Raw genomic sequence first — 913,481 nt, forward strand, 5'->3', positions numbered from 1 at the left:
TATAAAACCCGCGGGGGTTTATTGAACTGTTGGTTTTTTCTTGTTTTTGTCTCTTTATTTTTTCTTCTGTGCCCTTTGGGGTTTATTTTTTTTAACCCCCCCCCCCCCCCCCCCCCCTTTTTTTTTTTTTTTTTTTTTTTTTTTTTCAAGACTTTTACATTAAGTAAACACTTCAACACAACCAAGAATTATCCAAGTGAGAGGAGAAGCCTGTCAAACATAAAAGGCTCCTCCCTATTCATAACCTCTAGGCACGGTAGTTATATGTTTCCCGCAAGAAATAAATAAATATATTTATTCAGCAGACAAGCAAAGCGCCTAACGCATGCGTAATCCTTCCCAATAAACACCCATGAATCGCCTCCCCATTGATGATTTGACTACCCATCTCTGCTATTGAAACAGCCGCGGCTATTATTTCAACTCGGCCCTCATCACACACACACACATACACACGCACTCCTCATTATTTTGGGTTTGATTTGAATCTACTGTACAACGCCAGCCAGATGTCCCGAACTCACGTGGCTGAATGGATAATACTACTTACTAGCCATTTTAACTTAAAAAAGAAGAAGAAAAAAAGGGGGGAATAACTCTATAGCACGATAGCCAACTCAGGCCTATCGATACCGTCCTCGCTCAGGTTAGGGTAGTACGGGACCATGGCGTCGGCAGCTTGCACGTACGCGTCGTTGTAGAGCCGCCAGTAAGGCTGTCGTACCTTACGGGCGGGATGGAATAGACCAGCCCACACGTAATTTAGCACAAGACCGGGTCCGACCGCCATCCGGATTGCTTCGATAGCCTCTACTATGCGGTCGATAACGTGCGGACTGGTCTCAAAGAGGTTGGGCCAAAGGAGGTTCAGGAGATGCACCATGGCATCTTCGCAACCTAGACCAACGACACCGAGTGCGATATGCTTAACGACGGATGCGGCCGTCTGGCGATGCACCTGATCGCGGTCGATCAAGGCATCCTCCAAAAGCGGTGTGACGGCGTAGACGTAATCTTTGGCCATCTCTCCAATGTATTCGAAAAGGAATGATAACGATTTGAGCACACCATTCTGTACGTTGAGTTCAGGGACCCTATACTCGTTCATCAGAGCAGGGAGCACTGTGAAAGGAGCACAAGTCTCAGCAACGATAGCAATTGCAACCGCCGTGCAGACTCGGGACTGGCGCTCCTGGACGCGAAGGTTGTTCAGTAGGGTGGCCAACACATCCTGCGGCCCGATAGCTTTCGCAATGAAACCGAATGTGTTGTTTGCTGCTCTTCGGATGCCCTTCTTGTGTGCTTTCAGCATATCTAGCAGCTCAAAGCAAATTCTCATCCATTCTCTTGCGTTTACACTTTCGGGTCCACGATCGGCGATACGGCCGACAAGATCAATAGTATTTTCCTGCACCTTCTCGTGTCGATTTCGTAAAATGGGAGTGAGACGCGGTAGCAAGTCTTTAATTGGTGGTTGCATTTGGCTGATACCAACTACGGTAACAATGCTTCGTAGTGCCGAGAGAATCGAACCGAGAACTTCAGGGTACTCCTCTCCGAGGTATTCGTATAAGACAACACCTAGCTTACCCATAAGGGCATCTTCGCCGCACTGCTTCATGACTATGGCAATTCTGCTGATAAGATCCGCGGCTTGCTGACGGATTGTTGCGGATTTGTTGTTTAGACGCCACAAGATCGTTGACACTATTTGAGGTAGATAAGGCTTGCACCGGGTGCCTAGGGCGTTAACAACTGTACCGAAGCCGTTTAACATGATGATATCTTCAACACTTTGTTCCTGGAAGGAATGGAGAATGCCGTCGATTAGTCGCTCCTCCAATCTCTCGCCGATGTCTGCCGCACCTAGACTGGCAACTACCTTTTCCACGGTCTCGACAGTCATCTTGCGGTAAGCCTCGCTCTCATCTTTGAGGTTGCCGACGATTCGCTCCAGGATCTCGCTGGCGCCGACCTTCTGGCCGATATCAACTGTTGTTTCCACCTGTAATTTTTAATGTTAGCCATCAATTAATAAAGATATGTTCAAGGAGGTTCACGTACCACTTGTCGATAGTTTCGTTTATCTAGGGCCATTCGTCTCACCCAGAAACTCTTGAAGAACTCATCTAGAACATGCTCCTTAAGGTACCCAGCTGTTACACCCTCAGTACCCGCGCACTGAGATACAACTTTCAGTACCACCTTCTTCATCTCCTCATCCGGAGACGAGAATTCTCGGAGAAGAATGTCCATTACTTGTGAGGTATAGTAATTGGCATATTCTTCATCCATGAGGGGAATGATATAGCCGACAGCTTTGAGAAAGCCGGCAAGACCCTTACCACGTTGCTTCCGCGCACCTGTCCACAGAGGGTTAAGAATATCGTCGAAACATTCAATACCATAAGGGTTGGACGCTTCAGCAAGGGCAGCAATGGCCAAACTAGTAACTGTCCGTACCTTCGTTTGCTCATCGTTCAGGTTCGGGCCTATGCAGTCCACAAGACCTTTAAGGTGAGGTAGTACGGCACAACCCATCAGGATGGGAATTTGTTGCACAATTTTGACACCAGTATGTCGGGCTTGCCATGACTTCTTGCTTCGACATACTGCTCGTAAGAAAGGTAAAAGCGCAGGAATGCCGAGTGCTGAAGCCACGACAGCAAAAGCTCTCGCCGTCGTGTTACGTACGTACTCATCGACGTGATCGATATCAGGCCTCATCGTGCTGATCATAGTGGCGAGACCGGCGGCCTTACTGAGGTTAGAGATAATCTCTCGACCCTCAACTCTCGCATAGTAATCTTGGTCGATAAGAAGCGGTTCGATAACGACGAGGATTTTGTGTACATAAGGACGGACAAGGTCATCGAGCTTCCATAGGATACGGTCGATCACCTTGACGAGTAGATGGCGTTCTTGGTCTTCTAGCGTCTTCTCCATCAGAAGAGGGAGAATCTGGTTGAACAGAGCCCCAGCACCGAACTGCCTTGCATTATCTGTAAGTTGTCTGAGAGCGGTCTTTCGCATAGGAGGAGTACCGTTCTTGATCTTCAGAAGAAGCCTCATAATTTTTCGCTCCTTTAGCTCTTCGACGCTGAGAGTATTTTCATCGGAGCCGTCTGCTAACTTGCCGAAGTATGCCATATCTTCTTGCTTGAAAAATTGTAGCTCACCAACGCCAGGAATTTCTTTGGGCATCTGGCTTCCTCCTAATCTTGTGCTCTCCGGATCCTGCATCATGAAACCACCGTAATTTGGTGGAAGCGGTGTAGCCGCAACTCTATGGAGAGGGGCATGTCCGGTAGGATATCCTGACGGAGGGTCAAGAATCTTATAGCCCTGCTCTTCACCTGGAAGGAGCACATTCAATTCTTCATCACCGAGCACGCCACCAGGGCCGGATATATCTGACTTCACTGCGCCAACACCAAGTGAGGATGTGTGCATTGGTGTAGCTAGACCGCTAGCACCGACGGGGGTTGCAGAGGGTGCTTGATCCCACCTAGATCTTTTTTTGGCACCGTCAACCGCGCCGGGGGTAGGAAGCGATGGTGCTTGGTCCCATCTGGATCTCTTGGCTTTCCCTTCTGTAGACTCAGATGAAGGTTCGTCTACAGCAGTTGAAGAAACATCCCACCTCTTCTTGCGCTTTCGCCCAGTTGTCGCTGCTTCAGTAGACCCAGCGTCTGTGTTCTCTTTATCTCCATCCTTCAGCGTTGCTTCGTGACTGCCGTCGATTTCTTTCCCTTCTCGCTTCGCTTGAATAGCACGCTTGACCCTCTCTTCTTCTCTTTCTATTTCTCTACGTTCCATGATATCTCGATATGTGTCTCCTTCTGCTGCACCTCCTTGGCGATTGAAGGCATCGGCTCTGGTTGGGGTAAGAACACGATCGAAGCGACGTTTCTGGTAGTCAGTTTCGCGGTCGATTATCCTTGTGCTGTTTTCGCCTCTTCCTGCGAAGGGGTCATCCTCTTCGACTCCATTGCCGTGGGCGAATTCGTCGATCTGGGCACGCGTCGCGGTGTACTGGCCAACTAAACGACGCGAGTTATCAGCATCTTCCATCTCCTCATCTTCCCCATCGGCGGCGGGGATAGATGTGAGATATCCTGCATATTTGTCATCTCCGTCGCGGTCGTAGAGCTCGGTGTCGAAGGACTCGGTAAGCTTTGCCTTAGTTGAACTGTCAGATCGCTGGTTCTTGGGGTCTCGACCGCGCGACCCTTGTTTAGCAGCTGCAGCAGCGTTCCGCTCAGCTTGGAGCTTTCTAACGGTGTCAAAGTCAGCGTCTGACATGATGAACAGTTCAGCCGGACGCTGTCTTGACCTTTTCTTTTAGATGAAAGCGCGAAGGGGGAAGGCTGGGGTTGAAGGTGAACAAGATTTCATGCACTGACGAGGCTCTAAATGGTGAGTGATAAGGGAAAAGGTAATTGTTGGATTAGGTAGGTTCCACTTTGCACCAGCTACATTAGTCACTAATCCTGATTTGTCGCCTTAGGGAAAAGTGGCGGACTTGGAAAATGTGGCAACCCGCCCGTGGCTAGTATTATGCATATTTAATATTGTACATACCTACATATATTGACATATACATACATTACGGTTTACGAAGTACATTCATATTTTATTACAACTTATAATACCTACATTTGTTACATATACCTACTTGCACAGGTGTCACATAGCAAAATTCACACAGCAATTTGAAAGCAGTTAGTTACTATGTAGATTACCTACTACGTAACTTTATCACCCACATAAGGTGTAAATGATTGCTCAGCATCAAGCCAAGTTCAGCCGAATCCTTCCATCATCTCTTCTCACTCTGAGATATAACACCCCCACCCCTTGGTTTACTCAACCCTGAACTTCCGTGAAATATGTTCACCCTTCCTATCAAAAATACCACCAACCTACTGTCCTCCGAGTCTGCACCGGTACAGACCCTTTCCATAGCAACCGGGGGGCGGGGCTGCAAGGTAATTGAAAAAAATATACAAAGGACGGTAGTGAAGGCTAGTAACACATGTGTGTGTGAAGATAACTAGGCATGTAAACATTAAAATTGTTGGCGTTGTCGTCATTCGTGAAGCCGCCAAAGATTAGTAAATCCGTTGCGGATCTTTTTCTTTCCCTCTTTACTTCCTCCCCAATCTCCTAATTTCTTTGCATCGACAGGTCTCCTTGTCGATTGGGTATCTCCGATATCTTATCGATTTGCTGATTTCCCGTAGTAGTTGGGTCTATTTTTTTTTTCGATTCTAAACATTGTAATACGTTTTGTATAAAGATTATTGGATCAAAGGAAATGCCTCCATCTTGTGCTCAATCATACCAATCCCATAGTATCAAAGTAATCTTGTTGACGAGACGCTTCAAACAGTAGGAGCTCCCGGTCTACCTTGACTTAAGGAATTAAGTAGCTCGTGCGGCGGTATTCGTTGCATACCGCTACCGCGATCGAACATGGATGTTGGAGCTGGGACATAACCCTCGCGCTTCTTGCGATATCGGTCCAATGCAAGACCAGCAAGCACAATAAGCACTATGAGGCCTAAGGAAATGGCTAAGCCGATGAGAGCCACGAACACGACTGGCATACCACTATCACCTGATGATAAAGTTAGTACATACCAAAATGCGCATTTACAATTCGAACTTACCGTGGGAGGTGAAGAAGTTCTCCCTCTGTACGAAGACCCGGGAAATCGATCCAGCTGTGCCATCAACTTTCGAGGTAAGTGCATAAGGCCGGATCTCCGTACCGTTAAAGATGGCACTGGATGCTGTGCCAAATCCTGGTATCGCAATGGAGCCGGTCATTAGGAGGACTTGGTCGGACGCAATAAGATCAGATGAGTCATGAGATTGAGTTACAGTAAACATCTGTAAGCTGCTGATTACGGTACCCCGATCGAACGTGACACTAGCAGATTTCCAAGACGAACCATCATACTTCATCAGATAGGTGGAACCATCAGACTGCGTGCCGGTAACCCAAATCTGCGTATCATCGCTGCTTGCAGCAGTTAAAGCATTTACAGGGCCCGGTAGGCCCGAGGCACCCGTGTATAAGCTCCATTGAGAATTCGAGGCGTCGTAGGAAGCCAAAAAGGCCACGTTATCATTAACGGTCAGATTGCCGCCCGCAAGCAGAACTGAACCGCTGGACCACATCGTGCACTTAACATCGCCGCCAAGTTCAAACCCAGGTCGATTCCACTGACTAGTTCCGGTGCTAAAAAGACAGACACTAGGACAGGGAAGTGAACCTGCCCTCTCGAAAGAACCGGCAACGTAGATATCACTGGTATTCGGACGGACAGTGATAGAGGTGACAACTACGTTGTTGCCAGCAAGAGCGGGGGGCTGCGGGCCTAATGACTTTGATGCAAGGTTATACGTAACGAGACCATTGACAGAAGATCCCTGAGCAGTGCCGTTGACTCGCCCGCCAGCATAGAGGTTGTCGCCATCAATTGCCAATGATAAGAATGTTGAACTTTCGGATATCTCAGCGCCCATCCCCGTCACAGAGTTAGAATCCGCACCGTCGATGAATGCTAGGTTGTAAATAGTTGAACCGTTAGACGCGTTGGCGATGAAGTGCCCGCCAAGGACTGTGATATTTCTCCCATCGTTTTCATAGAATGCTCCCGTGACGACGCCAGAAATGGTATCGGTGCTACTCTGTAGGTCCGCACGCTTTGAGAGTCCATCCGCAGAGATGCTAGACTGACTAGCTGGCGGGTGGATTTTGATAGGAAAGCTGCCAAATCCGTTAGATACGGTTGTAGCACCGTATGCACGAAGGACCTGAGAGGATATTGATCCAGTATATAATGTTTCATTACCCGATACCGCTACCGCCGTAGTAAGGACGCCGTCCAAAAATGGAACTGGTGTATTCAAGTTCTGCAGCCAGTTGTTTTGCGATTTGACCCAGATGGCAAAGCCATGCACCTCAGCAGCATCGTTATTGTCGAACGCAAGCAGGTGTGTAAATTGACCAGCCAAGGCGATGACGTCTTCTGCTGCATTCCCACTGATGTTCAACGTTGTCGGCACAATACTCGTAACGGTTCCATCCACGCCGGCCCCCAGGGGCGACCAGTGGTTACTTGAGCTGTCATAAACTGCTACGTTTGCCAATCCTGGCGTTGACCCATTTTGAGTATTGCTGAACCGGCCGCCAACGAATAGACTACTGCCATCCAAATACATCGATAGGACTTCACCATTAATACCACCGTCAAGGGCCAGAGTTCTCCCGTTATTGTCAATAGCAACAATGTTACGGTCATCATCCGAGGTGAAGTTACCACCAATATAAGTTCGGTCATTGCTAGCAACCAACGACGTTACCGCAGATTTCGGCTCAAACGAAGAACTAAGCTTGATGAAAGCGGAATTGGAAAAGTCGGAGGTATCCACTGTGGCCTGACTAGGGTCATATTCGAATAACCCATTCAGGCCACTGGTAGAGTTCAGAAGCTCAAATCCAACTCTCTGAGCCACCATCACGAAATCGTCGCCGGGAATAGACTGCGATTGACCGGCAACAGGTGACAACGTAATACTAGGCTTGAAGGAGCTCGAGCTAGCGTCAACAGAACCGATATGAAGTTGATCATATTTGTCGTACTCATTTGTTTGATACAGTACCCTCGGGTCCATAGTCCGATTGGCACCACTAGACGTCAACGTGCCCGATACCTGTATCTGACCACGCCTTAAGCAAGTATTATCCTGGAGGCACCCAGGCGTATACAACTTGATGATATACTCTCCCGATTCTTTGATATCCGGGTAGAAGACAACGGAGGCAGCATCGGAGGAGACCGGCTTCGACAACTGGGCTGATAGATATTGAGCATTGCTCAGTCCCGACGGAGTCACAGTCCAGGTTCCCGTGGTTGTTGCCGTCGAAGGAGTTGAGGTATTAGCGCAACTAGGTTCGTTGAAGTCATTAATCGCGAAGGCGAAGATATCATCTTGGAATAATTCGATACCAGCTAGCCCCCCACCATTACCGTACCAAGCAGAAATGTCAAGTCTGAATGCGTTCATCCCAAGTCGGTTTACAAAATGAAAATCCTGGAATTTGACGGAAGGATCATCGCTAAGGGGGCACTCGCTGGTACATGTAGAGTTGCGCTTAGTTACCGGGTCGATGTATGTGAAATTCATGATGCCATTCAGTGGCAGCGCTGTGAACCTCCAGGTCCGAGTTCCCCGGCCGTCCTGGTGAGTATTCCATAGACGAAGCTTGGTAGGTTCAAAGCCGTAGTTAAAAGTAGCCCTCCATGCCCCTGGTGTATTATCCTGCAAGAGCCAAGTATCACCAGAGCCATCCGTTCCATTTGTCTTGCAAACAATGTTCTTTGGGTCACTGAAACCTGCCGCCGACGTGCTCTGATCGGCTTCGATGGTCGCGGTAGAAAGATTGATAACCTGGCCATCAGGTGTGCTCGGCGTGCTCGTATTTCCTAGGCCCGTAAAACTTCCTCCGAAGATTATATGACCTGTGGGCGCCTTCGTAATGGAGTTGACGGGCCCATTAAAACCTGCAAACGGCAAGCTAGCCCAGCTTTTCGACGCAAGCCACGTAATCGCGTTGGTTGAGTCTACCGCCCTAAAACTACCACCAACATAGACCTTGCCAGCTTCATCATCACATAACAAGCTGTTAACTTGACCTGAAAGATTAGCTAGAGGAGTCACCTTGGAGGTATCGAGGTCAAAAGATGCAATTCCCGGCGATTGTACTCCTCCTAAACTTGTGAAGTTACCACCCAAGATAAGCTGCCCTTGAAACATGCACATTGTTTGGATAGATGCGTCCGCTTCTAGAAGGTTGACAAATACCCCATTTGGAAGGCGTGTCAAGAGCTGTTCAGATCCATTAGAACTGAAAGGCAACTCGGTCTGCCTATCGTATTGGTAGAGAGAAATGCCGCTAAAGTCACCAGCGATCCCAACCCTTCCAAGTTGACTTGTATCAAGATTCGCATCAGGTATCTGATTAAAGGTGATCGCTCCCGATAGCGACGCGAAAGAAGTGAGAGCAAGGAACCATGCCGATGATATCGTGGTATGACCGCGCGTAGCGCTGCTTAGACGGAATGCTATTTTCATTGTTCGTTTGCCTTAGGGTCCGGCGGAAGGGCGACGTGCCCGTGTTTCGACAATGCCCTAATTAGAGATTCCCTATTGACGAAAACCTCGGTCTCCAACACTGCGCAAACGTCCTATTTTCCGACGGAGTCCATAACCTCGAAGAAAGCGATATACAGTGCGCGGGCGGAAACGAAACTAAAATTAGAGGTTAATAGGTAGGTGCAGATTAAGATGTCGCGACTTGTTGTGTTGTTGCGAAATAATTAATTCTTGAGAATGCAAGTTCGGCGTCGAAAACAAAAACCAAATGAGTGGACTGACGGGGATCCCGAGGCGACGAGTTAAATCAATTAAGATTAAGATTGCACTCTCAACTGACTTTTTATTATTGTACTCGGCCGTCGTCGGGTAGATTGCGTCGTCTCCTCGAGTTCCAAGATGTAGGGGAAAGTGGTGCTTTAGCGAGTACCTGGGTCTAGAGGTAGTAAGTAATAAGTGGAATGGGCTGTGCTCCAGTACCCAAGTGCCTAAAGTGTGTTGTCACTAGGGTGGGGTGATGCCTGCACTGGTACCCTATTAGCTCACGTCAACCACTAAGATTTCCCCCAATTTTAACCTAAAGTAGCCTTGCTTCGAAAAAGGAATTCAAATCGAGATCAAGGCAAGTCTTGTCATTGGAAGAAATGACGATATCAACACAACAAGCAAACAATTTCTCTGCAGCACGAAAATAACGAGATAACCCCAAGCTCGCTCAAAACATTTATGAAGTGTAACTAGAACGAAGGGAGGCTTATCACTAACCAGTTCTCGACTGATACCAAAGCACAATGTAACAGTTGTTCGATGGTATCACTTCAGGAGTGATGTGTACTGACAGCTGTGCTACTGCGACAAGTAGAAGTAATGATGATATCCTATTGCTAGGCAATCACCAAATCCCGATTTCTCAAACGGGATTGTTTAACTTGATTTTTGTTTTTAGTTAGATGCTTCAGGAGCAGAAACTCGACAATGACAGGGAACTAGCTTAGGTCAATATGCTAGGGCTAGTTAATTTTTTTTGGCAAGTGTTTCTAGCAGTGAGTCTTCGGAAACGAGCGACGTGGGGGATGTTGTATTAATCCTATAGGTAGTAAAATGAGTGAATATGGGAAACGCTGACGACGCGATCGTACTTGTTGTCTTAACTGTCCCAGAATTTATTGCCGTCAAACGTAGTCTGCCGGATAATGCTGTTCCTCAGATCAGGGGTTTATTAGGGGGACGTGTGTTAATTGGATCGTCAGAAAAACGCGAACGAGTGACTAAAAATGAAAACGATTGTAGTGGGAAAAAAAGGAAATGCCGTATGGGCGAGAATAGTGCAACAAGATATTGTTGCACGCTTCGCGTATTAACCCTAGAGTAATAACAAGGTAAAAGGAGTGACAATACTCTTTGGTGTTTTTTCCGTCTTCGCTGTCCAACGTCGAACAGTAGAAAAAACAGCCAACATGCAACAATAGGAAAAGGCTAAGAAGAACAGAAAGTTCAAAAAAGGGAGGCTTGGGAGGTCAGCACCTGCAGTAGCGCAATTTCTGCGGGCAGCCTAGAGCTTGGCTCCCCCGATGTACAAATGCACGCCTTGCACAAATAAATCCACATGCTGTCCGTAAGGGGCCTTTACAGGGATTATTCCTGAGGGAAGCCACAATCTCATCTTTTTCCAAATCTGTAACGAGCTTAGTCTCATCGACCAACTGCAAGTGGCCGATAAAATGAGGACCAAAGGTGGGATCTGGTCTGAGCAAGGTCCCACAGGCGGTTTCCTCGTGTTCCTAGCTATTCTCATCATTACACCAGTTGATCCCGTATTTATGCAGCATAACGATAGGTTTTTTAACAAGATAACCTTCGGTAGCGAGAATGACAATTGCGTAATCCCCGAGAATAAGGAAATGTTTCATCGTATAACCAGACCTTACATGTACGTACCTAGATAGTTCAATAGAGCAAGACATCTTACCTAGTTGAGTAGGTACCTAGAATAAACATGTACATCGTAAAAGGCATGTAGGTCCAGTGTTAAGTATAAATTAGAGGCTTACATAGTACATTCGGAGGGCCTCTAGTATCGAAAAGCGGACCAATGACAGACTTGTTCAGCAAGAACTCCTTCCAATTTTAGCCCATAGGATCTTTTATAATTATGTACCTTGCCGCCATCGTAATATCAAGCTTAGGTACTTAGGTACCTAAGGTATACAGGCAACGGGAACATGATAATAGGTAGGTCACAAATATCGATGATAAAAACCATAGACAAGAGAAAATTGGGACTGCGCAAATTTGGGGTTCGTCGAAACAAGATGCAAGATGCAAGATGCAAGATACATTAACGTAACCCCAGGTTGGGGCTCAACTCAAGTAGTAATACCACACTATATTACTTGCTGTGAGAAGCTCCGAGAGAGAATACAGTACGGAGATCCGCCCATGGATCATCTCCTATTGCACTCCTCCAACTCCGCTTTATGTTTAAGTCTCTTCGATAACCTAAGTCACCGAGTATGAAGGTCAGGAAGAGCCGATTCAATTGAAAACATTCATATCTCATAACTTGGTGCGACTATTTTTGCGGTTCCCCTACGCCCATTCGGGTCTTATAATCGCGAGGGCTTTCAAAGAATTGCGGGTTACCACCCCACATCCCTCGCTTCGCAGCCTTTGCTTTGCTCTCGGCAGCCTTGTATTTCTCCTCAAGACCACCGAATTCCGCACCGGTCTTAGCCTCGTATGTTGTAGCCAGACCTTGCTTCAACATTTCCAATCCAACATCGCGGCGAAAGATGAACCGTCTTACATATACGGTAGCGACGACACGATCATACTGGTCGCGCCTATAAATCTTAGCTCGCACCCTCCGCCCGAGTATATAGTCGGATAACCAGACAAGTGCATCTGTTGAGAATGGTTGGGCAGGTCGTCCGAAGTGAGCACCTTCCGGTGCATCGATACCAGCGATACGTATAGGAATCTAAATTATTTAAGAGTCAGATACAGAAAGGCCACCACATAGATACCTAGGGTAAATGGCCAACTTACTGTCTTATTCTTCAGTTCGCTTCTCTTGACTGGGACATTTCGAAGCCAACCCCACCCCGCTAGACGACCACCAGGCGTGTGATATAAATGGAAATTATCTCCATCTCCGACACTCGTAACTTGGCCAAAAATGCTTCTCTTCCTGAAAAAATTCGGTCGGATATGAACGGTGCCGGGAATGCGACGCAAGTATGACCGATAGATTTGAAGGGACGCGACAACGGTTGTTGTCACAAGTAAAGTTGGAACCCAATTTCTAGGGTCTTTATAATGTTCCCAGTCGGTCCCGTTTAGACTTTCGGACCAAGAGACTGGTCGCTTCGAAGAATCACCGTCCTTTCCAGAGGTAGAAGTGAACGGCCATACCATTATAGTTGTAATTTGGAGAGGTCGGTAACCAATCCTTACGTTGAGGAGAGGAGCTGTTGCTTATTTGAGCATCCTAAGATTGAACTGGTTAATTAACAATTGGTAGCCTTGCCGACTTTCCCTAATGGAGCACGAACTATCCTTATCTTATCATCATTTTATTTGCTGTTTATTTGCTGTTTACTTGCTGCAGTACCACCTCGGCCCCCTAATAAATAAGCAAGCCAAGTTAGATATTACATCTTGCATACCGACCTAGGTACTTAAGGTATACCTTGTTTTGTGAAACAAAAGCCCCGTCGACGTCAATGTGCAGCCATCAATGCATCAATGCTAATATCAAACTTAAAAAGTTATACCGATACATCTGAAGAAGGGGCTAGCGAATAAACCTCCCGTGACAAGTGAAAACTAAAACCCAAATAGCCCAAAACCATCCCAAGTCTAGATGATAGCTACAAACTACAAACTTTGAAAGTAAACACTTAACTATGTCATAGCCAACTTGTTGTCTGCGCCGTATTCACTACGAAAATATACACCTATCACGCCAATTCGCAGGACTTTCAGGCTTCAATCCTTCTCGCCTCACTAACAACACTATTTCTCAACTACCACAACAACAACAACATCAACAACAGTCCACAAATCACAAATAGGCATTCGGATACTACGCAGCATCTTAATTAGAGTCTTATTTCTCTCATGGCTAAGTAGGAACAACGGCCTTGAGATAGGAAATTGGATGTTATTTTGCGCATGTCCAATAACTTCGGCGATTAAGGCTCCTCGAGATATTGCAACCTGATGGACTAAATGCAAATCTGAGATTCTCTTTAAGTATTAATTGCCAGAGCGAAATAATGTCCAACACTCGCCGACGGACAGTTCGACTTCAAGAGTCTGAAAACCAGCCTCTCTTAAGCCACAATATTTTCGGCAACCCCTTAGAACAAGAGCCACTGTCTAGTAGCGAAACGAATGCCCACGCTCACCTACCAGTATATACGAACATCCATCGGATACGAAGGGACGTCATCAGTATAGTTGAAGACTTTCTCACTCCTGAGCAGTTATCAGACATTCGGCTTAATATTTCAGTCATTCGGCCGCTAGTAGACAAGCTGTACGAACAAAATGACATTTCTATCGGTATGTGTACTACTAACTCGCCATATGAAATTTTCTCTTATACCTTGCATTTTTGTTCCCGGTATGCGTTGCTATAGATTGTGGAAACTGAACTAATAGTAAACCTAGTTTATTGCTTGCTCGTAAACCGCGCTCAATTTCTTCATGAACAGGAACACATGACCAATAGGCAAAATGTTTATTTCACACGTGCAACTCTCTGCGAGCTTGTGGCCACTCGCATTCTGAGACGTTTTGGTGATGACAATCCGGGCTCCGAAGGACTCCTTCTTTTAGCCAATATCTTAGTTACCGGGTTCGGGCCGTTCCAGAATGCCCCGGAGGAGATTCGTGAACAAGCCTATCTTGGGCCCTCGTGGAGCCAAAATAGAACTTTACCGGCACTGGAGGTAGCTATTCTAAGTAGTAGCAAGCACTTTCTTAGTTCCACACACTGCCAGAAAGTGTAAGTTGTGCCAGCTAGGGACTTGTTACGAAGCTCACATATATTAGTGTCAACGCAATTTACATTGGACAAGTCATTTATACACCAACCACTTTTGGTACGTATGAAAACGATTCAGTCTCGTTGCGTTAACTCATTCTTTCCGCATATCAGTTTTGCTAGGACTAACAATATGAACAGTATGTGATCGATACCCCTCCCCTCGTTCAGTCTAAGCCATCGGTCACCCTTCCGGCAGATGATGGTTTATTATAAATCAAGTCTACGGTCACTTGAATGATTACTGACATCAGTAGCTGGATATGATACCGGACCGATACAAGCAAAGGCCCATCTCATTATACGAACCACGCGAAGCGCCTTTGCTTAACCAGTACCGACTGGTAGTGCCCCGTACTAGGAATACATTGGAAATAACCCAGTTCATTGTCCTCCTCACTTTATATCTCCTATTCATGCTTGAGCGGAACCCGAACTATCTAAGCGTTTATGAAATCGCATTTTCAGTCTACGCGTTCGGCTGGGTTCTTGACCAATTTGCAACAATTTTAGCCCATGGATGGTAAATTAGTTCGGACCCTTTCTCGTGATTATTTACTAAGGAGGACAACAGGAACGTATACACACAAAATCTTTGGTCATTTCTGGATGTCATTTTCACGCTGGTATACTGGGTGTATTTGGGTTTGAGGATATATGGTTGGAATACCGGCCAGCCAGAACCTGGTCAACAAGCTCTTGACGTGCTTGCAATGGGGGCACCAGTGCTGGTACCTCGACTAGCATTCAACCTATTATCAGACAATTTAGTGTTCTTGTCCTTACGATCTATGATGGCCGATTTCACCCTGCTTACCGCATTGGCAGCCTGGTCAGTACCCTAATACTTGATGAAATCTGGGAAACTAATAATGACTAGGTGTTTTTGTGGATTCTTACTTTCCATGGTGTGGCTAGCAGAAGGGCGCCATAATATCGTGTAAGTGCTCCAATCACTCGGGAACTTCATAAACTGACGATACCCAGTGTCATCAGTAAATGGATGCTTTGGATTTGGTTTGGCTTGGACGGCACTGGTATCTCACGTTCTGTAAGTGAAGTCGAAAGTGTTTGTTATTACTGGTTTCCTAATGCCGTATTCTGCAGACGGACTTTCACTGGCTCCTAGGGCCAACCCTGATAGTCACATTCGCATTCTTGGGTAACACGCTATTTTTGACGATCTTGGTTTCCATGCTCTCGAACACTTTCAGCACCATTGTATCCAACGCTACCGCCGAGATCCAGTTTCGAAAATCAGTCTTGACGCTCGAAGGTGTTAAAAGCGACGCTATATTCGCGTACCAACCCCCGTTCAATATAATCGCACTGTTCGTATTTGTTCCAATGAGATTCTTGGTTAGCCCTCGTTGGTTCCATAAGATTCATGTAGCAACAGTCAGGACGATCAATCTACCAGTGCTATTACTCATCGCTGTGGTAGAGAGGCGGCTCTTATGGTCGGATACGCAGTTGGTGGGATACCCTACAGAGCAGCTACCAAAGAAACGCCGTAACCGAAGCTGGTTTTGGGAGAAGTGGAGGATAACAAGCCACGGGGACATCCAAGCCGTTTTTGATATTCCTCCGCCGGATTCGGTTACGAACGACATTGCTGTCGATGATGAGCTGACACACCATATGATTAGAAGGCAGTTTGCTCGACAACAAAGTTCGACGGTAAAGTCGAATAAGAGTCAAGACAATGAGCAGAACCAGCCACCACAACCCAAAACGCCGAGTCGCAGAGATTCCATAGCTCCATATGGTGCTCTGACAGAGCAGATACGAGCGGTCATGAGTGAGTCGTCGGAAATTGGGGATTTAAGCAGCCGTTTAGACACGCTGGAGCGTACAGCGTCAAGGATGGAGGAAATGCTGGCAAGATTATGTTACGATAGCGGCGGAAGTAGCACTGGTAATGATGCCAGAACCACGTCGGAGAGGGGGGCCGACGATAGTAACAGCGGTACAATGTCTTGACTTTAGGTGCCTACCCAGGTACCTCGTTCTCCGGATCAGCAAAAGCGTAGGCGTACGAGCTAAATTTCATGCTTTAAATAATAAGGTATACAAGATGTGCTCAGATATCCTACCTAGGTACCTCACTTAGACAGATAGGAGATTAGCAGTCTAAGCTTAGGTAGTTTAGGTACGGTACTCATGTCAAAATCCACTGTGAACAATACCATTACAGTCTTATTTCTAGTCCTATTGGTTCATTAATGGTGTAGATGGGATGACAAGAGAAAATTTGTAGGCATACAGAGGGCGTACACCAGATCAACTAGGTACCTCTTAGGTAGAAGACTGCAGGTGTTTGTTTGAGTCAAGTATGGCACCTGCACTCCTGATGCTGTGCTGAGTGTAGAAGAAGGAAATGCTCCTGCCTTCTTTTTTCGCTGTTTCTCTCTTTCCACAAATGCACTGAGCTCCCTAAGTCAAGTCAAAAAGCTACAATTTTGCATAAAAATGATCTACAAACTTAGGTACTTAAAGTAAGACCAATATTAATCGCATATTCAACTATAAATAATCCCTACTTGCTGAGTGCTCCTCCATCCTCACTCACAAAGTACCTTGGGTAGAGAGATATGTGTAGAACGATACGTATGTATATTTTATTTTTCATCTCACCTTGGGCTCTCTCTCTTTCTTTTCTTTTTTCCCCCTTCTCTCTTGGATATATCTAAGAAAAAGAGAGAGAGAGAGAGAGATATCTTCCTCCCAACCCATGCATGCATATTAGGAACACGAATGCTAACCGCCACCATCTATTTCCTCGGGTCGCAGACTTCCGCAGCCGCTGCTGCCGACACCACTGGCTGCAGATCTGGCAGCCGTGCAGGTACCCGGGGAACGGGTTCAGCCGGTGCGAGAGCTTCGGAGACGGCGTGGCGCGCGAGCCCGCGCGGGTCGCCGACGCCGCAGGCCTGTGCCCCGCCTGCCGCTTCGCGGGCGCCTACGACAAGAACCAGATCCGTATGGTCGTCGACGTCAGGAGCCGCTGGCGCTGGGGCTTCGGCCCGAGTAAGTGCGATCCCGGGTGCGAGTGCGCTGTCATGTGAATACCTAAGGTATGATGAGCCTTGAGGAGCGGCACGAGATACAAGGTACACGGCACACGGCACACGGCACGCGGCATACGGATGGGTTTTGTTTGGAGAAAAAGGGAGGGCGCACACCTATCGTATACCTATCCTGGAGTAGAAGGGAAGATGCCTGGAAGAAGAAGTAGAAGAAGGGCTGTTATCGCCTTTGCTCGACAGATACCTGGTACGTACGTAGACAATTTTGTCCCTTCTTTGTAATGTTATGGATTATCATGAACTGATTATCGAACTAGCTAGCGAGATCAAGTAAATATCATTATCCACATGGAATATCGCCTTCACATGACACACATCCAGCTCGAGTTGTTACCGCTGCGCATTAGTCAGGGTCGAGTAAAAAAGAAAAAGGTGCTTGAAAAACCTTCGACGATGGTGCCGCTCGTGAAACTAGCCGGCAAAACGAATATGTTAGAGCACCTGGGACATGATCAAATTGAAACACATCTACATCTATTCGCATCGAACAGGTAACAGAACGCCGCCGGTCTTCATTGGGTTTCGTTCAGCAAAAGAATCAAAATATACCTATATATCGTTGTCTTATCATAGATGGGCGTATCACGTGCTTTAAGTTATTTGCTTGGAAATTTTTATTTTCATTAGTTCGGTTTAACTCTTTCGCCGCCGTTAAATAATATAATAAACATCGTAACCCGCGATCCTCTTCGAACGATCGATCGATACATAGCATATGTTACTTTAAGGTATGCTTCCGACGCCTGATACCTCGCATGTGGCGTACGAGAGGGTATACGAACCGGCGGAGGACTCTTTCTTGTTGTTAGACACCCTCTCGTCCGCCTCCGAGACAGCATTCCTCCAGGCCCGCTTCGGAGGAGAAGGCGGCTATGTCCCGCTGGTGGTGGAGGTAGGCCCCGGCTCCGGCGTGGTCGTCGCCTTCGTCAACGCGCAGGCCCAAGCGCTCTTCGGGTCCCGGAACATCCTGACCGCCGCCGTCGACGTGAACGCGTACGCGTGCCAGGCGACGGGCGAAACGGCCCGCAAAGCCGCGCTGGAAAACGCCGCGACCCACGGCACTTTCGTCGGCGCCTTCCAGGGCGACCTCGTCGCGCCGGTGCGCGAGCGCCTGGTCGACGTCCTGGTCTTCAACCCGCCGTACGTGCCGACGCCCGCGCTGCCGAAGCTGCCGGGGCACGCGGACCGCCCGCTCGGCCTGGACGCCAAGCCGTCCTTCGACGACGACTCGTACCTGCTCGAGCTGTCGTACGCGGGCGGCAGGGACGGCATGGAGACCACCGATCGGCTGATCGAGAGCTTGCCCCGAGTGCTCTCGAGCAGGGGGTGCGCGTACGTCCTGCTCTGCGCGCAGAACAAGCCGGAGGAGGTCAAGCAGCGGATCCTCGGCTTCGGGGAAGCGTGGAAGGTCGCGACCGTGGGATCTAGTGGGAAGCAGGCCGGGTGGGAGAAGCTGCAGATTATCAGGATCTGGGTAGAGTAGAGGAACAACACGAAGGAGAGAGAGAGAGAGTCCTTTGGGTTTTGGTTTGGTTGCTAATGAGACTTTTATATTTGTTGGTATGTTCTCGTGAGCTTTTTTTCTTCTCAGCTCTGCATGAATCAAAAAAATAGAATTAAATAGGTAGTTTTGTGCAAAGGAGCCATACCAGCTTTGCCGTTCTTTCATGGAGCGTTTTTCATTTGCCTACCCCCCTAACGCCGTTAGAAGTAATGCCCACCACCAACTTGGTCATCCGTACTTTGCTTTCTCTTCTCCCCTCTCGACTGGACTCTCATGACATTTCCTTAACATCTGTAATGCAGCCATTCCTTCCTCCTCCTCCGTCTTCTTCGCTGTCCATCCTCCTGGAGGTGCAAATTCTGCCCTAACATAGCATCACCGACACTTCTAAAGCAAGCTTGCAGCTACTAAGTCACCCCTCTTATTTATCTCTCACGGCCTGCCCCGTCCACGACCGCGGCCCCGTCCTCGGCCTCTGCCGCGGACGCTTCCGCGAACGCTCCTGTCCGCGGCCTCCTTGCGCGCCTTGTTCTTGGGCTTCACCGAGTCGTCGATCAGGAGGGTGTCTAAGGGCAGCGAGTCCGGCAGGATGATGTAGCGGATCGTGGAGCCGCGGATGTTCATGGTGTCCAGGGAGATGGGGTCCTGGCCGCGGGGGGTCATCTTGACCGTCCGCAGGGCCGTGTTCATCAGCGGCGAGACCGACGTGATGGTACCGTGTACGATTGTTCCTAAAAACAAAGTTCCCAACGTTAGCTACCTAGGCTAGGTGTACAACAAACACATGGAGAATAGTGACATGGCGGCGGGGAGGGGGAAGGGACAGGGAGGAAGGGAGGAGGGGAGTCTATGAAATAAGCGCGTGCGTACCATTCTTCAGCTCGATCGTCACCGTCTCGTTGACGCACTTCATCAAGAACCTGGGAAACCATCACGATTAGCACCGGAGCCGCAGTACACGTATAGCTTTCTTTTTGTGACGAAAAAGTACTTGATTTAGCACACAATCACAATTTATTATGCGCCTCGAGGGGGATCAGGTTGAGCTTACCTAACGAGCTTCATGTTGGCTGAATTTTTATTCGCGTCTTTTTGTTTGTTTGTTGGTTGGATTTATAGAGGGTTTGGGTTTTTTTTTTTCCTCTTGCAATTCCGTTATGGAGGGAAGCTTTAAGGTCGGACAAGGCGCGTTTTAGTGAGCTTTGGTTACAAAGGCGAGGTTCTGGGGTTGGTGAAAATTAAAGGCAAGTCCAATTGCAGGTTGCGTACGGTCACGTGATATAGAGCTATCATATATATGTACCAATGTACCTAACCTAATCGACATGTACCTAGGTACCTAATCTGAGTTGACGTTTTGTAACTCAGTTAAAAGCTTCATTTGAGCATATATAAACTAGGTATATTTCAGACCGTGTTCGTAAAATTACCTAGAGTTAGCTAGCGATGCTATGTTGACAGCTACCTAAGTACCTAAATTTCAGGTAAATACCTACGGTAAGTACCTAGGAACAAACGTGATTATCCTTTCACCAATATGATAGGCATACAGGTAGTAGACGTAGGTATAGACGTAGGTAGATGAGAGTGAACTTGATAATCATCGCTGAAGTCCTGAAATGCAAAGGTATCTATGCTACTGACCCAACCTCGCTATAAATGCTTCCGCAAATGCCACCCCGGGTTAAATGTGTGGATATTATATTTCACCAACTCCATGGTTTATTTTTCCTTCTCGTTCTCATTCTCAGACACCTTCTCCCATTCGTCCTCCGTACTAACGCTGGATTTCGTTCCCGATGAAGGTTCCGTTCGAAGCCTTAGGTTTCCCGGTTGTTCTATGACCTCTACCTGCTTGCTTCCCGTAGTAGGTGTCCCTCTTGCGATAAATGCAGTCTCTACTTCGGTATCTTCGCTGTCGTCCGATGATTGCACGACTGCTCTTTGTTCGGAACGTGCCTTTTCCCGGGCCTCTTTGTCCTGCGCCACTTTCAACTCGGCCGCGAACCAGTTGATAGCCCACCAGAGGCCCCCGCACAAGAAGGAGAGTATTACGAAGTGAATACTATATGTCCCAACTAACAGGAGAAAAAGTACAAGCTGTAAAGCGGCGAAGGTAGCGTTGGTAGCGACTAGGAGAGTCGGGGTCGTTCCCGGGGTAAAGATAGATTCCCAAAGATCTGTTACGAAGCTCGACATGTTTTCCAACGTAGAACAAAACTCGGAGTGTAGATGTAGATGCGACAAGCGAGCGTTATTGGGCTCGGATCGATATGCGACGGTGGATACTAATTTTCGTGTGCACCAGATTAATCTAGAGTTGTTGTAGAGTTAGCTTTGGTTGGGAGGCGGTCAGTTTAAATATTTAATATGAGAACGACATGTTATAAGCTCTGAAATGTGTCCTGAATGACTTTGGTTAAGGCCAGTGTGTTGTTAGGCAGTCATAAATGTAATAGTAGTCATAGGTTAGGTAGGTATAGGTGATTTTAGCCACGACACAAAGAGAGCAATGGAGGGGGGAAAACACAGCGGGGCAATGAAAGGTTATCCCCTACCCTAGATCTTATAGCGTCGGAGATAGCTGAACGTGAGCTTAGGTATAGGTATTGTACTTATTTACCTATTTACCTATTTACCTAGGTAGGTACTCTCGGGAAGGAAAAGAAAATTAAAATAGTTGACGGCAAATATAATTCGTATGTAATAGGAAACAAGACTTTATACGCGTTAGAAATATACAAGAAGAAAGAGGCTGGGAAAGAACCGGTGGGATAATAAGGAGAAGAAAAGCAGATGGACCTGTTGTAACTTGTAAAAGGTTAGGTTAGGTATTTTAACGTCGCGGGGAGGTACGAAATACATGCAAAAGAGGCGGGGCTTTGGAGGGGCTCATCAGGTTGGCAAACTTCCAGTCAATGTCCCCCCATGACTGTCACTGATGACTTATAATTCAAAAGGCAGTAGGTACCTACCTACCGGTAATCACCTAATCGGTGCGACGTCTACCTAAATAGGTAGGTACCTAATGTTTCTAGGTACCTATCTGCATGTACTCTATTCTAGGTACCTAAGCTTGGTACCTAACGACGAAGGGATGACGATAAATTAACTTTGATCCTACCTAATTATACCTATACCTCTGTGCGAACCTTATGCTTTACGCACTATATGCCCCAAGCCTAGGTACCTAATCCACGCCTGCCCAGCGCTCATACTTACCCCGAGCGATGGACCAATCAGAATTTAGTTGGATGCATTTCTGTCAAAGGCGTCAAGTCAAGTAGGTGCAAGCCTCGTTCTGAGTTGAAACTGATGAAATGCGTAACTAGTAACTTACTTCTTTCATAACCTTATCTTTTACATACCTAATCATTTATACCCTACGACTCACGGCTAGGACCAACGCCTTAAGACTTTTGTTTTACCACCCTTATTTTACTTCGTACAATACATACGATATCGATGTTGAGCCGCTTGCTTACCCACGCAACGGTATTTAATCAAATATCTATTGACTTGCCTTGCCCACTTAGTGCATAGCTTCTCTTAGCGATCCGGTGCTACAGAGCGACCAGTACATCGATGATCATACTACTACTGGCTGGCTACTAACCTTACTGATACTTATTAAAGTAGCTAGGAGTTGTTCTTAATAGCATCCATCCATTTCGCCAGTTCGCGCGACCCAGTAACGCTACCTTCCCACTTGTTTCCACCTCATAAACTATAAGCCCTAAACATCAAATCATTGGGTACCTAGTGTCCAGTATCTCTGGTAGCAAGCATGCGCTTAGATGCTTCAGTGCGCCTTTAGCTCTAAGCGATATCACAAAATCAGGCCGAGCATCAACGAAGTATCATGGCCAACAGTGCGGACTCAAGCCACTCCAGCTTGAAGGACCTATTAAATTCGCATCCGCAGACGAGACACGAGAATGGTTACTATCCGTCGGAATCTGCACCGTCAGCATCATCATCACCCTCATCATCAGATATCCCTGCGCGCGACCCGCCTGTGCCGAACCTATCCAAACTTCTTAGGGGGAAGGGACGAGAATGGGAGGCTCTAAAAGCTAAGCCCAGGCCGTTACAGCTTCTAGACCTTCCAGTCGACATTCTAAGGCTTATCGCCAAGGAGGCAAGCTGGAGATACCCGCAAATAGGTCCTATCTAAGGTATACTAACGTTTAAATACTAGGTGACCCACACGAACGACCTAACATCGCTAGCTTTAACGAATTCCACACTCTATTATCTCGCCATACCTCATATATACGCCCGCTTCGATATAGTCTGGCCAGATGATACTGTCCCCCCCTCCGACAGTAAAAACGTCGATGCACTGACTTATGGGCTGGCCACCTTGTGTCTGGGTAGCAAGTTCGCTCAGCGGGCAAGATGGCTGAGAGGAAGCTCTCTCCCTTATTTGGAGTCCTCTTCGAGGCTTTCCAATAACCAGTATGCGAGATATACTCGCAAATTTTCGCTCGGCAACGGACCTAAGGACTGGACATCCGAGTACATGGTCACTAAAGAGAGCGGGAAGATGCTAGGAACATTGGTGGCAATAGCTGTCGGCAAGATGGTAAACTTGGAAACGTTCGTATGGGATATGCCGACGGGGGTTATATCCGAAGTTTTCATGGCCCTAGCGTCCCTCCAAGATCATTATCCGGAGGGCCAGTCCAAGCTGGAGAAGGTTTGGGTTCGCTGGCACGATAATTCCGAAATCCAAGATGCGTCGTCGTCCGTTTCTAGTCCAATCCAGGGCCCCTTGCCGCCTCTTTCTGTCCCTATTGGAAGTACAGTCACTCCTGTCGGGAATACTTTGCCTAGTGATTTCCATCCGTCTGTAACGCAGCCAATTAAATACTCCGAAAGCCATGTCGAATATCCGACTTTCAGCGTCCTTCCGCCCCTCAAAAGCTTGACAGTTCTAGACATCGACGAACTTGCTTACTTAGACGAGATGTCGGTGCTCATCGAGCGTTCAAAGTCCTGTCTCCGCGAGCTCCGAGTCGGGATATCACAGAGGGCTCGTATGGCGGAATTTGTGCTGACCTGGGATAGCTACACCTTACAGCAAGTTGATCACGATGCTCGCTGGCCCGGAGAAAGTCGGATTGGAGAAAGGAGACTGGGGGGTGTCCTCGGGGTACTAGTTGGCAGGATATATGATATACGGCGAAAACCTACTACGAAGGTTCAGATAAAGGAATCGCTTGATCCCGCCCTAGAACACGGCTCTGCGTCGCAATTTGAGACCGGGTTTAGTTCAAGTTCTAACGGCGGTCTTTCGCCTAGGGAAATGCCGCCCCTGAACCAGCCTCGGCCTAGTGTCTCTTCAGCTTTAGGCCAGGACAGCAATGAATCGTTCGCGGAAAGGAAACGTCTCGATGGAAAGCTCCAACTAGAAACGTTAGAACTCGAACGAGTGCCACTCTCATTGCATGTTTGCACAAAAGCCTTTGACTGGAGCGTCCTCACAAATCTGACGATCTTGGATTGCATGTTTGTTGAGCACCTCTGGAGGACTCTAAAAAGACAATTTCACCCTACCCCCCCTGCTCACGGCTCACCCCCTGGAACACCGACCCAGTATCACTTGGCATTGAAGCACATACATACCAACACACCTTCCAATACTCTAATTAGTTTCATTAAGGAAACGCTTGCACCTAATAGCTTAGACGTGCTTTTCTTGCAAGACCGACGGCGGGTGCCTCATTCAGCTGTGAAACTTGACCAGGTATTCAAAGGCGCGATCAAGCGTCATCGGTTAAGTCTCAAGAAGCTCCTCCTCGATAGTTCGGATGAGTCAGGAGAGGGCCGTCGGTGGGAGAGCTGGGTGCTTAGTAGTGAAATGATATCCTACATCACTAGTGGGCGAATGCCGAATCTCAGAGAACTTGCTGTGGCAATTGATTACAAGGACTGGGTAAGCAACATTCTAGCTTGAATTAATCGCAATAGTATCGACGGTGGAAACTAACCGGTGCTACACTTATAGCATGTATTTCTTCAACGGCTTCCGAACATCTCGCAGCTTCGCTCCCTGCATTTAACTCATATATTAGGGCATATATCTGGAAATTTTGACCCCAAAGAGCTTGCCTTGCAGCTAGTTGATATTATTACCTTACGGACAGAGATTCAGCTTTGCTACGTAGGTATAGGCAACAAATGCTTCGAGATACTAGAGACCCGTTCGAGCGAGGGCAGTAATAGTAATTCTGATGTCGGACTGGGTGGCAATCACAATGAGGACGTGCCCATCGTGATTGATATGGACGACGGCAACGATGATGACGGTAGTGAGGCTGACGAAGAAACGGAAGAGGACGACGACGACGATGAGGATGACGAGGATGACGAGAACGAGGATAATGCCAATGCGGGCGCGGCGGGCGCTGGAGATGACATGACAGATTTGTCTGACGATGCTGAGTCTGAGATGGACTCGTTACAAGAAGACGATACAGTAGGGTCAGCAGCACGGCTCCGGTTACGTGAGATACTGTTTTACGATGACAAAGTCGCCATATTTAAGGCGAGGCACGGCAGGCTATGAAGTATGACTCGGGGCCCCCAAAGGCTTGGAGTTTGTTAAGTTGTATTTAAAATCTCGAGCAGACCTGTGCGGTACAAGGCTGTTCTCATTTAAGACACGAGCACATGAATTTCAAAAAGCACTGAGCGAACGTAAGACTAGGTAGATTCGGAACTCAGCTCCCGTCGTCTGTACCAAGCGGAAAAGAATTGTCATGACGGGGGAAGGATAAAGAAAAAAAAATGATGACTGGTTCTTTTCACTTCATCATCTTCCCGTCATTTATTTTTACAAATTCGATACAAATACATACAAGGGGAACTTTCCAGCTCGAGGATAAATGTTGAAGAAAAAAACGCCACTGATGAGCTGTATTATCCCGCTAAATCAAGCCAGGGTCGGGTGGGCGAATCATGGCTCGGGATCGGTGCAGTCCCGCCAAGATTAATGCTGGACGGACCTGGACGGGGGCCAGGACGATGCCTATGAAAGGCCTAATGCAGGAACCTGGAGGTCCTGGGACTCAACTGGGACTACAACTGGAATTACAACTGGGGACTACGTAAACTACCTAAGTAGGTATCTCTTACTTTGAGTCATAGTTGGATTCTGGGTTGTTCTCGCACAGGTATTTCAGCTATTGGATATATTATAGATATACTATCTTAGGTATCTACATTACATACCTATAGGTGATTAATAGTGTATATGGTACCTATCTAGGTATACACTAGGTAGGTATGTAGGTATGTATGCATGTATGTCCGACAGGTACTTTTTTTTTTTTTTTTTTAATCACCCCCTTCACCGTACCTAGCAATATCTTCTCGCCGTCGTTACAGGGGTGGGCATTTTTTTGCCTTACCGCCATCTCTCACCTTGAGAGAAATCCTTTCAGCCCCTTGAGCTGGGTGTTCAGCGGGACCCATTCGCAACGAAACATTTGGGGAATAGATTTTTTTTAGTTCATGTTGTTGTCCGTCAGATAGAAAATTAGTACATTGTATATGTGTGTCTCATTCTCACCGATAGTTGGTGCGGTTTTTTCCTTTGTCCTAGATTCGGAAAGGCTTGTTGCAGAAAGGAAATGCACCCAAACATCCATCTCTCCGCCATTTCGTTGAGTACGAGCACCGGCCGTTCTTGGTGCCTTATTAACTAACCGCCATTTCCAATTAGAAAAATTCCTCGAGAACGTCTACGAGGTCTTGCATTTTCATTCTTAAGAAATCCCGTCTAGAATTCTGTCCTTTGCGGCGTTTTGTTCATTTTCAAGGCTCTTGGAACTGGCGGAATTTGGAGAGAAATTCATTAAACCCATTCTTCGTCTTACACCCATCATCATTATCATCATCATCAGTCCACATCAGTCTAGCCTTTTTATTTTATCTTATTTTTTTTTGTTTTTGTTTTTCCTTCTCTCAACAACTTCAAACTTATATCAATACGTTACGCCCTCCCCTCCTTTAACTGCTCTTCCCCCTATGGATACCTTACCGGTCGAGCTTATGAGACTTGTCTTCTCTCATTGCGATCCCAAGTCAGTTAGGAATCTGAGAGAGGTCACTCGCTTGTTAGCAGATGTGGGCTACGAATATTTGCTGTCTTCTCACTTCACCGCTGTTGGTTGGAGAAATGATATCGACCGATTACACTCTATCGCGCTGCACGAACGATTGAGAGGCAGCATCACATCTATTTGCATATTCCTCGGCGAACTTTCTTTCTACGATGCTTGGAGCACCTCATGGTAAGTTCCTTTTTCTTCCTATTTTCTTCTCATTTTTTCCCTTCTCTTTTCGTTTCTTTTTCTTACGACATGCTACGATATCTGAGATTATGATATATCGTATCGCCAAGACCGCATTTTCCGCACATATAAGTATTGATTATATTTATTATAATATATACCTATATCATAATACTACATGCGTATATGCGAATACGACGGCCACGTATACTATACGCGTACTATAGGCTGATATTTTTGCCCAATCTTTCTCAATTGATGCAATTGGACTTACTCACATAATCCAGCAGGTTTCAACATTTCGTCACGCCTCCAGCTCACCGCAATGAGATAATGGGATCGGCTAGGCAGGAATTCGACAAAATTGAAAGGGGGCGCAAGGCAGTCGGTCCATTGCATCTGAAAGCTGACGATCTGCGAGAAGCATGTTCTAACCTTCCAAATCTCAAGGAATTTGAGATCACTTTCACCCAATGTCCTCTCAACAATGAACTCCTGAAGGAGGTATTTGACTACCCTAGCTGTAGAAAACTGGATCGACCTCAGACGTATAGCAACTTGGATGCTATCATCTCCTCACTCCATGGCGTGCCTCTAACCACCTTCAAGGTGGATCGACTCCCCCTTGAGATGTTCCGCTCAAAAGATCACCGCAACCATTGGTTCACGCATGCTCAATCTTTCAGTAGTCTGGAGACCCTCAACTTAACCCTCGACCCATCAGGTTTGCAAGGCCCCGGATCCGCTTTTAGGGCCGTTAATGGACTCGGTCGCATCCTTCAGCTCGCCACGAACCTGCGAAAGCTGAAGCTCGCATTTCACCCCTATTCTAGCGAAAACTCCAAATTCGCCCTGTCGTTCCGCGAGCTGTTCTACGACTTCACGTATAAGCAGCTCACGGACCTGACGCTCGAAGGCGTCTCGTGCGAGGAGGAGGACCTCAAATACTTCCTCGCGCGACACGGCGCGACTCTCGTCCGGCTACGTCTCGGCGGTCGTGGGCTAGCCAAACCCTTTGAGGTCTCGCTAGGGGGCATCCACATGTACGAGGGGACCTTCAAGTCGCTCTTCACGGGGCTCCGCGCCAAGGTCCCGAAGCTGGAGCGCTTGCACCTCGAGGGCATTTTCGAGTGCGAGCACCACGACCTACCCTCCCACGAGGCCTACAACTTCTACCCCCTGACAAACGAGGACTGGGAGGAGGTCCCACGCCCCAAATGGGTCCGCAGCTCCCGGAAGACCATCAGCTGCTCCCCTTTTGAGCAGTATGTCCTCCGTGGGGGACCGTATCCCGGAACCGCTTTGGCCCAGCAAAATTACTAAGTCAAAAAAAGGATGAAGTTATTTTTTGGTCATAGGTTATAGATTATCGGCAGCACGGGACGGGTCAGATTGATTTTCTGGGCGACGCGCGGCCGCCATTTCTATACATAAATCATCGTTACGAGCAACGTTTTCCTCGATTTTCAACTTGTATCACCACGGACAAACTTGCATTACCTACCTAGGTACTAATCAGGAGTGGTCATGTGGCGGCGAGGGCGGGTTACAAGGGGCGGCGTCGAGGGAGCATATGGCTTGCATTCCTGCGATTACGATTATTTTTTGGTTCTTTTGGTATTACATTTACGACTTTCACTTCTCGGGCAACAAATAACGGATTATCACGCATATGCAACGAATACGAATATCCCCTTTCTTGTCTCTTCTCTTCTCTGCTCTTCTCTTCTCTGCTCTTCTCTTCTCTTCTCTTCTCTTTCTATTCTAACGTCTCTTCTCTCATCTCATTCTTACGGAAAGGGGATAAGGGACAAGCAAATTACATTATAGAGGACTCGCACCGCCGAAGTCTCACCGCCAGGTGCAAACCAATCATATCAAACACACATTTCGGCGTTTTCATCCCTGTTTATACACACGCACACACCTGGTTCCAAATTGCTTTGCCTTCTTCAAGAAACGGGGACACGACGCAGCTGGGGGGGTTTTTATATCACGAATAATGTTATGCTATCTTTTGATAAACGGGGTTGGGTATGAGAGAAGGGAATATGAGTGATTTATGGGTTTTCTTTCTTACTCTTTTTTTTTTTGGCTGCTGAGATTGTTGAAGAAGTTCAGTGGAGGGAAGAAGATGAAGATTTGTAATGACATGAGGAATGAAAGAATATGCAGATTGTGTACCGTATTGAATTGATAGACTCACGAATGAATAATCACGTATTAGATTGGTTACCTAACTACCTAAGTACCTCAGGTATGCTTTAGATTTGCTCCGTCTTGCTATATCCACTTGCCTCTTAGATGTCTCATGTTTGTTTTGAATTGTTGGACTATATAAAGTGCCTAAATTAAGGTGAAAATCTAATCAGGAAATTCATGACTCAGCTGTAGCCATTATTTTAACTCTTCATTATATTGTATAGTTGTCTTCTTTAATCACTTAGGAATATCCCATGCTCATACCTATATTCTTCAACCTATACGTACCTAATCGTCGTCATCATATTATCGTCACTACAAATTACCTTCGCATCCAAGTCCAAAGAACTTACCTTCTAGTTACGCTTCTATAAACTAATGACTATTAGATAAAAGATAATAGGTACCTAACCTACTGGCCAATTCATCATAGGTATATTCCCCCCACCTCCCTCTCCCTCCCTCTTTCTCGGCTACTCCGTTCGCGTTTTAGCTAACTTAGGTAGCCAGCGAAGCCTTGGCTGGGTTGTACATAGTACAACTACGTAAGGTAAGGTATCACCATTCAAGCGGTGAGCGAGCTACCTATGTCGAGTGTACTATGTATTGTAAACAGCTACCAGGTACTATGTAGGTAGGTACCTAGGTAGTTAGCGACGAAGGAAGAAATCCTTGAGATTCTTGGGGCCTTCTAGAAAACCTGTCGTGTCTTAACGTTGGTACCTAAACTATTATGCTAGTCGTCGATCATATTCCTGGTCCAGGTCTATTACCTACCTATCAGCCTATTCGCTGCATGAATAGGTAGTTTATGGCTTTTTTCTTCTTCTTCCTTGTGGGACTAAAGTTTAAAACGCGATTACGCAGCGTATCTTTACTTTTTCTTTCTTTCTTTCTTCGAGTCCCATCTGCATGCTTTCGTCATGCATCCATTCACGTCGAGTCCGCTTTTTCCCTATACATATACCTACCTACCGCCTATAAATGATTATAAGGGGGCTACTTTAGTAAGTACTCTTTCAAGGGGGTAAACAGAAGAGTACATCTAGGTAGGTAGCGGAGTCAACAACTTTGATATACACTATGTATTGAGGACTTTTTATTTATTAAAACCCCAGAAAGGAGGCCAACAAGTAATAAGTAAGTACCTAACCCAGCTCCTTGGCCGCGAACGCTTCCCGGGTGCCCGCTTTTAGGTTAATTCTTTTTCGTTCCGCAAACGCCGGTGTTTCTCAAAGGGTACCTATGTCTGTACCACATGGAGTCACGATCAGGGTCTGGAAGGCTAGAAGTTCCAAATCGATAAGCCTTGGCCTTGAGATGTATGTACTTAATAATGTACTTAATAATGCAGGTGGATATATAGAGCTAACCTAGTGGGCTAGCATAGCCTAGCTCGCAAACGCTACGCTTACTATGGCGTATTTTTGGGTGCTGCGGTGTAAGTCGGATATTTATTATTTGACGTTTCTAGTCGGCGATGGCATATGTGTACTAGTGTGTGCTGCACGAAGTTCTTTCGGTGAAGCAGGGCGCAACGTGATTTAGCAACTAATTACACTACTACCTAACCTATATTCAGTTCGGTTTACTTATTTTTTTACTCTTCTTTCCTTCTTTCTATCATTTTCATATTAGTATCAAACCCGGGAGATCTTCCTCATTTGGTTTAAAAGATTATTATTTTATTTTCCTCCCCTATATACACTATATAAGGTCCACTCGGTCTCGCCCTCGCACCCAATTTGGTCTCCGTTGAAGGTAGACCGGGGTAACCTTGTTTCAATTCGGAAAGAAGTTTTCCAGCGGCTTGGGAAAGTTGTAACGTAGGTACGTAAGGCAAAAATGGATACCCAGGGCTAGGTAAGTCTGGTTAGATCTAAGCACGCCTGGCACGTTAATTACCTTAGGTACTTGAGTCCACTACTGTGGTATGTGCTTAAAGATATACAGTAGCTGTACGGTATTTTGTACATGCATACATATTTCGTACATCGTACACCATGGGAATTTGACCTCGTATCACGAGAGTACAAACAGGTGCTACATACGTAGCAATGGGGTCATCCTTGGACGAAAGAAGAGCCTACCTCGTACATAATAATTGGTGATGGGGGCCACATGTCGGGATTGATCGTCATCGTAGCAATAAAGTAACTAGAAGCTGCAGTCAGATGAAGACGCTCTTATATGGACTATCCCGCGAATAAATTGGATTGGCGCAGCAAGCTGCAGACGGCGAGGTCCTGGGGAATCTTAGTAGATTAAAGCAGTAGATTAAAAACATATTGAAAGGATTTCCGTCCCGCTAAACCCCAGAACGGTTCTGTTTCTTATGTTAGGTACGTACCATCATAATGCAGATATGTAGGTATAGGTATGCAGACTATTTAAACTTGAAAAGTTGTTGCGAGATCATCGCCGTCTACTCGCTATCGCCCGTTTACGAGCCCATTTGTCACCTCATACCCAACTTTAACTTAGGTAGGATCCAACCAGACAGGTACGTAGGGATTTCCACTTCTGTCGCTACTATAGCTAGGGGTGAATAGAGATCAGTTCATGTCGTGCTCATGATCGGTGCAAGCTGCAATGCTGCAAGCACCCATGTGTCAGTGGATTTTGGGGCGGGCTTGGCGGTGTCATTTTTTTTTAATACCTGCCCGTATGCCACCGCCGCCGATGCACATATGTATACCTATACACTAGTACCATAATATTATGATGAAGTGTAGTACATATATAAGGCTTATATCTCCACAGATGATTGGGGTGGCAAGGCGGCCGACATCAGACGAGCCAGCAAAGCCTACAGTACATACTACATACATGCCCGTGATGCTGGTGTACGTGAAAAGGACATGGTCATCTAAAACATTCCTCAACGCTACATCCACAACCTAATGTACATAGTACGTGCATAATTGGTCCCAGACCTTACATAGTGTAAAACGAGGAATGAGGAAGTGAGGAATGAGAAAAGAGAAAAGAGGGCTGAGAAGACCTAAAAACAATGAAGGACTTGGTAGTGTGGGGAATAGCCTTTCTGGCCTTTTTTTTTTTAGTCTTGAATGACGGTTAAGCAAGGTTTCCTTGTCGATCGACTCGAATTCCCGAGTCCTAGTTTATAGAGTCTTAGCGATTGAAAAGATCGGCTAGAAATTATCGGATACGGTAAAGGAGATCCTTAATTACATGTGAAACTTTTGTTTTCTCTTTCTCTTTATTAATGATCTTGTAATGAGTTAAAATACCTATCACATAATATCTGAAGCCATCACTAAAATGAATTGATATAAGATGTCTAACGTACCTCGTACTATGTAGTATATTAGGTGCGTACGAAAGCGTTTTGCTTGTTTCATTTGGTATATTACTCCCGAGACCCTTGTACTGTGTAAGTTGAATCTATTAGGTGCTGTATTTTATTTTAGCCAATTGCAAAGCTGCAGCACATAAAGTTTCTGCAGCCACGTTTGTTAAACATATTAGACTTTTGCCTTTTGCTTTTGTTTTCCTTCAAGATAGCAAAGATGAGATCGTTTAAGTGAATCCAATTCCACGGACCTTGAAGTATTCTCGTACTCGTACTCTAGGTACCTACCTTAGGTACCTAACCTAAGGTAAGTAATGCTGTTTCGAAAACAATCTCTACTTAAAGTACCTATGCACAGACAGACGTGCGTACTTAAAAATAAAATGAAATGAAACGTCGGTCCCGTTCCTACTTGGTACCGAGATAATAATATAGTGGTTGGCATGTACTATGCATCCATGTGCGCTGGTTACCTCTAACGCAATTAGATAGTATGTACATAGCAAATAGGCAGGTACCTGAATCAATTTGTTATTTTGTTATTTTGTTCCTGAATTCATTAAAACTGGCCGGCAGTGCGGTAACACTCTGTTTATTGCCATACCTATGAACACTACCTAATTACGCTACGACGACACTCCCCGCCATTTACCGGCTACCCCTAATTCGGTAAGGTCTCCCTTAAGGCTTGCCCGAACTTGCCGGGGTTTCTTCCTTTACCCCTGGCCGTTTGGTGCAGCCGGTCGTGCTTGCCTTTTCCCTGTCTAGCGTAGCTGTCTTGGGCTGTCCCTAGGCTGTCCCTAGGCTAAGACTTGTCCTACCCTAACTCGATCTTTAGGACCCACTAAACATGCATTTACGCATGCATTCTAAGCCTGCTTGAGCGTTTCGACTTGCCCAGTCAAAACGTCACTTTCTCTAACCCATCCCGCCAGCCCGTTCCCATCGTACTATGTATGTATCCAACGGAGAAAGAAAACAGAGTGATCGCCAACATTTGCATGAACTGTCGTCAGTTTTTACTACTCCCCCTCCTCATCAGAGTTTACGACCCAAGCCTCTGGACCCTCCATCTCTCCCTCATCGATGCCGTTGGCCCAGCATATGTCTAATGTCCAGATCCGGCTTCCCCGTCTTTAATCCGACGACCTACTATAGTTTTGTTTTCGACGAGACGCTGTTGCCTTCTTTCCCGGAGGGCGCAAACTCGTCTTTCCTTCGGAACCTGACGATTCGTACTTGTTAGTTGCAGGTAGCCATTAATGATGCAGCGAGTTTCCGCCCTCCTCCCATGGGATCGCAATAGAGCGAGCAGTCCCGTCATTGGTAGCAACAATGGCCATACCAAGACCATTGTCCGCAAGAACAGCGTCGACCTCGTTCGCGGTTGGGCCGACAGAATCCCATCACCTGTAAACCGCCATACCACCTCGAGGCTAAGTAGTCATGCTTTTCACCCCGCGACTTTGGATAAGGAATGCGACAAGGCCGCCCGCATTCTTAAATCTTTCTGTAGTATGATCTCACTGCCCTTGCCCGCAAGTAAGGGATATCCAGTGACTAACGTCTGACGACAGGTGATGGTTTCTCAACCCCGGATGACCGACCGGGGACTCCGTCGACTTATTCGAGCACACAATCGTCGCATAAGTTTCTAAAGAAGATACCCCCGAGAATATTGCAAAATGCAGTAGGACTAGCGATTTTTACTTCCATGCGATCTGGAATATGGAGTGCTGGGTCGGGGTCAGGCGGAAGTGGTATTTTGATCGCGCGCAAGACAGATGGGACGTGGTCCCCGCCATCTGGGTTAATGCTTCATACAGCTAGTTTGCGCTTCGTTTTCGGCGTTGACATTTACGATTGCGTTCTCGTAATCAATAATTTTACGGTTCTAGAAGCATTTGCGAGGCCACGGCTAACACTCGGTGCCGATGTCAGTCTGACCACCGGCCCTCTGGTCGCCGTGGGGCTGCTTGAAAATGACGTTACGTGGGCCGATCTAAGCGACAGGGCAATTGCGTACGTGAAAGCAAGGGGGCAGAGTGCAGAGGTCAAGTTGGACGGAATAGTCATTACTGAGCGAGCTGATGAGAACGAGAGGTATTATGGTATGAAAATCAGCGTCGCAAAAATCTTAGCTGGGGATATCAATCAAAGTCTACCCCAAATGCGGCCTCTTACTGAGGTGCTCAAGGCTGCTGAAGGAAGGACCGACTATGATACAGCTCTTGTTGAGCTGCTTTCCTCCCAACCTGCGCCGGGGGATGCTACGCTTGAATCTCCGGTTTCTACAGGCACATCACCAGGGTTTGGAGTTCCCGATTTCGACGATCCAGATCCTTTTGGCGTCATGGCTTTGGAAATGGCTGGTATGGGTATCCGTGAAGCCGGAACGCGACTAAGACCCGACAGCAGCCAATTCGAGTTTAACCCTAGCCCGACGAGTCCTTTCTTTGCCAAAGCTTCTCGCCAAAGTATGGATACTTATCTATCACGGAGCAATAGGGGAAGCTACATGTCCAACAAGACAATGGCTACAGAGCGAAGCCATATGACCGACGCCGGCACACAAACATGCGACTTCCCAACACCTCAGACGACTCCGGGCTCGAGTCAAAGCCAAAGCGAAGATGGAAACCAGCCGCAAACATCCGAAGACATTCCGGTAGTAAAGCAGCCCGTTGAAGTCGACTATACGAAGATTGATATCAGTGCTCTGAGGAACTTATCAAATTTCCCGGATCTAGATGAAGAACCAACAACAACGCTTGCTATTCAGGAGGAAGACGAGGACAATTTGGAGGCGGAAGTTAGTAAAGAAGCAAAGAGCACAGTTACATATACCCAGGACAGTGGTGACGCAGCCGACAAGGTATCAGTTAAGAACCATGAGAACGACGCCGACAAGGAGGATGAAGCTAAAGAGGAAGAGGACGACGAGGAAGAGGAAGAGGACGAATCAGATGCTGAAGAAGAGGCCGTTGTTTTTGAAGTTGCCACAGCTCAAGCACCTGCTCGTGTAGCAATGGTGGCTTCTCGAGTCAATATCCCCGCAAGAGTACCACCTCCACTTCCTCTCAGAAGCCCCGCCCGTACATCCAAGAGGAGAAGCCAGATGGGAGATGTGAATGGTTTAATGGGCAGCCCACTTAAGCAAGAGTTCGAAGCCGAAGGTGAGGGTGAGGAGGCGACGACGCCGAGGGCTAAAGAAGACCCCACCAAGCATCTGGCGGTATTGGACGAGACATTGGTAGCGAAAGTGGCTAGTGTTCCCCAGGAGACCAAGCACGATGTCGAGAAAGCCGAGAACGCAGTCACTCCCACTCAAGAATCGGGAGATATTAACGGCCACTCCACTAAAATAGAGAACAAATCTTCTTGCGAGGAGAAGGTCATGACTGAGACATCGACAGACACAGGGGAGCATACTAGCCTTAAGTCTACCCCTGACGTCTCCGTCTCCGCTGCATAAACGTGGCAGCCTGCAATATTCACTTTTTTTTTATTCTCCAGTCACAGCCATGGGAATTTTTGGAGTTATCGGGAAAGCATAGGAACGATTACAGGAAGGACGAGATACCACTATGATCAAGGAATGATCGGGCTATAGGTATGAAACTATCTTGCATTATACTCGATGCGCTGCGATCAACATTAGGCAAGTGTTTCGAGAGCGACGTGGAGTACTCGAGCTGAATAATACCCTTGACATGTACTTCTACTGTTTGTTTAACATATTGTACCAATCTGCAATCATCGAGCGAGCTGGCGAGAGGAAGGGCGCGTGGATAAGAGTTATTAAAGGAATGGGTTCTATGGGGGATCACTATGGACAGGAGTGGCTTACCATCCATCTTCTTACCTTTGCCTACCTATCTGGTAGGTATATGATAGCGAGTAACATAGTCACTTAGCAAGCAGCTAAATCATGCTGGAAGTCAGCACCTGGTGATAGGACTGGGACATAAGTTCCCAAAAATAGCGGTACAATGCATCAATTACTAGTAATCATAGACCAGGGATACTGGAAGTGAATTTTTCTGTTGTAGGAAATGCGTACCTACCTAACCTAGTAAATGTGTACCTAGCAGTGAATATGTCTGCCAGCCGTCGTTGCTTGTAACTTATAATTCGTCTTTCTTGTTACCTAGCAACAACGCCAATTTCCAAACATTTCGCTAATTCATTTAACAACTTTTTTTTAAAAAAAAATAATAATCAAAATTTCGGTATTGTTGATTACGGACGGATTTTTATACCACCACCTGGTACTATTTTTTGAGATCAGAAGAATAAAAACCCGTTGTTGAACTACCTAATAAGAGGACCCGATGGGATATAAGTGGAAAGGAAAAGGAAAAGGCAGGGGGAGCCAAGGCCCACTAGCCACAGTTTCGGCCCCTGCCGGCACCAACCAATTGCAGTAAGAGACGTCCCTATCACATCCCCCTGTTCACCCCATTTATGTAAGGTTATGTAGGTATTGTACATATGTAGCATGGATTAACGTTTCTTCCAGGTCCCAGCCACAGGCAGGGGTTCCTCAGCCTCAGAATGGAAGCCGAACTAAACGCGTTGGTTCGCGCGAGCTTGGAGCAATTCTTGAACCATTCCTAGACCATCCTGCTCCAATAATCGACGAGGGTTCAAGCCTCAAGATCGGTCAATCTGCCGCAGTTAGACGTCTCTCCACATCCTTCCCAAATCCACGAAACCCACGAAACCCAAGAAATCCACAAAACTCACCTTCGACAACCCCTCGAGCAAATAGAGCATCGCACCGGGATTTCGTACGCCAGAAAGAGCTTCCCTCCAAAACTTCCCGCAAGCTCTTCAACAACATGGCGAGCCAGCAGGGTAAGTGGCGCGAGGACCAAATCCTCGTAGTCTGTCCCGGCAGTCAGACTACTATGGCCCAGCTCGGTTGCAACGAGCTCACTCCGCCTGCTCACCGCATACCTACGCGAATGTTTAAGGATCCCGAGTCCGACGAATATACCCCCTACCGCATTTACAAGCGCAAGAAGACCGTCGCATCAGGGAGCGCAGAAGGTGGTGATAAGGCTGAGAAGACCGAGAAGGCTGACGATCAGTGGGAATATGTCGAGGATCGCGATAGCGTCGAGGGCGCAATCTACCCTTTACAGGGTGGCCGAATTGTGAACATGCCCGCCTTCTTAGCATTTCTCGATCACGTTCACAGTCTCCTTACTACCACATACCACAACATCCCCATCGTGTTGATGGCATCACCGCGGTGGACACGGCCAGACTGCGAAGCTATCGCGCGCTACGTATTCGAGAAGACTAAGACTCCTGCTCTATGTTTACTGCACAGCGCCGTTGCGGCGCAATACGGTTTGAAGTGGCCGACTATGACTGTTGTAGACATTGGCTACGAGAAAGTCGATGTCACCTGCATTCACGAGTACCTCATTGTCAGTGAGAAGGGCCTGGGCTATCCTAACCCAGAACGAGAGATATCAGGCGGAGAGGTTTTCACGCAGAAATTGTTGGCGCTTCTGAAGGACAAGGGGTTTAACTACGAAATGGCCGAGCAACTCAAGAAGAGCTCTCTTTGCGAGGTCCTTCCTTACGCCCCCGATTCCGATAACCTTATGGAACTCCCTACGGATGACCTTCCCCCGACTGCAGCCCAAGCTCCCAATAATGCACCAGTAAGCACGGATCCCGCAAAGCCCGTAGAGCCTCCGAAACCTGCTACTGCATTTGGAGGGGAGACCGAGGACGGAATCGCGGATGGCAAAGAGAACGACGAAGGAGTACTGGACGTAGCCAATATTGTTACTAGTGGTAACACGCGAGAATTCCTTGCTAAAAAGGAGAAGGAGAAGGCTGAAAAGGTCAAGTCGAAGAAGCAGGGCAAAGCCCAAGAAGCTGAGCCTGCCGCGGCGAAGCCAGTTCGTTTACCCAACTCCAAGCGAAAGACCAATGTGTTCCATTATGAGGAATTGGTGCATGAGGATGTAGAAGTTTCCGCCTCGAACGGTGCCCCTAAAGCAGAGACCACGGAGACTACAGAAACCACAGAAGCCGCATCTGCCGCAAATGGTGATGCACCCGCGGCCGACGTGTCTATGGTTGATGCTACGCCTAGCAGCCAAGATCCAAAACCTGAGATAAAACCCGAGGCGAAGCCAGAGGGTACCGGTGACGCTAATAGCGACGCGACAGAGTCTACTTCTAACAACGCTAAGAACACGGAGCGAAGAACAAAACGAGTGCGACGAGATATTGAGATTGGTCTAGAGCGATTCCTCTTTGCGGATCGTCACGAAATCAACCGAATCACCGATACCATTTATCGCGCGATCCAGAGCATCGACGAGCCTTACAAGCGACCAGGCTGCTGGGACAACCTTGTTTTCGTAGGCAACGGCAGTCGCCTACGAGGCCTCAAGGAGAACATCATACAGACGCTTACTGCCCGCCACTTAATCTCTCCCAGCACCGCCACCATCTTCACGTCCGAGCTGCCCTCCAACATGGCAACGCCGAGCGGAACGGGCTCCCAGACACCTACGGGCTCGTTCACGGGCCAACTTCCGACCACGAGCTCGGTGAACCCTCTCCTGCAAGCGGCCACGACGGCTTCGCTGGGCGTGCCCGGCACCGTGCAGGCCCCCGGCTCGACGGCGGGCGACGTCGGCCACGGCCACCACTCCCACGCCCAGACGCCCACGAGCATCAAGGCGGCCCCGCTGCCCACCTACCTCGCCGAGTGGACCAAGAACGGCTTCGAGGAGGCCATGTTCCTCGGCTCCCTCATCGCCGCCCGCCTCGCGTTCTGCATCCACAACATGGATGCTCAGACCTTGGAGGCGCAGCGCACCATGAGTCTTAATCGTGTTGATTACAAGTAAGTTTTCTTCTTCTTCTTCTTCTTCTTTACCTATATATATAAGCTAGAATTTAGTAGGACCAAACCACTAACAACTTATCACCACAGCGAGCACGGCCCCAAGCTCATCCACGTGCACTCGATGCTCGGTAACGATTCTTCGTAAAAAATAAAATAAAATACGCCTGCGTTCGTACCTACTAACTCGTATTCGTCGGAAGGATAAAGGCTTAGGTGGTACCTAAGGAAAAGAAGAAACGTTATGTCACCCCATCTAATCATAGAGCATCATTCCAATTAGTCCTGTCCTTCTTCTTGACGATTGTTTTCTTCTTATTTTCTTTTCTTATTTTAAAAAGCGGCGTTCTACGGTCATGAAAGACAAAAAGAAAAGTCTCATACGGACGGGGGGCGGTTGTATTTTTTTTTTAATCCGGTTTTTTTTTCTCTTTTAGTTCAGGGCTTATGAGGCAGGCGCCTGAGGTGGTTTGTTTGTTTACCTTACACGCAAGGGGTGATGCGATGGATGGTTGATTGATATACACATATACATCACCATCATCGTCATCATCATTTTTTTCCCGACGTAGTTGGGCGTCATCATACCCATACCATGCCATGCATGCCCTGGCTATGTCGATAACTCAACTCGAGGAAGGGATACCCGGAAACCGATGCTAGCTAGCTTGATTCGGCGGTTGGTTGGTTTCCTCGACGTTTCGTCTAAGTAATTTGTTTATTTTACTGGCTTAGTGAAGCGTGTAGTCCGTCGCCGAAGTCGCACTAGATATAGTAAGTAGCGGGAGGACGACACATATTGACTATTAGCATAGCTACAAATGAAAAATAAGACCTAGTCAAAGCTAGATATTTTATTTTTTTTATTTTTTAGTTTTTTGGTGTTTGTTTATTCTTTCCATTGAAAATGAATTTGGGGGCGTCTCCCCCCTTTTCTTTCGAAGAGGCTCCATACGAAAAGACCGAGATATTATATCTCCACTCCACTTCTCTATTCATCGTATCATTCCTTCCCCCCTCTTCCTCCTCCTTGCTCTCCTTTATTTTGAGGGATCTAATAACAGCTTACCCGTAGTCTTGCGACCCTCGAGATCGGCATGAGCGCGCGCGACCTCGCTAAGCGGGTACACTCCGTGGATGCGCACGTCGATCTTTCCACCCGTGATGAAGCCGAATAGCTCATTGACGTAGTACTCAAACTCATCCCGAGTAGCGATATAGCTTAACAGGCTGGGGCGCAGCAGGCGCACGTTCTTGGCGCTCAGGCGGGCGATGCTGAAGGGCGGGACGGGGCCGGACGCGTTGCCGAAGGAGACGAGGGTACCTTTGCGGGCGACGACCTCGAGGCTCACGTCGAAGGTAGACTTGCCGACGCCGTCGAAGACAGCAATAACGCCCTTCCCTCCGGTCAGCTCGAGGACCTTCTGCTTAACGTCCTCGTGGCTATAGTTGACGATGTGGGTGGCGCCGGCCTTGAGGGCGAGCTCGGCCTTCTCCGGGGTCGACACGGTGCCGATAGTGTTGGCGCCGATGGCGTTGAGCAGCTGGACGAGCCAGAGGCCTGTGCCACCGGCGGCCGCGTGCACGAGGACCCAGTCGCCCTTCTCGACGCGGTGGGCCTCGCGCACGAGGGTAAGCGCCGTGAGGCCCTGGATCGCTGAGGCGGCGGCGATCTTGGGCGCCACGCCCTCGGGAATCTTGATCGCGTTGGATGCGTCGACCGCGGTGTACTCCGCGTACGCGCCCTCGCTTATCCTGTAGGAAGGAATTGATTAATAACCGGCGTTTCGTTGAAATTCACCCGAGTTGAAGAGGTAGTAGTAGTGGTAGTAGTAGTAGTGGTAGGGGTGGTGGCATAGGGAAAAGGGGCTCAGGGGAAAGTGGTGGGGGGCTATCACATGTCGCAATGCGGGGTCCGAATGAACGAATTCGAATTCGTTCACACGCTTCACAAAGTTCACAGTTCACAGGTCATAGTTTCACGTACCAGAGAACCCTATCGCCCTCCTTCAATCCGTACAGGTTGCCGCCGCCAGTCTTCACCACGGTGCCTTCTGCTTCGCGTCCAAGGATGTACGGCAAGTGTGATGCCGGGTATAAGCCCGTGCGGAAGTATCTATTTTAACCCATTGATTAGTATCAGAGTAACAATATATACCTATATATATATATATAAGGTACACATATAAACTATGAGTATTCCTTTTTAGGAATAAAAGAAGTAAGAATAGAAAAAAACAAAAAAAGCAGGCTCACGTGTCGATAAAGTTGACGCCGGTGTAATCGTTCTTGACGAGAATCTGGCCGTCGACGACCGCGGGAACGGGGACATCAGTCTTGTGCTGAAGGACCTCGAGGCCTCCCGTCTTCTCGATGATGACGGCCTTCTGGGTGGCAGGAATAGACGACGCCATGTTGCGGATATGTATGATCAAGGGATTATTCTGAATGCGTTTAAAATGGGAGGAGGTAGGAGTTGTTGTAGTTGATGTTGATGTTGATGTCGCTACTGCTGCTGCTGCTGCTGCTGCTGCTGCTGTTGCTGCTGTTGCTCTTCTTCCAGAGCTACAAATCAGTAAGCGGGCGGACGCGGTTCTTATAGACATTCACACAACACGTAAAACATAACACATGGCACGATAGCACACAAACCCAAACGTTTGTAAAAGGGGGAAATCTTGTTGTTCGCTCGTCCTCTCCGGCTCCGGGACTCGGCCGAGTGGGATTTGATTTCTTACGGGTATAAGAGAGAGGAAAAAAAAACTAAAAAAAAACTAAAAAACTTACATGGGATTAGATTGAGAATGGCCAATCGAAGGAGAAGTGGCAATGGTAGTGGTTGCTGTTTTATTAGTAAACTTGACGAAAGAGCTATGGCTCCAAGGCTGTTGCCCCGACATGAATTAGGTACTAATGAACTGTACTTGACTTGACTTGTACAACGGAAGGCTAAACCGGGTTGAAACGATGTCACCTTTTCTTTCTTTTTTGGGGTGGTTTGGGTTCGTACTACTATGAGGTAGGTATGTATAACCAATCAAGCGGGGTTTTGGATGGTTCAGAGTAAGTGCTATGCTTATACTTGACCTCAAAAAAGATGAAGGATAGGTACACCTAATGGTTCATCTCATACTTGAAAAGTATACTATGTACACTTTTAAAAGCACACACAATAAATAAATCTTAACTATTTCATTCACCTTAACTACCTACCTACCTAGGTAAATTATAAATTTCTTTATAAATCCTTTACGCAGGATGAGCCTCGGCCCCGCTTGTGTAATCCCTTTTCAAAAATATACCTAGAACTACCACTAACACAACCTCTTATCCTATTCCCTATTCACTCTTAGCTTCTATTATGTGCTCCTCCTCGCTTACACCACTTCGTCTAAACTTATCGCAAGAATAACGCCATCAGATGCCCCGCAGCGCCTTTCCAAAATAAACATAATTTAAATCCGTGATAGCAAGCCCGGCCCTCGTCATTTCCGAAGCTTTAAGTCCGCAAAGGTTAGAAAGAGCTGTATAAATCCGAGTATCTACTATGTATGCCTGACAAATGGAGTTATCTCTTTGTTCCGAGTGCCTATAATCTTATCACAACATTGGAAATTGTAGTGGTATTTATTACTTAGGATGGATGTTCATGGCAAGCTTGCATCACATTGATACATTATTATTTTTCGTTGCTATCACGTACATTTCATTTTAGCTGACAATATACACCCACACTACCTTGTCAAGGCGATGTCATCGATTCTAAGAATCATCTTCACCGTCTCCGCGGCTAATTCGATAGCACTCGTGCTTACTAGTAGCGGCTGTAGCACGTTCTCCTTAGCAATGTTTGCGTTGACACCACCGCTCTTGATGCTCACTCCCGCGTTCCTCTCTCCCATCTCGTGTCTATGTCGTAGGTCCGTAACCACCTTGATGCTGTTCAGACCAGCATTTTCCGCTAGCGTTGTGGGAATCACTTCCAAAGCATCTGCAAACGCTTTCCAGCAGATCGCCTCCGTGCCGGTGAGAGAGCGTGATTGCTTCGAGAGTTGGGCTGCGATCTCGATTTCCGGAGCACCACCACCGGCAATGAGAGCCTTCTTCTTAACCAGACAGCGGATGACGCAAAGCGCGTCGTGGAGCGAACGCTCGGCTTCGTCCAAGATTAAGCTGTTGGCACCACGGCAGACTATAGACACCGTCTTTCCCGCGGACTTAGTGCCCGTCACTTTGACCATCCGCGCGCCATTCGACTGAGTCTCCTCGACAAGGTCGGCCGATCCAAGCTTGTCCTCGGTGAAGGAGTCGATGTCAGCAATCGGCTTGCAGCCGGTAGACTTGCAAATAAATTCAACCTCGTCTCTCTCGATATCCTTGACCGCCAGAATGTTAAGCTTGGCAAGGAAGTGTAAGGAGAGGTCGTTGACAGCGTCACGTAGAATAGACTTTTGAATGAGAAGGACGTTGCACTTGGCCTTCTTAATCTTCTTGACGAGGTTAAGAAGGTAGAGACGCTCCTCCTTGACGATCTTGTCCATTTGACGGTAATCATTTACCTGAATGGTGTTTTCCATCTATACGTAGAGTTAGAAAATTGTAGACGAGAGACCTTTGCTTATTTTTTACTTACATCTGGCTTCGGGGGACTTAGTTGGAACTGGATCAAGCCAATCTTAGCTTTCTCCATCCTCACCGGTCCGCCAGCCGCCTTGATGACGGGTTGATTCAAGACTAATCCATCCACCAGCTCGCTGTCCTCTATCGTGCCTCCCACCTTCTTGATGATTCGGATGTTCCTCAGGTCTACGTTCTCGGCCGTCTTGATATCGATAGTTTTTGTGACCGCGTTGACTGCCATGGGGCCGAGGAGGCCGGAATATTGGGACACAATCTTAGAGGAGAGGGAGGTGTTCGCTGCTTGAAGTAGTGTGGCACTGTCGGATAAAGAGACAGGTTGTGACATATCATGGAGGGTCTGAACCGCCGCCGCCGCCGCTCTCTGGAAAGACTCGGAAATAACTGAGGGGTGGATACCCTTGGATAGTAACCTGTCTGCAGCACCGAGCAACGCACCGCAGATGACCACTACCGACGTCGTACCATCTCCTGCCTCGACATCTTGTGCTGCTGAGAGGTTGACAAGCATCTTGGCTGTGGGGTGCATGACAGACATGCTCTTGAGCATGGTGTTTCCGTCGTTGGTAATTATGGTTTCGCCCTTTCCACTCCTGATCATCTTGTCCATTCCTCGAGGTCCTAAGGAGGTTCTGATGGCATCGGCAACGGCTTTTTTGGGTATTAGTAAGTGTGTCGAGAGGGCTTGTAGATACTACCTAGGTAGGTAGGTAAATAAATACATACCTCTAGCAGCAACGATATTTGCAGACCGCACGGCTATGGGCTTTTCCTTATCCTGTTTTACACGTTAGTTACCTAGATACCTGGTATATAAGAGCTCCTACTCCTAAGACCAGATCATACCCTGAAAGTAGCGTTGGCACTTGCGCCACCGGCGGATTGTGTTGCGGTAGCCATGACGGACCAGCTGTTTGATAATTAATAAAAACAGCGGTTTATTAGGATAAAAAAGGGTTGGGAAAGAGATGGGAAAATATTTCAGGAGTTTCGTTGAAGAAATAGACCGAAATATTAGCTAGGTAGGTGGGCTAGGAAAGATGAGGGACGTGACAAAAGCTCCCCCCCGCCTAGGCTATGATATTTTTTTGGTACCTGTGGTTTAATACAGATAAAATGCTCCCGGGGTAGCTGCGAGGCTACTTGTCAGCTAACCCAATATAGTATAGTCTATATATAATCTATAGTACGTACCTCTAGATTTCTTGGTCGAGGACGGGAGCTGAGACCTGAGTTTCTCTAGGCAATGAACGAGCTTATGCAACCACTACCTCTCTCAGTTTGCCTCAACTCTCAACTTTCATAATATCCATCCATTTCTCCCAACCTTTCCGCCCACCCCACCGAACGAACATTACCCGAATAACTTTCTAACCTTAAAATTACCTCCAACTAATTTTCCCTCTCCTTAAGTAATAAGAACATCAGCGAGCTTCTCGATTTTAGAAGCTCTAAAACAAAATGGTATGGGCCAACCCAACCTTACATTTATCGTCATAGGCACTCTCTTAACTAACCCTACTTTATAGCCCTCCGCCACCGGATCCAGTTGGGAGAAGTACAGGAAGAATTTTGCCGACGATGAAATAGAAGAGAAGAAGATCACACCTTTATCAGACGAGTCCGTCCCCAACCCAATCTTCGTTTCGTTGTTTTTGTTGTCGTTGCCACCCCGCGAAGAAAGCTAGCTAACCCTCCTCTCTCTCTGTGTTATCCAGAGATATCCAAGTCCTGAAGACCTACGGAGCCGCACCCTACGGCACGGCTATCAAGAACCTCGAGAAGCAGATCAAAGAGAAACAACAAGCTGTCGACGAGAAGATCGGGGTCAAGGAATCCGACACAGGCCTCGCGCCCCCTCACCTATGGGATGTCGCCGCCGACCGTCAACGCATGTCCGAGGAGCAACCGCTACAGGTAGCGCGGTGCACCAAGATCATCGCCGACGAGAAGGACGAGACCAAGAGCAAGTACGTTATCAACGTCAAGCAGATCGCCAAGTTCGTCGTCCAGCTCGGCGAGCGCGTGTCCCCCACCGACATCGAGGAGGGCATGCGCGTGGGCGTCGACCGGAACAAATACCAGATCCTGCTGCCGCTGCCACCCAAGATCGACGCCAGCGTCACCATGATGACGGTGGAGGAGAAGCCCGACGTTACCTACGGCGACGTCGGCGGTTGCAAGGACCAGGTCGAGAAGCTGCGAGAGGTTGTCGAGATGCCCCTGCTATCTCCCGAACGGTTCGTCAACCTGGGTATAGACCCTCCGAAAGGTGCTTTACTCTACGGGCCCCCGGGTACCGGTAAAACGCTCTGCGCCCGAGCGGTCGCCAACAGGACGGATGCTACGTTTATCCGGGTCATCGGTAGCGAGTTGGTACAGAAGTACGTGGGCGAGGGAGCCAGGATGGTGCGGGAGCTGTTCGAGATGGCCCGGACGAAGAAGGCTTGCATCATCTTCTTCGACGAGATCGACGCCGTGGGCGGCGCTCGATTCGACGACGGTGCCGGCGGAGACAACGAAGTCCAGCGAACCATGTTGGAGCTCATCACGCAGCTGGACGGTTTCGACGCCCGCGGCAACATCAAGGTCATGTTCGCCACCAACCGACCCTCGACCCTCGACCCGGCGCTCATGCGGCCCGGCCGCATCGACCGCAAGATCGAGTTCTCGCTGCCGGACCTGGAGGGCCGCGCCAACATCCTGCGCATACATGCCAAGAGCATGTCCGTCGAGCGCGACATCCGGTGGGAGCTCATCTCCCGCCTCTGCCCCAACGCCACCGGTGCCGAGCTCCGCAGCGTCTGCACCGAAGCGGGCATGTTCGCCATCCGCGCCAGGAGAAAGGTCGCTTCGGAGAAGGACTTCCTCAGCGCCGTCGACAAGGTCATCAAGGGCAACCTCAAGTTCAACTCGACCGCTACGTACATGCAATACAACTAGAAAAAGCGCACCATTCTCAGCTACCTAGGTAGGACCAACTGTGGGGAGGAAAAATAGGAAGGGAAGGGCAGGGAAGCGTGTGTTTGTTGTTATTGTTGTTGTTGTATGAATAGTTACCTGGTAGATAATGGACAGCGGCCGGGATCCTGATATGTAGACTCAGCAGTTAGCTCCCCAGCATAGGTCATACAGCTAGCTAGCTATCTTCACCACCCGCCTTGTGCTGTTGTAGTATATTACGTTAGATCCTTTACGTAAACGTAAACGTAAATCGTATTGTTGTCATCGAAGTTGTTTTGGGTTGTTTCGTCTCGTGTCTACTAGTTACATGATGATGTGCGGGCGCCGATACATACAAACAGCCCTATTCCATAATTCCCGTTCCGTTCCGTGCCGTCCGGGCCCCCGTTTCACCAAAGCTGATCCCGTACCAGGTAAGTAGCCATTCGTCCTGCCAGCCGGGTCTACCTGTCCCTATTATGTACCTAAAAGTACCTTAGTTAGGTAGATAGTTGAGTTATTACAAGTTACAATTAAGGTACCAAAACACCAGGCTACCTGTATGTGGTGTAGGTACCTTCTCTTCCTTTCTCTCCCCTTCTTTCTTCCTCCCTTCCAAAGCCAAAAGGAATAAAATACCTAACTTAAAAACGAAACGAATCCGCGGCCTTTTCGCGGGTTATGGTATCTTTACAAACTCATGCTTGACCTGAATAAATAAATGGAAAAAAACGCGATGCCATGCCATATTAACCCCCTCGTAGCGCCGTGAACCCCCCTTACAAAAAGCAAACAAAGGGGCTCTCTCTTTTTCTTTTTTCTCTAAGCGCTGTCCAACTCATCAAAACACTATACTATATCATCCATGCCCCCCTTTTTTCCCTCCCAATATCGGATATCAGATAGTCTGTCTATACTCAAAGACGTCTCTTGTTAGTGGGGGATAGCCAGTTTCGTCTGAGCGATGAGCGATGAATGGTGAATGTTGAATGGTAAATAGTAAGTGGCGAATAGCGAATAGCGAGTAGTGGGTAATCGAGTAATTAATCGAGCAATTTACTAACTAATCCTGCTCCGGCTCGCACATCGGGACGTCCTACGCCCCCTCCATGCCAGCCAAGCACCCCAAGCACACGACGTCGCCCTCGGGCCCGCGCTCCACGCAGCACCGGCTGCAGATCAGCTCCCGGTGGCCGCGGCCGATCCAGCTCGAGCCCGGACCGCCTCCCTTCCGCTGTCTCCGGTCCGTCTCTTCGGGAGGCGGGGTCTCGGGTGTGATGTCGTCTACGTCTTGCATCGTGAACGACGTGGATAGGCTGTCGTCGTCTTCCTCTTTTTGTGGTAGTTGCTGTTGCTGCTGTTGTTGTTCTTCTTCTTCTGTTGCTGCTGCGATGAGAGCAGTAGATGTTAGCCACCCCCGGCACGCGCGCAGGCACACGAAGCACGACCGTTGGCCGCACCCCAGACAGTCGGCGAACGAGTCCAGGTCGGATTTCTTGGTCGGTTTCCGGTGGCAGATGTGGCAGGGGCTCAGCAGTGGTTGGGAGTTTGCTGTCCCTATTCTGAGGCCGGTTCCCAGCCAAGTATACTGTGGCAATGGCGTAGGCGGCTCGGGATGAGCGTGGGTGTAGGAGCTATTATTGTGTAAATAGGGATGATGGCCGTCGTCGTTATTAACAAGCCGAAACCTCTTATTCACAGGTAGAGGGATCATCTTCCGGGGCATATTCAGCATAGAAGAAGCAGGGCCTCGGCCGGGCGTGGGGAATATGAGCCGTTCATTGTTGTTGATAGCGGACAGTAGATTCGCATGCTCGTGTGGTTGGGATGTAGTAGTTCTAAGACGGGTTTCGTAATTAGCGGATACGTTCCCGAAGGGAGATACTACTAGTGGTGGGCCGTACAATTGCACCTGCACCTGGCTGGGGTCGTCATCATGCTTCCTCTTCCTACTCGGGGAGAGCATGGGTAGCTCGAAGGGCGTTACGGATGGCATCTGCAGGTAACTGTGTGGATCACACAAACCCCCCCGGGAGATACGAGTTTCCACGTTTACGAGGGGTTTTCCCTTGGATCGGGGGAGGGAAGAGGAGGAGAGGAGGATGGAGAAGAGTTAGGAAGCGATTATAGTTGAGGATGAAGCAATCTGGGTGAGAGCTGAGACGAGATGGAAGGGAGGAGGAGGAGGTATTGCATGTTGACCAGGCTAGGGCAAAGTTGTTTTATTAGGGTGATGTGAGATAGAGACAGCCTGCAGGTGATTAGGTACGGATTATGGCGGATTATCTTGCTCGGATCAACTAACTTTCAGGGGTATTGGACGCTAGAGCTGCCCTGGATAACGCCTAAACTTTGATTTCCCATTAGCGGATTTAGCTCGGTTGATAACATTGGACGAAAAAAAAAGTGAAAAATGTTTGTTTTGTTATAGGCACCATGCACCTAAGCTTAGGTACCTTAGGTACCTCCTAAACACGGATAAAAAAGAAATCGTTTTAAATAAAATAATGCCCTCTTTGGCGCAACTTTGACCAAACAGGTCGTCTTTAACCAAGACAACCTCTCTCTGGTAAAACACGTGTAAAAAAGCGAGGCAATCTATTTCTTTCCAACTATTCTCGTTCAGGATACGAATGAACTCACCTTGTAGCAGCTGTTATTCAGCTTAATCCGCTTTAGCTGGCATACCAATGATTACTTAGGTACAATGGACTCTTTCTTTCCTCCTCGATCCCCCACGATGCAAGGGACATTATCTCAATATTGGCTGATTTAACCCTGTAGGTTACATAAACTCCATTCGCTTTATATATTGTCTTTGGTGGACCCAACAAATGGAAGAACCTGCCTAATAATCGTGCTTTGTATGGCATAAGTATGAGTTTGGGTTTTAACTTACTATTTCAGTTTACAAACTGTTTAACCTAGGCCTTGAAGACTCTATCAGACGATGTGGGCTGTTCGCCTTCCTGGAATAATAGGCGTACGTCGGTCTAATCCATCATGTCCCAAACTCAATGAGAAAACCTGTAAATTTTGTGGCCCAAGTAGCAGTGAAAAGTCAGCCCAGAACATCAGCATCTCTGATGAGTACCTCAGCAAAACCGAGCAATAAAAGGAAATCAACTCCCATATAACTAGAGAAATACTCTCTCGTATCAATCCGAGACCAGCTCAGACTCGTGAGAGATCCATCTATTCCTCGCCCCAGTACCCTTTTATAAGCTGGTGAAACTTTTCTTGTACGAAAGCTAAGCCCTCGCGGATGACTTTGACATATGGCGTGCTGCTTAATTCATATCCAAGTTAGCTGGTGTTAACTCCGATATATTGGGTGCGTGTTGGGTAGGTACATACTACTGATCCTTGTCCGTTTTCGCATTCGCTTTCTCTGCCTTTCTCTGCTTCAGCGCCTCCTGGTACATCGTATATGAATCGAACATACCCGTCTCTTGGAAGTACGTCTCGTAGTGTCGAAGCATTTCCTTCAGCTTCTCCGGGTGGCCTTCTGCTAGATCGTGGACTTCGCCAAGGTCCTTTGATAAATCGTAGAGCTCCCACTTACCAGGACCCTTGGGAGGAGGGAGGAATAGCGCTTTCCATTCTCCCACCCTGACTGCTGCTATTCCAAGCTGCTCCCAGCCGACTATGTCCGTACCGTTATATATCTGCAGAGTTTCGTCTTCCGGATGCTCTAAGATCCGTCTCCAAGACTTTCCACGGACGGGTACGATTTCGCGGCCGCGGAAGATGGGACTCGGGTGTTTCAAGCCTGCGAGGTCTAGTATGGTCGGAACAATATCCATAACCGTAGTAAACGTACTGGCGACTAGCCCGACCTGTTTCAGTGCGGGTGGATATCTAATGATACAAGGGCAATGGATCCCTCCTTCGGTCGAGTGTGATTTTGCCCCACGTGCTGGAGCTGTCGCCGCCCCGGCCCATTGAGGTCCGTACCATACGAAGGAGTTGTGATTGCCAATATTTTCCAGAGAATTATCGTAGTATTTCTTAACGATATCTTCTACCGTGTAGCCAGCCAAGATAGGTAAGGCTTCAAGCAGTTGTCCCTCTGCCCCGTTATCGGACATGAAGACAACGAAGGTATTATCAAGCTCGCCTGTCTCTTCTAGGTAAGCTCGTACGCGGCCGATGTTGACATCAATAAGATCGACCATGGCTGCAAAAACTTCCATGGCTCGAGATGACTTTCTCTTCTCTGCGTCCGATAGTTCGTCCCAAGGTCTTGTCTTTAGCATGTGCATAGGTGCTGGCTCGACATCAGGGGGCACGAGCCCCTTTTCGATTAAGCTCTTAAGTCTACGATCCCGTAAGGCGATAGGTCCATCGTCATACTTGCCACGATATTTTGCGATTGTCTCTTGCGGTGCTTGCAGTGGCCAGTGGGGAGCCGTAAATGGGAGGTAGCCAAAGAAGGGTCGGGACTTCTCTTCTGCGGTCCTTTCCTTCAAGAAATCCAGGAAATAGTCGGTAAATGTGTTGGAGGAATAGAAGTCCTTAGGTAGGTCTGTACTCCCGTTGATAAACTCTGAATGTTTCATCCATATTCCGTCGCCCTTGAAAATAGCCGACGGGGTTTCCTTAAGGTCATACAACTGTGGCTCGTGGTTGAAGTGGTTTCCAGCCCCAGGAAGTGTAGAGAGGACCTTTGTAAACCCTCTCGCATGAGGGCCAAGCTCTTTCTTTAGACCCAGATGCCACTTCCCACTCATGAGCGTAAAGTATCCTGCATCTTGAAGAATCTCCCCTAGAGCAGCGACACGATAGTTAAGGTATCCCTCGTAGCCAGGCCTATCTTTAAAGATGCCCGGAGCCTTTTTCTAAGCGAAAAGTGTTAGACGTACGGCTAAATGACTCTCATTAGGATTATAAGTTACTATTTTCTCAGCCATTACGCCCAACCCGGCGATATGTGAGTCTGTACCGGACAGAAGCATGGCTCTCGTAGGAGAGCATGATGCAGCTGTGTGGAAACCCGTCATGCGGATTCCCTCGTCGGCTAGCTTCTGTAGATTGGGGGTATCGATCTCGCCTCCATAAGGAGACGTATCGCTAAACCCTAAATCATCGGCGACGATTATCAGGAAATTAGGCTTCTTTTCGGCCATCTTCGATCGGATATAGTGGTCGTATATAAATGCTGAGAATATGGGAAGCACGAAAATGACAAACAGCCAGCGCCGTGAGGCACCTTGTCTCAGAAGAAACCACATGTATCTCCAATTCGGTTTCACGCATGGCATTTCCGTGATACCGGCAAAATTGATGAAGATCCGGACATGAAATAACGGAAGAATCCAGAGTAGTGAATATAACCGTTAGACGTGCAGGGGATGTCGCCATTCCGCGGTTCTAACTTCTAAATGACCCCATGCTACCTACCTCATATATCTCATATATGTAGCCTCGTATCACCTATCTAGGTACCTAGGTAGGTACTCGACTTAGATATGAGAGGGCAGTTGATTCATTTGCGGACATGATGCTTTTTATACCTACTATGGATATATGGTAGCTATAACTGCTACGAGACACGGTTCAGCCATGTGTTTGATAATCCAGATGCGTACCTGAAGAATTCACATGAGGTAGATCGAGTATCTTCACACTCGTGGTGTAAGCCTATTTACCTAGTTCATGATTGAACCATCCTTCACAGTATCTATCGATATCTTATAAGACCAGTGGAATAAGGCCATATCGTCCAGCTTCGAGTCTTGTTGGGCTTCATTGTGGGCGTGCATACCTCTCCGACTCGGTATCGGAAGTGGGAAATGGAAAACTGGAGCGCTGTCTATTCCGTACAAAGAGTATTCAATAAAGCATATTTTAAAATGACGTAATAAGTCCATTCAATCCCGTTTTACAACGTACAGCGTGCCATATACTGTGTTTTTTTGATGGTCGGAATTAAGGAGAAGAAGACCGTAATAGCTGAACTTTAAATTGTCGCCCAAACTTATATAAATCTGTCTACTTACGATTTAGGTAAATATATGATCATCTCACTAAGAACTTTATCACGGGACCAATATTGCTCTTTCTCTTCTGTTGAAATTTCCAAAGTAATAAATCAGTTCCCACACAGTACGTAGTCGTTATACAACAACGGTGTTGCCTTATCAGTGTATCACACCTTAGGTACTAGGCTAATAAAAAAACGGTCGCTAGGCGGTGAAATTGGTCTTAAGTCATTATCGCGTCACGTGGTTTCCTAAAGACTCGGTCTTTAGCGTGGCCTAATCCGATTTGCTCCGTTAGCCCAGAACGAAACAACCCGTCCCCAGAATCAGATCGACTCCTCCAAAAGCTGCACACGCTTCTTCGCCAATCTTGACTACCTTTAATCATCCCCATCAATACCACCACCTCCCTTGGACTAACAATCCAAAACAACCAGCCATCCAGAAGCCTTGAGAATACATCAAATAGTTGCTTCATCAAGATATGAGTCGCGCCGGCAAGATTGCCCCCGAGCAGCTCCCGTAAGTTGTCAAATTTCAATTCCCTTTTCGCCTCCCACCCCCGGGTATTACGTGCCAATCGTTGTTAATACGGTCTGCTAACCTCTTTGTCTAGAATTTTGTTCGTGAAGAATCTTAAGTTAGTCAAGTCACCTTACCCCCCGAGTCACACTATGATCTATCCCACAACCTTCCTCTAACAAGGTTATAGCTACGAAGTATCCTCTGACGCGCTTTGGAAACTCTTCGACCCCGGCGAGGACGGACTCATCCGGTACGTTCCGAAGTTTGATTCGATATCAAAATCATCTCTCACTAACATTTATCCCAGTCAAATCCGACAGGGTATTTCAGTCGAGGCAAAGGGAACCGCCTATGTTGTCTTCTGGAACGTTATGGATGCGAAGAACGCCCTCGAGAAGCTAAATGGCTACAACTTCCAGAACCGATATCTTGTCGGTACGTCTAACCTCACCGTCGTCGGGACTACCCTTTTGTAGTTGTATATTATCTAACATATCATCATATATAGTTCTATGGCATCAACCAGAGAAGACCCTCAAGTCAAAAGATGACCTCCAGGCTCGCAAGGACAATTTAGCGCAGCTCAAGATGAAGCATGGGATCGATTGACAATTAGACGGGCCTGCAGACAGGCTCCAGACCCGTGCCCGTCCCCGTGCTCCGTCTGCAGTCCCGTCTTCTCCAGCTTCTACCTCATCTAGCTCGAGCTTTTCCTCCTCCACTACGACGTCGATCAAGAAGGAGCCGACTTCGGTGGCGAAGGACAAGAGGAGCAGACCAGACGACGTCGCCCGACACGCACGAAAGATCGCGTTGAACTTCGTGCGGGGCATTATTCCACAGAAATCGAACAAGCTATGCATGACTTAAAACGTATCGTAACGGATCATCACATCACATCTGCGCGGATGTCCCAAGGCATTCGGGTCATGGCATAACGATAATTCGCGAAACGCGCAGTGTTGGCGTTTTGCTGCTAGGCGTGCTAGGTACCCCCTTTTTCAACTTGCGAGTCGCTCTTTAGCAAAACACCTACGGAACGCGGTGGACGTTGGTCAGATTGATTCATGGTTACTCGGTGGTTTTTTTATTTTTTATTTTTATTACGGCATACTCTTTATGCCCACATAGTTATTTGGCGTTGTGTTCATGCGGAAGAATATGTTATTATTCTCGGGGGTTTTTGCTTTGAGGATTTTCCACTCCTATTTGAGAATGCAAAAGACGCTCGTGAATTGATTTCCCCTTCAAGATTGTGTCTTAATCCTAACTCAATGCATTTCTATCTATCCAACCGTAGGCACCTTTTTTTCCATGTGAAAGTTGTGATCGCAACCTGCTCTTGTGACCATTATTGTCATGCCCGTAATACAAGATGCCACTCGGCCATTTCTCCACCTTCGTACTACATCAAGTTCACCTTTAATTAGAGAAGAAAACAAGGCCAAGCGGAAACGTAGAACGGGTGGTATTGGAATGCTCCGATAGACGCAAGTTGATAAAATCTGGATTTAACTAAGCGAAGTAAGAAGTTTAAATTTGAACTATGTACCTACCTCCTATCCATATGGATAAGCAAGCTGACGATTTGAAAATACCAATACTAATACTAAGAAAATTATATATAGATGCCTTAGTATTGTACACATCGGCCTCAATTAGGTATTGAGGCCGATGTGTATATTGGCGAGTTATATAATAAAGATAATGTAAGCACCCCCTTAATTAGGTGACTTAAATATAGCGCTTAAGGGACTGTATTGTACCAAGTTAGGAGGTGTTAGGTGGAGAGGGGAGGCTACCCTAGCGGTTTTAGAAAAGGCAGTAGCCTAGATCCTAGCCCCTCAGCCCGTGTGACACCTCCCTTTACTAATAAGGTACCTGAACGCGACCTGATTTTCGCGGCTGCGCCATGGCATCATTAGGTATATGTACCTACCTCCTAACCTACATAGAGGCTTCTCTATGCTCATTGTGAAAGGATTGTGAGAGAGCTGAAGCGGGCTTATGCATCCATCTTCCACTCTACTACCACCTTAACCTCCTACAATTGCTTTCCATTCTTCACTTCTTGCTGGAACAACTTAACCTTTAAACACCCCCTTTTTTCTCTCTCTTATTTCTCCTTGTTAAGTAATAAATACAGAATCGCACCCCGCTGTATTTTTTCGTTGTCTCAAATCATTAGCATAGAGGCCGTATTTTTCCTTTTTTAGCAGCAACAAATCCCACACGAAACCCTGGCTGGATCCTAGGCGTCGATCCTCGCTCCTTTGCTTTTTCCCTTAACCTCGTATCGTATCGTATCGTGTCATATCGTATCAGTGTCTCGAGAGCGCAGAAAGTCTATGTCGCTTTCTTCCATCATTATCTCTCTCGTACTCGAAACCTCATCCGCAACAGTCGCCGCCGCTACCACTCCTGATGCAGTTATAGGGGTTGACCTTCCTTCTGCTACAACCGACGTGGCTTCACTTCTTCTTACTACCACCACCGCAGCAGCGACAGCGATAGCTGCTACCGCCGCAACAGCGACGACGATGCCCGCGCCCGAGGATGATCGCGGTGGAGGAGATGGGGACTGCCAGCTCGTGGGGCCGTTTGCTTTGATCGTGCAGCTCGCGCTGGGCGGGCTGGCGCTCTTATCTCTCGTCTACAAGCGGTGGCGGGAAAGGCCCCAGCGGCCCGTCAAGATCTGGTTCTTCGATGTGTCGAAGCAGGTGTTCGGATCCGTCCTGGTGCACATCGCCAACGTCTTCATGTCGATGCTCACGAGCGGCCGGTTCTCTATGAAGTTGGATGCGGCTACCGTCCAGACGGCGGAGAGGTTGTTGCGTCGAGACGATTATACCCCGAACCCTTGTTCGTTTTATCTATTGAATCTGGCTATCGATGTAAGTTGTTGTTTGCTCACGCCTGTTCTATGACGGTATGGATATCTAATACGCTAGTAGACTACTCTGGGTATTCCTATCCTTATTCTACTCCTCCGCGTCTTTACGGCTCTTGTGGCTCTCACTCCTTGGGGAAAGCCGCCAGAGTCAATTCTGTCCGGCAACTACGGCAACCCACCTAACGCCTGGTGGTGGTTCAAACAATCCGTCATCTACTTCTGCGGCCTGTTTGGCATGAAGATCTGCGTTCTCATCATATTCTTGATGTTGCCATGGATATCACGTGTGGGAGATTGGGCACTCGGGTGGACCGAAGGCAACGAGCGCGTGCAGATCGTATTCGTCATGATGCTGTTCCCGCTTATTATGAACGGGTTACAGTACTACATCATCGACAGTTTTATTAAATTAAAAGAACCTGGCCACGAAATCCTGTCGCCTGAGGAAGGAGATGGACGAGATTCTTTTGACGACGCGCATCTTGACAGCGACGACGACGAGTCGATTAGTGGGGAAAGCAACGAAAGCATGAGATTGTCGAGTTCGAGAACTTTCAAGAAGGCAGATATTAGGGGCCCTGATAGCGGACGTGAGGAATATGATCCGGACCTAGACGGTCAAACTATAATAGGAAGGAGTCAAGAAAGGGGAACACTACTACCGAAAGAATTAGTTCCTCCAGAGTAACGCGGGTTTTCCCCTTCCTTCCTTTTTACTTTATTTTAGCATTGGCGAAATATACTGCGGCTGCAAATTCTATGTTATGATATACAAGCTATACACAAATGTTAGTAGGTACTGCGGTGATTCAGATGTCAGATATGGGCAATATAGGGACAATTTAGGTTATGGAGAATACCTACCCAAGGTATAGGGTTGATTTCATAGGTATAGGGTATTATACAGAGGGCGCGGCAAAAGTTTGGAAAGGCGGTGGGACTAGTCAAGGCATCCAGTTGCCGCCAATAGCCTTATCGGAAATGTGCAGAAGCAAATATGCAGAAGTGTTAGCTGCATATGATGCCTACCTCCTAAGGTATTACTTAGCCTTCGTGTCGCGACAGCCTAACCGCATTTCTTTGTCGACTGTGAAACTGGAGTCAACTTATGACGAATAGGAGATATTGTGTTGGCCTCCACCTTAAACTCATTACGGTGTAGCCGGTGCGGCGCGAGTTTGTGTATTTGTTCTAACTCGTACCCGCGATCATGACTACTATGGTTGGTCATGGCCACGGCATCTTCTTTTCATGCCCCTGACACGAACCGTGGTCCCGCAGACGTTTGATCCTAAGGCAGCCTGAGTGGGCAACATACATAACACGGTTTACGATAAGCTCTTGGGTCAGAGCCATAGTTGCACTTTGACCATAGACGAGTTGCTTGACTAACGTTGAAGGTTCACATGATCGAGCTAAACGTAAAAGGTTGCTCGGACGGAGAAGAAAAGGAAAGATAAGAAGGTCATATGCCTCGTTGTCGTGTATATCGTGTATACCTGACAATGCTGTTGTATTTGAAAAGGTGTTGTTTCTCGATCACGGCCTGATTCAAAAGTCGACTTGGGAAGTTGAAAGAAAACTGCTCTTACCTTAGGTGTACGTACCTTAGGTAGGTAGGCACTGAAATTTGCTCTTGCCGGTTGTCTTCCAAATTTTGGTCGCTCTTACCGTCAGGCTGTCTGTCGCTTTAAGATTCGAGGTTGCTCTTGCTTCTTTAGCAATACAACAACGAGCCCTAGCGACGCTGTAATCGAGGCTGCTGCAGAATCGAGGCTGCAATCGGCGCTGTAATGGACAATATTTTACTCAGCACTATGAATTAACATTTGGATCAACGTTTGAATCGACACGCGTTGCCGCCCTCTACTAGACTCAAGTCATCGCCACCACACCAATCTATGAGGTACGCAATCATTATTAAAACTTACCTTACGTACCCATTTTAGAATTTAATATATAATTGTTAAGGAGATATTGCTCTTTACACCCTCTCTAGCAACTTTTACGATAAACCTCCGCTCCTTTTTTCTTTTCAATTTTATATGAAAATAATATTCTGCCATACTCGAGAGAACTGGAGCAGCATTCGTGGTGAGACATCATCAATATATTATCACTTCAACCTTGGAATCATATCCTCGAACAAGCCGTTGTGATAGAGATAAACTATGGGTTCTTCTCTATCTCCAAGCAAGACCACTCGTGGGGAACGAAGCAAGGCAAGCCAAGACATCACGACAATGGCCCCTTACGATTTTCGCCAGGCGGGCTATTCGCAGCACGATCAACCCGTCTATATGGCATGTCCCTGTGGGGGACAACTACAAACAAGCTCACTGCCATATGGACATCCCATTGCATTCTGTACCGCTTGCGGAACCCAGGCTCCCGCCTACTTTCCGAATGTGCCTAACAATACGCCGTACTTCTCGCCAGTTCCACAAACACCAACCGCCCAAGTGCCATATAACACGGCATCTTTGACTGGGACCTTTTACATGAATAACGTTCCTTACCCTATTGAACCCAGGCCCTACGGTTGGAACTCACCGACTCAATGTTTCCAGCAGCCTAGTCAGCCCCCGCCTGCCAGTTATACCTACGATTCTCCCACGACATACGAACCGTATGGGACGAGGCAAAGCGGCGGCTCACAATTTTATACAAACCCCTATCTGAATGGCTTGGAGGTGCCTCGTGGTGGTATAACACTCGGGCAGCAGTGGTATGCTTCGCCCTCGGAAATTATATCCTCCCTACCCCCCGGTCGTCGCTCAACTCCCATCCCTTACGCTCCCATCCCTGATACGACCAGGTCCCCGGGACGTCGTCAACAGAGACGGAGACCCGCTAGCGACTCCATCCGACATGCGTTCCCATCGCGGAGGGGCAATGGCAGGCGTCCGGCCCTTGCCGAAATCCATCGCAAGGTACCAGAGCAAGAGGAAGCCGAGATGGGAAGAGAAGAGGTCGAGGACGACGAACACGGAAAACAACCTCTCGCATTCTCGGAACGTGGCGAAATCATCCTGGTCGGAGAAAGCTGGACGGTCCCGTCCCGCGACGAAGCGATAAAGGAGGCGGGCCAGGCGATGGGGAAATGCGACATCACGTCCGTCCACGAGACGGTCGACGAGGACGGCACGGTGACCGAACTCGAGATCAGAGAAACGAATTGCGAAGAGGAGCTCGTCATGTCGGGGGGTCTCCCGGCGTGGTCGGGCAGGTGGTGAAGCGATGTACATATGCGACGAGGCAAATGATTTTGCGATGAGAAGTCGCCGTAAAATTATTATGATTGATGGGTATTTACGAGGATGTTCGTTCGGGTTTTTAGGGGTAATATTAGGTGCCTTAGAGGTACCTAGGTAGATATGGACAGGTCTGAAATTTATCTTGTTACTCTCACGCTTTTCGCTGAAATGCGGTTGCGATGAGATGAGTTGAGTTGAGATATTTGTTCGTTATATTGGACGAGGGGAAGAAAAAAAGGGGGGTGGGAGAGCCTATTATTGTTACGTTGCTCTCATTGGAACATGGAACATAAAGAGCTTTGATGGATGATTGCACCTTAGCACTTTAAATATACCCATTAGCTTCTGGTAAATTCTCGAGTCAAAGTCACAAGTTACTTACTTACTTCCTTGCTTGTTGATAATCAGTGATCCTCAACGCACGTCTCTATCTCTCTCCCCCGTCCCCCCTTTTTCTTCTTCGATGTCTTCCAACAAAATAGGATCGTAGTTCCGCGCAACTGTACTTATTTTTATTTCAACTAACCACTTATAAAAGAATCATCCACACGCGCATAAACGAATTCGTTCCTTTATATTTACACCTGTCCTACAAGTGAAAAGACTTAGTAGGACCTATTTACAGATACATAAGGTAGGTATCCCGTAGCGTACCTCTGTGTGTACATCAGTCAGTCCTGTCTGTCTATCCCTTAGGTATAAATAAGCACAACTCGGCCGGGGAAAAATAAAACTCTGGGGTATTCAATCGCAAACCGCAATACCTGGTACTGGTAACAGTAATAGCAAGTCCTCTAGTATATCTGAATCCCGTCGTCATGCTATGCAGATGATCGTGCCGCCCCGTCCCCCTTTCCTGAAAACGCCTTGTTCACTAATACAGAAAAAGTCCATGAGATCGCCGAAGTTGGCGTCCGATCCGCTCTATGTTATTACTATTAGTCGGATCGCCAATAGTTGGTTGGTTATATTTTGGTACCCCTCGCTAATCAAGACCGACCCATCACGCTCGTCGCATTTACATTCCGTTCCAGTTATCCTGTTGGGGCTGAGCCTGAGCCTGGCCTTGAGGTCGGTATGTGCGATAGCCGGGGTAAGCCGAACCACCGTTCGCTGTTTGCGTCTGTACTGGCGCCGGAGAATGAACTTCCGGGCGGCTATAGCCGGAGCTGAAGTCAAACCCGCCGTTGTTCTGGACAGGTGATTGCTGTCTCGGCATCTCCAAATATCCCTGCGCCTCCGAATACTGCTGGTCTTGCGCTGCCTGCACCAACGGTCGCGCAGAGTCGGCTGAATATTGTCGTTGGGGTACCGGGGGATATTGTCGGTTGTAGCTGGGCGTTTGTGTTTGCGATCTCTGGGGGTAATCGTAGCCTGGTCGTGGACCGGGGGTGCGCATACGAGATGGAGCTCCGTTGGGATTACCATAACCGTAACCTGCTTGTGGGCCAGGCGAACCCATTCGTGAGGGGTTGTCATATCCGTTATTGCTCGGCGCCGTACGGTAGCTAGGCGGGTCACCGTATGACATAGGACTGGCACTGCGGCCGTACTCATCTTCGTATGGCCTCGGGGAGAGCGATTGTGGATAGCCTTGTTCAGTTGCACCCATTCCATAACCGTTATTATAATCCTGGTGAGGTGTTTGGCTTCTCATTGCTCCAGCTGCCATACCATATCCCTGGTTCATATTTTCCTGCGGAGCCTGTCCATACCCATTGTAATCATTATAATTGTCATAGCCTTGCCCGTTAGCAGTATATGGGTCTGGCCCGGCTCGTGCTGCAGCCATATATCCATTAGGACCTCCCTGTGCAGGCGGTGGTCCGTAAGGATTTCTGTTCTCAGGAGCAACTGGGCTCGGGGTGGTCGTATGTGGTGGTAAATTGCTCATGGGGAAGGAGTTGTTCTGGACATTCTCCGGCTTCTTCAACGGTTCCATCTCGACAGACTCTTCCTCAATAAAAACCTTTTGTGTTTTTGCGCCCTCCCAGCTTGGCATAGCAGGCAATGCATCCGCATTTTTCTTGTCGCCGTCATCGAATACAGCATACTGAGGGACGGAAGGCGAAGGTGCCGGGGGAAATGCTGGATTCATTGGCGCTTGCGAGCGATAGGCTTGATTCTCTTCATGGTGTGGTGGAACAAATGGTTCGTCGAGATACTTGTTTTTCCTTCCTTTAGGGGGATCACAGCACCCGCAACATTCACCGCAGCATTTTAGACAGTGACAACACTCGCAGCAGCACGAAAGCCCACAGCAAAGGCATCGCGCGATACACCAGACGATAGAGAAGATGATGAGACCGCCTATGATAATTACGGCAATTACCGGCCACCTATCAGATGTTAGCCTCTTGAGTCTTGGAACCTGGTGAAATTTCTCGTAGGGTTGAGTCGTACTTGCAAAAGTCGGCCTGCATACAGTTATCCCAACTGGAGAAGGCAGTCTTGGCGTCTTGAATTCCGCCCGAAATTGAACCAGCCGATTCTCGCTTGCCCAGCGCAGCGACTGCGCTCCGCGCGAAGAGGTCCATGAACGCACCCCTAAGGCTACGTTCTTGGAGACTACGCTCCATCAAAATGCCGACGTGCGGCATTGCTTAATTCCTCAATGTCAGGCAGCCCCAATTCGTGTGATGTGGGATGAAAAGAGACCGGACTAATTTCGTAGTTGTTTTGCTAAAAAATAAAGAATGATGGGAAGGAATAATTGTTGCTAAAGATCCATGGTACGAAGTAGTAGAATGAGTCGTGTCGTATGTTCTCTAACCCGTGGGAGTAGCACCTCGCCTAGCGTAGCCGTAAATACAACGCAAACTACCTGATTGTCGTTTTTTCAACCCGTGAATCACTCTGTTTGAATCCACGCGGAACTCAAAAATTCGATCTCGTGGCGGTCGCCGTTTCGGTATATTTTCGAATGAATATTGGCAGATGGGACACGTTTAAAGCCTGACCGCCGGTCTATCCACCTGGGAAAAATGAAAGGACGAAAGGATCAAAGCGAATTGGTATTCGAAGGAGCGTCAGAAGAATACACCTAAGCTAGGTGTGTTTTACAAAAAACAAAGAAGTAGTAGTAAGAATGGTGGGCATGGGGAAACATGCCTCGACCAAAAAAGGAAAAAAAAAAAAAAGGAAAATCCCAGCCTATAGTGTAAATGAAATTGTGAGAAAAGGCTGGAGGGAATTAGAGAGAGAGAGAGAGAAAATGCTTGCTCAATGTTGTAATGCGCAATCTGAAAGGCAGTCTGTCCCTGAAATTGTGGGGGCGCGGATGTAGAACGGCAATTTCAGGGACGAGTCGTAATCAAGTCCACTGCTAGATTGTGCCTGCAGCATTAGCCAAGTCACTAAGAGCGGGGGGTGATTGCCCAAAGAGATCGTCCAATACGCCCCTAACGGTAGCATGATTGGCGACTCTTTTGCAGGTCTCGATAGAGCGTTATGTCACCTTAAGGTACCTGTACCTACCTAAACCTAATCTAATTAACTTTGATATGGCATAACAAAATAAAATAACGCAATGATGCAATCGAGAAAAGGGCAAAGGGCAAAGAGTTTCAGCCAAGTGGCAACTGAACTCCTCCTATTTTTGTTAACTGGTGCATTTTATATTTGTTTGAACATTGGCATCTGCTGCGCCTGGGCCAGAAAGGTCATACAGGCGCTTCTATAGCTGCGCCCCCGGCCCCTACTATATACGATAATGTCGTATAATTGCGAAATGCATTTATATATTTTTACATCGTTATCGTGTAGCATTTCCATGTGGAGCTGTCTCGACTTTACCAGTGCGAGAAAAGAAACGGTTCGCGGGGTTCGCGCATACGAAGCCCCCACAAGTGGGAGTTGCTGCATCGTCGAAATCATTATTTAGGTAAAGTCAGGACCGCTTTTAGGGTCTCTAGACTCTCACGAGGGCCGCTATTCAATCTATTCAATTGATTCGTTCGAAGCTCTGGTGGGACCAGGTGTGGGCTGAGATGAGCTGAATTACATCTGATCTATCATGATTCTCGAAATTTTCTGATATTAACCCTCCATAGCCGTCTAGTAAGGTACCTATTAGGTATTCAGTCGAAGGGCAGCTCGTATTAATCACTCCTTGCAGAAAACGAAACTATCAGATACCGAAAATCCATTATTGCGAACTATCATATACTTGAATAGTAATAACCTCGAGAGTAAAGCATTTCTAGACACCTTAAACTCAGCAGTATCGTAGCCAAGATACGGGCAAAGCCATCCGCCATCCATCCACAAATAACGCAAGAGAATTAGAAAAATTCATACCCGTATTCATTCGCAATGCGACACCCGCAGGGCTCCGTTGTCATAATACACGTTTCCCCCTTCCCCTTCGTGAACTATCTCATTACCAACCCTAAAATCAATAGTCAGGAAACCCTTTTTCTAACACCTTGAACCACCAGCCTTGAAAGGGTATGTCCGATTCGTATCTAACTCCATCTCCTCTTCATCCGATATCCCCCCTTCGTCTCATCCCGCTACCAGTTTATCGGTTAGGCGGGGGGCCCTCGGGGGGAGCATAATCGTCCTTGTGGTTGTTGTTATTGTAGACGTTCTTCGGTGCCTGGACACCCTCGTGTTGGCCGTAGTAGCCGTCGTTAGGCGAGAAAGTAGTGCCCGTGTACTGATTTTGCATCGGGAACGACTGGCCGGGAGGCGCTCCGTATGCCGGAGGGGGGTTTTGGTAGCCCGGCTGAGGATTGTTGTTGTAGTATGCGGCGTTGTTGTTCGGACCGGCGTTTCTAGCCATCCAGCCGGTTCCGTACATTGGCTGGAGACCGCGACGCTTACGACGGCGGGAGTTGACGCATCTGCGAATAATGTTAGACACCGTGATTTTATCGGAACCTAGGTAGGTAGCTCAAATAAAGTACTTACATCATGACGAAAAGAATGGCGATGATAAGGACAATGATCACGGCGGCGAAGATCCATCGACCGTACCAGTACCAGGCGCTGTAGCACCTGCCGTATCTGTAATACTCATTCTGTCTGCAGTAGGCTCGCTTTGCCAATTCGTCGCCAATTATATCGATAAGCGGCGCCATGTTTTTTTTTTTTTTTTGACTTGGTGATATTGCGACAAGATGATGCGCGATACTGGAAATGTGAAGTGTAAAGTGTGATGAAGCGTGAAGTTGTAAGGTTGCAAAAGCTTCAGCTCTGGCGACCTCCGGATGCACAGTAGTGGCCGAAAAGGGAAAATGTCGTTGTCAAGGGTATGACGCTAAGTGACGTCGGGTTCTGATTAATATATCGTGAATGTACAAATGACGTGGGGACAAATGCACGCGGTTTTGTATGTTGATACCTAATGTATATGTACCTAATGTAAAGGTTTGGTAAAAAGTTGTAATTAGTTAAATGTTTTAAACATTTAAGAATTAAGAATGTAGGAGTAGGTTGGAAAGAAGAGGAAAGAGGCGTCGATTGTATTCTTCTTATTGAAAATATGCACCCTTAAGACAATGAACACGCAACACGCTGCACGGCATGGCTTGGAAGCTGCCGATTACCGAATTCGAGTAGGATAACCTGCTTGGCCACTGTATTGGGTATATGCTAGGACTTACATAGTACGTTCGCGGTGGCTGTGTAAGAAATGTATCTTAGTAATTCAGAGTACATGTGTATCATTAGGTAGCTGTCTTAGCGCAATGCGTCTTTCAAGTTTCAACCTAATACGTGTATCTAACCTGCTCAGCCTTTTTGTATTTAATGGGTTTGATGTATGTTCCCAACTAGCTAGAGCTTAGGCGTGCAAACTTTAAAGTGAATCTATTACAACATTAGGTGGAAGAGAAACTAAGTTCTTACCTAAAAGCAGTAAGTACCTAGGTAAATTCCAAATAGTGGGAATGCTGGCGACATCGCAGCCTTAAAAGCATCGACCTGTATCCCATCCCAACCGTCTTATTGGTTGTCAAATTGTGGCTTGGGAAGATAACGGATGACGAATAGATCACGAAGCTCCGCAATCAAGGCTAAGTACCCTAGTACCAAAAATACGCGGTATTCAAAGAACATTCCACATTTCGTCATGATATTAGAATAGGTACTCAAAATACAAAATTCAAATCCTCCTCGCACTCTCCCCACACGTTTGAATAGTAAATGCCTACCTAATTGACAAATGAACAAATTCGAGATGTAGTGTTAGTTATACAATTTCTTTTATCCATGATCAAGCAAAGCCACCCCATCATCTCATATGACCTCGACAACGTGGGCGTCGGACACAACATCCTTCTTTTCTACCTTGTACCTATGTATTGTACGTACCCCAGGGCGCAACCGACACAGCCGAAGCTCTTCAGACGCGGGGTAGGTATTATTTTCAACATTTAAGTTAGGTATCTCAATATCTTAATTCCGCTTAACCTTTTCTCGGTTTTGAAGAAATAGTAAACTTCTAATTCCTATAACCTTTCCTTATTTCTTTATTATGTCATATATATCATGCTATATTATACTATAATAGTAGTTCTATTGTATTTGTGTATAGGTTTTCCCTCCCTCGTTCCAGTTCTACCAATAATACATAAGCAGACTCTAGACTAATAAATACCGTTTTCGGCATAACGTTGCGATATAAATTGTGGTATTATTTTGCGACATGGATACTAGATAGAGAGAGGTACCTACTATTAAGCAACCTTGGAACTCAACTCCCTTTCGGGCGAATCGATTAAATTCAATCGTCTAAATACTTACGTTACAATTGTCAAAGCACAGATTACCTCCTACAATACCTACTAGGTAGTTACAAAAGGCCAGAAGGGAGAAAGATCCGTTGTTGCTCGTGGGCGCGTTCAGCTTAGTCTAGAACCCGAGAACGGACGATCAGTTGCTAAAAGTTGAAAAGGGGACGGAGGGCAGCAGGTCCGGCGAGCTAATGACATGCGGCCACGTCAAAAATCTCCGTAGAATTTCATATCATGGGCCCATGGCATGTCGCCCATTTTCAAAACACGACGCTACGCTACCTGGGGCGCCTTCGCCCGTTACGAGTTAGAAAAGAAAAGAGAAGAAACACAAAATCAAATAGAAAATCAAAATAAGAAATATGAAGGATACAAATACATGACTGACTCGCCCGTGTTTCTATCCCTTATTCAAAATGTATTCTCGGCTGTGTTATTGCAATGTAATATATGCGTACCAGATGCGATGCGTATTACATGCGTTGTTAGATGTACCCAGAGATGGAACACACACATGGAACTCGAACTTGGTTAACCAGCAACAACAGCATTAAGTATTTTCGTTCCAAAGAAAAAGAAGAAGAAAAAATTCCATACCCAATTCCATACCCACCTAACCTCTGCCTACCCACATGCTCCCTGTTGAGGTACCTGAAGTCCACGTTGCGCTGTTCGTGGTCGCTTCTGTCGAACCAATCAACCCCCCCCTTCTCTCGTCGAGACGCCTGGGAGGGTTTGCCAACTCATCATCGCATCAAATGTGGTCTGTGTGTAGCCTTCAACTATCGCTTTTCCTGCACCTCTTCTTCTTCCTGTTCACCAATGCCTTTTTCTCTTCTTCTTTTCACCTTCTCTGTTTTTTTACTTCTGACCCGTCTCAATCTCGTCTTCCCCCATTTTCCTTACTCCTGTTAAAAGGTTGGGCTTTTTAGCTGCAGTCCCTGTCGAGCGACAGACGTCTTGTCGAGCTGCGCGCACTTGTGACACACCTTTTTTCTTATTTTTTACTGGGGGGCTACTAAAGGATTTCCCTCAGCGTCGCCTTGGGCGCATCTCCTTTGCGCTCCTCGAAAAATTTTACCAACCATTCGTTTCCTGCGGACATTGGATACGTTGAAGCAATGCACATATGAATGATATTTTTAATATCACCAGAGGCTTTCCAGTGAAGTCGTGAAGTCATGATTGATTCGGTCATAAATGCATCTAACTACACCGATGCTTCCTTGCTTATCATCCTTGCATATTCGAACATCTACCAATATTCACTGTCAAATCTCCTCCTTAACGTTGACGTGATGGACCGACCAATGGAAATAAACGTATTGTGGAGGCTATCCTGACCCTTCTAGCAACGTCGAGTTCTGAAACCGTCGACTACGTTTCCCAGTAGCCCATGCAGTTGTCCGGGTCGAGCAGATAAGGCACATAAAAGGAAAATGAAATACTCCAAGGTGAGAATCGAGATGAAGGCACACTGACGATACAGTCACCTCCATACTTAAGCTCGCGAGAGATGTTTTATATATTAGGTCGTCGCCGGCCGGAACTTGAACCGTCTTTTACATCCCATGATATCATTAGCGTCGTGAAAATGCATCCGAAGTGTCTCAGGAGCGGCGAGGGGAAAAGCCTTCCCCGGGGGCAGGCTCAAGTTTCCTGGCAACCGAAGAAGAGGGGGTAAGAGGGACAAAAAAACCAAGTGCTGTGGACGGCAAAGATCAGTTTATCTGTTGGCCCATTTCATGAGCCATTGAATTACGGCGTCTAGGTTGGTCTCCTCCTTCGCGCTAATCCCATAGCAGGAAACCTCGCGATGTCCTATACTCTTCAGATCCAGAGCATCTATGAGTTCATCAACGCTTAGTTTGATATGAAGGTCGGACTTATTTCCGAGCACAAGCAAAGGGATGCCTTCGAGGCTGGGTTGCGACATAAGGGAATGGAGCTCCTCTTTAGCCATGGGCAGCAGATCCTGGTCTGCGATGTCGACGATGAATACGATCGCATTCACTCCCCGACAGTATCTTTCCCACATCGGCCGAAAACGAGGTTGACCACCCAAGTCCCAGCACTTAAGTGTCACATGGCCACGTTGTACGCGCTTCATATTGAAACCTACGGTGGGAATGGAGCTGCATGACTTATTAGCCGACCTCGCGACAACCATATTGAAAATCCTGCGGCATAACAGAAGGTTGAAAAGCTAGCTATTAGTAAGGGTCTCGTGCTTACTCGATCGTAAATTCACCACCCTGGAACAAAACGGATCGTTAGTGGAAGCTTAAGATATTTGCGGTGATTCATGACTGGGGTTATTTACCGATAGGACACGGAGCAAGGACGTCTTCCCAGCGTTCTGCAGACCTATCATCGTGACGTCCATCTCGGTTGCCCTAGAGAGAACTATCAGTATAGCGCACTTCGGCAAGGGTCGGCGACGTCGCGATGCAGAGGCATACGCAGGTACGGCGGTGAGCGACGCCGACCTGCGACCCCGCGCTGAGCGTAGCTTCGCACTCACCAGAAAGTCCTGAGTAGCCAGTCATATACCTTCCGGAATATCCCTGCCATCGTATTCAACTTAGGAATCGTTTCTATCTATTGAGTAGCAAAGGCCGTAATTGTCAGAATCGCCAGGATCGTAAGAAGAAAAAAAATTGACGAAGATATTTTGCAGCTCCACGCAAGGCTTAGCCAGTTAAAAAAACGCGGTGGACAGATGGACTGGGGGTTTGTCTCAAACAACAAGTTTAAATAGTTTGCGCTGCGATTTGCGTGGTGAAAATAAGAATAAAAATGTCTCGTATAAGGATAAGCCGCGATGTCTTCGCTCGTAGCGCTCACAGCGGGTGAGTCGGTTCAGGTACAAAATTGAGCTCGGTGAATGCGATCTATCAAAAGGTAGCTTTTTGACGGTGGTGAAGGTACATGCAGCATTTGATGAAAGATAGAAGCGGGATGAACGGTGACGCCTGGACGGAGGGTCACAATTCCCCACCACGGAAGATCGCACAAGCAGTTATGAACTTATGATGCCCCGTGCCTTCAACTGGGACGTGACCAGGTGGGAGGGATAGAAGGCCGACCTTGCATCTGAACCGACAGCGGCTAGAAAGACTGGGGTTTCATTCGTCTATTTCGACAAGGCCATTCAATTTCGAACCACAATAGTCCAGGTAGGTTAAAATGTATCTGAGCTTAGTGCACTGTAGATGGAGACTGCACCGAGAGAGATAGATAAATAATGGACGTGCCGCACGAGAGCTTAACGAGCGGGAACGGATTGGAGCCGCGAGTATGGGGAATTAAGATGGTCGCTATTGACCGGCCCGTTGCGAGCGTCTCGTAGATGGCACAACCTTGGGAGGTATCACCTGAAGGCGCCAGGTCCCAAATCCCAGGTTGCTTAGACTTTTGTTAGCTTTAATGAACCCCGATGTAAGCTTGTGAGATTGATCTAAAGAGTTTACGGATGGTGGTAGGATAGATGGAATACCGTAACAGAAGTCGGGGACAGAACGAAAAAAAGGTAAGGGGGCTTGTTATGCTCTGTTTCTGTAGTGGAGCTCTGTAGGAGAGAAGGGTTAACCAGAGAGAGTTGTTCTGCTCTTGCTCGCAGCTTTGCGCCTCGAGGGTTTTCCCGAACTGCTACTCTGGCCGCGTCGGAAGACCCATCACCTGCTCGGGCGGGTAAGGTATCCAAGTCGCTCCCCCACACTCAGCAGCACCACCATCAGCAGCTAAGCTTATTGGGCTAAGTTATGCCTTACGTATTTCTTTTGCCGGACCGAGAGCTCGCTCTGCCCAACGCTATTTTTATGAAGTTACCCCTCGCTCTTGAGGGCGTAGTTGTTAGATATCGAATAGAGCCGAATCGACTAGATTTCTTGGCACGATATCGTCGTAAATTCAGCTTTGGAAACAGCACGGTGCGAGTAAGAAGCCTAAGTGGCGATGACCGGAGCCCTGAACAGTGACCGGCTTGTTTGCAACGAAAGACCCAAGTGGGAAATGGTAGGTTGCGATTTAAGGTCCTAGAAGCGGTCAGGTCTTCTAATATGCAGGCAATGAACGACCTCGAGTGAGGTCAGATGCAACAGCCCAGAGAGATAGAAGACGTATGTATTGTATGTATGTATGAGGTAGGTAGTGATAAAATGAAATCCAGGACCAAAGACTTCAAAGTTGGTATGTACCTAACCCTACTAAAAATTCTACTAGGCGGATTTAGACTGGACCAAGGCAGGCAGCCTGCGGGATGCAAGTATGCACGGCAGACAGCTTTAAGACGTCGGTTGGGCTGCAAGACCGGTGCAAGATGACAACAACCATGTACGTTGCACCTCGTGCTTCCTGATGAGATGAGTGGTTGAGAATCTGTCCCAAGGTGGAATAAATAGCACCAGAAATGGCTTTTCTCAATTCAAAGAGGACAGCTATCGTAGCTATCGTAATAGCAAGCTAGCTCCCTATGTAGACAATCTGATCACAAAAACTTTCCCAATGAGAGAGATAGTTGGCAGAGATGGAAATAAGACGTCCGTAGATAATGACGCTAAAGGCCTACCTAAGGTACATAACCTCTGTAATACTCGTCATATTGTAGACTCAGAGTTGTAGGCACCTTCCGTGTTTTAATGTAGGGTCCAACCAACGTCCATAGATGAACAATGGGCACTGTGCAGTGATAGAGGTAGATTAGGTACGTACCTAGGTAGGTACTTCGATACATGTATTGTACCTACTATGTACCTATCCCACCAGCCCACATAGTGTTTAGTGCATCTGATAAGCATTTATCGATAGGAGATCAGATGGTAGCAACTGAAATATTTTGGCTGATAAGCTTTTTTTTCTCTTTTTGTTCAAACAAGTCCTCAAGTCTCAAAAACAGAGGGGTTTGAGCTCACTCAATAAAACGTGGTTATGCTCAATCTCTGAGCGTAGATCCGCCACAGCACTTACTACGCTCCTCCCTGGACCCTACCATTTTATGCAGTGAGACTTGTGAAGTTTAATTAATCTAAACACGGGGGATATCCTTCACCTGTCGCAATGGCACCACAACCAACTAACACGAACTGGGATCACGGGTATAATACTCTTCGTCGGGAGAAGCTTTTCAGAGACCCCCCGACAGATCGGTCTGCATATCCTTTATTGCAGGAAGCCGTAAACCCGCATATCGAATCCTTCGATGCCCTCTTCGGCGACAATGGCCTGGTCGCGAAAGGACTGGCTGATATTGGCACGAGGTTATTTCTGGATGGAGACGAGCGCGCTCCGCCAGCCGGGAAGAACAGGCTGAAGATAAGGTGCAAGGGAATACACCTTCAAAAATCGCAGCTACCCCCTTCAAATAAGTTCGCTGTAAAAAACCGCGAGATCCTACCTGCAGAGTGTAGAGAACGCCATGTTTCGTACCGAGGAAAGCTTTCTGCCACGTTTGAGTACAGCATAAACGATGGCGATGTAAAGGAGTTCACGCGAGAGATTGGCCAGCTGCCAATCATGGTAAAGGTAGGATTTTCAAACTGCCCTTCCTGTTTTGGTAAAAAGTTGTGTTTTGCTAAGCCATTTCATAGTCGGCTTATTGCCATCTCAGAGATAACAGTCCGGCGCAATTGGTTGCGCGTAAAGAGGAATCAGAAGAGCTAGGGGGTTATTTTATTGTCAACGGTATCGAAAAGATTATACGACTCCTCCTGGTCAACCGAAGAAACTTTCCTCTGGCCATCAACCGTCCAAGCTTCACTAATCGTGGCCCTGCCTATACTCCTTACGGTATTATACTTAGATCAGTGCGACCTGACGAGACCTCGCAAACGAATGTTCTTCATTACCTAGACGATGGTAATGTTACCTTCCGTTTCTCTTGGCGAAAGAACGAATATTTAGTTCCAGTTATGATGATTTTGAAGGCACTCGTAGAAACGAACGACAGAGAAATTTTTGAAGGTTTAGTTGGATCTCCAGACTCGAAGGGCATCGAGAACACATTCCTCACGGATCGTGTTGAACTCTTATTACGAACTTATAAGACTTACGGACTATATACAATGGCGCAGACCCGATCGTATCTTGGAGAGAAATTCCGGCCTGTCTTAGGAGTACCTGATACTCTATCGCACTACGAGGTGGGCACTGAATTCTTGCGACGGATTGTATTGGTACACCTAGGAAATATCAACGTAACGGAGCAGCAAGATTCAGACAAGTTCCGCATGCTATTGTTTATGATCAGGAAGCTCTATGCTCTAGTTGCTGGGGACTGTTCAATCGACAATCCCGATGCGGTTCAGAACCAAGAGATTCTCCTCGGCGGATTCTTATACGGCATGATCATAAAAGAACGGCTGGACGAGTTACTTTCCGTAGGACTCCGTGGTGCGCTAAGGGAATATATGAGAAGGTACCCTTCGAGGTCGTTTACCTCTGAAGAATTCGCAAAAGATTTTCCTATCAAAATATTCCAGAAGACCAATGAAAATGTCGGCAACGCCCTGGAATATTTCTTATCGACTGGTAACTTATCAAGCCCCTCCGGTTTGGATCTCCAGCAAGTATCAGGTTTCACCGTTGTCGCCGAGAAACTCAATTTCCTTCGTTTTATCAGTCATTTCCGAATGGTACATCGAGGAAGTTTCTTCGCTCAATTGAAGACCACAACGGTACGAAAGTTGCTACCCGAGTCTTGGGGTTTCCTCTGCCCTGTCCATACTCCAGATGGCTCGCCCTGTGGTCTACTTAACCATCTTGCACATAAATGCAAGATTATGACTAGTCCTGTCGATACGTCCATGATCCCACAACTGGCCGCCGAGCTTGGCGTTGTCGACACTTCATCTGCCGCGACGGATGAAAGCGTTGTCGTTATCTTGAATGGTAGGATCCTTGGTTGGTGCCACCCGTCCGAGTCGCGCAGAATAGCGGATACTTTCCGATACTGGAAAGTTGAAGGCTCTCACGGCATCCCTGTGCACCTTGAAATTGGATATGTACCATCGTCCAAGGGAGGATCTTACCCTGGCATCTACATGTCTTCTGAACCCGCCAGAATGGTGAGGCCAACCAAGTACCTCCCATTAGCGAAGGAAGATTTTGTAGGACCCTTGGAGCAGCCATATATGTCTATTGCTTGTACGGAACAAGAAGTCGTCTCGGGAGAGTCAACGCATGTTGAATTTGACCCTACGAATATTCTATCGATTCTGGCAAATATGACACCGTTCTCAGACTTCAACCAGTCTCCAAGAAATATGTACCAGTGTCAGATGGGTAAGCAAACGATGGGAACTCCAGGAACGTCGCTGGCATACCGCACAGACAACAAGATGTACCGTCTTCAGACCGGTCAGACTCCTATTGTCAGATCTCCACTCCATAATGCATACGGCTTCGATAATTTCCCCAATGGAACAAACGCGGTTGTCGCTGTGATATCCTACACGGGATACGATATGGACGACGCTATGATTCTTAACAAGTCAGCTCACGAACGAGGCTTTGGACACGGCACGATCTACAAAACTAAAAAGTACACCCTGAAGGAGGAAAGTCGCACAAGGTCGGCCAAGAATGTGACCAAAATGTTTGGCTTCGCCCCAGGCAGCGTCGTCAAGGCATGGACACAGACCATGTTAGATGAAGATGGTCTCCCGTATGTCGGACGAATGGTCCAAGAAGGTGATATCATCTTCGCTTACCACACAGTCTCCGCAGACTACAGTGGCAACTTAGTAAATCGAGACGGCGTCACCAAGTACGAAAAGTACAAGGATTCGGAGCAAGCATTCATTGAAGAAGTGCGATTAATCGGCAGTGAACAAGGTAACGAGGTTGCCCAGACAATTTCGATCAAGTTCCGCGTTCCCCGATCACCAGTTATTGGTGATAAGTTCTCATCGCGCCACGGTCAAAAAGGTGTCGCTTCGCAGAAATGGCCGGCCGTGGATATGCCCTTCTCGGAATCCGGCATTCAACCGGATATTATTATCAACCCTCACGCTTTCCCCTCTCGAATGACGATCGGTATGTTCGTCGAGTCGCTAGCAGGAAAAGCAGGCGCGCTTCACGGTCTCGCACAAGACTCGACTCCTTTCCGTTTTGACGAAGATAATACAGCCGCCGACTATTTCGGACATCAACTCATGAAAGCTGGCTACAATTACCACGGAAATGAACCTATGTACTCGGGAATTACTGGAGAAGAACTAGCGGCAGATATTTACATTGGCGTCGTATATTACCAACGACTGCGTCACATGGTCAACGATAAGTATCAAGTAAGAACGACGGGACCCGTGGTCGCTACGACGGGACAGCCGATCAAAGGTAGAAAGCGAGGTGGTGGTATTCGTGTCGGCGAAATGGAACGAGATGCCTTATTAGCGCACGGTACAGCCTTCCTTCTACAAGACCGTCTTCTCAACTGCTCGGATTATACACCATCATGGATCTGCCGTCGGTGCGGCTCTTTCTTGTCGGTACAGCCTACGGTATCTCCTTTCATGGGTAGGAAGAAGACAGTGAACAACGTCCGATGCCGAAACTGTGCAACTCGTCTTGACCAGATTGACGATGTGGACTTGAGTAAATTAGCCGGGGAAATATGGGAAGATGGACAGGGGAACCAGTGGATCGGAGGTGAAGACACGACGAAAGTAGCAGTTCCTGGTGCTCTCAAGTATCTTGACGTGGAGCTAGCAGCTATGGGTGTGAAGTTGAAGTACCGAGTAGACCCGAAGGATGCTCCGCGAAAGGGCCCGCTCTTACAGGCGAAATGGGACGTAATTTCTACGGGAAAGAGAACAAACGCGCTTCCGCCCGTGGTTGCGGCCGCGTAGAGTGTCTCAAAGATGAGTCTCAAAAAAAGGAGTCAGTTGCATTAGATGGAGTTTAAAGGTTTTCGGTAATAGGATTCGGGTTTAAAATGGATAGTTTCGGTAGAGATACACAGTGAAGTTAATACAAATTTCTAAGCCATGTGATATATCTGCATGACTTATTTCCTTTTGTGATGACAAGGGCTGTGACTGTTCCAAGAAGACGGCAATTGATGTATGTAACCGAAGATAGGACGAAACTAGTTTCAGAGCGGCTAACTACTGTGTATCATCATGCTTCCAATAACATACCCTAGGTTAGGTAGGTATCTTATTTGTATTGCCTGTTCGGCTATAGGAATCTTTTTATATAGGTTCTTATTATTTTTAGAGACTCATGGGAAGAAGTATTAATTAGGAGGTTAGGTTGGGTTAGGTTAGGCAGTGAAGAGAGTAATGAGACTTAGTTTTTAAACCAAACCGAGGAAGTCTGTAGGAGGACGGCAATCATGAGATGGTGCCGGGTCAACTCGTTATTTCCTAGTTCAATCTTGGTTTGAAACTAAGGCAGGATGCAGGCAGCAAGAAGCAAGATAAGCTACTACGACCCCTATACCTTAGGCAGGTACACATGCATTAGGTTAGGTACCTCACACATAACCACATGTGCAGGTTTATGTGCAGGTATACGTGCAGATATATACGTGCATTTATGTAAAGAATTACAAAGGTCTACAGAGATCTACAGAGATCTACCGACGTGTACGTCCCTAATTTCTACTACGCGTCCGAAGGTTTTGGCTTCCTCCCGTTACAATACTTACAATACGATTATCATTCTATTAATCTAAGCATCGTCCCGTCTTCATATCCTATGGAAAGACCGCCCTAACCAAAAGCCCTTTAGTCCATTCGCATTTATCATTTATCGACAAGACAAACTCATCTATCCTGTCTCGTCTTTTGACTACTTTCTCCCCGACACCTCCAGAGCTCCAACGATATCTTTCATCTCCGTCACATGTGTCGTACTATTTGGCTGCTTTTTCTTGTGTGTCATTTTTGTGGTCCACGGCTTCATCCGTACTTTTTTTCCAAGAAGTTCCATTTTCATGACAGCCCGACATGTCATCCATTCATAGGATTTGTCTAGTTTTCGCATTGCTCTTTTCTGTAGCTGTTGCTGGCATACAGCTGGGACAATACGACTATGGGTTTACCGCTGATCTCCGCTTACGAAAACGGGCTCCGTCTCAGTCTTCTATCGTAGCCGGCCCTCCTCGTGTCAATGGAGAAATCCAGCTGAGACCAGATATCCGAGACTTGCAAAAAGACGAGGATAAATGGAACCTGTACCTCCTGGCCCTTAGCTGGATGCAGTTCACCGATCAGGAGTCACCATTCTCGTGGTACCAGATCACAGGTACGCCGGCAGACGCAATGATGGGTTTATATTCTAACGAACGATAGGCATTCATGGAGCACCCGCGTTAACGTGGGAAGATGTCGACCCAACACCCGGAAACGAGCATAGTGGATATTGTACTCATGTGTCCATTCTGTTTCCTCCTTGGCATCGACCATATCTTGCTCTATACGAGGTATACTGAAAGAATCCACCCCCCTTTGATCATAAAAGCTTTGATTATATATTGCGATTTTCCAAGTAAGATGCTGACTCGGCCTGTATTAGCAAGTCTTGTATAATATTGTTCAATTTATTGCCTCGTTTTACCCGCCAGAACTCCAAGACCGGTTCCAAAAAGCTGCCGATACCTTCCGGATTCCGTACTGGGATTGGGCTGCCGTCCCCCCTAAAGGAGACAGTGTACTCCCGCCCGGTGTTGGTGATTCGCCATTCATTAATGTAACCGGGCCAAACGGTGTTCAAACTATTGCCAACCCTCTGTTCAGCTACGTCTTCAGGCCATTTAATAGCTCAACGTTTCCAGATTTTCCTGTAAGCTTATTTCCCCTGTGAGGGGAGCTCATATGCTAACAGTAACGTGCCTAGTACAACACATGGCGCGAGACAAAACGAGCACCGCGCCCAATTAATAGTGCAAACGCAACTTCAAACAACACCTTCGTGGCACACGCGTTAGATATACACCTTCCGAGTTTCCAACAGCGGCTGTACAACTTATTCTCTCACTACCCCAATTATACAACCTTCAGCAATGAGGCCTGGATTACCGGTCCCAACAACGGCACATATGACTCCCTTGAGTCCATTCACGATGCAATCCACACTGTTGGGGGTGGTGTTTATGGGCACCTTGCCATCATAGCTTATTCTGGATTTGATCCACTCTTCTGGCTACATCATACCAATGTTGATAGGATTTTTACTATGTGGCAACACCTTTACAATGACACATATGTGATCCCCCAAGCTGCTGTCTATTCTTCCCATACGACGTCTCCCGGCCAGTTGGAAAACTCTCAAACGCCTCTCACCCCATTCTTTGTCAACGAAACACACTTCTGGACGGCTGACATGGTGCGGGATCATGAAGTCTTTGGTTATACTTACGCTGAAGTAGCAAACACGAGTCGTGCGGAGCTTGTGACAACAATAAATAAGCTATATGGAAAGTTTAGCCCGGCTTCTATATTCATCGGATCAGACAGGAGTCTGCGACACAGCAGCAGGCATACCAAGCGTTCAAGCCACCGCGAATCGTATAGAGCAAATGGGATATCTTGGAGCAGTCAATCTTCAAACCGGCCTTCCTTGGGCGCAATTTTCAGAGGTGGTAAATACCGCGAGTGGATTGCAAATATAAGAGTTAACAAGCAAGCCATGGGTGGTTCATTTTCGATTCATCTCTTCCTAGGGGACGTTCCACCTGACCCTTCATTATGGCCGGTAGCACCCAACTTAGTAGGCACTCACGGTATCTTCGCTCACAAAAGCGTGCACGGCCACGTTTCTGATCGAATGGTAACTGGTACAATCCCCATAACTTCGGCTCTGATGCATATGGTAGCATCAGGAAAGGTACCAAGCTTGCACGCAGAAGATGCAGAGCCGTTTCTAAGGTCCAACCTTCAAGTACGAGTATCGCTTGCAAATGGCAAGGTAATTAATGCTCGCCATGTAAGCGGACTTTGCATCAACATCGTCAGTTCCATGGTCAAGGCGCCAGAGTCGGATAATATGCTTTCGGAGTGGGGTGATATGGAAACACATTTTAATCTACTTGCATAAGAACCAAAAAGGCTACCAGGCCGCCTTGCTTTACCTAGCATGTATTCGGAGGGTTTGTACAGAAAAGAATTGGCAATGTTGTATTCGGGTCGATTTCCTATAGCACACTTGAGAGACCAAGTCTGATAGAAGACTTTTATGTAGTTCGATTATAGCTGTTTTGCTAGGTACCCCTTAATAATTAATGTACGCCCCTCGTTCACTTTCAAAGTTGGAATTCACGAGCAACGTAGGACTCAAACTCGGGTTAATTAACAAGTGAACAAGTCAACAACTATAGGCCACTGCAATCTCGATTATAACATTATTACCTAGAGAGTACCTAAGTTAAGATAATGGATCTTAAATTCTAATTGTATTAAGTAAGGCTAGGTACCTTAGGTAGGTATCTACCTACCTATTGCGTCCATGTGCTAAGCTGTGATTGGCTGGGTTATAAGCTAGGGGGTAACCCATCTGCCCCTCCCCCCCTCTCCCGATGAATCCTACAATTTGATATCTCATCTTCTACATCTGGAAGTTCCTCTCCTTTAAGCTAAGCTTATGTATATATATTATTTTGGATATTGTTAGGTATGCGAGCCCATGCGATAATTGCCAAGTAGCTTGGCTGAGCACAAGATGGGTGTCGATCTAGGTGGCTTGCTTAGTGTAAATGATACGCATACTACGTATGAACAACTTGGCTTGAGTGTTTTTAGTAAGAGGCGTGCTGTAGTGCAGTTCAGTTCTGAATTGCAACATTACCGCCATTGACAAGTCGAATGAAATGGAGCAGGCATTTTCAAATTAGGTACCTAAGGTGCCGAACTTATACCGTACTATATTATACTATGTATAACATGTCTCCCTAGGTATTGTCTATAATATTGTCTATACCATGTCCCTGAGTGCGGTCTTACTATCAACAAATCAGAGCCTCAAAAAGCCTTAAAGCATACTAACCTTGGGAATGATCTAAACGGTTCGGCTAATGGAATTTGAATGTGACCGTATATTGTGGCAAGTTCGCTCTTGAGAACATCCATACCTAGCTGCTTCAAAAGTCGGATCTTCTGTTCGAGTTGTTTTTTTTTTTTTTGATGACATCTGAGTGATTTCCTACGAATACCCAATTCAGGTCGCACAGCGTCTCTCAATGACCTGAGACCTCCCTATTCTAGACATGCGCGGGAGGCGGAGGCGTTTGTCTTACCCGATGATACACCGGTCAAAACAGTTTTCGAAACGGCTTCAGAAACCATTCCATTCGAAGAGGGGAATCGAGGGAGCGGGAATGCATGGAAGATGCCTACCTACCTAACATAACCTAGAGGTATTCCTAGGCAGGTGGTGGTAGTCCGCTCGCGATCCCCGGAGATTTATTACGTGTCAGAAGAAGGATGGATATTGAGACTTTGCGCTCGATAGAACATGTCAAGATGATCTTTTACCATACCTAGCCTAGGCCGCTAACGCTTAATTAAACAAACAAGTCGCATGAAGCCTCTATGTTGTTGTTGCTGTTGAATGATCCTAAGACAGTGGGGTAACCCGTATTGATAAGTACCGCTCGATTGGAACACGGGGAATAACTATTACCGTAACAGCAAGACCTTATCAGCCTTATTGATACTAGGAGATGCGAGGTTTCTGTTAGACCGTTAGACCATAACTAGCGCGATGAGCTCCCCTGAACTAAGGCATACCTATTTTATTTAGGTAGGTATACCAACTTGGGCGAATCATCTACATCCAATTAGGTAGTACCTAGACAGTTCTAGGTACCTAGGTATCTATATAGGTGTTCATAAACCATCGATTCTGACCTTCCCGATATGATGGGGGAGAGGTGGGAAGAGATTCGGAGCAAGATGTGATGTGATAGATGTGTATACCAGCGAGCTGGAAAGACGATGGCTGACCGTTGGGGGACCATTGGGCAGCTGACACGAGTTGTCCTGTTCATGTCATGTCTGGCCTTTTTGTGACCTTACGTACAATGCCTACCTAGGTAGTTACAGTAGGAATATGCCATATTTCGCTTCGCGATGCGAGATAAGGTAGGCTGCTATATGTATGTACTACGTAATAACGGGCTTTTGCTGAGAATGACCTACATGTTAAGATCACCTGATGGGAGAGCCAAGTGAACGAAGGTACGTAGTGTAGTCGTAGTGCATTGACGCTTTGACTCGTGCGTAACAACAACATTGAACCAGATCTAGGTTGTTGCTTGGAATGCTTCTCGATGCTGGTAATGTGACTGAAGTTATCTGTAGGTAAATTGGGCATGGTAATTAAAAAGAAGATAAAACAAATCCCAAAAGGACTTGGTAGCTTTTATCGTAAACCCTTATCGGAGTTGCTTTAGTTGTGTAAGAGCTACTTACCGAGGCTTCCATTGTCTCCAAGATATCAGACTTGAAATACCTACTCGAGATGGGCAAGTGCCAAGTCCAAAACCCCCTGCTCACCTACCCTGGAAGCTCTTTCTCCCCACTCGCACCCCACCAGTGAGCCTTACCCAATAGTGGGTCGATTGTGTGGGCCTTATTCTTGCTTATCTCTTGTCTGTGTGTTTGCTTACTTGTTTCGCTGTGTAATACCCATCATCTTTTATTTTTGGGCGTCGAACTGCTGCTTCATCATCTATTAAAATTTTAGACGAAAAAAAAAATCTGACTTGCATCCCTCCCCCGTTCAGCTCTTCGGAGCGATTCATTCTAGAGTGACTTCTACGTTCCCCTGAATCGTATCTTTAATAGGACACCTAGGTGACGAATCTTACACCAGAGAATGGGTTCAAAGGCATTGCCACTGAGTTCAGCTTGCTGCTGTATGCTGTTGATATTAATATTGGATATGTAGTGTTACGGCCGATTATCCTATCCGGCCTATCTCCCACGCCTAACGTTCGACCAGACAGCCAGAACAGCCCAGATAGTGTCTCCTCGGCCATTTTGGAGCAATCCCTGCTTATTATCGAAATAGATGGGCTAGTTTTTAGCTCATGCCGGTTACTGCCACCGTACTATGCTTGCTTGTATGTACGTAGGTATGTATGTCACCGATCTGAGGCGGGCACAGATCCTGCAACCTGCAGGTCATGCCCTTGCCTGAGTGGCTGATGCTAATCTCCCGTCTGTCGAAGGGGGGATATCATCAGGCGCCGGTGTACCTACAATGCTAGTAAGATAGTATGCTGTACATACGTACAACCAGGTACAACGCGCTGATCCCTAAGATGGTCTGGTCTGTTATCAATAAAACTGATTTTCCACCAACCTCGACCGTCAGATACAAGCCTCAGTCTTGTCTTCCTTTTACGAGACTTCTCATTCATAGGCGTCTTTACTTCACTTTGATATGTCTGATAAGCATACCGATTGACCTAAATAAGAGTGAATTCTTGTCTTTGAATTGCTTATTACCGACTACCGACGGTTTAAGGGGTTTACTACCATTTAGTTTGAATTGATATTTTTATTGGCTTCTCAAACCACGCGCCGGAATCTGACGTACTTGATCTAGCCCTCGCCTCGACCTTTTTTCGACTGCAAGTTCCCGACGGCCTCCATCCAACTTGTCGACACTCCTTTAAACTTACTTGCCTAACTCATCCTCTCATGTGTGGTACTAATAGCATTTTAATCATCTCGTCATAGCCACTCCCGAGACCTTCGCTGGGCTACGTGACAAAATGGTCGTACTCAACGGCATCGATCTGGACGCATTGGGCTATATCATTAAAATCCCTTATAATGGATCCGGTCCTACTGGCGGAGATTCTCTGACGGAAGATTTAAATGTATGGTACGAGGTTAGTAGATGAGCACACCGCGCGTCCGACCTTGAATAGGAATCAAATTCTAACATAATAGCACAGAGCGGCGATATCGCATGGATGATAACGTCCACAGCTCTCGTGCTGCTCATGATTCCCGGAGTCGGGTAAGTAAAATTGGCTACAAAGAAATCATATCCGCCCCGAGTGTTCGTTGGCTTACAATATCGAAGCTTCTTCTATTCTGGTCTTGCGCGACGTAAATCAGCTTTATCACTGATATGGCTCTCCGTCATGGCGACGGCCGTGACTACGTTTCAATGGTTCTTCTGGGGTTACTCGTTAACGTTCTCGCACACGGCGTCCGCTTATATCGGAGATTTGTCCAACTTTGGTTTCAAAAATGTGTTAGCCCAACCGTCAGTCGGCTCTTCGAGAGTGCCGGACTTGCTCTTCGCCGTGTACCAAGGCATGTTTGCGGCCATTACCGTAGCTCTTGCAACTGGCGCTGTTGCTGAAAGGGGGCGGATGCTACCGTGCGTCATCTTTATGTTCATCTGGTCCACAATCATCTACGACCCGATTGCCTGCTGGACATGGAATCCCGCCGGGTGGTCGAACAAGATGGGAGGCCTTGACTTCGCTGGTGGTACCCCAGTCCATATTGCTTCCGGAACGGCTGCGCTTGCGTGTTAGTTTACACACTCTTGATTATACTCCTAGTAAGAGTCTATATGCTCGGATTACTGACAATTGAGTCTGTAGATTCGATGATGCTTGGGAAGCGACGAGGCCACGGAACACACGAGTTGAACTACCGACCACACAATGTTACTCACATAGTTATCGGGACGGTGTTTCTATGGGTTGGTTGGTTTGGTTTCAACGCAGGTAGCGCCCTTTCAGCCAATTTGCGCGCTGTCATGGCCGCAGTAGTTACGAACCTGGCAGCTTGTGTCGGCGGGATTACGTGGTGCGTGCTCGACTATAGATTAGAGGGCAAGTGGTCTACGGTGGGATTCTGCTCGGGCGTCGTTGCAGGTCTCGTCGCGATCACACCAGGCTCAGGTAAGCGTTCTAGATTTACCAACATCGCAGAAACGTGCCTAACCCCCCTTAAAGGTTATGTCCCTGTCTGGGCTGCGGTCATTTACGGAGTCTTTGGGGCTGGATTTGCCAACTACGCTACTAAGCTCAAGTTTCTCCTACGAATCGACGACGCCTTGGATATATTTGCCGTGCATGCTGTTGGCGGCTTCGTAGGAAACATCTGCACGGGCTTCTTTGCTGCCGATTATATTGCACACCTCGATGGCTTTACGCAAATACGGGGAGGTTGGGTGAACCACCATTGGGTCCAGTTAGCATACCAGCTCGCCGATTCTATTTGTGGAGGCTGCTACTCGTTCGCCGGCACATGCATAATTTGTTTTCTCTTAAACCTGATTCCCGGTCTCCAACTACGAACAACCGAGAACGCTGAGATTCTAGGTATTGACGACGCGGAAATTGGCGAGTTCGCATACGATTACGTGGAGATCACCAGGGAATTGCTTAATGATATTGAGGGTGAATCTAATAGCCGGTACTCCGGGGACGGCACAACCTCTTTCGATCCCCGGGAAAAGAACAGCATTCCCCTGATGGATTCGCGGATGTACGCCGGGCAGGCGTCGTCGCAGTCACCTATACCATAAGAGGATTTGTTCTGTACGATATGATGTATTTTGCTTTGTGCTTGGGTCTACGTATTTGGGGAAAACTAGGGAGGGTATCGACTGGCGACTAATATCTCGCTCACTCGCTCACACGGAATTTAGGGAGGCGTTATGGAATTCAATACAATGTGTGTTGTACGTGAAAGTTTATTATTATACCCTTGATGTCGGTATATTGCACATCCGAGGCCAAATGTGAGCATGCCAAATATGTATCAGGTAATAAGTCTTAAGACATATTTCCTCATATGGTCGAAATATCGGAAGTTAAAACACAATGACTTCTACTGCAAGCCCCTTGAAGGAAGCTCGAGTTTTACTATATTTGCCTACAAATATGCATTATAAATATGCAATGCATGTATTGTAGGAGGTACCTAACCTAACATATACCTAGCAACGAACGATATCTTGAAGGTACTTGTGCGACGGTGTTGGTAGCTGCTTATATCAGGTAAGCATAAAGTATCTAATTCATTTTAGGTATTATGCGGTGCAACGGAGGGGCATACTAAGCAAATCAAGGGAAATACAAGGGAAAATTCAAGGGATTTTAGCTTTGGCTCTTCAATTGAACCAATTTGCCAATTTCAATTATTTACCAACATTTTAAACCAATAAAAATATCTAAGACAAGTTAATCAGCGATCATGCGCCCTGATGTTGATGCCTACCGGATGAACTTGTCAAAGTGCAACAAAATGTGCCTTGATACCCGGAATACCGAAACGGACTTCAACAATACCCCGTTTTCCTTCCTATCTCCAATGGAGCGTCAGCTAGAGGAAGAAAAGGTTGCATTCTTTGAATGTCTGCAGTCATACACGAATGATGATGATGGAGAAGATGATTCCTTATGCGCAGATGAGGAAGCATACAGACAAAAGACCAGATCATTTTACATTGTTGTTGACCCGACCTCTCCCAAGAATGTTTCTTCTCCTATTTTACCAAAGGAAATCGGTGCTGATGCTATTTCGGGGGAACCAGTACCAGACCCTATTCCTAGCAAAGATGATCCCGAGATAGAAATAATTTCTGTTACTCCGCGACGTAAAAGCTCAAAATCTGGCAAGCCAAGCTTGCGGATAAGCCCGTCCCTTGGCGACAACACTGTATCCGAGACTACAGCTGCAGCCAGACAGCCACAGCGTCGCACAACACGATCGATGCACTCAAGTCTTCTCAGCAGACATTCTAACCCTCAAGGTGATCCTTCACCCTCCGTTAGAGTGGGAAAGCGTAAGAGGGAACCACCCCTGAAACTGGCCCCCGAGGCACGACGAATTTTTAAAGACCTCTCGTTCTTTTACATTCCCAACGACGATATCAACCCGGCGCGAAGATTACAGATCAGGAAGGCACGGGAACATGGCGCCACGTAAGTTTCCGTTTTGTTAAATCTATCCCGGCGGCTAGAAGCAAGTACCCGTAAATACTCTCATCGTATCGGTCGGCTAACCGAACATTATGTAGGTGGTGCAGGAAGCTGAGCGAGGCGACGCACATAATCGTCGACAAGAAGCTTACCTATGCAGATATAGAGCGTCAGCTGCAAGACGACCCTAAGTGGTCAGAGAAGGTCCTTGTCAATGAAAACTACCCCATTGACTGCCTTAAGCACCGCATAATCGCGAACCCCGACCAGAGGCAGTATAAAATTCTTGGGACTCCAACAGTCGCCGAGCAGCAGCCGGCAGGTACAATAGACCCGTCGCTTTCGGACGATCCTGATGCTTCGCTCGAGCTGAAGCCAAGGCGCAGGAAGTCAGCAAGGCGACACCATTCGCCTGTATTAAGTACTCAGCCACGCAGCCAATCTTCCTCGCAGAGAAGCGCCGCTCTGGTTTCATCTTCCTAGAAGCAACAGGCCGATGATATCTCGGTCAATGGTCAAGCAGCTCAGGCCAAAAATGGAGTATCGCCTCCAAAACGGATAGCTGAGATTGATGTAGATGATGAGCTCACACAATGCATATCCGAGACAAAAGCTACGGGTAAAACTGACATATTGGATGGTTCATTAATAGTGGGAAATGATACTGCTGGCCTAACTCTAACAGATGAGATGGAGTCCCTCTCAGATTCTAGCAATTACGATGATGGGAGACAGTGGAAGAGAAGAACTAGGAGCAGCATTGGCAATTCCAAGGGGAAAAGCCCTGCTTGGCAAGAAAATTTTATCTGTATGAAGGGAGGCACCAAAGACGATACGGATAATAATCCAAATGCAGAGACAATAAAGGTTCTTCAGGAGATGCTAGATCAGCATACACTTACCGGAGACAATTTTCGTATTCGAGCTTACAGATTAGCCATCGCAACCCTGCGAACACAACCGAAGAAAATATGTACTGCTGAAGAAGCACGCGCCTTACCTCATATCGGTCGAATCGCAGATAAGATCGAGGAGATAGTCAATACGAACCGACTCAGGCAACTTGAGTATGCGCTCGACGACCCTCAGAGAAGGACCATAGGCCTATTTCTACAGATCTACGGTGTGGGACAAATTCAAGCACATAAATGGCTCGCCCAAGGCTTTCGGACCCTGGATGACCTTAGAAACAGAGCCGACCTAAACGCTAATCAGAAAATCGGGCTGGAGCATTTTGACGACTTGAATACCCGGATTCCACGGCGAGAAGTGGAGGCCTTGGCTGGTTGTGTTCGGGAGACGGCCGCGGCCATTGATCGCCACATAGAGTTAATTGTGGGAGGTAGTTATCGTCGCGGAGCCGAGAGTTCCGGCGATATCGATCTGATTGTGACCAAGAAGGGCACAACCTCTACAAGCCAGTTGGCTCCGTTCCTGAATCGGCTTGTTGATACATTGACTCGCGAAGGGTTCTTAACTGTGGCCCTTGCTGCTCACCATAGTGGCGTAGACGACGTCGATGGTGGGAGCAAATGGCATGGTTGCTGTGTGCTGCCCAAGCACGCTTTCCCTGGTCCCAAAAGCGAATACCGTCCTACATGGGGACGTATCGACCTTTTACTTGCACCCCAGACCGAACTCGGCGCAGCACTTATCTACTTTACCGGGAACGACATATTTAACAGGTCGATACGGCTGCTAGCGCAGAAGAAGGGCATGCGGCTAAACCAGAGAGGATTATTTGGCAACGTCCTACGGGGCCAGGGAAATATTAAGATGAACGGCGGAACGCTGCTTGAGGGGCAGGACGAGAGGGGGATTTTCAAGATCCTCGGCGTTCGTTGGAGAGAGCCATATGAGAGGTGGTGCGGCTAGTTGTTAGTGATGAACCGGACCGACGCTCTTATGAACAAATTGCCAACGATGATACCACGTTTTACCTATATTATAATTAACTAGATATTTCTTGCTTAGTAGCCTGCTAATTCTAGTGTCTGTATCTGCCAAGGTAATTAGTTCCTCTACTACATCCCCCGCCGAGCCGGTAGGTACCGAAATATTATTATGAACTTATATCTTCCCCTAGCTCGGCGGGTGTTTTCGAGGGAGCTTGCATAGAAGAGCAATTAAGTCACGACCAATAGGAACATCGCCATTGCACACGTTTGTCTTCTAGAACGCCCCGGAGACTCAGAGTAGCAGCATTTGTCCTGCAGGTCGCAGCAGGCGCAGCCTACTATTGCTCATTGGAGAGGTTTTGCAGGCGATTATCGATCGGCTTTCCGTTTCTCGATGGTCGGTTTGATGCGGTGATATTATGCATAGCACTGTACCTACCTGTAAATGAGCACATGCTATGGGGCTAGTAGAAAGTATAAATACCTACCTAAGAGGTAGGTATCTAATATATAGCTTTTGTTCTTGTAAGCACACTGAAAGGTGCTAAGCTTGGAGCGTAACTGACAGTCTGAAGTCGCCCTTCGCGATGGTGCACAATAAGCTACTCGCGGCGCTCGGTCTCTGGGCCGGGCCGCTCCTAGTCGTACCATCCGCACCTCTCGCTTCTGCTGCTGCTGCTGCTGCTGCAGACGCGCGATTCGGCGGTAACCTAAACTTCGCAAGCCCTTCGCGGCGCCACCCTAGCCTCGGGATCGACGTACCGCACGTGTCCCGACGGAGCCTAAAACGCGGGTCCGTCGCGTACGCGGCCTCGGAGCTGGACTTCATGCACGGCGTGGCGTCGGGCGACCCGTACGCGGACAGCGTGATATTGTGGACGCGGGCGGCGCCGACGCCGGCGTCGGACGGGAGCAACGTCACCGTCGAGGGGACGGTGCCGCTGTATAGTCACGACACGCAGACGTTTATCGACGCGGATGAGAGCCCGGTTTGCGTGGAGTGGAAGGTTTGGGAGAATGGAACAGCTGGGGAGGGAGAGGGGGATGGTGTTGTGGTGGTGGTGAGTGGTGAAGCGTATACGACTAGCGATATTGATTATACTATTAAGGTACTTTGCATATATTCTCTCTCTCTTTTTTCCCTTTTTTTCCTCTTAGGGGCTTTTTGGGGAAGGGGGAGCAGGCTGGTTTGGCTAATGATGAGATAAAAATGCAGGTTGAAGCTACGGGTCTGCAGCCGTTCACGACGTATAATTACCAGTTCGCGATCTGCGGCTCGACCAAGACGAGTCCCGTCGGACGGACGAAGACGGCGCCGCTGCCGGATTCGGATGCTCCCGAGTTGAGGTTCGCTGTTTTTTCTTGCAGTAATTATCGTGAGTACCTGACCCCCCTTTTCTAACCCACTTTGACGTATATCCTTAGGTAAGATAAGGGGGGTATTTTGCTTACATGGTGGTAGCGAATGGATACTTCAACGCTTATGGGAACGCTGCGAGGAAAGATGAGCAAGACTATATCGTATGTGCTTAACAACCTGGGCACTTTTGTTATATACGTTTTGACAGGAGAAGGTTCATCTAGGTGACTATATTTACGAGGGTAATGCGAAAGGGGAGCGAGCCCATGCACCGCCGAAATACTTGTTCAGTCTATATGATTACAGGACTCGTCACGGACAGGTACGCAGTGCTCCAAACTTCCGAGTGAAGAGTATGAGATTTATATAATGAGTTAGTACCGCACAGATCCGGATTTGCAACTGGCCTCCCAGAACTTTGCCTGGATAGCGACCTGGGATGATCACGGTAGGTGGATAAGTAACGCCATGAGTAGACGGGTTGAGCCAATCTAACTATTAGTATAGAGGTCTCAAACAACGGATACCGTGATGGGTCTAGTGCTCTGAACAATACTGAGGACTCTTTCCTCAAAGATGGCGGAGTCAGCGTGGACCAGCGAAAGATGAATGCTGTGAGAGCGTACTTCGAATGGATGCCTATTCGGTGAGTACATAGAAGTGATATGGCAAATGCTTCGCTAACATTTCTGAAGTCAAGTCGATCTCGACGATAATCTAAGGATATGGAGGAACTTTCAGATGGGAAGCCGTATGTTGTCTTCTAGTCCCATATTCACTTCCGTTTTTACCTTAGTTACTGACAAAGTCCGCCGCAGTCCTAGATTTCATTGTTCTAGACACTCGGAACTATGATCGAAGCATTACCTCGCTCGGTAAGTGGCAGTACTTCCTTCTCGCAGAATGAAGTGAATAGCCCAAGGGTATTAACAATCGAGCAAAGATTGGAATGACAACTATATCGATCTGATCCGGAACGACGCCTCGCGGACGCTGATGGGCTCGCACCAAGAGAACTGGTTTTATAACCAATTGACCAAGTCTCAGGCCCGGGGCGCGACTTGGCGTATAATTGGCAACCAGATCGTATTTTCCCACATCGTCGAGTCTTACGGCTATAGTGGTGACAACTGGAATGTAAGCTGGAAATTAATTCATATTAAGGACTGCCAAATGCGAGTACTAATATAAACTTGCTAGGGGTACCAAGCGAACAGGAACCGGACACTGAAGCATCTATACGATAACAACATCACTAACACCATCTTCCTCGCGGGTGATAGCCATCAAAACTGGGTTCGTCACTAAGCACCCCCCCTACCCCCCCTTCAACGTTAAACTTTAGGTACACGCATACGTACTTACCAGGTACCTAACCTAACACAACACACAGGTCTCAGACCTAGCCTGGCTAGACGAGAAGCCTTACGACCCGACGACGGGGGAAGGGTCCGTCGGGGTCGAGTTCGCGGGGACGGCGGTCAGCTCTACCGGGTTCAGCGGGGCGATCGGGGGTGCCAGGGCCGAGGCGGAGCGCCGCGTAGGAAATAACTCGGTGCTGCAGTGGCAGGACGGATACTACCGCGGCTACTTCCTGCTGTCGGTGACCCCGGACAGGCTCGACGCCAGGTTCTACGGGTCGCCGAGCGTCGCGTCCCGCAACGCGTGGGACCTTCCGCTCGCGAACTTCACAGTCCGGGCCGGGGAGAATAAGCTCGCCAGGCCGGTTGGCGGCGGGAGCGTGGAGGCTGGGTTCTGTAAGTCACGTCGTCGCCTTCGATATTGCTTGCTTGGTTACTTGGCAGATCTCTCCGCCCTCCCCCCCTTTTTTTCCTTTAGTGTTGGATGATATGTAATTTGCTGACGATCTATTATTCGTAGTGAGGGGAGGCAAGACCACCCCGACGAATCTTACGCTGAATACGGATACCTGGGAATGGGGTATCGTCGGGTATAACCAGATGTATATTGATGCCAGCAAGTGAAGTTGGTATTATACAATAGCTTAGGTTATCAGAAGTGTTCGTACGCCTACTCTACTCCTATTAAAACTTACCTATTTTAACCCTCTGTATTGAAATAAGGTACATAGCTTAACCTAGGTAGCTACAGCACTATATTAATATTCAATGCTCAATCTACGTTACGTACCATATTAAAAGTGATAAATATCGTGTAGAGGTGGTAAAGTTTATAAACAACCCCTATTAAATCGTAGCTAGACCCCTAAAATTTAAATAACCTACCTAAGTACCTAGGTACCTAAAATATCTGATAGGAGTATGGTTTATCCATTCCGGTGGGGTAATCTGGCAGATGGATGAAAAGATACGCGTTGGGCGCGATATACTATGTAGAAAGTGAAAAAGAATTGAAATGGAAGTGGGGTATCAATCGAGTCTAAGATCAGTTTTGTACCCAGGTTTTTTTAGTTACCCTGCAGCTAGTTCCAGAAGGAGCAAGGAAAGAACAGGAAAAAAAAAAAAATAGTTACCTACCTCCCGTGGACCCTACTACTTCGTACCTACCCCTACTATTCTGCCCAATCTTTATTCCTTTTCATACTTTCCCATTACAATTCAACTTCGGGCAAATCGCATCCTAATTCTAAATAATGGCCGCTGACAAGATGGATGTCGAAGCTGCCGAGCAGAAGCTCAAGAGCATGGCTCATTCTGAGCAGCACTATTTCAACAGGTTAGTTTCCGCAACCTTTCCGCAATCTTAAAAAGAAAAAAGAAAAAATATCGGCATCGATATTACTACTGCTTCTTGAGATAAACCCTTCTGCTAACGCTTGTCGCATAACAGCTACAACCACCATGGTACGAAACTCATTATTACTTGATCATTTGCTTCGAAGGGTAATAAAATACTAACAAGACTCTGGCGCAATTCAGGAATCCACGAGGAGATGTTGGTGCGTACTCCAAATTTTCACAACTAGATCTACACTTCCAAGGTTGACGGTTTACGAGACACAACATAACTAACAATCTATTGTCATGCTGCGCAGAAAGATGAAGTCCGCACGAAATCCTACATGAATGCCATTGTGCAAAACAAGCACCTCTTCAAGGACAAGGTTGTTCTTGACGTTGGTTGCGGTACAGCTATCCTCTCCATGTGAGTAAACGACAACCCATACAGAGAGAGAGACATGGATAAATAAGCCCGATTAAACTAATACGCTGCCTCCCCTGGATAGGTTCGCCGTAAAGGCTGGAGCCAAGCACGTCATCGGTGTTGATATGTCTACCATTATCTTCAAGGCTAGGGAGATTGTCAAGGTCAATGGCATGGCAGACAAGATTACCCTCATCCAGGGTAAGATGGAGGAGATCGAGCTGCCCTTCCCCAAGGTCGATATCATCATCTCGGAATGGATGGGCTACTTCCTCCTTTACGAGAGCATGCTGGATACTGTCTTATACGCCCGCGACAAGTACCTCGAGAAGGACGGCTTGATCTTCCCGGACAAGGCCACCATCTTCGCGTGCGGTATTGAGGATGGCGAGTACAAGGATGAGAAGATCGGATGTGAGTTTTCTGCAGTGTAAGAATCCATCAAGACAAGACTAACAGGTTACAGTCTGGGATAACGTTTACGGGTTCGACTACAGTCCTCTGAAGGAGACGGCCTTAGCCGAGCCTCTCGTCGACACAGTCGAAATCAAGGCGGCCGTCACAGACCCTGCCGCGGTTTTGACTCTTGATCTCTACACCTGCACAACGGCCGATCTTGCTTTCTCGATACCCTTCAAGCTGACGTCCCGACGTGACGACTTCATACACGCGCTTGTAGCGTGGTTCGATATCGACTTCACGGCGTGCCACAAGCCGGTTCGCTTCTCCACTGGTCCGCACACTAAGTACACGCATTGGAAGCAGACCGTCTTCTACCTGGACCAGGTCTTGACGGTGCAGCAAGGAGAGGAGATCAGCTTTAACTTGGAGGTCAAGCCCAACGACAAGAACCGACGAGATCTCGATATTAAGATCGATTACCATCTCGAAACGGAAGAGGTCACTCGGCAAGCTGAGGGCTCTTGCGAATACAAGATGTGCTAGGTGGGATGAATCTTTTGGAGGATGCGTCTCGTATTACAATGTCTTCCAGCCCAACAGGACTCGGGCTGGGCAGCCCTTATCTAGTAGACGGGGTCTGCGAAGCGGACAACAAGCTGCAAAGCATCAACCTATTCGATAGCCTTGTATGATCGCATGGCGACCAGGGTTTGTACGGCGTTGGGAGGCATTAAAAGTCATTTCCCTCGGGCCGAGAAGGGGAAGAGGAAACTATAGTATGCGAGGTGACGGAATTATATTGGGGCAATTGCGATACTACGGACCATATCTAGGACCTAGGTAAGGTACTTGATGACTGATGAAGATTACGATAGAAAGTAACTCCTACACGTCCCTCAAGGCGTCATCCTGCGGGGGATAACGGCTAAGAGGTTGATGGGTCAGTCTGGACCGCCACTCAAGTAGTTGTGAATACATCAGGTACTTGATCGATACTCTCTCTATCCCTATAGTATATACTGTTTTGAACGTGACGTGATTCAACTATAACCGATAGTAATAATTAATACTTCAAAGCTAACTTAAGGTATAATACAATGCGTTAGGTACCTCTAGGTAGTATAAGATGCTGATTAGTAAAGTTTCAATTTTATAGGGGTCCTATGTACTAGAGGGTCGAAGCGCCTTGACGGACCCTCTGAGCGCAGCGAAGAGGGGACCAAAAACGTGGGACAATAGTGCAACCATGCATTTTACATATAAACACGAACATTTCAGAAAGTAACATCTTATATCTTTACAACCGTTTATCGTCTCGCAATAAGATTAATATCAAAAGATAGAGAAAAATATAACTAAACGTATGATATAAGTTGCATCTTTATACGAGAGATATTGATAAAGTTATTGCAATTTCTTTATAAAAAACTTTCAAAAATATTTGTAGCAATAATGAGGATATGAAAGTATTTTAAGATACTTTATAGTTTTATTTGAATAACTTTACAACGATAAGCCGTACGAAAGTTCAGTTAGTATGATTAGATAGAGAAAACAATAAGAAAAATTCTGATATATATCATATTACGATACAATGAACGGCCGTAAAGTTATGAATATGTATTGTTGAAATTGTTAGTGAAGCCCATACATTTCACATACTAAACACTATTGTCCCAGGTTTTTGGTCCCTCTAGTATCTGATTTTTCATTCACAAAATTAGGGGTCCCCCCTTCTCTAGAGGCTAGCGCGGAACGCAATGCCGTGCCAGGGCGGGAGGGGCCTATTACCTAAGACCTGTTGTATGTTAGGTTAGGTACATGTGATGGCGGGGGTTGCAAAGCTAACGAACGTCATTTTTGCGACAAAGCAGAACAACTCATTCTCCGATTTACGAAACGCCCCTTTAAAAACAACGACGAGTTATTTATTTTCAGCAATTATGTTTACGGGATTAGTCGAGGAGATTGGCGGTAAGTCATCTTTCTTTCTTTTTTCTTGGTTTCTTATTTTTTTTTTTTTGTTTTTTGGGGGGGTTGTTAGAGCATCATACCATGACTTTGGAGGGGGCGAAGGGGAAGGGAAGGGGAAGAGGAGGGAGAAGATTTTAATATTAGAAAAAGGGGAATCGGAATTGGTGTTGATATTTTGGGATTACACTACTGCTATTAAATCAAACGTATACCTCAACTTACCTCAACTCAATATTAACGCTGTCTCTCTTTCCTTCCTTCCCCGCACCAGTCGTCGCCGAGCTCAACCCGCACGACGAGACGGGCGGGACGTCTCTCACGATCGCGCTGCCGCCGTCGTCGACGCTGCTCGAGGGCGCCGCGCTCGGCGACAGCATCTCGGTGAACGGGGTGTGTCTGACGGCGACGCAGCTCGACACCGCCAACCGCCAACCCTCGTTCAAAGTCGGCATCGCGCCCGAGACCCTGCGCCTGACGAACCTCGGCGACCTGCAACCCGGCTCGCCCGTCAACCTCGAGCGCGCCGTGCGCGCCGACACCCGCATGGGCGGGCACTTCGTGCAGGGGCACGTGGACGGGACGGCGACGATCGCGTCGGTGGTCCCGGACGGGAACGCGCTGACGGTGCGGCTGGCGCCGGCGGCGGCGACGCTGCTGCGGTACGTCGTGCGCAAGGGGTACGTGGCGCTGGACGGGACGAGCCTGACGGTGACGCGGGTGGACGACGGCGAGGGGTGGTTCGAGGTGATGCTGATCGCGTACACGCAGGCGAAGGTGGTGCTGGCGCGGAAGAAGGCCGGCGACTCGGTCAATCTCGAGGTCGACGTGCTGGCCAAGTACGCGGAGAAGAGCATGGCCGGGTACCTGGGCGCGCAGGCGGAGGCGCTGGCGAGGCCGATGCTCGAGGAGATGGTGCAGAATTTGGTGGCGCAGGCTATGGGGGGGCATTCGTAGGGTTATGATGATTATTATTATGTGTGCTTGTGCGTAGGGGGGGGAGGGGGAGGCTGGAATAATAATGTAGGGAGAACTGGAAGTCTACGAATTTAGATTGTAAAAAAAAAGTCTGGTCAGTTTTTGCAAGGTCTGGACAAATGTTTATTCATTGAGTATAATAACCTCGAGAATACGAGAACCAGTGATCGGTATAATAAACACCTGGCACTTTGCTAACCTAATACAGCGGTAATGCACGCCTGTAGCATCATAGGAGCTTGTGGTTCTTGGCTTTTTTTCACCCATGACTTGATTTCAGAGACTTGCTTCGGCGTAGATGCAAAACCAAATGTGTTCATACTGCGGCCAAAAAAAAAAAAAAAAAAAAAAGAACAGTCAGTCAGTCAGTTGTGACGGACGGGGCTTACACGTCGGCCCAGACCTCGGCAATTTTTTGGCTGAGCTGTCTCGAGATCTTCTTGCGCCCAACCAAACCCCCCATTTGTTCGAAGACCATCTCGCGTTTCCGCTTTTTGCCTTCCTCCCCGCTGCCGCACTCCTCGAAAGCCCTGAAGAACTCGTAAGGCGTCTTCCATCTCTTTTGGATCTCAAGAGCTTTCTCCCCCGTAACCTGCTTGGTACACATCAACATTTTCAGAAACACGTCCCGCAGCGTCATCATATCCGACTTTGACGCTAGCGAAGCAAAGGCTGGATAGGTGATGTAGTGCCCTGTGGTAGGCTCCTTCTCCCGGAGATGCTGACGTAAGGAGAGGTAGTTCTGCGCGGTGAGGACCTCGGTGGGGATGACGAGTAGTGGTTTGCTTTCGTATTGCTTCTTCAGCAGCATGGTCATGCGAGTAAGATACCGGATGGTGTCGTCCATCCTCTGCGTCTTTTTCACAAGAAAGCCGTTAACGACTTGCGTCGATGCGATAGCGGACTGCACCATTTCTGCACGTTTATCCAGGACATCCGGATCCATGGAGATCTCTTCGACGATGTAAACGACGTTCTTAATGCCGGATCGTTTCAGACGGAATTTCTGTTCGTGGAAACGGCCATCTTTAATACTGCCGATCAAATCATCGAGTCGCTTTCGCTCTACGATGTAATCGAGTACGACTTCGTCTCCCTCGGCTCCGAGTCGGGAAAGGAAATTTGCGTCGTGGCATTTGGCTACCCAAAGGGCATCACCTAGCTCGAGAGCACGCATGATTGGGTTGACGCCTTTCTTTGCAAGTTCATTTTGCACTGGAGCGTCCTGGGTTAGTGGTCACTTCTAGGTGGCTAGAGAAGACGAGTTTTGTCTAAGAACCTGGGATTGATGCACTCAACGCGAATGATGCAATAAATAAATATTTACTTCTTGGGATATCACTTACTGTAGTCTCTATCGGTCTTTAATCGGACCTCACGCACGTCTAATACTAATTGCACTTCAAAAGATCCGGGGGCAAGTCGTATTGGCCTAAAATTCGGTAGCTCCGGGCTCCCTGATGATGTATCGCCATCAGCAACGATGTCGGAATAGTTTGATTCTTTGTTCGGTGGATCCTGTATCTTTAGAGACGGCGACCTGTCGGTAAGACGGGGAAGAGGGAGGGGAGCGAGAGCAGGAGCAGGGTCGAGTTCAATTTCATCCAGATTTTGCTCTGCCCCACGCGCTGCCGGCCCGGGCTGATTGGGATTCATAGTCTGTTGCATCCGTCGAGCCACCTCCCATCCCTCCTCAGTTAAATGATACCTTCTAGTAGGCCTACCGCGTTCATACACCAGGTCCTTTTCGACAAGGGTTTTCATAGAGTTCCAGGCCGTATAGTAGCTAGTAACGTCAGGGGGGGCAGTAAAAGATGCATCGCAAAAGGGCTGAGCGACCTCGATTAATCGCGGCTTTGTCATGCCGGTACGATTGCCTTCTTCGAGCGTTGCCAACCCCATAATTATAGCATAGGGGCCGGATCTAAGAGTGGGCACGTAAGGCTTCGTCCTCCGTCTCTTAGGTGGCCGTTCCGCACCGTCCTCTTCGTCATCATCTTGGTTGGCCAAGCCAGGAATGATGGATTGCCTCGGGCGCTTAGGCATAGGTAACCCATTGTCGTGGCAGTGCTTCTGTAATTTTTCGGTCAAACGTTGGCATAGTTTCGTACCGAACCCCTTTAACTGCGCCAACTGAGAGGGATGTTGGAATGTTACTGGACACGCTTGAAGGGCGGCATATGCCTTCTTGTATGTTGTAAGCCCTTTTGAATTCTGCATTCGAGCAGTTTCAACCCATTCCCTCACCCATCCTAGAAGGAGAGGATTAGCGCAAGGGTCATCAGGTGGCATTTTAGTTGTTTAAATTCATGCTCATCTCCATTGAATGACAAGTAGATGGATGATGAATAAAATCGGAAGAGGATAGAACGCGACTTTTAGCCTTTAGCGCGTTGGAGGGGTGAGAAATTTAAATCACGAAATCATGTGACTGCAACCAAAAGAAAGGGGGGGACTCAGGTACGGTACCTAATGAGGTACCTAATGGTGGGATTAAGGTAAGGGGGAACCTTTTGGTAAGGTTACAGGGGCTGCGCTGGAAAGGTGCGGCATGCCCTTTCTACCTTTCAGCTTAAAAAGCTCATGAGCCATTACGGAGCCCCACCTTACCGGAAGCTACGTTCTGACCGGCCTTTTGACTGGTTCTTAACCCTGCAGCTCAGGTAACGTCAGAATCTCTTAGCGCGGGGCCATGCCACGAATGTGCTAGCAAGCTAAAGGCAAGCTAGTATGGCTGGCATGTTACAAGTGCTACTTCAGTGTGTCAGTGAAATAACTTTAGTGATGGAGAGGAGGGTTTTAGCCTTTAGGTACTACCTTCTCGTACTACCTACAGTACTATGTACCTACCTACCTACTGTACCTCCTTGTATTATTAGCCTACTCGTCCCATACTTTCACTTTCAATCTTCATTTTATCAACTTGGACTTTTTCTTAATTTTATAAATACCTACGTAGATAACTATTTCTGTAAAACGAACTAACTCCCTTACTCTCTTTGGTTCTTATATTTTTAACCATTACCCCTCACTTGAATAAAAAAAGTCTCTCAGTCTCTCTCTCTCCCCCCTCCTCCTCTCTCTTCTCTATTCTATATTTACCAATCTTCTAAGAGATCTTTATCTGGTCAACTGTGTGTACCAACATCTCGAGAGTCGAGACCGAATATTAGCCGTCCCACTAAAGATGGACCGAGATGCAATCCTCGCTGCTTCGAAGAAGCACGATATAGTTCCTGGAAGGTTTTACAAATATGGCACAGCAGGCTTTCGTATGAGTGCCGATCTCCTGGACGGTGTCACCTTTAGAGTTGGACTTCTGTCCGCTCTCCGAAGTCGTAAACTCAACGGCCAAACCATCGGCGTAATGATCACCGCTAGTCACAACCCTGCTGTGGACAACGGTGTGAAGATTGTTGACCCGATGGGAGATATGCTCGAACAAGAGTGGGAAGTCCACGCTACGAACCTCGTCAACGCCCCAAGCCACGAAGAGCTTGTCGATTACTTCTACAAGCTAGCCGACGCCCTCAAAATCGATCTGACCTCACCCGGTAAGGTCATTGCTGGCCGAGACACCCGCCCTTCTGGCAAAACCCTCGTCACGGCCCTCGCCGACTCCCTGGCCGCTACGAATACCGCCTACGTCGACTACAGGATTCTCACGACCCCCCAGCTCCATTATCTTACCCGCTGCATCAACACTGCCGGAACCCCTGGCTCATATGGTGAGGTCAGCGAGGTCGGGTATTATAAGAAGCTTGTCGAAGCTTTCTACCGCGCACTCCACGGACGCAAAGTTTCTGGGAAGCTATCCGTCGACTGTGCCAACGGTGTCGGTGGTCCGAAGCTTGCCGAGTTCCTCAAACACCACGACTCTTCGAAAACAGGCTTGGAAGTCAGAGTCGCCAACGACGACGTTTTACGCCCCGAAGTTTTGAACCTGGACTGTGGTGCCGACTTCGTCAAGACGAGACAGCGAGCTCCAGCAAGTCCCAAGCCGGCCCCTGGAGAGAGGTGGTGCTCTCTAGACGGTGATGCGGACCGTCTCATCTACTATTGGATCGACCCGGATACTGGTTTCTTCATGCTTGACGGAGATCGTATCGCGACACTGGCCGCGTCGTTCATTGCAGACCTTATCCGAACTGCCGGCTTGGAAGGTCAACTTCGTATCGGTCTCATTCAGACCGCTTATGCTAACGGCTCCAGCACGAAGTACGTCGAGCAACACTTGCAGATCCCCGTAGTCTGCACGCCCACAGGTGTCAAGCATCTTCACCACGCCGCCTGCTCGTATGATATCGGGGTATATTTCGAGGCCAATGGCCACGGTACCGTCCTCTTCTCTCAAGATGCCCTACAGGTATTCAAGACCAAAGAGCCTCAGTCGCCCGCGCAGAAGGACGCCCTCGATACTCTCAGCGCCCTCGGAGATCTTATCAACCAGACCGTCGGAGACGCGATATCGGACATGTTGATGGTGGAGGTTATCCTAGCCCACAAGGGATGGACTTTAAGAGACTGGGCTATGACGTATCAGGACCTTCCCAACCGTCTCGTTCGCGTCGAAGTCGGTAACAAGGACCTCTTCCGAACAACCGACGCCGAGCGAAAACTCAGCCACCCCGAGCACTGCCAGGAAGAAATTGATAAAGTGGTAAAGAAGTACACCAACGCCCGGTCCTTCGCCAGGGCCAGCGGGACAGAAAACGCGTGCCGAGTGTACGCGGAGGCGGCTACGAGATCCGAAGCCGACGAGCTTGCAAACAAGGTCGCCGCTATAGTGAAGGCATATGGAGGCTAGTGGCTCGTATGATTTCTACTCAGCACTAGGTATGGATACATGATAGGAAATGATGTATCGTAGACAAGTTTGCGGATCTAAAAAGTTGGCGGTGAGGGTTTTTTTTTCTTCTTCTTTTAAGGGGGGTTTTGAAGCTATAGGCTTGCGGAAGCGGGCTCTTAACGCATTATGAACATACTTGACGAAAATTAGCTATAGCTGAATGATGAGTTAGCAATATTTTTTTTTGGACCTCCTGTTTTAATTTTTCTTTTCTTTTTCTACACGTTGGGTAGGTCTGTTCTCTCCAACTTGGAAGGACAAGCTTATACCTACCTTCCTCACACACTAACCGGGGAAACAACTGCTCTTGATGCTTTTACGCCTACATTGCACGCTTGAAATGCATCATAAAGATACTTTCGTTAGGAGCTATGAGTTTCCATTCATTAGGTACCTACCTTGACTACCTTTTCGTTCACGATCGTAGTGACTAAGTGCCTGAGAATACCATAATTCTATTTTACAAGCTGACTGACAGCTTAGATTGGTGCCCACCCTATACGAGTTTGCCTGATCGTTCCACTACCTAGAACGGCCATGATATTTATGTTTGTTACAAAAGATGCTTCCGCTTCAACCCTAACCGTTACCTAGCGAAACGTCGGCGACGTGGGCGCCGGGCACGGCACTGCGGGCAAGGGCTCGTCCGACGGGATCTCTCTGCCCTGGCTCATGGCGACGAAGTGTTTTCGTATCAGCTGGATGCGGCTATTCTGGTTCGCCGTGTTCTTCGGGTTGCCGTACTGCAGGGTGAGGCCGTCGCTGTGGTCGACATAAGTCTACAACGTGCTTAGCGCTATTTCTAATAACTAATCCATAACTAGGTACCTAACCTAAGGTACTTAATCTGAGAGCGTGTTGATACATTAGAGGTAGGTGGCCGAATAATTGGTCAATTGATAAAATTGTTGCTTTGTTTGCTGGCTCACCTTGCAGTCGGGGGCGTTATGTCCGAACTGGCTCCAGAAAGCGTCTCCAGCCGCGACTGGGCTCTCCTCGAGGATCTTAAACATGGACTGCAGGTTCGCGGCGCTGCCGCCTACCCAGTCGTACTCGCCGGCGAAGAAGGGCCGTCCGGCGGCTTCGACGAGTTTAATGTCCGTTTGGAGCTTGGCTGTGTCGACGGGGTACATGTGGTCGGAGAAGATGTCTACTTCTTCGATGCCGAGGTGTGTTTTGTTGATGCCGTAGGTCCCGTCGACTGTTCGCGTGTTAGTTAATATCCTCCTCCAGTTTAAACGTGTTAGGCGAAAGAGAGAGAGAGAGAGAGAGAGAGAGAGAGAGAGAGAGATCGTATATCTACAACGCATACTCACCTACCAGTTTCTGCGGAGCGAGGCTTTTGACATACTTCGCGATGTCCCGGACCCAGTCTGCAGGCGAGTTCATGTCACCCCACACGGGCCCGAGGAGCTCGTTCCCTGTCTCGTACGCGAAGATCGTAGGGTCTTCGGCAAAGGTAAGGTTGTTGTACCGATTCCTGTGAGTGATTATCGTCTTGATGTAGTCTTTGAACGTGGCGACGATAGTGGCGTTGGTGTAGAATTGCTGAACTAGGGGGTTCTTCTCGTCCCGTCTTTGGTTCAGGTCAAAACCCGCCCAACGGAGGAAGTTGTATTTCCCTCCGTGGTAATAGTCCTACTGAGCTATGAGTTTACGGTTAACCTTTTTTTTTAGTTAAAGGTAGATATTCGTATGAGCTGACATAGTTATCCACCAATGGCACTAATAATCTGATGCCATATACACCTGCTTGGTAGACCGCCCAGTCGATGGGATCGAAGGCTCTTTCGTTAACCACTCCAGGCTCGGGTACAACACTCAGGGGGTTTCCGGTACTAATACCCAAGGTATGCCCCCGGATCATCGTGCCGCCAAGAGCTTGTACGGTTGCCATCACCTCTGTAATCCGTTCCTTGGTAGGGTAGCTAGCCTTAGTGGGAGCGTAGAATGGCTCCCCAGCCGGCGGCGTGACATTCTCGTCGAGGCCTAGCCAGTAGACGTTAGGTCCGACCATTTTCCAAACCTTCCCATCAACTAAAAGACTACTCCCGTTGCGAGTGACTGGAGATAGCTTCGCAGCGCTTCGACTGAGAGGGGAAGAGGCAAGGGCACTTGCTGCCCACGAAAAAACCAACGACAACTTCATTTCTAAAATAGTTATAAATTTTATTTGAAAGCGAACAGCATGATCTACCAGTGAAGTCGGAGGAAATCCGAGCACGACGGATATCGAAATATAAACGTTGTTCGCTGCAAACCGCCAGACGGCGTTATAAGGGCCCGCGGAGGGAAATATTCCGGGTAATATCATATACTCTTATATACCTACCTACCTGGGTACCTATCTTATGTGCATAGTATCTTAGGTAGGTACCTATATATCGCGAATTATCACTGGAAGCAGAAACAACTCTGCCTCGATCCATTGAGGATCAATTCGTCTTGATAGCCAACAGCAGTATGCATTAATTGGCGACGGCACGGAAAGCATAGAGTGACGAAGGTCATATTTTACAACCGGATAATCACATCATGATATAAGCCTTGTACACAATAAAGAGTAGCGAAGGGCCTTTTCAAACTTGGTTATTATATAGATTGTCTTATGGATAGCAAGGAACGCCAAACTAAATATACAAGCAATTGCAGATTATGCTCCAGGGTCCAGCCTCATTGGATGGATATTAGTTGCGGTTGATGAACGGGTATAGATGTTATGCTACCAACGCGGTTAATATGCCCTGTATCTTGCAGCTTTCCTGATCTTGGCATCATGGAGAAGGCAACTACCATCTATGGTGAGATATCTCATGGGTGCGTCTTATTTTAATATAGGCAATCATGACATGTGGCAGGAGGCCATGGCAGACCAAAATGGACTACATCCCCCAGGTCCCAGACTTCTATAAATACTCCAGTTTAGACGCATCGCCTAGGACCAGCCTCACAACGCGAAGACCTCAATTGATCCAACCACCTGCATCAGTCGACAAGCCTCAAAGATGAAGTCAGCTACGTTGACGGCCTTGCTGGCTGCTACTGTGGCGGAAGGCCACTACGTCTTTTCCCAACTCATCGTCAACGGCGAGGCAGTCGGCCAGGAGTATACGTACATCCGCAAGAACAGCAACACGATCATGCCGACGTTGCCCTTGATTGTCGACTCTCCGGACCTGCGATGCAACCTGGGCGCCAAGCCGGGCAATACTACCCAGACGTACGCCGTCAACGCGGGGGACACGATCAGGTTCAAGGTCGGGGGCAACAGGATCATCGAGCATCCCGGTCCGGGTTTCGTGTATATGTCGAAAGCGCCGGAGGGGACGGGGGTGGCCTCGTACGACGGCTCGGGAGACTGGTTCAAGGTGTACGAGATCGGGCTCTGCGACCCGAGCACCCCGGGCAACGACGCGTCCTGGTGCGCCTGGGAGAAGGACCACATCGAGTTCACCATCCCCAAGCAGATCCCCGCCGGCGAGTACCTCGTCCGCGTCGAGCACATCGGCATCCATGACGCGTTCGTGGGGCGCGCACAGTTCTACATGGAGTGCGCGCAGCTCAAGATCGCTAGCGACGGGTCCGGGACCCCTGGCCCATTAGCCAAGATGTAAGTGAAACTACCTGCCTAGGTAGGCACCTAAACTATCTACCTAGGTAGAACTCCGATTTGATGATGAGAAGTTGTTAATGCTTTGATTACCTCCTATTACTTAGTCCCGGCATCTACAAAGCTACCGACCCCGGTATCGAGTTCGACAAGTGGAATAACCCCAAGGCTAACTCATATGTCATGCCGGGACCTGCTGTCTGGCAGCCGTAAAATTAACACTCAAGAGGTACATATGTTTGGCTCTTTATTAGTTGACTTTCTTTGGAACTGAAAAGGTTGTGTTAGAAGGTTACCTCAAGACACTCTGCCTATATGATTCTATGGAGATGCTGGGGACTTTCTTGTTAGTCCTAGATTAAATCATATAGCATCTCTTCACATATATGTACGTCGCATTCCGTCCAGAATCTCAAAGACCCGGTACATTGGTCGTGGGATGAGATGGTACTTGACATGCTGTCATATACAATATACAATACTAACTGTGAATAACAAGTGCTATCTTTCCATATTCTCTAGTAGCTTTTAGCTACCTAGTAAGTTATTAATGCGAGCAACATGGAAACTCGTTGGCTCTTGTGCTACGTAAAAGGGCTTGGAATTTAGTTGACTTGGATTATTTCCTCTACCTAATCACACTTGGAGCAGTAGGATAGAAAAGCATACCATATCCAAATTCCAACCGTAGTGCCATTCCCAAAACAGGCTTCACACGTGGCGACGATGAATTCAGATCCAACCGAAGGCTCTCATCAGCTTCAAATATTCTATCTGCCTGGCCCTGCAAGACTTTACCCAGATGGTAATGGTAATGTTGAGCTCGTGGGCACGGAAATACTTTTCTTTGTTATACTATATCTCCTTTGTTACTCTACCGCGGGTTACTCTACCGCGGCAAAGTTTGGTATGACCTTCGCTATCCTTTTTTACTCCCCCCTTGACGTGTCATTGACGTGTCAAGTTCTTCTCACCTATGGATTGCCTACATCTCCTAGGACGGTAGACAAAATGCCGACTGTTCCAAGCCAAAGATCCTCAGTCCGTCCAGGGTATCCGCCATTAACCCAAGACGGGATTAAGATAATAATCATCTCCTGCGTGTTTACCACTCTTTCGGCCCTGTTCGTTGCGCTTCGGCTATGGGCTCGAAAGCTAACAAGACAAAGGCTGGAGTTCCACGACTGGTCCATTGTTGCCGCGTTGTTCTTCAACTGCAGCTTTGCGTCTGTAATTTCGTACTGCGCCGTAACCTGCGGGATTGGATACCATACGGAATATCTAAACAAGGACTGGCCCGGCGTCGTTCCTCACCTGAACAAAACCTTAGTCGTTGCGGAAGCCCTAGCGATCCCCTCTAACAGCCTGGTCAAGATCAGCATCCTCCATCTCTACGTTAGAATATTTCCCGATCGGCATTTCCAGATACTCTGTTATGTCGTTATGGGCCTCGTAACTGCTGGCGCGTTAGGGCTGTTTATTAGGCTACTTTTACAATGTACGCCCCTCGAGGCAGTTTGGAATGCAGCTATACTCGCCACAGACCCGACTGCCCACTGCGTCAACCGAAAGGGAAAGTCTCTATCTGACCCAATAATTAATACGTCATTCGACATCACACTCTTCCTCCTCCCGTTGCCACAGATGTGGAGACTACAGTTGGAATTGAAGAAGAAGCTGATGGTTATTGGCATATTTGCCGTGGGGTTTCTGTAAGTCAAGTAGCCGTATCGCCAGGATCAAGACGTGTAAATTTAACAGGTATCCTAGCATATGCGTAATAACATGTGTTCGAGTTTGGGCAGTCCTAAAACTGTCAGGAGAAGAGCTGCCTTATACTATCATGGAAGACCTCGTCTGGGTAATCTTGGAACCTGGCCTTGGTATTATCAACGCTTGTCTTCCCCTTCTCAGGGCACTTGGTCCCAAATTCTCAAGCGTGCTTAGATGCGGTGTCTTTTCCGATAAGACTCGATCAAGCAAGCAGAACTCTGGAAGCGACTTTAACAGGCCTCGGTCAAAAGGAGGCGACCACATATGTGTGCCGTCCCACGAAGTGTCCATCTCAACCACCGAGCCCCGGACACGCCAAGAGATTACTGTAAACGACGAAAATGAAGGCGATATTCCATTAAGAGCGTATCACGAAGGTCAAACTGGTAGTTGCAGCCAAGAGCGAGAATCAAACAGAATTACAGTCACGGTTGAGTGGAATGTACAACGGGAGACGAGTGGAGGCACAGCGACAGTTGTGTAAGCAGACTATTAGGTCTAGGTACCTGTTATCGTAATCACTATTGAACCCCTTTCTAAAACAAAAGAACATTCTTATACCTACCATTTTGCTATTATTGTTTTCAGGTTCGGGCTAGTCGACATGATATGTGTTATAAGAACAGTTGACTTTGCCCCGAATCTTAGATCAACAACACAACTCGATTGTTAATAAGGCAAGAGACTTCCCAGTATACGACTTTTCCCAGATTAAAGCCCCAATAGTACGTGTATGAACTTATACAGTATGTACATTATATCACCATCTGAGGTCGCCGATGACATGAATATCCCCCAAAAGATATTGTGAAATGGCAATATCCACAAGCTCACTTAGGAGGTAGGTACCCTTAACATATCCCACAGGACTAGGTATTGAGCCCACACGTCCTTTACGGCAACTCATACTCAATCTCAATAGTCGCAGCTCGAACCTTACTACACCAGGACCTTAACTATATGAGACTTATGTTAGCCAGAAAAAAAACAGCTCGGCAGCGATATCACAGCACAGTACTGCAGTGGACTTACCCCTGTCCTAGCCCATAGCACAACGATATATCCAGGTTTCAAAAGCTCCACGAACCCTGCGCCTTTCCCGACCCGATCATCGTCCTTCGAATCTGCCCGGAGGCCCCTCGTCCACTCGACCTTGTAGTCCTGCCACTCCCTATGCGCCTCGCTATTATTGCACACCCTCCATTCTATGCGCCCGTCCTCCGCCTCTACGAACTCCCACCCTTTCTCCCTCAACGCGTCCGCCGCGGCCCTGGGCTCCCACCAACAATCTGATACGGCGATTTCGAGCGGCGGCAGCATGTCCTGGCCTGTGCCTTGTCTTTCCGCTCCACGCGATGATGATGATGATGATGATGATGATGGTGATGGTGATAAGGGACGCAGGATGCTGGCGTCGAACCGCGCGTGGCTGTTCCTAAACGCGTCCTCCTCCTTCGCGAAGTAACTACTACGATCGCTGACCCACCCCCCATACGCCGCGCTCGTCTGGAATATCACGCGCCGCGGGACGACCCTCCTGCGTCCGTTATCGTCGTTGCCGTCGTCGCCGTCGTCATCGGGAACGCGCTCGCTAGCGAGATGCAGAACCGCCACGCAGTGGTTCTCGTCCGGACTGCTGTAGTCCGGGTAGAAGATGCACTCGTCGGCCCTGCGCTTGGCCACCCACGGACTGTACCCCAGGGAGACGATCTGGACGGCGAGCTCGGGCGGCACTTTGCGCTCGAGGATGGCGCGCACCTCCTCGGCGTCCCTGAGCGTCGGGTGGAGAGGCTGGGCGAAGGGCAACAGCAAGGCGCCAGTCGCGCAGGACGCCATATCGGAAAGAAAAAAGACTACTTACCTACCTACCTGGTTATATCAGGTACTTATGCAAGGCAAAGCAGAGTATAGTATATGATAAGCAAGAACCTGACGTCCAAATGATCTCCCGATCTCCTGGGGAGGGGGTTGAGTAACCCTCCCCCTCGGACTTTTAAAACGGCCTCACCTTTAGGTGCCTAGGGTATTTATTCGCAACAATCTAGAGGCCCAGCCGCAAGGAATAGACGTTGAGGGCTTACGCCACCAGGCAAGAGACGGGTTCAGGAAAACTCCTCCCGAACGCCACGTGAAACCAATGTCTCGGTAGTATGAGTCGATACGCGGGAGACAACGTCCCCAAAGGAGAGTAGTGGCGGACGTATGTGCGCGCATTCGGGGACGCTGCGGCTGCGCTCTCGCGGCACGAGAATAAAATCAATGCATCGTTTTCGTTCTAGCGTTGAACAAGGCGGTAGATTAGGCTAGATGCCAGCTAGGTAGGTAACCAACCCATGGTCTTTCAGCTGGAAAGATACCTGTGGTCATCTATCCCCGCATATGGCATGATACCATACCTATAACCCGGTCTCTCTAGTAAAAGGTTAACAATCGAAGTGGAAATACGGCAAATATTTATGGGATAAATTAGCATAAAATATCTAATTTACTAGACCTATGATTATCGTGAAACTAATTTCGTTCTCTCGAAAGATGTTAGGGAATATCTAGCAAGGTAAGAAGAGAAGAGAAAACATTTACTAGTTACTCGAGACAACCCCAACCCCAACCAAGCACTTGACCACCTCCTAGCCAACATCTGTCCGAAGGATCATCATCTCACAGAACAACTTACATCCCCGGTGAAGCAGCTGAAAAAGACGCAACGAGTAAACGCCGAAGAGTGCTTACCTCCGCCGTATGATTCCCGCTTAGGACCTATACCGAATCAATTAAGGGGGGGATTATTACAGTCAAGTCAAGTCAAGTCAAGTCACCAAGGCATCTATCTGTCAGAACACAATAAGAGATTTTTTTTAATAATTTTTATTTGTATTATCTGGATTATAACAATACAGTTGATCCCGAGCGAAGCATCTCTTCAAAAGCAAACTTGTCGTTCAGCTCGTTAGGAACCACCAGAAAAGCTCAAGAAAACCCACTGCGGGCCATCCATCCATCCATCATCATCATCAGTTTTTTTTTCTCTTTCCTCTGAGAAGGATCCCTATCAATTTTTCCCTCCCATTTTTTCCATCAACTCCGTGCTAAGTGTTAAAAAAAACGTAATAAAGTCGTGAGGTCGTATCTTCCTTCCATGGAGGAGAAAAAAGGAACGTGTAGCAAGAACAAATTAAAAAAAGTTGAAGAAGAGAATGTAAAGTTGGTTAGACACAAGACACCGCTTAGTTGATCTGGATGCGGCGGCCCTCGGGCTTCTTGGCCTTGGGGACGACAACGGTCAGGATGCCGTTGTTGAGGGAGGCGCTGACGTTGTCAGTATCGACGCGGGTGGGGAACTGGAAGGTTCGGGAGAACTCGCCGACGCTGCGCTCGGAGACCCAGTACTTGTGGGCGGGCTGCTGGTTCTTGTGGTGCTGCTCGGCGGCGGCCTTGTTCTTGTCGGTCTCGGCGACGGCCTTGCTCTTGCTGCCGCCTTCCTCGGGGGCGTCCTCGACGGTCGGCTTGTGGGCCTTCTCGTGGTGTTCCTTGTCGGCGATGGCGCCGCGGGATTCCTGGCCCTTCTCTAGGAGGCCGGCGGGAGGGGTGCCGGATGTGTAGGTGCGCTCGACGCGGCCGCGGATGACGATGGTCTGCGGGTCCGTGAACTCGATTTGCACCTGGTCCTTATCGACACCCGGCAGCTCTCCGTGGAGTTCGAAGGCGTTCTCGGTCTCCTTCAGGTCGAACTTGGGAGTGAATGTCGGCACGTGTCGGCTGTGGTGTCGGCCGCCCTGTTGATTGTTGCCGGATTCGCTCTGTCCCGCATACCGGTCGAAGTCGTCGATTAGACGGAATAGGCCGGTGAAGTTGGGCTCAGCGGAAGAGTAGAATCGAGGTCCGAACATCGACATTTTGAATGTTGTTGTTGTGTGGAAGTTGTTCTTGAAGTGAACTTGTAGTAGTGGTAATTGGTTTGAAGTATTATATATATAAAGTATTCCAAATGTTTAGAGCGTTGATGAGTCTTGAGGATTTACTCTTGTAAGAGCGCGAGTATGAGATTTGCGTAGATAGAATGTTTTGTTTGTATGCGTTTGTTATTGTGTTCTGATTTGTGTCTGATCTGGTGAAAGAGAGAAGTAGACTCTTGCGATGTCTAAGACTCCTTAAATAATTGAGAAGTCCTGCAAAGTCATGAGTCGAGTATATTCTACAATCTTCATCAGATTCCTATGGAGTCACGATTGAATCATCATTGGAACGATCCAAAGCCATCTGGAAGAGAATCGATGGTTCGACTAAAATTGAGTTATGCATTGTTATTCGATATGATGCTTACTCTCGTTGTCGAGAAATAGCCATTGGTCTCACGATCGTACGCGATGTTGTGAGAATCGCCTAGAATTTTCTTTAAGTTTCGCGAGTATGCAGCCTCGCAACTTTACAAGCTTCAACCACGCCAAAGACCAACAAATGGCATCAGCCGATTCAATACTGAAATATAGTGACCTACCTTATTAATTTTACCAATTGGAAGAACTTATCAATAACAAATGCTCAATTATTCGTTGGATATTATCACGACTATCCTAAGCATGAAACTGAGTTGTTGGTGTTGGTTCACATACAACTACCTATTCAACTAACGTGTAAGTGAAGCGTCAGCATGACTCGAGAACTTTCCGCAGATTTCTGTGGCTTTTGACTTTGTGGCTGGTCACTAGTGGCTTGTACATAGTATACAATGTACATGTACCTACATGTATGTAATGTACATCATCCATGATGTACCACGGTGGCTGGGTGGCGGTGCGGCGATGTGATCTTCGACTGATGATTCAGCCCTAATTCTCGTCCTTTGTTCATAATGCGGTGCGCGCTTAGTCATCAAACGATGCTAAAAGTCTTGGCAGGGGTCCCCCATCTTGGCCGGCCGGTATCCGTGTGCGAATCATGACGTCACCCTTCCGGCCAGAAGTAAGGTTACCTACCCCTACCTAGGTACTTTCTACGTATGTACCTGGTAGCCCCCGCCTAACGTTTTGATTCATCCCAACCTGCGTTACGTATCGAGCTGTAGATCTTCACCCCGTTGGCTCCCCCCGCATACCTACAATGAACCGAAATGGGAATTACTCAAGTGAGCACGTGAATATGGGGATTGGCTATCCGTGCAGAAATGCTTGTTTATTCGCGATGACGTCGTTCTGGAGTCCAGATTTTGCAATACCGCGGTTTCCTTTTAGTCGGAAATGACGCCGGCGGCTCCCTTATTTCTCCATGTTAGGTACCTGGTCTCTAGGTACTTAGGTAGATTACCTCTTGGGCGTTATACATGTCATCTAAGTACCGCACGAAGGTGGGTTATGTTTCGGGCATGTCTACCTAGGTACCTCCTATAAATTTAGGTAGGTACATGGATGCATTACACCTAACCTAGGAAGGCTGGTAAGGTTAGGTACCTTATGTTAGGTTAGGTACACTTATGATCTCTTTCAAGGTAGGTAATGATAGTCGTCAGAGCTCGGGGGATTATCAATACCTAACGCATACTAAAAATACTAAAGATACTAAACTCAACGATGTTCCATAAGATATGGTGAAAAAAGTTCTTGGCAATACCCCTAAATCACGTATGCATGGTTCGATAATGACGATACTTTATGCAAATGGCGTTTCCATCGTGTTTCTCCTTCATTATACCTATACTATAGAGCACTACAACCGTTCCGCCTGCTTGTGGGGCGTTGTCTATAGTACAATACCATGAGGCGCCACTTTTCCGTATATACAACGTGATGATGTGGGTGTAAACCAGCAGCATCACTCCTTTTTTTTTTTGAAAAAATAAAGATAAAAATAAAAAATAAAAAATAAAATTTCCCACTCCGTTTGCTACGCTCAGCATAGCGAGCCAGGGCCTAGCTCCATCTTTCGCCACCTCTTCTCGAATTCCATGGCTCTCGCCTGTCGTAATGGAGCTCGCTTTCGTCATCGGTAAGAGGGAGCAGCCATAGTCGGCGGCGGATATCCTGCAATTATCGGCATCCCCGGTCGTATACCAATAGGTATTGGCCCAGGACTTTGGATGCGGTTGAACAAACCAATTAGCCTCCTACCAACCGTCGGCTCTAGCTCCGTGCCGTCTCTTGCGATCTTAACCTCCCTATTGGAGTTCCAGGGGTTCCGTAACCCGCGTGTTCGGTAGAAAGGTAATCTCGTAGTCGATAGCCACTCGAGCTTGAAAGGTTTGCCCCATGCCTTACTGGGTCCACCTTCATCGTCCTGGCCACTCTTCCCGCTCACCGAGCCCTCAGATTCTTCCCCGTCAGCCATTCCGTCCGCCTCTTCTCGTTCCACCTCCCAGAATATTGTCCCCCGAGCTGAGTCATCGATAATTCGTCCCCTCGGGCAAGTGTCAGTAGCTTCAGTGGGAATGGCCTTGGGAAGATCTAAGTTGTTCGTGGTCTGTGCTTTGGGTGCAAATTCAATAGCCGCTGCTGGATCATCATTAATAGGCGAGGTCATCCTAGCATAGCCGAAGTATTCTCCCGACTTGTTTGCAGAGAACACCAAATAAACATTATCAACTGCCTTTATATAAACCTTGTTAGATAGAGCAAACTAAATCCAAACGCACGTGAAATAAAACTCACCTTGAAAGCATCATTCAATACTTCTTCATTATGAGACTGGGTTGCCCAAACGCCGGTACGAACACTCAATTCCAAATCTTCCACCGTAAGACTTTTAAGTATGAAAAACTTGTCCCTTTGTGCGCTGGCCTCACCACTTGACAAGCTCCTTATCTCTGGTTGCATGTCAGGTGCTGATGTTGTAGGTTCTGGGGCTTCGTCCTGCAGCTTCTTGGTAGGGCTGGTAGATGAATTTTTTCCGCCAGGAGAAGTTGCTGCTGGTCCCGTAGGAGCCGTCTGCCCACCAGCTCCTTCGACTGTACTCTTTCGTAGTCGACTCACTAATCGTACCGACTGGAATTTCGAATCGTGGAGTTTTTGCTGCGCCGCAATACAACTTTGCTCATCTTTAAAATTCGCAAAGGCACAGTTGCTTTTCGAAATAAGGAACAGTGACTCTAATCCTATCGCTTCTTTGCAAACATGATGTACAAGATTCATCAAATCGGTCTGCGGAGGTAAATTTCCTATCCAAATAGCATGGCCTGACAAGTCTTAGTATTGCAAGTACTTTGAGCTATCAACAATCATAACACTTACCACTTTGTCGAGGCTTTCTTGGAGGCCCCCGGACGATGTTAGACGGCCCTTCTGGAGATACTAAAACAAAAACACATCATTAGCGATTTTCAACACCCCTTATCAAAGACAGAGACAGTCGTACTATCGCCCCGAACAGAATTTGTAGCCACACCTGCTCGATTGTTCCCGTCCAAAGGCGACTGTCCTCGTGGATCGTTCGACGTGCCATCTGCCATGAGATATTGTCCTGGTGTCGCCGCCTGGCCATGAAGAGTAGGATGTGGAGATGTAAACTGGTTCGACGTAGGATAATAGTAGCCAGCGGGAAGAGTTTGTTGCGACTGATTCATCATGACTGGACTCGGATAATAGCTTAGGCTATGGCGTGGAGAGAGACTTGGATGTTGGTGTGTCTGGTGTTGTTGCTGCGACGGTGATAGATGAGCATTATAGTACGGCGCCAGCTGCGGATGCTGGGCAACATAGTAGTGCTGCCCTCCTAACTGGGTCATGTTCGGAGGTCCTGGAAACTGAGCTACTTGTGGTATAGGCGGAATCATGTTCGATGATGGGCCGGCACTAAATCGTTGCGGTAACTGTCCAGGGTTATAGCTAGGTCTATAGCCAGCCTGTGGGAGCGCGTTGGCTATCGCAGTCATGTTGTAAGGTCCTTGGCGGCCATGCCCCTGGGCGTGAGACATATCGAGTTGACCTGAGAAGATATTCGGGGACGGGCCGTAGAGCTGCTGATACTGGACTTGGAATGCAGGATCACTCGCGAGACCTTGATTATGCGACAAAAGAGGTCGTCCTTCGATCTGGGAGCGCCCTTGAGAGACACCGCCGACAGCCTCTCCAGTCGCAAACTCGCTGTTTGCCGCCGGGGGCGGTGGGACATCTTCCATTGGATCTCAGCAGACGTCGAGATAGAATTTTAGCTACCGGAGAAGATGATCTCGTTGGTTGAATGCTCGTGGGCGTTGCTTGGGACGTGTTAACAACTTGAGCAGACTTAGCCCTCTAATACTGCCTTGACAGACAAGGTGTAATAAGGCGTCCGGCAAACCCTAAATTGCTTGAAGTCCAAGGATCCTGATGAGGCTAGGGAAAGAAGTGATAGGTAGTCTTGTGCGGTGTGGCGCAAATCAACGAAGGCTTAGTGGTAGTCAACCGGGGCGTGACCAAGATCCAGGCGGTTCTCGACAAGGTAGTAGATCGGTACAGAAGTCTCGCGTATCTTTTTCTAGTGGCACCGCAAAGCAGCGATTGGGTGATTATACTTGTGGGAAATTGGATGGATCTATCTCCTTCAAGCGTCCAATCCAAGGATGAAAACAGATCGGAGGTAAGTACAAAGTGAAAAAACCCACAGGCTTGTAAGCCGGAAAACTATGGGGTGCTAAAGGAGAGGGAATTGGGCCCCTGGATGGAAAATTTAGACTACTAATGGGGAGCGACTACGGGAATTTGGTATCCCGTGTCTGTCTAACGTCTAGAAGAAGACTCGAAGAGCTTCGAACGGTGTAGGATGACCGAGGGGGGCTAAGGGTCCGTGTTACAAGCTGAGTCCGAGTAGCTACCTACCCTCTCAGTCCTGGCCGAGGAAGATATGTCACGTAGGTTAGGTAGGCAAATGGGGATATCGACAATAATATTAGACGATGTGGCTAATTAGGATGCCCATGTGGCCCGACGTGACTTCTGGCAATCCCGGTCATTAGGGCATCAAGCAAAGCCGTCATTATGTAACGACAATCTTTACCTTTTTCTTCGGCCATGTATATGCAGTATGGTATGAGGGAAAATATCATGAGACAGCTTCAAGAAACATTACAAGGAAGTTGACGACTTCGCGGCAATGCAGGTGGCCAAAAGCTAGTCTTGTCAAGCTTACCTAGACATGGCTGCGAAGTCTAAGTTGGTAGTACAAGAGTACTTGTAGGGCTTCACCAGGAAAAGACCAGACGACTAACCAGACAGCCAGATGGTAGAAGTAACGCAGGAGTATCCCGGCTTCAAGTCCCCCCCCCGGGGGGGTGGATGGGTTCACAGCGGATGGACCCAGACAGACAACGGAAGCCGAACGAAGTGTTGGGAGTAGGTAGTGGGAAGTAACGAAGTAGCCAATAAGCTTAGACAGGTACCGATAGCAGGAAACGAAAATTGGGGACAATGAGATGGGAATTTGCAGTAGGCCGGTGGTGTTTCGCCTCGCGCCGTTTTTTTCGCCACCAGGCCCTTGGGTCTTCTTTTTTGGGGGTCCATAGGGTCCCATGAGCTCTGTAACTGATTCCCCTCTATCTCTTTCGCAGGACATGTCCCATTTCATGGCTCGCTACTCAGCCACAAAAGTTCTAGCCGGGCCTTCAGCGAGTTGAGTTCTCGTACGAACGTGAGCCTCCATGCGGATTGTCAGATCCGTAGTGCCGATCTTATTACAGAAAGCAATTCAGTACCAGTTCGTGTAAAGTCTGAATGTAAATCTGCTGCGAAGCGATCCAGGAACAGCAATGTAATCGAATAACGTTTAGAGCGGAGCGGAACGGCGCCTAATACTAATCTCGTGGCGCTACTTGAGATGACTAAATTTACTTGAGAGGTTCACCTCTTTTTTTCTTCTTCTTCTTTGGACTGAGCGCGGCCTTCTAACACTAGGTAGCTTGCGTCAACGGTAAGCATAGACGATTTTATCCAAGTTTCGATTATCGTACCCCCACGACGGGCGCACCGGCGCCCCTGAGAGGGGCCTTATTTTTGCCTTGGTAGGTAGCTAGTCCCGCTACAAGAACAAAAAAGCAAATCCAGAATAATTGGGACGCCTCGGTATGGTGTAGAACAGGTACACTTCATTGACGCTAGACCGACAGGACCCGCGTAGTTAGATATTTGAAGCTTCTTCGAGTAAAACAGTGCTGCATGCTGCATCCCACTACATCCCATCGCGGCAATCGGTACCTACCTAGGTAGGTAAATTTTGATGAGTACTGTGATCTGCCTGGCTACACTATACTATATCTGCTTTGGTGCTGTGGTGTTGTGGCGCCGTTGTATTGTACCTACCTAATGGTATCCTGGCAGCTTGGGTGTGTGTGTATGTTCAGATGTTGTGGTCCGTGTGATGGATGTTCCTTGCTAGGCTAATGGTGGAGGATGAAGATCTGCGAATCTGATCGGCAAGCCTGGTTGTTAGAATGATGAAATGAGAGCCCAGACCTCGGACTGAGCCGCAATCGACTTTCTGTCGGATTGTCGCAATTGGGATCGGGGAAATTGGTGTTTTCCCATTCCCTCCGCCCCTCTTCCTTGTAGGTGTGGAGTTTGCTGATCCTTGGACCTAGCAAGGCAAATGATGTCCATGATGAAATTCTTCTTACACTTGGCTGCTATGAAATTTGGTGCATTGACGTTGTATTGTATTGAGAGGCGACTTATTAGTGTGTTTTAGTTTTAATGGTAGTTTTTTTTGGTTTTAATTTTTTTTTTTCTTTCTCTTCTCTTTTCATTAAAATTGACGTTATTACATTATGCTTACCTCATTGATTAACTAAGAGGTACCTGCTTACAAGCTTATTTATATAAAGTTAGGTACTTAACTTATACTTAAATATGTACTATACCTAAGGTTTAAATATGTAAGTACAATATTTGCATAATATGTATAGCAGTATATCTAAATGTACCTACCTAAGGTCATAGGTGCAAGGGACGATGTCTACCTAGCTGCTAGGTATACGCACATGCCCTATTAGGTACATAAGCAGCCCAGAATTGCGTTAGATATTTCTAATGCGGAGAAGTTGTCAGGCCACAAACCCGAACGATGATCGACATTGTTCAACCTAACCTTTACAATCTTTACATTATATATCGAATAAATCCAATTAGGGATATGATAACCCATGTGTACCTACTTAAGGTACGTAAGGTATACACCGTATATCCGAACTGTGTGGCTCTTGTGTAACATGGCGCCACCTTCGCATCGGACTTCAATTGATGTTCTATACCAAGTCCCTTAAGCTAGGTACCTACACGAGTTCCTTACCCTAACTTGCTTAACGTTTAATATAAATCGGGCATAGTTCGATGGAAGATATTCTAAGCAACGGATGAAACTGGTTTTAATAGAGTTTATTCTTTCTTCTTCTTCTTCTTCTTCTTCTTCTTCTTCTTTTTTATTTTTTATTTTTTTTAAAAAAATGTTTCAAGCTGCATGGATTTAGGTCCTATCTTAATTTAACCAGCTCAACTCAAGACTCAAGTACATAATGGTTAGTTAGCAACCGCCTTTCTTATACCTCGGCATTAATAAAATTTATTTCTACTTAAAGGTCATTGTCTTCGCAAACTTGCACCATTTACGTATATCGGCGTATTTTCCGCTAATCTGATATCCACGTCTCGAAGGGTCTTTTAAACCTAGATATCTACTTTGAGCTAGTATGTGTTATATATATGGGTATCGTATAATACAATACGTAGCAAAGATTGTTCGTTAGGTAGAGGTATCTTCAGTGACTCGTATGCACCCTCCGACCCTGTAGCCATGCGCGTTATTACAGGCATTAGCTGATACTCGGTTAGATACCTTTCTAGGAGGTAGGTATCCATCGAGACAGACACCTGTGACCTGCCACGCTGCCACGTACTATCCGACAATGTAAAGGATTGACCTGGCAGGGCAGCTGCTGGGCAGGCTGGGTTGGGTATGCCTCCAAAGTATCACTAGCAGCGCCGCAGCCGTATGATCCAACCGAACGCCGTTGCGAATGTTCCAATAAAATAGTTCCAGTAGTTCCAGTAGTTCTAACTACCTACCTCCTACCCCCAGTAATGACTTCCCCTGCTCTAGGTCCCCTCTCCGCCTTGTAACCCATACCCCTAGGTAGTAGTATTGCATTTGAACCCTCCCAGGATCTTAAGTCTTAACTACTTCAAGGTAGCTTCAAGTTAACGAGGCGAAAATAACTACTAAACTTAATTCCCACCGTAATGATCCAGAATATAGGTATACTCTTACATAGTACACCGAAACATTAGGTTAAGCGCTTAATATGATAAATTGTACCTCTTTTTGGAGAGGAACAATTCTTTGGGCGGAGGCTTTGCTCCGGGCGGAGAATGCTTCTGTGCCACACCAGGTTAGCAGGTCTATGGTACCCAAGTATCTCTTTACGTACCTAACTTGATACCGTAAATCTGGGTTTACGTCACACGAACACCCCGGTGGGTTGTGTTACCCGGTTACACTCTGGAAAAAGGTACGTACGTTACTTGAGGTTACTCGAGATTAAGTAGGTACTATGTAATAAGGTTTCAGCAATGTTGCTAGGCTTCTAGGCAGGTGCGTTCCGGAGGAAGGTTGCATGTGATCTCGTTCCGTGTAGGCCGCGCGCGAGATCTGCAAGAGCGGTTACTAGAAATATTACTAGAAATAGTATGCCGACGCCAGCCTTGTTGACCATTTTTTGTTACACTACTCAGCCTCACTTTTCCATTCTGGTATATCTCTCCTTTTAATCCCTCTGTTTATTTTCTACTGATCGCCCTTGCCACTGGTTTATCTAGCCCAATAGGTACGTCCAAACAGTAGATACCAATCTCTAGGTCAATGACCGCCTAACTTCGCCTTGCCAATTTCATTACTACCTAAGGTATTACTAAACAACCCAGTATACAAGACGAGCTCGATTTTAGGAAACGATCCACAATACTAGAGTCTCCCGATAACTTCAATACCGTATCGCCTTACTTGCCGCCTCACTAAGAATCACTATCCGCCTCTCCCAATAGACGGGTTTCTAACCATTGCGGCTAGCTATAGCGTGAACGCTTGGGTACTATGAGATTCTCCTAAGAGCCTATGCTGTCGCTATCTCAATAGTGCAAGGGAGTTTTATCACTAATTAGGTGAGCGAGAGTTGCTCATTAGAGGTCATTTGAACACGATATGGTGCCGGGGTCCACGTTTTCATTTCTGGCTGGTATTGTCACTAGTAACAGAATCTAATGGTTTATCTCGATAGGACTATAAAGTTTACACCAGTTTGAAAATTTCCGATTCTCATTCAGCTGATATGTGTCAAATTCATATTCTTAGAACTTTCCAAGGTCAAACAGCTTTATTACTCTCATCTTTCTCTCCACCTTTCTAGTCCCAACTATAAAACCCATTTCCGCCACTCGGACGACTTAGGCCAATTCTAACTTACTCTGGGGGGATACTCGAGCCGCGGAGATTAGCAAACACCGACCAGGAACTAATTGTAATTGGGCATGTGAATCGTGGGGGAGGCTCAGACAAAGCATACTTGCAATGCAGACCAAAATAACCGTCTCAACTCCTGACGTGGATCTGACATCCCAAATTCCCAATAAGGTGGCGTAGAACAACGTCCTTCCCGTCTCTCTAGGATATACCTAGATGTTTGCGTTACTAACCGACAGCCACAAAGCCGTAACCCTGCCCAAATTGACCAATTCTCCGAACCAGACTGATTAGGTAGAAGCTTAAGCTTATATACCTGCACGATAAGCCTGCACGATCGGCCGCACTAGCCGGCTCTTCGTAGCAACTCGATGTTTGATTTTATACAGAACTATTGTAGTAAGTCAATCGCTAACGGGGAGCACTCTATTAAGGCTTGTTAGAGGTCTCGTATATCCGACCGTTATAACTTTTTGCGCACCGAAGCTGTTTAAGCTAACCAATCATGTTACCCAATCACAGCTCGGACTACCTTCTGGAAGTTATATGGCTGCCTAGGCATATAAGGTTGGGTTAATCCCAGCTCATAGTATATTGTATAACAGTTAAGTGTTGATCTTATGAGACATGTGCCAAACCCAGAGATATCTTCCAGCCAGGGCCGAAAATGGGCGATTTCTAGCCACAGAGCTAGATAAATCCGGGGGTATCGATTCCGCAGGACTTCGCTCGGCTCACCCAGCAGCTGTGCTAAGATTCGTAGTAAGTAAATTAGATCGCTCATATCGCCACTCGACCCGCTGATGCCGGATTACCGGGTCAGCAATTTCAACTGTGAAAATTGGCATGAGACACTTTTCTTCTCTCGAGCCTTTCCTCTCCACACTATCAACTTGGCAGCTTGCGTGAATTATCCCAGCGCGTCCCAACCGGAGCGGTCCGCACCGAACAGTCTTTTGATATGAAGAAAATAAAAGATTTTTCTGAAACTCGGGGGAATTATCGGGTCCGAATAGCTCATGTGAATTTGTCGCGTGTTGTCGTTCTCAGAACGGGCGATGGCATGACTTTCCCGAGTTATTCGGGGATGCTCCGGTCAGCTGACACATCAGGATCGCGGTCCGCCAATCGCTACTCGGGATCCGCCGGCCACGTATCGTATGGGGCCGGGACCGGAACATGAATCGTATCACCGAGCCGCAACGACTCTTCTAGCCCTTTCGTATTAACAGGGTAAGGTACTGCACCGATCAGTCCACGGCCAGATTTCATCTGTTACTTTTTGACAGGCGGGGACTACAAATCCTAAAATAATAATAATAAAATAATAATAATAAAATTTTCACGACAACAATGAGACTCGGAGTCAGATCGGCCTTAGTTTTATACTCAAATACTTGAGAATCCATAATACGTTATGGTGTTATACAAGGTAGGTTGCTAGGTGCTTTTGGAATGAATGAATTAAGAAGATCTTTAGTAAGTTAATAACTATGAAGATTACGAAACAAAGTAGTTACCAACTACTATCATGAGAATAATTTGACAAATTATCTATGAATGGCTAGCTTAATGAGCCTGTAGAGCGGAGGTCTTAAAATGAACGGCACGGGCAGAAGAAGGTGACAACAGTATTGCACAGAACTGCAAACGCATCCCAACCGTCAACCAAATGACGAAATGTACTACATGGGTCTCTTAAAGTGTGAATTTCGCACATTTTCCAGTCATACATATACCGTATCAGGATGTCTCATTCAAAAGTACAGCAATAAGCAGGTGTCTTACCTTATCAGGGAGGCCCTTCAGCACTCAGATTAACACAATAATATGTAACAGCTCGGAACCATGACCACTAGGTTCACGGGGTTATTTGGGCTACACAAGACGGGATGAGAGAATAAGAAAAATGAATAGACCGGGGAGTTGGTAAAGGTTCAATGTAATGGGCGCAGGATTGTACATATACGCTCTGTGGCCATAAGTTCTACCTTACCTACACCGAATGAATATAACAAGGCCAAATATCGGATGGGCATATAAGGGCAGCGCAGGCAGACTACTGCAGGACCTGGTAGTGTGGAATTCCAAGCATTAGGTATTGATACCTAAGTAAAAGGCTAGACGAAGACTATTACGACGATAGCTAATGCGGTTAGCTAGGTAGCTATATCAGTATTCTCGACGTGGATGTACCCGAAGATCTTAATAGTCAGTTATGATGTATTTCTCAACACCAGGGAACCCCGTCGCCTATGATACAGTACATGGCTTGCTTGTAACGGGAGTAATTGGTATCCCACTTTAATCCTTCTTGAGTGGCAGAACCTTCTCCTCGATCCCATCCTTGGTAATGATAACTACCTGCAGCGCATCACCGACCTCGATATGACGCTCGACCGCCGAGTCGAAGGCATCCTTCACTAATATCTCCACCTCCTCTCTGGGCAGCGGCACGCGCTCCCGCTCCTGTAGATCGTGGCCGGTACCACTTCCGGGCACGTATTGGTTCTTGAAGTTGACCTGGTTGTCGAGGAAGGGCATGATCAAACTGCCGGCGGCGCCGCCGGCGCGGCATTGCTCGCGTTCGTAGCTGCCGACGGGGTCGTAGCTGTAGACGGCGCCCTTGCCCTCCTCGTCGATGCCGCCGAGGATGGCGTGGACGTAGTAAGGGAAGAAGCGCTTCTGGTACAAGATGGTGGACAGGCGCTTGGCGCAGGCGTTGACGGACATGGGCTTGCCGTGGCGGTACCGGTACATCTTGCAGATGGCGTCGAGCCGCTCCTTCAGCGCCTCGCCGTCCGCGGCGAACCCGACGACCGAGAGCACTATGTTGGCGTCGTCCTGCGACGAGTTCGACCCGCCGATCTTGAATACCTTGGGCGAGTACCGCGTGTTGATGCTGTAGCCTGACGTCAGACGGGTGTCGCCGGCCATGATGGCGAAGTCGGCGCCGGCGATGGCGAGGGTGGAACCGCCGTTGTCGGTGTATCTGCGAAACGTAACAACGTTAGACAAAGCCAGGTTAGGTATTAGGAGTAGAAAGGTCGAGCACGTATAAAAATCCTAGAAATATATCATCAATCCTAGAAATATCGAAATATCTTACGGGTTGAAACGGTGTTCCCGCAGGCCATCGACGGCATCTTTAGGAACTTCGGCAAACGAGTAGTTGGGCCCGTTCAGGACTGGGTTCTGGCTGAACATGGCCATTTTGGTAAAATTGCGGCTTTCGTATTATTTGATTAATGCGATGATGTGTGTTTATCGGCCGTTACGATTATACAGTTGTTGAATGTGGGTAGGCTGTGGTGGGAGGAATGGTGACGATAAAGAAGCGCTTGTCTGGGGGAAGCTTTAGGTGGTTTACCTAATGGGCTGAAGTCAAGCATTTGGCCCCATATGAGGTTTCCATTTCACGCGCGTCAAGCTTGCAGCCTTGCTGGCCGTACCCCGGGGCATCTGGGCGTGTGCACTAAAAGGCATTTAACAGGGGTAGCTCTTGATGACTAAGTCTAGTGTTACCTAGCCTTAGTGGGGGATCCACCAAGTTTTTACGGAGGGAAAGGGGAAGTGCCATCTGCATTCTACATCATCAATTTAATTGTAAACCGTTCCTAATCCGAAACTGCTTTTGCGACAATCACTCCTTTTTGTTCAACCTCGTCGTTAAATCTTATAGTTCCGTGTAATCTTTTTTCTTCTGTAATTCACACACACCACACTCTTTCATTATCTATCGTAGTTAATGCTCGGCAATATCTTTCGGCCTAGATAAATATCGTGCCTAAAAATGGCACGCAACGTCCGTCAGCAGGCGCTGCAGAAGATTGCTGTACTTTCCGCCACGAGCTCCACGACATCTTTCGACAGATCAGACCTCGATCGACTATGTAGGGCTACGAATATTCGTGGGAAGGGGAAAGAAGGTGTCAATGGCTTAGCTAGAGGTAACCAGTCCTCGTTGGCTCGTGTTCCCATGGTAAAGTACCTCGAAATATTAAGAGACAACAACTACCCAGGATAGCTAACCAATCATCCAAGACTATACGTGAATTCGAAGTGCTTGTTTCCCTCTGCAGAGCCGCGCCCATAGTACAGAGCAGCCAGAGCGCTCAGAAGCTAGTTAACCAGTTAATACCCTATGTTCTCGAGTCACACTCCCAGACCTTTCTCCCGTCGCCCGCTTTCAGCAAGATTGAACCGTCTCCTATCGAAGCGTTAACCTCCCACGTAACCGCGGCCCTACTCACTTTGGGAAACAACTACGATGACCTACACGAGACTGTGTCAGATAACATTTGGGCTCTCTTGGCTGCAATGTCTACGACTGTGAAGGGCACTGTTCCACTCAAACCAAATGGGGATGCCCAACCAAACTTGGATGACGCCATTCATCTTGCAACGATAGCTATCTCTTTGCTGGGGTTCCTCGATGCTGCTTCTGCCCAAGCTAACTTTTGGAGGAGTGGTGGACGATTGGCCCTCATTAGGAGGATTAGCAACTTGCTCTCTGAGTCCTTCTTGACTGCCGTGGACGGCGCATTTTCTACCATTCGAAATGTCCACGCGTCGGACCGCAATGCCAAAGACTGGAAGAGGATGCTCCGGCATTACGCCAACCAGGGACGGCCCTTGGGCTCTATGTTGCTTCAAAGAAGCTTCATGTGGCTCTTAGTCTCTACAACCTCGCTTCTAATCGCGGATGTCAAGCTTCTCAGAACCTCTCATATCCTCGATCTATTGATGTCTAAAGACGGGCTGTCAAACCTAAACTCCGGAAGTAGTCCAGACCCCGATTTTCAGTCGATTGAACTATATGCAAGTATCGCGCAAGAGGAGATGGACCGTCTCGAAGCCAGTGCTGATTTCATTGAGCTCGGTTCGTCTGCTCAGCAGAGATTAGCCTGCACCGTAAAAGCCGCCGCCATCACTAGTTTCTTGAACTGCTCTATATTGAACGAAGATGCGGCAGATCCAGAGGTTCTCATGGGTTGGCTACAGGAATCCTTGGATAATCCAATGCAGATGGTAGACGAGACGTTAGCGTCGACAGTATTTCGTTCGATGGCCATTCTTGCTAAAATCTCGCCAAATTTTGCTCCTCTTGTGGTTCGACTTTTACCACGTTTCATCGTTCAGACGACACCCGCTAGTAGTATCGTAGCTACCGCGTCGAAATGTTTGGCATTTACCTTGCGTCTACTTTCCCAAGATGCAGTTATTACTACTTTATATACTCTTGGAAACGTACTAAGCCCGGATACGGAGCGTAACGCTCCAAATGGGTCTGCCGGCGAACTCAATGGATTGTCAAATGTGTACCAACGTAGACAGTCTACAGGCAGTGATATATCACTCCAACTTCGTGGTGACGAAGATACTACCGTGGTGTACGCGAATATTGTCCAAGCTATATGTAGCATTGCAGAGATGTGCGATGACGAAAAGATTACAGCTCTCTCGCAGGCAATGCTGTTGCAAAAGTTAACCAAAGTCAACCAGTCGGTCGATTGCCACATTGTCACTGGAGCGAGTATCCTGTCTCTAAATGGAGGACAGCTTGAATTCAGGTCCCTCCTTAGATTATATTCTAAGCTCTGCCATAATGCGTCTGCTGAAGACAACGCTATCATCCTTGACGCTGTAAGACACTCTCGGTATACGCTCATGAACTCCAGCTAATGAATTTCTACAGGTTAGGACAGCTCGGAATCATATATCGGCAAACGTGAAGCGTGACTCTCCGCTATATGACATCTACTGGGACCATATACTAGAGGAGCTGATATCCAAAGGAGACGTACATCAGTCCCAGCACATGAATGAATCTGATGTTGAGTTTGCAGCTCATGAGATTGCCCAGCTACTCCAACCTCTCGCAATACTAATGTCAAGGCATGAGTTTACATCCGAGCTTCCTGGCCAAGACGATGATAGACACTCTTTGATTCGAGATGCCTGGTTTAATATTGTGGTGCACGGTTTCACGTCACTGACGGACAGGGGCAAGAAGTATATCAACGAACTGCGCATCATGGCTATCCACTCTCCGCCTTTAGTGGCCGAACAACGAGGGGAACAGGTTGAGAGTGACATTGAACTTAACACTGTCCTCCGCCGGGCTAACACTTCAGACCGGGAGGCAAAGCAGAAAAGACAGCTCGCGGAACTTGTACCGTCACGAGTACCACAGATCAGGAGCCTAAGCTACAGAAAAGTTATCTTCCTGCAGGCTGCATATTTGGTTGAGAGTTTGAGGGCTGATTCTGGCGACTGCACCAAAACACTCTCATACTTTTTGGAGCCCAGTATGCGCAACGACGATGTACGTTGCGTTATGGAAGGCATCACCGCCGTCGTAATGGAAAAGTACCTGTCAAAGACATTGGAAGCAAAACTGCCTACTTTTTCGGCCCTATATGCGGCTTCGCAACTCGCGGCAATCTTCTGCGGGTGTTGCCATCGTATTCCACGTGTTCAACAAGCCGCATTCTATTGTGCGGACAAGTTTGTTCGTGAGATTCCGTCATCTCTTTGTCAAAAGTCATCTCTTTTTGCTCTCCTCGAGCTGCTGTCTCTTATGTGGACAAGTTGCCTTGAAGCGGAGACTGAGATGTACGATCCGCGGTCAGTATTTACGTCCCGCTTAGGAAATGTCACTGTCGAACTTTCCGATGATTATGCTTTCAGGAGGGCCACGCTTAATAACCTCTACACGAAAGCCAAGGCGTGGGTTGCAATGGCAATCAACCTAGCCCCTTCTGATGTGAAAGGTTTACTTCAAACATACTTGTCTGAATTCCAGGATGAGGGAGTGTATGGGCATATGTCGCTTGGTCGGTCATTGGCCGTGGAAATGGGTTCCTCAATTCCCGCAACGGATCAAAGATTAACTTCTCTGGATCCTGTGGGCCAAACCGCAATTAACACCGCGTCTCACTTCATTGCTCAGTATACAACCCGCCAAGAATATAGATACGGCGAAGCACTGCCTAGTCATGGTAATGATCTAATAAGCGTTATGTCCATAACGCGACGGGACTCGTTCATTAGAGCTGCCCCATCAGACCGCGCTGACGCTGTCGCGGCCTTGGCCCACGTGGGAGCCCGTCTTACCAGCAAGAAGACCATACCTCTCAATGATGTGCGAGATATACTCCGACGCGCTGCAGCCCTACTATGCCGTAGTGGAAGAGATGAAAGTGCCATCACACATTATCTTGTTAGCATTCCTTTCAAAATGTTTACAAAGGAGTCTATCAATTTTGGTGTGTCACTCTGGCTGGGCGTCATCAATGAAAATCCCCGGATGGAGTCACGAATACTTGCCGAGATTGCGCAGCAATGGGAGATCGCTATCCATAATAAGCTTGGGTTATTCAGCCCTACTCTGATGTAAGATATATATTCATATAATTCGTATTTATTCTAATCTTGTTAGGCACCCGGACCCTTTCTTCCTCAAGGAAGAATTCGCTCCCAGCGACAACGAGGGCCTCGCGAGGCGCCGGCAGCAGGTACAGCATTTGCTTGCTCCACATACCCGCCTCATTCAGTTTTTCAGCAGTCACTTCAATGCTACTCGATTGGGTAGCCCAGATATGCACAGGATTTTCATCCGTATGCTTGACTCGACACTCGACGCCCTGAAGAATTCTAGCTCTCATCCCATGGCTAGAGAAATTCGCCTGAGAATTGTTCTCTTTAGCTTAAGAGTACTGCGAGTGAGCACCGCTGTCCGCCCATCAATCCAGTGGCGACTCAAAGACAAAATACTCTCTGCGGGGTTGAGTTGGTTCAAATTCTCGCCAAAATGGTCCTTTGGCAGTAATCTGCTTCAGTTGAAGACGGAAGTACGCCTAATTACCGACGTCTTAAGCGCTCTCAAAACCGTCTCTTATGTCGGTGCTCAGGCTGTCGGCAACTTCAAACCTCTTACCCAAAAGGAGATGTTATTCCAGGTTTTACTTGAGAGTGAACAAACCAGATTGAACGTTTGGGTGCATCCCCTGGGCGATGGCCAACCACGATCACATCTAGCACATCGCACTGGGACAGCACTTGAAGTAGGTTTATGCCCACTTAAACTGATGAGGCATAGGAAGCTAATTCACAAGTCTACACTTAAACCCCTCGTTCGCGTAGCGTGGTCCGAACATCCCTCTATAGCCGTACAGCTAGCCAGCCGATTTTCGATCCCGGCCGTACATAATGAAGTTCGCTGGCTCTTGATGAATTTCCCAGCCAAGGCTATCTCCGAGCCCGAAGCTCTCCCAATTTTATTAGGGAGCGAACTACCGTCTGATATTGGATTCCAGCTTAAGGTACCGATTTTAAGGCTTTCCCATGTTTTGCCTGTTTACTAACAGACTAACTGTAGTACTTACTTTTCTGGGCACCTGTGAACCCTGTCACCGCTGTTACCTACTTTTTGCCCTCGTATCGGAACCATCCGTTCCTGATCCAATATGCTATGAGAGCACTGGAGCATCACTCAGTCGACGTAACTTTCTTCTATGTGCCACAGATCGTACAAGGCCTTCGCTTTGATGCTCTGGGTTACGTGGAACGTTATATCATCGAAACAGCACAGTTCTCTCAGTTGTTCGCTCATCAAATTATCTGGAACATGAAAGCAAACTCATATAAAGATGACGATGCTACTATTGTAAGTTTTGCGACGTTGCAGCCCGATGGCCTCTTGCTGACATGTTGCTAGCCTGATGCCATAAAACCTGCTCTCGACAAGGTGATGGACAAGATGATTGGCAGCTTTTCTGATGAAGACCGAAACTTCTACGAGAGAGAGTTTACGTTCTTTGATGAGGTCACCAGTATATCTGGCAAGCTTAAGCCTCTGATCAAGCGTGACAAACCGGAGAAGAAGCAGAAGATCGAAGAAGAGCTCCGAAAGATCACGGTCGATGTCGGGGTCTACCTACCTAGTAACCCCGACGGTGTCGTTATCGGCATTGATCGTAAATCTGGTAAACCGCTACAATCACACGCGAAGGCACCATTCATGGCTACATTCCGTATCAAGAAAGCAAAGGGCGGGGTTGAGGAGACAGAAGAAGTAGCCCAAGAAATGAACAAGACGGGTGAGCCTCCGGCTGAGAATACAATCGAGGTGTGGCAGAGCGCTATCTTCAAGGTCGGCGATGACTGCCGACAAGATGTGTTGGCTTTACAGATGATTGCAGCGTTCCGCGGCATTTTCCACAGCGTTGGACTCGATGTATACGTGTTCCCTTACCGCGTAACAGCTACCGCACCGGGTTGTGGTGTCATCGACGTCTTGCCTAATTCAATTTCCCGAGATATGCTGGGTCGCGAGGCAGTCAACGGATTATACGATTATTTCATCAGCAAATACGGCAACGAAGATTCGCTCCGCTTCCAGCACGCGCGTCACAATTTCGTAAAGAGCATGGCTGCCTACAGCATTATATCCTTCCTCCTGCAGTTCAAGGACCGTCACAATGGTAACATTATGATTGATGACGCCGGCCATATCTTGCATATCGACTTTGGATTCTGTTTCGATATCGCTCCTGGTGGTGTGCGGTTTGAGCGTGCGCCGTTCAAGCTTACCGGTGAGATGTTAGCGGTGATGGGAGGTAGCACCGATCACCAGGCATTTAAATGGTTCGAGGAGTTGTGCGTCAAGTCCTTCTTGGCGTGCCGTCCACATGCAGAGAAGCTAAGCCAGATTGTATTACTCATGATGGAAAGCGGACTGCCATGCTTCAAGCCAGAGAGCGTCAAGTTTTTCAAAGAGCGGTTCGTGCTAGAACGCACCGAGCGCGAGGCAGCCGACTTCGTGAGGGAATTAGTAAGGAGGAGCGCGGGCAGTTACAGTACCATGGTGTACGACCAGTTCCAGCTCATGACCAATGGTATTCCTTATTAGTATTAGTATTGGTTTGATCTATACACATAGATAGGCATCCCGAAGGAGTTGGCGATCTATAGAGGCGGGAGATGCGCTTATTCAGTTCTCACCGGCGCTTTTTGGAAGCATCAACATTGAGCGTATAGTAATACTAATAATAGAGAGCAGTCCCCCCAAGACTATTCTAGAGCGCTTAGGTGCATTCACCGGCTAGAGTTTTGTAATGTGCCAAATTGTCAACTTTATCCAGCAATTCAAGGGCTATAGAAGTGCTAGACAATGTGACAATAGCTACGACTATCTCGTAAAGGTCTTTGTAATGCTTTGTCGGAGATAAGAGGTATGAATGTCTAGGCTCATCTCAATCTACTACGGTAGCTTCGAGTTAATGAAGGGTTGTTGATAGACAAACTGGAATGGTAGGCCTAGAGGCTCTACTACTTTATGATGCATTATTGGTATAGGCACTGCAACCTTCCTCTCTTTCGCTTGATAGTATGTGTGTGTGGTGTGTGGTGTGTGGTAGACCGCCTCATCATCAATTATTAAGAACGAAGCTGTTGATTCTTATCTCCCAGCGGTTACGATCAACTACAGGTGTATTGTAGTAATATTGAATCAGTTGCCCTGGCGCAGTGTGGGTTATCATGTACAATTCTCTATCTGAGACGCAACTTATAGGACATGGCGTTTTATTATTATTATTTTTCAGTTTGTCGGGATAATGCAGCGGTGATCGCATATCACGCCTGTATACCTTAGGTACCTATAGAAGATCATTGCCGGGACTAGCAGGAGCAGATCCGGAGGCAAAGCCACAAACACCACAACCGCCACGCACCACTAGCATGACGATAAAACGAACTCGGCTGCTTTGGTCAGGTTCGCGATCGGCAACGGAGAAGGGAAAGACAATGACTATGGGAAGGAAAAATGACGAAAGGGCTACGTCAGTTATAGAAGCGCATCTATTTTTTGGAGATATTTATGCCTCTGATTCGGGATGTAATTCGCTCGTTGGAAGAAGAAGAAAAAACCCCCCCCCAAAAACAAAGCGGGAACAAGTAGCAAGGGAGAGGAATGTGGTGTAATTCTTATAGAGATAGACAGGGTTTGGCCGCATGAACATTTCCCACTAACTTAGAAACTGTGAACGGGATGTGCTAGGTACCTTCTATGAACGTTGAAGGTACCTAATTGTACCGGAGTACCTGAACAGCTTACAGGACGGGTATTGCAGATATCTTAGCGGGTACCTATCAAGTATCGCAAAGGTATTTGAGTCTTAGCTTAGGTACTTGGATACCTCCTAGGTACCTAGGTATTCGGACCGGTTCTTGGCCGCGAACATCGTCTCAAACTTGGAATTCAACATGTTGGAACTTCGGAGAACCTGTCTTAAAGAGTTTATTTTGTTCGTATTTAACTTGATTTATATATACCTATCTTGCAGTTACAAGACCTTAACCGTGGTATTTTTATGAATGTGGCAAGATAATGGTGTTATAGCGAAGTAATAAAAGCTATAGTTACCTTAGGTACTTAGGTAGATATTATGCTATTTTTGACAAGGTTTAGACATTAGGTGCATATATGCGTTTAGCACGTGCTGGAATCTTGCAGAGTTTAATGGATTAGAAAAAGTTTAAGTGGGTTAGTTTTAGTGGATTAAGACTTAAAGCTAGGTACCTAGGTACTTTTAAGATATTTTACAATTATTATGCTTTAAATTTTAACTTAAAAATATGTATCGGAAAAAAAAATAAGAAAAAAAAATAAGAAAAAAAAATACTTTATTTTAATTAATTTAAATATATTATAATTAAATTATAATTAAAAAAGTTTATATAATTAAAAAAGTACATATAATTAAAAGTAAAAAAAATAAAAAAATATTAAAAAAATATTTTTTATTTTAATTAATTAATAAAATTTAAATTAAAAACATATAATTATAAGTTTTAATTTTTAAATAAATAATAATAAAATAAATTAAATATTAAAATAAATATTAAAATATTTATTAAAAAAGCTTAAAAATTTTTTTATATAAATTAAATATAAAATTTAAATTAATAATTAAAAAAAATATAAATAAATAATTAAATATATAATAATTTAAATAAATTTATTAATTTTTTTATTTATTTATTATTTTATTATAATTTTATTAATTTTTTATTAAAATTTTATTATTTTTAAGTTTTATATAATAAAATAATTAAATATATATAATTATAAAATTTAATTTTAATTTATTTATTTAATATTTAATTAAATTAATAAATATATATTTATATATTTAATTTTAAATTTTATAATAATAAATATAAAAATTATTAAATAATTATATTTTTTTATTATTAATTAGTAATTATATAACATTAACAAGTAAACACTTTATTAAAAATAAAATGTTTTATTACTAATATTAAAAAAAAACAATATACCCATTATTATTATATAAAAAAACATTACATTATTAATTAACTTTAAATAAATTCTTCTTTTTTTAAACATTATTAATACATTAATTTTACTTTTATTATTATTTAATTTACTTATTTATTACTTTATATTATACGTACGTACTTACTAATATTATTAATACATTAATTTTACTTTTATTATTATTATTTTATTTATTTATTATTTTTATTATACGTATGTACTTATTAATAATTTGTTACGAGCTAATAAGTAACGAAATTATACCCAGTATAAAAGCGGGGATATTAATTAACAGCGTTTCGGTTAAACCTCGGATATATGGATCTTATAGATCTTATAAATCTTAAAGATCTTACCGAAAAATATAAAATCTTTAAGATTTTTAAAAACCATAAGATCCACGATGCTTTTAAAGAAATACCAAGTAAAAAAAGAAGTTTATAAGATATTTAAAACCATTATGTATTTAAACATTTATTTATGTTTTTTTAACTATTAATTTAAGCTTTATATTTAACCCATATAAAAGGAAAAACTTTAAGCTTTTTTAACGAACACTTTTAACGTTTTATTAACATTTAACTCGTATGTTACGAACTAACATCCATTAAAAAACGTACTAGTTTAAGCAACGGGAGCGGGGATGTTTTAAAGGAACGAATAAACCCCAATTACGGACTAACCCTCATATAATTTAATTAATTTAACTAATTTAACTAATTTAATTAAATCAGTTAAATCATTTAAATTAATTACATTATAATGCTTTTAAAACATTAAATAAAAAAAAAATCTATAAAATATTTAAAAACTATTATATATTTAAACATTTATTTATATTTCTTTAATTATTAATCTAAATCTTATATTTAACCTATATAAAGAAAAAAACTTTAAACTTTTTTAATAAACATTTTTAATATTTTATTAACATTTAACTTATATTATTACTATTTACTTAAAATTAAAACCATTATTATTACACTTTAACAAACTTAAATATAAATTTATCATATTTTAATAATTCTTTAATTAATATTGTTACCAATTAAATATAATATAAATATTAATAATAACATTCCCTCGTTTATTTAAATTAATTATAATTTATTTATCTTAAAATATTTATTAAATAAATCCTTTAAAAACCAACTTTTAATAAAAGTTAACCTAATAAAATAATATAATAAACTTAATATACCACCCTTTAATTACATATTAAAACTTATTAATAATATAACTCTTATTAAAATTAAATTTTAAATTAAATTATTTAAAAAAAAGGTAAAAAAAGCTTCGGAATTTACTAATAAAAGAAAGGAAAAAGCCTTAATTTAAGGAAAATAAATTAACCTCTTAAAAAAAAAGCTTTAAAATATATATAAAAATTATAAAAAACTTAAAAACAAGTTTAAAACTTTTAAAAAGAAATTAACTAAACTTAAAACCAAAAAAGATAATAATTTAAATAATAACCCTAATAATAACTTTAATAAAAATCTTAACTTATAACTTATAAAATAATAAAAACTTATAATTTTATTATTAATAAACTAAGGATTTAAACTTTTACCACTACTTAAATATAATAATATTATAAATATAAAAGCTTAACTTAATACAATTAAACTTTACTTAACTTTTTATTAAAATAACTTTAATAAAAATAAATATAAAGTCCTAATAATGTATTAACATTTAAAAAGCAGCGCCCTTAAATAATTTTAACTTATCATAAATAATTATCTTAATAACACTTAAAAAAAAATAAAAGAATCCTAATATATTTTTAATAAATATTCTAATTTTAAAAATAAAATATAATTAATATTTAATAACTTGCTTAAAAAAGAAAATGCTTATAAAGTGTTGGTAGGTACGTACGTATAATATAAAGTAATAAATAAGTAAATTAAATAATAATGGGGGTAAGACTGGTATATTGATAATGTTTAAGGAGGGAAGAATTTATTTGAAGTTAGTTAATAGTGTAATATCCTTTTATATAATAATAATGGGTATATTGTTTCTTCCTCCAATATCGGCGATAAAGCACCTTATCCTTAATAAAATGCCATACGCCGATGTTATATAATTACTATTTACTTTATTTTCTTTTTGCAATTAATTAATTGCGAAGGGGGTTTATATAATAAAAAAAAATCTTAGAAAAAATTAACTAAAAAACTTTACGATAATATATGCTTATGTTGGTCTGAATGTGTATTAGTATATATATGGACCATTTTTTATATAAGTTAACACGCGTTTGTAATAGTTTACAGTTATATTAATATGTTGCATATTTTTGTAATAAGTTAAAGTTAGAAATGTGATAGCTTAAATTAGGGGCTATTTTATATGTTAATTTATGTTAATTTATTATTATACTATCCCATATTTGGGCTAATTAATAAATTTTTATATAATATTTTTTGTTGTGTTAGTACTTGCATTTAATTGTAATAGCTTGTTATTGTGGTAATATATAACCGTTTTTAAGCTCCTCGCGTTTCACCTACCTTTTTAAGTGTAAATTAATTTAATTATTCTTCATTAATAATTTTATAACTTTATTTAATAATGCTTTTATTATAATGTTAATTAGGTTGTATATGTTATAAATCTAATGGATATTATTTATTTTTCGGTTTTTGTAAAATTGTTACAGAGTTATTAAGTTAATTATTAATTTCTTTTTATTAATATTTCTTATTTGTATTAAATATTAATATAAGGAAAAAAAATTAGTGCATAAAATAAAAGGAGCTTTTAGAATTAATAATTAATTTAAAATAATGTTAATAAAATAATAAATGATAAAATTTATGTTAAAATTTTATACTATTTTATAAATTTTATTAATAAATACATTATAAATAACGTATTTATATTTAGTAGAAAATTAATAAATAATATTTTTAATAATTTAAAGTTTGTTATTTTAATTTGTAAGTCTTTTATTACTTAAAATAATAATATAGCTAATTTATAAGTTAAAGTTTTTATTATTCGTAAATAAATTATTAATAAAAATATATAATTATAAGTTTTTAAGATTTAAATTAATATAATTAAATCCTTATAATTAATTATTTATTTACTATTTAATTTTGGTATTAAGAACTTTAATTTCCTTTAAATTAGGTTTAAAATATTAAATTGCTATTAAATAGTTAAAAGTAACTTTAGGTTAATATATAAAGGTAATATATACTTTTTAAGCCCTTTATTTTATAAATTATTTAATTATATTTAAGGATTTAATATTTAATAACATTAACTTTTCGGCCTATCTTTTCTAAGTAATTATAATTTTATAATTTTTATTATAAATAATAATATAGGAACTGTTAAAATCCTTAATTCTGTTATTTAGGATTTTTTAAGAATATATTTTAATCCTTATTTTAGTAAGTACTTTATCCTTAGCGGCGAGGAATTTTATTATACTTATATTTAAGATATTATTCATTTAAAGGTTAGTAAGCCTAAAGGGATCTATATTTGTTATTAATAAATAAGGGTCAAATATTAATAATTTTATATATAATTTTTATTAATAATAACGTAAATAAGTTTCGAATTAATAAGTATTTAATTTTATAAGATTATATAACGGTTTAATAATATATAATAACGTTTTTTTAAGGTATTTATTTTTTAATTTTATTAATAAATATATAAAAATCGTTCTTTATATTAGCGTTTTTAATTAAATATAAGCTATAATAATATTTTTTATTATAATTTTTATTCTTTAACATTAAAGTATAAGGACTAATATTAATATTAGTTATTAATTAGTTTTTTAAATAGTAAATATATATATTATTATAAATTTTTTATTAGGGTTATTATATTTTTAAATTATTAAATGTGATTTTTTATATAGTACGGAAATGTTTTTACCTTTAATTTTTTAAACTATTTATAATTTAAATATTATTATTTTTTAATATATTATTATATTATATATTTTAAATTATAATATACCTTTATTAAAAAAGGTATTTAATTCTTTTATGTTTAATATTTTATATGGTTTCCTTAGTATAATTATTTTACCATTTATTTAAAGTTATAACGTTAAAGTAAAGTTATTACGTTTTTTAATGTTAATATATAAAGTAATAATATATGATAAGTTATCGGCGTATATTAGATCCTCTTTTAGGATAATTTGGTAATTATTAAGGTTAAAAGTAAAGTTAAGTAATTTAATTTTAATTTCTTTTAGTGGGATTAGGTTTTCCTTAGATTGAATATATAATTTAATATGTAAGCTTCGGAACGTAAATATATTGCCTAACGTATTTAAGGTAATTATAATGTCCTTATTGGTAACTGTAATGACCTTGTGTAATCCCCTCTAACCATCTTTTTCCTTATAAATTAGTACTTTGCTTCCGATAAGTAGGAACATAAGGAAAGTTACTTTAGTATTAGGGCCGTTATGGGTGTTTAAGGCATCTTGTACGGAGCGTTGCAACTTAATCCTTTTAATTTCTGTTATTGCCTTCTGGACTGCTTATGCCTTTTAGATTTATATGGTAATAAGTGGCAAGTCTATGTTAATTTTAGGGTAAGCGCCGAAAATAAGCAGGGTTAGGACGAGCCCGTCCGGGTTGGCAATATTATTAACTGCCTTTATAGCTATTTGAAAATGCAACGTTCTTAAATTAAAATCCTTAAGTTTATTAGTAATAATTTTATATGTTTTGCAGATAGGGTTATAATACTTTTTAACCTTTTTAATAAATTAATGGGCCTTTATTGGTACTTGGTGACAGGTAACCCCAGCCATTTGTACTTCGTTATAGAATTTAGGGTTATTAAAATTCGTGCCTGTATTATAAGAAATAATATTAGGTGGTTTAAAATAAGTATTAATCTAACATTTTTTTAACATTTCTTATATTTCTTTAATAATAACGTTTTTTAGAAATTGCGTTATTTAGAAACTAATGGTTACGTTAATAATATATAGGACCGGTTATCCGTTTAAATATATTATATTAATAATTATTTTGTAATTAAATTTAATATTTAAGTCCTTTAAGGTAAATTTAAATTGTTAAAAAGCTTTCCCCTTAATTTAATAATAATAATAAAATTTATTAATTTTTTTAAAGTTATTTATATTAATATTATATTTAACCTTATTTAATAAATTATATAATTTACTAATTAATAAATAATTAAAGCGTATATGCAAATGTTGTAATTTTATTTTTATAAAATAGGTAATATTTTTTAATTAAAACTATAAATATTCCCATTTTCTTTTAACGTTAATTATTACACTATTTTTATATATAAATTAATTAGTAATATTATTAAGATATACTTTTAATCGATCCATATCCTTTAATAATAATAAAAATGAAATGTTTAATTTTATAATATAAAAATCTATTTTACTAAATAAGATATTTACAATAATTATATTAAATAATTTAATAAATAATTTGTTGCTAAACTAAATATTAACCTTTTTAATATAAATGTTATTTATCTTTAATTATCTGTTTAAATATTTTTTAATAAAAGTTAAGTATTATTCCTTTTCGATTATAAATATTTAAGTTGCTCTTATATCTAATATAATTCTTTAAAAGATATTTTTTATATATTGATTTAATATAAAAATAGTATTAAATTTCGGATCGTCCGAGGGGGGATTAGTAGTAAAACGGTGGTAGAACGCTTGGTTAAATAAATATGCAACTATTATGTATAAGTTATTATTTTTATTTAAGTTTGCTATTAAATAAGCTATTTTGTTTCCTTTATGGTTAGATTCTAAATTTAAGTTTCTAATTCCTTTATAATCTGCTAAAAACGTTATATAATTTTTTTTAAAAGGGCTTTATTTAACCTTCCATTCGTTTTTAATTTTTCTTTATTTATATTTTAAATATTTGGTAAATTAATATTCATCCTTTTTACATATTTAATATTATCGTTTCTAAATTTTTAAAGATTATTTTATATTATATTTATTTCTTTTATTATTACAATAGTATTTATAATTAATATAATAAATGTAGTTATTATTATCGTTATTATTATTTTTATTTATTATAAACTATCTCGCTCCTTTCATTACCTTATATATTCTAATGGATATTTGGAATTTACTTACTAAGTTTTCAAAACGTGTTAATAGTTTAAAGAAGATATATTATAACTGGGGCACAGCTTAACAGGCTCAGTATACAGCTGCAATAAATTATTATTCTCTTTTAAAATTAGGGTTTAACGCCTTTTAATACAATAACAATTTATTAAATAAAATTTGGAATATTTTTATGTTAATCTTCCCTTTACTTTACTTTTTTACCCTAATATTAAAAAAAGTAATAAAAATTTAATTATAATAATATTAAATTTTATTTTATTTTATGTTAAAATATTATTTTATAACCAAATATATATTTATAAAGTATTAAAACTAAAATATATTATAAAGAAAATAAATAGCTGCTCTTTTTAATAAAATAATAAAAAACATAACGTAAAATTAAATCTATTATATTTCGGTTATATAATAAATATTTAAGAAAAAACGGAACTTATCTTTAAAAATATTATATATATTTTTTTATATAATTATTTTCACTGTTCTATACCTTTTTAAAATAGCTAATAATTATTAAGGAATATATTTTATTAAAGATTTTTACTAAGAAAATGTTATAATAAATATCTTTTTATTAATTATTAATTAATATAAAAGCTTATACCTATTAATTACCTAATTATATAAGCAATAGAGCCGTTTAGGAAAAAGAAATGTAATTTCTAATAAGTTAATTTCCTCCTCCTTATCTAACGCCTTAAAAAGCTGCCGGTATCATATATAAACCACCCGGTGGCGGTCCAGGGGGTCCAGGAACATTTCTCAAGACCGGCGGGCTGGTTAATGCTCCTTACATTGGACTATTATTATATACAAAATTATACCCTTATCCATACCTTTATTAAATTATATATATAGGATTATTAAGGTAAATATTATTAGCGGCAATTTAAGGAAGCGCAGCTGTCCTTTAATAGATGAAAGGGGGCAGGGGGGCAAAAAGAGGGCTAGGAATCTGATATTAAAGAGGTTAAGTTACAGGCCTTTATACTTAAATAAGTGGCAAAATATGGAAAACTAATGACAGGTTACTAAGAATAAAGGGGGGTTATTTTATTATCTGCGGGGTTAATAATGAATATTATATATAAGAAAATAGTTAATTAGTTGGAATAATAGATTATATTAGGACTTATTTTATATATACTAATGTTTAAAAATTATAAACTATGGATTATTATTATTATAACATAATATATATATATGTAAATATTTATACATTTAAATAAATTAATCCTTAATTAATATTATATATTAATACCCTTTATATTAACGTATTAAGCTACTTTCGCTTAATTATTTTTAATTTATCCAAATTTTATATTAATAATTTGCATAATAATATAAAGTTAGTAAATACTTTAACGTAATTAATATTATACTGTTTTATATAAATACTTTATTATATTAACGCAATTTAAAATATTAATTATAAAAGTCTTAATATATTTGTGAAGTTTGTTATTATAAATCCTTAAAATCGATCTTAATATTCATCCATTATCTCCTTAAGGGTATAAGCGTATAACGCATTTATATTAATAATCTTTAAATTTATTAGCATAAAAAATGCCTAAATTACTTTCTGCTCAAAGATAACCGTTTGGGGATTAATTAATTCCCATTTAATAACCATATGGTCAAAATATTAAATAAAGGTCATTCGTCCAGATATATAGTTCATTAGAACTTGTAACTCATTTATATTTTTTATTTCAATTAGGTCTGTTATTATAACGCAAGCTTATGCCTGTATTAATATTTTTAGTTAAAATATTATAAAATATTTATAATAAATAATAAATATTAATCTATTTATTAATATTAATAATAAATTTAAATTGTGGTAAATAGCGAAAGATTTAAAAGGATTTAATAATAAAGTAAAACAATAATCCATTATAAATTTGAAATATATTTATAAATAAAAGAAGATATATTAATATTGCATATGTTACTATAATAATATCTTTCAAATTATCATAACAATAACTCTTTTAACCTTATTAATTTATATTATTAAATTTTTAACAACATTAATCAATATTAATAAATATATATATATAATATAAAATAATAAATAAATAAATTAAATAATAATAAAAGTAAAATTAATATATTAATAATATTTAAGGAAAAAAGAATTTATTTAAGGCTAATTAATAATATAATATCCTTTTATATAATAATAGTAAGTACACTATTTCTCCCTCCAATATCGGCGATAAGGCACCTTATCCCCGATAAGGTGCCACACGCCAATGTCACACAACCACCATAAAGCTATTTAAAACCTTAAACAGACCAAAAAAGCCTTAAAATACGCCACAAAATTTAAATAACTTACAACAATTGCTTAACTCCTTAAAAATGCTCAATTTAACTACTTTTACAAAAAACTAACTACATAAATCAAAAACGAAATTTCCAAAGAAAAAAAACCTTAGTATATTAACAAATACATCGAAAAAGCTATTATTCATAATAAAAGGTTATATAAAAGGTTCCAGGAAAAAAAAACCAAAAAGCCTACCTTTATTTGTACTAAAAAAAAAACTAAAGAAATTAACCTTAATATAATTAAAATAAAAAAACCCAAAAAAGATATAATCAAAATTAAATATTACAATTGTAATAAAATAAACCACATATTTAAAAACTATAAAGCACTTTATAAGCAACTTAAAATATTAAAAAAATAATCCGAACCTTAAATCGCAAAAGTAATATCCTTAAAAGCATTTAATATTTAAGTTTCTTAAATCGCCTCGAACATTAAGAATTATATTATTATTAATAACTATTATTTCTAAAAAAACATTTACAAATATAATAAATAAAACTGCCCGCACCACTTTAACAATAATAAAAAGTAAATAAAAAATTAATTAATATCCCAATTATCCCCGTTAATTACTAAGGCAAAAAGGAAATAAGATACGGACAAAAACTGCCCATAAGAAATGCTAAATTATATTAAAAAATAATATAATTATAATCCAAAAAAATAAACACCCACTATAATTATTAAAAATAACTTAAGGAATAAATTTTAAATAATAACCTACATTAATAATTATAATAAAAATAAGTTCTATAAAATTATAAAACTTATAAATAAATAAAAAATTGCAATAAAATAATAAAAATATAAATAACCTTTTTATAAACCAAATAAAATAAAATAATAAGTTATGAACCATTAAGTATATAATAATAATATTATAAACCTAAATAAAGAATAATTAATTTCCGAAAATTACATTTAAATTTAAAAACAAATTATTAAATAAAAAAAAAATAAAATAAGGAATTTTATATATTTTAAATAGAATAAGTAACTTTAATTCTAATTATTACAATTTATATTTAATTATAGAAATTAAAAATATAGTATTTTTTAATTATTAAAGGATTATAAGAACGAAATATAGTTTATATAAAAAGAAAATCTATTATAAAAAAGGTTAATAAATATTTTAAAGCTTAAGGAAAAAAAATACTAATTACTTGAACCGATTTAAGGATTATAAGAAATAATATCCTAAGAATAATATATATATTATAAAAAACCACTAAAATTAAACGCTCTTTAAATAAGGATAAATAAATTCTTATCTTTAGTATTAGGAATTTTAACTTAAAACTGGAAACATATGTACATAATCCGCGGCAAAACTTAAGATATAAAAAATATTATAAGATATTTTAAATATTATATCCTTATAATTATTATTAAATATATAGTTTAACTAAAGAAAATATAGGCTTTTGGCTTAAATTAGTAAAAAGACATTTACTTATATACTTATAAAAAGAAATTAATAAAGTTCGAATTAAGTTTAAATTAATTTCCTTAAAAAATATATAAGTAAATAATATTATTTTTAATATTGCCTTTTTAACAGAAAATAGATTTTAAGTTTATATATATTAAAGAAAAATATAAAAAAATTATAATAAATATAAATATAAAATATATAAGATTTATAAATTTATTACTTTAAAAAAGTATATGGATTAATATAAAAACCTAAAAGTACTTAATAAAACCTTAGTAAAACTTATTAAAAAATAATAAAAGTAATTTAATAAAGAAAATACTAATAAAAAAAACATTTTACTAAACTTTAACGTAATTTAAACCATTAATAATCACTTATATGTCATAGTGAAATAGAAGGACTAAAAGTTCCAAATACTAATTGATTGTAAATGTTTAATAAATATTATTAGTTTTAATATAATTAATAAATATTTAATTAATTATTAAAAAAAAGAATTACTGTACTAAAGGTTAACAATTAACAAATAATTAATTAAATATAATAAAAAATGGATTAAGTAAAAAATTATAAATCTCCCGATTTGGATTTAATAAAAAGATTATTTGGTTTCCTTTAATATTGTAAATATTTAATATAACATGGTTTTAAAAAAACCTTAGTTAAAAGCTAATAACCTTAAAATAAATTAGTAAAAGAACATTGTTAAATGATTATTATTAAAGCTAAGTACAAAAAATTACAAATTTAAATATTAAAAAGAAGCTAATTTAAATGAACTTAGTACAGTAGCAAAAAGGCATATATTTACGGCCTTCGAAAAAGCTTATAAAGTAATACCTTTATGCATATTATAATTTATAAAACTAATTAAAAAAATAAAATAATAAAGAATAACAAAAGGAAAAATCAAAATAATATATAATAAACTTATTAACGTACTTAAAAAATATCAAAAAAAAATACCTAAAACTATTTACTAAAAAACCAAATATTAATATAAAAGTCCCGGATTATAAACCTTATAATCACAGAATAAATCTTAAAGAAAAACAATTACTTAAACTAAATAAAGTATACCTATTAAATGCAAATAAATAAAAAGCATTAGTAAAAATTATTAAACGAAAATTCGAAAAAGGATATATATAGAAATTAAACTTATCAATAAAAAGTCCAATCTTTTTAATACTTAAGAAAAATAAAAACGGGATATTAAAATTAAATAAAGATAAAAATATAATATATTAAAATATATATAATTATTAACATCTTAACTTTATCATTAAGTAAAATAACTACCCTTTACTTAACATTAATAACCTAATGGAAATAATAAAAAAAGTAAAATGGTTTACAGCATTAAACCTTAAAAAAGCATTTTATTTAATTTGGATAGCTAAAAATAATAAATGGAAAATAGTAATATAAACCCCTTTTAGTTATTATAAATATTTAATCATACCATTTGAACTTATAAATGCGTTAATAACATTTTAAGGAATAATTGAAACTATATTATAGAAATTTCTAAGAAAAATAGTTTTTATTTATTTAAATAATATCTTAATCTTTTTTAAAACCTTTAATTAATATAAAAAACATATAAATAAAATATTAAAAACCTTAAATAAAGCTAATTTATTAATAAACTTAAAAAAAAGCAAATTTTATATATAAAAAATTAATTATTTAAAATATATAATTACATTTAAATAAATTAAAATATAAGATTTAAAAATTGCAACAGTATAAAATTAATTAATACCAAATAATATTATTACTATATAACAATTCTACGGCTTTATTAATTATAGTAAATAACTAATAAAAAACTTTAGCAAAATTATAAATTTTATTATAATTATTATATAAGGAAAAGAAAGAACTTTCTAATAAACGCTAAAAGTAAATAAAATTTTTAAAGAAATATAAAAAACCATTACTAATAATCCAATAATAAAATTACTTAAGCTTAACCAGTTAAAATAAATCTATATAAATAGATTTAATACAGCTATAAGTGTAATTTTAAAGTAATTTAAAAATAATAAAATATAGCATTTAATAGCATATTTATTTAAGATTTTTAAAAAAGCTTAAATGTAATATTAAACTTATAATAAAAAACTATTTACAATTATAATAGCATTTAAAAAATAAAGATATTAGTTTAATAAAATTAAAGAATTAATTATAATACTATTTGATTATAATAACCTTAAAACGTTAATAATTATTTAGAAATTAAGATTTAAGGTTTAAAAATAAGTAAAATACCTTAGTAATTTTAATTTTAAAATAATTTATATTGTAAAAAAAATAAATATACAGGTAAACGCACTTAACAAACTTAATAAGGTTAATACGAAAAATATAATAAAGGAAAAAACAGTACTCATGTTAAACGGATAAAAAGCACTTATATTATTAATATTATATCATATAAAAAAAGATAATACCTAAATAATATACATTTAAAAGGTATTATTAACAGAAAAATTACCCCCGGATATTAGGATAAAAAAAAAAGTAATTACTTATTTAAACAAAATATATATATTAAAGACCTTATAATATAAGTTTATTAAAAAATACTACGAGCATTTATTACATAAATACTAAAAAATCTTTTAAACTATATAACAAATTATAAAAAACTATAATTTTTTAAGTTTACTTAAAGTAATTAAAAAAGTAATTAACAATTACAACATATGTAATAAAATAAAAGTGGCTAAACATAAGTTATACAAACTTATACAACTTATAAAAATCCTAAATAAAGCTTGGAAAACCATTGCATAAAATTTTATTACTAAGTTACCACTATTAAAAGAACTTATAATTAACGCACCATATAATAATATATAAGTAATAATTAATAGATTAATTAAATACGGATATTTTATACCGTATAAAAAGTTTAACACAATTAAAAATTTAATTTATACATTCTTTAAGCATATAATTAATAAACACGGATTATTAGAACATATTATTTTAAATAAAAATAAATTATTCACATCCAAGTTTTAAACTAACTTAATAACAAAAATAAGTATAAAATAAAAACTGTTAATAACATACCACTTATAATTAAATGGATAAATAAAACATTTAAATTAAATGTTAAAACAGTATTTTTACACATATATTAATAAAATATAAGATAATTAAATAAAACTATTATTATAAATAAAAATTACATATAATAGCTTTATAAATAAAAATATAAAAATATCTTTATTTAAAGTAAATATTAATTACAATTTTATTATTACAGAATTAATTAATATAAAAGAAACATTTATTCTTAAAGTAAAAACTATAATAAAACAAGTTATTATTATATAAAAATATCTAATAAATAAACTTAAATTCTTATAAATAAAAATAAAGAAATATAATAATTAATATAAGATTAAAGGATTAATTTTTAAAAGAGAAAATAAGGTTTACTTATTATAATAAAACATTAAAACTAAAAAACTAAATAATAAATTAAATTATAAAAAACTTAAACTTTTTAAAATTAAAAAAATTATTTTAAAAATTAATTATAAATTATTATTATTAGTAAAAATAAAGTTATATTTAATATTTTATATTTCTTTATTAAAAAAAACACTTAAAAATGCATTAATATAAATTACTTTAAACGTCGAAACTAATTAAAAATATAAAATTAAAAAAATATTAAATTTTAAACGATTTAAAAATTAAATTAAGTACTTAATTAAATAAAAAGATTATCCATTAAAGGAAAACACGTGGGAACTAATTAAGCACCTTAAAAATGCTTAAAAGTTTATAAAAACATTTTATTAAGAAAATCTTAACTGCTTATAAATAATAATAGATTTATCTTTAAGTTAAAACCATCTTAAAAAACAGCGGCCCCGCTGGGGTCGCCCTTGGAAAAATTAAAAGGCTTAAATAAATTAACTTAACCAAACTAATTAAAAGCGCTTAAATTCGTAACTTTTTTTTTATATTTTAAATGATTTAACTCTTCTTTATATTAAAAGATATAAAAGGCTTTATTTTTAATTATATCTTTTTAATACTTTAAATAATAAAGGAGATTTAAGTGCTTATTAATTTTCTTTTAAAAAGATAATATTTTTTTTTAATATTTCCAGAATTTTTTATTTAATTTAACTAATTTATCTTTAACCTTATTACGCTCCTCTTTTAAACGAAAAAGCTTAAAAGTAAAACAGTTAATAAAATTTATTTTTATTATATTATAATTAATACAATTTATTTGTTAAATATAATAGTTATAAAATAAAAAACCAATTATAAAGAAACATAATATTTCCCCGAAATAACTATAATTTAAACACAATATTTTAGAAAAACTAAAGGTTTTAATATAAATAGCATAAAATTTAAAAACTTAATGTTAATTTAAGCGGTAAGCCTTAATAAATAATTTAAAAATACGCTTTAATATTGTTACAATTAATTAATTTAACAAAAACAAAAAATAAAACAAAGGAACTTATTAAATTAAAATCTTTAAGGACAAAGAATATAAGAGAAAAAAGATAATATTATAAATTAACATTTATTAAAAAACGTATTAATTTAAGCAACGGGAGCGGGGATGTTTTAAAGGAATAAATAAACTTTAATTACGAACTAGCTCTCGTACAATTTAATTAATTTAATTAATTTAACTAATTTAATTAAATTAACCAAATTAACCAAATTAATCACATTATAATACCTTTAAAACATTAAGTAAAAAGAAAGTTTATAAAATATTTAAGAACTATTATATATTTAAACATTTATTTACATTTTTTTAATTATTAATTTAAATTTTATATTTAACTTATATAAAAGGAAAGACTTTAAGCCTTCTTAATAAATACTTTTAATATTTTATTAACATTTAACTTATATTATTACTATTTACTTAAAATTAAAACTACTATTATTACATTTTAACGGATTTAAGTATAAGTTCGTTATATCGTATCGTTATTATTTACTTAAAATTAAAACCTTTATTATTATACTTTAACGAACTTAAATATAAGTTCGTTACATAATTATTAAATATATTATTAAATTAAATGCATAATGTTACGAATTAATATTTATTAGAAAACGTATTAGTTTAAGTAACGGGAGCGGGGATATCCTAAGGGAACGGATAAACCCCGGTTACGGATTAGCCCTTATACGATTTAATTAATTTAACTGATTTAACTGATTTAATTAAATTAGTTAAATTATCTAAATTAACCATATTGCGATGCCTTTAAAACATTAAATAAAAGGGAGAATTATAAGATATTTAAGAATTATCATATATTTAAATATTTATTTACGTTTTTTTAATTATTAATTTAAATTTTATATTTAATTTATATAAGGGGAAGGATTTTAAGCTTTTTTAATAAATATTTTTAATATTTTATTAATATTTAACTTATATTATTATTATTTACTTAAAATTAAAATCTTTATTATTATATTTTAATAAATTTAAATATAAGTTTATTATATTTTAATAGTTTTTTAATTAATATTATTATTAGTTAAATATGGTATAAATATTAATAATAACGTTTTTTTATTTATTTAAATTAATTATAACTTATTTAAAATATTTATTAAACAAATTCCTTAAAAATTAATTTTTAATAAAAATTAATTAAGTAAGATAATATAATAAACTTAATGTATTACCTTTTAATTACGTATTAAAATTTATTAATAATATAATCCCCATTAAAATTAAGTTTTAAGTTAGATCCTTTAAAAAAGAGGTAAAAGAAACTATAAAAACTATTAATAAAAAAAAGGAAAAAGCCCTAATTTAGGGAAAGTAAATTAATCTTTTGAGAAATAGATTTTAAAATATATACGAGGATTATAAGAAACTTAAAAATAAGTTCGAAGTTTTTAAAAAAAAATTAACTGAATTTAAGATTAAAAAAAACAACGATTTAAATGACGATCCTAATAATAACTTTAATAAGGACCTTAATCCATAATTTATAAAATAATAAAAATTTATAATCCCGTTATTAATAAATTAAGGATTTAAACCTTTATTACTATTTAAATATAATAATATTACGGATATAAAAGCTTGACTTAATGTAGTTAAATTTTATTTAGCTTTTTATTAAGGTAATTTCATTAAGGATAAATATAAGATTTTAATTATATATTAATATTTAAAAAGTAATGCTTTTAAATAGTTTTAACCTATTATAAATAATTACTTTAATAATATTTAAGAAGAAATAAAAAAATCTCAATATATTTTTAATAAATATTTTAACTTTAAAGATAAAATACGATTAATATTCGGTAATTTATTTAAGAAAAAAGATGTTTATAAAGTTATTTAAAACTTTAAATAAATTAAAAGAGCCTCGAAGTACGTTATTAAGTTTAAATAATTTGTAATAATTGCTTAACTTTTTGAAAATATTTAATTTAATTATTTTTATAAAGGATTAGTTATATAAATCAAAAATAAAATCTTTAAGAAGAAAAAACCCTAGTATATTAATAAGTATATTAAATAAGCTATTATTTATAATAAAAGGTTATATAAAAGGTTTTAAGAAAAAAAGATTAAGAAATTTACTTTTATTTATATTAAGAAAGAAATTAAAGAGATTAATTTTAATACAATTAAAATAAAGAAATTTAAAAAAGATATAATTAAAGTTAAGTATTATAACTGTAATAAGATAGGTTATATATTTAAAAACTATAAAGTACTTTATAAGTAGCTTAAAGTATTAAAAGGACGGTTTAAACCTTAAATTGTAAAAGTAATATCTTTAGGAGTATTTAATATTCAAGTTTTTTAAATTACTTTAAATATTGAGAATTATATTATTATTAATAATTATTATTTTTAAGAAAATATTTATAAATATAATAAATGGGACTGTTTATATTATTTAAATAATAAAAAAAAAAAATAAGAAATTAGTTAATATTTTAATTATTTTTATTAATTATAAAAACAGAAAGAGGATAAAATATAGACGAAAATTGCTTATAAAGGATATTTAATTATATTAAAAGATAATGTGATTATAATTTAAAGGAATAAATATTTATTATAATTATTAAAGATAATTTAAAAAATAAGTTTTGGATTATAATTTATATAAATAATTATAATAAAAATAAGTTTTATAAAATTATAAAATTTATAAATGAATAGGAAATTGTAATAAGGTAATAAAAATATAAATAGCTTTTTTACGAATTTAATAAAATGGAATAATAGGTAATAAGTTAATAAATATATAATAATAGTATTATTAATACGGATTTAAAATAATGTTACGAACCAACAGGCAACGAAGCCATACCCAGTATGGAAGCGGGGATGTCAACCAACGCCTTTTCGGTTGAACCTCGGATAATTGGATCTCAGGACCCTTATGGATCTCATGGATCTCATGAGATCCCTCGATCGAGGAGATCCACAAGATCCACGATAATCCTAAGAACAAGAGGACAAAGAGGGAGGTCTACGAGATATTTAAGACCATCATGTATCTAGACACTCATTTACATTTCCTTAGCTATCAATCTAAGCCTTATATCTAACCCATATAAGGGGAAGGACTCCAAGCCTTCCTGACGAACGCTTTCAACGTTTTATTGACACTTGACCCGTATCGCTACTGTTTACCCAAAATCAAGACCCCTGTTACTACACTCTAACGGACCTGAGTGTAGGTTCGTCACAAATAATTAATTAAAAACGATTGCGTTTAAATTTAAAAGCGAATTGTTAAACGAGAAAAGAAAGAAAATCGAGAATTTTATATATTCTTAATGAATTAAGCAGTTTTAATCCTTTTTATTATAACCCTTATTTAATTATAAAAATTAGAAATATAGTATTTCCCGGTCGTTAAAGGATTACGAGAACGATAAGTAATATATGTAAAAGGAAAGTCTATTGCCGTTACTATTAATAAATATTTTAAGACATAAGGAAAAAAGGTATTAACTACTTGAGCCGACCTTAAGGCTGCGGAAATTAATATCCCAAGAATAATATATACTTTATAAAAAGTTACTAGAATTAAACGCTTTTTAAATATAAATAGATAGCTTCTTATCTTTAACATTAAAAAACCTAATCCAAGATTAGAAGCTTACGTACATAACCTTTAATAAAACCTAAAATATAAAAAATATTATAAATTATTTTAAATATTATATCTTTATAATTGTTATTAAATATATAATTTGGTTAAAGAAAATATTAAATTTTAACTTAAATTAATTAAAGGGCATTTACTTATATATTAATATAAAAATATTAATAAAGTTCAAATCGAGTTTAAATTAACTTTTTTAAAAAGTATATAAGTAAATAATATGGTTTTTAACATTGTTTTTTTAACTGAAAATAAGTTTAAAACTTATATATATTAAGAAAAAACGTGGGAAAATTGTGATTAATATAAATGCGAAATGTATATAATTTATAAATTTATTATTTTAAAAAAATATATAAACTAATACAAAGACTTAAAGGTATTTAATAAGGTTTTAATAGAACTTATTAAAAAATAATAAAGGTAATTTAATAAGAAAAACGTTAATAAGGAAAATGTTTTATTAAATTTTAATGCGATTTAAGTTATTAATAATTATTTATATGTTATGGTAAAATAGGAGGATTAAAAGTTTTAAATATTAATTAATTGTAAATATTTAATTAATAAATATTTAATTAATTATTAAAAAAAGGAATTATTATATTAAGGATTAGCGATTAATGGATAATTAATTAGATATAATAAAGGATAAATTAAGTAAAAAATTATGAATTTTTTAATCCGGATTTAATAAAAAAACTATTTAGTTTTTTTTAATATTATGGATATTTAATATAATATGGTTTTAGGAAAACCTTAATTAAAAGTTAATAATTTTAAAATAAATTAGTAGAAAAATATTATTAAGTGATTATTAATAGAGTTAAGTACGGAAAGTTATAAACTTAAGTATTAAAAAAAGGTTAATTTAAATAAATTTAATACAGTAATAAAAAAGCATATATTTACGGCTTTTAAAAAAGCTTATAAAATAATACCTTTATATATGTTATAACTTGTAAAATTAATTAAAGAAATAAAATAATAAAAAACGATAAAAGGAAAAATTAAAGTAATATATAATAGATTTATTAACGTATTTAAAAAATATTAAAAGAAATATTTAAAATTATTTACTGAAAAACCGAATACTAATATAAGAGTTTTAAATTATGGATTTTATAATTATAAAATAAATCTTAAAAAAGGATAATTACTTAAGTTAAATAAAGTATATTTATTAAGTGTAAATAAATAAAAGATATTAGTAAAAATTATTAAACGAAAATTTGAAAAAAGATATATATAAAAATTAAATTTATTAATAAAAAGTTTAATCTTTTTAATATTTAAGAAAAATAGAGATGGAATATTAAAATTAAATGATAATAAAAATATAATATATTAAAATATATACGATTATTAATATTTTAACTTTATTATTAAATAAAATAGTTATTTTTTACTTAATATTAACGGTTTAATAAAAATGATAAGGAATATAAAATAATTTATAACGTTAAACCTTAAAAAGGTATTTTATTTAATTTGGATAGTTAAAAGTGATAAATGGAAAATAGTAATACGAATCCCTTTTAGTTATTATAAATGTTTAATTATATTATTTGAATTTATAAATGCGTTAGTAACATTTTAAAGAATAATCGAAATTATATTATAGAAATTTTTAAGAAAAACGGTTTTTATTTACTTAAATAATATCTTAATTTTCTCTAAAACTTTTAATTAATACGAAAAATATGTAAATAAAATATTAAAAGCCTTAAATAAAGTTAATTTATTAATAAACTTAAAGAAAAGTAAATTTTATATGTAAAAGATCAATTATTTAAAATATATAATTACGCTTAAATAAATTAAAATATAAGATTTAAAAATTATAATAATATAAAATTAACTAATATTAAATAATATTATTATTATATGATAATTCCACGGATTTGTTAATTATAGTAAATAATTAATAAAAGATTTTAGTAAAATTATAAATTTTATTATAGTTATTATACGGGGAAAAGAAAGAACTTTTTAATAGACGTTAAAAATAAATAAGGCTTTTAAAGAAATATAAAAAGCTATTATTAATGATTTAGTAATGAAATTACCTAAGCCAAACCAGTTAAAACGAATTTATATAAATGGATTAAATGCAGTTATGGGTGCAATCTTGGAACAACTTAAAGACGATAGGATATGGCATTTAGTGGTATATTTATTTAAGATTTTTAAAGGAGTTCAGATACGATATTAAACTTACAATAAGGAATTACTTATTATTGTTATAATATTTAAAGAATGGAGATACTGGCTTAATAGAATTAAAAAATTAGTTATAATATTATCCAATTATAATAATTTTAAAACGCTAATAATTATTTAGAAACTGAGACTTAAGGTCCAAAAATAAGTAAAATACTTTAATAATTTCAACTTTAAAATAATTTATATTATAGGAAAAGTAAATATATAAGTAAATGTACTTAATAAACCTAATAACGTTAGCACGAAAAATATAATAAAGGAAAAAATAGTACTTATATTAAATAAATAAAAAGTACTTGTTTTATTAATATTATATTTTATAAAAAAGGATAATATTTAAATAATATATATTTAAAAGGTATTATTAGTAAAAGAATTACCTCCAGATATTAGAACAGGAAAAGAAATAGTTATTTATTTAAGTAAAATATATGTATTAAAAACCTTATAATATAAGTTCGTTAAAAAATATTACGAATATTTATTATATAAATATTAAGGAATTTTTTAAATTATATAACAAATTATAAGAAATTATAATTTCTTAGGATTATTTAAAGTAATTAAAAAAGTAATTAACGATTGTAATATGTGTAATAAAACGAAAGTAATTAGATATAAGTTATACAAGCTTATGTAACCTACGGAAATCCCGGACAAAGCTTGGAAAATTATTGTATAAAATTTTATTATTAAGTTATTATTATTAAAAAAACTTATAATTAATATATTATATAATAATATATAAGTAATAGTTAATAAATTAATAAAATATAAATATTTTATATTATATAAAGAATTTAATACAGTTAAAAACTTAATTTATACATTTTTTAAATACGTAATTAGTAAATACGGATTATTAAAATATATTATTTTAAATAAAAATAAGTTATTTATATTTAAATTTTAAATTAATTTAATAATAAAAATAAGTGTAAAATAGAAATTGTTAATAGTATACCACTTATAATCAAATAAATAAATAAAGCGTTTAAATTAAATATTAAAATAGTATTTTTATATATATATTAATAAAATATAAAATAATTAAATAAAATTATTATTATAAATAGAAATTGCATATAATAACTTTATAAATAAAGATATAAAAATGTTTCCATTTAAAGTAAATATTAGTTATAATTTTATTATTATAAAATTAATTAATATAAAAGAAATATTTGTCTTTAAAGTAAAAGTTATAACAAAATAAATTATTATTATGTAAAAATATCTAATAAATAAACTTAGATTTTTATAAATAAAAATAAAAAAATATAACAATTAATATAAAATCGAAGGACTAATCTTTAAGAAGGGAAATAAGGTTTATTTACTATAACGAAATATTAAAATTAAAAAATTAAATAATAAATTAAATTATAAAAAACTTAAACCGTTTAAAATTAAAAAAGTTATTTTAGAAATTAATTATAAATTATTATTATTAATAAAAACGAAATTATATTTAATATTTTATATTTCTTTATTAAAAAAAGTACCCGAAAATGTATTAATATAAATTATTTTAAACGTTAAAGCCGATTAAAAATATAAAGTTAAAAAAATATTAAACTTTAAACAATTTAAGAATTAAATTAAATATTTAATTAAATAAAAGGATTATTTATTAAAAGAAAATACGTAAGAATTAATTAAGTACTTTAAAAACGTCTAAAAGTTTATAAAGGTGTTTTATTAAAAAAATCCTAATTGTTTACAAATAATAACGGATTTATTCTTAAATTAAAATTATTCTAAAAAGTAGCGGCCCCGTTAAGGTTACCCCCAAAAGAATTAAAGGGCTTAAACGGATTAATTTAACCAACTTAATTAACTTAATTAATCTAATTAAAAGCACTTGGATCCGTAATTTCTTTTTTATATTTTAAATAATTTAACTTTTTTTTATATTAAAAGATATAAAAGGCTTTATCCTTAATAATATTTTTTTAATGCCTTAAATAATAAAGGAAATTTAAGTACTTATTAATTTTTTTTTAAAAAAATGACATCCTTTTCTAATATTTCCGGAACTCCTTATTTAACTTAATTAACTTATTTTTAACCTTATTACGTTCTTTTTTTAAACGAAGAAACTTAAAAGTAAAATAGTTAATAAAATTTGCTTTTATTACGTTACAATTAGTACGATTTATTTGTTAGATATAATAATTATAAGATAAAAAATTAATTATAAAGAAATATAATATTTTTTCAAAATAATTATAATTTAAATACGATATTTTAAAAAGATTAAAGGTTTTAATATAAATAGTATAAAATTTAAGAATTTAACATTAATTTAAGTAATAAGCTTTAATAAATAACTTAAAAATGCACTTTAATATTATTATAATTAATTAATTTAATAAAAATAAAAAAATAAAATAAGGGAACTTATTAAATTAAAATTTTCGAGGATAAAGAATATAAAAGAAAGAAAATAATATTACGAATTAATATCCATTAGAAAATGTATTAATTTAAGTAATAAAAGCGGGAATGTCCTAAAGGAACGGATAAATCCCAGTTATGGATTAACTTTTATATAATTTAATTAATTTAATTAATTTAACTAATTTAATTAAATTAATTAAATTATCTAAATTAACCATATTGCGATGCTTTTAAAATATTAGGTAAAAAAAAGGACTATAAGATATTTAAAAACTATTATATATTTAAACATTTATTTACATTTTTTTAATTATTAATCTAAATTTTATATTTAATTTATATAAGAAAAAAAACTTTAAACTTTTTTAATAAACATTTTTAACATTTTATTAACATTTGACTCATATTACTATTATTTACCTAAAATCAAAACCCTTATTACTATATTTTAACGGACTTAAGTGTAAGTTCGTCACACATAAATATTTTTTATTTAAGTTTTTTATATTAAAAAATAATAATAAATATATTAAAATTAATTAAATTTTATAATTTTAATTTTAATTAATTATTTAAATATTTATATTTTTAATTTTTAATTATTTTTCTTTTATTTTTTTTTATTATTAATTTTAATAATAATTTTAAAAGTAAAAATAATTATTTAAAAAAAATATAATTATTATTTTAAAAATAAAAAATTTTTTTATTATATAAAAATTATAAAATTTATATAAAATTAAAATTAAAACTTAAAAATATAAGTATCGTTATAACATTTTAAGTAATTACGATTACCACGAAGCAAATCTATTGGTCATATTATTTTAATTAGCCCTATTATCCCAGTCCAAAAAAAGAAATTAAACTCCAGCCCCATGCTCTATTTTGTCGGATGTTCCAGCAGCACCATTCTTTTATTGCTCAATCTGTCATCCAAATACACTGGAACCCGTCCCAAATAATCCACCATCTTTTGGGTATCTGAAGATTGTCTCTCGTTCAACAAACTCGATAATAAACTTGTCAAGTTTATGCTACACGCACACGCATACGCACACGCACACACACACACATACACATTCACATTCACCTACTGGCGTCTTACACTCGCTTGTTTTTACCTACTCACCTCATTTATTATTCAAACCCAATTTTCAATTCTTCTTCTTTCGCTAGTTAACTTAAAACCCCCCTATGTCTTGTATTCTTGTATCTCATCACTATCGCATCGTCTTGTACCCATACCCCCTTTAAACCTACCTAATCAACCTAATCAGCGACTACTTACTACTTTTTATTATCGATGCTATTTTGACGCAGAATCCAGAACGCGTAATTGAAACCAACCTTGAAACCAACCAAACCAACCATATCATACCATACCGCACTGTAATCATATCATTAGCCTCACGCCCTTTCGTCGCATTCAACTTACCTTACCTTACCTAACCAAGACATATTAGAGAGATATGCTTCGATATTGACGCTCCACAACTTTCACCAGCGCGACAAAAATATCGCATCCATTTGCGCATATACGAACATCTTGTCTTGAGCTTGCCTTCTTAATTCCCTTAGCTTCATCGTTATGGGGAAGAGATGTAAGCAACCCACTCCAACCTATTATACAATCCGCATCGCAACATTGCTGACGACAGTCGCTTCAAATTAGGGCGATGGGGTGTTATTCTGGACGCCGGTTCCTCCGGGACACGTTTACATATATATCGATGGCTAGATCCTACAAAAGCGCTCAAGGAAGCCTCTATTCAAGAATTACATAGCTTGCCTAATATCGTTACTAAAGACAAGTGGACAAAAAAGATAAGACCGGGAATTTCAACCTTTGGTGACCATCCAGAAGACGTCGGACCCGAACATCTCCAAGAACTAGTTGAACGAGCACTGGATGTTATCCCCGACGATAAACATGCTGATACACCGATATTCCTCATGGCCACCGCTGGCATGCGTTTATTACCTCCTACCCAACAGAGAGCTGTCGTAACGGAGACATGTTCCTACTTCCGCGCCAACACCCGATTCTTGCTTCCTGATTGCGATACCCATATTCAAGTTATCCCAGGCGAGACCGAAGGTTTATACGGTTGGATAGCGGCCAATTATCTATTGGGAGGCTTCGATGATCCTGAAGGGCATGCTCATGGGAAGAATCACCACACCTACGGCTTTCTAGACATGGGCGGTGCTTCGGCCCAGATTGCTTTCGCTCCAAATAGTACTGTAGCCGAAGAACACGGGAACGATCTCAAGTTATTACGGCTACGGAGTTTAAATGGCGATCCTAAGGAATATAAGGTGTTTACATCGACTTGGCTTGGGTTTGGTGTCAATCAGGCCCGCGAGCGCTACGTTAACGCTTTGGTCGACGAATTCTTGATCGATGGAGAGCATGAAGTACCCGACCCTTGTCTGCCTAGAGGATTGCGAACCAATGAAAAGGGCGAGATCATTAAGGGGAACTCAAAAGAGCTGGAGCTAGTTGGCACAGGCGAATTCGACGAGTGTTTACGGAGGACGAAACCGTTGCTAGGAAAGGACATGCCATGCGAAGACAAGCCTTGCTTATTCAACGGCCAGCACGTCCCGCCCATCGATTTCGATGTAAATCACTTCGTTGGGGTTTCTGAATATTGGCATACTACGCACGGCGTGTTCGCGAGTAAAGACGATGACACAGCTTACGATTTCAACACATACCAAAAGAAGGTATTGGAATTTTGCAGCCAACGTTGGGAAGATATAGAATCGAATATCGAGGCCCGAAAGAAGGATCATGGAAAGGAAGCGCAAGAAGCCTGTTTCAAGGCGTCTTGGCTTATTAGTGTCCTGCATGAGGGTATTGGCGTGCCGAGATATGGCATAGAGCACACACCGACTCCAGGGATCAATGTTACGAAAGCAATCGGGGAGGCTGCCAAAGAGAAGGGGTTCCTACACCCGTTCCAGGCCGCTGACGAAGTTGACAACATTGAGATCAGCTGGACGCTAGGAAAGATGGTACTCTATGCAGCTGGTCAAATTCCACCAAAAGACAACTATCGCCTCCCCGTTGGGTTCGGAAGCAACGTGAAAGGTATTCCTTCGGATTTCCAATACGCTGGATCTAGCTTTAATGTGTCTTCGGCAATCGATGAGGAGGAGGATTGGGGCGATACGGCGGAGGATCTGATAGACCATGCGAAATCGAAGTCGGCGTCTGGATTCTTTTTCTTCCTGCTGGTTTTCCTGTTTCTCGCATTTTTGCTTCGAAAGCGAGACAGACGGATGCGGCTCTATGGTAAAGTCAACAAGATACTACGCCGTCGTCGACGCCCAGGCAGCCCTCGCAAACTCAGCCTCGGTCTCTCAACTATCACTCACAAACTATTCGGCCATAAGCCTTATAACTATGAGAGGGTTCTCGAAGAAGGCGATGCTAGTCAGTTCGAACTAGGTGAAGCCTCGTCAGATGAAGGCGATAACTCCGATAGCAGTGTGGGAGGATCAAGAGTCGGCCGATCGTCGGGGCTGGCTACACCAAAGCTTAATGTCGAGTCCTTTGACGACATTAAAAAGCATCCGCATCCCGGAAGTGCGCTTGATCGGTCTGGACTGGTGGTCAGGACAGAAAGTCGCGAGAGGCTGTTTCCACAAATGCTAACAGCCGGGCGGAGAAGTCGAACGGGCAGTCCGACAAGGCTTAAGAGCCCACTAATGAGCCCGTTGACAGAGGATTGATAAAGCTGTATATTCTATTCTTTTTATCCTCCTTGGGCAATCAACTTTTGCATTGTTTAGGCTGTACACTCCTTATATGGCTTACAGGTTTCGGAGCTTACCAGGAATCGTGTTAACATAGGAAAGGAGTTCCGGGCGGTTGGGCGGATTTATGTATTATGCCTGAGACGGGCCTCGATTATACGTGTTGACGAGTGGACGCATCTTGGGTTCTTAGTAGATACCTTCATAGCAGCCCAGTACGTTTGTTGTTGTTGCATACGGCGGCGGTAGTTATCGCTATTCATACACAGCTAGGTAGCTAAGCTGTACGGATGGTCATGCGTGATCATGCCATTGATTTATATATATTGTTCATCTCACTTTATAGATGGAAATCTCGTGCATCGTGAACTTTCAATGTTATAGACTTTTAGTCCTCTAGGCCCCAGATGGTCCTATACAGGTAGCCCTACCTAATGCAATAGCTCCTTCTATTCCCAGATCATTCGTCTATATAACTTGGAGTTGGACATGCCATCGACCGCCCTTCTCTTTTGATAAACTCTGAGCTTTATTTTCAACACCCTGACTCGGCTTGGTCCTCCCAGAAGGCGAATAGGATTGTAGCAGACATCATGAGTGGCCCATATGCATAAGCTCGCTATCCGTTCCTCACTCTTTTTCTCCCCTGCTAATCTCCGTACTTCTCTCTCTTAACCTATATAGCAGAGCCCTGCCTTGTGCCAGGCAGTATGCATAATACCCAAATTCACCATTCCCAGAAACACTTTTCTTCTGTGGGTTTTAGTTTTCAACCAGCCCAGCAACCAAAATCCCTCAGAATAACCCAGACTTGCTTAGGTAGGGAGATACTTTTAAAAAATGGTATCGTGTATCAACCAAGCAATCAATCCTGCTCCCTCTCGAGAAACGTCGGGTCGTTCCGGACCTTGTTCTCGAACTTGCGCCACCACTCCTGGAAGGCCTTGAGGGGAACCACCTCGACGCCCTCGGCGCCTACTTTCCCGCTGTAGCTCGCGAGGAAGTTGAACGCGTTCTTGATTATGCGCTGCGCTAGCACCAGCGTCGACGTCTGTCCTTGCCCTTGCCCCTGCTGCGACGTGTCCCCGTTGCTGTTGTTGTTGTTGGAAGAATGTAGCTGTTGGATGCGCTCGGCTACCGAGGCGGCGTCTTCGACGCTGATGCCGATGACTACGCCATCCGGGGAATTGGGACCAGTAGTCGTAGTAGTAGTATTAGAAGCAGAAGTAGAAGAAGTAGAAGTAGAAGTAGTGGTAGTGGCATTAGGGGAGGGAGGAGACAGCTTAAACATGGCGCTCTCCTTGCCGGGCCCCACGCCGCCGAGGAACTTGAAGTTGGGCTCCTCGCGGCCGGTGGCGAGGGCGGTGGGGTTCAGGGCGGCGTAGATGGCGGCGGCGGTGCCTTCGGGGAGGGCGACGCCGGGGAGGAGGAAGACGGCGAGGTGGGCGAAGGGTTTGGGGGAGGGGTTCTCGGGGGAGGGGGCCGGGTGCGGGATCGCGTAGAGGAAGGACGTCGGGCTCGGCTGGGACGAGGGGATCGTTATGAGCGGTTGGCCTGCCGGGATGAGGCCGAAGAGCGGTTGGGTCGCTTGTTGTTGCGCCATTGCGTCTTTTTCTCTTTTTCTTCTTCTAATAATTCGTATTATGCTATGTTCTACTTTGCGTTCTACTATTTTCAGTTCTCCCCCCCCGGAGTCTTAGGTAGGTTAGGTAAGTAGGTATACCGGTAGCAATTCGATTTCGATTTCGATTTGAATCAAGGATGGATTTTAATACTTTTTTTTCCCCGATCAATTGTGTCGTTTTCGTACAATGGCTTTAATCCAGGGAGCTTTCGAAGCTGGGACTGGGACTGGGACTGGGACAGACCAGTAGCTTGTTTGGTGGAGAGAAGAACAAAAAAGAACTGGCGATATGGTACTGGAAGCTTCAAAAAGGTACTTTGGTACCTGCTAATTTCGACGTCATGGCGGCGTGTGGTGTGGAGGGGTAGAAGATTGGGAAAATGCGCTAAGACTTATGCGAAATGCACATACCTGGTATTACATTAGGTACGTGCCTTCCAGATCCAAGATGAGGGTGAGACCTACCTACCTAGACCTATAACGTACATGCAGATAGCGAAGTAGCGGCCCAAAGCATAAGCTAATCTACTCGGTTGTCACCGGCTGTCGCTGCTTGTTACTAGGTTTGCTATTCAAGACACGTTATTGGACCTCATTTATTTAAACAACCTCTCATTAGTTACCTAGCATCAAAGTCTTCAAAGACATGTTAAAGTGTCTGACTGGTCTCACAAGGCACCAGGCAGCAAGCAAATTTACCGCAAAGAAATCTAGATATCATCTGCAACTTGAATCTCTTATAAAAAGACCACGAGCGAATCATCGCTATTCTTTTCGTCCTTCTTTTCGGCGGAACAGAGCAGAGCATTTCTCACCACAACTTCGGAATACCTACAAATTCGAAGCTGCCAATATTCGACCCAGCTCTATCTTACATACAAAATACTCAAATATCCTCTCTAGAGCTCACAGCTCCGCCACATCCGTATCAAACATACACCAAACCCTCAGGAGGTTAAGGGGTTCTAAACCCATTCCTAGTGCAGCGAACGAGATGCCGGGCCCAATGAGTAACCTCGACATCATAAAGGAGGCTGATGCGTAAGTCGAAGCCTCTCTCTTATATAAAGATATAAAGAATGAGAGACTAGAACTGAGTGCCCAGTTTTCCTTACCCAGACAAGGAGCCTGACGCGTACAAGGCTCTTACCGAGACCTTATACACGTTGGTCTGGAAGGATGGACAGCCCCTTGGTTATATGCTCGATTCTGTTGTTAAGCAGCTTCTTGCTACGCCGGAGGAGATCCGTGGACCCATAACCGTCGATGAAACTCGGCGCACGGTGCGTGCTTTTGAGCTGCCAACAGAAGCCGAAAGAACTGCGCTTGTAGCTCGATTAATGCAGTATTGGCGGGAAAACCATACCTTTGATATACTCAGGGGATGGAGAGACGAGTTATGGCCTGTCTATGGCAGTAATGACGAAGTCTTATACAGCGCCGAGCGCAGTGGAACGGGCCTATTAGGAATCATGCGCTACGGAGTACATATGACAGCTTATGTCAAGGATGAGACAGCGAGCTACGGTATGAAGATTCTGGTGGCTCAACGGGCGGCTAATAAGTCTACGTATCCGAGCATGTTGGACAACTCCGTAGCAGGAGGTCTTATGACTGGTGAAGACCCGTTCGAGTGTATAATCCGAGAAGCGGACGAGGAAGCGGATTTACCCGAAACTCTTATGCGCGAGAGGGCCAAGTTTACCGGAATGGTCACATATATCTACATCACAGACGAACGGGCAGGTGGTGAAGCTGGTCAGATTTATCCCGAGACCCAGTGGGTCTACGATATCGAGCTACCTACAGACTTTGCCCCTACGCCCAAGGACGGTGAGGTAGCGGGCTTTTACATGTGGACGGTCGAAGAGGTACAAGAGAAACTCGCCCAAGGGAAGTTCAAGCCGAACTGCGCTCTCGTCCTGGTTGATTTCTTCATCCGCCACAAGATCCTGACGCCGGAGAACGAGCCTGATTATGACGAGATCGTTAAACGGTTACATCGCAAACTACCTTTCCCAGGCCCCCACCAAGTTGGTTCATCGATCGCATAAAAGCACTCCCTGATTGCGCCTCTCTAATTTTTTGAATACCCCACCAGCGATCTAAATATCGTCAAAGCAGCACGACTTACTACTAAAATAGATAGCCTTAGTTCATGAATTTGGCCGCAACCAGCGTCCATTGGTATCTCAAGCGTAGCTGTAATATGCTAACATCCATCTTCTCTGCATTTCGGCTTTTGAAGTATTACTCTTATTAACTCCTGAATCAGCCGTGGTCTCGCTAATGGGCGAGAAAAAAAGTTTCACGTAACGGTAGCTTATTTCTTGACCAGGAGGTAGGTGTTGTCGACGCGCAACGGCGTTAGCTTCTTGTATGGTCCCTCCAGCATCATTAATAGGCCGCCAAACGAGATGTACGCGCGACTATGGCCATATTAGTACCATTCGGGGCCAAGCAAAAAAAAAAGCAGCAAATACCAGAATCAAGTAGTAACAAAGGGAAAAAAAAAGGCAAGGCTGAAGAAATTAAAAGATTCAAATCGCATACATGGTCTGACCATCAACACCGTCCTCAAACTTGTAGATCTTGCCGTGGCACACGTAGTCGTACATATCGGCGAGGGAAGACTCGTTGCGAACGTGACGCCATCCCTTCTCTTCCTCCTCGTCCTTGGTGCCGTCGAGCGACAGGCTAGTAGCCAGCACGACCTCGATGTTACTGCCGACGCGGAGGGGGAACAGCTCGATGTTGATGTCGAGCTGCATGGTCGTCAGGTTGTCGGTCGACGTGCCGCTGATGCGCGCGACGCGGTCGTACTTGGACTGGTCGTAGGCCGTCACCGTGAAGGTATCTTCGAAGAGCTGCGCGTCGCCCGCTGCGAGGTTCGACATCTTGAAGGAGGAGGCTTCGGTGTTGTTGGGATATTGTTGGGATGTTGTCGTGTTGAACAATTAATTAAAATATGTCCAAGGTAGGTAGAGGTGCCTATCAAGTTTTCGGCGCGGCGCTGCTTTCTTTTTTTTCTTTTTCCCAAATGGGCTTTAAAGGTTGGAATTCCGCCGTTGACGTGGGGTGCCCACTGAAAGCGGTGAAAGGCTTTGATTTACAGGGGACTTCTTGCGGCTCTGCTTAGGCGCTAAAAGCAGTACATTAGGTTACCTTAGGTACCTAGAGGTACCTAAACCTAAGAGGGCGTTTGTGACGTAGTAACACTTTTTGTGACGCACGAAACTGATGGGATACCTTGTACATACTAAGAGGTACATATTCAACGAAAAAGAGCCTAGAAAATACTTTGAACCCTCAATCTTTTTCTCCAACTGAAGCCCAAATGCATATACCGATAACCTACACAATTTTCTCTTATTGTTTATCCCATCTTTATCACTTAACCCATACATAATTATTTAGGAAATTTCACAAACCCTATGCCATAACATAACCATGTCCTTTAGGAAAAGAAATGCTGTGATCAGCAGCCCAAATTCATCTCAGTCGACGCCATCCAAGATTGAGAATGCACCTATCCCTGGAGTTAGACCCTCTCTTGTCGATGGTCGACCAACTACTTCTACTGGAACTGCATCTCTAGATAGTCTACTCGCTGGACATGCTGGCTTACCCCTGGGCACATCGCTTCTGATCGGAGAGCACGGTACTACTGACTTCGCCGGTGTACTTCTCCGTTACTATGCCGCCGAGGGCATGGTTCAGGGACATCAGATCCATGTCCTTGGCTTACACGAAAGTTGGCGCTATGAGCTCCCCGGCCTTTCGACCGAGGACAAGAGGTCGTCAAGCAAGTCGGAAACTCCCTCAGATGACAAGATGAAGATAGCTTGGAGATATGAAAGCTTATCATCTGGGACAACCCCGAGGGATAGAAACGCACCGCTGAGGCGAAGTAATTTTACGACGGACCCTTCATCTAACTTTTGCCATTCTTTCGATCTTACCAAGAAACTTAGCCCGACAAATGTCAAGGGTCAAATTGGCTTTCACCCTTCAATGAGCATACCAGGGATACCTCCTCGTACGAAAGATACAGGGTCGCCTTTCCAGGCGTTTATTAAGACCGTAGCTTACAAGCTTGCGAATTCGCCGTCGTCGTGGATCCATCGTGTCATAGTACCGAGTCTCTTGTCCCCGACAGGATACGCTGGTTCGTCTGCTCGGCCCGAAGAGGTCTTGCAGTTTCTACACGCACTTAGAGGGTTGTTAAGACAGTACCCGGCCAAACTCACGGCTATTATTACCTTGCCGCTCTCGCTTTATCCCAGGACCACGGGACTTACACGTTGGATGGAGCTGTTGTCCGACGGCGTTTTTGAGCTCATCCCGCTCCAGTCTAGCGTTATCCACGCCCCTCCTCCGTCTTCGAAATCAGATTCCAAGTCAGACGAGCAGACTCAGGGTCTTGTTAAAATCCACAGTCTACCAATTTTCCACGAAAAAGGCGGGGGTTCTTCTGAGGGCCATGCTGCTCACGGGGATCTATCGTTCAGCCTAAGTCGGTCCAAGGGGCTTGTGATAAAACCATTCTATTTGCCTCCTGTTGGAGAGGATGAAGAAGAAGAGAAGAAGAAGAAGAAAGGAGATTCTGGTCAAGGGAGCATGGAATTTTAAAGTTTTTCCATCATACGAAGTACAACTCGAAAAGCACCTAGGTACCTAAACCCGATATTCAAATTGAGCTTGTACTGTGCGGATTTGTACAATTATAAGCTCATACTGTATTGACCCCACTTAGAGCTCTCCAAATTTTCGTCAACTTCTCCAAACGACGAAAAAAAAAGAGAGCTTTTAAATTTTTAACCATCTTCCACAACAACAACAGGTGAGTCGAGATTAATACCCCGTTTCTTTTTTACAACACTTCGTCGAAATGATTACAACAATGAATAATCTGTCAATCCACTGAAATCAAAATGTTGACAAACTTCTATCTGGAAAAGAAAATATGATGACCTAAATTCTTCCATATTTCGTATATGATAATTTCTCATCAGTACCAATGCTGACTCTGAAATAGACACAGATTTTCTGTCTTCCCGCGGAGATGACTTCCTCCACCATAAATCGTCCTCCCGTGAGGATATCCAAAGTCGCGGGGCGGTACCTACTCTTCGACATAGAGGACGTGATGCACTTGCGCAAGAACCACAACATCTGCTCCGTGTTCGTCGGCGCGATTCCCCAGAATCCCCAGCAGAACATATTCATGGGGCTGCCTATCGAGCTGATGCCCGAGGAGGCCCAGGTCCTCGTCGACAAGAGAGTAGGATACATCGTAGATGACGCCACGTTCCACCCCGCGCGTCTCGCCGCCTTGGATGACGACGCGCGCCGCAGATACCTGCAGGCTGTCAAGGCTGAGGGCAGGAAGGCCCAAATTGCAGCTGCGGAGAGCAAGCAGAACGCGAAGCCTAAGGTGACAGCAGGTACTACTAAGAAAGAAAAAGTCAAACCAAAGGCTTCAGAAAACGAGACTAGTACCGAAGCCCATGACGGCGAATCTCCCTTCAGCCCTCCCTCCCCGCCACCGTCAAGTGGCGTCCCTTTCTCCAGCTCCCAAGCGGAAAACCCCCCACCCGCCTTCGCCGTAACACCCACAACAAGCAGCCTTCTTTTTATACCTCCTTCCCCTCCTGACTCCCCTGACTCTCCTCCTCCTCCTTCTTCTCCTTCTCCCTCCGTCTCCCCCCTCCCGCTCTCGTACCCGCTGTACGCGCACCTCCAGGACCGCGGCTACTACATGATGCCCGGCCTGCGCTTCGGCTGCGACTACAACGTCTACCCCGGCGACCCCCTGCGCTTCCACAGCCACTTCCAGGCCGCCAGCTACGGCTGGGACGAGGAGATCGCCGTTCTGGATATCGTCGCCGGCGGGAGGCTCGGCACCAACGTCAAGAAGGGGTATTTGATCGGTGGGGCCGTGGTAGGTGACGATGGCGATGGTCATGATAATGCAAATACGGATGAGAAAAAGCAGGCAATAGATAAGAACCCTAACGCCCCGCGAGCTCGGGCTTTCTGTATAGAATGGGCGGCAATGTAGATATGCGTAATACTATGTACCGTGCTATCGTACCTAGCTTAGCCACACCTATTAATTAAGAGAATAATACTGTACCAACTCAAGACGCATAAGAATTAAGAGATTTGTGACATGAACGAGGTGAGGCGGTCCTCTTTCCCATCATACTTATGTAGAATTGAATGTACCTAAAAACCGGTTTACCTAGCATAACTGCCTAAGCTATGTACCTATGCATACCGCAACCGTGACATGACCCCTTCCTAATGAGACCAGAACTCCTTACATGTAATAATAAAAAGGAAGCGAAAAGCGAAAATAGATAAAACATCACATCGTCTAACCACTGTGCCCCCTTCGCTACAACACAACAAGAACCCCTCCCCCCCTTTCCATCGACTCATTCATATCCGTCGCATCCCTCATGAATATAATATCCCTGTCTCAACGATACGTCTTCCAACGAAAAGGATGGGGAGCGTCGGAGAGACTAAGCTAAAGAGCAACAACGAAAAAAAAAAAAAAAAAAAAAAAAAAGGAAGCTTGAAGACCAGGTTCGCCTCAACGCCACTAATGATGATGATGAATCGCCTTGCGTTTTTAAACCGAGGTCATCTATTGCGGAAGGAAATTCTAAGTGATGCCGATTTGTTGAACGAAGCATGCGGATTGACATTCGCTGCTCGGCAAAAGTCGTGGACAAAGAATCCGTAAGGGCCCGAAGTCAGCGGAGGGAAAATCGCACGTAGAGTTGGAACGAACGTATGACTGGAACTCAGTCGTCAGGGTACGTATATGCGGCTAAAGCTCACGACGTCTCTACGGCAGCAGACGCATTTATCAAAGTTGTTCATTGCCAAGGTGACGCGACACTCGTCACATAGGCTGAGACAGCGACACGGCCACACAATAATTTTGCGGGGAGATGAGTGGCATACAACGCACTGAGGCCCTCCCCTGTCGTCATCGCTACTATCTTGTTGGAAGTCGCTATCATGGGCCACCTCTATTCGCCTCGCGATAATCAAGTCCTCAAGGAGCTCGGATTCTTCCTCGTCCGAAAGCTTGTTTTTGCTAGCCCGCTGTGGGAAGAAAAGGCGCCCGCGTTGATTCTGTTGCATGCGCGCGTACTTAGAACGCGTAATAATCTGATCACTGCTTAGGTGGGCGGCGAGGGCGTGGGCTTCGCGGCGCTCCTCTGGGCTTCTTGGATGGAGTAGCCTGGCAAGATCGTTCATGGCCAGGGGTTGGTCGAAGGGAGTCGTTTCACGGGATAATGAGAAGTGCGGAGATGCTTGCGTGGGTGTTCTCTGGCCATCGTTTTCCTGGAAATCGTTCTCATCAATCCACTGACCCTGATCGTCTTCATCCCCCGCGATACTGTATATCGTACTCGTCGTATCCCAATTGCTATCATTTTCGTCCGGCTCCCAATCACCGCTGGTATCCACAGATCCCCATAAATCGCCGTACTTCCAAGAGTTGTACAGCCTTGAGTCCAGCTCCTCATCTGGCATATTAGCTGTCTCAGGGGCCATCTTAAGACGTCTTCGTATTTCAGCCTCAACATCGGCAGTCTCGTCATTATAGAGCCTACTGCTCCGCCTATTTCGACCCAATAGTAGGGAATGCGCTTCTGTAGGGGGTTTCCTTTCGTTTTTGTTGTCTTGTTTCGGCCAGCGAGAAAGCCAGACCAAGATGCGAGGCCGGGTTGTAATCCCAAGACGGCTAAGAGCCTTTAGAAGAAGTACTGCGCCCCATCGCAATAGAAGCCTGTTAATATTCATGATAAACTCGACGGCCAGAAGCCAACGCGAGCTACGCTCGGTAGCCCCTACTCCATCTCTAGCACGTTTTTCCCCGATGCGCGTTTTAGGGATTATCTGAGCCGCTCGTTCTCGCGCGTATCCGCTTGACGCACCAAGCTGTCCGTCTTTGATTGGCACTAACCCTATGGCTCCTACGGAGTCGTATTGCGAAGCGCTTAGACCCGATCCGACCCATTGCATACGTATGGACTCAAGCTCCTTAAGTCTCTCTTCTTCGAGCCACGTACGACTCTTCACGTTGATGCCCCTGTCCTCGTTCAGGTAAACGGCTTCACTCGCCATGGTAATGACACTAAAGCCAGTCCGGAGTAGCGCAGTATAGAAGTCCATTTCTCGCGATATGCGGATATCGGATAGCGAAATATTTGCTTGCATGTTCTCGTGCGCAAGCGCGAATCGTTCTCGGAAAGATAAGGCCTGTCCGTTAACATTCCACCGATCCGGAGGTTGCATCGCTGAAAGTACCAAAGCTATAGCATATATGGCAAGGCACACGAGCGTACCGGCAAATACCAAAAGATGTGGGATGAAACCTATGATGCAGACCGTAGGAAACCTAAAAAACCCCATGGTGGTTGGACTGTCGATAGAGAAATCTAAAGCTTCTATCACGATGCTGCCCATGAAACAAATCGCCCAGAAGCCGGTACTTACTAATCGATACCGGCTTTGTAAATTAAAAACGCCCAATACGTGGCTGGTAATATGGCTCATGGCAGAGAGGAAAGCGACTAGAAGAACTTCGGGGGGTGTGTTGACCCGCTTCATTATCATAGACCTCGATACTGCGATGCTAGCCCCGGAAGCTTGTTGGAATGTTATATTGGAACTACTGCCACTCGAAAATATACCCCAACCAAGTTGGTTGCTGATAGCGGCGTCGGCTTCGGCAAAAGCCAGCGAGTGCTCGAAAAGGGTCATACCGGTCTCGACAGCCACTTGACGTCCTTGCACTGCACATGAAATCGTTTCTAGGAAATGACTTAGGCACAATGTCCCGAAAAGAGGCCATAGCAGCGACAAGGATCCATGTAATTCGTTCGAGTAGTCGTAATTGCTCGGAGGGACCATCTCCACTGCGCGGCAGCTGTCGTAGTCGGTGGCTCCCAAAAGGAACACTGTGCTGAGCCCATGTAAATATGCGGAGGGTTGTGCAAACATGAGATCCGATGTCTTGCTAGCGTTGCCCCAGCGCATTTCGGCGAAGTCGGGAGATGTTTGACACTGGATGGATTGTAGAAGTTGCCGAGCTTGGTATGCGAAGAGAATGATAGGTATGAAGCGGAGAAACAGTCGTACAGGCCACGTCAGATGTAGTCTTCTCCGCGATGCTGCAAATATGTGTGTGCGGTTTAAGATGATGGCCTGCAATAATACCAGACGTCAGAAAATTTCTTTTTTAACGTCGGAAGAAGGTAACAAACCATAGCAATACAGCAGAGCGCCCACTTGCTTGTGGCATAGCTGAAAACGCTACCCAAACCCTTGCTGCCATCGGCGGAGAACTTGGAGACCAAAACGGCGGGGTCCTGATCTTCGTTCTCTAATACTTCTGCTGCATTAGCGGCAGCTTCGGATACTTGTGTAAGCATATCGGCGGCGGCGGTCGTGGAGAGAAAGAAGTCGGATGTCGTTGGGTCGGCAATGACTCGTTGCCCAAAACCGTCAACGGCATCGGGGAAGGATATGATGCCAAGCTTGGTCAACATCCTCGGCCCAGCCAGAATGAGATCCTCAAGCGAGGGTGCAAACCTGGTTACGTTGTTGACAGAATATCTGAGGTGCTGGGCCGTCCAGGAAGTGAAATTATACCAGATGCTTGAATTATCGAAGAGCGTAGGTGCCGGGCCGGCGGTCGCGCCTGGAGAAGCCATTTAGTATTTAGTAGCTGGGGACTTTTATCTGGGGTATGCGAGAGGCGACCAATGGCTACAAGTCGGCCGCGACGAGATCTGATTTAGGCACGGGTGCTTCCAATCAGAGAGTAACTACAATTAGGTCATTCAGAAGCTCCGAAACAATCGAATTATTAGCCAATGCATACTCGCTGCAAACACATGACGACTTCCCGTCACGCGTGCATTTGTTGCATTTGTTGAGAGGTGGAAATGTTGTGTGGGCTGCTTTCTAAAAGAATTACATATATATGAGGCAGGTGGGCATGTATGGAAATATATACCTTAGGTTAGGTAGGTAGAGGTAGGTAGGCATGTAAGATGTAGGAAGGCAAGTGGGCATTTAAAGCAGACGATGTCCGAACCAACTGTTAACTGTTCCAGAATCTAGACAAGGTTCAAGAACTTGATCAATACAGGTAGGAGGTACCTACCCTGACACCTTAACGTCAAGTAAATTAGCGGGTAGGTGCATAGCTCTGATAGCTTAAAAGTTGCAGGCGACCGGTCGCTAGGTATGTCCTAAAGATTAGGTCATTAGTAAGACTCAACGCAACAGCCCGTTCTAGAAACGCCAAAAATAGATTTTGGCACTGCTTTAATATATCTACCTAACCTTAGGTACCTACCTGCATTGATTTGCTACTCGATAGGTACCAGGTAGATGGGAGCTAAGGTTCTTGGAGTGTTTATTGTGTATCTGCATGTTTGCACATATTAGTTCCTGAATAGCTCTACATCATTGCGACTCTGTTTTTACTTGGGTATATTTAAATTGCTAAGTCCGTAAGTGAGAGACATTTTAAGTCCTCACCAAGTTTAATTACTCACACTCACATCCGTAGTTTCGAAAAGAGATGCATCATCCCCAAAGAATCGCAACCGCGGGTGATGGACCACCTCTATCAACGTCTTCAACATTTGCCTTCAGTCATCATGGTACATGACACATGGCATGCCCTTTCCCTCCAGCAGACCTCATCTCATATTGGCTGTTTATTAACGTCGAGCCTAATACGAGGTATTCGGCTTTCTTAAATACCGTACGAATCCATGTCATAAATGGAGCATGGCTCACGTTCAGAGAGGAGTTGGACTCCGAACTCGATATGCCATCAATGCCTGTCCAGGCTTTCCGCATACGAGTTTTTCTACTTGCCCCCAGAACCGCATCTACCAATGACTAGATGTCCATCTTATAAGCCTGTTAGGTTTAAGAAACATCTTGCCCTGGTTTGACCGTTTCATTCAACGCCTGGATGAGCACACGGTTTGCATTGCGGCAGGCTACAAGGCTTCTCTCTACCAGCTTGTTGTAAAGCATAGCGTCGGCGCCGGGTAGCTGACCCTTAAACCAAACATTGGTCACCTCATCCCTCGTCGGTAGGTATGCGACGCAACACGCCGCGAATATTTTATGATATGAGGCAACATCCGGATCGAGGACGATGCTCGGCTGACTCTTCTCGTCCTGGGCAGCTAGGGCCGCAACGCCTCCGGCGACAGTATCGACGCAGTCGATGCCAGCGTCCGCAATGGCCGCAGAGGCAACAGTAATGCACCCACTTAAGACGTTCATCATATCCCAGCCTTCATCTCTATCGTAATCTGGTGAGTCACGGTTCTGATCTCCTTCAATTATAGTGACGATGATGTCAACACCACTTTTAGGCCAACGATCCGCGATAATTGCGCCCCGTAGTGCCGTTTCCAGATGAACTCCGAGATCCCTCTCACTCGAGTCGCGTAAGTAGCTTCGTCTTTGTCTCGTCGCAAAAGGTGCATATTTGACGTGCGTCGAAAGAATGATATGAGGAGAGAAAGGCGCGGATCGCGGAAGTGCTCGAGGGCCATGAACGGTGCAGGTCAGCTTCAAGCTCGTGCCTGAAGGACGAGTCGCAAATGGGTCTTCGATTTCAAGATATGCGGATCCCGAAGCTGAGGGAGTAACTCCTGTTTTGAGAACTATACATAATTCATCATATTAGACAACTTAACTTGGGTACCTAGTATGCGCATGAAAACCATGACGACTTACAGATCTTTCGGACAACATTATCGCCCGGACGCTTTGCTATTATTTTCTCTCGAGGAGCATCGTATATGGGAGGAATTGTTTGGCCAACAGGGCCATTTATTCGTCTTCTATCCGCCATTGCGCAAAAGTGTATGGCGTTCCAGAATGTTGTGTTGGTAAGAACCGTTCAGATGCCGCGATCAATGAGCTTGCAGGCTTGTAAGGAAGCTTGAAAATTCCATGCAACCTTGAGCGTAAAAGCTGTCCCACTTAGGTATGCCCACCATTAGGTACCCACTAACCTGGTGAACCCCTCAGCCCCTGCACCTTGCGTTCTCTGCCAGCACACTAGCCAATCGGTCATCAACTTTTCCGTTCTCCGAAGAATTTTTTTTTTGAACTGGACCTCAAAACCGAAATTTCTTTCTTCGCACTCTCTTAAACAATGCAAGTCAGGACTGGATGCTTAACCACTCAACATCTATGAGCATCTGCAGCCATGGACTTTGTGGGATTAAGGGCTGGTCTGAAGAAGTTGTCCTAACGTCATTTTTCATATTCTACCTAGATATGAAACAGGATGACTCTTCCTTGTGACGCATTAAATAGATCGTCGCCGACGGTTGGAATGTCGAACCTGACTGACCTTCATGAATACTTTGGTAAGTTATCTACCTCTCCTTTCGATCCCCAAACAGACCCTTCTTTCCTAGTAGGTCCTTCTGCTACTGATGAACCCAATTCCACTGTTCTTCGCGATTACCTGAGCGCCTGAACAAACATGCACTACCATCTGAAGCACAAATCAGTTACTACTTTTGCCGTGTCATATTTTGGTTCATCGACTAACCGTCATCTTAGGATCATAAGTGTCCAGAGTCAATATACCTAACGGCGATTGCAACCAGCAATATACAGTTAAGGTAAGCAAACATTGCAACTTGCTTTCCTTGTCGTTATTCGTGTCCATGATGAATCCTTTCTTATCAGTTCTGCTTCTGAAGCGCTGTGAAGATACCCATATACCAAAAATTTTATTCTGATTGTTTACCTCTATCTTCTTATCACTTGAGTCCTGAAAATAGCGCAAGCTAACGTGGAAAAAAGTAAAATTTTAGCAATATCTTAAGCCTGATTTACGGCACAACCCAGGCTACCCACAATCATAGCTTCGATAAAGTTGTAAGTTGAAATCTACTCTGTTACGTGGCGCTTTTTGTCATGATGAAAACTGTTTATCCATTCAACTATCTCACATCGGGTCGAGCCTCCCTCCCGCACCATAACTATCCTCTTGGGTGGTGATGATTGGTTGTGGAGTTGTCGGCAGGCATGGCTTTCAGCTAGGCTTGCCTCGATGTCATGAAGGCTTCCGTGCTTTTGATTTTTGTGCTTCGTCTTGAGGCACACATTTCGAAGGCCGATTCGAGTGAATGAGTAAACTGGTTTGTCTGAATTCATCTACAGCCGAATTGTTTTATCTAGGGTATTGCCTATGATCTTTGCTGACACCTAGCAATAGGCATTATTGAGCACAGTGAAGCTCAAGAAACCAGGAGCCATGACTCTTGTCCATCTTGTAGGATTTAACTACGCAACAAGGTAAGAGACATATAATTTGGGTTAATAGTGCACATATATGATATATTCGCCCTTGGCATTGCCTCGTAATCTTCATATAGCTCTTGTTGACGAAATATAAAGTCTTTGCGATATCTAAATTTCTATGACTTCTTGTGAATAACAAAAGGACTGGCTTGATGGTTAGGGAAGATGAGGGTGTCTGCTATTATGACATTTTCTCTCCTACCAGCGGCGAATACGATGACTTCAGCAATGTCATCAGGCGTGAGAGGCTCCCCTCCGCTGAATCTAATATGAGTATATGCGGTCGCTCAAAGAAGTAGAGTGGGCGGGTGTACTTACGCATAGACAGCATCCGCCTTGCTCTTGTCGCCGTAGAACCGTACAAGAGAGAATTCCTAGAAAATGATCATATTAGCTCTTAATACCCCACGTACATCGTACCATCCATCATTTGGTAGGAAGAACGTAGGGTTTAAAAACAAAACATACCGTCTCGACTTGGCCTGGATCGATCTCAATGACGCGGACTCGCGAGGCAACAAGCTCCTTGCGCAGGGCGTCAGTGAAGCTGCGGACGGCGGCCTTGGTTGCGCAGTAGATGCTGCCGCCGGGGTAAGGCTCGCGCCCGGCGATGCTGCCGACGTTGATGATGTCGCCGTGGCCGCCGTCGGGTCGCTTGAGGAAGATGGGGAGCACGGCCTGGGTCAGGTTGATCAGGCCGGTGACGTTCGTCGCGAACATGACGTTGAGGTCCTCCTCGGCAATCTCAGGGGCGCGGGCTACGCCTTTGACGAGGCCGCTGGTTATGCATGTCAGTTAGGTAGTAAATTCGGGGCCAATTTCATATATATCAAAGATGTATGTATATCAGGTAGGTATATTTATCTTATTCCTATGCTCAAATCTGATTATACTCTCGCTCCAATCTCCCTCGGAGCCTTTTGCCGCTCAAAAAAATGAAAACTATATTTGTACCTAACCTAGGCAGCTTTGGTTGGGAAGTACTTACGCATTATTCACCAGGACATCGATTTCCCGGAACTCCTCGGGAAGACTACCCACAAAGCCGCGGACCTCGTCGGGGTTGCTGACGTCGAGCTTGACGGGCAAGACGCGGACGCCGGGGCCGACCTCCTTCGCGATGTCGTCGGCGAGCTGGCGCAAGTTCTCGACGCGGCGTGCCGTGACCACGAGCTTCAGGTTCTTGGGTGAAGTTCGCGCGAACTCGAGCGCCGTGCTGCGTCCGATGCCCGAGGACGCTCCCGTGATTACGATGGTCTTGCCCTCGAGGCGCTTGGCTACGGCGGAAGACATGGCGCTTCTGCCGATGAGGTTTATATGGTGGAGGGGTTGGAGGGGTTGGAAGAGAGATGCTCTTGGACGAGATGCTGAAAGTGCGAAGCGTCCGAGGTGCCGAAGCGTAGAGAAGAAGAGGCTTCCTGTTTGCAGGATGGGCATAAGGTATGTATACAAGGAGAAAACGGGAAGGGGAATAGAAAAAGATGCGAAGGCTTTATTAATGAAGAGGACTAGTTTAGGTACCTCTAAGGTATAAGAAAATACGACGGGTGTGTGTAAGTGCGCGATGATGTGCTCAACCCCGCCATAGCTAGCTACCGCTAACCACCACAAAAGGTACCTGCGCAATCTCGCTGCCCCGCCGTTACGACTTCCGTATCGGAACTCCTCGGCTTATACCTGCTATGAGAATTATGAGTCTCATCTTGTTTCGGGCTATAAATAAACAATCTCAATACCCGATAATGTTTATCTGACAAAAAAGTATAATCAGTTTCAAGTCACAGAAGTTTATTAGTAAAAAGGGAACTTCTGATGTCATTTTATCAAAATGATGAGAAAAAAAAAAAAGAAAAGCTTATGTTGAGGAAGGCCCCGCCGAGGATTGAACTCAGGTCTCAGGAAGTTTGTACGAATCAAAATCCTGCGTGCTAACCACTACACTACGCGGCCGTTGAAAATCGTCTTATAAAACGCGAATATGTAATAAGCACACAACCTTACGTAAAACTTCGGGTGTCTTTCTACCAACTAGCGTTGCTTTAGTCCAAACGGCTCCACCTCGGCTCCACCTCAAGACATGGAGCTCAACTTTCAAACGGCTTTGCTGTCACTCATCTTACTCTACTACCTCTTACTATAGTCTCTTTTTTTTTTTTTTTTTTCTATATTACTATTGGTAGCATTACTACATACCCCTTACCTCGATACTCTCTATATGAAATCCGAGGGAAATGTAATGCATTATTCTTTTCGAGCTAGACTCATAATGCTCGATCGATCGACTATGAAGAACTATATCACAATCGACTAATTACTAGGTACCTAACCTAAGGTAAAAGGCGGCTGGGCAAAGAAAACTCAATGATGAGGATGAGGATGAGGAAGATGATATCTAGATTAATCTACAGATGTAGCCGTACCTATATAGGTACGTTAAGAATGGAAATGGAAAACAAATCAATCCACCATAACCGCTGAAGCTGGTAATTATTTACACGATGATGACGACACAGCCAAGACTCGCAACTTGCTTTGGAACATCAAGAAATCGGCAACATGCGGAAATACTTGTTAATGAGTCCCACTATCTTAAAGTATTCTTATCGAATATTTGCCCTGGCTCTTTCAATTGTAATAAATGATGTACATCCAAGTCAGCTCACCATTATATTATCAACAACTACATCATGTCAACCCCACTGTACAGCGAGATAGCCCACGCCGCACATAATATTACCGCCCCTTTTCAGTCGAAGAAGCGTGAGAACGAAATTGATGTCTCCGAAAAGGGGAAGTCGACACAACGTAGTGAGGCTAAGCGACAAAAAAAGCTTGAGAAAGCAGAGAAACGCCAGCAGGAACAAGAAGAGTTAGAAGAGCGTTACCAACAGGAAGATGAGGTAGCGGAGCAGGAAGAAGACGAGGAAACTAAAGTGCGTTATGGCGAAAATGTTCATCCTCACGAGCTATTCTCGATCGCGCAGGTTGTCAGTCTGCCAATAGGGTCTGAAGTCAATTTCCGTGCTAGAATACACACCCAGAGACGGGTGTCTCGAGCTTTAGACTTCTTACTATTTCGGAATCAGACAGATTCCATCCAGGGAGTCCTCTCGCACGCTTCACCACATATGATACGATGGGTGCAGAGACTCAACCCCGAATCCCTTGTCCATGTCACCGGAACGCTACAGAAGCCGGAACAGCCCGTCACATCTGCGACGTTTCCGGATGTGGAAGTCAAGATTTACTCCATACATCTTATTAACTCGGCCAACGAACTACCCTTTGATAACTATGAACCCCCTGAAGCACTTCGTCAACGCCTATCCGGTCGTGTAGTAGACCTCCGGCACCCGAGTAATCAGGCCGTCTTCCGAGTCCGCTCTATGATCGTACGGAAGTTCCGTGAAGCTTTGGATGATCAGGGCTTTCTAGAAATTCAAACGCCCAAATTGCAACCTGCAGCTACCGAGAGCGGCTCGGAAGTCTTCAAAGTGCAGTACTTTGGCAGGACCGCGTTTCTAGCACAGAGTCCGCAACTTGCCAAGCAAATGGTCATATCAGGAGATTTTAAAAAGATCTACGAAGTAGGTCAAATGTGACTTTGAACTATTACAAAATGCTAACCTCTGGTCTCGAGATCGGTCCCGTGTTTCGTGCAGAAAACTCAAATACACACAGGCACTTAACAGAATATACTGGACTTGACATGGAAATGTCCCTGAGGGAGTCTTATAAAGAGCTCATTGAGACAGTTGATAAAGTTCTCAAAACCATATTTGCTGCCGTAAAATCCATGCCCGAATTACATAACGTTCGGGAGAGGTGGCCTAGTAAGGACCTAGTCTGGCTAGACGAGACTTTGATCATGCCATTTCGCGAGGGAATTCAGATGCTCCGGGAGGATGGGAGAGAAGTTGGGGAGGAAGACCTCTCTACAAAAGATGAAGTGCGTCTCGGCGAACTCGTAAAGGAAAAGTACCACACTGATTACTACATATTGGATAAATTTCCGGCGAACGCCAGACCATTTTATACGCATAAAGCCGAGGACCCGAAATGGACGAATTCGTTTGATATATTTCTGCGCGGCCAAGAGATATGCACGGGCGGACAGCGCATACACGATGCAAAAGAACTTCGGGCGAGCATGGCAGAGGCAAAGATCAGCGAGCAAGGCATGGAAGAGTACCTAGCTGCGTTTGATCACGGGCCGCCGCCTCACGGAGGAGCCGGTCTGGGTCTAGAGCGAATAGTGATGTTTCTCCTCGAACTAGACGACGTGAGAAACGCCTCGCTATTTCCCCGCGACCCTAGATCGCTCCCGGCACGTCCGCCAAGTCTCCCCCACCCAGGCGCGGATACCACGATGCCTCGCAATCCAAAGGACGAATACCCGCCCGTTGAAAACTTAATTGCTAACTACGGTGATGCAACGAACACCTCGTGGCTGGATGAGCGCTTTGAAATCTGGCGACACACCACCGGAGCCGCGGTCGGCTTCGTGAAACAAGCTGGGAAATTCGCCATGATAGCCGGCGACCCGCTTTGCGATATGAGCCAATACCGCGAGGTCATCACCTCCTTCGTGGACTTCGTGTGCAAGGACCTGGAGCTCACTCCTGTCTGGATGCTCGTGTCCGAAGACGTGCAGCAAGTTCTAGGCGAGAAGCTAGGCTGGCGAACGCTCAGCTGCGCCGAGGAACAACGCATCGACGCCGACGACCATCGTAACGCGGCTAAGCAGCAAGACGCGCGAAAGGTCCAGCGCGAGGGTATCGTGGTTCGCGAGGTCGTCGATCCGGACGAAAGCTTCGTGCGAAGGGCTGACGAGGCGATCCGCGAGTGGCAGGCCGCGCGCCGGGGAAAGGGGAAACAGATCCATTTGACGGAGGTACGACCGTGGGTAGACCGAGAGCACAGGCGATATTTCGCCGCCGAGAAAGACGGCGCGGTGCTCGGGCTCGTGGTGCTGGCGCAGCTCGCGCCGCGGCACGGATGGCAGGTGAAGTGGGCGTTCGACTTCCCGCGCGCGCCCAACGGCGTCATCGAGGTCCTGGTCGAGACGGCGCTGTCGGCTCTCCGCGGGCCGGTGACTTTCGGCGCCGGGGTCTCGGAGCGGTTGACGCCAAGGGCGCGGCTCGGCGGCGTGCGAGCCAAGTTCCTGGAGAGCGCTTACAACGTCATCGTCAGAAACCTCCGGCTTGGCGGCAAGGCGCAGTTCAGGGAGAAGTTCGGCGCGCTGGGCGAGCAGGTATTTATCTGCTACCCGCGGCGTGGGCTGGGGGTTACGGATCTCCAGCAGATTGTCAAGTTCTTCGAGGACTGAGTTATGCGGATTTAGGATATTATGTATGGTGCTTACGTCTAGGCCCTGACCTACAGCAGCAGCAAGCTAGATTTTTTTTATTATTAATTTTTTTTATGCAGCTTTGGCTTGGTGATTTTCGTTTCGGCTTAATTCCGCGACTCTATGCATTTATTGCCGCCTATCCGTCTTGATGTATATATGACCTACAGCATACTAGGTCTGAGCTTAACTCCGGTGCTTGTTTGTGATGGAGATATGAGATAGCATAGGATATCATGGCTAAAAATATGTATTCGTCTTATAATAGTTGATATTGGTAAAATAGGAACTTTGGACTAATAACCTATGTTCATGACACTGACGCCCTCCATCGAGGCCCGGTATAAATCGATTATTTCCGAATTATTCTAATCCAGGTAGTCCAAACTTGCTGGAGAAGAGGTCCGACTAAATGATTAACGAGGTTGGCATGTCGGTGTAGAGCATAGCTATATTCCCAGATATATTCCCGTCGGCATAAAATCTTACTGCTGACCGACTGGAGCTGAGGGTAGGCACGGGTAGGTAAGGTTTCACAACAGTGCAACCATGTCGCGATGATACCTGTTTTGTACATTATAATCTCCATTAAAAAGACGCCGAGATGCCGAGTTGATGCATGGATATATGTCAGCCAAAGCCAAAAATATGATATCTGAGCGTTCCTTTTCTCTGCCGCATTTCCGTGTGGTCCTCCATGTTCGTCAGATTCTAGAGTCTAGACTACCTACCTCCTACCTAACGTACCTAGCCTAGAGATACATGCAGTTAAACGAATCCAAAACCTGGTTCCATTCGGCAATCCTTCTCCGTCGGAGTCTTACAACAGGGTAGATTATGTAAGGTGACCAACCTCGGCGTCGCTCGGAATCGCATAGCAGACTGAGTCTGCCAGTTACGTAGACTGGTGACGAACTTTAAATGAGTTTTTCTACAGCGGGATACGTTCGGCATCCCCCAGAAACATGGCAAGGGCCTCACCGGCCGACCCGCAGCGTCTTTGAGAAGAAGGAAAAAAATTGGACTGAGCCACCACCGCTCGCGCGTCCTTGACGAACACTGGGCTGCTATATCGCTAAAACGGGAATAATCGTGCTCCAGGGGGCCAGACATAGCATCCCTGGTAAGCAAGCAAGTATGCGCTCGTCACATCTAGGTTAGTAGGTGATGGGGGTTTAGACTACCTATGCGGTGTCACAATCTCCAAGCCCATGGTGTTGTTACCACGGAAAGCTGCAATAGGGGGCGCTGAGGCACAATGCGGATCTGGTTAAGGGGATGTTGAATATAAAATAGTAAAGATCTCCCCTCCTCCTGGACCGAACTTTTGAATCATCGTCCATCAACGAGGAATCCCAGGCCAGCCAAAACCTCCTATTCATCTCTCAGTTGTATAATCCGTTTTTGGGCAGATTCATTGTATAGTTTCTCGAGATGAAGTACACAAGCGGTCTCGCGGGTGTCGGGTTATTCCACCTCGCCCTCGGCCTTCCACGGCCGCAGTGAGTAGCACCTAGGGCGTCTTATACAGAATAGCGCTGACAACTATTACAGGATGACATACGAGGAGAACCAAGGAAGTGTTGGTGGTGTTGACGCACCTATTCCCACCTACAGCGGTGCACCTGTAGGAGACCTTCGCGGCTCCACGGACCTTCAAGGGGGTATCGCATCCCGTCCTTCTGCGGATGGAGGTGACTCCGCCGTCGTGGAGGACCCGCAGTTTGTGAACGGGCAAGACGCAGACGGCAAACTTGGTCTGTACCTGGACTTCAACAGCGCCGAGTATCCCAACGGACCTCAGCCTATGCGTGGTGGCCAGGGAGGCACTGACCCCGGGCCGCGCACGTACGAGTACGAGAAGCTGAACCCCGATACCTACGCTCCGCCTGCGACGGATAAAGGCAGTGTACAGCAGGCCAAGTGGCCGCTAGGCCTTAGCCACAACCTGTTAGGATCCGGCAAGCAATCGGGTTGGGCCCGGCAACAAAACCAGGAGGTGTTGCCTGTAGCTACTGCGATGGCGGGTGTCGATATGCGCCTCGAGCCAGGTGCGTACCGAGAACTACACTGGCACACCTCTGGCGAATGGTAAGCAGGACTCGCTCCCTATAAGTCTCCTGACACTTATCTCAAACCTGGAAACTAACATCTCGACCTTCAAACTAGGGCTTTGGTCTTAAAAGGCTCGGTTCGCGTAGCGGCTATCGACACCGACGGAGCCTCTTTCGTCGACGATCTCACGGCGGGCGATGTCTGGTTTTTCCCGCAGGGTGTTCCTCACAGTTTGCAAGCCCTGCACCAAGGCGTCGAGTTCCTGCTGGTCTTCGACAGCGGCGACTTCTCCGAGTACAACACGTTCCTCGCTACCGAGATGCTCATGCGCACGCCTGTATCTGTCTGGGCCAAGGACCTCCAGACCGACGTTAGCGCGTTCGACTACATCCCCGACAAAGAGAAATATGTAAGTTGTGTACCTCTACCACCCTGAGCACAGGATATCCGAATTAACTAGGTGTTACCTAGATCTTCAACGGCACCCCGGCTCCATCCAACATCTCTGAGCAGAACATCACGTCTTCAGCCGGTGCTCTCTGGGGCCCTAGCGGATACACCTACCACTGGTCGCAGCAAGAATTCCACAACACCACGGGCGGAGCCGTCAAGATCCTCGACCCAGCGACCTTCCCCGTAGCGGACATGTTCTCCGCGGCACTCGTGGTCCTCGAGCCGGGCGCGATGCGGGAGATCCACTGGCACACGGAGAGCGACGAGTGGTCGTACTTCCTGCAGGGGTCCGCGCGCATCACCATCTACGAGGCGCCGTCGGCGTCGGGGACGTTCGACTTCACGGCGGGGGACGTGGGGTACATCCAGAAGTCGGCGCTGCACTACGTGGAGAACACGGGGACCGAGGACGTCATCTTCCTCGAGGTCCTCCAGGCCAAGAAGTTCTCCGACATCAGCGCCGCCCAGTGGCTCGCCCTGACCCCGCGCCAGGCCATCAAGGACACCCTCAACCTCACCGACGAGGTCCTCGACGCTATCCCAAAGGAGAAGACCCTCATCAAGCCTGGTAACCCCAACATGACTGCTATTGCGGTGGACGGGAAGCCTTAGATGGTTGGAAAGAGATCCTGAGAGAAGAAATGTATGGTTCGATGACGGTTACCTGTTTAATGACTAGACGTTGCGAAAGATGACGAGCTATCAGTTAATCATATAGACGCTGGAATTTTTTCTATAGTATATGGCCAACCTAAGTTAATGTTTTAGCCTATTTTCTTCCTGATAGAATACAAATTACCTTGATGCTTATCTCATAACTATATTCTAGAATGTACGATAATACTTGTTCCTCCTTAAATAAGCTACCTAAGGTATAGGACCATGCGTGAAACTGCTGTCGACTTGACAAGATTAAGACTAAGCTTGTTTGCCATCTTCGCTCTTTTTCTCCCTTCACCGCTCCCTGTCATTTTTTCCTTTCTCTGATTTGCCTTCTACTCCCGTTCCTTTACTTCACTGGGAGATTTTGCCCGAATGCTAGTTATACTAGCCTCGAATCTCGCCAAACCACCCAGCCAAAGTCGCAAACTTGATGCCAAGAGTGGTAATAGGATATATAGCAAGATTCCAGGCATCAGGCCCCCAATTAGTTGTGTCGAATACGGCTACCCAGCCGCGAGGATCGTTTTGAGCAATAGTCGAAAAAAGGCCGGCCCAGTGCGTGAGATCTGCAATTATCAAGACCCAGATGTGAAGCTGCAACAAGCGCTTGTTGGGCGGCGACGCGAGGAGAATGACTAGACCGTATAGCATCATGTTGAAAAGATAACCCGTCGCCATCGACGGAACGATTAAGGATGGGAGAGGCAGAGCATTATGCGCTTTGGATGAAAGCTCGAATATGGGGCGACGTGAGGCATATTGGGAAAACATACCGTATGCTCTGTATATGTTAACTGTGTGATTCTGGTAGAAAACATAAGGACCTAGGGGATATACATACATCGCAGCTGGTTCTAGATAAAGAAAGAATATGCGGGGAATGATGGGAAGAAGAGACGCTGTTGTTGCCATTCTAGGTACTTTACTAAAGGTTTGACCCGATTGAAGTATTTCTCGGTGGAATTGAGGATCGAGGACGAGTATAATGATATTTCAGGTAGATCATGTGTCACTTGATGATAATTTCTCGAGGAAAAACAAGAAGATATTCGAGATGAAGCCAAAAAACTAGGGGAAACACCTGAGGCTAAAAGGTGCTTCTTATAGACTTACCATAGAACATGGCTTGACAACTATTGATGGGATGAACTACAATGAGAATGGAGATATATGCGGATTACTGTCTGTATTATCGCGTTGCGGCATAGGATCTTCACCGAGCCCCGTCTCACGAACCAGTCTCGTACTCAGGTGACTCATTAGGGTTGAATAAAGTGGTATTCAAAAGGACTTCGGGGATCTTGGCTATCCGAGATGACCCACGCCCGCCAGTCATTCACGCTACCACACTACCAGCACTCAAAGACTTTTCAGCTCATCTTCCTGTTAGTCTTCACTCTCTTGGCTCAAAATGGCATAAGGGTTGATAGACGGTGATGTCTTGGCACCTCTTTGGCGTCCTTTACGCGGTAGCAACTCAGTATCTCGCTTCTGTCTTTTTCTCGGCTCTGAAGAATCCTCAGGAGGTTCCTCGGTTTCGATGCGGGGAATTCCAAGAATGTCTGTGATGATTCGAAGCCCCTCTACCTTACCGAACTCAGATAACTGATCAGACATCTGTTCGATAGTAGGCCATTCTCCAATAAGTGGAAGTAGTGCGAGACGGCTGTGCAATTGCCGTGCTGGCGCTGGGAGATCATGATTCATAAAGGAGACGACATCTAGGATCTGTTTTGTTATCCTTAGCGAGTATAAACAGGCTTGAACTTGGGCTGTGAAGTGTATCAAGTCCCACGAGTATTCCTCCAGAAGCTTTGGCCCACACATTGCTTTGCTGACGAGCGCTGCTGATAGAGAGGGGCGATGCTCTAATGTGGACCATTCAATGTCCTGGTATATAGCGAACGCCAACCATTGTAATGAAGATGGGAAGGCTGCATCCATTTTTTCCAGTATCGTTACGAGTTGAATGCAATTATCGATCGTCTCTTCTAGGTTAGGGATCTCAACTTGCCGCCCGGCTAATAACGTTGATGGATCCAAAGTACGATATTCAATAATTGTGCTATATCTTTGGCCAGTTAGACCCTGAAGAATACTGTACCCTATTTGTCTAGCGATTGTACTAGCTGTCCATGCGCTTTTTCTGTCGTGGTTTTCAATCATGATTGGAAGGAATATAGAGAGCGTTTCTGGACCTCTCAATGTCTTCGCATCTGCTTCCGAAGATTCTGCTTCTACCTCTTCTAAAAGTAAAATTTGAACGACGACTTCTGATATTCTGGGGTCTAGGTTAGAGAGTATACTAAGCACTGGATGGTGACTTGGTATATAATCTTTCACTTCAAGGCTTTCCAGAAAAGCCTGATATTCCGGTGAATGTAGAGTGTCCTCATGACAGTCGCGAGTTCTCTGCAAGGCCGCGTCAAAGCTCATTCTTGCCTTCTGCTTTTCAAAGGCGACACGAGGTAGACCGCCAATATTTGTCAAGCCTAGCCGGTCGTTGATATCATGAAGTGAAATCTTCATTGCCTGCATACCGGATTCTTTCGAGGTAGGATCGGCCGGAACAACATCCCAAAAGAATGATACACAACCCTTAAGGCCAAGGTTTTGAATGAGTAAGTCGGAATCGCTTGTGAGCAAAGTGCCGCCATTTTCTCGGATATCTTGCGCGCAAAAGATATCAGCTTCTCCGGGGACAACTACGACTATGGAGCCCCAGTCTTCGCTGCCCTTTAACGCCTCGAGAACTGCGGGGACCATGAAAGGGGGCTTGGGTGATGTATCTGAAGCAGACCGAGCAAGTTGCCGAGTTAAATTTGTATCAGCTCTCACGTCTTCGAAGGCACCTTCTGGTGTTATAGGTGACCCAAACGGCTGTGAAGACGCCAAGGCCTTCATACGCTGGGATTGGTTTAGGAGCCGTTCTCGTCTCACTTCCCATTTGCTTGGGGGCAGATATCCATCAAAATATATCTTCCTTCTATTCGTAAAATGTCAGTTACCAAGATATCTTGTCGAATGCCATTATCAACTCACATGACCACCCCGTGGCTCTTCAGGTTGTCAAGCCAGCCTATTACCATACGACTAAGAAGGGAATACGGGGGATGGCAAACGAATCCGCTTGAGGGTGGCCGTTGACGGCAGACTGCGTCAGAAATACGGTGAACAAGAGCTGGTCCATCGATAACGACGGTATCACCACTCAATGATGAGAAGAAGCCATATCGCTGTATAGCCTGGCTAAATCCACGAATACCCATGGTGAAGTAATAAGCTCTGGGCAGACTCTGTAATAAGGTAGGAGATTTTTAATAGTATCCCGAATCACCTATATCCCTTCATTTTCATAGATAGGTACCTCCTATGTTATTGTGGATGCACTGGGGACGTGGCCATTAAACCGGAACAAACACGGGTTACTGCAGGAATTGAGAAGCTTCAGCTCTTAATGCAAAGAGCTGGTGGAGGTACATACCTGAGTGACTACAATACATTAATTTAGTTAGGTGTATACACTCTAGAGGTACCTAATTAGATGCAGGACCAAGGTCGCAGAAAAAAAAAAGAAAAAACTTTAAACCAATTAGAGACTGCTAAAGTCAATTAAACACAGGTATTCGGCAATCCGCTTTCCAATAAGATTTAATCTTGTGTAGCACCTGATGTATACGGCGCCTCCCGCGTAAAGAGCGAATGATAAAATGGTAAGAGGTACATGTAGGTGTAATAAAGTGCTTGCCAATACCTATTTACATCCTATACCTTGAGGCTTGAGGTACCTAGGTAGGTGCTTGCTATTTAATACTTTCCCATGCACCCATTGTACCTCCCTCCCATTAGGTACCGGGTACCTACTATAGTAAGGGTAGGCAAGTGGAGGCTCCGATCAAGTTACATAGCACCCATGCGCTTTCTATCTCTGCCTCTTATCGGTCCTTGGACTACATAGTATGACCCACATAAAACAATCTTTCTTCACTTTTTCACCCAAAACTTTTCTTCCCTTTCCACCACCACACAGAATGCGAGGAACGTTGGTATTCTCGGGCACTTCGTGCCCAGCTCTCACGGGCAAAATATGTGAGAACTTGGGCATGACTCCGGCTGAGGCCGACCTATCTCAATTTTCAAATGTGTGTTATCCTTTTCTTCAACACGTCCACGTCCAACGGGCTAGAGCGGAAAAAAAATAGGCTTGGGCAACGTTGTAACAGCAGAGCTGCCCACTGACATTTTGATCACAATTTGCAGGGCGAGACGAGCGTCCGGATTCTGACCAGTGTCCGAGACAAGGATGTGTTCGTTGTGCAATCTGGAAGTCCCACCATCAATGACACCATCATGGAACTACTTATCATGATTTCCGCCTGCAAAGGTGGCTCTGCGAATAAGATCACTGGTGAGTTTTCTCAAAGCTGCCGCGAGTAAAATAGCCCTGGGGTCATATTATAGACACGGATAGGCATTATTCTACCTGCTAACTACCACACCTTCCTAGCTGTTCTGCCGTATTTCCCTTATAGCCGTCAATCTAAGAAGAAATCGCATCGGGGAGCCATAACCGCTCGAATGCTAGCAAATTTGCTTCACGTGGCTGGTGTGAAGCATGTCATCACGGTCGATTTGCACGCCTCCCAGATGCAAGGATTCTTCAAGTGTCCTGTTGACAACCTCCATGCCGAGCCCCTCATAGCACGCTGGATTCGAATGAATATTCCAAACTGGAAGGAAGCTGTCGTTGTATCCAAGAATGCTGGTGGCACAAAAAGAGTAACATCATTGGCTGATGCGTTGAAACTTAACTTCGGGTTGGTTACTACGGACCGCAAACGTGCCCCCGATATGTCTACGAGTATGATCATGAACCAGCTCGATGGTTGGGACAACCCCCCTGGCTATGTTAATGGCGTTCAGCGTTCGAGAGCCATCTCGGAAGATAGGGATTCGGATGGGAATGGCTCAGCAAGATCGTCGCGGGTTGCTGGCGAATCCCAAGGTTCCCCCAAGCGTGCAACTGCGCCTCCATTGCGGACTAACAGTCTAACACGGTCGCCGTATACGCGAGCATATACCCCCTCACAAACGTCTCCTATCGAGGAGCTGAAGGATGAGGATGAGAACCTTGATGAAGTCCAAGTTTATAACGACGAACGTGCCCAGGAAGTGACTCATGGAAGGTTAGTCCAAGGTCACGTTGTAGCAGACGATTTCCAGTCGGCACCCCAGTCAGATGGCAGTGCGGATGGGAGCCAGTCCTACCAAGGTGGCGACGATGATCCTATGGCAATGTCACATGCTTCGTCATTCTTCGCACCCGAACCGCATGCCCTTGGAGGCTCAGGCGATGTCGGAGCATCGTCTGACGAAGAGGAAGAAAAACTCCAGGATCCCAAGATTGAACACATGATCACACTGGTTGGCAATGTTAAGGACCGCCCAGTCCTGATCGTCGATGATATGATCGACAAGGCTGGTTCGTGGATTGCTGCAGCTGAGACAGTCGTTAAGCGAGGCAGAGCGAAGAAAGTATATTGCATGGCCACTCATGGAGTATTTGGGACAGACTGCCTCGAGCAGCTACAAGCTTGCGATTGTATCGACCAGATTATCGTAACTAACAGCTTCCCAATACCGGACCAGAGGGCCAAAAACGCAAGTAAGTTGGTGATCCTTGATCTCTCCTATTTATTGGCCGAAGCCATTCGAAGAAATCATTACGGCGAATCCATCTCGCCCTTGTTCCAGCATATGGCCGATTAGACAGCCTGGAATGTTACGATTGTTACGAATTAGACTGCCGTGTGCTCGCAGTGTTGTATTATTCATAAAAAGCTTGATAGGTGAGGCCGCGGGTTATTCGGTATGGCGTCTGGTTGGAGGCGGAACATGGCTCTATTATGACTTTTGGAATCACGGCTAGCGTTATGCGATTGAATCAGATACCACATTTTAAGATTGTCACGACAGGTATGTTGTTCAATGAAGTGAGTCTCATTTGTGTGCGCCAAAACTATGCTCTCCTAACGATTTCTTTCCCCTTGCACTTTTTCCCCAGCGATGCTATCCTTGGATAGCCAGGGCTTAACGTCCCTCTAGGACAAGCCTCTGAACGGAGCGTTGGTAGATCAAATCGTCCCTCTCGGGACTTCACGATTATAGAAGGCCAGTCACCCAGGTACTTTCTTTTTTACCAGGTCCGTTTCGGCGGATAGTGAGTGTTTGGCAAGAGAAATTTTCGGACATGTCAGAAAGTAGTATAGCTAAAGCAGTGTAGTGCAGTGAAATGCGACGCACACTCTTATACTTTAAGTAATTTGAGCATTATTAATATCACCTACTGTGGATGTAAGAGACGATTACTTTTACTTACCAGTTAAATGTTGACAAGGCGAGATGTACGAAGTATATGCTGAAAAAAAAAAAAAAAAAAAAAAAAGGAACCATGAATTGTAGCAATTCTTATTTGGCGCTGATGGTAGCAAGAAGGAGCTATTAGACAAGTAACTATACAGACATTATATTAACCTGAAGAACGAGACCACTTAATCACGCATTTGGTTTCCCTTCAACACGTCAACAGAGTTGTAGAAGCCAGCTCAGTCAGCTAAGACCACAAGTAGCAAGCGAGATCCGCCACTATGGAGCAGGGCTTACAGTTTCAAACATACACACTCGCGTGGGCAGCTAGTGAGACGAGAAGATACCCGGTCCATGTATCTCCTCTAATAGTTCTGTGAACTGCTTCCTCTCCGCCTTTTCGCTTTCCACTTGGATATCCTCCAGCAGGTTTTCCACAGCTTGTCCATTTTTACCGGCAGACTTGATAATTCTCCAGGCACGTCGAAATTCGTCTCGGATGGATACAATGCCGTTATGAGTCACAGTCCGAGCGACGTTGTGCTCAAGCTCAAACGGATCTTCGATAGCAAACAGGTATCGATGACGTACTTCCTTTAATTCCTTTGGCCTGGTCAGTGGTACAGGGGTGCCATCTTGCGACTTAATACCGTCCACTTGTCCGTTTGTTGTAGCTTGCTGTCTGATCGTGCCATCTGTGGGTGAATTTGCTTTGCTATTGAATCCCGCTTCGGCTGGGTTTGGGAGGGCGCCCGTCTCCAATTGCAAGACTGTTTTCGCTCCTGTCCAACCCTTTTCTTGTTTTGAGAGCCATCCACCGTGTGTTCGCAAGCTTAGTACGTCCCGGCCCCAGTCGAAGCCACGTTTACGAGTAGTGCTCATTACGTGACTCTGCGCATAGTATTCAAAAAATCCTCGGAGTAATGACCCGAGAGATTCCCTATTCTGGTTGAGCTGGCCTTGGTGTGCCAGTCTCTGAATCTCCTGTTCATCCCTCCAAAATCGAACGTTCCAGCCCCTGCATGTAGTGAGACCCTCAAGAGCTTCTGCCGGAAGGCTCGGATCAGGGGGAGCGAGCTGCTGAAGATTGGGGCATACGAAAGGCACCGCAACATTGACAAGATAGTGTAGTACCATAAGAACATAGCCATAGCTGCTCAGTGTTCCGCGGTATGGTGTATTGATTCCACGAGCCTTAGCCCAGTGTTTTACAAAGAGGACCATTGGCCTCACGCGGGGATCAGTGTAGGAATAGCAGCGTAGGAGTAAGGTATTCTGGAGGGCCAAATTGGCAGAGAAGTTGATATCGCACTGGACGCCAACGCCATCTTTAGGAAACTCCAGGCTATCGTGATATCGATCCCTTGGCTTATTTGGGGCGAGCTTGGATGGATCAGGAAGTTGCCTAATCTTTTCGATCAATGAAATTATTTTCTCGGTAGCTGGGACTATAAAATCGAACGCATCAGCTGTGGGCCTATCTGTGTCTGGTGTCTGATACAAGAAGTCCTCCTGGAGGATCTTCATGTACTCTCGAATGACTGGTAGATCCTCTTCGCGGTAGAGACCCTTCTCAATAGCCCTTTCGTATTCAACGACAAGATGAATAATTTTGTGTTTCTTAGCAAGTATCCTCAGATTCTGCACTCCAGTCGTATCTGCGAACTTTTGAACCTCATCCCTTATGTACTTGTCACGGATACCTGCTATATAGTGCTGGGAGGTTTCAGGAAGGGATGACTTATTTGATGATGGATGAGCGGGGAATAGACTATTCGTGATCTTGGTAGCCCTTGCGTGATATTGGGTAGGTGACTCGTGTTGGTCTTGTTTAAGCTGCATAAGCTGCACCAATGGGATCTGGCGAAGCTGTTCAAGAGCCAAATGAAGTTCCCGATTTAGTATAAGAGGTTCTGTACCGAAAGACTTATTACACAGGAGATTCTTCCAAGCTTCGACGACAGATTTAGAGCCTTGTCTCCATTTGATGTTCTTTTCTCTTATCTCTTGTGTTTCCCAAATGATCGCAAGTTGTTCGCCTTCCACGATCATGAAAACGCCCATGAGCGAGCGGCGATTAGGTGGCTCCGATGTGGCATTGGAAGAGAGTGATGGATATGTATGTATTCGTTGTTTTAGATCCTCATCATGAAGGCCGTCGACGAACGCATTGGAGACATCGTCAAGAACTTTGTAGTCCGTATCTTTGAAGCCTGCCGCATTTGATATAGTGATATCGCGGCCATTTAATCGACGTAGAAGCCGTTTAGCGTTACCATAATATGCTACCAGCGACTGAGAGTCGGCCTGCTTCAAAGAAGCAAGCTGCTCTTCATAGGTCCTCTCCGCGGGGCCAGACCGCGCTTGGGAGTCTCGTTGCTGGTTACTGGATGGCGAATGTTCGATTTCGGTGGTGGCAATGATAGCGGTAGTACCGTCAGCAGCACCGTCAGGATGCTCTTGATCATCTATAACGTCGTCTGTTGCTTCATGACTATCGTCTGTTATCCCCTTTTCCCACTTAGCTCGCGCATCCAACAAATCCAAACGGAGTTTTTCGCTAGGCTTTTCGCAGAGCTTGATGATTGGCACCCGGGTACGAGTAAGAAGACGAGCACCAAAGCCGTGCTCAAGTAATGCTTTCTCAATGAGGCGTGGGATGGGCGAGTCTGGTGATTCTGGCGAGGACCAAGACATAGGAGAGAGAAGACCAAGATCCATATCAGCCGCCTTCGTCGCAAACCCGGACGCGAGACTCCCGAAACATTTGAGTTCTACACTGTAAGGCTGGAAGTTCGGGTTTCTATTACTTTCAATCTCGTGACGACTGATAACATCGCGGCAAATCGCCTCTACCCGAGCACGGAAGTATTCTTTTTCAGCGATATCACTGGGCTCAATCTCCGCGCCTGTAACGACAAAGCGACAAAGTTCATCAAGAAGCGCTGATTGGTTCGCGAGCTGTTCTGAGCTGAAAATAGATTGGTGTTGCCCGCTGGGGTTGTAGAGGCAAGACTGCGAAGAGTTAGGAACAGGACCGCGAGCCGCGAATGAATCCGCCGATATCACGTTGACCCCTTTTGAAAAATTATTGTACGTATACGAAGGTTGCTGCCTCTGGGGTGGCTGATGCCCTAGGGTAGACGTCGGTACTTGGCCAAATCCGCCTCGATGACGTTTCTGATTTGAATAGGGAGGGTTGTTTGCTCCAGCACCTGGACCTTGGGGCTCACCATTGTATGAACTCACAGGAGGGCGAGATGTATTTTGCTCAGGGTTGCGCCATGTAGACCATTGGTTCTTGGTATGATGTGAATTTGCACGTGGGTTTCCATCAAAGGGAGCTGGAGCTCTGGTGTCGATAGGAATGGATAGCTGGGCGCGCATCTCGCGACGCTGGGCCTGGTTTGGACGTTTCTTGCTCGGCTTAGGAGGGGCTTGCGCCGAAGGAGATGATTGCTCTGCCTTTGGCTGTTCTTCTTTGACTCCAGGCGCATTATCTAACGAGATGCTCTCTGTTCTTGTAGTAGCTGAGCTTTGCAGGACATGTCCGGTCTTCCCATCTGCGTTGCTAATTATAAGACTGCGCAGGCGGTCCTCAAGCGGACCACCGTGATCTTGAGAGGTCTGCATAGCAGGAAAGAATGAAAGAATGTGAATATCGAGATTAGTATGATTGTAAGACTAGAAAGATAAAAGCGTCATGAAGAGGTATGCCGAATTATAATTAGGATATCCTGCTAAAATTTATAGGATATAGGATATGCTCTCAACAATAGGAATACTCGCCAGCAGTTGTATGTCAAAACCCCATGCTCGTGGCCATAATTGTCCAGGAGTGCTTTTCGCATAAGAATTGAAGTTGGTAATGAATGGCTTGTTAGAGAAATCTGGTGAAGGCCGTCCCTGATGGAGGCTAGAGAGGGTAAAAAGAGGTAAAGTTGGCATTCATAATACCTAAGGTTAATGAAGTACAAGATAAGAGCCTCGTCTTTCTCGAATATCAAATTAGGAAGATATTAGGAAGATTAATTGATTGGCTGCATTTGAGAGAATTGGCGGTATTGGATCCCGATCTCCTCAGAGCTTTTACGCTAGTACGTTAGGTACCTACTGTACCTAGGATTTGTGACTTGGATCGGAGAATAAGTACCTAGGTACTTGTGGAAGCCTGCTCAGGTTGTACTGGTTAGACCCTGTTAGCCTCTGTTCCTATGCTATATCTCACTTGCTCTACTTGGGTTCGCTACCAGGAAAAGTCACTTTGGTGACGTTATAAGTTACCTAGGTACCTACTCTTCGGCAGATCCCACAGGGACTCCACCTCACCCATCCTATCTTGGCAAGCGGCTCTCTAGGTCCTGGTTGCCTTTGTTCTAAAATTGCCTGTGCAGCTGCCCAGGTGCTGCGTTCGAATGACAAAAACAAAGCTGCACCTAACTGGTACTTACCTAATGTACCGAAAATTTACCTAAGGCAGAACCTGGAAGCAAGGCAACAACCAGAACTGGAACTGGCAGGCTCGACGATTCTGACTGGGCTACCTTAGGTACCTAACCAAGGACTAGGTAACTGCACTGCAGTGACTGCACACCTTCAACTCCTTCTATCCCGTCTAATTCATTCACTCCTTCAACTTTTTATCTCACTGATCCTCCATTTAATTGGCATTTCCTCCTGCCAATATTCGGCTTCCCTTTCCCTGAATATTTCTTCAGCTTGGAGCCCTAACTGAAGGTTGCGCACCTTTCTAGAATAATATCTCCTATCCACGTTTGTTTCCTTGACGTTCGATAAGGGCACAGTATTCGTCTACCAATATTTTAATCTAAACGAACCTTTGTCTCGCGACCGTCCCATCGCTTTTTCGAGATATTCTTTCTCCCATCTTTATATTCCTCGGTTACCGATTACCGATGCTCGTTTGCGAAACCATAACGCCTTAGGCTACAACTTTGGACGTTCTCGATATTTGTCGAGGCCCCCCCAGCTAGAGGGCGTTCAATTCTAACCTCGCCACCATGAGTGCAACGCCGTCGCCCTCTGCGGGCCCCAACGGCCAGAAACCAACTCCACCTCCTGGCGCGCCGCCGTTACGAAGACCGCGAAATACTGCGAATCCGCTCGTCCCCAGAAAGAGGCCCGTAAACCGACAACTCCCTTCAACCCTTGCCAGAGGTTCTACACCGAATGCTCCACCGCGACCTGGCAATAAGCCACAGCCATTCCAAACGCAGGGTAAACCGGGGCAGGTCAATTTTGACGCATTGCGTGCACAGAATGGCGGATGGTCCCAGCCTGCTCCGCCTGGAGCTCAAGATTATCCTCTTTATGTTACAAAAAAGTCTCTGAAGGAGGGATTGCGATTCCATGTTATGCGATTCGCCCCACATGGCGGAAGGCTCACAAGGCCTGATGGTCCTGGCGTTGACCCTACTAATCAAGAAGAGTTCACCCGACCTGTTACGCTGCACCGACGCGATCCCAGACAACCGCCACCCGGCCGCGAAGTGAAAGAAGAAGCTCCTGTTGAGGAAAACCCTGTCGATACTGCCGAAGCTGAGAGGCTTGCACAGCTGAAAGCTGAAAGAGAAGCACAGCGCGCTGCCGATAACGCCCAGAAAGCGCCCGTCGTTAAAGACGCAAATCCAAAGGCCAAGCAGCAGAAAGAGCAGAAGAAACCTGGCCTACAGATCCACTACGCACCTCGTACCGAAGAGCAGAAGAAGCAGGCGGAAATTCGATACGAGGAGGCCCTACCGTGGCATTTGGAAGATGCCGATGGCAAGAATGTTTGGGTGGGCCAGTATGAAGCACCTTTGTCCGACTGTAAAGTAGCTTTCAAGATTCACAACGGCGGATTTCGCATGATTCCTCTGGAAAAGTGGTACAAATTTCAGTCGAAGCGCGGGTCATTTAAAATAATGACTATTGAGGAGGCAGAGAAAGCCATGAACAAGAAGGTCGCTCTTGGTCGTTGGGCGGTAAGAGATAATCAGCGTCAGGAAGCAGAGAGAGCTATGGCAGAGTCTCGAGCCATTGTAAATGGTCGCGTGGCTGTCAAGCAGGAAAGCGGTACCTTTAAGCAGGCTTCACGTCAAGAGAAGATGGACCATGACGATATCGACGTTTCGGGAGACGAGTTTCAGGATGATGATGAAACTGCTGGATACGAACCTGACCGAGACGAAGACACTAAGCAGGCCAACAACCGAATTCGTCGTGACCAGCTAAATGCCAATCTTTTCGGCGAAGCAGATGAGGTCAAAGTTGAGAAAGAGGAAACTGAGGAGAAGAAAGAAGAGCTCGAGCGCAAGCTTTTTGGGAAATCTCTTAAGAAGGCTTTGAAGAAACGCGATAAGCAATTTCAGTACGAAAGCGACGACTCTTCCCATGAACGGGACCCCTTTGCCTCCACAGACGTAAGTGCTTATAATTCCCCTTAGCTTAGGTAGTCAAAATTAACCAAAACATGAAGGAGGATTCCGATTCCGATTCCGAGAACGAAAAGGATGACGAAGAGAAGAAAGCCGACAAAGATAAAGAGGCTGGAGGATCGTCCAAAGGAACCAATACCCCCCAGGGCAAGAAGGCAGCTGCCGAGGCAGCAAAGAAGGGCAAGTCTCTCAAGCGAGCCGGATCTCCATTAGGTTCGGATTCTAGTGGTACTGAATCTATCCGGAAGAAAAAGAAGACTGTGCATGATAGTCGGGGCAATACCCCTCTACCTCGCCGTGGAAAGCCCGGCGCCGGCTCTACCAGTGATGGCGAAGGCACGGCTGGTGAGATGTCAGACAGTGCGGGAGGCAAGAAGAAGCGGCTTAGCCCGTCAGTTAAAGGTGGAAAGCACAGCACAAAAGGCACTCCCGCGGGTTCTAGAGGCGGTAGTCCCTCCCCTGCCCTCGGAGCTGCCAACAAGGGAGCCTCGGATGGTCTTCGAGCTGGTTCTCCTAATACTGCTTCTCAAAGTTCAGCGCCAGGGGGAATCCTATACCCTATTACTGCTCAAGAGATTATCGACGCCCTGCCACCGCCCCCTCAGGGTATTACCATTGGTATACTCCTTAAGAAATTCCAGGACCGTGTTGACAAGCCTGGATGCATGCAGAGAAAGGACTGGCTCAAGCTGGTGAAGGAGAATGCCAACTTCAATACAGCGGAGAAGCTACTTCGCCGGAAGACTTAGATTGTACCCTAGAAATGGGTACTCTAAAACCATATGGAATGGTTTGTCTGCGAGGAGTGTTCTGCTGTGAACTGGATCGAATTTTGTGATCCTTGCAAGCCCTCGTATCATTATATTGAGGCTATAGAGCTGTGGAAGATGAGCCACTTTAGATGCGGTATCATGCCGATAGCAGATGAGAGGATGGAGGAGTATTATGTTCACTGGAGACAGGACCGCTCTGGAAGGGGGGATAGGGGTGGAAACTAATGTATGCCTCCTAGATTTCCTGCAATATGCCTAAGGATCTCTCGTATCGTTTCACTTCTGGACGAGGGCTGGCATACCGAGACAAAAAAAAAAAGGACTACAAACCAATCCGTAGAAGATTCGATTATACAATTTGCGTTATGCTATAATTTGCTGCGTTGACTGCCTTTAGACAGCTGGTATCTTACTAGGTTAATTCAACTCCTGATCGTAATCTCCTACTCGTGCAAAATTGTAGAATTGCCTGATAAATGCCCACTACTCACTCGTCCATCTGCCATGAGTATTCTAAGCCTTTGTTCCTCTCCCGTCTGTTAATAGCTTTGAATCTCTCCGCTTCGAACCCGTTCCCCCTATCAACACCATCCCACCGATACCCCGGCCGGATACCGTATCGATTCGGCGCCCACGCGCCCTGGTATATCGGCTTGCCCTTTAACTTCATCTTCTTCCGGCCCCCGTCTCCTCCTCCTCCTCCTCCCGCACCTTTCGGCTCTATGAACTGCGCCATGGTATCCCCCCACCTCACCTGCTCCTTCAGCTCGCGGTTCATATCCACGTCGTCCGCGTGCCGCGCCACCGTCATCACCTTGGCGTCCTCTAGCTCCTCGCGCCGCCGCCGCGCGGCTTCCATCTGCACCTCGCCCTTCAGCGCCTCCGTCTTCGCCGCCTCCCGCGCCGCCGCCTCCGCCGCCTCCCGCCGCAGCTCCGCACGCTTCATGCTCACGTCGACCCGCCGCCCCGTCGCGTCCCGGTATATCGTCTCCGCTTCCCCCGCCCCCCGGCCTTTCTTGCCCCGGCTTTCTCGCTCGTATTCCTCCCGCTCCGCTCGCCGCCGCGCTTCTAGCTGCGCGGACACCGCCGCCGCGCTCTGGAGGCCCGCGTGCGTCCCGTCGGACATCATCGTCATCACCGCCGGCGCGTCCGACGCGTCGGCTTCTGCGGCGGCGGCCGCGGTCTCGGCGGCTGCGGAGGCTAGGATGGCGTCTGCTTCCCTCGCCGCGTCCGCGTCTTGGTTTTGCGAAGAAGCTGCTGCGTTGTTAGGGGTGCCGCCGACGGTTTTCCACGCCGACTTCTTCGCGCGTCGGAACTCGGCGCTGGTGCCGGCTACCACGGCGGAGGCATCTTCGTCGTCGTCGTTATTGTTGTCGCGGCCGGGACGCGACCAGCCGGATTCCGTCTCGTCGGCGATGATGAGGCCCGAGGACGAGTCGTCTTTCTGCTTGCGCTTGCGCTTCTTGGAGGGCTTGGGGTCCGCGACGAGGTAGTGCGTTGCGAGGTAGTTGGATAGGTCGGATGGCATTGTGGCTGATTTGTTGGAGGGAGAGAAGGGTGAAGGAAAGGGAACGTAATGAATGTTGAAGCTGGACTTTTGGACGTTGCGATAAGAGATAACATAACGACTTGAGAGAGGTTAGAACGATTACCCGTTTAAAACAGTATTTGGTTTAGATTATTGCGGTTAAATACATATATACATAATTCATTTCCATCTCTTGAAATCATCTTTTCCGTCAAAGTGCTTTTGCCTCAATCGCTCTTTCACGAACGTTAGGTTAGGTAGGTACCTAACATAATCTTTCTACTTTTCTCAAGTCACTTTTCTAATTATTCAGTATTATGAACACAATAATATTGGCGATGAATATCCGCTCCCCTACTACTCCCGCACTTCACCAAGCGGATGGATTCTTGCACCATCAATTGCCTCATCGTCCAACCCTGTCCTTGGAGAATGTGATTCATTCCGTTTTTTCTTCAATGGCTCAATCTTCGTTTGACCGAGTCCTTCGGCCGTGCCAACTACCCCTTGGCTGTCGGCATGTGGAGCCGTGTGCTGGTGTTGACCTAATATCATGAAAAGCAGTTAGTTATCACAACGCCATTAACAGGTATATAAAGCTATTGGATCTATCATTCCTTACCTTTCCCTCCGAGGGGATCAATCCTAGATTGATCTATGGTGCGGTTGGTACCAGACGAGCCGCGGTCCTCCTGGTCGCGAGGTGTGTTGTACTTGACTTCCGACTTGAGAGGCTCAATCTTGGTACCGGAGATTTGTGCAGGGTCACCAGTGCTGTAAAGCATTAGCTTAGTTTTGTCCGATTGCAACTCGAGAAGCATTGAAGCATTGATCTATCGGCAACGGATTTAACTGCGGGAGCACCTACGAAGGCATTATGAGATATAGGCCAGTTGTTCAATTCAGGTTCGTATGCTATTTCCGATGCAGATGTATCTAATGAAACAAAACTTGGTCAACAACCGGCGGTAGCGAAGGTCGCAAGATCTTTATATTGGGGCCTCCTCGAAACTTATGCTACAAGAGTACAGCTCTTGTGTCATAAAAAGGGGGCGATGACGAGGGTGTGACTGTGAATCATAACCATCAAGAATCGATCGCATCATTCACTCATAACCCCTCTTCTCAATATGCTAGTTCTAGAAATGGCTTCTCTCTGATTGATACACATCTTTGCCACCTACATTGCTCTTATTGGTTTAGCATGTAGTTGACGGCTAGTTTTAAGGCGTGTTATTGAGTCTCTAAAAAGATTACCTGCCTGTTACCAAAATGCACAGACCATCAGGAATTCGTCTTTTCTAACATTGTAACTAATGTTTTTGTTATGGAGTGTTGTTGTTGATATCCAAACAGTATAACATAGAACCTACCCAATTAGTATGGAATCACAAAGAGCTATAAACAGCTATAAACAACTGGACTGATAATAGTCTCTTCAATACTTCTGGAAATCTACTACTCAAGAGATGCCAAGCTTGAAGTAAGTTGGTAACAGATAACTAGAAAAACTTATAGACTTTACGACTTTTGAATATGAGAGAACGAATACCTTTGCTAGGACGCAGTTGGTTCTTGGCTCCTGTGGGGTGCCGATTCTGGAAGTTAGAACACTTGTCTTAATGTTGATTCGGTAGACATTATGCCTGCCGGTGTATAATCTTTAGAACCCCGCCTCCGACCCTCCGAACGCCATGCTATAGAACCGGCGCTGGTGGGTGGGATCGGTCCAAATTTTAGGTACTATTTATTCACCCCGTACCCGTGTTGTATAACTCCCTTATACACACCAACTTGTCTTATAAGGTACCCCTTAGCAAATTCATCACCATGAGCTCTTCAGGTTACTCGGTGCCTCGGGAGGCCCAAAAGGTCTTTCAAGATGGCATTCTTAACAACCCCTTAATGAAAGACCTGCCTCAGGAGCTGCATTCCTTAGGTCAAGCCGTGAAGTTTGAAGGATCCGCCAAGCCCAATATCCCTATCAACTGGAGATTCGCTGAGAGTATCTCGGCCATGAAGGCTTTCGAAGCAACTATGCTCAACTACCTCATCACTAAGAAATACGGCGTTGCCCCCTCCAGCGTGAGTATAAATACGTAAGTAGCGTTTATTATCATAAATAAGAGGAAGCATCAAGATAACTAAAACTCGCCAACAGGGACCATGCTTCGCTGTTCATAATGTCTCCGCTCCTTACACGCGTTATCAAAGACGGCATCCCGGTGCAGATACATCCATCTTCGGAAGAAGCTTTGCAATGGTTCCCTAGTCGTGACCTGCACAGGTTCATGGCTTCTCAGCATAGGATTCTCGCCACGAATATTTATAAGACGAAAGATGGGCGGTTCTACCACATCCACGGTATAGATGTATTCCTTATGGCTTCTTCCCAATTCGACACACGAATTCACTTACTCACAGTGCAACCATGATCTACCTAGGTAGTATGAACCCCGACCCGACACTCACAGCGCTGGGACTGCCACTCGACGGCGAAGAAAACGACACATACGATACCGTCGTGGAAAGGATCCAGAACGCCGTTGCCCAGTTCGACGCCGCGGAGCTAGACGAGCTCATGAACGAGAAGTTCCGCCAAGCGGGCACCATGGCGTGGTCGTCCGGCGAGTACTTTATCAGCCAGCACGGCCAGGCATGCGGGAATACCGGTCTCTACGAGACGGCCAGAAACCCTGACTCCTCGCAGCCGGCGGCGTGGTGGCCCGACAACGCGAGCTACCCGTCCTCCCCAAAGCGGCCGCTCGCCGGCCTCAAAGTCGTCGACATGACGCGCGTGATTGCGGGGCCGGCGATCACGCGGTCGCTTGCGGAGATGGGCGCCAGTGTGATGCGGGTCACGTCGCCGCGGGTCACCGACCTTTCCGGCTTGCACCAGGACCTCAACTGGGGCAAGTGGAACTGCTTCCTGGACCTGAGGGACGAAGCGGACAAGGAGAAGCTCAGGGCGCTGGTCCGGGAGGCGGATGTTGTCGTCGACGGTTATCGCCCCGGCGTGATGGAGAAGCACGGCTTCGGACGCCGGGCCATCTTCGATCTGGTGAAGGATCGGTCCAGGGGTATTGTTGTGGTTCGGGAGAATTGCTACGGCTGGCATGGTCCCTGGGCGCATCGGAGTGGGTGGCAGCAGATTAGTGACGCGGTAAGTTGATTCGATCGAGCAGAATATGGTTCGTGGGTGGTGCTTATTTTTTCCGATCATCCATTTAGTGCTGCGGTGTTTCAATGTCGTACGGCAGAGCTATGGGCAATGGTGAACCAGTAACGCCCGTGTTCCCGAATTCAGACTTCTGGTAAGTAATGAACCTAACGTATGAATATCCCAGTCAAAGTTCTTGTACACATATCTCGTTCTAGTACCGGCCTCTGCGGAAGCACAGCAGTCTTAGACGCTCTCGTTCGCCGAGCCGAACATGGCGGTAGCTATGGTATTGACGTAAGTCGATTCTTCCCCCTATCTTCTACCTGCCGCGGGTACAAGATTGCTACTAACAAGTCCACCCCTCTATCAGGTAGCACTCAACTACTATTCGCAATGGCTAGTCCGTTCCGTGGGTACCTACGATGAAGAGACATGGAACGAAGTATGGAAAAGGCACGGGTCTCTAGTGTTCCGCCATTATCATGCGATGCCGCACCTGCTGCCAGTCATGCTGAAGTTACTATATCAGCATGATTCTCAGGTACTTTTCAACCCCGCATTCTTTCAAGAACAGGAAGCAAAAAGCATAGGGGCTACGTTTGTTCAAGTTAAACCCGTAGCACGATTTTCTGGCGGGACTGTTGATTTGGGATACCATATCGGCACGCGTGGAAATGGCGTAGACGAACCGCTCTGGCCTGATGACTTAACGGTTGAAGTTGTCCTTGATAAAAATTGAGATATCTGCGTGCAAGCCAGGCGAGTTCAGACAATTGTATTAGATATTGACAGATACACCGCTGAGCCAAAAGTGTATTTCTTAATAGCACAATTGCTATTACAGTCTATCTGACATGAGTGGTATTACCACTCATAGATATTTTCATGAGTACTAGGAGGAAGTTAAGATTAGGCTCCATAATGATGTGAATAGGACCGTATGGCAATGTTTATTAGCAACTAGCTACTTCGTATACACATATACGAAAACACTTCCGCGTAAGGTATAGGAAATCTAAGACAAGAGCTTTAATGACGAGCAGGGATTCGTAAGATAACAATCAACTGAGAATAGATGTGCACCATTGGTCAGACGCCAGCAATGTTAAGAGACAGGTAGCAAGGTGGGAGATGCTCCGCCATAAGTACAACCTGTTATCTCCAATACGGTCCGCACATCCACTCCCAAACAAGAGAAATATCGGCCATAACTTCTGCACTTACGTCGGCCCATGTTTCCCCCTTAGAAGAATAGCCCTTACTAATAGCCTTAGAGGTATAAGCCTGAGAAGAGAACTTGCGCTGATACGACTTGACTGGCACAGCAAGTAGGGCGAATAAGGGCATAGTGGATGTAAATTGGTGTTATTTAATTCAAGGAGAATGTTTGTCGAGCGTGATTTCAATGAGACAGAGATAGAGATCTTATATCAGGTAATGTGGTTTTCTGATTTGTTGTAAAGGAAAAACCGAAGTGACTTACCAAGTAGATTAAAGACGTGTGCCCTTAGCCAAAGATGAATACAGCTGTAGTACCTGCATACCTCTTTCCTGACTGCCTTTCTTGCTTTCTATAGCACCTTCATGTTTTACATGCCCTACCTGCCTTGAAGTTGGCATTGATATCATATATCGTCTCCCGTATAGAAGGGGGGGCATTTTTAAGGGGGTAGTACCTACCTCTTCCAATGATAGGTGACATAAGTTACACCTTTGCATGTAACACGTGCCTTTTGGAAATCAAGCACGGACCACAAAAACATACACACACACACAAATTTTTAACAATAATCAATTTCTCCCAAGTTAATACCTATCGTCGTAATGCTCACCCTTCACCTTCGTCCAAAGGCTCATCTTGCAGACTCCAAACATGCCTAACCCACAAAATTTCAGTCAAAAGAATATACATACTTCATATATATAAACGGCATATATTGATATTAAAAAGATATTTCATACAACGCATTGCACTCTGCATACTGAGAGAAAACAAACCGATCCGCCCATTGTACGTCTCATCGTGCGATAATTTCCATGAGCGACCCCATCTGTCTACAATATCTATATACTTGATGCATCGAGCCATCCTTCTCTCTCCATCACACACGATGGGTAGAGTTAAGCCCAACACCGTCTACCAAATGCCCAGGTAGGATGATTAGGTACCTAGGTATGCATGAAACAATGGTCCGTTACCATCTAAAATATGCATACTTGAGTAGCAACGAAGCCAATATTAGACATCTAATGCCACAGCTCCTTCGAGAAGAAAAAGAAAAGAATCGTATCGGTCATATTGAATATTACCAGAAAGCCTCCAACCACACGGTATATAGGGCCTGTGCCGTACTATTTGCCCCGAGCCGAGTATAGCTGAGATATTATTTATACGAGCTCGAAGCCGTCGTCCTCAATAATATCGGGTTCCTGTGCTGCTGACGCGTGGTTCCGTCGACGGAGATTCTGTCGGGCCTTTCGGCCTTTCAGAGCATCTCCATTTTGGTCGAGTATCTCGTACTCCTTCTCTACGAACTTCTCCGTCTCCTTAGGATTGGTCTTTACAAAGGCGTCTAGCGTTAACGGTCTGCCTGGACTGTCAACCCTGTCGAAGCTATAGAGAACATTATCCGAAACGATAGAACTTCGTCGGCTCTGAGGCGACGGTAGAAGATCGTAGAGGGATCGCGAAATGTTGGACGGGTCGTGCAACTCTTGTAACGTGTCTATTTTGACCCGCGAGTAGCTTGATCGGAGGTGGTATCGGTCCTTATCGCGAGGCTTGACGATATTCTGGTTTGCTAGACGGTTGGAGTGACTGATTTATTAGCATTGCTTTTCTAGGCTACACGATATATGATGCACCATCACTGGTTGCGACATACTGGTTGAGTCCCTCGGGTCGAAGTTTTTCACGTTGGCTTTGGCTTCCTGTGATGATCGTGTCGTCTGACCGGTTGTACTTGCATCCAGCCGAGGGCCGAGATCCCCGAGACCACTTTTCTACGTGCTGCTTGAAACGCTTCGAGTCCTGGGCGAAGCTTCGGAGATCTCGAGCTTGATCAAAAGCCATGATGAAAAGTGGGTTGGTCGACCGGATACGATGGTTCAAAACGATTGATAGTATATGAGGTTGGCTTTGATCGGACGTAGACTACGGTTTGGAGTAGATCTATTTCCAAGGAACAAGGAATACGGTTCGATAGGGACGTCTTCAAAAGAAAAGGAACACGGTATTTAAGGGTCGATGACGGTATCAACACGGATGGATTAAAGATATAAGGCGAAAAATAATGATGCAAGGACGAAGGCTGCTTGATGAACAATGAATACTGGACAGTAGAAGAATGGCTGTCCGTAGGTTCAAGAATAGGATGGAAATACGTGAAGGGAGAGGTCTGGAGAGGTGATTGAGTCACGTCGGACAGATGATGATTAGGTAAGATGATGGTAGGTCTTGTGTTTCTTCCTGATTTCGCTGTTTGCGAGTTGAGAGATTGCTTTGTCTCTGTATGACGGCACAGTGGTGAAAGAAGTACAGGACTTAGGAAAGTAAGCAGGTGGGCTAGGTACTTGTTCAAGTGACGGGAAAGCGTGGCTTATTCGTTTCTTGTTGTATCAGAGTCGGGAAAGGCTCGAACAAGACACAGACCGGGTGACTCAGATAGGATAAGGGGGCCGCAGCCAAAGAGGTACACCGCGATAATGATGTGATGCTAGGTAAGATTGCGATTGCGGGTTAGTCGTTATCGTTATCGATACCAACAGACTCCCAGGTACCTTGATGGGGACGGGACGATGACGCAGCCCGAAATTACCTACCTGAGGCAGCTAAGGGAGGTACTTATGCAAGTGCGAATATAAAAACTAGGTACGAGTTTTGTTTTGTTGGTACAAAATCGAAGTACAACTGGCCGAGAGAGTTCAGAAGAGAAGGTTTAAGAGATATCGAGAGCAAGATGAGAAAGAAAGATACTGGAAGTCATTAAATCAAGAGGGAATTATGAAGTTTAACAAGGAGGCCACCTCCTATAGGTTAGGTACTTTGTCATCCGTCTTCTTATCGTGGCCTCTAGTTAGTTAGACTTGGCGCGAGGTATGCAATTTACAGAGGTGCACTACCTCTCGGTAGATAATGGGTTACTTAGTGGGTACTACGGTCTACCTACTTGGGAGTACCTGATTTATCAGCTAGGTATTTCATTGATTCTGAACCTCCCTTGTTATTAGGTAGTCTGTTGACTGCTTTTGAAGCCTTGTCTGGCTTGTCTACTGTTAGATGACTCTTTCATGGGTTGAAGACGCGTGTGATGATGACGGGCTATGAGGTATGGGCCGGAGCTAGGTACCTAACTTACCGTGTACCTTAGGTACATGTAAGTACTGTATTCCGTACCTTAACTTAAATTGTACACGTGCTGGGTACTTCCTTACGTAATGGTAGTCCTCCGATCGCGTATCAGCATATCAACAATTTCTATTATTAGGGAAAGCTGATGACCTACCGGCATTTCGCAAAGAACGGATCTGATTGATTACAGTCCTTGTTGCTCTCACATTTCGTGCGTGACGAACCCAGGCGGTTATTCAAATTCGACTTCTTCCAATAGATTCTCTTAGTTCTTCACGTTGCCCGGTTATACCAAGGCACTCGCTATCCAACGTCGAGCTGCCCGAGGCCGGGCTATTAGCTGGAGATAAATACTGATCCTCTGTGGCATCATCGGATGACGGAAGTTCACTATGCTTCTCTTCAGTTCGTTTTCTCTTTCTAAAACGGTTCATAATTTGAAAAGCTTGAGATCAGATTATATATATATAGCCTTGGTTTAGGCGGAAAATATGTGTGACAGGTAGGTAGCTTATACGTCTTGTTCGCACCAAAGGTCTTTACGAATAGGAAATTTGTTCAACCAATCACCAAGCGCATCTCTGAGCTCTGCTATGCAATGAAGCGCGCCAACGAAATATCGAGACGGTGAAATGTAAGTGCCCGTTCGGAGCGGTGCCGTTCGGAGAACAGCGGGAAAGGAAAAGATAAGGTTTGGTTTAGGTACCTGGGTCCTGGTCCTGAAGCACTTCCTGGGGTAAGGCGCGGGGGGTACAATACAATACGATAATACAGAGATACCTCGTCGTTGATAGCATTTAATGATAAGCTCTGGGGTACCTGCAATTTTAGGTACTAGGTTAGGTACCTAGGTACCTACCGAGTATCAAGGTACCTAACATTAGCAAAGTCTTGTGGACGAGGTGAGCAGATGTGTTGACCTCATCCCGCTCATCCAACTTGGGGGGTCATATGGCCGATTAAGTTAGCGCTACTGAAGTCCGGTGACAGGATACCTCATTACGGCAGATGGAGTTATTGATGGGATCCTCCTAGAAAGAGGGAAGCCCCTGAAGCCACCGAAGCCCCTTGTTGTACGACATTGATCGTGAATTGCGCAGCATCAAGTACGTCATTCCTAACGGGAGCCTCTACATCCTTTTCTTTTCTTGTTTATTACAAGTATAAGTGAGTTTAATGCGACTACAGCATAAATCCGTCATTATGAACAAGGCCTAATTCCGGTTGCTACTCGGTGCTAGGTAAATCCTGCATGGAATGCCTACCTCCAACCGTGGTGTTGTTAATCAACTGCTGATAAGAGAAAAAGATATTAGATATAAATTGACGCTGATTTTGATTATGAGATATTTGTTAGAATATCATTGTCGTATGGATAAATTCCCACAAATGATATTCATACGATAGAGTATATTGGATTTACGTTGTTTCGAGGTTGTTGTTCTTCTTGTGTTGATGATGACAAAGCTTTATGGTCTTTGTCGACAGTTTCCCTGCCGCATTCAGCAGAAGTCTTTAATCCAGCTCTTAGGACAGAAAAGTCCGGTTTGAGCTATAGAGCTTTTGTCAAGCATCTTGACTCCTGGAGACATGGTAGCTCTTCAAATGCGTTTCTTATTTTACCTGTTAACTATAGCTCTGTCGTAATTAGCCAACTTCCATTTATAATTTATAATTACACTCTAACGGCTCTTCACTGAAATCGATTGGTTTTTTCCTTTGCTTGAAATCTAAAAATTACCTAACCTATACCAAAGTTGAAAATGACATTATTACAAACTGTCACAGGCCCTCTCAAGAACGAGAACTTTTCGTGGTGGGCTGTACGTACCTAAATACTGCTCCCCTTTCGAGATCGAATTAACACGAGAAAAAGGTTCCATTTGCTTTTTTTCTGGCATTATTTCCACGAGTATGCTTCACTATTTTGGGTCCTGGTAGCAACTATTTGGACCCTTATAATACTCGCATATTCGCGTTATCTATTAGAAGAGCGGTAGAACTAGATCCTATCGTACGTGTAGCCAACTCCAAAGGCCAAGATTCCCTGTGGCTATCGTAAATACACATGTTCGGTACTGACGATATTGCAGACCAGGGGGCGTATAGAGCGCTCCGAACATGCTATGAATAATGCGTTCGAAAATCTACCATTATTTACTATTGCCGTTCTTGCTGCCAACGTGGAAGAGCTGGATGTCGAAACTCGCAATCTACTCTCCCTCCTATATATTATATTTAGAATGATCTATACCTGGGTATATATTTGGGGACAAGACTACTATTCGATCCCTTTCTATACCCGAACTGTCGTCTGGTTTGCTGCAAATTTTACTCTTGGGTATTTGTATCTGTTGCCGGGACCACCATCTATTAATGAGCTGGAAGCAAAGCACAGCGTCTGGCTTACGCGAACTATTAAATTACAGGATGGTCCCGTGCTAGAGAGGTTGGCGCAACAATAAAGTACGTATTGTTCAAGTTTCTCTCACATTTCCTTGAAGCTTCTTTCTGGAGCTAGCATTTGCGTGTTGCTATGGTTAGAGAGTTCCTGCTTTAGAGGCGTGTCGTATCTTAGCTTCCAATTTTCTCACTGAACAATATTGACGCTCGTTATTTTAGATAGCGTATTATTAGGTAGTGCCCTCTGCCGGAATCACTATTCGAATATTATACGAGGAATGGCTTTTGGTCTCTAAAATGGGCTGACCTAGTAGCAATACCCCTGGAATTTTAAGATGTTCATATTGTTGTTATTAGAGACTACCTAAGTTATGGCAGTCAAACTCTTCAATTCATGGGCCTTGGGTTAGGAAGATAGTGTTCTAACATTATCCTGTCTGGTACTTACGTATCCTACTATTCTTGTGCTTCCCACTCATGTTTATTTCCCAATATGAAATGTGAGGATAACCCTTTCTAATAATCATATGCGACTAGCGAGTATCCGTTGACCTAGACGCGTATATTGGAAAATCCTGTCGGTATACGTCTAACCCAAAGCTCGTCTATACCTTGTCTATGTTGCAACTTCTTATTATTACTTACTAGGGTAACGCTTTGTTCCCGTTGGCACATTCAGAGAGTGTAAACATTCGTATAGCTTTCTCTAGAAATCTCTAGATATTTTGTAGCTTAATCCAATTGTGGTTACAATGTGGTTTGACACTTATTATACGAGCTTTGACGATATCAACCCCTGCGTTAACGCAACCTCTCGGCGGGGTTACTAGCAGTCAACCTTGCTCAACTTGGTAGTTGACCTGCTCTGCAGACCTTTCCGTCTTTTAAGCAGTGATGTTCACAGTGACATCGTCCCATCATACCAGGCAATATAGATACCCGGAATCCTACCAAAGCACCTTGCGGGGGCAAACCTCGTATTGTAATTGCGGTTACATATGTAGAAAACGAGCACCTTGCACTCGGTGCAGTTCGCTGCGAATAAAGCCGCAAGTTTATATAAAATTGGTATCATGGAGCGTAACCGACCATGTAGGAGATTTGGTTTAGTAGTGTCTTCTCGCGCCATTACTGAGGCAGAAGATGCGTTTCCTAAGCCTTGCTCTGGCCCTCTGCGGGGGTGCTGCGGCTCTAATAAACCGCAGGGCTGAGAATACTACGAATGCGGCCCCCGTCGCGAAAAGCTTCATTGTCGAATATGAACCTGTTAGTTGTCGCGCTAAGACTAGAATACTCTGTACCTTTAACACACTAGACTAACCATCCGCGAAGGGTCAAGCAAACAGACGTGATGGACTCGCTTCCGCCGAAGGCGTCAAGATTGTCAGATTTTTCAATAGTCCTATTTTCTCTGGTGCGAACATCGAAACAGACTCTTATAGCATTAGCAGGCTCGAGAATATACCTGGTGTGCTGCGCGTCTGGCCGAATGAGCGAGTCTACCTAAACCCAGCTGAGCTAGAAGTCCTTGACGGTCTTCCAACCAACTTCAACTATACTACTCATAGTGTTACTGGAGTCAGTAAGCTCCATGAGGCTGGTATCTACGGTGAAGGAGCGAAGGTTGGAATTGTTGACTCTGGAACATGGTGAGTACTTGCTTGGCTTGTTAACTAGAAACAATCACTAACCGTTTGATTTAGGTATGGTCATACGGCTGTAAGTCGATAGATCTGGTGTGTTTAGTATTAAGTTCGTCCGCATCTAATGCCTGTTTAGCTTGGAGGCGGGTTCGGCCCTGGCTTTAAGGTAGCTGGTGGATATGACTTCGTCGGCGATGGCGGTAAGAATCAGAGAACCTGGAGCATTCAGAGGTAGGAAATTAACATAAAACCTAGATTGGCCTTCAGGGGATAAGCAGCCTGACGATGATCCTCTTGACCACTTTGGCCATGGAACTCATGTCGCGGGAATTGTTGCGGCAAAAGCTGACACGTGAGTGCTCTTTCATTACAACTCGCTATAGGTACAGAGAATGTCCATTATTGACCTTATACGTCTCTAGATGGACGGGTGTTGCCCCTGAAGCCACTATCTATTCGTATAAGGTCTTTCCTGGTGCAACTGTAAGTTGTAGACACGGGCGCCATACTGCTGAGTTACATAGTCGAAGTTAACTTATGAGCGATCAGGACTATACCGATACTGCAACACTTATTGATGCATTCCTACGAGCGTACGATGATGACGTAGGTTAACTACGATTATTTCTCTTACCTAGTATTTTCCCTGATATCTGGTCTGTAGGTTGATATCATAACTGCCAGCATCGGCTCGCCTGGGCCGAAGTAGCCTCTCGTCTCGTAGATGAGGGTATTCTCGTCACAATTGCAGCCGGAAACGATGGGGACCACGGCCCTTTCTACGGCAGCACTGGTTCATCTGGCACCAATGTCATTGCAATTGCTTCTGTGGATACGGAGGTGTTCCCTGAATTCCCCTTTGGAGCTAATTTCACAGTTGACGGAGTTACTAGTATTACCACCTTTGGTTATTTTCCATCGACTTTTTACTTCCCCTCTGCAGTGGTGGGATGGCCCATTGTTCCACTCTCTTTCAACACATCCGATCCCGCGGAAGCCTGTGAACCTTACCCCGAAGGTACTCAGAACTTGACGGGAAAAATACCCATCGTCAGACGCGGTACTTGCCCGTTTGCTACCAAACAATGCCATCTGGCTGCTTTGGGGGCGGAATACATGTTATTTTATAATAACGAGGCCCCGTTAATTCAGCCCGGGACAACCGACGACTCAACACTTATCGCGCTGGTCATTGCGGAAATCGGAGAGGCTATCATCGACGCCGTCAAGAAAAACGGTACTGTAACAGCAGACTTTTCCGTAAACCCAGAGAATCCGATTGGTTATGCGAATCCTTTTGCTAACAAGCCCGACACTTTTACGCAATGGGGGCCGTCTTTTGATCTGGATCTCAAGCCGGATATCGCTGCCCCCGGCGGCAATATTTTCAGCACGTACCTCAACGGCGAGTACGCAATCATGAGCGGAACGTCCATGGCAACCCCGTATGTTGCTGGCATAGCGGCTCTTTACGTCGGCGCGACCGGCGGCCGTACCGTCCACGGTAAAGCCTTCGCGTACAGTCTCCGCAGGAGGATAATCTCCAGCGGAGCAGCTCTGCTGTGGTTCGACGGCACCGATCAAGACTATGGCTTCACTGCTAGTGTTGCGCAGGTCAGAAATGGTTTGGTTAATGGGTTCAAGGTCGTGAACTACACCACCGATGTCGAGTACGAGAAGTTCAACCTGAATGATACTGCCCACTTCAAAGGATCCCACCCGGTTACCGTGACGAATAACGGCGATCGCGACGTCAGTTACAGCTTCAAGACTAAGAGCGCTGCTGGGTCAAGGAGGGTGAAGAAGTTTGACGAGCTGGAGCCCATAGATCTCCCTGTCGAGGTGAACCTACCCGAGGACTTCACGCTCAAAGCTGGCGAGAGCAAGGACGTTTCGTAGGACCGCCAAATCCACCAAATGCATTCGAGATGATAACTAATACATACCTGTTATATACAGGATTGACTTCGTTAATCCCCAAGGTTCAGGCTGGAACTCGTCCGGACTTCCTCTATACAGTGGGAAGGTCATACTATCATCAAGCGCTGGAGAACAGCTTTCATTCCCTTACTTAGGTGAGTAGCATGCTATAAGACGCATTAGGTGTCACATACTAACGACTACCAGGACTTGGGGCCGACTTAAAGGCCGAGTTAAGTGACGTGTACTATCCTGGATATCCATTTTTGAATTCCGGTCCTCAGAATAAGGACATCTCGGTTAAATCATCGTATGTTATCATTACTGCTAATTGGACCTCGTATTTTCATTAACATGAGATAGTTATACCTTTAACGTCACGCGGTTCTATCAGGACTATCCAAAGATCTACACACAAGTTATCTGGGGGAGCAAGCAAGTCCGCTGGGATGTAAGTTACTAATACCCCCCACCCACCCCCTTGAAGCAAAGGCAATTACTATATACCAACTCACGGCGGTTTAGATATACGAGGCCGGCTGGAATGAGAGTCAATGGTCTTATCCGCCCGTGGAAGGCGAGAACGGCTACATCGGGCCAGCAGCGTCCTGGAACGGCGACGGAGCAAACTTCGACGACCGGTTTTACGACCCGAACAACACTTTCACCTACCCCCTGACCGACACCCTACGCGGAGGCGGGGATCGCACGTGGTTCGGGAAGCTGGGCAACGGTAGCCAGATTGCCAACGGGAACTATACGTAAGTCCCTCTGCGTGGAGATGCCCACGGCGCTAGCTGAATTATTTACTGATAATATTTCTTTCTCTTTAGGTGGCGCTTTGCGACACTGAGACCATTTGGAGACCCGACTGTTTCAGAAGACTGGGATATTTGGAAGACTCCCCAGATAACCGTCTTGGGACACTACTAAGCGAATGATCAGATGGTAACAGGATGATTCCAAGTTCCATATTGTTGGAGAACTGAGTGCTTTTTGCCTCTTATTTCGTAGAAATGTAGGTAGGTACCTAAGGTAGTGTCAATATTTAGAACAGTCTTAAACCATACATGATACTAGACATCCTTTGCCTGTTACACTATGACTTTATGTTGCGCCCCTTCAAGCTACAAGACATGACCTTTGAGAACTACCATGCAACGAGCTAAACTTGGTTACATCATGCTAGCTGGATATAGCTGAGAATTTAAACGAGACTTGAGTCTTTTCTCAGAGACCCACTTTATCCCCTATCTTTACTGTAATCCCCCTTTATACGAAATTACTGATTGCAGTTCAACTTCACAAAAGCCCCTTAGATAATTAGAAACGCACACGCTACTTAAAATTGAAAAATTGATGGAGGTTGCCAGTTGACATTATAGATAAGTCGGTTTCAATTGATCAACATAGAAACCTTAGGTAGAAGGTAGTTCACCATAAGATCTCACAGTCACCATTCATTCCCACCGCGATAGCTGTTTCATAACACACATACATATCTGTCAGGTAACCGATATGAAATTAAACATGGAAGACAAAGAAGATATTTGTATTTATAGCTCTGATTCCTAGAGCTACCTTACTTAAAGTCCTTTGCGGAACAACGAAGTTGTTTCTTTACTTCGTGTTGTGCCTCGTGACGGTATTAGAGCTGAAGTACTGATAAATTAGGTACTTACATATCTTGATCTCTTAATTTGGTATATATGGACACGGAATAGGTACCTATTAAAATGCCTGATCCAATCAAGGTCATTTACATCGTCTTTCGCAAGGACTTCGATGACTCTGATACAGAAGAAGACGGGAGATTAGCCCCTCCGATAGGCATATTTCGATCAGCCGATACCGCTAATGAAGCCGCAAAGCTGCACTGCAAAATGCAGGCTCGTAACAAATCCTACGACGGTAATGATACGGAGCACGAGTTGAGGGACGGCCTGTATGTGGGCTGGTGTTATACGCTCGAGCATTGGCGGGATTACTTCGAAGTCTGGGTTGAGATGAAGAAGTTTGACGATGCCGAAGAGACTCCGGAAACTAGGAAAAGGAATTTTCTAGAGGAGGCTGCGGAAAACTCGAGAAGGGCACAGAATGCGCCGAGGGCTAAATATTATTGGCGCAGCCAAACATGATGAGTTTCTCTTCGAATATAGGTATTAACATCCCATCTAACCCAACTACGATAACGGAATGTTCCTGTACATCATGCCCGACCTAATATCATCTAGGTAGATACCTAGAGTGATTATATTTTTGGTAGCTACCTGCGCTCTGTAGAACTTTGAGTCGATATGATTAGCATTATATTATATTTTGAGGGGTTGCCTAGCTCACACAAATGCCTCCATTTCCCTTCTTCCGACACTTAACAACAACTCCCGTAATAGACATACGCCAAGGTGGCTCCTCAACGGGGAGCTGGAAGTGTTCTTACGGACGCCAGAAACTCCGAGCAACAAGGCATAAGACTATGACAATAATGGATCATAGGTAAAATGAGTCATACTACCGCGATTCACCAATAATCAGAGGCTCGCTCGCTAGATTTATGTGACCAGGGCAAATGATCTGTCGCACCTCTCTTTAGGCTGCTTGACTTGCATCTGGCTGTTAGGGAGAAATCCTCGCTGACTGTGACGCGTTCGACGTAAGCTACCTTTGCGGCTGAAATGGTGCGCTTGTTTTCTCCCAGGTCTCATTACACACTCTTCGCATTAGTCTTCTAGGTGCTTGGCGACCGGTCATTAGTTCGAACGCCTCCATGGCCATTTCGCCCACAACCTCTAAGCCATCAACAATTACCCACGAGGTATTCCCTTCTTCGCGAATTTTACGGACTTGGACCACTAGCGGTGTTATGAGAGGTTCATACGCCAACTGCGAAAAAAGGTACTTAGGTTAGATATGAAAAGCTAACGATGAATAAGAGAATAGTAGTTACCTCGATTACTACACCACCAGTAGGACTTTTTAACCATTGTGGAGGCATTCGGAAGTCTACAGGTGGGTTGTCATCTGTGCCGGATGCCGGGATGCAAGATACGATCATAGTTGGCTGCTGATATGACTTTGGCCACGGATCGCTGGCTGACGGAATCACCCGACAAATTTTTTCTCCCTCATTTTGGCGGGATAGGAGTCCCTGCTCTATAGCATACATATTGAAATGCATCGCAACTTCTTCTGCTTTTATCCTGGTCCTATTATGGATGAAAATCATCCGACAACCTAATTTTATTAAAGCATAGATAGCTGCTCGAGCCATTCCACCTGCCCCTATCACCAGGGCCGTTGTCCGAGACGGCTGGGCTGAGTTGCGAGGGCTGATGGCTCTGCGTAAGCAAGTCATGATAGCACTCCAGTCAGTATTGTCTCCGTAAAACTTATTGGCATAACCAGACCTATTTCGAGCATTGGCATGGTCTATAATCGAGTTGGAATCTCCACGCAGAGGTAAAAGCGTGTTGACTGCGCCAATCGCGATGGCATGGGTGCTGAGGTGGTCAAGACGTGACATGATAGCAACTTTGAAGGGTGCTGCCAATGAAGCGCCGCCAAAGCCGGGTTCATGTCGAATACGATCAATCTCTTCGAGTGAAGTGCAACGTCTAGCATTAAAGGTGTGCGGCATCATGTAGTGCTCGTATGCTGCACGGTGCATCGAGGGCGACGCTGAATAGTAAACGTTCAACCCCAAAGTATAGAAATTGAGTGGCTGCAAAACTCCTTTTCGGAACAGGTCTCGTAGCGTACCTCGTGTTGTACTTACACCGATCATCTGTTCCCGTGAGGATTTCTCGAGAGAATCATGTCCGATGGGGTTCAAGATATCGCCTTGGAAAGGTAGCACAACCCCGAACACCGAAAAGTCGTAAGCAATCAGGCGAGGTTTAGGGTCCGGTAAGGCCTTTATTTTATCAACGAATATCTGGCGTAGATTGTCGTCTCTATCTACGGAACAGAAACGGGCCATGCGGACAATCTGGCAGCCAAGTTGCTGAGCCAGAATATACCGCTCCATAAAGGACTCATCATTCCATTGCGGAGCTCCAAACCCTTTCGTAATATAATTACCGATAATTTTTGTTCTTCCTCGCATGGCGAGAATATGGGAGATCAGCGCGGGGCTTCTTTGAAGGTCAAGACTCAGATACTCGACACCAAGACGAAGCCCATGAAGCATCAGTTCTAGATCCATCGCATCCCTTTCTTCAAGGGGTCTCTTTCGTTCTTCTCGAGGGTTCTCTTCGACGGAGTAAATGATTGGAAGGTCTAGTTTGCGGCGGATCAAAGCGACCTGGATTGCAATAAGATCCAGCATGTTCGTGGGCCAAGTGTCAATTATCAGCTCCACGGCCTCTCCAGGAGCTTCTAGCTCGGCTAGATCAATATTACTGCTGAGTATAGTTGAGAGTCGAAGGCAGAAGACGAAGGTGTGTGTTCGATACTCAGGGGGTATCGCCTTTATTGAGAATGGGTTCGCTATCCATGATCGTGTTAAACCATGGCCAAAGATGTGATCGAGGAAGTTTTTGAAATCTTGCTTTGCTTCTACAAGCTTAGCAGTGCTTGTAGACGCGGAGCGATAGGGGTATTCCTCTGTTACCTGGCCTTCGCCGCTGGGGTCAAAAATGTTGAAGTACTCCAAATTAGAGAAATTACGATGCTTTTGGTCAGTGGTGAGGAGATGCTCCGCATCGGCCGCCGAGAGTTTTAATAACTTGTATAGATCCTCTTTATCGCGATGGATGTAAATGATGGGGTTCGTCTCAATGTAGTCCTTGAGGATTTCCTCAATATCGGGCGACAAAATGCCAGTTCCGCATTCTATAACACAGTTGGCTTGGTTCAGCTCGAGCATTCGGGCAAGTACAATTGCCATCTGCTGATTGAAGGTTTCTCGCCCATATCTTTGCAGAAAAGTAGCCCTGGTACATCCAGTCGACTGTTCAAAAAAGTGATCCTCAGTAATAAGTCGACGGCCGAGATACTTGGCAGCAATAAACCCCAACGTCCGTTTTCCAGCACCGCGGCAACCCACAAGGATGACCGAAGAATCAGTAGGAAAGACCCTACGTTTTGTTCTAGATGTGGAGATTATGGGTTCATCGAGGATCATATTCGACCCCGTTGTCGCCATCCTAACAATCAAACTTCCAAATCCCCAACACACAATCTACTCGTGCTTGTCACTTTAGACCGATGGGCAGGGAGGGAGGAATAGGCGGTGTTGATAGATGATCATTAAAAATGGTAACTTCATATGAGATTTAAAGCGAACCTCAATGCTGTTTGACGAAAGCAGACACAATAAGAGTACCCGATACCATCTGCGATGAAATACCCTGCAAGTATGTGAGAAGTTAGAATTTTTATGTCCGATCTACTTGAGAAGTAAGTCATAAGAGAGCATCTCCAATGCTGAAGCAAGAATATTAAATGGGGTCGAGTCCATGAGGCAAGTTTTATACTTGCGCAAGTTGAAGGTTAACACGGCAAGGGTATCGGCATTAGAAACGGGAATTTAGCCCTGAACCTTCACCTAGCAAGCCTTAGCAAAGTCCCTAACTCAATTAGCCACAGGGAGAGCCACGTTACCTGAAAAAGCCACAAAAATTGAAGTTACTAGGGGTACCTGATAACCCCGCGGCGATAAGTCAAGTGTACCTCAGTGAGGTAGGTTGCGAGGTAGGTGGTCCCGACTCAAGCTGACAGCGCTTGCTTATCTGCATGTACTTGTATTCAAATCGCTGTACACGTACATAATTCTTATTTAACTTCACAATTACAACAAAAACATACCTAAATATATCGATAATTCTTTATTTACTTTCACTCCTCTTACTATTTTCGACCTTTATTCTTATACTCCTCCATATTTGCCTCATTGGCTTATAAGAGCTTTTATGCCGTCGCTTTAAAAGGGCGCATACGCGAACTTATCGTACCTCTTCGTTTTCTAAGAAGAAGAAGAAAAAAAAAAAAAATAAAAAAGGAAAAAAGGGAGGCCCTCTACTCCACGGAGAAGGAGGGTGACTTGACGCTGGTTTGGAACTAGCAGTATCTGCTTCGGGGCGTATGGTGGAGGCTATGAGTGATGGGGAGAGCGATGACGGCAAGCGAGCGTCAAAAAAGCGCAAGGCTAGCCGCGCTTGCGACCGCTGTAACTCTCAACATCAGCCATGCGACAATGCCGTCCCTAAGTGCAGCGTTTGTGTGCGCGCGGGCACCGATTGCACCTACAACAGACCTGTGCGCAAAAGAGGTCCTCGTAGTGGATATACCGGCCAAAATGGCGAGCGTCTATGGGCTATAGTCCTCCAGGCACGACCCGAACTTGAAGATGTCGTTTTGCAGGTCCTTCGCGGCGGTACATATGGAAACACTGGTATTCCTAACCTAGACTACTTCAAGAATAACGACAACCAAGCGGAATTGGTTAACAGGTTCAACGAGAGTCGACTGGGCCGATTCTTACAAAATGGAGAATCCCCTGATTTATTTTTACCTCCTTTGGACCGACGAGTTTCACCAATCATCTCAAAAGTGCGCAATGAGATGGGTTTTACTCAATCCTCAAATCCTCACCGCCAGACCGACGCGGCTAGGCATAGACCTGGCCTATCTAACAGATCGGTCTCATCTGTCTCAGGACCTCAACCCAGCTCAGTAAATCCTCATGGTGCTCCTCAAGATCCCAGCGATATTTACATACTGAGTGAGGACATTCGAAAACGAACTTTCCATCCCAATCAGAACCACATGCATAATTATAATTCGGGCTATTCTGAAGAAGGGCCTCATAATTTTAGCTTAGACCGGGCATCATCAGTCTTGGCGCCTCCCCAAGTTTCCACGCCTTTCGGTTCAAATGGCTCCACTGACGACTACGGGGAGAGCTCGCGGCAAACGAGCGAACGCTTAGTACCAGAAAGGCAGATAAGCGTTAACATACCAATGGGCCATTCTCAACATTCACAATCTATTGAACCAAGCAACCCACCAGCTTCAACACAAACTGATGGACTCCACTTAGACGAGACCTCTCGATGGTAATGATAACTGGCTCCCTTTATACCTACATATTCTTTAATCTAACTCCCTACAGGGTCGACTCGATACCATTTGACACATTACGAAACCTTGGATTCGCTCCTGGGGAGAGCATGGCGGAAGACTTCCTTGAGCTATGCGAGAACCCCGACCCTATTGATCGTACTCCGGCCACCTCAGCTGATCAGGATGAAGACGAAGAAGCCGTCTGGCGCCGACTAGTAATGCGCGGGAGATTCGTATAAAGAACCGTCTAGATTCGCACAGCGCATATAAGATATGAGATTAGTCCCAAAATTCTATTCACGGCACCAAGAGCCCCACGGCTGGTTGAGAATGGAGCGACTATAAATTCTACCCTGATATCAGGTTCTAGAGGTAGGTGTGGTGACGGTAATCACCATTGCTGCTAAGTTGGCAATATCAACTTGCAGGCTAACGCAGCGCTCAGACTCCGAGCCATGATGCTTTGGGGGTCCCTTTTTATTACCTAGGGCGTTATGTTTACTCCAAGATTTTTCAGCATAGGGCCCTCAGAGGTAGATATGCTATACGTACCTATCTATTGACATCATTAGAACGAGCATGCCAATCGCAGCTCATGCATGCACCTTGAAGAATATAAAAAAACTGTTATAATTGGATATTCAATGGTGGAAACGGTAGATCAGTTGAAGAGCAGCGGGTGCGCAAGGCACAGTTCAGTAAGCCTCGGTTCATATTCGCCTAGATTTAAACTATCGCAGGACGTACATATTAGTATATACCCCTTAATAGAGATAATACCCATTTACAAAGTTACCATGAGGTACCTAGGTAGTCTAACTTGTTGGGAGATGCTGATTTAGATGGCTGATGGTAGAGTATTCCCGTGGGTATGCGCCATGCTGGCGGACCATTACCCGCCCTACCGCGATCACGTCTAATCGTCAAACGTTCAACGCAACAATATGCTTCTCAGAGACTCCAATAAAAGTACATGTAAACCGAGAAATTTTGACTAGAAAAATGAAACGGTTGTCATTGTGCATTATCGGCATGCACGCGCTGATGAAACTACCTGCAACGACATGACTCAAATCTACACCATCCCACACACACTCTCCAATCGCTTTTTTTTTTAAAAAAAAATAGTTATTAATAACACCTAGGTTCCCATATGTGAGACTTAGGTAGACATCCCTTCCCTAAATAGTAAATGTAGCTTTCTATCTTGTAGTTATATTATTAGCGAAGCGCTTAAGTATCCGTCGTTGGTTAAAGTTACCCAGTGCTTTGGTATCAGGTATGGTTATAGAACGAACGGCAATGGGATACGGGCTAAAGTAGGTCTTAGTAGCATGTTCTACCTCTAGCGACCACTCAATTTATGAGACATGCATTGGAGCTCACCGACTTGTCCGAATATAAGGTATATGCTATAGTGACTCTCTGGTAGTAATAAGACTGTTATTGACGCGGTAACACAAGACACTACTCAACGATCCCCAAGCTTGGATAATTATAAGATACATTAAACTTAACATCGGGGAATATTCAGCATTAAAACTAATTTACGCCAGCTCATTCGGGACTGAAACCTGAAACTCTTGACACGTATTGAAACTAGTCCAAGAAATCGCCAGGGACATCGGGGCCTGGCATATCGATTAGTATTTCCACGCCAAACAAACTCAAACACTAGAGTCGGATACTCACCCCAGACGTGCAAACTCCCAGGGCCGGCCTGTGAGCGGTGTGTGGGCTCGGAGGCGGTCACCAAGTCTCCATCAACGTAGTGCTCCATGATGAAGCCGTGCGGGTCGTACCTGAAAACCAAGTCAGTTTGCCCTTCACATAAGAGAAAAAGAAGTCAACAAAGAAACGTTGGTAGGGTAGATTTATATACCAATAATCGAAGATCTGGCTGCCGAGGACGTGTCTCCCTACGCCCCAGCAGTTCTTGTAGCCCCTCTCCCTCAGCCAGTCGTGGCCTAGGACTTGGGTGTCAAAGTCGTGCGTCTCGAAGGACGAATGGTGCACTCTGTACGGTTGGCCTTCGGCGAAGAAGAACGAATGGTGGTCTACCGGCTCATCTCCTCTGTCCAACCGGTAGAACACCGTCCGGTCGATCTTCTCGGCATCGTGGATGAGCTACTCCTTTTGGTCAATTGCGAGTTCGCCAGGTAAGGATTTGGATGGGAGTCCATACATCACTAGCTAGGAAGTTGAAGTGGTCGCAGTAGAACTTATACGCCTTCGCGAAGTTCGTTGTTCTCACGCCGAAGTGGCCTAGCTTATGTACTGGAGCCGGTCGTTTCTCGAATCGCTGGAACCTGCCTGCAGGTCTGTTCTTCTCGTTAGGCTATATTACCGTTAGTATCGGAACCCAATGCTGGCTTGGTAAACCTGGCAAATTCTCACGTAGTTGACGGGCTCGTGGGGTAGAGGGATCTCCAGCATCTGAGCGGGCGTCTGACCGTATACGAGATGGAACGGAAACCCGTCGACCGGATCGTAGAAAGTGACGCCCTTACCCCCTCCGGGTGCATCCGTTAAATCGTATATCTTGGTAGCTTTCGGTAGTGTCTCAGATGCGATCTGTAAGTCCTCCTCCGATTCGACGACGAAACCTGCGCCGCCGAATTCGGCCTTATCGGCTTTGACAGCACATAACACCCATGGTTCTGTTCCATAACCTCTCCAGTAGATCTTGTCATCCGATACCCTCTTCTCCTCAGTGAAGCCAAAGTCTTTTAGAAATTGAATAGCCTTGTCCATGTCTGTATACTTGTAGTACACATGTGCTATTCGCACGAGCTGTATCTTTCTCGGGGCAGCCATGTTGAACAATTGTAGTCTTATCTCTTCTGTCTAGTTTTGGGTTTTGTTATCTTGCGGAGATGCTCTCGGAGTTAAAGTTCGATCTCGGATGAAGGGTATAGGTGAAAACAGCGGGAGGACATCTCCAAACAGCCATGATGGCTAGGTGAATATTATATACCTAATAACATAGAATACTTGAAACGGTTAAAGTCGGGGAGGAGGGTGGAGGAGTCCGTCCTTTGCGGATACAGTGGCGGGTCAATGTCCCTCCATTCGCGTACATTAAGCTCTCGTATAAGTCTAGAAACTACCTATGCTAAGGTGGACAGTAGAGGCACTTTGTGATTATCCGTCATGCGAAGTGACAATCCAAACAGTTAAGACTTATGTGATAGGGTTACCTCAGGTACCCTATGCTCAACCCGGTCGAGGTCCACAGCCGCGGCCCCGCATGAACGTTGGATGTTTCTGCCATGGAACATATTCGGCAGTTATAAGTCGCTGGGTGGTTGTGGGGTCGTTCACTTGGAAGATCCCGAGTTACGGATATAATGATACAGCTATAGGAGGTTTTAGTGTAAGAGATTCCAAGCTAACCCCCGCTTCGGCTGAGACTTAAGGGTTCATCCACGTAGCTTCGACGCTAAGGGTGAGCTACTAGCGTACCTGGTATGTATTAGGTTAGGAGGTAGGCTCACCTGGGCAGTTAGCTAAGGGGGTCTTCGTGCATTGATGCATAGGTACCTACCTTACCTAGGTCAGGTATACGTTACGCAGTTTGCTTTTGCTTATTATAGATTAGAAATAGAAAATAGACCGGCGAGACATATAATTAATGCTCATGTAATACTCCAAGCGGCTCGTTCGGTGTTAACAAGCCGCCGTTAACAATACGACGCTGCATATTGTTTTTTTAATATCCGGTACAAAAGTTGGGGACTTGGAGATGGGAGAGGCATGAAATTACAGAGTTGGAAAAGGGGGTGTGACCAAGCTGGCGAAAAAAGGAAAATGACGTTGTCAACGGGCTGGTGGGCCTACCCCCTTCAAAAGCATCCCCTGATCGCAGCTTAGTAGAAGATCTCTAATGACAGGAAACGAGATCTTGTTGTGCGACGGGAGACCAGTGAAGAAAAAAGAAAAAGGTCGGTAATAATTTTATAACCGAGTGCTAAGCCAAAGTGATAAGTACAGTTGCAACTTCTCGCTTTTCACTCTAATCTAATCTAATCTTATCGCCTTAAGACCGTTATACCGTCATTCGTATCATACACCAATTTTACACCATTTACCCGGTCCCTTAAACCTGTACCCAGTAATAGATGCAATAGATGCATACCTATATTAGACATAATATTAGATACCTACAACCATGATGATGCCCAAAAAACTCTCCAAACAACCCACCTTCCCCGACACCACCCCGACCGCCGTGCCGCCCATCCTCTCCGACGGCCAGCCGCTCCCCCGCGCCGTCGTCTTCGACCTCGACTACACCCTGTGGCCCTTCTGGGTCGACACGCACGTGTACCCGCCCCTGAAGCCGAACGCGGCGCACAGCGCCTGCACCGACAAGATCGGCGAGTCCTTCGCCTTCTACGACGACGTGCCCTCCGTCCTGCACGGCCTCGCCCGCGCCGGCGTCCGCCTCGCCGTCGCCAGCCGCACTCACGCCCCCGACCTCGGCCGCGAGATGCTCAAGCTCCTGCACATACCTCCCGCGAGCGCCGTGCTGGACGACAGCGGCAGCGGCGGCGGCGGCGATGGAGGTTCCGGGAGCGGGGGCGGGGGCGGGAGCGCCAACAACGCCACAGCCGGCAAAAAGGACAAGGTGAGGAAGGCCATCGAGTTCTTCGATGCCGGGCTCGAGATCTACCCCAGCAGCAAGATACAGCATTTCAAGGCGATCAACAAGAGGACCGGCATCCCGTTTACCGATATGCTGTTCTTCGACGACGAGAGCCGTAATAGGGACACGGAGTCCCTGGGCGTGACTATGTGGCTGGTTAGGGACGGTGTTACGTGGAACGAGGTCGTAGAGGGGATTAAGGAGTGGAGGAGACGAAAAGGCGTTCAATTGGCGTCCTGAGATTCAGTTATATACCTGGTATATAGTCGACATTTGTTTAGAGTACCCATTGGAATTACCGGAGGATAACGACATATAGATGATATATACCTAAGGCACCTAGAATTCCTTCACAGATTATATAGGACACCTGATAGAGAGGGGTTGCTGGCGTTAGGAGTTCACGACAATTCTATTTCTCATTGTCATCAAGAAGTACATATACAAGGTACCTATACAAACAATCCATGCCTAATCCCATAAAACAAAAGTGTTCCCTCTTTCAATAATTACAAAGGTTATGCGCCAACGACCGTTCCCAAGTCTTAGGAAATATCAGTACCTACAGGTAAGAGGTACTTAAGGTACCTGCATTTATACCTCTTATGTCTATATCTTCCAAGAAAATTATATCCAATTTCGAGATGGGTATTACCAATTGAGGATGAAAGTCCAACTCCGGTGTAATTGGTTGACTTCATAAGCTCCCTCTGTAACATAATTCTGTCTGAATTATGTCATAATTATTTTCCGTCAGAGATTGACAATGCCGCAATGTTCGCCGTCGGAACTTCGCCGTTAATAATGGCCTTCTCGGTGGGCGACACGGACGACTCATCAACTTCCGTCGCGTCGCCGGTTTGGGACCCCGCGGCAGAGACAAAAGTATCCTCGGCCGACTTGGGCGGGTAAGCCCTCGTGATAGTGCAGATGCGCTCTTTCCGGTCGACCCCGTTCTTAGTACCTACCGCGATGCATTCGAGTCGCTTGCCGTCGTCAATCGTATTCCAGTATACTGGGCCTCGAGGGAGGGTAGTATGTCCGTTCTCAAATTGGCATATCCGGTTCACTTCGTCATCCCAAGCAGGCTCATCAAAGAAGTCCCAATCGAGCTCACCGCCATACGCTTTCGGAATATTCTTTATGTCCATGAAAGTTGTGAGAACAGGTAACACATCTTGTTCCTGAAGAATAAAAATCTTGGATACGGTCACAGGATCGAACCAGCGCTTGATCCAGCCCCATACGGTGGAGAAGAACATGGGCGCACCGATTATGAAGATACCTGGGAATATATAATTAGCCATCTCCACCAACCTAAATCAATATGTGATAAAACTCGTAACCCAATTCGTAGACGTACGGTCAAGAGTTTCGGGATAGTGAGCAGTGGCCAACTGACTGGCCGCCTGCATGTGGGCTTTCAAGTTCCAGAACATGCGCAGACTGACGTGGGAGATGTCGACGATATTGGTGCTGAGGGTAATAGGAGTAGCGGGGTGCGGGCGGTCGGTACACTCGGACGAGAGAGGTTGGACAAATCTTGTCAGATGCTCGTACAGCGCAAATAATTGTAACAGCTTGGGCTGCGTCTTGCCGTCCGTCTTGGCCCTACTATACGTCGTTTCGGTAGACTTTTCATATTTGGCGACTGCGTGGGAATCGAGATGTCGGATTTGGAATACGTAGATTGGAATACCTCTAAAAAAAGAAGAACATAACAAGTAAATTAGTTCTATAGAAATCATGAAGCTTGTTAATAGTTGTTTGTAGACATTACGTACCGCTTATCGCGTCGACCGGTAAATCGAGGGTACTATATTAAGGTTCTCAAAGATCAGTGCTCTATTTCCATACCTGCCTAACCTATATTTTAAATATTTTAAAGTTTACGAAGTACAGGGATCTAGTATGGATAAGGATGGACCATGACGTACAAGCTTCCTAGTTGCCTCGAACGAGTCGATATCGATTGTATCGTAGAGAATTTCGACTTGATTTGCGTTACGAAATTTTTCTGTTTCGCTGAATTGCGCATACGCGTCTTCCGGGACGAACTTGCGTGCTCGAAGAAATCGACTAGATTCGAAGAAAAAAGAAAACAATATTAGTACCAGTGCTTAAACAAGCTTAACGCGATTCTCGACTTATACGAACAGTAGTGTAGGATCGTCATGAGATGGCGGATTCCCCGGCTTGTATAAACCCTTTTGCTCTACAAGTGTCTTGAATTCTACGAAGGCTTGTTCTTCGTGCTCGGTGAGGTGTCCGAGGTGTCCCTGCGGGTAGCCGTGTTCGACAGCCCCAGACGAGGGAACCCGATGCATAGAAGAGCCAGAATGCTTCGTCATTGGAGGTACTTAGAAAAATGTAAAGACAAACGGTGATAAATGAATATCTCAGAAGAGGACAGGCGGTATTCGCAACTAATAGTATTTACTATACTGAAAAAATGGTATTTGGTAATACCTTAGGTCCTATGTTCACTATCAAGGGCTGAGCTGAAGGGCTGGAAAAAGATACGAATAAGAAATACGAAATACGAAATACGTAAAATGAGAATCAGATCCCTGTCCCTTACCTTTAAAACCCTTACATAAGTGCATAGCAAGTGAGATCTTATTGGTGGGTCTATGATCTAGCTATGATCTTGGACATGGAATCTTAGAGATGGGATTTAAAGACTAACATCACCAACCTAATTTATAACAGCTGTCATAACAGGTACCTAACCTAAACTTTGTTCGGATACACTTTCTAAAGTTCACGTTCCATATAACCATAAAATGAATATGATCAGGTTTAATTTAAGTTGATTTCTCAAGATTATTAATAGAATATATTAATATTAGGTAGCTACCTACCTCTATGTCAACATATTTTAGGAGGTACGTAGTACGTTCCAGGGCCACTTTAATTAATTCTATATACAAGGTTACCTAGTACCTATTTTGGTACTTATATAGATCTATTATAATAAATACCTAATCTAACTTGACTTCACAACAGGAATTAACGTACAACCTTGAAAGGAGACAACTCCGATGGCTTTCTCATGTCCGATATGATATATTAAAGTACAAAAATAGAAATTCGCCCAGTTAATAGGTTGTACAGCTTTGGCTAATATTGGAGAATTGTGCAGATCTAGGTAAGCTTCGAAATCGACTTGTACGCCCCATCGTCTCCAAAAGTAAAGTACATACATCCTCACTTATACATAAGCCACTACAAAATGCCTGAGCCACTGCGAGTTGAGTTGCATTAGGTAGACGGGGTGGCTGCTACTTACCTACCTCTAGGTACTCAAGGTAGATATATGACTTAGGTAGGTTGATTGCTAAGCTAACTTGACGTCAACAATGGTGATAACCTCGGAGTCTCCTTCGGTACGTTGGCATAGCCCACCTGACTTACCCTCGGGGTATTACACGTAAACCCTCTTCTCTCGCGATCAGGATCCATGACTTGATGCGGGGTGATGAATGCACTCCTCAAACTCCCACAACATAAGTCCATACCCGATTCGCTGAGCCAAAGCGTCATCCAAATCGGAGAGTTGATGCGAACAATGCCTCGTGGATTATATCTACCATATACCGTGATGTGCGGGGTCTCTATTACCGTGAAATTGGGGATATATAGAGCTCCAAACCTTGGAGTTTCTTCTGCTTCAACTTGTTGATAACTAGGTCACCTACCTCCTATAACACTATCCCCAACTCCTAGGTATTTTTCCTATTCTATAAACTCTACTCGCCATGGCCACGCCAAACTCTCTTCCGCCAAGTCAACGTCTGGTACCCGGCTCTATAGACCTTCCTCTTGCACCATGGCCACAGACAATCAAGGACGAGAATGTCGATGCACTTGCAGTCAGCGTCAAACTCGTAAGCTCCTTCAATGAGCTGCTTTCGAAAAAGGACCACAAAGGTCTTGCGAACCTTTTCCTAGAAAGTAGCTATTGGAAAGATCACCTTGCTCTGACTTGGGATTTCCATACTTTGAAAGGAAGAGACAAGATTACGTCGTTCTTAGACAAGGGCCATCATTTAAAGGACATCGCTATCAGCAATGAAATTCCGGCCAAGAATAATGGCCCAGAAATAATCCCCTTCCGGATGGACGGTTCGGTCCGCGGCATACAGTTCTTCCTGCGGGCCAGCGCCGAACATGGTTTTGGCCCCGGGTATGCCCGCCTCCTCCAAGAAAACGGCGAATGGAAATTTTGGATGCTTTACACAACTGTGAACGAGCTCCATAATCACCCGGAGCCGATCGGTCCCTTACGACCAATTGGTGTCAAACATGGCGCAAATCCAGAGAGGGAAAACTGGCTCGAAAGAAGGCAGAATGAGATAAACTTCGTGCACGGCGATCCTGAAGTGCTTATCATTGGTAAGATCCTATTGTTCTACATGTATGTCGCGATATTTACCTCTTATATAAAAATAGGGTGCGGTCAAGCTGGACTCACGTTACAAGCCCGGCTGAAGATGATTAACGTCTCAGCACTCGCCATTGACGTCTGCGACAACGTCGGCGACAATTGGAGGAATAGATACCGGCATCTCGTCCTTCACGACGCGATATGGTACGACCATATGCCGTACATAAAGTTTCCGGACTTTTGGCCCATATTTACTCCGAAAGACAAGCTGGCCCAATTTCTGCAGTCCTACGCTGAACAACTTGAGCTTAATATATGGAACAACACGAGTCTCGAGTACAGCAGCTGGGACGAGAAAAAGAAGGAATGGGTCGCCGTCGTAAAGCGGAAGAAGAAGGACGGCACCGTCGAAGTCCGCGTGTTGCGTCCGAAGCACATTGTCCAGTGCACGGGTCACTCGGGGAAGAAGAACGCACCGCAGTTCAAAGGCATGGAGACCTTCAAGGGCGACGTGCTCTGCCACTCGTCGGAGTTCAAAGGCGCCAAGAGGGACGGTAAGGGGAGAAAAGCAGTCGTGATCGGCGCTTGCAACTCCGCCCTCGATATCTGCCAGGACTTCTACGAGAACGGGTACGACGTAACCATCGTCCAGCGGTCGTCGACGACCGTCATGAGCATCAAAGCGGTAATGGAACTGCTGCTCAAACCCGCGTTTTGCGAGGGCGGTCCCCCGACCGAGGAATCCGACCTTCTTACGTGGGGCAGGCCCGGGGAGATGTACAAGGCGGCGCAGGCGGACGTCAACGAGCGCCAGCAGGTGATCGACAAGGAGACGCTCGACGGGCTCAACAAGGCGGGGTTCAAGACGGACCGCGGGCCGATGAACTGCGGGCTGTGGATCAAGTACCTGCAGCGCGGCGGCGGGTACTACATCGACGTGGGCGCGTCGCAGCTGATCATCGAGGGCAAGGTCAAAGTCAAGCACGGCGTGGGCGTGAGCGAGATCCTGCCGCAGGGCGTCAAGTTCGACGACGGGTCCATCCTGGAAGCGGACGAGATCGTCTGCGCGACGGGCTACCAGAACATGCGGACGGCCACGGAGGCCATCTTCGGAGAGGAGGTCGCGAGCAAGGTGCCCAACGTGTTCGGCTACGACGACGAGGGCGAGATGCGCGTCATCTGGCGGCCTAGCGGTCACCCCGGCCTCTGGCTTCACGGAGGAAATCTCGCTCTGTGCCGATACTTTTCTAAACTTGTCGCTGTCCAGATCAAGGCACAGCTAGAAGGACTATCTAAGTAAAGGGTTTTAAGCTTGGGATGGAATATGTATTAGGTAGGTACTTAGGTAATGTATACCTAGGTAGTCGATGTAAGGTATGTATGTTAAGCTTTCCGTGGTACTTCAAATAACCTTATGTAGCTGATGTATTCTTCAAGTTATGTAGGAGGTATTTGAGGTAGTGGTATCGTATCAATACAAGTTTCGTATTATCAACCTACCTGTTAGGTGAAGCCTCACCTTAGACATATTGTCTTTTAAACCCGAGTATTTGCTAGGTGAATTATGGATCCACTTGCAGTGCATCATCTTGTAAAACTAGCTTGCCATAGAGCTGAGCCAATCACTTCATTATTTATGTGTGTTTCTGTCTCGTTTGGGAAGCATCATGGTTTTCTACCTAAGGCAGCTGGCTTGAAGTGGTAGGAAGAAAACCGGGGGTTCAGTCGAATACGAGAGCTCCGACACTGCTAGTTCATCACGCCATTCAATTGGCCAGGACACGTATTATTGACATTGCTGACAGCACTTTCTCAACATTGTAGCATCATGTTTTACCTCATTTGAAAGCGAATTTCATCTTCAACGATGGCTCTCTCCGAGGGCGCCACAGACGCGATTGCTCACTACTCGATAGCAGTATCAATCCTGTTTCTGGGTACGGCGCCATTCCGACTATGGAGTTTGCGCAGATCCCCTGTCGTCGTTAGCTTTAGCTTCCTGGGGCAAGTTAAGATGGTGGGTGAAGACTAAGATACCAACATAGTAGTATCAATAGACTAACATTCAGAGTAGCTTCTGTCGACTCTTCTTATTTTATCAAGCTTGGGGCGTTCTATCGCGTTAGGATACTTGACGTCTGACAGTAACTACTTCTGTGCTTCTCAAGGTCTTCAGATTGTTGCAGTTCTCATGCTCTGCGTCCTATCATTTCTAGAGCATCGACGAAGTATTCAGCCATCTAGCATTATCACTCTTTATTTAATTGCATGTATTATTCGAGATGCTCTTGAGATATCCAGAATGCTCCAGGGGGAGCATAATCGGTTCATACAAGACCCGATTCTCGCGCAGATAACCCTTGAAGCTGCTTTACTCGCGACGGAAAACCTTGGAAAGGAAGAAACCAAAGAGTCCTCGGGGCAATATGTGTCACCAGAAGAGAAATCAGGGCTACTTGGTAGAATATTCTTTTGGTGGATAAATCCGGTTCTTGTAGAAGGATACCATAATGTCCTTCTGAACTCTGCTCTCCCTGCTGTGGATTCAAAACTGCTATCAAGAACTATCCGTACTGCGGCCACACATGCATGGGAGCAAAGGCGTATGTGCCCTAGCTCATACCAAAGACTAAAAGGGGCTAATCCTAAAGGAACTACGTAGTAAGACCCGAGATTAAAATGACGCTTCCAAAAATCCTGTTCGCCACTCTCAAAAGGCCGTTCTTGTTAGCGATACCACCGCGACTTTTCCTCACCGTATTCCGATATTCACAGCCAATTATCATCCGTCGAAGTATCCAATTTGTCACCAGTGATGAGCCTTTAAATCAGATATGGACTGCGCAGAGCCTCGTTATGGCCGCAGTGATCGTCTACGTTGGCCTGGCTGTAAGTTCCCAGTATAGCCCACGAAACAATTTGACCATTAACCCGTATGCGCAGATTTCAACGACGGTTTATCAAGACCACCTGAATAAGCTGAGAGTAATGGTTCGTGCTGCTCTTATAGCCTTGATTCATGATAAAACCATGAACTCTTACGCCGAAACGGTGAGCGAAGGCAAAGTCCTGACACTCACAAGTACCGACGTGGACAACCTTGACACCATCGGTGAAATGTTTCACGAAACTTGGGGACAGGTTCTTGAGGTCTCCATCGGGATTGCGATGTTATCTTGGGAAGTTGGTTGGGTGTCCCCTGTACCACTTTTTATTATTTTCCGTAAGTTATCAAATTATTTCATCTGATGTTCTCAATTGCTGAAGTGTCCAACCAGTATGTTCTCGCATGAGCCAGTATGTCGCGAAGAACCTGCGATCGAGACAAGGCGGTTGGAACGAGGCTACTCAGAACCGTATTTCTACGACAAGTGCCACTATCGGTGCTATGAAAAATGTTAAGATGCTTGGCTTGCAAGATATGATCTCAGAACGTATTGAAAGGCTTCGGCAGGCCGAGCTTCACATGGCAAGCAGAGTGCGATGGATGATGGTTGCTTACAACGCGTCTGCGAATGCCAATGGGATGTTTACGCCCGTTATCACGCTCGTGCTCTATGCCATCCTAGCCATGTTGAGTGGCAGCAAACTTGATACTGAAACGGCATTCACAACGATTGCTATCTTAAGCATGGTAACGCACCCTGCGAACATGGTCATGACTATCGTGCCTAGGGTCATTGCGTCCTTCGCAAGTTTTGAAAGAATTCAGAGCTTCCTTCTCGAACCTCCTCGCCAGGATCACAGGACTGAAATCATCCATTCGCAAACGACCCCTGAATTCGGCAATTCCAGGGAGGACCTTCACGCCACTTCGCATCCAGCTCTTAGTGTGGCGGGGGTCACTTTTGGGGAACCTCGTTCTGTTCTGAGCAACATTAATTTGAATATACGTAAGGGGTCTATCGTCGTTTGTTCTGGTGCGACGGCCGCTGGGAAGACATGTTTAGTGCGCACTCTTCTGGGCGAGACCCCTTCGATAGGAACCATCACAGTGTCTTCCAAACGCATTGGCTATTGCTCTCAGCTGCCGTGGCTACCGAATGGAACGATTAGGCAGGTTATTCATGGATTCGAGGATAGTTCCTCGATTATCGACTTGGGATGGTATGAGACGGTAATCGCTGCTTGCTGTCTCACGAGAGACATTGAGGCGCTTCCCAACAGGGACGAAACCATCGTGGGCAGTCGAGGGGCCAATCTTTCAGGAGGTCAGCGACAGCGCCTAGTAAGTATGCCTTCTATTGCCCCCTGAAATTTTCTAACATAACATTGGCTCTCGCACGCGCAATATTTTCTCGTCCGGACATTCTCATTTTAGATGATCCATTTAGTGCGCTAGATGGGAGCACCGAGCGTCAAATCGTCGAAAGCCTCTTCGGATCAGAGGGGCTTCTTAAAAAGTTTGGAGTAACGGTGATTTTAATAAGCAATTCTAGTATGTATTTCTGAATTAGGCATTCTTACTGTGCGTTAACGTTTTGGCGAAGCCCAGTACTTCCCCTTGGCAGATGAAATTATTATCCTCGAAGACGGGCGAATTAAGGAACAGGGCAAATGGAACGAACTACTCTCCCGGGATCCGCAAGTATTGAAAATAACCCTCAACGAAGATCACATTCATAAGAGCAAAAAGGCCCCCGAAGACAGTGCCAACCATCTCTCGCGACAACAGCGATCCTACGATGATATTGCTATTGACTCGAAGCGGAAAACAGGCGACTCAGCGCTCTATAGTAAGTTCAAAGTCAATGTCTAGAAAGCATTAGGCACACCTAACGAGCTGTAGGCTATTATTTAAAAGCGACTGGACTGGGAAACTTTGCGTTCATGGTAACTTCTATCGCAACTTGCTCCTTTTTCGTCACTTTCCCGCAGTACTGGTTGAAGCTATGGACAGACTCAAAATCAAGCAACAACTGGATATTCATCGGAGGATATGTTGCTCTGTATCTCATCGCTTGGATTTCTACGAATGGAATTATGTGGTGCGTCTAGCTGAATTAGAAGCCCGCTTGAAGTGATAAGTTGAGACTGACATGGACATCTAGGTCTACCATAATTTTGGTAGCACCCCATTCGGGACTTGTTTTACACTCGAAACTCCTTAAGATAATTATGCGGTACCACTCACCGCCTCGTGAAGGTGATCAAGTTGCTAACATATACCAGTGCACCTTTGCTATACTTCTCTAAGACTGACAGCGGGTCAATCCTGAATCGGTATGCGCCACTTTGGAAAATACGAACAAGACACTAATAACCCATAGATTCAGTCAAGACATCCAACTTGTTGATAAGCAACTCGCATCTGCCATGTCATCATTATTCGTTCGTACGTAGAATCCATGGTTTAACTGCCAAGAGGATCACTAATATTATCATAGAGGTCTCTAAGCTTCTTGTTCAAGTCATCTTACTATTCGTTGCCCAAAAGTTGCTGACACTGACTCTCCCTATTTGTCTCGTATTCGTCTATCTAGTACAGAAGATATACCTTCGAACATCGCGCCAACTACGGCTTTTGGAACTTGAATCTAGATCTGCTGTGCTGATAAACTTCTTAGAGACGGTGGAAGGATTGCCTACAATACGTGCGTTTGCAGGCCAGTCCAAGGCGGAAAACCAACATATACGAAACCTCGACGAGTCACAAAAACCCTTCTACCTTCTTTTATGTCTCCAGTGCTGGCTCAGAATTGTCCTAGACCTACTCGTTGCGGGGATAGCCGTTGGGGTAATCGTTCTCGCAGTCTCTCTGCGGGACACCACTTCGGGTGGCCAAGTCGGTGTCGCGCTGAACATCGTGTTGATCGCAAATACCACGCTCCTTAAACTCGTTGAATCGTGGACCAGCCTAGAAATATCTCTTGGGGCCATCGCCAGGATCAAGAAACTGGAAGAGGAAGTGCTCCCTGAGGATCAACCATCCGAAACTAAGATACCTCCCGAAACGTGGCCGTCTTCCGGGTCTCTGGAAGTTCGGAGTCTTACAGCCTCTTATAATGAAGAATCTACTGCTCTTCGCGATGTATCACTACGGATTAACCCGGGACAGAAAGTGGTGGTATGCGGCCGAACGGGGAGGTAGGTGCTCATACACATATGGCTCGGCTCGGATTACGTGCTGACTTTATCTCGTTTAGTGGTAAGAGCTCTCTAATTCTCGCTCTTCTCAAGTTACTAGATAAAGGATTGGGATCAATCATCGTTGATGGTATAGATGTTGGCCACGTCCCTCGCTCAATAGTACGAGGACGCTGCTTCGTAACAGTACCCCAGGAGCCTTTGCTCCTCAACCAGCAAACCCTCCGATTTAACGTGGACCCGACAGAGACTCTCTCAAACGATACTATAATCGATACTCTCTTCAAGGCGCGCCTGTGGCAGCATTTCAGCTCTACTTTGAACTCTAGAGGGGTGCTCGACAGCCCCGCGAGCACTCACCCGATCCTAGATCAGACGCTTGCGTCGCTCCCATCTCTTTCAGTCGGACAGGGGCAATTGCTAGCCCTCGCACGTGCATTGCTACAAGTATATACCGTAGCTACTTGCGGTGCAAAACCAATAATTCTACTCGACGAAGCCACTTCTTCTCTAGACTTTTCGACTGAGGAATTAATACTCGATATTGTTCACGAAGAGCTCACCTGCAAAGGTCACACGGTAATTATGGTTGCACATAGAGTGGGTGCGGCCGTGACCCACCTCAGAAAAGGGGTAGACATCGTAGTCTGGATGAAGGACGGGAAGGTCGAAAAGGTAGGCGACGCAGATGAGATTATGAACATAACAGCGCAAGCCGTTATGCCTGAGATCCAGGGAGATGATCAGACAAGGGAATGATCAAAAGAGCTGGGCTATTGGAGAATACCATATATTCTGTCCGAAGATACATAGAGTGATATCACGCTTCTAGTTCCTCCCCGAAAACTGCAGTATTCGAACTGTTGATTCTCTATTAATGCTTGCTTCCCCTTTGGTATCTATCTCAATAGACCATTTCCGACTGGGAGTCACATAAGGTATCCGAGACAATATCTCGTAGCATGAATAATTAAAGCGGTTCAAATACCCAGCCGGTGCAGTGATACAAGATCTCCTACGCATGATGCTCGAGACACATGTTTCTTTCCTCGTTTCGATACCCAACTTAGAAAGACACACCTGGTCCCCGGCGCAGCGCCCGCGATGTAGTCCGCGATGTATTGCTATTCGTGTTATACGTGCAAGTCGACCAGTCGTCGATCCGCGTCTGTCCCCACGCGCTGGCCTCATTCGGGTTAGGAATGCATTCTTCCCAGACAAGTCCGAAGTCCAACGTCAGACCGCGGGTTAGATGGCCGGTGCCTTTACCGCTCTTGTCGCTTGTAGTTGCGCCAATATTAAACGAAAGCTTCGTCTTAACGTCGCCCGAACCCTCGCCGCCGTTCATACACGTCGACCACTCTAGATTCGCGGAACTGTTGCCGCTTGCTTCGAAGTCCTCGTCGAAATTCCCGACGCCCCCGATAGCTGTCTTGGAGGTGTTGTCAAACTATCGGTTCGCTAGTAAGCTACTGCACCTTACACCGGACTTTTTGTTCGCATCGGGGTGTAGACGATAAGTACCTACGTAAGGTAGGTAAACTTACCATGGTAGACATAGATACGTTCCAGACCTCAGGTGGTGCTCTCCCAGGGTTGATCTTGTGATTCTCGTACCTGAAAACCACATTGGATTCCAACTGGTATAGCTGGACGCCATCGGTCGCGTTAAGATGTCCTCGATACGTTACCTCTCGGATCGCGAAACGGTATTTGTACCACCAGGAGCTGAATTCTACAGTAAATTGGCAACTGGCGTATTCGTCTGTCCTGCCGTGGCCTGTAGTACCGAATTGCACACGGGGGAGGTCCAGTCGGAGGGTATTTGAGAAGAAGGTGATGTTCATGCTCTGTCCAGGGGCGCATTGGTAAGGAGATGCCGCGTTTATTTCCCGAATCAGCGGAAACTCGGGTGGTGGCGCATCTCCGTTCACAAGGGAGGAGATTGCCAAACAAATACCAGCGATAAAATTTATGACCCTCATGATAAAGTTTCTTTAGTTGCTGAAGTTTATCCCGGTTCCGTTTGTAAAGGGGTAGAGGGGTAGGCAAAGTAGTGCAAACGCAACACGCAAAAGCGGCCTCGGAGTATTTATAAACAACGTCTGGAGCCTCTTATCATACCTGTATCATGAACGTAACCTTCCGCCGGAGGGACGCTGAGTTGCATCTTACCAATCCAATTAACCCAGATATCTGCAGTTTCCCGGTCGCTGACCTTCTGGAACCGGATAATTGGTATCGAGGATAGGTACCGGGAAAATGACAAAGGCTCGAGTCGACAGCTCTCCTATTCGCCAACGATAAGATATCCGCAAATATCAATTGCTTAGGTGTCGTATCCATTGCCGGGAGTGACGTTCGATAATAACTAAATGTGCATTAAATGCGTCCCTGTGGACAATACGAGCAGCACGCAACAGTAGTTGATCACCAGTAGAGCCTGCAAGTGCAGATGCCTAGAACTTTTGTTATATAGCCGACTTTGAATCTCGAGGTTGTAACTAACCTTGAGACCACTTGTTCTAGTTCATATGGACTACTAGCACAATCTAATGCAGTCTGAAATGGATAGTCATACGAGGTTCTCCGGCTAAAGAGCTTCCCTTACTAATAATTGTCGTTACGGCCCAGCCCCTTTTGAGAGACGAAATTTAATAGACACCTGACGGCCTATTACTCCTGTGAGCAATTGCAATTTTCGAAGAATTGTAAGCTGTCTGCCACTGTCATTATGGCTCTAATGGATAGTTGATAGTTGCTACACACCGGGCTCATTCTCTTGCTTCCTTAAGGGTTTGTGGCTTCGTATGCTTAAAGCACACCGACCAACGATACTTGAATCAATACGGGCATAAATATATCTAGGAAAGATAACTGAGTAGTAATAGGCCATAGCTAGGATTGCTTTTTAGAAGATACAGGTACGCGTTACGCATAAGAAGTGAAGTTTCTACTTAGTAGTTGTATACGTTTGGGAGTAAGTAGGGAAATTTGCTTTTTCAACAACCCGAAGTTGGATGCGCTGACAGTTTCCTATACCTTTTTTTTGTAACTGCGATATATCTTGAAATATGCGAGGAATAAAGTATAGTCACGATTAAAGAAACAAATACTACCCGGAGTCCTAAAGAACATTTAATTAATATTCATTAAGAACGCGTGCTACAGGGTCGGTTTCAATTTGAAGACGTATGAACCGATCTATATTCCCACCACCCGACAAACAGGTACCGAATCTTCTCGTGCATATTATAAGAGTGCCACGACCCGCTAGAGCTGCGGTTGGATTAGGGAGACATAAAATCGGCAATCAAAATGACCTATTTCAACCAATAAGAATATACAATGACGTTGAAAGAGTACCAAAAAGGCAAACTTATATAGCTCGGGTACCTCCTAATCGTAGATATTTGAAAATGCGAGCAGAGACCCCGCGTAGTTCGAATTATCCTAGATCACCCCTTACGTCCATAGTCTCCATTCTAATATAGCGCAGTTCACAAAGGACACGAGATGCGAAGCTACTGCTACCAAATCAAATGCATGTAAGTTGAATGGACACCTGCGATTTTATACGATGTTGGCGCTCATAGGACGGACTAGCCCATTAGACCCCATCTTACCTCATCACATATATCAACCCAGAATCCGGTACCGAGATCAGACAATGGTTCTTGCACAAGTCATTGAGAGACAAGTATGGTTTGAATGTTGGAGCACCTCGTAGATCTAGGTACCTAAAACCTAGGAACAGTAAGACTCCCTACCAGGAAGAAATTCAAATTCGGCAGTTACTCAGTCACTCGGTCCTATTCTAGTAACATAACTAGCAGGATGCATTGCTTTGGGTAATCCCTTGAGTCATTTATTCCCATAATCCCGAACTTCTGATGCGCAGAAAGTCCCCTACGCCCCGGTACCACGAGGCCATGGATCGCGGCGTGGTGCGGAGAAAGGCTGCATAATCCAATCTCCACTTCCCCGGATTGGATCTTAGTAGGAGGTAGGGTTACATAGATAGTCGAACTCGTGCTGCAAGTGTTTTCACTAGTATGGTTTTTAGTACAACTGTTTTCAACATCCTCAGAACCCTACGCCTCGTGGTGGATTTTTCTTTTCTCTCTCACGCAGTCGGCAATACTATTACTGGACGTCATCGAACCTCAAAACTAAGCCGAGCAGCCGAGGATAACTTCAAGAATGGTACCTTGGGTAGCTACAATACTTTAGGTAGACTTGGCTTTCACGGACGAATAGAGCGAGTGAGTTCAGCTCCCCAACTAACAGACTAGAACGTCTCGTGCCGTAAGCCTCTCATCATTCTAGACCAACAACACGCCCGGATTCAGCAGGTAGAGATGAAAACTTCGAAGTTGGTTGAATTCTTTGACGTCATAGGTATTCAGATGTTTTGCAGAATCAGAGACAATGTTCTAGAGTATCTTCAACTATACAAAGAAATGCTGAAGAATGCTGTTGAATCGTAAGCCATTTTAAGTCTTACACCTGTATACGACTTCTGATTGGCCCCCTAAACTTGAAAGTAACATGCCGTCTTTAACTTGGCCTAGACTCATCTTGCATATAGCAACCCATGCTGGAGCCACCGCATAGCTGAATACTTGCCGCTACGGATGGAGCGGGTAGGTCAAGTGTTCGAACTGCCCAATGGTCCCTTACGTCAATGTCGTCTTGACGAATAATACAATGAATAGCATACGCATACATGGGGGGGTAGTATAAGCTTACAAAGAAGCTGTGTACCTAGGTCTTGTCATAGCACCCCATGATTCTAGATCTGTGTCATGCCGTCTGACTCTATAAGTATCTGCAAGCTGCTGCCAGCTATACTGAGTTACTGATCATCGGTAAGGCCACTTGAATTTTACCGGATTTACCCAAATGGTTTCTCTACTAGTTCCGGCCCTTTGGGTCCTGTTAAGCTTTTTTGCGTATCATGCTAACAGCACGCCGTATGCAGGGCGACCTCGCCAATCTGCAGGATGTACTGTAAACTATTTTCAAGGAATTGTCCCTTCCGGCATCTCGATACAGAGTGTTCAGCATGTCACTACCGGATCCTTCTCAGAGCGAGGAAATCTAGGCTATCCTACGTTTCCATCCGGGCTACCGTCGCTCTGCGCGATTATAGTCAAGAATGACACGGCAAACTACCGCTTCGGGATGTTCCTTCCAGATACCTGGAACTCGAAACTCCTCGTCATCGGGAGCTACGCGTTCCTCGGCGGCATCAACTGGCTCGACATGGGGGCCGGAGTCCAGTATGGAGTTGCTACTCTCGCTACCGACACTGGACATAACTCGGGCGCGGGAGATATGACATGGCCAACTACTAACCAGCTACGGGTCAACTGGGCCTACCAGGCATTGGAAGGTTCTATAACCCTGGGGAAGAAACTTATTCAGTCTTACTACAATGACCGGCAGATTGCGTATTCGTATTATAGCGGTTGCTCAACCGGAGGTAGACAAGGTCTCAAGCAAATCCGTAAGTAAAATTATAGCTATTCCACAATGTCAAGTCTACTTGTGGATATGGATATGTGCTTACTTATTGCTTTAGAGAGAGACCCTGACATGTTTGATGGGGCCTTAATTGGGGCCCCTGCATGGGACACGAAGAACTTGATGCCGTGGATCTCTAGGCTGGCGATGTGGAATCTCCCAGAAGATGCCGACGGGAGCATCAGTGACCAGGGCCTCTTGTCGCGGCTGCAGGCGGAGGTGTTGAAGCAATGCGACCCTCTAGATGGTATGCAAGACGGCATCGTTAGCTCGCTGTCAGCATGCAGGGAACAGTTCGACATTTCCCAGATAAGCTGTGACGTGTCGACCAACAAGACATCTTGCTGGACCCAAGCGCAGATAGAGACAGTCCAGAAGATGTACAGTGACTACATCACCGAAGATGGCGAGTTTGTGTATAAGGGATTAGACTACAGCTCCGAGGCGGAATGGGGGACGTTCCTCATGCCAGCAGCCCTGAACGACGCAAACAACGTACGAAGGAACTTCGATGCGCAATACGAACGAACGTTTATGAACTACGGGAGTCGCTGGCAGATCACTTCATATAACGACAGCGTTGTGGATGATTCCAGAGCCCGTGATAAGAAATCGGTGCAGGCCTCCGCGGATCAGTTCGACCTTGGCAGCTTCAGGGACAAAGGGAAAATCAGTACGTGTGGTCGCCTCCTCCTGAAAATGCTTGTGTCTCCTAAAATATTGGTGTGGTAATACTTACTTGTGATAACGCAGTTATGTACGGCGGGCTTGCAGACGCCACCGTGCCTGTGCAACACACGACGCTGTACTACGACAGTACGGTCGAAGCGATGGGAAACGTTGATGATTTCTTCCGATACTTCCAGATCCCAGGCATGGGTCACTGCTGGACGAGTCCCACCAGTTCCAAATACAACGTTCCGTGGATGATAGGTGGCGCCGGCCAAGCAGCGCAGGTGCCACCTTATACTGCCGGTTCTTCGGTCCCCGGCTTCAAGGACAAGGAGCATGACGCCCTGCTGGCCTTGATGGACTGGGTCGAGAACGGCAATGCTGTGTCCCAGATCATCGCGACGGGATTCAATTTCACCGATTCCACTGGGCAATCGGTTAGGGTGCATAGGCAGCGTCCCCTCTGTGCGTATCCGCGCGCAGCAACGTACGATGGCCAAGGTCTTCAGAATGACGCTTCTAGTTGGCAATGTACATGAACGCTCGCAGGCTTCAATAAAGGCACTATATCGTCCTCCTCGCAAACTGCCATCCCGGGATAAATGTGAGTTTAGGTAGGTACCTATGCTTATAAGAAGTATTATAAGCAGTATTTCAGTTTGTATCCGAGAAGGACAAGAGTATGTACATAGTATGAGGGAGGGCGAATTATATAATTACTTGAATAAGAAATAAATAGTGTAAGGAATGGTGATGAGGTAATTGAACTACCTGGTATTTTAGGTACTGTAACGTGTTATGGACGAGATGATTCAGGGGTACCAGGTATAAGATATACCGCCAACGTCACGTGACATGTGTATAAGGTAGGTAATTCGGGTATCCAGAATCCTCGGTAAGATTCTAATACGGTGTAGTTGCCTATGCCTTATCCCGAGGTTAGGAGGTACCTAGGTACCTAATATATTTCCACCTTCGAGCTGATTTTATCTCCAGCGGTGTTCTGCATCTTACGTGCTTCATCTGCCTAAATGAAATTTTTCGTATACATAGTGCGGTTATGATGCCTTCACACACGCGACTCACGGCTCAAGAACTTCTAAAGTTGGCGCCTCTTCCAGACGCGGTCGAGAATGGCCAGGTCGCAAAGCGGTATATGAGCCAACGGAGCGCGTGGTATCCAGAAGATGATATCGCGATCGCGAGCGAACTTGAGTATCCAGGATTGCAAAATAAACCTCGAAGCCGGAAAGTAGCGTACGGTGGACACGTGTACAGCCAAGCTGGAATGGCTGCATCAAAAGCCCTTGCAGATATGCAGACGTCGCAGGCCGGTGCTTCTCCAAAAGAAGTCGGCATTCATGTAAGTTGTACGAAGAAGTAGAGAGCCAGAGATTATTAGACGGATATTCAGGCCCAGCTACTCTTCACCGCCAGCCACATTAAGCCAAAAGAAAAAACCAAATTTTGCTGATAGACGTAGACTATTCATGGATACTTCTCGGAGGCCGGCCTCATAGATAGGCCTTTTATCTACACTGTAACTACTCTGGCGCCAAATCCTTCATTCCCAAACCTCCTCGTCACAGTGCGGCAGCCTCTGTCATCCAGCACCAATCCAGCCGGAGATCATTTCCCGCTCGCCGACGCCGAGCTGCCCCTCGGCCCAGCCTGCTTCAACGCCATAGTATCCTTTAGACCGGCTGTAGTCTCACAGCATGTAGCCCAGGAACTGCCAGTGCAGGCGCGGTTTGCAGACGTCCTGAGCTCGCGGGCCCCCTCGGCGTGGGACCCGGCACCGCATGTAGATATCGCCAAGACAGTAGACCTGTTTCCGATGCGAAACCCTGGCACATTCCCCGCCGTCGAGATGAGGAAGGTCGATCTCGCCTCCTTTAACGAGGGCAAGCCGCTCCACGAGCGCCGGGAGCTCATCCTATATCGGCTGCTCGCCCCTCTGCCCGCGGATAGTCCCGATTCGCACATCTGCACTCACGCGTACGAGGCGGATAGAAATGGGCTGCTTATGATAAGCAATCACGTCGGGTTCGGGTACGACTTCGGTCGTGCGGCTAGTCTGAGCTATTCGTTCGTGGTGCATGTCAATCCCGAGGACGCGGCAATGTCCTATGGCGAAAACGAGTGGTGGATCCAAGAAGCGTGCTTCCCTCGACTGGAAGCCGGGAGGGGCATCATTATGAGCAAGATCTGGAGCCCGAAAGGCGTGCACGTAGCTACGGAATATCAGGATGGCATATGCCAGCGCCAATGGAAACTAGGCGAGAGGAAGGGGAAACTATAGGTTACAACTCCTTTGGCGAAATGTCGCACAAGCTATGTATGATTCATGTACTTACGAGATTCACAGCGAGTATTGTCATTCGTATCAACCGAGAAGATAGGTATTTAATGCGTCTAGATATTATATAGGAATAGGCCAATAACAGAACGCTGCCCTAGAGCAGAGGTACATGTATAGGAGGTACCTGTCGGGCAGCAATATTTCTTCCATTAATCGCAGAATAGCTCATACCCCCATGGACTTTTACGCCCAAGAATGCTGCAGGTACTGATATAAAGTTTTAAGCCTTGAACCCAACACCACTGTCTACGCGACCCAAGCCCGAATCTTCCTCTTGTCCAATGAAGGGATTCTCGCCAACAGCCTTATCAACTTCCACATATGCGTCGTAACTAAACAACCACGATTGCGCCTGTGAGCAGCACATTCGAATTGGAAAAGGGGCATCTTTTACTTCGCTATCAATCTGCGATAATAGCAACTCATCTCGCGCGCGCTGTTTAGGGCCATCAATCATCTGGAATATTTCGCGCTAATAGTCGCCATTGTTGTTAGCGAATGTTCTTGCTAAGCTTCCCTATACTCGTAAAGGTCTGAGGAGACAATTCCGAAAGTCTTCATAGGTTTGATCGTCCTTTGAAAAGGCTGAACTCACTTGCTCTAAAGATGCCTTTGCGATGGCATCTCCTCGTGGCTTTCTAAGCTGCTCGTACATTCTCAGTGCTTTGCCGACCTGGTCCTTAGTCTGGATGTGCCCTAACAAGCGACCAAGAACAGCACCGTCCTCGATGGAGGAGTTAGCTCCTTGGCCTAGGTACGGTGCCATTGGGTGGCAAGCGTCGCCGCTTGAATAATAGGTTAGTCAGTTCCATAAGTGATATAACCGCGTGACTTCGACCGCTTTCTTGAATAAACACTCACACAAAAGCAAAGTTGGCATTGCGAGATTCATGGGTCCATCTTTGCATCTCCTTGCCTATGATTATACCATAATTAGATCCAGTACTAGAGAAAGTGTGACACGAAGCTTACGGTGCATTAACTTCCACTTCTGAACAGAACTAGTGAGCTCGAGGAACTTGTTTAAGATCGGGTCCCAGTTCTTAAAGAGAGCTCTCAATTCCTCCACCGAACCTGCGTCACGACTGACACCGCTTGGTAAGTCGTCCGGGGTTATCAGGATAAGGTTGAATTCCGTTCCTCCTCGAAGCGAGAATCCTACAACGTGCGACCTCGGGCCCATCCAGGTGTTCATATTCGGGTTGCTAACCCATTTCCTCAACTCAGGGTCCTCAATTCGATCCAGTTGTATCATTAGCCGATACGAGACATTACCAGTTGGCCTTGGGACACCCGCAAAGTCTTTGGGGAGAAATTGAGCCCGACAGAGAGACCATAGGCCGTCGGCGGCAACAACCAGATCCCCACGTATACCCGTACCGGAATGGCTTGTGATCGTTCCGGTCTCAAAGTCCACGTGTCCGTTCCTCTCTCCGAACCGAAACTGGACTCCAAGTTCCCTTGCGCGCTCATACAGTGCCTTTATGAAATCGATCCGGTGAAGCTCGACGTATGGAGCGCCGTATCTCGCTCGTATCTTCTCCTTCCAGCCATCCTCCACAACTAGAGCTTCGCCGGAATACCGACGGACGATAAAAGACGTAGGCTCCGCTGCTGAAGCCCACAGGTCGTTTGAAAGGCTCCAGCGTTGTAGGATCCGTGAAGCGTTTGGTGTAATTTGTATTCCTTGCCCTATCTATGATGGTGTAAGGGTATAAGAAAATTCTTATATAATTACCACTATATGGTTATCTCACCTCGTGAAGTCCTTCTTCTGCTTCGAATACAGTCACGTGGTGACCAGATAGTGTAGCTTCTATAGCAATTGACAGACCGCTTATGCCAGCGCCTACAACAAGGACATCTAGGCAAACAGTCGAACTAGGGGGCCCAGGCTGAAATACTCTCGTTAATAATCAATCTATCCATGCATAATTATATGTAACGTACCATTCTGAAATTGTTTCCGTGCTGCTGCCTATTGTGTGATAAAGGACTAACAATAATCATTAATGACTTCTCATAAGGGTACTTAGCCCGATACTATCGTGACACTTTAAGCATAACGACCGTAGACCAAATGGCAAGGAAAAGCTACTAAGCCAGTTACCCCAATATGCTACATTTATACCTACCTAGGGAAGATATACTTGGCCTGATCGGAGCTCCCTACTGCTATAATCCCCACCTCCCGGCTAATTAGCCCTCGGAATCTGGTGTAGTGCCGAATGCAGGCATATCCTCAGGCGCCACCTAATATCTAAAAGAATTTCACACAGGAAAGCAGATGTCCGAGTTCGTCTAAAGCCATCACGGAGAAACTCGCCTTATACAACGCTGACACTCACTCTATATACGGCATCCATCACCGGATATACCTGACATCAGATATGTATACAATAGCATATACTAATCTCCGATTTAGGTACTATTCTAGGATAGAGACCCATTAGCCTACCACGGTGGTGTAAGGGTAGAGCCGCATTACATTTTATTCCCCCGAACTGTCCTTTCAATTGAACTAGCTATGGCAGAACGAGGTTTAACATTATCCTCTCGTACGCCCGTCTTAAAAGCACTACCGCCACCATGCGTCTCTATCATAGTTGGCTCGTACTTAAGAATTAAATTGGGCTTGCCTTTCTCGGCGTGGGGACTCTCTCCATCAGTGCAAAGATCACGGCATAGGAATTACGGGCGCGGGCTTCGTGGTCTGCAAGGTCTTCTCTAACCCAGTATGATGATCTACGTAGTCCTTCGCCATGTTCCAAATTCATTAGTATAACAGGCACCTAGTAGGTACCTAGGTAGGTTTGACGTGGTATAACATTGAAGGACGCAACGATGTGAGAAAGGCTTCCATTACGGCTAGCCCGCGAAGCCTTCACGTATGCGTCAGAACCGTCTGTTGGCTGAGTCTGAGTAGCAAATATAATTCCCTAGGTACCTAGGTACAGTTTATTCGGTGTATCTCGTAGGTAAGCCCCTCGACTACTTGATAACATTCAAGGTGGAATCAGACTAGGATACCGATAAGTTGCGCGGTAGGAAAATGACTACACTCCTATAGTTATAGGGGTTCCAAGAACCTTGACAATGACAAGAACAAGAACGGAACCTTCTGCCTAGACGTTAAAACGCACCCATATCCTCTCAAGCCAAGGGGCTGGTATTAACGAATTACAGTAGCCCATTAGCAGCAGACGAGACAGAGTAAAGGAAATTGAGACGAGTTTGAATATCACGAGGAGGTGTATACGAGGAGATGTACGTAAGGTCTCATGTTAATCATTTATATACTACCCCATCATTCCCTTTGAGATAAAGCGCTCATTTGACACGGCGTATCTTATTTCATTCGTTACCTACTATCATCAAACATCATAGTGCAAAGCTGCCAACCTAGAGCTTCTTCCCCGGCAGACTATCGGTCTTCTCCTTCTTCCTGTTTATTATCTCTTCCTCCTCCCGTTGGATATCTGCGTCGGTTTTCGCGCCGCGCGAAGGCTTATGTCCGTGCATCGTGGCCTGCGGTTTCGTAAGTGTTAGCACTGATACACCAATTTAGGAGGTAGGTATCCATTTGATAGATTGTTGACGTACGCTGTATGTTGGATCATGCTTATAACGCTCTGCAACGCCATCTTGCATCTATACATACCACAGGTTAGCACCATACCAAGTAAGACAGAAGTTTATAAGTATAGGTTAGGTAGGTAGGTAGATAATTATCTAACTTACGTGTTCCTCAATCATGTTGGTCATTGCCTCGTTTTGATCCTCTACGCCCAACGTATTAGTCTCATAGGGTAGTATAAGCCGTTGATATAAGTCGAGACGTACTAGTTCTGAAGCCTTGGGCATTAATCTTATGGTGCTGTGCTTCGTTGGCAATGTCGTCTCGGCGATAGTTAGCCTGGTCGCCCTTTCCGTAGATACCAGAATACCCGATGTGGCGGCGAGACATAATGTAGATGGTTCTTTATTAGACTTAAGTTTGGGTACCTCCTTGCGATTTAGTCAATACCCCTTAAAATATTGTGAGTTAACAAGAAATCTGCGCTATGATGATATGAGCATCTCTGAACGGATCTATATAGGGGTTGTTTTGGCTGCACAGTCTGTCGTACTGTCATCCCCAGAATGTCTAACGTCATGATTGCGATACTCCTGGAGTAACCTCCCCATATAGCCTCTCGCTTAAGTCGATCTAGAAAGAAAGTTGATAAGGTAAAACCACTATTTAATGCTGATCTATCTAGACCTAGATGCTCAATTTCGAAATGTTGCAGGCGAATGATGTCATGCATCGAGATTCTGATCAAGACATAGACTCGTCTGACTCGTCGAACTTGTCAAAGTCCATCTCTAGATCCAGAAGAACTACTACCTTGATTAACAGAAACTTCACGACGATTCAGAAAAAATATAAATCGCCGTCTTTTTTTTTTAATTCACTACGAGATATTTTGCCTGCTTGCTAAATATGTGGTTACATCGGGCTTCCTCGACCGCAACCCCTTCCATTGCTCCTCTTTCCGCTCTGCTCCTATCGGTAGTTTCCATAAACGCTGCAAAACATAACGACTCAGTTCGTAATATTCATATACCTCAGATTGGGTTAGGCACTTGGCTCTCTGACAGAAAGAAGGTACCTAGAATCTATCGAAATAGAAAACACTAGGAACTTGGTTGTGAGCTCACATAATTTGATACATAGGTTTCCCATGCTGCCAAATACGCCTTGAACTCAGGATATCGCCACATTGATACCGCTCTCATCTACCGTAAGAACCATTTATACCATCCACCTTGTAGTTCATGCAATAATTAATGCGGCGCGTAGGAAATGAAGACGAAATTGGTAAAGGTATAGCTTCGGCGGGCGTTCCTCGAGACGATATTTGGGTCACAAGTAAGCTGTGGAACGAGCACCACCGCCCCAAGTATGTTGAGACGGCAATCAAGAAGTCACTATCAGACCTTGGCCTCGAGTACTTGGATCTCTATCTCATACACTGGCCAGTTGCCTTTGTCCCTGGCAAGGGTACCACGATAGACGAACAGACATCGATCATCGACACCTGGCGGGCCATGGAAGGCCTTGTGCGAGCCAACTTGACCAGGTACATCGGCATTTCCAATTTCGCCAAGAAGGACGTCGAGATGATCCTGGACATATGTACGATACGCCCATACGCCCACGAGTTTGAGACGCATCCTTACCTGCAGCAACAACAATTCGTCGATTATCACAAGGACAAGGACATAAAGGTGATCGCATACTCGCCGCTTGCAAACACGAATCCAATCTACCACAGCGGTCTCGCGCCAATCATGGAAGATCCGTTCTGGAAAGAGCTGGCTCTCAAGAAGCAGGCGACGGTCCCCCAAGTCGTGCTGGCCTGGGGCCTCCAGAGAGGCACCGTTGTGATCCCGAAGAGCGTCCACGAGGAATACATCAAGGAGAATCTCGACGCGCTGAAAATAGAGCTTACGCAGGCTGAGATGGATGCCATCCTCAAGCAAGATAAGAAGAAGAGGATGAACGACCCTGGCAAGAGCTGGGGCGTAAAGCTGTTCGTAGACTTGGACGATCCTACGGATCTGGATGAGGGCGAGAAAGGCAAGGAGCTGTGAGCGGGTTTTGATACTATGTTTCAAATAGTCTTTCAGGCCAGGTCGGCTCCAGTATCTTAGAAGCCTTTAATAACTCGTAGTAATCCTAAAAGTTTTCTCGTTGCGGTGCGTACAGTCTATTTTAGATGGCTACCCACCAATAGTACGCAATCGTCTCTGCATAAGACTCCGGGGAACAAGCCTGAGGTTAGGAGATACCCAAGTGATAGTCTACAAGAAACTGCTTGCCCAGGTGAGTACTAGGTATGAAATTAAGGCTTATTCGGGTAGCTGTCTATAGCAAATGCTCTCCTGGTAAGACTTTTTTATCGTGGCAAAGTTCTCAGATGTGATCGCATTCGTAGTACTATTCCATGGCCCCTTTTTCTTATACCTAGGAGGTACCTAAGGTAAGCAGTTGATTAAGCGCCCAGCCACTGTATACAGCAGGCGCCAGTGGTCCTTATAATTTCAATCTGTATGGGAATAATTACATTAACCGCGTCGCCATCTCTCTCTAGCATAAAAGTTGCAATCATATCCGCGTAACAGCCTCATTATCAATTACCTACATAGATAACATCCGCTGCCATCATTTGCTCTTCTGCTGAATCATACCGCTCGACCCATGTTGTTTCCCCCACTTGGTGACTTTAGTATCCATTTCCCACCTTATAAAAACCATCACCACAAGAACTATCCATCCCAACAGTGTATTCACTAATCCCTTCCAGAAGCCCCCGCGCGCAGAGCCACCCAGCACACTCGTCATCACAAGCCGAATGATGGTGCTCGTGGGCACCAGGTCCTCGCCGCTCTCGAGACCTCGGATTGCGCGGCGCGCAACCTCGTCTGGTTCGAGGATCTGGTCGCCCTCCTCGAGAGCTTTCGTCAGGTCCGTCTTGACGCGGTTTTCCTCGTCTAGTCCCTGAGTAGGCATGGTAGCGGGGAAGACGGTATGGACGCGGACGCGGGGGATATTGGGATGCGCTGCCGCGTAGAGGTTCATCTCCTGAGATAGGGAGTCCGAGAGCGCACGGATGGCGGCTTTCGAGGGGCTGTAAGGCGTAAAACCGGCAAAGCTGTAGAAGGACACAAACGAGCCGGTGAAGATGATATGACGCGCCGGTCGTGGACCCGCGTTCGGCTCCGCAGGTGTCTCGGGACTTGCCCCGTCCGGGTTAGATCGGAGCCAGGCGTTGAGTACGGCATGCGCCATGTATGCGCATGAGAAATAGTTGCTATCCATCATCGCCTGAAACTGCTCCGGCGGAGTATCGATGTATAGCGTTGGATACGCGCTACCGCTGCAACACCAGACAATATCGGGCGGCGAGCCATTGTTCCACGCGATAGCTTCAGCAACGACACGAGCGCACTCAGCGGAAGTGGTTACATCTGCAGCGATATGGTGGAAACGCTGACTTCCCGGCGTGCGAGCGCCTTGCTACACGAGAGAGTTAGCAATCCGTAAGGCAAACAAGGGAAGAGATAATGCCATACCGAAATAAAGGCGACGCCTTCTTGAAGCTTGGTTTCGTTACGTGCGACAATGATAACATTGGCGCCTTTTTCTGCCAATTGGCGGGCGGCGTTCAAGCCAAGGCCTCTAGAACCACCGGTGATAAGAATAGTCTGGGAACAATTGTTAGATGATGGCAAGTAATGAGGCAAGGAGTTTCGAGGAGAAAATCATACTCGTCCTTCGACGGGGAACTCATTCCGAGATAGAAACGAGCCCATCTTATTTTTTACTCACGGCTCTAGATTTATCTACATTAATTGATGACTTTGTAAATAATGTCGAAGTTGAAAGTGCCAATGTTTTCTTTTCTTTTATTTTTATTTTTTTTTGTATTAGAAAATTGCAGAAAGGGGGGACGATGAGCTTCAGTTGGATTTCTCCCTGGTGTTTGCTGATTCCATTTTTATTTGGGGTTATGGCCAATTAGGCTTGTCATTTCTAAATTAATCTCAGGTACAAAAGCCTGCACAGGGATTTCCCAACACCTACGATTTATTCCTCCAGCCGTCGATACTACCTTACCTATCTGTAACCTACCCACGTGTACATAGTAGTATTTGTTAAATACACTATCCCTTTCTGAAGACGCGTACCTAGTCAGTATCACAAAATCTCGTCAACCGACTCGCTATTCTATTCCAAACTCAGGATATTGTAATATGTTCCACGAGAAGGTTTTTTTTTTGAAAAAAATAAAAATAAAAATAAAAATAAGGAGGGGAATATCGAATATAGCATCGTACCACCCCGGCTTTTTGCTTTTTTTATCCATTGGGCAGCAGCTGTTAAAAGTTCGACATGGTACGTGATATTTGGGAGCGATGTGACGTTCTCGCTTACATCCCACAACTTGCTACCCCTCAGTCGCTCGCGATGGCGTTGAATGGGTCTAGCTTCGCAGCTGTGCCACAAACCCTGCCTTATCACTACTCTTGGAATTCTCGGTGTCCTACATATAAGTAGCATCTCAATTAAAAAGGGCTATACCTGTCGACGGTTGCGCCGGGTTCCCGGGTTCTTCTCGTCAATGTTGATCATAGCTTACGCCTACCGAGATCATGGCCCCTAACTTCGCGGCCATAGCAGCAGCGGAGCAAAGCACCCAAGATGCGACATTAGCTGTTAGCGGACTTGTTATCGCTCTGGCTGTTATATCGGTCGTCTTGCGATTCTACACCCGGAAGCTCACTCGCATAGGCTTGGGAGCAGATGACTGGTTAATTCTGGTCGCCGTCATTGCAACCCTTGTGACAGCCGCGCTTCTCCTCTATGGTATGAGATAGCTACCTTACCTATCTACTTAAGGTGTATTCTCTTAACAACTATAATAGGCAACAGCTTCGACCCCCTCGGCCTCTGGGTCTCGGAAAATACTGACCCGGACTACGTTTATACACCTGAAGACATTCTCTACCTCAAGGTTTCATTCGTTAGTTCCGTCCTGTATTTTACTATTGCCGGCGCCACGAAGCTAGGAATACTGCTCATGTACTATCGCATATTCTCTGTTAGTACGGCCTTTCGCTACCAACTATTCTTAGCTGTGTCGTTGGTCATCGGATGGTGGGTTGGCTGCACCGTAGCTACGTTGACGAACTGTATCCCCCTCGAATGGAGCTGGAACAACAGCTTGGCCGACCCAAGATACTGCTTTAACTACAATGTCTTCTGGATGGCCTCGGGAGCGTGCGAGATATTTCTTGATGTGTTAATTTTGACGTTACCTATCAGCACTGTCGTAAGAATGCGTCTATCAACCCAGCGAAAAATCACCATCTCGATTATCTTTCTACTGGGCGGGTTGTATGTTACTTCCCTGATGGTATTTATTTTATGAAACTCATACTAACATGTCTCATAGTACTATTATAACCGGTCTAGTTAAAGTTATTCTTGGATACCCACCTAATAGCCGTGTTCCTTCATACTCGAATACCGAAGTGTGGACGACTGTACACGCCGGCCTGGCCATCGTATGTGCTAGCTTACCTATATTCAGACCCTTGGTCAGGCGTATTTCCGAGTTATCGCTAGTCTCGAAGGCCTCGAACATATTTTCTCTCCGGCGCTCTTCGAGGCCACCAACCCCTCTGGATCTGGAGACGATCTCTGAATTGTCCAGCTATCAGAACACAACGACGAGAGACCAGTACCCAGGCCCGACGCATGAGGATGAGCAGCGGGTGTTCCTTAGTTTGCCCGAAATTGAGGCAATGCAGAACAGGTCGAGCTTTTATCCTCCTACCTGGCTTGAGCCGCTAGCTAAAGCAGATTTGTCGTCGACTAATAAATAATTATTAGCTTCTGCCTCACCTATTGCTGTTTCATATCTATTTGTAGTTGATTGTGCCATGCAGCGACGAACCTCTTCCAAGTATTAATTACGATTAGACATCAGATCCTCTTCGCGCTATTGGTCTCTTGCTTCGTAATGTTGACGCCACTACATGCGGTTCCACCAACGGTAATAGGCTTCCAAACCTCTTATACCGTGCATCCCGCTTTCAGAACTACGGAAATCGTGTATGGCATCGGAATATCATGGTAAGACAAGCTACTGTCTCCATACGGACTAATAGGCAAGCAAGCATCATCGCCATTCACGGTATTGGTTCCAACCCGGATAGCGCTTTTCTTGCGTCATGGCAATCCTGCTCGGCCTATTTTCACGCCCCATCGTTCGTCCTGCGCGCGCGCTCAAAGGGACATAGTGAAAATCTAGAAGAAAAAAGGGTCCGGCAAGAAAGTTTATGGCAAAGATGACAGAGATGAAGTAATTATAGAAGACTTACTGTCGATATTAAGGCCGATTAATGAGGAGGGTGATATGCGGCTCTCAACATTGCCCGATAAAAGGGTTTTGGGGGGTTTGGGGGGGTTGGAGGAGGGGTTGGATCATGGTTAAATATAAACGAAAATGGCTTTATGTCCTCGTGCCAACAGTATAGGCACAGTTGCATACCTCTCCACTTATACCAACGAACCAAAATCTCTGAAAGGCTAGGTGATTTTGAAGAATTGTAAATATTAAGTTTTAAAGACATACCTTAACGAATAGAACAGTTGGCACATCGTACGAGAAGAATCAAATGTTAGGTACCAGCTCAGTTGTTTTTACCTTCTACCCCTCACAGTGTGGGCTTGGTTCTTCATCTTCAAAGTATCCCTGCATGTTGGATCAGTAGTCACGTGTTCGCGTGATTACGTACGTTGGGGCTAAGGCCACTAGGGCCGTGCCCCACGTATAGAGATTTCTCCCACCTTATGTAATTATATAATAACACCAAGAAGTTACACAAATTAAGATCATCGGCTATTTCGTATTACATCGTTTCTCGTCTCTCGTATCGTTTCGTCTCGTTTTATTTCCTTACGTCATTTCCTTGTTATTTCATTTCTTATACCATTTCCGTACTAGTACCGAGTCTACCGACACTGTATCTACTGTGTTTATGCCAGGTAGGTGTATTCTTGAAGTTGATTGTTAAGAATCTGTATTAAATTTACTCTAGACTATGGTTACTTTAAGTATATAGGCAAGTACCTAATGTAGATCACTATAGTCTAGATTAATGTTCTAATATATAAGGCACCTTATATATAAATTTTTATTGTTATTAGTTACGCTTCGTTTCCATCATGTTTCCGTCAAATACGCCTTGCCCAGCACATAACCTCGAAACAGGGATTACAGCTGCTTCTTTAGTGTCAATTAACAACCTCCTCTTATAGCCAACGAGGTCGACCAGCGCAGTCCTACCGACAGTTTTACCTATAACGCATTTCATTAATCACGCTGTCGTGACGTAATGTATTGCCCAAATTCCCAACCTCATTCGGCACCTTTCGCCCTGTCAAAGCTTCAAAGGTCTTGGCGGCCAGATCTCTGGTGCATTAGCGCCCGGAACTTGCGGTGAAGTACACATTTCTAGGGCCTTAATAGGTCACTGACAGTCCTCCCCCTGCAGGCTCTAAAATCAAGAAATGGAGTCAGCGGCGGTTGACGTGTAAGTCGCATAACCTTACGGTTTAGGTCCAGGTCCAGGTCCAGGTAAAATATCAAAGACGCAATGCGAGCCAGCCTCGAGAAAGCCGTGATCCGATCTGACGAGACGGGCATATGAGGAGGTTTTGGCCAATATATATATTAAAGCCGCCCTGCTGCTCGTGTCCCTTTACCGCTAAATCTCTTGTTAATCCTCCAAGCTTTTCTCAGAAACCATCACCTCTTGGCTGCCCCGCGATCAAATCGTAGTACCCAGATCTACTTCTATCAAATAAAAGCTTAAGCGAACAACACAACGAATAATATTATCGGAAATGGCTCGAACAGACGGATCGCGTGCTTCGCTCCCTCCATTTTTCCTCATTAGCAATGCGCTGGTCTGGATATCCGCTGTCATTGTGATGGGTATTGTTTCCTACTTCATCTCCCAAAGCAACTATATCCCAGGCCGTATCATCTACGAGGAAGTTATTGTAAGTGCTACTTACCAACCTGACAAAAGCCCCAGATCCGAATTAGCTAACAAGAATTGTTTCCTAGTCCGTCCTTACTGTCGCATTCTTCCTGGTCTCTTTCGTCATTGGCTCTTATCCCGGCTCTCTCCTATTATTCAATGTTATATTCTCTTACCTCTGGTTGGTCGCGGTTGTCTTTACGGCTGAGGATTGGTCGTCCGAGTACGCTGGCGCCCTTGCCCATACCGTCGAGGCCTTCAGCTTTATCGCCTTGTAAGTACCTAATACATGCCATTTAAATTAAGTTACAGGATCGTCGCTAACTTATGGCCTAGCTTCTTCTCGTTCTTCAATGTAGTCTTCGACTGGCAGTACGGCTACCGTGGACACGTGCGCAGCGCTGTATAAGCCACTAATTCGAAACGGTTAATGAGACACGAGAGGCGGTTTTATGAATAATGTATGGGAATGATTGAATTGACAACTTTAATGAGTAAGGGTACACGGCTTAGGAAAGGAGAGTCGAAACGGGTGGATCTTAGTAAGAGTCGATTGTGCACACGAATTAACGACTTGACGACTATATTTACTTTAAAAAAATGAACTATATTACACTCAGCTACTCAGTTCTAATAGAAGCAGTTACGCTTTCCTCGAGTCGCAAATGAAATGGACTATGGTATGCAACATCTTACCAATGGTGATAAAAGACGAAAGAGGGCGATCAACTTGAACAATGGATACACCAAACATTGTCACTGGCTACCTAGGTAGATAACCAATATCATGTACGCGTTTAAAATCTATAGTATGACTGTTGAAATCGAATTATTGTACTCTTTACTTTCTACCATATCCATACCCCAAAACATAGGCACGTCCTTAAGCGGTGTGTAAACCATGCAGGCAAAAGGAGCAAACGCATCTATACTTGTAGTTTAGTAGGGGTTTTTTTTACTGCAGTCCTTACAACATTCTTGAGAAGATACTAGTGGTCATGAAAACTAGTTGAATCTATCTGCCGTCCGCGCATACTTCTAAGCTTTCTGGTCCCAGGGCTAGAGGGAACTAGTTCTTGAATCATAGCTTCGTAGCATGGAGTAGGTTGAACGGGTCTATGAGGAAACTCAGGTGCGTCGATACGAGGGGTTCTCCTGGCCTCCACCTTTTGGATAGGGGGGCAAGCATAATGGAAGTCGCTATTAGTCGGCTTCTCGTCATGGGAGTCATCAAGGCTTGGGATCCAACTATCAATGTCTGGAAAGTCCAAGTCGTAAGTCTCTGCCCACATACCACCTTTCCGTTTCTCATCTCGAACTTTCTGGTCTACCACCGCCGCAAAGGAAAGAGCTTGTTCCGAAGCCTTACGGTCAGCGGGCCCATTGCCGAGCGTCTTCGACGCGCGTCGGTACGCGTTTTGGGCCTCTTGGTATTTCTTCATGATCCATAGGACGTGGCCCTTGTAGAGGTAGCAGGTCGCAAGGGGGGGATACTCACAGACACCCGGGTCGCTAGCGATAATCAAGGCGTCCTGCACCGCAAAGAAAGCATCGTCCAGGTCAAACTCGGACGGGCTCTTCCGGTATTTGTCGAGCAGGGCGCGGCAAGTCCGAAGAAGCGATCTTACATGCTCCGTATTATCAGCTTTGTCACTCATCGAGAAGCCGATGTTTAACATCTTTACGTTAACCCCGGCCATGTCTCTAAGATCGTTAGGTTACCTGGTAATAATGTTTCCTGCTAGTATAAGACGCTTATACAGATGAGTTGAAGTAATAACCTAGGTACCTAATAAGTGTTTGCTTTACCCTTATATATCGGATTGATAGCATTGTTCTGCGGGTCTGCTTTATTCTATTGTCTCAATACCTCGTGATTGTTCCTTTCATAGCACGAAGGAAGACTACAATAGAATAAAGGCAAATAAAAATAAACAGAATTTTCCTCCCCTATACTGGTTTCCTTATTCTTCTAAATTCTATCCTTCATTTGAATACAATGCCATAGTGTCTCAATAGGGGGTGGGTTCATTGTAGGCAAACTGAAGAACACTTGGACATTCGGGCTTGAGACTGCGGGTGCTTGTATGGATATTTGTTTTTAGGACCTTTGTTCAGCGGTGATGGCGGGAAACTCGAATAGATGACGAATCCGATAACAACCTAACCCAAGTGGCGCATTACATCTGAAATTTCTAAAATCTAGAATGAAGATACCCGAGAGCTCGATCCGACCGCCAAGCAATCTGTGATACCCTCGTACGCACAGTAGTTTCGCACGTAAAGGGGATGCCAAGGCGGCGCGGATGGTTGGGGAATAGGTATGCTTGACTGTACTCAACGGAACGGTCCGCGTAACCGTCCTTTGCTCCCCATCTTTCCTAATAGGTAACCCTTCTGGGCAATCAGTTCCCTTGTTCGGTCGAGGAACGCCCCTAAACCACTAAAATTCCCCGTGGGAACCCTATACTCTGCTTGCCATAGTACCAATGGACGTATCTCCAATGATTAACTCCGCGCTCCGAGAGACCGGGTGGCCAAAGGGTTCAGATAACGAACTTGTGCGACATGCATAAGGGTACCTAAGGTAGGCATGGATGGTAGGATAATAACCCTGTGCGGCTTTTATAAGTCTAGACTGTATCTCATGCATCCAATAATGGCGCCCTTGGATACCAGGTACCTCAGACATCCAACCTAGATATCTACCACCCAAAGATTGGGGTTCCGGTACATACTTAGAAACTCAACAATCACAGAGCTGGTAAAATAAATAAACAATAAAGCATCTCTATTTCACTTCTTCCTTATCCAGCTAAATACCTGCATATCAGTTCTGATGGGTGACCAAATGACAGTTACCGCCCTGGCGGATATCATCAGGACGCAAGCTGAGATCCTCGAGACCAGCCTGCCGCGCCACGCTTACACGGACTATCATGGCGATAAAAGCCTCAGCATCGCGAGGTCGAAACTTCTCGAGGCCTGCGATAAGCTGAACCATCTGGTAACCGGTCCTATTGAATGGTTAGTGCATAGGAGGGAAAACTGCTAAATATTTCTTTAAATACCTAACATACCTTAGGTATCTAGAACCACATTACTGACTTATTCTTAGTACGTTCTCAACAAAAGTCCTACGGCTTCTCAAAGTCTGATATTTATTCCCTCAAGGGGGAATACACCCCTAAAAGAGAAAAAAGAAAAAGAAAAGAAACTAACCCTTCAGCAGATGTAATGGGCATCGCGCAGGGCCACCGCGTCCACGCCGCGCTGCAGTACGTCTGCCACTTCCGGCTAGCCTCCTTCGTGCCGGCGGACGGCACGCCCATCACGTACGCGGACCTGGCGCGGGCCGCGGGCGTCGACACCTCGCAGTGCACGCGGGTGCTGCAGCTGCTCATGACGTACCACATCTTCCGCGAGCCGGGCACCCGCATCGTCGCGCACAACCGCAACTCCCGCGTCCTGCTCGACGACGACACCGGCGCCGCCGTCGAGTGGCTCACCCAGGAGTCCCTACGCTCGAGCGCCTTCTTCACCGAGACCCGGGCCGTGAGCCGCCGGTGGTCGACCGGCACCGCCGGTAGTAACGACATGGCCGCCGCCGCTGCCGCCCCGGCTACGATCCAGGGCGTGATGAGCAGCGCTCAGCAGCGCACCGCGCTGGACCTCGCGTGCGCGGGCATCGAGCAGCCGGCGGTCGGGTTCCTCGCGCAGCAGCGCATGAACGCGGAGACGTCGATGAAGGCGGAGCGGTACGCGCGGGCGATGGCAGGGATGGCCAAGCGGCGACAGCTCAGCGTGGAGCACCTGGTGTCAGGGTACGAATGGGGCGAGCTTCCGGCGGGGACGACGGTGGTCGACGTGGGTGGGGGCAACGGGCACTGTTCCCGAGCGATCGCGGCGTGCAACCCCTCGCTGAGCTTCGTGGTGCAGGACTCGAACACGGCTCTGCTAAACTCAGAGGTGGACGCCGACGACAACGCCGACGATGACGACGACGACGACGACGAGTCAGGGGATCGCCTGAAGTTCATGGCATACGACTTCTTCAAGCCGCAGACCGTGGCCGGGGACGTGTATCTCCTGCGGCGCATATTGCACCACTACTCGGACCAGGACGCGGTGCGCATCTTGCAGGCGCAGCTGTGCGGCGCGAGGAGCAAGCCGGAGGCGCGGATCGTGGTTATGGATAACATCGCGATACACAGCGGGACGCTGAGCACGCTTGAGGAACGCAAAACCAGGTATGATCCCGTCTGGACCTTGGGTATTTTAACCCATTCATTCTACGACGTCCCCCTACTAATATTCATTCGCCCCTTCCTTAGGACCCTTGACATCGCGATGATGGCTCTGTTCAATAGCGTGGAGCGTAGTCTCGACGGCTGGAAAGAACTATTCAAGATGGCTGATCCCAAGCTGAAGCTCGTCAAAGTCACGAAGCCGCTTGGGAGCGCCCTGGCTGTGATGGAGCTCCGACTGGATCAGACTTGATCAGCCTGAACCTTTCATATAACCTTGCTTCCTTTATATTCACAAGTCTTCACGTGTTGTTTCAGCGTATCTGGCTATTGGTGGGAGTTATGGATGTCTACGTTCTCGAGGTCGGAAATGGGGGCAACAGAGAAGGTTCTTCGTACTCGATACTGGAGCGAACAATTATATATATATTGTCATTGGTAAGGCTCAGATTGGTTTTTGCTTTCTATTAATATCTACCCCTATGTTAACAGTTAAGTGACTAATGCTTGACTCTAATACACCTGAATGTCAACTACTGTAACCCCTACTTACCTAAGCTTGCTATTGACTATTGACACAGTCGAGTTTCCATGAAATGTCCTGGCATAGCTTATCCTACTTGCTCATTAATAACTGCATGCAAGATGTAGCTGCGTCACCACAATAGACACCTTATTGTGTACGTGCTTGATGTGAAAAGAACTCAGAATGTTATCCTAAGACTCTTGAACTTAGGGAATTAGATGCGAGTAGAATCGTTAGTCTCATTGCCCATGAGTTAAACCTTGTTAGGAATGTCGATTAGTCGGGCAACCGTATACGACTAAGAGAATAATCGGGCAATAGCATATAAACTACAATCTTCACCACATTATGACAACCAAGGTCGGTATAGCTGACCATGGGTTAGTAGCTAACGTTAGCATCGTCTCGGCTCGTACTATGCTATTGTACGATGTTTTCTCAGAGGCTCAGTCAATTTGGCTATTGAGCCCTCAAACCTCGGAATTCAAAGTGTTCATACGCACATATACGCAGAAAACTAGAAGGTCCTGCGACGGGAATGGTAGCTCGAGATCTGTAAATAGCATCGAATTCAGCGAGTAGTGCGAAAATTGAGATATGGCGCTACGTATGCAAGTTAGTTCAAGCGTACGGTGATGATCCTAAGTTTAAGAACTTACTTCTAGACAACATGCCCATTTCCTCCCACGACCAAAACACTCTTTTAACCTCGTTTGATTAATCTGCTGTACGATAGCATCAGTTCCTAGCGGAATCGCTCATTGGGGAGCAATTAAGTAATGAGATCCGCCACGTTCATTGGCATCTCATCAATTTGGGTCGAGTAGTACACTTGTCAACCGTTAGCATGGTACAATATTCGGTAGGGCGATACTCACATTCGATATCTCTTAAGATTCGAACGTCTTCGCTGGTGACGAAGTTGATTGCGACACCCTTCCTGCCAAAACGGCCGCTTCGACCAATACGGTGGATGTAGTTCTCTCGGTTGCTGGGCAAATCGTAGTTAATTACCAAACTGACTTGTTGGACGTCGATACCACGGGCCCAAACATCTGTCGATATCAAAACTCTGCTATTGCCTTGTCTGAAGTCTTGCATAATACTGTCTCGTTCCTTCTGGGGCATGTCTCCATGCATGCTGCTGACGGTAAAGTTGGCTTCGCGCATCTTGTCAGTCAGCCAATCCACCTTTCGCCGGGTATTACAGAAGATAACTGCTTGAGTAATGGTAAGAGTATCGTAAAGATCGCAGAGCGTATCGAACTTCCAGTCTTCTTTCTCGACAGCGATAAAGTACTGCTTGAGGCCTTCAAGCGTCAACTCGTCACGCTTAACAAGAATACGAACAGGGTCGGTCATAAACTTAGTCGTCATGTCTAGGACATCGTAAGGGAGGGTAGCTGAGACAACGACTACCTGAGTTGCCGGGGGTAGGTATCGATAAACATCGTAGATCTGCTCTCGGAAACCTTGGTTGAGTAATTCATCGGCCTCGTCGAGTACAAGCATCTTGATTTGGCGGGTTCGCAGGTGACGGCGGCGAATCATGTCGGCCACACGACCAGGGGTGCCGGAGACAATATGCTGACCATAGTCGAGTTTTCGAATATCCTCTCCAACGTTGGTCCCGCCGATACAAGCATGGCATTGGACATTCATATAGTCACCCAGTGCCATGACGACGGACTGGATCTGAGTAGCGAGTTCGCGGGTCGGTGAAAGGACGAGGGCTTGGGTCTCGCGAATCGCGGTATCGATGACCTGAAGCATAGAAATAGAAAATGTGGCAGTTTTTCCAGTACCAGATTGTGCCTGGGCGATGGTATCACGTCCTTTGCAGATCTGGACGATAGCTCGAGATTGGACGGCAGAGGGGGATTCGTAACCATATGCGTAGATACCACGAAGAAGGTTTTCTGCATTATATAGGACAGCGGTTAGTATATTTTTCGAAAGAATGATATGATGTCAAGTCAGATAGATAGATAATAGTCTTACCCTTCAATGACATAGACTCAAAGGTCGGGTGTACCGTGACCTCTTTGGAAGTGGAAAATTCCATCTTCTCGTCGGCGCGACGATCAATACCACCTCCTTCCGCCATGATGAATCCGGAGTGTGAAGTAAATCTAGTCGCGTCTTAAGTAATAATTAGATGATAACCGAGTCTCGTTGGATATTTGGGTTGAGTGGGATTCTGTGTGAGGAGAGGCAAAGATAATAGATGAATTTCGCGGTTGAAAAAGTTGGGTTTGAATTAAAGAGGTAGTTAACTAATTAGAGGTAACTAGGTACATGTATGCTAGAGAATTTTATGGAGCCTGGCGCGATCTGTGGCTAACCCACTAAAACCCGCTAACTTAATGTACCTAAGCTGCTAAGCTAGTACTGTGGCAACTCAGCCTCATCATTATTACTATCATTTTCCCATCTTCACTTTCAAATTACATTCTCGTCTTTTCTCTTAATATTTGTTTTCTTAATCTGAAGGGTCAGTCCAATTACAACAACACAACCTGTATTAAGTATAGCTGAGGTCTCCTGAGTTAAGATGCTATTAGAAGAGCAAAGGTTCTTACATGAAGACCTAGAACGTCTCGAACAGGGCATCGCGGATCGAATTGGCGATGAACCCAAACATGTTAGTTTCTTAGATCTACATATACCATATTTCTTGCTAACTATGAATTCCAGATACGGGATCGCCTAGCGCGAGACCATCAAATAGCACAATTTCTCGACCGCATATCGTCGCAGTCTACAAAGCTCTTGTCTATCTATCGCGATGCGGATGGATCGAGATCGCGCGAGATCCAACAGATTGGCAGCGGTGATCCGATGGAGGAGTTCTATAAGCAGCTGGCTGATATCAAGAGGTTCCATGCGAAGTATCCTAACGAGCCTGTCGAAAACCTTGAGCGCGCGTATCGACCTAAAAAGGGACCCGATGCCGAAGCCGAACCCAGCATCGTGGATACCATGTTCACCGGCGAGGAGGCGTTTGGCCGTTTCTTCGATCTACACGCCTGCCACGAGATGTACCTAAACCTTCCCAATGCGAAAAGATTAAATTACCTCCAATACCTGGACTCGTTCGACAACTTCGTTCCTGGTGCTGGCGGGGTGAAAAGATCTGAGAAGATGACTGACCAATATTTCAAGTATGTTGGTCACCTGGCTGTAGACCTCGAGACGTTTATGAGGAAGACAAGACCGCTAGAAAACGTTGATAAGGTGATTGCCGATTTCGACAAAGAATTTGATTCCGCATGGGAACGGGATGAAATTGCGGATTGGAAGAAGGAGGAGCAGAATGGAAAGTCCAACGGTGCTGCGAAGCAGGCGTCCACAGCCGAAGCAGTATGGTGTGACGACTGCGAAAGAGAGTTCAAGAATGAGAACGTATACAAAGGCCATCTTTCGGGCAAGAAACATGTCCGAGCAGCAGCGGAGCGCGCACAGAGACTTCAAAGCGCATCCCAAGAAAACGGAGACGAACCTAACCATGCCAACAAAGGAAATAATTCAACGCATCGACTAAAAGAGCGGGCCATTGCAGAAAGGGAATTCAGAGTTAAGCGTCTTGCTAGCGCAATGAGCACCGAACGAAGCGATACTAGAGTTAACGTGGAACGGAAGCAAGGCATGACGGAACGTGAGAGGCAACAAGAATTAGAGAACTTATTCAACACCATAACCACCGCGTCGAATAGCAGGGATGCTGAAGATGGAGAGGATAACGATGACGAGGACAAGATTTACAACCCACTCAAGCTGCCACTCGCTTGGGATGGTAAACCTATCCCATTCTGGCTATATAAGCTTCACGGTCTTGGTGTCGAGTTTCCCTGCGAGATCTGTGGTAACTTTGTGTATATGGGAAGGAGGGCTTTCGACAAGCACTTTAACGAGACACGCCATATCTATGGTCTAAAATGTTTAGGCATTACAAACACCAGCCTCTTCCGAGACATTACGGGAATTGACGAAGCATTAAGGTTATGGGAGAAGATACAGAAGGACAAGCGTAAGGATAAAGTGGATGACGGGAGCGTTGTCCAGATGGAAGATGCCGAAGGCAATGTTATGCCGGAGAAGGTCTACTATGATTTGCAAAAGCAGGGTCTGCTGTAAAGAGGCTTATGTACCTACTTACGTCGTATTGCGTACTGTATAATGAATAATACCAAACTGCTTTTCGAAATACTATGCGGCCGGGAGATATTGGTTGATATGTATGTATTATTTCATGATTTATCGATAACTAAATACATGGGATTTTAGGAGGCTCCTAATTCCACCTGGGCAACCCCACATAACACCCCACTACGTTAACGTTAAACCTTAACATTAGGTAAATCTACATAGTATAATACAGTACGCTTATGTTGCTTGTGACGTCTTACACGGTTCAATAATGTAAATAACACAGAACTAAAACAATCTTTGGAACAACACCTTGGTCAGTGTCAGTAGCGATGGGAGAGATAACTAAACACACCAAAATCATTTATTATTGAAACTCACCTCTCATATTAGAAATGGAATCGGCTTCTTGCAGCGGGTACATATCTCATCTCACTACTAGAAAATCTCAGACTTACTCTTAAGACGCGCCAAATCGTAAAGAAAATGTCCATCCTAGCGAAGCCCATCCCCCCATTATATACCGTATATATCCTACGATCGACCATCCGCAAAAGCTCATTATATATTGGTTCAACACCTAATCCACCTCGACGGCTTAAACAACACAACGGCGTAGTCAAAGGTGGCGCCGCACGCACATCAAGAAACAAGTTGAGGCCATGGGAGATGGTTGGCCTTGTATCAGGCTTCCCTGGAATGGTAACCGCTTTAAAATTTGAGTATGCCATCTCAGCTGACCAGTCGTTACATTTTCCTTATATGTACCTAGGTAAGCTGACTGTTCCATAGATGGGCCCTCAACAATCCCCACATGTCACTGCATATTCCATCCACATCTCGGATTACCACCGCAGCGGGTAGGAAACGAAACGGCCGTCCTAGACGCCCTCGGCATAACCTGACATCTATACTATCGAACCTACATCTTCTCCTTCGGGTCCCTAGTTTCGCAAGATTGCCTTTAAATGTCCACTTCTTTGTACTCGAGGCTTACGAAGTGTGGCAAGAATGGTGCAATACCGTAGATGAACCTCTCCGGGATACCATTGGGGTGCTAACTGATTTCGAGACGATGGGCACAAGTCCGGGAGATGGTGAAAGTGCCGATACCAAGGACGAGCCAGAGCAGCCTCGGGGTATTCATGCTCTCCCGCTTGACTACGCTCCGATGAAGGATTATGTGACCAAGACAAAGTCGATCTACAACTTTGAGAGAGAAGGTAATTGCATAATATGTCAGGAACACCTTGATCCTGGAAAGGGCCTCTATGCAACATGTTCAAACATAGATTGCGAGGGCACGGGGCATCTAACATGCTGGAGCAAACATATGCTTGAAAAGGAGGCCGGTGAAAACATCATACCTATATCTGGACACTGTCCAGAATGCAAAGGTGAAGTAGCATGGGGTGATCTCATGAAGGAGATGAGTTTAAGAATAAGAGGGTCAAAAGAGGTCGAGAAGTTGCTTAAGAAACCTAGAAAACGAAAAGCGCGAGCCGAGTCGGAAATATAAGCCTATAGTTTTTTTTGATTAGTTAGAAAGACTTCATTGGGTTTCTCAATTCTTATAGCAAGGTGCTTAATGTAGTATAATTACGTATGCCAGGTAGGTGATAGGTAGGTACCTACCTGGATCTAGGGTAAAACTCCGACTTCGTATTTCCTATCTCTTTTCATTTATTTACCAAGTGGCTAAAAATATTATTGATGCATATCATATACCTGATGTAACAAGTTTGAGTGCGTGCGTACGACATGAACAAGGTAATGAATAGATAACCTCTCCCCGATGGGTATCGATGTCATGTCGAGGCATGCTATCCCCCGCAAAAAAAAAAAAAAAAAAAAAAAAAAAAAAGCAGACCCCCCTTTTACCCTTTTTATAGTGACGAGACCCAAAACTGTCCGCTACTCGGCTACGCTGGACCTTTCCCATCTGTGAGTGCTCGCATGGTGTTCCCGTCATGCAGGGCAAGGATACGAAGCCCATTTTTTCAAACGTCACTCGTCTATTATTGGTTCGTTAGACGACTCATTGGTCCTGATCCCTGTAAGTTTGTCCGCGAATATCAATTCGATTTTTTTTTCTCTTTCTTTTTGGACTGGCGCAGGTTGACCAACCTCGCCGACCAATCTGCCAATTCTCCAACCACGAATCTAAATAGTTGCGACCGTTCGGACCATTGGACACGTCGGCTTGCGACTAGTACTTAGAATCCCCACATAACGGGCATTTATCAGATCTTTGAATACGGAAGACGTAAGCCGAATGATAAACACGGAGTTGTATCATAGGTTCATATATATATAGAAATGTATACGAATAACAAGATGAGAAGAGATTTTAAAAAACAAGCAGCCACAAAGCGGAGCCACCCAACATAGGTACGTGTATTATTCTACCTAACCTTAATAGTATTGTTAATAGCGTCGGCGTAATCCGCGCAGCCTCGCCCCAATTCATGGGGAAGCAGATGACATGCATTTGGTATTACTTACCTTCCACACTAGGATCCATCTTTTACTTTTTTAACCCGCTGGTCGTAATGGGTTCCATATAGAATTATCACCCGTCATGTTCGTTCTGCCTTGGCTTTGGGGAGACATTACCTATGTCGCAGATCTCCGGATTCGTCGAGGTCCAAGCGGCTCCCCGACAAATTGGATTCTTGTTTGTCTCCGATTTCTACGTTTGATTATAGATCTCACGATCCTAAGACGATGATATACACCGACTATCTTATATTATCAAGATTCAGGTTTTTTTTTTGTACAAACCTTTACCTATTTAGGCAATCTATATAAATGAACACGTCGGACTATGCGCATACCTGCTGTCAAGACCGTGTAGTTGTATAATTCATAGCGTGACCGCACGTTTGTAGTTTCGGTAAGTTGACCGTATAGCGTTTGCGCATCGTCCTAAAAGTGTCAGCCTGCATTCACTCTTTTGCACGTAAGCTATGTTGAGTAAGAGTGACAGAACTTGCACTTCCCTAGGAAAGGCGCCAATATTCAAGCTTTGGTACCTAACCTAATATAAAATTTGAAACAGCATCCCTTCGTTGTCAAAGTACCAGGACTGGGCTTGGTACCTGATAGGTATTTACATATCGACCTCTGAAGAGCATGAAGAGTATGAAGTCGCGAGTAAAAGAGCGTAGCAGAATTATATCACATGGTACTTTTAACCTCGTACTGGGCAGATTTATCCGACGAGAGAGGGAAATGGAACTGGAAATAGAGATGTGATATTAAATATCAAAACTTGAAAACGACGTTGGATCATGAATGGAATGGAACATGCAAAATCTTGCATCGAGTATATATACTTTATTCGCTTACGATTGTTCAACCCTTACGTATGTAGAGATACCTCTCATGTTTAGCTCATGGCAGCAGCGTTACCTAACCTAGAGTTGCGGCGGTATACCTGATGCGGAACCGTATTAGATGGAGTCTGAACTTACCTAGAGTTTTCGATTAGGTACATCCATCTATAGGTATTTTAGGTACGAAGGTCCGGGCCAAAAGTCTTGCACATCGAAGCTTAGGTAAGCTACCCACTTAGGTATGTGTCAATAAAAAAGGCTATACGGTGTCAGATCTACCAATAGCAGCTAGCTCCCCTGTAGCTATAGTGGTAAGCCCCCTAAAGTTTAGCGTACAAGCCACTAGCCACCCCTAAAATTAGTACTAAGCCAATACAGTGCTATTATAATCGTGCACGTTAAATTTCCTAGACTAAAAGCTTGGCATGTGCAAGACTTTTGGCCCGGACCTTCGTACCTAGGTATTTAAGTACTTATCTAGGCACATAATATAATGCATGTATATCCGTACCCTGCACAAAATGTACGTACCGGAGGTAGCTTTAGGGTCCACTTTGTTCTTTAAATGGGCCTGGGCATAAAATCCCGACAAGCTACAAGTCGCATCCACCCAAAAAATCATATCCACTTCCAACTGCCTCTTCTTTCTACTTTCCCAATCCCCAATTTCTTAGGTGGTACCTAGGTACTTTGTCAAGCCGCGCCTGCACTGCGTGACCCCGTTACCCGCGTACCTATTCTGTTTTAAACGGATGTTAAGAGGCTTTTCAGACTTGAGTGACCTGACCACCCACGTTCCACGGTCCCACCGTATCAAACAGTCGTTGAACTTACTTACCCATTCCGCTCTACCCAATCTACTAAGTACTAATCCGTTTTCCGTTCTACTTACACGACTTATTGTTCATACCTTCCACCCATATCTCCATACTTGACATCTCAAAACTAAACTTCCCTCTCCTCAATCTAACATGCAACATGCAACCCTCCTTGACTTGACCATCCCCTTCTAATTCACACATATTGGGGCACGACACTTCTCACTCGCCACCTCATTAAGTGTCATTTCTGTTCGGCTTTCATATTCGGTCACTAATGATTCTATTAATTCAGTAATTGGTGATATTCGAGGTTGCGTCGTGGTGGTTGAGGTGCGATACATACCAGGACACCGGATCGGCAATACTGTTTTTACCTAATTTGTCCGTTGGTCAAAGTAGTATCTCCTGGTCGTATATTCTAACCAGGTGCCATATTTATCTCACTTCTTAGTCCCATATCGCGGTTTTCCGCTGCATCTACACGGTACCGACACCCCACACGATTCGAACGACGATATTTGCTCCAACAGCATTTCGCCTCTTTCGACGCCAGCTGCCTCCTGCTATCTTCGGGGTTGGCTCCATCACGACCCCGGTAGGACATTCATGCGATGCACGTACAGCTTACCTTCCTTGTGACAGCCTCACACTTTGCACCACTTCGCGGTGGTCGGCATACGTAGCCTACTATTACTTACTTTGGGACTGCTGGAGAGGATCATTTAAGCCGCCTTCCAGCGTCATTGTACGTCGTGAATCATGGTTTCCACCCCCTCCGTCAGCCATAATGGCGGCGTTGGAGGTGTCAGTAGTACCAATGCTAGCGCAAGAGCTTCCCCGGCTGTTGGCGCCGCCAATTCTGCGGGCCATACCTCTTCATCCAATGGCGCGAAATCCAAGACGCAGGTCAACTCGAACGGCTACCACCCAACGAACCCTCCAGTCCCTCTCAGCTCGATGCGTAGTGCCCCGCTAGACCTTACTTCAGTTGAGAGAAGGGGCCAGCCCACAGCCAGCCGAGAGTCGTCTAAGCAAAATAGGTTGTTCGGGCTTGAAGAAGCACCAACCTACCGACCTACCGAAAACGAATGGAAAGACCCGCTTGAGTACGTTCGCAAGATTACGCCTGAGGCCCGCAAGTACGGTATTTGCAAGGTCATCCCTCCAGACTCATGGAATCCCGATTTCGCGATTGATACCGAGGTGAGTCCTTAAATCCCAATCAGACACAATTCAAGGATATTTGCAGTGGTTTTAGTTACGGAGTCTGTATTTCGATCATGTACTGACAATCTACAGAAATTCCACTTTAGAACACGAAAGCAAGAGTTAAACTCAGTCGACGGCCGTAAGTGATTCGTTGCGAAATGCTATATAGTCCTAATAACCGTCGTTTTGTTAACTTGTAAATGCCAGGCACACGAGCAAACCTGACCTATCTAGATGCCCTAGCTAAATACCATAAGCAGCAAGGAACCAACCTAAATCGATTACCATACGTGGACAAGAAGCCCCTCGACCTATACAAGCTTAAGAAGGCGGTTGAATCTCGTGGGGGGTTTGAAAAAGTTTGCAAGACAAAGAAATGGGCGGAAATCGGCAGAGATTTGGGCTACAGCGGGAAGATCATGTCGTCATTATCGACATCCCTTAAAAACTCGTATGATCGATGGCTTACTCCGTACGAGAACTACTTGCGCCAAGCAAAACCTGGAGTCTATCAGCAGTTAGAGTACGAATACGGCGGGCCATTAACTCCTAGTCCGGCACCTAGTCCGATAAAGAGGTCGACTGTAAACACTCCGTCCAGTTTACGAGCAGAGTCTCCTGCTCGACATGCAAGCGACATTCTTCAGCAGAGTTTGAATGTCCCGAAGCAAGAAAATGACCGTGATACTATCATGGCGGATGCGCCGGTGGCTACTTCGCACCCTTCATCCGGCGGGTTTACTGCCATCAACTCAGGTGGTTTCACTGCGGTCAATAGCGGGTTTACAAGTGTTAACCGACCTACTCCAACGGATCCTAAAGGCTTTACGCCGCCTCCGAAGCGCCATGGAAGCCCGCATCCATCCGGTAAAAATACTCCAGATTTTCGACCATCCGGACTAGGCCCTGGCACAGCCCTAAAGCGTCAACTCAGCTCCGACAGCTTAGATTCGGCTAAAAAGGACAACGGTACTGATAAAGACGATTCGGAAAGTGGTAGTAGGAGGAGTAAAAGGCTCAAGAAAGGTCCGTATTTCCTTCTAATAGTGACTCTCGCAATCATTCAGTTCTACTCATCATTTCAATTATTTCGCGTATGCTTTCCTTGATCTTTCTTTCCATTCATTAGTTTGATCCTCTATTGTTATGATATTATGGCGTTATTACTCTCTTCTTTATTTAATCCATTTTACCTGCGGCGATAGTAACATATCATTTCCTTTGTGGTGCGCTTCTCCTTAGTGGGGCCGCCAGTGTGCAGGGTCTCAATCATGCGCCTTGCCGTGCAGCAATGCACAACAGGAGCGGAGACCTTACAATGGATGTTCTGTCGTTCGAAGTCGATGATTGGTTCGATCGCTTGTGAAACTAATGCAGGTCGGTGTCCAGAAACCGTCCCTACAGTAGCTGGGTCGCATATGTCAGTCTTCCGACCTTCAGCTCCGAGAATACCAATACCCCGAGATGAATCGTCGAATCCGAGCGAGGTAGGAACTCCATATATATTTATCCTCTCTTTCCCTCTTTTTATAGCATCTTGATTAACTGTCTATAGAAATGCGAAGTATGCGGTAAAGGTGACGAGATTGGCCCTATAGCTCTGTGCGAGTCCTGCGACCATGGATACCATGGTGCTTGTTTAGACCCTCCTATCAAGCATAAACCTGATACCGAGTGGAATTGCCATCGATGCCTTGTTGGTGATGGTCAGTTCGGCTTCGAAGAAGGTGGGCTATATTCCCTCAAGCAGTTCCAGGAGAAGGCCGCAGACTTCAAACAGGCATACTTTGAGAACCGTATGCCTTACGACCCGGTACTTAAATGTCCAAGACCAGTCACAGAAGATGACGTGGAAAAGGAATTTTGGAGGCTTGTCACCAGTACTGAGGAAACAGTCGAGGTTGAATACGGCGCGGACATTCATTGCACGACTCACGGTTCCGGCTTCCCTACAGCAGAGCGTAACCCGTGCGACCCCTATTCCACCGATCCTTGGAATTTGACTGTAATGCCTTTGAACCCAGAGAGTCTTTTCCGCCACATCAAATCCGATATCTCAGGTATGACTGTTCCATGGGTATACGTTGGCATGATATTCTCGACATTTTGTTGGCATAATGAGGACCACTTTGCCTATTCGATTAATTACCAACACTTCGGAGCAACCAAAACGTGGTACGGCATTCCAGCCGAGGACACCGAAAAGTTTGAGAACGCTATGAAAGAAGCAGTACCGGAGCTTTTCGAAACCCAGCCGGACCTCTTGTTCCAGCTTGTCACGCTTCTTACTCCCGAGCAGCTTCAGAAGGCGGGTGTCCGTGTTTATGCTCTTGACCAGCGAGCTGGTCAGCTTGTACTGACATTTCCTCAAGCCTACCATGCTGGTTTCAACCATGGTTTCAATTTTAACGAGGCTGTCAATTTTGCGCCATCTGATTGGGAACCATATGGCCTTGCCGGTGTGGAACGGTTACAGCAGTTCCGGAGACAGCCTTGTTTCTCGCACGATGAGCTTCTATGGACAGCAGCAGAGGGAACCAGTTCAGGATTAACGATTCAGACTGCGAGGTGGCTCGCACCGGCACTCCAGAGGATCCACAAGCGGGAGCTTGAGCAGCGAAAGGAATTCATTGCAAAGCACCAAGAAGATGCTCACCGATCTTGTTCATTGAACGAGGAGTCTGATGGGCATTGTTCTCTCGCATTCGAAGTGTCCGCTGAAGACGTTCCGGAGGAAGAGTACCAATGCGCTTATTGCAAATGCTATGCTTACCTGTCAAGATTTAAGTGTCTCCAATCCGGCAAAGTCCTGTGTATTCAACATGCCGGCCAACACTCCTGTTGCGATGCCCCCGAACCCGAGCGTTACGCAGGCGACCACCATAAGTTATATTATCGGAAGACTAACGAGGAACTGAATGAGATGTATCAAAAGGTGGCAGATAAGGCTAATTTGCCTGAAGCGTGGGAAGAAAAGTACGAGAAGCTTCTCGACGAGGGAGGAAAGCCGGCGCTTAAAACGCTGCGAAACCTTCTTAGTGAGGGTGAACGAATACCGTACGACCTCCCCTCCTTGCCATCGCTCAGGGAATTCGTTGATCGTTGTAACGAATGGGTCGAAGAGGCGACTAATTATACGGTGCGAAAACAGCAGAACCGCCGTAAAAATGATAAAGTCTGGCAGAGCGGATTACGAAAGTCCATCGGCAGCTCTTCCCAGGAACAGAAAGAACGCGAACTCCGTCGAGTCGACAATATCTACCGCTTGATCGACGACGCGGAGCGCATCGGCTTCGACTGTCCCGAGATTCAACAGTTGCAAGAACGTGCCAATGCTATCAGAAGTTTCCAAAAGAATGCCGAACAGTTCTTAGAGCGTGGTTGTGGTCAAGAATCTATCGAGGAGCTGATAGAAGAAGGCCGTGCATTTAATGTGGATATGCCGGAACTCGACAAGCTGTCTGAGATTCTGGAACAAACCAAATGGAATGCCAAGGCGAAATCCAACAGAGGGGTTATACTAACACTTAAAGATGTTAGAGAACTCCTCGAAGAAGGCACTCGATTAGAGATTCCCCCGTATAATGATAATATGAGGTACTTCAGCGATAAATACCAGGCAGGTATGCAGTGGGAGACCAAAGCAAAGGAGCTTATAAATGCAGAGGTGGTTCATTATCCACAGCTGGAGGCGCTTTCGAATCAAGTTCAAGTCAACAACCTCCCTGTGACAACGGAGACTTTGGCTGCTGTTGATCAGATCCTACACAAGCAGCGAGAAGCTCATCGTCAGATTATTGATCTGACGGAGCGGTCTAAGAATCCCGACTGCAAGAAAAGACCTAAGTATGCGGAGGTGGTTGAAATTATGAAGAAGCTAGAAGATCTCAACTCGAAACCAACCGGAACTTTAGATCTCGAAAAGGAACAGAGACGTCATGAGGATTGGATGCGAAAGGGAAAGAAGCTTTTTGGCAAGACCAACGCGCCGTTACATATACTCAAATCCCACATGGACTATGTGCTAGAACGCAATTTGGCTTGCTTCGACATCCGCAATGACACTCCTCGGTTACCAGCCGAACCTGCTTCCAGAGCAGCCAGCGAAGAGAGAGGCGAGGGTAAGATCCAACGGACTTCATGGGACATCAATGATCCCGCTCTAGTGGAAGTGTTTTGCATCTGCCGTCGCATCGAAGCTGGTATGATGATCGAATGTGAGCTGTGCCACGAATGGTACCACGGGAAGTGTCTCAAAATTGCTAGAGGGAAAGTTAAAGAGGACGATAAGTACACCTGTCCTATCTGCGATTGGCGAGTGAAAATTCCCCGGGATGCTGCGCGACCGAAGCTAGAGGATCTTATTGCCTGGCAGGAGGAGATTCCCAACCTACCTTTTCAGCCTGAAGAAGAAGAGGTGCTGAAAAAGATAATCGACAACGCACAGAAGTTCCGGGACCACATCGCAGCTTTCTGCAATCCCGTCCTAACGACTGCAGCTGAAGCCGGTACCCAGAGATTCTATTTGCGGAAAATCGAAGGTGCTGAGATCCTCCTATCCTTCGAAACCAACTTCTTTCGACAAGAACTACATAAATGGAACCCGGTAGCACCCGACCCACCCCCCGTACTAGATGTTTCCAAGAGCACTCGTAAGCCACGGCCTACCAAATTACAGAAAATGCTAGCGCAATATGGGGTAGACGACCCCGATGATCTTCCGGAAAATATGAAGAGCAAGGCAAACAGCTTAAAGCGAAAGGCAATGAACGCTGAGGCTGCTGCCAAGGCCGCAGCATCTTCAAGCAACAGTATTGTCCCTCCGAACGCGACTAGTCCATCCTCCCACCCTTTTGGTTCTGGCAACCACATGTACTATTCTCGGGGTTCACAGCCGTCTACTCCAGCACTTAGTAGTACACCCCACACGCATCCGCCACAACGATCCAATTCAGTATCTTCCAGCCGGCCGGGATCGTCACTCCGGCCTGATAGCATGGACATGAATAATACTGCGGGTTTACACCCAGATTTCTTCCTATCCGCCAGCAGTGGCTCAGGTCCTCAGCTAATCGGACCGGATTCAACCTTAACATTAGAGGAACGTCTACAGCGTGGGCAAGACGATGGCTTGAATCTGAACACAGATGCTGGCAAGGGTAAGGCCCTTGAATATCTACGCCGCACTGAAACTGGGCGTAAGCGGGCCGAAGAAATTTTTGGGCCGGGCGTATGGAGTCACAACGGTGATGATACATTCACCAGTAGACAAAACATCGGTCACGGTCAAGAGGATGACAGGGATGTGGATAAGATGTTCTTAGACCTTACTAATGCGGATGACGACGAGGAAACTAAGAAGGAGAGGCAAAGAGAACGGGAACGATTAAGTGTCACGGCTGACAGTTTCGAAGCGGAGCGAAACGCGATGGATATGGAAGACTCTGACTAAACCCAGCCAGACTCTACAAAATTTCGGTATCACGAATAGTTCATAAGTTACTTGGGTATGGTGTGCATGCCTCTGGTATCAAATACAGGCGTCTACTAACAGGAGGTACTTTCAAATCTGCCATACTGGCCATAAAATTCACCAACGGCGTATCGGAAAGCATTTCTTCGTGCTATATTCGTTCTTAGCATACGAGGGGAGCCTGTGCGTCATCAGATATAGAGGCGTTGTTGCGGTTTGAGTCGCAGACGAAGATTTTCCTTTCCTCGTGTACTCTTAGAGGATTTTAGGGATTTAAAAGCCCGACTTCACACACTATTGCATTAGATAGGCGTTGCGTTCTAGGTTGTGGTTCGGTATACCTCTGGCACTCAGTCTCGACGGAATGGAGTTGGGGAGGAGGGCCGATACCTTGTTTTAGGTAGTTAGGCATATATCTATTTGTTGAAGTTATTTTTCTACATTATTCCTTTTCTCCCAACTTGATGGTGATTTGTTTATTGCTCTATTCACCCCTATTGGAGTGTCTTCTAAACTGTTAGCTGATTTGACATGGGCGACAGGGGAAGTGGTGTTGTCCCAAATCACACCTGATTTTTCTGTATGACTTCACCGTGCTACCTGAGGCAGCCAATGCCAAGGGGACGTGAATAGCTAGTGAGTTTACTTGTGTAACAGTAGTAGTCAATCCAGGCGATAAACTACTAAGTCTTTTCTTATGTTTATGTCGTAGCTAGTGATCAGGAGTAGAGGAGTTGTGCAGGTGACTTGATTGACAAACTAAGCTTTCCTCGCCCGTGAGGGAGAAAGCCTGACTTATACCTATATGTCCTTACAAAAATGCTTCCATACCGTACCTGACAGCAGTTTATTAGCCACTGATTTGAGTAGCGATATATATTTTCTATTAGGGTCACCCATTCTCGAAAGGTTACACCTATCTTTCAAGTCAACAATTCTATTACTTCCTCATGCATCTCATGGTTTTACTCACATACACACACATGTTGCTATCCGGCAGTCATGCCGTAAACACCAACTTCGAAGCTATGAGTGTTAGCTTCCTGTCGTGAGAAATGACTGCGGCATCGTGAAATGCCAACATGAATTGTAAACAGACCTCATACATTGTAGAACAACTCACTTCTGCGAGGACGAAGCAGTTTCCTCCCGACAGTCACGGCGTATCCAAATGTCTTCTATAAGTTCAGTTCAGATCTTCTCTTCCCATCTCTTCATCTTAAAGCGCGATCCCATCAATTTCCATCCATCAATAACCTTTTCATTCATTCATTCGGTATCTAAGATACGGGATAAGAAAAAAAACATATCGATTAAGTCTTAGGATTAAGTCAGAATTAACCATACGAAACCAATAATAAGGATAGATAATAGGAAATAGAGAGAGAGAGAGATAGCTATGGCGGACGTGAACCATAGCTGGGATAACGCAAATTTCGTGCCCGTCCTCGGAGAGGACATCCCAGGCATAACGTCCGCGTGCGAGAGGCTGGGCGACTTGTTAGGGATCCACGAAGAGACATGCAAGGAGGTAAAAGAGCACGTAGCAACGAACTACGAGTGCGCCGTCCTCGAGAGCCTCGGTATAACCATCGGCTTCCCGAGACAAGGCATAACACAGTACCTCGGGAGTAGGCCTGGCGGCCAGAGATTCCTCGCTCTTGTCTGCGCCTTGGGGACCGCCTTCGATCCGCCCGAAAGCGCGCAGGTGGTAGCGAGTCTGATGGGCAGCCACCTCAAGCTGGGAGCGATGCCACGTCCTACGGCCGAGAAGCTTTGCCCGCTACTCGACACCGTCAAGGCGCAATGCAACTTGTCCAACTTCGCCAACCTCGTCGCGGATTACGAGATAACGTTGACGCGCGAGCTCCGCAAACGACGCCTCGGTCCCGCCGCCTGTTCAGGTCGCCTAGACAAAACCCCCGACACGGACGCGGTGACCAAGCTAGCCCAGTTATTGTTGTCGAATAAATCCGCGGAGTCCGGCGAGAGAAGGCCGAAGGCGATAACGATCCAAGCGGGGAGCTGCGTGCCCTGGCTCGTCGCCTTCCTGCGCTGGTGGCTGCGCAAGACCCCTGTGGTCTACCTCGGAGAAGGCCAGCCAGCGAGCCAGCAGCAATGCGAAAAGATCATCCAAGGCGACACCAGCATCGGGATCAAGCTCGGGTTTCCCGCGACGCAGAAAGACGGCAGCGCGCCGGAACTCGTCCGGGTCAGGGCCGTGTACTCGCCGTCGCACTGGGAAGACTGGACCTTCCGCCACGGCCGGGCGGAGCGACGCTACGGCGGCCTCGTCTCGATCCCCACGTACTTCCGCCTCATGCTCAACGCCTTCCGGCTGGACCAGGGCCAGGCCAACCAGGCCGCCGTGGAGGTAATTCCGTACGCGCTGTCCGAGGCGCGGAAGAGCCTGACGATGTGCTCCGAGGGGTGCGTGTCCCGCGGCCGGTGGGGCGTGCCCTGCGCCACGACGACGGATCTCGCCGGCGCCAAGTCCAAGCTCTGGCTGCAGTCGCAGGAGGAAAAAGAGAAGGAGAAGGAGGGGGAGGAGGGGCACAACAAAGAGGCGGTCCTGGCAAGCGAGCTAGCGAAGATCCGCTCGGGCCGCTTCGAGCCGTTCCCGGAGCGGGCCGAGATCAACAGCATTCTGCGGCTGGTCGGCGGGTGCGAGGGGAAGCACATGCAGGACCTGCGCAGCAAGCAGATGGGGCTGCCGATCTACGGGCACAAGGAAGCCGCCGCGTTCCTGGGGCAGGCGAAGCACGAATCCGAGCGCGAGGCGTGGATGGCGGGGGGTTTGTTCCGGTCGCAGCTGCCGCTGGGCCAGCCCGGCGCGACGACGGTGTTCGTCGAGCAGATGGCGCACGTGGTGGCGACGATCCTGGCGCTCTCGCTGTTCCGCAACCCCGAGCCGCGGCAGCAGCAGCAGCAGCAGCAACGGCTCATGGTGCGGCCGGACCCGCTCGTCTGGCAGAGCGCGGAGGTAGCGCCGAGCACGGTGATCTCGGCGATATGCCGGGTGTTCCGGGGGCAGACGGCGTGCAGCGACGTGACGGAGTGGCACCGGGTGTGCCGGAAGCTCGCGGGCGAATCGGAGGAAGGACGGCCGGAGATCGAGCGGCGGAACGTGATCATATCGGGGGGCGCCGGGCAGGCGGTGTGGCCGGCAACGATAGTCGGGGCGGAGAAGCTGCCCGCGAGCGATGAGAGCTACCTGCGGCTGCGGTGGTGCCGGGGGAAGATCTTCAACAGCCAGGTCCAGCGGTCGTACCGCAGCGTCGTGGCCGCGAACTCGCACGTCACGCCGGACTGGGCACTATCCCAAAGCGCAACTGCAACTGCAACGGGGACGATGACGATGACGATGACAGCGGCCGCGGGACGACAACTCGCGGAAAATACCCGGTACGTGTTCAACTCGGTGTTCCACCCGCAGAGCAACCAGGTCCTCGAATGCAGCATGGTCCGGACGCTGGAGTACGAAGGCAACAAGATCACGAGCGCGGCTCTAGATCCCACAGGCGTAATCAAAGCCCTAGCCTCCGCGGAACGCATCGAGTCGTGCCCGCACGACGAGAAGGCGTCTGTGGACATGGACAGCACTACCACGAACGCTCGCGGCCACGATGGCACGATAGTTCCCGACATGTATCTCTGCACGCCCGAGAACCCGCTCCCCTGGCTGCGGGACTGGGCACGCAGGGCGGACGACGAGCAAGTAGCGCGGCAAGGTCTGAGCGAGCTGCTCCAGCGCGTGAGGAGCATGGGAGGCGGGCCAGCATCTGGCGCCGTGGCGGTGATCCCTACCGCGGGTGACGACCGACTGCGGATATTTACTCTGTCCAAACCTGTCGGAGCGCATGTAGCTATTAGGGGACACGCGTGTCTGGCCTGCTGTGTTAAGTTCTGCAAGCATTTTGGATTTAGCGTGCTTGTGCTATGATGGTCGAGTATGAGACCTTATAAACACTAGGGAAGTATGTTTGGTGGCTTTTGTATAGCACGTCTATTATGATGGGAAGAAGTCGGGATATTTAAGGATAAGCATTTTTTAACAGCGAACATCTGTTGGTATCAACATGGGTACGGATTACTTGGAGTATAATTAATACAAGTACGAAGGTCCGGGCCAAAAGTCTTGCACATGCCAAGCTTTTAGTCGCGGGAACATAACGTACACAATTATAATAGCACTGTATTGGCTTGGCACTAGTTTTGGGGGCGGATAGTGGCTTGTACGCTAAACTTTAGGGAGCTTACCACTATAGCTACAGGGGAGCTAGCTGCTATTGGTAGATCTGACACCGTATAGCCTTTTTTATTGACACATACCTAAGTAGGTAGCTTACTTAAGCTACAATGTGCAAGACTTTTGGCCTGGACCTTCGTAGACTCTTGAATATATTGAATTGGGTCGTAGCATTAGAAACGGCTTTAATAGTTGCAAAGTGCTGAGTTGTGAATCTAACCAGGTATTGACTAAGTATTGTAATTTAGTTGGAATTGAGTAAGAAGGCATAGCCCTCGTCAGGAGAGCCTGCGTAAGAGACCCTGGGTTGATTATAACCCGAGGAGGCGGCACCAAATGTGAGTCCGTGATAGGTACAAATTTTCAGGGGTATGTGGGTATAGCAGGGGTATACTACCTACCTCATACTAGTAGCTAAAATAGGCGAGGCGTTACTAGCTCAGCTCCATATACTGTATGTACGACCCTGACACTCACTTTGTATTGTATAGGTATGACAGCTATCGAGGGCATAAACCTCTCCTAACAGAAATTCTAAAGCTGTAGTAAGTACCTTAAGTACCTAGGTACCTACCTAGGTTAGGTACTTAGGTACTTATGAGAATCTTATGAGAATATTTGATTTCCCTCCGCTAGCTCAACGCCAAAAGCCCCTTGGTCAGGGTCTTTCCAGATTTGTCTCTCGACTGCGGTAATGATTTTATATTCAAGGTAAAACAGCTTTTCACCCACGTAACTATTACAGAACACAACAATAACCAAAGAGTTACCGAAGAGCCAGGAGACATTATTATAATAGATTGCAGTTGTATTAAGAATCAGCTTTTAAGGAAAAGGTATTATAACTGTCGGTATTGAAACGACTTGAGGGGTATCTCCATCCGTCCTATCTAGGTTGAGATCCGTCGACAAAAGAAATAGCTAAACATAATTCCCTTTCGCTATGATTTTTGAGGTCAAACTTAGAACCAATAATATAGCCAATAGGTAAACCAGAACCAGCAGAGAGCTCGATAAGAGAAAAGGCAAAGATGGACTCCCATCGCCTAGAAACTCCAGCGAAGCCCCTGAGGAGGTTTCGGGTACGAAGGCATGCCATGTTCCTGCTGATGTTGAAGCTGAGGATTCATGGAGAATGCATTTCCCCAGGGCATCTGGTTGCCTTGCCCGTACATGTGCTCCTGGCCGTAGGACATCTGGTAGTTTGAATTGTCCTGTCCCTGCGTTACCCTGCCGAAGGATTGCCCATGTGCTGGTAACAAATGCTGCTGAGATTGGTCGCTCTGGACGACTGGGCCAAGATAAGCATTCTGACAGTTGGGCTGTCCCGCGTTAAACTGGAACATCTCGGGTTGGTCGTTCCAGTTCTGCGATTCCTCCATATGGCGTCTCTTTGCCGCCCTGGAATTATCCATACTGCAGTGGCTCAAGTGACCCGAAGCGCTGGCGTCACTAAAGACATTCGTTAATTCCCCAGAACTCGTCGCGCTACCCGTGTCTGATGGTGTAACGACGAGGTATTCAGGTTTGCTCTGTGTTAGCTGCTTCTTCAGCTTCTCAATCTCAGCAGCCTGGGCGATTTCCAGGTCGCTAGCTTTGGTTCGAGCGGCCGTACGCTTCCGCTTGGTTAGGCTGGACATTTCGCCTTGCAGCCGGGCGTTGTGGTTGCGGACCGATTGCAGTTCTTCCCGAGCTGTTTGCATGCTTTCTTTCATAAACTCCATGTCCTCCTTGAAGCCTTCGAACATGGCCATAAATTCGGCGTTGCGACGAGCTAGATCCTCGTTGCAATTTTCGAGCTCTCTTAGCCGCGCGGTTTGTCGCTGGCTATCGACCGAGGGGTCTGAGGTTCCGACCATGTCGAGACCAGAGTAGTCGAATTCGAAGCCCGCCATCTGGTCCTTGGAGAAAGCCATTTTTAATGACGCCGAGTTTGGTTGATAGGTTTCGGCTGAGGACTTTTCGGAAGAGACACGAGGTACCTGTAATGAGTGTCATGTTAGTATATCGGTTCATCTCATCTTGGTATGTATCAATGAACTTACAAGTTGAGGTCGCTGAAGTGTTGTATCAAACCGACGACGCTTAGATACAGCAAGGTAGCAATAGGCTATATCAAAGAGCGCTTCCTAAGTCTTGACTATACTTGGTAGGGATCTTGTAATGCCAGAAGATAATCCAAAAGTTGAATTGGAGGATTATGCAGCTTGGAAGACTCTTTGGTAATGTCTGAACTGAATCTTCGTGTTTGAAAAGATCAGACGGACAGGGGGGAGAAGCCGTGTTTATATACTTTCTTGTGGTCGGTAAAATCAGCAACGAGCTTGGAGATAGCAACGACCAGCCGCCCCACAAAGGTATCTTAGGTACTTACTCACTGATGGTTGAAAAAAGTAGTTTGCTTCCAATTCACTATCGTAATAGATAGGAAACAAATATGATTGGTTAATATTTTAGAATAGTGACCTGTACGGCCGTTGCAATTGGTAGGTCTTAGGAAGTAGTGAGTTGTATGGTTAAGATAAGGGTTAGGCAGTAAGTCAACAACGCGCATTTTGCACTTAAACCTACGGTCCTAGTGCCAGCCAGTGCCAAACAGATGGTCAACGTAAGGAAGAAAGTGTTTAGATATTTCCCTAAAAGGCTTAAGCTTATCTAATGACGTGAGTAGTACAGTAGAAAACTTTTCTATCTCCATTTTACGTTCTCCCTCCGGGTCCTCGCACCTTCCCACGTTCGCTCTTTCCCTCTTTCCCTCTTCTCAATGGACCATTTTGAAAATTATGATCTTTCCCGCATTTAATATTCACTGAAGGTACCTACGTTAGGTACGTTAGGTACGTCATTCCACTAGTCCAATTCACTACCTACCTAGGTAGGTACGCCATTCGTACTGTTCCATTTAGAGGTCATTTCGTGGGGTTTAGTTTGGGACTTTCCCTAACGTAGCACACGACGTTGCGATCCAAAAAAGCGAGGTGTGGAGTTCGTTAGCGACGAAACATCTATCTAATACAGCAGATGGAGGTGTATGTTTACAATGCAATAATGTACAGACTGTACGTAATACTAGAGAACGGAAAGCATTTTCTTATGAGATTTCTTATGCGATACCGTAAAGTCCTAAACATCCTAGAGAGCTTTTAAGAAAAACGTTTTCGCTATGGGACGTAAGAATGTATTGAATCATCTCTCGTCATTAATACAACCGTCTTAAAAAATATGATTACTGTCCGCTCTACATTTGACTGTTGCTATCAAAGGAACTATAGTAGTTGTTATAGATGCGGAATATGTAAAAGGGGGGACTGATGTGGTACGGATGTATAAGCAGGACGTCGATCAAACCCCTGCAGCATACCGAAATAGGCAACAGCTAGACCAAAGTCGAGATCTGATTGGCTGTCCGGAACACAAGCTAATACTACTAATCATCCGAAGCTTGATAGAAAAAACTAACGAGTATTGTCCCGCGCTTGAGTATAACTTTAAGGAAATCTATCTACCTAATATAAGCCCTTATACTACATTCAAGGAAACACCGAATATGGTTCCAGACTTGTGTACTACTATAAACTTCGAAATTTACACACTACATTATATACTACGCGACGATCACTTATGAATATAAGAAAGATAAAACATTCACGAAGCAATCTCATAATGTAAAAAGCAAAAAATATATATATTCGAATTTAAAAAATCGTATAAAGTGTAAATACAAGAATCGAACTCCCGACCCGAAGCCATCAGCCAGGGCTTCTTCTTCTTCTCCTTTTTTCTTCTTTCTTCCACTTGTAACCTCGGTTAATCATACACAAGCTCGTATACGTTATCCTTCTCTCCTTATGCTCGCACATTAGACCGCGTTTCGTCTCTTCGCCGTCGTCAAGTCATTCCGACCGCACAATAGTTTGAACCAGCTTAGGCGGTGTTGACGCACTGGTAGTAGAAAGGGTTCCAGGACTTGCAGGTGCCCTCGGCGCAGGCGGTCGGGCCCGCGTAGCCGCTGCCACCGCAGCGGCCGTACAGGCTCTGGACGTCGACGGCGCCGGTGGGATTAGCCGCGGTGGTGGTGCTGGGGGTGGTAGCGACGCGGGTAGAGGTGGCGAGAGTGGTAGGGGTGGAGACGACAGCAGTGGAGGTCTTCTGGGTGCTGGAGACAGTGGTCTGGGCAGCCTTGGTGGTAGAAGCAGCCGTGGTGGTGGCAGCGGCGGCGCTAGTGGACGTCGCGCTGCTGCCGCTTCCGACGGTCGCGGTTCCCGTAGCGGTGACAGCGGACGAGGATTGGGCGACGGAGGAAGAGGCGCCAGAGATCAGGGTGGGGCCGGGGATGGTGTAGGTGAGGCCGGTGGTGTAGATGTTGACGACGATGCCGGGGTCAGCAGCAGAGTACAGCTTGGTACCCAAGACGCCGGCGGGGACCTCAGTACCGCTACCGGTGATCTCGAGGTTGAAGCACTGGGGGTAAGCCTGCGCGCCGTTGGCCTGGCCCGCGGAGTGCAGGGCGATGGTCTCGTGACGGAGAACGTAGTTGCCGGGCTTGATGTTGGACGGGATCTGGACTAGCCAGGTGTTGTTGTTCTTGATCAGGACATCAGAACCCCAGAAACCGTTCTGGACAGAGTCGTCGATCTTGCCGACCTCGTCGATCTTGAAGAACTCGAGGGTCTCCTTGTTGACGCTCTCGCAAGGACCGTTGCAGGCGGCGAGGTAGTCGATCATGGGGCCCTTGTGCGACTCAGGCCAGGTGTTCCAGGTGATGCTGATGCTGTCGCCAGCCTTGACCTGGGCGTGACCACCAGCCGGCTTAGCAGACTTGTGGCAGATGATGTCGGCGCTGCCGAAGCTGTTGGGCTCGACGAAGCCGTTGTCGGTCTGGGAGGTGGTCCACCCGACGACAGTGGGAGGGTTCTGCTGGTAAGGGAAGTTGGTCGGGTCGTAGCCCTGGTAGAAGAGACCGTCGATGACGACGTGGTCAACGTGGCCGTGGGCGGCGACAGTGGCAGCCGAGGCGAGGGCCGCAACAACAGGGGAGATTTTCTTGATACCCATTTTGTTGGTTGTGATAGTCGATGCAATATAGCTTTATTAAGTGAGCGAAAGGTAGAGACAACAAGTTCAGTTATATTATGAACGGCAGCTAAGAGGTATCGATCAAGATAGCTGTTCTCACCGGGAGGTAGAAAAGAATGACTTTGGTAAAAAGGATAGACAATAATGAATGGTTAAAGGAATCGACTTCGCAAACCGATGGTGATGAGAAAAAAAGACTGATGGAAGCGGCATCTCGACTCATGTTATATAGAGCTTCAAGGTCAAGTGCATGTCATAGTATATCCATGTCTTCGATCATAATTGCAGTTGTCTAAGATCCACTGATACTAGGGCCCCCCTGTGGAGGCGCCGAAGGAACGAAACCGCAGGATCCGACACAGATGATGGTCTCGACCTTCCTAAGGGCCTAATGCGAGACTCTATTGGTGCACTAGACTTCACAATGGGGACAAGCCATTATTTTATTATAGAAATTACTATGTACCTTGCACGTTACTTGAAAGATAAAGTATGGTACAATGGAGACGCTAACACGTACGATTCCGGTGGAGGTTTATTGCACATAGTAATACTGATGTCGAACCAGGTTTTTGGCGCCATGGGACTTACGCCAGCAAGCGTCGTTATCATGCCTTGGCGGTCAAGCGAGATTTGAGTTGACAACAGGAGATGGTGTTTTGACCTCCAAGGACGATAACAACGCCACGAGACTACCTACTCACCTAGGTACGTTAACGTTATAAGGTATAAGCAACTCGCTTGTGAATTAGGGAATAGCCTCAAGTTTCTGTTTGACCAAACCAATCTATCTCAAAGGAATAAGCATTCAACCTAACCTCGCACATTGTATGCTCTTTAGGTATTGTATTGTACTTGGTACACAAACACCAAGCCTGGGAGCCAAAGCTTAGGCACCATCTCCCACGAGGTTAGACTCTCGTTGGTGGGGAACCAAATCTCTAACACGGCTCAAGCCGTAGTTAAATTAAACGGTCAAGAGAGACGCATGTTTGGCCCAACCACACCATCGGTAGCCGCTCTTTGAGTCCCATGGTGGCGTGATACCCTGTAGAGTCGTGGCGGTAAGTCTGCTCTCTATTCGTAGGAATCCATCTGCGGGGAGGGGGCGCGGGAGGACTTTAGATGAGCCGCACTTTTACCTATGGACTTTGAAAAAAAGCGCTAGATACGTAAATTGCTACTGCGGTAGTCTTTGAAGGGGACTCCTATTTTGGAATGTCTTCGAGTAATAGTCAAGGTATCATCGCGAATCTTACATGTGATCCTATGCAGCTCGACGTCTCGTCGCAAGCGAAAAACAACTTCTCTTAGCGAATCTAGTGGGTAGAACCCATTTTTTTTTTTTGTTTCGTCATGCACATAAGGATGTCATGACGCGGCCATCATATAACACCTGGATTATTTATTATGCATACATGATCGAGATGGTAGACTAGGCTGATCCGGCTCGAGTTGCCGTTAGTATGGAAGCGCCTCACATCGAACCGAGTCAAGGGAAAAACAGAGTAGCAACCGCGCAGGGCGGACAGGGCGAATCAGCGGGGGATCAACGACGGGAATGGGGAAAAGCCAAGGGCAACTGCAGGGCTAGAAATCAACGGGATCCACGTATTGTCCCCGAGCCCCTGCGTAGATCTCAGACGATCCACAGCGCCGTTTCGCCTGACCGTAAACGGAAGTACTTCCGGACCGCTCCTATATCCATACCTCACATTACAACGCTAGGTTATAAAGAAAGGGGAACATAATTCTAGAAAAAAACCGCAACTTTCTTCCCCCCCCTTGCTGCTTTGGTCTTTTTTGTCTTGTTCCGAAACGCCACCGGTGTTATGGGTGTTATGAGCAGGGTGGGAATTAATAATCGCACATGTTTCTAAAGCCAAGTCGATTAGGGCGGGTCATTCAATCTTGAACAAGGTGATAGATGATAGGATGATATGTTATCCACTGCCCTAACGGCATGGTATTACTACCTTAGGTACCTATGGTAAACTATTTTACTTTTCCCCGTACCTATCGAAATACGGTATTTTCTTGATACTATTCAAGAAAAGGGGCTACTAGTTAACAAGCGCCTTGTTGACGCGAGTTACTATACGGCTCTCTATACACGGTGCTTGCAGATGCCAGCAGTCCTAGCTCGTACATATCCCGGCAGTGTACCCAATTTCCCGTAAAACTGTGCTGGAGAAAAGTTGACTTCCGTGCTGCTTTTGGCAATATTTCTTTCTTTTGTTTTCTTTTCTCTTCTCTGGGGGGTGTGTCTCGTTGGATTTCTGTTTCGTCTCAAGGCATTGTTTCTGACCAAGCTAGATTCATACATTCTTGTTCAGTCAAAGATAGTTTGTCCCCATCCTGCCTCTTACAAACAATGGATGCTCTCGTTTAGCATGACTTCTGCTCCTGGAGTGTATGATGTTGCTTGGGGATTTGGATAAGATGATACTTGCGCCTGTGGTTGGAGATAGCCGTAGTATGATTTTTCTTTAGACGACAGGGTGGCTATCAGTTCCATGATTTTATCTAGTTTCTCTTGGGTCTCGAGAATTCGTGCGTCAAATTTTGCTTCCAGATCTTTTATTCGTCTCTCTTGATCTTTCATAGCTTTGGCGATGTCGTCTGCTATCTTGTCTAAGCCAGCGCTGCCTTGACTGACGTTTATGATTAAGGGCGCTCCTTGATGGAGGTTATTGGGAAATGCTCCTTGTTGATGATTATCAGACATGATGATGTATGTCGATAAGGCGAATCGGACACGAGTAGATTTGCGTTTTTATCGGCGTTCTGCCTGCACAAATAGCTATCTGTACTTCTCGATATACACAGAAGTTCAGGATGCCGGATTGTTTACTGATGACTGAGAATGCTGTGAATCTTGTGGTGTAATTGTTATTGATGATCACCTGGAAAGTAACCAGAGCCTATTTCTATATAGACCTCAGGGCTGCTGCCTATAGGGATCGGGCTAAACAGCTCCGTGCACTGTTCCCCAGGCCAACAATATGCTGAATCATATTTTAGGCACCTTTTAAAACTAGCGTAAACGACAAAGGATATGGCAAATCAAGTCTAAATAAGCTGCCTAGGAGGTAGGTATATACTTATACCTGACTAGCAACTGAAATCATATTGAGCCTTTATTTCGAAAGACCAATATATGGTATAAGATACCTCCTAACCTAGGAATATTCTAGCAATTAGTTTCCATTGCACTCCATAATATACTAGAATAAAGGAAAAAAGAAGATTCCTGGTATCAAAGTTGAGAGTAGATAATATTAACTTTCTACAATCGAAAGAACGCCTATGTACAAGACCATGCGCAACCAATAAAGAATCAAGTCCATACGTTGCGTTATGTTGCGTTACGTTAGAGGTATAAAGGGGAATCATGCCATATCTCGTGAGGCGCTTTTGCTCTACTACTTTGTTTTTGTTTCTCTCCTCGAACATAAAAAAAATCAATGCAGAGTTGGAAAAAAGAGATATGGGAAATCCAGCATCGAATAACTCAGCTCCGCTCGACTCCCAGTTATTTTTCATCCGTTGCTGACGGATCGTCATATGATTGGAATTTCAAGGAGTTTCATACTAGAGTTGCTTAGAACTCTCCTTCTCCGCCACCTCCGGCCACTCCGGCCGTCCAGAGCCCTACGAGGCCCCACCAGCTGACTTTCCAGCCTCTCCAGAGGCCGTCTAGACCCTGGCCCTTCTTGTATACCACCTCGGCAGCAGTCTTGGGCGGTTGCTGCTTCGCTTTTCTGCCGCGGGACGAAGCCTTAGTTGGTACCGCGTACACTGCTCTTGAGCCCTCTTCGGTAGCAATCGAGTACATCGTACCGAATACCCCTCTATACGGCCCCGGGGTTACAATCGTTTCCAACTTGTCTGTTTGGTCGAGAGCTTCTAGATACGTGGGCTCCGACAGCACCGCCACCTGACCGCGGCGAAGTACCGTCTCCAACGGTAGTTTGATAAATAGAGACGCGGCCGAGGTGCAAAACTTGGCCACGGAGAAAGTCATAGGGGACTGCTCCCGATCAATTAGGAATTGGGTCCGTAGTACGAGGGGTGTAGATAGTGTGAGGAGCGGATGGACGAGAGAATTGAGAACAGTGGGTGCTATCAGAGACGATGGGCATAGCCACGAAGGTAAGGAGCGTAGGGTTGCTAGGGTCCGCCGCGGGGCGCGCCCGGTAGATGTGACGATCAATCTCGTCCGGACGAGATCAAGAGGGGATAGTATGAGGCCTGTTGCAACAGCGGCGGCAGCGGCAACGCATAACGAAACCCAAGGGTATGGCGAAGCAACGTCGACTAGCCTGTCAACGTCGTCCTTAAGTCCCAGGTCCGGAACGTTCAACAGCGCGCTCAGCAGGCTGCGCGACCAGTTCTCCAACAGTGACTGCAGTACAGTATAGAGGAATGTGGCATTTGTTCCTTTCCAGACCCCCCAGATCGACTCCTTGGACCATAATTGCGATAGCACGTCAAATATCGAGTCGGGTCGCTTCAGGGCAAGCTGATGTGGAAGGACTACGGGTCTAACAGGCGATTTGGCGGGTTCCGCCGGGGATGAATCTCTCCTTTTGGTTGACTTGGAGGAGGACGTAGGCGTATATGGGTTGTTAGTAGTGAAATATGAGGAACCTTCCGGGTCGGAGTCGGACTCGCCGCCCTGTAGTTATGTTAGCACCGCTAACCTCAAGAGCTAGACGATAGCTGTAGTAAATTTGTTGTTATACCTCGTCCCATACCGAACGCTTGGGAGCGATGATATTCGGGCTAGGAAGACTCAGACTAGAAAGATCTGGGCTGACAGGCCTCGGCGCGGGTTTCGAGGACGGTTTGGTATTTAATCCTCCCAGGTCATCTTGACTCCTCACTTGAAGAATTGTCTTGGCTACCTCGAAGGGTTGAGCCATCATTACCGACGTGTACTTCCATAATAACTCGTCTACTAAGCTCTTAACCGATTGTATGGTAGACGGCGATATGTCTTCAAGGTGATCCTTGTAGTCTATATCGGGGAAGATATCGCGGGCTCTGGATGCGTATTTGCTTGACGCCGAAGCTGTCGTCGTATTTGCTTGGGAGAAAGGATTCGGTTGTGATGGGAGCTTTCCAGTTTGCTCTCCTATGGAAGGTGGAATATAATAAGGACGGAGTGGGTTTACTCCTTCTTTCGTCGTGGTCATTTCGAGTGGAATAACTAATAGCCTTTCCTTTTTCTTTTTTTCTTATGTTTTTATGTTTTTTTTTTTTCGAATTTATACTCTTATACAGTCAAGTGATCGTATCTTTGTACGAGTGAAAGATACAAAGATAATCGTGGGGTTGGAGGGGACTGAGTTGTCTAAGCTATATTAGGTAAGCTAGGGGAACCAATCCAATGTGAGCTTCACTTTAAGCCAAGCTCGTGAGGTGGGATTATCTATGCGTGCCGGAGTGGTACGATAAGCCAGCCAATACATAGTAAATTTGTGTGCCAAAAATCCCATGCATTTTTTTCTCACTTTTCTCTGATCCGCGCTTATCGATAAGATAAACCTTAATCCACGATTGGCACCTCGGAGTTAAAGTGGTAAAAGGTCAGAGCTCCAACTTTTGGAAGTCGGTCATCGGCCGCTAACCTTTTTTATTCCTTGTACTCGGGCCGCCCAAGGCTTTTATCGGAGCTAATTGAATTCGCCTCTTTCTCATTCGTCGGAATTTCGTCGCATCGCATCGCTGAACATCGTCAACTTATCCCAGTTCGGTATTTTTTTTTCTTGTTAGACGCAAGCAACCTCCGATTCCCATGCTTGTTGGTAACTCTTCGGAATAGACTAAAGTTGCAATAAGAGCCTCATTTTCATAAATTCGATTATTTAACTGAGTCTTTATCCCGTCGACGATTTCTATCATCTATCAACTACTACTATTTCTGATGTTTTAGAGCTGAAATCCCTTTCTCTCTCCGTCCCGCTTTACCACCGAAATCCCCGAATCCGAGTCGCACCTCTTAAAACCTCATCTTGACACAATGGCGACTCCTAGAACCCTCGCTAGGGGTATACAGAAGCTTCAATTCTCCTCTTCCCAGTCTCTGTCCCGACCTGCCTTCTCCACATATAGCAAGATGAGATCTCGGATGCCTTCAATATGCCATACCCGAGCGACCACTTCCATTCTCCGACAATTTAGCACATCCCCTTTACGCCAGCACGGGCACATACATCCGCCGAAGCCAGGCGAGGAGTAAGACTTTGCTATGAGAACGGAAGATATTATTCATACACTAACCTCTCGCCAGGCTCTACGTGACCTTTGTCGACAAGGAAGGGAAGGAGCACAGGCTCGCGGTCTCCGCGGGAGATAACCTGCTGGACATTGCGCAAGCGCACGACCTGGAGATGGAGGGCGCATGCGGTGGCTCGTGTGCGTGTTCGACGTGCCACGTCATAGTCCTGGATGACGAATACTACGAGAAGATGCCCGAGCCCGAAGACGACGAGAACGACATGCTAGATCTGGCATTCGGTTTGACCGAGACGAGCCGGCTGGGTTGCCAGGTGGTTATGACCAAGGAGCTGGATGGACTGAGAGTAAAGCTACCCTCCATGACGAGGAATCTGCAAGCGAGCGATTTCAGCTCGAGGTGATAAAAATTATACGATCCGCTCAAAATCAAAAAAAAGGCGACGGATATACCAGAAAGCAAGCACTAGAGTGTACCAATACGATGACAGCTGAGGCATAGCATACCGGCGTGCTGGTGGCATAGCAGCAATTGGCGACCTGGATAAGACAGGCAGTCAGCCATTCGATATGATACGGATGTACTATACTCGCGGCAAGATAGCTATCTACCTCCTAATATAGCTTGGCTCGGAGATAGGGACGAAGCCCAACTCTTATTAAGGTCATGTTCATCAAGTAAATTTTTTGGTATCATTCCATAAAGGTGCGACGACTACAACAAATCCACATAAGTACGCGCGCGTATAAAGTAATAAAAAAAACTTAAGCTTCTTCCAGCGCCCCCTTCTTTAGTTTCCCACCACCCCCGGCGATAAGATCCAAGAAGCCCTGCCGACTCATCTCGTTAACCTTCTCCTGGCGCCTCTGAACACCCACGATACCATCTTTGCGCGTTTCCCTCTCGGCCTCGGCGGCCCTCTCTTGCGCCTCCCTGACGGCGCGGAATAACATGACGACGCCGCGGTGCGCCACCTTCTTCAGGCGCTTTTCCGTCTGCTGGATCTCCTGGGTGGACGTCTCGGGGCGGCCGTCCTCGTCGATAGCGCCGACCAATACGTCCTTCACGCGGCCCTTCTCCTGCGCCAGCCGCTTCTGTTCCCGCAAGTGCCGCCGCGCCTTGGCCTCGAGCGCGTTGTCGACGGCTTCCTTGGCGGCCTTGTGGGCTTCTACGCTGCGCGACAAGACCGGGTCGGCGCGCCGCGTGCTCGAAAGCTTTGTGGATAGAATCTTGGACATGGACGTCGCGAAGGCGTCGGGGTCGTTGCGTTTTGATTTTGATTTTTTGGATTGGCCGGCTGATGTGGGGTCATCCTCTCCGTCCGAGTCATCTCCTTCCTGGTCCCCATCATTATCATCATCATCGCTCTCCCCATCGTCCTCGTCTTTGCCCTCTTCGTCTTCTAATTCGTCTTCTGGACTCCTATCACGAGCGGCATCTTTAACGTGCTTCTTTGCTGGTTTATCCTGTCGTTTCGCAGGATGTTTTTTAGGCTTGCGCGCTGAGTCGCTATCCGAGTCTGAGTCCGAATTGGAGTCTGAACCAGAACCGGATGAGATGTCATCTACGGCGACATTGTCGAGATCTTCATCGTCGGAGTCGAGGAGGTTTACGGGCTTAAATTCGGTATTTGTGCCCTCTTCGTCCGAGTCGCTATGATATTCGGGAACCTTTCTTTGCTTCTTATTTGGTCTCTGAGACTTTGATTTAGCTCCGGAGTCTTGGTGGTTTCTCTTTTTGGAATTTGGACCGGCCATTGTGGAAGATATGCGATACGGTATGTTGGGGGACGTACTTGAATGCTGATGTCCAATTGATGCACCCCAGCTTCTCGACTTTTTTTTTTTCTTGGAAAACTTCAATTGCAATGTAAGGCCCCACTGAGTAGCTCGCTGATAAGCAAGATAAGAGGTCTAGGTTGACCGCCTACCAAAAACGTGTCTAATGTAGTACAGAAGCATCCTTGAATTTATAAGTCGTGTTTTAGTGTACTATGAGGTACCTTGTAGGTACTTCAAATCCTTTTTTCTTTTTTCATATTCCACTTACATGCACTTTCATATCTCCATCAAGGATAAGTGATTAAAATAAAATCATCGATGAAATCATTATTATAAAATTGAGCCACTCGACCAGCAAGTCGCTTACCAAGCAGCTGCAAAGACTGAGATGGATCAAGGTAAGCTTGACTTAAAAGCGGAAGTTGACTTCTTGGCCTTTCGCTCTCACTCCTATCTTTAACTCACTAGAGTTCCAATTCCTACATTTCCCTAAGCTATATCTTTCTGCACATTAAGGATGATATAATATATCACAATACTCGTCGTAGCCTCTTTTAACATAATATCCAAAGTTATAGACTTTGACCTATTAGGCATTTCTATCTTTCTTGGTATCGACCAAATAAAAAGGTTACCGGTTTAGATGAAGATCTACTCATCATGTACGTCTTTTGTTGACAACTGATATGCGGGGCAGGAATTTCCTCCCTTAAACAGGAAGTTCGATATGGGGGAACGTTGCAATCACATTCTTTAACCTACCTATATCTGCCGCTTGCCTTCTTTATAGATCTGCGATACGGTTTCGCACTTCGCGCATCTGTGTGAGCACAGCTTAAACTAATGCAGCTCCAGCGAGGGTGCAGGTGCGAATCCCAATAGGCCGACTCGACCACTTTTCAATCCTGACCTGGGACCGCTGTTTTGCACATAGACTTCCTGACATCAATAGCGACCATGAGACTACCTATATTTCTCAGCGGGTTAATCCTTGCTGCAGGTATAGCCCACGCCCAGTCTGAAGACGAAACCGGCGAACACCCAGGATGGCCGCGATGGTGTGGAAAAGTGTACGAGGCGGGATATCCGTCTTTCGAACCAGGCGGTCACACGACAGAGCCAGCTCCAATCAATCCGGATGGATCGCCGAACTTATACGTGCAGTTCAAGCCTCGACATAGCATCTACCTAGCCGGCGAGGGAAAGGGATCTTTTGTCGTCAAGGCTGAGTTGTCACCTTGGTTTGGTGAGGCGTGGGAGAATGCGACGAGTGGCGAAGAGTCGGCCGCGGAACCGTTCACGGATCTTCACTTCTCGATTAATCTGGCATCCGATGACGGTGATATCCATGTGCCTCTAGTTAAAGGCAGCGTGCCGATTAATACAACCAGTTCGGGGTTTGATTTTGATCTGTCTACTTTCGAACCGCGATTGGCACCGTATGAGGTCGTCTTAGTTGGCACGTCGGGGCTCAGTAGTCGCAATTACACAGCTAATAGCTCGTTTCGGTATCTTCCAGAAACAGCTCCTGGAGGGAGCGTGACCAAAATCGACAACCTGAACGGCGGGCTATTGTTTCGAAACGCGCAGACGGGCGACGCCTTCGTCCCCCTTCTGCCATACGGATTTTACGGCTTGTATAATGGATCCAATAGTACGGCTGAGAGTGACGAATTTGTTCATGGTTACTCAAGTGGCGGAAATGGTCTCAACGCTATCATTTCTTTGGCCGGATTTGCAGATACCAATCCGGTGTACGATAGCATGGACGCATCCACCATGCGCTTCATGTTCGATCTACGGGGTTCATACAAAAACTTAACCGAGGTTACCCAACGAGTGAATACTATTAAACATCATAGTTCACTGTTTGCCTATTGGACTGCCGACGAGTAGGCCCCCCCTGTGTTTATTCTCTTTTCTTTTTCTTCTTCTTCTTCAAAGATAAACGCATTCATCGTCGTCCTATCACTTAATAACCTCGTCAGCTAATGCTCACAATTACCAGGCCCGATGGTTGGCAGGTTCCTTTTGATGTAACGCCCGCAGCACAGGAACTGATCCACGATCTAGATCCGTATCATCCAGTAGCAGTGACTCTCAACTGCCAAGACTACTATTTCGGAAATTATTCAGCCGGCGGCGACATACTTATGCAAGACCCATATCCCATTGGGATTAATAGCACATTTTCCAAGTGGGGTACGGAATGCAACACCACGTTGGGGGACTGTGGATGTGATAATTGTGCCGGCAACCCTCAGGACGTGCCCCGCCGTCTCGACGGCTTGATCCAGTACGAGCGCTGGTTGGGCCGTTGGCCGCTTCCGAAGTTTCACAATCCACAGGCTTTCCACGGGGAGGACTACTGGTTTCGCGATCCGACACCAGCTGAAGCGTTCGTCATGAACGTGCTAGCCTTTAATCATGGCGCCACCGGTATTTTTGCGTGGACTTGGCCGACCAGCCAGACGCTATTCGAGGCGCACTCACAGATGGCAAGGGTAGTAACCAACCCTCCTGTGAGAGACTTCTTACTTGGTGGTCAACCCGACGGCAGTATCAGAATTGATAACGAAGAGCTAGTTGACATAGCCTATTGGGTTCGGGAGACTCAAATCATGATAAGCATAGTAAACGGGGCATATGGCGACATCAGCGGGCCGTTCTCAGTAAAGTTACCAGGATCTGGAAAGCGCATCGCAGATGTGCCATTTGGAGACCAGTCGTGGGACCTGGTAGGTGGCCAATTGGTAACTAACAAACTGCCGACAATGTCGACAAGTCTGGTAATTATTGATCGACTATGAGAGGGGATTGTGTGCAGTAGCGAACAGGAAGTCGAGTGAACACATCACCACCACTATAAAAACTGTTGTTAAGAGATAAAATGTGAAAAGAACCAATGACATTGTTACATTGTTCTCTGAGCTGTACTTGTGTAACCCCAAAGACTATAGGGGAGGCGTAGCATCAGTACTTTGCACCTACATGTACCTAAGGTACCGTGGTTATTCCCGGTCCTGGCAGTAATTAGCAAGAAAATTATACCTTGTCTACCTTACTACCTCAATTTTGCTCTATTATATCTAGTCCATCACCTCCATAAGATTTCTACGCCTATAAATATAGTATACCTGTTATAACTAGGTACCTAGTCGATGACTTATGTCTAATAGGTATTCCCTATTTTATACGCCCATGGTATCGGCCTACTTTTGTTTACCTTAGTTGCCAATACCTAACTTATCCCATGATGGATCACTTACACGCTATCTTTTCATATGGCCTTAACATGTGGCATGAAAACCGGCTTTCTCTACTCGCCGCTCTTGGCGCGCCTTTAGGTGTGCTTTTTCACCTTACTGTCGCCCAGATGGGGGACGTGGAAGACTTCATGTACACTCTGATCCCGACCATGGCGCTCATTGCGTTCGGCATCTTTTCGACCTTCGTCTACTTAGGATCTTCCATTCCAGGCGCCCTGACTGAATTAAGCCTTTTAGCAACTGCTTTTAACGCTGGCCTCTTTTCGAGCATGGTCATTTACAGATTGTTCTTCCATCGGCTGAGAAAGTTTCCCGGTCCTCTTAATCTCAAGGTCTCCCGGTTCTTCTCCGTATTCATGGTCGCAAAAGAAGTCAAGTTCCACAAAGACGTGGCCAGATTACACGAGAAGTATGGGGACTTCATTCGCGTGGGTGTGTACTTAATCTAGAAACAATCGTGTTCTTATTTGATCCTCGGCCACGAAGCAGCTAAGCGAAGACCAACAGGACCGCGTCATCTAGGTATCGTTAGAAAGTCCGCGATCCCAATCATATACGGCACAAATACATACTGTCACAAGTCGACCTGGTATGTGCTGGCGGACCCCGACCCTAATAATGCGTCACTCAACGCTTGTAGGTTAGTTTGGTTGAATTCGCTTTCGGGCATATATCTTAATTTTAGAAATCATGTCTAACTATTATAACCAGAGACCCTATTGAGCACAAGCGGAGGCATAAACCGTGGGATAAAGCGTTCGCGGTGAAATGTAGTTGATATCCTCCCCGTTTGTAAGAACCTTTCTTATACCTAATTCCGAAATCACAGCATTACAAACGTACGAACCACGGATACGAACACTGCCCAACAAATTTGTCCATCAAATCTCCGAAAGAGAAGTAATAAATGTGGCGGACTGGTCTAACTACCTTAATTTCGACATCATGGGTGAAGTTGGGTTTAGCGAAGACTTCAACTGCGTCTCAAGCGGGATCAAGAGCCCAGTAATCCAGGTCATCCAGAACCATATGTATTTCATAGGTCTCCTAAGTCATGTCCCCTGGTTGCTCAATATGTGCGCGAAAATACCGGCCGCCTCGAAGACATACTATCCCCTTTTGGACTATTGCCAATCCCAAATCAACAAGAAACGGGAGGTGAGTTGCTTGGAAAAACAAACAGCCTACCTACTAGGGACAATGCTCACGGGTCATTAGAGCCTTGCATTCGAAAAAGAGCCTAAAGACATCATGTCGTGGGTCATCAAAGCTGTCGTCGACAAAGATGTGTCTGCTTCGCCGACCGAATTGTCCCTCCGCGACGACGCCCGATTGACGATAGTCGCGGGGAGTGAGACGAGCGCAACGGTCTTGGCCAATACTCTATTTTTCCTGGCCAAGTATCCCCATGTCTTAAAAAAGCTGCAAGCTGAGATTGACAGCGTCATCCCGACCCCGGCGGACTGGACGTACGAGAAAGTGAAAACAATTAAGTACGTCGACAACGTCATTGATGAGTCCCAGCGCCTAAAGCCCGCTCTGCTCACCGGCGGTTATCGACAGACGCCGCCGGAGGGCATTCAAATCGACGAGCAGTTCATTCCGGGAAACGTATCCGTCTTCGTGCCTACACAGCTAATCCAGACTGATCCGCGCTACTGGAGACAGAATATGGAATTTATACCGGAACGGTTCGGAGAGCGGAGCGCTGAGATGGGTACCAATGGAGCCCCCTTTATGCCTTTTAGTTCAGGTGAGCGATGCTCTCCCCGCCCCCCGGATAACCCTTTGCAGTCCTAGTTAGTTTAGTTAAGTAACAGATCTATCGCAGGACCCTACGGGTGCATTGGCAAACATCTGGCTATGATGGTTTTGCGGATCTCAGTGTCCAGACTGGTGCAGCATTTCGATATCAGTTTTGCGGATGGCGAAACAGGGGAGGCGTTCGATACAGGGGCAAAAGACATATTCACTACTGCCCTACAACCTCTGGTCCTAAAATTCTCACCCAGGAAATGAGGCGCGGCGTCGGTTGTTACATCTAACATTCGACGTCCTGGGATTGGTGTCGAAATGATTTGGATACTACTTTATGATTATAATCCTTTTAAAATCCGACCTAAGCGAGAGAAGGACGAACCTATGATCTCAACTTTGGTTCTAAACTGCCATCGGATGAACTTCTCGTATGGGCGACAACAAGGAATGTAAATATAGAACTCTCCACTTGGCAAACGTCCAATGTTCGTACTGTTGGTTGTGATGTTCAGAACTGCGCCGCAAAGTTCGAAACAACAACAAATTATCGTCATCGTGAGACCTTTAAAGGCATTGTCCTCGTTACTAATATCGTACGTAGAGAGAAAATCAGATGTAAATCCATACCTCATTAGACGGCCCCTATGAAAAAATAAATAAGACAACACGGTAGCTTGTTAAAAAAAAAAAAAAAAAAAGGGGGGGGGGGGTAGTTAAGAGAGAAAATACATACCTAAGATGGGTATATGAAAATACCTCTGCTGCTCTTTGTGCACGGGGTCGTCAACCTCCCAATAGCGCACAACATTCTCCTGTTGCGGCAGCGCCGGCGCCCCGCTTTCGTATGCCACAGCCGTTCCACAAGTAAACGACCAAGCCGTTTGCCGTTAGCGCTGCGGCGCGAGTCGGTGGGTAGACGGAGCACGACCCGGCCCGGCCCGGCATGATAGACGGCCGAAGACTGCGTGGGGAATGGGGATCCCGAGAAAGGGGAGCGCGGACGCGATGCAAAGCGCGCCGAATGTAGACGAGGTAATTTTAGGCCAGGGATGTATACATCATGGGCATAGCTTTGGGCGTTCTGGCTAATACCAAAAGTGAGCATCGCCGCCAATGCTTTGTACTTGTTGGTGAAGAAGATGAAAATACCTGGCGTCAGATTTTCGGAGACAATTGTGATCCAAATTGCGCACGGGCCCTGTCTAATATCCCCCTGATTTGATTTAAAGGTTAAGGATGCTACCTGTAAGGACTCAGAAGTTAAAGTTACTTCGGGCTCTCTTCAAAGCGTGTATTTCCGGTAGTTCCGGAAATATCCATCATCGAACAACGTAGCATTAGATCGAATCAGATCGGGAGATAATTCACTATCTCAAGCTACTTATTTTATGTACCTAATCTTATTGTAATCTTCATAACCAAAGCCATTACAAAAGTATTGGATAGTTACAATATAGCTCCCATCTCATACTCCTTTATATTATGTAAATCACAGAGCGAAACAGCGGACTCCCGGTTCGCCCATTCCAGTAACTCCGACGGACCATCGTTGCCCGAGACGGAGCTGCGCCTTTGATCTCTCGGTAGAACTAGGGTCCCCTCCATTCAACCTCAACTTTCGCCGGAGTGAAAGCCAATATCTTCAATTCCCTTAGGTATACCAAAAGGAAAGAAAACGCCCTGGGCGCATACCAACCAACCTCTTTTTTATTTTTTATTTTTTTTTCGCACTCCATTAGGTGAAGAAGTAAGTATCCTTGGGGCGTTGCTTTGATGCCGATCTAATACATATATGGTATCAACGACCTATCTTCGGGCGCCGTTCCTAGCCTCCAAACCCTGATATCGCGATGCCATCCTCAGAGAGCACTGCTCGCGAGGGCGATAGTCTCCTCGGCCCCGAAGATCCCGTAAGCGATGAAGATTCCGTCCATCCTTCTTCCTCGTCGCTTCGAGGTCCTAGCAAATGGGCAATTCCCCTTCCCGGGAGTCGCTCGAGCCTCCTTCTCCTCCGGATTGCCGCGGCCATGTTCTCCTTCGTGGTCCTAGGCATGATGGTATCCACGCTAGGAGTCATGGTCCCGCAATTCGAGAGCTACTACGGCCTGACCGACTTCCACGTTTCCTTTGTCTTCCTCGTCTGGCCCGTCGGGTACTTGGTCGCCGCGTACCTCAACGACGTCATCCACGTACGGTTCGGCCAGCGGGGCATTGCTGCCATCGGGCCCTTATTCCACCTGATCTTCACCGTTGCCGCGGCATTTCGTCCGCCGTTCCCGGTGTTGCTCGTCGCATTGGCGATTGGGTCGCTTGGCACAGGGATCCTCGACGGCTCCTTTTGCGCCTGGGCCGGGGGCATGGAGAACGCGAATATCGTCCAAGGCTTTCTGCACGGCTCATACTCCGCAGGCGCGGCTCTTGGACCGTTTCTCGCCGGTACCATGCTGTCAGTCGGAAGCATGCCGTGGTACGCATGGTACTACGTTCTTGTAAGATACTTGCTTCTCTTCACATGCACACCGCCCAACTCACAAAGTCTTCTAGCTGGGTGCCTCCGTCCTCGAGGCTATGATATTGCTCTTCGCCTTTCGGTTCGAGGACTCAAGCAAGTATCAGAATGACCATCAACAAGCTCTACTGCCCCAGACGCGAGGCGAGACTGGCACAAACACCAAGACCGCTTTCTTCAAATATAATGTCACATGGATTTGCGCTGCTTATTTTCTAGCCTACATCGGCACCGAGAACGGGATCTCCGGCTGGATTGTAGTTTTTATGCAGCGAGTCAACCACGCATCCGATTACTTGGCCAGCCTCTCGTCTTCCGGTTTCTGGATAGGCCAAGCGGCTGGGCGCCTCCTGCTTGGGGTCGTCACCGATAGGGTCGGCGTAAGGGTCGCGACGATAGCCTACCTAGTAGCTGCTCTTATATTCGAACTCCTCTTTGCTGCAGTTCACATCCCCGCTATCTCAGCCGTTATGATAGCGTTATTAGGGTTCTGTATTGGTCCATTATTCCCAGCCGGTGTCGTTATGATGACTCGCCATCTACCACGAGAGTTACACGTGGGAGCCATCTCGTTTGTAGTGTTAATCGGCCAGGTTGGAGGCGCATTACTGCCTTTCGCTCTCGGTGCACTGGCCGATACTCTCGGGATCCAGGTCTTTCAAATAGTAGTCTTCGCCCAATTGGCCGTAACACTTCTGATATGGTTCACATTTCCAAAGCTATCACAGAACACGTCACGCAGGGAAAGATTAGAATAAGAGGTACCTTAGGAAAATAGCAAACTGCGTCAACCATTAACTACCCACTCAACTGCTAAGATAGTGAAATTTTCTGTGAAAAAGAGTAATAATGCTCTGCGTGCCTCTTTCTCCGTGCCCACTTTGTATAGATCGTTTCAAAGTTTCTAACGATTACTGACTTAGAGCGAAATTTTCATCTACAACATACCCCTTCCAGGAACCATATTGAGCCAAGACCTCAAGCTAGTTTTTGATATTACTTCCATCTTTCCTCAGCAGCTTTCGTTTTGTTCGATATCAACGGGTGCGACCCTATGTGAACGTCGACCACGATAAAGACCCCAGTCCGAAGGCAGATAACTACCTACAAACCCGCAATCTTGCACTGTTTTTAACCCGAGATTGTTTCCTCTCTAGCTATGCGTATTGCATTCTTGACTCGCGCTGTCTGCTGTTGCCACTCTGCATATGCCTGACTACGATGCTTAGACATGCATCTAGATCGGAAGTCTTCTGTCTTTTCGGATAATGCTTCGTATAGGGTCGCAAATTCCAAGCACCTTTTTTCTGCCATAGCTGAAATATTGTGCCATTCTTCTGCCTGATGTTTGGCTATATTTTCTGTGACTCTAGTGCCGTTACGTTTATACTCATTTACAATAGTAAAGATTTTTTGCTCTCGCGTCCTTAGATGTTCTAGGAGAGACTGCATTCGCATTAGCAAACTATATTATGTACCCTGATGTGAGGTAGAACGCTTACCATAGAAATGAAATGAAGAGTATCTATGACACTATCAGATGCGTCTTCAACTGCTTTCTTCCATCTCGTCTCGTTCTTAGATCCCAATGTTGGATTATTATGCTGCTTACTGTGCGCCCTTGGTCCTTTCCCATCGTAAACCCCCATGGAGCCGATAGGTTCAGGGAATGGGCGTTTTAAGCCATCCCGTGGGTCCATTGTGACTTTCGGGCGAGCCCATGAAAGCTGTTTCGCTGGCTGATGGTTAGTTTTCCTATCTACTGCTCTCCGCTCAACATTTCTATGAGGCTCTTCTCGTTCATAACCCTGAGCGACCCTTGAAGCAAAGTCTACAGATTTTGGATGAAGCTGTGGGGCCGGGGACATAAGACCATCCGTACTTTCAGCCAACGGTATTTCACTCGGGCTTGACTTTGAGGCCATTCGATACTTAGGATCGGGTATATATCGATGATTATCTGGATCATTTAGGGTATCTGACTGCGCTATACCTTCCGCCCGAGGTTTCGAATAATTAACTGACGGGAGAAAAGCTGGTGGTGGTTGTGGCTCAAGTTTTGGAGGTGCTCGTAGAGGCACAGATCGTTCATGACTGTATTGTACCTGGTGCACATCTGATGACGGGAATGTTTCTTCGTATTCGGCGAGCTCCTGTCTTCTCTGGAGTGGGTTATATCCGAGGACTCCTTCATTACCCGCAGTTCTACTCGAAAATTCCTTCCTAATATTTGAACACTGAATAGCTTCTCCTGGATTCATATTAACCTGGTAGTGGCCCTCTGATCCCACAAGAGGGGATTGTTTGCTTCCTGTTAGAGAAGTGGCCTTATTTCCATGGTCGACGGGTACGCCGAAGTCGCCTAGGCTCTTTTGAGTGTCTCTTCTGCGAATCTCTCTCTGGCTAGAATATCCACTTTGACCCGACGACAGTGACTTGGCTTCCTGATCCAGACTTGTTTTGAAGTCTGGTTTGCTCTCGAGTCCCTTCGAGTTCTTGTCTTGATTGGGAACTTCCTGCTTCCCTAATACTTTAGAATTGTCCCAGGAATTATTTGATAATCCTTGACTTGGTGAGCCACCCTGTTTGCCTGAATGGAGAGCATGACTACCCTGAACCTCGACCGAATATTTAAGCTCCTTATGAATTGCCGGAGATTCGAATGCCGTTTGTTCTGCCTCGTCCCCGGCAATACCCTCCGCAAATACCAGGGCATCTGAATTGTTTTCAGAGACTTTATGTGCACTAGGCACGCCAGGTCCTTCATATGTACCTCTTCGTGAAGAAACTGCATCTGCATCCATGCCTGGCTCTGGGTCATCCATTATAGCTTCGGCCTGTGATTTTTCCGAATTATTCGCGGTAACAGTGTTCCGTTCGGTGGATCCATTGCTTTCCACCTTCATAGGAGCGAAGGCAGGATTCCTGCTTGGCACAATATTTGGACCAGAGTCGGAAACATTAGGTTTCTGACTTTTAGGCTGTTTAGACTTGAATGGCATAGGTTGTGCCGTTTGTAGGGCTTCTTGGGACTTCTGCTCGTGAAAGTCCATAAATTTATCTATATTCTTATTGGATTTCTGTCCGTATGTTCGTGTAGTATTGCTTTTTGGATTCTTCAACTTCGGTTCAGGCTGTAACGGGCTTCTCTTCTTTTTTGAGTTAGCTCCCACATCTACTTCAAGCCCACTAAGTGAGGCTTTATTGAGGCCTGGACCTTTTAATGATGACCTCTCTTTTTCCTTTGCTGAGGACGGCAGTATATACTGAGCATCGCCACCTTCATCGCCGTCCTCTATTACGATCGGGGAAGCAGGGCGAACCTGTTTCTGACTGCCTGAACTCTGTTTACTCCCCGACTTCGGATCAAATACTGACTGGGGCTTGGTACTGGCATTGTCCCTTTGAGCTACTTGTGTCGGTATATCATCCTTTCGTCCTCCGTAGAATGACTTTTTCGGTAATCTGGCAGCAGACGGCTTTGGTTTCGCCTGTTTCTCGCTGGGAGATGATGGTGAATTCCGTACCACCTTATCGTGTTTTCCAAGTTCCTGGTCCTTATCGGCTTTCTGAAAATGACGTGATTTGAGATTCTGAGTTGTCAGGGGCTTGGCTTTGGTGTTCTGTGTATCCACAGGACTTGCAATCTGCTTAGTACGTTTCGGCGCTGTATTGGAAGCAGGCTCGGCTTTGCGTTGCCGACCTTTGGTGGAGTTTGCCTGATTTGATTCTTTGGCCACGGAAACATCTTTTTTATTACCCTTTTTATCAGGGGCCTTTTTCTTTCCACGTCGTGGGGTAGCTTCTGCGATATAAGTACTGTCTGACCCATCTCCATCGCTTTCAGGCATTTCGAAATCGCCGTCGCTCTCGTCCGAAACTGTGCTACAATCGCTCTGTCTACCTGCAATATCCCTGGAGCCCTCTCCAGGGGTTTGCGTAGCTTCGGCTTCGGTTTTACGGCGTAACTTAATATGATCGTCAAAATCAGACGCAAATGAACGGTGAGATGGAGAATCCGGAACAAGCATATCATAAGGATTGGGCATATAGTTATCTCGAGGGATAGGTTCCGTGTCCGCTAACGCGGCTTGGGAAAAGAGACTGCGGGTCATAGGCTGCCCTGACTCCCCCTGGGTTTGTTCGTTTTTTATGGCTGGCGATGACGAACGTTCATCTGGATTAGAACTTGTAGAAATAATAGGATCATTTGGGAGCTCAGAAGGTGGGTTGCTTTGTGTCATTTCCCAGTTGTCATGAGAATTTTGCCGCCACTGACAAGACATATTTCTCGTTTCTACTATAAGAATAGTTAGCACGCGAGTATGGTTACAGGTAGGTATATACATGGGCATTCAAAATCCATGAATATGCGAGCCAAAATCATAGATAGAAAAAACATGAGTTGATATGGCTTAGGAAGAGATATTTCTTCGAGAGAATGATAACTTACCATGCTATCCATAGCTTATATTTGTGACCCTTTATCATTTATCAAGGTAATCCCTTATAGATGCGCTGGGTAGGTAGGTTGGAAAAAAGATCCTTCTCAAGTCTTCGTTGACAATCCGTAGTCAACTCTAGCAAGACCGAACAGAAGGCTCGGCAGAAGAGAGATGATACCGGATACCTGCCCTAGACACCTACAGGTAGTAAGTTTACAGTAGAAGGAAAAAGGGTGGGCTAGATTGTAGCACACAATCAGTTGATATAATCGAGACTGAAGACAGGTAGATATGGTCAACCCACACTCAACGGCGGGACCTTACAGAGAAAACTTTTGGAAGATGTTAGGGAGAAAGTTGATGAATTTTTAGTCGTTAGGTAAAGGTTGAGATTTTTGAGTGAACTGATCAAGTAAAGAAGCCACAGTCGGACAATAAACAATAAGAGATGTCTTCGTACCTTCCCCCTTTAAACCCGCTATGACTAACACGCTGAAATGTATGTGCCGTACACATAAGCTGATAGGTTGTTAATAGGTAGCACCTGCTTACATTCGTACCTACCTACTTACTCTACCCAATGTATACTAGGTAGTAACAGTTTAATTAAGCCTGCGGTAGGCTATCACCTGCCTAGTACCTAACCTAGGCATATACAATGTATAACAGCCCGAGAGGTACGCTATATCAATAGACATCTAAGCCCAGAATAGTTGAGGTTAGGTAATTAACCACAGAATAGCCTTATAAGCAGATTGCAACTCACTAAAAGCAAATACACTTATACCATAAACCAGACTTATTTCAAAGCTATCAAGCAAGTACAGGTCTTGGTAAAGATAAAAACGTATAGGTAATATTTACCTTATTTACCTAGGTACTCATGATTGAAGACCGTATTTAACCTTCAACTCATCAACAATAGGCTAGAGCTCTGAAGGTCTTGGGATATCACGTAATTTTCATTAATGCATGGAAAGCCGGCGATGCGCCGGTCGGTCTCTGAGGCCGCAGCTGACTTAATTCAAGTCATGCTAGAATAGCGATGTCACTCGCTAGAATTCAGTAGATACATTTCCTCGACCTTGAGTCGTTTTTGTCCCTGGAATCCTCCTGAATCAATGCAACCAGCCAACGCCATGTAGTTTTCTTCCAATATCGTCTAGTGTCCGAGTATTTATCGGACAATGCCGTCGAAGCGCTGCTTGAACCATTTGACGGTCTCGTCGCGGTTGATGCGGTGGCTGGCACCGATTCTGCTCTTGGCTCGGCGACGGCGGGTGACACGCTCGCCAGGGCGGGTCATGCAGCAGTAGAAGTCCATACCGTAGATACCGATGGCGGGGTCGTACTTGATTCCAAGATCGATGTGCTCGCTGATACCGAAGCCAAAGTTCCCGGTCTCGCTGAAGTTGCGCTTGCGGAGTTCGTACTCCTTGACCTTGAGGCCACGCTCGAGAATTTCCTCGGCCTTGGGGCCACGGACGGTAACGTGGACAGCGATCTTTTCGTTACGTCGGATACCGAAAGTTCGGACGGTGTAGCGGGCCTTGCCTGTCGCGCAATTATTAGGAATGATTGAAATAGCAATCTTTAAGACCGTAATTCAACTTACTGTATACGGGGGTCTGACCGCTCAGCTGCTCCAAAACCTTCGCGGCACGAGTCAATCTGTCACCAGATTCACCAACGGAGATGTTGAGAACGAGCTTCTGGATGCGGAGCTCCCGCATGGGGTTCTGGGCCTTTTCCGACTGTTCACAGCAAGTATCAGTAACCGCATTATCCAAACGGAAAACAAGGAAATAAACATACCATGGTGACTGGGCTGGTGGTTAGTAACTATCGCGAAAAGGTTTGGAAGATATCGTTGTCTCTCGGCTCGAAGTTTTGGCGATAGTAAAGATACGAAAAATAAGCACCCACAAAATTTCGCAGTGGTAAAAAGGGTTTCTTTGCCCTACTGCAAAATGGAGCTTACTTGAGGCTTGTGCTTTTGCAAAGTCTGAAAGTGTGGCTAAAAAAGGACAACTTTGGTGGGGTCCGAGCTTCTTGAATCTGAACCTTACTCATCCAACGTTTTAGTGTTAGCGTCAAATATATGCGGGTCTATATTTTAATGGAGCTTTTAGTACTTCAGCCTTGAGAATGCCGCCTCGTCAATTTTCGACCATTGAGCTCCGCCTATCTATTACTATCATATCCGAAGCTCAGACTCTAAACCATCACCGATTAGACGCGACGGATAACCGCTAGAGACGCAACTGAAGTCTTTCTGACTTCGAATACGCAGACAGACAATCTTTACGACTAGTTGAGAAGCTCCTTTGGAGCTAATCATCGCAAAGATGTCGAACAAGCAGGGCAAAATGGTACGTCGTCTCCCTTAATCGGTTCATAGCTTCATCGTTGACATTACAGGCTGACCAAACGGATGTTCTCTAGGCCGGTTATGTACGTGCCCCTTTGTCGCGTCACTTCGTGCGGCACTCTGAGTTATACGCGTTTCATACCTACTAACTGTTCTAGATCAACTACCGGATGAGGGTTACGTTGATGGACGGCCGCCAGATGACGGGTCAGATGCTTGCTTTTGATAAGGTAAGCAGCATATATTCATGGTTTGAAGGATACCAGCTAATTGCTTGGTAGCATATGAACCTTGTCCTCGCCGATACTGAGGAGTTCCGACGCGTAAAACGAAAGCAAACAAAGCCTGCAGCTCCTGGCGCACCTGGCTCAGCGGCGACCCTGACGATTGAGACAGAAGAGAAGCGTACTTTGGGTTTGACGATTTTACGGGGTGCCCACATTGTTTCTCTGTCCGTCGAATCTGCGCCTCCGGCCGATCCTAGCACGCGACTTGGAAAGAGTACTCCTGGTGGTTTGCCTACTGGCTTAACTTCTGGTCCCGGTGTTGCGCGTCCTGCCGGTCGTGGTGCAGCTCCATCGTCTCTTGCTGTAAGTTAAACATTTGATGGTACTGCTGCTCTTGAAAATATTAACAATTGCTAGGGTCCGGCTGCTGGTGTTGGTGGCAGCGCCCCCCCTCCTTTCCCTCAGTTTGGTGGAGCCCCTGGATTTGGACCTGGACGAGGTGGTCGTAAGTATTTTGAATTCTGAATATCAAACAAGAATTTGTGCTAAATGTATTTACCAGCTCCCGCACCTGGATTTCCTCCGGGTGGATTCCCACCGCCAGGCTTCCCTCAGAACACTCAGTTCCCGCCTCCCGGATTTAATCCTGCAGGTGGCCCTCCTCCGGGATTTAATCCCCCACCAAGAAGATAATCGTAGAGCCAAAGTCCGGTTCTAAGTTCAAGCAGTCCTGCCGAGTCACAAGTGGAGATACCATTGGCGTTTGGGGTGATGGCCAAAAACTACGTAATGGATAGCACTGAAATGGTGGAATTGCGTTCTATACTCTACATTAGTTAAGAAGACCTCGATTTTAGCACCATGTTGGGTCTCGAGAATTCTAGGCCAATTCATTAGTTGCCCGTATGAAGGTTGATATCGGCAAACATATTACTGAGAGGATGAGGTAGTTATCTTGCGTAGGAATAAAAATGCATATTACGTACATACACCATGTTTTTTTGGTTACATAATCTAATGCATACCTAGGAGGTAGGTAATTACCTCCCTACCTTGAAAATGTAAGGTATGGAAGGATGTAATGTTTGCTACAATAAGCGGGACCGGCTGACGACAGCTGGGTGATTGATGGTTGGATCTAAGTTTAGCATGTACTTAGGTATCAGGTACGTAAACTTTAAAGGCTTATTTTTTTGATTGTCCAACAAATTTAGGCCCGCCAAACAGGGCGCCCCATTGGAAATTTTCCATGTGTTCCGAATCGGACACCCGACCATTTTCCCAAGCCGGCGCGCAATTTGAACGACATCACTTACATCACAAAAACATTCTCTCTTCGCCCTCCAAATTAATATCCCCGGTGATAGCTTCAATATGGCCGCCTTCGTCAAAGCACTCAACGCTAAGATTCGGTCGAACCCGACTCTAAGTTACTTCTGTTCGACGCGTATGTGAATCCCCCCCAACTACCTTTTTCCGGTATACGGACTTTACCCCCGTGAAGTCCGATGCTATTCGCGATGAAATAAAACTCGCACTCGCATGTTCGAACGGTGGTTTTCGAGTAGCGCATGAGGCTAGATATAGTGGATGGGCTCATGAGTTCCTTTGAAGCCCCGCATTCTAGACCTTTAGCATCGTTCTTTACTGGCGCAATATGCGATCATCTATGGCATGATGCGCTGCCGTCGACATGATAGACATTAGTTACTAACTTGGTTTGTAATTAGATTTCTGGGGTCCTGCATCGAACTTCGGTATTCCCGTCGCTGCTGTTCTCGATGCGCAGAAATCGCCTGACCTGTACGTTAATCCATTTACTTACCGTATTGTTCCGTGACGGAGTGTATGGGGTTAGCTTCGCAAGTCGATGAAGCAGCATTTCTTTCGTTTGTCCACATTTTATAAACGACTCCTTAAGCTAAATCGCTTCCCAACTACAGAATTTCCGGTCAAATGACCCTGGCTCTCTGCATCTATTCAGCCACCTTCATGCGATACGCCCTCGCCGTGACGCCCAAAAACTACCTCCTCTTCCTATGCCATTTTATCAACGAGGGTTCGCAATTAACACAGGGTTACCGATATCTCCAATGGCACCATTGGGGCGGCAAGGAGAAGGCTGGTGTCCTAGGCGCCGTAGAAGGAGCGAAAGAGAAGGCTGCCGCAGCTGGTAATCAGATCAAGGAGGTCGCTTCGAAATAAACATATTTCATATATCTGATGCGTTCGTGCCGTCAATTCTTATGGGAACCTGTCACTAGCGATATTATACATTCGACAAAAGAACCCGCATGTTTGCGTTTAGAGTGAACTTGACTCTTCGGCAGAAGGGTTAAGGAGGATTGAAACTGGTCTAGATCGGACCGGACCTTCGTTGGGGACGAGGTGCAATAACTGTATTTCAATTGCATTGAGAGGGTACTAAGATTATTCTCGCGGTAGTTCATTAGAATTGAAGTTCTGTTGATTCCAATATATTAGCGTGTACGTATGTCACTAATGAAGAATAATCGTATGTTTTTCAACTTCCTCTCTGCCTCAAAAAATGCTTCTCAACATCGGATTACGGCCGTTTCCGATACGTAAGTCTCTATCTTTATTCGATGCCTACTCTCAAGTTTCGGTTTATTCGTCTTGTGGTCGAAACGGAGCAAATGCCCGCGAGTGGAGATGGGCAAAACAAAGGCAAGACAAGCCAAGATTATTAAAATCGTTGATATGATCGTTGCTAGACTCTGTAGTGTATATTTTTATCTCACCCCAAACCTATGTCTACCGAAGCACCGAGCACCAATTAAGCTAACCGCGAAATTCCCTCCTCGGCACGTGAAACGCCCAATTGGTGCTCAGAGCTCATTTCCATATTTGGAAAGTATAGCAATGATATGGCTTTGGTTCGCTCGTTAAGGTAGGATTGGCTGCAATATACTTCAGGTCAAAGCAATATAAGCCATGAGCGAACAAGTAGTATCAACGAATTACCAACTTCAATTTGGTCCTATTTGCCCATATCCAATCCTGTCGACGTAACGGACACCCCCACGCTTAAAACATGGAGGTGCTAACCCATGATAGGTGGTCACATGTACGCTCTGACGACGCATCTCGTAAACTCTAGGTAGAGCTAAATTAGAGAGGGCGTGATGTACTGTACGTGACGTACTCTACTGTACATACCTCCTGTGCCCTGTAGGCATCAGAGTTTCGAGGATACTTTAACCCTCGTCATGCTCATCACCCTCATATCAATACCATGTACTTCAACTGCAGTAGGGGTGCTCATCTGACACCAGCCGGAACGAAACCTATCTTTCATGGGTATCGGATACACCTGCCTGTTGTGAGGCTTTATTGAGAAACGAGGAGACAAGAAGCCCGGGATATAAGAATAGGAATAGGGGTCTATAACTCGCTCAACGACGAGTGGGGTATTAGATGAAACGCCAACCCAACCACAAGTTCGCAGTCGTATTATATTGTCTACCTACTACTATGGATTATAACATAGCCAAGTAAGTTGCCAATGTATCGGTCGGAGATAATATAAGCCAGGCCCTTTATTCAGCCTCATACGAAGTCAAGCGACCATGTGACAGAAAGTATCAGTCAGGGCTAGAAACCAAACAAAACATCTTAGGCAGTATAAATAGACAGAAAAATCACGCATCTTTACTAAAATGGTTCCTTGGCGTTTCGTGCCGAGAGGAAAAAAAAAACAGTTGAGTCTACATAGTACGGAGCCAAGTACGGACAAGAAATATGATATAGCAGAAGCGCGGATGAATGCATGCATGAGATCCATAGCTTGGCAACAAGAGGTACAGCAGCAGAATGCCTCTAGTATTTACGTGATCGACGACCAAGTTATAACTCTAGTCGTCTCGCCAAGCGACTGGCGAGTAATTAATAGCGCAATCTAGATAAGATGTCAGATGGAGACACTACTAGTACCGAAGCCGCAGTGTTGGCGCGCAGCTGCGCAACCCTACCTCAAGGTACCCGTGGACCTTGCACATAAGGTTTTCTATTACCTCCGGGACTCGGGAGTACAAACCGGGGCGGTGGGAACTCCAAGGAGGCTATAAACGGTGTTAGTAATTTGTATTATTCTGTATTACGAGTTCAAATCCAGTCGAACGAAACAAGCCGAGGCACGATCTTGAGAGACAGAGGTAATTTGAGGCTTGCACAAAATATCAACCGTGAAGAAAGATATCTTCACCGCTGTCGTTTCCATAAGACAGGTATGTTACAAGTCCAAGGATGATCAAAGCTTGGCATTGTCGATAGCAATGAAACACGGATGTATCCAGAGAAACTGTGCTCTTCCCGGCAGGCCTAGGTCTATATATTAGGTATATTAGATATATTAGGTACGTTAGGTATATATTGGACTTTCGACTTATAAGGCAAGCTGCCGTAGAAGTACTAGGTACATATTATGATGTAATTGCTGCGAGCCATTAATAGGATTTTGCCCAATTAGGTAAATTATACTCTACCAACTACCAACCACACAGCGGCACCCTTATATTTATATGCATGTTCAACAATATCATAGAAAAAATGACCTCACAAACTAGGTAATAAGCCTCTCTTAGGTACCTAGGTATCTAGACAACTTGAGCTATTACAAACAAATATTCAGTAAAAAAATAAGCTAATTTATTTGCCTATCTGTCATAATTGGCTAGTTCAAAAGTGTACAACGGTACTTGCCTCTAGGCGTATAGACAACTTCCAAGGTTCCTTCCAAGCCGTCCTACATTATGGATCTAAGCAGCTAAAGTATCTCCGTGACCCTTGTGACCCTATGACTCTATCCTGTAGATGCGACCAGGGAAGGAGCCGCGGGACGCAACTTGCTTTATAACAGGGATACTGCAACAGTTGCCAGAAGTCGCGGCAAATTGCAGCAGTTAATACCTCAAAGCTCGTGCTTGAGGTGCATTTTCTGCAAACTACCATTTGGTCCCTCCCTTGGTTCCTCCCACCTCGACCCCGCCAAAACCCCGCCATGCATCTTCCTCCCCCTGTCATCTTCTCCCCCAAAACACAATAGAGGTACACTACCCTCCTTTGGGTTGGATATCGCCCGTTACTCTCGTTATTTTCAGTCCAGAAATGAATAGTAATGCTTCGGGGATTTATAATCAGAGTATAGTTCTAGATTTACGCGATTTACACAATTTACACAGGCCCCGGTTGGTGCCTAGTCTCTCTCTCTCTCTCTATGAACAACGCAAACACTTATAAGTCTAAAGCTCAGCTCGAGCCTCGAACCCCTTGTCGCCCTGTAATTGCCCCATCTAGTAGTCAATTCGGACTGGCTGAGGCAAGCCGTCTTGCTTGTTTCATCAAACCCAGCTGTTTCTTACAAGTTACGACTATAACAGCTCAAGAGCCAAGAGAGAGCAAAGCAACGATAGCCTCAATGGATGCTTGTCTAGTGGCACCTTGTAGGCTTGTCCCGGCGCTTGGCAAGGGGTGAAGGGGTGATACAAGCTGATCGTCTCTTGAGGGAAGGGAAACGGGGAAAGGAAAACGAGGAAGAGAGAAAAAAAAATAATCCCCTCATCAAATGTCCGTCTCAGCACCCATCCCGCTTGCCCGTCCGCGGCGTATGCAGAAGCGACTTGGGCATTGGCCTCCACTACCCGTGCTTTTCTATCCTATCTGTAGGTACTAGACTATATCGAGGGGTAGTGTACACAATAAGAATATCGAGCTAACGCTACCTAACCTTCTATAATGATTTCTTGGCCCGCAAAGCTGAGAGATAAAAAAAAACTTAAGAAGCCTTGCGTCTCCTCTCCGAGTCATAACCTTTCTTCTTTTCTACTCTCTCCATTTTTTCCCCATTATCTGTATGACAACACCTAACAGAGACAAAGGCGAACCTCCTTATCTACCTTATCTATCTGTCTGGGTGCGCGCTACCTAAACCTCTGCTTCTACTATAATTTACGCTGTACTTTTATATCACATTCACATATCCCGATCCTAGAGATCCTAGAGATTCCCTACCTACCTGGTATATACCTACGTCAGCGTGGACGAAGGGAGTAGAGCTCATACCATACCCCAATTGAGTTACACCCCACCAAAATCAATCTCGACGTCGAGCTCAACAAACCTTCCCCCCTTCCTGCGTCACACGTCGAACTTATATTAATTACCAATCTCCCTGAATAGAAGAAGACTGTTATTTCTTAACATCTTCGGCTATCCAAAATGGATTTTCAAGATATCCAGGATTTAGAGGCTGCGCGCAAGGCCGCTATCATCAACGATGACAACGAGGATGTCTTCGAAGAGGGCACCGCGCCGCCGCCGAAAGGAGCGAAGACCGCCCACCATATTCGCGCAAACAGTTCTATTATGCATCTGAAGAAGCTTTTGGGTTAGTCGTACTGGATATTCGCTGTCCGTACTTTGTCAGATTTACTAACCCGCATATCGCCTTGTAGTGGCTAACAGAGGAGAGATTCGTAAGTAGCACCACATATGCGAACAAGATATATAGATAGACATCGCTAACGTTCATAACTAGCTATTCGTGTATGGCCCCAAAATATAACCTTAGCGGTTTATTATATTTCACGATCGTCGGTAACTAACTATGACTTTTGTTTAATAGATCTTTAGGACAGTATGTAACCCCGCTATATCTTTCTTTTTGTGGTAAAGCTTCGTAGGAACTGACATACTAGCCAGGCTCACGAATTATCACTACACACCATCGCTGTTTTCAGGTGCGCAGCGTGTTCAGTCTAACTATTTTTTCCATGTGCTTGAAGCTAATTCCAGTAGTTATGAGGACCGACTCAGCATGCACAGGCAAAGTACGCTGATATCCAGTTATGACAATAGAGGAAATCTTACAGCGCTAACTTGACTTACAGAGGCCGACGAAGCCTACGTCATCGGAAAGCGAGGCCAATATACTCCGGTCGGCGCTTATCTCGCCGGCGACGAAATTATCAAAATTGCATTAGAACATGGCGCTCAAATGATTCATCCTGGTAAGTATTTTTATTATTCATTTGCATTTCAAATCTTTTTTTTTAAAAAAAAGAAAAAGGAAAGAAAACTAACAATCGCAGGGTATGGTTTCCTATCAGAAAACGCCGAGTTTGCCCGAAACGTAGAGAAAGCCGGTCTTATCGTAAGTCTAGTTGAATCTTGATCACGAGCTACATCCATCTAGTTATGACTAACATCCCACTCAATAGTTTGTCGGCCCGTCTCCTGAAGTTATTGACGCACTAGGTGACAAAGTATCTGCCCGGAAGTTGGCTATTGCTGCCAATGTACCCGTCGTACCGGGAACCGAGGGCGCAGTCGAGACATTTGAAGAGGTGAAGAAGTTTACTGACCAATATGGATTCCCTATCATTATCAAGGCTGCCTTTGGTGGTGGTGGCCGAGGTATGAGAGTGGTGCGGGAGCAATCTAGTCTCAAAGAATCTTTTGACAGAGCCACTTCCGAGGCAAAGACGGCTTTTGGAAATGGTACCGTCTTCGTTGAGCGCTTCTTAGACAAGCCGAAGCACATTGAGGTTCAATTGCTCGGAGATAACCACGGCAATATTGTGCACCTGTACGAACGAGACTGTTCGGTCCAGCGGAGACATCAAAAGGTGGTTGAAATCGCACCCGCCAAAGATCTTCCCGCGGAGACCCGAGATGCCATCCTGGCCGACGCTGTCAAACTGGCCAAGTCCGTGAATTACCGAAATGCGGGTACCGCAGAGTTCTTAGTTGACCAGCAGAACCGCTACTACTTCATCGAAATCAACCCCCGTATCCAAGTTGAGCATACCATTACCGAGGAAATCACCGGTATTGATATCGTTGCTGCTCAGATTCAAATTGCCGCTGGCGCTTCGCTCCAGCAGCTCGGGTTAACTCAGGACCGAATCTCTACTAGAGGCTTCGCGATCCAGTGTCGAATTACTACCGAAGACCCGGCAAAACAGTTCCAGCCTGATACTGGAAAGATTGAGGTGTATAGATCCGCTGGTGGTAACGGAGTACGTCTCGACGGTGGCAATGGGTTTGCCGGTGCAGTTATTACTCCGTACTACGACTCCATGTTAGTCAAGTGCACATGTCACGGTTCGACCTACGAGATCGCGCGTCGAAAGATCCTCCGAGCTCTTATTGAATTCCGTATCCGTGGTGTCAAGACCAACATTCCATTCCTTGCCTCGTTGCTGACGCATCCCACTTTCATCGATGGTAACTGCTGGACCACATTTATCGATGACACTCCTCAGCTGTTCGACCTCATCGGCAGTCAGAACCGTGCTCAGAAGCTACTAGCTTACCTTGGCGATATCGCAGTCAACGGAAGCAGCATCAAGGGCCAGATCGGAGAGCCCAAGTTCAAGGGCGATATCATCATTCCAGAACTCCTTGATGCCAATGGCTCCAAGATTGATACCTCGCAGCCTTGCACTCAGGGCTGGAGACAGATCCTTCTCGAGCAAGGCCCGAAGGGGTTCGCCAAGGCTGTTCGACAGTACAAGGGTTGTCTGTTGATGGACACGACCTGGCGTGATGCTCATCAGTCTCTATTGGCAACCCGTGTACGAACAATCGACCTCCTGGGAATCGCAAAGGAAACCAGCCATTCCCTACACAATCTATACAGCCTAGAATGCTGGGGTGGCGCTACCTTTGATGTTGCCATGCGTTTCCTCTATGAAGACCCATGGGACCGCCTTCGCAAGATGCGTAAGGCTGTCCCGAACATCCCCTTCCAGATGCTTCTTCGAGGAGCAAATGGTGTGGCTTATGCTTCGCTTCCCGACAATGCTATTGACCATTTCGTCGACCAGGCGAAGAAGAATGGTGTTGATATCTTCCGTGTTTTTGACGCCCTGAATGATATCGACCAGCTCGAGGTTGGAATTAGGGCTGTGCAAAAGGCCGGTGGTGTAGCTGAAGGCACTGTGTGCTACAGTGGAGATATGCTCAATCCCAAGAAGAAATACAACCTTGAGTACTACCTTGGCTTAGTCGACAAGCTAGTGGCACTGGATATCGATGTCCTTGGAATCAAGGATATGGCCGGTGTGTTGAAGCCTCGTGCTGCAACCCTTCTCATCGGATCCATCCGAAAGAAGTACCCTGACCTACCGATCCACGTACACACACACGATTCCGCTGGTACTGGTGTTGCCTCGATGGTCGCCTGTGCTCAAGCTGGTGCCGACGTTGTCGACGCCGCTACAGACAGTCTCTCGGGAATGACATCCCAACCGAGCATCAATGCCATCATTGCGTCGCTCGAGGGCAGTGAACTAGATCCTGGTCTAAACCCCGCACATGTTCGTGCTCTCGACTCCTACTGGTCGCAACTGCGCCTCCTGTACTCTCCTTTCGAGGCTCACCTAATTGGCCCCGACCCTGAAGTCTATGAGCACGAGATTCCTGGTGGTCAACTGACCAACATGATGTTCCAGGCTGCCCAACTTGGCCTTGGCTCTCAATGGGCCGAAACCAAGAAGGCGTATGAGCATGCGAATGACCTTCTCGGAGACATTGTGAAGGTCACCCCTACTTCCAAGGTCGTTGGTGATCTGGCGCAGTTCATGGTCTCGAACAAGCTATCGCCTAAGGATGTTGTTGATCGAGCTGGCGAGCTCGATTTCCCCGGATCGGTCCTTGAATTCCTCGAAGGCATGATGGGCCAGCCCTACGGCGGATTCCCCGAGCCTCTGCGTTCCAGAGCTCTTCGAGATCGCCGAAAGTTTGACAAGCGTCCCGGTCTTTACCTCGAGCCTGTCGATTTCAAGAGAACGCGCGCTGAGCTTACGCAGAAATGGGGCCAGATTAGCGAGACCGATGTCGCCTCTTACCTCATGTACCCCAAGGTCTACGACGACTACAAGAAGTTTGTTCAGAAGTTCGGTGACCTCTCGGTCCTACCGACTAAGTACTTCCTCTCTGCGCCGCAAATCGGCGAAGAATTCCACGTGGAATTAGAGAAGGGTAAGGTTCTTATTCTGAAGTTACTGGCTGTTGGTCCGTTGTCCGAGAACACAGGCCAGCGAGAAGTGTTCTACGAGATGAACGGTGAAGTCCGTCAAGTGACTGTTGACGACAAGAAGGCTAGCGTTGAGAATGTCAGCCGACCCAAGGCCAACCCTGGCGACTCCAGCCAGGTTGGTGCACCGATGGCTGGTGTCTTAGTGGAGTTGAGAGTCCACGAGGGCTCGGAAGTCAAGAAGGGAGATCCACTGGCCGTGCTCAGCGCCATGAAAATGGTAAGTTTACTATTGCCCTAACCTGATACGTGAACGACCTTGTTGCTAATACTTATGATAGGAAATGGTTATATCAGCCCCCCACAACGGTAAGGTATCTGATCTTCAGGTGCGAGAGGGCGATTCGGTCGACGGATCCGACTTGGTATGCAAGATTGTGAAGCCTTGAGCACAATCCCCTTGGGAAAAGGTAAACCACGGAAATATATAGCGGAGTAATGGTATAGGATACTTACGAGGCTTTGGGCTGGCGTGTGTTCCAGGGACGGAGGTAAGAGTACTCGGGGTTGGTGCGGACTACTTTCTCATATGTGCCCTTTTCCCTAAAATTTACACCAAACAAACGGTACAAAGTGTCTGCTTTTTTTTTTTTTTTTTTTTTTTTGCCCCTACGGATATGCGTTCAATATTTATATATTATTATCTTACGATCTTGGATGTGATTTCTTGGGTGTGATTTCTTTGTGATAGTAAAATACATATACATTAGGTACTGCTTTTTCTTTCTTTTTAATCCGATATATCGAAGTCAGGTACATCTTGCAGCTGAACGACAGGCAACAACGCCATGTGCAACTTACTCGAGCCGTAAGGCACAAAGCGGGCGTAAAACGGCTTCCCCTTAGGCTTCACCTCGAACGTGCCCGGGTCCGCCGCCGTGTCCCTGACGATCGGCCAATCGATCTCCACAGCGGCAACGCGCAGCTCGACAGGCGGCGCGCCTAGCTCCCAGATCGGGTTCTTCAGCTCGTCACTACCAACCTCGAGAACGTCATCCACATGCTCCTCGAAAGCACCCAAACCGGAATCGGAATCGGCCGCATCTGCATCCGCGCTTCTCCTCCTCCGCACGACCCGGATCCGCGTCGGATCGATCGCGACGTTCCACCTGCTCCCCGGCTTCGGCGTCAGCACGTAGTCGTGCGTATGTCCGTGCGGATCGGTCGTTGACGGCGGAAGCGGGTTGCCGCTGCGGTACTCGGCGGGGGCGCGGGGCGCGGCGTCGTGCTCGACGGCGAGGGCGTACAGCAGCGCGCCGTGGTATATGGCGGCGGTGTCATTGGCGCGGCGGACGGCGCGCGGGGTGGTGGAGAGGCGCAGGGTCGCGGTGCTGGTGCCCGCGGGGACGGGGATGCGCTGCAAGTTACTGCTGCTGGAGGAAGAGGAGGGGTCGGGGTCGGATGATAGTAGGGTCGTCGTGCGGGTTACGCCGGCGGTGGAGTTGGTGGTGATCGTGCTGCGGCTGGGGTCGGCCCAGCCGGGGATGCGGATGGAGAAGTCGAAAGGGGAAGAGGCGGTGATGGTGTATGTGAGGGTGTGGCCGAAGGGGTAGGTCGTGTTGACGGAGACGAAGACGGAGTTGTTGTTGTTGTTGTTGGAGCCGAGGGTTGTGGCGGCGGTGCCAGGGACGAGGAATACGTGGGCTAGGCCGCCGTCGGGGGTCGTGGCGAAGGAGTTGGCGAGGAATTTCGGGTAGGCTTGCGGGTGGTTGACGGTGCAGCTAGCGGGGAGTTGGGTTAGGTGGATGTGGTTTGGCACGGGGTGCTGGAGTGTGGTTTAAGGGGTTGGAATAGGTCTGTCTTACTTACCATGGCTATAGAGGTTTTGGTTTAGCTAACTATACCTAGGCAACTAAGAGAATAATAGTATAGTATAGCATAGTATAGTATAGTATAGTATGGCGGAGAAAGAAGGACTAAAAAGGGGAGAAGGGGGCAGACTTACATAGTTTGGTTCGAGGCCGAAGACGTTAGCGTACGAGTTCACGTCCCACCAGAGGTCGTCGGTACTTAAGTTTCGAGACCACGGCTATTTACGAGAATTGATTAGCTGACACACGTATGCATACCTATCTAGATAGGTACCTAGGTAGAATCAAGATTTCTCCAAAAGATTAGGTCTCGGCCCAAGCACGCTGCGTACCTGATTCTCCTGCTGCACATACTGGTGCGACCACCAGTCGCCCGAGACCGAGACGGGAAAGGCGTTGAAAGCAATCTGCTCGGCCCAGTCGGCGATGTCGTTGTCGCCCAGGTACTGGTAGATGTACGCCGAGGAGAACATGACCTCGGCGGCGATGCACAGCTCGGCGCCCCTGCTCGGGTTCAGGTCGGAGATGTACTCGTCGGCGGTGATCGTGCCCGCGAGCGAGCGGTGGTACTTCGCCAGCAGGTCGACGGCCTTGCGCGTCTGCTGCTTGAGGGTTTCGTCCTTGCTGTTGCGGTAGAGCGAGAGGGGGTATCGTAGTCCTTCAAGGCAGAATGTATATATGTGAGAAATAGTAATCCACGCATGGGATGTTATTTGGTTTTGTTGATTAGGTATCTACCTTAGACGGGTGTATAATATTCTTACCTTGCGCCATATTCACTCCGTGGATGAAGACCCAACTTAGGTTATAAGGAGTTGTTTCGTACAGGACGTGCGGGTATGCTTCGTCCGTCCAAAATGTTCTCCAGTCTGCTCCCCACTGCAAGTGTTGTAAGTTAGCGACGTCTCTTTTGCTTTTCTTCTCTCTCTCACACACACGTAAATATGAGACCACATATCACATACCAGTACGCCTCCCTGGATCATGAGTTCCATGGTCTCCCAGATAATCTCGGAGTTGTTCCGAGGGTAGCGCTCGAGGAGCCACTGCAGTGGGATGTGCATCTCGTGAGTCCGACCTACTCCAAAGCCGGCCGTGTCGAATGTGTCGTTTCCATGCACAAGGAGGCCGGTGTAGTTGTTCTGAAGCACTATGATAAGAAGTCAGCTCATGTATAACGAATTCTCCCAGCATTGAGACCTCATTGCTTTTCAGCATTTATTTATTTACCACAGACCAAACATCAAATACTTGTTAACTTACTACTATGCGCAAGAACAACGTAGCGATGCATAGCGTCGACGATACGTTCCGTCTGAGTCGGATCCGCTTCCGCGTATTGTATAAGTCCCAGCAGGACCAGACACCGCGCCCAGAGCCCTCTCGTAGCTTGCGTCGTCTCCCACCCGATCCACCCGTCCTCCTGCTGGTGGTCGAGGATGTAGTCCAGATAGTACCTCACCTGGCCGATGATCCTCTCGTCTCCCAGCCCGAAAGCCAGCGGGACGAGGCCGTTGAACCAGTAAGGCGAGGCTTCGCTATTCAACGACGAGAAATTAGTATACGTGACTTCTATGCATACCTGGTATACAACTCCACGTAGACACTCCAATTACACCACGAGTCTGTCTATATGCGTGAACCTACCTTAAGCCGGAATACTCCGTCGAACCCCCAATATACCTCGAATCGTGAACGAAACGATAGAAATCAAACATGTTCCCCGACAATCCCGCCGCCTCGAGCTCGAGCTGGTCTTTAAACCATCCCAGGGGTTTGACCGAGCCTAAGTCCAGCGGCTTATACACGGGCTGCACAACTAACGTAAAGACAGCCAAGTCAGCGCGACCATCTCCAACTTTTTACTGTAGCGCGCGCCCTTGGTAAGCATGCTTACGCGAAATCCCATCCTCGTGCGCCGATCTAGAAATCGCTGCTGCTCGAACACCGCCGGCTAATGCGGCCAAGCCCACACAGAATCGAAATATCGTCATGGTGAGTAAGGCTATAAAATATAGAGATGAGAGGGTATACTCCTAAAACAATACGTCTTTTCATAGCTACCTAACCTACTTTGTGAATGCTTTTCAACTTGATATATATACCTCCAGGTAACATATATTGCCTGCCGTAGAACCTCAGATCAACAAACCCCCCTCCCCCCCTCCCCCTCCTATCGCGGTCAGGCGCCCTGCCCTCGGTTTAGAACGATACGACAGATAAGGCGAGGAGAACAGATGAGAGAATATGCGGGCCTATCAGAATGGGACGTGACTATCAACCGCCGTCACCCTGCAAGGTTACAGTAAATTGCTAGACAGGGTTCACCACATGGCTAATGGCAAACTTGATAAGCCGTCTAGTTTACCGAGGACTATACTATACTACCACTTGAGGAATAAATCTCTATGGCATAAATTCCCGCCTATGATAGCGGCTTATGGTCACGGAATTACAACGCAGCATCGTTCAAATCACCAACAGTTCCCTACGGGTGTCATCCTAGTAAAGAGGTCATCATTATGCTATCTTATAAATACAGCCAGGTGTAATCCTCGTGGCAAACGTCCGACATAACAGAGGGGGTCCGAGTAGCAGATTTCGCGTTGCACTTGGCGCAAGCAATGCTGCCCTCTTGATAGCTCTTATAGTTCTGGTATCCACCAAGATCCTTTTCCGACAAAAGTCACATCGCAAAATCCACAACTTTTTCTATGACGAACTCCTAAAGATCCACCGCACCCGTCGTCCTCGATGCAAATCGAGTTACTAACGACATTAAGTAGAAAGCGTGTTAATGAGTCCTTCAGAATTTAGTTTGGGGGTGTCCGATGACACCCCCCAATAATTTGGTGGCATAGAACTTTACCCCAATATCCTTTAGAAGCCGAAGCCTGTAGGTTGAGGAGCAAAGCCGTTGGGTTGCATAAAAGGAACTGGGGAAACACTTCCACCGGTGGCAGCGGGCCCGGCAGTGATCATTAGACGGTTGCCGCCGAGGATAGGTGTCTCGTCTTCATGCTTCTCCTGGGCCGTCTCCTTAGCCTTTCGCGCTTCGTTGTCAGCTTTGAGCGTAGCGATTTCCTTGGTCTGGTTGCAGAGAAGGTTGATCATATACGGCATAGTGAAGTCGTTGAGACCATGGCGCCACGACAGCTCGAGTACCAGGTCTGGACGAATAAGGTCGTAGCATGCATAAAGCATACCGACGTAGCACTCGCGGCTGCCAATGTCGACGAACTAAGAAGATTGTTAGCATACCTACTAGATCAGTTGGAAGGGTAGAGGAAGGAAAACGTACGTAACGGAGAAGCTCCTCAACAACATCAGACTTGCCAGAAATGGCAGCTGTCTCGATAGCATCCTTATATAACTTGTCCTGCTTCGATAAAGCAATAGACTTCTCCCATCTCTTGGTCTTGCGGTAGATGTTAGCAGCGATTTGTCTGAAGAAGACAAGATCATGCTTCTCCAAACGAGAGGCAAGCTCAACCGCGTCGTAGTTGTCGTAGTTCTCTACTGAGTCCCGAAGAGTCTTGTAGTCCTCTTCCTCGATTAGGAGATCGTTAATGGCGTCATTCACCGTCCGCTTATTCTGGGTCTGTACGTTAAGCAGGAAGGGTTTAATCAAAGGTAGGTTATCAGACTTTTGGAACATGCGGACAACCCGGTTAACATCAATACGCGGGGTAAGGACCTGAAGAAGATCAGTCAACAGAGACGGATGTTGTTCAAGATAGAAGTTGATGGCCCGGTAATAAATCTCCAGATTGGCGACCTTGACAACTATATCCTTGAATTGCTGGTGCTCCCACGAATTTTGGGCACGCTCCATTACAGCAAGTGCGGCGTTGTCAAACTCGTCATAGTGGTAGTAGCAGAAGACCAACTCGGGCCAAAGATTGGCTTCCTCGCAAGCACGAATTAACTTGGGCAGGTTCATTCTGCTCCAGAATAGCTTGATATGTTCCATAAGCCTCTCAGGGTGGTACTTCGAAAGTGCAATACCCAACTCAGTGAACATCCCCATGTGGGCGCGTTCCAGGCCGAGCCCTTGCTCGAGGAGGTCAATAAGTTCATCGAAGAAGCCTTCAGATTCATATTGCTTGACAAGAGCTTGTAGCTGTTCTGCATCCACAATTAAGTTGAGACCGCAGATCTTCGCGAGTCGGAACTCCTTCTTGGCAACACACGCCGCGTGGACTTGGTTCCAGACCTTGATGTTATTGGCCTTGCGAGCACATTCAACAGCCGCCTGGTAATCTTCAAGGTGGACAAGTGTGGTGGCGAGCTTGGACCAGTTGGAAATGCTGGTGTAGAAGATCTTCGCAGCCTTGTGTAGACCCTCTTCAGCAGCTTTATCACCGGACTCTTCGATATTAGCGACGTTAGTGCCTCGGAGAAAGTCCTCTAGCTCGCCTAGCTGATCAAGTCGGGCATAGCAGAAGGCAAGACCGGTATCGATCGGGGGTTCGCGGAGAGTCTTGCGTGCCATCCTCAGATATTTGACCAGTTCCTCATCCTTTCCAGCATGGGTTGCAACCTCGATGACTTCAAGATAGTTGCGAGGATCACCAGCCCTGATATAAGACTCAATGGCATCTGCTACACGCAGACCATCAAGCTGGGCCTTCGCAACTCTGCTCCAAACCTCGGGCACATCGACATCTTCAGCAAATGCACTCGCGCGATCAATACTAACAACGTGCTCAATCAAGACTTCGACAGCTGCCGTCTTGTTATCAACCTTCTTGTAAATCTCGAAGGCCTCTTCATGAAGGCCGACGTCAATACATAGTTGAGCACACTCGTCAGGGTTGAACGCGTCAAGGCGGTGGATATAATCCATAACTCTGCTCTTGTCCGCTCTTGCAGCAGTAAGAATAAGAAGGTTTTGGAGACTGGGGTTGTCATTAAAGGGCGAAGGCTCCAGGACGATCTTCTCAAGGAGTTCGATAAGCTCGCCCGGAAGGTCGCATGCCAGGAAAGATGCGACAGCCTCAGAGACCTTGGCAGGGTCACTGCATTCAGGGACAGCCGTCGCGACGACCTGGTCAATAACTGACCTACGGTGAATGTTGTTTTCGCTCAGGACAAATGTCCATAGCTCACGATCAGAGCGGTCCAGTATGTAGCGAGCTTGGGCACGATACATAGAGTTTTCGTTTGTGATGTTGATTAACTCCAGATCGTTCTGGCCCTTCTGGTATGCGATAAACGCCAAGTTCGGGTCTCGCTTCTCGCAGTATTTACCAACAGTCAAAGTATCGTATTGGTCATTCTCTTTGAGGAACTTCTCTGGGTTGTTGTTCGAGTCGATATAGATCTTGGCCAAGGCATTGTAGACCGCCTGCTGTTGGTTACCAGCGGCCAACGTAGCCTCTAAGAATGGTAGCAATAGCTTCAGGCGATTACGGGTTTCTACCTCGTGCACTAGCGCATCAATGGGAATCGAGGCAGGGTTAATAGTGGTGAGGAGATTTTTGATCACAGACTCGTCGCAATCAACGTCAAGCAGGCCTCCAATGACTTCAGGAGTTCTGCCAGGGTTGACACGCTGCACGTAAACCTCGATCGCGTTGAATCGCTGGTTCTGATACAGGTAAAGGATTAAATCGTGGACAAAGTTGTGTCTGTCGCAGACGATAATCAACGGGAGCATCTCAGTGAGTCTCGCTTCCTTGAGGAAGTTCTTGACCTTTTCTGGGTTGTAGAAGTTGCTATCTCGGCAAATTCTCTCGACTTCGTTGAATTGGCCCATCTTGGTGGCTGCTTCGATATACTTGTAGTGAACATCCGGGTCCTGGGAGAGGTTGACGATACTTCCAAGGTAGAAGAAGAGACCTTCATGGGTCTTGTACTTCTCAAAGAGGTCGATCAAGTTGGTGGGACCAAGGAGTTCGGAATATTTGGTAGCAATTTGGACAACTGATTGAAGGTTTTGGCGAATGTTGACCTTCATCATCGCGTCAAGACAATCCAGGGACTGCTCTACTGAAAGCTGGCCAAAATAGTTGACCAGCCAGTCGGCGTTAAAGTTCGGTGTGCCTGGAATAGCAACGACAACTCGCTTGATAGCCGCCGGGTCTTCATAAAGTTCCAGCGCTTTTTGGTACAATCCGGTCTGCTCACACAAACTACCAATACGAGCCTTGTCGAAGTGTGAAAATAAATTGTTGCCCAAGATCGCATCTGCTACCTGAGGCGCGTTCATCAAGTTCATTTCAAGAAGCCTAGTTTGCAGGTGGCCGTGTTCGGGCTTGTTTTCCTTGAGCGCCTCCAGTAAGAATGCTGTAGCTTGCTGAACCATGCCTTGCGATTGGAAGACGTCAACCACACGCTCGATATCAATCAAAGATCCGCCTTGGTGACTGGCTAGGGAAGTTGCGAATTCTGCGCCACGTTCTGGGTTCACGCGAACAATATGCTGAAGGAGTGTGATCCAGTCCGGCTGGTAGCCAGTCTGGTCGCAGTAAGGCAAGATCTTGTCGAATTGGCCAAGCTCGGCAAAAGATGCGACGACCTTGTGAGGAGCATTGGCCTTGAGATACACGGCAAGAGCTAAATTGACATCATGCGGTCGAATCAGGTCACCAAGCTCCTCGGAAAAGTCCAGCTTGCCTTCCTTCGCCCACTTTTCGAGGAGATGCTTGCGGTTCTGAGATAGGACAGGCACAGCAAGTTCGAGGGTCTCGGTTTTATTCAGGGGAGTAGTCTTGTCAAGAAGCATGCCGAAATATTGAAGGATAAAGGACATTTTGCCTGGGGGCGTTGGGAGGTTCTTGAATTTGTTGATAGTCTCCGTAGTTCGCAAGAAACCCCGGGGAGAGTTGGCAGCAACCTTTGCAGCACCTTCGTAATCACCCCCGTTGAATAGCGTGTCAAACTGGCGCTGGTAGAGTTGATCCGCGCCAGGAAGTCCAGCCCTTGAAGCCATCTTGATAGCAATCTCCGTGTTGGCCGGGTTTTGAAGGAGATAGTCAATCATGGTCGATTCGTCAACTGACACGAATAGTACCTGGCCCTTCCTGTTAATACCGAGAATACCGGTAGATTCGGAATCGGCACACGTCGTGAAGATGGTTTCACTAGAAATTCGGTTCATGAAGATAGTGCTGCCCGTTTCTAGGTCGTAGAGGTGAATAAATCCGTATTTTGTTACCATGTAGACGATTCCATATTTCTGGGAAACTTGCATAGCAACAGGGAAATCATTGGTGGCCTCGGGAGGGAAGAATATGTCGACGGCCTTCTTCTGAAAGGGTCGATTGCCTTCGGGATGATCGATCTCGACGATGTGGAGCTTAGCACCGGTGGCGGTACGAACTGCGAAAGAGAAAACCTTGGTATCCGCGGGCTCGCCTTCTATTCTAAGGGTTCCAAATGTGGCTGCGTGACCTTCGATTGCTTGGCTGATGCCTCTGTCCTTAGAGTATAGTTGTAGACTGCCAACCACGCGCCCCGCTTGTTGAGAGATGCCGACGACAGCCATCCATTTACCGTCGCTGTTGGTTCGGTAGTTTATGATTTGGCATCCCTGATTTGATAGCAATTAGTCACTAAGCTCCCGAGGCTAGAAGATCTAAATCTGAGGATAACGTACGTTTAAGTTAGCATTACGCTTGAAGACTTCGACGGGAGCAGCCTGGGTACTATCATAGATATCCCAGTGGAACACCGCGGTGTCTGTGACCAAGCCTAAGGTCGATTCGCTAACCCACTTCCAGAAGACGACATCTTCGTTCATTGTGGCCGACTTCAACTTCGCTTTCTTCTCCAGGTCGAAAATCTGTAGGGTTCGCGCTTGTGCTCGGAGGGCGATGATCTGTTTCGACCAATGCATGATAGCACTGTCGGCCTTGATAGGCCGGCGTGTCACATTGTTTCCTTGTTTGAGGTCAATAATAACGACTTCGGGTTGCGCTGTGTCGCTCTTCTTTTCTCTTATGCAAATGAAGGCATCGGACTCTAAGGTCTAACGCAATGTAAGTTAGGTTTTGAAGGTATAAAAAGAGTAAAAAAACCAAGGCAAGGCAGGAGATACTTACACAGGAGTTAAATCCAATGGCGCTCTGATCGACGCCAACATTTCCGAGCGTCAACAGCTCCTGGAACTTGATAGGTAACGGAGCCATGATTCCAGATCATATGGGTTGGCCAGAATGACAATGGTAAAGCGCAAACGAAGTAATGGAAATAAGGAAATGGACGAAAGCCGGGAAGGTATCCCAGAAACTGTGCGCCTAGTTCAGTCCAGTAACGACGGTAGCGGAAGAATGCGATCGTTAATGAGCTGAGGCTAGGTAAAGGTAAAATGTGTATGTGTACAGGAAAGGGGTAGAAAAGGAAGGTATGAAGGTATTAGATTGCTAAATTAGCAGAAGAGACCTCCAGGGATTGATTATGTAGTGGAAGAGAGTAAATAGAGGGAAGCACGCGTGCAGACGTCAATGGCGACGCCTTTCAGGAAGGCACGGTGATAACGTCAAGTCAAGTATTGTACAAAATGTGGATGGAGTAAAGAAGGTGCAGGTGGTTTGGTCGGCGGTAGTAGCAGTAAGAATTTCCAGGAGGAAAGTGGACGTGTGTACGAAATATGGTGATCCCTTTCCAATCCAGATGTTACGGGTTACTTGTTCGGAAAGAGCACCTGAGGCTGCCAACCATGTACCTGACGTCGTGCACGAGCCACATTAGGTACAAGGTATGCTGTTACGTACCTCTCTTCTGGTCAGGGACTCATAAGTAACACAAATACCTTTATTGGTTTATGCTGGGGCCTGGTACGAAAGTGCGACTTTACTATGGAGAATGAACAGGACTTTGATCTACAATTACCTGTCTGCCTTGTTAATGTCAAAAAAATGGGTATTTGCAGATAATCACAGCAGTTCTGCTCCAGACCGGCCGTTGCTATTCGAAATGCTGTAAGAAAATCTTCAGGTGGCAAAATTTTGATATAGTTAACAGAAGTTATCAAATGATCGAATTTGGTTCCAGAGTTGTAGGCGATAATAGTATACGTTGACAAATCCATCCTACCATTGACATCGGAGCAATTTATGAATATTTGTAGACATTACAATCCTTGAATATTAAGGACTTGAGATGTCTGCGGCCATTGCAGAACATTACGATGACCGGGTCTTTACTCGGACACGATCTACAGCGATATCTTAAGTCGCTTGTAAGGGTCACAAGCCTAATAAATAAATCTACAAGATCAAATAATATGCATGTACGCTCAATCATTGCGATCCTCCCCATCGTCCTCGAAAGGACCGGAAGCACCGCACCCAAGATTGTTCGTTGGGAGTTAGTCTCCATTCTGTCCGAGAACTTCAGTGGTCCTGGGCCACTGCAAAAGAGAGGAAACCTCGCACCAAATATCGTGTCTCGAGAATGTGAATTTTTGCGTTGTTCATTTTGAATGAAGAAGAAAAAAAAGAAGAAGTTTTTTTCCCATCGTGAAATTTTCCAGAATTTGTAGTGGCTCAGCCACTCCTACCCTTGTCGAACAAGCCACATATGTATGCCAAGCCTGCTAGCCTGCCAAGGCTTGGATTGATTGATAGATAGGCCTACGATAAGCTTAGGTACATAGGTACACCCATACCTAGAGCTCCGAACATCGCGAGCTTCCGAGGTTGTTTCGTCCATCACATACCTATTCCCACTTTGTCCAGCGTTTACACAGCCTCTTCAAATTAGAACATTCATACCTGTAAATTTAGCATACCTATCTTGGTAGCTAACATGGCGGGAGTCACGGTAAATGCAGCCCAAACATTACCTAGATTTCTACTCCCGCGACTCAGCTGGGTAGGGTCTGGGTCTACTGGGTCTTCGCAGGTACTGCGAGCTGCGACTCTACCCGCGGAAAACCGACGGTCATGGCAAGGGTACGGGACAGCTCCGTTTCACTCGCTTCGGGAGAAGTCCCAATATTCCTCCTCGGGAAATGGGCGGACAAAGCCATCTATGCTACTTCAGAATCCGAGTTTACGGAGGTCATTCCACGCCACGGCGCCGCGGGGTAGAGACCACCACTTCGATACTCTGAAATTCGTCCAGCGGCTGCAGAGCGAAGGTTTCACGGAGGAGCAGTCGGTCGCGATGATGAAGGTTTTGAACGATGTGATCCAGGAGAGGCAAGCTTGACCAAACACTCGTGGGACGTTAGCTATCCACCGCTAATACGGCCGACTAGCATACAAAACCTGACTCGGACGATGGTCCTACGCGAAGATGCGGCCAAGGCGACATACACGCAGAAAGTCGATTTCGCGAAGCTCCGCTCCGAGCTGCTCTCTGCGGACAGCACTGAGTCGAACACAACGCGCGCCGCACACGAGCGATTGACGAACGACATCACCAAGTTGAATAACCGTCTGCGGGATGAGATCGGTCGGACGCAGGCGTCCGTACGGCTGGACTTGAACTTGGAAAAGGGGCGGATACGCGAAGAGGCCGTAAGCCAGGAGCTGAAGATCAAAGAGACGGAGACTAAGATCGAGCAAGAAGTTGCCGCCTTGAGAGAAAAGCTGGAGCAGGTCAAGTTCCAGACGTTACAGTGGTTGATGGGTGTCTGCACAGGTTTCGCGGCGTTGCTGCTCGGTGCTTGGAGATTGCTCATGTGAAGAAGGAGGAGATATCCACGCAAACTGCCAGTATCATAGGAGCGTGCTGGTCGTCCATATCACTTGGAGTATTACAATTAAAGCAATTCAAGACCCCCCAGTCCCAAGACGAATAAGATATCATATACGGCGGATAGCGAATTCACAAAAATAGATCCGACCGTCAAGTTCTCCGTATATTTCTTAGCAAGTTGATATATTCTTCAGAAGAATTTGCGTAAGTTCCCTGTGCGCTGCTAACCTCGCGTCTTATCAACACATGTTTCGCAGAACAAACGACAACCGGTACGGTCTGCCCCTAAGATAATGCTTCGAATCTAGATTGTATGCTTATCCTTCGTAGTTCTACCATAGCCAAAGCCTGAGACGTAGCTTGTTAGGCGTATACGACAAACTCGTGGCCTCATAGTGAGTTGTCAAAAAAAGAAAAAAAAAATACGCTCGTGCCATAGTCGTATTCCTCTGTCCCCAACGGCGCTTTCCGACGGATCTATTCGGAGAGTATACATTAGGTACCTAGGTATCATAGTCCAAGTATCCTGTTTTCATAGCTCAACACGAAACCGACCACGTCTGAGTCATCCGAGTCCCGAAAAAGAAATCGTAGCTCCTCAATCTGATTTTATTTTCGTGGGCTGGCAAACTTAGGAGACAAGCTGTCCACTTACTGCAACATGTAAGTACCACTTAGCAAGATATACAACTTGTTAACTGGTTAGGCATCAACTTTATTTGCCATCTCGTATACTAGTGCTGTCTACGTAAACTCGACGCCGCACCCCAAAGGGGTGCTGCGCTTTAATTAGGAAATCGGGCAGTAATTAAGCTAGCGTACCAAACTTCAGGCACCAGTAAGAGGTTATTCCGATCCCTGTTACCTGCTAAAAGCGGAAGAAGAATAATAATATTTTATGAAATTTTATGGATGTTGGAAAATACTTCAAAACGCGTAGGAACTACACTTGTTCGGAAGTACTTCGGATCGAGTCCCTAATCTTGCCCGTTTCCTAATTAAAGCGCAGCACCCCTTTGGGGTGCGCCGTCGAGTTTACGCAGACAGCACTAGTAATGGAACAACACTATAATAGTTCTCTTATCTCTAGGTTGCCTTGAGGTGAGACGATATAAGTTTTTGTAGTCCTTTGTTGTTCGAGCTGGTTGGCAATGTCTCATAGCCATGACATCGAAACTTGAGTGCTTATGTGCTTAAAGATAAGAGATATTCGAGACACTTAGAAGCCCGAGTTTAAAGGATGGCTACCTTGAGAAAGGAGAGTGTCGAGTCCATGCTCGACAAATCATCTTTTATAATTATAATCCGTTAAATCAAGTTCACGAATGCTTCCATGCAGGATTGTCGTTCTTGAGAGACATTAGTAGGGAGACCCTAACCTTGTATTCCACCAGTACCTATACTATTTACACTGGCAAGTTGAAGACGTTTTGTCTTTGAATCTCTATAATATATGGGATTGGTTCGTGACCTATTATGAACCCGAACATTTGAGACCTACGAAGAGGAGCACATGCCAATCTATGTACGCTACTTCTTTTCCTCAATCCTTAGGTGTCTTATGTCGTATATAAGGCTTCATTAATCGTACCCTCGTCAAAACATGAGTAGTGAGAGGTTGAGAGACGTTACAAATTCCTTGCTTGCAAGTGGAGTAGGGAATGTGGAAAGGCAGCGCTTCAGTACGCGTCAAGCTTGAAAGTGGGATGGGATGGCAAGGATGGATGCTTGAAATATGGAGCGACGTTGTGCTACGCGGCAGAGGAAATACGTACCGAGAAATCGAGATAAATCTTCATCGATATTTGTGGGGTGTTCTAGGTATTTCCATCTTTGCTCAGCCTCTTCCAGCGTTCGTCATCTCGCGTTGTTAGCTTCTTGGGACCGTGGTAGGGCTATTGGATGGTATAATATCCCCCGTATGTATTGTACGATACGGAGGTGCAACTTTGTGCTTGAAGGCAATTTATGTAGGCGCGTACCTAATACATGCACGAAGGGTACATGTAGATAAGATCATCTCCATGTATACCTGTAACCTAGGTACCTCATACTATCTAGGTAAGCCTGGTAAGGTTGTTAATAAGTAGGACTTGATGTCAGGCGACCTGACCTCTAACCGTTTAAGCTTATGCTGTGCACTGAATGCACCTGGAGCAAGTTCCCCAACATCCTCTACCTTTTAGGTAGGTCGTAAGGTTCCTAGGTGAGATCCATGCATCGTATTGTATTGTACGAAGTACACTGCCTAGATGCTAAGTACCTGTAGAGGTATTAGCCAATATAACAATACAAACAATACATATAAGTACATCATTGCCGCCCCGCAGTTTTAGCATTTCCCATCTTTTACAACCCATTTTTTACTTTCTGCTCTGCAACGTATTGTTCCAGTGCGTTGTCACTCTTCAACTATAAACACCAACGATTTCTTTTCCAGCCTCTTTTCTCTTTTCATTCCGAAAGAAGAATACGCAATTCTCCAACAATTACTTTTACCTATGTTACATACATAATAATCCTTCTCTTTCCGTCTGTATCCTTTGTTAGTATGCTGTTTCCCCGTTTCGCACCATAGCAGCACTAACTTAATACTTGAATCTCGGCTTTCGTCATTTCAGACCTTTTTTTCCCTTTTTCTTTTCTCTTTTTAGCGTTTCAGTAATTACCTACTTTAGGCTTCCCTTGGTAATTGGCAAGGAGGAATTCGTCTCGCAAGCATCAGCTTAGGTATCTTTCAAGAGCATCCCCGGCAAATACCTATATCTCAATATTGCGATATTGCGACGTTGAGACAGCGTTGCTCAACGAAAGAATTCCCTTGCTTGAATAGCATCACGACATCTACCTAAGCATATATCTAGAAAACCTAGGTACTAATCTACCATTCGCGACGATACACGTTCTCTCCCTTACCTACCCTAAATCTGACTCGTCTCGAATCGTATCGATCCTATCCACCCCACATCTTCTACGCGCATTCTCGTTCGCCGATCGCCTAAGACGCTTCACGCCCAAACCACCAAGCAATCTTTTACCCATTGACTTGTCGGACGAAGACGAACCGCTACTATAGTATCCCAAGAGGCTGTATTAATCACACGTCTTGCAAATGACGTTCCGCGACAGGTTTACTCGGCGGCTGAATGACAGCGTGAGCCCCCATCACAGAAGAAGTCCTTCCCGCCGACTGCGCTCAAGAAGATCTCAGTTTTCGCCTACACCTTCGCCCACGCAGCCGTACCTTTCATGTAAGAAATATATCCGATTTTACCCGTACGTCTTGACTAACGCGTTTAGATCACGATATTCTTCGTATGTTTTTTTGGTTTTATTTTCTACCTTTTCTCTCTCTCTCTCTCCCCGATAACACTAACTCTTAATGCTGGTCAGTAATGTACGAAGACATCAAGGCACTCAAGAATGACTGGTTGACCGACAACGTAAGCTCCTTCTTATTCTATTGTAAGCTGTGAAACTATCTGTAAGCGTTTATTAACATAAGTTTCCGCTGTAGAATATCGCCTTTTGGGAAGAGTTCTTAGAACGCGAAGTACTCTCGAAGTACCCGCAAGCGCATATCGTTTTGCTTCGACCCTCGATGACTTTTCTCCTCATGAAGAATAAGGATACTGATATGGTTCGATCCGCCCTGCCCGATTTCCGACAAATAACGCACATTTTCCTTCCTATCAATGATAACCGGAATGTTTCACAAGCCGAAGGTGGAAGCCATTGGTCCCTACTCCTTGTGAGTATTATTGATGGAGTCGCATTTCACTACGATTCTCTAGACGGTTCAAACAACGCCGAAGCTTGGGAGGCATCTAAGCGACTCTCCAGCGTACTCGGCAGATCCCTACGATTTCATTATCTCCCCGACTCTCCCCAGCAGGAAAACGGGAGTGATTGCGGCGTCTTTGTGTGCATCGTCATGCGACACCTGCTTGTTAAACGTCTCCTAGCCGTCAATGCGGGAGAGAAGATCTCGATGAGCATGGCCCATAAGGCTATCGATAGTGTTGGAGCTCGAAAGGAAATGCTTAAGATAATCGAGAATTTACGCAAGGAAGGAGAACGAAGACGTCTCACACATAGCAATACGCCGCCTCGAATCGAATAGAGTTCGGTGGGTATATTGGTTAACAGGTCCGCTGCTGGTTTATATTTTTAGGATGCCATCACCTCGAAGCCTCGAAGCCTTAGGCGTTGTTCCTGAACCTCGTGATTCATTACCAGGTAGGTATACCTGAGTACGACACCCTATAACGACACTCAACGACACTCGGGTTCGGTTGGATTTTTTTTTTCTCGAGGTATTTCTATGGAAATGTCATCCTGGGGTTGTGATATCCTCTGTTGCTGAAACCGCGTTTACAGCAAGTTTATGCACTATTTGGAAATGGTACCATTAGGAGGTTACGGGAAGTCAAGAGTGAGGAATCAGAGCCTCTTGCATTGTTTTACGTCTGCATATTACGGATCAGGAGGGGATTTGGAAACAGCGATTTGTGAATTTTTATGATTTTTACTTTTTTTTCTTGTGAGCATTAACGCAGGGCTGAATACCACGATGAGACAATATATCATTTTTTAAAGAGGTAGCAAAAAGCGCATGTTTGCAGTATACAGGCGATCATCAGGATATAGGGGGGTTATAGCGAAATACGTGACATTTTTGCAGACAGAGTTGCAGACAGAGTTGCTGCCTTCGAAAATTTCGACAGTGAATACAGTAGACGCGTCATTTCGTTCCGGTGAGAAACCATTGTGGTTACCTAGGTGCCAAGTACTACTCCGGACTCCAAAATAAAGTAGGTTTATAGTAACCGGGACAATGGCTTTGTGATACCATTGACCACCAGCCCTAGTGCCACCAGTTGCCTAAAGGTGGAACAACCTCGTAGAAATGCGGATAGGTCGTAGATAGCACGGTAATCTAATACGGCGGTCTCCACGGCGTAGCAGTACTCTATTCCCTCCCCTCCCCCTTTCCCCTTCCCTTTTCCTTTCCCTCTAGAAAGACCACCGAGGCTGCAGTAGACAGCCAGCTCTTCCTTGCTTCTCGTCGATTGCGTTGGCACAGAGACCTGAGCTTATATCGAACAAGCTACGGATAAAACAGTAAAAGTTCTACGCTCTTCATGTTGATTTTGTAGATGCTAAATATTCATGAGCAAAAGACCACGAAAACAAGTAGTGTAACAGTATAATAAACTTACCTCGAATTCACTCCACACACCCTCTCTCTCTCACCACAACCGTCTTACAGCATTTTTCATATTAATCATACCGTCGTAACGTCTTTCATTTCCCGTCCTGCTTCCCCACAAACGCCGGGTTCTGCTCCATAGTCGCCGAGATATATCCTCTCAGCGCCGCCCAGCGATTCGTAGTCGAGACCTGCGGCACCACCACCGCCGCCGCCGTTGTACTCGCACTCTGGCCCTCCGGCACTTCACCCTCCTTCTCCACGCCCGTGGTCACCGACACCTGCTTCTCCGGCACAGCGCTCAGCCTCGCAAGGCTAACGCCGAACCTCTCGACCTCGCCCTTGACAATCCGCTCCTTCCTCCTCAGCGCGCCGGGCCTGCTGCGCAGGCTCTTATGGCGGACCTTCCCCTCCCGCATCTGCCGCAGGCCCTCCTCCGTCTCCCCGTCCGCCAGCAGGTCCGGCAGCGCGTCGGCGAGCGAGTCCAGATTCGCCACGAGCTTGTTGCCTGGGCGGCGCCGCTTCGTGGAGGACGAGGAGGACTTGGAGTGCGCCTTTTCGATCCGCGATACGAACGACGCGTGCTTGATGCTGCGCTTGTCCCGCTTCGTGTTCGCGAACGAGTCGCTTGTCCCGACGGCGTCCGGGCGCGGCGCTTTGCGCGGCGCGTAGGGCTCCGGGCCCGAGCGGGCGGCGAGTTTGGCGCGGAGGGAGCGCCGCTTGGAGGGGATGACTGGGGCCTGTTTTGTTGGTGGAGGGGAGGCTTGTTAGCATGGGAATCTAGCGTGGTGGTAATGTGATGATGGTGGTGGTAGTGGTGGTGGTGGTAATATAGATGTAAAAACGTACCATTATTCTCCAAATTCAATTCTAGGCTTCTTTACAATGTGAAAGTTTACTAGATACCTACCTAGACAGGTAGTTGTATTGTAAGTAAAAAGTTGCTTGCTGAAGGTTTGAAAATCGACTGAATAGGTAACGACCTACTGATAGAAATTCTAGTGGGGTTGTTATGTAATCGTCTTCTCTTATCGGACTTGTCGGGAAACCTTCTATACCTTTTCCAATATGTGAATCGAGTACCTCTATCTAACACATTAAGAAACGCTCGCCTTAAGTTAATTCATTTAGTCAATCCATTAAAGTGTTAATATATCCTTTTCGGTTTTTAAGCAACACATCTCCTCCAATAGGCGCCTCGTAACGAATATTCCCACGACGATATAATACCCGAAATCTAAGTCAATTCTATATCGCCACACTCTAAAAGCCTTAAGCACTGAACTTGAAGCTTCCCAAACGCCTCGCCCATCTCAGTCTACAGCATTGAACACACCCTTTATCCCCTTTTATAAATTCTAATGCAAGATGAATTTTGCACCTCAACACCCGTATGGTTTTTCTAACGACCTCGTATTAAGACATGCGCTATTATAAATACTTAAGTTTTCTAGTGGCGAATACAGCCACCATTGCACTGCAAGCCCCAATAAATAGACATACGGAAATGGCGTTTGGCCCATCGGTACTATGTTTCTCATCGGGGTGTGCGTTGTGCGCTAACTCGGGACTCTTGCCTGGTTCGAGAATGCTGAAGATGACGGTGCTGAGAATAGTACCGATAAACTGTGGGATCGTCGTATAGATGTTCAGGATGCCGAAGTACACACCGGACAACTGTCCAGACGAACCTGATTTTGAAGTTGCGTGCAAACCTTCTGGATCGAGAACTGATGGACTAGCAGGGGTATTTAACTCTTCTAACTCTACGTTCGAGTCGTGCGACAGGCGACGATACGAAGCGTTAGAACCAGTAGCACCACTCAATTTATTAACCTCGACTCCGAGAAAAGCCGAAGGTGCCCACGATGCTATATTCCAAGGTCTAAGGAAAGTTAGATTTAGGTGCCAAGACATTACATCGACAGATATTTAAAGAACTTACAGTCCGCACAGGCAAACGAGTAACGTCGCAAACCTGAAGCTATGGGCGAACGGCGCGAAGAGCATTGCTCCTGCAAAGGTTGCATGGGCGCACATCCACGCAGTCAGAAGGTCAGGCTTGTACTTGTTAAACTTTTCCAAGACCCCCTGGAGACTCTGAGGAGGGCGTCGGGTATAACTCTCATCATCCGGCGACCTAATGACCATGGGTAGGATCCACGACCCGAAAAAGGTAATGAAGGAATAGATGATGAAAGCTTCACTTCCGACTCTACCTATCTCTCCGAGTGCGTCTCCCGAGTCCTTTGCGTCATGAGGTGAATCGTATCGAAAGTACGTTTCGCCTATCCATGTCGTGCTGTAGAAGAGGAAAGGAAACCACCCAATCCAGGCCCAAAATTGTGCCATACAGATTGCTCGTATGCGAGGTGGTAGATTTACGATAGTCGACCAAATTTGGCTGACGACCTTGAACCCCCCAGCATCCTTACGAGCGTCATGCTTCGGGGCGATCAGGATTCTCTCTGTCACGGCCCACGCGGTGACTCCACAAGTGAAAACAAGACCAAACGCAGCAATGACGGTCAGCTGCTTGAACTGAGTATCTCCTAGAGACGTTCCAAGGAGAGAGGGTAAATCAATGGCCCCAGTTGCATAAGCAATTCCATGGCCAATGGCTGACATCCGGCTACCTTTGAGGAGGTCAGTTATGCATCACCAAAATGGGCATTATATAGTTTCTTTACCCCAAGCAGATCCTGTTTGTTGTTTTTCGATCGGAAGAGTGTCAACGACGAGACTCCTTGCTGCTGACATCACTAATATCCCAGTTAGCACGTAACGACTCGGGGCGCATCCATGTTCAACAACGATTTACTAACCAGCATTGATTGAAAAGTCAACGGCATATATCGACAACACAGCGGCGGATATTGTGAAGGTTTGCGCCACCTTTTCGTCGGGGATGAAGTACCCTACTATCTCCTTTGTGAAACCCAAAGTGAGGAGACATAGAGACGAGAGTATAGAACCAATTATTATGAACGGCCTGCGTCGACCCCATTTCGATGTCGATTCGTCCGCTAACGCACCGACTATCGGCTGCACGATGAGTCCAGAGAGCGGCCCGGCGATCCAGACCAAGGACGTTTTGCTTTTCGTCAATCCGAGGGAAAGAAGGTAAGGGGTACAATCTAAACGCAGGAATCACCATTAGTCTTGATTTCTTGCATACCAGGGGCCATTGGGAAACTTGCATGTCTGCTCTACACCCCAAACGAACCTGCGCACAATGATGAAGTCAGTATCTACCGTCTTGGTCCTTATATATATGCGATATTTGCGACGTACGTAATACCGATGGTGTTGAGCGTCAGCAGGGCCATTCGCACTGCTTCAGTGCTGCCCTTGATAGAGGGCTGGCCCGACCATCTTGACATATTGCTCCGTCTTCAAGGGCTACGAAGCCCGACGATTGTTGTATTCGAATGTGCGCTGAAAGTTGTCTGTCAGCTGGCTTTGCGCGACGCCGATAGTAAAGCTAACTTGGTCTTTTGGAATTGCTACGGAATTTGGCTTTTCGTACACGTCCTTACTCGGCTAGGAATATTGCTGGATTATTGATACTAGAAGCTAATTTATATTAATTTTTTTATGTCTTTTTTATTAACTAGTCGTTGCTACGACCATGGTGAAGTGGGAAGAAAGCTTAGAAGAAAGCTGGCTTTCTCGGCCTTGTCTCGTGAGACTTTGCGAGGTGAATGCATATGTGAAGTTTAGGAGGTTTAGCTAATACATATGCACCTACCTTAGGTAGTTATTGCTGGCAGGGCCAAGATCGTAATGTCATGGAACAGGGATGTTGATGGATGATTGGGAGGGGACTTTCCCCACTGTGGCTTGGCACCACGATGGAAATCTGTACAATTCCTGTGAAACACGAGGATCTAACGTCTCTCGTTGGTAGGAAAGTGCGTTGGTATTGCATAGGTAGTACGTACGACGTAGAAGTATGCAGTGAGATGGTCAAGGATGCTTTGCGGAAGCACTTGAAGTTAGAGCAAACCGAACAAAATTCCTTGTTTTCCTCGTGTGACCCCTTTCGAGTATTACTACCTTTATTGAAAGAGGAAGGGTAATAAGCTATCTAGGTAGGTACAAGCTTTTATTATTATATTTCAAACTTCGACTAACTTCGTTTTTGAAACTGCCTCCGTGCCACCGATTACCTACATACACTACTATGTATACGCATGTAAGAGGGAGGTACTATGTAGTAATAGCAACACAATTCCCTAGCGGGTAAGCGGCAACAGCTCCCCTAATTTAGAATTACCTAACACCAAGAAGACCAAGGAGGTACTATCAGGTCGCTATGAAGCTGCCTACCTAACTCAGGTAGTTCTTAAGTTTAGGTACTTTCAGGTACCGTTGGAGGATCAACCACGGATCGCGGCAAGCGTCCCGGCTTGTTGGTTCGCTTAAGTAGGTACCTGTCTGGTACCTAGGTAGGTTGGGTAGTTTTTATCCACATGGTTTAATGCCGGTTTACATAATATAGCTCCCTTATATGAATAATTTGCGTTGCTATCAATTCAACCCATCTAAGTCGATAGAGCGCGCCGCTCAGATGCTTGGCCTCTTAGATAGGAGGTACCTACCAAATAAGTAGGTGGAATAATCTCACCGCGCTAAACATGTTTCCAATATAAATACCTAAATTTGCTGCAATAGAACATGCTAAGATGATGAGGTTAATGCATTATGGGACTTTGTCATCCTACCAGCATCGCGTACGGAGGCCACGTTGATATTCGAGGTGGCATTGTGGCGGTTAAGTGAATTAACGCTTATGCACGTACGAATCATTGCCCCGCCATTAGTAAGATGACAACGAAGTAAAAGCTCCGATTCGGGAACGTGGGGTTATAGAATTTAAGATTTTAACCAATTTTAAAAGCGCCATCCCGTTGCCTCTTTCGCTTAAGCAAGGGGAAATAAATCAGCTGCGAAGGGGGAAAAAACTCCATAGAAACGTCGTAGCAGTAAAGCACAACATCTGCCGGTAGACTGGATATAAAGCTCTTCAATTGGCCTGTCTAGAATTTCAGGGTCCGAGCGATTCTTCAGCCACATTCAGTTGCATCTGCTTGAATTCGTCCCCTGCCGCTCATCGCGCATCACTCATCACGCAATCATGGATCTAGTTAACCAGTTCGTTCCCCCCCACCGAGTATTTCAGGTTGTCTCTAAGGAGACAAGACGATTTCAACCTCTTCAGTATTCTACGTCACTATGGCTAACTCTCTGCCCATCGTTACCAGCCTAGAAGGCCGGCTGTTGTTTGCCGTTCCTAAGAGTAAGTTCTCTTCTCCCGGCCATGCCTAAATAGATCGGGCTAGACTTTTTATTTTGTTTTATGTTATTTCATTTTGGAGAATATAAGACTAATATCCTAAAAAGAGGGACGACTCAACCAAGCTACTCTCAACTTGTTAGAGGGTGCTGATATCCAGTTCAGACGAGAGAACCGACTTGATATAGCCTTGGTCAAAAATCTCCCTATCGCTCTCATCTTTCTCCCGGCGGCCGATATACCTACCTTCGTCGGCGAAGGCCAAGTCGACCTAGGAATAACGGGATATGACCAAGTGCAGGAGCACGATGCTGGCCTTCGCGCTCTGTATAAGGCACGGCGGTTCTCGGGAGAGATCACACCGGAGGAAGAAACTGAACGAAACTCGAAAGGATCAGGCATCGAAACTGTCCTAGATCTAGGGTTCGGAGGATGCAAGCTGCAGGTTCAAGTACCTGAGAAAGGCAACTACAACTCCCCGAAAGACCTGATTGGCAAGAACATTGGCACAAGCTTCGTCCACTTGGCGCAAAAGTACTTTGCCAACTTGGAATGGGAAGAAGAAGCAGCAAAGGAGGCTAATGGCGCTCCTATCCAGTTTTCTGATAAGATACAGACGAAGATTATCGAGCTGAGTGGTAGTGTCGAGGCAGCTTGCGCTCTTGGTGTGGCAGACGGAATCGTCGACCTTGTCGGTAAGTGTACTCACATAAGTTTTTTAGTGCTTGGTTTGGAATCCAAGGCTGACCATGGCAGAATCCGGGGAAACGATGAAGGCGGCGGGACTTAAGCCGATCGATACTGTTGTCGAGACGACAGCAATCCTGATCAAATCACGAAATCCTTCCAATCCCGCTCTCGTAGACCTAATTGCTGCTCGAATCCGCGGTGTTATCACGGCCCAAAAATACGTGCTATGTCAATACAATGTTGAGAGGTCAGGACTTACGGCGGCAACCAAGATCGCGCCAGGAAAACGAGCACCGACGGTAACATCTCTGGAAGAGGATGGCTGGGTTGCGGTCAGCGTTATGGTTGAGAAGAAGAAGATCGCGCCGATAATGGACGAGCTAACCAAGGTCGGAGCAACGGATATCTTGGTATTAAACATTGCAAACACTAGAAGTTAAAAAAAAAATCATAATCGAAATCGAAAATAAAAGTCAAAATAAAGGATGGGAAAATATGCTTACCTATCTACTTAGGTATTAAAAGGGATGATAGATATGCATGTCTTGGGGAAAGGCTATGCATATGAGGGGAAAGGAGAAGATGCATACCTATTGGGTTATGTACAATACTTCTTTACTTTATAGGTACATCATCTAATGGTTATCTCGCTTGAGCATTGCCCAAAAGATAAAACCACTAATGTAGACGTTATGATATAGCGTGAGGCTTTGCCAGGGACGGGTTGCAATGCGGGCAAGGCTGATGATTATACATATACCTAATGATTATGAAGTTCTGGTGGCTTTGTTCTTTTTAGCCAGTTTATTTAGTAGGTATTCTAGTGTACAGCCCAAATGCTGACGCAAGCCCGGAGCGGCGCGGGTCGCGCGGGAGAAAAAGAGAAGGGACGTTCGGGACTATGGTAGAACCAAGACCGAACAAGTCACGTTTGCGGTTCTTTCTAATCCAATGAAAATTCAAGTACGGAATTCGTACCCAGATTTAGGTAGTTTTTTTTTTTCGTACCTGGTCCCCACGTAAAGGAGGGATGAAGGGGATGCCGGAGCGGACCCGATCTGGAGCCCTTAAACACGACGAATGATGCGTAGGTACCTCCTATCTTATAACTAAGCCCTACTTATCCTCCTAAATTCAAGTTAATAAATTTTATTATTTCTTTTGAAGTTTGTCGCGTTGTGTCCATTTCGAAAGTATACCTAACCTAATTTCTGGAACTCTACATCAGCATGGAGCCAAAGAGAATGTCTCGAACTGAAGCGGGCGGAGCCAAGCCGTCGACCGTTTATCAGGTAAGTAAGTCCCAGCTGCTGAGTTACCTTGACTCGTCGAGACAGACGTGAAATCCGTTACCTGTGACCAACTACCAGGTACTTATATCATAATCATATTACATGTCATCTTAATATTATAAGACCTCTATACCTACCTACCTACTAGGTATATAACAGGCTTCATCAGAGTTCAGGTTGTTAACGGGTAACTAATACATACCGAATAACGCAGATAATACAAGCGATCATGACCCCGGTCCACTTCATCTCCTTCCTCCTATCGCTGTACCTCGTCGACTGCCGCTACCACGCCAAGCGCATCCAGGAGCACTCCGCGCGCTACAGCCGCCTGCCCACTTGGCTGCTGCCCTCGTGGCTCGACCGGCTGCTGTTCAGCCCGCACCCGTACGGATGGGTCGACAGGAAGAAGCAGGACGGCGCCGCCGCCGCGGGTAGTGGCGCCCCCGGCGGAGAGCGGTGGTACTATCACACCAAGCAGAAGAAGCTCATGAAGATGGAGACCGCGGACGCTTTCGAGATGCAGCGCTCGGTCCTGCTCGGGCTGGGCGTCGTGGCGCTTTTCGCGGTCTGGGTGTTTTGGCGGCTTGGTGCGGGGATAGTAGCTTGGTTTACGAGTTGATTTTTTTTTTCTTTTTCTTTTTTTCGATATGCGACATGCGTATGGATCTTGACGAAAGTACTATTTATTATGTATAGGTACCTAAGGTATGAAGAGACGGTGGAGGGGGCTTTCAACTTGGTGATTGATTATGGACAGCGAATGCGATGCATCGAGCGGGGAGCTAGGTATGTGCTTTGCTTTATTGGCGATGGTTTGGGGGATATGATGTACCTAATTATACCTGGTATATCTCTACGATTTATGAACATTTCGAGAATATAGGTATAAATGTTTCGGGAAATATCCGAGCAATCCCACGGATCTGGATTTTTGACGTCACCTTTGTTCGGGAGCTTAGAACATTGAAACTTAGCTCTAGCCGTTGAAGCCTTAGTGGCGCTGGTGGCTAAACCACTAGGCCTACAAAAACCACACATTCACCTATCATGTGTTAGTCGTAAGGGGTCCCCCCTTACACTTAGTACCTAGGTATACACTAACTTCACCGTACGACGGAATCGTCCTACGTCAATGAAATCTACCAAATTTGCTTTTTGCCTTTCTCTCGTGTGAATTAAATATCTTTGACCTTATTCTATCTTCTATATTATTTATATTTCACCATTTTTATATGTGACGATTAGCGGATCAAGTACCTCATAAACAGGTGCCTAACCCAACTTAAGTTTACGGGTTGGAGCAACACCAAGGTTTGGACGTCCCTTTATAGGAAAGCTACCCCTACCTACCTAATGCTTGCTTGCTGTCGAACAGAAGTTTAAATTTAAAAGACAAGGTTGTATTTTGCCGAGCCGCTAAGAGATGGCTCAGCAAGATACAGATTTAGATATAGCATCGGCTTATCGAGAGATCTACCGCGCAAAGTTTCAAGACGACGTTCGGACGGGAGTCAAAAAGCCTTTCTTGGTCCCCCTGTACTTGCTCAGCTACTGGGTTATACCGGTTGTCTATCTCGCTATACCGCATAAGAACCGACCGCGGTTATACCAAGCTAGATGGCTTTTTCTTGCTCTTACTGTGACCCTCAATGTCTATACCATACTTAACGTCTCGAGCCACAACTTCGCTTCTGCTTATGGTGCCGGCCTGATTGGTTCTTGGGGCATCGTGTGGAATTTCACCTTGCTTGTTTGGACGAAACCGCAGTGGGAAGCTAAGCGGGTGGATATTCGAAGGAAGGAAAAGCCACAAGATGCGGAGAGGACTCGAGATGACGAGTCAGGCGTTTCTGCACCTTTTCCACCAGAAAATGGCCATACTGCTCACTCTGCAAGTGCAACTGGCTTGGAATTAAACGGGAATGGATCCGCTCATAATCGTAAAGAAGGGAAAGCTCATGCTGTCAGCCCCAAACCAGCCTCGGAACAAACAGAGTTGTCGGATGAATTAAGGAAGATCCTCTTAGACGCAGTACCTTCGTTGCGTAAATGCGAAAGCGACGACGAAATACTCGTCGAGTTAAAGAAGCTAGCAGCAGAGCAGGAATTCGAATACTACTGGCAGGAATACCCAGCCGACGCTTCTCTCTGGACCAGGCTAGACTGGGCTTTCGATATCGCCAACGCGTTCCGCATGACAGGTAAGTAAAGTAACTCATATTCCTCTGGAGGGGGGAAAAAGGAGAGAAAAAAAATTCAACTGACATATCATCCATCTAAAGGCTGGAACTGGGCAATTCCCTGCCTACCGCCTTACCATCTCCCCCCAACCATCCACGGCTACCAATTACCCCTAAGCGCCACGGGCCCCCACCACAGCAAGCAGGGCTACACGCGGCAGGTCTCCCTCCGATCCTTCTTCCTCACGCGGCTGTTCCGCGACATCGTCCCGGCGTACCTCGTCGTGGACTTCTGCGCCGTCCACATGACCGCCGACCCGTACTTCGTCCTCGGGCCCGAGCACGCCGACCTCGCCCCCCTCCCCCCGCACCTATCCTCCCTGTCCCCCCTCACCCTCTCCGCCTACCGCACCGCCCTCTCTTTCCTTGGCACCCTCTCCGCCCTGCAGCTGGTCTTCTCCTTCGGCGCCCTGGCGCTGGCCTTCCTCCCCCCGCTCCCCCGCATCCTCCGCCTCCGCGCGCACCCCTGGCACCTCCCCTCCGCCGTCGGCTCCTTCGCCCAGGTCCTCGACCGCGGCCTGCCCGGCTTCTGGGGTAGCTGGTGGCACCAGACCTTCCGGTTCGGCTTCGCCGCGCCCTCGCGCTGGCTCGCCCGCCGCCGCCGCCTCCGCCCCGGCTCCCCCGCGCACCGCCTCCTCGCCTTCGCCCTCGCCTTCGTCCAGTCCGGCTTCCTGCACGCCTCGGGGAGCTACAGCACCGTGCCCCCACGCTCGAGGTGGTGGCTCCCCCCGCTGTTCTTCGCCCTCGCGGCCGTCGGGTCCGCGCTGCAGACCTGGCTGGCCCGCCGGGTCCTCGCGCCGCCGATACGGCGCATGCCGCGCTGGATCCGGAGGCTGGGGAACCTGGCCTTCGCGCTGGCGTGGATGTGGGCGACGGGCTGGGTGCTCGTGGACGATTTCGGCCGCTGCGGGCTGTGGCTCTTCGAGCCCGTGCCTGTGTCCGTCTTTCGGTGGCTGGGGTACGGGCCGACGCGGGACCGCCGTGTGTGGAGGTACGAGAGGGATTTCTGGCCGAAGTGGTACTGGGGGAAGCATTGGTGGGACAGCGGGCTTGGAATCTAAAATATTAGAGTTTGAAGAAAAAAAAATCATTTTGGTTGACATAGAATAACAGACAGAGCACGGCCCGATGCGCGCGTGTAGAACGGTTAACGGGGTAATAAGGGGCATCAAAAAAATTAGAATTTGTCCTGCTAATACTTGGAAAATTTAAGTCTGCGAATTAGAGAAATACATTAATTTAATCCCCTCAAGATGTATCAGAAACAACTTGGGTTACTCGTCCATGGCGGATATCCTTTTCCCCGCCAAGCCTCCTGGTTTCGGCCTTGAGCCAGTCCAGTACCATACCGTATCTTGATTGCTTCCGCTCCAGCACTTTTCGGAAGGCATGAAAAGCAAGCCTGCATTGACACGATTAATATTATACGCATCCTTTCCTAGAACGATAGAATGTTACTCACCAAGATACCTCAGGCTTCTTAATATCGCAAGTGTAACCCGGGTACCGAAGCTTACGCGTTTTGCTTTTCAGAAGCAAATAGGCAGTATCAACTAGTTTTGAAATAGTCTCTATGACATGGGTCAGCACATGTGAATAGTACGATAGTGGTTAAACTTACTTATGACAAGCGCTGGCGATGGTTGTTTCTGTGCTGGCAAGCAACGGGCATACGCCCACATCTTGGTAGCCGCCTCGCGAAAGGCATTGTAAATATTGTTCAGCATGGTATTGGCCGAGTTAAGCTCCGAATCAAAGAACATGAGATGACTCTGAATTCTGAAGGCATCTATGGCATGTGTTAACACATCGTATGGTTCAAAAACCGACTCTGTCTGTCGAGTTGGGGGATTCCTTACTAAGAACTTTCCGATGAAACGTTTGTCCTGGCGTACGCGAGAACTCGATCGTGAGGGAGTTGTATATAGCTAGGTGGCGTTAGCTGGGGAAACTTGACAAACAAACTCAATGCTTACCTGTCTCCTCCGTTTCTCGATTGCGAGATATATCGAGGGTCTTACAGTCAATCGTAGTGCCACAGTAAGGGAACCGCTGGCCAGGTTTTAGCTTTGCGATGGGCTTACCATTAAGCTCCAAGTCGAAGTTGACAAGAGTTTTCCGGTGATTCACAGTCACTCCGTATTCTGGAACACCGCGGTGCATAGTTTCTACGAAGCGTACAGCTTTCTGCTTGTCTATAGTAATTAGGAGAAAGTCGTCGATAAGCCGCAAGAGTAGGCAATCTTCCGAATCAAGGAAAGATAGCACATGAGCTTCAAGGTCGGCATAGAAGTAATTGCATAGAGTTGAGGATAATATAGATCCTTGTGGAATACCTTCCCTCTGCCGATAGAATTTCTTTCCAATCTTGACGAGATTTTGCTGGATGTGTGAAGCTACAAGTTGAAGTAACTCGCTGGTGTCGTAATACTTCTTCCATCTGTCGATGAACACTGTATTTCTTTTAGTAGTTGCCCACGTGGACTCAAGATGTTGCATGAATGTAGAACTATCGCGGTCGCTGATTGCTGCAGAAGGCCATCTCTTGACGGGATTTGATTTGGATTTAATACCCGCTTGGCTCATCAGATTGGATGCAATCTCAGCATAGGTTAATACTTGATATTGTCGTTGTTGAGGGATAGAGGCAAGCAAGCTGACGATGGCTGCTTGAGGGATGGTATCGAAAGCAGACTGAACATCAACTTTCGCAATATATAAATTTACGCCAGGCAAACAGATTCTTGATTTAAAGGGTTTCACACGTTTGTAAATATCTCCCACCGAAAACATAGTAGCTCCTAATTTCTGCGGGTTCATTGTCTGTCAAGGTCAGAGATTTGGGTATAGCAAATTGAATGAACTATCATACCTTTTCCAGTTGGAGTACTGCGTGCGCTGGGGCTAAGATTCTGTTGATTCCAGGACCTAATTCTTTTGACTTTCCCCGAGGAGCGACTCTTTTCCGCAAGTTCATAATGGGTCGCATACCAGTCTCTTTTGGCAACAAGCGAACCTGACTGAATCCGAGAGTGCGGGAATCAAGGATTTGGTGGGCACGAGAAAGGTTAACTTCGGAAAACATCTTGGCTTTCAAAGAGGCCATCGCAGGCTCTGCCACATAGCGCCACACGTCGTGGCGAAAGAAAAATAGCTTATACTTATGATTGTTTGAATCTGTGACGTAGAAGTGACTGCGAATAAGAGGTATTAAGAGAGAGTCGAATACGAAGTAGATAAATTCACTGAGCAGTTCGCGACGCTTCTGTATATCTGTCTGAGAGGTATTGTTTGACCTAAGAGCAGGGGGTGCGAGCCAGTCCATCTCAGTCAACTTTAGTTGTTAGATATATCAAATTTCGAACAAGGCGGGTTTATAATACTAACCTTCATACCCTGCATCACTTCATGAAGTGACATGCCTTCAAAGCGCCTCAAGAATATGAAATCGTTTATTTTCTTGAGAAATGTGCTCTCGTTGTGTTGAGCAGCATCCCCGCTACCCCAAAATCCATGAGGCAGGATTTTCTTCAAAACAGCCTGGCAAAAAGCAGAGACCTTTGCTGGTGGAGTTGCCAGATCGAAGATGGATGATACTGGATCTTTCTGCGCGGGTGTGGATTGGGTGGCCTTCCTTTTCTTCAATATAATCGCTTTGCGTGTAGATTGACCACCAGTGTTAAATTCGGTTGGCTCTAATTCCTGGTGACTAAGAGAAGTATGAAGCTTTGGGATAAATCAGCGCTATCCATGCTGGTTTTATTCCGTAGACTTACTGGGCAATGGTGTTGTAGGAGTTTCGAGTAAGAGCAACGCTGGTGTAATATCTGTAGCTTTTGTACTAATTCCGTCGCAGCACCTCTTAGCCTTTTGGGTATCTTGATCCGGGTACTAGACTCATTAAGTCGGCCGAACTTTTCAAAGATCTCCTCTTCTCGAAGAGTATAATCCTTAAGCCGCTGTGCGGTTTCTTTGAAATTGACTTTGGAAGTGAACACATTATGAAGCCCAAATTGACGAGGGAAGATATACATCATAACTCGTAGCGTGTGAGCTTCATTTTGTAGTGTCATTCGTTGTATGGCCTCAGCTGAGTTTGAGTGCTTTGCAACTTCATTGAGATGGTTATATAAAGACCGATTTAGTACATCTGCCACCGTTAGTAGTCTGCTAACTACCTACAGGGTAGCAAGTTTCTTACGAATATGTCTTAGACCGAAGTGTACAACCCCATGAGCGTTAAGCGAAGCTCGAGCGTACAACATACGGTTTCGAACGAAAATAATCTCCGACGGAGTCTTCACAACACAACTACTTTGCTGTTTCCCAAACTTCTCCTGGTTAAGCACTTCGACGTCTGACAGCGGTTTTCCTGGCTTTGGATTAACACGTAGACTTCGCCCTTACTGCGGAGTCATATCACTTACCGCTAATCTGACAGAGATTATTCGCTCCCGTTTTCACAGGCGTAAATATAGCACAATCCAGGAGTAGGGTTATCATAATACGTTCGCCCGAGTCGCCCATTAAGGCGAGGAGTTGTGGCCATGGCGGCTGTTTAAGGGTCTCGACATGAGGGTTAGGCCGAAATGCACGCAGCCCTAAGCCACGATTTCTACCGTAGCCGTCGCAGAGTAAATGCTTTGGCCACGTACTGGTCTTCTCTCTAGAGAATATCGTTCTCACGACATATTCTACAATCTTTCTAGCATTAGCTCATCTGCAAGACACGAATGGATAGGCTCATTCAACTGCCAGAAAAGAATTTTAGGTCGTACAAGTGCTTGTGTCTCGATAAACCCAGTCAGGCCATCAGATAGGGTGACATGGGACTCGTCCCCTTTCTGGGAGAAGGCCTTCCACCCCTCAAGATGGGTTTCCCCGGGGCTTTGTGGTTTGGCCTGTACGCCAATAAGGGTGTCATCAAGCAGAGCCCCTAAAGATCGCTCTACATCGGAAAGAGGTGAGTCTGGGATGTGATGGTCTATGCCGACAGTAGCAACTTTCTTTCTTCTAAGTCTAGACGTAGAAGGCAATCTCGATAAGACGTAATTACGCAAAGTGAGTACCTGTGGGTAAAATTGGTTGAGAACCGGGTGTTGAGCTTGCGGGGATGCTGGGGGTTGATTGCTCTCGGGATCTATTCTCCTCATCCTCCCTTTTTTCACGGGTGGCTCGTCATCTAAAGGAGCCTTACGGCCGCCTCCTCGCTTCCTTTTCCTTGGATGAGCCATCGCATGGACTCATAATGCCTTCAGAATACGCGTTGTGGCGTTCGTATTTAAGCTGTCTAACCAGCAGGGGACTCGGGAATAGTTGCAATTCGACTTCGGGTGCGTTTCATAGGGCGAATAGAGCAAACGCGTGTATGTAATCCATACCTCACACGCGATGGGAGAGCTAGTAGATGGGTATGCGAGTACATGCGTTAGTTGCATTGGTGTCATGTCATGAGTATACACCTAATGTGGCAGGTAATAAATGATTGATCCAATGGATTAATCTCACTGTGAATGTTATGTAGAAGTTCAAACCCACTGGACGCCCACTAAGACACACCCACTGGACAAACCCACACCACGGCGCGGCTCCGGGACGGAAGACTAACCGTGCGCTACCTTAGGAATTACTTAAGTCTACCTCTAAAAAAGGTGGATACTCCATGAGCCTAGGTACCTCTATTAATAAAGGTAGGTAGTAACCTGGTTCCAGCGTGACATTCAATAGTGCTATTGGGGGCATTTAACCATTCATATTGCACCTACCTTAGGTACCTGATATTGTATTATCATGGATTGTACGATTAGGTACCTATTATATCCCACCTTTATTTACTCACTTAAGACTTTTAAGTTGTTAAAATTCAAGTTTCATCCCGTAATGAGAAAACACGGCATCTCCCTCCCTTCAACATACCTTACCTCTAAGCAACGAAAAATTCCAGCAGTCGGCTTTCTTCCTCGTCTAGCTTGGCCGGATTTTAGGTTGGGCTCTGCTAGATGTGCATTAGACGTGGAGTGAAAAGGTGTGAAGGGTGTTTGGCTTTTCCCCTCGACATGTTGGCCGACATGTTGGTCCTATTGGTAGTTACAACTTGTAATTTAACTCGCATACTTCGTGATACCAGATTGGTTCGCTAATTCTGAGCGACCAGGTTCAGTCACGCCTAAGGTGTACATGCCAAACAACAACATATATTGATGGTAACGTTAGGTAGGAAAAAAAAAAAAGGTACAATACAGTGGCGCGAAGCATCGCCAGAACCACTCTGTATTATCCATTGGGTTGATCCGAAAGGTATGCCTCCATGCAAGATGAAAATGCCGGGGACGAATAAGGACCACCAATTCCAGAGTCGCAATAGGGGTTTAAGCCAATCTCGTCTTTGAAAGGGGTTCAGTCGACCTGATACATCAGTCCTCTGTACCTGCGGATGACAGCATCGACGCATATATCATGACCACGAGGCTTATAATCTCTCTTCATCAGACCATATACATAAGCCCATTATGGCCTTCGGACAAATTATAGATTGTGGCTTTCCTCCGCTGATTTACTTGTCCGATAATGCGAGCGAGCGAGTGGTTATGATGAAATCATGCAAACTGCATGCACTCCTGTCTAAGTTTATGTCGTATTCTACAGCGAGCTAAGTCGATTTCATCTTCGAACCTTTGGTTCCGAACAATAAGTTAAACATAAAAAAAAAAAAAAAAACATGTAACTATAGTGTATCGGACGACGGGATGTATCAAATGGTATCACTTGCGAAATATTTAAGATCATTTTAAGCTTAAAAAAGTGGTAGTTGTTCCACTTATAACATAGAGACGATCTATATAGGTCTCTAATTATACCTATATAGAATTGGTTCTACTTGATCTTGTAAATTGGATAAATATTTCATAAGTTAGATGCAACTATCATGATCAAAACAAAGCATGATTATGCGACGATTCGATCGTTGCACAGCCAGATGACCGACCCTACGGTCTTTAGACTTTTCCACCATTTAAATTGCAAGGTAGTTTGCCTTTTTTTAAGAGGCAATCGACGAGCTTGAAGAATTTCAAGGCTATGATCCAGATGAAAAATTGCACTTACCTATTAGATCCTTAAATTTTACATTTTCGTATCTCCGAGTTCACAATTCCCAATTCCCAGATTTATCAGATCCATGATCCTAGATAGGTACCTTTGTACTTGCCTACTTTGGTAGGTACATAAGGTAGAACATAGAAGGCCCACGCAAAACCTGAGTTTACTAGGCCAAGTCTAGCTAACGGAGCTAGAGAGCTAGGAAGGCTTAAGGTCCCAGCCGTAACAAAGATACGAAGTGTGGTGGAGAACCCTACACTAACCCGGGACTACCTAATCCCGTACCAAGATACGGGCACTCAGTAGGTACCTCCTAGGTAGGTTAGGTACCTGGGCTGCTGGGCCGGATAGCGACTCCCCCCTCCCCCCCAATAGTAAAAGCAGGTAGGTGAGTTACAACCTGGAAAGTGAGTTACAGGGTAACTACGTAAGCCTTTAGTGGGCAAGACAGGCAAGGCCTGGCAAGGGTAACCCTCAGCTTTTGCACCAAAAAATGCAGGTAGACCTGCCAGACACTAGCCAGACTCTAGCCAGATTCAATGCAGAGTCCAGACGCAGACATCAATGCAGCAAGAAGAAGCCGTCACCTTTTTTAGTCTTTTAATCTTTTAGTACCTGTTTACGGATCCGTAATCTAGACGCAATCTCTACAGCAATCGAAGCTTTGTACCGCTTTCTTGTCCCCCCCAAACTTGTTCTTACCAAATCATCTTGCATGTCAGGCTGCCAGCGCATCAACTCGAGAGACATTCCCACACGACCAAGCAGCTTGCAACCCTTTGCCAGGGGCGGGTCTTCTTGTCCTAGAATTATCGAATGGCTCTTTCGAAAATCCTGTCGAACCACCACGGCCGGCACGCTTGCACGCTTGCACGCTTGGAACGCCTGCCTTTTCCCCCACACTCCTTGTTGCTTGCTACCTGCTACCTCGCTACCTCACCACTAACCCATTGGTCTCCAATTGCTCGTAAGCTCGAAAACCCACGTCGCCTAGTCTAGAAACGTTCAAGGCAACCCCCCCAAGGTTATTCGACAACGTAGCCTTGGACAGAGAACCCTTGCTCGGCTCGACCTACCTACGCCCTCTATTTGTCTTGTATACCTACCTATATCTCTCAGCGCCTGAATGTCAGGGTGATGTCCAGAAGATGCAGGAAGAGGAGGAACCCCTTGGTGCGACGTTGGCAGCCCATAATTTTGAATCCCAGTCAAATCTAAGTCCAACCAGACACCAACAGCAACATAACTATTACCACCAATATAACCAGCAAGAACACCAGGAACAGCACCAATACTATGCTCATCTGAATTCTAATCCACCAGCCTTTGGCTCGTCCCACTACGACGATTACGATTACGACACCAGCCTCGGCCAGAACCCCGTGCTCCCTTCGTCAGAATTCGCGTCCTATGCCTCAAGTAACGTTCAAGCCGCCCATGCGAACGCGACGAATGTCGAGCCCGTGGCCGTCGTAGATCCGGACGATTTCTACAGAAATTATCGTGGCGCCCATACGTCTGTGCCAGATCCGGCCCACGACGAATTGATGGCGTCAACCTTGCCTCCCCCGAAGCAAGACCAAAATCTTCCGTTGCGATCAAACGGGAGTAGTACGGCTCCGAGGCACCCCGCTAATTCTTCGACACGGCCCCGTGTAAGACCCAATGTGCGCTCTGTATCGGCCCCCATCGAAGACAAACAATCTAGTGGTACTTCAAAATCGAGGACCGCAACCAACGCTACATTTGGAGGCCGTACCGGACACCAGCCCAGTGTAAAGGATTTAAAGAGAAGGTTTGACCAAAATGTGGCACAGCCAAGCAGTTCCGCTTCTTCTAAGACCGTACCGCATATTCCAGCTAGAGACACATCGTCATCTCCCAGGTATCGCCGAGTAAGTGGTCCTTCTTCGGCAAATGGACAGGCGTCGTATACGGCGTTGCGGTCGTCCGTGACGCGTGACTTCGACTCTGGAAAAGCATCCTCGGCAGGATCGCGAGCGACACAACGGAATAAATCGGTTCCTGAAGATCATGTATCCAGTAACCCGCAATCCTTTGCAAGCCGTATAGCGAAGCCTCGTGTTTCGACCGGATCTCACACTCAGGCATCAAAATCTGTAAATAGTCTTTCACCCATTTCGCCTAGCTCGATTCCGCCACTTTCCCAGTCTCATGGTCTTCTGTTCGGGGAGATAGCGCCCGGTGAGCTGGATACGGGGGCAGCAGGTTATGGTATCGAAGGTGTTCGGGCGAGACGAACTTCGGATTCGAATCTCCATAATCCGAAGGGTCTGCGCCAGCGAAGTTTTTCACACACTGATGCTGAACCACCCTCGCCTAGTGACTGGTATCGTAGTGCGAATGGAAGCCCTGCGATTCATGACAACGCGGCGACAAAAGATATAAAACCTGCTAAGGCCCACAGCCGGTCGCGAAGCGACGTCGTTGGGACCAGGCCGGGCCCAACGCCGTCGCAAAACGCTCAAGCTTCGAACTCAAGACTCCACAAAGATCGGGGCCCGCCATCGACGACTTCAAGATTGCCCGTTTCAGTGCGAAAACTCAATAGCCCTTCAGGTTCTTCTAGTCCAACATCGACACGATCGAATTCTCCGTCCACGTTGAGGCGCCCTGCTATTCAAGGGAAGTCGTCCAAGTCAATACCATCCTCACGAGCGAAGACCCCCAGCAGCAGCTCTAGTTCTACGACGAGGCGGCCAAACCGTTTAGGTTCCATAACTCCGAATAACAATACAAGACTTAACGCGTATATATCAGCTCCTACCCCGAAATTATCCCCCACATTACGAAGTTCCCGGCCGCGCCAACCGGTTTCCTCTGCAACTACGGCTAGCTCAAGAATGAAGGCCGTCGAAAGAGGCCGGTCACCGTCACATCGCGACACCCGAGGAGGCATAAGATTTAATGAGTCAAACACGAGAAGGCGGAAGATTTCGATAGGCCCGATCGACTTCGAGTCTCGAAGGGAACAGATTAAATTATCTTATACAAAGTCTATCCGGGAGAGCGAGGCCCGGATTGCGGCTAGGAAGGCTGCTGATGAGAAGAAACGGAAGGAAGAAGCTAAGGCCAAGGCTGAAGAAGAGGCTAAAGCTGCAGCTGAAGAAGAGGCTAAAGTTGAAGCTGAAGAAGAGGCTCGACTAGCTGTTGAAACACAGCGTACAAAGGAAAGGGTCCAAGAGGAACCACGCGAAGAGAATATCCAAAGCCCAGCTGACAGCGAGGTACCGGCTCCAGAACAAGCGACGTTAACAATTGCTACCAGTATTGCACAGCCTAGTCACGGTAGCATTACGGAAATTTTGGGGATAGGAGCAGTCGAGAAAGATTCGCCGACACTCGGTATACCCGGAAGTTTCCCAACTGCCGAAAACACAGAGGACCAAGATGAAGCACCACTTTCAGCTATCTCAAATACTACTGAATTTGATGTCGAACCACAAATAGACCCGCCAGTACAGGAAATCCCCCTTCTACTGGATGTCAACAAAGTCAGCGATGATATCGATTACTCTAAGTCAACGTACTCGAAAGCAGAATATCGATCTCCTTTCGAAGACGAATGTACTAGCAACGACCGCTTCTCAATCAATATTTCGTTAGATGCATCGACAGAGCCAAACTTATCACCTAAACAAATTCCACCTGCTCTGAGCGAAACTCAAAAGCACCATGGTATTCCAGGTTCATATCAGGACGACGATGATGAAGAAGAATATTCTTTACAGCCACTTCCATCTGAACCGTATCACACGAAGGTTACAATAATTGGTCGTGATTCGGACTTTCCACTTCCAGAGCATGGCCTAGGCGAGCCAGCATATCCCACCTTCCAAAGTAACCAAGATTCCAGTGACATTAGCTCGCAACTCAAACCACCTGATTTATCCCGCAAAATTTCCTACAATAGTGACCAGGGCGGCCCGAGTGTTGGACTGACAGAGATCGAAGAGTACTTCGTCGGCCCGCTCATAAAGGGTCCCACAGCAACTATCTCCCGAAGTTCTAGCCCCAAGGCAGTGGAAGAGAATGGTATAAATAGCCAGGAACAACAGACCATAGAAGATTCACGTTTCTCCACAGAGTCACGAAGGACTCTAGGCACAGCTCCAAGCCTTACAATACCGAGAACATCGGATTCGATGAATAGAGCGAGCCAAACCACGGTCTGGACTGACTACTCGATCAATAGCCATGAAGCATACTCCGACTACGAGCTGCGGAACCGAGACGTACAAAATCGTGACTCAACTTATCGTGATGACGGTTCAGTATCAGGGTCTAGTTCTTTGTCACATCATTATCAATACGGACAAGACCCAAGCGAGATGCCTCCTTGCAGTCCCGAGATGCCCTGCAATGAACCTCAAGACGCTGAGCCAGTGCATTGCATTCCACTCCAGCTTCCCAAACTGAACACTGGTGATGGATTTACAGTCGACTATGCCGAACATAAAGAGGGCACCATCCCCGTTATTCCAGACCACTCTCCGCCGCCGCCCCCTGATGAGGGATCGTTACGCGAGTTCCCTAGGTCTGAAGTGCAAAGCGAATACTTCGATAATACAAGACCTAATAGCTATGCCCAAGCTGGAAAGGATGACCGAAGTATCTTCTCCATTGATCCTTCAAGGCAGAGTGAAGACTACGACCCATCAGAATCGGGCTCACGGACGAACTATAAGGGCTCCCTTGAAATTACCGAAGGGTTTCCAGCTCGTACAGTTCTGTTAGATAGTCAACAAACGCTAGCCGAAAGTATTGATCAAGGCGAAGATAGCGTAGGACTTTCGACGGGAGAGAGAAAGCGATTATTCACTCGTCTTCAGACTATCAAGGAGCTAATCGACACTGAAGCATTTTTTATAAGAGATATGAATATTGCTGAGGAGATTTACAAGGGGACGGCCGAAGCTTGCCCCAGACTTGATGATCAGACGATCAAACTAATTTTTCGCAACACCGACGAGATAATTAGATTCCATTCTGGCTTTCTAGCCGAGCTTAAGGCGGGCGTCTCTAACATCTATACGCCCAAAGGCCACCGTACACAACTCCCGAAGGAATCTTCTACTCCTCCTGACAGCACATCTCCCTCGGTGACCACCACTGCTACAGGTCACCTGAACGACGAGAGAGACCGGCAATCATCTGTTGGGCCGATTTTCATTCGAAACATGGAGAAAATGAAAGAAGTGCATGAAACTTTCCTGAAAAATAGCGATCACGCTGCAAAACGGCTGATCCAGATTCAGGAGGACCCCACGGTAAAAGTGTGGTTGGACGAATGCAACGCGGTTGCCAGAGACCTAACTAAGGCGTGGAATCTGGACTCCCTCCTTATCAAACCAATGCAAAGAATTACGAAATACCCAACTCTCCTTATTCAGCTGCTTCACGAAACGCCAGCAGATCATCCGGACCGCCCATTCCTTGAATCCGCTAAAGTCGGTCTAGAACATGCAATAGAAGAAATCAATAAAACGAAGAAGAATTTCGAATTAGTCGGGCAGATAGTTAGTAGAAAACGCAAGGACTCTGATGTCAGAGCTGGCCTTGCTAGAGCTTTCGGCAAGAGGGTAGATAAGCTGCAAGCCACACATAAGCCTGCGGAAGACCCGGAATATCTGAAGCTTCATGAGAGATTTGGCGACGACTACCTTCGACTACAGGTTGTTTTACGAGATGTTGAGTTCTATACGAGACAGGTCACTGAATACGTCCACGAGTTTTTACAATACTTGTCTTCGATGGAGCTTGTTATGCGGCTTCAGCCGTCGCCTCACCCTGAGATCGAAAGCAAATGGGTCCGCTTCAATGTGTCTATGAGAGACATCGAAAAAGTTGCTCTAGAGGATCATGTTAGTTAACTCCTCCTCTTACAAATTGGCATTCCTTTTTACTAATTAGGCATTCCAGCTCTCCAAAGTGAGGAAACAAGTTATTGAGCCTTTCGAGCTTGTAATCAAGTCATACGGCAATCCGTTACTTGCTATGAAAAAGAGGGGCAAACGTCGAATAGACTATGAGAAATCAGTCCAACTGAAGAAGAGCGGTAAGAAAATTGACAAGCAGCTCTCCGAATGCGCCGAGCAATACGAGGCCTTGAACGAAGCATTGAAAAAGGAACTTCCTGTACTGTCTGCGTTGACAGAAAAGGTTGGCAAAATTTGTCTAGCCAACTTCGTCAATATACAAGCCCAATGGTTCGCTATTTGGAAGGAAAAGGTCAAGGTGGTGCTCGACAACCCCGAAGTGCCAGAAATCGTCGACATCGTATCTACATTCCAGCGCGATTACAGCTTTCAAGATGAGCAAATCAACACACTTGGCATTGTGAATCCGGCTTCGAAAGGCCGCCCTTCCCAGTCGACTAGCACCGACGAGTCCTTTGCGCGACTTCGCTTAAGGCCTGCTGACCTTTCACCTCGAGGCCGAGGATTGTCTTTGAACAATGGGGATATAGCTCCTACTTTGCCTACACCAGATTTCATGAAACGTCATAGCGGCCAATTTACCATCTCTCCGACTACTGCTTCCCTCCCAAGCCCTCATCAATACTATTACCGCGACTACTACGGCGGAATTAGCGCACAAGGACGTCCGGGGTCTGGCTCGCCTCATACCCCCGACTCTTCTGTGATTTCCCGTCCCTTGGGACAAATACCTGTACGACCTGGAACTGGTCAGAGTTACGACTCGACCAGTGCTCCAAGGCAAAGTCTGGAATCGGGTGCACATACGAGAGCTTACTCTAATTCGATACAACCGTCTCCACATCAATCAGCCGAGAACCACCGTTATTCGGGTCTCTTCCAGTCTGCACTTCCGCCATCCGACAGTCAAGAACGTCTCCCACGGCCATCTCAAGCGTCATCTCGAGCTTCTTCTCGGGAGCGGAAGCACATCAACGGATACAATGTCTTATGGCTAGCGGCTTCTCTATTTGAATTTAACATCGAAACCACCAAACACGAAGCTGGGTACCCTTATTTGACGTACCAGGCAGGAGAGGTATGTTATATTGTGACGTAGCAGTTGAGAGCCATTACTGATATAAGAATGTATAGATATTCGATGTCATAGCCGAGAAGGGCGAGTTATGGCTTGCCAAAAACCAGGACGACCCCAGCAACCTAGTTGGATGGCTATGGTCTAAGCATTTTGCCAAGCTAGCAGACGACTAGGCTTTTGTAGCCTCTTTATATCAGAATATCCCCACATCTGGTCGAACTTGGGTCGTATTGCCTTTGACGACATTGCGAATGCTGAATTCCTTAATTTCTAGGCCGACCTAAGTCTTTTTTTTAGGAACGGCGCCATACAAGTCTTTCAGATCAGACTTGTCATATCATGCTTTTTTTTATGTGTAACAAAACTCGGGCAACTATCTGGTAGTGAAGCGTCCTCCTGGCAAGACGCGGGATGAGCGTGGCGTTTCTTCATTTTGGTTCGGCATCATCTAAGGCACGACGCGATGGGATACGATATTATTCAAAGTACAGAAAGGGGCGAAGAAAGGGATCTCAGCAATGAAGATGGCAGAAAATATTGTGATTTTCTAGGCCTTATCACATGATCGTTTTCGGGGATGTTTAGACCTAGAGTGTAGTCTACATCAGAGCAATATACCCCCCCGCCTTCGTTCCAAAGTGGCGATCCTGAGGACCTCCGCTCCGGGCCTTTCCTATTTGTACTTTCTTGCTACTTAGAAATGGGAATTCTGTGGCGGATAGGACGTGGGCTGTCACGATATTTTAAGAAAACTGGGTGGTGATATCAAGTTGAGCTTTTTTTTTCTTTGGTGCGAGACCAGTTGAAGTTATAATCAAATCTTATAACAAACCTGAAATATGATCCGACTAAAACCGGATCCTGATTTCACTACAGTGATTAATTAGAGGAATACTACAAATTTATCACAACCCATCTTATCAGCCTATTTTATTAAAGTAATAAATTCCTGTGCATTTATGATACTTATACCTGTTATTTAGATCTGTATTTCTGTTTGATGTGCTCAGTCCTGATTATAGAATAACGAGGGGATATGATTTGTAGGTATGCGGATTAACTAGAGATGTAAGGAAGTATGTTAGCCAAGTAATTCTTCTATCCCTCGCCGTCTCGTAACATATTTTCCCCGTCTACTTGACCAGGTGTATGGTGTTTGCGTGTTCCTACATTAGTTAGGTAGGTACATTAGGTACTGATACGAGGAGGGGGAGTAGGTAGGTAATAATAAAGATTTTGTTTGCTTCACTCACCGCGTCGCCACGACGCAGAAAAGTCCACATTTACAACTTTTTTATTATTCCCCAGTCCCAATGGGACGGTGTCTTTTGCCGAAGTACCTAGGTTCCACAGAGTTGGGAAAACCCAGAAAAAAAACTAATCGGGCGTTCGTATTTTGTACAATACAGTTAGTTGTACGTCGTGCAACCCTAAAATTAGGTACCGTTTGCAACTTACATCAAAAGGTGCCCCTGGCCCCCCTGGGCCCTGACGAACCGAGCTGGCGGTGCAGGTACAATGTGCAAGTGCAAGTGCAAGTACTGTTGGCTTTATCCGATCACTCGGACACTGTGCAGCTATCTACTACCTACATACCTACATACTTACCAAGTATGCTAGGTAGGTAGGTACCTAATGTTTATAATATAATAACCTTGAAATATTATATACGGCTATTATAAACGGCCGGGTTCCTTAACGCGTCAGCCTTAACCCCCGGTGGCTTTGCCACTACATAGTACTAGCAGCAGCTGCTGCTATAAGATCGACAACCGGCACGGCGGAAGCTGGTCAGGGCTTGTTATAGCTCAGATTGCCGAGCCCACCTTATTTTTTTTTCTACTGCTACTTGTTTCGCCTTACTACTGCATACATGTAGGTCTGTAGTTAGGTCGGTATGTATTGTACAATATAGAAAAGATGCTCGTTGGGTAAAATACCGGGCGTGCATACGCGATGCAGATACCTAGCATAGGTACCTAGGACTTATTAATGTTAGGAGGTACGCAGCGGGAAAGCGTACACGCAAATTATCAGATCATCCAGGGCAAGGTAGGGCAAGGTAGGATATATAGATCCCAGTCCGACCGACACCGCGATTTGTCGGGCTGAGTCTTTTTTTTTTTTTTTCTACCCCTGGGTCAACGACGACGACAACGACTTACGTAGCTCAAGTACATACATGGTAGGAGGAGGATGGCATGGCATAGCATGGCCCGGATCTGAACCCTAGGTAAGGTGTGTATATGTGCCAAGACGCGAAAGCTCCCCTTGCAGACGGATCAGTTCCCGTGTAAGTCTAGACTAAAAGGCCAGCAAAGTCAGCAAAGCCGGGCAAGTCTAGCACGACACTACCTACCTGGTAGCACTACCTTAGGTATGAAAGCATTTGTAAGTTGTAAGTTAGGTATAGGCCAGCATATTACTATGTACCTTAGGTAGGTATTGTACGCTGGAGCTCTTACGTGCGAGTGACGGAGCACGCTTCCTATTCTACGGGGGAAGGACTATTATGCGTTGGCAACATTAGTCGTCGTTGTTCTTGTTGCTGTTCTTGTTGTCGTTATCGTCAATTTAACCAGTGTCGGGTGAAGAAAGGCGCGGTGAGATGGACGATCGCGTCCCCATCTTCTTTCGATCTAGGCATGGTATCCGAGGAGGGGGAGGGGGGGCTTTCTTAGGATTAAGTTACCGTCAACCTAACTTTAGTGTTCACTAGACTAGGTAACTTAGGTACGCTATACGCTATATAAGTAGGGGGATATAGGGACAGGGGGGTGGCCGAGTTTAGTCAGTTGCTTGTTGGAGATGGGGAGGGGGGACAGTTGTGTTTTTTGGGAACTGGGGTTTTTGTGACGAATTACCGCAATTGGGTTCGGTATGTGATTGTTTGGACCGTTCGAACGCCACAAAAGCCACTAGTTCGGCTTCGGCCCTACCGGTGTAACAGAGAACCAGACATTTGGAATAGACGAGCGGTAAGCGCCTTTTGCAACTTAGACGAAGGAGGTGGACGGGGGTTTAGTTAAGAAGGGAGAGGGTTCAGATGTGGGGGGAGGAAGTAGGGGATGAGGATAAGGATATGAATAATGATAATAGTAAGAGTATAAGAGAAAGAAATAAAATAAATATGGAAAAGTGAGATACGTAGACGAAAACAAAAGAAGAGAGGACATAGCCCGGTATATCGAATTCTCAACATAGGAGAGGTGACCCTTTTGCTTGCATATGGATAGGGATTTGGATACTATACGCATACGAATAGTTATACCTAAAGCTATATTATTTTCAGATTCAAAGCTGTAGGATTATAGATCATAGTTACCTCTTATGTATAGGTAGCGACCTAAATAAGTCCATATATGTAGTAGTATACCTTACACTAGGTTAGGTACACACATACCTAACCCTCAAGGTTTAAATCCAACGGCACGGCACGGCCGAGCTCTTTTTTTTTTGTTTTATTTTTTATGGGCAGGTAGATCATTACAGCACAGCGCTTGGCGCCAAAAGGTAACCCAAAGTCAGCCGCGGGTAACATCCTTGGGTCTATCATACCTACATAGTCACTCGTGAATGACAGATCTCCGCGGACTAAGAGAGAGAGATAACCGGCAGTTATATCTAGGTAGGTAGCTATGTATTTGGAAAGTCGATCCCAACAACACATGTTGTATATAATGACGAGTCTTATCAACAGTTTTTACGATGAGTAAGAAACGAACAATTGAGCCCTTTTTGTTGTCGATGGAGTCACCTACGAATGCGGTAAGGCAGATAGATATGGACCTACATAGATTCCAATACCTAACGCCAATAACCTTTTACATACGATTTAGTAACTAGCGTATATAGGTTAGGCTCGTCTTTGTTGGCGTCCGTGGATCCTTTAGCGCCTAGCATCATACCTACTTGGGTCTTGAGCCGTTAAGATAGTGTACCCTACCTTAGGTACCTACATAGTAGACACACTAGGTCGGGCCGTCCACCTAGCTGGAATCCTTTCAGTCCTATTCGATCAAGTCGTAGGGGGTAAAAACGGGAAAAGAGGACGCCAACGTGGTTCGAGCTAGGTGCGTGTAGGGACCCCAGCGTTATGGGACGGGGGGGCGGGAAATAGTGGAGTCCCCTAAGGGCAAATTGGGGGGTGGGAAAAGACAAGAAGAAGAGACCAAGGGGACCAAGGGGGGAGAGAGAGATCAACTCCCACTGTGGGCCTCAAATTTCGACAGCAGATGTGGTTTATTTTTTATTTTTTTCCTCCCTTTGCTTGGGGGCCTGATCTCCACCCGTTTGCCAATCACGGATCGTGACCTCAAGACGTTCGGGGCTGGTTCGGGATGCAATGCGATGCTACTACAGTCGAGCAAGAAAGTACTGTAACCTTGGCTGCTTGGGAGAAGTGTAGGTGAAGCAATTTAAGATCGCGTAATAATGAAGGTACTGCCCTGGTATACCCTGATATACATAAACGTGTATATGTATGCGTCTACTCAATGTAGGTACGAGTATAAGTGGTATCTATATAGATACAGTATATGAAGTCTTTCTTTTTGGATGATGATTCATATAAGTCCAGTATATTTCTGCCTTGGCCCTTATGAGATAACGACCTACGCAGCTAGGTAACGATGATGGTGATGGTGACGGTGATGGTGACGGTGACGGAAGACGTTATTCATCGAAGGGGCAGATTTGCGGGAAGGCGAGTCATGGAATAAAGACCAAAAAGAAAACTGACAGACGACAGGACCCCAGAATGCGGCACCCGGCAGACAAGGCCCGAGATAGCATGGTGACATGGACGCAACGGTGGGATGCTTAAGGGTGCTCGGGGAGCCGATCTGGAGCCCCGTGCTCAAAAAGCGACCCTTGACTATCCGCGACTGTCGAGGGGAGAAAGGCGATCCATCCCCCAGGTTCTGTCACGTCAACAAGTCCTTTTAGGGTTCCAAGAGGTCGGACAGCCTCGAGGTACCTAGGTAGTGCTGCCAATAACAATTAGCCGATGTCGTTAACGCCGACGACAAGGTGTTGATGCGGTCAGAAGCGAGGGGAGAAAGGAGGGTGAAGAACCCGTGTATGATGGCACGCTGCATGATATGTACAATGCATGCGGGGTTCAAGCGAGCCAAGGGAAGACAGAAAGAGGAAAAGGAAGAGGACCTTTTTCTTTTCCTTTTTTTTTTTTTTTTTTTCACTATTATGAAGTATTGGAAAAGGTAGGACTCCCCTACATGATACATGGGGGGCATACAGGCACGCGCGTATCTAGGTATGTAGGCAAGCTCCTACACGGATCGATCTGGTAAGCCGAATCTGAAAAGAGGTACCGAAAGGATGAGGGATGAGAGCAGGGACATGGGTTACTGCCCAGGTAGCTTGAAATACCTAAGATACCCTGACGCAATAAAAGAGAATAACCGAAATGTCAAGACGCGAATGCAACGTAGCGTCAACGGTATTTTCTCCGCGGCCCTGGTCTTGTGCATGCCATGTAGGTATGTACCTAATGCTATATGTAGGTACCTACTTTGTATGCCCTCGAGAGTCTGGGCCGTCGGATATTTTTATTAATCGAGTTATTGTCTGACCCCATCGTACGAGTTGCTGGCTTTTACAAACTAGGCGGGGAAGTAAAGAATACTACTATGTAAGAGGAAGTGAGTAGTCACTTTTTTTTTTCTTCTTATTTACACTTATAGCTACACGTAGTTAAGTGGTTGAAGTCGTATCTTTGCACATCATGGTTGTGGTTCTGGTTGTAGTTGTAATTGTACATGTAAATGTAGATGTAGATGCAGATGCAGATGAAGCGATTGACGCCCAATCTATAGGATTAAAGAGAAGCATATCGAGAAGCATATCTAATCAAATATAAGCCAATAATCTGATTGTCTAGAATCCCATGTAATCCAGTAGTTTCCCACGTTTCCCGTTTCCTTTTTTCTATTTCCCTTTTCTGTTTCCTAAATAGACCCGCTGCATCTTGCAGCTCTACCGTCCAGTTAAATAAAATAAGTTCCAAGGCTCTTATTATATTATTAGTATACCTATGTGGACTCTCTCACTTTCACGTTTACGCACATCATCTGCAGCCACGAGTCATGTATACTTAGCTGTCGTTCGATCAGTCGTCACTTTGTTCCGTGTCAGCGGGGCAAAGACGCAGAGCTGGTACGATTTATTTATTTATTTCTATTTATCTATTTATTTTCCTGCGTTCATCATGTCTGGGTTAAATCTAGAAGGTACAAAATAAAACTACCTAGACTAACTTGGGTAACTAGAAAAAAAAGACACTTTAACAACATCATCAGCCCCGAATATACGGCATCCAATCACCCCGCAAGCAGCTTTCTTTTGTTGCCGCGCCCTCGGCACTTATAGTCCATCTTACACAGTAGGTAGTATATCAGCTTATATGTACATATTGTAATACCTGAGAATTGTTTGTCTATCCCGCGCTATAGTAAGTACTACCACTACCTGATATATGTGCTATAGAAGGTATATACACTTGAAAATGTTTAAACTGGTCTACCCTTGCCTTAACCGTTCAAAACTTCCGATGCATAGGTACCTTCCTGGGGTCGCTAGGTCGTAGCACATTAGCATGGGTTAGCCGCCCTGCCGCTATATACACTAGTCCCTTATGGGTATCACAGTGTTCAAGAGAAAAGAGCATAACAGGTACCTAACCAAAGTATCCTTTCTTAAGTGGACATACCTAGGTACTTACATAGTACGGGACTAAACTCTCCCATGCAAATAAATGCCACCTGTAGCTCAGTAGAGTATTATATAAATTTAAGTAGGCAGACTGTATTTCACCTATTCTATGATACCTTACTCCAAGGTCGTTACCTATGTACCTAAGTAGTCTTTTTAGATCTTAACGTCCTCCCACGGCCCATGGTTGCCCGCCCCCACTACAGAGCAACTTCTCCCCACCACCCCCCCAAAAGCTGGTCAAACAGGAACGAGCTAGCTCCTAGAAACATAAGGTAGGTACATTAGAGGTATGTATGTATTGTACAAACGCTGCACTTACCTAGCACCTGGATTCTGCACTCTGAACACTGTAATGTGAATTGTATTATACACCATTGTACAATATAATACGATACCGGTCAGGTGTACCTACATAGGTACCATCATACAGGTAGGTACACTTCCAATAGACCCTTGCCTCTCCAATGGGCTGGTGGCGCTTCTTACTTTAATAAGGTTTGCGCCTCTCAGTCCGCCCCCCCAGTTGATCACAGCAGGTGTCCCTCAAGAGCTTGGGCGGGACTGTCTTACAATACATAGTTTTTATTTTATCTTTTATTTTCTCCAACCACGTTTCTCCATGTTCGATCGTCCCAAAGAAAAAGAAAAATAAAATAAAATAAAAAATCATCCCACCTTATTTCTACCGCACACATAGTAAACAAACTTTGACAGCATAACTACAGCATAAACCGTCCGATCTATACACATAACAGGTACATAACATAACTCTCGTTCTTCTCTCACTTCTCGCTTTCTCGCCCCTCCCCGCGAAGGTATCGTCTCGTTCCGTTGGAGAGGTAAACTAAAGCTGTGGGTTTCCCGCCAGACCCACCGCCGAGATACCCTTGATCGCATGAACCTAAGCAAGCTTAGCATCACCTGAATCTTTACCGCTGCTCCCTGTACATTACTGTACAATAAATACATTTACCTATATAGTGCTCACGTCCTTTCTAGAGGACAGACACTCCACCCTACATACTATACGTTTTTCGAACCCGGCATGATTCACGTTTAAGCCTGCCATTTCACCTCGATCCTAACCGACTTGATGAACCATCACCCTCCTTTCATCCTACCAATATAACCAATATACAATACAATTCTTACAAGACTTACGTCCCCAGCTTCACAGACGTAAGAGCACCACCACCGAAGTCGATAAAGAGAGAAGCCAAGCCGTTGCCGTAGAGTCTGAGGATAATAAGTTGTGTAGTAAATAAAGGGGGAGAGAGCAATAGATTGGAACAACATGAGTTCAGGATATCCAGCTCCGCCCGTACACCACTCGCAAGCCTATGCGCCCGAGATGTCAGGCCCTTCCGCCCACCACCCGGGCTATGCCCAGCTTCCTCCCCCAATGTCTTTTAATTATCAACAAGATCCTATAACCAACCCTCACCGTGCAAACATGCCTCCACCACGAACGAATATGGCTCCGCCCAATATGCCCGGTCCCAGAGATCGTGCAGGCGAACTCGGTGCTACAGAGAACGGCGTGAACAATTCCAGTTCTAATTCAGTTTCGTCTAAACCTGGACCCGAGGAAAAGGACAAACCGGCTCCCCAGCCAATCGAGGGTACCGACGCAACTAGGAAATACAGGTAATATCAGCTTCTGCTTCTTAAGACAAGCCTATATGGGGCTTTACTGGTTATGTTGTCTGGGCCGAGGCTAATAAGTAATATAGACTTGAGGTGGTCCAACAACCTTTGAGAGCGAGAATGTGCGGTTTTGGTGACAAGGTGAGCGCGGCCCTTTGCCTTCACCGTTTGTCTGTACCAATTGGGCGCTAATATCAACCAGGACCGACGGCCTATCACTCCCCCGCCCTGTATCAGACTAGTAGTGATGGATAAGATTACGGGTAAAGAAGTCGATTGCAAGTGTGTGAAGCTACAGCCTTGTCCCTCTATAGATCATAACTAACTTTAGGCCAGCGAGGTTGAACATCAACATTATGTGTTACACGTGGATCTTTGGTCCGAAAACGGAGACAAGGAAGTTAATCTTGTCAAGCACTCTCAGCAGTCGCCGTCTATTTCATCTACGCAAGCTTCATCTTTTCGGGAAGTGATCGAAGGAAGCCAAGCGGGAGGTTATGGATACCAGTCCATTGTGCCGTCAACCCGCGAATACGCACAACAGGCTAACCCGGCTTACCCTCACGCAATGCCTTCTTATCAACCAGATCCGTACGGTCAAGGTAGACAGACCCTCTTCCGTTTGAACTCACCTGGCTTTTTCATTTCTTACATGTTCTCTAGGTTATGCTTATCCACCGCAAGCCCAGGCATACGGTTACCCTGGAAGCGGTTACCGGAATGACATGGTGCCGGGCGTGCCTCAATTACCTTCTCAGCCAATGTTTGGAGCCCGTTTCTCGCAGGACATGGGACACCAGATAACGCACAACCGTCTGATGGGACCACAATCGCCAAACGGCATGTATACGAGGAATCTTATCGGCAGCCTCGCAGCGAGCGCTTCGCGTCTTACGGACCCTACAGATAAGATTGGGATTTGGTTCATTTTACAGGATTTGAGTGTCCGAACGGAAGGGTGGTTTAGGTAAGTCGCCAAGAGTAAGCAATATAACTACCATATATATAGGCTTACATGATTATGCAGATTACGGTTTTCATTTATCAACCTACGACGGCCAGATGCGATACCCAATGGTGGTAGCGACGCCGAACTCCTAAACAGAGGCAGGGCTCCAGTCCTAGCGCAGGTCTTCAGTGAAAAGTTCCAAGTATATTCAGCAAAGAAATTCCCAGGTGTATGCGAAAGTACCGCTCTCAGCAAATGCTTTGCCGTGCAGGGTGTTAAAATTCCGATCAGAAAGGATGGTCAGGATGGAAAGGGGAGCAAAAGCCGAGGATCAGATGACGAAGACGATAACTGAAAGCACTACACCACACCATGAATATTTTTTTAACCGGGTATAGAAGATGTCGGTTTCGTTGGATGATAAGACAGAGATTGTCATTGTCATGCCCGGTGACATCAAGCCCAGAACAGGAAAGCCTACCTCGTCACGACGTGCTCCTCACGGCACGTGCGTTCATATACTATTTAACTGTTAACAAAACAGGTATGTGGCAAGAAAGATATTGGATTACAACGCACAGAATAGAGAGGCCTATCTGATTGCCGGGGAAAAGACGAGATTAAGGAGACTCAAGGGGCAAGTTTTTTTTTAAAAAAAAAAAGATTTAGGTCGGCCCCTGCGCATGGTTGACTAGGTTTGTTTTTTTCTATTTTATGTTTTACATTTGCAAGCCCACAGTTTGGTTCTGCAATATACCCGCTATAGCACAGGTCATAAGACATGAAAGCGATGAATTATAAGATAATGTTGTCAGTATGCGCGTCATGAGTTGGTTGGGATTCGCAATAACTTTTCGCGTTTAAACCATGTTGAATACCTTATTATTCCTACCTAAGTTTGTGACTGTATTTAAGGTAACATGTTAACGAATACGTATAGGTACCTAACCCAACCTGACCGATCTAGATAATCGACTTGACGAAGCTTGTTGCCGTCGATTGATTAAATAAATAAATTGCGAGCGTTCGGGTCGATTAACGGTGGGAAATGATTCGTATCCAGGCCCATAAAGTTATGCAAAAGGCCGCTCAGACGTGCTTGGGTAATCTGGTAATCTGGTAATCTGGGTAATGCCTATAATGTATTCACATGCAGGGCCGTATCCAATGGAACGGCGTTGGGATGCCGCGTGGCATATATTGACAGCCCCGACAATTTGGTATGCTACAGAAATGTAGTGTAACTTTATCTTTTTTCATTTTTTCTTTTTTAAAAAAAAGCCTGGGATGATATGACAGGTGTGTGTGTGTGTGCTATATGCGCCACCGAACCGCTTTTTTGGGTTTTGGGCGTTTGACGTTGGTGGTTGCCGTTGGCGTTGGTGTTGGCTGAGACAAGAATGAACGAAACATGTTCAAGGTATGTAGTACCTTAGGTAGGTAGGTACCCGACTTACATAAATAATGAGACGGGAAATGGGAAACATCCCCGACTTTTTTAAATTCCTCTTGTGATTTAAAATGAAGCGAAGGCGGGAAGTAACCCAACAGACATACATCCATACATATATATTGGACCTGCTTACATACCTACATGTACCGACATATATACCTACATAAATCATACCTACCTCATTATTTATGTGGTTGGAAAAAGTCGTCTGATTTGATTGCGGGCGGAGATCAGATGAGCAAGGTTCGATTGACGTATCCTATTAAATAATGTGAGGCAAAACTTAATATTTGCTTGGAAAAAGCGAATTCGGACTATTACCATTTATATAGATTGATTAAGTAATATTTAGTACATGTGTGGATCCTTAGTAACGCTAAACCTTAAACCCATTTATGTAAAATATTATTTATATAATAATTTTTGTAATTATTTATAATTAAATAAATAAATAATAATAATAATAATAATAATTAAAAAATATAAATAATTATTTATATAAATAAATTATTAAAAATATAAATAAAATTTTTAAATTAATTATTTTTATTTATTAATATTAAAATTAAAAGTACTTTTATAAAATTATATTTAATTATATTTTATATATATAAAAGTAAAAAAAAAACATATGTAATTATATATTTTATATGTTACGAACTAACATCAAACGTAAGAAGGCACTAGTTTAGGATGCTTAAAAGCGGGGTTTTAAACACATAAGCAATCGGGTAAACCTCGGAAGGCATCGTTAACATCGATGGATCTGTTTGATCTGGCAGATTAACCAGATCAACTAGATCCACGAAGCCATATAGAACACATACGAAATAAGGGAGCCTACGGGTTTATTTAAACCATCATGTATCTAGTCATTCATTCAGGTTTCCTTAGATTGATAGCTGGCTTGTTGGTAGGTACGTACGTTTAGTATAAATCAATAAACAAGTAAATCAAATAACAATGGGGTGAGACTGGTGTATTGATGATGTCTAAGGAGGGAAGAATCTATCTGAGGCTAGCTAGCAGTGTGATGTCCTTTTATACAGTAATAGTGGGTATACTGTTCCTCCCTCCAGTATCGGCAACAAGGCACCTTATCCCCGATAAGGTGCCTACGCATCGATGTCACACAACCACCATGGCTACTGTAAATGAATGACTAGATACATGAGAAATGCTTTATAGGAAATCTCTTCTTACTGTTTCTTGCCCTATTTCCTAAGTAATCAGGTTGATCTTCTTGGATCTTATGGATCTTGACGAGATCCAGAAGATCCCTAAGATCCATTAATCTGACGTTTAACCGTATCGTTCATTAATCATAACCCCGCCTCCACGCTTTGGTTATGGTTTCATTAGCATGTTAATTTATAATAATAAATTTTTAATAATATTAAATTTTAAATAATATTAAATATTAAATTTATTTATATAAAATATTATTTATATAATAACTTTTATAATTATTTATAATTAATTAAATAATAATAATAATAAATTAAAATTTTTTATAAAATTTAAAATAATATAATAATTTTATTTTATTATATTATTACATATTAAAATAATTACGTAAATAATATTAATATTATATGTAAAAACGATTTTAATTAATTAATTAACTAATTTTTTAATTAAATTATTATATTAAATTAATTTAATAAATACTTTAAGTAATAAGTTTAATTACGATAATAAAGAAAAGAAATGTTACGAATTAACATCTATTAGAAAACGTACTAGTTTAGGCAACGGGAGTAGGGATGTCTTAAGGGAACGGATAAACCCTAATTACGAATTAGCTTTTATATGATTTGATTAATTTGATTAATTTAATTAATTTGATTAAATTAATTAAATCATTTAAATTAATTATATTATAATGCTTTTAAAACATTAAGCAGGAAGAAAGTTTATAAGATATTTAAAATTATTATATATTTAAATATTTATTTACGTTTTTTTAATTATTAATTTAAGTTTTATATTTAATTTATATAAGGGAAAGGATTTTAAGCTTTTTTAATGAATATTTTTAATATTTTATTAATATTTAACTTATATTATTACTATTTATTTAAAATTAAGACCTTTATTATTATATTTTAATAAATTTAAATATAAGTTTATTATATTTTAATAATTTTTTAATTAATATTGTTATTAATTAAGTATAGTATAAGTGTTAATAATAACGTTTTTTTATTTATATAGATTAATTATAACTTATTTATTTTAGAATATTTATTAAATAAATTCCTTAAAAATTAACTTTTAGTAAAAATTAATTAAGTAAAATAATATAACGAATTTAATATATTACTTTTTGATTACGTATTAGGATTAATTAATAATATAATCCCCGTTGAAACTAAGTTTTAAGTTAAATCTTTTAAAAAAGAGGTAAAGGAAATTATAGAAGTTATTAATAAGGGAAAGAAAAAACCTTTAACTTAGGGAAAGTAAATTAACTTTTTAAAGAACGGACTTTGGGAAGCATATAAAGATTATAAGAAATTTAAAGATAAGTTCGAAGTTTTTAAAAGGGAATTAACTAAATTTAAGATTAAGAAAAATAATGATTTAAATAATAATTTTAATAATAACTTTAATAAAGATCTTAACTTATAATTTATAAGATGATAAAAGCTTATAATTTTATTATTAATAAGTTAAGGATTTAAGCTTTTTTTATTATTTAAATATGATAATACTTTGGATATAAAGGCTTAATTTAATGTAATTAAATTTTATTTAACTTTTTATTAAAGTAATTTTACTAAGGACGAATATAAGGTTTTAATTATATGTTAATATTTAAAAAGTAGTGCTTTTAAATAGCTTTAATTTATTATGGATAATTATTTTAATAATATTTAAAAGGAAATAAAGGAATCTTAATATATTTTTAATAAGTATTTTAATTTTAAAGATAGGATGTAGTTAATATTTAGTAATTTATTTAAGAAAGAAGATATTTATAAGGTTATTTAAAACTTAAAATAGATTAAAAAAGCTTTAAAGTATGTTATTAAGTTTAAACGATTTGTAGTAATTGCTTAATTTTTTAAAGATATTTAGTTTAATTATTTTTACGAGGGATTGGTTATATAAATTAAAAACGAAATCTTTAAGGAAAAAAGATTTTAATATATTAATAAGTATATTAAATGAGTTATTATTTACGATAAAAGGTTATATAAAAGGTTTTAGGAAAAGAAAATTAAGAAGTTTATTTTTATGCGTATTAAAAAAAAGATTAAGGAGGTTAGCTTTAACGTAATTAAAATAAAGAAATTTAAAAAGGATATAATTAAAGTTAAGTGCTATAATTGTAATAAAATGGGCTATATATTTAAGAATTATAAGGTATTTTATAAGTAACTTAAGGTTTTAGAAGGACGGTTTAAGCTTTAAGTTATAAGAGTAGTATTTTTAAAAGCATTTAATATCCAAATTTCTTAAATTATTTTAAATATTAAGAATTATATTATTATTAATAATTATTATTTTTAGGAAAATATTTACAAGTGTAATAAATGGAACTGCTTATGCTATTTTAATAATAATAAGAAATAAATAAAAGATTAATTAATATTTTAATTATCCCCGTTAATTATTAAAGTAGAAAAAGGATAAGATATAAATAAAAATTGCTTATAAAGAATGTCTAATTATATTAAAGGGTAATATAATTATAATCTAAAGGAATAAATATTTATTATAATTATTAAGAACAACTTAAAGAATAAATTTTAAATAATAATTTATATTAATAATTATAATAAAGATAAATTTTACAAAATAGTAGAATTTATAAATGAATGGGAAATTATAATAAAGTGATAAGAATATAAATAGCCTTTTTATAAATTAAATAAAATGGAATAATGGGTTATAAATTATTAAATATATAATAATAGTATTATAAACTTAAATTAGGAATAATTAACTTTTAAAGACCGTATTTAAATTTAAGAATAAATTACCAAATATAAAAAAGAATAGAATAAGGAATTTTATATATTTTAAATATAATAAGTAACCTTTATTTTATTTATTATAATTTATATTTAATTATGGAAATTGGAAATATAATATTTTTTAGTTATTAAAGGATTTTAAGAACGAGATATGGTATATGTAAAAGGAGAATTTATTGTAAAAAAGGTTAATAAATATCTTAAAGAATAAGGAAAGAAAATATCAATTACCTGAACCGATTTAAGGGTTATAAGAAACAATATTTTTAAAATAATGTATATATTATAAAAAGTTATTAAATATAAATGCTTTATGGATAAAAAAAGATAAATTCCTATTTTTAGCATAAAGAAGCTTAACTTAAAATTAAAGGTTTACGTATATAACTTATAATAAAATCTAAGGTATAAAAAATATTATAAGTTATTATAAATATTATGTTTACATAATTATTATTGGATATATAATTTAATTAAGGAAAACATAGGATTTTAGCTTAAGTTAGTTAAAGGATATTTATTTATATATTAATATAAAGATATTAATAAAGTTTGAATTAAATTTAAACTAATTTCTTTAAAAAGTATATAAGTAAATAATATTATTTTCGATATTATTTTTTTAATGGAAAATAAATTTTGAACCTGTATTTATTAAAAAAAAATATAAGAAAATTGTAATAAATATAAATGCGAAATATATAAAATTTATAAATTTATTACCTTAAGAAAATATATAAATCGATATAAAGATTTAAAAGTATTTAACAAGGTTTTAATGGAACTTAATAAAAAAAACGTTAATAAAAAAAATATTTTACTTAACTTTAATATAGTTTAAATTATTAATAATTACTTATATATTATAATAAAATAAAAAGATTAAAAGTTTTAAATATTAATTAATTGTAAATATTTAATAAATATTATTAATTTTAATATAATTAATAAATATTTAATTAATTATTAAAAGAAAGAATTATTATATTAAGGATTAACAATTAATAGATAACTTATTAGATATAATAAAGGATAAATTAAGCGAGAAATTATAAATCTCCCGGTCCGGATTTAATAAAAAGACTATTTGATCTCCTTCAATATCGTGGACATTTAATACGATATGGTTTTAAGAAAACTTTAATTAGAAATTAATAACCTTAAAATAAATTAGCAGAAAAATACTATTAAGTAATTATTATTAAAACTAAATATAAAAAGTTATAAACCTAAGTATTAAAAAGAGGTTAACTTAAATAAACTTAGTACAATAATAAAAAGGCATATATTTACAGCTTTTAAAGAAGCTTATAAAGTAATACTTTTATATATATTACGACTTGCAAAATTAATTAAGGAAATGAAATAATAGAAAATAATAAAAAGAAAAATTAAGGTAATATATAATAAATTTACCAATATATTTAAAAAATATTAGAAGAAATACTTAAAATTATTTGCTGAAAAACTAAATATTAATATAGGAGTCCCGGATTACGGACCTTACGATTATAAAATAGATTTTAAAAAAGGATAATTATTTAAATTAAATAGGGTATATTTATTAAGTGTAAACGAATAAAAAGTATTAATAAAAATTATCGAACGAAAACTTGAAAAAAAATATATATAAAAATTAAATTTACTAATAGGGAGTTTAATTTTTTTAATACCTAAGAAAAATAAAGATGGAATATTAAGATTAAATAATAATAGAAATATAATATATTAAAATATATATAATTATCGATATTTTAACTTTATTACCAAATAAAATAACTATTTTTTACTTAATATTAATAGTTTAATAAAAATAATAAAAAATGTAAAATAGTTTATAATGTTAGACCTTAAAGAGGTATTTTATTTAATTTGAATAGCTAAAGATAATAAATAGAAAATAGCAATACAAATTCCTTTTAATTATTATAAATATTTAATTATATTATTTGGACTAACAAATGCGTTAGCAATATTTTAAAGAATGATTGAAACTGTATTACGGAAGTTTTTAAAAAGAACAGTTTTTATTTATTTAAACGATATTCTAATCTTTTTCAACACCTTTAATTAATATAAAAAATATGTGGACAAAGTGTTAAAAGCTTTAAATAAGGCTAACTTTTTAATAAATTTAAAGAAAAGCGAATTTTACACATAAAAGATTAATTATTTAAGATATATAATTATATTTAAATAAATTAAAATATAAGATTTAAAAATTATAATAATATAAAATTAGTTAATATTAGATAATATTATTATTATATAATAATTTCACGGATTTATTAATTATAATAAATGGTTAATAAAGGACTTTAGTAAAATTATAGATTTTATTATAATTATTATACGGGGAAAAGAAAGAACTTTTTAATAAATGCCAAAAATAAATAAAATTTTTAAAAAAATATAAAAAGCCATTACTAACGATCCGATAATGAGATTACCTAAGTTAAACTAGTTGAAAAGAATTTATACGGACGGATTAAATACAATTATAAATGCAGTTTTAAAACAATTTAAAAACAATAAGATATGGTATTTAATGGTATATTTATTTAAAACCTTTAAAGAAGTTTAAATACGTTATTAAACCTATAATAAAAAATTATTTACTATTGTTATAACATTTAAAAAATGAAGATATTAACTTAGTGGAACTAAGGAATTAGTTATAGTACTATTTAATTATAATAATTTTAAAACATTAATAATTATTTAGAAATTAAGATTTAAAGTTTAAAAATAAATAAAATACCTTAGTAATTTCAACTTTAAAATAATTTACATTATAGGAAAAATAAATATGTAAGTAAATATATTTAATAAACTTAATAGCGTTAACATAAAAAATATAATAAAAGAAAAAGTAATATTTATATTAAACAAATAAGGAGCATTTATTTTATTAATATTATATTTTACAGAAAAAGATAATACTTAGATAATATATATTTAAAAAGCATTACTAGCAGAAGAATTACCCCTAGATATTAAAATAAGAAAAGGAATAATTACTTATTTAGGTAAAGTATATATATTAAAGACCTTATAACATAAGTTTATTAAAAAATATTATAAATATTTATTACACAGATATTAAGAAATCTTTCGAATTATATAACGAATTACGAGAGATTATAACTTCTTAGGCCTATTTAAAGTAATTAAGGAAGTAATTAACGACTGTAACATGTGTAATAAAACGAAGGTAATTAAATATAAGCTATATGAGCTTACGTAACCCACGGAAATCCCGGATAAAGTATGGAAAACTATTGCATAGGACTTTATTATTAAGTTATTATTATTAAAAGAATTTATAATTAATATATCATATAATAGTATATAGGTAATGGTTAATAGATTAACGAAATATAGATATTTTATATTATATAAAAAATTTAATATAGTTAAAAACTTAATTTATATATTTTTTAAATATATAATTAATAAATATGGATTATTAAAATATATTATTTTAAATAAAGATAAGTTATTTATATTTAAATTTTGAATTAACTTAATAATAAGAATGGGTGTAAAATAGAAATTGTTAATAATATATTACCCATAATTAAACGGATAAACGGAGCGTTTAAATTAAATATTAAAATAATATTTTCGTACGTACGTTAATAAAATATAAAATAATTAAGTAGAATTATTATTATAAGTAGAAATTACATATAATAATTTTATAAACGAAAATATAAAAATATTTTTATTTAAAGTAAATATTAATTATGATTTTATTATTACGGAATTAATTAATATAAAAGAAATATTTATCCTTAAGGTAAAAATTATAACGGAATAAGTTATTATTATGTAAAAATATTTAATAAATAAGCTTAAATTCTTATAAATAAGAATAAAGAAATATAATGATTAATATAAGATTGAAAGACTAATTTTTAAGAGGGGAAATAAGATTTATTTATTATAATAAAATATTAAAATTAAAAGATTAAATAATAAATTAGATTATAAAAAATTTAAATCTTTTAAAATTGAAAAAGTTATTTTAAAAATTAATTATAAATTATTATTATTAATAAAAACGAAGTTATATTTAGTATTTTATATTTCCTTATTAAAAAAAGTACTTAAAAATGTGTTAATATAGATTATTTTAGATGTTAAAACTAATTAAAAATATAAAATTAAGAGGGTATTAAACTTTAAACGATTTAGAAATTAAATTAAATATTTAATTAAATAGAAAAATTATTTATTAAAAGAAAATATTTAAGAATTAATTAAGTACCTTAAAAACGTTTAGGAGTTTATAAAAGCGTTTTACTAAGAAAATCTTAATTGCTTATAAATAATGACAGATTTATTCTTAAATTAAAACTATTTTAAAAAGTAACGGCCTTATTGGGGTTGTTTCCGGAAGAATTAAAAGGCTTAAATGGATTAGCTTGACTAATTTGATTAAAGGCACTTAAATCTGTAACTTCTTTTTTACATTTTAAATAATTTAACTTTTCTTTATATTAAAAAATATAAAAGGCTTTATCCTTAATTATATCTTTTTAATATTTTAGATAATAAAGGAGATTTAAGTGCTTATTAATTTTCTTTTAAAAAAATAATATCCTTTTTTAATACTTCTAAAATTCCTTATTTAATTTAATTAATTTATCTTTAATTTTGTTACGTTCCTTTTTTAAACGAAAAAGTTTAAAGGTAAAACAGTTAATAGAATTTGTTTTTATTATATTATAATTAATATAATTTATTTATTAGATATAATGGTTATAAGATAAAAGATTAATCACGAAAAAATACGATATTTCCTTGAAGCAATTATAATTAAAATATAATATTTCGGAAAGATTAAAGGTTTTAATGTAAATAGTACGAGACTTAAGAACTTAATATTAATTTAAGCAATAAGCTTTAATAAACGATTTAAAAACGCATTTTAATATTATTATAATTAGTTAATTTAATAAAAATAAAGAATAAAGTAAAGAAATTTATTAAATTAAAAACTTCGAGGACGAAGAATATAGGAAAAAGAGAATAATATTATAAATTAATATTTATTAGAAAACGTATTAATTTAGGTAACAGGAGCGGGGATGTCCTAAGGGAACGGATAAACCCCAATTATAGATTAACCCTTATATGATTTGATTAATTTAATTAATTTAATTAATTTAATTAAATTAATTAAATTATTCAAATTAACCATATTATAATACCTTTAAAACATTAAATAAAAAAAAGGTTTATAAGATATTTAAAATTATTATATATTTAGATATTTATTTACGTTTTTTTAGTTATTAATCTAAATCTTATATCTAACTCATATAAGGGGAAGGATTTTAAGCTTTCTTAACGAACATTTTTAACGTTTTATTGACACCTGATCCGTATTGTTACTGTTTACCTAAAATCAAGACCCTTGTTACTACACTCTAACGGACCTGAGTGTAGGTTCGTCACAAGAAAAAGAAAAATATATAATTGATTTAATCTGGGGAAAAGAACAAAAACACCCCGTATTCCCGGTATTTCCGGTAAGGCGAGACGCCAGACGGTTAGATTCGAACTAATAACCTGCAGATCTTGCTAGATAGGCAGCTTACCAGCCTACCTAAGGTATGCGTACGGCTAAGGCTACGGCTAAGGCTGACTTGGCTGCTATGCGTTAAATCCTTCCGGGCTGGTTTAGAGGCACATATATTACACATTACTATGTACATACTTTACCAATAACCAGCCCATGCGGAGGTAATACAACTAGTGTATAAGGAAATAACAAATATATTAAGGTAGGGAATAGACATTCCCGACTATTACAGAAGCCAAGAGACAGCTACCTAGTATAGTGTGTAACCTGACAATTAACGACCTGTTACCTTTAGTGGACTTCTAGGTTTTAGGAGACTCTGTTAAAAGCATACAAAGCATGTATGGAAGTTGATGTAAGTTGCGTGATAGACAAGCAGGCGCTGGCTGGATCACCCGACAGTTTCTATTACGTCTTAGTTACACCATTGCGTCGGGTAGTGGAGAAAAGTACCTAGATGGGTTCTTGCTTCTGGTAGGTATTACCTTAGGAGGTAGGTTAGGTACCTAACTAACCTAACCTTAGGTAGTGTATTACCTATTTTTTTTTTCTTTCTCGGTGATACCTTTCCGACTTTCTGGTCAGTCATAGCATGTAAGGGCCTTTCTTTTTTTTTTGTCGAGTCTTGTGATTGAAAAGTTAGTAGCTAACGCCCAGGTTTTCCAAGTTGCCGAGCGCATAAAGAAGGAAAGTCTGGTATAAATATAATAGATAAATAAATAAGGTAATGGTAATATAAAGAGAAACCTTACATGCCGTCGAAAACTTTTCTTGTTCAATATCGCAAAAAGTTGTTCCGACAGGTTGTTGCTTGTTGCTTGTTACCCAGCCAAGATCGCGCAATTCCTAAAGAGCTAGTTTTTTAGTTTTTTTTCTTGGATTCAACTATCAATTTTCTTAACATAGACGCTCCCGAGGTTCCTCTTTGTCCTACTTACATACAAATCTCATACCAAAAAATAGGAAAATAGCGAAACTCTTTCTGTACCTATCAGTTAGGTTCTCCCACGGGTTGAGCTTTGAATAGTTAATATGACGGGACATATGACATCGACTGGGCGGGGCGGCGCCGGTAACATCGCCGACGCTTCCAAGTCCCCCAAAATCCAACCGGCTGACCTCGAGACTCCGACTCTGAAAACTTCTATTGTCACTACCGGCCGCGGCGGCTCCGGTAACATGGCGCCGAATACAGACCCCGTCGAGACGCGAGCACGCCAGGACGTCGGCCCGTAAGTTTGTAACTACCTACTACCTACCTACCTAACACTTTTTTATTATTATTATGTCCCTATTCTGTTGGGAAATAGATTGGGTGCCTAAGATAGGCGAACTTAATGAAACGGAGAAAAGCTAACATGATCTATCTCATGGCCCAAGTATCGAGCGACGAGCGAGCCAGGGCGCAACGCACGTCGGACGCGGCGGGGCAGCCAACGTGGTGAGACCCAACAGCGAGGAGGCCGAAGCGTCCAAGACGAGTCTCGAGGGATCGACGACGGAGGAGCACCACCACAACGGCAAGAACCACCACGCCAACGGGGCGAACGGGCTGGCGGCTAAGGCCAAGGAGTTCTTCAAGAAGGTCTAGGCGGCCTTGAGAAGGAAGGGGAAGAAGGAGGGGAAATCTCAGAAGAGGCGTTCAAATGGGATCTGGACGCCTGAACCTATCGATGGGGTTGAGACGGAGACGGGGGGGTGAAAGGCGTATTCGTGGTGGTGTGTTCAAAAAGTTTTTCGCTTTGCTTCGTGTTGCTTTCTTATTCCCGTATACCTTTAAGAGGATGGTGCCGGTGTGGGTGAGCATGGAGTTACGGGTTTACCAGTTGGTCATGTTACGTTAACAACCTACCTTAAGGCTTAGGTAGGTATGTTATGGAATGGAATGGAAGTGGCAAGGTCATCGGGTTTGCGCGAACGGATAACGGTTGTGATGCTAAGAGCATCGGCGATCATAATCATACAGAGTCAGGGGTAAATGACGATAGCGAAACCTACGAGCTAGGTAGGCAAGCATAATATTGAGCGGCTCTTTCATACATTGTATGAAGGTCTATACACGACAATAGGTAGATGTCGACGCAGTAGGTACAGTCAGCCTCTTTACTACCCAATTTCTTGATATAATGTAATTGGTCGTTATTAAAGCTATCACATGCATTATTTGGCTTACGTTCTCGTGTTACTTATATAAACATAGAGTGCTCTCTCTGAATACACGAGTCCCATTGGACCATTTCCTTCCGTCTTACATTCTCAGTATCGAATCAACGCTCTCTTCGGGGTAGAAAGATTGAGGCTCTTACAAATATATATTGGTTGGTGCGATACCTAGCGCAAGAGGGAGCCTATAGCGAATCCTTTTATCATACGCTGCATTAGCTTAAATAGGTACCACGCATGACTTCCCGAGCGCAGAAAAACGGCTAGGTTAGCCAGTTAACTTGCGGCAAGTCTCTTTCTCAGGGTAGTAGTACATGTCGGCGACTCGCCAAGTTGTCGGGTCAAGTACTACCAGGTAGTTTAGAGCCTCCCTCTCCATAAGGTGTAATTTTGTGTGAGGATGGCGTTGAATACACACATGTGGGCTTGAGAAGTAAGGGGCGAATGAAGTTTGCTGATAGGTATGCTATCATTACTACCCCTGAATAAGTTGGTTGCTATGTATATTGACTACCTACCTGCCATGCACCGGTAGTTTCGATATAGTAAGATCACACCACGGTTGTTTATAACCTACCCCTATTAACTTTCTAACTCGTGTGTCTTATGTGTTTATAACTCGCCCGAAAAGCATTTTGCGAAGCCGACATGGATCACGATATCCAGAGGCGTCTACGCGGCGGGAAAAACAAGGTATAGTTTCAACGTGGTATTGAGATGTAGGTATTCGTAATAACAATCCGAGCGGCGTTATAGGCAATTCCCGTTTTCCCGTTCCGACTGCGGAATTTATTCGTGAGTCACGACGAGGCCCGCGATGCCGGCGGAAGGCACCGACAAATATGGAAGGCCCGGTGACTTCGCCTCAAAATGAGCCCATGACCGTAGTATTGGCTTGTCCCGATTCTATACTAACCTGACTCCTTTTCTCCACTTACATGCTATTTCCCTAACTCGTCTTCTCCATTTTCTAGATTAAGTGAGGACCTACCTAACTTAGATAAACTTGGCGATGATAAATAAATAAATAGATAAAAAGGGATAAAGGGGAGGTTTAGAAGCAGAAGAGAGAGGAAAGTTTTTAAGTTTCTTTTTTTTTTAAAAAAAAAAAAAATCAAAATCGACAAGATGGCTGCACACACCCCCGTGTCTGTAACCGTATACACGCAGCCCCCTGAAGACCTCATCACCCTCTTGCGGACGCACCACCGCCCCTACGCGCTACCGCTTCTCCGGCGCCTGAGTTTCACACGGTTCCCGGGCGGCATCACGGAGCACGCGCGCATCCTATTCGCCTCCGCGTCGGGCCTTTCGCCGCGGGACCACTACCAACACCACCACCACCACAGCGCGCCCTTCGCCGCCGCGTACCTGGACCTATCGCGGGGGCCCGAGACCGAGATATGGCTGTACTCGAGCGTCGAGGCCCTAGGTGCTGGCACCACCACCCACCCTAGCCCAAGCCACCAAGACCAAGACCAAGAAGAAAAGGTTGCGGCGGCGGCCGAGTGCGCATACCAACTGCTGCGCGAGGTCAAAGCGCTGCGCGAGGCCTTCTACACGCCGGGGACGGCGCACGCGGCGGCGCAGCGGCAAGAGGGGCTGGGCCTGCGGCCGGCGCGGATCCTGGCGGGGACGCTGAGCGAGGCGACGAGGGTGGCGCTGGCGAACCGCGGGGTCGCGTTCGGCTACGTGGCCGTGTTCGACAAGTGGATGTTCCGGCTGGGCGCGCTGCCGGATGTGCCGAGCCCGCTCGAGGAAGGGGAGGAGGAGGGGATGGGGATGGAGTGGAGGCCCGTTCGCAGGGAGGATATCCCGCTTATGTTGTCGCGGACGAGCATTCCGCGGAAGGAGTATGTTACTTTTTTTTTCTCCTCCTTTCTCCTCTTTCTTTTCTTTTTTCCGAGGCTATGTATGATCTTGGTGCCTTAGGTACGGTTGAGATTTTTGTACGGGGCGAAACTAAACATCGCACAGACGAACTATCGTATTGCTGCCTAGCATGGCCGTGTACAAGAGCGACGGCACGCCTATCGCGTGGGTCTTGCTGGGGCCCGACTCTTCGCTGAGCAACTTGCACTGCGAGGAGGAGTGGCGCGGCAGGGGCTTTGCAAAGGCGGCTGCTGTTAAGATCCTGCGCGAGCGCTTGAAGGAGTACGATGACGATGAGCATTGCTGGGCCGATGTTGCTCCAGATAACCCGAAGAGCCAAAGGGTTTGTAAGAGTTTGGGTGGAAAGATTGCGTGGTCAGTCTCATGGTAAGTTAAATATTTTCGTCGACATCACTGGTTTATCTTAGGTATTCACTCTTGCCCTGGATAGCATTCTGACATCAACTAGGAGTGGAATAGATTTAGACGCGAGCTTCCCAGATCGATAGAATTTTATAGAAAACCCCAGATAGACTAGCTGGAAATGCGGTAGATTTTGAAGATAGGTATTCGTTACCTACTAGTTAAGCGTTGGATTTCTTGTAGATAGAACTTAAGATCCTCCGGGTTCACCAACGGCGTAATGCCGTGGCCGAGATTCGCAATCCAACCCTTCTTGCCACCTCCAAACCCTTTAACCATTTCTTCTACCGTCTCAGTTATCGACGCTTTTGTCCCGTATAACACTCCCGGGTCCGCATTCCCCTGGAAGACTATCCGCCGGTTTCCCCGGATCTTGACGGCTTCGGCGGGGTCGATCTGCCAGTCCAGACCGACGACGTCGTAGCCTAGATCGCAAACCGAGTCTAACGCAAAATTGGCTCCCTTGGGGAAAACGATCATAGGCACACGTTCCAAGCCCAGTTCGGCTAGCCTCTTTGGCAGGTTCTGCGAGATATAAGCTAGGTAGGGTTCGCTGAATTTCTTGAATGTCGAAGGCGAGAGCTCTCCTGCCCACGAATCGAAGACTTGAATGAGCTGAGCGCCCGCCTTGACTTGCAGCGCCAGATACTCGACGCAGACCTCCGAGATCTTTTGCAGCAAGGCCTTAGACTCCTCGGGGTATCGGTAAATCCACTTCTTGCTTTGGATGAACAGCTTTGTACCGCCTCCTTCGACCATATAGCAAAAGAGAGTCCAGGGAGCACCGCAGAACCCAATTAACGGTACACGGCCGTTCAGCTTCTTCCTCGTCAAAGTTATCGCCTTATACACGTAATCTAGCTCAGCCGCGACATCCACGTTTTTGTTGAGGACCTTAGAGTATTGGCCATCGTCAGGCGATTGGAGTGGATCCGGGAAGTGCGGTCCCTTCTTGTCGACCATTTCCACCACCATTCCAAGAGCCTGCGGTACGACGAGGATATCGGAGAAGATGATGGAGGCGTCTAGTAGACCGGCGAACCGCTCGATGGGCTGAAGAGTCAGGGTCGAAGCGACTTCGGGATCGCGACAGCATTCGAAAAAGTCGCGATTACCTTTGGCTTCGTGGTATTCGGGTAGATACCGGCCAGCTGACGAGGCCATCAGCAATTGAACGTCCTTATATCCGGGCTAGCTACGTTTTGCATACCTTGACGCATAATCCATATCGGCGCGCGCTCTACATCCTCACCTAGATTTTGACAACAACTCGGATTAGTATGGCTTTGGAGATAGCGATGGTAAATAAAAGAAGAAAATAATACAAACCTCTGGCTGTCCTTAGGATTAGGTCATTGGCTAACGGCGCGAAATCTAGTTGAGTCATGGTCCTTTGACGAATGCGGTCAGGATTTAATTGGAGGAGTAAGAGAGTGTTATTTGTTATTCGTTATATGTTATACATAGTATGTAGGGAGGAAGTCTTGAGGTAATGTAGGTGTATTGTAAAAGTTGCCCGTCCCTCCCCGTCTCGCTTGACCCCACGGCTGCCCACGATTTGCTAGCTCCGATGGTGGGATGTGCCCCTGTAATGCCTTATGTAAGGAGCTCGCCTAGCTGCCCAGCTAGGTACCTTAGGTACCTAGCCACCTAACCCAGCCAGCCCGCCCATACATCATCGGGGAATACGGATAAAACGTACAGCATGCTAGGTAATAGTGGGGACATGAAGCTTGAATTTGTCCAATAAGCTTCTTTCAATTATTTCCCTAAGCTCCAACTTTCAACCTCAATTCTTTCACAAGCCTTTTTATTTTTATTTTCATTTTTTTTGCAATTCGATGTCGATATAGCCTCATTGGCGCCCAATCGCGCCAGCTGGCTGCACTAGAAGAACCACCAATGGAATAGATTTAACCGTCACTCTCCGCTTCGAAATGTTTTGACCACACCTATCCAACTTTAGGTACTCATGATTGAAAGGAGGGTCTATACGTCCCATCCTTTTCCTTTATTTTCCCTCCGCCCATGTCTCCCGTCTTGGTTTCGCAATGTCGTCGAGCCGCCAACCGTCGCATACGTTCCCAGAACGATAGCATATGGATCCCCGACGCCCTTCTCGCCGCCGTATTTGATCGTTACTGCATGAACTCAAGGACAATCGTTCGTTATGGCTCCTCTGTTCCTGGACCGATGGAGAACCGAAGGCGCATGGGGAAAAGACATATGGGAGAACTCAATCTGGGCCAAATGCGCTCTGGTTCACCTTTGTGGGGGCTCGAGAATTTGGCAGACTTGACGCAATGGCATTGGAAGCCGCCATTGCTGCCTCACGAGCGACTTCAACAACGCCGAGACGCGAGAGCACGCGAGCGGCCCTTCGTACGAACCATGCTGAACTGGTTTTCTCAGACTGCGATTGAAGAGGCTGGGACCCAATTGTCACCGAATATGGGCTGGGATGCTCAGACTCTGCCGACGCAAATCGTCGATGCCGGTCTAGATCTCGTTTTTCGGGATTTGGTATCTATGGAAACAGCTGCGACAAGACCAAATTTCAAAAAGTTCTGTCATAGCTGGCGTAATTACCTTGCTGGTAGTCCTTATTCTGGCGATACTATTCGCACCGTATTGGATGGCATCCAACAGGGAATCAATACGTCACGAACGGGCACCGAGCAATCTTTTGAATGGACCATGGACCGAATTAAGCTGGAGTTGCTTGATGCAACTGTCGCAGGTCTCTCTAATCATGGGGTAGACGAGCAAAGCCGTTTCAATGACCTTATTTGGTGCGATATATTACAAAGAATTTCAGAGTTAACGATCAATACCGTGCGCCTCTTTCGTAAAGCCATGGACTATATACCGGAGAATCATTTGAATGACGTGTCGACAGGCGTGTTAGCTAATATACGCACCTTTTTGATCGCCTCAAGTCTTCATACGGACCGTTCGAGTATCAGTCGGCAAGCCAACAAAATGGCTGCATCCCTGAGAAAGCTTAACTCAACCGATCATCTCCACATACTTGAAGATGGTACTAAGCACTTGTTAATGCTTAGAAAAACGACAAATTTATACTTCCCTCGGATACGTATGGGCTGGCTACAACTCTTAGCCCGGCTACCAAGTGTAGACGACGGTTATCTGGCAAAGACAGCTTGTATTCTCGAAGCTGGCAAACGCGTAAAATCTCTTTCGAACAGAGAGATTTGTGAAATGTATTTGGCTATGCATCGCTCTTCGCTTAAATGTCGCGATAGAATGTATAACTGCGTCCAGAAATATAACGTGGAAGATTCGGAAGCCTATGGTCACTTCGGTATGGAATTATGGGAGACGGATCAATTCGGGTTGGCAAAAGGCTTTTGTAAGTTTCTCTATAAACTTGGCCGAGAGCAAGACGTTATGAAATTTGCGAAAGGCGCCCGAATCTTTATCAAGTGCGAGGCAAGTCCTTTAGCCAACATTGCTATTGGGGTGGGCGATCCAGTTCTAGCTATAAACATCTTAAACCTCTATAGGGAAAGTAGAGTGGATGAAAAAAGAATGGGAGCTCCTCGGGGCTCCTCGTATACGAGCTTAGCGACGGCGACTTTGATAACTCTCTCCAAAAACCGATCATTCAGGCCCTACAAAATTTTAAGTGCTCTGCGGGTAAAGCAACTTCCGGGAAAGCATGTTCAAGGACCTCTCAGGTTCCCTACGATACGTCAACTACGAAAAGCAACGATAGCGGCAACTAGAGCAGCAATGACGTTTGCTATCTTAGAGAACATATCGTCTAAGCAATCTTTTACTTTTATCTCGAATTGCATCACCTACCTTCAAAAGAAGCGTGGCCTGGTGGTAACAGAGCCTGCCCTGCGGGCGTTACTCCACAACATCACAAGGGACCTTGCAGAAGGGAAGCCTGGCAGAATCACCCGACTACGGTGGTTCCTATCCCTGGCAGATAGGCATATCGGTCGCGACAGGATGTTGAAGCTTGGTTTGGCTCTAAAGGAATGGAGAAGAATCAATGCCTGGCGTCGCCGTATGGATGCCGGATGAGGCGCCGGCCGAAGCCAGGGTGGCTTGAAAAAGCAAAACGCAGAAAAAAAAGGAGGAGGGGCACAAGTCCTGGCCGTCTAGTAATGTACCTACTAGACGAAAGCCGGGTGTGATAAAAACCGAACCACGGTCTTGGGATACCTACTTGGGATACCTAGTGTGTGTGTGTGTGATGTGTGGATACGCGCCAGGGTATGTGATCAGCATACTATGTACATACCTAGGTAGTATAGTCGATATATAGCTGGGGGAAAATAAATATATATTTTTCAATAGTATGACAAGCAAGATGTCGTGCGAACTACGTAATGCATTACAGTATGAACTGATTCCGGCTGGGTTCGCTTGTTCAAACGAGAGGAGAGGAGGGTGGTGATTGGTATTCATGGCAGGTTAAAGTTTCTGTTAGAAAGAGTTGAGCTTGTTATTACATTGTCATCGGTTACACGGCAGCTGGAAATGTCTTAAGGAGCACAGGGGCATTGTCGGACTTGGGCGTCAGCCTCCTTGAGGGTTTAAAACGCTGGGGTTGGGCAGGGGGAGTTAGGGAGTTGGGAAGTTAGAGTTACAACATACGATAAAAGGGAGTACCTGCATCGATATGAGTTATATAACCAGATCCCAAGGTACCTAATATAACTACCTACCTAAGTACCTAACCTGGGTATATACTTGTATGTACCTTAGGTATTGTTTAGGTAGGCTTGTTACTTACAACCAGGTAGATAGGTTCGAAGGTTCGAAGGTTCGAAAGACCGGCCGGCGCCGCCGAGCGAGGCTGGATTTAATGCCAAAGCGCACTATTTAAGTAGTTAATATGCGACAGACCAGATGCAGAAACGAGAATGGGGTGAAGGGGTCTAAAAGAGCGACGAGGTTGTTGATTGGCGGCCGTAAATGGTTAGGCTTGACTTTTATATAGAAGGTTGTTCCTTGATGTTTTTCTCTCTTCTTGAGCTTTGAGCTCTTTCTCCGTTTATTGTTTATTCGGGGATACGTTTCCCGAGTTGCTGGGAGAGCTACCTGGACTACCTAGCTTGCCCCCTAGTAAGTACGCCTGTACCCCGCTATGGATATTCGTTTAGTGTATCTATCACCCATGCGCTAGGTAGTGCTAGCATGTGCTAAGAATACAAGTGCATTACTATTTCAGGTACCTAACTTTAACTCACCCGCATCACTATATTACCAGGTAGGTATGCAAGCCTGTGTCTCAATGCTTCGGTGTATAGAAGAATACCAGGCAAGTACGATATAATAGGCAAGTGCGTAATATTACCCTTAAGTAAGGTTAGGTACAATACACTCTCACCTAGTACCAGAGCTTTTAAAGTGGGCGCAAGGTTATGTAAAATGATCCACACCAAACTCGCGCGCCTACCTAATCTTTAGGTGCCAGGGGTGCATATACTCTCTCTATTATACCTCTGTTAGGAGGTAGCTAGTAATTCTTCCCCATCTTTTTAATATATTCTCCATTTTCATCTTATTCGCCTCAAGAGCTAAGCTATACTAGAATAAACAGTACTGTTCGGTCCGCTTTCTCTTACATAACATTATCTATCTATCTATCCCTCTCTTTCTCTCTTTGCCTCCCGAACTCGCTTGATATACCCTACCGTTTATTCGTGGGCGGTTCCGCCATGCGCCAGATACCGCAGCGGCGACGGAAGGCACATATAACGCTGCCGGTTCGGTTCATGAACTGTTGATCGCACGTAAGGGAGTCCAAGGCACCGGTATATTATTACCCCCCCCCCCCCCCCCCCCTCTTCAACATGCAGAATCTGTCTAGCTCGTCCCAATAGTAAAAGAGGTGTGGGTGCAGATGCCGATAACTGAATCGGGTTCTGTTCTGATTTCATATAATAGACCTTCGACTCGCCACACCTAAATAGACGACTTGATTTGTTTTTACGTCCGTACCTTTATCGTCTTGTATCGTCTTGTATCGAAGATAATCCTACGAAACATCCGTCGAGCCCCGAGAAGCAAATAAATTGGTTTCGGCGCCCAATTACCCGATACCAAAAATCCCCGGCATTCTGGGAGAGATCTGACATGAAATCTGGGGGGTTAGATGGACCTATGAGATCGAGGCGACGATCCACAGGGCGGCGTCGGCGCATTAGCAGGGCTCAAGTAGATCTTTACAATCCCGCACCAACTCCGGCCGCTTTCCCACCATAACACCTTTCTTCAGCTATGGACCAAACCGACCACGTGGCCGGCTTAGATCCGGATTCGCGCGCCGCCTGGCAGGCGAAGCCAATCCGCCGGCGCAACCGTATGATTAATAGGTATGATTATACCCTTTTGTGTCTAGGATCCCTATACCTTCCTATAGTCTCAGTATAAAGAATACAGACAAGAAAAATCCAAAAAAAAAAAGAAAAAAGAGCCAAAACGCAATCCAGATATATATACTATTTATCCCTAACATGTCTAATTTTCTCCTTATATCCCCCTTAAACTAATACCAAGCGCGGATGCTAACCCACATACACGGAGTATCCTAGAAACAAACTTGGTTTTCGGGCAAATTTTTCAATAATATAGCCTGGGAATCAACGTTTGTTTCTCGCGCTCCGTCAATAAAAGTTGTCTAGAATGTCGAAGAAGAAAGTTAAAATGTTCCAAAACGAGCCCATCCTGCACAAACTGCAGTAAGGCTGCTCGAGAATGTCTATATATAGGCCCACGACTAGACGAAGCTAGCCAAATGCGCTTAGCTGAAATCAAGGAGAAGCAGGGAACTCTCGAGCGAGAACTCGAGCGCGATGTCGCAAAGTTTACTACGTCGAAGAGCATGCTACAGCAGCGAAGTATTGCCGACGATGTTGCAGGTGAGGACGGCGAAGAGGGCGATCTAGAAGCTACGCCTCTTGCAGCTCTAGATGTTACGTATGAAGATGATGCCGATGGGGCGGGTGATATGATAGACCTGGGGATCCAGATCGGAAAGATGCGCATCACCGAAAGGATAGGCGGTCTCTCGCGACCTAGAATATCTGAAGAAGTATGTAACGCATGCTAGGACTCGTAAGGCTGAGATACTTACAAAATAACTTTTAGATCTCGGCGGGCATCTCGGGCTCGCAACTTTCGGGCCCGCAACATCTGCAGCATGGAGGGCAGACGTCTGGGACCGAAGACCTACCCGCATTCCTAAAGCCAGGAGATCAATATATAGTACCTACTTCTGGCTTCTTTTTCGGTCAGTTGGGAGAGCCGCCGTCTATTCTCCAATTTTTACCGTACAGGGCCGCTGCAGATCAGTTAATGAAGCAGTATTTTACTTGCGTTCATCCCATAGCTCCTTGCGCTCACAGGCCGACGTTAGAGGCTACCTATTCAACATTCTGGGAGGAAATTAATGCAGGATATGAACCCCGACCTTCGATGCAAGCTGTAATCTTCGGGGCTATGTTTAGCGGAGCCATTAGCATAGATGAGAATACGCCCGAGTTCGCCGGATATCCCAGAGCAAGCTGGGTTTCCAGCCTCAAGATGGGCACCGAAACTGCGTTAAGTAAGGCTAACTTTTTACGGACTACCAAGGTAGAAACGATGCAGGCGTTTATTATGTATATGGTTAGTCCCATCCACTTTCGAGGAATTTACGTGGCTCACCTCACTGACCTTCTGACAGATTCCCCTTTGCAGGGGTGAAGTATCACGGGCTCATTCAGTACTTGTTGGTGCGGCAGTAAGGATGGCTGAATGCATGGGTTTACATCGCGACGGTGAAGCATACGGCCTTACACCTCTTGAAACGCACGTTCGGCGTTTGATATGGCACCAATTATGCTTCCTTGATATACGCACTTGTGAAGCCCAAGGACCGAAGCCGGTGATTAGGAAAGAAGACTACGATACGAAATTGCCTCTAAACTGCAATGATGAAGAGCTTACACACGCTATACGGGCGCCAGAGCCGTCAGACACATGGACTAACAATACTCTGGCATTGATACGTTTCGAAATTAACGAAATAATGCGTGTCATATGGCTCGATAGGCGGAGACTCGAGACCCGCCGAACTACGTTAACAGCTGTGCTCACCAAGATCGAAAACTTCAGACGGAGGATGTCAGAGAAATATGATCGTCTTCTAGATGTTACACAGCCGATTCAAAGGTATGCGAAGTGCGTCATGTATCTGTTGACATACCGCCTTCACGTCATGATCTTGCACCCATATCACTCAAATGCTGCCAACCCAATGCCGCCGCGACTGAACCAACTTCTTATTACCTCTGGCATCATGATCGTCGAGCTCGCAATCCAGCTCGAGACAAACTCTAATTTTAAAGATTGGGCGTGGTATCTTGGTGCTTATTTTCAATATCAAATCGCGCTGTTATTAGCGACCGAAGTTTATTTCAGGCCGCAGTCTCGCGATGCCGACCGGATATGGTCGTGCTTAGACTACGTTTTTGGCATGGACCGCAGGCTTCCACCCGAAGCTAAGGCTGTTCAGCTCCTTTCCGAGATACAAAACAAGACAGCAGTATACATGCGCATGCGAAAGATGCGTGGGCCCACGAGCCTCTCGCAGGCTATCCCTGGACAAAATGTCGTCGCGGGTACCTCAAGGCCGTCGCCGCCTCTGCAAAATCACCCACACATGTCGGCGGTGGGAATGGCTCCGGACATACCGAAGGTTGAGCCGGGATATACCCCACCGATGCCGGCTGGGCCTTCGGGGCCACAATCACAGATGGTGTTTGCTGGCGTATCGGATGGGCAGGCATTGTGGAGCTTACCACCAAATCACGCAAGTCCCGGGAGCGATAGCTCGAGCATAGAGCACGGGGGCCAGCGGATCGCCACACCAGGGACGAGAAGTGGGGCGGGGATAGGTCAAAGTGGTAATATCATGGATAATATTGATTGGGTAAGTCTCTCAGCTGCCTCGGTCGCTTGACCCCTTGAACTACCTTCAGCGGTCATGCTAACCATGAGGGCTTCAGGATACGATCAACTCACTATTTCCTAATGATCCGCAAACGGGCGGGCTAAGCATACACGGATTCAACGACCCGAATTTTGGTGTTGCAGGTTGGAGTACTTGATAGGAATAGGACAACAACTTGGGTTTCTCTATTCTTCTTTTTTCTCCCCTCTTCATCTTCGAACTAGACGATGATATGAAGCAATTCGTAGTAGTAGTAGTAGTAGCAGGAGCAAAGCGGTCACTTGTATTTTTTGCTTCTTTTTTTGTATATCGGTTCGGGAGCTGGAGGGCAACAAACAAATACCTAACGAGACACGGGGGACTGGAGATATATCATTGTGTTAGAAACTTTGCACTCGCTTCAGAGGGAAACTCTTTATTAGAAAAAGAAAAAGAAAAAGAAAAGAAAGAAGAGAAAAGAAAAATGTATCCTCAACTTGTGAGAAGTATAGTTGTCTATGCTTGTTTAATTCTAAATATGTGATAAAGGAGCAGCTATATATTATACTCCAATTAAATCTCCCAAGTCACATTTTCATACTATATTTTACGTTGCCTTTACCTATTCTAAATATGAGGTACTTAACTTACCTCCTATGCAGATATAACACTACGAACCGTCATAAGGCACACAATAATTTGGCGATACGTAAAATTGAAGTAGTGGTGGTCATAAATTCTCTTTCTGGTATAAATACACATACAAACAATCCATCAGTCATCTTCATATGATGAACGTAGCAGAGAAAAAAAAAAGTGTTCGTAATAGAGAGGGGTAATTATTAAAAAAACCATCAAGGTCGTGACTCGTTAAATAGGTAGGTAAACAATTTCTTCCATTTTTCTGCGAAAACTCCATCTAAAATCCGTATGATTTAGAGAAAGGGGAGAGGGGAATATTTTGGAGGAAGAAGAAAAAGAAAAAATCTCATTTCATGCAGAATAGGTATTTTGAGAGCGGGAAATAGAGGTGAAAAGAAAGAGTCATTCATGCATGCTAAGGCCAAGCAAGTAACGCCTAAACCAAGGTATCACCGCCAGTTTCCCTTTACCAGAGAGAGAAATTTTTTTTTTTAAAAAAAATGCAAACGCAAATTGTAAAAAGAGGCAACCCCCGTTTTTGTAAACCCGTAGGAAAAGACAAAAACCGTGACGGACATTAGAAGCGGTGAGAGAGAAAGAGAGAGAAAAGATCTTGAAATCTCGAGCATCCCTCATTCAAGCGTATCTTTCTTCCCCCTGGGCTTTATCCCCTTCGTTTATGATTATTACTATTATTCTTTTTGTTGTCAGCCCGCGACGCCGTTACTACTGCTCCGTGTATCCGCGAGGAAGTCGCCATTCTCTAGATGCCGCCTTCGAGGTACTCGGCCTCTTGTGGGGGAGTTGGGATGGGTAGGGGGGCGTCCTTCATCTGCAGGCTGACGGTGCTAGGTGCAGCTGCGGAAGGCGTTGCGCCTCGCGACAGCGGGATGCTGCCTGATTCGGACGTGGGTGTGACGATGCGGATGGTGGCGCGACGCGGGGGTTTGGCGACAAGCACCTGTGCAGGGCAGATGACAACTTCTTCGTCTCCAACACCGTTGTCATCGCCCTTCTTAACTACAAGTGGGAAGAGCACGGTGCGAACGATGGCATGTTGGGCTTCGTACTGCTCATTAGAGATGGTGTCTCCGGACCGCTCGTTCATGAGCGCTGCGTTGAAAGCAACGGTTCGCACTAGATCGCCATTGGCGTCGTACTCAGGTTGTAATGGCGGTAGCATCATGTATTCCGCACGCTGTGTACGCATCTCTATTGAAAGATCAACAGCTTCGCGCATGACACGGCGGAGCTGGGATTGTATTTGCGCCTCCAAATTGGACGGAGGCGGGAGGATCATGCATAAGGTCTGGAAGATGGCCTGTACGACGGCCTCGGTGTCCTGGTTGCGCTGATCACCAAACGCTGGCCTCTTGGATAGCAGCGTCAGCGTTATGGCACGCCACTGGCGGACAGCAGCAGGTGGTCCGACTTCTAAGAGAAGCTTCTCGAGAGACTTGAGCTTCTGTCGGTGTTCCCTGTCCATTCCAAAAAGGTAACGAGTAAAGACAAATTCCCAAATCATACTCATAGTCATAGACATAAATATGTCACGACGTCTCACTCGGTCGTTGAGATATTCATCGACATCAGAGCCATCTAAGACTGCGTTGTCCAATCGGTCAATGATCTTTTCGTCGTTGATTTCGCTTGTCAACCGACAAGCACGCATATCCGAGAACTTGGAGAAGCGAAGAACCCATTGCTGCACGTGTTGACACAATTGTTGGCAGCGATGGTCAAAATGATCTTCATCTTTAAGACGAAGGAAGTCGGCGTCGTGAGGTCTTTGGGCAAGTATTTGCCGTTGCATTTCCTTAACTTGCTGTTTGGTAACCTCAAGTTGGGCGCGCAACTCCTGAATCTCGCTGTCTTTTTCTTGTATTGTCCTATCGTAATTATTCTGAGCTATGCGAGAGTCTTCGAGTTCTTTCGCTGCCGACGCGTGTTGCGATTCGAGGCGGTTGTACTTCTCATTTTGTTGAAAAGCAAGTACGTTGTTGGCGCTGTGAAGACCTTCGTTGACCTCAGTCAATCGAGTGACTTCTTTTCGCAGCCATTCGAGAGAAGCCTTGAGACTTTCGATTTCGGCATCGCGCTCGGTAATGGCGGAGGCGGTCCGATGAGATAGGTTCTGTTCGGCGTGGGCCTTTGCATCGGCAAGCGCGCGATTTTCTGCTACTAATTGTTCGACTCTTGATTCGAGTTCCAGAACCTGTATGCTCTGTCGGCGACGCATACTCTGTGGTCGGGTCGGGGATCGTGGGGATCCGATGCGGCCTTCGCCGTAACCATCCTGCAAATCGGGGTTAGTATATAAAGTAGCGGTGGTCATGGCTCGATAGGGGGTTTTCGAATGATTTGCTTTAAGACGTGCTTGATGGATACTACGGATGGATACAACGCAATGAATGGATACCACCGTGTATAAATGGAGACACGTATAAAAAAAAAAAAAGTAACCAGGGGGGGTAGTAGAAGAACATGAAGAAGAAAGCACGGTTGCTATTAGTAACTATCACTTACATATACGTCGGTCATATCCTTGGCTCGCACACGTCCCTCATTAGCCACGGGTGTAGTGGGTGTAGGTGTGGATGTGGATGTGGATGTGGTGGTGATGGTTTGGTGTAGATGAGTCTGGTGGTCCTGGTGGAGATTTTCTCTCGAACCATTGCTGTTATTGGAGAGGTTGGAGCCAAGTGATCGAAGGTCACCGCTCATTCGCTTACCGATGCGTCTGAGCGCGAGCGGCGGGGTGTTGGAGCCTGATCGGAAATTTCTGCCGCCTGGACTTTCAGGCCGAAACTGCTGCGGTTCAGGTGTCCTCAACCGCGAAATGCTCGTGTTAGATGCAGACCGCCTTGGTTGATGATTTTCTATCCCTGGCGTCGACCCTCGGCTTATACTTTCTGATACACTTCTTTTCCCATCATCTTGCGATTTTGCTAATCGCGTTTTCCTTGGCTCCATACCATCTTGCATCTCATCTTGACTGCGAGCAATTGGCGTGCTTAACTTTGGCGCTTCATTTCCTAATCCTAGCTTTTTGCTTCTTCTCTCATTTGGTTGCCGTGTCCGAATCTCGCTGCTTTCGTTTTCCAATAATCCCGTTTTTCTGCGCGTAGGTGTAGGCGTGGGCGGGTTTTCAGGCCAATCCCGCAAATGCACAGCACTATCCCGTTGACTCAAATCATCCCATGAGCTTCGTCGTATCGAATTTGGTGAATCTGTTACAAATCCACTGTCCCTATTCAGCTCTGTGACAATTGGCGACTTCCTTGTAATGTTGTGACCTCGATTTCCTCCTTCATCCTGTAGTTCTTCACGCGTTTCCTCCTTTACCGGAGGTAGGATGCGGGGAGAATTGCGGCCGGTATTTCCGTAGTCTTGAATTAGAGATCTTGAACTTGGTGGCTTTGGCGATACTTCATCAATTTTGCGCTCTAATGTTGACACCGAAGGCTCCCTAGCGTGCTCTGATGTGTCCAGATCGTCCAGCCTTTTGATGATTTCAGTAGTAGGTGGCTCTCTCAATGTTGGACTGCCATGAATAGGAGTGCGAGGCTCCGGTAGGCTTTGTTGCACTTGTCCTCCTACTACTGGGCTCTCGGTATCCTCCTCAGCGGCACTACCCTGCACAGGAAGACCTCTTGTTAACGGTATGTCCTTGAGTTTAGAGGACGGTATCTCCGTCTGTATAACTGCCCCTGTGTTTCGCTCGGCTTCCATATCGCTTGCATTGACATTCATGTGCTTTTCCTCTAGTACTTCAGACTTGAGGACTTTTGGAACTGCACGGTTATCAAGTATGTCTTGTGTGTCTGGCGTTTTCATGCTGGCATACTTTTCAGTTGAATGTGTAGCCTCCCCAGTAGAAGATGTTGTAGCAATGCGTTCCGGAACTGTGGGGTCTACATCCTTAAGCATCTCCTTGTTCTTTTTAGACGAATTAAGGTGTGCTTCCATAAGGATAGCCGCAATCTTACGCGCTGGTGTGTTCATGTCTTCAATATGGCTGCGCTGCCGAGCCTCGGGCTGAATTGGAAGGGCCCTCTCCTCTTTACGCTTAGACTCTGATCGACTTAACTGCGGCTCTAAGGGTAAAGTAGAAATATCATGGCTTATTGCTACCGGTGATGCATCGCCAACCAACTTCTGAGTCGCGTCAGTTAGTATATTGTCACTTGAAGGTTGTGCAGCAGAATACGAAGCAGCAATCTCCCTCCGTGGTGCAAGTACCGGAAGTAGACCAGGAGTGCTAATCTGTTTGACACCACTATTCGCTTCGACGTTGTGTGGGATTGCAGTCGTTGGAATTAACTGAGGTTCAAGATACGAGGCTGCACTCCCTTGAGCAGGAATAATACCGTGCGACGCGACATCATTGTCGCTGGATTTTGTGGTGTATAACCCTACGGGTGGTAGTAGCCCCCGGGCTTCGTACCCTGAGCTCTCGGTGCCTTGAGAAGATTTGGGCCGAGTCGAAAAGAGCCCAGTTGTTGCATTGCTGCTGGATAGACGAGTTCTAATTCTCTTGCCAGGCTGCGGTGACTGATCGAATGGACGCTCGTGTTCTACATGACTACTGAGTTGAGCCGGTGAGAGGTCGACGTTGACCGCGTATGCGGAGACGGTCGACGGTGTCCGAGGAGGGGTGACAGGCCCTGGTAACTCGACGTGTTCTAAGGTATCTTGTCTGGTTTCGCTAAGAGGCCCTGTGTCAGAATCACGCTCCGATACGAGCCACGGCGGTTGAGTAATTTCCGAAACTTCTACGCTGGTCTTGTCAGGGGGACTGATATTGATGTTTTCAGCATTTTGATCTTGGTCTTTCGGCTTGGGGGGGATTTCTTCGACGTCCTTTGCTTTAGAACCTTGCCCTTCGACTTCTGAGGTATTTTCTAGAGTCAGTCTTCTCGGGGCGTTCTCTTTTCCCACTGTATCCGGAGAAGCGTTTGCCAGTGCATCTTCCATGGACTCTAGAGGAGTAGAAGTGCCCGACGCTTTGCGGCGTGTCTTGTCTTGCGGGGAATTATTTGGGGATTCTAACCACTCACCCTCATTTACCATTGTCCTTTCCAGTTCCGAAACGTTGGGTTCCTTTGTGATGTCGCTCGAATCTTTGCCTGTATTTTGTTCTTGGCTTGCAGGCGTTTGAGTTTCCGAGCTTACTTCTGATCCGGCTTGAGCACTAAGTCTCTTCTTCTTCTTGTCCTTCCTTGACTTCTTGCGGCTAAGAGGGGAAGACGGAGAGGGGTCGGTGTCGAATTGTTGATAGGCGGGCAAATCTAGATGTTTGGCGGTACTTATCTTGGGCGTCTTAATACGTTCCGGAACTTCATTTGACTTCCTAGGTGACTGCTCTACGTTTACTGAGGTTCCTGTACTGACTGTCGTCTCATCCTCCTTTTCGGTATCCGGCAAACTTTGCGGCTGCGGGTCGGAATTTGGGATTTCAATATTTATTTCGGGAGTACTGAGTGTTTGTGCCTCTTCTCCTTTCTCCGAAGTCTCTATAGGAATGTCGGGCGAAATCCCCTTCGACTCTTGTACGTCGGGTGTGGCCTCACCTATAACATCGGCAGTCCTATTCGCGGGTGCATCCTTGGTTGTATTTTCCACCTCAGGGGCTATGAGAGCCTGCTCGGAGCTAGAAATCAAGTTTTCTTCTTGGCCTAAGAGGGCGCCTATATTTTCACCTTTTTCTTCGGTCTGACCTTCTGTCCGTTCTTGAATTGGTTGAATCGAGGATGCAGTCTCTATTACTGGTGTCTGCAAGTCCGCTTCTGGGGTGTTCGATGATGTGGTGTCTATGGAGCTCGTAATAGAGTCATTTTTTACTTCTGAATCCGGATTTGCGGGCTCTAGAGTTTGCTCTGAGGGACCAGGTGCAGTTTTGGGCGCTACCTGCTCGTTACTGACCTTCAAGTCAGGCTCGGTTTGGAACAGCTCAGCGGCTAGAGCGGCCAATTTCTTCATTTTTCGCCTTTCCTTCTTAGACATTTTGCTACCGGGGGACTGAGAAAGGTCTGCTTTACGCTTCTTTTCCCCCTTCGTGATTGGCGGCTGTTCTACTATAGGCAAAGCATCGGTTCGTCCCTGGATTTCTTGCACGGGAGATTCTTCAAAGAGAACTGGCTGCGCTTGAGGTTCTAGAGGGATCTCGGTTTTAAGCTCGGGCTCCTCACTGGCTTGGCTTACTTCCTTATCCTTTTTCTTGGATTCCTTGCTTATAGCCACTTCGGATAGGACGTCTTCGGGCATAGGATCTGTGGCGGCTGCCGATGTATTATCGGTATCAAATTGCTGGGATTCCTGTAATGACTCAAGCCAAGATGGTCGTCCTTCCCGTTCTAATGAGAGTACGGATTTCGGTGTAGGTGCCGTTTCAAGTTGGATCGTTCCTTTATCCTCTGTCTCAGGCTTTGACTTCGTAAGCGATTTAAAGGGGTCCTCGGTATTTTCATCATTCTTCGAGGTCGTAGGTTCTTGTATACTTAGAAGACTCTTGAATGAATCAGCAAATCCTCCAAAGAAACCCCAGCTCATCCGTTGTTCGGCGCGTTGGTCCACGGGTTGCTCTGCAGATCGCTTTGGCAACTCCTCAGGAATTTGAGGCTCAACTATTTGCGTGCTTGCCTCTGCTGGTTCTTGTGCTTGTTCTTGTTCTGGCTCTGGCTCTAGTTCAACTTGGATGGCTTTCTTCTTTTCCTTGCTTTTCTTAGGCATTTTTGTCGGCGTGGACTCAGCTTCATCTGAGGTAATAGTGGATTCCTCGACAGGGTTCGCAGAGCTTGCTAGCCGTGTAGGTTCTTGTGCTTGAGTCAGCAACTTCTGTTCTAAACGCTGTGAGGACTCATCTGGCTGTACAGGTCCTGGCTGTACAAGTTCTGGCTCGACAGTTTTGGACTGTACAGGTTCTGGCTCAACAGATTCTGGTTGTACAGGTTCTGGCTTGATAGGCTCCGGCTCAACAGGTTCTAGCTCTGCAGGTTCTTGCTGTGCCGGCTCATCGGTCTCCAAAGGATCTTCTGGAGAGGGAACTAATTGCTCGGGTTCGCCCGGTTGGGCAAGCTCTTCTACCTTAGGCGGTGCCTGCTCTAACTGTTCTTCCGAAGTAGTTGGCTCCTCTGGTTGCACAAGCTCTTCCGTTGGTAGATTCTCAGTTTGCGTGTGCTCTCCTGACATTGCGACTTCTTCTACTTGGGTAGATTCTGCTGGTTGCAAATATTCTCTGGACCTGGAAAGTTCTTCAGGATGTACAGCCTCAGCTGGGGTTTCGGAAATGATAGGGTCTACAGCTTCCTCGCGCTTTTCATCTGAGTGGACTAGCTCCTGAGGCACCAACTCTTCACGCGGTGAACTCGAGAGAACATCGGTTTGTTCTTCCAACTCCTGGTTGATGAGAGTCTCTGGCAGGACGGCCTCTGCCTGAGCGGAACCCTCGGTATTGGGCTCATCGGAAGGAGGAACAATGTCAGTATCTTCAGTAGGGGTTTGATCCGTTAGAGGAATGTTAGAGTCTGGTAACGTAATTGTTTCGACCTGCTCCTGGGCGGTCTCAAGTGGCGCCATCGCAGATATACCATCTTCAGTGGAAGGTCTATCATCCTGTATGTTCGCAACTGTGGCCTCAATAGCGGTGGACCCAGCCGGGACTTCAAGCAACCTGGTCAAGTGGTTTTCCTCAATGGGAACCGGATCCTCCGTGTTCATGGGAGCCACATCGGTAGAACTGAGATCCATAGATGACTCTAGCTGCTGAGGTGTGGAACCCGATTCTGGTTCGGTTGGCATTTTGGCTTCAAGTTCTGGCTCCTGGGCGCTTGGTTGCTTTTCTTTATCAGCATTATGATCAAGCTTTAGATCCACGACGTCATAACTGGCCGAATTTTCTGGAATAGAGAATAGTTCTGTATTGACCTGGTCAACTGCGGATGTAGTAGCCATTAGATCGGTGGTGGGTTGAGATAGCTCTTGTTGGGAAATCGTCTCTTCTCCCCGCGGACTTGCGCGCTTCTTTTTCTTGTTCTTTTTGGCCTTTTTAGTAGGAACTACCTCGTCAATGGTCTCGTCCTTCAAGCTCTCGACAGCCAAGTTTTCAGTTTCTGTCATCTCACTTATGTCTGGTTGAGCTGCAGACTCCAATTTCGCTTGATTTTGTTCTTGTGACTGTACATCATCTGAACGAACAACATCCTTTACTTCTACGTCCTCCTTATTTCCAGTAGGGCCAAGGTCAATAACGTCCGCATCTTTGTGACTTTGAGAAGTGCCACTCTCCATCTGTTCATCATTGCCTATTGTATCCACAGATGCTTGACCCGGTTCGACTTGAGAGGCATTCTCATCATGAGCGTTCCTTCTTTTAGCTTTCTTTCCCTTTTTACTCTTTTTCGGAGAGATAGGTTCATCCAGCGCTTCTTCCTCTGAAGCTTCTGTAGGAGCTAAGACCTGAGATTCATCTTCACCTATAGGAGCCGTTGGACCTCCCTCTGCTTCTTGCTCTAGGACTTTCTCGGATAGGTGGTTATCTAGGAGGGTTAGTTTATTTTCTTCACCTTCCTTATCTTCGACGCTTTCGGGGTTCTTAGGCTCTGGCTCCACAATTTCCTCAACATCAGCTGCGGTAAATTGGTTGTGTGTAGGCGAGCTGGAGATATCCTCTTGAGCTGCGGCAATTGCGGTCTCGGTGGGCTCGTCCACTTTGTCAGGGGGCGGGAGAGAAAGCTCTTCGCTGACTATAGGTACAGAGGTCTTTGCAGAATTGATTGCTTCGTCGACGGCTTCTGGCATGCTTGGGACAGATTCGGCGGATTCTTGGCTTGGTACAGACGCCATATCATCTAGGAATGACTGGCTTCCTCGTTCTTCGATTTCTTTCCTTTCTTTTGGCCTGGGCGTGAGAACGCTTTCCACGCCTTCGTCGCCTTCGTCGTCGCGTACAGGCTCAGCCACGGGTTCTTCCTCTAGCATAGAGTTTTCAGTTAGATCATTGGTTTGTCGAGTTTTCTCCTGGTCCTGGACATTTGTAACTTCTCCACTTGGGGCGATCTCAGGCCTGGTTATCAGCACATCGTCACCTGCCTTGTCTGTATTAACTCCTGGTTCCTGCCCAGAGTCTTGAGAATGGACGGTTGTGCCCGTAACATCCGATGGTCTTGGCTCGGGCTCTCTCGTTGTACCCGTAACATCAGACGGTCGTGGCTCGGGCTCTCTCGTTGGGGAAGGAGAGATATCTAACATGCTGACCGCGGTCTTGCTCGTTCCGGGGGTAGGTAAATCGGGTAGGTCAGGCGCGTTTTGCTCAGTCAGGCGCGGCTCCGTCTTAGTTTCTTTCACCAAGGGTAAATCCAAAGGCATTACATCTTGCGGTGGCTTGCTCTTAAGAATAGGGGTTTGCGGCTGTTCGGTCGTAGGTTCCGTCGGTAAGGGGGACGCTTCGGGTTCATGTTCTTGTACTTGGCTTTCCTTCTCTATTCCCTTATCCTCATTTGTAGGGCTCTGTGGGTCATATCTATGCGGCTGAGACACCAGCTCCTCCGGCTCGACTATGGTTGGGACTTCCGGCGTGACTTCACCTAAATTAGTCTGGTCTTGCGGTATAGTCGATGGTGTTTCAACGAGATCTGAGGGAGGGACCTCTGTACTTGGCTCATCCACCGGTGCTGCTGCTCCTGCTTGGGTATCAAGCGCGTCTTGACCTTCACTCTCAAGTTCTTCCGTAATCGTTGGCAGTACGTTCAAAGTAGCTTGGGTTATATTCTCGGTTAATAGGCTAGACTCAACTTGCGAATCGCTTATGGCAGCGTGCTCTGTAAGGAGATTCGACTGGCCATCTTCTGAAATAGGTGGCGCAACTCGAGATGTAGCTAAATTGCTGTCATTTGTCATATTTTCTACAGGCTGTTCAATCCTCTCCTGGGGCTCGGGGACTGCTGTAGGAGTAGCTTCTGCGAGGGGAGTTCGTGGAGTTGCTGGGATGGGTAAAGCTTGGGATTCATCCTGGGTGGGAGGCTCCTGGACGTTGTCCACTTCAGCGGGTATATTGTCATTGACAGGCTCCTGCACTGCTGGTACAACTTCACCTAAGGGTTCTTGAACACTGCCAAGCCCATCGTTTGATCTGTTGTCCACCAAAAGTCTGTTTCGGGCTTCTATCGACTCCTCGTCGGCTTTCTGAGGTATTGGCTGCTCGGCACTTGCAGAAGCGTCGATTTCTCCTGACGTCGGCCGGCCTTGGATATAGCTAGGGACTTCTGATCGCGCCTTAGCTTCAATGTGCTGGATAAGCTGATCCAATGGGTCTACTGGCTGATCATGAGATTGTTCTTGTTGAACCTCCGATGCGTCATGAGGCTGATCCTCAGATTTCGATAAGAAATCCGGCAGGGGCGGTATCTCAATAGAGCTCCAGTCAGGATTGAAGGTTGTGTCAGGCGTAGGGGTATCGCCGACAGGTTCCATCGGGACTTCCATGGATCCTCGTTTAAGTGCTCCAGGTAATTGAGCGCCTTCGAGTTTTTCCTTCTCAGGTCTTTCGATGCCAGATGGGGTTGGATCTAAACCAAAATTTCTGCCGGCTTGTATAATATCCTCGGAATTAAAATCTGGTTTGGTGGATATTTCTGGCAAGATAATAGATGCCGGGGTTTCACTGGTGTTAACAGAGGCGTTTTCGGATTTATTATCCGTCTCCAGCTGGTTAATTGTCGTCGGCCCGTCAGTGTCTCCTTTGGCTTGAGTAGCCTGCGTGTCGTCGCTAAGTCTACCAACGTTAAATTGAGTTAGCGGGGTTACTTCCTTGCTCGCATCATCCCGCGCATCCAGAATTTCCGGTGTTTCCTGGGGAGTATCGTTAGTGATGGTCTCAATTTGGTTAGATCCACGCTTTGCTTCAACTTCTTCCTTGTTGGGGATAGACTGGGACTCGGATGCTTGGTTCTCTACCTCAGTGACAGCTGTTAAGTCAACTTCGTGAGCGAGAGGTTGAGAGGAGGGTTTGCTATCAGCCTCTATCTCCACAATCGCCGGCTCCCCCACAGATCTCTCAGATTCTAGTTCCCCACCCAATGCAGGTGCATCAATAGCGTCAGTGGTACCCAATTGACTTAATCGACCTTCCTCGCTCTTCTCTTGGGATTCTTTGCCAGAGCTATCTAATCCAGGCGAGACATCATCGTCAATTGGTTCAGCCTGTGCCACAACTGGCTCCTGCATATCCTCTATAATTGGTTGAGGTATGGTCGACTGCTCCTCAACAATCGGGGCAGCTGATTCAATGTCGCGGTCTTGGGGTGGCTTTTCAGGAATATCACTAACGGTTTGAGGCTCATGAGCATCAGCTTCTAAGGGTGCTTCTTGAGCCGCCGGTTCCGGGTAAGGTACAATCGTCTTAGAAGTATCAACTATTTTCGACGTCGCTTGGCTGATCTCGACTTCCTTGCTTTCCCTCTTCTTGTTGCTGGGTTCATCCTGCGGTTGAGTTGTTTCCCGTGCCTCTTCGCCAGATACTTCATTAATTAGACTCGGTGGTCGGGCGTTGTCGGTTTCCAGGCTTAAACCCGAGGGTTCCTCCGCCGCTTGAGGTGATACAGGTGATTTGTCTTGCTTCTTTTCTGAGCTCTCGTTCCAGTTGGGGCTCGAGGATAAAGCTTCCAGTGGATCGGTTGACGCAGGTCCCTGCTGATCCCTGCTATCTTCACCGCCAAGTGAATCGAGCTGCATTGGTGATTCATCCACGTTGGTATCCTCCAACAACGCCAAGCCGCTTGGCTTCTGTTCGGCCGGTTGTGGCAGTCCAGTTTCAGCCAAACTAGGTCGCACATCATGTTCTCCATCCGCAATGGAACCCTTAGGTTTTGTGGTATCGCTGGGCGATTCAACCTCTTCTGAAGATGGATTCGATATCGATTGTGATTGCTCATCTTGTCCAAGAGCAGGAAGCGTAGATTGGAGATCGTCATGGCTGTCAATCTTAGGGTTGCTTAGTATAGGCTCCACCGGCTGCATTAAAGTAGGTATTTCTCGCGATGTCTCCTCGTCGTTGTAATCGGCTTCGCTAGATCTCTTAGGTTCTTCAAGTACCGGTTCGCTAGTCAACTCATTCACAGGAAATAGATTTAGTTGCTGCTTAGCTTGTGGACTAGTCGGTGCTTCCACAGACCCTTCTGCAGGAGTGTTAGGTTGCTGGTCTTCAGTTTGTATTGCTGGGAGAGGCGGCGATTGGGAAACAGGCTGGCTCTCTTCTTCTCGAGCTGGGATCTGTTCATCGACAGCTCGAACCTTCGGCTCAGGGGCTATAACTTGCATCTTCTGTCCCTCCTCCTCGGACGTCTCTACGGGTAACAGAGTTTGTTCGGGCAGCTTCAGTTGGTTGTCACGTAATTCCTGTGGAGTAGTTTCTGCTCGATCCTGGCCGGAGGTTTGTTGGTCGACGGGAAACGCGTGATGGCTATCTGCATTGGTCTCCTGAGTTAACTCCTCGACTCTTTTAGCCTGCTTTTCAACAGGGGAAGTATGTTCGGTCTGCTCATTCTCGGATACTGGTTGTTGTGCACCCTCGCCCTTCGTCTCATGTTCGTTAGAGGGGTTAGAGGAAAGCTCCGGGACTGGCGCAAGTTGCTCGGGCTTCTCTAGTCCAGTAGCAATCGGGGCCGATTCTCTTTCAGTTACGACAGGCTCTGTCTGGAAAGTAGAAGTTTCGCGTCCTATGGTAGCCGGGTCGCTCTGGGAAATAGTCGATTCTGGCTTGACAACCGGCCCTAATCCAGTGCTAGGTGCTTCTGATTCCACCTCGATTGGCTCATCTTCGGTGACAGGGATATCCTTTTGTACGGCAGAAGTAATTGGTTCTTCGACATGAGTTTCTCCAGCGTGAGACTCAATCTCTACGACTTTAGGTTCCCTGCTTGATACTCCTAGTTCCGAAGCCATTCTGGGTCCAGTAGATGATGTCTCTAGGTCGTTCATGGGAGCTTTTGGCTCAACCACACTACGCTCGGGTTCGATCGAAGGAGTCCCGATCTCAACAGGAGGCACTTCCGGCAGAAGAGCAACCTCATTTTCCGGTGCATTAGACTTTTCAACGACAGACGACTCTAATGGAATAGGAGATGGCTCTGATGTTGCCTCTGGCTGTGGCTCTGCGCGTAGCTCAATCCTAGGATTGTTTATTTCAACCTTAGCGGCCTCCGACCCTCGTGTAATTGGCTTCTCGTGACTAGACTTGAGTTCTTCAACAGCAACAGGTTTCTCTTCGACCAAAGTTGGCTGCTCAATGGGAGTCCGATTACTGTCGACTGGAACCTCATCGTCAACCTGGTCTGTAGGCAACTCCTCCTGCACGTCAATTGAAGGTTGTTCCCGGCGTGGTTCTGAAATAGAGTACTCAGGTAACACTGTTTCAATAGATTCGTTATCGTCCACGTCTTGTTCTGGGGCCTCGGGTATGCCCTTCGTAGAGATATCAACCGGCGTGGGTTCAACATGCTCCGCGGGGGAAATTCGCTCATGTACGACACCGCTAATATGTTCTCCTTGGAGCGGAGTAGTTTCTATAGCGGGATGCACGGATAATTCATCGATGTAGCTTAACGTTCTCTGCTGTAATTGATCGTTGTCTCGGGCCTTATCTATTGAAACGTTGTATTCTGGGAGCCCACGATCATCTGCGTTACTTAGAGCAGTATCGAAGGTATCGGTCGAATCTGGTGTCTTAGTTCCAGAAAGCAAGTCCGAAGCAGGGAGGAATTCTTGTGGCGTTTCCATAGTAACAGCTTTGGTGGCCTGGCTTGAGGTATGATTATCAGGCGTGGTCGTAGTTTCTGGTTCCCGTATATCAGGCGTCGCGACTCCTTTTGGAATAGCAGTATCATCCAAGTTGTCTTTAAGGCCCTTAGCAGAATTGCCCTGAGCCCCATCACCTGGAGCTACTGGGAGAGCCGGTGAACTGAAAGGACTACGAGAATCCTCGCCAGCTTTCAAGTCTGCCTCTTCAGGGAGAGGCGACAAGTGGGAACCCTCTGCTCTAGTATCACGCTGTGATGAAGCTTCGTTGAGGGGTTTGCTGAAGGGGCTTTCACCAAGTTGATAGGCCCTTTCAGCTGCATGCGAACTTTCCGGTTTTTCTACAGGTATTCCAACTGGTGACGACAATGGTTTAGAAAAGATATTTTCGCGGAAGGGATGGCCACGATCGGGAGATTCCATGAATACGGGGGCTGACGACGGCGACCCTCGCTCGCGAATTTCAACTTCTGAAGGTAAATATTCTCTTTCGGGGGAGCTTGATAGGTCGACCGATCCACGTAACGCCTTCTGGAGAAGGAGGAGGGGCTTGAAATCCCGAGAGGCTTCCCAGGACGTCGGGCGAGAACGATTCTTCGATTCGCCTCCAAATTCTACGGTAGCAGTAACTGGCGAGATAGACGGTGAAGATCTTCCATTACTCGGCGTATGCCTATGTCCCGGGCGAAAGAATTGGATAGGTATCGCGCTTTGGCTGGGCGTCTTTGGCGTTTCGAGGGTGCTGCGACGGCGAGTATGAGTAGGAGTCTCGCGTACATGTCGTTCATGCTCGGGTGTCTCAGGACGGCTATCCGGTAGTGGTGGAAAATTATCGCCAAGCTTGGAAATAGGAGACCTAGGACGACTTGGAGGTAAGGGTAAAAGATCGCCATGCTTGGGATCTATAGCAGGTCGAAATTCTCGCGGGACAATCTCTGGGTCGATAGGCTCTACTTGTCGTGGTAAAGTTGATTGTCTCTCAGGAGTGGAGGGGTTTATTTGGGCTTTTTCATCCACAGGAGCACTGGTGGCTTTCGACTGGGACTCTTGTGATACAGTAACGTCACCCATCGAGCCGACACCTACGCCAGGGATGTCGGCATTACCTAAAAAAGGATCATTTTTGTCCTCATCCACTTTAGGTAAATGCTGCTTTTCTTCTGCTATCCCGATTGAAGATTTTAAGCGGCCGAAAAAGCTCGTACTCCCGCTACCTTTCTTATCACCTTCCGACTTAGAGCCTTTTCGGCTCTTTTTACCCGCACTCTTCGAGGTGGAAGTTATGGTTTTGGTATCGTCTACCTTCTCATCCCTCCTATAGTTATCAGCCGTTTGATTATCGTCATGACGAGACTGATTCGAAACTGCAGGGCTGGCATCCCGATCTAAGATCTTAGATGGATTAGGATAAGAATCTGGTTTTGATCTCTTGGAAGTTTCCACAGAGCCTTCAAATGGGGCTGCAGATTGATACGTCGAGGGCTGATCTTCGTACGAAATCGAGCTTCGCGTAGATTTCTTCGCCTTTCTCGCCATATCGAGCTCGTCCTCTGTCGCAGCTGTCTTCTCACTACGAACATCACTGGAAGATTCGGTCATCTCCTTTGGGCTATCGTAGAGGTATTCAACAGGAGGCTCCGCCTGTGACGAGGAGTCACGGACACTTGAGTCTTGGGTGGATTCATTCTGTAGCTTGTTGGGCGAATCCCAATCTTCAACGCCACGGACTGCCGGGAACGCAAATGTATCATCGACAGAGCCACGTTTGCTCTTTTTACCCTTTCTCAATGAATCGTCACTTCCAGGTAAAGAAGCAAGGTTTACCTTTTGAGCACGGTCTGGAGAAGCTTCCGACTTTGGAACAGAATGAAGCGGTGAATTATATGCTCCATTGTCACGCTTCAACCCCCCTTCGCTCTTTTTCGGTATTTCCCACTCATCATCAGTTGAGATAATACTGTCCGCGGTATCGACTATTCCATAAGAACTTGCCGTCGAAAGCTCCGTTGGCAGGACCGTCCTCGAGAAAGATTCACCTAAGTCTGGCCTAGACCTCCTATTGTCCTTTCTTGATATGCCGGATTCGCCATCAGGCGTAAAAAATACATCGTCCACTTTAACAGGCTCCTTGGACTCGTGCGTCGAGGCCTCGGGTTTCGCTGTAGAAATTGAAGGTGAGCTATATTTCTCCAAGTCGCGTATAAAACCCTTGTTGTTTTCGTCCAGACGACCTGACGTGCCAAGCTGTACGGCATTGATATCTCGTACAATATGAGAAACGTCGACTGGGACTGGGATATCAGAACTCTCTACAGTATCAGATTGTCTCGAATCCTCTTGGACAACCACGGGCTTTTTGGTCTTGTTTGGTCTTCTCTTGGATGAGGTGTCTTCCCCTTCGACAATAAATTCTGCCTTTAGTTCCTGCTCGTTTCGGGGCGTCTTGTCGACTAGAGTATCGTCCGATGATTGGACTCTTGTCGCTTTCTCGCGTCTCTTCCCCACCTTTTTACTAAGCTTGCTTGAGGGCACATCCCATTCATCCTCCGTGAAAGATCTCGAGAGCTCTGCAGCCTTGCTATTATCGGCAATAAGCTCGGGCTTCTCGACACCGCCACGGTCAGGGGCCTTATCCTGTTTGCGCTGCTCTGCCCTGTTAAGCTCGGAAAGAATTCGCGATTTATCAGTTGGAATATCCCTCTCCTCGGATGGTGTATCAACTTCTCCGACGACGAAGCCACGTTCCCGATCACTCTGCGAAGCGGCAGTCTTTTGGGTGTCAAATATCCCTAAGTCGGTCACCGACTCGACGAACGGTGTTCGGTACGCGCCAAAGTCGTCCGACCCAGGCGGCGAATCGCGCTTATGAAAATTTGCATCGTCAATGACAATCTTAGGATCAAACCCACTGCTTTCGAGGGCGGCAGCTATATTTGCTGTAAAAGCTGGGTCTTCTTGAAAGGAACCTGACTTCCGAGCGCCTTTAAGGTTCGATGGTTTCGGACCAGGGACAGGTGGGCTATCATACGTGCTCTTGAATGGAACCGAAGCTCTACGATTTGGAGGTTCGTCTTCGTTCCTTGAAGCCTTTCTAAGTTCGGTCGCTTCAACGCTAGCAATCTGCTCTGGTGTACTTGAAGACGCCTTTTTATTGCTACCACCACCAAGAGTTGCTGCGATGAATCCCAATCCCCAACCGCTCCTTTTCCCGGTCCGACTTTTTGGAGTTTCAGCGGGCATAACAATCTTTGTACCCGAATACGGGTCATCTCCTCTTTCCGGACTCTCTACGACGTAGCGTTTTGTCTGGTTCTTTCCCCAACTAACAGATTTTGCACCTGATGGTGCCACGGCTGCTTCGCTCTGAGATTCGGTAACTACAGCAGGTACAACCTTGGGCGGGAGGATATCAATCTTCTTAACAGGTTTAGGAAGAGGCTCCTCAGGGCGTCGCTGTTCCTCTGGAATCGGTATGGGAATTGGTGTGGGAATAGGCGTGGGCCTCACAACATTAAGCATTGGACGCTCGCGCTCAGCAGAAGGATCTCTAGCCGTGAATATGGGTACCTTGGTGTGACTCTTAATATCTGGCACTAGGAAACGAGAAAGCTCTTTAGGATGTTCAAGGATATTATCAATGCGGACATCAGCGTCGGGTCCGTCGTAGGGGCTCTTCTTCTTCGGGTGGTCCATTTCTGGGGGTGATACGACATCAACAATCGTCGGTTGCTGATCCTCCTTCCATTTGCCGACTACCGAAGTCCCTGCATCTCGAGTCTCTGCATCCTTGATTTTTCGCGCAAGTTCTACTTCCCGGTAATAGCGGTTGGCGTTTTCTTGGACAACATCTTTCTCATGACTATGTCCACGGCGATCTTCAGCCATTACAGTTGCAGCGGCGGCAGCGAACGCAACCTCGCTTACAGGAGCGGTCGCATGCTCAGCAGCTTCGTATATTTCAACTGCGTCATGAAGTTGCCGCTCGTAAGAATCTCTCCGACTTAGTCGTTCTGGGGATGAATGGTCTTCCGGTGATGAGAAATTAGGTTCGCGATCTACAGTTATCACATTCGGTGTCAAAGGTCGCTTTGATGTCGTGTAAGGGGGAGTCGAGAAAGCATCATCGGCTACTTGAAACTGAAATATATCGATCGGAGCCTTTCGGGTAGGATTCTCGGGGCCATTCACAGGTTTGTAGCTTTCCACGCCAGAGCGACTAACACGGTCTCCATTGCGGCGTTCCTCTTGGTGAGCCTCTCTATCGCCGGTCTTCAGTCCATCCTGTTGAGTATGTTTATGCTTGTTGCGTGGTGGATCGTAATCATAGACATCGGTACCATGCTCATCACGGCGACGCCACTCATTTTCAAATTTCTGCTTTATTTCAGGCACAACCTTCTCCCAGTTACTGTCTCTTTCAGATTTTGGGTCGGATCCGAAAAGTGGCCGTCCACGTGTCTCCGCGGGATTATCACGAGCAACAGGAGGGGAGTCATGACGGCTCTTACGCTTTTCATCCTTCTCAGCCTGGACGCTAGCATCCGAACGCTTTGACGGGCGCGTAACATGTCGGTCATGATTCCTATCGTGCTGATCGTGATCATATTTACGACCAGAACTCAGTGACACACTTTCTGATGCACCCGCAGCCGAATCAGTAGTAGCAGTACTTTCAGGTACCTTTTTAGACGATGCACGCTCTGTTTTCTTGGATTCTGTTTCCACCGATTCGAAAACTGATATAGACACGGGTGCTATTGGCCTCGGCTGTTGTAGGGGTACTGGCGCAGGTCGAGACAAGTTGGACAAGTCCTGTTGGCTGGACACAACAGAACCACGGTCATAATCAACGCGACTCGGATCAGATGTCGCAACCGGATATACCAGTTGTAACGGACGGTTAGTAGTCACAGCTTCGCTAGGGGACCTTGAGGGTTCATACGGTCGAGGAGATCCCACAATCGTAGATCGGTCAATCGTTTCAAACCCACAAGGGGCATCAACGAAGCCATGAAGCGAGTTCACAGGCCCGAATAGTCTCGGATCAACCACTGAAGATTTCCGGCGAAGAGGGGGCCCATAAATTTGTGAGGGAAGAGGAGAACGGGAAGAACTAGGGGTACTCTGACTAGGAATAGGGTGGTTAATAGTATTAGGCAGGCTGAGTCCCGAGGAGCCATATGCAAGGCCAGAGTCAAACTCGCTAGACGACGACTCGTCTTCAGAAGCGGACTCCCACTCCGAATCGTCTGAGGAATCATCTAGCCGCGGTTTAGAGCTTCCAACCCCCTTGTTAGAGTTCCCGCTATTTGTTCGGCGGAACTGACTCAGGGCTGTGGCAGCACCAACCAGCGCCGACGGCCGGCTCCTCCCAGCTGCTTTTAGGTCTTCGGCATTTTGTTTTCTAGCAATCTCGGCAAACTGTCTTCCCAATTCAAGTATTTCTTCGTCCGTCTGATCGCGTCGCGGACGAGGCCTACCAGCACTACTACTAGGGGGGCTAATTTCACGACTCCGCCGCCGTTCGACATAGCCCTTTCCGTAGGCAAGATCCGAGCCTACGGACGAAGAGGAGGAATTCCCGAACCGGAGAAAACGACTACGCTTCTTTTTTACACGATGTTGCTTCCGTCCGCTACCACTACCACCGCCGAAGAACGCGCCAAGGCCAAATCTCCTAGAGGGACGGGAGATATTTACTAAGGAGGATGAGGTGGAGGATGAGGAGGAAAGAGGCGAGGGCGCACGCGACCGATATGTTATAAGCTCGTTTCGCTCTTCCGGAGGCGGTGCGGGTAGTGCTATTTGTTGATTCTGGAGTTGCTCTCTAGAATCGCGCCGCTCTTTGCGCCGGCGGCGAGAGGATTCGGGACTCCGCCGGCGATGATGCTCTCGGGTCATCATCTTATAGGATTAGACTCGTTACGTTTAGTCGAGTCCATTCAGAAAAAACACTCTATAATAATAATTGTGGAAAAAAAGAGTGTATATTAATTAAGGTAAGGTATACCGTCGCGACGGTCTTAAAAATCGAGTATTAACGATGTTTTGTTTAGATGCTGACTTTCAGCTGTGGGGACGTATACATACTATGTAGTAGGAAACAGCCCGGTATCAAGGGTTGGGAAATGATTTAAAGCCCGAGCTGAAGGATGCACGTAGGTACTAGTAATGGTACTGTAGCAGAAGCAGTAGGTACAATACTATGTAAAGTGTTGTAAGTGCTAACTGCCCCAGAAAAAATAAATAGTTAGCCCCATATAAGGCGGCTAACACTCTTAAAAGTTACCTAATGTACCTACTGAGGTGTTGATTGAAGCGGTGGCTGGGAGGGTTTCCTTTTTTTTCCCTCTCTCCTCTTCGCCGCTTCCCACTTCTTGTCGCATAATAATTTAAAAAGTTGGATGGAGACCTTCAGCTGTTTCGAGGCGAGGGGGGATTCGGTAATAATCCTATCACGTGGGTCGCACCGAAAATACTGTCCTACCACTGGTTGCTATCAACCCAATTGCAACCATCTATCGACAAATCGATCTTGAACATTAATACGGGCTGCCACGTCAATATGCTGCAGGGTTAGCCACTCTGTTCCGCCCACACACACTAACAAGCATAAAGAAGGCATAAGCATAGCTGCACCATACAGTAGGCTGCCCGTTAGCCGAGCAGCTGACTGACTATCAGGTAACCTAGATTATTCTATAAGACCTCTCTCCGTTCGTCTATATAGTTGTGTAGCACCCGATTCGCAGTGGTGTATCCCGAGGATATTCGTTTACTCATACCCAAGATGCCACATGTATTTATATCAGTGACACGGAGGCCGTATCATTGGCATTCGATTTTTATCGCTCCTCTTTAGGTATGTTTCGATCGGGGTGTACAATACAGCTGAGACCAGACAGACAGACAGACATACAGGCAGGCATACATACAAGTACGTGTCTCGAAGGCCATCGTGGCAAGCGGCGATATTGAAATGTGTCTTAACGATATTTAGACCTGAGGCAGCTCAGTATCAGCCAACAGTATCCGCTGCTTTCGATAGTTGCTGTCGACGTGTAACTCGTTCGTGAGAGGTGGTTAATGAAGGCCCATTCTCGAATTGCAGAATTCCCCCCACGATTGATTAAGAAGGAGGTCCAACAACCACGCGGGGTCGCCCCGAAAGCATTGAAGCGTGCCATTTTGTTAGTTTTCCCACAGGTAGGTATGTATTTATACTTGAATCAACCGAATTCAATTCCTCATTAAATTAAAAGTGTTGCTAAAAAGTTAGTATGGATGATAGTATCTCTAGTAAATGGCAACACATACTAAGATAGCTACTAGCAAGATATCTCAGCGGCTACTGGATCATCAATTGTTAATATCCGCGAAATACGCCGGTGAGAAAGTATGGTTCTTTATTTCTCGGACAGTTAAAAGCCTATCAACTACCTTCATAAATGCAGCTACCAACGTGTATGAGTCTTAACAATCTTACTAAATACTTACGAGTGCCAGCTTTCAAGAGAACTCTCGTATACGTGGCCTCATCTATCATACAGCAAAACCACCAGATTGAATATTACATAGCACAACGAGTAGTGTCCCCATCTCTAAGTATTTAGTCAGTAGACCGGAGCATCTACTAACTTAACAGTGGCAACAGTAGGGTAGAATTGATTGATTCAACTCCATACATGGTTACCTTGGCGGGTCGCGAACAATAGGCGGAGCAGCCAATCAAAACTACACAATAAGTGCCCTAATTATGCTGGTGTGAAGTTCGGGTAGAATCATAGTTGCATTCTTATATAGGTACCTAGAATTCTCGTATATAAAAGGTCTAGAACGAACGACGATGCCTTCTTCAAAGGCATGCCCCTTTATACCAGGACGTATCTAGGTAATAGTAATGAATGAGGTCTGTAGCTTGATTTGTCGGATTCCAGTCTTTAAGGTTTGCACTTTCATACATAGGAGCAGAGATTCATTTACTACTGTAGGTACCACCTTAATCTGAATTACACTTTTTAGATTATTAGACCCTGAAAATCTTAAAAACAGTACTATGTATAAGAGTTCATCTATCCCAGGGTGAATAAATAATAGGTAGCTTCTAAATTGAATCTGAGGCGCGTCATCTTGTATCACAATCACACAGAAGAACTTGGAAGCTTTCATGAGGTGCATCCCAAACAAACTAGGTATTCATCTTATTGTAATTGCCTTCCCTTAGGTAAGGGTTCTTAAGTATGGGAATCCTTCTGTGATGTGGGATGTGGATGCAGCGACACGCAGGGTTTAATTGGACGGGTTTTCATGCGTAGTGTCCCGAATTGCATGCATGCACGCTGTTCAGCAAGTCAAATCATAGGTAATAAGGACTAACATTAGACGGTGGCGCACTTCTTCGATGTTGGTGACATTCTAAATGTAGGCATGTAATATCACAATATGAGCATCATGTTAAGTACTTTACAGCATTTAATTTGGGGATATACATTCATTATAGACAATAGACTTAGATAGCTGCACTAAGAACAAACGCAGGTCATAGTACCTTTGATAAGGGCAACTGACCTCCTCTTTGGCAGTCGTTCGAAATGGCGACTCTTGGGGGATCCACTCCACGTCCTACGCTATAAATTTCATGTACCTCTTGTATCTAATCAATGTCGCGCAGGAGGAAAGGACAATCTGGAAGGAGAAAAAAAAAGGATTGGATTGTTCTAGGTATTACAGGCTACCAGATTTGGTTTACTGCATTTTATCTATAATCCTTGCACATAGGAGAAGGAACTATGGAACGACAGCATTGAACACCGTTGTTTTCTTAAATTCGTCGATTTAAAGTATTAACAGGTTAATCTGTTTTGTACTTTTTTTTTTTTGCCAGAACAGGTAAATTCTCCTCCGAGAGAGACCCAATCGTGATCGGGACAAGGCCAATTGTCCTGTCACCGTGTTGTCTTCCCTGAGACATTCACTTTTATTATCCGCATCCTTGAATGTGGCTTCAGCCACCTTGGACTTTTATCTAGCCCATATCTGTCTTTGCCTGTTGACAGCCTCTCAACTTGAGGACTGCGACAGAAAGGACTGTGAATCTGGCTCACGTCGACCCCGATCACGAAGTCACCTCTTCATCTTCCAGCGACCGCCCTGCGATCGCCCACCGTCGGAGACAATCTTTCGCAGGGAGCGACTCGGTTTCCGCGCCTGGCAATAATCGCGTTCCTCCTTTGCGTCTGGGCCAACAGGCCCAGTACTTGCAACCAACATTGAGTCCGGTACCTGGTATGTTGACTGCCTGCGCCTCTGGTCCGATGTAACAACCCTATTAACAGCGTTTATGTTGCAGGCACACCTAATTTTCCGATGTCATTAAGCAGAAGTCCCTCTCCCGTCCCCGGAGGGGGGTGGTCTTCTCCCGGCCTGAATATCAACAGCGGCCGATCCAGCCCAGCCAAAGCATCGTTCTCGGGACCCAACGGCGGTAGCGTAACATGGGAATCTGCGAGGCTCAAGAGCCAAGGTGTTGCTGGCTATCCATCCTTTTCCACACATAATCAGGGTTTCTTCACCCGACATATGCGACGCATCTCCAGTAGCCTGCCGTCCTTCAACGTGGCAACGGACGATAGATATGCAGAAAAAGAAAAGCTTGGACGAGGCAGGTGGAAGATCCCCGTCCTTGGAAGAATAATAGCTGCGGTCACGCGAATGAGTAGGAAAGGGAAGATACGCGCAGCTATAGCGCTATTGCTACTCTTGTGCTATATTCTGTTCTATATCACTCGTAAGTCTTAGCCGTAATTTTTGCCCCGCGCCGGTAGCTGATCATATTTTCAGCCTTGTGGTATTATTGGAGAAGAACAGGCTGGCTAGGAGGCGGAGAAAAGTTCGTCATCATACTTGCCGCAAACATTGGCGGCGGTGTGATGGAATGGAAGGGCGCGCGTGAGTGGGCTATCGAAAGGGATAGTGTGAGGAACAAACGAAAGTATGTCGCAAGATGGGGTTACGATCTCGAAATTGTTGATATGAGCACCAAAAAGCGGTACGCGCACGAATGGCGAGAAAGTTGGGAGAAGGTGGACAGTATCAGGAACAGTTTTAGGAAATACCCAAAAGCCGAATGGTAAGTAAACCCAGTGCGCCCAAGTTTTTCTTGTTAGGCTAACGTGTCGGAGGATTTGGTGGTTGGACCTGAATACGTTCGTCATGGAACCCTCCTATTCACTTCAAAATCACATTTTCAACAATTTAGAAAAGCACATCTACCGGGACATAAACGAGTTCAACCCTCTCAACATTTCCCATCCCCCCCAAGCTAATTATCTAGATCCGGAGTCACTAAGCCCGGTAGGAGACGGGAATGTTGACTCCATAAACCTAATACTTTCCCAGGACTGTTCGGGATTTAATCTGGGTTCATTCTTCATCCGACGCAGCGAGTGGACCGATCGTCTACTGGATATATGGTGGGACCCGGTAGCATACGAGCAAAAGCACATGGAGTGGGAACATAAAGAACAAGATGCATTGGAACAATTATACATAAATCAACCTTGGATTCGAAGCCATACGGCCTTCCTTCCACAACGACATATCAACAGCTTCCCGACCGGCGCGTGCTCGGATAATGGAAACGACTCCCGCATTCACTATAACCAGGCCGACCGAGATTTCCTTGTTAACATGGCCGGTTGCGAATGGGGTCGCGATTGTTGGGGAGAAATGTATAACTTCCGCGAGCTCAGCTACTATCTGAATCGAAACCCCTGGGAGCGATTTAAGGAGGACCTAGTTGCTGTCATTTGGGAAAAGCTGACAGGCCAGAAAGTCAAGTGTGCGTATATTTATTTCTTGTAAACTCAATTCGCAGCCGACAGCTTGGATATGACCAGCAGTTCACTAACTGATAGGCGTTACAGTATAGGATAACTACCTTCTGGACCCGGCATTACCCAATCCCAACATGGTTCCTAGTTCGGACCACTGAATCCCATGATTTTACACTTCTCTTCTTTTAAATTATTATACTATTTTGTTCCCCGCCTAGGACATCTTGACATCTCCCCGTTCGTGGCGCAATGAACGGCTTTTACTTGTTGCGCAATATACCCAATTTGCGTTGCAATCGGAAGGGCATGCTCAAGTCTTCGGGGTTTACCCAGTGGGCTGTCGTGTTCCATCCTCGGCTTTTTATCATGGAGGGTGGACCATTGGGAGAAATGGTTCAGTCAACCCGTTGGTGTGGATGAAATGACCTGGAGTAAAGAGACTGGGGGTCATGTGCATCTGTATTGATATGTAATGTATGTCATCCTTTGACGTTCTATGAGAAGATTCAATGATATTGGATATTTAAGTTGTTCGCACCATGATGCTTTAACCCCCAAGGCCACTCTCCTGTCACCTACTAACGCAGGTTTGAACGTAGATTATGTTGATGTGGATATTTATTTGGTGTTCCTACCTCTTTACCTATGTGTACAACTCAGGTTTGTATTTACTAGCAATCTAGGTAGGTAACAAGTTGATATATGTATTTCGTGAACTTAGCTGTGAACGGGGCCATCAGATATACTGGCTATCAGGTAACTGCATATATTAAGGAGGCAGTTACAGAATGTGAATTTTGAAGGAGAAAATATGAATTTGACTCAGAAGGGAAGTACGTATAAGGAAGCCGCAATACAATATATACCCTCTACCTAACCTAGGTACCTGGTAAGAACAAACGGCACTTTCCAAAACGATTTATAGTAGAAATCACACCTGCCTCAGGTAACCTGCTTGTCTTTGGGCATGTGCCAGTTCCCTCCGTTCAACCTTCTTCGATGAATTTAAGCCACTTAAATTTACATCGTTATCTCCATCGGCGACCCCATACCTCCCGTACCACCCACACTTGACACCCTTTACACACTTCCCACGCCATCTCCTGCATCACCTATACCGTATTCGTATCTGATATTCCAAACTCTAGCCAAGATGGTGGCCTGGGGAAAAGGTCTAATGCAGTCTGACGATGACTACGACATCGCCAATGACCTCTGCGACATGTGCGACTGCGATCTCATATACCCGACCGAGGAGGAGGGCCGGACCGAGACGATCAAGAAATTAAACGAAGGCCTATTCACCCAAAAGCTGGAAAAGATCCTGTCACCTGACTTCAAACCGACCACCAGCTACCACAAGCGCGACCGCGTCGCAATCATCTTCGCAATGCTGGCCATGGAGCTCGGCGTTATCATCGAACCCCGCTACTTAAGTATGCTCAGGGTTCTTCGACCTTTCCTCACGACCCTCGAGCAGCAGTTGCAGTTCGTCACGGCGCTCGACGAGTACAAGAACGATGGGACCCCCTGGGAGACGGGCTCGAAGGGCCTTATCGACACGAGGGATTCTCTGCAGCGAGGTCCACGCAAGTACGATCTCGGTGACGAATTCTGGTATAGCGGTTTAGGGTAAGTGAAGTTTTCATTCCTGCCTATCTCTTGCCTGATACTGATCAGGCCATGCCCCATTTCAAAATGCGAGTCAAGCACGAAGCTACTAATTATATTTCTACAAAAGCTTCTCTTCGGACGAGACTCCCGCGTCGGAGATGGTCAGCAAAGTCTGCATGCATTGCGGCGAACGGGATGTCAACCTTCGATGCAGTCGTTGTAAGATGGCTCGTTACTGCAATGCTACTTGCCAGCGAATTGACTGGTCTGTTCATAAGAAAGTTTGCGAATTCCGTGAGAGTGTCCGCAGATGCGTGAGTTGCAGTACCCCCCTATAAGTTATTCGGTATAAATCTGACAGCATCGACAGCCCGTCCCTGACCTCAAGCCGGAATAAACATTAGGAATAAAATTCGACAGCTTTCTTTCGGCTAGCCGATGAATTTCGTCTTATTTTCATCAGGGGTCAGATTTGATAGGGCTAATCACCTCACAGCCGATTTCGTAGCCAATTTCGATAGAGTTTGGGGATCTCGGGAGCCAGGAAAGACGTAGTGGGACGTGAAATATGCTTTGCAGGATCTTCTCAAGGTAGCACTGAAGTTCGAGGGAGATCCCTCGCAGATATATATGAATTCAATGCGTTGTTTTACTGTCTTCTCGAAATAGACGTTCATGGGATTCTGATTCATGCATTCTAAGGAAAGCTGATGATCTACATCCGGGGTTATCACTATCGTTCAACCTAAGTTCTAATATAGCAGCCGACAAGTAGGTTTAAGCTTTATTCGAAGGCTATCGATGGATAAGGGGTAGTTATTAGGCTGTAGTGTAGACGTCTAACCTTAGATAATATTAAAAACTGGCTGAAGTCATCTTCAGCCCCGTACATTCATATGATTATCATAAAGCCTATCCCATTATATTGGAATAACTGGTCATAAAATAGTTCCCAACATACAACATTAAAACCTTAACTTAGTTATATAGCCCAGCATAGTGTAGTATTTTGTTTCTGGGGGTTTCGTAGATCCCCCGAGGCGGACTCGGAGGTGGGGGTCGAAATGCGTAGTAGTCATTTTGATATCCAAGGACGTGTCTAGAGGAAACAGGCCGTTTCGAGCGGCAATTTGTTTCGTCGTGGTGTTTCAAAAACTACATGTAGGCCGGGTGCGAATGCCAATCAACAGTTGTGGCGCGTAGACGCCGACACCTTAGGAACCTACCTAGGTAGTTGTGCAAAGAGGTAACATTGCCATATTATTTTTTAGTAAATGGTACATTTTTATCGAGATTGGGGTTTACCTCGACGAAGCGCATGCAAGACATAAGGATAAGGGGCTGGTCGCGCTTGCCAAGGATGTGGCGGTCGGTACCTAGTAGGTAACTTCCCAGGTTCGACAGGTACCATGCCAACCATTGGCTGAGGAGCTTTTAAACCTGCCCAACTTGGAAATTCTCCTCCTCCACCACAAAAAAGGCCGGCGGCACAACGGAGCTTAGCTGGACTCTACGGGAGATCTTAACCTTTCTATATACCGTTATTTGGACGTTACTGTCACATTCTGGACAATTGTTCTCCTGAGGCTCCATGTAACCTAATGTTTCTAATACACTCTAAGTTCGGTTGGCATATCCTCCAACCAACAATTCATTCTACCAGACGGTCCAGAGATGTGAACCCAGGTTCCCATGCTAGCTTCATGTCTACGCGTTTCTAAGAAGGCCCGTTTCACCAATTGAACGATGGACGGCCTGAATCCTGTCAGCCCGGTTGATGTTGAATAATGTTGACCCTGTTCGAGAGTGAGATGCTCAATTACCGAAGCCATCCCACATGCTCAACCTGCACGAATTGATGATCATGACAGTAATATATCAGTTAATTCCTAAGAAGGTATATATCTTAGATTCCTTAGGAAGGTTATAAGCGTCAAAAGCACCTGCTAAATTTATCTACGGCTGGGGGAAACATCTAGCTATATTCTTTTTATTTCATTTTTTTATGTTTTATTTTTTCGCCGACCTTCTCTTGAAACTTTCCAAGTCTTATATTCTGTTGCCGCCGCCAAAGTTATTTTCTCTTGTGGCTAACACATTCCGGTTAGGCATACTCTATCATTCTTCAACTCGGCCAGCTGTCGTTCCTTATGGGGCTATAACTGACTGCCCAATTTTTCTCTCTCCTCAAATCTACATTTACCGGACTCAATCCGCCCGTTACAGACCATCAAAAGTATGTGCACCTTTATTGCGCTTGCCTTTGTCCTCGACTCCACGTGTGTCAACGTATAACAACGAAACGTCAAGCCGCGTGATTGTCTGGTCACAACACGTTCATTTTGAACTTTATAACTGCCACCTTTGAGACTCGACTTTCTCTTATCACTTATTTAAAGCCCTTATTTAAATTCAAAGGTTCTGGTTTTCAATACCGACACAGCTCACTCACTATACGTTGTGACCTTGCCCGGCGCAAGTGCTTTTCCTCCATTCCTTACGATCTCTACAAGAGACACATCTCGGGATACCGTTCACATTCATTTTCGACAAGAACAATAACGTAGATAAGATGTTATTCACAAACCTAGTTTCGCGCCTTGGCAGCGCGCTGACCCTCGGAGCTGCAGCAACACATGCTGCCTATACGATTCAAGATTCCTATGACCAAACAAACTTTTTCCAGGGCTTCGAGTTCTTCGGTCTCCCTGACCCGACGAACGGGTTTGTCAGATACCAGACAGCAATTGAGGCCAATGCCAAGTCGCTCGCCGGCTTAGCAAATGATGCTGTCTACCTCGGCGTTGACTACACTACCAGGAACCCAGTTGGCGGTCGTGGGTCCGTTCGAGTCAACTCTAAGAAATCCTATACTACCGGTCTTATTATTGCTGATATCGCTCACCAGCCAGCTTCCCAGTGTGGAACTGTAAGTAATTTTCGCTCTTTAACTGTGCCTTCAATTCCCGACCTTCAGTATTAAATTCTAAAAATGGACATGGTTTCTAACCTATACTATAGTGGCCGGCGTTCTGGACTGTTGGCCAAAATTGGCCATTCAATGGGGAGGTCGACATCATTGAGGGAGTGAACCTCGACACAAACAGCACATATACTCTTCACACCGGCCCTGGATGCACGTTCTCGCAGGGCGACTGCAGTGCCCCAGGAATCGGCTGTGGAACTTCGAGTCACGACACACAAACATTTGCAGATGGCTTCAACGAGATCGGCGGCGGTATCTTTGCCGTAGAGTGGACTTCGTCCGCCATCAACATCTTCTTCTTCCCAAGAAACGGTAACATCCCTCAAGATATTGCGGCGGGACAACCTAACCCCAGCACTTGGGGAAAACCTCAGGCTTCATTCTCCGGCAAGGGCTGTGATATCCCGAGCCACTTCAAGGAACACCAAATCGTCTTCGACACGACCATGTGTGGCGACTGGGCTGGAAAGGCATTCAGCAACGACCCTGTCTGCGCTTCAAAGGCCCCGTCGTGCCAGGACTTTGTAGCACAAAACCCGGAAGCATTCAAGGAGTCGTACTGGTTGATTAACTCCGTCAAGGTGTACTCAGAGGGCTCCGCGACGAAGTATAACGGCGCTATTCAGAGACGATTCACGGCGTAAAGCCACTCACACATCACACTCAAGGGATCAGGGCTGATTTTGTCATGGTCTTTCCTTTTAGGGGCAGTTTTGACGACGGCGTTAACAGTAAGGGGGAGAAGGACGGGCGGCAATACCCAGGGGTTCTAGCAAGGCGTTCTATGATTTACTTTGCGATTCATTCGGTAGGATACCAGGGGGGTACAGAGAGGTGATACCAATTACCTAGCAGGAGTTCCGTCCTGGTGGATAGTAGGGGGCGTTGGCATTGAGAATTTTTGTCTTCTTTTCTTCTTCTTCTTCGACCTGTACATATTCTCCACCATTTATCCCCCCTTTTCTGGCGCCTTGGGCGTGCGGTGGATTATGGACTTGCGCACATAGCAGACGAACTCATGGTTCAAGAATTTACGAGTCATTGGCCCTTCAAGATTCTTACCTACCTACATTTCATCTTTGAAAACCTACCGCATATATGGAAATGTAAATGACGCAAGTTCCTGGTGCGTTGGTTGATGTGTAAGAGAAATATATACTGTTATTTAAACCACCTTGATATTTCTATGAAGGGAGATACTTTGGAAACTACGATCTTGTCGAGGAAGAGCCTATGTTACAGAAGTAGCCTTCTAAATACCGGAATAAAATCACCAAGTAAATAACTTCACAACTCTGAGGCGGTGGGTGTTATTTTGTTAGGGTACCTATCTACATGGCGCTCGTTATGGCAGAGAATGTGCCTGCCTCCCCAGTACAAGGAGTGTATCATGGCCAAGGGGTGTCATATCAGTTGACCTTTATTATGCGAACCCCCCTCCTCTTCTTTCTGGGAGCGCCTCTCCTAGAATAAGTGCTATTCAGCAACTACCTTTGTCACGCCACGAGTAGGTAGACCCCTAGTGGGCCATCGTTTGTGTATACCTAAGGAAGACGGAGAGAGAGACTTTTCATTGTTTATTCTTCTCTTCTCGTGCAACAACGACTCTTTCTACCGGACCCTGACAACCTTTATTACTACATTCGAATAGTTATGCGCTAAGAATAATAATTGGGAATGATATTATACTTCCACACTTGGGTATTCGTTCTTTGTCTTCTAGGAGTGGCTGCTCCTTTGTTTGAAAGGTACCGGCACGAGGCACAGCTCAACCACCCTATGGAGTACGTATAGTGAGTGTAACGAAATCAAAGAGGTTAAGGGGTCCCGCTCAGGGGAAGAAGATGGGATTGAGAATATGTATGTCCATTTACTCATTGCAAAACATCTGTTTCCAAATCTATAGTACCTATATGCATACGTTGCCGTTATGTCAGGACTTCGTTTGTCCCTGAACTCTAGGTAACTTTTAATCATTTCTATACCTAAAACTCCGTTCCCTTTCCATGCCGTAGCCCAGACCCGGAAATGAATGAAAACCGAAACTTGGAAATTGTATATACTCTTCCAGCTATGAGCTGAAGCATCGTCTCTCCATGTCACATCAGCTATGCCCTTCCAGAGACACCTGCTTGCATCAAGACATATCTCAGGACTCTCACGTAACGCGTTTCGGGCTCCCCGAAAGAACAGAAAAAAGGAGCAAAGGGTATGGTTGGCTTGTTCATTGACGAGAACAATGAGCAGAATGCCGCTCCTATCTTCCCAACCGCCCCGTTTGTAAATGCGACCTCGTTGGTTCAAGGTCGCGAAAAGGATAAAGTGATTGGATGGCTTCCTATAGCTGGCGACAAAGAATTATACGCTCTGATTGTCACTTTGTATGGGATGCTGTTTCGGTTCAAGTGCCAGAATGTCGTTCGGGGAAATAATGATAAGCGAACAAGTGAAGTAGGCCTCAAAAAGCACCATGTCGCTATTGGAAACTGCGGCGTGTAAAACCTGCATAGACCAACCCAAAGGGCCATGTGAATGTGGCACTTCGGGATCCTACATCCAACAATGCAGAGGGGTGTCGAAATGGCGGTGGGAGGTGTTTAAGATGTCTTTTTCTTCCGGTTTGATGGAGCGTAGAATTAATCGTCCAGGGTGATTCATCCGCAAACAATCGAGATAAATCATGGAGATGATTTCTCTTAAATGCGGACGACTATAAAAAAAAAAAACGAGGTAGAGTACTTTCTCAGACGTGCCAATGAATAAATAAATGAATGCATGAATCCCATCATCTCGCATATCCCAGCCTTCTTAGCGACGTGACTGCGAGTGTGAGCGTGACTGCGAGTGATGTGCTTCTTCCATTATCCAGCTCCCAAGCCCCGGCACAAGAAGGCAAAGAAGCAGGCGAGTCTGCGGCGGGCAGTCGGCGGTGAGGTGGTCCACGACGTTGCGTACGAAGCAGCGGGCGAGGCACTTCATCAGGAAGCGGCGGGTGTAGGAGGAGCGGCCGCGATGATGTACCAGCCCTACCTCAATTACCTCCCATACGGCGTGGAGCAGTATCTTCAAGACGAAGCCGGCCACGCGGCGCGTGGCGCGTGGGCCCCGCCGGGAGAGGCGCTCGACCGCGCGCTGGGCGCGGCCGATGAGCTCGGGAAGAAGGTAGAGGAGCTGAAGGGCCTCGTTGGCGGCGGGGTCGCGGTCGCCGGAAGCGCTCAGGACACCCTCGAGCGGACCCGTGATGATGTTCACCACGCCCACGCAGCTGTCAAGGGCGTGGATGACGCGCTTCGACAGACCCATCGCGCGATTGATCAGCACTATCTCGAGCACAGCACCAAGCAGGATCAATGCGCCGCCGAGATCATAAAAGTCCGGACGATGCTGGAGGAAGACGCGAGGGATAAAGAACGGGCGCGGCAGAGACACCAGGACATGCAGGAGGCGTGGAACTATTACTATCAGTGGTTCCGACAGGCGGAGCAGGAGGCTAAGCAGAAGAAATCGTCATCTAAGAGCGGCAATAGTAGCGGCAGTAGTAGTAGTGGCAGCAGCAGGAGTGGTACTAGTAGTAGTAGCAGTAGAAGAAGTTCAAGCAAGAAAAAGAAGACGACATCATACCATGGACGGCAGACCAGCAGCACCCTTGACGACCTGCTGTACACGTCTTCTGGGGAGGCACGACACGTCCCCGACCACCGAAAACTCAGGCGGTCAGTTTTGGAATGTCTGAACCAGATTCTCGGTGAGGCGGGCGTGCGCGCTGACCGCCCCGAGCAAGACGGCCAGAACCACAACCACTTCCATGCGTACGCCCCGGCATCATCTCCACCGTGGGCTGCCCAATACCATGCAGACCCCCGCGGCTGGGAACAGCAAAAACCACAACGAGCACCACCACCACAGGGTAGTGCCCCTTTTCCGGCCCGAGATGATGACTATTACTACAATAACAACAACGACGACGACAGCAACTACGACGGCAATGGTGATCCGGGGAAGAGAAATTCTCTTAGATACTACCAGAATAACCCGTTTATTCACAACGCAGGGTGGGGCGGCCGAGGCCCTAGTTATCACTAAGAGCGCAACACGTCTTTTCGCATTAGTTAGTATCAGGCACATATGCGCTGTTGCCTAAGGAGATAGTAGTAATAGTAGTAGTAGTAATAGGTAGTAGACGTTGAAGTCTAAAACAGGTACCTTTAATTCATCCCCTTTTTTATTAGGTAGGATCTCAGTTGATGCTTAGGTACCTAGCTTTAAGCTATAAAAGTCGGAATTCTCACGTGTCACTATCGCGGATGTCGTCAGAGCTTGGACGTCTGGTCTGAATTGCCCCTATAAATTTCATGCCGAAGTCACATATAACATAGTAACCTAATGCGGTGGCTATGACCGCTTGGTCGGCACTACCGTCGTTCGAAAAAAACGAAAGAAAAAAAAGCAGAGACCGGACGACGGGTTCTCCTTTCATCTAGGAGGGGCGAGGCTAGTGGCTAGTGGAGAATTGGTCATTTTGTCATCTAGTGTAATGCGCGCGATCGAGTCGTTTGATTCGGGTGGGGATGACAATGGGTCGATGGTAGTGTAAGTTGTTATGATGGCTGGATAGTACTATGGCAAACGGGATGGGGATGGGGATGGGGGGATAAGAGAAATTGAAGGGTTAAATAGAAAACAAAGACAAATGTGTGTATATTTTAGGAAGGGTATATTTTAAAATAGATGTCCCAAAGGAAAGGAAGAGAAAGCAAGATGCCTCGGTTAGATTTCTAAGGGATGAGCTGTGCGAATCATGAAAACCGCCGGAATCATGCCACGCAGGGTTTATTGTTTGCAACGTCGGAAAAAGAAAAAGAAAATTATTGATGCGAACCAATGGGAGATATTCAAAATATGATTATTCTCTTTAAGTAAGTACTTGAATGTGATTTAATACCTGTCTTGTTTGCCATCGGATAGTGGTAATAAAGACTTTTCAACTGTTGTATGAACATTTGAGAATAGGAGACAAACAATTCGAGTAAAGTTGAACTTCATAATAAACTAGAATTAAGAATGCAACAACACATGTACCAAGGTAGTTTACCTCTTACCTAACCTAATCCCGCATACGTACCTTATTCTGTACCTCCTACGATTTCCTATTCCTTACCTACCTACATAACTACCTAGGTAGTACAAGTCAACTGCTGTGGTAGACTAGTGTATTATTGGCTAAAAAGAAACTGACTAGTTTGTTTTTGCATTAGCTTGGATGATCTACTTCTACAAAGGGTATCGCAAGCGGGCTCGCTAAGACGCTTGGTTCCTGGTCTAGTAACCCATGGGGCTCCAATGATAGTAGACTGTCCTTTATCGCAATTAAGGCTGTTTGTCAGTTGTCCGCGCGTTACCCCGGCAAGGGGGCCGTTGTCTATAGCTCCCCCCTTGTTTCCTACCCGGGAGACGTTTGTAGATCCACCTTAATCTGAAGGTAGTGCGCCCTGATTTGATCTAGCCGTCTAATGGTCCGATGTCTCTAACATATTATTGGTTGAATAGACAGCCTTGGCCCTTGTCCCTACAAAGCCTTTGCAGCAAAAAAAAAAAAAAACTTCCACCCCCATGTTCCAATAAAAAAAAGGCTCGCCGCCAGAATCCACTCCCATCGCCTGTTCCCCTTCTTTCTACCCTTTTAAGGTCACCGTCAGCTTCAGCACCGACTTCGTTCCCTCACCTTCGTAATTGCGATTATAATTTGCATTTTTTGCAACCCACACTCCTTTAAATATCTCATCTGGTTATATATCCATTCCTTTAATACAAGAACGACTTCACGAAGTACATACATAAAGGTACAATCCCCGATCGTCAAAGACAGGATCAACACGCGCCTGTGATATAACATTCTTCGGAATCCAGTGATTTTTATAAGTACACACAACATAGCTTATATTTTAATCTTGGGACAATTGGAATATTTCCACACTTCGGCGATCTCGAGGGAGAGAGGATATTAAAATTAATACCCGGTCAACAACAATAAAACAAAAACAATAGTCAAGATGCGTACCTCATCTTTGATCGCAGTGGCTGCCACCGTCGCGTCTGCCGTCGCGGAGACCACCACCGCCACGTCTTACATGACGGCGACGATCACCATCAACAAGTGCAGCCCTGACAACACCGCGTGCCCGCTGTACAGCTCGTCGACTAGCTCTGTCCCAACGACTTCGTCTTCCATCTCGACGCCTCCCGCGTACCCTACGAGCTCTGTCGCGTTGAACACCACTACTACCACCAGCAGCAGCACTTCCTCCTCTTCTTCGCCCATTGTCTCTTCTACCTTCTATCCCATCGCCAACTCAACTAATCACGTTGGACCTACTGGCTACCATAACGCTACCTCTAGCCATGTGATCCCTACTGAGTCCCTCACGCTGACTTCGGTGGTCGCCACAACGCCGGCTGGCACGCCTCCTGCTGTGCCGTCAGCTTCCGCCTCCACGGTCCCTACCGGTGGTGCTGGCTTGGTGTCCGTCCGGTCCGGTCTGCTGATGGGTGTTGTGGCGATGGGTGCCGCTCTCCTGATCTAAGCGGAAGTTTAGGGATGAAGGTGTGGGCTGTGTTAATTATACTTGGGCAAGCAAAATCCCCAAGTTCCTAGCTCCCGCAAGGTTGAGCACTCGGCCTACAAAAAAATACATTCGGACAAATTAATTTTTATTTTCACTTCGGTCCACTTACATACCATTTTATTCTTCGGGGAGGGACGTTTGGAGGATTTTGAGAGGCGGCGAAATATATCGGTTTAGGAAAGAATCTGGCCCGGGTTGCGGCCGAATACCCCTAGGCGTTTACAGCGCTTTTCTCTATGTCTATATTTGCAAGCTATGTGGCTGCGTTGCGCATGAGTTGCAGTACTAAGAAAGGGGAGAGGGAGAGAGAGGATGCGGAGGAGTTAGGTGGTTCTTTATGTGTCGCATATTCCAACTTGGAGAGCATCGTGTTTGGTTATACGGGACCGGCTCGACCAATGACAAATATCTTTTCCGTTGCCAAATAATTTTTATATGTGTTTCTATGAAGTGAACCTTGTAGTAGGATCTTTCCATGTAATTCTTTTCAGCCTCTTGCCGAGGTAAAAACAACTGAGCTGAGAGGTAGTTAAGTTAAGCCTGTCAACTGAGGTGTTATACTTATACTTCTGAGCTGGATTGTAATAGTATAGTATAGTAATAGTATATCAATATTGTAATCATATTATAAGCCGAGCTGTACAGTACCTAGCCAATATAAGTGAACTATGTTTCAAACACTAACCTCTACGAAGTAATCTCGTAGCCGAAGTTGACCACGGACGGGTGAAATAAGATGATTCGGTGACAAGGCCGATTTTACTCGGCCCCGCTCGTATAAAGCAGTTACAATAATTAACCCCAGGGGATGTGAGGGCTGCCTTTCCCCACACCGGTGAAAGAATTTCTGTTGAGGTTAATTAGAGCGCATAGAGAGGTACCTTCTTGGTGATTATCTCTTTTAGGGAAATCTTCAAGCTTTGCATGCTTTCCATCCCGCAGCCCGGTTGGAAAGCTGACAGACCCCAACACAGCCTTAGCTATTCGATAATGAGGTAGAGATCGGTAAGAGGGAAGAAGAAAAGGGTTAAAATTGATATAAAAAACGCACACTAGAAACAACATCACCCCTTGCATATTATCACTTGTTTTTCTTAACACATGACCACATCCATATAATTATTATCTCAGCGTGAATAAACAGTTGGGAGGTAGTACTAGTATTAGTAAATCCGCTCTAATAATTAATAAGAACTCCAGCAGTCTAGATCGGTGATTCCTCCCTCCCATCTCTAATAAGATTGCCCATGAAGGAAAAAACAAAAAAACAAAAAAAAAAAAAAAAACAGACACCTAACCGTGGATCACACCACACTGTTTGTCCTCACATCTCTCGCATAAGGCTCTTTTCGAATCGCACTCGAACGGGCAGCCTCGAATCCGATGGTCGCACCACTTCAGGGAGAGTTGTACCATTCCTAGTCCTCGACGGCTCGATCCAGCTCTAGCTCCAGCTCCAGTTCCAGCTCCAAGAGATAACGGGTCCTGGACAGCACGGAACACCCTGTGATCGTGATCGGAAGAGGGGACCGCATGGCTGTACGTGAGCTCTGGTAACCGGAGATCATAGCTACGGTCGAGTCGATGACGCACGGGGTCCATGGCGGCGGCTGCGGGTGGGTTTATTTTTATAAATAGACAGACGATCGACTTATCAGACGAAAGGGCTAGTTATTGGTTTATCGCCGCGCGGGCCTCTCTTCTCCTCTCTTCTCTTCTCTTTCTTTATTTCTCTCCCTCTCTCTTTTGCTCAGCTGCTTCTCCGTACCACGAGCACCTGATCGATAGAGGTACTATTTAAGTCAGTCAGTTTGTGAGCTATCATATTAAGGAATATCTAGGGGGAAGGATTAGCCACTTACATACAAGGAGAGAGAAATCGGAGAAAACAAATCACTCAAGAAAGGTAACCAGGTAGTTAGGTAGTTAAACCAACCCTTGCAACTTCTTCCCGTCCCGCCAACAGAAAGGAATTAAAGGATTAGACGTAGTTTGCTAGTCGTGTTCTCTCTAACGTACGTCTTACCACACAACTCATATACCTACCTAACCTAGGTATATAGTAAAATAGAAGAGAAGAAAAAAAAAACAATAAGGGCAACGGAGCGGGAATAACCTGCGTAGGTGCGCAGGCAGAGGATTCCCGCGGCCCTTTTTATAAGCAACACCAGCAAACCAAACCAAACCCAAAACCAGACTTATTATTACCTATCTCGCCTACCCTACCCCGGGGGCTTTTATTTTATTTTTATTTTTTTTCTTCCAAGCCATGCTGAGAGGTCAATCCTCCTCCTCTTCGGGAAAACATCAACCCTACAGACCATAAGCCTCCATACGGGAGGATTTCCTTTTCTTTCTTTCTTTAGAAAAAAAAAATAAAAATCAAATAGTAATAATCATAATATGCCGGGCTGACTTAGACTCTCCCGTCATCCGAAGGGCTTGTCTCGCTCGACCAAAACTCATCTCTTCCTGGTTGAGTGGCCGCTTCGTCATTTCGAAGCTCGCTACCCGGGTTAGCATGTACGTACAATCTTTGGAATACCTACCTTGGTTAGGTTAGGTAGGTATATTTCGGTATTATCGCCGCCCCAACGTCTATATCCATGCGGTAGCCAGCCGTTCTTTTCCCCATGTCCAAGCCCTCCTAAACCCGTCGTTCGAAGTAACATCGGGTTGTTTCATGTCTACACCTCCGGTCTCAACGACCGATTACCTCGGGTTCCCGATCCGGATTGCCCGACTTATGTAAGTTTCTTTCTTTCTCACCCTTTTCCTTTCACGATTTGAATCAAGCCGTTTCTAAGAAAAAGTACAAGCTATAATGAAAAAAATCAAAAGTCGGCAATCGAGAATGAGGACTGGGGAAACCGGTAAGACCGGAGCCTCATTGCGATCATTTTTACCTTTCAGGTTTTATTTTTGGTGGGTTTTCTCAGACCCAAGCGCTCGGATTTGCAACACATGGCGGGCGTGGAAATGCGGTTGCATCGCCGGAACGAAATACCCGTTTGGATAATAATAATAAAATTTCTTCAGCCCTTGCCCATCCCAACACTTGGCTTAGTTAACCAGTTATTGACGTGGGTTACATTACCAATACCTAGCCCTGCAGCCCAAGTAGGCTCAGCCCAACAAACCCCTAGTAATAATTCGGACAGAGTAGCATCTTGTCGTGATGAACGGGTTTTTGGCGAAGGGGGCCGACTAGGCGGCTCCTTCGAACGCATGTCTTACCAAGCAGGAGCAACTTCCGTCTTCCCCTACGGCGACTGTCTCGATGTAGAAAGATTACCTAGGTACCTAGGTAGGTATGTTGCTCTATGTAAGACCTAGGTATTGCTTATGTTCTTCCTTCCTACCTCTCTCTTTTTCTCACTTTAGGTACCTCCTATGTGATCATTCCTGGTTCCCCGGAATCAGGATGCTGACCTCCGTCCTAAGCGAACGAAGCTGAAAACTTAGTGGCGTGCGGATTTACGGTACGGCGTACACACCATCACGCATATCATGCACGTATTAGCTGTTACGTGCAGCAGAGCTACCACACCCCCCCTGTACATACGTATGTGAGCTACGTAGGTGGCACATGGAAATCCTGCAGCGGGAAATATCATCCACGCTTTTCTCCTTTGCTTTTTGCTCGCCCGCTTAGACGAGGGTGGGGCCGACGGCCGCCGACCTGTTCGCATCCTGCCCGAGCAGTCGGGACGCCGAATCAGACCATTAGGGTCGGGCTTCGATACCATTGGACGGTAGAGTAGGTAATGAGTAAGAAGAAGCAATGTTACTTTCTTGGTGATTGGTCGTTAGTCAGAGTGTTTTCTCCAACTAATACATCTCCCTCCCCCTTGGGTTAAAGCTAGCTGAGAATGAAGAATTACTGGTTCATGACGGACCTTACCGCACCGGCGTTTTAGTGATTGGTACAAGGCGTGTTTGCTGGTTGAGCTATCTGCCTTACGTTTCGGTATGAGACATTTCCGAGCAGGTCACAACTTGGACCATACACCGCTCATTACGGTGTTACTAGAATTGGAAACCTATTAATCTGGTCACCTGCGAGCTGCTACTAGTCAGTTATTTTGGGCTTCAATATTCCTGTTGTGCTAATGTAACTCTCAAGAGGTATGTAAGCCAATAAAGAGAGTAGAAGGACGATATATTTGCATCGGTGTATGATGATATGTGACGAAAGTAGATTAGGACAAGGCTACAATTTTCTAAACAGTAGCAATATTTAATATCTTAATATCATATTTATAGAAGGGGGATAAACTCACTTCCGTAGGTCCTGGGTAAAGGCGGAACAGGCCTGACTTTCAAACGGGCGGCTTCAGGCTGAGACACGACGGAGCTTGAAAAACAAGATTAGCAGCTGGCAGTGACGGCACTCTGATTGAGAAGGAGTTGATCTGCGAGCGGGCTCATATCGAACAAGACAAGACAAGACAAGACAAACGTTTGACATATCACCATCTCCATATGTGGGCGGAGGCTCAAGCCACGGCTATAGTTTAATGCAAGCAGCCAATAGTATGAACCAATTCCGAATTATTCACATTAGTCAGAAACCATAGCCTCGTCGGCCTGCTCGCTGCAACCCGTCGGATGTACGAGCAGGGACCCTTGCTGCAGATACCTACCTAGGCAGGTATCCAAAAAGAATGGAACCGACAAGCTTCTTTCGGTGACGTGGGAGAGCTGCGTAAGAGGACGGCATGTTATATAGTATCTTTTCTTTGTAAAGGTGAGGTATATTATAGGTACCGCTGCGGACTATTCTATCTCCCTAGTAGGACGAGAGGTGACCGGTGAGGAAGAAACCGTATGTTAGCAACGACACCGGTCTAGGATCAACGACTCCTACCGTTATGAACCTTTCTTGCTAAAGGCTGTTGCCTGGTTTCTTCTGGGATATAGATTCTGTGCATCTAGTTCTTCGGATAGAGTCCACATCGGCGTCGGATGAAGGAGTAGAGTAAGAACTTGATTACGCCTGCACTATTTTGCATGATATTGTCCTATTCGTGGATCTCTTTAGCCAAAAAAAAAAAAAAAAAAAAAAAAAAAAGGATGCCCAGCCATAACCAAGTAAGAACGACGTTGTGAAACTCGGTAGTTGTCTGCCAGAAATAATTAGTGACGAATTATATAGCTTGGAGGATAGGGGCTTGAATCGAGTGCCTCGGTTGACAGCTAGCCACTGTTTTGTTTCAAACTCCGCGTGTAGTTCCAACCTTTAGCCAATGAAGAGACTTCAAGACTAGCGAGGCAAGGATCCTATATATTTCACAGAGGACCGACTGTCGTAGTTTTCGAAGATTCATACCAACCTCTAATCGACGCTCATATCTTTCACTGTTATGACAGCTGTCACTTATACATGCCCACCCTGCCACTACCTTTGCGTTAAATTTTCGGAGAGGGCGGGACTTCTATCTGTTCCAGGACGTGTTATTATTGTCTGATCCGCCAATGGACGTACTCGTTAGCATCCCACGACTTGATGGAATGAAGACTTCCTTCCGTTAATGCTATGATCTCACACGTCCAACTGAGCGTCAAAACCCTCCTAAACTTTTATAAATCTGATTATTGATGAATATTCTTATTAGTAAGTGGTCCGAAGGTACGAAACGGATTATAACAGGCAGGTGAATATTTAATATGCAAATCATTACTTATCCAAATAACTGTTTTCGATTTGTACTTTAGGTACCTACCTAAGCTTATTAACTGTTGGTGCTGAAAGGTACATCACTCCTGGCAGGTTTAGTAAGAGAGAGGAATCGCGAGATTCCAGCTGCACATATGCAGTTAAGCCTTAAAAGCCTTATTCAATTATGCTATGAAGTCATATTCAGGTACAAGCGCCCAATCAAAAATTAGGTCGTGCACCAACGGCTTCTACGGAGGGCTGGTAGAAGCACTAAGAAGCACGGGTGAAACGCCCTAAACCTCGTAAAGGTATCGTGTAGGTACATATGGTACCTAATTATGGTACCTAATTATAGGTATAATTACTTCTATCAATTAGCGATTTAGGCTGTCTATCGTTATCTGATCCAGGGGAATCGTCCCTTCGCATTCTCGAACCAGGAGCAGCATCCCATCTCCAACTTTCCAAAACATACCTAATACCTAAGCTGATTTCTCTTCTTCTCTTCACACTTTCGTTTATACACACTTTCTTTTTTTTTCTCTTCTTTTTTGAATAAAAAAAAAACTAAAAACTAAAAAGAAAAACTTGACAAAATTATTTGCGACACGATGGCAGAAACTAAACCAGCCGCGACGTACTCGACCGACCCCGCCCTTTATATCTACACTTCTCTCACGGCCGGGTCATCTCATATCGTCACAGCTACTTCGCGATTGGAGACTATCCTAAGAGCTAATAAGGTGCCATTCAAAGCCATAGATATCGCAGTTGATGAGAAGGCACGAATGCTATGGGGTCGAAGAGCTGGCAAGGATGCATCTGGACGACTGCGCAAGCTTCCCGGTCTAGTGCAGATGGGTATGGTTCTTGGTGTAAGTCAACTGTGAATGTCAACCAACTTTGGAGGATATATCACTAACCATGTTGTCGCGTAGGATCTAGTAGAGATTGAAGAGTGGAACGAATACGGCGAGTTGAAACAAAATGTCACCATCTACTACGACGACTTTACCATCCCGCCCATAAGCCAGGCACCCCCACAACCTACCCCTAAACCTAAGAAGAAGGTTGTAAAGAAGACTACCAAGACTACCTCTGCAGCGGATGATTCCGCATCACCACCACCACCACCACCACCCGAAGCGCCCCCGCTACCCGAAAATAATAAACCTAAAGTACCGGCAGCGTCATCGACAAGTAAAGCCGGCGCAGGAGCCAAAGCAGCTGCCCCCGCCGAACCCATCCGTAGTATTGCTGAGGAGGCCGCAGCGAGGGCGAAGCAGGTGCATCTGGAGAGCTTGCGTGCGAAGGTCCACGGGAAGAAGGATAAGGACGCTAAGGAGAACGAGGACGTGAAGAAGTCAGATGACAAAGATACCGAGGATGCTAAAGAATCCAAGGAGTCGGAAAGTAAAACTGCTGAGAAATCAGAGCCTGAGGTTCCTGAGAGTCTGGATACCAAGGATACCAAGAATACCAAGGACACCGAGAAAGCAGATGATAAGGAGGCCGAGAAATCTGAGACCAAGGCTAGCAAAAAGCCTGCCAGCAAGGATGCCAAGGGAGCAGAAAAGAAGGATGTTAAGAAAGTAGACGCTAAAGACGTCAAGAAGACAATAGTCAAGGTTGTTAAGAAGACAGATACCAAGGACACTAAGAAATCTACCGCCACCGCCAGCACAAGTTCTAGTGCGAGAAAAACTGCCACCACCACCACTACTACTACTACGGCATCGTCTAGAGCCAAAACGACCGCAACGGCATCTGGATCCAAGACGGCTCCTACAAAGACCATCACTTCTAAAACGGCCACTCCCAAAGTAACTACTACCACCAAAGCAACCGCTTCGAAAGCAACTCCGTCCAGAGCAACCACATCAACCTCATCTTCGACGTCAACCACATCGACGTCGAAAGCAACTCCGAAAGCAACTCCTTCCAAAACGACCAAAGTAGTTTCGATCAGGCCTAAGACTACTACAAGCACCATACCAAGGACTACCACTACCACGGCGAAGACTACTACTACAACATCGAGGGCCGCTACTTCCACGCTGGTAAAACCTAGAGGCGGTATATCCACTCGCCCCGCAGCCGAGAAATTGAGCAAGCTCAAGATATCGGACAATGACAAGGGACTATCACCAGTCGAAGAGGCCCTGCAGTCGCCGACGTCATCGCGGCACGGAGATGACACTCCCGAGGACATATTGCGGCCGATGCTGCAGAGCCCGACGACCGGGTCCTGGAAGGCGGACGGCACGGGCGCGACCCCCAGCATAAGCGAGCTCCTTAACGACGCGGGCGCGGCCTCTAGCATAAGCGAGCTCCTCCACGACGCCATCGTCGCCGACGCGTCCCCCGAGGAGATCGCCGAGATCGAGAAAGCCGAGACGATCCCCGAGGCGGCGAGCTCCGAGGAGGAGGATAGCGAGGACCCGGCGGATCCCAATCATGTGGATAAGAAGGGAGGTGAAGAGGAAGAGGAAGAAGACGAGGAGAATGAAGACGATGAGGAAGATGATGATAAGGAAGATAAGGAAGAGGAGGACGAAGAAGAAGAGACAGAGGAAGAGGTGGGAGATAAGGGAAAGGGTAAAGCCCCGGCCGTGAGCACGAAATAAATAATAAGTCATCATCAGCCTCAGGTATAGCATTCGATACGTCGACGATGGCCGACGAGCAGCTTTTTTTTCACTTACTTAATACTGCGTTTATTTTTATTTTTTTTATTTTTTTCAGCAGATCATAGGAGCATTAGGGGTTGAGTGCTAATTACCTAGATACCAAATTTGCGAAGAGAAGACAGGAAATAAATAAATCAAGTCCTATTGATTATATTAATTTGGCAGGGACTGGCTACCTACCTAGGTTAGGTACCTAGGTACTTTATTAGTATTATCACCGGTATAATGTATTACTACAGCATCGAGGATTAGGAGTCTTTTTTTTTTCTGTTTTTCTTTTTCTTTTTATAGATTAATAACCTGTATCATTATATTATATATAATAGTTATAGGAGGTACCTTAGGTAGTTATAGGTACCTAGGTGGTAACCTAAGGTAAACAGAAGTCATATCTTTTTTCCACTTAGCTACCTCCTAACCTTAGGTACCACTGCCAATTAATCTATCGATTCATAACTCTCCAGCTTCCTCTTCCTTCCCCTCGCAACATCTTTTTGTTTTCTTTCTTGTTGACGGCACCCTATAATTTTTTCCCCATTTTCAGTAAAGGCCCTCGTCATCGCTCGCCGTCCCGTGATTAAACTTAGCTGCGGTAGGTGAAACCTGTCCTTGGTCTTGTCCTTGTGCTACGGCTTTACCTTTCCCTTTACTCCTATTCGTACTCGTACTCGTGCTCCTCCTCCTCCCATTCGTCATGCTGCTGCTGCTGCCATCGTACCCGTTTTCCTGCTCCTGCTCCGGCTCCTCCTTCTCCCCTTCTCCCTCGCTCTCCTCGTCGCTGGCGTTGGCGAGGGCCTTCCCTTTCCCCTTTCTGTTATTGGTGCTGCTGGTCGTGCTGGTAGGTGTCGTCGCTTTGCCTTTGCCCTTGTTGCTCGAGATCGACCGCGACTTGGGCCTGCGGGCCGGTGTCGCGGGCGCCTCGGCTACCTCCGGCTGTGGCGGTTGTGGTTGTTGTTTCTGGGATGGCTTCGAGTCTTGGTTCTCGAAGGTGGCACGGACTTGCTCGTAGTGGGCGAGCTCGCCCGCGCTGACACTGGGTATCAGTTCCCGGTTCGCGTCGAGGAAGTCTTGCTCTGTAACCATAACTGCGACGTCCTCGGCTGTGGCGTGGTGGTCGAAGAAATTGGCCGTGGAAATTGGAGCGTGTCCATCCTTCTGCCGTACTGCATTTATGGCCCGGATCTTTGTGTCTACTAGAGACGCTTGCCGTGTGACGGCCTTAAGCATAGCGTCACTACACAACGCATAGAAATCAGCACCCGTGTAAGTAAAGGGCAGGTGCTCGGCGACAGCTGGCAGCGAAACGGATGGGTGAAGTGTGAATCTATAGGCAACGTTAGCATACGTAATAGATACTGTGGGTTGTTTCCCCGTGTCGGGTTAATACGATTATATTTACAACATACTTTCTTGTCAGGGCTTCCATAATCGTGATTTGCTTTTCGTGCGTATCGGACACGCCAAGGTAGAGCATCTTGTCAAATCTACCGGGACGTAACAACGCTTGATCAAGCAGATCGGGTCGGTTCGTGGCACCGATAACGAAGACACCGCCTCCTCCGTCGTCTCCCCCGGACATGCCATCCAGTTCTGCTAGAAGCTGGGAGACGATACGGTCCATAACGCCACCACTGTCACCCTGGTTTCCTCGCTTCGGGGCGACCGAATCAAGTTCGTCAAAGAAGACGACGCAGGGTCTAGCATCTCGGGCTCGCTGGAAGACGCGGCGGACATTGGCCTCGGATTCTCCAATATACATGTTCAGCAACTCAGGACCCTTCACACTGAAGAAATTCAAGCTGTACTCAGTAGCGATTGCTTTCGCTAATAGCGTCTTACCCGTACCGGGTGGGCCGTAGAACAGGATGCCGGAACGCTTCTTCATTCCCTTAGCGAACAACTCTGGCCTCTCCAACGGTAATTGAATCGTCTCCATAACCGCTTCTTTGACATTACTGAGACCACCGACATCGTCCCAGGTGACGTTTGGAATCTTTGGCGCGCCAATCGCATCTGCGAAGTTCTTCCGCGCCGCGTCCACAGCAACATCGAAGTCGGCCTTTGTTAGGCACCTTGCCGCTGAGCCTCCTGCCACTTGTACGTCGCGAACGGTGACTGTTAAATCCTCGTTCGAAGCTTCTGCCGATAGCTGCTCTAGACGTAAGTCACGGGCGACTATCGCACGCTCGACCACATCAACTAGATCACCAGCAACAAGAGCTGCCGTTTTAAGAGCAACGCCACTCAGCTCAACCTCAGGCGCTAAGGATACTCCACGGTTTTGTATTATAGATTGCAGAATATCTTCACGTTCGCCTTCATCAGGGGCGCTCATCTCCAGTTCGTGGGTGAAGAGTCCCCTAATTCCGTCTGGTACCTTGTCTACCTCGGTTGTCGTCGCGATTAGTACCCTAGTTTCGCCAAGTACTTCCTTCATTGCAGCCACCATCCTGTCAGCCGTAAGGGCCTCAATATGTCGAATAAGAAGAGCACAACACTCCGGGCCGCAGCTCATGGCACGATCTACTCGAGCTTTCAGGAGGCCTTCCGTCTTGACATCGCTCCCCCCAGCTCCACTATCATTAACCACGTCATAAGCGTCAATAGTAAATGTATGTAGCCCAATGTCCGCACAGGCATTAGTGGCTAAAGTAGCCTTGCCTATGTGACGTTGATTTGATACAAGGAGGATAGCTACCGGGGGCATTTTGAGGTGAACAGCTCGTTTACTTGTGGCAGCCGCCAAAAGCTCTCTTAACCGTCGCCTCAAGGGCAGGATGAACCTTGCCTGCGGCTGTACGACCGAAGAAAGGACGGTGGATGTGGGCCGAGGAGCTTCTTCAACACCTAGATAATAAGGCCAATTACTATCTTTCGTCCCTGGAAGACAGCTAGTAGTGCCACCAGATTGGGCAATCTGAGTCGAAGAACTGTCGACACAAGCTACACCACCCCATAAGTCTTCCTCATCCTCTTCTTCCACGGGTTCCGTCTTCTGGCGTTCTATATGGGCGATTTTGAACCAGGCAACGGCATCTGGCTTTAATGTAGCTGCTGCACCGGACTTGTTTGAAGCTGTAAGAGCCACGACATCGTCGAGGACAATGCCGTCACCGGTTATAGTCGATTCCTGAAGCGTACGTCCAAGCTGCGTGTCGATTGGAATTCCAACCAAGTCGCCCGTTTTAACTACACGTATACTTCGTGCAAAGTGATCCTTGAGTCCACCGAATATAGCTGTCTGGAGAGCTTTCTCGGATGAGACAGGTGTTCGTATTTGCTGAAGAGTGACATCTCGAGCATATGGAGGGCGGATTGAGCCGTTGGTTTTCGATTGGCCTTGCTTTGAAGGCTGCGCTATTCTTTTCAGCGGAGATAAGCGAACATAAGACGCATTTTCTAGGTTCGCCAGCAGGAGGGGCGACATGTACGCGCTGGGTCCGGTATGTGCTGGAACTTGGGAATCAAAGAACGAAGGCCTTCGGTTGTTTACATCGTATTTTGAGCTTGGAATTCTCGTCATAGGCCTGTGAGAGTAACCCTCCGGGAGTCCGTAAATTTTAGCTGGTCTCCATACCGGCTCTTCTTCCCCGGGTTGTCCGAAGCTGCCTAGGCCAAATAGGCCGACTCCATTGGCAGGAGGCTCCTCGGAGGCTTCAAGTCGGACCCAATCTCCAGAAAAACACCCTATCCTAGTAAGCGAGGCGATATCTACATACACCCTTACTTCATCATCATCTTCGGCTGTGGGCTTAGGGTAAAGTAATTCGGACGGTATTTGGCTCATCAAACCGTGAGCCTTGAACAGGCGACCCCTAGGACGATCCTGGCGAGCGGTAGTAGCAGTAAAGCTGGAAAAGACCGAGGGAGTGTTTATGCCGTTGCCAATCCTTCCTCGCCCGAGTGTCATTGGCGTTCCTGGTTGCATGCTAGAGACGCCACTAGCATTGGTGGATGGCAGCGATGGAACTTGAAGGGATATAATATCTTCAAGGGAATCGTCGGAGAGTTCATCTTCATTTTCAGGTTCTGACATCTCCGTCTCAATATCTGTTACGATATCAGAAGTCTCGCTTGGACCATCTGCCTTATCTCGCTCTTCAGTGGCAGAAAAAAACTGGTCGGTTGCAGTGTCCTCGCCATCCTGATCAGCACTTAAAGTTCGTGGTGAGGGAATACTGCCTCGAGCTTGCTTCGACTGAGCGTGACCCCTCGTCAGGATAATCTTGGTAGTCGGCGCTAGAATACCCTGTGCTACAGGCTCACAAAGTGTTACCTTGCCGGGCGTTGGAGGAACGTGTGTAACAGGATGCGGAGGTAGGGGTAAAGGGAATAGATCCCCATTATGGACGATCTTCAGTGTCCCCAAAGCTAGACGGAGCGCAGCAGCGAGGCGTTCGGTTGGAGTGTCATTCCCTGTAACAACTTTCTTCTCGGCGGATGCATCACCATTAAAGAAGTTCCCTTCTCCATTTTCGAGTCTCTTTACCAAGTCGCTTTCGAGGTGTACGAAGACGGTATCTAGGGGGAGGGTCGCTACGTCTAAGATTAGGACTTCGATACCGCCTTTATTATGACTAGAAAGCTTCGAAGGAGCGACCTGCTGCAACGTTGTCGCGAAACTTTGCAAGGCAAGGGACGATGGGGAAAATTGGACGGTAGAATCAGCAAGGGAGGTAGATTTGACGATGGGGACTATAGTCCAATTTATCCGTTGGGGATTCGGAGACGGTGTCCATGGGGCGATGGCGACATGTTGGATAGTGAGGGTTTGGCCTGTCTTATCTTCGCCAGAGTCTGTAATATATTCAAATTCTTGTTAGCTTTCGATATAGTCAACAGAGCTAGGTGTATAAAGATAAAACCCAAATATGTCGTCAAGACACTCACCAGTTTGTAAGTAAGGAAACAGGTCGGTAAACACATTATTGGATAATAAGCCAACATCTCCCTTTACATGGCTATCTAGAACTAGCTTTGTTGAGATGGCAGGCTTGTCCTGTCTTCTTCTCCGTCTTCGCTTTCTATGAGCAACTGAATCTGGAGTCGGAGTAGCCATCGTCGCGACGTATGGCTTCTAGAATGTTAAGGAGCGGTGCGCCGTGATAGAAATCATTAGGCGGATCAGGGCCCCGCAAGTCGCGAGGTGTCGCGCATAGAGAGGAACGGGTAATTTTATTACAGGTCGGTGGTTTTTTTTTTCTTGTTTCTTGTTTTTGTTTTTTTAACGAGTTGAACTAACGATAGGACGACAACTTTTGTTATGCATGTAATTTATTAATTTATTAATCGTATACTATAAGGTAGGTAGTACTAGGAAAGGTCTTTCTTTTTGTGTTGCCTTTCGCGTTGTACAACCCGTTGTGTACTCTTCCTTCCTTCAATTGACAGTTCCATTTCGGCTTTGCTTACATAGTAGCGTACACCTGCTATAATTTCGACCGAGGCATTGCCCAAATTCGATAAGCGCACGGTGTTATCGATACCCACAGGTCGTTTGCAATTAAAGAGGCGGTGTCCAGGTATTTTGTACGATTATCAGCTGTTGATTGTACAACGCATAGCATACATGGTTAGTTGATGTAGTTTATATAGGAGGTAGGTATGTAGTAAAAGTGAAGTGCAAATGCTAGAATTGATAGAGTATAAATACCTAGGTAAGATCCTATCTACCTAGGTATTCGCTCGAAAGTCGGGACTTATCACAATGAGATTCGAAGTACTTAGCTTAGGTACATGAGGTACCTAAGGTAAGCCATCAAATTAGGTGCAACACATCTGATGTAAGTCAAATATCTTTTCTTGGGTTGGTTACTCAAAGTATAGGCATTAGGTAACCTATTTGCATGTGGGTATAGGTAGTAAAGACTTCCAATTGTACCTAAGGTATCTGGTCGCAGGTTCCTTGTTTGGCACAAAGTCTATAATTCGAAGTTCGAACCTACCTCATCTGCTCATATAGGAAGTACCTTAAGTAATGCATAGGGTAGTTACGGTTATTTGAAGTTTCTCTTTTCGTTTCTTCGTGCAAGAGCTAACTTTACTAGTGTTTCCTCCGTCAACATCAACCGTCACCACTTGACATTCACCACAGAGTCGATTCATGTGTTTGGGAACTCTTCTCTTTTGCCTCTCATAGACAGTGGCGATTTGATTCGCCCTTACTAGCGTTACAACCGCTAAACGATATACCCCCCCTTCTCTTTTTTCACTTTCACATGTCTTTGTTGACGAATCTGCAACAACTCGACTTGACGTTCTCAGGGGAACCATTCATCGCCCAAAGTCATATTTTATTTAGTTTCCGGTGGTTCGGAATCAACCACCAGCCAACAGGCACACAACAAAGTCGGGCTTCGATCTGCATTCTGACGTAGTATTCCTTGATCTCCGGGAAGCCCCTTGGCAAAATTCTACGCTTCTAAATCCCTGTAATAGGGGGGATCACATTCCATTTTTATCATGACCCCTTTGATCGTAATGCTACTCACCGATTTACACTAGTAGCACGCCAATTCCCTGCTTTGAGATATCTTCATTTCATCGGTGGCTGACTGCCTTGGATTCTAATCCGGGTTCGGCTCACAATATTCCCTCTAGGAAAACCATGACGCGGCTTCGCTGCTGACACCCTATTGTGAAGTGAAGATTACCGGATTACCTGAATCTCACTACTAAATTCCAACTAACTTTGGCAACGGTCGATCACCCGAGTCGTCTTTTTTTTCTTCTTTAATTTTCAATCACCTAGGCTTCGAAGCAAACCTATTTTTCTGTCTAACAAGTTCATAAAGAAACTTCACATATCACATTCAAGGCTAGATGAATATATTCCAGTATTTACAAAATAAATCGCAATGGGACTTAGTAGCGACAATCATCAAGTCAGGTCGCAGTCGCCCGGCGCGGCGACTGCTGCTGAATTCGCCCAACAGGCAGAAAAACTCTCACTCCAAACGACCCAAAATAACGAGCATCAGGATACAGTTGCTGTCGAAGCTCAATTTGTCACGCCACAGGATCCGGTCATCGTCACAGCCGATGGGAACCGACTCCCTACCGTCCCACTTGAGCAAGCGCATAAACTAAATATACTGAAAGAAGAGCTAGATAGCAGTGTTTCCAAAGAGAAAGAACCGACTGATCATATTAGCAGCGATAGCCTCCCACCGGCAAGCAATGTCTCTGGCCTAGGGACATACGACAATGCCCAGGCCGCGCAGAAATCGTCCGAGGGTTCGTTGCGGAGGTCGATGCCACCAACAAATACGAATCCGCTTTTTCCTCCTCTTCCTTTGTATGGACCGCCGTCTCTACTTCGCGATTTACAATGTTGGACCTTTCGTGCAACATCATTTTTCCTCAGTGCTGCTTTCCTTGGCGTCATTGTTCTCGGTGCGTTGTTTACGAGCATACCTAGAGCATGCAATACGGTCTGGAAATACATAACATTCCGAGACCCTGACGCTGGAAGGCCCTTTCGCGACGAGGAAATTCGAAGGCAGACTATACGTAAGGAACAAGACAAGGCGTGGAAGAGGCGGAAATCTCAAAGCCAGGGGACTTCGGACCAAGAGAATGCCCAAGGAAATGAAGGCTACGTTCCGACCGAAGGTGGACCCGATCCCGTTATCTGCGACGTGGGATATTATGCGCGGAGGGTCGGTTTAGATGTTGAGGAATTCCATGTGCAAACCGAAGATGGATTTATCATTGATTTATGGCACGTCTACGATCCCCGCGAATATACCAGGTTGGATGATCAGGAGCGGACCTATCAAGGACCGGAGTTATTCACGGGAGACAACAGGAAACGTTTAAAGGACCCCAACCGGAAGCCCAAGTTTCCTGTGCTCCTGATGCATGGGTTGCTTCAAAGCTCAGGAGCGTACTGTGTCAACGACGACGATTCGTTGGCATTTTATCTTTGCAAGTCGGGCTACGACGTGTGGCTGGGGAATAATCGATGCGGTTTCCACCCAAAACACGCTTTGCTGGATTATTCAGACCCGCGTATGTGGTGCTGGAATATTCGACAGATGGGAGTATTTGATCTATCAGCATTAGTCTCGAGGGTATTATTTGAGACCGGATTTGAGAAGATCGGATTGATCTGTCACTCTCAAGGCACGACAGAAACATTTGTAGCCCTGGCTAAAGAACAGCGCCCCGAGCTCGGAGAGAAGCTCACCGTGTTCTGTGCCCTCGCTCCAGCGGCCTATGCCGGGCCGTTGATTGGCAAGATGTACTTCAAGTTCATGCGTGTGATATCACCGGGTCTTTTTCGGGTCATGTTTGGCATTCACGCCTTCATTCCTATCATGATGACCATGCACTCGATCCTACCTTCCGGTATCTACGGACGCCTTGGATACACAGTGTTCTCATTCTTGTTCGACTGGACAGATACCCGTTGGGACCGTGGCTTAAGGGACCGGATGTTCCAGTTTGCTCCTGTTTATGTGAGTGCCGAGTCGATGCGCTGGTGGTTAGGTCGAGAATGCTTCGCCAGACACAAATGTATTCTCTCTACTAAAGAAGAATGGCGGAGCGAGGAGAATGAGGATGGGACAGACGGACCTCTCGCCGAAACAACCAGCCCACGGCGAAGCTCGATTCTGCAAAACGTGAATAGAGAGCACCATAAGAAACCCAAGGGTGCCACGGCCTGGTATAACGAAAAGGTGTGTCCATTTGCACTTTGGGTAGCGGGAAAAGATAATCTTGTAGATGGGCAGAAGCTGTTGCGACGGTTCGAGAGAGGAAGAGAGCCGAACGTCCGAGTGGTGCACAGCAAAATCTTGCCGGACTATGAGCACCTAGATGTGATTTGGGCAATGGACGCAGTGGATCAGATTTTCAAGGAGATTCGGGAAGTTTTATGGAAGACGTGCGACGTCAGAGACAAATGCAGAATACCGAAGGGCTGTGAGGATGTTGCGGCGTGGGTACGACCAGAAGAGGCCGGGGTGGATAATGGGGATGCTGAGCAGTCGAGCAGCGATTCCGCGTAGTTATTGGTTGAAGCACGATACCCCCTTTTTGATTTATACACGTTTTGACATGAATGCATGACGGTACGGAAGCGACTCCATATGATAATGCTATATCATTGATACATGGGTATATAATTATAGTTACTTAGTTAGGTATATATAGGTAGGTAGTTGACGTATATAAAAAAGCAGATAGGTTACATAGAGCATAGTTATATAATGTCTATACTTATATTATTTGATTACTCTGAATATCTTTATACTGTTCTCCAAATTCCCCGCAACGGCACAATGAAGCTTACCTCATCTGGGATTAGTGATTATGATTCCTCCACAAGATCAGGGGGTCCCCATACCTATCCTAGCCGTCTGAAATAAAGCCCAAGTTATTACTATGTACATACTATTTCCTTTTTCTCACCCCCAACAGACTCCACTCATTTGGCGTGGTCATGGGGAGGCCATATCGGTTGAAGAAAAGCTCCACGGCTTCCCACGGTTCCTTTGTGTGGGTATGTGTGTGTGTGGGGATTGACCTAACTAATAACTAAACTACCTCGGAAGCTTGAACCGCGGGAGCCTGGGTTCACTGATCTAGGTATCTTCAACTTTCTTCACCTTGACTTACCATTTGCTTTTTGCGCATGTGCGAATAGTTACAGTTACAGTTACCTTATATGTATATGTATAAGTATAAATCGGACCGTCTTTTGTTCTGCTGTTACTACTTTTACTGTTAATTCTTTCTTACTTCCGTTATATATCCCGTCGTTGTCATCGTCGTCACTATCCCTATTCCTATCACGGTCACTATCATCATCACCATGGTGGTCATCAAGTCATTGCACCCGCCGCTGCAGATCCCCGAGGCCGATTTGTGGCAGCTCGTGTTCGAGAGGAAGGACAGGCCGTTTCCGGAAGATAAAGGTGAATAAATGCTATATTTGCTACATATTTGCTACCTATTACTTATTCCCTATCCCGCCGAACTATATATAATATAACCCGTAAACAATATATGTATAGTTACCTAGTACGTATAGTTATACGTATATTTATACATACAGGATAGAAGCATATAAGAACTGATGCAGATTCATCTCTAACCCTGGCCTCGTAGAGATCTACATCGACCCGGACACCCGGCGGTCGTACACGTGGGTGCAGGCGCGCAGCACAGCGCTCGAGTTCGGCCGGGGGCTCAGGTCGCAATGGCGGTTCAAGAAGGGGGACGTGCTGGGGTTCTTCTCGCCCAACAGCGTCGACTACGCGCCCGTGTTCTTCGGCGTGCACTGGGCCGGCGGCGCCTGCTCGACCGCGAACCCGACGTACACGCCGAAGGAGCTCGCCTACCAGATGAAGGACTCCCGCGTCGTGGGAATCGTCACCCAGGTGCCCATGCTGCCGACCGTGCTCGAGGCCGCCAAGACCATCGGATTGCCCGAGGACCGCATCATCCTGCTCGGCGACGCGCGGGACCCGACGGGGAAGTTCAAGCATTTCACCGAGCTGCGCGGCGGCGGCGGTTCGGGACTGCTGGGGTTGTCGCTACGCCCGCGCCTCGACCCGAAGAAGGATACCGCGTTCCTCGTTTACAGCTCCGGGACCACGGGCCTGCCGAAGGGGGTCATGCTGACGCACTACAACATCGCCGCCAACCTCACGCAGCTCGGGCATTGCGATAAGTTTAACGGCATATACCACTCCGGCGGGATCGACGGGAAAGGCGACAAGCAGATCGCGGTGCTGCCTTTCTTCCACGTATACGTAAGTGAAAAAAAGAAAAAAAAAAAAGAGAGAGAGAAAAGAAAAGCTTACACAAAATAGGGCCTCACATGCATAGCCCTGCACAGCATATTCATGGGCCTGCAAGCCATCATCCTGCCGAAATTCGACCTCGACAAGTTCTGCCAGGCGATCCAAGACTTCGGCGTGACCTTCGCGGCGATCCCGCCGCCCGTGGTCCTCGCGCTGGCCAAGCACCCGTCCGTGGCGCGGTACGACCTGTCGAGCGTCAAGTGGGTGAACTCGGGGGCGGCGCCGCTGGGCCGCGAGCTCGTGGAGCAGGTGTGGGCGCGGCTGGGCATCCCCGTGATGCAGGGGTACGGGCTGTCGGAGACCGCGCCCGCCGTGACCAAGGGCAGCCTCGTCGACTGGAAGCGGTACAACGGGTCCTGCGGGAAGCTCCTGCCCAACGTCGAGGCCAAGGTCGTCGACGTCGAGTCCGGCGAGGAGAGGGGGCCCGGCGAGGGCGAGGGCGAGCTCTGGTTTCGCGGCCCCAATGTCTTCCCCGGGTATTGGAATCGGCCCGAGTTGCAGAGCGACACGTTTAGCCCGGACGGGTTCTTTAAGACGGGGGATATCGGGTATGTGGATAAGAAGGGGAATTTCTATATCACGGATCGGTTGAAGGAGTTGATCAAGTACAGTAAGTTACCTACCTATCTATTTCCCTTCCCTTCCCTTTTCGTTTCTTTCCTTTCCTTTTCCTCCGTACCTCATTCCTTATTCTCACACCCCATCTTCTCTCCTCGTCTCGTCTCATCTCGTCTCCTTCCCACACTTCTCGTAATCACTCCTACTAACCCTTTCTCCAGAGGGCTTCCAAGTCGCGCCCGCGGAGCTCGAGTCGGTCCTCCTGGGACACGACGAGGTCGCGGACGCGTGCGTGGTGCCCGCGCACGACAAGGAGCGCGAGACCGAGGTGCCCCGTGCGTACGTCGTCCTGCACCCCAACGTGCCGCGCACCGAGCCCAAGGCCGCGGAGCTCGTCGCCTGGGTCGAGGCGCGCGTCGCCCAGCACAAACGGCTGCGCGGCGGCGTGCGCTTCCTCGACGAGGTGCCCAAGAACGCGAGCGGGAAGCTGCTGCGCAGGGTGCTCAAGGAGCAGGCGAGGAAGGAGGACCAGAGGGCTGACGGGGCGAAGTTATGATGAGAAGTTAGTTGTGATGGTGGTGGTGAGGGTGGCTATAGATTAGGTACCTTAGGTACCTATAGACTAATAAAGTTGGTGGTAGAAGGATAATAAATAGGGAGAGAAGGAGATGTGGATGGGATGGAGAAAGACGTAAAGAAGAGGAAGAGTAGGATGGAAGTTCAGCTGTAGAATTTTCTATATCTAGATTTTAGAATACCCATATGCGTATAAGTTATAGCATTTATACAGATGATCGTACAGTTGAGCCCGACTACAGGCCCTTTCCTTTTCTTTTCCTGTTCGTCTATCCACGAGCAGCATTGTCCGTCATCTAAGCCAGTTTCAAAATACATGTTATTTTTCCCCCCCTCGCCTTTATACCAAGGGGTACCTAATGTATCGTCTCCGTTCCTCCCCAAGCCCAGCTTTCTTACTTACCTACCTACCTACCTAGATACCTTAGCTTAGGTACCTTAGGTAGGTATGTAGCTGCGTTCTTGACCCAGCTTATCCATTATCGTCACCGTCACCGTCACCCCTTTCCTTCCTCAACCCAACTTCTCGCTCTCCTCCAACAACCTCTCCACGCTAAACCTCCCATCTCCGCGCCCAAACTCCTCCAGCAACCTCCTCTTCTCCCCGCCATCCCTCTCGCCCCCCCTGCCCTCCCCGCCGTAAAACCTCTGCAGAAGCATCACCAGCCACTTGGCGTCCTGGACGCTCGCCCCGCGCCCGTCCACCACGCTCCCCGCCATCAGCACCCCCGCCAGCCCCGCGTCGACGTAGTGCGTGATGCTCGTGTGCGGCTGCGCCCACTCCCCGCGCGCCTTGTACTCGGCCAGCTGCGTGAACAGGACGGTGGCCGTGCGGGATGCCGAGGTGGAAGTAGAAGAGGAGTCGAATACCCACTGCAGGAAGTGGATCTCCGCCCCGACGTCCGCGCCCCGCGGCACCGGCAGCACGAACGACGGGTGCCGCCGCGCCGTCGCCTCCATCGACAGGTACGTCGCCCGGGGGATCACCGCGCACAGCGAGTTCGGCGACGCCGCGTGCCGGAGGCGCCATACGGCGGACAGCTCTTTCTCCGGGAGCGCGCGGGCCTTGGGCAGGTCGAGGATCTCGGAGAGGGGTTTGACGCCTGCACCGGAGGTACTCGCAGCCGCCGCACCGCCGACGGGCGGCGTTGTCCGAGCAGACCCATCTCCAGCGCGCCCTTGGACCTTATCCGCGGCCGGCGACGACGACGACGGAGCAGGGGGTTGTTCGTCGGCAAGCAAGGCGTCGAGGCCGGGGACGGAGACGGTATCCTTCCTCCGGAGCTCCTGGATGCGGTCCCTGTAGGCCTCCTTCAGCTCGGCGATGTCGCGCAGGCCTTCCTCGCGGGCCTTGCGGTCAAGCTTCTCGCGGTACTTCTCGGCGACGCTGCGCGCGGGCTGGGTGGTCGCGACGAAGCGCACGTCGTGGACCTGGGCCCAGCGGCGCTGCTGCAACAGCAGCAGCTGTCGCCGGCCGAGGAGGAGGTTGCGCAGGGCCGGGATGCGCGCCGAAGCCATTTGGGGGGGCAAAAGGAAAAGAAGAAAGAAAGAAAAAAGAATGAGTTGGGAGATAAATTAGGTACCTCAGGAGGTATGTACAACCCCCTATCCAAGGAGTTAGGTTAGTGGTGCCAGTGGGATGTAAGTGGTTAAAAGTTGTAGAATCACCAAGAATGGAGCTAAAATCGAACTTTTGACGTAGGCACTATGGAGGAACTTTTGCGGATAACGAAGGCACAGTACATACTATGAGGTAGTAAAAGACTTATCGGAAAACGTGGGGCAACCTACAACGACTCCATCTCCAAAAAAAAGAGAGAGGTACCTACCTAAACTAAGAGGTACCTAAGGCCTAGTGACCACATGCAGCACATGGCAGTGGAGAAAAGAAAAAGAAAAAGAAAAGGATCTCCATTACATAGTACGTTTGCAGTTATTACGTCGACCTATTAAAACATCTCCAATTCAATCATCCACAGAAGCACCATACGTAAATACATCATACCTTATATCAATACGTAGCACATGGATACAGCGATGGGAATGTTTCGTTGATATACACAACTCTTAAGCTTCGCTTGTTAAAATCTAACAGACAACTAGGCTAATGAAAACAAGTATATAACTCAATCAAGCCCTATCCCGGGCAGGTATCACACAGTCTCTCTCTCTCTCTCGTTTTTCTCTCATCTCCTCCCTTCTCTTGGCAATGGCTATGACATGACACGACACCTCTTTCTAGGTATATTTCTTTGATCTAGGTCTAGGTAGCTCTGGGTCTGGGTTTGGGTCTAGCTTCATCATCCTCCTCCTCTACATCTTTTTCTAATACGTCCCCTTCTAATTCTATCAGATGGTATCATTAAATTTAGGCATTAACAGGCTTGAAGATAATCTTCTCGGTATCCTGCTTGAAAGGCACACCGAGCTCAAACAGCTTGGTGACGGCGGCAGAGAAGTCCTTGAAGAAGAGATCGTTATCCTTGGCGTACTTCTCTACCCAAGGCTTCGTTGCCTTGTCTTGGATGAGGGCGTAGTCAGCCGGTAGCATCATGAGCGACTTGGTCTTGACGTCCTCGTATTGCTTGGGGCCGTCCCACTTGCGCAGCTGCCACTTCTCCTCGATAAGGAGGCGGAAGTAGTCGTTGGTTAGGACGGTAGGGGAGAAGGTCCACGGCCCGTCGTATCCGCTTCGGTCGGTGTGGCAGCGGCCAAGGGCGTGAGCACCAGCGAGGGCAACGATTTCTTGGTCGTTGAAACCCATGCGGTAGAAGATGTCACGGAGATGAGGGGTTCCCTTGGCGCCGTCGGGAAGACGTCCGTCGGGCGTGCAAGCCGCAGCATCTCCGTCCTGACGGCCAGGTCGGAACGGGACAGTGGGGCCCTGCATCTCCTGAATGGCGGCAATACCGCCAATGATCCAGAGATCAGAGTAGCTGATCCAGGGGAATTTGGCTATAAAAAATATGTTAGCGCGTCTGGTAACCGACATTGAAAAAAAGGGGGGATATAACATACCTTTTACGGGCTCGAGGAAGTCCCGAGCATGCTTTAGACCGGCGTTCGCACCGTGGTCACCCTCGGGCGAGAATCTCATGGTAGCACCGTTACTGCCACCGGTACCGGTCTCCTTGTCGTAGGTACCGCTAGCGTGCCACGCAAGACGAACGAGAACGGGGCCATAGCTGCCGTCGTCGTACTCCTCGTTCTCCTCAAGACGGTTGGCGATCTCGTTGTACACCTTCTGGTAGTCGTCCTTGGTGGGGGAGAACACCTTGACGCTGCCCGAGTTGTTCGAGGTGTAAAAGTAGTAACCGGCAGCACCTGCGACGGCGGCACCGGTCAGGTAGATCAGAGTCGACGAGCTGGAAGTCTTGGGGGGTTCTGACGAGTAAAATCGTCGGCCCTGCTGTCGGAAGGCTTGCCGGGAAGACGTAGCGAATGTGTTTCTGGCGGAGGCACGCAGGGCGGCGCGGGCCATCTGGCGGGATACAGTTGCAGCCGACATCTACACCGGCATGTGTTAGACAATACGGGATATCTAAAAAGAAATATTGGCGGGGATATAGGTGGGATGTCTTACTTTTGATATCTTTCCTAATGCACAGCAGAGAGGAAATACCAATTAGGTTTAAGCAAGGGAAGGAGACTTTGGTTAAATGAAAAAAAGAAAGAAATAAAAAAGCAAAAAGAGTTTGATATATACTTTAACGACGAAAGAGGGACGGTGAGGGAAGAGAGAGAGGCAGAGACAGAGAGGCCAATTCTAATCTAATAAGGGCTTACAAGGGAAAAGAAATCCGAGCACGGCAAAGTGTCCCGTCGTTAAGGAAAAGCAGGCCGAATTGTTTAGTAAGAAAGAATTCTAAGCCGTCTAATTGGGTGGCGACATCCTGGTTTCCCCTTCTTTCGGCTTCTACTTGAAGTGGGTCCTCCCCATGAAGAGAGAGAGATGGATCTTAAAACGGTACGTAACTTGAGGTAGGTAACTTCCCATTTTCTCTTCTCCTTGCGGACTTGCCATGCCTGTCTAAAATTATAGTGTGTAGGTTAGGTAGTGTACTATGTAGTGATGAAGGGTAACCGACGGCAACATCTGATGCTGACTTATAACGTAGCGAATAGGACCTCTGCATTCACGAGGCCACGCATGCATGCAACCTGCGCATGCTCAACGCTCATGTAACACAACTCTTGTCTGAAGCTGTTTAGCTGTCTTTTTTTTTATGCAATATAAAAAAGCTACGTCGAAAAAAAAAAAAAGGTTTACATACAACCTGGAGGGGTCCCCCGCCCATCCCGCCCATCCCCCACGTATCATTTACACAGATCAGATCCAATTGGCCCGAAATACTCTAAGCTGATAATCGAACGATCATAACCACAAGAAAAAAGAGCGAGGGAGAGAGAGAGAAAATAGGGAAGCTATTCATCAGTCGTTCAATCATTTTCTTTTCCTTCAAGTCAATCAAGCTAAACTGCTTTATAACAACTAACCAACTACCATATTTAGAAAGTTGGGCTCGTATACCTGACTTATATCCACATATCTACCTAATCTAGTTTAAAACCCTTGGGGGACTTCTGGCTTGTCTGGGCAAAACGGAGCATCTAACTTAGGTGCCTACACTAGTACCTGGTACGTTACGTACTTAGACGTAGTGGACCTAATGGATGGATACCTCTTGTACCTTAGGTAGGTAGTCCGCTCTTGTCCGCACGGCGCCGCACCCGAGAAGGGCGAGAAAACCCCCCAGCACCTAGCTTACCTAAGCTAAGCACAGTCTTATCTCCGATTACCGGCTCGCGCTTTCGGTAGAGAGCGTCTCGTCCTTATTAGCAACCATATACTTAGTATTTACTCTACATGCCAATTCACGAGAGAAAAAAAAAGGCCGAGTCTGTCATCGGATATCAAATTCTCACGGATGACTCAATAATTAGGCCAACTATCTCACTCATACATGACTCAACCGGAACCAGTGGAAAAGTTCTCGAACACGGCTTGAAATTAGACGTGACGTAATCAATTAACTATGATATTCTTCCAGTTAGTTGGGTTGAACTTGGCAAACATATAAAACGCTCGTCTCTCTCTGATGGATTAATTGTTTATTTCAATCAACCGCGAAAAAAAAAGTAGTGACATGCGTACAAATTACTGCCTAGTAACTTTTCGAGTGCAGTGAGCTCCTCGAGTAGAATATTCCTGGCCAATATACACACGCCAGTTTCCCTCTTTTACCTGTTCATCCCAGTCCATTAGGGACTTCATATAGTTAGTTTGTCTCCCCCTTATTATAACTAATCCTTACACAACGGGGAAAGTCAAGTATGATACAAACACCTTGCTCCCGCCTTACTCCCCAAAGTATCATATCATTACTCATCGAGGCTAGGACACATACCCCCCTCCCTAAACACTCGAGGAGTCCAAGCTGAAGTTATATTATAACTCGGGCTTACTCGAAAGGTGCAGCTCCTTGCGGGTTGGACTCGGGTTCCATATAGTACTCGTAATATGCAGGATATCTACTCTCAGCCTTTGCTCTGGTAGCCTCGTCTAGGGGTGCCCTTGCTGCGCCGTTCTCTTTAATTGCCGGCTTATCAAGTGCTGATAACGAAGTAGGACTACATTCAAAGTTAGCATATCGGCGTAGACGTAGCTTCAAAAAGAGGAACATACCCGTAAATCTCACGATCGATAGTAAGGAACTCTTTCATCGCTTCTGCGCCTCCTCTCTCTTGGAGATAGGTAAGATAGACCAAGAACAAGTCCTTCTTAGCCGTCGATGATATTCGGCTCTTGGCTAATAGCTCATCAAAAATATGCTTGATACGTTCGGAATGCTGGGATTCCGTCTCGGCGTTCGTCGGCTGCTCCAGTTCAAACTCAAGCCACTTCTCCCAGAAATGACGACTGTCAGCATACCACTGAACGTTCTTAAGGAACACGGTTCTTGCTTCCTCGACAGACCCCTTGATCTTCCATAAGAGGAAAGCCCACCGGGTAACAAGAACGGCTTTCGTGAAGATATTAACGTGTGGCGCGTCAATTTGAGCCTTATAGACCTGAATCGCGGCATCGAGCCCGTTTTGTCGTCTCTCGAGGTTTGCCCAAGACACGATAGCCTCTACACAATCAGGTAGCTGCATCAATACAGCTTCGTGGATATCTCGGGCGACGCCAGTGCGGCCACAAGATTCCTCAAAGTAAGCAAACTGCAGCCGGACGCCCGGACGGCTGATAGGTACAAAAAGAGTGGCAGCTCTCATATAGATATGACGAACTTCCTCCTCTTTCCCGGGCTGAGCCGACATCCACCTGGCATATCGCAACCAGAACTCGTCGTATAAGGCGCAAGTAACGACACAACGCTCGTAGAGAAACGTCGTCCTGGCAAAGTCACCCTCGCTCTCTTCGAAGTCGAGATATTTCCGCCAGTTAGCTAGCTGCGAACTTTCAAGCTCGGTAACGTGGAAGTACGGCCGTTTAATCTCCGATTCGTAAGTCCATCGTTTATTTGTTTCATCCTGGGTCTTCTGGAAGACCTCGTAGAACATAGAATCGATCTTGACACGTATGTCTCGCTCGATTTCCAGTTCAGCTCGTGGCATTGCACCATACGCAGTACTCTCAGCCTCTACCTCCGCCCGGAAACGGGCAAGCGTCTCGGGCGGTACAAGCTCCTTGATAGGCCGGCTGTGGGCAAGTTGCCGGAAGCGCTCGTAGTACCGAGCATACTGGTGCATCGGGATATGGATGACTCGCTGCAAGATGGCAAAGATCTTATCGTGAGCCTCCTGTCTCTCTTCATACTCAATGTACTTGTCCCAGAAGGGATGTGCCAGAAAGTCGAGGCCGACAGCAGTGGCGGCTCGCTCGAAAAGCCTGAAGGGAAAGATCAGCAAAAACAGAAACAAGCAGAGGGGGGGGTGGGGAGTGAGGGCGGGCAGGAGGGCAAATACAGAAGAGGAGGGATTTGTGCAAGCAACTATTCCGATTCCAAATCAATCCGTTTGAGGCGCTGGGTGTAGAGTGCGACGAGGATGTTCAAGGTCAAACCAATGACATTGTAGGGAACCACGGCCTGGCAGAATGTGTGAGAAAGTATCCAACATGTTATGGATTCTGTTGGCATCTCTCACCGTCAACGACTGAGCAGTTGTGCAGTCGTGTATTAAACGCTCCGATAGTGTGAAGGGTCGCGATGCAGCTTTTGCTCTGTCGGTGGTAAATGTTATGGGGTAGGAAACGTCCGGTTTTACTTACTCTCTGACCAAATGGGGGGTATGAGTGGTCTCCATCTTGAAGGAACAGTATGAAGCCCATAAATCAACACAGTTAGTTATACTCGCGCATCCACGCTCGTAAATCTAGTCACAACTTAGCCCGCAAGAATCGACCGAGATAATTGGAAAGGGAAGTTAATACCATTTCGGCAGATTCAGGACCGGAAATATTAAATTCGAGATCAGCGTACTTCTTCCAGTACCCGAAGAGAAGAGGAAACTTGAGGAGAAATCGATCGTAGACATCGCGAAGAGTAGCTAGTGCCTGGGGACTTGAATTTCGGTTGAGACCTCCTTCTTGAGCCTCACAAGCACGGATGAGCTTCTCCCACGACTCGAAATTGTCGGTATCGGCTTCCTAGCTTATAGTTAGTACGTCGCGAAGAATCGATGGTTGAAATACTACACCAAGGTCAAAGCGGGTAGGAATATTTTGGGTTACTTGCCACCTCAAGGGTCAATTTCTTAATCTCGGCATTCTCCTCGTCAGAAGTGCCAAAGTTATTAAAGTCGGCCATGTTTCCTGTTTGTAGGAGATGTTACGCGACCAGTTCAATAACACAGCGAAGGTGGTAGTGGTGGTGGCGGTGGTGGTGAGAGGCGAGTAGAAATGCGAGTTTGGCGCGAGGCTGGAAAATGGAAAAAGACGTGGACCGAATAAAAATCGCAATGATTATAAATAACACGGTTATAATAAAGAAGCAATGTAATTGTGACGTTTCATCATCTCCCGAAATGAAAGACGCGACGAGGGACAGAGTTGGGATCACAATGAAATTCTCGAGATCGGCGAACAATGATGATCGCGAAGGAAAAGTTGGTAGTATGTAGAAAGGAAAAGCATATGCAGCTAAATGAAGTCTGGGAGCATTGGCAGATTTGGATATCTTCTTGCATGTGGTCTGTGCATTGACATTCACTACCTAGGTACCTACCTATCTGCACTAATCTGCACTAACAAGGAATGTACAATACTATGTACTACTTATGCACTATGATGATAAGGTTGTTCCATGCTTTTTGTGTTTTTCCACCACTAAACAGTGGGGGTCACGGCTCTTAGCGTACAAAATAAATATTGCAGAAATTTTATTCAACGCGACATATGCTCAAGTTCCTCTCTTTTCCTGATATTCAATAACCATTGTCATAAGGACCAACTTTCCTCGTGGAGCTATTATCATGGGAGTTTCAACGTCCATAAACCCTTCAGGAGAACTAATGTGCCTCTATAAAGAAGTCATAGGTAATGATAATCACGAGTGTGACATTATTCGTAGGTCTACGCTTTTCCCTTCGTCATTCCATTTCTAGCTCTCTGGCTAGGAAGTTTTCAAAGCAGCAGGCAGGCCGGTGATGATACCCCAATATAAACATATATGATAGGAAGAGGGATATCCATAATGGAAATGATCTCAAATATTTAAATCTGAGGCCTGCGCTGTTCAATTCGTTTTTCATTCTCTCTGTCTCTACCGTATAAATGTGTATCTAGCCTAGCCAGCCTACCTTATATTTTATATGTTCACTTTTTCTTGTCATTCATGCCAACTGTTCTACAGTACACCAAAATAATGTGTGTCTTTCAGGTAACAAAGTGAATTAATTGTAACTTATTATAGGTACCTACCGGCTTGAAGCCCATTAGTAGGAAGTTCCTTATCCACGGTATGATATTGTAAGCTATATAGGTGGTTGATTAACTGAGCACCGAGCACTAGAATATCAATATGCACTCCTGTCTCTGTTTTAATAAACCAAAACTCGACTGTTAGGCCGATTTTGATAGGTATTCGGTATTCCTACTCGAAAACACAAATGCTGCCAGTTATATCCATATCTTAACGCCTGTCCCTATGCCGCTCAGAAGTGACCCAATGCTACTACAATGAATAATATATCTATGCCGAGAAAAACCAGCGCTTAGGAGAAAAAGTAACATGCCTCCTCAAAATCAAATATGCTCCTTTTCTTTTTCATAATACCTCTCTCCCTCCCTCTCTGTCTCTAACTCTTCTACGTAACGTTTAATACGTCCAACTTGTCGGCGATTCCTAGTGTTCGTTATCGCCTACTATGGATTTATTCGGCTTAGGAGGTGAGCGGCTCTCCGGAGACGAGCTGCGGTTTCATCAAGAGTCAATTCAGGCTTTCTGTAGTTGTCATCACCACTCCATAAGTCCTCCATTGATGCTGTGGGCGTGTCGTGGCACCTATACTGAGCATAAGCTTCTGTAGCTCGAGGGCGGTCCTCTGGGATGGTATGGTCGTTGTCGAACCAATCGAAAAATTTCGTTCTAAAAGATGTTAAGCTCCTTCTGCTCCGGCTTTTGAAATTTTCAAACGAGTCCGATATTGAGCTGTCTTTTGTAGTCGTCTGCTTTGGCCTTTGTCTCTTACGGGTTCCAAAAGCAAGAAATGATGATTGAGGCCCCAATTTGTTCTTGGTCTCCTTGTCGAGGCTGTATACGGACCGTGGACTTCCGCAGCGTACGAGACCCATCTCTCCAAACTCCCTAAGCTTCTCAAACTTGGTATTGCCATCGAAGGGAAAGCGGCATACGGCACATTTCGGCGGGCCCCTACGTCCTGGTTTTCTGGCATGGGCTGTCAAGGATGACAGCCCGCTATCTATTGGTGATTCAGGGGTGGCGGCTTGCTCTTCGATTTTAGGTAACACTCTCCTCCTAGAGCATACGCAGTATATCTGGCTCGCTTCGACTTCGGAAACCCAGGCTTCGATCATCTGCATCTTTCTATCACATACCAACTGCGATACTGATAGGCAAGGGTTCGACATCTTGTCTCGAATATCGCTTTATTCCGAGATCCAAACACTCCGAAAGCTGATTTGTCTGTCCCCGTCGATGCTTCAAACTTTCTCGCGGACTTGTGTGAACCCGCTCGCAAAACTTCGAGTGATCGATATCTCGGCATATCATAACGGTACATCAAATTTAATTGGTCGATATAGGAGAGCCGGGACCGCAAGCATTTCCGTTACTCGGGTTATAAACTACCTTAGGTTAGGTAGGTATTCATGATTGAAAGAAGGACTGTTTGTATAGATGAATGTAGAAATTGTTGCTAATTCATGCTAACAAAAAAAAACCTACCGGGTTAAAGCTTTGAAGATTCAAGGTTGTGTCCACTGTCCAGGTGGTGCAAGAGCTATTGATGTAACGCGTAGGCCCAGAAGGCTTAACCTAGAACTTTATCTTATCTTAGCATGACGTAGAATTCAACGGGGTAAACTCGGTATACGGTAGCAACAGGCGGAAATTACCATTGCAACATGAAAGGTACCTACTACCCATGTAGATGAAATGAGAGTACCTAACACACAAGGCAAGAGACATGGAAGCCACCTAAAATTAAACAGATATTTTATTATCTTACTATTATATAATAGTCATAAGCTAGAATCTCTAATGATTTAAATTCAAATAGCTTTAATTATACGAGATATATGGGGTTGTTTTATTGACATCTCCATGTAGTTACCGGTATTCTACCTACTATATAATATAATATATAACTACACTATAACTACCAACAAGTTAACAATATCACAATAATCTCAAACTGGCATATAAGTGAAAAAAGACAAAAGACAAGACTTTTATCTTAGGTAGTCTCATAGTCGAGACTTCTATATACTAGTCTAACTATAATCCTCCCAACGCCGCAAACGCCATGCTGTATTGAAATTTGACAACCCAGTACAAGTCTACAAGCGATGGGGTTTAAAAAAATTTAACTAGCTCGGCTTCAACGTATCCCATCCGTTCACGTCAACACCGTCATCGCCGCCCAGGAGATCAACCGTAGTTTCCTTCGTTTCCGGGCGTGGCGGCTGCACATGTTGCGGCTGTGGTTGCGGGCGCGTCGGCAAGGCAGGCTTGCGTTCTATTGCGGCTAGCCCGGGTAATGGAACGCGGGCCGGTGTCCCAGCAGGATGTCCATTAGAGGTAATAGGTTCTAGATGAGATGAAGGAGCCACGGTTTTATACATTCCTCCCGTCAATGCTCCAGATCTACTAGCTTCGAGTCTAGCTGTCAAATTGGAGACAGCATTGGAAGTTTTGCGTGGGATGGGCGGCTTCGGCGTTTGCTGCTCTACAGGCGAGCCGGAGCCTCCAGTTTCGGGGAGTACTGGACTAGTTGTTGGAGAGGTAGACATGAGGTGAACTGGTTTCCTTGCTACGGGCGGGGGCGCTTTAGACTTGATTGACGCTTGGGATGAGGAGGCCGTCGGCATTAATGGCTGCTGCAACCTGTTAGACGTTGGTTCCTGCAATATAGACTGTGCGATTAACGAAGCGGACGGCTGAGATGGCTGTACAACGCCTGTAGACGTCTGCCTTCTAGGCGGCGGCGGCGGCGGAGGCTCGTTCCTATGCATGGGCATCTGCTCGTCAAGCAAGCTGACTTGGCCGAATTTAACAGGCAATGTTGCTGGGTCGAACGGTGGCGGCAACTTCCTAGGCGAAGAGTTCGATGCTGCAGATGACGAGAGAAGTGTGGAGTGGTTGATATGCTCATACGGAGAACTAGAGATGCTAGAAAATGACGAAAGTCTTGAATTAGACCTGGGGATCGCAACCCAGTCAGGTTCTTCGGTTGGAGAAAATGGATTTGAGGGACGGTTAGGGTTCAATATCATAGCGGAATTATCACGATTGCCGTTGTTAGACTTAGGCGGACCAACCGTAGACTTTGCCCTCATTCCGTTCTCGAGCCACCATTTTTGTCGATCTGAGCTTGCTGGAGGTAGACCTGGTTCGATGGGATCATAACCGATAAGATCTTCATCGTCTTCGGAGTCGTCACTAATTAAACTGCCAGCCGTGTGGCCAACCTCAGCTTTGCGACGCTCGTACAGTTCCTGGCTGATCTGTTCTCGAAGTGCTTCGTCTATAATGCTGACCGTACATTGAAACGTAGCATATACCGGACGGTGGTCGGAGAAGCGCAAAGAGGCACAGTTATACGACAGTTGTCTTATATTAGTACCTTTCCTTAAGATACGATCTGTCCATGCAGGAATACGGGCCTTTTCACTATTCTCTTATTAGCCAAATTCATAGAAGTTACCGTTATATTATAGATACTTACGATGTATCATATCTGTCGGTTCCAACGTCAAATTTGTAAGTTGGCATGAAAGTAATTCTAGCCTCTGAATAATATGGAAAGGCGAGACCGGCAACCATTTGGAGGTTTAACTGGGAAATATTAGCAACTGTCTGTTCCTTTAGTGTAGTGGTATAGTCATACCTGGTCATTTTCATAGAGTCTCTCTAGGTCCTTCTTCTGAATCAAATCCATAACCCTTTCGTGTGATAGTCCGATGCGGTAATTAAAGTCACCAAGCCAGATGACCGTGTCTACAGACAATATGTTAATAAGAACCAGTGTACCATATTCATAGGTACCGATCGACTTACCATGATCGTCAATACGCCTATTTCTTTGGAATCGTAATCCATGATGGATAGTAGCGTAATCCTTATTCCTCTCGTCATAATTAGCGAATCCGGCAGCCAGGTGGGCTGTTACAAAACATAATTGTGTGTTCGCATATTCCATCCTGATTGCAACCGCGCCTTTGTTTCCTGCTATTCCGGACATTCCTGTCTTCTTGACACTTCCCTCGACATTCTTTATTTTAGGAAGCGATGATGCCTTTACGAAGATACACAAGGCCGCGCCGACGAGCTGTCCACTGCGAAGCAAAACATACCTCTCGCCTCCTAGTTGCTTAGCACGGTTGTTTAGTGTCCTCTTAATAGCTCTCTCCCATAACTGCTTCCGACGGGGATCGCTATTCATGATCTGTTGCGCGCTCAACTCTACAATCTCCTGGAAACCGACAGCCATGATCTCAGGCTGCATCGAACCGAGCTCCTGAGGGCAAAGCCAAGGAGACAAATCCTCGTCAATGCCATTAGTACGACCGTTTAGATTAAATGTCCCGACCCACCTGTGTACAGTTAGTTTAATGATATCAAGATGCAGTAATGTATCCCAAGACTCACATGGTAATATTTTCATTTGACGAATACTCAGCACCGCGCTTGCTGAGTTCACCAGATACGAAGTCGCTGATAGGGTCGAAGAGATGCACAGGAGCTTGGCCAACCAATCGTCCCAAGAGCATATCGATCGTGTTTTGCCTTGCCTTGTCGGCAAAATTGTTAATGTAGAGCCTCGTTGCGCTTTTTCGAACGTCCGCGAACGCCCCAGCTAGAGACATCTTACCGTGTCTTGTGAAAGAGGATTTGAGAGCCCCTGTTCCAGCATATATCCTAGAAAGGGCGTCACCATTGTCGGCCCACAGAGTAGAATGCCGCACCCAGAAATCTGAAGCGGCGTATTCTCCGCGGTGATTTAAGAAAGATTCAACAGCCATCTGTGATATCAACGTCTGGATCAGATTGGTCCTGTCTAAGCAGTCTAGACAGTTTGTCCGGAAGACTCCTTCTTGCTGAAGCACGACAACCATTCTTTGGTGGCCTGCCGGTTCGTTCGCATCGACCATGTCATCGGTGAGTTCGGCGAGGTAATACGCGAATCCGTCGGCGGAATGGTCGATATATCGACGAATTTCTCGGGCAGCTTCGTATCCCGCAGCCTTGGTCTCCATATGGAAATCGTAATCCGTCTCTCGTAGTAGAGCATGGTCAGCAGATTGCTTTTCACCTGCACGACTAAGCGAGCAATGCTCCAACCCATAGTGAAATAGATGCGTCAGCTCTGCCTCGCCCGGTTTTGTTGCGCTAAGCAGATTAACAATGTGTACTGCACCATAGGATTGTTCTAGATCCTCGAAGTGTTTGTCAAAGGCTGGTTGCGTCCCGTCAGCTGAACGGGTGATAGTTATCTTCTGCTGACCTGGAATGAGCCCTGGAGTCTGCTCCCAGAACACTGGTACCGAGCCGCGGACTTGCGCATACGAAAAGAGAACACCAGAAGGACTCCAATAAATGGTTTCCGTCTCGACGAAGTTGGCCACGTGTCCATCATCGTCGATACCTCGACTGTTGAAGCGAGTGCCAGCTCGCTTACATGAGAGACGGGAAATAACCGTGAGAAAGGAGGGGAGGCCAGACCTGCCATACCTCAGAGGCGCTGCGCTCTGAGGGATTGTCATGGTTGAACAGAATCCTCTAATAGCGGATGTTAAAATCCTCGAAGCATCGAGGGCTTCCCGTTCATGTGCCAAGAGCCGAGATCTAAACTGAACCAGAGGACTAATCATGAAATAGTTCCATAGAAACGAATCGTCAAAATTATCAATATCGAACGTGTCCGAATCTATGGGCCTGTCTTGAAGCCTGTTGGTCAGATCAAAGTCTGTACTGTAATAGAAACTACCATTGCTCAACAGCTTCTGTAACTCCTGATAGGGATATTCTATTTCGCCATCCCGCCGACCGAGGTTTTGGCCATACGGTGCCATAGAGTCCGATAGTTCACTATCGTACGTGTTTAGGGACACAACATTATCGTACTCGGAGCTATTGAGGCAGAAGAAATCGACACTCGCAATCTTCTCGACCGTTTCCCCCGGTCGCACCGTCGCAACGCGTAACGCCTGAGTGATTACACATAGGAATACGTCCTGGTTTATAGATATAAGGCCTAAGGTTCCGTAGATCGGTCGGGCAGTAAGGGGTCTAAACTCGCTAAGCAGCTGCTTAGTATTAGAAGTGAACTCGACCATGCACTTAGACACGGGGCCGTCCCCGGCAGCCCGGGGCCGTGCTGACGGGACGGAGGCGAGCGAGCCATTTGCGATTGCCTCGCTCGTGGTAGGGCTATATCGGAAGATCAGGGCATGTGTCGGTGTCGCAATGGCAATAGCTCGGTGAGGATACTCGCGGAGGAGTAGCTGGCTGGACTTCTCAGCCGACGGAGTTGTAGCGACATTTCGAGTTGCGGAAGAATACTGATCCATGCTGAACTAACAGGACAGCAGGATAGAAGGAAGACGACAACAACAGTATCGAAAAGTAGCACATGCTACCATGGAAAGTTTAAGATTTAAACAGTTGAGCGAAGAAGTAAAAAAACAAAGTCCGAGGAGACATCCATATGTTTTTGAGTTACGAGTTTGTTTAAATGCATGAAGCACATGCGCTTTTGGAGAGAGTTATTGCAGAGTTGATAGTTGAAAGTTGAAAGTTGAAAGTTGGCCCTGTCGGCCCTGTGACGTTGGCCTTCGGCTTTTCCCAGGATCAGCCCTGCGAATTGATGGATTAAATTGGTTTAAATTCTGTTGTGGAGAAAGGGCCACTTATCTTTTTAGATATTTTCCAATAGGAAAAGAGAACCTAGTCTTGGGTGGGGAGGTCCTGCTGTATTGGCTTGTACTCGTGAGGCTGAAAGCACCTAAAATACGCAGTAGGCAGTGAGCTGCAACGCTGTATTTCACGTGAGATAAGCCAACTGTATGTCCAACATTTAGGTACCTCTGGTATTGTAGGTAACAGGCACCTAAACTAGGTACCTAGGTATTATAATCATAGCTCCGTCGGAATAACCGTCAAGTTCCAGTTTTCGTGATAGGTATAGTATTTCAAGCAAATAACCCTTTGCTTTACTTATATGGGTAATCATGTACCTATACAAAATACCTGGGTATGGCATACCTATAGTGAAGCACATGTAAGAATGGTCGTCCAACTAAAGACGAAAACTCGAGCTACATTACTAGAGCTGTTACTAGGGGGTAGGGGGTTACTACAATAACTCGAGAAAGATACCTCCTACCTACCTAGGTAGGTATACAGCCCTACCATTACGTACTATTACTATCGAATCACGAGTCACGTATCTACTAGCAACTATAATTAAAGGGAAACAAGTCAAGGCTTTACAAAGCACACGAGATCTAGTTAGGTAAATGCGAAAGGGCCTGGTATACTTCAGGGTTAATTTTTGCTTTTTTAATTTCTGATATCGGGGCATACGCATTGCGTTGGATGTGGATTCGGGGGTAATTGATCAATGCAGTAGTAAACACATGCATCAAAGCAGAAATCCAGCCTAATTAAGTATCGCAGTCTGTTCAAGCCGAGCCGTTGACATGCAAAGCAAAGCAGAGCTAAGCTTTGCCTCTCCGGTCGATGAATCAAGGCATGGATCGTTTCGCAATTCCCACCCGAGAGCGGACCCGTAAACTACCTAATCTTTCCCGATAATACGTAAAAGGACCGGTGTACAAGGTCGACTTTAGGGGATGATGTTGCAATGGGTGATGATCAAAGAAAAAAACGTGAGATATCTGATCTCAAAAAAACCACAAAAAAACAAACAGGGGAAACGTGTATGAAACCGTCCACACGACCACCAACGAGCCCTCGCCGCCCCTATACAGGTAGAGGTAGTTGAAATACAGCCATAGTTGTGGAAAAAGTTATCGCATTGCCAAGTAGCGGGCCCTACTTTAAAAAGCAGCCTCTTACTGACGTATCCTCGAGTGAAGACCGACATTCTGCTCATATTTAGCTCCCGCCTCAAAAACAGACGCCCTCTTTTTTTTTACCGTCCTCCCCAACCGATGCTACAAATCTTTGCCAATATGGGTATCGACGGAACTCTGGCCCTTCAGAAGTATTACAGAATATGCATGTTCAGTTGAGGCAAGGAGGTCATCCATAAAAGGCAATCTAAGACTCGGTAGGAGCAGGGGCATCCTCCTTAGGCTTCTCAGCCTCCTCGGCGGGCTTGTCTTCCTTAGCAGCCTCTTGGGCACCTGTACCCTCGCCCTCGGCGCTCTCCGACGAAGTCCACAGGGTCAGGTTGTCACGGAGCAGCTGCATGATAAGAGTGCTGTCACGGTAAGACTCCTCAGACAACGAGTCAAGCTCGGCGATAGCATCGTCGAAGGCCTGCTTGGCGAGATGGCAAGCACGATCGGGCGAGTTGAGGATCTCGTAGTAGAACACGGAGAAGTTGAGGGCAAGACCGAGACGGATGGGATGCGTCGGGGTGAGCTCAGTCTGTGCAACGTCGGTGGCGCTCTAAAAACGGGAGACGTAAGGTTAGATAAAGCCTTTATAGTAGAAGGGCCATAACTTAAAAACTCACCTTGTAAGCCTCGTGGGCGGCAGTAGCAGCGACCTTTCGCTTCTCGCCAGACGCGAACTCGGCCAAGTAGCGGTGATAATCACCCTTCCTATGTGGGGCAAATCAAACATTAGTATGTGGCTATCATACGAAACTACGTCGCAATGAAAAGGTTACGAACATCTTGTGATAGAAGACCTTGGACTCGCCGGTGGCGGCGTTAGGGATCAAGCTCTCGTCCAGGACGTCCAAAACATCTTGGCAAACCTTCTCGAGCTCGGTCTCGATCTTGTTTCGGTAGTCGCGGATAGTGGAGACGTGCTTGTCAGAGCCCTTGGACTCCTCCTTCTGCTCGATCGACGAGATGATTCTCCAAGAGGCACGTCGGGTACCGACCACGTTCTTGTAGGCAACGGAGAGAAGGTTGCGCTCGTCAACGGAGAGCTCACCACCAAGCTTAGCAACCTCCTTCATGTAGGTAACCATCTCATCGTAACGCTCGGCCTGCTCGCAGAGGCGGGCCAGGAAAGTCTTGCTGTTAAATGATGCTGGTTAGCGGCTTTCATTCCCCTCGGTACACGAAAAGGCGGCATCAAGTATGAACAAGATACGGCGGGGAAGGGGAGGGGAGGGAGGGTGTGCGGTACGAACCTTTCACGCTACAAGGGAAAAAAAGTAATGTTAGCACAATCCATCATCCATAGAATGGCAAAGTAAGGATATAACTCAAGGCTACACAGCGGTGCGCGGGCGCGGCGGAGGCGAATAGCAGCGTTGCCCAAGACAAGGCAGACTTGGGGAGTGGGAAAGGGGAGTCGAAGTATTGAAAACTTACCTCAGTAGTCATCTTGGGCGGTTTGAGGGAGAGATTACGAGCCTAGAGGCAATAGAAGAAGAAAATATTAGGATTGAAAATTGAGGAATGAAGTGTTTGGGTGCAGGATTGAAGAAGTTTTGGTGAACAGGGAAAGGACGGGATTGTTTACAGGTACGTCAAGTTTGAAGGATGTTGAAAATCGACGAGGTTTAAGGTGCGGGAGGAGAAATCAGTAAATGCGGCCAGGGCTGCCAAGGTTCCAAAATTGCGCCTGAGTCTCCAACTTTTGGCACCTGGCTTGTGCGAGAAATGCGAGAAATGGTACTTTGGTACCACAAAGTGCCTAACGTTCCACTCACTTCCACTAAATACCTTTAGATAGGTACCTAGCGTCTGGTCCAGTAAATGGAAGTAAGGTTGTGCTACCGTACCTTTCTATCTTTTCCAGTCTATCTTTTCCAGGGCTTACTTGCCCCTCATTGCCTTGTTCGGCCTGGAATCTTCTCTCGATATCTGACGCCTTATCAAGTACCTAGGTACATCCATACAGTTGGAACATCACCTATACATGAAATACTTAGGTACATACTTCCAGTGCATCAACAAATCAACAAACAATAATAAATATCAAGACCGCGAATAATACATAGGAGGTAGTCATCAAGAGAACCTACCTAACCTAACCTAACCTAATCTACCATACGGGAGCTAATCCGCTAACGTAGAATTATTGTAAATTAGTATCGACGTTAGCATGATTAATAACCCCAATGATTCTCTATTTGTTCCCTCTCTCGTTCATATTATTTTGGTATTAAATTCATTCAAGATTACACGATAGGCAGCCTGCCTTTTCCCCACTATCGTCCGCCTCAACCCTTAGAAGGAAAATAACTGGTCCACTTGGAAGAGAAAAAAAAAAACTATGAAAGATACCTCATAAGATACCTAGCCTCCTGTCAGTGACCTGACCTCCTATCCGTAGAAGTTTGACCTAACTAAGCATTCCCAATAAACAACCTACGGAAATTATCTACTATTAAAAGAAGAAACGCACGATGCGATTGTCTCATCCCCCAAGAAAAAAAAAGATATCAGCCAACTTCGCGTAGAATGTTCTACCGATGATCTCTGGCAGATGCTGACTCTCATTTCTGCCGCAGCGTTTCTTGCGCGAGTCGGCAACGGAATGAGACGAGAAAAGGGGGACGCGAACGTCGAGCGAGACCTCCCGAATAGGTATCTCACAATCAGTCAGCAAAAGCCACCCCCAAATCATTACCGTTCTATTACAGGACAACTCGTGATCATGTTATTAGTTTTGTATAAGATGTCCTAGTCACTACTACCTCTATTCTCTATGTGCTATCCTTATTAGAAGGCATCAGTCCTAAAGGGCATCAGACGGCAGCAGACGAATAGGAGAAACTATTGTAATATACCAGGACCCAGACCCCAGTACAGGGTCTTATCATCGTGTGGTCCGTCGGTCCCATGCGTTGTCATCACTTTCCTAAAGCTAGTTGGTCCTGGCTGAGCTGGCACCCTTTTCCTCCAGTCACGAGTTCCCTTTTTCCTCTCCCACAGAGAAAGTCAATCCCACGCGGTTAAGCGCGGTCAGTTCGAAATAGCCCTGTCACGAGCCGTTCGACACATTCTCCATCCCACACACAGAACTTCAAAGTTCACCGTACTGTTGATGCCAAGACATCATGACCTCTGAACCCACTCCGTCGGGTTTTCTTCACCGTACTCCGTAACCTCATAATGGGTATTACATGTGAACATCTTTCCAGCCTATACTATTTTCAAGGTCTGATTATACGCATGTAACCCCTGAACCAGGAATTGTGATCATTGCCGTACTTGGTAACCCCATAGATCAAGCGGCTCAGGAAATCCATCGCTTAATAAACCTTTAAATCTTAACCTAAGTGCCTATCTGCACCGCAATTTCGACATATCCAACTGTAATTATCTGTTTGCCCCTATTCATCAGGGTCCGTCTATGCGTTAAAGATTTAAAAATTACAACAAGTTACATGTACTAGACATTACTTTCAGACTATAGAGGTAATTTTAGTCAACTTTTTTTTTCCTGGTCGCATTAACGATTTTTAACTCCCTATGCTCCATCAGCGTATCAAATTGAGGCGCTAGAATAAACCCGATTCTCATCTCGGATTTCGGATTAAACAAAGCGTGTTACCCATTTGTGACTCATAGCTCATAGCTCGTCACTGGTAGTGAAATTAGGATATTTGTCCCTGTCCCAATCAATAGGATCTCCCCCGGGGACACACAAACCCAATCTCCAGAAGTAATCTCGATGCGCGAAGAACAGTTGCCACAATTTGAACCGGCTAGGAATATCCCAGAGCCCTTCAGTCCACATGGCAATGTCTTGTCCTTGTTCTTTAGCTAGCGCTTGGCCAACCGTCCTAAGCGGCTCCCCAACCGAACCAGCGATGCATTTAGAGTCCTCGTCCCCCACGCACACCCGAATATCCGAAGGTTCAGGAGGTAGACTGGATTTGGTAATGAAAAGTTCACCGGCGTGAGATCTGTATCCCCATTCCGATAGTGGTAGCAACGGTACGGGATCATCCACATGTGTTACGCGCCGATATGTTTGTGCTTCATTTTGCGCCCCTTTGCCGCCAAGATCGAAAACAGAATCAAGGTATTTAACAAATCCTTCATTCCCAACACGCGGCTCGCCGAAAGTTGTTACAACGATGTTATCCCGGCCAGAAACGACTTTGAGCTCCAACGCGGCGAGGGCAGCAACGGCGCCACCGAGGCTGTGACCGACAAGGTAAATCGGGTAGGAGGGGTATTGCTCAAGCAATGGCTTAAGTGCTGGTAGAACGACGGCGCGAGCTATGTTCCAGGACGCCAAAAACCCCATATGAACCGTGCAATTCTTGCAGGTATGCTCTGGTTCTTTAGGCGGTTTAGATCCACCTTGGTCTGGCGATGGATAGGGGACGTATTCCTGAGGAATCGTGCTCAGGTCTATGATGGTATTCGTAATACTGTAGGTACCACGAAACGCGACAACGATTGCCCCCTGCTTCTTTGTATCGGCGATGCCGCCGTCGTTGCCACTCAGCATCGATGTCGTCCCGTGATCTACAGCAATATAGCCACAGCTATCGCTCATCAAAACCCCGGTGTTCCATGTTGTCACAAGCTCTAGAGTTGGGAATTCCTTGCATCGGGACGCGCAGGAGAATGGCTGTGTGATACCAGTGGTGCCGACGCAGTACGTTATGTCGACCAAGCGCGAGAGACGCTCGAGCGATGCAAAGAGACCAGTTGAGATGTGACCAGGGGTCGTAGCATCATTCTGTCCTCGAAGAGGGTTCTGATCCCCCACGGGAGTTCCTGCCGCGATAGTGGCTGCCAGGTACAATAACCACGAAGAAGTTAACATGGTATACAACATGCTACAAGGCAAGTTTAGTGAAGGTTTAAAGTCCGTAACATCAAGATCTTTTGCTTGATAGGTCGATGTTGAGGATAGCCATGTCCTAGAGAAGGCAGGCCTTGAAGTCAACAACAAGAGGAAATTGAATAAGAAGATGAGTCGCGTATTAGGTATTATATAAATTGATGCAAGTTTAAAGTACGTGGTTGACGTTGTGCTGGCCCAATAAACATGACGCCAATGCTTTCAGTACTTGCAGTACTTTCAGCAGGGTCTGATTCATGGAATCGGGCACGTGCTATTTTAAAGTTAAAGATGGTTCAAAAGGCATAAAGTTGGAAGAAGTTGATAAATGAGACGACCGGGACGACCTCAGGTCCATTCCCTTGTTTTCATGACGATTTGGCTATTGCTTTTGGAGCTCACCTGCCCAATTTAATGCATACACGGCTCTTAATATGTCTGGGAAATGGCGAGGTAGGTGAGCATTGTGACCAATAGGAAGCTGCTATCTCTTAACGGCATACCGGCAGTACCAGGCTAGGTAGGTACTGTACCAGCAGTTGGTAACGCGGGGTATAGGTACCGTTCTAGGACGTTACTGGTATAGGATTTACATGCATAGTAAGTAGAACCGGTATATACCTACATGTAAGCACGAAGTCATGCTATTCCTCTATTGTCCTAATATAGGTAATACGTCAATTCTCAAACTAACACAAGTGGTGAGAATCTTGATTGAGCCTCGATTAATTAAACAAATTAAGCATTGAACAAGTGGTTTTTTTTTTTTTATCTAACCCTTGAATACCGTTTGATATAGGAATATCCGATTAAACCCTACGTCCAATCCATCTCGTTCACAAATAATTATATTTCCTCGGCTCCAACCACAAATTCATGCGATAATTACGTCTCCTAGGTAAACAATACCAACTTCCCATTTTACCCCTTGACTGTCCGTCTCTTACTGACGCTCAGCTGGAAGACGGTGGTACGGGTTGAAGGCTGTCGAAATCTCCCACAATGGGAGATTGCTTGGCTACACAGGTAGTTCCCGTAGTAGAATTCGTGCATGCCATATCCGGTGCGATGAGACCAGCCGCCTCAAATTGAGGAACACTACATCTCGTTAGCCATCTTCGTATTGTTATTGTTATTGCTATTGCGTTGGATAGTGACCCGACACAGGGGTCATCTCATCGTCTACTTACTTCCCAGGACACGCAGCTTCGATCAGAGTTAAACCTGCTATACCGGTCGTCTGGTAAATGAATTCGACGTTTGAGTCGTCACACGGCCATCGGTTGGAGCCGTGAAGCTTCGAGGTCGAGTTACGGCTGCAGCTGGTATTAATACCAGTACTCGGATCATCAAAAATGAATGAGGTACAGTTTTTGGCGCTGTCGAATCTGTCCGTGTAGATTGTGAAGTTGGAAACGGTATAATTGGCCGGGAATATGCAGTCGGTGGCTTTGAGACTCGTAGGGACAGCATACATCAAGGCCTTCGAAGCGGCCGGCACAGCCAAAAGCCCCAGCAGTGTAACGGTATGCATTTTGCAATTTTCAGTAGTAGTTTTGGCCTGACCTGGACGATTCCTACCTATGGAAAATATCTTGGGGGTTGTGCCGAGTTTTATTGTTGAGAAATGTTTAGGAGATTATTTCTGATCTTCAAGAATTACGTGGATTCAACGTGCAAGTGCCTTATTTTTAAATCGAATCCTACATTACTATATATATTCTGCCCTTCAAAGGTTACCGAGAGAACCGAGTACGAATTTAGGGAAGTAAGACGGGGGTTGAATGTGTAAGTCATGCTGCAAATCACAACTCAATTAGGCAAACGATTCGCTAGAACTGTACGCTTCAAATCTGCAAGTTGCCGCTGGCAGTTTACTGCCTGTACCCAGCAGACTGGATCTGCAAGGGGCTAGAGGCAAGCAATAAGCACATGCTTTGCCTGATACCATTTTTATAATAGCAGCCGTCTCTGACGACAAACTGGCTAACAGGAGGCAGTAAATGATATTCGCAGTCACACCTTCACTGCTTATTGCTATTACCCATCTATCTATATGTAGAGATATTCTGTTAATTCCAACTGCACATCTACCTTAAGTTAGACTTCAATGGTAGTTAGCAGAAATGGATACTTACATGTGATCTGTTAGGATGCTCAAATACGTCACAGGTGTAAACTACACATAGGTAACCAATGTATTAGAGCCTCGCTACGTCGATATATATTATACCTCTGTTAGGTTCTCTTTCCGGCCGTATGGTTTTATTATTAGGGACCATACAGCGATAAATATCTTGATGCATTTTTTGACCTAGACGTGAGACGAGTCTATTTGGGCTTAATTATAGCTTACACTCGTGACTCGGGAATTTTGTTGTAGAGGCGAATTACCCAAGACCTAGGTATACTCCTTGAATGTTAATGCAAAGTAGTGACTGCTAATAATCAAGGTTAGGTAGGTAAGTAAAGGCTACCTAGGTGCTTATATGTATTATGTAACTTTACAGATGCCGCACATGATGCGCCTACCCGGACCAACTATATTTTAGGGATAATAGTACTAGGTAGGGAGGTACCTACCTAGGTAACCCCGCCATCCCACTTCCAACGTTGACGCGTTCTTCCTGCGGGCCTAAACTAAGGTTCACTTCAACTTCAACTACTTACCTAGTAACTAGTTCTCATCAAAGTATACGCCCGAGTGCATAAGGAGAAACCTATATCTTCTTCCAATGCCTAACATATGATGAGTTAATTTCTCTAGGACTATCCTGGGCCTTCCCTTAAGAATGGACAACATCCACGCACCAACGGTTCCTGCGGGACCCTCATCACGCCCGCTGTCAAATGGAAATGCAAAGCATCTCTCATTTGCTGAACTTCAGGCTAAGAAACTTGATATCGAAGCTGAACTAAAAGCCCTGAGTGGTGTGCTCGACTCGGTCAGTGACCGCTGTCCATACTCACTGTAACATAGGCCCTGACTTGATCTATATATAGCATGGCGTCAATATGGAAACTCCTTTGACCACCGCCGACGGGTTTCCTCGTGCTGATATCGACGTCGCACAAAGTAAGTACTCCTCCCTCTGGGAGAGATGCTTGCAGACTCAGGCTGAACCCTCTTGTAGTACGCACCACCCGAGCTCGAATCATCCACTTAAAAAACGACTACAAAGACCTTCTCAACACGATAGAGAAACATCTCCACGAACACTTTGCGAGCATTCAAGATGCCGACGATGCCGTGCCCGCTTCGGCGGATCGTGCCGAGATGCTAGGCGATTCGATCCCGGAAACTTTAGAGGAGCCTTTTGCGAAAGTGAATAGCGTCGTTGCAGGTAGCCCGGCAGAGTCGGCTGGCCTGAAACCCGGAGACGAAATCCGAAATTTCGGCTACGTTAATAAAAGAAACCACGACGGCCTTAAGAAAGTTGCAGAGTGCGTTCAAGGAAACGAAGGTGTAAGTCGAACCCTGTACAAGCTCGAAGCGTCAAGGCAGAGGTAGGTCATAAGACTAATTATTAACACAGCAAAGGATCTTGGTCAAAGTGACCCGCCGCGTAGACACCAACCGCAAGCAAGAGCTACAGCTGAATTTAACCCCACGGCAAAATTGGGGAGGGAGAGGCCTGTTGGGATGCCATATCCTGCCACTATGAATAATTTCATAATGGCTTTGGCATTTCAAGCGGCATCAAACTATCGGCCCTATCCTATATGTGGATGCTCGTACGTGGCATAATGCGATATCCATCTTTTTCTTTCACTCTACCGAGACAGTGTCGGGCAATTTAAGGGCGTTCCTTATGAGTTAATGGGTTAGTAGGGATGTAACTATATATACCTACCTCCTACCTTAGGTAGATAGGAGGTAATCATGCCAAAAGACATCCAACAGCCAGCCATACAAGTATGATTTGAACTGTGGTTAACCTAAACGATGCCCAGCCTACCTCTCTGCAATGGGGCTGCTAACATAAATCATCGTATTACCAAAATGGTAAAAGCTACCTAAATACACGGCGTGCTTGCCGCAATTCCCTTGGTACGTTAGGTACCTCTTAGGTAGTTGCTTGATGTCCAGCCAAAAATACCTAAGATCACTACCTAACCTAGGTACAGCAAGTAGCCATTCTATTCCATGTTTTAATTCAAATAAGGCGTGCGGCCTGCTAAGATGAGTCAGAGACGCGGAAACGAGAATTCTAAACGGACCTATAAGATACCACTCGTAAAAGGATTGAATGGTTGCTACGGAGAGCGATAGATGACTTTGCAAAATATGTTGGTACATAGCAACGCAAATCTCATTCAATTTACGAGACGCCACAGGGCGGATTTATAACAAATGTTTTGTAATGTCAGTGATTCACAATGATAAGGATGGGAGGTACCTAAGGCAGTGTTAAGGGAGAGAAACCAGAAAAGGCACCTATCAAATCAAGAAGTAAGTAAATATTTATGTAATTCCATCCACAGTCCATGCAGACAGGCCGCTCCTGACAATCTGGCAATCTGACAACCGTACATTTAAATCGTAAGTACACGACTGATAGAAAGACATAACCTTGTACCTTAATCAGCATTTTTTATTATTTACCTAAGTACTACCTAAGTACCTCTATCCTCTATCAATAGGTAATCCATCTGGAAGGTCCTTTCCTACCTCAAATGTGCGTCATTGTCGCCCATTCTATTAATGCCCAGAAGATCACGTGCTGCCCCGCAACCGTGCGCCCGATTTTTTTGATTTTTTTTTTTTCCCTGAGGGAAACCCAACCTTATTAGATCTTCTTGCCAGGTCCCGCCGCCTCTCGAAACTCTTTTAAAAAACATTAGTCCGCTCATCACTTCAACGACCGTTTTTACGATCACCCCCATACTATCCCTTCGTCATCTTCCACACTCGATAACATCAAGTACGTCCGCCTGCTCCCTGATATATCTTCCAACAATTCGCATCGAGGGTTCAAACTACCATCCTACACACTTTTTTTTTCCCTTCTAATATTTAAAGTCATTGCCCCCGCTAACGCCGAGCTTAGTCTTTTCCGTCTTCTGTTTACCTTACATCAACAGAAGATATCACAATGGCTACCGAGACGCCCACCTTCAAGCTCGTCCTTGTCGGCGATGGTGGTACTGGAAAGGTAAATACATTCATCTGCTCTATTTCGTCTATTCTATCTCGCCGCCTATCGACCTCTGTCGGTCTGCTGTGTTCTGTTTACTTCCTGCCTACCTGCGCATCATCTGCCCCGCCTTTTTCTCTTGATTGTCGACGAGCATGCTACTGACCGTGATTATTAGACCACCTTCGTCAAGCGTCATTTGACTGGTGAATTCGAGAAGAAGTATATGGCCACTCTTGGTGTCGAGGTCCACCCCCTTGGCTTCACGACCGTAAGTCGGATCCATCATCGCCTCGCCCTTTCGCAACCGTTCTATCTGGCGCAAAACATCTAACGATACTTAGAACTTCGGCAACATCACCTTCGATGTGTGGGACACTGCTGGCCAGGAGAAATTCGGTGGTCTCCGTGATGGTTACTACATCAACGGCCAATGCGGTATCATCATGTTCGATGTTACCTCCCGCATTACCTACAAGAACGTCCCCAACTGGCACCGTAAGTATAATAGAGATACGGCCTTCTTTTTATCCGTGCTTGGCTTACAATTGTATCACAGGTGATCTGGTCCGTGTCTGCGAGAACATCCCCATCGTTCTGTGCGGCAACAAGGTCGATGTGAAGGAGCGCAAGGTCAAGGCCAAGACCATCACCTTTCACCGAAAGAAGAACCTCCAGTACTACGACATCTCCGCCAAGTCCAACTACAACTTCGAGAAGCCCTTCCTATGGCTGGCCCGCAAGCTCGTTGGCAACCCTCAACTGGTAAGTTCACTTGCTTCCATTGATGTCAATATAGCTAATTTACTAACTTAATTAGGAATTCGTCGCTGCTCCTGCTCTGGCCCCCCCTACTGCCGTTGTCGACGAGGCTCTTCTCAAGCAGTACGAGGAGGAGATGAACACCGCTGCTCAGCAGCCCTTGCCCGGTGAGGATGAGGATGATGACTTGTAAATGAGTTACGATAAGAGGACACGACTGGTGGACAACGGTGGTTATGGTAATACTTTTGAGTTCGGAACGCATAGGGTGCTATTTGTGCGGGCTGATGCAGGACGGCTGCGCACGCTCTGGGTTGGGGGTCGATCACCTTTCATGGCCGTTGATTTCAGATGCATGGCTGCATTTGCAGCTTTCTAGATAGCAAATCCCCAAATAGACAGTTATATGACAAAGAATTGCAGTCTACTACTATCACTTCCAATATATGGGGATTCCTTTTTCTGCATGATCTTCGTAGGCAGAGGGAGTTTAGGTAGCTTATATTAGATACCTATGTACCTAGGTATGTATTAATCTGAATACCTAGGTTAGGTAATCGTATATAAACTTCGTTTAAATACATGTCATGCTTGCCTAAGGTACCTATCACATACTTACCTACCTATTTAGACCCCGGTGCGTTTATCTCCAGGTTTTTATCTTTTGAGTCTTGCAATTTTAGGTAGGTACATGGGTAAGTACATGTAGATATGTACTAGGTTGCAAGCTTATGATGCAAGTCATGGAAGTCTGTCCAATCGAAATCGATCTTGGGACTCTAAGATAGTGCTAGCGGCAGGCTTACTAGCGTCAGATTGGATTGGGGCTCGCACCTGGTGACCACCAGCTCTGCAGCTTCAGGGCCGCGTCCAGGGGTCATTCAGGGCTTATTCAGGGCCGAACAGTGATCGAAGCTACCTAGAACAATCGCTAAAATGCAAAAGTTGATAGAGAACACGTTGCCGAGTAAAAGGTCCACACATTCAACCTCATCCGCGACGATTTCTTTCCACCACAATCTATACATTTTTTTATACGGTTTTATACGGTTACCTACTTCGGACACATCTTTCGTCTACTCTGGTAGCCTCTTTTCCCATTTTTTTTTAGTGGCGACTTTTCAACAGGTTTTACTTATAGCGTAAAAGATATGTGGCATCTTTAAAGGGCCCATTCGCAAACCTCTCTTTCGCCCTATCGCCGACCCCTCTATCGATTCAAGTTCTCGATCGAGGTTCTTGCTTTCACTTTTGAATGCCCGTTGATAGATAGTGATTGTTTTTTTGCAATAAAAAGGTACCTCGTTGCATTTGTTTAGTCTTTTTTTACCAGGAAAAGATTTACTGCGGCGTCGTCTCGCTACCGTCGTCGGCCGCTATGGAGAGCGCCTTCGCGAAACCTACAGACGAGGTCTTGGCCGCTTTCAATGTAGACCCAAAGGCTGGCCTCGCAGATGAACAGATCGCCGAGTTGCGAAATAAATATGGAAGAAATTGTACGTTGTGCTGCGCAGAGAGAGGCTGGGAGGCAACCTGGTCGATCTGATTTTATATATGCTAATCTGTATGCTAACTTGGTATATAGCTATTCCTGAAGAACCACCAACTCCATTGTGGGAACTTATTCTCGAGCAATTTAAAGACCAATTGGTATTAATACTCTTGGGATCTGCGGCTGTCTCCTTTGTTTTGGCTCTCTTCGAAGACGAAGAAAGTGGCTGGAGCGCATTTGTCGATCCTTTGGTTGTAAGATTTACCTACCCACCCACTTCGTATCTTTGCGACCCATGAAGCTAACGTAGCTGGTTCTTAAGATTCTTACTATCCTCGTCCTAAATGCTGTCGTTGGTGTTTCCCAAGAAAGCAGCGCCGAAAAGGCGATCGCTGCGCTCCAAGAATACTCCGCGAACGTCGCCAGTGTGGTCAGGAATAATGGACATGTCTCGCGGATCAAGGCCGACGAATTGGTTCCTGGAGATATCGTCTCGGTTTCTGTTGGTGACAGGATTCCTGCCGACTGCCGTGTTATTGCGATCGAAAGCAACAGTTTCGCCGTGGACCAGGCTATCTTAACCGGAGAAAGCGAAAGCGTGGGCAAGGATGATGCTGTGGTTGTGAAGGATGAGAAGGCGGTCCTCCAGGACCAGGTCAATATGCTATTCTCGGGAACAACTGTCGTAACTGGTCGAGCTAAGGCGGTCGTAGTTTTGACTGGATCAAATACTGCTATTGGCGACATCCACGAGAGTATCGCGGCCCAGATCTCCGAGCCTACTCCCCTTAAACAGAAGCTCAACGATTTCGGCGACTCACTGGCAAAGGTTATTACAGTTATCTGTGTTCTCGTTTGGCTGATCAACATTCCTAACTTCGCGGACCCGAGCCACGGAAACTGGACCAAGGGTGCCATTTACTACTTGAAGATTGCCGTTTCTCTTGGTGTTGCGGCAATCCCCGAAGGTCTCGCTGTTGTTATTACAACATGTTTGGCTCTGGGTACCCGCAAGATGGCCGCCAAGAACGCTGTTGTCCGAAGCTTGCCATCTGTTGAAACTCTAGGAAGCTGCAGCGTTATTTGCTCGGATAAGACGGGCACTCTTACAACGAACCAGATGAGTGTGAGCAAGGTCGTCTACATAAATGAAGAGGGTACCGACCTAGAAGAACTTGACGTCGAGGGTACTACTTTTGCGCCAAAGGGAGAAATCAAGCATAACGGCAAAGTCGTGAGGGATCTTGCCCAAAGCTCAAGTACAATCCGTCAGATGACCGAAGTCGCTGCTCTTTGCAATGATGCTAGGCTCGTGTACGATACCCGCTCCGGTACTTTCTCTAACGTTGGTGAGCCCACTGAAGGGGCCTTGAGGGCTCTTGCTGAGAAGATTGGACCATGCGCACCGGCGAATTCGCGACTTGAAGACAGCGTTCACCACGCTAGCGGTTGGTACGAATCCAAATTCCCTCGACTCTCTACGTATGAATTCTCCCGAGACCGAAAAAGCATGTCTGTCCTTGTCCAAGCCGGTGACCAGCAAAAGCTCCTCGTCAAGGGTGCACCTGAATCCATTATCGAGCGCTGTGCGTTCACTCTGGTCGGTGCTAATGGCAAACGTGTTGGTATTGACAACAAGTTGCGCGATCTCCTCATGAAGGAGGTCGTCGAATATGGTAACCGTGGACTGCGAGTTATTGCCCTTGCTAGTTTAGATGATGTTGGATCCAACCCTCTACTCCAAAATGCCAAGTCGACAGCTCAGTACGCCCAGTTGGAACAGAACCTTACTCTGCTAGGTCTTGTCGGTATGTTAGATCCTCCTCGAACAGAGGTTCTTGGCGCCATCAAGAAGTGCAAGGATGCTGGTATCAGGGTTATCGTTATCACCGGTGACAACCGCAACACTGCTGAGAGTATCTGCCGTCAAATCGGAGTTTTTGGAGAATACGAGGACCTCAAGGGCAAGAGTTACACTGGTCGGGAATTTGACAATTTGAGCCCAAGCGAACAGCTGGAAGCAGCTAAGCACGCCTCTCTCTTCTCACGTGTGGAACCCAGTCACAAATCGAAACTTGTCGATCTCCTCCAGTCTCTCGGCGAGGTTGTAGCTATGACCGGAGACGGTGTTAACGATGCTCCCGCCCTCAAGAAATCTGATATAGGTGTTGCGATGGGATCCGGCACCGATGTCTCTAAGTTGGCTGCTGATATGGTTCTTGCTGATGATAACTTCGCTACTATCGAAGTTGCTATTGAGGAAGGCCGATCTATCTACAACAATACACAACAGTTCATCCGTTACCTTATCTCTTCGAACATTGGTGAGGTCGTCTCGATCTTCCTTACTGCTGCCCTTGGTATGCCGGAAGCCCTTATTCCTGTCCAACTACTATGGGTCAACCTGGTTACCGACGGTCTTCCTGCCACCGCCCTATCCTTCAACCCTCCTGATCATGATATCATGAAGAGACAGCCACGAAAGAGAGACGAAGCGCTCATTGGCGGCTGGTTATTTTTCAGGTATCTAGTCATTGGCGCCTACGTTGGTATTGCTACCGTTGCCGGATATGCTTGGTGGTTCATGTACAACCCTGAGGGACCTCAGATCAGTTTCTACCAGCTTTCTCATTTCCACCGATGCTCTTCTGAATTCTCGGAGATCGGATGCGAAATGTTCGGCAACGATATGTCCAAGGCGGCGTCGACCATATCACTCTCGATTCTTGTCGTCATCGAGATGTTGAACGCCATGAACGCTCTGTCATCTAGCGAGTCCTTGCTAACTCTGCCCCTCTGGGAGAACATGATGCTGGTCTACGCCATTGCTTTGTCGATGGCGCTCCACTTTGCACTCCTCTACACGCCTTTCCTCCAAACTCTATTTTCCATTCTGCCTCTGAACTGGAACGAATGGAAAGCGGTGCTTATCATCAGCGCGCCAGTTATGTAAGTTGAGCACATTTTACTGTATTTCATTTGTTACAGAAGATACTAACTTGTAATAGTGTCATCGATGAAATTCTCAAGGCCATCGAGAGGCAGTTCTTCATTCAGAAGACGACGGATGAAGTTGCGAAGGCTAAGGAGGCATAGGCAGATATAGATCCGAGTTCTACATAGACTAGAGTAGACGTGCCATACTGCATTAGGCGTATAAAAACTGCGCAATATAGAAATGTGTAAGAAATGCAGTGCATATATGAGACGAATGGAACGAGGAAGGACAGTGTCGTGTGAGATTTTTCATTGTGACATTCGCCGCCTTAAGCAAGGTTACTGCCCTTGATATTCGTATATTAAGGGGCCATTTAGCATTGTTATCGTATGCCTGCCTGCCTCTGTTCACCGTGTCCTATTGGCTCTACTCCCGCAGATGTATGTATTTTTCTAGTTTCCATATACCTTAGGTATTTTCTTGAAGTTAACAGGGGATACGACGAATCCACCTTGTTCGGATTACTATGTTAGATAGGTAGCTACCTTATCCGATACACATTTAGCAGATCTAGGATAATGACACAACACCCAAACTACCTAACCATGGTCTGCCTCTTAGTTTAGGTACTTCTTAATCTTGTCTGCCCTTCAATAATCGCTTGGTGACCTTGTTCTTTTCGATGATGTACACGTGCGCACCCCAGCCCGACAGAGCATCCCGATCTACGGCGCTGAGCAGAGCTTGGGAGATGGTCTCGAATAGATCTTCGGGAGCCTATGTTTATCAATCATGTATTAGTATGCCTGTTTTTTCTTATTTCTTCCGGTAGTACATTTAAAGAAGCTAGGGGGAATATATATATATATATATATAATAATAATAAATAATAAATAAAATAAGCAGCTTCATTGCTGTTGTAGTTAGTTAGTTTGTGAGAACTCACCAGGTCAGGCTCCCACAAGCTCTCGCACATGCCGAAGAGCTGCTCGGAGGCGGTGCCGCTGACGATGAAGTCCTTGGCGAAGTCGATGCAGCCGATGGAGTCGAAGCCGCAGATGAAGGGGGCGGCGGTCTTGGGGTCGAGGCCGGCGACGACGGGGCTGACGAAGTAGGGGCCGAAGCGGCGCTCGTAGAGGGAGGAGGAGACGAGGTTGGCGAAGGTGGTCGGGGCGATGTTGCGTTCCTCGCGCAGGCGGTACATGTTGACCTTGTAGCGGAACAGGTCCGACACCGTCGACACGTCCGTCGCGAGGCCGGTCAGCCCCAGGAACACGTCGCCGTACTGGAAGATCTTGGGGAAGTTGTTCGACACCGTGAGCGCTTGCAGGCCCAGGCGCAGGTCGCAGGCTATGGCTACGCAGTCCTTGCCTACCATGGCTACGCAGGCGCCGCCGTCTGTTGGGGAGGAGTTGTAACGATTAGTTTTATGTTTTCCATTTGAAAGACTGGAGGTTGGGACTGGTATGAAGGAAAGGAGGAGTGCGCACTTATAGAGAAGGGTGACGACTATTCATTTCGATATGTTAGCTTTGGTTGTTTCCTTGAGAGAGAGGGAGCTTGGATATATAGAGCTTACCATGGCGTCGAATGTGTGTGTGCTATTAAGAAATAAAAAAGAAAACGAAGACGACGAGACGAGACTTGGTATGAACCGTAATAATTAGAGGGGGTCGACTTGAGTTTTGGTGGTTTGCAGATAATGTTTCGTCGTCGAGTAGAGTAGCTGGTGAGGAATAGCTCAATGGGGCATAAACCGTAGGTGGGCTTCAAGTTGGTGGTGATGGCAGCTCAAAGGTACCCAGGACGTTAACGTTAGCATTAGCTTCGGCAAGGCAAACAACGTCTGGCGCGGCAGCTCAGCTCCAAACCAAAAGATCGGACTAGGTCAAGTCCGAGCAGCAAAGTACCTAGGTACCTAGCAAACATAGGACGGGTGCTCCGCTTGCCCCTCCATCCGATCAATTCAGATGGAAACCGCCAAGCGGGCCTGAGAGGCTGATGTAATCGTACTGTTACCTAGAAGAAGTAAATGTACTTACTATGTACACATGAGTACACATGACAGAGAGACACTGAAGGTACCTAACCTAGGCCTATTCTTTCATATTCTACAACCAATTTCTTCCAGTATTTCTTCATACCTACCTACACTACATATCTCTGTCCTTGTATGTACTCAAGCTTCTCAAAGTCGTCTCAACAATTTCAGCTGGAATAAAGAAACGCCCATCCCACAGTACATCACCTGCATCTCCAATACAAAAAGAACGTCGCCAGCCTAGAACAGAAATCCAATCCTACAACACATGGCGACTAACGTCAAAGTTGTGGGAACCGACCTTAAACAGGTGACCATTAAAGTCAATCCTGGAACCTACCTGACAGATGTCTTAGAGCAAGCTTGCGAGAAGCTCAAGGTCCCCTCCGACAGATATCTGTTCAAGTACAAGCAAAAGCAGCTGGACCTCTCCCAGACATTTCGAACCTCAGGTCTACCACCAGGAGCCAAACTCGAACTCATCGTCCGCTCCAACACTCCCTCCGCCATCAACGTCGCCTTACAATTCCCACCTCCCGAGTCAAACCTGTTTCCTCCCTCTGGCCGGGTGACGGAGAAGCTACCGAGTGATCTCACGATATGGCAGCTGCTGCGCCAGTTCGAGAGCGGCAAGTCGAGCCAGGGGAAGAACCTGAATATCACGGGGAGGGGCGTGGCGCAGACGAATAACGGTGCGGCCGCAGGTAGTGGCCAGCTGTATTACGAGACTCCGGTCCTGACGATCGAGAATAGGACGCTGTCGACCTTTGCAGACTTCCAGAAGACCCTGTCGCAGCTGGGATACAATTCTGGAGGTGTCCTGATACGTCTGTCTTTCCAGAAGACTGACAAGACGCTGGTGGATGCTATGGGAGAGATAAATCAATTCTTCAAGACTGGAGATGCGAATCAGCAAAAGGCACAAGAGTCTAATAGCGAACCCACGACGAATACCGAGGTGGCTCCATCAGCTGATGCCCCTCCCTCGGAAAGCGCAACGGGTGCTCCTTTAGCCGACAAGCAGGAGGCGGACGAACCTAAAACAGCTCAGAATGAGAGCACAGATTCTTCTTCCGCGGCGCAACCGCCCCAAACAGACGCCATGGACGTCGATCCCCCATCCTCTGATAACCGCCCTGTTACCATCTTTTCTGCGCCTGCTTCAGGTACACCAGCCGCAGCCTTGCGAGACGAGTCCGACGACGCCTTTGCGCCGCGCATCGAGCACGCGCAGGCCCACCAGAGGCTACTCAAGACCGCGGGCGAAAACAAGCGCCTCCTCTCAGACAAGGAACTCGAAGAAAAGGCCGCCGCCCAAGCAGCCAGGGTAGCAGCTGTCAAGTCCATCAAGATCAGGGTCCGCTTCCCGGACAACTTCTCCGCCGAGTGGCCCTTCGGCCCGGACGATACCGGCGCCACGCTGTACTCCGAGATCAGGAAGATCATGGCCAACGACGCCGCGCCGTTCAAGCTGGTCCTCCCCCCCGGCAAGACGGCGATCAGGGACGACAGCAGCCCCGCGAGCAGGCTCATCGGCGGATATCGCCTGAGCTCGAACACGCTGGTGAATTTCATGTGGGACGACAAGGTCCCCGCTGAGATCAGGAAGCAGCCCTTCTTGAAGAACAGCGCCGCCGGTCACGCGCAGAAAGTCGTCGTCCCTGAAGTTCCTGAGGTTGCCGACGAGGAGGAGGCAACTCCTAGCAACGCTACTACTAACCCGTCAATACCCGCGTCCAAGCCGAGAGGCGACGGCGACGGGTCTGGGTTCAAGAAACCTAAGTGGCTAAAGGGGTTTGGGAAAAAGTGACATGAGTTAGTTATTCATGAATGATGTTCCACAGGTTTAGCTTAGAATTAGGGAATCAATATCCGCTCGGAGTTCAGGCAGCATTATCAAGGAGATTCTGTTTCACTTGGCATATTTTCACTAAGAGGCACTTGATTTTTTGAAATGAAATGAATATAATTTGGCTTCCCAAATCAAGATTCTTAAGTCTTGTTTCCCACTTGTGCCGTAGGTACATGGGGATTTTGGGGAGATAACTTTGGCTATGGCTATGACAAAGCTACCTATCCATTTGTTCGTACCGATCCTCCGTAAATCATCAATGCTGTCGAGAAAGACGGACGCCAGACCTCATGCCGAACATGTTTTTGCTTCCTTCTTTTCCTCTCTCATTTCCTTGACGCCCCAACCTTGTTGTTAAACCGCCGTTAGGTAATTCCGCTCGAGATTCACGTCGTTTAGTGACCGGCTCTGCGGGACTCGGCGATGACGCGCTGGAGCTCGTCGACCTTCTTCTTGGCACGGACGAAGGTACCGAGCTAGAGAGATGGGTTAGTTTTGTGATTGATATCAATGAGTAAATGGAGTAGATGATTGTTACGTACCCGCTTCTTGGCTAGCTTACGGGCACGCTTGTCCTTGCTGTTTCGTAGCAGTTCAATGACTCGGCGCTCATAGGGAGCAAGACTGGAAGTAAAATTGACTGTTAGCAATCTGAAAACAACTCTTCAAGGCTGTTCAAAGCCATGTCTGTCTGAAAATTACATAATACCCTCCTCCTGCGGATCAATAGACAGACAGAAGAATTTGGGAGATGTTGTAAAGAAAGATAACGGTAACTTACCCAGCAACCTCCTTGACGACGTCACGAACGAAGGCCGTGCGCTTGCTGAGGTGGCCCTTGGTTCGCGAGACACGAGGCTTGACGACGCGAGGGGTGGTTTTCTATAAAGTACCGAGAACGGGGAATCCCAAAAGTCAGCCCATTGTCCATCGTCTGCTATATTGCATATATAAAATTTATATATGCGAAAGAACAAATTTTTTTATGTTTTTTTTTTTTTTTGCAAGAGCAGAGATCCTCCACGAGGTGAGACGGGCGGAAACGACTCTTGTTGTCGTCTTCTTTCGCAATATAGAAAGAAGAAGAAGAAGAAGAGAAAAAAGGGCGAGGTGGTGCTGGTGTTCATCTTACATGGCCGCGGTTGAGACCGATGGTGAGCCCGGTACGGGCTGGCGCTTCCTTTGCCATCGCGGAAGTTGGGTTTTTGGGTGGTTTGGGGTGGTTGATGGCTGTTGGGTTAGTAAATTTCGCGGTGGGAAGAGAAAAAAAAAAGAGAAAAAAAGAAGGTTATGAAAATTTCCTAGCCCGAAATTTTGCAATTGAGAAGCGGGCCAGAGAACATGCGGGTTTGTGGGTGTGGGGGCAGATGCGAAAGAATTAAGCGAATTTTTGGCGCTAAGGTTTTATTGGCCAGCCTTGTCTCCGCCCGGGAGTGATTTATGAATCAGGTGGTCTGTGCATTATATCGGTGGGTCACAGTATGTACCTAGGTACCTTATAAGGGGCTACCTAGCAAGCAAGCATTCTCAAGGGAGGCAGAAAGGGCAAACATTGATAGATGACTTATTATTTTACCTTCTTAGCTGAGCTGATTTAGTGCCTCTAGAGACTACTATGTAGAGAGCAAAAAAATATGCTCCTTACTACCATTGCCGATATGATTTCTTTTAATTATCTCCGACCGGTCTTGATTCTGCCGCTTTTATTCTACATACCTAGTGCATGCAGTGCATCTCCCCTCTGTTTACTTCCCTTTCGTACCTATGGCATAGATGGCACATACATACCTACCTAACATAGTATTTCAGGTAAGGTAGCACCGACTCACCGACGGTGTCGATTCTTGTACAGAAAAGGCCGTATTCAAAATCGTATTCATGCTACCACGGTATAAAAAAAGGTGATAGATGCATGCATCGCACTACTGCACTAGGTACTCGTATTTTTCTTATCTTTTTTTTTCATCTCATCGTATCTCCATCTCATTTCTCTCTCATCCCAATCTCATCCTCCCATCCTCCCCAATCCGTTTTCATAACTACAGTTGTTATTAATGACATCATACGAAATGAGAATGATTTGAACCATTTTACGATCTTAGATGAATGACAGCATAGCTCAGGAAATTGAAAAAAAAAATGTGGATCGCTATTTTGCACATCGGAATGTCGCTAGTTATCAGCTTTACGATATGACGCAACTTTTTAAGGTTGTGTCACCACGGGAAGCTTTTGGTGAAAGAAGTGCTATGCCTGTTACGCCTGTACGCCTAAGGTAGACAGATAGAGCAAGCTTAGGTGCGCTAAAAAGTCAACTAGTAAAATGTCGTGTCACCTCATAAACATTGAAACCACCCGATTAAAACATATCCATTTACGAAACCTCGTCCGAGACGTAGGTAGGAAAGAGCTGCTCGCAGCCAGCCCTTTTTATCTTTTTTTTTTTAATAACATACTAGACTACCTAGATTTTTGCATAAGCTACCTAGATACAAACAATTGTTTTGATAAGCAATTGTTGTTTTCTTTTTCTTTGCTTTGTTCTATCCCCCACCGGCCCCATTCGCTACTGCTGCTGTCCAACTTCTTTCCCTTCGCAGGCTCGAAGTCAGCTCAGCGCTGCTTTCACTCGTTCGAGGTTCCCCATCTCTGTCTCTCTCTCTTTCTCTCTACCAGTTCTTCCAATGCTAGGGTACTAGGGTACTGCATGTCCTAACTTGCAGTATCACCTGCATTAAACATGCTCCTAAGGGGAGACACGTCGTCTTCCACCTCATCTACCACTACTACTACATAGTTCTCTTGTTGTTGTTGTTGATCATTATGTTTTGAATCGAAGTCCCTGGTCTGTTGGTTTTGGTGTCTTGGGTGAACAAATTTTGCATCTTCACTATTTCTTGGTCCGCATTTCTTGGCCCGCTCTTCATCACCATGCCCTTAGCCGTCTTGAACAATGATTCTCTTCGACCGTGTTCACATACTACTAGTTCCCTACGCGTTGCCGGCCATACCAATTGGACAGCAGCTCTGAAGCTGAATCGTACCGCCCCCGATTTAGGTCTAAACTTTGAAGATCCCGATGTATTTCGTAACGACTGCGAAGAGGCCTGGAAGACGTTGGATAATATAGCTGCCCTTGGTTTAACCTTAGAGAATAACGAAGAAGAAACGACACGTTCGACTGAACTTCCTAAACTTACTTTCGAAAATGACGGGTCCGGTGCTGGATCTTCCGAAACTCCCTCACCGCCGGTAGGCCCATTCCACAAGTGGATGAAGAACTTACACAAGCGAGCACATCGTCCCATATCCCGCCGCAGTCGTAGTCGGCCCGAGTCTTTTCCTGAGTTTTCAGAACATTCGCTCGAATATGAAGACTTATCTACCGATGGCCACAGGAAATCCTTTTCCGATTCCTCTTTTAGATTTGTTACGGCTGTCAGAAGCGCCAGCGTCAGTCTTGCGAGTGCTAGTGTGATTACCCGCCCAAGGAGATATGCTACACGATCATCATGCCATAGCAGGGCAGATCTTAGCAGCAGAGGATCGACATCGGGGCCGCGGTACTCCGAGGACAGTACATGTCTTGAGCGGACAGCATCAAACGACTCGGGTGTAACCGAACGACTGCTTCAAAGGCGACGTATCCTAGAGGAAATAATAAACACGGAGGAAAGCTATATTGGAGACGTCAAGTTCCTCATGAACGTGTGTACAAGCCCTGTCGGTCTATTCCTAAGTTTCTAATACTAATTTCACTCAGGTCTATGTCACCATCTTAGCTTCTATACCGTCGCCGCATATGGGGCTTCGCTCTTCGATCAACCGTAATCTAACGGATATTGTTGAGTTACATGAAGAGATTCTCGGCGAACTTCATAAGGTAGTACCTAACTCCGAGTACACACAACCCGAGTGTATTCCGGTTGCCATAAAACCGCCATCTTCTTCTAAAAGCCATAACCGCTGGCGTAGTCTCGACTCTACTCCGGAGGAAGATGAGGGCGCTTTTAGTTGGCTCCAGAGCATGCCTAGTGTGGTAGCTGAGCCGACTATTGCAGCCGAGGTAGCTCATGTATTTGGCAAAAGGGTATGTGTACATTTTTGAACCGTAGTTCTATTTCATCTTCTCTGTCCTACTTCAACCTAGTCTCGGAGCTATACTGACATTATGGCAGATGAATCGATTCTTCATCTATGAAGAATATGGTGCAAAATATGAGATGATGATTAAGGACGTGGCATCCGCTCATAGGACATTACCTGAATGGGAGATGTACCAAAAAGGGCTGGAAGCCTTAGCAGCTTCTTTAGGCGCCACCAACTATCATCTCGATCACTCCAGGAAATCCTTGACTATCGGCGATCTCTTGGTTAAGGTAAGCTATGATGTTGCTTTGTTCGAAGAGATTCGCTAATAGCAAGAAGCCAATCCAAAGGATATGTAGATATCCTCTCCTATTTGCCGAACTTCTCAAGTATACACCCGTATGTGACTGTCCGACCTCACATATGGAAATCGAGAATGTTCTCATACGGCTGCGCGAGGCAACAGCCGAGATCAATCGAGCCGCCGACGATCCACGAATGAAAACCACTATAGAGCAGACCTGGCTACTTCAGGATCGACTTGTGTTCCCAAATCAGGCATGTATCGTCAACCCCTTTAATTATATTTATTTCTAACTGAGCAATAGAAGCTCGACGCGGCTTCGAAAACTGCCATTCGTTCCTTTGGACACATCCGTCTATGCGGCGCCTTACATGTGTGCTGGCAGACCAAAGACGGCGTGGACGGTGCATATATGGTCACGCTCCTCTACAAGGACTGCTTATGCCTTGCTACAGCCAGCCGGACGGATCAAATATATACCATTCAGGCTTGCATCAGTCTAAATGATATAAAGGTTGAAGAAGTGGACAATGGCCGAGGTAGGCACTCCCAACTTACATATCTGTTTGCTTTATTCTCTCTTGTGCTAACCAGGTTAAGGCATTCAATGTCACACCGCCCCCTTCTCCTGGAAGCTCGTTTTCGAATGTGACCATCAACTCTATGAAGTTATCATGACAGCTTGTTCTCCAAAGGAAGAACAGGAGTGGCGTAGTCGCCTTACCCGACCCAACTCAATTGAATCGTATGAATTATCGGAACCTACATTCTACAGCTCAATCTCGCTCGACATAAAAAGCCTTGGAACGATATTTGGAAAACCAGGTAGGCACGGAATTTACCGCTGGGGGCTTAATATATATTCTAACTGTGTCCATAGGCACCGTTGCTCGTCGTCTTTCCATTCATAGGGCCACTACTGTTGGACCAAAATCGCCATTGTGTCAGGTCATACTTAAGAATACGAGCACGATGAAAGATAATTCATCGTCAACACCCCCGCAAATTAATCGCTCTCAATCTCTGCTGACGACCAACTCTCGCATCCCGGTGCTTACCCCTTCTCGAGGGGAGCGGGCTCGTCTTGAGGCTTTGTTAGCCGATGTCTGGAGTCGTAAGGTGCTACCTTTCCCCGGCATAACATATCGATCGAAAAGCGAGCACCTTGTCCGCAGCTCAGCTTCGACTGTCATGCGAAAGCTGAGCGTTGCAAGCATCACCAGCTCTTTTGCGAAGCGTTCCATAAGTGCTACTAGTATACCGAAGTCGAGCGAAGAAGAGCTCCCACACTACAATGGCTCCGTTGATAACCTTGCCCGTCTAAACAGCGACAAGCCAAAGTGTAGGCTACTGAGGGCCAGCACAACCGATGGAGATATTAAACCAAGGCTTCCGATGATTCGGGATGAGGCTGAGCATGCCAATAGTCCCGACCCAGATAATTCAACGACGGTAAAGGTGGATGCTTTGAAGCTCGACTTGGATTGGTTGGAAGATGAAATAAGCGCTCACACATTTCGGTCATCGCCATCATCTAAGCACGCTCGACGAGATAGTAGACAGACGACCTTATCAGCAGGGTCTTCACCGTCGTCCATTGGGGACGAAGATACCATTTACCACGGACTTGGAGCGAAACATCGTCTACACGAAACATTAACTAATGTTAGGCCTACACACCATAAGTGGGCAGGAGTCGGCGCCATCAACAAAGGTTTGGTGGCGTCTAGCATCCGTAGCTTTTTTAGATGAGGGAAGGCAACTTCAATAATTCGGTAGCGCAGGGTTGGGTATGGTATAGATACATGGTCTGGACGGCTTTTGGCTTGGGATTATACCATTCTTTTGCTTTTTTTTTCTCTCTCTCTCTTTCTCTTTACGATGACATTCAATCGGTACTGGATTCCGTACAACGCTTTGCTTTTTTCGCCAATTGCCTCGTCAGGCTTACGGACCTAGAGAGACTATGATTATACCCCGGAGCAAATTTAGTTAGGTAGAGCAATGGAAGTTCTGGTGTTACTTGCGAGCGGAAGTTTATTTTATTTTTCTTTTTTTCTTTTTCTTTTCTCTCCTTTCGAAGCGATCAACTGCCAAACCAGCGGTTATGCCGTTAATTCCGGAAACTTAGTAATAATAATATGCTGTTTATCTCATGGAATGCATTTTTACTTGGCTGCTCACTACTGGTTTGCTGTTATGTAGTGCCGATATGCAAGTCGGTATACTATTTGGGTGACATCCGGTAGCTCTCCAGTATGATGTAGTGGGAGGTACCAAAAAAACTAAGGCTCGGCTCTTAACTATTATAAGATATGCCTCTAATATAGCGTGTTCTTTCTATTCTGTTCCAGAGCTTTCGTATTAGCCTTAGGTTGCATGTATAAATTAATATGTAAATGTACAAAAAGGATCATTTGCACTTTGGTAAATACATTAACTAGAGGGGCTAAGACAGACAAAGAGCATCTACTGTGTAAATTGACTTGTTGATCCCTGTCGTAAGCTCCGCCTGTGACGTAAGTCATTCTCGCGGGGGAGCTGACGCAGGAACAAACGGTGTTTGTACATAGTACGTAAACCAAAACATATATGTAAATGATGACGTAGGTGCTGCTGAACAGCAAGAGCATGCCACATGATGATCGAATGTGCAACTCGCCAGGGAAACAGCAGCTCTTCCGGTAGCGTATTTGAAGCTTCGATAGCCTGGAGCTTATTTCATATTCTTTCCCTCTGCTTACAATCTTCTTTACTAGAAACCACCGTTTTTGATACCCACGAACTTTGACGAACTTCACACCAAATACCAATTCGACCTTACCTATTCCTAATCAACATTCAAACATTCAAAACATCAGTACAAATCGCCCAACATGACCAAGGGAGAAGCTGTCCAAGTCAAGGTCCACTACAAGGGCAAGGAAGACGACTACGTCATCTTCATCGACGACTACCAGACCTACAAGAAGTGGAAGAGCGATAAGTCCACTCCTATGGCTCACTTTATCTCTTCCTTTAAGATCTTCGTAACACACAAGTAAGTTGTTGCTTCGGCATATATACCTTTATTTCCCTTTCGGTCATCCGTCATCCCCAGCATAATATCCATCCCCTTTACCTCTTTTGTTAGAGACATTGGGCTAGATATATATAAATATACGCATATATCAGCCATAATGGAAAGTAGCATTAAAAAGGCGGGCTGTCGTAACGCAATGCTGTTCGCCAACCGCCTTCGCCAACCTCTAAGCCGCCCCGGCGCTTACGAGCTGAACCGGTGCTACCAACCCTCCATCTCTGTAACAGTCGGCCTCAGGGCGTGCGACCCGGGTCGCGGCATCCCGAAAAATTATGAACCAACAAGTCGATAAGTTCGGATTTTGTCATAGACGCCAGGATCCGACACCGACTCCTTCTCATACATGCACGCCCCCAATACATTTATACAGTTTTACCACGGGCGGCTAACATAGCATATTCAACAGACAAGGAGCTCAGGGCCAGATTGACGGTGCATCCAGGGCCATGCTAGAGAATGAGTTCGGTATCTCCGACCCGGAGGAGGTGATCAAGTACATCCTAGAGTCGGGCGCTGTCCAGGAGACTGAGGTAGGCCTATCGCCCTCTTGACCTTGAAATAGAGAATCGGGCGATTGCTAACAATGAACCGCTCCAGTTCACCGACCGCCAAGGACACAAGAACGATGGCAAGACGATTGTTATTGTCCCTGGTCAGGTTACCAGATAAATAAGCATTATGATTTAACTTACCGGCAGCGCCTGGTACGACCTGCGGCGCTGCTCTATCGCACGACGTTAGTTAGTTGGGAGAGCGGTGTTCAGGCACGTTGGGGGGGGGGGGGGGGTAACATTGGTCAAGTGTTACAATGATTTACACCAACCAACGTGAGAATGCGGGTGTAATATCCACAGAATAGCAATCAATCATGGGCTAGTTGACGAGGAATATGATCGCGATTGGATCTACAAGATAGTCGTAGCTAGCGACATACGAAATCTTAATGAAAGAATTCGCATAATGCGCACCTCTAGCTTACCTCGTAGTGAATATGTACCTATGTAGGTATGTCGAAGATATCTGATATCTTTTAACTAACCTGCCTCTGTCAGTTTAAGTTGAACTAATCCGACCCTGGCCCAAATCTCCGGCCGAGCCTCATCTCTCATCCACATGGTCGGCGTTTCGCAACCCGGTCAATTTATCGGTATCTGAAACCGCGAAGTCTAGATCCACGCGACGCTGATGCTTACCCCGTGAAAAATAAAATTTAGAGTAAAGTAAAATAAAATAAACATTAAGACGAAAGTTTTATTACTCCTTTTTTTTTCGTCTCAACCGTGGAACGACTATCTTGTGTGTGTGTGTGTCTGGAGTCTGTTTCCGTTTCCGTTTCCTAGGGAAGGGGGGAAGTTGAATACGAGATTGTGCTAGGTTTCACAACTCTTGGTATTTTATCTATCTATCTATGTAAGGTAGGTAGGTTGCGGATTATGGACTTACTGTATCGCACTGCAGTAGGATATACATAGGAATAACACGGATGATGGATGTACCTGATGTTTGAGATGTTGCGCGGTTAGTGAGTGTATTGTGCAAAGTATGTTATGCATGGTATGTATGTATTTGGTGGCTCTATTTTTTACGCCCCTCGATTCACTGCCACCCCCAGCGCCAAAAGGGTGCTTCCGAAGCAGGTAGGTATTCGCATACTATGTATAGTAGGTTAGGTGCTTCTAATGTACAATACAATACATCTGTTGTGTGCGTAGTAATCGTATCCCGTTTCCTCAATATCTACTTCGTAAGAGTCATTCCCTCTTCGTCCTTCTCGCGTACTATTCCCCCTGACCTGAAGGAACCCTTCAAAAATTCGTAAATTCAAAAATCCAAAGAATATAAGATGAAAAATAAAAGCCAGTATAATACAGTGTGTTGTACAATGCTTCGCGTAAAATGCCATAATTCGACCGGGGACCAAGGGATCCAAGTAAGATGATTTCAATATATGCTTTTCTTCGTTATTTAATAGTGATGATTATATATATATATATACGTCTGTATGTATTGCATATGCATTTGTTGTCGGGGGGTATTTTATTTCATTCCTGAGAAGGAGAAATAAGAGCTAGATCTTTTTTCTTTTTGCTCATACGTAACGGGTATCTCGCTTCCTCCCTTCCTCACATTAGGGGTATATTGCGAATATTAGCACCCACGTTAAAGAAACTAGGGGAGCGTGTGTACCTAAGGTACGTTAAAAGTAAGGGAAAAGGAGAGGGCTAAGTTGCCGTATAAAACACGACCCCTAGGTATAGGTATATTTGCTTCGTCGAAAGTAAGGTTAATCGCCGTTCTACCTTTACGCTTTGGATCCCCCGGAACGACCTCGCTCTGGTAGAGTCCATGGTTTGGCACATACAATCTAGTTGATAGGTTAGCTTTCGAATACTTCAAGGCCTTAAACAGGTAGGGAAATGAGTAGTAACATACCTCGCCTTCACTGTATGCCCAAAAGTAAACCATCATCGCTACCAGATAATAAATTGCAGCGTTGGTGCCCTGGTAGATAAGAATCGCGGCGAGTGCTGCCAGTGGATATGTGGCGAGACGAGCCTCCATGCTCCGATGAATCGAGGTTCCGGCAAGAAGATTTAACGGCCATTCCCAAGCGAATATCACTATACCTAAAATTAGGTTTATAATTTGCAACGCCGGGACCGGTTTAACGGCCGGATCTAATGATTTCGTCAGGAAGTCGAAGAATATCTTAGGCCAGAAGAACGCTTCGAGTGCCGCAGCTATTTGATCTGGAAATTTGTGTTAGCAGAGTTGCAATATTTTCCGTATTATCCCATGAACCACATACAAGCTGAAGCTGTAAGCACGATGAGTCTGGCCCAATGGTTCTTGATGAGTCTTCCCATTTTGACAATTCCTTCTTAGAATCTCTTAATAAAATTGGTCCTCTTTTTTTTGCTCTTCGAAAATCCCAAGGCTCTTTCTTGCCTTAGTACTTTTCTCCTTCTTCCTGAAGTCCCAAATGATCCCAAGCGCTCAGTCCCTCTTTTAGAATCCAAACAAAACACACACCAGGTGCAAACGAATGTCGACTAGCGAGCGAGAGAAGATAGAACCACCTCGAAAAAAAAATCGACAGTCGTGAGAAGTGAATGGAAATGCAAGGTAGCCGGACCTGCTTGGCGTAGAATACAACAATCGGTATTAAAGAAGGGTAGATCGACGGCGAGTGCACAGCGCTGACAGCCAAAAAGGAAGAAGAAAAAAGGAAAAGAAGAAGAGATGAGGACCAATTGGTAATATTCAAGCCCGGATGGGGCTCTGGGAAAAGCTATATCGTAGGCCGGGCAGCCTTAGCTCTTAATCCCCTACCGGGAGACTGTGCTCCCGTGGAGGGAGTCTCGTGTCAGGACCGACTGATCTAAGCCGGGGTAGTGGTAGTGTTCCTGACGTTTCTAGGCCGACGGTGCTAAGCTTCGTATGAAACCCACGTTCTTGAGATCTTGTCTATAACGCCAGCAGGCATCCGAGCGGCATCGAAAATCTTCAAAGATATGCTTATGGCCTAGTGTGGCCCCTGCCTAGGAATTGATATGATATAAGGATCCACAACTTTATCCGGCAGTAGACTGTCAACTGGGTTGAGGCGATATAAAAGAGCAAGGTAGTGTTTGAGATCGTATCTTTAAGGGTTCGCAGCTGATCCACAATGTCATAATTTCATAACTCGTCCAAGTCGTTTAGTACCGGGGCTTTATGAAGCTCAAGCTCGTCGCATTAGAAAAGGTTTGAGGATCAAACAGGGCGATGATACATAGGAGGCGTCCCGAGTTTTCTTCATGTATGAAAGGGGAACTCCAGAAAAGTCTTTAGACACGAGGTGGCATACAGAGAGTTTAAGAACGAGACAGGGAAGGGTGGGGTCTTTCAAGAAGCGCATAGAGTATCACCAGCCCATCCCAAGACCGCCGTCTTTTACAGCCAATACTTACATGGCCAAGATCTAGAAAGGACATGTAGGAAGTTTGTACGTACGGTACATATTCGCGGTCGAATCTCCTCTCGTCTACGTAGTACGTACCATGTCTACGTACCGTTTTAGTAGGTACAATACCATGGGGAGGCGTAGCCAGAGCAGCGGTTATGCCCTGCTTCATGATGTGCAGAATGGGCGAATAACCCAAAGTGGTTTAGAGTCTGATGATTATCGACCGTAGCAGCTCTCGTCACAGCCTGGGGCCGGCTGGCCGGACGAGCTAGGGTGGATACAATATGTGAAGCAACAGTCGATTGGGTAGAAAAATAACCAAGTTGCTTGGCCCGGATATGCGGGTACATAAATAGGCGGTAATGCTGCATACTTGTGGCTATGGGGATTGGGTATATTTTGATATTGCGGCCGCGAGAACGGTTGTAGTGAATAGCCATTAATTGCGGGAGACCGACGTGATTGGGTTTTCTCGTGGGCGGCTACAATTCTCTATCCGACCAATAACATGCTTTCTTAAGGTGTTTCCGCTGCATGAAGACCCCAAATACCCCCGTCTCCTTTGGAACCCCCTGCTTTCAGGGATCCGGGGGTAAAGAAGTCATGTATCTTGTATACCAGGTACCTAAGGTTAGGTAGGTATTCTCAAAGTCGCCCATCTTCTCTGGTAATTCCTACCATAATACCTAGCTAAACAACTCGTCAGTGTAGATATGGCCTGTTCAATTCCTACCGAATATAGCAGTTCGGAATATTTCATGATACCACGGTGCCCACCGTTGATTGATCGCTAGAAGGCGTGATGTCAGTTCCAGATTGTCGGACTAAGTGGCTGGAGTTCGGTGATATTACTCTGCACTTATAGACTTACTATGTAAAACCTGGAAGCCATAACTATTGAAAAACGGTTAGTTACCTATTCTGGTATTACTCGGAAGGTAATCCCATAGCAATCCTGCAGGGGAGCACCTCTGGTGTAAAGAGTCTTACTTTACGTCGTGAATGACTTACACTACACCTCGTGATGCATCGAACGTTTGAATCCTGAATGACTAGAGCAATTGAGGCGGTGATTCCAACAAACTGGACATTTTTGAGATACCTATGCCCCCCTTCGGATACCCGAGCGCCGAGAACTTCCAAACAACGGGGAGTTTCGCAGGGGGAGAACGCTGAGGCAGATCGGGTTTGGGAGCGACTAGATAAGATCAACCAGCCGTTCGATGCAAGGGTCAATCTCCGTCACCCGGGAGACTATGCCAAATCGAGGTGGGACATCCTCGACTCGACATGGGCCATGGCAGCATGGCTACATAGTACAGAGCTAAGGCAAGGCATTGGAACTTGTCAGGGGTCGCCTCCGACAAGGATTGTAATATGTAAGACTGGGGTCGGAGATCAGAGAAATTTCGATGGAGGTCCGACCGCGTTCGCTTTTGGGAATAAAAGCACCCCAGCCCAACAGGTCGAAAATTGGGATTTCATTCCTCTAGGTCTTCGTCTCAATCCACGTTTGAGCCTACCCAAGAGAAGAACAAATGTTGTTGATGGATGTAGGATGTGCAATGTGAAATGTATTGTACGTACCTAATACCTATACGAATGAATCCTAACCCGTATCGACTTTTGCCAGCTCTAAGCGAGCTTGTTCCGTTCTGAAGGGTCTAGCCTATGCTTTCAATCTGCTAGGGACTTTCCCCATTTTCCCCCAGGGGCTACTGGAAGTGAAGTAGTAAAAAGAAGCGAATATTAATGCCAGGCATTAGTTTATCATCGCATTTTTTAGCGTCTTGGTGATCCGATAGCTGATGAGTTCACGATTTTGCATCGTCAGGTGATTGAACAAGTAGGGACAAATTGGATCTACTATGTACGTTGCGTGAGATTTGGGATTCGGTAACTAATGCAAATGTTGTTTATGCGGTGTGCCGTTGAACAAAAGAATGGGCCCATTTGGGGCAGTCTATGCAAACTTGATTTTAATTGGTCAACCTTATTCTTGACGGCGGTTCCTGCCGAATTCTAATTGGATTCTCTGACTCGGAAAGCCACATGCTCGTGGGGAAGAGAGTGTGCTCACTTATTCAATTTTCAGCCAATCATTTTCTTTCCACCGTTACCGCCCTGGCGTCAACCATCCACTACCTTTGAAGCCAACCATTGAAACTGACAGGTCCAAAGCATCAACTATCACTGGCTCCATCACAAAATCCGGTTCGAGTTGGTTTATGAGTTGCGATATCAACTTTGGGAAATCTGGTAACCCGGATCCGGAACGTTGAAGATATTAGGTAGCATTGGCCCAACGAAATAAACGAACCTATGTTACCCTCCTAGTTGCCCAAACCCCCCACGGGCACCTCCGCTGAAGGAAAAGCTATATGCATGTGCATGTGCATGTCACTTCACTTCACTGCACCGTACCAGGCATCTCCTAAGTTATCAGCCGAGAGGGAATTACAAATTTACCTCTTAGAGAATACTACATGCTGTTTAGTGTCTAAATGCCGGCAGCTGTATTGGGGAGATAGTCAATATATGGTTTATATCCCATCGGGCCTTTTCTGTTCTAGGTATTCTACATAGTATGATATAGGTAAGCCAACCTCTTAAATTCCCTCTCCAAGCACGGATTAATATTTGCTTATCCTCATACCTATAATCGATTATCTTAATTAACGTTGATCCATATAACCAGCCGGACACGTATTATCATCCAGTAGTACTTTACTTGCCAATCATCTCTCTTCCTGGCGCTTAAAATACTTGTCAGGTAGACGCACACGTATGAACTTGACAGACATTTTCACCGCCACAAGACCAAGAAGGAAGAGTTTCATTTAACATGGGTTGGTACAGCCGCCGAGACAACTATTTGTTTCTCCAGTTGTTTATTTGTTGTAATAATAATAGTAATGGTCGACCCTGAGCTACTATCAACCTCTCAACACGCTTCATGTTGAGGCGCGGAAGACTACCTAAGCTTGCGTCAATGTGGCACAGCCGGTTTCTCCAAGCGCGCTGCGTCCATTCAGCTCATAAGTCTCTGAGCAATTCCAATTTGTACGCTGAATAGCATAGCCAATCCGAGCATATAATCATGGCCTTGACCGAAGAAGCCACCAGCCTGCGAAGACCTATCATTCAACCAAATATTCCTTCGACCAGAACGAGATAATGCTTTCCGCATCATTTCCCAGGAACTCGACTATTTTTGCCTGCCCTGCATGAGTCGACGCCGCTTCCGCCAAATCTCTGAAGCTGGACGTGAGGTCTGTTAGGACGTTGACCGCATGTTCAGATAGGAGTTGTCCGTCAGTGCAATACGGAAGCAGAGTTTGAACTGGATTCGCTGTCTTCCGGGACCTTTCACTAATGCTTCTCTGACGATGAAATGCCATTAAGTTAGTCAGCACGTCTTGAACCGAGTTGGCAGGAATAACGGGTACTTCGACCTCGTCGTTTATAAGACTACATCTCGTCAGCGCAGCCATGCAAGCATCGCATATGAATTAGACATGATAAGGGTAGGATTTGCGCCTTACTCTAGCTGGAGTGTCATGAGGGCAGCCATAGGGCTTGCTTGACCATGTCCTTGCTCAAGCAAGAAGACAAGCACGACATCCTGTCCACCATCCAAGCTGGACAGTCGTCGGATTCGGATGCGGCTTCCCTCGTTACCAACTTCTGATGGTAATAATAGAATAGCCCGTAGAACCCTATGAGGTGTGCCGCCAGGATTCGGTATGGGGATGGCAACGTCGTGAGTATCAAGTTTAGCTTCTAGTATGTGGTTTTTTTAGCGCTGTGCTGCGACGGATTATACGGGAGTACCTTAGTACGGTATGTTCCTATACCCGTACCTTTCCACCTGACGCCGTTGCCTCCTTGTAGAAGCGCCGGGACCAAGGTGTCCCAAACAGGGCGCTTGCGCAAGGAGTAGCAGAATAGAGGATAGGACATTTCCGCCTTCTACAAGTGTATTGAAAAAGAAAGGGGGATTCAAAGGCAATAGTATTTGTCATTGACCGCTTGCCGTTATAGGTACCTAACATGAGACTTCATCTGGAACATCGGATTGGGAGTTCTATTTAGTTGAAGTTTGGATTCCTCACTAGTACCTACCTAGGTACAACTTGAAGTTCAGATGACTGTCTACCTGGTACATATACACATGTAGCCACTCTTTCCTTAAATTTAGGTACCTCCTGTCCAGATATAAGTATGCAGTTGCCTTATGTAAGTAACGCCATACGGAGCACTTGCTCAATTCTCCGAGCTCATATCCGTGTCGTCCTTTCTATCATCGGGCATTGCTAATATGTAGTGACGCTTAGAGATTCCCACAAAGAACCGAGGTACTTACATACTTTACTGGAGGTATGTATGTGAATGAGGTCTTGATCAAATATCTTAATCAAAGACATATGGCTTGGGTATATATACCTTACCTGAGATACGTAAAGGAAATATTTCAAAACAGTTACGAAAAATAGTAGAACTCAGCCTTGGCAGATGGTGTTACCGATATCTATCACAATACATGAATCTACAACGTAGCGCCTGAGTATGGAGCTAAGAGGCTGTCTTATATTCAATTAATAGTGAATATACTCGGACAAGATATATATGAGAGCGGTGTCTAATATCTAAAAAAAGGGATACTTGCCAACGCCGGCCTTTTATATAGAGTTATTATACACTCGCTAATCGTATGGTAAGGACATGCCAATTACCAGACTGTAGAGATTTGCACTCTACAGCTCCTGTCTATCTGTCATTAAGCAGGGACTGATGTCGTAGGCTCTGGGGGCAGGATGGACTTATGGGTTTTTGGATCCTTGTACCCTCTCAGAGCCTCTTCAAGCATTAGCACTCGGCTCTGTTGACGTTTCTCTGCCTCCTCGAGCTCTTTCCCTCTCCTAAAAAGCTCCTCAAACCGTTCATTGAGCTCCTTGATCTTCTCGGTGTTGGCGTCTGGCTTTTGAGAGGATCTGTGATATTCGTATAAGATCAAAATGGTAGCCACGAGAAGAATGAAGGCATCGCCAATCACATCGGCGAACAGATCCACCGCCTTAGATTCTGGGAGGGGCCTGAATTTCCTCCTCCAGACGCTGATGATGGGAATGTTTTTCTGGGCACGGTTCTCTTGGTTGGTGCCGTGCTTAGACCGCATCTCCTCCTCCTTTTCTACCTGCTCCTTCGTTTTTACCGTTGGCGCTTCGGCCTTTTCCTTTGCTTTCATTTCCCTCTCGACGTTTCTTAGGTATGCTACCGATAGGCGCATGTTCAACTGGTGGATTGCCTGGCCATATTTGGCGGCGAAGCGGCGGAAGCGGGGGTGTTCGTGGGCTTGGACCTTGATTTGATTCTGATCATCGCCGTCAGCACTTGGTTCATGACACTATATTCTCGAACGAAGTCATGACCGTACAGCGCCATATTTGGAAATATGCCTTAGGAACAAGGACGCTAGTTTAAACAACGGCAGTGCAACCATCTCGCCTTCGACTTTCTTGAGGTGGATTTCGACTCGGTGGAATGAACGGTGGTGGTATTCGAGTGCAAAAGCCCGAGAAGGTCGGTTAGGTTTGTCCTCGCTTACGAAAGAATTCGGATGTTCAAGGTATAGTAAACATATCATAAACAGCTATGTTACCTACAGCTTCGTTAGGAATACCTTCTATTTCCCCACCCACAAGGGAAACGAGGCTACGATTAGATACGACTGTGGTGGGATAGCGCTGTGGTGGTAGAGTGGGATGTACGGATTAGGTACCTACCTAACCTTAGGTCATCATCAGGGCATGGAATCAATACCTAATAAGGTTCTAGGTGGTATTTCATCCAATGAAGATGCCGTTCACTAGAGCTTGTCTTATCGATAGAGCATGTGGACATGTGGGTCGTTGTAAGGTAAATACCATTTTTGATTGGTCAAATACCGTAGCTTGTCGTGGTTGCCTCCGCAACGACGCCAACGTTTACTTGTACAGAGTAAATGAATGGGCCACTTTTTTTTTTGTGTGCACGTTGCTTCTTCCTACACCGGATCGTTAAACCATATTGTAATTAGACGCATACTTACCTACCCAATTCTTTCTTGCTTCTCTCACAACATCTTTGCTGCGGAGGGTTGGTTTCGACAATTCTCGATTTCGACAACCAGTGCTAATTTGCAGAAAAGTCTTCATCAACTCACTCAAATGCTTTTCAAGACGTGTAAGTGACACCGCCTATCTATTTTTGTCTCTTGTGTTTTAGTTCTGCTATGTTATGTTATGTTGTGTTGTGTTGTTGCCGGAGTGCATCAATCGCGCTCATTTCCAGAAGAGCCGTGAATTATCATTACGAAAACCCATAAGTTCGACTTCGACATCTTCAGATGAATCACCAATGATTCAGAGCCTCGGATTTCCAATGCTGTTACAAACTTGCTATCGCTAAACCAAACCAAGCCAAAAACAAACCCCGAAAAATCTTGCTTTCTTCGATTGACAATAGCCATCAGCCCGTGCTAATAGTATTATCCAGCAATTCCAACATCGTAATATAAGACGGTCCGTTGAGCTACAGCTGTGCTCTTCTTTGTTTGATTTATCACTTCCCCAGCAGCACAGCAATCCCGATGGCGGACCGACTTCTGGCAGCGAAGCTAACCGCTGATGCGGATGCTTTGTCTCCGAGAGATGCTAATGCTCAACTCCCTAACCGGGTGGTAGCTGTTGCGAAAGCTAAAGCGATGCCAGCCGCTAAAGCTGTCCAGAAGGAAAAGGAACCTCCCCCGCAGCCCCCTTCCGTCGTCTACGAGCCACCAAGCTTCGATCGTAAAGACGGAGCTGCGTATCAGGTCGGAAAAATGCTTGGAAAGGGAGGATTCGCGGTGTGCTATGAAGGATACCTCGCAGGAAGTAAAAGTAGGAGGAAATATGCACTGAAAATTGTTCGGAGTAAAATGCCTTCTAAAATGGAGCAAAAGGTAAATCGGATCACTGGCGTACTACTGGTTGCCATCCCCGGTACTAACTACTTGAGCAGTTCCAAACCGAATTACAAATTCATTCTAAAATGAGGCATCAGAACATTGTTCAGTTCCTGAGAGCATTCTCCTTTGAAAATTGTACTTATCTTGTTCTGGAATTATGCCCTAATGGCTCATTGATGGATATGGTCAAGCGAAGAAAGGGATTGACGGAACCCGAGGTGCGATTCTACTCGATACAAATCGCTGGTGCCATCAAGTACATGCATGCCAAAGGCATAATCCACCGAGACTTGAAGATGGGGAACATCTTTCTCGACAAGGACATGAACGCCAAGATTGGCGACTTTGGCCTGGCGGCATTGCTGGTTACAGGCAGAGATATGCAAACAATTCGTCGTACGACGTTGTGCGGAACACCCAATTACATTGCCCCCGAGATTCTAGAGAAGGGAAAGAAAGGCCATGACCATATGGTCGACATATGGAGCTTAGGTATTATCATGTGAGTCATCAAACACTCTATATTGCTCGTGGTTCATAGCTAATTGGGAGTTATAGGTTTGCTATGCTCACCTCCAAGCCGCCTTTCCAATCATCGACGACGGACGAGATCTATCGTCGTGCCAAAAATCGGGATTATGAATGGCCCAAGCCGGAAAATTCCAACAAGTATATATCAGAAGAAGCGAAGGATGTTGTCGCTACTATGTTAGAAGAAGCCGAGTTACGACCCGACCCTGACGCCATTGTCCAGCACGACTTCTTCCTCTCTGGCTATATCCCGGCGCAATCAGAAATAACCACGAAGCTACGCGACTACCCACCTGAAGGAGATCATTTTTATAACATCGAGTTAACGCCACGTATGGTCGCCCAAAACATGCGTAACTTAAAAGAGATGTGCAGAAACTGTGAGGTTGGACCCTGGAACAGCGCCCAATCGGTATACAAAAGCACTTGGAGAGAAGTTGCACTGGAGGAGAAGGCTGGACTCACTCCAATTATTCCACTTGCTGAAGGAATTGTTTATAGGCCTTATGAGGAAGTTAGCAGGGAGCAGAAACTTCTCCAAGTACCCTCTCGAGTGGCTCCCCAGCCTGTTTCAAACGAAGGTACAGCGACGCAAGGAGGGGTCAGTGGTTTATTACGAGCACCACCTCAAAGCTTCGCAGCACAGCAGCGTGCGCAAAATCGCCCTGCAAAGCCATCTGGTATAGTACGGTCTCGAACGGTAGATGATATGCAAGCACCTAGTGCTTCTAGCACTATGAGATCATCGCGTCCTAAGCGAGAGATTGCCCAAAGCACATCGGAAAACAATCTCGCGTCGAAATTATCGGCGTTGACTTTATCATCAGCCGCACAACAACCCACGATAGCAGAGGCGCCCTTGCCCGCCCCGGCACTAGAAGAAAAGGCCCTCCCTCAGAAAGAGACTGAGAGAGTGACATCGTCTAGAGTGACGAAGGTGCCTAGAGAAATCCCCACGGGGACCTTGTTTGGACCCTCAGAGCGCAAGATGGCGGTACCAGACACTCAGCCCGACTTTGTGCTAGAAAGACTTCGTCGTTTACAGAGCGAACTCGAGCGTGCTCTTAACTCCCGATCGATGGCTATTATAGGTAAAGGACCGACGCCATCGCCACCACATATTGTCGTTAAATGGGTAGACTATTCCAACAAGTTCGGACTGGGCTATATTCTGAACGATGGAAGCGTTGGCTGTGTGCTCAAGAGCATACCAGGCAGCGCTAAAGGGGGAAAGACGGTTACACTACCACCAAGCTGTATTCTGGTTCGAGAGGCCGAGCAGCATTGCTCGCGACGACACGACCCAGGATATCCTGATCGGAACCAAATTGTTCCCATGAGCCAGGCGGTGCAATTCTATGAAAACAACGGCGAGTCTGGCTTATCTACTGTCTTTGTCCATCCCTCGCAGTTCAAAATCAGCATAGGTCCGGATGGAACCCCTGGAAAAATACCAGTCGGCCGTGATATTTTTGATTACCGCAAACGTGAGCATCTTATCTTATGGAAGAAATTTGCCAACTATATGATGGCGTACGGGCGGGATCAGGATACCACAACGGATGATGCTGGTCTAGTACAGGTTCCTACGTCTACTAAACAAACAATGCCGCCCAGCGACGTAGTTACTTTCTACCAGCGAATCGGAGACGTAGGTTGCTGGGTCTTTGCCGACGGTCATCTCCAGTTCAACTTCCCCGACCATACAAAGATCGTCCTGGATGCGACCGGGACATGGTGTCACTTCTGGCATCTCCCGCAGGAATCAGCTGAGAAGCTGGCGGCCACAGGTGAATTGGATGAGACCGCTCTTGATGAGAGAGCTGTTCTATCCTATCCCCTACAGACGCTCCTAAACTTCGCAGCCAAGCCAGCTATTCGGCCAACGCGTAACGCTACACGCAAACGGCCAGAGATTAATCCCATGATACAAGGTATCCCTGCGGCGAACGACTTCCGCCGTAAGATTGAGTTTATCAAGAACATTATCAAGGAATGGGTTACAAACGGTGGTTTGGGTAATAGTAACATGGATCGCGAGCACCGACAACAGTGGACAGGCTGCCGCGAAACGGTACACAGCGGGCCTAGCAAGCACGTTTGGGTCACGATCGGAGCTCGCTGGGGCGACGAGAGGTACTCGGCCGTCGTTGACCCCAAGAAGCCCGGAGAACTGGGTAGCGAAGTCGAATCAACCAAGGGGGGCGCGTAAAGCTACCTAATTTTTGGGTTGTGGAGAGGAGTTTCGAGAGCGATCGATTATTAACGTTGCTATTTCCGACGTCATGAGTCATGACAACATGGGCGTTTGCGTGTATGTTCACTAATAGTTCATTTCAAGAGCCTAAAGGGGTTCCCATCGCATGGCGTTATTTGGGGGGAGGGAAAGGGGTTATATAGCTAAGGTACCTTTATTCAGTTTATTATATTCGACCACAAAAACGTAATGGAGAGGTGTAGCGTTGTTTCGGTGATGATGATGGTGATGAGCATTCGCGTTAGTTGATCAATACGGATTAAGAGGGATGTGAATATTTACCAACTTGATTAGAGGATATATCCTCAAGTTATATCCTCAAGTAAAAAAAAGTATAGGTAACTGAATTGTTCACAGTGTTTTGTAGTTGTATCTCAAGTGTTCTAAGACCTATAAGGTGTCTAGGTAGGTACCTAGCTAATATATCGAGTATAATAAGTATATCTCGCTATAACTCCTTTTAAATGGTCAGCCAGTGCGTTAAGGTCAAGGCATAAACACCTCCTCCCCATCATGATCGTCGTCGACATCAAAATATAGTAGATAGATAGGTTAGGTTAGATTAGGTATAAACCGACGCCCAAAGCTCAAGGGGAAGTGAGTTAGACCAATTCAGGGCAAGGCTTTTTTATATATTCTTTATTCTTATACTACCTGTTAGTTAGCTTTGTCGTATAGTATACCTAGAGTATATATATATAAGGTAGCCTTATTATCGAGTTTCATGAATATCAACTAGTTACCAAGTATAGACAAGATCATTTTACATCACATCACATCACATCACACGCACACATCACAGAAATTGCAGCTCTCAAGTAAGTAGTTTAATATCACAGCTTTTGTTCCACACTGCGTAACGCAGCGTGGCGAGTATCATTAATCGCTTTCTTTTGATATATACAACAGCACCGTGTGGCAGAGGGGATACGAGTTTCGCGGTGTATCCGCAAAATGCTGACCAGCTCGATAAAGGGGGGAGGCGTTTTGTGTATAATATAAGCCTTTCCCAGCTACCGCAAGCCGCATCAACCACCCGTCTCCGAAATCAGTGCGCTCAGCCCGCTTCGTATCATTTTGAAGTTTCGTCTTCTTTGGCTTATTAACAAACGCTTAAAGAGTTGGAGGGAGAAAAAAAAAGATGGGAGGAAAATGAAGATCGAACGCCTTTTCATGATACAAATTTGGGTGACAGAAAATACACCGGAAGCTGGCCTATTCATCTCTCTACCGCCCCGATGCCGTTTTCGTCACCATGCTTCGCATCGCATGCAAATGCAAATGATTTTGGTCTCTGCCAGAAGAATGTGTGAATCCGGCCGCCCACAACCCTTTACCAAAGAAACGAATCCTTCGGTCTAGGGCAAAAAATGAAAGAAAATTTCCTGCTTGCCTCTCCCTTATGTTGACCACGCGAACCGTTCCATATGTTACTTCGAAATTCATCTCTTTCCACTTAGAGATCCCCCAAATCGAGGCTGAAACATTGGATATTCTAAAAAAGAAAAAAAAAAAAAAAGAGAAGAAAGAAAAAGTGTGCACTGCTCGACGAGTATTCCGCATGGTTTCCAACATAGACATCGCCTGGCATTTGAGGATGGAATAGAGTCCTCCAAATCTCCAGCAGTTCGTAACTAGCGAGCTTTATCGTATGAACGTATTACATTACAACGCAATCTTTGTCGTCTTTTGTCTGACTCTTTCTCATTTTCGCGCTTCGTGGTGCGGCAACTTCCATAGGCGTGCCGCTGCCGTTGCCGCTCACAGCTGCCCTAATAGCGGCCAGTCTCTGCTTGGCACGCTCATCGCCGGCATCTGCTGCCTTGACATACCAAACGTTGGCTTCGAGAATGTCGCGGCGACACCCTATGCCCATTTCGGTAAAGTAGCCAACAGCGTATTGGGCTTTGGTATAGCCTGTTTGGGACAACTACGTTAGTAGGACATTGCGATGTTGTAGATATCCAATGAGGTTTACTTACCAAGCTCTGCTGACCGACGAGCCCATTCGTAGGCTTCCCCCTCGTCTTTTTCTAAAATGGGATCGGCACCAACCATATACCACGCGCATAACCCCATCATAGCCGCAGCATGACCCCGATCTGCTGCTCCGGTGTAAAAATGAACACTTAAGGCCGGGTCTCGCGGGCAATTGAGCTTGCCGTGTTCATATGCATCTCCCATACGGTAATTGGCTTCAGCATGTCCGAGCTCAGCCGCCTGAGTGAATAGCTCAGCAGCGTAGCTTTCATCTTTAAAAATGTCGTCGCCGTACCCAGTTTCGTATAGTGTGCCGAGATGATACGGCGCGGCGTTGTACATGGTGTCCGCTGCCTCCGTAGCTCGCTTCAGCCATTTTACTCCTTCTTTGTACCGATTTTCACCTAGGTCTCCTGAAAGACAAGCTTTTCCAAGTCTTGTCATAGCACCTGGGTGGTTCTTGGATGCGGCTGTTCGTAGATATTGGACTGCTTTAGCTGGATCTTTTCTACACCCCCATCCAAATTCGTAGCATAACCCAGTGCGATAAGCAGACTCGGCATGACCGTGTTTCGCGGCCAAAACGAAGAGAGGAAACGCTGCATTGTAATCCTCCTTGCCCTTATTGAACAGGCCCGAGGCAAAACCGTCGGCTAGGTAATACTGTGCGAAGGGATAGCCGCCATTGGCTAACCTTGTTAAAATACTTTTAGCTTCCCGAACCAATTCTAACGGGGAAGATTCCGGGCTTTCCTTATTGAGAGTTCCTTTCGGACTGCCTTTTCCACGGGAAGGTTCTTCGAAGTTAAGGCCCTGCTCCTGCGCGGTAGAGATCAAGAAGATGGCGAAAGAATACTGAATAGAAAAGTCGGTTGTCTTTTTTAGATTTTGCCTGTACATCTCCAGCGTCTTCTGAGCACTTAGTAAGGAGGCGTTGCTCCCAACATTGTTGCGCAGGTACGAATTATCGAATGTGATAGGAGCTGGAGCCGGCTGAGGATACGGTACGTTGAGCAATTCTGCGTAGGAGGTTGGTCTGGTTTCAGGCGACCTGCGAGAATGAACAGAAGGACTGCGTGGGTGAGCGGCCCCGTAACTCGGAGACCGTCCGCGCGGTCCCAATTCGGCATACCCGGCATACTCCGACTGTGGCCGAGGCATAGAACTCCTTCTCATAAAAGAATTAGGGGTCAAATGGCGATTTATGGGCATGGCCGGGTCTGAGAGCAGATCAGACTTGGAGGAGTTCCTCGAGTTTGACTCAATTGGCACGCTGGAGACTCGCGGAAGAAAAGCCTGGTGATGATATTGTAACTGAGGTACAGATTGACTGTCTTGCATGAAACTCTCATCAAAAGAATCCTCCTGAGATACATCATCCAGCACAATTCGACCGTCGCACGCTTCATTGAGACCTCCAGAAATTGAACTTGCGCTGGTCTCGGCAGACGAGTCAGTTGAGGTTTGCAGCTGCGTGCTCGCGGTTGCATCTGATTCACGACTATGTCGGTTTGGATCATCGCTGCGAGAGCTTTCGCTGAAGCTTTGGCCGTCCAGCTCCAGCGCAGCTGAGGCTTCTGTATGCCCTGGTTCAGTCTGAGTAGCACTTAAAGGGTTTCCCTGACCTGGATTGTGAGGAAAGTCGGTAGCAAATATCTGTTTAGTTGTCAAAGTCCTCAATTGGTCATAGGTGGTATTAGGGGATGCAAGGCGCGCATCCGAAGATGCCGGTACGTTCTGCTTGTCGTGAACTTTGCGTGTCGTATAGGGCATTCGCTGCGCATGGTGATCGCTCTCGATAGTGGTATTTGACGGCCGCGCCCAGTCGCCTGGTTGGAAATTCACTTGTACCGGAGACACGGGCAACTCTTTGATTTTGGGCGACTCGATCGTTGCCTCAGCCGGTAAAGTGTTTTCAGCAAAGCTCTCTTGAGAATCGGCACGTCCATGTTGACCGACGAGAGGTAGCTTTGGCACGGGAAGAGGTTTCCGGTGGATGGACCTAGCAGGAGAGGCGGCGGCGGGCGGCGGAGGGGTGGGAGGGTCTGTAACCGTAGCCATTGCTTAGAGAGGTTCGCCGCGGCAATGGCTAAGGAGGAGATGGGAATGGGCGCGGTTAGTCGTTACAGCGGTCGCGCCAGACCCAAGCATTGACTCGCGGCGGGCTCGTTCCTATTGTGATAATACAAACATCACATATGTTGGACCCCTGGACCTTAGCGCTGTACGGTTGTGATGGCTGTTTCACAGGTATAACTCTAATGTCGACTTAAACGATTGTACCTAATGCGTTGGAAATAGACGATGGGCCAACGCCGGGGGGATGCCGGTCAGGTGGACGGGGAACACGGCTCGGAGGTTTATTTTTATTTTTATTTTTTTCCTAAAAAATAGGGTCGCTGTACCAAATGAAAATAATAAAAAAAAAGACTGCAAAAGTTATTGTATCTATGGGCGCGGGGTATCTTTAGACAATAAGTCTAACCGTTGATGCAAATTCTAGACAAGAAAGCAATAACTGCAGAAAAAAAAGAAGGTTGGCGCGGAGGGCTGTAAAAAGCTGAGGCTACAGCCGGTAAAAGGTTTGTTGTGCGATGATAGAAAACGATAGTAATTAGAAAAGAAATAAGGAATTGGATTGTTGTAGGTCGACGAAACAGAGTGATCAACCTAAATTCGATGGTCGGTCGGAGGTAAGTGGTAAGAGAGAGTTTTAGGGGTGGCTACCTAGTTGGATATATGATGTAACTTCGTATAGTATTGTACATGCTGAACTCAGGTCCCAGTCTCTTTTAGTTAGGTAGCGACTTATTTTTTTTTTCGGGGATTGGATAGGTATATGTAAGGTAGATCTAATGTAAGGTCAGGTACCTAAGGTAAGGTGTATAGTAGGTACCGTGTACCTGTATCTTTGTTTCTCCCAGTCTCTCTCTTTCCTGGGCAGTCTACCCCACCTTAAATAACGGGTCTCCAGTGTACCTGGTAGGCATACGTACATACAAACGTACACGATGTGCTACGGGAATGATCAAAAACATCGATTAGGCTATGAAAATACCATAAAGACCACATAACATCTATATTTCCTCACATCTAAGCCTCCAAGACGAAGAAATAAGTGGCCCTTCCTGTAGATAATAAGTCGGTTTTTGTCCATTCGCCTATTTATACGTACGTGCGGAAGGATCGAGAGTTCTGCTGGCGAGACCCCGTATAGGATGTAACCTTTGAAAATTGCGCCAATCACGCAATTAACCAACTAACCAGCTAACCCAGCAGCTATCGTTGGTATGCTTGTCCTGTACTTGTCAGTGCTCACATTGCTGTGGACGGCGTCAAGTCTTCTCCACTACCTAACATAGTATGTCCTGTCGTTAGTTCTACAAGCCTTCTCAACAGGTTGGTTGCTTGTAACGAAAGATGACGAATGCGGGGACTTCTTTCAATATCGGCCAAGTCAGAATAAGCTCAATTGACCATACAAAAAATCCCTCTTCTCGTAAAGCTGAGAGGTTGACAACACTACGCGCAGCAATACGAACTCGAGCGCACAAAGAGCGAAAAACGGAGCCATCTAGGCTTGAGGATCCAGTTCCACCGTGCCCTATGCGCAGAAACGTATGGTACAATACCTCAATTAAAGACCTGCATGCCTGCAGCGTCATTTGCAAGCACAAGTTAGCTTCGCTCCTCGCTTCGCGCAAGGTTGCCTTTCGTGCTCTGTTGTACACGCTGTCGCCCTGCGAGATGTGTAATACGGTACACCGGGAACAGAGAGTAACTAACAAGCTTAGAAGACCCCTTTCCTACTCCCAGTCTCGGCAACGCGGCTTAAGGCTACAGGCATAAACATAAACACTTTCATGTATCATCAGGTAATAATCCGGTCTATCTAACCGTCGGCTTTATTGTCGCTGTTCCATTTCTCGTCCTCGAACATGCCAAGTAGAATTTCAAGCGATTTTTCAGCTTTTGGGATTGCGCCGGGCGTGAGCGTGCTGCTAGAGCTTAGCCGCACTCAATAGTGCTATTGAAGGTGGTGGCAGAATAACCACCGGTGTCCTGTCGCCAACCTCAAATTGTATATGGTGTCTGCGTTTTTCTTGTCTTGGCACCAAGACCAGGCCTTTACTAGCCTTTTTTGTTTCATTTTCCTTTTCAGCTCCCAGGGAAGTGCTCGATTAAAAAGACCTAGGCGTCTAATAAGGACAAGATTCACAAACGAAACAGCCGTCATATTTAGGCCACGTGCTAGAAGTTTCGCACGAAGCCACTCGGGGACACAACGGGAATATAATGGTATGACTGACCAGTGACCACCACCACGGACCCTTGCGCAGTCCTTTGTCCTCGTCTTCCTTCGCTTATTATTTTGCGGCTCCCATTAGTTGTAAGCTGAAGCTTCAAGGCAGATTTTAATTAAGGTTGGGCTACAACTTTGATCTGGTCTGATCTCGATGACCCTCGCTGCATGCCAATAAAGATTAGATGTGTTTAACTTTGGGTCATCCCTATCAACTTCTGAAGAAATTATTTTAAGGCAGGGTGTCTTAAAAGAGTACTTACCAAGTACATTTTGCATTTGTCACTACCTAAATCATAAATGATTCCTTTCCATAAAGATTTGGCAGGTGGCATTCTGATAAAAAGTTCGACCTTCACGCGCCTCTTATAGGTTATGTACCTGACCAAACCGCTTGGATTTACCAAGTCCAAAGCTTAATTGAGGAATACATTATACCAGGTAGCTTTTTTACTTGAGGAATCCATATTTCCTCTGCTTGGCGCGGCGGGTTAGTGTTGTACCTATTGTCTAGTCCCTAAGTTGCTCTCGTATTCAATTGCACAATTCAATTCCATTTATGGGCTGGTCAGGATTGACCCCGAGTCTTTGATCGGCTGGATGTTAGGCTAGGTAGGGGTAAACACGAGCAAGACATATCAGTACGTGAAGATGTTGTACCTCTCATGCAGCACTTGCCATTAAGATACTTAGCCTTAAGTAATGTTAAATAATGACGTAAGGTTACTATAGTGATCCTGGAATGGACTGTGTATTGGAGAAATCATACTGTATTTTCGTACTGTGTAGCCCCCTTTTCCCGATTCCTCGCCGTGGTTAGCACAGCAAGATTTTGTCATTTTCACCACTGTTCTTCACCCGCCGTTGCTCCGCTTATACCAATTTCCTTCGGGTCACCAAGTCGGAGGCTCTCACCTTCGCTCATACTTTCGCTCATACCTTCACTACCTATTCTCCGACCTCGAATGTACTCTCTTGTTCTCTCTTTTTAATTGCATTCGTTTGGCGCGGCTGCTGTACTCTCGTTCAAGGTTTTAAACTGTGGTACCTTTCTTCAAGGGTACCTGTTATGCCTAATTTTTAGTTGACTGCTTTTTAGTGTGGCGCGCTGTGTTACCCATTGATACCCGCTAACTAGCTCGCTAACTCGCTAACCCGCGATTCTGCAACTTTCTTACGGCGCTCTCAACTGCAACATTTCTTCACGGTCAATGTTTATCCTGCTGATACACCACTGATAAACAATCGATTCCGAGTTAGCAATTATTGAAAGTATTAAGTTTTTTTTTCTTCGAAAAAGTTAGCATTATTGGTTACGGACATTCATACCTAATATAACCTGGGTTTCTTTTGACTTTATGAAGGCTTTTAATAAGGCTTTAATTAGCTAGCGCTACTGGCTTTACCTTTACCTTAAGCTTCTGGGCCGTTGGTTATTGGTATATTGGTACAGGGATCGGATCGTCCTTTCCTTTTCAGCGCAAACTTGGAACACCTCGACCACCAGTTGCCCGTCACAACAAACCAGTGAGTAAAGACCACCACCAAAAAAAAACATCATCTGTAATCTCATCATCCCCATCCCCAGCGCCCTTCCGTTTTCCGCCTTTTCCCCAGACATAACTCATGCAGATCTTTTCTTACCATGCTCCGTGCTTAGTAGGCTCCGTGCTCAGTAAGGTTCCGTGCTCAGTAGGCTTCATCCAATCTGAGCCATCGCTGAGCCAATCTGCATCTCATTGAGGTGAAGGGCTAGACTTGCGACACGTCCGTCAATAGTCCGTCCTAACTAGCGATACTTTATTTTTTACCAGCGAAACTTGTTCATATATAATCGCACAATACCTATGAATTAACTTTTCATTATTCAATAGCTCAATAGCTCACTTTGAATCATGTCGCTCCCTGAGCGGCCGGGGCCGGCGAGTCCCTCGTATGAGCATCGGAGTTCCTATCGGCAATCGTCAAGACGCGCTCGTCCTTCCGACATCGAAACCGGGTACTATCCTGTCCCCGGACGAGGACAGTCCTCTCACCAACGTGCGCCATCAGGAAACTCTTTCGCTGAGACAATTCAGAATCCTAACGGAACCACAGACAGATCACCGCTTTCGCCAACTTCTCCAGATCACGTCCCCAGCGGTGTGCCGACCCGCAAGAGGAGCCTTATAAGACCCGAAAGAAACAGAATCGACAGGGACCATCCGAACTACTACTATCGACAGCATGCTGCGAATATGGATACGCACCCTTCTTCCACTGGACACGACCCTCTCTACGAGGATCTAGAAGATAGGACGGATATATCTGGCGACCGGACTATTGATGCCACTTCGGACAGTTCCCCTCCCAGACGAAAACCTAGTGGAGAAAGCGAAAAACATAAGCCCCGAGTATCACAACGAAAACGGCATTCGTCAGGACACAAAATTTCCAAACCTTCTAAGGACAACAAACGTCGAAAATCGCAAGAGACTGTTAGCCCTCCGAGTGTTTGGAACGTTTATTGCGCTATTGTTACCTTTTGGTGTCCGGACTTTATCTTGGGATGTTGCGGGTTTACCGCGAAGGCGCAGAAAAGAGCTTGGAGGGAAAAGATGGGCCTCATTAGTCTTATTCTGTACATGATGGCTTTCGTTGGTTACTTGACTTTCGGCTTCCAGCAAACCGTCTGCGCCACGCCCGGTGTACGTCTTCATATCAACGATGTTTCTACCGAGTACATGATATTCCACGGTGTCGCCTATAATCTATCGGGGTCTGGTCATCCACCTGCAGATGGTATTCCACTTCGCCAGGATGGTTCATTTCCCAACGTTTTATGGGATTTGCCTACCAAATATGGCGCCATGGATGGCAGCTTTCTCTTCCAGAACGTTAACGGTAAATGCAAGGGCCTTATTACATTGGCAGACAACTCGGACGTTCCACATGACAATAACGATCCGGACGAGCTTGCTTGGTACTTCCCGTGTACGGCCATTAACCAGGATGGATCCTCGAAGCCTAATTTTACCCGGCCGTACGACAACCCCGGTTACGCATGCCATACCACCGCGAAAGCCAGAGACACGTTCTATCTTCAGCTTCGCAGCACCGGTGACGTATTCTTTACTTGGGACGATATAAAGAACAGCTCGCGCAACTTGGTTGTTTACTCCGGTAACGTCCTGGACCTAGACCTTCTCAACTGGTTTAATGAAGATGAAGTCAAGATTCCGGACCGGTTTAAGGAGTTGCGCGACAAGAACTCGGCTGCCAATAAAGCAATTCGTGGGCGCGATATCACCCGAGCATTCCAGAGACCCGCCGACAAACAGGTAGCTGGTTGTCTTGAAGAGATTGTAAAGGTCGGGTCTGTGGATACAGATACAGTTGGATGCATCGCGTCCCAGGTTGTCCTTTACGTGTCTCTAATTTTGATTTTGTCCGTCGTTATAACAAGGTTCTGTCTAGCGTTGATATTCCAGTGGTTTATCAGTCGCAAGTACGCTGCTGCTAAAACCTCGCAAACCGCCGATAAGAAAAAGCGGAATCGACAAATCGAGGATTGGACTGAGGATATCTACCGAGCACCCCCACGCATGCCCGGTGATGTGGGTAGTAGCTATATGGGGTCTGACAGAACTAGTAAACGGGCCAGCACTTTCCTACCGACGACATCTCGATTCTCGGCCGTTTACGGTAGTGACAGGAATCCGAGAAGGCCACAACCGACCACTATGGCAAGCCAAGCGTCAACTGGTCCTCTACTCCACCCTAATTCTATGTACAAACAAGGCAACGATAGTAGAACAAGCATGCTCCGTTCTGACCCCTACGGCAGTACAGCTAGCCCAATGGATGGTTACGGTCCTGCTGGTTTCATACACGAAGCGGTTGTGCCTCAGCCGCCTTCCGATTACCAGCCATTTGGCTTCCCCTTGATCCACTCCATCTGCCTTGTTACGGCCTATTCCGAGGGCGAAATGGGTATCAGGACTACGCTAGACTCAATTGCCATGACGGATTATCCAAACAGCCACAAAGTTATCCTCGTTATTTGCGACGGTATGATCAAGGGTAAAGGCGAGAGTATGACGACACCCGAGTTTGTCCTTGGCATGATGAAGGACCACACTGTACCCGTCGAGGAAGTCCAGGGGTTCTCGTACGTAGCCGTGGCTAGTGGTTCTAAGCGGCACAACATGGCCAAGGTCTACGCTGGGTTCTACGACTACGGTGCTAACTCCGCCATTCCGGTAGACAAACAGCAAAGGGTTCCCATGATGCTAGTGGTAAAGTGCGGTACACCTGACGAGGCAACCAATGCCAAACCCGGTAACCGAGGCAAGCGTGACAGTCAAATTATTTTGATGTCGTTCTTACAGAAGGTTATGTTCGACGAGCGCATGACGGAACTCGAATTCGAGATGTTCAATGGACTTTGGAAAGTAACGGGTATTTCCCCAGATTATTACGAAGCGGTACTCATGGTGGATGCAGATACCAAGGTGTTTCCTGACAGTCTCACTCATATGCTCTGTGCCATGGTTCGCGATCCGGATATCATGGGACTCTGCGGCGAGACCAAGATTGCCAACAAGAGACAAAGTTGGGTATCTGCCATTCAAGTCTTCGAATACTTCATCTCCCATCACCTGTCCAAGTCCTTCGAGTCCGTCTTCGGTGGTGTTACCTGTCTTCCCGGTTGTTTCTGCATGTATCGTATCAAGGCCCCCAAGGGCGCGCAGAATTATTGGGTTCCCATCCTCGCTAATCCAGACGTCGTCGAGCACTATTCGGAAAACGTCGTTGATACCCTGCACCGAAAGAATCTCTTGCTTCTTGGAGAGGATCGATACTTGACTACTCTCATGCTTCGAACTTTCCCCAAGCGTAAGCAAGTCTTCGTCCCTCAGGCCGTCTGCAAAACCACCGTTCCCGACGAATTCTTCGTTTTACTATCGCAAAGACGAAGATGGATTAACTCCACGATCCACAACTTGATGGAACTGGTCCTCGTTAAGGATCTCTGTGGCACATTCTGCTTCAGTATGCAATTTGTCGTTTTCATTGAGTTGGTGGGCACTTTGGTGCTTCCGGCCGCTATCGCTTTCACCTTCTATGTCGGTAAGTTCATACATATATACCCTAATCCCAAAAAGCGTGGCCCTTATTCTAACATGCTTCCAGTTATTTCCTCTATTATTGGCCCAGTACAAGTCATCCCACTAATACTTCTTGGTTTGATTCTTGGTCTTCCGGCCGCTCTCATCGTCGTTACAGCCCATTCGTGGTCATACGTTGTATGGATGATTATCTATCTCTTATCACTACCAATTTGGAACTTCGTACTCCCAACCTACGCGTTTTGGAAGTTTGACGACTTTTCATGGGGTGATACTCGAAAGACTGCGGGAGAGAAAACAAAGAAGGCCGGTATCGAATACGAAGGCGAATTTGATAGCAGCAAGATTACTATGAAACGGTGGGCCGAGTTCGAGCGGGAACGACGACTCAGGGACAATTACTGGGGTTCGAGGGAGAACGTAGCCGGCGGTGCTTGGCCTCCTTCGGGCCCTAACGCACCGTACCACCACCCTTATGACGACCAGTACTATTCAGACGCATGAGCAAGGGGGCGGGGCAGAGTCACGTATTGAGTGTTACGAAGTTATTCATTTACTATATATTAGGTAGGAATGGGTGTCGTTATGGGAAGACTCGGGTAGCGGTCGTCTTTCTGAAGTTGTAGATCCTATAAAGCAAGATTCAAGAACATGGATTGAGATATATGTATAGAGAACCCGAGGAGAGCTTTAAGGCATGCGTTAGCTTTTTTTTTGTACATAAACGTAGCTCGCTAGGTTTCCATGCCGCAAAACTAATATGACAGTATACTTCATAATCATACTTTAGGCCCTTTAGCAAGAATGCTCTTTTTTGTTGTTTCCGTTTCTTTCGGTATATGTACACGTCTGACGATCTCTGACTAGGTAGGTATATCCTACGCTACGATCCCATAGGCAAATCGCTGTCGCACAGGGCGATTACGGTAGTAACTAGTTCTGGGACCGGAAGCTAAGCTCGTATCACGGTTAGGCAGCTAGAGGAGGAGGAGGATCTTCGTTCGATGCTTGGTCTAGAGCTGTGCGAGAAGATCTCACGCGCGCGTGTTACGGCGTGGAAATCGTCATGTAACAAGGCTTATATATTTAGGTACCCAAGGTAATGCAGCACAGATATGAGAGAGAAAGCAGGGACTAAAAAGGGGGGGATAATGAGTCATTTTCGATTGCTCGCGTTAGGCCAGAAGTATGGGGGAGAGGAAGACAAGCCCAAACCGAAGAGAATGATATTGTAATTAGGTAGGTACCTATCTAACTGGCAATTCTACGCCGTATGGTTTGCTTGGAAAAATCAAGATGGGGGACATTGTTAGCGAGTCAATACCTGCGAGACAACGAGCCTTACCGAAAAGGACGGACGTCGAGGCAACCTCGGTGAAGGAGGCTTGTTTTGTTTACGACGGAGCCGGGTTATTCCATGTTCGAGGACGTGGTTAACCACCCAAGGGAGAAACCGAACATGGGGGAGAAGGGCGATCCCCAAGCAGCCACAGGACCCAGTATCCGGGAACGTGGGTGATGGATGGGAGGGGAGGAGGGACCGGGGTTGTTGAGTTTGGTGGTGAAATCGAGTTATCGAAGACATCGTCAGCTTACCCTCGCTAGCTGGTATCACGAGGAGGCCAGGCTGGCCAGGGCGAGATCAAGAACGTCCTAGTGGGAAGGGCTGCGAAGGGCCGCAATGGGAAGGAGGCATCTTACCTTTTTACCTTGGATCGGGCAGCTCGGGGCAGGACAGGGCCAAAAAAGAAAAGAAAAAGTGAGAGTGAGATCAGAAACCAAAAAAAAAAAAAAGCCAGATGCTACACTGCAGATACCCGTGTTTCCGCCTCGAGGGGAGTAATACGGCGAAGAACAAGACAATGAAATGAAACAGCGGACACGAGAGCGAAGAAAAGAAAAACAAAAGGAAGGAAAGGGAAGAAAAATGAGCCCGTTCCGGTCTTCTGCCGTCCAACCAATTTCGAGCCCTGGCGAGAAGGATAATTCTGACGGCGGTGGGAGAACTGGGTACATACACACACACACACGATAGTGGTAAGTCGAGATGGCGATAGACCCCATGGCCGGGCGTATAATAGGCCATGAATCGACTATGCCGTACTACCACACATAATGCCCAAATAGTAGCAGTGGTGGACGAAAGGAGGAGGATGCCAGTGGTGCATCGCCTTGCGAATTTTTTTTATTATTATTTTTATTTTTCTTGTGATCCTCGCAGATCAACGGTGCCGAGCCCGGGCCCCAAAACTGATGTTATTGGGTTACCGATGGAGTTACTACCTATCGTCGAGGGGAGTTCGGGTGCGGGGTGTATTGTAAGTACAAGGCTGGAGATTCCCATTCCTTTTCTTTTTCTTTTTCTTTTTTTTCCTAGTGCCGTAGCGCCGTTATACTTGGTACCGAATTTGTAAGCTTAGTATAGATTTTTCGTTCCTCAGGACCCCATCCTGTTTCGGACTCGGATTAGAATTAGAAGAGGAGTTCGGTTGATAAACTCTTTGTGCCGGCGGTGAGTGAGTATTTTCGGGAGAGTACATATATACGGCTTATACCCCAGGCCTTCCCCCTCCAGCTCCCCTTCTGGGGGGGTGACTTGTTCTTTTTTTTTTCTTGCTCCCCATAGGTCATAGGTCATGGGCTATCGGGGGCTACGGGGCCATGGGCGAATGAAGACTCGACGGCAACCGTGCGAAGGGGTGGAAATATTGATCCCGTCAATCAAGCCTCTTCAATCCCCGTGTCTCACACGGCGAGTCACCTAATAATACCTAGCATAACAGGTAAGTAGTTAAGTAGTTAATACAAGGTATATATCTTATATCTTATATATATATAATATTCAAATACTGACTTGTCGACTCTGGAGTCAACTCTGAAGCCACTACCTCACCGGTTGAGAAAAGGGATGGAATTTGGAGAACAATAGCATTCATTCTATTTCGTAACGAGGATAGTTAAGTGGTTCATAAGACGGGTTGTTTAAAAGTGATGTATCATAGTTGAGATTTGAGCATGGCATTAATAGGTATCCATTCCTAAATCAAAAAGAGGGATGGACTCCTGGAAAGATGCCGTTATGGTAAATGTAATTTCGAATATAATTTCGAATAATTGATCGATATTTTATTTGTAATGACGATAATTATATTTCCTGTTGTTGAGCGGCATGCAGAGTCGGATTGGGACATGTGATGAAATACGAAGTACGAGAAGATCACTACGACATGTAAGTCGGTCCAAAAATGGCTATGGAAATCGGTGGTGGGTAAGGTAGAAATACATTGGGTACCTAAATCGTAAACCGTATTTATTTTTTCGTTCGTCATAAGGGTGCTGTATTTGCATTAGTCCAATCCATCGTCATCAACCGTGATGTTGCAGCAGCAACGACCTACAACCGGACAGCAGTAATAAACCTAATCCGCTCTTTATCTTACATCGATCGATTGGGCATAGGTACCTAAGGTAGGTACCTTCATAAAGCAGTACCTCATACCCCGCCGACCCTCTTTATCTTGGTACCCTACAGTCTACTACCCGTGGACGTGAGACATGTTAGGTACTTACAATACAAAGTTTACGCTACTGTATACAACCCTCGATAGCCGCGAACTACCTAGGGGATCGCTGCCTCGTCCCATCTTGGCGCCCTGCTGAAGATCCGCCCATCCCATTCCGTTCATCCATCTACAATACACACATCACCTACACACATTACACGCTCTGACGCTGCATACTACACTACACTACACTACATTATACGCTACATACTGTACAATACATGATATTATCACTGCTACATTGGAGAAGCGTTAAAAAACCAACTCAGCTACATAATACAAAATTACATGTAATTCGCGTCCTTGCTACCCTCCTTTTTTATTTTTATTTTTTTTCAAAAATCTTTTTTTTTAAATGAACCAATAGTTAAGGAAACCGGTTCTGCAGGACAGAAACATAAAAGCAACACAGGTTCATCTTTTTATGGTGAACCCCCAAACTTAGAGCGGTTAGGCTCGAATTTCCAACCAAATGACTTAAAGCACCTCCAACAGCGATGCGTCCTACTAATTCCCCACCCGTCTCTCCATTCCTCGCCCCAGACCGTCCTCAGATCGGCCAAGATGCCTTCTCATCTTCTCAGCCTCAAATTGCTGAAGTTGAAGTTGATCTACCTGACCATCTACCTGACCATCTACCTGAACCCGAAACTAATAGTCCTATGAATGACTATCCGTGGTCCCATTCCTACGAACCCACGTCTTTTGCAGCGCATGTCAACCTCGACCTCGACCCCGTCAGCGCCCAACATTTCGAGGACAGTGATGACGCCGGTAGTAGTAGCCCCGGCATTAACCACCAAATGTTGGACGTTGATATTGATATCGAAGAAGGCGGCGCGCCTTTAATCGACGACGTGAACATGGATGATCCAGACGATCAAGATCAAGGTCACGTTATAATGGCGCCTGTCGAATATGCACCCATTAATCACCCCGGCATCCCAATCCAGACCTCGCCACCTATCGATACCGATTTAGTCGCCATCCTACCCTCGCAAACCCTCATAACCCTACCGGACGTCCAAGAACCTCTCGAAGATGATATGGATGTCGTCGCGAATACCGGTCTCCATCCCATGGCCCTCAGTAATGCGAACCCTGTATCGCTCGGCCCTGAGAACCCCCACGTCATGCAATTTCTTGAGCTCTGGGAGTGGCAGAGCAATGCAGACATGCAACTACGCATGAACGGACCCGTACCGTCCTCTCGACAGATTAGCCGTCTGGCTCGGGAATGCCCCCGCCGAGTAGATTACAAGCAGCTGAGGGGTGACTTATACGATTTCCAAGGTATCAATTGGAGGGACCTGGGAGTAACGAGGAACATGGCACGATGTCGTCGTATGGCGACGTTTCATAATTATGTGAATAAGCCGGAGTCAGATTCGTTGCATACTGATTCGCGCGACAGGCTACTACGCCCTGTTGAGAATTACTTTCGATTTAAAAGTATGGATATCAGGCGCGATGTTCGCTTGCTACATTTCCAGCTTCGCAACATCTTGGGCGTCGCATCGCGAACGAGGGTATTCTATCCGAGTTTCACCAATATCAAGGAGCATGATCCTACTACGGGACGAGATAAAGTTGCGATGCGCTTCGACAGTCAAACCAGCTCTCACATATCTACACTAGCCGCTAGCGAGGACATCTTAATTGCTGGTGGCTTTTACGGAACTTACCGTTACCGTCACCTAAACTCCTCACCAGACCTCGAGGCGCACGAAGGGTTGTTAACTAACCATAACAGCGGTATAACCAACCATGTACAAATACATTCTTCTCGGGGTTCGTCTACTCCGTTGGCGGCCTTTGCTTCCAACGACTTCGGTTTTCGCGTGGTAAATCTATCCAGAAACAAGGTCATATCGGAAATTATGTACCGCTCTGCCATGAATTGTTCTGCCCTAAGCCCGGATATGAGGCTTCGTGTCATAGTGGGGGATGACCAAAACGTGCTTATTACCGATGCCGAGAGCGGCGAGATACTCCAAAGCCTTGAAGGCCATAGGGATTTCGGCTTTGCCTGTGACTGGGCGCCGGATGGCTGGACTGTCGCCACCGGAAACCAAGACAGGAGTATTAGAATATGGGATGCCCGCAAATGGAAGAATAGCAAGGGCGAAAGCATCTCGGTTGCTGTGGTGCGAACCGAGATGGCTGGCGCCCGTAGCTTACGATTTTCCCCTCTTGGATCTGGCAAGAGGATTCTGGTTGCCGCCGAAGAAGCCGATTTTATCGAGTTAATCGACGCTCAGACGTTCAACGCAAGGCAGACGGTCGATATATTTGGCGAACTCGGCGGGGTTGCTTTTGCTAATGAGGGACAAGACCTGATTGCTTTGTCATGCGATCTTTCCCGAGGCGGCGTCATGCACCTGGAACGGTGCGATGCCGGGGCGGAAGACAACTTCAGTTACGCACATAGGAAGTATAGGGAGCCCGGGAACTGGTGGCGGACCCCGGGGTACGACTGGGTACAAAGCCCGGAACAGGTCGTGGCAACACCAGGTTCGCAGCAGACTCTGACGCATAAACGGAGGCGCGCGGCCATGTCGGAAGACTGGACGTTCTGACATGACGTATATATAAGGTACCTAGGAGGTGGGTATATAACTATGCGGACGAGAATGAAGAAAGAATTGATCAGGAAGGCGTTATTGGGATATCGAAGCATTTAAACGGGCAGTAAGCGACGGCATCGGTTCATTGCTCTCTCTCCTTCTCTCTCTTTTTCTTTTTTTTTTCTTTTTCTCTTCTTCGTTTACTCTTTTTTTATTGTTCAATCACCAAGGGGGACCTACATACCGCTTTGCTTGCTTGCTTGCTTGTTAGGTAGGATCCGGGGACACTTCATCTGCGTATATTATTTATATCATGAGGAGAGGGAGATGGGACGGAAAGGGAAGAGAAAGGAGGAGGCTTGGCTTGGCTTCTGGGAAGAGCAGAACGGACAGATTCCCTCGTGTGGTTTGGGACAGATCTTGAACGAAGAAAGGAAGAAAGAAAGGAAGGAAGGAAGGAAGCGCAAAGTGGAAGTGGACATAGCCGGACTAGCAAGTAGACTTACTCAGTATATATCTCCCGCGAATGCTTCGCTCGCCGCGGGTTTGCTCTCTGCTCGCTCTTAATTTTTTCCCCCTTTCTTTTATGCGCAAATACAAGCCGGTGCCAAGGTCTCTTTGAAGCGTGTAGGCTTGGGAGGCGAAGCGTCTTGTACTGATTAATATTGCTAGCTTGTTTTTTTGCAATACGGCATGTATCGGAAGATTACTGGCGGGGCACGCGAGTAATATGCTTTGACGATGAGACTTGTTGGATAGACCGCGTTTTTTTTTTTTTTTTTTTTTTTTTGAGAGAGAGAGAGAGAGACAGAGAGACGAACACGGTAAGTAGATATGCAAGATGAGAGAGGCAGATTAAAGGAATATAATCGTACTATATCGTAAATAATAGCTAGGTACCTTATATCTACCTAACCTAGACCCTCATGGACTTGATGATATATCAAACAAAGAGAACGCGGTGGATCGTTTAAGATCCAGATATAGTACTATACTAAACCTCTCGTATATAGGTATACCGTCAATAATGTTGTTTCCTTATTAACTTGGTGTGACTTTTATAGAATGAGAATAGTAACAACGATAACACAAGAAATTCTCTGAAAAGTTACATAGTGTAGTAACCGGTAATCATATCCTCTCAACCAGAAGTATCACTAACAGGAAAACCCAGGAAGATAACAGTAGTTAACTAATCGTAATGTAGATCTTCGTTGAGGGTATCTATCTTATCTACCTATGCGTTCTGCTCTGCTCTGTTTTATTCTGTTCTGTTTTTATCATCATCAAGCGCTGTATGTAAGGTATAGTTTTACCCCGGACGCCCCTGGATTGTTGAAAGTCTCAAAGTTGCCCCCCTAAAAAAAGTAAAAAAAAAAAAAAAAATAACAACCCACCGACGCTATCCCGTTCATAATAATCCTTCACATCCATCGTTCTTATACCATACGTACGTACGTAACATCGGCAATCTCATAGTAGAAGATAGCCATCCTCCCCTCCCAGTCCTATCTTACCAGGGCCATCATCATCCATTGCAATTTTTTATGCATATATTAGGTCGGGTACATAGCTGGCTTACATGCGTCGAGATGTAAACCGCCTTAAGCGCTCCCCTTCCAGTACTTCGTCGGCACGAACGGCATCTTCGTGACGACGGCCTTCCGCGCCCGCCCCCGAACGCTAACCTGCAGCTCCGTGTCCACCTTGTGCAGCCCGTCCCTCACGTACCCCATGGCGATGTTCTTGCCGAGCGTCGGGCTCGGACACCCGCTCGTCACGACGCCGACCCTGGCGCCCTCCGCGTCCTGGATCTCGGCGCCCTCCCTCGCCGGCGCGCCCTCGACCACGAGGCCCACGCGCCGCTTCTCGACGCCCGCCCCTCCTTTGCTCTTGGGCGTCAGCTGGCCGAGGATGACGCCGGCGCCGTGGAACGCGCCCTTGGCGATGTCCGTCTCGCCGCGCCGCTCCTTCGCGACGATCCAGCCGAGCGCGCCCTCGACGGGCGTCACGTGCTCGTCCAGGTCGTGCCCGTACAGGCACATGCCGGCCTCGAGGCGCAGGCTGTCGCGGGCGCCAAGACCCGCGAGCTGCAGCTTGTCGGGGCCGGCGGAGCTCAGGAGGGCCTCGGTCGCGGCGACGGTGTGCGCCTCGGGGAGCGAGATCTCGAACCCGTCCTCGCCCGTGTACCCGCCCCTGCTGACGAGGACGTGGGCGACCTCACGGCCGTCCGGCAGCTTGAGCGTCACGGTGCGGGACTGCCCGAAGAACAGGCCGCGGAGGTCGACTTGCTTGGGGTCGGCTAGGACGCCTTCGAGGATCTGCTCGGAGAGGGGGCCCTGCAGCGCGATCAGGCCCCGGCCGTCGAGCACCTCGTGGCGGAGGGGAGGACGGCCTTCCTTCTCCCATTGCCCCAGCTGCTCGGCTAGGTAGGCGAGGTCCTTATCGCGACAGGCGGCGTTGGTGACGACATAGAAGGAGTTATTGTCGAGCTTGGTTATGATGGTGTCGTCGACGATGCCGCCGGTGCCGGGGACCAGCAGAGCGCTGAGGGTGCTAGAGTTGGCGGCGAGACTTTCGAGGCCGGCGGGCGTGATCCGCTGGAGAAAAGCGGTAGCACCGGGGCCCTCGAAACTGTGCTGGACCATATGTCCGACATCGAAGAGCGAGGCGTGGCTCCGGGTGAAGTGGTGGGAGGCAGTAACGCTCAGCGACTTATATTGGACGGGCATATGGAAGCCGCCGAAGGGCACGATCTTAGCGCCGTGGGCGACATGGAGATCGTACAGGGCCGTCTTCTTGAGAGATTCGGACTGTGTTTCCGGGGCCGAAGCGTAGGCTCGACGCGTTTGAGCGGGGAGGAGAGGGCGGGTAGATAATAATAATGCACGTGGTCGAGGATGTGTTCGCGCGGTGATTATCGTTGCCGAGACGCTTGTCTCAGAAGCCGAGGAAGACGAAACGGCTCGGGAGAAGAGACGGGATTGCCGCTGAAAGGGCGTCCGGAGCGCTGGTAAGCCCTTTCTGGCTGTGATAAGGATCCCTGAAGACTTCATTCTGGTCAATTAAGGAATCAGGTTCAATTAGTAGGGGATGGAGATGCAGGACAGGTTAGCCCCCGGTCTGGCGGTTCCAATTCCGAAATTATGTTGTCGGTGGGGAGAAACTCGCCGTTGAAATATATTATGAGAAGTTCGGCAATCCTAGCAATCCTAAGGTCCCTAGCTTAATGCCGATCCCGGCTTTACGTGGGTCCCTTTTATTATCCACACTGCCACACCGGATTATTATAGTGGCACAAGTAATTACGAATTTATTCACCGCTAGCGCTATAGGCTAGTACTATATAAAACAGTACCAGATATCAAGCACAATGTAAGTGTAGGTAATTCAGGGCCCAGCTAACACTTGATACGGCACATACAACACCTATTTCCTTACTTACCTGGTGCTCTACCTGGTAACCACGGGCTGTATACAATTACCCAAGAACTCATCTCTTTTAACCAAAAATCTAGTTAAATCAAATCTCATGTTACGGATCCGCATAGCAAAAACAACTACTACTTCCACTAGTTAATGTAAACTACGAAGCCTTCCAATCTTATTTCTATGTCGTACGTAATACCAATCGTAAAAAAAAGGGAAAAACAGGACCGTATATACCTATTGAGAACATCCCACTAGAGCTTCACAAATAGCCACCATCGTATCAAGGACATGCTGTTTTATAATCATCATTCTTATTAATGGGGGAACAATAGACGGGAAATGCCTCATGAACGAGAAAAAAAACAGACTACGATGCAAGGCTCTGCTGGTCCCTGGTAGCAGCATGGCCCCAACGCATCGAGTTTCTCTTTTACGTCCTGTAATATCAATTCGTACAGATTTCGTCCCAGTACGCCACTCCCCTCCCATGCTTCCAAAATCAAATTTGCGTCTTCACTTTGCAGATCCACCGCAACCGATGAGAGCGAGAGCGTACAGAGACCAGCGTTATTTATGGAATATATCGATTGCATCCGGGAATGACTTTGCGAGTTACAACCGACCCATCACACTGGGGAGAAAAGGGAAACATGGTGAGTCGTAACGGGAAAAAATGACGCAGTGCTCCCCTTCCCATTTACTGGTGTCCAGCCTTACGGAGCGTGGTGGCCAGCCATTCGAGACCCTCATACAGACCGTCTCCGGACGTAGCGCAGGTCGATTGGATGTACTACACCGCTGATCAGCACATGGTTCAAATCTAAGACAAGATAGAATAAATACGTACCCAGGCGCGCTGTCTCAGGCTGTGAAGGCCGAGCTTGTCAGTAATCTCAGCGGCGTTCATGGCGTTCTGCATCAATGGTCAGCAAGATTTATATCGTTGAAAAGAACGCGGCTGGGACGGCAGAGAACGTACAGGCAGATCCTGCTTGTTGGCGAAGACTAGTAGAATAGCATCCCGGAGCTCATCCTCGTTCAACATGCGCTGCAACTCTTCCCGAGCCTCGACGATACGGTCTCGGTCGTTGCTGTCGACGACGAAGATGATACCTTGGGTGTTCTGGAAATAATGTCGCCACAGAGGACGAATCTTGTCCTGTCCACCAACATCCCACACGGTGAATTGGATGTTCTTGTACTCGACCGTCTCGACGTTGAAGCCTGAAGGCGCGACGCGTGTTAATAATCAAAACAAAGGGCGGCGATGCCGACGCTTAGTTGGAAGAGGGCATACCAATAGTAGGGATGGTTGTGACGATTTCACCGAGCTTGAGCTTGTAGAGAATCGTGGTCTTTCCGGCAGCGTCGAGACCGACCATCAGAATTCTCATCTCCTTCTTCCCCCAGAGCTTGTCGAACAACTTAGAGAATGCGAGACCCATGATTGCGACCTCGAAGAAAGATGCGGTTAAGTGTCTATTACTGTTGTGGGCCTAAGGCGATGTCGCTATATCTGTTACGAGAAGGAGGAGAGGTTAGTTTAAGATGGGAAAAATAAGATGTGATTATCTCGAGGTAATTGGCAGCCAGTCGGGAATTTATGGGGATCAGTATTCCGTAAGGACAGATCGATTGGGTCTTTCCAGGACTGCGCAAATGGACCTGGGGGGGTGGGTGACTCGGTATTGTTGGGCGCGACTTGTCCCGTATACCTTTCCAGGCTGCCACAAAAGTAGAGAGAAATGAAGAGGTGGGCCGAGTATTACAAGGCGAGGTTGAAGTGGCGTGTATAGATATATGGAGAGAAGGTATGTAGACAGTAGAGGTATGTAATATTATGTAGTGGTAGGTAAATAAGTGGTAAATAAAAAGTAGACGGAGGAAGATTAGGTATGTCAGATACGATACGTGGTGGATATGGAGTGTGTAATTGTAGGTTGGTAACTGTAAAAACACCAAAGAATCTCTTTGTCGGGATGATATGTATGTATACCTAATGTATGTAAAAGGCTGAAGAATTTAGTAGCAATAGACTTACCTATTTTTTTTTTTTGCAACAATGAGACCTGCTCGGCGAAGGAGAGATCTGGTGGCGATGGGCTATCAAAAGGGGGGGGTGATGCGGTGGATTGTGGTTGGAGATCGGTGAAGAGAGGAATTAGTAGATGTGTTTTTCAGAGAATTGAAGTTAGGTAAAAATGCAATGTGGCTGGAGAAAGACGGAGTCCCACGTAATTACTTGCCTGCAGCTGGCAGCCGCTGCTTAAACCTGCTAAAGTCACCCTTACCTTTGGTATAGGTATAAGGTAAATACAGGTAGGTACCTAAGACTAAATGAAAAGTGCCAACTAGATACGGTCGCTATACTTACTAACACCCCCTGGCCACCACTAGGATTTCGAGGATTTCGACTTTTTAAGGCGGCATTCTCCGGGAAGGAGATAGTCACGAGCTTGTAACACGTCGCAACGCAAAAAAGTACCTCGTATGTACCCTTTCTTGCTTACAATGTACATGTATTATAGGTACTATGTAGTATGTAACGGGCCCAAAGCAAACGGCGCTAAACCACGCCGAGCAGATCAATTCGAATCCTTGCCAATCGCCAAAGTGTCCATCTCAAGTTTCAAGCCTCATTCATCATTCATAGCTCCAGTGCTGTTACCACATAGCCCTCTATGATTTTTTAAAACAAAAACAAAATTCAAACCGACTGTCGCATGATCAACACTTAGGCAAACGCGATTTCAACTGGGGCTTTAACGAAAAACGCATTGAGTCACCCGGCCGCCCAGCGAACATGTTGTTCCCGACTAAGACCCTGCTCCTGGCAGCCAGCTTCCTGCAAGCTGCGCTCGCCCACAACATCCAGCTTCCCGCTCACGGCCGCGAGTGTTTCCACGAGGAACTCCATAAGGACGATACCATGACTGTCACATTCCAGACCGGCGACAGGGAGTTCGGAGGCGCCGGGAACCTCGACATTGACTTCTGGGTATGGAGAACACTCACACAAATTTCGTTATTGAATCGCTGAAATACGAACAAAAAATAAATGGCTTACATGTTTTTTTTTGATCCACTCGCGCTCCAGATCACGAACCCCATGGGCCAGCACGAAACCTTCCAGAAGGACGTCTCGAACGGCTACTTCACGTTTACGGCTCGGCACGACGGCAAGTTCCTCTACTGCTTCGGCAACGAGCACTGGGGCTCCAACAGCAAGGAGGTCTCGTTCAACGTGCACGGCGTAGTATACGTGTCCGAAGCCGACGCCCCTCAGGACCCCTTAGAGAAAGAGAGTAAGTCTTGCCTTGTTTGCATACATACACCCCTGCTCGTGGATAAAGACTATGTATAACTATAAATATACTACATAAATAAATCACCCTGCTTACATAGCTATCAGTCAAGCAACTCTCCGAACTGGTCGAGCAGGTCAGGGACGAGCAATCGTACATCGTCGTCCGCGAACGCACCCACCGCAACACCGCCGAGAGCACAAACAGCCGAGTCAAGTGGTGGAACTTGTTCGTTATCGGCGTCGTGGTAGGCGAGTCTCTGTTCCAGGTCTGGTGGTTACGAAGATTCTTCGAAGTCAAACGGGTGGTATAGAACCGTTCTTAAGCGGGAGAACAAGAGTACGGATGGGGAGAGAGGGCAGTTCGACCACCATCTTGTTTCTGGGTAGTCAGGCGTATATTCGTGGGCTGGCTTCGAGAAGGCAGGTTTTTTCAAAAACAAAAAAGGAATGGGCAGACGTTCGTGAATTTGGAGCATCTGGCGCGTTCGTACGGTAATGAAGACGAGATATCCGGCATGATACATTATTCTAGCTGAAGTCTATGTGGACAGTGCTTGTGACTTGAGTGACCTTGTTACGCGCAATTCAAATATTAGACGTACAAGACCAAGCGAAGAGTAAAGTAAGTTGCATCATAACTATGAACTTTTATATTGAGCGATTGACATTCAGTTTCTCAGGTACCTTAGGTTAGGCACCTTGTTTGGCGAGCTATCTTTCTAGAAGGGAACCAAGAGACATGTTATACCATAGCAATGTTATACCACCCACCCCCTAAACGTTACGAGGGAGTCCATTAAGCCCAATAATCAACTCGGGCGACTGGGCGATCTCGTCCTTCCTCGCCTTCAACTCATCGACGTCCCACGCAGCAAACACAAACTTGTTCTTCAGGAACTCGGCCTCTTTGCTCGCGGCCCAGACGAGGAAATGAGCCGGTAGGTTAACTGTTTAGATCGTCGATTATTAGCAATCTCATCTCATCTCATCTCAATCGCTTATACCTCTTTCGACAAGAGGGGAAACGAAAAGGGGGGGGGATGGAAAAGGAATGGAATGGGAAAGGTAAAAGAGAAGAAAAGAGAAGAAAATAAAAAAGGGGGAACCCTACTATCATCACCCGGCCACTCCATCCCCGACTCCTCCACCATCTTCTTCCCCCCCTCCGTCTCCGTCACCACTCCCGGATGCACGCTAATAACCCTGACCCCGGGGTTCTCCGCGCCGAAGTACTCCATCACCTTCACCCCCGCCAGTTTGCTAGCCGCGTACCCGGACGCCGGGAACGCCGCGTTGGCCGGGAACAGCGCGCCCGCCGTGCCCAGGTACAAGAGCACGGCACCATCACCGTCACCGTCGCCGTTGTCCGCAGCAACAGCGTGCTTGGCCGCCGCCCGCGCGACGACCGCCGCGCCCCGCACATTCGTCTCGAATCCGCGCCACCACGCGCCGCCCACGTCGCTCTGGGCGAGCGTCTTCAGCGGCGGGGCCACGCCCGCGGCGTTGACCACGACGTCCAGCCCGCCGGGGGCAGCGCCGAGCTCGCGCCTGGCCTTCGCAAACGCCGCGTCCACGGCGTGCTCGTCGGCGACGTCGGCCGCGCACGCGACGACGCGCGCGTCCGGGTACTGCGCGCGGAGCGCGGCCGCGGTGGCGTCGAGGACCGGCTGCCGGCGCGCGAGCAGGGCGATGCGCCGCGATCCCGAGGCCAGGAAGGCGAGCGCCGTGGCCTTGCCGATGCCGGTGGAGCCGCCGACGATGAGGACGGATCGGGTGGGGGGCGAGGCGAGGGAGGGGAGGGTGGGGGAGATGGACGGGTAGGGGGTGGTGTGCTGGGTTTTGGTGTATTGGAAGCTCATGGTGATGGATGGATGGTTATGGTGGCTTGGAGATATATAGGTATGTAGGTAGGAACCTAATGTATTGTATTTTTTTTTAAAAAAATGAATAAATGAATTAGGTAACTAAGCTGTGAGAAGATGAGTAGACGACAGATGACTTCTCGGATCGATTCGATGCTTAACGAGTATCTACATTGTTTCCAGACAGTCGACCCAGACATAGTCTTTATACACAAGAAACAACACCCGTCGCGCGAGCATCATGTCGAGGAGATTTGTCAAAGAGTCCCAAATTCCGCTATGGCGTAACATTTAATAGCTACCTGGGTAGTTAATTAATCAGCTTCTTCAACCGAACGGGCCAGAAATAGTACCTAGTTAGGTAGCTATTTGGCGTAGCAACCAGTATTGTGGTGGTAGTCGATCGCTGTGAAGCCTACTGCGATGGTTTGTCAGATAGGAGATCCTGGCGCGGAACTGTTCCGCTGCTTATGAAATGACAGCGAACCGCTGATTACACAGCAACAACAGCATATACCAAAACAGCAATTCAAATGTACGACGAAGAGGATGTAATCAACTGATTACAATAGCATGAATAAGAGCCTGTCGATCTTGGGTCTTATTAATATAGGTACGAATATTGAACGACGAGGCGGTAGTAGAGACATACAGTTCGATACGACTACTACCCGTGATACTCCCCATCTGCACGCTTCACAAACGACCACGTATGAATCAAATACACTTATCACAGATACTTTATCAAGTCTGATTACATTTCCTAATAGAAAAGCTATCTGCTGTTTTATCTATCCACTCCATTCCCTTCCAATAACCCACCCTACCGCTCAATTTCCAACGGCGGAGATATACTTCGTCATAGCCTCCATACGCTCGCTCGTAAGCTTGAGCGAAATCCGTAACAATTCCTGCGCCACTTCATTCTCCTCGTCCTGTAATTTCTCCCAATTCTCCGTATCCATAACCCAGGCGACGCAGTCTTTGATCGCAACCACCGTCGCCGTCCGGTTCGTCTCGGAAAAGAACGGCAGCTCGCCACAAGTCGTACCTTGGACGATCGGCTCGTACAGGCGGCCTTGTGGCGTGTCGTAATCGGCCCTCAGCTCACCCCTTTCAAGGAGGTAAAACCCATTAGCTGGTTCCCCGCAATGATACAAAACAGTACCGGCTGTATATTCTTTGCGGACGAAATATGGTCTTGCTCGAAACCAGAAGTCCTCGTTCTTATCGCTCACGTCGTAGAAGACCTGAAGCATAAGTCGGAGTGGTTCGCTGATGTTCTGCCATCTCGTGGAACGTCTAATTTCGTGCTGATTCAAGACGTTTTTGGCTGCTTGATCGAGGTGATTTCTCCTCGGGGATTGGGACAAAAGCTCTAAGGACTGGCTAAACTGGCCCCTATTAGGCACATCAAGATTGCTTGATGGTGCCGGTCGAGAGATTCTCAGCGCTTCCTGGCGAGCATAGAAGGTTTTCAGCTGCTCGTTCTCACAACTCTCTAGGGCAGAATTTAAATCAGGCATAAACAAAACGCTAGGTCCGTCATCCCCGAGTCCGGCGGCTCTAAGATCCCGACCGATCTTGCTGTCCGCATCTTTTCCACTTAGGAGAAGATGCACTCCTTTGCCGTTTAGGAGTCGATTGATAGTCTTAAATCCCTCGGCCGCCGAATAATCGATACCTGCAACATGCCACAGATCAAGGATTAGATACTTGATGGGATGTTCTTTGAAGGTATCGTCAGATATTAGATGTCGGATCTTTTCCTCGACACCAACAATGGTACCAAAGAAGAGGAATCCGGATAGTTTGATTACATATGTTTGGCTACCGACTTCTCGTAGGTAGCGATGTTGCGAAGGATTTCGCCTGACCATGGAGCCGATCTGGTCTCCGGTATATGTCGCTCGAATTGCTGAAACTTGAGATGCGTGGAAAATAACAGAAACAAAGGCAAGTATTATACCAACAAAGATACCCACGACGAAATCATAGATTCCCATAGTGAGAACTATTACTACAATCTAAAGTAATCTCAAGTTAGTCTCAGGTGCGGAGATAGAAGAGAGAATTTAGCAAAACTTACCGTCAGGTATTCCAATAACTTGAGTTTACGCCTCGGGGATATTAGGGCGTCCAATAGTAACTCAAACCCGAGAACGAATATCAGCGTGCCGACAACCATAACCGGAATATACCCTATGATCACAGGCCCTACTGTCATTACGCCGAACGTAAGTCCTGCCAGCATGATACCCGCGAGACGACTGTCGCCTCCTGATCTCATAAAGAACAGGGTATTGGCGAAGACTAAGTAATTCTGGATACTTCCCGCGAGGCCAGACAGGAAGTTCGAGTAGCCATGTAATTTGAGTTCGTGGTCTAGATCTAGATGATCTTCCCCGGAAATTTGCGCTAAAGCAGGCACATTGATGGGAACATGGAGGACACTGAAGAAAGTCAATGCGAACATAGCTCCAACAGTTTCAAGAATTGCTCCCCAATGCACCAGGTTAAATTCTGGAATTGCCAATCAGTAACAAGATCATCTTTAGAAATAGGGGTTTTTTTTAAAAAAAAAAAAAAAAAAAAAACTCACTGTAGAGTGTCCAGAAATACCACCAAGGTTGTCCAGCTTCGGGAGCCTCAAAGATCCACCCTGCTTTTCTGAGGTTCTCCGGATTCAGACTGCCTATCGTAAACACGCAGAAATAAAACAAGACTGGTACGGATAGAATATAGACCGGTAGGAAATATTTAGATGTGATTTTCCTCTGAAGGCCAAAGAGAAGGATTGCCAGGACAAGAGGAATAAGCCAGAGAGGTAAGGTGTCAGACTGGATTAATTTTCGACCCGTATCGAGATCGTAACGGAATTCTTCTAGCCGGGCTGAAACCTCAAAACCCGTCGCGATGAGGAACCAGCCCACACCGCCGATACATCCGATTAAAATGTGACGAGGGATGAAGCCAACGACATAACCCAATCTAAATTTACCCATGAGGTAAAATACAAGCCCAGTCAACATAGAACTAATAGCAAACGAGGTTATCGTTGTGGCGATAACTGCATCTGGTTGATCTTCTCCCACTATCGCTGTGATAGTAGTCGCCATGTTATGAAAGAAAGGAACAACCTCAATCTATATGTATACGTGAGCACACATTCATATATCATAAAGTTTAAGAGGACTTACCAATTCTGATCCAACACCACCTCTAAATATACTGCCGATCGAGAAGGTGAGTTGTGAGATAATCGTGCTAACATAGAATATCGATATTCCAGCCGGTCCGAGGTTCGAGAATATTGGGTTTCCCAATGGAAACAAGATCATTCCTGCACAATATATTAGAACCTAGAACTATGACGGGGTCTAGTCTAGATTGCAACGCACCGTAAGATAAGGCATCCAGGATGTTTAGGAGGAGACCGACGATCACAGCCGGTAAGCAATGTATCGGGTCTACTACAGTCCTTTGCCAAACAACTCTCTTATCCCAAGTCTTTGGGTTCATCATGCTCTTAATTGTACGTATCTTGTGCCGAATACCACGACCGGTTGACGAGGAGCCCCAAAGCGCTGTCTTTGGCTTCTGGCCTTCGATGTCGACATCTGTGACGCTGTCCTCAGGCTCTGGCGTGTGCGATACCCTCCTAAGGAGGGGGGTTGTTTCTGATAACCCATCGTCCTGTCGAGGTTGCAATACATCTATCGACGACAGGTGTTGACCATTTTGTGATATTGAGTCACTATGGGCGTCGGGGCCATGTAGAGACTGAGGCGGAGAACGTTTAAACATGAAGGTGAGCGCCGAGGGTCCTGGGTTCGTGAGGTCTTCTGTTCCGGATGCCAGTGGAGAGGGTTCCAAAACTTCGTCTATGGTGTCCGTGCTTGGTGCTTGTAAATCCCCAGCGGATGGGGATTCATCCTGGAGGACGAGCCGGTCGCGACTGGGGTGGGACGAGGTAGACGATATTCGATTGAGGAATGACGTGCTGCGCCTATCCTTCTTGTCTGAAAGCACGTATGAAGCGAGTTCGGCGGTATCTTCACGGACACTGCGAGCATAACGTGCACTGTCAACAGGAGCTTGGAAGTATGTTAGTGAAAAACCACGACGACGTAAGCGTATGATGATGGTATGATAGACTTACATAGATGATCTCTAAGAGAACCAGGCACGAACGACCTAGTGGGTTCTCTATAGTTATGAGAATTAAGGGAAGATGAGAGCTGTTGTAAATCTCCTGGAACCAATCGCGAACTTTGATTGGGACTGAGTATTTGCCCAGGAACATCTACCGGATCTGGCTGGGAGGTAACGGAAGAGGATCTCCTCCTCCAAGAGGCGAAATTGAACGATGGTGTCGCCATATTCTACGGTAGGGGCGTTTACTAGCTCTCTACGTTGAATATATATATAGGTATATAACATATAAGGTATACATTGGTTGCTGGCCTACAGTGCGCGAGGGAGGGTTGGCGGCTACCAAGGCAATGAACTTCGAGGCGCAACCATTATAAAGCAGTACTTAACAAATTCGAATTATTATGCTAAAGAAGCCGAGGAGCGTTATATGATTTGTACAGATGTAAATAAATAAATAAATATGAATTGATTAGGTTAATAGAATTAGTAGTACCGTGTACAGAGCGAAGTGATGAGAAAAAAAAGTATGTTAGAGGTAGGTATTCTTAAAGACGCAAGAAGGTTGTTCGATGATAACGAGAGGATCATAATAAATCTAGACCTCACAAGATAAAAAGCAAGCAGCTATCAAGGAATTACAGCGTACCCACTAAACATGCTAACTTTAAATGGCATTTGTCAAGGTAGTCAAGGCGTAACTTATGCATCTTACGTAGGACACAGAAAACTTTGGCGTATGGCCTTAACACAAATTGACAGGGATATGGAGGGGCATCTCCGATTCTAGAAAGTTGCTTGAACTTTATTGGGTAGTGGGTCTCGAACTGATGCTACATTAATACATCAATGATTCTAAATAATTATTTTTTACTATGTAATGCCATTGGGTAAAGCGGATCTTTTTTATAATATCTTGGTGTCACAAACTTTGTCGTATATACGCGTCTACTTGACGACATCACATATACCCCCTACCTAAGGTATTGTTCATCATCTGCCGTACGGTTAGGTACCGTGCGGTTAATGACATCAAGTCTGGGACTAGTAGACGATCATGTAGCCGCCTATACTATTCAAATTTCGGGTTGCATAATGCAAATAAATAGCTCTAGCTTATACTTCCCGAGAGCGGATGCGATTTATATTATCTACCTAGGTATGTTCCAATAGTTGACAGGCACCTGGATGGCTAAGATGGCGTTGAACAGGTGATGACAGAGGTAGGTATGGATCGGGATAATGCAGCTAGCCTTCTTTCTGTCCAGCCTAGCCAGCTTGAGCCCCAGCCCAGACTCTATTCCATAGCCCCCGAATGTCTATCGTCAACCTCTTCGTTTCTCCTCACTGCGTAGACATTCATACTTCCGGCCCTTTTTACAATCACAACAGGAGTGTCGGACGTTGATCTCTCACCGTGAGATCCATTACGTACTTTAAAGCCCTGGTATTCGTCGAGTTGCTTTGTGGTACCTTTTGAACGGAACGGTCCTCCTTAATGCGACACGATCAATAACGCCCAGCCTACCCTTGAGACGCTTGCTGAAAAAAGTTTTGGCTGTCAGGTGTGAAGTTGAGTATTCCCAGGAGCCTCCAATTCTTCTCCACATCCTATCCTGCCATTTGCTCCCCGCAAACACCAATCCTCCAACCAAACGACCAGCACGGCCAACGTTGTATTCCGTATGGTTCAGTAGCCCTTGCGCCCTGCGCCGTGAGCTGGAATGTGCCAATTGGAGGGCTGCATTTGCATATGCAACCCATCGCTACCCTAGGTATTATGTTCATCGCTGTGCCGTTATGAATGAATAATAAATAAATAGTCCGTATCGGGAAATTTGGCACACGCATCGGATAGAGGATAGAGTATACCAAGCCAGAATCATTCCACCATGTTGACGAACCTCCCGTTACCATCGATGTATTGTGCATTTAGTTTCACCGGGCATATCATTTGCATTTCGAAGTAAGCGCATTCTCCATTGAAAGTTGACTTTGGCACAACGGTTCTCAATCGCGGTCAGTGATTGGTTTGAGACGGTAAGCCAAGCGCCCGGTTGTACCGCTTGCATTGAGTCGTCATGTGTGCCTCTTTTTGCGATTTATTCCGTCAGAATTGTAAATCTGGTTTGCCACGACATAACTGGGAAAAGGCCATTTGTGCATATATGTTGTTAGCCGTTCCAACAGGTAAATAAGCTTCCGGGGAATCAACATCATGCCGCCGGATGTGAGCTCTGGGCTTTTGGTCTAACCATATGCGGGAGTGGCTTGGGATGTAATTCCATAAATTCCATAAACATAGAGCAATACGAAATTTGTTCTGCCTGGGGGCTCGTCTGAGGGGCGAGACGATGTGCGATTCTTCTCTTCCCCAGGATATATATTAAAAAAATAAAATAAAAGCAAACGTCGCTCTGTTTCCATTTAACTGAGCTTCTGAAGGTAACCTTGGGCGATTAGACGCTCTACATCACCCTGCCTAACATAGAATTGACTGTTTTTAGTAAGTGTGATCGCGCTACAATGATATATTAGCATGCCTTCTTCCTATTTAAATTTTTTTTCTTTTTTTGAATGCAAGTTATCTTACCCGTATTCGGTTTGTATTTCGCCGGCATCTTTCAAAACTCGTACATCAATAAATAGGTCGCGAGGCGGTTCGAGACTTCCAGTGAGGTCGATATCTGTCCATTGGCCTTTATAGGCAGCCAGGAGATCACTATATTGGCGTACATAGTCTTCTTCCTGCGGACTTAGACTACTCGTGCCATTATTACCAGTTGCCATGCCTGGTGGTCCGCTAAATCCGCCTTGGCCGTCTCGAACTTGTTGGCCGGCAAGATCGACCACGTCGTAGCCCTTCCAAACAAGCTCTTCGAGTCTGTCTGTTCTTGTGCGGTGATAAGCTAGTAGACAGCGCTTATTCCTTCGCATGGATAGATGGTTTACTAGTAAAGTACATGCCGTAGCCGGGTCATCCCCTGGATTGAATGACCCCTGAAATGGTTCTAGCAAGTCGGCCACATCTTTGTCCAAGTCGCGGACTTCTCGAGTGACTCCGCGAACTAGTTCAGTCTGATACGGTGGTAGATATGCCAAATTTTGAGTTCTTTTCGCATGTTGAACCTGATATTATTACTTAGTTATAGGTATGTCTCATTTTAGCCAACGCATGATATGAGCTAACTTACGAGTTTGTTTCCAAGATCGCCGTACATTTTTCCTGCTAAATCATATACTGATAATATGCTGATATAACAACTTGAGTAAGATGAGAATTGGTGTAAGTCAAAGTGAGATGAGATGAGTAACTACCTAACCTAACCTAACCTTAGGTACCTAGGTTAGTTATGTACTTGTTTAGGTAATTTCTATACTAGCGGGCGGGGTCGGGTCGGGTCTGTCACCAGTGAGTGAAAGGGCTGAAGGGTTAGATCAGTTGTTTTATTAACGTTTCTACATAAAGGTACATAGTATGGTGGGGTTCTACGTCTTCAACACCGAGGGGTTAGTGGGGCTAACCAGCTCCGACCCCGCCATAAACTTGAAATTTTATTTTATTTTCTTCGCTCTCTTTTTTTATCAACGGCCGTAACGGCGCCATTCCAATTGTTACTTGTCACGAGTGACGAAAAAACAAAAAAAAAAACAGATTAGACGAGTCTGTTTTAATTAATCCTGGTCGTTCACAACGGTCTCTGATATCGATATCATTAGCTTTACCATCCCAGCAAGCTAATCTAAAGTTCATATCTCGGTCTATCTATTATCTATCGATCTACCCTGTGCCCCTCCCACCGATTTGTGAATTCATCTACTTCTGCTATCCATAAATATCTCATTTATTAGCGCGAGGAAATTTCAATTGGAAACCATTCAAATCAGTCGCCATGTCGGCAACCCAGAGAATCGCTATCCTTTCCGTCTATGATAAGACTGGCCTGTTGGACCTAGCTAAGGGCCTCGTACAACAGAATGTGCGAATTTTGGCATCCGGAGGCACGGCCAAGATGATTCGCGAGTCTGGATTTCCGGTCGAGTAAGATGACTTACAGCTTGACCTTGCATTTTATAACCATGTTTCGAAGCTGACTTCGACAAAGGGACATCTCCGCCATCACAAAAGCCCCCGAAATGCTTTCTGGCCGAGTTAAGACCCTGCACCCGGCTGTCCACGCTGGTATACTTGCGCGCAACTTGGCCACCGATGAGAAAGACCTAGCTGAGCAGAGCATTGACAAGGTCGACTACGTCATCTGCAACTTGTACCCTTTCAAAGACACTGTGTCCAAGCCCAACGTTACTGTTCCCGAAGCTGTCGAGGAAATCGATATAGGAGGTGTTACCCTTATCCGAGCAGCTGCCAAGAACCACTCGCGGGTCACCATTCTCAGCGACCCCAATGACTATCCCGAATTCCTAAAGGAGCTCGAGAGCGGGGAGATTAAGGAGGACAGCCGTAAGAGATATGCTCTGAAGGCTTTCGAGCACACAGCCGACTACGATGCTCACATCGCTGCTTTCTTCCGTGCGCGATACGCCGGCGAAGGCCAAGAGTACCAACAATACTTGCCTCTCCGATATGGTGCTAACCCTCACCAAAAACCGGCAGCTGCCTACACAACATCTACCAAATTACCTTTCAAGGTCCTTGGTGGTTCCCCTGGCTATATCAATCTCCTTGATGCCTTGAACAGCTGGCCGCTGGTAAAGGAGCTGAAGAAAGCTCTCGGAAAGCCCGCAGCTGCTAGCTTCAAGCATGTATCTCCCGCAGGTGCTGCCATCGGCGTTCCTCTGAGTGCCGAGGAGCGTAAGGTCTACTTCGTCGACGACATCCAAGGCATTGAGACTTCAGGCCTTGCCCAAGCTTATGCTCGAGCCCGAGGCGCTGACCGAATGAGCAGTTTTGGAGACATTATCGCTCTGAGCGATGTGGTCGATGTCCCTACTGCTAGCATCATTTCTAAGGAGGTCTCTGACGGTGTCATTGCACCTGGATACGAGGATGCCGCTTTAGAGATCCTCAGAAAGAAGAAGGGTGGCAAGTATCTTGTCCTGCAAATAGACCCTGAGTACCAGCCAGACCCTACTGAGGTCAGAACTGTGTATGGTGTGACCCTCACCCAACACCGTAACGACATCGAGCTCTCTCCAGCTTCCTTCTCCCGAACTATCACACCTAAGGACTTTGTCCTCCCCGAAGCTGCTGCCCGGGATTTGACCGTTGCTACGATCGCCCTTAAGTACACACAAAGCAACTCCGTGTGCTACGCCAAGAACGGACAAGTCATTGGTCTTGGAGCTGGCCAGCAGTCCCGTATCCACTGCACTCGTCTAGCGGGTGACAAGGCTGATAACTGGTGGCTTCGCTTCCACCCTCGTGTCCTTGGCATCAAGTGGAAGAAGGGCACCAAGCGACCCGACAAGAGCAACGCCATTGACCTGCTAGTGAGCGGCGAGCTGCCCAAGGGTGGCCCCGAGCGCGAAGCGTTCGAGTCGATCTTCGAGGAGGTGCCCGCCGCCTTCACTGAAGAGGAGCGCAACGACTGGCTCAGCAAGCTAGGCGAAGTCGCCATCTCTAGCGATGCTTTCGTAAGTACTGCACTTTATTTCTATACCAACCAATAACCCCCGAAATTGTAACGTCTATTCTTTCTTTCTTTTTTATTAATATTGGCTGTGCAGTTCCCCTTCGTCGACAACATCTACCGCGCACACCGCTCCGGCGTGAAGTACATGGCGGCGCCCGGCGGCAGTCAGAACGACTTCGCCGTCTACGAGACGGCCGAGAAGCTCGGCATCGTCTTCGTGGAGCAGAACATTCGTCTCTTCCATCACTAAGAAAATAATAAGTATAGTGCCGTGTGGTATAGGTATTAACTACCTACCTAAAGTATATGGGAAAGGTAAGGAAGGGACTTGGGATAGACAAAAGAAAAAAGGGGAGGAAAAAAAAGGGAGACGAGAAGAAAGTGAGACGAAGAAAAAACCCACAATTTCACGAAAAATACCAAGATATGTAGATACCCAAATGTGATAAGGGGAACGTGGGTAGGGTAGGGTAGGATGGATCAGGTACTGATCTGGGAAATATCAAATGTCTCTTAGGAGGTAGGCATAGGCATAGGCATATGCAAGAAATCCTGAACGGATTCCTTCGGTAGCAGAATTATCTTTTAACAAGAATATTCACAAACAAGTCAAAAGCAACACACGAGATACAAAGTGAAAGATATGAATTTGGCTATGATATTCTTCCTAGAATAGTAATGGTAGGATAGACCTGGCCAAATCCCCCCCTCCTTTTGACAAGAAAGAGCACACTGTAATCTTAAAAGTCTTCAAGTCCAAGTAGTTACTTTCATCAGGGGCAAGTCTCTTTTTTGTAGCATCTCAATGCATTTAACACTCTAACCACGTATTTTCTCTATGGAACTTTTTTTTGTCTCGATAGAGATATTATAAGCCCGATATCATGCTCATCCATCCAACCTCATCACAATCATCGGCCATGCTTTCGTTGGCTCTCAAGTCGTGTATCATGCATTGAGTGGCTAGTGTAATGGTGTGACGTCTACCAAAGGAGAAGGTAACTTGTTTACAGCTTCTGCATGGCAGCCTATTTTTTGTTCGATTAGCATTGTCATATTGAAAAGGGACTAGCTATATGATAGCGGGTTGTGGAAAACTTACAACATCGGTGGACTGGACGTAGTCCTCGAATCCTTGGATTTCCTCCTCGAGGTCACTAAGAGAGACCTTCTCGTCCTCGACGACAAGGGTGATCTGCAGCTTCTTGATACCGAAACCGACGGGCACCAGCTTGGAGGCACCCCAGACTAGACCATCCTTCTCGATTCCACGGACGGCGGCCTCGAGAGCAGCCATATCAGTCTCGTCATCTATGGAAATTTTGTTAGCTCAAGAGTCAGATAGGTGAATAGCAGATTGCGCAATCATACCCCAAGGCTTGACGTCCAAGGTAACAACGGACTTGGCGATGGTCTTGGGCTTGGCGGCCTTCTTCTCTCGGTAAGCAGCCAGACGCTCCTCACGGACGCGGACGGCCTCAGCATCTTCCTCCTCGTCGTCACTGCCGAATAGATCGACGTCCTCCTCCTCCTCGGCGGCGTCAGGGGCCTTGGCGGGGTTTAAGGTGACGGCAACCTCCTCAGGGCCGTAGACGGTGTAAGGCTTAGACGCGTCACCGGGCAGGGTGGGGAACTCATCCTCGAAAGAGGCGATGTGCTTGTACCATCGGGCGGCGTTGGGGTATTTGGCGGCTTCGGGAGCAGAGGTGATGGCCTTGAAGACGGCAACATCGGCCTGAGAAGGAGCGTAACTATTTTCATGAGTCAGCTATGTAAGCCCTTCGCAATATATATATCGTAAAAGTCAAGCTCCGAGAGCAATGATTATAATATAAATAGTGGATGATAGAATCAGAGATGCACAAAGTGCTATTGTATATGTCCTCATTTGACAGGTCTTGAGTCTGCTCAGAAACACGGACCAATGTTTCTCATCATGATAGGTAATTGGGCTCGTAAGGCACATTGATAGAGAGGGGCGTTATGGAGGCGTCGCATTCGCCAATGATGTTTGGCTTGAAGGAAAGAATTGCGTAAAACTTACCCAGTGATGTAAGATCGGGTGGTCAACCAGCTGTTAAGGACTATTTCATCGTTAGCCGTAGAACAAAATAATGAGGGGTGCCTAGACGAGGAGATCCTGATAGAACGGGAGTATCCAAGAAACCCCGCCGTGGGACTCCGAATCAGACTGAAAAAAATAGGAAAAAATAACAAAAAAACATACCAGCCAGACCGGCGTCGCTGAGAAGATCGGTGAAGCCCATTTTTTACGAGTTGAAAGAATGAGAATGGAGAATCTGTATAATGAAACTCAGGGGTATCTTGGGAAGAGAAGAAACAAAAAAGCCTGTGAAGATGTGAAGAAATAAGAAGACGCAAGGTGGGGTTGAAGTATGGTGGGATGTATTTTTGAAATTTTTTGAACGAGGGTTGGTTGAATGGGCCAAATGACCCGGGAGCCATTAATTTACTGTTACCAGCCACATTTTACCCCCGACCTGGAAGTGTCCAGTGGGTACATATGTACATAGGTACATGTACTAGGTATGGATCCACATTAAAAGAGCCACAAGCTTCAAGTTAGCTGAGACTGACATAATACCTAGATCACACTAGTGTATCTTATCGCGATCTATAATTTATCGATAAATACAATAACTGGAGCTTCGACCGGTGGTTCGACAGTTCGAGAAAGGTCCAGAGGCGGCTTTAGTCTGAAGCTCTCATGATATTTCAGAATCATCCGGGGTCTGATGGATTATATTTCTCTTCTTTCCTAAAACAACCTTTCTTCTTTATTTCTTCTTTATTTCAAGTGAAATATTTTGTGACTTTTCTTAATTTCTTCTAACTATAATCCATAGATACCAATTGTTATAATATTGACACGATACTTACTTCCATCTTCTCATCATGTTGGCGAGAAGTCAACTTCTCAGATCTTCGAGACGAGTTGCAGATGCTTCGTCGAGAAGACTTACTCGACTTAGTGTAACCCCTTCGCAATTATCAACAGCTGCGCTCATTACCACAGCAAAAAGATTATCCAATGTCACCTTACCAGCTCCCACACACCGAACATATGCAAATGGCCGGCCTCATCCCCCGGGTGGTACCCATCGAATGAACATGGGCGGCGAGCCCGAGAAGCCGGCTTTGGAGCAATATGGAATAGACCTTACAGCGAAGGCGAGAGATGGAAAGTTAGACCCCGTTATTGGCAGGGACGCCGAAATACAACGTACCATTCAGGTTCTGTCGCGACGAACGAAGAACAACCCGGTCTTGATCGGAAACGCGGGAACAGGAAAGACAGCTATCCTGGAGGGCCTGTCGCTGCGGATAGTACGGGGCGACGTCCCAGAGAGCATAAAGAATAAAAGAGTTATTGCGTTGGATCTGGGATCACTCATCGCCGGTGCCAAGTTTCGCGGTGACTTCGAAGAGCGTTTAAAGAAGGTTCTAAGCGAGGTTCAGCAAGCGCAAGGCGAAGTTATCCTGTTTATCGATGAGTTGCACACTCTCCTCGGTCTCGGAAAGGCTGAGGGTTCCATTGACGCCTCAAATCTGCTTAAGCCAGCTCTGTCCAGAGGAGAATTACAATGTTGCGGTGCGACCACCTTAACCGAGTACCGACAAATCGAGAAAGACGTTGCCCTGGCTAGGCGTTTCCAGCCCATTTTAGTAAATGAACCTACTGTGGAGGACACTATCAGCATCTTACGAGGTATCAAAGACAAATATGAAGTCCACCACGGTGTCCGAATTACGGACGGTGCGCTCGTGGCGGCTGCGACGTATTCAAACCGATACATTACCGATCGTTTCTTACCCGACAAGGCCATCGATCTGATGGATGAAGCGGCAAGTTCGCTACGTTTGCAGCAAGAGAGCAAACCCGAAGACATCATGCGACTTGACCAGAAGATCATGACAATTCAGATCGAGCTGGAAAGTCTACGGAAAGAAAAAGACGTGGCAAGTCGTGAACGGCGCGAGAAGCTAGAGGAGGACCTCAAGAAGCTGCAGGAGCAAGAGAAGAGCTTAACTGAGAGGTGGGAAAAGGAGAGAAGCGAGCTTGAAGCTATCAAGAAAGTTCAAGAGGAGCTAGACAAGGCCCGCGTTGAGCTTGAACAAGCGCAAAGATCGGGAAACTTCGCTCGGGCCTCTGAATTGCGTTTCGGTGTCATCCCGAAATTAGAGCAGGAACTACCTCAGGACGGCGAGGCACAGCCCGAAGCGCAAGGCCCCGATACTTTGATTCACGACTCGGTGACGGCCGACGATATCGCAAATGTCGTCTCGAGGATAACTGGGATCCCCGTCTCCAAGTTGACCTCGGGACACATCGAGAAGCTGATACACATGGAAGACATCCTCCGCGAATCCGTTCGCGGCCAAGACGAAGCTCTCGAGGCCGTCGCAGACGCCGTGCGCATGCAGCGTGCCGGTCTAAGCGGCGAGAACCGTCCTCTTGCGTCGTTCTTCTTCCTCGGTCCCACCGGCGTCGGTAAAACCGAGCTGTGCAAGAAACTCGCCGGCTTCCTATTCTCGACCGAAACCGCCGTGGTCCGGTTCGACATGAGCGAGTTCCAGGAGAAACACACGATATCGCGACTGATCGGCGCGCCCTCGGGCTACGTCGGGTACGAGGACGCCGGCCAGCTAACCGAAGCCGTGCGCCGGAAGCCGTACGCGGTGCTGCTCTTCGACGAGTTCGAGAAGGCGCACCGCGACATCTCGGCGCTGCTCCTCCAGGTGCTCGACGAGGGGTACCTGACGGACGCGCAGGGCCACAAGGTGGACTTCCGCAACACCATCATCGTGCTGACGTCGAACCTAGGCGCGGACATCCTAGTCGGCGCCGACCCGCTCCACCCGTACTCGGAGACGCCCGACGGCGAGATCAGCCCGGACGTGCGCATGGCGGTGCTCGACGTGGTGGCCGCGAGCTACCCGCCCGAGTTCCTCAACCGCATCGACTCCTTCATCGTCTTCAAGCGGCTGACGGTGGACGCGCTGCGCGACATCGTCGACATCCGGCTGCGCGAGCTGCGCGGGCGCCTCGACGACCGCCGCATCGCGCTCGAGGTCCCCGACGACGTGCGCGGCTGGCTCGCCGAGCGCGGGTATGACCCCAAGTTCGGCGCCAGGCCCCTGAACCGCCTCATCGCCACCAAGATCAGCAACCGGCTCGCCGACAAGATCATCCGCGGCGAGCTCAAGAGGGGCGACACCGCGGCCGTGCGCGTCACGGACGACGGTTCCGAGTTGGAGGTGTATGTCGTGCCGACGGCTGGGTCGGAGGAGCGGAAAAAGGAGTAGGAGATGAATGAGCAAGTGCTTTGTGTGTGTGAGTGTGATTTTTCAGACCTCATGGTGATTGGTGGTGGACTTGTGAAAAGAAAAGTACTTGATTTTATGGCGTTGGTGGGGAAAAGGGGAATGAATGCATGGAATGAGATGAGATGGGATGGGATGGGACTCTTGGGATGTGGAATGTTCATGTGAAATGGTTCTTGTATTATATTATATTATACGTGTTTACGTACATACGTCGCTGGTCTCGTACCTATATTATATTATATTGTATACATAAAAATACTAATCTGTCTATGTTGATATTCCACTCGGATCAGACCCTGTCCCTCTGTACGGTCCTATTATTATAGTCATATGGTGGTTACTTTGGGTACTTGAATTCTACTTTAATGCAACAACGTCTACCTGAAATATAATAATATACCTTAGCTATGTATTGTATTGATTACTCTAATCCTGAGTTTCCCCTGCGGTAAGAATCTACGTCTTGCGGTGACGATGACGATGATAATATACATACAACTTTGTTTTTTCTTCTTCGAAACGTCAAAGACGTGTTTTCCTTATATAACCCAGGGTAATATAAATAATATCCTTTCCTTTTCTTTTCTTTTGTTTCCTTATACCTTGCCTTATGCCTTATCCTATCCAGAGGAGGTATATATGCCAATCCAATTGCTATTCCTCCTGTTTATGCGAAGTGACAGAATACATACATGTTGGGATGATGTTTTTTGTCTTCTGATGATATCCTAAACTCCAACCCTAAAAACAAAACAAAATAAAACAAAATAAAAATGCGCCGCGCCGTTACATACATAGTACTATACAAAGGGAAGAAATTACGAACTGCTCTCTCTGTGAAAGAATTTGACGGGGTTGCTTGCTTGCTTGTTTGTTTGTTTATTATTACACCGCAGTGCCGGGTCTCTTGTCGTCCCGCGCAAGCTCCGTGGCGTCGAAGTTAGAGCTAGGCCGATGGCGCATCAGCGCGTTGCGCAGGCTGATCGAGCCGAACATCTGCTCGTGGAAACCGATCACTCCCGCGCTTCCAAAGGAGCCGCGTGCTTGCTGTTGAGCCTCTAAGGACGGCGACACGTCTAGGTCCTCTGATGGGTCTGGGCTAGACTCCCTTTGTCTCGACTGAAAGTTGTCTTCGCCTTCTGAATTGCCACCTTCTGGAGTGGCTGCCGGCGGGGACGAAAAGGTGAAGTCTGGTTTCGACTGTGCGAAGGTTTCTACCTCAATATTCTTCTTCTGCTCTCCATCTACGGCGATGTTGGATGGAAGACTTATTTCATTCGAATTCTCATTTTCGATGCTAGGCTTGCCTGTATCTAGGTGGTCTCCGCTTTGGTCTTGGATAGTTTCGCTCAGGCGAAGTGGTGACGAGCTCGCTGGTTTTGTAGTGAGCTGTGGAGATGGCGTACGGAATAGTTGGGTTTTAAGCAGATCTTGTTGGGGTTCCACGTTCGTGTTCCCTAAGTCTTTAACGTCTTCGTCGTCGCTATCGATAATGGCGTTCTTAGAATACTCCATCTCGACGCTAAGACGATGTGTCCTGGGGGTTATCACTATAACATTAATAGGTTAGTGAATGCTTAGAGGATTATCGCTGAAAAGACTTACGGAGGCTACTGCCGGGAGAAGAATCGCCCCCAAACACTAGGCTAGGCGTCGAAGCAATCGAGTGTTCGTAGACTTGGTTCGACTCTGCTCCATTCTCTTGGCCTCCTGTGATCACAACCCCCTCTTTCCCTCCAGGCTTCAGGAAACTTTGGTCGGAAGTCAGTGTCGACGATTTGTGTAGTAAGCTGCTGGTTTCCTGCTGACCAAATACATCATGTTCTGATTTTCGTTCGCCCGAACCTTCAGGCTCTCCGAAACTATGCGCCCATGGTACTAGCGGAAAGGCTCGAGCACCTGTCTGTGAATAGTATATGACCATTGATGATCGTCGCATAGGGATAGGAGGTCGATGGTGAGGAGACGGTGGTGCAGAACGTACTTGCGGACGCGTCTCGGGGGTAGGAGTAGAGCACCTCGGGGGTTCGCTCTCTATTACACTCCTGGAGCTGGGCGCGATGACGCTAGTGTCTGCATCCGCAGTGTGAAGTGAAGAGTCATGGTGCTGATCCATAGTAAACTGTGATATAGACTTAGCAGTCTCGGGTCTACTTATAAATGTTCTAGCGTCTGCATCGCGAGTATCGCGAGTAAGGGGCCTTGGTTCCAAAATAGAGGGCGCCTTTCCAATATAATCGTCCTTCTCTTCCGCGTCCTCAACTGTTAGAGTATCTTTGAAAATCATACCAATGGCTCGCTCAACGCGCTGTCGAAGTCGTTTCAAGACGTAATCTTTCGGTTTACCGGTTGACTTGGCCTTCTTCTTCTCTCCCTCGAGAGGTTCTCTGGCCACAAATGTTTTGTCCAGGATAAAATGGCCTCGTTTGTGCGCAGTCATTCGAACAGAGATAGCGTTGCCTCGAAGTATTTCTGCAACGCTAGCTTGAATTCGGTCCAGTACCGCCTCGATATCCCTTCGGGTGTGAAATTCGGAGGAAGGTAAGGTGAAAACGAGTGGTTCGTCTAGCGACCAACCATGGCCACGAAGCTCCTTGATCCTAAATTCGAGATCATTCATCCGGTTGATGACCTCGTCGGTATCGTCGCGAGTTTTAGCGAGAGCAGTTTCTACTTTCTTGGCAAAGGCAATACATTTCTCGGTGTCGGAGTGAAAGGAGAGATTACTGCTGCAGCGTATAGTCCGCTCTAGGTGAGGGAACTGAGGACCGAGGTTATTAGCGATTGACAGTTGTAATTCCAAACCATCATTATCATGATGGCGACAGTCTTTACAGCCATCTAGGCTGATGCACTTTCCATGCTTCGTTTCGAATTCCTGTCTCTCTGATCTCAAAACACCATCTAATGCGTAAGAGGCTTCGAAGAATAGGTTTTCCGCCCCTATCGAATTCAGGGGGGCTGCTTGGTCACTGTTGACTTTGACTTGCGTGTGCCATTCGTGCGGTTTGCGACGCTGGCATCGGCTCGTAAACGAGAAGATGATCGAATAACCAGGTAGCGACTCGAAACATTGCGATTTCTCGAGGAAATGGGAGCGCGGTACGCATGACATGGACTCAACACGTCCGGCACGATGTGGGAACTTCACATGTTCGTCTAGCGGACCTTCTCTTACGAAACCCTCCTTCATCACGAAATCGCGGTCGTGGTGCTTCAAGAATAGTCCTATTATGTAATGAGTCGACGTGATGATATCTCTTGCGGTTTCATTCGATAGGGCTTGCTTTTGGTATGATTTGAAGGTCCTGGAAGACCATATCTCAGACCAACCTCGGATGATATCGATCTGAATTTCGTATCTCAATGGCTTATCCGGACCATTCGCGGCAGCATACTCCATGGCGGTCGAGTCTTTGCGGGTAATCAACTCGTAGCAACAGTGATCAACCCGTCGTAATAGACCTTGGCATAATGCCTCAGCCGCCACAAATTCGGGTGTGGTCTCATAGCTACGACTATAGGAGTAGTTTAATGGCTCATTAAACGTGATTGTGACCTGTACGGCAAGGCTTGCTACAGGAAGAGAACTTTGCGACGAGGATAATGTTCTCGGCTCGGGAGCGTCGATCTTGATAATGTTGGGTTCAGGATCATCAACTTCGGGATCATCAACTTCAGGATCCTCGACGTCAGGGATATTGATCTCGGGGACAGTAACCTCGGGGTCGGGGTCGGGGTCAGGGATGGGGATGGAGATGGGGACGGAAACTTCAGGGATCTCGATGGTCTGGACGCTTTGTACGTTCTGGATGGTCTGGAAGGGTTGGGAGACAAGCGCGGGAGAGGACTCCACCTCTAAAACCTCTCGACTCCCTTTCCTTTCATGGCGATGAACCCTGAGCTTCTTTACATCATTAACGAAGCTTTTAAACTTTCCGGGGAAAGCTCCCGATTTAGCTCTCCGTTTCGACGAGACGGGATCCATTGTGAACAAAAATAAAATTTTCTCTTAGGCGAGAAGGCGGACTGATAAACAATAGTACATATCTATTAAGAGTAAGCTAGGAAAAGAAGAAACAAATGTGATACACATGGCTGTAAGGTAGATATGATATACCTATGAAATATAGACGTCAGTTCTGCCTAAGTAAATCGGTACCCGCGGCTATCAAAGTCTTAAGTAGGACTTATAACATGCCACATATTACAAGGCATACCCGCCGGCTCTGGCATGCATGGCCGTGCGGATGGTATGATAGGCTTTGATAAGGGGGCCATCCTTTCTGTGGGACTTTAGCAAATAAATTGCGGCATTCCAAGGTCTTACTCCAGACTCGTTTCTGACGCTGGGATGGGACCGGCCAGAATCGGGAGCGGATAAGTCTTAGGTAGAAAAGTTGTACAGGTTGTACAAGTTGTAGGATAGTAAAACCAATCAAACCAATCAGCAAATCACGCGAAGACAACACAACATGCCAGTAAGGCGGCGGTCCCCGTAGAGCTAGAGAGCTAGAGAGCTGATAGCGTCGGGTAGCCATACGACAGTGGGCTGGAAGCAGGGGCGGAGCAGAGTAATATAGTGGTGTGATTCCCATTCGCCCGATCCTGAGCGAATTTGATGGATTTGATGTCTCTGTGCTCTATGATTCGCAGGTATGCATTTACCGGGCCTTTCTTGCGTGCATTAGTACCCAGCATACAAGCGTTGACAGGTGTATCTTTACCCTCTCGACCCAACATTTAACAACGTTTAATGACGCAAAAGAACGGAGGTTTTTGGGAAAGACGGACGAATTGCGAAGAAAGTTGAAAAGTTGAAGGACCCGTAGTTTTTTAACCTATGGTGCTAAGAAACGTGCTAAGAAACGTGCTAAGAAACGTGCTAAGACATGTCAAATGTACGGGGAAGGTATAATACAGTGGAGAGTACCCTTTTAGACCAGGTACCCGCTGAGGTCGGCAAGGACCCAACTACCAGGATCGCGGGACAGGGCTGCATTCATTTAACATCGTACGTAACGTAACGATCAGCTGTTCTGGAAATAAATAAATAAAAATACTATTGACCATATATTCCTTCAGCTTAATTAATTTTGAATCATCGTGTGTACCTGACCTTAGGTAAGCTTTAGAGTATATTTTATTTGGGTAAATTAAATATCATTTCAAATGTATAGCACGATAGGTATCGGGGTAAAGTATGAGTAAAGTATGAGACGCAAAAGGAATTCCTAAATTCCAATAAAACGTCCCAAACCGATGATGCTTCCTTACTCATTCCAGGGCCTTCTCTGCATCCGAAAATGGTACGAAAAGTGGCATGAAAGCTAGAGGTTTCCAGAATTTCGACAGTATAGTACTATCCGCTTTCAGGAGTCAACTCTCCTTCTCCCCAGCAAGGTCAACATAGGGGTTGGCTGCCATTACCATTGTCTCACATGACATAACATTTCCTATTGATAGACATACACCATCATAATTGCCAGGACAATATACTTGAATTAAATTCGCTTTGCATCTCTTTCCTTTCCACCCCTTTTATGCATAATAGCTGAAAAAATTCCATCTTCATCAAAAATGATAACTGACTACACAGGAACGGAGAGCTTGTCTTTCCTTAAGGGTCCCTACAGGCGGGTTCCGTTTGAAGATGAGATCAAGGAAAAAAAACTTGCAGACAAACAAGATGAAAGAGGCTTGCAAACCGTAAAAGCAAGATGTTCTCGCTTCCTGGCCAGGAAGCATATTTATCAGCTTCTCCGCTATAAGCTCTCTGGCCAGCAGCTTTTAGTCAGTCGGTAGCAACCATCGATAAGGAAGGCGCCTATAGCAACAGCAAATGGGACAGCCGATATCCAGAAATACCGACGAAGAGACACGCCACGGTTCGAGAGCCGCCTCGTCAGAGTTGCCAACTATGGGACCGAAGAGGAGCACCAGAACCACCGACAGTCCAGCAGCTAGGGCCACAGGGAACCAGGTGCAATATCTCATAGCCTGGGTTGAGCTATTCGGATCGGGGGAATTCGAAGGTTGGCAGACCATGATGAGTTTCCTGGGGTTCGAGGAGGAATTTACGAGCAAGACTCAATGCCGAAAGGTACGTACGGAATAATCTTGTCGACATGACGCCTTGAGAAACTATTGCTAACCTCTCGTCCCTCTAGGCTCTCAAATACACCTGGGTGAATATAATAGACTTCCTCGTCTCCGTCAAGACAGATGGCGAGCCGTATTTCTTCGCCAACCAACGCCAGCTTGGCAGGTACACCCTCTCAACCAGAAAGTTCTTCCCCAAGAGATTAATACCAAAGGGCAGTCCGCTCCGAATATTATTCGCCAGCATTAACACTTGAGATAGTCGACATCGCAAATAAGTTGGTAACATAGGGCATTGTAGGAACTTTCTCCGAAAAAAAAAACAAAAAAAAAAAAAACCAAATCAGATCTGAGGGCATAGCACAGTACAGTATGTAGACAATGCATGGAGTGAAATATGGACTGCCCGTAATTTTGTTCGCCAAGAGAACCTGCTATTCCCTAATCTAGCTTCGAATCTCCCATAATCTAATTTTCCCAGCGTCGTTGCCCACAGCCAGCAAGTCACTCTGTCTACCAAATGCCACATCCGAAATCCTACCAAGGGGTGTCTGCTCCGTCGGCCAGTTCCTGTAGACCGTGCAGCTTGGCAGATGTGCCAGCCGCAGCGCATCCTTCTTGTGCTTGCTGCCAAATGCCAGCAGTTGGCCGTCGGGGCTGAACGTGAGAACAGTGACGGGCGTCGTCAGCTGCATGAACCTTCGGGTCGGTTCGGGTCTTTCTTTGACTTCCAGCTCCTCGTCCGAAGAGGGTAATATCAAAGCCTGTCGATCATAGATGTTCATCACGCCACTGTTGGATCCTATTGCTATCCACCGGTCCCCGCCGAGAGTTATGGGACCGTCTCGGCCCCCCATCGCCATTACCGTTCCTCCGTTGGAGCCTTCGTCATTCCAGATGGCGAGGAAACGCCTCGTGGCCATACTCCACTCTCCAACCTGACCACCCCTACCCAAGATAGTAAGCCCGTGACCGTTACTCCACCAGGAGAAATCGGCAATGCCGCCTCTGCTGTCAAGCCTAGCAGCAGCAATCCATTGCATAGTATTGGCGTTCAAAATATTGATGATACCACCACCTTTCCGGGTGGAAGCGATCAGTGCCAAGTATTGCCCACAAGGGCTGAGCTTGAAACGCTCCCACGTTCTTTGTTCCAACCGATGACCCTGTACTTTATTGGTTTTTTGTATAGTGCCAGTAGGTAAGTCCCATGAGTGGATATATCGTCGCCGTCCAGCAAAGAAAATTTTATCTCCAGCGGGGTACAAGAACTCGGCTCTCCGAACGGGCACCTGTTTGACCTGTACTGATGTCAAGAGAGGATTGGGAGTTGGGTGAGCAGTTGGCGCGATGTGATGTAGGAACAATACAGAAGATGTGCTAGACGACAATAGGACGGGATATTTTGGGTGGAAAGCAAGAGATGTAACTTCATCCTTGTGCGTGTCGGGTATATCTCGAGATCGTTGAATGTCAATAACTTCTGGGCGAAGCCTCTTGATCCTCTGACTCGTTTTATCTTTCAATGCGCTGGCATCCCGAAGGAACTTATCCAAGGGTAGTGCAGAGGCTTCATCGTCCCCTTCATTCGCCTCGTCGTCGGATATGCTCGAGTCACTTGCTGCCGCAGATGATCGTCGCCGACGCTTTGTCGGACGTTCTTCAGCCTCTCGCGCCCATGCGGGAAGAGGATTTAATCGAAGATATTGTTGCCTCAGTCTTCTCGTATATTCAGTGCCGTTAATAACGTCCTCGGCTTCGCTGATCCGTAGCTTTCGCAATTGGGATACGTCCGCCAGCGAGACAGTTAGCCTTTCGTCGTCGCTGTCTTCCCAAGCCGGACGGTCCTTCTCGGGTATTTCCTGGGGCTTCGGGGCTAATGAGACCACAGCGGCCTTGTCGCCGCTGGGGGCAGCACCTCCTACGTCAAAGGTAAAGAGGTCCGCATCATCTACATCTTCTAACCCTGTCTCAAGGTCACTCCCTTCTTTATCACCGAGTCTACCAACCCGGTCGTCTGCACCATCAATTCTCGACTCATCCAAAAACAAGTTTTCGCGAAAATTGGCACTATCTCCGAGAACAAATCGTTCGAGCTCCTCTTCGTCCGAGTCCTTATCGATGACTTGCGCTTTTCGGGTCTGCTGTTCAATTTCTTCGTCGCTATCGAAGTTGGACTGCTCTTGGTCGGATGACGATTCATATTGTTCGTCCTCCATTTTATCTATTGGGCGGTTTCGAGACATTGTGATTTGGCGACTCAATTCACTTATCGAAGGTGTATGCGATAGAAATCAATTTTGTAGCAAAAATCCAAACTTTTTTTTTCTTGAGCTCACAATTAGCCTTGCAGATGGCCCCACCGTCTAGTGTTACACTACGTGTAGGTACCTACAGGGTACATGCTACCCTGTAGAATCGGCATGTACCTATGTACCTAACCGGCTCCCCCGGCCCCCTTTCATCAATACTTGATAAAGGTTACCGTAGTCAAGAAGCGGCGGCAGCAATCAGTTCCCCCCTTATTATCCCCAAATTCTCACTTACAGACTGAGGGCTGCGAAGTGTTAAGATCGCCCCTTTTTGAGCCACGTTAATGAGGTTCTCGACCTTGCCGCCCAGTGCTAAGCCCGCAACCAACACTCCGAGGAATGTGTCGCCGACCCCATTCACAGACACGATGTCATCCACCTCTTCAGCCGCCGGGAACAGTCTCATGTAGACACCTCCGATTTCCGGGTGGTCGTTGAGATTCCTCGAGAGAATAAACCGTTCATGCGCCGGGTGTACTAGGCGAGGGTCATTCTTCCCGAGCACCATGGTCAACAAGGCGCCAAAACTCCCTAGTTTTGTTACGATGGTAGGGATGTACGGGAGAAGCTGTATGACTTGCTGTGGAATACCGGCATCCGTCATGTCAGCAGATGTGATCTTAACAAAGCGATCTCGAGCTCCTCTCATGCTGAAAGCGTCGATTGTTTCCCACCATCGTGGGTCGTCAAAGTATTCGTGGCGCTGCGCAGCTGCGTGCATAGCTGCTAATTCATATTGGTTGGGAGTGATTAAATCAACGCTTGGGTTCGGGAAAATACCCAAATTCTCAAGGTTCTTTTCTCCCGAGAACAGCCTCGTAGATTTCTCCTGTGATACAGGTTCGAATATCACACGAGCCTGGTTCTGTTTGCCGGCTTGTATCCAAGACCGAATATCATGCGCGGCCCAATTCCCGTCAACTACAAGCCACTTGGGTTTGGCTTCTTTTACCGTGGAATTCCAGGATTCCGAAAATGACTGGGCTGTGAAAATGCCCATATCCGCCATGCCGAGAACCAAGTTCTTGTTAGCATCATTGACAGCTACGTACTGAGCAGTTCGACTAGCTGGGTAATGCTCGCGACTGAGTTGCTTGATGCAAGACGTATCCATACCGCTTGCTTTCAGAGATGATAATATGGTTGACCCGGCCCTGTGATTATCAGTTGCTAGTCGCCCAACGTCGAGCTTTTTCACTCACAAATCATTACCAATTAAACTACAAAGTCTCACATTAGAACCTTGTAAAACCCTATGAGCCGCAAGGGCTACGTTATGACCAACACCGCCGATGGATTGGCCGATGCGAGCTGGGTTTGACGTGTGTAAGTGAGGAGCAGGATGCTCCAACGAGTCTTCTCCAACATAGTCACAGCTTAAGTCTACTGCCACGGAGCCGGCAACTAATATATCGGCTTGAGAGTTCACCTATTATTGTTAGTATAACTCAAGGACGTCGTAGCGACTTTTTATCCAGATGAGAAAACAAAACGCGACAGCAGGTAAGCATTACGATGATGCAACAAGAGCAGTAAATACAATATAGGCATTCTTACCTCCACTTTTGTTTGCGTTCTGCTACTGTCATCGCTCTCCTTTCTAAAGGAAGTAAACTCGTTTTGATTCTTTTTCCTATTCGAACCCATGTGTCAGACCCGGACGCCATAACTACCAAGAACTCGACCCTCACGATTTGTTAGACGAAGCCGTTCCATCCGCGCTTAGCTGCGAAAGCTCGGTAGCAATCTTGGTAGCGCGCTCTACATTTTTCCGCACCAAGACTTTATTCGCTAAAACGCTTCTTTCGCCAGTAAGTTCTCTGATCCTCTTTAGAATGAAGGGGGTATTTTCATTGCCGAGAGCGCCCTGCTTTGTCGATTCGTCGACTGCCTGTTCAATAACCGCGTTCATCTCATCCCGAGGGATAGAAAATTCTTCAGGTATCGGATTAGCAAAAAGTAATCCCGACTCGATTCCTAGTTTCTCTTGTGCTAAGATCATGGCTGCTGCCTGTTTCTCATCCTGCACAACAAATGGGCTTTTGATACCACTATCTCTCGCCCAGAATGCCGGGAAGTCCACCGCGCCGTTTCGACCGTCTGAGAATGTTGAAACAAGCACGCCCTGAGTTTCGAGGTACTCCAGAGTCCTAGGAATATCTAGGAATCCTTTGCAACCACTGCTAATGACGGCCATCCTCGTTCTGCCAAGCTCGGTGAGATCAGCAGAGATATCAAATGATACATGTCCCCCGCGGTGCACGCCACCAAGGCCACCGGTCCCAAAGACTCGAATGCCAGCGAGCCTTGCCAGAATCATGGTACCAGCAATAGTCGTTCCTCCATTGATCTTATTGCCGGCAATGCCCTATACACGAGGAAACTCAGAACTAAGCGTAAAAGGTTATAAACACAAGGTCCACAAGAAAAAAACACGTACCATGCCTACCAGGTAGGCAATATCCCGTCGCGATACCTTCTTTGGCGACCCCTCGACGATACGAGCTATCTCGTGGGGTAGGAGGCCAACTGTAGGCACACCTTCAAGGATACCAACCACAGCAGGTATACCCCCATTACGTCGAACAATACCCTCTAAGTCCAAGTCATCGCCTAGAGCGCCATGGGTATATATAGTCGATTCCAGGGCTACCACGGGCTTATTCGTAGCCAATGCATCAGTCACCTCCTCAGACACTCTGAGGAGGTCCTTCAGGGCTGATATTTGCCCGAGTTTCTTCGAGCTTGAAAACGGTCTTCGATGAGTATGGGTAAATGAAGCCCATTGATTGGTATAGTTGCAATGGCCCCTGGCTAATAGCCACGGCCGGCGTAGTAAGCTCATCGTGATATTGTTATGAGATTCGACTTTTAGTGACGATCTTGGAATTCTCAAACAGCTCCGGGGAAAAAATTATATTCATACTACTTATACTCGATTCGTCGTGTATAAGACATTATCAGGTAGTTATCTGATACCGAATCGGACGTCTTGTGAAAATAATGCGCGCCCTTTAACGTCAAGGTGCATGTGGTAGGCCAAGTTCGAGAAAGCAAAGCTCCACTATGCGATATGTCGTAATCCATAGATAAATAAGTATGCAATTATCCGCTAAAAGGTCCGATGCAAGTCTTCCAAAGCTCTATGTACCTTAATCCTGCTTAAGTAATATACCACACTCTCTATAATATGTGGTTTGTGCGCAGTTATAATTCCATCTGAAACTGCAGGGGGTCCATCACAAGCTTCATCGTCAATTTAAAACTTCCACCTTCAGCCCCAGCATGTTCGGCAACGCGGGTAACATTGCCGTCAACAAGAAATACGTAGAGATAAAAGGAAAAAAGAGTACTTGCGGCTCAATACCTCGGAAAGGATCTAATTAGGGGACCGAATAGGTTAAGTGAATAGCAAAAGATCCATATGTTAAATGATTGACCTGATCCAGGAGTCTTCAATCATTTAACTAAGTTGATATCTTGTATCTTGGGAAATTTTAGAGCATTTAGCTGCATCAAAAGCTCTTACAGCTTCCGTCTTCCGAGGACAGGGGGCTACTGTCCAGATCTCTGACATGTATAGATCTATATATCAGTCATAAGACGCTCATCCCCCTTTTCCCTAATTCCTTCAGTACCTATTCATGACGAAAATGCTACCTACATTAGGTAGTTTGTAACCCCACCTTATATTATAATCTATCTATAATACGCCTTGAATTCCTTTCTCCTTCTACAGTATATAAGTGCGACTCTGGGGGATATACAACTAGCCTAAATGAAGAAATCACTATATCTCGTCAACCTTGGCGCAGCACTCACCTCTAGAGTCCGAGCTGTTGACTTCACCATTTCCGGCGGACAGATATTTACGCCTGGTTTTGCAGTCCTCGATGCGCCTCAACCAGGCACTCCATTAGGCGGAGGTATATTTACCTAACTACCTACTCTATATCAGACACCACCTAGTTTATAAATCTAATATACTGTGCGTAACTAGATACTATTGAGGTAGCTCTCGACGTAACTGCCAATGGCAAATTACAGCTCCCTCCTTATAGCGATGATAGTCCTAGTCGGATCAATAACATCACCATCTTCCTGTACAGCTATAACACGGGAAGGAACTTCACGATAACTAACGGGACGGCGTCGATAAACGACATAAGCCTGGGCGACATTATGGAGTCCGAACCGGGAAGCACCGTAAAGCACGTCAAGTGGCATTGGCCAGATTGTCTCATCGGTGACGGGCAGCCAGACACTGCAGACAGCGACCGCGGGGCATATAACGTAAGTGTCTACCTACATCAAGTCTCCCAAGCTCTATCTCTGTCAAGAGTTTATAAAATTATTAGAGGACTTAACGCCATTCTCTAGATATCCATCCGTCAAAACTTCCGTCTCAACGGGGAGGATCACTACACGATCTTCGACGTGCCAATCTCGGTCACCAATAAAATCGAATTCACCGGCGACAATCCGCCGTGTGACCTGGTCAATAATCCTTTGCTGACACCAGAGGAAATTGATGCCGAGTCTGCTAATAGCGTCGGTATTCTGTTCGCGCCGGGGGATTCAACCGTGGTTCAACAACCTGACTCTACCGATACCAACGGTATTGGAAGTGGCGCTAACACGCTAGGATGGAAGTTGTCGCCGAAATGGGCTTCTTTACTCTTCGTGGCTTACTTCTACGACCTATAGGACAATATATAAGGCTGACTTCATAATACCATAGAGTTCTCCGGTCAGTACCCGATTCCATTGACTCATAAATATCTTAGGTAGCACTTTTAGACGGCCAGTGGGAGTAATGTCACCGATGGAGTTGAGTCGGACGTTGAAGGTGATGTGGAAAGAGTCATAATGCGTGTCGTATATGTACGTGTCTTATACACGTTAAACGTGGGTCTTGGGGATAGGACAAGGAGATAATAACACCAACAGGAGTCGCCTACTCGTACATCTCTGGAAGATCAGAAGCTCCGAGACAATATCCCATGACCCAGGGGTTTTGCTTATGTCAGGGTATACCCAGCCAGATGAGGGAAAATACAGATGGGACTTTTAGGACAAAGGAAGTCCCTTAACAGATTCATTGTTTACATGCCGTTCGGCCACGCCAAGTGACACTCGTTAACAAATCAATTACCTTAGGTACATACCGGCATGTAGTTGAAGATATACGATCACATGCGAATGAAGACCCTTCCTAGCTAACCTTTACTGCCTCGTATAATGTAAGCATGCCATAGCTAGAAAGACTTCAACCTGAGGTTTACTTAGTTCCTCAAAGAGTAATCTATAGTGCCATTCTCCTAACAAAGGTAATACAGCAACTAATTCTGCCGCTAAAGGATATAATTGCGCCAAATTGCGTTTTAATTAACAGCAAGTTAGCTGCTAAGTATTAACTCTTGAGCATGTTAGCTAGTCTATCTTTACATGATCTAAGAAACGACGTGTTATATACTCTTAATATTACACTCCCGTAATAAATGCAGATATTCCTACTATTATCTTCATTACTTACCTGATGCTATAGGAGGTAGTTTATCATAATCCAACTCTTTTAAACCTCTATGCCCGATCTTGGAATGTGAATACTACTATGAAACGTGCATATGAGTCCCTTTGCCATTGTGAATTGATTATAAACTAACGTTACTTTCATGTAACTTAACTACTTAAATCTTAAATCAAACCCCCTTGCCTTCCAACCTCTTCGTGTCAATCAAAGGGGAATGCTAAAAGACTCTCGGTATTTAATGCACCATTAACATATCAATTCTTTGAATAACTTCATGTCATACTAAAATTTCGCACTGATTTAATTAATTGATCAAGTCTTACTTAATAACAGCCAACCCACATCTATTGTCTAAATTTACTACACACAACCCATACGAAACACCTGATTCTCTTTGAATAGCTTAATCACATTCTAGAAATCAGTACATTTAGTCATTGGAATACTTTACCTTCTTTAAGAGACATTCCAATTTCCAGCTTACTTGATAAATTTCAATCTAGAAACTTAATAAGATCCGTGCTTGAGACTTGCTTAATACAATTTATAACGCTCACTTTGCACTTATTAAACAGGCACCATAAATACAATATGCCGTGCCTAGCGCGCCCCTCAATAAAGACGTAAGGAAACCTCGTAGAAATACTACTTTCTTCGAGTCTTATGGCTCAACCCTCAGAGCTATTCACGTATGATATAGACAAATTCCCTTTTAGAGTTGAATGTACCGAGAACGCTTATTTCCGCTGAAAACCCGAAAACCAAACAAGTTCCAACTGTTCAGAGCTTAGACTTATCCTTCCTCCCGCTTTTGACATGCTTCGAAAACTCGCCCGTCAGTAGGAAGTCCGGGTATTTCATGCCGGAATCGAGACCGACGCCCATGCCCCCGTTCCTCCAATCGCCGCCGTCTACGACGAGGACTTCTCCGGTCACGTAATTACCCGCGTCGCTGAAGAGGTAGACGGTGGCGTCGGCGATATCCTTGATCGAGCCCCACCGGCCCAGCGGAATACCTGCTGCGGCGTTCTTCCCCTCGGCGGCCTTACCCGCGAGCCTCAACATCCCCTCGGTCCCGTCGATGCCGCCGGGGGCGATGACGTTGGAGGTCACGCCGTAGGGGCCGTACTCGATGGCCACGGACGCCATGATGGAGTCGACGGAAGCTTTGGCGGCCATCACGTGGGCTTGCATGGGCATGCCCGTGTAATGGAAGGTGGCCGAGACGTAGATGATCCTTCCGCCGGTCAATCCGTTCTCGTTGGACTTGTTCCTGGCAGCGGATTCGACAAGGTAGGGGATGGTGGCCTTGACGGTGTTGTACGTCCCCAGGACGTCGATATCCATGACGGTCTTGAAACCGTTGGATGAGAGGCCCGAAATAGGAGACACAAAGTTTCCCGCTGCACCGGCTCTGAGAAGAAGCGGTGTTAGTTTCAGTTTTAGTAAAAAAACAACTTAACGTGAGCTTTTACCGAAAGGCTCTTTCTTACATGACAAAGTCAATAGCACCGAGTTCCTTCACACATCTTTCGGCAGCCTTGACCAGGTTTTCGGGCTATTTTCGTTGTCAATATAATGATTACTACTGCTACTACAACACACGGGAATTTGCTGTTGACGGGTTTTATGAATAATTAGGTATAGGTATAGGTACTTACGTTCCTGACGTCGCATCCACCAATGCCGATAACCTTTGCGCCCTTCCGCGCGGTAGCGATGTCGTTAGCGACGGCTTCCGTCTTCTGCTGGTTACGGCCGATAATGCACGCGTTAGCTCCGAGATACACTAGAGCTCGCGTCTGGGCACTGCAGATGGTACCAGCACCGCCGGTCACGAACACGACGCGGCCATCTAGAAGGATATAAATTAGCCCGTCTACATGGCCAGTTATTGAACAAAAGTGATACGGAACCAACCGAATATTCCCTCTTTCCACACGTTGCTGAGGTACTGAGACGGTGGAACAGGCATCGCGAATGCTTTCGGTGTTATGCAGTGCAGTGCAGTGCAGTGTCTCTGATGTTGTCTTCGATGTTGAGGATACCTACTCCCTTTATGTAACGACGGTAACCTTATGCTGCGATGAGGTGAACGAATGGAGTAACGAAGGTAATAAAAGGTAAATCAAAATGAAGTTGAAAAGAGAATAGTACTTTTAGGTTAGGTTAGGTAGGTAGCTATTAATTTATAATACATCTCGACGATTAAATACAACCCTAGATAGGTCCGTAGGAAGCCCAGTCTGTACCCAGTCATATATGTGATGGACAATGTAATGCAATGTAAAAGCCAAGGGTGTAACAAAGGCACGAAGTTGCCTCGGCTTGGGGTTGGGATTAACTGGGACTTCGGACTTGTACCCTGTAAGCTTACCTTAAGTTAGGTACCACCTAGGTAGGTACATGGGAAGGATCCCACAGCCATACGGATACGTGCATAATAAAGTCACCGATATATCTATTTTCGGTTTTAGAGTTTACTGCCCCCGCAATCCGTTAGACCCCCGGGCCCCGTCTTGAGAAGCTCAGACCAATTACGTACATTCCATTCTTGATTCACCCATTCATTGTATCTTGTACACCATCATTACTATGTATTTGCCCATTTTGCCCACATTACGGCATGACTGTAACTTTCTGAGGCTTTAAAGTCCAACCGGATGCTACGTATTAGTGTACAATACAGGTATAACGACGCCTAATTACCTATCAATCACTAAACCGAGCCAGGCCGTAAGGCAACAAGCTCCGGCATTAGGTAAACCCATTGGAAAAAAACCCACCTTTTGAACCAAAACCTCTTTTCGCACCTTTATCTTTTATCTCCCTCCAATTTCCATCATCATCACCATTCATCAAAATTCCTGCTCCGGTCTGGTCTTCTATATTTTCGAGATAGAGAAGCCATGGCATCAAGAAAGGTGTCGGCCCTCAAATTCGTGGGGACCGTCTCTCTGGGTCTCTTAACCGTAAGTCGCTTTTATTGGAATTTGCCCCTCCAGCTCATACCTACCCCCGCCATGAAGCCGCCTCACGCAACGACATACGCAACACGTACATACCCTCATATCATATGTCACATAAAAAAACATTATAGCTCTCTCATATATCAACCATGCTTGACATACCTAACCTGACCTAACTCTAACACAAACACAATACCAGGGAACTTCCTACACCCTCTCGGCCCTCGCGCTCCCCTCCCTCCTCGAGCTCCCCTCCGCCGCCTCCGCCTCCAAGGCCCTGCGCACCCTCGCCTCCGCCGCCTCCACGCACCTGACCTCCCTCGCCGGCCTGTCGGGCTCCGCCTTCCTGCTCGCCTTCGCCCTGTCTCCCCGCGGCTTCCGACACCCCTACCTGCTGTACACCTCCGTCTTCTGCCTCGGCACCCGCCTGTCCGACTACGTCACCCCGTCTCTGTTCGGCGCCCCCCCGGTATCCAGCAGCGGCGGCTCGTCCGCGTCCGCGTCTGCTGCCGCTGCGCAGCGCCGACAGGCTCGCAGGGACAGGAAGGCCGCGGCACGCCGCGGCATGGAGGCTTCGTACGAGGATCTCGGCGGCTCCGGCTCGCATAGCGACGGGACCGTGAGCGGCGAGGAGCTCGACGACGAGCACGAGCACGAGGTCAACGGCGAGGACGTCCGCCGCGAGGCCGAGTACTTCGCCCGCAACCAGCTGGTGCAGACCGCGCTCGCGGGCGTCGGCTTCGCCATGGCCGTCGTCGGCATCTGGGGAGACGGTGTGGTCAGCGTTTCCGAGACGCTGGTCCTCGAATTGTAGAGTGGGATGGGGAAGGGGAAGGGAAGGCGAGGGAAGGCGAGAAGTAACTCACGAAAAAAAAAAAACATATTGCTCAACAAAGTAAAACTAAAACTAAACCAAAGCGAATTCGGAGATCAGAGTAGGAGACTCGGATCGTTTGAATTCTCACCATTCGTTCGGATTTTGATGGAGAAGGCGTGAGTGAATCCATGAGGAATTTAGGATTGGGTTGGGTTGGGTGGAACTGACTGCTGGAGACAAGAACAACAACATATATATCATATATCCTAAAGGCTATTTCTTTTGTTTTTCTCATTTTTTTTCAGTAGGGTTGTTCGGATCGACCTTGTTGTGTATATTCCAGGCTCCCACCTCCCTCTGAAGACGTTTTCGCATGTTTGCACGCGTAGTGGGAAAAAAAGAAAGATTAAAAAAATATACATAAACATATAACTAGCATAATATAGGCGTTCACTATGGAAAATAGTAGTAGAGATGAGAACTATTTAGCATCTCCTGTTTTTCAAGGTATAACTATAGGAGGTAATTACTCTCTCGGCTTTATTTTCACGAGTGAGATTCATACGACTATAGTCTAGAAGATTATTCGTCCGACGTAACGTGTAGTCAAATATACGGAATATTATATAAGTTGTTTCCTTGATAGGTACATGAAGTAAGTTGGTTTCACCAATGCCAAGAGCAAACTGTGTGCTTTGACCTCAACCTCCATCACGAGCAAGTAATACTTACCGAGATCACTCACAGAACGTGCAAACGATGTAAACAAATTGGTTCCTTTTTACTGTGGAACTGAAGCGGGTACTTGGTATACCGTTGAATGAATTTTGGATATGATTACCTATGACTGCAGACTATCAATATATCGAGGCTGTTGTCAGAGGTAATACTAATATAAGTATAAGTATTACCCCCTAAACCCCCCTTATTATTGTATGCCGAGACGTACCGAATACCTGTATGGAACTGTGCATTATTTATTGATCAACTCGTGGGCTTATAACATATTGCATTGCCTACCTACTGGACTACCGAACTACGAAGTTCTAACTGTCGTGTTTGTTCCTATGAAGCAAACACTATGATAGCTGAGTAGGTAGATTTTTGTATGTGTGTTGAAACAGAGGTTGCAAATCATGCGGACAACGCAACAACGAAGACGATCTCTGGCGGAAAAAAACAAAAAACAACGTGACGTAAAGCTCGGCAAGGTAGACGAAGCAAGGTCAGCTTATATAAAGCTTCTCAGCCTCGGAATGCTGATATTGGGGCTACGTAGTGTGATCGATGCTTGCCCACCTTCGTGATGATGTATCTCATGAAATGCAACGCAACAGGGTATCAAGCAACCTTTGCAGAACGCCTTACTGTTCCATCCTGACCAGAAAAAATCAAATATGCTTTGCAAAACGACTTAGGACCCACCACCTGGGCTGTGGTGCCATGCAACAAGGTCATTCATTCGTATTCCTTCCAATGCGGAATTCTCAGTCTTCCCAGATTGTCTCCAAATCAAGATCGCCGCGTCGCTCAGCGCCACAGACACTCCAGCGTTTACGTTTGTCTCTTGTCCCAAGGACTATAGATCTTCCACGCGATGGCGCGTCACGACCCTTTGCCTCTCCAGACTCTCCTTCTTCGTCGGCCTCCGCAGCAGCCTTCAACTGGGCGATTCTTTCGGCCTCTAGGGCAGCCTCCTCAGCATCTGGAGAATCGGGAATGGTCTCCAGGCTTGAAATACTTGGACTGCGGGACCTCATAGATGTCGGTGTCGAGGGGACTGATGATGACGGGTAGTATGAAGGAAAGGTGTAAGCATAAGACAAACCCTCGGACCGGAATGAAGGCGAGCCTGCTGTAGCCGACGGAGTTCCAGGGAGGGAAGGGGTGCTTGACGAATAGCTCGTAAGGCGTAGAGGTGAAGATGTTCGCCGGTGAGCTAAATTACCTAGATTTGGAGTGCTAGAGCTGGGAGAACCGCCTAACTCAGTGTGATGCCTCTCACCATCCAGGACGGAAGACCGAATAGGAGAAGTCGGTGGATATGCTTCATCGACTGGCTTTCGAGGTGCCCGAACTCTGTTGGGAGAACTTAGGGGACTGGCCGGGCGGAGCGTCGGCGGGTAAATAATACGACCCGAACCATCAACACCCGGCATAGATCGTGTACGACCAATGGTAGGTGGTGCGAGACTGGCCATTGACTTAGATCGGGTGTGCGTACCAGTCAAAGGGGATGTAGTTCGAGGTCGATACGGAAGAGAGGCCGCCATTGACCAAGATGGCGAGCTTGGAGATGGGGGGTCAGTTGCTCTGCGAAGGGGGTAAGGCTTGCGACCAGGATCTGGATCATTCGTGATGATGGCAGCTGGTTGAAGACGCAGAGTAGGCAAAGGAGAAGAGCGGAATTCCTCCATTCTCTCAGTCTCAGGGACGGGCTCCATTTCCAACGAGGACAAAAAAAAACCCAAGCGGTCTATCTCGCTTCGTTTTCATAGGTATGAAGCGGTGTGGCCAATACAAGTGGCCAGGGGTGGGTTGTCGAGATAGACGGCCGACGCGTTGAAGGTCAGTAGGAAAGGAGGATCGGTATTGCGTCCGACGTGCGACTCTGGAATGTAGGTCTCAGGTGGGAGGTAGACAGAGTAGACCAAACAATCAAGAATTTCTTAGAAAGGGAGAGGAAGGGCTGGGTTGATATGGGGTTTGTATGCGACCGCCAGTTCGAAGAAGTGATTGTTGTTGTGGAACAATGGCAGGGTACCTGGAGTCTAGAGACGAGGAATTAAATTGAATCTTATGCGGGTCGTATGTCGTATTGTACCGAGTCAGTTTTTAAAGAGTCCGAGCTTCCGCAGTGACCTCGACTCGTTTGGATTGATAAATGATTGTACCGTACCGTAAAGAAAGGTACATAGGCGAGGAAAGAACTTGGGAACAAGTTGACGGTGACAAAGAGAAGCGAGTTGTCAAGTTGTTAGTTGTCCTTAGTTGGCCGGAATGCTAGTACCTAATAGCGGTGGGCGAGTCCATCAGGAGCATTAAGAGTATCAGGAGTGATTACGGGTACGAAACATGGCACATAGCATATGGCATTTGAATCGAGCCGGAACGGACAAGCCCGATGCCAGATACCAGGAACGGTTACGAAATTGCAAGACTGCGGAGAGGGAGAGAGAGAGACAGAGACTCTCGAGTCGAGAGGAGTGGTTGGAATTAATACCTAGACGAGACGCTCCCCAGGTTCCGGAGACGGGTTAGTAACTAAATGTAGACAGGGACCCTCCCGGGGGTCCTCCTATGGCTGGATGACCTAGAACTCGTCTCTTGCCTTTCTCGGAGTCGAAAGAGGGGACCGAAGATGGAGTTGGACGGGGAGTGGATGAAGATGTTTAAGGCTAGGTAAAAATGTTAGGTCCCTTAGGTAGTAAAATGGGCTTAAGTGAAAAAATGTATGTAAGTAAGCACATACGGAGAAGGTCACCTGCATTTAGGTAGTTTAATGGGTTAAGAGTTTAACACTAGCGTTGAGCATCGCACTAACATTTTTATTACGTACGTACGTACCTACTTCCTAAGTACGACGGCGGACCATATGCCATTAAACCGCCAAACCGCCAAAAATTGAATGACATAATCATAAGGCCTCCGTTTAGCCTTTGTTTAATTTTTTAATTTTTTTTTAAAAAAATTAAAAAAATTAAACGGGGGTTTAACAGCGGCTTAACGGCGGCTTAACGGCGGTTTAATAAAGGTTTAACGAAAATTTACCTATTTTATGATTATGTCATCCAATCTTAGATTATGTCATATACTTTTTGGCGGTTTAGCGGTTTGGGGTATATGGCCCACCGTAAGTACCTACCTGGTTACCTTAGGTTAGGTACCTTAGGTAGGTATTCAGGTATTGTAGTGGGTTACGTAAGCAACGGGTAGTATTACTGAGTTTTGGTGGGAGGAGTCCACTTATTGGAAAACGTTCACGGATACAACATCAAATTACCCACACTTCAGTACATACCTACCTACCTATATTGTTGAGGAAGTAATGTTTCATTGGATATATCCCCAAGGTTGTGGGTTTAAGAGATTTTCCCCAATTTTTACATAGGTAGTACATACAGCTTTTTCGAAAAAATACGTACCGCACACCTTGCTTCGAAAGCCACCTCTCTAGCTACCAGCCAATAGCCACGAGCCGTAAGGGGCCGTTTGGTATCGTGGTTAGAGGAGCTGAAACAACGTGAAGATGGCCACAGGCCGATAGGCCGCCAGAGTTCAGCGAGACGAAGATGGAACGAAACAATAGTCGGCTAACAAGACCTACACGGTCGGCTAGATCTGTGCGATCTCTACCAAATACGTCGCTGCTCGCGTCTTCCTCGACGATGAACACGAGAGCCCCGAGCACGACGCGCAGCACGACAATAGCAGATACACGCTTAAAGGGATAGAAAAACACAACGTGGTTATTGACATTTATATATTGGTTTAGCTTGTCTGTTTATATCCCTGTCAGCCTTCAGGACGTTCCAATACCAATTAGCGCCTGTGTAAACCGTATCAAAAATCAGTATATCCTCGGCCGAGTCCCCCAAAGTACCGTCACTTCCATCTAACAGTACTTCGTAGCGCAACACAATCACGATACAGCTGGGAAAGATTACACACACGCACATGAACCCATCCAGCCTTTTTTGTCGAAAGTCAAGAGAAGGTGCAGATGCTTCTTTGCAAGGACAGGCAAAACGGTCACATATCGACTTCCCCAAATGGACCTTCCCAGCTGCGACGGTAATGTAGCGGTAGTTTAAACACGCCGTGGTTTTCAGCCCTATGACACCCTCAGCCCACAGGGCTGGCCCAGTAATGTCGTCGACACAATCTACTAGAAGCGCATGTATAGCACGGAGCACACGACCCAAAGGCGTTTGCGCATTTCCGCCAATCGCATAACTAGTGTCAAACAGACTCTTGAGTGTGGTGACTTGCGGGGGACATATGCAGATGACTGAACCCAGAGGAATACCATACAAAGCCAGACCACCAGCGGAAAAAAAAAATACATCAGCTGACTGGAGTTGTCGATAAAGACATGTAATGCGATAATGGTGACTGGCACAGTGCCGACGGGCCTCTCACTTTCTTAACATTGAGCTTGCGCTCACTATGGCTTCACTAACTCTTATGCTTGCCAGGCTAAACGTTGTTTATGTTATGGACCACAACCCGGACTGCAGAACTAGTGTCATCCTCAGTATCATCCCCAGCCTCCCATTAAGAATATGCCTTGTATTAGGCTCTCTGCTTCCTCTGCCACGCCTACCATACCATGATTCATCGAAGAGACTAGGCCAAACGATTTGGAAATTGTGTTCCAAAAGTCCATTGAGAAAGCCGAGACTCACTTAAATTTATCATGGACAGGGATGAAGATAAACCACTTCCCCGTCAACAACCTTCGGAGACTGCTGTACACTAGGAAGAACCGACAGCGTTCGGGGTCAACGACATCCTCTTGCTTCCAGTATCTCCAGACTTCTTTTGTCGTGGACTGGATACAATGATGGAAATTGCCAGCGCTGGCCGCGTCGAGGATCGCAGAAATACGACCGGCGACCCATGCTGGGATAAGCAATACGGACCCTGGAAGTCGTTAGTACTGGGGGGTTATAGGATGAGATGAACTCTGAGGTATAACGCGGTCTGACCTCAGATTCTCATAATGGCTCGATGGCAACAGTCATATATAAACAAAAATAAAAATCTCTAAAACCTGGCAGTTTCGCCAGATTAAGGGGCTACACTAGATTCTGGACAAAAGGAAACCGCCATTCTGGCGTTTCTGGAAGAGCTGCGTGGGGTCATACTTGAGCGAGATCTCCTTCAATCTCGCAATGTTCTCGGCCCCATAGGTAGCGAGCGGGTTCTGATCCCGCGAGGCATCGTTCATGTACAGGAACGGTATATGCAAGCCGCGCTCCTGTCCAAGCTTTTTCCACTGCTCTGTGGTCTCGATAGAGACCGAACGCACCTTTTCGTCGTCTTTGGGGTCAGTCCAGTCAACAAGTGTTGTCCACCCTTTAGGCACATCCAGCTTCGTTAGCGTTGTCGAGGGGCAAACCTGATCGGAAAGGTATTGGAACTCACAGATATGATTCTCCGTTGGGATACCCATAGAGTTACCTCCCCTGGCCACCCCCTGCTTAGCCACATTGGGGATGACTGGCTGGATGACGAAGGTCTGATTTGCCCCCGTCTCATCTCGCACCGCTAGTGCCCTAGTTTGCCAAAATCTGTACACGTCCTCGTACAACCGTGCGTCAATGCGTGAACTAGTTGCACGGTAGTCATGCCTATGTGCGATATGTGAGTAATCCATGGCTACAGGGACAGGCTGGGCTCTTACCGCATGGGTTGGTTGGAGGACACACTCCCGAGGATTGTGGCCAATGACTGAAACGTTCCAATGGTCGACGGCACAGCGATCTGGAGCGGCTCCAAGTTGTAGAATGGAGCGAAAGCTTCCGGTCTTTCGACAGGTGCCGAGTACTGGAGGATGACGGTGATGGCATCGGGAGTCATAATCAGGCTTGCGGTGGACTTGATGTCACTTGCGCCACTATTCTGCCAGGTGACGTGGGCATCTATCGCAGCAAATTAGTAAACGGACCCGGGTGTGATATGGATGCTTTGACGTACCCAAGACAGTAGCAAGATCATCTACCGAGTAGACTCTTATTTCGTACCATATCTTTCGAGCTGGAATTGTATAGACATCGAATCGTGTTACGACGCCAAAGTTTGGCCCGCCTCCCTTGAGGGCCCAGAACAAGTCGTTGTTTTCCTTTGTGTTGGCATTGACCACAGTGCCATCAGCTAAAACAACCTATAGCAGAGTCAATACGAATGGAAAATGACGAGGCCTGGACCTTCTTCTTTGCAAGCTCTCACCTCGAAGCTGTCAACGTTGTCTGCTGCGGTTCCCAGCTCCGCCATGAGATGATGTAGGCCGCCTACAGATGTTTAGCTACCAAGAAGTTAAGAAGGTTCGCCACTTACCACCCAGTATCAGCCCCGAAACACCCACAACAGGAATCCGGCCTCCCACGACATCAACTCCTTGAGGAGTGAGAGTTTCCATGACATCACCCCACCGACCCCCGGGCCCAAGGCTGGCGATACTTTTGTCCTGGCTCAGACTGATGGCATTCATATGCTGCAGGTCCAGCAAGATGCCGTTTGCATCGATACTGGACGCGCCTGGGTTAGGCGAGTGGCCCCCGCTGCGGACGGCGAAGTTGATGTCAAAGTGCCGGAAAATTTTGAGGGCTTTTGATACGTCGGCGGCGTTTGCCGGTTGGATGATACAATAGGGGCTGGCAACGCATGCTTGGGACCTGTTTTTAATGGTTAATCGATAATGATCTAAAATATGATGATGGATATATATACCAGTTCTCGTGAACCACGGTATTGTTCAAGGGCGAGGTGTCGACGCGGTCATGGCCTAGGGCTATCTCGGCAGCGCGGCAGGCCTGCTCCAGACCGGACCCGTCCGAGTGTGACCCGATTGCAGACTCGGCAATTTCATCTTTGAGACACTGAACCTGTGGGGCCGACAAGGCTAGGCTGGAACAAAATGCGTCGAAGCGGGCGTCCATGTTGTTTCGCGCGGCTGACTTATTGTCGGGCGGGACAGAATGGGCGGTGGCCAAGTGAACCGTGGTCAAACCAAGAATGGCCGTGTTTTGTAAATTAATAAGTGGGAGGCAATACCAGCAGCATAACAGCCGGTAGATATGTCGGGTTGATAACTCCATATCAGGAGAAGTGCCGGTCACCACTGTTGGTTACATCAATTACAAGGCAAACCAGGCGACGTGCAGGATGTCGATCCGGGCGTCGTCCCTAATGAAAGGTGACATAGGTATGTGGGCCTGTACAACGTCTAATTAGAGAGGGAGGAGAGAAAAGGGAAGGCAGAAGGAGGTACAGAAGGCATAAGGCATAAGGCAGAAGGGAGAAGGGAGAAGGGAGGGGGCGGCATATGCAAGAAGAAAGAACTTGTCACATTGACAAGACAAAGAGAAATACCTACCTACCCAGCCTACCCAGCCTACCTCCTATGGTTGATACTAGGTACGTCGTGTAACCAATAAATATATGTCGTGAGCACTAGGTACCTAGCTAATATATACCTAGGGGGTATATATCAACTACCTAGGTACCTACCTAGGTAGTCTCTGACATACCTTACATGTAAGTATTAGGTACCTGCTATAATTCCTTCAACCCTTCAACCCTGAAGCTGGCAACCTACCTAAACCATCCTGCTACTTATCAAGGATATCTCACGAAACATTTCTCCTCCTTATTGACGTAACTTCTCTACCAGAAATCCCATCTCTTGCCCGCAATGGGAACTGTCATTATCACAGGAGCCAATGGCTCTCTGGCTATTCCAGCTGCTGAGTTCCTCCTTCGAGAAAACCCCGACATCACTGCCATCTTCACCGTCAGGGATCCTTCGAATTCCGATGCAAACACTGTCCATCTACGTCAGATTCTCGCGCGATACCCCAACGTCAAGACTTCCATCCATGCGCTTGACCTCGGCAATCTTGCTGCCGTACAGAGATTTGCCGATGACATTGCCAAAGGCATCACCAACACTCAATATCCCCCTCTCAAGGCAATCGTTTGTAATGCCTTCTACTGGAACCTCGTTGAAGGCCCCGATTTTACCGACGATGGTTACGAGAAGACCTTCCAAGTGAACCATGTCGCCCACGCCAGCCTAGTCCTGAGGCTTCTGGGCCACTTTGGACCTGGTGGCCGCGTTGTGCTGTTTTCTAGCGACGCCCACTGGCCAGGCAAGAACTCATTGGAGAAGATTCCACCAGAGATCCCTTCAGACCTTGAGCGTCTGGTCAAGCCACCCCCGGATCCCGCGGACAAAAAGGCCGCCCTCTGCTTCCAGAGGTATGCAAACTCCAAACTTGCCATCACCTCTTGGACGTATTCTCTGAATCGACATCTGCTGAAAGTAGGTCTCCGCGCCCCATTCCCATCCATATCAATCGTTGTTCTGACACTATCTTGGCTTCCCAGGATCCGGCCCTCAGCCATATCACTGCTGTCGCCATCAACCCTGGTAACCTTTCTGATTCCCGCGCCTTGCGCACCAACACGCCAGGGGTTTTGAAAGTGGCCCAGCGCTTCGTGATTCAACCCTTCATGCCTGTTCTGCGTCTGCTTTCTGACCCGACGATGCGGACTTCACGTTCGGCCGGCGAGGACGTAATGAAGCTCGCACTGGGAATAGCTCACCCCGGCGAGCGAGGCTTTTTTACTCACTTGAAAAAGGAGAAGAGCTCCCCCGAGAGTCTAGACGAGGGGGAACAGGAGAAGCTATGGGCCAAGACCCTCGATTGGACGAAAGTCACCACGGGCAGTACAGCTTTGAAAATTTAAATTTCAGGTTTCCGCTGATATCAGCTGAGGATGAAAGGTCTGAACAATGACTCCAGCGCCGGAATAGCACCCGACTTTCGCTGCATGCTTTCTTGTGTTGCGACGTTCCTTCAGCCGGTTTAGCTAGAAGCATTACTATTCTCGTCTTTCCTTTCCAGATATTCGTTTCAGAAGAAGCGATGTCTCCATCTTCTCGCACGCTAATCTCCAATTCGTAGTCCACTTTGGGTAGAATGGCTGGTATCCAAGAAGAGCACCAAGCCAACGGCCTACAACAATTCCCAAAATCTGGGCGAGGCGATAGCTAAATGGAAACCATTTCGGTAGAGATAGATATGAGCCGCCGGCATCAAACATCTGTAAGAATGGCTGGTTATATCTCCAAACAATCTGGCAAGACACACGATAGGTTTTGAATGAGAACAGTCCACACTTACGCACATAGTTATGATGAGGCTAGGCTCTTTTCCACTCATGACCATTTCGTCCTGATACCCGTACCAATTCTGGAAGAACATCGTATCGAGCTGGAACACCTCAGAAGTCTGGGCCCCTGAAAGTAGAAACACAGTCTTCCTCTGATCTCGGGAAGCCGTTGATACTCTATAGGCTCCCTCTTCCGCCTCTCCCGGTAGTTTTTGGGGCGAATATAAGCGGTGATTCGTCCAGGGCCGTACGCGAAGCTCGCCCCTGTCAGGCAACAATATCGTCTCCTCGCCTTCAATTTCCACGGCCAATGATCCCTCCAGCACTTGGATATATTCCTCCTGGTGAGGGTGGAAGTGCAGGGGCGGTTTCCGCGCCGAAAGGGCCACAAGCAGAGGGTGGTCGACCAGGAATGTCACCTCGAAGGCAAAGGAGCGGTCGGGACTCTCAAGCCTTCGCACCATAATCGCGCCGTCGAAGCTGAAGAGGCCAGAAGTTAGAGTTGCGTCAAGGAACATAGAACAGTGCATATAGGCCGTTATTTTATAAACACAGTCTGCCAGATACATTTTCCATATCCATCCACACTTACACTTCTATAAGCGGGTCCGGGTACAACATGATGTTGGGCGGCAGTGACGATAACGACAACAATGACGACTATGATACTGGTCTAACTAAAAGACAGCTTAGCCGCTGAGGGTTATTTTTGCAAGCATGATTCAATTTACCCTATAACACTATGGCAAAGTATCAGGAAAGGGCGGGGGGGTTTGCTAGACCCCGAATCCCAACGATTATGTTACACGGGCGAAGATATGTATTGGTGGCAGAAATGTCTGTAAGCTTAGCTACTTGAGTTTTTCTTGGCATGGTACACGAGCTGCATTTATGGCGACACCCTCTTGCCGTCTCCCTACGCCCTATACTTACGTGCATAGGCAGACATGCAACCTCATCTGAACGTTGCATTAGAGCTTACCCCCCTTGGCCTATCTACATAGTACGTCGTAACACTCGACAGGACAGGCAAGGATGGAATCCTCTCATAGTCTTATGTGCCGGAGCTATGCCAACTATGGACCAAGTCTCGTTTCCTACTGAGCTAGTCAAACAACAGCCATCGATATAGATTCACTGGCAGGATGGAAGTGCGTGCCAATATCGACGAAGACTTGATACCTCCCCCTACCACCATAAATAACACACACAAAGTGTACCGAATCGCAATCGTCTGTATCGTACTCGGTGTCATATCGTCCGCCGCCGTTGTGGCCCGGTTGGGTCAAAGATGGCGCACAAAGGCTCTAGGAGCTGAGGACTATGCGATGGTCCCAGCAATAGTACGTCTCAAGCTCATACAACTCCTACCGTGGACTGATTCTCACAGAGGCACAGATGCTATTCATCGGCTGGACCTCGTTAGCTGCATATATGAATCTTCAGGCTGGGGTCGGAAAGCCCCTTATGGAGATCACGGTGGCGGAGTATGAGATCTGGTTCCAAGGGATTATCACCTCAGCATGGCTGTATCCCCTCATGTCGGCAGCCATCAGAATCTCCATCGTCCTCTTTTACCTTAAGATGTTCGGCACTCGAGGAAATCGATACACGAGATACTTTCTATGGACTCTACTGGCCTGCCAGGGCCTCTATGTCGTCGTTTTCTCCATCCTCCCGGCGTTCATATGCTCGCCCGTCTATTACTTCTGGCGCCCGATGGAGCGCTACCTGCACTGCAGCGACTGGTACTACTACTACACGCAGGTCGCGCTGTTCAGCGTCAGTATGGTCTTCGATATTGTGCTGCTCGTCTTTCCGGTGTTCCCCGTGTGGAAGCTTCAGATGCCGTTGCGGAAACGTGTCGGCGTGGCTACGATACTCATGCTCGGCGCCGGGTGGGTTTATTACTTTCTTGATCAATCATGTCCTACAGAACGCATTCTTACATCTTGGTAACAGAGCCAGCATAGCGGCGGCGTACAAGCTTGCCGTATTCGTCTTGCAGATGGAGCGTTACGTTCCGACAGACCCGACGTGTGATTCTCCCCGCCCCCAAAGCTCCACCAGCAGAGCCGTGGAAAGCTCTTGCTAACCGACTTCTAGGGCTGAAGTACAGCATGTCCCGTTTCATCCCGGCACAGTTCGACGAGTACGGGGTCACGTTCTGGATTCCGACCCAGGTCGAGCCCACAGTCGCTTTGATCGGGACTTCGATTCCCGCCCTCTATCAACTTGCGCAGAAAGCAGTCCCACGCCTTCGAAGCTTCATCACTTCCAGGTTCTCTGTGACTAACAGCTCGAGCGGGATATCATATACGCCTAAGCAGAGACAGCCTCAGGGCGGCAATTTCCACCGGATGAGCGACTCGCAGGTTGGACTACAGGACCACTCGCAGGACCAATCAATCGAGCTCTCGCTGCGGCAATGAGTAGGGTGTCTCATGCTTTTTTTTTATTTTTATTTTTTATTCTTCTGAGATATTTTAGACGGACAGTTGCGGAAAATACGGTAACATAATGGACTGGATCAGGTTAAAATGCGCGGTCTCGGTATCCCATCTTTTCATTCTTAGCGTATGAGGGGTTAATCAGCACGAGTACTTCATTAAGAGTCATCACGTATTCTATATCCGGATGGTATTTCGCCAGTGAGATGTAACGTAGGTAGTCAGTAAATTGGCTTGGGACAACTGTCGCGCGAGTATTTTCTTCTTTTTATTTCTCTACCTACGTACCTAGGTAACGTTTGACCGAAAGCGCTGCTAATCTTCAGTTACTATGCTCGAATGGCGTTCAAATCTCGAGCTACAGGATTAGGAAGAGCTGTTGTTGCCTTTGTCTCGGCCCTTTATCGCTGAAGTAAAGCTGAGGCCAGTGACTGAGACTTAGGTAATTAGAGACGCGTGTTGATGAAATCGCCCAAAATCATGATTTGGATTTGTATATAGCTCAAGCCAGTGGTGGAAGTTTGAAACCTCCTGGCACTAATGATTGAAATACACGACCCGGATCATAAATCTCTGCCACCCGCTGAAGCCTGCGCACATTTTCGGCACCGTAGCTGGAAATCACCGGCTGGTCCCAGCTCGCGTCGTTCATGAAGAGGTAGGGGAGCCGGCTATCGGGCTCGATGGAGGCTTTGACCGCATCGATGAGGCCCGCCGCCGCATTGTGCACCAACGCGTCGTCGGACTCGTAAAACCACGCTGAATCTATCACCAACCAGGTCTGGTTGACAGCCTGCAAGCCCAGCGCATTGCCGCCCCGGGCGTGGCCCGCACGGACCAAGCTCTCGGAGATGGGTTGCAGCCCGAAAATCACGGTCCCGGCTACGGTGGACTGGATTTTCTTGGTAGCGCTCGACTCGACCAATATCCGGCCCAACTCCTTGTATATGGAGGCGCTGGGCACGAAACTCGTCGTAGACCAGTCAATCCTGTCAAGTCGGCTGTTAGTACCAAGAGGTAATACGTATGGGTAAGATATGCTGGCGCCGAGTCACGAACCGTTTCAAACCTCCGGCGCCTTGTCCCTGGAGGAACTCGCTGAACGGCAAGATCGTGATGCTGTCCGAGACGGGACTCAGGTGGGAGAAGGGCTCGAAAGCGGCAGGGTTTTCTTGCGGTTTCAGATTGATCAAGGTCAGCGCCACGCCGATAGTCTCGTTCGTGACAAACCCTTGTACAAATGCATTGACGTAAGGGTCCTTGTTCGGAGCAGCTTGATACTCGGCCATGGCGAGGAGTACTGCCTCTAGATCCCCTAATTCATACCTCCGAATCCCTCCCCAAACTTGGCCGATGGGATAGGTAGAAAGGGAGAATCGGGTCACGATGCCTGCGGGGAAAAAAGGTAAGACGAAGCAGCTCGAGGGACAGATGCTTGGCTTGAACGTAAGCACGTACCAAAATTATTGCCACCGCCCTTTAAGGCCCAGAACAGATCCAAGTGATGACTCGCATTGGCATGGATGATGGAGCCGTTGGAAATAACAACCTAATGGACGCGGGTAAAGAGCTAAGTTCGAAAAAGGGAAAAGGGCGCCCTGGAAAGATCTGACGTACCTCATAGTCAACAACGTTATCACAGACTAGGCCATGAAGGTCTGACAGGTAAGATAGGCCGCCTGGATACAATAGATACTGGTCATTAGCTTATGTATCTCTCCCTCTCCCTCTCTCTCTCTGGGCGACCAGCCAAAACTTACTTCCAAGAGTGAGACCGCCCACACCAACATCCACAACACGACCCCCCACGACTGTGACTCCATACTGGTCAAGTCTGCTGTACACGTCCACCCATCGCAGCCCCGAGCCGAAAGTAACAATGTTAAGATCGGCGTTATAATCGATGTTATCCAATCTGGAAAGATCGATCAAGATGCCGTTGTCGATGTTAGAGCCATTCGGAGCCGGGCTGTGGCCTCCAGAACGAATAGCAAACTTGACACCGGCTTCGGCTATCAGGGGCACCGCTACGCGAAGTTCATCTGCAGACGCTGGTTGGAAGACGCAGGTTGGATGCCTCCACGCAGTTTCGGACCTGGCAGTGAACGTTAGGTTAGATAGCAGCTCCGACGCGAGTGGCTTTTCCCTTGCCGCCATACCAATTCTCAGTCCTCAAGCTCTGGTATTCGGCCTCCCCGGCGACACATATAGAAGCATTGAAGATGCTGCCCAGCTGCGTGCAAAGCTCTACGCCAGGAACCAAGGCAGTCGCTCCATACGTCGTGGATAGGAACAGGGACAGGATGCATGTATGCATAATGACGGCTCGCGCCGTCCCGAACCAGGCCATTTGGCACTAGGAGCTGCTACCCAGGTTCTAGGCAGGTTGTTAGTAATAGTATATCAAGATGAAGCAGGTATGATTCGAAGGCTTGATGTCTGCTACCGAATCCCTGGAATCTTTACTTACGTCTTTCATCTTGTATCTATTTAAGCAATTTAGGGACGAGTGTACAGTGGTATTCTGTATTCATACGCCCAGCGTATAGGTATATACGAACCACATATCCCTATGAAGGCGTGCTGGCTACTTGCTAACCCCATTAATACTCCCTAATATTACCCCTACCCCCCCTTAATTGAAGATTATGCGCGTAATATTGGACGTATTGATTAAGATGACCTGCATGCCGAGTGTGACAACCGCCGAGTTTAACGCCAGTATTCTGGAGTGAAAGAAATCTTGTGACAGTCCCGCCGATCCGCCCCTGTGATGGCACTGTTTCCTAGACATAGTGTCGGGTTTCTCATTACTTGCTACAGCTGACCAAGAGCCAAGACTGTCGGGACCGGCGATGGTAAGCGCACGCAACTGGAGGCTCAGATGGTCGCACAATCGACTACCTACCGCCAAGATCTTGAAAGCCTGCATTTACAATCGGTGAGAGTAAGCGGGCTTGTGGTTTGCGTGCCTCTTTGGTTCGCGGCCTGCTGCGCAGCCTCTCGCCCCTTGAAGCTCTCTCTCTCTCTTCCCCCCCTCCCTCCTCCCCTCCTCCCCTCTCTCACATACGCGACGAAGAGTATTCGTTAATGCTTGTTGCTTAAACCAAAGCCTTCATAAAAAAGCACTTACGTCGAAGATGGGCCCCGTGAGAAAGCCAGAGAAACCAGAGAAACCATCCGCGCATAAGGTTGTCTCTGATCACTCCTTATCTCAGCAGTATGGTGGCGTACATGGTGGGGGCTGGGTAAGCCACCTCCCTTCCTCCTGGGCTCCGTACATACAGCTAGCCCGCCTGAGCCCCCCGGCGGGCCTTTTCTTGATCTTCTTTCCTCACCTATTCGGCATTCTTCACGCGGCGGCATTGCAACATTCCCCGCCGCGCGAAGTAGCACGGGCGAGCGTGCTCCTGTTGGGCGCGAGTTTCTTCTTCTCCAACGCGATCCACGCGTGGAACGACCTCGTCGATGCCCCCGTCGACAGGATGGTGGCGCGAACTCAGCACCGTCCCATCGTTCGCGGCGCCGTCTCGCCTCGTGCCGCCTTCGTGTTCACGGCCTCCCAGGCCTTCGCAGCGGCCCTGTTTCTCCCCCTACTGCCCGCGGAGACGTCCCGATGGGCCCTAGCCAATATCCCGGCGGTTCTCTACTACCCGTGGGCCAAGCGGCACACGCACTTCGCGCAAGTCGTCCTGGGACTCTGGCTCGGATGGGGGTCCCTGGTCGGGAGCTCTGCGATGGGTCTGCGGCCCTCGGAGGAAAGCCCGTCTCTTTACCTCCTGGCTGTGTGTATCCTCTGGACAACCATCTACGACACCGTCTACGCGCACCAGGACGTGGCGGACGACAAGGCGATTGGGCTGAAGAGCATGGCCGTTCTGTTCGGAAATCGAACGAAACTGATATTGTGGCCGATCCTTGGCTTGGTGATTGTACTGCTCACGGCCGTCGGCGTTGAAGCGGATCTGGGTTTGCTGTATTTTATACTAGCGGTGGGTGGCTGTGCGTCCTCGCTTGGAGCGATGATCGCAATGGTGGAGCTTGGGGACTCGTATAGCTGTTGGCTGTGGTTCAAGTACGGATTCTGGTTTACTGGAGGTTTTATCACTGCTGGTTTGGCCTCCGCGTCTAGCCTCTTTCAAGGCTTGTGGCCTTATGGCTAAGTACATTTTATCGCATCTTTTGGAAATTGTTGTGTACCTAACCCAGGTAGTAATAGTTGTGTGTAGATAGTTGGTAAGTTAGTTAGTTAGCAACAGGAAGAAAGCCCGTTATACTGTTATATCTTAGTAAGATATACCTAAAGTTAGGTACTTCCCTTAGGTAATTATGTGGTACAATACGATTCGTACAATTGAATACATAGTAAGTTAAAGGCAGGCCTACAATTGTGAGAATTGAAACGGCCGAAGTTCGAACAGAACGAAGTGGGTCCACTGCAGCACTCTGGAGCTACCCGTGCTACGCTCGTATTGTCAGTTAAACCTAAAAGCTTTGTGAGGTTACCTGGTACTTTACTTATCTACCTAAAATTAGGTGGTGAAGGTACTTTCACGCCCAACAATCTTAGAGCGTTACCTCATACCTTACTAGGTACCTAGATCTATTACTATCTAGGTAGGTTACCTAAGGTACATACCAGGTAGGCTACCTAAGGTTAGGTATGTACTAATATGTACCTCGAATCCATTTCAATTTTTAGTGTTATCTGGCAAAGTCGCCGTGGGAAATTTAACAACAATTTTCTAACGACAGCCTCATCACCAGCAACTCGACGAAACCGACGCATCGCCGTTTTATCCTGGCGTTGCTATCCCCGGGATCATCTACTGCGATCACATAGCGATTTCTATTCTACCTACGGTTTATTGCGAATCTTTATTCCGACCAGCAGTACCCATTTATGCCCTCGATGGCCCGTGCCAATTAGTGATTCCGTTCTTGTTCATTACGCTCCTTTTCGCGCTGTCCTCAGCATAACCTCTCTCTACGTCCTGTTTTGAGAGATAATATCAATTCATCATGGCGCGCCCTATGGGGCCAGTCCGCCTGCGGAGGACAAACTATCTTACCTTGTCCATCGGCGCGATACTCTGTATCTTTATAATATATTTCCTCTCACATAACGGATCGACTTCGCAACCCTCGAATGTCACCCGATCCGCTACCCGTAAGCCCAGCGCGAAGTCGAGCCTCATTGTCGAACGGCCTCCTGTCCGGCGCTTTAACCTAAACAATGTTACAATTACCGCGGATCCCATCGGAAATCGAGAGGCCGTCCTTATCCTAACACCGATGGCACGCTTCTATCAGGAATACTGGGACAATTTATTGAAGTTACAATACCCGCGGGAACTGATTACTCTCGGTTTCATTCTACCTAAAAATAAGGAGGGCAATGCGGCTACTACTTCACTGCAGGCCCAGATCACGAAGACACAGAAGGGCCCGGCTAAAGACCGATTCAGGAGCATAATTATCGAACGACAGGATTTTGACCCTCCGCTGACATCTCAGGACGAAAGCGAGCGGCATAAGATGGAGAACCAGAAGGCGAGACGAGCCTCGATGTCGAGAGCGCGGAATTCGCTACTTTTTACTACGCTGGGAGCTGATACCTCGTGGGTATTATGGTTGGACTCGGATATCATTGAGACACCGCCTACTTTGATACAAGATCTGGCGTCACACGACAAGCCCATCATAGTACCAAATTGCTACCAGAGGTATATCGACACTGAAACAGGAAAGCCGAAAGAACGCCCGTACGATTTCAACAGCTGGCAGGATAGTCCGACCGCGCAGGAAATTGCTTCTAAGATGAGCCGAGACGAAATCATCCTCGAAGGATATTCTGAAATGGCAACCTACAGAGCTTTGATGGCCTACATGGCGGAGAAGGAGGATGAAAAGCACCTGGAAGTACCCTTGGACGGTGTAGGTGGTACTGCATTATTAGTGAGGGCGGATGTTCACCGTGACGGTGCTATGTTCCCGCCCTTCCCGTTCTACCATCTAATCGAAACCGAAGGGTTTGCGAAGATGGCGAGGAGGTTAGGCTGGCATGCTACTGGGTTACCAAACTATAAAGTAATATTCTCTCTGCCATGATATCGTCTAAACAAAAAAGGTACTTACCAGCTGACTTGGATGTGTATAGGTTTATCATTACAACGAATAGAGGACGGAACTAACATACAGCTCGAAACGCTTTTTTGTCATAACGAAACCTTTGTAATCTGCCACGAGTCTCGGATCACTGCATTTTGGAGATGAGGAGTTTTAAACGTGCCGAATTGTTTGTGACGAAAAGAGCATGAGTTACCGAAACCACACCCCTAACCAAGCCTTGTTGTAGCTGTGGTCGAGAGATGGGGGGCGGTTTTTTCCCCTTGTAGATATATTTATTTCAGGTAGCAGTAGCAGCAACAGCATCATCATCATCATCATTACAGGACGGGGAAATTATTGCACTTTTTAAACAATATTGTTACACTAGGCGAAAGCCCAAGGGGATTGCACCAAATGCGAAGGGACCGGACTGTCGTTACAGGCGCTTCGGGAATTCGGAGAAATCATAACAATAGAATGGTTTCTTTTTTTCAATATTCTATTAAAATATTGACCTTTACTGGTGAAATATACGCTATGATTGAGTAAAAAAGAGAAAGAGAAATAGCAGCTTGGTGTAAAGAGAGAGTCGATGTCACACATATGCCAACAAAAACGCCCGCTCCATATTCTTGTGTAAATGAACTATCCCTCAACGTCTCCTTCCCCTTCCCTTTCCCTACCAGCTCATCTAAACCGTCAGGTAAGCAGCTATTCATCTCGTTCGAATTTGCCGAAATGTCCAATTTCCTTAAAACTTCTTCTCCATCACCCCCCTTCTTCCAAACTCCACGCCTAACACACGCATTCCTTTCCTTCCCTTCCCTTTCCCCCACTACCTCCCCTCGTACCGTCCGCCCTCGTCCGCGCACCAGAACTCGACGAGGCGCCTGGCGCCGAGGGCGTCGCCGGCGCGGAGGAGGGCGGCGACGTCGACGTTGAGGGGGCTGTCGGTCTCGGGGCAGCTGAGGAGCATGCGCACGGCGCGCACGCACTCGAGGATGCTGTACGCCGGCGTCCACGCCTCCTTCAGCAGGTCCAGGCAGATGTCCCCCCCGCGCAGCGCCACGTTCGCGTGCACCACCGGCGTCCGGAACGACATCGTCGGCGGCGCCAGCGGGTACGTCGCCGGTATCTGTATGTCTAGGAGCCAGCGGCCTTCTGCGGACGGGGCGGGTCGGGTTAGGTTAGGTTAGGTTAGGTGGCATTGGATTATACAGATGGGAATACTGTCGGACTGGGTTGTTCTTGTATAGTACGGGACGGTAGGTTTGGGTTATGGGCCCGGAGGGGGGAAGGGGTTGTCAGAGGAAGGGGAAGGGAGAAGAGGAGGAAGAGGATGATGAATCGCAAGGCAAGGCAAAGGCAGACGCACCATCGTAACCGTTACCTATCCCCCGTCCGTTGATGACGGCTTCCCAGTGCAGCAGCTCCTCCTCGTTCACGGGGCCCAGGCGCTCTATACCCGTCTCGTTCTCCGACTCGCTCTGCCAGGCGGATATCTCCTTGACGAGGCGCTTGATCGCGCTGCGCGACGACGACGACGCTGAGTTCGCCATCGGGTTAAACAAGACGAGTTGTACGTATCTGATGTTGACGTGATGCGATATGTATAATATATGTATGTATGATATCGGTAATTGTTATTTTTCTAGCGTATAGAAGGTTAGCGAGGAAACGACTTTGGGCGACGGCGATTAGCAAAGTGCAAAACCCAGCAGAACAACTTGTTAAGGTTTCGGCAGGCAGTTAGGTACCTAAGGTAAAGCGCCGCGCCGTTCACGGTTCCACTCCCCAGACACAGAACAGGGGATCCACCTTCCGCTGATTGGGTCTAGCAGCTATCTACCTAACCTAAGGTCCCCCCCCCTCCCCGGTCCAGGCCGAGGAACTTGCCTCGGTGGCAGGGGGTGGACACATAATGGGAACCCGTGGAAACGGCGTTACACGGGAAGTAACGTAAACAGTTAACTACCTCAATTAAACAAAGTTTCAAAGTATTACATTCATTATATCGAGAAGTAATAACAATACTACCTAACGTAATAATACCTATATTATGATTAGAGGTACATAGTAGCTGACTTGGAAATTTGAAATAATTAGTAGCACATAAGTTGTGAAATTAAATAATCCTAATTCCTGTTCGAGTACTCCTATTATTGATGTTCATATATACTGGCACATTTATATCTCCAAGTAAGATTAGTTTCGGTAAGCAAGACGACTTTGTACTATTTCATTTTAACTAATACATTAGGTACCTAGGTAAATACTATCAGTTATAGTCTCAGAAAGGTAGAATGATATTTCTATTTTACACATATATTTGATTCATTGTCTACTTAACTACTAAAAAGTATATAATAGCTACTTGCTAGGAAAAATGCCCAAACCCAAGCGTTATGCATATCACGCCAGTAATATGAACGCAGAGCCGGCATCGTAACCTATCTTTAGTAGCTTATGTTCGCTATTATTGCGTGTACAAACCTGGCATGCTCGACGAGTCCACGGTGAGCAACTAATTTTACAGGTCCTGTAGCAACAGACTTATCAACTTTTTATGGAACATGGTCCCGAGATATTCCTCCCATCCACATTCATATCCGTGAGCGCTGTGCCCAGAGAAACCGGAAACCACCAGATCCTCCGACAGTGGCACTAAGTTTTTTTTTCTGAGCCTAAACGGCTGTATAATTTCCTCCCCCTTTTCCTCCTCCTTAAGCAATGAAAATAGACTGGGTGAACGTCTTAGAAAAAAAAAGGGAAGCCGTGGTCATGAAATGGCTTAAAGATGCCGTCATGCGTTCATAAAATAAGATAAAAGAAAGCTAAAACGATTGCGAGATTGACCCCTGATACTTTGGGTTCTCGTATGCGTACAAAACAATGCATGCTTTGCAGATAAAGTCGTGAATAAGATTGTCTCAAGTACCGTCAAGGATCATCTCCGTGGAGAACGTTCGTTGGTATGGGATGGGTAATGAGAAATGCGTGAGAATACATAAACTTCATCGGATCCGTTAGTGGGCCACTGCGGAACCAATCTGATGACCGCCCTCTCGTCCACCTGAGAGCACCGATTCTGAGTAGAGAGGCCTGTAACAGAAGCATTGAAACCCCCTTTAAGGCTTGGCCGATCCCTTCGGCTTCAAGAATTGCAGCATGCGACTGAAACGTTTCGATTTGCTCATCTTGGGCTTGTCCTCCGGGTCCGAATCAAGAGGGACCTCCATGCTTAGTTTGCTTCGCTCTCCGTGGGCGCTACTAATTAGCCTACTGAGACTGACCAAACTGGACCTACGGCGGCCAAATGCTGCAGCGCTAAACGAAGCAGGTCGCTGGTCATGGAAGGGCATGTTCCTGGGTTGGACACCTGGTGCAAATGTGCTATCCCGCGTCGTGGTCGAATTACTACTCGTCAGAGACGGGACATCAACAGATATTCGAACCAACTCTGGCCCAGGTTCGCCCATCAATAGTGAGTAGTAGTTATTTTCATCAGCGATTGAAGATGGAGCGGTCGAGATTCGCTGGGCATCATATGACATTGGCGAACGAGGCGACGGGAATGACGACGAATAACTTAGTGAATATGGGGTGGCTGGCAAGGGGAACGCCCCATTACTCACATCCATCGGATCGATGTCGGTGTTCAAGATCTGGCGGGGAGATGGTGCTTCTGAATCGGGGGTTCCTGGGGCACCCATCATAAAAGTAGTAGCACGCCTAGGCGTGCTGTAGTTGGGCTCTTCCAGAATGATCTCTTCTCGAAGACCACCAGCCCAACTATCAGTCCATGGCCTAGATACCGGTCGTGACATGTCCAAGCTTGACCCACTACCCTGGCGTGTCACTAGGGGAGACATAGACAGGATGTCCTTTGGACTAACTTTGCCATGCTCACGTACTTGCGTCGGTGTCGAAACGGCTTCCTCTTCGGTGCTTGATGCTGACTCGCTTTCATCGGCCGAAGCATCTTGGGCTTCTGTAGAGGATTCTTCTGACGGAGTGTTTGCGCTCGTGATCTCTTCTTCCTCTTCGTCCTCTTCAAATACATCTGCCATAGTTGAAGAACTGCCGAAGCGGTGGATGCCGAATCGTGCAGCTTCAAAGGGTGGCATCTCGGGCGCACTCTCGGCACGGCGGTGATAGTGCATTCCTGGACCGCTGAAGCCTCTCAAGCCAGCAGCACTGTGTAACTGGCGTTTAGGTGGAGCGCCTATTTTTTGCGCCTCGTCCCATTGGGGATCACGCGAGGAAGGTGTATTGAATGGGCCAAGAGCTGCGTCAAGATCAATCATAGGATAAGATATATCATCCTCTGACCTTCGACTAGGCTCCATATTTGGGTCGGGTTCAGGTTCAGTGACCAGGACCACCGGCGCGATAGGTGCAGGAGGTGCCTCAGGTACGTCCATGAGATAGTCGCCGAAATCTTCGATTACCTGCTCTTGATATACTGGCGGCGTTTGCGAGCGACGGCGCACAGATTTTGATTTGCGAGGTTTCGGTTTCCTCGTTAGGATGGAACCAGCCCATGTCCTCACCCTTTTCTGCTTCTTCTTCCTCACCGAGCCTTTCTTGCTTTCCGAACGGGATAGACTGTCCGACGTTGGGATGTAATCAAGCTCCGCCGATAAGTTAGCGAACCCAGACCGCTTCTCCGCATATTTAGATGAACCGGAGCCAAGTGATATTGATTTCGTCGGTGAGTTGGTTCCCGCGAAGGGTTCGAGTCCGAAAAAAGACCATCTCCTAGGGGTTTTCGAGGGACTCGTGTTCGTGGGCGATCCAGAGCTGCGCTTAGGGAGATCCGTTAGCAATGGAATGGAATTCCGCCTACGTGATATGGAGTCCCCATTGAGCACAATGAGACTTGGGGACCGCTCTAGTACGGCACCTGCGGTGCTAGGGCGGGAATCAGCTTTCGCGCGGGAACCAGGCGACCCAAGTACACTGCAAGCATCACGGTCCGCAGATGCTACGTTAGTCGAGACAACAGAGGAGACGCTCCCCGAAACTCGATGGCCAGGACGAACTGTCACCGTGCTTGACGTATCAGTTGATACCATCGATAAAGGACGGGGAATGAATTCAAGTGTATCAGAAAACCCAACCCGCGTGCGTGGATTAGGGCTTGGTGATGGAGGAGCCTGTAGCGTACTTTGAACAGATGCTTCCTGCACTATCTCGTTGTTTGCCTCTTGGTGAACGCTCTCAGCTTTGGGGTGTTCGGTTTTTGGTTCAGGCAAACTGCGAAATTTCTCGTCGAACTCAGCTGGACTAGTAGGCGCACTACTTCCTCTCGGAGCCGCGTTATTCGGTTTGAGTATCATGGTCAGATCGTGGCTAGAGATTGCAGCAGAGCGACGGTGTGCGTGTCCTCTTCTTGGCGGACCATCTGCGGGCGATAGCTTTGGGGATCCAATGCCCCCCTCGGATCTGGTTGGACTAGTACTCATCACAGTAATAGACCCTCCCCCTGTGAGTTTACCGCCTACGAACTCGCTTCCACCTCTTCGATGGCCATTGCGGTTCGGATGTATCCTTGGCGACGGGGGAGCGAGGGAAGGACTGAGGTGAGATTCATCAGGCCCGAGAGCTGCACCTGGGTTAAACGAAAAATCAGGTAGACCGGGAGATCGAGGTGGTCGACTGCTGGTCGGACTGGGAGGGGCACCCGGCTTGAAACTAAAATCTGGCAAAGCCGGCGACCTCGAGGGTGAATCTGGCATTCCGCCAGCGAAACCAAAAGACCGACCCTGAAATTCTATCGCAGACTGAGGTCGACGTCCCGTGGCTCGAGAGAAGGACGAAGGCGCAGATGACGGTGACACGCGAGCTGGAAAAACGAAGGGCGGGTTCGGCGGTGGTAGGTTGGTATGCGAAGAAGTTTGGGAACCGGGAAAAGCTGATTGGGTCATGGTCTCGTCTTGTTGCGTTGAGATACGAAGTTGTCGCGATGGGATATCGTTTACTCCGCTCAACATAACCGTCTCGGTTGGGAGACTGGCAGCAATTACAGTGGCCATTATTCCTTCAAGCCTCCCCGGCGCACAGAGCGGGGAAAGAAACTTAGTTATAGAAAGATATCATAGAGTATCTTCCAAGTATAGTGTATCGGTAAAGACGGAGAGATCGGAAATGTTAATTGGACATGTCAATCTAACAATGCGCGACGACGTTGCAGAAAGCGCCTGAGATATTAAGAAATGTGTCAGTTTTCTAACTCAAATGCAAAAGGCCCTAGATTGATAATTGTTTCTTTTTTTAGGGGGGGGTCCTTGGTACTGAAATGCGATGTCGTACCTCGTCGTCGGTGAGGGGGGAAGGTTTTACCAGCGGTCGGTGAGAGTTATTGTCGTCCGGCTTCCCTTGCAACGGATTGGTCACAAAACAACCAAAATAAAGATAAGACGTAGGATAATGGAATTGAAAGGGGGGAGGGGATTGATCAAAGGAGCGGACGGCCAAGACCAGAGCAAATCTTAGAAAAACATAAGATTTGCTTCTGGAATTGAGCCAGCAGGTGTGGTGGTGGTGGTGGTGGTTGAGGGTAAAGGTGGAGGAGTGAAGTGAAGGATTGAGAAGATTATCGTAGGGTGTATGGACGACTCCAAAAAGATGGATGTGTGGAAGTCGAAAAAAGTCGCTGTTAGGCTATTGGGTTGTGTCTTTCTGGACCGTGCGGCCACCCTACTAAGTTTAACACTTGTACTGTATGTACCTAGGTATTTAATAAGGTACCCTATTAAGGATCTCAGGCTTGCAGGGACTAGGGTGAAAAGAAACCTAGCACGCAGGGAAGTACAGATTAACAAGTACTTTTTTAGTTGCTGTTACCTGCTGCCGACAATAGGCATGCATTGTACCTCACTTAATAACACATAGGTATACAGGTATGGTATACCGTAGAGGTACACTTACTACTACATTTAATCAACAATTAAAATGTGCTTGAAATGATACCAATCCGGAGGAATGATGCTTCCAATCTCATGCTTCATTATTCTACCTATGCTATATTATATAGGTGCCGTAAGCTATGGCAGTTAGATACGATCCATGTTAACTAATTCCGTCTTTGTCTTCTTGTACTGACGAATTGTTCCAAGTTTGTCGACACTAAAGTCGAGATCTCATTTCAAATCACCTGGGTCTTGAATCAAAAGGGTCACTATGGAAACTACGAGGATATTCACCAAAGTATATCCCTAGTGAAAAATGCATGGAGAGTACATGATCTGCAGTCACACCGAGGGTATCCTTCTCCGTGAGGGTCCCTGCAGGAGGCTGCGCCTACGTGGACTACGTAGGTACGTATCACTACCTACCTAGGTTAGGTAGGTACCGTTGTCAGATACTGGACCTTACCTTAGTATGTACACTAGTGTAGCTAGGTAGAGTTAGATAGGTAGTATCCTCGTAATAGGGTGGATGCTCCGTTCATTAAGTCGAACTTGTTATTGTACCCGGGTTACATAATTACATGTCAGCGTTGAATGCCGTCTTTGAGTGGTCCATGACCTCATGATCGCAACAACATACTCCGCTGTTTGAAGGTTCGATTGAGGCTCGTGCGAGGTATGACAGAGATACAAATCAACCAATGGAAAATTACAAGTCAAAAAGGCTGCACAGTTCTACGAAGATACGTTATATCCATGTCGGGTACCTCTATTTAGGGATTACATGATGTCCATATCTGATATACATGTGGTACGTTGTGTGTGTAGATAGATTTCCAGTTATCCGCACAGCAGCACAGTTAGGTTAGGTACGTACAGTATGCGACATCGCCAACAAGTGTTCCCACATTAAGAACAACACAAGTGCACGCCGAACTATGATTGCTATGATTACGATGCGCAGTTTATAGAATGGAGCGTTGGCCTCCCTGAATACCCAGGCGCACACCGCGAATAACGAAAGTGGCTTAATTATTCTCCGCGGCCCTATTACAATTAGACATGCAGACATTAGGTAGCTTAGCCTCTATCCCTGGCCAAAAAAAAAGGCGCTCTCAAAAAGATCAAGTGATTTATGAGGTAAGGTAAGTAGTTTAGGTAGTTACATAGTAGCTGGTTTCTGAAAGTTGAAACCCCCCCTGAAAAGCACATAAAATCTTTAACAAACCCTCAGCCGAACTAACAGGTTCGCAAGTTGGCAGGCAAGGGCAGGCAAGAGGCAACCCGGTCGTATTGTTTGGAAACCTTGCAGCTAATTATGCATTTACGTGTACAGTATGTAGGTACCTAACATAATACATAATACATAACCCGCTGCCCGCGTAGCAAAAAAAAACCGCTTTCCTATTCTAGCTGGTTTGCCTTTAGTCCTCGGCGTCCCCCTGCATCTTCCTATCCCGTCTTGGTTAATGAACCCCCGCGCTTCTTACCTTCGGTTGCTTTTAGTTACATTGGCGGCTGGAGGGGCTTTCAGAATGAGGTTAATCAATCCTACGCGAAAGGATGAGGTGTACACTACATAGGTACCTTAATTACCGTTCTGATTCCGTCTTCCGTGAAATATGCATAGGTAAATGTATAAACACGGCGGTGTTATATACGAGAATTTGTTGTTGTTTATTCTCCATATTAATTAGGTAAAGTTGCTCTAATTTTGGGTTGCATTTCCAGACTTCATCGTACCAAGTCAGGAACGAAACCAGCGCCATGAGAAGCAAGATAATACGCTAACCGACTAGGTTACGTATGTGAATAATCTCAAGTGAGCCAGCCAAGTCAACAGTTTGAGCTCTCTTATTCCACACAATCTGTCGGCCGTTTTTTTTTTTTGCGCAAAGTAGGTAGCCGGTCTAGCCGTGGCCACGATTCGCATACTGCCTTAGGTATTCTTAACGTCCGCATAAGGTATGTAGTACGTACACTACACCTTTACACTCTGCAAGCTCAAGCCCGTAAGCAGCCGTCGCATTAGCCTCTTGGCCTCCATGGCTTGGTGCCAACCAAAGCCGTGGAATTCGACGTACTTGGATAACTTTGCATGAGCCTGTGGGTATTCCGCCGGATAAAGAATAGCTGATCTCAGGTATGGCCAGCTAGCAATTTGTAATTTATCCTATTGCGACGGCTCTCGTCAGTACAAGATGTTTGAACACTTTAGTAAGAGCTGTTAACAAAGTTGCTAAAGATGCTAAAAGCACTACCCGTCACTAGTTCAATGAAGAATCAAGCTGAATAACGGGCTGAAAGTAATGATCGGCGACTAATAATTCGTCATCTCCGATTCTAAGCCGTACCTAAGAATATCTAAGAATATCACAACTAATCAAGTAATTTCGTATTCAATTCCTTTGATGGTAGTAAGAAACCAAGAAACCAAGAAACAAATGACACCAAAAAAAGTCATATCCGTTGGCGGCTGTGGCAAAGCCTCACTCTCCACGGATTTTCTGAATACGGACACGGAGAACGGGACAGAGATGGGCAAACCGGGATAGGCCCTTACCTCTTGGGGGTCAAGTGATATGGAACTTGATGACAAGTTGAACCACCTAATAACCAGGCCACCTAAGTACCTACTCCAGGCTCCGGATGGGTTTCGGTACTGAATCCTCTGCGGAGAGACCCTTGCCTTATGATATCGAACCCTTGGGGGTCACGCCGGAGCTATACCGCAATCATCTTATTAGGACGATATTGCCCAAACTCCCATACCTAGTGTATACACAAATAGTGGCAGAAAATAAAACAATTCGCAATATCATTCCTTTTAAATATAGGTATATATGTATATAAACTAAATACACAAATGTATAAGTGCAGCGTTTCTAGAAAAGGCTTGCTCAACAGCTCATACAAAAACAACCTCACTAAAGAAAATAATTACATTAATTATACGGTAGATACTTCATGTAGTAGTACCTTTGGGCAAAGACGGGATGAAAAAAGCGAGAAAATTACCCGACTCGAAGAAGCGTGGAAGTTAATCTCGTTTCACTAATGTAGGTGCATTGGCCAATCAGAGTTCTAGTTTTCAACTTAGAAGGACAGACTGATCTGCACGGCACGATGCGTGCACCTGATTGGGCCCAAAGCCCTGGAACAATGATAGATTGGATAGGACTGAATGGCCTGCCCGATCCAACCCCTGGGGCTCACATTTCAGTGCTGGAAGATAATTGATCCCGTACCGTTTATCTTGGTTTTCTGGCCAATCTAATCTCTCCAGATTTCTTAAGAGATCCACTCGACTTACGGGACCACAGTTATCTGAACATTTTTTATCGCAACATCATTTGATATTAGCGATAAGATGCATACATTGCGCGCCGCTTGAAAACGCTGCTAGAGGCTTGCGACTTTTGCGATTCTACTTTTTTTTAGAACCGAGCGGCATTATACACCCAGTCCTCCCAAAATCATAATTTCTCTATCAAGATTTATCCACCATCATGTCAGCCGCTATTAGTGAACCCGAAAAGAAGCCAGAGTCTCTAGGCATGCGCAAGAATGGTAAGGACTGCAACAATATCTACGATTGACCTGGGGCTTATGGGTAATAAACAGGCAAGCAATGGCATCCGCCGCGAAAGGCATTCCGCCCCGGATCTGGCCTAACTTCCTATGAGCAACGAGCAAAACTGCGCACGGCGACGGCGGCTACGAAGGCGAGAGAAAAGGAAATGAAAGAAGAAAAGGAAACAGAAAGACAGGTAAAGTCGACACCATCTATACAAAAGGATAGGCACAGTGGGTGTAGCTGACACTGAAACTAGAAACGAGTTCAAGCCATCAAAGAGAAGCGCGCAGCAAAGGAGGAAAAGGAGAGATATGAGAAGATGGCAGAGAAAATGCACAAGAAACGAGTCGAACGCTTGAAGAGGAAGGAAAAGCGCAACAAGCTCCTTAACTCATGAGCCGACTAAACATCAGGATTATATCTACGATTACTTACTTCCCTTAGTTACACACGAAGCAGTGCTGGCCCTTGGGATATGTGTGGGTCGATTTAATGATGGCAGCGGCGAAAGCAGCCTACGGGATTCAGAATTGTCTTTGTATCAGTGGATTCTCGATGGATTCTGAGAGGCTTATGAGCACAAAACCTATCAGGAATTAGGATCCGGATTGGCTTATTATTCGCGACCGACAAAGACTAAATAGTACCCAACAGATAGGATTCCGCAGTATCATACCGGAATCAGGACTCCCAACATGACAGCTTGAGATAGGCCAGGCAGACAGGCAGGCAGACAGGCAAGGGTAGGGACTGATGGTGTCCTATGAAGTAAGATAATGTCTAACTTCACGAGGGTCGATACAGCTAGTAATATAACATCACACCTACAGGCTACACTACTACGTACAACTTGAAATCTTCTATTCAATATTTACTCTTGTGTCATTGTGTTGGGTCAACAGTACTACGTGATATTTACGATATTTACGAAACTACTATGTAATGTACCTAGATACCTAGTTAGAGAATAGTTTCAGCTACATATAACAGGTACCTAACCTATGGAACATAAATAGTGTAAGTGACATGTTGAAAGCGCGGAAGTTTCCGTAGTGGGGTGATGCATGTGCCAACGGACTACCGTAAACTTCCTCCGATCCAATCTATTCCCTCCTACTTTCTCCAAATTATTAACCATTCATAAGACTGCATCGACTGCATCGACTGTATACATGCTTAATGTAGGTACAATTTAATGCGCGTCGATATAAATCAGGCCACCCCTACCTTAAAAAAAAGCCACCTACCTCCGGTACTTGCGGGAACATGTCCAAGCATCAAGATTTCGACCTCCTGAAACCTATAACCACCTCACCACCACAACGACCTCGTCACCAAATAAGACGGTCGATAACTGAACTATCTTCGCCAATCAAGTTACCCCGGTATCACCACTTACATCATCAGCGAAAGGATCGCGACAACGATGACAACAATCCCCAATCCGCAAACCCGATGCATCTTCACCTGCCACGAGGCTCATTTGAGCTGCCACGATCTGAGGGTACCACGCCATGCGCGAATTCCGAAACGACCCTCAAATTCAGCATGCTGAACCCTTCGTCTGACGATGCTACGCGTAGCACCAAACATACCGCCCTTGTACCAAACGCGGTAACCGAAGACGAGTTGGCGCATGAGGAGAAAGAGAAAGTAGCAACAAGTTTAGCGTTCGTCACTACAGCTTCCAGGGTACCATTAAACATAGATTGGTCATAGTCTTCGATAACTAACAATCTAAATAGGGGGTTAAGAAAGTCACTTGTAGAACTAGGGGATTTTTCGATTTCCACGACGATGCGCCTGGATGATACATATTACTCTGTCCTCGAAAGGCTGCGCATACTTCAGAACACGATAGTATCCCTTAAAGGACTCACAACCATGTCTCAGGAGCTAGACGAAAGCTTCAAGGCAGAGTCGCAAGGGCTAGTAGACGAGTTAGAGCAGCAAGCCAAGTCGTTCGGCCACTTCGATGATCAGCAGAGACGGATCGAGGAACTACAGGGTCGCATACACGCAGGCCGCGACATGGTCGAAACTCTCAGCAAACGGGTAGATGTAGTACGAGAGCGAATCGAAGGCTGGGAAAGAGCAGACATGGAATGGCAAGAAAAGACAAGAAAACGCCTCAAGATCGTATGGATTATCACGTCTGTGATAGTTTTCTCACTAATCCTTTTACTGGTCATAGCCCAGTATGCGCCTTCGTCTGGTGATATCTCAGGGGTTCCCGACTTGACATCAAGCAACGAACAAGGAAAACCTGATCTAGGCAACATAGTTGGTAACCCAACCATAAACGCTGCCGCTTTGGTGGACGAGATGAGAGAAGCACTCAATAGCCAAAATGCCACCAAGTCTACCGGGAATGGTGTTCTCCGAGCTCTGGACGAGTTATGACCGAAGCCATAATTACCTCCTAACCTATACAATCACCATTCAAGCAATTGACCCGCCTAGAAATATTGATACCCCCAAACAACGCTTCTCAATAGAAAGGTCCTTAAGCACATTATCAGATTTGTAGCTAACGCCTTCAAGGTATTATTTTATTATCAACTGATTACTCTTCATCTTTAACACTACTTATATAGTACTCATATTTGTGCTGCAGTGGCGGCTATTCCACCCTCACCAATACTATTCATGTAAATACTAAATACCTACCTAGGTAGGTAACGTATTTATAATTAGCTCATTTATCAAGCGTTATAATTCCAGAAGCTCGTCAAAGGACGCCTAGAAGAAGCCTGCACGTGCAAGCCGAAGTGCGTTCCGTAGTAGCGCTTAGCTTACTATGTACTAGGTATGTAGGTGAAACTCACGAGTATGAATACCCACTAACCTAGTATAAGTCTAGGCATGCCGTCTGAACTGATGCCGTCTTAGCCGCGGATATATGGCACTTGTTAGACAAGCACTTGGCTTCAGCCCTGCAAGGTTCCAAAGCTGTGGAGTTTGTATTGTACAATACGTAAGACGCATGGAGCCGTGGCTGTACCTAATGAAGTTCTAACAGGTACCTATCACCTATTTGACCACTTCCATCACTGAAGTTTTTCGACTAGAATACACATGATATATGTCAGGTATTAAATCCATTTATATTCACATAGCGAGTCCCCTGAGTCAATCATTACGACAATAAGATAAGCGATACCTACCTCCTAGGTAATGATCTTAGGATCCGTCAGTATATTGAGGTATATATGCGTGTATCAAATTTTGAATAATCAGGTGCGTTAGTGCGTGTATCTTAAATAGTGAGATGGGTACATGGTCAACTAAGATCAGTACATGCACGTATCTGTCGACGTCATCTCTAAGCCACTCAGTACCTACATAGTATTACCTAGGAGAGAACTTTGAATTGATTGTCCTAGCTTTATGTATGTGGTCGTGATTCCCGAAAGCTCAGCCCCAAGGCCTCTAGCTTGATCACATGAGAAAGTTTCAGGGGAGCGAACGGAGCGAATGAAACAGTGCTGATTAGATGTTAGCACTGTATTTATATCTAATGGTATATCTCCAGTGCATGTTAGTTACACCTACCTAAGGTATCTAGGTAAGGTTTAGTAGGTACCTAAGGTACCTAGCTCTTCACCAGAGCAACTTACAAGGCACCGACTAGTACACCTTTCACCACATTGCAGGTTAAACAAGTAATTTCATTCACTTGCTTTCCTTCTTTTCTTTTTCTCATATTTCCAGTTTTCTATTTCCTCTTTTCCTACAATTCCAGTTAAATCTTGTTATTCGTGGAATATATCAAGGGATAAAGGGATAAGCGTTCGTGGCTGACAAGCATGACAATATTATTCTATCATTAAATCCATCAAATAAGAAGACCCCGCCATAATATCCACACGCCAATACCCCCCCGTACGCGTTGAGCACAATCGCTGGCATTTGGGCTGAAGCTTAACTTGTACGAAGACGGGACCAAAAGCGAGAAGGGGGAAAGAGTTCATCTCACAAGCCGTCACCATAAATTATAGACCTTCTTACCTGCTTTCCCCAAGTTGGAAAAAGAAAGAGAAAGATTCAAGATCAGATATGTCTACTGCGGATTTCGCCCAAGATGGCGCACCCCGCGGTCCTACTACCGATTCCACTACCCCTCCGAACCAAACCCTGACCGGAAAGCAGGAGCACTGTTCGTATCTCTTCTTGGCAGACCCTTCGATGCCATTATCATTCATACTAACTAACCATCGCCATCGCCGTTTGTAGACCTCAAACGAGAACTCATATCTGAGCAAGTTAACTGGGAAATATCCGAATTAAACTCGCCGACGGCCCTACGCAGATTTGGCGCCCCCTTTAAGTCGGAATTTGGAGAAGTCTCACCCTACGATTCTGAGCTTCCCATTTTACGTTACATATTCGTCCACCATGTGCGAGAGTTTCCGTTCCTCGACAGGGCGAAGGAGAAGGAATTCTGGCAAGACAAGCTGCAGGTCGTATGTAATTCCATTAACTCCCCATTCGCTGTATTAGACTAACATAAACGCTCCCGCGCAACTAGTTCCTCGAATCTTTCGCTAGCAAGAACATCTCATCCTCCGAAGACCGATTAGAAGAAACTAAACGTCGTAAGCTAGCCTTAAAATGTCGGAAGTTGGTCGAGTTGATGATGGTCTCCGGGGTCCCCACGGCCTCGGGGTTCGAGGAGCGCATAAGGTTTGCGGAGATGGAGATCGTAGACCGAGACGCAATCGACACTGGCGTGTTAAACACTATGCCGGAAGGACATTACGTTAACGGATGGGACGTCAATGTTGCCGGCGTGCGCATCACTCACGTCAAAAAACACATTAGACGTCATAAACATGCGGTACGCAGTTCCATGAGAGAGGGGTTTATATATACGTCTGATCTAATTTGTGGTAGGAATTCCTACTACGCGTCAAGCGGAAGGGCGAACTCGAATTTTACGTAGGCAGACGATACGGCGACTTTGCCCGATTACAAAAACAACTGAGGACAGAACTACCAGGAAAGGTTCTTCCTCCGTTGCCGAAGAAGAACAAGTCAGATACGTCTGCAGCGAGCTTAATGTCGCGTATCACGGATGGTGCTAACGACTCCGACAACTCGTCCGTATCATCTGTTTCTACTGCCACGCCTGGGACCCAAAGTGGCGGATTTACAGAGTCGATGAAGACCTTGACGGTTCGAGATCACCGCCGAAACAAATCTGTAGCTTCTAGTCGTGCGTCACCGCGCCCATCCTTCGAAACATCAGCCAGCAAGGCCCCAAGTCCTAAGCTCGATGTAAGTCATCTTTTGCCGAGACCTGTCTCGGTTAACCCAAACTAGCTGTGAAGATTAATGTTTTTTTAGAATGCGATCCTTTGGCGCGAGAACCAGCGTATATCATTGCGAGCATATTTGCGGTATCTACTACACAACTCCCAGATTGCGCAGACCAAAGCCCTGCAGCAGTTCTTAACGCTGGATCCAATCACCCCAACGGATGAAGATGTCGAGGACATCTTTCGTCGCAAAGCCGTTGATGAGAAGCGTATGGAGGAGCAGAAGCAATTTTACGAAATCGCAAGGAAAAGAGCCGCGGAGTTAGACGTGTATATGGAGCGATTTCGTCAAGATATTGTCGAGCGTAATGGGCTAACAAAGCTTCTCCAAGAGATCAAGGATAAAAACACCATTCAAGATCTAAGTCTACAATATCAGAAGTTCGCCGAATGGCTCCGTATCGAAGTGGCTGCAACAATCTACCACCTTTTCCTCGCCGAGGACAATTCGCCAGAATTGTTTGCTCAACTCAAGAGGATTCATTCCCTGATACCCTACACTCTCATGAAAAACGTCATTAGGCTCGCGAATCCAGCCGCTGTTATGTCAGGGGTGCTTGATCTTTTCCTGGCGCAACCCTTTGGAGCTCGATCTCTTATGCAAAGAATTTTTTCGCTAACCTTGAACGACGGAATTAAGAGCTACCAGAAATCCATCGATGCTTTAGCCGCCGCGATAGGAGATGACGTATATGTGAGCAAACTTAAACAATTTACGGATGCCGAGGAACATATAAAGGTTGCAATTCGAGAAGAAGCTGAGTCTGAGGGTTTAGACCTCATAGTTGCTATTCTGCGCTCTGAACATTTCACACCAGCTCTCACTGGCGAGCAATTTGGAAGATTGTTCAATGCGTATGTAGCCTTTAACAACGCAGTGGAAAATGTCGACGAGGAGTTAAAACAGGGCGCGCAGCTTTTCTCACATCTAAAGCAGCTTATGAAACTACAAACTAGACAGCGGGATAAGGCGATGATGCTCAGCCTAATCGAAGAGCCTGTCACTTTGCAATTATTCCGGGACCTTTTCACCATATTTTATGAACCTCTAGTGAGAGTTTATAAGTCGGCGAATGTGTACGACAGCATTACCGATTTCGCTCTTTTTATTGGTGATATGATCCAGGTGCGTTAGCTTGTTGTCGGCTCCACGAGCTATTTTTGATGGCCACTAACAACGTTAATAGGTTGTTGAAAAGTGCAGGGAGCAAGATGCCTCGGCAGACCCGAACCAGACGGTGCAGGCCTTCATTGACCTGTGTCAGCGCCATGAGCACAACTTTTACAAATTCATACACGAGGTTCATACACATGACAACGGCCTCTTCACGCAGCTTATGGGTTGGATCGAAGACATTTTAGAGTTCTTGCGAAAGGGGCCAGCTGGTGGAGCGCTGGATATCAACGCCCTTTTCGAAGGTGCCGTTGCTAGCGGAAACTTGGATAAAGAGAAGGCGATCGCGGAGATTAATCAGCTCATCGCTTGGCAAGAGGCTCGTAAGAAGTGGCATCAGGACAAAACCCGGCAAAAGATGGCTGCAGAAGGTTCGGCTGGCATGGACGGTTCCATGCCGGGTATCGGTAGCTTCAACGCTAGCGACTTTGGGCTCAATGAGGCGGACCTCGAAGACATGAGCTACGATGATGGTTCTGACGACGAAGCCGAAGCGGAAGAAGAGGACGAATTAGACCCTATAGAGGCGGAAAGACGAAGGCGGGCCAAAAGGCAGGATCGGCTCAAGGCTCGTGCTGGAGAACCTCAGAAGCCGGAGGTCAGCGAGGTACACCGGTTGAGAGATAACTTTATCCAAATGCTACGGCAGGTTCTAGCGCCCTAGACGTCATGTTTTTTTCTAAAAGTACAAGTTCAGCTTGGAGTTGAGGTTTAGGACAATGATGTATTCCCCTTTGGTCTGTTGCATTGATGAGCGTGCACTAGAAAAGAAGGTCGAGGTTAAGGGTTAATTAAGTGAGATAATGTTTGGCGAGCGGAATGGCATACTCGAGGCGTTTGAACAGCCCTCTAATTACAAGCGATTTCTTTCGAGAAATATGGATATCTTTGTTTACCTACCTAGGTACCTATATACCTAAGAGTGCATATAGCGCCAATTGTCATAGCATCAGGTTTAGGGAAGCTTAATTGAGATTCAGCTCGGATGATGTCTTGGCTATGTGTTTTGATCCATGTCTTTTTGAGATGATATTATCGAGTTACTTGTTTCCGGCTTTTTTGCCTTGTATTGATCTAAGCTATAACTCTAAGAACACCTACCTCACGTACATATAATTGGCCATTAGACATTTCAAGTTCTTCATAAATTGCTTCATTGGACAAGTTAATTAATTAGGTAGCTAGACATTTCTGGTATATCTGGATGTTATACTAATATAAGGTACTCTATTCGTATACACTTGCAGATTTTATCATGCTATGCTTATGCAAATATACAATTCGGCACATGTATAAGGTTTCCTATTGATCAATTGCACGTGATGATGATAATGCCGGTGGTTAAAACGGCTTACTACAGGTATGTACTACATACGCAAAGGTGGGCGAGGTGAGGTACAGGGAGGGTGAGTGGGGGTGGGGTGGATAATGTATTGTATACGTACAAGAATAGGTACCTCCTGCTTGTGGAAAGGTCCGGCTTTATTATCCCTCGGTAATCAGAAACGACGCTATTGGAGGACAGAATTCAATCGTCTGGAAGCAGCGGTTGAACTTCGACCGGCATCATCACTTTTTTCTATCTTCCGTCTTTTTTTTTTTGGCCATTCCCCGAAACTCGCAGGAACAAGAGAAGAGTTGTTTTCACTGCAACCCTTTTCTCTCTTCTCTCCTCTCCTTCTTATACGTCTCCTATCACATAATGGCATCTTCAATGGCACTAAGGAGGTTAGCTCTTGGCTCTACCGTGAGTCTTTCTCCCTTGCTTGCTTGCAGCTTTAAACAATAAGTCGCATAAGCTTTTTGAGGTTTATACCAAAGTATGATGGAGATGCGCAAACTGGAGATGCTAACATCCGCTCGCTTTTATTAGTTCTCGAGGGCAGCCAAGTGCCAAGCCAGAACTTTCTCTTCCACACGGCCTGTTTGTATGTGTACCCCGCTGATGTCGTGCAGCAGCTACGAATATTTGACCTCTAATTGCATGTGCGCGCGCAGCTCGGATCATCGCGAATAACCCACTACGGGCCAAGGAAGCGCCGATACATGTTAGCAACAAATACCCCGTTATCGTATGTCGCACGTCCCACGCCTCTCTACTCTATTAAGTAAAGAGAGAGATATTACTTTTAGGATCAAAACCGGTTAACTTTAACCGTAGGACCACGAATACGATGCCATCGTTGTTGGTGCTGGTGGTTCCGGTTTACGAGCGGCCTTCGGCTTGGCGGAAGCCGGCTTCAACACGGCTTGCATATCAAAACTCTTCCCCACGCGAAGTCACACCGTCGCCGCCCAGGGCGGTATCAACGCCGCCTTAGGAAACATGCACGAGGATGATTGGAGATGGCACATGTACGATACCGTCAAGGGTTCCGACTGGCTTGGTGATCAAGATGCTATTCACTACATGACGAGAGAAGCGCCCGCCTCAATTATCGAGCTGGAGAACTACGGTTGCCCGTTCTCGAGAACGGAAGACGGAAAGATGTAAGTCGAGGCTAAATCTCGCATGGTACATATAAGCGCTTCTAACATTCGTCGCTAGCTACCAGCGTGCTTTCGGTGGTCAATCGCAGAAGTACGGCAAGGGTGGCCAGGCTTACCGTTGCTGCGCTGCCGCCGACCGAACTGGACACGCTCTCCTACACACTCTATATGGTCAATCTCTACGACACAGCACCAACTACTTCATCGAGTTCTTTGCTCTTGATCTGATCATGGAAGACGGAGAATGCCGTGGTGTATTGGCCTATAACCAGGAGGATGGTACCCTCCACAGGTTCCTTGCGCAGAACACCGTTTTAGCCACTGGTGGATACGGCCGAGCTTACTTCAGCTGCACGTCGGCGCACACTTGTACCGGTGATGGTATGGCTATGGTTGCCCGTGCCGGTCTCCCCAACCAGGATCTCGAATTCGTCCAGTTCCACCCTACCGGTATCTACGGAGCTGGTTGCTTGATCACGGAAGGTTCTCGAGGTGAGGGTGGTTACCTCCTTAACTCCGAAGGCGAGCGATTCATGGAACGATACGCGCCTACTGCAAAGGATCTGGCCAGTCGTGACGTCGTCTCCCGATCTATGACCTTGGAAATCCGCGAGGGACGAGGTGTTGGTCCCGAGAAGGATCACATCTACCTTCAACTAAGCCACTTGCCTGCTGAAATCCTTGCTGAGCGTCTACCCGGTATCTCCGAGACTGCCGCCATCTTCGCTGGTGTTGATGTCCGCAAGCAGCCTATCCCCGTCCTGCCGACTGTCCACTACAACATGGGTGGTATTCCGACAAGGTACACTGGTGAGGTTCTTACTGTCGACGAGAAGGGTGAAGACAAGGTTGTTCCTGGCTTGTTCGCTTGCGGTGAAGCCGCTTGTGTCTCCGTCCACGGTGCCAACCGACTTGGTGCCAACTCCCTGCTGGATCTCGTAGTGTTTGGCCGAGCCGTTTCCCACACTATCCGAGACAAATTCACCCCGGGTACTAAGCCTAAGCCCATCAGCGCTGACGCTGGTGCTGAATCGATTGAGGTCCTGGACCAGGTCCGTAACGCAGACGGCCCCAAGAGCACCGCTGAGATCCGACTAGCAATGCAGAAGGCCATGCAGACGGATGTGAGCGTCTTCCGTACACAAGAGAGCTTGGACGAGGGTGTGAAGAAAGTGACCGAGATTGACGGTACCTTCTCTCAAGTCGGAATCAAGGACCGCAGCATGATCTGGAACTCGGATCTCGTTGAGACCCTCGAGTTAAGGAACCTGCTCACCTGCGCGTAAGTTAAAGAATTTTCCTGATCGAAAGCACAATAAGGCTAATAACTTCATTTAGTACTCAGACGGCGGTAGCCGCTGCTAACCGAAAGGAGTCTCGTGGCGCTCACGCCCGAGAAGACTACCCCGAGCGAGACGACGACAACTGGATGAAGCACACGCTCACCTTCCAAAAGAAGCCCCACGGTAAAGTCGAGCTCGGTTACCGACGAGTGATCGGCACGACTCTGGACGAGAACGAGTGCAAGGCCGTCCCGCCGTTCAAGCGGACTTACTAGACAAAACAAGGAAAAATTCGGGCAACTTTGGATTTGTGGGATTATCGAATAGATGAGACAAAATGAGCTAGCTTACCCAATATCAGCTAATGAGGGGGGTATGGTATGTATGAGCCGGAGACGTATCCCTTAAGTCTGGCAGATTGGGGGGGAGCGGGGTGAGTGTTGAGATGAGCCGTCTGGTGCCGGGCGGGTTACCTACCTACCTAGGTACCTTATGTATGTATCTTATGCATGGTTTTGCGAACGATGTGTATACGGATAGAATACCAATGTTTTTTTAACTGTTCAAATTTACCTGATGTTATATAGGTACGATATGTGTGTGAACTGGGTTAAGCAACAACAGTCCAAAGGGGGAGGTGGGTGGTGAGTGAGATAGTGAAGTAAAATAAGAGAGAGAGGAAAAACAAAAGGGAAAGGGAAAATGAAAAAAAAATATACCGGGTGTCGGACTCGAACCGACCTCTCCTTGGAAATAAGCGATCCGTCCGTGTTGTGCGTGTTTAGCGATTTGAACCATTAGGTATGCGCGCGCTGCACCAAGTGTACACTGAGTTAAAGACGACGCAAGGTTAGATGGATATATAGCTCCCCAGGCGACTTTCACCAAGTAGTCCGACCCGGCTTGTTGTGCTGTGTACTAGTATGTTGGTATTTACGGTATATATATACAGTGACCTGAAATAAATATGTGACGAACCTACACTCAGGTCCGTTAGAGTGTAGTGCCGATGGGTCTTGATTTTCAGGTAAACAGTAACGATACGAGTCAAGTGTCAAAATAAACGTTGAAGTGTTCGTCAGGAAGGCTTGGAGTCCTTCCCCTTATATGGGTTAGATATAAGACTTAGATTGATAGCTAATGAGCTTGAAATGAATGACTAGATACATGAGAAACGTTCGATAGTTATATGAAATGCCCTTTCACTGTGTTGCTCTGTTTTGTCGTTTTCCCTGAGTGATCTTGTCAGTTCGTTGGATCTTGTCAAGATCCATCAAATCTCTAAGATCCATCAAATCTCTAAAAAGATCCATTCAACCGACGTTTATCCGAATCGTTGTTGGTCATAACCCCGCTTCCTCACTTGATATGGCTCATCAGGCTGTTGGTTCGTAACAAAATAACGTCCAAAGGAAATTTCCTACCTTATAATATTATAAAATTTTACCTTTAAAACATAAAAAATCTTATTTTTTCCTATATAAAATAAATATATTTTCAATATACTATTACTTTACCACTAAATTCTTATTTAACGAAAATAATAAAAAATAAAGTAAGTTAATAAAAACTTTATGTAACTAATTATTAAAGCATGTGTAAAGTAAAAACAATTATTTATTAAATTACGTAAAGTTATAACTGTTTGAACTTTATAAGTTTTGGTATAAAAATGGGCATTGGACGTTATTTATTTCGGGCCACTGTAAGTAGGTAAAAGTACTGACTGGGAAAGAGATAGATAGGTTGTGATAGGTCGACAAGGAGGGGGCGGGGGCGGTCTGCGGCTGTGTCACGCGAGTAGGCAGATAGACGGGAAGAGAGAGGTATGTGCGCGTCTTGGCGCGGTAGCAGGCAGGCAAGTACCTAGATAGATGTCTGGTAGCGGACGCGTATGGTTATTGGATGGGGTGCCCGGTGTGCCCGGTGTGCCTGACCTGTTAAAGTTATTGCGAAACTTCGTTCTGTTTGGAGCACGAATCGGAATGTCGAAGTAGGTGGTGGCCTTAAAAGAAAAGAACCGTATCTGGTCTTGCTGTCTTGGTTCCGATCCCAGATATACCGGAATTTCTTCTTCTGGTACACACATATAGTAGAACACCCGGCTTGGCTCGGCTGGTATGCTCGCGATCGCGATCGCGATCACGATAAATGCGTCACGGCGCTCCTTCACCGTCGATATAAAAGCCGGTAACGCAGAAAGTCTACCGCTATTATTTACCTCTAGTAGTAGTATGTTAGATGCTACAGCTGGTGTTTATAAATATCTCCATCCATGTGTCTAGTTTCCCCCCTTCTCCTCGCTGTCAACTCATGATATTCTTCCGTTTTCCACTCTGAAAATAACGTTACCAACCTTTTTTTTAATAATAATAAAAATGCTCCCTTTATTATTCCTATCCTACTTAAGCGCCTCCCCCCTTCTAAGCAGTCAAAGCAGTCAGCCCGCTTCGTCGATAAATCTAACCGCCTTGAGCGCGAGGAACAGTATCTCCGTCTTGGAGTGCTGGCAGCTCGCCTTGCCGTCCACCAGGGCCTCGGGCTTCGACGTGCTGCAAATGGGCGATACTGCGAACGCGTCGTATTACATCATGCCGCCGAGGTTCGACAGCGGACGGCACCCGGGGCCCGCGAGGCAGTATGTCTGGGTTGTCAGCGGCGTTTTGCATAGTATGACTTTTTCTTCTTCCGTTTTTGCCCTTTCACTCTCTTAAGTAAAGTATTCCTCCCTTTGACCAATAAGACCTTGGGAGCCTGTCGCTGAGACAAGACAAGACGGGACGGGATGGCTTGGGCTAATAATAAGTAACCGAACTAAAGTAAGCCTGCCGAACGCCACCGACGAAGTTACTATCCATGGCGGCAGATACGGACTCTTGTATGTCGAGGACACGTCGGACGTGTCAGCTTGGGGCCACAGGACGACGTTTCCGGGCTACGACGAGACGGTCCTGCTGATGCTTCCGGTTCGGGATGGCGTCAACCCGCCGCATACGGTCTTACATGATGGGCCCTGTAAGATGGAAATGCCTGTTGTTGGTAGCGGAGAATGAATACCGTGGCAGCCATGACCGTAGTAGAGAAGTCTTGGTATATAATAAGGCTGCAAGAAAGACAGATGTAAGATGTCTTGCAATACCCGAGTTCTCCTTGGAATAGGTACCTACCTATGACTTAATTTCTCCTGCAAGCGGCTCGGACACCGTGATGCTTACTCTAGTCGTTAAACGACTAATAAAAAAACGTCGAGAACATATTTAAAAAGTCTCGTCGGATTCAAGGTACCTGAATCGAGGCTTCTGTCATGTATAGGTACGTTGTTTAGCGGTATAGTTGTGAGCTACCAAGGAAATTAGTTTATGAATACAGGAAGTGTTGAAGCTTTAGGTAGGTATTTTCTAGTTCAGGTTGTCGACGATGTTTCTAATATAGGTATGAATACAAAAGCAACATTTGGTAATTAATGAACACAGAACCTACTCTGCGATTGCGTCATCTCTAATGAGATAAACGCCCCTATTGAAAAATGACAAGACATTACAACTAATATATCACAGGCATCTTTTCAATATTATGCCATGTATCCTACCTCAAGACATTCGGAAGGGAGCTGTATCCTGATAGGATGTTAGGCTTCAGGTTAATATACCTGTACAACGTTCCACATGCAGTACGATAAAATACATACGGTATAGTCGCCGCTGGGTGGGGGGTTGCGCAGTAATTTCCATGGCAGCCAGCTAATGTACTTAAGGTAGGTCCTTTGACAATTTTCCTGATTTACGCGGCAGTTCAATTCCGACGGAACACCCGATCCTTTCACCGCGGGGCGGGGGGGCGTCTCATAATCTGTACTGCCTATGCCTCCGAGAGGAGAATAAAGGCCATGTTCATCAACTTGTATAAAAACCAACCGACCTGGGAAAGTCTACCTAAGGCATCAATCATATGAACCCTAAAACAAAGAGGACATACCGAGAGGTTATTTTATTTATTTAATTATCATTCTTCTTATTATTTTTTTCCACAATCACAAGACCCTGAGATTCATAATGTCCGTGGCACTAATCACAGCGGGGAGCGCCGGGCTTGGAGCCGCGGCTTCCCGGGTCTTTGCGAAGAACGGCTACCGGGTCATCGTGAACTACGCCAGCAACGAAGAGAGAGCTAATAAGCTTTTGGAAGAACTCCCGCCTTTGTCTACTCTGCCACGAGACAGTGGCAGCGAACATTTCGCTGTCATCAAAGCTGATCTCGGCAGTCGAGATGATATCAATCGTCTGATCAAGGAGACTGTGGACAGGTTCGGTCGATTGGACGTTGTCTTCTCCAACGGTGGCTGGACTCGTTTGTGAGTCAATTTGCTCAACACGGGTATCCCTTAACGTTCTTTTTGGGAGATGACTGACATATGTTTCCCCATAGCCGCGGAATGGAGAGTATCGACGACAACACCCACGAAGAGGAGTGGGATCGCGCTTTTAACATGAACGTAAAATCCCATCTATGGCTGATGCAAGCTGCCAAGAAACACCTTGACGAAACCGAAGGCGCTTTCATTACGACGGCGTCTATAGCTGGTGTGGTCTCAAGTGGAAGTTCTCTGGTAAATACATACCTACTCTTGACTTGGAACCTTTTTAGATTTTGACTTGACTTTGTAATAACACCAAATAACTGCTTAGGCATATTCCGCCACTAAGGCCGCGCAGATCCATCTGATGAAGGGGCTTGCGATAATGGCCGCTCCTAAGATCAGAGTCAATACTGTTTCGCCAGGACTCCTGCTAACGGTGAGATGTTTTAAACTGTCAGAGTTAATAAGTATTCGTGAGTCTAACGTTGGGTTATAGGAATGGGGAAACCGCTTCTCGGACGAGCAGAAGGAAGGTCATCTGCAAAAGACCAAGCTCAAGCGCTACGTGACCGTTGAGGACGTCGCTGAGCAGGTGCTTACTTTTGCGAAGAGCAAGAGCACAACGGGAGTTAACGTGGTGATGGATTCCGGGTTCATTCTATGATTCTATCACCGGGAGATGCACGTAGTATTTTTGAGACTGGTCATTTCTGAACACTAAGGTACCTTAGAGAGAGAGGTGTGCACTGATAATATAAAGTGTAATACACTTAACTTGCACTCGTTGTGGCTTGGGTCAGAGTGAGAGGTGAACGAATGAACAAAGGTACTATGTAAGAGTGAGAAGGCTTAGAATGGTACCTATAGTACACAGTACTCAAGATAAATTCATGCATAGAATGATGTAATGACGCACTGTGTCAACGCCTAAATCAGTAGTATCATCCTAGCAGCCCCGGCGGCCTAGGCTGCCACGTGGGAAGGTTACGTGATGGTGGGAGTCTTCAGCGAATCATAGCGTTCATAGGTAGGATACATACTAGGTACCAAGGTACCTAACATATCCAAAAGTTATGCAACCCTGCACATCAGCTGGGTAACCAGTTCGATCATTCTCTAGTTTCAAGTGACTGTGTTTTTAATACCTAACACATAACACACCGAAACCCGTCCCCGTTGGCTGGCTGGCTGCCTGTCTGCCTTATCAAGTCATATATCATCTTATTATTTTATAAGTTATTTTGTATCACTCCTCACTCCATCTCCAAGTCTTAAAGCCTGGAACTCTACCTACCTAAGACCAATCCAAACCTACGGCTTCCTCGGTATCAAGTAGATAGCAAAGTTTCATTCCACCTAGTTAGGTATACGGACACCGGATTCGATTTATCAGTATCAAGTAGGGATGGAGGCCGCGGCCTCCATGTGCCTTGGACCTCCAACGGGGTCGGGAGCGGGAGTAGGTTCAACGGCGGTTATCGCAACGACCGTCGTGACTACTGTTGCGCTTATCTCTCTTGCTCGACGAACGCTGCGGCCCGAGAAGCGCGCTGTCATCCCCGGCCCTCTAACTACTACCTTGCCCAAGCTTTCTGACGCTGCCCGCTCTGAAATTCCTTATCAACCGGACACCTTCCCGGGCGCTAGGGATGTAGTCACGCCGGTGAGTTCTCTCTACCTATGTGATAGGCACGATTAGAGCACAAGCTAACCTGAATTTCGTAGTATGGCAATATTCGTGTATACGAATTCGGACCCGAAGATGGCCGCAAAGTATTATTCCTCCATGGAATCAGCACGTCATGTATGACCCTTAAGTCCATCGCCATGCCGCTTGCCGAGAAGGGATGTCGTGTCATGCTTTTTGTAAGTCAACTTATCCCCTGGAGTGAATTTATTAGACCCCTTAAAAGCATCAAGCTTACATATTTTAGGATCTATTTGGACGAGGCTTCACCGATGCGCCTGCCGACGTGCCCTACGACACAAGGCTGTTCGTCACTCAGATACTACTCGTACTAGCATCTTCCTCGTTGCCGTGGACCGGAGACAACGGCCTGAGTATCATAGGGTACTCTCTCGGCGGCGGTATTGCCGCCAACTTCGCCGCCACCTTCCCCCACATGGTCGAGTCTCTGGTGCTCCTCGCCCCCTCCGGACTCATCCGCCCAGAGAACTTCGGGCGCGCGAGCCGCCTCGTATTCATGTCGGGCCTCGTCCCCGAGCGTCTCCTCGCGTGGCTCACCAAGCGCCGTCTGCGGCACCCCATCGCCTCGTCCGTATCGAAAAAGGTCCGGAAATCTGTTAGCGACGCAACAGCAGCAGCAGCAGCTCCTCAGACCCCGCTCCACAGCGAAGCCAAGAGGAAGGAGGACTACGTCGACGTCGCCGTGCAAGAAGCCGTCGACCCCGTCGAGGAGGAGGATGTGGCGGCGGCACCCCCGACGCCATTCGAGCGCCAGGTCCTCAGCTACGTGCACTGGGCGCTGGACCTGCACCACGGCTTCGTGCAGGCCTTCATGTCGACGATCCGCCACGGCCCGCTGATGGAGCAGCACGCGTACTGGCGGCAGCTAGCGCGCAGAAAGCCCGGGACGACGGCGGTCGTGCTCGCCAGGGACGACAGCCTCATCCAGAAGGACGACTACGCCGAGGACGCCCTCCCGCTGCTCGGCGGCGGGGACAACGTGTTCTGGCGCGTCGTGCCCGGGTCGCATAACTTCCCCTTCACGCACGCGGCCGAGGCGTTGGAGCAGATATACGAGTTCTGGGGCATGGAATGAAATAGAGCTAGAGAGACAAAGATATAGAAAGCGTTGCGTTCAGAGTAGGTAGAGGGTGGTTAGCGTAGATTACTAGAATATCTTCTCCTTTTACCACGGCTAGTTAGGCACCTAGTGTAGTAGTTACGACGATCATGACAAGAAACGAGGACGGAGGATTTTTTTTAAAAAAATATATGGTTAGAGGATTATATTATTTAGAAGATCATATGCAATATAGTTACAAATTCGATTACAATCCAGTTAGGTTTTAAAGAAGCATGTCGTGATTTTCCGCTTCCAAAGGAAGGGTTAGGAGGTAGGTAGGAGGTAGGTAGGAGGTATTTAAGGGGTAACTAAAAGTTGAAAAGGAGAGGCAAAAAAATTATTGGATTCCTGGCTTTCGGCGTTCTTGTCATAATCCCATGGCCGTACTTATGTACTGCATATAGCAGTACTCCAGCATTCGTATGCGCGGGGACGAACCAAGGCGGGTGGGGAGGCCCAAGCAAGGGGAGAAGCTCGAGATGGTATACATTGAGCTATTGAGGCCTTGGCGTCCCGAGACCTCAACAAGCTCGAATTGATTTTGGACATCATAACCTTTCGTGCGACGGGGTGCAGTTTTTTTTCTCTCTTTTTCTTTTTCTTCCTGGCGTCTGGCATCTAGCGCACCGTTCGTTCCCAGGCAACCAGATGACCAACGTGCAAACACACTCACTCCCCCTCCCCCCCTTTTTTTGTTTGCCCCCCTTCCCTCCCTTGCTGAGATTAAGAGGTACCTAATGCTCAAGCATCCATAGCATCCCGCCCATTCAACAAGATGATACACGTCGAGATAGCGACCGCATCATCGAGCTCCTCGGCGTTCAGCACGAGGACGGCGTCCTTGTCGAAGCCGAAGCCGGCGACGCGCGCGACCTCGACGCGCTTCTGGTTCAGGCACTTGTACAGGATGCCCACGCGGCCGCGCGTCATGTCCCAGAAGTACGGGATGCTGTTCTTGACGAACGCCTCGTGCTTGTCGTCCTCGCCCTTGGCGCTGCCCCCGACGGGGCACATCTCGATCTCGTGCCGGGAGTGCTTGCTGCCCGGCGGGAAGCGCACGCGCGACGAGTCGAAGGACACGAACGTCATGTTGAGGTCGCACACCTTGCCCCCGGACCGCCCGTCCACCATCGTCTTCAGCGTGCGCATCATGTTCCCCGAGGACCTGATCTCGTAGGCCGGCGAGCGGTCGCTTTGGAGTTGCTTCTGCGCCGCTTGCTCCGTTTCGTCTAGGAACGCGTGGTTGAAGTCTCCCGAGAAGGGAGCCCGGATTTGGCCCGTCAGATCGATGATCTTGGCGTCCGTCTTGAAGTGCACGCATCCCTTAAGGAAGAAGACGCGAGTTGGTTGGAGGACTACATCCTCGTTGATGGGGAAGTCATCTGGGTGGAATGGGTGACCCATAGCGCTTATAAGACCTCTTTTAAACGAGAAAACACCCGTTAAGTATAATATAAGTAAGATTCGATATTGGGGACTAATGGTAATCTCTCTTCGCTTCCACCTCTTTTATCCCCTCCTTCTACTTTGCTGTTAAATATGGAGTTTCTGTTTCGTAAGCGGCTTAAGAAGACACTTCGAGTTATTAAACAGTCTGGCCTGGTGGTATCTGTGTACTATCTCATGTATAACTTTTAATTAAGTTAGATGTAAAAGCGTGGAAAGTAGTATGGAAAACCGGCGCCGCGGTTGCTTATAACGGGTTTCCGTAACACGGGAGTTGGGTGGGCCCCCGTCGCGGAATGTGACGTCACGGCCGGCCGCATTACCTGATTTCAAGGCGTGGCTGCTCACCACACACCCTGCTAATTCCAAGTTTTTCAAGTGTTGAGAGATGGTGGCCACTGGCGTCACCAAGTTCTATACGAGCCTTATTACGTCCATCGCATAAGTTAGGCGATCTCGATCTGCGCGGCTTATTAGGTGCGTTGGGGGGCCGGATTGTAACAAAGCAAGAGCTGTGATACATATCTCTTAACCATGTTATTCTCCTTGCTTAAGGCGAAGGTAGATTCTAAAGTCGTTTTATTCCTAGGAGTTTAGTATCGTGGTATTTAAGATATTCCCTCGGAAACCGACGGAATGGTAGAACTTACATTGTTCGTACGTAATAAGTACCTAAACTTTGCGCAATTACTACACACGGCCTGCAACCGAGATATATGCTATATTCGGGTCCCGGGTTCACTTCTTATGCCTAAAGCGAATCCAGCTCGTCGAAACAATATGAATGGCGTTTTGAAAAGGAGTTGTAGAGAAGACTTGTAAAAGTCTGCATTAACTAGTGGGCACTTTATCTGGCGCTTATCAATAACTATTGCCGATAGAATAATCCCCGTGGAATGCCGAGGAGAACACCACCTCGCAGGTAGTATCGAATGATAATGGCCTAAGGCGGCCATGCTAAGATGTAGCTGTAACAAAATAAGCGTAGTCTAGATTCGTGAATTAGTATCATCTCCAAAAGAAATGCAACTTACTTAGTACGTAGTCCCTCAAACCCGCTTTCCTTGGAAATTGAGGTCCCTTAAATATCTCAAAGGTTCTGTAACAGGTTTGCTTGAGCACTCCCGCTCAGCTCGACGACTAGTCTATGCAGGCGTGCTCTTGTGTCAATATGGATGTTACCAACGACTTTAACCCATATAGGGCAGATGGCAAGCTCGTAAGTACCAAGCACCAAAAGCTTGTGGCATAGAGACTAACTTAATACGCGAGCATAGCACGGCTTTGTTTGTGTCGTAACAGGCGCCTCGCAGCCTATAGGTGCGGCCATCATTCTAGAACTAGCAGGTTGGTTCGATCTTATTGAACATCGATACCTTTTTTTTTCTTGGAAAACTGATGATGATGAACCAGTCCACGGAGCGGCCTGCATATATGGTAGATTTAAATCGAGACAGCTCAGCTGGTTAGCTTGAAATACTAACAAGGACTAGCGTGCGACAAGACTGCCAGCTCAGATTTATACAAAGAACTCGTCTATAGAGTGGGAAAGGAATCGCCGAGCTGCAAAATCATTCCATATCCTTTCCACGTCGCTAAAGAAGACGAGACGCTTATCTTGATAGACGAGGTTCTCAACGCGTTTGGCAGGTTAGACGTCTGGGTCTGTTCTTCCGGACTCCTGGGACCCCCTTCGATTGAAGCTACGACGCCAGACGACCTACAGAAATGCTTCGAGGCTCATTCCTTAGCGCCTTTCTTCGCATTGAAATATGCTCCTGCTGCGATGGCCAAGTTTACGGAGAAAAGGGCTTATCCCAATGCTGCGCCGAAAAGTCAGAAATACGGTAGCATCATTGTCATTAGCAGCGTCGCGTCAGTTTACGGAGGATGTTGGGGACCGTGCTATACTATGACATCCCACGCAGCTCTCGGTGTAGTGAAGGCAGGCGTGGCGAGTCTTAAAGGCACTGGAGTGAGAATCAACTGCGTATGTGACGCTAGAATTCGTCGCTGCTCTTCGAGGCTCGAGCTATGTCAATGATCGAAGGGGGTTTAATAGACAATGCTGATCCAAATATGCAGATATCCCCAGGACAAATCGATATTGGCGTGGATCTTCAAGGGGTAAGTAAGTCCGTTACCGTACCATAACCAAAGACGTGTGAGTAACCTTGTGTAGTTCGATATGCAAGGAATGACATCCCAATTCCCGCCGGCTAGTCTTCAAAAACCAGAGGTGAGATAATCGAGATGTGACGGTTCGGAATAGACTCGATTGATTAGTTGTTATCTAGGTGCAAAAAATGACAAATGGGTTAGAGAGAGCTGGTAAACCTCAAGAGGTAGCGCGCGTTGCTGGCTTTCTAGCCAGTAGCTTCTCATCCTATGTCACGGGCGCAAATCTGATTGTAGATGGCGGTGCATCGTGAGCTGCCTTTACTTTCATTTACTCTTATCTGTGGAGTGTACTGAGCTAATCACATTTATTACTATAGTGTAATGAATCCATTGACGATTCCGATATGAAGGACGACAGCAGGAATGAGGCCTGTGATGTGTCTCATGATTAGGTACTTTGAAGATAACATTGAATAAGGAACAGTGCTATCAAAATCAAGGAGTATTATGAATTATTAATGGAATGTGTGAAATGTGTGAAATGGGAAGAGATTATGTTGAAATGAATGTTAATGGTTTAGCAAGGAATGAAATAGTAATTAAACCCATTTGCCGTTTGCAGTTCTTATCGCAGTACGGTCTACTAAAATTTATATTCTAATAGGCAGGTACTTACGGCAGATAAGATAGGCTAGGTACTACTCGCAAGCCCCATCTATAATTATATAAAGTTAGATACCTGTATCTAAGATTCTAAGTAACGTTCTTACTAAGGAATTTACACTTATAATAAATATAATTAATTTCATTTCATTTCATTGGCGGTTATTTGCTCTTTGGCTTTATCATTTCACCTAGTCGAGGGAGAAAGAGAAAGAGAAGCACAATGCCTCTCCAGCACCAGATCATCTCAAGCGCAGACGAGACGGCAGTCGAGTCCGTATGTCAGAAGTACGGTCTGACGACGGCAGAGTTCAACGAGCTGCACAAGCGATGTGTTGCCGCCAAGTCGACGGCCTATTGTCCGTACAGCCAGTTCCGAGTCGGCTCGGCTATTATCTCTGTCGACGGAGTATACTTCAACGGGGCAAACGTCGAGAATGCGTCGTACCCGGTCGGCACATGCGCCGAGCGCGTGGCTTTCGGCAAGGCGGTGACTGAGGGACATCGGAGGATTAAGGCCGTGGCTGTAGCCACTGACATATCTCCCCCGGCAAGTCCGTGTGGCATGTGTCGCCAGTTGTAAGTTTATAATCATTTAATATCTCTTCTCTTTTTTTCCTTTTCTTTTTTTTTCAAAAAAAAAAATGAAATAAAATAATAAGCTAGGGTATGTGTTGGCTCACTAGAACTTCAATCGCAAAAGCATCCGGGAATTCTGCGACCTCACATCCCCGGTTATCATGTTCGACAAGGACGACAATTTTACCGTGTTCCGTCTAGAAGAGGTAAGTTGGCCAACATTTATATCTAACCATTGAAAGAGACATAAGCTAAAAGCGGTGTAACTACCCAGTTACTGCCTTTGTCTTTTGGACCTGAAGCACTTCCACCACCTGGATCACGGACTGTCTAGAGAATTATATTGGAGGGGATCGGCATGTCGAAATTATTTTATAAGTCTGGGGTTTCTGTGTTTGGTGTGGGCGTCTCAGATGCAGCTTAATAGTTATGTTCTTATTCAGTTCAGTTGTTGAAGGTCCGCATGTTTTCAAGGATTATCTCGATGATGTAAACTGAGCTGGATGGCTAGGTGCGGGGATCTGCAGCAGCGAAAAGATGCATTATAGATCCAATAGATATCAAGGTTAGTGTAAGTTCTATCACGTATCTCTGTAGTGTTATATTACGGATAGAATATAGCGCTTTAGCTTTACCTGGACAGTCGAGTGCAACAGCCGAGATATGTGCTATGAATCTGACCTAGTTCATCTTACACCGATTCCATCCGCTTCGATTACTAGGAGCTGTTCTTATTAGTCTTCTCGCCTGATGATTCATACACAGAAATACTGTGTAAGTTAAACCCCGGATAGGGTGCACCTAACACGATGTTAGCTAGGACTTTTCCAATCTCTCAGAGTCTCGTTGAAATTGGGGACTGCCTCCCCCGCAAGCCACCATCCCCGCAGCCCCGGGAATTATTGCAACTAAAGAGGTTAGACGATCTCGAACTTCCAAGCGCGCCAACCAGCATGCTGGAACGTCGGTCCGAGAAAAGGTTAGCTCGAGCGATTCCATGCTTTTCTCCCGCCTCCGCAACTTCGTCCTAACGGGCAACATACCCCGTATCCGCTGGCTGGAGTAGCATAGTGCGGAGGCCCGCAGAGTCTGGAGCCGCGCGATGATTGGCAAGTCTCGGGGTCGCTGTAACATCAGAGCGCAGGATGTGGGGAGACTGTATGGGCTAAGTCGTAGGAGAGCACCGCGTTATGGCTAGACTTGCTTTTGAAGGATCTCGGAAACTGATGGGGAGGTGACGTCGAACCCCATGGGCAAAGCTTACCTAGACTCAATTTCTGCACCTATCACAGCAGCTCGTCCTCTTGTCTGCGCATCCGTATTGCTACCCTACACCGACGGCTTTTGAGAGCTCCTCATACGGATTATGGTCCGACACGCGCTGTCACCCCTGCACGGTGGAAAATCACCGAAGGGGCCCAAGACTTGTCCATGCTACATAGTAAGCGTACAATGATCGAGACCAGGAGCACTTGGGTGTCATTGGGACGTATGCAAGTGAGCTTTAATATATGAAGGGCTCACTCCACCATCGTAGACTATTGTCCTTCCCCCAGCTACTCTTCTTGTTCTTGTTCTTCTTTGACTTTGACCTACACGCGTCAAAGCTTGTTTTCCTCCCTTGTGACAAATCCTACGAGGAAAGCGATCAAGATGTCGAGGTTTCCAAAGATCAGTATGTTAACACTAGCCTACCTAACCTATATAACCTTTTTACACGTGTAATGCTTACTCGTGCTCAGCGAACACCTACTTCATGGCGGTTATCGCTACCGTGGGCGGTATGCTCTTCGGTTTCGATATTTCATCCATGTCTGCCATCGTCATTACCGACCAGTATATCGACTACTTCAACAATCCTTCTGGTGTCACTCAGGGAGCTATCGGGTCTGCTCTCGCCGCTGGATCTATCGTTGGTAGTTTGATAGCTGGTCCTATTTCGGATAAGTACGGCCGACGTGACAGGTATGTCCCAATTACCCGCTAGTGTCTGTTTGAGTTGAATCTCACATTTACGTAGTATCATGTTTGCTTGTCTTTGGTGGCTAGCTGGAACTGCAGTTCAAGTTGCTACTAATGGTGTGGGCTCGTTAATCGCCGGCCGTATCCTGAATGGTGTCTGTGTTGGCATTACCTCTTCTCAAGTTCCAGTGTACCTTGCAGAGATTGCCCCTCGAGTATGTTTGAGACCGCACGCTTGGTATTTCTGGCAATTGCTAACAAGCTACAGGATATTCGTGGCCGTATCATCGTTATCCAGCAGCTTGCCATTGAATGGGGTATCTTGATCATGTACTTTATTGGCTACGGGGTAAGTATTGTCCATGGCTTCCAGTTATCTACTTGGCATTACCGATTCACGAGAATGAGCAATGACTAATTCGATGTTTCAGTGTTCTAAAATCGAAGGCACGGCGTCGTTCCGAACCGCATGGGGCACGCAGTTTATCCCCTGCGTACTGCTTATGCTTGGCCTCCCCTTCCTTCCCCGGTCCCCGAGATGGCTTGCCAAAGTCGGTCGCGAGGAAGAGGCGATTCAGACCCTCGCCAATATTCAAGCCGGTGGCAATAAAGATGATCCGCTTGTCGTCGCTGAGTGGGAGGAAATATTCACTGTTCTGAATGCAGAGCGCGAATCGATTCGGGGATGGAGGAAGTTCTTCGTCAATGGCATGTGGAAGCGAACTCTTGCCGGAATGAGTGTGCAAGCTTGGCAGGTGAGATTTTTTCGTAGTAGTAGTATTATTATTATCACAAGTTGTGACAACGCTAACATTGTAATAGCAATTGAGTGGTGCCAACGTCATCGTGTACTATATTGGATATGTCTTCCTGATGGCTGATCTCCAAGGCGATGTCAATTTGGTTTCTTCAGGCATTCAGTATGCGTTATTCATCATGTAAGTTTTAACAAGCCGATTCAATCCGTTATGACAGCTGCTTATCATACCTAGTTTCACTTCCATTATGTTCTTCTTCATAGATCGTACCGGTCGCCGAACACTCCTCGTACTCGGTGCCATAGGCATGGCTGTTTGCCATTTTGTTGTTGGCGGTCTCCTTGGTACCTATAGCGTCGACGTTCCCGAGGGTGTTGGCGGAAACCACAACGTTGTGATCAAAGTCACAGGCTCCCCTGCCCACGGCGTCATTGCATTCAGTTACCTCCTCATCATCGTCTATGCGCTTACTCTAGCTCCTGTAGCTTGGGTTTACGCTGCTGAGGTCTGGTCTCTCGGGACACGTGCTACAGGAATGTCGCTCGCTGCAGTAGCGAACTGGCTCTTTAACTTCGCCTTGGGACTATTCACCCCGCCAGCATTCCTCAACATCAAGTATAAGGTGTTCATCATCTTCGGTGTGCTCTGCATATGTGCAGCCATCCAAGCCTGGTTTACGTACCCCGAAACATGTGGTAAGACTATTGAAGAAGTTGAAGTATTATTCGCCAAAGGAGCACCACCGGCGTGGAAGACTAAGAAGGGTGGCTCTCGTCTTGAGGCTGAGATTCAGGCTGTGTTAGAGCGCAAGGATGGAGTCTCAGTCGTTCATACTGATATTCATCCGGAACTCCAGAAGAAGGGAACGGGTGAAGTAGCTAAGGAGAAAGTATATCGAAGATGATGATAATCATTTCGATAGGGTTAGCTACCAGGTATGTATTTAGGACCTAGGTAGACTAGCTAATGCTTTCTGTTCTTGTTGAGTTTCATAAGCGAAGAATGAATGTTAGCTCATATACAACACAAATCGAGCATTATTACTTGTCATGGCTTTTTAAATGGACTGACATTGCTGTTTAGTCGTGAATCATATACGTATGCGGAGTGATTGGTGATTAGTTCTACAAGAAGTTGTTCGGAGTACACATAACAGGTATTACCTAAGGTACCTAGGTAAGCTCCAATGTTATAGGCAGTGTTACCTTCCATAGTCATAGGTAGTTGTTTTCTATTTACCATTCCATAATACGTGTAACCATAAAGTTGATAGGTGTAAATGATAGGTGTAAGTGCTAGGTACCTAGGTACCTGTAGTTAACCCCTAAACTTACCTAGGGTACCCCGTTCTTTTGGGGAATCCGGTCCCTTGCATGTGCAGATGCGTACAAAATAGGCCAAGCACGGAAGAGGAATTGCCCCACATCAAAAACCGTTCGGTTCCCCTTACCCAATTCCTCACTCAAATTCCAACACTTGCACCGATTTGTTCCAGAGCTCAATGCGCCGTTGCTCGGTGCTGTGTATGTACCTGCCGTTGTATCTCCACAACTTTTCTCCTTACCTTAGCTGCTTAGGAACAGGTAACCTACCTCTTTTTTTTTTAATCTTCTCCATATTCAAAGCCGCATTGGTAAAAATCAGCTGGCGATAATCTTCATCCACTTGGCAAAACCAATACACACATATATACATGTGTTATTGGTGTGTCATGCATGGTAACTCGTTAATGTGATTATGTATTTGTAGTGTCTTGTCGAGAGCTTCTTTAGCCCTTCACAGCCAAGTCGCGTTGGTTTCATGCCGGTTTCCCCTGCGATTGACCGCTATCCCCGCCCTCACGTTCGCAAACCCCGTCCGATCGCGATTTTACTACGATAGTTATGGACCAAGCGGACATACCGGCGTTGCTTTCGCGGCTGGCTAGCGACGAAGATGCCGCCCGAAAAATGGCAGTTTTCAAGCTGCAATCCTCCATAAACGACCCCTCCTTCGCCGATGTATTCATATCTTCCGGCGGTCTAATCATATTACGACGTCTAATCATGACTACCGGCGGCAATACTCTCGCATACTCGTTGCAGAGCCTTAGTCGACTACTTGAGGTTGACATGGGTTGGGATATTTTTGAGGGCCCAACTGCAGGGGATCTCGTCGAGCGCGTTGTCGAACTCATTGTCACGAATCCTTTGGTCAACATTCTTCGAGGTGCTATGTCCATTCTCGTCGCACTTGTTAGCCATTCACAATCTTCCTCGGGTGCAAGGATACCCGTATCATTTGGGTTTCGCGCATTAAAACCAGCTGTCGCCGTATATCCACAGTTCTTCGACCTCGTCATCCAGCAATTACATTCAGCGGACCACGCTCTTTGCGCCAACGCACTCATGCTGATCAACGCGCTCATAAGAGATGCTGTCTCAAGCGAGCCTAACCTCGACAGTGGTAAGACAACTGGTACCGGGGAAGAGTGGCCTAAGTTCATAAGGAGGCTACAGGATTTAGGCCTAATCAAGGCGGTATACAATTTGATGCAGAGTTCGGCATTACAAGATCTTGCGCACCCACTGCTGGAGTTCCAGTCTCTTACGAAGGTGCTGCTTCAAAAGTGGCGGCAAGTTCAGGTTGATGTCGAAAGACCCGAACATAGGAGGGCGTTAAAAGGACTCCACCTTGCCAGCGCGCCAAATAGAGATCATGCGAACGGCGTAGGGAAGGTCGAAGAGCTCCAAGAATCCGGAAAGAAGGGTAGCAGAAGACATAACCCCGAAAAATGGAGGAGGCTCGGTTTCGAGACGGAGAGTCCGGCGGCAGAGTTTAACAATACGGGGTTCCTTGGGCTTATGGATCTTGCGGACTACGTGCGAAAGAACGAGGATGGGTTTCAAAAGTTACTTCTGGAGCAGTCTACCAAACCACTCCATGAACGGTGTCCCATTGCCAGGTCAAGCTTAGCAGTTACGCTTATCTTGTACGAACATTTTGATTGTGATAAATCAGAAATGGAAGATCTAAGAGGATATCAACTGACAGACGGAAAGCAGCAAGACAAGCTTTTCCGGCCGTTGCTTCTCCAATGGTCTAGATTACATACAGCCGGGCTAAATGCATTCTTCAAACTATGGAAATCTACGGGAGCGGAACAAGAAGATTTTGAGAAAGTGGCCGAATTGGTTCGTATACTTGTAGACCAGGTCGTAGGACAGGCTGGTCGATCGAAAGACGTCTTGGAGGTAGAGGATGATCTCGTTGAATACGACCTTGGGCGGTTACGTGAGCTCCAAATGGAGCTCCTAGAAATTTCATTCGACGACCAATGGGGCCAGCATCTTTACAAGGTGCGCGAAAGTTTAAATCAAGAAGCCCTCACTTTTATCAAGGAACAACGTGTACGGTGTCTCTTACAAGGTTCATGGTTTTCGAAGCCAGCAACGCGAAAAGACGACCAGGGGGGTAATAGCGCACCGAACCGTCGTGCAGCTAATGGTACACTCTGGAGGTACGCCAAGCTGTCTCACAACCGCCGATACTTGCACTGGGCCGATTTTGCGTTCCGAACCGGTCCCGAACCGAACTTGGATGCACTTGGCGAGAAGGTAGACCTGCGGGAAGTAAGCTCCGTCGCATCTAATGTATCGGTCCCATCCGGTGATGCGGGCGGTGAGACAAGCAACACCACAAAAATCACAATTTTTGGTTATCTCAACCCCGACGAGGCTAATAAAACCAAAGACGTGAGCGAAATAAAAGAGGAGCCATTGTTAACTCTCTATCCTCTGAACCACAGTCTGGCATCGGAGTGGCTTGACGGCTTGCTCATGTTGCTAGGCCAAGCCCCGATAACAGCAGAGACTAATAAGCTCATAAAGCTGGTAGAAGACTACGGCATGAAGATCAGACTGCTGAATGTCCGGATGGAAGCCACTTACATGGGCCCACCGGAGGGCGCTGGCGCGGTGCCGAGTAGAGAGAAACTGGATGACGATTATTGGTACGAAATTTAATATGGTGCACCTTGGACGTATCGTCATATTGGTCTCTCAGTTTATGGACATACAGACGCAGACTCGCCCCGCAGGGGATGGAAGCTTTTTACGGTAGTTTATTTTGTCTGAGGATACCACGCTTTGTTTTTGTGTACGATTAGAGTATATACCCACGACTGAAGTAAGAATTGATAATATACCTTAGGTACCTGACCTAATAAATGGCTTGTATGTGCGTAAGTTATTTGATATGATGATGTCGCTCGCCTATTCGACGAAAACCAGAGATATGAAGGATGAAGAGATCAGCGTGGGTTGATGCCGATGGGAAGAGGAAAACTGGGGGATGGTATGAGATGCAATGAAATCGGATGGTTTATTTGTGGTAGATCCCCTATCCGCCATATCATCCAAGGCGTTATGCCTACCACTAGACTAAAGGGAACGCATGCCACTCATTAATCCAATCTCCATCACCCGGCCATATTCTTCGGAAGATGGGCTTGATATCCCAAGGAAGCTCCCAAGTAAGCGATGCCGATTCTGATTCCGATTCCGACAGCTCAACAACCTCCTCCTCATCATCTACTTCCGCACGGCGTACCTCGAGAACATCATCGTGGCCAGATCTCTCCACAATCCATTCCTTCCCGACCTCGCGCGCGATCCAGCTAATGCCACCGTTGAGCGCACTTGTTCCGAAGTGCCCACCGCGGGTTGCTTTCAGCGAGAGCCGTTGTAAAGAAGGGGTTTCCCCCTCTGGGGTAGCAGATAGAACCGTGTTGAAGACCGCCTTTGCAAGCTCGGCGTCTACGGCGGAATTGATAAGCGCGTCGCGGATGTGTCCGTTGCGGGGCTGCTTGTCCGTGTCGGAACCAAACTGGAAGGGTTCTGTGTCGAAGGCGGAGAAGGACGGGTCGGATGGCGCGAGATCTCTCGGCTCGCTGTTGTCGTCGTTAGAGCGGACAAGTAGGGTGTAGTCTGAGACGTCGAAGGTCAGGCTGAGACTCGATAGATGCGGCATGCGGCCGATAGCTTTCAGTACGGCAATGTCTTCGCCCGGTTTGTTCCAGGCGCGCCGTATGCTGGTGCCGAGTTCTCGCACGTGTTTGCAGCGATCGGTTACTAGTGCAATTGTGCTCGAGTCGAACACGAAGCGGCAGGGGTTGAGACTTTCGGGGATCAGATATAGAGTGTGTAAGGTTGAATCCAGATGATCCAGGATCGCCTTCAGGGCTGATGGCGGTAAGGTTCCTGTGAGACGAAGATGCGACAGGCTTGGGAGGTTGCCGATGAATGTCTGCAATGCGGCGCTATAGTCGTCGCTCATGTCGAGAACTACTAGCCCTAGCGAGTGGAGAGACTGCAACGGAAGGTTGATCAAGGTTTCGAGAGCTTCTCGATCAACGAATATTTCCAAGCTGAGTGCGCGCAGTTGGCCAAAGTCTGTGTGACGAGCCCATGTCTGGAGGCTGGTTGCCTCTGCACCTTCGTTTCCAGCCAGTTGCAAATATTGCAATTGTCCGAGTCGTTCACCGTCGTGTGGTTCAAGTCCCAGGTCCCAAGGTATCGGACTTGGTTCCCCAAACGGCGACGCTCCTCCGGTGGAGGGCCAGGAGATGCGGAGTTCTCGAAGATTTCCACCAGGAGAGCGTAGAATGTGCTGGACCAAGTCCTGGATATTACAGGGCTCTTTTCTTTCCAACCATATCGTCTGAAGGCTTGGAAGGCACAGGACCGACCATATGGAGTAAGGGTCTGCGCCAAAAGGTATATGGAGAGGCTTCAAATGGAGGTTGCAGCTGGGAAGCTGATGGCGGAGGAATTGAAGCAAAGGCGGCGCCAGTGGAGTGCTAGTCTGCCACTCCAGGTCGGAGAGCGACGGAAGCTTGCGAAGGAAGTCGATCAGAACTTGGGCTTCGAAATTTGGATTAGGTGGCTGCTGTGCCCCCCAGTTCCCTAGCGAAGCTAGCAACCTAGAATCTCCCATTTTGATCATATCGTGCTCGATTTCGGTTGAGAATGCTGCGGACGCCCCTATCCTGACGCGTTGAGGCGTTCCCCACGAGTGCGTGCTCTCCAGAATTGTTGTCCATCTTTCTATTGCGGCTTTGTAGTCTGCAATTTCGATGCTCACTGTTTTGTATAGTGCTGCCATGATAGTATTACCTTAGACTTCGATTTCACGCGCGCGATTGCCTGTGCCCTGTGCTGTGGGAATAAGGTGGTGTTGAGGTGGGTTAAGGGTTATTATAACTTATAAGGATTCCCCCTCTTTTATCCGCGCCGCCGTAAGCACGTTGGTCACTGGTGTGCAAAGCTGCTTTGATCCAATCAGCAACGAAACTAACCTCCATGGATGGTGTCATGATTTATGATATTTTACAGATGGCTTAGTCTTTAGAACTAGATGAAGTTTGGGTTTTCCATGGCATGTTTGTATTCTACATATACAAGGTATGGTATCAAGTATTTTAGCGACAGTTGCTTCTAATAGTCTCGCGTTCTACCGTAAACCAATGCCCTTGCAGTTACAACATTACAACACCACGTTATATAAACCAACGCTTTTCTTTTCAGCGGCTCACCTTACCTGTCCTGTACTTGTTCTCCCAGAATAGCCGCCATGTATCCTTGCCGTCGTATCTGTTAACACTGGTAAGCATGAAACTTAGATGAAAAGGGTAAACCAGATAGCTTGCTCACTCGAAAAGCGCCATTCCCTTTGCATGCTTGGGATTTACGAATTCCTCCCAGTCATCGTCGTGACCTTCAGCTTTCTCGGGTTGTCCCGCTTGGTTGATCTTATAAATGAGACGCTTGTAACCAGTCATGGCGAGCCCACAGCCTCGAATCCTACCTCTTCGACGAATTTCCTGATAGAGAAGCTGTTCGTACTTTTGCCTGTACTTGAAATCCATGCTATTTTCCTGCAACTCCTTCCCCTTCTTCGGCTCATTCAGGGGCGTCATTATGTACATCATCGAATTGTCGCCTTCTTGGTCAAACAACGAAAAGTCACTAGTGACAATGGCTTTATTAGTACGGCGTAGCCTGGTGGCATGGTGGTATGAAACTATATCATGAGACTCACATAGGATCCCCCATTGGTGGTACGTAGCGATGATTTCTTGCTATCCTATTATTTCTATCGAAGGCCTCTGGAGGGTTGTACGGGTTGGCAACCGGGGCGCCTCTAATTGCGTTGACGACTCTCTCGATGAATTGTTGTCTACTAGTCCCGGTGACCACATCGTCGCCGTGGGTAGAATATGTCTCCCAAAAGTGTGCCTGCGTTCGCAATTTAGCTTTCGTCTGCATAATTCTGACTGGGGTAATTTACTATGTAGATTGCTCTCTTGGAGATGATGGCAACCATAGTACAGCCGTGAAGACCCGCGGTGCCGTAACTAAAGGCCTCGCCCTCGAATTTTCTCATGTATTGGACGGCCGCGGGAGTGCCTGCGGCGAAGAATCCAGGAGGTGAATTAGGACCTGTAAGTACTCCAATCACATATTTTGCTGCATCTTCATTGTTATCTATGTTTTCTGGAAATGCCCTTTTGGCAAGCCTGCTTTCGGTGGCATTTTCGTTGCCGTCGATGCCAAGAAAGAGTGGTTGGTAGATATTCCTTGCCCTAGCATGATTCAAGCCGCATGGTGAGTTGAATCTTTGATCCAAGCTTCTTGGACCTAGACTGCCACCGACAGAGACTTCGCAGAATCGCGTGCACTGAAGACCGGGATCTGACGGGTCTACGTCCCCATCAGCACGACCGTACAGGAAGCCGTGATGAAAAGCTACGGGTCTAGCTGCGCATTAGAACAGTTTTGTCATTCTGAAGTGCTCCTTGACTTACTGGTAAGCCCTGGTTACCGTCACAGCAAAGAAGTACCAAACAAGAAGCAAGGACTGAAGATAGCGCGCCATGACCGCAGCTGGATTGGATGATAGAAACGGCCGGAAAGCCGAGAGGACTGTGTTTTCGGCAACGAGGCAAGTGGACTCTCTTGAATAAATGCTTCCGCTCTCAGAGGGATTCACAGGAGCTTTCTATTTCCTGCCTGAGTGCCGACTCACCCCAAGTTCGTGAAATAGTCGTTCCATTTTTGCGGGCTTACATCCCTGGCATGTAGTCTGACCTGCAGATCTACCTGCCTCTATCCTATGAATATTCCTTCATTTTCGCGTATAATAGCCTCGAGCATATGGTATACGTGAGAAATTTACTCCGTACGTCGGCTCAGCTGGACGGGGCGGTGATATGATAGGACTTGTTTAACCTTCTAGTTCCAGCTAGAGGATGGCCTACCTAAAGTTTTGTTGGTAGAATTTTTAAGGGGATACGACCAACAGCTGTATCCAAAGTAATATTAAAGATGTCCTGGCGTCCTCCTCTCACAAGTCGGTGGGACCAGCTCACAACATCTGCTAATATTGAAAAACCATAAGTACCAATATAAAAAAATATTTGCACCCTTTTTCCACTTCTTACATAAGGCAGAATTTTAAACCAATATATTCACCGAAAAATTAAAAAATGCTTTGCCTGTACACAGTTGCACAACTTTTCCACATAATATATAGCGCAGAGGGCAGCGAAAGTAGCTCCCCACCAAATTCCCTATATCTATCTATAGATAATTTCATTAACAACGAAAAAAAATTAAAATAATAGTTAAAATTAAATTGACACTTCTTAGGGTGGAGCCATCTTAAGTAACCACTGTCATATAATTTGCCAACTCTATTAGACCCTTTTCGCCGAAGTCCGGGACCAAGCCCCTCTAACAATTAAAAAATAATAATACCCCGCACCCGCACACTTGTTAAAAACTTATTCACAATCTTACTATTAGGCCAAATTAAGACATTAATAACAGTATTAAAAACCTTTGCCACAAAATCAGAAAACAACTTTTAATTATATAACCCTAATACCATAAGTAACTTCAGGTTAAATATTAAATATATTTTCCTTATGTACTTTAAGTACACATTAGATTTTAAGCTTTTTATTAAAAAGATTGAGGATTTTTGCAGGTTCAAATACTTTTACGCAATACGCGAAGAATATCAGGACGGCACACCCCATTACCACATACTAGGTAAGTGGACTAAAAAAAGAAACTTCCGCAACCCTTACGCATTTAACATTAAAGGTTTCCATCCTAATATCGGAAGCACCAGAAATTGACTAGCTGCATGAAAATATCTTTATAAAATTAAGGGCAGATCCGTACATATTGGTGGAACAATGCTAATGCCTTAAAAAGCGCGCACAGATACTAAAGCAAATTAGTGGGAAAAAGCAATTACCTTTAATTTAAAGGACAAATTCTTTTCCAAATTTACAATTAAAGTTTTACGCAACTTTATATTATACTTCAGGAGCATTAAAAGTTACGCCAATAATAAGTTTAAACTAATTTTATTAAATTATTAAACTTTTAATTTAAAAGGTATATAAGTTTTGCCAAAAGAAATTAAGGAATAAAAGGCTATATATTTAAATTAAAAATAAAGTTTATATATTAGCGCCCGTTATTAGTTACATAATATTAACTTAAATCCAGCTTAATTAAAAACATTGTGCTTATTTGGGGATATATGCCTGTTTAAAATAATATAAGTAAAATCATTAGGCCCATATTATTACATAAGCAGATATTAAAACGCTGCTTTAATAGATGAGTTTAAAAAATATATTATTTTAAATAACATTCCTTTAAGCAATACTAACATGCTTTAGCATTATAAGTAAATCATTAAATGCTAAACAGGGTTTAATGTTACTAATAAGTACATACGGAAGCGGGACTTCCCGAATTAGGGCCTCTTATGTATATACTTGGCTAACTAAGACCCACAAGATTACGTGGGGGTAGATAGAAGATGGTTAAAAAGGAATTGTATTTTTATAAAAATGCGTACCTTATTGTTTAAAGAACAACCGATACACATTTCAAACAACTGGGATTTGGAAAACATATTAGAGGCCGTTGAAAAAAATATAAGTTTCTAATAATAGAATTTCCTTAGATAATTATAAATATTTATAAACTTAATACATTAGATTAACATTATATAACTTTAAAATAAATGAACACATTTTGAGGGGTTTGTTTAAAGGCCTTATTAAGCCGTAAGGCATACGAACTACTAACCTTAATCCTAACCCTAACCACTAACCTGCATATCACAACATATTTCTTTAATAAAATATATAATTAATAAAAGTTAGAATTATTTCTATATAACATTTTTAATAACCTTCGTAACAGCATTTATAAATAAAGCATTAATAGGAATGCGCCCCCTAAAAATATTATTAAGATAAAACAAAAGCCCATCCTCCACCTAATATATTGTAATAAACATATCTTAAACTTTTAACACCGGTAAAACAACTTTAAGATCCTTTATAATTAAACTTGTAACCAATTCCGTAACCTTATGCAAAAGAACTATATTAAAACGATAAAAAAACCGCACCTCGCACTTCCTCTTTTTCAATATAAGTTTATTATTTAAATCCATAATAACATCCTTATCCTCTAATTTTACCGGCTCCATTTTCAATATAACACCAATTAACCTATTATAAATAAAACGTTCCACATTAAAATAAAAGATATAAATAAAAACTATAACATTAAAATTATAATTAGTTAGAATTTCCTTCTTAATACAATATAGCTTATTCGCATTACCGGTCCGTACCTTTAATCACCTTATAATTAATAAAAATATTTTAAAATTATGAAAGTGCAATATATTTTTAACATTAAAATAATAAACCTTATTAAAACAAATATTCCAAATAAGTTTTTTTAATATAAACCGAAAAAATATAACGTAACAATTATTAAAACTAAAAGGCATTTTATTAAGGTTATTAACCAATACGCTAATACCGGAATTAAGATCTAACACCTTATTAAACCTAACACCCGCTAAAATAATATCCTTTATAAAAGCAAATTAATTCTTTTTATCCTCCGTAACTTCAAATATAAAATATATCCAAAAAACAGTACTTTACTAAACTAAAACACATATATTATATAATTTTAACATATTAAATTTTATTATTACCTTTAAAGTACAAATATAAATTTTGTTATTAACCCTTTAAACATTTATAAAAACACCTGTACCAAAAAGCAAAAATCCTATATCATTATTATTAATATATACATTTATAATCAATAACAAACCATCTCCATCATCTACAACTGCAACACAAAAGTTCACCCGATATAAAGTTCCCCTCCGTAAAATCTGCAAAAGGTTCCTCCTTCGGAAATCTTTCCGAACAAACGGACGTTACGGTCCTCCGATATACCCGTACGCTATAGTAATTCAAGGGAATAGGAAAAAAGGGGCTTTAAATCTAATCCCCAATAAATCCTTACCTTAGGACAACTCTTGTCCAATCCCTCATATAACTCCAATTCACCTCCAGGGGGTTACAACCCACACATAGCCGCGTACAAAGCAAGTTTCTGGCGGTACGCCTCAGTACAATCTTCGTAACATTTGCTAATAATAAGCCAACCGGGGTAATACCTACGCAAATCCCAATCCTCCCTATCCAACAAAACAAGATTAATAGATATAACCTCCTCCTTAATAACATCCCCAATCTCGTTAGGATAAAGAGGCACGTACACCCCGAAATCACTTAAGTCAACAGGCGAAATACCATTATGCACAATAAGCTTATCACGCCGCGGAACCCACATACGCAAACCATAAAAAACCCGGGTAATGACGTAAAGGAACACAAATATATCCAACCAATTAACCTTATACTTAATAACGCTGGAAATACAAACATTAATAATTTATATATCAAATTGAACGGAACGCCGCTCGCGAGGGGTAATAACAATAACGCTAATAAACTTATCTAAATTACTACCTACCTTTAAAATACATATTAAATTAAGGAAATAAAAACAGAAACAGCAAATACCATATTTATAAATATCCGTAAATTAATAAACTTAAAAATAAATAGTTTTTCTCCAATAATAATTTTCAAAAATTAAATAAAAATTAAAATCTTCAACAAAAGGAGGTTAAGTAAATAATACTAACCCGGGAATAATAGGAAATAATATATATAATAATATATTAACAAACAAATTAATAAAAAATATTAAAAATAATATTAACAATAATTCCCAACATAAAAACAGCATAAATAAATATAATAATCAACTAACAGGGGCTATACTTCAAGGCAACTTTAAAACCTATATTAAATACAATTTATAAATTACTTAAAATAAAAACAAATAATTACATTAACATTAATAATATAATAATTAAAATAAATTATATTGCAATTATAATAACAAAAAATTAATTATATAATTTATACTCGGATATAAAATCTTTTATACACTCAAAACTAATATAATTTCTAAACTTAAAAAGTACCAAAAATATCTTAATTAATAAAGCAATTAACAATATAACCACAATATTATTAAATTATATTTCTGCACTAATACGTAACTGCGCACAACAGGTTACAACCGCGTTTTAATCTCGCTTAGCAGTTAACAGCTATCCATATGCTGCCAATCCCCACAGGGCGAAACAGGGTTGCTAAGCAGTTGTCCTAAACTGCTTATCGGGCAGGAGTCCTACTCCGCGCGTCCAATCAATCAAGTTGCCAATAATTCTCTTGGGCCAGATAATTCAATCTTAACACTCCGGACGCCAAACGCCAACGCCAGGACAGTAGCATTGGCTTAGTAGGAGCATCAAGATAAGGTGTATAAAAATCAATGTAACATCAGTCGGCGGACTAAGCTGACCGGCAGTTAATAGCTTGATAGTGGGCTTCCTTATGGATAGAACTTTTGTAAGACCAAATCTTATACCAAGCTCCGACGCGTGACCCTTATACGGCTGCTATGCTTGACAAGGATGGTTCAAAGGCGCGTGGCAGTATTATGATCCCATTGCAAAGGGAAAAGCCACGCCTAGATCTTGATATTCGCAAAGCTGCATCTAAACGTCCTTGCAACTCCATGGAGCCGGCTCACGTTCAGGGATGCTTGGATATAGATGGAACCTTGTAGTGATGAAAAATTCTACAAGGCACATGCAGTCAGCATCATCCCGAAGAGGACACTAAGATGGCTGTGGTCGTAGATGAGACGGGCTACACAAATATATCAGCCATGACTTTCGTCCCAATGACCACCCAGATTGACAAGCTTCAAGATGGTCTTTCAAGTGCCTAGTCGTGGCGGCGGAGCCAGCAAGATGGCCCAGTGGACGGCTATGAGCCTCAACTTTGTTCATCTGTTTATCTTTTGTGCTTTCTTCCCAACTCTTTCTACCACTACTCCAGTGTCATTTGTCAATAAGCCTTGTCCTGTTCCTTGCGATGACAACCCCCCTGAGCTATGGACGACATATCACGACCTGCTTGACCTCAACGCATGTGCAGGCACGGTACTGTTTCAAACACACTTGTACAATGGCCTGGAAGATCCCAAAGTAGGGACGTTTTTCCGCTCGTGCATGGCATCCCAAGCTCCGCAGCCTAAGGGTGATAATGCGGGCCGGATCGCAAAAAAGCGCAAGCGACAGTTCTTATCGTTCAACACCACCGCACCTCGGTCTGAAAAAGTACAGGTGGTGTCGGGTGAAGGATCGCGAGAGCTTTCGATCGAAGATGTGCAATCGGCTCTGACAAGCCTCAGTGCTTATATCGATAGCCACGCTACCGACGAAGACTCTCCGCAACTGCCGATGCTCGCTACCTACGCCAAAAGAGGCAATGTCTTCGTTGGCACGTATGTGGGAATGCAAGTGGAAAGACATGCTGCGGCTACGGTGGTCGCTACTTTCTCAAAGCAGTTCTCCCCCACCACCATTGCCGCTCAAGCTTGTGGTTCCCCTGAATACAACAAGACCACTTCTCTTCAGGTCTTTGGCATCGTTGTGGACTCGGATGCTAGCTTGGTACAGAAAACTCTTCGCGACTGGCACGAGGCCAGGTGTCTTAGCAGCGGCCAACTGCTTGAAGACGCGACCATAGACTTCGTGTCCGGCGCTCTTATACCCGTTTCACCACAGAAGCCAGAAAGTTTACAGGGACGAGATTCGGAGCTTAGACCACGTGCAACGTGCAAATACACCCAAGTAATGTCCGGTGATGGATGCTGGGCTTTGGCAGATCGATGTGGCATAACGCAAGCGCAGCTTGAAGCCTTCAATGGCGGAAGCAGTTTCTGCACAAGTCCAAATCCCAAGGTGCGTTTTTTTCTTCCTTTTAATAAGCTACTCGAGGTACGCAGCTCATGTCAATGTATAGCTCGGGACATACGCCTGTTGTTCTGCTGGAGATCCACCAGACTTTTCTCCTCAACCAGGACCCGATGGTACATGCTACACCCACCTCGTGCAAGAGGGAGACACTTGCTGGAGTTTAGCCGATGCCCACCATACAACCATCCAGGCTATCGAGGATAGCAACAAGAAAACATGGGGCTGGGCGGGTTGCGAGGGCATACAGTTAGGCATGAACATCTGCTTGGGTCGCGGTATGATTACTTGATTTGCTGCTCTCTCTCTGTTCTTAATGCTGACCTCTTGTAGGGAACCCTCCATTTCCTGCCAACTTACCAGACGCTGTATGTATGCGCCGACATTCATGGTTGACTGTCAGCTGACACAGAACTTCCCGTTAGATATGTGGTCCGCAGATAAACGGTACAGAGAAACCTACTGATTACACCAAATGGCCGGGCCTGAACCCATGCCCACTCAATGCTTGTTGCGACGTCTGGGGTCAATGTGGTGTTACGGCTGAGTTTTGTACCGATACAAGAGCCTCCACCGGAAATGATGGCACACGAGGCGGACCGGGAGAGAATGGCTGCATCTCCAACTGCGGAACCAAGATCGTGACAGGATCTCCTCCAGCCAAGTTCGAGAGGGTAGGCTACTACGAGGCCTTCAACATCGACAGGTCCTGCAATACCATGCGAGTCGGTTCCATTCCTTCCGAGTATACCATTGTACACTGGGCCTTCGCGGATCTGACCAGAAGTTATGATGTGAGGATCAGTCCATACGAAAAAGACTGGGCTGCTTTCACAAAATCTACCGGGTATAAGAAGGTTGTCTCATTCGGTGGCTGGGCCTTCTCAACGCAAGCCACTACTTTTGACATTTTTCGAAAGGGAGTCGGTGCCGATCAACGGGAGACGTTCGCGAACAAGGTTGTCGAGTTCGTTTCAGCAAATAATCTTGATGGCGTTGACTTCGACTGGGAGGTAAGAAAGCTGACCCGAAACAGAACAGAAATTAAGCTGACCAAACTTACCTGATAGTACCCCAGTGCACCGGATGATCAAGGAGAAGGACTCCCCCTGGCTGGGCCTGAGGATGCGAAAAACTATCTGGAATTCCTTCGTCTCGTTAAACAAAAGCTCCCAAGCGGGAAAACGGTGTCTATCGCCGCGCCTGCCTCGTTTTGGTACTTGAAGGCCTTTCCTATAGATGGCATCGGAGAAGTTGTCGACTACATTATTTATATGACTTATGATCTGCATGGGCAGTGGGACTACGGCAATTCACACACGTCACCTGATTGCCCTAAGGGCGATTGTCTACGAAGCCATATCAACCGGACCGAGACGGAAACTGCACTATCCATGATTACAAAGGCTGGTGTACCTGCGAAAAAGGTGTTTGTCGGGCAGGCGATGTACGGTCGAAGTTTTAAGATGACTACCCCTGGCTGTTGGCAAGAGGGCTGCACATTCGTCGGTCCGGTTAGTGGTGCTAAACCTGGCCGCTGTACCGGTACTCCTGGATATATTTCCAACCTAGAAATCCGAGAGATCATCTCCAGCGGGCAGCACAAGATACAGCAGGAACATGACCCCATTGCAGGCGACATCTTGATTTATGACGACACCGAATGGGTTTCTTGGTCGGATGTCGCGTACTACAATGAGCGCGCTGATTGGGTTCGCGGTCTCGGTTTTGGCGGTTTATCAGACTGGGCTATTGATCTCAACGTGACGGGTCCCGGCGGCGGGAGCCGTGCATTGGACAACATTGTCTATATTGATCCTGTTGTCTATACGAACCAGGACCCGCTGGTGCAATGTAAACCGCCTTGTCTGATCGTAATGCCACCGTGGACATTGCCTTACACCACAACCATCTCTCGGCCGGCTGGTACGTAAACTCTTTCCGAAACGGCTCTCACCCAGGCCTGGGCAAGCTACTCTTCCCCGTTACTAGAACTTGCACTGACATATACTGTAGTCACGGAAACCTGGACGGACGAATGGAGTTACGTCGTCACAAACCCTGGCGGAGTCACGTCTACGGAATATGTACAACATGTCACAAGTAGGCAATATCCTCTTGATCTCATTTTGCTCCCCAGGAAAACATGTTACCTGTGCTAACTATCTTGATAGCTACCACCATCACAATCTCACCTGTGTCGACAACGGAAATTCACGTGTCAAACTATGAGTGGACCAACAGTAACGACCGAAGCTTTAATCTGACAAGCAGTGTCCTTTTCCCTGGCATCACACTTACTCAGGGTTCCACTGTAATCACGATAGACGGCAAAACAACCACTCTTACCGGCGTAACGTACACTTACTCACCTGGGGCGTGGCCACCACACACCAAAAACCCGTCCAGTTCGCCGGGTGCCACTACCACACCAACTACCACACCAATACCGCTGCCACCACCACCTCCTCCTCCTACAGGCTGTAGCACATGTCCCGGCCGCATAACAGTCTCGTCGACAAGTGGCACTGCCAGTAAGTCTAAACTCACGTGAAAGGTCGGAGGGAGACGCTGACGATAGATAGAACCTTCCTGCACCCCGCCTTGTACAAAGCCGGAATTGGATGACGACCACAAGGGCGAGGACAATGACAACGATGACGACGACGACGATGACGATGATCACAGTGGTCGCGGTGGTGGTAGTAATGGTATTGTTCCTCCTTGCCTGGGCGTTGACTGCACGCCGTGCATCTGGCCTCTACCATGCTGCATCGGTTTCTGCGGCGGCGGAGGTGGCGGTGGCGGCGGAGGTGGCGGTGGCGGCGGAGGTGGCGGTGGCGGCGGAGGCGGAAATCCCAACGATCCCACGAAAACTTGCTCAACAAAGACGGCCGTGACAGACTGCTCCGTCGCGTGCTCGGTGACACCGGACGGAGCTACGCTTTCGACCTCGTGTTACACCACAACATGCAGTGAGACCTCGGTATGCGAGTCTGTTGGTTCGACGACGACTTCGCGCACAACTTTGGCTTGCCCGTCAGTGCCAGAGTACACTCCCTGGTTTGGCAACCAAAATCCTGCAGACTTGCAAGTCTTTATCGGCGATGGTGGTTTTGGAGGGTACATCATCGAGACGGGAACCTGGACTCCAGATGGTGGTAGCAGCAGCAGCAGCAGCACATCGACAAAGCCGTCAGCTACGCCCACCAGCAAACCCAAGACGCCGCTAGAGCGGGGACCCATCAAATGCTTCAACGAGGCCGACTTCCCCGGCCATGCCGACCTTCAATCTGGGGACCAGGACGATTTCTCGACGGCTTTCAGCAATCTGCGATCCCAGATGGGCGACGACGACTCTCTCGGGCCGGATGGCCCGACCGTTACACTGCGCCGCACCGACCGCCACGGGGTCAATTACGATTTTTCTTGCAGCTGGGTTCCCGGCTGCGAAACCACGGTTGACAAGCAGAGTTTTGGCTTCCCGCTTGGCTCGCCCAGCCTGATCACGGCGTATTTGCTTGTTCGGGAGGATTTCACTAAATGTAAGTGGTCGTCCTCTCTCTTCCACCGCAGTCCCTTATACCATACCAGTCCTTGGACATACAAAATAAGGACTAACAGTTTTTTCTCTAGGCAACAACGGAGGTGTCGGTGGGTCATGCCAGGCTGGATGTTTGCTGTATACGTTTGAGGGCGGGAGAGGTGACGATCCAGGTGACGATCAGTGTGGGGACTTTGACTGTCGCGGGTGTGGATCGCCGTTCGATGTTCCTGAGTGCCAGACGTGTTGCAATGATCTTTTCGGCAATTTGGCGCTCGCTGGTAACGGCAGCACGAATACCGGCCTCAGCATTATTGACAACGGGCTACCATTCGGCAATGAAAGTATAGCACGAGCGGGAAGAGCGCGCTATCTGTAAAATAGGCAGATGTTTCTCACGATAGAATATTCATAGCAATTTCCATCGACCCTTTGATGAAGCTCTGCGCAGTAGGAACCATTTGTATTTACGTAGAAACCACTTTGTAGCTAACCTTTATGAAAAAAAAGGAGTAAGCATTTGATACAAGATGCGATGAACTGGTAATTAAAGCTTATATATTTCCTCGGCTTTAAGCCGTTTTGAGCCTCCTTAATGGAAATAAATACTTAAAGTTATATGGTTGATAATTTACTAAAAAATTTCCAAGCTTCTTTATGTAATAAAGAAAGTCCGTCAAAAAGCGCTTGGACCATACCTTTTATACTACCAGCGGGGTTGCTTTTTAGGTCTCCACTTAATATGCAGCTCAATTACTTGTGTACTGCGTATAACTGGTTTTTCAGCCTAACCCCAACCACTTGGCACCACTAAAATGGTTTCCACCCCATAGTTCGCCGTTACTCCTAAACCTTAAGTCTCTTGTCATTGCTATGAGACAAGGCCTAGATTCGCAAGAAACTACTTGTATTAAAGTTCATACCCTATGACTACAAGTACATATCCGATTGAAACAAAGAAACATAATACGTACTAAGGCTTACTAAAAGGTACATATAATATCAAAGAAGGTTACTTCAAAAACAAAATGGGAAAGTTGGGTGCACCGTCGACCAAAGTCCCAGTCAACGGGCATCTTAGAAACGGCATTTGGCATTGTGAGTCTTATTTCATCCTATCCTCAAAGTGAAAATACCAGATTTGCGACCATATGATAAACTAATTAACCCCTTTTTTGCGACAACTAGGTAACTGCATCCCTCGTCTTCCCGCAATCCAATACCTGGCCAAACGAGAGACCCCCAACAAGGGTAGGTCGTTTTACGCCTGTAGGAAAGACCGCAACAAGGAGAACAAGTGTAATTTCTTCTTGTGGACTGAAGACGCCCACGAACGCGAAGTCAACAACGTCTTGACCAATTCGCGCAGCGAGGCTGAGGGCACTCCAAGTCGGCGGCCCAAGAAGAGGCAGCGGACGCTTCATGAGAGCATAACTCCCGCGAAGGAGAAGAGGCAGGGCAAGACGCCAGTCACTAGTTTAGCAGACCTGGATCGCATGCTTAAACCCGATCCCCCTTCTCCCCCTTCTCCTACGACTCAGAGCTCGACTATGAAGGGTAGCTTTAAACCTGTAAAGGCGGCATTGAAGACCCTAGGGAAGGGTAGTTCATCGGATGAGGACGATGAGTCAGCTCACACCTCGGATGATGGCCAAGCACAGCCTGAATCGGGACCGGCCACACTGTCAAAGGGATTGAAGAGGAAGATGCCGAATATCGAGGACTACAGCGACCTGTCTTCCGGCGAAGAGGAGGTACTTATCGCTCTCGCCAACAACTCAGCCCAAGCCAAAACCAAACAGCGCGACGCTTTCTCAACCCCCTCCGGCCCGCGCACCCTCGTCCAAGACGGCATGGCGACCCCGCTCACCGACAAGCCCGTGCGGCGCGTGCTCTTTGCCGACCCCTCATCCCCCACCACGCCCAAGCGAGACCTAGCCGCGACCTCCACCAACACTCCATCTACCTCCTCCTCCTCCCACCATCCTCAGCAACAGCAACAAGAACAACAACAACAGTCCGCCCCCGCCACGCCCGGCGGAGAACAAGGACTCACGCAAGAGATCATGGCGCTCCTGTACGACCAGCCCATCGACGGCGCGGTGCGCAAAAAGATCCGCGCGGTCCTGGACCGGCACGCCGCGCGCGCCAAGGGCCTCGAGCGCGGGCGCGACGCCTCCCGCGACGCGGCGAAAAAGGCCGAGGCTAGGGTCGCGGAGCTGACGCGGCGGGTGGCGGAGCTCGAGAACCAGCGCAGGGTGGACGAGCAAGCGAGGCAGAAGATGAGGACCGAGCTGATGAAGTTGTATCGGGAGAGTTGAGCGTGGGGAAGATGGTGAGTTGAGAGGAGAAGGGGGGGAGAGGGGGGAGGGGAGAAATGTGGAAAAAGGATGGAATAAAAAAAAGAAAAGAAAATGGGAGGAAAGGAAGAAGGAGGAGATGAGGGACTTAGGGTTATTTTAAGGTTGCGTATTTGCCTTTCCGTGGCAAACTCTCGGGGCGGCGTGTATGCAATACGGAGCTCTGTGCACGGATGGGTTGCTTTAACTGTATTTCAACGCGGTAGGATACCCTTTTGGTTTTTAAGCTTAGTGGACAGGCACCGGATAAGTATGTAGGTAGGTACCCACCTAAGGTCTAGGTAGTCTAGAGTTATGAATTATGGTCACTGTCGTGAAGGCTTGATATCATTACGACGAGTTTTACGTCTAGTTTGAAATTGCCTTGTTTGTGATGTATGTATGCTCTTGCGCCCAATTGCTGTTGTAGGACTCTGATTTCAGTCTCAGGTAGGTAGGTTGGTGTATGACGCCGATTAGATTCTCTATAGCTACAGCATAGCATATGTGCTAGTTCATGGTAGTATACATTGATATTAGAATAAATATATTGCACATTGATGCCGTAATTTATAGCAACGCCATGGTAAAGGAGTATGGGATTTAAGATCCCTTGTCATTACATTTTATCGTAGCATCGTCTTCATTTTTCCATGAGGGACCAGAAAATCTAGTCGAATGGTATCCGGCGCAACTCTCCGGCACCTTGTTTCCTCATGGCTTGGGCCGCAGCAATAGCACTGGGGACTTTGATTCCGCAGCAGTCACCCCAGCTACTGCCGTTATGCACGTGCTTCACCCCGTCATGCTCGACAACCACCACTCCTCCGTCCGCTTCATTCTCCTCGTTCGATATACCTGCTTCGGACTCGGTGCTCATACCTTCCACAGCAGGCACAAGCGAGCCGAAGAGAAAATGCTGCATCACCGGCAGCTTTTTGAGCACCTCCTCCACGAACATCCTCCTCATGCCGCCCTCGATTTTGGACCAGCTCTTCGCCGAGGATATGTCGTCTAGCATCGGGCTATGCCAGCGCAGGCCCTTGACCGTCTTCGTGCTGTTGACGAAGTTCACCTGCCCGAGGTACATGAAGTCGTTGCCAAACTCCTCCAGAGTCAGCTCCTGGTGTATCGCCATCGGCGTGATGAAGGGGTGATGGAGAAGCTGGCTAGCTCCGAAGAGGAACGGGAGGAACTGGTAGTCGTCTAGACCCCAGACGCCGTGAGAGCCGGCTGGCTCGAGGTAATACGTGGACTGGATCGTGCGCATGAGCTCCAGGTACCGGACGAAGACCTTAAGGACCAACGCCTTGAAATCCGTCGTCTTCACGATCTGGAGCTGGTATAAGCACAGCAGCCATATTACGAAGTTCAGCTCGTGGCCCGAGCCGTAGTCTATCCTGGTCCGGTTGCCGAACGACTGGTTGAGGTAGGTCTCCACCTCCACGACGGCATCCCGGGAAGTCAGCCCGAGCTTCTGGTGCCAAGACGGGCTGGCGGCTTTGGCCTTGTCGAGAAAGGTGCGGAAGACCTTGTTTCCGAAGCGCGACCCTTCGGCGTCGTCCGGGGGGGTGGCTAAGACTAGCGCCTCGATCTCGTCGAGAACACCGACGATGGACTTGATGATGGGGCTGCAGTCGTCGTCCCTGACGGCTGATATGGGGGCGTCTACTACGGCGTCTGTGAGGCCGAAGACGAATGCTAGAATGAGAGTGTAAGTCTTCGACGAGAGGAAGAGGTCGTGGTCCTTGGTGGACAGGATTCGCCGGGTGGGAACCTGGAATGAATGAGATGAAGTGTCTGGTGGCGGCGGTAGAGCAGGTGTTTCCGGCAGTGGAAGAGGGTTTGATGGTGGAGGCCGTCTCCGGCGCGGCTCTAACTTCGGAATCTTGTCTTTCAGATTCGGTATTGGTTGAGTTGAATTTTGGGTAGCCATCATAGCTTTGATTGCAGAACCTGGAATTTTGATTTGTTGTTCAGAATGTCGATCCGAGAGCTACCTTGGATTGTTATTTATAAAGGCAAGTAAGTGGCTACGCTACGTACGTATGATACAATAAGTACATTAAAGAGATGCAGATGTTAATCATATACATAATCCTATATGATGAATTCGCGTATCGGGTTCATGTACATAAGGTAGAAGCCACTACGAGTATCTTTTCTCCATCTTTATGTACTTGGCCGCATATTTACACTATACCAATACAGCTTTGGCGGGGTTAAGGTACTTGTATAAGGTACTTGTATAATAAGTTCGGTAGTACGGTACGCTCAATGACATGCTACCTAGGTACCTTAGGTATGAAATGCAGCCGCGCCAAAAATTACCCTACCCAGGTCTAGGTCCCTGCCTAATTAAGAAAAAGTTCAATCCCAATCGCCAGACGCCCGAACTTCACTTCACCACTTCGATTTCTTATGCAAGCACCAATTTCACAACCAAAAGAAAATCCTCTTGCAATTACTCGCCAATATGACTATCAATTCGGAACCGCAGGCCTTACTGTCTCACCTTCAAAATGCTGACGGTTCTGCTACTTTTTCATTCGCCGGGTATACCGTGGTTGGGGCTGTAAATGGGCCGATCGAAGTTCAGAGACGAGATGAGCTCCCGGAGGAGGCGGCCGTTGATGTGATCGTACGACCAGCTGCAGGGGTTGGAGGTATGACTTCCTTTGAAGCACGCTGACCCTTATATATGTATCAACCAAACTTACCATTGCTCTTCTGCAGGCACTCGAGAAAGGCACTTGGAGTCATTGATTCAGTCGACCTTGCGCCAGATCATCCTCGTCAACAATTTCCCGAGGACTTTGATCCAGGTGATTCTACAAGTTACGACTGCCCCCGAGAACGAATATGTGAATGCCAAAGTAGCACAGGCTACCTCAGTAAGCTGCTTCTTGATAGGGTTCCAAAGGGAAAAGAAATTACGAACATACTAACCGGACGTGCGATATCCTAGAACTTACCTATTCTACCCGCTCTGCTGCAGACGGCGGTACTCTCACTCCTCTCTGCTGCCCTTCCGTTGACGGCGACACTTACATCGACTTCCTTGGCCGTTGTCGCTGATGGACAATCGAAGAAAGTCGTCTTGAACCCTTCGCCGCGAGAGATTCAAACGTCGCAATCGTTCCACGTCTTCTCGTTTACTTCGCACGATGAATTAATACTCGCAGAGAGTGAAGGAAGCTTCACGATGAAAGAATGGGATGACGCCTTTACCGTCGCTCAACGTCAATGTTGCCCTCTGACCACTGCCGGTGATGGAGATGCTCTCATGGATGATGATAGCCTACCAGGCGCGAACCTAAAGCAGTTCGTACGATCTACGTTGGAGGAGAAAATAGCCTCGGATCTGCATTGGAAGTGAGCAATACTATCTCGTACTTTTGAATTAACGCGGACTTTATTTTGTGGATATGACTGGCCAGAAAATACGGCAAACCATACCGGATTAGCGGTCAGTAATACGCGTTCGTTGGTTCCAGTTCCGCTCAGACATGTTTGATACTTTCGAATCGGCGCATCGCTTCCACGGGGATGCTACGTATCGGGAATCTCTTCCCGGGTATGGTGGATCATCTGGCTGGTTAATGAGGTTATTGTTTTTACATTAGCATGGCAAATGTTGATCGGATGGGTCCTTCTGGTAGGCGGACGGGAAAAACGGCAGCATCCTAGGAAGTTAAGGACTAGGTATGCGTTGCTAATGCTAAGCAAAAATGCTAAGCAAAAGTTTGGCAGCTATGCTAGGCTAACCGACGAGTTTGTTACAGGAACACGAACAAGTGAAGAAAGCGCTTCGTCCTTCGGTCCTGGGCACCAATTGAGTGCGACGGTAATAGCATGACGTCCTATTACGAGATTGTCTGCAAAGATTCACAGCGCATATTGTTTGTAGCCACGTTTTCTCAGCTAGGACTTATGTGCGAATTACCGAAAAGACGAGTTGCCTATCAAATTTCGATCTAGCCGTGATCCAGTGGAGTTCTATGTCGGTGGAGTAGCGGTTAAAAGTTGTTTCTGGATGTGTGATCTTCGCAGGGGAGGCACCTTTGCTCGATGAAGCTCCAGACACGGGATTCGTCGTCAGTAAGGCCCAAAACAAATCAGCATTATGCAGTTATACCTGAAGGAGATCAAGGAGGCTCAAAGGACCCTCGTCAGCTTTCAGTTGGTTGACTGCTATGTAGGCGACTGAGAATATCCGTTACAGGGAATCCGGCAGCATTCGCAAACCCTGGCAATTGGGGAGCTGGGAAAGATGAGACGAGCCTAGTCTCCTTAAACGCAGCGTTCGCTTACCAACCCCTGCGGTTTAACTTTTAAGGGTTACAATGTGAGACCTGGCGCGAAAACACTTCACGGCTTCTGTTAGGGAAAACAGGAGAAGTACTACTAATAATGGTGGGTCAAACAAATCGCCACGTACCCTCCATCTTCTAATTTTCATGACTTTTTATTATTATTATTTATCCTGAAGGAATCGAGATACAAGACACTCCAGCGCTGTACGGGGTGGCGGCTGTTACTTCGGATCTTATTTACTATTACTGCTACAGGATGCAGTAGGTATACGAAGTGACAGCTCTGCGTCTCGACTCCTACTATCATCTTTTATTCCCCCTTGTCCATGCCTCTGTCTCCTATTCGTTAGCGCCATCCTTCTATAAAGAAAGGCGTACGTAAGGATTCTAGTACTACCCACACTAGGAAGTACTTGAATACTTACATACCTAAGGTACCTGGATACAATTCTTCAAGGCCCCACTTGAACCCGGACCCTTTCTGGTTACGTGCTCCACCAAGCTGCTACTCCACAGTCCATGCACGGAGGTACCGCCCAAGCAGCCAAGCACCTCCATCTCTTTATCACCAAGTGTTAACCGATTTATATTTTACCTTAATAAGTGAGTCGGGCGCGACTGAAATCTCGAGTTCCTGATCTAACTGGATCTTCAGTCACTTAGACCCAAGTCTTTCTCTTCTACAAGCTGTTTGTGCGAACAGCAAAAGCAGAGCTCTGGAAGTTCTTGCAGACTCAACCTTCAATCTTCTTGCGTTTGACTATTTCCCGGCCTGGCTGCTACTTTCGTTTTTTTGTCCACCACCAACAACACCATAGTCTTACGCGGAGTTGAACTCGAGTCGTTTCATTTTATTCCTTTTAATAACATATAAATATAAATATTCCTCGACCAACCCGGGTTTCTACCAACTCCCAATATTGTTAATTTATTTTCTTCGACGACAGACCTTTTACTCGACGTTTGCGAATTCCTTCACGACCCTATTTCTCCTTTGGCTCTATTCTAGGAATTTCTAAGAATAGATCACTATAGCGGGATAGCTTATTTCTAATCGAGCCGGTTCTCACATCTTCTGTGCGTCCTAAGACAAGATACTTGCCAATTCGGTCTTGGGGGGAAATCTGCCGCTGCTGTGACCACCTCGTCATCATATCTAGTGTTTCGATATCACGAGATTAACATAGCTCGGGAATAGCTCTGTAAGTTATTTTATCCATGATTCGCCATGTCTCGGAGTTGGAAGCACCTATAACTGGAAATGTGCTGTCACTGCATGGATTGTTTGCCGAGTGCCACCAGCACTAGCACCATCACCATCAGCAGCTCCAGAATCAGCACCACAGGTCGGTTGGTTACCTTGGTTGTTATAAACCTGGATAATATATGTTATATGTGCTTTCCCCCCTACTTCGTGCGTGTGCGGTCCTTATATAAGAATCCCCGCTGACAAACCTGTTGTCTTAGCGTTTCTTGTCGTACGGACTGGGACGTCGAATTAAATCGATCCAAGACAGAAAAAGAATTCTGCACCGGCTCTAAATTTATCCTGCACGATTCGGAGGTAACGCAAGACCTTTGTGCATCTTCGGATTCGGCGGTTTCTGTTAACCCGCATCGATACTTCTCTACATACCTACCCAGGTACTTTTTTTGCGCAGGTATCGCCTAGGTTACAACCTTAGCGTGTGGAGCCATGTCTAATTTAGGGTTAATGGGGTCCCCTTCAATGGGGGTACGTCCTGTTCTCAGCACCAGCACCAGCAGTAATAATAACACGCTGGAGGAAGTTGGCGGAGGGGTCGGGAACGCTGTCGGCCCCATTTCTAAGTCATCATCCACTTCCATCATCTCAATTCCAGGCCCAGAGCAGCCCCTGCAACAATCCGGCTCGCCTACAAAGTCCGACCCTGCGCCGCACTTTTCTTCTACTTCCCAATCTCATTGCTATGCTGACGACAACGATAAAAAACCTGAGCCTTCCGCTCTAGCCATAAAAGGTCCAGACGCCGTTCCCAATAATCAATTGCGCGGACACCGCAAGAACGCACCATCTGTCGATGCGGTCCCGCGTCAAACCCTTATGAAAGCACTGGCCTCTGTCGCACGGAATAATAAGCCTGAGGCTTTATCATTGAACGGCATGTTGTCCGCGCAGTCAGCGGTCGATAAACGACCTGCTAAATCCACCTCTTCTCAACAATTGTCCGAAGCTCTTTCCGAGCTTGCCGCCCGAAACTTAACTCCGACTACCGCATTCCCCTCCCTTCAGTCACCATGCTTCTACCACAACCGATTTGATGACGCAGTCGATATCGATAAGGTCCTCGAAGAAATCAAAAACGATGAGTGGATGTCGCATTCTAGACTGGTCCAAACTGCCACCGGTGTTCGTGAGGTGTCCAAGCAACTGCAGCGCCGGCCTATCCGTCGAGCTGTCCGCAATGTTATGATCGTCACCAAAGCCCGCGACAATGAATTGGTATATCTAACTAGGGAGTTGACCATGTGGCTTCTGAGAACTCCCCGATATGGCTCAGATATAGGAGTCAACGTCTATGTTGACGCGAAGCTACGCAATTCGAAGCGCTTCGGTGCTTCTAGTATTGTGGATGAAGACCCTCGTTTCGAGTCGATGCTCCGGTACTGGACTCCGGACCTTTGCTGGAGTTATCCGGAGAAGTTTGATCTTGTCTTAACACTCGGCGGTGACGGTACCGTACTTTTCACCTCCTGGCTCTTCCAGAGGGTTGTTCCCCCTGTGTTGTCGTTTAGTCTAGGAAGTCTAGGCTTCCTGACAAGCTTTGAATTTGAGAAGTACAAGCAACACCTCAACAAGGTTATGGGTGATGATGGCATGCGTGTGAACCTCCGCATGCGATTCACATGTACCGTGTTCCGGAACGGCGCTTCGGGCCAGGAGATGGAAGAGGGTGAGCAGTTTGAAGTTCTCAACGAGCTCGTTATCGACCGTGGCCCATCCCCCTACGTCTCTAACCTCGAGCTGTACGGCGACAACGAGCTCTTGACCGTTGTCCAAGCGGATGGTTGCATCTTCTCCACACCCACTGGATCGACTGCATATTCCCTTTCCGCGGGCGGCTCTTTGGTCAGCCCTGACCTTCCTGCCATCCTTCTCACTCCCATTTGCCCGCACACGCTCTCTTTCCGACCAATGGTGCTTAGCGACACGATGTTATTGCGTGTTTCTATCCCGCGCAATTCCCGCGCAACGGCCTACTGCGCATTTGACGGAAAGGGTAGGGTAGAGTTGAAGCAAGGTGATTGTGTCACCATTACGGCTTCTCAGTACCCCTTCCCCACCGTGATGCGCACTGGGACGGAATGGTTCGATAGTGTTTCTCGTACCCTACAATGGAATACGCGAGCTGCGACCCAGAAGGGGTTTGAAAGCAAGAACGGCCATTCCGGCTCCGCCAACGAGGACGATGAGCCGGAATGGGATATCGATACCGACTCTGCCTACTATGCTAGTGAAGATGGCAGTACTAGTGCGAGCCCGTTACGACGACAGATGAGCCTTCTGGGCTTGTAGAGGATAGATTTAGAATCCCGGCTTAGAGTTAGATGATGGAGTTTTACACGCGATTATTTTTCTAATTTCCGCTGCGTATGCAGGCGGAGGAGCTAGGTGATCTCAATACACCGCAAGGAGTTCATAGGCGTAGAGCTAGGAGTTTCTGTCAAGATGATGATCAAGGCACTCCCTGAGCGAGTAGCTGTTTGGTTTCTTTTTTCACTTTGGGGATTATAGAACCCGCGGGGACAATACTTTATATATCGCGAGTACCTGACTATCTCTTATTACATTGCCAGTCGCAACGATGGCGACTAGGCTAGACTCTGATGAATAAGGTATTTACGAGGCATATATTGAATTGTAGCAATGACACGTGAATGTATCGCAAACTAATTAATGCCGAGGAAGTCTTAATATCTTTATTGCGCGGTATCGATTCGATGCGAGTACAATTTATTCACTTGATATGCCTAATATCAGCTTCATCTCTGAACTCCATGATAGTGCTTAACATATCAAGATTTACGGGCCGGTTACGCCGATCTTACCAAGCCCCTGGCAAGCGACCATAGCTGCCTATGTACGTATCTTCAAATAGATCACGGCTTTACATTGTCATGTAGGTAAATATGGGTATGTAATTATATGGTGTTTACTTTTAATATATCTAAGATGGTATTAAGCGCAAACCTTGAACAATGCTGGCCGCGTTGCACACGGGACGAATATGTCCGCTGTCATCAGCGACTTGTACACGTTTCTGGCGAGCATGCAGTGGACATCGCACATCGCGGACTCGGCCCTGAAGCACCCGCCGGCAGGGGGCTGGCGCATGGAGCATCACGCCCGAGAACTGTGGCGGGTTCGGCAGGACCTTATTTGTAGTAGTTCTCTCGAAGCACCTCCCGCACATACGAGGAGGAACGGGCCGTGATCGAGGAGGCGATTTTTGTTCCGGCGCAGGCAGCGGCGAAGGGGACGTCGCGGAGACTGTACTTCTCGGATCTCGGGAGGAAGACTGAAGTACGAGGCGCTGGAGATGGTTCACAGCCCCGGAACCGAGACGGTCTAGTGGATGGAGGGTGGCTACGACGTGGCGGCGACGATGATATCCCTGGGGGCTCCGTTGCGCGAGGGCGAGTTCTTCCTGACGGAAGGCGGGGATGTTCGCTGGGTGAGGTTAGGTACCTCTTCGAGAGCTACGGGTGGCGGCCGAGTCCTGAGTTCCCCCGTGACGAGTATTTGGAGGCCATTGCGAGGTATAGGGCGATGAGGGAAGAGGTTGAGGAGGAGGAGTGAAAAGATGAAGAATACATATTAACAGGTACCTAGGTAGGTTGTGATATTACTGCGAATTAATGTCATGCCCGTAATTTAAAGCCCTAAATTAGTTGAACTCGCCCCACATCACAAGCTTGAGAATGTTATATTATGGGGACCTGTGAGGCATATCTGGAGTGGTTATCTTATAATTACCTGCCGTTTATCGTCTTGGGTGAGGTATGAAATAGTTTCAAGTTGGATATCCATATCGATCATCCTAATAAGCAAAGTATGTAAGTGGTATTATATTATATTATACAAGCATCAATGATTTCAAATCTTCGTTCATGTATCGTAGATCTCGGGAAGCTTTTAAGTTATCACTGCATCATCATACGTTAAATAGCTATAAATATTCATGAATTGTGGTCTATGCGCTGCCATGGGTTTCCTTTGCCCCTCGCCGACGATACCTTACCAGGCTATCAGAGCCTCAGAGGTAGCTTACTATGTAGATTAGATACGCATGCTATGTAATAAGAGTGAGTTCATCAAATGCATCGCAAAGTCAATTACCGAACTTCATATGCGGCTAGACGTTGGCGCTTAACACTTAACACTTCTCTCTCTCTTTAATGACCTAGCTCGGTCATTACCGTATTTTGCTTATTTAGCGCATTCCAATTCCGCTTTGCAGTTGTTTTGGTAACAATTAAGAGAATTTGGGCTGGTCTACCTGGAGATGGTCACGCTCTAAGTAAATAAGTTACCGGTTTAGGTTGACCTGTGACGCGCATGGTGTTCTGATTGGCCAATTCGAGGTAGTGGCCCTAGCTTCTGCATTAGATCTCAAGACGCGGTATTGATGACACGCCCAAAAGGCCCCACCATTGCATCTATCTGCTCCAGCGCCAGCCTCCAGTTACTCTTTCTTCCACCTTTTCTCTAGCCCTAAATCTAACTTTAACTCTAAAGCCTAAGCCTAGGTTCAACCCTTTCCCCGTTTCTTATTATTACCTCTTCAACACCTGTTCCCTATTCTCAACTTCAACAATTCGGAACTTTACACGTATTTTTGTTTGTAGAGAGAAGGGACTTTGTCTCTCGTTTTTTTTTTCTTCTTCTTATAAACATTTCTGTCCCATCTACTACGCCGTAGAATGCATATTTAGAACAGGTTCATATATTAAAGATCCTCATTACGATTACGATAATGTCCCACTCCACCGCGTCCTCGCCTCCCACCATACCGCCCGTGCGCGAAGCACGCGAGGCGAGAGGGTCAATCAGCTCCCAGAGCAGTAATCCCGACTCGAGCACAATATCCTTCGAATCTTCTTTCAGATTAGAATCTGGCTATCCAACACACGACTCCAACACAGAGAAACACCCCAAGGGGAAGCGGAAGAGAACCACGTGTGTACCCCCGGAGCCATATCCAACCCCAACCCCAACCCCCCACCAGCTCATGTCAATGTTAGTGCATTTACTAAACGCATGTTGTCATTTCTTTTTTGTATAGGACCCAGGATAAAGCTATCCTTGAAGCCGCGTACAACTCGAATCCGAAACCTGATAAGGCAGCGCGTCTTGATATCGTGAGTCGCGTCTCACTCAACGAAAAAGAGGTTCAGGTTAGTATATATGATCCCCCCCGTAGATCACAGCGGGGACGCGTGAGAAGCTTGGCATGAGTCGCGTCTTGGCGTATCAGATCTGATATATTTTCGTAGATATGGTTCCAAAATCGTCGCCAGAACGATCGCCGGAAATCGCGTCCCCTTTCGCCTCAAGAGATCGCGGCACTTAGATATGGCGGGGGTGTGCAGATACTGTCGTCCGACTCTATTCCTGTGCAAATGGGCTCGCAGGAAGCACCTGTGCAGCAAGGCGAGACGCGTATAGGAGACGAAAAACCTTTGGATGCGGAGAAAACGCCTTCTAGCTCCCAGGACGCGAGCCCCCAGCACTCTGTCCACTCTTCCCCGAAGCTGAGCCCCACAGACAAATCCGTCATGGGTAAGCCAGCTATACCAGAGCCTGAGAACTCGGGGCGACACACACCACCTCCACCCCAGAGGACCGAGTTCGAGGGTCTCTCGCTTTCCCAAATTTCGTCTGCATCAGTTGCGTATTTAGCAAACCGGCGGAGCTTCGATAACTCATTTTGTACGCCTCCTACCTGGGGGCGAACCGGGGACGAATCGTTTAGGTATATGCCGTATCCTTCGTAATACAAAGGCAATTGCTAATATTCCTACTAGGTTTGAGTCGTTTTCGTCTTCTTTTAACTCGGCCAATGGTAGCTCTCCCGCCTCGATTCTTCCGCCACCTTCATCTGCATCATCATCTCGCGTCCGCCTGTCACTCTCCTTAGATGGAAAGGCCGAACTGGTTTCCTCTCAACCATCGCCACCTAGACCTGCTCAGATGCAACTATCAGGTGATGCAGATACGTTACCGCCAGTTCGCACTCACAGGACCCTTCATAGGAGTCGAAGTGCCCTGCCCGGAATTACTCTCCCGCCCATTTCGACCCTTACGGCTCACTTGCCCCCTCAACTTACTCGGGGCCGTTCTCGGGATGTACATGCCTGGGAATCTTGCTGCGAAGCAGATACTCGTGATGAGTTAACAAAGCAGGCCGAGAACGAGTCTTCTGGTTCCGCAGTTGCAGCTATTAGCCTTCTACGATCAAGCAGCAGCACTTCCAGCCTTAGCAGCATACTTCACAGCCATAGCACATCGCATGTGCTTCAATCTAACCCTAACAAGCGCAACGCGCCACAGAACAAACCCACACACCGCGAAGGGGCACCTAAGAAAGCTAAGCTTAGCCGCACAACTAGCAGCGTAGCGCGTATGCAGACCCTCCCACCCACATCACTACTGGATACTCGACCCGAAACGATCGACTTGGAGACGCCTGGAAAAGGCAGTCTCACTACCATATTAAGTCCATCCGGAGATTCTGACAAGGAAAACTGGAGCCCAAATTCGGAAGGAAACCCCAATCATCGACGACCGCTGCCTTCCCCCAAGGCACAGGCACAAGCTATTTCGAGCAAAAACCCTCGCCGCGTTGGACGCCCGCTTGGCGAGCAGACTAACATATCCAAACGTTCACTCTTCGGAAACAGGTCTAATACAGCACCATCTTTGAAACTACGCGATTCTCCCATGGCAATCTTTGAGGATAAGGAGAACGGCAAGGGAGAGGACGAGCCTAGGAAGCTACACCAAGGTTCAGTCAGCCCTACGAAATGTGGAGACCTGGATTGCGTGGCTGGGCTGTTGTCGCTGAGTCAGGGAAACTGGCGCTGAAAAGCTGCCCATGAATTAAACCTCTGGAAACCTGCATCCAATTTTGAAAGAGAGCTAGACAGATCAGCGTCGTGAGTCAAGTCAATTTCGACTGCTACAGCGTGCGTAACGGGTCTGGATATTTGCTAGTCACATTTGTTTCGTACAAGGTGAAGAGCCACAACCTGGAGAAAAAAAAAAGGGGGAGAATATATGTGCTATAGGTTAGGTAGCTAGCGGATAGCGGTACTTGGGGGGGGCGTTTTTTTTTTTAAGGAAAGGAGGATGAAGGATGGATGGAGTTTTAAGTGGGTGGATTAGGAAAAAAGAAAAAAAGTGCTGTTTATAAAACATGATTCTTTCTTCTACGCCTGCTCCCCACCCCTACCCGCGAAAACCTATTACTTTATTGACTTCTTCTCACAATCTTCGGTGCTCGATGCGACGTGATTTAGGTAGTCGAGCTGGTCCACGCGTAGAGGGGAAAGGGGAAGACTACAGTGGTGGTGCTGGTTTCACTAAATTCGTCGGCGAAATAAGAATAGATGTAGGAATAGATGTAGGAATAGGAGTTGTTCCCCCCCCCCCCCTCCTCTCTCTCTCTCTTAATCTTTACGATACGGGCTACATTAGGTGATTAGGCGGGAAGGCGTTATGTATAGGTAGGTAAATAAAGCGACTTCTAAAATATGCTAGGTTAGGTGCAGTAGGTAGGTAGGTAGTTGTTGAGGTCCATTTCAGGATTAAAGAAGAAATGGTATGGAAGTTTGTAGTTTTAATTTTTTTCTTATCTGGTAGACTTGGCAGGTATAGTATAGGATAGTACAATAGGAGGCTATTTAGTTCGTGAATGGACAAAACGACAACAAACATACAAGGACCAGGGGGGGGGGTTCATTCTTCTCTTCTTGCATTGGTATCATTGGTCTCGTAATTGTACATTGCTAACTAAAACGTGCGTGATCCAAAACGACCCCAAAAAGCAGCACGTTGGTTTCCTTCCTCTCTCTCGTTTTCTTCCTTTCTGTTCTGCTCTAGATGACCCGGCGGGTGTATTTTTTTTTTTCCTCCTAGTTTTTCTCTCATTCTCCCTCGCTATATCGTGCCATGCCATACCATACCTAGGTCCTAGGAGCCGTTCTTTCATCTTCTTACAAGCTCGAAAGCACGCTCTGTACGCCCGCAGTCTTCGCATCATCCCTGCTCTGTATGAAGGCCTTGAAGTCCGCCTTAGCGAGCTTCTTCGCGGCCGCGGCGGCGGGGCCCGCGGACGAAGAAGAAGCCAGGTTGCGGGAGCGCTCGCGGAGGGCCTCGGGGCCGATGATAAACAGGTAGCCGATCTCGGTGAGCATCTCGACGGCGGCCTCGACGTCCTTGGCGAGGGGCCACTCCTTGAGGGCGGCAACGTAGCCGGCGATGTCCTTGGTGACCATGAGGCCGCCCGTCGCGTTCACCTTGAACTTCTTGAAGTGCTCCAAGAGCAGGCGTTGGATCTCGAGCGCGAGCTCGCTGCTGAACACCTCGAGGTTGGCTCCGTCGACCGCCTGTGCGATCAGCTTCGTGCACCGCGATAGGAACACGCACGTCGTCGTGCACGTCGGCGTCTGCAGCGAGTCGATGATGCCGAGCTCGTCCTTGGGCAGGAAGTCGAGCTTCTTCTGCTGCGCGAGAGACTTGGATACCCAGTTGACGATGACGTCGACCGTGCTCTTCATGATGCTGCTGGCTTTCTTCTCGATGCTCTCGATGCCCATCTTCGCTTGGGCCTCCATGCTTCTCCGCACGGTAGTGTTGGATTCGGCGAGGCGGATGAGCACCATATTTATAAAACGGTTCATCATACTCCCGATCGTTACGGCGGGGCGGACTGAAGGTAGATAGCTGAGATCTGGCTCCGTCTTGACGTTTTCTTGAGAGGTGGCCTTCTCAAGAGCGGCTTCCAGAGCTGTCTCCACGTAGACTTGACCCATGTTGGTCAGCAGGAGATTCAGGAGTATAGCGACATCTTTTGGAGTATCGCTCGGACTACCCAGTTCCAGTGTTCGCCGGACGCTTTCAGCAAGCCAAGTCAGCATCCTCTTCGCCGTGGCCGTGCTCAAGACACCCTCTGCTTCCGAAACTTCGATCTCGTTCTTATTCTTGTCAGTTTCCTGGACACCGGCAACCCTTAACATCATGGCTTTCTGCGTCGCAGTAAGATCGGATGACTCAAGCCGCTCCAGATATGCGTCCTTAGCGGATGACATGAGCTGGTTGGTCTGCTGGGCTAATGAAGCCATAAACCCCGTAGGTGCTTTCTTCCTCCTTGAGTGATAAATATTATACTTGAAGAGCAGTGAGTTGAATAGTTCTTCCAAGCTCTTCTTCTCGCGTTCGATGTATGAATTGCCTACTATATACGGAACAAATAGCTCCTCCATCTGTTGATCTAGCGTTTGCGATATTTGAGGCGAGCAAGGCTCCGGGTGTTCCGTAAGACCATGTGCCTTCAAGTCCTCTACCAGGGCACCGATGTAACTTCTGGAGGAGTGAAGGGATCGAAGAAAAGCTAAAGTTGAAATGGTATTGGCTTTGTCTAACACCAATTCCAGCCGCTGTTGTATCGATTGCTGGAACACGCGCTGTATAAATTTGATCAGGACTGTTTCGTAGTAAGGAAACGCCCGTTTGATAATAAACGATTCCTCTTGCATAACGATTTTAACCTCGTCAACAAGCGACTGAAGACTGGGCTCAACACCTGGTGGCTCGGAGTCGGGATCTGCCAGTTGGTCCCAAGTCTCTCCATCCATCGTCACCTCGTCAGTGATAAGTTGGTCTCTGTCGATGAAGAACTGATGTTGGTTCACAAATACGGCGATCACGCTCGCGCCTCCGTTGAAGTCGTATAACACCTTGGCGCACTCCTTCATATCGTCAAAATTTTGCTTACGGTAGCTGTTGTTAAACTGCTTCAGTAAATCTTGCTCCAGGGTTTCGCAAAACTTCTCCAATATTTCACGGGTATTATGTCTCCTCTCGTCATCGATCTCGCCGTTGGCGAATCCATTCCGGAATCCATTCGTCTGACCCCAGGAAATAGGGTCCAGCCTTTGGCTAATGCGCATCAGCTGGTGCGCAATCACGGCACATCTCACTTTATTCTCGGAGCCGCCTTGACGTTGAATGTCTTGTAGCAGCGTAAGCTCGCCGGTTTCGCTAACTTGGAGCCAGCATTGTATTAGAAAGTTGGCGTCCAGCGCCCGCCTTCGTTTCCTATCCAGCTCCTCCAGCTTCTCTCCAATCTGTACGGCGATATTCCCACCGCCCGCCTCTCCACGGCTGCCCCGCTCGTTTCCGTTCGGGTTATTAAGGGTAAGGTCTAGGGCTTCGAACTGATCGATGGACTGCTCTAACTTGCGACCGAGAATATCAACCGTCTGATCATGCTGAATTTCTCCACGGCGGGCTTGTGATAAAAGATCGGACTCCTTTGCCTGTAGCTCTTCGGATAGATTACCTAAACCCTGCAGAGCATCTGAAATGATAGACATTAACAAATAGTTCGTGTGTTAGTTAATGCTTAGAAGATTAGTGAAAACATACTCTCAAACGTCCGAATTAAAGGCTTTGGATCGAAGGGCTGCTGAGCTTGGCCGGGACGACGATTAAAAGACACGGCACTTTCAGCAAGATCATCGACGAAGTCGCGGACTATGAAGTCCTTGCTAGAGAAATCGTCGATAGTAAAGCTGGGACCCTTTGGGAACAGAGCGCGCGACCCGGAGCCTGTCCGTTCCATGGCATTAAGTAGCGATTGCGAATTCGTCCTGCAACATGAGGGGAAATGCGAGGTGGGAGATGGAAAAGAGTTGCGATGGTATACCTATGCAATATACTACGTAGTATGTAATAGTTAGAAAGCGTCGTTATTGCTTTTGAATGCGCCGACAAGGCGAAGATGTACCTGCCATGACGGGGTTACAGGGGGGGACCGTGCTGTTACCTAAGGTATCTCTTTCTAGCTCTGTAACGCTACCTACAGGGGGGGGGGGGGGGGGCGGGGGGCGGTACGTATCTCTTATATCATGTACCTATGTACAGATTTATATGTAACGCCACGTTAACTGTGGCTGATGTTCCAGTATGACATTGATGGATTCTACATGTACGTAACATGTTTAGCGCAGGACAAGCTCGAATATCGTGGCCTGTCGCTTTTACTACTACGTATGTAACATCTGATCCAAATAATTACAGGCTTGACAACCTAAGCCTCTCTCTAATTACGTATTAAAACGCGAACCTCGCCTCTCCGGCCAATATCATGCAAGGAGCTATTTCTTAAAATCTCACATTCAATTCCTTGAATCGCTCGTTTCTTTCTTTCTTTTTTTTTTTTTTATAATATCTACATACATTACGACATCATGTCGTTCAGTTCCAAGGATACGAAACTCTATCGAGAGGACGAGACGACCGGGCATAAGAGCCTCGGTGCGAAAGAGCGAGAAAAGCTTGTGCAGGTACGTGCATTCAACTTCGAGCCCGCGTATATATATATAACTAACACGTCGTACTATTATAGAATTATCTTCCCTCTCCGCCTAGTCGATCACCAAGTCGTAGTCGCAAGAAGAAGCGAGAGACGTCCCATTTCGGTGTTAGGAAGCTCCTTAAGTCGCAGCTCCATGCATTGCTATACCTCCTTGTGCATGCAATCTTCTCCCTTTATATTCGAATTCGCATAGCCTACCATGCTGTTACCCTTCGAGTTCTTTCTATACTCAAACACCATCATAACACTCCGGATTACGTTCGAAGAGATGTTAGCGTATATAAACGGCTACCTAAGCATGTCAGTGTAATATTGACCTTGGAGGATGGAGGCAGAGCTGGCGATGCCCTGGAGAAGCTTGTCAACGAAGCTTCCGAGGTAGCAGCATGGTGCGCCTCGGCAGGTATTCCTCGATTATCTATATACGAGAGAACAGGTAAGACTTATAATTATACTGCTACGTATTTCAAAACTAACAGGTATAAAATAGGAATACTTAAACGCTACATGCCTCAGACACATCGCGCTCTATCGCACAAGCTCAAGAGTTGGTTCGGAAAGTACCAGGCTCCGCCTATTACCCTCATCACTCGTGAAGCAGCGCCTATTTACTCTGTAAACCGAGCGGCATATACACAGGATCAGGTTCCGCTACAGGTTATACTTGTTTCCGAAGATGACGGTCGAGAGGCAATGGTGGATCTTACCAAGGTTCTAGTGCAGATGGTCCAGCAAGAGAAAATATTAGCCAGCGATATTACATTGGACGTTCTTGACCATGAGCTATCTCAAGCCGTCATGCCGGAACCAGATCTCCTCATCTCATTTGAGCCTTACGTCGACCTACAAGGGTATCCGCCGTGGCCTATCCGGCTGACTGAGATCTACTGCGCACCTGATAACCAAGGCGTAGGATATCAGGTATTCCTCCAGGGTTTACAGAAATACACCGAAGCAACCTTCAAGCTTGGGAAATAAAATTAGCAAATTTTCCTAGACGACAGCAGAGAGCATAATCGAACTATACCTACAGCTTATAGAACGCCTGTTCCTAGTTGGAATTGTAGCTGGGCGCACAGACGTTTCATATACTAGACGTGCAAGAGGGAATTGAGACGCTCGGTCGATATACCAGGGATTTTACCGAGGCAGAAGTAATCATTTAAATTTGCAGTGGCCAGACCCTCGTGGCTACAAGGGACATCCACTCGGCCACTATGAATGGCAGTCATATGTAAATATATTTTATATACCTCTTATAAGCTATAAGAGGGTAGGTACTGCATTTGGGACACAAGCATTGTGTTGTTGTTATTCCATCGGCCGATAGAAGGGTTCTTGGAGTTCTTATAAAATTACTCACAGGTTAACAAGAACCATATAAGTGTGTCGTTGAATTCAAATCTGCTGATCTAATTCAGCAGAGCAGAGGTAATGAAATAGACATGTGATTGACAACTGCAATTCAAGTCTAGGAAAAAGTCAATTGGTTCCTACAAACTTATGATATGCATTATCTGACGATCATGAGTTACTCAGCTTTCATCAATTGTACCTACTTAAGGTAAGTCGCCTGGGTTGCACACAAATTCCAGCCGCGACAGCCTTACGTTTTAGTATTTTAGCGGTTTAGCGTGGGGGCTTAATCCCTGTCGAAATTTTGTAGATCCCTGGGGTAGATCATCTTTCTTTCTCCCACAAACCATCGAAAGGTCTAGGTATTCGAAACTTCACAAACGCCGTTCACATGCGGCATAACCTCTCCTAACGAATAATAATAATAATATGGTGGTATGCGAATCCCATAACACTCTGATTTAGCTCCCGTACTTACCATACTTTTTCCCAAGGATATAAACACCGAGGGAAACGATATGAGCAGCCTTTTCCGGCCGCCAACAATACGTTCGGCCACTGGTGTCCTAGATAGGTCGCTTTTCTCCAAGACGGTTAACCTTGCTGCTGCTGCTGTTGCTGACAAGAAGAAAATCTCTGCCTGGCGTCAAATATTGCAGCGCCAAGGTACACTTCTCTCCGCCGAAAGAGTATCCAGCATTGTAACTCACCCGGACCAGGCCCTTGCGGCGCAAGGCACGAAATGCTTACTCTTAGACCCGAAAGTCAAAGCTGAAGGTAAAGTTGGGCCGAAAAAAAGTGTATTGTGGTAGATTGCATTCTTCTAACAACGTTATTTACAGTGCCGGAGACGTGGACGCCCACTATTCAGGATGGTGTAGCTAGTAAGGAGATCGGAATAGTTCCGTATACCTTGTCACTAGACTATGACTACTGGACTCATGGTAAATAGCCATACTACAAACTTTGGTACTGGCGAGCGTAATGGTTAACATGTTGTTTTAGAGGATGTGATGAGATCTCTACTCCCCCCTGATTTACGGGACTCGCATGATGGCATTCCCGGAGGTTTCAACCAAGCGGGACATGTCGCGCATATGAACCTCAGGAATGCATTCTTACCGTACAAGAAGTTGATCGCAGAGGTCATACTCGATAAGAACCAGGCCATTAAAACAGTCATCAACAAAGTCGCTAACGTGGGAACTGAATCGGAGTTCCGGACGTTTGCATATGAAGTCCTTGCCGGCCCAGATGACTTAAATGTCGAGGTGAGAGAGAATAACTGTTTATTCCGATTCGATTACTCTAAAGTCTACTGGAATAGCAAACTGGAGGGTGAGCATAGGCGGTTAATTGATATCTTCAAGCCTGGAGAGGTGGTATGCGATGTCATGGCTGGTATTGGCCCGTTCGCAATACCCGCTGGCAAGAAAGAGGTTTTTGTTTGGGCTAATGATTATAACCCCGAGAGCTATCGTTATATGGATGAAAACGTCAAACGGAATAAGGTGAGTGTTTAATCAAAGCCGTACACGGTACATCTTGAGCTAAACTAAACTCATCCCCAGGTCGACCAATACGTACGGCCATTCAATCAAGATGGTCGGACGTTCATCAAAGAAGCAGCCGATCTGGTATACGCAGCATCAGTGAACGGTGAATATGCTATTTCGGGACCGAGTAGAAGAGTGAAACGAAGTCACCATCCGAATTCAAACACCGCAGACGAGTCAATCCCAATCCCGGAACCCAAACGTAATTTCATCCAACCTACTATTTCCCATTTCGTCATGAACCTTCCTGCGAGCGCCATAACTTTCCTATCGCATTTCCGCGGCCTTTACGCTGGGCGAGAGGAGCTCTTCGTTCCCCACACAAGTACGAAGCTGCCCTTGGTCCATGTCTATTGCTTCGCGGCCAAGGCAGATGATGATACGCCACTTATCGATATCTGCGAGCGCATCTCGGCAGAGATCGGCGTCCAGATGAAGCTAGGCGAGGCCGAAAATGTCAAAGAGGTATCTGTTTTAGAAGTCAGAAATGTGGCACCTAACAAGCTCATGTTCTGCGCTTCCTTCAGACTGCCCCCTGAAGTAGCATTTGCCGCCCGAGTCTGATCAAGATCAGACAAAGTCGTCAGCGCACTCCCGTAGCGTCGGCTTACCAGGTTAGGTGTCAAGAGGCCGCTGAGCAATATATATGCAAGCCAAGTGGACCACTGCAGTGAGAAGCATGTGATGATTTCAACTTTAGCGTCGCAATCTAGAGAGCTACCAGGTCTGTGTGATTGCTTTATGGCGGGACTGGCCGCCGCAAGTGGATCACAGCATCCATAGGGCGCAGCACACAGGGGGGTGCTATGATAATAAATACAGCATGTTTCTTGTTGACACCTGGTAAGGAAGATCGCGGCGCCGTGGAACGTTTCCTAAGCGCGGATCACCAGGTCCGCCGTGGAATATTATCATCCACACCCTCTACGAAATAGGTAGCTCAATTGACGTGTTACGGCACGCATCGCTTCGGGAACTGCACCAACCAGCACCAGCGGGGGTATCGAAAATTAAGCCTATCTACCTACTTAGGTAGTAAAAGAAGAGTGGTATCATTATCTGTCTCGATGTTGTATAAATGAAAGGGGAGCAAGGGGAGGACGGGCCCCGGTGCGATAGCCGAACGTCGTTCATGCAGATAAGCATGCATGATTGCGACTCTAGGTTTGTCTCTGTGGGTGGATTGAGGAGGCCTATTGGTCAATGATTCAGCAACTCTCTCGAAGCTGCGTGGCGCTAATTCATCCTCATGCTTCATACCAGCCCTTACTAGCAAGGGGAATCGACGCGACTTGCAGCAATCAGTACTGTACCTAACACCTAGTTTCCTGTGGTCTCAGCATAATATCAACCCTGATAGCTGCCCTGGGGCCTGATGCATATAAGATTTTACGTGATGGATTCTACATAGTAGGTAGTGAGCAGGGCTAATTATGTATTGTACGGCTTGAAAGTTGAAACCCACAGACGCTCGGTCGTATCGTACGTATGTATAGACTCCTCATTATCCAAGCTTTGATACCTATCCACAGCCAGGTTTAATGCAAGGCCAGGACCCTCTATGCTAGCGACCCTAATCACAGCCTATCCGATAGGTTCGGTTTCACTTATTCTTCTCACCGGTGAGAAGTTGTTCATCGCGAGGTACATTACAACCACAGAAGACGCTAGTCCTTTCAAGGAGAGCTTGCTCAAGGAGAGCTTGCTCCAGACGAAGGCGGAAGACAACAACTTACATATATTAGGTTATATTCGAATATGCACGCAGGAGGTGGAGAATACAGACGAGATCGGACGGTAACTCTGCGCACCTAGCCTAGCCTTGTGTCACATCTCATTTGGCACAAGAGAGCTAAAAGGTAACATAGTTGTTGTTTAGACGCGACTTTGTGACCAGATTCTTACTACCCCCCTTCGTTCATCTATAAGATAAGCGACCGCCGTAGGAGCGCGCACGGATAGGTTGCCGACTAGCTCTCGGCCCCCGGGGATAGCTCAGAAATTGTTTAGTGAGTGCAGGACTCGGGATGCTAGTGACGATATGGTGACGGTATCTCGACGTTGCGAGGGGACCGTCAGTCCAGCCGGCTCGTCGTCTTTTCGTAAGAGTAGGAACGGGCCACGACTGGCGTATACTTTCTCCATTGAGCCTAGGACCCGTCCAGCCCGTCCCAGCCGAATTTGTTCCTGGTGTCCGACAGAACAACAAGGAGGAGGAGGCATGACAACGCACGACTTCACCCACCCAGGTCGGTGTTATTGGCAAACAATTGGGCTACGAAGACTGTAAGATATGCTCCCAACGGGCGTCAGATTGGCAAAGGGGATCCCGTAGGATCTAGATTTTTGAATTCGATGACTAATTCTATCGTTTTTTTACTTATCATGACGGCGATCGTGGTAAATTCGGAACGGCTCGAATTCGTCGTGCCCACAAGGGACCCAGGATTATTTCTCGATGGAGATCTCGGAAAACCCCCATAACCCCCCCTCCCCCCCCTTTTCCTAGGCTCCTCCTCCTTCTTGTGCTACCAACAGATGGCAACACGTCCGGGATCATAGCTCTTGTCGCAAGCAGCAGCGTTCTTAGCTACCTTGCTGACGTTGTCGCTAGCGGATGCTTGGTCGTAAGATAGCCAAAAAAAAAAAAAAAAAAAAAGTTCTTTTTACATAGTAGCAAACTCAATCTAGCGGGTAAGGAAGGAATACGAGCATGGTCGTTGAGGGCTTATGTAGCTATACAAAGAGCTATACAAGAATTGGAGAATAACTGTACAACAAGAGCTATGCAGCATACCTGTGTTATTATTATATCTACCTAGGTAGGTACCTAAGACGTAGGTAGGTAGATACCTACTACCTAGGTATGTAGAGATAAGAGCAAGCGGATCCAAGACATGATGGATTCTTTGTCAGCTTCGATTCTGCGAAGCGTAGCGAGATGCGTTGGAGATAGATAGAATAGAGAAAGGGCTACTTACCTAGGTAGGCATGCGCTGGGTTCGAGTTGCTGACTCGGTTTCACTATACGGGGGGACACAATAATATAACAAGACAAGCAAGCTGTCGTGCACGTTACGGATAAGGAGTTTCGAATCGTAGGTAAATATATATATGTGTCAGGTCAAACGGATTCTCGAAGATCGCCATTATGATCGTCAGTAACGAGAGGGCCTTTTTTTCTTTTTTCTTTTTTTTCTTCTCTTATTTCCTGTACCTATTATTTTGTCCTTTGTTGTATGTATGATTGCGATATGAGGGCGTGAGGGCGACGTCATCGGCGCGGGTTCGGTGTGTGTATATGTGTAGGTATATGTGTGTGCTGTGTGCTGTGTGCTGTGCGTGCAAGGAGCCAGGAGAATCGGTGTCGAACGTCCAGTAGCACGACAGGATCACGGGCCCATGGGGGTTCCGTATCGTCGAGTCTCGCAACAGCGCCAAGAGACCCACGGGAATGGATTGGCTGGCTCGTCTTTTTTTCTCATTTCTTTTTCGATTTATTTTACTACTAGTAGAGGGAGGCAGTTTAATTTTCTTTTCTTTTCTTTCAATCTTTCGGTCGTGTTGATTCAACCCTTCCTAGGACTTCGAAATTCGTAGCCAAGGACATCATTACTACCTATCATCATTATCTAGGGCGTCGTCACTGGGTTAAAAACCCATGGCGTACGTAAGTATATTGTATTTGATAACCCCCAAATCTCGTTCGTACGCAACATCCTGGGGGCGTCGGGGACGACATCTCGTCACTGCAGATCGTGGAACTTGACATATCTCGTACAGAATTCAATTTCAGGATATTGCAAGCCGATAAGCGGCAGCAGCAGCAGCAGCACCGGCAAACTTCTGTCGTGCAGTTAGGTATTACATTACCTACATAGTACATATCCTTATTAATATCATCGAGAAGATCGTCCACACCTATGACCTAATTCGGCTGATTTTTGCGGAGTCCGAGGAGCAAAGTATGGAATAGTTATAATTAATCGGTTATTACTAGTTCAGAAAAAAACGTGGAGAAGAAGACATGTAATTATCTCTGTGTTCACAGTACCCAACCTATGTATTGTTCGAATCTACTCGTCCTTTTTACATTTACTCCGGTGACATCGAGATCTAATGCTATAACGTAAAAAAAAGGGGGCTTCTTCGGGGAGGGCTTCCCGCTCGCGAATGCTAGTAGCACACAGTAGCAGCCGCCTTTTCAGCCCGTTCGAAAGCCACGGGATTTTCTTCCTCGCACGAACATGGAGAGAGGTACGTCATACGGAAGTGCGGGCGGGGGTGGAGATTTTTGGTCATCGTAATACTTTTTTTTTTTCTTCGAAAAAAACATGGAGTACCTACATAATATGTTCGTAATACATAGCAAGTAACACGAGAACGGCCATGTTATTATTACATACCTCCCTTCTATATGAGATATGATAGGTATCAAGTGCGAGTGCCAGGCCGTCTTTTGGAATTTATATTCATCTACCTACCTTACTACTACATATCATCCGACTTATTATTAAACAAAGCCAAAAACGAAAGGGGGATGGGAACCCCACGAAATGTGTAAGACATGGAGGAGCCCTGAGGACGGGGAAAAAAAGGGGACAAATCTAGATTACTCTCCTCTTGGATAGCGTGACGAGCGGTCGGTGATGATTGATCACCTCTGAGGCTAGTCTACTATGTAAGCGATCATCAGCTTGCGCGTGAGGTAGTAATCCAAGCCGTACATAGTAGTTCGTGTGGGTAATGTTTTAGCCAAGAGATGTCACCGAAGCCACAAATTTAGGGGACTTATGTATGTCGTAAATTGTAAAGAGATGAAAAAAAGCCTTGTATGTCATGAGGCTTCATAAAGACTTCCATGAGGCTATAGTATTTGTCTGTTAGAATCCCTTGATGTTGTATTCTCTAAGTATCTAGAGGAATATGTAAGTACATACCTAGTGTTACTTAACTGTGGGTCAATAAGAGATGTCATGTGACACTGGATCTACATGCCCAGCATGCACGGATGGATGAACACATGATTACTAAATAATATAATTACCTAGGTACCTACCTAATTGACAAGTAAATGAAATTACGAGTGCAGTGGTATTACGGCTTGTCTCATATGTATATCAGGACGTATTACTTAACTCATATGTTTGGCCGTTGGTAAAATCCAAGATCTCGATAGGGATAATATAAGATGGTTTGTTGTCTAATGTTTACGCCAACCACCCTTCTTCTCTTTCTGTGGCCGCTTCTCGAATCCAATCCCTGTAGCGAAGGAAGAAATAGTGTTTTCTAGCCCGTTTGCTTGTCCGGGGAAAACAGAAACCTACAACGCCTATCAAGGAACTAAATAGTTGTCGATCTTCCCTCTCTTCATGCAGCTTGTAAATCTAGGCGTTGGGATTTTCGGTAGTAGGCCGTCCTTTGTTTACCTGGGGCGCTGCTACCTATCAACTTAGACATGTCGCCTATAATGTCACCTATAATGTACTGTACTTTGTTGTAAATTGGAATCGTAAACACTAATAATAATTAGATGATTATTAAAAAAAAAAATATCACCGAGCGACTGGAATGAATGTCGTAAGTACCTAAGTTACTTAACCTACTTGGCGACGATGGGATATTGCGTATGCGTCCGTTCGCAGTCGGGTCCTCTAGGGTTTCCGAAAGAAACTTTTTTTTTTTTCCTATCTTAACGGTTAGGTTAGTTGGTTCCTTAATCACCCGATCACCCGAAAGAAGAGGGAGAAAAGCTGAAAAAAGAAGTCGGCGTAATTATTAAGTTAGAGATGGGTTGAATTTTGAATTACATGGTTTCGGGTCTAGCCCTGCGTTCCATCCCCGATTTTTTTTTTTTTTTATGGTAGTAGTAGTTTTTTCGAACTCCCCTCAGGGCCCACGCAAAATTCCAGAACCCCACAGCTTTCCTCGGTTCTGATTTGGTAGTTATTTTTCGAACTCGGTGCTTTTTCTCCTACGGCGCGGTGGGTGGTTCAGTTTTTTTAGTTTTTTTTTTCTTCGAACGAGCCTAACGATGGGTTTATGAAACCGCAAGGAAAAAGAGAGAGTCTGACCGCTCATGGGAGATAAAAGTAGATACGGTACATGTAGGAACTGGAACTGGAACTACCTAAGGAATTAAAAAACCCACTTCCTTACATGTTGCATTGCACTGCGCCTGCATTGCGAAAGAGGCATCAACTCGCGGGCGTTGTCTCATAGTGGACATTAGGTAGCATGGCTTGAAGTACCTAAACATGTATTGTCCAAATACCATGTAAACTTCGCTAGGTGCATGCGTCTGATGGTACTGTACATAGGTACTTACGCATGCAGCTACCTAAATATGTGGGCAAATACGTGGATAAAGTATGTGTCGAATGCCTCTATGCAGGTATGAGGTAGCGTATAAGCAGGTATAATTCTACTGCATTATTAAGACATACTTGTATTAGGTCTGGGGTAACTTTCGTTAGTCACGGCCGTTAATGCAGCGCTTTTCCAAGGTTGTGTGTGTTCATGGAAAGTTACCTCTCATCCAGGGCTATCTTTCTTACCTTTCGCAACCTCGCATTCCTGGCATCTCCACTTCCTCTATTCTAGTTTCGGCGCATAGGGTATAGCACCATACCTAGAATACCTATCAGCGCGCTTCGGCCCTACCGTTACGGTATTACCATGTATTGTATTGTACATAGGAGGTAAGTATGGCATTTAGTGGATTAGTGGACCTTAAAAGTCGATGTTATCAGTTCTCGTAGGTACTCAAGGAAATCCCCGGCTGGCCCTGCATCTGCCAGCCATGCCACGCTCTGGTTCTACCAACGTGCCCAAGCCCTATTTAGTACGGATGAATATAGTGGGCGAGCTAGGTACAATACCTAATGTACGTTCCGGCAAAGCTCAAATGCAAATGCACTTGGCAGGGCTAGACACAATAAAGAGTTCCAATGTCGCAAAATACCGATAGAATTACCTGCTCACGGATGTATATTATAGTGGGCGGGTATGTGTGTAAGACGGCATATTTCGAGCTCCTAGGGCTGCCTCCAATGTCCATAGGGAGTCGCTTAAAGATGTACTGCTTACAAGTGCTTGTAAACTGCTCAAAAGTACCATACATTAGGTACGTACCTTATAAATAGGTCCCTAAGGTCATGTCGGATACAGGTAGGTATGTAGGTAGGTTTTATAGTGAGGTATGTATTAAATGCGACAGTTACTAATAAATGGAAAGTGTCTTACCTATTACATTTCCCCTCTCTCCACCAAATTTATCTTATTATTACATACCAGTTATGCATCGAGCAAAGACTTTTCTACTTTCTCCCCCCCCATCCAAACTCCATACCGTCCCATAAGTTCGTAGTTCATCTTTTTTAGTGCCTCCCGTCCACCCACGTCGAGTCATCCATGCCATTCGCCATCAGCCTCGCTCCGTGACTGGCTGGCCCTGTCAAGTATCAACCCCTCAATCCTCCTTCATAATCCTTGCAAGCCTCCGATCTCCCGGAATTTCTACCTTTCTTGTACAATTTCTACCTTTCTTGTACTTGTACTAGTCTAGGGCAACTTACTGTACCAAACATTTTGCCGCGGATTGTTTTCGATCCAAGTACATCCAGTACATCCAGTACACTCTAAACCGTGGAACCAAGGTAAAGCCTCTTAAGCCTCTTATCTATGCAAATTCATCATCCTTCTCTCTCTCTCTACCCACACCACAACCTTCGAAATTTACGAATCCGATCCTCTTTGTGCCAGTCCCGTTTTGTTACTCGACCGTCGCCGATTACATCCGCTTCACCTTTAACCGATCAATTTCAATTTTCCATTTTCGGTTTCAGTTTCGGTTTCAATCTCAATCTCAATCTTAAATCTTAATCTCAATTCGTCTCATGTAGAAATTGACTTTCAAACATCGGCTTACAAACTTACAACTTACAACTCACAACTTTGGCTACGCATCGCTCTCTAGACTTCGTCACGTCATCCGAAAAGAAAAGAAAAAATATACAGACGAGAATAACCGGGGGTGATTTAGCGCCTTTTCGTTTTGTGAGCGATTAGCATCCTCAAGAGGCTTTCAAGTCGTTCTACTATAGACGATAATATCGTGCCCATGAAGGCTACTACCGTTCCTATATCAGAGATATAAAAGTCGGGAGGATTCGGGTTTCTTTTTCTTCGTGGAAGGGGACGATCATTATCTCGACATGGCCGTAGTTCTTCCTTCAGAGGATAGCGACCTCTTTTCCTCCTCTTCCTTGAGGAGATCTCATTCTCAATCTAGATTTATGTCGAACCCTGCGCAGACCTTTCATACCTCGGCTTCAACATCAAAGATAAGCGACGCGTTTCACGGATCCCACCACCATCCTCGTATAGTACCCAATTCCAGCCCGTCATCCGCTCCATCCTCTCCTCGTACTCTCCAACCCGAATCGTCCGAACCGTCATATTCTTCTACCCCAGCTACTAACCTATCTCTCGACGGACAATGCGAAGAAGATATTCGCCTCCAACCCGATGACCACATCTTTGTGTCCGGACTTGGCCACAATCCCTATTTTGATCCGCTTGAAGACTTGGAGCCACCTCCGAGTCCACGAACGGGGGACTCATATACTGTGTCCCCGACTGATCCTGATACTTCAGCGGCGACGTCACGCCCAGAATCACCGGATGCCCTAGACCGTGCGGAAGATGATACAGCCGTCGAGCATCACCCTACCCAGCATGTCGATTACCTATCGCACGACTGGAGGGAAGAAGACATTTGGTCATCCTGGAGGTATATTGTTTCCAAGAGAACAGAGTATAGCAATGGGCCGCGACTTGAGAATGCGTCTTGGAGGACCTGGATGAAAGCTAAGTACAAGTTAAAAACGGTGACGCCGGAGACACTAAATTGGTATGTCTCTCTTTATACAACTTATGCAAATATCTGACCGGGTTCCTAGGCTCAAGGATTGTGATGTAACCTGGCTCTATGGACCTCTGCAGACTCGCCATGCAGAGTTATTTTCCAACGATGCCGAACACACGGGGTCCGGACTATCGAGATGCGATTCATTCGTCCATAAGAAGCCCATTCTCAAAAAGAGAAGTATGTCAGAGGTCATGCTTCAGAGGTCACTCTCTACTTCCTCACTTTTAAAACAGGCCACGGCTGCGGTTCAAGCTCAGCAGAAAGATGGCGCTGTCCGTATTGGTCGACCCATATTACTCCGCGCTACCACAGACTATGTCACATTTCCCTTCTCGTCCAAGAGAAAAACTCGTGAGAATACGAGTATATTGGCATCTAGAGCTTCCTCTGGCATTGTCTCACCTTCCTCGGAACGAAAGCATATTCACTTTGACGAGCAGGTCCAGCAATGCATTGCGGTTGATATAAAGGGAGATGAGGAGGAGGACGACGAATTCGAATACTGCCGTTGGGGATACGACGATGACAGCGACTCCGATGACGGCGCAATTATGATGAAGAGAACAAAAACTTCGAAGAAGCCAATCCTTCCACGGAAGAGATCTCCAGTGAATACGCCCACCGAAAGCAAGACCATTGCCATGTTACCTTCGACAACACTGAAATACAGAGAAGATTCGCCAAACCCCGACACTGCAATGAAACACAGTACAGGCAATTTGCGGAGTCCTATCTTATCACCGTCTCCCTCGCAGGAGACGTTAAGGCCTTCTAAGGCATCCGGACCATTTCTTGTAGGTGACGATGGTGAAGAATTAGACGAGGAGACCAGCTCAACCCCAGTATCTAGCCCGGTGGACGCAACGTCACCCTTTAAACAAAGCCCCCTACGTTCCTCGTCCACGAATAATCACGTCAATGAACCAAGAGGCATGCGTCGGACAGAGAGTGGCATGTTCATGCCATTTGAGGAAGGCGACGTCCAACCCAACGATGGAATTATTAGTCGAGTAATAGATACGGTCAATACTGCTCGGGATATTGCTCACGTCATCTGGAACGTCGGTTGGAGAAGGTGATAAGGTTGAGGGCCGCATCGTTTTATCGAAGTACGAAGTATCGGATCTGATAGACGGTGAGTAGCAGTGACCTATCACCGGCGGATAAGGGCGCTATTTGGTACGGTTCTTCGTCCGGTATGTCCCGGAACCACATTTTGTGGCTAGCATGATACGATTTCAGCTTGCCAACGCACTGTTGGGGCCATATCACCCTATGGTACTTAGCATCTGGCAGATTGCCTAATGCACTAATATGTCGAAAAAAAGAAAAAGCAAAATCACTTCCATATCAGAGAACTGGGGTCTTTGGAGCTGGAGTGAGGAAGACAACTACGCGGAACGGGACCACGGAAATACCACAGGGTTTTTTTTTCTCCACCGGCGATCTAATGAGGCGTTCTATGTGCTGATTCAACATGGGAATTATATCACTGGCGCGTCGAAGTAGGGAAAGGTCAAATTATAGAAGGAAAAAAAGCAATATCACCGAAGTATGTTTCGAGGCCTTCTTTTTTGAGAATGGCGGCTGCGAGGATCGACTTTTTACCCCTAGGCGTTGTAATGCTGGGAAAATAGGAAGCCGGTTCGGGTGTTTTCTACCCTTGTGGGCAAGCTCTGTCCTCATCTCGGCTCCTATTCTCAGCATAGGCACATAACGGGTGAGCAAATCGGCGTCTCGCGGTTCTAGGGCTTAGGAATATACTTTTGTTGTTACAGAGAGCCGGTAGGGAGGCTTACAGGTAGATTTGCCCAGAGCAATAAGCAATAAGTAGTAGGGGCAATAAATAAGCTAGCCTGCTGGTTTCATGATCACGATAAAAAAACAAACAAAAAGTACCTGGGATTTGGTCATAAAGCCGGCCAACCCGCTTTTCTTTATTACGAGTGAAGTAATGATGGTAATGGTGGTGGTTATGGCTATGTTAGTTGAGTGTTCATATTTATCCTTCTAACAAACGGCGGTACGTTACCGAATATACTTCCGAGTCTAGTAATCTCTAATGGCTTTGAGCTTTACTCCTCTTTTGTCTGCCAGGTCTATATTCTCTATAGAGTTTTAGATAGTCTGGAGGGGGCGATATTATATATTAATTATACTACCTAGGTACACTAGTAGGTAGAAGCAGATGGTGGCGCAATGGAGTTGTTTTTATATACTAAGTACGTATACATCATCGTAATCTACAAATGGCGTGCGTGGCGATATCTCAATAGCAAGGAGTAGTAGCCACCTCTTATCTTTCTCTCTCCCTTTTATCATATGGCATGTCAAGCCCCTACGCCTGCACGACCTCATCAGTCTTATTTGCCTCCGCCTGCGGCCCCAGCGGCAGGATAGCCGCCGCCGCTGCTGCCGCCTCATCCGCCTTCTCCAACACCCTGAGGGCCTCGACGAAGACCTGGTTCGAATGCACGTTGATGTTATGCAGCTTGACCTCGTACACGTCGCCGACGCGCACTTCCATCATGCGGACGACGTCGTTCAGGGCATCCGTGCGCAGGACGGCGGACCGCTCGAACCAATTCAGACGTCCCTGGATGGACCGGCGACCGTTGACGTGCAGCACAGTGAACCGGAAGGTATCCGGGATCTTGGCCTCGCCGAAGCGCCACGCGCGCACCAGCGCCTGCAGGATCCACTGGTCCCCGCCGTCGCCGCGAATCAGGGAGCGCGCCTGCTTCTCGCGTAATTTGATCATGGGGAGCATGCGGTCGAGCCGCTCGCGGCTGAACGGCAGGAAGGAGTCGTCCTTGTTGCCGATTAGGGATTTCTTGGTTTTGTGCTCTTTCAACATAGCAGCTTCGATCTGCCAGTGGACAATTAAGTCCGAGAACCGACGGAGCGGGGATGTTGCTTTGGTGTACATGTCAACGCCGAGTGTGAAATACGGGCCAGCGGTCGTGGTAAGCTCGTCGTTTCCGGTGAGAGACCAGAGATAACGCCACTGGTTATCGCTGGGTTTGATACCGGCTCTGAGCAAAGGGTAGAAGACTTCACTGGTGAACTGTTGGAGTTGGTCGGCATTCTGCGCGGCGTGGGGCTGCGAGCGGTACGGGATTGGGATGCCACGTTCGTAACACCAGCGGGCGGCAATCTCACCAGCTAGACGCATGACATTCTCGACCAGGTCAGTTGCGGGCTGTTTGGAGTACCCGACACGGATTGCAGGATCTCCCATTAAAGATGTGAAGCTCTCAACATCTTGTTGTGGGAGGTGGTCAAAGTAGGCCATTGCTTCAGGGCGGGGATGAAAGAAGGGGGTGGCTCCTTTCTCCAGTCTGCGAGCATGTATCGCCTTGCCAAGTTCTGAGAGTAGCGCCAGGTCACTCCTTTGGTCCTCACTTAGAAGGTGAGGTCGAGTCATCTGTCTCGGTGGCGGCTTAGTCTTTGGAATAGGGCCAATGCTTATCTCGTCTTTTGTTCTTGTATCAGGAAAGTCCCGGCGGCCACCAATCGCTGAAGCAACATCTTCATCAGTCATGTACAGGACATCCCCTTTTAGGGATCCAGGGGTAATTTTAGTTTTCAAAATGGACCCGTCCTTGTGTACCAATGCACTGAACGTTAAGCAGGGCTTATTCCGAGCCAGTGAAAATATGTCCGGGCCAAGAACTTGGGGCAGCATGCGTTCGAAATGACCAGGCAAGTAGATGGTTTCAGGAATCAGCTCAGCATACTTAGCCACCGGCGTCTCAGCCGGGATTGAAGAAGCCGGGTCTGCCACATGGACATGAATCCAAAATTGGTCAGGATCAGAAGTCTTCTCAACCGAAACTGCATCGTCGATATCCATGGTAGTTTCGGAGTCGATACAGAAAGCAGTAAGCTTCACTGGCTTCCTTATGGGAGCCAACGTATCCTTTTTTACGTGACGAAGAAGGTTGCCGAAGAAAGGTCGAATATAGCTTCCTCCCCGCTTAATATCAACACCCGGAAAGCGTATGTTATATCGAGCGGGAATTTCCCAAGATGGTATCCAACCCACTTCTTGCAGAAAAGTCCAACCTGTTGATGGTGAATAGTTTTCGGCTTTTTCATACCTGTCGATGGCTCGTAGGATAGCAGACCCGAAACATTGAAATCGGGAGTGATTTGGAAACTTCTGGTAGCTAGCCCAAAGCTCCATAAATTGTAAAATCTCTAAATCTGTTGGGGACCACTGGTGGACTTCCTGTGCTGGCGCTCCTTGCGACGGCGGTTTTCCCTTGGACGGTCCAATAACACCGCTTTCTGTCCACTGTCGGTTCTCACGGCTCTGGTCGATCAATTTGCGAGCGGCTTTAACGAAACCAGGTATTGGAGACGAACTGTCCTTACGGAAACCCGGATTTCTTTCCACATATTCACGAACCAGACTCTCCACTTTCTGGATGATTTCGACCTCGGATAGCGGGCTGATTTCGAAAATATACGATCTTCTATGGCCAGTCTGCCTAAGAGGTCGAAAGAAAACCTCGTCTTGTAATAGAGCTCTGTGAACAGCGTAAAGGGCTTCGGGCTCGAACCTTCCGTCCTTTTGGTAAGATTCGGGAAGTAGTAGCTCAGCGATTTCATGCAGAGTCAGATATCGATGCTTCACTGGATCACCGATAAATGCACTAGAGGCATCCAGAGTACCGGCATTTGCTTGATACACGGCTTCGGATCCTTGAGCGAAATGCAACATCTTGCGCAGCAACTTAGCTCCTGCGACTCTGGAGGGACCATGGCCGAGGTCCTGGAGAGCATTAAGTGTTTCCAAGGGTACTGCAGTAGATGGTAATTCTTTAAGAACAGGTTCGAGCTCATCCAACGAGGCGAAGTTGTGAACAACAAAAAGAGTCTTAACACCCAGGCCAGCGAACCATTTACCACTGCTTGTGTAATAGTGGTCAAACCCGTTGTAACGACCCAAGCAGATGGCTAACATAGGTCTTCTTGATCCTTCGGAGCTGGAGATGACTTTTTAGTTCCGAAATATATAACGAATAAACAAAAGAAAATGATATCGTACCTTAACTCAACCATATCGCCAATTTTTAGAATGGCATCGTCGGAGCGTAGGTCGCCCAGTTCATCTCCATCGAATAATGGTGCAGACACGTCAAAGACACCCATAGACACATTCTGTGGTCGAGTAATGCTGTTGGATAACTCGCCTGTATCTGCGTAATCAGCTAAGATAGTTTTCACTTCATCCTGGTTTTCTCCGTCCCATATCCTTAATTGCTCTCGGATGCCGACTTTATTTTTCTGTTCCTCTCTGTGCAAGGCTTCCAATCGCGCTAGCGGATCATTACCACCTCGCTTGGGATGATGAACAGTAGCCAGAGACTGTAAAAATATATCAGAATTAGCACCGTCGAGAGGGGGGATGATCAAAACATGTTATAAAGCATGTTATCACATACTCTTTTCCATCGGGGCTGATTAGCTCTTGGCAAAAAGCTGGCATTTGACTTTGGAGCTGCGGGTGATGCACCCCTTTGAAAGGCACATCTCCAGCATACGTAGGATTTACTTGAAGTTCGCAGCATTGTATCCACGTGGGAGGGGAAACAAAGAGCAGAAAAGAAAAGAACTTTGTTAAAGATGGCTTCCCGGTGTTCTATTTCTTCTCATCGTGGCAAATTTTGGTGTTGAAAGTTTTAATGATAAGTGAAGTGGGTCGCATCTTCACGCCACTAGAGGTACCTAACTGTGATAGCAGGTGGCGACGGTCCGTCACTTCTCCGATAGTATATAAGGTTAGGTACCTTCATTACCTAATGTACAATAGTTAACCTTGAAAGAGCAAACAGTCTGACAGTATAATTTAGAAATAACTACCTACCTAAAGTTCCAATAAATTAAGTATAAAGAATAGATACCTTCTTACCTCGTATTAGATATTAATAGCCACACACACAAGGAATTCATCCCTCTTGACAGATCTACTGAAAATGAAACGAAGAAAAATCTGCGATGTAGTACAGAAAGAGAGATATCAGATATCTTTCTACTAACTACCTATGTATGTCAGTTCTGTTTTCGAATAACTATACTGTAAGAACTTCGTGAGACACTATTCAATGCCTTTCAGATACACCAGCTACATCTCCGCGGCGAATTAGAGGTGAAAGCAGTCTTTCGAACACATCTCCATTTGCCAAGTATGAACTATGTCATTTCCTCAAAGGCCCACGATGGTCTTTGTGCGCTGCGAGTACGCTTGCTCTAGTTGCCCTCTCGCCTTCGTGCGCTTATTAAGTTCCCCCAAGTCCCGAGTCATCTTGTTAAACACCTTTCTTCTTTTCACTTTGGAATACTTCCAACCGGATTTCTACGCAAGAAACATGGCGACCAAAATCTTGACAGTTCTAACGCTAGCCAGCAGTGCCTTGGCACAGATGTCTGGTATGGACCATATGTCGCCCATGACCAGCATGTCGAGCACCGCTTCACAGATGAGTGAGATGACTCCGATGACAGACGCATCTACTCACTCTGCCGATGTCTCTGGCTCGTATACAACGGCTATGGCTAGTACTTGGGCAAGCTCTGTCCCGGCGGAAGCATCCATGTCTAGTTCTGCCATGGCCAACGAAACATGGACGGACACCAGCGGAGCGATGCCGAACGCTACTAGTGGTGGGCAAATCCCTATGCCAGGTGCCGGAGTAGTAAACGGTCTTTCGGTGAGTGAGACTTAGTATGTTCTTCGCTCGTAATTAACAATTGATTCAGGCTGGTCTGCTCACTGTCTCCATTGCGCTCGCTGCTTCAATGCTGCTGTAAACATTCTCTGCCGACCGGTAGTTGCCGGTCCATCGTGAGACACTCGAGAGTGGTATTAGTAGGAGAGAGAATTCGACCGGTCTTTCAAGTACGGCGATATAATACGATTAGTTATAAGAATGAAGAGCTTTAGATTTTAGAACGTCTTTTACCAAACCACCCAAACCAACTCTCAAAAGCAATCATCTATCCACGCTTGACAAGTTTTTAATCTGGAGAATCGTTGCGGAATTTCTTTAATGTGGACCAGGGCTTAGAGTCGGGTCGGAGATCTGTATTATTAGTATATACATACTAATAAAAAGAGGCAACATCTAATGTCAATCTTCTCAAGATGGTGTACCGGACATGGCGTTCTGAGGCTCTAAATAGTAGTAGTAATAGGATTGACATTAGATATACCTGAAGGGACGTGTGATTTAAAAGCTTGAATAATGGAGCCGTGGAGGATTTACGTGATCCTGACCTTCGATGGAGGGTCAATGAAGATTATTACCTATTCTATCTCGGCGTAGGCTACTCTGCGGCGTTGCTACTACTTTCCAAGTCCCAAGTTGGGAGGACCAGACCAGACCAGACTTGGCAGCTCGGATAAGGGCAAATACAGCCAACAGCCAACGACTTTGCTCGAACAACCAATTCAACGACACCCAAACACGTGTTCGACACTGGCGGTCAATCTCCCATTTTCCATGATTACTCCCTAGTCCCCAGCACATACAATATTAAGTCGACCCCTCAGAATAGGCTATGTAAAAATCTAGTTAGTGTAGTGTAAGTTTCAGACTGCAATAACTACTGCAATAACTAACCTGTTAATCAAGCATTAATCTTGTCCGGGTCCACATTCCAGCTAAGTCTAACAGCCGCTTATTAAGGGGTTATCCAAGGCTCAAGGCTTAGGCGCCATCAAAAGCTATGGTTAAAGCCTCGCCCAGAACTATTAATGACCGCCGTTTTGGCTGTGCAAAATAGGAGAAGGGAGCTAGAGCCTAGAACATCCAATAGGTTAGGTAATCAGGTACATTAGGTAGTAGACAAGCCTAGGCGGAACCGTGGATATGTACCTAAACCTAGGTAATTACTACGTACGTTCTTCATTAGCCACATATGTACGTATGTGCTGTCGGTCAGAATTCTGGGGAAACTAGCTCGTCTCCTTAGCACTTAGCATCTGGAGGGTCTAGACGTGCGGTGGTAAGGAAAGACGATCTGATCAACGATGAACTAACAAGAGTAAATTTGCCGGGCACCTGGGCATCCAAGATCACATCACACGGTTGTTGATATGCAAGCCACCCGCTTGTACAGCTTAACCTAAGGTAGGTAGGTAGCTTTGCTATCGCTATATACATGTATGATATACTACTATGTACGCAGCAGGAAGGAGGATAAATTAGTACCAATTGTTAAATAATCCTTCAGATCTTGATGACGTGGGTTTTATCAAGAATGGGAATTGAAAGTGCATATGGTGGTGGTAGGCACCAAAAAAATAAATCAAGGAAAAATAAAAAATGCAGGGGTGGACAGGAGCCAATCGAGCGGTGTTGAAGTCCCGAAAGAAAAGAAAGAAAAGGAGTAGGTACCTGTCTTAGACTCTTTGTTGTTGATGCGCCTGAAAGCCCCAATGAAGCCCTAATAATATATAACTGTAATAGTAATAAATGCATACGAGGGGTACTTCTCTTATGTACCTAACATAGTATGCAAGCCGAGATAAGCCTAGTCCTGCAGGTACCATGCAGCTTAGGCCAGCTCTAGCACGGAAGAAGCCTAGTCAGGGCCGATGCGTAATTTCGCTTCTTGGTCGGGTAATTTCCCAAGGCGACATAGGAAAGACCGCAGAAAGAAAATGGTCGATTTTGACAGGCCAATATCATCTTTGATTGGCTTGCGAGCATAACTCTCGATTGGATATTCTCCTAATTGGGATAAGCTCACCAGACTATCTAACCCCCTTTATTCACCTTTTCTTTCGATTCTTTCGACAAGCCTTCCTCGACCCAGGGTTGTCAGGCCAGTCAGGCCAGTCAGAGCAGTCAGGCTAAGCTTAGTACATCTCCAGTACATCTCACATTGGATGGATCCAATCTGCTTGAGGGAGATGCTTCTCTCTCTCTCTCTCTCTCTCTTTGGACCAAAATCTCGGAGTTTGACCACTATGGAGCTACATTTACACAGCAAGGGTCAAGACATTCTGGTCAGCTATTCGTCCGTGGAGGATTCCGACAGCTACCTTACATACATACATACATAACAGTATTAGTTGGCTATGTATCCCTCTAAGAAACAACCGGAAACTGGGCCACATTCAGACAGGCGACCCCGGTAGGGATCCATCCATCACAAGCACCATTTGGAGCGATGCAGAGAACGGAGAGCAAGGGGACCCAGGATCAGCGGGGACCAATGCTGCCACCCCATTTGCCCCGTTACCAATAAACAACCCATCAGGTAAAATTGGCCCTGGCCTGGCTGGGCTGGCTGGGCAGCGCCGGGACGCAATGGTGCCCCTAATAAAAGTACAAGAGATCTGCCGTTCCCATGATACCCTCCTTTCCTCTTTTCTTTCCTCACGAAACGACCCTATTGATGTCGATGCCGTGACGTGGAAAGCATCTCCCTAGCGTTCGTCCTTTCCTGCGTATCCTAACCCACCGCTTCACTCTTTTAGCGGGCACTCGTTTTTGACGATATAACGAAAAAAATAATAATTAGCTCTACACTTCAAATCGCGCAACCACCGACGACTTAGTCGATAGTTTCAATAAGCAATCATGAAGGCAACTATTGCGGTCGCTGCTGCTGCGGCCCTGGCCGGTGTTAACGCTGTCAGCGTTCACCACCGACACGCTCGCGCTCACGATGCCTTCAAAGCCCTTGAGAAGAAGGCTGACAATGCCACCTGTGGATGTACTACCATTTACAGCACCTACTACGGTGAAGCCACTCGTACGTCGCGAGCTTTTTACGCCAAACAAACAAACAAACATTGATTGCTAACTAAAACACTAGTCTCATTCCCTCCGGTCCCTACGACCCCTTCAACTACTGCCACGCCTGAGGCTACTCCGTCTTCTGCCTCTATCCCTCCGGCTCCGCCTGCCCCAACTACGAGTACCTCTACCGCCGTGCTTGTCCCTACGCCAATTCCTCAGACTTGCTCGACCACGGGTGTTTACACCTTCCCCGCCACCACCGTTACTCTGACTGACTCGACCACGGTGGTTGTTCCTACCTCGACCGCTCTGACCAGTGGTACCCACACCATCGGTGGTGTCACTACCATCGTAGAGACCGCCACCACTGTTACTTGCCCGTATGCTACGGTCTCTACCAGTGAAGGTGTCGTTACCAGCGTCATCGAGATCACGACCTACGTCTGCCCGTCTGCTGGTACCTACACTATCGCTCCTACGACGACAACTGTGGACAAGTCCACCATTGTCACCATTCCTAGCGTCACCAGCTACGCCCCTGGAACCTACACCCAGCCTGAGGTTGTCACCACTGTCACCGAGACCAACACGGTTATCTACTGCCCGTTCGACATTCCCACTCCCAGTGTCTCGAGCACGCCCATTGCGGTTCCGACTACCCCTGTCGCAGTCCCAACTACCCCCGTCGCGATCCCGACTTCGCCTGTCGTGATCCCGACTTCGCCTGTTGTCTCGGTCTCAGTCTCTATCCCCGTTGCCGTACCTAACACCCCTACCTCCAAGCCTGAGGATTCTAAGCCCAGCTCCTACCCGGCTTCTTCTCCATCTTCTCCTTCTACCGCAAAGCCTAAGCCCAGCGGCTCCCTCGGTGGACCGGTTGGCCAGCCATGGGGTATTACGTACACTCCCTATGGGACTGGCCCAGAGGGTGGATGTAAGAGCGCCAGCGAGGTTGAACAGGACATTGCTGCCATTGCCGCTTCCGGTGTCCAGACCGTCCGTGTCTACTCTACTGACTGTGACACTCTTCCCAACGTCGGTGGCGCTTGCGCTAAGCACGGCCTGAAGATGATCCTCGGTATCTTCATTGACTCTCCTGGCTGCGATGCTCACAACCCCACTGTTGCTGAGCAAATTAGCGCTATCAAGGACTGGGCTAAGTGGGATCTCGTCGAACTCATCACGGTTGGTAACGAGGCTGTCTTCCACGGTTACTGCCAGCCCTCGGAGCTTTCTTCCCTCATCACCAAGTGCAAGGGCGAATTCAGCGGCTACACCGGTCCTTACACCACCGCCGAGACCGTTAACATCTGGCAGCAGAGCGACTTCTCTTCGGCTATCTGCGGTGTTGTTGACGTCGCTGGTGCCAATGCCCACGCTTTCTTCAACACTCAGACTGTTGCCTCTCAGGCTGGTGAGTTTGTTAAGGGCCAGCTTGACATTGTCAGCAATATCTGCCAGAATGTCCCCGGTATCATTCTTGAGACCGGTTGGCCCTCTGCTGGCCAGGCCATGGGTCTTGCTGTTCCTGGTGTTGCCCAGCAAGCCGAGGCTATCAAGAGCATCGTCAAGGAGTGCGGTAACAAGGCTGTCATGTTCAGCTACTCCAACGACGCGTGGAAGGACCCTAACACCGCCTGCCAGTGCGAGCCTCACTTCGGTATTGCCACTGCTCTTGGCATCAAGATCAGCGTATAAGTGGATTTTTAAACTTGCGTACTGATAGCATTTAACTGTATATTGTTACGTCTTTATCCAAACGGGTTGCAATATCCACGCTTTTGGCTACGGAGAAGTATATGACGAAGGCCACCATCGCGGGGCAATTCGGTTTCTTGTATATCTGGAGGATCCCATACCCGTAGTTCCCTTTGTAACTAGAGCTTTGTCCGAGGGTGGAAACTTGGGGGGCGTAAGGAAAGCGAAAATGTATTCTCGAGTCTCTCAATCCAGCTGTCAATACTTTTTCGACCCGTTCCGAATGTAGGGTCTGCTTCATAATGTTGTAATCTAACTAGTGTCTATTATTGGATAACATCGTCTTAATCCTTCCTATATTCTTCTATGTGACGTGTTTCTCTACGAAATTCTTTGTAAGTCTGTGTTGTGATTGGGTAGGTATACCCGGTTTTTATTTTTATTGTTAAATCGCTTTCAAGTGTTCGTTGCTTTTTCTAAATCTCGACTTCCTAAGAAGTCGTATATGTACTACCAATGATAGGTGAACCTAGAGTATTTCAAGTTAACGCCTAATTTACCCCCTTGCTTGCGGCTTAGACTAGGTTAACTTTCTCCCCTTGATGCCAGGCAACATTGCACGTCTCTTAAGATCCTTCACCAAACGACCACGAGACAGGACCAAGGAACACCCCCGGAAATCTCTTTTGTGTCGCAATGGTGCGTACCGAACCTAACATAGTACTTGTGTTAGTATATATCAGCTAGGTACGCTAGATCGGCGAGTGGCCGTGCTCTTAAACTTGGACCATGAAACAGGAATTCGATGGGGTTGGGGGGAGAAGGGACCAGATTTGTTTAGTTCCCCCCGGAGAAGAGGAAGCAAAAAGAAATACGAGCGTGATCGACGGCGCGGAACCCCGTTCCGGGACAGAACGACAGGATGCGACATCGTTAGAGTCGAGCCCGTCGGCAGAAAGGGGCGGCGTTTGCCGAAACGGCTAACTACCTAACCAAGGTAGCTACCACGAATTTAACAAGGTAAGGAAGGGGTCAGTTATGTACCTACCTAAAGGTTAGTGGATTGGGTTGGGTTAGGTTGTTTTCATGTTGTTGGTAAGAAACACTTTGAACGTCTTCTATTATATATTAGGTACTTCATTATGTGCAATAGGGAAAGGTTCGGCTGCTTAATACCTACCTACCTCCTACCTGCTCGTGTTAAATTAACTACCAGCTATATAGTAAAATATAAGATATATAGTAGCTGAGTTGAATAAACACACTCTAACGGGAGGGAAGGGTTGAAAAGATCGCGGTTTGGTTTAACTTTTTCATATATTGCTTCCGTCCAAGATACCGGAGTGGACAAACTTGAAGAAGGATTGCCAGCTTCGACTTTGCGCAAGAAATATAGGAGATGATAGTAGGTACTCGGCGACTTTGGGTGCAGGTCCTGTTTTTGGATACGACATGAAGTTAATTTTGGTGATTACTGGCCTGGTTAATTTGTTGTTTAGTCAGGGGTGCAACGTGGTCGCAGGCCTTGATTTACTTTGATGTTCAGAGCGAGATAAATGGTAGAGATACCCGATATTAACTTCATTGACATACAACAGTGACTTGTATCAACTGTTCCCCTCGGACAGGGCAGCTGTATTCTCTATCAACGACAATTTTATATATTCAGTTGAGTAGGCTAGGCAGGTACCTAAGTTATATCAAACTCTCTTAGCTCGCACCGGTATGTGGATTTTAGTCTCATGTCTCTGGATTTTTAGAAACGATGGCAGTAGAGTCAATGTACTACTAGTTCTATTACTGGACGGACATAGAAAAAGTGTAAAATATACAGTTCACTAGGTCGGTAGGGAATAATGTCAAATTCCCCATCTTAAGCCCTATGCGCAAAGCTAAAATAAGTCAAATGCAACGTTCATAATGCACAATACAGCAAGCTACCATCTGCCATCTCCGAGAGAATATGCAAGTCAAACAATCACATCAAACCAAGCACAATCACAGTTCCTAGGCAAGTATCATATACACCACACCACATACAGTACATGGTAAAGTCGGAACAAGTGTCATCAATACAGCCTACTCTCTAAGCAGGTCCTTATCCTCATCCATTCGCTCTACCCAATCATACCCTTCCAACCTGTGGACAATCCAACTATATGGTACGCCTTGGGGTTTTTTTTCTTTGCAGATGCGCAACACTTGCTTTGCATCCTTCATTCACTCAAACAGCACAAGAATATACAGGGGAACCATCCGATAACACACTTTCCAGCCAACGCCCCCCCGAAGTGCTAAAGCCCGTATATAGGAGTGGCCTATTTCAAAAACCCGGCCTATGCATTCGTTAAAAATCCCGTTTCCCTTCATCAATACGTATTTACTGTGCTCAAGCGCCGGGGTCAGATTCCGGAATCTCGAGCTGTTCTTCCGGGTTGGCTTCAACCGGCAACTCGACGTCCTTCACTGGGTGAAGTAACATGGGCGGTAGACACATTCTCCCCTCTCCGCCACGCATTTCATTGACGCTAGTGCCGTTCTTGCTCTCGTCCGCAGTCAACTCAAATTCCTCGCCTCCATCATTGTTGACCTTCAACCCAAGCCATCTGCGATACAAGTTGGGTGCGAAACCTGAGTTATAGAACCAAGTGAGACCTATGAGGTTATGCTCACGCTGGCCGAAGACAGATGTACGGGATCCTCCGGTAGCTCCGTTTTTGCCATTGTTGAGTGTTCTCTCGAAGACGTTCGTAGGCCATTCGCGGTCCACGTAAAGAGGATGTGGTACAAATACGGCCTTGTAACCATGCTGTAAAGCGACAGTGCCGGGCCACATTTCTGGGAAAGCATGATGCTTTAGGAAGGCAGTCTCCCGGTGCATCTTCAAGAGCAGTCGGCGAGACATGCGCGATGCTGTGATGATCTGAGCTCTGCGAGGTGGCATTCCATTGCCACCTGTGGTATTATAACCAGTAATGTCGTCGGCTAGACCCCAAGTAGTGCCTTCAGGATCGAACATGGGATTGAACGTAATATAATCAGCTTCTTCGCCAACTCCCCATACATATTTATCTGTTTTGTAGGTTGTCTCCGGCACGGGGTCATCATCCGGCTCAAACCAGTCTTTAGGATCTTTGGGTCTTTCAGGTCCCCAAATAGGCTTTTCGCCACGACCAGACTGCGCCTGCTTGTTGGCTCCAGGAACATTATCCCAAATGTTATCGGCACCTGTAGTGCCCATTTCGGTCTGCACACGTGCCATCTGTTTGAAGTCCTCCCAAGTTCCATGGACAGAAGGTAGGTAAAACCGGGCGTTTCGTTCCCAGAGACCCTTTCGGGGCTGCTCCTTTGCCCATTTCTCTATCTTAGTAAACAGGTCATAGTAATGGCCGATATATCGAATATCCATCTCCCACTGCCAGTAATAGTCGTATTCTGGATGTAAATAGGCAAAATGTTGCATAGCCATTTGCAAGCCACGGTAGACGCCGTGAACGGGCAGATCTGGGCCACGAGCAAAAAGATCGAAAATTCCCTGGTAGAGCGACAGCATTTGTGTTTCCGTCCAGAACGTTACAATGCCCCGGAATTCTTCCGGGATGGTTTCTTCAATTCGTCGTCGGTACACCTCTGCATCTGCCCAAATTGGGTGTGCGGCGTCATTCTTGACTTGAACGAGCAGATGAACATCATATCGACCGCCGGATGCCAGCACCAACTCGCTGATCAGGGAGCGGATGTTCATGATATCCTCTTCCCTCCAGAAGTATTCATCCCAGCATCGGATAACTACAGCGGTCCTTGGTAACTGTTTCCCTGTTGATGCACTTTGAGGGGTTGAAACCGAGCTCTTTTCATCAGCTGACTTGTCTGTCTTGTCTGTCTTATCGGCTGGCGACTTGGACGACTCGGAAACCGAAGAGTCTCGCGACTGGAGCTTCGTGGTAGCAATATCCTCGTTGATGTAGAATCCATGAGGAGAAGGCTGCCTGGGGGGTACTTTCTTATAACGCGCAGCATTTGTCTGATAGCACCGTCTCTGAACATCCGCCCAGTCTGTGCCTTTCCAGTCGACTTGGGGTACTTTTTCCCAGGTAGCCTCGAACCCTTCTTTTTCACCGTGTTCCCCAGTGCCGAGACCACCAGACCTGACGGAATAGCCAAAACCATATGGTCCATACCGGCCATAGCGCTCGAAGCAGATATCCTCGGGAAGACCTAGGAGCTCATAGGAACCAAGTACCGGTTCGGGGAAACCGTTGGGACGACCCTCGTAGTAGCGAATAGGAGGCACACGTACTTTGTTCGCCTTGTCGATGAAGCATTCCTGAAACTGTTCAGGAGTTTGTTGGAAGACGCTTGTAGGGTACCGAATATATTCCTTGCTGGCAGGCAAGTTCCGCTCGTCGACGTCAGACTTCAAGTTGGTGGTGTTGACATAGGACAACTTGTCGATGGGCTGTTCATCTTTGGACCGGGGATACTCGGGGGTATTTTGAGAGAAAGGTACTAAATTCCTAATACCACCGTAATATCTCGTAAGGAATGGGTATTTCTCCCACGAAGGAGGCGTGGAAGGAGGCCTGTCGATCCTACCTTCTGCCAGAGCCCTGTTCTCATTGTGGCTCGCCCGGATGAGGGAGAATACCATGGAGAGAATAAAAAAGATTAAGCCAAAGCAAAGATACCGGACAACCTTGTTTGGTAGACGGTAGCTGAGCGGTTGGCGGGGTTTGCGAGGAACTGGAAATGATCTCTTGGGCATGATGGGGGTTGCTGAAGTGGAAGCGCTTGTGAATTTTGAATCATTGGTGTCAGGGGATGAAGTAGAAGAATAGTCGTAAGAGTCGTTTGAATCTCGTTCCTTGCTCGTCGAATGTACATTTTCGTAAAGAGGTAATTGGGATTGGCGACCCTCGCGGGAACGTAATGGGCTGGAAAGTATTCCCATCTTAGATGGGGGAGCAAGATTCTATCCAACACTATTAGTTAGCATTTTTGATATTTACCTAGGTAATAACAGAGAACAATTCTTTGTTTGTGATGAGCTACATACTTTGTACACCAACTTTGGTTCAGATCTCTTGATCTATCTTCTCGCGCCCGGCTTGGGTAATAATAGTGCTTAGGTACCGAAGCGACAGATTCGCGACATATGTATACCTATCCACAGATATGTTTAATATTTGTGGTATACTTGATATTGGCGTTTTATCAGATCCACTCGTTTGGAGAGTCTGGAGAGTCTGGAGATACTGATTTCGAGTTTACATAAATAAAAATAAATAAACACGAGGGAAGTATAAAATCCTACCTTAGGTACTATGTAGTCGAGGGGAGATTCGTAATCGATAGGTAAGTTGATGATGATTTGTTTTGAGAATTCCGCTTTCTCCTTTTCGGTCCAATGGCCACTTCCCCCTTATCCCTGCTGTCACCCCTGTCATGTTAACGACCTGGCAACCGTAGGAAGGTGCGTTGCAGGTACCTGGGTACTTCAATACTTCAACTACACGGCTATAGTGTACACTACCTAGTACCTAAGCAAACGACGTAATTGTTGATGGGCCAATCAAAAGTACGAAGTAATGCATCTTTGTTAGGTAAACGCCCAATGACGGACCACGGTTCGGATAAGTGAAGTTACCTAAGCCTTCATTGACTTATTACATGCTTCATTTGTGCTGCTTCTGCATTCATACTGCATACCGCACATAATATCGAAACCCTTAAACTGACTTGTCAAATCCGTTCTTTTAATACTACCTAGGTATGTATAAGTCGCACCGGCGGTTATATGTTGTACTTCAACATTGGCATAACTTCACTTAATGTTTGCTAATTGAGTGAGAATTCGTATGGTCTATCGGCCTATTCTGCAACTTTATCCGTAACATGTTCAAGTACAAAGAGGAAAACAAATCGAGAGAGCCTCAATACTATATCGCCCACGTGGCTGTGAACACCACACAAGTTTAGCAAACTATTAAGATGGCACCCGATGTGCCCTGGTATGTATACAAGTTCACTGCATGCATGAAGCTGAACTACGATCACCCACAATTGCCTAGGCAGGCCTACATGTCTTAGAAATATCTACATACACCCTGGGAGCATATCGGGTATTCATAGGAACGACGATTTGCAGCCACTTGTACCTCCTTGCAGCCTCGGGACGCCAATGGTATCGATCCGTAGCCGGTACTCGTCCTTACTGGACGATGCTACGTCTGGATATAATCCGGAACGCCTCGTTGCAGCCGCTTGGAGCAAAGTTGCGACGTCGTCTCCGACTGCGGGCTCTCACCTGCAGCCGAAAATGAAGAGCAAATGCTACCTTGGACAGTATATAGTTGCGCATATCTGCAGGTCCGATCACATAGACGCAGCAAACTCAGCTTTTTACAGTTGCGTGAAGTCACGCGACTTTTCGCCTTATATTACTGCGCCCAAGTTGGAATCTTAGGTACTGGACTACATCGATTTTAAAGTCTATTTCATGGCGAGGAGATGTAATACATCACCATTTCGTCAACCCTCGGCCATGGTTATGTCAAGTTTCCATCTTGAATCCACCTAAACTGTGGACCAATACCTCTAAACGTGTATGAATGTGTGGACGGTCACTGGAGACCTTATGTTACGTGCGGGAGTCCAAGTGGCCATTTTTCTCTATAGACGCTCTCGGTTGTCTCGAGTTACGGGTTACATGTATGTCAAGGTTTGCATACCGATTCCGCTGACAAGTCGCAACTAGGAGCTTGAACATGTACAACCCATGTACGCGCTTGCTCTTGGCTTTCTTCCTATCACTCGACCTCGGGCAGAAATCAGCTGGTCAATTCACGTCTCCATGTCTATTATTCCTTCTTGAATGAACTATAAAATCCTCCCCAAGTCTCTTTTCTCTTGCCTTAATAGTCTACTCCACGAGCAAGACTTCAAGTGGCTTTTAGGCTCTCAGTTGGCTTCCTTCCCCAATACATATTTCTTCAACTCTTGCTCATCCAGGTATTCCCCTCTATGATAAACAGGCTTCATTCTACTCGTATGGTCTTGTCAATAAATACCCAAATAATCTACTCTACATTATGTCCCATACACTTATAAGGACTGACACGGCGAGATCCTCATCTCCTACCGACATTTGTCCTACTCGTCATGGTGACCCTCTAGCCATTAACGTAACTATTAGACAAGACCCTCTATCTGTGACATTGGATGGGCCAGCTATCTTCGTCATTGCCATCTCGCTGATTCTCAGCACGCAATTGCTCCAGTCCTCAACTGTAGCTCTTCTTATATGTATAACCACGGCCGTTATATTCGTCCACAACGATTACCAGAACTACCTCAAGCTTGGCCCTGGAGGCACGCCGGCCACATTTCCTGGGTACATTCGTATCAATTGGCTCAAACTCTGGGCTTGCCGAGACCCTTTCAACGCTCTTCCAGCAGACCCGGACGTACACCCAGCCGTCGGGATCCTCCGCAGAAACCCCCTTCCCTATCGCTGCGGGCTGCGCCCCAAAGTCGTCGGAATCGCTCCGCAGCGGCAGGTGAACCAGTTCGGATCACGAGAGTGCTACCTGTCCCTGCGACGTATCTTAGAGTCCCACAGCCGCGATCACTCGGAAGAGGTGGGAGTAGGCACCTCGTGCTTCGAGAAGCATGGTCTGGGTTTATTTGCGCGATATCCCGTCAACAAGACCTGCCAGGGCGAGATCTGCCATGTGCACGACTCGGACCATTCGATGCACCTCAATCTGCACCCGGACGACATAAAGGAGGTTATCGAGAAGGGCTGGGGCCAACGCCATCCTCTGACGAGCCAGTGCATGCTGAAGATGCCTGTTCCCAAGCAATTTACGATGGTGTATGCTCCTCGGTCGACGGACGAGTTGAGAGTCGTGTGCCAGATCATTGAAGCTGCTGGTTACTGGGTTAGGGCAAAGGATATGAAACTGGACGTCGCAGGGGAAATTTGAACTATTAGTCTATTACATGGTGATACGCAAACCGGGCGACTAGAGCTGAAAGTCTTACAACGTACAGAGTACGCGAATACTCCTAAGTACTAGGTTGCCTAGATCGCTCCTTGACGTTGGAAATGAGCCGGCAAATCACGAGAGATCAAGGTCAAAACACAATATCACTTAAGAGTAGACTTTATGTCGACAATACAAAAATACTTTTTTTAATTCCTGAGTTGCCAACTGGACGAGTACACCCATGAGTAACACACACATGTATAGGGCGTGCTCGTAGAGATGTCTACTCAATCTTAAGTCGTTTACATAGCTTAATAAGTCGGCAAGACCGCTGAGATAAGACCATCTAACTCAGTCACTTATACGATCTCAAACCGAACTCTTGTAGTTTTTAATAACCTCGAGGGGGACAGCATTTTTTTACTTTAATTGTGTGATGCTTCCCCTTTAGCACCAAATATCGTCCCCTAAAGAAAAAAACAAAAGGTGTTTTGGGGACAACTTTTTAAGTAAACCCATGCTAAAAAAAGGAGCCAAAAAAAAAAACCTCACCGGTCGCTGATACCAGTCCTAAATAATCGTACATCAATCATAATACCCTCCTTCCCGCGGCGTCTGCCTTGCTGCAGCGTATAATACACACAATAAGCAAGCACAGCCTCCGTGATATTAAGTAAGAATAAATGAGTACCTACCTAGGTAGGTAGCAGCACCACCGCAACAGCGGAGCTACCCCATCCCATCCCATCCAACATCCATCTTTACGCATCAGTCAGGTAGGTCAGTCATCATTCCCGTCATCAGCATCCGCCTCGTCGCCCTGTTTCTTGCCCGACTTGCGATAGCGCTCGCGGCCCGTGGCGACGGTAGCGCGGACGGTGCGGCCGTCGAAGGCGCGGCCGTCCATGAGGCGGACGCAAGCCTCGGCGGCCTCGGGGGTCTTGAATTTCACGCTCGCGATGCCCTCCTCCTCGAGGTCGTACAGCACCACGTTCGTCACGGCGCCGAGCTTCGAGCACTCCTCCCGTATGTCCTCCTTGATCTCCAGCATCGCCGCCGGGTCCTCCTCCAGCTCCCGCAGCGTGAACATGTGCCGCAGGATCACCACCCGCTCCCGCCGCGACCCCATCTCCAGCTGCGCCCCGTACGGGTCGTCGTCGTCCCAGTCCGCCAGCTTCGCGTCCAGCTTCTGCGTCCGCTTGATGATCTTCTGCTTCTCCGCCTCGCGCGCGCGGTCGGGCGCCTTGCCGCCTCCTAGGATACGCTTGCTGCGCTCGCTCGTCGCAGTGCCGTCGTCCGCGTTAGCTTCGCTGGTATTATTATTATTATTGTTGTTATTGTTATTGCCGGCGTCCCCGCCGTTCGGCGCCGACGCCGACGCTGCTTCGTTCTCGTACTTCATCTTCTTGTAGCTGGAGTCGGCGGCCTGGACGCGCATGCGGCCGCTGGCGAGCCCGGACGAGGAGAAGCGGAAGTCGGTGTCGTCGAGGAGCATGATGGCCATGTCGACGCTCTGGGGCTTGAAGAAGACGATCAGCGCGTCGCCCTTGAAGTTCCCCTTCTCGTCCGTGTACAGCTTGATGCGCGGGCGGCCGCTGTCGATCTCCTCGGCGATGACGCCGCACTTGCGCGAGAACACGTCGTGCACCTCGTCCACGGTCACGTCGAGCGGCAGGCCGGTGACGTAGATGGCCGTGTTCTGGCGCGGCTGCGGGGGCTGTTTTTGGCGCTTCTTGGGACGCTGTTGCTGACTCCTTGGGCCATCCCCGCGGCCGTTCTGGTCGTCTTGCTTGCGCTTCTTGTTGTTGCCGTTGTCCTGCTCGTTGTCTGGGCTCGCGCTACCCCCGTAAGCTAGCTGCTGCTGGGCGAGCAACTCCTCGTCAACCACGGGTATCCACCGTTTTAACTGGTAATCCCACTCGAACTCGCTCCCATCGTCCTGCACGGCGATGTATTTGTTGTCGAGCTTGGAGAAAGAAATTCGTTCGTCCTGATCGAATTCGTTCGGATCTGTGGGAAAGGATAGACCCGGTCCAGGTTGAGGATCAGCCATTGTCTCTCGTACGTCTATAAATCAAACCTGGAAAGAAGCGGTAGCTTGGGTGGTTTATAGTTTTTTTATGTTTTTTCTTTCTTCTTTTTTTTTTAAAAAAAAGAAAAAACCATGCAATGTAATGCGTGCGATTTGCTCGGATGGTGTTAAATGTAAGTAGTTGTAGTGGATGGTTAACTCGGCTTAGCAGCTTTAATGCGCAAGCTTTATGCGCTACGGCTAGTATCTGTACCCTGGTTGTACCTAAAAAAAAATAGGTAGACGTCAATGGAACACAGTATCGAATTTATTACCCATTCCATGCTAAACCGTAGAGCCAAGGCCATCCTTCATCCTTGTATTGCCTTAGTGGGTTTAGTGTATTTTATATTACATCACATTACTATATACCTAAGTGTTTACACTATATTCACCTATTCTCACCTGCCAGCGTCGACTCCTATTTAGAACCACAGTCAGTTAATCGAAACCGGGCAATCTGGGGAGAATTGCTACTTTAAATTTACCTCGCAAGCCTTCTTTCTTTCTTCTTTTTTTATTAAAAAAATAAAAATTTATTGGCTTATCACTGACATCCTAAAACGACTCTCGTGCATGTAAGCCGGCTTTAAAACTAAGCTCTAGAATATACAACTTCTAGTTAGTATCCGAGATCATATAGAACAGCTGTTTCCGGTTTGACTTTTATACGTATTTCAAATGGAAAATGGTGCGTGATATAGCTGCGGCGTAGGGTACCGCTAGAATCAGTGTGAATTGAGACGATGAGTTGTAATGATGACGAGCACGTAAGACGGGAGCTTAGGAGCATGAGAAAGCATCTATCTGCATGTTGTACTAATGACTTAGAACAAACCTCCATATTGTACAAGGTGTATTATATAACAACTAGTTGCTGTAGATTTTACGATAGTTCCATTGTATACTATGTATCCGTCGGGCCGTGATACTATCTTACGACCATGAGTATTACCTACCCCTTACAAGATGCGTTATGAGACCTTTCTTCTAAATGGTTAAAGGCAGTTCTTCCTGGAAACATTACTATGAATGATGCTGAGGTAGCCTAAATGTCACAAGACCCAATACTAAAATAATGGGATAAGTAGAGAAAACAGTCTATTGGGATTATTGCATACTTGACAACTATGCTGAAGCAAACCGCTATACCAGGGCGGAGGGCGTAACATATAAGTAGAACTTGGACTTGGACTTTCTCCTCACTTACGTCGTTTGTTCCCCTATATTGTCAATGCAAGAATATATCTTCTATCATGGGAAACCTCCCGCGAATATTCCATAGAGCCAGATATCGCAGCACTATCTTATAGCTAGAGCAGTCTCTCAATCTAATCAAGATATACGGAATAGATGAGCTCAATACCTAATACACTAAGTGGCCAAGGAGTAAACATCATATTCCAACCTTTAAATCATGCTGCAATTCTTTTTTTCTTCGTACTAATACCTACAAGCCCAGCATGGTAGTCAGTCTACCTACGTAAATACAGTCGTGCTCTCTCGCACAATAGCCCTTCGTAAACCCCCGCACCTGAACGCCGGATGCAATGCAAAACATGCCCACCGGCTAATACATACTATGTTAGGAGGTAGGTACCGGTGCAGGATGGCTGCCAAACAGGAAGAGACTCTCTTCGTCCGCTTCCCCTCCTCCCAGATTCCAAAAGGTTGATTACTTGTTCGTTTGGTCGTTTATCTGTTCTCGTTTCATTTCTTGCCCTTCTTCTTCTTGCTGGGCGTAGTAGGAGAAGAGCCCGAGTCGACCAGCACCGCGTCATCGTCGCTACCTTTGACGGAGGAGCCCTTGGTCGACGACTCCTCGTCCAGCTCCCGCATGAAGTCCTTCTGGATCGCCTCGCGCCGCTTCTCCCACCACTCCTTGTCCGCCTCCCCCCGGCTCTCGATCTCCTCGAGCCCCGCGCGCAGCACCGTGTTCGCCATGATCTCGTTTGCCGACTGGAAGATGGTCTGGCCCCAGCCGGGAGAAAGAGCGTTGGCCTTTGGATGATTGAGTTAGCACGAATATGCGCGCACGCTTCGGCGGGGAGAAAGTATAGTATAGTATAGTATAGTATAGTATTTATAATATATTATATTATTCCCAAATGATCTGATCTTTGTTCTTACCTCTGTTACTACGTCGCGGAGTTCCTCTTCGATTTCCTTCTCGGCCCTCAAAAATCTCTGGTTCAGATCCTCACCGACGCTGCCCCGCTGCAGTAAGCTGTTAAGGGCCTGCTTCGAGGTTCGGATGTGGATGATGCGACGGATGTCCTCGACAGCTCTCCGCAGCAGCGCGGCCCGGATGACGCTATCGGGGACTTTCGGCGCCTTCTCTTGACCGGCTTCGGGCTCCATATGTAGCAGAGTCAGGTAGATATTCCGTTGCAGATGCGGCGGGAACCACGGCTCGAGATTCGCATTTTCGGCTGTAGATTTCTTTGTCAGTTATGCGGGCGCTTGTCTTGAGAGGCGATTGCAGGGAAAGCCATACAAGCCTTGCGTTTTCGATAAACTGTCGAAAATGTGTACAAGGAACCTCCAAGAACACCGATATATGCAAACGGGAGCGCAAGGCTCATCCAATCTATGTCGAACATCTTGTGTGCTCAGTCAAATGGTGTAGACTGGGAAAATGTGGAAAAAAAAAGAGAGAGATGTGAAATGTGAAAGACACCGTTTTGATAAAATATCGAAATGCAGCCGAAGTAGGCAATTAGCATGTGCCCTTTTTGGCAGTCGGGATCTTGACACTTTTCATTAGGGATGGGATTGACATTATACGCTTAGCGTATAATGTCGTATAATGCAACATTATGACGCATAATAGAAGTATTATGCACATGACGGAATACGGACCCTTAATTATCCGGCACACTATTGTAACGAAGTTACATTTAGGCCTTATTTTCAAACCTCTACTACGGCCTCACTTTGAATTTCTTTTACCTGGCTCCTCTTACTTTAATTCATTTAAGCTTTCTAATGATTATAAGGGTAATTTACCTCGTATCTTAGCTAGTATATTTGAATTTACGTGGATAAAAGGCAACTTATTAATCTTTTCTTGATCTAAACGACTGCACTTAACGTTGCTGATGTAATTACGCTAATATTCTATTATACTATGTGTATAATGTACATATTACGCATTATGTATATAATGACGCATAATAATTCTATTATGCGCATTATGCCCATCCCTAGTAGGTACCACCTGTAGGATGTACGTACCTTCGTGTAACTAGGTACACTATGTTAGGTACCTTGTATGTATGTACCTATCTAAGCGCCAACAGATCCGCACATTTTCACAAGCCACAGTTACTAAATTTGGCACGTACACATTGACCGCCTTTGCCTTAGGTAGTTAATTTTTTAGTTTATCGTTACGGGCTACCTAGCTATCAATTTTTCTTCGGGAGCTGATACGGCAGAATTTCTTCCCATCCCATCTCTAAACTTATCAACGACGGGGTGCGCGTTTGACAAATCACTTGCGCAACCTCGACCAATCTAAATTACAACGAACGATGTCGACCCCAAGACCGGAGTTCGTCAAGTTCACAGGCCACAAATCCTTCACTCAGCGCCTAGTACTTGCGACATTAACAGGACGGCCCGTACATATCTCCAAGATCCGTTCCAACTCCCCCACGAATCCTGGTCTCGCCCCGCATGAGATCTCCTTCCTCCGTTTACTAGAAGCCGTCACCAATGGCAGTTCTATGCAGATATCCTACACGGGTACCACGATAACGTATCAACCTGGCTTGATCACGGGCGCCATACCGGGCTTTGGCGCTACAGACGACGTCCTCGAACACCACCTACCCGCAAATTGTTCGCGAGGCGTTACCTACTTCCTCCTACCGCTATGCCTCCTCGCGCCATTCTCTAAATCACATATGAATGTCCGCTTTACAGGGCCGGGCGTCATAACGTCAGCCACCGAGACGGGTGACCTTTCGGTCGATTCCTTCCGTACAGCAATCCTACCCCTATATAACCTCTTTGGCATTCCCGCAGCCCGGATAGAGCTGCGGGTGCTTCAGCGATCATGCGCCGGGCCTCACGGGACCGGCGGCGCGGGTATCGTCGAACTAAGATTTGCGAGCCAGGTTCGGTTACCAAAGACATTACATCTAAACAGAAGCCCCGGCAGGATAAAAAGGATACGAGGCGTTGCATATGCAACCGGTGTGTCGGCGTCAAATAACGCTCGCATGATACACTCTGCGCGTGAAATACTCAACCCTTTCGTGTCAGACATACATATCGCCGCGCAATACGATCAGGCGCCGTTGGTCCCGGATGCGACAGATAAACCGGGAAGTAAGAAAAGGCTGGGCATCGGATTTGGTCTTAGCTTGGTTGCGGAATCCAGCGCTGTGGGCGTACTATACTCGGCAGACGTTGTAGTACCACCCAAAGGAGGAATAATTCCTGAGGATATTGGGAAGAGATGCGCATACCAGCTCTTAGAGACAATAAGTTTGGGAGGTTGTGTAACCGAAGCTGCTGCGCCAACCGTCTTGACGCTGATGGCTATGGGATCTGAGGATGTTGGACGTTTACGTCTTGGAAGAGATGTTGTGGGGACGGAACAGATTATAGGACTGGCACGAGATTTAAGAAAATTCGGAGCCAGTAGTTGGGGGCTTCGGGACGCCGAAGATGACGACTCGGGTGAAATAATAGTTTCGGTAAAGGGGACTGGAGTCGGCAACGTGGGCAGAAAGACTGCGTAGTAATGATATCCTTGAAATTTATACACTGGTATTTTAACAACTATTTATGGCTGCCTTGGCTGAGCTGAGGCTTGTCTCGCTCTCCTTTGTGCTGCCAAGGCCGCGAGCGTCGCATTATATCCAACATTTTGTATGGCGTAGGCGGCTGCGCTTTCGGGAGAGTTTGCCCGGGTATGCCAGGCGTTCCGCAGTGACTGTCGGATATTGAAATTGGCCAGGACAGCATTGCCAGATCTCAAAGTGTCAAATAAACTCTCAAGGTCGCTTGTAGAAGCGGTGGCTTGTCTTAATAGGCCAACCCTCTCTTCTGTGTTGCGCTCATTGCCATTACCATTTCTGCCTCCCAAAGATTGCATTTCGACATCGTTTGTCTCATCCACCATAGGCGCATCCCGTAAAACTCCTCGCTCCTCCGCATCGTGATCCTGCCCGGTAGGAGTAGTAGCAGTCTCCTCCGCAGTGGTTTCTAGGCGATCTATCTGCCTCCTCGGCTTTACCACCTTGCGCACTCTTTCTTTCTCGATGTTCACAGTCAACATAAAGCATTGCAGTCCCAGTATCAAGATATCCAGTAGGAGAAGGGAGAATTTAGAAGACGGCGCCTTTTGCCCAATAAAATCGAAAAGTATGCCACCGTGGAGATAACCTCGAGACGCCTCGCCGGCTTGGGGTAATGACGTGAGCAGATGTAATAATATACATATAAAGTTGGGACCGAGGATTGCGGAGACGTGATAGTTGGGTATCATCAGAATGGAATCTTCAGCCTTCGGGCTTATGAACAGGGCTTGAGAAACCCATCGAATCAACAGTCGGAAGAATGAACAGCTAGATAGGTATATTAGGTTAGCGGTTCCAATAATAGACGGTTAAGTTTTCTATTTAGCGACATTAGAGCAAAGAGGGTTTTATCATACTCCATATAGTATAGCGCACATAACTCAGCATAGACTATGGTATCTAAGCTGATACTTAAATGCTTCATGAAATGAAGCTTTTTTGTAAGGCCATCCTTTGCGGCCTGGGACAGCGACGGGTTCTGGGTAGTAGTAGTGTCGCCGTCGGGACTCTGCTCGGAGGCTGTGGAAAGTGGTGAGCCATCGGCGTTGTCCTCTCGACGATCGTGGGACATACGATGAGGTTCCGCCGGCGTGGTCGGGGTGGAAGCATTGTTCATAGCTCCACCTCAGTCGACGTGAGAAGCCACCGGTAAATGTGTTTTTACATGCTGCGAGGCCGTCATAGAAATGTGAATGAGTTGCCTATTGCGCAGGCGCTGGGGGGGGGTGGGGGGTGGAATTAATGGCGACAAGATAGGGAGAGGGTGGTATTTGGTATTTGCGGCGTTGATTTTCAAAGGAATTGCAAAGCCACAAGATGGGAAGCTGAGCATCATGTTAAAGTGGAAGCCTGAGAGCGCCGTGTGCATAGGTACATAGCTATGTACATACATAAATGTACATACATGTAAGTACAGTACGTAAAATAAGGCAGCCGTACTATCCGTGCCACAGGATGTACCTGTGGCGGTTGAGCAGCATTTCGGGTAGCTGACTAAATTGGTCGCTTAAATTCATAACCCCCAGAATTTGTTAACTGCAAAGTCTTAATAAATAGAAACTTTGGGTACCTCCTTATGTAAGTACCTCTTCGTACAAAGTACCTGTTAAAGAATTGGCTGAACAACTTTATGAGGTTGGAATCTTGGAGCACTATTCTGTTTTCCAAACGTAATCTGTTATATTTTTATATAATTTCATGTACAATCTATTTGACCTGTTGTATTGCATTACCTCTTGGTTTATTTTATACTATCCACACGCGAATCATCCCTTTGCAGCTTTTGCGGCTTCCAAAGCTCCCACAACTGCAAACGATACTATAGGGGTTATAATATATGAAAGCTGTGATGGTAGTAAGCCTGGGCCTGAGCCCCAACTTCATAAATGCTGTGAGATTTGGGTGTAATAATACTTACCGTCAGGAATTTAGCTACTGACATCCGTATCTTCTGGTCTGCTCCGCTGATGTCGGCCAACGCAAGGACCTTCATCGCGGTAGGACCGATAGGCATCATCATTAAAGCCCACCATAGCATTGGATCATTTGGAAGTATATCAGTGTAAGCTGCCAGGGCCCAGATAAGGGGTATGCTAATACTATAGCGGATGTGAGCATGGCATTAGATCGGAAGCTAAGCAAAACTTACGCTGGCCAGAGTATGAACCTGACGAAGGTTATAGACAGAACGGTACCTAGAGGCATTGTACCCGCTTCCTCGCCTTCTTTCATTCATCGGAGGCTTAAGCTTAGTTTAACACCAACGACGACAACTTGGAGAGAAACAAATAGTTCTCCGACGTTCTTCAAACTAGTGGTGAGCCACTAAATACGTATGTTAATATCATATCCATTCGAGAACTTTCAGTCATTCTACCATGGTCGACTAGATTTCTATAAAGAAAAAAAAGGCAAGGGGATGTAAAGTGTGAGTGTGGTTTTGTCAGTTGTGCGGCAGGCAATATCCATGTGATAGGCGAATGTAAGTGAAGAGAGCAGTTGGTCTTGATACGGTTTACTACTGGTACGCACCGCATTGAAATATCCGCCTTCCTCTATGTCGTCGAAGAAAATTCGATGCAGGGGCGGTGTGAGCCCTATTATCATCCCAATGACTGCACCGATAAACGGCGGATTGAGGATCGTCCCCATAGCCGAAAGCGTTTTTTTGAACTAGTTTCGGACTGGCTTTAAGATAGCTTCGAAACTTCAATGTAAGCTCGTTTCCTATTCTGCGTTCCCAGAAGACAACTTTCCTTGGGAGAAGAGATGTGCGCTCAGTAGGGTCATCCGACCCGCCGTCATTTTCAGAGTCAACGGGTGAATCACCACCCAGGCCATTCTCACGGACTTGTCGGCTCTCGGGGTTTGTTGAATCGTCATGCTCATGCTGCTCGCCAGTTATCCACTTCGCGCCTTGGCTAAATGTTATAGTATTATTGACAACCGAGCAGGCAAGGAAGTACGTGCGTGCTCGATCAATTCCGTCAGATGCCTGGTTAGCACCAACTAAAGATGCCAATACTCCAGTTGTCTCTAGCGACTGAAGCAACAGCAAAGGAAGAGATTCGGTATTATTGAAGGCAATAGCAGGCAGTGCCCATTTTGGTAAGCGAAAGAAGGATACTGCTGCTTTTCCAATGGCAATGGATGTAAGGGTAAAAAGAATGGCCCAGATTAATAAGGGGTTAGAGGGTCATCTGGAGATTTTTATGTGATGGACATATGTCATACGTACTGATAATAGGAACATAGTTAACTGCTGTGTCCAGATGCAACTCGGATCCCAATTTAGTGATCAACAAGCAAGGTAGCAGCACATTGACACAGAGGTGTGATATCTCTTCAGCGGCCTCCGTCGTGACTAGGCCAAACTGAGCAGCGATAACACCGCAACCAATTGTCAATAATACTGACAGCGAAGCCTGCACAGCACCGAGAAAGGAAACGAGGAATGGTGAGGCCATCTTACAAAAGAGGTTCGAGAGGTTCCTCTAATCTTTGAATTCTATTGGAGTAATTATGAAAAATCACAACATACATATATTAAATCGGTATATAGGTAGGTAAGGTTATAGGTAAGGTACAATACCTATAGAAGTCAGGTACCTAAAGGTATACCCTAATTTAATACAAAAATACTACTACTTTACAGACGACGTCATTATGCTTTACTAAAAAGTGGAAGTACCTAGGTAAAGTACCTCACCTACGTAATCGAGAAAAAGCGAGATAGAGTTCCGATTCGAATAAGGTTTTCCAATTAACTTATACCGTATCCCACTGGATCGGATCTGCCAAGAAATTAGCTCTCCTCTTCCCTGCTTTCCCTCAACCCTGCCTCCGTTAATCGCAGCTCAATTTTTTAGCGGAGCCCTTAGCGCCTCTTTTTTTCTATCCTTATCGGGTTTATCTATACATCGATAGGCGCATGCCCTGAATTTTATCAACTTATTAGACACAAGGACCGGATCTTTTCGAGACTTGTTGAATGTTTTAGTTCAGATATAATTTGAGTCATAAGGGCGCAAAGGATCCATATCCCCCTAGAAGCTCAATTGACTTCAATTGGGAGTAGGGAGCTCCAAATTCTGGTCTCGCAAGACCTCGTCCCTTTTAAATCTCCCCAACTTCACGAGCATCTCACGAGCAACCTCACGAGCACCTCACGAGCACTCATAAGCTCCTAGCTTGCCATGGCTCTCTCAACCAAATTCGCGGGTCGAGCACCTGCTTTGTTGCGACATGCCCGACAACTACCTATCACCCGGAGACCACTTACCACAGCGAGTCTCCGGGCTCCTTCTCAGCTTCTCTCCACCCGAAAAGCTGGGTTCTCACAAGGGAGGAATTTCTCTGTCACAGCCCTCTGCTCTGCCGGAAATGCAGCTACTGCTCAAGAGGCGCCAAACCCAAAAGCCTACTTGGAGAGTGGCGTCATAAAACCAAGAGACGTCGTGGATGTTAAGAAGGTGTTAGTCATTGGCAGTGGTGGTTTAGCCATTGGACAAGCTGGAGAATTCGATTATTCAGGTTGGTGCTGCAATATCACTCCCAGCAACCAAGCCGGCTTGGTTGCTGGGAGTGACTCATACTATAACCGACCACATTGATGCTAACATCCAGCTTTGTATAGGATCACAGGCGCTTAAGGCTCTTAAGGAGGCCGGTGTGGCATCTGTCCTCATAAACCCTAATATTGCCACTATCCAGACCAACCACGTCCTCGCTGACGAAGTATATTACCTTCCTGTCACCCCTGAGTATGTATCCTACGTTATTGAGAGGGAACGACCTGATGGTATCTTCCTGTCCTTTGGTGGACAGACTGCGCTGAACCTGGGTGTGCAACTACAGCGCATGGGCATATTAGAGCGATATGGCGTCAGGGTTCTCGGCACGAGTGTTCACACCTTGGAGTTGAGTGAGGACAGAGACTTGTTTGCCAAAGCCCTCAACGAGATTGACATTCCAATTGCGAAGTCAATTGCCGTTGGCACCGTTGACGATGCTCTAGATGCTGCTAATAAGGTCGGATATCCTATTATCGTCCGTGCTGCCTACGCGCTGGGTGGTCTAGGTTCTGGTTTTGCCAACAATGAAGAAGAGCTTCGTAACATGGCAGCCCGCTCTCTAACTCTCTCGCCGCAAATCCTCGTCGAGAAGTCGCTGAAGGGCTGGAAGGAAGTTGAGTACGAAGTCGTCCGTGATGCAAACAACAACTGCATTACTGTTTGTAACATGGAAAACTTCGACCCCTTAGGAACTCACACGGGTGACTCGATTGTTGTTGCGCCCAGTCAAACACTCAGCGACGAGGAATATCACATGCTTCGATCGGCTGCTATCAAGATCGTCCGCCACCTCGGTGTTGTTGGCGAGTGTAACGTCCAATATGCTCTTCAGCCAGACGGTCTTGACTACAGGGTGATTGAGGTCAACGCCCGTCTTTCCCGTTCATCTGCCCTTGCCTCAAAAGCTACTGGCTACCCACTAGCATACACTGCGGCGAAGATTGGTCTAGGTCATAGCTTGCCTGAGCTACCAAACGCTGTCACCAAGACCACGACTGCCAACTTTGAGCCTTCTCTTGATTATATCGTAACGAAGATCCCCCGTTGGGACTTGTCTAAGTTCCAGCACGTCAAGCGTGATATCGGTAGTGCTATGAAGTCTGTCGGAGAAGTTATGGCTATTGGCCGAACTTTCGAAGAGTCATTCCAAAAAGCTATTCGCCAAGTTGATCCCAGGTTCGTTGGTTTCCAAGGCGATAAATTTGAGGATCTTGACTATGAACTCTCACACCCAACGGACCGTCGGTGGTTAGCTGTCGGCCAGGCCATGCTCCATGAGGGTTACACAGTTGAGAGAGTCCACGAATTAAGCAAGATCGACAAGTGGTTCTTGTACAAGCTTCAGAACCTTGTTGACTGCACTAGGGAAATGGAAGCAGTTGGCAGCCTAGAGGGTCTGAAGCGAGACCTTCTCCTCAAGGCTAAGAAGATGGGATTCTCCGACAAACAGATTGCAAACGCTGTTAAGAGCAACGAAGACGCCGTCCGTGCTCTTCGATTAAGCATGGGCATTCGACCTTGGGTTAAGAAGATTGATACCCTGGCCGCCGAATTCCCTGCTGACACTAACTATCTATACACCACCTATAACGCCAGTTCTCACGACGTAACCTTCGAGGATAAGGGTACCGTGATCCTTGGCAGCGGTGTGTACAGAATCGGTAGCTCAGTCGAATTTGACTGGTGTGCCGTTAGTGCCACCCTTGCTTTGAGGGACATGGGCGAGAAGACTGTCATGATCAACTATAACCCCGAGACTTACTCGACTGACTTCGACACAGCTGATAAGTTGTATTTCGAAGAACTCAGCTACGAGAGGGTCATGGATATCTACGAATTAGAAAACGCATCTGGTGTCGTGGTCTCCGTTGGTGGCCAGCTCCCGCAGAACATTGCCCTGCGTCTTCAGGAGACCGGCAAGGCTAACGTCCTTGGAACTGACCCTAAGGACATTGACAAGGCCGAAGACCGACAGAAGTTCTCTGAGATTCTGGATAGCATCGGGGTTGATCAGCCCGCCTGGAAGGAGCTGACTTCCGTTGCTGATGCCGAAAAGTTCGCTGAACAGGTTGGCTACCCTGTCTTGGTTCGCCCTAGCTACGTTCTTTCTGGTGCTGCCATGACTGTCATTAGAAGCAAGGAGGATCTGAAGGACAAGCTTGAGGCTGCCAGCAGTGTGTCTCCGGATCACCCAGTGGTGATTACCAAGTTCATTGAGGGTGCGCAAGAGATTGACGTTGACGGTGTTGGCCACCAAGGTAACCTGATCCTCCACGCTATCAGTGAACACGTCGAGCATGCAGGTGTTCACTCTGGTGATGCCACACTGGTCCTTCCTCCAGTCAACTTGGACGACAGGACCATGGAGCGCCTAAAGGAGATTGCCCAGAAAGTTGCGAAGGCTTGGAACATCACCGGTCCGTTCAACATGCAAATCATCAAAGCCGATAACCCCGAGGGTGGAGAGCCAGCACTCAAGGTCATCGAGTGCAACCTTCGAGCGTCTCGATCCTTCCCCTTCGTCAGCAAGGTCCTCGGCACCAACTTCATTGACGTTGCCACCAAGGCTCTTGTGGGCAAGAACGTTCCCGACCCTACCGATCCGATGGCTGTCAAGAGGGATTACCTTGCTACCAAGGTCCCTCAGTTCTCTTGGACTCGTCTTGCTGGTGCTGATCCTTTCTTGGGTGTCGAAATGGCTAGCACGGGAGAGATGGCCTGCTTCGGTAAGGATCTCGTCGAGGCCTACTGGACATCCCTCCAGTCGGCTATGAACTTCCGCGTTCCCGAGCCTGGCGAGGGTATCCTCCTTGGCGGTGAAACCTCGAAGCCTTGGCTCACCAAGGTCGTCGACTACCTGTCGCCTCTCGGTTACAAATTCTACGCTGCCGGCCAAGACGTCAAGCAGTTCATCGAGTCTACTACCAAGGACAAGGTCGCCGTGGAGGTAATTGAGTTCCCCAGGGAAGACAAGCGAGCACTGCGGGAAGTCTTCCAGAAGTACGACATCCGCGGTGTATTCAACCTGGCTCTGGCTCGGGCTAAGACTACTATGGACGTCGACTATGTGATGCGCCGAAACGCTGTCGACTTTGGCGTTCCGCTGTTTATGGAGCCTCAGGTAAGCTGCCCTCCCTTTTTACCCCCACCCCCCCTTATATATATATTATATTTCTTTTATATCATGGTTTCAGACAAGCTAACTTTTCTCTCTTTATTTTAGACCGCGATGCTCTTCGCCCAATGCATGAACGAGAAGCTCCCCCGCAAGGAAGGCATCCCGTCCGAAGTCCGCCGGTGGTCTGAGTTCCTGGGCGGTAAGCCCTTGTAATTTACCTACGTCCTTACCTGATACCCGGAATTCGTAAACAATTTCCACATCTACACATCTATACTAAAGAAAGAAAAAAGAAAAAACCTATCGCACCACCACCACCACCGCGATGTTTTCTCTATCGTTCCTATCAAATAAAAGAAACGAAAAAAAAAACCCACCGGAAAAAAACTTATAGGCGTTGAGCTGGGATTTCTTGCTCGAGGAGGCGGACGGGTCAAAAGTGAAAAAGGCCAAAAAAGGGGAAAGAAAGGTGAACGATTTCCCAAACTTTTTTTTTTACCCCATTCATACGGCACTCCACCTCTCCTGATAGGAAGAGAGAAAGGGACAGAAAGAGAGAGAGAGAGAGAGAGAGAGAGAGAGAGAGAGAGAGAGAGAGAGAGAGAGAGAGAGAGAGAGAGAGAAGGGAGGCTGCTGGGTATTTTAAAAAAGAAGCAGAAGGGTAATTTAGGTAGGTAGGTAGGACGGTAGATTTAGGTCTGCTAGAGTATCTATCTACTTGAATGAGACAGAAAGTTCAAAAAAAAAAAAAAAAAAAAAAAAAAAAAAAAAAAAAAAAAAAAAAAAAAAAAAAAGAATAATAATACCAGGTTAAGTTAGGTACCTACGGTGAACATCTGAATGTTGTTATATTGTTATATTAGAATGTGAATTATAGCAGGGCCTCGTCTCGTAGTCTTGGGTGCAGGAACAAGGCTTTCCGAGCTTCTTTGAGATCTAGCTAAGTGACATAAAGCAACATGCATGCATACTATATAAGTGATAAGAATGACTTTGCACGAAAGTCGTAGGTACCTCCTAAAGCGTTTTTGTTTCATTCACCTTTCTATTCATCGGCAGAGACGTGTATTGCGAATAGGGAGAAGTACTACCACAGCCACCTCAAAACCTGGTCCAGGTTCGACTTCCCTCTAGGTGCATACCTAGGTACACACACCAAAAAACAAAAAAAGCCGAGCTTCCCCTTTTACCTTCTCCTAACCCCTGCCCCTATCCGAGCATGGGTGACGGACAACAAGAGAGATATGTGCCTAACTCGCCGCTCGTTAGACCAGTGCCTATTTTCTTTCCCGTCATCCCTCCCCCCTTTTTTTTGTCGTTCTGAATGAACACGAACCTATTGCGAAACACGCGGGCCAGCTAGATCTTTTCACCTTCCGTTATTTCTTTTTGACACGTGTTCTGTTCTGTTTTGTTTTTGCTTTTATTTTCATACATCTTCGAATTGGGGGCGATCGTAGAAGGGAACATCGGGGTTTCGATCGTTCAGCCTAACGGCAGCAAAGCGCTTAGCAAGCGGTCCACCGGATGTTCTGTTATTGGGGGCGGACGAAGACGTCGACGAGGCGGAGGACGTTCCGCCGTACGCTTGGCCCCCCTCGTCACTTGAACGACGAGGGCGCTTATCAAGTCTTTTGGGGAGTTTCTCACCAGTCTCTTGTAGAATGGTTTCCAGAGTCTGCCAGCCCGGCTGGGAGAAGAGTTGGTAAGTGTCGGCGAGGTCGTGCGTCGTGGCTGCGCGGCAGAGGAGTGATTCCTCTTCCTGCTTACTTGTTACCTTTCATGATACTGACAGAGAAGGACATGTGAATACTTACCTTTGATAGTACACCGATTCCGTGTATGAAGTGGAGGAGGTGGAAGTCTGAGAGAGATCTGACCTTCTCATCGTCGGCGGCACGAAGTGCCTTAGCAACCGATGTGAGCTGTTGGCTCTCCCCTAAGGCCTCACGGTTTTCGATAGGAAAGCTGGAAGAAGTGAATAGGGGTTTGGGTTGCGCGGGAAACCCGTGCGTTAGTGTAACGAAGAGATATTCAACGGGGAAAGATGGCTTGGCATTCTCTTGCACATTTGCGCCGTACTCGTTTATTTTTCGGTAGAAAACCTCCGGGATATATCGCGTCCGGCTTGTCGTACCATCATCTTCCTCTTCTCGTACAAGCATGACATTGGGATCAGCTGACGGCTCAACAAGGTCAGCCCGCACCATTTCCACAGCATCGTTCGAGACCTGGTACGATGAGATGGCGATTTGGCCCGTTTCATCACCTGAAATAATACATGTAACGAAGTTAGAACCAAATCTACCAGTATCACTCCATTTCGTAGACTTGGGATGCTGAGCCTGTAAACGTGCTGCAAAGCAAACCTCTAGAGAGCTGAGATAGTATGAGTCGGCGTGCCGCTTGCATATGACTTTCCCGTCGCCTGTACCTGCGTCGAGTAAGTCTGTAAAGATTACGCCAACCTGCTCAAGACCGCATAGCTTCGCAACCTCATTTACGGCGCTCTCGTTTTCCCAAGCATTCAACGATACTCCGTCAACCTCGTCTACTTGGGGTACCTCATATATAGCCTCAACGACCGCTTTGATACCGAGAGGCACTTCCGAGTATTCGGCATATCGGCCGTAGAGGTAACCTATCCGTTGCGCACCAGTTCTCCGCCACGCGTCGATAAAAGAATTGACGAGCTCGAAGGAGGCGAACTCGACATGGTCAACCATGCGGAAGGTCTGCGGCTGGAGGGTAATGGCGCTAGGTTGGCACTTGGTGCAGATGCCTTCGGGCCATTGAGGATGACCTGAGGGACAGTCCCTCTTAACTCTGAAATAAGGCTCCTTCAGGGGCGGGATGAAGGAACTTCCCAATTCAGGCTTGTTTGTGGCTGAGTTGATCTTTCGAAGATACGAATGGAAGGATAGATACTTGATCTTCTTATCGGCGAGGTATTGAGGGTTAAATGGGTCGAGGGGCATGCAGTAGTCGCACATGCCTTTGGGCCCATGCTTGCACATCCGATCTCGACCTCGAGGGATCTTTCCGTCCTGCTTGTCTAGCCGGTCGTCGAGGGGCGACTGCTTCACAACTTCCCAAGGATTTTTGATAATCTTGGTAGGCGACGTTAGCGGCGGCGGGTCGATCGGTAGATCTTCTGTAGGCAGGATGGGTTTTCCGTTTAATCTGTTGGTGGAAGATAAAGTGCTAGATGACGCGGGGGCGCCATCTGTTTGGCCGTTGGCGGCGTTTTGATGTTGGTAGTTGATGAATATCAAGTCCCCGTGGCTGCACTTATATTTAGCACATTGCCGATATATTCGGTTAGGATCTTACGAGTAACAATACCTTAATCCTATTTGCGCGAGCTTGTATTGCCTAATGTCTACCAATTTTTTCGAATCCTTAGCCTGGGGATCCGGAGACATGCTGATGCTATTCGGGTCGACGGTTGGGGGCAGTTGCGCCACGAGCTAAGCTGAAGAGTTAGACAGATAATAACAGCACACATACGAAGTAGCAGCATGATTACAACAAAAGAAGAGGTTATACCAATCGGCCGAGCTCCGCGAAGGTGTCGGTTTTCTCAATATTTATCCGGATCATGCCATCCGGCCCTCGTAGTCGCAACAACATGGCGATGTTGCAGGTGTTGAGATGATGCGATTATATCAGATGTACTGTACTTCGCAACGTACGATGATGAAATAAGAGGGGAGGAGAAGAGGCCTTGCTTCTTCGCTCATTCGCTCCAATAGTTAAAGTTATCGTGTATGCAATTCCTCAAGCTTTAATAATTAATTTGAGTTTAAAAAAAAAGGAGGGACTAAGATAAGAATTGGGGCGTATGATGACAATGCGAATATGAGGATGGGAGAATGGGAGAACGGGTGGTGGAGAGTAGAAGGGTGCAGAATATATCAGATTTAGAAAGATGATTAACTAAATTGTATATTTTTAGGTATCTACATGGTAAGTCACACTGTACCTATCAGGCACTGACGGCTTATGACGCGCGACTGGGGCAGCTAGGGCAGCTGGAAACTCTGTAACACAAGTTAAAGGTGGGGTCGCCCTTGCAGACAAGAAGCTTTAGAAGGCATTGGCTGAACTAAGCTTAGCGTTGGCCCAAGCTCCAACCTTCCTTACAGATTACATACACTATTGTACCTAGGTACCTACTGTTTAAGTTCCAAAGATTCATCACAGGAGGTATAATACAATAGAAGATTGCATTGACCATTAGGTACTTATGTAAATACAAACAAGTAGCCACGTTATTTCTATAGCAACTAGGTAATGCGATGCCTTTTTCTTTTTACTGCAAAATTCCTGAGAAATCCGCACAAACCTCCTAAACTAAAAACGCAACCACTATAACGTCCCAAGTCCATTGACTCTCTCCGCCGACGAACTAATTAAAGGGGTACCAAATAACGTAGTGCGAAGCCTGACCTTTTCGTTCCCCTTCTCCCCCTCCCTCCTCCCCCCCAGAGGGAGGCCCCCCTGTCCTGATCGAATATCGACTTGTTCGAGTAGTACAGCGCATCCCCTGATATGAAAAAGTACTGCCTAATTTACATAGCATGAACACAACCCCCAAGCCCAAGTACTGTAATGTCGTATGGACCATTTGGCCGCATGGCCTACCGTCTGAACAGCGGCAGCCACACCTAGTAATGTAGCCCTTTCTTATACCCTTAAACGCCCCTGGTTTGCCTCGCTCAAATCGAGGCACTGGAAAGGAAGTTGTCGTTTTCGCGTCGAGTTTAGTATCTGTTAGATCTCTTCACGCTGCAGCCTCGACTTCTGCCGCTGCTGCTGTCTCTTCGGTAGGCCCATTCTATACAAAAATTAGTTCCCGTCCCTTACATAGTATAAAAATATGGAATTGGAACTAGTTATAGTTTCGGAACAAAACCAATTCCACAAAGACTTACCTTTTCAGAATCTGCCTTTTCTTCACCTGCCGACTCAGCCTTGCTATCTACCTCGTCTTTCGTGTCCTTTTCGGGAGCATCAACTTTGGTGTCTTCTTTTTCAGAGCTGGCTTTCTGGTCCGAGGCCTCCTTCACACCGTTGGCTGCTCCCTTTTCGCCCTTGACAACACTGCTAGAGGCACCATTTACGCCGTTGGCCGGGGCAGAAGCTGCCTCATCGGTAGCAAGGAGTTTGTTCCACTTGTTCAAGAGTGTCTGTGATCGGGGCTTGAACTCGTATTCTTCCTCCTTGGGGATCGTCTCCAATTTCAGAATGGCTTTCAGGACCTTGTTGATCTTTGTTGCCCGAATAATGCTAACTTCAAGATCGGGGAAGGTCTCGAGTTTAGTAAGAAACTCTGACATAGACCGCATTTCCTCCTCTTTCGGTTCCTGGTCTCGAATGAGTAGACCCTTTTGCAATCGATGCCGGAGAAACAGTATCTCCTTCTATAAAGTTTGTGAGTACTAATAAATATAACAAAAGTGAACCAGAATAACTTACCTCTTTGCGCACGTGTCTTTCTTCGGGACTAAGCTCCGGTTCCTTAGGTGCAGAAGCTTCCTTCTCTTTCTTGCTATCGGCCTTCTCTTTGCTACCTTTGCTCGACTTTCCCTTGACCTTCACACCCTTAGATGATTCTTTCGTAGGTGATTGAACGCCGTTGGCGGTCTTCGGAGTGGACGAGTTAGTCAACTTAATCTTCGGCTTCTTGACGGATTCAGAGCGTTGAGGAGTCTGCATTAGAATTAGCAAAAGGCCCAAACGAGTGACAAATATTCCCTTACGTTAGTCTCATCTTCGGCCTTGCGCTTCTTCGACTTGGATTTCTTCTCGACAGGCTCCGCATCATCGCCTTCATCTACATCAGGCATTTCAAGGTCTTCATCTTCATCTGCCACGACAGCTTCAGCTGCTTTGGCGCCTTTCTTTGGCGTCTTAACAGACTTGGCCTTTTTAGCTTCCAGCTTTGCCAATCGCTGCTCCTCAAATTCACGGAGTACATTCTTGTAGAAGTCCAAAGAGTTCTGTTCTGCAGCCAGTAGATGAGCATTTTGCAAGTCCTTTCGCATCTTGGTTGTGACCATGCTCGCGACTGTAGTGGGATCAAGTTCGCTCAGATCGGAATTGTTGGTCCAGGAGCTAGTAAAAAAATCAGTTAGCTTTCATATCGCTATTTTTGTTATTAAGTGTTTACCGTACAATTCATTGGTGTGCAGATACATGACCGGGAATGTCCGGTCTGCAATCCTCTTACCGCCATCCGCAAAATCTTCACGATATGTTCCGTCGGGGCGGGCGGCTGTGACAGGTCTCGTGCTCAGCATGCTCTGTGGCAGCATATCCTCCTCAGCTATGATGACAGGCCACGGAGGGAAACCCTTGAGCTTGGCGAAATAATGTTCACCCGGCTTCGCGTCAACGTGTAGGATTTTGGCTCTGGATGCCTTCTTGTTTAACTTCTTGCCCTTAGTGTCGCCGGTAGATTTGCGACGCGCCTTAGACTTGTCTCCAGGTGTTGACTCCGTTTCGACCGCAGCACCTTCTGTAGCACCTTCAGCAACACCAGCAGTTCCATCCTGGCCCGCCTGGGAGGGCTCTTCAGCAGGCTTATCCGAGTCGACCTTGGTATCTGCAGCAGGCTGCTGGGTCTCGTCGGCGGGCTTATCAGTCATCTCGACATCAGTATCAGCGGATTTCTCGTCTGCAGGGGCAGAAGTCGGAGCTGTCTCAGCGTCTACGGAAGTAGCTTCTAAGAATAAGATGTTAGTTAGTAGCTGATCAAGTCAAGGTGTGATGGGTAATAATAGCATGCGTATGTAGTTAAATGTAAACAAGTGTGTGGTGACAGCGCTAGACATGTGGTAAAGCATGACGTGTTTACAAGGGGATAATTGGTGTTGCGGCGATCGGGAAGTTTCGGTGGCAATGTTTGCGGGACGCGACTTACCCTTGTCTTCGCTAGACTGAAAGCTGGACTTTTCAGTTGAGGTATCCTCCTTTGGCTTGGCATCATCGGTAGTAGGTGCAGGTTCTTTCTCAATTGGCTTCACGTCGGCGGCAGGCGCGACAGATTCTGACGTCGTGTCCCCAGGTGCAGTAGGAGTGGCATCCGGGGCCTGCGCGGTAGCAGATTGCGCGGCCGTCTCGTCAGACATGTTGATAGTCCACGCGAAAAAGAAAAAAAGAAAAAAAAGTGCAGCAGTGATGGAATGGATAATAAGCGCGATGCGAATTTGATGAAGGTTTCTGAATTACTAGCTGCCGATCGAGAAAATAAAAAGAATTAAAAGAAGTTGAAGGGGAGTTGAAAGGGTTGGTTGCGGCGACAGTTGTTGGCTAAAGGTTGGACACACAGCAGGGAAGGTAGAAAAACGCGTCCAGTTAACTTCTTTTAATTGGGGAAAGTTGAGGAACCTATGAGAACCAAACGGGGCTAACAACTTAGCAACGACTGTCTGTCGATGAACCGTTGCAATTGAAAGGCGCGATCGGGATGGGGAGTGGTTGCGTTGGTAGAAATCGACAGGAGAAGAAAAGAGGAAAAAAAAAAAATTGGATGGAGTCAGAAAAAGTTGATAAATGAATAAGATAAATTGAGAAGAAAATTCCTAGGATCGAGATGGGAAGCCTGTGCTCATTCAAGGCAGGATGTACGCCGAGTAACTTCTTAATAGAAAAGCACGTGACTTGGATGAAGATGGCGTCTCGTGCTCGTGTTGCGTAAATGTTCGCGAGGCGGTAGTGGCAGTGGCAGTAGTGGTAGATACGTACAAAGAGGTAAGGTATCTACAAGTACACTGTAATGAGCTACTGTAATGAGGGTAGACAAGGCAAGAACATTGAATGGTCGAGGCGAGGGTAGGTTATTTCCTTTCCTAGCTTGGCTTGTACCCGCGGGACGTGGGTCCTCCTTTTTTTTTTTTTTTTTTTTTTTTTTTTTTCTCTCTTCTCTTTCTTACCTGCCCAAGGTTGTTTACATGTCCCGCTCTAAGGGCTACTACCACTTGCCCTTAGTGGCCCAGATACCTAAGTTTGATAGGGGTTGATAGGAGGTAGGCAGATAGGTACAGGTAAGAAGTACTTAGGTAAGGGGGCACGTAAGTAACGCCAACACTCACCCCCCCCAATCAAGAAACACGCCCCCCCCATACCAGGTATGGTATTGTACATGAGAATATTATAGTTGGTCACCGACCTCCATCGACTTCCATCGAGCCCCCGTTGGCCTTCGCCCTTCATTAATATGGCCCCCTCCCTATCTTGCTTTCCTGCATCTATAACACAATCTATAACACACATCATTCTCTCCTTTCTGTCTTCATTTCCATCCGCTTCCATACTGCTCATCTATCTCCTTTATACCCCCCGAACCGAGCCGCAACAGCGCCTTTTGCAACACCAGCCCCCGTAACATCGCCCGACAGCCTACCTACCCAACACCTCACCGATACCTACCCAGATACCTAACATGACATAACACATGCCTCAGGTAAAAAACTCGAAGAGAACCGTTGCGGACGTCTTGGAATAAGTAGTAAAATTTTTTTTCGATATATCCCTATTTTTCTTTTCTCCTTTAGATAATTCACCAGACAGCGTCTAATCGCCTTTGAATGGTTTTCTATATGTACAGTAAGCTTTTTCGTACAGGGGACGTGATCTCACTCATTAAAAGTTCCCAAAGGTGTATCCCGAGGATTTCTATTCGTCATCCTCTTCTTCCTCATCCGAGTCCACATCCATGCCCTCCGCGACCGTGACGGAAAACGCTGGCTCCTGGTCCACACCGACGTAGCTGTCACTCATCAAAAACAGCTTCAAGTCATGCTTACCCGGTGTCGGGACCGTGTACTCCAATTTGGTCTTGAGTTGTCGGCCAATAGTGACTCGCCGGATTGCCAGCAGCGTCTTTGTACTCTCCTCTCCAACAACCAGCCACCAATTCTCCACCTTCTTAGCGGGGTAGAATGGAGCGTGGACTGTCGTGTCAACCTCTCCGTCCTCTTCGACTTCGCGGTCGATTTGGACATTCATGTACGCCGGCTCTCCAGCACGGATGTTGTCCTCATCTATAAGTTCAAATTCGAGTGAGATATCGGGGTATTTATTGTTTGTGAAAGCTGCTGCCTGGCTTAACTGGGCTTGCGACAAGCCGAGGCGTTTGATAAGAGTGTCGTAGTTGGGGTTCTCTTCGGGGTTCATTGCTTCCATAAAATCGAAAATGTCCTTAATTCTACAGCATAACACGTCAGCATCTTCACCGCTAAAATTCTTATTTGGTACATACCCGAACTCGTTCGCCACCTTCACAACCTCGGGCGTGAAATGAGGAATTTGTTTCAAAGGACTGTCTCGGTCCCACATGGCTTGGACCACCATCTGCGACATTTCCATGGCATTCATAGCATTCAGATGCCCGTCCGACGATAGAACGTCAACTGTTGCGCTCAGGAGACTCAACACCTTCGATACAATTACCTCCTGATCCTTAGCTAGGTCGATAGGTAGTTGCATTCGAGAAAAGTGTGCTTGTAGCAATACGAACGCCTTGAAATGCGGCGAGTCGTAGGCCGGTTCGGACATTTTAACCGGGACCCTGTCGTAGATTCGCCGAAGTAGGTTGTCTTCATGTCGCCGGATCTGGATGGACTCGAATTCTGTGGCCGAAGTGACAATTTCCAGTATCCCCTTGAGCTTTGTCCTCGCAGTCAATGATAACAGGAACGTCTGCATTGTAATGTACGAGATATTGTAATACGCTGCGATCATGGCCGCGTTTTGAGGGGCAACAGAGCCATCATCTTCGTCAAAGTCGATGATCTTCGACTCAGTGAGCTCCTTCAGCGTAGTCTCCACCAAGTCAGAAAGGTAGCTACTCAAGCCCTCATGCGTCGGGCTCGTCAGACTGTAGTAACTCGGGTTTGCTAGAAGTCGACGATAGAAGTACGTAAACGTTGTCCAGTTGATAGCATCATCCGCGGACTCGATCATCTTTGTGCTGACCTCGGTAACAAAAGCGTCATGCATAAAATTGTGAAGATGAGACTCGACTGGAAGGGCTTCGTTGAGGAATTTCTTGAAATATTCTCTCTTGACGCCTGGAACCATGAGTACGCCCCTACTACGGCCGTCCCGAGATGGTCGTAAAGCCTTCCCGAACATCTGAAGTACTTCACTTAACTGGTAGTCGACGTAACGGTGTTCACGACCCTCAAAGTATTGAGTGCCCATCACCACTACTAGGTGCGCAGTGCAGTCCAGCTCCCAACACACGTCACGAGATGCGACCAGAACCTGGATTGCACCTTGCTTGTATAGGTGGAGAACGATACGCTTGTCGCTTTGGCTGAGAGCTTCATGGTAATATCCAACACCATGCGATAGGGCTTCAGCTAATGCCTCTTCCTGGACACGCTCTAGCAGTGGATGAAGTTGGTCAATATCCACGTGCAAAAATCTGTCTTCGTCATCTTCCGCCAGGCAAGCCGCAAGAATGTCACGAGCACTTGACCTCGTTTGTTTCCTGCTCGGCACGAAAACCAGAGCTGGCTGATCTGGCGACAACTCCGTGATCGCAAGGTACGCTGGTTTTGCCATAGCAAGCATAAGAGATGGGAAGTGGGGAATAGAGAAAGACTGGATACGAAGCTCAAGAGGCACAGGGCGGACGTGAGGGCTGAAGTTGTAAATGTCCTTCTTTTTGGCGTCAATCCATTCGCCAATGTCTCTTGCATTCGCAAGTGACACGCTCAACCCAACAATTCTCATCGTTAGTTGAGCAGTGGTACGAATATAGTGCATGCGAGATACTATGATCTCATAGATGTACCCTAGCGGTCCGCCGAGGAGATGAAGCTCGTCGGCAATGAACAGTTCTACTGTAAGGATATTCTTGCGTCTCTGCCACTGTCGAGAGAGGACATCCCACTGCGATGGTGTAGCCAAGATCAGGTCTCCCTTCTCAAGTAGCTTCAAGTCCGTTGCCGTTTCTCCGGTAAGCTTAACTATCTCCTTCCCGCCACGCAGATGGCTAAGACGCTTGCTCCAATCTTGGTGTCTGATATCGACAATTTCCTGGAACGGCGCAATGTACACAGCACGGCCAATCTCCGGTTTCGACCACAGACGCAAAAGAGCGAACTCAGCGCAGACGGTCTTCCCACTACCGGTTGGAGCACCGATCAGGACGTTATCATCCGTTGTGTAGAGCGAATTAAAAGTCTGCGTTTGAATTTTATTGAAGTAATTCCAAGACTCGTACAAGTTGGAAAAGTCCTTCGCCTTTAGCGCGGCGACCGGGAGAGGTTGTAAATCTAGAAGCTGGGTATGAGGCGGGAATTTCTCGGGCAGAATGAGCTTTTGGAACGAAACAGCCAACTTCGTCTCCGATTGTATCCACCTATCAGAAATGACAGAAATGAAGTAATTAGGGGGCATAGGGTCGGTGATGGGGACTGTGAAGTCGACCAAATGTTCGTTCGATTCCGACATCGCATAGTCCTTGCGCAGGAGGAACTGGTCATAGAATAGAATATCCTCGCCGTCACAATCTTCAACAATAATCCAAAAGCTCTCTGCCAATCCATGAATTTCATCATCCCATTGGAAGTTCGGCGTTATAGACAGCTCGACTCGAAGCATAGAACGAGTCATCGGCTGAGCCTGTGCTTGAATCTCAACCCGCGGGAACTTGGATACCAGGTCGCAGACGACACGCCCCGCCTTCGGCATCCCAAGCAGCTCACCCATCCGGGGAGGGTCGAGGTCGAAATAACTACTCCATGGGATATCTAATCTGTCAGCTTTAGCTATGATATCCCGAGGGCACCGAGGGAACTGCCTTAGCGGCGTCATGGTTAGCCACATTCTCTTCTCTGCCATTTTGCACAAGTCCAAGGCCGTTTTTGCAACATTGGACCATCCTTTTTGTAAAGTGATTTCGAAGATGGCGCGAAGTATACGGCCTGCGGATTGTGTGACGTAGACCATGTCGGCCATGAGAGCTAGACCCTCAAGCTTGAGCCGGCTGATATAGGCCTGTAGCAGGACATTAATTTTGCAATGCGGCTCTTCGATGCTTTCTTTCACCGGAATCGGTATCCGAGCGAGAATTTTTGCCAGTTCTAACTTCTCATCTTGTCGAACAGGTATATACTTGAACTCAGCGCTAAGAGCAAACACTCGGAAAAGCTCGATAGTTGTGATCGAAGGCTGGATTAACTTATTGTAGGTATCCATCGATCCATAGGTGATATAGTAGTGGGATGCTATCCTTCCAAGTTCAGTTGCCTTGACCTTGCCAGTCTTCTCATCATAGGTAATGAGATTCGACTTTTTCAGCACGGTAGCCGCTGAATGTATGAGGTCGACTCTCTTCTGCTCCAGGGCCTCGTCATCCTCGTAGTCGGCCCCGACGCTATAGAGGCCAGGCGATCGTAACATTCGAACGAATAGATAGGTATAACCTAGCCATTCAACCCCTTCGTCTCTACTTCGAACATTACCCAAAACGATTTCTGCATTCAGGTTATCAACAAGCTTACTAGCCAACTGACTTTCAATCGGGAGTTGTTGATTGAGCAGCGATAGATAGTACTGCATTTCACTTTGAGACGTGATGATGACACCTTCACCATACGTGTCGTACTGAGGTCGTCCAGCACGACCCAACATCTGTAGAACGTCTTGGGGGCTCAACTCTACCCAGCTACCTTTTTCCGGTGAGTAGACCTGGGTACCCTTGATGATAACCGTGTGTGCTGGAAGGTTGACACCCCAGGCAAGAGTAGCCGTACAAACGAGGACTTGAATAAGACCGGCAGCAAAGAGGCCTTCGACTTCGGATCGGTCAAGACGACTCATACCCGCATGGTGAATACCGAATCCATAGGGGATAAGATCCTTCAAGTCAGCATCAGATATATCATTAACTATTTCGTTAAGAGCTTCTCTTGAGCCGGAATCATGCTTTAAGATCTGATTAATTGTTTCCATCTCGAGGGCCTTATCTCGAATGTATTTGGCAGTCTTCGCGGTTTCCTTTCGAGAATGAACGAAAATGAGCATCTGGTTTCTGTGAGTACCGACATGCTCGATGACTTTATTATATGTGATATCGTTCATCGTCTTGAGCTGCTTAATGGCCTTCTTCTCGGTGACACCAATGAACTCTTGTCTTAAAGGACACGGTCGGTAGGAACCATCGAAGTGGAAAAGTCCCTTGAGAGGATCCACGCGAAGAAAGCTAGCCACGTCCCTGTAATTGGGTAGAGTAGCAGACAAACCGATCAGTCTGACTGGATCACCAGTTTGCTCGGTCTTCCTAATAGTCCTGCTCACAATACTTTCAATGACGGGTCCACGTTCGTCATGCAAAAGATGAATTTCGTCGATAATAATCAGCCGCACAAGATTAGTGTATGTCAGGTCTGTCGCTTTCCGCGTGATGACATCCCACTTCTCAGGTGTCGTAACGATGATCTGCGTCTCGGAGATTTGTTGCTTCGTTAGTTGGCGATCACCAGTCAACTCGGCAACTGTTATGCCGTATGGTTTCAGGCGTGCACCAAAATTACCAACTTGCTCTTGAACCAGAGCCTTCAAAGGCGCAATGTACACAATCTTGAAGGCATCTAAATCAATATCTCCTGTCTGCGGATCCCTATGCTTCCCAAGCTCCCGTAGAATAGTTAACATGGCTACATTCGTTTTACCACTACCAGTCGGGGCACAGATAAGCATGTTCCCATCATCTTCAAAGGCTGTCGGGAAGCACTTGGTCTGGATTTTATTCAGCGACTTAGCTGAGCTGAAGGGCACACGAGCCCACTCGGGCATATCGGTAATGGGAATATTAGTTTCATCCGCTTGGTTGCGTTTTTTAGGTGCGGGGACGTGGATCTCTTCGTAGCCCTTGAAAGTCCTTTTCGTCGAACCTTCAGGGAGTCTGACTTTAGGGTTTGTCATAAGATGGTTGCCCTGATCGAATATGAGATTTTCCAGGTTGATTAGCTTCCGTGGTTGAAGCCCGCCGACAAGTTGGCCTTCCGCTCGCTCAGTCTTAGGCGCTGTGCTAAACGACGCTGGGACATCAATGTCCATCTTGATCTCCATCTTTTTTGCGGCTTCACCCGTCTTTTTGCCTCGAAGCTCATCCAAGATCCATCTGACACCCTCGGATGCCATTTCCCGCTCAATGACACCCCTTTCCTCATCACCCTCAGCCCTGGCTAAGCGCGTGAGCCAAACGATCTTTTCTCGATTCTGAATGAGCTTCTGGACTACTTCATGATGCTCGTAGTCAAGCAGTTCCATCAATTCGTTTTCGATCTCTCTCAGCTGCTTCTCCTCTCCACCAGGTTCATCAGGCTCCCCAGAAAGGATATGTAAAGCTTGGGCGGTCTTCTCGTGGCGAATATGGTCATCGGTATAGATATTTCCGATCTCCCTTTGTAACCAGTAGGCGTCGATTTGGCGCGCAGGGATATAGTTTGTTTCCTTAGACGACCCCTCGCGTTTGGCTTCAGTAAAGCCGGCATCAATCACCATTTCCTCGCCGTCAGCTAAGTCCGCCTGCTCGTGGTCTCGGTCTTCCCCAGCGCCTCCGGCGGTCGCCTGTTCTTCCAAGCCAACCAAGTCCTGCTCGTCCTTGTCAAAGACCGCCTCATCGTCTGAGGACTCATCTCTGACTTCGTTGACCAAGGCTGCTTCTTCGTCCTCCTCCTCGTCGTCGAATACCACGGCGACACCCTGACGTTCGTCCAGTTCTTCGTCACCTTCGGCCGCACCTGCTCCTGTGTCCATATCTTCGTCGTCATTTTGGGTATCATAATCTGTAATTTTCTTTCCGAGGTTGACCAACTCGTTGAACTGCTTGGGGTTTAATGTGACGCCCAACAGATCATCGATTTCCTTTTTCTTGTCGAAATCCTTCATGTCCTCATCCTTAAGATATTCCAGCACAGCGTCCGCCGCACTCAAAACGATCTCGTGGGATACATCGCCCAAATTACTCCTCACAACGTTTAATATGAGGTCGTAAGTGGCACGAGTGGCTGGTATACGCGGTCGATATCGAAGGCCTTCGACTAGCAGATCTGTTTGTCCGAGGATACCCGTTCCTCTCATCTGCGACGGGTCGCCTTTGGCTTTTCTTTGTTCGCGGGCTAGAATGTCTTTGCCCTCTTGTACATCTCCCCTCTGAATATCCTGTAAGCCTGCAGCCTTCTTCTGTTTGGGTGCAGTATCGCGCGCGACTCTGGAGCCCATGTCATTGATTCTCAGACGGCCGGCAAGGGATTCGGGGTCACCAGTAGCCTCATCGGTCCGCCGCGTAACAAACCGTCTATCCGCCTGGAGAACCAGGTTGGACATAGCCGAGTACTTGTACTGCGACACATCTCGATGATGGTCCGCCATCTTGGGGATATGTTTCGTTGAATAGCTTGCTTATTGACGGTAGTACTATCGGGTGGCGGGAAGACGAGTTGTTGTCGGCAGGTCCAATTTCATCAAATGGACAAGGACGCCGCGCGTGTCTGCAGAAATAGCATTTAGGAGATGCTGCGCAGAATATAAAGACGTTAGACTCCGTCAGGGATTCTCTTAAAATGAAATTATAATATTCGTCGGCTGGCTGAATTAAGTGAGAATTGTTCGCCAATCCGCCTTTGTATGGGGAAATTTATGAAGCTGGATCTTTTCGCGTTCCTCGATAAAACTAGCAACTTTTAGCTTTGAGGTACCTAGCCTTAGGTACTCCAGAGTCCAAACACCATACCGTCTTTTAAGTAAGAGCGGGGTGCGACCAAGCATCCATCCAATGAGAATATTTAACGGTTGGCTGGTTACGGTATGTAATTGAACTATCGATTCCAGAGTTCAACTTTTAGGTAGGTACAAATGTACCTGGTACAGGTATCTAATATCTAAGGCCCTGATCGGCTCGAAAATAATACCGGCTCTATTGAGAAGAAAAGTACAAGCCAGCCCCATATAAATTAGGTGGGGTACTAATGTATTCTTTTTCCCCACCTACCCAAGGCTGAAATACAGCCTTTTACTTTCAGGGCTATGAACGATATGTGGTTACTTGGATCAGTACTTAAGTAATCCCTTTTTCAATACGTTTAAGGTACTGCCGGCTGTTGATTTTGATATCTTTAAGTAGCTTGAAAGCTCTTATTATCGATAATTTAAAAGGCTATCTTTAAAGGTTTACTTTTAAGGCGATATTGTTAAATAATGTTAATAATTACCTTAATACCGGACGTATTTATTAATTTTACCTACCACTATCGTACTACTTTATTTTTACTGTTTTTATGTTCTTAAAAAATTCCTAAAAAAGTAAATAGTAAGCCGTTAAACTTTTTTAAGCTTAGTATTTTACCCTTATTAGCGTGGTACATAATTTACATAGATCTACTGAAGCTCTAATAGGTTTGAATATTTCTAATGCTAAATTTATTACTAAAAGAGGGAAGGCGCTGTAAGGGTATTTTTTTAGCGTAAAAATATTCCAGCCTTCTCTATTTTATTAATAGAGCCGGTACTATGTTCGAGCCTAAGTAGCTTCATCCTATTAGAGAAATTCGTAAACAGAACTGCGCATTAGGACAACAGCATAGATGTATTCAGTTATATTAATTATACTTGGTATTGTGTGAGTTCCACTTGAAGATCACTTTACATACTAAAGGTTTTTATTTTATTTTTATTTTTTAATTTTTTAATAAAAGGCTCTACTTCATACATTACTTTGAAAACCTGCTCTGTTAGGCGTCAATACTCAACTCAACTCAACACGGCTCAGGCTTAGTGTTCTTAGTTTTCATAGACACAATGGAGAAGAAGCTGTGCGAGCAGACTCGCGAAGTTCTAAATCACCGGATACGTCCACGCGATGAGGTTACCGCCGTAAGGCGACGCCTAGCTCACGACTTGGCTCAAAGTTTAGGGGCTGAGGAGCTTAGTAGTCCCTTGTCACTCGTCGATTCGGAAACTACCGTCAAACCGCATGAGGCACTACAGGGTATATACCGAGAGTATGTAGAAGCAGCTCGGAGAAATATTGAAATACGATCCAGCTTTACTGCACTACAAGAGGAGCATGATGCAGCGACTGCTTCTCTCCCATCTCCGCCTGAGGAAGATCAGCAGGCACAGCTCCTCCAACTTCAAATCGAGGTCAACGCATTGGAGCAAGAACATGAGAGACTCAGCATAGTCGACAAGTACCTAGAAGAACTAAATAAGCAACCCGCGGCAGCTCCAGACTTCTTAGATCCCGAGGTCATGTTTAAAGGCTGCACTCCTCTCCCTGAATTACCCAAGGAACTCATGGAAGGCTTCACTCAAGACCAAGACGCTCCGAGTCGCGAGATTCAGGCTTTGCTTGCACGGCTCCAATCAGCCGTCCTGCGTAATAAGCTCCTAGCGCAACAGGAGAAGCAGAACTTCGAGAAGTTAAAAGCGAAAAATCCAATCGATCCCGGACGTCTCCCTCCAGAAGTTCAGCTAGAAGCACTTAACGCCGTGAAGGATAGTCTCATCACCTGGATCGAGACTATGCTGAGCAAGGCCGGCGGCGAGGAGGACGAAGCAAGTCCCGAGTCGCCACGCAAACCGCGGCAAGGAGATGAGACATTCGACCGCGACGCCCACATGGCTGAAATCCAGAGAGAATACCAGAAACATGTAGACCTCCGCAAGGAAATTGTCGCGTCGATGGCTCAATTAGAGCAGTTGAATCGCCGGAAACCGGAAAAGCTAGAACATCGACAACAGCTTCAGTTCGACGGTCTCATACCCAACACCATCAGCACCAAAAACACAGCCTCTGAAGCCTTCCTACTAACGCCATATCTCGAGAAGTTGCAAGCCATCTCGCGCGAGAAAAAAGGGTTTATCCAAGAAAAATCACACATCAACGCGTCTCTCGCCAAGCAGCAGCAGGAGTTCAACCAGATCCTAGAACACCTAGTCCAAGAAAGCCACCTGCTTCCCAAATACCCGGCGAAGCGGTCGGAGAAGCCGCGGCAGAGCTTCGGCTCGGTCACGAAGGGAGCTGGCAAGGTCAACATGACGGACCAGATCGAGCCGTGGATCTCGGCGGCGCACTCGGCGCAGATCGCCACGCTCGAGGCCGTCTTCGAGAAGGTCGAGGAGGGCCAGGTGGCGGCCGAAGACGCCATGCAGGCTTTGGACGAGGTCCGCAAGTTGCTTAATAAAGAAAAGGTTGACCAGGAAGAGGCCCACGAAGAAGGGAGCGGTGCTGAACATGATATGTGGATAGGAGAGGACGAGAACAGCGGAACACGCGTCAGGAAGCACAGGGAGAAGAAGGTTGAGAAACCGAAGGGGCAAAGCATCTACGCGAGATTGGATGGAAATCTTGGGTTGATAAACGAGTAAAGGGCCTGGTCCATTCACTAAGGCTAGGGAAAATCTATCTGGGCATCGTTTTTTTTTTTTTTTTTTTTTTTTTTTTTTTTTGCAAATATAGCCTGGAGAATCTGTCTCCATTGTTAATACACCCATGTTTTGTACACCCAACGCCGCATGCTACGACATTCACCACGTGCTGTATTACATCCCTACCTATTAACGTAGGAGTATTCGGGCCTTAGAAATCCTGAAAAAAAAAACCCCCGAGCTTAGCTTTTTCCCGCTAATATGTTTGATATCCTCAGAGCGAGGTCCAAGATAGACAGGTGTTCATCAGCACCATCTACCAGTCGCTTGTCCACCTCCGAGAAGACAAGGGTTATCTTGTTCTTTGCTATATCGGGAACCATCTCGTCTTGGATAACGGTTTGATATAACTACATGCACACATTAGTTTGATGTTAGTATCAGGGAGGTGTGTATAAAATCTTACCTGAGAGAGAACCTGTCCCGCACTCCATCCATCCGCGACCATCTCTTCCACGACCTTAGCGATGGCCTGATAAGTCGCGCCAGCAGATTTCGGTTGCATCGCCTTCTGCAGTCTTTCGATGGTCTGGTCCGGTATCACACCAGCAATCTCCTCCACGATTTTCACAGTGACGATCTTGGCTTCGTCATCCACATCCATCTTATCCCCTTCATCGTCTCCCTTCTCGATTGCGCCCACTAGCCTCGCTCCACTCTGTAAGAAAGTAATCGCCTTTCTCAGATCGCCCTCGCTGCACTTAATCAGCGCGTCGACAGCGCCATCCTCCAGCGTAACCCCTTCTTTGCTAGCGATCTCTTCCAGGCGTTTCTTCGCATTTCCCTGGTCCAAGCTCTTGAACCTGAACTTGCTGCACCGGCTCGCGAGGGGGTCGATAATCCTCGTGACGTAGTTGCAGATGAGGCAGAACCGGGTGATCTTGCTGTACGTCTCCATCGTCCGTCGCAGGGCGCTCTGGGCATCCTGGGTCATGCTATCCGCCTCGTCGAGGATGATAATCTTTAAGGGCGGGCAGGGGTAGCGGCTCTTGTATCCCGCGGGTGGGTTCGTCAATTGCATGCGGGCGAAGTCTTTTACTTTCTCCCTCACGATGGAGATTCCTCGTTCGTCGGAGGCGTTGAGTTCGAGGACGCGCGACTTTATCATCTCCGGTCCGTACAGCTCCTTCGCGAGGGCGAGGATCGTGGAGGTTTTACCCGTTCCAGGCGGGCCATAGAAGAGCATATGAGGAAGCTAGAATGAATCCCATCAGCATCAGAGAAAGGGACTAGATTTAATGGTCAGTGAATCTACGGGGCGTTGACTTACATTAGAGGCTTGGAGTGTCCGCTGAAGGACGTTCACTGTATGATCCTGAGCTGTGACATCACTTAGGGTTTTCGGGCGGCTTATAAACAATGAGTTAGCTTTTCCTTCTATCACCCCTTTTAATTAAATAATTTAACCTGGGAGGAAGACATACTATTTTTCTACCCAGGGCTGCTTTCTGGTATTCTGCTTGGGGTCTTCTACCTTAGCCGTCGTTGCGCTGCTAGCCGCAGCTGCTTTGCGGGCCTTCAGATCGAAGAAGCTGGCCATATTGTAGTTGAAAAGGCTATCCGGTCTAATATGGGTATTTCGTTGAATGCGATAGCGGCACTCTTTTCAACTGCCATAAAGACTTGAACAGGACTTATATTAATTGAACCTTGTTGGAGCTGTTAACATAGAACAGGGGCCCCACCGACGCGTGAAGAACGCGCTTCCGATTTGCGCGACGTCAATTAAAATACATAATAGGAAAGCGGTGTAGCATAGGTACTTAGGTACAAGATACTACCTATACTAGGTACCTAAGGTACCGATGGGCATTCTGTACCTAACTCAAACACTCATCTCCCTTCTCACAATATTATAACAAGGTTAGTTGTGAACCAGCAAAACTTATAAATATTATTAAGACGTATACTTTATACTATATACTTAATGGTACATTTAAATTATTTCGTACCAAAATCCAACTATGAAGCCCTTATCCCTATAGTTAAGCCTATCCTCCAAAGTCATACAATATGCCGGCCAGATATACCTTCACCCCAAGGGCCTACGCTACGCTCTCTCAAAATATAAACTCAAAAAACAGCAATCTCGGCTTCCTCTCACGTCAAATTATGCAGAGTATACCAACCCCTTCAGCCTTTTTTCGATAACAACGCGACCTTCCCGCGTATCCCAAACTCGGTGCGGTGCCTTGTTGACAATATCCCAGTGCTTCAAATTGTCTGTGACATGGCTCAGGTCCCTCTGCTTATCTTCCCATCCGCTGTCTCTCCGTATTTTCTCGCCGGAGCTAATAAGACTTAATGGAGTATCCGGGTTCTGAATTACCGTGCTGGTTGCTAAATCACGTTTCGATAACGTATCGGCTACCATATTTTCTTGCAGCTTTGCGAACAGATATTTCCCCGTTTGATGTGCGGATTGACCCCATACGCGGTCTTCTTTGGTTCGGCCCTTGAAGAGAGCACCCGGAATACGGTCAAGACCAAGAGGTGAGATGATACCCCTAATCCAGAGCACAAATCCTCGACTGGGTGAACCGACGCTTGCGAGATCATCTTCATGAAGCGGATCGATGAAAAGAAGCCCCTTTATTTGGTCACCGTGTCGAGCAGAGAAAATCCGTGAATAGACGGAACCAATGCCAGCACTTGCAAGAACTGCCTAACTTGTCAGTAAAAATCGTGTTACAAGGCCCTGCGTAGAGGCTTACCCCAAGGTCCATCTTCTCCAGCTCTAACGAGAGCTTCGCTGACAGCCTCGACGGCCATTCCGGCGGATAGAGGTGACGGTGCGGTATCGCTCTGTAGCATGTCAGCCCTGCACATTAATATTAGCTGTCGCCTTAGATTAGGTACTTACCCAAGCAAGTCCGGGTCGGTCAACGAAACAATACCGACTAATCGAGCCGTTGTTGACTGCATCCTCTGCAAACTGCCATAAACCGTGTTCGACCGGGCTTTCACCTCCCTCTAGTAGCACGGTAGGTAACTTAGTTCCCTCTGAATCCGTTTTATTTCCATGGCAATACACGTGCAACATGTATTTCTCCCCATCGACCCAAAACATCCCCCCTGGAGGTGCTAGCCCAGCGTCGAGACCTCGAAGGATCAGAGTACAAGTTATTAGTAGGGCGACAATAACAAGTATAACCATGGAGATGGTAGACACTAGAACAGCGGTCCACTCGGCCAAAGTGCGGCGTGTCTCGGCTCTGCCAGTCAGCCGCTCTTCCTCTTCAACTTTACCCCATTCGACCAGGCGATCGGTAAGCAAAGTCCAGAGAGCCATGAGAAATGCCCCTAAACAAAACTGTCAATCCCGGATCCCATCCCGTTGAGGCAATGGGGACTCACATAGGACGCTAACCATTCCTACCCAACCCTCTTCATGCCTCGTCTTTTCTATTGCCATCAGCAAGATGGTATCAACTAAGAGCAATATCCCCAATATTATGCTTAATACTCGAACCGGCTTCGAGGGGATAGCGAAGAATATGAGAGTGAAGGCCAAGTTGGAGAGCGCCAAGCTGGCATAGCTGAAAGGGAAGTAGCCGGAGCCTCGCGTATGAAATCCCGGAGGCGTGGCAAAGACCGATACGAGAAGGATTATCCACCATGCGAGGGTGAGAATCGTGAAGAGGATGGTGAGATACCTGACAATCCGCACGCTCCATAGATTATACGGCGAAACCTAACAGTACGTTAGTATTATCTACCTGTTGTATGCAAGTACGATGTACAGCGAGTCCTTACCGCTGGATCATCCGGACTTAGGTAACTTGCGCTGTCGACTCGATTCGGCAGTAAACGAGTGTGCTCACTCGGCGCATTGTCTCGGTCCTGGTCCAGCGAACCCCGCGGACTATTGTCCCGCCTGCTGGACCCTCCCCAGAGCTTATTCATCCTGCAGGTTAATTCGCTGTCGGCGCAATGCTCGATGGCAGCAGAATTAATATGCCCACCCGTATATATTAGAAGGCTGTATAGACCACGAGACAGCTACTGGCAGGCGAGTAATTATACTAATAATCAATACTAATTTCACGATAGGTAAACCGTATATTAGTTTATTATAGCTAAAAAAAAACAAAAAAAAAAAACAAAGAGTCACATTCATGCCATTGCTATTATAAGAATGTCTACTCCGGGCGTGGGAAATACCTTGCGTTATATTGACGTCATGACTATTGCCATAGTTACGGTTAAGCATTCGGGCATTGAACTAGAGCTACCTAGGACAAAAGTGTCCATGCATACATCAAAACCTACCTAAGGTAATTACACCTTTTCAAGAAATATTACCATTTGATAAAGGTAGAAAGGAAAATAGTAAAAATATGCAGTACCTAGTAGAGAATTGAACGAGGGACCATCTTATGTAATTGTTCTTATTTTTTTATAATTTTTATGAGGTATAAAAGGGATCTATTATTAATATCGAAATTCCCCTTACAAAGTACTGTACGTACGTTTTAACTACGTTAAGTAACAATAACCTTTTATAAAATATATTACTCTTCTATTCTTATTAAATATGATAGTTATCTATATAAAATACGCCATTACGTAGAGTCTGTACGAAATAATATTCAATGTCTTACAGAGCATTTCTACCTATTTATTTCAATTTAATACAGAGGTTTGAAATGTGTGAGTTTTGGTAGGAGTATAACGGGCGCACGGAGACTTTTGTCCTATTATTGCCGTAGAGGCCCAAGCCAAACCGGTAGATGTACATAAAACCCAAATCCTTAAACCATATTGCCAGAATCAGCACGTTAATAGAATCGGAGTAGCCATCTTAATACCACGACGACAAGACCAACGCTTAACTTACATTTATGAGCATGTATGGCCTCTTTACAACCCGAGGCTTTTGCCTTTCTATGAATAGAAGTGTTTTTGTACCATATCTAGGTCAACGCTACGCTACCTCGCATGGGAGCTCTTTCGGTAGAAATGGAGGCTTAAATCAGCGCTGGAAGCCATGGTTCCAAGGAAAACCGCGAAGCCTGAGCTCGATTGGACCTTGCCAAACTTCTCAGCACCCATCACGGGAATATCGCCGAATAGCTCTCGAACTTAGGCGCCGAGGCGATTTCCGCAACGTCGACGACCTCTCTGACTTTGAATTCAACGAATTATACCTCGACGCCATGCCACTGGGGCCCCGCGAACTGATGGACCGTACAGCGCCTAAGACGTCCACACCACAGTCTCTCATCGACCATCAGAGTAGCCCCAGCTTCCTCCAGCCACACATATATAACCCCCAATCTTCATCCTGGACATCTTTTGGCAATGAAAATAGAACTTCACTTAAGCGGGGAGATATCCTTAAAATTGCATCCTGGAACCTGCTTTTCTCTGTTCCCGCTGCCGCCGCTCGTGCCTCCGCCGCTCTCGCCTATTTGCAGACCATGTTTGGCCAAGAACCTCACAACCTCGTGGTAATGCTCCAAGAACTCCGCCGAGAATCACTAGAAGCTATCCTAGAGGACAAGTGGGCTCGACAAAACTTCTCCCTCTCTGATACGGAGCCACCAGGCTTCCATTATGCAGACGACGAATCCTTTGACCGGAAACCCAGCCGCATACCCAGCGGATATTTCACTCTCATGATGGTTTCGCGGAATTTGCCGATATCGAACTGCTTCCGTGTCCCCTTTGTCTCTGAAATGGGGAGAGATGCCCTTGTGGTTGACATTCCCGTATCCGAGGACCACGACCCCGAAACACCAAAACGGTCACTTCGCCTGTGCACAACGCACCTTGAATCGCTCTACACGGGAAGAGAGCTCCGTTTTCTCCAACTCGTCCAAGTATCAGCGCTCCTGAAAGGCAACTCGTCGTCTCAGGGGCAGAGAATCTACGGCGGGCTGGTTGGCGGCGACATGAATTCGACCGACGTGTCCGAGCACAATGCTCACCGAGCACCCGAGGTCGGCCTGAAGGACGTCTGGGAGGATGAGCCGGCGCCGACACCGCCGGGCAGAAAGCCCTTCCAAAAAGATCTCACATATGGTAAAGCCAGGGGAAATACGTGGGGCTACCAATGCAACGGAGCTAAATCGAGAAGACGGCTGGACAAGTTTCTCTACACAGGGTCCATCGAGACGTTTGCGCTGAGCGAAGCTCAGGACACCACTGGGAAATTGGGTCGCTTTGGAATCGGGCTGAAAACCAAAGTCGGGTCGAATGATGTTTGGGTCAGCGACCACTTTGGGATCGCTGTAGGTATTAAGATTGTCTGAGGGCTTGAATCCTGATAGATAGGTTCGCTCGCACTTCCTCCGGAGTGATCTTTCCAAAGTACGGCTTGTACACGATATCATGGTAGAATAAATATGCCCACCCTTATATATTAAAAGGGGTTGTAGGTAATGAGATACATAACTACTGACAGAACTATATTGCGGTTCTTATGTTAAGAGGTAGATAATAATTATACTAATAATTAATTCTAATTTCGCGATAGGTACAACTTAGTTTATTATAGCTACCTACCTGGTAAACATCCAGTCATTTTCTTGCTGCAAACGTGTTATTTATGTAAACTCGACGCTGTACCTTTAAAGGTATTCAAATTCAACCTCGCACAAGAGCCCGAACTTTTACTTATATCATTCCCCCAGCAAATTCGTGTTGTCATATCTATCAAGTACTTACAGCGCCTAAGTGATACCTATACACTCTGCATCAACAATACCTATCTAATCGTCATCGAACCCACCGCCATCGACCTTACCGTTACCTCGCTTATTCGTACCGAGTATCTCGGCAATAGGTTCATATCCCGGCATCTCGCGGAGCACTTCACCTATGGTGCGCGGCATAGATCTCTGCATATCGACGTGTGAATATGAGTTGAAGGCAAGCTTGTAAGTAGCTTATAAGTGTAGATGAACATTTTCTTACCTCGATAACTCTCCAGTTATAAATATCCCCAACGGTACCCGCCCAGGCCGGAGGGCTGCAATGAAAGACTGTCAGTAACGTCTGCCTCTTCCTCCATATCGCTAATATACTATAATCATCTGCGCAGGGAGATAACTCACTTTGAGCAGAGCAATGTGTCCCCACCCTTCGCAGTCCAGGTTAAACTCTCGTGCTTGCTCGAAGATGATTGCTCTCTCGATTCGCCGGTGCCGTGGCTGTTTTCGGTGGAAACAGACGCGGAGACGTACGGCGACGAAAAATTGACACCCGCCGACACCGCCAACCGATCCATCTTCTCACTCGAGCTTGACGCAGCTATCGCCGAGCTCAGCTTCGTGCTGTAGAGATACCCTCCGAGCTGGACGGTTGTCGAGAATACCTCTCCTTCACGTTCAAAAAGATAATTAGCAAATTACGGACCGCCTCAGTCACAATTTACAAATGACTGGAAATACATACCGTACTTTGCCTTGAATGCCTTGATCTTGCCATCCCTGATGGAGGTATCGGTCTGTGCAGCGATGTCTTTAAAAAGTTTGATACATTCTTCCGTGGGCTCCAGGGACTCGTGATCAAGGTAGACGATCACTCGGGGAAACTACACCGCCAACGAAACATAATTAGCATTCTCTCGAACATTTATGATTTTACCTCGTCATCGTTCCCGGTAAGAGGGAACCTGGAGTACCTGCCTTGTAAGACACTCGCATAACGGACTCGAACTTGCCGGTGGTAGACCCGCTCTTCTCCGTGTGGTCGCCGGAGACACCCGCAGATGCCCCAGCCGTGTAGCCAAAGATTCCGCCAGAACTGCAATATAAGATTAGCTCCAACGCGTACCAGGGATAAAATGGAGGTGAGCTGACGCAGAAGCTTTGACACTGTACGACGAGAAGGAGTTGTCGGCAGCCGACTGTTGAGCCTCGTTCGTGATCTCTACCACAGAGACCGAGGAGTCGTCGAAGACCTGGAACTCTGGGATCGTGGTGTCGACAGCGGCTTGATCCTATCAGAGGTACTGTTAGTGTTGCAAGAAACTGGCAGGACGGGTTTCCTCGTACATCGTCTACCACGAATATCTCTGCCGGTCGGCGCTTCAGCTTGAATACTGGCGTACGACAGGATGTTAGCTTTGCACGACGATTCACGATTCAATGTCATCCCAGTGTAACATACATGGTCGGCGTGCCACTACGGCTGAGTTGGCTGAGGTGTCAATGCGGTACGCATGTGTCAAAATGTTGTTCTTGACGACCACTTCCCATTCCTTCTCCGTCATATCGGCGGGGTGTCTGTCAAGCGCCAGTTAGCATGTCGAGGGAATTTCGAAAAGTATGTGGGCCGTATGAACTTACATGATCCTGTTTCCACTGCTGGTAGCGAATTGATCTCCAGACAGGGAGCTCCTATTCCAACCGTCGGAGAGACGATTCTTATTCGGGTCGCCCCGGAGTTTATCCTCGTCCTGGTCGAATATTAATAAACAGGGTCCTTTTCTATGGTTGGTGGTTAATGGTTCATTAATACGACGTACAGGAAGCTCATGTTTGAGTTCTGGGCCAGTTCCGACTCTCTCAAGATCTTCCGGGGTTGGTCGAATACGGTTTTTGACTAGAAAGATGGTGAAAAGGACCACAGAACCCGCTGCATGATCCTTGAGCAGGGCCGTGTTCTATAAATTGTTAGACCGAGAGGTAGACAGCGAGAAGGAGAGACAGGTGCTTGACTGACCGTTTGTGTGGACGACAGATATTGCGCTAGCGTCATCGTCCCGCTAACAACCGTCTGCTTGTCGTCGAGACAGAAATGGTCTCGGGTGCCCCTGGAAAACAAGGTGGCATCAGCCGACAGCCTGTGCTAACGGAAGAAATGAAGCTTACATCTCGGGAACACATGACCGCAGAGAGGACAAGGGGATCTCAGACACAGTAGTAATCTTGGAGTCTTTGATTTTCTCAAGAATGGCGGATAGCTGGCTGGGTGTTGTCGACGTTGCGCGGTTACTATACTGCAGATCAAACTTGAGAAGAAACTCAGACTTCTTGAGGACATCCTCAACAGTTGTTGTTGGCGCACTAGGGTTCTCTTTTTCGGGAGCCATATTTACCTAATATTGGCAAAAGCCGCGTAGACAAGCAATAGTATTTAATCAACTTGGTGAGCAAAGAGACTGGCGAGATGAAGACGTGGGCTTGGATTTATACATCTTAATGGATAAGCGGACATCCCGATGCACAAGGCAAGTAGCAATGAAGGAGATGTCGCGATCTGCAATGCTCGGTGGATTAAGAGCTAGACGAGAAAACGCTACTAGCCGCCGTTCTGCAACAGTTTCCAAAAGAAGGCATATCAACATACAGCGCCATCTACTTCCGATTCCAACCGTTCCCCAGCTATCAAGGAAGTCTCGAGTAGGTACTCTGATATCATTGAACTCATGCCCGTTCGGTGTCCCCGCATATAGCGAGGTGAAACTAACTGTCGGCCACGAATTGTCTCATGCAATAAAAGACGCCTCTTACAACATGTATTGGTGGGAAGAAGATGTGGGTCTTGTATGCACTTCCAAGATCGACACGGTTAGATGTCTGAATAGGCTTGGGCGGTATTACAGTAAGGAGCTGAGCTTTACACTAGGGAGCTGAGCAAGCACCGAGCCTCAGTGGAACCGACGGCCCGCGCCGGCCATTGGTCACGATATCTTTGATATTCAGCGCCAGTTGAGAAGTCAGTAAAACTATTGAAATCTTGCATCTTCTGAGGTCGATATAGGCTGCACCATGGCCAATCCCTTAGAATTTTATCTAGCTGAAACAGTCATGAGTATTCTGCAGCAAGAATATGTCTCGATCACACGTCACATAAGAGGGGTAATAATTGAAGACAAAGTCGAAATCAACCGACGGCATGGGACCAGTGCAGCCGTGACTCCCTTTCTCTCAAATGTCTTAAGCTCCTCCTCATAGCTCCCCTCCTGACGCCTTTTCTCCAGCACATTCAAGTTAAATTTCTACTATAGAACTTCGCAAGTGTTACCCCTCAGCTATCGAGTTAATAGGTACGGTACCTAGACGAGTAGACATTCACGATGGCAGACGAGTCTATGACGACGTGCGAGGGCATGCCGCCAGACGGCAGCATCGCGATCGCCAACTGGGGCGGCGACAACTCGGCTATCTACTACACAGACACGAGCCACGGCGTCCGCCAGCGCACTTACGATCGAGGCAGATGGGACGGCGGCACTACGTCCGACATCATCTTCACGGCCAAGACCTCAACACCGCTCGCTGCTATGCAATGGTTCTCCAAAAAGGATAATCCCGCAAACGACGTGGTTAGTCATGTACCAAGTTTTGAGTTCTTGTCTTCGTATTAGCAGTTACTCCTGCTCGTTTCCATCTGGAGACTCGTTCTCGTGACTTCTGCTAAGACACAGCGACGACCTAGAACAGTATCCGTTTCTACCACCTCGATGACATGTGTTACATGAAAGAGATGTGCTGGAATGGTGGCATCTCAGGATGGCCCGCGGCCACCAAAGCAAGCGCGGGTGGTTGGTTCGGCGGTGAGCTTAACCAGCACTCGGCCGTGACGGCGGGGAATTCCAAGATGGCTTCCGTATACTGGGCCAACTACCTGCGAGTCATATACCAGGCGCCCGACGGCTCTCTGCGCGAGCACTGCCGCGATTACATGCAGCCGTGGTACGCTGGAAAAATCCTCCCTTGCCCTGCCGGTACTCGGCCGTATAGCGGCACAGCCATCGCGGCCGTGTCTCGAAACCCGTCGGCGCCGGAGGTTTTTGTCTTCTTCCAGTGCGAGGACAGCAATGTGTACATGGCCAAGTACAACGGGGCGTGGTCAGTAGGCGGTCCGCTATTCAAGGCGCAGAGGGGATCGGGGTTAGCAGCGGTGATTCGGCCAAGCGAGAATGTACGTTCTTCTACTTATTTCCTCCCTGTTACCTGATTATGTTCTCCTTTCCAAGGCCGTGACTACCTACCTATATACTTATCTGACAAACCTACCTAGGCAATCCAAGTCTTCTGTGCAAACGAATACGGCATTCTGACGAAGCACAAAGGGGAGCCTGGGGAGTGGAAGACCACCCCTGGTACGCAGGTTCTGCTGGAGAACACGGCGATCGCGGGGCGCGTATACAAGCGCAGGGCGGACCAGAAAGAAATGGTCGCTCTGGTCTTCGTGCTCAAGGATAACGGGCTCTCCAAGACCGCGGCGTACAGTACCGAGCAGGGCAGGAGGGTGTTGGAGGGTAGAAACGTGTCGACCTTTTTGAATCTAACTCATAAGTCGTATCATGAAGAAAAGGGTTTTGTAGGAGGCGGGGGATTTGACGACGACTAGCGGCTTTGTTAGTATGGAATGTACTTAGATATTATCCTTAACAAGCGTTGCTGCCTTGGTTGTTTTGAATTGTATACCTTGGCAATCAGTTTCAACTAGTAACGCCTGGCTTCTATCCTCATACGAGGGCCTTATTTTAGCTAACATCTTCCCCTTACACCTATATATCCCTTTACCCCTGACATGTAGGTAGAACATAGGACGGATTCATATAGTACCGAATGAATATGCCCAAGGTGTGATAGGTAAACACGTCCATGCTAGTTGGCGGCATTAGGAAATAGTGCCCTCGCGCTGCGATAGTAACATAAACCTATAATATCATAAATACATATAATTTGGAAGTCAGCCTATTTGAGCTCGCCCCCTTTCTGTCACCAGCATGTGTATTTACCTACCTACCTCTCTATTGTTGTACATTCCAAAATCTTGAGTTAACAGCAGTATCAATATATGGAAATGCCGTTTTCTATAATAGGTAGGGACAGTTAATAAAAAAATAAACTACACGTTCAAAGCAGGTATCTTCTCGCAAGACCTCGCATCTAACCAAGTTACCAATAGTTACACAATCTACCTGGACCTTATTTGATCCTCCCTTTGAGAACATAGGTGCTAATTTCATGGCAGTTGATTTTAAAACTGCTGCGTGTATATATCTTGCCCTTCTTCCTTCGTATTTCACTTATCTCATCCACGTCATGTCGGTCTACAACGTGTACCTAGGTAGGTACCACATGGAGGACGCTGGTATACGTACTCTTTGGAAATCTGAACGGTGGGGCCCGTGTTTCGTCGGACGTGATGGTCCTCAAGTCTGCCACTAGCTGTACGTATCCAACTGGAAATATGAGGTATGAATGAGTATGCTTGAAATTCTTCGCCCCTAGTAACCTTTGACCTTGTAGACGGACCCGTAGCCTGATTGAGCATTTACATATGGCCAGTTCCATATTCATGGAGAAAAACACACTCAGTAAGTCTAGTATATCAACTATTTGACCTGTCTGACATCCACTTTGCCCACCAAGATCCCAAATGACTCCCACGTAAGAAAACGAACTTATACTTCGGACGAGAAGGCCCCATACCAAGGGGCTTATAAGTACAAGTATAAAAACAGCGAGATAAACAGCACAAAGTACCAACATCAACAATTAAACAATTAGATATAACATGCCGTCCAAATCGCGTGGGTTCTTTAGTGCAAATTCCGTTCGTCTATGATCGTGAAACCTATCTCGCAGTACCAAAGGCTCTGCTACTGGAAATTGAATAGCGACTAGAGCTTGATTTCGAGCCCTGAGTTTTGGAAGATCCAGTGCCTGAATATCTTAGCCTTTTCCGCCGTTCTGTCCGCTTCGAGAAGATGTCTTCAGGATCGGGCCCCGAGCCGGCTGGCTTAATTGCGTTCTGCGGAAGGGCTGCAATCGGCAAATGAAGCTTAGCGTTCGCTTGAGGATCATCAAGGGAGATATGAGCCTTGTCGTAGGTTTCCTTTTTATACTGTTTCAAAGCCTGGGCCGATGGCTCTGAAGCAGTAACCCAATTCTTCAATTGGGACATCCAACGGCGTTTGCCATCCTTCTTTTTATGTTTCATCGGTTCGGCCGGAGGAGGGCTAGCTTTATTGTTCCCACTATTCCCAATCATGTTACGATCCATCCCGTTGTTCTCATGCGGGGGATTTGTGCGGTAAGTATGGTCCATTCCAAGAGACTGCATTGCTCCTGTGATTTGTGATACTGACGGCCTCTCCCCAAACTTTACCAATTTGCTCTCTTGAGAAATTATCAACGGTAAAGGGGCATATCTTACGGTTATGCTCGGAAAGTTAGCTGTAGCATCGATGTGTGATACGCCTGAACTTGACGCTGGTCGATCGACATCACTGGAAGATAGGGTGATAAGTCTGGATGTATCCAGCGATGCAGTCGTCTTATGTTGGCCTGATGAGTTACGTTTGATTCGAGATGTAATGGTAGCTGTTTGAGGAAATATACGGTCTCCCGATAACTGCCCCTTAGTCAACTTTAAAGTCCTGTCCTTTAGCCCATCCTTCTCGGCACTTTTATAGAGGACCGAAGGGTCCTGAGACCGAGTTGAAGTGAAATTAAGTAAAGTGCTTCGGCGCTGCTTCTTTCTTGGTATAGTATCTTCCTGGGATAGGGATTCTTGGTCAAGTTGCTCTGACGATGCAGTAACGCTGAGCTCTTCGTCTTCATTGCCATCCTTCTCATCTACCTGAGAGTAAGACTCCGTCTCGGGCCTGAATGAAAACGAATCTTTGAATACAGGAGTTTTAGTTTCACGTGCCCTGAAAATACTATCAGGGGAGAAATTGTAACGTTCCCCCAGCTGATCCCAGGCTGTTTGCTCGATCTCTGGCGGCGACGGAAACAAAAGGGGCTGCGATGTGATTCCGACGTTCAGCGGGTAGGAGAAATTACGCAATACAGGCGGGTTGAAACGATAAGATGATATGGGTGTCTCCGTGGGTGTAGTATCATCTCCATTGAAAAACCCCAGACCAGTGGATAACTTAGGCTTCCCGAGGCGTCCAGCTGGTCCTACCATTGCGAGTTGGTAATATAATAGACGAAAAGACGGTTTATTAGCCTTGTAGATTGGGAGTAAGTATAACAGCTCGTGAAGCTATTCTACTGACCCAAGTAAGGAATTAAACTTTTAGATGGATAATACTTCAGGGAGTGAATCTTAAAAACACTAACCTTGGTTCCGGAAGACTCGGTTATACATTACACAATATTGTCGAGAGAGAGAGTCTTAAACCATCGATTGAGGATCTGACGAAGAATGGACAGGATGCTACTTAACCTGTCTACAAAGGAGTACTTGTTCCGTTCGTGTATGACTTGTTGGCAAGCCCGCAGAGGAAATTATCAAGTAATAGACGAAAAGAAGGAAAAAGTCAAATCAAGTTATTTGGTATTAATATCTATTAACGGGTTAGTTATATTGACTCGAAGTTGCCTTATTACCTACTTCCTACTTACCTAAGGTACCTTCCTAAAGATACTACTGGAGCATGTACGAGACTAACGGCAAGCGCGCCACTAAACTACCAGTATACAGGTAGCCTTAACCTCAGTCCCGAGTCTTTTTAAGTACCTGTCGAGCTTGCCGTATGCTTGAAGCAAGCACCTGACTTGAAGTTACCTAAGATAGAGAGAAATTCAGGGTTGGGCGTTTGTTTTATGTACTTGCCGTGTGGCGAATTATTAAAATATGAGTCTTGAAACCATGTCGATCCAAGCAAAGTCTCCTATGTAAAAATTCAAACAGTAGAGACAATCTAGGTAGTCTATGGAGAGGATATGTGAGATAATTGGGTACAGGTCAGAAGAAAAAGAAAAATTGAAGTTACTATTCTTATAAAAACCCTGTTTGCACATGGCAGGCTAACGTAGATCTAGATTACGGTAATGCTACCTATCATATTCAGCTTCGAAAATAATATGATGTTTTGCCTCAAAAAAAACAAATGAGACGTCATTTGCAGAAATTCGAGTAGGTACCTATGTGAAACTAAGATCTGCAGAGTAAGGTAAACCGCGTGACCGGGGAATCCCAGACCTCTTGCCGTTGCGCACGGACAATGGACCGAGGCCCTTGTTCCACTGGGTCCCGCCGCTTCACTTCCTTGCGCTTTTTGCACCTCCTATTGGCTCGTACCCTACAGCGTATCTCCACTCCCGTACATTGACAAGCACCGCCCCACTTGCCTGCTTTTGCCTGGACCGCTCTATCTAACGCCGCAACACCGACCTCCAAGCTTATGCGCCTTCAACTTCACTCATACGCTATAACAGTCTACCCATCTATCTCGTTCCCTATAGAATATCGAACCATTCTAAGACAACCACCACTTACCTTTGGCGCAAGCACGTACTATCGACATCATCTCGTCTCGTTCGTCGTACGAGGTACCCACGAGGTAAAAAGGCATTCCGTACCCCCACCCCCCAAAAAAGAAAGCGAAGCGGCGCACCGCAATCCCACCCGTCCTGGACGCACAAAACCCACGATCCCGAGCCGCGATGCCGGGCCTCACACTCAACACCAACACCGCCGTCGCCGGCGGCAGCAGCCCATCCGCAAACAACTCTAACCAGGCCTCCGCCGCGAACTCGCAAGACCCGGCGCGCCCCCCTTCCTCCCCGCCCCGACCGACCTACAGCCCCATCACGCCGCCTCTCAACCCGGTCGCGCTGCCGCCGCCGCTGTCGCGGCCGACATACACGCACAGCTCGCAGCGGGAGCAGGTCGGGGTGGCGCCGCCGGCGCCGGAGCCCATCGACTTCGACAGCAACCCGGACGCGCTGGCGCTCAAGTCGGCGATCTCGATCCTGCAGCTGCAGCGCCGGAAGGCGGCCGCCGACATGGCGCTGCTGGGCCGCGTCAAGGCCGCCGCGCTCGCCGACCCCGAGGCCTTCGTGCGGGACCTGGCGGCGGGGCGCGTGGGCGTCGAGGGCGACGCGCTGTTTGCCGGGAGCAGTAGCGCTGTGGATGATGAGGATGATGATAGTGATGATGAGGAGGAGGAGGAAGATGAGGAGATGGAAGATACTACGGAGGGTAATGCTGCAGCTGCCGGACAGCCCGCATCATCTAGTACCACCACTACGGACACGCATCCAGGCACGAGTAACGGTACCACAACAACCAATAATCATAATCATAATCATAACACCCCAGGGGCCTCACCCCATCCCGGAATCACACCCTCCCTCAACCCCAACCCCAACCCCCTCGCCACAGAATCCTCCTCCTTTTCCTCCCCCCCTCCCCCGCAACCGCGCCCACAACCCCCACGCCGCCCCTGGACCACGCTCCCCAAGCCCCAAAACATAGTCCGCTGCCCGCCCATCAACTGGGCGCAGTACGCCGTCGTCGGCGAGTCCCTCGACAAGCTGCACGCGGAGCAGCTCGCGCGGCCCTCCCAGGGCGTCCCCGCCACCCTGGGCCCCGACGGCCGCTACGACTTCAGGGCCGACCAGCCCGGGCGCCAGGAGAAGCTGCCCGGCGGCGTCGTTGCGGCTCCGTACGCCCCCGGCAAGGACCGCGTCGACAGGAAGCCTAAGAAGGGACCGAAGCGGTGAGACGTGAGTTCAGGTGATGGGATGTGAGGTCTGAGCCGTCGCAGAATCGGGGTTTATTATCTTATCCACTTCCTCGAGCACGCCGGAGGAGGATTTAATTAGATAAAGATATAGGCGCTTTAGTTTACCCCTCGAGGGTTCGAAAGAGAAGGATGGATGGATGGAGAGAGAGAGAGAAAGACAGGGGTAATACATAATCGACTGACTGGCCTTCACGTCACGGTTTACGGCGCACAAAGACGTGCATATTGCAAAGAGTAGCAGCAGCATCATATTAACGGTACATATTACTTTGGGAGGTTTGGTGTCATTGATGGGCGTTACTTTAGGTATCTTTGACCATAGATATGGTAAATATCATTAACAGGTAGGAGTCATAGCAAAAAAAATGTTTTTTAGGGCAATCTTTTTTTTTTAAAAAAAAAAAAAAAACGTATAACGGGTATTTAATTAATGTAACCCTGCAAATTGTGACTGCTCAATCGATTGCCCACTAATCCGGGCACATTTAAATAGACTTTATGAAGAATTATCTACGGCTATTTGTACTGAATTCATCGTATTATCAAGTGATGACCTGCGAAAGCAAGAGGTATCAATCCTAGTCTAGAAGCCGTCTATCTCGGCGGCGGCGTACCTAACCGTAAGCCCTGAGACCGGCAACCCTTGGGAGTACATTCATGTTCCTATCCGGAACGTCAAGGAATAAACGCGCTATTAAGAACTCCCCGAAACGCACTCGCCATACCTGCTGGGAGCTGATAGCTTCCAGTACCAGGCAGTCTTCTGATACAACCGGAGAAGCCATTTATATGGTTCCCGGGACAGTCATCCGTAGTTGTTAGTCGTAGAAACTCTACAAGAAATCTTCCATGCTTCTTTGGACTGATCTGCGCAACTGTCTGTTGTATAGCTTTCTCTGCTCGGGGGTGCCCCAGTATAGTTTATGGGCCTCGGGGTGAACTAATGTTCTCGGGTCGTAAGGGGGCTGCTCCTCTTCCAAAGCCTCGATGATTGCTTCTATGTGCTGCTTGATATCTTCGCGGCGGCTCGAATTCGGGAAGTAGCACGGAGTGCCATCTGCTGCAATCCGGTGGTGGAATACGGGGGTCAGGAATTTGATCCTCGGTTGTTCTTCAGGGAAACGGGGACTGAAGTTGAACTTGATTCGGAACATACCTCCATCTAAGTTCGTCATAGGTCGTCCGAAGTAGGTAAGGTTCCATACGAAGGGGTTTCCATTCACTAATTCGACGCTGTGGGGGACATCGCTGCGCTTAAAGGATTCCTTGATCTGTTCGAACTGTCGGGTAAGGTTGACGGCAACGGTGGCATCTTTCATTTTAGGCGATGCCCAGTCTGACGCCCATTTTTCTGCCTCTGCATCTAAAGCGGCCTTGATTCGTTTTATTCTTTTTTCAAGTTCGGTGTAGTTGAACTTTCCGTCCATGGAGTTAGATGCTCCTTCGAAAGGCATGCGTGCAAACGGCTGACCGTCCTTAACCTCTTCTTTCGCCTTGGCAATGCTTTCTAGATATGAGTCATAATACCAGAGGAAACGACGCTTGCAAAGGTCCTTGAACGGCTCCCAAGGAACGCTTGCATCGTCAATGTCGATATCATCATCCGCTTCCATACCGTACTCTTCTTGTTCGGCCGAAGATGCTGTTGGGAGACAACCTCCGCTGAGCCCCAAATATTCTTCCAGTCTTTGAATCACTGAGATGCGCAGCGTTTCATGGCGAATCTATGATATATACTATTAGCACGTCGCCTAGCTATGCAGTTCTTAGCGCAAATCACCTTCGCGATATACTCCTTCTGGTTCTTCTTGTCGTGGATCTCGTTCGCGTCCTCAAAGCCCGGTTCGTTCTCGTAAGGATTCGATGACATGAGACTCTGTATTGAGAGTAGGATAGATTCTAGGCCTTGAGCAGCAGACCACTCCTCACCTCGCTCTCCTCGCCATGTGCTAAGATTGAGTTAGGCTCGTGGATCAAGGATAGATATAAGGGAAGCTCATATACCCAAGAATTGACCTAATTGCCTCAGTTAGCAGAGCACGGGATCTGACAGGTACTTGATTGCATCAAGGGCTGCTTACAGGCACACTTTCCCCGAAGCGTATATATTCGGGTTGAATCGGCATCGTCCACCGTTGGTAGTTGTTCCAGTGACGGAAGGTGATTTTCGCGGGTAGTCTTGCCAACGTCAACGAATTAGCTAATGAACGATTCTAGGAGGGAATGGGCGTTTTGGAAATCTACCTCTGTTGAACTTGACGGAAAACTTGGTAACATTAGTATCCGTAGCAATTTATGGTATGTCTTCGTTAGGGTGGAACCAACCTCGAAGAATCCGAACTCGTAGGGGGTCTCGTGAGGGCCGATGATGAGGGCTTTGACGCTTCGGACATCGCGGTCGCGAAAGGCCACGGCGAGGGCTAGAGATTAAGAAAAAAGAATAATAATATTAGTCTGGAGGTAAGATGAAAATATTATATATTTAGGTAGGTAGGTATTGAGAAGATATTTCTCTCTTACAAAGGTCTGAACTCTTCTGAAGCTCGCCGATTTCCTGTGTTGAACCGAAGTCTCGTCAGCCTCACTGCCCCTCCAAGATGTGAGACGCCGCAGCGCACATACCTTGGTGATGCGGATGATGGACTGGTCCGCCATAACTTGTAGGTTCTAATAGCTAATTCATAAGCTGGAAAGGTGAATGCTTGAGTTGGTTAGAATGGGGACAGCGGGTTAACGGAAGTGGGAGATTTTCAAAAATGTGGTTGGACAAAGTTGAACGCAGGAAGTTGTTCAACGCGTGTTATGGGTTTACGGGTTTTGGGTTTGGGTTTGAAAGTACGGTTTTATCGTTTAATCAGTTGGTTTATCGAAGCAAAGCAACGAAATAGGTAGCACTTGCAGCTTGCTCTTGAGGTGCAATGCGGGCAGGTGGGGAATGTCCTAGCTTACCCCCCCAGGCAGAAAGGGCCGGGCCCACTAAGAGGGTCTAGTGTGTCACTGGTAGCGGGGGTTGGCTGCCTGGTTTTTGCACTATGTTAGTCAATTGCGTGTTGGTATTAGAACGAATCGTACTGCTTTCTGTACTACCTATTGTGCAGATTAGATAAGACGTACAATGAGAAGCACATGCAGAATTCTATACTTTTCTTCTTCTTCTTCTTCTTCTTCTTCTTCTTTTGCAGCTGTAGTTGTAGGTATGCTTACTTTCACTTAACATCAATTTGCGTTCCTGTCGGCATCATCTAGACTTTTATAGACTTTGCGGATATTAAGTTCTTGTGTTCATGTTTGGTACTGAAGAACAACTGTCAGCTTTATAAAACAGGTAACTAATGTGATACATTTACGTGTCTTTCAGCTCATTGTTTTCAGAACAGTGTAGCTTGTTTTGCTCTTATATAAAACAGTATTGTGATAGGTAAGTCCACTTACTACGTATGTGTTGATCGCATTAATAGGTAACTCTAACTAGAAAGCAGATGGCCGATTTACAGTTTCAATCTTAGGAACCTAAGCCCGTACATACCTAGGTAATGAGTGAGGTACTAACTATTAGGTTAGGTACATACTATCATACTAGGTATGAGGTACCTAGTATGTACGATACCCGGTTGTTTAACCCCTGGTTCTCATCGTGGGGAGAACTCAGGAACGCCCCACTCCTAATTTTTTTCTCATGGATCTTCAATAATTCTTTGTCGTCTTAGCGCGGCCGTTGGCTTGGTTAGGGTAACTTGAGCTCCAATAATGCCAGGCGGTGAAAGGAGGTAAATTAACCCAAGATTAGGTGGTCAACTGGTCAACTTGTTCAACTCTGGGGTGTGGTCAACCCGTATACAACAGGCCACAGCTTACGGGTTATACTAACTAATAACACTAATTGCTATTTTGTATTAGTTATACAAGATTAAAACTAACTTTCATTTTACTTGACCATGTCCGAACCTACCACGAAGCCTCTTTTAGGCCATGTCCTCGTTATCGGCGGCTGTGGCTTTCTCGGCCACCACGTCGTAAACCTCCTCCTACGCGACTGGTCCTGCACCGTTTCCGTCGTCGATCTCAGGTGCCAGCGCAACCGAAGACCCGAGTCCGACGGGGTCCAGTACGTCGAGGCCGATATCACGGATGCCGATGGTTTGGTCAAGGTGGTCGGGAAGCTAAAGCCCAACGTTGTTATACACACGGCCTCGCCGCCCGCCCAAGGGCTCGGTGCCGTTGCGAATGACGTATTTAAGAAGGTCAATGTGGATGGCACCCGCGCTGTGATTGCCGCCTGCCAGCAGAACGGCGTCAAGGCGTTGGTATATACAAGCTCCGCTAGCGTTATGAGCAACAATAAGGATGATCTCATAAACGCGAACGAATTCTATCCCGTCATTCGGGGCAAACAACAGACAGAATACTATTCCGAGACAAAGGTGTGTGTTTGTATTTACCGAGCTCCTGATATATCATGCATAACAGTATCCCTACTAACAAGAACGGCTAGGCCGAAGCCGAAGAACTCGTCCTAAAAGCAAACGGAACCCCAGGGTCCGACCTCCTGACCGCAGCTATCCGACCATCGGGCATCTTTGGCGAGGGTGATGTCCAGCTAGTCTTCCACACGGTTAAGATCTTCCGGGAGGGCAAGGACAAGGTACAAGTCGGCGCCAACGAAAATCTGTTCGACTTCACGTACGTCGAGAACGTAGCCCACGCGCACCTGCTCGCCGCCCACGCCCTGCTCCTCACGCACGCCGCCTCCACCTCGCCCCTCAACTACGAGAAGGTCGACGGCGAGGCCTTCATAATCACCAACGACAGCCCCGTGTACTTCTGGGACCTGATGCGGGCGATATGGCGGGCGGCCGGGTCGCAGAAAGGCACCGAGCACGTGTGGGTCATGAGCCGGGACGTGGGCATCCTGCTCGGTTACCTGAGCGAGCTCTTCTTCGCGCTCATACGGAAGCCGCCCGTCTTCACCCGCCAGCGCATCATCTTCAGCACCATGACGAGGTACTACGACATCTCGAAGGCGAAGCGCAGGCTCGGGTACCGACCCCTGGTAAGCCTGAGCGACGGCGTGGCTAAAACGGTGAAGTGGTATCTGGAACAAGAGAAGAAGAACCCGCCGGCGAAATCGTAAAATAAGACGGACTTGTGGTCCTTATTATCATCTCATCGCATTTGTATTTGCATTAGCTTTATATATACAATACCTACCTAGATAGAAGCTAGAGAACCTAATATTATATTAATTCGTACGAAGATATGCTACGCGAGGCTCAAATCAACCTGAACAGCCATACTGGGTAACAGCTTTTTACATTACGAATAATACACCGATAGACAGTTTTGCCCGCAAGAGATTTCCGACTACATTTGCATTTCAAAGCGGGGGGGCTACACAATATATACAAACAAACAACTGCTTCAGAATTATCAATTGAAAGGCTAGGCCTGGAATGCTTCTCTGTCTTTTTCGCCATTCTCGCGATTCAATGGAGTATGACTCGCCTTAACACGGCTTTAACTACCTATGGTACCATTGTGCAGTCCGATCAATCAACCACCCCCGGCGACTTAACCTGGTGGACGCTCCCGAACAAAAGAAAAACGCCCGAGGCGTATTAGCCGATCTAATCGGATGGATATCTGGGGGACGGGCACCTGCGACTACAACTACAACAACTATGACTGCGACTGCGACTGCGACTGCGACTGCTTCTGCCATCTACCCTACTCCCTCCCTTTCGCCCCCCTCACCCCCCTATTCTTTTGAAGCGTACATCTTCTCAGCTCCACGAATAATCTACTAATCCGAATTGGTTCTCTTAATGAAAAAAGGAGTTCGTTGAATAAATTCGACCCGTTCGGGGAGAAGCAAGCCAAGAAAAAGGAAAGGCAAAGACATATCCCCCTCTACTCCAAGCTGTTGCTGCCAGACCGGCTCGGACATGGCAAACCACTTCCCAAAGCAAATATGCTTCTAGAACAGAATATAAGGCTCACTAGACGACCGCTTCGTCCAGACAAAAAACCCCCGCAAATGTTGAAAAAGCGAATCAAACAAAAAAGGTCGCAAAGTCCGTTTTGGCGAAAGGAAAGAAATGCGCAACGCCGGTCGAAAATGCTGTTTAATCTCTCTACACCCGATTCATGCTATGCCCTCAAGAAAATCAAGGCTGGCGAACATGGATGAGATATAAAATATGCTCACTCCGAGGAGTTCCGTACAAGTTGAACAAACCCCAATATGGAGAAATATGTATATACCCAGGAATCTGGAACTTTACTATTACCCTGTACCAGTTGTGACAGAATTATTCGGTCTACCCCAGCCTGAGTTGCGCCACTCTCGGCGCTGGCCGTTCTCGGGGTTTTTAGGTTGATTATCAGTTCGCTCGTACTGGCTTGGATGCGGTGGTTGTCCATTCTCAGGCTGACGCCAGTTTTGAGGCGGAGCTCCCGGGGCTGCGGGGAAAGGAATTGGTGGCTCCTGGATAGGACGTACACTACTCTCCTGCTGCCACGCGGCAGGGTCTGTAGCAACCCTAGTAGCCATGGGTTTCTTGCCTGTCTCTTGCTGCCTCACAAATTCGGTGCTGTCATATTGTCTGGGTAGTCCATTTGCAGACCTAGATTCAATTCGCTTGAGGATCTCCTTAGTTGTGATATCGCCATTGTTCATGAACAAAGTTGAATCACCCAGTATGTCCATAATTTCAACCGGAACCTGGAACCAGACGTTAGCGGGACCAAGAGGAAAAAAAAAAAGAAATCAAAGTTACTACATACCATGCACATCTCTTCATTGAATTGTATCAACTCTTCGACACACGCCACTGCTGTCATAGGCTCGTCCGAAAAACTCGGGCTCTTTTCGTTTGTGTAGAGTACGTTCGGCGCAATCACACGAGCAAGATTGTGTACGTCCATCCTTGATCCAGTATCTTCATCGACTTGGTGGAAAGTAGCCACCCATTTCAAGAAGTTGAACAGGACTTCCAATGTGTCTCGGTGAATCTGCGGGAGCAAGCAGCATGTCAGGTGCAGACAATGTCGCCTTTTGTCAGGATCTTTGAGCTTTGTTGCCGCTATCCAAACTTTATAAAGCTTCTGTGTCATCAGTGGCTCTGGTAGTTCACGTAGATACCGTTTAAGAAGTGCCGCAAGTTGATGGGGGGTCTCATCGTTCCATCGAATAGCATCGCACCCATCCCTATCAACAGCAGCCACCTGTTCGGTGAGCTTCTTAATGTTTCCATTTTTACGGAAGACACCTTCGACTGAAAGATCCTTATTCTTCAGAGCGGTAATTGTGTCTTCGATAATAGCTGGAATACGTAGAGCACCCGGACCCACTCCATCTGTAGAGTCGGCGCCATCGCGCTCGACGATCAATTCTAGTGGAACTCCGAAGACACCCTTCTTCTTCACTGCCTTGCGGGTATCGTTTTTGCCGAAAGCCTTGCCGAATTTATTCCAGAACGTCGGTGCCTTTCTTGCCTCAATGAGGCTGAGCAATTCCTCAAGTGTAAAGTCCGGCCCAAGCATGGGTTGCATCGTAAGGACTGCCACATGTCGAACGATAAAATACTCAAGGCCTGACAGTTCAGAGAAGAACTTCCTCCCATCTCGTTGAGGCAACCGGTCCATTGGTAATCCCTGGTCGGCGTCTCGTCCTGGAGAAAGGCTTCTCTCGTTGCTAGTTCCATAGGAAGCCTCCGTTGTGGCAGATCGGAAGAGTTCTTGACGCGACGCCCTATACGCGTTAGGCTGCTGCTCCCGAGCCTGTTCGGCTGCGACAATCCGGGGAATGTCATCTAGGGTAAGCGCATCTTGGTGTCCAAAATACTGCTTTGTTGTGTCATCTTCGCCCTGCTCTCCATCTTCCTCGATTTGCATCACCTTATTTTGCGAGCCCATCTCCGCGCCGGCAGATCCAGGGCGAACACTACGCCCTTCAGGTCCATCCATGATCCTCGACGTTCGGGCCTTCCTAAGGCTCGATGACAGATGCTTATCGAGACGCGTACTCCTAAGTCTGCGCACATCGTTAAGGGTATTCTCATAAGATGACTCCCTTTGGTGCCGCTCTCGGTCGCCACCAAAAGATTGAGACTGAGAATTCGATCTAAGCATCGTAGGATTACCGTCCGTAGGCCCACGTCCATCTGAGGGATCTTGACCATTAAGGCCGGGGTCTTCAGAAGGCCGAGAAAGAGCGCCGTTGGATCGAAGTATCTCTAGCAGCCTGGCTAAAGCCACCTTCAAGAGGAAGATGTACTGCTGGAGTTTCGTTATTCGTTCCAAAGGATAACCCTGACCTTCGGCTTGACTTTCGCAATTTGAACAATAAATTTTTAGGTCTCGATGTAGAAGAGCTTGGTTCAAGTTCTTGCCCAATATTTTACCGCATTGCACACATGTTACGCAGAACAGATGCCATCTCTTATCACCACTCAGAGCGCATTCATCCTCGATGGGCTTGCGGCACAAGGTGCAGTGGTCTGAGTCATTAGCAGAGAGTCTCGACATGCCTAAAGTAATCTGCAAGGACTCGTCATCGGATTTGATCGATTCGAGCATACTGAGATCATCGAGGAACTGGAATAGTGCTTCTGGAGAGCGGTGTTCCTTTTCGACCCTAAGCGCTCCTTGGAGGCAAATCCTGATTAAGAGCTTCAGGTAATGGGCCAAACCTGTTACGAGAGATAATAGCTCCTGGGTGACGCCTAATTTTCGTCCCGTAGTTTCTTGCATTTTGGATAGCAATGAGAAGAAGGCCACAATCTTCTTACAGAGAAGTTTTGATTCTCTCGCGTAGGACAAGTCTAGATTTTTCTTTTAGTATCTTCCGTTAAGTTATATAAGTGCAGTGTTTCATTCATACCAGTCATCTCTAATTGCTTGATTGTTTGATCAAGTCTATCCGCGGACCGAAACAGAATATCCACGTGAACAATGAACTTTTTGGCGACAAAAACCCCGTCCATGTATGCACCGTTGCTGACATGAAGAAGCATGTCTGAAATGCATGCGGCTGAAGATTCTTCGAATGCCGACAAAACGCTCCAAATTCGAAACACTTTGTTCTCCATTTCCTCTTCTTCCTGCCGTACAAGCTCGCGGCCTTCGGGGCCAACGGGTTCGGGACTGGGCTCGGTACGTTCTTGAGGGGGTGTCAGACGGACGTTCCAAAACTTATGAATCATGTAGCACTCCGGATGCCAGTGCTGGTTTTGCCCGTTACGGAATATCTCCACGAACTGCTTGAGAATAGCAGTTTGGCAGCCGTTGCATCGCTGAGCGAATTGCGTCGAGTAATGGTAATGGCAATACACATCCCCATTGTGTTCGTAATAGCTGTCCTGGGCCCCAAAGACCGTCGAGCAGAGGGAACAGGTGAAGTGGTCGACGTGGTATTTGCGGTCGAGGGCGGTAATGTAAGAGCCACGCAAAGCGCCGCCACATTGGTAACATAGAAGATGAAGTCGTCGAAAGTAATCTGTTTCACAAAGAGGATATTGGCCGCCAGTCTCTTCGTCGTCCGCAGGGAAAAACTTGGAGGCAACAATCTGACCGCAGTCCTGCAATTTGTTAGATACGGAATAAATCACGTAGGGGTATTTGGGACTCTTACACGACATCTAAAACAGTCTAGATGGTATGTGCCTTCCAAGGCCCGCACAAATTGACCGGTTAAAGATTCACCGCACTTAGCACAAATGCGAAGCTGCCCACTTGCTGTTCTTCCGCCGCGTCCTCGGGATCGGTCGCGCTCACCGCTCTGTCTCGGGTCGCCTTGAGGACCAAGAGACGGCGAACCAGTCGGTAGGCTAGGTGGAGGGAAGGCTCCATTTGAAAAGGATGGGCTCGGCGTCATATCTGGCCGTTCGCGGTCAAGCTGATAGCTATTCTCGTTGGGCAGCGGCGAAGGTTGCCTTTGAACGCGGTCGCCAGGCAGACCGCCTTCGTACTCGGGGCCCATCATGGCGACCAAAATGAGGTTCTACCTCAGCCTAGCTGTTTTTCGAAATGAAAGGCAGTCGGAATAGAATTCGGCGTTGAACTGAATTAAGGACACGACGAGGCGAGGATTATACGATTGCGGTAGCGTTGTCCAATGTCAGACATCGGCATCAGACGGAGAAGTTTATCGCCTTCCAACTTGACGTGCGACTGGGTGCGGATGCAGGAACCGAATAATAATAATAATAATAATAATAATAATTACTTCACGTGGCACGGACGAGATATAGATTTGGCGACGAAGGAAAATATCGGTATCCAGCCAATATCTAGTTAGTGAACTAAACGAGTGTGGCAGTGAAGATACTACAGCCAACGGTTGGCTAAGGCAAGTAGCGGGTACTTGTTTTTTCTTCCTCTTCTTTCGACGATGCGACAAGAGTCAGAACAGAATTGGGGCTTGCGTTGAAAAAGAGGAAGGGAAAAAGAAGAGGCGGACAGTTTGGTTGGTCGGGTAGGACAAGTTGGATTGGGTGACGATTATTTTATTTTTTTGGACGTGTTTGAAAAGGAAGCCTGGGGGTTGTACGAGGGCTTTTTGCTAGGCGTTTACTTTTCGAGGGTATCGAGAACGTCGATAGAGAAAACGATCGTGGAGAAGACGATAGTACGGCATGAAGTATGTAACGCCGTAATCAGCTTTTTCAGCAGAAGGGTAAGGAGGTGAAGGTACTCGTTCGTTGCCGGCGAGATGCAACCTTCGAAGCGGAGCTAGCAGCGGGAGCTGCAGCAGAAGGGGGGGGAACAAGACCGGGGGTTAGTGGGAATCGAAATGCAAGACAAAGGGATAATGTATTTTTTTTTTTCTTCCTTCTTTTCTTTTCCTTTTCAACGCATACCTCTAAAAGGTAGCGTGACAAACTGACAACGTAATACGTAGGTGAGAGAGAGTTTTAGGGGGAGAAAATAGGGCAAAGTAGATAAGATTAGTGTTTAAGGGTACCTAGGTAGGTAGGATCTACGATCCTAGATAAGGTACCGTAATTCAATAGAGAAAAAGTCGTTCTTTCTACTGTTTTAGCCTTTCCTGTTGTCAGGATGATCGAGGGGCTAAATTGCGAGTCCGAGGATGTCTGAAGGTAAAAGACAGAAGCTTAGTATGTGGATGTGCTAAAATGAAAGGTAAAATAATAACAACTAAAAGATAAAAAAGAGAGAGAGAAAGAAAATAAATAATAACAATTGATAACTCGTCTCGTTCGAGGTTCGAGGTGCGACAACAATAACAAAACGAATTATGGGTACGACCTGCGATAGCTTCGAGATTTGAAAAGAAAGCTGAATAAACTTGGTAGTGTACCTAGGTACTAAGTATTATCGCTCGTCTCCAATATTATTCCTCATAACTTTAGGTACCTAAAGTCACAATAAAGTCCACGGGGTCTAAGAGACTTGAACATTGACTCCAGGTTAGTAGGTACCTAAAAAGATTGTAAAGAAAGTTGGAGAGTTACCTTAGGTAGGTAGCTGGCTGGTACCTAAAGCTGCTAAGTTGGTTAGGAGGTGCAGGATAATGGGCCTGAATGGATCACCTGTAATCTAATTGATAGCGTTTTAGCGCCTGTCTTATTAGTTCTCATCCATTCAACCAGCGCTTCATAATACCCCACAGCCCACCAATATTTACAATAATAAGTCTAATAAAAGTACCCTCATCTATAACTTCAAATTATACCAGCCAGACTGCCAGATAGAATTCATAGTGTGGTTTTATCACGTGACTCATATTGTTATATTCTTTTTCGATTTAAGTATGTACGTCTACGTCAGGTACCCTACCTTAGGTAGTCAGTCAACTCAGTGCATAAAAATCTCAATTGTTTGCTGATTCCAAGTTTGCTGCTTTGGATTGGGCCAATTGACGCAACTAACTGGAGCTATAAATATCCAAGGCTTATGATTCATTCAATAAACTACACTAACCCTAGGTAATTCTCATTCTCATTTCTCATTCTCATTCTCAATTTCATTTATTTTTAGCTACTGTATTTCAATTGAGATATGCTCATTGCTCACCTACAAAGTAAACATCTTCCCAGCTAGCTTAATAAACGAAAATACCGTTCTCATCCAGCCAACATTGCATGAAAAAAAGGGTCAAAATCATTGGTTCAACACTTATACACTTTCACCGCTTTAACATTTCTGGTTAAGTCGCTAAGTCACTTACTTCACTTCACGTATCTGTTGGAATGCCACTTGAGCACCCAAGAAATAAAATATGGTCCCGGCAGGATAACATAAATGGAAAAACAGGCGGACGTGGAAATCCTAATCCATATCGGCGCTCCGAGCAGAGCAGCTGACGATGCTTGGTATCGGTCACTTGCCTCTTCATATCTGAATTTTCACCCGGCCTCCAGGACCAATTTCGTTGACCGAACATGCTCAACTGTGGATGTGAACGACGAGCAGGGGCCCCAACCGGCAGCCCCTATACCAGATTTCATCACGGGGACACAATCGACTGAGCCATTTGGTTCGTTTAAGTCACACCAAGCTTCCTTCAATAGCGTCTTTGACAATGCTGCCTCACCGCGCGTTCCTGCGAGACGCGTGCTTGAAAATGAGCCTCCGAGTATCAATGGTGAAACCACTATGCCGATGGCATCGTCGCCATGGCAAACACCGTCCAGCGAAGTGCGAGATTCGTTTGTAGGGAATCCTATTCACATTTCTACCTTCACGTCGCCTACAAGAATCCTAGAGCATTATCTTCAACGGTTTGATTCGCCTTCACCATCTGCCAAAAGTGCGTCTCAGCGGAGTGTTGGCTTGGACATCCCTCGTAGTAGCTCTCAAACCCCAATTCCTCCTCGTTCTGGGGATAATCCAATACCCCTTTCAACTTCATATACGCCATCAGTAATACCCTGCACGCCCCCGTGCGATCCTCATTCCGGCCCACGAGAATTAGTTAAGGCGAAGCCTGCAGAGGCGTACAACACGGCATATGCCCATGACGATGTTTCTAGTGACAACATTGTGGAGGAGACCATCCTGATCCGATCCTCAGACTTCTCATCCACAACCCGAGCCGATTCCGAGCCTCCACCCGCCAAGCGGCACCAGCCAGACCCTCTAGACAACAATAACAACAACAAAGACCCCCGAGCCCTCTTAAGAGCCGCCAGCGACTTCGGCCCGAGAGCCCCCGCGTCTTCCGGGCAAAAGTCGTTCCTGACCGTCGCCTTCCTGAAAGACCACGGGTACGCATACGAGAGCTTAGAACTCCGCGCGCCGGACCCTCCCGCTTCGATGACGCAAGTCGATCCGCAGACGTTCATCACGCCAGGCCTCGAGAGCCTAGCACGGGACCTGGACATCCCGAAGCGGTATAAGCCCAAGGAGAGCAAACGCGACCTACGGCCTTCCGAGCGCGGGTATTGGCTCGTAGACTGCTCGGCCTGGGATCCCCAGCTCAAACGCGACGCCTGGGCCTACCTGGCAAATTACGTCGGGACGGGCGTCGCGGGATGGGGCGTCTGGTGTAGGAGGGACAGAGAATTCCAGCGTCTCCGCGTCTACTGCTGGGGTTTAGTAACGGCACATATCTACTTGCTGTTATACCTAGCCAGCCAGCGGAGGGTTCTGTATACGGGTAGCTCATGGGTTGATAGCGAGGGTATCCCAGTCGTCGTTATGCAAACAAGAGAATAGTGCTGATACCTAAAGGACAGCTCATATAATAGTAGGTACCTACCTACCTATGCATTGGGAAAATCAAACGGGGGTTACAAGCATTTACGGCATTTTGTTCGGCGCAGAGGATAGGATCTTTAGTAAAGAATTAGGATATTAATTGCTAATACTATTCATAGCACTGGAAGCTCTTCATACTGATACAATTCTGCCACTATTGCCGTCACTAGGCCACGATCTCTTGGCCGGGTCGATGATTAAGAAACGCGCGTGAATATTGCGAGTGAATCGGACTATCTACAAGTACAAACCGTGCCAAAGGTAGCTACGGTCAAGCCACTGCATCGTCCCGAAATGAATGTGACGAATCCCTTTTGTGTTACCACAAACCAAAAAAAATGAGAGTCATTGGACGGGTCGGCCAATCCCCCAATCATCTTTTCTCGTTAGCTACCTAGGTAAGGTACATAACTGTGAAGGGATCAGTAATTCTAAGACTGACAGCCAGCTGGTTTATGTATTAGTGATAGGTGCAAGACGTATCCCAGATTACTGCGCAGGTGGCTGAGCTGAGACGCGTCGGCGGCCAGGCTTGCGGTGCAGAACAGCCTCGACCTTTTGCTCATACTCGAGTCTAGCTGCCTTGCCAAGGTCGTCATAAGCCTATAGTCTAGTTAGTTTATATGATAATCAGAATAGAGGCATGAAGCGGGCAATCTTACGTGGCGTTCTACATCCGGCAGCTTGAGCCATTCCTTGGAGATTTCCCTGGCGGCCTCGGCGAAGGGGCGGCCGGCATAGTCTCCGGTAGCCCATCGTGACCTCGTGAAGAGACTGAAGGGAGTGATGGGTCTCTTGGGTATACGGGGATCGCGAATGACTCTGACGGTGTTGGGTGTGGCAGGGTAATTGAATTTCCTCTTTAGGAGGTGACGAGCCTTATTGGCAGCAACAGTCTGTTCAGGAGTAAGGCTCTCTACCCAAGCGATATAGGCAGCATCATTCTTGGCCTTGTTCTGATGAACGGTGTTGCTAAGACGCTAATTATTGTTAGAACCTCGGTTAAGTTTATCATTGATATTATGGTAAGTTTACTAACCTCATGCTCCGAAGCTGGAAGATTCTTGTAAGCCTCAGCTATGCTCTTCATCCGATCCCGAAGGCCATCCGGGCTGACACTCCTGTCTTTGGTGTTCTCATATATGTAGACGGTCCATGGGGTATCAGGAAGTGGTTTCGGCTCCTCATATAGTGCCGTCTTCTTGAGCTCCTTTCTCTGAATCGCATTCTTCTTCTCTGGCGTCAATGGCGCGGCCTTCCTCTTTGGACGCTTAGATTTAGACTTGGAGCTCGCACTGGCCTTGGACTTGGCCTTGGTGGATTTGGCCTTGGAAGCTGTTGCCTTCCTGGTGGTTCCTTTGGTCGTCTTCGCCTTCGCTTTAGTTGTGCCCTTGGTAGACTTGGTAGATTTGGCCTTGGAGGTCTTGGTGGTGGCCTTAGAAGTGGTAGAACCCTTTGGTCGTCCGGCAGTTGCAAAACCCTTCACGAAACCACGACCATATCTAACGGTATGGGAAATGGGCCATGAAACCGCAATGCGGCGCGGTGCGGCAATGGAAGACGTAGAGACTAATCGCCTGATGGCGGCACGTCCAACAGACGACAGCATGGTGGGCAATCAACTTGTTGTTAAAATTTTCAATGCGGGATTGGATGAAATAGAAAAGTTCAAGAATTGCGGGTGGGCCTAGAGGGGCACCTGGCAGTGTTGAGATAGAGACTTCCAGTCGCAGTTCGGAACCATGTTTATTCCACAAGCGCGTTTAAAATGAGACAAATTTATGCAGCAGGTACGGGACCTTTACCTTTATGCCCTTAGTAGCTTTTGAGCTTTCCAATTTGTGCGATGTACGAAGTACTTATCTGCTATCGACTTATCTAGCCGACCCACCTGCAACCTACCCCACACCTAGGTAAAATTGTAGGTTAGGTAGTGCCTTAATGTGTGTGCCCTTACATAGGATGAGCCCGAACTTCGAAGAAGCCTTATGATGTACATAGCGAAACGTGATGGCGTCATGCATAGGTATATTGAGCCACAGGAACAGCTGACACGTGCAGGGTACATACGTCAATGTATTCATGCTTGAAGCCTCATTCAGCCACATCCATTTTTATTTTATTGATAACATAAGCATAAAGTACATCAATACAACCGAAACAGGCTTTCGAGCTAAAATAATGGAAATCAAATCTAAACTTGACTGAGCAAAGTCAAAATCACTTCATTTATCAGTTTATCAATTGCCTCCGTGCTACAATCTCCCCAAACGACCAAAATTTATCTACCGGTAAAATTCAGGTGCAGGAAACACTCGGACTTCGATAAACAAGGTGATCTTTCTATTAAGTCTGATCGTCTAACTGAAGCATTCCTTCGAGTCCTCTGGTAGCTCTCACCATTGTAGTGCGATCGAGCCGTACTATTAATAAAAAAAACCATGGCTCGGCTCAGAGACTCACGCTCACCAACTCCAGCAGGAAGCCAGCCATCCTCCAGAAGGCATCGCAGAGATGACGATAGAAGGGATCGAGACCGATTTCGGGACCGAGACCGGGATCGGGATCGTCGAGACTACGGACGCGATACAAGACGCTGGAGTCGCTCTCGGAGCCCCCACGATGTAAGATCTTACGGACCTACCAGATTTATCAATGTGTACCTTACTAACAATTGTTCGACTCAGCGTCGTAATCGCGACCGGGACCGCGACCGGGATAGAGACCATGACATCCGCCGCCGCGATCGTTCCGTAGACCGTCGAGATGACGACGACTATTATCGAGGTGCAAGAGACCGCAGGCGCTCGCGTGATCGCCTTGCAGATAGGGAAATAGATCGCTCCAATCAGCCTCGCCGGCGCAGAAGCCGTGACCGTGATGGTGATAGAGATCACCGAAGCAGGCGAGACGACTCCCGTGATCGAGGCAGAGGACGACGCGAAGGTACTGCTGACTCTCATCCGCGCAGTAGGCGAGGTGATAGCCGCGAGCGCGGCGCGGCTCCAAACGATACCAACAAAGCGAAGCCATCAGATGTACGTTCCGTAGGCCCCTTGTATTTTATTGTATTTTACTATGAATCAGATACTTATACGTGTTCACAGGTGGAATCAAAGCCAAAGCCTGCTCCAGCCCAGTCTGACACCGACAAAAAGGCCGAACGCCTCGCCAAGTTGGCAGCATGGAAAAAAAAGCAGGAGGAGAAGGAGAAGGAGAAGCAAAAAGAGCCGACCCCAGGTGGAACTCGGAAACTTCTCGCAGAGATGGACGAAAAGGCTAATACTGCGCCCTCCAACACGACACCTATAGGAGTTTCTCCGACGCCAATATCACCCGCCGACACGCAGGCTGCCTCACCAACCACCCCATACGCCGGTAAATTTGATCCCAAAGCTATTGCCAAAAAATCTGCCCCTAAAGCGCACTCAACTATCACGCCTAAGCTAGGTGCCGTTGCGGGCCAACAGCCATCTATAACCCTTAATGCGGGAGCACAGGCCTCAAATGGTGAGTACCCCCGCCGATATTTCTCTGGCCAAGTTGCTGACAGTATTACCCAAGCGTCTGCTCTTCCGCAAAGCAGAGCAAAAACGAGTGGTTTCGGTTTCCACAAACAAAATGCGGAAACTGAGAAAGTTCCTCAGAAGCGAAAGTTGATACTGGATGAAGAAGAGACGTCAGACAGAAAACTTGCTAAGCTACCCTCCTTACCCCTCAGTGACGTTGATGATACACCCTATGCGAATCAGGACGAAGAGGAAGACGACGATGCTGATCCTTTCGCTGGTGATGAAGAGGAAGAAGCCGCCGCAGCCCGAGCAGCTCAAGAGAGGCGGGAGGAGCGTATCGCGCAAGAGAACGCACAGCAGACAACGGAAATGCAGGTTGATCAAGAGGGAGCAGTAGCCCCCGAAACCAATGGTATCGCCCAGAATAACCAACCGGATGATGTTATGGAAGTTGATGAGGATGATGTTGATCCTCTAGACGCTTTCATGAACGGCCTCGAGACAAAGCCTGCTACTACTAATTCACGTCCTAAAGCAAGCCTTGGCCAGGGTAAAGATTTACAAGAGCCAGAAGCGTATTTTAGCGACGATGGGTATGACTATCGAAATGAGAATGTGGATCCTGATTCGTTCTTGGCCATCGCGGCGAAAGCTCGCAAGAAGAAAGACATCCCATCAGTTGACTACAGCAAACTTGACCTGGACCCTGTCCGAAAGAATTTCTGGGTCGAACCATCTGAGTTGGCAGAGATGACAGACGTCGAGTTAGCGGACCTGCGCGTTGAACTAGATGGTATCAAGGTATCTGGTAAGGACGTACCAAAGCCTGTTCAAAAATGGTCTCAATGTGCGCTTTCACGGAAAACGCTCGATATTATTGACAGCTTAGGATATGAAAAGCCTACGCCGATCCAAATGCAAGCATTTCCTACGATCATGTCTGGTCGAGACGTTATCGGTGTGGCAAAGACCGGTTCGGGAAAAACACTCGCTTTCCTATTGCCTATGTTCCGGCATATTAAGGATCAGCGGCCTCTCAAGGAGAACGAGGGCCCTATCGGTTTAATCATGACTCCTACTCGTGAACTAGCTACTCAGATTTTCAGGGACTGCAAACCGTTCCTTAAGTCCATGAATCTTCGCGCAGTCTGCGCATATGGTGGCGCGCCCATCAAAGATCATATCGCGGAGTTAAAGAGAGGCGCAGAAGTTGTGGTTTGTACCCCAGGTCGTATGATTGACCTGCTGGCAGCCAACCAAGGTCGCGTAACTAACTTAAAGAGGGTTACTTACGTCGTCCTCGACGAGGCAGACAGAATGTTTGATATGGGTTTCGAGCCTCAGGTAATGAAGATCTTCGCGAATATGCGACCCGACCGCCAGACAATCCTTTTCTCGGCCACCATGCCTCGTATCATGGACGCGCTAGCTAAGAAAGTGTTGAATAATCCCGTAGAGATTACCGTAGGAGGGAAGAGCGTTGTGGCCCCTGAAATCACGCAAGTTGTCGAGATCCGGGAGGAAAACACTAAATTCGTTCGCCTCCTCGAGCTTTTGGGCGAGCTTTACGACATAGACGAGGATGCTCGAGCACTAATATTTGTAGACCGCCAGGAGAAGGCAGATGATTTACTAAAGGAACTGTTGCGCAAAGGCTATCCTTGCATGTCAATTCACGGTGGAAAGGACCAGATAGACAGAGACTCGACCATCATAGATTTCAAAGCTGGAGTTATCCCGGTCCTGATCGCGACGTCTGTGGCGGCCCGTGGTCTCGATGTCAAGCAACTCAAACTGGTCGTCAATTACGATGCCCCGAATCATCTCGAAGATTATGTGCACCGTGCAGGCCGTACCGGTCGTGCTGGCAACAAAGGAACAGCAGTCACGTTTATAACGAGAGAGCAAGAGAACTGCGCGCCGGGAATCGCAAAGGCCCTAGAGCAAAGTGGACAAGAAGTCCCAGCGGAGCTGGATGAAATGCGTAAAGCATTTAGGGACAAGGTGAAATCCGGCAAAGCCAAAGATCAATCTGGGTTTGGCGGCAAAGGATTGGAGAGGCTTGACCAGGAGAGAGAAGCAGCCCGACTCAGAGAGCGAAAATCTCATCGGACAGAAGGCGACGAGGAAGAGGAAAAGAAGGAGGAGAAAAAGGGCGAGGACAAGAAGGGCGACAAGGCGTTGTCGGCTATTCAAACAGCTGCCTCGGGTATCATCTCCCGCGACGCTGCTACTCCCAAGATCGATCTCGAACCAAAGTTTACTATTCACAAAAGGGAAGATGCTGCGCCACCTGCTAGCGCTAACAATCCTTTGGATAAGGTGTCTTCTGCGATCAACGCCATCAATGCTCGTTTGGGCCGCACAGGCCAGCTGAGACCAGGTCAACCGATCGACAACAAAGGCCCAGATGCAGGTGCATTCCATGCAACTCTTGAAATTAACGACTTCCCACAAAAAGCACGTTGGGCCGTCACTAACAGAACTAATGTCGCCAAAATTCTTGAAGCCACTGGAACGTCCATTACCAACAAGGGAACGTTCTATCGACCTGGGCAGGAGGTACCACCTGACGGTGAACCCAAGCTTTACATTCTGGTGGAAGGCGATACTGAGCTGATGGTGGCTAACGCCATGGCTGAGCTCACTCGCTTGCTCAAGGAGGGTACCATTGCGGCCGCTGATGCGGACAACAGGGCTCCTATTGGTGGTAGGTATACTGTTACTTAGAAGAAGCGTGACATCGGGTGTCCTATGGTATATTATCGTGAACTCGGAGCGCTACTGTACTTGTTTACGAGAGGATTTTGTTTGGCGTTTGGCAGATTGAAGGATAGGGCAGACGTACACAGTCAAATCGAATGAAGTGTTGCTAAATAATCTTTTCAATATTAACACGGATAAATCAATACACCAGCGCCGTATTTATGTACCTAATCTAATTATGAATTCTTGCGTTTGCTGCCTCATCAGCGTCCCGCTGCCTTACTTCATTATTGCTAACTTCCTTGAGCACCTCATTACGCGTCTGCTTCTTCTGTGCAGCCAGCTGTGTGCCCAGCTTTCCCGTAGATTTTGAGGCTGCAGCATTTGCCCTTGCCTGTAAAATGCAAGTTCAAAATATATTAGTTATACGACTTTTGAGTCTGTTTGGGGGGGGGGAGGGTAACAGAGGTGGAAGATGTGCTTACCTCGGCAGCTTCGGCAGCTCGTCTCCGAGCCTCCTCCGCGTTGCTGTTGTCCACCGGCTTTTGAGAGTTTCCGCCCAAGGTCCGGGGCGGACCGCTGACCGAAGCCGGGACCGAGGAGCGCTCCGGCTGAGGCGGGGCGGAACCGAGGACGCGGCCTGGCTGGGAGAAGTTGTCACTTTCCGACTTGCCACAGATATTTCCCATCTTTAACTTTTTTATAAGGTAACTGGCGCCGGCGGTAGGGAACGACCGGTCCCGGTAGGTAAGGTCTCTTCTAGAGTTTAGACTTAACCTGATCTGATCTGATCTTGTTGCGGGATTGTTATTATTCTTAATTTTTTTAATTTTTTTTCTCGGACGTTCTTTTTGTTTTTAAGGTTGATGAAACTAGGAGTTTACGTTATAAGGCGGATTGGTTAGTTTGGCTAAAACGGTTGTGCAGATAAAACGCGGGACGGGTGTTTCCTCCCATGTGACGTGACAGGCTGGCTGCAGGGCGTTGCCAATTGATGGTTGAGGCTCAAAAAAGAACAACTGTAATGCAAGAGTTTAGGTAAGCTGCCTTAAATTTATACGCCTGTCAAAATGTGCTCCTAGGACCCTGAAAGCTAAGGTGGGGACTAGAGGGGTGAGGTAGGTACCAAGGTGTATCTACATAATTTATACAACACATTGGAAGAATCAATGCTGATGGACATTCTAATGAATGTACTAGGTAAGTAGATAGAAGTGTGTAAGAGGTAGCTAGCTACCTACCTGGTATGCGCGCATTGTACAATACAGGTACTCAAATATCTTCAACCTCTCATTTTAACTATATACACATGTATGTAGGTACCTAGGTACATAATATGCCTTAAACATGTGCCTGTAACGGAAACCGGCCCACCATGGGACAAGAACCTTGATGGCCATTTTGGGCTCTACATAGTACGCCATGCTGACTATGTACAATAACGCGGGCTGCGTGGTACGCACAGAGGTGTGGCCCCCACACAGGCACTTTCTAACAAATCCACGGCCATTCATTGGTGAAAACCAACGTCAGCACCAAAAAGCGCAGCCAAATCCTGCGCTTGGGCCAACATAACAGATGCACGAAGAAAGAAGGCACAAAGCCCAGGCCTTTGTTTGCGGTTCAAACAGAAGGGACGAGGAAAGGGGGGAGTGAAGGAGGTATAATAAACATCTAATCATAAGGAAGTTACCAGTTTCCATAAGGTTTATTGTTGCTATACCTCGGTGTCTCTTGACTAAAAAAAAGAAAAAAAAAAGAAAAAAAAGATCAGAAGGTGCAGCTATTGCAAAGTACCGCAACTTTGTCACAACCCGTCCATCAAGGTTCTCAACCCTCGAACTGGATTCAGCCCATTTGCCCACACCACCCTTTCTGCCTCTTAACCTCTTTTTTTTTTTTTTTTTTTCTTTTTTTACGAACCAGACGAAGAGCCTCAATTCGTAATATTCCGTGCGGCCGGTGTCGATCTATCTCCTAACCCCAGTTCTCATAACCCGTTGGCGCACTAGCCAATACTGATCCCATTATCCATACTAGAAACTTCAACTTTTTTCACCCAACCCATAACCGCAGATTGTTTGACAGAAAAGCTGTCGGCTTAGACTCTTCTCCCGTAACGGGTCATGTTTTGTCGGACTATCCGCCATGATTATGTATGGAGGCATGGACGATTCTGTCGATCCTAATGATGCCACCACTTACGACCTCCCTCCTCTTACATCGTCACCCTCAATGGAAAGGCTCACTAGCTCAGTAACGCCTAATTCTCACAATTTCGACAACATATTTTCATTTGGTCCATCTTCTTCTCTTGATACCGTTGAGCCTTCATCACTAGATCTCCATCATACATCTCACGATGATACTTGCCTGGATAAGTGCGTAGGCACCCTGAACCCTCTGGGGATTCATCGAAATCCGTATGGCCCGTCTTTCCCTCCGAGATCCCGGTTTACCGTCTCGGCTTTCACATACCCTTACCATCTACCGGAGAACAATACCTTCCAGCAATCGATGCCGCAATTCAACCATTTATATCCGGATCCTTTTCCCGACATGGGCTTGAAGTATGGCTTAAATCAAGATATCAGGCCAGGACATCATGGCTCTTTCAGCGAATCACTCCTCGGCAACAACTTCAACACTGCGGACTTGGGGCTTCCACAGTGTCCTGTTCCTGACGACTGCGCTTCCGTGAATTGTAGCAAATTTTCGTGCTCAAGCGACTGCTGCTCCACCCAAGTCTGCCAAGAAGAGGAATGCTCAGGAGATGGTACCCCTTGCGATGACTTGCACTGCTTCGACAGTACGGCGCAAACTTTAGAAGATATATGGGCTCTGAACCAAGGCTGGAATAATCCCGTACCATCAGAGTTAGCCTCGAGTTCGCACAATCAACATTGCAGCCACACGAATACCGAGCACGACGTTGCCATCACCTTGAGAGACTTAAGGGCACCGGGTGCTTTAAGTTCCCCACAGCAGCAACATGAGTTCCAACAACAGTTCGAATGTCGCTTCCTTGATACACCTGAGCACCAACTAGGCGCCGCTCAACAACTCTCTTTGCCCGTCCACTCTCATCCAAGCTTGTCATGTACCCCTGAATTAGATTCAATACCGACTCCTACGAATGAACCTTTTAATGGAGTTGAAGGTACATCTCAACTCGTATGCCAGTGGATAATATCTCCAGGAGGAGAGGGCAAAGAGATCTGCGGTCATGTTTGCAAGGATAGCTATTCCCTTCATGAGCACCTATGCAGCGACCACGTCTCCTTGCTGACAAGCAAGACGAAATATCTATGTCTCTGGCAAGGTTGCCCCCGCCGGGGTGACCAAGTGTTTGCCTCTCGTAACAAGCTACGGCGCCACCTTGCAACACACACTGCTTGTAAGTTGGACCCAGTCATCTATCAATAAAAGTACTAACGGAGGGACAAGACAAACCGCATAAGTGCGCAATATGCGGCGAAGGATTTTCAGCACAGCAGGCCCTCGACCAACATGTTAGAACGCACACGGGTGAGACGCCATACAAGTGCGACTTCGAAGGTTGTGGCAAGTCTTTCAAGCAGAAGAGTGCTCTAAGTACGTACCTTCTCGTTTCTGCCCTACCAAACAGTAATCTAACCCAAGGCAGCTATGCATAAGCGCACTCATACCGGTGAGAAGCCGTTAGAATGTGACATATGCGGCAAGTGCTTCTGCGAATCCTCCAACCTCTCGAAACATCGGAAGACGCACAACCCGGATTACAAATTCAAATGCGACGAGCCCGGCTGTACAAGCCAGTTCATCCGAATCGACCAGCTACGAAGACATCAGGCCAGACACGAGAGGCCGAAGAAAAAGCAGAAGACCCGGATAGCGGCAGGCCCAACGATATGGCCTTTGTCGCCGGAGACACCGCGGGACACCGTCTTGGAGCAGGAGTCTTCTATACAAGCTTAGGAGCCTTGCTTGGATGTATCCTTATCTTACATTTGCTTAGGAACGAGGTACGAAGCAAAGAGTGAAGTGCATTTTGAGAGGCTCTCGGTCAGTGAGAGCAATATGATTGGGTGTTTAGCATTTTGAGAGATTTAGGAGTAAGTGACCCAGAGAGGTCAGGATTATAGGCGGAAAACTTAGGGACACCATACATAGGAGCGTTTAAAAGCGGGAGCAGGAGCGGTAGCGATTCCATCCATCACATTTAGCGGCTTGTTAAATTAACGTACAGGTTTACAGTCTCGTGTAAACTGGAAGAGCGAATGAAGCTCATGGACATAGTCACATAGGTGTCTTCTGAAGACAATAACATACCCATCCAAGTATATAATATTTTTGTTTTGTTGTGAAGGCTTGATTCATACCAGTAAAGCAGGATTATTTATTCTATCCAGTAAGCAGAGTTATGTCATAACTCGATGTTATGGTTAGTATTAGGTAGCATCCAAACTCGATTCTAAAGGGGGGTCAGAACTGGCTAACATTCCGGCGCTTGAGAAGTCTTTAGTGAAATCGTAGCGAACCAATATCCTACACATATAAGAGGTGTCCCTTGAGTGACCGTCGGATACGTAAGTTGGTAAATATTGGTTAGGTATGAACGGGGAGTCATTAAATACCTACCTAGGTAGGTAGCTAACTATTGCTGGTGTTCTGTTCTGACCTTTGGAACTTGCTTTCAATGTGAGTGAGTCTCGTTAATACTATATGCCCAGGTGCATACCTTGGGTACTTTATATTCAAGTATAGCGTGTCTGATCTTGTCTTGAATATCTTATCGTACCAACCAACGTGGAAGCTAGTTACTTACATAGTATAGATCCATTTGTGTTTGCCTAGCACGCCGCTGGTTGGATCTAATGGTATAGAATTTAACATAGACTCTCTCTCTCTCCCCCCCCCCTCATTCTGGCAGTGGTATGGATGAAGGTCATACTCTCTCAACTTATTTTACTGGTCACTATCTAAATTTACCCTGGTATTTCCAACCTCATGAATAAATTTCCACGCCTTCCTTTCGGGGCTCTGACAACTCCCTAGACGATGTAGCTATTTATTACCTTCCTCGGCAAGAATAAAAAGGACGAAATTTGATCTCTATGAGGAGGAAAGACGTTCCCTAGTTACTAATTTATAGCAGAAAGGATAATTGTCATCATGTTTGCTAGCAACTCCTCAATATGTTAGCAGTAATTTAACTCCTAGTTATGCCCATCTCAAGTTAGTCAGACTCGATCCATGGTAGAAGTAAAGTAATACGTTTCCTTGATTCAAGTAGACAATCGTTCGAGTTCTACGATTTAGCATATCACGTAGGACTCAATCAAGCCGTAAAAAGAACTTTTGTTTTGTTCAGCGCCCGAAGGCAAGTCTTTTTGCATTGGGCAGCGACATTGACTGCGAAGTGTGACCTCGTAAACACCTATGAACCGAAAAAGCCGTGTGATGCCATGCAAATATCAAGGATTCCTCTTTTTTTGGAATGACCACGACGCCCGTCTACCACCTCGAAAAAAGCGTCCGCGTTCTCCCCTTTCCCACAACCGAACATTATTTCATTTAAGCAGCCTATGATGCCCGCCTACGTCAGCTTTATATTCTTCTTAAGACTTGAGGAAACACTAGGTAGTAGATAGACAGATAGGTAGCTAGACAGATACATAGATAGATAGAAATATTCCCCCACTCCTGGCTAATTGAAGTTGTATACCGGCTGGGGCGGATTCTGGATTTTTCAGCGTACCTTGACAGCGTACTTGCGCTGGGGGAAGTGCGAAGTTCGCTTGCGCGTCTTCTCAAGGGTCTTGGCCTTCTCTTCAGGCGATAGTCGGCGACGGATGGCGCGGGTCTGCTTGGGTCGGAGGTCCAGAGGGAGGTACTTCTTGTTCTTGTAGAACAGGCGTAGCTGTGATCGTTGCTTGAGGTTCACGACTGTGAGGACGCGGGCAATGGACTTTCGGAGGTCGTGGCTGGAGAGTAGGGAGGTATGATTAGCGACGAAAAATTCTTATGCACAATTTGCCTTTTCCTTCACTCTTGTGACTGTGACTACAGCGGGGGATAGGCTCAGGGGGGAGGCTCAAAAATTTCGTAATAAGACGGGAATGATAAATCGGATCGTTATGATGTGCACGTACATCTTGTTGAGTTTGCTGCCGCTAGAAACGACCTGTTGGATGCGGAGCTGACCGAGTTCGGTCTTGAGCTCACCCAGCGTCTTGAGCAAGTCCTCCTTGCTCTTGTTCCAGAGCTGACCCGTCTTGACCTTGGAAGTCGACTATAACGAACAATTCAATTAGCGACAATAATTCGACATTTTTTAATGTTCGTGACGTGTGCGACGGTGGCACTCATTGGAAAATTCGACTTACCATCTTGAATGGCTAGATGTGTTAGTAACGAGTTGAGGTCGGTCTCCGGTAAACTTTCTTGAGGTTGTCTTGAAATTTCCGCCTAGAGAATTTGGTAGACTACTTGGAAGAATTGATTTGGTCGCAGTAGGGTTGTGGGCTGGAAAAGTTTGGTCAGGTGACCCGATAATCTAAAAAGGTCCCGCTTTTATCCAGCTAGACGAGCGGCAGTCCTTAAGATTTAAATACGTACCTCACTAGCCACATTACCTACGTGCACAGCCACCCTAAAACTGCATGTGCCCTCCAGTCTGCTGCAGCCCCGAAAATCCCAAAGACCTGACATGCATCAATGGATGGAAATGTCCATACATAATCCATGTACTTCGTACCTAATACCTGAACATCACAACCTGTTACCAAGCGCATTATCGTCATCAACATACCACTCGCACAAGCTGCATAAGCGCTTTCCAATCCTGTTAGTCTTACGACCTATACGAATTCTCTCTTCAAAAGTATTACTTAGTACCATTCGCTTATTACTTTGTTACTGCATGTAGTAGTGCTAGTTACCTACCTGTTTCTAGCTTTCGGGAACGTTATCCTACCTCATTACGAACTTAGCTTTTTGAATGGGACGTTCGCATTAAAAGACGCCCACTGCGCAACTTCTCGCCAACAAGTCTACTTCGGCGATGGTTAGTTATTTTAGAACTCGACCTTGATATCCGACTTCCAAATTTCAATTTCCAGATATGGCAGCGCCAACAGGAAATCAGGGCTGGGCCCAATTGCGCCAGCAAGCTCGAAGCTTGGAGTCCCAGGTAATAGATACAGCAACCAGGCGCAAACCCAAGGCAGTACTGACTTTATAATTCGTAGACGGAAACGTTATTTCATACGTATTCACAATTCTCGACTGTCCCTAATATTCCGGCAAAGCCGACTAAAGAGGAACGGGAGACGGAAGCCAAGCTAGAGGAGATACTCAACAAGGTAGAGCCGCACCATCCGCATAACATAGAAACCCGTTGAGCTATGAAGTATTGGCTAGCTAGCTAACCGCTATCTAAAAGAGAGAAAACCTCGTCAACCAACTTGCGCGCCTCCTAGATTCCGAAGCGAGCCTTACCTCTTCCGCCCTGAAGCAGAATAACCTGTCCCTCCTACGCGAGAAGCTCGCCGAGCACAGACGAGACCTCGGGCGGCTACGATCTAGCCTGCAAGAGGCAAGGAACCGCGCGAACCTGCTGTCCAACGTCCGAGACGACATCCAGACGTACCGGGCGAACAACCCCGAAGCCGCCGAGGCCGAGTACATGCTGGACGAGCGCAACCGCATCGACAACAGCCACAACATGGTCGACAGCGTCCTGAGCCAGGCCTACGCCACCAACGAGAGCTTCATCGCGCAGCGGGAAACCCTCGCCAGCATCAACCGGAGGATCACCATGGCCGCGAGCCAAGTCCCCGGCCTGAACACCTTGATCGGCAAGATCACGGCGCGGAAGCGGCGAGACAGCTTTATCATGGGGGGCTTTATCGCCTTCTGCTTCGTCGTCTTTTGGTTCTTCTTGTAGAGCGGCAAATAGCGAGGGGAAGACCAACTTAATATTCCTCTTCTTCTTCTTGTCTTCCTGAACTGGTGGCGGGAAATAAATAAATACCTTGGGCTCTTTTTTCGAGTTGCATTCCATTTTTCTTGCAAGGCGTTCCGGCTATTCGAGGGGAGACGAAAGTACGCTGTATAATATGAAGGGGATAAAATATACCAGAAAGTTGGCCATTGGCCGTTAGTCTATCGAATGGGCAGCGATGATTAATACCTACGACCGATATAGAGCAATTTAAGGGGAACACCTAAATCCTGAACGAGAGTTGCCTTGTGAATTGAGGAGCGGGTATCATTTTTTCTTTCTTCCTATTTATGGCGCGTAATAATTACATGAGTTGTTATCAGGCTTTCTTCGGGCTCCTGGCCTCGTCCAGAAGCCGCTGCACGGCCTTAACTAAGCCATCCCGTTCGTGATCCTCGCTCGGGCCACTGCCTGCCCACCGTATCCTGCAGTCGCCGTCCAGGAGGTACACGTACCCGACGCTTCTATTCAGGAGGCCCGTATTTTCGCGGATATCGTCGTTGATCCCCCTCCTCACGACGAAATACCGGTCCCAATTCGGCTCGCCGACGCGCTTCCGAATGCCGCCCATGAACAGCCGGATGAGCCAGGCCTTGAAGGCGTTCTCCTCGACGTTGAGCCAGACGCGCTGGGCCAGGTCCGCGTTCCGGGCGAGCAGGTCGTCGAGCGCCGGGTTGGCCTGCGCGGACACGAACGAGTTAATCTGGTTCTCGGCCCAGACGCTGCTGAAGACGGAGACGACGGAGATGCGGCCGCGCAGGGCGGGCGTCGTGTCGCGCGGCTTGCGGTCCGTTTTGGACAGCGTCCGCCCGTGCAGGTTCGGGAAGAACAGCGACACGTCCCGCTTGAAGGGCCGCGGCGGCGGGTAGAACGTCTTGCCGTTGTGGAAGCGCAGGTTGCCCCAGTCTCGGAAGTATGGCCGCGAGATCTTGCTCACCCTGTTTCGCCCGGGGGAGGTTAGAGGTTAGCTAAAAACTACTACCCCGCCAAACGGGTTGTGGTTAATTGAGAGGGGAGAGGGAAGAGGGAAGAGGGGGAGGGATAGGGAGGGGCATATATATATATGTGTGTGTGTGTATAAGTGTGTGTGAGTGTGAGTGTGCCATACAATTCCTTTCGCCTCTCCAGATGCCTATCGTAGTTTACAAAGTCATCGCGACGCTGCCTGAGGGTGCGGTTGTCTATACCCGTGTTCTCGCCCGGCCTGGGTGGGTTCGGCATGCCTATCGGCCGGCTCAGCGGCTTGGGTGTGAACTGTTCGGTCCGCTTGCCGTATGATCTCGGAGCATCTGCTAACGGGGAAGGTGGTATAACTTTGGGCGGCGCCGGGTCCGAACCCGGTGAGGCCGGTGAGACCGGTGCCCCGAGCTTCGTTGGTTGGTTATCCGTAGCGGGCTTTGGACCTTGCTCTGCCAGCAAGCGGTACGACGTACTAAAACCTCTCGACTGGCAGAGCATGCACAGAAGCCCCGGTCTACGGGCAAGCAGCATAGTTCGGGACATATCAAGCTACCTATAATAATAATACATTTTAATTAATAAAAAGGTACGAGCTGAGGCCGAGTGGGTAATGCCGTTAGCATCACACGACTTGGGTACGAATTTCAATGTTCTAAGTGAGTTTTTATTTAAGGCTGAAGCTAAAAAAAATAAAAATAAAAATAAAAATAAAAAAGTACCAAAAAAGATTACCTAAGTGGCATGAATCATGCGTCGCGGTGCACCTGCAGGAACGCAGCCTAGTGGATCCCAGTAATACGGTCATCCAATTGGCAGCGGGGTTTAGAGTTCACGGCGGCGGCCACAATCGGCTTCCCCAGATTCCGGAAAGCGACGGCACAAAGTGGGGGAATTGGGAAAGTTACCGGCTTAAGCCTATAGTGTGAGAAGAGGGAAGCATAGGTAAGCATCGTTATCTTGGACCTTGGACCTTGGTTAGGTAGTTACTCCTGGCTCTCCCCTCTTACCTTCCTCTTTTTCCATGAGCCGAGCTTTTTTATGTATTAGTTACGTCTCTTTTCTTTTCTTTTCTTTTTTCTCTTTAGATATACAAAATGTAATATTGTTTCCAGTTAATTCAACTATATACCCCATTTATACAATGTTTCTTCACCGTAGTTCTCGAGCAATTCGTCATCAATGGCGACTATGCCGGAGTCTACATCGTACCCCGGAATCCCAAGTCCGCGCCGCTCTAATAAGAGGCTTCCACACAAGCAGAAATCTACAAGTCGTGAAACCCGTCCTTCTTGCTGACATTGGCGAAGGTGAAGAAGCATTGTTATTTGTTATCACTTTTTGTCTACTTGTGCTTACACCGCTTATAGGTATCGTGGAGTGCGAAATCATACAATGGTTTGTCGAACCCAATGCCCGAGTCGAGGAGTTCTCACCCTTGTGCGAGGTCCAGAGCGACAAAGCCTCGGTCGAGATCACAAGCCGCTTCTCGGGTGTTGTGAAGAAGCTCTACTACGAGGCCGGCGAAATGGCAAGAGTAGGAAAGCCGTTCGTGGATATTGATATACAAGGCGGCGCGAGCCAGGAAGCCTTAGACGCTCTCACCCCTCCTGAGCCATCAAAAGAAGACGTCGCGGAGCCATTGAACAAGGAGTCGCTAAGCAGGCCTCCTCAAAATCAAGATATTATAGATGAAACAGTCGAGCCCAAGTCCCAGCCGACCCCGGTAAAGAAGGGGAAGTATGCATCCCTAGCAACACCAGCGGTTCGACATTTGTTAAAGGAATTAAATATTGATATTACGGAGATCGAAGGAACAGGGAAGGACGGCAGAGTTCTTAAAGAAGATATCTATAGATTTGTTGAAAAGAGAGATTCGCCCTCACAGCTGCAACCGGCTGAACCGACGAATCTATTCCCGAGCGCACCACTGGATGCAGAGAAACAAACTGAGACCACCGTACAGTTAACAAATACGCAACAACAAATGTTTAAAACCATGAAACGATCTTTAGCTATACCGCATTTTCTCTATGCGGACGAGATCGACTTCTCTGAGCTGGTCGAGCTGCGAAGGCGGCTTAACAAAGTCGTCTCGGAATCTGCCACCGACGGTCAACTAGTAAAATTAACCTATTTACCTTTTATTGTAAAAGCGGTCTCCATAGCGTTACATCAATACCCTATACTTAACGCCCGCGTCGACGTGGACCCCGAGACGTCGAAACCGAGGCTAGTTCACCGCAGTCAGCACAACATCGGCGTCGCTATGGACACCCCCTCGGGGCTTATAGTCCCCGTAATCAAGAATGTTGGGGCGAAGAGCGTCCTCTCTATAGCTGCAGAATTATCACGCCTGCAGTCGCTAGCTACGACGGGCAAGCTATCGCCGCAAGACCTAAGCGGAGGCACTATTACCGTTTCCAACATAGGCAACATCGGCGGGACCTACCTCTCGCCAGTCATCGTCGAGAAGGAGGTGGCCATTCTGGGCGTAGGACGCATGCGGACCGTCCCGGCTTTCGACGACCAGGACAACATCGTCAAGAAGCAGGTCTGCAACTTTAGCTGGTGCGCCGATCACCGAGTCGTGGATGGAGCGACGATGGCGAGAGCTGCTGGGGTCGTGCGAAAGATCGTAGAGGAACCGGATGTCATGGTTCTGCACCTGCGATAGCATAAGCACGACGCTTACTCTTGATGCCCAAAGCCCAAGATGGAACACCTCATGAATAGAATGCGGTGGATTTCCCACTCCATGTATAGGATAGGACGAACCCAATGTTGCGCATGATGGGTTTGAGGAGAGGAGAGGATGTGATAGTTTGGAAAGATGATATGTCATATACGATAGCCGGAGATTAGAGTCACAAGGCTAGCTCCTAAGCCCCTCCATACATAGCATAGTATAGTATAGAATAGATACTCACCCTAACCATAGACGTGCCATTTCTGGATTCGACCCCTCCTGTTTTCGGCAGGACAGCCTTATTGACTTTACCAATTCGTCTTGTCATGCATGCATATAAGAGGTAGGTAGGTATGCAGTGTGTATAGCCGGGTGTCAGACATATACTAACTCGGTACCTACCCTAGCCTAACCTAACCTATGTACTACAAGATTAAGAGTCATCGGATCTATCTATGAACCTTGGCGCTTACGGATTCGCTGTATCACTTTATGTATGGAGATAAATTTGGGATTTTCTTTCCTTATTTTTCTTCGCTATAGGTTAGGTACCTATTTATGTCCTACGTTCCCGAAACCGAGTCCGCGTTGGATCCCAATTTTCCTTCGTCCGGACTAAACCCCGTCAAATAGGAAGGGCGGGGATTTTTTTTTCGGGGAGATATTATCACGCGAGCGGTACAACGGGGGCGTTGGGATGCATGGGGCTGGAAGGGGAAAAGGGGATGTATGAACGGTTATATTACCGTAGGTAGCTAGTTAGTACCTAGTAACAGCAATCAAACTAATGATGGCGATGATGATGATGATGATATCCGACATGGCAAGGCAAGGCAAAGTAAAGCAAGTTCAAGTTTTTCGTTCTTAGTAGATATCCCGCATTCTCATCCCGCATCCCGCATTCCCCCTCTCTCCGCGCCGCACATCACATAGTGACCTACATACATTAGGTACATACCTACCTATCCATCTTAACTTGAAGAAGCACATGCTATGGCATGACATACATACACGCGCCCTAGGTCGAAAATGGTTTCGTAGCGTTATATCGTGGCGCCGGGTATGCAGGCCGAAGTAATAGGGCGGCGCAAGGGTTTCCCTTTTTTTTACATACCTCCTACGGTTTACCTACCTAGGTACCTAACCTTAGGGGTCTCCCCCTCCTCCTCCTCCGCCGCCGCCGCCGCCGCTTATCTGCAGCATGAACTTCCATACAGCTATGTACCTGGGTAGAGGTATCCAGCTGGCTAAGCTACATGAAGCTAACTAGTTGCCTTGCCTTGCCTTGCCTTTAGGTACCTATATATGTATGTAAGGTTAGGTATGTATGTACGTATGTATGCACAGATGCCCGCCAGTTTGCATCTCTGGGCGGATCTTGGCTGTGATGTAGGGATCCGTGATCCTACAGTCCCACATGGTGGAGCCTGTTTCCCCCCCGAACCGGTCGGTAAGTCATGGATCAGTAGGTGCCCAAAAACAAGGCGAGGACGCAGTCGCAACGTACATATCCTACTAGGTAGGTAACAGAGTGTAGATGCGAGGGCATCTTCTCGTATCTCTGGATACGCCTGGAAGGATGATATACGAAAACGTATAGACAGAGCCAACATCCGCCAGGACCGATTACCCCGGAGGCAGAATTCCACAGGAATATCCAGGCATCCTCCTTGCAAGGTCTATCCCACTCATATACGCCAATACGTAGATCTTATTCACTCCCACAGCACAGCTCGGCGGGTCCCGTACGCAATATGACGAATATCTCATTGCTCTATACCCCAGTTATATATCATTCGTATGTATACCCAAGACTCCTATACAACAGCTCACGCTGCTTGCATAATGCAGTTTGCTCAAAAAGGTGCAGTCCCCTCAACCAAATGCCTCTAATTGCGCCAAAGTAAAAAAAGTATGGAACCAACTCCTAAACACGCTTTGAATAGAAGACGCTAATCTCAACCATGAATCTGTGTCTTTGTGACCGCTACCGTTATTTTAGCCCACGCCAATGCCATCCGTACCATGTCGTATTAGCTTGACTCGGTCTCCTTCATCTTCTCGAGAACCTTGTTGAGAGAGTCCTCCAGGACATCCTCCATAGGTCGGCTCACGTCGATGCTAATCACGTCCGTCTCTTCTGCCGTCGGCGGCTCTAGGATAGAGAACTGGCTGTGGACCATATTGGCTCCCATATAGTGTCCCTGTCTTAGGCCCACACGTTTGAGAAGAACATCCTCGGGCGCATGAAGGTAGATGAAGTGGAGTACGACATCATGCATGTAATAAGGAGCTACCCTGATGACATCTCGATACTTGCGCTTGAGAGCCGAGCAGGTAAGCACAACTCCTTCAGCGCCATCCTCAAGTTTTCGCAGGGACTCTTTTCGTAGGGCAATAAGCCAATCCCATCGGTCAATATCCGTCAATGGTATGCCATTGGCCATCTTCTCGACATTTTCCTTGGAGTGGAACTTAAAAGGGTCTACTTTAGCAATTTGCACAGTATTTGGAACTAGGCTTGAACCAAACTTACCTCGTCACCCTCAATGTAAGGCAAGTCAATAGCCTCCGACAAGTGCTTGGCAACGGTGCTTTTACCGCAACCGGCAGGGCCCGTAACTAACCAGATATGGCGCTGCCTGGGTGCTGACTGCCCATTGACTTTTGCAGTGGTGTTATTCGATGTTACTGGTACCATGGTGGCGTTGATAGGCTTCGGCGTTGAGGCTATAGTGTCCATCGACGCAGCCATACTAGCGACAGAATGTTTTCTATTTACCGGAACGGGATTATCGTAAGTCAACATCGCTTTTTGATATAGATATTCAATATATATATCGTTTAGTTACTTGTTCTTCGCTTCTTTTGTCTTATGAAACGGTAATAGGTAGTCGATAGCGACAGAAGATCACAGGTGTGTGTAAGTGACTTGTGCTTTGTGACTGTAGCTTAGTCACTCAAGTATGAATCGAACTTGGGGTGTATATCAAAACAACTCGGATAACTGTGCTTCGAAAAGACTAGGAAGGACAAACTTGACGATGTGACTTCAAGAGACGAGAAAGACCAAAGAACAAAACATAGGGAAATCGGGGGTAATTAAGGCGGCGTAATATGGTAAAAGTAGTGCAGACAGCCAGTGGATCCGAGAACCGTCGGCGAAGGGTTGGTTTTATAAGTGGGTGTCTGCATCTTGTTATGTATGTACATCACGGTAGAAGATTGGCCCTGTTCCTATGGAGGCAGGATGACGAAGTACCCTGAAACCTGGCTGATTTGTGCCACATCTGGACAGTGCCGACGACCGCTAAGCTGGCCGGGCTGGGCAGAAAATTCAGCGAAAGCCTAGTCCTGAGATCCCGGAGATGGGGTTAGGGATTGACTTGGGCTAGACGCTAAAAGAAGCTCGAGAGAATATCAAAGAAGGTAATTCCTTATAGGGATCAGCCAATCAGACAGACTGACTCCCGTCTCCTTTGGGGGCTCCAGACTTACATACTAGTACTCGACGTCAGGGAGGGGCGCGGGTAAAAGGCCAAGAGGTAGTAGGTATTGTACCTAAACAGGGTGCTTTAATAGGTTGGTAGGTAGATACCTACCTTAGGTAGGTAGTACATTAGGTAGTAGGCTTGCCCCATGGAAGTACACGATTCTCCATCTTTAAAAAATAATAATAACAACAATAATAATAAATGAAATACAAAAACTTGAGTGGGGGAACGCATCGTCAACGCGAGAACCGATGAATAGGCCCGAGTTGGTTGTCGCGAGTTGAAAGTCAGACCCAACAAACGACGGCATCTACTAGACCGAGGAAGCATCACCCGCCGGCGAGGATCTGCATTGAGTTTGTCTACGGACATAAATCGCGAGCCGTGGCTGCGTGGATGCTTTTTTCCATTGTCAGGGATTAGTATAAAAAAAAAGTGTGTGTGGTATCTTCGTGGTTACCCAACCCACGGGGTAGAAAAGAGAAAGGAATATTATGTAAAGCTTGACCGGGAAGCCAGCGCAGAGGATGTAATGCACATCAAATGCATGTCAAGCAAATCGAAGTTGGTGAGTACAAGGTAGGTAGGTACATTTCTTCTGCGGTTTGGGGTTGTTTTACTGGGTTTGGGGGGAGGAATTGACGACGCAGACGACACACCGACAACTACTTACTAGCAAGAGCCACTAGGAACTTCCCCCTTTTTTTAATTGCTCTTCTTACATAGTACCTTCCATCTTATCGACCTAAAATATATTAATCTCCATACTTTTTTCTTCTTTTACTTGTTTTTAATGCGCATCCCATTTCTTTTTTTCATACCGCTCAGCAAGTTTTTGTTATCCCTCTCCTAATCTGGTATCTTTCGCCTCGGCAACCCTATTAAAGAAAGATTAGGTATAGTAGAGTAATTATCTCCCGAGTCATGAGACTACCTAGGTACTAATTGGATGGGTCTCGGTGCAAAAGTGTTCGAGGTGTTGCTCCAGCTTTTAAGTACGTACATGAGTGATGACATGTAGGTATCTTAGCGTGGGGGGGGGTAATAATAAATATACGTACCTAAGGTACTCACTCGTACATAGAAGTACTTCAGGCGATTCCACTTCTTTTTTTTACATTAGGCTGATGGAAAATTTATCGAACAAAGCATGGAAGCCTGAACTAACCGACACCAAACTCGCCCTAACGTGAGAATGGAAAAGTGTGGAGGAAAACGTGGTAAAAACAGGGAGAAGTAAATTTATGGGCCACCAGCTGATCACTCCCAGGTTCAACAAGGGTTCGATTGTACCTGAGGTCGGCTACTACATAGTACCTATGGTATTGTACTATGTATTACAGCAACGCTGTTGTTCGATGCGAAACTTGAAGCGCTCGAAGCGAATTCGACCATGATAAATTATGACGACACAATCCAGATGCTGTATCGTTACAGAACATGCATTACCTAGATCGGCAGGCGAAGCTATTTCTCAAGTGCAATTCTTTTTGTCGTCCCTAGAATGTGCGACAAATTAGCTACAAAAACTTTTGTCCTATCGGAGCGAGTCCAGGGCTCGGACGACGCAGGGCTAAAGATGCGCCATCACATTTGGACCGGATCTTTAACGCGGTTCTAGAGCGTATTTTTGGCTCGTTACAGAAATGAAAAGCCCCGGACGAAAAGAACGAAGAAAAGAAAAAAAAAACCACCTCGTCTTCGCAATTCACTACCTCCTCGTAACCAAAACATTAAACACTCTGTTATAAAGTAATATAAGGCATCTCTACCTAGGTTAGGTCGGTAGTCACTCCAGCAAAGTGGTAGGTGTCCCGGTGTAGCACGGATGATCATTACAGATTCGCCGTACTTTCTTATTTAGTAATAAAAGCCATGCTGCTGCATTGACCGAATAAAATCTATCCAAGGTACATTAGCAAGCAGTTTCTATTATTGCGTACCTACATATGTGGTGAGGTAGTATTTCCTTGGCTATATTGCGCCTTTTCTACACCGGCGCTACCTGGAATTCTTGGGTGTTCGTATTGCTACATACCTAGTACGCTCATGCTAAAAATTTAGCAGCTATTCTTTTTTTCTCTTCGGGTGTCAGTTCCGGTAAAGCTACTTTTGTGTCAGAACAAGGGAATCCCATCGGTGCCAGTGGGCCCGGGGCAGGACGGGGAGCAACGGCAAGGGCTTGTTCTTCACCGCTCAATGGCACCCCTTTCGCCAATCATATGATCGTATCAAATACCAAGGTGAATACATAGTAATGAGTGCTAAGGCTAGCTCTGCATGATTCTTCATGGCTTCTGCAACCTGCAAGTGACAGATCAGGCCTCACAGGTCATCGCAATTTTCCAGCTTTTCCCATTCCCACAATATAAGCATTTGAGGGATCAACGAACATGGCTCGTCGTCATCCATCAACTCGCACCCCGCAGAGATGCTGGTTGGTTAATAATCACCTAGGGGGTGAGATGCGAGAGCATGATGCATGCAACTTCGATGAATCCAAGGCTCGGCGGGTAAGCGAGGACGGGGTGCGATGTTATAACGGCCTGGAGAATCACCCTGCAGACGAAATGTCATGAGGTCTATTTAAACGATGGAGATTCGCACGAGTGCAACAGGATTCGCGTTGCCTGCATATATAGCGGCTGACATTCATGTGGTTCAGAACACTAGCGCTGTGTTACTACCTACCGATGTAAGGTAGGCAAGCTACCTCCTATCCGTATCTCAAGCATCGAGGTAAAGATTCTAATAAGTTTGCTTATTGCACGCCTCATACGTAACGAGACGTCTATTTCGAACTTGGTATTACCCGAAAACACGGCGTCTGTCATGTCGGATATTATACTAGTAAAATGTGTCTAGTTAGGCCAATAAAAACAATGAAGAATATTCCTGAAGGTAGGCGTTTTAATCCCTTTCGTTCATCGTGATAGAGACATCCTCCATACCTTAGGTACTTTCACGCTTAGCACTTGACTTGGAAGAACCATGTAGTCCTAGGAAGAGCTAGAGACTGCTATGGTTGAGATGCTACCTGAGACTCGATTATATACATAGTAGGCTCGTTAGGTTTCTTTTGCTTTCTGAGATATTTTCCACCGGGGGATTATTCAAACGGAATGCTTTCGTTCCCACCGCATACATATCCTCAGTCTGCTTCACAAATTTCAAATGCTATAAATCATAAAGGGCATGTAACATACCTCTTTTACTATCAAGTCTTTTAAACACATCCATCCAAGATCTAATTTCCTATTCAAACTAGAGGTAGGTACGGTATGGCGGTGGTTCAACTTAGTCGAGAAAGGATCTGAACATTGAAAGTTGTTCGAAATTGTGGCTATTGAGGGGTATTAATGTAAGGATTAATCCGCCTTATGAAAATTCCAAGTGTGGCACAAATTCAAAGTGCGGGGTACATCATTAGGAACTCAGTAACAGCTTTGATTTGGGGGCTAAGTTTACTAGAGGGTCTCAAGTACCCTGGCAGCTTAGATAATTTGGAGGGGCCAGTGAACGGCGGTTGGTGACTGGTGACTGCATAACAAATCCGCCTTGAGCAAAGTGAGAACGCAAGTAACAAAGTCTAAACGCCTCTCCTCCTCTTTAAATGACCCTATTCTCTTCCTTAACTCGAAGAGCCCCTTCGATAGTCCAAAGTTCAAGGCTTCTCGTCTCTAGAATCCCTCCGAGGCCTTTTAATCTATTCTCACTAAAATCAAAAAACAGCTCGTCTTTTGCTAATCATCATCTTGTCGTACGATCATTCACTTCCAAGATGGATGCTCAAGAACTTCAACAGTACTATGCGGACGCACCCCCCAGCGTTGTGAGGCTTGAGATAGAGAAGCATTTTGATGCATTAACTGATAAACAAAAAAGATATGCGCACTTCGCTAGCAGGTACTTTGTATTCCTATAGAATTCTCAAAAATTTCGTGAACTGACAGCCCTCAACAGAGCGGCGTTTCAAGGTACTAGAATTGTAGCGAGGCAAATATCTCCCGAATCTGAGCCAATAGTAAGTCAAATAGGGTTACAGCCACCTTACTATATTCTTACTCACATACCTAATGTATAGTTTGATTTCATATTGGCCCTCCACAAGAGCAGCGGCGGTGACTGGAAAGCCTTACAGGCCAAGGCCGGCATAGCAGATGCGGACTTAGACCACTTCTTGCAGTATGCTGCCCAGTTCCTGGGAAATAATGGCAACTACAAGAGCTTCGGTGACGCCAAATTCATCCCGCGATGCTCCGAATCCGTGTTCGCCGCACTAGCTGCAACATCCCCCGATGCTCAGAAGTTCTATAATGCCACTTCCGGTGCCATCTTCTCTGCTGATAAACCTGCTTTGTTACACCTGGGTTACCCAGAGCAAGGGCACTTAACCACCTACTACCCCGGATCGCCTGATATCACCAAAGTCGAAATCGACGCTATTTCATTATGGATGGAGAAGAAAGGACTGCTCCCAGAGAACACCCGTCTCGTCAAGAAAAAGGACGGTTCGTATGATATCCACATAGCTTCTGCAACCCGTACTATTCCTAATGGAGGAGGTGATGCTGGAAAGGAGACTACATTCAAAATCGAGGACGGTACACTGGCTGGAAAGACAGTTAACCTAGTCTATGGTGACTATTCTGAGGAGTTGGCCGCGATTACGGCGAGCGCAAAAGGGGCAGCGGAAAATGCGGACAATGATATCCAGCGAAAGATGTATGACGCCTATGCAAAGTCATTCGAGGAGGGATCACTACTCGCATTCAAGGATAGCCAAAGATTTTGGATCCGAGACAAAGGTCCGGTGGTTGAGTCTAACATCGGTTTTATCGAGACGTACCGCGACCCTGCTGGTATACGAGCCGAGTGGGAAGGTTTTGCCGCTGTGGTCAATCTAGAACGCACTCGAGCTTTCGGGGCTCTTGTGGAAGCTGCCCCCTCTCTCATTCCAATCTTGCCGTGGGACAAACACTTCGAGAAAGACAATTTCCTCTCTCCGGATTTTACATCGCTTGAGGTCTTAACATTCGCCGGCTCAGGAATTCCAATTGGAATAAATATTCCCAACTACGATGATATCAGGCAAACTGAAGGTTTTAAGAACGTGTCTCTCGGTAATGTGATGAGCGCCAAGGCACCGGACGAAAAGATTCCATTCATTGCAGAGAAAGACCTGGACATTTTCCAACGCTATCGCGATGGGTCCTTCGAAATCCTCGTTGGTCTTCACGAGCTCACAGGACACGGTTGTGGTAAACTATTACAGGAAACCGCCCCTGGAGAATTCAACTTCGACAAAGAAAACCCTCCGATCTCTCCACTCACCGGCAAGCCTGTTACAACATGGTATAAGCCGGGCCAAACATGGAGCTCCGTCTTTGGTAGCTTGGCGGGTTCGTACGAAGAGTGTCGTGCAGAGCTTGTGGCGATGTACCTTGGATGTGAATTTCCCGTCTTGAAGATCTTTGGCTTCGGAGACGGATCAGTCGACATGGACGGCGAAGCAGGTGATGTGCTCTACGCTTCCTATCTCTCCATGGCCCGAGGTGGTCTTACATCGCTTGAAATGTGGGATCCTAAGAGCAGAAAATGGGGACAAGCTCACTCGCAAGCCCGGTTTTCCATTCTGAAGTGCTTCCTCGAGGCTGGCGACGATTTCTGCAAACTGGAATATAATGGCGACGACTTAACCGGCTTGACGATCAACTTGGATCGCTCGAAGATCCTAACGGCAGGCCGGAAAGCGGTGGGCGACTACCTCCAGAAGTTGCATATCTACAAATCCACGGCCGATGTCGAGGCCGGAACGAAGTTCTACACCGAAATGACGGATGTCGAGCCAGAATTTTGGGGCAAGAAGGTTAGGGATGAGGTGTTGCGCAACAAGCAGCCTCGGAAGGTATTTGTGCAAGCCAATACATACCTAGACGAGGCTACTGGTAAAGTTACATTGAAGCATTATGATGCAACACCCGAGGGCATGATACAGAGCTGGGCAGAGCGAAATGTCTAGCTCGAGAAAGGATACTACTTAACTCGGATAAAGAGCACGTTATAAGCATCTAGCATTTTAGATGGCAGCATTCCAGACCTGCATTAAAGGGCCATTTTATAGAAGAATAAAGACCATTTACAGGAAGAGATACTCCCTAGCTCGTATGTGCCAAGGAGTTCGATCATAGCGGAATTGAATTACCAATCGATAAAACGAACATCGGTTGTTTTCATTAAATATTAGTAGCACATGCAGCACACACATACACACACGATGGTCCACGCGATTTTAAATTTTTTGTCTTTTTTGCCTTGATAGTCTTTTATTGACTAGAACCTCGATTACAGACGCCAGAATCAATGTGACCGATGCCTCAACGTCCAGATGCAATTGGCAAAGCCAGCCCAGTTCCGCGATCCGCCGTCCGCAAAGTCATGTAAAGTTGAATGTTGATTTTTCTCTCTCTCGAAAAGCAGCATTTCCTCCTAGAACACCCCCTCTCTCTCACACACTCTCTAGCGCCAAGTCTACCACTTCATCTCGTGGGGCTTGTCGCCCTTTCGGAGGCTGAAGGAGCTGGCAAGGTAGCTAGCGAGCAGGTCTACCTTCTTGATGTTGGCGATCAGGGCCTTGTCGATGGCCTTCTGGTCCGCTGCTCGGGAGCTGCTGATTTCCTTCTTCTGTAATGGAATTACGTATTAGCATTTCTTTCTTTATTTGTTCCTTCGTTACTTATCCAGTCGGGTTGAATCGTACCTGTGGCTTCTCGCCCTGCTTGAAGAAGGCCTCCTCGGTGGCCTTGTCCTTGGCCTTGTCGCGGGTGAAGTAGGAGGCCTGGGCGACCTCGTCGACCTTGGCCTGATCTATGCCGGCGAGGTCGACCTTGGAGGAGGTGGCGATGACGTATCGCGCGTTAACTCGTCGCAGGGGGACGCCGTTGATCTTGAAGGGGCCGGTGACGAGGAGGACGCCGTCTTGGAGGGTCTTCAGGAGCACGACTCGCTTGCCTCGGAAGCGACCGGCCAGGAGGATGAGCACGGTGCCGGGCTGTAGCGACTTTCGCGGAGTCCAGGGGCGGAGGGCCTTGCGGACCTATTTTTGAGACGAAAATTGTTAGCGAGTTTGATTCCGAAAAAGAAAACGACTGGTGAATGTAGTTCGTCTCGGGGAGATTGTTCGTGTCCCATCTAAACTGTACAATTTCGTAATTGAAATTTCAATGTAGGACTTGGAGTAGATATCTCGAAATTCGAAGAATGGTTTTCACCAAGGCCACAACAATTTCCAAAAATCCATCGCGTCGTGCTTGCGAATTCCACAAAACCCCCTTCACTCTCCATCTTTCTTTTGAATTTGTATTGAACTGCTGTTGGCAAAAACTCACCTTCTTGGGCTGGGAATCATCGTCGACGGGATACCACTTCTGGGCCTTCTGGGAAGGGTGAGGGACCTCCCGGGTCGACTTCCCGAACGTCTTCTGTGTGCTCGGCTGCGACATCGTGAAGGCTGTCGGGGGAGGGTGTTGTGTGGGATTGAAGGGGGAAATTGTCAAGGTTCCTCGGATGTGGTTGAATGATAGCGAGGTCAGAAATTCCACTTTGCGCAAAAAGATCAATTCAGTTGTGGGCTTAGGCGAAGCCCTGGTGTGCCACCGTTCGAAATCTAATCTATGCGGCTGGGTGGGGCTCTTGTGGCTTTGTTGGCCTTTGCTGGATCAAAGATTTTTTATGTAAGACACCTGCCGGTGACTAAGCCACAGTTGTGTATCTTATGTAATATTGGAGCCTGGAGAAGATACTTGTTATCTCAGCGAGCTCAGACCACAGATCCAGTGTTCTTCTCGTTGTACCCTTCTAGCCACACCAAATTTCAACCAATCAGATAGCTCAAAATAGGGAAAAATCAAACACTGAATTGTGGACAAAAATTCAAAAAGCCCCACAGATACAAACACACGGACTATACGTTTGGGAGGCGCCACAGGCGCCTGTGGGTTGTCTGAATTGTGGTCTGAGTTTACTGAGATAAGATACTTGTGGGTCCTTGAGGTCTCAATCCGTACCTACCTAACCTAATTGTACAGTGTGAACGCAACGGGATTACGGTACGGGTACGGATACGGAATACATGCGTCGACGTAGCTCTTAGGTAAGCTACCTACCTTAGGTACCTAGGTACATGTAAAGGTGTGAGCTCTCGCATCTGCTTTGACGAAGCTTCCTGCAGCCTTGCAGCCAGACAACTTCTCAACAAACGTCACTTTAATTACATTAACTACTTTTTTTTTCTGTTTTTCGGTTCCTCGCCTTATCTCACTCTAAGCATACATTTCATCTATCCGATTTGTCAAGAAGCACTCGCCCAAGATGTCGATAACGCCCATTATAACGTTCAAGGCCGGCCTCTGCGACGTAGATGTATGCGTAATCCCCTAGCTTAAGCTGTTATCGGCTTTCCAAAATCTAAGGTCAAACAACTAACTGCGAAACCAGGCTTCGACAAGACCTTACAAGGTCAAGCCATCAGGGCAACCTGGTTATATCTACCTCTATTCCGAAGATGGTACGAATTGCCTAGCATTCTCGACCGGACGACGCCTCACGTAATTACTCACGCTCTCTTAGATCTACTTCACTTCTGCTGGCGCGAACGAAGCAACCCCGTCGATGAGCCCGAGTTAGACCTGGTCATGGTACCCACGGACGGTCATTTCGTACCCTACGACCCCAAATCCCAACCTAAAGAGGCCGTCAAGCCCAAAGGCCGCGTTTTCGTCCTCAAGTTCCTTTCCTCCTCTCAGCGCTACCTCTTCTACCTACAATCGAAACCGCAAGGTCGGAGCGGTAACCCGAACTGGTTCAGCCCTCGCGATCTCAAGATAGGCGAGATCGTCGACAAGCTGCTCCAGGGCGAAGAGGTCAACGTGGTGCGCGAACTGGCCTCGATTAACAATAGCGATAACGACGACCGACACGGCGGTGACGATAACGATGAGGCTATGGAAGGCGTCGAGAGTCACGGCGATACCAGCGATCCCCGCGGAGGCAGCGGCGGTGCGGACCCGGGCGCGACCGGCGGCGACGTGCGGAACGAGGGCGAGGGTGCTCGAGAAGGAGGTGCAGATGGTGGTAGAGCGTAGGTGAACTCCTGATCCTTCGTTTGCGGCTTTTGTTGAAAGAGGACCTGGGGGCGAGAACAATGCATGCATCCTCTCAACCATAAAAAAAAACAAGAGGAAATGCTGGCCAATACGTCCATAGGCTTTTGGCCGATTGGATTTTTTTTTTTTCCACATGTAATGCTAGAGATAACCCCTGAAACGGGAAATAATATATCTCTTCGTTATTTGCTCGCTACTTGCCTTCTTTTCTATTCGCTAAAGCTCCGCGCTGACATTTTTTTGTTAGTGCTGCCGCGGGAACGTCGGATGCTGCTACAGTGGTGAGAAATTTCTTGGACTCGTTGAAAGGAGGTGCCGGTGCCGGGGGAAGTCAAGGGGAAGGGAAACTCTACCCGCTCCTTTCGGATCTCCTCACACCACCTGTTACGGTACCTATGGCCCGGCAAGCTACGGAAGAGCAGGTGGACAATCTTCTTGACTTCCTACCGCCTTCGGTCCTCGTCCTATCCCAACAAGCGGACGAAGGAGATACCACGGCGGAACCCACTGCCGCGGCGATACAAGCCGCCAAGGAAGCCATGAGCCTCGGCCAGAAGAAGGCGCTGCTAGAGAAAGTCCTGCGAAGTCCCCAGTTCCACCAGAGCCTGACGAGTCTGACGATGGCGATCCGAGACGGCGGCTTGCCCAGTATCGCGGACGCGCTCTCCGTCCCGGTCGAGAACGGCGGATACTTGAGGGGAAGCCAGATGCCGCTAGGGGGCGGCGATGCGGTGGAGGCGTTCGTGGAGGGCGTCAAGAAGAGTGTGCAGAAGAAGTAAATAGACCCATTTGCCTGACTTTGGGTTTGGGGGGCAATGAGTCGATACATTAGGTATAGGTACCTAAGGCATCACTCTTGGTGTTTAGAGACTTTGGTTTTCTTTTGCTACCTAGTCTTACGACCGTAAGACATGGGATATTCTTACTTGGCCCAGATCAGTTTTACAACCTCCCCATACAGACCTTGAGAGTTCAACTATCCATGTGGCTTGAGAAAAGCTGTCCCTCACGAAATCAGTTTAGGAACCTGATAATTAACGAAAGGAAACGTGAAATTCTGCAAGTGCTCATGTATTAAAATAAATATTCCGGTTCAGGGAGCGTAAAGAATAGAAAAAATGATAATCACTGCTACCACCACACATATCCCCTATTAATGGATCCCCATCCCCCTGCCCTCTTATTCCTATTTTCCCCCATTAAACAAACCAAACCGTCTCAATTATACCACCTAAACTTCCTCCTCCACGCCTCCTCATCGTTCGAGAAAAACCTAGCGTGCCTAGCCTGGTCGAGAATCTCCTCTTCCGTCAGGCTCCTAGCGGGGACATTCCCACCCCCACTCCCATTTCCACTTGGCAGCGGCGCAGCCGTAGCCATCGTCGGGGTCTCGCACCCCCGCAACCCAATGAACCTGCCGATGCGCCGGCGCTTCTCCTCGAGCGGCATGTCGGACGCCCAGGCGATGGGGCAGGGGTAGTGGAAGGTCCAGCGGCACGGCGTGCGCTGGTGGTAGAAGTGCGCGAGCCCCTCGAGCTCCGCGTCCGTCAGCAGCCAGAACTTGAGCAGCGTCCCCGGGAACGCCGAGTGGATCTCCCCCGTCGTCAGCTGCACCAGCGGCGCCAGCGGCAGCGCCATCTGCCGCAGCTTCTCCCGGAACGCCGCGTTCTGCGCCGCTCGTCGGTCCCCGAGGGCCGGCGGACGCTGGTTTTGCGTCTGGTTCTGCATTTTTTTTCTTTTGGTTTATCTTCTGGTTTGGCGACGGTGCAGGAGCTGGGAAGGCTGTTGTTGCGGAGCGGAAAGGGGATAGATAGGTTAGGTACCCTTTTAAGAAGAATGTCTAGAGGTGACGAGGTGAGGCGAAGTGCAGCTTGGTTTATATGCTCTGGTGATAGCAATCTCTGTGACCGTATAGGTACGTGACTTGGTTTTTGTTTTGTTTTCTTTTTCTTTATTCTCTAGAAGACAAGTTCAAATTCTCGTCTATAGTTTTCGGACGAAATATACGTTCGGTTGGGAGGAGTTTGTTTTCTTAATGAGTGAATCTAACAAAAAGTGACGAGAAAATAGTGACGATGATAATAATGAATGAAATAAAATAAAGTAAAATAAAATCAGAAGGCCCATATGATTTCTGCTTTTCTTCTTCGCTTTCCTGTTTTAATAATTTTATCAATTCTATTTTCTAATCGGCCTTCGACGATTGTGTCTAGCCGCCAGCAGCTATGGGCGAAAGGTAAGTTTTTATATAAGAGAGACTTTAGGAGAGAAACGAGCACTTGGGTTTTTTTTCGGTCAACTACACAGCTGCTTGGATGAGATCGAAGGAGTCTCCTCATAGGTTCGAGGGCGGCTGGCGTTTCTTCTTGTATGTACGAATTTGGCTACGTACTTCTTTGTCAAGTGCTCGACGCTTCTGAGTGTCGCACTTCGGATGATTGACTCCTTTGTCTGTTAGCGTCGCCATGTGTCTAAGCGAAGCTTTGTCTAGCCACGTTCGAAGTCTTTCATACCCCAAACGTTACTTAAAAGGCCTATTGAAGATGCAAATAGTTCCTCTATGGTTGTGTTCGAATCTAATACGTTCGCTTCTTCTTCTACCTAGTACTGCCATTGTGTCAGCTGGCAATCTAAGTGTATCTAAATCTAGACAAAACCAGCTACTATCTTTGACTCTTCTTACATGATCCAGTTTTACTTGTCCCTCTCCCTTTCCCTTCTAAAGTCCCTTCCAAGCAAGCTTTGCTATGTGATCTACCTTCTTCCTGCTTTGCTTAACAAGACCTAGGGCCTTCATCTCGGCTAACCCGCGATAGAACAAAACGAGCGCGGATCGCTCGTCAAGTCCTTCTTCATTCTCTTCACCAACGACTCCATAGTAAGCAGACCAAAGATCGGCGACGTTCACGAGAGGGCCAGTCTCAAGGTAGAGTTGATATAAGATGGCCGCTGTAGGGAACGACGGCATAATGCCATCCTCCTTTGTCTCGCAACAAGAACAATTGAGATAATCGTGTGGGCGCGACAATGCTCGCTCAACAATCCCTCTTGGTCGTGGGATTAACACATCTCTATAAGGCGACTTCGAATCAAAGAACCAAAGCTCATTGAAGAGTAGGTCCTTGGCGCTGTCGCTGTCGAGCTTCTCTTTTAGGTGATCGACAAGCTTATCCATGAGATCTGTATAGGTCTTGTCTTCGTCCGTGAGTGTTGCTGTATCTTCGCTAAGCTGAACTTTTTGAGCAACAACGGTCGTTCTCAAAACCTTAGTCTGCCCGCTGTACTTGCTTCGGAGAACATTCCCTTGTTCTTCGGCGCTTTTCTTTAAGTCTGTCACACTGGACAATAGACTAGTAAAATGTGAAACCGAGTCTCCGGCTTCGTTGCTCCATGGGTTCAGGCCTAGATTGATATCTCCATTTTCAATATCGGATAATACTTGACTTAGAAATGCGATGATTTCTGTAGGTTGCATCCGCTTTATCGACTGCGCAAACTGGTCGATTAGCTCCGAGTCGATTCCACGAGCAAGTGAGTCCAGATAAAGTGCAGTGAAATCAGCAGACAGGACGTTACTAGCGGTCAGTATCTTCAGTTTGCGCAGGAGACTCAATGACCACCGACGAGAGTCTTGTAACGAGTCTTTTACAAGTGCCTGGAGATGCTGATCGTCGTCGAGAAGCAACCTAGCTTGCTTTATCTCGCCCCTTTCAATAAGTGCTTCTATATGTCGACGAAATGATGGCAAATATCGCACAGCTTCCATATGTGACGCCTGCAGAATATCGGCGTCTGTGTCGTCAGACAGGAAGACAGTTAATGGGTTTGCGTAGAAGTGACACATGTAGGCATACTGAAAATGTTAGTTTTATAGAGTTGCTTAACCAGTACGCAACATACCTTCAACGAACTTGCAAAGACCGGGATACTTGATACTTGATCTCGCTGACGCTCAAGTAGGCTATAGACAAGGGAAGAACCCAATCGCAGTGGCACTTCCGAGTGCGCGATGGCAGCCTTGAAAATCTTATCAATAATCGATGCTGACTGCTCAACATCGAATTGATCTCCGTAGAGAGACTGGCAAGTAGACTTTAGGAGTCGTGCTTGAAATAGCTCTACTGAGGTGGCCACTCCAAAGAGCAGAGCGAATGGGATTCGATCAAGCCATGAACTACACTTTCGGTCAGTCATAGAATGACTCAAAATGACAGAGGGACTAACGTGAGAAGTGAGATTAAATCGGATAATAGACCGCTTTCAAAAGCCTCGCTGTCTTGAAAGGCGATAACAATATGGCGACGAGGACTGGCTTTAAGATGAGCGTAGAGAGCCTCAAGATCGTAGTTGAGATATTTGCGTCCCTGGAATAGGGGTTAGTAAGAAAGAAGCTATAGTTGAATTAAAAAAAATCGATATCATATTTGACTTACATCTTTGCCTGTAGCTAGCTCCAAGTCATTTTCATCGTCCGTCTCTCTTGCTGTTACATCATGTATAATCTTTTTCAAGACAGCCTTCAGGTTAGATGCGTCACCGGACCTTAGCCGAACTACCTTTGCATCTACTTGAACTTGTAGAGCTTCTGATAGTTGCTCAAATAAAAGATCCTGAGAGGCTAAATTTGGGCCTGTGATGATAAAGGCAGAAGGGATCTTGCCGGTCGATGCATGATCATCAGGAGCTGTTCGTAAAAAAGAAGTTACCTGATCTAGCGTAGACTGGTTTGTCATTCGGAGTATGCGCTATGGCCAATTGTGAGTTATCATTCTCTGACGTCGTATAGGGCTACCTGTAATAGTAGTAATAGTAGTGACTAACTTGTATCCTCTCATCAATTTGAGACCAAGACGACTCAAATAATTGTTGACGAAGACGCACGCAACGCTCATCCTCAGAGCCACCGAAAAGAGGCTGGAAAGTCAAGGAAGCACTTGGTTCCCGAGTTTCTGCTTTATTATGTCGATTTGACACTTTTCTCCTCTTTGTAGGTCTACTTGCGCCATCGATTCCGTCTAAGGGGTCAAAAACATAGGCAGCCTAAGTGTTATTAGCGCCTATTACAGGTATATTGATATTATAATTAATGTAGATTATAATGAAGGTAGTTTTATTACCTGATGCTGTTTATCTTCGTAAGTTTCTTTTAATAAATCGTCAATAGCCATGACTAGAGTTCTATATGGGAGAATCAGGGGGACTCAATGGTTGGCGATATAAGTTCGGTACGCGTCTTAATGGTAACTTGTAAGAAGTAACTTATAAGTGGACGTGATGGCGCATCCGCGATAGACAGGGTTGTCTTTTTAGCGGTATTGCCCCCCTGGCCCCTGCCGGCTTAAGCTATCCCCTGTATCTCGCTTTGTCTGAGCATGTACCTCAGGCATTTAATGCAAACCAAACTGGTCTCCAATTAGGAGGTAGGATACTATTTATGTACATGCAGGTACCAGCTGTAAGATTCTGGGCGGGGCTGATGGAGCTAAGAACGCGCTAGGTTGGTCGGCAGCGGGTGATATCACCTTTTTATCAACCTTAAATTTTTATTCTAGAAAAAAAAAAAAAGTTCCTATTCTGGTAGCATCTTGCCGCTTGCACATACCTAAGGTATCGTCAACTACGAAACAACACATCACCCTGTTTCCCTGTCATGCCTCCGAGAACAGCCGCCGTCGAAAACTTCATTTGTAGGTCATGTCTATCGACTTTACGAAAGCGAACGCCCGCAGCGCAATGGGCTTTACGGCACACCTCGCAAGCTGCGCAACCCCGTCTATCTCACGAACAAGAAGTCGAACGTCAGAAGACCCTCGAAGCTTTAGGCCTCTTAAAAAAAGATACAAATTCTGGAGTATCAGTTCATTACTTTGAACAGGAGAAGAATGGGAGTTTGCGACGTCTACAAGATGAGAATGAATTTGGCCAGTCGCTGATGGACCCGGGCGATCAAACTGAGGATCGCTTAAAAGACTTGGAACAAGAGCTGGAACAAGCAACCCAATTTACCAAAATAGTCGAGGAGATTTGGGGGAAGCAAGGGGCCGAGAAGTTGCGAAAACGAGTTGCGACGCAAGATGAATCTTCGCCTAAGCCTTCATTACTATTGCCTGAGGGGGACTGGTCCAGATCGCAAGGTCGTGCGCATATCGTCGAGCTGAATAATATGATTAAAACCACTGGTAGGAAATTCTTCGGGGGTCCTCTTAGTGCTAAACGATTCAACACGGCATGGAAATATTATTCCGCAGCGCGCATTGCTTTATCTAAGAAGTGGGAATCAGTTCATGAGGACATATGGGACCTTCTGTGGCAGATTCTTGCTGCGGATCATGCAAATAATCCTAACCGCATGTCCCACGTCCATATTCTGGCCAAGGACATGCAGAACGCTGGTTGGACCCTACGTCCTGACCAACAGCTACTCGCAATCGAGGCCACTTTTATAAGCGGTTTTAAGGAAGAGGCGATCACAACTCATAAAAAGCTAGTCACTACGCTTGGAAACAACCCCGAAACCTTTGTGGAATTTTGGCAGCTTGGATTACGAATGTATTGCCTGACGGGCGACATAGCTCGAGCCGAGCGGGTTGCTAACACGTTACTTGAATCTCCTTATGCTAAGGATCCTCGTTATCTGTTACCATTCATCCGAATGTGCGCCGAGAATCCTACCACGGTAGAAAGGGGGTTTGAGATGTATCAACGACTGAGGTCCGCACTGGGCGACTCGATTACCATCGAGGACTACGACCAAATTATTTCATACTTCCTTACTTCGAACGAAACAGAATTTGCATTCTATATATTCGTCGAAATGATGACGTCTCGCACTGTCGATCTGCGCGGAGCTCGCAGAGTGCCGCCTAGTATCGCCAATCCCTTTTTCTACGGCAAGTGGCTAAAGAGGTTAATAGGAACAGGCGATCTGCAAGGTGCCTATAATGTTGTACTGTATATGAAGTCCAAAGGAGTCATGCCTCATTCAATTGTAGTGAATGGTCTGATTGGCGCATGGTTGAGGTCCGGCACTGCTGAAAACATACAAAAAGCCGAAGAGGTTGCCTGGGCTATGATTAATACCCGGATACAGTTTTTAGGCATTAGGAAGGATATGGAAAGCCTCCCCACGTCTGTCATGTTGAGACAGTACGGAGAAGGTTGGCCCAGAGCGACCCTGGAAACTTTCTCACTGCTGGCAGAAAATTATAAAGATCGTGGCATCCATGCCAAGATGAAAGACCTTTGGGACGCTTTTACGAGATCAGAAATTCCGCCCAATTCGTTTATATTAAACCAGCTGCTCTTCTCTTACTTACAAGATGGGCAGGGCAAATTTGTCGCAGCTCTTTCCCGCGACTTGATCAAGAATTACCACATCGAGCCAGATTCGTGGACTTTTATGGTTCTTTGGCAGGCATTACCAGTCAACCGCTTGTTCAAGCTATTGCCGGCGCAGATCCTCGAAGAAATACCCAGGACAAGGTCTCTTTTTGCCGAACTTGTTCAGTCAGCGCACATTTTTGCTGCGGGTGGTATTGATACGAAGCTAGCTAGGTATGTCCTACATTCATTTCGTAAACTGGACGACAAGGTTGGCCTCCTCCTAGCGTATCGGGCGCTGAGGCAAATATTCAAATTCACACCCCCGGACATCATCGTCTTGGAGCTACAGGTAGGATCGATGGATATCGAAAGGACTGGGAAGGGTAAAGGCGGCCTCCGACTGGTGCACGCCGGGAAGCAAGTCGAAACCTATCTGAGGCGAAGACATCAGGAACTGATCGCGTCCGGGAAGCTTCGCGCGAGCGAGGGCTTGCCGGATGATGTGAGGAGGGAAGAATTAAGCAACTTCCTCGACCAGTTTATCCAGAACCAAGTCGTAGTAATGGGAAACACGGAGAAAGACATCACACAGGCTGCCATAGAAATGGGATTACAAGGCGAGGAGGTGTCAAGTGACGAAGCATCTTCGGATGTTTAATCTCGTATATCTTGTATAACGGGACGTTTACCAGTCTATATACTACTCACGACCGCTGTATGATTAACGCCACCAACATATATATACCCCATTTACCATTTACTCTCATGTTGTGGCTATTATTAACTACGCTTTTCTGAAGTGGTAGTTTCGTGGAAATTTACTAGCAGTTTATAACCAGGAAACCATCGAGAAGTCATATTCTGTGAATTGGATGAGAGCCTAATATGCTTCACCATAGCGCTCCTAAGGAGCAGATTTATTATATTCGGTACCTATGTACCTAGGTAGTGAGTGAGGATAGGTACCTGGGGTATTTATATTCTTTAAAAAGGGGTGGATAAGTGGGTACCGATGTACCTATCCGAAATGTTGGATAAGAGATAAGGCTGACCCCCGTAGACAAGCAAAAGCCCTAGCGGGGAGAATATGAAGTGTGGGTCTTTTGCACACATTCGGATCTTCGAAAAAAACAATTAGCCGAAATTCGACCTGAGTGAGGGTCGACCTAATTTGTGACTTTTTTCTGCTTTTCAGAATACCCTCATTCAACTTCCCATCAACCAACAAAAAAAATCGGCTTTAAAAATCCTAACTTCACAAATAAGAAGACATGGGAGCCAGCAGACAGAAGAAGGCGGAATACGTACGTCGCAATTGATTTATATTTTACCCCTCAATGGCTTTTTTTTTATAAGGCGGCAATAAATATTAACTTTTCGGTTGCGCACAGTTCCCCAAGCTCAAGAGCTTGCTCGAGGAGTACCGCTCTGTTTTCCTCGTCACTGTCGACAATGTCAGCTCGCAACAGATGCACGAGATCCGACAGTCTCTCCGTGGAGAGGCTGTCGTCCTGATGGGAAAGAACACCATGGTAAGTAAAGAAGAAAAGCAAGATTAAACTTGTATTCTTTTTTAAGCGAACTCCTCCGGCTGACTTGGTCGCGATGTTCAGGTTCGCCGTGCCCTCAGGACCTTCGTCGCCGATACCCCCGAGTACGAGCGTCTCCTCCCCCACGTCAAGGGTAACATCGGTTTCGTCTTCACCAACGGTGACCTCAAGACTATCCGTGACAAGATCCTTTCCAACAAGGTCGCCGCCCCCGCTCGTGCTGGTGCCGTCGCGCCGGCCGACGTCTGGGTTCCCGCTGGAAACACCGGTATGGAACCCGGTAAGACCTCCTTCTTCCAGGCTCTCGGTGTCCCTACCAAGATCGCTCGTGGTACCATCGAAATCACGACCGACTTGAAGCTCGTCGAGTCCGGTAGCAAGGTCGGTCCCTCCGAGGCCACCCTGCTGAACATGCTCAACATCTCTCCTTTCACCTACGGTTTGGGCGTGTCGCAGGTCTACGACCAGGGCAACACCTTCCCCCCCAGCGTCCTTGACATCAGCGAGGACCAGCTGCTCAAGACCTTCACGAGCGCTATCACCACTATTGCCGCTCTGTCGCTCGCCCTCAACTTCCCCACCCTCCCCTCTGTCATCCACTCTCTCGTCAACAGCTACAAGAAGGTTCTCGCCGTCGCCGTCGAGACCGACTACAGCTGGCCTGAGATCGAGCAGCTCAAGGACCGCATCGCCAACCCCGACGCCTACGCCGCCGCCGCCCCGGCTGCCGCTGCCGAGACCTCGGGACCTGCTGCCGCGGCCGAGGAGGAGAAGAAGAAGGATGAGTCCGAGGAGGAATCTGGTGACGAGGGTTTCGGTGGTCTCTTGTACGTCCCCATTTTAACCTGCCTATTAACTCCCCTTCCCCTTGTCCTGACGAACTCTGCTAACTTACCACTCCCTTTTCTAGTGACTAAATTTCATGAAATGATCGCGGTGTTAACGGATTGGCATCAAACTGGGCTTCGGTTGGGTTTGCGAGATCTAGACGTGCGAAAATCGACGGTACATAGGTCTATAACGGTCAATTGAGGCATGTTGCAGAAGAGCAAGAAGAAAGAGTCTACTCTCTACGTCTACTACTATTGGTGATATGACGGTTGTATTGCCTTACAAAAAGCTTTACTTCTTTGTTTTTCTTCCAAATGGTAAGTCCTGTTTTTTTTTTAATCTTCAAGCTGTGTTCTATGATTATATTATGATTTTATCAAGAGCTTTTTAACCCTGAAACTTTTCTTGATGACACACATCACCCTATGAGACACAATCTACCCTTAAAACTTATTTTATTCGTACATATCGTACATGGAGAGCTGGGGGCTAACTCGGTTTCCAGGAACACAGGAGTGTCTTTACTTAAACCTTGAACCGTAAATTTACATGACTTACAGCCTACCTACTTCGTTTTTCAATCTTCGTAGGCTGACTGTTATTGTGTTGTTTTGTATGATATGGGGTATGGTATGGGGGTATCATAACGTAACGTAACGTAGTCGCAGTAGCTCGTGATTTGACTCTTCATTCCACCCCTTGTGATATCACTTTTTTTTTCATTCACCTTTCTTATCTCCTTCTTTTAACCAGAGCCCCTACTGCTCTTCTGCAAAACCTCCTTAGCAACAGCAATAGCCGCCTCAGGTAGATTCGCCAACCGCGCGACCTTCAACGCGTGGCTCTCGCGATTGACGCCCTTCCGCAGCTTATGCACGTAGACGAAGCCCCCCGACCCATCCTCCTCGACATCCGTGCAGTACGCATCCACGACCCCCGCACCGCCCTGCTCCCGCATCAGCCCCCGCTCGGCGGCCAGGTCGGCCAGCGCGTGGAAGTGCGTGGCGAAGAGGGCGCGGGAGCGGTTGACGGTGGCGAGGTGGTGCAGGGCGGCGAAGGCGACGGCGGCGCCGTCCTCGGGGGTGGTGCCCCGCCCTACCTCGTCCATGATGACGAGCGACCGCGGCGTCGCGAGGCGCAGGATCGCCGCCGTCTCCAGCATCTCCACCATGAAGGTACTCTGGTCCGCCGACAGGTTGTCCGCCGACCCGACCCGCGAGAACACCGCGTCCGCGACGCCCAGCCGCGCGTACGTCGCCGGCACGAAGCTCCCCGCCTGCGCCAGGATCGAGATCAGCGCGTTTTGCCGCAGGTACGTGCTCTTGCCGCCCATGTTGGGGCCGGTGATGAGGAGGAGCCGGCCGTGGTGGTGGGGGTGGTGGTGGTGGCTTTGTGTTTGTTGAGGAGTATCGGCATTAGGGGAGGAGGGGGAAGGCGGGGTATTGATAGTGGTGGTGGTGGTGATGGTGGTGGTCAAGCCGCCGAGACAGCAGTCGTTCTTGGTAAACGAGCGACCGTTCTCGCGTAGTCCCGCCTCGACGGTGGGGTGTCGGCCGCCGAGGACGACGTGTTCGTCACTTGCCGTAGCAGTTGCAGGGGTAGCAGCGGAAGAAGAAGAGGAGGACGAGGAGGACGAGGTGGTGGTGTTGATGTCGTGGAGCAGAGGCCGCGTCCAGCCGTGCTCGGCAGCCAGTCGGGCGAAGCACGCGGTGACGTCGAGCTCGTCGAGCACGGCGGCGTTGCGCCGCAGCTTCACGAGGTTAGACACCACGAGGGCGCGCAGCTCGGCCAACAAGTGCTGCTCTTCTATGTTGATCTCGTAGCGCGTCTGGTGGATGCGTCGGCCGAGCGTTGTCCATTCGGGCACATTGAAGGCCCGCGTGCTGCGGCTCGAGCTGACGACTACCGCCGCCGTCGTGGTCGTGGTCGCGGCGCCGCTTCCATCTCCGTCTTCGTTGGTGTTGTCTTTTCTATCGATGATCTTCCGCATGTCCTTGACGCCTTTGACGTGGCAGACGTGCCCGAGAGTCGGCGTCCAGCGCAGCGTCAGGCTGGGGACGTCGTACCGGGCGCGCAGCTCCTCGGCGAGGTTGGATTTCTCCTGCTGCAGAGACGACAGCTTGGCGTGGAGCTCGCGCAGGCCCTTGCTGGCCTCGGGCTTGCAGGCGAAAGCGACGTTATCATCCGTGTAGAACTCCCTGATCGAAGTAGCCTGCTTCTTCTTTTTCATAGCCCCCTTAGGCAGCGCGGACGCGTCGCTTGCCGCGCCCTCGGCGGCGACGACGTCTTCGGCTAGGGTCAGTAATTGGGTTGCCTCGCTGTCCTCGTCGCGCTGCTGCTGCACTAAGCCCTCCTCGTCGATGGATGTCTTGATGCGGTCGGCAAGGTGAGCCGGTTCCTTGAGCGTGATGCGCGAGAGTAGGGCCGTGAAGCAGCTCGCTGCCTCGCTAGAAGCTCGTTTTCTTTTCGAAGTAGATGGCTCTGTGGGAGAGTTCAGAAGAGAGACGACGTCTTGGGTAGCGCGGATGGTATTCGCGAGGGAGATGAGATCGTCCGGATCTCCACGGCCGAGCGCAAATTTCTGAACGAGCCGCTGCGAGTCGTGGCTCCGCCTCAGCAGCATTACCATCTCGTCGCGCAGGTCCGGATGCTGGATGAAGTACTCGACAAGGTCCTGCCGGGCCTGTATAGTCTCTAGAGACGTCGAAGGGGCGCTAAGCCAAGAGGTCAGCAGCCGGGCGCCGCCCTTAGTAACGGTTTTGCGGACGGCGTGGAGCAGGCTCCCGCGAAAGGTGCCGTCCCGGATGGTCTGCTTGATTTCGAGAGACCGCATGGTGCTCTTGTCGATAGACATGACGGACATGTTGTCGTAACGCTGCGGCGGCTGCAGCTTCATGCTTAGACCCTGAAGTCGGTCCCGCACGTACTGTAAGAGCAAACTTCCAGCGTGGACTTCACCCGAGCCGAAAGCCTGCGCCGTCTGCGCCGGGATATCGGATTCTAGCATCGGACCCCATTCGGATAGTGGTAGATACTCGCTGTGCGGCGAGAACGTGACCAAGTGCTTGTCTTCCGCTAATACCGAGAAGAGCTGGTGGTCCCTCTGCGACTCCAGAACTTGGTCTACTACTACCTCTCTCGGGCCGACGCGCGAGAGGATAGATCCCAGCGAGGTGATTGTCGTCGACTGCGTGTAAAACTGCCCTGTAGATATATCTACCCAAGCCAATCCTATCGGGATAGCAGCGTTCCCGACTTGGGGCGGCGTCAGACGGCCCAAATCTATACCTTTGATATTGCTATCGGGCTTAGCTGCACCAGCCTGCTGACGGCTATGGTCGATGTGAATGGCCATGACGTAATTATTAGCATAGGGATCGATGAAATTCTCATCGATCAGGGTGCCGGGCGTGATGACGCGCGTGACCCGACGGTCGTGCATCAGCCCGTTCGACTTGATCTTGTCCCCGGGGTCGTTAGGGAACTCCTCGGCGATGGCGACGTAGCAGTTGAGATCCTGGACCAGGGTCTTGAGAAACCGGTCTAGCTGGAAGAAGGGGAAGCCAGCCTGGGAAAACATTGTCAGAACTATAGGTACTCATTTATTTATTTACATATATAATAAGATTAGGTTGGGTATTCACGAATATGAATTAGGTAGTCGTAAAGAAAGAAACAACGATAGAATTTACCATTGGCACAGGCCCGGCATTCGTCTTCTTGTGCGCGACCTTGAGATTCAGCAGCGGCCCGTACTCCTCCGCCTGCTCGAGATACAGCTCGTAAAAGCCGCCGACCCGGGTGAGGAGCACGCAGCCGTCGAACCGCTTGATATTGCGGCTGGCCTGCAGCACCACGGTGGGATACGCCGGCCCCTCGTCCAGGTCCGGGAGGGGGGCTGGGCGGGCGTCTTTCTTGGCCGATTTTATAGGACCCTGCGGAAGGTCTTCGAGCCTTATCGATGACCTTGTTTTTTTGCCTCGGGCGTGTCGGAGGCTGGAAGTATGAGGTACGTCTGCCAGGATGTAATTCAGCGACCTGAGATTTGGCCGTCTAGACGGTAGTGATAGTGATGGTGAGTATGAGTAGGAGTAGGAGTGTAAGGTCCGGCGGCCGATGCGGCCTCGGGCGAGTGCCCAAGTCAGCCGCCGGCATGATGGGCTATTCATAATTTCATATGGTCAAGTTGCCGATAGCAGTGAGTGAAGTTGATCATGTAAAAATCTCTTGAAATAGTTGAACTCAGTTGAGTTGTTTAGTTGCTCTTTTTCTTTTTTCCTTTATTTTTTTCTTGGTGTGTTATTCGTTTGGTGTAAATTTTGAAATTCGAAATGTTGCATTTCATGAGATGTGACTTTCTGCCTGCATGATACAGTTTACATGCGGTCTTCTGGGAAGACACGCACTGTGTATCCAACTATTTGTTAACTTTATTAACAGACTAAATTGAAATTGAAGAGATAGATTTGGCATTTAAATTCAGAGAAAGTCCCAAATCGACCATGGACCAAGTGAGAGACTCTCAATTGAGGCTCAGAGGCTGCGAGATTTATTATTGGAGACAAGACCGCGGAAAGACATTTCACAGTGACGAAATTTCCAAATTTACAGGTGGTCCTCGCCTCGGGCGTTTCTAGTTGGAGCTTGGAGATTTAGAATGACACCAGGATTTACTTGTTCTCACCGATCTCGCGAAAGATAAAATTGGTGTTGGTGAACAGAACATGGGCAAGAAAGGTACTATCTAAGGTAGGTTACGAAGACTGTAGGTCCTGATACAGCCACAACACCAATGCTAACATCAAGGCCAGTAAGCATTGCAACAATGATATGGAGAGTCTGAAGCACCTGAGGAACTTACAAGTAAGGATGTCTGAATATCCGATGAGTAGAGTCTTGTTACTAGGCCAACCCGGTAAAACGTCTAGGCTACCCCTATTTAATACTATGGCAGCCTGTTACTTGTTAACCTTCTAGCAATGTTGATGCCTTGAAAGGATAATACACGCATCCAGCACTGACCCTTCCGGTGCATATCAGGCACCTACCTTTACCTTAGGTACAATAAGGTAGGTTAGGTTAGGTAGGCAGGCAACCGAGGTATATTTTCCCTTGTGTACCCACTTAGGCCTTTGAGAGGTAAGTATTTAAGACTGCATTGAAGCCGAACCTCACTTCTTCGAAACTTCTTCCACATATCCTAATCATCACCCTTGCAGTATACCTCCCAACATACATACCTCCTAAATAAGTACCTTTGGCAAACTGAAAACTGCGTGGGCAAGAGACATCAGCTCTCCTTTGCCCCTTTATGCATCATGCCGGTTAGATCTAAGAGAAGAACGACTCGACACTTACCAGCAGAGATTCTGCTTCTGATTTTCTCGCATTTTATACCGCATGACATTGATCCTGTAGGCCTCGCTAAAAAAAGAGATGGCCCTCTAACTTTGGCAGCCCTCGCCCGCTGCTCAAAGTGGTTCTATCGCATCGCTACACCCATCCTATATAGTACAATATACGTCCACCGTACGTCTTCATGCGATGCACTAATCAGAACATTCTCGAGGCAACTGGATCTGCGTAGACTTACCCATAGTCTCACGGTAATATTTTCCGACTTTGGAAAGTATCCAGCTCATTACCCCAACATAGCAAAAAAGGTGATCCGGGACCCAGCGCGAAAGTTTAATCTACCACCTAGATTAAGACAACGGATAATAAGCAAGCGCAAGTATTACTCATTAGATTCACAGGTTGCGTTTTTGCTTTCTTTTCTACCGAATCTGAAAGAGTTGCTGCTAGTTCTACCCAGTGTATTAAAGGGGGTGGTGGATATCCTTGAGTATATCACGCGTAACCGTAACACTAGCTCTGAACCCCATGAGCCAGTTATAGCCCCTGACGAGGAGTCGTCCATCATTCAGCTTCTACCCAGAGGCCACTTCGCCAAACTACAAACCGTACGCATATGCAGTTACGGAATAGTTCCGCCGGACCAGTACCGTAACTTAGGCGAGCGACTCGTGTCAGCCATACTCAGGCTTCCCCAGATTACCACATTTTCCCTTAAGAGAGTCGGAATATTAAGCAGTCAGTTGAAGCTTGACAACATCCCCAAGACCCTTGGCCTCCAGCATTTGGAGCTTGATTCGAATCGGAAGGATGGCCAAGTATTAGTGGATCTACTTTCTCAATGCCTTAGGCTCCGTTCCTTCAAACTAATAATACACTACGACGGGCCCTATGGATGGCGAGACCCTGTACCGTTAGGGGCAGTAGGCAATATTCTAAGACGCAATTTAACCGATAGTCTTGAGACATTAACCATCAAAATTTTTAGTTCATTTTACAGCGGTATTATCGGGCCCCTCCGAGGACTTAAAAAATTGAGGACGCTCTGGATCCCTCTGGAGCTTGTAGTCGGCAGTGTCGACTCTTGGGATCTCAACCAATGCCTACCGGATTCGTTAGAGTTTATTTACTTCGGAGTGGCTGACACCAAAACAGATAACGGCCGTCTTGGGAGGCTTGGCCATTTGCACAATGAAGTCGTTCGCATAATCTTGATGGAGACGCGGCCTAATCTCAGGAGAGTGCGCGTCGACCCGGTTTGCAGTGCGTGGAAAACTCATGGGCCAGTAGATTATGCAAGAAATATTGAGCGGCCTGGTTGGAACGTTGCATGGATGGAATCCAAGTTAGGCCTTGGAAATCTGGTGGATCCGTGGCCTGAGATGCTTGAAGTTGCAGATGCACACAGGCGAGAGTCCGCTTTCACGGAGCGTCGTTTCTTACTCAAGCATGGTTACATATAGACAGGAAATGCCTGAGGCCTATAGACTATCATGACCCTCTATATTCATATTTGACCTGAATCATGAATGAGGTTGGGGCTTATACGCATTGATGTTCGCCCACGACGCCCTTCATCATACTAGGAATGATTATCCAGATTTGAGGTTAGGGTAGGTAGCATAACCCTGCACTTAACTTGATAATATAATCTCAGATTATCTACCAACTATTGGCAAACTTAAGATTGTGATTACTCACTTTTACTGCTATCTTTTGTTGCATATAAGGTGTGCTGTGATTTAAGGGGGATATAGAAGCTCATACTGCCTACAGAAGAAAGAGAGCTATACTAGCTACAGGTAAGTTGGTAAGTCGAGTAGATCGTTTATGTACAGAGCTCCCAACGTCGTCACACTTTCGTTATTCGACCCTATACTCTATCGGCAATATCTCCTCTCAAGTCGCGAGAACACGGAGTATTAGGTATCTACTGGAATCTTCCATGACATGGATTTCTTGTATACGTGTCGCAAGGCGAAACCCGTCCGCGTCAAAATAGCTTTGTTATTATCCAAAGAAGTCTCACCTACGTTACAGAAGCCTATGGCTTTACCTACTTTCACTACACTCTTTATCCTGTATGTCTTAACTAGGCTTCGGACAGCTGTATGGATGCTCTCTTAGGTGCCTAGGTACTTGAAATATGAGCGTTTAGTGTCCACCATAGATACGCTCTGTTCTTCTACCTACCTATACGTGAATATAGTAAAGTGATCTAAAAGTGTTCACTACGTGCTGTGATATAAATTCATTCCAAAAAGTAGGGTTAACCAGTTACTTATATGCCTACAATATACGAAGACGAATATATGTCAAATCACTTGCGTGTCGGAATCATGATTCTACAGTCAGTATGAATCACTGCCAACCAGTCACAGTCAACTAGATTTCTTTAGGGAACATAATTTTACTTATAATATTCAGATGTGATACGTAGTACAATGTAAGCAAAGTGAGTAACGAAAAGTCACTGCTAGAAATTAGACCCTTTGAGCCAACTAATCTGTATATATAGGGGGCCCTACCACCGATGTTCTTGCATCAACCATCCTTGGACCTTGGAGCCAGCGCAAAGCAAGCCAGCCAGCCAATACCAGCAGTCCAATTTACTAAACATCAGTGGCAAAGACGAAAGATGACTAGATCAAGGTCTTCGAGCTCTTCCAGCAGCAGCAGCTCTTCTAGTAGCAGCTCATCCGGCTTGAAAAATTCTCGCATAAACCCAGCAGCCAACCGGACGGAAGGTAAGAGCGCGAAGAAATATTCAGCTTCCGACGTCGTGTCCCAGCTCCCGTCTCTATGGCGCCACATGCGACGCGACTCATCTTCCGGACCTGACGCAAGTAAAGCGAGCCCTGAAGCGGCCGAACAAAGTAGCAGGACGTCTTATATACCCTTCTTACGAGGCCGCGGACAGTCCAGCAAAGATGCGAAGAAGCTTCCGACTTCGCGATCTCCCAGTTCAGAGCGTCTTTTGCCGCGCCATGATGATGAGTTGGAAGCGCACCAGGATTATTCGTCCATAGCACCGCGGAATGATGCAGAACAGCCTGCGACGACCTGCAGGAGTCGCTTGAGAAACTGCTGGGGTGTTCTACTATTGTACCTATGCCTTCGAAAAGCGTAGAATAGGGGCGATGTTATGGTTGTATGTGCAGCAAGCGAGAAATAGCCTTTGTCTAATTATAATAATACCGCATCGTATTATCAAAAGAAAATCTAAAAGAAGTATTTTAATAACCTATGAAACTGATAGATGAATCTGGCACGCAAGTTATTTCGCAGAAAGCATCACTCTTTGCGTGATGATACATAATCTATATTCGAATCTATTTACAGGGGGTTGCGTTTTAGCCAGGGGTTATGTTCGGCAAGATCCAGAAATCTTTCCGCATGGCGTCAATGACTCCTCCGTACTCTGCCCCCAGATTATCCCCGTTTGTCATAGATTGCTCGGAGCATCATCCTCCATCTTGGGGGTGATCTACCAACCCACCGCGGGCGCTTGCTGTGTCTGGCATGCCAGTGTTAAATCTCCCGACCCGTCGGGGTTGCATCTTATTAACATGGGGCAAAATTAATTGCGAATGTGTATACATAAAGCCGTGACTACATCCTTCGACCGTTTACAAAGAATGATGGCTACCTCAGTTGACGTTGTCCGGCCAGACTGACACGATGCTATCCTCAGCCCTCTTCACCGGCTTCCTGCTCGCCTCATCGGCGTCTGCCCGTCCAGCCAAACGCGGCACGGGGGAGATCAAGTGTCCCGTGATACTCAACGGATTCGTGCCGGCAGACTCGACGCCGACGGACTTCGACTCGTACGCGACGAGCCCCTTTAACCCCGACTACATCCGCGGCACCGAAAAGTTTTCCCAAATCCTACAGTTCCCCGAAGTCGAGGGCTCGCGCTTCGACAACGCGAGCACGAGGGCGGTCGAGGTCACCATCAACGACAAGTCCATCTTCCAGCAGCAGAAAGGCTTCCGCCGCGCCGGCCTCCAGATCCAGGGGGACACGAACGAGAATGGCCCCGGCACTACCGGTGTGAGGACCCTTCACTTTAGCGTGAAGCAGGATCCTGGGCGGACTTTGAACTTGACGCACGAGTACCTGGTATGAAACCAATTTCCGGGAAGAGAGAAGCAGTCCGAGAGGATGAGTACACGGCAAGGAGGGAAAAGGAGAGTAACTTAGCTAACGGAGACATGCAAATCATAGAACGTCTGGCACGAGAGCGCGGATTATAGCGCCAATCAGTTCAACTTCCAGACCGGTACTATCATCGGCAAATCCGGCAGTGACAAGAACAACTTCAAGGTTCTCAACCGCCAGAACACCCAAGTGTGGTCGACGCCCGTCGATGCCACCGCCTGGCAAAACTTTGCCATTACTCTAGACTTCGAAAAAAAGTAAGCTCACTCATTCGCCCCCTTTCTACGAACCAGCGCTTTTATAAAAGCCACCTGGTGGTTTGTTTCTTTTCGACAAGACTGGTTGGTACATAGCATGCGTGTGCTAACTCGGCTCTTTCTCAGCACCCTCCAGGTATACTACTCGAAGAACGACGAGCCCCTGAAGGCCGTCACGGAGGCGGTGTATAACGACAACAGCGGCGGCGGACAGTACCAGATCGGCATCCTGAAGAAGCCCACGGGCACCTCGGACGTCGTCAACTCGGGCTACCAGGAGACGGGCATCAAGGAGGGCCAGATCTACGGCGGCATCTTCCTGGAAGACAGCGCGGATGGCTGCGTTTCGTTGTAAATTCGTATACTCTTAAAACTTCTGAAAGCAGCTTGGCTATGTTGATGGAAGAAAGCCTTTTGTATGTTCCACGTAGAACTTGTAGAAGATAAATATACCTACCTAACCTAAGTACCTAGGTAGGGTTACTCGACAAGCGCAGTTCTCAGTTTGATTAAGAAGCGTCAGCGTCATCCAACGCAGCTTTAAAAACAAAAACACAAAGACTGACACAACCACACACCCCAGTAATCATATAGCCATTAGGTTAGGTACCTTAGGTATTTATTTAAATGTGTTTCCAATTTCTCAATATACTATGTAAAATCCCGTAGAACATGACTCTTTTTCTTTTCTTTTCATGACATCGTCACCAGCAATACTCCCCGAGAGAATACACCAAATTCCGCCGACGTCCTACACAATTCTAAACCCCCACAACAACGATAATATCCATCACCGCAAAGCCGGGTTCCCTTGCTTCCGCCTCAGCACCGGACGATGAGGCTGCGCTCCCCCCGACCCCGGCAGCGGCAGCGGCACCGCCGGCTCCATCGTCTCAGGCGACTCAGTCAGGCCCTTTGCGATGACCAGCGAGTCGTCGTCGAACGACCCCTGCCGTGATTGGCTCGGCAAGCTGCCGCGGTCGTCCGACGGCGCGTCCGCGTGTGTCCCGACCGCGTCGGCGCCGAACGGATTCAACAGGCGCACCGGCGTCAGCGCCTCCTGCGCCTGCTGCCTCGCCCACTCCGTCGCGAAGAACGACTCGGCGTGATGGGCCGTCGAAGGCGGCGTCATCGTCGTCGTCTTGCTACTACCACCACCGCCATCCAGGAAGAATAGCGATTTATCGCTATCGTCGCTATCGCGCTCGCGCTCTCTCGACGCGTTAGTTGTTGTTGCAGCAGCGGCAGCAGCAGCAGCGTCGTCGAGACGACCCTTGGGAATCTCGTCGAAAGACCATTTCTTCTCCGTCTGCCGGTGTTTCCGCGCGCGTTCTTCGAGCGCCGCGAAATCTTCCGGTCGATACATATGATCGACGTTGGTCGTATCCACGTATTCCCTTTTCGCGATGATAACCGGTGGCGGTTCCTCCCCCTCGTCGTCGTCGGATAGCCCTAGCTTGCTGTTGCGCCATTGCATCGCGAACGGCTTCGCTGTGTTGGGCGGTCCCCAGGGGGCGGTGGGAGTAGGAGTAGGAGTAGGAGTAGGAGTAGGAGTAGGGGTAGGGGTAGGGGTAGGGGTAGTTGAAGGTTCGAGTGGGGATGATGGCGCCGACGGCGTTGCTGCTGCTGCCGCCGCTGCCGACGCAGGCACATATTCGCGGCTCGTCTTGACCACGCTATGCACCGTAAAACTAGATTGCACCTCGAGGCCTGCCCGCCGCAAATTCAGATGCAGGTTCTGGCTGAACCGCTGGCGCGCGCGTTCCCTAAACGTCAATCGTTCCTGCTGCGGACAGTCCGACCTCCAAGCCCCGCGGGAGGGGCTGACTTCGCGCGACAGCCTCGAGCCAGAGGCGACGGAAGGCGAGTGAGAGGAACGGCAGTGAGGCGCGGGGGAAGAGGGCCGGGTTCTCGTCGTGCGGCGGCCTCGGCTGGCCGTCGAAGATCGAGAAGAAGAAAAAGAAGAAGAAGAAGAATGGTCGGTGGATTGCGAGGTGTGTGTGCTGGTTCGATGAACGGGGACCTCCGGCAAAGATTCCGGATTCCGGTCGCCGCGATGGGCGCTCAGGTATGGGGTTCGGACTACCGACCGTTCGGTGATCTGCGAGATGCGAACGTCGCTACGCACATCTTGATTTGAATTTCGGGAGGTTAGAGCGTATGTGTTGTTGTTGCTAGTAAAGTCGCTTCGTCGGATATCACCATCCCTATTACCACTCTGCCTTATACGAGCCTCATAGAAGCCCGTTGATGGCATATTTGGTTCATTATTACCACTCTGGGCAATAGGACCATGTCTGGTTTTAGGCCTCCCCCGCTGCTCAGGAGGTGTTGATTGCGTCCGATACCTATCAGATTGAGGAAGAGTGGTATCCTTCTCCTTACTTCTACCTATCTCCGGGTTACGTCGGGGGAGTACATAGACTGGCCTCTGCGGGTACTGCATAAGAGAAATTTCGTAGGCTTCTCTAGCTTCTGCTCTACTCCGCCTTCTAGGCTCCTCCCTGAGACTGGGGGCGGCTGATGCTGGCCGAGAGATAGGGGGGTAGGTCTGGGATTGCCTAGGGTCATGATATTTATTCCTCTGGTTCGAATCGACCAGCGTGCGAGTGTTTCGCGTTAGTGCATCGTAAGCAAGAGCTCGGTGGTACGAGGGAGATTCCGGCTGCTCGTCTAGTTTGTTGATCTCGTTATCCTCACTGATAAACCCTACGGTTGTGGCGGGCCTATCAATAGCAGTACCTAAGGTAACTACTGCATTGTTGGCGAATGAGGGCATGTTATTAATATTGAGCCTTGCATTACTCGGTCCTCGGTCACGAGAGGCATCTCCATTATAACGCCTATTGCGAGTTTCCGACTGAACGGAACTCGCACGCGTTTGGTTCATGTTGGAAGCTGAGATACGTGTTCAGCTGCAACGCAGAAGCCACGAATAAGGGGGGGGACTTAGTACGATAGATATTCTTCTAGTGATCCGAATCAACCCGGTTTCGATAAGCCAAGTTGTATGAAGGCACTCTTTTCACGAGCGGGTGAGGGTTGGAAGAGGACGGACTACCTTTTATATGGGATGGACAACTGTGTTGTGGGATGGGAAGTAACTATACGAACAAGCATGGTATTTACACACGGTTTATAAGGGGGTTAACAATTGTAGAAAACTTGGAATTGGAAATAAAGATTAGATTCTTAACAACGCGATTGTTTCAAGACCTTTGGAGGAAATACTAACGAATATTGCGGTTGTTTTCTTTTGTTAGTACGAATACCTGTAATCCACCGTAGGCAGACAAGGAACGTGAGAAATCCCAGACAAAGGAATTGTGCAACTTGAGACTGATCGCCAATCCATCTCTGAGCTTTGCTATGCTGGTGAGGTTCGAGTCTGGAGAATGAGTAACTTGGGTGACTGAGGTAGTGAGGTTTAATACTAGGATACAAGGTAGATTGGCGAAACAATAATCGACAAATTAGGGGTTGGATCACTTCCTGAGGTTGACATGTTGAGTGATAACTTTTCTTTAATCGGGACAACTGAAGGTCTATATCGCAAGAGCTCAATAACCAAGCCTCTCTCATAGTAGAAAAGTGCAAATTTGGTCAAAGTCCTGTATTTGATTTCTAAGCGACGTCCACTCTGGTGGAAGATAGTTATCGTAAGCTTTCATACAGCGTGAAGGTGTATTTATTCGCTAAATGCCGTCTTTTTGATGTTGGAAATCATACTTTCCGCCACTGCTATACAACATAGCGCGATTCCTATGGCTACAGGTTTCCTTCTCCTGAGTATCTACCTGGTAGAGAAAGGGTCGACCCTTATCATAGATCCCGAGGACTAATATCTCCATAATCCACAATGTTGATGTTCTATGAAACTCCGGACCCAAATGCAGTTTCTATCCGAAGAACACACCTACTCAATTTATGAATAGTATATACATGTCGCTGCGCGCATTTGCTCGGTTGTCTTCTGATTGTCCGCCTGGTAGTTAGGTACCTAAGGCAAATTTTCTTACCCAGAAGACTATAGGCTGTAAATGCCTATAGCATCAATATCTAGAGGAGAGATGTGAGGTAGGTAGGCAGTTAGGCTACATATTGATAAGCTGGAGAGCCATCAGGCAATTCCGCTCGATCAAGATACTCGCGAGTTATTAACGCCTCTATTCGGCGCTTGATCAGCGGTACATCTGGCTTGAACCGACTTGCCAGGACCTGGATAACTTCTGTAATGAGCTGGGAATGGCCAAGTTCCTTGCGTTGCCTGATCCAATAGGTTAGCTATATTCCTCATTCAAGGCATTTGTATCGGAGCTTACTTCATTATACGGACGATAGCAGCGTCAGTGACGTACATCCTCGTCTCCTCGTTCTTTTGGTCGGTCTCCTTACGCTCTTCATCATTTTCCACCCTGTTAGCGGCGTTTACCGAAGGCACCTTAATTTTGATTGCCTTGCTAATAAACTCGCGATTGAATGTAAATTTGTCGCCGGGTTTGGCTGCTGCTTTAGTCTGCGGCTCTTTTAGTAGAATGCGGTATGCTTTTATCACGGAGAGTGATGTTAACACGTTGATCAAATCGGATTGCGGGATGTTTGTTTGCTCTTGGATACGCTCAAACGATAGCCATTCATCCTCGGCGACATCGTTAAAAAGCATGAGAACTACCATGCCGTATGTAGACACGTTGATCTCGTAACGACGGTCCTTGCTGAGTGGTCCAGAAGTCTTGCCAGGGATCCTTGGGAAAACACACTTAATATCCGCATTCCCGGCGCTTCCGACCCAAGTGAGCACCCGGCCATTTCGGTTGAGACTGTAGAATTTGAAAAAACTATCTTGGAGCGTCTGGATCTCTCGTGGGTAAATGATCTTTCCTTTAGACCCTTCTGCGAGACCTGTGCGGCCCATGATCTCCCTGGGCCAGTTATTGCCGGCAAGAACGCTGATGTTGAAATCGATATGCTTCTCATCTACATCGCCAAGGCCACGGATGTGATCGCGATAATGTTCCGTTTCCTCCTTCGAGGTACGCATATCTCTAAACATGCCCTCGAATTTCTGCGTAAAATTATTGCCCAGCTCTCGCTTCATACGCGAGATCATTTCTTGCTCGACCTCTTGACTTTCGGATTTGGAGTGTAATAATCGACGGGCTAGATGCTTTTGATAATATTGCTCAAACTTATCCTTCTCGCCAAGATATCGGAGTAGAGTTATTGCCTTGTCGAGGACGATATCGACCTCGGCTTCGGTCTTGCCCTTGATACCCCGTTTGAGATTGTCGTCGATGAAGAGGGAGACATACTCGGAGCTTCGACTAAAAGCGTTTATAAAGTCGGAAAAGCTTTTAGTTAATGTAGTTTGTATGATAAGGTCCTCTTCAAAACAGGTTTTCCAGTAGTTATCGTACTTATCCTTAAGGACCAATACATCATCAACCCACTTGATGGCGGCTGCTGTCTGCTGCGCCGCAGCATTCAAGGTCTTTGGCTTAGACTTCTCCGCGCCGTCAGCCGGCTCCTCAGCATCAGCTTGCTGCGCTATGCTGAAATCGGTGTTCTTGAGCGTCTGCTCTATTTCGGTACCAAGTTCGATAACTCGGGCAGAAAGTGCCTTGCGCAAAACGGTCTTCCTGGGGTCGACGCGGGATATTAGCTGATAGAGATTGGTAAGATCGTCAACTCTGTCATTATCAAGCATTGCTTTCACGCCACTACCCTCCATAGCGAGGAACTCATCCGTGTGCTTAACGATTAGTTCTTGTTCAACAACTTGCGTGATCTTGCCTAAAGATAACGGGGAAACGGTCGTGTGGCATCGTTCGACCTCTTCGTCGAGACGTCTCTGCGTATATTGAAGCCATGCGCTGGCATCCCCTTCGCGGAGAAGTTTCTCGCACTCGGCCTGGTAGAAGGCCTGGCTGCTGCTGAGATAGATAGGCTCAAAGACGGTCAGATAAAGCTGCTCGTTGTCGTTTTCTTCGTCAGTTTCAAAGAGAGACTCGAACATGGAAATACAGCTGTGAAGCAATGCCTTATTAATGACGTCGCCGTCTCTTTCCATGTTGATATGGTCAATAATGGTGGCATTCAATATATCAAATATGGTATAGGCGGCCCCATCCTGCTTGATGGTCGATCGGAGGATGTGATCCCGGAACAAGCCAATGGTAGTGGTGTAAATTAAGGGTCGGCTATGATCCTGAACATAACCGCGCTCAAGGTACATAAGGACATCGGCGATCATATTCATCGAAAAGTTGTGGTTCTCCCACGAAGTCTTAATCCCCTTCAAGAACTTCTCGCCCTTAGCACGGCGTTCCACCACGCTCGATCCGGTGACTTCTTCAAGCGTGACACTGATGAGGTTGCTGGTGATAAGACTCCGAATAGGAGGTATCACTTCATCCGCAAACCATTGTTCTTCAAACTCTTTAACCCTATCATAGAGCTTATGGCCTGCCTTCTTGAGGACGATCTTGTAAGAATATCGATAAAGCTGCTCGAAGGAAAGGTTACCGGCGTTACGAAGATGTATGTCGCGCAGGGCCTGACGGAGTTTCTCCCAACACTGTTCGAATTCGTCGGGGCTAGTTGCCGGGTTCGCAGGCTATGAAAAGTTTATCAGCGAATGGCTCGACTATGGGAAAATATGAAGGCAGAAGGCAGAAGGCAGAAGGTAGAGGTTGAAAACGAAGAGCAGGGCGACCAAATGTAGGTAAGGAAGATATGCCGGGGAGACTTTGCGCAATACTGAAGAGACAGTACGGACCGGCGGAGTGGTTTCGCGGATAGTTCAGAAACCACAAAAGCTCATCCAGAGGACTAGAGACATGCACGATACTCTCAGAACTGTATCGAGAAGAAGACTCAGGTTCGAGGAGATACAGGTTCGGGAGATGCGACTTACCCTCCGGGGAGGCCGAATACGACCACCTCGCATCATGGAACCTCCACGACCACTAATCATTTTTCATAGTCTTTTATTTGCGAGGGTGTGAGGGTGATTATGGCGATAGTAACGGGATAGATTGAGAGATCAAAGTCTAGAGACTTATAAGTATAAAAGCTCTGATTGATTTATTTGCTGGCCTTCTGCGCCTAGCGTGCGGAATATTGTTGGGATATAGTATAAATAAGGCTGTGGATATTTTATAAGACTGAGTTTTTTTTTCTCCTCTTGCCGTTTCTTGGAAGAAAGAAATAAAAAGAAACACCAATAAACTAATAAAGTATTAAGTTATCTGTAGTTAGGTACAAGGCAAAACGGCCTAAAAGAAGTCATAGTCAAATCATAAAAGATGCCTTAGGTAAAGTAGGTAAATATCGTGGATGAATAGGAAGTTGCCACCCAGGTCTTGAAGTGATTGATTGATGGTGGTTATTACCGTCTATAACGGCCAACAAGTGGTTGTTTCAAAGTTGGGATGACATTTCCGCGTCTCGTCAAGAGGAAAGCTCCTTCTGGTTACTATAGGGAAATGTGAAATGTGAAATAGGAAATATGTTCTCGAACGCCTCGGTTCCCGCACGCGCTAGGTACCGAATCCGACGCGGGACAACCTGCAACTTTAAACCGTAATGATGAATAAGGTTTACCAGGCCTGACCCCTCATTGGTCGGCTAGGATTATCTCAAGTCACCGCCTAAGTACGACCTTAGGTATCGATAGCTTGCTTTTTAGCGTCCTATCAGCTTATCAGAAAAACTTAAAAGTCCAGGTACCTAATTATTACGTAGCTGGCGCCCCTACGTAATTAATTCGTTCTCTCATATTAATCAGTACTCCGAGAAGCAATTGACAATTGACAAAATTCTAACAATATTTCCCATACATTTTCATACCTCCTTCACTGTGATATGGCATCAACTTCAACCTCTCGTCTACTATTTAGTAGACTTACAAGGTCTTCAAGGCCGATTTCCCCCTACGTCCGCCCATTCTTATCCCACAGTTTCCAACCAGCAACCTGCCGATTCGCCCACGCCATACCAAGACCAAGACCCGCCGCCTCGTCCTCGTCCTCGTCCTCGTCGCCCGAACAAAACAAGCCCCGAAAGCTCCTCGAGCCTCACTACGAACTCACCTTTACCTGCGTCCCCTGCGGCGACCGCTCCTCGCACACGATCTCGAAGCAGGGCTACCACAATGGGTCGGTGCTCATCACCTGCCCGTCCTGCCGCAACCGGCACGTCATAAGCGACCACCTGAACATCTTCGGCAACCGCAAGGTGACGATCGAGGACATCATGCGGGAGAAGGGGCAGCTGGTGAAGCGCGGCACGCTCGGGGAGGACGGCGACGTCGAGTTCTGGGAGGACGGGTCCGTGACCAGGCGGGGTGACGGCGCAGCTGCTAGTGGTAGTGGTACCTCCTCGGATCCGGACGCGGCGCAAGACGGAGAAGAAGCTTCGCTCTCGAGGGAGGCGAGGGATCCTTCTTCCCAATCTACGAATCCAACGCCAGCTGCCCCAGCGCCGTTGGAGAATTCGGACGCGCGCCCGTCGGTGGATAGCACTCAACACACGGATCAAGTACTGTCAACACGGCGCCAATAACCGGCGACAACAACAAAAGGACCGCGCCTTCTTAAATAGGCGAATAAAAACGCATTGCATTGCATCGAATCGCATCATGCCGCTAATGCGCGAGCATAGCGCGACCTCCTCACGAAAATTTACACGTCTTACCATATGAGGTATCACAAGTAGGTAATTACATTAGAATATATAAACCGCAAGGGGGTGTAAGGGGAGCGCGTATAAAAGCCAGTATGCTCGGGGAAAGGTTTACCGCATACCATAAAAACGAGCTTCGACGGGCTTATCACCGATCTAGAGCACAGGATGAGTTGCCTACAAGCTTGTATATACACGATAGTCATCCGCTGTATCAGATATTGTACCTACTACATTATATACGTCAATACCCATATTCAACAGACTTTAAAATAGGTACCTTCGTAGAGGACGAGATATAGATAAATTATGATAAAATACCTATCAGCATTCATATCACGAGGCTCGTCATACTGTGTTCAATTAAATTATCCCATTTTCCTATTCTAATCATACCTGTATATAACTAACACCAGCCACGCCCCTAAAGCATATATCATAGAAGATTGATCCTACATCAACTAACAACAACCCCTAATATTCTCTTCGACGATTCCGATTCTCCAGTCCCTTCTCCTTCCTGCGCTTGACCTTCTTCTCCAGACGGCCCTTCTTCCACTTGCCGAAGCGCTCCGGTTGTGTAACAGCCTCTATCTTCCGCTTCTTCGACCTGCCCTCGCGACGGCTCTTAGCGCGGTCTCTCACTGCCAGCAGTTCCTTCGTGTATTCAGCGGTACCGAACTTCTTCTGTAGGATTTCCATGGTTTCTCCTGCTTTCGTCTTCAGCCCTTCGTACCGCGTCTTAAAGACCTCGTTAAGTGAGAACGGTGTTGGGATCGAGGGATCTGTCAGATGGTGTAATGGCGTAAGGAGAATATTTAGCGAGGGTCGCAGGGATGTCTCTGGTAGGGTTGAGGTTAAGATGGATATGATATCCAGAGCAGCAACCTTAGGTACAAGGGCGCTAGCCTTAGGCCGGGTCTCCTCAACGAGGATTTCAGATAACCAGACAAATAATGTATGGAGCGTGATGGTATACGTCTTCTCTTTCTTCTTATCGTCGATGCCACCCCACTCATCTTCACTGTTTTCGGAGTCGTCCGCGTCATCGTCAGAAGATTCAGAATCTGCTGAACCGACATCCAAGAATCTGCTCAGCATCAGGATCACGCGGCTTACTTCAGCGGCTAGAGCCTCTTCCAGTTCTACTGAGTCTTCAGTAGAAGTTATCCCATCGATATCGCCAAATTGCGTGGAACTGTTTTTCTTTTGCAGTCTCCTTATCCATCTTCTAAGAGTAGCAGGATTGAGGACACCAACGGCGTAGAGGGTCAGCTGTCCAACTGTTTGCGATCGCAATTGAAGACCGTAAGATCCAAGAACAGCCTGGTTGGTGGTGGCGTTCTTGTTATTTTCATAGAAATCGGCGAGATATATTCGTAGTAATCGCACGCTGGAGACTTTAACAGCCGGATTCGGGTGTGAAAGGGGTTTCGGGATAGACTGCCATAACTTCTCATGCGCCAATGCTGTCGCTGCATGTTTCTCTATGAGAATTGGAACTGTTCGTAGAATCGTATCAATCAGATCGGACTCTTTCGCGAATGTTGAATAATCGTCCAAAACATTAGCCGATGTCTCAAGCAACAGCTCCAAGTCTTTCCGATCCTTGGCTGCGGGTTCCCTAGCTTCGAAATATAGTGCAAATGCTTGTATAGCTAGTTGCAAGACCGAAGAGTTGTCGTCCTGTCCTATCCAAGACCGCATTAACGATAGGAATTTCGACGTTCGCTCTTTATCCGCCTTTCGGAAGATCTCTTTGAGCAATTCCCCTGCTGCCAAACGACACTTTTCGCTATCGTCGTTAACCAGGACGAAGACTAGAGGGATAAAACAAGTTGTCGCGATTTCCTGTACGAAGTCATCGGCGGATTTCATCAATAAGAGATGAACAATTTCCATGACAGAGAGACGGCCACCTTCCCTCTCATATTTCAGATTTGCCACAACGAAGCTAAGTTGCTTAGCCCATCTATTCTTCTTTTGAGGGTAGTCACGAAGAAACTGGAAAAATGCTCCCCGGGCAAGATCTCGTGTATCTTTGTCGTCATTTGTGATCATAACACCTCCGACATAGTCCAAGGTATCATAGACTGTAGCAGTCTCAACTTTTCGATCAAGCACCGATCGCAAAAAGTTGAATGTGACGTGACGATAGAGAGGTTCTGTTAGGTCGTCCTTAACCTTCCCAAGGAGCATATCAACAGCTGCATCCTTGACAAGAACATCACGGCGGTCTCTGATGATGACCGACATGAGCTTCAAAGCACTCTGCGCGAGATCCGTCGCAGTAGAAATAGACCCCGAGATGCATTTCAAAGCCTCTTTCGAGGCTACTTTATACAGCTTCGTAGAATCATCGGTCTTGAACGGAACTTTGACAAGAACGGTTAGAAGCTTGAAAGTCGCTATCTTAACTTCTTCTTCGCCTCCAACGAGAGCATCACCAAATATTGGTATAAATCCCGTAATGTTGGCTGCGTTACGAATTTCATCGTGTTTCTTTAGGACGGACCGCAGAACGTCAACAGCAAACCTAACTAGTTTGTACGTATACTTGCTAGTTGTGCTGCGACCACCACTTTTCTTGGCGCCTTTTTGAATCAGATACCGTCTAAGCTTTGGATCCATCTTCGATTCCGGCCGTGGTTTTTCACTTTCGTATACCTTTTGGATGACCTCATAACAGAATACCAAGGTATCCCGGCTATTAGCAGCAGAATTACTCAGTAAACCAGAAGCTATCCTCGATAGCAAGTCGTCGATCTTTCGTACCATGCGAAGGTCGAGTTTTTCAAGTAAAAGAGACTGGAGAGGGTGAACAAGCTCGACTAGGTGGTTAATAGAAGCAGTTCGTGCAATGAGTTCCATCGAGTCCTGGCTTTTGCTACTCTTAACCTCTTTCATTTTGCTCACGTATTCCTCTGCATCCTTCTCTTGTCCTACGACACCAAATATATCGTCCATTATGACACTGACGATCTTATCGAGGCAGTAATCAAGGTCCCCCGCCTGGAACTGAGGCGTCACATGAACCAGGATGGTATGCATTGTATACGATAGAACGTGTAGCTGGTATCCCTTCGTCAGAGCGCCCCTTAGCTCTTTGAGCACAAATCCAAAGTAAGACGAGCCTAGCAGCGATGTCATGGTTGCTAGCGTACTTCGTGCCATTTCTCTAGACTCCCAAGCTTTACTGCGCAAAATATGGCAAATGTCTGTAAGGACTCCTGGTAGTTTTTGGTTGAGTGACTCGCTCGGCAAAAATTTCAGAATCTTTACAATAATGATCCCGACAGGAACACGAGAGCTAACCGTGGTTTCGTCCTTCTCGTGGATGTACTCAAGGAGAGGTGGCAGGACGTTGGTCATGATGTCTTCGTTAAGCTTCTCCTGCGCCGGCATTGTGACTGCCAACTTGCAATTCCTTGACCTTTCCACGTTAGCTATAGAATCAATTTCCATCTCATCTTGATTCCTTCCCGATGCTACTGTTGCGAGGGTGTCCACAAATTTACCGAGAAGTCTAACCAGCTGTTTCTGAAGCTCGGGTTTTGACTCTATGTAGCTGATGTATCTGCGAAGGACGGCACGATACTGTGGCCACTCTAGAGACGAGGCTATATCGGCAATTGTTGTGGCTGCTTGAGCTCCCACACCATGGTCATCACTCCCCTCCTCTCGATTGAAAATAAAATGCTCGAGAAGAGGTATGAAAAAGTGAGTCAAATGTTTGCTGCTTAAAGACGCATGTTGGCTGGCCTTGGATAGCATCTGTAATGCCCGCATTTGCCGTGCCGCTGCCGGACTCAGGATATTGTTGAAGAAGCTTGGGTCCGGGTCGCCCTCATCCGGTTCGGGGTTAATTGCTACAAGGTCAGCAACAGAAGGCCAAGAGGACATCCGCGATACCAAAACTCCAAATACCTTCACGGTCTCTCGTCTCACGGTCTCCGAAGATTCTCGCGCATTGGAGTACAAAGCCGGAATCAAGATATTTGACAGCATACTGTGGAACTTAGCCTGCTCTTCACCTTTCGAGCACGCAGCAGCTTCTATGAATTTACATAGGCCGTCGGCAGAGTTCGCGGATAAAATGCCATACTCCTCGTCATGTTTTATATAAAAGGTCATATTATGTATTAACGGCTCCCAGTCTCGTGGCGTGTAAGGTATATCTCTCGGGCGTAAAATGGCATTGAAAGCTGCCAGTCTTTTTTCATAATCAGGCTCGTCGATACGCCTGCTGTCGTAAGAATTCAGATCTGCACAAAGTGAAGATACTTCAAGAGATAACGGATCATCCGGGTATAATACTGCCATCACATTTGATAGCGCCTGTCGGTTGACACGGTCCCTAAAAAAGCCATAGAGGGATGCTATCGTTGAATAAATCTGATCTTTCAAGTCCGCGTGAAAGTCGGCCCCTGCGAGCTTAACGAAATTTTGAAGCATAGAAAGAACCAGTCCTTTAGCTTTGGGATTGACACGTCTTGACGGTTGATTGAGAAGGGAGACCGAAATGTTGACAAGATTTATGACATGAGCCGACTTTTGAACGATTGGGGATAATTCTACCACGCACTCGATACATGCCATAAGTAGATCTCGGCTCACCTCCCCTTTATATGTCAGGGCCACACCAACACTTTCTAGTATGACGTTAACATTGGGGTCTAAAATTTCTTCTTGGACCAGCTCGTTGAATTCAGACTCTGCAGCTGATTGCTGAGAAATTCCGACTAGATTGCGCACAATGCTCAGTGCAAAAATCTTGACCTCGTCTTTTGTTTTTTCAAGCTTGAGGCATTCCATCAATTTTCCAACGATGCGGTTGTCAATAGCGAAAAATATAGCCGTCTTTGGAAGTTGTGATAATGTCGCGAGGAATTGAAGTGTTCCAGACACGCCTTGGGTTGTTTCGGTTGGAAGTTTCTCTAGACGCGGACTTACAACCTCTTTAACAAACAGATCTTTATAAGGTGTCCAGTCGAAGCTAGGGGCATTCCGAAGTAAAGCAACCAGACACTTTAGAGATGTACTCCTGACAACTCGAAGAAGAGAATTATGTGTAGGGAGATCTTCTTCCATCTCGTCGCTGCTTTGATTTAGCCTTCGTGAGGAGAGTATGAGACAGTAGAGTACTGCGTTGAGGATTTTGTCGGCGAAGGAGAGAACGCCAGTGCCCATCTCATTGATTATAGCTTCCATCATATTGAGAAATCCGACTTGCTTCCGCACAGTCAATATTTCATCATCAAATATCTTTTCGCGCAGCTGAGTATCTTCGATGACTCTAATCCCGCGAAGACCACCAAGGGCAATATCGAGGAATCCTCCCATATCTTCTAGGCTCAGCTGTCTTAGAACAGCTAGCCTAGTGGCGTGGAGACCGTGACGTCCACTTGCGGCTCCCTTCTTTGAAATTGACCTTCCATAAAGCAGCCTGAGTAGAACTGGCATGAGGTCAGAGCGATGCTCTGGTCGAATCTGCTGTTCTCCTTGAAATAAAACGGTCAGTTCATTTTTAAACCTAGCTTCATCAAGAAGATATTCCAGGTTCTCTTGGTAAGGTTTAATGCCCTCCTGCTTCCAAGTCAAAATTGCCTTGAGAGCAGACTTCTGGACTTCGACATCACCATTCGCCATGAGACCAAGAAGTGCATCGTAAACCTGCTGACTCTGGTATAACACCTTGGGGTTTGCAAATTGGCCAAATACGCCTAAGAGAGCTTTCTTGTCGAAGAGAGACCAGGATCCACCAGAAATTTGTTCAGATGGTTCCATCTCATCGTCGTCTCGTTCCTCGCTCTCCCTTGTCCACGACAGTAGGTAGGGCACTAGCATTCGAGATCTTTTCTCCACCATGCCGGGAGTAGCTGAGAAGACTTTGAGTGCTTGAGACCTTGCGTTGGAAGGCATCTCGTCCGCAAGACTCTGGTTGCCTTCAAAATGTTCCAACATTATTTCAGAATAACATTTTAATACGCGCTCAGCCTCTTCAGCCTGCTTGTGGAGGTTAGACAGATTCCAGCACTCAAAATCTGTAAGACCAGTATTTGATGAAGCTACCGCTTCCTTCTGTGGACCTTCCCATCGCTTAGATGGGCATTCAATCCAGTTAAACCCAATATCGCATATAACATCTTCGCCGGATTTCACTTCGCTAATCTGCTGCAACGCTTCTACCGCAGAATCACAAACTGGGGTCAGACGCACTGTCATCTGACCGAAGAGAAATTTTGGGATTGCTTGTCGAAGCCACGAGCCTTCACTGAGCTGAGAATAGCTCGCCGCTAGTTTCCGAATATGGACAGAAATTAGACGAACATTCTGGAAGTCTTGTGGCGTTTGCTCTATCTGAATCATAGTTGCCAACGAGTCTAGTTCATCCGAGGCCGCACCAAGACGACTGAGCAACTGCAAAGATACTAGCCGGTGTTGATGCGATGGGCTGGATAGATTTTCAACAAGGCTTTTCATGAACGGATCTTCGTCGCTCTCGCTATTAGAACCACTTTCACTCTGAGGCGGAGAGCTCTTCTTATGGTCAAGGAGGTCTTCGTAAGTGATCATGGCTTCCAGGAATCCAGTAAGTTGCCGGTACCGGGGAGTAGCTGCTTTGAGCAAGGGTTCAAGAGATCTATCGATTTGCCCAGTCGCTTTGCTCATCCGCAGATACGCAGAAAATCCCTGGCTGACGATAAAATGGGCTTCCTCACTCGCTAAAGACTGAGAGGGCTTCAGCGCGAGCTTGAGTTTTCTAAGCAGCAGCTCTGCGATAGGGCCGTTTGTAGAAGGCCGAACAGCGGTCGCCTCTAGTACTCGAAGAAGAGCTGAGTATTTAGGTAGGCACTTGTCCCGCCATGTTTTCGGATCTTTGTCATATCCACTTGAATTCCCTTGCTCAGGGAACGGGGAAATCTCTAGACGTTCGAACTTAGTGACGATCTGATCTTGCCAGGATTGTGGGAGAGAAAAGCTCTCGGGTTCTGTGACGGAGGGCAGAGCATGCGATTCTACCATTCGAGGTAAGAGGATGCATAGCATTTCCTCATTAGAACCCTCAGACCAATGTGTCACAATAAACCTATGCTAGAAGTCAGTAATTATGAAGTATGTCGAAGGGTTATAAATGACTGACTTTTGGAATGGCTTCAGTAGGAGGCTACGGAACCTAGTGGAATCGAGATCGGAAAAGTAGGAACAAAATGGTATAAACCATCTCATCAGGGGCTCCCGAGTCATAACGTTGGTGAAATCGTTAATGCATGGAATAATAGAGTCCATCTTAGCCTGTTGCCAAATGATAGCTATATTTACCATAAGCTGCTGCCATATAGCAGATAAATCAAAACCCTCAACCTCGTTTGCCGCTTTCGAGAGCGCCTTGAGAGACTCCAACAAGCAGTTGAGGACGATCGACCAGTCTTTTATGCGGCTACCTTTTCGAACACCGGATATCGTCCCCATAATCCGAACGTATAGGCAATTACGCAACGGGTAGTTAACCCTTTCTTGGTCCTGAGCTGATATATCTGCTACTAGTTGTGGGATAGATTCGAACGTTTCGCTAGTCGTATGATGAACAATGCTAACAAGTACACCGCAAACAAGATCAGTCCATGTAACTGGATCTAAAGAAAGGCATTCGTTATTTGGAACAGATATGATGAGCGACCTTATGATCTCGGGTCCGTTCGTATGAATGGTGTGCCCTTGGCCTTTGATAGCCTCCGCAAACATGGTCATAAGTCCATGGTGATACAGCCCGAATTGCCGACTATCTCTAGCAGCTTCGAGATCTAATCTAGCATGTTCAACGAGTAGGGGTAAGGCTTTCTCTCGGTTTACGGGCGCAGCAGCTTTCTTGACGAGAAAGCTTAGCGCTTCGGCGGCGAAACGAGCAATATGAGGAGGATTTCGAGCTTTGCCCAGCAGTGGCGCTAAGGCGTCAAATGTTGGTCGGATATCTGGTACTAGGAGTTTTGACAGGTATTTGAAAAGAAAGGCTAAGCAGCCAAATGACCATTCTGTAACGGCTGCGTCCTGGGGTCGACTTGCGATACCAGTGATTAGAGACAAAGCAGTTGGGTAATGCTTTTCGAAACGAGTGCCCAAGTCATGCGCTAAGGCTGTAAGTAAATCTAAAAGAGGTTCGAGGGACTCAGGATCGTGCATTGATATGTATTTTGCCAATAACTCCACGATCTTGTCCTCAAAATGTAGAATCTGAGGTAGACTGTCGCAGAATGGTCGCACATCTCGCCGGAAGGAGGTAAAAGCTTTAGATATATTAATATCAGCCCATTTTTCCATGCCATTTCGAAAGTATGAGGTGGTAGTTTCGAGGTCTTCTGTTTCGAGGTCATGTCGTCGTACTCTTCGAAGAGGATCGAGAGAATGTAGCTTCGAGATCTTTGTCGTGAAAGATTCCCAACGGTGGTTTTTCTGATGAGGAGTCCCTCCTCCCTTTCGGGACTTTACTATACGTCCAGACTGCGTTGAGCGCATCTTGACTACCAATTCCCTAGTGGGGATACGAAGGGAAAAGGTGCTCTTCACTCTTGCAGTTGAGTGTTGAATGTTAAAAAGTATTATCTTAAGATTCTTGCCCCACTGCAAATCGCATCGCGCAAAAGAGAACGCTGCAACCCTTGCAACCTGTAACTTTTTTTTTTTTCTTGCGAGAGGCGTTGCGATAAGCGATAAGACATTCGATAAACTTATCGATATATCTTATCGTAGCTTTGACGTCTTGGCGGCATGGTGGTAGGTAAGTACCATGCATGCAGCCATGTACCTGTACCTTGCAACTACGTACTACCGTAACTCTCAATCTCATCCTCATCGCAGCTAAAGATAAGCCAATTGGAGATTGCGATTCTTACAGCTTCCAACCCAGCTGGTCTTTTTTGACGCCATACGCCATCGCATGCCATCATGGCAGCTAAAATGTAAGTGAAATTATTCTAATCGCTTGGAGTACACTAATATCTAACATATATACCTAATATTATTAGTATTGTCCTAGGCAGCGTCAATGGCAAGCTGGACTCTGTTTTCCAGAAGCTCGCGACGTTGCACCAAAAGCAGAACTTCTCTTTCGCCATCATTACAGGAAACCTCTTCAATGCCGACCAAGATGATGATACTATCACGCGACTTCTTAATGGCGAAATCCAGATTCCTCTCTCCACCTACTTTACCGTAGGCACGACTCCATTACCTAACCGAGTCGTTGAGCGCGTTGAGAAAGGCGAAGATGTACGTTCGCGATGTCTTATTCCTCCTAAATCGCACAGCCTTGCGTTCTAGTGAAACTAATGAGTCTCACGCATCTAGGTATGCGAAAATCTACACTTCCTGGGCAAGCGAAGTATCACTAAGACGTCGGACGGGATTCGAATCGTGGCATTAGGCGGTGTTCTCGATAATACCATTATCGGCGGCCAATCCAAAGAACAGCACCTTCCTTTGCATACCGCCGATGATGCCAAAATATTACGTGGCGCGAATGCTACTGATATACTCCTAACAACCTGCTGGCCATCCAATATATGGACTAATTCTAGCAAGACTTTAACGCCTGAGGAAAAATCCTCCGTCGCAAACACCGATGAAATTGCCGACCTGTGTGCTACTCTTAAACCGCGTTATCATTTCTCAATGTCGCCCACCGACTTTTTCTACGAGCGTGAACCTTTCTTTCACCCACCAAGGAATCCTGACTCCGACCAGAAGTTTGTTACGCGATTCATCTCGCTCGCACCCTTTGGTAATGCAGCCAAGGCGAAAGCTATGTATGCCTTCAATCTCGTCCCCGGAGAATCACCTTCTACAATCCCTCCCGGAAGTACCGCCTCCCCATTTATCGTCAGAACCAATCAAAGAAAACGACCAGTTACCACTGATGACCGGGCTAATGGTCACGATCATCGTAGCGGTCGACGTGTCCGTCGTCGAAGAGACCGATCGCCCCCTCCGGGCCCTGATAGATGCTTCTTCTGTCTAAGCAACACCGATGTGGATACCCATATGGTCTGTGCTATAGGAGACGACTCTTACGTTACTACAGCCAAGGGTCCATTACCCAGTCCTGATACATTTGCTTCGTCCGGACTCTCCTTCCCAGGACACCAACTTATTATCCCCCTTCCTCATGAGCCCACCATCCGTTCAATGGGCGAGGATGCTCGTAAGACTTACCTGGAAATGGTGCGTTTCAAAGAATCAATGCAAGCTATGGTGGCGGTGCAGTCCAAATTCAAATTAGGCGCGGTGACGTTCGAAATCAGTCGACAGTCCGGTATTCACATCCATTGGCAGTTTATACCCATCCCTTCCGATCTCATTCGCAAGGGTCTTGTTGAAGCAGGATTCAAAGTAGAGGCTGAGAATCGCCAATTTCCACCATTCCAGGAAGCATCTCTGGAATCTGGCATTGACGAGACCTCTGACTTTTTCCGTCTCTGGATCTGGTCCGATGATAGCGACACCGGCATCCAAAGCAAGGAACTAGTTATGCGCTTTGATAGCAACATCCGCTTCGATCTCCAGTTTGGTCGTCGGGTTGTGGCGAAGCTCCTTGGACTTGAGCACCGACTTTATTGGCAAGATGTTGTTCAATCCATCTCCGAAGAGACGCAAGATGTCGAGAAGTTCAAAGAAGCATTTAAGCCTTGGGATTTCACCCTAGCGTAATTCATACCTAGGTCCCTAGGTGTAAGCATTTCGAAATCGGCGTTGGTGGTTTGCAAAAGTTTTATACCCTGCTTTGAAATTTGGCTGTACTCGCTATGGTTTCCAGGTGAACATCTCATTACTGCAAGTTATATCATTTATTAGAGCATTAGCACTACTCATACCTTATATCGATGATTTATAGCATATACCTCGACGATATACCTCTAGCTCAGTGCGTATGACCAAAGCCACTCTTTTAGCTACCTACCCAGGTACCATGACGCCTACTTACGAGTTTACACAGTATCGCGGAGAATTTACGACTTTACGGAGATTTATATAATAGATAGTGTATAATATACTCCGTCTTCAATTAGAATAAGAGTTCAATTATATAACAAGAGGTTACCTCTTAGACATACCAGCAATCATCAATTATACGGTAAATCCTACGGTTCTGAACATTGCGCGGCTTGTTCACTGCCTGCATTGTCAATATCCAATTTATCCGCTTCATCTCGAAACTTCTTTCGTAGACGTCGTTGATGCCACCACGCAAGGGCACACACAATTCCAACAACCACCACAGCTGTGCTCCCAGTCACTGTCCACCAGCGCTGCGCTGCCTCTATGTCTTCGGTGGTGTTATTGCTGAGCACAATGTATGCGTTTGGGTCATGGAGCCTGGGCCAATATCTCACCGGTACCTGTGTATAGTGTTAGCCGAACACTCAGTCATAGAAGAATGCTCATATCAGTTTCGCCGAGGTAATGCTTCCGTAGGCTTACCTTGCAAGCGCAGCTTCTATAAACACCTACCAGCTGCATAGTAGTACCTCCCACCGCCGCAAATACAGCAAAGAATCCCACGAAAACTTGCCCCCACCAGCATATCCTTTTTGCGATAGGGTTTGTCTCCGACCACCGAGTACCATATCGTATCCTCAACCTCGCGGCACATATCCATAAGGCCATTTCACATACTTGGCTAATAGCATAGACAAGATAGGTCAGACTGCGACAGGACAGTCCGGCTTGGGGCGTATTGTAAGAGGTCAGAAATGCTAGACAGCACGGCGCTAGCACCGCGAATAAGGCTCCGATTAGGACGTACAAACAATCCAGGTAGGTCAGCGAGAGGGCCTTTCGCATCTCATCAGGGGATATGCCGTTGCCACTCCGATAGTCAGATGAAAGTGTGTGCTCGCTAATCGCCTCCTGAACCCATTCGCGTTTGTTGAGACCCCGTTTCCATAGCTTAACTGTGCGAAATCTGCCTTCGTAAGCTGTTTCAATCGGATTATATCCTTCAAGACGTCCTATGACGAAACCAATTCCCTTATATGACTTGATTTTCTTGATATGTTGTGCCCAGATACTCACTTCGTACTCATCTACCGTGGCAACAGTACCGCCGTCATATACAAGGCCATCCAGCATGCTAGGACTGTTCGATGCCAACATTGCACAGGACTATAGCATAAAGTCAGCGGTGAGAAAATAATTTCCGACAAAATTCCATGGATTTGAAAACTCCATCCTATAACACACTCCACGCCTCGAAAGCTATCGTAAAGATATCAAGGTCTTAAGAATTTGGACACATACGATTATGGCAAGATAAGGAATAACCATCCACCCTGGCTATGGTTATCAGTATGCACGAGCAAATAACGAGCGAAAGCACAAGAGGCTACTCACATAAGCCAAACGCGAGGGCATGGGCTGTGTCGTTGTCTCCTAGGGTATTATCCGCGTCTAGGACAGTATAGACGAAGCCGCCAAGGAAGAATAATACTGGCGCCCCTACTGTTGATCCGAAGCTGGACTCTGAGTTAGCTCTCTCCAGAAGTTTCAATTCGGACAATAATCACCTCGCTTGAGAGTTGAGAAGCGCCTTGAGTTTGGTTGACAAAGACACTGTCTCCCCCCGATATCGACTATTCAATTTGGACGCCTCGTGTTCTTCAATCAACACCATAACCCGCTTCCAAACACTATTATGCACCAATTTACTCGTTATGCGCTTCTCAAGGGGTCGAATCGCTTCCAAATCGCTAGAAGCGGTACTATGGTGCCGACTATCAACTTCCGGTTCGTCATTCTCAAGGCTGGCCATTCGAATATTCCCAACGACTATAGACAATAGTAACTGAGCCCTTAATCGCAAAGACATGGCCGGAGGTCTATCATTGGGCGGGGCCATGAACTCCAGCACCTTACGATCGAGCGCGTACTCATATACAGCGCTCAACAGCATCGGACCCGCGAAGGCGAAGCAGATGCCAAGCCAGACCACCGTGTCGAGAGTCATGAGCAGAACAGCGCCTAGTAGTCGGATCCAATATGTCATAAATCCGGTGATCGTTCGCGGATGGGCTTTGAACACGATCTCCGGGATAGCAAGTTTGTGGGTGCGTGGGACGTTGGTGCAAAAGGCTAAACTAGGTACGATGAACTGCACCAGCGGGCCGATCCACTGTTGCATGGCATTCGAATGCGAGATTTCCCATCCTGGGCACTGTGCCGTGCACTGGTAGTACGGGATGCGGACAACTGGGGCGCCACGAAGGTCGCCGTTGAAGGTCGCACCACAAGGGAACGCATCGTTCTGGATCGCGTCCTCAAGCTGCTCGATCGAGACGCCGGGTGCTACGAATGAAGTCGAAGAGTAGGATAAGTTCCCGTTCGGACTTAAAACAAGTGAGTCGTTCAGCGCCCGGAGACAGCAGTGCGTGAAGTTCTGTCCTCCCAAGTTAATCGGCAGCGAGCTCGGTGGGTTGTACGTGAGGCCCGCTAGCTGGGGAATCAAGTCCCCTATATTCATTTCGAAGTCGTATTTCAATTTATGCCTATATGGTAATGGTTTAAGCAAGTATAATCGGAGTACTTCCCAAACTCTTGAAATGGATAATTCGAGAAATATATTACACTCCGAGGAGACCAAAACGGCAAGAAATCAAGCCGCTTTCCCACTATCGGATAGAAACGTTGATATCGACATGTCTCGGGCCCAATTACATACAGACACAGATATCGAGAGCGGTGTATGCACTTCTACATGCCGCCCACGAAAAGTCGTAACCCAAAGGACAGCATTTGGGGGCTGGGTGGCGCTGCGTATGTCTTATGATACGCCGGCACCGCAGAAAGGACATGCATAGAAAAGCAAAGACAGACCGGAGATGGCGCTCCTGCTTCGTCCAATTACATGTTTAGGATAAAACATACGTTGATATGGCAGTACGGATACCTATCATGTTGTCCTTGCCTTTCAACGCGAGACATTTCAAGACTCGTCGCCCCTTGCTTTCTCAACCTTAAAGGTTATTAGGTAGCTATAGATAAGCTCATATGTGTCTATACTCCACAGGGTATTTGCCATCTTCTCTCAAACACGTAGTGTGTGTCTTAATATAGGTATTGATTTATGCCTTCGATTCTTAAGTCTTAAGCCACCGACGCGTTGGGAGAGGGAGATTGCTGTCATCGGTAAGAGGTATCCTTGGAAATTTGCCATTGATTCTTAAAATAACCATTTTGCAAACACGGCTACAGCCAGAAAAACACATCATTCTGCTTGTTTGTAACAATATAATAGCCGATATTAAGATATCTCGTCGTTAATAATGCCGCAAGCGTGTCGCCAGTCAGGCCAGGTTACGTGGGTAGACACTACATCAACCACAAACCTCGAAGACAACATGACTTACAGAGTTAAGCGCTTAAGATACTATTAGGCAACGCTACCAAGTTATTATATCGGCGAGGGCGTTACTTCTTAATGAGATAGAGATTCTGCTTCGTTGAGGATTAGAAACCGAACTTGGCAATTTAATCAGATATAGGGATAAAATTGGATAGGTAGTTAGGGGTTTACTTAAATTAACCATTTATCAAAGTTATTTGTTGTTGCCTTGTCATGTTTTGTAAGTTGCTGTTGTCCAAGCGAAGTTTCAAATCCACACTTTATATACCTTATGTACCTACCTAGGTAGGGTCCAGTGGTTTGACATTGTGAGTTGCCTCTATATAAGGGTGGCAACTATCTACATGTAGGTACATAACCCTACGTTATACCAGAGCTTACATTCCATAGATACCCGAGGCTCTGGCAATTGCCTAACATACATAGTGTAAGTACCTGAGCTAAGTGTACCTAGGTACTTAAGCTAAGGCATATGTCCATACCTGCCTCGTATGTGCAAAATTCTATGCAGGTAGGTGCAGTACTTAAATTGCCTAAGGCAACCGTAGATACAGGCTGTATCAACAGGCAGGCGCCAGTGCCTTAGGTGAAGTATCGCAACTGCCACCACAGCGACAGAGTTTTTTAGGCAGCTATATCTTTTTTAAAAAAAAATTTCTCTCTTCCTTAGGTACATAAGGGCGCACAAAAAAAAAACCTTTCTCTCTTCCACTTTCGAAAATACCCAAACTCATCACTATATTAAACACACAGCCTTCTTCATATATTTATTACCAAACATTCATTGTCACAACACAATGTTCCTCTGGAATATTTTAAGAACTATAACGACCTATATATGAGTTACATGGCGTCGTTTAACCAAAACTACCTATCGCTCTCCACTTATCAAGTAAGATCAACGATATTATGGACTTCAACCATCACTCCCAAAGTCAGACAAGGGTTTGACAGCAGAGAAACAACTATAACTTCAACAAACCGTTCAACTATTATATTTAGTCCACCAGAGTAAGGACAGTATATACCCTTTAGTCCTACAAAGCAGCCGAACCAGGCTAGACAGGGATTGCAAGCCCTCGCCACGACATGGCCCAGGCAGAAGCTACCAATATTCTGTCTCATATCTCTATTTTGACAAGACCAACCTGAAGATACCATGGTGGTCTGGCACAAACGCAATATCTATCTAGGAATACTACACAGTCCGGTTCCCGAAATGCTCAGCTGACTGAAAAGGACTGCAACAAAGATAAGATGTTCGAAAAACTGCCCAGATGAACCAACTATTAGCTACGTATATTGAGTAGTTCAGGAACAGCTCAGGGACTATTACCTACAAACCTCGAGACGTCTCAAACGCTAGGTGACAAGCGCACAGCCATGGACAACAAGTCAAGAAAGTGGTTAGCTTCTAACAAAAGCCTTGGGGAACATCAAAGCCCTCAAAAAGAACAAGGGAGGAATACTTGCGTGGTTGAGACCGCCTTCGCAAACTTGAACGGGATCCCTTATATACAATCCTCAGAAAGCCGGTCATGAAAGTCAAAGTAAATACGTTGGGTGAATACCAGACTAGAGACGGAAGCCTGACCGAGCTCTAATACGTTCGCTCAGTACTGTCTGGTTTCATTGGAAAGTGTCCGGGGATAACAGTATTTCATACCGAAGGATCCCAGGGGAGCTCGTCCTCCTGAGATGGAGCGCCGTTAAGGTTACGAATTATTCAGCTAATATCATCAGCTACTGACAATACGTTCAGAGAACATCTTATCAAACATCTAATCCTCGACCTGTGGCATGTTACAGGTATCAACTATTCAACAGCCAAGGGATTCAGAACTATCAATCGGCTCCTAGACGGACTCTGTAAGTGATATTCCCAGTCACAGACCTGACTCGTCAGTACTTTATTTCTAACTAGAGCCAGTCTCAGGCAATCTGCCTGGAACAGCAGGAGGACCAGGAGGAATAACATACCTGCTGGAATCGCTCAAACAGCATCCTCCACAACGCCTACAACGGCAATGACCTGATAAGAGATATACTTGCTGGAGAGGAAATTCCTCTTCCAATGTGGTACCCCAAGCAGGTACCGCAAACATATCTTCATTCTCCATATATCCCTTCGGCAGACCCAACCCCTGCCCAATTGGAGTCATATCAAAAGACCTGGGGTTCTTTCTATTCCAATACTAACCCACAAAAGCCACCTGTTCGCTTATGCGACAACTCAATTGCAAATTCCAACTCGGGATTAGCAACATACTTAGGCTTTGGTCAAGACATCGATCTATTCTTATATTGGATCGATAATAACGGTATATACTCTTAATAACCATTATATCCCCTATATTATTGCCCTCTCGTCACCTCAGGAATCATACCACACATCATTTTGGAACGGTACCCTTTCAAAACCCTCATATCGCATCCTCTTCATCTCAAGGGTCGACGGATGGAGATGGCAACCATCAACGTTCTACTACTTGGGCGGCGAAAGTAGGCCCGGGATAATCTACAATCCTTTGTTCTCGATCGAAAAGAATTTGCGAAGTTCATTAGATCGTGCCCTGAATGCTCAGTACATCGCCTGCGCAACCATCGACCCCCATGGTTCGCCCCAACTCATCATCAGCCCGCCGTGTCCTTTTCACACTATCACATTGGACATAGCATTTAGTCTTCCGCAAGACGCTGAGAACTAAAACTACCTTGGTGTCATCGTTGATTTAATGGTGACGGCTATAGCGATGAAAACCCCGATCCTGCCGCTAATGATCATGAAGACATCAACATAACTGAAGCCGGTGAAGGCTGAAGACGTGAATAATACATTGGTCCAGGCAGGCTTAACCGAAACCCTAAATTCCGATGAATGGGATGATTATATGCACACCTTGTGATGCTACAATCCAAGGGAATCATTTGTGCATAGGTGCGTGCCTACCATGAAGTCCCAAATTAGTTGAGAAAGATGGTCGGGCAACTTGGAGAGATAGCCTCCATTCAGCTCTCCGTTGGCTTTCCTCGCTGCACTAAACCTACACCTTACATATATCTGGACGACAAATTCCTTTTGTGACCAACTTCTTAACGTTGGATGGGGTCTTCCCAAAGTTATTATCTCAGACCGAGATCCAAAGTTTTTATCAGAATTTTGGTCTACCTTCTGGAAATAATGCGGCACAAGACTCTTGTATGCAACTGCATACCACGCGCAAACAGACGGATAAGCAGAACGATACAGTCTGTTTATTAAATCATCCCTACGACATTACTTGCAACAAAATAATTTAGTTTGTGGAGACCGGCGGTGGGAAGTCCTTGAGCTTTGCACTTCCAGCGTATGTTCAACCGGAAAGCTGCACGGTTGTTATACAGCCTACAAAATCGTTGCAAATCCATACCAAAGCAGCTCTAGAAAGCCTCAACATATCTGTCCACATTTATAACTCCTCATACCCTCATGCTTCTACCTCTGTGGTATTAGTGATACCCGAAGCTCTGTCCTATAAAGAGTGGCAGGCTTTCGCACATAGAAAGCGAATACGGTACGAGTTCGACAGGGTTATATTCGACGAAGTCTACGACATGCTCTTGTCTAGCGAGGGATGGAGACCAAAGTTGCCGGTCCTCCACCAGGCCATAGATCAGATTTCGCACAGGCAACTTTTCTTGACCGAGACTCTGCCTCCGTCCCAACAAGACCGCTTCCTTAGGCAGCTCCGGCTAAATAAGCTCTCACATCCTAAAGAACTAACCATCTTGCGCAACAACACCACGCGGGATAATCTCAGATATGAGTATATCGATTACGACGCTATAAAGAATACGTGCCTTTCAAAGATAGGCTCTGGATCTAGTGATTGCGTTATCGCCCTGGTTTTGCAAGGACCTCGACAAGACAATAAATCCTCTTTTTTTAAGAACCTAGTGTAGGTTATGCTTCGCGTGAGCATCTTACATTTATATTACTCATGACTTTACAAATCTTGAAGAAGACGTGGACGGGTTCGAAGGTGAAACAGAATCCCCCAGAAAGGCTGTCCGATTCAAAGCTCTGTCATGTCGCTCCACGCCGATCAGTACCCTGTTCAACTTCCGCGACGCCCTCTATGACTACGCCGTCTCGTTCGGATCCTTACCGAACCTAACATCTTTTACTTCATATGCGCCTTGCCAGCCCATTAACAACTGGCTATGCAACAAGGCCGTGAAGGCGAAGATAGCTTGTGCGCTTTTCGCCATTATCGGGGCTTGGGTGGTGAAATGCGCGCAATAGCAACAGCTACGAATGTGATGATTCCAATTTCACCAACGGCCCTAGCGATTCCACTTTACAACATACACTTTTCTCACTATACACTTTCCCACTCAAGCATTACCAGGCACGACTGATACCATACATACAACACAACAACCAATAGAAGAGTCAAAGCTCCGCGTTGAGTACTGACAGAGTACCTATAATACTATATGAAAACAGCAAAGACTATTACCGAAGACGAAATTGGCGGCAACTGATGGTGCCGTCAGAAACGTGGCATTCTAGGAACGCTGCGAGGAGTTCCAGGGGTGCCGCGTCGCCGGCACTCATAGCAAATCAAGAGAGCCTTGGATGTTAAACAGGATATAGTCATTAGCGATAGGAACACTGACCTCCTTGTGCAAAGAAGCTCAAATTCAAATTTAAACAGCCTGTGGGTATGTACGAGTTATTGAAGACCGTAACTTGAGAAGCAATGGGGATCAGATGGCCAAGGAACGCGGTCAAAGGGAAAGAAGATATTAACCTCAAAACTCGAAGTACCTTACGCTAATAGCGGAAGTCCATATAGCGGACAGAAATCAATAACTATTACAACTAGAAGGATGTCGCAACTAAGTGAACTTCTGGCGAAGTCGTATTAAAATAGGAACCTAGTCAGGGATTGTTGAAGATACTCCTATTGTGGGGAATAGAAGTCGTGATGATAGCACTTACATGGAGGAATTAGTTATTCCGACGTTGAAATTCGGATAACCTCAGGACGATAATAGAATACTATCTGGTTTCCTCACACGTTATGGGGTTAGTTAATTTGCTTTGCTTTGTCCTCGTCGCTATATCCACCATCCGCGTATCTCCTACATAACTTCCTCCACAAAACCCCACGCCCCGCCCCCTTTTACCTAGTGTGTCACAGTGTTCCCGCAGCTCATTTCTCAGCAATCGTACCCGAAATCACCCACGCCGCAGAATTATTAGGTATTAGGCTCTTCGGGCTTCAATCTTTCATGCAAGCGAGCAAAAAAGGGGGTTATACGAAGGCACAGCACGGTTTACACTAGTTAGGTACCTACCTGTTAACTAACACGAAACATTAGCATTGGGTAAGTTTAGGTACATAGTAAGGTATCTATCTATCTGGCTACTGTGCTATATTTGGCATCTTCGACGACGCTACGTATGGATTATATACCCGGATATCCACAACGTGTTAGGTTAGGTTAGGTAGGGTAGCTGCCCATGCAAATCTCGTTCTCGTTGCCCAGTCAACATGGCTTAGGTAACATACCGGCAGGTAGATATGTGGCCTTACCTACTTGGGTAAGCAGGTAGGCAATGTAAACAATTCTTCACGATTCCACTGCCTCCTTCCCCTTATCACCTTCCTTTTGTTGTTGTTGTTGGGCATTCGCCGCGTGTCCCATTCCCCAATTAACCCAGTCGGTGAAGAAGAACCCCGGCAGCTTAAGCGCGCCCTTCTGGCACTCGGTGAACGTGTGCGCGTACAGCGCATTGACGTCGCCGACGTGATCCCCAGCAGCAGCGGCGACGAGGCTCGAGGCGACTAGCAAGCTAGCCGTGGACGCCGCGCGGCCGTAGGCGTGCGCCGCGTCCTTGGCGGCTCGCTGGTGGATCTCGCGCATCAGCGCGAGTTGCGCCGTCGCGTCCAGCTGAAGCTCGTGTTTGTTATCGCTGCTCGCGGCGGCCCGCGCCTTCTTGAAGGCCTTGGAGAAGTTTTCGATGGCCGCGACCGCCTTGTTAGCGAGGGGCTTGGCGGTGGTGGAGTGCACGACTCCTAGGAGCGGTAACAAGAGGCCGAAGGCTAAGGGATTGGCAGCCTCGTGCTTGAGGTAGAGGGTGATGAGGTCGAGGACGCGGTGCTTGAACATGATGACCGACTCTTTGGTGTCCTTCTTTTCCTTCTTCTTACCTGCGTTCTTGGCCCGCTGCTTGAAGACCTCGACGAGCTTGTCGTCGAGCGCCATCATCTCGGAGTCTGTCATATCCGAGTCATTATCTGACGATTCGGCATCCTTGTCTTTATCCAGGCGATGGCTCCCCAAGACTTTTGCAAGGGCATCGTCAAGATCCGCGAGTTCTTTAGCATCCGCTTCTCCTTGTTGCTCATCCTCGCCATCCTCGTCTTCGTCCTCATCTTCATTATCATCCTCATCGTCAGGTGTTGCCTCGGTACCGTTCAAGGTAACGAATTCGACGTCGGAACCAATTTCCGAAATTTCATCGTCCAACTCTTCCGCTTCATCTTCAGAACCTGAGTCTTCAGCATCGTCCATTTCCACATCCTCATCTTCAAGATTTTCAAATAGGGCTTGGTATCCTTTTTGATTTTCCTCCGCGAGAAGTGGTTCCGTTAGAAGTTCGAGAGCTTCGGGGGTTATCTGTGAAGTGAATGCCTCAAACACCTGCTCGCTGATCTGCCGCATCATTGGTGACTGTTGAGAGACTAATGCGAGCAATATTTCTACCAAAAGTTCTGAGCTACCGCCTTCCTTGCTCTTCATCTTCTCAGAACAGCTCTCTAAATCCTGAAGAATGCCAAGAGCATCAGGTGCTCCATCATATAGTTGTAGTATCGTAATAGCGTACAGCAAGGCGAGGCCAACCGAAGCTCCAGCATTCTTGCTATCTGATTTCTTGCTTGTTTTAAGTAATTTCCGTATGGCCTTTAATGCGCTATCCCTTTCAGCTTTGATCTCACCGCTCATATCCACCGCCGAGGGTTCGACAGAGATAACCGCGTTGCAAAGATATTCAGCATCATCTCGCCGCCTCATTACCTTTCCAATCGTAGACGCAAGTAATCTACGGAATGTTTCTCGTGATTTATCTGAAAGTTCCGGTTTAAACTGCGACTGTACAGAATATGCGCATGCAGCTAGCTCTTTAACGCCAAGTTCGGCGATATTTACACCCTCGTTATCGCTCGATGCAGGCTTTGCTTGGATTGCCAATTTAGAAACGTAGCCAGCATATACTTGTCTTAGCTTTTCGGCATCACTAGCACTCCTATCATCAGGTTAATTAATCGATCCATTATGAACTGGACAGAATTGACACTTACTCGACTACGAGAATGGGATCCCGAAGGAGCTTGAGAACACTCTTGGCGTTATCCGGAGTAGCCCACTGCAGTAGGTTCTCAATGGTCTTCGTACTCGTTCGTTGATCGAAGTCGTAAGCACCAGCTTTTCCGGTTAGCTCGTTTAGGACCAGTAGCAGAAGCTCCGGCGAGACCTCTACAGCTCTCTCGATCGATTGGAGGCTTTTCAGCGCAGCACGATGAAGATACCGATCTTCTTTAGCAGCTTGGTTCATCAAACACTTCATCAAATTCCGAGTAAATAATTCCTTAGCAAAATCAGGCTTTCCTGCCGCAAGCCCGTGAAGGAACTTTTGAAATATGCCGAAGCCTCGGAACTTCTGAGCGTCAGAAGCATTCTTGGAGAATAGACCATCTAATATCTCAATTAGTCCAGTTAATACAATCACTTATAAAATGCACTTACCATCGATGACGGTGGTCCAGAACAGTTTCAGCTGGTCTTTACTCTGCTTTCCATCTGTCTCTGAACCGAGGAATGTCGCGAGTATAAGATCCCAGACAAAATGTAATTGGGCGCTCCAACCGCCTTGTTTTGCTTTGACAGTTGCCGCGTCCTCTCCGTTATCTTGCGCCACATTATCTCTTAATACTCGAGCCACTTCGGATAAAACACTCGGGTTCATAGGATCGTGCCACGGCTTTGCGGGTATTTTCAGATTAGGATAACAACCCCGCGCCTTCGTCCAGATTCCGATCCCCTCTGCTGTTTTGCCGAGCCCGATATCAGCAAGTTTCTGAAGTGTTGCTTCTGCTCTGTCCTGTCCCATCTGGGGCAGCGATTCAACGATAACCCATCCGCAGTGCGATCTCATCCAGACTTTCTTATCGGCCATCTTCAACAACAGATCCAGGACTTTCAACCATCGGGATTCTTCGTCGAAAAGAGTCTTGGACTCTACAAAGCATTGTAGACCGAAAAGTCGACCGAAGTAATAGTCCCTCTCCTCTTGACCTGGAATACTTCCGCTAGGGGTTGTTTTTTCCACCAGAATTTTCAGCACCTTGTCGAAGGTCAGGCCAGTATATTTCGACTTGGCGAGGTTCTTCGGTCCGAACAGCTGGTTTAGTATTTCCGCTATCACGAGGCTGAAACCAACTCGGGAGGCGTTACGCGAACTCGCAAGGCCACGGAATAGACGATTGTCGAGATGTCTTTCGAGTGCGGCTTCCGAGGAAGCCAGAAGCCCGGTGATGAGCGCATCGGCGGCAGCAATTCGTTCGTCGCTATCGGCGCTTCCAAGCAATTCGTATACCTTAGCTTCCCGTCTACGAGCTTCCCCATTCAGCGTTTCCGTAAAAGGTGCTTTTTCCAAGTCAAGGCTCGGAACTTCAACACCGTTTGACAAAGCCTGTTCCGTTTTTGCGCGCTTCTGCGTAGGCTGATTACCATTGGGGCCGGCTTTGTTTGCGCCGCGCTTCCTCTTGCCCATTTTATAGGAAAGTGCTCGAGATATTATTTAATTGGATTTATACAAGAGATTATGGTCGGGCGTTGGTTCAATTGATTTGAGCAATTAGTCGTGTCGTATTCGTAAGTTTATTGCAATGTTACATACATTATATAGTAGGTATGTATTTGCTAAGGATGTCAATTATAACAAGTCAAAGTATAAACTAAACTTTTTAGCCCAACTTTTTGTTTTTTTTTTTTTTTTTTTTTCTGAGATGATAAGATTTCGATAAAATTCCGATAAGATCTCGATAAGATCCTGCCACTTTGGTGCCTCCAAAAATAGTAGGCGGTCAGCTTTAGCGTCGAGTTAGCTTACCCCACCATCCCGGGACGCTCTAGGTTAAGGCGCTTGTACGCCTCGTCGCGTAATCTGACGCGACCTAGCGTCCGAGATGCAGTTGACGTCATATACTTTCCTATGGATCCTATGTAAGCAGATAAACACGCTTTTCCGAATATCTTTCGGTTAAAATAATTAGGCCAAGAGATCAACAGGAACCCCAGGCACAGGTAGTTTAGTTACGATAATGTGGAGCATTAATACATAAATTTATCAATATTAAGTACATGATATTCATATGCTAGAGAAAGGCATACTAGAGAACCTGAGAGCCTCTTCGTTCGTTCATTCACTTCTTATCCGAGGCCTCGAATCTCTCGTATTCATATCAAACACTCCACTGCGAGAGCGCAGCCATGTGTGAAATATGAACGTTCTCAAGGAAGAAAAAGGACACTTGAACATCAAAAGGGACTTTGCAGATGGATAAATAGATAGCGGATGTGAGAGTATTCATTTCAAAGTTGTTCAGACTAGTAGTCATATAAAGGTGGGAAATAGTAAAGTGTATTAAAGAAATTGCCTTATAATTAATATACCTTGAATAAAAGAGAGAAAGAAAGTCAAGGAAAGTGAATTTCTTTACAAAATTCAAAATTCCTCTACCTACCTGAGTAGGCAGTCACCTAAATAGGTGTTTATGTTAGTATTGATATTCATTAGAGGTACCAAGCAAGCCAAAGTAAGTATTCAATATTTATGGCTACTACCTAGATTCACATAAGACAGCACCAAGTCTTGCTAGCCAGAGTTTACCTATGGCACGTTAAACACGGAGAGCCGAGAAGAAGTGTAGCGGAGAGATAATCATAGGCATCCGCTTAGTGATGCTTAACGAAGGATTGAAGGTCAAAGTTCTAGTTAGGGTAGGTAAAGGACACTTTTAGCACATATAGCCAGAGACTGTCTTCAATATTATTTATACACTCAACGAGACGTGCTAGATATTTACTAATAGTAAAGCATTAGTATTGGCATATCTTAAGTACTTATCATCACCAACGACATCGACAGCTCATAGAGTATATACTATACATTAGGTATGTGTTTGGCATTGTCTACTAGGTAGTAAAGAAAGTTCAAGGCTGATCAGACTTCAATCTATAGTTTACATCTACCTTCCTACGTGCAGGTGCCTAAGTTTTAAAGCCGCGGCATTCCTGAGTAGCAATGTGAAGTGGAGGAATTGTAAGCAAAAGAAGTCTCTTAGCAGAACTCGTAGTCGTTTTCCAACTCAGTATAAACCATATTCGATTGATATCATTAGAGTCGATCATAACAGTTGCTAGTCTCATCTACGGGATCGTAGAACTTGTACCATACTTTGGGTTATGATCGCATTTCTTCATCGCCTAGCAGCTCCTCTAGGCGCCATGTATCTATTACGACGAATATGATTGGCTAGCGTAACTCTGGTATGATGAATGGATTGTTGAGGGACTTATATACTCGATTTATTTCAATTATCAAAACATGGGTTGGCGTCAACCCTAAGGTCACGATGTTTAGTGGTAGTGTAGTTGAGGGACTAAGTTCATCCCACTATGCCCATAAGAAGTTGCATGGCTACCTAGTCGAGGCTCTAGATAGGCAGCGCAATATGCGGAAATCATACCACTATAACCTGTTGAGATGTCGAGCTATAGGCATTCCTGCCTTCTTACATGAACCGTACCTACTCTTTCAGAGGTAGCTTGTGGGAGTCGACTCCTCTCGGCATGTGATCAAAGGACGCATTCGTTAAGGATTCCCGGAATCCTAAAGGAACCGAACTGGCCGCTGCGGTAACTCAAGGAAAATCCAACCATGTGAAGGAAGAGTGGTTTAATAGCCGACTATATATTTTCCCATGGTTCTCTTGAATTGCGATGTCTTGAAAAAAAAAAAGACCGAAAAGACTAACGTCGAATTTTGTATATAAACTAATAAATTAGCCGGTGCCGCAGATATATGGGCCTAACATAGCTAACCGCGCTTCGGAATGAATGGGAGAGCAAAAAAAAACAATGCGTTAGATCCGGAAACGATAACGCGGCTCTAACGGAGACGTTCTCTATGCTAACCTAGGTACGTGTTAGTTAGTACGCATTATTTCATTTCGGAAGAAAAACGCTAAATAGGATTTCCCGATATTCCTCGACCCATCCGCATGGACTCAGCCGTTTCAGAGGCTGTGACAGTCAGGTGAGATGGGCTGGCTGTGTGAATTGAGGTCCGTCGAAACGGGCCAATAGGCGATCCTTGGTCTAGCCATTACTGGTTCAGGTCAGAGGAAAAACGCAATGCGTGGTGTCCCTATGGGCTAAGTTCGATCGCATCTGGCTGGCCCGAGAACAGTCCCAAATGGCTCAGGGCTGCAAGGTTTTTTTTTTTCGGCGTAGGATTTCGAAAAATGCAACTCTAGAGATCCGAGCTTTCTTTTCGTCTCCGGGGGGGGGGGGGGGGGGGGGGGGGGGGGGGGGGGGGGGGGGGGGGGGGGGGGGGGGGGCGGGGGGCCTGGTTTTTTTTTTTGGGGGGTGGTTTTGGCAACACGCCCCTCTCGGGTCCCGCGGTGTTTTTTTGTTTCCCCCCCCCCCCCCCCCCCCCCCCCCCCCTTGTCCGTTTTGCCCGCAAGCTTTAAGCTCTTTGAAGCTTAGCCGCTCCTCGTGATATCGTGATGCGGACATGGGCTAAATGTTTACAGTGACACGCGAGGTTGCGCGTTCTTACTGTTTACTTCTTGTACCTGTTAAACAACCCCTCTTCTCTTCTTCCCAACTCCGCATCTCGGCGGACGCTTACGGGTAGCGTATGTAGAACCCCTCTTTTCATCCTTGCTGCTTGTTAGATGTCAAACAAGCCCGTGTAATCTTGAATCACACAATCATTTGATCATGGTGGTATTAGGTAAATGGCTAATAGGTTCTATTAAATAGAAGATGGTACCATGTGTTGTCTTATTAGAAATAGCAACTTATTCTTCTTCTAGCTTCACGAGTCGCTAGTGGCTTCATGGTGTTCCAAAGTTGTGGATTGAGAAAAAAGAAAAAAAAAAAGACCTCGTTGTCTAAGGGATTCCTTAGTCTGGAAGTACGGTTTAGGACTTTTCTTTTTGTTTGGCGACAGCTGAAGGTCTCACTAAAATAGGCGCCTAGGGCTCGGCGATGTAAACGCGACGTCGGCAAGGCAATCTGGCCATCTTATTGGATCTTGACAAGATGTTTTTCTTCTTCCCGGGCCGCGCTGTGATTCGCCTATACCATGCTTGCTGCCGCATAACTTATGCAAGTAATCCGAAGGCGGTCAAGCACGACAGCACCCGATTATGTATGAAATGTAAACAAATCAACAGTGATCAAGATCTCGATACATTTTGGATCTGGTGTGTAGGCAAAATGTCGACTCTTCCAACATACCCTGAGCGCATGTGTTTCCGAACAGGGTTTCCCATCCAAGTACGTTGGTTCAAAACCCTTTCAGAGACTATGACGATAGTTCGGTCGCGTGTATGTATGTGTATGCTACAGAGAGCAAGAGAGCAGCCACGAAGATCCTGCCTTTTGTAGGAACGTGCAAATGACGTCTACCACGAGCTAGGAGATCGTAGTTCTCAATGCGCGATCGGAAGATGGTCCACATACTATCGATTTGTCTATCGTTTAGAAAAGTTAACAAAGGGAGCGGACAGACACATCCGGAGTGTCCCCAGGTTTTAAAAAAAGAAGGCTGCTAGGTGGCTTGGGTTAGGTGTTGCAATTAATTTATTCTTTTCAGTTATATGTCCACTCTCCAGGGGCCTTTCCCGTTGCCGTAGAGATGGACGGAGCCAACGTTTGGGTTAGGATGATGGATATCGAGTAAATAGTCAGCGACCCCCTTTTAAGACTTCAAATTAAGGCTTCGTCGTTGCCTCAAATTTGAGCTTGTGAAAAATAATTTCCCCGAGTGAGGCTCAAGCGTAAGGGGCGTTGAAAGGTTTTAAAAGATCTAGAGCTACTTAGTTCCTCCACATCGTCGTACAGTACGTCCCCTCGTCCGCGCCCATAGCACCGCAAGCGTCGGTGAGGTTCAAATTTTCATGATGGACTAATGGGGCTCACGCTTGTTAAGCCCAATCGCTACCGGATACGCCGCAGGGTGAGCCCGGCATTGATAATGAGTGTCATTTTTATATTGTAAAAAGCATACCATCAGCTAACCAACCCACTCCCTTTCAATACTGTTAAAAAAAAAAACTCAAAAACTTCAGGGACTAGCCCAGCGCAAGATACCGATTACTTATTGCTTATCGGTGCGGCCCGGGAGGAGGTTCCTTGTCATTTTTCTCCCTCATCAGGTCCCAACGCACATAAGTGTACATAGTGGGCGACGGTAATCCATGCGAATAGTAAGCTAGGGTTTGTGCTTATTGCTGCAAGCACCGTAGCAACCGTCAGAAGCTAGGTAATAAAGCAAAGAAGCCCCGGAAGATCCTTCAGCGCACTGTATCGTGGGGCCCCCCGACGTCCGTTGGAAGCCCCATCGTAGGTTATGTGAATGCTTGCATCTGAAAGAAGCACGATGTCAATCATATATATACTTACCTAGGGTATATTCGAAACAAGAATATTCGTCGACATATGTGTGCATCGCTCTCTATTTCGAGCGACAAGGTTCTTGGAGGGCACACAAGATCTGGGGTAGGGAAGGTAACATAATTGCGTTACCTGACGGCGTATTGTACCTTTGGCGTTCGGCCTAAGGATAGGTGCTCGGAAACGCGGGTCCCAACTACCGACAAATCAGGACGGATTTTGAAAAATCAGCCCAGTAAGCAAATGGTACCGTAGGAGAGACAGGGTTCATCTATAAGCCATAAGCCGTACCTAACAACTAGTGGTAGTATGTAGAACCATCTGCTTCGCTTGCCATTCTGTCATTTGGTTTAGTGTACCTAGGTAACCTAAGAAATCGTAAATCGTAAATTTGCGCTGGCGGACATCTGGTTATCTTTAGAAAAGAACCGAGACCTCGAAAAGCAATTAGACATGGGATAAAAAGTGGTTGTGAATCAGGTAATCTGGGCCAAGACAGCCTCATTCCCCTAGCTAAGTGAGTTGTTCCGGGCAAATATTATCTTCATTGCAGCCGCCGAGTGTCTGTCTACCTTGAGCTCACTTTGGATTAAGACCTAATAATTTAATTTGTCGGATAAAGTGACGACATCGTTATAAGATATAACCAAGAAACAGTAGTCGAGTTATTCCGTAGAAGGCTGACGAATATCTTATGCTCTGGATGCAACTTTTTTTCTTCTTCTCTTTTTCCCTTTCGAAACTTCCGCTCGAATAGCTCGTCTCAGCCTCGAAAACCTTGCAGTTGATACCGGGGCTAATAGCCAAACGCTGAGAATCCCCATTAGTGGACCCTTATGCGCGCATACATACAAACAAATTCACTTGTCACAGGCCGGGGTATTTCCTTAAATATGTCCATCTGATGTTTTAAAGCATGTACGATTGTATGGAGTATGAAATTTCTGCAAGATGATCGCCGAGTAGGTATAAGGCGGAAGCTAAGCTATGGTATGCATAGTATTCTTATGCATCATTATCATGTCGATATATATGTGCGGTATTTACCTCGATTAGTTGGTAATTACGAGAATGGGGTGAGATGACATGAATAGCCAGATGAGGGAGTGACTTGTAAGTAAATATTCAGTACCTAATGATAGGATGTTTGGTGGTGAGAGAGAAACGGTAGCGACGGAACGTTCCCGTGTATTATATCACTTTTGTACGAATGATTTATTCAAGCTCGCTATTCAATCGGATGAACATGTCTGACGAAGGATGATCTCGCAGCCGAGCGGAAGAACTTGTCTCAGTTAAGCTTGATCCGGTAGGTAAGGTAGCTAGCTTTTGGCAGTGGGATCTCGATTATTAGCATGCCTGGCCCAGGGATGTACGAAATTGAACACATGTGTAGCTTAGGTAGCTTAGGTAGCTGTATGCGCTGTATTCACTGTACTCAGCTCGTGTTAGAGGGTCCAATGATCTGCATATGTATTGTGCGTTGCAAATAGAAATATTAAGTTGAAGCTTTTCTTTGCTTCAATGTTGATCATGCATGTATGTAAATGGATAGATACAATTAGGTAGACGCTTGTAAATTTCTAGACCCGAGATAAAAAAACATGTACCCAGGTATCTAGGTAGGTATCATGTATGCATACTGTAGGTAAGTAGGTACCTAAAATGATAGAAAAAGGAACAGAATTACAAAGGCTTACAAGGCATTCATGGGCATTCACCATTCACCGCTAAAGGCTTTCAAGGTTAGGTTGCTGGCTGTTTCCCCGTTGCCAGGTACCTAGGTATGATGTAACCAACTCGCACGTTTCTTGCTCCAAAGAAATAGCTTCTAGTGTAATTTTAGCGCCCCGCTGTCCCACCAATGGAACCAATCTCACTTGGGACCCTGGCCGTCTTGGCAGCTAAAACAGTGAGTGAGGTTAGTTGAAGGTACCTGAGTAACTTCAGTTAGACCTGGTAGCTGCCCTATTCAGCTACAGGGCAACCTGGCAACGGTGAGCACCCGCTGGATTGCCCTAGCGACCAAAGGTTAGTGGGCACTGTAGAGGGCTGTCCAACGCTGGGATTGGGTGCGCAAGCCTAGGACCAGGCTGCGTTACCTCGCAACCATCATTGTAACTGAATTTCTCCACACTTACTGGCTACTAGCTACCGGCTTTCTGCAAACCGTCAGCTAGAGAACAAAAAGCATCAAAACCCCTTCTACCTTTTTTTCACTTCCCATTCTTCCCCTTCTGCAGCCGACTTCTTAAATGTCGACGTCCCTTTCTCAACAGCATCTAGGTGACACTTTCTATGACACTTTCTTAGTTACGTCTATATTAGAGGATAGACGTTATTCTGCATAACGAAGTGTTCATCTCGGTGTCGTTTTTATGGACGGGACAATCTTTTTTTTTTCTATCAGATCTACATCAACGGTTCACCAGTTCACCAGCTTTGGGGATTTTTTATTCGAGACTTTGCGGATAGACTTTTTAAAGATCAATTCGCTACGGCACCATTAAGCAATTGACTTCTGCACATGCTAGAGGGATTAGCCATAGCCCATACATCATTCTACTTTTCTACTTCCTACTTACACGCATTGAGAGCACCGACCTTCCTATTTAGGCAATTCTAGCTTTCGCAGATCCAGCTGCACAAGGTATGTTTTGAAAAAGGTTACTTGGATATAGCTTCACCCCGCGATTCTTAAATCCTATGATCTGCGCATGATCACATATGGATTGCTGAATTTGCAATTGTATTATATCATCCTTCAATTGGACTTTGGCGAGATATGAGAACTAAATTTTCTTTTGGTAACTTTTAGTTCCCTCCCTCTCTGTACATAAAGTTCGACTGAATCCTACACGCCAATTGGAATCCAGGATTACGAAACTACCTAATTCCATAGACTTTAAGACATCGTATCGATCGACCGTTATAACGCTCTGGTATAGAAGAACCCATATCGAAGAATCTAGCGAGAGTTGGTTTCTGGGAAATTAGATACAACTTCTTACATCATAGAATACGGGGGGAGCATTCGTTAATCACGGCGCTCGTTATATTACAATCGTATCCTACAAGAGATTGTTTTAAGAAGTAGATGTTGAGGAGTAAGGTTATCTATCGTACATCCTCACTTTTCTCATTCATCATCAATCATGGACGGTTCTTCGCCTTTGGCGGCTATGCGCCCCACCCCAACTCCGGCCTGGGGACAACAGTCTCGTCACTACATGCCAACTCGGAACCCTTTCGGTTCGAATAACTTTGGTATTCGCGAGCAATTACACCGATCAAATCCTGATTACTTCAACCATTCCAACGTCCGCGGTTCTTCTCCCGCTGCTAGCCTCGCAGCAGACCTTTCGCAAAATTTCCGAATCGACAGCGAGGATAGGTAGGTTGAAAATAGAAAATACCGAAGGCGGCTTTGATACTGATACGGTAAATTAGTCCTCGTTTCCCTACTCCTCGCCGCGCACTTTTCACGTCAAATATGATGGAAGCCATTGAGAATCGGGGTATGTTGTCACGTGTCTAAATATGGTGGGCGTCGAGTACTAATATCCGTGTGAAGGTTATGTTACAACTCCACCGCTACCTGTGGCTTCCTCTCCTTTGGGTGGATATGATGATGCTATGGATATTTCACCTATGCCTAATAAAGACTCATTCTCTAGTTCATTCGAGGTTGCCTCACCTACACCTCAGGGGACGCATGGGGAGGATATGATGATGGACTCGCCTATCCCTATGTCACGACAATCTAATGTGGGTCTAGAGCCCTCCAAGGTGCTGTTTGAGTAAGTTGTATTATGGTAGACCCTGAAAATATCTTGACAATACTAATGACAAAATCATAGTAGCCGAAAGCGAGGTGGGTTGCGCCGGCCATCTCTATCCCGAACCAAGGGATACACCACTAGTGCTCTTCTCTCCAGTAAAACACACCCAGAAAACCAAGTTTCCGCTTTCCGCTTTGGATCCCCGTCTTCGACGATGTCTCCTGGCGATTGTTTCGACAACTCTCCCCTTCAGGATCGGAGGCCGTCAACCGCAAATAGCCCAACTCCCGGCAATGCCGGCTGCACCCGATCCAAGGCTCAGTTTGCAAGCCTTACTGGGGCCCGAGATATCCGAAATGGTTCCGGTTCCCCTATTCCTAGCCACGTCCGTAAAACTTCGAATCCATTCGCACGAACTCGCCGACAATATCGTCGATCTATCAGTATGTTCGATAGCCCAGGTGACGTTATAAAAGCCAGCTCCGAGGAACATCTTCCTCAGAGCACATTGCAGTCCGTAATGGACATTGAGGAATCCCAAGATCCGATTTTACCCCATTTCTACCCCGAGGGTGAGAACGACAACATCCCGCGTATATCGAGAGATACTTTCCTTGACGTGTTGGATGGAAAATTCAACGATATTTACACACAAAAGATGATTATTGATTGCCGGTTCGAGTACGAGTATGATGGAGGCCATATCGATGCCGCTGTCAACTACAATGACAAGGAACTGCTGGCCAAACATCTTTTTGAGAACCCTATGGACGGAAAGACGCTTCTGATTTTCCACTGTGAATATTCTGCTTGCCGTGCGCCAATGATGGCCCGTCATATTCGCGCATCAGACCGCATGTTCAATGCTGAGTGCTACCCGCACCTCACGTACCCGGAAGTTTATATCCTTGACGGTGGGTATAGTGAGTTCTTCGTCGAGCATCGTGATCGATGCTATCCTCAGGCCTATGTGGAAATGGGCGCTGAGGAACATGCTAGAACATGTGAGCGGGAATTAGGCAAGCTCCAACAGAAGAGAAAAGGTCTGGGTAGAGCCAAGACTTTTGCTTTTGGACATCGAGAATCGATGGCTCAAGCTTCGCCTACTGCTCCTGAAAGACGTTATGAACACCCGTCTCCAGTCATGATGATTGGCAACTCGCCGATCCTTGGCAATAACCGATCGCCTGCTCGCCGCATGGCATCCTTCTAAACACCATACCGGCCTTTTTTCAGGCCAAACCAAACCGACACTTCTGTCCTTTTCCTATCGATTCTTTGTCTTATCGTTTTCATTATGCTTTTTAACTCCTCATTTCCGACCCGGTTATTTTGGGTCGCGATTGTTTTTATTATACCCCATTTAGTTTCAGCATTAGACAGGCATTTGCATAGCATACCGGCCGGTTGCATTGCCCTGGGGCTATGTTGGATCCGGTATCTGATCTGCTCATTGGCCGATGCCTTGATTTAATTCTCGTTATGTGTTATCATAGCATGGCGTATGGCTTTAGGGGTCTGGCGCCTGGTCTTTTTTTCCCCAGGCACCTATCTTATTATTTCGACGGGCATCGAAGCTTACGCTTCCAAGTCCCGTGTCGAGACATCCAGTTCGACACCTCCACTTTAGGGGGTTGGTAACTCACGAATTCTTTCCTACGAGTCACATTACCATTTCTACGATTTCGATACTTTCTCGACAATACGAGGAGTACTATGCCCGATATGATCGCGGTTCATCACGATCCACAATACCTGCAACTACGATTTCCTTGTTTTTCTTTATGCATTCCGGAACCTTTTCAGCATGAGATCCCGTATTATTCTTACTCTAGATGAAGCCGTACTATTTACGGCACGACGCCTAGGAGACATGCTGTTGATGATACGCACTATGGGCGAAGTGCACGAAGATTTGGCGAAAGAGTTACATGTTGCGTCGCAGACGTTAGGAGACCAGATTGACTGCAGATATGGGAAGGGGTTGTAAAAGCCAGATGAAAGTCCACGTTATTTTCCAGGTATTAAGGGAACTGGGGATGAGGCGCCAGGGGCTTCGTGGTTTTTCGACATAGTTGTACCTTTCCTACTTTCTCCTCTTGAGTACAGGACTCATTAGCTCGACCATCTTGCTTGCCGGTTTGTACATTAGTTTTTCCTTTTTCTGCCTTTTTACATCTGGTCCTCCTAAAGGTTTGTTTCTGCGGACGCAAGGTTGTTTTTCTTTCGTTGCGCTCCAGGGAAGGGGTTTGCGGTGGATGATACCCAGTTAAAGAAAAACCCTCCTGGGCTAAGGGCTATGTAATGTAGCTTAGCTCCTTAGTAATATGAAGTGCAAAAATGCGATGCGCAACATGAATTGTACCTTAAATTGCGCGTGAGCTAAAATCGCGGAAGGTGAATGTTGTGATGACGTTCTGTAGGTACATTACCTCTTAGATAATTCCTAATAAATAATGATAACAAACATTTCAATAGATTCGGATATTACTTATTTTAAATACGAGAAACCAACGAAAGTATCTGATCATTGGGAATAGGGACTTATTTGAAACTAGAACTGTCGCTATTGACTTAGCTGTCAGATATATATCACCCTGGGAACCTTCCTTTCGATGGGACCTGGGCACCTGCAATTGTCTTTATATCCGGACCGACTCGTCGGCCGCGGTTCCGTCAACATCCATTTTAGGGAGGTTGCGCTCGGCCCCACACACGGATCGGAGCTATTGCGGGTCCAAGGTGGGTCTTGAGTCGGAGTCGGTACGTAACCCGTCTTAACCGGGCGAGGAAAGAAGGGAATAAATACACTGATGTGTTGTCTTTCTCATGCTGAAGGCGGAGGGAGTGGACATTATGTGTACGTGGTTTCTTTTTGAAGGAACTGATGACGAGGAGATGGTTACAGCGGTACTGATATTTTTCTGATGAGTATCCTCACACCTGCTCCTGCGTGTAAACATTACCTTAGGTAGAAGTTGCACGCACGAATCGGTTTGAGAATGCTCGGGTATGGCTACTTCTATAGAAGACTGAAGGACTTCAACATTAGTAAGTCGAGGAACATGCCTGAGGGGAATCTTAAGTCGGCTGAGCAAAAAGGGAGCGTTGAACTAGACTTGATAGGATCATTGGAGGAGTAGCTGTTTTTTTTTTTTTTTTTTGGTAGTTTCCTACATACGAAGAATATACCTTGGTAGGTAAATTCGTGGAGCCTCAAGAGATCCAGTAGATATTTCTCACGCTATAAGTACCTAAATATTTAGCCTTACGTATTTCCGAGATCCTATACGAATAAAAATGCTCGCGTCAAAATGTCAGGTTGAGGTTTATACTCGTGATGGAAATCGTATACAGAGTGTGAATGTCACGTCCTATATGCAGTAGGTATATAGAGGTTTGACTGCACAATGTCTGGCCTTCTATCCTCTTACGAGAGAGCTGGCTATTGCCCTCCATATAGCCAGCCAACCCCTACTCTAGCCAGTATATCCCCGTTATACCCACGTACTCTTGACACAAAAGCAGAAAATGGGCAGGCGTGTCTAATATAAGATCGACTAGTTATATAGACGCTCATCGAATGACTAAACAAGACCGGCTCGGGCGCTCTCCATACCGCTATGTTAATTATGGTATAGAGCATATCCAAGATACGAAACAGCCCTCAACTGGTAACTTCTATGTAAGGTAGCTTGATTCTTTTCATTACGATTGTACCTAGGTATCTATTCTGAAGTAGCACGGTTCTACGAAGAGGACATAAAATTGGCATGGTTTGGTTTACAGCAACTCTGCAAGTATTCCAAGGACACAACTTTTGTGGTGGCTTACGCTGCAATGGTTGATTTACGGGACGAGATCTTCTCGGCTGTCCACTCTTGGATAGGCATTCTGTCTTTCTGACTTTACAAATCAATCTACGACTACAATATATCACATGATACCGCATACCGTAACAACTACTTCTATCTCCCCTTACTGGCAGATACCTCATGTTTGAGCAGGTTTCTCATTTCAGATTAGCGAATAATAAAGTGTACCTTCTAATGCCTACCCACCCATTATACATGGGATTGATCGAATGAACCAAGGGTTTCTAAATTTGTTAGGTATCTACCAAGATCTGAATCAGTACGGGTTTTCCTCTGTTGCTCCCACTGGTGATATATGCAGGCTATTTATCATTCAATAATTTCCAGGCGACTTACACCTAGGGATGTATTAGCCCTTATCCAGAAGCGATGGCCAATAAGGATTGTAATCACAACACGTTTTTTCAGGTCAAGCTGCGATGGGTATAGCAGCTATTCACATTACATATCATCTGCTGCTTCACTCTTACACAGTACGTGAAGCTTTTTATCTTATTTGTTCAAAGCCCCTTGTTTCACGATTCTTATGAAGAGTCATAGGAGAATGGGATGGAACGGTACAATATTGCCCCTTAAGAAAGTACTAGATTTGCTTAAGCCTCTTCCACCCTTTCGCCTGCCGAGTTCCGCCTAGAGACTCGCAATACATAGACGTACCGAACCTACGCATTAGCGGCTACCCCATAGGGCAAGGCGCCCCCTTTTCCAGCTAATGGATTATCTACGCGACTTCCCCGTGGGGTGTCATAACCTCATTACCCCTTAGCGGGGACGATTTTCCAAGTTTGGGACGAGCGTCAGGCAAGCATGGATAGGGGTTAAAGGCAACGGCGCTAGGGGTGGGTTGGGTGTGCAAGATAAGGGTCTTATGCAGGTCGGTTCTTAGTCTACCAATGTGAATCGATATTATTGGCGTCTGGTTCGAATACATACGCAGGTGCATACTAATTTGTTTCGATGTGTGCTATTCTAAGTAAGACGCTACCTAGGATTAAATATAAATGGTCATAGCTTCACCAAGATAGGACGGGAAGTCGAAGGTTAGAGGCTCGATCTGAATCCACATGTCACGTCTACTCTAAAATATATCTGGCGTGTGTACTCTAGACGTCCTATGTGCCTTTGTTGAGATAAGTGCAAATCTAAACAGTTTGCACCTGCAAGATATTTTTCATCTCTTCAGACCTAGTCATAAGGGGTCAGTGGCGCCATTTACGTAGCGTTCCAGAGCTCATCAACGGTTACATATTGCACCAATCTCTCTCTCTCTCTTTTTCTTCTCTTACACCTGGCAAGCAGTCTAGAGACAAGACGAAAGAGGCGTGATCCGTAAGTATCTCTCTCATATGATATCTTCCTAACAGAGTTTTAAATTTCCACCATCTTTTTTTTTCTCGAGTGTTTCCTACTTCTACACAATTTCACTCTACTCTAACCAGGCAAATCCAAATTTGCTCTGCATCTTCAACTTCTTTTCGCAGTCGCAGACAGAAACCTTCCTTTACAAGTCACTGATTATCCAAAGAGGCTTCCTTCAAACTGCAACTTCTCGTTGATAATCTACTAGGCGGCCAAGTTATTCAGACAGGCAGCCGTCGGGGCAACCATATCGTTCTTCTTTTTAAAAAACTGCTTTACTTCCTCCACAACACTTGCCTTTACCATTCTTCACCCAGCACCTGCATTTGTTTCTCACATCCACACATAACCTGCCCAGAATATCTTGTTGCCAGCATTCAAGATGTCTGGAATGCCGACCAGTTCCGAGCTGATCAAGTACTGCACTTGCGAGCCATGCTCATACGGCCTGAAGCGACAATGCGAGATGAACCGCATGCTCTTTGAGCACCAACAGATAGTTGGAACAATGTGAGTATAAATAATTCCTTGCTTTCTCATTTCCCCCTCCCCGGTCGCGTCACGGTTAGCAAATCAACAGAGACTTACAAAGAATATCTAGCTTGGCAAATGGAAGCCAGAAAATGATTACCATCGGATTTGCAGTGCATCGACAAAGACAGTACGTTACCTGCCATGCTAGCCTTCTCTGCTACTGGTCCCCCGTCATCAAGAGTGCCATTGAACAAGCTAGAGGCCCCGTCAATGCTATCTGGCTCTCCTTTGGCGAGACTGGCCGCCGCGCCATCATGCTCTGGAAGCAGATAATCCAGTGGTGCTATGTCGGACGACTGATGGACCCGTCGGACCTGAGCGACGCCACCATCGGCTATAACAGCGATATCGAGGCCCTCTGGAACGCAGCTGTCACTCTCGACATGCACGAGCTGGCCAACTACTGCCTCCGCCTCATCGTCATCAAGTACACCTGGGGTCTCGCCGTCCGATCGGACACCCGATTCGAGTTCCACCCCCGCGACTGCCCCTTCGACGCGGCCGGCCTCTACGAGATCTTCGGGAACAACCAGCGCGGCTCCAAGCTCCGCACCCTGCTGCACTTCGCCGAGGACCTGCTGAAGACCCGCGGTCCCTTGACCCCGGGCGCCGTGAGCCACGTGAGCCCCGCAGCCCTGCAGAAGTGGACGGACCTGATGAACCGCGACGAGGCGTTCTGCCAGTGGGTCGAGAATCTCGGCGGCCTGGAGCACGAGAACCAGAACCAGAACCAGAACAACAACAACAACCAGCAGCATCAGCAGCATCAGCAGCAGCGCGCTACCGTCCTGCCCACCCACTTCAACCAGTGGGCCAAGTACGAGGTGCCCGTCGTCCGCAAGCACCCGGCCAACGTGCAGGACTGGGTCGACGAGAACAAGGAGCTCCTGCGCAAGCCGGGCTCGCCCAAGACGCTCCTCGGCATCTGGCAGGTGGAGGGGCGCGGCGAGAGCGCGACCGACTACTGGGATTTCCTCGCCGTTCGCTTGGCGGCGCCTATGTCGCAGGAGGCGTAGGTTTAGGTACCTTGATACCTACCTAGGTAACCTAAGGAAAAAAGATCTGGGTGAGGGGAGCGAGGGATGAACCTGGGTGCAGCAGGATGGAGAAGAGGATCTGGATGGGAGGTGGAACTGAGGGATGATGATGATAATGACGATGACGATTGAAGATGAAAGATGAAGATGAAGATGAACAACATCCTGACATGAACAATCGGAAGATAGATATGTGTTGCGATGCCTTTCTTTTATTACTCACAATGTCGGCTTTTATGCCACGTTTGCGTAGAGTTCGTATAGGCAGACTTCAATGCGTTGAATCGGTAATTGCACTGTTTTTACATCCAAATGGGATTTCTCGTCGATTGTGCTGCTTGTCAATAATTGTATGTGTGATTCCATGCCCACACTGGTGGGATTGGATTGCTTGCTTGCTGTAACGGACAACACTTAATTCTTGAAGGATTAGATAGATGTTATGGACATGTGTACCGAGGGCCTTGCCTTGTTTATTCGACAAGTCGTAAATACCACATGGACTGTGTGGCATTCTCTAGGTTAGGTTAAGTACCGTAGGTAGCATTGAAAACGAAGTTCATCATGCCAACTCCCATTTCCACCAGAAAGGATACGGAGGCTCAGCTTAACTTAACGTAAAGAAAATTACACACCTGAACGTACGAAAGCAGTTGAGATCTCTTGTGGCGTAAATAAATGTATCATCATCATCATAAACAGGCAGGGAAAACCACAAATGAAGTCCATGCGAGTTGTCGATCAGATATCGTGGGCTCTTAGGTATAAGAAATTAGTCTATGAGCCCCTCGCCCTTATCCCGAGCGCTTCGCCACGTACGCAAAGTTGTACAAGTACAAGTTCGCGTCTCCTTCTCCTTCTCCATCTCTTCCCTCCTTCTGCCTGACCGAGGGATAGATAGATAGATAGATGGACATGGGCCTAAGTTAGATATTTTTATTTTGTTTTATTCTTCCATCTTATCGTCACCCCCTTCCTCCTCCTTCTCCTCCTCCTCCTTCTTCTTCTCTTCTTCTTCCTCCTCGTCCTCGTCCTCTTCCGAGAGGGCCTTCTTCGCTAAGCGCTCGGCCTCCTCGAGGAGGTCCTTGGGGACTTCCTGGTGGAGGCCCTTGGTGGGTCCGTCGACGCCGCTGATCCAGCTCATCTCGAGCTCGAACTCCTTGTCCTTGTTGTCCTGCTGCGCGACGTAGATGATGCGCGCGGCCTCCTTGACCGCCTGCTTCAGGTCCAGCGTGCCCTCGGCGAGGTTCAGCTTCTCGAGCTCCGCCTTCGCCGCCTGCCGGCCCTTGCCCGTCGCCGCGCCGTAGTAGCCCCAGTACATGCCGCTCGGCTCGATCATGTACAGGCCCGGGCCGCCGTACTTCTTGCCTTCCACCTTGCCGCCGGCGCCGACGGAGGGGCCCGAGCCCACCTCTCCGTCGACACGCGCCTCGAGCTCCGAGTCGAAGCCGCCTACGATGGCGGTGATGCCGAACGGACGGACGGACTGGTAGAGGGTGTAGGCTTGTAGGTACCCACCCATGCGGCTCGCTAGATCTGATGTGGAGATGGGCGTCTTGAAGGTTTCGCGCCAGCCGCGGGCCTCGTCTCGGGCTCGGTTGACGAAGTGCTGGCCGTCAGGGATCATACCTGAGAAGGCCTGGTAAAAAAGAAGGATGGAAGCATTGCGTCAGTAAACGTCTTGTCGTCTTTTTGTAGGTAGGTTACCTAATGTTAAGGTAGGGGTAGAAAGGTAACATACAACTCCGATGTGTCTGTCAACCGTCGCAATTCTCTTGTTTGCGCCGGGCTTCAGTAACTTGGATGTGACGACCTTCTCGACCGCTAGGACCACGCCGTCCTTGCATCGGATGCCGACCGACGTGCCGCCGTTCTCCACCGCCTTTCCCGCATATTCCACCTGAAAGTTTCGTCCATCGGGGGAGAAGATGGAGTTGGCGAGATCGTAGCCCGTTCCTATCGACGTCTAATTTATTGAGAAGAAAGATAGATATATATTAGCTGGAGATAGGACATGAATTTTTGGAATGATTAAAGCTTACCATGTTGATTTATGTGCGCGCTAGACAACCGACAACCGGAGATATAATTGTTTTATGAGATTAGACAAGAAATGTGGTCCAAGTGAAGCTGGGCGGGTTTTGCTGATTTAACTTGGTGGTAATTTGTTGGTAATTTGTTGGTATTCGGTTGTAATTTGGTGATGTTTAAAGAGGGAAGCTTTCCATTTGTTAGCACTCGTTAGGCAACTCGAGCTGCGCGTTGCCAGCCGTAGCTTTGCATGTACCTTTGAGCTCAGTTCCTACCTTAGGTGGGTACCCCCACCCCTTCCCCCCAGTCGACGTGGCTGATACCATCAGCCTTGCAGGTTGAGGTAGGTACGATGTATGATGTACACGTACGTACGTACATGTATTGTACCCATTAGCCACACTTAGTGGGCTACCGAGGGGTATCTATTATGTAATCACATGGTGTAACCTGACCACCTGTTGTCAATACATAATTTAGGTACCTTCAACACAGGGCAACTTGTCAAAACACAACCAGTCAATCACACAACTTTTTATCCATCAACTCGACATATCTATCTTAAATTCAATACAGCTAACACAAGATATACATTCCATTCTCATTTGTATACCTAATGGTATTAGACGTGTGCAGGTAGGTATTATAATTTCTAGGACCCGAGACATCGGTCTTATGCTTGCCGGGGCCAAGGAGAGCCGGCGGTTGAGACTACAACACCATCGAACAGCAAGCATGCCTGTCATGTATGGATCCTATCAGACATGTGGTGATATCTCGGAAATGACACATTTGCTCTAGTTGAAGGCAAAGGATCACACGAAAACGACAGGGTCGGTCAAGGGTGCCTCGTGGAAAAAAAGAGGGTTCTGCTTCTACGCTGCTTGAAGTATCTCAGGTACTTTCATGAGACAAGACCAGAAAAAGTCTGCAAGCAGGTATTAGTAGAACAGCGTTGCGACTCTCTGATGAATCAGCACTCTAACTTGCTGACAGGCGAGCACTTCTTGCATGGTCCGATTGAAACGGTATGATACGGTACCGTACCTAAACATGATACCGGAATATCACCCGGCTCTTCTCCATGACAGCCGCACGGCTACAGTGGAGTTTGGTGTGGGTTCAATGCTCCGATCGGGATCGGCTTTAATGCTCCAATCGGGCTCGGCTTTAATCGGGATCGGACAGGTATCACATTAAATTGAGGCTGTCATGGGAACTAGAACGTCTAGATTGGTGCCTCTTGACAACGTCTTCTAAGACTACAGATGGGTTCATTTCGTATTACTTAATACGCTACGGAGGTAAAGGTTCCGAAGATCTTGAAGCTTCTAAATGAAAATTTCGGAGATGCCCATGGTGTTGTGAGCGTAGGTACGGCTGCAAGGTAAAGTACAAAGTTATGAAAAGTCTACCAACACATATACGTAGTATTTGTGGTGCTAGGTTTCGTACTTAGGGGTGGCCATTTTGGAATGAAACCGTAAAGTCGGAAGATGAGGGGTGTAGAATTCTTTACGAAACTAGCATGACTTCGCACTAGGTATGTACATTCCCAAGCGCCTTTCATTCCATCTCGCTAACTGCTACCAGGGTATTGCCCATGAAGTTTCCAACGGCAAATATTACTTTGAAGGAACGTCAACCGGTTCATTAATCTATTGGAGCACGTGTTTATCCTACGCGTTGTCCGATAGAGAGTAAATGGTACAATCCTGATTTCGAGACCTACCAACATTCAAACATGCGAAGGAACCCCCTTTGGACTTGGGGAAAGCTTAATTGCAACGGTGCACTTCAGATATCAGATGCAACGTAATCGTTTGCCAACATAGCCAACCGAGTTCCGGGAAGATCTTCAATGCTTGCTCGAGCTTCGCGGAGTCACATTAATGAGAACTCTTGGCCGGGAATAACGACCCCGTGTGATTAATGAATATGCCGATGTATGGCTCGCTCGTAATCCTGAGGCCATCTCTTATGCAGGGTGTTGAGTTCTTTTGGAATTAGCAACCTTATGGCATTCCCATCGTTGGCCTTCTAGATGTATGTGTTAGATATCTGGGTAACTGGCACTTCTTTACTATGTATAAAAGAGAGAGATATATGGCTTAGCGCTGAAGATATCCCTTGATATCTCGGCTATAGATGCACTAAAAAATACTAAATAAAGAGCTATGGTAAAATGATTAGAAGTACATACCTAGCTATGAGGGGTCAAGGGGCGAGACAAAGAGTAAATTAGAGTTTATACTGTGGAATTTACATACTACGATATGCGGATATTTGCGGGCGTCTACTCGCTAGGATGTTGAGAAAGATGTATACCTTTATTCCCCTCGTGGCAGACTTGGGCCTGCTTTCGGTATAGTTTACCAACCAATGATAAAGAAGGGCGAGTAGGAACAATCCGGGGAACACATGCGAATGTATATTTTACGCACATGCGACATATCTTGGACTATAGTCCTGGCTAGGAGCGATAGTTTGAGTAACGCGATGGCAATCCAGGCTACAAACCTTTCCTACGCTTTGACGCCTTTGTCTAGCCACATTACCCCAGCTACGTGGACTCAAAGCACTAACAGACCCGGCTTTCACAGGATTCCCCGAGGGGCAACACTTGGTACCCCGTCCAGATGACTTTGTGACCGCCGTTCTTAGTAGAATATTATCTTTGGAGAGAGGCGTATATAAGTTGCTGCCCCCCGATCCTTTGTTCAGGAAAACCATTATCAAAAACGTAGCCACCAGGTCTTAGATCAAACTTAGATTTGGATATTCCGACACGTGTCTTTACCCAGCTAGAATATGTAAGACCCTACTAAAATGATTCATCTTGTCTCAGACATCTCTAAGTTACTAACTCGAATTATAGATAATAGGTAACCGCAAAATGGGTTCGCTCGAAGTAAACCGTGTGGAAGAGCTGGATGCTCTCGTTATCGGAGCAGGTTTCTCTGGTGTATACCAACTGAAAAGGCTCCGGGATGAGAGCTACAAGGTCAAGCTCGTAGAGTCAGGATCTGACTACGGCGGTATCTGGTACTGGAACAGGTACCCCGGAGCTCGTGTCGACAGCCATGCGCCTCACTACCAGTTCTCTGACCCTGAGCTCTGGAAGAACTGGCACTGGAAGCAGCGATTCCCTGACCACAAAGAGCTCCGCGAGTATTTCAAGTTTGTAGCAGACAAGTGGGACCTCAGAAAAGACACCTACTTTGACACCTACATCACCTCAGCTATTTGGGACGAAGCCGAGTACAAATGGGTCATCACGGCGAAGGACGGCCGGGTCTTTAAGGCAGCCTTCTTTTTGCCGCACACCGGAATCGCGGCCAGTAGGGCAATTCCCAACTGGAAAGGCATTTCGTCGTTCAAGGGCCTCATTGTCCACTCTTCCTATTGGCCTCACGATGAGCCAGATCTGACGGGCAAGAAGGTTGCTGTCATTGGAACGGGCTCCACTGGAGTGCAGCTATCGCACGCTGTCAGCGAGGTAGCTGGCGAGCTTGTGGTGTTCCAGCGTACGCCTGCTATGCCGTTGAGAATGAGACAGGTTAACTATGCGGTCGACGAAGAATCCATGCCCAAAGAGGAGTTGGAGGAATTCTTCGAACACTGCCACGACCGCTACTGGGGCTTCGACTTCGAACTCCTCCCAAGGAATACCTTCGACGATGACGACGCTACACGGCGGGCTACTTACGAGAAGCTTTGGGAGAATGGTGACTTCACCTTCTGGCTTGGAACTTACTCGGACATGCTATTCAACCCCGACTCCAATCACGAGGCGTATAAGTTCTGGCGCGAGAAGACTCGAGCTCGTCTTAACGACCCTAGGCACCAGGAACTCTTGGCCCCTACGAAGCAACCCTATCCTTTTGGATGCAAGAGGGTGCCGCTTGAGAACGGGTATTTCGACATGTTCAATAAGCCGAATGTAGACCTCGTCGATGTCAATCAAACACCCATCGTTGAAGTGACAGAGAGGGGCATTCGGACAACGGAGAAGGAATTAGAATTCGATATCATTAGTAAGTAACCCGATTCCATGGGGCCGTTGGTGAATGCTGACCAAAACCAGTCATGGCGACGGGCTTCGATGCTGTTACAGGAGGCTTGACGACGATGGACATCCGCGGGATCGGCGGACAGACCGTGAAGGACAAGTTCCAGACGAAAGGGCCCAGCACGTTCTGCGGCATCTGCATCGCGGGCTTCCCCAACATGTTCTTCTCCAACGGGCCCCAGGCCCCGTCGGCGTTCTGCAACGGCCCCACGTGCTCCGAGATCCAGGGCGACTGGATCGTCGACGTCATGAACCGCCTCCGAAAGGTAGGGCTCAGCAGCATCGTCGCGGACGAAAGCGGCGAGAAAACCTGGACCGACCACGTGGAGGGTGTGGCCCATTCATCCCTTCTTCCGAAGGCCAAGGGCGTAAGTTTGTTACCTTTACCTAACTAAGAAAAGATCTTTGTTGTTTCTTGTTGTTCTAGTGTTCGAATGCGCTGAGCGCTAACATCTTTGAATGAACAGTGGTACATGGGTGACGGTATCCCCGGGAAGCCACGGGCGACGCAGATGTACCTGGGAGGTGTGCCGAACTACAAAGCGAGCCTTGGGAACAGCGTAGCGCACGGATACAAAGGATTCCATTTTGAGGGGTTGAAAATATGATAAACCTGCCGGTGGGAAAAGATTGCATTGAGAGAAAAAAGAAAATCATTGTACCTACGATTTTCACATTACTTTTCACCATCTAGTCCTTTCTAATTTCCTATACTTCTCTCTCATTTAGGTATTATATTTATCTAGTCGTATAAGAAAAAAATCATAGTCTGGCCCGAGTACTGAAGATTGGAAAGCATGGATGTGCGTGTCCCTTTTTGCGGTGAAGACAAGACGAAATATCTTGAGTAACTCGTCGAAACCTCATTGTTGGGATAATGCCTCGACAATGACGGCAATTTGGTCTTCACGGCGCCTCGATTGATTATTCTCGTTTGCAAGAATGATAGAGAATGGGCGAATTAGTGAGAGTCACTTTGCCATTGTCTACGATGCTCACCATAGGATATATTACGCAATCATTAAATTAAATCGATAGGGTATTTAGTGTTGATGTAATAATTCTGTACTGGGATGAGTAGGATATTGACTCTGATTCGTCACTCATGTCAAGGTACACTTGGCGGCCCGTTCCGACAGACCCCAATCTCAACGTCAAGACGTGAAGGTGACGATGAGATGCTGTCATCTAAATTGTCATCAGAAGGTCCATGGATTTGGTTATATACGTAGGTAGGTAGCGTAGATGGCCAATGCAAGAATGGTGTTTAATAATTATGTTCATCATTCTTCAAGTATTCCGCCAGCGTAATACCAAAAAATGTTTCGCCAGCCAATACGTCTCGCCCGGTTTGTACGACCCCCAGTAAGGGTCTACGCCCCAGCACCTTCACATGTTCTTAGACGCACGTTCGCAGAGCATCATTTCCCCGGCAACAAAGCCGAATCCCTCGAGCACAGCCAAATCTTCAAAATCAGTCAGGCTATCCAGCAAGACCATAGTGAGCTGGAAGAGTACTACCGCCGCATTATCAACTCCAAGGATCCTGATGAGCAGTTGAGATTTCAGAATGCCTTCATTTGGGAACTCGCACGACATGCAATTGCCGAGGAACTCGTCGTATATCCCGTCTTAGAAGAAGCAGTTGCTGATGGAAAAGAGAGAGCTGATAAGGATCGCGACGAGCATCAAAAGGTACCTAACCAAATGCCCATCCAACCCCTAAGAGCCTACCTTGGTACCTATATAAGGGTGCTAACATACGATACAAAAGGTGAAAGAGCAACTCTACGAGTTCCAGAAATTAAGACCCGGAGATCCAAGCTTCTCCCCCACGCTGGAAGCGCTCTACAAAGACCTGAAACAGCACATCAAAGAGGAGGAGGAACAGGACCTGGTAAAGCTGGAGGATGCGCTGGGACTGACGCGGTCCAAAGAGCTCAGCCAGAAATTCGAGAAGACGAAGATGTTCACGCCGACACGGAGCCACCCCAGGGCACCCAACAAGCCCCCCTTCGAAACGGTCGTGGGCTTGATGACCGCGCCGATCGATAAGATCCGGGATCTGTTCACCAAGTTCCCGGACATGGAATCCACGAAGCCGTACGGTGGTAAATCGCCTTAGATGACAACGTGCCGCCTCATCTATTTGAATACACCGTCGTGTCGTCCTTTCGGCAAATGGATCTATTTGCGACAATACCATTCTTCAGTCCCGCCGGTTTTTTTCGAGGCTTATTAGTGATACATCTACCTACGATATCAATGTCCTCGGGCTGTTTCTAATAACGCCACCCGAGGTACTGAACTCATCTTTAGTGGGAACGCTTTCGAGCTTAGCTTGCACAGAGTCTCTAATGGATTATTATATTACTGAAATATAAATTCGGGAAATAAATTTGACTTCGTTACTTGATACCTAACCCGCTCGCTTTGCGCTGAAGATAACCCCTGGGATATTATCTGTTCTAACTCCGAATGCTGCGGTTAAATCCGGTTATTTGAAAAGGGGCAACACAACAAACACCCTAACATGCTGTTTAGTAATCCGATAGTTGAGGCGACATTTCCATATGATACGATATAGAGCAATGAATCCTAGGTAATTCAAATGGATTTTATTTTGGCTTTGTAGGCAGAAATTCCCATCAAGTTTCTACACACGTGTCACATTCCCATGGGTCGTCTCCGTTTGCGTTATAGAGCAAAGCGACTAAGAAGCAAAACATGATTATGGTTCCGCAACTAGGCTATGTCTTCATAGATCGAAAGAAAGAAATAAAAATGTCTTCCTCATAAATGGCTATGGTTGAAGACAGTCAGTTCCCACAATGTTCGCAAATTTAGGACTACCACATATCACCCCGCGGCCTGTAGCGAAGGTAGCCCGGCTTCTTTGGTTTGGTGGAAAAGTGGTCGTTACGGTTGGGGAGTGGCGGGCGCGTGGTACTCGGTGTGCCATGGATGTCAGACGCGAGTTCGAATTCGAATAGCGCGATGAAGTAGACCATAATGATGGTGATTTCGAGCTTGGCGAAGCGCATGCCCACTAGTTCCGTATAAGCTGTTTCTCCGATTTCATTTGACACAAATGCACAGAACAGAATGGGGATAAGTGGCTTTCAAGTACTTACAGCACTGATGCCTTCCGGCACCCCATCCCAGGAACGCGTGGGGGACCTTTTTATCCTCGGCGCGGGGAGGCTCGAAGCGTCCGGGGTCAAACTTGAAGGGGTCCGAGTATATGTCCGGATTGAAATGTACCTGGTCGATCAAGTAGACTCCATAAGAGCCGTTTGGTATCACCTCGCCTTGGTCGTTGACAGGGATGTCGGCACCGCTCGTATTCTTCCGTTTTGGGCACCCGAGAAGGATGAGTCGGATACATTCGCGGAGACAAAGGTCAATAACGGGGAAATCATTTTGCCAAGAGTCCAAGGTCAGCGCGCCTAGGAAATCGAGGGGCTTCTGCTCGGGAGATGTACGGTTTCGCGAAAGGACTCCTTTCACCTCCGCAAGCGAGCGCGCTTTCCACTCAGGCGACAGGCTCAAGAATATGGGTATCCACGCTGCGTTTATCCCAGTGTTGACTTGACCACCGAAGAGCGCGTTTATAACAAACTTTGAAGGCGTGGTTAGCTTTTGACATGGATTATCCTTTGAAGGTGCTGGCTATCTTTTAGAATAACAAGATGGTGGCTCTAGGAACGGACTCGTGCTGTGATCAGGAGAGAGAAATTCAACCTGATAGGATAAGGGTTTTCATAGAATACTTACTCCTGTGATATCTTTAATACTAGCCCCCGAATCTATTAGATATTGGAGCGTGTCCTCATGGCGCGTGCCTGTACGCGCCCGATCTTTAACAACACGGGCGAAGACACGATATAGCCTGTAACCATCCCACATCCGGAGATAATGGCCTGGAGCAGGCAGCCAAGAAATAAATACTTTAGCTACGGATGCGCGGTGTTCTAGACTTTGAAATACATTGAGTGTGTAATCACCCAAGGCACGGTCGTCGGCCACCTCTTCGGCAGCCAAGGTGCGTATGGTCATCTGGTATATAAGTCGGTAAATCTCTGTTAGTATGGCCATGTTAGTAACATGAACTGCTGTTCGCCTAGTTCTCCTGTTCCAAAGCGAATATCGCCCTAGGTATAGGAGATATGGCAGTTATGAATATGCAAAGCCACAATTGTTTCCGGCACGAACAATAACATACCATCGAAGGGGTTCATAACACGCCATTGCTCCGTTTTCTCACTTGCCTCCTTCCCATCATCCGTAGGGCGTATGGAGTCTTTCCTGAGAAGGTCTACACACATTTGCCGTGTATCATCCGTCAAGCGATGGAGGTTACGCACGAATTTCTCGCGCGAGAGTATTGTAACCAAGGAGCTGACAAAATACTTGCTGAAGCGCTCGATGTCAGGCGTAAGGGGTAAACCCGTCAGCAACTCCGCAGTCCTGTTGAAACAGCAAAATCAACTAGCTGCTCACAAGCTAGTTCGTATTATGTACCAAGTAACGAAATAGGGACAATAAGTACGTACCCTTGCATGAGGCTCATCTTCCTGTTTTCAAAAAAGCTCGTCCTCTCCTCGGCGGATATACCTAGACCGACGACATGTCTTTTTCCGAGGAAGAAGCTAAAGTTTCCGGATTTCGGGCCCCTGTTGGAGTGTGCGCTTACCGCTTCCAGGTACATGTCTGTCCGCCCGGTGAAGAAACGGATCGCGCCGATGAAAGGCAAATGGTCAGGCTTCCATAGCGGTGGCGCATTGGCCGGAAGCTGTGACTCTCGGGCTATGGCCAAAAAAGCTTGATATATCACCCAAGGGACGCTTAATGCCAGAATGGTAATCCAGATACTGCTGGGGATGGCCGATAGAAGAGTAGTGGTAAAAGGCAAGTACAGCTTCTCGATAAAGATATCACTTAGAAATGAAGTGGTCGACGTGTTATAACTAACTTGTTCGTCCGCCATAATGTCGCTTTCGTATAAATACTTAAGATGACGATCATGGGTTACTGAACGAGGAGTGTGAAGACTTCCGTAAATGTGCCTCCCTCGTGGAATGGCGTTGCCAGAGGACCGGCCTCGATAGGTTAAGGAGGTAATAAATGGGGAACCGCGGAATATCTTGAAAGGCAAAAGTTCCAATAAAAAGAAACCCGAAAAGCAAAGATGTTTTGGTAATTATACCTACTGAAATGTCTACCTACCTGCTTACTGGATATATGGGTGCTATATGGGTGCTCGCGTTTAATATACCAATTCGGTCTCCCCTTGCGTAGGTGGGTAGTATATATATATATGGATTGTGATAATGCGACGCCAATCTTTACTTACCATGGCTCGCTAATATCTTGCAATTATTCGTACCACATTATCCCCTCGTGTGTATAAGTATTACATACTCAACTTTATAACTAGGAGTACGTTGTATGAGGGACCAAAAACTGATAACGCCATGCAGTAAGAAGACGGCTACACTGCATGATTATATCGTATCCTATTGGTCGTTTGCGAGGGGAATGGAGTGAACCGTTAAGTCCAAAGCTACCAATTGTAAGCATTCAAATGCGTTCTATTTAGAGACAAAAGAACCAGTTCTTATAAACGGAAGAGTTTCTTTTTCTTTCCTACTTATAACGTTAAGCTTCTAGCAGTAAGTTGGTCTTAAGGACAATGAGGCTGGTATTTTGACTTCTTCGAACTCTGTAAGGAGGAACTTCCAGTGTGGCACACCTCCAGCAACATGGTGAGACTTCTTGTGTGACGTGCCATCAAATACTACATGGCCTTATTATACAAACTGAGCGGCAATAAGCACAGGTACGCGGTGCTGTTATCAACTTGCTCCAAGAGGCTGCCTATTATAACAACCTCTTGTCTTGGACGCAGAGGGTTCCATATTAGTAAACTGTATAGCCCTTGAGACATCCAATTATCATTGAAGATAGGTACCTACCTTAGTAACTCCATCCTAACTTCCTGAAGACAATAAGATACCTGGTATTACTACCCATTTTCATCCCTAGACGACTAGGTACATACCTAGCATATGGTAAAGAGCGGGGTTACTGAAAACGAGGTATAGCCAACGTGGCATAAATGCAGTTGAATTCAATACCATGTAGGTAATCAAAACATTCTGTCCATGTACGTACTCTAGACGGGTAGCTTAAAGGCAGTTGAAAAATACATAAAATCAAACAACTATTTTAACCCATGACGATTCGCATTTCTTTGCTTAGATGAGGTAACTCGCAACTCTTCACCTTAGGTAGTCACCCACACACTGCACCGCTAAACTCAGGGCGTCTCTGCAGAAACCTCTATACCAGCGCCCTACAAACATCGCACTTTGAAGAAAGATATTCTCAAGGAACCTCAAACTTTTTACTTAATTGGGCTTCTCTTGAGAAGGTTGACGACCCGCGCCGTCAGAAATACTGAGCTTCTGCAGTTGTTCGGTTGGTCCCTGTGATTCGCTCTTGGCGTCACCTGCAAGGCCTAACTTCTTAAGCCGCTTGCGTTCCTTCTCTTTCTCCTTTGCGGCTTTCTTGGCAGCGGCCTTCTCTTGCTCTATAGCCTTTTGCTTTCGGAGCTCTTCACCACCGAAGGCCTCGCGCCATTCATCCGCCTTCTCCGAGGGAATAAGGGTGAAAAGTAGTTTCGGTTCTCCAAGCGCCTGGCCGGGCGGGATGACATCAGCCGTCCAAGTGTCAGGGATGAGGAATCGATCATTTCCGGAGCCCTGAACACCTATCTGTTCGAGAATGGCATTGGCGGTATCTGGCATATAGGGGAACACGATGGTGGCGAGGAGGTGTAGGTGGTTAAGAGCAAGACCAACAACAGCGCCACAGCGGTCTGGGTCTTCGGTGAGAAGCTGGTTGCTTAACTTGTTGTCTTGAAGGAGCTTATTTCCCAAGGCAGATATGCTAAAGAAACCAAATGTTAGCCAATAAGATATAATTACCATAAAATAATTTTGTGGAGTCGCACCTAAGAACTGTGGAAAGACCAGCGCGCAATTTGGTAGCCTTGAGGTTGGCAATGTAAGTTTGAAGTAAAGCATTTACTTCCTCCTTATGCTGCTGTAGAGCACCGCTGGGGTCATTGTAACTTCTGTAGTCGGGTACTACCGCGTTTAATTTTGCCTGGCAGAATTTGACAACGCGATTACAGAAGTTGCCGAGGTTTTTCAATAGATCGTTGTTGTTGGCATCAACGAATTCCCTGTGTAATAGAGGCGATTAGTCCCAATAAATCACTGAATGTATCAAACTGGGCGCGTAACTTACCGCCAGCTGAACTCGGAGTCACTAGTCTCTGGACGTCTAGAGAGCAGGTAATATCTCCATACATCGACTGCCACACCGGTGTCTTTGGCGCTATTTCCGAACACGCCGACGCTTTTAGATTTGCTGAACTTTCCCCCTTCATAGTTAAGATATTCTGTGGTTGACAGCTTGGTGACTTGAGTCCATTTTTCTCTCGTGCCAAGCTGAGATCCGGGGAAAATAATGCTGTGAAACCTGATTTAAAATATTAGGTAAAAACTCATTATTTCTTTTTGGGTAGAAGTACTCACGGGACGTTATCCTTCCCCATAAACTGGTAAAGCGAGACATTATCAGGGTTCTTCCACCACTGTTCCCAGTTCTTACCAGACGGGTCATCTCTATCTGTATAGGATTTCGTGATCGAGGGGTAGCCGACTGTTCCCATTAGCGTCTACTAAAATCCATAGATATCGGGCAATTACATACTGCAGGCATCGAACCACACATAGAAAACCTTCTTTTCATAGTCATCCTTCGAAAGTCCAGGTAGATTGGTGGGCACTGCGAGACAAGTCAAGATTAGCACGGTTCCCTCTTTATAGGTAGGCTTAACATACCTGGTACACCCCATTTGAGGTCTCTCGTAATACTACGTGGTTTGAGCCCGTCGTGAATCCACGATTGAGTGATGGCTATAGCATTGGAACTCCACTCTTGGCTATTACTAGCGTTGTCGAGCCAAGACTTGATCTCTGGTTGCAGAGCATCTAAGCGGAGATAGAGGTGCTTTGTTTTTCGTCTCTCAGGTGTTGCGCCATCGAGCTTGCAGCGCGGATTTATTAGCCAGCCAGTGGCTTTCCTATCCTCTCCTGATTCGGCTTTAGTATCCTCGACCGGTTCCAGGGGGTCCAGGAGGTTTCCGCAGGCATCGCACTAAATCAATGTATTAGAACTACGGAGAGGATCACGGGGAAGTAATGAGTTTAGTATACCTGATCTCCACGAGCACCTGCTGCATGACACAGGCTGCATTCGCCCTCGACGAAGCGATCAGCCAGAAAGGAGGAGTGGGCGGGGCAGTAAGCCTGTTCGGTTTCTCGTTGCTCAATGAAGCCATTTTCCCAAAGTCGAGTGAACATCTCTTGGACGATCTCAGTGTGCTGAGGAGTTGGAGTACGACCGAAGTGGTCAAAGTCGATCTTGAACCAGGCGTATATTTCACGATGGATAGCATTGTACTTGGAACATAATGTCGCTGGATCTACACCTTCTGCCAACGCTTGTGTTTCGGTGGCCGTACCATATTCGTCAGTACCGCAGATGTATAACGTTGGTAAACCGCGTGCTCTGCAGAAACGAGCAAAGACGTCTGCAGACTTGTGAGGGTTAAGACGTGTTAGCCGCAATATTACTATACATATATATATGTATATAACTTTATAAACGTTATACCAGGGGTTAAGAGGGTTGCAAAGGTTGCGACGGGGCTTCACTTACAAGGACGCTACCAATGATATTGCCAAGATGTGGGACGTTGTTGGCGTATGGTAGAGCGCTGGTGATTAAAATATTTCGTTTTCCCGCTTCAGGGAGCAGGGAGGGCTTTTGATTTGAGTCACTCATAATCGCAATCCTTGCCGCAGAGATGAATTGGGTTGGGTATGTGTTTGTTAATAGAACTTCTAGTGTTAAAAAAAAAAAAAGTAGCGAAGCTCTGTTAACTAGATCAACTATAATTTCCTCAATGGAGGGGGAGGGGCAACTGAGTCACAAAAATGACACAAGATGGGCAATGGGCAGAAAGAGAAAGGGTAAGAGCGATAACGGAAATAGAAGGCGGTAAGACGTAGCTCAGGTACTTAGGTACAGATTATGTACCTTAGTATTAGGTTAATTTGTCAAACCCGTAAGCGTTAGATTTGGTTATTACGAAGTAAGTTTAGCTTACATGTAGGTACCGTTCCTACGGGTTCAACGTTCATTATGTACCTACAGAAGCATTCTTTATTGACAAATCAAAATTCATACCTTTAACAAAGTGCCCAACTTAAACAAAAGGCTTGCTCAACTTTCAATGACATTAATTAAAACAAAGCACAACATTGCACGGTAATGATTACGAACATTTCAAGAACAAAATTATAATACGTTCTTATTCATTTTAACTTAGCATGAACTCGACTTGTAAGACCCACGCCAGCTATGCCAAGACATTGTCACTAATACACTAGGTTACCTAGGTACCTACTAAGGTACTGGCCGGAAGCCAACATTGAAAGCAGCCAAAGTTATTAGCCACAGCTACCCTGGACTTAACACCTACGCATAACAGCTACCTACCCAAAACCTACCCCATAACCTTCATTCACCACCAGAATAACTGGTACCCAAGTCAATTGGAGCTGTTCCCCGGTGGAACAACATCCAAGCCGTACTTATGGACGGAGAACAAATAGAAAAATGGCGAATTGAAATACCCTTACCCTCCAAACCCCCACCATATCGGCCTGGCGACGGTCCACCTTTAGCGCCTCTTAGAATCCTGCCCGAACATGACACAGACGCGTTTATCGTTGACAAACGCGTTCTTCCAGGCACTGCGCCCAATGGCGAGCTGAAGCTGTACATGTACTATATTGTAGGATGGCCAGATTTACCAGCCGCGCGCGTCTCTGTCCTTGCGACCGATATATACAATTATGTCTCACCTCGCGCCGTGGAGGACTTCGAATATAAGGCGCTACTCGAAAGGGACGAAGAGGAGGAAAGACGGGAAGCAGAAGAGAAGCGAAGAATGGAATTGGAAGCAAAGAGGAAACTAGTTACTTCTACCTCAACAGCACCGAGTAACCCAGCCATACCCATATCTGGACAGAGAAGACGTGGCCGACCAAGCAAAGCCGAGCTCCAGTCGCGCCAGCTGGCGCAACAGTCAAGCTTCAACATTTCCCAGAGTATTGAGGCAGCGCTTCCCCCAGCCAATACATCTGGTCCGTCCCTTTCCACGCCGCAAAAGAAGCTCGTTGGGGAGATTGCGACAGATTTGGAGGAGGAGGCCGATGAAGCGGATCCGGAGGATGCAATATACAGACAACTATGTGGGTACAATGATGACCCCTTTGAGGACATGGATATAGATGACGACAGGAGAGACGGGGATATACCACTAGATAATCTCCCCGAGACCATGTCGTCAAGTTCTGAATTCAGATCGTATGCCAGAACACTCTGGCTGAACAAGGATTCGACGTTGTTCAAACGTACTAATGGTAGTCTTGCATTGAAGTCATCGACAAGTCATGTTCCCGTACCCGAAGTGCTCCGATCCAATACGCAGCCCCCACTGCAACCATCACCACCACGAACCGAGACCTATCCGTCCATAATACCCGTCCCGATTCCTCCACCATATAATATAGATAGAAGCACAACCGCGCCTCAATTACACAATCCAAAGCACTCTATCACACCAGTTCCAGTCCCCACGCCGCTTAGGTCGAACAAAGAAGCACCACAGCCAAAACCCCCTGATGCCAAGCATCCTATCACGCCTGTGCCAGTCCCGTCTTGGCCACGTTTAGCGAATAAAAACGACACCCAAGCTCCTATCTCACAAGATTCGCCAGACTCGCCGCAATATCGTGGCTTCACACCAGCAGGGCGCAGTTCTGGCAGGTGGCCGTCGGCACAATCCCACTCAGGTGACATACCCACACAGACCTCTCCACTTACCACGCAGCAAATTCAAGGCGCAAACCATACAGAGTCCCCGCAGAGGAGGAAGCCATATAAACCTAAGTCAGCACCTCAAAAGGAGGATGAGCAGGCTAAGGTATGGGTAGTGGAACGGCTAGAAGGCGACAGGGTAATGAATGTGGGCGGCAAGCACGTGCATTATTTCAAGGTGCGATGGGCGGGCGATTGGCCGCCGGACCAAAACCCGACTTGGGAGCCCGAGGAGAACATAACCCCGGCGCTCGTGAAAGCGTATCTGAAGAAGAAAGCCGCGCGCCACGCGGCGAAGCCCCCGAACAAAAGCAATAGCAGCAGTATCTCGAGGGCCGTACCTCCGTTATACCCACCGACTCTCAAGAGGAAATATTCAAGCGTGGCAGAAGCATTCGCCGGGGAAGAGGACGACGACCCGGGCGAGGCGGGGAGCAGTCGAGGCCAGAACGAAAAACGGCATACGTATAAGGAAGAAGACGATAACAACGACGGTGGGGAAGACGGCGAAGAGGGAGAAATGCTCGTCGTGGCAGCAGACCAGGAAATAGGCTATAGTAGGAAAGGTCCTAGGTTAAGACCCCGACCCGAAGACTTAGGTGCGGTCTTTATGCGAGATCTCGCCGCGGCTATTCGTCTCGGCGACGAGAAAGGGGGTTCGCGTTGACCTCGGTCTAGGTTAGAACGCGGTTTCTAAATTCTGGCTACCTGATGGTAAAGGAGATGATGGTTGTAAGAAGGCTATGCAGGCTAATTAATAATTGCAACAAAATGCGGGCACCAATGCATCCCCCGCGCACGAGGTAGCTACACCTTTATATACTCTAGATACCCAAGACACCTACCTGTCTATATATTAAAGCAATAGCTTCTAGCTGAGGAGCTTTTCTGGTAATCCAAAACACGTCGCGCCGTCAGCGTCCTAATTGTTGTGTTTTACGTACTGTTTCTCGTTCACAACGATCTACAAGGGTTATATATACCCGATACTTAAACCACTCGAAGAAGATAAGCCATGAAAATGTAGAAACGCAAACGAATTCGAATTTATGAAAGCACATTCAACAACTTTGAGTAGCCCTGAGCTTCTAGGTTACTCCAGTATCTAGCCAGGTCTGCATCCATCCTCCATCCATCTATCCACGTAGATGCTTCAAGTACGTACTAGCGCCGAGTAAATGCATGTAAGCAGTATTACCACCGATCTCCTTTTTCTCTCCCCCCCCCCATCCTGTAGGTTTAGGTACTTAAGACATTTTGTACTCCTTTTTAGACAGCCGCCTGCTGATTGAGAAAATTAAGAAAATCCGATTCGTAAAAGAAAAGCCACGCGGTGTGAAACTCTTGTTGCGATGAAGTGGAAATTGGTGACGGAAGAAAAAACCATGTCGCACTGAAGGAAAATTGAAATGCACAGTAAGTAGCCTTGACGCCGAGAGATGGCGCGGACGCTTCAAGGATAAAAATAAGAGGAAAGTGAGACTTCGAAAATGTGTGACTGGTTTGAAACGCCTCAAATTCGAGAACTGGAGGAAAACAACGCAAGTAGATAAAAAGACATGTGGAAAAGTTTGCGAAAACATCTGACTCGCAAGAGTAAATAGGACGAGTGCGAGCAGGCCATCACACGGGACCGTTATAGTTTGTCTTGTAGGGTACGTAAAAGATCTGGCGATAAACGGAGAATGGTAAGAACAGCAACATTCTGTCGCTAGACCAGGGAATGTGAACTTAATACGTCGATAAGTCCCTCTAGTTATCCGCCTAGTCTAAAACTAGAAGACACCGGAGCCGGAATATCGATCTCGCATTTATTCTTTGGAGAATGAGTGACCAACTTCGGATACGCTGACCATATCGAAGCTGTCGCGGCTCAGCGAGTCGAAGTAAGCCGGGTCATCCTGAGGGAGTTTGGATTTCGGAATGTCCTTTTCGTCTTCATCCTCGTCCGTAGAGAAGTCGATAAGCGCGAATTCGGTCTGGTATTCGGTCATGGCAGGGAACTTCTCGTACGTGATCTCGTCGATGGGCGAGTCTAGTAGGCTCGTGGGCTGTGGGCTCGGTTCATCTAATTCCTCAGCTGGGATAGGGACTTCGTATTCCATAATTTCTCTATCATCATCTCCGTCGCCGCGAGATGTGACTTGCACGCTATTGACGCCATGATATTGGACGTTTAGGGAGGTAGTTGACTGACATCTCCTTTCTATCCATTTCTGTAGCCAGCTTTGATTTGGGTACCTCGCCGGTCGGAAAGGCTTCTGCAGACCGCGTAGAGGTTGGCTACATGGATCCTGGGCAAATCGGTATGATCCGTTATCGTACGAACCGGGTTCGGCTTGCTCTCTCTCCCAGACGAAATCTTTGTAGAACTTGCTTGCGAATGCCGTGCTCTTGAATAGGAGATATAAAGACCCCTTTTGGACCCATAGGTCCTCCAACACGTCCTCTGGGTCCGCATACATGGACTCAAGATCGTCAAGGAAGCTAAGCGGGCAGTGTTCCGCGAAATCTAGGAACACGATTAGCCTTGTAAATCCGTTTGAGATGTCTCGAATTAATTCCGGCTCCGTAGGATAGGTATTCGCCTTGACCAGCGAGACCCGAATGCCGTCGTCAAAGATGGATGCTATGTTTCTTAGTACATAGTTGACATACTCCGAAGCCGCAGTGCTGTCTCGAAACTTGACAACTACGGTACGTCCTACGGGCTCAGGGCTCCAAGCTTCGGTGACTGATATTACTTGTCCGCCACGGATTCGCGCCATGATATCACTGATTGGTATATCATCTGCAAATCCGGTCATAGTGATGGTCCGCGATACTGGGATGGATGCTGGGTACGGGTCTGGCGCATATCGGATACCGTATTGGAACATAAGTGGCACCCTACTGCTTTTACGAGCTTTCGTGTGTGAATGGTTGGCAAGAATTTCCCTGTGGCGCTTAGCCTCGTTGGCAAATACTGGGTCGACATAATCGTTATCATCCGGGATGGTCGAGAACGACACATAACCGCCCTTATTCCCTTCTAGCACATATTTCTTGGATGGTTTCCAAAGTCCATCGGCAAGGAGATCCATATCTTCAGTCTCGTGGTGGTGTTCTGAAAGTTTTGATGGGTTTTCAGGGGTGATCTGAGATTTTGAGCAGTTGCCCTCACTGGTAGTTGCTATTGCCGATGTGTCGATATTTCCTCCATTCATATTATCTATTAGAAATACTGTAGGGGCAGGAGCGGGAGGGATAACAATCGTATCAGCATGGAATTCTTGCGGTGCTTCCCAGGTTATGTCTTGACCTAGACAAGTCTTCAATTCCCGTAACTCCAGCGGGTTGGCTGGGTCATAACGGCTCCATTTAGCTGCTATCCTGGCTGCTATCTCCTGTTCTGTATGTTTTCCATGGATCATGCACACTTTAAAAGTACATTCGTACGATGCGAATGGACATGTGTATACATAATCCTCGGAATTGCTATTGGTCTCGGGGAGCTGGCTTTCCATGCTTTCCACCTCAGAATCAATTAGATCGAGGCTACCACAGGGAATATTCATTTGGGTTTGGTAATTTCCTAGGTGGTGGCAATTTCTATGCGACAGATCTTGTTAAGTGTAAGTTTCGAAGATGGGAAAGTACTAGATGTGGATGAAGATCAGGGGAGGGTAGGTCATGTAGTCAAGAGCAGGGGATTATAAAGGTGAACAAGAATTGTATAAACCATGAATGTCATGCAAGAACCAGAAGCTCCAGAACCTCAAGTAGTAGGAGGGAAGAAGTGACTAAGTGAAAGAAGCGAGGTAAGAGTGGCTTTGGTGGAAGAGAACCTGGAACTGTAACGCGACGCGTGTTGTGCGAAAGACTCACCTTGAATTAAGCGTACAAGCACAACTTGTGATCGCTACAGGGTGAATTAAATGATATTTTATCACTATTGGCGCGTTATCAGGACAAAGAAATCAGAAGGAATTCTAATCAAGGTGGACAGGAAATGGTAACAGGTGTAGGAGGTAGAAGATGAAGAGACAGATAGCTAGGAGGTACATAATGTAACTTCTGTTGAATTTCGCGACTTCCTTATCTATATAGATATAATTACAGGCGAAATATGGAATGTACAGGGCAGTTTCCAAGTTTATACAGCTTCGAATGTAGGTACCTACGGCCGAACCTTCTATCTTGAAGGACATCGACCCCTTATATTGTAGTGGCCCGAGCGCCACGTGCAGGTCTTCGTCAGGTATCTAGATTGCATAGATACTTCGGCCTGGGACCCTAACGTACCTTATATCTCCCACAAAAAAATAGGTAAATATTCTTCTAAATTTATTTTGGTAACCAAGAACAAACCATACTAACAAGACTGAGTTTTCCTATCCCTAAGACGTCAGTTTCCAGCAACACAGTCCGAGGAGCAGCAGCTGGTATGTTCAAACTATTACACAGGGGATACTTACTATGACTCATGTCTCCTCCATACCTCTTCAGTACAGGCACAAGGCAGTGGAACTTTAGGTACTGTATAAGTATACCTTTCAGTTGATAACGAGAAGGAGCAGAGCTCATTACCTTCCTTGATGTCTACAGGTACACTGAGCAAGCTGTCGACAGACTTGTACCTACCTCCCACCTAGGTAAATTACTTACACCTACCTAATATGGATGCAGAGTAGTTCCTCCTGCCATAAATCTTATTTGGGCACCAAAGGTCGCCAATATATCCTTGGGTCAGTAATTTCAAGAATCTCAGAGTGATATGATTTGTTCTTGGTTCTCATTATACGCCCTAGGTTAGGTATCTAGTGATGATGGCACCAATGCGAGCTGAAGTTTTCTTATTCTCGTTAACTGATGTTACTAGGAAAATTGGAATATTTCTTATTTCCTCGACAGGGAGTTACAACCATGAACTACATAGAGCGTTAGGTAGTTATTGCGAATTTTGAATACCTGCTTGATGGGTTGGAGGAGAAACATAGGCCTATGGTGAGTACGCGGGCTGGGTAAATATAATATTTGTCGATGAGAACATCAAGACTTTGGACAAGACAAGAAGGGTAGATACCATGTTAGGTAGCCACATGCTCTCATATCTGGTTTAGACTTTTCTGCTGGATAATGAGGCTATTTACCTGGAGCTTGGTTACACAGCATGATAGGGAGGGAGCCTGGCGTTCAAGTCTTGAATCTGTCGTGGAAGTTTCCCATTATCCAAAACGGATCGCGGTCGAGACTATTATACAATGTCTATTTAGGTACAGACCCGCCTACCAGGCTTCTGAGCTGATCACTGAAGATTAGGTACCGGATTGGTTTCCATAACACGGCGGGTCACAATACCTTATCCTACCTACTTATGGAAACGTCACCAGGTTCTCCAAAAACCTTCCGTAACAATATAATAATATACTAACCATTAATTAAGTGGAGAAAATAGACCGTTGTAACCTTTGTTAGGTTATAGAAAGAAGCACGGGCAGGACAACGTAAAGATATCCACAACCAGGAAACGAATTATGCCAACACATCTCCCTAAATCGATTCATACATACCTAGATAGGTCTCATGACATTCCAAAAACATCACTACGTACATATAGGGAACCGGTGAGCGTTGAACGTTACAGCCCGTTGTAGTATCGCCCTAGCGGCCAAGAGACCTCCCTCGGATCCCATGCAGGTGTCTGTCAAGGATACTGTTTAGGTAGGTAGGTTAGATAATAGTTACAAGTTTGCTAACCACATTCAATAAGATTCCGATTGGCTGTGGTTTCGTCTAGTATTCACAGGGAATTATGATGTTGATACTCGGGCAAAATTAGGGTGGTTTTATTTGCATTGCTGATTGACATATAGGGATGTATGTAACGAAGAGGTTGTCTATATTGTGCAACTACTGCCATTACAATCTTCATCGCATTACAGATTCCGATTATTACGCCCGTTAGTATCTTGGTAGATTTTGATGACAACACTTCAACCGTTGTACCACTTAGAAAAAGTTCCAATCTATATCTGCTTACTACATAGCGTATTGATGTATAGTCCGATCTAAATTAGACACCCAATTACGTCGTGTTATATAATGGAATCTTGCTCTGCGACGGACAACGGTTCCCATGACTAGTCCGCAACGCCGTACATGACGGGCTCTTTCCGGTACTTCCGGATTGCCCTAGACCTCCACCGGTGCGTACCGGGACCGGAGGCAAATTGAACTAATTTATAGTAAAAATATGGAATTGGAGTTGATTTATAGAAACCAACAATAACAGACATGTGATCCACTTGTTTAGTTTCCATGTTTGGGGTCCGTGTTATGATATTCCTTCGGGCCCCACATGTGATAGAGTTGATGGATTATCCAGCCTGCAGGAATAGAGGTACCTACCTGGTACGTGTCTAAGGCCAGTGTACCTAGGTGATTGCATAATGGTGAGAGGCATTGCTTTACGCAAAAGAGATCTGATATGTTACAAAAAAAAACCGAACCAATGATCATGCCCTCCCACAGCCCGGGAATAAGCCACCTTACCCCCTGTGTCGATCCTACCGATACTAGCTTCTGACCCCCACTCGAAGCCTTCTCAAGCCGCACGTGAGTCTTGTTTCTGGGATTTTGCCCTAGTTTGCAGTAACTTACATATGATGCTAAGAGAAAGGGTAAAAATGGCCGGTCTTTCCCCTCCGCAGATAATTGCTACTATGCTATATTATCCTATACCGCGCTGTGATTAATGCGGTTTCGATGCAGTCAAAGCAGGTAGCTTGGCACCGGTAATATCGAAGATACGAGGCTGTCGGTGTCAGAAAAGGGCGTCGACGGGCGTAAGGCATGATATCGACGAATAGATCGCCAATATCCATCAGCACGCGCTTGTACCCCCCAAAAATGTGCCAGACCGCTGGGTTTTATCGCAGTCCGCGTGTTCTCGTACTCGGGAGGAACACGCATGGCGAGGAAACTCTTAGCGAGCCTTTTGAGAATCTAGGCCGGGCTGTTCGGCTTACCAAATCGAATGCCCGGGTATGAGAATAGTTGTAGTGGGAACACCGACGACGAAGTCAAGTTCTTCCCGAGTGCCAGCCGATAACTTAAGTGGCCGTTGTCTGATACGATGTATTGGATGGCCTGATGCGTACTAATTCTGGCTTATAGATCCCTTAGCTCCTCTCCGGGGGGCCAACAGATGTACCGGACATACTGCCGAAGAAGGAGAGTTTTACATTAGACTAATAGACTTGGGAGTCTTAGTGTGCGTATGTGCGGTATAAGAGCACGAGGTTGATGGCCGGCGGTGTTCGCCCCTCCTTTTTCCTCCCACTCAAATGGATCCGGGGCAGAGCTGGCAAAGGTATAAACCAGGATTCTGGGGCTCGTCCCCAAACGTTCCCAGCAGCCCAGCAAATAAGTTGGGGGGTTTGAAGCACAACACTCTAGATATTTAACGGAGAATGGTCGAGTCTAACCAAGCTAGCTATGTTCTAACTAGGTACCTCTGTAAATACTACTTAAAACCTAGTCCCCGCCCCCGGTTCCAAAAAACCCGGAATAAAAAACGGAGCCCAGAGTTTTAGGTTCATTCTTACAAATGTGGGACGTGGGGGTTTTTTGTGTTAGTAATAATGTACTCAGGAGTACCTAGGTAACACAACAAGGAGAAGGTGCAGGTGTAGGAGCACGCTAAATGGAGGAAATACCTTATGAGGTACCTACCTAGTGTAGCTTGGGTAGAGGTAACTGTGAGATAACGGGTACGTACCTATCGTACCTGACAAGTACCTAGATATATACTTAAGATCCTGACCTAAATCCTGGAGAGCCCTGACGCTTACACTTTCCCCCCACAGTCCCACAGTGAATGGGATAGGTTTCCACTTTTAATCTTCCCCACTCACCTAGAACCGCCCCTCATTCTTCACCTTTTTTTTTTTTTTTTTTTTTTTGAATTCTTTTGGTCCACTGCTTCGATTCACAGCAGCAACCTGCTTCACCGCATTTCGTCGAACATGGATTAGGTATTCGCCCAACAATACACACCCAATACACACCCTGGCATCCTTTCTGCCCGCCCCCAGGTTTGATCATGACCCTGAAAAATGCTTCCCGCGCGTACATACACCCTATCCATGGAAATACAGACAGAGAGATACAGAATACAACAAGACCCTAGGTCAAAGCGTCAGGCCTGCGTTTCTACGCCCTGCATCCCAATTCCTCATGTCTGCCTGCCTAAATTATACCAAAGGAACCAATCATGATGGTATACCTCAGTAAGTAACGCTTAGGGTATGCACTTGAAGTGGCCTCTGTTGTCAGAGCTGCATCTAAGCCACCGACAAGTCCCAGATGGTACATTCAATCATGCTTCTTTTCTAGTCTCGTCTAGTCTCGCCTCAACTTGGAAGCTTGTCAGGGGAAAAAGTTCAACAAAGCACCTGACACCCCCACGCACTTCGGCACGGCATGGCGTAGCCTTTTCATTGTCATTGCCCAGTCAGGTGAGGCCTACCAATGATATCTCGAGTTTGATGAACTCTTAGCGGCTCTGTTCGGTCGTTGCTTGACCATTCCGAAAGCTCATTGGTCTACCTCGATGAAAGGATGATTTGGATAGCTAGCCAGTCAAGTCCCGTGTTTAGTCCTCCTTCGTCTTATACCTACTAAGGTGGTAAGGTAAGTACCTACCTGTCATCGGCTTGAGCGAAGCAAACACCTAGCTGTACAACTAAACGTACACCTTGTCGCCAACAGGAGAGAAATGTTAAGGGTATTTAAGCCGTACCTTCCCACCCTACAATCGAGGGTGAGGTCCATATGTGCTCCCATAGTCATTCCCCTTAACTCACATTCTTTAGTCTTTAAGCTTTTTCTCCTCTTAAAGGTCCCGTCTTATCCTACCCACATTTCATTATATAAATCAAAAGGAATCCCTTCCCCTTCCCCTTCCCCTCCCCCCTTAGGTTGAACTATCTCCTCCTACTTCAGCATTTCTGAATCTTCAAAGTCTTCGTGAATTCTCTTGCAATTCCATTACTGTTTCCACGTACTACTACGTTTATCTATTCTCAACTCTACAAGAAACTTTTTGCTGTACCTAAACGAACCGATGACGGAATCTCCAGTTCCAGCTCTTCCTCTCCCCCATGGGGTCTACGTTCCCACCGTGGCTTTCTTTAACCAAGATGACGACATAGATATAGAAGCAACCCAACGCCACGCTATTCATCTAGCTGATGCCGGTGTTGCAGGCCTTGTCGTACATGGCTCCAATGGAGAAGCAGTCCATTTGAGTAGGAAGGAGCGCAGCCTTGTTATTAAGACTACAAGGGCGGCTCTAGACGAGGCAGACTACCATTTAATGCCAATTATCGCTGGATGTGGCTCTCAGTCCACTCGCGAGACGATTCAGCTATGCCAGGATGCAGCAAACGCCGGCGCTAACTACGTCATCATACTCCCGCCGGCCTACTACGGTGGACTCCTCAACACGCACAAGATCGTCCAGCATTTTCACGATGTTGCCGACGGCAGTCCAATTCCAGTCATAATCTACAACTACCCTGGAGCTTGTTCTGGTCTAGACCTTTCCTCCGATGCCATCCTCCAGATCGCTAGGCACCCCAACGTCTACGGTGTCAAACTTACCTGTGGGAACACAGGGAAATTGGCTCGGATCGTAGACGGGGCCAAGTCTGGCTTTTTTGTTGCCGGAGGTAGCGCAGACTTCATTCTGCAAGGGCTTGTCGTGGGCGGACATGGTACCATTGCTGGGACTGCCAATTTGCTTCCCCGAGCCTGTGTTCGTATCTGCGAGCTCTTCCATGCGGGTGAGTTGAAGGAAGCCAGAAGGCTGCAAGCGATCGTTGCCAAGGCAGACTGGATTGCCATCCAGACCGGGTTTGCAGGAGTGAAGGCTGCCTTGCAGCACTTTCAGGGATACGGCGGGGAACCGCGAAAGCCATGTGGGCTACCAAGCGGCGAGCAGATGGAAATGATTACAAATGGATTTCAGGAGGCAATTATTCTGGAACAGAGCTTGGCCTAGGGGATACTCTGGGGGGTGGATTTAGGTTATACTAAACATCATGGGGCTCAATTGGGTTCTCACTCCGGGGGTGGGCCACACGCTTGGCGTTATGAGATTGAACGGCGTTACATGGACGGAATAGCGCAAAATTGATGGCATCCAAAAGACCTACTACCAGTTACCCTGAATCTTGGTATGAAATAACATTATGAAAAGCATTTAAAATGGATGCCCGAGTACGAGTCACCCTCAGTTAACGTCGAGAGACTAAAATCTAGAGCTTCCATAAGCTAGGTACCTGTGAATATGATCCGTGAGAGTTCTCATAGCCACATCTTAAGACTCGCCTAGTGTGTAATTAATAATGTTCCTTTTCACTTATTTCATCAATATAGCTTCACTACTTTAGGTAATGATACCTATGGCAAACGCTATAGGTTATAATGATCGGCAATTCGACAAGGTAGGTTGGTCAATTTTAAACTTAAGCGTCTCTAGCGAACCTAACTGCGAGGTTCTCTTAAAATTTGCACAATTGAAGCACCTCCGAAGCTCAAACGGCGTCGACCATGGCGGTTAGGATATCGGCTACCGCTGCCCCATGATTTCCAACGGGCAGCAGCGCCACCAATTCTTCTATGCCACAGCATCACGCATGATCCACGCTGCCACATTACCCCAACCCAGCTTCACATTCATGACGGCACGTCGCATAGCATGTATTACCTCGCCGATCTTCGCAGCCCACATCCATTGGAAACACGTCCATCACCCGAGACAGTTGCAATAGAGGACAGGAACACAAGACCCTTCTGCATCATATACCAAGCAAAATCCTCAGCCGATCACCACTCCGTCCTGTCATAAAATGCAGACGTTGCAGATCACCCAAGCCTTCTTGCTAACCCTGTACCCCGCAGTTCGGACCTTGCAGGCCATGCCGCGCTAATCCTATGAACCGGTATCCCTTGGAGGGAGGGGGGACTTTTGGGGGTTTAGGTACGAAGCTGGATGCAAAGAATAACGCACGATATAACCCTCCGTCAGCGTTTGTTGCGCTATTATTCGCACGATGCCCTCCCTACTACCGACTAACCTATAGGTATAGATAGTATTTGCCCGAGTTGGCGAATGTCATGCATCAAGCAGTAGGTAGTATTCTGTCACCGTGCCTCGGGTATGTAGGTAGGTTACCTATATAATGTCTAAGGTACCTAGGCAATTTTCATCGCCAACGACACCTCGCTACTGTTGGGTACCAACAGACGGTCTGATAAACGCCGCCGGCGCCACCATTGCTACCACCACACACATTGCCTACCGCAGCCATGTGGTTAAAGGATCCCTCGGCAGCCGTTCTCCGCGACTTGGTCTTTCAGTCCATCCAAGACCCCAGCCAAACTCGTTCGTGACCTGGTTCCTCTGCTATCCTGCTGGACTTCCCGTCTTACAAGCCTCGCATTGCTGCAACGTAGTTTAGTAATAGGACGGCATCTTAGGGATCAGTATCCATCAAAAGTGACACCCGCGTGTTGCGATTGCGGAGGCTATCGCGTAAAACAAAAAGAGTGGCAAGAGGTGAAGTGAAGTAAGGGACTCCAACTTCGGGCATTTTGCCCCTCTTCTATCTAGCTCTTCTGTCTGCTTACCTTACCTTAGGTACCTACCTAACCTAAGGTAACTATTTCAGGCTCACATTTCGAAAGCTCCAAGCGGGGAATAAATGGCCGCCGTTATGACGACTTAAGATTATGTGATGCTGAGGGGATCAAATACCATCATACATCCGGGCACTCGGTTTGGTCGCGTGATGGCATTGGACAGAGACCTGGAGAAGTCCGGAACAGGCAACAGTAGGAATTAGGGCTTACACCTGTTATGTCAAGGAAATATAAGAGAAGAAGAAAGAAAAAGCCTCACCAGACCATCTAGTTCTTCCCTCATAGTTTCGTAAGCCCTCTCCGGGATATCAGATTATCATGCGGAGAAAGATCGCATACCCCGAATCCGAACACATTGACAAGATGACCCTTGACCCCCACAGCGGAAAAGGGATATGAGGTTATTCCCCTTCCCTCTCTCCCTTAACATGTTTCCCAGTACATATAAGAGGCCCTTTCACGGTAGTATATCTAGGTACCTACTATTAAATGACAAAAAAGTTACCTTAGGTACTCACAGCCTCGGCCCATCTGATCCCCCAACTTTCCCACCTTTCTTGCCTGTCCAAAGCGCTCACATGCAAACGCGAGATATGGTGTCTAAGCTGATACCTAAAATGATGAACACATAGTACTACATGAGATACGCTGCACGTTAGGGGACAGGCAATGCAACGCAAGGTATGCCGGCACCCGGCAGACGGCCTGATCAGATATGCAAAGAATGAAATGGGGCGTGGGGTTGGCTTCCATTCTCCGTCTCTTTATTTTTATTTTTATTTTCCAAAAAAAAAAAAGTTTCTTTGGTATTTGGACCCCTCGGGCTGCGTGGCACGCAGGGCGCCGATGCAATCAATATGCAGTCAGCACTGAAAAGGGGTTGTTGGACTACCTACAATCCACAAGGGGGACTGCTGCGGGCGGTTACCTAGCTAATAGTTTCGTTCAACCATGGAAATGTTTATTAGAATGAAAAGCGTTGAGTCCAACCTGGGGCAATGATGATAATTATGGTATTCTGTTCGTCCGAAATTCTACGAAAGACCCGCGCAGAACTTCTCCCGCAAATGTGTGGGATAATCCCTCTCTTCATATTTCTTGTCTAAAATAACCAAGAGAGAACTCTTTCCTGGGTGTGGGATTGCCGCGCACCGCGCATGTACTCAGTGTCTTGCTGCCATTTTTATATTTGGAATTTATATGAGAGTGACAACACGATTTGTTTCATTTATATAGCCGAAAGGCAAGGAGCGGAAAATTTAGAAAGGTAAAGGCGTTAAAGATCCTCGTCATAACATCGCCAGACACGACATATCAGGCGTACTAGAATGAACCAACCACCAGCCACATAGATACCTAGATAGCTGTTCGGTTATAGCGGCAGGGTCCCCTTCCCATCCTCTTCTGTTCCGTACCACTGGCGCCGACGAAGATTGGTAGGTACCTAGAGCACATCGCCAAGATTGGCAACCCCTGATACCGGAATAGGAATCCGGACGGCCAGAGACCGGGTTTTACACAAGTCGAGAGAGCGGATGCTCCCGCGTGGGTGTTGCAAGCAGCAAAGAGCTTCGTCAGGGTCAGGCTGCGAGCTGCAGCGGCGACCATTGGATATCTCCGGCTTATGGTTTTTTGCTATGCCAGCAAATCAGAACTGTGATCACGGCTATCTCGTCAAGGGATAATAATAATAATAAAAAGACAAAGAAGGGGCACAAGAAAAGCCGCATCTGTGCTGCTGCTGACAGGAACGCCTGAGAGCCAGGGGCTCCATGTGGCTCTTCTTTTCTTTTTTTTCTTTTCCTGGCTTCCGCCCAGAGTGGTGTGTGTTCACCTTTCGGCCGCAGAGGATCCTTACAGAACGAGGGAAGAAACCCCCACGCCAGGTCACCTTATGTTCCCATTTGGTCATACTTGATCTGCAGTGACAGGTCTAGCGATTACACTAACACGGGAACCACATACCGGGGCACGAATGATATCGTGATGCTGATTTGCTAGTTAAATATCTACCTGAAGACCGTACCTTTGGCTTGTACAAGAACTACTATATCTTCGTGACCTTCCTCTCGGAGTTCACTCCTTGCGGAATGATTAGCCAATAAGGAACCTGTCCTTCGTAGCCTTGTCTGAGGCTGGTGGTACGTTGGTTGTATTATTCTACAAGCTCAATGCCGAAACGGTGTACCTAGCCCAACAAATCTGAAGGCGGCGGACCATCTCTATCCCAATAAATTCATAACGAAGTCTAACATCCCCGAAGTATGAGAAGAAGAAGCAGGTAGCATAAGAACTCATATCGCTACGGTTATTGGCACCAAATATCACTGGCTGTGCTTACGATAGAGTAGAAATTAGGTACCACAAAGCTCAAGGTAGCTTCAGCATTGCTAAACATAATACTTATACTGTGGTCCTTTCAAATCTAGGCCGCTCTATGCTCATGCAAGATTCAGATTACCTAGACTGTGCCCTGCGTGTAGCAAGCGGTCAGGATCAAGCCAATAACCTTCTTTCCAAATAGGTATATCGGGGATCGTCCGAGTCGTTTGAATACCTGGTACGATCTGACGGTGGCCACGGGCGCGCGGGCGCGGATTCGCAAGACCGGCTCCGCGCTGATATACCCAAGACACGATGGCCTACATACCTAACCCTTGCTTAGGAAACGTGCGCATTTCTGGTCATATGAGACATGCATGATCTTAGGTAGCCTAATTCTGATACATCATTCATGCCCTGTCTCACTAAACGTGATATCTACCCGCATTCCGAACGCCTTCTCTCTGCCCTGAGTGGCTCAGTTCTCCAGCAGAGCCCAACGACGCGAGCTGCTTGCGTAATGCCTAGATACCTAACCTAGGTACCTTCTTAAATGTTCACTACCTTAGGTAGGTAAATAGGTATAAAATAGCTCTCCGTACTGAAGGTAGCCTTAGGTTAGGTAAGGAATGATAACGTTTCCACTTACGCGGACAGCAAGCATGATAGCCAGCAACAGGAATCAGATAGGCTCTCTCATCTTCTCGTATCTCAGGACCTTTGAAACGTATGATTTCATGATGTCACTACCTAAACTTGGGAAAGGGAGGGTACATAGGTAGATAGAGCCCAACTTTGACGCTCGTTGAGAAAGGCCGTAATACATTGATTGGGATAAGCATCATATCCCGATGCAGGTAAGCGCGTCTGGACCACACGAGAGACATTGCCTGTATGCAAAACGGCAGCACATCGGTGACCCCCATCATGACGATGCTAGGTAGTTTAGGTACCTAGGTAGGTAAGATTGAAAAAGGAGATAGGTACAGTGTAGTAGGTAAAGTGCCGACTAGGTCCGCCATTGGCTCGTGTCAACGACGAAGCTCTGAAGTTGCGCAAGGAGTAAGACGGGACATGGGGATATGGCCGGACTCCTTAGACCCGACTGGATAATTTGTGCTTTTATATTGGCAACTCGGTGTGGTCGAGCTACCATGAAGACCTAACTATATGCAAGCTAATTCTAAAAGAGGCACGAGTAAATTTAATACATCTATGAGATTCCAAGGGGAAGTTATATCTCTTTGATAACATTAATCAAGTATGCAATTATGTACATAGGTCTCAGCCTGTGTTGATAGCTAATTATTTTGGTGTCACGCGAGAAGCTATCGTTCAAGTTATACTTAAACCGTACCTTATGGAGATTTTCGCCCCCTTTTCCGGGTCGGGACGTTATTTTACCTTTATACTTACCCAATGCTCATACTTACCTAAACTAATACATTCCTCTAGATACCATTTTATCACATTTTAAACATGAAAGTGAAATATAGGGGTTATATTGATGACATTTGTTGGCCTTTACCCATATCGTGGGAGAGGCCCTCCTTATATAGACCTAGTATATAGAAGCTACTGTAAGGAATAGGTACCTAGTCTATTGCCTCTTGATACTAAAGTACGCTGCAGGGAATGCATCGGTAACACTGAATTTGAATGTTATATCTTGTAGTTCAAGTAGGCATCTCTCACGGTAACAGTAATCTATTCCTCACGAAAATGGGTTATAGATTAGGTATGTATCAGGTAACTACGGTATTAACTAAGAAAGGGATATATTAGATAAAATCAAAGCTAACAGAACCAAATATCCATCATAGGCACTGCGAATAGTAATCGTTCTGGAACCTGCATGTTGTTCCGGCAGCGCAGGCAGTGCATCCATTCCAAGTCTTGCCGGCACATTGTCCGTACTTAGCTGACGTACACGCGTTGCCACCGCCAGGAGCGGGTGGTTGTCCGGGTTGCCCACCTGGTAGTTAAGATAGAGTGTTAGCAATGATATGACGAGGAAGGGATTGATGTTAGAAATGGCGATATATTCACCTTGGGGTCCAGATATCAACACAGGGGTACCGGTCTTTGATGTTAGGTCGATACTGCAGGTATTTGCACAAGATCCCCCAGCTCCGGGATTTGTCCATGGGTTCCCAGGAACCGGGTCTGTGCTATTGTAAACAATATCGATCCACTGAATCTGCATCTCCGCTGACTGGCCAACAGTCATGTTGCCACTCCAACTTCCGCCGTCGCTCCAGCTGTTGAACATTATACGGCTCGCGTCGCGGGGTGCTTGAAATTGTATGGAGGACATGAGTTGCCCGTCAACGAACCAGGTTGTAGAGCCTGGAGTCCAGTCCATTCGATGGTATTGCCAATCAGACCAGTCTATACGACTTGGAAGAGATACATTGCGCGTTGCCTGAGGGATATCGCCGGCCTCGTTCCACGACGGCTGGTTCGTATACTGGATCGAGTATCGTGGATCGACGGTTCTAACCTCGAGATCTGCCTCTTGCACCTGAGCAAGCTGTGGCGCTTCGCGGAAAGTGAACATAGCCGTAACAGCTCCTGGTGCACCCCTCGTCCGAGCGTACATGCGGATCGACAAGTACCGATATCCTAGGGACACGGACTCAATCTCTGAGGCTGACTGGAAGTTATCGTGACGCATCGTTCGCATTACTAGGTATGTCTTAGACGATGCTCGGAGATCTGAGTTCCTATCGAAGTAGATGTTGCTGGCCGAGTTCACCATCAATACAGTTGCATCACTTCCAGTGACGTCTGAGCTTCCGTTCATGAGAGCACTATTGTTCCATGTCTGGATCGACCACATACTCGTCCAAGCAGGGTCGTTGAAGTAATTATTTGACACGGGAGCATCGGCGCTACCTTGGGGATCATTAATCGGCGCCGGCACACGTACATGTTGAGTCTGTTCCCTAAAGTCGAAGAAGCGATGATGAGTGAAGTAATGAGCAGTCGTCGTGTTGGTTCTGTAGCAGTTACATCTTGAATCGGTTACCAAGGGGTAGTTTTGTGCGTTGACAACAGCGATCGCTGAGAGTATTGCTACCAACGAAGTAGCGAGTCCCCAATTATCAGCCATACTTAAGGCTTAGAGCTAACCGGGCTTTGTTACTTAGACACTCAAGTTTCCTATTCTAAGACTAAGTTTTCAAAAAGGAGAAACATGTCGCGAAGGTCGCCCGCAAGCGAGGCCACGAGTGATTAAAATACTAGCTCAGAATAGAGAGACGTACACGCATAACCCAAAATATAATACAGAAACAGGGAAACGAAGATGCACCCATGCTGGAGACCTTCATGCCGAGCCCAGCTATAGGTTGCTCACCGGTGGAACGTTCGATATGAGGCCGACGAACAGGATCATGGCTCAGGGAGATCTAGAACTGGCCGGTAAAACGTCTTCTACCGCATTAGACGGCGCGGCTATAGGGCAGTTCAAATGCATAATGAACTTAGTGATGATGAAAATAAGCTTTTCCTGCAGGGAATCGCTTGCGGGGAATAGCCAGATCCGGATCATCGTCAGGGGAAGGGAAAGAAGTAGAATGGTTCGGGTAAATTGTACCAACTCGGGAGCCTTTAATGCCATCGTATTAATATTAGAGACGCGGACGGCATTTCTCGCCTCTCTCGTAAGGGGTTTCTCTGCATAATTCGCAACGTGAGGATAGTGTTGCCGAACATAATTTCTCCAAAATTTGAGCAGCGAAGTTAATATAAAAATGGCGAGCCCTGCCACTCGGCGGACATGTGTCAAGATGCGAGGACGATGGCGTTTTGGATGCTACCACACGGCAACGATACAAGCCAATACGGCCATGAATAACACCACTCCATCATCTTTGAAGAAAGGTGCAGTGGCGCGATGCTACTGCTACACGACGAGCTAGCGTTGGTAACAGCCGACTATAGCATCGTCGAGGCTATGCTCTGTCTCTACCTGCCGAAGTTAATATCGATATTTCATCAGTTACGTAAAAGAAAACGAGGCATAAATACCTTCTGTAGGACTATGACCTCTTGGTCAATTAATTAAAGTCTTGGACGTTTGATGATGGATGATTCATCTCATGACCGAAGGAACTAATAAGGTATTAAACGAAAAGGACCTAATATGGTTGATCTGGATAGCTTATATCCCAGTTTGCAGCTAAAATAGAAATGAAAAGCAAACGGGTTGCTTGATGTTATGATGGAAGCTTACTTACTTGGAAGAGTCCTTGTCCATTCGGAAGATCAAAGTAGATGTTGGGTTATGTACCGGCTGAATTCGTATGCAGACTTGCCGTTTCCATTCATTACATCGGTCCTCACGAGAGGTTTGCTTGGCAATGTCGCCATTTGATTTTCGTTTCTTATAATCTACAATAGGTGGTTATAAGGCATTCAAATAACTTAAACGAGTAAAAATGATAAGCTTGACAACTATGACATGAATGCTAATCGATTGAATACCAGGTATCTAATATAACGCTTTACTGGAAGCTTTATTGGGGAGAAATCACTAGGTATATTTGTGGAATATATGTACTATGTAAGGCACTGAAGATGTGGGTAATTTGATGTTGTATTGGTAATGTTTTCCAATGAGTGGGTTCCTCCCACCAAAAGTTAATAATACCCACTGCTTAAGTACAATACGTAACCACCCTACAGCCCCTAAAATAGTAGTAATGGTGAAGAATTGAAGTCTAGATTTAGTGTGGAAAACCTGTCGGTATTTTTTCAGGAGCGGGCTAAGGAAAGTAATATTCTATTGGCTCCTGCAGGGTTTAGCCAGTAAAAATACAGGGTAGGTTATAAGAGGTACCTAGGTACGTAAAAAGCAATTCAGACTCTGGGCAACCACACGATAATTGCTGGTTTGTGCACCTTCCTAGGTCCAGATTTCTGCCTGTCTACCTAGTTTGTTTAAGTGACAGGCAGGTGATAGCGCGTTTGAAGCTAGACGCGTTTACGGATCGTCACAACGCGACTCCCCATGCCCTATTACTTGCCTTATCGACATTTTAGGTAACCTGCTGTTGCCTCGTAACTTTTTCCCCGCAGAAACATTTTCATTCTATTCGGTTTCCTCAAGTTTTTCTAGCCTTTCACTTTTTTAAACCGTACGTGAGGCTGCCTAATATTCACGTTGTTTAATGCTTAGCATCAAATATTGAGTGTGGCATAGTAACTGGCTATTATCTAGAATCCATTAGTGCTCCAAGAAATACAGCCGCACAATGGATTCAGATCCTCCTATCAAACCAGACCGTTCGGGTTCTGAGATCTCTTTCATTAAGCCGGAACCATTAGATGACCCATTCGTGGCGCCTTCTATGTCTGGGGTTGCATCCACGCATTCTTTCGATGCCCCAAGTACGCGCCCATCGGCTTCCGGTGACTCCCTGTCACGGGATCCTTCTGTTTCCACTCCATTTGAAACAGGAACGTTTAAATCTCTGAATCTTCACATTAAACCCGACCCGGAGATAGAGCAAGAAAAGAGCTCAACATCGCCTGGCACAGAAGAATCAACACAAGAACCAAACAGCACGAACTATCTCGAACAATTGATTAATTAGCGTCAATGTTCCAGAAACCCTGGAGGCCGGAGTGAAAATTGGCGTTGACCTCTTGAATAAACTGAAAGTTGAGCTGAGCACTTACAAAAATGCAGATGTTGATGTGTGGTGGGATTCAATCAATACATTGCAGGAGAGTGCAAGGCCAACTCGCACAGTCGTAGGTGTGGTTGGCAATACAGGAGCTGGAAAAAGCTCCGTGATCAACGCACTTCTAGATGAAGAACGGTAAGAACCCGATTCGGTTACTATGGCTTTCTTACATTTTTCCCTTTTCTTTTACATCGCATAGTTTTAACTTGCATGATATGTGGACGTATACTCAAATGTGTCCAGATTACTTCCTACAAACTGCATACGTGCATGTACTGCGTCGCCTACAGAGATTTCGTATAACCACTCAGATGATCCCTCCGAATTATATCGGGCTGATATTGAATTCATCATAGCCGAAGATTGGATCAAGGAACTTCAGATACTATTCAATGATCTGATAGACGGGAGTGGCGCGGTTTCGCGGGACTGTACTAATGCTGATAGCGAGGCCGGTGTTGCTTATGCGAAGCTGAAAGCCGTTTATCCCCATAAGACAAAAGAAACGATCGCCGAAGGAACTCCAAAGGAGTTTGCCAACGAACCGGCTGTTCGAGGGGTGCTCGGCAGTACCAAGATTCTCAAATAAAGTTCGGCGAAGAGTTTATATAGCCGGTTACAGCATTATATCGACAGCAAGGAAAAGATCACCGGACATGAGAATAAAAAGCGGAATGCGCCTATGGAATATTGGCCTTTGATCAAGGTTGTCCGAATTTATACCAAGGCAAAGGCGCTGTCCACGGGAGCCGTGGTGGTCGACTTAGTAAGTTTCTCAACCCTCACGAAATTGGAATTTGTCTTGTTGTCTCATTCTGGAGAGAAAATAGTTTCATATTGACAAAAGATTTAGCCCGGTGTGCAAGATTCCAATGCCGCCCGAGCAGCGGTAGCAGAAAAGTACATGAAGTCATGTACCGGTTTGTGGATTGTCGCACCTATTACCAGAGCTGTCGACGACAAAACAGCAAAGTCACTTCTAGGCGATTCTTTCAAGCGACAATTGAAACATGACGGCACATATTCTGCTGTTAGCTTCATTTGTTCTAAGACAGATGATATATCTATCACCGAAGCTGTGGAAAGCCTTGATCTTGAAGGGGAATTTGCCGAATCCTGGGAAAGAGCTAAAGAACTAGAGACTTCAGCGAAGTCTTCCGAATCACTCTTAAACGAATTGACGGAAAAGAAGGATATATTGGGCGACCGGGTTGATGAAATTGAAGCTCGTCTAGATATATGGGAGGACCTACAAAGCAAATTGGCGAGTGGAGAGACGGTCTACGCACCCTCTGAAGGATCCAAGAAGAGAAAAAGGTCCTCCAAGTCCTTTCGGAGTCTCAAGGCCCGCAGCCCGTATGGATCTGATGCTAGTGATGCTCACGATATCGATGATGACGATGATGAAGACTGACGACTTGAGCGATAAAGAAAACTCCCAGTCAATTGAAAAGAGTCAGCCTCTCACCGAGGATGATATTAACGAGAAGCTTGCAACTCTTAGGGCTGAGAAGAGGGAAATACGTGACGAAAGGCGAGGTCTTGATGCACAAATTGCGGACGTCCGCAAGCAGATGCGGGGAGCAAAATCCGAGCGACAGCAAATTCTTGATAAGATCAAAGTGAAGTGCATCCAGGGACGAAATGAATATGCTCGCGGCGCGATTAAGCTGGACTTTGCTATGGGGATCAAAGAGTAAGTTCGCACTTCTCGAATATAAACCTCCTGCCATGCCCATACCAGCCATGTCAACGTCGTTATTTATTAACAAAAACAACTAGGCTTGACCAAGAAAACGCTGTAGAAGAAGATGACACGACATTCGACCCTGATCAAGATCTTCGCGATTATGACGAGGTTGCTCGTACTCTCTACCCGTGTTCTGTGTGAGCAGTCGCGCTTATCAGAAGCTATCTGGAAAACTCAAAAAAGACGACTTTCAAGGTCATGGCTTTATGTCTCTGGAGGACACAGAAATTCCGCAGCTTCAATCGCATGCGAGAAAACTAACAGAGGAAGGACGAGCGAGCAACTGCCGTAGATTCCTTAATGAGTTAACCCAATTGATCAACTCCATGAAGCTTTGGACCAGTAATGATGGAACCCAATCCACACTTACGGATGTGGAGAAGCGACGCGAGGAGATGCATTTGCGCAAACTCTTGAACGATCTAGAGACGGTACGTAGCTATCTAGTCATTTTCATGCTATAATTTTCCTCATAACCTCCTACCTATTACTAGTATAAGGGGTCTGGCTATTCCTACCTACCTTTCGCAGCTGAACAACTTCAATTATTACTTATCAGTCCTAACCCAGACTAACTTTCCATAGGGATTCGAGACGTCTATTAAGGAGTCAATAAAGTTGCTGAAGGAATCCCTTCGAGACCATGTTTATTCTGTCTTCACCTCGTCTATTCCAGCGGCTATTTCCGCAGCCCCTACCACCGCAAGCGGTTGGTCAGCACCCAAGCAGTTCGGGGGTATGGTCTGGGCTACTTACAAAGCAACTGTTCGACGAAGTGGCGTTTACACCGGCGCCTCCGGACCTCACGACTTCAACGCCGAGCTATTTGAGCCAATCGCTCGTAATCTAGCAACCGGGTGGGAACGTGCGTTCCAGCGTCGGTTACCGGCTGTCCTCGATGAGTTTGCTGCTAAGACCAAAAAGCAGCTAAAAGCATTTCACGAAGCTGCCCAAGCTCGCGCTCAACAGCGACGCACCAACGTATCTGGAATAGTTACCTTGTCTAGTCAAATACTGGCTCATATACGCACAATAGAGCAGCTGCCAGTCACTATGCGGGCTATCATCACCGATCTTCAAAGAGAGGCCAGTCGACAATTCACCCCCGCTATCTGCAGCGCCATGCAATATGCCTATCATGTTTGCACAGAGGAGCGCGGCCCCGGTTCTTACAATCGTATGAAAGCAGCAATGGCGAGCCATGTTGAAACTGCGCGTTACACTATGTTCGATGAGGGTACCGACACAGTGAAGGCACAGCTAGAAGCGATGTGTCGTGCTGTCCAAAAGAAGATCAGTGACGAGATAGAAGACATGTTCAGTTCCATCTTCCGCGATTACATGAAGGTTCTTGGTGAGTACTTGACTGTCATTGTCTATATCCAATACTAACGCCATTATAGTGGGCACCACAGTCGACCGTCATGCGAAGCTGCCACCCCAAGAACTCGCCATGCGAGCAAATGTTGACGACTTTTTGCAGCATTGCGATTCCATGTTCCTCCCCGTTTTAGGTGACACTGACGTTGATGAACATATGGAAACAACACGCAAGACTCAGGAGTCCGGAGCGAATCAACTGGTAAAAGGTCAGAACGAGAATAGTTTAGATGGGGAAATCTATCAAATTAGAAGCCCACACTGGAGCCGAAGCAGATGCCGAAGCCTGCTTTGATATCCCCGACAAAGATGAAAAAATTCAAGCCATGCCAGGCATGAAGTATGACCCAGCGCTGGCTGAAGCTGATGAATTAATGCAGCAACAAATTCGAGCGCAGAGCCAAAGCGCAGAGTGCGAGTAACTTGCCTAATCGGATGATTCTCCCTGGAAATATTCAAAGCCACTGTTGGGCTTTAAATCGATCGACAATACTGAGATTCGCAATTATTTCTATTTGATTCTGGGAAAGGTTGCCGGCGAAGCCACTGACTGGGTTGGTGGAGTTTGGTCTAGCTTAGTGTGTCGACTTGTAAATGGAGTCGGTTTAAGGGTACGGGTGATACTAGGAAGGCTACTGTCATTTGATGGTTGGCAAAGATTTATGCAGACAATTGAGTGAGCTAACCTAGATAGCTATAGACGAGCCATCTTGAGCTACCGGACATAGCTTACAGCTACTGGATATGGCTTACAGAGCACTGGACCGTTAAGCAATCACATTCACCTTTTAAAGGTAACCAGTCTCACTATCTTCCGTATGCGTGCATCATTTTTTTTAAAAAAAAAAAATTTAGATGGCCTACCTTTGGAACATCGCTTAATCGTGTTTTCTTGGCCTAAACTGCCCCAAACACACATCTAGACTGTGGCCATCGTGGTCCTCGCTTCAAAGACATGGGATATCTTAGGTACTGACGCTCAATCCAGCTTAAGAAAGCTTCGGTGGATGTATGCGTTGAACTTATCTAGGCTCCATAAGTAAGTTTGTCATGGTCAAAAGGCCTAGCTCAATGTCTTGTGTTATTCTGTGGTGGTGGTTATGGCCGCGTAGCCTCATTCTAAATAGCAGCACCGGAATAATGAATCTGACTACTATCCCCTCCTTGGGGCTTCTTCGAGCCCTTAGGGATATCTCCATTCAATACCATAACTGAAGCTCCATTTACTTTCTCCGCATTTCTATGATATTCACCCCCCATCCCTTCCATCGTTCATAATATCCTAACAATATTCATAAATAGCAACCGCGTACCCGCGTTACCTTTCTTGCGATGACCTCCTTCTTCCATCCACCGGCGTCAACTCGGACGAGAGCGGAGATATAGATCTCTGTCTCCCAGCCACGTTCCTCGCAGGCATCATCTCCACCGTCTGTCCTCTCCCGTCGACCGGTGGCCCGCCATATATAGGCCCCGGCGTGTACGGGGGACTGGGGTCAAGTGAGAGGCTGATAGAACGACGGCGGCCGTCCCTATTAAATCGCATGGAGGTGTGATTCGGGGCCATGTATTCATTCGAAGAAGGAGAATTGTTCTTATTCCTATCGTTAATGTTGTTACCATCGCCCCGGCGACGGCGCATTTCTCCAAAGACGGCGGCTATCAGCCACACCAGCCAGACGAACGCGGCCACGACGGAGTAGGCGATGACCAGGTCCTGCGACGCGTTGGCTAGCTTCAGCCCCAGCCCGCCGTTGATGATGCCCAGGGTGATGGCTGTCCGGCCGAGCCACAGGTGCGCGTGCGAGAAGAAGGTCCGCCGGCGGAGGCGCTTGAACTTGGCGTGGTGGACGAAGCCGAGCGCTGGTTGGAGGAACATTAGGACGAGGAGGATGATGCCTATGATCGGGTGCGCGTTGGTAGATGATATTTCCAACTGTCCTGCTTGTTAATGGATTACCTCTCTTTTTTGACGTGGTTACAAGTAAAGAGGGCAAGGATAGAAATCTAGGAGCATGAGGAATGGGGTATGCTTACCAGGCTAGATCCGTCAGGGGGGATCCTAACCATCTGTATAAGCCTTATCGCCAGCGCAGCGGCAGCAACGTACGCAAGAAACCCGACGCACTGGACCACGGCGTGGACGAGCCACGTGTGCCGACTAGGAAGCAGCCGTACGATGATAGCGCCGCAGGGAAATATCACGACGAAACATATCGCGGCGATGATACCGTGGGCCGTCCGGTATCGAACCGCCGTGTCGATGTCGAAGTTCGCGAACACACTTAGACCGCCCCCCGCCGACCCCGAATTGTACGGGTTGCCCCCAAAAGCGCCGCCGTCGGCCCCAGGATAACCTGCCCAGGACCACCCACGGCCGCTGCCGCTACCGCCATTGTTGTCGCTGTTGGATGAATCCTGAGCCTGTACATTTCTCGCTATGTGGCCATAATCAGCTACCCTCCAATACTCGTAGACCGATAGTATAAAGTATAAAGAAGGAGAATAGTAGGTAGGTAGCCAATAACTTACCCAATAAAGCGAGACAAAAGATTAGAAAAGTAGCCGTCTCCATATTGGCATATAGCTCGGGAAAATAAAGTAAAGTAAACGAATCCAATCTAGATTCAGCCCTCTCTCTCTCTGTCTTAGTTTATGTAGGATGTAAAAGCTAGTCGTTGCCTTCGGAGGAGGTAAGTTCTATTAGTCTCCTTCTACTGACAGGAACAGGAACAGGAGAGGACGTCCGTCTTCTTCTACATACCTGCTATACATATTTCTACCATACTCTGTCCTACCATCTCTCCATACCCAACTTGATGTATGTAGGAGGTATCTATGAGGTATGTGCTGTACAATGCTCTCTCTCTCTCTCTGTCCCCCCCCCACCCCCCGTCCTCCGCCTTGCGTCTCCGCCTCCAAGTAACGCGCGGCTCGCCCGTCAGAAAAACAAGGCGGGGGACCTAAGCCACCTCACCATACCATACCTTACCTCATGTTACACCCTGTGTATTTGTACCTTAGGTTAAGTTAGGTAGTTACACCCAATCCAATTCTCGGATCTCGGCCTGGGGACATACCGTCCATCCACCAAAAAAACAGATAAGACACGATAAAAGAAAAATTAAATAAAAAGAAATATATAAAAAAAGGCTTCGGGACCGAGCGAATGTCAACAATAAAACCAGCAGCCAACCAAGCGCCTCCCCTCCTCGGAACGCTGTTACATCCCGCGTCCAATAAACGATATAAACGATAATCTATCTGAGTTAAGCCCCCCGTCCCTAACGGGTCACCATTACGTCAGTTCGTTTTGAACTTTCTCTTACTACCTAACTAAAGGCTAAGGTATGTCCATCTCTATTATGTATTGTACTTCACTTCCAAGTTCCAACTGCCCCCTCCCCCTTACCCCCCCCCCCCCCCCCCGCCCACCTATGTACCCCCATACCCCCCATAAGGCTTTCCAAAAACGAGAAAATCAAGGGGAGGATTGCATAAACACGCCCTATGAAAAGACATCACCACGTGGCTTTGACTTATGACAGATGAAGAAAAAAAGAAGAAGAAAAGCGGGGAAGCAGAAATGAAAACCATCTGAAATGACTTCTATGATGTTTACTATCTCCTTTGAGATTGGCATTTCAACGTGGCGTACCTCGTGAATGTATTAAGTTTATTACCATTGTTATCTAGTTGGTGATGTGAACGGTCTCTGCTCAGAAAGTTTATGGGCATAAAGAGTACCTCTATATACTACGGACACCAACAACTTTAATATCTTACCAGATATCTTTAAGGGTGGTTAATTGCTACGGGCGAATGGGACGGCCAAAGCCCTCATTACTAAAGGCATGTCACATGTTCTCGAACAGTTAGTTATTTGAATTTTGCTATATTGACTAAAGGAAATCTGAGTGCCTATGAAGCACCCTTTATGCTTGTGAAGACTAAACGAACTTTCACTAAGGCGATTCCAAGTAGAACCCCGTTCAATTACTTCCAGGACAGAGCGTAATCGGCGATGAATCTCAATAACTCTTCTTGTGCCATGATAATATTCATATTTGAAGATGCCTTGATTGGCTAAAGTTATCTCATCAGCTAAGGCAAACGCACAGGAATCGAGCCGAGATTATAGTCTTTTGCATTGTGTTGAGCCTGCAATGTAGAACCATAATCGCATAAGCATGTAGAACTAATCTCGATATTGTCGAATTCATGATAAGAAGCACTTTGCGAACGATTAGATCAAGCGCCGCCCAAATTGCTGATGACTGATTATCACAACCTTGAGGGAGATATTGAGATGACCTGAGGGAAGTAGAGTTATTCTTCAACGAACAGGTGCCAAGGCGAACGAAATTGATTGGGCTATCTGCGAACAAGGCATATGTGTTCAAAATGTCAAGGCATCAGGACGCAAAGCAATTGCAGAAAAAAGAAGCAGTTGCGATCGCCAATGTGAGAGACATGTCGAAAACTATATGCCACGAAATTGCCATGAAGGAAGACTCGTGTCGCTCAGGTTGAATAAGGTGAAAACCAAGGAAATCGTCAAGTAAAATCAACGTCGTAGCAGATAATGCAAATGGTACACAGTTCTCCCTGTTGAAACATCCACTTTTGACGAACGCCATAAAGTCAATGCAAAGCAAGGGAACCAACTGCCCAAGACCCCCAAACCCCGTGCGCACCGTCCATTTTGTCGTATCGAACTCGCCAACGCCTGCATGTCATAACGAGGAGAAGGATGGTCGAATAACCGCGTGTAAATGGTGTACCACACGGTAGGGAAAACGAATATGGGGAAGACCGAAGAGCCGAAACCAGAGAGCGATACGAGAGACTGAGAAGCATGCCGAAACGCCAGGAACGCGAGACGCCGGTTATGCTACATCATGCCAAGTATGACAAGCCATACCGGGTACTGAATCGTTGCGAACGGGGTTTACTAAGACAAAGACGATTAGCTTCACCGACAATGGAACCGGACTTGACTACTGTACAAGACCTACCTGAGGACCAAGGCCTCCAGGGGGAGGACCCTGGTGGGCGTTGCCCCCAAAACTAGGTCCAGCAAACGGACCGGGTCCAGGCGGACCGGGAGGTCCAGGGGGGAAGTAATGAGGCGGGGGTGGGGCAGGACGGTACGGAGTACCTACACCAGAATTGTTCTGAGAGCGGCCCCAAGACAAACGAACCCGTGAGTTACCAATTGGGTAACCTTGCATCTGGTTGATGGCCATCTCTGCAGCGTGGCGGTGGACAAACTGAACAAATCCACAGCCCTTTCCAGGAGGAATCTTGACATAGGTGATCTCACCAAAACCCTGGAAAAACGATCTTAGTTCGTCCTCTGTCACATAACCAGAAAGACCTCCAACGAAAACGGTTGTGTTGTTCGGGTCTGTGAATTGGTTCATTGTCAAAGGGTTGAATGTTCCCGGTTGTTGGTAGCCGTAGTTAGGAGGCTGCTGCTGTACCCACTGGCCACCCATGCCGCCAGCGTGGTGGGGAACTTGAGGAGGTTGGACCATCTGATGGCCATAGGGGTTGTATTGTCCTCCCTGGTGACTACTAATCATCGTGTCAGTTGACACAACAAATCTAGAATATTTTTCCTTACCGATTCTTAGGCGTTGCAGGCGAAACTCTCATTGGTCTGTTACCGCAATAGACACCCTGCATCTCCACGAGCGCACGCTGCTGGTCCTTTTCATCGGAAAACCTGACGAAACCGTACCCTCGCGACTGTCCTGTTTGTTGGTCGGTCATGATCTTAGCCGACTTACAGCTGGGGAATCGCGCTTGGAATAGGGCGACCAAGACAAACTCGTTGACCTCATGACCTAGATCTCCAACAAAAATCGAAAATTCAGGGGTCCTGTCGTCTCGTCGATCGATGAGGCCTCCGCCTGAAGCCCAGTTAAGTCGGAAAGCACGATCAGTGTTGGGGATGGGCGTGCCGTTCAGCTGCAGAGCCTTCTGAGCAGCCTCCGGGGTGGCGAACTCGACGAAGCAATAACCGGCACTCCTGTACTCATGTGAGAAACTATTGGTCTTGGGGTGTGAAGGATTAATCGAATTCATAGGATTCGCAATCATGGGCTGTTGCCACTTGGAAGGGCGGGGAGAGTTATGGAACCCACTCGGGTTCGGGTGAGGAATATGATAATAGACAGGTTCTTCATACCCTGAGTGACGATCTCGGATGATCTTAACTTGGACATTTTCATTGAGTGTCGATTGGAATAGCGTTCGAATAAAACCCTCGTCCATCCAACCAGCAAGTTCTCCCATCCTATTAAACTAATTAGCACAGTTCGATGGCTGACTAAGAAAAAGCTTGCTCCATACCAAAGAGTCTGACGGGCAGAATCAGAAGGGAAAGGCTGGTTGATATCTCCACCAGCTTGGCCGTTAGTTGCGGCTAGAGCAAGGCCTGGCTGGGGTACACCAGGCGCACCGCTAGCGCCTTGAGAGCCCGCATCGCCCTGAGAGCCGGAACCGTTAGACGGAGGCTTGCCATTATAGGGGTTAAATCCGTCCATGTTAACTATTAAAAGGCGTTAAATTCCGCTTTTATTTGAAAGTTTATTGTGTTGCGATAATCGTATTGGTGTTGGGAGTATAAACCGAGTAATGGAATGATGTGGGACGATATAAGCAGGCTAGGGGAATGAACATACCAAATGAGGATTCTGTCGCAAGCTTGCTAATGTTTATCCCTCGAATTATGAGACGATAGTTAGGATACCGCTAGCACAGGCGATTATACATTAATATTTAGTTCAATAAGATCAAGTAGAAAATCTAGGGTAAACGGAAGGAGATTGCCTGGACACGGGCCTAAATGTGCGATATGCGGAATCGGCAACCACGAAATAGATTGCTTCAGGTTTATTTTACCATCCTAAGGAAGTCGTGGGATGTACTTGGGAAGTTTGGCAATAACGATAGAAATGTGGGTGGTGATACGAGGAAGTAGTAAGGAAACTGTAAGTGGTTGAAGACTCAGGTATGGGAAAGAAACAGTGCAGGGACGAACGAGGAAAATGCAGGCAGTGTAGTAGCTGCACAGTATGTCATGCAGAATGGACGACGAGGTATACGATAAACACTGTTAAATGACTCACCTAAGAAGCTTATTGGTATCAATAAAAGTTCTGCGTGGCTAAATGCAGATTTCCTAGAGAACAACATGTCAGCACTCAGATTTGAAGACAGCACCGTTTGAAAACAGTATCAATGTGCAATGCGAAAAAAAAAAAAAAAAGGTGGTTTAAGAAGCTTGAGAAATGTCACAGTGAAGGGCACTGTTAGAACATATTGATTTGTGTAGTATGTGTACAAGACATACTGTATACATAATCGGTCGGAGATTGAATATGCAAGATAATTGAAATGAGTCCTTATGGTAATTGGGCTTCTTAGTGAAGCATATTTTGAAATAACGAGGATAGAAAGAAATATGCAAAACAAAAATTGCAGTCAATATCAAAGAGTAAGAATAAGACCAGTAATGAGCAAGGAACATTGTGACATAAGACATGAGTATCGTCTATATCACAACATCCCGTGTCAACTGGTTAATTAGGAATAAGGGCTATAGGTAAAAAGATTAATAGCCCCTGATCGGCGCGTGGTTCGAAAGCAAGAGCCGAAAGGTGAAAAGTAGCAATGTTAAAATGATGAATATCAAGTGTAAAAAATGGTTATGACGCTGAAATCAGGAAGAGGATATTGCAAATTGATTAAGCAACCACGAAATGCAACTTACCAGGAGAAACACCCGATTAATATCTAGATCCCGTAAGTCAGAGACTAGGAACCAAACGCCAACGCCTCAAGCTTCTTGTCCGGATGCAAGCGGGAATGCAAGCGTTAAAATGTAAAGGTATGTCCCTGAATTGCGCTTCGATGACCGGAATATTAGAAGACGCTTGATCAACTGAAAGGATAGAATCAACCTTTCAGGTCGTGTGACAAGTTCTAATGACGATAGGGCCAAGATTCTGGAAAACCTTTTGAACAGTTAGCTACATAGAAGACTAAAAGATGAATAGGCTTATAATGAATGTATCGATGTCTTCAGCATTTGAACTCCAAGCTGCCCACGATAGCAATTCTTGACATAAAGCAAAGAGTTTCCATAACAAATCAAAGGGCATATTTATATATGAAAATCCATTCCGATGAGGTACCGCCGACTAGGTGTATCAGGATGCAGCCCAATGGATTCCTTCAATAAATTTGCTATAGTGAAACCGAATGCTGAAAAGATGGATGTGCGAGCCCATGAACCGACGTGTGAATGAACCACAAGGAAAATTGGGTTATAACCAGTTTCTTTCAAACATGACTAGAAGAATGTGCCATTGACAACAGGGTTGACGACCCCCTGAGCAAGCCCTGCGAAGATGTTTGGTTAGTATAAAAAAATAATCATCGTTGGAAGATACTATAATGCCCAAACCGAAAATACTCAAGAAAAACCCACGCCATGGACTCAATAATGAATCATAATTGCAGAGTTGATAATGGTGTTGGGCGAGGTAAGGAGATTTGACTTACTTGGATTTGAATTTTTTTGGTCCATTTGGCAATCAACATCGACTTGTGCCGTCTTGTTGGAATCTTGCATGTACAAATAACTCGTGTATTCATGCTTGCAGCTCTTTATGCCGAGGATGACGAGCCTCAATTTTCAAGCTCGAATTTTGTTGTTGTGAGCAATAGATTGCAGAACCATCCCGAACGATCAATGATTCCTATCATGCCAGAAAACCCATAGTTCGTAGCCAAGTTCTCCGCTGGAGGCCAACCCCATATACCAGAATGATCGAGGATGCCAAATCCTTGCCTAGACCAAGTAGCAATATCTGGAGATTGCTTCTAATAGCCATGAAGGGTTGGCTCCGTAAATAGGAGAATATATATCCTTTCATAGTCAAGGCGTGCTCTTAGATATAGAGACTGAACCACAAAGCGGAGGGCGCTGGAGTTATTCGTACGTTATATGCAAAGAGGCCATGATAAGCCAGCTTGGCGGAGCTGAGCACGTCTCGAATAAAAATATAGCCGCCGAGGTTAGATGGGCGCACTCGCGATAAGATGCGAATTTCAGCCGGCCGTATCTTTCAACAAGCCTGTGTGATCTATCCCCTTCACATATTTGCGAAAATCTTGTAGTGTATACTGATACGAGAAATTCGGCGCGGCGATTGGCAAGAACAGATGGTTTATTTAAGCTATCGATGGTTTGCGTTCATGTGCGGTAAACTCCCAGTCGAATTTGAGTGAGACCAAGTATCTAGAGATAGATCGTGATTGGGATAAAAATCGTATAGAATAGGCTCCTCGAATGAATATAATAGTGGAATGCTGTTTCGGCGGCGGTATATTTCTGTAGTGAGAACATCTCATCAAGACGTTGTGCATCACAAAAGAGGCTCAGTGGTTGCTTAGAAGCTAGCCTAGCAAGAGGTGGGGTGGATCGTCTAGGATTTTCTAGAGCTCAAGCCGATCCAGCATCTGCGCGCAACTACCTAGTTACTACGCGATGCGGGGCATTGTGCGCTTCGAAATCGTGGCATGATGCTCAGCAAATTTCAGAAGTGCGCATCATCCATGATACAACCACGACCAATGCGAATTTAGGGTCTTCCATTCGTTTGGTGAGAGCTGGGGTTCAATGACGCAGCTTCGGTTCGGCAACGTAGGATCCGAGGGTCGGCCAATCCAGCTGTTACAACAAAAAATGTGTAGCCTAGCCAATTCTCGCGGCTAGGCAGCACCAACCAAGACACCCCGCGATTGCAGAGCCTTATAAGTTGATGAATCGCAAGTATCCAGAGGGTCCGAGGGAGTCCAAATGCTGAAGAGCACCCAAAGGCGCAATAATATTTTAACAAAAGAGAATATGCACTTACTTTTAGACACCGAATGACACTTTTAGTTCCGAGTAAAGCAGCAGAAATGTAGCACCTTCGCGAACTCCAGCAAGATCCGAGGGTACCGGGAGACTTTTATTTTCGTTGTTGAAAAATAACAGGATCGATCCTTTTTTTAGACTCCTAGATATCGAATTGCGCCGCAACAAGAATTGGGGGAACCGTGATAATTGGGAAATAAAACCCGCACTGAACCGTTGCGACGATGCGATAGACGAAGGATGGGATACCGAGCAGGCCGCGCGCACACAGAAAACGCTTTTTTGCCAAAACGCACGCAACCAACGAATTCACGTAGCAGGCGAAAAGGATTGGGCTCGCGACGTTAATTAGGGTTGAGAGAGAAGAGAGGAATCGAAGGAAATGAATGTGAGGGTGGAGAGTGAGGGAGCAAGAGAGAGAGAGAGAAGAAGAAGAAGAAGAATTAAAACAGCAAGCAAGAAACACAAAAACAGAACAACGATAGTGCTGGTTTGGTTTGCGCGTAGTGTGTGAGTGGGAAAAAAGGTGGAATTGGACTGGGCTGGGGCCCTTCGGGTGGAGGAGAGACGAGTCTCCAACGGAGCCATGGCCGCCAAAATCTTCTTCCATCAGTTGCCAAAGTGGAGCTTGCCAGACCAAAGCGCACCTGCGACTTCAAACTTAAAAGGAAAAAAAAAAAAAAAGGTGCCGCTAATGACTTGAACCGTCCAAGTACTTGTGGTAACTTACTACATGTTAGTTGCAACTAGTAACTACCTACATGAACTACCTCCTACCTAACTTAACCTAACCTACCTAAGCAAGCTTCTATGTTTATCTTCGGGCGTGGGAAGTACTGTACTGTACTATGTACAGTACGGCTTCAAGATTTCAGACCTGGACCCCAATACAAATTCTGACACCCGCATCCATGTTTGAATACCTATGGGTGTGTATATTGACTTACACTAGTCATACCTACAAAATAATTCATTACCTACCTAAAGTATGTATATTTCCTCCAGTGCCCAATTGCTTATGATAAAAGTGGTAGATAATTACCTTAATATATTTGGCTCTTTAAAGAGAGGTATTAATATACTAGGTCACTAGTTGCTTGGAAATTGACAGAGCTTTAATATCATTCTCATAGGTACCTAAGGTAGCTCAGATTGCAGGAGAATGTTCGACATATATTGGTTGTGTGCTTTCCTTGCTCTACGGGTAGCTCCATGCAGGCGAGCGTTAGGACTCAAGAACTTGCCCTATCAGGCCGCAGAATAAGCTGGTGGAAAGCTTCTGAGCAGCTGAAGCAGTAGAGCAGCAGCAAAGTTCCTGATGTACCTGACGCACTGTACTAGGGTTCAAAGTATTCAATTGAGGTCAGTGCACCCCACCTCATAGTGCAACTTAAGCTGCATGCATACGTAATAGTACTGCAAGATACTTTCCAAGTGGGTACATGGTACATGCCTTTCCATCCTCACCTAGGTGGCTACATGTTAGGTACAGAACGATGGAACGGAATCTAGCAGAAATACAAAAAATACTAGTCTCGGGTATAATGAGGTATCCATTCTGTCAGTCTGTGCACGATATGTCAAGAGCTTGACATTTCCTCCCTGCACGAACCGAGAAGAGAAGGATAGTTTCCTTGAAGGCGTCAATAGGGTTAGTATATTAATGTCAAATACTGTCATACACATCTTAAAGATACATCTTGTTCGGCGACCATCGTTACGAATCTGTAGAGATTTCAATGTTTCAATTTGCCTATCTGTCCAGCAGCCAGCTTTGTAGGGTAGTGCGCTATGTTGGGATCCGACATGAATTTAGCATTAACCTAGCCTTAACGCATCTAGGTAGGTAGGTATAGATGTGACTTTAAAGCTCGTCCTGCAAAATTCCGTAATAGAACGTCAACATCGTAAGCCAAAAGTTAGATTAACCTATAGCTTTTAAAAACATTATTAATGTAATATGTATTTATGTTCTTAATAAGGATTTATGCTGAACATTCCTAAAGTTGTATAAAATCTCTACCAGCGAGGAATACGATGTCTTACATTCTACGATGTATCTCGTTTATTTACCTGGTATTTAGGTACCTATGCGTGCAACTTTACTATTCCTAAAGAATTTCGCAGAATTTAACTTGACTGTCAGGTGTTGACAACTCAACATTGTCCTGTAGGTCTTGTTTTGAAACCCGTCTCTTCAGTGTAATTTCTTTATCAGGGACGTGTTTACATGTATTGTACCTATCGCAGTCCGTCGACGGTTTCGATTTGTGCTTCAAACGTTTATAAAAGCTGCATTTTTATTTAGTCTAAAGGATTGGGTAAGTAGTCAATTCATTTGACTACCTGCTTACGTAGATCTGAAATAGCTTTATCCAGACCTGAGATGGCATATTGATTATCAGCAGAAGAAATGCTTAGGTCGTAGGTACAGTAGCTTGGTGATATCCCCAAGCTCCCCATTAGATATACCCGACTTTTAGGTTAAGTACCTAGCACTTGAAATACATCCCTAAGGGGGCGTTCGTCTACTTACACCAGCCTCTACGACGTATGTAGCGACATCCGGACACTACCACAAACAAATTGAGATTGGTTGTGTGACGGCGCAATAGCACGTGTGTGCGAGGGGGAGGGCGATGAAATCTGGGACCGGATCTCGAATCATAAAATGGCTCTCACCCCGGGAAATGCGACGATCTGCAAGATCCCTGCCTGGTTGGCGGCCTAAATGCAGATTGAGAAATGACAAGCATTATTTCAAAGTACAGTATTTTTCTTACTGTAGACAGTGCACTTTGTGTTAAGATACCTGATCTTACGGCCGCTGGGCCGCCGGCGTGAGGGGAATAATTTCATATTTATTTGGATGGCGCGGCCTAGAAACGGGGGGAAAGAATTATACTACCGGAGTCCATTGCACAATATTATTATATTTTAAATCAGAAATAGGAGGTAGATATCAATATTCCTTTCTGCTAGATGCGAAGAAAAAAAAAGAGAACGATCCGATGGGTCTTGGCTTCCTTAGGGCTGCCATTCTGGGATACTTCCATTAGCAAATACACAGACATGTGTATCGATACTTTACAGTATCTACCTAGGTACATGAGCTACATCAAAGCTAGGAACATGATGAACATGATGTAGGTACTATAGTACTGCGTACTACATGTATGGAGGCAGAGAGCGCCTCCCTGTGCGTCCATTTATTTCCATGGTGTATGTAAGCAGCTGTTCTAGTATTTTAGACTAGCAAACTTTTTTTTTCTTTTTTCCCTCTTCCACTTAGTTTAGTTTCTCGGCTGGCGAGCAATTACGCGCATGCAACTAACCACTCCATCCGCAATCGCAATCGGGACCCAATACAAGTTCTACCTTTTTTCTTTTCCCTTTACCTCCGAAGTACCAAGTTAACCAAATTTGTATAGTACATATATAAGACACCGGCTGCAAGGCACAAGATCCTACCCTACCTAACCTAAACCTTTACGTACCCACCAGAGGTATTATAACTATTATAACCCACCGAACTAATGTACACTACGCACAGATGCCTCAGGTCTTTGGTAAAACTCAGCAAACGCGGAAAACAAATTTTCTTCGAAAACGGGGTGATTTTCGTTTCGAGTCACACGGCAGCACGATCTATCCAGGCACGATACAAGTTTCGTGCAGTACCTAGCATACATATGTCAGGTAGGTATTTAATCCTATTTTATCTTTCAAAAAGCTCTTCTGGGCAAGTTTCTACGTCATCTCGTCGTTTGGTACTGAGTAGTGTAGTGTAACTGCGCTAAGGCCAAAGCTGACAGCAGACCCCAGCTCCGTCTGTGCACAACGGATCTTCCGGCCTTCCGATCTCTCGTTCGCGATCTGAACGGGCTCACTGAATCGCGCCAATGAGCTAGTAGTGTATGAAACTACTCTATCCAAACTGTCTTTGTATTTCCCGTATTAGAGTAGATAAATATTCCCAGTTCTACTTTTTGATAGAGTTCATACGACTCCAGGTATGCCGGCAGTTTTAGAGTGAGTTAACTTGAGGCTTTTATGTGAAGGCAAAAGCTTGTCAACTAGTCAGTTTCCGCAATACGGGTTCTTCCAGAGCATGGATCTACGGGGTATTTGAGTTTCTGTCATAAAACTTAACGCGCGATGAAGGTTCAAGCCGAGCTCGGTACCGCTCCGTAGTTAGCACCCTTAAAGTAAGGTCAAAACCCTAGTTGAGGGTGGCGCTACGTCGGAGCGAACATCGTCGTGTCAAGAGACAAAAACTCTTTTCCAAATTGCCTAGGCAAGAATGGGCCATTTGGGTCGGTTAGCTACAGTGACCAAGGTTACGGTTGTAAGTAGCACTAATGATATTACCTCGACCTATCTCAACTTGAGTTATCTATTACCTAGTTGAACGACTGGGAATTGAGGGTGGACATCTGAAATCTTGAAGTAGACAGATAAACTCTGTCCGGGTATATGCGAATATGAATTGCGTATTGAAAGTAAAGTTTTATCTAGGATGTCGAGTATAACCTAAGAAGAATCTATGCTTAATAACGTGACGACATATTTCTACTAGGTATTCCGTATAAATGAAGTTTTGATATTTTCCTTTAGCCGTATCTTGTGTCGTTTCCTAATAATCATATGATATGATATTATTCATTAAAAAATGAACCCTCATCTTATACAAACTCATAAGCAGCATCGATAGATATCTAGCAGCTTTGAAAGTCCACAAAATTTATGGAGAATTGCTTATTTGACTTCAATAGTATATCATGCTCGATTTATTACTTCTTTAGTAAGCTACATTGATTCATATAAAAATGTGTTGGAACGGAAAGCAACAATTTGACGGGATGTGCTCAAAACCATCAAAGCCCTAAAAACAATTGATAAAGACACTCGGATAAGGTGAAGATAAAAATAGTACCTAGATGTAGCAGCCACTTGTGGTATGACTGTGGCTGTGATCTGTACCGCCACATTCTTCCCACTTCCCGCTTCCCGCTTTTACCTTTTTATTGTTGACGTGCGCATCTTGCTGGCTAACGAGCGTCGGTCACCAGAATGCGATAAAACTTAGGTTAAGAACGTAGTAGACTCCAGTGACTTTGAGCGGCGATGCTGAAGTCTCTGTACGTTTAATTAATTGAGATGCAGCTAAAAACATGAACCGTCAATCATCAATCTGAATTTGTCGTGTACCTGACTGCCTTAGGGAATCACTAGCAAGAAACAGCCCAGCCCAGGAAGCCCAGGCAGAAAAGACTACGCGGATAGTACTCTCAGCAATTTTTAATAAAGTCCTTATAATATTCGACTTCTATCTTTCCATTTAAAAGACGAAGCGCTACCTTTCCCCCCATACGTATCCTCCTGCATACTTCGGTCATCTTCGTTCTATTCCATAATGGCTTCATCCGATGGAGGCGCTGACCTAAAGCTGATCTCCTCAATACGTTATAAGATCGCCAGTGTCTCCACCGATGAGAAGAAACTCAGTGATGCCCTTCACTCACAACTTGTTCCCCTCCTTGAAAGGGCGGGTAGTCAGCATAAAGCTGTAAGAGATGTTGTACGTGTCTTATTTTCCACATATTCCTGAAATCGGTGCATCACTAAACTGTCTGGACAGGCATTTCAAGGGTTCATAAATGTCAACAATTTCGTCAAGCCTGCAGGGTATGTGCCATGCTCTACCAATAATCATACTTCTTACTGACCCTCACGCCAGCGTCGTCTTACCCGTCGCAGCTCTTGTCGAACAATACAAAAGGACTAGCTCGCCTATGGTCAAGCAGCTCGACCTAAGTCTTATAAAACAAGGCATTTTGAGACTTGGCCAGCATGAGCGCCGAGAGCTACTTCCGCTGGTACTGCGAGGAATCTCCAAGGAAACTAACTTAACCGGTGCCGCTGGATTTTTCAACATATTTTTACGTCTGCTTTTGGAGATTAAAATCCCTGGGCGAGGCAGTAATGAAGATATTGCCCTTCGAGAGCGAATCGGCCTTTCGGATGCGGGAGATGCTAGCTACATATCACAGTGGCTTGGGAAACTGTTCCTCTTGAGACAGGATTTGGCCTTGACGACTGACGAAGAACTCGATGGGAAACTCCTCGTTTCACTATCAGGCCTCACTCGTGAGGATATTACGTTCCTAAGGAACAACAGCCCTCAAACATGGAAACCAGGTAGCCCAGTTAGTCTGAGCTTACCGGAATGTAAAACTAAGGCTGCCAATTTCTTAGCCAGTGGTGCATTCACAGACGACGAGCGATATGTACCCATGATATGCGCGGCTGGTTCCGCAGATTCGCGAATCACGTCGATTGCTGACGATGTCCTCAAACGGTCTAATGTTGACCTTGAAAATAGAGATATAATTCGATCACTTTACGACGCTCATAAAAGGTTTCCGGCCGCCCATCGGATACAAGTTCTTAAGTTGCTCTCCAAATCAGTCACCGCGTGCAATTTTAAGCAAGATATGCTAGAAGCAGTTAAGCAGGATTTCAGTATTGTATCTGGCGATGATGCATCTGCCCTCGGTCTCGAAGGATTGCGGCTTAGCAAAGCATTATTGGCATTTCTGGGCTGGGTTGCTCGAAACAAATCCGTTTCTAGGGACACCAGTGATGATATTGGGCCGCCCCTCGTTCTTATGCTAAAGGACTACATTCTGAAACAAGGATGGCCGGAACCCACACCTCGAGGAAAGCAGTCGCAAGCTCAAGACGAACAGAGACTACGAGCCAATGCGTATGAAACCATTGGTACCCTCGCAAGGGGGGGCCATTTCGAGTATAAGGCGAAAGATTTGCTGCTGAAGTGGCTCTTTGATTCCCTAGTCTCTGACCCCAGCCCGGATATTGTGGTCTATATCGAAAGTTCCTTGTCAAGCATGATGGGCCTTTTCAAGCCAACAAACCCAACGGAGATACGAGATCTGGAAATATTGCTCTTAGAATATATGACTTTACCCCAAGGGCAAGGAAGAAGAACGGCACGGCACGTCGCAGCGCGCTTTGCGAATAACTGTCTTCCTTACAGCAACATTCAAGCTCGATGGATCGATATTCTCGCCTTAGGTGGTGGGACTTCTGAACGACGGGATGTGCTCGAAGAAGGACAACGGGGGCTCGATCCGTGGTGGGCTACTAAATTCCATCCTGAGAGTGCATTAATCCTGCCTGATTGGACGAAATTGACAGAGATGCTTTTCAACACCGACCGTGAAACCGATGGAAGCCGTATGGATGTCGATCAGACATCGAAATACACGTTATTTCCTAACAATATTCTTCGAGCTTTCCCAATAGCATTACAATATGTTAAGCAGATCATATTCCTCACTGCACTAGGCGAGGACAAGTTTGAGGTAGATTGGGAGTCACAACTAGAGCGAAAGCTGCAAAATGATCTGGAGAGCCGCAACCAGATTAGAGAATATCTTGCGGTCGCAAACGTGGAATCTCTATTGAAAATCCTCAATGCAGCTTTTGATGGGCTTCGAGATCATCCCGACCTTGGCATCGAGGAGCATATTGGGTGTCTTGCCGAGATATTATCGTTCGCACCCTCAACAACTGTTATATCCACATTGTCTGCAAGAACCCAAGAACTGCTCCCCATAATCAAGTCCAATAACCTGAAAGTTAGGCAGTTGGCGTCGAAAGTCTTCGGTATACTAGTGCCATGGAGCAGTCAGTCTGCCGCCCTAATTTCTCGTCTACGGGATTTTATCACGTCATGCCCGGAGCCCTCTGCTTCTCAGTCTGCTGAGTATCAAGGTTCGCTTCTTTGCCTTGGTAGCTATTTTTCCCGTGCCGCTTACTATGGCAAGATCAAGCCCGACGATGTATCCGAGCATGCCCAATTTATCTACCAAAGGCTGATATCGTCATTGCGAAAGGGGAGCGCAGATATCCTAAACTCTACTCTGGAATGCATCTCGCAACTTTGGACTGTGAATATTTACTTCCCCCAGAAGGACCAGGATCTTACGGAGACAATTGACGCATTAGCCAAGCTCTCGCTTTCAGGAAATGAAAAAGCGATTAGTACCTTGGGAAAGCTAGCAATTCCTTCGTCGGCTGACCTCTCGGGCGATGAGACAGAGCCGGTAGCAAAGATCCTGGATAAATTATTCGCGTTATCTGATATCAAGCGAACGGAAGTACATTTCACAACCGGCGAGGCAATTGCATGTGCAATCGCTCGTTGGGATTCCCAAGCCGTACAACTCGGGTTGGATGTGGAACCTTCTGGATCAGGTAAATCCGACATCGTCGACGGCCTCGGAAAGCGACCTCTTAGAATTGACGCCACAATAAGTAAACTCATTGATGGCTGCAAAACCACCAAGCCTTCCGTTCTGAAATCGTCGGGTATATGGCTTTTCTGCATTATCCAATATTGCTCAAACCTTCCTGAGATCCAATCTCGTCTGCGCCAGTGCCAGGTTGCTTTCATGAGACTGCTTTCTGCCCGAGATGAACTTGTCCAAGAAACGGCCTCGCGTGGACTTGCTCTGGTGTATGAAAAAGGAGACCCATCTCTCAAGACAGAGCTTGTGAAGGATTTGGTGTCCAGTTTCACCGGGACTAAAACACAGTTGAAGGTCGACGAAGATACCGAACTGTTCGACGCTGGCGCCTTGCCAACCGGAGAGGGAAAGTCGATCACATCTTACAAGGACATCGTTAGTCTTGCTAACGAAGTTGGCGATCAAAGTTTGATATATAAATTCATGGCTTTAGCCACGAATGCCGCGACGTGGACTGCTCGTTCCGCTTTTGGTCGCTTTGGATTAAGCAATATTCTCTCAGACGCGGAGTTAGATCCAAAGATTTATCCAAAGCTGTATCGGTACCGGTTTGATCCAAATTCCAACGTGCAAAGATCAATGGAAGATATTTGGAAAGCGGTTGTCAAAGACCAGACAGCGACGACCGATAAATACTTCGATGCCATAATGGAGGACCTGTTAAAAAGTATATTAGACGGAAGGGAATGGCGTGTACGAGAGGCAAGCTGCGCGGCGATTGCCGAACTCATATATGGACAGCCATTTACCAAGTACGAAAAGTACTACGCTGAGATCTGGAAGCTCGCATTTAGAGTCCTAGACGACAAGAAAGAATCTGTCAGGACCGCTGCCCTGAAACTATGCATGGGACTATCGAAGACGCTTGTCACTCAGCTCCAGGAGAACAACTCTTCCGCTTCAGCCAGAGCCATGATGGCTCAGGTTCTCCCGTTCTTGTTGTCTGACAAGGGAGTCGAGAATTCTGTCAAGGAAATCAAGTATTTCTGCATCAAAATCGTCTTAGATGTTGTCAAAAACGGAGGTGATGCATTGAAGCCATTTATTCCGGCTATCATCACACATTTCCTTGGTTTACTAAGTACGGTAGAGCCAGACGAGGTCAATTTCGCGTACCAACGATTTAGTGAAGAAGATCGCGAAAGCCTGGACAAGCTACGAGGCACATTTGCTACCCGATCGCCCATGTTCGAATGCATCGTTGATTGTTTGCGGTTTGTTGACGAGGACGCCATGAAGGAACTCGCCCCTCAGCTAGTCTCAACTATCAAATCGGCTATTGGAATGCAAACCAAGATCGGTTGCGCCGAACTTCTCAGTACTCTGGCACTTCGACATAGCATCCTGCTACCTCCGTATAATGCGCAGTTTCTAAAGACAATGGAGACGCAGATCCTGGATAGGAATCATGAAGTGAACAAGGCGTATGCCAGAAGTTCTGCATATCTGCTGAGATCGGCGACCCTGGAGTCTCGAGACCGATTTACATCGCGACTTGTAGACTTGTATTTTGGAGCCGAGGATGATACTCGGCGGCAGAAGGTTGCTGATGTTGTTCTAGCCATAGCGAAGGTCTCCCCTGATGCGTTTTCCGACCTCGAGGCCCGTCTCTTGCCTTTCTCATACTTAGCCAAACATGACACCGATGACTACGTATCTGAGGAATTTGAAGCTGTCTGGAATCAACATGCGGGTGGAAGCCATAGTGTTAAACGTTTCGTCGATGAGATTACACAGTTTGCGCTGAAAGGCCTCGATACGTCGAAGTGGGCTCTTCAACACGGTGGTGCTATAACTGTGGCGTCTATGATCACTGCACTCAGCAGTGCCGCCGGGAAAGACGGTCAATTCGCCGACGCGGACCTACAGAAAATCTGGCCTGCGCTAGAAAAGGCTCTATCGCTCAAAACATTTAGCGGCAAAGAGAAAGTAGTGACGGCATATCCTCTCTTCGTACTCCACGGCAAGAAATTTTGGAGCACGGATTCAGCTCTCGCAACGCAACTGAAGAAGATAGCTATCCGCGAAGCGAAACGAAATAATGATACATATCGCCCTCATGCATTCCAAGCCCTCGCGGAGTTTGCTCGCGCCCGAGAGGATTTATATATGTATGCGGAGGTAGTTGGCATCGTGTCAAATTACTTGAAACCTGACGAAGCACACAAGGTTACGGAATTGGAGCAAAAGACAACGGATGCAGCACTCAAAGCTACCCTGACAGCCTACAATCGTCGACAAATGCGGGAAACACCGCTTGCTGTGCTGGATACTATAGTGACTACTGTAGAAGGAGTAAAGGCAGCAATTTCGTTAGCTAGAGATACGTGGTTCACCAGCGCCGCTGATATCTTGAACCAGGCCGCAGCTTCTGAAGGTTCTCCGGGTTCTTCAGCCGGTACGGTGGCTACTCGATGGTTCAGACTGCTAGTAGCAGATGAGAGCAACGCAATCCTTGAAAATCAACGATCCAACCGCGCAAAAGCACTCGGAGCTTTCGCGAAGGCATTAAAGAAGGGCGTCTTTGGCGCAGTTAGCGAGCAGGGGCCGTTGCTTGACGAGATGGAGAAGAAGTTGAAGTCCATGACAGAAGCGGAAAGGTCGTTAGATGTGCAGAAGCTTCTAGAGCATGTCGCTCAACAGCTTGCTGTCTAAGAGATGAGATGTTCTAGGAGATGTGAGGAAATGTAGTTGTGTGTAAGCGATGAGTTAGGGATAAGACACCGAATAGAATTTTTCTTTGATTTCTTTCTTGGTATGATCTGTTTGGTAATACGTAATGCCTATGAGAAGAAATAATCATCTGTTGTTATTCCAATACGTATAATATCTGAGGTTTCTTTATTATTTAAAGAACGAAGTTGGTGTAAAGTATGCATTGTATCCCCTGACTAACTTTAGCACGATGAGTACGTTAGTAACTGTGGATCACCTACATGTATGCATGTATGTTAGGTACCTACTCCATAGCCAAAGTACATAGGTATCTGAGTACCCAGGTACTTAAGTAGTTTGTACCTACCGCGGGGTTATAAGCGGAGAAAGGTCGGGAAGGGACTGAAGGATAACAGAGGCTCCAACTATTTTTGGTCGCTTATCGGCTTATCGGCTTATCTGCACTGGCCTGGCTCCACAAGATAGTTGTTGCGTCACAATAGCCGCCTTCAAAGGCCATTACCTAAACTTCGCACTTCTCACATTACTAGTACAGCACAGTCACCTGCTACAAAACATCATTTCTCGTACAAACAACTTCAATCTCATTTTTGTTTGCCTCGGGCGGTAAATACTCACTCTCGTTACCTTTCCCGAGGAGATGTGGATGGATTATTTCAATACAGACGAAATTCCAACAGGGAGGTATTTAAGCTAAGAAGCTACCTGGTAGCCAAGTTGTGAACTTAGATCCGCCATTCACGTTTTTTTCTATTGGTTCTCGGGCTACGAGCTACAAGCATCGAGTGCGTGGCGTCTGGTACCTAAACCTTGACAACTTCGCAACTTCACAAATTTATAGCCTTTCAGCCATACAAGCCTTACCGCCTTACCACCTTACCACCTCACCACCTTACCCTAGCTTGATACTATCAGCTTCTCGCCGCACAAAAAGTCATCAAATTAAGTAACCGCGCGCATATAATAATACTCGACATATACACCTTATCCTTCATAATTATACTAGTTCTTCCAAGATGGATGAGGACGTAGTCCAGTTCATGGCCATAACTGGCATCTCAGCCGAGCATGTAGCTCGCGGCTACCTCGAAATCTCGGGCGGCGACCCTATGCAAGCTATCCAGCTCTTCTACGAAAATCCGGAGTTACAAGCTAGCTTCAACCGGCCTGCCGTTTCAACTTCCACTTCAGCCAGACAGCCTACGTCGTCTTCTGCGACTCGAAACCGGGCTTTTACAGGTCGCGAAGATACCAGCGGCATCATCCACATAGATTCCGACGACGACGATGTGCAAATGGTGAATGATGACTTTGACATACTTGATGACGCGGACGATGTCACGGCGATAGCAAGAACCGCGCAAGAGGAAGAAGATGCCGCGATGGCGAGACGGCTACAAGAAGAAATGTACTCAGAGAATCACGGACCGCTGGATGGAGTAAGAGCACCCATAGCACAAACAACCGAGACCCTCGCAGCGCCCAATCTCTCTTGGGGTTTGGATGAAGACCGAAATGCTGCTGTTATGGAACAAATACGTCGACGGAGAGCAGCACCAGGTGAGCTTTGAGCCTTTTTGGCTACTGTCTCTCTTCTCGTTTACTTTCCTAACCAACTTCTTTTCATAGGTATTAGTGCAAATCCCTTCAATCAATCATCGGTTGATTGGTTCGACCGCGAAGATGGCGATGACATTCGACCGCGAAACATGCAACCCACTTCCAGTAATACATCGCGGAGACTAAGAGATCTATTCGCACCTCCAACGACTTTGATTACTCGTCTGCCGTTAGATGCCGCAAGAGACCTCGGAAAGGAGGAGAAGAAGTGGATACTTGTTAACCTTCAGAAGCTGGACGACTTTGGATGCCAAGTCCTTAACAGAGACCACTGGAAGAATGAAGATATCGCGTCTCTGATCCGCGAGCATTTTATCTTCTTACAATACACGTTAGACGACCCGCTCGCTCAATCATACACCACATTCTACTTTGCCAACCAAGCTCACGAGGATGAAAATAACTATCCTCACGTTTCTATTATCGATCCACGTACCGGAGAGCAGGTTAAAGTCTGGTCAGGAGAATCATTTCCCTCTGTGACCGAGTTCCATTCGGATCTCGTCGAGTTTCTCGACCGATACAGCTTAGCAGCCAACAGCAAGAATCCCGTTGTCAAGTCAAAGCCGAAGACGAAACCCGTGGATATTAGCCGGCTGTCAGAAGAGGAGATGCTTAGAATTGCCTTACAGAACAGTCTTGACGAGAATGGCGGATCGTCGGAACCTAGCATTCAAGATCCTGACGCCCTTACTAAGTCAAACCCAGATATTGGAAAAGGCAAAGGCAAAGCGGTTGCTGGGTCTAACGACTTAGCTGATGACTCTACTCAATCTCCTACGTCGTTAGCATTTGCTCAGATTTTATCGACTAATCCTCACGTGGAACCTGAGAACAACCCTGCAACCACGACCAGAATACAATTCCGCCATGCCGGCGGTCGTATTATTCGAAGATTCTCGATTACAGACCCCGTTCGTCGTATCTACGAATGGTTAAAGGCCGAGCCTCTCGAGGGCAAGGAGAACATCCCATTTGAGCTCAAGGCAATGCCGGCAGGCAGAGACCTGATCGAGGAGATAGGAAAGACTATCGAAGAGGCCGGCTTGAAGCAGGGCACGGTTATGATCGAGTTCATCGAGGACTCATAGTGGATGAAGTAGATGATGATGGCGCCGCCGCCGCAGCAGATGCAGCAACAGGAAAGGAACATAGCTCACGACTATACTGGGCTACGGAATTCATATTGCCTTGATATTCACGGCTCGGGACATGTGTTTTATTAGATTGGTTTGTTTGCGAACGATCCGCAACGGCCAAGACACAACACCCTCCCGTTGTCTACTAGTACTTTAGAGCTAGTTCTTAGCAGAAACGTGTTCTTTTCCCTCGCGGTAATTGATTTCTTAATGATTAATACATACGATGTGATTCATGCTATTTTTATGATAATGAGTGATTGCGTCCTCGTAATTAGTACTACGTACTGAATATGAATTCAACCCCTTTTCGGGTGAAGAGCTTTTATCTCTACTTCTACTTAATTACGTGTGTGGAAGTAATTCTATTTATCGCTATCCTTTTAAAGATATTTAACTGGTAAGAGATGTATGTTGTGGAACTTATATACATAAGGTAAATTGAAGTGACCCCTAGACTTTCTTATAAGTTGGAGTGTAGTCACTGTTCCAAGTATGGTCAGTAATGTATTGATCAGGCTGTTGCCCAAATCGGGGGCTTTACCAGGCCTGTCAAAGCTTCCTAGTGGCTAGGGCTCTGGGTCCTCCGAGCCGCTGTTGCCGTCCCGGGTGCGGGGTGCCCCGTCTCCAACCACAGCCCCTCCTGTTGCGGTGCCGAATGGGGCCGGTAACCGGGCCGGGTCCTGATGGTGACTGCCGAACAAAGGCCGGAACAAGGCCGGCATGTTAACCAATGAATCTCAAGGGATGCCACGTGTGCAGCTGCTTTTATTGGGTTAGGAGGTAGGTAATTAGTTGCTTTATACACTGCTACGCCATTGCAAGACTTATAAGAAAAGGGAAAAGAAGAAAAACTATCAGGGAGTGCTTGGAATTATCTGCCTAAGGCTAAATAACAACTGCCTATAAAACCCTAGGTTTTGGATTGTTTTCCTAACTCCTTGCTCATAATCAACATTTTTACCCTGAAACCTGCAAATGCTGCCATGGGTATTTGTAATGAAGATCAGAGAGAAAAAAAAAAAAGGCCACCGGCTCTGTTGCAGCTCTGGTCACTTGGGTCGATGATGATCCCGTGATATGAATGTGACTTGCTGTGATCGAACGAAGCGAAATGAAACCAAGAGCAAAATGCACCGATGAGAGTCGCCGTAGAGCTGAATCGAAGAGGCACAGAAAGGGAATGAAACTTTCTGGCGGCAGGTGTGGTATTGGCAGCAGCATCATCATCATGATCAGTCACTATCAGCCGTCGAAGTAGTGGCGTCTCCGGTTCCGTCACCTTCAGCTTCGTGTCCTTCCTCATCTCCATCCGTCTCACTTCCTTCCTTACGGCCCTGATCATTTTCTGCCGTGGCCTTACCCTTGCCTTTGTCCTTCTTCTTGCGTCCGGCTTCCTCATCCTCGGCACTATCTTCTTCTCCGTCTTCTCCGGAACACGAATCGGGCTTGGAGCTCTCGTCCTGATCGCCGCTCTCGTTCTTTCCCTCGCCGGTGTCGTCGCCGCCAGAACCCCCGCTCGAATCCTCGCTCGAGCTCGCCTCTCCGCGGGCTCCGCCGAAGTGGAGGTAGATCAGACCCGTTACTTGGTGCTTGTCGATGGCCAAGTGCCCGAACTGCTTCGCCTGCGGGTGCTGCTCTCCGCAGCTGTAGCACGGACCGCCGCTCGCGATCTGGCTCACGATCTGGTCGATCTGGCCGCCGCCCCCGCGCAAGTGACCAACCACCAGGCATTCGTTTCGGCAGCGGACGAGGGCGTCGAGTGTATTTTCTCGGTAGCGGTCAACCCTGTAGCCGCCGGCCAGAAACGAGTGATTAAGCATCGCGTGGGCCCAGGCGCGCAGACGGTTCGCGGCCTCGCCGCCCACACCCTTGGTCTGAATGAGGTCCTGGGCGTGGGGCCAGACAGTGAATGAGTTGCCCGATGTGTGCAGGGGGCAGAAGTCCGCAAACGCCCACCAGGAGCTTCTCAGGACCTTCTTCGTGGCCGGTGGGCGCATCTTGGTGTTCTGCTTCGCGCGCCAGGCATTACAATCGTTGTGGTCACAGTTTTCCGGACCAGAAAAAAAAGTAACAGTCTTCTTCTCCTCCAGGAGGGCCCTGATCTCTGCGTCGCCGTGTCGAGCCGCTTTGTCGACGAAGTAGGAGTAGATGTACAAGCTTGCGGGGTCGTTAAGGTTAAAGGCGAGGTTGCGTGGTCGGAGCGGCCAATCCTCGATGCGGGTTCGAGCCCTCTTGGCCCGGGTCGAATCTGCGTCCTCGGACGCACCGCCCCCGTCTCTCGGCCTGTCGATGCACGCCAAAGCCGATCTGTCGATGATAAATATATCTTTTTCAAGATTACACATTATCGACTGACTGGCCCTGGCTGGGCCCATCATGTGGTCATCAACTCCCTCTCGATCGGAGGCCTTGGAGTAAGACTGTCCGGTGATATAAACCATATCCCAGTGGATGTCTCGGAGGAGGCTTGTTCTCTGCTGATAACGATCCGGTGCGACGTGGCGTCCCGAGCCTAAGATTAGTTGGTATCTACCGGGTTCGCCGGCGTTGACGTTGACTCGTGATCCGTCCGCACATAGCAGTCCCGTGACATGCATACCATCCTGAACTCTAATAGCTCGGCTCAGTTCCTCTCCAGGGAGAATATTTGGATTATCGTTGTTGTTGCTGCCGCTAGGGCCGGCATTGCTGTCGTCGTCATCGTTCTTATCTTTGTCGGCATCATCGGAATCGTCATCCTTCTCTTCCTTGGCGGCTTTTCTTTTCTGGGGCTTCTTCTTTGTGTTTCGAGCCTCCTGATGCAGTTGATGCAGATCTTTATTCTCTACATCGTTCTTATACTGGTCTCGGTAGACCAATCCCCAAATGACAGTATCGGCCTGAAGTTCTACTGACTTGAGCTTCGGCATGATGGTGGCTGGTAAGGGAAAAGACCTAGATAGACCAGAAGAGAGTCGGGTTAGGGGTCAATGATAGCTTGGAAGATGGTAAGAGTATAAATGATGAAGGCTTATATGGTCGGGGATGTTGTATAAGATGATAAGTTGGGGGAGGGGGGAACAAGTCAGTATGGAAGAGAGTAATGTCTTTTCAGTAGCGTTGATAGGTATCCTTCATCGCATTTGTATGATATGTGCTTTCAGGGGAGGCGAAAAGGTGATAGGCATGTAGAAGGGGGACGATTCATAGAAGAGGCGAAGGTCACAGAGCAAGCGAAGAGTCATGGGGAGATAGGGAGATACTAACCTTTGAAAACCAGATATGAGGCTTGATCAAATTGATATCAAGGCTGAAACCGCTTGACAAAAGGCTGGACCAACTGATCTTAGAAGAAAGAATGGCTACCTAGGCAATGATGTTTTAGGCTTTGAAAAACTTGATTGCATACCAGAATCTAGTGTTGGAACTTTGGAGATGGGAAGAAAAAATGTGGGAGAAAGGAAAAGTCTGGGTGTTTAAATAGAAAACCAGAGAAGAGTGTGCCTTGGGGTTGAGAAGAAACTGGAAGGTAGGGACAGAACAGTTACTGCGGTAGCAACCCAGGTCAGGTTACATATCGTGGCCAATGTCAGAGGGTTTAGAGGACTTGCTAGGGAGGTGCACGGGAAACTTGCGTAACTTAGGCTGGTTGATTTATTTCAAAAGGCGGGCACAGGCTATCATCAACCACTAGGAGAGGGGTTATACCAGGCAAGTACACAAGGTGACTTCTCGCAAGGCGGGTACACACTGGCTAAGGAGAATATATGATAAGTGAATGTAGGGCGGGTACTGTTTGACAGAAAAACTGAGTTAGGAAGGTATGTACATGCTACAGTTGGTAACTGTCAAGAGGTACGTATCATAGTCGACGACATGATAGACGATATGTTGTTGATGCCGATTATAAGTGGCGGCAGCTTATACTTGACGACTATAGAAAACGTCGGGCGAGTGTTGACAAGTTTAAATTGTACATCTTACAAGTGAGGACTATAGAATACGGCGTGTTATAGTCGACGACTATAAAACTGCCCAAACTATACTCGGCGTTTCTAAAGAAGTATTTGCCATAGTCAACAAATGTATAGAAGTATTCTCTATAGTCGCCGATAGGATAAGAGCACACTTGTCAAAGTCATGACAACTCAACAACTGTGTAGAATTACTTCCTAGGTATAGTCGGCAATCGTATAAAGGTATATACTTGTTATATTCGGCAACTATGTGGATGTGCTTGTTATACTCGGCGATTGTATAGAAGTACTTGCTGTAGTTAATAGATATGGAACCTCAAATACATATTCATACTTAGAATGACGCATAATTAAAAGCGTCACAAGAAATTGGGGAATTAAGACATCCCTTAATTTCCAAAGCTTATGAGATAATAAGAACATAACAAAACAGCACATGGGAGTTGACGGATCGATATTAACTGATAAAAGACTGCCCATGAGTCCTCTTGTGCGTGCGAACTTGCTAGAGTCCTTTTCTCACTTATCTCAACAAATCAAAACCTCGAAAAGTCTCAAAACGTAATACCAAGTTAGCAAGAGCAGGTGGGAACGGAATTCTATAGGCAGGAGTGAAGGGTTTCTCATGTCATGCAAGATTCCAGCTCTGTCCTCCCTTGAAGGAGATACTCTAGACGTTAAACGATGCCCATGATGCGGCTCTGGGTGGACCTTGTGTAAATTATACCTATAGTGTACACAGCCCAAAAGACGTTGAAGAAGACAAGATCATCGTCATCACTATCATACCACTTTATAAATAGTGGTCTATCAAAATTTGAATTTGGTAATGTATTGCAGTAAGTTCGGACTTGAGGATATACGATGTGATTATTTTTTATTTGTTGAAGCATGGCGTGGTCGGTATAGAACAGGTAGAGGAAAATACGTCGAAAGATTTTGGATGCTAATTTTCCTTACTCCTTCTGATAATTATTCACAGACATGAATTTAAAAGGAGTTAGGTAAGGGTTTCTGTTTTTTTTTTTTTTTTTTTTTTTTTTTTTTTTTTTTTTTTTTTTTTTTAAAAAAGGGTTTTTTTTGGAAAAAAAAATAAAAAAAAAAAATTTTTAATAATAAAA

At 46.6% G+C, this 913,481-nt stretch overlaps 274 protein-coding genes and 1 non-coding gene across 275 annotated transcripts; 147 read left to right on the forward strand and 128 right to left on the reverse strand.

The window, feature by feature from the left end:
• Positions 1–139: 139 nt before the first annotated feature.
• Positions 140–4,465, reverse strand: F4812DRAFT_432219 (armadillo-type protein). Its single transcript, XM_047934502.1, has 2 exons — positions 2,065–4,465; positions 140–2,005 (listed from the first exon to the last, which is right to left on the reverse strand). Exons 1-2 carry the CDS (start codon positions 4,303–4,305, stop codon positions 599–601), a joined length of 3,648 nt encoding a protein of 1,215 aa, XP_047788931.1. The 5' UTR covers positions 4,306–4,465; the 3' UTR covers positions 140–598.
• A 922-nt stretch (positions 4,466–5,387) lies between these two features.
• On the reverse strand, positions 5,388–9,150 carry F4812DRAFT_460178 (cortical protein marker for cell polarity-domain-containing protein; the record flags this gene model as incomplete). The annotated part of the gene is made up of 2 exons (XM_047937663.1): positions 5,388–5,623; positions 5,676–9,150. The coding sequence occupies 2 exons, from the start codon at positions 9,148–9,150 to the stop codon at positions 5,388–5,390; spliced, it is 3,711 nt and encodes a 1,236-aa protein (XP_047788932.1).
• A 1,682-nt stretch (positions 9,151–10,832) lies between these two features.
• F4812DRAFT_432222 (uncharacterized protein) lies at positions 10,833–11,192 on the forward strand. The gene has a single exon (XM_047934503.1). The coding sequence runs from the start codon at positions 10,893–10,895 to the stop codon at positions 11,115–11,117; it is 225 nt and encodes a 74-aa protein (XP_047788933.1). The 5' UTR covers positions 10,833–10,892; the 3' UTR covers positions 11,118–11,192.
• A 200-nt stretch (positions 11,193–11,392) lies between these two features.
• F4812DRAFT_432224 (SNase-domain-containing protein) lies at positions 11,393–12,834 on the reverse strand. Its single transcript, XM_047934504.1, has 2 exons — positions 12,220–12,834; positions 11,393–12,151 (listed from the first exon to the last, which is right to left on the reverse strand). The coding sequence occupies exons 1-2, from the start codon at positions 12,586–12,588 to the stop codon at positions 11,744–11,746; spliced, it is 777 nt and encodes a 258-aa protein (XP_047788934.1). The 5' UTR covers positions 12,589–12,834; the 3' UTR covers positions 11,393–11,743.
• Positions 12,835–16,541, forward strand: F4812DRAFT_432225 (uncharacterized protein). The gene is made up of 8 exons (XM_047934505.1): positions 12,835–13,740; positions 13,849–14,185; positions 14,233–14,281; positions 14,482–14,747; positions 14,799–15,056; positions 15,105–15,164; positions 15,212–15,275; positions 15,332–16,541. The coding sequence occupies exons 1-8, from the start codon at positions 13,452–13,454 to the stop codon at positions 16,205–16,207; spliced, it is 2,199 nt and encodes a 732-aa protein (XP_047788935.1). The 5' UTR covers positions 12,835–13,451; the 3' UTR covers positions 16,208–16,541.
• A 277-nt stretch (positions 16,542–16,818) lies between these two features.
• Positions 16,819–18,796, forward strand: F4812DRAFT_451592 (uncharacterized protein; the record flags this gene model as incomplete). Its single annotated transcript, XM_047936232.1, has 3 exons — positions 16,819–16,834; positions 17,018–17,254; positions 18,042–18,796. 3 exons carry the CDS (start codon positions 16,819–16,821, stop codon positions 18,794–18,796), a joined length of 1,008 nt encoding a protein of 335 aa, XP_047788936.1.
• A 375-nt stretch (positions 18,797–19,171) lies between these two features.
• F4812DRAFT_59566 (Sm-like ribonucleoprotein) lies at positions 19,172–20,098 on the reverse strand. The gene is made up of 3 exons (XM_047939223.1): positions 19,869–20,098; positions 19,688–19,737; positions 19,172–19,548 (listed from the first exon to the last, which is right to left on the reverse strand). Exons 1-3 carry the CDS (start codon positions 19,880–19,882, stop codon positions 19,250–19,252), a joined length of 363 nt encoding a protein of 120 aa, XP_047788937.1. The 5' UTR covers positions 19,883–20,098; the 3' UTR covers positions 19,172–19,249.
• Positions 20,069–21,710, reverse strand: F4812DRAFT_432236 (Pkr1-domain-containing protein). Its single transcript, XM_047934506.1, has 2 exons — positions 21,376–21,710; positions 20,069–21,131 (listed from the first exon to the last, which is right to left on the reverse strand). The coding sequence occupies exon 2, from the start codon at positions 21,014–21,016 to the stop codon at positions 20,540–20,542; it is 477 nt and encodes a 158-aa protein (XP_047788938.1). The 5' UTR covers positions 21,017–21,131; positions 21,376–21,710; the 3' UTR covers positions 20,069–20,539.
• A 969-nt stretch (positions 21,711–22,679) lies between these two features.
• F4812DRAFT_451594 (uncharacterized protein) lies at positions 22,680–25,391 on the forward strand (the record flags this gene model as incomplete). Its single annotated transcript, XM_047936233.1, has 3 exons — positions 22,680–22,958; positions 23,019–24,758; positions 24,831–25,391. The coding sequence occupies 3 exons, from the start codon at positions 22,680–22,682 to the stop codon at positions 25,389–25,391; spliced, it is 2,580 nt and encodes an 859-aa protein (XP_047788939.1).
• Positions 25,392–26,595: 1,204 nt separating this feature from the next.
• F4812DRAFT_59674 (uncharacterized protein) lies at positions 26,596–28,545 on the forward strand. Its single transcript, XM_047939224.1, has 2 exons — positions 26,596–27,120; positions 27,411–28,545. Exons 1-2 carry the CDS (start codon positions 26,855–26,857, stop codon positions 28,441–28,443), a joined length of 1,299 nt encoding a protein of 432 aa, XP_047788940.1. The 5' UTR covers positions 26,596–26,854; the 3' UTR covers positions 28,444–28,545.
• A 4,683-nt stretch (positions 28,546–33,228) lies between these two features.
• F4812DRAFT_432246 (uncharacterized protein) lies at positions 33,229–36,721 on the forward strand. Its single transcript, XM_047934507.1, has 2 exons — positions 33,229–34,153; positions 34,216–36,721. The coding sequence occupies exons 1-2, from the start codon at positions 33,901–33,903 to the stop codon at positions 36,111–36,113; spliced, it is 2,151 nt and encodes a 716-aa protein (XP_047788941.1). The 5' UTR covers positions 33,229–33,900; the 3' UTR covers positions 36,114–36,721.
• A 251-nt stretch (positions 36,722–36,972) lies between these two features.
• F4812DRAFT_465372 (actin-like ATPase domain-containing protein) lies at positions 36,973–39,800 on the forward strand (the record flags this gene model as incomplete). Its single annotated transcript, XM_047938431.1, has 3 exons — positions 36,973–37,064; positions 37,161–39,521; positions 39,612–39,800. 3 exons carry the CDS (start codon positions 36,973–36,975, stop codon positions 39,667–39,669), a joined length of 2,511 nt encoding a protein of 836 aa, XP_047788942.1. The 3' UTR covers positions 39,670–39,800.
• Positions 39,801–40,561: 761 nt separating this feature from the next.
• F4812DRAFT_451598 (NAD(P)-binding protein) lies at positions 40,562–41,935 on the reverse strand (the record flags this gene model as incomplete). Its single annotated transcript, XM_047936234.1, has 3 exons — positions 40,562–41,276; positions 41,509–41,637; positions 41,778–41,935. 3 exons carry the CDS (start codon positions 41,933–41,935, stop codon positions 40,562–40,564), a joined length of 1,002 nt encoding a protein of 333 aa, XP_047788943.1.
• A 703-nt stretch (positions 41,936–42,638) lies between these two features.
• Positions 42,639–45,295, reverse strand: F4812DRAFT_60062 (T-complex protein 1). Its single transcript, XM_047939226.1, has 4 exons — positions 45,006–45,295; positions 44,886–44,937; positions 44,155–44,810; positions 42,639–44,098 (listed from the first exon to the last, which is right to left on the reverse strand). The coding sequence occupies exons 1-4, from the start codon at positions 45,057–45,059 to the stop codon at positions 43,256–43,258; spliced, it is 1,605 nt and encodes a 534-aa protein (XP_047788944.1). The 5' UTR covers positions 45,060–45,295; the 3' UTR covers positions 42,639–43,255.
• On the forward strand, positions 45,248–47,364 carry F4812DRAFT_432254 (P-loop containing nucleoside triphosphate hydrolase protein). Its single transcript, XM_047934508.1, has 3 exons — positions 45,248–45,623; positions 45,689–45,780; positions 45,878–47,364. The coding sequence occupies exons 1-3, from the start codon at positions 45,621–45,623 to the stop codon at positions 47,100–47,102; spliced, it is 1,320 nt and encodes a 439-aa protein (XP_047788945.1). The 5' UTR covers positions 45,248–45,620; the 3' UTR covers positions 47,103–47,364.
• Positions 47,365–47,573: 209 nt separating this feature from the next.
• F4812DRAFT_59914 (uncharacterized protein) lies at positions 47,574–49,838 on the reverse strand. Its single transcript, XM_047939225.1, has 4 exons — positions 49,801–49,838; positions 49,408–49,452; positions 48,167–49,353; positions 47,574–48,013 (listed from the first exon to the last, which is right to left on the reverse strand). Exon 3 carries the CDS (start codon positions 49,096–49,098, stop codon positions 48,199–48,201), a length of 900 nt encoding a protein of 299 aa, XP_047788946.1. The 5' UTR covers positions 49,099–49,353; positions 49,408–49,452; positions 49,801–49,838; the 3' UTR covers positions 47,574–48,013; positions 48,167–48,198.
• Positions 49,839–50,297: 459 nt separating this feature from the next.
• On the reverse strand, positions 50,298–52,231 carry F4812DRAFT_460191 (putative arylsulfatase; the record flags this gene model as incomplete). Its single annotated transcript, XM_047937664.1, has 3 exons — positions 50,298–50,388; positions 50,460–51,943; positions 52,001–52,231. The coding sequence occupies 3 exons, from the start codon at positions 52,229–52,231 to the stop codon at positions 50,298–50,300; spliced, it is 1,806 nt and encodes a 601-aa protein (XP_047788947.1).
• A 1,110-nt stretch (positions 52,232–53,341) lies between these two features.
• F4812DRAFT_432270 (pre-mRNA branch site protein p14) lies at positions 53,342–54,911 on the forward strand. The gene is made up of 5 exons (XM_047934509.1): positions 53,342–53,608; positions 53,703–53,726; positions 53,799–53,861; positions 53,919–54,046; positions 54,120–54,911. The coding sequence occupies exons 1-5, from the start codon at positions 53,571–53,573 to the stop codon at positions 54,218–54,220; spliced, it is 354 nt and encodes a 117-aa protein (XP_047788948.1). The 5' UTR covers positions 53,342–53,570; the 3' UTR covers positions 54,221–54,911.
• Positions 54,912–55,774: 863 nt separating this feature from the next.
• On the forward strand, positions 55,775–57,273 carry F4812DRAFT_60196 (vacuolar membrane protein-domain-containing protein). Its single transcript, XM_047939227.1, has 2 exons — positions 55,775–56,505; positions 56,566–57,273. The coding sequence occupies exons 1-2, from the start codon at positions 55,960–55,962 to the stop codon at positions 57,190–57,192; spliced, it is 1,173 nt and encodes a 390-aa protein (XP_047788949.1). The 5' UTR covers positions 55,775–55,959; the 3' UTR covers positions 57,193–57,273.
• Positions 57,274–58,117: 844 nt separating this feature from the next.
• Positions 58,118–59,881, forward strand: F4812DRAFT_60250 (uncharacterized protein). The gene is made up of 2 exons (XM_047939229.1): positions 58,118–58,410; positions 58,476–59,881. Exon 2 carries the CDS (start codon positions 58,676–58,678, stop codon positions 59,738–59,740), a length of 1,065 nt encoding a protein of 354 aa, XP_047788950.1. The 5' UTR covers positions 58,118–58,410; positions 58,476–58,675; the 3' UTR covers positions 59,741–59,881.
• Positions 59,882–60,225: 344 nt separating this feature from the next.
• F4812DRAFT_60204 (uncharacterized protein) lies at positions 60,226–62,605 on the reverse strand. The gene is made up of 4 exons (XM_047939228.1): positions 62,165–62,605; positions 60,741–62,100; positions 60,526–60,685; positions 60,226–60,452 (listed from the first exon to the last, which is right to left on the reverse strand). The coding sequence occupies exons 1-2, from the start codon at positions 62,359–62,361 to the stop codon at positions 60,780–60,782; spliced, it is 1,518 nt and encodes a 505-aa protein (XP_047788951.1). The 5' UTR covers positions 62,362–62,605; the 3' UTR covers positions 60,226–60,452; positions 60,526–60,685; positions 60,741–60,779.
• A 1,678-nt stretch (positions 62,606–64,283) lies between these two features.
• On the reverse strand, positions 64,284–64,845 carry F4812DRAFT_460196 (chitin synthesis regulation, resistance to congo red-domain-containing protein; the record flags this gene model as incomplete). Its single annotated transcript, XM_047937665.1, has 2 exons — positions 64,284–64,608; positions 64,676–64,845. The coding sequence occupies 2 exons, from the start codon at positions 64,843–64,845 to the stop codon at positions 64,284–64,286; spliced, it is 495 nt and encodes a 164-aa protein (XP_047788952.1).
• Positions 64,846–68,206: 3,361 nt separating this feature from the next.
• F4812DRAFT_60448 (P-loop containing nucleoside triphosphate hydrolase protein) lies at positions 68,207–69,660 on the reverse strand. The gene is made up of 4 exons (XM_047939230.1): positions 69,026–69,660; positions 68,825–68,897; positions 68,737–68,756; positions 68,207–68,636 (listed from the first exon to the last, which is right to left on the reverse strand). Exons 1-4 carry the CDS (start codon positions 69,073–69,075, stop codon positions 68,228–68,230), a joined length of 552 nt encoding a protein of 183 aa, XP_047788953.1. The 5' UTR covers positions 69,076–69,660; the 3' UTR covers positions 68,207–68,227.
• Positions 69,661–71,371: 1,711 nt separating this feature from the next.
• Positions 71,372–75,494, forward strand: F4812DRAFT_432287 (DNA-directed RNA polymerase I subunit RPA2). Its single transcript, XM_047934510.1, has 2 exons — positions 71,372–72,024; positions 72,090–75,494. The coding sequence occupies exons 1-2, from the start codon at positions 71,560–71,562 to the stop codon at positions 75,348–75,350; spliced, it is 3,726 nt and encodes a 1,241-aa protein (XP_047788954.1). The 5' UTR covers positions 71,372–71,559; the 3' UTR covers positions 75,351–75,494.
• A 960-nt stretch (positions 75,495–76,454) lies between these two features.
• On the forward strand, positions 76,455–78,543 carry F4812DRAFT_451607 (Di-copper centre-containing protein; the record flags this gene model as incomplete). Its single annotated transcript, XM_047936235.1, has 4 exons — positions 76,455–76,752; positions 76,800–76,930; positions 77,023–77,289; positions 77,344–78,543. The coding sequence occupies 4 exons, from the start codon at positions 76,455–76,457 to the stop codon at positions 78,541–78,543; spliced, it is 1,896 nt and encodes a 631-aa protein (XP_047788955.1).
• A 3,571-nt stretch (positions 78,544–82,114) lies between these two features.
• On the forward strand, positions 82,115–84,342 carry F4812DRAFT_60488 (ammonium transporter). The gene is made up of 5 exons (XM_047939232.1): positions 82,115–82,345; positions 82,412–82,476; positions 82,543–83,000; positions 83,075–83,377; positions 83,432–84,342. The coding sequence occupies exons 1-5, from the start codon at positions 82,226–82,228 to the stop codon at positions 84,004–84,006; spliced, it is 1,521 nt and encodes a 506-aa protein (XP_047788956.1). The 5' UTR covers positions 82,115–82,225; the 3' UTR covers positions 84,007–84,342.
• A 452-nt stretch (positions 84,343–84,794) lies between these two features.
• F4812DRAFT_451609 (uncharacterized protein) lies at positions 84,795–87,280 on the forward strand (the record flags this gene model as incomplete). Its single annotated transcript, XM_047936236.1, has 3 exons — positions 84,795–85,408; positions 85,504–85,873; positions 85,934–87,280. The coding sequence occupies 3 exons, from the start codon at positions 84,795–84,797 to the stop codon at positions 87,278–87,280; spliced, it is 2,331 nt and encodes a 776-aa protein (XP_047788957.1).
• A 94-nt stretch (positions 87,281–87,374) lies between these two features.
• Positions 87,375–90,804, forward strand: F4812DRAFT_60484 (PhoD-like phosphatase-domain-containing protein). The gene is made up of 13 exons (XM_047939231.1): positions 87,375–87,828; positions 87,879–88,412; positions 88,520–88,679; positions 88,766–88,824; positions 88,878–88,985; positions 89,042–89,111; positions 89,171–89,309; positions 89,359–89,414; positions 89,482–89,538; positions 89,607–89,800; positions 89,864–89,959; positions 90,057–90,420; positions 90,545–90,804. The coding sequence occupies exons 2-13, from the start codon at positions 87,891–87,893 to the stop codon at positions 90,646–90,648; spliced, it is 1,929 nt and encodes a 642-aa protein (XP_047788958.1). The 5' UTR covers positions 87,375–87,828; positions 87,879–87,890; the 3' UTR covers positions 90,649–90,804.
• A 236-nt stretch (positions 90,805–91,040) lies between these two features.
• Positions 91,041–93,201, forward strand: F4812DRAFT_432306 (protein arginine N-methyltransferase 1). The gene is made up of 6 exons (XM_047934511.1): positions 91,041–91,360; positions 91,475–91,488; positions 91,564–91,583; positions 91,680–91,789; positions 91,872–92,203; positions 92,256–93,201. Exons 1-6 carry the CDS (start codon positions 91,278–91,280, stop codon positions 92,732–92,734), a joined length of 1,038 nt encoding a protein of 345 aa, XP_047788959.1. The 5' UTR covers positions 91,041–91,277; the 3' UTR covers positions 92,735–93,201.
• A 933-nt stretch (positions 93,202–94,134) lies between these two features.
• F4812DRAFT_451612 (Lumazine-binding protein) lies at positions 94,135–95,119 on the forward strand (the record flags this gene model as incomplete). The annotated part of the gene is made up of 2 exons (XM_047936237.1): positions 94,135–94,165; positions 94,437–95,119. 2 exons carry the CDS (start codon positions 94,135–94,137, stop codon positions 95,117–95,119), a joined length of 714 nt encoding a protein of 237 aa, XP_047788960.1.
• On the reverse strand, positions 95,043–97,523 carry F4812DRAFT_432311 (uncharacterized protein). Its single transcript, XM_047934512.1, has 3 exons — positions 96,487–97,523; positions 95,592–96,355; positions 95,043–95,559 (listed from the first exon to the last, which is right to left on the reverse strand). Exons 1-3 carry the CDS (start codon positions 97,430–97,432, stop codon positions 95,506–95,508), a joined length of 1,764 nt encoding a protein of 587 aa, XP_047788961.1. The 5' UTR covers positions 97,433–97,523; the 3' UTR covers positions 95,043–95,505.
• Positions 97,524–97,874: 351 nt separating this feature from the next.
• F4812DRAFT_432313 (Phosphoacetylglucosamine mutase) lies at positions 97,875–100,414 on the forward strand. Its single transcript, XM_047934513.1, has one exon. The coding sequence runs from the start codon at positions 98,328–98,330 to the stop codon at positions 99,945–99,947; it is 1,620 nt and encodes a 539-aa protein (XP_047788962.1). The 5' UTR covers positions 97,875–98,327; the 3' UTR covers positions 99,948–100,414.
• F4812DRAFT_432315 (glycoside hydrolase family 5 protein) lies at positions 100,415–102,244 on the reverse strand. The gene is made up of 4 exons (XM_047934514.1): positions 101,695–102,244; positions 101,306–101,627; positions 100,919–101,190; positions 100,415–100,768 (listed from the first exon to the last, which is right to left on the reverse strand). The coding sequence occupies exons 1-4, from the start codon at positions 102,136–102,138 to the stop codon at positions 100,580–100,582; spliced, it is 1,227 nt and encodes a 408-aa protein (XP_047788963.1). The 5' UTR covers positions 102,139–102,244; the 3' UTR covers positions 100,415–100,579.
• Positions 102,245–102,650: 406 nt separating this feature from the next.
• On the forward strand, positions 102,651–104,113 carry F4812DRAFT_432317 (glycoside hydrolase family 61 protein). Its single transcript, XM_047934515.1, has 2 exons — positions 102,651–103,599; positions 103,707–104,113. The coding sequence occupies exons 1-2, from the start codon at positions 102,995–102,997 to the stop codon at positions 103,810–103,812; spliced, it is 711 nt and encodes a 236-aa protein (XP_047788964.1). The 5' UTR covers positions 102,651–102,994; the 3' UTR covers positions 103,813–104,113.
• Positions 104,114–104,610: 497 nt separating this feature from the next.
• On the forward strand, positions 104,611–105,856 carry F4812DRAFT_451617 (uncharacterized protein; the record flags this gene model as incomplete). The annotated part of the gene is made up of 2 exons (XM_047936238.1): positions 104,611–105,311; positions 105,370–105,856. 2 exons carry the CDS (start codon positions 104,611–104,613, stop codon positions 105,854–105,856), a joined length of 1,188 nt encoding a protein of 395 aa, XP_047788965.1.
• Positions 105,857–106,060: 204 nt separating this feature from the next.
• On the reverse strand, positions 106,061–107,295 carry F4812DRAFT_60811 (uncharacterized protein). Its single transcript, XM_047939234.1, has 2 exons — positions 106,405–107,295; positions 106,061–106,328 (listed from the first exon to the last, which is right to left on the reverse strand). The coding sequence occupies exons 1-2, from the start codon at positions 107,206–107,208 to the stop codon at positions 106,266–106,268; spliced, it is 867 nt and encodes a 288-aa protein (XP_047788966.1). The 5' UTR covers positions 107,209–107,295; the 3' UTR covers positions 106,061–106,265.
• Positions 107,296–108,091: 796 nt separating this feature from the next.
• Positions 108,092–109,969, reverse strand: F4812DRAFT_60807 (small heat shock protein). Its single transcript, XM_047939233.1, has one exon. It carries the CDS (start codon positions 109,263–109,265, stop codon positions 108,597–108,599), a length of 669 nt encoding a protein of 222 aa, XP_047788967.1. The 5' UTR covers positions 109,266–109,969; the 3' UTR covers positions 108,092–108,596.
• Positions 109,970–111,234: 1,265 nt separating this feature from the next.
• F4812DRAFT_60841 (uncharacterized protein) lies at positions 111,235–113,571 on the reverse strand. The gene is made up of 4 exons (XM_047939235.1): positions 112,714–113,571; positions 112,590–112,649; positions 112,011–112,534; positions 111,235–111,948 (listed from the first exon to the last, which is right to left on the reverse strand). Exons 1-4 carry the CDS (start codon positions 113,474–113,476, stop codon positions 111,346–111,348), a joined length of 1,950 nt encoding a protein of 649 aa, XP_047788968.1. The 5' UTR covers positions 113,477–113,571; the 3' UTR covers positions 111,235–111,345.
• Positions 113,572–120,714: 7,143 nt separating this feature from the next.
• F4812DRAFT_432337 (N-terminal nucleophile aminohydrolase) lies at positions 120,715–122,218 on the reverse strand. The gene is made up of 2 exons (XM_047934516.1): positions 121,889–122,218; positions 120,715–121,771 (listed from the first exon to the last, which is right to left on the reverse strand). Exons 1-2 carry the CDS (start codon positions 121,990–121,992, stop codon positions 121,084–121,086), a joined length of 792 nt encoding a protein of 263 aa, XP_047788969.1. The 5' UTR covers positions 121,993–122,218; the 3' UTR covers positions 120,715–121,083.
• Positions 122,219–122,372: 154 nt separating this feature from the next.
• On the forward strand, positions 122,373–128,869 carry F4812DRAFT_60918 (uncharacterized protein). The gene is made up of 6 exons (XM_047939236.1): positions 122,373–122,761; positions 122,824–124,425; positions 124,478–126,177; positions 126,224–127,106; positions 127,163–127,450; positions 127,502–128,869. Exons 1-6 carry the CDS (start codon positions 122,573–122,575, stop codon positions 128,693–128,695), a joined length of 5,856 nt encoding a protein of 1,951 aa, XP_047788970.1. The 5' UTR covers positions 122,373–122,572; the 3' UTR covers positions 128,696–128,869.
• A 25,896-nt stretch (positions 128,870–154,765) lies between these two features.
• Positions 154,766–157,961, forward strand: F4812DRAFT_432342 (nucleoside phosphatase family-domain-containing protein). The gene is made up of 2 exons (XM_047934517.1): positions 154,766–155,459; positions 155,531–157,961. Exons 1-2 carry the CDS (start codon positions 155,447–155,449, stop codon positions 157,597–157,599), a joined length of 2,082 nt encoding a protein of 693 aa, XP_047788971.1. The 5' UTR covers positions 154,766–155,446; the 3' UTR covers positions 157,600–157,961.
• On the reverse strand, positions 157,935–159,652 carry F4812DRAFT_432344 (uncharacterized protein). The gene has a single exon (XM_047934518.1). The coding sequence runs from the start codon at positions 159,224–159,226 to the stop codon at positions 158,489–158,491; it is 738 nt and encodes a 245-aa protein (XP_047788972.1). The 5' UTR covers positions 159,227–159,652; the 3' UTR covers positions 157,935–158,488.
• Positions 159,653–159,728: 76 nt separating this feature from the next.
• Positions 159,729–161,544, forward strand: F4812DRAFT_60989 (NUDIX hydrolase domain-like protein). The gene is made up of 3 exons (XM_047939237.1): positions 159,729–160,172; positions 160,229–160,288; positions 160,353–161,544. Exons 2-3 carry the CDS (start codon positions 160,242–160,244, stop codon positions 161,299–161,301), a joined length of 996 nt encoding a protein of 331 aa, XP_047788973.1. The 5' UTR covers positions 159,729–160,172; positions 160,229–160,241; the 3' UTR covers positions 161,302–161,544.
• F4812DRAFT_432347 (DNA-directed RNA polymerases I) lies at positions 161,312–162,305 on the reverse strand. Its single transcript, XM_047934519.1, has 2 exons — positions 161,801–162,305; positions 161,312–161,676 (listed from the first exon to the last, which is right to left on the reverse strand). The coding sequence occupies exons 1-2, from the start codon at positions 162,142–162,144 to the stop codon at positions 161,571–161,573; spliced, it is 450 nt and encodes a 149-aa protein (XP_047788974.1). The 5' UTR covers positions 162,145–162,305; the 3' UTR covers positions 161,312–161,570.
• A 392-nt stretch (positions 162,306–162,697) lies between these two features.
• Positions 162,698–165,311, forward strand: F4812DRAFT_451625 (PAXNEB protein-domain-containing protein; the record flags this gene model as incomplete). Its single annotated transcript, XM_047936239.1, has 3 exons — positions 162,698–163,856; positions 164,091–164,111; positions 164,359–165,311. The coding sequence occupies 3 exons, from the start codon at positions 162,698–162,700 to the stop codon at positions 165,309–165,311; spliced, it is 2,133 nt and encodes a 710-aa protein (XP_047788975.1).
• A 493-nt stretch (positions 165,312–165,804) lies between these two features.
• F4812DRAFT_432361 (uncharacterized protein) lies at positions 165,805–169,290 on the reverse strand. The gene is made up of 3 exons (XM_047934520.1): positions 169,164–169,290; positions 168,544–169,107; positions 165,805–168,484 (listed from the first exon to the last, which is right to left on the reverse strand). Exons 2-3 carry the CDS (start codon positions 168,991–168,993, stop codon positions 166,073–166,075), a joined length of 2,862 nt encoding a protein of 953 aa, XP_047788976.1. The 5' UTR covers positions 168,994–169,107; positions 169,164–169,290; the 3' UTR covers positions 165,805–166,072.
• Positions 169,291–169,611: 321 nt separating this feature from the next.
• On the reverse strand, positions 169,612–171,438 carry F4812DRAFT_432366 (3' exoribonuclease family, domain 1-domain-containing protein). Its single transcript, XM_047934521.1, has 2 exons — positions 171,053–171,438; positions 169,612–170,979 (listed from the first exon to the last, which is right to left on the reverse strand). The coding sequence occupies exons 1-2, from the start codon at positions 171,168–171,170 to the stop codon at positions 170,228–170,230; spliced, it is 870 nt and encodes a 289-aa protein (XP_047788977.1). The 5' UTR covers positions 171,171–171,438; the 3' UTR covers positions 169,612–170,227.
• Positions 171,439–172,755: 1,317 nt separating this feature from the next.
• On the reverse strand, positions 172,756–173,932 carry F4812DRAFT_451628 (NAD(P)-binding protein; the record flags this gene model as incomplete). The annotated part of the gene is made up of 4 exons (XM_047936240.1): positions 172,756–172,897; positions 172,958–173,013; positions 173,108–173,417; positions 173,628–173,932. The coding sequence occupies 4 exons, from the start codon at positions 173,930–173,932 to the stop codon at positions 172,756–172,758; spliced, it is 813 nt and encodes a 270-aa protein (XP_047788978.1).
• Positions 173,933–174,506: 574 nt separating this feature from the next.
• On the reverse strand, positions 174,507–174,589 carry F4812DRAFT_t101. The gene has a single exon. It is a non-coding gene; the product is annotated as a tRNA-Gln (tRNA).
• Positions 174,590–174,783: 194 nt separating this feature from the next.
• On the forward strand, positions 174,784–178,489 carry F4812DRAFT_432376 (aspartyl-tRNA synthetase). Its single transcript, XM_047934522.1, has 2 exons — positions 174,784–176,226; positions 176,280–178,489. Exons 1-2 carry the CDS (start codon positions 175,327–175,329, stop codon positions 177,966–177,968), a joined length of 2,589 nt encoding a protein of 862 aa, XP_047788979.1. The 5' UTR covers positions 174,784–175,326; the 3' UTR covers positions 177,969–178,489.
• A 774-nt stretch (positions 178,490–179,263) lies between these two features.
• F4812DRAFT_61245 (Bicupin, oxalate decarboxylase/oxidase) lies at positions 179,264–181,327 on the forward strand. Its single transcript, XM_047939238.1, has 4 exons — positions 179,264–179,491; positions 179,544–180,080; positions 180,159–180,453; positions 180,516–181,327. Exons 1-4 carry the CDS (start codon positions 179,424–179,426, stop codon positions 181,107–181,109), a joined length of 1,494 nt encoding a protein of 497 aa, XP_047788980.1. The 5' UTR covers positions 179,264–179,423; the 3' UTR covers positions 181,110–181,327.
• Positions 181,327–182,072, reverse strand: F4812DRAFT_465408 (uncharacterized protein; the record flags this gene model as incomplete). Its single annotated transcript, XM_047938432.1, has 2 exons — positions 181,327–181,941; positions 182,002–182,072. 2 exons carry the CDS (start codon positions 182,070–182,072, stop codon positions 181,545–181,547), a joined length of 468 nt encoding a protein of 155 aa, XP_047788981.1. The 3' UTR covers positions 181,327–181,544.
• A 201-nt stretch (positions 182,073–182,273) lies between these two features.
• On the reverse strand, positions 182,274–184,733 carry F4812DRAFT_61267 (XPG domain containing-domain-containing protein). Its single transcript, XM_047939239.1, has 2 exons — positions 184,203–184,733; positions 182,274–184,146 (listed from the first exon to the last, which is right to left on the reverse strand). Exons 1-2 carry the CDS (start codon positions 184,427–184,429, stop codon positions 182,547–182,549), a joined length of 1,827 nt encoding a protein of 608 aa, XP_047788982.1. The 5' UTR covers positions 184,430–184,733; the 3' UTR covers positions 182,274–182,546.
• A 458-nt stretch (positions 184,734–185,191) lies between these two features.
• On the forward strand, positions 185,192–186,929 carry F4812DRAFT_451632 (phosphoribosyl pyrophosphokinase; the record flags this gene model as incomplete). The annotated part of the gene is made up of 3 exons (XM_047936241.1): positions 185,192–185,302; positions 185,421–185,568; positions 185,668–186,929. 3 exons carry the CDS (start codon positions 185,192–185,194, stop codon positions 186,927–186,929), a joined length of 1,521 nt encoding a protein of 506 aa, XP_047788983.1.
• Positions 186,930–187,560: 631 nt separating this feature from the next.
• On the reverse strand, positions 187,561–191,539 carry F4812DRAFT_61308 (uncharacterized protein). The gene has a single exon (XM_047939240.1). It carries the CDS (start codon positions 191,157–191,159, stop codon positions 187,854–187,856), a length of 3,306 nt encoding a protein of 1,101 aa, XP_047788984.1. The 5' UTR covers positions 191,160–191,539; the 3' UTR covers positions 187,561–187,853.
• Positions 191,540–192,274: 735 nt separating this feature from the next.
• F4812DRAFT_61334 (Rap30/74 interaction domain-containing protein) lies at positions 192,275–194,838 on the forward strand. The gene is made up of 2 exons (XM_047939241.1): positions 192,275–193,948; positions 194,005–194,838. The coding sequence occupies exons 1-2, from the start codon at positions 192,548–192,550 to the stop codon at positions 194,710–194,712; spliced, it is 2,109 nt and encodes a 702-aa protein (XP_047788985.1). The 5' UTR covers positions 192,275–192,547; the 3' UTR covers positions 194,713–194,838.
• Positions 194,839–195,111: 273 nt separating this feature from the next.
• On the reverse strand, positions 195,112–196,357 carry F4812DRAFT_432386 (Pre-mRNA-splicing factor of RES complex-domain-containing protein). Its single transcript, XM_047934523.1, has one exon. It carries the CDS (start codon positions 196,262–196,264, stop codon positions 195,224–195,226), a length of 1,041 nt encoding a protein of 346 aa, XP_047788986.1. The 5' UTR covers positions 196,265–196,357; the 3' UTR covers positions 195,112–195,223.
• A 50-nt stretch (positions 196,358–196,407) lies between these two features.
• On the reverse strand, positions 196,408–197,792 carry F4812DRAFT_432387 (uncharacterized protein). Its single transcript, XM_047934524.1, has 3 exons — positions 197,133–197,792; positions 196,887–197,038; positions 196,408–196,809 (listed from the first exon to the last, which is right to left on the reverse strand). Exons 1-3 carry the CDS (start codon positions 197,138–197,140, stop codon positions 196,622–196,624), a joined length of 348 nt encoding a protein of 115 aa, XP_047788987.1. The 5' UTR covers positions 197,141–197,792; the 3' UTR covers positions 196,408–196,621.
• A 149-nt stretch (positions 197,793–197,941) lies between these two features.
• F4812DRAFT_432391 (CoA-transferase family III) lies at positions 197,942–200,245 on the forward strand. The gene is made up of 6 exons (XM_047934525.1): positions 197,942–198,363; positions 198,426–198,628; positions 198,709–199,427; positions 199,496–199,578; positions 199,643–199,721; positions 199,798–200,245. The coding sequence occupies exons 1-6, from the start codon at positions 198,095–198,097 to the stop codon at positions 200,164–200,166; spliced, it is 1,722 nt and encodes a 573-aa protein (XP_047788988.1). The 5' UTR covers positions 197,942–198,094; the 3' UTR covers positions 200,167–200,245.
• A 1,454-nt stretch (positions 200,246–201,699) lies between these two features.
• F4812DRAFT_61421 (uncharacterized protein) lies at positions 201,700–203,134 on the reverse strand. Its single transcript, XM_047939242.1, has 2 exons — positions 202,313–203,134; positions 201,700–202,245 (listed from the first exon to the last, which is right to left on the reverse strand). The coding sequence occupies exons 1-2, from the start codon at positions 202,498–202,500 to the stop codon at positions 201,816–201,818; spliced, it is 618 nt and encodes a 205-aa protein (XP_047788989.1). The 5' UTR covers positions 202,501–203,134; the 3' UTR covers positions 201,700–201,815.
• Positions 203,135–207,324: 4,190 nt separating this feature from the next.
• Positions 207,325–211,099, forward strand: F4812DRAFT_465414 (subtilisin-like protein; the record flags this gene model as incomplete). The annotated part of the gene is made up of 13 exons (XM_047938433.1): positions 207,325–207,447; positions 207,514–207,830; positions 207,885–207,900; positions 207,961–208,024; positions 208,080–208,176; positions 208,247–208,307; positions 208,374–208,430; positions 208,509–209,719; positions 209,784–209,899; positions 209,952–210,054; positions 210,108–210,195; positions 210,270–210,505; positions 210,578–211,099. The coding sequence occupies 13 exons, from the start codon at positions 207,325–207,327 to the stop codon at positions 210,675–210,677; spliced, it is 2,589 nt and encodes an 862-aa protein (XP_047788990.1). The 3' UTR covers positions 210,678–211,099.
• A 381-nt stretch (positions 211,100–211,480) lies between these two features.
• F4812DRAFT_460237 (uncharacterized protein) lies at positions 211,481–211,882 on the forward strand (the record flags this gene model as incomplete). The annotated part of the gene is made up of 1 exon (XM_047937666.1): positions 211,481–211,882. The coding sequence occupies one exon, from the start codon at positions 211,481–211,483 to the stop codon at positions 211,880–211,882; it is 402 nt and encodes a 133-aa protein (XP_047788991.1).
• Positions 211,883–212,263: 381 nt separating this feature from the next.
• Positions 212,264–215,285, reverse strand: F4812DRAFT_61526 (type I 3-dehydroquinase-domain-containing protein). The gene has a single exon (XM_047939243.1). The coding sequence runs from the start codon at positions 214,888–214,890 to the stop codon at positions 212,644–212,646; it is 2,247 nt and encodes a 748-aa protein (XP_047788992.1). The 5' UTR covers positions 214,891–215,285; the 3' UTR covers positions 212,264–212,643.
• A 153-nt stretch (positions 215,286–215,438) lies between these two features.
• Positions 215,439–217,612, forward strand: F4812DRAFT_432405 (uncharacterized protein). The gene is made up of 3 exons (XM_047934526.1): positions 215,439–216,802; positions 216,859–217,181; positions 217,255–217,612. The coding sequence occupies exons 1-2, from the start codon at positions 215,829–215,831 to the stop codon at positions 217,046–217,048; spliced, it is 1,164 nt and encodes a 387-aa protein (XP_047788993.1). The 5' UTR covers positions 215,439–215,828; the 3' UTR covers positions 217,049–217,181; positions 217,255–217,612.
• A 377-nt stretch (positions 217,613–217,989) lies between these two features.
• On the reverse strand, positions 217,990–220,170 carry F4812DRAFT_432411 (Glyoxalase/Bleomycin resistance protein/Dihydroxybiphenyl dioxygenase). Its single transcript, XM_047934527.1, has 5 exons — positions 219,207–220,170; positions 218,995–219,147; positions 218,692–218,936; positions 218,502–218,611; positions 217,990–218,440 (listed from the first exon to the last, which is right to left on the reverse strand). Exons 1-5 carry the CDS (start codon positions 219,624–219,626, stop codon positions 218,409–218,411), a joined length of 960 nt encoding a protein of 319 aa, XP_047788994.1. The 5' UTR covers positions 219,627–220,170; the 3' UTR covers positions 217,990–218,408.
• An 816-nt stretch (positions 220,171–220,986) lies between these two features.
• F4812DRAFT_451641 (magnesium-dependent phosphatase-1) lies at positions 220,987–221,697 on the forward strand (the record flags this gene model as incomplete). The annotated part of the gene is made up of 2 exons (XM_047936242.1): positions 220,987–221,337; positions 221,434–221,697. The coding sequence occupies 2 exons, from the start codon at positions 220,987–220,989 to the stop codon at positions 221,695–221,697; spliced, it is 615 nt and encodes a 204-aa protein (XP_047788995.1).
• Positions 221,698–221,903: 206 nt separating this feature from the next.
• F4812DRAFT_432425 (CRAL/TRIO domain-containing protein) lies at positions 221,904–223,959 on the reverse strand. The gene is made up of 5 exons (XM_047934528.1): positions 223,615–223,959; positions 223,395–223,536; positions 223,242–223,273; positions 222,821–223,158; positions 221,904–222,742 (listed from the first exon to the last, which is right to left on the reverse strand). Exons 1-5 carry the CDS (start codon positions 223,806–223,808, stop codon positions 222,201–222,203), a joined length of 1,248 nt encoding a protein of 415 aa, XP_047788996.1. The 5' UTR covers positions 223,809–223,959; the 3' UTR covers positions 221,904–222,200.
• Positions 223,960–225,111: 1,152 nt separating this feature from the next.
• Positions 225,112–227,400, forward strand: F4812DRAFT_61800 (FAD/NAD(P)-binding domain-containing protein). The gene is made up of 2 exons (XM_047939244.1): positions 225,112–225,855; positions 225,913–227,400. Exons 1-2 carry the CDS (start codon positions 225,219–225,221, stop codon positions 227,145–227,147), a joined length of 1,872 nt encoding a protein of 623 aa, XP_047788997.1. The 5' UTR covers positions 225,112–225,218; the 3' UTR covers positions 227,148–227,400.
• Position 227,401: 1 nt separating this feature from the next.
• Positions 227,402–232,846, forward strand: F4812DRAFT_465422 (P-loop containing nucleoside triphosphate hydrolase protein). The gene is made up of 13 exons (XM_047938434.1): positions 227,402–227,864; positions 227,922–228,450; positions 228,510–228,736; positions 228,791–229,070; positions 229,126–230,079; positions 230,169–230,285; positions 230,338–230,583; positions 230,637–230,835; positions 230,899–230,970; positions 231,020–231,070; positions 231,118–231,182; positions 231,235–231,934; positions 231,994–232,846. Exons 1-13 carry the CDS (start codon positions 227,715–227,717, stop codon positions 232,691–232,693), a joined length of 4,290 nt encoding a protein of 1,429 aa, XP_047788998.1. The 5' UTR covers positions 227,402–227,714; the 3' UTR covers positions 232,694–232,846.
• A 154-nt stretch (positions 232,847–233,000) lies between these two features.
• Positions 233,001–233,919, reverse strand: F4812DRAFT_460245 (uncharacterized protein; the record flags this gene model as incomplete). Its single annotated transcript, XM_047937667.1, has 2 exons — positions 233,001–233,384; positions 233,482–233,919. 2 exons carry the CDS (start codon positions 233,917–233,919, stop codon positions 233,001–233,003), a joined length of 822 nt encoding a protein of 273 aa, XP_047788999.1.
• A 2,779-nt stretch (positions 233,920–236,698) lies between these two features.
• On the forward strand, positions 236,699–238,925 carry F4812DRAFT_432432 (tannase and feruloyl esterase). Its single transcript, XM_047934529.1, has 3 exons — positions 236,699–237,446; positions 237,522–238,136; positions 238,217–238,925. The coding sequence occupies exons 1-3, from the start codon at positions 236,840–236,842 to the stop codon at positions 238,672–238,674; spliced, it is 1,680 nt and encodes a 559-aa protein (XP_047789000.1). The 5' UTR covers positions 236,699–236,839; the 3' UTR covers positions 238,675–238,925.
• Positions 238,926–239,198: 273 nt separating this feature from the next.
• F4812DRAFT_451647 (Thioesterase/thiol ester dehydrase-isomerase) lies at positions 239,199–240,437 on the forward strand (the record flags this gene model as incomplete). The annotated part of the gene is made up of 2 exons (XM_047936243.1): positions 239,199–239,498; positions 239,619–240,437. The coding sequence occupies 2 exons, from the start codon at positions 239,199–239,201 to the stop codon at positions 240,435–240,437; spliced, it is 1,119 nt and encodes a 372-aa protein (XP_047789001.1).
• A 140-nt stretch (positions 240,438–240,577) lies between these two features.
• F4812DRAFT_61867 (FAD/NAD(P)-binding domain-containing protein) lies at positions 240,578–242,627 on the reverse strand. Its single transcript, XM_047939245.1, has 6 exons — positions 242,448–242,627; positions 242,255–242,392; positions 241,470–242,193; positions 241,359–241,413; positions 241,093–241,282; positions 240,578–240,969 (listed from the first exon to the last, which is right to left on the reverse strand). The coding sequence occupies exons 1-6, from the start codon at positions 242,505–242,507 to the stop codon at positions 240,718–240,720; spliced, it is 1,419 nt and encodes a 472-aa protein (XP_047789002.1). The 5' UTR covers positions 242,508–242,627; the 3' UTR covers positions 240,578–240,717.
• A 1,272-nt stretch (positions 242,628–243,899) lies between these two features.
• F4812DRAFT_460249 (uncharacterized protein) lies at positions 243,900–244,464 on the reverse strand (the record flags this gene model as incomplete). Its single annotated transcript, XM_047937668.1, has 4 exons — positions 243,900–244,025; positions 244,101–244,148; positions 244,239–244,279; positions 244,341–244,464. The coding sequence occupies 4 exons, from the start codon at positions 244,462–244,464 to the stop codon at positions 243,900–243,902; spliced, it is 339 nt and encodes a 112-aa protein (XP_047789003.1).
• Positions 244,465–244,983: 519 nt separating this feature from the next.
• Positions 244,984–246,139, forward strand: F4812DRAFT_465430 (putative dihydrodiol dehydrogenase; the record flags this gene model as incomplete). The annotated part of the gene is made up of 3 exons (XM_047938435.1): positions 244,984–245,148; positions 245,218–245,284; positions 245,344–246,139. The coding sequence occupies 3 exons, from the start codon at positions 244,984–244,986 to the stop codon at positions 246,135–246,137; spliced, it is 1,026 nt and encodes a 341-aa protein (XP_047789004.1).
• A 227-nt stretch (positions 246,140–246,366) lies between these two features.
• On the reverse strand, positions 246,367–248,135 carry F4812DRAFT_62039 (NAD(P)-binding protein). Its single transcript, XM_047939247.1, has 3 exons — positions 247,815–248,135; positions 247,620–247,751; positions 246,367–247,563 (listed from the first exon to the last, which is right to left on the reverse strand). Exons 1-3 carry the CDS (start codon positions 247,857–247,859, stop codon positions 246,709–246,711), a joined length of 1,032 nt encoding a protein of 343 aa, XP_047789005.1. The 5' UTR covers positions 247,860–248,135; the 3' UTR covers positions 246,367–246,708.
• A 1-nt stretch (position 248,136) lies between these two features.
• Positions 248,137–250,059, forward strand: F4812DRAFT_61995 (uncharacterized protein). Its single transcript, XM_047939246.1, has 3 exons — positions 248,137–248,913; positions 248,973–249,444; positions 249,503–250,059. Exons 1-3 carry the CDS (start codon positions 248,700–248,702, stop codon positions 249,933–249,935), a joined length of 1,119 nt encoding a protein of 372 aa, XP_047789006.1. The 5' UTR covers positions 248,137–248,699; the 3' UTR covers positions 249,936–250,059.
• Positions 250,060–251,961: 1,902 nt separating this feature from the next.
• F4812DRAFT_460253 (uncharacterized protein) lies at positions 251,962–252,510 on the forward strand (the record flags this gene model as incomplete). The annotated part of the gene is made up of 3 exons (XM_047937669.1): positions 251,962–252,120; positions 252,188–252,375; positions 252,438–252,510. The coding sequence occupies 3 exons, from the start codon at positions 251,962–251,964 to the stop codon at positions 252,508–252,510; spliced, it is 420 nt and encodes a 139-aa protein (XP_047789007.1).
• Positions 252,511–253,090: 580 nt separating this feature from the next.
• F4812DRAFT_451650 (uncharacterized protein) lies at positions 253,091–253,801 on the reverse strand (the record flags this gene model as incomplete). The annotated part of the gene is made up of 1 exon (XM_047936244.1): positions 253,091–253,801. One exon carries the CDS (start codon positions 253,799–253,801, stop codon positions 253,091–253,093), a length of 711 nt encoding a protein of 236 aa, XP_047789008.1.
• Positions 253,802–254,952: 1,151 nt separating this feature from the next.
• On the forward strand, positions 254,953–256,601 carry F4812DRAFT_460255 (S-adenosyl-L-methionine-dependent methyltransferase; the record flags this gene model as incomplete). The annotated part of the gene is made up of 3 exons (XM_047937670.1): positions 254,953–255,108; positions 255,220–255,253; positions 255,334–256,601. 3 exons carry the CDS (start codon positions 254,953–254,955, stop codon positions 256,599–256,601), a joined length of 1,458 nt encoding a protein of 485 aa, XP_047789009.1.
• Positions 256,602–257,022: 421 nt separating this feature from the next.
• Positions 257,023–259,151, reverse strand: F4812DRAFT_62081 (DEAD-domain-containing protein). Its single transcript, XM_047939248.1, has 4 exons — positions 258,876–259,151; positions 257,753–258,793; positions 257,534–257,705; positions 257,023–257,477 (listed from the first exon to the last, which is right to left on the reverse strand). Exons 1-3 carry the CDS (start codon positions 258,979–258,981, stop codon positions 257,647–257,649), a joined length of 1,206 nt encoding a protein of 401 aa, XP_047789010.1. The 5' UTR covers positions 258,982–259,151; the 3' UTR covers positions 257,023–257,477; positions 257,534–257,646.
• Positions 259,152–259,249: 98 nt separating this feature from the next.
• On the forward strand, positions 259,250–261,091 carry F4812DRAFT_432450 (uncharacterized protein). Its single transcript, XM_047934530.1, has 2 exons — positions 259,250–259,518; positions 259,572–261,091. The coding sequence occupies exons 1-2, from the start codon at positions 259,429–259,431 to the stop codon at positions 261,009–261,011; spliced, it is 1,530 nt and encodes a 509-aa protein (XP_047789011.1). The 5' UTR covers positions 259,250–259,428; the 3' UTR covers positions 261,012–261,091.
• On the forward strand, positions 261,092–262,922 carry F4812DRAFT_432451 (uncharacterized protein). The gene is made up of 2 exons (XM_047934531.1): positions 261,092–261,745; positions 261,816–262,922. The coding sequence occupies exons 1-2, from the start codon at positions 261,510–261,512 to the stop codon at positions 262,540–262,542; spliced, it is 963 nt and encodes a 320-aa protein (XP_047789012.1). The 5' UTR covers positions 261,092–261,509; the 3' UTR covers positions 262,543–262,922.
• Positions 262,923–265,255: 2,333 nt separating this feature from the next.
• Positions 265,256–272,309, forward strand: F4812DRAFT_432460 (jumonji superfamily protein). Its single transcript, XM_047934532.1, has 5 exons — positions 265,256–266,385; positions 266,482–266,530; positions 266,599–267,417; positions 267,781–267,878; positions 267,947–272,309. The coding sequence occupies exons 1-5, from the start codon at positions 265,942–265,944 to the stop codon at positions 271,841–271,843; spliced, it is 5,307 nt and encodes a 1,768-aa protein (XP_047789013.1). The 5' UTR covers positions 265,256–265,941; the 3' UTR covers positions 271,844–272,309.
• Positions 272,310–272,792: 483 nt separating this feature from the next.
• Positions 272,793–275,946, forward strand: F4812DRAFT_62210 (uncharacterized protein). Its single transcript, XM_047939249.1, has one exon. It carries the CDS (start codon positions 273,264–273,266, stop codon positions 275,805–275,807), a length of 2,544 nt encoding a protein of 847 aa, XP_047789014.1. The 5' UTR covers positions 272,793–273,263; the 3' UTR covers positions 275,808–275,946.
• A 1,143-nt stretch (positions 275,947–277,089) lies between these two features.
• Positions 277,090–278,029, reverse strand: F4812DRAFT_465432 (uncharacterized protein; the record flags this gene model as incomplete). The annotated part of the gene is made up of 1 exon (XM_047938436.1): positions 277,090–278,029. The coding sequence occupies one exon, from the start codon at positions 278,027–278,029 to the stop codon at positions 277,160–277,162; it is 870 nt and encodes a 289-aa protein (XP_047789015.1). The 3' UTR covers positions 277,090–277,159.
• A 1,750-nt stretch (positions 278,030–279,779) lies between these two features.
• On the reverse strand, positions 279,780–281,457 carry F4812DRAFT_432468 (carbohydrate-binding module family 1 protein). The gene has a single exon (XM_047934533.1). The coding sequence runs from the start codon at positions 281,166–281,168 to the stop codon at positions 280,038–280,040; it is 1,131 nt and encodes a 376-aa protein (XP_047789016.1). The 5' UTR covers positions 281,169–281,457; the 3' UTR covers positions 279,780–280,037.
• Positions 281,458–284,167: 2,710 nt separating this feature from the next.
• Positions 284,168–286,563, reverse strand: F4812DRAFT_432471 (mitochondrial carrier). Its single transcript, XM_047934534.1, has 2 exons — positions 285,938–286,563; positions 284,168–285,870 (listed from the first exon to the last, which is right to left on the reverse strand). Exons 1-2 carry the CDS (start codon positions 286,388–286,390, stop codon positions 284,794–284,796), a joined length of 1,530 nt encoding a protein of 509 aa, XP_047789017.1. The 5' UTR covers positions 286,391–286,563; the 3' UTR covers positions 284,168–284,793.
• A 288-nt stretch (positions 286,564–286,851) lies between these two features.
• F4812DRAFT_432473 (ferredoxin) lies at positions 286,852–288,096 on the forward strand. The gene is made up of 2 exons (XM_047934535.1): positions 286,852–287,432; positions 287,488–288,096. The coding sequence occupies exons 1-2, from the start codon at positions 287,218–287,220 to the stop codon at positions 287,834–287,836; spliced, it is 564 nt and encodes a 187-aa protein (XP_047789018.1). The 5' UTR covers positions 286,852–287,217; the 3' UTR covers positions 287,837–288,096.
• On the reverse strand, positions 288,017–289,680 carry F4812DRAFT_62391 (Rrp15p-domain-containing protein). The gene has a single exon (XM_047939251.1). It carries the CDS (start codon positions 289,188–289,190, stop codon positions 288,198–288,200), a length of 993 nt encoding a protein of 330 aa, XP_047789019.1. The 5' UTR covers positions 289,191–289,680; the 3' UTR covers positions 288,017–288,197.
• Positions 289,681–290,171: 491 nt separating this feature from the next.
• On the forward strand, positions 290,172–292,024 carry F4812DRAFT_451660 (uncharacterized protein; the record flags this gene model as incomplete). The annotated part of the gene is made up of 2 exons (XM_047936245.1): positions 290,172–291,106; positions 291,223–292,024. The coding sequence occupies 2 exons, from the start codon at positions 290,172–290,174 to the stop codon at positions 292,022–292,024; spliced, it is 1,737 nt and encodes a 578-aa protein (XP_047789020.1).
• A 446-nt stretch (positions 292,025–292,470) lies between these two features.
• Positions 292,471–294,889, forward strand: F4812DRAFT_465444 (cytochrome P450; the record flags this gene model as incomplete). Its single annotated transcript, XM_047938437.1, has 6 exons — positions 292,471–292,915; positions 292,991–293,123; positions 293,195–293,253; positions 293,313–293,641; positions 293,702–294,236; positions 294,315–294,889. 6 exons carry the CDS (start codon positions 292,471–292,473, stop codon positions 294,500–294,502), a joined length of 1,689 nt encoding a protein of 562 aa, XP_047789021.1. The 3' UTR covers positions 294,503–294,889.
• Positions 294,890–296,002: 1,113 nt separating this feature from the next.
• On the forward strand, positions 296,003–297,555 carry F4812DRAFT_432488 (MFS general substrate transporter). The gene is made up of 2 exons (XM_047934536.1): positions 296,003–296,730; positions 296,786–297,555. Exons 1-2 carry the CDS (start codon positions 296,092–296,094, stop codon positions 297,506–297,508), a joined length of 1,362 nt encoding a protein of 453 aa, XP_047789022.1. The 5' UTR covers positions 296,003–296,091; the 3' UTR covers positions 297,509–297,555.
• A 326-nt stretch (positions 297,556–297,881) lies between these two features.
• On the reverse strand, positions 297,882–301,036 carry F4812DRAFT_460271 (uncharacterized protein; the record flags this gene model as incomplete). The annotated part of the gene is made up of 2 exons (XM_047937671.1): positions 297,882–298,196; positions 298,253–301,036. The coding sequence occupies 2 exons, from the start codon at positions 301,034–301,036 to the stop codon at positions 297,882–297,884; spliced, it is 3,099 nt and encodes a 1,032-aa protein (XP_047789023.1).
• Positions 301,037–302,372: 1,336 nt separating this feature from the next.
• Positions 302,373–303,013, reverse strand: F4812DRAFT_451663 (ribosomal protein L5 domain-containing protein; the record flags this gene model as incomplete). Its single annotated transcript, XM_047936246.1, has 3 exons — positions 302,373–302,749; positions 302,811–302,949; positions 303,011–303,013. 3 exons carry the CDS (start codon positions 303,011–303,013, stop codon positions 302,373–302,375), a joined length of 519 nt encoding a protein of 172 aa, XP_047789024.1.
• A 530-nt stretch (positions 303,014–303,543) lies between these two features.
• Positions 303,544–304,486, forward strand: F4812DRAFT_460273 (Sm-like ribonucleoprotein; the record flags this gene model as incomplete). The annotated part of the gene is made up of 6 exons (XM_047937672.1): positions 303,544–303,567; positions 303,641–303,649; positions 303,725–303,796; positions 303,848–304,156; positions 304,211–304,298; positions 304,356–304,486. 6 exons carry the CDS (start codon positions 303,544–303,546, stop codon positions 304,484–304,486), a joined length of 633 nt encoding a protein of 210 aa, XP_047789025.1.
• A 681-nt stretch (positions 304,487–305,167) lies between these two features.
• F4812DRAFT_460274 (UPF0041-domain-containing protein) lies at positions 305,168–305,998 on the forward strand (the record flags this gene model as incomplete). Its single annotated transcript, XM_047937673.1, has 3 exons — positions 305,168–305,240; positions 305,524–305,596; positions 305,737–305,998. 3 exons carry the CDS (start codon positions 305,168–305,170, stop codon positions 305,996–305,998), a joined length of 408 nt encoding a protein of 135 aa, XP_047789026.1.
• A 3,465-nt stretch (positions 305,999–309,463) lies between these two features.
• F4812DRAFT_62878 (pyruvate carboxylase) lies at positions 309,464–314,680 on the forward strand. The gene is made up of 10 exons (XM_047939252.1): positions 309,464–310,199; positions 310,267–310,287; positions 310,350–310,357; positions 310,437–310,448; positions 310,514–310,551; positions 310,610–310,641; positions 310,702–310,821; positions 310,903–310,964; positions 311,032–314,073; positions 314,135–314,680. Exons 1-10 carry the CDS (start codon positions 310,031–310,033, stop codon positions 314,240–314,242), a joined length of 3,612 nt encoding a protein of 1,203 aa, XP_047789027.1. The 5' UTR covers positions 309,464–310,030; the 3' UTR covers positions 314,243–314,680.
• On the reverse strand, positions 314,384–317,813 carry F4812DRAFT_432511 (uncharacterized protein). The gene is made up of 9 exons (XM_047934537.1): positions 317,562–317,813; positions 317,312–317,483; positions 316,928–317,202; positions 316,630–316,814; positions 316,429–316,543; positions 315,997–316,322; positions 315,799–315,882; positions 315,752–315,755; positions 314,384–315,575 (listed from the first exon to the last, which is right to left on the reverse strand). The coding sequence occupies exons 1-9, from the start codon at positions 317,656–317,658 to the stop codon at positions 314,584–314,586; spliced, it is 2,250 nt and encodes a 749-aa protein (XP_047789028.1). The 5' UTR covers positions 317,659–317,813; the 3' UTR covers positions 314,384–314,583.
• A 579-nt stretch (positions 317,814–318,392) lies between these two features.
• On the reverse strand, positions 318,393–324,097 carry F4812DRAFT_62887 (clathrin heavy chain). The gene is made up of 4 exons (XM_047939253.1): positions 323,713–324,097; positions 323,268–323,639; positions 318,966–323,201; positions 318,393–318,904 (listed from the first exon to the last, which is right to left on the reverse strand). Exons 1-4 carry the CDS (start codon positions 323,797–323,799, stop codon positions 318,545–318,547), a joined length of 5,055 nt encoding a protein of 1,684 aa, XP_047789029.1. The 5' UTR covers positions 323,800–324,097; the 3' UTR covers positions 318,393–318,544.
• A 1,189-nt stretch (positions 324,098–325,286) lies between these two features.
• F4812DRAFT_62906 (DUF1640-domain-containing protein) lies at positions 325,287–326,386 on the forward strand. Its single transcript, XM_047939254.1, has 2 exons — positions 325,287–325,815; positions 325,875–326,386. The coding sequence occupies exons 1-2, from the start codon at positions 325,421–325,423 to the stop codon at positions 326,302–326,304; spliced, it is 825 nt and encodes a 274-aa protein (XP_047789030.1). The 5' UTR covers positions 325,287–325,420; the 3' UTR covers positions 326,305–326,386.
• A 3,043-nt stretch (positions 326,387–329,429) lies between these two features.
• Positions 329,430–330,440, forward strand: F4812DRAFT_451668 (cysteine proteinase; the record flags this gene model as incomplete). The annotated part of the gene is made up of 3 exons (XM_047936247.1): positions 329,430–329,568; positions 329,711–329,760; positions 329,835–330,440. The coding sequence occupies 3 exons, from the start codon at positions 329,430–329,432 to the stop codon at positions 330,438–330,440; spliced, it is 795 nt and encodes a 264-aa protein (XP_047789031.1).
• Positions 330,441–331,347: 907 nt separating this feature from the next.
• On the reverse strand, positions 331,348–332,502 carry F4812DRAFT_62980 (ribosome biogenesis protein SLX9-domain-containing protein). The gene is made up of 3 exons (XM_047939255.1): positions 332,379–332,502; positions 331,540–332,269; positions 331,348–331,479 (listed from the first exon to the last, which is right to left on the reverse strand). Exons 1-2 carry the CDS (start codon positions 332,379–332,381, stop codon positions 331,625–331,627), a joined length of 648 nt encoding a protein of 215 aa, XP_047789032.1. The 5' UTR covers positions 332,382–332,502; the 3' UTR covers positions 331,348–331,479; positions 331,540–331,624.
• Positions 332,503–332,566: 64 nt separating this feature from the next.
• F4812DRAFT_432539 (MFS general substrate transporter) lies at positions 332,567–335,579 on the reverse strand. The gene is made up of 7 exons (XM_047934538.1): positions 335,019–335,579; positions 334,824–334,967; positions 334,730–334,755; positions 334,355–334,666; positions 334,220–334,291; positions 333,475–334,165; positions 332,567–333,414 (listed from the first exon to the last, which is right to left on the reverse strand). Exons 2-7 carry the CDS (start codon positions 334,910–334,912, stop codon positions 332,961–332,963), a joined length of 1,644 nt encoding a protein of 547 aa, XP_047789033.1. The 5' UTR covers positions 334,913–334,967; positions 335,019–335,579; the 3' UTR covers positions 332,567–332,960.
• Positions 335,580–336,398: 819 nt separating this feature from the next.
• Positions 336,399–338,337, forward strand: F4812DRAFT_432545 (ATP phosphoribosyltransferase). The gene is made up of 4 exons (XM_047934539.1): positions 336,399–336,686; positions 336,797–336,831; positions 336,936–337,523; positions 337,585–338,337. The coding sequence occupies exons 1-4, from the start codon at positions 336,670–336,672 to the stop codon at positions 337,956–337,958; spliced, it is 1,014 nt and encodes a 337-aa protein (XP_047789034.1). The 5' UTR covers positions 336,399–336,669; the 3' UTR covers positions 337,959–338,337.
• Positions 338,338–338,349: 12 nt separating this feature from the next.
• Positions 338,350–339,884, forward strand: F4812DRAFT_432553 (uncharacterized protein). Its single transcript, XM_047934540.1, has 2 exons — positions 338,350–338,810; positions 339,025–339,884. Exons 1-2 carry the CDS (start codon positions 338,748–338,750, stop codon positions 339,430–339,432), a joined length of 471 nt encoding a protein of 156 aa, XP_047789035.1. The 5' UTR covers positions 338,350–338,747; the 3' UTR covers positions 339,433–339,884.
• Positions 339,885–342,211, forward strand: F4812DRAFT_432558 (membrane bound O-acyl transferase family-domain-containing protein). The gene is made up of 2 exons (XM_047934541.1): positions 339,885–341,014; positions 341,096–342,211. Exons 1-2 carry the CDS (start codon positions 340,237–340,239, stop codon positions 342,112–342,114), a joined length of 1,797 nt encoding a protein of 598 aa, XP_047789036.1. The 5' UTR covers positions 339,885–340,236; the 3' UTR covers positions 342,115–342,211.
• Positions 342,212–344,610: 2,399 nt separating this feature from the next.
• F4812DRAFT_63172 (uncharacterized protein) lies at positions 344,611–345,915 on the reverse strand. The gene is made up of 4 exons (XM_047939256.1): positions 345,832–345,915; positions 345,481–345,747; positions 345,255–345,425; positions 344,611–345,203 (listed from the first exon to the last, which is right to left on the reverse strand). The coding sequence occupies exons 2-4, from the start codon at positions 345,578–345,580 to the stop codon at positions 344,749–344,751; spliced, it is 726 nt and encodes a 241-aa protein (XP_047789037.1). The 5' UTR covers positions 345,581–345,747; positions 345,832–345,915; the 3' UTR covers positions 344,611–344,748.
• An 813-nt stretch (positions 345,916–346,728) lies between these two features.
• Positions 346,729–347,827, reverse strand: F4812DRAFT_432563 (uncharacterized protein). The gene is made up of 2 exons (XM_047934542.1): positions 347,208–347,827; positions 346,729–347,149 (listed from the first exon to the last, which is right to left on the reverse strand). The coding sequence occupies exon 1, from the start codon at positions 347,502–347,504 to the stop codon at positions 347,220–347,222; it is 285 nt and encodes a 94-aa protein (XP_047789038.1). The 5' UTR covers positions 347,505–347,827; the 3' UTR covers positions 346,729–347,149; positions 347,208–347,219.
• Positions 347,828–348,690: 863 nt separating this feature from the next.
• On the forward strand, positions 348,691–355,484 carry F4812DRAFT_432565 (uncharacterized protein). The gene is made up of 2 exons (XM_047934543.1): positions 348,691–354,036; positions 354,095–355,484. Exons 1-2 carry the CDS (start codon positions 349,300–349,302, stop codon positions 355,208–355,210), a joined length of 5,853 nt encoding a protein of 1,950 aa, XP_047789039.1. The 5' UTR covers positions 348,691–349,299; the 3' UTR covers positions 355,211–355,484.
• Positions 355,485–363,218: 7,734 nt separating this feature from the next.
• F4812DRAFT_460286 (uncharacterized protein) lies at positions 363,219–364,875 on the forward strand (the record flags this gene model as incomplete). Its single annotated transcript, XM_047937674.1, has 6 exons — positions 363,219–363,571; positions 363,658–363,712; positions 363,774–363,853; positions 363,908–364,173; positions 364,235–364,538; positions 364,599–364,875. The coding sequence occupies 6 exons, from the start codon at positions 363,219–363,221 to the stop codon at positions 364,873–364,875; spliced, it is 1,335 nt and encodes a 444-aa protein (XP_047789040.1).
• An 11,116-nt stretch (positions 364,876–375,991) lies between these two features.
• F4812DRAFT_63575 (uncharacterized protein) lies at positions 375,992–377,169 on the forward strand. Its single transcript, XM_047939258.1, has 5 exons — positions 375,992–376,026; positions 376,078–376,146; positions 376,220–376,276; positions 376,516–376,784; positions 376,933–377,169. Exons 4-5 carry the CDS (start codon positions 376,585–376,587, stop codon positions 377,141–377,143), a joined length of 411 nt encoding a protein of 136 aa, XP_047789041.1. The 5' UTR covers positions 375,992–376,026; positions 376,078–376,146; positions 376,220–376,276; positions 376,516–376,584; the 3' UTR covers positions 377,144–377,169.
• A 1,674-nt stretch (positions 377,170–378,843) lies between these two features.
• Positions 378,844–380,096, forward strand: F4812DRAFT_460289 (uncharacterized protein; the record flags this gene model as incomplete). The annotated part of the gene is made up of 3 exons (XM_047937675.1): positions 378,844–379,568; positions 379,693–379,974; positions 380,057–380,096. The coding sequence occupies 3 exons, from the start codon at positions 378,844–378,846 to the stop codon at positions 380,094–380,096; spliced, it is 1,047 nt and encodes a 348-aa protein (XP_047789042.1).
• On the reverse strand, positions 379,689–381,708 carry F4812DRAFT_63570 (uroporphyrinogen decarboxylase). Its single transcript, XM_047939257.1, has 3 exons — positions 381,340–381,708; positions 381,221–381,262; positions 379,689–381,161 (listed from the first exon to the last, which is right to left on the reverse strand). Exons 1-3 carry the CDS (start codon positions 381,395–381,397, stop codon positions 380,161–380,163), a joined length of 1,101 nt encoding a protein of 366 aa, XP_047789043.1. The 5' UTR covers positions 381,398–381,708; the 3' UTR covers positions 379,689–380,160.
• Positions 381,709–381,773: 65 nt separating this feature from the next.
• On the forward strand, positions 381,774–384,402 carry F4812DRAFT_432589 (uncharacterized protein). Its single transcript, XM_047934544.1, has one exon. The coding sequence runs from the start codon at positions 382,039–382,041 to the stop codon at positions 384,064–384,066; it is 2,028 nt and encodes a 675-aa protein (XP_047789044.1). The 5' UTR covers positions 381,774–382,038; the 3' UTR covers positions 384,067–384,402.
• A 2,011-nt stretch (positions 384,403–386,413) lies between these two features.
• F4812DRAFT_432592 (uncharacterized protein) lies at positions 386,414–389,550 on the forward strand. The gene is made up of 4 exons (XM_047934545.1): positions 386,414–387,085; positions 387,142–387,660; positions 387,719–388,966; positions 389,043–389,550. Exons 1-4 carry the CDS (start codon positions 386,789–386,791, stop codon positions 389,142–389,144), a joined length of 2,166 nt encoding a protein of 721 aa, XP_047789045.1. The 5' UTR covers positions 386,414–386,788; the 3' UTR covers positions 389,145–389,550.
• An 821-nt stretch (positions 389,551–390,371) lies between these two features.
• Positions 390,372–391,847, reverse strand: F4812DRAFT_451680 (uncharacterized protein; the record flags this gene model as incomplete). The annotated part of the gene is made up of 1 exon (XM_047936248.1): positions 390,372–391,847. The coding sequence occupies one exon, from the start codon at positions 391,845–391,847 to the stop codon at positions 390,372–390,374; it is 1,476 nt and encodes a 491-aa protein (XP_047789046.1).
• On the reverse strand, positions 391,821–409,878 carry F4812DRAFT_64046 (uncharacterized protein). Its single transcript, XM_047939260.1, has 5 exons — positions 409,490–409,878; positions 394,669–409,421; positions 392,326–394,380; positions 392,135–392,152; positions 391,821–391,904 (listed from the first exon to the last, which is right to left on the reverse strand). Coding segments are annotated over exons 2-5 (16,710 nt in total). The 5' UTR covers positions 409,304–409,421; positions 409,490–409,878; the 3' UTR covers positions 391,821–391,902.
• A 1,963-nt stretch (positions 409,879–411,841) lies between these two features.
• Positions 411,842–414,262, forward strand: F4812DRAFT_451681 (glycosyltransferase family 34 protein; the record flags this gene model as incomplete). Its single annotated transcript, XM_047936249.1, has 6 exons — positions 411,842–411,857; positions 412,284–412,288; positions 412,456–412,684; positions 412,749–413,186; positions 413,240–413,528; positions 413,581–414,262. 6 exons carry the CDS (start codon positions 411,842–411,844, stop codon positions 414,260–414,262), a joined length of 1,659 nt encoding a protein of 552 aa, XP_047789048.1.
• A 1,196-nt stretch (positions 414,263–415,458) lies between these two features.
• On the forward strand, positions 415,459–416,683 carry F4812DRAFT_432614 (uncharacterized protein). The gene is made up of 3 exons (XM_047934546.1): positions 415,459–415,866; positions 415,976–416,162; positions 416,219–416,683. Exons 1-3 carry the CDS (start codon positions 415,625–415,627, stop codon positions 416,243–416,245), a joined length of 456 nt encoding a protein of 151 aa, XP_047789049.1. The 5' UTR covers positions 415,459–415,624; the 3' UTR covers positions 416,246–416,683.
• Positions 416,684–418,156: 1,473 nt separating this feature from the next.
• F4812DRAFT_64167 (glycoside hydrolase family 16 protein) lies at positions 418,157–419,725 on the forward strand. Its single transcript, XM_047939261.1, has 2 exons — positions 418,157–418,777; positions 418,870–419,725. The coding sequence occupies exons 1-2, from the start codon at positions 418,421–418,423 to the stop codon at positions 419,476–419,478; spliced, it is 966 nt and encodes a 321-aa protein (XP_047789050.1). The 5' UTR covers positions 418,157–418,420; the 3' UTR covers positions 419,479–419,725.
• Positions 419,726–421,507: 1,782 nt separating this feature from the next.
• Positions 421,508–423,018, forward strand: F4812DRAFT_64182 (uncharacterized protein). The gene has a single exon (XM_047939262.1). The coding sequence runs from the start codon at positions 421,682–421,684 to the stop codon at positions 422,915–422,917; it is 1,236 nt and encodes a 411-aa protein (XP_047789051.1). The 5' UTR covers positions 421,508–421,681; the 3' UTR covers positions 422,918–423,018.
• A 1,761-nt stretch (positions 423,019–424,779) lies between these two features.
• Positions 424,780–425,554, forward strand: F4812DRAFT_64227 (uncharacterized protein). The gene has a single exon (XM_047939263.1). The coding sequence runs from the start codon at positions 424,885–424,887 to the stop codon at positions 425,413–425,415; it is 531 nt and encodes a 176-aa protein (XP_047789052.1). The 5' UTR covers positions 424,780–424,884; the 3' UTR covers positions 425,416–425,554.
• A 1,160-nt stretch (positions 425,555–426,714) lies between these two features.
• On the reverse strand, positions 426,715–427,250 carry F4812DRAFT_432622 (uncharacterized protein). Its single transcript, XM_047934547.1, has one exon. The coding sequence runs from the start codon at positions 427,057–427,059 to the stop codon at positions 426,751–426,753; it is 309 nt and encodes a 102-aa protein (XP_047789053.1). The 5' UTR covers positions 427,060–427,250; the 3' UTR covers positions 426,715–426,750.
• Positions 427,251–431,573: 4,323 nt separating this feature from the next.
• F4812DRAFT_64310 (uncharacterized protein) lies at positions 431,574–434,125 on the forward strand. Its single transcript, XM_047939265.1, has 2 exons — positions 431,574–431,994; positions 432,058–434,125. The coding sequence occupies exons 1-2, from the start codon at positions 431,731–431,733 to the stop codon at positions 433,744–433,746; spliced, it is 1,953 nt and encodes a 650-aa protein (XP_047789054.1). The 5' UTR covers positions 431,574–431,730; the 3' UTR covers positions 433,747–434,125.
• Positions 434,048–439,592, reverse strand: F4812DRAFT_64317 (AAA-domain-containing protein). Its single transcript, XM_047939266.1, has 3 exons — positions 438,700–439,592; positions 435,216–438,606; positions 434,048–435,133 (listed from the first exon to the last, which is right to left on the reverse strand). The coding sequence occupies exons 1-3, from the start codon at positions 438,866–438,868 to the stop codon at positions 434,350–434,352; spliced, it is 4,344 nt and encodes a 1,447-aa protein (XP_047789055.1). The 5' UTR covers positions 438,869–439,592; the 3' UTR covers positions 434,048–434,349.
• Positions 439,593–440,374: 782 nt separating this feature from the next.
• On the forward strand, positions 440,375–443,047 carry F4812DRAFT_64307 (alpha/beta-hydrolase). The gene has a single exon (XM_047939264.1). It carries the CDS (start codon positions 440,667–440,669, stop codon positions 442,821–442,823), a length of 2,157 nt encoding a protein of 718 aa, XP_047789056.1. The 5' UTR covers positions 440,375–440,666; the 3' UTR covers positions 442,824–443,047.
• A 153-nt stretch (positions 443,048–443,200) lies between these two features.
• On the forward strand, positions 443,201–445,997 carry F4812DRAFT_432633 (acetyl-CoA synthetase-like protein). Its single transcript, XM_047934548.1, has 4 exons — positions 443,201–443,732; positions 443,926–444,572; positions 444,633–445,233; positions 445,403–445,997. The coding sequence occupies exons 1-4, from the start codon at positions 443,630–443,632 to the stop codon at positions 445,735–445,737; spliced, it is 1,686 nt and encodes a 561-aa protein (XP_047789057.1). The 5' UTR covers positions 443,201–443,629; the 3' UTR covers positions 445,738–445,997.
• Positions 445,998–446,230: 233 nt separating this feature from the next.
• On the reverse strand, positions 446,231–447,617 carry F4812DRAFT_64545 (ATP11-domain-containing protein). Its single transcript, XM_047939267.1, has one exon. The coding sequence runs from the start codon at positions 447,273–447,275 to the stop codon at positions 446,271–446,273; it is 1,005 nt and encodes a 334-aa protein (XP_047789058.1). The 5' UTR covers positions 447,276–447,617; the 3' UTR covers positions 446,231–446,270.
• Positions 447,618–448,125: 508 nt separating this feature from the next.
• On the reverse strand, positions 448,126–449,238 carry F4812DRAFT_451687 (heme peroxidase; the record flags this gene model as incomplete). The annotated part of the gene is made up of 2 exons (XM_047936250.1): positions 448,126–448,712; positions 448,776–449,238. 2 exons carry the CDS (start codon positions 449,236–449,238, stop codon positions 448,126–448,128), a joined length of 1,050 nt encoding a protein of 349 aa, XP_047789059.1.
• Positions 449,239–451,366: 2,128 nt separating this feature from the next.
• F4812DRAFT_432656 (uncharacterized protein) lies at positions 451,367–453,518 on the reverse strand. Its single transcript, XM_047934549.1, has 4 exons — positions 453,497–453,518; positions 453,193–453,408; positions 453,031–453,134; positions 451,367–452,649 (listed from the first exon to the last, which is right to left on the reverse strand). Exons 2-4 carry the CDS (start codon positions 453,193–453,195, stop codon positions 451,401–451,403), a joined length of 1,356 nt encoding a protein of 451 aa, XP_047789060.1. The 5' UTR covers positions 453,196–453,408; positions 453,497–453,518; the 3' UTR covers positions 451,367–451,400.
• Positions 453,519–454,633: 1,115 nt separating this feature from the next.
• F4812DRAFT_432658 (uncharacterized protein) lies at positions 454,634–456,230 on the reverse strand. Its single transcript, XM_047934550.1, has one exon. The coding sequence runs from the start codon at positions 455,848–455,850 to the stop codon at positions 455,125–455,127; it is 726 nt and encodes a 241-aa protein (XP_047789061.1). The 5' UTR covers positions 455,851–456,230; the 3' UTR covers positions 454,634–455,124.
• A 271-nt stretch (positions 456,231–456,501) lies between these two features.
• Positions 456,502–461,437, reverse strand: F4812DRAFT_432660 (SacI homology domain-containing protein). The gene is made up of 5 exons (XM_047934551.1): positions 459,092–461,437; positions 458,501–459,036; positions 458,331–458,440; positions 458,169–458,278; positions 456,502–458,113 (listed from the first exon to the last, which is right to left on the reverse strand). Exons 1-5 carry the CDS (start codon positions 461,011–461,013, stop codon positions 456,811–456,813), a joined length of 3,981 nt encoding a protein of 1,326 aa, XP_047789062.1. The 5' UTR covers positions 461,014–461,437; the 3' UTR covers positions 456,502–456,810.
• Positions 461,438–462,727: 1,290 nt separating this feature from the next.
• F4812DRAFT_460308 (14-3-3 family protein) lies at positions 462,728–463,974 on the reverse strand (the record flags this gene model as incomplete). Its single annotated transcript, XM_047937676.1, has 5 exons — positions 462,728–463,081; positions 463,149–463,236; positions 463,309–463,662; positions 463,779–463,786; positions 463,963–463,974. 5 exons carry the CDS (start codon positions 463,972–463,974, stop codon positions 462,728–462,730), a joined length of 816 nt encoding a protein of 271 aa, XP_047789063.1.
• Positions 463,975–465,697: 1,723 nt separating this feature from the next.
• F4812DRAFT_64615 (alpha/beta-hydrolase) lies at positions 465,698–467,952 on the reverse strand. Its single transcript, XM_047939268.1, has one exon. It carries the CDS (start codon positions 467,393–467,395, stop codon positions 466,172–466,174), a length of 1,224 nt encoding a protein of 407 aa, XP_047789064.1. The 5' UTR covers positions 467,396–467,952; the 3' UTR covers positions 465,698–466,171.
• Positions 467,953–468,039: 87 nt separating this feature from the next.
• F4812DRAFT_432666 (uncharacterized protein) lies at positions 468,040–469,157 on the reverse strand. The gene is made up of 2 exons (XM_047934552.1): positions 468,592–469,157; positions 468,040–468,499 (listed from the first exon to the last, which is right to left on the reverse strand). Exons 1-2 carry the CDS (start codon positions 468,933–468,935, stop codon positions 468,355–468,357), a joined length of 489 nt encoding a protein of 162 aa, XP_047789065.1. The 5' UTR covers positions 468,936–469,157; the 3' UTR covers positions 468,040–468,354.
• Positions 469,158–469,992: 835 nt separating this feature from the next.
• F4812DRAFT_64825 (uncharacterized protein) lies at positions 469,993–471,260 on the forward strand. The gene is made up of 5 exons (XM_047939269.1): positions 469,993–470,346; positions 470,405–470,477; positions 470,536–470,867; positions 470,938–471,136; positions 471,234–471,260. Exons 1-4 carry the CDS (start codon positions 470,194–470,196, stop codon positions 471,064–471,066), a joined length of 687 nt encoding a protein of 228 aa, XP_047789066.1. The 5' UTR covers positions 469,993–470,193; the 3' UTR covers positions 471,067–471,136; positions 471,234–471,260.
• Positions 471,261–471,877: 617 nt separating this feature from the next.
• Positions 471,878–473,897, forward strand: F4812DRAFT_432672 (GTP-binding nuclear protein GSP1/Ran). The gene is made up of 7 exons (XM_047934553.1): positions 471,878–472,080; positions 472,209–472,326; positions 472,453–472,557; positions 472,718–472,810; positions 472,884–473,037; positions 473,099–473,304; positions 473,360–473,897. Exons 3-7 carry the CDS (start codon positions 472,498–472,500, stop codon positions 473,492–473,494), a joined length of 648 nt encoding a protein of 215 aa, XP_047789067.1. The 5' UTR covers positions 471,878–472,080; positions 472,209–472,326; positions 472,453–472,497; the 3' UTR covers positions 473,495–473,897.
• A 666-nt stretch (positions 473,898–474,563) lies between these two features.
• On the forward strand, positions 474,564–478,205 carry F4812DRAFT_64890 (calcium-transporting ATPase sarcoplasmic/endoplasmic reticulum type). The gene is made up of 4 exons (XM_047939270.1): positions 474,564–474,797; positions 474,887–475,047; positions 475,116–477,742; positions 477,802–478,205. Exons 1-4 carry the CDS (start codon positions 474,680–474,682, stop codon positions 477,887–477,889), a joined length of 2,994 nt encoding a protein of 997 aa, XP_047789068.1. The 5' UTR covers positions 474,564–474,679; the 3' UTR covers positions 477,890–478,205.
• On the reverse strand, positions 477,720–479,554 carry F4812DRAFT_432678 (nucleophile aminohydrolase). Its single transcript, XM_047934554.1, has 4 exons — positions 479,311–479,554; positions 479,222–479,240; positions 478,678–479,129; positions 477,720–478,508 (listed from the first exon to the last, which is right to left on the reverse strand). The coding sequence occupies exons 1-4, from the start codon at positions 479,311–479,313 to the stop codon at positions 478,365–478,367; spliced, it is 618 nt and encodes a 205-aa protein (XP_047789069.1). The 5' UTR covers positions 479,314–479,554; the 3' UTR covers positions 477,720–478,364.
• Positions 479,555–479,800: 246 nt separating this feature from the next.
• Positions 479,801–481,774, forward strand: F4812DRAFT_432680 (GLUT4 regulating protein TUG-domain-containing protein). The gene has a single exon (XM_047934555.1). The coding sequence runs from the start codon at positions 480,041–480,043 to the stop codon at positions 481,580–481,582; it is 1,542 nt and encodes a 513-aa protein (XP_047789070.1). The 5' UTR covers positions 479,801–480,040; the 3' UTR covers positions 481,583–481,774.
• On the reverse strand, positions 481,718–482,965 carry F4812DRAFT_432682 (ribosomal protein L36e). The gene is made up of 4 exons (XM_047934556.1): positions 482,757–482,965; positions 482,406–482,506; positions 482,167–482,248; positions 481,718–482,100 (listed from the first exon to the last, which is right to left on the reverse strand). The coding sequence occupies exons 1-4, from the start codon at positions 482,811–482,813 to the stop codon at positions 482,020–482,022; spliced, it is 321 nt and encodes a 106-aa protein (XP_047789071.1). The 5' UTR covers positions 482,814–482,965; the 3' UTR covers positions 481,718–482,019.
• Positions 482,966–483,965: 1,000 nt separating this feature from the next.
• On the forward strand, positions 483,966–488,463 carry F4812DRAFT_432686 (Dbl homology domain-containing protein). Its single transcript, XM_047934557.1, has 7 exons — positions 483,966–485,332; positions 485,388–485,714; positions 485,803–486,003; positions 486,053–486,271; positions 486,322–486,556; positions 486,618–486,842; positions 486,898–488,463. Exons 1-7 carry the CDS (start codon positions 484,556–484,558, stop codon positions 487,767–487,769), a joined length of 2,856 nt encoding a protein of 951 aa, XP_047789072.1. The 5' UTR covers positions 483,966–484,555; the 3' UTR covers positions 487,770–488,463.
• F4812DRAFT_64966 (uncharacterized protein) lies at positions 487,896–488,280 on the forward strand. Its single transcript, XM_047939271.1, has one exon. The coding sequence runs from the start codon at positions 488,022–488,024 to the stop codon at positions 488,220–488,222; it is 201 nt and encodes a 66-aa protein (XP_047789073.1). The 5' UTR covers positions 487,896–488,021; the 3' UTR covers positions 488,223–488,280.
• A 57-nt stretch (positions 488,464–488,520) lies between the features above and the next one.
• On the forward strand, positions 488,521–490,064 carry F4812DRAFT_432688 (shwachman-Bodian-diamond syndrome protein). The gene is made up of 3 exons (XM_047934558.1): positions 488,521–489,057; positions 489,506–489,629; positions 489,697–490,064. The coding sequence occupies exons 1-3, from the start codon at positions 488,894–488,896 to the stop codon at positions 489,766–489,768; spliced, it is 360 nt and encodes a 119-aa protein (XP_047789074.1). The 5' UTR covers positions 488,521–488,893; the 3' UTR covers positions 489,769–490,064.
• A 1,137-nt stretch (positions 490,065–491,201) lies between these two features.
• F4812DRAFT_65029 (PRO41 protein) lies at positions 491,202–492,432 on the reverse strand. The gene is made up of 3 exons (XM_047939272.1): positions 491,909–492,432; positions 491,533–491,849; positions 491,202–491,464 (listed from the first exon to the last, which is right to left on the reverse strand). The coding sequence occupies exons 1-3, from the start codon at positions 491,964–491,966 to the stop codon at positions 491,402–491,404; spliced, it is 438 nt and encodes a 145-aa protein (XP_047789075.1). The 5' UTR covers positions 491,967–492,432; the 3' UTR covers positions 491,202–491,401.
• A 3,479-nt stretch (positions 492,433–495,911) lies between these two features.
• F4812DRAFT_465480 (uncharacterized protein) lies at positions 495,912–497,011 on the reverse strand (the record flags this gene model as incomplete). Its single annotated transcript, XM_047938438.1, has 3 exons — positions 495,912–496,519; positions 496,594–496,831; positions 496,912–497,011. 3 exons carry the CDS (start codon positions 497,009–497,011, stop codon positions 496,189–496,191), a joined length of 669 nt encoding a protein of 222 aa, XP_047789076.1. The 3' UTR covers positions 495,912–496,188.
• Positions 497,012–497,828: 817 nt separating this feature from the next.
• F4812DRAFT_460321 (optic atrophy 3-like protein) lies at positions 497,829–498,551 on the reverse strand (the record flags this gene model as incomplete). Its single annotated transcript, XM_047937677.1, has 2 exons — positions 497,829–498,422; positions 498,486–498,551. 2 exons carry the CDS (start codon positions 498,549–498,551, stop codon positions 497,829–497,831), a joined length of 660 nt encoding a protein of 219 aa, XP_047789077.1.
• Positions 498,552–499,084: 533 nt separating this feature from the next.
• Positions 499,085–503,021, forward strand: F4812DRAFT_432722 (kinase-like protein). The gene is made up of 4 exons (XM_047934559.1): positions 499,085–499,273; positions 499,586–500,030; positions 500,090–500,538; positions 500,595–503,021. The coding sequence occupies exons 2-4, from the start codon at positions 499,680–499,682 to the stop codon at positions 502,777–502,779; spliced, it is 2,985 nt and encodes a 994-aa protein (XP_047789078.1). The 5' UTR covers positions 499,085–499,273; positions 499,586–499,679; the 3' UTR covers positions 502,780–503,021.
• A 1,314-nt stretch (positions 503,022–504,335) lies between these two features.
• Positions 504,336–506,996, reverse strand: F4812DRAFT_65301 (HCP-like protein). Its single transcript, XM_047939274.1, has 2 exons — positions 504,807–506,996; positions 504,336–504,741 (listed from the first exon to the last, which is right to left on the reverse strand). Exons 1-2 carry the CDS (start codon positions 506,863–506,865, stop codon positions 504,485–504,487), a joined length of 2,316 nt encoding a protein of 771 aa, XP_047789079.1. The 5' UTR covers positions 506,866–506,996; the 3' UTR covers positions 504,336–504,484.
• Positions 506,997–508,771: 1,775 nt separating this feature from the next.
• On the forward strand, positions 508,772–509,154 carry F4812DRAFT_65292 (uncharacterized protein). Its single transcript, XM_047939273.1, has one exon. The coding sequence runs from the start codon at positions 508,890–508,892 to the stop codon at positions 509,118–509,120; it is 231 nt and encodes a 76-aa protein (XP_047789080.1). The 5' UTR covers positions 508,772–508,889; the 3' UTR covers positions 509,121–509,154.
• Positions 509,155–510,906: 1,752 nt separating this feature from the next.
• Positions 510,907–515,297, forward strand: F4812DRAFT_65400 (glycosyltransferase family 2 protein). The gene is made up of 2 exons (XM_047939275.1): positions 510,907–514,219; positions 514,283–515,297. The coding sequence occupies exons 1-2, from the start codon at positions 511,003–511,005 to the stop codon at positions 514,720–514,722; spliced, it is 3,657 nt and encodes a 1,218-aa protein (XP_047789081.1). The 5' UTR covers positions 510,907–511,002; the 3' UTR covers positions 514,723–515,297.
• Positions 515,298–518,683: 3,386 nt separating this feature from the next.
• On the forward strand, positions 518,684–520,360 carry F4812DRAFT_451700 (YVTN repeat-like/Quino protein amine dehydrogenase; the record flags this gene model as incomplete). The annotated part of the gene is made up of 1 exon (XM_047936251.1): positions 518,684–520,360. One exon carries the CDS (start codon positions 518,684–518,686, stop codon positions 520,358–520,360), a length of 1,677 nt encoding a protein of 558 aa, XP_047789082.1.
• A 963-nt stretch (positions 520,361–521,323) lies between these two features.
• Positions 521,324–523,563, reverse strand: F4812DRAFT_65468 (glycine cleavage system T protein). Its single transcript, XM_047939276.1, has one exon. The coding sequence runs from the start codon at positions 523,402–523,404 to the stop codon at positions 521,953–521,955; it is 1,452 nt and encodes a 483-aa protein (XP_047789083.1). The 5' UTR covers positions 523,405–523,563; the 3' UTR covers positions 521,324–521,952.
• Positions 523,564–524,460: 897 nt separating this feature from the next.
• On the reverse strand, positions 524,461–525,621 carry F4812DRAFT_65504 (ADP-ribosylation factor family-domain-containing protein). Its single transcript, XM_047939277.1, has 4 exons — positions 525,078–525,621; positions 524,760–525,004; positions 524,628–524,693; positions 524,461–524,570 (listed from the first exon to the last, which is right to left on the reverse strand). The coding sequence occupies exons 1-4, from the start codon at positions 525,223–525,225 to the stop codon at positions 524,478–524,480; spliced, it is 552 nt and encodes a 183-aa protein (XP_047789084.1). The 5' UTR covers positions 525,226–525,621; the 3' UTR covers positions 524,461–524,477.
• Positions 525,622–526,583: 962 nt separating this feature from the next.
• Positions 526,584–527,398, forward strand: F4812DRAFT_460328 (emp24/gp25L/p24 family/GOLD-domain-containing protein; the record flags this gene model as incomplete). Its single annotated transcript, XM_047937678.1, has 3 exons — positions 526,584–526,778; positions 526,878–527,085; positions 527,193–527,398. 3 exons carry the CDS (start codon positions 526,584–526,586, stop codon positions 527,396–527,398), a joined length of 609 nt encoding a protein of 202 aa, XP_047789085.1.
• Positions 527,399–527,736: 338 nt separating this feature from the next.
• F4812DRAFT_465486 (putative short-chain dehydrogenase) lies at positions 527,737–529,341 on the reverse strand. Its single transcript, XM_047938439.1, has 2 exons — positions 528,199–529,341; positions 527,737–528,034 (listed from the first exon to the last, which is right to left on the reverse strand). Exons 1-2 carry the CDS (start codon positions 528,944–528,946, stop codon positions 527,862–527,864), a joined length of 921 nt encoding a protein of 306 aa, XP_047789086.1. The 5' UTR covers positions 528,947–529,341; the 3' UTR covers positions 527,737–527,861.
• A 345-nt stretch (positions 529,342–529,686) lies between these two features.
• Positions 529,687–533,702, reverse strand: F4812DRAFT_432763 (sulfate transporter family protein). The gene is made up of 6 exons (XM_047934560.1): positions 533,112–533,702; positions 532,351–533,046; positions 532,150–532,292; positions 531,552–532,095; positions 531,039–531,472; positions 529,687–530,976 (listed from the first exon to the last, which is right to left on the reverse strand). The coding sequence occupies exons 1-6, from the start codon at positions 533,329–533,331 to the stop codon at positions 529,780–529,782; spliced, it is 3,234 nt and encodes a 1,077-aa protein (XP_047789087.1). The 5' UTR covers positions 533,332–533,702; the 3' UTR covers positions 529,687–529,779.
• A 1,581-nt stretch (positions 533,703–535,283) lies between these two features.
• On the reverse strand, positions 535,284–536,481 carry F4812DRAFT_65604 (DNA replication complex GINS protein PSF1). Its single transcript, XM_047939278.1, has 3 exons — positions 536,299–536,481; positions 535,698–536,233; positions 535,284–535,625 (listed from the first exon to the last, which is right to left on the reverse strand). The coding sequence occupies exons 1-3, from the start codon at positions 536,323–536,325 to the stop codon at positions 535,532–535,534; spliced, it is 657 nt and encodes a 218-aa protein (XP_047789088.1). The 5' UTR covers positions 536,326–536,481; the 3' UTR covers positions 535,284–535,531.
• A 132-nt stretch (positions 536,482–536,613) lies between these two features.
• Positions 536,614–538,948, forward strand: F4812DRAFT_465488 (AICARFT/IMPCHase bienzyme; the record flags this gene model as incomplete). The annotated part of the gene is made up of 3 exons (XM_047938440.1): positions 536,614–537,146; positions 537,211–538,699; positions 538,793–538,948. Exons 1-3 carry the CDS (start codon positions 536,998–537,000, stop codon positions 538,946–538,948), a joined length of 1,794 nt encoding a protein of 597 aa, XP_047789089.1. The 5' UTR covers positions 536,614–536,997.
• Positions 538,949–539,326: 378 nt separating this feature from the next.
• Positions 539,327–541,121, reverse strand: F4812DRAFT_432768 (putative elongation factor 1-beta). Its single transcript, XM_047934561.1, has 5 exons — positions 540,926–541,121; positions 540,743–540,782; positions 540,070–540,449; positions 539,801–540,009; positions 539,327–539,726 (listed from the first exon to the last, which is right to left on the reverse strand). The coding sequence occupies exons 1-5, from the start codon at positions 540,963–540,965 to the stop codon at positions 539,706–539,708; spliced, it is 690 nt and encodes a 229-aa protein (XP_047789090.1). The 5' UTR covers positions 540,966–541,121; the 3' UTR covers positions 539,327–539,705.
• Positions 541,122–541,358: 237 nt separating this feature from the next.
• On the forward strand, positions 541,359–544,449 carry F4812DRAFT_432770 (P-loop containing nucleoside triphosphate hydrolase protein). The gene has a single exon (XM_047934562.1). The coding sequence runs from the start codon at positions 541,615–541,617 to the stop codon at positions 544,024–544,026; it is 2,412 nt and encodes an 803-aa protein (XP_047789091.1). The 5' UTR covers positions 541,359–541,614; the 3' UTR covers positions 544,027–544,449.
• On the reverse strand, positions 544,426–548,207 carry F4812DRAFT_432772 (uncharacterized protein). Its single transcript, XM_047934563.1, has 3 exons — positions 548,168–548,207; positions 545,653–548,097; positions 544,426–545,597 (listed from the first exon to the last, which is right to left on the reverse strand). The coding sequence occupies exons 2-3, from the start codon at positions 548,033–548,035 to the stop codon at positions 544,933–544,935; spliced, it is 3,048 nt and encodes a 1,015-aa protein (XP_047789092.1). The 5' UTR covers positions 548,036–548,097; positions 548,168–548,207; the 3' UTR covers positions 544,426–544,932.
• Positions 548,208–549,139: 932 nt separating this feature from the next.
• F4812DRAFT_65747 (uncharacterized protein) lies at positions 549,140–550,495 on the forward strand. The gene is made up of 2 exons (XM_047939279.1): positions 549,140–550,150; positions 550,218–550,495. The coding sequence occupies exons 1-2, from the start codon at positions 549,890–549,892 to the stop codon at positions 550,404–550,406; spliced, it is 450 nt and encodes a 149-aa protein (XP_047789093.1). The 5' UTR covers positions 549,140–549,889; the 3' UTR covers positions 550,407–550,495.
• Positions 550,496–550,595: 100 nt separating this feature from the next.
• On the reverse strand, positions 550,596–555,306 carry F4812DRAFT_451709 (Indigoidine synthase A like protein-domain-containing protein; the record flags this gene model as incomplete). The annotated part of the gene is made up of 8 exons (XM_047936252.1): positions 550,596–552,417; position 552,526; position 552,559; positions 552,697–553,615; positions 553,664–553,890; positions 554,019–554,094; positions 554,153–554,829; positions 554,902–555,306. The coding sequence occupies 8 exons, from the start codon at positions 555,304–555,306 to the stop codon at positions 550,596–550,598; spliced, it is 4,128 nt and encodes a 1,375-aa protein (XP_047789094.1).
• A 738-nt stretch (positions 555,307–556,044) lies between these two features.
• On the forward strand, positions 556,045–557,364 carry F4812DRAFT_65763 (uncharacterized protein). The gene is made up of 3 exons (XM_047939280.1): positions 556,045–556,387; positions 556,462–556,754; positions 556,842–557,364. The coding sequence occupies exons 1-3, from the start codon at positions 556,240–556,242 to the stop codon at positions 557,166–557,168; spliced, it is 768 nt and encodes a 255-aa protein (XP_047789095.1). The 5' UTR covers positions 556,045–556,239; the 3' UTR covers positions 557,169–557,364.
• Positions 557,365–558,401: 1,037 nt separating this feature from the next.
• Positions 558,402–560,340, reverse strand: F4812DRAFT_432783 (NAD(P)-binding protein). Its single transcript, XM_047934564.1, has 4 exons — positions 559,915–560,340; positions 559,656–559,849; positions 559,488–559,552; positions 558,402–559,408 (listed from the first exon to the last, which is right to left on the reverse strand). The coding sequence occupies exons 1-4, from the start codon at positions 559,967–559,969 to the stop codon at positions 558,775–558,777; spliced, it is 948 nt and encodes a 315-aa protein (XP_047789096.1). The 5' UTR covers positions 559,970–560,340; the 3' UTR covers positions 558,402–558,774.
• Positions 560,341–560,554: 214 nt separating this feature from the next.
• On the forward strand, positions 560,555–562,371 carry F4812DRAFT_432784 (uncharacterized protein). The gene is made up of 2 exons (XM_047934565.1): positions 560,555–560,966; positions 561,163–562,371. The coding sequence occupies exons 1-2, from the start codon at positions 560,904–560,906 to the stop codon at positions 561,775–561,777; spliced, it is 678 nt and encodes a 225-aa protein (XP_047789097.1). The 5' UTR covers positions 560,555–560,903; the 3' UTR covers positions 561,778–562,371.
• Positions 562,372–563,177: 806 nt separating this feature from the next.
• On the reverse strand, positions 563,178–564,540 carry F4812DRAFT_65836 (uncharacterized protein). Its single transcript, XM_047939281.1, has one exon. The coding sequence runs from the start codon at positions 564,222–564,224 to the stop codon at positions 563,268–563,270; it is 957 nt and encodes a 318-aa protein (XP_047789098.1). The 5' UTR covers positions 564,225–564,540; the 3' UTR covers positions 563,178–563,267.
• A 2,849-nt stretch (positions 564,541–567,389) lies between these two features.
• Positions 567,390–569,444, reverse strand: F4812DRAFT_465494 (FAD-binding domain-containing protein; the record flags this gene model as incomplete). The annotated part of the gene is made up of 7 exons (XM_047938441.1): positions 567,390–567,861; positions 567,931–568,136; positions 568,190–568,427; positions 568,483–568,669; positions 568,735–568,796; positions 568,843–569,180; positions 569,236–569,444. The coding sequence occupies 7 exons, from the start codon at positions 569,442–569,444 to the stop codon at positions 567,587–567,589; spliced, it is 1,515 nt and encodes a 504-aa protein (XP_047789099.1). The 3' UTR covers positions 567,390–567,586.
• A 358-nt stretch (positions 569,445–569,802) lies between these two features.
• F4812DRAFT_66088 (putative short-chain dehydrogenase) lies at positions 569,803–571,392 on the forward strand. Its single transcript, XM_047939285.1, has 4 exons — positions 569,803–569,922; positions 569,986–570,042; positions 570,179–570,829; positions 570,895–571,392. The coding sequence occupies exons 3-4, from the start codon at positions 570,200–570,202 to the stop codon at positions 571,255–571,257; spliced, it is 993 nt and encodes a 330-aa protein (XP_047789100.1). The 5' UTR covers positions 569,803–569,922; positions 569,986–570,042; positions 570,179–570,199; the 3' UTR covers positions 571,258–571,392.
• F4812DRAFT_65906 (uncharacterized protein) lies at positions 571,191–572,403 on the reverse strand. The gene is made up of 2 exons (XM_047939282.1): positions 571,695–572,403; positions 571,191–571,614 (listed from the first exon to the last, which is right to left on the reverse strand). The coding sequence occupies exons 1-2, from the start codon at positions 572,250–572,252 to the stop codon at positions 571,393–571,395; spliced, it is 780 nt and encodes a 259-aa protein (XP_047789101.1). The 5' UTR covers positions 572,253–572,403; the 3' UTR covers positions 571,191–571,392.
• Positions 572,404–572,540: 137 nt separating this feature from the next.
• On the forward strand, positions 572,541–574,626 carry F4812DRAFT_65970 (uncharacterized protein). Its single transcript, XM_047939283.1, has 4 exons — positions 572,541–573,026; positions 573,082–573,581; positions 573,646–573,722; positions 573,790–574,626. The coding sequence occupies exons 1-4, from the start codon at positions 572,829–572,831 to the stop codon at positions 574,113–574,115; spliced, it is 1,101 nt and encodes a 366-aa protein (XP_047789102.1). The 5' UTR covers positions 572,541–572,828; the 3' UTR covers positions 574,116–574,626.
• Positions 574,627–574,635: 9 nt separating this feature from the next.
• On the reverse strand, positions 574,636–576,450 carry F4812DRAFT_460347 (FAD-binding domain-containing protein; the record flags this gene model as incomplete). Its single annotated transcript, XM_047937679.1, has 6 exons — positions 574,636–575,122; positions 575,193–575,523; positions 575,592–575,682; positions 575,751–575,812; positions 575,894–576,228; positions 576,293–576,450. 6 exons carry the CDS (start codon positions 576,448–576,450, stop codon positions 574,636–574,638), a joined length of 1,464 nt encoding a protein of 487 aa, XP_047789103.1.
• Positions 576,451–576,590: 140 nt separating this feature from the next.
• F4812DRAFT_66049 (UbiA prenyltransferase) lies at positions 576,591–578,627 on the forward strand. Its single transcript, XM_047939284.1, has one exon. It carries the CDS (start codon positions 577,274–577,276, stop codon positions 578,294–578,296), a length of 1,023 nt encoding a protein of 340 aa, XP_047789104.1. The 5' UTR covers positions 576,591–577,273; the 3' UTR covers positions 578,297–578,627.
• A 227-nt stretch (positions 578,628–578,854) lies between these two features.
• On the forward strand, positions 578,855–580,722 carry F4812DRAFT_432810 (glycosyltransferase family 62 protein). Its single transcript, XM_047934566.1, has 2 exons — positions 578,855–580,223; positions 580,294–580,722. Exons 1-2 carry the CDS (start codon positions 579,156–579,158, stop codon positions 580,312–580,314), a joined length of 1,089 nt encoding a protein of 362 aa, XP_047789105.1. The 5' UTR covers positions 578,855–579,155; the 3' UTR covers positions 580,315–580,722.
• Positions 580,723–581,991, reverse strand: F4812DRAFT_432812 (UBC-like protein). Its single transcript, XM_047934567.1, has 2 exons — positions 581,620–581,991; positions 580,723–581,405 (listed from the first exon to the last, which is right to left on the reverse strand). Exons 1-2 carry the CDS (start codon positions 581,801–581,803, stop codon positions 581,080–581,082), a joined length of 510 nt encoding a protein of 169 aa, XP_047789106.1. The 5' UTR covers positions 581,804–581,991; the 3' UTR covers positions 580,723–581,079.
• Positions 581,992–583,372: 1,381 nt separating this feature from the next.
• On the reverse strand, positions 583,373–586,282 carry F4812DRAFT_460351 (uncharacterized protein; the record flags this gene model as incomplete). The annotated part of the gene is made up of 1 exon (XM_047937680.1): positions 583,373–586,282. One exon carries the CDS (start codon positions 586,280–586,282, stop codon positions 583,373–583,375), a length of 2,910 nt encoding a protein of 969 aa, XP_047789107.1.
• Positions 586,283–590,448: 4,166 nt separating this feature from the next.
• F4812DRAFT_432817 (uncharacterized protein) lies at positions 590,449–591,742 on the forward strand. Its single transcript, XM_047934568.1, has 3 exons — positions 590,449–590,728; positions 590,783–590,928; positions 590,992–591,742. Exons 1-3 carry the CDS (start codon positions 590,668–590,670, stop codon positions 591,130–591,132), a joined length of 348 nt encoding a protein of 115 aa, XP_047789108.1. The 5' UTR covers positions 590,449–590,667; the 3' UTR covers positions 591,133–591,742.
• A 259-nt stretch (positions 591,743–592,001) lies between these two features.
• F4812DRAFT_451717 (uncharacterized protein) lies at positions 592,002–593,138 on the forward strand (the record flags this gene model as incomplete). The annotated part of the gene is made up of 2 exons (XM_047936253.1): positions 592,002–592,405; positions 592,481–593,138. The coding sequence occupies 2 exons, from the start codon at positions 592,002–592,004 to the stop codon at positions 593,136–593,138; spliced, it is 1,062 nt and encodes a 353-aa protein (XP_047789109.1).
• A 1,656-nt stretch (positions 593,139–594,794) lies between these two features.
• On the forward strand, positions 594,795–601,278 carry F4812DRAFT_451718 (succinate flavoprotein subunit; the record flags this gene model as incomplete). The annotated part of the gene is made up of 12 exons (XM_047936254.1): positions 594,795–594,894; positions 594,972–595,201; positions 595,267–595,527; positions 595,632–596,015; positions 596,085–597,182; positions 597,244–597,879; positions 598,257–598,336; positions 599,030–599,154; positions 599,229–599,302; positions 599,392–599,720; positions 599,779–601,002; positions 601,059–601,278. 12 exons carry the CDS (start codon positions 594,795–594,797, stop codon positions 601,276–601,278), a joined length of 4,761 nt encoding a protein of 1,586 aa, XP_047789110.1.
• Positions 601,279–603,237: 1,959 nt separating this feature from the next.
• F4812DRAFT_67217 (uncharacterized protein) lies at positions 603,238–604,200 on the forward strand. The gene is made up of 2 exons (XM_047939292.1): positions 603,238–603,673; positions 603,779–604,200. The coding sequence occupies exons 1-2, from the start codon at positions 603,382–603,384 to the stop codon at positions 604,054–604,056; spliced, it is 570 nt and encodes a 189-aa protein (XP_047789111.1). The 5' UTR covers positions 603,238–603,381; the 3' UTR covers positions 604,057–604,200.
• Positions 604,201–604,556: 356 nt separating this feature from the next.
• F4812DRAFT_66790 (NAD(P)-binding protein) lies at positions 604,557–606,343 on the forward strand. Its single transcript, XM_047939290.1, has 4 exons — positions 604,557–605,354; positions 605,429–605,609; positions 605,689–605,796; positions 605,857–606,343. Exons 1-4 carry the CDS (start codon positions 605,056–605,058, stop codon positions 606,022–606,024), a joined length of 756 nt encoding a protein of 251 aa, XP_047789112.1. The 5' UTR covers positions 604,557–605,055; the 3' UTR covers positions 606,025–606,343.
• Position 606,344: 1 nt separating this feature from the next.
• Positions 606,345–608,527, forward strand: F4812DRAFT_66737 (alpha/beta-hydrolase). Its single transcript, XM_047939287.1, has 3 exons — positions 606,345–607,023; positions 607,086–607,226; positions 607,295–608,527. Exons 1-3 carry the CDS (start codon positions 606,766–606,768, stop codon positions 608,141–608,143), a joined length of 1,248 nt encoding a protein of 415 aa, XP_047789113.1. The 5' UTR covers positions 606,345–606,765; the 3' UTR covers positions 608,144–608,527.
• F4812DRAFT_66738 (uncharacterized protein) lies at positions 608,528–609,755 on the reverse strand. Its single transcript, XM_047939288.1, has one exon. It carries the CDS (start codon positions 609,572–609,574, stop codon positions 608,912–608,914), a length of 663 nt encoding a protein of 220 aa, XP_047789114.1. The 5' UTR covers positions 609,575–609,755; the 3' UTR covers positions 608,528–608,911.
• A 299-nt stretch (positions 609,756–610,054) lies between these two features.
• Positions 610,055–612,449, forward strand: F4812DRAFT_432856 (uncharacterized protein). The gene is made up of 8 exons (XM_047934569.1): positions 610,055–610,835; positions 610,894–610,963; positions 611,030–611,053; positions 611,110–611,606; positions 611,702–611,743; positions 611,799–611,855; positions 611,914–612,044; positions 612,115–612,449. The coding sequence occupies exons 1-8, from the start codon at positions 610,764–610,766 to the stop codon at positions 612,143–612,145; spliced, it is 924 nt and encodes a 307-aa protein (XP_047789115.1). The 5' UTR covers positions 610,055–610,763; the 3' UTR covers positions 612,146–612,449.
• A 9-nt stretch (positions 612,450–612,458) lies between these two features.
• On the forward strand, positions 612,459–613,640 carry F4812DRAFT_66706 (cytidine deaminase-like protein). Its single transcript, XM_047939286.1, has 3 exons — positions 612,459–612,979; positions 613,104–613,185; positions 613,254–613,640. The coding sequence occupies exons 1-3, from the start codon at positions 612,624–612,626 to the stop codon at positions 613,311–613,313; spliced, it is 498 nt and encodes a 165-aa protein (XP_047789116.1). The 5' UTR covers positions 612,459–612,623; the 3' UTR covers positions 613,314–613,640.
• Positions 613,641–614,321: 681 nt separating this feature from the next.
• Positions 614,322–616,675, forward strand: F4812DRAFT_66993 (general substrate transporter). Its single transcript, XM_047939291.1, has 7 exons — positions 614,322–614,654; positions 614,722–614,944; positions 615,000–615,156; positions 615,210–615,290; positions 615,373–615,696; positions 615,764–615,879; positions 615,934–616,675. The coding sequence occupies exons 1-7, from the start codon at positions 614,633–614,635 to the stop codon at positions 616,601–616,603; spliced, it is 1,593 nt and encodes a 530-aa protein (XP_047789117.1). The 5' UTR covers positions 614,322–614,632; the 3' UTR covers positions 616,604–616,675.
• Positions 616,676–617,468: 793 nt separating this feature from the next.
• F4812DRAFT_67325 (ELMO/CED-12 family-domain-containing protein) lies at positions 617,469–619,909 on the forward strand. The gene has a single exon (XM_047939293.1). The coding sequence runs from the start codon at positions 617,583–617,585 to the stop codon at positions 619,701–619,703; it is 2,121 nt and encodes a 706-aa protein (XP_047789118.1). The 5' UTR covers positions 617,469–617,582; the 3' UTR covers positions 619,704–619,909.
• F4812DRAFT_67326 (uncharacterized protein) lies at positions 619,910–621,937 on the reverse strand. The gene has a single exon (XM_047939294.1). It carries the CDS (start codon positions 621,841–621,843, stop codon positions 620,116–620,118), a length of 1,728 nt encoding a protein of 575 aa, XP_047789119.1. The 5' UTR covers positions 621,844–621,937; the 3' UTR covers positions 619,910–620,115.
• Positions 621,938–622,075: 138 nt separating this feature from the next.
• F4812DRAFT_432863 (uncharacterized protein) lies at positions 622,076–624,338 on the reverse strand. Its single transcript, XM_047934571.1, has 4 exons — positions 623,546–624,338; positions 623,029–623,494; positions 622,780–622,976; positions 622,076–622,706 (listed from the first exon to the last, which is right to left on the reverse strand). The coding sequence occupies exons 1-4, from the start codon at positions 623,614–623,616 to the stop codon at positions 622,388–622,390; spliced, it is 1,053 nt and encodes a 350-aa protein (XP_047789120.1). The 5' UTR covers positions 623,617–624,338; the 3' UTR covers positions 622,076–622,387.
• Positions 624,339–624,599: 261 nt separating this feature from the next.
• Positions 624,600–624,936, forward strand: F4812DRAFT_432864 (uncharacterized protein). Its single transcript, XM_047934572.1, has one exon. The coding sequence runs from the start codon at positions 624,668–624,670 to the stop codon at positions 624,881–624,883; it is 216 nt and encodes a 71-aa protein (XP_047789121.1). The 5' UTR covers positions 624,600–624,667; the 3' UTR covers positions 624,884–624,936.
• A 3,292-nt stretch (positions 624,937–628,228) lies between these two features.
• Positions 628,229–634,176, forward strand: F4812DRAFT_432867 (uncharacterized protein). The gene is made up of 8 exons (XM_047934573.1): positions 628,229–629,970; positions 630,032–630,260; positions 630,316–630,350; positions 630,408–630,995; positions 631,053–631,908; positions 631,999–632,085; positions 632,157–632,516; positions 632,568–634,176. The coding sequence occupies exons 1-8, from the start codon at positions 628,933–628,935 to the stop codon at positions 633,674–633,676; spliced, it is 4,302 nt and encodes a 1,433-aa protein (XP_047789122.1). The 5' UTR covers positions 628,229–628,932; the 3' UTR covers positions 633,677–634,176.
• A 158-nt stretch (positions 634,177–634,334) lies between these two features.
• F4812DRAFT_432870 (uncharacterized protein) lies at positions 634,335–636,219 on the forward strand. Its single transcript, XM_047934574.1, has 2 exons — positions 634,335–634,624; positions 634,715–636,219. The coding sequence occupies exons 1-2, from the start codon at positions 634,555–634,557 to the stop codon at positions 635,845–635,847; spliced, it is 1,203 nt and encodes a 400-aa protein (XP_047789123.1). The 5' UTR covers positions 634,335–634,554; the 3' UTR covers positions 635,848–636,219.
• A 4-nt stretch (positions 636,220–636,223) lies between these two features.
• On the reverse strand, positions 636,224–637,927 carry F4812DRAFT_432872 (Phosphotyrosyl phosphatase activator). The gene has a single exon (XM_047934575.1). It carries the CDS (start codon positions 637,802–637,804, stop codon positions 636,536–636,538), a length of 1,269 nt encoding a protein of 422 aa, XP_047789124.1. The 5' UTR covers positions 637,805–637,927; the 3' UTR covers positions 636,224–636,535.
• Positions 637,928–638,217: 290 nt separating this feature from the next.
• On the forward strand, positions 638,218–639,372 carry F4812DRAFT_67395 (uncharacterized protein). Its single transcript, XM_047939295.1, has 3 exons — positions 638,218–638,531; positions 638,602–638,759; positions 638,834–639,372. Exons 1-3 carry the CDS (start codon positions 638,342–638,344, stop codon positions 639,242–639,244), a joined length of 759 nt encoding a protein of 252 aa, XP_047789125.1. The 5' UTR covers positions 638,218–638,341; the 3' UTR covers positions 639,245–639,372.
• A 2,538-nt stretch (positions 639,373–641,910) lies between these two features.
• F4812DRAFT_451722 (ATP-NAD kinase) lies at positions 641,911–643,737 on the forward strand (the record flags this gene model as incomplete). The annotated part of the gene is made up of 1 exon (XM_047936255.1): positions 641,911–643,737. One exon carries the CDS (start codon positions 641,911–641,913, stop codon positions 643,735–643,737), a length of 1,827 nt encoding a protein of 608 aa, XP_047789126.1.
• Positions 643,738–646,198: 2,461 nt separating this feature from the next.
• F4812DRAFT_460372 (uncharacterized protein) lies at positions 646,199–648,309 on the forward strand (the record flags this gene model as incomplete). Its single annotated transcript, XM_047937681.1, has 4 exons — positions 646,199–646,401; positions 646,508–646,619; positions 646,719–647,197; positions 647,250–648,309. 4 exons carry the CDS (start codon positions 646,199–646,201, stop codon positions 648,307–648,309), a joined length of 1,854 nt encoding a protein of 617 aa, XP_047789127.1.
• An 873-nt stretch (positions 648,310–649,182) lies between these two features.
• On the reverse strand, positions 649,183–652,274 carry F4812DRAFT_67453 (exocyst complex component Sec10). Its single transcript, XM_047939296.1, has 2 exons — positions 651,874–652,274; positions 649,183–651,805 (listed from the first exon to the last, which is right to left on the reverse strand). Exons 1-2 carry the CDS (start codon positions 652,067–652,069, stop codon positions 649,440–649,442), a joined length of 2,562 nt encoding a protein of 853 aa, XP_047789128.1. The 5' UTR covers positions 652,070–652,274; the 3' UTR covers positions 649,183–649,439.
• A 172-nt stretch (positions 652,275–652,446) lies between these two features.
• F4812DRAFT_432885 (Undecaprenyl diphosphate synthase) lies at positions 652,447–654,391 on the forward strand. Its single transcript, XM_047934576.1, has 3 exons — positions 652,447–652,793; positions 652,856–653,261; positions 653,316–654,391. The coding sequence occupies exons 1-3, from the start codon at positions 652,698–652,700 to the stop codon at positions 653,801–653,803; spliced, it is 990 nt and encodes a 329-aa protein (XP_047789129.1). The 5' UTR covers positions 652,447–652,697; the 3' UTR covers positions 653,804–654,391.
• Positions 654,392–654,542: 151 nt separating this feature from the next.
• On the forward strand, positions 654,543–656,531 carry F4812DRAFT_67691 (Met-10+ like-protein-domain-containing protein). The gene is made up of 5 exons (XM_047939297.1): positions 654,543–654,613; positions 654,676–654,958; positions 655,024–655,125; positions 655,187–655,692; positions 655,753–656,531. Exons 1-5 carry the CDS (start codon positions 654,611–654,613, stop codon positions 656,299–656,301), a joined length of 1,443 nt encoding a protein of 480 aa, XP_047789130.1. The 5' UTR covers positions 654,543–654,610; the 3' UTR covers positions 656,302–656,531.
• Positions 656,532–658,914: 2,383 nt separating this feature from the next.
• Positions 658,915–659,847, forward strand: F4812DRAFT_432895 (uncharacterized protein). Its single transcript, XM_047934577.1, has 3 exons — positions 658,915–659,407; positions 659,521–659,598; positions 659,648–659,847. Exon 1 carries the CDS (start codon positions 659,140–659,142, stop codon positions 659,335–659,337), a length of 198 nt encoding a protein of 65 aa, XP_047789131.1. The 5' UTR covers positions 658,915–659,139; the 3' UTR covers positions 659,338–659,407; positions 659,521–659,598; positions 659,648–659,847.
• A 3,940-nt stretch (positions 659,848–663,787) lies between these two features.
• On the forward strand, positions 663,788–665,947 carry F4812DRAFT_67749 (uncharacterized protein). Its single transcript, XM_047939298.1, has 2 exons — positions 663,788–664,651; positions 664,701–665,947. The coding sequence occupies exons 1-2, from the start codon at positions 663,954–663,956 to the stop codon at positions 665,746–665,748; spliced, it is 1,746 nt and encodes a 581-aa protein (XP_047789132.1). The 5' UTR covers positions 663,788–663,953; the 3' UTR covers positions 665,749–665,947.
• Positions 665,948–666,696: 749 nt separating this feature from the next.
• F4812DRAFT_67758 (RNB-domain-containing protein) lies at positions 666,697–670,361 on the reverse strand. The gene is made up of 3 exons (XM_047939299.1): positions 670,123–670,361; positions 669,726–670,045; positions 666,697–669,663 (listed from the first exon to the last, which is right to left on the reverse strand). The coding sequence occupies exons 1-3, from the start codon at positions 670,246–670,248 to the stop codon at positions 667,008–667,010; spliced, it is 3,102 nt and encodes a 1,033-aa protein (XP_047789133.1). The 5' UTR covers positions 670,249–670,361; the 3' UTR covers positions 666,697–667,007.
• A 150-nt stretch (positions 670,362–670,511) lies between these two features.
• F4812DRAFT_432910 (uncharacterized protein) lies at positions 670,512–671,941 on the forward strand. Its single transcript, XM_047934578.1, has one exon. It carries the CDS (start codon positions 670,873–670,875, stop codon positions 671,401–671,403), a length of 531 nt encoding a protein of 176 aa, XP_047789134.1. The 5' UTR covers positions 670,512–670,872; the 3' UTR covers positions 671,404–671,941.
• Positions 671,942–674,268: 2,327 nt separating this feature from the next.
• Positions 674,269–676,128, forward strand: F4812DRAFT_460379 (glycoside hydrolase family 17 protein; the record flags this gene model as incomplete). Its single annotated transcript, XM_047937682.1, has 2 exons — positions 674,269–674,443; positions 674,507–676,128. The coding sequence occupies 2 exons, from the start codon at positions 674,269–674,271 to the stop codon at positions 676,126–676,128; spliced, it is 1,797 nt and encodes a 598-aa protein (XP_047789135.1).
• Positions 676,129–678,498: 2,370 nt separating this feature from the next.
• On the reverse strand, positions 678,499–681,327 carry F4812DRAFT_67904 (uncharacterized protein). The gene is made up of 2 exons (XM_047939300.1): positions 681,185–681,327; positions 678,499–681,100 (listed from the first exon to the last, which is right to left on the reverse strand). The coding sequence occupies exon 2, from the start codon at positions 681,077–681,079 to the stop codon at positions 678,518–678,520; it is 2,562 nt and encodes an 853-aa protein (XP_047789136.1). The 5' UTR covers positions 681,080–681,100; positions 681,185–681,327; the 3' UTR covers positions 678,499–678,517.
• Positions 681,328–682,906: 1,579 nt separating this feature from the next.
• F4812DRAFT_67918 (uncharacterized protein) lies at positions 682,907–684,508 on the forward strand. Its single transcript, XM_047939302.1, has one exon. It carries the CDS (start codon positions 683,220–683,222, stop codon positions 684,114–684,116), a length of 897 nt encoding a protein of 298 aa, XP_047789137.1. The 5' UTR covers positions 682,907–683,219; the 3' UTR covers positions 684,117–684,508.
• On the reverse strand, positions 684,509–686,394 carry F4812DRAFT_67917 (uncharacterized protein). Its single transcript, XM_047939301.1, has one exon. The coding sequence runs from the start codon at positions 686,170–686,172 to the stop codon at positions 684,901–684,903; it is 1,272 nt and encodes a 423-aa protein (XP_047789138.1). The 5' UTR covers positions 686,173–686,394; the 3' UTR covers positions 684,509–684,900.
• An 899-nt stretch (positions 686,395–687,293) lies between these two features.
• F4812DRAFT_432941 (Sec62/63 complex, subunit Sec66) lies at positions 687,294–688,927 on the reverse strand. Its single transcript, XM_047934579.1, has 3 exons — positions 688,688–688,927; positions 688,321–688,622; positions 687,294–688,191 (listed from the first exon to the last, which is right to left on the reverse strand). Exons 1-3 carry the CDS (start codon positions 688,791–688,793, stop codon positions 687,901–687,903), a joined length of 699 nt encoding a protein of 232 aa, XP_047789139.1. The 5' UTR covers positions 688,794–688,927; the 3' UTR covers positions 687,294–687,900.
• A 615-nt stretch (positions 688,928–689,542) lies between these two features.
• F4812DRAFT_67945 (18S rRNA biogenesis protein) lies at positions 689,543–690,966 on the forward strand. Its single transcript, XM_047939303.1, has one exon. The coding sequence runs from the start codon at positions 689,727–689,729 to the stop codon at positions 690,942–690,944; it is 1,218 nt and encodes a 405-aa protein (XP_047789140.1). The 5' UTR covers positions 689,543–689,726; the 3' UTR covers positions 690,945–690,966.
• Positions 690,967–692,292, reverse strand: F4812DRAFT_67949 (DUF1746-domain-containing protein). The gene is made up of 2 exons (XM_047939304.1): positions 691,862–692,292; positions 690,967–691,772 (listed from the first exon to the last, which is right to left on the reverse strand). The coding sequence occupies exons 1-2, from the start codon at positions 692,119–692,121 to the stop codon at positions 690,989–690,991; spliced, it is 1,044 nt and encodes a 347-aa protein (XP_047789141.1). The 5' UTR covers positions 692,122–692,292; the 3' UTR covers positions 690,967–690,988.
• A 317-nt stretch (positions 692,293–692,609) lies between these two features.
• On the reverse strand, positions 692,610–693,587 carry F4812DRAFT_67971 (uncharacterized protein). Its single transcript, XM_047939305.1, has 4 exons — positions 693,537–693,587; positions 693,154–693,329; positions 692,923–693,103; positions 692,610–692,848 (listed from the first exon to the last, which is right to left on the reverse strand). Exons 2-4 carry the CDS (start codon positions 693,234–693,236, stop codon positions 692,771–692,773), a joined length of 342 nt encoding a protein of 113 aa, XP_047789142.1. The 5' UTR covers positions 693,237–693,329; positions 693,537–693,587; the 3' UTR covers positions 692,610–692,770.
• Positions 693,588–693,947: 360 nt separating this feature from the next.
• On the reverse strand, positions 693,948–694,652 carry F4812DRAFT_432955 (uncharacterized protein). Its single transcript, XM_047934580.1, has 2 exons — positions 694,035–694,652; positions 693,948–693,970 (listed from the first exon to the last, which is right to left on the reverse strand). Exon 1 carries the CDS (start codon positions 694,469–694,471, stop codon positions 694,193–694,195), a length of 279 nt encoding a protein of 92 aa, XP_047789143.1. The 5' UTR covers positions 694,472–694,652; the 3' UTR covers positions 693,948–693,970; positions 694,035–694,192.
• Positions 694,653–694,833: 181 nt separating this feature from the next.
• Positions 694,834–699,287, forward strand: F4812DRAFT_432956 (putative carbamoyl-phosphate synthase arginine-specific large chain). Its single transcript, XM_047934581.1, has 3 exons — positions 694,834–695,537; positions 695,641–698,699; positions 698,802–699,287. The coding sequence occupies exons 1-3, from the start codon at positions 695,201–695,203 to the stop codon at positions 698,907–698,909; spliced, it is 3,504 nt and encodes a 1,167-aa protein (XP_047789144.1). The 5' UTR covers positions 694,834–695,200; the 3' UTR covers positions 698,910–699,287.
• A 150-nt stretch (positions 699,288–699,437) lies between these two features.
• On the reverse strand, positions 699,438–702,663 carry F4812DRAFT_432968 (polyubiquitin-tagged protein recognition complex, Npl4 component). Its single transcript, XM_047934582.1, has 4 exons — positions 702,246–702,663; positions 702,042–702,166; positions 700,514–701,981; positions 699,438–700,458 (listed from the first exon to the last, which is right to left on the reverse strand). Exons 1-4 carry the CDS (start codon positions 702,327–702,329, stop codon positions 700,126–700,128), a joined length of 2,010 nt encoding a protein of 669 aa, XP_047789145.1. The 5' UTR covers positions 702,330–702,663; the 3' UTR covers positions 699,438–700,125.
• A 137-nt stretch (positions 702,664–702,800) lies between these two features.
• On the reverse strand, positions 702,801–706,088 carry F4812DRAFT_68073 (uncharacterized protein). The gene is made up of 6 exons (XM_047939306.1): positions 705,625–706,088; positions 704,877–705,426; positions 704,462–704,816; positions 704,178–704,411; positions 703,634–704,122; positions 702,801–703,536 (listed from the first exon to the last, which is right to left on the reverse strand). Exons 1-6 carry the CDS (start codon positions 705,830–705,832, stop codon positions 703,483–703,485), a joined length of 1,890 nt encoding a protein of 629 aa, XP_047789146.1. The 5' UTR covers positions 705,833–706,088; the 3' UTR covers positions 702,801–703,482.
• A 709-nt stretch (positions 706,089–706,797) lies between these two features.
• F4812DRAFT_432989 (Sec63-domain-containing protein) lies at positions 706,798–714,405 on the reverse strand. Its single transcript, XM_047934583.1, has 2 exons — positions 707,965–714,405; positions 706,798–707,910 (listed from the first exon to the last, which is right to left on the reverse strand). Exons 1-2 carry the CDS (start codon positions 714,093–714,095, stop codon positions 707,379–707,381), a joined length of 6,663 nt encoding a protein of 2,220 aa, XP_047789147.1. The 5' UTR covers positions 714,096–714,405; the 3' UTR covers positions 706,798–707,378.
• Positions 714,406–715,265: 860 nt separating this feature from the next.
• Positions 715,266–717,163, forward strand: F4812DRAFT_432992 (uncharacterized protein). Its single transcript, XM_047934584.1, has one exon. It carries the CDS (start codon positions 715,521–715,523, stop codon positions 717,090–717,092), a length of 1,572 nt encoding a protein of 523 aa, XP_047789148.1. The 5' UTR covers positions 715,266–715,520; the 3' UTR covers positions 717,093–717,163.
• On the reverse strand, positions 717,145–718,837 carry F4812DRAFT_68204 (putative replication factor protein). Its single transcript, XM_047939307.1, has 4 exons — positions 718,577–718,837; positions 718,423–718,501; positions 717,559–718,347; positions 717,145–717,502 (listed from the first exon to the last, which is right to left on the reverse strand). The coding sequence occupies exons 1-4, from the start codon at positions 718,690–718,692 to the stop codon at positions 717,335–717,337; spliced, it is 1,152 nt and encodes a 383-aa protein (XP_047789149.1). The 5' UTR covers positions 718,693–718,837; the 3' UTR covers positions 717,145–717,334.
• Positions 718,838–718,976: 139 nt separating this feature from the next.
• F4812DRAFT_433012 (uncharacterized protein) lies at positions 718,977–721,255 on the reverse strand. The gene is made up of 5 exons (XM_047934585.1): positions 720,909–721,255; positions 720,510–720,846; positions 720,016–720,455; positions 719,867–719,957; positions 718,977–719,813 (listed from the first exon to the last, which is right to left on the reverse strand). Exons 1-5 carry the CDS (start codon positions 721,056–721,058, stop codon positions 719,263–719,265), a joined length of 1,569 nt encoding a protein of 522 aa, XP_047789150.1. The 5' UTR covers positions 721,059–721,255; the 3' UTR covers positions 718,977–719,262.
• Positions 721,256–721,903: 648 nt separating this feature from the next.
• F4812DRAFT_433014 (uncharacterized protein) lies at positions 721,904–723,622 on the forward strand. The gene has a single exon (XM_047934586.1). It carries the CDS (start codon positions 721,997–721,999, stop codon positions 723,407–723,409), a length of 1,413 nt encoding a protein of 470 aa, XP_047789151.1. The 5' UTR covers positions 721,904–721,996; the 3' UTR covers positions 723,410–723,622.
• Positions 723,623–723,676: 54 nt separating this feature from the next.
• On the reverse strand, positions 723,677–726,239 carry F4812DRAFT_68258 (uncharacterized protein). The gene is made up of 12 exons (XM_047939308.1): positions 725,975–726,239; positions 725,826–725,916; positions 725,629–725,766; positions 725,450–725,559; positions 725,271–725,386; positions 725,156–725,202; positions 724,961–725,100; positions 724,787–724,904; positions 724,554–724,692; positions 724,214–724,478; positions 724,074–724,128; positions 723,677–723,997 (listed from the first exon to the last, which is right to left on the reverse strand). The coding sequence occupies exons 1-12, from the start codon at positions 726,193–726,195 to the stop codon at positions 723,869–723,871; spliced, it is 1,569 nt and encodes a 522-aa protein (XP_047789152.1). The 5' UTR covers positions 726,196–726,239; the 3' UTR covers positions 723,677–723,868.
• Positions 726,240–726,813: 574 nt separating this feature from the next.
• F4812DRAFT_68277 (uncharacterized protein) lies at positions 726,814–728,694 on the forward strand. Its single transcript, XM_047939309.1, has 3 exons — positions 726,814–727,431; positions 727,545–728,030; positions 728,130–728,694. Exons 1-3 carry the CDS (start codon positions 727,183–727,185, stop codon positions 728,460–728,462), a joined length of 1,068 nt encoding a protein of 355 aa, XP_047789153.1. The 5' UTR covers positions 726,814–727,182; the 3' UTR covers positions 728,463–728,694.
• Positions 728,695–729,330: 636 nt separating this feature from the next.
• Positions 729,331–731,318, reverse strand: F4812DRAFT_68283 (uncharacterized protein). The gene is made up of 2 exons (XM_047939310.1): positions 731,195–731,318; positions 729,331–731,122 (listed from the first exon to the last, which is right to left on the reverse strand). The coding sequence occupies exon 2, from the start codon at positions 731,037–731,039 to the stop codon at positions 729,699–729,701; it is 1,341 nt and encodes a 446-aa protein (XP_047789154.1). The 5' UTR covers positions 731,040–731,122; positions 731,195–731,318; the 3' UTR covers positions 729,331–729,698.
• A 939-nt stretch (positions 731,319–732,257) lies between these two features.
• On the forward strand, positions 732,258–734,062 carry F4812DRAFT_433021 (uncharacterized protein). The gene has a single exon (XM_047934587.1). The coding sequence runs from the start codon at positions 732,524–732,526 to the stop codon at positions 733,583–733,585; it is 1,062 nt and encodes a 353-aa protein (XP_047789155.1). The 5' UTR covers positions 732,258–732,523; the 3' UTR covers positions 733,586–734,062.
• Positions 734,018–736,605, reverse strand: F4812DRAFT_433023 (UBC-like protein). The gene is given in 8 exon segments (XM_047934588.1): positions 734,018–735,332; positions 735,389–735,563; positions 735,669–735,672; positions 735,688–735,786; positions 735,853–735,874; positions 735,934–736,028; positions 736,129–736,162; positions 736,231–736,605. 8 exon segments carry the CDS (start codon positions 736,261–736,263, stop codon positions 734,442–734,444), a joined length of 1,353 nt encoding a protein of 450 aa, XP_047789156.1. The 5' UTR covers positions 736,264–736,605; the 3' UTR covers positions 734,018–734,441.
• Positions 736,606–737,317: 712 nt separating this feature from the next.
• F4812DRAFT_68541 (sterol-4-alpha-carboxylate 3-dehydrogenase) lies at positions 737,318–738,809 on the forward strand. The gene is made up of 2 exons (XM_047939312.1): positions 737,318–738,029; positions 738,101–738,809. Exons 1-2 carry the CDS (start codon positions 737,544–737,546, stop codon positions 738,737–738,739), a joined length of 1,125 nt encoding a protein of 374 aa, XP_047789157.1. The 5' UTR covers positions 737,318–737,543; the 3' UTR covers positions 738,740–738,809.
• Positions 738,810–739,891: 1,082 nt separating this feature from the next.
• Positions 739,892–743,482, reverse strand: F4812DRAFT_451741 (RhoGAP-domain-containing protein; the record flags this gene model as incomplete). The annotated part of the gene is made up of 4 exons (XM_047936256.1): positions 739,892–740,329; positions 740,392–742,430; positions 742,490–743,186; positions 743,240–743,482. The coding sequence occupies 4 exons, from the start codon at positions 743,480–743,482 to the stop codon at positions 739,892–739,894; spliced, it is 3,417 nt and encodes a 1,138-aa protein (XP_047789158.1).
• Positions 743,483–745,561: 2,079 nt separating this feature from the next.
• On the forward strand, positions 745,562–747,424 carry F4812DRAFT_433031 (uncharacterized protein). Its single transcript, XM_047934589.1, has one exon. It carries the CDS (start codon positions 745,873–745,875, stop codon positions 747,286–747,288), a length of 1,416 nt encoding a protein of 471 aa, XP_047789159.1. The 5' UTR covers positions 745,562–745,872; the 3' UTR covers positions 747,289–747,424.
• Positions 747,425–747,819: 395 nt separating this feature from the next.
• On the reverse strand, positions 747,820–748,939 carry F4812DRAFT_460403 (uncharacterized protein; the record flags this gene model as incomplete). The annotated part of the gene is made up of 3 exons (XM_047937683.1): positions 747,820–747,933; positions 747,993–748,310; positions 748,370–748,939. 3 exons carry the CDS (start codon positions 748,937–748,939, stop codon positions 747,820–747,822), a joined length of 1,002 nt encoding a protein of 333 aa, XP_047789160.1.
• A 580-nt stretch (positions 748,940–749,519) lies between these two features.
• On the forward strand, positions 749,520–753,712 carry F4812DRAFT_433036 (P-loop containing nucleoside triphosphate hydrolase protein). Its single transcript, XM_047934590.1, has 4 exons — positions 749,520–749,954; positions 750,018–750,368; positions 750,438–750,840; positions 750,895–753,712. Exons 1-4 carry the CDS (start codon positions 749,772–749,774, stop codon positions 753,570–753,572), a joined length of 3,615 nt encoding a protein of 1,204 aa, XP_047789161.1. The 5' UTR covers positions 749,520–749,771; the 3' UTR covers positions 753,573–753,712.
• Positions 753,713–753,780: 68 nt separating this feature from the next.
• Positions 753,781–754,237, reverse strand: F4812DRAFT_460405 (uncharacterized protein; the record flags this gene model as incomplete). Its single annotated transcript, XM_047937684.1, has 2 exons — positions 753,781–753,942; positions 754,034–754,237. The coding sequence occupies 2 exons, from the start codon at positions 754,235–754,237 to the stop codon at positions 753,781–753,783; spliced, it is 366 nt and encodes a 121-aa protein (XP_047789162.1).
• A 1,142-nt stretch (positions 754,238–755,379) lies between these two features.
• Positions 755,380–757,627, forward strand: F4812DRAFT_68658 (uncharacterized protein). Its single transcript, XM_047939313.1, has 3 exons — positions 755,380–756,945; positions 756,996–757,142; positions 757,195–757,627. The coding sequence occupies exons 1-3, from the start codon at positions 755,697–755,699 to the stop codon at positions 757,503–757,505; spliced, it is 1,707 nt and encodes a 568-aa protein (XP_047789163.1). The 5' UTR covers positions 755,380–755,696; the 3' UTR covers positions 757,506–757,627.
• A 1,652-nt stretch (positions 757,628–759,279) lies between these two features.
• On the reverse strand, positions 759,280–759,899 carry F4812DRAFT_460407 (60S ribosomal protein L35; the record flags this gene model as incomplete). The annotated part of the gene is made up of 3 exons (XM_047937685.1): positions 759,280–759,514; positions 759,683–759,822; positions 759,888–759,899. 3 exons carry the CDS (start codon positions 759,897–759,899, stop codon positions 759,280–759,282), a joined length of 387 nt encoding a protein of 128 aa, XP_047789164.1.
• A 754-nt stretch (positions 759,900–760,653) lies between these two features.
• Positions 760,654–761,478, forward strand: F4812DRAFT_460408 (V-snare-domain-containing protein; the record flags this gene model as incomplete). The annotated part of the gene is made up of 3 exons (XM_047937686.1): positions 760,654–760,722; positions 760,781–760,894; positions 760,975–761,478. The coding sequence occupies 3 exons, from the start codon at positions 760,654–760,656 to the stop codon at positions 761,476–761,478; spliced, it is 687 nt and encodes a 228-aa protein (XP_047789165.1).
• Positions 761,479–761,724: 246 nt separating this feature from the next.
• On the reverse strand, positions 761,725–763,214 carry F4812DRAFT_68735 (ATP10 protein-domain-containing protein). Its single transcript, XM_047939314.1, has 2 exons — positions 762,644–763,214; positions 761,725–762,473 (listed from the first exon to the last, which is right to left on the reverse strand). The coding sequence occupies exons 1-2, from the start codon at positions 763,036–763,038 to the stop codon at positions 761,855–761,857; spliced, it is 1,014 nt and encodes a 337-aa protein (XP_047789166.1). The 5' UTR covers positions 763,039–763,214; the 3' UTR covers positions 761,725–761,854.
• A 422-nt stretch (positions 763,215–763,636) lies between these two features.
• On the forward strand, positions 763,637–765,169 carry F4812DRAFT_451744 (2-oxoacid dehydrogenases acyltransferase-domain-containing protein; the record flags this gene model as incomplete). Its single annotated transcript, XM_047936257.1, has 2 exons — positions 763,637–763,802; positions 763,863–765,169. The coding sequence occupies 2 exons, from the start codon at positions 763,637–763,639 to the stop codon at positions 765,167–765,169; spliced, it is 1,473 nt and encodes a 490-aa protein (XP_047789167.1).
• Positions 765,170–767,214: 2,045 nt separating this feature from the next.
• Positions 767,215–767,990, reverse strand: F4812DRAFT_460411 (carbohydrate kinase; the record flags this gene model as incomplete). Its single annotated transcript, XM_047937687.1, has 2 exons — positions 767,215–767,655; positions 767,718–767,990. The coding sequence occupies 2 exons, from the start codon at positions 767,988–767,990 to the stop codon at positions 767,215–767,217; spliced, it is 714 nt and encodes a 237-aa protein (XP_047789168.1).
• Positions 767,991–772,456: 4,466 nt separating this feature from the next.
• Positions 772,457–774,697, forward strand: F4812DRAFT_451745 (putative dipeptidylpeptidase III; the record flags this gene model as incomplete). The annotated part of the gene is made up of 3 exons (XM_047936258.1): positions 772,457–772,581; positions 772,639–772,699; positions 772,760–774,697. The coding sequence occupies 3 exons, from the start codon at positions 772,457–772,459 to the stop codon at positions 774,695–774,697; spliced, it is 2,124 nt and encodes a 707-aa protein (XP_047789169.1).
• Positions 774,698–774,959: 262 nt separating this feature from the next.
• Positions 774,960–776,314, reverse strand: F4812DRAFT_433072 (ribosomal protein L6e-domain-containing protein). The gene is made up of 3 exons (XM_047934591.1): positions 776,064–776,314; positions 775,436–775,771; positions 774,960–775,359 (listed from the first exon to the last, which is right to left on the reverse strand). Exons 1-3 carry the CDS (start codon positions 776,175–776,177, stop codon positions 775,207–775,209), a joined length of 603 nt encoding a protein of 200 aa, XP_047789170.1. The 5' UTR covers positions 776,178–776,314; the 3' UTR covers positions 774,960–775,206.
• Positions 776,315–776,854: 540 nt separating this feature from the next.
• Positions 776,855–778,838, forward strand: F4812DRAFT_69053 (proteasome complex subunit Rpn13 ubiquitin receptor-domain-containing protein). Its single transcript, XM_047939315.1, has 4 exons — positions 776,855–777,096; positions 777,172–777,241; positions 777,304–777,814; positions 778,087–778,838. The coding sequence occupies exons 1-4, from the start codon at positions 777,046–777,048 to the stop codon at positions 778,616–778,618; spliced, it is 1,164 nt and encodes a 387-aa protein (XP_047789171.1). The 5' UTR covers positions 776,855–777,045; the 3' UTR covers positions 778,619–778,838.
• Positions 778,839–779,760, reverse strand: F4812DRAFT_69054 (uncharacterized protein). Its single transcript, XM_047939316.1, has one exon. It carries the CDS (start codon positions 779,565–779,567, stop codon positions 779,058–779,060), a length of 510 nt encoding a protein of 169 aa, XP_047789172.1. The 5' UTR covers positions 779,568–779,760; the 3' UTR covers positions 778,839–779,057.
• Positions 779,761–780,391: 631 nt separating this feature from the next.
• F4812DRAFT_69096 (origin recognition complex subunit 3 N-terminus-domain-containing protein) lies at positions 780,392–783,242 on the reverse strand. The gene is made up of 6 exons (XM_047939317.1): positions 782,957–783,242; positions 782,661–782,879; positions 782,273–782,584; positions 782,064–782,203; positions 781,740–782,013; positions 780,392–781,692 (listed from the first exon to the last, which is right to left on the reverse strand). The coding sequence occupies exons 1-6, from the start codon at positions 783,005–783,007 to the stop codon at positions 780,559–780,561; spliced, it is 2,130 nt and encodes a 709-aa protein (XP_047789173.1). The 5' UTR covers positions 783,008–783,242; the 3' UTR covers positions 780,392–780,558.
• A 149-nt stretch (positions 783,243–783,391) lies between these two features.
• On the forward strand, positions 783,392–786,028 carry F4812DRAFT_433078 (uncharacterized protein). The gene has a single exon (XM_047934592.1). The coding sequence runs from the start codon at positions 783,490–783,492 to the stop codon at positions 785,818–785,820; it is 2,331 nt and encodes a 776-aa protein (XP_047789174.1). The 5' UTR covers positions 783,392–783,489; the 3' UTR covers positions 785,821–786,028.
• A 253-nt stretch (positions 786,029–786,281) lies between these two features.
• Positions 786,282–787,861, forward strand: F4812DRAFT_433080 (ribosomal protein L10-domain-containing protein). The gene is made up of 4 exons (XM_047934593.1): positions 786,282–786,466; positions 786,554–786,694; positions 786,776–787,539; positions 787,623–787,861. Exons 1-4 carry the CDS (start codon positions 786,434–786,436, stop codon positions 787,627–787,629), a joined length of 945 nt encoding a protein of 314 aa, XP_047789175.1. The 5' UTR covers positions 786,282–786,433; the 3' UTR covers positions 787,630–787,861.
• A 100-nt stretch (positions 787,862–787,961) lies between these two features.
• Positions 787,962–791,893, reverse strand: F4812DRAFT_69143 (muts domain V-domain-containing protein). The gene is made up of 2 exons (XM_047939318.1): positions 791,236–791,893; positions 787,962–791,111 (listed from the first exon to the last, which is right to left on the reverse strand). Exons 1-2 carry the CDS (start codon positions 791,710–791,712, stop codon positions 788,289–788,291), a joined length of 3,300 nt encoding a protein of 1,099 aa, XP_047789176.1. The 5' UTR covers positions 791,713–791,893; the 3' UTR covers positions 787,962–788,288.
• A 968-nt stretch (positions 791,894–792,861) lies between these two features.
• F4812DRAFT_465508 (uncharacterized protein) lies at positions 792,862–794,361 on the forward strand (the record flags this gene model as incomplete). The annotated part of the gene is made up of 1 exon (XM_047938442.1): positions 792,862–794,361. One exon carries the CDS (start codon positions 792,862–792,864, stop codon positions 794,359–794,361), a length of 1,500 nt encoding a protein of 499 aa, XP_047789177.1.
• Positions 794,362–795,334: 973 nt separating this feature from the next.
• On the forward strand, positions 795,335–796,161 carry F4812DRAFT_433085 (uncharacterized protein). Its single transcript, XM_047934594.1, has one exon. It carries the CDS (start codon positions 795,432–795,434, stop codon positions 796,026–796,028), a length of 597 nt encoding a protein of 198 aa, XP_047789178.1. The 5' UTR covers positions 795,335–795,431; the 3' UTR covers positions 796,029–796,161.
• A 354-nt stretch (positions 796,162–796,515) lies between these two features.
• F4812DRAFT_433086 (uncharacterized protein) lies at positions 796,516–797,963 on the forward strand. Its single transcript, XM_047934595.1, has 3 exons — positions 796,516–797,020; positions 797,126–797,316; positions 797,443–797,963. Exons 1-3 carry the CDS (start codon positions 796,580–796,582, stop codon positions 797,669–797,671), a joined length of 861 nt encoding a protein of 286 aa, XP_047789179.1. The 5' UTR covers positions 796,516–796,579; the 3' UTR covers positions 797,672–797,963.
• Positions 797,964–798,023: 60 nt separating this feature from the next.
• Positions 798,024–800,212, reverse strand: F4812DRAFT_465511 (uncharacterized protein). The gene has a single exon (XM_047938443.1). It carries the CDS (start codon positions 800,204–800,206, stop codon positions 798,107–798,109), a length of 2,100 nt encoding a protein of 699 aa, XP_047789180.1. The 5' UTR covers positions 800,207–800,212; the 3' UTR covers positions 798,024–798,106.
• Positions 800,213–801,151: 939 nt separating this feature from the next.
• On the reverse strand, positions 801,152–804,129 carry F4812DRAFT_69187 (Cullin-domain-containing protein). Its single transcript, XM_047939319.1, has 2 exons — positions 801,639–804,129; positions 801,152–801,583 (listed from the first exon to the last, which is right to left on the reverse strand). The coding sequence occupies exons 1-2, from the start codon at positions 803,573–803,575 to the stop codon at positions 801,406–801,408; spliced, it is 2,115 nt and encodes a 704-aa protein (XP_047789181.1). The 5' UTR covers positions 803,576–804,129; the 3' UTR covers positions 801,152–801,405.
• Positions 804,130–805,036: 907 nt separating this feature from the next.
• Positions 805,037–806,323, forward strand: F4812DRAFT_433090 (DNL zinc finger-domain-containing protein). Its single transcript, XM_047934596.1, has one exon. It carries the CDS (start codon positions 805,183–805,185, stop codon positions 805,879–805,881), a length of 699 nt encoding a protein of 232 aa, XP_047789182.1. The 5' UTR covers positions 805,037–805,182; the 3' UTR covers positions 805,882–806,323.
• A 34-nt stretch (positions 806,324–806,357) lies between these two features.
• Positions 806,358–814,657, reverse strand: F4812DRAFT_433091 (armadillo-type protein). The gene is made up of 2 exons (XM_047934597.1): positions 813,146–814,657; positions 806,358–813,091 (listed from the first exon to the last, which is right to left on the reverse strand). The coding sequence occupies exons 1-2, from the start codon at positions 814,513–814,515 to the stop codon at positions 806,476–806,478; spliced, it is 7,986 nt and encodes a 2,661-aa protein (XP_047789183.1). The 5' UTR covers positions 814,516–814,657; the 3' UTR covers positions 806,358–806,475.
• Positions 814,658–814,827: 170 nt separating this feature from the next.
• Positions 814,828–817,064, forward strand: F4812DRAFT_69217 (CwfJ C-terminus 1-domain-containing protein-like protein). Its single transcript, XM_047939320.1, has 3 exons — positions 814,828–814,958; positions 815,025–815,268; positions 815,347–817,064. The coding sequence occupies exons 1-3, from the start codon at positions 814,945–814,947 to the stop codon at positions 816,703–816,705; spliced, it is 1,617 nt and encodes a 538-aa protein (XP_047789184.1). The 5' UTR covers positions 814,828–814,944; the 3' UTR covers positions 816,706–817,064.
• Positions 817,065–817,136: 72 nt separating this feature from the next.
• On the reverse strand, positions 817,137–819,514 carry F4812DRAFT_460428 (uncharacterized protein; the record flags this gene model as incomplete). Its single annotated transcript, XM_047937688.1, has 5 exons — positions 817,137–817,394; positions 817,477–818,160; positions 818,296–818,327; positions 818,389–818,510; positions 818,562–819,514. The coding sequence occupies 5 exons, from the start codon at positions 819,512–819,514 to the stop codon at positions 817,137–817,139; spliced, it is 2,049 nt and encodes a 682-aa protein (XP_047789185.1).
• A 4,063-nt stretch (positions 819,515–823,577) lies between these two features.
• F4812DRAFT_465516 (uncharacterized protein) lies at positions 823,578–825,158 on the forward strand (the record flags this gene model as incomplete). The annotated part of the gene is made up of 3 exons (XM_047938444.1): positions 823,578–823,595; positions 823,697–824,261; positions 824,398–825,158. The coding sequence occupies 3 exons, from the start codon at positions 823,578–823,580 to the stop codon at positions 824,679–824,681; spliced, it is 867 nt and encodes a 288-aa protein (XP_047789186.1). The 3' UTR covers positions 824,682–825,158.
• A 420-nt stretch (positions 825,159–825,578) lies between these two features.
• Positions 825,579–829,442, reverse strand: F4812DRAFT_433096 (DNA polymerase phi-domain-containing protein). Its single transcript, XM_047934598.1, has 3 exons — positions 828,197–829,442; positions 827,752–828,145; positions 825,579–827,696 (listed from the first exon to the last, which is right to left on the reverse strand). Exons 1-3 carry the CDS (start codon positions 829,221–829,223, stop codon positions 826,019–826,021), a joined length of 3,099 nt encoding a protein of 1,032 aa, XP_047789187.1. The 5' UTR covers positions 829,224–829,442; the 3' UTR covers positions 825,579–826,018.
• A 7,336-nt stretch (positions 829,443–836,778) lies between these two features.
• On the forward strand, positions 836,779–839,240 carry F4812DRAFT_69300 (Rhodanese-like protein). Its single transcript, XM_047939321.1, has 5 exons — positions 836,779–836,789; positions 836,958–837,533; positions 837,590–837,657; positions 837,714–837,939; positions 838,000–839,240. Exons 2-5 carry the CDS (start codon positions 837,295–837,297, stop codon positions 839,132–839,134), a joined length of 1,668 nt encoding a protein of 555 aa, XP_047789188.1. The 5' UTR covers positions 836,779–836,789; positions 836,958–837,294; the 3' UTR covers positions 839,135–839,240.
• A 4,297-nt stretch (positions 839,241–843,537) lies between these two features.
• On the forward strand, positions 843,538–844,705 carry F4812DRAFT_460432 (uncharacterized protein; the record flags this gene model as incomplete). The annotated part of the gene is made up of 2 exons (XM_047937689.1): positions 843,538–843,665; positions 843,757–844,705. The coding sequence occupies 2 exons, from the start codon at positions 843,538–843,540 to the stop codon at positions 844,703–844,705; spliced, it is 1,077 nt and encodes a 358-aa protein (XP_047789189.1).
• A 435-nt stretch (positions 844,706–845,140) lies between these two features.
• Positions 845,141–847,025, reverse strand: F4812DRAFT_433105 (nucleophile aminohydrolase). The gene is made up of 3 exons (XM_047934599.1): positions 846,769–847,025; positions 846,468–846,692; positions 845,141–846,365 (listed from the first exon to the last, which is right to left on the reverse strand). Exons 1-3 carry the CDS (start codon positions 846,769–846,771, stop codon positions 845,673–845,675), a joined length of 921 nt encoding a protein of 306 aa, XP_047789190.1. The 5' UTR covers positions 846,772–847,025; the 3' UTR covers positions 845,141–845,672.
• A 2,335-nt stretch (positions 847,026–849,360) lies between these two features.
• F4812DRAFT_433111 (cyclopentanone 1,2-monooxygenase) lies at positions 849,361–851,762 on the forward strand. The gene is made up of 4 exons (XM_047934600.1): positions 849,361–849,570; positions 849,636–850,794; positions 850,845–851,197; positions 851,297–851,762. Exons 2-4 carry the CDS (start codon positions 849,654–849,656, stop codon positions 851,435–851,437), a joined length of 1,635 nt encoding a protein of 544 aa, XP_047789191.1. The 5' UTR covers positions 849,361–849,570; positions 849,636–849,653; the 3' UTR covers positions 851,438–851,762.
• A 228-nt stretch (positions 851,763–851,990) lies between these two features.
• On the forward strand, positions 851,991–853,231 carry F4812DRAFT_433114 (hemerythrin HHE cation binding domain-containing protein). The gene is made up of 2 exons (XM_047934601.1): positions 851,991–852,524; positions 852,604–853,231. The coding sequence occupies exons 1-2, from the start codon at positions 852,150–852,152 to the stop codon at positions 852,952–852,954; spliced, it is 726 nt and encodes a 241-aa protein (XP_047789192.1). The 5' UTR covers positions 851,991–852,149; the 3' UTR covers positions 852,955–853,231.
• On the reverse strand, positions 853,232–856,258 carry F4812DRAFT_433117 (cytochrome P450). Its single transcript, XM_047934602.1, has 5 exons — positions 855,386–856,258; positions 855,055–855,299; positions 854,607–854,911; positions 853,964–854,450; positions 853,232–853,878 (listed from the first exon to the last, which is right to left on the reverse strand). The coding sequence occupies exons 1-5, from the start codon at positions 855,817–855,819 to the stop codon at positions 853,679–853,681; spliced, it is 1,671 nt and encodes a 556-aa protein (XP_047789193.1). The 5' UTR covers positions 855,820–856,258; the 3' UTR covers positions 853,232–853,678.
• Positions 856,259–856,494: 236 nt separating this feature from the next.
• On the reverse strand, positions 856,495–859,926 carry F4812DRAFT_433119 (tRNA synthetases class I (M)-domain-containing protein). The gene is made up of 8 exons (XM_047934603.1): positions 859,626–859,926; positions 859,121–859,504; positions 858,746–859,061; positions 858,615–858,689; positions 858,437–858,563; positions 858,147–858,380; positions 857,848–858,081; positions 856,495–857,783 (listed from the first exon to the last, which is right to left on the reverse strand). The coding sequence occupies exons 1-8, from the start codon at positions 859,749–859,751 to the stop codon at positions 857,243–857,245; spliced, it is 2,037 nt and encodes a 678-aa protein (XP_047789194.1). The 5' UTR covers positions 859,752–859,926; the 3' UTR covers positions 856,495–857,242.
• Positions 859,927–860,170: 244 nt separating this feature from the next.
• On the forward strand, positions 860,171–862,932 carry F4812DRAFT_433122 (uncharacterized protein). The gene is made up of 3 exons (XM_047934604.1): positions 860,171–860,312; positions 860,369–862,595; positions 862,700–862,932. Exon 2 carries the CDS (start codon positions 860,566–860,568, stop codon positions 862,519–862,521), a length of 1,956 nt encoding a protein of 651 aa, XP_047789195.1. The 5' UTR covers positions 860,171–860,312; positions 860,369–860,565; the 3' UTR covers positions 862,522–862,595; positions 862,700–862,932.
• Positions 862,933–863,551: 619 nt separating this feature from the next.
• F4812DRAFT_69499 (uncharacterized protein) lies at positions 863,552–865,927 on the reverse strand. Its single transcript, XM_047939322.1, has 2 exons — positions 865,722–865,927; positions 863,552–865,458 (listed from the first exon to the last, which is right to left on the reverse strand). The coding sequence occupies exon 2, from the start codon at positions 865,409–865,411 to the stop codon at positions 863,666–863,668; it is 1,746 nt and encodes a 581-aa protein (XP_047789196.1). The 5' UTR covers positions 865,412–865,458; positions 865,722–865,927; the 3' UTR covers positions 863,552–863,665.
• A 4,542-nt stretch (positions 865,928–870,469) lies between these two features.
• On the forward strand, positions 870,470–872,219 carry F4812DRAFT_69525 (dihydrodipicolinate synthetase family protein). The gene is made up of 3 exons (XM_047939323.1): positions 870,470–870,530; positions 870,609–870,660; positions 870,713–872,219. Exon 3 carries the CDS (start codon positions 870,964–870,966, stop codon positions 871,900–871,902), a length of 939 nt encoding a protein of 312 aa, XP_047789197.1. The 5' UTR covers positions 870,470–870,530; positions 870,609–870,660; positions 870,713–870,963; the 3' UTR covers positions 871,903–872,219.
• A 5,280-nt stretch (positions 872,220–877,499) lies between these two features.
• Positions 877,500–879,113, reverse strand: F4812DRAFT_69632 (carbohydrate-binding module family 1 protein). Its single transcript, XM_047939324.1, has 2 exons — positions 877,917–879,113; positions 877,500–877,842 (listed from the first exon to the last, which is right to left on the reverse strand). Exons 1-2 carry the CDS (start codon positions 878,980–878,982, stop codon positions 877,685–877,687), a joined length of 1,224 nt encoding a protein of 407 aa, XP_047789198.1. The 5' UTR covers positions 878,983–879,113; the 3' UTR covers positions 877,500–877,684.
• Positions 879,114–881,128: 2,015 nt separating this feature from the next.
• On the forward strand, positions 881,129–885,115 carry F4812DRAFT_451761 (Dynamin family-domain-containing protein; the record flags this gene model as incomplete). Its single annotated transcript, XM_047936259.1, has 11 exons — positions 881,129–881,337; positions 881,471–881,698; positions 881,807–882,122; positions 882,165–882,329; positions 882,417–882,936; positions 882,995–883,259; positions 883,346–883,421; positions 883,472–883,744; positions 883,899–884,667; positions 884,717–884,917; positions 884,970–885,115. 11 exons carry the CDS (start codon positions 881,129–881,131, stop codon positions 885,113–885,115), a joined length of 3,168 nt encoding a protein of 1,055 aa, XP_047789199.1.
• An 844-nt stretch (positions 885,116–885,959) lies between these two features.
• Positions 885,960–887,390, reverse strand: F4812DRAFT_69659 (uncharacterized protein). The gene is made up of 3 exons (XM_047939325.1): positions 887,226–887,390; positions 886,731–887,131; positions 885,960–886,629 (listed from the first exon to the last, which is right to left on the reverse strand). The coding sequence occupies exons 1-3, from the start codon at positions 887,266–887,268 to the stop codon at positions 886,012–886,014; spliced, it is 1,062 nt and encodes a 353-aa protein (XP_047789200.1). The 5' UTR covers positions 887,269–887,390; the 3' UTR covers positions 885,960–886,011.
• Positions 887,391–889,582: 2,192 nt separating this feature from the next.
• Positions 889,583–891,247, reverse strand: F4812DRAFT_451762 (RNA-binding domain-containing protein; the record flags this gene model as incomplete). Its single annotated transcript, XM_047936260.1, has 4 exons — positions 889,583–889,666; positions 889,703–890,273; positions 890,323–890,997; positions 891,054–891,247. 4 exons carry the CDS (start codon positions 891,245–891,247, stop codon positions 889,583–889,585), a joined length of 1,524 nt encoding a protein of 507 aa, XP_047789201.1.
• Positions 891,248–899,676: 8,429 nt separating this feature from the next.
• On the forward strand, positions 899,677–905,773 carry F4812DRAFT_70044 (ARM repeat-containing protein). The gene is made up of 3 exons (XM_047939326.1): positions 899,677–900,211; positions 900,272–900,318; positions 900,371–905,773. The coding sequence occupies exons 1-3, from the start codon at positions 900,047–900,049 to the stop codon at positions 905,619–905,621; spliced, it is 5,463 nt and encodes a 1,820-aa protein (XP_047789202.1). The 5' UTR covers positions 899,677–900,046; the 3' UTR covers positions 905,622–905,773.
• A 739-nt stretch (positions 905,774–906,512) lies between these two features.
• On the forward strand, positions 906,513–908,640 carry F4812DRAFT_70062 (uncharacterized protein). The gene is made up of 2 exons (XM_047939327.1): positions 906,513–907,202; positions 907,272–908,640. The coding sequence occupies exons 1-2, from the start codon at positions 906,659–906,661 to the stop codon at positions 908,351–908,353; spliced, it is 1,626 nt and encodes a 541-aa protein (XP_047789203.1). The 5' UTR covers positions 906,513–906,658; the 3' UTR covers positions 908,354–908,640.
• A 996-nt stretch (positions 908,641–909,636) lies between these two features.
• On the reverse strand, positions 909,637–911,313 carry F4812DRAFT_465530 (uncharacterized protein; the record flags this gene model as incomplete). Its single annotated transcript, XM_047938445.1, has 1 exon — positions 909,637–911,313. One exon carries the CDS (start codon positions 911,311–911,313, stop codon positions 909,637–909,639), a length of 1,677 nt encoding a protein of 558 aa, XP_047789204.1.
• Between the last annotated feature and the right edge of the window lie 2,168 nt (positions 911,314–913,481).

Source organism: Daldinia caldariorum (genome assembly GCF_022478825.1).
Source record: "Daldinia caldariorum strain CBS 122874 unplaced genomic scaffold F4812scaffold_11, whole genome shotgun sequence".
In the NCBI taxonomy this organism is placed as follows: Eukaryota; Fungi; Ascomycota; class Sordariomycetes; order Xylariales; family Hypoxylaceae; genus Daldinia; species Daldinia caldariorum.

Bases quoted from the DNA above. Each gene is read 5' to 3' on its own strand.
- F4812DRAFT_60807 (XM_047939233.1), bottom strand. From the start codon at position 109,265: ATGTCGATGTTCGGACCTCGATTCTACTCTTCCGCTGAGCCCAACTTC.
- F4812DRAFT_65400 (XM_047939275.1), top strand. From the start codon at position 511,003: ATGTCGCTCCCTGAGCGGCCGGGGCCGGCGAGTCCCTCGTATGAGCAT. The intron at 514,220-514,282 runs GTAAGTTCATAC...ACATGCTTCCAG, and splicing joins CGCTTTCACCTTCTATGTCG to TTATTTCCTCTATTATTGGC.
- F4812DRAFT_65763 (XM_047939280.1), top strand. From the start codon at position 556,240: ATGAAGAAATCACTATATCTCGTCAACCTTGGCGCAGCACTCACCTCT. The intron at 556,388-556,461 runs GTATATTTACCT...GTGCGTAACTAG, and splicing joins AGGCACTCCATTAGGCGGAG to ATACTATTGAGGTAGCTCTC. The intron at 556,755-556,841 runs GTAAGTGTCTAC...GCCATTCTCTAG, and splicing joins GCGACCGCGGGGCATATAAC to ATATCCATCCGTCAAAACTT.
- F4812DRAFT_67918 (XM_047939302.1), top strand. From the start codon at position 683,220: ATGTCCCATACACTTATAAGGACTGACACGGCGAGATCCTCATCTCCT.
- F4812DRAFT_60204 (XM_047939228.1), bottom strand. From the start codon at position 62,361: ATGCCGCACGTCGGCATTTTGATGGAGCGTAGTCTCCAAGAACGTAGC. The intron at 62,101-62,164 runs GTACGACTCAAC...AACATCTGATAG, and splicing joins ATGCAGGCCGACTTTTGCAA to GTGGCCGGTAATTGCCGTAA.
- F4812DRAFT_433078 (XM_047934592.1), top strand. From the start codon at position 783,490: ATGCCTCCGAGAACAGCCGCCGTCGAAAACTTCATTTGTAGGTCATGT.
- F4812DRAFT_67971 (XM_047939305.1), bottom strand. From the start codon at position 693,236: ATGAAAGAAGGCGAGGAAGCGGGTACAATGCCTCTAGGTACCGTTCTG. The intron at 693,104-693,153 runs GTAAGTTTTGCT...CATCCGCTATAG, and splicing joins AGGTTCATACTCTGGCCAGC to TATTAGCATACCCCTTATCT. The intron at 692,849-692,922 runs GTAAGTATTATT...CTACCATCACAG, and splicing joins CAGTAGCTAAATTCCTGACG to CTTTCATATATTATAACCCC.
- F4812DRAFT_62210 (XM_047939249.1), top strand. From the start codon at position 273,264: ATGGCGGACGTGAACCATAGCTGGGATAACGCAAATTTCGTGCCCGTC.
- F4812DRAFT_65301 (XM_047939274.1), bottom strand. From the start codon at position 506,865: ATGGCTACGGTTACAGACCCTCCCACCCCTCCGCCGCCCGCCGCCGCC. The intron at 504,742-504,806 runs GTAAGTAAACCT...TGTCCCAAACAG, and splicing joins TCGTCGGTCAGCAGAGCTTG to GCTATACCAAAGCCCAATAC.
- F4812DRAFT_433114 (XM_047934601.1), top strand. From the start codon at position 852,150: ATGTTTCGCCAGCCAATACGTCTCGCCCGGTTTGTACGACCCCCAGTA. The intron at 852,525-852,603 runs GTACCTAACCAA...ACGATACAAAAG, and splicing joins ATCGCGACGAGCATCAAAAG to GTGAAAGAGCAACTCTACGA.
- F4812DRAFT_432539 (XM_047934538.1), bottom strand. From the start codon at position 334,912: ATGTCAAGATGGTCGGGCCAGCCCTCTATCAAGGGCAGCACTGAAGCA. The intron at 334,667-334,729 runs GCAAGTTTCCCA...TCCTGCGTTTAG, and splicing joins TTGGGGTGTAGAGCAGACAT to ATTGTACCCCTTACCTTCTT. The intron at 334,166-334,219 runs GTAAAGAAACTA...ACCTCCTCAAAG, and splicing joins ACAAACAGGATCTGCTTGGG to GTAGCCGGATGTCAGCCATT.
- F4812DRAFT_64310 (XM_047939265.1), top strand. From the start codon at position 431,731: ATGGCAGAAACTAAACCAGCCGCGACGTACTCGACCGACCCCGCCCTT. The intron at 431,995-432,057 runs GTAAGTCAACTG...GTTGTCGCGTAG, and splicing joins AGATGGGTATGGTTCTTGGT to GATCTAGTAGAGATTGAAGA.
- F4812DRAFT_432672 (XM_047934553.1), top strand. From the start codon at position 472,498: ATGGCTACCGAGACGCCCACCTTCAAGCTCGTCCTTGTCGGCGATGGT. The intron at 472,558-472,717 runs GTAAATACATTC...CGTGATTATTAG, and splicing joins GCGATGGTGGTACTGGAAAG to ACCACCTTCGTCAAGCGTCA. The intron at 473,305-473,359 runs GTAAGTTCACTT...TAACTTAATTAG, and splicing joins TCGTTGGCAACCCTCAACTG to GAATTCGTCGCTGCTCCTGC.
- F4812DRAFT_433021 (XM_047934587.1), top strand. From the start codon at position 732,524: ATGCCGGGCCTCACACTCAACACCAACACCGCCGTCGCCGGCGGCAGC.
- F4812DRAFT_432666 (XM_047934552.1), bottom strand. From the start codon at position 468,935: ATGCATACCGTTACACTGCTGGGGCTTTTGGCTGTGCCGGCCGCTTCG. The intron at 468,500-468,591 runs GTAAGTAGACGA...AACGAGATGTAG, and splicing joins GAAGCTGCGTGTCCTGGGAA to TGTTCCTCAATTTGAGGCGG.
- F4812DRAFT_64615 (XM_047939268.1), bottom strand. From the start codon at position 467,395: ATGTTGTATACCATGTTAACTTCTTCGTGGTTATTGTACCTGGCAGCC.
- F4812DRAFT_65292 (XM_047939273.1), top strand. From the start codon at position 508,890: ATGGTGTCTGCGTTTTTCTTGTCTTGGCACCAAGACCAGGCCTTTACT.
- F4812DRAFT_68204 (XM_047939307.1), bottom strand. From the start codon at position 718,692: ATGGCCAGCTTCTTCGATCTGAAGGCCCGCAAAGCAGCTGCGGCTAGC. The intron at 718,502-718,576 runs GTATGTCTTCCT...ATTGTTTATAAG, and splicing joins CAGCCCTGGGTAGAAAAATA to CCGCCCGAAAACCCTAAGTG. The intron at 718,348-718,422 runs GTAAGTCAACGC...GATTCATTCTAG, and splicing joins GGACACTCCAAGCCTCTAAT to CTTCCTCATATGCTCTTCTA.
- F4812DRAFT_432763 (XM_047934560.1), bottom strand. From the start codon at position 533,331: ATGGCGACACCATCGTTCAATTTCGCCTCTTGGAGGAGGAGATCCTCT. The intron at 533,047-533,111 runs GTAAGTCTATCA...CATACTTCCAAG, and splicing joins TTCTCTTAGAGATCATCTAT to CTCCTGTTGACAGTGCACGT. The intron at 532,096-532,149 runs GTAAGTCCTCTT...GTATACATATAG, and splicing joins GTGGTGTTGGATCAGAATTG to ATTGAGGTTGTTCCTTTCTT.
- F4812DRAFT_433085 (XM_047934594.1), top strand. From the start codon at position 795,432: ATGTTCTTGCATCAACCATCCTTGGACCTTGGAGCCAGCGCAAAGCAA.
- F4812DRAFT_432864 (XM_047934572.1), top strand. From the start codon at position 624,668: ATGTACTTTAAGTACACATTAGATTTTAAGCTTTTTATTAAAAAGATT.
- F4812DRAFT_60250 (XM_047939229.1), top strand. From the start codon at position 58,676: ATGGGTTCTTCTCTATCTCCAAGCAAGACCACTCGTGGGGAACGAAGC.
- F4812DRAFT_67945 (XM_047939303.1), top strand. From the start codon at position 689,727: ATGTCGACCCCAAGACCGGAGTTCGTCAAGTTCACAGGCCACAAATCC.
- F4812DRAFT_432810 (XM_047934566.1), top strand. From the start codon at position 579,156: ATGGCGCGCCCTATGGGGCCAGTCCGCCTGCGGAGGACAAACTATCTT. The intron at 580,224-580,293 runs GTAATATTCTCT...GGATGTGTATAG, and splicing joins CTGGGTTACCAAACTATAAA to GTTTATCATTACAACGAATA.
- F4812DRAFT_63172 (XM_047939256.1), bottom strand. From the start codon at position 345,580: ATGGGCGACTCGGGCGAACGTATTATGATAACCCTACTCCTGGATTGT. The intron at 345,426-345,480 runs GTAAGTGATATG...ATCCAAAGCCAG, and splicing joins TAATCTCTGTCAGATTAGCG to GAAAACCGCTGTCAGACGTC. The intron at 345,204-345,254 runs GTAAGAAACTTG...TAACGGTGGCAG, and splicing joins CTTCGGTCTAAGACATATTC to ATGTACTAAATCGGTCTTTA.
- F4812DRAFT_432772 (XM_047934563.1), bottom strand. From the start codon at position 548,035: ATGGATCCCGTCTCGTCGAAACGGAGAGCTAAATCGGGAGCTTTCCCC. The intron at 545,598-545,652 runs GTAAGTCTTTTC...TTAATGTTATAG, and splicing joins TTCTCCCGGCAGTAGCCTCC to TGATAACCCCCAGGACACAT.
- F4812DRAFT_432246 (XM_047934507.1), top strand. From the start codon at position 33,901: ATGATGCAGCGAGTTTCCGCCCTCCTCCCATGGGATCGCAATAGAGCG. The intron at 34,154-34,215 runs GTATGATCTCAC...GTCTGACGACAG, and splicing joins CATTCTTAAATCTTTCTGTA to GTGATGGTTTCTCAACCCCG.
- F4812DRAFT_64046 (XM_047939260.1), bottom strand. From the start codon at position 409,303: ATGATGACCCGAGAGCATCATCGCCGGCGGAGTCCCGAATCCTCTCGC. The intron at 394,381-394,668 runs GTGAGTGGTTAG...CCAGCGTAGAAG, and splicing joins AAGGACAATGGTAAATGAGG to TTTCGGAAATTACTCAACCG.
- F4812DRAFT_62039 (XM_047939247.1), bottom strand. From the start codon at position 247,859: ATGGGCTCGTTTCTATCTCGGAATGAGTTCCCCGTCGAAGGACGA. The intron at 247,752-247,814 runs GTATGATTTTCT...AATTGTTCCCAG, and splicing joins AGTTCCCCGTCGAAGGACGA to ACTATTCTTATCACCGGTGG. The intron at 247,564-247,619 runs GTATGGCATTAT...TCTCTCGTGTAG, and splicing joins AAGGCGTCGCCTTTATTTCG to CAAGGCGCTCGCACGCCGGG.
- F4812DRAFT_59914 (XM_047939225.1), bottom strand. From the start codon at position 49,098: ATGCCATCCGTAACGCCCTTCGAGCTACCCATGCTCTCCCCGAGTAGG.
- F4812DRAFT_66790 (XM_047939290.1), top strand. From the start codon at position 605,056: ATGTCCGTGGCACTAATCACAGCGGGGAGCGCCGGGCTTGGAGCCGCG. The intron at 605,355-605,428 runs GTGAGTCAATTT...GTTTCCCCATAG, and splicing joins AACGGTGGCTGGACTCGTTT to CCGCGGAATGGAGAGTATCG. The intron at 605,610-605,688 runs GTAAATACATAC...ATAACTGCTTAG, and splicing joins TCTCAAGTGGAAGTTCTCTG to GCATATTCCGCCACTAAGGC.
- F4812DRAFT_67691 (XM_047939297.1), top strand. The intron at 654,959-655,023 runs GTAAAGTTGGGC...CGTTATTTACAG, and splicing joins CCCGAAAGTCAAAGCTGAAG to TGCCGGAGACGTGGACGCCC. The intron at 655,693-655,752 runs GTGAGTGTTTAA...ACTCATCCCCAG, and splicing joins AAAACGTCAAACGGAATAAG to GTCGACCAATACGTACGGCC.
- F4812DRAFT_64890 (XM_047939270.1), top strand. From the start codon at position 474,680: ATGGAGAGCGCCTTCGCGAAACCTACAGACGAGGTCTTGGCCGCTTTC. The intron at 475,048-475,115 runs GTAAGATTTACC...CTGGTTCTTAAG, and splicing joins CATTTGTCGATCCTTTGGTT to ATTCTTACTATCCTCGTCCT. The intron at 477,743-477,801 runs GTAAGTTGAGCA...AACTTGTAATAG, and splicing joins ATCATCAGCGCGCCAGTTAT to TGTCATCGATGAAATTCTCA.
- F4812DRAFT_66706 (XM_047939286.1), top strand. From the start codon at position 612,624: ATGCCTCTCCAGCACCAGATCATCTCAAGCGCAGACGAGACGGCAGTC. The intron at 612,980-613,103 runs GTAAGTTTATAA...CAATCGCAAAAG, and splicing joins TGTGGCATGTGTCGCCAGTT to CATCCGGGAATTCTGCGACC. The intron at 613,186-613,253 runs GTAAGTTGGCCA...GTAACTACCCAG, and splicing joins CCGTGTTCCGTCTAGAAGAG to TTACTGCCTTTGTCTTTTGG.
- F4812DRAFT_432784 (XM_047934565.1), top strand. From the start codon at position 560,904: ATGGCATCAAGAAAGGTGTCGGCCCTCAAATTCGTGGGGACCGTCTCT. The intron at 560,967-561,162 runs GTAAGTCGCTTT...ACACAATACCAG, and splicing joins TCTCTCTGGGTCTCTTAACC to GGAACTTCCTACACCCTCTC.
- F4812DRAFT_61334 (XM_047939241.1), top strand. From the start codon at position 192,548: ATGAGTGCAACGCCGTCGCCCTCTGCGGGCCCCAACGGCCAGAAACCA. The intron at 193,949-194,004 runs GTAAGTGCTTAT...CAAAACATGAAG, and splicing joins ACCCCTTTGCCTCCACAGAC to GAGGATTCCGATTCCGATTC.
- F4812DRAFT_62887 (XM_047939253.1), bottom strand. From the start codon at position 323,799: ATGGCTCCGTTACCTATCAAGTTCCAGGAGCTGTTGACGCTCGGAAAT. The intron at 323,202-323,267 runs GTACGTTATCCT...CTATCAAATCAG, and splicing joins AGCGTAATGCTAACTTAAAC to GGATGCCAAATCATAAACTA. The intron at 318,905-318,965 runs GTACGTTTTCCT...CAATCTTCTTAG, and splicing joins TTGAGGAGCTTCTCCGTTAC to TTCGTCGACATTGGCAGCCG.
- F4812DRAFT_432471 (XM_047934534.1), bottom strand. From the start codon at position 286,390: ATGACCACGACGAAAGAAGGAGTAAACCCACTCCGTCCTTATTATATT. The intron at 285,871-285,937 runs GTATAACAACAA...ACATAACTACAG, and splicing joins AGCGTTCGGTATGGGACGAG to GGCGGCGAGTCCGACTCCGA.
- F4812DRAFT_60918 (XM_047939236.1), top strand. From the start codon at position 122,573: ATGGCACGCAACGTCCGTCAGCAGGCGCTGCAGAAGATTGCTGTACTT. The intron at 124,426-124,477 runs GTAAGACACTCT...GAATTTCTACAG, and splicing joins ACGCTATCATCCTTGACGCT to GTTAGGACAGCTCGGAATCA. The intron at 127,451-127,501 runs GTAAGTTTTGCG...ACATGTTGCTAG, and splicing joins AAGATGACGATGCTACTATT to CCTGATGCCATAAAACCTGC.
- F4812DRAFT_64227 (XM_047939263.1), top strand. From the start codon at position 424,885: ATGCGTACCTCATCTTTGATCGCAGTGGCTGCCACCGTCGCGTCTGCC.
- F4812DRAFT_68735 (XM_047939314.1), bottom strand. From the start codon at position 763,038: ATGTCCCGAACTATGCTGCTTGCCCGTAGACCGGGGCTTCTGTGCATG. The intron at 762,474-762,643 runs GTATGGCACACT...CGGGCGAAACAG, and splicing joins CTGGAGAGGCGAAAGGAATT to GGTGAGCAAGATCTCGCGGC.
- F4812DRAFT_433096 (XM_047934598.1), bottom strand. From the start codon at position 829,223: ATGGGCAAGAGGAAGCGCGGCGCAAACAAAGCCGGCCCCAATGGTAAT. The intron at 828,146-828,196 runs GTAAGTGCATTT...TTGAGATATTAG, and splicing joins CTGGACCACCGTCATCGATG to ATGGTCTATTCTCCAAGAAT. The intron at 827,697-827,751 runs GTAAGTGTCAAT...ACCTGATGATAG, and splicing joins GATCCCATTCTCGTAGTCGA to GAGTGCTAGTGATGCCGAAA.
- F4812DRAFT_433014 (XM_047934586.1), top strand. From the start codon at position 721,997: ATGAGCATGTATGGCCTCTTTACAACCCGAGGCTTTTGCCTTTCTATG.
- F4812DRAFT_65836 (XM_047939281.1), bottom strand. From the start codon at position 564,224: ATGGAGCCCGTCCCTGAGACTGAGAGAATGGAGGAATTCCGCTCTTCT.
- F4812DRAFT_432488 (XM_047934536.1), top strand. From the start codon at position 296,092: ATGCCATCCTCAGAGAGCACTGCTCGCGAGGGCGATAGTCTCCTCGGC. The intron at 296,731-296,785 runs GTAAGATACTTG...AAAGTCTTCTAG, and splicing joins ACGCATGGTACTACGTTCTT to CTGGGTGCCTCCGTCCTCGA.
- F4812DRAFT_433072 (XM_047934591.1), bottom strand. From the start codon at position 776,177: ATGTCGCAGCCGAGCACACAGAAGACGTTCGGGAAGTCGACCCGGGAG. The intron at 775,772-776,063 runs GTGAGTTTTTGC...TCTCAAAAATAG, and splicing joins ATGATTCCCAGCCCAAGAAG to GTCCGCAAGGCCCTCCGCCC. The intron at 775,360-775,435 runs GTACGATTCAAC...ATTCCATTACAG, and splicing joins AGCAGGGCGAGAAGCCACAG to AAGAAGGAAATCAGCAGCTC.
- F4812DRAFT_69659 (XM_047939325.1), bottom strand. From the start codon at position 887,268: ATGGAGACGGCTACTTTTCTAATCTTTTGTCTCGCTTTATTGG. The intron at 887,132-887,225 runs GTAAGTTATTGG...ATGGCCACATAG, and splicing joins CTTTTGTCTCGCTTTATTGG to CGAGAAATGTACAGGCTCAG. The intron at 886,630-886,730 runs GTAAGCATACCC...CAAGCAGGACAG, and splicing joins CCCCTGACGGATCTAGCCTG to TTGGAAATATCATCTACCAA.
- F4812DRAFT_432722 (XM_047934559.1), top strand. From the start codon at position 499,680: ATGGCGGACCGACTTCTGGCAGCGAAGCTAACCGCTGATGCGGATGCT. The intron at 500,031-500,089 runs GTAAATCGGATC...CTACTTGAGCAG, and splicing joins CTTCTAAAATGGAGCAAAAG to TTCCAAACCGAATTACAAAT. The intron at 500,539-500,594 runs GTGAGTCATCAA...TGGGAGTTATAG, and splicing joins TGGAGCTTAGGTATTATCAT to GTTTGCTATGCTCACCTCCA.
- F4812DRAFT_61245 (XM_047939238.1), top strand. From the start codon at position 179,424: ATGAAGTACACAAGCGGTCTCGCGGGTGTCGGGTTATTCCACCTCGCC. The intron at 179,492-179,543 runs GTGAGTAGCACC...CAACTATTACAG, and splicing joins CTCGGCCTTCCACGGCCGCA to GATGACATACGAGGAGAACC. The intron at 180,454-180,515 runs GTAAGTTGTGTA...GGTGTTACCTAG, and splicing joins TCCCCGACAAAGAGAAATAT to ATCTTCAACGGCACCCCGGC.
- F4812DRAFT_432376 (XM_047934522.1), top strand. From the start codon at position 175,327: ATGTCAACCCCACTGTACAGCGAGATAGCCCACGCCGCACATAATATT. The intron at 176,227-176,279 runs GTAGGTCAAATG...TCTGGTCTCGAG, and splicing joins ATTTTAAAAAGATCTACGAA to ATCGGTCCCGTGTTTCGTGC.
- F4812DRAFT_64545 (XM_047939267.1), bottom strand. From the start codon at position 447,275: ATGGCTTCGGCGCGCATCCCGGCCCTGCGCAACCTCCTCCTCGGCCGG.
- F4812DRAFT_433111 (XM_047934600.1), top strand. From the start codon at position 849,654: ATGGGTTCGCTCGAAGTAAACCGTGTGGAAGAGCTGGATGCTCTCGTT. The intron at 850,795-850,844 runs GTAAGTAACCCG...GACCAAAACCAG, and splicing joins ATTAGAATTCGATATCATTA to TCATGGCGACGGGCTTCGAT. The intron at 851,198-851,296 runs GTAAGTTTGTTA...TTGAATGAACAG, and splicing joins TTCTTCCGAAGGCCAAGGGC to TGGTACATGGGTGACGGTAT.
- F4812DRAFT_433091 (XM_047934597.1), bottom strand. From the start codon at position 814,515: ATGCGCTCAACGCAGTCTGGACGTATAGTAAAGTCCCGAAAGGGAGGA. The intron at 813,092-813,145 runs GTCAGTCATTTA...CTTCTAGCATAG, and splicing joins CTACTGAAGCCATTCCAAAA to GTTTATTGTGACACATTGGT.
- F4812DRAFT_65747 (XM_047939279.1), top strand. From the start codon at position 549,890: ATGGGACAGCCGATATCCAGAAATACCGACGAAGAGACACGCCACGGT. The intron at 550,151-550,217 runs GTACGTACGGAA...TCGTCCCTCTAG, and splicing joins GCAAGACTCAATGCCGAAAG to GCTCTCAAATACACCTGGGT.
- F4812DRAFT_60448 (XM_047939230.1), bottom strand. From the start codon at position 69,075: ATGGCAGGGATATTCCGGAAGGTATATGACTGGCTACTCAGGACTTTC. The intron at 68,898-69,025 runs GTGAGTGCGAAG...AGTTCTCTCTAG, and splicing joins TGGCTACTCAGGACTTTCTG to GGCAACCGAGATGGACGTCA. The intron at 68,637-68,736 runs GTAAGCACGAGA...TAAGTCATGCAG, and splicing joins GGTGGTGAATTTACGATCGA to CTCCATTCCCACCGTAGGTT.
- F4812DRAFT_432224 (XM_047934504.1), bottom strand. From the start codon at position 12,588: ATGGTATGGCCGTTCACTTCTACCTCTGGAAAGGACGGTGATTCTTCG. The intron at 12,152-12,219 runs GTAAGTTGGCCA...TAAATAATTTAG, and splicing joins GCGAACTGAAGAATAAGACA to ATTCCTATACGTATCGCTGG.
- F4812DRAFT_432910 (XM_047934578.1), top strand. From the start codon at position 670,873: ATGTCATTTCCTCAAAGGCCCACGATGGTCTTTGTGCGCTGCGAGTAC.
- F4812DRAFT_60811 (XM_047939234.1), bottom strand. From the start codon at position 107,208: ATGGCGTCCTGCGCGACTGGCGCCTTGCTGTTGCCCTTCGCCCAGCCT. The intron at 106,329-106,404 runs GTAAGTCCACTG...AGTCTCATATAG, and splicing joins TGCTATGGGCTAGGACAGGG to TTAAGGTCCTGGTGTAGTAA.
- F4812DRAFT_70044 (XM_047939326.1), top strand. From the start codon at position 900,047: ATGGCTTCATCCGATGGAGGCGCTGACCTAAAGCTGATCTCCTCAATA. The intron at 900,212-900,271 runs GTACGTGTCTTA...CTGTCTGGACAG, and splicing joins ATAAAGCTGTAAGAGATGTT to GCATTTCAAGGGTTCATAAA. The intron at 900,319-900,370 runs GTATGTGCCATG...CCCTCACGCCAG, and splicing joins AATTTCGTCAAGCCTGCAGG to CGTCGTCTTACCCGTCGCAG.
- F4812DRAFT_68283 (XM_047939310.1), bottom strand. From the start codon at position 731,039: ATGGTAGGACCAGCTGGACGCCTCGGGAAGCCTAAGTTATCCACTGGT.
- F4812DRAFT_433086 (XM_047934595.1), top strand. From the start codon at position 796,580: ATGCTATCCTCAGCCCTCTTCACCGGCTTCCTGCTCGCCTCATCGGCG. The intron at 797,021-797,125 runs GTATGAAACCAA...TGCAAATCATAG, and splicing joins ACTTGACGCACGAGTACCTG to AACGTCTGGCACGAGAGCGC. The intron at 797,317-797,442 runs GTAAGCTCACTC...GCTCTTTCTCAG, and splicing joins ACTCTAGACTTCGAAAAAAA to CACCCTCCAGGTATACTACT.
- F4812DRAFT_432468 (XM_047934533.1), bottom strand. From the start codon at position 281,168: ATGGGTATCAAGAAAATCTCCCCTGTTGTTGCGGCCCTCGCCTCGGCT.
- F4812DRAFT_432366 (XM_047934521.1), bottom strand. From the start codon at position 171,170: ATGGCGGATAGAAGACGAATAAATGGCCCTGTTGGCCAAACAATTCCT. The intron at 170,980-171,052 runs GTAAGTCGTCAT...AATTATGTATAG, and splicing joins TAATGTTGTCCGAAAGATCT to TTCTCAAAACAGGAGTTACT.
- F4812DRAFT_432344 (XM_047934518.1), bottom strand. From the start codon at position 159,226: ATGGCGCAACAACAAGCGACCCAACCGCTCTTCGGCCTCATCCCGGCA.
- F4812DRAFT_432682 (XM_047934556.1), bottom strand. From the start codon at position 482,813: ATGGCAAAGGAAGCGCCAGCCCGTACCGGGCTCACCATCGGTCTCAAC. The intron at 482,249-482,405 runs GTAAGTTACCGT...TTTTACTTCCAG, and splicing joins GTCGTCAAGGAGGTTGCTGG to TCTTGCTCCCTATGAGCGCC. The intron at 482,101-482,166 runs GTACGTAACAAT...CCATCTCTCTAG, and splicing joins GTAAGCTAGCCAAGAAGCGG to CTCGGTACCTTCGTCCGTGC.
- F4812DRAFT_68277 (XM_047939309.1), top strand. From the start codon at position 727,183: ATGGCAGACGAGTCTATGACGACGTGCGAGGGCATGCCGCCAGACGGC. The intron at 727,432-727,544 runs GTTAGTCATGTA...GCGACGACCTAG, and splicing joins ATAATCCCGCAAACGACGTG to AACAGTATCCGTTTCTACCA. The intron at 728,031-728,129 runs GTACGTTCTTCT...AAACCTACCTAG, and splicing joins TGATTCGGCCAAGCGAGAAT to GCAATCCAAGTCTTCTGTGC.
- F4812DRAFT_432432 (XM_047934529.1), top strand. From the start codon at position 236,840: ATGGTTTCTCTACTAGTTCCGGCCCTTTGGGTCCTGTTAAGCTTTTTT. The intron at 237,447-237,521 runs GTAAGTAAAATT...TTATTGCTTTAG, and splicing joins ACAAGGTCTCAAGCAAATCC to AGAGAGACCCTGACATGTTT. The intron at 238,137-238,216 runs GTACGTGTGGTC...GTGATAACGCAG, and splicing joins CAGGGACAAAGGGAAAATCA to TTATGTACGGCGGGCTTGCA.
- F4812DRAFT_432989 (XM_047934583.1), bottom strand. From the start codon at position 714,095: ATGGCGGACCATCATCGAGATGTGTCGCAGTACAAGTACTCGGCTATG. The intron at 707,911-707,964 runs GTATGTACCAAA...GTTATGCTGTAG, and splicing joins AAGGTGGCGAACGAGTTCGG to AATTAAGGACATTTTCGATT.
- F4812DRAFT_433117 (XM_047934602.1), bottom strand. From the start codon at position 855,819: ATGGCGGACGAACAAGTTAGTTATAACACGTCGACCACTTCATTTCTA. The intron at 854,451-854,606 runs GTAAGTATTCTA...ACGCCTTCAAAG, and splicing joins GTATTAAAGATATCACAGGA to TTTGTTATAAACGCGCTCTT. The intron at 853,879-853,963 runs GTAAGTACTTGA...ATACGGAACTAG, and splicing joins TGCCGGAAGGCATCAGTGCT to TGGGCATGCGCTTCGCCAAG.
- F4812DRAFT_68073 (XM_047939306.1), bottom strand. From the start codon at position 705,832: ATGTCTGACGAGACGGCCGCGCAATCTGCTACCGCGCAGGCCCCGGAT. The intron at 705,427-705,624 runs GTAAGTCGCGTC...TCTTATTCTTAG, and splicing joins TCAGTCTAGCGAAGACAAGG to AAGCTACTTCCGTAGACGCT. The intron at 704,412-704,461 runs GTAAGGGAATAT...ATTCTAATGCAG, and splicing joins AGGCCGAAGATGAGACTAAC to ACTCCTCAACGCTCTGAATC.
- F4812DRAFT_70062 (XM_047939327.1), top strand. From the start codon at position 906,659: ATGGATGAGGACGTAGTCCAGTTCATGGCCATAACTGGCATCTCAGCC. The intron at 907,203-907,271 runs GTGAGCTTTGAG...TTCTTTTCATAG, and splicing joins TCGACGGAGAGCAGCACCAG to GTATTAGTGCAAATCCCTTC.
- F4812DRAFT_432941 (XM_047934579.1), bottom strand. From the start codon at position 688,793: ATGTTCGACATAGATTGGATGAGCCTTGCGCTCCCGTTTGCATATATC. The intron at 688,623-688,687 runs GTATGGCTTTCC...AGAAATCTACAG, and splicing joins TTATCGAAAACGCAAGGCTT to CCGAAAATGCGAATCTCGAG. The intron at 688,192-688,320 runs GTAAGAACAAAG...AATCATCCAAAG, and splicing joins TCCGCGACGTAGTAACAGAG to GCCAACGCTCTTTCTCCCGG.
- F4812DRAFT_61421 (XM_047939242.1), bottom strand. From the start codon at position 202,500: ATGGCTTTTGATCAAGCTCGAGATCTCCGAAGCTTCGCCCAGGACTCG. The intron at 202,246-202,312 runs GTATGTCGCAAC...CTAATAAATCAG, and splicing joins CGACCCGAGGGACTCAACCA to TCACTCCAACCGTCTAGCAA.
- F4812DRAFT_61995 (XM_047939246.1), top strand. From the start codon at position 248,700: ATGGCCCCTAACTTCGCGGCCATAGCAGCAGCGGAGCAAAGCACCCAA. The intron at 248,914-248,972 runs GTATGAGATAGC...CAACTATAATAG, and splicing joins AGCCGCGCTTCTCCTCTATG to GCAACAGCTTCGACCCCCTC. The intron at 249,445-249,502 runs GTATGTTACTTC...CATGTCTCATAG, and splicing joins ATCTTTCTACTGGGCGGGTT to TACTATTATAACCGGTCTAG.
- F4812DRAFT_432768 (XM_047934561.1), bottom strand. From the start codon at position 540,965: ATGGGCTTCACCGATCTTCTCAGCGACGCCGGTCTGGCTG. The intron at 540,450-540,742 runs GTAAGTTTTACG...TCATGAAAATAG, and splicing joins ACCCGATCTTACATCACTGG to TTACGCTCCTTCTCAGGCCG. The intron at 540,010-540,069 runs GTATGATTGCGC...AAATTTCCATAG, and splicing joins CTTGGACGTCAAGCCTTGGG to ATGACGAGACTGATATGGCT.
- F4812DRAFT_67917 (XM_047939301.1), bottom strand. From the start codon at position 686,172: ATGGCTGATCCTCAACCTGGACCGGGTCTATCCTTTCCCACAGATCCG.
- F4812DRAFT_432992 (XM_047934584.1), top strand. From the start codon at position 715,521: ATGGAGAAGAAGCTGTGCGAGCAGACTCGCGAAGTTCTAAATCACCGG.
- F4812DRAFT_432236 (XM_047934506.1), bottom strand. From the start codon at position 21,016: ATGTCGAGCTTCGTAACAGATCTTTGGGAATCTATCTTTACCCCGGGA.
- F4812DRAFT_433036 (XM_047934590.1), top strand. From the start codon at position 749,772: ATGGCTCGGCTCAGAGACTCACGCTCACCAACTCCAGCAGGAAGCCAG. The intron at 750,369-750,437 runs GTACGTTCCGTA...ACGTGTTCACAG, and splicing joins ACAAAGCGAAGCCATCAGAT to GTGGAATCAAAGCCAAAGCC. The intron at 750,841-750,894 runs GTGAGTACCCCC...GTATTACCCAAG, and splicing joins GGGAGCACAGGCCTCAAATG to CGTCTGCTCTTCCGCAAAGC.
- F4812DRAFT_69217 (XM_047939320.1), top strand. The intron at 815,269-815,346 runs GTACGTTCGCGA...TCACGCATCTAG, and splicing joins GCGTTGAGAAAGGCGAAGAT to GTATGCGAAAATCTACACTT.
- F4812DRAFT_69632 (XM_047939324.1), bottom strand. From the start codon at position 878,982: ATGGCTGATAATTGGGGACTCGCTACTTCGTTGGTAGCAATACTCTCA. The intron at 877,843-877,916 runs GTGAATATATCG...CTTAACTACCAG, and splicing joins GTTGATATCTGGACCCCAAG to GTGGGCAACCCGGACAACCA.
- F4812DRAFT_69525 (XM_047939323.1), top strand. From the start codon at position 870,964: ATGACGGAATCTCCAGTTCCAGCTCTTCCTCTCCCCCATGGGGTCTAC.
- F4812DRAFT_62081 (XM_047939248.1), bottom strand. From the start codon at position 258,981: ATGGCGGAAGGAGGTGGTATTGATCGTCGCGCCGACGAGAAGATGGAA. The intron at 258,794-258,875 runs GTAAGACTATTA...TATATAATGCAG, and splicing joins TGAGTCTATGTCATTGAAGG to AAAACCTTCTTCGTGGTATC. The intron at 257,706-257,752 runs GTGAGTATCGCC...ACGGTTGACAAG, and splicing joins AATCTTAAGAGATATCGAAT to TGTACTACTCGACCCAAATT.
- F4812DRAFT_67217 (XM_047939292.1), top strand. From the start codon at position 603,382: ATGCTCCCTTTATTATTCCTATCCTACTTAAGCGCCTCCCCCCTTCTA. The intron at 603,674-603,778 runs GTATGACTTTTT...AGACAAGACAAG, and splicing joins TGTCAGCGGCGTTTTGCATA to ACGGGACGGGATGGCTTGGG.
- F4812DRAFT_60484 (XM_047939231.1), top strand. From the start codon at position 87,891: ATGGTGCACAATAAGCTACTCGCGGCGCTCGGTCTCTGGGCCGGGCCG. The intron at 88,413-88,519 runs GTACTTTGCATA...ATAAAAATGCAG, and splicing joins ATATTGATTATACTATTAAG to GTTGAAGCTACGGGTCTGCA. The intron at 89,415-89,481 runs GTATGTTGTCTT...AGTCCGCCGCAG, and splicing joins GAACTTTCAGATGGGAAGCC to TCCTAGATTTCATTGTTCTA.
- F4812DRAFT_432311 (XM_047934512.1), bottom strand. From the start codon at position 97,432: ATGCCACCTGATGACCCTTGCGCTAATCCTCTCCTTCTAGGATGGGTG. The intron at 96,356-96,486 runs GTAAGTGATATC...AGGACGCTCCAG, and splicing joins AAAGACCGATAGAGACTACA to TGCAAAATGAACTTGCAAAG. The intron at 95,560-95,591 runs GTTGGGCGCAAG...GAGACAGCTCAG, and splicing joins TCGAACAAATGGGGGGTTTG to CCAAAAAATTGCCGAGGTCT.
- F4812DRAFT_465486 (XM_047938439.1), bottom strand. From the start codon at position 528,946: ATGAGCTTCCAATACACCAAAACCCAGCACACCACCCCCTACCCGTCC. The intron at 528,035-528,198 runs GTAGGGTTCCCC...CGATCTAAACAG, and splicing joins GGAGTGGCCGGGTGATGATA to TTAACCTACCGGCTCATTTC.
- F4812DRAFT_433119 (XM_047934603.1), bottom strand. From the start codon at position 859,751: ATGAGTGACTCAAATCAAAAGCCCTCCCTGCTCCCTGAAGCGGGAAAA. The intron at 858,381-858,436 runs GTGAGTACTTCT...ATTTTAAATCAG, and splicing joins ATGGGGAAGGATAACGTCCC to GTTTCACAGCATTATTTTCC. The intron at 858,082-858,146 runs GTAAGTTACGCG...TCTATTACACAG, and splicing joins GACTCCGAGTTCAGCTGGCG to GGAATTCGTTGATGCCAACA.
- F4812DRAFT_432614 (XM_047934546.1), top strand. From the start codon at position 415,625: ATGCTGGCCATGGAGCTCGGCGTTATCATCGAACCCCGCTACTTAAGT. The intron at 415,867-415,975 runs GTAAGTGAAGTT...TTTCTACAAAAG, and splicing joins TTCTGGTATAGCGGTTTAGG to CTTCTCTTCGGACGAGACTC. The intron at 416,163-416,218 runs GTGAGTTGCAGT...CAGCATCGACAG, and splicing joins GTGAGAGTGTCCGCAGATGC to CCCGTCCCTGACCTCAAGCC.
- F4812DRAFT_64167 (XM_047939261.1), top strand. From the start codon at position 418,421: ATGTTATTCACAAACCTAGTTTCGCGCCTTGGCAGCGCGCTGACCCTC. The intron at 418,778-418,869 runs GTAAGTAATTTT...CCTATACTATAG, and splicing joins CAGCTTCCCAGTGTGGAACT to TGGCCGGCGTTCTGGACTGT.
- F4812DRAFT_432219 (XM_047934502.1), bottom strand. From the start codon at position 4,305: ATGTCAGACGCTGACTTTGACACCGTTAGAAAGCTCCAAGCTGAGCGG. The intron at 2,006-2,064 runs GTACGTGAACCT...TAAAAATTACAG, and splicing joins AACGAAACTATCGACAAGTG to GTGGAAACAACAGTTGATAT.
- F4812DRAFT_432686 (XM_047934557.1), top strand. From the start codon at position 484,556: ATGCCCTTAGCCGTCTTGAACAATGATTCTCTTCGACCGTGTTCACAT. The intron at 485,333-485,387 runs GTGTGTACAAGC...AATTTCACTCAG, and splicing joins ACGTCAAGTTCCTCATGAAC to GTCTATGTCACCATCTTAGC. The intron at 486,557-486,617 runs GTAGGCACTCCC...AACCAGGTTAAG, and splicing joins AGAAGTGGACAATGGCCGAG to GCATTCAATGTCACACCGCC.
- F4812DRAFT_432688 (XM_047934558.1), top strand. From the start codon at position 488,894: ATGACCAAGGGAGAAGCTGTCCAAGTCAAGGTCCACTACAAGGGCAAG. The intron at 489,058-489,505 runs GTAAGTTGTTGC...CATATTCAACAG, and splicing joins AAGATCTTCGTAACACACAA to ACAAGGAGCTCAGGGCCAGA. The intron at 489,630-489,696 runs GTAGGCCTATCG...GAACCGCTCCAG, and splicing joins GCGCTGTCCAGGAGACTGAG to TTCACCGACCGCCAAGGACA.
- F4812DRAFT_432347 (XM_047934519.1), bottom strand. From the start codon at position 162,144: ATGTCGAACCTCGCAGCGGGCGACGCGCAGCTCTTCGAAGATACCTTC. The intron at 161,677-161,800 runs GTATGCGATTTG...ATATGGCCATAG, and splicing joins GGTGTTGATGGTCAGACCAT to TCGCGCGTACATCTCGTTTG.
- F4812DRAFT_61267 (XM_047939239.1), bottom strand. From the start codon at position 184,429: ATGGGTATTCGTGGATTTAGCCAGGCTATACAGCGATATGGCTTCTTC. The intron at 184,147-184,202 runs GTGAGTTGATAA...TTTTACGAATAG, and splicing joins AAGAGCCACGGGGTGGTCAT to AAGGAAGATATATTTTGATG.
- F4812DRAFT_432656 (XM_047934549.1), bottom strand. The intron at 452,650-453,030 runs GTAAGTAAAACC...CTTTCCCTTCAG, and splicing joins ACCCCCCATTTGGTCAGAGA to GCTTTTCGAGCGAGCCGCCA.
- F4812DRAFT_67758 (XM_047939299.1), bottom strand. From the start codon at position 670,248: ATGCTGCGAACTTCAAGTAAATCCTACGTATGCTGGAGATGTGCCTTT. The intron at 670,046-670,122 runs GTATGTGATAAC...ATATTTTTACAG, and splicing joins ATCAGCCCCGATGGAAAAGA to TCTCTGGCTACTGTTCATCA. The intron at 669,664-669,725 runs GTACGATATCAT...AGTCATCTCCAG, and splicing joins GGCGATATGGTTGAGTTAAG to CTCCGAAGGATCAAGAAGAC.
- F4812DRAFT_432885 (XM_047934576.1), top strand. From the start codon at position 652,698: ATGTCGTTCAGTTCCAAGGATACGAAACTCTATCGAGAGGACGAGACG. The intron at 652,794-652,855 runs GTACGTGCATTC...GTACTATTATAG, and splicing joins AGCGAGAAAAGCTTGTGCAG to AATTATCTTCCCTCTCCGCC. The intron at 653,262-653,315 runs GTAAGACTTATA...GGTATAAAATAG, and splicing joins ATCTATATACGAGAGAACAG to GAATACTTAAACGCTACATG.
- F4812DRAFT_432315 (XM_047934514.1), bottom strand. From the start codon at position 102,138: ATGAAGTTGTCGTTGGTTTTTTCGTGGGCAGCAAGTGCCCTTGCCTCT. The intron at 101,191-101,305 runs GTGAGTATGCGT...ACACGCGAACAG, and splicing joins CGCTCCGCAGAAACTGGTAG to TCGACGGGACCTACGGCATC. The intron at 100,769-100,918 runs GTGAGCCAGCAA...AGCACGTTGTAG, and splicing joins ATAACGCCCCCGACTGCAAG to ACTTATGTCGACCACAGCGA.
- F4812DRAFT_432592 (XM_047934545.1), top strand. From the start codon at position 386,789: ATGCGCTTAGCTGAAATCAAGGAGAAGCAGGGAACTCTCGAGCGAGAA. The intron at 387,661-387,718 runs GTTAGTCCCATC...ACCTTCTGACAG, and splicing joins AGGCGTTTATTATGTATATG to ATTCCCCTTTGCAGGGGTGA. The intron at 388,967-389,042 runs GTAAGTCTCTCA...TGAGGGCTTCAG, and splicing joins TCATGGATAATATTGATTGG to GATACGATCAACTCACTATT.
- F4812DRAFT_432317 (XM_047934515.1), top strand. From the start codon at position 102,995: ATGAAGTCAGCTACGTTGACGGCCTTGCTGGCTGCTACTGTGGCGGAA. The intron at 103,600-103,706 runs GTAAGTGAAACT...CCTATTACTTAG, and splicing joins CCTGGCCCATTAGCCAAGAT to TCCCGGCATCTACAAAGCTA.
- F4812DRAFT_68258 (XM_047939308.1), bottom strand. From the start codon at position 726,195: ATGGCTCCCGAAAAAGAGAACCCTAGTGCGCCAACAACAACTGTTGAG. The intron at 725,560-725,628 runs GTACGTCGTATT...ATATTCGACCAG, and splicing joins AACTCAAACATGAGCTTCCT to GACGAGGATAAACTCCGGGG. The intron at 724,129-724,213 runs GTGAGTTATCTC...CTTTCATTGCAG, and splicing joins GACACATTGCTCTGCTCAAA to CCCTCCGGCCTGGGCGGGTA.
- F4812DRAFT_69499 (XM_047939322.1), bottom strand. From the start codon at position 865,411: ATGAATATTCCCTGTGGTAGCCTCGATCTAATTGATTCTGAGGTGGAA.
- F4812DRAFT_64307 (XM_047939264.1), top strand. From the start codon at position 440,667: ATGGGACTTAGTAGCGACAATCATCAAGTCAGGTCGCAGTCGCCCGGC.
- F4812DRAFT_432405 (XM_047934526.1), top strand. From the start codon at position 215,829: ATGGTGGAGGCTATGAGTGATGGGGAGAGCGATGACGGCAAGCGAGCG. The intron at 216,803-216,858 runs GTAATGATAACT...AACTCCCTACAG, and splicing joins TTAGACGAGACCTCTCGATG to GGTCGACTCGATACCATTTG.
- F4812DRAFT_432870 (XM_047934574.1), top strand. From the start codon at position 634,555: ATGGGAAAGTTGGGTGCACCGTCGACCAAAGTCCCAGTCAACGGGCAT. The intron at 634,625-634,714 runs GTGAGTCTTATT...TGCGACAACTAG, and splicing joins TAGAAACGGCATTTGGCATT to GTAACTGCATCCCTCGTCTT.
- F4812DRAFT_65504 (XM_047939277.1), bottom strand. From the start codon at position 525,225: ATGGGTCTCGCATTCTCTAAGTTGTTCGACAAGCTCTGGGGGAAGAAG. The intron at 524,694-524,759 runs GTACGTTCTCTG...CCATTGATGCAG, and splicing joins CCAACAAGCAGGATCTGCCT to AACGCCATGAACGCCGCTGA. The intron at 524,571-524,627 runs GTACGTATTTAT...TCAGCGGTGTAG, and splicing joins GCCTGAGACAGCGCGCCTGG to TACATCCAATCGACCTGCGC.
- F4812DRAFT_66049 (XM_047939284.1), top strand. From the start codon at position 577,274: ATGGGCCCCGTGAGAAAGCCAGAGAAACCAGAGAAACCATCCGCGCAT.
- F4812DRAFT_432313 (XM_047934513.1), top strand. From the start codon at position 98,328: ATGGACCGAGATGCAATCCTCGCTGCTTCGAAGAAGCACGATATAGTT.
- F4812DRAFT_432387 (XM_047934524.1), bottom strand. The intron at 196,810-196,886 runs GTAAGGAATGAT...TCATGATATTAG, and splicing joins TGATCCCCTCGGAGGGAAAG to GTCAACACCAGCACACGGCT.
- F4812DRAFT_433080 (XM_047934593.1), top strand. From the start codon at position 786,434: ATGGGAGCCAGCAGACAGAAGAAGGCGGAATAC. The intron at 786,467-786,553 runs GTACGTCGCAAT...GGTTGCGCACAG, and splicing joins GACAGAAGAAGGCGGAATAC to TTCCCCAAGCTCAAGAGCTT. The intron at 786,695-786,775 runs GTAAGTAAAGAA...CGCGATGTTCAG, and splicing joins TGATGGGAAAGAACACCATG to GTTCGCCGTGCCCTCAGGAC.
- F4812DRAFT_465511 (XM_047938443.1), bottom strand. From the start codon at position 800,206: ATGAACCAAACGCGTGCGAGTTCCGTTCAGTCGGAAACTCGCAATAGG.
- F4812DRAFT_432473 (XM_047934535.1), top strand. From the start codon at position 287,218: ATGGCGACTCCTAGAACCCTCGCTAGGGGTATACAGAAGCTTCAATTC. The intron at 287,433-287,487 runs GTAAGACTTTGC...ACCTCTCGCCAG, and splicing joins CCGCCGAAGCCAGGCGAGGA to GCTCTACGTGACCTTTGTCG.
- F4812DRAFT_432955 (XM_047934580.1), bottom strand. From the start codon at position 694,471: ATGGCCTCACCATTCCTCGTTTCCTTTCTCGGTGCTGTGCAGGCTTCG.
- F4812DRAFT_65468 (XM_047939276.1), bottom strand. From the start codon at position 523,404: ATGAAGTCTTCAGGGATCCTTATCACAGCCAGAAAGGGCTTACCAGCG.
- F4812DRAFT_64182 (XM_047939262.1), top strand. From the start codon at position 421,682: ATGTGCTTCTTCCATTATCCAGCTCCCAAGCCCCGGCACAAGAAGGCA.
- F4812DRAFT_69143 (XM_047939318.1), bottom strand. From the start codon at position 791,712: ATGAATAGCCCATCATGCCGGCGGCTGACTTGGGCACTCGCCCGAGGC. The intron at 791,112-791,235 runs GTAAATTCTATC...ATGTTTTCCCAG, and splicing joins ATGCCGGGCCTGTGCCAATG to GCTGGCTTCCCCTTCTTCCA.
- F4812DRAFT_68541 (XM_047939312.1), top strand. From the start codon at position 737,544: ATGTCCGAACCTACCACGAAGCCTCTTTTAGGCCATGTCCTCGTTATC. The intron at 738,030-738,100 runs GTGTGTGTTTGT...AAGAACGGCTAG, and splicing joins AATACTATTCCGAGACAAAG to GCCGAAGCCGAAGAACTCGT.
- F4812DRAFT_63570 (XM_047939257.1), bottom strand. From the start codon at position 381,397: ATGACTCAACTAGATTTCGCGCCGTTAGCCAATGACCTAATCCTAAGG. The intron at 381,263-381,339 runs GTTTGTATTATT...GTCAAAATCTAG, and splicing joins AATCCTAAGGACAGCCAGAG to GTGAGGATGTAGAGCGCGCG. The intron at 381,162-381,220 runs GTATGCAAAACG...TGGCCTCGTCAG, and splicing joins GATATGGATTATGCGTCAAG to CTGGCCGGTATCTACCCGAA.
- F4812DRAFT_432660 (XM_047934551.1), bottom strand. From the start codon at position 461,013: ATGGATCAGTATTCTTCCGCAACTCGAAATGTCGCTACAACTCCGTCG. The intron at 458,441-458,500 runs GTAAGTCGATCG...TATTGTCTGTAG, and splicing joins TAGGCGTATTGACGATCATG to ACACGGTCATCTGGCTTGGT. The intron at 458,114-458,168 runs GTAAGTATCTAT...ATAAGAGAATAG, and splicing joins ACCGACAGATATGATACATC to TGAAAAGGCCCGTATTCCTG.
- F4812DRAFT_66738 (XM_047939288.1), bottom strand. From the start codon at position 609,574: ATGGGTCACCCATTCCACCCAGATGACTTCCCCATCAACGAGGATGTA.
- F4812DRAFT_68658 (XM_047939313.1), top strand. From the start codon at position 755,697: ATGATTATGTATGGAGGCATGGACGATTCTGTCGATCCTAATGATGCC. The intron at 756,946-756,995 runs GTAAGTTGGACC...CGGAGGGACAAG, and splicing joins CCTTGCAACACACACTGCTT to ACAAACCGCATAAGTGCGCA. The intron at 757,143-757,194 runs GTACGTACCTTC...AACCCAAGGCAG, and splicing joins CAAGCAGAAGAGTGCTCTAA to CTATGCATAAGCGCACTCAT.
- F4812DRAFT_61526 (XM_047939243.1), bottom strand. From the start codon at position 214,890: ATGGCGACAACGGGGTCGAATATGATCCTCGATGAACCCATAATCTCC.
- F4812DRAFT_60488 (XM_047939232.1), top strand. From the start codon at position 82,226: ATGGTCGTACTCAACGGCATCGATCTGGACGCATTGGGCTATATCATT. The intron at 82,346-82,411 runs GTTAGTAGATGA...ATAATAGCACAG, and splicing joins ATTTAAATGTATGGTACGAG to AGCGGCGATATCGCATGGAT. The intron at 83,378-83,431 runs GTAAGCGTTCTA...CCCCCCTTAAAG, and splicing joins CGCGATCACACCAGGCTCAG to GTTATGTCCCTGTCTGGGCT.
- F4812DRAFT_62391 (XM_047939251.1), bottom strand. From the start codon at position 289,190: ATGGCCGGTCCAAATTCCAAAAAGAGAAACCACCAAGACTCCGGAGCT.
- F4812DRAFT_67395 (XM_047939295.1), top strand. From the start codon at position 638,342: ATGACTATCAATTCGGAACCGCAGGCCTTACTGTCTCACCTTCAAAAT. The intron at 638,532-638,601 runs GTATGACTTCCT...GCTCTTCTGCAG, and splicing joins ACCAGCTGCAGGGGTTGGAG to GCACTCGAGAAAGGCACTTG. The intron at 638,760-638,833 runs GTAAGCTGCTTC...GCGATATCCTAG, and splicing joins AAGTAGCACAGGCTACCTCA to AACTTACCTATTCTACCCGC.
- F4812DRAFT_65029 (XM_047939272.1), bottom strand. From the start codon at position 491,966: ATGGGAAGACTCATCAAGAACCATTGGGCCAGACTCATCGTGCTTACA. The intron at 491,850-491,908 runs GTATGTGGTTCA...ACAAATTTCCAG, and splicing joins CGTGCTTACAGCTTCAGCTT to ATCAAATAGCTGCGGCACTC. The intron at 491,465-491,532 runs GTATGTTACTAC...CCTATCAACTAG, and splicing joins GGGCATACAGTGAAGGCGAG to ATTGTATGTGCCAAACCATG.
- F4812DRAFT_432425 (XM_047934528.1), bottom strand. From the start codon at position 223,808: ATGACGAAGCATTCTGGCTCTTCTATGCATCGGGTTCCCTCGTCTGGG. The intron at 223,274-223,394 runs GTACGTCATGGT...ACCTTAATATAG, and splicing joins TCGAGGCAACTAGGAAGCTT to TACCCTCGATTTACCGGTCG. The intron at 222,743-222,820 runs GTACGTCTACGA...ATATATTCCCAG, and splicing joins CTATCCCGAAACTCTTGACC to GTATCTTCATAATCGGTGCG.
- F4812DRAFT_66993 (XM_047939291.1), top strand. From the start codon at position 614,633: ATGTCGAGGTTTCCAAAGATCA. The intron at 615,157-615,209 runs GTATGTTTGAGA...AACAAGCTACAG, and splicing joins TTGCAGAGATTGCCCCTCGA to GATATTCGTGGCCGTATCAT. The intron at 615,697-615,763 runs GTGAGATTTTTT...ACATTGTAATAG, and splicing joins TGAGTGTGCAAGCTTGGCAG to CAATTGAGTGGTGCCAACGT.
- F4812DRAFT_432589 (XM_047934544.1), top strand. From the start codon at position 382,039: ATGTCTCCCGTCTTGGTTTCGCAATGTCGTCGAGCCGCCAACCGTCGC.
- F4812DRAFT_432895 (XM_047934577.1), top strand. From the start codon at position 659,140: ATGGGGGTTCCGTATCGTCGAGTCTCGCAACAGCGCCAAGAGACCCAC.
- F4812DRAFT_69187 (XM_047939319.1), bottom strand. From the start codon at position 803,575: ATGAATATGATCGCCGATGTCCTTATGTACCTTGAGCGCGGTTATGTT. The intron at 801,584-801,638 runs GTAAGCTCCGAT...CTATTGGATCAG, and splicing joins GCTATCGTCCGTATAATGAA to GCAACGCAAGGAACTTGGCC.
- F4812DRAFT_67453 (XM_047939296.1), bottom strand. From the start codon at position 652,069: ATGGAACGGACAGGCTCCGGGTCGCGCGCTCTGTTCCCAAAGGGTCCC. The intron at 651,806-651,873 runs GTATGTTTTCAC...CTATCATTTCAG, and splicing joins TTTAATTCGGACGTTTGAGA to ATGCTCTGCAGGGTTTAGGT.
- F4812DRAFT_64966 (XM_047939271.1), top strand. From the start codon at position 488,022: ATGGAAGTTCTGGTGTTACTTGCGAGCGGAAGTTTATTTTATTTTTCT.
- F4812DRAFT_60989 (XM_047939237.1), top strand. From the start codon at position 160,242: ATGCCGGGCCCAATGAGTAACCTCGACATCATAAAGGAGGCTGATGC. The intron at 160,289-160,352 runs GTAAGTCGAAGC...CTGAGTGCCCAG, and splicing joins ATCATAAAGGAGGCTGATGC to TTTTCCTTACCCAGACAAGG.
- F4812DRAFT_432553 (XM_047934540.1), top strand. From the start codon at position 338,748: ATGGAGCCAAAGAGAATGTCTCGAACTGAAGCGGGCGGAGCCAAGCCG. The intron at 338,811-339,024 runs GTAAGTAAGTCC...CGAATAACGCAG, and splicing joins AGCCGTCGACCGTTTATCAG to ATAATACAAGCGATCATGAC.
- F4812DRAFT_433031 (XM_047934589.1), top strand. From the start codon at position 745,873: ATGGAAAAACAGGCGGACGTGGAAATCCTAATCCATATCGGCGCTCCG.
- F4812DRAFT_66737 (XM_047939287.1), top strand. From the start codon at position 606,766: ATGGAGGCCGCGGCCTCCATGTGCCTTGGACCTCCAACGGGGTCGGGA. The intron at 607,024-607,085 runs GTGAGTTCTCTC...TGAATTTCGTAG, and splicing joins CTAGGGATGTAGTCACGCCG to TATGGCAATATTCGTGTATA. The intron at 607,227-607,294 runs GTAAGTCAACTT...TACATATTTTAG, and splicing joins GATGTCGTGTCATGCTTTTT to GATCTATTTGGACGAGGCTT.
- F4812DRAFT_67325 (XM_047939293.1), top strand. From the start codon at position 617,583: ATGGACCAAGCGGACATACCGGCGTTGCTTTCGCGGCTGGCTAGCGAC.
- F4812DRAFT_432563 (XM_047934542.1), bottom strand. From the start codon at position 347,504: ATGCGTCGATGCTGTCATCCGCAGGTACAGAGGACTGATGTATCAGGT.
- F4812DRAFT_432622 (XM_047934547.1), bottom strand. From the start codon at position 427,059: ATGGACCCCGTGCGTCATCGACTCGACCGTAGCTATGATCTCCGGTTA.
- F4812DRAFT_65906 (XM_047939282.1), bottom strand. From the start codon at position 572,252: ATGTATCTGGCAGACTGTGTTTATAAAATAACGGCCTATATGCACTGT. The intron at 571,615-571,694 runs GTAAGTGTGGAC...CCATTCTTACAG, and splicing joins GCCTCATCATAACTATGTGC to ATGTTTGATGCCGGCGGCTC.
- F4812DRAFT_432337 (XM_047934516.1), bottom strand. From the start codon at position 121,992: ATGGCCATGTTCAGCCAGAACCCAGTCCTGAACGGGCCCAACTACTCG. The intron at 121,772-121,888 runs GTAAGATATTTC...TACGTTTCGCAG, and splicing joins CGGGAACACCGTTTCAACCC to ATACACCGACAACGGCGGTT.
- F4812DRAFT_69300 (XM_047939321.1), top strand. From the start codon at position 837,295: ATGGACGGTTCTTCGCCTTTGGCGGCTATGCGCCCCACCCCAACTCCG. The intron at 837,658-837,713 runs GTATGTTGTCAC...ATCCGTGTGAAG, and splicing joins GGAAGCCATTGAGAATCGGG to GTTATGTTACAACTCCACCG. The intron at 837,940-837,999 runs GTAAGTTGTATT...ACAAAATCATAG, and splicing joins CCCTCCAAGGTGCTGTTTGA to TAGCCGAAAGCGAGGTGGGT.
- F4812DRAFT_432391 (XM_047934525.1), top strand. From the start codon at position 198,095: ATGAGCTCTTCAGGTTACTCGGTGCCTCGGGAGGCCCAAAAGGTCTTT. The intron at 198,364-198,425 runs GTAAGTAGCGTT...ACTCGCCAACAG, and splicing joins TCCAGCGTGAGTATAAATAC to GGACCATGCTTCGCTGTTCA. The intron at 199,428-199,495 runs GTAAGTTGATTC...TCATCCATTTAG, and splicing joins GGCAGCAGATTAGTGACGCG to TGCTGCGGTGTTTCAATGTC.
- F4812DRAFT_432460 (XM_047934532.1), top strand. From the start codon at position 265,942: ATGGTTTCCACCCCCTCCGTCAGCCATAATGGCGGCGTTGGAGGTGTC. The intron at 266,531-266,598 runs GTAAGTGATTCG...TGTAAATGCCAG, and splicing joins GTTAAACTCAGTCGACGGCC to GCACACGAGCAAACCTGACC. The intron at 267,418-267,780 runs GTCCGTATTTCC...GTCGGTGTCCAG, and splicing joins GAGTAAAAGGCTCAAGAAAG to AAACCGTCCCTACAGTAGCT.
- F4812DRAFT_432451 (XM_047934531.1), top strand. From the start codon at position 261,510: ATGTCCATCCTAGCGAAGCCCATCCCCCCATTATATACCGTATATATC. The intron at 261,746-261,815 runs GTATGCCATCTC...ACTGTTCCATAG, and splicing joins GTAACCGCTTTAAAATTTGA to ATGGGCCCTCAACAATCCCC.
- F4812DRAFT_61867 (XM_047939245.1), bottom strand. From the start codon at position 242,507: ATGATTATTGTTAGTCCTTTATCACACAATAGGCAGCAGCACGGAAAC. The intron at 242,194-242,254 runs GTGAGATAACCA...ACACCATCATAG, and splicing joins CAGAAGAAGGACTTCACGAG to ATAGGGCAAGGAATACAAAT. The intron at 241,414-241,469 runs GTAAGCTTCGTG...GTATAATCATAG, and splicing joins GAAGTGGAAGTTAATGCACC to GCAAGGAGATGCAAAGATGG.
- F4812DRAFT_67326 (XM_047939294.1), bottom strand. From the start codon at position 621,843: ATGGCAGCACTATACAAAACAGTGAGCATCGAAATTGCAGACTACAAA.
- F4812DRAFT_432680 (XM_047934555.1), top strand. From the start codon at position 480,041: ATGGCGACTAACGTCAAAGTTGTGGGAACCGACCTTAAACAGGTGACC.
- F4812DRAFT_432558 (XM_047934541.1), top strand. From the start codon at position 340,237: ATGGCTCAGCAAGATACAGATTTAGATATAGCATCGGCTTATCGAGAG. The intron at 341,015-341,095 runs GTAAGTAAAGTA...ATCCATCTAAAG, and splicing joins CAACGCGTTCCGCATGACAG to GCTGGAACTGGGCAATTCCC.
- F4812DRAFT_69054 (XM_047939316.1), bottom strand. From the start codon at position 779,567: ATGCAGAACCAGACGCAAAACCAGCGTCCGCCGGCCCTCGGGGACCGA.
- F4812DRAFT_65970 (XM_047939283.1), top strand. From the start codon at position 572,829: ATGGAAGTGCGTGCCAATATCGACGAAGACTTGATACCTCCCCCTACC. The intron at 573,582-573,645 runs GTGGGTTTATTA...TCTTGGTAACAG, and splicing joins ATACTCATGCTCGGCGCCGG to AGCCAGCATAGCGGCGGCGT. The intron at 573,723-573,789 runs GTGATTCTCCCC...ACCGACTTCTAG, and splicing joins CGTTCCGACAGACCCGACGT to GGCTGAAGTACAGCATGTCC.
- F4812DRAFT_65604 (XM_047939278.1), bottom strand. From the start codon at position 536,325: ATGTACGGCGATCTTGGAAACAAACTC. The intron at 536,234-536,298 runs GTAAGTTAGCTC...TAATAATATCAG, and splicing joins GCGATCTTGGAAACAAACTC to GTTCAACATGCGAAAAGAAC. The intron at 535,626-535,697 runs GTAAGATAACTT...ATATCATTGTAG, and splicing joins GAAATACAAACCGAATACGG to CGCGATCACACTTACTAAAA.
- F4812DRAFT_433105 (XM_047934599.1), bottom strand. The intron at 846,366-846,467 runs GTATGTTACCTT...CTTTTTTACCAG, and splicing joins TTGACAGACACATCGGAGTT to GCCTTCTCAGGTATGATCCC.
- F4812DRAFT_62906 (XM_047939254.1), top strand. From the start codon at position 325,421: ATGGCGGGAGTCACGGTAAATGCAGCCCAAACATTACCTAGATTTCTA. The intron at 325,816-325,874 runs GCAAGCTTGACC...ACGGCCGACTAG, and splicing joins AACGATGTGATCCAGGAGAG to CATACAAAACCTGACTCGGA.
- F4812DRAFT_60196 (XM_047939227.1), top strand. From the start codon at position 55,960: ATGTCGCTTTCTTCCATCATTATCTCTCTCGTACTCGAAACCTCATCC. The intron at 56,506-56,565 runs GTAAGTTGTTGT...ATACGCTAGTAG, and splicing joins TATTGAATCTGGCTATCGAT to ACTACTCTGGGTATTCCTAT.
- F4812DRAFT_465422 (XM_047938434.1), top strand. From the start codon at position 227,715: ATGGCTCTCTCCGAGGGCGCCACAGACGCGATTGCTCACTACTCGATA. The intron at 228,451-228,509 runs GTATGTGCCCTA...GGAACTACGTAG, and splicing joins ACATGCATGGGAGCAAAGGC to TAAGACCCGAGATTAAAATG. The intron at 230,286-230,337 runs GTATGTATTTCT...GTTTTGGCGAAG, and splicing joins GATTTTAATAAGCAATTCTA to CCCAGTACTTCCCCTTGGCA.
- F4812DRAFT_67749 (XM_047939298.1), top strand. From the start codon at position 663,954: ATGGCCGTAGTTCTTCCTTCAGAGGATAGCGACCTCTTTTCCTCCTCT. The intron at 664,652-664,700 runs GTATGTCTCTCT...CCGGGTTCCTAG, and splicing joins ACGCCGGAGACACTAAATTG to GCTCAAGGATTGTGATGTAA.
- F4812DRAFT_69053 (XM_047939315.1), top strand. From the start codon at position 777,046: ATGTCGATAACGCCCATTATAACGTTCAAGGCCGGCCTCTGCGACGTA. The intron at 777,242-777,303 runs GTACGAATTGCC...ACGCTCTCTTAG, and splicing joins CTACCTCTATTCCGAAGATG to ATCTACTTCACTTCTGCTGG. The intron at 777,815-778,086 runs GTAGGTGAACTC...TTTTTTTGTTAG, and splicing joins GGTGCAGATGGTGGTAGAGC to TGCTGCCGCGGGAACGTCGG.
- F4812DRAFT_67904 (XM_047939300.1), bottom strand. From the start codon at position 681,079: ATGGGAATACTTTCCAGCCCATTACGTTCCCGCGAGGGTCGCCAATCC.
- F4812DRAFT_432633 (XM_047934548.1), top strand. From the start codon at position 443,630: ATGGTGGTCATCAAGTCATTGCACCCGCCGCTGCAGATCCCCGAGGCC. The intron at 443,733-443,925 runs GTGAATAAATGC...CTGGCCTCGTAG, and splicing joins GCCGTTTCCGGAAGATAAAG to AGATCTACATCGACCCGGAC. The intron at 445,234-445,402 runs GTAAGTTACCTA...CCCTTTCTCCAG, and splicing joins GAAGGAGTTGATCAAGTACA to AGGGCTTCCAAGTCGCGCCC.
- F4812DRAFT_432658 (XM_047934550.1), bottom strand. From the start codon at position 455,850: ATGTCGAACCCTTGCCTATCAGTATCGCAGTTGGTATGTGATAGAAAG.
- F4812DRAFT_432812 (XM_047934567.1), bottom strand. From the start codon at position 581,803: ATGGCGAACTCAGCGTCGTCGTCGTCGCGCAGCGCGATCAAGCGCCTC. The intron at 581,406-581,619 runs GTGCGTCTGCCT...CCCCGTCCGCAG, and splicing joins GATAGGTAACGGTTACGATG to AAGGCCGCTGGCTCCTAGAC.
- F4812DRAFT_432856 (XM_047934569.1), top strand. From the start codon at position 610,764: ATGCAGGCGTGCTCTTGTGTCAATATGGATGTTACCAACGACTTTAAC. The intron at 610,836-610,893 runs GTAAGTACCAAG...ACGCGAGCATAG, and splicing joins ATAGGGCAGATGGCAAGCTC to CACGGCTTTGTTTGTGTCGT. The intron at 611,744-611,798 runs GTAAGTAAGTCC...AACCTTGTGTAG, and splicing joins TTGGCGTGGATCTTCAAGGG to TTCGATATGCAAGGAATGAC.
- F4812DRAFT_432863 (XM_047934571.1), bottom strand. From the start codon at position 623,616: ATGGCGCGCTATCTTCAGTCCTTGCTTCTTGTTTGGTACTTCTTTGCT. The intron at 623,495-623,545 runs GTAAGTCAAGGA...ATGCGCAGCTAG, and splicing joins ACGGTAACCAGGGCTTACCA to ACCCGTAGCTTTTCATCACG. The intron at 622,977-623,028 runs GTAAATTACCCC...TTGCGAACGCAG, and splicing joins CCAAGAGAGCAATCTACATA to GCACACTTTTGGGAGACATA.
- F4812DRAFT_432287 (XM_047934510.1), top strand. From the start codon at position 71,560: ATGGCACCACAACCAACTAACACGAACTGGGATCACGGGTATAATACT. The intron at 72,025-72,089 runs GTAGGATTTTCA...GCCATTTCATAG, and splicing joins AGCTGCCAATCATGGTAAAG to TCGGCTTATTGCCATCTCAG.
- F4812DRAFT_432361 (XM_047934520.1), bottom strand. From the start codon at position 168,993: ATGGCTTCTCCAGGCGCGACCGCCGGCCCGGCACCTACGCTCTTCGAT. The intron at 168,485-168,543 runs GTTTGTTACCTT...GTATTATTGCAG, and splicing joins CGCTCTGCTGTATTGCTATG to GCCATCATCTTAAACCGCAC.
- F4812DRAFT_432450 (XM_047934530.1), top strand. From the start codon at position 259,429: ATGCTATTAGAAGAGCAAAGGTTCTTACATGAAGACCTAGAACGTCTC. The intron at 259,519-259,571 runs GTTAGTTTCTTA...TATGAATTCCAG, and splicing joins TTGGCGATGAACCCAAACAT to ATACGGGATCGCCTAGCGCG.
- F4812DRAFT_67949 (XM_047939304.1), bottom strand. From the start codon at position 692,121: ATGAACAATGCTTCCACCCCGACCACGCCGGCGGAACCTCATCGTATG. The intron at 691,773-691,861 runs GTATGATAAAAC...ATACCTATCTAG, and splicing joins TGTGCGCTATACTATATGGA to CTGTTCATTCTTCCGACTGT.
- F4812DRAFT_61308 (XM_047939240.1), bottom strand. From the start codon at position 191,159: ATGCAGACCTCTCAAGATCACGGTGGTCCGCTTGAGGACCGCCTGCGC.
- F4812DRAFT_432386 (XM_047934523.1), bottom strand. From the start codon at position 196,264: ATGCCATCCGACCTATCCAACTACCTCGCAACGCACTACCTCGTCGCG.
- F4812DRAFT_432872 (XM_047934575.1), bottom strand. From the start codon at position 637,804: ATGATGGCTACCCAAAATTCAACTCAACCAATACCGAATCTGAAAGAC.
- F4812DRAFT_432867 (XM_047934573.1), top strand. From the start codon at position 628,933: ATGGTCTTTCAAGTGCCTAGTCGTGGCGGCGGAGCCAGCAAGATGGCC. The intron at 631,909-631,998 runs GTACGTAAACTC...CATATACTGTAG, and splicing joins AACCATCTCTCGGCCGGCTG to TCACGGAAACCTGGACGGAC. The intron at 632,086-632,156 runs GTAGGCAATATC...CTATCTTGATAG, and splicing joins ATATGTACAACATGTCACAA to CTACCACCATCACAATCTCA.
- F4812DRAFT_63575 (XM_047939258.1), top strand. From the start codon at position 376,585: ATGACGGGACATATGACATCGACTGGGCGGGGCGGCGCCGGTAACATC. The intron at 376,785-376,932 runs GTAAGTTTGTAA...TCATGGCCCAAG, and splicing joins GCACGCCAGGACGTCGGCCC to TATCGAGCGACGAGCGAGCC.
- F4812DRAFT_66088 (XM_047939285.1), top strand. From the start codon at position 570,200: ATGGGAACTGTCATTATCACAGGAGCCAATGGCTCTCTGGCTATTCCA. The intron at 570,830-570,894 runs GTAGGTCTCCGC...TTGGCTTCCCAG, and splicing joins TGAATCGACATCTGCTGAAA to GATCCGGCCCTCAGCCATAT.
- F4812DRAFT_60062 (XM_047939226.1), bottom strand. From the start codon at position 45,059: ATGGCTACCGCAACACAATCCGCCGGTGGCGCAAGTGCCAACGCTACT. The intron at 44,938-45,005 runs GTATGATCTGGT...CGTGTAAAACAG, and splicing joins GTGCCAACGCTACTTTCAGG to GATAAGGAAAAGCCCATAGC. The intron at 44,811-44,885 runs GTATGTATTTAT...TACCCAAAAAAG, and splicing joins AAATATCGTTGCTGCTAGAG to CCGTTGCCGATGCCATCAGA.
- F4812DRAFT_59674 (XM_047939224.1), top strand. From the start codon at position 26,855: ATGGATACCTTACCGGTCGAGCTTATGAGACTTGTCTTCTCTCATTGC. The intron at 27,121-27,410 runs GTAAGTTCCTTT...ATAATCCAGCAG, and splicing joins GATGCTTGGAGCACCTCATG to GTTTCAACATTTCGTCACGC.
- F4812DRAFT_432565 (XM_047934543.1), top strand. From the start codon at position 349,300: ATGCAGGAAGAGGAGGAACCCCTTGGTGCGACGTTGGCAGCCCATAAT. The intron at 354,037-354,094 runs GTTAGTTAACTC...TAGGCATTCCAG, and splicing joins AAGTTGCTCTAGAGGATCAT to CTCTCCAAAGTGAGGAAACA.
- F4812DRAFT_432254 (XM_047934508.1), top strand. The intron at 45,781-45,877 runs GTCCGTCCCCAA...TGTGTTATCCAG, and splicing joins ATCACACCTTTATCAGACGA to AGATATCCAAGTCCTGAAGA.
- F4812DRAFT_432222 (XM_047934503.1), top strand. From the start codon at position 10,893: ATGAGGACCAAAGGTGGGATCTGGTCTGAGCAAGGTCCCACAGGCGGT.
- F4812DRAFT_64825 (XM_047939269.1), top strand. From the start codon at position 470,194: ATGGACAACATCCACGCACCAACGGTTCCTGCGGGACCCTCATCACGC. The intron at 470,347-470,404 runs GTCAGTGACCGC...ATCTATATATAG, and splicing joins TGAGTGGTGTGCTCGACTCG to CATGGCGTCAATATGGAAAC. The intron at 470,478-470,535 runs GTAAGTACTCCT...ACCCTCTTGTAG, and splicing joins TGATATCGACGTCGCACAAA to TACGCACCACCCGAGCTCGA.
- F4812DRAFT_432225 (XM_047934505.1), top strand. From the start codon at position 13,452: ATGTCCAACACTCGCCGACGGACAGTTCGACTTCAAGAGTCTGAAAAC. The intron at 15,057-15,104 runs GTCAGTACCCTA...AATAATGACTAG, and splicing joins CTTACCGCATTGGCAGCCTG to GTGTTTTTGTGGATTCTTAC. The intron at 15,276-15,331 runs GTAAGTGAAGTC...CGTATTCTGCAG, and splicing joins GCACTGGTATCTCACGTTCT to ACGGACTTTCACTGGCTCCT.
- F4812DRAFT_432956 (XM_047934581.1), top strand. From the start codon at position 695,201: ATGGCTCTCTCAACCAAATTCGCGGGTCGAGCACCTGCTTTGTTGCGA. The intron at 695,538-695,640 runs GTTGGTGCTGCA...AGCTTTGTATAG, and splicing joins TGGAGAATTCGATTATTCAG to GATCACAGGCGCTTAAGGCT. The intron at 698,700-698,801 runs GTAAGCTGCCCT...TCTTTATTTTAG, and splicing joins CGCTGTTTATGGAGCCTCAG to ACCGCGATGCTCTTCGCCCA.
- F4812DRAFT_433023 (XM_047934588.1), bottom strand. From the start codon at position 736,263: ATGGCGGACCAGTCCATCATCCGCATCACCAAG. The intron at 736,163-736,230 runs GTATGTGCGCTG...GGTTCAACACAG, and splicing joins CCATCATCCGCATCACCAAG to GAAATCGGCGAGCTTCAGAA. The intron at 735,787-735,852 runs GTAGATTTCCAA...GACGTTGGCAAG, and splicing joins TTCCGTCAAGTTCAACAGAG to ACTACCCGCGAAAATCACCT.
- F4812DRAFT_432545 (XM_047934539.1), top strand. The intron at 336,832-336,935 runs GTAAGTTCTCTT...TATCCTAAAAAG, and splicing joins GTTGTTTGCCGTTCCTAAGA to AGGGACGACTCAACCAAGCT. The intron at 337,524-337,584 runs GTAAGTGTACTC...TGACCATGGCAG, and splicing joins CGGAATCGTCGACCTTGTCG to AATCCGGGGAAACGATGAAG.
- F4812DRAFT_433090 (XM_047934596.1), top strand. From the start codon at position 805,183: ATGGCATCAACTTCAACCTCTCGTCTACTATTTAGTAGACTTACAAGG.
- F4812DRAFT_432270 (XM_047934509.1), top strand. From the start codon at position 53,571: ATGAGTCGCGCCGGCAAGATTGCCCCCGAGCAGCTCCC. The intron at 53,727-53,798 runs GTTAGTCAAGTC...ACAAGGTTATAG, and splicing joins TTGTTCGTGAAGAATCTTAA to CTACGAAGTATCCTCTGACG. The intron at 54,047-54,119 runs GTACGTCTAACC...CATCATATATAG, and splicing joins CCAGAACCGATATCTTGTCG to TTCTATGGCATCAACCAGAG.
- F4812DRAFT_64317 (XM_047939266.1), bottom strand. From the start codon at position 438,868: ATGGCTACTCCGACTCCAGATTCAGTTGCTCATAGAAAGCGAAGACGG. The intron at 438,607-438,699 runs GTGAGTGTCTTG...AATATATTACAG, and splicing joins GTTTCCTTACTTACAAACTG to ACTCTGGCGAAGATAAGACA. The intron at 435,134-435,215 runs GTATGTTGTAAA...CGTTGCCTATAG, and splicing joins ATGGAAGCCCTGACAAGAAA to ATTCACACTTCACCCATCCG.
- F4812DRAFT_433122 (XM_047934604.1), top strand. From the start codon at position 860,566: ATGGACGGAGAACAAATAGAAAAATGGCGAATTGAAATACCCTTACCC.
- F4812DRAFT_432817 (XM_047934568.1), top strand. From the start codon at position 590,668: ATGTCAGCCGCTATTAGTGAACCCGAAAAGAAGCCAGAGTCTCTAGGC. The intron at 590,729-590,782 runs GTAAGGACTGCA...GGTAATAAACAG, and splicing joins TCTAGGCATGCGCAAGAATG to GCAAGCAATGGCATCCGCCG. The intron at 590,929-590,991 runs GTAAAGTCGACA...CACTGAAACTAG, and splicing joins AAAAGGAAACAGAAAGACAG to AAACGAGTTCAAGCCATCAA.
- F4812DRAFT_60841 (XM_047939235.1), bottom strand. From the start codon at position 113,476: ATGGAAGATGTCCCACCGCCCCCGGCGGCAAACAGCGAGTTTGCGACT. The intron at 112,535-112,589 runs GTAAGTGTTATG...AAGACTTGTCAG, and splicing joins AAGAAAGCCTCGACAAAGTG to GCCATGCTATTTGGATAGGA. The intron at 111,949-112,010 runs GTGAGTTTTATT...GTTTATATAAAG, and splicing joins TATTGAATGATGCTTTCAAG to GCAGTTGATAATGTTTATTT.
- F4812DRAFT_432783 (XM_047934564.1), bottom strand. From the start codon at position 559,969: ATGCCTGTTCCACCGTCTCAGTACCTCAGCAACGTGTGGAAAGAGGGA. The intron at 559,850-559,914 runs GTTGGTTCCGTA...ATATCCTTCTAG, and splicing joins GTGGAAAGAGGGAATATTCG to ATGGCCGCGTCGTGTTCGTG. The intron at 559,409-559,487 runs GTAAGAAAGAGC...GCTTCTTCTCAG, and splicing joins GGTGCTATTGACTTTGTCAT to AGCCGGTGCAGCGGGAAACT.
- F4812DRAFT_432968 (XM_047934582.1), bottom strand. From the start codon at position 702,329: ATGTTGTTGCGACTACGAGGGCCGGATGGCATGATCCGGATAAATATT. The intron at 702,167-702,245 runs GTATAACCTCTT...TCTTCAGCTTAG, and splicing joins TCGCGGAGCTCGGCCGATTG to CTCGTGGCGCAACTGCCCCC. The intron at 701,982-702,041 runs GTATTGTTACTC...ATATAAGTGCAG, and splicing joins CTCGCGCAAATAGGATTAAG to CCACGGGGACTTGATATTCA.
- F4812DRAFT_61800 (XM_047939244.1), top strand. From the start codon at position 225,219: ATGGCCACGCCAAACTCTCTTCCGCCAAGTCAACGTCTGGTACCCGGC. The intron at 225,856-225,912 runs GTAAGATCCTAT...ATATAAAAATAG, and splicing joins TCCTGAAGTGCTTATCATTG to GGTGCGGTCAAGCTGGACTC.
- F4812DRAFT_432411 (XM_047934527.1), bottom strand. From the start codon at position 219,626: ATGGCTGCCCCGAGAAAGATACAGCTCGTGCGAATAGCACATGTGTAC. The intron at 218,937-218,994 runs GTATGGACTCCC...CAAAAGGAGTAG, and splicing joins TCAACTTCCTAGCTAGTGAT to CTCATCCACGATGCCGAGAA. The intron at 218,441-218,501 runs GTGAGTATCCGA...TCGATATGCCAG, and splicing joins TGGGAGTTTGCACGTCTGGG to GCCCCGATGTCCCTGGCGAT.
- F4812DRAFT_432678 (XM_047934554.1), bottom strand. The intron at 478,509-478,677 runs GTGAGTTCTCAC...TGATAAACATAG, and splicing joins GCTTGTGGGAGCCTGACCTG to GCTCCCGAAGATCTATTCGA.
- F4812DRAFT_433012 (XM_047934585.1), bottom strand. From the start codon at position 721,058: ATGAATAAGCTCTGGGGAGGGTCCAGCAGGCGGGACAATAGTCCGCGG. The intron at 720,456-720,509 runs GTGAGTCCCCAT...AGTTTTGTTTAG, and splicing joins AGGAATGGTTAGCGTCCTAT to GGGCATTTCTCATGGCTCTC. The intron at 719,958-720,015 runs GTAAGTACCTAA...GACATGCTACAG, and splicing joins ACCGACCCGGACTTGCTTGG to AGCGATACCGCACCGTCACC.
- F4812DRAFT_69096 (XM_047939317.1), bottom strand. From the start codon at position 783,007: ATGGCTATTGACGATTTATTAAAAGAAACTTACGAAGATAAACAGCAT. The intron at 782,204-782,272 runs GTAAGTCAAATA...CCCCTATTCCAG, and splicing joins AGCTAGCTACAGGCAAAGAT to GGACGCAAATATCTCAACTA. The intron at 781,693-781,739 runs GTATGTTGCGTA...TAACATTTTCAG, and splicing joins TCTTTGCAAGTTCGTTGAAG to TATGCCTACATGTGTCACTT.
- F4812DRAFT_59566 (XM_047939223.1), bottom strand. The intron at 19,549-19,687 runs GTACGCACGCGC...CTTTGTTTTTAG, and splicing joins GACGATCGAGCTGAAGAATG to GAACAATCGTACACGGTACC.
- F4812DRAFT_432770 (XM_047934562.1), top strand. From the start codon at position 541,615: ATGTTGGCGAGAAGTCAACTTCTCAGATCTTCGAGACGAGTTGCAGAT.
- F4812DRAFT_432306 (XM_047934511.1), top strand. From the start codon at position 91,278: ATGGCCGCTGACAAGATGGATGTCGAAGCTGCCGAGCAGAAGCTCAAG. The intron at 91,584-91,679 runs GTGCGTACTCCA...CATGCTGCGCAG, and splicing joins GAATCCACGAGGAGATGTTG to AAAGATGAAGTCCGCACGAA. The intron at 92,204-92,255 runs GTGAGTTTTCTG...AACAGGTTACAG, and splicing joins CAAGGATGAGAAGATCGGAT to TCTGGGATAACGTTTACGGG.
- F4812DRAFT_432511 (XM_047934537.1), bottom strand. From the start codon at position 317,658: ATGACGATATTTCGATTCTGTGTGGGCTTGGCCGCATTAGCCGGCGGT. The intron at 317,484-317,561 runs GTAAGCATGCTT...TCTTTACGTTAG, and splicing joins GCACGAGGATGGGATTTCGC to TTGTGCAGCCCGTGTATAAG. The intron at 316,323-316,428 runs GTAAGAATATTA...TCTGCCTTGAAG, and splicing joins CGGAGTGAATATGGCGCAAG to GACTACGATACCCCCTCTCG.
- F4812DRAFT_62878 (XM_047939252.1), top strand. From the start codon at position 310,031: ATGGATTTTCAAGATATCCAGGATTTAGAGGCTGCGCGCAAGGCCGCT. The intron at 310,552-310,609 runs GTGCGCAGCGTG...TAATTCCAGTAG, and splicing joins CACACCATCGCTGTTTTCAG to TTATGAGGACCGACTCAGCA. The intron at 314,074-314,134 runs GTAAGTTTACTA...TACTTATGATAG, and splicing joins TGCTCAGCGCCATGAAAATG to GAAATGGTTATATCAGCCCC.